The following is a 973,452-nucleotide window of genomic DNA, read 5'->3' on the forward strand; positions in this document are numbered from 1 at the left end:
ATTTCAATGGGAATATACAAATTATTTATACCAAGGACACCAAAGCTCATAAACGTGGTAATTGAGTGACTGTTTGTCAAGGTTAGAAAAAAAGTGTTCAGTGCCAACAACTACATTTTTAACATTGGAAAATATAAACTGCAACCATTCTTACACTGTTAATGGCAGGGTTCCCAAACTTGACATAGTTGGACAATGGGTGACTAGGATTAATATTTAGAAAGTGGGTGGAGGCTACAACAGCCAATCAAAATTCACCTATTGATTTTTCAAGGGGAATATTTACATTGCTACCATTCTTACACTGTTAATGGCAGAGGCCTCAAACCTGATACAGTCAGTAATTGGGAGACTGTGGTCCAAATTCACAAAAGGGGTGGAGCCACAAACAGCCAACCAGATTTGTTAGATTGATTTCAGCCATTCTGGTATTGGCAGGGTTCTCAAACTTGACAGAGTTGGTCACTGGATGACTGGGATTAATATTCAGGAAAGTGGGTGGAGCCTACAACAGCCAATCAAAATTCACCTATTGATTTTCAAGGGGAATATTGAAACTGCTGCCATTCTTACACTGTTTATGGCAGAGGGCTCAAACCTGCTGCAGTCGGTAATTAAGTGACTGGGGTTCAAATTCACTAAAGGGGCGGAGCCACAAACAGCTAATCAGATTTTTTTGCTGGATAAACTGCTTTTTATTCAGTCATTGAGTGACTGTGTGTCAAGGTTAAAAAAACTGGGTGGAGTCAAATTTCCCTGGGAAAATGTAAACTGCAGTCCTTCATTGTTAATGGCAGGGTTCTCAAACTTTGCACAGTTGATTACTGGGTAACTGGGATTAATATTCAGAAAAGTGGGTGGAGCCTAAAAAAGCCAATCAATATTTAAATTGCTGTTATTCTGTTAATGACACAAGCCTCAAACCTGGTACAGTTGGTCATTGGGTCACTGGGGTTCAAATTCAGAAAAGGAGCGGAGCCACACACAACAAATCAGATTTCTTTTTATTGATGCCAAGGACCCGAAAGCTCACAAACTTGGTCATTGCGTGACTGTGTGTCCAGGTTACAAAAAGTGGGCAGAGCCAAAAACAAATTTCACTGGGAAAATATAAACTGCAGGCCTTCTTACACTGTTAATGGCAGGGTTTTCAAACTTTGCGCAAATGGTCACTGAGTGAATGAGATTAATATTCAGGGAAGAAGGTGGGGCCTAGAATATCAAAATTCCTTTTAAGGGGAATATTTAAATTGCTGCCATTTTTACACTGTTAATAGCAGATGCCTCAAACCTGCTACAGTTGGTCATTGGGTGACTGGGGTTCAAATGCTGGAGAGGGGCAGAGTCACAAACCGCCAATCTGATTTATTTAATTTCTATGAGAATATACAAATTACTGATGCCAAAGCTTACAAACTTGGTCATTGAGTGTTTGTGTGTTATTGTTCGAAAAAGCGGGTGGAGCAGACACCAGCCAAATACATACCCGGGCAAGGCCCTGTCATCAGCTAGTATATGTATATTTTCTCCTGATGAAGCTCGTTTTCTTTTACAGGTGAAACATGTCGAGTTTGTGTACAGTGTAGGGGGTGATGCACCCATCTCACCTAACTGCCTGAAGTGTATGTGAACGTTTCTGGTGTCCCAGATAGGCCAGGTGTATTTAAAGAGACACTGAAGTGAAAAAAAAAATATATGATATAATGAATTGGTTGTGTACTATGAATAATTACTAGAAGATTAGCAGCAAAGAAAATATTCTCATATTTTATTTTCAGGTATATAGTGTTTTTTCTAACATTGCATCATTCTCTAACATGTGCAGATTACACAACACTCAGCATTCAAAATGATTCTTTCAGAGCAGTCTGTGAACTAATGACCTCTCCTCTGGCAGAGAAAAAGTAAATAATTAACTATCAGTTGAGATAATAAAAGTCAGAAAACAGCCCTCTCCACGACTTTGAAAGTCGTAGAGATTAATGGCTTTTTTGCATAGAGATAACAACTGGAGTTTCTTAACTCTTCCTGTACTGGAAACAATTAGACTGATGTATCTGATCTTAATGTTTTATTTCTTAGCTGTACTACACATAAAAATCATAATATCATAATTTTTTTTTTCGCTTCAGTGTCTCTTTAAACCTTCTGATAGGGAGTGCATAGTCGTGTTTCCTCCTGGTGTGATATACAGTTATGTTCAAAATTATTCAACCCCCACTGAAATTGAGTGTTTTGGGCAGTTTGAAACTGATTTTGATCATTTCAGTCATCTGGTTTACAATTAAATCAAAGAGGCACTTGTAAGTCAGACAAATATAACATAACATTTATAATGAAATAATCACAAATGTATTTTCTGTGCTCACACCATTATCTGTTTTATTCAACCCCCAAGTGACATTCATTCTTAGTACTTAGTACAACATCCTTTTTCAGTTATAACAGCTTTTAAACGTGAAGCATAGCTTGACACAAGTGTCTTGCAGCGATCTATGGGTATCTTAGCCCATTCTTCATGGGCAAAAGCCTGCAGTTCAGTCGCATTCTTAGGCTTGCGTGCTGCAACTGCTTTCTTTAAGTCCCACCAGAGGTTCTCAATCGGATTTAAGTCTGGTGACTGCAATGGCCACTCCAAAATGTTCCAGCCTTTAATCTGCAACCATGCTCTAGTGGACTTGGAGGTATGCTTGGGATCATTGTCCTGTTGAAAGGTCCAACGTCTCCCAAGCCTCAGGTTTATGACGGATTTCAGCACATTTTCTTCCAATATCTCATGGTACTGAAGAGAATTCATGGTACCTTGCACACGCTGAAGCTTCCCTATACCCGCAGAAGCAAAACAGCCCCAAAGCATGATTGACCCCCCCCCCCCGCCCGCGTGCCATGCTTCACAGTAGGCAAGGTGTTCTTTTCTTCATAGGCCTTGTTCTTCCTCCTCCAAACATAGCGTTGATCCATGGGCCCAAACGGTTCTAATTTTGTTTCATCAGTCCACAGAACACTATCCCAAAACTTTTGTAGCAGTGTTCCGTGGACTGATGAAACAAAATGAGGGCAAGCAGGTTTGCTTACATGACACCTGATTGCCCCTCGCTCACATACATTGTGTGTCATTATACATGAACACATGAATGTAAAGCACTATCCTTTTATATGTGTATTGCACTGCTATTTATATTTTAATTAAACTGAATAAACGTTAATTTTTAACCTTCAATGCGCTAAGGGACCTTTACCGTTAGGGATACTTATTTACACTATATTTCCCCGAGTACTTTCAATTGTAATTAATATGGGCTAACAGTTCCACCAAGCCAGCTGTCAGACGCCGGGCAAGGGAGTGACTGGCAGACATTGGCTTTTTCAGCTCAAATATTTCCTTAAAGTAGATCCGAGATAAACTTTTACTCATTGCATAATTGTGTTCCTTTCATTTAGTTTATAGGGCATTTCTCAAGCCAAATACTTTTTTGTTTTGTTTAAATACTCTAATTCCCTATAAACTAAACAAGCCTCGCCGACAGCTCCTTTTGTGCCTTGGCACTGTAGCAAGGGCTTATGAGAGCTCAGTCTGGGCAGGAGGAGGAGGAGGTTACTAGCCATTGATTTCAGAGGCAAAGGGGAGGAGGGAGGAGGAGAGGGGACTGAATTTAGACACAGGCAAGCTGATAGCATCTCCAGCCGTCAGCCTGTGACAATGTGACAAACAGAACATGGCTGCCCTCATTGTATCACCGGAATAAATAATCATAAACTTTTGAAGCTGTTTGCAGCTAGATATGCTGTGTAAACTATCTAAACTTTAGATAAGATATATAGACAAGTTACTTGTTTTAGTTAGTTTTTCATCTCGGATCCGCTTTAATGGACACCTGGCTGCTGTGGGCAGAGGAGCAGGAACTGCTCAAGGTGAGAGGCAGAGTGGAGGAGCCCACTCTGAAGGTGAAGGTGCAAAGGCAGCAGAGGATAAAGCAGCTGAAGATGCTGCACCTGGAGAAGGAAGAGGAGGCGGAGGGTGGCTTTGCGTTTGTGTGCTGCTTTTCCTCATGTGCTCACCCCATTGGTGTTTGTTCTTCTTTATCATGTGCCATTTATAAGGCTGATGTCCCTAGGTGGGTGTTGCTTTTTCCATGACTCAATTCTTGTTGGCAGAGATTACAGATGGCATCGCTGTAATCTGAGGCCGATACACAAAAACATTTCCACACCGGTGAGCTCTGGGATGACAGCAGTTTGGTGGTGGCGACAGCAGCTGACGTTGAAGGGCGTGTTGGCTGGCTGTCCCTAGGTGGTGATACATGCCGCCGGACACTGCCACGAGGTGTTTCCGATGAGCTCCTTACAGCAACTTGTCTCCTCCTCTTTGACTCCCCCTCTGAACTGTCCCCTTGTTCATCTTATCTTCCGGGATCAACATGACATCCATGCCATGATCATCATCATCCACAGCTTTGCTTGTATCAGACACCTCCAAAACTGCACCAACAGGTACTTCATCATCCTTGCACCTTACGTCCATACCGACGCCTAACTCAGACATATGAGGGGGTTGAGGGTACGTGCCTTCTGAACACTGTACTTTGGTCAAGGGCCACACAAAATCACACCAGCATGACCTCGAACAGACCCTGTGCCTGTTATTTTTTTCATATGGGGGGGGGGGGGGGGTTATAGGCAGTAGTACTAACAATATTCAATAGTAGTAGACGGTGTGTGTAATCACAAAGAGGCACATAATCAGTGTCAAGTACACAGCAGCTGTGTGTGTGTGTGTGTGTGTGTGTGTGTGTGTGTGTGTGTGTGTGTGTGTGTGTGTGTGCGTGTGCGTGTGTGTGTGTGTGTGTGTGTGTATCACAGGGCTGTCTACTTTAACACACACACAGATATCCTATAGTACTTTCAATCACAAATACAGTTGCAAGCTAAGCACTGCTTATGATACACGATGTGCTGGCTTGCTATCAATAGTTAGAAGAGTATAGTAGAACTACAAGGGCCAGCAACTGACTGTGGCCTGTATGCAGTGTGCAATCCACACAGATATCAATAACAGATACAGTTGCAAGCTAATCACAGCTTATGACGATAGACAGTGTGCTGGCTTGTAATAGATAGAAGAGGATAGTAGAACTGCAAGGCCAAGCAATGGCTGTGGCCTGGCCATTATGCTGTGTCACACACACACACACACACACACACACACACACACACACACACACACACACACACACACACACAAATAAATGAATTTTAAAAATAGAACTATTATGAGCCCTCAAAGGGCTTTTGTTTTGGGGTGCTTTCAGCAATAAAGAACAGCCTAGCTAACTGTCCCTGTCTCACGGTGGGCTGTATCTATGCAATGTCACCCACAAAGAGAGCTATGGTATAGCAAGTTAAATCACACAAATACAGTGGAAAGATATACACTAGTGGTAATTGTAAGGATCCCTCCTGTAACGTATTCTGTCCTTTGCAGTGGAGCTGCATACGGAAAGTTCTGGCTTATCTGCTTGCATTCGGTTGTGCATTGGCAATAAGTCTCATTGTCATTTGCAATCGCTCTGCAGTTCTAGGCAGCTCAGGATGCGGTCATCATTCCACCAATTGCTTGTTGCAGCTGAGCTGCAGCCAGATAGCCCTGGATTTCCTGCATGCATGTTGTTACATAATACTGCATGTAACGCTTATGGCAGTCCTTTGTATTTACAGCCAGCAAATGGTAATCAAGCCAGCTCAGGATTGAGTGATTACCATTCAGCTGTATGGAAATTTGCATGCTTGCATCCATTGGCTGATGCCGGTTTAAAAACCTGCCTCCCATTTTAGACCCCGACCGTCATAGCAGTCAGTTCGCTGGTCTGCTGGGCACCTTGACACTCTGTTATAGATCTGTTATTGTAGTTCAATGTGACCTTATTATTTGTGCTTTAGCTAGTTTCTTGATAAACATATATGCAGACTTGCTAATATATATTTATCCGTTAGTTGAGCCCTTTGTTATTTTTCTTATTATTGTGTATTGCCTAGTTCCATGGTTGATGGACTTAGCTGCATCCGCAGTGGGTCAGTGAAGTCCATTATCCAGATAGTTCGGATTCTGGCATCATCACGTTGGTGACTGGTAGTATTCCTGCAACTCTACTTTCTGGGAACGTTACTATAGGCTGCAGTTGCCATTAGTTACGTTCTATCCTGTAGTCTTTCCTGGGTGGATGCTTGCTGGTGACTGTTAGCCTGCTTGCTTTGCTTCTGTGGATGTGACTGTGATCTGCGGTTGCTACTAGTTACACTCCAATCTATAGTCCTGCCTTGTACCGGTCTGAATGCTTGCTATCGCTAAGACAGTGCAACATCGCACTGCGCTGTCATTGTGTTTTATTTGTAGCGATATCGGAAGCTCAGAGCTGTAGTTGCTCTGGGCAGCCTGTGTAGCCTCTTCCATTATTCAGCCATCAGCCTAGTTGCTCTGGGTGGTCAAAGTATAACCCCCAAGCATTACAGTAATACAGTCTGCTGGGCCTGGCACAGCACAGCAAGGGCCAGCTGTGACAGGGCTGGATCTATGCAGTGTCAGCGTCACCACAGAAAAAAAAAAACACATCAGAAGAATATTAGCCCTCAAAAGTATTTTTTTGGGGTGCTTTCAGCAACAAATTTCAGCAAGGAGCAAGCTAACAAGAGCCTAACGTTTTCCCTATCTCTTGAGCAATTTCTTTCCCTTCCTCTCACTACAGCAGCAGATAGAGACTGAGAAAATGGCAGACGCTGCTGCGTTTTTATAGGGGGGGGGGGGGGGTCCAAGAGGGAGTGCAGCCTGATCGGCTGCCATGTGTCTGCTGACTGTGATGTAGTGGGTCAAAGTTTAGCCCAATGACTAGGTATAGGGGGCGGGTCAAACGAGCTGTGTGTTCGCTACCCGCCGGGAACAGAAATCGGGTGAACTGTTCGGGCCATCTCTACCCACAATGCAATGAGGTTCACTGACTGGACCAGGGTGGTGACAACACACTGTGGGAGGGGTTACAATATATCAGCCACACAGACACCCCTCCACCCCCTAATGATTTATTTGAGAAATGGTAAAGATTTCTCGTGGTAAAGGGGTATCAGCTACTGACTGGAATGAAGCTTAATCCTATAGTTCATCTTTAAATTATCAGCAATTAATGTTTCCTAAAGATGGTTAGATTTTGCAATCCTGCAGAGCTTTTGATTTCATTACGAACTGATATTCATTTACTGTGTAAAATGTATGTCAAAGGATAGAATGTTAAACTTTATCGGGTAATGTCAGGCTCACTATAATCTTTTAGAGCAGCGAAGCAAGGAGCTAAATCATGTGTGCTTTACAGTGCAATGTCGACAAAGTTGAAACTCAGTGGTTGTGAAACATCCTGTCACATCCTAAAGGCTTTGATGAGTTGTATGAGAAGCATGAGCAGAGTCACCACCCTCTCATTTTAGCTGAACAAAGATATTTATTAGACAAGGTGCCCTTCTATATACCCTTACTAATATTTGCTTAACCATTTCAGCCCGCTGGTATTTTTCACTTTATGCTTAGAGTAATTTTCAACTCCTATTAATTTGCCAATAACTTTATCACTAATTTTCACAATGAATTAATCTTGTTTTTTCCACCACCAGTTAGACTTTCTTTAGGTGGTACATGTTGCTAAGAATTATTTTTTTCTAAATGCATTTTAACAGGAATATTAAGAAAAAAAATGGAAAAAAAATCTAAGCTTTTGGCCATTCTAGCTTTAAAATAATACATGCTACCATAATTAAAACCTATGTATTTTATTTGCCCATTTGTCCCAGTTATTACACTATTGAAATTATGTCCCCATCACAATGTATGGTGCCAATATTTTATTTGGATATAAAGGTGTTTTTTTCATTGAATATGTCTCCATTTGGAGTGCAATCTTTTCCTGTGGATATCACAAAGTATTAAGTATCAAAAGATCATTCAGACAGTTTATAATCAGTTAAACACATTTTTTCAGCAGAAAAAAACATTTTTAAATAGATCTGTACATCCGTCCTGAAAGAGGGGCAATGCCTAACCATTAAAAACACCCCCAACACCTAACCTTAACCGCCCCCCATGCCTAACTGTTAAAAACACCCCCTTCACACACATCCCTAACCTTAACCATTTCCCACAGCCTAACCCTTAAAACCACCCCACCATGCCTAACCTTAACCCCCCCATGTCTAACCTTAATTGACACCAACAACCAATCCGTCGATGTATATAATACTATATGCCTTTGCATTACATTCTAGTGTGTGGTTATCCAGTTTTCTCTGTTCACAGGAAAAGATGCTTTTTTGTGAAATGACGTTGGGATTAGATTGTGTATCTGGCAGCGTTCAGCCGAGAGCTTCTTCAAATACTAATTACAGAAACTATTTAGTCATTGTCTCGGTGGTGAGGGGTTAGCACTCTGATTAATGGAAAGGTAATTAAAAAGTAAATATTTCCAAGATCAATGTAGCAACATGCTGACGGGTTTTTTGATCAGTAATCCAAAAGCAAAACTATTCTCAGGCCTTTCTCCTCCTTGAACACTCAGCCTCTTACCGGTTGTAATTTAACTGTGTCATTATCCTTCCCCAATGAGGAGCATCACTTCCTGAATCACTTCACCACTTCTCAGTAACAGATCTGGAGAGTGCAAGGAATGCATAATTGATAAGTGTTTTTCTCAACTCCCATTGTTGTTCCTGTAGACTGTCCCATTAGCAAGTATACAATAAGTCATATTAATTGTCTTTAATAATTAACTATCACGCAGCTTGTGCCTGTTGCTCATCTCTGCAGCAATAACAACAGCAAAAAATAAAGGTGTAACACTGATAGTAATTGTAGAGCAAAGGCACATGAGAGCTTTAACAGCAGCAGAGCCCTGTCTGCTTCTCGCTGCATTCATGGCAGGAATCAGTTCTGCTGACTTTCAGATTTATTGAACCCTGTTAAACAACACCTTAGTGAAGACATTTCTGAGTTCAATAGAAGCCGTTCCATCGTTATGGGTTTTTTTCTTTTTTTAGTGAGCAGTTTGGAGACTTGGTCAATAATTCTTTTACTGTAGCGCCTCCTGAAGCACATAAGAGAAACCAAACATGTTTTTGCAAAGTCGAGGCAGATAGATTCCTCTTTTGGAAAAGTAAACAACAGCGTTCTTACAAAATTGCAATCAAGGTTTCTCACAAACTTAGAAGACTTTTTGGGCCAGATTTCTATAAAGGCCACAAAGGCCTGGGTCTTAGGTGGCTGCAGCCCAAAGGGTCAGCTAGACAAGCAAGAGGGGTTGGGGCCAAGGCAGATTTATATTTTTTCCCTATATTTGTGGCTTTCCATGTGCAATTCCCCCTTCCATGGTTAACATCCATGTACAGCAGCCCCTCTCTTTCATGTACAGCTCTTATGGGCAGCAACCCCCCCTCCCCCCCCACCACCACCCTCCATGCATTGATCTCTGTTTTCAGCCCCCCTCTTCTATTTTCAGCCTCCTTGTCCATATGTAGCAACACCCTCCCATATCCAGCCACTTCCTTGAGCAGCAGCCACCCAAGGGGAGGGCCTTTGTGACCATTCCAGAAATCTTGCACATGGAACAGGAGTCTGCAAATGGAATAGGGAGGTTGCAAATTGGGAGAAACACATTGCAGAGTTGGGCTATTGCCCAAGGGAGCTGGACATGAATGAGAAGGACTATTGTTCACAGACTATATGTATGTAAAAGAATGGAATGGGAGGGATTGCATTACACAGGGAAGGGGAGCAAAAAGAAAGTAGTCCTTTGACCACAAAAAGTATAAATTCAGCCTTGAAGACTTTGCAGTGGGACATATTATATTGGGAGCAGACTTGTGTACCCACTCTATAAAAATGGTACCTATGAAGATTCCAATGATAATTTAAATGAAGATTGCAAAACTTGAAACTATCACTTGGATGTGGAATATTACATCTAAAGCTACATTCACAGTGGGATGTTATTGTCCTGCGTTATAAAGTCAGCAGATTACTGCACTGCAGTGTTAACTCTATGCAACATTCACACTGCAATATTAAAGTCGTGTTCTAAATGTTGCGTTATTGTAACGCACTGCTGCAGTGTGTTACCTCTAAACGCAGACGTTACAGATACAGAGAGGCATACTTTTCATTTAATATGGGGTTGGGGTGATCAATGCGCTCCTCACAACAAAAATGGTATATCCTAAAACGCCTGCCTGGTGCGCTCACAATCAGCAGGGGTGTATACCCTTAACTAAATATTGTTTAAGAAGGATAATAGCGCTCTACAGGTCTTTCTAATGTGTTACACACATAAAATTCGGATTTCTTTATCATACTCCTCCCATTGAGATATATACCAACACTCTCAGATGTTAACAAAAGGGGGGGGGACCTGAAGGGTCCTAGTATAGTAATCCCACCATTCCACTTTGAAAACAATAATAGTCCAAACTGTGATGGTAATTATAACACCCAATGTCAACTTTTAAATACAACTGATCAGCACACAAAAGTCCTAGTTCTCAGGTCCCAAATTTAGGCGATGTCTGGATCAATACGAAATTTCTACAGCAGCATGCTTTATCCTCATAGAGGCAATATATGTGCTCACCAAACTAAATTGCCAATCACAACAGTTGGCAGATGTCGCGTGTGGCCCAGCCTGTCAGATAACTCCGATACTGATGTGTCTTCAGCTGTTTTTCCAGACGTACATGTAAGAAAGGGATACACTCTATGGTATAGTATGTTTGAGGATCATCACCCCAAAGTGAACCACACACAGCGTAAATAAAGTGACCCAGCACCAAAAAAAATCTTCCTCATGCACAGTCTATAGAAGTACTAGCCTCTTACCAACTGCTATGGCTGATCCAGCTTGACCAGCATGCACGCTTATTGAACGTCTTTTCCTTCCGCAGCATCCATATAACAACAGCACCTTTGGCTCAAACAAAACACTGGCATAGTGTAATACTGTTTTATTCTCCGTAAAAAAGGTTTAAAATTGCACTTACAATGTTGCAGATTAAAATGCGCATATCAGTAAAAGATCCACGTGGTCTAGCGTCTCCTTCCGTGTTCAGGCTCCGCCCAACTAGTTTCGTCACTTAATGACTCATCAGGGGCATGGCCTAACTACGGAGGAGACGCTGCTTATATACACCATACTTCCGTGCTTGTCATATGTTAAGGTGCCGCCCACCTGCTAACATCAATAGGCATAATCAGCCACTCCTGCATACTCCCACCGCCGTCATCCCCTTATGCTCACGTATCCCACCCCAACCTACCCGGTCTTTCAATCAACTCCTCCGCATTACTACGAAGACAAGGTTATTCACTGAATATTTTTACCATCAGCCAATGGCGCAGTAGCGCCGCCCATATCCCCACTGGGTGCCGCCCCCTCTAGTTGCCAGGGAGACATACCAACAGCGCAACTCCACCAGCTAATAGCGTAGCAGCGCCCCTTCCACCCCCACTGGGTACCGCCTCCTCCTAGTTGCCAGGGAGATAAACTGACAGCGCAACCACGCTTCAGCAGTATAACAGCTCAAGTATCCGTATCCTATCCATGTCCACATCAAGTTACAGTGTGCACTGGATCCAGTGTGCCTCACGATCAGCTTCCTCTCCAATAAATTTACATATACCTACATATCCCAAACGTCTGAAATACCTTCATTTAGATGTTTATTTCTAAGGGCTACCTGAGGCTTTGAAAAAAGGTCGAGAGGGCTTAGAAATAAATAAACATCTAAATGAAGGTATTTCAGACGTTTGGGATATGTAGGTATATGTAAATTTATTGGAGAGGAAGCTGATCGTGAGGCACACTGGATCCAGTGCACACTGTAACTTGATGTGGACATGGATAGGATACGGATACTTGAGCTGTTATACTGCTGAAGCGCGGTTGCGCTGTCAGTTTATCTCCCTGGCAACTAAGAGGAGGCGGTACCCAGTGGGGGTGGAAGGGGCGCTGCTACGCTATTAGCTGGTGGAGTTGCGCTGTTGGTATGTCTCCCTGGCAACTAGAGGGGGCGGCACCCAGTGGGGATATGGGCGGCGCTACTGCGCCATTGGCTGATGGTAAAAATATTCAGTGAATAACCTTGTCTTCGTAGTAATGCGGAGGAGTTGATTGAAAGACCGGGTAGGTTGGGGTGGGATACGTGAGCATAAGGGGATGACGGCGGTGGGAGTATGTAGGAGTGGCTGATTATACCTATTGATGTTAGCAGGTGGGCGGCACCTTAACATATGACAAGCACGGAAGTATGGTGTATATAAGCAGCGTCTCCTCCGTAGTTAGGCCATGCCCCTGATGAGTCATTAAGTGACGAAACTAGTTGGGCGGAGCCTGAACACGGAAGGAGACGCTAGACCACGTGGATCTTTTACTGATATGCGCATTTTAATCTGCAACATTGTAAGTGCAATTTTAAACCTTTTTTACGGAGAATAAAACAGTATTACACTATGCCAGTGTTTTGTTTGAGCCAAAGGTGCTGTTGTTATATGGATGCTGCGGAAGGAAAAGACGTTCAATAAGCGTGCATGCTGGTCAAGCTGGATCAGCCATAGCAGTTGGTAAGAGGCTAGTACTTCTATAGACTGTGCATGAGGAAGATTTTTTTTGGTGCTGGGTCACTTTATTTACGCTGTGTGTGGTTCACTTTGGGGTGATGATCCTCAAACATACTATACCATAGAGTGTATCCCTTTCTTACATGTACGTCTGGAAAAACGGCTGAAGACACATCAGTATCGGAGTTATCTGACAGGCTGGGCCACACGCGACATCTGCCAACTGTTGTGATTGGCAATTTAGTTTGGTGAGCACATATATTGCCTCTATGAGGATAAAGCATGCTGCTGTAGAAATTTCGTATTGATCCAGACATCGCCTAAATTTGGGACCTGAGAACTAGGACTTTTGTGTGCTGATCAGTTGTATTTAAAAGTTGACATTGGGTGTTATAATTACCATCACAGTTTGGACTATTATTGTTTTCAAAGTGGAATGGTGGGATTACTATACTAGGACCCTTCAGGTCCCCCCCCTTTTGTTAACATCTGAGAGTGTTGGTATATATCTCAATGGGAGGAGTATGATAAAGAAATCCGAATTTTATGTGTGTAACACATTAGAAAGACCTGTAGAGCGCTATTAACATACTTTTCATTGCCTGTATGCTCCACTGTATCTACTGTATGCCATGCTAATGCAGAGTTGATGTTCGTTACCACCTTTTTTTGCATTGCATTGTAATGCTGTGCTACGACTTTAACATCGCATCACAACGCAACAACCCACTGTGTACCTAGCCACAAAGGCAAAGTCTACACATCCTATGAAAATAACAAGGGGCTGTCCCTCAAGACTTAAAAAACCACATATTACATTTAACCTCCTGAGCGTTCTGGACGAGCTGAGCTCGTCCAGAGACGCTGGAGGGTGCCGCTCAGGCCCTGCTGGGCCGATTTTTACGAAATAAAAAGGAGCACACGCAGCCGGCACTTTGCCAGCCGCGTGTGCTACCTGATCGCTGCCGCAGCCAGTGGCGGAAAAGGGGTCCCCCCAGCCGCCCGAGCCCAGCGCAGCCGGACCAAACAGTTCCGGCCAGCGCTAAGGGCTGGATCGGAGGCGGCTGACATCAGGACGTCGGCTGACGTCCATGACGTCACTCCGCTCGTCGCCATGGCTCATCGCGGCCCTTCTTGTTACTTCTGATACGGATTAGGAGCGCCCTCTAGTGGGCTTTCATGCAGCCAACTGAAAGTTGGTTGCATGAAATAGTTTTTTTTTAATTAAAAAAAAACCGTCCGGTCGCCAGCCTGGTGATCTTAATAGAACGCCAGGCAGGTTAAATACCACCCACTTATTCCCACACTTATTAGCTGTATACAATTAATCAGATAGTGCAGCATTAACAGATATGGATCATATCTTAATTCTGCACTGCTGTTTTATAGGCTTCCATACAAAGTATGCAACTGCTGCTTTTATAAAAAAAAATATAAAATTTGGACCGTTAAATGAAAAGCTTCAAAACACATCCAGAGTCTATGCTGTTCTTTGTTCTGTTTTGCCTTTCTTATCTACCGTAACTTTAAACTGGATCTCAGGGGCATAACAATTGACCCTGCAAGGGATGCAGCCTCAGGGGGCCCCAGAAAACACAGGGGGCCCCATCCTAAGAGACTGACAACTAAGTGCAATGAGAGAAAAAAAACTTTCTGCTCTCTGCACAATTGTTCTAATGACTGCATCTGCTCAGACACAGATAACGAATCATACAACGTTTTGCAGACAAAGAATTGTAGACAGTCCCTATTCAGTGTTCAGCAGGGTCTTGTGTATAGGGCCCCATCCAAAGTTTTGCAGGGGGGCCCAGTAATTTCTGGTTACGCCCCTGCTGGATCTCATACATCTTTTGCACCCATTTACTTATATAAGAGGTAAGCTGTATACCTTGATTGCTAAGGTGTGATTAATTAATGCTAACGTTTCCGATTTGCACAAACTTGTACAAGTGGCTCCCATGGTAGATGTACTGCTTTGCTGTAAAGCACAAGTTGTCATTGGGTTTTATATTGCTCTAGTATGATATGCCCTATCACTGTGACTGCTGAATTACCTTTTATTAACAGACCTCTCTTTGTATAAGGTACGAGGTCTTCTCATTTTGCTCCACTTTTTCTCTTTGTACAAAAAAAAACAGATTTTGTTAAAAAATATTTTAAAAAAGACCTATTTGGTGCATGGGCTGGAACAATACAACTGAATTCCAAGGATAGTATTCCCACTAACATAGCGAAAAACATCATTAACAAGACTAGCAGTGGCATTATAGCTACAGGCAATGGGCCTGAATCTGAACATACACTGAATCTGAACATACCCCATCAGAACAACTGGTTGCAAACAAAGTATTGAAACTGACAGCTAACACAATTAATAGAGGGGGGGGGGGAGTAAAAAAATAAATAAAAAGAACTTCTTCAACTTCAAGCTGGTGGTGGTTGTTCTCTGGAATGCAATAAACCATAAGAGCTGTGCCTTGCAGAAAATGATGTGTAATTGTTACATTTTATTTGCATTTATTAACAAGAGTAACTGTAAGGCTTTGTTCACATTAGCAAACACGGACGGCTGTGCGTTCGGAACGCAACACGTACGAATGCACATCATCCGCATTTGTATGCGTTGCGTGACTGATCCCATTCACTGAAAGTGGAAAGTGGAAAAAATGCGTGCAGCATGCGTTCCCAGACCGCACTGGTCCGGAACATATGCAGTGTGAACATCAGACAGTGCACTCTATGCACTGTATGATGTCTTGCATGTCGGCCTCCTGCACGCGTTCCCAAAATGCGTCTGGAAACGCGTGCAGTGTGAACTAAGACATAAACCTGCTGTATTATCTTCAGTTTTTTTTCTTTTTTTTCTTTTTTTTTCACCAAACAGTGACTCTAAAGAGGCCATTCCCTGCCTGTATATGGTTATTTGGTTATAAGGCAGATAGAATGATTTTATTTATAATATAGTTTTCTCAACAGTAACAGACTTTTAGCCTAACACATAAACCTGGCATATATATAGCTGGGCTATGTAGCCTGATAGGCTTGAAAACGTCACATACCACGTGAATGCACTGTATTGCACAGGGTAAAGTGCCAGCTCTTAGGAACTTGTTACGCTATGGTTGCTTTTATTGTGTCGTACATTGAATTATTGGATTACATTTTTTGGAAGCTGGCTGCTTGGTTCAATTAAACGCTAGACCCACCTCGATCTGAGGTGGCTGTTATCTGGTGAGCTGCTATTGTAAAGGGGTCGTGTATTTCCACTGAGTGGAGCACCTTGCATCACTAATCACTTGGGCTGCATGTATATCTAGTTCCAGTTTTAACAGTAACGCACTATGTTGAATCTCATTTGAAATCTACAGGTGATGAAATAGAGAAGCTGAAGAGGAGCGCTGTCATCATAGTAATTGATTGGTTAATGTATGTATGGTTTGATAGCGAACACTCTAAACAATTGATAAGGGTGAACTGATACGGGCAGGAGCAGTTTGCACAGGTTTGATATATATAAACGTATATACACACTTACACACCACACACAGTATAGCAGATGTCTATTTCTTTTCTTTTCTGAGCTTTACTTGGACACAGTTTCTTAGCAGAATGGTAGCACTTTACTTTTGCAGAGAAAAAAGTGCTTAGCATTGCAAAAGAAAAGTCCCTGGACTTGGTGACAAATATATAAACACTGTTGTAATCTATGGATATTTCATGTTACATTGTCAACTGCTCTGCAGCAAAATGAGACCTTTTTGAACTTACAAAGCTGATCAGTCAAACCAACACGTGGAGCTTTAAATAAATATCCCATTTTCATTGGTGTGTTTTATTTGTGATATATACTATTCTCTTGCTTTTAAAAATGTAGCAAAAACTCTTTAAAAAAATTCAGTCCAACAAGTAAATTGAATTAAAATAATAAAATATAGTTTGAACTATTTTGGTTAGAAATAAACACTTTGCAAAGCTCTACGGTACACACAATACAAATAAAAAAAATAAAATGGAAAAAGGAGCACGTCCGTTACCATGCTCCTGGCATTACTGGCTCAATTTTCTTTAATTTTATTTATCAGCACCATCTATGCTTTTTCTTTTTTATGTTTTAATGTTTATAAATCAGCACCATCTAGGTTTTCCTGTTTTGTTTTCTTTTCATTGTTTATACACGTTCACCATTTCAGACATGCATTTTCTAGATCAGCGACGAGATCCATAAAATAAAAAAGAAAAAGAAAGGTGCCACAGATAATCAGCAGCAAATATCAGCATGGTTGCTGAGGCCGCTAAATAGGATGAGTCAGAACGGAGCCAGAGGTTGTTCTGATTAACAGTTGTTCTGAGTCCTGCATAAAGTGTCTGCCATTTTCACACAGCAGCTAGACACTGGTAATCAATGAGTACATGCTTTCAACAGGACAGAAGATTCTGACAATAAAATCAACTGCTCTCTTTTTTTTTCATAATGAGCTTGACTTACAATAAACTATCCCATTTAATTTCAATGGCTAAAGCCAAATGAAAAACAGGAAGTAGTTTGAGGTGTTTGGTTCTATTTTAAACTAAATAAAATGACTTGGCTGGATTTTGCTTACAAGAAGCAGTACATAATATTGGTCGGTATTGAATAGGGATGCGGCAGTTATGTCAACAAAAGCAGCCTTTCCTTTCTCCCACAACTTTCACTAAAACCTGGTTCTTTACTAGTTTTCACGATTAGCTAAAATATGGGCTCGATTCACAAAAGGGTGCTAACTCAGTTAGCATGCCTAACAGCTTTGGGTGTGCTAACTAGGGTGCTAAGCAGTTAGCACGCCTACAGCTTTTATTGATCGCGTGCAAAGTTTAGCACTGCCTGTAGCGCACGAAACGTCATACCAGGTGTGCCTGAAACGTTGCACCGGGTGCGCCCAAAGTCACATTAGGGCGCACCAGGTGTGCCGGTTTAGGTGCACCCGGTGCAATGTTTTAGGCGCACCTCGTGTGACGTTTCACCCGCTATGGACAGCACTAAACTTTGCGCGTGCTAACTTAGCTCCTGTGAAGCGCTCCATGCATACTGGCTCCACATACTCTAGCACTCTTATCAGCCTGAGGAAGCAGACTTAGACCCGTGAAATGCGTTGCCTGTGCAAAAAAAAAAAGTTCGCTTTTTTCCTATGATAATGTTTTTACTGTTTTTAACTCTGTTTTATAAAGCCATGGGCGCTTCTTTACCCTCACTGTGCCATGCTGTACATAAACAGTATATATTTGAACCAAAGAAAACGAACTCCGCCACTCTCCATACAAATCTTCATTTATTTTGCCATGACAAACAGGTACAAAAAAACGCCCCTGGTCTTAAACAGTATATATATTTTATCAACTATTAAGTGGCTACACGTCCCTTTTATAGGAGGTATTTATTATGTGGATTCCATGATTTTGGTATCCTATCAATTTTACATTAATACCCACAGGTTATGATTTTTCTATTCATAAAAGTGTGTGTGTGTGTGGGGGGGGGGGGGGGATGGCGGCACAGTGCCTTGCCTGGAGCACCAAACTAGGTAGAAAATGCTCTGTGCAAGACACCATGCACATTACACCTATATTACAAATGAACGGTGATGCGGTACTGTACATAGGCGATGTGCCCATATAAGGATTCAATGTGAATTTACCCAATGTTTTATGGGGTTTAACTAACCTTAGAAGTTTTATTTATTTATTTTATTACTGTACTGAGGTCTCCTTTAACCACTTTACAGCAGCAGGGACTATTGCAATTCCCTCTATGCAGGCCTTCTAAGTAAAGACTGCATGCAGCTAGTACAGCATGCTGCCACCAGTGTTGCTTGGATACCCCCGATCACAGATTTGAATAAATCCAGCCACGGCAGTCCCAAAATCCGGAAGAGCTGTGATTGTGACCGGGATTTGAAACAGACTTCCGAATTTAAGTCGGATTTTAGTTGTGATTACCTGTAGAATCCTAGACTTTAACATTAATAGCAAAGCCCCCATACATGCTACAATCACCAAAATTGCATGGATTATAAAGGTGATCAGTGGTTACAACTTTTTTTCAAAAAGACATTATAGTTTTTGAGAAAATCGAATTTAAAGTTTCCAATGAAAAAGTATTGGTGATTAAATACCGCCAAAACCCGCTGACTTTAGCAGTTAATAGCAAAGCCCCCTTACATCTATAAACACCGATTTTCAGGATATGTTAAGTAGAACAGTGGGACCAAGGGGAACAATTTTTTCAAAAAGACCTTATAGTTTTCAGGTAATAGATTTTAAAGGTTCAAAGAAAAAATAGTATACATTTAAATGCGGTAAATTACAGTTAATGTATTTACCACATTTAAATGTATACTTTTTTCCTTTGAAATTTCCTTTGAACCTTTAAAATAGATTATCTCAAAAGCTATAAGATCTTTTGAAAAAATAAAATTCCCCTGGTTCCCATTGTTCTACTTAACATATCCAGCGAATTTAGTATTTATATTATGTAAGGGGGCTTTGCTATTAACTGCTAAGGTTGGCAGCTTTTCAGCTTATAATCACGGATATATTTTCCATGATCACGGGCCGAATAGGCGAAATAATGGCCGCATCCGTGATTGAATTCCATGATTGATTCCTGATCATGGGTTCGGATCACGATGTTGGATAGTGAAAAAATGCTTGTGAATCATGGCTATGCCGTGACCACGAATTGTATCCAATCAACACTGGCTGGCTGCCGCAACACTGTTAAAAAGCCAGCCAACCCCGGCATTGCCACATAACACCATTCCTTTGCTCACTACACTGCCTAAAACTAAAATAGAGAATCCTTTTCAAAATCAGAATGCCAACCTCAGATCAAAAGGATCCAATAACTTGACCAACCCCAGAGTTCAACTAAAAACCTTTGGAGACAGAGCTTTCTACCCTGTGAGATGCCTTGCCAAACATAATCAAGACAGCTCCAACCCTGGACAAATCAAAACCGAAAAGCCATCTGTTTAGCATTTATGATCACATAACATCTCCCCCTGTATGCAGCACTATGTACTGATGTGAGACAAGCTTATGAGAAAGAGAATTCTGTTCATGGCATTTGCCATCTTGATTCCCTCTGACTGAAGCAAATCCTGATGTCATTTCCTCCCTTATTTTCTTTTCTTCTAGAAACTGCACTGTCATAGCTAGCTTCCTTTGTAAAAATGTGTGAGCAAAGCATAGATCAGATTACAACAGCTCACTGAACAGCCCTCAGCCAAATCAGTGAGGAGCAGGAATGTGGGAGGGGTGATGGAAAACTTCCTTCTCATTGGCAATGGCAAAAATAGAGCCAGGCTGACTGAAGATTTATTAACAGAAACATTTCTGAATAGATTGGAGTGCTTGCAATGCAGGGTAAGGTTGCAGGCTGCATATTAAACACAGAACAGTGGGTAAATGAAATCTGATTTTGTGACTGACAATCTCTCTTTAATAGTTATTTCATCCAATACGTGATTGAGGTAGGTTTGTCTTTTAAGCATTAGTCATGGCTGCTATTTATTCATCCTCTAGATAACATTCTTTTATATCCTATTGTACATAGTGAATTTATAAATTATACATGAAAAAGATAAGTTTGTTTTACTTTGAAGTGACCCAGCTTATTTTATTCTATTATCTCAGAATGTAAAGTCAATATGGATTTGACTTATTGTCAAATCCTGTAGTTAATTAGAGATTACAGCTCACACAGAAGTATGTGCCAATGCAAATATTATAAACTGATACTTTATTGTTGAATTATTTTCTAGAAGTACTGAAAGCTTTTCAGCTTCTCTGCAGCTGAAATACATATATTTGTTTTTCTTATTTACCGTGATTGCTGGTTAACAATAACAGTAAGGGCTCTGTCACACTTGGACGTTGCGTTTGATGCGACGTTAAGGTCGCATAACGTGCCCCTAACGCAACGCATGTTAGCTTTGAAGTTAGACGTTACATTGCACTGCATTATGCGTCTCTTGATGCGTACGTGATGCGTACTTTTTGACGCATACGGATCGAACAAAAACGGCACATGCGGCACATTTAAAAAAAAAAAAAACATTACTGAGCATGTGCAAACAGTCTAACGCAGCCAAATACGAGTATACCGCACAGCTCGCTGCACTTTCATTTAACGTGCTGCGTTATACTCCAACGCAACGTGTGCACTGTGAACCAGCCCATTGATTTTTCATTGCAGTGAGTTGGGCTGCGTTACAGGTAGAGGTGTACCGAACGGTTCGCCGGCGAACGGTTCCAGGCGAACATTGGGGGTTCGCGTTCGCCAGCGCCAGGCGAACTTTTCCGAAAGTTCGATTCGCCCCATAATGCATTATGAGGGTCAACTTTGACCCTCTGCATCACAGTCAGCAGGCACATTGTAGCCATTCAGGCTACAGTAAGCCCTGGAGCCCCACCCCCCCTTATATAAGGCAGCCCCGGCGGCCATTACAGTCACTCGTGTGCCTGCTAGAGAGAGGAAAGGGACAGCTGCTGCAGACTTTTTCTCTTAGGGACAGATTAGTTAGGTTCTAGGCTGCTTTGCTTGTTCCTGACTGATTAATATTGCTTTTAAAGCACCCAGCAACATCTCTTTTCAGAGCTCAACCTGTACATTTTTTTTTCTGACACTTTTGTTGCATGCACAGCCTTGCTAATTGATAGTGTGTGTGCCACTGCCAGCAGCCCAGCACATTCAGTGACTGACTGCCTGTGTGTGTGACAGGGAGCTGCACATTGTACTACCCAGTACTGCATATACCCCAGTACCTGTTGTGTTTACTTAACCCACCTCATCACTGCATATATTCTCTATCTTTGTGTTGAGTGAACCCAGCTCACTGCATCTAACTACCCAGTACCTGTTGTGTTTACTTAACCCACCTCATCACTGCATATACCTAGCGTTGTGTTGAGTGAACCCAGCTCACTGCATCTAAGTCTAACTACCTGTTGTGTTGAGTGAGAACCCACCTCACTGCATCTTAAGTACCTTTACTGTATACTGTTCAGTGAACCCAGCTCACTGCATCTAACTACCCAGTACCTGTTGTGTTTACTTAACCCACCTCATCACTGCATATACCTAGCCTTGTGTTGAGTGAACCCAGCTCACTGCATCTAATTACCTGTTGTGTTGAGTGTGAACCCACCTGGCCACCTCACTGCATCTAACTACCTGTTGTGTTGAGTGAGAACCCACCTCACTGCATCTTAAGTACCTTTACAGTTGAGTGAACCCAGCTCACTGCATCTAACTACCCAGTACCTGTTGTGTTTACTTAACCCACCTCATCACTGCATATACCTAGCCTTGTGTTGAGTGAACCCAGCTCACTGCATCTAATTACCTGTTGTGTTGAGTGTGAACCCACCTGGCCACCTCACTGCATCTAACTACCTGTTGTGTTGAGTGAGAACCCACCTCACTGCATCTTAAGTACCTTTACTGTTGAGTGAACCCAGCTCACTGCATCTAATTACCTGTTGTGTTGAGTGTGAACCCACCTGGCCACCTCACTGCATCTAACTACCTGTTGTGTTGAGTGAGAACCCACCTCACTGCATCTTAAGTACCTTTACTGTTGAGTGAACCCAGCTCACTGCATCTAACTACCTGTTGTGTTGAGTGTGAACCCACCTGGCCACCTCACTGCATCTAACTACCTGTTGTGTTGAGTGAGAACCCACCTCACTGCATATAGCTAGCATACCCCCGAGATGGACAAAATGGACAAACCAGGTAGAGGAAGAGGTAGAGGCAGACCCAGAGGAAGGCCACCAGGCACCGGCAGGTCTGTGGCTGTGCGAGGTGGTGTTGCTGTGATTTCATGCGGACCTGCCCCAAAATACAGTGCTCAGAAGAAGGCACGTGCCATCACTTCCCAAAATCATGAGGAGGTGATTGAGTATTTAACACAGAACACCTCATCTCCCGCAGCCACCAGCGCTACAACAAGCACCACATCCGCTGCATTTGACACTTCGCAGGAGTTATTTGGTGGTGGTGGTGAAATCACTGATTCCCAGCCACTACTGCAACAACAACAAGAAGGTGCAGGTACACCACCTCATACGTCTGAGTTAGGTGGCGATAGTATGGACGTAACGTGTGTGGATGGGGATGATGGTGGACCACCTGAAGTTGGTGCACTTGAGGAGGTGTCTGAGGAAAGCGCAGCTGGCCAGGAGGATTATGATGACGATTATACGGATACCACATATGTTCCCGGTAGAGGAGATGACCAGGGGGACAGTTCAGAGGAGGAGTCAGAGAGGAGTAGGAGGAGACGACTCCATGATAGAAGCAGAGGGAGCTCGTCCTCAGAAACAGCTGGGGGCAGTGTCCGGTGCCATGTATCGCCAGCTATGGCCAGGGAGCACACATGCCCTTCACCGTCAGCTGCTGCTGATGCCACCGTAGCGCCATCACCCCAGGGGGGCTCAGCGGTTTGGACATTTTTTCACGTGTGTGTCTCAGATCGGAGCAAAGCCATCTGTTGTCTCTGCCAGCAAAAATTGAGCCGTGGAAAGGCCAACTGTCACGTAGGGACAAGTGCTTTACGAAGGCACCTGGAGAGAAGGCACAAACAGCTATGGCAAGAACACCTGAGGAAAAGAAGCACCCCTCAAAAGACAAGCAGCGGAGAACAACCGTGGCAGCCGTCACAGGGGGCTTCTGCTGCTCCACGTTCCCATGGTATTGTTCGTGGCTGGGGGGAGGAAGAATGGATACACTTTTAAACAATTTAAAAATACAACCATCTAAACTTTCAAACAATTTAAAAATACAACCATCTAAACTTTCAAACAATTTAAAAATACAACCATCTAAACTTTCAAACAATTTAAAAATACAACCATCTATCATTTTCAAAAAATTTAAAAAAAGGGCAAAAAAACTTGCCCTCCGTAAAACATTCTTGGCAAATGCTTTCGACTTGGTTTGTCTTCCGCTGGCTCAAGGGTCCATCTGACCACAGATGCCTGGTCGGCAAAGCACGGTCAGGGCAGCTACAGCATGGGTCTCAGCAGGCTCCCACTTCGGGCCGGAATCCAACCTTCATTCCCCGCGGTGACAATGGCAGACTTGCCCTCCATAACGGATTCCCGTTAAAGGATTTAAAGTTAGTTCATTTCAATTAGGGCCGCAAAAGGTCCTCCTGAGTCCTGTATTGTTATTTTTGGTCACTACCTCGGGGCGGGCGTGCATGCCTACCTGCTGCCCTCCTTGGATGTGTAGTGGTAGCCGTTTCTCAGGCTCCACACCGGATTCTATCCCTCATTCCCCGGCCATTACCCGGGGTCACAAATGACAGACTTGCCCGCCTCCATATGATTCTCGTGAAAGGAATGTGGTGTCATCTTTGCCCACCATAACTGGTTCTCGTTAAATGATTTAAAGTACATTCATTTCAAATACACAGCAGGGCCTCGAAAGTCCGCCTCCTGTATTGTTATTTTTAGTCACTACCTCGGGGCGGGCGTGCATGCCTACCTGCTGCCCTCCTTGGATGTGTAGTGGTAGCCGTTTCTCAGGCTCCACACCGGATTCCATCCCTCATTCCCCGGCCATTACCCGGGGTCACAAATGACAGACTTGCCCGCCTCCATATGATTCTCGTGAAAGGAATGTGGTGTCATCTTTGCCCACCATAACTGGTTCTCGTTAAATGATTTAAAGTACATTCATTTCAAATACACAGCAGGGCCTCGAAAGTCCTCCTCCTGTATTGTTATTTTTGGTCACTACCTCGGGGCGGGCGGGCGTGCATGCCTGCCCGCTGCCCTCCTTGGATGTGTAGTGGTAGCCGTTGCTCAGGCTCCACACCGGATTCAAACCTCTCATTCCCCGGCCATTACCCGGGGTCACAATGGCAGACTTGCCCGCCTCCACAGGATTCTCATTGTAGCGGTACTGAACAAGTACACAGCAAGTAGAAAATGTAAATTAAAAACAAAACGTAAGCTTTTTAACAATGCCATGGAAAGTTGAGAAGGAAGTCACACATTACCTGACATCACTGAGTGAGGAAGAGCAATCTCGCCATGTTGCGCAGTAGTCCAGCACGGCCGTCACAACACACAACAAACAGCTATTTGCGGTGCGTTACACAGTGAGTTTGGTGTGTCAGTGTGAAGCAGTACTCTAATTACACTCCCTGTTTGATGTATACACATGCAAGATGTTTGAAAGCACGTTAGGCCTGCAATTTAGCATTCAATGTGATTTCTGCCCTTAAAACGCTGCTTTGCGTAATATCCAGATTTTTCACCGGGACTTTTGGCATGTATCCCACTCCGCCATGCCCCCCTCCAGGTGTTAGACCCCTTGAAACATCTTTTCCATCACTTTTGTGGCCAGCATAATTTTTTCTATTTTTCAAAGTTCGCCTCCCCATTGAAGTCTATTGCGGTTCGCGAATTTTTCCGCGAACCGAACCTTCTGCGGAAGTTCGCGAACCCGGTTCGCGAACCGAAAATCGGAGGTTCGCGACATCTCTAGTTACAGGCTGCTGTAACGTGCGGCTGTAACGTCCCACTGTGAAAGCAGCCTAAATGTTGAAGGACATGTAGCTATTCACCGAATGTTTTGAGACTATAACCTGTAGTTTATTTGCACTCAAGTTGCTATTTTCATTTATAGAAGGCTTTGAGGAAAAGGCTGTCGATATATGGTGTGTCCACCTACACGTCACTGATCTACTGACCCTGTACACGTATATGCAGTTCCATACTACTATACAATAAGATACAACTATATTTGTAAAGTGCTTTTCTCCCATAGGACTCAAAGCGCATTGATAGGTCTTCAATGAATACATAGGAGGGCTGTGTTATGCTGGGAATACACCAAACCATTTTGTGTTAGATTCTTCTGTTAGATTTTTCTGTTATGCTTTTCTGTACCGTGTATCGAGCAGCTGATCCAGCCAGCTGATAATATTCAGCTGGCCCGATCAAGCCGCTCGACCCTCGCCCGCTCGATCCCCGCCGGCGGAAAATGGCAGGGAATCGAGCGCTGATAAGGAAGCGCCGGCGGGGACGAGCGGTAACGATCCGCGCACACGCAGGGATGCGGCTGGGGTCGATCCGGCTGCTAATCGAGACGCCGATCGACCCGTCTATTCCCAGCATTACATTTTCTGTTAGAATGCATAAATAGATTATTTTCTGTAGAGAATGGTCATTATCTCTGGTGCATTGTCTTCTGTTCAATTTGGACTTAAATACTTCCAGGGATGGAGATGTCCTGTTTGGGTGTGGCAAGGAATTCCAAAGTGTAGGGAAAGCATGACAGAAGGCTCTGGCTGCAAATGTTTAAGAGAGCTTGCAAAAGAATACTTTTCATTCACTTTCTTCTTGCTCCTACATTACTCTAGAGTGCTCTTCAGATGTCATTCAACCCACAATAGGGAATTGTACTGCTTGCCTATCTGTCACTGGATGTTGCATTTAAATATCCCCCATTTTCCCATTAAGCTTGCTGCTACCTTTAAAGGTCAATAAACATGCTGGATTTACAACATCCAAGATGATCATTGGTGATTGGCAAAATAAAAAAACAGCTATCATCAGCAGTAGGGATGATCGGAAAGTGCAAATTCCGATTCCGCCGAATTGCGGAATTCCGTCCGCGTTGAATTCCGTAACCGCATAATTCCGCGTTCTGACTGAAAAATTTCAGTTATCTCAATTGAAACCACGTTTTTGATAAATCGTAGGCCACAGGACCTAGTGGCTGTTTCACCAGTCTTTTTTTTTTTTTGCAGCAGCAGCATGAGTTGTCACGTAAGCCATGGGACCTAGAGGTGGTTCCACGGCGGTAATTATAAGTTTGGTTTGGAGCAGCAGGAGTTGTCGCGTAGGCTATGGGTCCTAGAGGTGGTTCCACTGCGGTCATTACAATTGGTGCTGAAATAATTCCAATTTTCATGCAGAAATCCTGTTGGTTGGTTTTTGTTAAGCCTCTAATTGGTGCTAAAAATCCGATTTTCATGCAGAAATCTTGCCGTTTTCACTTTAAGCTTCTTCTAGGGTCTTCCTTGTGATTGGCGTAAAAAAATCCACATTCCGACGGAATTACGCATAGCAATTCCGGAATTCCGTTGGAATGATATAGCAATTCCGTTCCGATGCGACGGAACGGAATCGCCAATTTCCGTCCGCAATCGCTGAAAACGGATTTCCGCGGAATGCGGTGAGCATCCCTAATCATCAGTACAGGCAGGTCCGGTTCAAGACTTTTTGCTCCCTGAAGCACACATTGTGAGGATGCATCCCCCCCACACACCCTGCCCTCACACATCTGAAATGCAATAATTACCCTACATATGACACAGCAATCACCCCACATTTAAACGGCAACAATTGCTCCCACGTATCACTGGAGTCAGTGAGCATTATAGGTACAAAAAATACCTTAACATGCTGCTATCATTCCCCCAACCAAAGTGCGGTCACTGCACCTGGCCATCATTGGTGTTCAGTGGGCAAGTGTGCCTGTTCCTCATTATTCCTGCTCAGTGTGTGTGGGGGATGGAGGAGTGACTTAAAGTTACAGAAAGTCAGAAACCGCTACCTATTTTAAAACAAAAAAGGATATCTCAGAATGTTAACACATTCAGACCCTTACTTGACAAAGACACACTGGTGCATCGAAACGAGTCAGCATAATCACCCGGCACATGTAGCTTGCCTGGAGGCCAGACCGACCACGTACCTTGTTGATGTCCCCCGCTGATCACGGTCGACGTCTGATGAAGTAGAGCATTGGGCATGTGAGATACTCTTGCAAATTTTTGCAATCTTGTACATGCATTTTTTTTTGCAATTTGCAAACTGAATTAAAGGTATTGCACCATAGAGGCGCTCTCTGCTTTCTCCTTTTGCTGATACTGCAGTTTAGTAACCAGAATCAATTAACAGGAGAAAAAAAGAAGTTCTTTTCGTTTGAGAATAATTGTTTTTCATTGAACTGACTGAGCAATTAACACCCTGCTACAATAGTTACATGTATCTGACTACTAATCAGCACTTATCTTTATCCTGCTACCCAGTACTTGTTTTTATCATTTTATTTTATTGTAGGATACTTCCATAAATCAAACGAACATTTTCTGATAGTTCCTGGTGTTTATAGTTATGACGGTGCCCATACATTTGTTAATGTTTCCTATCAATTCCAGGCAGATCCCATCACTCTGATGTCCAGACATGTAATACAGATTGCTCTGACCCTCTCCACTGTGTCCGTAATCAGACACCATAAGGTCACTAGCCTGTGTGCAAACGTACGTATCTAAGCAATGTCTTCAGAGGGATGGCTAAAAGGGATAGTCTATAAAGTCTTTATTATTATTATTATTATATTTATAAAGTGCCAACATATTACGCAGCGCATTTCCTGTATATTAGAAGTCATCAAAACATTCAATAAAGAGAAACTTGTGCACAGGACTGTAACTTTATAGCCTGAGTGCAACTTCCCAAATATACTCACGTACAGGTTAAAACATAGCATTTATTCCGAAGCCACTAAAAACATTTCCAAAGTAATGCAAACATGGAGAGAGGTACAGGCAGAGAAGAGGTCAACAGCCATTTCGCGTCTATACAGCGTGGTGCGTCATCAGGACAATTTGCCCCATAAACAGATACCTTTTATATATCATCTAGCTTACCTTTTGAGGTGGGCGGGTGGTGATGGCGGCTACCTGTCTTCCACCGTTTGGGACGCACGCCGACTAAACTCATCAAAACATTGCTGCAGACTGAGACAGCTGTTTTTTGTTTTTTTTTACAAACCCTGGGGAGCAGGGAATTCCAAAGTTTGTAGAATTCCTTATCTGTGTGGTGGGCACATGCAGTCATTAGAACAATGGTACAGAGAGCAGTTTTTTCTTTATTAACAGACCCTTCATTTTTATGGGACCTTTATCAGTTTGTCGCCTCTAGGTAGTGCCGCTCTGAAATAATTGCTTCAGGTCATGTCATAGTAGATCCGGCAGTGAGCATCGGTGACCCATAACATGGTGTGGCAATTTCTATTGAAGAATCACTGACATCAATGTTGAACAAACACTATTCTTGTACTATAATATTCTCAGGTTACTTCTGGCAGGTATGACCACCAACCTCAATCACGAGTAATAACGAGTGATTACTCGTGATTCAAATGAAGTTTAATTACAGCAGGTGTGCAGCAGGGAATGAAAGGGTTATTTACCCAAAAATCAGCACATCCTCCCTGTGCTCCAAATAGGTCCACGCGTCCGGTTAGTCTTGTTCCAAGCCTCGCTGCCGTCACTTCCTTTTTTCCCCTGCTGTCTAAGAAATGCTCCTTAAATGTTTAGCTTAAAGGAATACTGTAGGGGGTCAGGGGAAAAGGAGTTTAACTTACCCGGGACTTTTAATGGTCCCCCGCAGACATCCTGTGCTCGCGCATCCACTCACCGATGCTCCAGTCCTGCCTCCGGTTCACTTCTGGAACTTCAGACGTTAAAGTCTGAAAACCACTGTGCCTGCGTTGCCGTGTCCTCGCTCCCGCTGATGTCACCAGGAGCGTACTGTGCAGGCTCTGTATGGGCTGTGCCTGCGCAGTACATTATTGTATAAATTACCGTGGAAACCATCCTGTAAACTAAGAACCCCCATAAAAACAAGATGTGGGCATCACACTAGGAGTACTCCTGGAAAGCACGCACGCCACAACTTCACTCATACACACACACAGAAATTGGTCGGCCGACCTAAAGTCCTGATGCATATGAATATGGAGAGCACGAACAATTCTGCTTAAAGTGGGAACAGGATATCAAAAATGCAACCATAACTTCCTATTTGGACTTCACGTGGCTGTATTGTAAAAGTTCATTCATCCACGAGTAGCATAGCAGCGTCAATCAGCCAGCAAGGAAATGCCAGTAAACCGCAACATCCCAGCAGAGTACTGCTGTTTCACATAGAGACTCTGTTGTTCATACTTTACCGCTCACTCGCGGATTCCGACTTAGTCCTTGTATGCGTCAGAGTTCCTCTTTTTAGTCTTCCGCGGCGTCCCGCTCCGTGATCTGGCTCGCTACAACGCCTCCCAGTTCACCACGCTCTCCATGAGTCCATCAGCGTGCTTCATGTCTCTAAGCCAGGCAGTTCCTCCAGCCCATCATCCTCAAGCCTTGCCCACATACGTTACGCCCACCATCACGTGGGCTTCATCAGTGTGATGCTGCGATAGTGGCTTGCTGGGCCGGGTCTCCTCCCTTTTCAAACCGGCACCAAGCCTCGTTCTAGTGCCATTTCCTGGTAATGCGTTCCAACAAACTTTCATTGATTAAGACACTGTCCATTATCATCAACATTAATTCGAAAACTTCTAATAGGTCACATAAAGCTAAGGGAAGTGTTTAATCTAATTCATCAATATTTCACAATTATTTCCTCCTTTTACCACAATATTTGCAGGCTTACTCTCACTTAGCAATATTGTATGTGTTTTGTTTTTTACTGTATCCGTGTACTTCCAAGGTCACGTAAATCCGTAAAATTTATTTAGTTACTTCCTGTGGAATATCTCATCAGTCTATTTTCCACAACAAGCATTCATGACTTAGTGATCATAAATAATTAGAGAATATGCCGCCGTTATTTTAAAGGGGAAGGAGCAAGTTTTTTAAGGGGTCATTTATTCACACTACTCATACATCCTGATGCCCAGATCTCATTTGTATTTCAGATGCCCGTATACTTGATGACTAAGTTACCTAAAGGAAGGCTAGCACAGAAAGGTAGGGCAGTTTAAGTGGACCCCATATTACCCATTAGCCATATATTCCCCATTAACCAACAACCAATTCCCCACGTATGTCAGGCTTGTTGCATATTTGCAAATTCACTAATTCTAAGCAAAACTAAGATTAAAGACCATAAGCACAGTGACCACTATGAAGACAGCATATTCATCTATATTGCCCATGCGCCTACACTCCACCCCTAATATTCCTTTAAGAAATGGACCAGATTCAATTCAGTATTTAGCCCATTCGGTATGAGTGTCCCCAGGTTATAGATCCATCTGTCCTCAATCTGATACAAGAGTTTTTCGTGATCCCCTCCCCCATTACTCCTCTTTGGCCTAATAATTCCCTTAAATCTCATACACTCTGGATCACTGTCATGAAAAAGAGAAAAATGTGTGCCTAGCGGGCTCTTTTCATCTGCTGTTGTTTTTATGGGGGTTCTTCGTTTACAGGATCATTTCCACGGTAATTTATACAATAAATTTATGGTTTTTGCACAAAAGATCGTTTGAGTGGCGGTTGTTGTTTTAAAATATGTGTACTGTAATGTGTCAACCTGCCTTCCCCTAACTTAGGGTGATCTCTACAACATTTATAAGGCCTGTGCACCGGTTTCTTTCAATATGCCTGCGCAGTACATTCCTGGTAACATCAGCAGGAGTGAGGACATGGCAATTGCAGGCACAGTGGTTTTCAGACTTTAAAGTCTGAAATTCCAGAAGTGAACTGGAGGCAGGACCGGAGCATCGGTAAATGGCTGCGCGGGCACAGGATGTCTGCGGGGGACCATTAGAAGCCCCGGGTAAATTCAAATCATTCCCCCCCGACCCCCCTACAGTATCCCTTTAATAGTCAGGTATGGTAGTTTGCTGCAGCATGGGTTTGTTAGCAATGAGTTTCCATCCCACAGTGCCCAGCATGATCTCTGATCTGAAATCAGCTGGCCATTGGAAATCGCAAACCAGAGTGTCAGTGCGGCAAACTCTTTCCATATTGGCCAGCTGGCTTCAGGTCAGAGGTCATACTTGGCATTATGGGATGGAGACTGGTTGTTGGCGAGCCTATGCTGCAGTCTCTACAACCATCTCTATTTATATCAGTTATATCACATTTATTCTGTTTCATGCAAGATTGTATTTTTGTGGGTTTGGGACAAATTAAATAGCCTACATTGCAGTGTTATCCAACAGCGAAACTTCCCATATCAACAGTTAATATCAAGACTCAAACTCATCAGCAAGAAGATAAATTGTTTAATTGTGTTTTCCGCATGTCTCCAGTAGGCTTTTATCTTTTACATCATTCTTCCTTTACGGTCCAGCTGAACACAGTCTCCGAGGGTCTTATAATTTGGTTCCAACAAGGCTAGCCTTTCATTTACGCCAGTAAAGTTTAGCTTTCTTCCTGTAGTACGTACGCTTTTGACAACACTAAGCTGAATTGTTGTTGGCAGCTAAACCCATTGCTGTCCCTTCAGGGACTCATTAAAAACACATAATACCAGCCTAGTCTGAAACTGTGTCCACTAGAATGACTTTTATCATTATATAGACTCTGAAATCATTAAATGAATAACTATTATAGCACATAATTTAACTGTGATTATTTCCGATGGCTTTTGTATTTTTTTTTTTATTTTAGGTCAGATCATTTTTAAATCTCTTTCCATATGGTCATTACCCAAGAGAGAATCTGTTCAATCTCAGTTCGTATGTCTCATGATTACCTCCAGTTCTTTAAATAATTATATTTTGTTCAAGCCATAGCTCACCATATGCTGTGTCATATGTTGTTAAACAAGTAATGTTCTATTAACATTAAACTTGTTGGATGTACAGATATTTTTCAACAGTTTTAGTTTATGTTCAGTTTTTTTGATTTATAACATTTATAAAGACTTATATCGTGCTTTTCTCCTGGCGGACTCAAAGCTCCAGAGCTGCAGCCACTAGGATGCGCTCTATAGGCAGTATGTGAGGATCCGCGTGGCTGCCTGCGCAGGCAGGCAGCCTTTTGACCACTGTTCAGGTCTGCATTCTGCAGGTCTCTGGAAGAGAGACCTTTTGTCAGTTGTGCAGCTTGCTGCTGAGGAATTTGCATATGTTTGTCATGCAGATTGCCTAGCTACATCCCTTGTGGGCTTGCTCTATAAAGAGCTATGTTTCCCACAGTAAGTGGCTGGTCATAAGAGTTAGTCCTGTGGAACACTTGCCTGGAGTGTCAGCCTTGCTCTTTGTTTGTAGATTAGCCTAGAGTAATTCCTGGGACTGCACTAGGCAGGTTTCCCTAGTGCAGTTAGGATTGCTTATCTGTTTTGTTTGTCTGTTGCGATTGTCCTGTCCCAGCGGTGGTCGACAGGAAATCGTTCTGTGTGTCTGGGTGCTAACCGGAACAGCGGTTGTTACTGGTAGCCCCTTCTGATCTGTTTTCCTGGATCGCACCAGCCTCTTGCGCTAGTTCTGTGGAGCCTTCTGGTCTGCTACTCTGTACTTAGATCGCACTAGCATCTTGCGCTAGCACTGTGGATTCTTCTGTTCTGTCTTCCTGGATCGCACTAGCCACTTTCGCTAGTGCTGTGGATCCTATCGCTCGCTTATTCCTGTTTTCGTGTGTCTGTCTTGTCTGCTACGAACGCTTGCTGGAGGCTCGGTGAGGTAACCGTTAAGCAAGCGCTCGCGTCCTCTGTTTCATGTTTGTCTGTCGGTGGTTAGTTAGGCGTGCTTGTCTGTTGTGCTTATCACGCGGGGACCGCGCATAAACGCGTGCACTGTTGCGAATGAGTGCGGTGTTCGCGTTTAGCTAGCGTTTGTTATTTTCCGTATCTCCTCATTGTATGATTTGCTGTGCCTTTGCTACTCTCGTGCTCTGCCTTGCTGTAGCCTTGTGTCACCTCTGGCAATCGCCTCTCCCGCCGGTTGCGTTCCTACTTCATATCTGCTGTTGTGTATGCACCGTCGCGGGTTGGCGACTAGTTTGGTGCACACACATACAATCTGTCGCTTTGCTCTCTCTCCTTCAGGGCTATCTTGCCCTGCGTTTCTTCCCTTCGTGCAATTCCTGTCTGGCGTGTGTGGCAGGGCAGAGGAGCCATTCCTCTGCACTCCACAGCTCCCCCTGTCCACAGGAATTTCCCTCTACAGGTGCATTGCACCTTTTGCTGGGTTCCCGCAAATTATACGCTTGTGGAGGATTTCCGCAGTGTCAGCGCACGTCTTGTGCGCTGATCACGGAGAGAATTCCACAATCGTTACACAGTAGCACTGTTAGGGAGACTTGCCCAAGGTATCCTGCTGAATAGGTGCTGGCTTACTGAACAGGCAGAGCCCAGATTCGAACCCAGGTCTCCCACACCAGAGGCAGAGCCCTTAACCATTACACTTTCGTGTAAAACGGTTGTACAGGTGCACCAGCTTAGATGGGGTGGAAAACATGCCAGATTACTGAAACATCATTTAAAAGACATGCATGTTTGCTTACTACAAACACCAATGGAGAGCTAGTGCAGCAGTTTAAAGTGTTATTAAAGTGAAAATAAAAAATCAATTTAACTTACCTGGGACTCCTTGATACCCTCTGGAGTCATCCTGTTTCTGCGCCGTGTTTCAGAGTTCCTCCATCAAACAGCGCAAACCCCTCAATGCTGTCCAGTTGTGGCCAGAGGCCAATGAGCATGCGTTGCCCTGATGTGCAAACACGCACTCCCGTTGCCGGAAGAACGGTGAGGAGACCCGAGGCTGCTCAGCTTTGTGGGAGTTGCTAGTCGAAGGGTCTTAGAAGGACAGCACGTTCATAGGAAGATTCCAAGAGGCTGCAAAAATCCCCAGGTAAGTTAAACTGATTTTTTTATTTTGGCTTTAGATCTCCTTTAAGGAGGAGGGACCTGGATCATTCCTCTGGTCCAGGAGCTCTAATGCAATCACCAGCTCTGCATCATCTTATGCTAAGCCACGGCTCCATTATTTCAGGTAAACATACTAGCAAGAAATAAGGCATTCAACAAAATAATTAAATAAACGGTGCAAAAACAAACAAGAGAAGGTAACACCTCATTTAAAGATAAACTTTATTGAATTAAAACTTAAAGAGGAAAATTGCTTATTTTGTAAAATATTACTTTATAAATTATTTAGTCAGTGCATTTCCATTGTAAATTATTTCTTTATCGTGATTGTAGGCGCGGCTGGCCCATGACACCAAGTGATGCAATTGCATCAGACAGCATGTGGCCTGGAGCGGCATTTCCCCTACCCCCGCAGCCGCTGCTTGCCAGCTACTTCCCCTGCAGCCGCCGCTTGCCCCCTACTTCCCCCCGCAGTCGCCTGCTCCTGTTACCTTATGAGCTGGTGGGCGCTTCCTCCATTAGTCCCTGCCAACCCCCTTTCCTCCATGCTTGTGATGTGATATATCTCTCTCACAGCAAGCGCATCCTGCAGCTGCTGTATAGAGTCAGGAAGGAAAGCAGCGGTTCCCATTATAACGACGATATACATCGCCACTACAGGAAGCTCTCCTGCTTCCTAACTTTACACAGCAGCCACAGGACGCGCTGCTGTGAGAGAGATCAGGGCCAGTTCTAGACTTTTTGCCGCCTGAGGCAAAATAGTGAAAAAATGCCCCCAGTATAATAACGCCCCCAAATAGGTAGCCTGGAGGGGGTAGCGAGCAGGAAGGGGGTATTGGACATAGTGGCGGGGAGGGGGGTCGTACCCTCCTCGCTAACCTGAGTCCCCCGATCTGCCTCCTGAGTCCCCCTCCGGCTATTAATGCATGTATATTGTCAGGCAGCGGGCGGGGAGAACGCACTTTTTCCGCGTTCCAGCATGCGTTTCACTCTCGTCACTTCCTGCAATGCCGTCCACTTACAGTACAGTGGTGGTCATTGCAGCAAGTGACGAGAGTGGAACACACGCTGGAACGTAGGAGAGGTGAGTCCTCCCTCCCTGCCCGCTGCCTGACAATATACGCTGATGCATTAATAGCCAGAGGTAGGAGCGCAGATCGGGGGACTCAGGTGAGGGAGGGGGGGGTCCAACCCCCCTTCCCCGCCACTGTGCCCAATACCTCCTTCCTGCTCGCTACCCCCTCCAGCTTGGTGGCCCCTACCACCCACGGCCAGGTGTGTGCCTCCCCCCGATTTTGCAACCTGAGGACCCCGCCTCACCCCGCCTCATGGGCGGACCAGACCTGAGAGAGATTAATGACATTCATGCATGGAGGAAAGGGGGCCAGCGGGGACTAATGCAGGAAGCGCCTGCCAACTCATAAAGGAGCGGGCGGCCATGAGGGGAGAGGGGCGAGCAGCACTTGTGGGGGAATGGGGGGCAGCTATACTACCTACACTGCAGCAACTATACTATCTATACTAGGGCAACTATACTATCTATACTGGGGCAACTATACTACCTATACTGGGGGCAACTATACTACCTATACTGGGGGCAACTATACTACCTATACTGGGTACAACTATACTACCTATACTGGGGGCGGCTATACTACCTATACTGGGGCAACCATACTGTCTATACTGGGGGCAACTATACCATCTATACTGTGGCAACTATACCATCTATACTGCGGCAACTATACCGTGTATACTGGGGCAACCATACCGTATATACTGGGGCAACCATACCGTGTATACTGAGGCAACTATACCGTGTATACTGAGGCAACCATACCATCTATACTTGGACAACTATACCATCTATACTGGGGCAACTATACCATCTATACTGGAGCAACTATACTAGCTAACTATACTGGCACAACTATGCTGCACCACATTACCCACACTATTTTACACCATGTCCATGATCACCATGTTATGCCACAATATTTATGTCCATTTTTATTATTATGACTACCAAGCAAAGCCCGATTACCACTAAGTCCCAATGTTAATGCCTATTTTTATCATTATGCTCGCACATGTTTTTACATAGTTGGCTTCAACAGTATTCATTAAATCAGTATTGATATCAGCAGATTCTTTGATGCAGCGGTAGCCCTTAAAATATGTGCAAGCATTACGATAACAATAGGCATAAACATTGCAGCACAGATGTGATCGGGCATAGTGTGGTGGGCATAACGATAAAAAATGGGCATAAATATTGCTGCATAGCAAGGTGATCATGGGCATAGTGTAAAATAGCATGGGTAAACGCGGCCTAGCAGTAATCATGGGCAGAAAGTGGTGGGCATAATGATAAAAAAAAAAAAGAGCATAAAATGGTGATCGTGGGCAGAGCAGAAAATAACATGGGGTTTGCAACTTGGTTGGCACAACAATAAAAAAGGAGTATAAACATTGCGGCATAGTGGGTAATATAATGTGCAGCATGGTGGGAGTAACATTAAAAAGGACCATAAACATTGCAGCTAAGCGAGGCGATTGTGGGCAAAGGGTTAAATACCGTGGGTTATGGGGTGTAATGGGCATAAAAATAGCATAATAGAGGTAAAAATAGCGTGGGTGGTGTGCAGCTAACAATAAAAATAAAATTAAACTTCTCCTGGCTCTGCTATCGATATATCTCGGTAACACTAATCAGATGTTGTCTGAATGTCAGACTTTAATAAGAACTTGCCATTCACTTTGAGAAAATAGCATTTTATTAGACATGTAACTTTAGAAAATAGCATTAGCAGATACATGTTTTTACGGCTGCACCATAAGTTTGTGGCAACATACACCATTTTATTGCACATTTCCTGTTGGGAAATAACGGTATCAGATGCAGGTTTTTTCCGGCTACACCATGTGCCATCATTTATTAGTGCAATTTTATGGGTATGCAGGGTGGGATAAAAGTATGACACAAAAGAAAAATCCCAGGTCATTATCTGCAAGCCAGCAAGTGCAACTGTATTTACTGTGACTGAAAACAGAAATCATGCACACATGTTAAAGCAACCCTGAAGCGACCTTAAAAAGAATAGTTAGGAAGGCTCTGCACCCCATTTTCCTTTCAAGAGACTTCAGAAATATTTAAAGAAGACGGCCACAGCTGTATTGGGCATGCATGAGCCCATACTCCTGCATATTCAGTACCGATCAGTTCCAGGGCCGTATTCCTGTAAAGGCCACAAGGGCCCAGGCCTTGGCAGGCTGCAGTTCATGGGGGCACTTTAACATGAAAGACTGGTTGCCACATAAGGAGGAGGCTGAAAATGGTAAGGAACACATGGAACATGGGAAACATGCTCAAGGGAGCTGTTCATTAAAGAAAAGGGCTGCTGTACATGGATAATACACATGGAATAGGGGGCTGTACATGCAAAGGGAGGGGCGCTGCTGCACAAGAAAGGGGAGCCACAGCATACTTGGCCTTGAGACACAAAATGTATAAATCCGACCTTGATTAGCTCCTCTTTGGAACTGGAAGTACTCGGGAACAGACGTGCAATCAGCAAAGTATACATATCAGAACATAAGGAAACGTTGGCACTAATTCACAAAGGTTTTCTATTGAATTATCTCACCTTACTTATTAACTCACAGTGGTCTCAATTCAATAAGTGTTATCAAATGTTTTACTGAACATTTGGTAATTTACCGCACGCAGAAAATTGTAATTGTAATGAAATTCACTAACATGGTTTTGTATGTTTCAAATGGTTTTATATGGTTTTATTGAATGCAGGGTAAAAGCGCAATTCGGAATTCACAAAAAAATATAAAAAAGGGGTTGTTTCTGTTCAGTAATGTGAGAAAAATTTTCTCTAGCTTGTAGCAGGAGATAAATCGTACCGACAGGCACAGCAGGCAAAGTAGATTAGAAAATGGAGCCTTTTGATCTCTGTATTATGGAATTCTTTAGAAAAGTTGGAGAAGAGCAATTTCTGTTATTGGTAGTAGAAAAAACAAACTTTTGTAAAAATTATAATACCTTCAAATAGCTAACTGATAAAGTTAAATTATGCAAGCTCATATCCTGCGTCAAAGTATATTATTCGAGGCATTTCAAAACTGCGAGCTCTGTATTGGCTGGATATTGGGTAAGGAAAGAGTTATCTGTTCATTTTTCGTTTGCTTGTTAACCAACTCCCAACTGCTTAACGCCAATGGGCAGTGGGAGGGTGGCTGCTGATTGACGTCAAAGTGCGGTGAGCAGGTGGGAAGCCTTGATAGGGTCCAGAGGCTTCCCCCTACTGAGGTGAGTACCCCCCCCCCAGGGGAACTTTTTTCAGTACAGATTTTCTTTAAGGGGCAGAGACCGCTGGTACTTAAGTGGATTAAGTAACTACTAGAGTTTACGTTATATGGGTTAACAAGTTCCCTGGTACATTTTATGCGTGTCATAATGTTATGCGTACTGTTCAGAATTTTGATGTATACAGCGTTGTTCATGTACAGATTTTGCACATTCGTAGCATTCAGCTACTATTAACCGGCTCGGTGCATATTTTTGCCTTTACCTACAATATACTATATTAAATTACATTTGCTTGTTGTGGTGTGTGTGTGTGTATTTGTACCTCACCAACAGACTCAAGTCTATCCTCTATAATAATATGCAAGTGTCTCTGCATCCCTGTGCCTGACTTCCTGTGTGTGTGTGTGTGTGTGTGTGTGTGTGTGTGTGTGTGTGTGTGTGTGTGTGTGTGTGTGTGTGTGTGTCTGTGTCTGTGCAGGCAGGGACGTAGAGACTGTGTAGAGTGGAGGAAGGACGGGGCCAGAAGGGGCGGGCGTGTGCGTGCGTGCATGAGCGGCGGCGCATGCACGAGCAGCGTGTGGGCGTGCGCATGCATGCCTGGAGGAGTGCAGGCAGACCTAGTCCATTTTAAACGGGCTAAGGTTACTAGTAACTGAATAATTAACAAAATGGCTACTGCGAAGGGAGTGACAGTTGGGACACACTAACTAAATCTAGCAGGGGAATTGGAATATCTTATTACAAAAATATTATCAATATTAACTAACATTCGGAGAGGCTGTTGTGACAACAAACACTTAAAACATTGCTGTTTTATAAATAGTTTGTGTAAAGATCGGTGTCAGCAAACAGAGAGAATCTGATTATTGGTGATCTGCAGTATCGCCAACAATACACATGTCACCTGATTATTGATGATCTGCAGAATCACCAATAATACAAGTGTAACTAACCTCTGGACACCTAGCACAGTAAAAGATACTAACGACAGTAAAAGTTCACAAGATCGTGGAAATATCCACCACACGGCAATTCCTCAGAGGTGTGGTTACCTCTGAATGGGAACCCCGTGCGTGAGATCCTCAAACCAGGCAAAGAGAGGAATCTCGGCCCCTAGCAGTAATTGTCTGCTAGGGCAGGCGTCTCGGAGAGGCAAGCCTCAGAGATAACCCTACAGTGGGAGACTTTCCACTGAAGGGAAAAAGGTCAGACAAGCAGAGGTTCGGCAACAGAGAAGGCGGCAGCAGTACAGAAACGGAAGGCTGATTCAGAGTCGGTAAACAGGCAGGGTCTGCAACTTGAATCAGATAGGCAAAAGTACAAGAGCGATTAGAGTAAAGAGTAGTCAGGGATAGCCAGAGTCAAAACACAGGTAAATATACAAATACAATCCTAATCTAAGGTGTGACGTCCTTGGTATCAACACCTAGGAAACTGGACTAAGGTCTGAGCGCTAACACGAATGTATTCACGACAGCAGATGAGGAGCAACTGAACACAAGCTCCTTATATGCTGGGAGCGCATCTGCAGCACCACGCAGCCGCCCAGCCAATCCAACAGCTAGTTGGAGTCAGCTGACCGGCAAGTCAGCTGACTCCCCGTCTAGCTGCATAAAGGTCCTGCCGCCGGGCGCGCGCACGCGTAATGCGTGCCCTGTTTGCGGACGAAGGACCTTTGTGTGACAGCGAGGCGGGGACCGCCGCCGGCTGACACGTGGAGACTGCGTCCCTGCCGCTCTCCGCCGCGGCGGTATCCCCGCCGGCTGTTGCAGTTTGGGCTAGTTCACAGTGCTCACTTGCATTGCAGGATAATTCTGCATGTCAGCTCACAGCCCATACAATTCGAATTGTCCAAACCTATTGCGATGACATCGTTGCCACGTGGGGGGAGTTTGAAGAAGCAGCTTCAAACTTCCCCCGAGTGCCATGTGTGTCCTGCAGCAGCAGTGTTGGACTCACTTCCAAACCCAGTCCAACACTGTCCATCCTCCTGTCACCGCAACCTTCCAGCTCATGTACACCATTGCTTCTTGTATGTCACATGACATACAGAAAGCAGTGAGGCACACTAGAGGCTACAGGAGGCGGAGTGGATAAATGGACAGCAATGGACTCTGGCTGGAAGGCGAGTCCAGCTCTGCTGCTTGCACAGAGGGGGACGAACAGAGGCACTAAGGGGACACACACGGAGGCACATGGGGGGCAAACAGAGGCATGGGGGGCAAACAAGCACAGGCAAGACAGAGGGGGACACTGGAGGCAAAGGGGAGCACATAGGAGGCAAAGGGGACAGAGATGGCACAGTGTTCCAACTTGAAAACGGATTCAGGTTAAGAACAAACCTACAGTTCTTATCTCGCTCGTTAACCTGGGACTATCTGTATATACATTTGCACACAAGAAAGATATGGATTTGGGCTGGGACTGCCATGAAAGGGGCTCTAGGTTGTGTTCTCCCCCCAAGCCAAAAGGTCCCAGTCCTCCCCTGATGGCCACCCAGCTGTGATTTTCTAGACATGGTGAATAAAGCCTCGTTGTGACCATGGCGACACTTCACTGTTTAATCGACTAGTCTGATCCATTTTTTTTTTTTATTTCATTTTGCAGCAAGCGTACATTCCCCTTGAAGTAAGTGTACTATTTATGCAGTCAGCGGCGATCACAGCTGTCCATCAGTCACAATGTCTGCTCATAGAGCATATGCAACCTCACTCAGCTACAACTTCCTGCAATCTATGAGGCAGGTGAGAGTCACACATAGCAAAGGATAAGGAGGTAAAAAAATAGGAATGTTTTCTGCAGCACAGAGCCTTTCTACACTCCTTATCACCGATGTCGTAATGCTCATACACACATCCCAGCAATATGCTCAACTATCTTCTAAACTTGGTCTGTTGGAAGATAGTTGGGCATGTGTATGGCTGGCAAACAACCAGACAACCAACTGATAACAGGTTGTTTTCCAGACCCAACCTGCCCAACTATTGGGCAGGTTGGAATGTGTGTACAAGTCTTTTGAACAACTTTGTTGTTTTTGAATGCAGACATGTTGTGGAGTTTGTCATTTACCTTGCGCATCTAGGGCTCGATTCACAAAGCCATTATAACTCTTATGGTCGCACTAGCGTTTTGCACGTGCTATAATGCGCATAATGTTTTTTTGCGCGCAATCAAGAATTTGTGCGCAAACGTGAGTTTTCATGCAAAAATGTACGTTTTTGCACAAAAAGTATTACATGCGTTATTGCGCACGCAAATCGCTAGCACGACCGTGATAAGAGGCTTTGTGAATCAAGCCCATAGTATTTAAGTGAGTTGGTTGTCGTGTGTGTACGTACTTGTCATTTAAACATCTTGTTGTGTGTAGAGATGTCCCGAACGGTTCATCCGCGAACGGTTCCAGGCGAACTTTAGGTGGTTCGCGTTCGCCGGCGAAGGTGAACTTTTGCGGAAGTTCGATTTGCCCCATAATGCTCCATTGAGCAGAACTTTGACCCTCTACATCACAGTCAGCAGGCACATTGTCACCAATCAGACTGCACTCACTCCTGGCGCCCCACCCCCCTTATAAAAGGCAAGGTTCTCCTGTCATTTTACTCACTCGTCTGCCTACAGTAATTAGTTAAGGGACACTCTGCTAGGGAGATTTTAATTAGACTCTTGTAGGCTTGTTCCTAGCTGATTGTTATTCCTTATGTTACCCCTCTCCCTCCTCTCGGAGGGAGGAGGGTCTCATCTTCCAGGGAATTGTAGTATTTCAAAAGCCAGCTTACATACTGTGGCTGGGAATTGCACCCAGGCTGGACTGGGAATTGAACCCAGGTCTCAGTGTGTGGTAGGTAACTCACTTAACCATTATACCCCCAACAACACTACATGCTGAAGCCAGCCTAGCATGTACCATTATGATCAATCCAGAAGAAAAATTAGCTTGCTTAAGGATTTGTAGCATGTCAAAAGCCAACTCACATTGGCTGGGAATAGAACTCAGGCCTACCGCTCTGTAGGCTGCTATCCTAACCATTATACCAACAACACTACTTGCTGAAACTTCTTGGAGCAGACTTACGTCCTCTATCCAAAAGACACACATACATCCCCATAAAATCATTCAACAGCAACTGCATGCAGTCTTTGTGGTACACAGTCTGTGTGGCATAATTGGTTAGTGCGTTTGGCTGTTAACTGCAAGGTTGGTGGTTCTAGCCCACCCAGGCATGGCCTGGCCTTTTGTTTTCAACAGTTGAGCGAAGAAAACCCCAGATAGCCAGGAAGATTCATCTGATTCATATCTCTCTCTCTCTCTCTCTCTCTCTCTCTCTCTCTTAGGGATGGTCACCGCTTTCCGCGGAATTGTATTTTCCAAAATTTTAGGCGGAAATTGGTCATTCTGTTACGTTTGGTTGGAACGGAATTGCTTTTTCAATCTGGCGGAATTCTGAAATTGCCTGTGAAATTCTGCCGGTATCCGTTGATGGTTTTCAACTGAAAATTCACTTCAATGGCATCAAGTCCTAGAGAGAGAGAGAGAGAGAGAGAAAGAGCTCATTTTTCTCTTGGGTATATCACAACGGTACATGCTAGGCTGGCTTCAGCATGTAGTGTTGGTGGTATAGTGGTTAAGTGAGTTACCTACCATACACTGAGACCTGGGTTAAATTCCCAGCCACGGTATGTTAGCTGGCTTTTGAAATAGTACAATTCCGTGGATTAAGCAAGCTAATTTTTCTCTTGGATTGATCATAACGGTACATGCTAGGCTGGCTTCAGCATGTAGTGTTGGTGGTGGTATAGTGGTTAAGTGAGTTACCTACCACACACTGAGACCTGGGTTAAATTCCCAGCTCAGCCTGGGTTCAATTCCCAGCCATGGTATGTAAGCTGGCTTTTGAAATATTACAAGTCCCTGGAAGATGAGCCCCTCCTCCCTCAGGGAGTGTTGGTGGGAGGAGGGAGGAGGGAGAGAGGTATTCCTGATGTCATAAAGCAGTGTAGGCCTGCAATTGAAGATTCAATAAGATTTCTGACCTTAAAACACTTCTTTGTATCAAATCCAAATTTTTTTCTAGGACTTTTGATGTGTATTTTACTCAACCATTTCTTCCTCCAGGTATTAGACCCCGTGAAACATCTTTTCCTTCATTTTTCCAGTCAGCAGAAGTTTTTCTAAAATTTTTAAGTTCGCCTCCCAATTGAAGTCTATTGCGGTTCACGAAAGTTTGCGTGAACCGAACCTTCCGCGCGTCAGTGTTCGCGAACCGAAAATCGGAGGTTCGCGACATCTCTAGTTGTGTGGATGGTTGTGCATTATGTTGGGACGTGTGTATGAGCCTTTAGCTGTTGATACTACCACCTACTATATCCACACAGTACGATTTGATGCCAGACCTCCTGACTTATTGAGATAAGTAAGAGGGACACTTTAAGACACACCCCTGCTCCACCCCTAAACAAACCCCAGCCACACCCCCAGTCATGCATACTGCAAAGAATTCATAAGCAAAAGAAGTAATTTTATAATTCAAACTACACTGGTACTTTCTAAAATCATTAGCTTGTATTCATACTATCATTCACAAATAAGAAATATATCAGTATCAAGGATGTGAATAAAGTTTAGAGTCAATAGAACACATTTATCTGTAGAAAATGCATATATTTCCATAGATCTGTACATCATACCTAAAAGAGGGACAAATGAGGAAGAAAGTGGGACAGGGGCATTTGTTTCCAAAGAGGGACTGTCCCTCAAAAAAAGGGACAGTTGATGCTACTGATTCAACAACAGTATAACAACTGCAGTAAAAAAAAAAAATCACATCACTCATTTTTCCATGTAATGGAACAATTCATAAAATAGGGATACAGAGGGGGGAAAATGGTTAGAATTGTTGTAGAATTTGTGAAGTCAAGGAGAGCTAAATTACATTTGCTCATTAGCGGGAATATTTTTCAGTGTACACTTCAGCTCAAATGAGGATGACACAATTTATGAAACTTCGGCTTTTTTTGGTGTTCACTGTAAAAGTCGTGTTGGTATCTTACAACGCAATGTAGCTGGAGGCAGATTTGTGTCCTCATTTTCACTAGCTTAGAATTGCATAATAGTCACCTAGCAGACACTGAGGATGAATTAGATTGAAATGTCAGGCATTTGTAATGTCTCAAGGTTTAAAGCAGATGGAAAAAAAATGCAATTCCAGCTCCCCTATTTTGATCATTTATATCAGAGCGGATGAGCTTCTGTGTTATGGCAGGCCCTATTTTGTAACAATATACTGGAAAGCTCCAGGTAACTCAAATAATTCTGGTAATAGCGGCACATAGACTGCAATGGAACTCAGCAGTCAGCAAAAAGGAAGGTGCTCTATTTCTGACACTTGTAGAACATTTTTTTATTAATTTAGCACCAACATCTTCTGTAGCGCTGCACATAGTATAATACAAATAGCGGGAAACATAAATATATGAGAGGTTCAAAACTCTGTACAATCAGCCAGTGCTTACAGTCTAATCCCTGCTCATATCACTGACCTCAGGCACTTCCACCCTAATCCTTGTCTCATGTTACTAAGGATGACTGAGACAGTGATTAAAGTGTAAAATACTAAGGACAGTTAGTGACATAAGGCAGGGATTGGAGTTCAGGATATTTTACTTGAGGGTGTGGCCTGTGTTCAGGGGCAGAGTTTAAGGCGCCAGTACGCATGTGCCTATGGGCCTCTGAGTTGTAAATCCAGCCCTGCAATCAGGACAACCAGAAATACGGATTACGGATGGATATGTCAAATTACTGTAACGATTGGTGTAGCAAACAGAAGTCTGGTTATTGTGTGATCTGCAGTATCACCAATAAATCAGACACTATACCTGATTATATGGTGATCTGCAGAATCACCAATAATGCAAGTATAGCTAACAAGGTAATTGCAAGTGTATAGTGCTTGGTGCAACTGTAATACTGATTAGATTTGGCAGAACCTTACCAGAGGAGCTGGTGGGTACTATCAGTAATGAACCTCACCAGTGACAAGGGCTCACTGGTGAGTAGAGTAGTCAGACAGATCGGTTCGGCAACAGACAGGAGGATACAGTACAAAATCGGCAGGCAAAAGGATAGAGATAATTCAGGCAGAGTCAGCAACAGGATCAGATGGGCTAAAGTACAGAATCGTTTAGCGGAAGAGAAGTTTGAAGAGAGCCAGAGTCATACACAGGTAATCAAGCAATAATAACAGTAGTAATAACAATTCCTAGTCTTGTGTAAAATCCCTGGTTTCCTCCCAGATCAAAGCACACCGGAACTATCTAAGGTTTGAGTGCTCACACGAAGCATTCGCAACAGCAAACAGTTTGCAAGTGATTCCCGGAGGCTTAAGAAGCGGAGGAGACCCCTCGGCAACGCCCACACCCATCAGCCAATCGGAACTGCCGAGAGTCTCCTCTGACGCCAGCCGACCAGCAGGTCAGCTGACACGCCTCCTCCCCGCATAAAGGTCCTGTCTGTGCACGCGCGCGCGCGCGACAAAGCCACCATATGAGCCACTGACAATCCCCTCCTCGGCGTGCTACACGCCGAAGGGACAGGGGAAACGCCCAACAGGGAAACCGAAGCAGCTGCGGGGGCATCCTGACTGCCCGCAGCTGCATCTCCAGAGTGTTACTGTACCCCCCCCCCCTTGGGGCGTGGACTCCGGACACGGTCTACCTGGTTTCTCAGGATGTAATTCATGAAACCTTTGCTTAAGTTCCTCCGCATGCATGCGATGCCCTGATACCCAAGATCTCTCCTCAGGCACATACCGCTTCCAGTGAACAAGGTACTGTATGGAGTTCCGCACCCACCGAGAGTCCAAAATTTGCTCTCTCTCAAACTCAGGTTCCCCATCAATCACCACAGGGGGGGGGGGGGGGGGGGGAGAGGAATCCACATGCACAGCAGGTTTCAACAGAGAAACATGGAATGACTTCACACCTCTCATACTGGAAGGTAGAGAAATTACATGTGTGACATTATTGATCTTTTTGGACACGGGGTATGGACCTATAAATCTGGAACCCAATTTCACAGAAGGCTGTTTCAAAGCCAAATGCCGGGTAGAAACCCACACCATGTCACCTGGTGCAAAATCCCACTCCACAGAGCGTCTCTTATCTGCCTGTTTTTTCTGAGTCTAAAAGGCCTTTCCTAGGTTTCTTTTGACCATACTCCAAATCTCCTTCAAAGCTCCCTGCCACTCTTCTAGGGCAGGAAAAGGAGATGACACTACTGGCAGTGGAGAGAATTTGGGCGATCTCCCCGTTACTACCTGGAATGGGGAGAAACCTGAAGAGGTGCTCTAAGTTATTATGTGCGAATTCTGCGAATGGCAAACATTTCACCCAGTCCAACTGAGCATCTGCCACATAGCACCTCAGTAACTGCTCAAGGGACTGGTTAACCCTTTCAGTTTGCCCATTAGTCTGTGGGTGGTAGCCGGAGGAAAATGATAGGTTCATACCTAGGTGATGACAGAACGCCCGCCAGAACTTGGAGACAAACTGGACTCCCCTGTCTGACACCACATTCTCCGGGATACCGTGCAGCCGGAAAATGTGGTGAATGAAGAGTTCTGCCAGTTCTTGAGCAGAGGGGAGTCCGTCCAGTGGGATAAAATGGGCCATCTTACTGAACTCATCGACTACCACCCAAATGACTGTTTTCCCCTGAGATCTGGGCAGCTCACCCACAAAGTCCATGGACAGATGGGTCCATGGTTGTTCTGGCACTGGTAGCGACTGTAGAGTACCCACAGGAGCACGCCTGGACGGCTTACTCCTGGCACACACAGAACAATCTCCGACAAACTCTTTACAATCAGACACAACGGATGGCCACCAAACACATCTGTCCAGCAGCTCCTGCGTTCTAGCAACCCCTGGATGCCCTGCATTCTTATGAGAATGGAAAACATGAAGAATCTTTAAGCGGAACTGTAGTGGTACAAAGAGAACTCCATCTGGTTTCCCTTCAGGAACTTCCTGCTGATAAGGTTTCAGAGTAGAAGCCCAATCCTCCCAAGTCTCAGTAGCAGCAAGAATCACTTTCTCGGGGAGGATGCTTTCAGTAGTTGAGGGCTGTATTGTCTCAGGCTCAAAACATCTGGATAATGCATCACCCTTGACATTCTTACTACCAGGTTTGTAGGTAATAATGAATCTGAATCTCATGAAAAACAGGGACCAACGGGCTTGTCTGAGACTGAGACGTTTAGCCCCTTCAATATACTCTAAGTTCTTGTGATCAGTATAGACTGTGATAGTATGTTCAGCCCCCTCGAGCCAATGTCGCCATTCCTCAAACGCTAGTTTGATGGCCAACAGTTCTCGATTCCCAATATCATAGTTTCTCTCGGTGGGGGCAACTTCCTAGAGAAAAAAAGCACAAGGGTGCAACCTGCCCTGCAGACCGGAGTGCTGAGACAATACAGCCCCAACCCCGATCTCTGAAGCATCCACCTCAACAATGAATGGGAGAGTAATGTCCACATGTCTCAAAATGGGGGCGGAGCAGAACAATTTTTTAAGTGATGAGAATGCAGACTGTGCTTCTGCTGACCAATTGTAGGCATCTGCCCCCTTCTTGGTAAGCTTGGTGAGAGGTGAGACCACAGAAAAGAATCCTTTGATAAACTTTCTGTAATAGTTGGCGAAGCCAAGGAATCGCTGGAGTGCCTTCAACCCTAAAGGTTGGGGCCACTCCAGGACAGCAGAAACCTTCTTGGGGTCCATAGAGAGTCCTGCGGTGGAGATTATGTACCCCCGGAAGGGAACTTCAGAAACTTCGAAAAGACACTTCTCGAGTTTGGCATACAAGGAATTCTGTCGTAGTTTCCTTAAAACATACTTTACATGTTCCCTGTGTTCAGCAATATTAGATGAAAAAATGAGTATGTCATCTAAATAGACTAGGACAAACCGCCCCAGAACCTCCCTAAAGACCTCATTAATCAACTCCTGGAAGACGGCGGGTGCGTTGCACAACCCGAAGGGCATAACAAGGTACTCGTAGTGCCCATCGGGTGTGTTGAACGCCGTCTTCCACTCGTCACCCTCTCTTATGCGAATCGGGTTGTATGCCCCTCTGAGATCGAGTTTAGTGAAGACCCCCGCATCAGTAATCTGAGAGAACAAGTCATTAATCAGAGGGAGAGGGTAACGATTTTTCACAGTAATTTTGTTCAATTCTCTGTAATCGATACATGGCCGAAGGCCACCGTCCTTTTTTGTACAAAAAAGAAACCTGCCCCGGCCGGGGATCTAGATGGACGGATGAAACCTTTGGCTAAATTATCTTTAATATACTCCTGCATGGAAAGTTTCTCAGGCCCCGAAAGGTTATATAAATGGCCTCTAGGGGGCATACAACCTGATCTTAAGTCAATGGGGCAGTCAAAACTTCCATGAGGAGGAAGTTTGTCTGTCGCCTTGGGACAGAAAACATCAGCAAAATCAGAATACTGGATAGGCAACCCCTCCACTTGAACCTTGGTAGCACATACCTTGACTTTTTCCATACAATGATAATGGCAACAGGAGGACCAGCTCAGCAATTGCCTGGAACTCCAGTCGATCTGAGGGGAATGTTTTTGAAGCCACGGCATACCAAGGATCACAGTGGATGAGCCACTGACAATCCCCTCCTCGGCATGCTACATGCCGGAGGGACAGGGGAGATGCCCGACAGGGAAACCGAAGCAGCTGCGGGGGCATCCTGACTGCCCGCAGCTGCATCTCCAGAGAATGTTTCAATTAGTGTTGCCCGGATACCTCATTATCCTATTCGAGTTTGGTTGAATTCAGAGAGTAAACTATCCGAATTCACTCGAAGTTTGATATTCGAGTTAATCGAATATCCGATTTGACCTCGGATATCCAACGTCACTATCCGAGTCTGTTATTCGAGTAAAATATTCGAGCTGGCCTTAAATAGCTTGTAAAACTTGTATTGGAGGTCAATGATGCATGAAGTCAAATTTTTTATGAAGAAAAACATCAAGTGATTATGTGGTGATGTAGTAGTTATAAAAAAGGTATCAAAAATAGTAAATTAACTTCACGAAAAGTGTTGGCATGAGAAGGTGTGTCCAAAATGGTTGTTGGAAGTGAAGCCCACATTGGGCTTGATTCACAAAGCGGTGCTAACCTACTTAGCACGTCTAAAGTCTTTAGACGCGCTAACCAGGGTGCTAAGTGCGGTGCGCCCTGTGCTCTGTGCAGTACGCGCGTAAAGTTTTACGCGCATAAAGTTTTGCGCGCGTAAAGTTTTATGCGCGAAAAGCTTGTTTAGATGTGCTAAGGGGGTTTTCACAGGCGTGCTAACAGTTAGCACCGCTTTGTGAATCAAGCCCATTGTGTCCAATACACAATTGGGACAGCACAGTTTTCAACCCGGACACCTCTAAATTAATTACACATTTTTTTTTTTCAAAATAATGCAGGCAGCTATTGTTGAGCATAATAGCTGGTGGCACATGGGCAGCAGCACCTTGTAATGTGTTCCCTGGCAGTGGAAACATACAGACAGCAAAAGGAAATACAGCAGCAGGCAGCGTGAGGAGGATGAGTGTGTGGCAGACACGCAGCAGGCAGGAGGGCAGGCAGCGAGACATAATAGGCCCTGGGTCCTAGCGGTGGTTCCAGGGCCGTAAATACACAGCATGAGGTTCCAGACAGCGGTCGTGAAGCCCACATTGTGTCCAATACACAATTGGGACAGCACAGTTTTCAACCCGGACACTTTTAAAATAATTAATTTTTTATTTTTTTTCAAAATAATGCAGGCAGCTATTGTTGAGCGTAATAGCTGGTGGCGCATGGGCAGCAGCACCTTGTAATGTGTTCTCTGGCAGTGGAGACACACAGACAGCAGGAAGAAATACAGCAGCAGCAGGTGTAATGTGTGTGTGCGCCACTTCATGTCCCCCTCTCGCCGACAACAGGGGCCAGGAATTCGCCTTCCACCCAAGCCTGGTTCATTTTGAGAAACGTCAGTCTGTCCACAGACTTGTGAGACAGACGAGATCGCTTCTCAGTGACGACTCCACTGGCTGCACTGAAGGAACGCTCTGACAGTACGCTGGAAGGGGGCAGGAGAGCACTTTCAGGGTGTGCTGCGCAAGCTCGCTCCAGATCGGCAGGTGCCTGACCCAATACTCCATGGGATCAACAGGGGCCACACTGTCAAGCCAGCTGAAGGACCCCATGTAGTCAGCCACCATGCGGGTCAAGCGCTGTCTGTGACTGGAGGAGAAGGATGCTGCTGCAGGCACCTCCTCTCTAGTCCCTGACAGCTCTACACTCATGTAGAGCTCGTTGTTCAGAGACAGCAGGTCTGTGGTGCGTGTGCGCTTGCTGCTGGTGGATGCAGACACCTGCTGCCTCTGTGCTGGCTGGACAGTGGGGGTGGATGGCTCAGGGAAACTTCCTGCAAGCGCTCAACAAGGGACAGCTGCAAATCCCTCATTTGTTGCGCACGGTCTCCTCCTGCAGGCAGGAACTGGCTGAGCTTTCCCTTCAGACGTGCAGATCCAGATGTCCTCCCTCTTCTTCATCTGGATCACCCTTGGGTCCTTGCGCAGGCACCTCAGCATGTGCGCTGCCATTGGGAAGAGTCTGGCCATGCCTGCTGGCACATCATCGGCAGCCCCAGAGCCGACAGTGCTGTCCTCCTCTTCCTCTGCCCCCTCCACCTCATCCTCTCTCCACCCCCGCACCAGTCCAGCTGCGCTCTGCTGCTCCCCTCTCATCAGCAGCAAGGTCAGGGACCTCCACCAACTCCAAGCCCTCCTCCTCAGAGGTGGCCTGTGAAGCTGCCTGCAGCTCCTGCTGGTCCAAGGCTGCCGCTCCCTCTTCCACCAGTGCATACAGGGCCCTGTCCAGCACACACACCAAGGGGACCCACTCGCACACCATTGCATGGTCCCTGCTCACCATGTTGGTGGCCTGCAGGAAGGGTGCCAGAACTGAGCATACCTGCTGCATGTGCCCCCAGTCCTCCGTGAAGATGATGGACGGGAGGTTGGTGGCGGCACGCCCAGTTGCAGTGAGGGAGGCAACTGTTGCTCGTGCAACGTACTGGCTGACAGCCTGCCTCTGTTCAACCAGACGCTCCAACATCGCCAGGGTGGAGTTCCAGCGAGTTGGAACATCGAGCATGAGCCGGTGCTGTGGCAGGTGCAGCTCCTTCTGCACCTCTTCCAGGCTCGCCACGGCTGCAGGCGAGTGCCGGAAGTGACGCACAACCTTCCTTGCCGCCTCAAGGAGTCGGTCCATCCCCTGGTAGGTCCGCAGGAACTTTTGGACTACCAGGTTCAGGACGTGCGCCAGGCAGGGGATGTGGGTCAGGTCTCCCCTGCTGATGGCAGGTTTGCCCCATTGTCAGACACCACCTCTCCGACTCTGAGGCCTCTGGGGGTCAGCCAATTCCTCTCCTGCTCTCGGAGTTTGGCCAGGACGTAGTTCGCCGTCAGTTTGGTCTTCCCCAAGCTGACCAATTCCAGCAGCACTTGGCAGTGGCGGGGCTTCACGCTGCTGCTGAGGCGGGGGGTTTGGGCTGGTGTGCCGGAGGATGGAAGTGGATTAGAGGAACCTGCTGCTGTTCCGCTGACCCTGCATGGTGGCACCACCCACTGCGTTGTTGGTGCTGCTGCTCTGACAGTGCCCGATGCTGCTCCCACCTCCTCATCCCCTTCCACCAAGCTGACCCAATGCGCGGGGAAGGACAGATAGCGGCCTGTCCCAAACCGGCTGCTCCACGAGTCCATGGTGACGTGGACCCGTTGACCCACCACGTGATCCAGCCCTCTCCCGACATTGGCCATCACAGAGCGGTGAAGTGCAGGGATGGCCGTGCGTGAGAAAAAATGTCGGCTGGGGACTGGCCAATCGGGGGCTGCACACATCAGGAGCGCACGCATGCCGCTCCCCTCCTGCACAAGGGAATAAGGCAGGAGTTGGGAGCACATGGCCCGTGCCAGCAAGCCGTTCAGCTGACGCCCGTGACGGCTGCTGGGAGGCAGAACCCTGACCACCCCCTGGAAGGTGTCGCTGAGCAGGGTCTGGCGATGCCTTTTGCTGGCACGGGAATCAGTGGAGGGAGCAGAGGAGGCCACTGAGGACTGGCTGCCAGAACAGGCCTCAGTGTCGGCGGCAGGAGTTGCAGAGGGAGGAGGAGCAGTGCGTTGCTGACGCACTCCTGCTGGTGCTGCTGGAGGAGGTGGAGGAGGGCGGGTGGCTGCCACTGCCAGCTTCCTTCAACTTCACGAACTCCTCATGCTCGTGAAAGTGTTACCCTGCAAGATGGTTGACCAGTGAGGTGGTGCCAAACGCAGAGGGCTCCTTCCCTCTGCTGAGCTGCTTGCGGCACTGGTTGTAGGTGGCATACTTGCACTCCAAATATGGCAGGGTGAACAAATTCCATATTGGGGAGGTGAAGTTGCCCTTTCGGCTGGAAGGTGCTGCTGCCGCTGGTCTCCCTGTGGTGGTTGGGGGGGTTCTTGGTGCGGCTGGTGGTGGCACTGGCAGAACTCGTCTCCTGATCAGCACGCTGTGTGGCCTGCATACCACGCCCACTTGTGATCCTGCCCATGCCTGGGATGCTGATCCTTCTAGCAAGGCCCACAGACGCATCCTCCTCCGAGCTGATGACATCCCCACTCCCAGGACCTGGCACCCAGTCTTTGTCCTTCACCCTGTCATCATCATCCTCCCCCTCCGCAAACATGTCCTGCTGGGATCCCCCAAACTCCCCTTCTGCATGCATGGGCGGATGGACAGTCACCACTGTCTGACTGTCCAAAGCATCATCCCCCAAAGTGCCCATCAGCATTCCTTCCTCCTCCAATTCTGCCGCAACAGCACTCCATAGCCCCGCTGTGCTTGGGGATAACATGAAGGTGCTGCTGAGTGACAGGGTGCTGGTGTTGCCCGCTGGGGCTGGAGAACTGCACTCCTCCTCCTCCCCCCCAAGCAGTGCTGGGCGGCTGCTGCTGCTCTTGCGAACAGGAGTGGTGGCAGGGGTGGAGGACTCGGTTCCAGAGCTAATGGTGGCCTGATCATCCACCATCAGTTCCACCACAGCGTCTGCATCCTTCTCCTCAATAGGACGGCTACGACCTGGCGGTGGGAGGAACATCTGCGCCAAACGCTGCTGCTGTGTCTCTGCAGCGTGACTCCCAGCTGTTGGGCGGCCAAGGCGTCCATGGCCAGTGGCTAATGGCGGAATAGCCACTGGTGCAGACGCAGAACTGCGCATGGTGGTGGTGGCGCGGCTGCCACGCCCACGACCTCCTCTCTTGGCGATGCCCTTGCTGCCCCTGCCCAAACCGTGGCTGCGAGTGCCAGACATCGTATATTTTTAAGATTATACAAATGAAAAAAAAAAACGTATGTATGTAAAGGCGGGTGGGACGAGTGGGGTACTTTAATAGGGTGGGACTGGTGGTGGTGGGTGTGTGAGGTGACGGACAGGTGTACTCCACAGCAGAGATCGGTGTAGCGCTAACGAGAGAGTGCGCACTGCGCACACAAAGACCCTAGCTGACGCTGACTGACGGTGTCACTATACACAGACTGCAGTACAATTCAGCGAATACACAATAGAAGTAATATATAAACAATAGGACGGGTGTAGCACTAACGAGAGGGTGCAGACAGCGCAGATGTGCACTGCGCACACAAAGACCCAAGGTAACACGGTGACGAACTTAGCTGGTGTAATCTCTGTCAGGAAAAGTGGGTGTGGTTACTCCTTGTTTGCCTTTGTGAATTGTGTAATTACTGAATGTTAGACCAGGTCTAAAAACAGGTCTAAAACATTACACCAAACCATCAGTAGACTAAAAACCATCTGTAGACTAGTCTAAACTGCTTAGTGAATTGAGGCCAATGTCAGTACTTAAATGGACACCTATATGTTGTATGCTGTTCCTTTCTAGAAACCTATTTGGTCTTTGAGGCAGATATATCAAAACACATTCAAGGGAAAATGGAGCAACATTAGTGTGAAATTGGAACAGCAGCTCAGAGCAGCCAAACAGAATCTTTAATCTGGGCATTTGCTCCTCTTTTGAACCAGTTTTCCTCCAATTGCATGTCACAGACTGTGAGGAGCATAAATCAACTATAAACCTAAAAATGTCCACACATGCCCGTTTCTAGCCCCGTGCGGGGCGTGCCACCGCCCGGGGCGCTGTTTGGAGGGGGGAGCCGGAGCCGCGGAGAGGGCAACCCGACCTCTCCCTCCCTCTCCCGGGCCGCCCTCCGTGCTCCCCCCTCAGATGTATAGTGAGCAGCAGCAGCCAGGGAGGGAGCGCCGTATACAACTCACCTCCCTGGCTCCAAGTGCTGCTCTCTCGTTGCCGGTCTTCTCCTCTCTGCATACACGCTTATACACAGCTGCTTCCTGTTTAGCCGGAAGCAGGGTATGTATACGCGTGTAGGCAGATGGGAGAAGACCGGCGACGAGAGAGCAGCGCTTGGAGCCAGGGAGGTATGTTGTATACAGCGCTCCCTCCCTGGCTGCTGCTGCTCACTATACATCTGAGGGGGGAGCACGGAGTGCGGCCCGGGAGAGGGAGGGAGAGGTCGGGTTGCCCTCCCCGCGGCTACGGTGCTTCCCCCCTCCATTATGGGGGACAGCTACCTATCTAACCTATCCTGGGGGGCACCTACCTAATCTAACCTACGCTGGAGGGCAGCTACCTATCTAACCTATCCTGGAGGGCACCTACCTAATTTAACCTACGCTGGGGGGCACCTACCTAATCTAACCTATGCTGGGGGGCAGCTACCTATCTAACCTATACTGGGGGGCAGCTACCTATCTAACCTATACTGGGGGGCACCTACCTAATCTAACCTACACTGGGGGGCAGCTACCTATCTAACCAACACTGGGGGGCAGCTACCTATCCTGGGGGGCACCTACCTAATCTAACCTACGCTGGGGGGCAACTACCTAATCTAACCTATACTGGGGGGCACTTACCTAATCTAACCTACACTGGGGGGCAACTACCTATCTAACCTATACTGGGGGGCACCTACCTAATCTAACCTACACTGGGGGGCAGCTACCTATCTAACCTACACTGGGGGGCAGCTACCTATCTAACCTACACTGGGGGGCAGCTACCTATTTAAACTATACTGGGGGGCACCTACCTAATCTAACCTATGCTGGGGGGCAGCTACCTATCTAACCTATACTGGGGGGCACCTGTCTAATCTAGCCTATACTGGAAGGGGGGGCAGCTACCTAATCTAACCTATACTGGGGGGCACCTACCTATCTAACGTATACTCAGGGGCACCTACCTATCTAACCTATACTGGGGGGCAGCTACCTATCTAACCTATACTGGGGTGGGCAGCTACTTATCTAACCTATACTAGGGGGCACTTATCTAACCTGTATTGGGGGCACCTACCTACCTAGCTAGCCTATACAGGTGACAACTATACTGGCTACCTATATTGGAGACACCTACCTAAATGACCTATACTGGGGGCACCTACCTATCTATCTAACCTATGCTGGGGGCAACTATTCTGGCTACCTATATTAGAGGTAGAGATGGGCCGAACGGTTCGCCGGCGAACGGTTCCAGGCGAACTTTGGGGGTTCGCGTTCGCCTGCATCAGGCGAACTTTTGCCCCATAATGCTGTATTGAGCAAAATTTTTAGCCTCCATTTCACTGTCAAACACACTGCTTGAGAACCCGCCCACCCTCCCTTCAAGCTAGGTCCTTTATACCATTTGACTCAGTTGTCTGGCTACACTAATTAGTTATGGGACAGCTGCTACACACTCTGCTAGGGAGATTTTAATTGGCCTCCCTCCTCCCTCCGCCCTTCGCCCTTTCTACCTATTACCTCCTCCCTCCTACCGGAGGGAGGAGGGTCTCTTCTGCCAGGGAATTATACTATTTTAAAAACCAGTATATATCATACCATAGCTGGGAATACATACATGAGTATACATCATACCATAGCTGAGGATACATACATGAGTATACATCATACCATAGCTGGGAATCGAACCCAGATCTCACTGTGTGGTGGGCATGTCACCCTAAGCACTGTACCACTACAGAAGTAAGTGAAGCTAGCCTAAAATTTAACATTTATGCTCAATGCAATAGAACCATTAGGTTGCTTAAAGGAGAACTGTAGTGAGAGGTATATGGAGGCTGCCATATTGATTTCCTTTTAAGCTATACCAGTTGCCTGGCAGCCCTGCTGATCTATTTGGCTGCAGTAATAATAATAATCCAAACATTTGTATAGTGCTTTTCTCCTGTCGGACTCAAAGCGCTCAAGAGCTGCAAGCCACAGGGACGCGCTCAAGAGGCCACCCTGCAGTGTTAGGGAGTCTTGCCTTGAACTCCTTACTGAATAGGTACTTGACCTAGCCAGGATTCAAACCCTGGTCTCCCATGTCAAAGGCAGAGCCCTTAACCAGTACACTATCCAGCCACTGTAGTGTGAATCACACCAGAAACAAGCATGCAGCTAATCTTGTCAGATCTTACAAAAATGTCAAACACCAGATCTGCTGCATGCTTGTTCAGGGTCTAGGGCTAAAAGTATTGGAGGCAGAGGATCTGCAGGATAGCCAGGTAACTGGTATTGCTTAAAAGGAAATCAATATGGTAGCCTCCATATACCTTTCACTACAGTTCTCCTTTAAGCAACCTAATGGTTCTATTGCATTGAGCATAAATGTAAAATTTTAGGCGAGCTTCACTTACTTCTGTAGTGGTACAGTGCTTAGGGTGAAGTGCCCACCACACAGTGAGATCTGGGTTCGATTCCCAGCTATGGTATGATCTGGTGTTTGACACTTTTGTAAGATCTGACAAGATTAGCTGCATGCTTGTTTCTGGTGTGATTCACACTACTGCAGCCAAATAGATCAGCAGGGCTGCCAGGCAACTGGTATAGCTTAAAAGGAAATCAATATGGCAGCCTCCATATACCTCTCACTACAGTTCTCCTTTAAGCAACCTAATGGTTCTATTGCATTGAGCATAAATGTTAAATTTTAGGCTAGATTCACTTACTTCTGTAGTGGTACAGTGCTTAGGGTGATGTGCCCACCACACAGTGAGATCTGGGTTCGATTCCCAGCTATGGTATGATCTGGTGTTTGACATTTTTGTAAGATCTGACAAGATTAGCTGCATGCTTGTTTCTGGTGTGATTCACACTACTGCAGCCAAATAGATCAGCAGGGCTGCCAGGCAACTGGTATAGCTTAAAAGGAAATCAATATGGCAGCCTCCATATACCTCTCACTACAGTTCTCCTTTAAGCAACCTAATGGTTCTATTGCATTGAGCATAAATGTTAAATTTTAGGCTAGCTTCACTTACTTCTGTAGTGGTACAGTGCTTAGGGTGACATGCCCACCACACAGTGAGATCTGGGTTCAATTCCCAGCTATGGTATGATGTATACTCATGTATGTATCCCCAACTATGGTATGATGTATACTCATGTATGTATTCCCAGCTATGGTATGATGTATACTGGTTTCTAAAATAGTATAATTCCCTGGCAGAAGAGACCCTCCTCCCTCCGGTAGGAGGGAGGAGGGAATAGGTAGAAGGGGAGAAGGGGAGAAGGGGAGGAGGGAGGCCAATTAAAATCTCCCTAGCAGAGTGTGTAGCAGCTGTCCCATAACTAATTAGTGCAGGCAAATGGTATAAAGGACCTTGCTTGGAGGAGGGAGGGTGGGTCCTCCAGCAGTGATGTGTCTTTCACTCAATCAGGTGTGGCTCCAGGTATTAGAGCTTTTGAAACATGTTTTCTATCATTTTTCCAGTTGATAGAATTTTTTTTAACTTTCAAAGTTCGCCTCCCCATTGAAGTCTATTGCGGTTCGCGAACTTTTTCGCGAACCGAACCTTTCGCGGAAGTTCGCGAACAGGGTTCGCGAACCTAAAATCGGAGGTTCGGCCCAACTCTAATTAGAGGCACCCACCTAGCTAACCTGTACTGGGGCACCTACCTATCTAACTTATACTGGGGGCGCCTGCCTATCTAACCTATACTGGGGGCAACTATACTGGCTACCTATACTGGAGGCACCTACCTGGCTAACCTATAGCGGGGGCAACTATACTGGCTCACCTGTGCCTGGCTACCCATACTGGGGTACCTATTCTTGGCTACCTATACTGGGGGGACCTATACTAAGTGAAACTAGACCTGGCTAACCTATACTGCGGGCACTCATACCTTGCTCCGGGGGGGGGGGGGGGGCGCAATTTTTACACCCTCGCCCTGGGTGCATTTTAGCCTAGAAACTGCACTGTGTCCACATATTGCTCACCCATTGTAACTATCCCACCCCAACCCTTAGAACTCACTCCTGACCCTTTTATGTCCCCATTCCCCTTGCTTTGGCAATGCCTGTATGTATACTGGTAGTTCCAATAAAGCTATTTTGATTTGATTTGTGAAGGAAGTGTGACCCCTACCTTACCCAGTAGTGGAAATGAACTCCAGTGGTCACTCATTCTTTACACATAACTAGGTTCCTTTTGGTTAAGTGCAGAGAGCCACCCCTCTTCCACCACCACTAACCCCTAACAATGTATTAGCACCCATTTATTAGCCTGAATGTGGTCTCACAGGGGTCAGTTACTGTATGCAAAGGTCACAATGCTTTGTTTTCAAGATGTACTATATCCACTTCAGCCTTCAGTCGTTTTCACTTTATGCATCCGAGCAATGTTCACCTCCCATTCATTAGCCTATAACTTTATCACTACTTATCACAATGAGCTGATCTATATCTTGTTTTTTCCACCACCAATTAGGTTTTCTTTGGGTGGTAAATTTTGCTAAGAGCCACTTTACTGTAAATGCATTTTAACAGGAAGAATAAGAAAAAAACTGAAAAAAATGCATTATTTCTCAGTTTTCAGCCATTATAGTTTTAAAATAATACATGCCTCCACAATTAAAACTCACGTATTGTATTTGCCCATTTGTCCCGGTTATTACACCGTTTAAATTATGTCCCTATCACAATGTATGGCGACAATATTTTATTTGGAAATAAAGGTGCATTCTTTCCGTTTTGCATCCATCACTATTTACAAGTTTAAAATAAAAAATAAATAAAAATATTTCATCTTTACATTGATATTTAAAAAGTTTAGACCCTTAGGTAAATATTTACATTTTTGTTATTGTAATGTATTTTTTTTATATTAAACATTTTATTTGGGTATTTTTGGGAGGGTGGGCTGTAAACAGTAATTTTTTTCTGTAAATATGTGTTAATTTTTTTTTTTTTTTACATTTAGTTGTAGTTTTACATGATGTCGCTCTAAGCCTAACATATACGCTTAGAGGGACACATGGGGACGCTAGAGCAGAAAAAAGCAAAGCTTCCGAGAGAAGCTGTCGCTTTTTCTGCGGGGGAGAGGAATCAGTGATCGGGCACCATAGCCCGATTCACTGATTGCCTGGCTAACAAACCGTGGGTCGGGAGCACACGATCGGCCGCGGGAGCGCGCGGACACGCACATGGCCTCCTGAACGTAGCTAGTACGTACAGGAGGCGAAAGTAGTTAAAATAAAATGATCGGAATTTGTGGCAATTTGATAAAAATGATCGGATTTCCCAAAGAATGGAAAACTTCCCCCCCCCCCCTCCTTCTTCTTTGAGCAAGAAATCCAATCAGATTTGCCTTTTTTATATTCACTTTTTATGAAAATTGAATGGAGTCGGGTATTGCCAATTTCTTAATGTGTATAACCAAGCAATTTTCTCAGTGTTTTCAATCATTTTTCAAAATTGGGGAAAAATTTAACACGAGTGTGGTACATTGGTCAGATTTTTCAAATGTTATAATCAATGAAAAAAAATGATTGTAATCCTTGAATTGAAAAGCAATGAAAAAAAATTGTATGGTGTCTGACCATCCTTATGTATAAAAATCAAATATTTTGAGATTTGAGGTGGCCACACCCCATACAATTAAGAGATCCAATTTTACACCAATTCAATAAATATGACCGGTTTTACAGAAAAATTTATTTGAGAAATCTAATTGAATTTCCCATTTCTGTTTGATAAAAGAAGATTGGGAGTGTTGGATTTTCTTGATTAATTTCTATGAAAATGTAATGGTGTAGGGTACATTGGCAATTTCTTGATGTACAGACGTACGTACGTACGTACGTGCGTGCGTGCGTGCGCGTGTGTGTTTTTTACATTGGTCAGATTTTGGGAAATGTTACACCCATGTCAGAAAAATTTATTGCAATTCTTGAATTGAAAAGATATTTTTAAAAAAATTGTACGTTGTATGGCCACCTTTATGGTGCCAATACATGGTACAATTTTTTCAATTAGATAATTGTGTTTGATTATTCCATTAGATTGAATAATATGATTTTTCCAACATCTTCGATCATATTTTTATTGAAAAAAATGAGAATCTCATTTTTCTTGGGGGAAAAAAAATATTTTCGATTTAATCGGTCTGTATTGTACCCTGTATCGGCACCATTAGAAGGATATCGTCAATCACAACCGCTAGTTTTCTCCATAACAAGTTTACTTTAAAGAGAAACCATAACCAATAATTGAACTTCATCCAAATCAGTAGCTGATACCCCCTTTCCCATGAGAAATATTTACCTTTTCTCAAACTGATCATGAGGGGGCTCTGTATGGCTGATATTGTGGTGAAACCCCTCCCACAATGTGATGTCAGGACTATGGTTCTGACTTCACACTGTGGGAGGCTTGTTGCATTTTGGGAAATAACAGCTTTTTACAGCTGTTTCCAACTGCCAAAAAAGGAAGCAGCATCTCCTTCCACTGACATCACCTGCCAGCAGTAAAAATGTCGCCATGTGATAAATGTCAGAATATAAATCAGGGAGAGGAAAGATTTTGCAATGGGTGAACACTGACTAAATCATTTATACATAATTATTGTAAAAATGAAGCACTTTTTTATTACATTAATTTTACTGGAGTTCCTCTTTTAGATTCAAAGGTATCCCCGTTGTCTTACAATTAACCATTTGCCAGTGAACTTCAGACATCAGACAGCAGAGGGTAAATGAATAACATACACTTGGGAATGCATGCACTTAACCTGCATTAGCTGGTGTTTCAGACATGTTTTTAAGAACCTTGCCAAAAACTTTTGAATTTGAAAATGTAGATCACAGAAGAAAAGATGCTGCCTGAGCGTTATTTCAGCATCCGTTAGCACATTGCCTATAGTGTGCATACAATCCATAAGGGAATTCTAATGTATCCCTCCTTACGCATCAGCCACTGCGCAACCAGCTGGTACACACACTTGGTCAATGTTTGAGGTTGTGCATAAATAGACTCCGAGGAATAATGGAATCAATACTGGATTTTCTAGATTTTATTGAGGAGAATGCAGTTGTCCAGAGCTTTGTAAAACATTAAGGAGCACGCTGCCACTGATTATCAGTAATGAGGGAATGAACAGTTCGCCTGGCCCTGTGACTGTGGCTTCTTCTGGGTGAGGGAGGTCTTTAAGTATTGCGAAGGTGGCCGGCGATGCACGTTCTTGATCGTGCCATCCTTGATTGTGCACCCGGGAGCACTCTGCGCATGCGTATGACTATACACGACAATGTTGTGCCCATGCGCAGAGTGCTCCTGGCAGCACAATCAAGGAAGCGTGTTGCCAGTCAGCGTCTGCGCATTACTAAAGTCCTCACTGCCCCGGAAGTGGTCGCAGGGCTAGGCAAACTGTTCATTCCATCTTTTTTCATCATCCAACCTACTATATAACTACAAGTTGTTAAAATGCATCTGTTGAGCTATATCAGAATTTATAAGATAACAGAAGTTACATCACAGTTTCAGCATATCGGTCAAATTACGGGTGTTTTTGCTTTTTGTCTACAGCAGCTATTTTATACAAGCCCGTCTGTGCTCTACGGATCTCCAATGGAAGCTCATTGGGAAGCTAACAGGGCACATAAATTTCCCATTTTAGAAACCAAAACTCCATCTCTCTTTCCTTCTCAATTCACTAAAAAGAGCATTTATATAGGAGGTGCTGAGGGGAGTGGTCAATTTGAATACATACAACGATTAACCCTCTGCACTCACATCAAGCAGGAACACTAGTAATGATAAAAACAACTTGCATAAATTTGCATTCAGTTGCACTAATAGGAGGATGTTCGCTTCCAAAATAGTTTGCATGCAAAGGCATTTGGTACTAGACCCTTTCACTGTGATGAGGTCAAAAGGGCCCTACTCTACCCACACCGGTAAGCGAAGAACGCAAACAAATATTTCATGCTCTCAAACTGGAAATCCATGCTGAGGCCTGTCAAGTTTTACCACTCTAGGAAACACATGCATGCACATAAATCAGTCTATGATATCCAGGGAGCAACAAAATTAACTACTTACACCCAGGGCCGGGACAAGACTCCCCAGCACTAGAGGCTGAGATTCCAAAGTGCGCCCCCCCACACACACACACAGACAGATACACACACACACACACACACACACACACACACACACACACACACACACACACACACACACAGTTACACACACAAATATACTTACACACACATACACACTGTACACACACACACACACTTACACACACTGACACACAGATACACACACTCTGTACACACAAACACAGACACACAGATTCTCTCTCTCTCTCCTATTTAATGTTATTCTCACTGAATTGTCCGCCTCTTTCAAAGCTCCCCCCCCCACTGTACCTGCTTCATCCCAGGCGTTACAACAGCTGGCCTCTGTCCTGACTGCAATCTAGGCCTGGCTGGCATTCCTTAATGCCTGAGGGAGGGGGAACCCTCCCCTGTCCAGTCCAGCTACATCTCTAGCTTGCAAATATCACCAGGCAACTCTGCAGGAAGCTGACACTAGTTCCGTTGTAGCAAAAGCCAGCTGCCTGCTGTTGCCTAGCAACACAACGCACACAGCCGTGCCTGTCATCTCTTTGATTTGATGACAGTGCAGCTGTTACAGCTCCTAGCAGACAGGAGCGCTCTTTGCCAGATGTGATGAGGACACTGAGGGGACTCCGGAGATTAGTCTGGAGGCAGGGGAGATCACATAGCAGGAGGAGAGAGGGCAAAGGAATGGGGCAGGTGTGGAGAATGCACAGGATTGCGCTCTCTAGGGGAAGCGCTCAGAGGCTGCAGCCTGTCCAGCCTCTGCCTCGTCCCGGCCCTGCTTACACCATTATATGAATGGGCTTCACTAGCACAGGAGCTACAGCATGTAGCCACACTTATGGAAATCCAAAACAAACCTGAAGCTTACAAGTTGGTTTCACTTTGCAGGGAACATTGAAAGGGTTAAGCCTCAGTGTTTATTGTATGGGGCAAGAGCCCAGGCAGTGCTCCTGCAGTCTAGCCACAGCTGGTGATAAGAACTATTTAGACACTTTGATGTGGCTACACAAACACAGAACACACAGCAGTAGATATGTGGAATAAATACTTTTTATTGTGTATTATATTAGAGTTTGGTTTCACTTTAAGGACCAGAGCCTTTTTTTGTTTTGTTTTCAATAATGATTACTGTGATTGGCTCACTGTGATCACAGGGGTAGAAGCCATTAAAATTGGCTCCTGACCATCTTGTGGAGCTTAGTGGTCATTAAACAGCTGAGTTTAGCATCAACCGAACAGCAATAGTGGTGGAAACCTGCTGAGAAAGGAGATTACATTTTTTTTTTATTATCATTTAGTATTTATATAGCGCTGACATCTTCCACAGCACTTTACAGAGCATATAGTTTTGTTGCCAACAGTCCCTCACGGGGGCTCACAAGCTAATCCCTACCATACACATATGTCTATGTATGTATTGTGTAGTGTTTGTATCATAGTCTATGACCAATTTAAGAGGAAAGCCAATTCATTTATCTGCATGTTTTTTGGGATGTGGAAGAAAACTGGAGTGCCCAGAGGAAACCCACAGAAACAGGGAGAAAATACAAACTCCTTGCAGATAGTGCCCTGGCTGGAATTTAAACTGTGGACCCAGTGCTGCAAGTAAAGAAAGCTTCCCACTACGTCACCACGCTGCTTCCATCCTGGTAGGAATAAGAGGCACCAAATATGGCGCAGATTTCAACTGCATGCATCGGAAAAAACACAATAAATGTGGTAATTGTGATATTGTGATATATTCCAACAAAATATATTGAGAGCTAAGTATGCTGCTCTTGCTTAGCCTGTATACAATACATATAGTATCTACGGGCTGTTACAAGATAACATGACACACATATGGCATGTTGCAATTTATAATGGTACATTTCACATTTCCTCGTACGACAGTAAAAAATGACAAGAATATAACTGGAATTACATGTTGTGTGCGTAAGTTAATAAAGTCCCAGTGGAGATTATTAATAAACTGTTGGTGCCATGTTTGCCTATGGCTGATCTCCTCAGAGAGCAGTACCTAGAGGGGGCTAAAGGGACCTTGCTTACACACACTGTGACTTATGATACAGATGCTACAACTTCAAGGAGCCTCCTGTCACTAGAGGTACACCTATAATCTATCTTTACTGAGAATAAACTCTTATATAACCAGCAATGAAAAAGCTATTTTACAAAAAAGAAATTATTAAGATATTATGGAGTTGATTTACAAAACATACCACATGAACTGTCACTACCTATTGGTTTTTTTTGTGCTTTATCTGTAAAATACCAAAGGAGAATGCTCTTGGTTTATTTAATTTTGTATGACTTTTCTCGCCTTAAAGGGAAGGTCTGAGGTGAATAAAAATCTACTTACCTGGGGCTTCCTCCAGCCCCTGGCAGCTGTCCTGTGTCCTTGCCGCAGCTCTGATGGCTCCCTGTCCCCTCTGGTGCAGATGCTGACCTCGCCAGGTCGGCATCTTACTGCGTGCCAGCGTGCGGCTCACGGAGTTGCACTGACGTCATCCGGACTGTACTGCGCAGGCATAGTAGTTCTTTCCCATATCCTTTTTCAGAGGATATGGGAAGCCATCCAGTAATATTTTATTATGCTGAAATTCTACTTGAAATGATATGTAATGTAAAAAACATTCCCTAAAGAACAAGTGACGCCCATGCTAGAAATAGACCTAGAAATAAAAAACACATACAGGGGTTGGACAAAATAATAGAAACACCTAACATTTTGGCATCATAATCTTTGAACATGTTTTAAGCAATCAGAACTTGACATATGTTATTTTTTTTTTGTTTATTATTTTTGTTATTTGATATGTTTAATTAAAATATATTTTTTACAGATATTTAAACAAAATATGGTTACAATTTATAAAAATGGCAGATCTCAGATTTTCAAAGAGACCGAATTGTTGGTGCTCGTATAGCAGGCGCTACTGTAACAGAAACTCCCCGAATGCTTGGCATTTCAAGAGATACTGTCTCAAGTAATGACTGCCTTTGAAAGAGAATGAAAAAACGTCCTCAGCAAAGCACAGTTGTGGACATAAGTCGAAGTTGTCTGAGAGAGAACATCGGACTCTAAATCGAATTGTTAGAAAAGCTTGCAAGACCACAGCTCCTAAAATCACTGCAGAGCTGAATGAACCTACAGACCCCAGTTTCCACAAAAACTGTTCGTCGGGAGCTGCACAAATCTGGATTCCACGGAAGAACTGCAATTAGAAAACCTCTGCTCTCAAAGACAAATGTTTCAAAGTGTTTAGAGTGGTATAGAAACCACCAGAATTGGTCCCTCGAGCAGTGGAAAAATGTTATTCTCTCTGGCGAATCATTGTTTACCTTATTTCCGACCTCAGGCTGAGTGTACGTTTGGAGACAGCCAAAAGAAGCATTTTATCCAGACTGCCTGCTCGCAACCGTAAAACATGGCGGGGGTTCTGTGATGATCTGGGGTGCTATTTCTTGGAAATCCGCCGGGCCAATGATTTCCCTTCATGGAAGAATTACCAAATTCATCCTATGGTTTAAGAACTGTTTCCGGAGGGGAATGCCATCTTTCAAGATGATAATGCCCCAGGTCCATACAGCTAGAATTGTTAAAGTGTACCTTAAGTGTCCCAAAAAAATTGAGTTTTACTCACCTGGGGCTTACCTCAGCCCCCTGCAGCTGATCGGTGCCCACGACGAGTCGCTCTGATGCTCCGGTTCCCGCTGGTGGCCACTTCCGGTTTCGCCGTCAGGACCCGTCAGGCTGGGGAACGCGGCTAATACTACGCGTTCCCAGCCAAAATAGCACCCCTATGCGGCTATATGTCCGCATACGGGTGCCTATGCGGACATATGACGGCATAGGGGTGCTATTTTGGCTGGGAACGCTTAGTATCAGCCGCGTTCCCCAGCCTGACGGGTCCTGACGGCGAAACCGGAAGTGGCCGCCAGCGGGACCCGGAGCATCAGAGCGACTCGTCGTGGGCACCGATCAGCTGCAGGGGGCTGAGGTAGGCCCCAGGTGAGTAAAACTCAATTTTTTTGGGACACTTAACGTACACTTTAAAGAATGGCACAAGGAACATTCTAATGAAGTTGAGCAGCTCATCTGGCCACCACAATCCCCAGACCTCAACATTATTGAGCATTTATGGTCGTTTTTAGAGATTCAAGTAAGAAGTCGATTTCCGCCGCCATCGTCTAAAAGAACTGGAGAGTGTTTTAACTGAAGAATGGGCTAAAATGGGCTAAAAAAATGGAAACAATTCACAATTTGTATGAATCAATACCTCGGAGAATTGAGGCTGTAACTGCCGCAAGGTGGTCCTACACCATATTAAAATATATTTTGTTGATTTTCAAGGTGTTTCTATTATTTTTTCCAACCCCTGTATATAAGTAGATAAATACTAGTAATACTTACATAACAGATGTATTGCACTGTCCATGTCATGATTCCTGAGAATTTTATAAATGAAAAGCAGAGAATCCTATTCTAGACAGTTTCTATCTTCATTACCTTTGAATGAAGCTAATCCTGACACTTCCTCCCTCACTCTTTTTCTCCTCTTGCTAATTGTTTATTCGTAACCCGCCCTCCTCCCAGAGTCTTCAGAAATTCCCACTGATGTCTATACTAGGAAGTGCACCGTCCTATGATAAAAAGACCTCCCAGCATGCAACGGTTTTGCCAGCCAATGGCAATAACAATTAAAAGGCCAGTGCTCCTAAGGTATGTGATAACTCCAAACCATAACAACAGAAAAAGTTTTGACTGCAGGATAAGGGCTCCTTCACATCTACCACACGTGCAGGAGCCTTCTCCTGCACGCGTTGAATAGCCTGGGAAGTGTCGTCGGGATGCTGCGGTGCGACGCAATCAGCGGCGGTAGTAATTAACCTGATGGGAAAACACCGGCTCCCCGGCTCCCGCCAATTAAAAGATCCCGGGAGCGTCGTACCGCAACACATCGAAACGCAGCATCGGGTGTGAAAGGTAAAATGAAAGTCTATGGAGTTTCATTTTACCTTGGTTAATGCAGTTTCGACTTTGCATTAAAATGCAGCAAATGGGCTCTAGTGTGAAAGAGCCCTTAGCATCATTATCAGTTGCTGTTGAAATTTGATCTTTATGGGGACAATCCAACTTTAAAGCGGATCTGAGATGAAACAGTAACTTTAGCAAGTAACTTGTCTATATATCTTATCTAAAGTTTAGATGGTTTACACAGTAAATCTAGCTGCAAACAGCTTCAAAAGTGCATGATTATTTCTTCATGTGATCAAATGAGAGCAGCCATATTCTGCTTGTCATTACACAGCCAAGCTGCTCTGCATCTCCACCCCTCAGCCTGTGAAAACTCCACTCCTCTCTCCTCCCCGCTCTGCCCCCTTGCCTCTGAAATCTCGGATGGTAACGACTCCGCCTCCTCCTCCCCAAACTGAATTCCCATGAGCACTTGCCACATGGGACTCAGAATGCCTAGGCGTTGGAGGACCCGTGGGCGTGGCTTGTTTAGTTTATAGGGAATTAGTGCATTAAAACTAATAAAAAGTATTTGGCTTAACGTATGACCTATAAAATATATGTAAGGGCCACAATTATGAAATGTGTAAAAGTTTGTCTCGGATCCACTTTAACCACTACAGGTTGTTTTCCCCTTATGGACCAGAGCAATTTTCTCCCTTCAGCACTCCTCCGATTTGACAATAATTTTACCACTACTTATCACACAGAAATGATCTGTATCTTGTTTTTTTCACTACCAATTAGGCTTTCTTTGGCCCATATGCAATTCACTTTTTCTCCTGAGTTTTCTCCTTGGTTTATTTTCACAACTCATAATAAAAATGCCTTTTAAACCACCAGCAAGAAAGAAATCATGCAAAATAAATTTGATAGTACTTTACCGACTTGTGGGCACTTTTTCAATTGTAAAGTGCTAAAAAGTTAGTTTAAAGAGAAGATGAAAATTATCTCCCAGGAGATAACTCAGGTGAAAAAGTGAATTGCATACGGCCCTTTGTGTGGTACTTTTTGCTAAGAACTATTTTATTCTATATGCATTTTAAGGGAAATAATAGGGGGAAAAAATTTAAAGAATTCATTATATTTCAGTTTTCAGCTATCGTAGTTTTTAAATAAAACATGCTACTGTGGATAAAACCCAAACTTTTTTTTTAGCCCATTTGTCCTGTTTATTACAATGGGACAAAGTACAATGTATTGTGACTATGTTTTATTTTAAAATAAAGATATATTTTTTCAGTTTTGTGTTCGCTTATACTATATATCGCTATTTGCCAGCAATTATTTGTAAAAATAACAGTAATATACCCTCATGACATACATATTAAAAAAAAAGTTGAGTCCCAAAGGTAACTATGTATTTTTTTGAAATATCACTTTTTTTAACAAGTGTTTTATTTTGGTAATTATAGGAGAGGGGGAAGTAAGGAGGTCATTAATTGGGGATTTATTTGTACTCAATTTAATGTATATAGGTGTAATTTTACTATTTGACCACTAGATGTCCCCCTTTTTATCCTGAAGCAATGTGTATGTGTGTGTTACTTTCAGTTTGCTAATGAACATTTCACTGATGCGATGATCACTGATTACAACACTTTGACCGTTCGGCCATGTTTAACCTCCTGAGCGGTATGGACGAGCTCAGCTCGTCCATTACCGCCGGAGGGTGCCGCTCAGGCCCTGCTGGGCCGATTCTCTCCAAATAAAAAGGTGCTGTAATGATCCGCTCAGCTGGATGCACTGGCAGACAGCTGTTTGACCATTCCTCTAGTCTAAGGGCTGCAGGTCTCTGCAAGAGAGACCTGTCTTTCCATTACAAGTTTCTGCTGCTGAGGAATTTGCATACACTCGTTATGCAAATCCCCTACCTGCCTCCTTTGATGACTGGCAGTATAAAGAGCTATGTTTCCCAGAGTCCTTTGCTGGTCATAAGGGTTAGTCCTGTGTAACTCCCCTGGAGTGTCAGCCTTGCTCTTTGTTTAAAGATTAGCCTAGAGTAATTCCTGGGACTGCACTAGGCAGGTTCCCTAGTGCAGTTAGGATTGCATATCTGTTTTGTTTGTTGCGATTGTCCTGTCCCAGCGGTGGGCGACAGGAAGTCGTTCTGATCTGTTGTTCTTGGAGTATAGCTGGAGCAGCGGTTGCTACCAGCTATCTCATCTAATCTGTCTTGCCTGGATCGCACTCACCTTGCGCTAGTGCTGTGGATCCTCTCACTTATTCCTGTTTTCGTGTATCTGTCTTGTCTGCTACGAACGCTTGCTGAAGGCTCGGTGAGGTAACCGTTAAGCAAGTGCTCGCGTCCTCGGTTTCATGTTTGTCTGTCGGTGGTTAGTTAGGCGTGCTTGTCTCTGTTGTGCTTATCACGCGGGGACCGCGCATAAACGCGTGCACTGTTGCGAATGAGTGCGGTGTTCGCGTTTAGTTAGCGTTTGTTATTTTCCTTATCTTCTCATTGTATGATTTGCTGTGCCTTTCCTACTCTCGTGCTCTGCCTTGCTGTAGCCTTGTGTCACCTCTGGCAATCGCCTCTCTCTCGATTGCGTTCCTACTTCATATCTGCTGTTGTGTATGCACCGTCGCGGGTTGGCGACTAGTTTGGTGCACACACATACAATCTGTCCCTGTGCTCATTCTCTTCCGCAATCGCTTCTCTTGCGATTGCGTTCTCACTTGGTTTCTTCTGTTGTGTGTCCACCGTCGCAGGTTGGCGGCTAGATTGGTGGACATACATACATTCCTCATCTGTGCTTATTCGGTCTTGTGTCGCTGTTAGCAATCGCCATCTCTGGTGATTGCCTTCTCACTTTGTCTTCATGGTTGTGTGTTCATCGTCGCAGGGTGGCGACTAGTTTGGTGGACACACATACCCTCTGTCGCTTTGATCTCTCCCTTTCAGGGCTATCTTGGCCTGCGTTTCTTCCCTTCATGCAATTCATGTCTGGCGTGTGTGGCAGGGCAGAGGAGCTGTTCCTCTGCACTCCACAGCTCCACCTGCCGACAGGAATTACCCTCTACAGGTGCATTGCACCTTTTGCTGGGTTCCCTCAAATTACACGCTTGTGGAGGATTTCCGCAGTGTCAGCGCACGTCTTGTGCGCTGATCCCGGAGAGAATTCCACAATCGTTACAGGTGCACACGCAGCCGGCACTTTGCCAGCTGCGTGTGCTACCTGATCGCCGCCGCTCTGCGGCGATCCGCCGCCAGCAGCGGCGAAAGAGGGTCCCCCCAGCCGCCCAAGCCCTGTGCAGCCGGACCAATCAGTTCCGGCCAGCGCTAAGGGCTGGATCGGAGGCGGCTGACGTCCATGACGTCACTCCGCTCATCGCCATAGCGACAAGGAAAGCGAAACAAGGAAGGCTGCTCATCGTGGCCTTCCTTGTTACTTCTGATCGCCGGAGGCGACCAGAAGTACGCGTCAGGAGCGTCCTCTAGTGAGCTTTCATGCAGCCAAGTTTCAGTTGGCTGCATGTAATAGATTTTTTTTTATTAAAAAAAAAACCCTCCCGCAGCCGCCCTGGCGATCTTAATAGAACGCCAGGGAGGTTAATTTCCTGCACATATAGTACAGTGCAGTACACCTGTGCATGCACAGGACAGCCATGGCTACGGGATCGAGGACGCGTGTGGCTGCGGTGGACTGGAGGATCGTGATTGACGGTACAGGCATCGGATGTCTACAGGGGGCAGGTGAAAGCCCCAGGTAAGTGAAACTTTATTTTTTACTCAGTTAAGGTTCACTTAAAGAGAAAAAGTTAATTTAATAAGGGCCATGTAGCATCCACTTATCTCTTCCAAGTTATCACCCAGTTTTGAACATCTACCTAGTGGGCCAAGAGGCTGCAAGGGGTGGTTAGATTTGTAGTAGGACATGATTGTTGTTTTGAAACTTTGAAAAAAAAAACCCAAAACATCTGGAACCTTTACTGAATGTTCCAATATCTGATTTAATTACTTTGCACTTTGTAGATGAACTGAACCTTTGAGTGAGCCTAGCTGTCCGGTTTAACCTCACCAAAACATTACTCTTAGTAAATTAATGTAAATACTAGTTACAAGGAAATGCATCTACATTTGTTAGCTCTTTTTTTATTAGTTAGATACATTCATTTGCAGCAACAGATGATGAAGTGATCTTGTTTTAGATTCTGAAAAGTGCACATCATTTGTCTTAAGGAAAACAATGTCATGCAGCTTATCCAATGATGTGAAATAAGATGGACATCAGGTGTTCATTTTCTAAGATGTCATTTGAAGGTTGCAGGTACTTTATCATATTTATAGTCAATCTGACTCGCTTCAGTGATTTCTTTCACAGTAGGCAGTGCATTCCCCACCAACTGCATGACAAAGCAACGCTAGCTATCCCCAGAACAGGCACACACAGGCACCAAATCTAGGGAAGCCCAGTTCCCCATTTATACATTTTCTCATTCAATTAACCAACAAATACCCAATGTACTCTACAAATAACAGCTAACATGTAGCAGATGTATTCTAGACACAGTACCCAATCAACAGCTGAGTAAGGAAAGCAAATGTGTACAATATTCAAAAATGATGCTTCTACCTGTAATCTGTGTAAGATTATTTTTTAATATCCTGTATACCGTATAGGAAATGGATGGTGCAGCTGTTAGAGGAAAAATTACACATTTGCTGGCTCCATATAGCTCAATGTAGTCTTATTTCTCTGATCAGTGTGTAAAGGCATTTAACCCTACATATCCCACTCAACCTGTACACTGGAGGGGGGGGGGGAGGGGGGCAGGGAGGGGGGTATGATAAGTGGTAAATTCTGTATTACACATTGAGCAGAGAGGAACCTTGCGGGTCGATGATGAGATTGTTGAGCTGTAGTCATGGCCAAAAAGAGTTAGAGTATGTTCACAGGTGATAAAGTTAAAAAGAGAGAGAGAGAGAGAGAGAGAGACTGACTGTCTGTAAAGTCTGGGTTTTGACACCTCTGTCGGTTTCTAGGAATGTGCCCAAGTATTTCTTTGTCAGACTAGAAGACAAAAACCATGACATTGTGCTCTCTTCCAAGTTGGCATTATTTACACACAACTAACATTATACTGTCTATAACCTAGATTCTCCACACATGATACGCATACCCCAGGGATTACTTTAGTTTTGTTTAAACCTCGGTTCTCCACACATGGTATGCGTACCACATAAATTATTGTGTTTAGGGGGTACTTGAACATGTCATAGTCAATCTATTATATTATGTTTTAAGATAAAAAAAAATGATAAACTATGTATGAATTGACCTGGATAAGTACCGTATATACTCGCAAGCAAGCCGAATTTTTGACCCCCAACAAGTGGGTCAAAAGTTGGGGGGTCGGCTTGCTTGTGAGTCATGTGATAATGAAGGCCCCCCCCCCCGCTTCCTCCGCGGCCACAGCTGCTATTACCTTAGCTTGGCGCCGCTTCTATTCCCCTGTCCTGCTCGTATAATTCACAGCAGCGCGCCCCACGGCGGCTGCTGTGATGAGGGAGGAAACCATAGAGAGTGGTTCCTATAGTAACGGTGATACACATTGCCATTACAGAAAGCCGCTCTCTATGGTTTCCTCCGTCATCACAGCAGCCTACATGGGGCGCGCTGCTGTGAATTATACGAGCAGGACAAGGGAATAGAAGCGGCGCCGAGCTAAGGTAATAGCAGCAGCGTCCGCGGGGGGAGCGGGGAGCGGCACTATACTAGCTATACTGGGCACTATGTTAGCTATACTGGGGCACTATCCTAGCTATACTGGGCACGATACTAGCTATACTGGGCACGATACTAGCTATACTGGGGCACTATACTAGCTATACTGGGCACGATACTAGCTATACTGGGCACGATACTAGCTATACTGGGCACGATACTAGCTTTACTGGGCACGATACTAGCTATACTGGGGCACTATACTGGGCACTATGTTAGCTATACTGGGGCACTATACTGGGCGCGATACTAGCTATACTGGGCACGATACTAGCTATACTGGGCACGATACTAGCTATACTGGGGCACTATACTAGCTATACTGGGCACTATGTTAGCTATACTGGGCACGATACTAGCTATACTGGGGCACTATACTAGCTATACTGGGCACTATATTAGCTATACTGGGCACTATACTAGCTATACTGGGCACTATACTAGCTATACTGGGGCACTATACTAGCTATACTGGGCACTATGTTAGCTGTACTGGGGCACTATACTGGGCACGATACTAGCTATACTGGGCACGGTACTAGCTATACTGGGGCACTACCTACCCATACTAAGCACTATACTAGCTATACTGGGCACGATACTAGCTATACTGGGCACGATACTAGCTATACTGGGGCACGATACTAGCTATACTGGGGCACTATACTAGCTATACTGGGCACTATGTTAGCTATACTGGGCACTATACTAGCTATACTGGGCACTATACTAGCTATACTGGGCACTATACTAGCTATACTGGGGCACTATACTTGCTATACTGGGCACTATGTTAGCTATACTGGGGCACTATACTGGGCACGATACTAGCTATACTGGGCACGATACTAGCTATACTAGGGCACTACCTACCCATACTGGGCACTGTACTAGCTATACTGAGGCACCACCTACCCATATTGGGCACTATACTAACTATACCGAGACACACTGGGGGGGGGATCACACAGACAGCATTTCCTACCCCGGCTTATATGAGGGTCAATCATCTTTTCCGGTAAAAGTGGGGGGGGGGGTGGGGGGGGGGGGTGGCTTATATGCGGGTCGGCTTGCTTGCGAGTATATACGATATTTATAGTTAATTAAAAGCATCAAGCAATGTTTAAAAAATATTATACACAATTATAATGAACCCCTAAGCCACAGGTGTCGAACTCCAGGCCTGGAGGGCCAGATCTATGCCAGTGTTTAGGATGGACTGAGAAAGAGAGGAATGTGTTCTACCTGATGGACCACAACTTTCCTGATTCAGACCCATCAAATAATTTGAGCTGTGTCAAAAATGTGTGTGAGGACCTCGGCCCTCGAAGGACCGGTTTGACATCCCTGCCCTAAGCAATATGTGCATCAAGGGGTTCTTGAGGAGGATGCTTCTCATGACTGGTGGTACTTAGCCGACACACCCATAAATTAAGGGGAACAGGCTGTAATAATGTTGAGAAACACTGGTCTATAATATATTACTCAAGTGTCCTTTGTTGACCAGTACAGAACCAGGCAAATCTATGCCTGATTTTTGTTACCTTTTTCAGTAGCTTCAATAATTTAATATTCACCAAAATACAACAGATTTTCACTTTATATTAAATGTTGTACTTCAATCAGTAATCAAAGAAAGATATTACGTTTTCAAATGAATAATCTGCAGCATGGTGGCACAGTAGATAGCACTCTCTCCTTGCAGCATGTAGTTTTTTAGCTCTCCCTGTGAGTAGCTTTGGTTTTCACCAGGCACTCTGGTTTCTTTCCACACCCCAAAAACATACAGATAAGTTCATTGCCTTCTCCCTTATAAATGTTTTATTTTTTTTAAATGGCCCTATACTATGTTAGGAATTAGATTTTGAGCCCATCTGAGGGACTGTTATGTGACAAGACTACAGGTGAAACAAAAAATTACAATATCATGCAAAAGCTAAGTTATGTCAGTAATTCTGAACCAGATTGACAGACCATTTAAGGCTCAGGAACCCTTTGCAGGTGTTTTGGATTAATTAGCCAATTAGAGTCTTGAGCCTAGAAGATGATGATGATGATGATGATTATTTAGTACTTATAAAGAGCCGACATCTTACGCAGTACTGTACAGAATATATATTACCTTTTCACTTAGCCATCCTTCAGAGGGGTTCACAATCTAATCCCTACCATAGTCCTATGTCTATGTATGTTTCACGTAGTGTATGTATCGTAGTCTAGGGCGAAATTACAGGAAGCCAATTGACTTAGCTGTATGTTTTTGGGATGTGGGAGGAAATCAGAGTGCCTGGAGGAAACCAACACAGACACGGGGAGAACATACAAACTATTTTCAGTTGTTGACCTGGCTGGGATTCTAACTTTGAGATTTTGATTTGGGGGTCTTTCATACTTTTCAACTGAAAACTATAATCAAAATTAAAACAAATAAAGGCTTGAAATATCTCACTTTGCATGTAATGAGTCTATTTCATATATTAGTTTCACCTTTTAAGTTGAATTACTGACATAAATGGACTTTTTCAATTTTTCAAGTTTTTGTTGTATATACTCTGTACAGCACTGTGGAACATGTTGGCTCTGTAAAAATACTAAATAATCATAATCTATTTACTAAACAGTATAAATAGACAAAGTGGTCTGAAACTCAGAATTTCTTCTTTGCTCTAAAAAATTCCTACAGCCTTAAACCTATTAGCACCAACAAAAATTGTAGCATAACAGCATTCAAACAGTTAAACACAGTGCTTTGCCCTGCCATGATGGAAAGCCCCTTCAGCTTATGATCTGCATCCCAAGAGGGGATAGCATTATCTTTTGTTAACATTCCTCAGTTGTTACATAGTGTGTAACAACTGAAAATTAGCTCTCTGTGAAGCTCTCTCTGCTTCAAGCATACACACAGTTCAGAATAGCTCACAAGAAGATTTTTTAATATGTAATAAAAATCAGCTTGAATAAAATGCAATGGCAGCTTTCAGAGCAGATAAACTGTACTTTGGGAACATGTAATTTGTAAACAGACAATATTACCTGTGCACAAAAGCAAATATGATGACTGTGTGGGTAATAAAAAGTAGGAAAATATTTTTATTGAATGTTCTGTTTCAGACCACTTTAAGATTCCAAGCAGGCTCTCTCATTTACAGTTGTGGCATAAATACATGGAAATAATAAAGTTGAACAGATTTATTTGTTTATTATTTAATTCCACCTAATGAAACTGCCTTGTATAAATAACCCGATGCAGTATAATTTTGAATGCAAATTCCTATCCCTATTAAGAAACCATACGTTAGCAGGAAGTATTTCACCAGAAAAGCAAAGTGCAAGTAAAAGTCCTCACACTCTTCCAGGAAATGTTTAACATGTATACTGTGAGCGTTTCCTTGCAAACAGCCGTAAAATAAAAAATAAAATGACAATGAATCCTGAAGCAGGCTCTCCCTCACGCACTCCCTGTTACCAAGGCAACAACCTCCCTTGTCTAAATGTGTTAAAAAGATCTTACTCATTTGAATTCTGACTTTCCATCATAAGAGACATTCACTGTTGGCTACGCAATGGCAAATAAAATAAAACAAAAACATTAAAATCTCTTAAAATAGAAGAAGATGTTATAATGATATGTGGGTACCCACAAAATACCATTTTTATTCAGGTGTCTTAAGTCTCCATTGCCTGAGGAAAACTGCAAAATAAAACTTCAACAGTTGGTTCATGCTTGAAATATATTCAGTGCACTGAGCTGTAGAATACAGTCTCTCGAGTCAAACTGGAACTCCAAGGAAACAGTTTAAGCTGAACGAAAGTCATAAAACTTTACTAAAGTAATAAAACATAAAAATAAATTCAGATGCTGTGGAGTGCCACAAATTTACATTTTTTTCCATGATTAACTGCACTATTCCTTTATATTGTATACATAGGAAAAGGGGGGATGGGGATCGGAAAACCTCAAAAAAGTGGGGTCAATAAGACCAAAGGGACCTAAGGCCCAAAATAGTTAGAAAAACTCAAAAAGAATACAATAACCAAAATACTAACATGTTAATCAAAAACATATCAAAACTTAAATAATTGCAAATATAAAAATACAAATTTTCTAAAAGGCAAAGTCCTGTAACCTGGAAAAGTGCCCTCCCAATCTGCACAGACACTATATGGGAGCAATGTGGCCACACTAGCAATTTCTATAAACAAAAGATCGGAAAATTATTGCACAGGCTGACCAGTCGTAGCACCATAAAGAAATTGTATATGTGTAGTCCAGAGGACACAGGATCACATATATAAGGCTCAAAAAGGTGATGCTGATAACACAATAATAGGTATTATCCAGAAAAAGAATTCAGAGGCTTATCATGCAGGATAAGCCCACCAACTGGGATATTGAGAACTATCTGACTGAACCATATGGAATTCAAGATGTGTTATGATCTTCCACACTCCCAGATCTCTATCATATTGGATTATGTCATGTTATGGGGCCGACTTCGGTTCAAATACAAAATGACGTTCAACAATTATATCATACCTCTGGTCACGAAGCAGCCCACGAGCTGGACCCAAGAAACTTTCAGTTGTAGACTGTAAGGCAATTCTTAAAATTATCTGACTTATTCCACGATGGATGCTTGATATCCCTGCCAGATTTGCAGTCAACATAGTATTTAGTATACAGTATTTTTTTTTTTTTAGATATAATCAAATACAGCACTTCATGATGAAAAGATGGCGTGGCAAAAAAAGAGATCTCAACTACCCCAGTGGAAAAATGCTTACTAAAAATAATATTCAAGACCCTTTCAGTTATTTACACACTTCTCTTGGCCCCCACTGGACAAAATACACTGCTCAAAAAAAAATAAAAAATAAAAGGCAGCACACAAATAAGACATCCCAGATCTGAATGAATTAAATATTCTTATTAATTACTTTGTTCTTTACATATTTGAATGTGCTGACCAAAACAACAACAAAAAATGGTATCACACAAAAATTATCAATGGAAATCAAATTTATCAACCCATGGAGGTCTGGATTTGGAGTCACATTTAAAATTAAAGTGGGAAAAAAAACACTACAGGCTGATCCAACTTTGATGTAATGTCCTTCAAACAAGACACAATGAGACTCAGTGTGTGGCCTCCACGTGCCTGTATGACTTCCCTAAAATGACTGGGCATTTTCCTGATGAGGTTGTAGATGGTCTCCTGAGGGATGATCTCCCAGATTTGGACTGACGCATCCACCAACTCCTAGACAGTCTGTGTTGCAATGTGGCATGGATGAAGAGAGACATGAAGTCCCAGATGTGCTCTACTGGATTCAGGTCTGGAAAACAGGAGGGCCAGTCCATAGCAACAATGCTTTTGTCTTACAGGACCTGCAGACACACTCCAGCCACAAGGTCTAGTATGGTCCTGCAGACACACTCCAGCCATGATATGGCAAAAAGGAAGATGAAGGCACTGAGCTTGCAAAAGATATACCTTTAATCCACGGTGGGAAGACACATCAGGGTATACAGTGGGGGTGAGGGAGGCCTAACAGCTGTTTCGCTTTAAGACAAAGCTTCCTCAGAGGCCTCTGAGGAAGCTTTGTCTTAAAGCGAAACAGCTGTTAGGCCTCCCTCACCCCCACTGTATACCCTGATGTGTCTTCCCACCGTGGATTAAAGGTATATCTTTTGCAAGCTCAGTGCCTTCATCTTCCTTTTTGCCATATTACAGTGCTTTGTTCTGAGGTGCACGTGCATGCTATGAATACAGAATCCGGTGAAGCGGACCTATGCCTTTCTGTTAACATCTAGTGCCAGTCCTTTCTTCCTCACTGTTGTGACACTCCAGCCATGAGGTCTAGCATGGTCTTGCATCAGGAGGAAATCAGGGGCAACAGCATATGGTCTCACAAGGGGTCTGAGGATCTCATCCTGGTACCTAATGTCAGTCAGGCTACCTCTGGCAATTACATGGAAGGCTGTGCACCCCAAAAGAAATGCCACCCCTCACCATCACTGACCCACTGCCAAACCAGTCATGCTGGAGGATGTTGTAGGCAGCAGAACACTCTCCACAGCATCTCCAGACTGTCATGTCAGTCACATGGGCTCAATGTGAACCTGCTTTCTTCTGTGAAGAGCACAGGACGACAGTAGTGAATTTGGCAGTCTTGGTGTTCTCTGGCAAATGCCAAACATCCTGCACGGTGTTGTGCTCATACCACCCTCATGGCGTCTGTTTCTGACCTTTTGAGCAGACACAAGCACATTTGTGTACGCTGGAGGTCATTTTGCAGGGCTTCTCCTGTTCCTCCTTGCACAAAGGTGGATGTAGCAGTCCTGCTGCTGGGTTGTTGCCCTCCTAAGGCCTCCTCCATGTCTCCTGGTGTACTGGTCTGGCTCCTGGTAGCGCCTTCATGCTCTGAACACTACGCTAACACAGCAAACCTACTTGCCACAGCTCGCATTGATGTGGGTTGTAGACTCTGTATCATGCTACCACTAGAGTGAAAGCATGGCCAGCATTCAGAAGTGACCAAAACATCAGCCAGAAAGCATAGGAACAGAGAAGTGGCCTGTAGTCACCACCTGCAGAGCCACTCCTTTATTGAGGATGCCTTGCTAATTACCTATACATTTCCACCTGTTTTTATCATAACAGCATGTGAAATTGATTGTCAATCAGTATCATCCAATAGAAAAAACAGTAAACCTGGCACCAGTATGCAATAATCCAATGTTCCTTTAATCCAGCAAGTACACGCAATACATTAGGAGCATAAAGAGGTCGGCCTAACAGCCGTCTCGCAGGTTCCCCTGCTTCTTCAGAGGCACAAAGTCTTTGTGCCTCTGAAGAAGCAGGGGAACCTGCGAAACGGCTGTTAAGCCGACCTCTTTATGCTCCTAATGTATTGCGTGTACTTGCTGGATTAAAGGAACGCTGGATTATTGCATACTGGTGCCAGGTTTGCTGTTTTTTCTATTGGATGATACTGAAGTGTATGGAACCTAGAGCACAGTGGATTGCAACCAAGCTCCAGCGGCTGTATCCAGTCTGTTGTCTGCCAGTCTCACTGCTGTTTTCTTCCTTATCTGCTGATTGTCAATCAGTGTTGCTACTTAAGTGGACAGGTTGATTTCCCAGAATAGTGATTGACTTGGAGTTACATTGTGTTTCCTTTTTTTGAGCAGTGTAGAACTATAAAATTGCATTGGAAAGGGACCTGGAGGAAGACATATATCCGGCACTCAGTGGCTACAAATATGGGGAATTGCAGCCCAATTTTCCTGTAACACCTCATTTACTGGAACCTCACCAAAAATTATGTTTCACACCTACATCACCCCCTCCAAATTAAGTCAATTTAATAATTCCCCATATAACTTATACTTTAGGGGATGTCTTAGTAAAAGTGACTTTTTCCATATACGGTGGGCATATCCCAAAGTTCAAAATCTCTGGTTCAAGGTTTACCGATTAGGTTCAGAACTTTGGATTAAACCAACCACGCCATCCCAATTATCCGCCTTGCTTAGTACTAAGCCGCAAGAACTCACATCATGTCAAGATAGAAATTCCTCACCACAGCCAAAACGCATATTGCCCAATTGTGGCTAGCCTCTATCCTCCTGTGGGAAAAAGTGATCCAAAAAATTATATGTCTAAATGAATTCCCAATGGGTTTAACCAAACGAGAGGCGCAAACATTTTTAAATATCAGCACGCCCTTGCTGCATTCCTCTTATTGTGTACACCTATCTAAGACCCTCTCGCATTAGCGGGACACCAGGACATCAGGTTTAATATGGGATCGGACCTAATCCGGCATGGATAACCGTAAGTAACAACTTATTTCAGCCATAAACTACATCCCTTGTGTATTTCCAGACCTGTTCTTATGCACTGCTTGCTTACAACTGACCCGACCTTCTCTTCCTATGGACATTCAACTATGGTTCAGCCAAAAGATTTTTATAATGACCAGTAATATAGAGGTTTCCGCTCCTTTACCATACCAGTGTATATTTGTTTTATTCTCTGTTATAGGTAATATTGTTTTTCTGCTTTTAGGTACATTATTTGCACACTTTACTCGTGGACGCATTTTTATCAAATGTTTGTTAATTCATTATTGGTATTTTGTGCACTGTTAAAACTTGATGCATAGTTTATCTTTCTCAATAAAGAGTTTGAGACAAAAAACAAAAATGCTTGTCTTGCAAAGCGCTCTTAAGCCAAATTACTCTCAATCTAAGGTTTCACTGTATTGTATGGATTATGCCAAATAATTTACCTTTTGTGTAACTGGTCAGGAGACACTTTCTGCATCCCATCATGGTGTTTCACACTGTACTATCCCAGGTTGAGACTGTGCCCCCCTCCATTTAGTAAGTACAGTTTAGAACCATGATATATAATGCCACATGGTACTTTTGCCTGCATGTCCCATGCAATAAAAAAGTAGTAGCTGCAACATCATAAATGTCAATAGTTATTTGACCTCCCATACTGAAGAAGTATCAGGGGCTAAAATGGCATAGGAGTCAGAGTAATCATGACTTAATTTCAGGACTTTACATCTTTGTCTGGTTAGTTCTGGCAATGAGCATTTTGGGGAGTTTTAGAACACATTTATTATTATTACTTTTAGGGTGGGGGAAGTTGGGGAAGGTTATAGAGACTTGCTTGGGGGAGATTACTGGTACACGGAGGGGGGATGGTAATTTACAATAAAATGTGCAGATCAGCACAAAAGTGGTATTATATAAGGGTATGTAAAAGACTTGTGATCATGCTTTCAGCAACAATCCTAAACATATAGCTTGGCTGGCAAGATGTGTTTTGAGGGTGCAATTGAAAGGTTTCTTGCAAGGAGGATGGTAACAATGCATGGAAGAGTGTTCCAAAGGAGGGGTAAAACCCGTGAGAAGTCCTGTATGTAAGAGCGAAAGGAGGTGGGCAAATTAAAGGACAGGTGGCTTTCATGGAGCAAAGCTTATGGGTGTGATTGTAACGATTATTATTATTTATTGTATTTATAAAGTGGCAACATATTACGCAGCACTGCACAATACACACATACAATGATACAAAGGATGACAGACGTAACAAGGCTATACAACACAGGTCAAAGCAAAACAAGACAAACAGGGTACAGAATACATGGTCACGTGATTTTGGGCTGGTTAGGTAGGCCCAGTTATAAAAGTATGAGGCTGTCATAGGAAAGGAGCGCACGACGTGTAGAATACACTAGGAAAGAGACGACCCTGCCAAAGGCTTACAATCTATGGGGGGGAGGGGGGGTGGAGGTAACAAAAACTGTTTCCCCCCTTTGAATAATAGGACCCTAGGAGGTGAAGGCATGATCTTGCGGGTACACAGTTGAGTACAAAAAAAAAATCCTTTCCAGGATGGCAAGGTCAAGCAATTGGGAAGGTCAAGGCATCAGCGTCCACAGTTCTCTAGTGACACGTCATTTGAAAAAAAAAAAAAAATCAGTTCAAATGCATTATAACGAGAAATATGAAATCCCCAGTTTTTAAATGGATGGATAGATCCCTTTAAAAAAAGATACAACACTTAATTAGAAATAGACTGGCTCCAGCAGAGCCTCAAATGATGTGTGTCTGGAAAATCTGAAAGTGAGCCGGAAGCCCGCTGTTATTGAAAATAGTGATTTTTATAAAGCGGATCCTGTCTTGCTGTTTGCAAGCAGCAAATGAGTTTTCACAGTATAGCTGAATATATATAATCTCGTATGTGCAGGTCTGTAAGTAAAGCTACTTACAGGCATTAGATGGTAGCTGAACCATCTTTCCTTCTAATCAATGATTGTTGTACGAACTTGATTACTTGACTTGACTGAGCATGCATCCTACGCACCATTTAATCTAAGTGTGCTATCGTATCATGTTTAAATACTATGAGAATAGGCCTAAGCAATCTATCCATGTTAGAGCAGTTTTTTTTCGACCTCATATTCCATACACGTTAGTAAGGTTGTAAGATAAATAAAAAGGTCATCAAAAAAATATTGGACGTCATTTTCAGTGTGGGACTTTGTTATATTGTAGTAGTTGGTTTTGATGTTGCACTTAGGTTTTTCCATGACATCCATAAACTTTCATGCTCATTGTAATATATTATAAACCAATTTGAGCATAAAATTAGCTCTCCATTTTTACATGATAGACAAGTTAAAAAGGATGAATTAAATATAAATGGAGGGGGGGGGGGCTTGATCCCAAATGACACGCCATCTGCCCTAGCATCAGTGTTCCCCATGTTTCCAGTATACTTGCCCTCCTTTTTAATCCATTGACCTGCAGGGCCGGATTTGTACTTCTTACCGCCCAAGGCCAACTATTACCAGCCGCCCCAACTGAAACCGTATCCTACCACCTCTCTCCACACACACACACACAAAAATTTTTGGGCCGCTGGTGTCCACTATTGCGGCTAGTGTTGAGGTCTCCATGGTAACGTGAAGTGAATCAATCGCGTCACACGGGGGAACCGGTCAATCAAGCGATCTACAGGTGATGGGCGTGGTGGGAGCCATCTACCACACATACATAGTCAAAAGTGGCTCACAATTGGACATTGGGTGGGGTCAGCAACACATAAAAGTAAGTCCTGTACCCACTGCTGTCTCCAGGGTAACAGCGCTGGCCAATCAATAATTAAGAAATGGGTACTGTGAGAGGCTGCCTTCTGTATTCTGTACTATTTGCTGGTGCTGCCCCTGGTCCTTTTATCCCCCATGCCAAGTGCGTGAGACCCGGCCTTCTGTAACTGCCTGCAGCTGCTGCTATGTCATTGGACAAGGTCTGGTTTTTTGCTAGTCACACACTGTTTGGTTAATGGACTGCAGCTGCCTGTAGAACAGCACAGGCAGATGCCAGCTGGTACTAATAGTGCAGTTATCCTGACCCCTTTCATTTGTTTGGACACTTGCAAATAATGCCCACTGTCTGCAGGCCGCCCCTTGTTTATCTGGTGCCCTAGGCCATGGCCTATGTGGCCTTGCCAGAAATCCGGCCATGTTGACCTGTTAGCCTGAGGCCACCTGGAGTCTTATTTACATGACTCAGTGTGTGATAATAGAAGTATGATGCAGAGTCACTTCACAACTTATGAGATTCTACAGTGGTCAACAATCATCTCCAGAGACTGGTGAGACCACTGCTTGCTGAACTGCTTGCCCTGCTATGCATGGGTGCTTCACCCCCGCTTTGCTGGTTTGTGCATTGCATGCAACCTTAAATGTTTTTGACTAGTGACTGATATGGTTTTATATAGACCCGGTGACCTGGTTCTACCACTTCTAGTCCATTGTTGTCTAAAACCACTATTTTTGTTGCTACAAAGCCATATGTGATTTCTAAAGAATATCAGTTAGCAATATCTGCTGGCAACAAAATATATCTGTGAATTGCAGTTTGAATAGGGTCCTCTCCTCAAAAAGGTTTGGTGCACCTGAGTGGGTCATTTGATGTCTGCATCGCGGGGTGGTCATCTCATGCGCTTTAATATTTTTATGTATTGTAGATATCATGCTAGGTGCTATGTGGACCAATACACAATATTAGCTGGTTGCAGTACGGTGAGCTAGGCAGAATCTGAGTCGGTAACAGGCGAGGATCATACACGTTAGATCAAATCGCTGCAGTAAAAAGGGCTAGGCAGAATCAGAGTCAGTAACAGGCTAAGGTCATACACGTTAGATCAGATGGCTGCAGTACAAAGGGCTAGGCAGAGAGTAGTCAGTAATACTAAGGTTGTATCTAAGTCAGTCTGGCAGTCGCATTGAAATACAATATGATTATCATGGAGTGATAAAGTGCCCAGTAAAACCAGCGTACTGATTGCTATCACGGGCAGTGAGCAACTGAATGAACAGAGCTTATAGAGAACCCGAGGCGGAGTTCTTCCATCGCAATCCATATACAAAGGCTGGGTCTGTCTATAGAGCCCAGCCTCTGTTGCTAGTTAGTTCCCTCCAAAGCCCCCCCTGCGCGCCGTCAGACCCCATAAATCACAGCCGCGCTATGCAGCTGTGTTTATCTCACTACTGTCAGTCTCGGCCGCTCCCCCGCCTCCTGAATCGCTCCGGTCCCCGCCCGCGTCCCTTCCCTCCAATCAGCAGCGAGGGAAGGGACGTGGGCAGGGACCGGAGCGATTCAGGAGGCGGGGGAGCGGCGAGACTGACAATAGTGAGATAAACACAGCCGGCTGCGACACGCTGCGTGTTGCCAGCGCGGCTGTGTTTTATGGGGTCTGACAGCGAGCAGGGGGGGGGGGCTTTGGGGGAAACTAACTAGCAACAGAATTCTGAATACACAGCTTGTTGTGTCTGCTTGTGAGAGGTAAGTCCACCACTGCCTCCTAAGCAATTCTTTTAAAACTTTTAATTACTGTTTTTACTCTTTTGGCGCCTCTGTCCTCGTTACGCTATACTTAATATCCACCCTTGGTGGAGGGGGTTACCCCAATTTTTTCCTGTCTACAGAGAGCGACTTCTTATTCCTGAGTGAGGACAGGCTAAATTCCTCACCTGCCCATACAGTGGTTGCCTGGAGGTAACCCTGGTTTGTGAGTATATCACTGTACTCTTCTACATTTACCCATTCTCTTAACCTACTATAGTATATTTGGCTCTCGGATCTTCTTTTTTACATATAACTAGCGACAGAGGCTGGGCTCTATAGACAGACCCAGCCTCTGTATATGGATTGCAACGAAAGAACCCCGCCTCGGGTTCTCTTTAAATACAGGTGGAAAAGATCACAGACCAGCCCAGGAACTGGCCAATCAGCACAGGTTCCAGCAGAAAAGTGTCAGCTGACCAGTGTTTCAGCTGACACCTACTAGACCCGCCTCCTCAACCTATAAGAACTGCTCTGGGACAGGCACGTCCCCCTGGGGAGGCTGGAGGAATGTACATGCTGAGTCACAGCCGCAGGGGTGCTGGGGATGCTGCTGCAGAAATTGGAAGAGGAAGCTTCCTGCAGCAGCCCAGTGCTGCCTGAGCCATCAGAGCGCTACAGTAGATATGTTGCTTCTCCACATTAGTCTAAATAAAACATTTTTTGTATTTTGAACATTTAGAACTGTACTAAGCTCAGTTATTGATTGATAGACATAGCTGACATATGGAGACCTCTTGAGCGCGTCCCAGTGGCTGCAGCTCTTGAGCGCTTTGAGTCCAACAGGAGAAAAGAGCTACACAAATGTCCGGATTATCGGATTTGTACATAGTTCCACTTCTTAGTTTGGATATAATTAAGCTTTCATGGTGGCCCTTTCCTGCAGAATCTATAGGCAGCCGTGTGTTCTGCAGAGGTAACATATACAGTAGGTAGGTATTTCATTGTGTACCCGAGCTTCAGCTCGGGTACACTTTAACTGCCACTGTGTCACTGTGTCTGTAGTCACCGTTTCCCACTATGGATTAAGCTGCTGTGTTTCCAGCTTTGCTTTGGATTAACAATGAAGAGTGGAACTCCAAGTGAGGCTGAGGTACAGCAGTTACAGACACAAGTCCGTATGGAGGAGATGAGGAAGGCAATGGCTGAAGAAGAGAATAGCCTTGTGACTTGGAGAGCAGGAAAGGTTGTGATATATTACCTCTCCTGCACAATCTGCTGCCCATAGACTCTGCAATACGGGGACACCATAGAGAAAACCTTCCTTAAACCAACAAGGGGGAAACAAGTAAAAAAAGAAAAAAAAAAAAAAAAAAAAAGAAAAATTGAGGTTTTAAATAACTTATTAATGTGGCATCATAGTTCACATCTTGTAAATTCTTTAACATTTTTGTGTTCATTTGTCTTTCTCTGCACTTTACCTGTAAATGTAGCTAAAAAACAAAACAAAAAAAACACACACAGCAACCTTCTGTCCACACTGGTCGCATTCTTCACCATAACTCATTTGAGAAATTGTTAGCCAGTAGTGTGTTTGAATTTCCCATAAATACCTCCCATTAGTCCCCCTTACCCTAAGATGAAAGGGACTCCTTAGTTTTATTTGGTTGACATGGCACTTACACTGTTGCATGAACGGGAAAAAGAAAAAAAATAAACATTTCCAAAAATGTTAAATATGGCACCACTAGAGAGTAATATTGCAGAGGTAGGGGCTGAAGGCTGCATATTCTCCTGTTTTTTTTTTTTGTTTGTTTTTGTAAAGCAACTTTAAAATTATTATGAGGCGAGAGGGATATTGAGGCTGCCATAGTTATTTTCTTTAAACAATGCAAGTTGCCTGGCTGTCCTGCTGATCCTCTGCCTCTAACACTTTTAGCCACAGGCCCTAAACAAGCATGCTGCAGATCAGGTGTTCAGGTATTCATGTCTGACTGGATTAGCCACATGCTTGTTTTAGGTGCGTGATTCAGACACTACTGCAGCCAAAGATCATCAGTACTGCCAGGCAACTGGTATTGGAAATACATATGACAGCCTCCATATCACTCATCTCAGGCTCCCTTTCACAGCATTTAGTATACAGTATATAATTACATAAGTAAACAAATATTTTGCTGTCACTAAAACATCAGTCATTTTACACAGGTCTCATGGTGTGATACGGTAGTCATAAACATACAGAGGTAAAATAGCTGGGGGACCAATGCAGTTTTGCTGTGGGACCCCATAACATTTTGCTACTCCTTTACATTTATATCCAACACTTTATATCTTTATATGGTGCAGGTTGGTTTATTCCTCGTAAACTATTATTTATTTTAATGAGCTAGAACAAAATCTCATATTGATAGAAAAGCTATGATTTTCAAAGCTCCTTCGGTAGTTTTTAAGCCACCTTCTCTTTATTGTGATTTTTATTGGTCCTCCTTCTCAGCTATAAAACCCTAAGAGAAAATGAAGCTGGCAAAGAAGCTTTGGTCTCTGCAAAATAATAAAACACACCTTTTACCCATTATATTTATTAGCAGAAAAATAGTCAAATCAGTCATGCTGTAAAATGGACTACAGGGAAAAACTAGACAAATTACGGGACAAATTACGTAGCATGTTTTAACAGGACACTTTCCGCATAATAAAGAAAGCTACAGTATAACCTTTCCCATAAAGGCAGAGTCATTATTGTTTTCCTAAATTTTACAGTTTTAGTCAATACCTGTGTCTATTCCTATTTTTGTTATTTATTGAAGTTATTATTGTCAGCAGGGCCACCATCAAAAATTGTGCCGATGCCAGTTGCCATGACTCTGCTCTCTTTGGTTGCCTTCCTCCCCCTGCAGTGTGCCTCCCGGTTCCCACTACCTATCAGACCGCAAAGCACGGTGGACCCCCGCGCCTCATGCGCTCGTCCCCTGCACAGAGAAGCAGCAACTTACCAAGTCTAGCATGGAACGAAGACCTCTTTTCCTCCTGACTGTTGCCGAGGTAACCGGCTTCTGCTTATGATGCTGAGCACATCATCAGCAGAAGCTGAGCACCCAGAACAGTGAGGAGGAGAAGGAGAGGGGTCTGCATTCCACGTTGTACTAGGTAAGTTGTTGCTGCGTGTATCTGTGCGAGGGGCGTGGGGAGGAGGAAGGGCAGGGAGTGGAAGACAGGGCTGCCGCTACCTATACTGGGTGCACCTTTACCTACCTACACTGAAGGCACCTATACCTGGCTACCTATGCTGAAGGCAGCTATACCTAGCTACCTATACTGAATACTGAAGACACCTTTACCTAGCTACCTACACTGAAGGTACCTATACCTGGCTACCTATTAAACTATAATAAAGGCACCTATGCCTAGCTAGCTATACTGAAGGCACCTATACCTAGCTACCTATACTGAAGGCACCTATACCTAGCTATCTATACTGAAGGCACCTTTACCTAGCTACCTATACTGAAGGCACCTTTACCTAGCTACCTATACTGAAGGCACCTTTACCTAGCTACCTATACTGAAGGCGCCTTTACCTAGCTACCTATACTGAAGGCACCTTTACCTAGCTACCTATACTGGGGGCACCTTTACCTAGCTACCTATACTGGGGGCACCTTTACCTAGCTATCTATATGGGGGGGGCAGGCTTGATGATGTGTGAGGGGCCCCAAAATTTCTAATGGTGGCCCTGATTGTCAGGGCTGGATTAACATCTCTGGATCCTAAACTCTGCCCTTCACTAGATACTACAATCAAATTTGAAACTCTTTAGAGTGTACCCAGGGCAAAATAATATAAAAAAACAGATACTCACCTAAGAGAAGGGAAGCCTCTGGATCCTGCAGAGGCTTCCCATGTCCTCCTGGCCCCCACCATTGGTGGGAGCAGACACCTGGAACATTTCTGACATGACCGATCTCCTCTGCATGCACCAGGGCAGCCCTGCTTTGCCTGTGTGCTACTGTACAGGGACAGCCTTACTTGTAGGGGCATGATATGGCCAAACTTCTGCAAGAAGAGGAGCCCGCCTGTGATGCCCATCATAAAAGAAGCTCCATATATATAACCCATCTCCCTTACCTACATAAAAAGTGTAGCTAATAGTGGCCCTACTTATCAAATGTAGCAAATAATGCCATAAATAACAAGTGTACCCAATATTGGAGCATAATAACCTCCTGATCATTGTGCTAAGTCTTCTGTTTATCAGTGAGTGACTGCCCCCTCTACTAACCCCAATTGCATCACATGCCACCAGCCATGTGACTAGGAGCAGAGGAGATACAGTACAGGAGGTAATCTCTCCAAGAAGAGAAGAAGACCTGGCGACAAAAAGTGTGAAGGGGAATCTGTCCGAGATGTGTGTTTTATTTATTATTAGTGTCACCATTATCATTGTTATTCTTTATAAAGCACCACCATACATTGCAGTGGTTTACAATAAATTAAAAGGCATTTCAGATTACAACATTTAAAGACTACAAATAGACATAAAATAGCAGAGGAAAAGCACCCAGTCCTAGCAGATTTAAAGCATGTGAATGGTAGGAATCCAAATACAATACATAAGGGGAAATCCAGCGATTATAGGTGCTGCTGAATGCTAGGCATGATCAATGAATGAGGCACAAAGGTTTTTGTAAAAATTTGCATAAATTTGCATTAACTCGTAATAATTTGCATATCTTTGGTCCTCCCTACTGAACACCTGTCTTTAAGCAGTAATTGTATTGGACATGAGGAAGGTTAGTACACAATTTTAAAATAGTAAAAATGGGATAAACTTTGCGTGCGTGCGTGCGTGCGTGCGTGTTAGAGAAAACTTTATCTGTAATAGATCCTTAGCTAACCTTACTACCTTTACCTTCTGCCCTTCTCAACCACACTGACTCATTCCAGAATTGTAAAACTACTGCAATAAGGGAATATGATATCTGCAATGTTTACTTGATTGCACTTCACCCTGGTACACATGGCTTGGTGTTTTAGGAGAATCAATCATTTTTATTTACTAGAGATTGAACAGTCAACATTTCCAAAAACCATACACATGTGTGATGTAGAGTTTATGCCTTGTCTTTTGTTATTCCAGTGAGAATCCTTTTATCAGTCATTGTGATGCTGATAAATCACAATTGGTTCTGTATATGTTGTCACATGATCAATCTTTGCAGATACCCAAGGAAAGGTGTTTATACTGATGTAGCAGTTGGACGCACCATAGTGCACATCTGTATGGTGTTTTGGTGATTCTGACTATTCATTCTATGATCAACCTGTTGCAGAATTCACTTCTGATCGATTGCCACTCATGTCATTTTTACTAGCTTGATCAACAATCAGGAGTGGATATTACATCATGTGTATCAGCCGTGAATGTGGATAAATTTCAGATAGATTTGAAGAGACACTAAAGCGATAAAAAAAAATAAAAAATTATAAAAAAAATTATGATCTAATGAATTGGCTGTGTAGTACAGATAATTACTAGAACATTAGTAGCAAAGAAAATATTCTCATTTTTATTTTCAGTTATATAGGTTTTTTTTTATAACATTGCATCATTCTCTAATATTTGCAGTTTACACACTACTCAGCGTTCTAAATGATTTTACAGAGCAGGCAAGTGAACTTTTGAACCCTTCTCTGCAGAGAAAAATAAAATACATTGACTGCATACCTTTCCTCACCGCCTCCATAAGCTGATTGAAGAAAAGGGACTCAGGCGGGGAGCGACCTTATAGAGGAGGCGGGGGAGCAGCAGTGACAGGCAGCACAAAGGTAAACAGCCTGCTAGCGACGAGGTGCATGTCACTAGCACGGCAGTTTTTTTCCTGGGGGACAGCAGAGCCCGGGGGGGAGGGGGGGTAAAGTACAGGCACAGAAGCTGGTGATAGTATGCAGAACCAGCCTCTGTGTCCGAATAGCATTCTTAAAACCCACCTCGGGTTCTCTTTAAGTCAGGCAGGAGAAAAGTGCTAGACAAATGTCAGAATTATTATTGCCTGTACCACATGACCTCACTGCATAAACTGATGTCAGTATATGCAGTGGTTCATGTGGTACAGGCGCCCAGCTACGATTTCGGCTGAAAATCTATGATCGGGGGGGTGGGGGGGGGGGTCCATGCTGAAGCTTCTATCTCTGCCAGGTTCAATCATTAGGATCTAATATGCGGGATACTGATGCCACAAACTGAGTAACGTATAGGCACCTTAAAGGGAATCTTAAGTGACATGTGACATGATAAAATAGACGTGTATGTACAGTGCATAATGCACAAATATGCTGTGATGCTTTTCTTCTCTCTCTCCCTGAAAGAGTCAATATTCAGCTATGTAACTGACAGTTTATCACCAGTCGATACCCAATCAGACTATTGATAAGGAATTACAGCCATAAAATACTTTACTCTAGGAAGCCCAGTTCTCTGCCAGGAGAGGATAGATTAAAAAAATGTCAATATCTGAGCTCTCTTGAGACAGGGGCAGACTGTTACATTCAGACAAAACAATAAATCTGCTATTTAAAAATTGTAAACATAACAAAACTGTGGAATATCTAAAAGTCATTGTTAGGAGTAGGAGGATAGAAACACTTGTTTATCTCTTTACTTTAAAAGGCTCATACACATGTCCAACTTAATGCAAAACCAACCCCACAACATGACCAACCAGACAACAAGTTGTTTACCTGACATGTACATACACACACGCCAACCAACTCACTTAAAGAGGAACTCCAGTGAAAATGTAGTAAAAAAGTGCTTCATTTTTTACCATAATTATGTATAAATGATTTAGTCAGTGTTTGCTCATTGTAAAATCTTTCCTCTCCCCGATTTACATTCTGACATTTATTACATGGTGACATTTTTACTGTGGGCAGGTTATGTAGCTGCTCCTAGCTGTTTTGGCTGTTAGAGACAGCTGTAAACAGCTAATTCCTGTCTGTGAACCTTGTTACATTGTGGCAGTTTGCCCAGAGTACCGCGGTACTCAGAGCTTCTTGTGGGAGGGGTTTCAGCACAAAACCAGTCATACAGTGCCCCCTGATGGTCTGTTTGTGAAAAGCATTATATTTCTCATGTAAAAGGGGGTATCAGCTACTGATTGGGATAAAGTTCAATTCTAGGTTGGAGTTTCTCTTTAAATACTATGCACATTGCAATCTAAATGACAAACTTCACAACATGTCCGCATTCAAAAACAACGTTGTTCAAAAGACTTGTACACACATTTCAACCTGCCTGATAGTTGGGCAGGTTGATCCACCGGGTTGAATCTGGCAAACAACTTGTTATCAGTTGGTCATCTGGTTGTTTGTCAGCTGTACACACATCTAATTTATCTTCCTGTGGCCTATCATCTACTGCTCTCATCTCCTTTTCAGGACAGGCAGGGACAGTTTAGCTCTTCTGATATATAAATATAAATCTGATACGCAAGTTCAGTGTAAATACTGAAAAGGGAAAGCTTTGTACTGCCTAAAGTTAGGGTTTCAGAGGCAGAAAAAATACAAATCAGGAAAGCACAACACACAAAGATATAGCCAAAATATAAAAACCTAATTAATTTTATATAAACAATTACACATTGCATGCACACAGAAACAATGCTAAACTTGAAAATAAAAAGAAACAATAATAACCCTGGAAAAGGTCTGTCTGAAGATTTCTTACATGGAATGATTCATTACCAGGCAAGTAGTGCAATAAGATTTCCAATCAATAGCTCCTTACACAGTAACAATTAACCATCTTATCCAAATAAATTACCGCCATGTACACAGGATATCAAATGAGAACACAATTGGAAGCGATTTGAAAAGGTAATGTCAAGCCTTAAGCTTTCCTGCCATTTAAAATGAAAATAATATTGACAGCCATAATCATGAATATCAAAGTAATTCGTTTATCGGCAGCCAAATCCTATTAGGAGCTATCCTTGCACCGAGAAATGAAATAAAACAAGGTTATATGTAATCATGTGACTGAAACACTGCTCATCTTTTAACAAAAAACAAGGTTGTTTATGTCTAATAGTTACAATGTGGATGCAAACTACGGCACACAACACATACTCTATATTGATGTTTTTTTAAAGCTGGTTATTTTTTTTTTTTTACAAATTATACTGAATAGTACTTTACCTCCAAAATAAAATTAAGTGCCTTACTGAAAAGTAAGCAGCAATGACTATCTATAGACTACTAGAGATGAGCTTGGGCTAGTTTCACACTTGTAGTGGTGCAATCCTGCAGGAGAGCCTGGAGCATTAGGATCACACTGCACCACTGCTCCACACATTACCCTGTGGCTGAGTATGCCGTGCTGATAGGGTAATATGCAAAGCAAATCGCCCCCCCCCCCCCCCCCCCGCGCTCAGTTATTCACCTCCTTCTGGACAGGAAGTACGTCACTGGTTTATTGTCGCAATGCACATGCGCGTTACTACCATTATTTCTCGTTTACACTTACTGCGTGCCATAGACTTCCATTGCTGCATATTCTGTGCAGTGGACACAAGTTGTGCGGCAACACACTGCAAAGTGTCTGCCAATTTTGCTACATCTGTTGTATGGCATTGCAATAGTGTGTAAGGCTTGTGAAGTTGAGAGAGGTTCAGAGCCAGCATGCGTCTTAAAGCAAGTCTGAAGTTTTTAAAATAAAAAAACAGATACTCACCTAAGGAGAGGGAAGGCTCTGGGCCCTGTCGGTCCCTTCGTTCTCCTGCATCCTCCGTTTGAATCTTCCACTACAAGAACAGCAAGGCAGAGACACCAGGCAATACTAGACTTTACGCTGTGTGATACTCCTCGTTATTGCCTGAAGAAGCAGGAATATACCTGCGAAACGCGTTGCTTTATATTTTGGAGTGTGTGAATAAATTTGTTCTGATGAAAAATTGACAGCTTCATGTCTGCTTGGGGGAGATGAGTCCACCACCACTCCCTCCTCAGCTATTGTAACATATTTTATCCTTTTTGCGCCTGTGTTCACCTTCTTGTGATACCAGTGTCCACCCTGGGTGAAGGGGTGATAGACCCTTATTTCCTGAACCACAGAGAGCGACATCTTAGCCCTGAGTGGGGACAGGCCTTAATCTCCCCACTTGCATCTACAGCGGTAACCCTGGTTTGTGAGTATTATCGTTACTTATGTTCTTTTTTTCTCCAAATTCCAATACATACTACACTATATTGGGCTCTTGGTTTTCTCTCTTTTGCTTCCACTGCAAGAGACTTCGGCAGTCTTCAGATGCACTCATGCTTTCAAAGACCGGCAGATCTGCACTCGCGCGTGCACAGTACGGAGGTGGAGCAGCCAGCCTCCGGAAGCCTGAGTGCTTCTGAAGACTGCCGAAGCCTACAAAATGTGGAAGTGAACGGGGGAGCCTGCGGGGGAACGTGGAGACCGGCAGGAGAACGGGAAGGCTCTATAGGACCCAGAGCCTTCCCTCTCCTTAGGTGAGTATTTGTTTTTTCATTTTAAAAATAGCTTCAGATTCCCTTTAAACAATTAGGAACATAGAGAAAGGGGTGGAGAGGAATAGTCTGTCCAAACATTTTTGTTTACATCATGATCGAGATCCCACCTTGCTACAATTCACTGCACTACAAAAGTTACCGATAAAGTGGCGAGGGTGCCACAAATCCCAGGAAGTTTCAAAATTAGAGACGGAGTGGATCTATAAAATGAAAACATTACACCCTATGGGTTTAAATAGAGGTTGATATAAACTTCAGCTTCATATCCAATGACTGAAGGGGGAATGTTGCTGTGGTGTGATATAATACAGGGTGGGGAGCATGGGATTTTTGGGGTGCATTTACAGTAGAGTTTGGAGTGGTGTGTATATAAAAATTAGGAGGTTTTTGTGTTTTATGGATTGGGGGGGGGGGGGGGGGGTACATCCCCCCCTAGTGTCAGGGAAATGTAATAAGGGGCTTGGAACACCTAGGTTTAGTTATAGTTGGTGACCACGGAAAATAGTGGTTGGATGTTTCACAGGAGGGGGGGGGGGGGGGGGAGGTCATGTAAACACTGGGTTCACACGCCAGTAAACATGACTGCAGAGATTGTGGTGTTATAACATTGATTGAAGTGCAGATATGTTAATGGGTTCACACCATTGTAAAAAAAATGGCACAATAGTCTTAGGGTGGGAATAACAGCCATTTACATTGCATTAGTGACATGTAAACACAGGGTTCATATGACTGTAAATATGATAGCAGAGATTGTGGGGTCACAATATTAATTGAAGCGTAGATATGTGAATGGGTTCTCATTATTGTCAAATTGGCACATTAGGGTGGGAATCACAGTCATTTATATTGTACCAAATGCACACAAGTTATTACATGAATGGTGGTTGCACTAGTACTAAAGTTGTTGGTATAAAGTACTGTAAGTAGGGGTGGAGGAATTATATGGTGTAGGATATGTGAGTGTGACAGCTACGATACATTTAAATTAAGAATTATGGATTATCACGGTAAATGATTAGTAGACATTCATTGATTGAGTAACTATTATTGCTTATTGAAAATAAAAATAAGAACTATTGCTAGGAGTGGAGCCTGGGTTGATAGTAAATGGAGAAAGATTGGGTACTTAGTTATGGTATTGAGTGTTATAAGTGGAAAAAAAACCCTTTGAGATAAGACATAGGAGGGGTATGACCCGATTGAGTACAAATCTGCCTGTGTTATAAGTGGGTGGATAGTGAGGGTGTTAACAGAATGGACTATGACCTATGACGAATATGGAGATGTATGTGGTGAGGGAATTTTATGATTTTTTTCCTGGTTGTAAATGGTGCAAGAATCGTTGCACGGACCTATGCTGCTGGTTGCGATGTGGAGCGCAAAGAAGAACATGGAGTCCTGCCTCTCGCGTGAATCTGAGAGCGTGATTTGCGCAGATAGCTCTCGCGGGATCTATAGGATTGCGTGCGCAGACTGGGAATCGCCTGTTGAGCGCAAGTAGGAAGCATCTCTGCACCAGTTTTGATTTTAAATAGTAAGAGGGCCGGGCCGAGGCAGAGGCTGAAGAGGCTCCAGCCTCAGGGCGCAGTGTAGGAGGGGGCGCACAATTCATTCAGCTGTCATTCCCAATTGTGTTTGAAGCAGAAAGAAATAAGAAAAGGGCATACATAGCAGTGACTGCAAGCCAGATAACTAGAGATTAAGGTTGGGGGCCCCGGGGTGGCTCTTAGTCTAACAGCAATCAGTGTGTGACGGCTGGGGTGGAAGGGATGGAGGGGCGCACTTTGGTGTCTCAGCCTTGGGTGCTAAAGGACCTTGTCCCGGCTCTGAGAAACAAAAACATTTGTTATTTGTAGCATAAGGCGCGCAGCATTCGGGCGCCATAAGATGGTGATTATTGATGTATGTAACGGGGCATTCGGGGTTGTACAAGTGGGGTAATTGAATATGCATTAGGGGAGGGGTATTTTATGCACTGCACACCAATCCTGTCCAGAGCCCCTGATGAGTCGTGAAGACGAAACGCGTAGGTGGTAGCTTAGTGGGCAGGAAGTGTGACAGTGCATGGAGGAGACGTCCTCGGATTTTTATCTGATATGCTTGATATTTCTAATGTTTGTGAGTAGTGCTACTAGCTTTATTGTTCTTAAAGGGAAGGTCCAAGCAAAAAAAAAAAATGAGTTAAACTTACCTGGGGCTTCTACCAGCCCCATGTAGCCATCCTGTGCCCTCATAGTCACTCACTGCTGCTCCAGTCCCCCGCTGGCAGCTTTCTGACCTCGGAGGTCAGGGCCGCATTGTGTACATTTTTACGCATTCCCGCTAGTGCAGGAACATTAACATATACATTTTTACGCGTTAGTGGTGCAACGCATACATTTTTGTTCCTGCACTAGCTGGAATGCGTAAAAATGTATGCAATGCGGCCCTGACCTCCGAGGTCAGAAAGCTGCCAGCGGGGGACTGGAGCAGCAGTGAGTGACTACGAGGGCACAGGATGGCTACATGGGGCTGGTAGAAGCCCCAGGTAAGTGAAACTCATTTTTTTTTTTTTTTGCTTGGACCTTCCCTTTAATTAAAAAGGTTTTAAACTATATAAGTCTATTTAGTTGCAGTGGGCTGTCTGATTGTTGTGGAGGGACTTACAATGCCAGTAGAAGAATCGCTGGGCACTATAGGATCGTGCATATAAGCCTTTGAAGCTGTCTGTGGCCGGGGCAGCAAAGATATAAGGTGAGCACGGTCCTTAGAGGTGTCGGGGGCGCAATCAGCTAGAAGGTGGTCCCCATTAATCACAACACGGTGATCATTTCTGGCAGTGGTTTCCCTCCATATGGATAATTTTTAAAGCAGCCTATGCGATGATCTTTTTTATTTTTGTACTTAATCACAAATGGACCATAATTGGTGGAAGATCTTCTGGCCTTATATAGTCTATGCGATGAAATTCTCCTTCGTCTGTTTTTCCTGAGGTGCATTGGAATTTGAAGACTGAAGTGGAAGAAAACTTGCAAGTTTGTGCAGTTTGGGGACATTTTCGGTCTAGTGGACTGTGAGGCAGCACAGGGTTTATTCTAACATAACTGTTTAAATTGTATGTTGGTTGTGACATCTTGAACTTTTGCAGCATACTCACAGGGGGATATAGGTTGACAGAGTGTGGAGCGCGCTGAGATACCTTTTACATTTTTCCTGAATAGTGTGTTTATTTGAAAAGTCAAAATCATTCAACTTCACTTCAGCATAAATTGAAAAGTAAACCCATAGCTTGCATCAGCTTTGAAAGTCCTTAACGTAGGCAAAAACCAGACCATGCAAATCAGTCCGATTCGTAGGGCAAAACCATTCAAACCAGCAATTCACAGTATGGTTTGGCTGTTCACAGTGCTTCCAAACTTGTTAGGAGGTCAGTAGCACATGTTCTCCATGTACAAAATTCTCCTCCATACTGCACCTGTGCCCCCTCTATATGTAAATTAGCAGAGTATTGCTTATGCTACAGTAAAAGCCAGGTGTTGTACCTGGGTTGAATGGGAAGGTCCACCCTGTTCCTTCCCTACCATTTCAGAGTCTGGCCCTGAAGAAAAAAAAAACCACAAAAAAACAAAACAAATAAAGATGGATTGCTGCCAAACAATCTCCAGACCCCTTCCCAGGTACACATACAGCTTTAAAGTGACCACAGACTGAATAATGGAGAAATATACCCCCGATCCAGGACCCAGACCTGATGTCTCCTACATATTCTCCCCCCCCCCCCCCCCATCTCAATCCCGAGGAGGTGGAGGCACTCTGAACAACTAGGCAGAGAACCCTGGAAAGGGCATCAGCATTCTGGTGCACCTTACGAGGCCTCACCACAAAGTTGAACTCCTGGAGTACGAGAGAGAAAACATCGGGACCATGCGCTGGCATTCGTCAAAGACCAGCCTGAACTTTCTGCCCAACAAAAAAAAATGCAATGCAGAGTCCATAGCCCATTTTATTGCGAGGCACTTCCTCTCCACCACAGCCTAGTTTTTCTCAGAGGCCGTCAGCTTCTGACTTATAAAAACTACAAGTGGACATAAGCCCGTTTAAAAACGGCCTAGGTCTGTCCCTAATGTGCAGGGTGCATGCGCACACGCTGCGCACCCGTCACGCGCAGGCCCGCTGTGCGTGACACACACACGCCCGCCCCTTCTAACCCAGTCCTCCTCTGGCTCTCGGCAGTGTCTCTGCATCCCTGCATATGCGCAGTGCACAAAAGGCACTGGGGGACGGACATGGGACGCAGCAGCACTTGCCTTTTATTAGGTAGGATGGAATGTTCGACTCCGTCAATCACTTGTGACATAACCGCCCCCAACCCAACATCTGAGGCATCTGTCTGCACAAACTCTTGAGTAAAATCTTAGGCTACCAGAACAGAGTGATAACATAACGCAGACTTCAGATGAGGGGCGTTTCTAGGGTCCTTGGAGATCAGGGGCACCTGTGGGCACCAGGTGGGGAAGCTACACGCGGCACGCACAGCGCGACACGGCAAAAAATGGGCGTGGCCATGAGGTGAGTGGGCGTGGCCATGGGTGGGGCCAAATGTACATGAACTTAGCAGTGGTGTAAGCTACAGATAACGGGCCTGCCCATCGAAATATTGGATGGAGCCCCCTGTCCTTTATTTAGATAATTTACAATCAGTATAGGCATAGATCAAAGATGTATACGCACATACAATTTTGATTGGTCAATCACTGACCCCCAATTTTACCACCCCTGTGCAGTAAGTGGGCCAACAGACAATGAATTTTATGAACAGAGCTAAAATTGGCTACTTAAAATTGTATGTGTGTACCAGGCTTTACAGCTAATACTGTACATACTGAAAGTAGCAGGGATCAGCATACAATATAGCTGGTTTACAATCAGTAAAGGCACAGAGTAACACCTTACACTGTACACACTGGAGGTAAATCAGCACACAGTGCAGGCACTAGAGAACAACGTATACTGTACATACTGTAGGCAGCAGAATTCAGCACACTGCAGCTAGCATGCCAAAAATATGAGGATCACGTTGTGCGGCGTGCTTATCGCGCCGCACCGAAAAATGGGTGGGCCATGGACCAGAATATAGGTGTGGTAACGGGTGGAGACAAATTTACATGAACCTAGCAATGGTGGGACATTAGATTATGACAGTGGTGGCGAACCTTTTGGAGGCCGAGTGCCCAAACTGCAACCCAAAAGTCACTTATCTATCACAAAGTGGCAACAGCAATTTAAACTAAATACTGTACAAACGTTTTAACTCATACATGAACATTATGGAAAATCCAAGTTGAAAATAAACTGTGAAGATAAACAATTTCATCCATCCTACTCCTGAAAAATGTATTCAATTTTTTAGAACCTCCCAGTTTTATTTTCTGTTTTAAAAAGCTAAAAAAGTAGGTTTAATGCTATTGTCTCATATGATAAGGATTCAGCTTTTCCCATAGTCTCGCAGTTAGCAATCATGTGACCCCCAACAAGACAAATTCAGCAATCATGAGGCCCCCCAACAAATCATGAGGCCCCCAACAAGACAAATTCAGCAATCTTGAGGCCCCCAACAAATCATGAAGCCCCCAACAAGAGAAATTCAGCAGTCATGAGGCACATAAATAGACAGCATTTCACATTAATAGGCAGAATCCCCCCTTAATATGGTACCCCCCCCCCCCAAGTTAGTCAGTGACAGGGACCCCCAGGTTAGCTAGTGAGTGACAGGGACCCCGATAGTGAGTGCCAGTGAGCCCCTTTAGGTAGTGAGTGAGTGCCAGGGAGCCCCTTTAGGTAGTGAGTGAGTGCCAGGGAGCCCCTTTAGGTAGTGAGTGAGTGCCAGGGAGCCCCTTTAGATAGTGAGTGAGTGCCAGGGAGCCCCTTTAGATAGTGAGTGAGTGCCAGGGAGCCCCTTTAGATAGTGAGTGCCAGGGAGCCCCTTTAGGTAGTGAGTGCCAGGGAGCCCCTTTAGGTAGTGAGTGCCAGGGAGCCCCTTTAGGTAGTGAGTGAGTGCCAGGGAGCCCCTTTAGGCAGTGAGTGAGTGCCAGGGAGCCCCTTTAGGCAGTGAGTGAGTGCCAGGGAGCCCCTTTAGGCAGTGAGTGAGTGACAGGGAGCCCCTTTAGGTAGTGAGTGAGTGACAGGGAGGCCCCTTTAGGTAGTGAGTGAGTGCCAGGGAGCCCCTTTAGGTAGTGAGTGAGTGCCAGGGAGCCCCTTTAGGTAGTGAGTGAGTGACAGGGAGGCCCCCCTCTAGCCGCCGCCGCTCCCCCCTCACCTGGCAGTGTAGTCAGACCTCAGGATCAGCAGCGACCCGACCAGTAGTACGAGCGGGCGCCGGACGCACCCGCGCTATATGCGGCAGTGATGTCACTTCCACATATCAGTGCGGGCGCTGGGTCCTAGTGCCTGCACGATTGGTCACGGCTCGCCGCCTGATTCTGAGGTCTGAGTGACGCGGCGGCGGCTGGAGGGAGCCGCTGAGATCCGTGGCACCCCAGGACAGATTGGGGGCACGTGCCACCCCAAAATAGGGCTAGCGACGCCCCTGCTTCAGATCTACAAATGCTTTTTCAACCTTTGTAGTCCAGTGTATCATGACAGACTTTTGACAACGGTCTTTTGCTAAGTCAGTCAAGGGAATTGCCAGAGTAGAAAAATTGGGAATAAAATGTCTGTATTCTGTAGTACCCCACTATCACCAAGAAGGCCTGAACCTGTTTTTTTTACTTAGCTTCCTCCATACCTAGGGCACATTTCTCACTGTTTACTGTGAAACCCCCTTTTCTCAATGCATCCAGGACTGACTGGACCTTTGGAAGATGATTCTTCCAGTCAGCACTAAAGAGGACAATGGGCTCGATTCACAAAGCGGTGATAACTCAGTTATCACGCCTAAAAGACTTTAGGCGTGATAACCTTTGCACCAGCAAAGTTATCACCGCTTTGTGCTCTAACTCGCGCGAAGTTTCCGCGCGTACGTGCGCGCGGAAAGTCCCATAGGGCTTAATGGGAGCTTTGCGCGAGTTTCTTCTTATCATGCCTAAACTGAGTTTAGGCGTGATAAGGGGCTTTTCACAGGCGTGCAAACACTTTGCACCGCTTTGTGAATCAAGCCCAATATCGTCTAACTAGACCGATGCATATCTTTGGTGCGGGCACATCAACCTGTGCATGACCCTTTGAAATGTGGCAGGAGCAGTCTGCAGCCCAAAAATAATTCTCTTATACTGGAAGTGTCCCTCTGGTGTAGAAAATGCAGTTTTCTCCTGGGCTTCCTTGGCCAAGGGTATCTGCCAATAACCTTTAGTCAGATCTAATGTAGTGGTGTAGCGGGCAGGGCCTAATCTTTCTATTAGCTCATCCACTGGTGGCATGGGATAGCCATCAAACTTGGAAATTTAATTTAACTTCCGGAAGTCATTGCAGAATCATAAAGTTCCGTTGCACTTGGGTACAAACAATATCGGGCTTAACAATTAACTTTGTGACTCTTCAATGATGTCTAACTCCAACATATTTTCACTTCTTCTGGAAGCTTTCCTATGGGCTTCCAGGATGAGATAGGGTTTAATAAACACTTTTGCCCTGGGCTCAGTAATAATGTTGTGTTCAATTTTATTAGTGAGCCCAGGCATTGGCAAGTCAGAAAATATACCTTAGTTTCACTGGAGAAACTTCTTTACCTATTAGATCTGTGATTTAGAAAGTGGGGGGGGGGGGGGGGCTATTTTGACTTTTTTAATGCTGACCTGAGGTACAACACTCACACTAGTGTTGGGCGAACAGTGTTCGCCACTGTTCGGGTTCTGCAGAACATCACCCTGTTCGGGTGATGTTCGAGTTCGGCCGAACACCTGACGGTGCTCGGCCAAACCGTTCGGCCATATGGCCGAACTAAGAGCGCATGGCCGAACGTTCCCCCGAACGTTCGGCTAGCGCTGTGATTGGCCGAACGGGTCACGTGGTTCGGACCCGAACGCGCTCTGATTGGCCGAACGGTCACGTGGTTCGGGTAAATAAATACCCGAACCACGTCATATCTCCGCCATTTGTCTGTGGGTTTAGCTTTGGGTAGGCAGGCAGGGTAGTTCGCGCTCCAGCCACGCTAGCCAGGGTCCCCCCTGTCATTGTGTCACTGCTGGGAACAGTAGTACACCGCTTGCTCAGCCACACTATATAGCATTCTGTTTACTGCCACTCTGTGTACCTCGCTCAGCCACACTATATAGCATTCTGTTTACTGCCACTCTGTGTCTGCTGGGAATAGTAGTACACCGCTTGCTCAGCCACACTATATAGCATTCTGTTTACTGCCACTCTGTGTACCTCGCTCAGCCACACTATATAGCATTCTGTTTACTGCCACTCTGTGTCTGCTGGGAATAGTGGTACACCGCTCGCTCAGCCACACTATATAGCATTCTGTTCACTGTTCTGTGTCTGCTTGGAATAGTGGTACACCGCTCGCTCAGCCACACTATATAGCATTCTGTTTACTGTTCTGTGTCTGCTGGGAATAGTGGTACACCGCTCGCTCATCCACACTATATAGCATTCTGTTCACTGTTCTGTGTCTGCTGGGAATAGTGGTACACCGCCCGCTCAGCCACACTATATAGCATTCTGTTCACTGTTCTGTGTCTGCTGGGAATAGTGGTACACCGCTCGCTCAGCCACACTATATAGCATTCTGTTTACTGTTCTGTGTCTGCTGGGAATAGTGGTACACCGCTCGCTCATCCACACTATATAGCATTCTGTTCACTGTTCTGTGTCTGCTGGGAATAGTGGTACACCGCCCGCTCAGCCACACTATATAGCATTCTGTTCACTGTTCTGTGTCTGCTGGGAATAGTGGTACACCGCTCGCTCAGCCACACTATATAGCATTCTGTTCACTGTTCTGTGTCTGCTGGGAACAGTAGTACACCGCTCGCTCAGCCAGAGTATATAGCATTGTGTTTACTGCCACTCTGTGTACACCGCTCAGCCAGACTATATACCATTGTTTACTGACACTCTGTGTACACCGCTCAGCCAGACTATATACCATTGTTTACTGACACTCTGTGTACACCGCTCAGCCAGACTATATACCATTGTTTACTGCCACTCTGATTCTGCTGGGAACAGTAGTACACCGCTCGCTCAGCCAGACTATATAGCATTGTGTTTACTGCCACTCTGTGTACACCGCTCAGCCAGACTATATACCATTGTTTACTGACACTCTGTGTACACCGCTCAGCCAGACTATATACCATTGTTTACTGAAACTCTGTGTACACCGCTCAGCCAGACTATATACCATTGTTTACTGCCACTCTGATTCTGCTGGGAACAGTAGTACACCGCTCGCTCAGCCAGACTATATACCATTGTTTACTGACACTATATAGCAGACTATATAGCATTGTGTGTACACCGCTCAGCCAGACATTATACCATTGTTTACTGACACTCTGTGTACACCGCTCAGCCAGACTATATACCATTGTTTACTGCCACTCTGATTCTGCTGGGAACAGTAGTACACCGCTCGCTCAGCCAGACTATATACCATTGTTTACTGACACTCTGTGTACACCGCTCAGCCAGACTATATACCATTGTTTACTGCCACTCTGATTCTGCTGGGAACAGTAGTACACCGCTCGCTCAGCCAGACTATATACCATTGTTTACTGACACTCTGTGTACACCGCTCAGCCAGACTATATACCATTGTTTACTGCCACTCTGATTCTGCTGGGAACAGTAGTACACCGCTCGCTCAGCCAGACTATATACCATTGTTTACTGACACTCTGTGTACACCGCTCAGCCAGACTATATACCATTGTTTACTGCCACTCTGATTCTGCTGGGAACAGTAGTACACCGCTCGCTCAGCCAGACTATATACCATTGTTTACTGACACTCTGTGTACACCGCTCAGCCAGACTATATACCATTGTTTACTGCCACTCTGATTCTGCTGGGAACAGTAGTACACCGCTCGCTCAGCCAGACTATATACCATTGTTTACTGACACTATATAGCAGACTATATAGCATTGTGTGTACACCGCTCAGCCAGACTATATACCATTGTTTACTGACACTCTGTGTACACCGCTCAGCCAGACTATATACCATTGTTTACTGCCACTCTGATTCTGCTGGGAACAGTAGTACACCGCTCGCTCAGCCAGACTATATACCATTGTTTACTGACACTCTGTGTACACCGCTCAGCCAGACTATATACCATTGTTTACTGCCACTCTGATTCTGCTGGGAACAGTAGTACACCGCTCGCTCAGCCAGACTATATACCATTGTTTACTGACACTCTGTGTACACCGCTCAGCCAGACTATATACCATTGTTTACTGCCACTCTGATTCTGCTGGGAACAGTAGTACACCGCTCGCTCAGCCAGACTATATAGCATTGTGTTTACTGCCACTCTGTGTACACCGCTCAGCCACACTATATAGCATTGCGTACTCTGCCAGTCAGTGTGTATATTGCTGGGATCAGTAATACTCCACTCACCGTCAACCACTATATGAGCTCAACATGAGTTCCCCAGAGACCTCCGCTGTGAGCAGCACTCCCAACAACAGCAACAGCCAACGCCCCACGCAAGCTATAACATCCACCCCAGCAGCCAGTGGTCAGCAGCAGCCCTCCCCGGAGGAGAACGTTGTGTCCATCAGTCCGTCGCCAGAGCGATTAATGAGGGCTGCCATTGAGGAGATGATGGGGCCTGATGTGGAGGAGGAGGTCTGGCTCAGGCCAGCATCCCAAGTTAATGTTGAGGACGATGAGGGGTCTGTGTCTGGGGATGTTGGGGTGGCAGAGGTGGTGGGTGGGTCAGACTCAGGAGAAGAGTTGTATGATGAGGATGATGATCGGGACCATCTGTATGTGCCTCAGAGTCCGACCCCGGAAAACATGTTGTATCGTGTGTTTAGGTACTAAAATCTGCGTTCCCTCCCAGTAGTGTTGGGCGAACAGTGTTTGCCACTGTTCGGGTTCTGCAGAACATCACCCTGTTCGGGGTGACTATATAGCAGACTATATAGCATTGTGTTTAATGCCACTCTGTGTACACGGCTCAGCCACACTATATAGCATTGTGTTTACTTCCACTCTGTGTCTGCTGGGAACAGTAGTACACCGCTCACCCGCCACTGTATAGCATTGTGCTCTGTGTCACTGCTGACAATAGTGGTACACCGCTCACCCACCACTGTATAGCATTTCTGTACTGCCACTGTACTGCTGCCAGTCAGCGTGTACTTTAAGGATAAGTGAAATGAGGAAGAAATCCGGTGAAAGAGGGAGGGGCAAGGGAAGAGGTGTTTCCCCTGATGGTTCACGTACAGGCCACAGGGGAGCACCCAAGAAAACCCACTCAATACTGCCCATGTTGTCCAGGACAACAACCCTCACAGATCCAAAAGAACAGGACCAGATAATTACTTGGATGACCTCTCAAGCGTCCAGCAGTGGGTTAAGCAGCACCAGCACATCACGCACGAGGTCCGAGTCCTCAGCCAGTTAAAGTCTGGGCTTTCTTTGAAGACTGCACTGAGGATGTTACCATGGCGATTTGCAAGGTGTGCAAGACCCGCCTGAGCAGGGGGAAAAGTATTAACAACCTCTCCACCACCAGCATGAGCCGCCACATTCTATCCAAACATCCCACTCTGTGGGCAAACGCGGCAGGACAGGGTACCACCAGCAACACTGCCTCCCTTGGGTTCACCAGACTCACCACCAGACCCGCCTCAGCAGCAGCAGTAGCCCAGCCATTGCGTGGTTCACAACATTCACAAACATCAGACGATGCTGACACTGTCACTTTCCGGACTAGTGCTCTTGAGGTCTCCCAGTGTTCATCAAACACAACAACCAACAGCCCTTCGGTGTGCAGCGCTACGGTTGAGTTGTCTGTCTCTGAGATGTTTGAGCACAAGAGGAAATTGCCAGCAAATGACCCCCGGGCCGTGGCAGTAACAGCCAGCCAGCATAGCCAAGCTTCTGGCCTGCGAAATGCTGCCATATCGAGTGGTGGAGACAAACAGCTTCAAGGGCATGATGTCAGTGGCCATCCCACGTTACGTTGTTCCCAGCCGCTACCACTTTGCGCGCTCTGCAGTGCCTGAGTTGCATGAGCACGTGGTCAGCTAAATAACCCGAAGCTTGAAGAATGCCGTTGCCTGCAAGGTTCACCTCACCACTGACACCTGGACGAGTGCGTTCGGCCAGGGTCGATACATCTCCCTTACCGCGCACTGGGTGAACCTTGTGGAGCCTGGCAGCGATTCCTCACCTGCTACGGCGCGGGTGTTGCCCACGCCGCAAACAGCTGGATAACAACAGCAGCACCTACCTCTCTGACTCCTTCTCCTCCAACGCATCTCAAAGCTGTACCTCATCCGGAAATGCTAACCCAGCACCAGCAGCAGTAGGATCGTGGAAGCAGTGCAGCACAGCTGTTGGCATGCGTCAGCAAGCGTTGCTGAAGCTGATCTGCCTTGGGGATAAGCAGCACACAGGGGAGGAAATTTGGAGGGGAATAAAGGAACAGACGGATTTGTGGCTGGCACCGCTGGACCTGAAACCGGGCATGAAGCTAGACACCTGGCACGAACTGGCAATGTACGCAATAGAGGTGCTGGCTTGCCCGGCAGCCAGCGTTATGTCGGAACGCTGTTTCAGTGCTGCCGGAGGCATCATCACAGATCGGCGTATCCGCCTCTCCACAGAAAATGCAGACCGTCTGACTCAAATTAAAATGAATCAATCCTGGATTGGAAACGACTACGCAACACTCCTGGACCCCAACCAAGTAACATGACCGATGAACATCTGGGATGGTTTAGCGTTTCCGGTCCCTGTTTATTGAACCTCTCATCTGTATTACATTTATGACTGCATGGCGGCAAAAAGCATTGCTGCTATATCCGCACGCTTTTTGTCCTCATGCAAGGCCTGGGTTGTTGTGTCTCACAAAGCGTGGCCTTCTCCTCCTGCGCCTCCTCCTGTTCCATCACGTGTGCTGCTGCTGCTGCTGCTGCTGCTGGGTTACCGTTGCCGCGTGGTCCCTGTTTATGGAACCTCTTATCTTTATTACATTTATGACTACATGGCGGTACAAAGCATGCTATCCGCACGCTTTTTGTCCTCATGCAAGGCCTGGGTTGTTGTGTCTCACAAAGCGTGGCCTTCTCCTCCTGCGCCTCCTCCTGTTCCATCACGTGTGCTGCTGCTGCTGCTGCTGCTGGGTTAGCGTTGCCGCGTGGTCCCTGTTTATTGAACCTCTTATCTTTATTACATTTATGACTACATGGCGGTACAAAGCATGCTATCCGCACGCTTTTTGTCCTCATGCAAGGCCTGGGTTGTTGTGTCTCACAAAGCGTGGCCTTCTCCTCCTGCGCCTCCTCCTGTTCCATCACGTGTGCTGCTGCTGCTGCTGCTGCTGCTGGGTTACCGTTGCCGGTCCCTGTTTATGGAACCTCTTATCTTTATTACATTTATGACTACATGGCGGTACAAAGCATGCTATCCGCACGCTTTTTGTCCTCATGCAAGGCCTGGGTTGTTGTGTCTCACAAAGCGTGGCCTTCTCCTCCTGCGCCTCCTCCTGTTCCATCACGTGTGCTGCTGCTGCTGCTGCTGCTGGGTTAGCGTTGCCGCGTGGTCCCTGTTTATTGAACCTCTTATCTTTATTACATTTATGACTACATGGCGGTACAAAGCATGCTCTCCGCACGCTTTTTGTCCTCATGCAAGGCCTGGGTTGTTGTGTCTCACAAAGCGTGGCCTTCTCCTCCTGCGCCTCCTCCTGTTCCATCACGTGTGCTGCTGCTGGGTTAGCGTTGCCGCGTGGTCCCTGTTTATTGAACCACTTATCTTTATTACATTTATGACTGCATGGTGGTACAAAGCATGCTATCCGCACGCTTCTTGTCCTCATGCAAGGCCTGGGTTGTTGTGTCTCAAAGCGTGGCCTTCTCCTCCTGCGCCACCCTCCTCCTGTTCCATCACGTGTGCTGCTGCTGGGTTAGCATTACCGGTCCCTTTTCCTGGAACCTCTTATATGTATTACATTTATGACTGCATGCCGACAAAAAGCATGTTACCTGTGCAAAGAAAACAGACATTTCCCGCATTTAAAAGACAGTTTTCCCTTTGAAACTTTAAAATCGATTTTCTCAAAAACTATAAGCTCTTTTTGCTAAATTTTTTTTTCCTCTTGTACCCACTCCCAAGGTGCACATACCCTGTAAATTTGGGGTATGTAGCATGTAAGGAGGCTTTACAAAGCACAAAAGTTCGGGTCCCCATTGACTTCCATTATGTTCGGAGTTCGGGTCGAACACCCGAACATCGCGGACATGTTCGGCCTGTTCGGCCCGAACCCGAACATCTAGATGTTCGCCCAACACTAACTCACACCAACCATCACCAGAGCTGTCTCTCTCTTTCTCTCTCTCTATTTACAGGATTTCAACAGGTTTACATGATAAATCTGATCAGGCTTTCATCTCCCAGGTTGAGGAACATTGTAGTTCACTTCCCCTACTTTCTCAGCAATCTCAAAAGGAATTTACTCTCCACTGTGGGATCAATACAGCCACTCTGTCCACCACCTGAAACTGCCTTATTTTAGCTGAATGATTTTATATCCGGCTCTGCACCTTTGCGATGCGTTCTTGTATCTGGGAAGCATGTTCTGCCACTCTTTTGTGGAGAATAGACTCACTTCCCATGTTTCTTTTACCAAGTCAAGCAACCCTCGAGTTCTGCATCCACACATCAGCTCAAACAGAGAAAATCCTGCGGAGGTCTGGGATACCGCCAAAACAGCAAACATCACAGCAGGTATTAAACGATTCCAATCTTTTCCATCTTTTTGAACCACTCTTTTAGCCTCATTTACAGTGTTTTATTACCACTCGACCAGCCGATCTGTCTGGGGGTGGTAGACTGAGGTTCTTAGCTGCTTGATCTGGAAAAGTTTACACACATTGGCCATGATTTTGTAAATGAACAGAGTCCCCTGGTCCATGAGGACTTTTTTGGTAAAACTTGTCTGAGAAAACATATTAAATTATTCTCAAGCTACGGTTTTGGGCTTGGGTTTTCTCAAAGGAATTGCTTCTGGGAAGCGAGTGGCATAATCCACTATTGCCAGAATATATTGGTGCCCCCTGGCAGGTTTTATTAGTGGCCCCAATATTTTCATCGTAATGTGCTCAAATGGGACCTCTATTATGGGCAAGGGCACCAAAGGGCTACGGAAATGTGATACTAGTGCAGTTGATTGACAGGCAGGAAGCACAATAATTCTTTACTGCTATCTTCAACCCTGGCCAATCAAACGTGTCATGTATCTGCTCTATTATCAGTTTATATGCTCTACCTCTATTTTTTCCACACCCAGGTGACCCCCTGATGCCTTATTGTGTGCAAAGTCTAGTACCATCCCCCGAAATGGTTGAGGTACTATCAACAGCTCAATAACCTCGCCCGACCTTAGCAACCCAATATAACAAATCCCTATTGACCGCAAAATGTGGAAATCTCTCAGCAGCCCCAGGTTCCTGGGATACTCTATTCACTACAGATACCTGCTCTATAGCTTGGGATAATGTAGGATTCCAAATCTGCGCAGTAATAAAAGGAACCTTTTGATACATCCAGGTCAGGGTGGGGGGGGGGGGGGGAATTCATCATTATCCTCTCCCAGCATGACTTGCACTATAGAATCATCTTCCCCCCTCGAATATAAGCTCAGGGTCTCGGCATGTATGGTCAGCAACATCACTACAATTTTGCAGTAATACATTTTCAGGGACCATTTCAACCACCCTTTGTGAATCTGCTTCTACTGGGTCTACTGGGAAGGGGCTAGGAGCCAAGTCACTCTCAGTAACATTAAAGGGAATCTGGAGTGAAAATAAAAGTATGATATAATAAATTGTACGTGTAGTACAGCTAAGAAATAGAACATTAGTAGCAAAGATATGAGTCTCATATTGTTTCCAGTACAGAGAGAGTTAAGAAACTTCACTCGTTATCTATGCAAACTAGCTTCTCTGAGCAGTGCTATTTTCTGAAGCACTTATACATCAAAGAAACAGTGAAAGACAACTTCATATAAGGTTTTACTGCAAAGGGTCAATGGTTCCGGAGCAGTGCTTTTCAGCGCTGGTAGATTTGGGCGCAGCCGGCACCACCATAGACTATCATAGGAATTACATCTATAGCGGCGCTCAGTGAGTAATGTCGGCGCCGTCAGAAGACTGAGCCGCAGTTGCTTATAAAACTGAATTATTCGGCCTCCAGCAATCGCTGGAAGCCGAATTACATCATTCCCCACCATCCATGGCGGCCTGGAGGGGGAATAGTAATTAACACTGCCCAGACTTGTGCAGCAGCAGGATCAGCCAAATACCGGCTGTATTCTGTGCCCAAGTCTACTGGCACCAATTTTAAATGTATGCCATGGTTCTGCTCTGTTTCATAGTTTAAAATGCAGAGTGTAGTTTGTAAACTGCAAATGTTAGAGAATGAAGCAATGTTATAAAAAAAGCTATATACCTGAAAATAAAAATATGAGACTTTTCTTTGCTACTAATGTTCTATTAATTATCCATACTACACAAACAAGTTTTTTTTTTTTTTTTTGCTTCAGTGTCATTTAAAACAACTTCCCCTTTTCATACTTCTATAGTTCCCAAAATAATAGAAAGTCTCATCCCAATATCACCTGACACATTAGGTTTCTTACCACTCCGATGGCGTGGGTAACTGTTCCTCAGTAAGTGGCCATCGACACAGGCACCACAGGATATGTCTTTATGTCTCCATAGTTGCAAACTACTTTAAGTGGTTTTAACACTGTATCAATTTCTCCAACCACTACAGCCTGCACCAGAGTCACCATACTTCGAGTCCAGCAAAGCTTTAGCAGGTACCTGGTTCACATAAATTGTGCACAAAAAAAAAAAACTTCCTTGGAACCCTGCCATGCCCACCTCCTGGTATAAAAAGAAACTCGCCGGAGCAATCCACACTACATGGGTTACTCCTGTAGCAGACACAGAGCTCTAGTGTGGCCCAGGCAGGGCATCGCCAGCACTGTATAGCATCTCCCTTCCGAGGTACGGTGGTAGCTGGTTGAAATCCCTGAGGAGATGTCTGTGACACCTCACTGTTGCCTTTGGTTCTGATTCCGGAGTTCCTTGAAGTGCTCTTTCCAGCGAAGGCGAACCTTGTAACCCAGGCGGGGTCTGCGCGACTTGTTAGGGAGCGCAGATCCTTCACTGCTGTGCATCTCACCACCAATCCCACAAGCTGCACTGCTGTTTTGGGATCTGAATGACTGACCCATCATTGCAGTTCAACTAGCAAGGCACACATAAGCAGGTCTAGCACAAAGCGTTCCACCATCTGGGGACTGGTGAGTACCTCTGGCTGCAACCACTTTGTTGCCACTTGTATGCGATCATGCGTTTGGGATCTTGCCGGACAATCCGTCTGATACCGTGAGCTGCACACTCACTGTGGTCACACCTAGTCGGGCAAGGATCTCCGCCTTTAGACAATCGTAGTTCAGGGCGTCTACAGGGTTGAGGTCATAGAAGGCATTCTGGGGCTCCCCAGTCAAGAACAGGGCAGGAAGCTGTGCCATTTGTCTTTGGGCCATCCTTTTCTGCCATCCTTTCAAATGTCTTTAGAAAGGCTTCCATGACATCCGTGGGTGTCAGATTTTGCAGTAAGTGACTAGCTCTCATTATCGCTTGGTTACTAGGGGCAACTCCTGCTGACTCTCTCCCCTGGTGTAGCTGTTGCACTGCTTCAACTGGCATCTTGGACTGTGCCTCTGTGGACTTTTGCAGGGCAGTTGCCTGAGCTGTAGTAGCTTCCTGAAGAGCAGCCTGCTGTACCTCTGCAGCTTTCTGCTGAGGTGCCATGCTCTGCTGCCGCACCAACTCCTCCATGATGCAAAGGGAGACTGGCCATTTAAATCTCTCTTTTTAAACAAAACTTTTTCTGCAGTGCTGCCCTCCTTGCATTCTCCACCAGTTGGGAAGTTAAGAGGGGATTGCAGCCAGCACGCAGGACACAGCTACTTAAACAGAAGTCTAAACAGAAATCGTACAGCTTCGCTTCAGCATACATTGACAAGTAAACTAATCCGTTTTTGAAAGTCCTTAGCATTGGCAAAGGCAATTAATTCCAGGAAACATGCAATTCCATTCCTAGGACAAAACCATCCAAAACAGCAATCCACAGTATGGTTTGGCTGTTCACAGTGCTTCCAAACACACTTGTTAGGAGGCCAGCAGCACACATGCTCCATGCACAAAATCCTCCTCCATACTGCACCTGTGCCTCCTCTATATGCAAATTAGCAGAGTATTCCCTCTGCTACAGCAAAAGCCAGGTGTGTACCTGGGTGAAATGGGAAGACCCAACTTGCTCCTTGCTTCCCATTCCAGAGTCCAGCCCTGGAAAAAAAAAAAAACAACAACAATGAATAAAGACAGCAATCTGGATTGCTGCCAAACAATCTTTAGACTCCTTCCCAGGTACAGATACAGCTTTAGGGCTAGTTCACATCTAGGGCGTTTTTTACCTTATTTTAAGCTCAAGTTTTTTTAAAAATCGCCTACGAAGGGCGTTTTGTCCGCTTTGCGCTCCACAAAGCGGTGCCTGTACCATTTTTGGGGCAATTTTGCTCTAATGGAAGGTATAGGAAGAGAGCTAAATGCTCACAAAATCGCTTTATGGGACGATTGCGTTCGTGCTCTTACAATGTATTTATTCATTTCTGGGTGAAAGAGTTCACTTGCTGACTGATGTTAGGAAGTGAAATAATGGAATTGCTCTGCAAAACCTCTTACAAAAGCGCTTTGTACAAAAGTGTAGCGCGCAGTGTAACGCTGGGAGGGGGAAAAATCTGCAAAAAATGAAAAAACGCTTGCATTTGCGATTTTGATTTTAGCCTTAAAGTGACAACATCCCGAATGATGGGGAAATATACCTCCCATCTAGGACCCAGCCATGATGTCCTCTACAGCCTCCATACACTTACATTGCCCTCACGACATACTGTAGCAGGAGAAAGTACTGCCACACATAGGGCCTAATGCAATTGTCAGACTCGCCAGCATTATACGATAACTACACAAGGTGTTAAAAACTCGCTTGGGGGATATTATAGTCAAGTTAATTTTTTTTACACTCTGTCCTATTAAACTTTTCATGCTGCCACGAAGCAATGCTTCCCGTCAGACATGAGCGTTAGCTTAGACCTGCAAAAAGGAGGTCTAAGCACGGTAACGCTGCTGCATCTGCGGGATCTCCTTTAACCTCCCTGGTGGTAATCATAAGCTACGCTTGGGCTAGCTGCTGGAAACTCTATGCAGATTATAGCGCGCATCGGGCGTTTTTACTAACCTCCTGGGGGATCAGGCGTCGGTAGCCGTTCTCCTTCCTGTCCTCCGAGGCTCTGGATCACTCTGGTCAGATCGCCGTCATCGATCTCACCACAGAGTTACAGTGCCACCCGGAGGACGGAGGTAAAGTTGCAGCGCTGGAGCCCAGGGAGGTGAGTGAGACCAGGGGCTGCTGCAGAGACTCTGGCAGCATGATGTTTTCCTTATTTTAGGGTCTGAAACGTTTTAAAAAGACCCTAAAATCCAGAAATAATCATACCACCAGGGAGGTTAATAAAGGACGCCCCCAAAGCCGCTCGTTAGACCATCCATGTAGCACCAACAGCTGCACGGATGGACAACACCCCCGCAGCTGAGCAACTCATCCTACAGCAGCGCCAAACATCCACCGCAACTCCCATCTCTGCAATCATCTCTGAGCCCTGACAAAGCATATTTGAAGCTCCCGTTGGGGCTCCCCATTGGTTTACTGTCTGGACCAATGAGGAATTTTCATTGGTCCAGACAGTAAACCAGTGGGGAGCCCCAGCGGGAGGTTATTACAGTGACTGGCGGCACTGCGGGGTGAATTGCTCAGCTGCTGGGATGCCAGGCTCAGGTGCGGGGAGGGGAGGGTGGGGTTGGGGGGATTTGTTGCTGCACAGATGGACCGACGGGGAGCTCTTTAATAAAGGAGACCCCCAAATGCAGTGGTGGATGTTTGGCGGGTGCAAACGCATCTCCTGAGGGTACAAGGCAGCAGTGCCGTGGTGCTGAATGACAGCAACACAGCACAAAATCTCACCCCCCATCACCTGGGATATGGGAGTATCGCTCAGGCTTTTGGCCATCGCACGAGTAAAACAGGCAATAGGACTTGCTGGTAATCTTCATGCAGTGGCAAGGTGATAAGTAGCTTGCATTTGCAAGCTGCTTATCACCTGGAATAGAAAATGGCCCATAGTGTGAAAGTAGCATAAATGTTTCACTGACTTTACATAGTAGCAATCAAGCTGGTTAATTAACCAGCTACTAGATCATTTAATCAGTAGCTACTGTGCTTGATTAACTCCATTTCAGTATACATATAATTAAGCTGCAAGGAAATTTGGACGCAAATATTACTGATAATAAAACATAGGAAAAAAATATAGATACTGTACTAGTTGCTGTTCTGGATAGTACAAGAACAGTAATTTTACAGATATTTTATTATTGGGCAGAGGGTAGTTAAGATAGTAAAATATCAATAATGTTTACCGATATTTTACTATCACTTATCCTAGCGTCGTTCTCTCTTAAACCCTCCCTCTATCGATGCCTAACACTAACTATCCCCCGCCACACACAGAGCAATATCCACCAATATCATTGCAACCTTTGCCACTAAACAGTTTCTTTGTAAATATCTTTGCCACCTAAACCGATACTTATCGGTCCCCAAAGGTGCCCAAATTACACAGTGCTCACTGCTATCTATATAAGCATTATACTACTGTATATCGTTGCACCCACATTTTACTTCTGTGTCTTGGATAATCTATTGCTGCTATATTTACATCTTTGCACTACTATTCTTTGTTTCACAATTTGAAATCCATGGAAATTAGCATAGAAAACCAAAGCTGAAGCTTATCTCAACCAGGAACTACAAATGGGCAGTTTTGAGTCATGATTTTACCTAGGAAATTACCATATTTTTTGGCATATAAGACACACTCTTTCTTCCCCAAAACTGGTGGAAAAAAGTTGGTGCGTCTTATATTCCAAATATTTGGAATAAAGTAAAGCAGAGTGCGCAGGTAATGTCTCTCCTAGTCCTGCTGCCACGATCCTCTCCCACTCTGTGGGGGCCATACTTTAGGATGAAGCACATCAGGACCCCAGCTGCCACGCTCCCTCTTGGTCTGCAGGCTGCAGCCTTTCACTGTACACGCCGTCCCCCTCCCTGGTTACAGCATCCTTCCTCAGCACGTTCTGGTTACAGTTCCCCTATTACTGTGTGAGTCATGCGTGACCCCGGGGCACATGCATGGCCAGGTCACACAGTAATAGGGGAACTGTAACCAGGAAGTGCCAAGAAAGGACGCTGTAACCCGGGAAGGTGGCGGCGGCGCGTGTACAGCAGAAGGTGGGCCGCGGGTGCAGCCTACATATGGAGATTGTGGCAAAGAGGAGCATGGTGGCTGGGGTCCTGATGTGCTTCATCCCAAAGGACAGCGCCCTCGGATGACCAGAGCGGAATGGAAGAGTAGAGGATTGCGCCAGCAGTATCATGTGAGAAGTGTAGTGTAGTGTAGGGTAGGGTAGCAGCCGGGGTTAGTGTAGTATAGATGGTGGGCGTAGGGGTTAGTGTAGTGTAGTGTAGTTGGTGGTAAGTGAAGAGGTAAGTGAAGTGTAGTGTTGTGTAGCAGGGGTTAGTGTAGCTGTGCAGTGTAGCTTAGATAGAGACTGTCTGGGGGGAAATGTCCATAAGAAGCCCTTGCACTATAGACACATCTATATGTTTAATTTTTTGTTTGTTTTTCTGATTTTTTTTCCCTTTTAATCTAGGTGCGTCTTGTAGGCCGGAGCATCTTATATGCTGAAAAATATGGTAAGTTTTGTATCACCTAAACAGAGGTATACACAATATAATGTAATATTTAATGTTAGATTTAAAGGAACTGCAGTGAAAATAACATAATGAAAAAAGTGCTTAATTATTTGCAGATTATTCAGTCAGTGTTTGCCCATTGTAAAATCTTTCCTCTCTCTGATTTACATTCTGAAATGTATCAGGTGACATCTTTACTGCTGGCAGGTGATATCTGTGGAAGGAGATGCTGCTTTTTTAGCACTTGGAAACAGCTTTTTCCCACAATGCAACAAGCTCCCATAGTGTGATGTCAGCACCATGATCCTGACATCACACTGTGGGAGGGGTTTCCCCACAATATCGGCCATACAGAGCCTCCTGATGATCCGTTTGAGAAAAGGTAAAGATTTCTCGTGGGAAAGGGGTTCTCAGCTACTGGTTGGGATGAAGTTCAATCCTTGGTTACAGTTCCTCTTAATATTAACATCGAATTTAAAAAAAATGTCAATTTTTCATTGCATCAAGAGCTAGAAGCACATCGGGGGCTGTGGAAAAAAGTTTGCGTGATCAATGCTTCCATAGCTTTGCATTATATCAGAGGATACAAGGCTAACAGCATTGGTGGTGAGATCAACATCAAGTGGTGCAGGTAGTAAAATGATCAATGTTTTCAGGATGTCTTTCAGTCAAGCAAATACAGCACATACCTGACATTGGGCATAAATTACATAGTGTACGCCTAGCCTAATATTAGACCTTATCGTGGAGAAGGAAAATGCTAGTGTAGCAAAATATAAAATGCATTCTAAATTGAAATTGATGCTTCACTTATCATGGGTTGTTTTTGAAATTTACACAGCTATTAGAAAATAATATAAAGCATCACCCAAGCTATTGCACAGAACTCCACCCCGATAAAAAGAAAAAAAAATACACAAAAAGGTGGCTGTGTAATGCAAAATTGTCTATTTTTATTAAGGCACAAATACCCATAAAATATATTTCATTATATTAGTTTTTCATCATAATAAAGTGCAACACGTATCTAGCCCATGGAAGGACCTAACATCAAAACACCATTCTCCTGTATGGCTCAATGGGCTTGATTCACTAAGACAAATAGCATGCCTTGTCAAAGTTAACGCGCCTTATCAAAGTTAACACGCCTTATCAAAGTTAGCACGCCTTGTCAGAGTAGCATAGTGAGCACTACGAACCCACAGGGGCTCAGGGCAGGACGAGTGGAGCTCTAGTCATTGCCAATTAGAAGACATAAGTTTGCTATGCTACTCTGATAAGGTGTGTTAACTTTGTTAACCACTTAAGGACCACAGTCTTTTCGCCCCTTAAGGACCAGAGCCTTTTTCTCCATTCAGACCACTGCAGCTTTCACTGTTTATTGCTCGCTCATACAACCTACCACTTAAATGAATTTTACCTCCTTTTCTTGTCACTAATACAGCTTTCTTTCGGTGCTATTTGATTGCCGCTGCGAGTTTTACTTTTTATTATATTCATCAAAAAAGACATGAATTTAGTCAAAAAATGACTTTTTTAACTTTCTGTGCTGACATTTTTTCAAATAAAGTATAATTTCCTATACATTTGAGCGCGAAAGTTATTCTGCTACATGTCTTTGATAAAAAAAAAAAACATTCAGTGTATATTTATTGGTTTGGGTAAAAGTTATAGCGTTTACAAACTATGGTGCCAAAAGTGAATTTTCCCATTTTCAAGCATCTCTGACTTTTCTGCGCACCTGTCAGGTTTCATGAGGGGCTAAAATTCCAGGATAGTACAAATACCCCCCAAATGACCCCATTTTGGAAAGAAGACATCCCAAAGTATTCAGTGAGAGGCATGGTGAGTTCATAGAAGATTTTATTTTTTGTCACAACTTAGCGGAAAATGACACTTTGTGACAAAAAAAAAAAAGTTTCCATTTCTTCTAACTTGCGACAAAAAAAAAGAAATCTGCCATGGACTCACTATGCTCCTCTCTGAATACCTTGAAGTGTCTACTTTCCAAAATGGGGTAATTTGTGGGGTGTGTTCACTGTCCTGGCATTTTGGGGGGTGCCTAATTGTAAAGCCTAAAGATGCTCATTGGACTTTGGGCCCCTTAGCGTAGTTAGGCTGCAAAAAAGTGCCACACATGTGGTATTGCCGTACTCAGGAAAAGTAGTATAATGTGTTTTGGGGTGTATTTTTACACATACCCATGCTGGGTGGGAGAAATATCTCCGTTAATGACAATTTTTAATTTTTTTTTACACACAATTGTCTATTAATAGAGATATTTCTCCCACTCAGCATGGGTATGTGGAAAAATACACCCCAAAACACATTATACTACTTCTCCCGAGTACGGCGATACCACATGTGTGGCACTTTTTTGCACCCTAACTGCGCTAAGGGGCCCAAAGTCCAATGAGTACCTTTAGGATTTCACAGGTCATTTTGCGACATTTGGTTTCAAGACTACTCCTCACGGTTTAGGGCCCCTAAAATGCCAGGACAGTATAGGAACCCCACAAATTACCCCATTTTAGAAAGAAGACACCCCAAGGTATTCCGTTAGGAGTATGGTGAGTTCATAGAAGATTTTTAGATTTTTTTTTTGTCACAAGTTAGCGAAAATTGATTTTAATTGTTTTTTTTCACAAAGTGTCATTTTCCGCTAACTTGCGACAAAAAATAAAATCTTCTATGAACTCACCGTACTCCTAACGGAATACCTTGGGGTGTCTTCTTTCTAAAATGGGATCATTTGTGGGGTTCCTATACTGCGCTGGCATTTTACGGGCCCAAAACCGTGAGGAGTAGTCTTGAAACCAAATGTCGCAAAATGACCTGTGAAATCCTAAAGGTACTCATTGGACTTTGGGCCCCTTAGCGCAGTTAGGGTGCAAAAAAGTGCCACACATGTGGTATCGCCGTACTCAGGAGAAGTAGTATAATGTGTTTTGGGGTGTATTTTTTACACATACAGATGCTGGGTGGGAGAAATATCTCTGTAAATGACAATTATTTGATTTTTTTTACACACAATTGTCCATTTACAGAGAGATTTCTCCCACCCAGCATGGGTATGTATAAAAATACACCCCAAAACGCATTATACTACTTCTTCTGAGTACGGCGATACCACATGTGTGACACTTTTTTGCAGCCTAGGTGCGCTAAGGGGCCCAACGTCCTATTCACAGGTCATTTTGAGGCATTTGTTTTCTAGACTACTCCTCACGGTTTAGGGCCCCTAAAATGCCAGGGCAGTATAGGAACCCCACAAGTGACCCCATTTTAGAAAGAAGACACCCCAAGGTATTCCGTTAGGGGTATGGTGAGTTCATAGAAGATTTTATTTTTTGTCACAAGTTAGTGAAAAATGACACTTTGTGAAAAAAAAAATCCAATTTCTGCTAACTTTTGACAAAAAATAAAATCTTCTATGAACTCATCATACACCTAACAGAATACCTTGGGGTGTCTTCTTTCTAAAATGGGGTCACTTGTGGGGTTCCTATACTGCCCTATTATTCCTATACACCCCTATTAGTGGGTGTTTAGAGGAGAGAAGAGATGTAAACACTGCACTTGGGAGGTGATCTGATGTCGGACCTGCGGGCGATCTATTGGTGTGGGTGGGTGATCAGATTGCCCGCAAGGGGCAGGTTAGGGGCTGATTGATGGGTGGCAGTGACAGGGGGTGATTGATGGGTGGCAGTGACAGGGGGTGATTGATGGGTGATTGACAGGTGATCAGTGGGTTATTACAGGGAATAACAGATGTAAATATTGCACTGGCGAATTGATAAGGGGGGGTCTGAGGGCAATCTGAGCGTGTGAGCGGGTGATTGGGTGCCCGCAAGAGGCATATTAGGGTCTAATCTGATGGGTAACAGTGACAGGTGGTGATAGGGGGTGATTGATGGGTGATTGATGGGTAATTAGTGGGTGTTTAGAGGAGAGAAGAGATGTAAACACTGCACTTGGGAGGTGATCTGATGTCGGACCTGCGGGCGATCTATTGGTGTGGGTGGGTGATCAGATTGCCCGCAAGGGGCAGGTCAGGGGCTGATTGATGGGTGGCAGTGACAGGGGGTGATTGACGGGTGATTGACGGGTGATTGATGGGTGATTGACAGGTGATTGACAGGTGATTGACAGGTGATCAGAGGGATAGATGCATACAGTACACAGGGGGGGGGTCTGGGGGGGGGTCTGGGGAGAATCTGAGGGGTGGGGGGGGGGGTGATCAGGAGGGGGCAGTGGGCAGGGGGGGATAAAAAAAAATAGCGTTGACAGATAGTGACAGGGAGTGATTGATGGGTGATTAGGGGGGTGACTGGGTGCAAACAGTGGTCTGGGGGGTGGGCAGGGGGGGGGTCTGAGGGGTGCTGTGGGCGATCAGGGGGCAGGGGGGGGGGGGAAATCAGTGTGCTTGGGTGCAGACTAGGGTGGCTGCAGCCTGCCCTAGTGGTCCCTCGGACACTGGGACCACCAGGGCAGGAGGCAGCCAGTATAATAGGCTTTGTATACATTACAAAGCCTATTATACAATGTGTCAGCGGCAATCCGGGTGCTAGTAACCCGCCGGCGCTTCTGAACGGCCGGCGGGTTACAGCGAACGGTGGGCGGAGCCAGTCCCCGGCGGCTGATCGCGTCACAAATGACGCGATCGCCGCATAGCCACTCCCGCAGCCGCCCCCGCCGATGGGCGTATTGCGGTCGTTTGGGCCCGGACTTTGCTGCCGCCCATCGGCTGGGGGCGGTCCTTATGTGGTTAAGGTGTGTTATCTCTGATAAGGCATGCTATTTGCCTTAGTGAATCAAGCCCAATATGAGTAATCTGATGCAATCACCAATATGATGAATAGCCTGTTATAAATCTGGCCACTAGTCTGCAAAAAAAGAATGAATACTATCACAAATTGTATGAAAGGTAATCCTGCAGAATAATCCGTAAGATAGGAGTGTCCATAACCACTGATAAGCATATGCTGCTAAACTGGTGTTCCACCTCACACACTTGTGCAGTATCTTGCAGAGTTCACTCCAAAACTGTGTGTAGTATCACAAGATGTTCATCAATCAAACATACAACATCAGTCAACATATCATTGCAGATAGCAATACAGCCATTGGATGCTTTATCATTTTTTTGATGGTTTTTCCCCCTGAATAGTATTTTTTGTTTACTTGATATAGCATAAACATTTTCCGAACATAGTACAACACAGATAATAGTGCAGAGCAAAGATACATAAGTAGTTCAACACACTGTACAATTAGTACATCCAACATAACAAGTACAAAATACGTACATAGTTGATGTGTGGTTTAAAACGTTACCAATGGTACATGTTCATTTAAAAACAGAACAGAAACTAAAAACACTAGAGGGAGGTCACTGCCCTTCTTAGCTTACAATCCAGAGTACAGAGAATAGAATGTACCACTGAATGATCTTTATGCTACATATATAAAAGCCAATATACATTTCACTTTTTTCTCCTACGTTTTCTTCTTGGCAATATTTTCAAACTTGTCAATAACACGTGTTTTTAGCCACCAGCAAGCAAGAAAATACTCAAAATAATTTTGACAGTACTTTTTCACCTACTTTTTGGTACTTTTACAATCGCAGAGTGCTGAAAAGTTATTTTCAAGTGGACCTGAACTCTTGCTCAGGATAGAAGGAAAACGTAGAGAGATGCACCCTGAATGTATTTACAACAACAACAAATAACATTTGTAGATCGCTTTTCTCCCATAGGACTCAAAGCGCATAAGCATGGCACAGACCATCGTGGTACAGAGGAAGAATTTATAAGTCCAGAAATGCCAGGCTAAACAGGTGGCTTTTCAGTCTGGATTTGAATAGCTCCAGGGATGGTGCTGTCTTTACTATTTGTGGTAGGGAGTTCCAAAGAGTAGGGGCAGCGTGACAGAAGGCTCTGTCTCCAGATTTTTTGAGGTGCACTCTGGGAGTGACCAAGTTTATAGAATTTGCTGATCTGAGGTTGTGAGAGGTGTGGTGCAGCTTCAGCAAGTCCTTCATGTATCCAGGGCCTAGATTGTGCAGGGATTTGAATGTCAGCAGTCCAATCTTGAAGAGTATTCTCCATTCTACTGGTAGCCAGTGCAGTGAGCGAAGGATCGGTGTAATGTGACAGTGGCGAGGCTGGTTTGTTAGCAATCTGGCAGCAGCATTCTGCACTAATTGCAGGCGACGCAGGTCCTTTTTGGGGAGGCCAGCATAAAGGGCATTGCAGTAATCCAGCCGTGATGTGATGAAGGCCTGAACTAGGGTTGGAAGATCCTCTGGGGGAATCAGATGTTTAATCTTTGCAATGTTCTTCAGATGAAAGTAGGAAGATTTAACTACAGATGAAATTTGGTTTCTGAAACTCAAATCCCCATCGATTAGTACGCCAAGGCTGCGCACAAGGTTGGAGCTGTTTATGTCTGAATTCCCAATCCTGATTGGTGTTGCTTTAGGATAGAGCTGTTTTGATGGCGAGCACTGGCTTTGGACAAAGAGGACCTCAGTTTTGTCAGCATTCAGTTTCAACCAGTTATCATTCATCCATGCCTGTAGCTCAGCTAAACAAGAGTTTACTTTTGGAGTAGGGTCTGTTCCACCAGGTTTGAAGGATTTAGAGAGTTTAGCTTGTTTAATTCCCCCTCATACGTGTCTATTAACTGTACCTTATCACAAGTTGTAATTTGATCCTCCCCGTGTCACATGACTGCCTATGGCAAATAAGCAGCTAAGGCCATTAGAAAGCACAGGCTGTAAACAACATGTCTGCTTCCATGAATCAGGAAGTAGAAACTGCACACATTTATTTTAGGATTTGTATCAGCTGTAACAAATACATGTTTTTTTTGTTTAAAGGTTATTATGCTGTTGTGTATCTTTTAGAGCAGAGAGGAGTTCTGAGTTCAGCTCCACTCTAAATAGAAGATGGAAAGTTATCTCCTAGTAGATAAGAAAAATTAGTTGCATAATAGCTATGGAGTATTATTATCTGCTCCTATTGTAAGAGACGCACATTGTTTTTGTATTAAGCCCCATCTACACCATGCCATATTGCAGCGATCCGGCGGCTCGATTAGCCGCCGGATCGCCTCTTCCACGTGCCCGCCGCGTCCCCGCTCGCCGCGCGTGCGCTGCATTCGATTCTCCGCTCGTGCCCGCTCGTCCCCGCCGGCGCCGCTTATCTCACGCACGATTCCCTGCCATTGTCCCCTCGCGGGGAGCGAGCAGGGAATCGGCGGTGCGGAGATCCGTCCTGTCGGATCTTATCAATCGAGCCGCTGATGCGGCTCGATTGATCAGGAGCATCGCGGCCACATCTACTCGTGTAGATGCGGCTTTACACACACTTAATTTTGCAAAAAATATTTACGAGTTCTTAAAGTTCCTGCTTGGCAGTGCCTTCAAGTTCTCTAAGTGCAGCCAATAATCTTATCCAGGCAGCAAGTGCAGCAATTATTCACTCCCCTTTCTGCAGCCCAGTATCTCTCCCTCCCTCCTCCTTGTTAATTGTAGTGGCCAGGAATTCCAGACCTGTTTTCTTGGTATTTCCTTTATCAAGCAAGTGTCACTTGCCACTGGGTAAATTGCCGCAAATAGGAATGTCACTAATAGTACACACATTACTTATTGTGCTTAGTGTTGCCCGAGACTCCTATATAAATCGGCCCCGGCCCCCTATACTTTTATTTAGTGAGTCAGACCTAAATTTCTAGACTTATACTCGAGTATATACGGTACCTTTTCTTATGGGCTCAAAATCCTCTTAGAACAACTGTATAGTGTTGGCATAGTTACATAGTTACATAGTTATTTTGGTTGAAAAAACACATACGTCCATCAAGTTCAACCAGTATAAAGTACAACACCAGCCTGCTCCCTCACATATCCCTGTTGATCCAGAGGAAGGCGAAAAAACCCTTACAAGGCATGGTCCAATTAGCCCCTAAAGGGAAAAATTCCTTCCCGACTCCAGATGGCAATCAGATAAAATCCCTGGATCAACATCATTAGGCATTACCTAGCAATTGTAGCCATGGATGTCTTTCAACGCAAGGAAAGCATCTAAGCCCCCTTTAAATGCAGGTATAGAGTTTGCCATAACGACTTCCTGTGGCAATGCATTCCACATCTTAATCACTCTAACTGTAAAGAACCCTTTCCTAAATAAATGGCTAAAACGTTTTTCCTCCATGCGCAGATCATGTCCTCTAGTCCTTTGAGAAGGCCTAGGGACAAAAAGCTCATCCACCAAGGTATTATATTGCCCTCTGATGTATTTATACATGTTAATTAGATCCCCTCTAAGGCGTCTTTTCTCTAGACTAAATAAACCCAGTTTATCTAACCTTTCTCGATAAGTGAGACCTTCCATCCCACGCATCAATTTTGTTGCTCGTCTCTGCACCTGCTCTAAAACTGCAATATCTTTTTTTGTAATGTGGTGCCCAGAACTGAATTCCATATTCCAGATGTGGCCTTACTAGAGAGTTAAACAGGGGCAATATTATGCTAGCATCTCGAGTTTTTATTTCCCTTTTAATGCATCCCAAAATTTTGTTAGCTTTAGCTGCAGCTGCTTGGCATTGAGTACGATTATTTAACTTGTTGTCAATGAGTACTCCTAAGTCCTTCTCCAAGTTTGATGTCCCCAACTGTATCCCATTTATTTTGTATGGTGCTAGACCATTAGTACGTCCAAAGTGCATGACCTTACATTTGTCAACATTGAATTTCATCTGCCATGTATGTGCCCATATAGCCATCCTATCCAGATCCTGTTGCAATATGACACTATCTTCCTGAGAGTTGATGATTCTGCACAATTTTGTATCATCTGCAAAAATAGCAACATTGCTCACTACTGCATCTACTAGGTCATTAATAAATAAATTAAAGAGCACTGGACCCAGAACAGACCCCTGTGGGACCCCACTGCTAACAGTCTCCCATTTTGAGTACGATCCATTGACCACAACTCTTTGTTTTCTGTCCATTAGCCAGTTCCCTATCCATGAACACAGACTCTTCCCCAGTCCTTGCATCCTCAACTTTTGCACCAGACTTTTGTGGGGAACAGTGTCGAAGGCCTTTGCAAAGTCCAAGTATATCACATCTACAGCATTCCCAATATCCATATTAGCATTCACTACCTCATAAAAGCTGAGCATGTTAGTCAAACAGGACCTGTCTTTAGTAAACCCATGTTGATGCTGAGAAATAAGATTATTTTCTACTATGAAGTCATGTATAGTATCTCTTAGTAACCCCTCAAATAGTTTGCAATGCATACAACTGATGTTAAACTTACAGGTCTATAATTTCCTGGATCAGATTTTTTGCCCTTCTTAAATAATGGGAAAACGTGGGCTGTACGCCAATCCACTGGGACTCTGCCAGTTGCAAGAGAGTCACAAAAGATAAGATAAAGGGGTTTATCTATAACTGAACTTAATTCCCTTAGGACCCGAGGATGCATGCCATCCGGGCCAGGTGCCTTGTCTATTTTTAATTTATTTAGTCTTGCCTTCACTTCTTCCTGCGTTAAGTATTTAATATTACAGTTAGAAGATTGAGACTCTTCCGCCTCTGTAGTTTGCAACAATGCTGTTTCTTTTGTGAAGACAGAAGCAAAGAAAGCATTTAATAACTCTGCCTTACCTTGGTCATCCACCATTGAGTTCCCATCCTCATCCTTTAGGAGTCCTATACAGTCAACCTTTCTTTTTTTAGAGTTAATGTACTTGTAAAACTTTTTTAGGTTAGATTTGATATCCTTAGCGATTTGTTTTTCAGCTTCAATCTTTGCCTGCCTAATTTCTTTTTTACAATTTTTATTGCACTCCTTATAATTGCTTAGTGCAGCCTCGGTCCCCTCCTGTTTTAAGACCTTATAGGCATTCTTTTTCCTCTTCATTTTATCTTTAACCTTTCTATTCATCCATAGAGGCCTTTTTTTATTCCTAGACATTTTGTTTCCATATGGGATATACATACTACAGTATTGATTGAGTATAAGTTTAAAAGCTTGCCATTTCCCTTCAGTGTCTTCCCCTTGTAGTACATTATCCCAGTTCACCAAACTTAGTGCCTGCCTAATTTGAGTGAACTTTGCTTTTCTAAAATTCATAGTTTTAGTGGTCCCGCTGCCCCGTGGCCTATCAGTCACCAGATCAAACGTTATCATGTTGTGATCACTATTTCCCAAATGTTCTTGAACCTGCACATTTGATACATTATCTGGTCTATTAGAAATGATCAGATCCAGTAACGCATTCCCCCTACTTGGTTCAGTTACCATTTGAGTCAAGTAATTGTCCTGTAGTGCTGCCAGAAATCTGCTGCTTTTACCAGAATGGGTAGCCTCAATACTCCAGTCAATGTCTGGAAAGTTGAAGTCGCCCATAATTATGACCTCATTTTTACCTGCAGCTTTTTCAATCTGCTGTAGTAATCGCAGTTCTGCAGCTTCATTAATAAGAGGTGGCCTGTAGCATACCCCAATAAGCAATTGGCAACTTTTATTTCCACCATGAATATTTACCCAAACGGACTTCACATCTTCGCAATCTTCCTCCATCTCATCGTTGAGGACAGCTGTAAGAGAATTCTTAACAAAGAGACAAACCCCTCCACCTTTTTTCCCTGTTCTATCCCTCCTAAACACATTGTATCCTTTTAAATTAGCTATCCAGTCATGGCTTTCATCCATCCATGTCTCGGTTATTCCCACAATGTCATAGCCTTTGTCATTCAGAATGAACTCTAGTTCGTCTATTTTATTTGCAAGGCTCCGAGGCATTGGTTACCATGCACTTTATATTTTTACCACCACATTTACCAATTTTGTTTACATGAAATGGGCTACTTGAATTTTTACCAACCTCCTTAATCTTTACACTGTCCCCACCCCCCTCTCCACCCTCCATAATGATAGGTTCCCACTGTCTTTTTACCTCATCTTGTCTACGTATTGAGACTTTATCCTCCCATCTCCGCCCAGATCCTAGTTTAAAATCTCCTCCAACCGTTTAGCCATCTTCTCCCTCAATGCAGCTGCACCCTCCCCATTAAGGTGCAGCCCATCCCTGCTGTAGAACCTGTAGCCGACTGCAAAGTCTGCCCAGTTCTCCAGGAACCCAAACCCTTCCTTCCTACACCAATTTCTCAGCCACTTATTTAACTCCCTAAGCTCCCTCTGTCTCTCAGATGTAGCACGTGGCACTGGCAGTATTTCAGAAAACACCACCTTGGAGGTCCTTGCTTTAAGTTTATCTCCAAGTACCTGAAAATCATTTTTGAGGACCTTCCATCTCCCACTAACTTTGTCATTGGTGCCAATGTGTACCATGACAGCCGGGTCTTCCCCAGCCCCACCCAGTAATCTGTCAATTCTTTCCGCTACATGCCGAACCCAAGCACCCGGGAGGCAACAGACTGTACGGCATTCGCGGTTTCTTCGACAGATTACCCTATCTGTGCACCTAATAATTGAATCCCCTACCACCAGTACCTGTCTAGCCTTAGCTGCACTCCTATTCCCTTTCTCGTTACAGCAGTCTGCCCCTTGGTTGCTAAGGAGCACATCCTGCTGCAGCATTGCTACTCCTGAATCATCCTCCCCAATATTACGCAAACAAGCATACTTATTAGTGAGGGACAACTCGGGACTAGCCTCCCTGCCACTTTTTCCCCTACCCCTTCTAACTGTGACCCAACTAGCGGCTGCCTCTGCTTCTTGGTCCGGCTGTACTCCACCCTCCTCATCTTCAACGGTTCCATCCAGTGTCTGGATCGTGAGATCCAAGCTCTTCTCCATATAGTGTATGCTTCTCAGTGTTACGAGATGCTTATTTAGCTCTGCGACTTCCGCCTCTAACTGAGCAACACGCACACACCCAGGGCAACAGTAAACACCCTCAATCCGCTGATCAAGGCATGCATACATGTTGCAGGATGTACACTGTACAGCATAGTCCAACATGATGACTTTTGTGTGGGGAAAAATTATTTAAAGTAAACTGTGGCGGTAAAAGATGAAACGGGAGATTGAGTGTAGCTGGGGAGGAGGAAAGGGAGAGTAAGTAAAGTTGGGGAGTGTGGGGAGTGAGGGGAGGAGAAGGGGGGGAGGGGGCGGGAGGGGGGAGGGGGGAGGAGGGGAGGAGCGGGAGGGGTGGAGGAGTGGAGGTGGAGTGAGTGAAGTTGGGGTGGAGTCCTCAAAATTTAAAGACTACACCACAACGTGCCTAGCACATTCTAACCAATGAAAAAAACCGCAATATTGATTGAAGGTTTTTTTTTTGTTTTTTGTTTTTTTTTAGTCCTTACCTACTTCCTCTCACCACTCTCTTTGTGCTTGTGTTGTAACGCCTGTTTTTAACGCCTATGCCACTTGTGTCGCAGCCACTTAGTGAGCAAGCCACAGACTGAGCAAGCTCAGTACTGAGTCCTGAAGCTGACGAAATACCTCCTGTTGCAGCTAGTCCCTCCCCCTAGCCAATTGCCTGCTGCAAAACAAACTAGAGGGAAAAGAAAAAAAAATGTACTTTTAAAAACTGACACTTGCTGCTTAATATCAGATGAACCACAACAGACAATCCACCAGATATTGCAGCAGCAAAAAACAATATACAAACAGCAATGTAATATAATTAGTGCTCACAATTCCCAGCAGTGAAGTGAAGCAGCCCTCCACCAAGATTAGAGGTTTGGCCTACACTTCCTGTTTAATTTAACACCTGTGTTGCAGCTAGTCCCTCCCCCTAGCCAATTGCCTGCTGCAAAACAAACTAGAGGGAAAAGAAAAAAAAAATGTTCTTTTAAAAACTGACACTTGCTGCTTAATAAAAACAGAAGATGTACTCCTAGGTGCGGTGCTAAGACCAACACCACCATTTCCAAGAATTACTCTATTCTAGAGATCCCTCATTTGTGTGAACCTTGCCAGTTAGCAGTAAGGACCCAAGCATACCTGTCCAATTTGTATATATGACCTTTGGTAAATATTTAACCCAAATATTTCTTTACATTTATATAAAAAAAAAACAAATTCAGGTTGAAAAAATAAATTATTTTGCTAGTCTGCCATCAGGCAACATATGGTAAATATCTTTAAAATATTTGAAAACAACAAACAATAAATGGTGGTACCATATTTCCCGCTGTGTTTGACCAAGAATAATAAACTTAATTAACTGTAATCTCTTGGACTGCGATGGGTATCAGAAAAGTGTCTCTTGGCTACACAGCAGGCCTTCAAATTGTGTACCCTCTGCATGTTTATGATAGACTACACTATGTTTAAACAAAAAAGAGAAAGAACAGCCTCTCTTGTGATCTGATAATAGGCAGAAGCATTCAATCAGGTATAACTCAGGACACCAAAGCTACCATGAAAAAAATCTTTATTGATGACCAGCTAATGAGTTAAAATCAATTAAAAACAAACAGCCAGACCTGGTACATATGTCCCTAAATAATAAATTAACAATTGAGTCTATTGAAAGGTATCATAAGTATAGTTTCTTCTGGTTGCTCCTGTGATAAATGAATGAAAGCGGAGTCCTAATCTTGTAAATAATAATAATAATAGGGACTCCTGCTCCACAGGTCACTATCCCAGAAGGAACATACATAAATATTGAAGGTTACTATTCTCACATCTCTCCTGCTGGAGATAAAGTGCTAGTGCTGAAAAAACTAATTGATAAACTAAGGACTCCCTACTAAAGTTAAAGTGGTAACCGTGCAAAATCAAATTCATTATATAAAACAAACATATTGCTGCAAAAATTTATAAACATACAACATTGAATCAGAATGGTGAAATGTGCAAACTACAACAGTTGATCAAATAGCCAAGTAAATAGAGACAAGAACTGTCTTGAGGTAGAAGTTGGTGCAAAAAGATGGCCGCAATAGCCAAATCTAAAGTCACCTAAAGTGCATGAATAAGCAGGGAAGGAGATCGTAGGAAGCAAAAGACTCACCAAGTAAAAGAAATGAGAGGACCAGGAAAGGCTGTACAGCACTGCCCGCGCTGTCCCACTAGTTCCGCCGAAGCTGCCAAGGGACAATCTGATAGGGAAGCTGGCGCAGTTTAAATAATCCCCCGGACGCGGCCGCGTCATTAGCCTAACCTCACGTGCCGTCAGAAGCGTCAGCACGCAAGGTCAGGCAAGCGTACATTGGAACGCATGAAGACTAGGTGATACGCATGAGTAATCTTGTTGCTGCCATCTAGTGGACTGATGAAATATTGCATAGAAAATCAATGAAAAAGATATACGATTCTACAAATGAAGAAATTTGCCACCACCCAGTGGAGAAGAGAAGAATAACAATTGTAAAATTATTTCATAAAAACAAAGACTTTCACATAGTCCCCAGAACATCCTAAGCAGATACCTGATTGTTTGGAGTATGCATAAATGAATAGTTATAGTCTTATGCTAAGAAGCATCCTATAAACTTCATTACTAATACATCTTATATATATTAAGAAAACATTTAAAGCAGTATTCCAGAACATGGCCTCAATAGCAATACAGCCAGGAAACAATCAAAAAATACAAGAAATGTTCCATGTCAATACAAGAAAAGATTCCAATCTTGAAGAGTCCATACAGGAGGATTCTCCCATTCCAGGCAACCGAGGCGACCCAGATCCCACACTCCTGAACCCAGAAGCACCATCCAATTGATCCTAAATGTCGGGAGACAGACAGTATGTATGAGTATATATATATTCAATCAGCACAAGAAACAAACATCTCCCAAATAAATCCAGACCCTGGTGACGACCCACTCCTACACCTCAGGCCCCCAAGGGGAAACAGGGAGAACCAGCCCCCAGTGACTATGTGTCAGATTCCAGTGAGTGGACAGAGTCCGATATTGAGAGCAGTGTACTCCAACATTTGGGGAGACTTGAAGAGATAAGATTGGACCCCCGCCAGGTGGGAAAGAAGCACAAGGGAGACGGAGTAACAGGTGATTTGAATACAGATGTTGAAACATTAAATGTGATCAATTTGTCTACCATATCTTTAACGGATATTGAACTTGGACTCTTGAAAAAGGGCCTGACCTTCTCACCAATGAATACATATGACCCATTTTATACACTCTGTAGTCAGGAGGAGCTCCACACCAGAAAGAAGATGAGTGTGCCTCGACCTTCACCTCTGCGTCCACTGAGGTGCTCAAAGCATTCAAGTAGTAAAGAGGTCGGCACCACTCCAAGCATCAGGAAAAGCTCTTTTATTGCATCACCATTGTGGTTTAACAATGTTAAGCCACAATGGTGATGCAATAAAAGAGCTTTTCCTGATGCTTGGAGTGGTGCCGACCTCTTTACTACTTGAATACATATGACCCATTTGACATACTCAAAGATCTCTATTTTTTCTGTAGGAAATTAGTCCTCAAAAAATTATATCATAATCAAGGACCCCAAATGTCCTCAATGGAAGGAATGACTCTGGATGAACAAGACAAGACTATATTTCTGGACTTGATGTCCTTATTGGAAGAGCAAATAGAAACCACAAGGGTAAGTAAACAGACCCAATTCAGGCCTGCTTCAAGATTTTTACCTGCATTTAACTCTTGCCCCCAAGTCCAGGTTTTCTTTGATTTGGTATCGAGGGATTTGCAACAAATCACTTGTGATGATAGAGTAAGGGATAATCTAACTAGAGAAGAAAGGAAAGCCCTCAAAGAATTGAGCAACAGACCAGATATCATAATCAGGGAGGCTGACAAAGGGGGAAACATAGTTGTATGGCCGAGAGCTCTTTATGAAGAAGAAACATATAGGCAATTGAAAGATGCCAGATTCTATAAAAAACTTTCTGGCAACCCTACTGAAGCTTTCCAAAAGGAACTTAAAGTGTTACTTCAATTAGGCTTTGAAGAAAAGATTATAACCAAAAAGGAGTTTGACTATCTTTGGGTTGAGAAACCAGTAACCCCTACCTTTTATCTTTTGCCCAAAGTACACAAAGATCGACAGAGCCCCCCAGGAAGACCAATTATTGCAGGTATAGGGGGTCTTAATGAAAAGTGTTGTTCATACATAGACTTCTTCCTACAGCCTCATGTCACGTCTCTTGATTCTTACATCCGTGATTCTGCGGATATCATCACGAAATTGAGTGATATACAATTAGATGGTAGAGATCTCTTAGTGACATGTGATGTTGAAAGCTTATACACTAATATTTCACATCAACATGGTTTACAAGCTGTCAAATATTTTTTAAATATGGAGTCAAATGAGAACCAGCAGAGAAATCGGTGGCTGCTTGAACTTTTGGAATTTGTGTTGACACATAACTTTTTTCTTTTCAATGGTGTCTACTATCTCCAGACAAGGGGTGTGGCCATGGGGGCCAAATGTGCGCCCTCAGTGGCCAACCTCTTTCTGGGGTGGTGGGAGAGAGAATTTTTATGGACGTCGCCTTTGGAACGATTCCACCCCGCCATTGCGGGGTGGCATCGTTTCATCGATGAAGTCTTTATTCTGTGGCAGGACAGTATTGACTCATTACAGGAATTCATTACGACTCTTAATGACAATGATCTGAATATTTTCCTTACTTTTAATGTCTCCCAGAGTGAAGTTTCCTTTCTGGATATAAAGATATTCAAAGGGTCTGAGGGGCAACTGAACACGACATTACATCGGAAAGCTACGGCTGTCAACAGCCTTTTACATTTTTCCTCATTTCATACTATGGCCACCAAACGTGGAATACCCACAGGACAGTTCTTGAGGATCAAGCGAAACTGTACTAATAATGAAGACTTTGAACCAGAGGCTGAGAAATTGGCAGAAAGATTTAGACATAGAGGTTATCCTAACAAATATATCAGAAAGGCATGGCGAAGGGCGAGATTTACTCCGAGAGCAATTACTCCAACCCAAAAGAAAGAACACAGGAACTAATGAAATAGTCAGATTGATCACGACCTACAATGAAGGCTGGAACAAGATGTATGATGTCCTTAAAAGACACTGGAGGGTACTACAGAGTGACCCTTTAGTGAACAAGTTTATATCTTCAACACCTTCCATCACTGCTAAAAGAGCCCCGACTTTAAAAGATAAGCTTTGCCATAGTCATTATTCATATCCACAGAGATCCCTGAGTGTTAAGGGAAGCTACCCATGTGGGAAATGTTCCATTTGTTCACTAATGCCATCTACTACGAGTGTTGTCAACTTTAGGGACAACTCTCGTGTTATGCTCCATGACTTTATCAATTGCCAGACACCATGGGTAATATACCTACTTGAATGTGGTTGCTCCAAGAGATATGTCGGCCAAACTAAGAATCCTGTAAAGTTTAGAATTCAACAACACCGTTCTAATCTGAAATTGGCAATTAGGGACTACCAAGATGGTAAAATCCTAACCACTGTGGCAGCACATTCCTTGACATGTTCATTCAGCAGGATAGAGAGATGGAAGGTCTATGGACTACAGAGATTACAGCCTAATATTAGAGGAGGAAATTATATTACCAAACTGCTTCAATGGGAGCTTCGCTGGATACACAAGTTAGGTACGCGGGTCCCAGTAGGCCTTAATGAGGACTATAATTTGGGTTGCTACTTGCCACAGTGAAATGTCTTTCTCTCACGCTTGGGTTATATATACTTTTTTCTATGCCTTTTTGATTGGTCCATCTAAAATTCTCGTCTATGACCTTAAGGTGAGGAGGTCAGACTATCCTATGTCTTGAAGATGCACATTTGGGTTATAATTGTATACCTCTTTGGAGGAGGGCCTTTTGACAGCTAACACATCTATACTTTTGATCTCCATTTTGTGAGTAGATGGTGATCCTAGCTTATAACTCTACGGTCCGAGGTAAGAGGACTGGACTTGTCTCCCTTCCCAATAACTGTTTTTTTGACACCAGGGTCTGGATTTATTTGGGAGATGTTTGTTTCTTGTGCTGATTGAATATATATATACCCATATATACTGTCTGTCTCCCGACATTTAGGATCAATTGGATGGTGCTTGTGGGTTCAGGAGTGTGGGATCTGGGTCGCCTCGGTTGCCTGGAATGGGAGAATCCTCCTGTATGGACTCTTCAAGATTGGAATCTTTTCTTGTATTGACATGGAACATTTCTTGTATTTTTTGATTGTTTCCTGGCTGTATTGCTATTGAGGCCATGTTCTGGAATACTGCTTTAAATTTTGTCTTAATATATATAAAATGTATTAGTAATGAAGTTTATAGGATGCTTCTTAGCATAAGACTATTACTATTAATTTATGCATACTCCAAACAATCAGGTATCTGCTTAGGATGTTCTGGGGACTATGTGAAAGTCTTTGTTTTTATGAAATAATTTTACAATTGTTATTCTTCTCTTCTCCACTGGGTGGTGGCAAATTTCTTCATTTGTAGAATCGTATATCTTTTTCATTGATTTTCTATGCAATATTTCATCAGTCCACTAGATGGCAGCAACAAGATTACTCATGCGTATCACCTAGTCTTCATGCGTTCCAATGTACGCTTGCCTGACCTTGCGTGCTGACGCTTCTGACGGCACGTGAGGTTAGGCTAATGACGCGGCCGCGTCCGGGGGGATTATTTAAACTGCGCCAGCTTCCCTATCAGATTGTCCCTTGGCAGCTTCGGCGGAACTAGTGGGACAGCGCGGGCAGCGCTGTACAGCCTTTCCTGGTCCTCTCATTCCTTTTACTTGGTGAGTCTTTTGCTTCCTACGATCTCCTTCCCTGCTTATTCATGCACTTTAGGTGACTTTAGATTTGGCTATTGCGGCCATCTTTTTGCACCAATTTCTACCTCAAGACAGTTCTTGTCTCTATTTACTTGGCTATTTGATCAACTGTTGTAGTTTGCACATTTCAACATTCTGATTCAATGTTGTATGTTTATAAATTTTTGCAGCAATATGTTTGTTTTATATAATGAATTTGATTTTGCACGGTTACCACTTTAAAGAGGAACTCCAGTGAAAATAATTTAATAAAAAAAGTGCTTTATTTTTACAATAATTATGTATAAATGATTTAGTCAGTGTTTGCTCATTGTAAAATCTTTCCTCTCCCAGATTCACATTCTGACATGTATTACATGGTGACATTGTTACTGTGGGCAAGTTATGTAGCTGTTTCTAGCTGCTCTGGCTGTTACAGACAGCTTTAAACAGCCATTTCCTGTCTGTGAACATTGTTACATTGTGGCAGTTTGCCCAGAGTACCGCGGTATTCAGAGCCTCTTGTGGGAGGGGTTTCAGCACAAAATTAGTCACACAGTGCCCCCTGATGGTCTGTTTGTGAAAATCATTCTATTTCTCATGTAAAAGGGGGTATCAGCTACTGATTGGGATAAAGTTCAATTCTTGGTTGGAGTTTCTCTTTAACTTTATTAGGGAGTCCTTAGTTTATCAATTAGTTTTTTCAGCACTAGCACTTTATCTCCAGCAGGAGAGATGTGAGAATAGTAACCTTCAATATTTATGTATGTTCCTTCTGGGATAGTGACCTGTGGAGCAGGAGTCCCTATTATTATTATTATTATTATTATTATTTACAAGATTAGGACTCCGCTTTCATTCATTTATCACAGGAGCAACCAGAAGAAACTATACTTATGATACCTTTCAATAGACTCAATTGTTAATTTATTATTTAGGGACATATGTACCAGGTCTGGCTGTTTGTTTTTAATTGATTTTAACTCATTAGCTGGTCATCAATAAAGATTTTTTTCATGGTAGCTTTGGTGTCCTGAGTTATACCTGATTGAATGCTTCTGCCTATTATCAGATCACAAGAGAGGGGGTTCTTTCTCTTTTTTGTTTAAGTATCAGTTTTGAGGTAGTTGACCTATTTCCCCTGATTATTGACACCTATATAGGTGATTAAGATAATGTGACATTAATTATGCCTGCTCGTTTTCTTTGAGTTTAAATTAAGACTACACTATGTTCTCCTGACCCTAATGTACTGCATTTACATATATGGGCTGCTGGAGACCCTACTCCCCTGGTAACAGACTTCCTAGGTCTTGTATTTCCCCCACTGACTCCTGGACACATGGGACAAGATCTCCCTCTAGCTCTTCACAACTTTTGCCTCAAAATAATGGGGGATTCCAAAGTGGATGGTGAAGGAAAGTTCTCAGAGGAATAAAGGGAAGCAGTGGTGATAGAGCTGGTGGTCCCTTGGACTTGTATGCTACTGCCAGCAGTAGAAGACACAAGTGATGTGGCCTGTGTTATCCATTCCACATTATTTTATGCCTGATCTGGCTGAATGGCCATGACACCACATTAGTCAAAACACGCAGGGTAGAACTGTTGCTCCATTTAGATATAAGTCTTTGTTGTGTGGTGGCATTGGCTTTAAAGGATACCCGAAGTGATATGTGACATGACGAGATAGACATGTGTATGTACAGTGGCTAGCACACAAATAACTAGGCTGTGTTCCTTTTTTTTCTCTACCTGAAAGAGTTAAATATCAGGTATGTAAGTGGCTGACTCAGTCCTGACTCAGACAGGAAGTGACTATAGTGTGACTCTCACTGATAAGAAATTCCAACAATAAAACACTTTCCTAGCAGAAAATGGCTTCTGAGAGCAAGAAAGAGATAAAAAGGGGAAAATCTTATCAGTGAGGGTCACACTGTAGTCACTTTCTGTCTGAGTCAGGACTGAGTCAGCCACGTACATACCTGATATTTAACTCTTTCCGGCAGAGAAAGAAAAAAAGGAACACAGCATAGTTATTTGTGTGCTAGGCACTGTACATACACATGTCTATCTCATCATGTCAAATGTCAGTTCGAGTATCCTTTAACCTTCTTGCCGGTTATCCCGAGATCAGCTCGGGGTAACCTGCGCAGAAAGATTTCTCCGGCCCCACTGGGCCGATTTTCAAATTTTTTTTTACTGCACGCAGCTAGCACTTTGCCAGCTGCGTGCATATTCCAATCGCCGCTGCTTGCCGCCGATTCGCTGCTACCCGCCGCGACGCCCCCCACTCCAGACCCCTTGCGCAGCCTGGCCAATCAGTGCCAGGCAGCGCTGAGGGGTGGATCGGGATTCCCTCTGACGTCCCGACGTCGGTGACGTCATCCCGCCCCGTCGTCATGGCGACCGGTGAAGCCCAGCAGGAAATCCCGTTCTGAACGGGATTTCCTGCTTACTCTGATCGCTGAAGGCGATCGGAGTGGGTAGGGGGATGCCGCTTGTCAGCGGCTATCATGTAGCGAGCCCTGGGCTCGCTACATGATTTTAAAAAAAAAGTGCTGTGCTGCCCCCTTGCCATCAGAATTGGAACGGCAAGGGGGTTAACTAGTGATTGCTCATGTACATTAGACTAGCACAGTGTTTCTCAAACCTGTCCTTGTAACTCCTCAACGGTGCATGTTTTGCAGACAACCTCACCTATGCACAGGTGGGGTAATTAGTGTCTTAGATATGTGAATTCCATGCTGGGGAAACAACATGGAAACATGTTGTGGCTGTGATAATCAAACAACACTTGGTTCTGCCTCCAACCGGCCCTAGGGCCCTTATTCAATAAATTTTTTCTCTAAGGTGATATTTTCACACTTTATCAATAAGATGCTTTTTAAGCCACCAGTAAATCTGCTGCAAATCCCATCCTCTTACCCAGTTTTTGCTACTTATAAGCAGTACAAACGCTACCGGTTTTAGAGGCTAATTAGAATTTAAGGTTTATTAAATACTAGCAGACCCAAGACCGTTTAAAAACGGGCTCTAGGGTCTGTTAATGCCCACGCACACCCGGCCGCCCGCTCACACTCCCGCCCACATGCCCGTCTGTCTCCCTGGCCCCGTCCCCATGCCCGCCCGGCTCCCTGGCCCCGTCCTCCTGTCTCTGCGCACATGCGCATTAGCAAAAAGCATGGACCACGCTGCACAGGGACAGCGTGACGCAGGGACACAGGGGTTTTATTATAGAGGATTTTGTCTCCTACAACAAGCATAAAAATGTTACATTTTGAATATCAGTATTGTTTTTAGTGCTGGGATTAGTGTAAGGTATAACGAGGGGCAGGTTAGTGTTAGGCACTAGGAGGAGGGACAGTGTTAGGTATTAGGTGGATGGTTAGTGTTAGGCACTAGGAGGAGAGGGCTCATGCAAGAATGGGGGCCGTGTTAGTCTAGTCAAATATCAAATATCAAAAGTGTGGAAAGCGCTACACATACTCTGGGTAAAGAAAAAATATTCCTTTATTTGAATGCTATAGAATAAATTTGCACAACGTTTAGATCATATCTGGCCTTTGGCCAGCACCTCAAAGCACTTGAGAAAGGTCAAATATTAACAAACCATTGTGCAGATTTATTCTACGACATTCAAATCAAAAAAGGATGTTCCCAAATTCAGGCGGAGTCCTAGGCCTTTCTTTGCTCACCCCAATTTTCACCCTGCCTTACTGGCCACATTTACAATTCAGTGTGTTCAAACACATCCATTTTGAAAGTACATGTTCCTCTTATTAGAATGATTTTGTCTGTGTGTCAGCAGCAATGGAAATGGCAGAATTACTGTTGTAACAAAACAGACAGGCTCTCAGCTGTGCCCATGACTGCAGCTACGAGTGTGCATCAGGGATTAGAGCAATCAAGTGAATCCACTGTTTTAACATTTGTAGAACGCAGAGGGAAAGCTTGAAAAAGTAATGTAGCATACAGTATAAACTGCATATATAAAGAGCTTGCTCTCTATGGCAGGTCTTCACAAACATTATGGACTCATAGCTCTGGTCCTTAGGGCAATGTCAGATGGGTGCATTCTGCAAAATCCAAAATCTTACCAAACGCTGCTGAATGTGCTGCCAGATTAAACAATAAAGCAAATGCTGCCTGCAGCTTTTTAGTAGAACATTCCAAAGCTCACGAGAATTTGTGCGATACATATTTCAAATGAAAACATATTGGTTTTGTCACAGAGACTGGATGATCAAATATATTAGGATACAGCTGACCTGCAGACCTCACACTCACTCAAGATACACTCTTGAACTTCAAAACTATTGATAATATGATGTTCGTTACAGTTGAGGTTCACTTTGAAATGTAAGAGTACTTATACAACAATAAATAAAACTGATCTTACATGAGTATAATATTATTTTATAAGCACTTAACAGTCTATCTCATATTAGCATTTGCTCTCCTCCTGCATTCAATCTACATTTAAAATAGAATGATTCACTAGATCTGTGTAGGCAGTAAAGACTCAATTGTGGATCTTGGTCAGTTGATGTCAATTTAACACTTCAGCCTTCAGTGTTTTTTCACCTTATGCATCTGATCTGAGCAACTTTCACCTCCCATTAATTTGCCAATAACTTTATCTCTACTTACCACAACAAAATGATCTATATCTTGTTTTTTTGTTTGCCAACAATTAGGCTTTCTTTGGGAATGTACATTTTGCTAAGAATTATTTTATTCTAAATGCATTTTAAGGGGAATATTAAGAAAAATATGGAAAAAATAATTATTTATCCATGTTTGGTGATTATAATTTTAAAATAATACATGTTACCATAATTAACACCCATGGACTGTATTTGCCCATTTGTCCCAGTTATTACCCCATTTAAATTATTTCCCTATCACAATGTATGTCACCAATATTTTATTTGGAAATAAAGGTGGATTTTTTTTCAGTTTTGCATCCATCACTATTTACAAGCTCATAATTTAAAAAATAATAGTAATATATCCTCTTAACATGCATATTAAAAAATTCACACCCTAAGGTGATTATGTGTTTTTTTTTTATAAAAATAAAAAATAAAAAAATTACATTTGTGTATTTTTAGGAGAGTGTTGGAAGTAAATAGTTAATTGTAAATATGTGTGGGTATGTTTATTAAAAAAAATGATTGTAGGTGTAATTTTACTATGTGTCCACAAGATGGCATCAGTCATTTTTCTTTTTAAGGCATCCTGTAGGCGTAGTATTTACGCTTACAGGAAGTGAAGAGGGGATGTGTAGCTTAAAACGATTGCGGCTTCTCATAGAAGCCAGCGATTGTTCTAATGGGGACTTAGATCAACGAATGGGAACTGTGTTCCCATTTACTGATCTCCAGGCTAACGGGCATCGGCGAGAGCACGCGCAATCGGCCGCAGCAGCGATCGGCAGCAGGGGAAGCCTTTTGGAAGTAGCAGCTACGTCCAAAAGGCTTAAGTAGTTAAAGAGGAACTGCAGCAAAAATGACAGTTAAATATTCATTTATAGATTATTTAGTCAGTGTTTGCCAGAGCCAGATTCACCATAAGGCACTGTAGGCACATGCCTAAAGGCACCTGATGATGGAAAGGCAGCTCACTCCTCTCCTCAAGTGGCTCTCTCCTGCCTTCCAGCAGAGTGTAAATGAAAAGTTACTCACCCAGGTCCGGACATTCCACTGACAAGACCTCCCTTCAGTCAGGGGCACCTCTAGCAACTTAATACTGAGGGAACCTCTGGCTACCAAATACTAAGGGCATCTCTAGCTACCTATGGGTGCGCAAGGGAAGTAAGGGAGAAGTGAAAGCTGAGCCAGCCAGCACACTTGCAGTTTGGTGGGGTTTGTAGGTTCATGAAGGACAAATTCTAGCGTGCCAGAACATCTGTGCCTATAGGCTCCTGTGATGTAAATCCGGGCCTAGTTTTGGCACATTGGTAAATCTTTCCTCTCCCTGATTTACATTCTAAAATGTATCACTGGTGGTAATGTCTTTAGTCTTGTCAGATGATCTGTATGGAATGTTTGTTACTGAAAGTTCTATGCATAGAGGGAGATATTGCTTGCTTGGCAGTTGGAAAAAGCCGTTATTTCCCACAATCCAACAAGGTTCACAGACAACAAACTGTCAGGACCATGGTCATGACATCACAATGTGGGAGAGGTTTCATCACAATTTCAGCCACACAGACCCCCCCTGATGATCTATTTGAGAAAACGTAAAGATTTCTAGTAGGAAGTTGGTATCGGCTACAGATTGGGATTAAGTTTAATCCTTGGTTAAAGTTCCTCTTAAAAGGACCGATATCGCAAAACATTTTAAAAGTGAAAATACATGTGTACACATACTTAATAGAGGTATTTTTCTCCGAGAGTAAATTTCACTTTAAATTACGCTTTTCCTATGTTGCTGTCGCTTACAGTAAGCAGTAAAAAATCTGACAGATCTGACAGGTTTTGCATTAGTCATCTCCCCATGGGGATTCTCAGTAATTGCTTTATTCTTTACAAAAAGCACACTATGGAAAATATCAATACAACGTCGACCAGCCTGACTACTCGCTTACTCACAATTGGAAAGAGCAGCTGCCAATCAGTAAGTGCTTTTGAAAATAAAGAAATTCCAGAAATCCTCCATGGGGAGATGGACTAGTCAAAAACGTATCAGATCGGTCAGATTTTTACAACCTACTATAATTTTACTGCAGTGCTGAACATTACAAATGTACATTTTATGCATGTGCATGCACATGCATTGTAAATTGTACTTCTAAAGTACTTGATTTAAATTGTACTTCTAAAGTACTTGATTAAGAGTCTTGATACTGGCCACTTGCTGCAGCACAGACTGCACTTTTTTTAGGTTGCAATTTTTTCAAAGAGCTTTAGTCTGTGCCCAGCCCCTTGCTGTCTGGACTACAAGATGATGCAATCCAGGCAGGAACATCGGTTCCGCCTACAGGGCCATACACTAAATTCCAGTGCACAGTGTTTCTGGTATAATCCAAAGTTTAAGATAGGATTTTGATTGATTTAAAAAGGTATTATTTCAAGACTCTCAGGAATCTTTAAAGAAGTAAAAAAAATGTGCTGTTCACATTAGGTGTAAGGAGACAAAAATAGAGATGGGAGCCCCCAATAGTGTATTATTGGTGATGGGATGGATATAGTAAGTTGATAAGAGATGTATACTCACAAACACGGGTTGCCAAGGATCAGGCAACCACTTATATCGCAGGTGGGGATATTAGACCTGTCCCCACTCAGGTTAAAAAGTCGCTCTCTGTAGTAGAAAAAAGAGTGGGCGTCCACACCCATCCATCAGGTGGATAACAATATGTAATAGACAACAGAGGCGCCAATAGGATAAAATGAGAAACCGTATTAAAATCAATAAAATGGAGGGGGGCAAGGGTGGACTTACCTCCCCAAACAAACACAACCACTGTGATCAAATGGTAAAAACATTTAATCTGAACTCCGACAATCGGGATGACGTCATCGACGTCATGGCATCGGAGGGTGTCCCGATCCACCCCTTAGCGATGCCTGGCACTGATTGGCCAGGCTGCGCACAGGGTCTCGGGCGGGGGGGCCTGTTACGCGGCAGGTAGCAGCGCATAGGCGGCGTGCAGCGGCTGTCCACAGCCAAGTGCTAGCTGCGTGTTTGAAAAAATTGTGAAAATCTGGCCTGAGAAATCCAGCGTGGCGGTCATGGACACATGCTAAGTATTGCATTTCTTCCATAGTAAAATGCATGATTACTTTTCTCCTATGTTGCTGTTGCTAACAGTAGGCAGTTAACAGTGGTGTAGCTAAGGAGCTATGGGCCCCGGTGCAAGTTTTACATGGGGCCCCCCAAGCACTCTATACATAACAATTGATACGGCTCACCAAAACCTGCCAATGGCAACTACAGTTTTTAGAGGTGCAAGTAGGGGATGGGAAATAGTTTGTTAATGATTACTACTATTTAAAGCATCTATAGAAGTGATTATTATCAACGCAGGGCCAATAGAGAGCTAATATTGTGCTTGAGAGAGGGCCCCGATGTGGTCGCTACCTCTGCAACCCCTATTGCTACGCCACTGGCAGTTAAAGGGAAGGTCCAGGCAAAAAACTAAACAAAAATCAACTTACCTCGGGCTTTCTCCAGCCCCTGGCAGCAATCCTGTGCCCTCACCGCAGCTCCGGTGGCTCCCGGTGCCCTACAGTGCAGATGCCAACCTGCGTGTGCTCCAATGTGCAGCTCATGGAGTCTCACTGACATCATCCTGACTGTATTGTGCAGGCATAGAACTACTGCGCCTGCGCAGTACAGTCCAGATGACGTCAGCACGACTACATGAGACGCACGCTGGAGTGCAACTAGGCCTCTGAGACCGGAGGGGAGCCCAGGCCACCGGCGGGGAGCGGAGCTGTGGCCAGGGAACAGTATGGCTGCCAGGGGCTGGAGGAAGCCTGAGGTAAGTTGATTTTTGTATATTTGATTCGCCAGGATGTATCCTTTAAGTTCTGACAGATCTAACAGGTTGTGGACTAGTCCACTACCTCATGGAGGATTCTCAATATTTCCTTTATGCTTTGCAAACGCATTCTCTGGAAGGGATCACACTATTTTGGCGGTTTGAGTAACTGCCATTCAAGTGCTTTTGAAAATAAAGAAAACCCATTGAGGAAATGGGCTAGTCCAAAACCAGATTTTTACAATCTATTGTAAGTGACAGCGACATAGGAAAAAAAGATAATTTCTAGTGCAGTTTAGTCTGGTACAATGCACATTTTATACACAAGCATAAACATGCATTTTTCGCAATAGTGATCCTTTAAGATTAGGCACTGGGGAAACCAGGGCAAACATCAACTGTAATATTATAAACTAAAGAAAATAGCTGTTGTCAGGGGTGTAACTAGAAATGACTGGGCCCCCCTGCGTAACTTTGGATGGGGCCCCTGTCTACAAAACTTTGTATGATTCGTTATCAGTGGCTGAGCAGATGCAGTCATTAGAACAGTTGTGCAGAGAGCAGAAAGCTTTTTCTCTCCTTGCCCAAACTCCTCAAGCATCACTACAGGACACAGCACTGCTGTACACTGAATAGGGACAGTCTACAAATCTTTGTCTGCAAAACCTTGTATGATTCCATATCAGAAGCTGAGCAGATGCAGTTATTAGAACAACTGTGTAGAGCGCAGAATGTTTTTTTCTCTCCTTGCCCTTAGTTGTCAGTCTCTAAGGACAGGCCCCCTGTGGCTTTTGGGCTCCCCTGTGGTTGCGTCTCTTGCATGGTCTATTGTTATGGCCCTGGCTGTTGTACATTATGGATGCACCCAAAGGCACCTTGCTGGTACACGTGAAAGGTTAACAACCTAACTATGCCCCATCCTTGAATGCAGTGGAAGGTGAAAGGCGATCCATGCCATGCCTCTCTTTCTCCAATGCAAGCAGCAGGAGGGAGGGTACATGGAAAAACATCCTCCCCCTCAGAATCTAATGCGGAAAGCATTGCAACAAAGACAGAGGCACATGACCAGGGGCGGCGCCAGGGGGGTGCTTGGGGGTGCTCGAGCACCCCCTAGAATTGTCCAAGCACCCCCAAAGCACCCCCTGGAGTGAACTGACTTCAGGCGTCTAAAAGACGCCAAGTCAGTTCACACAGCGGCAGCACGGAGCAGCAGGCAGGGCTACGGTAAGATGGCCGCCCGGAGCCCTGTTCTGCAGACTTCGAGTCTGCAGTGCATGGCTTCGGGCGGCCATTTTCCGTAGCCCTGCTCTCTGCATGCAGGCAGGAAGTCTCGTCGTGACGTCGGGAAGGAAGAGGATCGTGGGCGCGCGGGCGCTGCGTGCCACAAGGAGGTCGGGACAGGAGGTCGGGACAGGAGGTCGGGAAAGAAGGTCTTCTGGCTGTAGGTGAGTAAATGGGTTTTTCTTTTCTTTTTCAGGTGATGCTGATTGTGCATATTGGGGCCATATCTGCTACGGATTGTGCATATTGGGGTCATATCTGCTACGGATTGTGCATATTGGGGTCATATCTGCTACGGATTGTGCATATTGGGGTCATATCTGCTACGGATTGTGCATATTGGGGTCATTTCTGCTACCGATTGTGCATATTGGGGTAATTTCTGCTACCGATTGTGCATATTGGGGTCATTTCTGCTACCGATTGTGCATATTGGGGTCATTTCTGCTACCGATTGTGCATATTGGGGTCATTTCTGCTACCGATTGTGCATATTGGGGTCATTTCTGCTACCGATTGTGCATATTGGGGTCATTTCTGCTACCGATTGTGCATATTGGGGTCATATCTGCTACCGATTGTGCATATTGGGACCATATCTGCTACGGATTGTGCATATTGGGACCATATCTGCTACCGATTGTGCATATTAGGACCATATCTGCTACCGATCGTGCATATTGGGACCATATCTGCTACCGATTGTGCATATTGGGACCATGAGATAAACAAGAAAAATGGACAAGCACCATCAAACAATAAAGTAGGCAAATAGGTAAATAGTAATGTCACTAAATAGATGTGTGCAGAAAGGCCAATATAGCTATGTATCACTGAAAAGAGCAAGGACTGGCCCTGCAAAAACCGCACCACACATATGTAGTAGAAAAATACAAAAATGCCTTTATTTGTACCATACAGTAAATAAAACCATAAAAACAAGAGCACATAAAGAATGAACTACCCTCAATGAACAATATATGGATCAATGACACACATGCATATGCGTGACTGTACAGCAGAACACACCGGATGGCTGCAAGTGAGGAGGTGAAAAGAGGCTAGAACAAAACAGTGGGACACCCTGTAGAAACAGGGTGAAAGGATAGAAATGAGGAGGGGATGGCAATCTTGGTCCCCTGTTAGGCTCCTGTCACGCACTCCCTCCTGTCCAGCACCACCGGTAAGCTTCCCCCGGAAATTGGTCCAGCACCTGCATAGCACCCCCTAAAAAAAATTCCTGGAGCCACCACTGCACATGACTGAAAAAGGCACAGAACATTTATACAGCGTATTTCTCCTGGCAGACTCAAACCTCCTAGAGCTGCAGCCACAAGGACGTGTTCTATAGGCAGCAGCAGTGTTATGGGTCTTGTCCAAGGTCTCCTACTGAATAGGTTCTGGTATCAGAGTGCTGTGTCAGAGCTCTTATCCAGTGCCCTATCCACAGGGGCGTCTCACCCACCAGGCAAGTATAGGCGGTTGCCTGGGGCGCCATGAGGTGGTGAGGCGCCATGAGGTTGTGAGGCGCATTCCCCCACCGCTGCTACTGTGACCATGTTTTTTTTTTTTTTAATATTATATTACCTCCCGACTCAGTCCCCGGTGCTCGGCACGCTACCATGTGCTCAGCAGTGCCTCCACCTCCACTTCTCCCCAGCCAATAGAGCAATCAATACTGCTCTTCTCTGCCAGGCTCCTTCTTTAAAGCCGTGCCCCTTCTTCTCAGTAGCCATAAAGGTAAAGTGTTTATTCCGTGTGGCCCAGCCTTTAACTCCGCCCCACGCCAGTCAAACCAGAAGCCAGCGGCCAGCCAGCTTATGCCCCCGACAGTCTGACCCCCCCACCTGTGTCACTGGCTGCACACAGACACTGGAGCGAGACAGCCAGGGGACAGATGCAGTCACAGAGAGAAGAATGTGATGTGTCCGTGTTGGAGCCCCGCCCCCGCACAAGACAGCAACACAGCCCGGGAGAAGGGAAGTTTCTGCTCCAGAGTAGTGATGGGAATTCCGGCTCTTTTCAGAGAATCGACTCTTCTGAATCGGCTCCCATTAAAGAGCCGGCTCTTACGGCTCTGAATCGGCTCTTCATTAAATATCACTAAACACCACTCAGAATTGGAGTAAAAGCCCCACCCCCGTCTCCATGACAATTCCAGACTGCTTCTCTGACTGGGGCAATCCCTCCTGCTACAGCACTGCTCCGCCCCATACACTCCTACAAGCTGCAAGAGGAGGACTACATCTCCCAACATGCCTCAGCGCCCTTTATTGCAGAGCAAAGCAGAGCTCTGTTGGGCGGCTGAGGCATCGGCTCTTTCAAAACTGAGAACCGGCTCTTGTCGTTCGCAGCAAAGAGCCGGCTCTTAGAGCCGGCTCGTTCGCGAACGACCCATCACTACTCCAGAGATGATAAGCTGCATGCACAGGCAGAAGAGAAGGTATGCAGGCAGGCTGCTAAGAACACTTCCTGTCCTGTGTGCAGACTCCCAGTACTGTTATAACTGCTAGAATGTGCCCTGCTCTTTTGATACTAGAGTTTTCTTTGAAAGCTGGTTAGGCTGTAGGCTGGTAAAGCTGTAAACCCGTGCTTTAGTGCTGTGCTGTCTCTCCCTCTCCCCTCTCTGTTCCTCTGCCCCCTCTTCCATCTTATGCTGTCTCTACCCCTCTCTGTTCCTCTGCACTCTCTTCCATCTTATGCTGTCTCTCCCTCTCCCCTCTGTTTCTCTGCACCCTCTTCCATCTTATGCCGTCTATCCCTCCCCCTCTCTGTTCCTCTACCCCCCTCTTACATCTTATGCTGCCTCTCCCTCTCTACTCTTTCCCTCTGCTCGGATTACGTGTATTTTCTGGTGAAACGCTTCCACATTACGATTATTTTCTGACAACGCTGCCCCATTACGATTATTTTCTGGTGAAACGCTGCTGCCCTATGATTAATTTCTGGTGAACTGCTGCTGCAATAAGTGTATATTTTCTGGTGAAACACTGCCACATTCCGATTATTTTCTGGTGAATTACGATAATTATTTTCTGATGAAACACTGCCGCATTATGATTATTTGATTATTTTCTGGTGAAACGATGCTGCATTATGATTATTTTCCTGGGGGGGGGGGGGGGGGGGGGCGCCACAGGTTTTCTCGCCTGGAGTGACAAAATGACTAGGGGCACCCCTGCCTATCCAGACAATTCTACAACAAAAATCTGGTAGAGGCAAGTAAAAAAAAAAAAGAAAAAAGAAATTGTTTCCTACAAATTGGGATTTGTGAAATCTAGATCTACAATTCTTGGAGAGATACTGTATTGATACAAATATAAAAGTCAGTAGCATGGATGCTGATGTGTGATAATGATAATAGTGTAAATGTCCTGTAGAGAAGAGCAATTTCCTCCACACTACGTGATACGCTAAGAGTTCGCTTTATTCTCTTTCAAGAGACTTAATTTAAACAGCAATCTTATTCCTAAATATTTGTCAAGCCAAGTAAGGAATCATGATTGCAGGCTTCAGTCTCTTTTAGTTATGGGATGCCTTGAAAGTCTCAGAAGATAAATTGTCACATATTAATGATATGTTATCTTAATGGAAGAAAAATGATCAATAGTAAAGTATGATCTGACACAAGTGGCGATTAAATGCAAAAGAATAGAAGATTATGACATGTACACAGGATATAGAGAGTGGGTATTGCATCGGTACACAAAAGGGAGGTACTATTTGGGGTGGGGTTGAGCACTTATGAGAATGGTTGTAGATACAGCATGTATAATGGTGATGGAAAAGATTAATTTGAATATAAGTGTGATGATAAATAGTGATGACAATAAGCAGAATATACACTATTGGTGGGAAGTTGGATAATCAATATGGTTAATGATCACTAGAGGGTAATAATGGGGAGTGTATTGAGATGCGTATGGATAAACATACATAATATCACGATAACTGGTGGTTTACGTAGAATATAGGTGGTAAATGCAATACAATGTTTGATCACTAGAGGGTGTAATGAGAAGGAGATGACACATGAATATGTGAAAAGCACTTATGATAAAATATAGGGGGTCAAAAGGGAAGGGAGGGGGGAAGGATATGAATATAAGAGGAAGTAGGAAATATGAATATTTAAAATACGGAGCACGGTACACGGTTAATATAGGGTACGTTTATGATATATATACATAATGGTTGCACAATAAATGATAAAAGGTGTAATTTGCACTAATATGGGTAGGGTGTATAGAATATAATAGTGGAAGGGAAAGAATAGATACACGTACAAGGATTGGAAAAAGGTTCTGATATTTTATGGTATGTCAATATGATATGTTAATATGGCCTTATGATAAATGTGATATAGGAAGGTAGTGAATAATGTTATGATAGATTAGAACTATTGTAAGTCAGAGTGGCTATGGGGAGGGGGATGGTGTATAAATGTAAACCATCGTACCAGGAGGGGCTTTCAGGATTTAGCGTGTGGTTACAATCTGATGCAGATAATCTGCATGGGGATAATGAGCCCGGATTACGTGTGCTGTGATAGGACGGAGTTAACTAATATGAATGGAGCGCAAGCCGGATATGATAGAACACAGGAGATGGAACGCAGATAGGAAGTAGAAAGAGATAGCGCACGCGCATCTAGTAATAGAATGCGTGGTAGGACGCACAGGAGGGAGGAGTTGGCTAACGTGAGGATGAGCGCTGAGGATAGGGACGTATGCGGAAGCAAACTAAGACGGGACGGCGCGAATCAGGTAAAGTATAATCCGGACAGTATTGGTTTTCCTTTTTTGAGCATATTTTTAATATACATTGGAAGGTAACGGGCTACCAGTGTTCTCCGAACTGTTACATGCGCACGACCCCGGGCTCATGGTTTATATGCAAATGTGGCGGGAGGTGGATATAAGACTCAGCTGGAGGCACTGTCATTAGCCCCTGATGAGTCATGTGATATGACGAAACCGGTAGGGCGGAGCTACAGGACGTACGAGCTGAGTCTATGAGGCGGCGTGGAGGCTGTGGAGACGCGAGACGCTGAATCCTGCCTTGACCGAGGGGATGGTGATATATAATGCTGTTATTATACTTTTTTAATGTACGGGCATTACTATGCGTTTTAATCTAAGTATTAAAAGTGGTTTTACACATAGCGCATCTCTCTAAGTTTGATTGCAGATATATCCATGAGGAAATGCCCAGGTGGCAGACATTGATGAGTGATTAGAGGCAAAGCTTTTGGTGAGTAGGGACATATGGGGGGGAGCGCCTGAGCCCGCAGGTGGTGGACCCCTTCAGTGTTTACTCACTCCTTGTATGTCTATGGATGCCTGTCACATGAGGGTGATAGATTAGGGTTTTAAACTGGCTACACCATATGTGTTTTTTCCCTTTTTCAAGGTGTTTTCTTGTAGTGCTGGCAAAGATTGATGTCACTAGAGGAAGCGATCGCATTATTTTGAAAAACTTTTGGACTGTTACAGATTGGTAATCTGCAAATAAAGCGATCCACGGAGAAAAGGGATTGGTATATATATATGTGTGCTGTGGTCTTAGTGAGGGATAGAGCGCAGCACATAATACATTGTATTTTTTTTTACAGTGCCCTATCCAGACAATTCTACAACAAAAGTCTGGTAGAGGCAACTAAAAAAAAAAAAGAAAAAAGAAATTGTTTCCTACAAATTGGGATTTGTGAAATCTAGATCTACAATTCTTGGAGAGATACTGTATTGATACAAATATAAAAGTCAGTAGCATGGATGCTGATGTGTGATAATGATAATAGTGTAAATGTCCTGTAGAGAAGAGCAATTTCCTCCACACTACGTGATAAGCTAAGAGTTCGCTTTATTCTCTTTCAAGAGACTTAATTTAAACAGCAATCTTATTACTAAATATTTGTCAAGCCAAGTAAGGAATCATGATTTCAGGCTTCAGTCTCTTTTAGTTATGGGATGCCTTGCAAGTCTCAGAAGATAAATTGTCACATATTAATGATATGTTATCTTAATGGAAGAAAAATGTTGGCATTTTCTATATTTCATCCAAATTTCTACAGAATGATTCTCCAACAAGATGTTCTGGCGGTAAATCAAAGCTGAAAGGATAAGTTAAAGAAACATCTCAATTACGCAAAGTTTTGAAAATGCTTTGTTAAAGGGAACCTGCGTAGTAATTAAAAACGGAATTTGGACTTACCTGGGGATTCCTCCAGCGCCTTGTAGCCTGCAAAGTCCCCTCGTGTCCTCCTGGTCCCTTCCGTGGTCCTGACTCCGGTAATCAGGCTTGGAAGGTACAAGGCGAATTCAGCTGAAGTCGCCCATGCGTTTCCCCGCTGCACACGCTGCCCCGCGTTGTCACGCCTGCGGACGTGGGAGTCCTGCGCATGCATGGTTCTCAAGGACTGAACCACGCATGCATTGGACTCTGTTGCCGGCCAATGTGACGCGCAGTGTGCTCAGCAGGGGCGCGCACAGGTGACTTCTGTCAAAGCTTCTGGATTACCAGAGCCAGGACCAGGACCATGGAAGGGAATAGGAGGACACTGGGAGACCTGGCGGGCTACGGGGGGCTGGAAGAAGTCTCAGGTAAGTCCAAATTCCATTTTTTAACTACAGCTCAGGGTCCCTTTAAACCAGGGGTCGGGAACCTATGGTTTGCGAGCCATATATGGCTCTTTTCATGCCCGCATATGGCTCTCTGGCTCGCTAAAAGAACTGTGACAGAGCGGCCAGAGAGACTGTGTTTACTTTTTAAATCAGTGCGCCGCCACCCTCCTCCGTGCCCGGCCTTTATATTTACATGTGTGCCTCCTTCATCGTCACCGCCTCCCCTCACATTGCGTGCTGAGCGCCACCTCCTCCAGCCGCTGTGGCCAGCGTACTGTAGCTCCGCCCCATGACGCGGCGTGCAGGGACTGGAGGCCTGAGTGAGTGTTGCAGCCAGTGATTACGTCAGCCGAGCCTGTGCTGTGGAACTCCATGATGAAGCTGTCTGGAAGCTGCCTCGCCTGGTGAGGAGCTATATTAGCATTATAAAGCCTGCCACCCAGCTCCTCACCTGTTTCCCCCCACCCAGCCACCAAGCAATATCAGCTGCCTGTCCAGCATCTCACCTGTTCCCACCCACCCACCAAGCGATATCACCTGCCCACCCAGCACCTCACCATCCTCCCCCCCACCAAGCAATATTACCTGCCTACCCAGCACCTCACCATCCCCCCCACCAAGCAATATTTCCTGCCCACCCAGCACCTCACCATCCCCCCCCCCCCAACAAGCAATATCACCTGCCCACCCAGCACCTTGACCTACCTCTTCACACCCTGACCTGCCGCTCCAATTATTTTCTGGTGAATGCTGCCCACAATGATATTATTTTCTAGTCACTGCTGCCCACTTTATGATTAATTTATGCTGAAATGCTCTCCACTTTACAATTATTTTATGGTGAAATGCTGCCCACTTTACGATTAATTTCTGGTGAAATGCTCCTCACTTTACGATTATTTTATGGTGAAATGCTGCCCACTTTACGATTAATTTCTGTTGAAATGCTCCCCACTTTACAATTATTTTATGGTGAAATGCTGCCCACTTTACAATTATTTTAAGGTTGAAATGCTGCCCATTTACGATTATTTTATGGTGAAATGCTGCCCACTTTACGTTTAGTTTCTGGTGAAATGCTCCCCACTTTACAATTATTTTATGGTGAAATGCTACCCACTTTACGATTCTTTTATGGTGAAATGCTGCCCACTTTACGATTATTTTATGGTGAAATGCTGCCCACTTTACGATTCTTTTATGGTGAAATGCTGCCCACTTTACGATTAATTTCTGGTGAAATGCTGCCCACTTTACGATTAATTTCTGGTGAGACATTGCTGCATTAGGATTATTTTATGGTGAAACGCTGCCCCATTACAATTATTTTATAGTGAAACGCTGCCCCATTATGATTATTTCATAGTGAAACGCTGCCCCATTACGATTATTTGGCACCTATGGGGGGAAAACAAACAAGGGGTACATAATGATACAGACAATGATATACAGTACATCAAATATGGACATTGGTACACAATACAGAACTAGTGATTACAATGACAAATGTAACGCGATGAATAAAATGTATAACAGAGTGGAAGCTATGAAATGAACAACAAATTCCATGACACAAAAGAGTGAGAGATCCCTGCCCTTGCGAGCTTACAATCTAATCTGTACAATCTAAACTGTAGCTCAGATTTTGCAGGAAATACAATTTGCAACTCGTCATAAAAAACAAAAGTTATACTCGTCTTACAAACATTGGAAAGAATAGCTTAGAATTCTCATGTATCTATTTTTTCCCCTTTCTATTCTTCTAGATTGTGAGCTCAGAAGACCAGGGCTCTCTCATCCTTTTGTGTCATGGAACTTGCTTTGTATTCTGTTCATCATGTTGCCACTGTAGTTACTATGTCTACCAATACTGTATTATGTACCAGTGCCTATATTTTGTGTATATCACTGTCTGTATTACTATGCCCTCATGTTTTGTTCTTACTTTGTACAGTGCCACAGAACATGTTGGCGCTTTATAAATCAATAATAATAATTTTGTGAGTGGCTCAGAAAAGGTAAACCGTTCACATACCTGGTGAGAAATCCTTACTAGTGTTGTGCACTACGTGCAGGGGCAAACCCAGAATTTTCAAGGGGGGGATTACTGAAAGTTTCCCTCAGCCACGCACAATACAGTATAATAATATTGTAGGACTTCACCCTGGGTACACATAATGCAAATTCCCGTCAAATTGACAGGATCTGACAATTATTTCCAAAATGTCTGATCTGCTCCCGATCGTCAGTGGGATCAATCAGGAACAGTTTGGATACAGATAATAATGAGGACAGCCGACATTCGTAATGAAGGAGAAAGTGAAGCATTCATACAGCAGAGCACAGGGCTGTGCCCATACCCGACTCTGTTAAATTCCCCAGAGCCACTCCATGCTCTGTACACACGCTGCTGCTTCATGCTCTGTACACACGCTGCTGCTCCATCCAAAGTCAACTGTAGCAGGGAAAGAAACAGGGCAGTGCTGTGAGCTGCAGGATGTCTGCAGATACTCTGGTGTCTCAACTTGTGCCTGTCCCCGGATACTGCACTGGCCCTGGTCTGAGGGGGGATTCTGGGCAGCTGTTATCCCTCCTGCATTTGCCTGTCGTGTAGCTATAAGTACGTAGCTACTCGTAATCAAAATTTAAATTACAGAGCTGGCCATGTCACAGGGAGGTTAACTTACCTATGCCGCCTCCTTAGCCAATGCGATCCACTGGCGTTCCACATCGCGTGCCACGTCACTCGCATGCTTCCTTCTTCCGGGTTGATGGAGTAAGCATTGGAGTGACATAGAAGGTGAGTGGAGTGCATCAGCTGGGACAGCGGCATGGGTTAACACGCCCTCTGCTGCAGGCAGCGCAATCTAATTTCGATTGCGAGTAGAACACTGGGCTTCTCCAGTACAGATATTTCCAGCTACCACTCACATTGCTGATGCCAAACACTTGTACCTTCCTAGCTCAAACAGTGGCAACAGATGGGCAAAATGCTGCATTAACGTGCTAAATCTTTATAATCTACAGTATGTAGGAAATTACTTTCCTCATGGAAGTTGAGTTACACCTTTTAATAGAAAAGACATAACCTTAACTGACAAGAGAACTGTCTTCCCTTTATTGGAAGGCTTTGTCTACGTTTTAGTCTGGCCATGATCTGCTGCTCAGATCAGAACACTGTCTAGCTCATAAAAGGTTGAAAGCAGTTTTATTAGACCATCTTTTAGGTATATGAATTTGAATTATACCTTTTATGAAATTTCAATATTTTAAACAAGTCTCAGAACAATTTAATTTAATATGTATTTCCAAGATAAGACTTCAGTCTCTGAAATATGGTTAAAACAATTTCAGGGCATAGTTGGAATGGAAAGGGTGTGTCGACACCCTGGAGAAAAATACAGGAAACACAAACGGGAGCCCAGTAGTGCAATACGTAGAGATGCAGGATTAAATGAATGAAGATTCCCCCAAATGCATTTCAGGGCATAAGCAGTGTAACTGGCCAGATAGAGCACCAGTGAGCTTGAAGGCACTTACATGACTTCCCTCTCAGCAGCCTCTCTACTATCTGCTGCTCCCCCCACCATGCAGAGGTCCAGCGGTGAAACTCACTGAACTGGGCATGTTACCTAGCTCCTGCCATGGGTCCTCCCTGGTGGCTGCCATATCCATACCACTCTGGTGCTCATCATATCATTTGATGAGCGAAAAGAGGAGTTTAAATGTCCAAGGGATCCCCCCTAGAAGCAGGTAAATATGCCTGATTCACTGCACTTCCCTGCTAACCTCTGACTTGGGAGGTCACTGCATTGAGCCTGTGTTTGCTATAAGGGAGATACATTAGTTACTTTTTGTAAAAGACATGGTGTTAGCTATTTCTATGTGGAGGAACATGGTGGCAGCATTAATTACATGGGGGCACAACAATGACTACCCTTATATGGAAGACATGATGTATGCACTTGAATAGGGAGGGGATGGCTGTAATTGTTATATTGGAGCACAATAGCAGCAACTGAATGGGGAAAAGATGTCTGCATGTTACATGAGGGATATGATGGCAGCATTATATTATATGCGGTACATTATGGCTGTACCTGTTATAAAAAATAACATGATGTATGCAATTGTTCTATAAAGGGACATGATAGCTTCAACTTTTATATGAGGAACATGCAACAGGAAGCACATGATGGCAGTAAATGTACATAACCAGTGTCCAAGGGAGGGAGCATTACTACACCACAGAGTCATCCAGGACTGAGGGGATAGGAGTAGGAACTGGTGGCTTCTGCGGTGTACAAACTGTTTGCCACATAAAATATCTGTAAAAAGGTAGCTGTGTTACCAACACCTAAGGGAGAAAAAGGAGTTGCAAATTAAGATCATTTCACTTGAATAGTAATACATTGTTGTAAATGTTTTATTGTAGGGAGAGTATTCCAAAGAAGGGTCCACACTTTGCAATTTGCAGGAACTCAATGGTTTATTGATCCACTAGCTGGACGCCCGGCATTGCCCGGGTATGTATTTGGCTGGTGTTGGCTCTGCCCACTTTTCCTAACCCTAACACACAATTACTTAATGACCAAGTATGTGAGCTTTGAGGTCTTTGGCATCAATAATTTGCAATGAAATAAAATTAATCTGATTGGCTGTGGCTCCACCACTTTTATGAATTTGAACCCCAAATCTCCCAATGGCCAACTGTACCAGGTACACGTGATTAACAGTGCAAGAATGGCAGCAATTAAATATTTCCCTTTAAAATCAATAGGTGGATTTTGATTGGCTTTTATATGCTCCACCCACTTTTCTGAATATTAATCCCAGTCACCCAGTGACCAACTGTGCAAAGTTTGAGAACCCTACCATTAACAGTATAAGAATGGCTGCAGTTTACATTTGCACAATGAAATTTGTGTTTTTCTCCACCCATTTATTTCCTAACATTGTTCAGGCATGTATTCGGCTGGTGTTGGCTTCGCCTACTATTTCTAAAGCAAACACACAATTACTCAATAACCAAGTTTGTGAGCTTTGCGGTCTTTGGCATCAATAATTTGCATTGAGATTAAACAAATCTGATTGGCTGTTTGTGGCTCCACCCCTTTTTCTGAATTTGAACCCCAGTCACTGAATGACCGACTGTATCAGGTTTAAGGCTTGTGCCATTAACAGTGCAAGAATGGTAGCAATACATATTCCCCTTGAAAATCAATAGGTGAATTTTGATTGGCTTTTGTAGGCTCCACCCACTTTTCAGAATATTAATCCCAGTCACCCAGTGACCAATTGTGCAAAGTTTGAGAACCCTACCATTAAAAGTATAAGAATTGCTGCAGTTTACATTTTCTCAGTAAAATTTGCATTTTTCTCCGCCTACTGAAGACCCGGCATTGCCCAATTATGTATTTTGCAGGTGCTGGCTGCGCCCACTTTTCCTTACCCTAACACACAATCACTTACTCAATGACCAAGTTTGTGAGCTTTGCAGTCTTTGGCATCAATAACTTTCATTAAAATGAAACAAATGATATTGGCTGTTTGTGGCTCCACCCCTTTTATAAATTTAAACCCCAGTCACCAAATGATCAACTGTACCAGGTTTGAGGCTTGTGCCATTAACAGTGCAAGAATGGCAGCAATGAAATATTCCCCTTGAAAAAGGAATAGGTCATTTTTGATTGTCTTTTGTAGGCTCCACCCACTTTTCTGAATATTAACCTCAGTCACCCAGTAACCAACTGTGCAAAGTTTGAGAACCCTACCATTAACAGTGTAAGAATGGCTGCTGTTTACATTTTCCCAGTAAAATTTGTATTTGTCTCCGCCCACTTATGACCCGGCGTTGCCCGCTTATGTATTTGACTGGTGTTGGCTGTGCCTACTTTTCTAACCCTAACACACAATTAATCAATTACCAAGTTTGTGATCTTTGCGGTGTTTGGCATCAATAATTTGCATTGAAAGGAAACAAATCTAATTGGCTGTTTGTGGCTCCACCCCCTTTCTGAAATTGAACCCTAGTCACCCAATGATCAACTGTACCAGGTTTGAGGCTTGTGCCATTAACAGTGCAAGAATGGCAGCGATGTAAATATTCCCCTTGAAAATTAATAGGTTAATTTTGGTTGGCTTTTATAGACTCCACCCACTTTTCTGAATATTAATCCCAGTCACCCAGTGACCAACTGTGCAAAGTTTGAGAACCCTACCAACAGTGTAAGAATGGCTGCAGTTTACATTTTCCAGTGAAATTTGTATGTGTCTCCGCCCCCTTTTTGGTTATGGGAATAAAAAGTATCCTATACTTTATTCCAGGTAATGTACTATGTGTGTGCTAAATTTCATTTAAATCCGTTCAGCCATTTTTGCGTGATCGAGTAACAAACATCCAAACATCCAAACATCCGAACTTTCCCATTTATTATATTAATAGGATTACACACACCACATGCTATCTGACTTTGTTATCCGACAATTGTTTTTGTTTGGGCCACTAACGGTCTCCTTTGTCAAGGCACATGACAGACTCTTTACACCACACAATGCTCAAAACCAGATTAAAAAAAGTATGCTGCTTTAGACCACACCTATCAAATCACTAATTCCACCTCTACTTGTCTGCATAGCCAACATTGTTACACTGATTAAATCACCACTTTTAAAGGGGTTCTCTTGCATGTTTTAAAAAACAAAAACTGACACTTACCTGGAGCTTCTATCGGCCTCCTGCAGCTATAATGTCTCGTGCTGTCCTCCGATGCTCCGTTCCCCACCGCCGGCACCGGTCGAATTATTCGTCTAACTAGACGACTAGAACTGCGGTTGTGCGGCCATGGCCGCACGCGTGCTCGCTCCCACGTGCGTCATTGGGAGCTTACTGCGTCTGCGAAGGCCGCACCGCCGCAGTTCTATTCATCTAGTTAGACGAATAATTAGACCGGTGACGGTGGCGGGGAATGGAGCATCTGAGGAGGACGGCGCGGGACATTACAGCTGCAGGGGGCCGATAGAAGCTCCAGGTGTCAGTTTTTGTTTTTTAAAATGTGCAAGAGAACCCCTTTAAACTCATTGGATGTTGAAACCACCACTCTACTTCTTTCACCAACCTGAACCAGGTAAAGACCCTTATTATATATCTTCCATATAATAAGGATAGCCATTGTTTGTGTTGCCACGTGTAAATACTGCCTCTATGTTCCTCAACACAGAAATTGCTGCCATCATGTCCTTCGATAAAGTAGCTAATTTATCTCCAATATAACAAATACAGGCCCAGTGCAGTGACCTCCTAATTCAGTGGTCAAAAGGGTATGGACAGCTACTTGACAACCTAATAAACTCCTTTGGTTTCAATACCACACATATGCAGATGACACACAACTGAACCTCTCAGTCCAAGACATTAAAGAAAACCTGAACTGTCCAATGTGATCAAATCAATGGAATTCTCTGTCCTCCCATTTTGACGCTTCAAGGTCAGCATACTGCTCATCAGTTGTCCTTTCAGTTATAACTGACAGCAACCGATATTTTGATATATAACTGACAGCAGCCCGGACTGGCCAGGGCCCACCAGGCCGCCTTTCATTCAGTGATTTAGGGCAGGTCTAGTGCCTGGTGTATTCAGGTTTGTTGTTGTAAGGCAATGTGAAACACTAGGCTAGCTGATAAAAGTGCAATTAGAGGGCAGGCAAGGTGGTAAATATACACAGCATGATGCAGAGCTTGCCTAGAGGGTCCGTGGGCAAAAATCTGTATGGTCTCTCCCCATTGTTATAATGACTGCATGTGTGGATAAGGTGTTAAACAAGTTGAAAAGCTTTTGACAGACTCTAGGAGGGCTGTTTTCTGACTTGTGTGAGAGACTGGCAGGGACAGGAATCATATTACAGGCAAGTAGCCTCTGTGTGATGTGCGACTGCAATATAGCTCTCTGCTCCTTCTTAGGCTATTCTCAATTTCTCTCCACACCTCTTCTCTCTGGACTAGTGCACGCAATAGCAATTGCTAGAAATTTGCGAGTGCGATTTTGTGAAGCGATTTTCAGAGCAATTTTTGAATGAATCGCTCTAAAAAAATGCTACATGCAGCATGCTTGCGATTTTGAAAAAATCACAACACTGCTGTGAGAACACCGCCATAGGGTAACATTAGCCAAGTGCCTTTCAAATCGCTGTTGGTGCACTCTTGGTGTGCACCAGCCCTTCCTAATTCACCTTTGTTTCCCTCTTCCCCTAGTGCTGGGTGTCTGTGTCTTCTTGTCATACAGGAAAGCTAAATAAAAGTGCAATCCTGGTAAGGCAAATCTTTCAGCTTTTCTCTCCTCACAGTTTCTCCCCTTCTCTGCATAAGGGCTAAGACACACTATAAGCGCTTTTCTGAGCAATTTTACCGTGATTTTAATGTAAATCAATGGGAGCGTTTTTTAAAAAGCTCTCATAAAGCTCTGATGGCTAAAAAGTGTTTAGAAAAGCACTTATAGTGTGTCTGAGCCCTTAGTATTTGTACGCTGCGGGCAAGTTGACGGCTCTTCCTGCTGCCACTAAACTCCCCGGTGGCATTAACCCCCTTGCCGTTATGATTCTTTCCAAATATTAGGGTCTAAAAGAGGTGAAATTTTTTCCCACTCTTTCAGACCCTAAAACCTGAAAAAAAATCATTCTGGCAGGGAGATCTGCAGCAGAATTAAAAATTTACCTTCCTGGGCTCCAGTGCTGCAGTTTTCACTTTGACCACAAGATGGCGCTAATATACATATAAACAAAGTTCTCTATATTTCTCTAATATAGAGAAGTTCGTTTTAAATATTAGCCCCACCCCTGATGACTTCACACCGCCGCTCCACTGTTCCGATTGGCCGCCGGGTCCCTGGAAGAATAGCGGGGATATGGGGATCCCGGCGGCCAGGGAAAGACCCCACACTGCCGGGGAGAAAGGCTGGAGTCCCGCTGCGCAGCACGATCGCGTGCGGGACTCCAAAACTAGAAGTAAAGCACTGCACTTCCTACCCCGACCTGAGCTCGGGATCACCGCTAGCAGCTTATTTTTTCTAAGCCGAGCTCAGGTCGGGAAAACCGCCAAGGAGGTTAAATACTATTCCCCCTCTGAGTCGTAACTCGGAGGGAGGTGTAATTTGGGGTACGGCGATCACCGGAGCCCTGAATTACCCTTACACACCCCACACAGCATATTATTGCTGCTATGGGGCTCCTGGTTTGGGTAACCGGTGCTGAGCGCCATGCACCAAAACCAGCCTTTCTCCACACTGCCGGGGAGAAAGGCTGGAGTCCCGCTGCGCAGCACGATCGCGTGCGGGACTCCAAAACTAGAAGTAAAGCACTGCACTGCCTACCCCGACCTGAGCTCGGGATCACCGCTAGCAGCTTCTTTTTTCTAAGCCGAGCTCAGGTCGGGAAAACCGCCAAGGAGGTTAAATACTATTCCCCCTCTGAGTCGTAACTCGGAGGGAGGTGTAATTTGGGGTACGGCGATCACCGGAGCCCTGAATTACCCTTACACACCCCACACAGCATATTGTTGCTGCTATGGGGCTCCTGGTTTGGGTAACCGGTGCTGAGCGCCATGCACCAAAACCACCTGCTTCTCTCTCCTCTCTCCAATCTTGTTATTAGAAACCGTAACCTAAAGCTGGCCATACATGCATCAATTGTTATTGACATATTCTTTCACTATGATCGAATCATAATGTCTTTTCCACCTGTCAGTACTGAGTATGGATGTGGCCGATAGGGTTTCATACAATAGTAAAGTGGGTCGTGGGCGGGCAGTGATGCGCTGCCCCTGACCACCAATAAAAAGCAGGTAAGCAAAGCATGGATGTTGGGGGGGAGTGAAAACAGTGATGGAAGGAGGGTTACCGAAACTTTGGATATTAGCATTAGCGAGGCAGGGATCATGGTGCCAGGAGGGAGGTCAGTAAAGCTGTTACCTGACTAGGGAGATGGTAGTCTGGTAAAGGGGGAGGGGATATCCGAGATGGAAGAGGGGCATATTTGAGGAATTAGTAGAGATGGTGTCAAAGGGGAGGACATAAGTGTGTGTGTGTGTGTGGGGGGCGGGGGGGTGAGCCTTGGGGAATTAAAGTGGACATACATCTGTTGACTTGACAATCAACTGTTTGATATGATTGAATCGGATGAAAAATTTGGGTGGAAATTGGTTGAATATATCGATCTGACATGTTGGGAAATTTCAGGCCAATGTGTTTGAAAGGTGCTATAATCATGGCGTGTGATAACCACGAATGTTAGACACGATGTTAACCCCCGCCATTGTCCCTCAAAATGTATTATGTGCCCCCCGGTGCCTGTACTTTACCTGTCACACTGTCCCTCGAGTGTTCTTGCTGTATTTCCGCATTGGTGCTCCACGTGACTTCTGGCATATACGACGTGGGGTGTGTGTGTGACATCATTTGGGCTGAGGCTGCCATGATAATGGGCCTCTAGTTTGTTTTTCCCCCCCCAGGCCACTGACAGCAACTGATATATTTCAGTTCTGACAAAATCTTGTCAAAACTGGAAGGAATCATTGTAAAAAGAAAAACTGATGGCAAGGTAAGACTGTAATATTCAGTTGAAGGTTCATCATGTGTTTATTTTAGATAATTTTACTCAGTTCAGGTTCACTTTAACTCCCTCCTCACACGTTCCTGACTGCTTGTCTGCTATATTCTTTCATGATGACCGCTATATTCTTTCATGATCGCTTCTTAAAACTTTATGGCCCGTATGCAATTATCTTTTTTTTCCTGAGTTTTCTCTGAGGAGATAATTTTTCATTTTCTATTCAGAATAATTTTTAGCACTTTGCAACTGAAAAAGTGTCAAAACATAGTTGGAAAAGTACTATTGAAACTATTTTAAGCATTTTATTTTGCTGTATAAAGGCCCGTTTCACCTGTGCGGTGCAAATTAGTTGCGGAAAACGCAAAACGAATTCGCACACGTATGTGAATTTTACCGCAAATTCACGGGCGTTTTCGCATATGTTAGTAAGTATGCAAATGTAACCATGGCAGTGCCTGTGTGCTTTTACATTGTTTTTTTTGCGAAAACGCCCGCAAATTCACGGTAAAATTTGCATACAAAAACACATGCGAATTTCCTATTAAAGGGATACTTTAGGGGGGTCAGGGGAAAATGAGTTGAACTTACCCGGGGCTTCTAACGGTCCCCCGCAGACATCCTGTGTTGGCGCAGCCACTCACCGATGCTCCGGCCCCGTCTCCGGTTCATTTCTGGAATTTCAGACTTTAAAGTCTGAAAACCACTGCGCCTGTGTTGCTGTGTCCTCGATCCCGCTGATGTCATCAAGAGCGCACAGCGCAGGCCCAGTATGGTCTGTGTCTGCGCAGTACACTCCTGGTGACATCAGCGGGAGCGAGGACACGGGCGTGCAGGCGCAGTGGTTTTCTGACTTTAAAGTCAGAAATTCCAGAAGTGAACCGGAGGCGGGGCCGGAGCATCGGTGAGTGGCTGCGCCAACACAGGATGTCTGCGGGGGACCATTAGAAGCCTCGGGTAAGTTCAGCTCATTTTCCCCCAACCCCCCTACAGTATCCCTTTAAATACAATGTATGCGAATTGCAAAGCGGTTTGCGGTATACGGATTCTGCGGGGTCTACCGTGCAGATTTTTTCTGCACAGAAAAATGCTCAGAAATCCTGACAGGTGGAAACAGGCCCATCCACTTGTATTGTCTATGCGAATCTGCATGCAGGAAACGCATGCAGATTAGCTCTAGTGGAAACGGGCCCTAAGACTTTGAAGATATACCATGTCATTTTTACAATGTAGACTTCATTGCTGCTTTGTTCAGTTATTTTTGTACTTTGTCTCTTTCTGTTCAATTTTTGCAAATAAAAATGAAAGAATCTTAAAAAAAACAAAAAACAATTGTAAGTATTTTTTTGCTTGCTGGTGATGATTTAAAATGCATTTTATTAAGAGATTTGCAATGATCAATTAGGAGAAAACTCAGGAGAAGTTAAGTTAATTGCATATGGGCCTATGAGCAAAACCGAAGTATTCTTTCTTACTCCGTGCCTGTTCACCTCTGTGCCTGATATAACAATAAATGTTAATAACAACCCTATAACTTCAGTTTCCAAAGCACAGTGCTTAGGGGTAATGTTTGGCTCTTTCTGATTTATTTATCACATTCACTCGCAAAACCAGCTCCCATCATCTCCAATTCAAAAACATATATCGCGTCCAACTTTTTCTCACTCAGAACACAACTAAAATATTAGTACATGTTCCTTTAATATCACTTTGAAATATCACAATATACTACAATAGGGGGAAAGAGGCGCCCTAGTAGAATAAAAGCATCTAAAAACAGCTTAAAAATGATAAATAATATGAGGTAGCTTACCTCAATGACAAAATTTCTGTAAATTATACAAAAGATTTTTATTTAGCACAGGCAACTCGTTTCGTGGGTCTGAGCCCGCTTCCTCAGGCAAATAGCAGTGCTAAATGATAGAAATCAGTCTCCCTTTGCTAGACTGATTTCTATCATTTGGCACTGCTATTGGCCTGAGGAAGCGGGCTTGGACCCACGAAACGCGTTGCCTGTGCTAAATAAAAATCTTTTGTATAATTTACTGAGATTTCGTCATTGAGGTCAGCTACCTCATATTAGTTATCGTTTTTAAGCTGTTTTTTGATGCTTTTATTCTACTAGGGCTCCTCTTTCCCCCTATTGTGCTAAGTGTACCCCCGTACATATTCTGTCTGAGGGGTGGAGACAGACCACTGGTGGATTTACCATAGTGGACTCCTGTCCCCCTTTTTCTAAGAGAGCAACCATCTCCGGGTCCTGGTCAGGACCACCCCGAGTGGAGTCGGGTTTGTTGTCTCCACCTGCTTCCTGTGGTTGGTTGCCCCCCGCAACCCTCCTTTGTGAGTAGTACTCCTATTCATTTAATTTTTGTTGTGATCATTGACGTATTGCACTACTGGGCTCCCGTTCTTTTGTCTCCCGTGCCTTTTTCTACAGGGTGCTGAGCCACCCCTACTACAGTTCATTGTAGTATACTGCTTTGTGGACTACCAATGAACAGACTGGCACCCCTCAAATCTGTACTGAACTCGGCTGCTCGACTCATTCATCTTTCTTCTCCCTCCTCCTTTGATGCTCCTCTCTGTCAAGCTCTTATTTGGCTGCCAATTAATGAGAGGATCCATTTCAGATTCTTAACCCTAACCTACAAAGCTCTCCACAATCTCTCTCCCCTGTACATATCCTCACTAGTTTCCAGGTGCCAACCCAACTGCAATCTCAGATCTGCACACAACCTTCTTTTTTCCTCCTCTAGAATCACCTCCTTGCATTCACATATACAAGATTTCTCGAATCCTCTTCCACTATACTTCCGTCACTCTGTGTTCCCTAAAAACAAGCATACACTCTAACTTAGGCCATTCCCCCTTCGACCTCCTGCTAAGTTGTAATCCTTGCTGGATAACCTAAAATACACTGCCTCTGGGTATGCGTATTGCATACTACCCCACCTACCATAGCTAAATGTGGTGACAACAAAATCACAGAAAAATTATTAATGGAAATCAAATTTATCAACCCATGGAGGTCTGGATTTGGAGTCGCACTCAAAATTAAAGTGGAAAAAAACACTACAGGCTGATCATCCAACTTTGATGTAATGTCCTTAAAGGGACCCTGAGCTGTAGCTAGAATAAAAAAATGTCACTTACCTTGGGCCTCCTCCAGCCCACCATAGGCCGCGAGGTCCCCAGGTGTCCTCCTGGCTACAGTCCGTGTCCCTCCGGCGGGTCCTGTTACCAGCAACACCCACAGTGTTGGACTGGGAGCTGGAAAAGGTGAGGAAATTCACCTGCTGGCTAAGCAGCAGAAACCCTGTGTTATCACTCCCAATATAAACCTGCAGCAATTCTTCACTGTGAGCTGCAACACCTGATTACTGCTGTTTGGCTGGCAGCAAGTGGAGTTCCTCAGCTTTACCACCTTCCAGTCCAACACTGGACACCCGGACCGGGTGTCGGGCGACTCTCCCTGGATCTTCACGCTCATTGTCATCACGCCGGCCGTTACGTGTCATCATGTGCGCAGACCAGTCAGTAGTGAATCAGTAATGAGTCTGGCCTCCACGAGCTTGTATGACCTCCCTAGAAAGCCTGCACATGCTCCTGATGAGGTTGTGGATGGTCTCCTGAGGGATTCTCCTCCCAGACCTGAACTAAAGCATCCACCAACTCCTGGACAGTCTGTGGTGTGGCATTGGTGGATGGAGCGAAACATGATGTCTCAGGTGTGCTCAATTGGATTCAGGTCTGGGGAATGAGCAGGCCAGTTCATAGCATCAATGTCTTCGTCTTGCATGAACTGCTGACATACTCCAGCCACATGAGGTCTAGCATTGTCTTGCATTAGGAGAAACCCAGGGCCAACTGCACCAACATATGGTTTCACAAGGGATCTGAGGATCTCATCTCGGTACCTAATCAGTAGTGGAAAAACACAGACCCAGGAGCACCAATGCTGGCTTCTACAGTTGAAGTGTGCCACGGTCCCACCCCTGTACCAAGGGGTCACAGTGATAAGTAGCTTCAATGACCGGCACCACACAAAAAGTGTTATAGCTCAATCAATTTATCCTGCCATCCAATCGCAACGACAGACTGCTGTTTCGACCATATCCTGGCCTTTGTCAAGTTGCAGATAACATACGTTATGTTATCTGCAACTTGACAAAGGCCAGGATATGGTCGAAACAGCAGTCTGTTGTTGCGATTGGATGGCAGAATAAATTGATTGAGCTATGGTACCTAATCAGTATCAGAATTTAATTTATTCGACGAGTACCGAGGTTGCAACCGGAATTTCTTGTGGTACACACGGCGTAGGTAATAGTGCAGTTACAGATGATAGTAGTGCAGTCACAGAGAACATACATTTGTGTAAATACAATTTATACATTTGCAAATACATTTATATGTTTAAGGTAAGTCAGATTCAGAGACATCAGAGGGGATAAAACAGTGACTAAGGGGTGTTGCAGGCAATGGCAGTCAGGCTAAGGGGTGTTGCAGGCAATGGCAGTCAGGTTACCTCTGGCGAGCACATGGAGGGCTAAGCGGCCCCCAAAGGAAATGCCACCCCACACCATTACTGACCCACTGCCAAAGTGGTCATGCTGGAGGATGTTGCAGGCAGCAGAACGTTCTCCACGGCGTCTCCAGACTCTGTCATGTCTATGTTCAGTGTGAACCTACTTTCATTTGTGACCAGCTGAAAGGTCATTTTGCAGGGCTCTGGAAGAGCTCCTTCTGTTTCTCCTCGCAAGAAGGCAGAAGTATTGGTACTAGGTTGTTACATTATCTGATATACTGTCCTGTTTCCTAGTAGTGCCTCCATGCTCTGGACACTACCCTGACAAACACATCAAACCTTCTTGCCACAGCTCGCATTGATGTGCTAACCTGGATGACCTGCACTACCTGAGCCACTTGTGTGGGTTGTAGACTCCGTCTCATGCTACAACTAGACTGAAGGCACCGCCAGCATTCAAAAGTGACCAAAAAAAAAAAGGGCCAGAACCACTCTTTTATTGGGGATGTCTTGCTAATTGCCTATAATTTCCACCTGATGTCTATTCCATTTGCACAACTGCATGTGAAATTGATTGTCAATTAGAGATGGCCCAGCCTTGGAGAACTCAGTTTGATCAGCTGATAGATTTGTAAGCTTTTGATTTGCTGGTCATGGTCATGTGTTAAAGCAGGAATTCGTCTCAGCAAATCAGAGGCTTACAAATCTGTCAGCTGATCAAACTGATCATGTGCTTCTCCATGAGTTCTAAAAAGCTGGGCCATCTCTATTGTCAATCAGTGTTGCTACCTAAGTGAACAGTTTGATTTCACAGAAGTGTGATTGACTTGGAGTTACATTGTGTTGTTTAAGTGTTCCCTTTATTTTTTTGAGCAGTGTATATTCAGCACCATCATTGAAACAATTAACAATGGGTGTGAATAGGATTTGAAACTGACTATCTTGCCACCCCTATAAAAGGGTGTGATACATTGTGCAACAGCTAAATGGACAGTTCTTAAAGGTTAAAGGTGATGTGTTGAAACAAGGTGAAATGTGTGCAAGTGTAAAGATCTAAGCAACTACAATAGAGGCCAAATTGTAATGGCTATAAAACTGTTTCAGAGAATCTCAAAAATGACAGTGGTTACTATCCTACTAGAAGTGGCCCAAGGCAGGTCAACCTGTGAACCTTGGCCAGAATGGTAAACACCCAGAGCTCACTGATGCATGTCAGGAGGGAAGGCTTGCCCATTTGGTCTGATCTCAAGCAAGAACACAAACTAAAGCACAGACTGCTTAAAAGCATAGTGCTGGACATAAGATAAAGATGTCAGAACACACAGTGCATCACAAGTTGCTAAGGGTGGTGCTGCGTAGCTGTAGACAAGTGTGAGTGCTCATACTGACCACTGTTTTTGTCAAAAGTATTTACAATGGACATGTAAATGTCTGAACTTGATCATGGAGCAACGGAAGAAGATTGCCTGGGCTAATGAACCATGTTTTTCTTTGCCTTCAAATTTCTCAGATCTCATTCTCATTTAAAGTCTGTGGGATATACTGGGAAAGCAAGTATTACCAATGAAGGCTCCACACCACTACTTACAGGACTTAGAAGATCTGCTGCCAACATTATGATGCCAAAGGAAGCCTTCAGAGGTCTGCCTCTATGGGTCAGACCTATTGTAGTAGTGCAAGAGGGCCTACACGATGCTAGGCAGGTGTTTTTAATGTTTTGGTGATAAGCAGTGTGCCCTACAACTAGGCTGTAAACCATAAATGTATAGTTTGGTTTGTAAAACCAATCCATTCAAATTACCATAAAATGTAGCAATTAGCTGGGCAGGACAAGAGGATTTATTAATCATTTTCAATGCTTGGTTTAATCCATAGCTACAAATAAGCTTTGACTTCTGTCACCAGCTTTTGTTAGAAGCATTGTAGAATACGTGTTTAATATGCACTATAAACTAACTTATCAAGCTGATAAAAATTGTTTGTCATTATTCCTTGCACCATATAAAGCTAAACTGAGGGTCAAACGGAAAACATTAAGTTTTTCTTGCAATTTTCTTTTCAAAGTGTATGTTTATTATTAATTTTAAGGTTTAGTATACCATATTTTAACCAGTTACCAACTGCTGGTACATGTATTTACGCACCCCTGCACAAGGCTTCACGACCGGGGGTGTAAATACATGAATCTGCTTTGTTTACCTCGTCGTTCCCGATTGCTGCACCCATAACGTTCATTTCTGCCACAATACAGCCGTTCCATGATCGGTGAATGAGAACAGCTTGTTCCCAAACCCAATCACAGTGCCTGTAATGAATGAAAAGTCGGCATCAGCAAGACACTGGCATTTCATTCACAAAACAATAGTAAACAGTTTGTCTGTGTACTATTAATAGTACACTGAAGTTAAGTGTAGTGTCATCTTGTGGCCAAAAAGTAAAAATCCACCCAAACATACACACACACATACACTTTACATATAGAAATACATACTTTTTATTAATGTTTATCTCCTTACACCCCTACCCTATTGTTACTAAAATAAAACACTTGTAAAATAAAAAAGACACCATTTCAAAAATAAATAAATAGTTACCTTATGGACTTTTTAATGTGTATGTCACAAGGGTATATTACAGTTAATTTTGCAAATAAAAGCTCGTAATTACTGATACAGTATTAAAAAGCAATTTCATTTGATTTATCAATTAAATTTCCAGATACAATATTATCACCATATATTGTACTAGGGACACAATTTAAACGCTGTAATAACTGGGCCAAATGGGCAAATAAAACGTATGGGGTTTAAGTACTGAAGCACATTATATTTTAAAACTATTATGGCTGAAAACTGAGAAATATTTTTTTTCATTTTTTTATTATTATTACCTTTAAAATATATACAATAAAATACTTCTTAGAAAAAGTATCACCCAAAGAAAGCTTAATTTGTAGCGAATAAAACAATTTATAGATTTTTTTCGGTGTGATAAGTAACAACAAAGTTATTGCCGAATGAATGGGAGGAGTGTGATGTGAAAATTGCTCTGGTTTTTTTATGGGGAATAAACCTGTGGTTGAGAAGTGGTTAATTACAGTATGTAACAACAAAAAAGACAAACAGAGGTTTAACTGAAGGAAACATTTATTTTACAAGTGCACAATCTGCTTCAACGTAAACAGGGTCCTATTTAAAATAAAATACATGATAAATTCAAATTTTGAAGAAAATATTATGACTAAACATGTAAACAGTAATAATGCATAGCCTGCTTTAAATTCATTATATTTTACTAACATTGGGTGAAAAAAAAATGAAAGAAAAAAAAGAAAATAAAAAGTTCCACATTAAATTAATGTGATTTCAAAAATAATACAACTTGATTAAAAATGTTTTCAGTGCAGTTTTTTGTGTATACAACAAATTAACAGCATGTACAAGATCTGAACTCTTTTGTCCATAATATATTTTTGAAGAGGAAAATATTATCTAATGCACGAAACCAAACGTCATGCACTTTGAATCCGATTTTCTGCCTGTTCATGCAACAGATATGATTATCTATTTGGAAAACTCAATAAATTTTGAACATTTTGATTTGACAGCAGACACAGGTACCTGTTGTGTAGACACAGTTTGTCCAAAATGCCTACAATGTTTACATATGCCACACATTGAAAAAAGGACATTTACAAATAAGACATTTCTTATAAAAACTGTCACCTTAATTCCACTGTTTATTTTATTTTTGTTAGAAAAAAAGCCACAACATTTATAGAACATCATACACACAAAAAATGGAATTAAGAGAAAATGATGTCGATGAACTATGGTTTCGTAACGGACGTTTCATCTGTTTGGGACTGACGGTACAATTCTGTGTCTACATGAATGGGCTAACACTAAAATCAGAATACTACAAAGATATATAAAAAGTGAGTATGTTAGATTTCACAGGAACACTGTTTACTTGAGCCTGAGGGATGCCTCAAATCTGACCTGATTTTTTCAAGTTGAAAGTCAGCTTTGAGGAATCGGGCGAGACTGAAAAGCTCTATGTGTTGAAAAAGAAAGTGTTGCACTTCTCCAAGTGAATAATACATGTAATCAAGCTTATATATAAAATTGTAAGCCATTAAAACAACAGATTTTACATTTTTTTATGCTTGCCCCCTATAAAACATATAAGCAGTAAAATTTTTCTTTATAGAGCAAAAGTGGTCTTTTATTCTTGGTTGGAAAGCAAAATTCCTATCAGCTTTAAAGTTCAATGAAATGTTTTGTTTTTTTTCATTTTTGAATTTTTTTTTCCCCCACAAAGCATAGGCGATATAAACAGAGAGCAGGTTATGTCCTCTCGTTCGTTTATTCAACTGTATGCTGGCTATCCTGGTGCCTTCTGATTTGTGAAAAGCACTTTCTACAATTATGGAATCCACTCAAAAACCCAAGATCTAATGGCTGACGTGAGTGACCTATGCAAGTTCGGTGCTTGTCCTGAAAAATCGAATATTTGGATGAAAGACTGCTAGTAAGAATTCAACAGCATCCAGAGGTAAGGTTCCATTATCTTGTGCGCCGTAGCCATTGTCTTGCCTCCAGCTGGCTACGTAGATTCATGTTGGCTCATAGATTTACCACCATTTAATACTCCTGAAACACTTCTACTTTTGGTTGGTGTCCCACTTCCAGATCTGGAAAATTCTGTGAGATCGTGAAGAGAAGGCTCTTTGTACATAGCCACTGAAAAAAATAAGAAAAAAAATATATAAATCAATTCAACCAAAAGAATATATACGGTGTATGTCATGACATCTTGTGTGCGATAGTCAGAACATTAGACTGCGGAAAAAATGTTAAAGAGGAACTTCAGCCTAAACAAACATACTGTCATTAAGTTACATTAGTTATGTTAATTAAAATAGATAGGTAATATAATCTCTTACCCACCCTGTTTTAAAAGAACAGGCAAATGTTTGATTTCATGATGGCAGCCATCTTTTTGGTTGAAAGGAGGTGACAGGGAGCATGAGACACAGTTCCAACTGTCCTGTGTGCTGATCACACCTCCCAGTTGCTAGGCAACGTGAACAACAACATAGGAAATCCCATCATGCTCTGCACAGCAACAGGGAAAAAAAGCCCGGGCTTTTTTTCTTTGATGGGTGGAGCTTAGCTAAAAATGCAGCTAAAAATTAGACTTCTATAAGAAAAACAAAGTTCTGATGCTGTGAAACTGTTAAAGAAACAACAAGCCTTTTCAGTTCTGCTGAGTAGATTTTTAGTCTGGAGGTTCACTTTAATAAGCAATATACTTTGCAAGTGATATCAAAACTTTCATGACTTATCTAAAGGTGGCCATACATCAGGCAACTTTTACCATCCCATTCGATTATTATAATCAAATTGGAGGAAAATAGGTGCCGCCAGGTGCATGCCCGACCAACAATGCGACCAATTTTGGGACAAAAGTTGGTCGCATTGTCGATTGCGCAAGCTGCAAGATGTTGAGCTGACTTACTCAATCAGGTGTGCGGTGGGAATGACGTGTAATTCCGCAACGATCGCCAAAAGCGGCGAAACCCCCGACACTGTCCCCTGTTTTCTTACCTTGCCTATTAAAAGCCTTTTACACATCACCACCAGAAAAAGTACTAAAGATAAGGCAAGGAAAGCAAAGTTAATGTTAAAAAAGACAACTTATTTAAAGTGATTTGCTTTATTGTTTTTTTGTTTTTGTTTTTTTTTTACTTGGGAAGTTGTGAAAAATTATTTAATAAATAAGTTGAGAAACAGATAAGGATAGATATAGATAGATCATTTTATAAGATTACTCTTGTGAATCAACTTCTAACAGTATTACATGCATAGCTAAAGTGAATCAAAGTATAGCAACCAACTGATTTCCATTCAAATATGAGATTGCAATAAACTGGGATTAAATTGGCTGGCTGTTGACTAGCTTATTTTTGAGTGACAGGATAAAAAAATTCCATACTATAACAAACCATATTTAGATAAATGTGCAATCTGCATCTTCTTCTCTCTACTTCATTTGTTTGCCTAGTTTAGCTTTGTCAACTTTAAAAAGTAGATAATTAGCAAATTGTGCCAGACTCTGATAGGTCCCCTGAGCATGGGTAAAAACATTCAGTTACATAAGGTATTTGTCTGAAAGCAATCTAGAAATCCCAGCACACAGGGTTTGTATCTGACGATTATACACAAGTCTGCTCCATGCGAGACCACGGCTGGTACACAGTAAAGTGCTCATATAGAATAGCAACAAGGCAATCTTCCCTTCTACCAGCACTGTGCTCTGATGGTTATTGCTGCTCCACATGCTAATTTGAGTATGTTAAGTGCAGGTTTAACCACACATCTACTTGAAACAAAAGATACTTAGACACAGAGGAAAATAATCCACACAATCCATATGTATGAAAAGTACACTATGTCTTTTCTCAGAAGATACATCAATGTTTTTAAACAGAGTGTGGGGAGTGAAGCAGGTTTTATCACCTGCTGGGAGATGAATGAGCATCATTAGAAAAACAGGAGGTTACTGAAGTTTCGCCAACATCGATGGTCTCACTGGAAACTAAACCACCACGTTTTAAATAGAAATGATTTAGAACAAAGCTCAATATAACCATGTAGGAAATTTTTGTAATGTCTATCTAGTGGAAAAACAGAGCATAGTACTGTCTCTGAATTATGCTTAAAGAGAACCAGAGACGAAGCACCCTCATGTATTTTATTACATTTATCAGTGGGAACATGACAGTAAACACCTACCCTGCTTTTAGTTTTATTCTTCTCAGTCTAATCTATCTGTTATCAACTGTGATAAGAATCCACCGACTATTCAGTCGAGGTTTGACCTGGAATCATTATAGCTGAGTCACTCTTCTGTGGAGTCTTTTCAAGCCCAAGCCTGCCACCTCCTGTATCAGATTTCATACTCAGAGCTATTGATATGGGAGGGGCTGCTGCTGCCAAGAAAGAAGCTCTGAAACAATGTATCTGTGTTCAGTGTGCAGCCTGTCATTATCTACTGTATGCAGTTTCATTTCTATGAGAGACACTTCCTACAGACAGCCACACAGCATTCCAGAATAATAGTTGAAAGCAGACAGATGAAAGGCTGCAGCAGCCCTGCTTGTCTATAGTCTTATAGAGGATAGACAGCACATCCAGAACAACTTATAACCCGGAAACAGAACAGGTATGAGCCGGCGGCCATATTGGATATTTTCTGGAGCAATAATGGATAAAAAACACTCAAAAAGGCACACCAGAGTGGCGAAATTATCAGGTAGAGCATTTATTCTTTACAAGCTATCAACTGATATGTTTATTTTGTGTGAATCGTTCATCTCTGGTTCCCTTTAAAGGACCAATATTGTGAAAATTGTAAAACTTGAAATACATGTGTACACATACAAATAAGAAGCATATTTCTTCCAGAGTAAACTGAGCCATAAATTACTTTTCTCTTGTGTTGCTGTCACTTACAGTAAGTAGTAGAAATCTGACAGAACCGACAGGTTTTGGACTAGTCCATCTCTTCATGGGGCATACTCAGCATGGCCTTTATTCTTTATAAGGGCTCTCTGAAATTGATTTATACAACGATGCTGGGCAGCCTTTCTGCTTGCTGCATACTTTTTTGGGCAGTTGGACAGAGCAACTGCCATTCACTAAGTGCTTTTGAAAATAAAGAACACCCTTAGAATCCTGCATAAGTAGATGGGCTAATCCAAAACCTGGCAATTCTGTCAGATGACCTACTATAAGTGACAGCAATATAGGAGAAAAGTCACTTATGCCTCATTTTACGCCAAAAGAAATGTACTTCTTATATGCATGTGTTTACATGTATTTTACATTTTATGATTTTCACAATAGTGGTCCTATAAGAAAAGGCACTTGAGTAAGGCTCATGCCATCTATTGACTAGCTGAGTATAGAATGAAAATGCAAGTTTTGATATCACTTAGGCCTGTAAAGAGGACACTTACTTTTCAGCAGCATTGTGGCCCATATGTATTTTCGCACTTTGTAATTGAGAAAGTATCAAAAATAGGTGAAAATGTACTTCAAAATTATTTTGTTGCTTGCCGGTGGTGTAAAAGGAATTATATTGACAAGGTATGAAAATAACACATAGGAGAAAAAAATAATTGCCTGTGCCTTTTTAGCACTCTTGCCTTACAGCACAATGGGGTAGATTCACTAAACTACATTAAAAACTACATGCATATGCAATTCACTTTTTCTCCTAAGTTTTCTCCTAGGTGATATTTTCACATCTTATCAATAAAATGCCTTTTAAGCCACCAGCAAGCAAGGATATATGCATAATAATTTTGACCGCACTGTTTCACCCACTTCCTGGTACATTTTCAATTGCAGAGTGCTGAAAAGTTAGTTTAAACAGAAGATGAAAAATGATCTCCTAGGAGTAAACTTAGAAGAATAAATGTATCGGCTCGGGCCTAATGTTTGTGTTGCTTGTCTAGTGCACATTACACAAGCAATGCATTTGTTGTGTGTGTAATGCAACTTACACATATTGCGGAATGCTTGTTACACAATTAGCATAGCGTCTGGGGAAAATATTGCATGCACATGTAAAGATTGATTTAATTTAGTGAATCCTATAGCCCTCAGACTGAATACTGTTTGAATATATGTATACATTTATTGTTGAAATACTTTCTGTAAAGCTCTGCAGAAAAATGTTACTTAAAGTGTACCAGAGCTGAACTAAATAGAAAAATTGATACTTACCCAAGGCTTCCTCCAGCAGCATAAGCCCATTTGAGTCCCTCGCCATCCTCCCGCGGTGTGCTGTTCAGCCACGATCAGCCCTGGTAATAGGCTCAGCCGGGTTCAGTCTGAATCTTCTGCTCATGCGCAGACCTCCCGCGCATGTGCAGTAGACCGGGTCTGACTCGACTGAGCCTATTACCGGGGCTGATCACGGCTGAACGGCACACCGCGGGAGGACGGCGTAAGACTCAGACGGGCTTATGCTGCTGAAGAAAGCCGCGAGTAAGTATTGATATTTCTATCTAGTTCAGCTCTGGTTTACTTTAAAGTACTAAAGTTCATTCTCCAGAATTTTTCATTTTCATAAAGTTGAATAAAAGACTGCGATTTTTCTCACACTATGTTCACAATTGATGCAGCTGTTCTAGAGAAATTTTAGTTCCTGAAAAGTCAGTCACATGATTCTAGAACACATGGAGCTGACAGCAGTGTGGGTGTTCCACAGTAAGTGAACAGCTCTTAAGGTGGTCATACATGTAAACTGCTACACTGTGCATGTAATATTAGTTACTTTCTATGTTTTAATATTGCTAATATTGCAATGTAATATCAAAAATGTAAGTTCTTACAACACATTCAGTTTGATATCTTGAATTATAATTTGTTTGGACAGACTGTTCCAGTGACAGTGACTATTAAACTAGAGAGAAATGAAAAATAATTTAGTACATTGCAGTTTCAACTAACTTGGCTAAAATAATTGTCTGCTTACAGATTTAAGATGCATCATTGCTTTAACTACTCTACGACCGCTCCATGCCAATGGGCATGGGTTTTGGAGCCGGCTAATGAAGGAGATCGCGCACAGGGTGTGCGCGCATCTCCTTTTTGGGGGGCGGAGCTTCGCCCCCTCTTGGGAGACTGTTAGACGGCGCGATTGCCGTCTATTTACATAGTACAGCGCTGCGATCAGCATTAGCGCTGTACTGGGGACAGCCGTGTGACACGGCTGTCCCCCTGGGGGACAAGAGAGCGATCGGCTCTCAGAGGCAGAAGCCTATGACAGCTGATCGCGTGATTAGCCGGCTGGGGGGAAGGGAGGGGATTTCTAAAAAAAAAGCAAAACCAGAAATAGTAAAAAAAATAACACGAACATAAATATTTATTTAAAAAAAATAAACTCAAGGGAGGGCGATCAGACCCCACCAACAGAGAGCTCTGTTGGTGGGGAGAAAAGGGGGGGGATCACTAGTGTGCTGTGTTGTACGGCACTGCAGCTTGGCCTTAAAGCTGCAATGGCCAATTATGACAAAAACAGCCTGGTCTTTAGGGGAGTTTATCACTGTGGTCCTCAAGTGGTTAAAGGATACCCGAAGTGACATGTGACATGATGAGATAGACATTTGTATGTACAGTGCCTAGCACACAATTAACTATGCTGTGTTCCTTTTTTTTCTTTCTCTGCCTGAAATAGTTAAATGTGAGGGTCACACTTTAGTCACTCCCTGTCTGAGTCACGACTGAGTGAGCCACCTACACACCTGATATTTAACTCTTTCAGACAGAGAAATAAAAAAAGGAACACAGCATAGTTATTTGTGTGCTAGGCATTGTACATACACATGTCTATCTCATCATGTCACATGTCACTTTGGGTATCCTTTAAGAAAGTCCATGTAGAAAGATTCCCCAACACACCGGCACATGGTAGAGAAAAAAAGCCTCAATATGAAGTGCCTAAATGCTCCTAATGCTGATGTTTGTAGTACCGTGTTTCATAGCAATTGGGTATGATCAGGTCTCATATTTTAAGAAATATAATACAATGTAACCTTTACAATTCTACAGAAGTGGAACTCCTGAAGTGTACCTTAAAAGTTCTACTTTTCTAAATTCTATACTGTGCACCTGCACTTTAGCAGCATCTTTTCAGTTGCAGTTGTTTAAAGTACTGTAAGACACCCCCCCCCCCCCCCAAAAAAAAAGAGAGTTACCTGGGACTTCTACTGGTCCCCCGCAGATGTCCTGTGCCCGCGCCGGGTTAAAACAAACCTCACGGGGCTCACTTCCGGGTTTTGCGACTTCAATATCATAGCCAACTGCGCCTGCATGGCCACGGTCAGTCCTCGCTCCAGCTCAAGTTGCCGGGAGCATCCGGCAACGTGAGCGAGGATGCGTGCGGCCAGGGCTGTGCAGGCGCTCTGATGTTAAAGTTCGCATATCCCGGAAGTGAGCTGTGGCAGGAAACTGGATTTGGAAACGTTTTGCTCAAATGAAAATAAAAGCTGAGAAATGTTTTTTTTTCCACAATAATGCCTCCTGTACATCATCTTATTATCTTTTGGGAAACACCTATGTCATTTCCCGTCTAAAAATGACTTGCTGGTTGAATAAAAGTAACTTTAAAGAGACTGAAGCCTCAAAAATAAAAAAATAAAAAAACATTTTCATTTCCTGTTCATCTTAAAAATTAATGTCATACCTGAACAGACGCGTAGCTAGGGGGGTCGGGTTAGGTCAAGTGCCCCCTGGCGCCGGGTCCCTAAGGGCGCCCAGCTGAGCTGCTTTGTTTTTTTTTTTGTTGTTTTTTTTTTCTGCGGAGGAGAGCAGCGCAGAGAAGAGGGAGAGCTGTGAGCAGCGGTAGGGAAGGGGAGCCATCTCCCCCCTCCTTCCCTCACCTTAGGGTGCTCTCCCTCCCTCGCTGTCCCCTCCATTAATGTCCGGGTGTCTGGCGCAGTGGGAGGAACTCACCTCCGTCTCACTCCAGCGCCGGAAGTTCGGGTGCTGCAGTCGCTGCTCAGACCAGAGTAGCGGCAAATCCATCCGACGATACGACGAGACGGAGGTAAGTTCCGCCCGCTGCGCCAGACACCCGGACATTAATGGAGGGGACAGCGGGGGAGGGAGAGCAGCTCTCCCTCTTCTCTGCGCTGCTCTCCTCCTGCTGGGAAGGGGGGCACCTAGCTACCTACTCTGGGCACATATACCCCTGCCTACATATACTGGGCATATATACCCCTGGCTACATATACTGGGCATATATACCCCTGCCTACATATACTGGTTATATATACCCCTGGTTACATATACTGGGCATATATACCCCTGGCTACATATACTGGACATATATACCCCTGGCTACATATACTGGGCACATATAACCCTGACTACATATGCTGGGCACATATACCCCTGGCTACATATACTGGGCACATATACTGGGGACATATACCCCTGGCTACATATACTGGGCACATATACCCCTGCCTACATATACTGGGCACATATATAGACCTGGCTACATATACTGGGCATATATACCCCTGGCTACATATACTGGGCATATATACCCCTGGCTAAATATACTGGGCACATATTATACCCCTGGCTACATATACTGGGCACATCTACCCCTGGCTACATATACTGGGCACATATACGCCTGCCTACATATACTGGGCACATATACCCCTGCCTACATATACTGGACACATATACCCCTGCCTACATATACTGGACACATATACCCCTGCCTACATATACTGGGCATATATACCCCTGGCTACATATACTGGGCACATATTATACCCCTGGCTACATATACTGGGCACATATACCCCTGCCTACATATACTGGGGTCATCTATACCCCTGCCTACATATACTGGGCACATATACCCCTGCCTACATATACTGGGCATATATACCCCTGGCTACATATACTAGGCACATATTATACCCCTGGCTACATATACTGGGCACATATTCTACCCCTGGCTACATATACTGGGCATATATACCCCTGGCTACATATACTGGGCACATATTATACCCCTGGCTACATATACTGGGCACATAAACCCCTGGCTACATATACTGGGCACATATACCCCTGACTATATATACTGGGCACATATTATACCCCTGGCTACATATACTGGGCACATATACCCCTGGCTACATATACTGGGCATATATACCCCTGGCTACATATACTGGGCACATATAACCCCCTGACTACATATACTGGGCACATATAACCCCCTGACTACATATACTGGGCACATATACCCCTGACTACATATACCCCCATTACATATACTGGGCACATATACACCTGGCTACATATACTGGGCACATATATCCCTGACTATATATTCTGGGGACATATACCCCTGACTACATATACTGGGGACATATACCCCTGGCTATATATACTGAGAACATATACACCTGCCTACATATACTGGGCATATATACCCCTGCCTACATATACTGGGCACATATACCCCTGCCTACATATACTGGGCACATATACCTCTGGCTATATATACTGGGGACACATACCCCTGCCTACATATACTGGGGACATATACCCCTGGCTATATATACTGAGAAAATATACACCTGCCTACATATACTGGGCATATATACCCCTGCCTACATATACTGGGCACATATACCCCTGCCTACATATACTGGGCACATATACCTCTGGCTATATATACTGGGGACACATACCCCTGCCTACATATACTGGGCACATATACCCCTGGCTACCTGTTCTGTGGACATCTCTACCCCTGGTTACCTGTTCTGGGGACATCTATACCACTGGCCACCTATTCTGGGGGCATCTATACTGCTGGCCACCTATTCTGGGGACACCTATAGACCTGGGGCTACCTATTTTTGGGGAACCACTGCTGTCAGATTGAGTGTATTTTGGGGAACTGCTGCCAGGTGAGAGGTGTCTACCCTATTAAGGGGGCATTATGCCTATTTATGTGAAATGCTGTCTATTTATGTGCCTCATGACTGCTGAATTTTTCTTGTTGGGGGCTTCATGGTTACTGAATTTGTCTTGTTGGGGGCCTCAAGATAGCTAAATTTGTCTCGTTGGGGGTCTCATGATTGCTGAATTTGTCTTGTTGGGGGCCTCATGATTGCTAAATTTGTCTTGTTGGGGGCCTCATGATTGCTGAGTTGGTCATTTTGGGGGCCTCATGTTTGCTCATGATTGCTGAATTTGTCTTGATGGGAGGGGGGGCTCATGATTGCTGAATTTGTCTTGGAACATGCTGGAAGGTACATACTGAGGGAGGGTGGGTGAGCGTGAGCCTGCTAACCTCCATGTACATTTGGCTCCACCCATAACCACGCCCACATTTATTATGTGGACATGCCCCTACCTTGACCTTGGGGGGAGCATTAATAGTCTCTGTCCCCGGGCGCTGAAAACCCTAGCTACGCCTCTGTACCTGAAACACGCATCCCCGCAGCTGAACGCTCACTAAATTCCCCAGAAATCCCGGGGGAGGCAGAGCTTTGGGCTGTAGCTCTACCTCCATTCGCGCCAATCTGCAATGATCGCCGCCTCTCCCTGCCCCTCTCGGTGAAAGAAAACTGAGAGGGGCAGGGAGAGGTGGAGATCTGCGCAGATTGATGCACCCAAGCTCTACCTCTAAACGGAAGCGATCCCCAAATCTCCCCCCAGGGATTTCGAGGGGATTAAGTGAGCGTTCAGCCGCAGGGATGCGGCATCTGAGGTATGATATCAATTCTTAAAGGGGAACTTCAGCCTAAACAAACATACTGCTATTAAGTTACATTAGTTATGTTAATTAGAATAGATAGGTAATATAATCTTTTACCCACCCTGTTTTAAAAGAACATGCAAATGCTTGTGATTCATGGGGGCTGCCATCTTTGTCATAGGGGCAGCAATCTTTTTGGTTGAAAGGAGGTGACAGGGAGCATGAGACACAGTTCCAACTGTCCTGTGTCCTGATAACCCCTCCCAGCTGCACACACTAGGCTTCAAATGTCAAATTCAAAATGTAAAAAAAAAAAAAAAATTGCACCAAAACAACAGAACGAGAACAACATCATCAGAAATCCCACCATGCTTTGCACAGCATAAGGGGAAAACTGCCTGGGCAGTTTTCTTCTGTGCAGCTAAAAATGAGGCTTGTATAAGAGAAACAAAGTTCTGATGCTGTGAAACTGTTAAAGAAACACTAAGCCTTTTCAGTGCTGCTGAGTCGATTTTTAGTCTGGAGGTTCACTTTAAGAGGAATAGGAAATAAAAATGGGATTTTTTTTGAGGCTGCAGGCTCTCTTTAAGTCAAAATTTGCCAGAGGTATGAATAATTATAGTCAGCACTGTATATTGCGCTTTTCTCCTGGTGGACTCAAAGCCCCAGAGCTGCAGCCACAAGGGCATGCTCAGTAGGCGGAAGCAGTATTAGGGAGCCTTGCCCAATGTCTCTTTACTGAAGAGGTGCAGGCTTACTGAAATAGAAAGAGTCGAAATTTGAACCCAGATCTCCTGTGTAAGTTGCAGAGCCCTTAACCAGTAAATACTGTGGCCAGTAAATATTACTGCTGTTAAGTGGTAAAAAAAAAAATTGTCACTTTCATCCTCAGTTCATATAGAGCCATGGGGGCTAATTAAAGGTTTGGAAATAGTAATTGTGCAGTTGCAGTACATACACACTCCCAAAATAAGAAATAAATAAGTCCTGGCTGTCCAAAATAAATCAAAAAAGAATAGGGTTTAAAAAAAAAAAAAAAAAAAAAAAAGCACCGATGTCCCCCTAAAAAATTTAACAATAAGAGACAAAGAAAGAGGGGTGCTAATGATAAAATCAAAGTAAATGTACACAGTAGATAATACTGTATCATCAGCTAAATATATAATAAAAAAATGGTTCATCAAATAGAACTAATATCCCTCATAGATGAGCCCAGCTATGAAAATCTATAAGCGCACACATTGTACTCAGTATGGAACCAAAGGAACAGTTTACAAACAATATGCCAGGCATTCTCTGTACACCGAGTACATTGTGTAACGTTATGGACATTTATCACTATGAGGCAGTTTAATTATATTTAATTAATTATTGATTTTTGGATGTTTAGCTGATGATACAATATTTACTGTAGGCCGTTACTTTGTTTGCACCATAAATAACGCTTTTCTCTGTCCTTCTTAACCTAGATTAAGTAAAATAAATTGCTTTATGGTGGTCACATGAATGCTAATTCACTAATCCTCTAAATATGACCCATGTATTATTATTAAACTTTATTTATAAAGCATAACATATTATGCAACACTGCACAATAAATAGGGGAGAGATAACAACATTTACCTCTTCCGGACCACAGTAATTGAAATCTAAAGCCCAATCTACACGATACGATTCTTTGTACGATTCGATTACAATTCTATTTACGATTCGATTAAATCCAACATGTCCGATCGGGATTCGATTTGATTCAGTTCGATTTGCAATTGCAAAACAATGGCAAATCAAATTGCATCGAATCGAATCCCGAATCGAATCCCTGTTTGGGCTTAGACCCCAATCTCATTGGCTCAAATTGATCACAGAGTCAGGAGCCAATGAAAGGAAGGGAGTTCCATAAAGTAGGGGCAGGTCTAGAGAAGTCCTGGAGCCTCGTGAGTGAGCAAGTGATGTAAGGGTTTAAAACTTACAATTTAACAGCACAAGACTATTATTAAAGAGTAACTGTTAGCCCCAAAAATGAAATTTAAATCTCTATTGCAATGTTTTATTTACTTTTTAAGTGAGCCAAAAAGGCAATGCAAAAGTTAAAAATCAATCTAATTTTTTTACTATGTAGCCTTTTCCCCAAGCTTCGGACGCAAAGCCGCATATCAGATACTGCTGAGCATGCAGATCATGCCTATGTCTGCCCGACCCCCCTCTCCCCCCCAGGACCAGGTGCCGATATATTCTCACCCCAAACAGCTTTGTGCACGGCGGCGGCTGCTCTGCGGTGGCGGCGCTGGAAGTGCTCCCGCTCTCTCTCCGTGTCAGAGCGGTCAGCTGTTTGGGGTGAGAATATATCGGCACCTGGTCCTGGGGGGGAGAGAGGGGTCGGGCAGACATAGGCATGCTCTGCATGCTCAGCAGTATCTGATATGCGGCTTTGCGTCCGGAGCTTGGGGAAAAGGCTACATAGTAAAAAAATTAAATTGATTTTTAACTTCTGCATTGCCTTTTTGGCTCACTTAAAAAGTAAATAAAACATTGCAATAGAGATTTAAATTTCATTTTTGGGCCTAACAGTTACTCTTTAAATCCAGGTCAGTTGTGTAGGATCATTTATGATCTCAGAAGATCTCCAGGCCAGGAGAATATAATGAATCAGGCTTAATATATTAAGAACAGGCATAAATGACATACGACACATCAAATCCATCCTATAATTATGATTAACCTGTTTACCTTTTAGAGGCTTTGGCAGGAAGTGAGCTGCAGGCTTGTTTTTCTTTACATGGTTTCCTTTCATAATTTCACCTTCTTTGTTGAGACCCAAAAACCAGCTCCTCCCCGAATGTTGCTGTCTGTAGATCATTGAGGAGTATGTCACATAGTAGTTCTCAAACACTGACTCTTTGAATTTGCATTCAGGCGTAAAATGTTCCTGTAAAAAGAAATGGTATGCCTTGAATGATGCAGTCTGGAGAGGGCATGGTGTACAGCTTTAAAACACGGACACTAAAGGGATACTGAAAAGATTGGTATTCTATTTTAGACGAAGAATAATCACTAAGGAATATTAAATCAGGCCCCTGATACATTATTCATCTGAAGCAGCCAGTTTAAGAGCAGACTTGGAATCCTTGCTTTGTTTCAATCATGGCTCATGGCTTTGCAAGGATTGACTTGGATTGACTTAGGGTACTAGTTCAGGTAAGTGGCACACAAAAAAAGAGCATTGCTACATACATACACAATAATGGGCTTTCATCGGAAAGAATGTAGAGACAGCAACTTTTAAAAGAAGAGCAATCAAGCCCTTTTACAAAATAATCATGAATGAATACGTCTTCTGGCCTGAAGCACTCTGTTAGTTTGGTTTTAAAGAATCGACAAGACAACTAAAGTACTTAAAAATGATGTACTGCTGAAAGATGCCAGCACTGTCTTCTTAGCTCCACAGCCACTTTATAGAAGCTACAATTCTCAGGGGTAGTGATGATTGGATCGCTAACGTGAAACATGGTCAAACCTGATCTGCAACTAAAGGCTACTTGCTGCATATCACCAATGCACCTGGCTCAAGCAATCTTTTTAGTAAACTGGCAAGAATGACAGTATGAAGGATCCTTGTCTCTTAAATTTCTCACCACTGTTTGTATTTCTGGAAAGTCTTTCACCCCTTATGGTAAGGTGTGGAAAGGTTCCCTGCCATCTCCATTAGCAACTGTCCTGTGCTTGATAATCAGGGATGCTCAGGTAGTACTTTTAAATACCCGAATTGATCCGGATCCGGGTATCCAGATATCCGATCCGGGTCGGATATCCGAATTTGACATTTTTATACCCGAACTGAATTCGGGTATCCGACCCTAGTATCCGGCCGGATTCGGATATCCGAATTGAAAACCGGAAATGGTCTTTTCAAGGCTTCTTATCCCGTTTTAGAAGCTAAAAACATACCACCACCACCCTCTCTCTCTCTCTCTAGGATTGGTAAAGTCTTAAGCCAATGTGTTGACTCACCACACAGCCCTGCACCCAGCATGTGTCTCATATGACTGTCTATATGATCACTCACCACACAGCCCTGCACCCGGCATGTGTCTCATATGACTGTCTATAAGTAAGCTTTAGGTTAGCAGGAATGGTTGCATGGCCACCTAGCTTTTCATCCTTCCCACCCTTGCCCTGGAATCTTTCAGACTTCAAAGTGTTGTCCTTTGCTGTGTGTGTGGTTGTTGGTATAGTGGTGAGCATAGCTGCCCTTCAAGTAGTGGACCTGGGTTCGATTCCCGGCCAAGGTATGTGAGCTTGCTTTTGACATACTACAACTGCAAGGAGAGAGAGAGAATATGCTATTGCTCCGTTGTTATTGCCTGATGAAGCGGGATCAAATCTGCAAAACACGTCTGCATATTTGGAGTTCATAACTAAAATATATTGACTGTCTTTACTACAGTCATTGTGTGTCTACTTGGAGGAGGTAAGTCCACCACTACCTCCTCTATTTACCAAGAACTTGTTTTTTTAAGCTCATTTAGCTTCCTTTCATCCTTTTGGCGCCTCTGTTCTCCTGCATAATGAAAGTCATCATGATCACAGATCAAATGCAATAAATATTGCCACTTTTTCGTTTATGGTTTGCGTGTTTTGGAAAGACCCATTTCTCTGCCATATCAATATCCCTTAAATGCCCTTTTAAATAATACTTGCAGAAATAAGTCTTCACCCCAACATAACTCTTTTTCTTTCTAAAAGAGTGCAGAAAAGTGCCGAGTGGGGAATTTCCATTTGAAGGTGAATTCCAGTATACATCACATCTTCATAGACATCCTCTCCTTCATAGACAATAGACCTGCACCCAGAGAAGGAAGATGTGCTGCCAGGAATGAAGGGCATCACATGCTGCATTCTGCATAATTCGGAGCTTAAATGACACCTGCCACAAACCCGGAAAACAGAAACTGAGCAGATGACAGCAAAGTACATGATCCACGGTTTACCAAAACAGTTACAGTTGCATCTAACAGTAATCAGAAGTTTTGCGATAAACTACTGAGGTTCCCTATTGGTCAGTAAAACCATCTAACATAAAGTACCAAGAGAAGAAGTGGGGTGTAATAGACCAAGCTCATCTTTTATAGAAAAAGTTGGAGTTACTTTAGCATTCTATATTTCACACTCTGGGAAGCAGTGCTCACTGAACGTAATCCCGTTTTCTATTATTTACATCATTTCTATAGCTCAGGCTTGTTACAGGCTTCAATTATAGCGAACAGAGGGGGTTAAGCTCTGTCTATAAATGATCCCACAAATCCACAAACACAGGGTGGTCTGCGGAACCACACAGTTACTGGCTGACTGGCTGTCACCTCTCCCATCTTCACTTGGCTCATCAGCCAAGAGCAGTACTGACCTCACCACACCCCATAGAGGGCTGGGTGGGCAGTCCCATCTAGCATGCCTGTCCAGCTCTCTTTGCTCAGGGGACAGTGACATTAGCATGACTGGCTGCAGCTCCAGGATGGTAAGCCAAGGTAAGAGGAGAGTGGTGGTCCAGGGGGGGGGGGGGATTGCAGTGGAGAATGGTGCAACGTGGAATGGGGAAAACATTATGTAATGTGGCGGGCGAACAGTCACTGAAAAATTAGAACCTCCAGTTTAGAACATGCCTGTAGCTTATTCATTTTACAGAGTCAGTTAATCTACTTTGCTAAAGTTTTAGTTTTTGGGGTGCAATTATCAGAGCAAAGTGTGATTTGATATGGCTCTGTGGTAGGAAGGATTTTCAAGGTACAGAAGTCACAATGCACCAGACAAAGTCATGGAGAACCAGACTCTGTAGGACATCTGTAGAGAAATAAACAAAGCCCAACTCTGCCTGTCAGCATGTGCAAGTATGCAACTTTGCATGAGCAAGATGTTACCCCTGTCACTTTAGGATGGAAAATTAATACAGTAAAGTCTCGGTTGTCTGGTACCAATGGGAATAGGCTGATGCTGGATAAGTGTGCGTTCAGGTTGCTTGAGACTCAATATAAAAAATAGGCCTAGCAAATAGAGTACCATATCCCACTCTATATACAAACCAAGAACTCTGTATCCAACAACAACACAACATTTGCAAAGCACTTATCTCTCCTGTAAAACCCAAAGTGCATAACCTTGTCTCAGATCAGTACACAGTGCTGTGTACAGGGGAAAAGGCCAGACTAAACAGATGACTTTTCAGTTTGATTTAAAGGTGTCCAGGGTTGGAGCTGCCTTGATTAACCTCCCTGGCGGTAAGCCTGAGCTGAGCTCGGGCTATGCCGCGCCGGAGGATTTCTCAGGGTCTGCTGGGGCGATTCGCCCCATTCAAAGTGCTGTGCGCGCAGCCAGCACTTTGCTAGCCGCGCGCACAGCTCGATCGCCGCCGCTCTGCGGCGATCGCCCGCACGCAGCGGTGAAAGAGGGCCCCCCCCGCCAGAGCCCTGCGCTGCCCAGACCAATGAGTTCCGGGCAGCGCTATGGGCTGGATCGAGTGCGCATGACGTCAGGACGACGGCTGACGTCCATGACGTCATGCCGATCGTCGCCATGGCGACAGGAGAAGCCAAACAGGGGAACGCGTTATATACGCGCTCCCCTGATTGCTATTGATGCCGGCGACTATCGCACTAGAGGGCCACATGCGCCCTCTAGTGGTGTTTCATGTAGCTACCACTCTGGTAGCTTTACATGAAACAAAAAAAAAATACAAAAAAAAGCATTTTTGCCCATTTTTAAAAAAAAAATTAACCGCCAAGGAGGTTAAAGTGGACCCAAATTAAAAATACAAGATTTCAGAAATAAAATCTATTTTCTAAATTATAATAATAAATAGCAGCCCTTTTTCAGCTCCATGATGACAAATATAAAATATTTTACATTTATTGGAGAAACCCCTCCCTTCCTTTCAAATTGCCGGGATTTTTCCGGCAAACTGGTGGAGTAGATGGTGTCTGGTAATGGAGGAATTGCTAATGGCTGCCCCCAGTACAACCCTAGCTATGAAAAGAGAAGGGTGAAAAGCATGCACTGAAATGATCATAGGTTTGAAGGAGTGTTTATTTATATTTGTATGTGTCAGAGTGGTGCGGCTAAATATTTTTAATTAAAAAAATGTTTGGTTTGGGTCCGCTTTAACTACTTTCGGACCTCAATGATTGAAATCTACTACCTGTTTTGGTAGCTACTTGGCTGGCAGGGCATCAATCAACCGACGCTGCGCATTCTCACCGCTTTCGATTCTCCCGACGATCTCGCCGCTGTTTCCCCGCCGTCTATCAACGTAAGCTGATCCCATTGGCTTATTGGCTATTGATAGGCAGGGTCAGGAGCCAATGAAAGCGGCTCCTGACCGGCTCACAGGAACTCTGCCATCATAGAGACGTCAGAGTGGGTGGCCCAGGTTCCCGACGTGCGGCGGTGATGGCGATTGCGGCGGGTATGTGCGGTGATTCGTCGTTATCTGTCGTGATTCCGCCGTTTCTGGTACCAGCGGTCACTGGTCCTTAAGGGGGCAGAGACAACTGATACTTAAGTGGTTAAAGTGAACCTGAACTCTTGCACAGCACAGAAGGGAAATGTAGAGAAATGCACCCTGGATGTATTTAGATTAGTTTAGCTGTTTAATTCCTCCTCATTTGTGTCTAACCACTAGTTGTAATTTGATCTCCCCCTGTGTCACATGACTGCCTATGGCAGATAAGCAGATAAGCACATTTGACAGCACATACTGTAAACAATATGTCTACTTCCATGAATCAGGAAGTAGAAATGGTGCAAATTTATTTTAGGATTTGTATCAGCTGTAACAAATGCCTTTTTTTTGTTTAAATGTTATCATGCTGTTGTGTATCTTTTAGAGCAGAGAGGAGTCTTTAGTTCAGGTCCACTTTAAGTTTGGCAAGGCATTCCAAAGGTTAGGGGCTACATGACAGAAACCGCTGGCTCGAAAGGTTTTTAGTTGGACTTCATTTACTTGCAATGGTCAAGTTATTGGATACTTTTGTTCCAAAGTTGTTGGAAGTGTAATCCAGTTGCAACAGATCCTTCAGGTATTGGGGACTAGGTCATGTAGAGATTTGAATGCTAGCATGCCAATTTTTAAAATGATTCTATATTTTATGTGTAGGCAGTTTAGTGAGCAAAGGATTGCTGTTATATGAAAATGGTGGGGTTAGCTTACAACATCACTCTGTACTAGCTGCAGGCTGTGTAGATCTTTACTTGGGAGGCCTGCATGGGGGCATTGCAATAGTCCAGCTGTGATGTGATGAACTAGGGTTGCAAGATCCTCTGAAGGAATGAGGTGCTTAATTTTTGCAATATTCTTTAGGTGAAAAAAAGGAATGTTTCACAGCAGCTCAAATTTGATTAATAAAGTTGCATTCATCATCAATCAGTAAACCCAAGCTGCGCACAGAGTTGAAGCTAGTATTAACCACTTAAAAATGGAAATGGAAAAAAAATCATTATTACTCAGTTTTTGGCCATTATAGTTTAACATTAATACATGGTACCGTAATTAAAACCCATGTATTTTATTTGCCCATTTGTCCCGGGTATTACACCGTTTAAATTATATCGCAATTTATGGCGCCAATTTGCGTCCATCACTATTTACAAGCCTATAATTTTAAAAAAATGATATTAACATACTCTCTTGACATGCATATTTAAAAAGTTCAGACCCTTAGGTAATTATTTATGTTGTTGTTTTTTTTTATTGTAATTTTTTAGGCAGCGCTGAGGGGTGGCCTGGGATTCCCTATGATGTCCCAACGTCGATGGCGTCGATGGCGTCCCGCCCCGTCGCCATGGCAACCGGGGAAGCCCAGCAGGAAATCCCATTCTGAGCGGGATTTCCTGCTTACTCTGACCGCCGGAAGCGATCGGAGTGGCTGCGGAGCTGCCGCTGCTCAGCGGCTATCATGTAGCGAGCCCTGGGCTTGCTACATGATTTAGGGGGAAAAAAAAGTGCTGCACTGCCTCCTTGCCGGAGGAATTAGACCGACAAGGAGGTTAATATGGATTTAGAATAATATAATTCTTAGCAAAATGTACCCTCCAAAAAAAGCCTAAATAGTGGCGGAAAAAACAAGATATAGATCATTTCATTGTGATAAGTAGTGATAAAGTTATTGGCGAATGAATGGGAGGTGAAAGTTGCTCAGATGCAAAAAATGAACAACCCTTGTGGGTTGTTCGTCCAGATAGGCTGTGCTGCTGTCAGTGTGCGGTGTGCGCGCTCCCGCTGCCCGCCGTTAGACCCCCGATCAATGAATGGGAATATAATTCCCATTCATCGATCTAAGTCGATGGACAAATAGTAAACTACACTCACATTTATTTTTTTTAATAAATAAATACAATGTATTACATTTAAAAATTAGCTGTTTACTTCTCACACCAAAAATTACCCAAATAAAATTTTTAATAAAAAAAAAAATTTACAATTAAAAAAAAACCCAACATAAATAATTACCTAAGGGTCTGAACTTTTTAAATATGCATGTCAAGAGAGTATGTTAATATCATTTTTTTAAATTATAGGCTTGTAAATAGTGATGGACGCAAATTGGCGACATAAATTGTGATATAATTTAAACGGTGTAATACCCGGGACAAATGGGCAAATAAAATACATAGGTTTTAATTATGGTACCATGTATTAATGTTAAACTATAATGGCCAAAAACGGAGTAATAATGATTTTTCTTCCATTTCTTTCTTAACCTCCTTCCCGGTTATCCCGAACTCAGTTCGGGGTAACCTGCGCAGGAGGATTTCTCAAGGCCCTGATTAGTGGAGTTCCGGATAACTGGGACTCTACTGCATGCAAATCATATTGATTCAATGTTCTTTCTTCTGGGAGATAAAATCAGTAGTGCATTACCATTGCATTATTGGCCAGGGGGCTATTTGGGATTGAAAATTAGCCTCAATCACAGACATTCCTTTTGTCTTATAAAAAGCAAACAGAATAAAATGAACATTCTGTAGAGCTGCTGAAACACTTCTACCATTAATTATAACAGTGGACTTGCAGACCTAAACACACTGACATCATTAAGGGATATCGGAGGGAGTCCCCTGCCTGCAGCTGCTCTGCTACTAACATCAAATGCGGGAAACTGGGAATCACATCTTTGGGAATTATGACTAGGGAAGAAACAAGAAAATTCCTCTGTCTCTGCAAATAGGCAACTGTAACAGTCAGCTAAAAGGCTACCGGGCAAAATTAAGATATCTCAAGAGGAACTAGCAGTCAAAGCTGCGTGGGTAGAAACCAAGAAGGAAAAAACCCTAAAGCCTTTGAATATTTATCTTGACGTTGCGGTTCATGACAGCCAGAAGCTTTGCGGTTCGTGCCGTTGAAATCTCCACCACAGCAATGCGCTAATCACTGCCCACAAACCTTAAATCAGGCATTACACAAGTCACCACTGTGAGCCTTTCATTACCATTAGCAGGAAATCCTTTTTATTGTGCCGTTCTATCAGTAATCTCCGAGTAGGCACCGTGGCGTACGTCCTTGTGTTCATGCTAAGCACAACAGGAGAATAATGAAGGGAGTTCTTGTAACAGTGCTTGCGAGGAAAAAAAAATGACTAATTCATAAATCTGCCTCCGACATAAATAAACCGTATGAGCGCATTTAAAAATCGTTTCCTGTATTCATTAGATGCAGTGAGCTCTGATACTGACATGCTTAAAGGGGCACTACAGCAAAAAACTGTAAAATTTAAAAAATGTGCAAACATATACAAATAAGAAGTACATTTTTTTCCAGAGTAAAATGAGCCATAAATTACTTTTCTCTTATAATGCTGTCACTTATAGTAGGCAGTAGAAATCTGACAGAAGTGACAGGTTTTGGACTAGTCCATCTCTTCATAGGGGATTTTCAGCAAGGCTTTTATTCTTTATAAAGTTATTCCGGAAAAGTATTTAAACAAAGATGCTGGCCAGCTTCCCTGCTCGCTACACAGTTTTGTGGCAGTTGGACAGAGCAACTGCAAGTGCTTTTGAAAATAAATACATTCCTGCGAATCCCCTATAAAGAGATGGACTAGTCCAAAACCTGTCACTTCTGTCAGATTTCTACTACCTACTGTAAGCAGCAACATAGGAGAAAAGTAATTTATGGCTCATTTTACTCTGGAAAAAATTTACTTCTTATTTGTCTATGTTTGCACATATTTTAAATTTTACAGTTTTTCGCAGTAGTGCCCCTTTAAGTACTGCAGGGATGGGTAATAAAATAGGATTATTTCTTTGGGAAATCAAAAAGGGAATAATATTTGCTAGAAAGGTACTGTGCTCAATGTCCAACGTATGGGACTAAGCAGGTAATTTGGGTGCCTTTGTGAGACTGCTACTTTGTGGCACCGCATAGACTGCAATGTTAAGAGTGGCTATAGAGGTGCTTGCGGTATCATTTGGGTGCGGGAGGCGCAGAATGTAGCCGAACGCGGGAAGATGACAAGCAGCAGTGGATGAACAGCGCAGATCATCATCATGGTGGCAGGGGTAAGTGATACGTTGCACAACGGTAGGCTAGGCAGGGGGGTTAGTGTTAAGAGGTAGGTCAGTGATGGGAGAAGAGCAGGGTTAGTGTATTTATTTATTTATTGTATTTATAAAGTGACAACATATTACGCAGCGCTGGACATTAATTTAGGTTACAGACAATATTTAAGGTTGACATACAGCAATATGACAATACAGGAATACAAGAAAACCAGATCACACAGCACAGTATGAGTACAAGGTAATGCTTAGTCACTGGAGGGGAGCATGGAGATTAGGCAAGTTAGGTTCACTCAAATGCATAGCATGGGTTCACAGTAATGGAGGTGCATGATCAGGTAGGACACAAAATAAGGCGGACCCTGCCCAAAGGCTTACAATCTAGAGGGAGAGGTAGGGACACGAAAGGTAGAGACCAGAGTTCAGCTGTGGGTTTAGAGCAATTGTGAGGGGTGGTAGGCCAGAGTGAAAAGGTGAGTTTTGAGGGCTTTCTTGAAGGTGTTGAAGGAGGGGGCTGCCCTAATGGGTGGAGGTAGGGAGTTCCATAGTGTTGGAGTGGATCTTGAGAAGTCCTGGAGGCGTGCATGGGACTGGGTGATGTGGGGGACGGTCAGGCGAAGTTCATTGGAGGAGCGGAGTGAGCGGCTAGATGTGTATGGCCCAGCATCCTTCGGTTCTGGGGGCTCAGGCAAGTATTGTTATGGTAACGGGTGCTTGGCTATAGCCAAAATGTGAGATATTGTCCTTACAAAAGTATGACAGATGGATTGGGCTAGTATTAATACAAGGCTAATACAAGAAAAGAGTCTTATATTTCTATTTTCAGCTATATACATTTAATACCAGTGCAGTTGCAGTCTTTTAAACTATAAAACAAAACAGAAATGTTGACCCTTTGAACGTTCCTGCAGTAAAACCTTATCAAGCTGTCTCTCACTGTTTCTTGGCTGTTTAAGTGCTTCAAAAAGAGAACTGTATTCGACCCAGTGGGTTGAAAAGCTCAGAAAAGCTCTTTTGCATAGTTAACATAGATAACAAGTGAAGTTTAACTCTTCCTGTACTGGAAAACAATATGAGACTCTTTTCTTTGCTACTAATGTTTTATTTCTTAGCTGTACTACACATACAATTCATTATCTCATAAAGTTTACTTTTTAGTTTAGGTTTGCTTTAAGCCTAAAATAATTTATTCAAGTCACATTTATCAAGATAATTAAGAGCGAATAGCCATGGCCCAGCCGTCCTTTTATTTTATCGCATTCCATCCCCTTTCTCTAATGCATTTTCACACATTTACTCATCCAATCCTCTTCTTAATAGGTGGCGAGACTAACAACAAAGCAATCCTAATGTGACCAAATACAGAGTAGGCCGAATATATAATTGCTGCAGGTATATGAAACAATACTATGCCAGGTATAAATACAGAAAGAATGGAGGAAGCCAGGAAAAAGTTTCTAGGAGGTCCTAGCCAACAACCCTATCTACCTACACGTAGAGTTGAGCTGAAATTTTCGTAATTTCGCATTACTATAATTACGCATGCGAAATTTGCGATTACGATGCGAAATTAGCGTAGCGAAATTGCCATTAAAATCGTAATTGGAAATACCGTAAGCGTAATTTTCAACGCGAAATTTCGCGTTTCGTTCATGCCGTAATTTCGCATTAAACGCTACCGTAATTTCGCGTTAAACCGTAACGCTCCGTATAATATAAAAAAGCCGCCGACTTTAAGGGTTAATAGCAAAGCCCCCTTAAATGCTAAGAGCCTCAAATTTGGAGAATATATTAAGGAGATCAGGAGGAATAAGAGGAAAAAAAATTTTTTCAAAAACACCTTATAGTTTTTGAGAAAATCGATGTTAAAGTTTCAAAGTAAAAATGTATACATTTAAAAACCCGCCGATTTTAACGGTTAATAGCAAAGCCTGCTTAAAGTTTAGGAACACCAAATTCCTAGGGTATATTAAGGGGATCAGTGGGAATAAGAGGAAAACATTTTTTTTCAAAAACACCTTAAAGTTTTTGAGAAAATCGATTTTTAAGTTTCAAGGGCAAAAATGTCTTTTAAATGCGGAAAATGTCAGTTTTTTTTGCACAGGTAACAATAGTGTATTATTTTCATAGATTCCCCCAAGTGGGAAGAGTTTTACTTACTTCGTTCTGAGTGTGGGAAATATAAAAAAAAAACGACGTGGGGTCCCCCCTCCCAGACCTCTTTAACCCCTTGTCCCCCATGCAGGCTGGGATAGCCAGAATGCGGAGCACCGGCCGCGTGGGGCTCCGCACCCTGACTATACCAGCCCGCATGGTCCATGGATTGGGGGGTCTCGGAAGGGGAGGGGCAGCCAAGCTTTCCCCTCCCCCTCCGAGCCCTTGTCCAATCCAAGGACAAGGGGCTCTTCTCCACCTCCGATGGGCGGTGGAGGTGGAGGCCGCGATTTCCTGGGTGGGGGGTTCATGGTGGAATCTGGGAGTCCCCTTTAAAAAGGGGTCCCCCAGATGCCCACCCCCCTCCCAGGAGAAATGAGTATAGAGGTACTTGTAGTACCCCTTACCCATTTCCTTTAAGAGTTAAAAGTAAATAAACACACAAACACATAGAAAAAGTATTTTAATTGAACAAAAAACATAACCACGAAAAAAGTCCTTTAATATTCTTAATTAACCATTAATACTTACCTGTCCCTTTAAATAAATGATCCCACGCAATATCCTCGGAAATGTTCTATCAGTTACAATGTAACAAAGTTATTACAATATAACAACTTTGTTACATTGTAACTACGCCGCACCCAACGTCACTCACCGCCGCCGCCGCCACCGCGTCTGCGCTGCAGGACCCGACAGAGCTCTGAGCTATATAGCTCAGAGCTCTCAAAAGCATCTTTGTATTTGGGCTCCAAGGAGCCCCATTGGTCCTTAGCAGACCAATGGGGTTCCTTCTGATTTGAAGGAACCCCATTGGTCTGCTAAGGACCAATGGGGCTCCTTGGAGCCCAAATACAAAGATGCTTCTCAGAGCTCTGAGCTATATAGCTCAGAGCTCTGTCGGGTCCGTGCAGGACGCTAAGTCCCCGCCGGCTCCGCTGCCCTCCCCGCCTCTCCCACATGTCACCCACATGTCACCCACATGTGGGTGACATGTGGGTGACAGATGTGGGCGGGGTGGACAGCGGGAGCTGCGGGGACTTAGCGTCCTGCACGGACGCGTATGCGGCGGCTGAGCGGCGAGTGGCGTCGGGTGCGGCGTAGTTACACTGTAACAAAGTTGTTACATAATAACTTTGTTACATTGTAACTGATAGAACATTTCCGAGGATATTGCGTGGGATCATTTATTTAAAGGGACAGGTAAGTATTAATGGTTAATTAAGAATATTAAAGGACTTTTTTCGTGGTTATGTTTTTTGTTCAATTAAAATACTTTTTCTATGTGTTTGTGTGTTTATTTACTTTTAACTCTTAAAGGAAATGGGTAAGGGGTACTACAAGTACCTCTATACTCATTTCTCCTGGGAGGGGGGTGGGCATCTGGGGGACCCCTTTTTAAAGGGGACTCCCAGATTCCACCATGAACCCCCCACCCAGGAAATCGCGGCCTCCACCTCCACCGCCCATCGGAGGTGGAGAAGAGCCCCTTGTCCTTGGATTGGACAAGGGCTCGGAGGGGGAGGGGAAAGCTTGGCTGCCCCTCCCCTTCCGAGACCCCCCAATCCATGGACCATGCGGGCTGGTATAGTCAGGGTGCGGAGCCCCACGCGGCCGGTGCTCCGCATTCTGGCTATCCCAGCCTGCATGGGGGACAAGGGGTTAAAGAGGTCTGGGAGGGGGGACCCCACGTCGTTTTTTTTTTATATTTCCCACACTCAGAACGAAGTAAGTAAAACTCTTCCCACTTGGGGGAATCTATGAAAATAATACACTATTGTTACCTGTGCAAAAAAAACTGACATTTTCCGCATTTAAAAGACATTTTCGCCCTTGAAACTTAAAAATCGATTTTCTCAAAAACTATAAGGTCTTTTTGAAAAAAAAAATTTTCCTCTTATTCCCACTGATCCCCTTAATATACCCTGGGAATTTGGTGTTCCTAAACTTTAAGCAGGCTTTGCTATTAACCGTTAAAGTCGGCGGGTTTTTAAATGTTTACATTTTTCCTTTGAAACTTTAACATCGATTTTCTCAAAAACTATAAGGTCTTTTTGAAAAAAAATTTTTTCCTCTTATTCCTCCTGATCTCCTTAATATATTCTCCAAATTTGAGGCTCTTAGCATTTAAGGGGGCTTTGCTATTAACCCTTAAAGTCGGCGGCTTTTTTATATTATACGGAGCGTTACGGTTTAACGCGAAATCAGCCCGCATGGTCCATGGATTGGGGGGTCTCGGAAGGGGAGGGGCAGCCAAGCTTTCCCCTCCCCCTCCGAGCCCTTGTCCAATCCAAGGACAAGGGGCTCTTCTCCACCTCCGATGGGCGGTGGAGGTGGAGGCCGCGATTTCCTGGGTGGGGGGTTCATGGTGGAATCTGGGAGTCCCCTTTAAAAAGGGGTCCCCCAGATGCCCACCCCCCTCCCAGGAGAAATGAGTATAGAGGTACTTGTAGTACCCCTTACCCATTTCCTTTAAGAGTTAAAAGTAAATAAACACACAAACACATAGAAAAAGTATTTTAATTGAACAAAAAACATAACCACGAAAAAAGTCCTTTAATATTCTTAATTAACCATTAATACTTACCTGTCCCTTTAAATAAATGATCCCACGCAATATCCTCGGAAATGTTCTATCAGTTACAATGTAACAAAGTTATTACAATATAACAACTTTGTTACATTGTAACTACGCCGCACCCGACGTCACTCACCGCCGCCGCCGCCACCGCGTCTGCGCTGCAGGACCCGACAGAGCTCTGAGCTATATAGCTCAGAGCTCTCAAAAGCATCTTTGTATTTGGGCTCCAAGGAGCCCCATTGGTCCTTAGCAGACCAATGGGGTTCCTTCTGATTTGAAGGAACCCCATTGGTCTGCTAAGGACCAATGGGGCTCCTTGGAGCCCAAATACAAAGATGCTTCTCAGAGCTCTGAGCTATATAGCTCAGAGCTCTGTCGGGTCCGTGCAGGACGCTAAGTCCCCGCCGGCTCCGCTGCCCTCCCCGCCTCTCCCACATGTCACCCACATGTCACCCACATGTGGGTGACATGTGGGTGACAGATGTGGGCGGGGTGGACAGCGGGAGCTGCGGGGACTTAGCGTCCTGCACGGACGCGTATGCGGCGGCTGAGCGGCGAGTGGCGTCGGGTGCGGCGTAGTTACACTGTAACAAAGTTGTTACATAATAACTTTGTTACATTGTAACTGATAGAACATTTTCCTCTTATTCCCACTGATCCCCTTAATATACCCTGGGAATTTGGTGTTCCTAAACTTTAAGCAGGCTTTGCTATTAACCGTTAAAGTCGGCGGGTTTTTAAATGTTTACATTTTTCCTTTGAAACTTTAACATCGATTTTCTCAAAAACTATAAGGTCTTTTTGAAAAAAAAAATTTTCCTCTTATTCCTCCTGATCTCCTTAATATATTCTCCAAATTTGAGGCTCTTAGCATTTAAGGGGGCTTTGCTATTAACCCTTAAAGTCGGCGGCTTTTTTATATTATACGGAGCGTTACGGTTTAACGCGAAATTACGGTAGCGTTTAATGCGAAATTACGGCATGATACGACTGTAATGCGAAAATTATGCGAAAATTACGCTTACGCGAAATTTCGCGAAATCCTTCTTCATTACGATTATGTACTTACGGCCATAATCGTAATTACACTAATTACGCGAAATTTCGCAAAATCGTAATTAGGTCATTACGCTCATCTCTACCTACACGTCGTTTACATTTCTGGCCCCAGGATAGGCTCACTCTTTACACATTCACTAAGAATCAGCAGTATACCAAACTATTGCCATTCAATGATCATGACAGGAGAACCTACAAGCGCCAACTGATGAGAGCAGTGTGGATTAGCTCCTTCCCAGTGGCGTAACAATAGGCCCTGCAGCCCATGCAACCGTGGGGGGCCCGGGCCCCCCCCTGGGGCCCGCTCAGGGACATTTTGTGGGGGCTGGAGGGGTGGCAGCATGAGGGGAAAGCCTTGGCCACAGTCGGCGGGGAGAGGGGAAGTTCCCCCCCTCCCCCTCACCTCTGGGCTCTCCCCTCTGCGCTCCCCTCCAGCTAGATATAGTGTGGGCAGTGTGAGCAGTGAGCACACTCCTCGCTCTAGCGGCTGACGTCACTTCCGGAAGTGACGTCACTTCCGGAAGTGACGTCAGCAGCTGGAGCAAAGAGTCTGCGGTGGATCGCACGGAAGAAGGTATGTATCTGCCCGCTTCCCACACTATATCTAGCTGGAGGGGAGAGCCCTGAGGTGAGGGAGAGGGGGGGGAACTTCCCCTCTCCCCTCTGACTGTGGCCAAGGCTTTCCCCTCATGCTGCCACCCCTCCAGCCCCCACGAAACTGCCACGAGCGGGCCCCGGGGGGGGCCGCTCTGAAATTCTGCAGGGGGGCCCGGTGGGGCCTAGTTACGCCCCTGCTCCTTCCCAAGTGGTAAAACAAACTCAATGAAAAGACATCACATGTGCAGTCAAAGGATGTTTTATCGGCACAAGTCAGAAAATGAGAATTAACGTTGTATTAGTTCAAGCTGGTCTGAGACTATTAACAATACATTAAAGGAATTCTTTATTTTCCCAGCTTCCAATTTACTTCCTTCCAGCTTATGCTATCTTTTGAAATAGATAAAGTTGTTTCTGGTTAAAAAAAAAAAAAAGTGTTCATTTTTCATTTGCCTTTTCTAACAAGGTTTCAAATTATCAGTTCTTTCATTCACAATTTACCAAAAATATGGAGGAAGGCAACACTACTACAGTTGTCAGGGGAGATCATGCAATTGTATTGAGAGACAAGTGAACTTGGAGCAATAGATATACTGTATGTCCTTGAGAAGAGAAGTGCTTAAGCACCAAAGAGGCATTTTAAGGACAAAAGAATGTTGAAAAGATATCAAACGGTCCGGTCATTTTTAATTCTTGAAACCTGAGCTTCCTTATCTTGGTCATTGTACACTGAAGGATTTATAGGTGAAACGGCATATACTGTTAGGTGGTCGATATCTTGCACAGTGGTTAATTTTGTGATTGGAGAGTTTTACAGTTGATATTCCAAAATCATTATTAAATATTACAGAATGGCATATGTACCCATATTCATAACAGACTCAAAAATGTGAAGGGCGTTTGAGGTGGTGGAGTTAGAGGTAGCTTTTTTGCTGGTAGCCAATCAGGTCGTTTTTAGTTTGCTTATTTCGTCAACATCAAACAAAGTCTCGGAAATATGTGAGGAAAAAATTTGAAATCATAAATATGGATAGATACATTGATAAATCAATTATCCCTAGAGGGATCCGGGAGAGGGTCATCCCTGCCGAACACTTGCAGACCCTGCGTATGTTACCTGATTGGGAAACTGAATGTAAGGGCCTGTGGAATTAAAATAATGAAAAGGTTTGTGAAGGAGGAGAAAATAGAGTTTAAGGATAAAGAGAAAGAATTAGAAATTAGTACTCAAACCTTAAATGATTATAAAGATGATCCAAATGTTGATGAGTTAAATAAAAGATTCAGGCAAGATTAACAGTGGTCAGTTGCATCACGCATGTGTTATAATGACTGTGAACTGCAATGGAGACTGGAAATAGACTTCAATACAAAGCCTGCATGCAGCAAAGAACAGAGGATGATTACAATTTTAACTTAAGGACCACGGGCTTAAACCCCTCTGGTGACCAGGCCATTTTTAACAACTTAGGCCAATGCAGCTTTCAGGGCTCGCAGCTCTCGCAGGCTCATACTACTCAACACCCTCCCTTTTCTGCCCACCAACAGAGCTCTCTGTTGGTGGGCTCTGATCCCTGCGGAGATGTTTATTTATTTTTATACAAATATTTATTACATTTATTTTTAAATACATTTTGCTTTTTTTAATTATTATTCTATTCCCTCCCTTCTCCCGCCAGCCAATCACTGTGATTGGCTGTCATAGGCATCAGCCTATGACAGCCGATGACCCCTGAACTTCCCAGGGGGACAGCCATGTGGCAGGGGGGAAGAATGGGACAAAGAGGCATGTTCCCTGCCTCATGACATGCCTCTGTGTACCCCGCACGCCACTCTCTGCCCCCACTACTGCCCTATAACCCCCTGAAATTGCAGACAATAATTATCGCTCATTTTGAGGGGAAAGAAGGAGCGGGATTCCTTGCTCAAAATGCCCACTGGGGGCATTCTTGCAGGCTTTCCATATTGAGCAGCTGCTCTCCCTGGCCGAGCCTCCTGCCACTCCCTCGCCTCCCTGTATGCTGAGCGAGAATCTCTCTCTTCTTCTAGCGTCGTGACCCAAAGGTCACGAAAATAAAAATAAGCTGATGTAGGCCAACGGAGCAGGAGAGAGCGGTGGGGATGTTGGCTACTTGATCCTCCCAACCCCCCTGATCAGGTAGCATAGGTTTTTGTTTTTTCTTTATGTGCCCACCTCAGGCTCTCTTTAACATTAGCTTTACCACACAAGAAATGGTCAATGATATACTAATAATTCTGAGTTGTTGCAAATAGTATGCAGTTTGGAAACAGTACTGCAGCATTTGGTTGGCTCCTTTCCAAGCTGGATAAATTGCATAACGTGCATCAGTTTAATATCTGAATTATTATTTTCTAAATTTACCCGGGTGTCTCTTCTGAAGTGCTTATATGTCCTGAGACAATGAATATGGTTGTATGAGCGGTTCTGAGCTGAGAAACCGAAAGGGCTGAGAAGTGATCAATAGACAGATTTTAATATATAAAAACAGCACCTATGCAATAAAATGCAATGCTTTCAGAGCAGATAAACTGTACTTTGGGAATTTGTAAACAGGCAATATTATTTGTGCGCAAAAACAAATATGGTAACTGTATGAGTAATAACATTAAATAAAGCGGTGTTTTCCTACTTTTTATGTCAGAGTTTTATCCCACTTTAACTATAACTACAGCAAAACTGTTCATTAAAGCAGGATTGTCACCATAAAAATCAAATTTTAACTGCAAGCAGTCTGAGTGTATTAAGTGATAAAGATGCTAATCCTGCACTCAAAACCTTTCTGCTGTTATAGTTTGGAATTATCGCATACCTTAGGAGCACTGGCCCTTTAATTGCCATTGCCATCGGCTGGCAAAACAGTTGCATGCTGGGGGGGGGGGGTCTTTTTATCTATAATATATTCCTCCTCTTCCCTTTATTTCCCCCTCCTTCTAATGACATACAGTAAGACAGTGCACTTCCTAGTATGGACCTAAGTGGAAGTGTCTGAAGACTCTGGGAGGAGGGCGGGTAACGAATACACAATTCGCAAGAGGAGAAAAAAGAGTGAGGGAGGAAATGATGTCAGGATTAGCTTCATTCAAAGGTAACCAAGATGGAAACTGTCTAGAATGAAATTCACAGAAATCATAATGTGGACAGTGCAATACATCTGTTATGTAAGTAGAACTAGTATTCATCTACTTATATGTGTTTTTTATTTCTAGGTTAGCATGGGTGTCACTTGTTCATTATGCATTGTTGAAAACAATACATGAGAAGAACGCTTGTTATTCCCAAATACTCTATTTTTGAATTATTACACAAGCTAAGAGCTTTAGTGTTGCTTGGAGAGTGTGTATTTGGTTGACAGAAATGTCAGATTGCTTTGCTCCCAAGTATATCAAATGCTCATCTAAGTGGATCCACACTTGACAGTCCTTCCTCTTGCTTGCTTGAGCACGGCTGAACTGTGAAGCTGAAGCAGACCAATGTTTGATAGTTGATGTAGTAAGCTGAATACTACATTTTGATTTCCTTTTTTCTCCCTTTAACTGATTGTGGAACATGGAGAATAGTTGGGTTGTGATTTTATAACTTGCAGGACTTGACATCACTTGAATGATGAACAGTAGACAAATATGATGATGGAAGTCCCACTTGTGGGTTGGAGAGATATGAATATTTGAAAGAAGGTAAAATGTTCTTTTTCTAGCTCACTGCCCTTTTCCATGCCATCTGTCAGATTTCCTCTAGGTAATTACACTGCAAGGCAGTAGGTTACTGGTCACGATCTTCTGACTTATTTGTCTTCACTTATTACATTAGCCCTCATCAAGGAAAAAATCAGATACCGATGGGGCTTTCCATGCTCATTGAACTTTACTCTTGGCAATAACTCCCACTCTATCCGCACGCTTGATGAAGATAAGGCTATCATGGAGGCCGCTGGAATAACCCTTGAGATATTTTCGGTATATATATTTGGCATGGATTCATCATCTAGTCACTGTAACTTTTTCAATTTGCCTAATTATAGGATAAGGCGGCCCCAAATTCTCCCATGCACCCTACTCCCTTTGCTTCAAAATAATCTCTCCTAAAACGAGCATGGAACTACTGCAGTAAGCATGGCATGTAGCTACAGAGAAACAATAGAAACATGCACACATGTCCTCTCTGGACAAGTTGTGGCTGAAAAGCGTGCACACAAGCTGTCTCCTCCTCTCGGCATCCGCGCCTTTTCTATGTCACATGTGGAAGGGAAGAGGCGGCAAGTCTCTGCATCTCATTTTAACTTGTACACGCCCTGTGCCGTGTCAGAGTGGAAGGAACTTTAACATAATTGTCGGGGGCCATATCCGTGAGCAGGATCGCGGCAGGTGAAAAAATATTCCCCCTTCACCTGCCTGTCTCTCTGTGGGTCGGCATCATCTGAGCATGTGTCATTGTCATTTGGCGTGTACTGCGTCTGAGCAGCGGTACTGACCAGGCATAGTATGCTCCAGGTGACATGAGCACACGCCTGTACATGCACAGACGACTTCAGAGGCTGCCAGCAGAACCCGGGAGAAGACCAGTGCTGCATCGAGGGACATAAATGACTTCTGGGGGCTGAAAGAAGCCCCAGGTAAGGAAAGCTAAATTTAGTTACTCACCCTGCCTTAAAGTGAAATTTAAGCTTGCTTTGTGAATCACCCCATAGGGCCTATACGCACCTGCTAGGTTAAGCGTTTAAAATTCCACTTTGCAGCTTCTATGCAGCCAACTTGCATGATTGATTTTACTTGGTAAAACACTGGCATGTGACTCACTCTTCAGATCACTAACTGACTCATCGCTCATCCATACTTCATAATCAATGTGCGCAGAAATGCTATGAGCTGTATAGAGAGCTGTGCAAAAAGACAACTGTGGCTGGTTAGTATAGGCATAACTTATACATACAAATCAGCCTAGAAAATCACCCTGCAAGGTTTCAACAAAGAACGTAGCATGCATACAAGTCAAGTGTCCCCCAACGTCATTTAGTAGCACCCTGGAATTTTATTAAAAAGAAAAACATGAACACCTCTCCTGTGATAAAACTAAAGAGAAATGCATTTGAATCAAGGCTGTTTTGGAAAACTTGAGAAAAAAAGCAGGTGGACGTTAGTAAGGCCCAACATTACGAAGTATACAGCTTGTGATGGGCCTTGTATATTTGCTGTGCTTTTCAATTTCATTTTAAATATCAACTGATATGATTAAAACTACAGCTGCTTTAAAACGATTGGTTTGATCAAGTATTTTTATGCTTTCTTTCGCTGCCATCCGCTCAAAAGCAACAAGAAGCAGCAAGAAATATTCTAGCAAATCAACAACTTTCTTTCCGATGTGATCTTCAAAAAATAAATCAAAAAGTATAAAATGACACTCAAATATGAAAAGTTCTTTTCAAAGATGCAATCAGATGATCAAACCATTGAATAATGTGTATGAGCTAATTTACTCTGAAGCAAACAGAACCCAGTTTCATCCTAAAAAGCATGGAGTATGTGCAGGGCCAGATCCACCACAAGGCACTGTAGGCATGTGCCTACAGGCGCCTGATGATGGAAAGGCAGCTTACTCCCCCTCCCCTAGTGCCTCCCTCCTGCCTTACCTTTGCAGAGTCCCGAGTGGAGTGCAAATGAGAGGTTACTTGCCTAACTCTCAGCTTCCACTGTCAAGAGCTCCCTTCAGGTGGGGGCACCTCTAGCTACTTAATACTGAGAATAGCTCTGGCTACCTAATACTAAGGGATACCTGTAGTTTCCTATGACAGGCAAGGGAGGGAAGTAAGGTAGAAGTGACAGCTGGGCCAGCCAGCACACTTTCAGTGCAGTTTAATAGAATTTTTTAGATTCATGGAGGGCAAAGTCCAGGGTGCCAGGACATCTGTGCCTATAGGCTCCTGTGATGTAAATGCGGGCCTGAGTATGTGTCATGAGTGAAATATTGAAGTGTGGGTTTTCATGCTGCCTGAGGCCTGGAACCCACTAGAGCACTTTTCTGAGCCTTTAGGGAGCACTTTAAATTGCTAGCAATTTCCCTAAATGCTCTGCCAATGTAAATAAATGTCACAAACTCCACAGTGGCGATTGCGATTAGCAAAATTGCAATCGTAGGACACTCAGAATTTTGGGAGCGTTTGCGCTTCAATGTAAAGTATATAGGCGCTGACAAATCGATCATGAATTTTTACACATAGCGATTTGCGTTCGATTTTAAATTACCGTACTGCAAACGGTAAAAAAAAAATTTGAATAATTTAAATCCGAATTAAAGTCGCTAATCGCAATTCGCTATCACAATCGCTGCCAAAAAGCTTACACTACAAAATCGCCGGAAAACGCTCATGAAATGACTTACAAAACACTACTTAAAAACGCTAGCGATTTGCGATTTGTAGTGGGTTCCAGGCCTCAATATGGTTTAACAGTGCCATGCATACATTGTTTCTCATACCAATTGTTCAGATACCCTGTTTTTAGCCACTTAGAGCAGTGTTTCTCAACATTTTATTGGTATGTACCCTTTTTACAACACTGTACTCCTCAAGTACCCGCAGCATAGTAAACATTATCACAAGTACCCCTTGACAAATATATATTTAATCGTGGTACAAGATAGATTCTAAACAATTTTCCAAGCATTGACTATTGCTTTTGATTAGCTAAAATACTAATTTGGTGTCGTTTAAATAAGATTTGTCATTTTCTAAAACTCTAAATTTGTTCTTCTTGGTTAAGTATATCAAGCCCAAGTACCCCCTGGACCCATCAGAAGTACCCCCTGGGGTACGCGTACCACACGTTGAGAACCTAGGACTTAGAGCACGTTGTATTATGCATACTATGTAGTATGTTTTGCTTCGCAATCATCGCTACCATTGTAGTGCTGACTCTCTTGTCCTCATTTTTCATTAATATTTTTAAGCCCAACTAAACCTAAAAATGTTTGCATTCCCTTTCTATCAGAGGCTTTAGAGCATAATTGTAGCATCTGTTTTGAATACAAGGTATGTATGTTCCCTCTAGGGGGCTCTGCTTGCCTCTGTTGGTAGTCATTCAGATGCTACCTGGTCTTAGGATGCATTCCCATTTTTCCCTTGTTGCCTATAAAAACATGTGTAGACCATGTTATGGCCAGCTGCCCCCAGGTTATGTATATGTTGGTTTGTTAATTAGTTAGAGGCTAGTATCCCTTCCAAAAGTATAGCCTCATCGCAGTGGAAGGGTCCAATACAGAATACTTTGCATGCAAACTGTTTTAAAAAGCATCAAACATTCTCCATTAAAGTTAATTTGGCGCATCTGTTTTGAATGCAAGATGTGTACCGTCTAAAATTAGGTTCTGCACCGGTGTTGCCAACTCATCCCATTAAATACGGACACTGATGAAGTATACATGTCTTGTGGCTAGTTAGATGCAGTTTAGGCACTGATTATCTGTGAGAAGCCCAGAACCTGTATAACTTAAATGTGTCAGTATTTAAAGGGATCAGTTGGCAACCTGGTTCTGCACACCTATGCTGGTAGTCATTCTGATGCAGAAAGAAGAAAAGAAGAGGAGCGCTCTCTGGTGCATTAACTTTTTTAATTTGGCTTCTTGCACAAGGATAATAAATAAAACTCACAATGTTCAAAATGAATTAAAAGCTCATCACAATGTATTATATCACCGTGTCCAAGATGTTATATCGCCGCTCTGGTCGCTTCCACACTATGGCCAGTAGTAATGGTGATCTAATAGATCCGAGCACGCCAGCGGGATTTGGTATACAGGGATGTGCGGCAGCTGCCCTGCGCCTAGGACATCATGGTTCGGCGTTCCACACCTTCGTCAGATGACGTCATCTGACGAAGGCATGGAACGCCGAAACGCGTCATGACGTCCTAGGCGCAGGGCAGCTGCCGCACATCCCTGTATACCAAATCCCGCTGGCGTGCTCGGATCTATTAGATCACCATTACTACTGGCCATAGTGTGGAAGCGACCAGAGCGGCGATATAACATCTTGGACACGGTGATATAATACATTGTGATGAGCTTTTAATTCCTTTTGAACATTGTGAGTTTTATTTATTATCCTTGTGCAAGAAGCCAAATTAAAAAAAGTTAATGCACCAGAGAGCGCTCCTCTTCTTTTCTTCTTTCTGTTTTCACCAGCACCGTTTACCACAATCCCAAAGTAAACAAGGAGCAGCACTCATTGGTGGCTTAACGAGTACTCTTGGTGTCACTACCTCGCTGAGCGCAGTGGAATAACTTTTGATTGTTGGGTCATTCAGATGCAGCCTGCTTTAGGAAGTGCTGCCACCTCTCCCTGCTGTCTAAACCTAAAAATGATCAAGGAAAATTCTTAGTATCAATTTTGGAACGGAACTTTTCAAACTGAAGAATTCTTCCTGTAGCTGTGCATCTATCCTTTCAGGACCTCCAGAGTCTATTATTTCCTGTTACCAGAGTTGGGCTCTTACAATTGGGCACACCTATTTCCTGTGAACAATAACATTCTACCTCATTATGTAGACACATAGGCCCACATGCAATTAACGTTTTCTTCTCATTTTTTTCCTAGGTGATTGTCACGATTGTGGAACTTTCCTCGTGATCAGCGCACAACGCGTGCGCTGACACGGCGGAAATCCTCCACAAGCGTATAATTTGCAGGAACCCAGCAAAAGGTGCTACGCACCCGTAGAGGGAAAATTCCTGTCGGCAGATGGCGCTGGGGAGTGCAGAGGAACCAATCCTCTGCACCTCCACAAATGCCAGACAGGAATTGTACGAAGCGCAGAACGCAATCGCAAGAGAGGCGATTGCGAATGAGATTGAGCAAAAGGGATAGGTTGTATGTGTGTGCGCCAATCCAGTCGCCACTCCGCGACCGCGCACACACAACAGCAGATACGAAATAGGAACGCGATCGCGAGAGGTGCGATCGCGAGACGTGACACAAGGCAGAACAGAATAGAATACGAGGGTAGCAAAGGCACAGCAAATACAATAAGGAGATACGGAAAATAACAACCGCTAGCTAACCGCGAACACCGCACTCATTCGCAACAGTGCACGCGGTTATGCACGATCTCCACGTGATAAGCACAATAGAGACAAGCACGCCTAACTAACCATAAACAGACAAACATGAAACAGGGGACGCGAGCGCTTGCTTAACGGTTACCTCACCGAGCCTGTAGCAAGCGCAGCGGACAAGACAGACACACGAAAAACAATAACTAGGCAGGAAGGATCCACCGCTCTTCCGCCAGAGCAAGTGTGATCCAAGCAGGAACACAGATCAGAAAGATCCACAGCCGCTAACGCTAGCGGCTAGTGCGATCTCAGCAAGACAGAACGATTCGCTATCAACCGCCGTTGGTGACAGCGCAATCGCGACCGACAAGACAGAACAGAAGGATCCCCAGCGCTCGCACAAAGTAGCTAGCGCGATCCCAGGAAACAGAACAGAAGGATCCCCAGCGCTAGCACAAAGTAGCTAGCGCGATCCCAGGAAACAGAACAGAAGAGATAGCTGGCAGCAACCGCGGCACCAGCTATACTCCAAGAACATAGATCAGAACCATTTCCTGTCAACCACCATAGGGACAGGACAATGGCAAACAGGCAAGACAAGACAGAACAGGCAATACAGATAATACAACCTGACTGGGCTAGAAGGGGAGCCTAAAGCAACCCCCAGGAATTAACTATACTAGATAGCAATGGCTGACACTCCAGCAGTGTCCATCAGGAACTGAGCATGGAAGGGAAATGACCAGCAATTGCATTGTGGGAAAGACATAGTACTTATAGTACACGCCTCCAATGAATGTGGCCAGGCAATTTGCATGACAACGTATGCAAATTCCTCTGCAAGCACAAGCTGCAAAACTGACAGAAACTCTTCTTTCCAGAGTCCTGCAGCATGCAAACTTACACAATGGTCAAAGGGCTGCCTGTCTGCACAGGCAGCTGAGCAAATCATCACAGTACCCCCCCCCCTCCAGGGTCGAATTCCAGACGACCCCCAAAACTGCTATTAGCAACAGACTCAAACTGAAGACTCATGAAGGTCGGGGCAGCCCGACAAGGTCCAATTCCAGAGTCAGTCCACCCGAAACCGACCTCATCGGAAACAGAAGCCACCGAAACATGCCCATCAGTACTACCAGTCTCAGTATAACACCCATCAGGACTGTGAACGCCAGAGAAGAAGCCATCGACACCCTCCAGACAATACCCACCACCTTCCACGGAGCGTCCGAAAATACCAAACCTGCCACAATACCTGTTCGAAGTGTCCCTTACAACACAAAAGCCACCGTTGATCTTATCCAGTGTACCAAGCAAAATTTCTCCCGGAATCTCCCAGAACCTTTTGAAGCTCCACAGAGATCCCAAGAGGGCAGAACAATCACCAGGCTCACATGGAGAATTACCAAGAACCCCCATGGAACCAATGACAATTCCGGATTCAGAATTACTAGGACACCCATCAAGATCAAGACTTTCAGGGACCACTTCTGGGCATGCAAGCAGGCAGGCCATATCAGAGCATGTCTCCACCGAGGAAGCATCTGAGTACGCTGGTAACCGAGACACACTTGGGCTTTCTGGGTCACAGAGCACACTGGGGTACACCAGCACAGGAGAACCCTCAGGACATGTCGGGGAACTGCCAACCTCAGAGTCCAGCATGACAAGACCAAAACCAGTACCGGACAGAGAATCATCATGAGTGGAGGTCACAGGCACTGGACTTCCAAAAGAAGACTCGGATACAAATTCAGAAATTTCTGTGACAATAATATCATCTTTGACTACATATGAGTGAAGCTCCATCAGAGCTGAAAAGGTAGCCAGCAAGGCAGCAATGCCTACGGAAGAGGGTAACCCCTCAGAAGAACTTGGGGGGCAGGAGACATCTCCTACAAGTTCTGCACCCTTTGGGAGGAACTCGGAGACCTCCAGAACATCCAACAAGACCTCAGGAGCATCATTTTTCAAGTTTTCTAAAAAGGATTCTGAACTATCCATGTTACAGGGCAAAACTGGAACTTTATTTTGTGGACAGGGCAGATGTCCCAGGAATGGTTCCACCATAACCTGAGACTGGATCTCATCATCATGAGGGGAATGTACAGGTATATTTACTGGAACACACACTGACTCCCTAACTTCATTCTCACTGTACCCAGAATTCTGTGTGGCAGTCAAACTAGCTTGTAACTCCAAAACTGCAGAAAAACAAGTAAAAATAGCAGCAATACCTAGACGAGCCTCTAGGGGCAGGGCAGGAGATATTGTACAAGGCAATGTTGACTCATCCAGAGTACAGGGTGGAGAGTCAAAACTTCCCTCAGAGCAAGAAAGGGACTCACAAATGTCAGTGTGATTGGACATCATATTGTTATTCATGGTACAGGGCAGGTTCAGAGAAAGCGTCTCTGAATAAGGCAAAGAGGGTTCAGCATCAGATTCGCAAAACCGAAGCGCTGTCTCACTCTTAGATTCGGCTAACAATGTCGAATCCGAGGAATCAGAACGCAAAACCTGCGAATCAAAATTCACTTTAGGTTGTGAAACTGACGCTTCTATACCGCAAACCTCCGCGATCTGCGGAGCAGACTGCAAGGCATCTAGGCTTGAAACGCTGGAGCAACTGTCCCCAGGCAACGGGCCCTTACAGGTGTGAACAGGGTAAGACAGAGACTCATCTGCAGAAGAAATAGTGACATCAACAGGACAAGCTTTATTAGGCATATTAATTTTACTTTTGACGCTGCACAGTCGAGAAACTTTCCCCATAGCAGGGTCACAGACGGAAGATCTCAAAGATCTGTTTCTAAATGACAAAGGATCCCACACATCCTTGAGGAAACCGGCAGACTCATGCCAATCACAATCTGCAGGAACATCCGAGAAACAGGCATCAGATCGCACAGATTCAAACTGCACACTGTCAGGAGCGAATCCTTCAGGATTCGCACAGGAATCAACCACAGCGGCACACTCATTCATTTCAGATTGCACAAAGTCAAGACTCACATGCTTTACCCCAGAAAGGCAGGAACAATCATCCGACAACGATGTCTCTTTATTGGAATCAATTGGTTGGTGTGTGTGCAACTCATCCAAAATCGTTTGCCATACATAGATCACCAGATCCACATCATCCTCGTCACATTCATCGGAATCAATCAGAAGGTACATAGAGTCAAGACAAGCATTCAAGACATCTTCGCTTTTTGCGATGTAAAAATCGCAAAAGGCTTTCCAATCAAAATCGAATTCTTCCAGCAAGGCCCCAATATCCCAGGAAGCAAATGGGGGTTTAAACAGGCCAGTATCCACATAATCTCCATAGGGTTGGAGTTCAGGAACAAGAACAGATTTTTTAACTGCTTTAATGTAGTGTGCGATCCTACCTATAGCAGGATCCACATAAGCTTTGGATTGGGGCAAAAAAGCCGGAGACGGAACAACATCATTACAAACATCAATTGGGAGTGTTTTATTCCGATGCTTGCGTTTTTTAGTTTTTCTCTTTTTCGCCACTTTGCATGTCTGCTGTTTAAAACCTGAAGTGGCAACAGACACATTGAACTGATTGTCATACTGAAAGGTTTTGCATGGAGTAGGTAGAGCAGCTGACTCATTAGCAACTACACACTCATACAGGGCAGGTGGCAAGCAAGGCAACTCAAACCAGTAGGAAAATGTAAATGTAAGAAACTGATATAGATTATCATTCCAAGAATTGTCTTGCAAAATTTCATGAGCCCATACAAACAGATCGTCTTTCAAAAGCACATAAGCTAATTGGAGAGCAGACGTGGACGGATCAGTAATCTGAAAAGTAGGATTCAGACAAAATTTTATGCATTCAGAGAGAAAATCCTCTTTCGTCTCTGAATTTAATATTTTGAAACTCTTAAAGACCCAGGAATCATACTCGACAAAATCGTACAAATCGGAAATTCCGTCTACACTGGGGTTTTGGGTTGGGCTGGTCATTCTGTCACGATTGTGGAACTTTCCTCGTGATCAGCGCACAACGCGTGCGCTGACACGGCGGAAATCCTCCACAAGCGTATAATTTGCAGGAACCCAGCAAAAGGTGCTACGCACCCGTAGAGGGAAAATTCCTGTCGGCAGATGGCGCTGGGGAGTGCAGAGGAACCAATCCTCTGCACCTCCACAAATGCCAGACAGGAATTGTACGAAGCGCAGAACGCAATCGCAAGAGAGGCGATTGCGAATGAGATTGAGCAAAAGGGATAGGTTGTATGTGTGTGCGCCAATCCAGTCGCCACTCCGCGACCGCGCACACACAACAGCAGATACGAAATAGGAACGCGATCGCGAGAGGTGCGATCGCGAGACGTGACACAAGGCAGAACAGAATAGAATACGAGGGTAGCAAAGGCACAGCAAATACAATAAGGAGATACGGAAAATAACAACCGCTAGCTAACCGCAAACACCGCACTCATTCGCAACAGTGCACGCGGTTATGCCCGATCTCCACGTGATAAGCACAATAGAGACAAGCACGCCTAACTAACCATAAACAGACAAACATGAAACAGGGGACGCGAGCGCTTGCTTAACGGTTACCTCACCGAGCCTGTAGCAAGCGCAGCGGACAAGACAGACACACGAAAAACAATAACTAGGCAGGAAGGATCCACCGCTCTTCCGCCAGAGCAAGTGTGATCCAAGCAGGAACACAGATCAGAAAGATCCACAGCCGCTAACGCTAGCGGCTAGTGCAATCTCAGCAAGACAGAACGATTCGCTATCAACCGCCGTTGGTGACAGCGCAATCGCGACCGACAAGACAGAACAGAAGGATCCCCAGCGCTCGCACAAAGTAGCTAGCGCGATCCCAGGAAACAGAACAGAAGGATCCCCAGCGCTAGCACAAAGTAGCTAGCGCGATCCCAGGAAACAGAACAGAAGAGATAGCTGGCAGCAACCGCTGCACCAGCTATACTCCAAGAACATAGATCAGAACCATTTCCTGTCAACCACCATAGGGACAGGACAATGGCAAACAGGCAAGACAAGACAGAACAGGCAATACAGATAATACAACCTGACTGGGCTAGAAGGGGAGCCTAAAGCAACCCCCAGGAATTAACTATACTAGATAGCAATGGCTGACACTCCAGCAGTGTCCATCAGGAACTGAGCATGGAAGGGAAATGACCAGCAATTGCATTGTGGGAAAGACATAGTACTTATAGTACACGCCTCCAATGAATGTGGCCAGGCAATTTGCATGACAACGTATGCAAATTCCTCTGCAAGCACAAGCTGCAAAACTGACAGAAACTCTTCTTTCCAGAGTCCTGCAGCATGCAAACTTACACAATGGTCAAAGGGCTGCCTGTCTGCACAGGCAGCTGAGCAAATCATCACAGTGATATTTTAACATCTTGTCAATAAAATGCCTTTTAAGACCACCGGCAAGCAAGGAAATAATCAGAATACTTTTGATAGTAATTCTCCCCCACTTTTTGGTACTTTTTCAATTGCAAAGTGATGAAAACTTATTCTAAACAGAAGATGAAAAATTATCTCCTAGGAGAAAACTGAGGAGAAAAAGTGAATTGAATAAGGACCATGATTTGTATTGTAATGCAGGGATACTGGAAAATGTAGTAGGACACAGTCACATCTTATAGATCCTCCTAAAAGCTGACTCCTTCATCCAAGGCTGGCTGGCTGGCACCTCTCTTGCCTCTGCCTTGGCCCCTGAGCTAAGCCTGAGATGTTTTATTCATTCCTAAATAGCAATGCCACCTCTGCACTCATTTAGAAGTTGAGACAGCTGCTGCCTTCTTATTTTGTTCTGCATCTTATCTATCCCCTTGGACTGATAACAATCAGTGCTGCTCATCCGGATTCTGCATATCCGAACTATCCAGATAATCCGAACTTTTTCCACTACCCGAACTTTGAATAGCAATTCGGATATTTTTTTAAAATCCGAATTGCACTATCCGACAAACTCGGATTTCCCATCTGAAATCCGAAATCCGGGCGGATAGTTAGTTCAGATATCCGAGCAGAAGCCAAATTCACCTTCAATGGCAAAAATCCCTTTTGAAGGAAGGAAGGGAGAGAGAGAGAGAGAGAGAGAGAGAGAGAGAGCGAGAGAGGCCTCCGAAAGGGGTTTTGCCATTTGAAGAGACTGTTGGAACCATTTGAAGCCATTACGGTAGTTTGGATACCAAAAAAATCGGATTCGGTTATCCGATTCGGATCTGGATATCTGGGTATCCGGATCCGGATCAATTCGGATTTTGAAAAGGGGTATCCGAGCAGCACTAGTAACAATGTCAGGGGCTCCATGGGGGATCTACCATAGAAATATGCTGGCCCATATTTTTATTATTTAGTATTTATATGGCGCCAACATCTTCTGCAGCGCTGTACAGAGTATATTGTCATGTCACTAACTGTCCCACAGAGGGGCTAATAATCTAACTCCTACCGTATAAAGAATGCACTGCAAAGAAATAGAATAATATTATCTAAAGGATCGTACGCAGTACGCAATTTCCCAGTCGATTTTTTTATGTGACGACGAGTGATGGTTTTTCCACGATCTCGCAATGTGGGTACAGGCGTGCAATCAAGCAACAAAAGATCAGATCGGGAAACGCTTGTTGTCAAGGGACGTAGCTGGATCCATCTTCCTGCGTCACTACGCTGAGTATTCATCTTAACAACCCTTTCAAAAGGAGCTAGACTGCAAAAAAAGCTCACACGGGTTCTGACCTTTCACTCCTTCAGTACTCTATCCAAAATGAAACCAAACAACTGAAATCCCTTTCTGAGGTGGAATAAAATGCAGCTTTAATCAGCCATTCTGTAAACACACATGAGACAACCGCGCCTTCTCTTAACAGGCCCGGTCAGCCAAACATCACGTGCAAACCGTGACTGCATACCAATTTCTCCACAAGAATGCAGGCAACATTAAACATATTCAATTTTCAAAGAGCGCTTCCCCGTCTTAGATCGTACATTTGTATTCCCAAGCCTTGATAACTGCAATGTGCTTTACCTGGAACATCCTGAATCAGACCTGCACAGACTGCAAAGGCAGCAGAATCTTACAAACCATTTATTACCGAGGACTCCAGTCTCCACTCTTCTGCATGAGACTATTCTTCATCTTCACTACCAGCCGTCAAATAAAACGTAAGACGTGAGCCAGGTTAGAGTCTGCTGTGTGGAAAATTAGCCAACAGCAACAGGAAATAGTTCAACAAATAATGTAATTTGTACAGTCTCTCACGTCTATTGTAACTCGACGGTAATATTGATTAATGTAGCTGCTGATTGCCTAAAACAAGGTTGTTCAGTACGTTTGGTTTACTTTGCTTTTGTTAAAGCAGCAGGATCACCCATACTATCCTATACGTAGATAAATACTTGTTCTAATGACATAACATATGTATTGTACTGTCCACATGTTGATGTCAGTGAATTGTATATAGTAAGTATAGAAAAAAAAACTGTTCCAGGCATTTTCCATTTTTACTGCTTCTGACTGAAGCCAATCCAGATGTCATTTCCTCCCTTACTTTTTTTTTCTTCTAGAAACTGCATGGTCATATCTAGCTTGCCTTGTAAACACATGCGAGCGCAGCATAGATTGCGTTTTAGCAGCTTCTGCAGAGAGAGGTGAGGAGTATTTCCCTTCTCAGCTTCATGTCACTCTGAGCTGGCCTCAGCTAATCAGAGAGGAGCAGGAATGTGGGAGTGGAGAGAACAAGCTTCCCTCTCCCTCGCAATGTACCAGAAAGGAGCCGGGCTGGCTGACTGAGAAGATGCATTAAAGCAGAAACATTTATGATTAAATCGGAATGCTTGCAATGCAGGGTCAGGATGTAGACTACATAATCAACACCGAGCAGTGGATAAATGGAATTTGATTTTGTGACTGACCGACGATATAAAAAACAAAACAGAACAGAACAAAATGATGTTGGTAATCTTATTACCACTTCCAGTATCTCAGTGCCGCCAGGTGAGAAACAAACAGCAAAAAAGGAAGTAAGGTGATGGAGTAATGTGTGCCCTTCATGAGTCAGTAGAGGAAACATAGGGCAGGTCTATCAAGGTAGAGAATCATGAATGGAGAGATTATTGTGGCAAAGCAACCTTTACTAAAAGGCACACTCAGGGCCTGATGTACAGCTCAGAAGTCTATAAGCACATAAGCTCTGGTGCCCTAAACCCCGCCCCTTAACAGGCTACACCTCCTCAAGCCACACCCCCTGGCCAGTTTGATGTGCTCCATTACCAGATGTGCCACTGAACAGGAGAGAGCATGTGAAACTCAAGCTATTCATTGAAAGCATCTGTCTGCAAGTGCTCTTTGGTTTTTCTTTCAATAAATGTGGGTGGATGAGAAGTTTTATATTTTGATAAGAATTACCTGGACAATGCTAAAGCCTTATTTTTAGCATACTTCTGTGTGAAGAATATTAACCATTGTTGCTATGGTGGTTGGGGGAAGCAGCCATTAGTTGCCCCAAAGTCAGTGGCATAACATTATCCTCCATAAGTGCCACAAACGGGGGGCCATGTGATGACATGTCATCAGGAGCCTGGGGGTGGCAGCATAGAGCTCATGGTTCTGCAGGAAGAGGAGACCAGATGTGGTGTGTAGTAGGTAAATATAAAAGCGCTCCCAGCGCTTATTCTGCACAAGAGGGGGGAGGAGGTGCGGAACAGGTAGCAGGGAGAGAACAGGTTACCTGTGGGGGGGAGGGCATCACAATGTCTTGCTGGTGGGTCGCCACAACAATTTTGACAGTGGACCCAAGCTGCTGATGTTACACCCCTGTCCAACGGTCTTTTTTTAACCCTTTCTACTTCATGGACTGTGGTGAGTCTCCCACTGAAGGGGTGTTGATATTGGTTACTCACAACTGATGCAGATCACTAAGGAAGTAATTGGGGCTACATTTTAGTGAAAAGGAGGGACGGAGCTGTGCTTGTCCTTCTGAATGTGTTTAATCAATCAGTATGTGACTGGCTCATAAAGTTTGTATCATCATTCGTCGCTTATTTCCTCCAGGGCCCACTTTCCACACTTGACAAAGCTAAAATAAGATTTTTGTTTTAGCTTTAAGGCTTTCCTACCTATTGGCTGTCATTTGTAAGCATAACATATAATCAACTTTTTTATTTTTACCTGCTTAAAATATTGGTCATTTTTTTTTTTCAACAAAAGATTTTAATTGAATATAATATATACAGAATTGCCATAAAGCTGTATCTACAACATACAACCACTGAACATCGTAAACTGGAAGTAAATAATAAAAACAAAAGCAAACAAACATTTAATCTCCACAACTAAGCTGTTGGTAAAATAAAGCAGCTTATAACCTTGAGGCTGTGCAGATTTGCCCAGCGCTATAAAGGCTGATCTCTTGGTAAAGCTCCCATCACTCCAATACCCAGGTTAATCCTGACACCAATTGTAAATAGGGATTGAGAAGGCCTCTTTTACAAGAACTGGTGCTCTTCAGCGGGGCTGGCTAACCATTGCTCAGAAATTGTCACTGTCTCAACACATAACTTCAGGTCAAAACTAATTACAGTAAATAACATATAACAGTCCACTAACTTTTGGCAATTGCATTTTATAACACAAAGTATATCGTGTGTAACTACAGAAATGTTAGACTATATCTTTCTCTCTCCTGCCTAACAAAACACCAGGTCAGTGGCTCTTTTAGCCGGGTGCTCAACCCGGTTAGTTTTCGTCAGCACCCGGCTGTCATCGGCTTAACTCCTCCTATGCTATAAGCAGACGTGTGCAGAGATGTGCTGACCCTGCATTCTCTTGTAGCACCCCACCCAGCTACTTTTTCATGCCACCCGGCTGGACAAAAATTTCTGGGGAGAACACTGCAGGTGTATGTGTCCATCTGTGTTCATGTGCCACTGTAGTGCACATGTGTCGTGGGTGAGCAGAGTTGTGGCTGTACGCGAGGGGGTCGCAGGGGGACCGTCACACATCAAACTAGCGCCTGTTACAGAAATGTACAGTATATACTGTATATTTATTAGTGATTGAAAGGCTATTATAATCTAGCTTAATCTGTCAAGAATGCGTCATTCCCCCCCCCCCTCTCCAAGCATTCTGGGAGACCGTCTCTAAAAATTCCAAAGAGATCACCTACCAATGCTAAAGATGTTGCCGTCTATAAAGAATTTCAGAATGTAAATTAGGGAGAGGAAAGATTTTCCAATGGCCAAACACTGGCTAAAATATTTTTTTATTCATTATGTTACTCTGACTACAGTTCCTCTCTAACCCTTCCGGACCTTGGTAATTGAAAGCTATGCTGTGTTTGGGACCAGGGTGTAGAGTAGATATCAATTACCACTCTGCATGCTCCAGGCGATTGCGCCGCTCTCCTGTCGCTGCAGCCCACTCGCTCTGCTGTCGGTGTAACAGCAGAACTCTGTAAGCCGGTCAGAAGCCAATTGGCTTACAGTCATCAAAGGGTCATGAGCCAATGTAATTGGCACCTGACTGGCTCATATAGCTCTACTGTCATATTGACAGCATAGCTAGTGGGCTACAGTGGCGGGACAGCGTCGTGAACGGCGAGACAGACAGGTCCGTGCAGCATGACACTGGAGAACCCTGTTTTTGAACAAAAAAGTATCTGGTCCTTAAAGAGGGATTAAAGCAGAGGGACACCAAGAGCCCCAATAGTGTAATTCGTCTTGGGGACAACAAAATAAATGAGAAGTTAAATTATACTCACAAACCAGGGTTACCAATAGGCAACCACTGTATAAGCAGGTGGGGAGAACAATCCTGACCCCACTCAGGAATAAAAAGTCGCTCTCTGTAGACAGGAAAATAGGGTAACAACCCTCCACCCAGGGTGGACTCAATGTAGTGTACAAGATACAGAGGCGCCAAAAGAATAAAAGGTAATTAAATGAACTTAAAAAACCAACTGGTTAAACAGAGGAGGCAGCGGTGGTCTTACCCCCTCCAAACAGACACAGGCAAGGACTGCGATTCAGACAGTCAACAATTTATTCTGAACTCCAAAAAACAATGCAACGCGTTTCACGGGCCATACATCCCGCCTCCTCAGGCAAAATACAGTAGGAGTCACAGCATCTGTATTATATCTGTGAGGCGCCGAGCTCGCTGATATAATACAGATGCTGTGACTCCTACTGTATTTTGCCTGAGGAGGCGGGATGTATGGCCCGTGAAACGCGTTGCATTGTTTTTTGGAGTTCCGAATAAATTGTTGACTGTCTGAATCGCAGTCCTTGCCTGTGTCTGTTTGGAGGGGGTAAGACCACCGCTGCCTCCTCTGTTTAACCAGTTGGTTTTTTAAGTTCATTTAATTACCTTTTATTCTTTTGGCGCCTCTGTATCTTGTACACTTAAAGAGGGATTGTCAGCCACAAAATCAAATTACATTTAGCCACTGCACTGTGTTCATTATGCAGCCTGGAACCTCAAGCTGCATTGCAATCACTCCAATCTAATCAGCAATGTTTCTGTTGTAATATATCTCATCTCAGTCACCATCACCAACGAGAAGGGAGCTTGTCATCACCCTCCCACATTCCTACTCCTCACTGATTGCCTGAGGGCAGTTCAGTGAACTGCTGAGCTTAAATCTGACCTATGTTCACGTGTTTACAAAGCAAGCAAGCTATGACAGTGCAGTTTATAGGAGAAAAAAAAAGGAAGGGAGGAAATTACATCAGGATTGGCTTCAGTCAGAGGGAATCAAGATGGCGAATGTCAGGAACAGAATTCTCTTTTTTTTACTATATAGAATTCACTGAAATCAAAATGTGGACAGTACAACATATCTGTTATGTAAGTAGAACAAGTAGTTACAGTATCTACTTATATATGTGCTTTTTTTCCCCTGGCAAAGTATGGCTGACCCTGCTGCTTCAAGGGGTCAGAGACTACTGGTAAGAAAGCGGTTAAACAGTAAAGTATATGATGATAGAAAAATGGATACATGACTATGGGGTTGACAGTTCACCTTGCAGACTGACCATAGCCCATAACGACACTGTTTACCGCAAAAAGACTAGGCGAGCAAGAATGCGTATAACTCTGTGCTCAGCAAGGCTACTCATTTTACTTACAAAATGCTAAACAAACCAGGTCCGGAAAATGTGACTGCTGATTGTTTGTCACGCTTACTGTTACCCACAGACAGCTCCTGCTACACAGGATGATTGAAGTGGTTGCATTTACTGGTATAAATGCAGTTGCAGGATCTGAATTTAAACAAGCTTGTCTCACGACTCCAGTCCAGGTCCAAGAACAGAACATTTTATAAAACAAATGACCAGAGTCTGAAAAGAAGAGTTCTAATCTTTGACCTTACTAAAGGATTAAGCATGAACTGTCCTTAGTAAATGACTGTATTGTTCACGGATCTTACCATTTGCTGGTATTGAGACCTTGGGAGAAAGATAACTAATGCAAGACAGCAACCAATGATTTGCACAGAGAAAACAGTGGAGGCCAAGTGCGAACTGCCATTTAGTCTTGTGAGCCATAACAAAACTGTTATCATTTATGTCCCGCCAATCCCACAAGTACTTTTTCCTAATTCTATACAAAGAAAATCTTGACCTTATTGTGGGTCTTTTCACAAATGCACCTTTGCCCCGACACCACTCCTATGCAAATTAAGTGGAAAGACTGAGATATTCAGGAGTAGCCCTGGAAAGAAGTACAGTTTACAAACCATGCTAGGAAATCTCGATGGACTTTCACTACAGAATTCTTGCATAACTATAAGACAACTCCACATGCAACTGCCCAGTTTCCATTAGCTGAGCTTGTACCTTGCAGTTAAATATGCGCCAAGTTACAAGTCGCAGATATTGCACTTTCAAGAAGCCACCGCCTCTGCAAGTATGGCAGATATACTAATCAGAGGTGCAGTGCAGACAAGTACACATTCATTCTCAATTGCTTGGTTTGTTGAAACATGGAGAATTCAGACTTGCTACTCCAGTAATGAAGTGACAAGGTAACAAGGACTCTACCCATATGGATTGCCTGATAGACACATAGGGAATGCCAGTCATCTAAGGCCTGTTAGGGTGTACTTTGCTGAATTTACTTTTGACAAAACACACCTTCCTACTTCAGATATCAGCAACACTGGTGACACAGTAACAGACCTATTAGGTGTGCTTTTAGAGTCAGAAATGCTCCTGTTTGGACTAAGGACTACATAATACTGAATATTTAGTACTATTACTTTCTTTATCATCTTGGGGGTTATTGCCTTTTGTTGCTAGCGTGTTTATTTGCATTTTTCAGAATTGAAAAAAAAAAAAAAAAAAAGATCTTTGTACCAGAGGTTAACGTTTACCTGAGACAATACATTTTTTTATACATACTGTACTTGGGGCTTCCTCCAGCTCCCATCAGGCTAACCGGTCCCTCGCCGTCTTCCCACGCCACCTGGATTGCCCTCTAGGGGACCCGGTAATTTTACCAGTCAGTGGCAGTCAGCACAGGCACAGTCTGCCCGCTTGTACTCTCTCATATCCCTCCTGTAGCTGGAAGTGTTTTGCACCTGCACATTGGTACTGCGCAGGCGCAGAACTCTCCCAGTGACAGGAGGGCAATGGCTGCACATGGGCAGTACACCCCGACTGGTAAAGTTACCAGGCTGCCTAGCGGACCATCCATGCGGCGTGGGAAGACGGGGAGGGACGGGGAGGGACGGGGGGGGGGGCCTGGAGGAGGCACAAGTTATGTATAAAAAAATGTATCGTCTTAGGTTTTCTTTAAATTTGGTATCCCTACCTCTGGCTCAGAGTGTTTTATTCCTTCTTTTGCATTCCACTGATATACTAATAATAATGTAAATGTCAAATGAACATTCAGCTCCCAATAGTTGACACCCGAATGAACCGGCAACAAGTTATCAGCATCCCTTCAACACTTAACCACTAGATTGTGCTTGACAGCCTGCGCATCACCTACATGACCCCAATGGAGAGAGAACCCAGTAGGCATGACCCTTATAGCCATTTATGGTAATAGAATCAAGCACAATACCAAAGCAATGACATCACTCTCTGCCACTAATGACTCCCAACAGGTTAACCCATCCTTACGTCTGTATAAACACACACACATATATTTGCCTAATCCACATGTAGAGATTTGAGCAAGGCATGGAACTGCTTTCAGTCTGCGCTAAAGTATTTACATATAAGAGACTGCGGGGGGAGCAGGATGAAAGGGATTAGCAGTGTTGCGTGGTTTAGCTCAGTTGTGTTCGCACTGATTAACGAGAAGCCTAGCGCCACTCTCTGAAATTCATATAAACCTCCTATACACTGAACTGTAGAGTAGCAATTTCTTTTCACGGTGTGTCATCCCCCTATGGTACACTAAATACATTAATGATGAGGCTTGCCTTTGCCTCCTGTTACATCAAAGGCTTATTTTTTTTCAAAAACAGAGAATTAATATGGAAAAATATGCAAGTGGATTTCCCTGCTATTATTAAATTGGAGACTTTGAGCGTAAAAAACCTGCCCTATTAAATCAGGCTTGCATTTAAATGATGTGGATGGGAGGGGAGCAAGCGAGAATGCAAGAGGCTATTTAAAACAACACAGATGCAGAAAACAGAATTAGGATAACATTGGCATCAAAGAATATCAAAAATCCAATTACAAGGGATAGGTTACAGCAGAGACCAAAATAAATGATGAAAACAAATTGATGTGAGGTGCAAATGGAACATTATTCCAAATGAATGTAGATCTATGCCACGGACCCGCTGAACTGTGTCTTTGCAGAACTTTGCTATTCATAGCTTACAATAATTTAAATAATGAGGCCAGGATTCCCAACACAAAAAAAAGCAGTTTTAAAGGTAGATTTTTCAGTTTCGCTGGCCGTCACACACATATTCTGCTGGGATATAGAAAGCAAAAAACCAACACACAATGCCATTAGCCATATCACTTGCATGAATGTGACTGACCAGGCAATTAAGAAACTAATAGGATAGGATTGGTTGGTCATGCGGTAAAAATCCAATGGCAATCTAACGCTGGCAGGCCAGTGCTCATTCAAACATGGATGGGCAATGAGGGTTTCCTGGAAAAGTACATGGGTTTTTTGGTTATATTTAGATAGTAACATATATGTGCACTTGACCCTGTTTGAAAAATCTTCATTTTGTTTTGACTTTTCGCTATCAATACACATTGGCCTCGATTCATAAAGCATTACCTCATGTGGTAATGCTGAAAACAGCAGACTTTACCGACCACTTAGCAAAATGTCAATTCATAAAGGCTGTTACCGCATGAAAAGCTGACATTACTGACCAGGGAGATAAATTACCGACTTGGCTGCAGTTACCGACAACACATGTCAGTAAATTGTCAGCAAATGTCAATTCATAAAGCCTTCAACAAGCGGTAAGCCTGGCGGTAGTTACCGACACCTCTAGTGAGGTCTTAACACGTTACCGACAGCTCTGATGAATGCCAAAGTGCAGAGATCCGAAGTCTGTTTGAGTCATCAGTGGAGAGAGCCAGAGAGCCCTCTGTGTGAATCATTTCAGCAGGCAGGGAAAGACAGTGTGACTCATCTGTCTGAGTCATCAGTGGAAAGAGCCGTCTGTGTGAGTCATTTCTGCAGGCAGGGAAAGACTGTGTGACTCATCTGTCTGAGTCATCAGTGGAGAGAGCCAGAGAGAGCCGTCTGTGAGATTCATTTCTGCAGGGTAAAGAGGGAATAGGGACACTGCTCTACTCTACCGCTCAATGGGCTGCGGTAATTTACCGACCTCCAAGGGCAGCTGGGGAAATCTTTATGAGTTAGCACACAGACCGGGAAAATACCGAGTGCGGTATTTTCCCGACAAGATTTTTTTATCGCACTGCTGTTTATGAATCGAGGCCATTGAGCCTGATGTACTAAGGATGCCCGCACATTACTCAATATTGCAGGCTGATTGACCTTCCGGTTCGATAATTTTATTGAATCCGAGGAAAATCTGTGTCACAACATGGCCGCTCAATCTGTCTTTTAGTTTTTACTCGTTCAATATTGCCACCATCGACGGACCTCCGTCACAACTATGCATTACGCAGTTGTAGTGCGCATGCACAGAGCACTCCAGGCCGCCAGCGCGCGGTCAAAGATGCTTGTCACTGGGCAGCGGCTGCACACTGCTCACCGACCCTCCCAACCTGGAAGTAGCTTTGGGGGGCTATTAAAACATAATGGAGGGGGATGGAGAAGAATGGGGGAGCGGTGGGCATGCCTGCTCCCCGCCATTTTAAATTTTTTTGTAACACTGTTTTTTATTGAACAGTTATGATAGTACATAAAGACCGTAAGAAAATGGCAGCTAATAGGAAGGTCACACAAAATTGCAAAGCAAGTGGTCAAACGACCATAAGATAACAAGATCTTCAACCAGTCTTCATGTGGCTCATACAATAAACTACTCTAGAAAAGGACCACTATTAATGAAATAACCGGAGGGGGGAGGAGGGGGAGGGGGTATGGGAAAGAGATAAGGGAGAGTTAACTATGACTATTATTAAAGGTCAACCAAGAGAAAAAACACAAAAAAGAAAAAGAAAAAAGAACTTATGTATAACAGGTCTAGGTGAGTCACGATGGTCAGGATTCCCGTATAGCAGCTTTTAGTGTTACCTCATGGGAGGTTAGGGCTACTTGAAGTTAGAAGGAAGGAAGGGCCTAAAAAAGAAAGAATATAAAATCCTTTGGATGAGTGTGTAGGGTGGGTTATAGCAATTAGAGCTCTGAGCAATTTCAGGAAGAGATGAGTGACCGGTTTCCCTTTTTAAGGAGGTATGTAGCCTGAGGAATTAAAAGTCCATGGATCCCAGACCTTATGGAATCTATCCTCAGAGTCTCTCAAAGAATCTGTCATTTTTTCCATAGTTTTATACCATGTAATTTTGATTTTTACCTCTAAAATTGTAGGTGGGGCTATCTGTTTCCACGCAGCTGCTATAGAGAGTCTGGTGGCTGTCAATATATGAGTAATTAATCGCATTGAGTGTGAGGGGACAGCAGGTAGAGTTTTGCCCAGTAGCATATAGAGGGGGTCATGAGGAATCGGGGTATCAGTGACAGAGTGTATCAGCGATTGGGGGTCTCTCCAAAGTGTTTTGATTAGAGGACAGAACCAAAAGATATGAGCAAGGGTGCCTTTGTGTCCACACCCTCTCCAGCATAAATCAGAAGGTCCATTATATATTCTATCTGGGGTTAAGTACCGCCATTTTAAATTTTTAACGGCGCTAAGGTATCTTTTAAAGGACTAACCCTGTCTGTTCATTTGAAGGAGGAATGCTAAAGCTGAAATACTTTGGACAAATAGGGCCATCTGCAGTTCATCTTTTCTCCTAAGATTTCTCCTAGGAGATACTTTCTTATCTTGGCCCATATATAGTTACATAGTTATTTGGGTTTATATCACAATAGATCACCGCGCTCACTTGCCCTGTGAAGAGATCAAAAATTGCACATAGTGCCCAGTACAGTCTATAACTGCCAGTAGCGAACACCTCGTGCCGCACTCCAGGGGGTAGTGCCACCACCAGACTAAGGAATCAACGTTCAGCTCCCCCTTTGTGGATGCACTCACCAGAAGCGCGTCTTTCTCTATAGCATATCACATCCAACTCTGCATGTCCATCCAGCCAGCCAAGGAGTAGGATCAGCGTGTGGCATAAAACTCATTTAATAAAAGTTTAAAAATGCAGGCTTTACAGGCTATTTCATTACCACTCCGTCCGCGGATACCATAGAGCAGCACGAATACCTCTCCTGCCGTTACTTCCTTACTGACGTCAGCGCGCCTCCGACGCCTCAACATCATTAGGCATTACCTAGTAATTGTAGCCATGAATGTCTTTCAACGCAAGGAAAGCATCTAAGCCCCCTTTAAACGCAGGTATAAAGTTTGCCATAACTACTTCCTGTGGCAATGCATTCCACATCTTAATCACTCTTACTGTAAAGAACCCTTTCCTAAATATGGCCATATACAATTTCCTTTTTCTCCTGACTTTTCTCCTAGGAGATAAATGTTCATTGTCTATTTAAAATAACTTTTCAGCACTCTGCAATGGAAAAAAAAATACCAAAATGTAGGTGGAAAATTACTGTCAAAGTTATTTTGAGCATTTTCTTGCTTACTGGTTGCTTAACCTCCTTAGCGGTATGCCTGACACTGTATCGGGCATACCGCTCTCTGTCCTCAGGAGTCCCACAAAATTAATTACTTGCTCTCATGGCAGTAAAAGCTTTAGCAAGCACTAGGCAAGTTAGTAAAGGTGTCCGGCACCCCCCGATCGCCTGGAATCTCCCCCCCCCCCGATCCCCCCATAAATTACCCAGCCTGGATTGAGCAATCGCGCAGCCTCCCTGCACAGCTCCGTTCTCTAGAGGGAGGATCGGGTTTGCGCATGACGTCATGCCATGTGCGATCCTCCCCATAGTGAAGACCAGAGCTGTACAGGGAGGCTGCACCGCTTGCTGGATCCAGGCTGGGTAATGTATAAACTGGCTGGATCAGGGTTTGCCGGACACATTTGCTAGCTAGCCTAGTGCTAGCTAAAGCTTTTACTGCCATGAGAGCAAATGATTTAATCTTGGGGGCAAAAACTTGGCGGCGAAACACTCAGGAGGTTAAAAGACATTTTATTGACAAGTTTGAAAATATCACTTAAGAGAAAACTCAGGAGAAAAAGTTAATTGCATATGGGCCCTTATGTTTATGTTTTAATGGTTAATTTGCATATATTCAGCAGTGTTGCACTGGGAGACATCTCAAGCTCACTCCAACCTTAATTATCACAAATTCTTTCTGTTTTAGGAAAGCAAACTTTTGTTTTGTTTAAAATAACTTTCAGCACTCTGCAAATGAAAAAGTACTAAAAAGTACTGTAGGTGAAAAAGTACTGTCAAAATTATTCAAGAGTATTTTCTTGCGTATTTAAGCCTTAAAGGCCATTTTATTGATAAGGTGTGAAAATATCACCTTTGAGAAAACTTATGAGAAAAAGTGAATTGCATTTGGCCCATAGTGAGAAGGCAGGATTCATTGGAGAAGACCGTAATGCTGGAGAAGATTAAGGGAAAAGGAGGAGGAGACAGCAGAGAATAAGATGGCCAGATATTTCTTTATCTTGCATTAATAAGCATCAGGTTGTTGTAATTGTAGAAATTTGCTCTCATTAGATATATCCGTTTCGTTAAGTGAATTTTGCCAAATACAACATATTGTCCAATTATGCTAAATCTGCACTCCAAGACTGCTAATTAATTTCCTGTGTTTTGTCATATTTCAGAACCGGATAAGGAGTGCATTCATTTATTCTTTTTAGCTTTGCGTTCGGGAAGATAATTGTTGGCTATTCCTTTATGTTGGGAAATAATTGGTGTTTGGCAGGCGATGTGCATTAATTTTATTTCTTGACATTAGATTTGCACTTGCGTTTTATGAAAGATGTTAATCAGGAGAGCACACTTTTTGATCCTTTTTGAACAAGTATTTCGGTTTCCGTGGTGAAACTGAAGCTCACTGTTTTCTACTAAGACTTGAAAAGATAGCTGACAAATAAAAAGTGACAGCCATTTCTTTCCCAAAAAATAAAAAAAATAAAGCTGAGTGCTTCTTACTGGCTGAATCACGGCAGTCAGCCACAAACTTAGATTTAGCACTTTGACATCAGCTGTTGTTGGGGAGATATTAACCTCAACTCTAAACTGAATGCTTCAATAACATATAGTGACAAAACTAGATATAATAGTGCTGCAAAATACAAAACACTATATACAAACTAAATAATAATAATGTAAGAATCTGTGAGGTTCTTGTGATGTTACAATCCTCATTCATTTAGAACCAATGTTTCAGCAGAAGACTTTATGCAGCGTTCTCCCTTATAGACACATATTTTAGAGCATACATGTCAAACTCCGGCCCGCGGGCCAAATCTTGCCCTCAGAGCCATTACATTTGTTCCTCAAGTGGTTTCCCTACTTTGCATTATGTTTGGCCAACTCTAGACCACCAGGGAAACAACACTGGAGGTGAAGCCCTAGATCATCAGGGAAGGGATATGGGGGAGGGAGGGTGAAAGCACTAAACTTTAGGGAACTGTATAAGGGAGGGTGGGGGGCACTAGACACCAGGGAACTTTATAGGGGAGGGTGGAGGCCTCTAGACAACAGGGAACTGTATAGGGGAGGAGGGGAGGCGATTAGACTCCTGGGAACTTTATAAAAAAGAGAGAGAAGGCCACTAGACATTGAGGTTGGCTCTCAACTTGGTCCCAGTGTACAATCTTGTCCATCTTTGTTTTTGAGTTTGACACCACTATTCTAGAGAAACTAATTGTAATGAAACATTTTGCTTGCTAACTCAAGTTCAGAGTCGCCGTTGTGTCCACTTCTAGCGCTCACCCCGCCCACTTGCAGCCAAGTGCTGCGGCATTTCTATGACAATCTGTATCTCTGATAAAGAGAATGCTGCAGGACTCATCTGCAGGGGGCAGGACTAAGTACTGGAAGTGGGTGCACGTGGGGACTCTGAGGGTGAGTTTTCATACACCGCTGAAGTTGGAATAACTTTGTAGAAGAACTGCATGCATAACATCTTTAGTTTTGACTTCAAGTGTCTTTAACTGAGCTGTTTTAAAATGCAGAACTTTATTTTTCCCATGTATTACTCAACTCTTATAACTTATATTCAGGATCTTTTCTCCTACAGCCCTCCTTTGCAGAAAGATGAAGCTTCCTCTCCTAAACACCTCCCTCAGTTTTAAGGGTGACATCACTGCCCTCAAAGTGTACCATGCGGTTTCTCTCTATGCAAACCTGACTTTCCACCACTTGGTTGCTTAATCTTCAAAAGTGATTTGTAGAATATAGTACTGCTATTGTATGGGTTTTATTTTTGTTTTTTATTGAAGGAGGACATGAGGTGATGGGCTGGAAAAGATGGAGAATCATGGACATCCACTTCAGACACTTTAGACCAAAGAATTTAGAGTGACTCTGTAATGAAAGCAACATTGAGGATGCCATATTTATCTTTTTTAACATGTCAAAAATATCAGCAAGACAGCCACGCAAATGGCATTGGTTAAAAGTGAATGAATTTGGCAGCCTTCATGTCCCTTTCACTAGAGGGTCACTTTAAAACTTTTACATTTATGTACTTCCAAACCAATTTTTGAGGTGTGCTGTGTGCTTCATGAAAGGTGTGATGCATTACGTATTGGACTTTAGCTCCTATGGACACATTTTAACAGCTGAGAAGTGGTGAGAACTGAAACTTCAGATGTCCCTGTAATGCACTACATAATCTATTGGTGCTATAGAAATACTGCAAATAAACTTGGGGCTCCACAGCTGTTTGTGTTTCGTGTAGTGACAAGTCGACTCTGAGGCCGACACAAGTGTACAAAGAATAATGCTTTTCTGAATTAAGTGTTATCATCTGAAATGACAGCAGGTCTAATTCACTGACACCTACTCACATATGATAGTTCATTAAAAACTAAATCTGTCGTGTCAAAAACCATAACTATTCATTTTAAATCCAGGCGCAAGCAGCTGCCTGACAGCACCTAGAGATAGAAACTCATTATTTCCTTTCTGCCCTAGAAACCCCGCCCCCAAACTTGAGTGCACTTCTGAACACGATGGCTCACTTTCTGCAGTTACTGTAACTCAGAGGTCTGGTATGACAATATACCTCTATGTATCGCTACTGTACTCTGAAAGAAAAAGTCCCTCAGCATTGCATATTGGTTTTTACCATACATGCATGTGCCTCTAAGTAAGGGTCAACCTTTATACTAATAAGTTATTACTTACTAGTAATTTAGCCCATTCCATTAGCGAGCACTAGACGGCCTCCCACCATACTTCACATGCGCTGCCGCGTGCACAGCCCCATGTGCGTATGTGCTGGAACATGTGAACGTCCTCGCCCCTGCGCTTATAGTGGTATGAAACCAAGCATTTCTTCTTTGCGGTAAAAGATTATTTACGGCATATAATATACTACAACAATTTTTTTTTGTAGCAGAACAGCATTCTAACAGTTAAACACAGGACTTACTTTTCCAATAGAAAGCTCCCTGCAGTGAGATCCGCATCCAAACAGGTGATAACATTATCTTGTGTTTACTTAACTGTAGCAATAGAGGAATGTAAACATTCCCTGGCAGCGGTGAAACTCCTAACATGTGCAGATCACAGACAGCTTCGAAATAATCACTAGGTACATTACAATATATAAATACTGTAGCTATGACTAAAACGCAATGGCAGCTTTCGGAGCAAATAAACTGTACTTTGGGAACTTGTAATTTCTAAATGGATAATAATACTTGTGCACAAAAGCAATTAGAATAACTGTATGGGTTGTAAAAAGTAGGAAAACACATTTTATTGAATATTATGTCAGAGTTTAATACCTATTTAATGCAGAGCCGCGGTCTTGCACATGTGCACTACACCAGGTGGTAAATGAGAACTGACATTTCAAGCGAAGATCAATCTTGTCTGCCTGTGTGCTCCATCCTATGTCCCTTCTGCCTTCCTCTCCACTGGGAAACCTGTTCTCTGTGTATGTACTTACCTAACATGCGGCCGGGTCATGGAGAACAGGTGGCCTGCAGGAATTAATACAGAAGGACTCAGGAGGGAGCGTGCCGGCAGACAGGTGAGTGCACTCCAATGTGGGCAATCTGCAGGGGCCCCGGGGGAAGCACTATTAGATTATTTTGCTTTTTTTTGTATAAAAAAGATTTTAGATCTTGTCTATATTAAAATGCTTGCATGGAGAAAGATTATTTTTAACAGCACAGATAAGAGTCAATAACATATTAATAATTCCAGTTACTGCAATGTACGTAGAAAACAATATACTAAGTAACATTCTACAGAATTTCTGTCAGTTTTTTTTTTTATGTATATATGCTTATATACAGTGGTGTGAAAAACTATTTGCCCCCTTCCTGATTTCTTATTCTTTTGCATGTTTGTCACACTTAAATGTTTCTGCTCATCAAAAACCGTTAACTATTAGTCAAAGATAACATAATTGAACACAAAATGCAGTTTTAAATGATGTTTTTTATTATTAAGTGAGAAAAAAAATTCAAAACCTACATGGCCCTGTGTGAAAAAGAAATTGCCCCCTGAACCTAATAACTGGTTGGGCCACCCTTAGCAGCAATAACTGCAATCAAGCGTTTGCGATAACTTGCAATGAGTCTTTTACAGCGCTCTGGAGGAATTTTGGCCCACTCATCTTTGCAGAATTGTTGTAATTCAGCTTTATTTGAGGGTTTTCTAGCATGAACCGCCTTTTTAAGGTCATGCCACAACATCTCAATAGGATTCAGGTCAGGACTTTGACTAGGCCACTCCAAAGTCTTCATTTTGTTTTTCTTCAGCCATTCAGAGGTGAATTTGCTGGTGTGTTTTGGGTCATTGTCCTGCTGCAGCACCCAAGATCGCTTCAGCTTAAGTTGACGAACAGATGGCCGGACATTCTCCTTCAGGATTTTTTGGCAGACAGTAGAATTCATGGTTCCATCTATCACAGCATGCCTTCCAGGTCCTGAAGCAGAAAAACAACCCCAGACCATCACACTACCACCATCATATTTTACTGTTGGTATGATGTTCTTTTGCTGAAATGCTGTATTACTTCTACGTCAGATGTAACGGGACACGCACCTTCCAAAAAGTTCAACTTTTGTCTCGTCGGTCCACAAGGTATTTTCCAAAAAGTCTTGGCAATCATTGAGATGTTTTTTAGCAAAATTGAGACGAGCCTTAATGTTCTTTTTGCTTAAAAGTGGTTTGCGCCTTGGATATCTTCCATGCAGGCCGTTTTTGCCCAGTCTCTTTCTTATGGTGGAGTCGTGAACACTGACCTTAATTGAGGCAAGTGAGGCCTGCCCTGCAGTTCTTTAGATGTTGTTCTGGGGTCTTTCGTGGCCTCTCGGATGAGTTTTCTCTGCGCTCTTGGGGTAATTTTGGTCGGCCGGCCACTCCTGGGAAGGTTCATCACTGTTCCATGTGTTTGCCATTTGTGGATAATGGCTCTCACTGTGGTTTGCTGGAGTCCCAAAGCTTTAGAAATGGCTTTATAACCTTTACCAGACTGATAGATTTCAATTACAGTACTTTTGTTCTCATTTGTTCCTGAATTTCTTTGGATCTTGGCATGATGTCTAGCTTTTGAGGTGCTTTTGGTCTACTTCTCTGTGTCAGATAGCTCCTATTTAAGTGATTTCTTGATTGAAACAAGTGTGGCAGTAATCAGGCCTGGGGGTGACTACAGAAATTGAACTCAAGTGTAATAAACCACCTTTAAGTTATTTTTTAACAAGGGGGAGCAATCACTTTTTCACACAGGGCCATGTAGATTTGGAGTTTTTTTTCTCACTAAATAATAAAAACCATCATTTAAAACTGCATTTTGTGTTCAATTAGGTTATCTTTGACTAATAGTTAACGGTTTTTGATGAGCAGAAACATTTAAGTGTGACAAACATGCAAAAGAATAAGAAATCAGGAAGGGGGCAAATAGTTTTTCACACCACTGTAGTAACAGTCTGAGACGTGGCTGCAAATGGTATATGTACAGTACTCACAGATATTATTTCATACTCTTCTGGTTAAAAAAATATATAACAATCTTGAAGGATGTGTTGTAGAAGTGAACATGCTTAAATCGGGACTGTTAGACATAGAATCAAATTCCATTCATCCACTGCTCTGTATTTATTATGTAGTCTACATCCTCACCCTGGCCATCTGGAGTCGGGAAGGAATTTTTCCCTTTAGGGGCTAATTGGACCATGCCTTGTAAGGGTTTTTTCGCCTTCCTCTGGATCAACAGGGATATGTGAGGGAGCAGGCTGGTGTTGTACTTTATACTGGTTGAACTCGATGGACGTATGTCTTTTTTCAACCAAAATAACTATGCAACTATGTAACTATGTAACCCTGCATTGAAAGCATTCCATTTTAATCATAAAAGTGTCTGCTGTAATGAATTTTATCTTAGTCAGTCTGGCTCCATTCTGGTACATTGCCAGGGAAAGGGAAGCTTGTTCTCTCCCCTCGCACATTTCTGCCCCTCACTGATTTGTTGAGGGCAGTTAAGTGTGACAAGAGGCTGAAAAGAGAAATACACCTCACCCATCTGCAGAAGCTGCTGAAATACGATCTATGCTATATTCACATGAGTTTACAAAGCAAGCTAGGTATGACAATGCAGTTTTTACAGAGCTCAGTGGGGAGGAGGGCTGGCAATGCATACACCAGGCAGAGAAAAAAAAAAGAGTAAGGGAGGAAATGACATCAGGATTGGCTTCAGTCAGAGGCAGTAATGATGGAAAATGTCTGGAAGAGTTTTCTCTTTATTCACTTTATAAAATTCACAGCAATCAAAACGTGGACAGGGCAATACATATATTGTGTAAGTAGAACAAGTATTTATCTACTTACATATGTGTTTTTTTCCTGGTATAGTATGACTGTCCCTGCTGCTTTAATAATTTAACAAATGTACATATAAAAAATTACTTTTTCCCTACTTTGCAGTCTCTGCATTTTGAACATCTCTGTTCCTCGGAGCTGATCAAGCAAGTGTTGCAGAGGAAGTCAGGTCACTGTATTATTTCCATAGACTATTGACTAGTATAATAATTTAATACCAGACAGCTGGGAGGACAAAGAACAGAATTTAGATCCGCCACTTATTAAGGTGAGTTAAAATATTAAAGCTCATCCGAGTGTAATTCAAACCATCCATTGCTATTGGTGAAAAGTTACTATTAATCCTACAATTTTTTGCTATGTATTAAGGCTTTTGCGGTTTTAAAGTGAACCAGTGATAATATATATATATATATATAATTGGTTCTAAACAATTTCAAAGCATTTACTGTTGCTTTTAATTAGAAAAAAATACTAATTTGGTGTTTATATAGGATTTATACTTTTCTAAAACTCTAAATTTGTTACTCTTGACCAAGTATCTCAAGCCTGAGTACCCCCTGGAACCATCAGAAGTACCCCCTGGGGTACACGTACTGCATGTTGAGAAACTAGGATCTAGGCAGATGGGGCTGGAGGAAGCCCCAGGTATATATATATATATATATATATATATATATATATATATATATATCATGTACTACGATTAAATATGTATTTGTTAAGGGGTACTTGTGATAATATTTACTATACCAGGGGGTACTTGGTGAGTACAGGGTTTTATAAGGGGTACATACCAATAAAATGTTGAGAAACACTGGCCTAGATCACTCCCACGCCGCCGTCCTACGCTGCCCGCAGCTACGTGAACTGGGTCGCCACACTGCCATCAGTCGGAGCCAGTCTAGCGTAAGAGAAGTGCGCTGTTTGCGGCCGCTGGAGAGATACGTAGAGGGCGCACTTCTCCTGCGTTTTTTTTATTGCAGTCATCGCTGGTTCCCTTTAAAGTGAGACCATAACAAGTGAACAAATCAGAAGGTAACCCAGCTTAAAGAAGCAGTTTCTGAAGAAACATGTTTGGTTAGGGCTCTTTCCACTAGGGGTGATTCTGCCCATGGATGTAGTTGCCATCGCAGGGGAGCCCAGAGGCTTTGGGGGTCCCTCCACCTCCCTCTCAGAAACACTGCTTCAGAATTACACACAAATCCCTATAGATGTGCCTAGCATGCCTACAGGAATTCGGATAAGTCACTGCGCTGCACAAGTGCCGGCGTCCATCTCGGAAATGGACGCTCAACTCTAATGGAAACTTGTTCTTAGGGTAGAGTTATCAGACAAGGTTTGGGGAAAGTAACTGGAGTAAAGTTAGACTTAGCTAAAAGATTAGATTACAAACAAAGTATATCTGACCTGAGCCAAAGCTTAGCTACCCAAGGAAAACACAGAGGTAAGTTCATACTGGATATACATAGTGATGATCGTAATCTGCTAATAACGGTTACGCAAAATTATGCATGCATTTCCGCAATTACGCATATATATAATTAAATATTCCTAATACAATTGACTGTGTATAATCATTCATAATTACGCATGAATGTACGCGTAATTCACACATCATTTTGTGCCGACTTTGGCAGTGAATAGCAAAACCCCCAACAATGCTACTGCTACCAAGATTGTTACATATGTTAAGAAGAATAGTTGGTACAAGTAAAAAAAAATAATTTTTCAAAAAGACTTTGTAGTTTTTGAGAAAATCAATTTTGAATATCCAAAGAAACATGGTTTTTAAACCCAGAAAAATTACAGTTTAAAAACATGTATATTTAAAATCAATTTTCTCAAAAACGACCTGGTCTTTTTGAACAATTCTTTTTGTAACTTGTACCCACTATTCTTCTTAATATATGAAGCAATTTTGGTAGCAATAGCATGTCTAAGGACTTTGCTATTCACCGCATTAAATTCTGCACTAAATCAGGCATAAATTACGCGTAAATTCATGCGTTACTATGATTAGGATCAATAAATTATGAAATGAATTATGCTATTCCACTGAAATTTTGCATTACGATTACAATGCGTAATTGCATATTACGATGCGTGTTTACGCTCATACCTAGATACACATAACTCTCTACTTGTCCATTCCTCTCTTCATAAAGGGTGAGGAGGAAATAGGACAGTAATAGGAGGGATCATCACAGCAAACCTACCTCTTCCTGTCTGAAAAACTCCAGGGGGGGGGGGGGGTCATGCAGAGAAGGAGTAGACTAGGGTTAGGTGTAGGGAAGGGAGTGAGGATAGAGTAAGACTGAGTGCAGGGATCACTAATGTCATTATGCATCATGTGCTAACATAATTCAAGACACCTAGTTTGCACTAGTTAAACTGATATCCTGTGCCCTGTTAACCTACATACATGTTAAAGCGGTACTAAACTGACATAATATTCAATAAAAAGTGTGTTCCTACTTGTTATATCCCATACAGTTATCATATTTGCTTTTGTGCATACGTATTATTATTCATTTAGAAATTACAAGTTCCCAATGTACAGTTTTATTTGCTATGAAAGCTGCCATTGCATTTTATTCATAACTGGTGTATTTATATTGTAATGTGCCCAGTAATTATTCTATGTGTCTATGTGTATATGTTCTGGACACATTAGAAGATGTTTCTGCAGTCAGGGAATGTTTACATTCCTCTCTGCTACAATTAAGTAAACACAAGCTAATGTTATTACCAGTTGCGGATCTCCCTGCAAGGAGCTTTCTATTGAAAAAGTAAGTCCTGTGCTTTAACACTTTGTATGCTGTTATTCTAAAAAATTGTGGTAGTACATTTTATGCTGTAAATAATCTTTTAGAGCAAAGAAGAAATGCTGGGTTTTATACCACTTTAAGAGTTTTGTTGTATAAAACTATTGTTCATGATTGCTATGGTTGACATTCTGCTAACAATCTTACAAACTTTGAGCTGCAGCTGGAAATACCATAGTAGTCAAATAAGCACTATGGTAAGGAAGCATGCACCTCTATATGTGCTAGATTGTTACTTAAGAAGATCACGTAGGTTTGTTTTTGGTGATGAAAATCTTGTACGTAATCATTGCTTTAAAGGACCACAACAACAAAGAAGTAAGCAGTTTAAATCTGACAGAACCAGCAGGTTTTGGACTAGTCCATCTTCTCATGGGGGATTATCCTGGTTTTCTTTGTTTTCAAAGGCATTCCCAGAACAGCAGTTGCTCAGTCCAATTGCCCAAATAGTAAGATACTAGACAGCCTCCCTACTTGCTTGCATGCTATTTTGGCAGCTAAACTGAGCAATTGCTGTTCAGGGAATGCATTTGAAAACAAAAAGCATTCCCTGAAAAAGCACGAGAATCCCCCAAGAGGAGACAAACTAGTCCAAAACCTGTCGTTTCTGTCAGATTTTAACTGCTTACTTTTTTCGCTATAGTGGTCATTTAATTGGTGCCAAGATTTCTAGACTAAAATCATGTACACCCAATCTTCAGAGATTGAGGGTAGCAATGTTGTCACAAAATTGCAGTAAAGTGCACACAAAAAAACCCCTCAGAATGTCTATGCAAGTACTGGTCTGCTGGAAATGGTGTCTGCCTCGGAAGTAGAGCTCTCATCTGACAATGGCCACTTAACTTTTACAACTTCAGCCACTTTTCTGTAACACATTTTTATGGTACAGACATGCACCTTTCAAAATCAGGGGAAACTGTAATTCTCGTGTATAACTGCACTATGTTCTCTATATATGACAGCTGAGTACCTTTGAACTAGCAAAAAATTCACTCCTCATGATGTTATACTTTGCTGTACAAGCTGTACTGTCAATCAACATGATGCAGTGAAGCGAGTTGGTGAGGATACATATAAAAAAGTGATATGTACTGGGAATCTGGGATGCAAATCATCTCCTTTCTCACTGCAGGTGATGTAGGCAGAGTATCTCTGTTTTTTTATGATACCGGAACTCCTTCTTCATGGCTACCAATCACCAGCACTACTGCTACTTTATTCTCTTATGCAATATTTTAAGTGATATTTCACTTTTGTTGACAAAACCAAAGAATCCTTTCAGTTGAATGCAAGACACTGAGAAGGCTATTTCAATGTTACTTCAGCTTGATTAAATTTTTTGTTTAGATAAAACTAACAATGAAAATGAGCACGTGTGTTACTATAAACTGGCCCCCTATCTTCCCGCTATCTCTGTACTACAATTAAACCTGCAAGGTTCGACCCCTCACTTTACCAGTTATCCTAAAATAACATTAACACTTAAGGCGGCCACCCACCATACAATAAAATGATCCTATTTTTATGGCAATTCGATAAAAATGATCAGTTGTCCCATAAAGTCGAAAGCTTTTTTTAATTTGTTCGAGAAATCTGATCGAATTTCCCGTTTTCATTCGATAAAAAAAGAATATCGGGCTTATCAGGCGTGTTGGATTTTTCTGATCAATTTTTATTAAAAATTAAAAGGTGTAGGGTAGATTGTCAATTACTTGATGTACAGACCCAAGCAATTTTTTTCTGAGTTTTCAATCTTTTCTTCATAATTTGGGAAAAATTGAACATATGTGTGTGGTACATTGATCAGATTTTTGAAATGTTACAATCAGTCAAAAAAACTGTATGCAACTCTTGAATTGAAAAGATATTTAAAAAATGATCCAATTTTACGGCACTTCGATAAAAACGGTTGTCCTGAAAAATCAAAACCTATTTTTAATTTGTTTAAGAAATCTGATTGAATTTTCCATTTTTGTTCAATAAAAGAAGATCAGTCAGAAAAATTAATTGCAATTCTTGAATTGAAAAGATATTTAAAAAATTGTATGGTGTGTGGCCACCTTTGCATTATGCCCTTGCAACCTCCTAGTTGATTAAGGTAGAGTTAAATCAGTTCCCTATTGGCAAGGCATAATGTAGACCTAAGAACTAAGTTTGGAATTAGGGCTCTTTTTGTGCCAGTGAGGCCTGGAGAATAGCTGTAATCCCGAAGGCAAGGCTTGGACCTATTAAACATTGTCTGTCATTTGGTGGTAAAACTTTGAGCTGGGAAATTCAGATCATAGTTAGGGCCATGAAAGGTTAGTGGATTAGGATCATATTCACGTAAGGTATTTTTCGAACATATCCAGGACAACTTGAATGTAAGTTTTCACTGTGGATGCAAGTATGACCGCAATTACAAAAGTACTTGCAGTCGTCATTCCACATTTATTTAAAAAAAATTGTACTGTTGCTAACACTAGCTTTATACTGCTGAATGCAGCACAAAGTATAGCAACTGCCATCTCTGCCCTGACTGCACTATGACAATAAATGATTACCCCTTCCTGATACGTTTTGTATCAAAAATTGGAATTGTATCATCTATTTTTAGATTTTCATTAAGTTTAAAGTTTTTATAAAAACTGGTAAGGAAACTTTTACATTTGCTAACAGTCAGTGGATTAGTATAGATTTAGAAATTGGGAATAAAAGACCTGTGTTGTAAATAAGTATCATACACACATTTGAGGTCACTTAGAAATGTCCTTTTTCATGAAGAGTTGCATAAAATACATAGAAATTACACTCAACGATGTAGTTATAAATAATTATTTAACTTACACTCACCTAAAGGATTATTAGGAACACCTGTTCAATGTATCTTTAATGCAATCTAATCAACCAATCACATGGCAGTTACTTCAATGCATTTAGGGGTGTGGTCCTGGTCAAGAAAATCTCCTGAACTCCAAACTGAATGTCAGAATGGGAAAGAAAGGTGATTTAAGCAATTTTATGCGTGGCATGGTTGTTGGTGCCAGATGGGCCAGTCTGAGTATTTCACAATCTGCTCAGTTACTGGGATTTTAACACACAATCATTTGTAGGGTTTACGAAGAATGGTGTGAAAAGGGAAAAACATCCGTCCTGTGGGCAAAAATGCCTTGATGATGCTAGATGTCAGAGAAGAATGGGCCAACTGATTCAAGCTGATAGAAGAGCAACATTGACTGAAATAACCACTCGTTACAACAGAGTTATGCAACAAAGCATTTGTGAAGCCAGAACACGCTCAACCTTGAGGCGGATGGGCTACAACAGCAGAAGACCCCACCGGGTACCAATCATCTCCACTACAAATAGGAAAAAGAGACTACAATTTGCATGAGCTCACCAAAAATTGGACAGTTGAAGACTGGAAAAATGTTGCCTGGTCTGATGAGTCTCGCTAGAGTCAGAATTTGGCGTAAACAGAATGAGAACATGGATCCATCATGCCTTGTTACTAGTGATATCGCGAACCTCCGATTTTCGGTTTGCGAACCCTGTTCGCGAACTTCCACGGAAGGTTCGGTTCGCGTAAAAGTTCGCAAACCGCAATAGACTTTAATGGGGAGGCGAACTTCAAAATTTCGAAAAATTTCTACTGGCTGTAAAAATGATAGAAAACATGTTTCAAGGGTTCTAATCCCTGGAGGAAGACATGATTGAGTGAAATACACATCAAAAGTCCTAGGCAAACATCTAGATTTTACATAAACCCATATTTTAAGGTCACAAATCTCATGCAATGTTCAATTACAGGCCTACACTGCTTTATAACATCAGGCAGTGTATTCCTCCCTCCTTCCCTCCTCCCTCTCTCCGTCACAACTACTCCCTCACTCCCTCCTCCCGGAGGGAGGAGGGTCTCATCTTCCAGGGAATTGTAGAATTTCAAAAGCCAGCTTATATACCTTGGCCGGGAATTAAACCCAGGTCTGAGTGCTTGGTAGTCAGCTCTCTTAATACTACCACCAAGACTACATGCTGAAGGCAGCCTAGCATGTACCATTGTGATATATCCTATAGAAAAATGAGCTTGCTTAAAGATTTGTAGGCTTTTAAAAGCCATCTTACATACCATGGCCTGGGAAATGAAACCAGGTCTTGGCCGGGAATTGAACCCAGGTCTGAGTGCTTGGTAGTCAGCTCTCTTAACCGCTATACCACAACCAAGACTACATTCAGAAGGCAGCCTAGCAAGTACCATTATGATATATCCTATAGAAAAATTATCTTGCTTAAAGATTTGTAGGCTTTTAAAAGCCAGCTTACATACCTTGGCCGGGAATTGAACCCAGATCTGAGTGCATGGTAGATAGCTCTCTTAAGCGCTATACCACCACCAACACTACATTCTGAAACCAGCCTAGCATGTACCATTATGATATATCCTAGAGAAAAATGAGCTTGCTTAAGGATGTGTAGTATGTCAAAAGCCAACTCACGATCGCCAGGAATAGAACACAGTCTCTGTGGCACAATTGGTTAGCGTGTTTGGCTGTTAACTAAAAGGTTGGTGGTTCAACCTCACCCAGGCATGGCCTTGCCTTTTGTGTTCAACAGTTGTCCGAAGAGAAACCCAGATAGCCATGTAGATTCATCTCTCTCTCTCTCTTTCTCTCTCTAGTGGTACCAAGCACTCAGACCTGGGTTCAATTCCCGGCCAAGACCTGGGTTCAATTCCAAGGCCAAGGTATGTAAGCTGGCTTTTAAAAGCCTACAAATCATTAAGCAAGCTCATTTTTCTCTACGATATATCATAATGGAACATGCTAGGCTGCCTTCAGCATGTAGTCTTGGTGGTGGTATAGTGGTTAAGAGAGCTGACTACCAAGCACTCAGACCTGGGTTCAATTCCCGGCCAAGACCTGGGTTCAGTTCCCTGCCAAGGTATGTAAGCTGGCTTTTAAAAGCCTACAAATCTTTAAGCAAGCTCATTTTTTTCTAGGATATATCATAATGGTACATGCTAGGCTGCCTTCAGCATGTAGTCTTGGTGGTGGTATAGCGGTTAAGAGAGCTGACTACCAAGCACTCAGACCTGGGTTCATTTCCCAGACCAAGGTATGTAAGCTGGCTTTTAAAAGCCTACAAATCATTAAGCAAGCTCATTTTTCTCTAGGATATATCATAATGGAACATTCTAGGCTACCTTCAGCATGTAGTCTTGGTGGTGGTATAGCTTTTAAGAGAGCTGACTACCAAGCACTCAGACCTGGGTTCAATTCCCGGCCAAAGTATGTAAGCTGGCTTTTAAAAGCCTACAAATCTTTAAGCAAGCTCATTTTTCTCTAGGATATATCATAATGGTATATGCTAGACTGCCTTCAGCATGTAGTCTTGATGGTGGTATAGCGGTTAAGAGAGCTGACTACCAAGCACTCAGACCTGGGTTCAATCCCCGGCCAAGACCTGGGTTCAATTCCCGGCCAAGGTATGTAAGCTGGCTTTTGAAAGTGTACAATTCCCTGGAAGATGAGACCCTCCTCCTACCGGAAGGAGGGAGTGAGGGAGGAGGGAGTAAGGGAGAAGCCTAACTAAACTCTCCCTAGCAGAGTCTGTCAGCAGCTGTCCCTTAACTAATTAGTGTAGGCAGACTAATGAGTAAAACAGCACAAGGACCTTGCCTTTTATAAGGGGGGGGGGGGTCTCCAGGAGTGAGTGCAGTCTGATTGGTGACAATGTGCCTGCTGACTGTGATGTAGAGGGTCAAAGTTCTGCTCAATAGAGCATTATGGGGCGAATCGAACTTCCGCAAAAGTTCGCCTGCTCTTGGCGAACGCGAACCACCAAAGTTCGCCCAGCTGATGGTGGTGGTGTAATGGTGTGGGGGATGTTTTCTTGGCACACTTTAGGCCACTTAGGGCCAATTGGGCATCGTTTAAATGCCAAGGGCTACCTGAGCATTGTTTCTGACTATGTCCATCCCTTCATGACCACCATGTACCCATCCTCTGATGGCTACTTCCAGCAGGATAATGCACCATGTCACAAAGCTTGAATCATTTTAAATTGGTTTCTTGTGCATGACAATGAGTTCACTGTACTAAAATGGCCCCCACAGTCACCAGATCTCAACCCAATAGAGCATCTTTGGGATGTGATGGAACAGGAGCTTCATGCCCTGGATGTGCATCCCACAAATCTCCATCAACTGCAAGATGCTATCCTATCAATATGGGCCAACAGTTCTAAAGAATGCTTTCAGCAACTTCTTGAATCAATGCCACGTAGAATTAAGGCAGTTCTGAAGGCGAAATGGGGTCAAACACCTTATTAGTATGGTGTTCCTAATAATCCTTTAGGTGAGTGTATATAACAATTGGATCTTTAAAACTTTAATTTTCTAAAACAAACAAACAAAAAAAAACATGCCACCTGTCATGGGGGCTAGCCGGATCAAGTAGCCTCAATTACCACCGCTCCTATGGCCAGAAATCCTATGCTTTTACTTTCAGTGACCCCCTGGGGTTACAACGCTGCAAGCTCTGCTCTGTGTGTCTCATCATCCTCACAGAGCAGAGTGCAGGGAGGCGGGGGAGTTGCAGAGCTGCCCAATGAGAGCTGAGCAAAATGAGGTAGGAACACCCCCCGTGGGCGTTTTGCAGGAGTGTCTCTCCTGCAAGGGAGGCCCCTTCCCCTCGAGATTGCCAACAAGCTGTATGTTGACAATTTCGGGAGGGGGGGGGGGGCAGCAGGGCATGGGGGTGACATATAGTAAGATAAGTACAAAACTTCATACAGAGTTAAAGGACACTAAGAGTGAGAGGGTTATGGAGGCTGACATTTATTTCCTTTTAAACAATGCAAATTGCTTGGCTGTCCTGCTGATTCTCTACCTCATTAAACCATAGACCTTAAACAAGCATGCCGATCAAGTGTTTCCAACTGAACTTTAACTGGATTTGCCAAATGCTTGTTAGAGGTGTGTGATTCAAATACTACTGATACATGAAAGATCAGGATAACAGACAACTGGTTAACAGGAAAATAAACATGGCAGCCTCCATATACCTCTCATTTCAGATGTCCTTTAATTCATGGTTTAATAGCAACAGGCATTACAGACGTATAGGATGCTACCCCTGCGAGCTCACTATATTTACTACAGAATGAAGTGAATTCACAAATGATAAGCAGATATTCTGTGTCTTGCCTCCTTATTACTCAGTCCTCGGTTGCACTGCTGCACGTGCCACTGAACTCTTTTCAGCCATAAAAAGATTTTGTCAGTTGTTAGATGTATTTCAGGTTTCTTTCAATTACTTCCCCTTTTCTTCGCTCTCAGCTTCCCCTCCTATTACTAATAGTTTCTGAACTCCTCAGTAAGGGCCCATTCACACTTAAAAACGCAAAACGCTTAGATGAGAACCATCCCATCCACTTACATTGGACTAGCGTTTTTGTAACCGCTAGCGTTTTCCCAGCGGTGCGGAAATCGTGCTGAAAACGCTCTAGTGTGAATGGGCCCTAAGGGCCCTTTTCCACTAGCCGCAATCTGCTTTAACAAGTGGATCGTCTGCGTTTTGCCGATCGCTATTCGCTAGTGCACCGTGATTTACATGTAAATCGTGGTGCACTTTTTTCATTACCGCATTTCAATTTTTTTGCTAATCGCAATCATAGTGCTGCCCAATTATTGTTGCGATTGCGTTTCGATCACAACGGTTCATGTCACAATCGCGTCAAGTGGAAAAATAAACTTTTGGAAGCGCAAACGTATTTGCGATTCTGCTTGCAAGTGGGAAAAAACTGGCTGTTTTTTTTTAATCTACCAACATAACATCATTAATGTTAATGCAGTAAATGAGTATCGTAGCTGGAAACATGGGGGAAAACTCATCAGAGTAGCTAAGCAAATTGATAGCTAGAATGCCCCAGGTTTGTAATGCTGTAATTCAAATGGAGTATTCTTTAGAGCGTACACAAGGCAGCAAAGGAGGGGGGGGGGGGGGGGGTGTCGGGCGGTATGACAACAGATGGGACAAAGAGTCATGTTCCCTGGTCCATGACAGAGCTAAAAGTCTAAATCAACTATTGACCCTTTCTATCTTTTTCTGCCAGGAAAGTGTTTTACGGTTTTGATTCTGGGTCTGTAGCTAAAGGTATTAGAGGCAGAGGATCAGTAGGACTGCCAGGAAACTGGTATTGCTTAAAAGGAAATAAATATGGTAGCCTCCATATCCTTCCCACCTTGGGTTCCCTTTAAGCTTATTTATTACAGCAAACAATGAACATGCAGAGCACAGAAACGTTCATATTTCAGTATTCTTCTGCAAAGTCGATACCTGATTGGCTTCTGTAAACTGCTGCTACATAGTTTTTAGTACTGGGATTTCTTTGTTGTACTATGAGGAGAGCAGCATGTATGCAGAAAAACAGCTGAGAGATCTATTGCCTGATTAAAGTATAATTGTCTCTGGCGTTATCCTTGCAGCCTCCTTAGGTCTGATCCAAATTAGAATGAGCACAAGAGCTCTGTAGGGCACTGAGCTGAGTTTTCAGGGTTGGGTAGGTGGAGGACACAACATGGCAAATTATGCAATTACACAAATTGGATGCAGTTCTCAGTCCTCAGCAATGGCATATTGTGCTTCACGGAACAAAGACAATCTCTTATCTCTCAGCCTGCATGCCACTTATCTTGTTATTTTTAGATGAAATATTAATGCTTTTTGTGTGTCAAGATATTTTATAATTGGCATACACAGTCTCCAGGCAGAGAGAATGTTCCTTGTGAGGAATCAGATTTACACTAGTATGAAGGTTGTATGTCAGGGCGATGTCAGGCAGGCACCATTTGACGATCAAAACAGCTGCAAAGTAATAGATGGTGAAGAATTCACAACCGCACTGGGGCCCCTGTATCATAGGGACCCATCAGCAGTCCTCCTTCAACAACTGTATTCGTTTTCCGCGAAAAATTCTGAAATTTGGCAGAGCAGTGGCTCAGAGTCAAAATGGCTAATTTTGACGAAGACCAATAATCAAAAAAAAAGCATAGCTTCGTCAAAAATCATTGCACAGACGGCAGATTGAGCTCGTTGGAAAGGTATTTATCTAAAGTTTATTGAAAAAAAAATTAAAAATAGTTTTGATGGAAACAATGTAGAAAAGCACAACCCCAAAGCTTAATCTGTGGATGTGGCACGGCAAACTCAGACACCACCTGAGTATAGCAATGTAGAAGGATCCAGCCGGCACCATCCAGTATTTTCAATGCTCTTTTATTTCATTCAATGACCGTCATATAAAAGTGCGACGTTTCGGAGCAATCTGCCCCTTTATCAAGCCATGACAGTCTCAAAATGCAATGTGCAACAGACCTCTTATATAGTACATCATCATTTCAAATTGGCCAATCACAGAGCCCCAGAATCTAAGGAGCCACTCACATTCCGCCACATCAAAGGCGGACCTGATAGGAAACCTGTTCTAAATGAAGCAAACCAATGGGCAAAGAAGACTCACCAGCGTCATGTCCTCACCGGCACACACACCAAAGGACTCAGCCCCCTCCCGACGTCAGAGTCGATAACACCACCCATCGGTTGTGTGAACCTGATGGGGAACGCTGACAGAGCGGGGCGGATGCAACGTCACAACGTTGCCAGGGAGATGGAGTAGAGGCACATGAACAATTCATGTGCCTCCTAGATGGCAAGATGTAAACATTGCCTACGTCAGCTGATCATGTGGGACCCACCCACCAATCAGCTGGCCTTCCCCTGCATAGCTCAACGGCAAAAGCCCTGTTGCTATAGTGATGGAAAACTGGGGGCTGGCGATGTGTGAAACCATGGTGACACAGCGCTAACAGCTAGAAGCCTCATATAAATTACAATATAGTCCACAATGTACTGTATAGTATATACAGAAATCACTAAATGTATACAGAGGTCACTAGATATAATACATATGCTATATAGGGGCATGATGACACACAATGAAACTGAGAATGATAAAGAGTCATTCTCTAAATGAACGGTGATAAATCATACTCTCTATTTAGACCACGTGGTTCAATTGTATCGAGTGTGCATATCCAGAACGCCTCACGTAGCAACAACTGCTTCTGTCTATCTCCACCACGTTTTAATAACGAAACGCTGTCAATAATCTGACAGCGTAATTGGCTGACATTGTGGTTATTACTAACAAAATGACAGGCGACTGGTTGCTCGATGAGGCACTCACGGATAGTATGTTTATGTGCTGATATTCTAGTTTTGAACTTCTGGGTCGTCTCTCCCACATACAATAGGCCGCATGGGCATTTAAGAATATAGATAACATATTTGGAATCACAGTTATAGATGCCCCTTATATTGAACCTCCTACCTGATCTAGGATGAGTAAAAACATCACTCCTAATGACAGAGCTGCAGTGCACACAGCTCAAGCAAGGGTACATGCCTTTCCGATACCCCTCAGGGAGCCGTACCAAAGTCCTCATCTCAGCATGAGTCAACTTGTCCCTAAGTGTAGGGGCCCGCTTATAAGAGAAAAGTGGAGGTTGATGAAACTCGGGGATATGAGGAAAAGATCGAGCAAGAGCTGACCAGTGTTTTTTAATTATACTAGCAATGTTGTTACTGTACACATTAAATTGTGTGACGAAAAGTATGCGATTGCCGGTCCTATTCCTCAATCCCCGGGTAGTACATGTTGCCGAGCTACGTGCTTCTGCCACTAAGCCAGCAGGATAGTGTCTGTCCAAAAATTTTTGTGTCATCTCATTAAATCTTAACTCACGTCTGTCCCCATCACCCACTATACGGCCCACCCTCTGAAATTGAGATTTAGGAATGGATTTAATTGTATTTCTAGGGTGAAAGCTATCATATGATAAGATAGAATTCTTATCTGTGGGCTTGACATACAAATCAGTGCTGAGATTGCCTTCAGAAAGTATAACCATAGTGTCTAGAAAATGAATTTGACACAAATCACAGTGGGAGGTAAGTCTAATCGCTTTACATTGACTATGCAGCTCCCCCACAAATTGATCTAGGGTCCAACGTGGCCCCGCCCACACGCAAAACACATCATCAATGTATCTAAGCCAACATCTGGCATATTTTTTAAATAAACCATTATTGTAGACAAAAGTCTCTTCATAGTCATTCATGAATATGTTTGCGTAGGACTGGGCCACATTGGACCCCATCGCTGTCCCCTGTACCTGCAAGAAAAATTGGTTATTGAAAACAAAATAATTACAGGTAAGCACGATTGTAAGCAAATCCACAATGAACCTGATCTGTCTATCATCAAAATCAGAAGCAATAAACAGTGCATGTCGGACAGCCTCCTCACCCCCATCATGAGGGATGGAGGTGTAGAGGCTCTCCACATCCAACGTTACCAATAGACTATCCTCAGGTATAGCGTCCAAGCTTGATATAATCTCTAGAAACATAGATGTATCCTTAATATATGACTTCTGTGCCACAACAAATGGTCACAAGAGGAAGTCCAAATATTTAGCAATAGGAGACAAAATTGAGTCAATGCCGGCCACAATAGGTCGGCCTGGTGGATGTTGTAACCTCTTATGAATCTTGGGGCATAGATATAAACATGGGATTTTAGGATATTCCATCTGTAGGAACTTGGCCAGTTTATCATCAATAATGGATTTCTCCACTGCTCGATTCAATACAGAATAAATTTTCCATTTAATATCTATAATGGGGTCACAGGGTAAACGAGTATAGGTAGTTTCATCATTAAGTTGCCTAGCTGCCTCATCTAGATAGTCTGAGGTATCCATTATAACCACTGTTCCCCCTTTGTCCGCAGGTTTTATAGTTATAGAATTGTTAGCAGACAGTTCTTTCAAAGCTCTTCGTTCCTCTGATGTAAGGTTATGTCGAATCTTTAAACCCATATAGTTGGATCGCAAAAGTTCATCTATTTCTTTTTGTACCGTAGTGGCAAAGACATCTATAACCTGACAAGATGGAGGATTGAAACGACTGGGGAGGCTAAGTGAAGTATCCCCCAGTCTAAGCATACTTGGGTCATCCTGTTGGGAACCACCAGCCGTAGCCACAAATCTAGATTAAGCGAAGTAATGTTTAAGCTTAAGACGTCTAAAAAAATGCTGGAGTTCAATATCAAGGCTCAAAGGGTCAGGCCAATGGGTAGGGGCAAAGGAGAGTCCTCTATTCAATAGCATATGTTGTGACTCAGATAGTGTATAAGAAGAAATGTTGACAACTAGGTTGTGGGTGGGCCTTGTTTCTGCCTGGGCCACTGACGCAACCTTTCCTTTATGCCGCCTGCGTCTGCCCCCCCTCCTTATTCGTCCTGACTGGACTGGTTGTCCGTAGAGTCTTCGGGAGTGCTGACCGGAAGAAAATCCGAAGAGCCTCCGAGGTTAGGGTCAGTCGGTGGCTCTGTGAATGGCTAATTTAAAATGATGATGTACTATATAAGATGTCTGTTGCACATTGCATTTTGAAACTGTGATGGCTTGATAAAGGGGCAGATTGCTCCGAAACGTCGCACTTTTATATGACGGTCATTAAATGAAATAAAAGAGCATTGAAAATACTGGATGGTGCCGGCTGGATCCTTCTATAAAAATAGTTTTGAGAATTTTCTATTTTTTTTTTTAAATTTGAACATTTCAAATCGAATTTTTGAAAAACATGTACCCTTCAATTTTTTTAGTTTGTGTATATGTTAAAGGCCACACTTTGAACTACCTTTCCTGAAAGTTTGACACTTTGGTCTCGCTTACTTCATGAGAAATGACTGTTTATAGTGCGCCCTGAGACACCGCAGTGCCGGGCGTGTCTGGGAGCGCTGGAGCCCAGCTTCTCTATCGCAGCTACGCCCAGACTCGTGTCCTCTCCCTCCTCCCTTCCCTTTGCTTCCCCCCCCCTTTCCCGTTAAAAACAGGGGTTGCGGTACTCAAAATAGTTTTTTCGGTAAATTTAGTTGTCTGTATTCATACATTTTTAAACAAGAAGATTTTCACAACCGCTAACTTAAGAAGCCTTTTTTTCTTTGAAGCAAATCTTTTTGTTTAAAAATGTATGAATACAGACAACTAAATTTACCGAAAATACTTGTATTTTGACTACCGCAACCCCCGTTTTTTAACGAGCGGGTGGAGGGGAGAAGGGGGGAAGCAAAGGGAAGGGAGGGGGACACGAGTCTGGGCGTAGCTGCGATAGAGAAGTCGGCTCCAGCGCTCCCGGACACGCCTGGCAAAGCGGCGTCTCAGGGCGCACTGCGCTATAAACTCGTGAAGTAAGCGAGACCAAAACGTCAAACTTTCAAGAGAGGTAGTTCAAAGTGTGGCCTTTAACATATCCAAAACTCAAAAAAAAATCGAAGGGCACGTGTTTTTCAAAAATTCGATTTGAAATGTTCACATTTTCAAAAACTATTTTTTTTTCATTAAACTTTAGATAAATACCTTTCCAACAAGCTCAATCTGTGCTGCCATCTGGCTGATGGTGTAATGGTTAAGGGCTCTGCCTCTGACACAGGAGACCAGGGTTCGAATCTCGGCTCTGCCTGTTCAGTAAGCCAGCACTAATTCAGTAGGAGACCTTTGGCAAGTCTCCCTTACACTGCTACTGCCAATAGAGCGCGCCCTAGTGGCTGCTGCTCTGCTCTGGCGCTTTGAGTCCGCAAGGAGAAAAGCGCAATATAAATGTTATTTGTCTTGTCTTTTGTCTTGCAATGAATTTTGACAAAGCTATGATTTTTTGAAAATTGGTCTACGTCAAAATTGGCCATTTTGACTATGAGCCACTGCTCTGCCAAATTTCGGAATTTTTCGCTAAAATTTGTTTGGGGGGGGGGGGGGGGGGGAGGGATTTTAGGGGTCACTGATTACGGGAAAAAAACGGTAAAAATCGGAGAGGTCAAGTGCAGAACTATGTCGAACGCCCATGGAATTACCTACAAAATAAATGCAATTGTACAATCTTTCCGTACCCTGATTTACATTCTGTAATTTATAGCAGGCGGCGACATCTTTAGTCCTGTCAGGTGCAGCTCTGCAGAATGTTTGTTTCTGAGAATTCCAATGAGAGAAATTAAGCGTGGTCTCCCACAATACTCTGGGAGGAGAATTCTGTATAGTTAAACAGCCTAGCCTAAGCATCAATGGAAGGGCGGGGCTAAATACCAGTGTATAGCAATGTATAGATATAGGAAGTGTTTCTGATGCTGAAACCAAGAAAATTATCATACAGTGGGTATGCTGAATAATTTACTGCATTCTGCTATTTGAATTGGAAACAATCAATACCCTACAATGGGCACATGTCCATTGAAGTCAAGATTGTAGTCTAGGTCCAATTTAGTGGGAAGCCAATTAATGTATCTGTATGTTTATGGGATGTGGAAGGAAACCAGAGTACCCAAGGGAAACCCTCACAGACACAGGGAGAACATACAAACTCTGTGCAGATACTGCCCTGGCTGGGACTTTAACAGGGACCAAGTGCTGGCGAGAGGCGAGAGTCCACTATGCCACGCACTGTGTACAATGCAAATCTCACACTGCAAAACCTTCCAGTGATCAGACTCCGTTCTTACGTCCGATTACTACTCAATGCCTCAGAAGCTTCTTTATTAATGTGATCATCACATTTATAAGGGCTCATCTCTGCTCTGTGGGATGATTACCAGCTGAGGAGCGAGGGACGCTGGAAAGAGCTCACAAGGATTTTTTACATGCGCATTTGATTCTTCTACTTTGTAAGTGCACTACGTTTTAATCGTTTTAAATAAAGAAGGTTTTACACTATGTATGGCCCTGTTTGAGTTCCAGGAAAGCTGTCAATGAAAATATTAGCTTGATGCAAGCGGCTAAAGTGACTGATGCTGGTCTGTGCTGGGTCAGCCTGTCCGTGCGGTGAGAGGCTTTATTGATTATTTGGTGGAGGAGCACACAGAGGTATAGGGTGTTGATATCACTTGTGTGGGAGCACTGGTGTATTGAAATAATATCTGAAGTATACAGTATCACACTATTGGAGCCTTTTATCCCCTATGTCTGCATGGCTCACTGAGGAGTAAAAGGCTGGAACAGCGAGAGAACACTGGTTTGACCAGGAGCGTGTTTGGCTGATCCTGAGAAGGGCAGCTGTGGAATCTGGTGAGCGTATACTGTTACTATAATATTCAGGAACTGTTGGAAATCATCTGTGCATTGAACAGATCTGGAGGAAGAAACCTGTGGACTGTTATTTGATTTTAACATCAGGGACATTATCATATGGTTTATGTCCATTTATGCTTTTATGTTTTATTATGTTTTATTATGGTCTATTAGTTTAACCATGCCCATGTGATGGTTGAGGAGAGTTTTAACCACCCACTGTAGAGCGCCCTGTTTAACTTCTATATTTGCAGAGTGACACACACACTTTTTCAGGTGCGATCCAGGAATAGGTTAACATTTTGCTGTTAATATCTGCTGTTACATTAACTGTGAGGAGCGCACAAACAGGTTTTTGTTTATTTAGGTGTGTCATTCATAAACAGGAAGGGATGAGTATCTACACCCCTGGGAGCTCAACTACAGTTTTCACGGAAGGTGAAACATTTAAAACTAACAATTGCTGTTAAATCAACAATTTTTTTAACCTAGTTTTTTGGATCATCACCACAAAACATATATATATATATATATATATATATATATATATATATAAATATATATATATATATACATACATACGTACATACATACATACACACACACACATATGTACATCATTTGAGTGTGTTTTGTTATTACTGCATTGACTCATCCATAATTTCATGTGGTTACCATTATTGGCAAAGATAAATTAAAATAAAATCACTTACCCGTATAATTTAATATAACATTCTCTAGTATTAATAGAGCAGCAATTATTTCTTTATCTAAGTTTTGGCAACATGTCAAAAACAAATGAGTAGCAAGGGAAGACCAAGTGGGTGTACATCACGTAATTTCAGCTATTCTGCCTTCCAAGAATGAGCTGTTTACTCCTGGCATCTTGCTATCTTGTGGGAATATATAAAACCCAAATCCTAATTAGGAGGCTTTGCCATATGGTAAAAGAATAAAAAGCCTCTGGAAAGGTCTTACGATCTCTATTTTACACGCATACACACACAGACACACACAGACACACACACATACAGGATACATTTACCAAGCACTCACTCACTGACACACACTAATCGACACACTCACCACACACTCACATACAACACACAGACACACACATACAGTATACGTATACCGAGCACTCACTGACACACACACCACGCACACTCATTCACAGACACACAATTGCACACACACACACACACACACACACACACACACACACACACACACACACACACACACACACACACACACACACACACACACACACACACACACACACACACACACACACACACACACACACACACACACACACACACACACACACACACACACACACACACACACACTTATAGAAAGGCAACTGCAATAAAAGGTTAGTGGAGGGTATGAGCTAAGCATCTTGTAGCTGAGGCCTCCTGACAATGGGGGAGAAGAAAAGGAGGCCAAAGGAAATAAAACACTTTAAGGTTATTAAAATGGGAACTGGGAGGTGGCTTTCCTCAAGGACGACACCGGTAAAAAGCAAGAGATTTACAGTATATGTACTAGGCAACACATTTCGTGAACATACAGAGAACTAACTATCAGGCTTATTGTGTTGTCACCCTTCCTAGGAGGGGGGGCTATGGCAGGTACTGCAGCTTATTGGGTTGAGGCTTTTTCGAAGAGAGTGATTGGTGCCCAGTGGTGGTCCCTGTAACCAAGTGGAGACAGTTGATTTCCAAAAGAGTTTGGCTGGTTGCCCTCTATGCAACCTTATCTTGTGAGTACCCTCCTTTATTACACTGTACTCTACATGCTCTGAAAACACTACACTATCGGGTTCTCGTTGTCTCTGTGCTTACTTTTTTTTTTTGAAGGTAGCCAATCCATATCTCTCCAGTCACCTCCTAAAAATGTCCATACTAGGATCTTAAAGGCAATGTCTCCTTTTGTATTCTCTTTTTTCCTACTTACGTTGGAGAGTGTATATTTGAGCTTGTCTCACTACTGTAGTGCGAGATACATTCCACTGGGTTGCATAAGGTGGTGGGTTAATGTATTGTGGCATCACTGTAAAGTTCACCTCTTCTTCCTACATGGTGAAATGTGTCAAATTCCAAGAAGCTGGGAAAAGTATCTGCCTAAAGTGGAACTGTCCATTTACATAAGAAGGGGCTGAGACTCTGGAATGTATGGTAATCTGAACTGAATGTCCGTAAGCGCTGAGATCTATTTTGGCATTGCTTCGTCTTACTATTTTCAGCTTTAGATATCCTAGTTTACTGGGAACTGGATATTTTATCATGCTAAACATGCTTTATTGTTAGTTATTCCACTTTTGTTGGTAGTCTTCACATCTTTTGTTTTTACCCTTTATTTTTTATTGCACCAAAACCTCTAAACTTGTAAGCGGCTTGCAGGTTTGGTGCAAATTCTAATGACCATGCACACTATGAACAATGTATTTTAATATGCCCATCATGCATATACCCTCTCAAGGTGGACTTGGAAAAGGTTTTTTTAAGGAAACATTGCATTCTACTTCTAAAAAAGGGTGGTTTAAGAGAAGTAAATGGGATGGTCCCAGATTTTTTCCTGCATCTTCTGTTTTTGTGGTTTTGGGTCTGAAAGAATTTGTGGTTTTCTCTGCTAACAATTGTCTTGTGACATGATTTATGTCATATCAATATAGACACATGGACCAAGTTCAAAGAGATCCTGTAGTGAGAAGGGTATAAAGGTTGACAGATTTATTTCCGTTTACCGGTAAACAATATTTCTCATTGTTTTGTCTTGAATCACACAATTGAATTACATTGTTTAAAAAGAAATAAATACGGCAGCCTTCCTATCCCTCTCACTACAGTGTCACTTTAAACCTTGGACTTAATACATTTATATAAACATTGCTACTTCAAGATAAAAAAAAAATACTTTGGGCAACTGACTTGTCCTAAATTTGAAAACAGCCTACATTCATTTGGACCAGTGAATTCCCCTTTTGAGTAAACAGCCCCTACTGAGACCTGAATCATGAACCCTTCAAATAAATCAAAAGGATGGGAGAGGGTTCTCCGGAGATATAAAAGGTTTAAAAACTGTTTAAAATAAATAATCTTTACTTAAGGAAAGGAATTTCAATATAATACTTATTGTACATTAAAAACACCAATACGTTTTGTGGGTCTTACTGACTTCCTCAGGTAAATTTCAAAGTGTCACTGGACTCGACAATAGACATTTGTAGTGCCCAACAAATATTATCCAAGTATGATTACTTATTCATTTAAAACTTTTCAATCCTTTTATATCCCTAGCGCACTCTCATCCTTCCAGGCCCTTCTCCTAGTCAGGGGTTCCCCCTGAGAGTACTCTCTCTCTCTCTCCTTTGTTCTTTGGAGAGCAACCATTGTAGAAGATCTTTCACAGACCTGCATGTAGATGTAATTCTCCTTCGCCCGTTGCTTTGGTTTAGAAAATCAGTTTTGTAAGTAATATTTCACTATTGTCATTATCTCCCTGTTTAAAATACTACACTTTATTGTTGATCCTGGTGTTTTCAGTCTTTTTCCCCTTCTCGGTTCTCAGAACTCACGAGTTAAAGTTCACAAACTAGACACACCCACCATCAAAAAATTTGAACTATCAAGAAGCATGCCTGACCTCTACAACTCAACCAGATGGAACAAATGTAGGCTTCTGACATCTGAAGCAGAAACTAGGCAAGGAGATGATATTTTAGCTAATTATGTGAAATGGCGTGGAAAAAAAATGGAATATAAAATAGCTCTCATGAAATCTTGTGAATCCTCACAAAGTCTCTAGATGATCTACAAATGTTAAGCAATCTGTATTAAGAATTTACACTGTGTAAAAAAGCAATAAAATGCAAACATTTCCAAAGTAGGCACATTTAAAATGCTGTTTCAAATGAACCTCTCTCTTCCTTTGGCTAAGTTTCCAGCATTTAATAAGGATATTGGAGAGAGAGATAAAAACCCGCCACAGTACGTGTCTCAGCTAGTACAAGAAGATCAATTATCATAACTCATTAGAGCATTGTGGGTGCCTAGGAAGTGCGTTCACACACTGCAGAAAGTATATTAGCACCAGAATACAATATTCTGACTGTGGATTTGGGCATTATACATTTAAATGAGAATCTACAATTAGATTCTTTCTGAAAAATGGGGCCAGTGGATTGTTTATATAATGAGCTTGTTGGACTCTGAAAGGCCCTGAGAACACATTATGGTGCCACTGTATATATAAGCCCTAGTTATTTGGCCTGCAGGATGATTGCGTGATATGAAGTAGAGCAGAACACAGACTGCAGAGTCAGAGTAAGGCCTCATGCACATTTACAGGATCTGTCAGCCAGCAGGGATCGGGATTTGATCAGTCGGGTGACATTGCAGGGCTGAGGCTGTACAGATATGTCAGTAGCCCCCAAGCTAGCGATGTGTTCTATTGCTATGCGTGGGAGAGGTGGGCCGGTGGAGCGTCTCAGAGCAGGTGGGGTGAGTGGGGAGAACAATGCCCTAAGCCAAAGCAAGATCCACCAGGAGGACCGCTTGGTGACATGCTAAGGGGGATAAGGGCCTGCTTTTCACATGCTAGATTCTTGACAGAGGCAGTCATTATTGTCCACTTCAGCCAAGTTAAATTTGGCTTGTGTACAAGGCTTTAGTAAGAATTCCTCAAAAACCTAAGCAATACAATGACAGGATGCCTTGGATATGCATCAAGTTTTTACTCGGAAACGAGATAAACAGAGGAACACCAAGAGCCCCAATAGTGTAGTATGTATTGACAAAGGGGATAAAGACAAAGAGTAATAGTTGTTATACTCACAAGCATGGGTCACCAATAGGCAACCACTGTAAAGGCAGGTGGGGAGATTATCCTGACCCCACTCAGGAATAAGAACAAACAACACTCGGCACCTTTGTCTCGCCGAGTGTTGTTTATTTTGCTAGATGCTGTAACTCCTTTTTCTATTGCCTGAGAAAGCGGGCGCTGACCCGTGAAACGCGTTGCTTTGTTTTATCTGGAGTTCGTTAATAAATAGACTGAATGTACAGTCGTGTTGTGTCTGCTTGGAGGAGGTAAGTCCACCACTGCCTCCTCTAATTACCAAATTTTTGGCTTTTAAGCTCATTTAAAACCTCTTTTATCCTTTTGGCGCCTATGTTCTCTCCTATATAAGTTTTTACTCGGGATATACTATGAGAGCTATTCAGCAGATCCAGAGTTAAGTCATGTACAGAACCTGAAGCATGACCAACTCCAGAAGTGGGCCATATTTCTGGAAAGGCCACAAAGGCCCAGGCCTTGGGGCAGCTGCAGCCCAAGATGTGCCTGGACAGGAAATAGGCGTTGTTACCTATAAAAGAGAAGGCTGTAAATGAGGAACAACACATGAAATGGAAACCAATGCCCAAAGGAGCTATATATGAAAGAGGGACTGCTGTACATGAATGTGAGACATGGAAGAGGGGGCTGCACATGGAATGAGAGGAGCACTGCTGCACATGGAAGGGGAGCAACAGGAAACCTCGCCGAGGGGTGGAAAAAGTATAATTCCAGCCTTGCTCCAGAGAGAGGTGGAAATATTCAGTGTTAGATCCCGGCACCGCGACACAGCGCATCATCGGCTACACAGCTGCCACGCTGGTTTGCTGCCCGACCCAGCAAAGTTGCCCAAGGGGCAGTGGTGCTCAGCAGAGCTCGAATATTCGAGTAGCTCGAATATTCGAGCTCTTTTTCAGCTATTCGAGCTCGGTATTCGAGCTCCGAATAGCTGCAGCTATTCGAATGGGCTATTCGCGTACACTCGAATAGCCCATTCACTATTCAAGCTATTCGAGCAAACGGCGCTATTCGAGCTCGGTACCGAGCTCGAATAGGGTCATAGCCCAGATTGATGTCCTTAGAGCCAATCAGAGGGCTCCCAGGCCCTCTGACGGCAGCCAATCACAGAGGGGGACCCTGGCCAGCCCCTACCCTATAAATAGCGGCCGCCATGTTACGTTTCTCCGTCCTTGCCTGAGACTTGCATAGAGAGAGAGTTGCTCCTTTGTGCTTTGGCTTAGCAAGAGCTTTATTGTGGTCATTTACCTAGCGTTTTTGCTCACATAAACCTCCTATACACACCTATATTGTTGTTAGTTAGTTAGACATTGTATTTTAGTTAGTAGCTTTTGTGTTACATAGAGACAGACACAGCTGCTGCAGGCTTACAGCTTTAGGCCTCAGGGCCTGCCTGTGTGGGCAGCTGTCCTCCTGTCCTCTGTTTATTTCTCTCATCTATACCAGTATTTCTGCTGTCCTTTACTACTGATTGTATTAGTATTGTAGTTATATACTGTAACTGTACTAGGACACTCACTGTCACTGTTCATAGGCTACTAGCTGCTCCTGCGTGTGTGCACTCACTGTCTGTGTACACACTACACACACTCTATTTCCAAGTTCTGATAACTGATTGATTATTGTAATTGAATATTGTAATTAGTTAGTTGTACTCACTGTTACTACTTACTGTACTAGGAGTCTCGGACACTCAGTCACTGTTCATAGGCTACTAGCTCCTGCGTGTGTGCACTCACTGTCTGTGTACACACTACACACACTCTATTTCCTTCTGATAACTGATTGATTATTGTAATTAGTTAGTTGTACTTACTGTTACTACTTACTGTACTAGGAGTCTAGGACACTCAGTCACTGTTCATAGGCTACTAGCTCCTGCGTGTGTGCACTCACTGTCTGTGTACACACTACACACACTCTATTTCCAAGTTCTGATAACTGATTGATTATTGTAATTGAATATTGTAATTAGTTAGTTGTACTCACTGTTACTACTTACTGTACTAGGAGTCTCGGACACTCAGTCACTGTTCATAGGCTACTAGCTCCTGCGTGTGTGCACTCACTGTCTGTGTACACACTACACACACTCTATTTCCTTCTGATAACTGATTGATTATTGTAATTAGTTAGTTGTACTTACTGTTACTACTTACTGTACTAGGAGTCTAGGACACTCAGTCACTGTTCATAGGCTACTAGCTGCTCCTGCGTGTGTGCACTCACTGTCTGTGTACACACTACACACACTCTATTTCCAAGTTCTGATAACTGATTGATTATTGTAATTGAATATTGTAATTAGTTAGTTGTACTCACTGTTACTACTTACTGTACTAGGAGTCTCGGACACTCAGTCACTGTTCATAGGCTACTAGCTCCTGCGTGTGTGCACTCACTGTCTGTGTACACACTACACACACTCTATTTCCAAGTTCTGATAACTGATTGATTATTGTAATTAGTTAGTTGTACTTACTGTTACTACTTACTGTACTAGGAGTCTAGGACACTCAGTCACTGTTCATAGGCTACTAGCTCCTGCGTGTGTGCACTCACTGTCTGTGTACACACTACACACACTCTATTTCCTTCTGATAACTGATTGATTATTGTAATTAGTTAGTTGTACTTACTGACTGTTACTACTTACTTACTTACTGTACTAGGGACACTCACTCAGTCACTGTTCATAGGCTAGCTCCTGCGCGTGTTTGCGCGTGCGTGCACTCACTGTCTGTAGTGTACACACACTAAATTTACTTGTGATTACTACTGATTATTGTAAGTTGTAACTGCTAGTTGTACTTCCTGACTGTTACTACTTACTTACTGTACTAGGGACACTCACTCAGTCACCTCACCCACCAACCCACTCCATTAAAGTACCCCACTTTTCACCCGCCCTTTTAAAAAACTTTTGTCTATACGCCCAAAACATCGAAGATGTCTGGAAGTGGCAGCCAGCGCGGTTTGGGCAAGGGGAAGGGCAGCAAGGGAATCAGGAGGAGAGGGAGCAGCATTGTGGCAAGCCGCGGGTGCGGGCGCGCCACCATGCACAGTTCCGCAGCAGCAGCAGCAGCAGCGTCAGTGGCTAACATTCCTCCCATAGCCACTGGCCGTGGACGCCTTGGGCGCCGCCCAGCAGGAGCATCTGCAACTCACGCTGCAGAGACACAGCAGCAGCAGCGTGTAGCACCTGCTCCGATTTTCCTCCAGCCGGGTCGGAAACGTCCCATTGAGGAAAAGCATGCAGACACTGTGGTGCAACTCATGACGGAGGATGAGCAGCCCGCCATCAGCTCTGCATCTGAGGCCTCCACCCTCACCACCACCACCACCACCCCTGTTCGCAGCAGCCGCCCAGCAGGGTCTGGGGAGGAGGCCAGTTCACCGTCACTCGCCGACCTGTTATTCAGCAGTCTTTTGACCCCAGGCATCATGAGTAAATTGTCTGCTGTTGTTGGCGATCTTGAGGAGGAGATGCTGATGGGCACTTTGGGGGATGAGGGATTGGACAGCAAGACTGTGGCGACAGTCAAGCAGCCCATCCATGCATCAGGAGAGGAGTTTGGGGGGTCCTCATCCCAGCAGGACATGTTTCAGGAGGGGGAGGATGTTGATGACCCGGTGACAGACAGAGACTGGGTGCCACCACCTCCAGGGGATGTCGTCCTCAGCAGCTCTGAGGAGGAGGATGCTCTTGTGGGCCTTGCAAGGAGGCGCATCATTGCAAGCATTGGCAGCAGCAGTAGGCAGGTCCCACAGCCTGCTGGTGTCTCAGGCTCAGCAGCAGCAGCAGCAGCAGCATCTGCCAGTACCACCACCAGCCGCACCCAAGCCCCCCAAGCCCCCCCCCCAAACCACCACAGGGAGACAGGCAGCAGCGCTTCCATGCCGTAGGGGGATGTTTCTGTCACCAATCTGGCGCTTTTTCACCATGCCCACAGTGTACAGCAAGTACGCCACTTGCAACCACTGTCAGCGGAAGTTGAGCAGAGGTGCAGACCCCTTAAAGTTCTGCACCAGCTCGCTCATCAACCACCTTGCTGCGAAACATTTCCACCAGCATCAGGAGTTCCAGAGGCTGAAGGCATCTGGTGCTGGCAGTGGCACCACACCCATCACCGCACAGCCTTCAGCAGCAGCAGCAACAGCAGCCACCCGCCCTCCTGCTCCTCCAGCAGCACCAGCAGGAGTGCGGAAACGCACTGCTCCTCCCCCCTCTGCAACTCCTGCCGCCGACACTGAGGCCTGTTCTGGCAGCCAGTCCTCAGTGGCCTCCTCCGCTGTGTCTGCTGATTCCCGTGCCAGCAAAAGGCCACGCCAGAGCCTTTTGAGCGAGTCCTTCCAGGGGGTGGTTAGGGCTCTGCCTCCCAGCAGCCGTCGCGTGCGGCAGCTGAACGGCTTGCTGGCACGGGCCATGTGCTCCCAACTCCTGCCGTACACGCTCGTGCAGGAGGGGAGCGACATTCGTGCGCTGCTTGCTTGCGCAGCCCCAGACTGGCAGCTCCCCAGCAGACACTTTTTCTCCCGCAAGGCCATTCCTGCACTGCACCTCTTTGTGATGGCCAATGTGGAGCGAGGGCTGGAGCACGCGGTTGGTGAAAGGGTCCACGTCACCATGGACTCCTGGAGCATCCGCTTCGGGACAGGCCGCTACCTGTCCTTCACTGTCCACTGGGTCAGCTTGGTGGAAGGGGGTGAGGATGGGAGAGCAGCAGCGGGCACAGCAGCAGCAGCAACACAGTGGGTGGTGCCACCCCGCAGGGTTAGGGGAACTGCAGCAGGTTCCTCCGATCCTCTGCCATCCTCCGGCACACCTGGCCAAAGCCCCCGCCTCAGCAGCAGCGTGAAGGCCCGCCACTGCCAAGCGCTGCTGCACTTGGTCAGCCTTGGGAAGACCAAGCTGACGGCAACCCATGTGTTGGCCAAACTCCAGGAGCAGGAGAGGATTTGGCTGACCCCCAGAGGCCTCAGAGTCGGAGAAGTGGTGGCCGACAATGGGGCCAATCTGGTTGCCGCAATAGACAGGGGAAACCTGACCCACATCCCCTGTCTTGCCCACGTGCTGAACCTGGTGGTGCAGAAGTTCTTGCGCACCTACCAGGGGATGGGCGAACTGCTGGAAATGGCAAGGAACGTTGTGCGTCACTTCCGGCGCTCGGCTGCAGCCTGTGCGAGCCTGGAAGACGTGCAAAAGGAGCTGGATCTGCCACGCCATCGGCTGATCCTTGACGTTCCGACTCGCTGGAACTCCACCCTGGCGATGTTGGAGCATCTGGTTGAACAGAAGCGCGCTGTCAAACAGTACCTTGCCCTGGCCACTGTTTCCGCCGCTCAGAGAAGGGACAAGACCAGCAACATCCCGTCCATCGTCCCCGATGATGACTGGAGGCACATGCAGCAGGTGTGCTTAGTGCTGGCTCCCTTTCTGCAGGCCACTAACATGGTGAGCAGGGACCATGCTATGGTCTGCGAGTGGGTGCCCCTGGTTTGTCTGCTGAACAGGGCCCTCGATGCTTTGCTGGAACAGGGAGCGGCAGCCTTGGACCAGCAGGAGCGGCAAGCAGCTGCACAGTCCACCTCTGAGGGGGAGGAGGACGACGACTTGGTGGAGGTCCCTGACCTTGCTGCTGATGAGGGGGATCAGCACAGTGCAGCTGAGTTGGTGCGGGGGTGGAGAGAGGATGAGGCTGACGAGGCAGAGGAGGAGGATGAGGACAGCAGCTCTGCCGTCGATGTGCCAGCAGACGTGGCCCGCCTCTTCCCAATGGCAGCGCACATGCTGACATGCCTGCGCAGAGACCCCAGGGTGATCCAGATGAAGCAGAGGGAGGACATCTGGATCAGCATGATGTTGGACCCACGCCTCAAGGGGAAGTTGAGCCAGTTCCTGCCGCCTGCAGGAGGAGACCCAGCGCAACAAATAAGGAGCTTGCAGCAGGCCCTTGTTGAGCGCTTGGAGGAAGCCTTCCCCCAGCCTTCCACCCCCACTGTCCAGCAGCCAGCACAGAGGCAGCAGCAGGTGCCTGCATCCAGCAGCAAGCGCCCCACAGACCTGCTGTCTCTCAGCCACGAGCTCTACAGGACTGTAGAGGCTCCGGCAGCAGTGACTAGAGAGGAGGTGCATGCAGCAGCATCCTCCACCGGTCACAGCCAGCGCCTGACCCGCATGGTGGCTGACTACATGGGGTCCTACAGCGGGCTTGACAGCGATGCCCCTGTTGATCCCATGGAGTATTGGGTCAAGCGCCTGGAGATCTGGAGCGAGCTGGCGCAGTACGCCCTGGAAGTGCTGTCCTGCCCCCCTTCCAGCGTGCTGTCCGAGCGCTGCTTCAGTGCAGCTGGTGGCGTGGTCACCGAGAAACGCTCACGTCTGTCTCACAAGTCTGTGGACAGACTGACGTTTCTCAAGATGAACCAGGCGTGGGTGGAAGGCGAGTTCCTGGCCCCTGTTGTCGGCGAGAGGGGGACATGAACTGGCTAAGAACCATCGTTAATGTGCCTTACCACCCTTTACCACCTCCTGGCTCCTGCTCACTAAGCCAGCCTGGTTCACTTTGACTATTACGTCGCCTGCAGCCACACATTTTACACCTACAGTGGGCTGCTGTGTACTGCCCTTCTGCTGTCTGTCTGTGTTTCCCACTGCCAGGGTACACAGATTTACCTTCTGCTGCCACTCTGCCACCAGCTATTACGTCAAACAATAGCTATATATCTGTGTAATTTGTTTTACAAACAAAACCAAAAAACCATAAAAAAAATTAAAAAAAAAGGTTTAATTTTTCTGAGGTGCCCGGGTTGAAAACTGTGTTGTCCCAGTTGTGTATTGGACACGATGTGGGCTGCACGACCGCTGTCTGGGACCTCCTGCCTGCTGTGTTTATTTACAGCCCTGGTATCACCGCTAGGTACCAGGGCTATTATGTCACGCTGCCTGCCTGCTGCCACACTCACACTACTCCTCCATTCCTCCTGCTGATGCTGCTGTCTGTCTGTGTTTCCCAACGCCAGGGTACACAGATTTACCTTCTGCTGCCACTCTGCCACCAGCTATTACGTCAAACAATAGCTGCTCACATTACTCCTCCATTCCTCCTGCTGCTGCTGCTGCTGTCTGTCTGTCTGTGTTTCCCAACGCCAGGGTACACAGATTTACCTTCTGCTGCCACTCTGCCACCAGCTATTACGTCAAAAAATAGCTATATCTGTGTAATTGGTTGTAAAACCAAAACTACAAAACCATAAAAAAAAAAAAAAGGTTTAATTTTTCTGAGGTGCCCGGGTTGAAAACTGTGTTGTCCCAGTTGTGTATTGGACACAATGTGGGCTGCACGACCGCTGTCTGGGACCTCCTGCCTGCTGTGTTTATTTACAGCCCTGGTATCACCGCTAGGTACCAGGGCTATTATGTCACGCTGCCTGCCTCATTGACTGCCTGCTGCCACACACTCATCCTCCTCCTCCTGCTGCTGAATTTACCTCCTGCTGTCTGTGTGTTTCCACTGCCAGGGAGCACATACAATGGCGCTTCCAACATGCGTGCGCCACCAGCTATTTGTTACGCTCAAAAATAGCTGCATTTCTTTAAAAAAAAAAATTTGAAAAGAGAAATAAGTGAAGAAGAAGACGATATAGAAGAAGATGAAGAAGATGAAGAAGAAGAAGATGAAGATGATGAAGAAGAAGAAGATGAAGAAGAAGAAGATGAAGATGATGAAGAAGAAGAAGATGAAGAAGAAGATGAAGATGATGAAGAAGAAGAAGATGAAGAAGATGAAGAAGATGAAGATGAAGAAGATGAAGAAGAAGAAGATGATGAAGAAGAAGAAGAAGATGAAGAAGAAGATGAAGAAGATGAAGAAGAAGAAGAAGATGAAGAAGATGAAGATGAAGAAGATGAAGAAGATGAAGAAGAAGAAGATGAAGATGATGAAGAAGAAGAAGATGAAGAAGAAGATGAAGATGATGAAGAAGAAGAAGATGAAGAAGATGAAGAAGATGAAGATGATGAAGAAGATGAAGAAGAAGAAGAAGATGAAGAAGTTGAAGATGAAGTAGATGTAGAAGAAGAAGAAGAAGAAGATGAAGAAGATGAAGAAGAAGATGAAGAAGATGAAGAAAAAGAAGATGAAGAAGAAGAAGATGATGATGAAGAAGATGAAGAAGATGAAGAAGAAGAAGAAGAAGATGAAGAAGATGAAGAAGATGAAGAAGATGAAGAAGAAGAAGATGAAGATGATGAAGAAGAAGAAGATGAAGATGATGAAGAAGAAGAAGATGAAGAAGAAGAAGATGATGATGAAGAAGATGAAGAAGATGAAGAAGAAGATGAAGAAGTTGAAGATGAAGTAGATGTAGAAGAAGAAGAAGAAGAAGATGAAGAAGATGAAGAAGAAGATGAAGAAGATGAAGAAGAAGATGAAGAAGAAGATGAAGAAGATGAAGAAAAAGAAGATGAAGAAGAAGAAGATGATGATGAAGAAGATGAAGATGAAGAAGAAGAAGACAATATAAAAGAAGAAGATATAGAAGAAGATATAGAAGAAGAAGATATAGAAGAAGAAGAAGAAGATATAGAAGATAAAGAAGAAGAAGAAGAAGAAGTATATACAGTACTGAACAAATTTCTGGACACAACTTCTCTTTTCAACTTTTTTTTTTAAAGGAACATCCCCACATAATCACTTGCTGTTGTTACTTGGAAAAAAAGAGGTTTCTTGCATCATTCACCCTCAAAACAAGTGTTGGAAGCTATTTAAGGCCATTTCGAATAGTCAGCTCGAATAATGAGCTCGAATACCGACTCGAATAGTGAGCTCGAATTCCGAGGTCGAATCGAATAGTAAAAATTATTCGACTCGAATATTCGACTGATCTCGAATAATTTACTATTCGAATTCGACCTAACTCGAATTTTGAAAAGGGGTATTTGAGCACCACTACCAAGGGGAACAGGTCATGATCCCTGACAGGCGACATCCGTTAAAGGTGTGTATGCACCTTAAAGCAAACCTGTACTGAGTAAAATTATTTAAAATAAACACATGAGGTAACTTCAAATGAACATTACATAGTTACTACTTAATAGAGTACTCGGGGGATTTGTATAGGATACGTGTTCCCTGAACAGGGTTAGGCCCCTAGCGCACTAAAACATAACTTTTATTAGTTCTATTAAAATCAGGTATATCAAAGGTACAGCATTTATAAAACAAACAGCTGCGTTGGTGTTTGACACTAATGTGTCACATATGTATCATATCACTGGGATGGATCACTTTCAGGTAGATAAAGATTGTACATCTATGTGCATGTGTCATGGAGAGGAAAAGGCTCTCCTCTCCAGCACCTATGCACAGCTAGTACATGCACAAATAGGACCTGCTGATCACACCCTCTTGCACCAAACACAGGTATAATGGACAGTAGGGGATCACACCATGCAAACAGTGTACAAAATTACAAATAACTCGACATGTTTCGGCTAAACGCCTTCGTCCGGAGTGAATACATATATACAGTGCTGTGCATCAAACATATACAGTGCCCCTGCCCCACATAACTGTCAGCATATATAGCCCCTATCAGAGCTGAATGCCGCCCTTAACTCACAGTCTTATATACTGAGCATTTCCTCTCTCCCCTGGGCGTCGCCCAGCAGGGTGTGTCCTACCTGTCCATCATGTAGTATATCTCATTCATTATCCAGGGTTCTCCTATCTCCCCATAGTTCCTCCATATCCCCCCTATTATCTGTGCATATGGCTGCATGTTAAAGCAATCTGATCAGCGCATTTGTCACCTATAAATCATGATCAGGCGTGCATAACTGTTAGACATTCGCCCCGATTTTTTCCTCGGGAGTCCCTCTTTTTGCTCTGTCTCATGCACCTTCATCTGCGCATATGGCTGCATGCTAAAGCGGCCTCAGCGGCCCATTTGTCCCCTATAAATCATGATCAGGCGTGCATAACTGTTAGATATTTGCCACGATTTTTACCTCGGGAGTCCCTCTTTTTGCTCTGTCTCATGCAACCTTATCTGCGAATGTCTAACAGTTATGCACGCCTGATCATGATTTATAGGTGACAAATGCGCTGATCAGATTGCTTTAACATGCAGCCATATGCACAGATAATAGGGGGGATATGGAGGAACTATGGGGAGATAGGAGAACCCTGGATAATGAATGAGATATACTACATGATGGACAGGTAGGACACACCCTGCTGGGCGACGCCCAGGGGAGAGAGGAAATGCTCAGTATATAAGACTGTGAGTTAAGGGCGGCATTCAGCTCTGATAGGGGCTATATATGCTGACAGTTATGTGGGGCAGGGGCACTGTATATGTTTGATGCACAGCACTGTATATATGTATTCACTCCGGACGAAGGCGTTTAGCCGAAACATGTCGAGTTATTTGTAATTTTGTACACTGTTTGCATGGTGTGATCCCCTACTGTCCATTATACCTGTGTTTGGTGCAAGAGGGTGTGATCAGCAGGTCCTATTTGTGCATGTACTAGCTGTGCATAGGTGCTGGAGAGGAGAGCCTTTTCCTCTCCATGACACATGCACATAGATGTACAATCTTTATCTACCTGAAAGTGATCCATCCCAGTGATATGATACATATGTGACACATTAGTGTCAAACACCAACGCAGCTGTTTGTTTTATAAATGCTGTACCTTTGATATACCTGATTTTAATAGAACTAATAAAAGTTATGTTTTAGTGCGCTAGGGGCCTAACCCTGTTCAGGGAACACGTATCCATTACATAGTTACCTTGCCATCAGTTCCTCTCAGAAGCTCACCATTTTCTTCTGACAATGATCCCTTCCAGTTCTGACAACATTTTGTCAGAACTGAAATATATCAGTTGCTGTCAGTTACAGCTGAGAGACCTGATGTGTCCATGTTTCCCTATGGCTCAAGTGGGCGATATTACAGTTTATCTGTGTGCTGACCAGGAAGCTGTTATGGGGTAATGGCCATTTTTTCAAAATGGAGGACGGAAAATTCCATTGATCACAGTGGACATACAGGACACAGGATAGGAGAAAGAGATTGAGGAGTAGACTACACAGCAGGTAAGTATGACTTGTGTATGGTTATTTTGACTTTTAATTTTCAGTACAAGTTTTCTTTAAAGAGAATCTGTATTGTTAAAATCGCACAAAAGTAAACATACCAGTGTGTTAGGGGACATCTCCTATTACCCTCTGTCACAATTTCACTGCTCCCCGCCGCATTAAAAGTAGTCAAAAACAGTTTTAAAAAGTTTGTTTATAAACAAACAAAATGGCCACCAAAACAGGAAGTAGGTTGATGTACAGCATGTCCACACATAGAAAATACACCCATACACAAGCAGGCTGTATACAGCCTTACTTCTGAATCTCAAGAGATCACTTGTGTGTGTTTACCTTTTGTCCCCAGCTTCTCTCATGCACTGAACATTACAGGCTTCCTGCAGACAGCTCTGCCTATGTCGTTAATTCCTCAGTATGTGACAGACCAGCTCCTTTCACAGCCTCCAGAGGAGGATTTTTATCCAGCTCTCTTCTATCACTGATAAGATAGCAGAGAAGCTGCTGGCTTATGTAAATAAAACACACACTGGAGTGTGCATAGAGGAACAGTTCAACACTGAAGAACTTGGCAGCCTTCCAGACACAGGCCGACAAGTCTGACAGGGGAAAGATACATTGATTTATTACAGAGATGGTTATAGTAGAAAGAGCTGCAGTAAGCCACAACACATTAGAATAGGTTTAGGAACGTGTAGGATGGTAGAAAAAACATTGTAATTTTTGTTACAGAGTCACTTTAAGGGCCAGTACAGTGGTGATTGCCAGACAATTGATGGCCATGTAGCTTTGTATTGCAAGGTGGTTATTCATGTAAACAACCAATAACACAGGAGATTTTGTTTGTTAAGCACGCTAGCAAAAATCTAATAGTGTACGGCCACCTTCTGTTGTAAGGAGCAGTAAGTCTTGAGCTACTACCCACTGTTAGTAGTGTATACGGAGCATTGAGCCCACACACATACTGGGTTGTTTCTACTCCAATGTCACAGCACCTGAAGTAATCTGATTTGGAGGACTCTAATGGCTCTCTGAAGAAGAACTAAGTGACATCAAGAAAAGCTTATATAGACCTAAGAGAATCATATCATGATTAGGGATAGTCACTGAGATGCAAATGATGTTGAGTTGATGCAGCATTATGCAAATGTATGCAGCTTGAACATGAACCAATCAAATTTGTTCATTCAATAAAATTCAATTGGTCCAATTTTGAGCTGCATAAATTTGCATACACAATTTTCATAATCCTGCATCAACCCAAAAGTATTTGCATCTCATTGACAATCTCGATAAGACCATTTATACTAAAAGTAGCAAATGAGTATGCCTTATTCTCTGTAACATGCATATGTGATACAAACAGTCATACTTGCTCTCAGGATTCCATTAGGCTGTATTTATAACCATTATAGCATCCATCTGATTAATATTTACTCGTTTACCAGTCAGTCCTTACCTAACTGACATACACTTCCTGTTACTGACAAATCTCCTTAGTCTATCTTCTTTGGCTCAGCTGCTAACTGGTAGATAAGTCACACACATATCAATACAGACAGAGGGAATTTATTTCTTGTATCCACCTTAAAAAACAGTATTTGGCGGATGAAATATACTTGCTGTAAGAGAAAGTTCAGGTGGCAGAAAGACAAATGAGAATTTGGGTTACGGAACACTCCACAGTATTTAAAAACAACCTCTGTTCAGCTCATAAAACATTACTTGAATAGAGAAAACACTGTAGCAGTGTTTCTCAACCTGAGGTGAAAATACACGGATTTGATCTGTCCTCCTACTCCTAAAGCCTCATCTACATGGGTAGATGAGGCGGCGATGTGGCTTATCAATCGAGACGCTGATGCGACTCGATTGATAAGATCCGACAGGACGGATCTCCCCACCGCCGATTCCCTGCTCGTTCCCCACGAGGGGACAATGGCAGGGAATCGAGTGGAAGATAAGCGGCGCCGGCAGGGACGAGTGGGGAATCGAATCCGGCGCACGCGCTGCGAGCGGGGACGAGGCGGGGACGCAGAAGAGGCGATCCGGCGGCTAATTGAGCCGCCGGATCGGAGCCTCATCTACCCGTGTAGAGGAGGCTTTAAAATGACTTTTTTTTTTTTTTTAGAGAGATCTCATGGATTTGTTTTAGGTATAAACATCTACAAAGTAGATTTAATATTTTATTGTCTTTACTTTTCTCTCCTCAGTTGCAGTGTCTCAAGAGTCCCAGGCAAAAATACATGAAATATTGACCTTTTTTTCTACCCCTTGCAGTCAGAAGCCCAGTTAAGAAAGTGTGTTATAGCTGTAATTTGTTATCAGTGAGGCTATTTGTTATAGCCCAACTGGAGTCAATTGCTTAGTGGAATATTAACTATTTCAGGCAGGTAAAAAAAAAAAAAAGGAGCAGGTGTCTGTATGCTTGCCATTGTACATACACATGTCTATCTCATCACGTCACGTGTCATCTCAGGTACACTTTAAAGGGAGTCTGAAGAGAAAATAAAAATAAAAAAGATACGCACCTAAGGAAAAGGAAGGCTCTGGGTCCTATAGAGCCTTTCCGATCTCCTCATGGTCGCTGCGTTCCCCCACAGGCTCCCCCATTAGCAGTCTCATGGGTCGCAGACTGCTCTCTTCCACATTGAGTGAGCTTCGGCAGTCTTCAGAAGCACTCAGGCTAAGTACAGAGTGCGCAGTACAGAGCTGCCCATCTTTGGGAACTCAAGTGCTTTCTTAGACAGACAAAGCCTCCAGCAATGGGAGATTTGAACCGGGATCAAGCGCTGGAACGTGGGGAGCGGGAGGAGAACAGGAAGGCTCTATAGGACCCAGACTTTCTGTCTCCTTAGGTGAGTATCTGTTTTTTATTTTTTATTTCCCTTCAAACTTGCTTTAACTGTTTTTGAGATGTAGGGGAAAAATTGGAAGGGCCAGAGGAAATCCAGCAAACACAGGTAGAAAATACTATATCCATGCAGATAATGTCTTAGCCCAGATTTGAACCTAGGGCCCTAGCGCTGCAAGGTAACAGTGCTATTGACTACACCACCGTGCCATACTGCCTCTATTTCTAGTACAAAAGAGAAGCTGACGATCCTAGATTCATGCCTCATGTTAAATATATGGGCTCAAAAACAGAGCAGATTGTAGATTTATCAGTGCACTACAGGGACCGAGCACGTTGTGTCATGTCCATATTATAATTGGATTTTTCTGTGAAAAGAGAGGTCGCAATCCTTGCTTAATATGAAACCTTACTGCAAGACAGAGACTTATCATAAATGAGCAGTATAAAAACCATATATACAGAAAAACAGTGACTGGACAGAGAAGTCCGGCATAAGGAACGCAAGCAGACTATGGATCGCAATAACCATTTGTGAAATTGGCTGTATAAATATAAAAACTGCCAAATAAGCTCAAGAGAAAATGGAAGTATAATGAAAAAGTTAGAAGACACATCCAGAGATTTCATTTTCGCTGAAATGCTGTTGCCAGGGTACGTCTCATGGGAGAATTGAGAGCTGTGAATTCTTTTCTGTCACAGTACAGGTACTGCAGATGGGGAATTCTCTGTCTAACAAGTAATTACCTTTCTATACAGGAGAATATGAATCGAGAAAGTCATTGAATGACCATGCCAGATGAGAAACCTATGGCAAAGCTGTTGGCTGCCTTCTGGCCCTAGTTATGTTCTTTGTGTTCAAAGAAGTCTAATACTAGAGGTATTTAAATGTGTGTTATATTAAGGAACCTTCTAGAATGGCAATGGAATCCTGCTTCATTTACCACTACGACCATGAAGCAAAACTAAGGTGTTTCCCATAGCAACCAGGCTCCATGCTACAATTTTTGGTACCAAATATAGGAATGCACGTCTAAAAAAGGGACAATGGGGAAGCTATGTTTTTGGTATGTATACTGACTTGTCAGCATCAAATGCTCAGTGCTAGGCAGAACCAGATGCTGTAGAAGGCATGCTAGGCAAGCGCCTAGGGCCTGGTAAGTGTCGAGGGGGCTGGATGCCACCTCTTTCCATTCCTACCTCCCTCATTCACTCTTCTCCTTACAAAAAAAGTCCAAAAACAAGCAGAGAGGACTGAAGAATGCTGCATTTCACGTTAATCTATCTCTGGCGTGAGACAAAAATGATGAATCCCAGCCTTTTGATCGAGACCTTCTTTTTCCTTTATTCTAATGTAAAAATATATGTGCCTAAATACAAATTTCCACAATGGCATTTAACATATGCCAACATAGAAGACAACTATCACCCACAGCATAGTAAGACTAATGAGGGATGCAGTGAATTACCATCAGTCATTATAGGCTCTCATCTAGTTTTGCATTAAGCGGACAAATCTGCTTTATTTATTTTGTTTGGCCTACTTTAAAAATGTACATTTCTAACCTAGAAGTGCTCTAGGCCCCTAAACATTACAGCAGCAGATTTCCCAACATTTTGAGATAAGAAAGGACGACACCTTTAAGAGACGCCCCTACTATTCTTTCAGTCACACCCATATACCACACCCCTGTAATGCCCATGCCACACCCCCGTAATGCCCATGCCACACCCCTGTAATGACCATGTCACATTCCTAGTAATGTCCATGCCACACCCCTAGCCACACATACAACAAAAAAATCATGAACAGGACCACAATTTGGCTATCTATCATCACTAAATTTCTTTCATGTTAACATTTTAAAAATAGTCAGTCCACAAAGAGGTGGCAAGAAAGGGGGACAGGAGAATTTGGTACCAAATGAAGGACTGTTGCTCAGAAAAAAAAAAGGACAACTGGGAGCTATGTTTTGGCATGTATACTGACTTGTCAGAATCAAATGCTCAGCGCTAGGCAGAAGCGGATAATGTAGGAGGCAACCTAGGCAGGTGCCTAGGGTCTGGTGAGTGGCCAGGGGCTTGGACGCCACCCCCTTCGGATAGAATGAAAAAAGAGTCCAAAAGCAAGCAGAGAGGACTGAAGAAGGTACGATGCTGCATTTTACTTTAATCCATGTCTGGCGTTAGGGTACCCTCCTACCCACTTTACAAACCTTTCCATTGGTCAGAAAGGCACAGCATTGAGGGATCCTGGGAATGTGTCTGATAACTGGTTCGTAAGCTGTTTTTTGTCACTTTTTTTCTGTTTTGTTGCTCCCCCGTCATCTTAGCAGTCAGTCCAGGTACTGCCATAACCAGTCTAGTTGGAAATTGTGTAGAAGATGTGTTAAGGATGATAAGAAAGCAAACAGCTCAATATTTCTGTCAGCGATAACAAATAACTTCAGAAAATATTCCATGAATATAAACATGGCCTAAAACGTCGTTTTGCACATACTTACAATCATGTAACATATGTAAATGCATACTCCATTTTAAAATCTACATAAGGATTGAAAAGCAAAAAATAAAGAATACAAATCAACAAGATGCTGAAAAATGCACCTATGAGTCACAGGTTGCACAAGTGAAATGCGAATGTAGAAGCCTATAATAAGCTGTCACAGTATGAGGAAAGTCATAACACAGCTATTGATTGAGCTGGCTTCCACTTAACTGCTGGTCAGATTGCAAGAGTAAGATTACTGTCCATCGCTGCTTCTAATGAGTAGTGTAGAAAGACTGGTTTCAGGATAATTTGTACATTTTAACAAATCATCCCCATGGCAAAAATAAAAAAACAGCCATTCATATGACTTAGTGAAAGAAAATGTACACCTATAATCATATTCTGCAGGCATCTGTGTCGGAAACAATGGTCAGAGCCATTTCAAGCAAAGGCGTGTTTCTAGACTGAAGTAACATTTTATGAAAGCAGTAAGAAAGCGTGAGTGTGCAGAGCAGTGCATGAATACGTATGTCCTAGATACCCTGCTAAAGCTCACCAGACTCTATTCATTATGATGACACACTAGGCATATTTGCAGCACCATTTTATGGAAAAGCCTCCTACACACCTATATACCCCATAAGTCTACTTTTTAACCTCCCTTAGAGCAATACTTAAAATAATGCAAACCTTTATCAATACTGCACCCTAAACACAAACCCACTATCATATTCTATAGTCTCTCCTTCACAATTTTCCTTTTCTTTGATCCATACTAGGTCATTTCCTGCATATATATACCCTACTTCCAACTTCCATCTTCTATGCTTCCTGCTCACACTTTTCTTCTTCTATACACTGACTTCCTATTGCCATCTTCTAAAGTACTTTCTTCCTACCCCCATCTTCAATCATACCCTCTTCCTACCTCCATCTTCTATAATACATTCTACTTACCACCATCTTCAATAATACATTCTTCCTTCCTCCATCTTCAATAGTACCTTCTCCCTACCCCCATCTTCTATAATACCCTCTTCCTACCTCCATCTTCTGTAATACCTTTGTCCTACTTCCATCTTTTATAATCCCTTCTTACAAACCTCCATCTTTTATAATCCCTTCTTCCTACCTCCATATTTTATAATACCTTCTTCCTACCTCCATATTTTATAATCCCTTCTTCCTACCTCCATATTTTATAATACCTTCTTCCTACCTCCATATTTTATAATACCTTCTTCCTACCTCCATCTTTTATAATACCTTCTTCCTACCTCCATCTTCAATAATACCTTCTTCCTACCTCCATCTTCAATAATACCTTCTTCCCACTTCCATCTTCAATAAATACCCTCTTCCTATCTCCATCTTCTATAATACCTCCTTTCTATCTCCATCTTCATTAATAGCTTCTTCCTACCTCCATCTTAAATAATTATACTATTAAAATAATCCATCTTCTATAATACCTTCTTCCCACTTCTATCTTCAATAATACTTTCTTCCTACCTCCATCTCCTACCTTATAATACCTTATTACTACCTCAATCTTCTATACTACCTTCTTTTCACTTCCATAATAACTTTTTTCTAACTCTTTTAACCCCTGCTTACAGTTTTCTCATTTCCATACACCGACCTCCTACATCCATCTGCCATGACACCTGCACATAGTTGTCTTCTTCCCTATACTAATTTCCCTTTATCTGCCTTCCGAAAGACCAGCATTCCACTTTCATCATCTAGGATGTCTGCTAATAATTTCCTTCAATATATTGTCTCCCTGACCCCTATCATCCACACTACCTACTTCCTTCTACTCTCTGTCATACTACCTGTTTTGCATACATCAAAAAAAGGCGTCGGGAAAAAAGGGCGTGTGGTGTAAACGATAAGTAGTATTATCGTTTATAAAAATATTGTGTAGAATTTTGTTTACAAATAGTGTTTTAAGAATTTATAAATCATTAAATAATGTGTATGAAATTGGCAATTCTTAAAACGTTAATCTTCCCTGTTTCTAAACTGAAACTTATAATTACGTTTGTTAAAAAAACAGTATTATTTGTTTAAACATTATAATTATATATTGTTATGAATAATGTTGATTTATCGTTTATTATTATAATAAAATGTGAAAATATGGTTTATAACAATGATATTAATATAAGTACATTCATAATATCTGTTGATTAGTATTAATAAAATTGTACTAAAACTATACCTAACCCTACTCTCACATAGAACCCTCCCTGTACCTATCCCTAACCCCTAGACCCCCTGGTGGTGCCTAAACCTAAGACCCCCCTGGGGGTGCCTAAACCTAAGACCCCCCTGGTGGTGCCTAAAACTAACCACCCCAAAACCCTCCCTTTACCTATCCCTAACCCCTAGACCCCCTGGTGGTGCCTAAACCTAAGACCCCCCGGGTGGTGCCTAAACCTAAGACCCCCCTGGTGGTGCCTAAAACTAACCACCCCAAAGCGCTCCCTGTATCTAACCCCTAGACCCCCTGGTGGTGCCTAAACCTAAGACCCCCCTGGTGGTGCCTAAACCTAAGACCCCCCTGGTGGTGCCTAAACCTAAGACCCCCCTGGGGGTGCCTAAACCTAAGACGCCCTGGTGGTGCCTAAACCTAAAGGTAGCCATACACTGGTCGATTTGCCATTAGATCGACCAGCTGACAGATCACTATCTGATTGAATCTGATCAGAGAGGGATCGTATGGCTGCCTTTACAGCAAACAGATTGTGAATCGATTTCAGCCTGAAACCGATCACAATCTGTTGAGCTGCTCCTGCCGCCTGTGCCCCCTCCCCGTATACATTACCTGATGCTGGCTCCCGGGCGTCTTCTCCGCACTGCACCACACCGCTCTGTTCTTGCTCCATCCCGGCACTTCCTGTGTCATTCCGTGACCAGGAAGTTCAAATAGAGCGCCCTCTATTTGAACTTCCTGGTCACTGCAGTGACACAGGAAGCGCCGGGATGGAGCCGGAACAGAGCGGTGCAGTGATGAGAAGACGCCCGGGAGCCAGAGTCAGGTAATGTATACCTGATCGGATCGGCCGCCGCTAGCGACGCGCTCCCTACCCGCGGGCGATCGAGGGTAATTTCCCGCACGGCGCGATCGACGGACCGATCCGATTTCGGGAGAAAATCGGATCGGCGGGTGCGTTTAGCGCGAACGATTGGCAGCAGATTCGATCCCAGAATCGAATCTGCTGTCGAAACGGCCTCGAATCGGGCCAGTGTATGGTCACCTTAAGACTCCCCTGGTGGTGCCTAAACCTAAGACCCCCTATGAATAATAATGTTTTACAAACATTAATAAATGAAAAATTTAAATTAAAAAAATTAATATTTTTTTAGGGTGGATAATAATGTTTTAGAAATGTTTTACAAATAGTATTTGTAAAAAACATATTGCAATTTACGTTATGTAGTGATCGCTTTATTTTGTGAATAATAATGTTTTAAAACAGTAAGGGTTAAAATGTTAAATAATGTTTTAATTAAAGAGACACTGAAGCGAGACTAAATCTCGCTTCAGGTCTTATATATAGCAAGGTCGCTGGAGCTGAGCTTCCTGGAGGCAGGGCTAACGGCTGCAGCCCTGCCTCCAGTCGCGTCTATCAGACGCGCATCGCCGCCTCTCCCCCGCCCCTCTCAGTGAAGGAAGACTGAGAGGGGCGGGGGAGAGGCGGAGGTACGCGTCTGACAGACGCGCATGGGGCAGGGCTGCGGCGGTTAGCCCTGCCCCAACCAGGAAGCGCTCCCCCGCTGCTCGGAGGGGGTTTGGGGGGACAGGGACCCCCGTTAAGCCGCGCTATAGCGGCGTTTTAGCAGGGGCACGCATGCCCCTGCTAGCTATGAGGTCTGAAGCGAGATCTATTCTCGCTTCAGACTCTCTTTAAATAGGATAAATATGTTTAGTATTTTTATAAACGTTATTCGTCACGGGCTCATTTTCTAAACGTAAATCATCACAAGCACAGTTATAAAACATTAAAAATCTCCGGGCGCCGTTTGTAATGCATTAATAATCTCCGGCGCCCTTTTTTCCCTGTTCGGCGCCCATTAAACGATTTTTATAATGGGAGTGAATGGGGCGCCCTTTTTGTCCACTTGTCTCATGCGCCCAAATCTCCTGCTTCCCCTGTTTTCTATGCCTTTCCATTATATCTCTTCCACACTACCCACTTCAACTTCCTTCTTCCATATGACCCGTTTCATTCCTCTCTTTTCCATGTTCCCACTGTTTACCTCCTTCTTTCATATACCAACGTCTTATCATCAGCTTCTATGCTTTCTGCTCATTATTTTTCTCCATTATATACAGATTTCCTACCTACAGTCCACCTCCTCTTTCAGACATCCTGCTTTCTGCCCCCCTCTTTCATGCATCAGCATCCTGCCTCCAATCTCCTTACTTCCTCCCTATTTTTCCATACTCCAAGCTTCCTAAATCTGTTCTCCATGCTACCTGCTTACATCGCTCCTTTATAAATCACTGGCAGGTAAACTTCATCTACAGTATAGCTGCATGCTAGGCGTTTACATTTTTATACAACTAAAAAAATTAATGAGGTAAACTGGATATAAAGCAAACCTGAAACAAAAATAAGCTTATGAGATAATTCATTGTTTGTGTAATACAGCTAGGAAATAGAACATTAGTAGCAAAGAAAAGTCCCATATTGTTTTCCAGTACAGGAAGAGTTAAAAAAAAACGTATCTATACAAAAGAGCGTCTCTGAGCTATTTGACCTGCTATACAGTCCTGTTTTCTGAAGCACCTAAACAGCCAAGAAACAGTGAGAGACAGCTTGTGAGGAGGTTTTACTGCAGGAACGTTCAAAGGGTCATTATTACTGCTTGGTTTTATAGCTGCAAATGTGACAGAATGATGCAATGTTCTAAAAAAAAAACAAAAAAAAAAACTGAAAATAAAAATTTGCGACTTTCTTTGCTAGTAATGTTCTATTCAATATCTATGTTACACATTTATTTCATTATATCATAATGTTTTGTTTTTCACAAGTTTGCTTTAAATTGCAACTCTACAATCTACAGAACCATTTCTGTATTTATAGCTGCTGATTTAGGCAACAGAGTTTATTCATAAATGCCAATCCACCAGTGGCACTGAACGGCTTGGTAGAGCCCATAGAGAAATGTCCAACAGACCTTCTGATTAACCTCCTTGGCGGTAACACCAAGTCAGGCTCGGAGTAAAAGAAAAAAGTTGCTGGGAGCAGTAATCCCGTGGAGGTGAGTCTGTGCAGGAACTGCTGCAGGTCTCTCTGCAGTATGTCTTTTTCCTGATTTTAGGATCTAAAAGCACATGAAAAAACTGTACCACTTTTAGACCCTAAAATCAGGAAAGACTCATACTGCTAGGCAGGTTAATACCACATTTGCCAAGTGGCCAATCCGGTCATAAAGCTATGCTTCTTTTAACACACATCACATCAAATAGAAAAAGCAGCTTACCGATGTGTATAAATAGCCTTCACTGTTCATCGCTAGGTATAATTTCGTTTGAACACCTTGAATAGCCACCACTCGTAGGCCAACTGGTATGAGGTTAAACATAGCTGAAAGACACAAAAGATTCAAAATACAGGCTGAGCACATTTAGATCAGTTTACTCCAAGTACTTAAACATTTTCAAACATTGCAGCTAGCTTCATAATGGAGCCTCTTAAAAGCATCAAGTAGCGATAAGTGGCTCACTATTTCATAGTGACTGTAATTTATCACGGTGTGCGATGCACATCTACTATTAATGTAAAATACTGCTGCCATCTGAAATAAGCAGTTATATTCTAAAGGAGAAATGTGCTATATTAAATCATAATAGTAAAAAAAGTATATGTGTAATTATTCGTCTTCTGACAAATAATTTACTGACACTCGTTCCCAAGAGGATTCCATTCAAACAGCAATATTACTTAATAAAATCTTCAGACAAATCATTTTTGATTTTGCCACTAAAGCCATTGCTGCTTATTTGCTGCACTGCTTCTCTTTATTTTTACGATCAGAAATAACCTGTATTTTGTTTGATACTTAATAAATGACAAGCTGTAAAACTACTGGCTTCGCTGAAGATTGTAAGAAAAGGCAGTAAAATAGGTGCTATTATATTGATCTGGCGAGATAAAAGGACACTTACAAAATCAGCCCTTAAAGTAAACAGTGTTCAGGCTCACCAATACAAGTTTTATATCCAACTAGTGGACCTAGTGGACTAGTCTGTCAGTGCACATGCACCCGCACATTTCCGGCCACTGTGCCCGCCCGCACGCCCACCTGCCCCTTCGCCCGTCACTCTCCCTCAGGCAGGGAACACACTTGACTAATCAATGGGCTAGTACAAACTTAATATTTTGTTCACGCGCAGAAAAAAAAAATGACATTCTGCATCATGACTGCACATTTTGACAGTTTTTTGTATCAATTACATCAGCTGCTATGAAAAAACGCACACGTTTTCCTGCATAGAGACACACTTAGTGTGCAGAAAAAGTATGCAGGAAAACACGCACAGAAAACTGAAAGACAAGTGTGTTCCCTGCCTCAATGTCTTTGCGTCCCTGCGGATGCGCAGAGCGCATGTGGGACACACACAGGGACATGGGACGCAGAGACATTAGGGTTTTATTATAGAGGATTACACCCAGGCTTTCTTTTTATTTTAAAGTTGGCCTGAACTCTTGCACAAGACAGAAGGAAAACATAGAGAAATGCACCCTGTATGTAATCAGAGAGTTTAGCCTGTCTAAATCACCCAAATCAGTGATTGTAATTTGATCTCTCAGCTGTCAGCTCAGGAATCTCCTCTGCCATGGCACAGTAGCCAATTTGCAAATGCAGGATTTTATCAATATGTCTGCTTCTGTGAAAGCAGGAAGTAGACACATTGCAGATTTATTGCGGGATTTGTATCAGCTGTAACAAAAGAAATGTTTTTTCTTTGAAGGTTATTATGCTGTTGCGTATCTTTTAGAGCAGAGAGGAAGTTCTGAGTTTAGGTCTGCCTAAACAGCAGCCCACCTAGGCACGTGGGATTTACCGTTTGGCTTGGTTTGGCAATGCAAGGTAGTTTTGCGGCAGCTAAATCGGGCATTTAGCAAGTTTCGCCACTACATCCACAATGAAACTAGTGCTATACACCACCACAGCCCATACACAATAATAGTTATAGAGAAAACACCCACAGAAAAAACAGAGCAAATTGTGCTGTCTCTTAAGCACTGTGTGTTTATACAGTAGGTTTACATCGTATCTGAATTTACTGATTTACTGTTTGCTGTTTCTAAAATCGCTGGTGTGAACGCTGCCATTAATATAGCCATTTAATACACAGGTATGTGGACTATAAAGCATTCCAACAAGAAAGCAGCCAAAGTGCACGCCCAGATGCAAATACAATATACCTTTTATTCCTCCAGGAGAGTCTTAGCGCCGTTGGGCATCTGCTGATGCCAGGTAAATGTGCTTTCTGGTTGCTTGATACTAGTGATGGGCCAAATAGTTTGCCTGGCCCTGTGACCAGCTTTTGACCCACAACAGTACCTGCTTCTACTTCCGGGTTGGCGAGGTCTTTAAGCAATACGCTGGCCGGCAGCATGTGTCCTTGATTGTCCGCCCATGGCTGAGAGTCATGTGCCCGACTACGTACAACAATGCTGTGTGCATCTGCACAGTGCTCACGGCCACGGGCGTACAATCAAGCACACACGCCACTGGCCAGCATGGGCGCATTAGTTAAAGACCTCGCCGACCCTTAAGTAGACGCAGATACTGTTTGTGGGTGAACAGTTCATCAAAGGGCCAGTCGAAATGTTCGAACCATCTCTACTTGATATACTGTATAAACATATATCATGAACTCTGTATTAAATGGAAAAATACTGTAATTGAAAGTATATTAGCCTAGATTCCAGTGTGTGAACGTATAATAGCCGAGACACCATCAATTGTGTGAACCAGGCTTTAGAGTGAGGTGTAAGATATGGGCACAGCAAGACAAAGCAATAGACCATTAGGAAAAATAATAAAGGTGCAAAAGGAATCTCTATCTCCATGGCGCAAGGTCTTCATATAACGAATTTGTGATGTTTTGCTTACAGTGAAAAAGTAGGTATTTTCTTTAGCCTACGAGTGAGTTAGATGGTACGAGCCTCTGTCTGGTTTATCACTGCTGTCTGTGACCCTGCTGGGAAAATTTCGACCCAGTTTTTTTTACCAAGAAGCATGCCAAAAATGTAGTGGAAAGTTTCCCCAAGAAGAAGAAAGTCCTTTTCTGAATGAGTATCCCCTTAGGTGGGTACCGTATATTCCGGCGTATAAGACGACTGGGTCTATAAGTGATCAGACCCCCACCTCAACAGGCGACACCGAGCACTCAACTGGCCGAGGAACTCAACGAGTTCTACTGCAGGTTTGAGCAACATCCCCAGCAGCTTGGGGCCCTAGGGTCGAAGAGTAGAATGGCTCCCTCCACACTGAGTGACCGAGACATCACTGCACCAGTCGCAGTCCAGGAGTCAGACGTTCATAGGCTGCTCTGCAAGCTCAACCCCAGGAAGGCCTCAGGCCCGGATGGTGTTTCATCAAACTGCCTAAGGACCTGTGCGGATCAGTTGGCCCCGGTGCTTACAACCCTGTACAATAAGTCGCTTGCGGAAGGCAAAGTCCCCAACTGTCTCAAGAGGTCCACAATCATACCAGTCCCCAAAAAGTCAGGCAGCACAGACCTCAACAACTTCAGACCCGTGGCCCTAACACCTACCATCATGAAGGTTCTGGAACAGCTAGTCCTCGCTCACCTCAAACGCACCACTGATGCACTTTTTGACCCACTTCAATTCGCATATAGGTCCATTGAAGATGCCATAAACGTCAGCCTTGCATACATCATGGAGCACCTCGACAGGCCCGGCTCCTACACCAGAATCCTATTCCTGGACTTCAGCTCGGCCTTCAACACGATCTGCCCAGACATCCTGGTTGATAACCTGGCGCAGCTCGGTGTCGACCCCACACTTCGTGCATGGCTCAGGAGCTTCCTCACAGATAGGACACAACAGGTCAAGCTCGGCAACTGCTCCTCCAGCGAGAGAACTACTAACACAGGGGCACCTCAAGGGTGTGTACTCTCCCCGCTACTGTTCTCCATGTACACCAACTACTGCACCTCCGCCTCGGACTCCGTCAAGGTTATCAAATTTGCAGATGACATAACAATCATCGGTCTCATTGGTAGTCACGGTGAGCAAGGCTACCGCAGCGAGATAGAAAGGATCTGCAATTGGTGCAAGAATAACAACCTTGTTCTCAACGCAACAAAAACAGTTGAGCTGGTTGTTGATTTCAGGAGGAACCCTTCCACTCTCCCACCAGTCCACATAGGCGAGACCGAAGTCTCCAGAGTATCATAGGTCTGGTTCCTTGGCACAACCCAATCCACTGACCTGAGATGGGGGCAAAACACCATCAAAAACCACAGAGGCTATTCTTAAAACTTAAAAAGTTCGGCATGCCTCGGGAGCTGCTGGCCAGCTTCTACACCGCTACCACAGAGTCCCTACTTTGCTCCTCAGTCATCGTCTGGTATGCCAGCGCAATGGCTAGTGACAGACGTAAGCTGCAAAGAATCATTAGTGAGGCAGAAAAGATCATCGGATCACCCCTCTCGATCTCCTCCACGCGGCTAGGATGAGGAAGCAGGCCATCAGGATCTCCTGCGATCCCTCCCACCCTGGCAGCTGCTTCTTTGAGCGCCTCCCATCCGGCCGGCGCTTCCGAACCATCCCTTCCAAGACCACCAGGTGCAGGAACTCTTTCTTCCCCCAGGCAGTTCTACTGCTCAACAACACAGACTCGGGACTACTTCCTCCTAGTCCACAATCAGCACACTTGCCTTAGGTGCTGCTCTTCCGCCTTATAGTCTGTATCTAGCTCACGTTAACACAGCGAAGTCATCATACTGTTAATGATGTTTGGACTCCACCAAGGTTATCTTGTAAATGCTGCTAGAACGTAAAATGGTAGCAATTGTAGTCGTAAAAATGTACTATTGTTGTTTGTGTATCGTAGCCACATATGTAATATGGACATTCTGTTAATGTGTACTTTTTCTAAGCCATGTGTACCACAAGCAATTCCGAGTACGGTACCCCCGCACTTGGTGAATAAATCCTTCTTGTATCTTGTATCTTGTAATGGTGCTGTGCTGTATGTGGTACCCAGTATTTAACAGTATATAGGCGATTTACTGGTTGGATTGGTCAACTGTCCCTAAGTGGATTGATCAGCTCTCCCTGTCTCCCGGTTTATAAGACACCGGTCTGAAAGAATAGATCACGCTATGCCCATAAAAATCGCCAATTTTGAGGCACAAGGATCACTAAAAAACTAACAAAGGCTGGTATATTTAATGCTAAAACGACTTTTTGATTGGTTCTCTCATAATTAAGGGATACATGTATCCCTTGTAAATGAATAACCAGTGAGGCTGCTTTTTAGCAGATCGCAAATGGAAAATAAATAATGGAAGCATACTGCATAATTGATCAGAGACACATTTTAAGTTAATTTAAGCACACTTTTAAGACTGTTAACACTTTAAGTGGCTTTTTGAATGCCTAATATGGTATTATGGCATTTTGAATGCCATAAAATACTGTCTATATGTACAGTGGGATGCGAAAGTTTGGACAACCTTTTTAATCCGTCATGATTTTTCTGTATAAATCTTTGGTTGTTACGCTAAAAAATGTCAGTTAAATATATCATATAGGAGACACACACAGTGATATTTGAGAAGTGAAATGAAGTTTATTGGATTTACAGGAAGTGTGCAATAATTGTTTAAACAAAATGAGGCAGGTGCAAAAATGTGTGCACTGTTGTCATTTTAATGATTCCAAAACTTTTAGAACTAATTGGAACCCCCAAATTGCTTGGCAAGCTCAGTGACCCCTGACCTACATACACAGGTGAATCCAATTATTAGAAAGAGTATTCAACTGCTAGCTGACGCGACACGCCGATGGGCGTGGCCACGGCGGCAGCCCCAGGACCGCCTAACGCTGAGCGGCGTAAAGTCCTGGGGCTCTGTTTTGTAGGAGAATGCGTGCAGGTTGCACCCGCATCTCCTCCTTGGTTGCCGCTCGGGAGACTGTTAGACGGTGAATTACCCGCACATCGCTGTGATCTGCAGCAGCACTGTACTGTGACAAGGCTGACCCCTCCAGGGGATCAGAGGTGATCGGCTGTCATAGGCTGAAGCCTATTACAGCTGATCACGGGGATTGGCTGGCGGGGGGAGGGAGGGGGGAATATGTTAACACAAAAAAAACAAAAAACAGGAAATGTTAATAAAAATCAAACACATAACAATAAATAAACAAACAAACATTTGGGGGCAGTCTGACCCCAACCAAAAGAGAGCTCTGTTAGTGGGGAGAAAAGGGGGGGGGATCATTTGTGTGCTTTAAACATGACAACAACCCTAAACACTGCTCAAAATCCACTAAGGCATTCATGCAGGGGAACAAGTACAATGTTCTGGAATAACCATATTAGTCCCCAGACGTGAATATAATTGAAAATCTGTGGTGTGAGTTAAAGAGAGCTGTCCATGCTCAGAAGGCATCAAACCTAAATTAACTAGAGATGTTTTGTAAAGAGGAATGGTTGAAAATGCCTTCAACCAGAATCCAGAATCTCATTGGAACCTACAGGATGCGTTTAGAGGCTGTAATGTCTGCAAAAGGAGGATCTTCTAAATATTGATTTCATTTCTTTTGTGTGGTGCCCAAATTTATGCACCTGCCTAATTTTGTTTAAACAATTATTGCACACTTTCTGTAAATGCAATAAACTTCATTTCACTTCTCAAATATCACTGTGTGTGTCTCCTATATAATATAGTTGACTGATTTTTTTTATCGCAACAACCAACGATTTATACAGGAAAATCATGACGATTAACAACGTTGCCCAAACTTTCGCATCCCACTGTATATAGGTTAAACTAAAAAAATTAGCCTGCTTGTTATCAGCCCCCATCGGCTATAAAGATTCATGAGCAAAGCCTAACTGAATGCTCAGTCAGGGATTTTATCAGGGCTGATAACAAGCAGGCTAAATAGTGAAGAATGAAACAGAGAGCAGGTTAGGTGTTTTCTCTAATGTTCCCACTGATATATATATATGGTAAAATACATGATGGTGCTTCATCTCTGGTTCATTTTAAGAGAAGTACTTGAAGGTACTACTAATATGCTCTGGTATTCCAAAGACATACGGCTTCGAAGAATGAATGACATGACTGCACCCCCTACTAAATATGTGTATGTAAATCACTTTGCTCACAAAACTGATCAAATGTCCCTTTTTGTTGGTCATGGTTGTTATCTGCATTACTAAACATATAATTATGCACTTTACAAGGACATTATTAAAAAATGAAGGTCTTTACACTCTAATGCCTGTTACTTACATATATTGGAAACATTTTACAATAAACCCTGTTTTTTATCCTTTGTGTGATATTATGAAGAAACTCAGCATTTGAAAGTATAATAAATAAACTTAATTGGATTGTAACAGACACAAAATAATCCTAATTTTGCAGGGGTGACATACACTGAGCAAACTGTGCTAGCGACACACATTGCAATGAAACCTAGCAAAATCAGCACAATTGTAAAAGTAATCAACAACTGTAATTAGTGCTCCTTTTCAATCTAATGTGGATACATTACTGATCAAGAATGCATACCGGTACATATTTTGTTTGCATTGAATCAAATGGAATGTTTGTATTGTAATCAATTCCAGTTCTTTATATATTTTTGTCTCAGATGAATCACAAACAATGATCATCTACATTTTATCGGTGTGTGGTTATTCTTACTCTGCACTGCAGTGCAACCCAATAATGATATGTGAAATGCAGTAACCTACGACAACCAATCAGATTCCAGGACAAGAGAAAGCTTCCGAGCTGTGACTGTGTTAAGGGTTACTGCAGATGGAATGTTGCCTGTACCTGAAGCCGCCAACATGTAATGGAAATGCCTCAACTTGCACTTGCATCGTAACTGGTCTTCATTATCAGAACAATTTCACATTCGCCTTATCACACTATGTATAGTCATGGAGACACGTACATATAAAAGCAACAAAACAGGCAGCAGCGATGTCAACAAGCTATCATAACATGCAAAGCCACAACTGGTCTGCATGTAAAGTATATTGTTGATCTTGCTGGTATAAATGTATTCAAGCACAATCGTGCATCATTTACCAATATATCTGAATCACATAGAGGTATTTATCAAAGGTGGCAAAAAAACTATTGAAACCGACAATAACAAAACCTCATATGATGCATAAAACGCCTCCAAAGAAATATCCAGGGATTGCCGGACCCAAATGACTTCTTCTATAAGGTTGCTACGACTCGGAGGGGGAATATTAATTAACGCCTCCCGGAATTTGTGCTGCAGCAGGGGGAGCGGTCATTCGGCTCACCTGGCGCTAAGATGGCAGGTGGCAATAATACATGTACGCCCAGGTGTTGCTATTCTGACATTTTAAAAACATTTAACCCTTTCCGACATTGGCATTTTGCAGTTCAAGCCCAATGTAATACATAGTCTGATACAGGAAAACATGGCCACCACTAGGGGAGCTGTTGCTGGATCTAGACCAGCTCAGTTTCAGCCTCTTTAGATCAAAGTGTTGGACTGAAGGTGCCCATACATGGTACAATTTTTCATTTTATTTCCGATTAGATAATTTAGTTCGTTATATCAAAAATAAAGATGTTTCTAACATGTTCGATTGGATTTTGATAGAAAAAATGGGATAATCGTTCGTTTTTCTTGATCGAAAAAAAAAAAAGGTTTCTCCAATCATGAATAAAATAATTAAAAACTCAGAAAAAATTGATTGGAACTGTACATCAAGTAATTGACAATTCATCACAAACCATACAATTCTTGATAAAGTTGGTCTGCAATTTCCAACATGTCCAATCTCCAAAAATCGAAAAAAAAAAATGGGAAATTCGATCTATTTGAAAACAAAGAAAAGCTCTCAAGTTTTTCGGGACAACTGAAATGATCGAATTGGTGAAAAATTGGATCTTTTAATTGTATGGTGTGTGGCCACCTTAAGCCCAACCTAGCCGGCGCCATTACCAGATCTAATCCAGCACAGCTTTAGGCCATGTGGGTTAAAGTATAATCCCCTTTGGTACCATGCTGCTCCACGTAATATTGTAATTATGCTGGTGCATGTGTAATGGGGCCAGAGCTACAACTGGCGAGGTGGCTTCCTGACTAGCCTGTACCTCTTATTAGCTATGCTGCGAAAAACAGTCTGCACAGGGAAGGTAAGCAGTACAGATGGCTAATTTACAATCAGAACATGGAGAGGGTGCACTTCAGAAGGAGTGGTGACATTTCCAAACATAACAAACTGTAGCTTGTTTACTATCATTAAAGGACTGGTAAAAACTTACACAGTACATACTAGGGTGGTATCTTGTAATGGGTCTAAAATGTATAATGCAAGTATATAGCAGTTTTAATCAAGTGCATAGCATTTTTTACAAATTAACATTGTGGTCTAACCGGTACCCATTTTACCATAAAGTCGCTGGCGCTCAAATGACCTGCTTCAACCTTAACGTGAACCAGAGGTCAAACTAAGTTTATTACTTACCAGGGGCTTCCTCCAGCAGCATAAGCTCCTCTGAGTCCCATACCGTCCTCCCGCGGTCTGGCGTTCAGCTGCAATCAGCCCTGGTAACAGCTCAGTTGCGTTCAGTCTGGGTTTCTCTGCATGCTGATCTGCAGGCGGGCGGCGTGGGACTCAGACGGAGGAAGCCCTGTGTAAGTATCAAATCTTTAGTTTGTTTAATCTCTGGTACACTTTAAGGTACAAATTAAAGTCTGCTTATTAAATATACCTCCCTTTACTCATTTCTTGCTGTACTTAAAGGGAACCTAAACTGAGAGGGATATGGAGGTTTCCTTTTAAACAATACCAGTTGCTTGTCAGTCCTGCTGATCTGTTTGGCTGCAGTAGTGGCTGAATCACAACCCTGAAACAAGCATGCAGCTAATCCAGTCTGACTTCAGTCAGAGCACCTGATCTGCATGCTTGTTGAGGGGCTTTGGCTAAAAAATATTAGAGACACAGGATCAGCAGGAGAGTCAGGAAACTGGTATTATTTTAAAAGGAAAAATCTATATTCTTCTCAGCTTAGGTTCCCTTTAAAGGAAAACTGAGATCAGTGAAAGAAAAAAAAATATATACATACTTGGGGCTTCCTCCAGCCTCCTTTAGGCTCATCGGCTCCTTGCTGTCCTCCCAGGCCATTTGGATCTTCTGCTAGGCAGCCTGGTAATTCATCCAGTTGGGGTGGAACTGGGCATGCGTGCGCCCCCATCGTGGTTTCGTAGCCAGGAGCGTTCTGTGTGGGACCGCGCCCAGCCAGAGCATGCCTGCGCCAACTGGATGAATTATTGGGCCGGCTAGCGGAGGATACAGGTGGCCTGGGAGGACGGCGACGGTCCAATGAGCCTAAAGGGGGCTGGAAGAAATCCCAGGTATGTATATAAATTTTTTTTTTTTATAGTCTCAGGTACACTTTAAAGGGACTCTGAGGAGTAAAAATAAATGAAATTGATACTCACCTGGGGCTTTCTCCAGCCCACCGTAGGTCGGGAGGTCCCTCGGCGTCCTCCTGGCTCTTCTCCCGGTCCCCCGCCGCTTACCACACAGGGGACACCCACGCTGGGTGTTGAGCTCCCACTTCCTGAACGGGGACGCTCTTCGTTATTACGCCGGCCGCTGCGCGTCATCACACCGGCCGACGTGACAGTACTGCGTATGCGCAGTGGTTTCGCGCATGCGCAGTACTGTCATGCCAGCCGGCATGATGACGTGCAGCATCACCGATCAGAAAGAAGAAGCCTGACACCTGGCCCGGGTGTTGCCGGTGCGGTATGCAGCTGAGGGACCGGTAGAAGAGCCAGGAGAATGCCGAGGGACCTCCCGACCTACGGTGGGCTGGAGAAAATACCAGGTGAGTACCAATTTCATTTATTTTTACTCCTCAGAGTCCCTTTAAAGCAAACCTGAACAGAAAATAGACTTATGATATAATTCATTCTATGTGCAGTAGTAATGGTCCCAAGAGAGACAAATAAAGACCCTTTGAGCTTTTCAGCACCATCCTGTTATTAGGAGGCTTCGTTCAGCTAAGTATGTTGACTCCTGATAATTTTGAGGGCCCTTTCACACTGGGGCGGTGTGGTACATTTACTGCACCCCAACACAGCCTAATGAAAGTCTATGGAGTAGTTCACACTCCCCATGTAGCGGTATGCTGCACCGGAAGTGCCCTAACGCACGGGCATAGCTATGTTACCAATGGCTCCTGCAGTGATCTAGGTCGGGCCGGAAGTCATTTAAGTCTATGGTAACGTGCGTGTATTTAAAATACCTACCGCAGTTTTTAGCGTTGCGCGGAAGCATATTTTAGCAATACGCTTCCACGCACGTCACCGATTGCCCACGGATGCCAGGCGGAGATTAACGCGTACAAATGCGTTACTCCCCGAAGGCCTGTTTTTGGCAGGGTGGCCCCCGGGCTGCATCACACCACTGTCGCCAATCTGCAGTGTGAAGCCGGCCTCAGGCTGCACTTGGCTGCAAATCCGACTCTCCCATTTGCACAGATAAAAGCACTGATTTAGTAACCCTTGCAAATAATGTAGGAAATGAAATTGAAAAGGAAGACAGGCAAGTTGTAAATAGGTTAGGTACTATACATATCTATGTTTATCTCATCGTGTCACATGTCAGTGCAGGGTGAAAAACAGACATTAGCAATGTGCAATAGACTGAAAAGCCAAACTTAAGCTTTAGAATACATTTTCATACATACAGATTGCAGTGAAAATGCGCAGAAATAATAATGTGATGTAATGAGAGAGACAATTTCATCCATTGACATCATCACCTAGAGACTGACAATGTCAATGCTACACCGTTCAAGTAGATGAAAGTCACTGTCACACAGAATCTACGACAATTACCGTATGTAGCAGGAATGGGAGAGCAACAATGCTGTCCAGCTTCTAGTTATCATTTTTACATAAAAAGGAGAACTAGGCAATGACAGGAGTAAGGTCATAAAAAAAAAACAAAATGTCCTTTTCAATGATTTTTTTTTTCTCTTTTATAAATATGTCATTAAGTTCTTTCACCAGCCTATTCAGCATGCTAGAGCAAGCAGCAATCAGGCTGTGTAATGTGCAGGCTGTGTAATTTAAGATTAGACAGTCGGAACAGTACAGAGATGTTTTCTAAGTGACTAGACTACTAAAGAACCCCGTGCATTTTCTTCTAGTCTTCTTTCCCTTGTTTACATTCGCTGCGTGTCAAATCTTCCAATGTTACTTTCAATGTTTACAGAGGTTTTACTAAACACCAGTGGCTCTACAGGTGTATTTGGCGTTTCAGGGACATAAAGGACATATTTGCATGCCCACTCATCAAGCAGAAGTGATGCATTACGGAAGTACCGTCTTGCTCATGTAAAGTGGAATAACTGCAAATATCTTTGGTTTTAAGAGGGTGAAATTATATTTAGTATAGTATTAGTAATGAGCAAAATCATTCTCATAAATTAATTTCCAGTGACCCATAAAGGGAAATTAATTTAACCCTGTTAAAGGGGACCTGATAAACAATGCCAGTTCCTGGCGGTCATGCTGAGCTTGATTTTGAGTCAAAGCATCTGATCTGCATACTCATTCTGGGCCAGTGACTTAAAGTGGGATAAAACCCTGACGTAACATTAAATAAAAATGTGTTTTCCTATTTTTTATTACCTGCACAGTTATATTTGCTTTTGGGCACAAGTAATATTGTCTGTCTAAAAATTACAAATTCCCAAAGTACAGTTTATCTGCTGTGAAAGCTGCCATTGCATTTTATTGCATAGCTGCTGTATTTATACACTGAATTCTATTTAGTGGTCATTTCTCAGCTCGTTCTCAGCTCAGTACAGCGCAGTTTCAGCAGTTTGCTAATGTTTACAAAATGTATCTGACGAAGGAAAGTAAGCAAAAGATAATGTTATCACCTCTTCGGATGTGACCAGAAACTGCCCACTAAAGTAAGAAACTTTCCGCTGAAGAACAAAGTGCTGTGTTTAACTGTGTAAATGCTGTTCTGTTACAGTTTTTTGTGGTAGTAGATTTTATGTTGTAAATAATCTTTTAGCACAAAGAAGAAATCCTGAGTTTCATACTACTTTAAAGTATCAGAGGCAGAGCATCAGTACAGAAGTCAGGCAATGGGCATTGTTTATTAGATAATGAAGATGGCAGCCTCCATATGCTCTCACTCAAGGATCCCTCTAAAGCCAACAGCTGCTAACCAGAAGATAGGCAGCACACTAGAGAAAGCTTTATCAACCTTGTACTCTGGAGGGACCCTTTAAATATGTTTTGAAACTTAGGAAACCCCTGAATTAATGGCGCAAGAAGGACATTTATTTTATAGTAGGATTGTTCATTAAAAGTGGGTTAGGCTAAACACTTTTTATCACTGTGGTAGTCCACATTCCATCTTCCTCCTTTATGCTGCACCCATTGCATGCCCTGCATTATTGTACACCCCATTATAGTGTAGTTTCCCAGCCTTAGTGTTTTCTCTCTTTTCTCCTCATCTGCAGTACACACATCCTTAGTTCTGGCATCCAACATGTTTGTTCATCACCAATGCAATCTGCCAAAACAGTCACATGACCATTGTGCCAGTGATGAACAAGTAGGGAAGCTAGAATTCAGGATGGGAAGAACATGAGTGAAGAGAAAACAGAGATGCCAGGGACATAATTTTGTAACTTTCTCACCCTGCCAGCTGAGCCAGCTCACCTCAGAGGAAAAAATGCTAGGGAACCCCTGCAAAGTCCTCAATGAACCCTGGTTGAGAAAGGTTGCACTAGAGGCTTTGACTGGCTCAGGCTAATTACCTCATAAAGTCAGTGGAAAGTTTCTAATTAGGAGATGTGTGTGCTTATCACTAACCAGTATGTCCAGTGTATTTTGTAGCACTTTTCAAGGCCTACAATGTTATGACCCCAGCCCCCTACCACTTACACATACACCATGACAATTTCTCCAGGCGTCTGATAACCTACTAGTATATTTCTGGGTTATAGGATGAGACCCATGTAAGCACAGGGAGACCATAAAACCCCCATGCAGATAGAACTCAAGGCAAGGCTGTAACCAATGTTACTTATATGAAACGTATACTTTTAAATGTACCCTAATCTCTGGATGGATTTATACATTATCATTTACTGACACCTTCTTCTCCTGGGCCAGGATTACATACACTCTTGTTTTGTCTCTGTGATGTCCCACTCATACATAACCTGACTGCCTCTTTATTCAGTTACCTCTCAGTTTGCAATAATTGCCAACTCCTTGTACTGCACTGTCTCCTCTATCATGTGTAAACAGCATTATCTCAGAGATTTTTAAAGCGGACTCTTGCACAGCACACAATGGAAAGTTTTTATTCCACATACAAATGCTGTAGAAGTCCACTGCACTGAGCTGTGTGTGTTTGTTTAGCTACATCTGAGTGTAATTAGCTGTTATCAGCAGCTGTGACTCACAGTGTTCCCGTGGCCTTGCCTCTACAGGAAAGACTGAGGCTTAACTCTTTCTGTGCTCCCTGCTAAGTGAATGCAAGCTAATACTTAAAGGACACCCGAGGTGACATGTGACATGAGATAGACATGTGTATGTACAGTGCCAAGCTCACAAATAACTAGACTATGTTCCTTTGTTCCTTTTTTTTTTACTTTCTCTGCTTGAAAGAGTAAAAAATCAGGTATGCAAGTGACTGTTTCTCTCCGGGTCGGGACCGGGTTTGACTACAGTCAGGGGCGTAACTAGGCCCCACCGGGCCCCCCTGCAGATTTTCTGAGCGGGCCCCCCCCCCCCCCCCCCGGGGCCCGCTCGCGGCCGTTTTGTGGGTGCTGGAGGGGTGGCAGCATGAGGGGAAAGCCTTGCCCACAGTCGGCGGGGAGAGGGGTAGTTCCCCCCTCTCCCTCACCTCGGGGCTCTCCCCTCTGCGCTCCCCTCCAGCTCGTAAGTGTCTGTGGGGCTGTGGTGGGCAGCGAGCGGCGGGCAGATACATACCTGCTTCCGTGCGTTCCATCGGAGACTTCTCCCTCTAGCGGCTGACGTCACTTCCGGAAGTGACGTCAGCCGCTAGAGGGAGAAGTCTCCGATGGAACGCACGGAAGCAGGTATGTATCTGCCCGCCGCTCGCTGCCCACCACAGCCCCACAGACACTTACGAGCTGGAGGGGAGCGCAGAGGGGAGAGCCCCGAGGTGAGGGAGAGGGGGGAACTACCCCTCTCCCCGCCGACTGTGGGCAAGGCTTTCCCCTCATGCTGCCACCCCTCCAGCACCCACAAAACGGCCCCGAGCGGTCCCCAGGGGGGGGGGCGGGCCCCCCCGCGGGCGCAGGGGCTGCAGGGCCTATTACTACGCCCCTGACTACAGTGTAACCATCACTAATAAGGAATTACAGCCATTAAACACTTTCCTTGCAGAAAATGGCTACTGAGATCAGGAAAGGGATAAAAGGGGGCAATAGTTCATAGATTTTAACTCTGGCATATTTCAATGAATGTGTCACAGAGAAGAGGCCATGAAACAGGTAAAACTTAAAAATTAGATATAAATATAAAATAAAACTGTGAAATAGTTAAAGTAATTTTTAGGAGAAGAAGGATAGATAAAATAGTTTATCTCATAATTTTGTTTTTCATCTTGGATGTCCTTTAAGGATTTCCATAAATTTTAGTAAAGAAACGTATCATGCCATGGGTAATCTTTTACAGCAGAGAGGAAGATCGGAGTGTGAATCTACTATAAGGTGCGTACACATCCACCATGACTTGTGCTAGTAGGGAGCGAGACTTGATCCATAGGGTTACAGATCTGGGTACAAGTGCAAGGGTCCCTTGGCTACAGCAAAGTGATGTATGTTTTTGCCTTAAAGAGACTCTGAAGCAAAGAAAAAAACTGTTTTTTACATTAAAAACCTGTTTAACATAATTGCACAACCTAAAACGCTGCCTCCCAGCGGCTGAAAACTCCAGAAATCACCGCAAACTCCCTGGGGCACATCGCAGGGCTCCTTCCGCATAGAGGCAGTGCTTTGCACTGTAGCTCTGCCTCTACATGCGGCAAATGGCGCTGATCGTCACCTCACCCCATCCCTCTCAGTCTTCTTTCACTGAGAAGGGTGCGGAGAGGCGGCGATCAGCGGTGATTGCTGCTAATGGAGGCAGAGCTACAGCTCAAAGTTCTGCCTCCCCAGGCAGCAAAATCCAGGACCAGGAATGTCATGGATTTTTGCCCCGGGAGTTAGGGGTTATTAATTGAGTTTTCAGCCACGAGGATGCAGCATTTTAGGTGGGGCAATTATGTTAAACAGGTTTTTAAAGTAAAAACCTGTTTTTTTCTTGGCTTCAGAGTCTCTATAAGCAAGGGAGAAAAAGTGTGTATTATATGCCAAAAATAAGGCAGGGATCAAGTGAAGGAAAATTCTGTTGAGGTTTTATTTACGTTTTTTCTTTATGTACCCCCCCCCCCCCCTTCTCCCCTATAGCAGGTGTGATGTAAAGCCTTAAAAGGAACTATAGCTGGGTCAGAGAACTAACTAAAGGCTTAGCAGGTTATAAACTGATATGGGGTCCAGAAAAACAGGTGGTTCCACAATGGTATATGCTCAATTATTTATTCACTAACATCATCGGCCAAATAGCAGTACGCTTTCCGCTGCTTCTGTCAGGTTGCTATAAAAGTTAGGTTGTGATAATATCGGTTAATTTACACTGGTGCAGGTCTTAAAGTGAAACTCGAAGAAGCTTGTGATTAGAAAAAAATAAACTATATATAAGGCTATATTTGAGGAAGCTACAGTATTGTGTTTGATGGACACAAGCTGTTTAAAATGATACCAATTATGCAGGTGTATTAAAGGAATACTTAAGGCAAAAAAAAAAAAATGACATTTACTCACCTGGGGCATCCCTCAGCCCCCCGAAGCTGGATGGTGCCCTCGCAGCCCCGCTCCGATCGTCCTGTCCCCGCCGGCACCGGCGGCTACTTCCGGTTCGGCGACAGCCGCCGACAGGCTGGGAACGCGGCTGATTTTCCGCGTTCCCAGCCGCTGCTATCACCCTCTATGCTGCTATAGCGTATATATATAGACGAATGTGGAGTAAAGCAATAATACACCAAACATGAAGGTTTTTTTCATTAACGTTAACTTACAATGCAGTACAAAGATTCACTTAGGTGTGTTACTCTACAAAGATTCACTGAGATTTGGTATTCTACAGAGATTCACGTAGATGAGTTACTTTACAGATATTCACTGAGGCTTGGTATTCTACAGAGATTTTACTGAGATTTGGTAGTCTACAGAGATTCACTGAGATATGTTACTTTACAGATATTCAATAAGGCTTGGTATTCTACAGAGATTCACTTGAGATCAGGTACTCTACAGAGATTAACTTAGATTTTTTACTCTACAAAGATTCATAGAGATTGGGTATTCTACAGAGATTCACTGAGATGTGTTACTCTACAGATATTTACTGAGAATTGGTATTCTACAGAGATTCACTAAGATTTGGTACTCTACAAAGATTCACTGAAACTTGGGACACAGCATACATTGACTGATATATGCTACTCTACAAATATTCATAGAGATGTAGTGCTCTTTAGAGATTGACTGAAACTTGGTGCACAACAGATATTCACTGATATGTGCCACTCTGCAAAGATTTACCTATACACTTGAAGCACTAAAGAGATTCACTGAGATTTGGTACTCTACATAGCTCTGACCCACGGTTAGATTTGGGTTGGAAGTACATTACAGAGTTTATCAGTACAATATGATCAGTTACCTTATGTTAGTTGGCAAATACAGCTGATTAAAACCTCATACACAGGCAAAGTAGCAATTGTCTCCGCCGAGAAGCTAGCATGTGCTCATGGGGTGGGTTAAAGATCCAGCACTCCAGATCTTGAAGTGATGGCAACAGATGAGCACACTGTTTCCCTCATTACCCTGTCCGCCAAAAGCTGTGTACCTTTATAAGTCACTAGGTCTCATCATTCAAATATGCAATGTAAATGTTTTAAGTTGTGCAACCTGAAAACTAGATATGTGTTCCTAAAACACAGCCTTTACATAAAATGAGAACTCACTGTACTGATAACTGTGCTTTAGGTTCCTCCTTTTAATGTACCCTGATAGCCTGTTATGGCATAAGTGCTATGTCTCTGGAACATGCCCATTTCTAGGGGCCGGGGGCACCGCCCAGGGCACAGGAGTATTTACATGAACTCACCTGATGGGATCCACACGCTTCATTTACTCTCGGATTCCTTGCATCCTGTCCCTCTGGGGGAAGCTGTCACTAGTGAGAGGGACAGGATGTAAGACAACTGAAAGCAAATGTGGTGCACGGATCCAGGCAGGTGAGTTCATGTAAATACTCCCCAGTCTTGCTTCGCTTATTCTGCATGTGCCTCCCCCTTTATGGCTACCAAAACTGGGTGCTCTCTGGCTACCAAGACAAAGGAGCACTCTGGCTATTAAAACAGGGGGCTCTCTGACTACCAAAAGGGGTGGGACTCTCTAGCTACCAAGACGACAGGCACTCTGGCTCCCAAAACAGGGCTTTCTGGCTACAAAATAGGGTCACCCTTGCTACCAAAATGGGGGGGGGGGGCTCTCTCTGGCTACCTAAGCAATGGGGGGGCTCTCTGGCTACCTAAATGGGAACTCTCTGGATAGCTACCTAAATTAGGACTCTCTGGCTACCTAAATGGGGACTCTCTGGCTACCTACAGGGGTGCTCTATGGCTACATAAACAGGGTCTCTCTGGCTACCTACAGGGTGGACCTCCTGTTTACCTACATGACGGGTTTCCTAACTACCTACATGGGGTGGGGGGGCTCTCTGGCTACCTGTACTGGGGAGCATCTTATACTGCAGGAGGCTGCATGTGGCTACCTAAAACTGGGGGATCTTGTGGCTACTTATGCTGGAGTGCTACATCTGGCTAAAGGAGGCCACTAACGGTCCAATTTCTAGCGAAAATTGTTCGAACGATCAGAAATTCTGATCGGATTGGTTGTAAATAATCTCCACTGGTGGACACAATCGATTATGAACGAGTGAAAAAAATGTTGTCCGAATGAATTTTTGTCGAACCAAAATTTGGATTTTCTTGTTGGTTGTGGACTTGTGATAGATAGGAAGCAAAGATTGGTTCGTTGATGGTGTAGTGAACGATGTATTACAATATTTCACTTCCGATCAGAATTTCTGATTGCTCGAATGATTTTTCGCTAGAAATTGGACCGTTAGTGGCCAGCTTAATACTGGGGCTCCTCTGACTATCGACACAGGGTGGGAGGGTTTATGTCTGGCTAACTAAAGTTGGGGGCCTCTGGCTAGCTATATTGAAGGCCACCTAATACTGGAAAGGCACATCTAGCTACTGCATCACAATAGTTTGCCCGAGTCTATTGTGGGAGTGGAGTGCAATTTATACACCCTCACTCTGGGAGCTCTACGGCCTAGAATGACTGTGATGTGGAATGCAAAATTCAAAACACAAGCCTCCCTTAGAACACATTCCTGATGCTCAATTAAAAAAAAAATATTCCCTGCATACAAAATAAGGGGGGAAAAGGGTCAGCTGCAGGGGGCTGGCAGAAGCCCCAGGTAAGTGAAACGTTTATGTATGTATGTATATATATATATATATATATATATATATATATATATATATATATATATATATATATATATATATATATATATATAGTGGGTTGCAAAAGTATTCAGCCCCCTTAAATAAATAAATAAATAACTGCAAAGTGGTGTGTGCATAATTATTCGGCCCCCTTTGATCTGAGTGCAGTCAGTTGCCTATAGACATTGCCTGATGTGTGCTAATGACTAAATAGAGTCCACCCGTGTGTAATCTAATGTCAGTACAAATACAGCTGCTCTGTGAGGGCCTCAGAAGTTGTCTAAGAGAATATTGGGAGCAACAACACCGTGAAGTCCAAAGAACACACAAGACAGGTCAGGGATAAAGTTATTGAGAAATTTAAAGCAGGCTTAGGCTACAAAAAGATTTCCAAAGCCTTGAACATCCCACGGAGCACTGTTCAAGCGATCATTCAGAAATGGAATGAGTATGGCACCACTGTAAACGTACCAAGACAAGGCCGTCCAGCTAAACTCATAGGCCGAACAAGGAGAGCGCTGATCAGAAATGCAGTCAAGAGGCCCATGGTGACTCTGGATGAGTTGCAGAGATCTACAGCTCAGGTGGGAGACTCTGTCCATAGGACAACTATTAGTCATGCACTGTACAAAGTTGGCCTTTATGGAAGAGTGGCAAGAAGAAAGGCATTGTTAACAGAAAGCATTAGAAGTCCCATTTGCAGTTTGCCACAAGCCATGTGGGGGACACAGCAACCATGTGGAAGAAGGTGCTCTGGTCAGATGAGACCAAAATTGAACTTTTTGGCCAAAATGCAAAACGCTATGTGTGGCAGAAAACTAACACTGCACATCACTCTGAACACACCATCCCCACTGTCAAATATGGTGGTGGCAGCATCATGCTTGGGGGGTGAATCTCTTCAGCAGGGACAGGGAAGCTGGTCAGAGTTGATGGGAAGATGGATAGAGCCAAATACAGGGCAAACTTGGAAGAAAACCTCTTGGAGACTGCAAAAGACTTGAGACTGGGGCGAAGGTTCACCTCCCAGCAGGACAATTACCCTAAACATAAAGCCAGTGCAACAATGGAATGGTTTAAAACAAAACATATCTATGTGTTAGAATGGCCCAGTCAAAGTCCAGATCTAAATCCAATCGAGAATCTGTGGCAAGATCTGAAAACTGCTGTTCACAAACGCTGTCCATCTAATCTGACTGAGCTGGCGCTGTTTTGCAAAGTAGAATGGGCAAGGATTTCAGTCTCTAGATGTGCAAAGCTGGTAGAGACATACCCTAAAAGACTGGCAGCTGTAATTGCAGCAAAAGGTGGTTCTACAAAGTATTGACTCAGGGGGCCGAATAATTACGCACACCCCACTTTGCAGTTATTTATTTGTAAAAAATGTTTGGAATCATGTATGATTTTCAATCCACTTCTCACATGTACACTACTTTGTATTGGTCTTTCACATGGAATTCCAATAAAATTGATGCATGTTTGTGGCAGTAATGTGACAAAATGTGGAAAACTTCAAGGGGGCCGAGTACTTTTGCAACCCACTGTATATATATCTTCAGGTCCACTTTAAAGGACAACTGTGGTGAGAGGTATATGGAGGCTGCCATATTTTATTTCTGTTTAAACAATACTAGTTGCCTAGCTATCCTGCTGGTCTATTAGGCTGCTGTAGTGTCTGAATCACACCAGAAACAAGCATCAACAAGCTGCTAATTTTGTTAGATCTGACAATAAGGTCAGAAATACCTCATCTGCTGCATGCTTGCTCAGGGTCAATGGCTAAAAGTATTAGAGGCAGGAGATTAGTAAGACAGCAAGGCAACTGGTATTGCTTAAAAGGGAATAAATATGGCAGCCTCCATATAACGCTCACTACAGTTGTCCTTTAAGGGTACCTGAAGAAACAAAACATGGTGAGATAAACATGTAAACAAAGACCCCATCCTATTTAGAGCTAGGTTGTTTTCCATTTTCTTCCTGTTAGGGTTAAAAATCCAGTGCTTCTCTTTTCTCTGCAGTCAGACTGTAGAGTCACTCACAGTGTTAATTAATAAAAAGTTGTAGCTAAGAAAAGCACATCTGAGTGCAGGAGAAATATAACAAGTTTAGTAGCTTAATATCTGTCTGTATAGGACAAGAACACCATTGCAAAACTATCCTCATGTACTCGATACTGGCAACACATTAATCGCAGATTTGGATTTTTAAATACAAAATAAGATTATGGGATTTCAGGAAAATCCTATTCAGCAAGGGATTCAGATAGGATAATTTATCCCAACAGTTTATTTTCAGTTCAGGTTTCAACTAAAGAACATGTATTAAAATGTTACTCTATAAAAATGTGATGGGCAAACAAAGCTGCAAAGAATATTAGCAGCTGAATGTGCGCATTAGAAAATGGCTCACTACGCTCACAAAGGTATGAAATAGCCTCTCTCAGAAAGGAATTAGGTATCTACTACCTTAATGATGTTTCATCTGTGCCACAAAAAAAATGACAGGCAGTCTCATCTACAGTTATAGGTTTGAAACACTGTCACAGGGTTCCATTGAGGGGAATTAGTAAAACAAACACACAGTAAACGCTGGTGAAGTGAACTTGTTTTCATTTCAGAGGACCAATCACGCAGAGGATATTCAAAGCAATAGGATAATCTTTCTCTGCACATGACTGGATTTTTGAGGTAAACAACACGGGCTCCCGTTTCTCTTCTTCCTAGAGCACCTCCATTCATTACTGACCCTCATGAGTCATCTATTAGCCCATTCCTCTATGCTAAATGTGAACATTTTTTGAAGGGCTAGAGTGTTACCTACGCATAAGAGCTGATTGACATGGAAAGCTGAACTGCGCTCTTGCTGCACAGTTCAGCAGTCGATCTGCGGGGGAATGAGAGTCATACGGCTGCTATGTAATGCAATCACAGAGGCACTCCCTGCTTGAAAAACGCTAGTATTAAGAAGACACTTTTTATTATTTGATCCGAGGAAGCGGAATGCGATCCACGAAACGCGTTATCATTCAAGTGTCTGGTTTCTATTAAAAAAACTATTTTATTGGGGCTGCCCCTTTCTTATTAGAGGTAAGACAATTTTTTGTTTTATTCAGTCAGCACTCCCACTTCCACTCATTACATCTTGGGCTCCTCCTCTCTCCCGGTAATGTAATGCAATGTGGTTGTAAACACATGTATGTGATTGGCAACAAACAATTTGGTTACTGGGCAGCACAAAATCATCATATATAAAATCTGATGGGTCACGGATACCTGCTCAGATATACATCCAGGGTACAGGCACCAACCCACGGCCCAAGACAAATGTTTATGCAAACAACCAACACATCCACAGGGGCAGTTCACAGGCGGTGCATACACCACTGTCCATGTCAAAGAGTCCTAATGGAGAACCAAAACCCCTCTGATTGACAACATAAATGAGCTGTGCAGGTTCCATAAAAAAGGCTCCATAATTAATAAAAAATATGATGTCCTTACATTCACAATGTGCTGAGTCTGTAGGAACATATCTATCTATCTATCTATCTATCTATCTATCTATCTATCTATCTATCTATCTATCTATCTATCTATCTATCTATCTATCTATCTATCTATCTATCTATCTGATTGTTAGAATTAGGATTTTATATGCATTTATAACCCCTTCCCATCCTATTTCTCTTGAATATAACTATTATATATCAGTGTAGAGTATATATTCTTTTCTTATTATTTTAAAGTCATATTATGCACTTGAGTCTGTAATACTGGTTTATATGAATATGTACCGGTACCTATTTTTATGCTCACCTTGTTATTGTATGTACCGGTATATATAAAATTTTTGATGTGTACATTTCTTTATGTATGTATATAATTTGCCTGAAACCGTGAGAGCCTCTCATTGACATTTATAGGCACTGTTACTGGCCTGAGGAAAATACCCACGAAACGCATTGCCTGTGCGTTAGGGCTGGTTCAGACGGACGCTTGCGGAGAATTTACCGCAAGTGTTCGGAACGTCACGGTAAACGCTCCCATTCAAGTGAATGGGAACGTTTACACCGAGCTTTTGCGCGCTTTTACCCGAACGCGGCGTTCGGGTCCCGATTTTCGCGAGCGTTCGGGCTGCCCCTGGAAGCGACATGTTGCTTCCAGGGAGCGGCCAACCGCGACGGCTAATGTTCCCCTAAGGGAAGAAAAAAACGTGACCGCATCACGACGCGACCGAAGGGTACTGAAAGCCTGACCGCGCAGCCGCCGCAACGCCCCCAGACGCCCCCAGACGCGACGCCACGCAGACGTCCGTCTGAACCAGCCCTTAACTTTGTTAACTCTCGTTAGTGTAATTGGAGAGGTAAACCACCTCCTTTTTCCTACTTTAATTGTGCTTTTAACAAAGTTTTATCCATCCTGGGTGCCTCTTCATCCCTATTGTGTGCAGGTTGCATGGCTGATTAGATTAATTGTGTTGTGTAAGTGTTCTACCTGCAATAGATTAGCCACACTATTTCATGTTTTAACTAGGAAGGTAGGGGAGGGATTAAGGATTTTTATACAGATGATTTACTACTTTTAGGCCAAAGGCAGGTAGGAGAACTATATACTCAATGAGGTGTTGGGAGACAATTTTTAAATGGTACGGTATGTTATGCCAGACTATAGTTGCACTTTAATGAATCATAAAACCTGCGAAATATATGTCATTAATGTAAGGCATAAATGAATAGCCTTATTGTGAACAATAAGGGGACAGGGTGATGAAAACTATCTTGCATCTGTAATTTCCTGTCCAGCCTTACAATATGAAGCTTGCCAGAAAGACATAGTCAGGCTTTAAACAGGGTTAGGTTGAACTAATACAACCTAAAGCAAATACATTTAAGTAAATGGATTTTGCGTTACTTGATTTCGGAGGCATCTGCCATTCTTATCTGTCCAAGTGTCTAAAAATAACGATTGTCACCCAAGCGTTGCAGAACTTTCCAGAGAATGATAAAAGCGCTGTGTTTGAGATTGTGCAATAAGCTCTGTCAGGCTGCAGAGACATCGGAGAAGATTAGTCTGGAATTAGCCAGAAATATTAACCCCAGACACACACAAAAAATTGGGAAAGCGTAGCAACCCATACTGATTGTTTTCTGGTTACAGAAGTCATATTTTTAGTGGAAAGACAAGATCTAATTGCTTGACATGATTTACTTGGGCAGCACGGAGGTGTAGTGGTTAGCATTCTCGCCTTGCAGCGCTGGTTCCGTGGTTCAAACCCTAGCCAAGGCACTATATGCAAGGAGTTTGTATGTTCTCCCTGTGTCTGTATGGGTTTCCTTCAGGAATTTAGGTTTCCTCCCACAACCCAAAAACATACAGATAAATGGTCTTCCCCTAAATTGGCCCTAGACTACGATACATACACTATACTACACGATATAGACATATGACTATGGTAGGGATTAGATTGTCAGTTCCGCTGAGAGACTGTTAAGTTACAAGATGTCGGCGCTATATAAATACTAATAACAAATAATAACAATTTACTCCACTCTGTCCTGTACAGTGGAAAATAGACCTGAACAAATGATCCATGGTGCATATTGGCTTTGCTGGAAGGGTTAAAACAGTTATTGGGAAGAACTGAAGTCAGAAGTGGTCTCTTGCTAGACGGCTGTGTGGGTGAATATATATTTTCTTTGATAAAATGTGATACGATAGAGAGGACATATCTGGATCTCCATGGAGATAACATTTGACGCTTCCATCTGACAACAACCTCTGCCTCCATTCTTAGCTTGTCTTTGTGATAGTAGCATCAAATGTTCAACAAAGACTTGTTGCCTGTGGAATTGCAGTCTAGATGCCAATGGCGGTCCACCTCTGCTACTCAGAGAGCTGCGCGACTGCCCACCAGGGCAAGAGAGCAATGAGAAGGGAGACGGTAGAGAAAAAAAGAGGTCAAGAACTACTTACTGTAACTGCTTTCCTCCTCCTTTGTTCCATCGATTGTGCCATCTGCTTGAAGCTGCAAGTGGTATCCTTGCCTGCTGTACAATTTAGTGACTATACCTTTGAGTTGAGGTTCTGTAAGGAAGCAGAAAACACAGAGAGTAGATTAGATTTCTCTGGTAGACATCACATGGCTTGTTGTTTTGTGTCAACAAACTTCTGAATCAGATCCATGCAAAGTCATCAGTTGTTTACGATGACCTCTACTTCAGCATGTATCAAAAAATAGTACTACTTAAAGCAAAAACCTCCTTTAATAAAAGCCTGATACAGGAAGATGGGACAGCAATATTTTCTTTCATTTTCTTTCTAAAGACCTTCTAAGTCCAGAGTACCAAAATGTCCTCACCTTTGTCGCTGACTGCAATAAAGGACGTGCAGACACTGATATTACGAACATTGACACGGCATAATATTTATCTATGATTCCTGTAGTAAAAGTAAATGAGCCTCTGACTGCTTCATATTGCGCATGCAAGAAACTGAGCACGCAAAAGCTATCCAGGCAAAAAAAACAAAAACATTTTTGACCTTTTTGTTTTGTGCAGTCCCTCAATATTATATTTACCATAAACACAATACTGTGCTTTAAGCACACAACATATATAGAAATGGCATAAAAATGAATTAGGTATTTATTTGAAGGGTTAAAACTTGGATTTTGTTAACCCAAAATTATAATAAGCTAAACATTTAGTTTAAACTAAACACCTTAAGTAAAAACACAAAACGCAGGGCAGAGACTGGTGGTTCGGTACAAACTACGCCAACCCAGAGAAACCAAGCAGACACCAGCTTACTAATGTCTGATTAATGAATTATAAATCCTAGCTGGCTGTGACATAGGACTGCTGCTTGCCTATTGATTTTTGTCTTATTAAATAAGCCCAAACGGGTCAGCTGACTTACCCTAGCAGAACGCAGAACATACACACAGCATTCATGATAAATAAAATGGCTAAGGGGAAATCCCTTCCCTGCGTAAGAAACGGACGATCAGAAGAGAACTGTGAATGTGAAATAACATGTTTACTGCAAAGGGGATTGCCTGGTGAACTCTCTCCCAGACGTTATTACATTATTACTGGTATTAGCACTCTCGGCTACTATTCAAGCTCTATAAATAATTAGCAGGAGGAAGACACAGACATACAGATAATATTGTAATCACCTCCAAGGGCTCTTGGCAACAGACATTATTGTCATTCTGACAGTGGTTTTTGTCACCCTTTATAAAGGAATAGAACGATGGTACAAAATAAGCTGGCGAAAGACACCTATTTGTTTGACAGTCTTGATACACCTCATTAGTAAAGACGGCAAACAATACGTAAAGGTTCCATAGGTGATGTCGTCAAATCGCCTCATTGAGAAACAGGGCACTTAGCATAACACATTTCGGTAGTACGCCAGAACCACAAAGAATAGTAACTTTAATATTTTCTTAATGGCTAAAGGTGATTAAAGGTTTTATGAGAAATGTAAAAGATTGAGATTGTAATCTTGATACTATGAAGCTGAATATTATTGCTACAAAACACAGTATCGAGTACTTCTTTCTAGAATATCCCATAACCCCTCCAATGAGGAGTAAGACTCTCTGCTCTCTGGATCTACTCAGTGCAGCATTGTTTCTGCATCTTATAACAACGTTACAGCAAACAGGTTAAAGTCTTCTACACATGACGATGGACAGCTAACAGACATATCCTATGTGATGTTGGATGAGGCATGACTGATGGATAAGGAAGGGTGATGTCAAACCATAAGAAGGTCTCAAACCTGGCCGTCGTCGTCTCCTCTTTTTAGAACCAAACAGTTTGACCCGGGAGAAGACATTGAGTTTATTTTTTTCACAGTTTCCTTTGCTTTTGCTGGGGCTGCTAACACATTTACCAGCATTGGATTTTTCCCTCTCTCGTGCCTGTCTCTTTTGTCTTATCAGAGAGCTGGCAATAGCGGCAGCCATAGCGAATGTTTACCAATAAAGATCTATATGTATAGGCTGTTGATCTATTGGAGTGAAAAGCCCAGAAGAGACCACGCAATTAGCTGAGGTGAAAATTCTTCTTTCTCCTGAAGTCTAAAAAAGTTGATAGTTAAGATCAACGCCGTCATTGCCGTGGCCACTGGTCATCGTAATAGATTGTCACATATTTAGGATCCTCTGTTGAAGATATTCTCTGATGGACTTCTCTGCTTTACAAATAAGTTAGTGGAACCCTCAGACCTCTTCCCACTACCAGGTTCGGCTTGTGCAGGATGTGCAGGAATAATTCTTCCTTCCTCTTCTGATGGAGATGTCGCACAGTTTTAAAACACAAATATTGACCAACATTGCAGTATGGGCTTGACCTCAAAGAGACAATGGTCGGTTCTTTCCAGTTCCATTCTGGCATCATGGACACAGCTCACGTTTGTTTTTCCTTGCTGAGGCATCGTAGTTTCCACAGACACTAGTTACACTGGAGATAAAATAATATCAGCCTTTCCCATATTCCAAGAAAGCTGTTGTGCTCATTGCAGCAAGCAGCAGCAGAAGCAGCAGCAGTCTCAGTCTTCAGGCACTGAAGCCACTTGTAACTGTGTATGTGTGTGTATGTGTGTGCGTGTATGTGTGAGAGAGAGCGAGAGACAGTGAGGGAGAGAGGGATGCAGATGGTCTGTTCCCCTCCTTTTTTTTCTTCAATGAAATACAGAATAGCTCTGTCCAATCTCCTATTGTATGTCATCTGCAAACATCTGGTTACTTTTACTGAGTACAACAAAAGCGTTTACAGCTGAGCTGCTCCATTTGCTGGCTAGAGTCATGTATGAATTTTTACACTGCAGGTTCCCCTAACTATGCAGAGCCTTGACATGGCAGGTCAGGATGAGCTGTGTGTTGATGAAGGAAACTTGCTCTCAAGAGCCACCTCCCGGAGAGAGAAAGGTATTCTGAATTAATTGGAAGGGACTCATTCCTTGCCAGGGCAGATTACAGATGCAAAGTGAGGAACTGGATTTGGGGCATAAAACAATCCATTATTGGTCTCTGTGAAAGGAAGCAGATTGGCTGTGGGAGAATTTATTCTGATTGGCTCATGCAGGTTTCCTGTTTAGTACTTCCTCAAAAGATTAGCGAAGACTAACTATAGTAATTTTGATAGTGTGTGTAAATATATAGACATATGTATGGACACGTGACACTACACAGCACTGTTTGAGTAGTTTCAAAGGTCAATATTGTAGCAATATATATATATATATATATATATATATATATATATATATATTTGTTTCAAAAAACAATGTTATGCTATGAGAAAAAAGGGTTGTATTTGTTAATAATAGTCATTATTAGTCATTCTTAAAGGGAACCTGAGAAGAGATAATTATGGAGGCATCTTCTCTCTTTTACTAACAATGCCAGTGGCCTGACTTCTCTGCCTATACTTTAAAGTGTACCTGAGACGAGAATAGCCCCATAAGGACCGCTCACTGTCCCTTGCCTTCCTCCCGAGTGCCATAGTTCTCCAGCTATCGGTCCCGGTAATCTTATGCAGTTGTGTCAGTGAGGGTCTTCTGCGCATGTGCGGCCCCTCCGCGCATGCACAGAAGAGCCCGACTTGCATGGCTAAGCCAGATTACTGGGACCGTTAGCTGGAGAACAGAGGCCGTGCTTATGGGGCTGGAGGAAGCCCCAGGTAAGTATCAAATCTTTCTTTATTCTCATCTCAGGTTTACTTTAAGGCCTAATTAAAATGCAAATCGCCAATCCCAGTCACAATCACTGAGCGATTTTGTATGGATTGCTCTCATATTTTTAGCAAGTGATTTTTGTAGGCATTTGCGACATTCCTGTACTGTTGACACAAGCGTAATCACTCAAAAAATGCTTACACTTTTCGCAAAATCAATTCACTTCTATGGAGTACAACTCATTGCATTTCATTGTCACAGCGCTTTGCTGATTGCAAGAGATCAGAAACATGCTGAAAATCACAAAAAAGCACTTGCAGTGTGAACCAGGTCTAAGTTACTGGCCCAGAATGAGAGTGCAGATCAGACGCTTTGACTCTGGTCTGACTCCGCTGCCTGCATGTTTGTTGCAGGTGTGTGGCTCAAAAATTAGCAATGATGACATGCAATAATGACAAGAAAGTCCATCAACTTAAACAGTCACATTCATAAGGTGGCTGTGGCTGTTTGAAATCAATAATGGATGCTCCTGTGGGTGGTGGTGGCCTAGTGTGGGGGCGGTGCCTTAGTGAGGCGGTTTTGAAGTGTGTGCTGTACGCACAATTTTTTTGAGAATTGGGGGTTTCCTGGTACATTATAATTTGCAATGTGCAAATGTTTTGTGCTTAAAGGAAACCAGAGACAAACTAATATAAAAGATTTATACCTGCTTCGCTCCCACGCTGCCGTCTTCAATCTTCTCCAGCTCCGGTACCCGGGTCCCGTAACTTCGGCCAGTTGCGGCCAGTCTGAGCACAGTGCGCTCCTTCCGTCTTTCTCCAGGGGAGAATAGTACTACGCCTGCGCAGTACCATTCTCCGCCCCAGAGAGACGGAGGAAGTGCATTGCGCATGCTAAGCCTGGCTGAAGTTATGGGACCCAGTACTGGAGCTGGAGAAGACTGAGGATGGCGATGTGGAAGCGATCAGAGTGGATAGGGCTGGAGGAAGGCCTAGGTATGTATAAATTGTTTATATTAGTTTGTGTAAAGGATTGCGGAGATGCCGCCGCGCAGTCTGGCGGAGGGGCGGCTGTCTCCGCATTCAGACCGGCGGTTTCCGCACAGCAGCATGCATCTGGTTTGTCTGAGCCTTCTAGTGCACACAGATGGAGAGCTACGCGCGCACGCTGGGAGGCAGGACCTTTATGCCAGGAGGAGAGGGATCAGCTGATCAGGTTGGTCAGCTGATCCCAGCGCAGACTGTCATTGGCTGAGTAGCGCTGGGTGGCGCTGAGGAGCGCTGCACTATATATAGATCTCGCTGGTCAGTCTCAGGTTGTCTGCCGTTGCGAATACATACGTGTGAGCACTCAGACCATAGTCAGATCCCTCAGCGAGTTAGAACCAGGTGGACCTGGGAATTCATACTTAGCCAGATTACGCTTGTGTCATTACTGTGTTATACTTTAGACCAGTTCCAGGGTGTTGTGACCAAGGACCTCACACCCAAGCTTAGGAATACTGTGTCATTGCTGTGTTATACTTTAGACCAGTTCCAGGGTGTTGTGACCAAGGACCTCACACCCAAGCTTAGGAATACTGTGTCATTGCTGTGTTATACTTTTGACCAGTTCCAGGGTGTTGTGACCACGGACCTCACACTCAAGACTAGGCCTCTGCTTTATCTGTTATGACCAATTGCTCTGTCGACCTCTCTCCTGCTTTCTGATTCGGTACCTATGCATATCTGCCTACCTGTTGCCAAACCCTGCCTGTACCTGGTTACCGAATCAGCCATCTGTCTTTGTACCTAATCTGCTCGTGTGTTGCCGACCTGGCCTGGCCGACCCTTCTGGCTGTCACTCATACCTTGAGTGTTCAGTCTGTCTGTACTACCTGTGACACTACCCTGCCAAGTGTCAAGTAGCTGCAGAGACCTCCTGTTCCTCAGAGAGGCCTATTTGCAGTCCAGTCAGGGGCTCTCTCCCTTAGGAGTCCTTTGGCTGCAGTATAGTCTGATTCCCAGTATTGCAGGGAATCACTGGCTCGCAGGTTATCTCTATCCCCTTTTACTAGGAGATAGTTCACACACAGCCAAGGGCCACCTGCTCTTCAGGTGGTCCATGCTCATTGTTATCTGCGTCTCCCGCCCCACGGGAGACAGCCTACTGTTGCAACAAAACACTTACACTTTATCAGGTGTCCAGAGGTTAGTCATACTTGTATTATTGGTGATTCTGCAGATCATCAATGATCGGGTATATATCTGTATTGTTGGTTATACTGCAGATCACCAATAATCAGTTTCTCTTTGTGTGCTGACACCAATCGTTACAGTTTGTCTCTGGTGCACTTTAAACCATTTTTACATTATTCATTTTGTTTTACCTGGCTGGCTGGCTGGGTTTGCAATATTGATGTCCTGTGCCAACATCAAATATTGTTGATGGCACTTCAATAACAATTGTCCCCCAGGCTCGCTGCCTAGGTGTAAAACTGGACTCAAGTCTCTCATTCAAACCACACATTGGCAAACTATCCTCCTCTTGTTGCCTCCACCTAAAATACATCTCCCACATCCGCCCTTTTCTCACACAGGACACTACCAAACTTGTGGTGCATCCCCTGATTATTTAACGACAAGACTATTGCAACTTTCTGCTCTGTACCAGAAATGTATTGATGGTAAACACACTCATAGAAAACTGATACAAAACTGACAGAACAGGACTGGACTGGAAATGTACAGATTTATATATTATGCGAGAGTCTACCTAAAGTAACTAGTACATAGATGTGTGAAGATTGTACTATCCAGACTGTATAATTGATGAGTACCTCTAGTCCGAATCAGGTAAAAAGGGCACAGGAGCCCTTGTGGCAAAAACGGAGCCGCCATAGGCACCTATTATAAAAGCAGCCACGATCGATGATTTGCGAACGCCTAAATTTACCGGTTTTACCGCAAATTGCGGCTTTTATTATGCATCAAAGCAGTAATTGGAGATGCCCGATTAATGACAAGCAGAGTAAATTTCTGCACCCAGAGGCACCCGATAAAATTGCGGGCACGGGGGTTTACGGAAATATAATTGCGGCATTGCATAGCGGGCATGCAGGCATTGCATATCGTGGCTTAGTGTTGGAAGGGGTTACGGTTTAGGGTGGGGTTAGGTGCCACGAGGAGGGAGGAGTAGGTACCAACAGGGAGGGGGGTCTTTGGGTTAGGCACCACCAGGAGTCTTAGGGTTAGACACCACCGCAAGGGGAGGGGGATGGTCTTGGGGTTAGGAGTAGAGTTGGGCCGAACGGTTCGCCGGCGAACGTGGTTCGCGCGAACTTAGGTGGTTCGCGTGCGGGTGCCGCACGCGAACGTTTTGCGGAAGTTCGGTTCGCCCCATAATGCACCTGAGGGTCAACTTTGACCCTCTACATCACAGTCAGCAGGCCCAGTGTAGCCAATTAGGCTACACTAGCCCCTGGAGCCCCACCCCCCCTTATATAAGGCAGGCAGCGGCAGCCATTACGGCCACTCGTGTGCCTGCATTAGAGAGAGTAGGGCGAGCTGCTGTCTGTCTCTAGGGAAAGATTAGTTAGGCTTAGCTTTTCCTGGCTGCATACCTGTTCTGTTCAGTGAGCCCTCAGCCCACTGCATACCTGTACTGTGATCCTGCCACTGCATACCTGTTCAGTGATCCTGCCAGTGCATACCTGTTCAGTGATCCTGCCACTGCATACCTGTTCAGTGATCCTGCCAGTGCATACCTGTTCAGTGATCCTGCCACTGCATACCTGTTCAGTGATCCTGCCACTGCATACCTGTTCAGTGATCCTGCCAGTGCATACCTGTTCAGTGATCCTGCCACTGCATACCTGTTCAGTGATCCTGCCACTGCATACCTGTTCAGTGATCCTGCCACTGCATACCTGTTCTGTGAACCCGCCACTGTATACCTGTTCTGTTCAGTGGACCCGCCACTGTATACCTGTTCAGTGATCCTGCCACTGCATACCTGTTCAGTGATCCTGCCACTGTATACCTGTTCTGTGAACCCGCCACTGTATACCTGTTCTGTTCAGTGGACCCGCCACTGTATACCTGTTTAGTGAACACGCCACTGCATACCTGTTGTGTTCAGTGAACCTGCCACTGCATACCTGTTCTGTGAACCCGCCACTGTATACCTGTTCTGTTCTGTGAACCCGCCACTGTATACCTGTTCTGTTCAGTGGACCCGCCACTGTATACCTGTTCTGTGAACCCGCCACTGTATACCTGTTCTGTTCAGTGGACCCGCCACTGTATACCTGTTCAGTGATCCTGCCACTGTATACCTGTTCTGTGAACCCGCCACTGTATACCTGTTCTGTTCAGTGGACCCGCCACTGTATACCTGTTTAGTGAACCCGCCACTGTATACCTGTTCTGTTCAGTGGACCCGCCACTGTATACCTGTTCTGTGAACCCGCCACTGTATACCTGTTCTGTTCAGTGGACCCGCCACTGTATACCTGTTCTGTGAACCCGCCACTGTATACCTGTTCTGTTCAGCTTCATTGTGGTCAGACCAAATTTGATCAGCTGGACAGTCACTGTTCTGTCATTCAGCTACATCAGCCAGGCCGACCATATGGGCTGTAAAGCCACCAAAACCTGCACTCTCGCCATGGTGCGCACCAGTCCAGCACGGCCGTCACTACACAAACAGCTGTTTGCGGTGCGTTACACGGTGAGTTTGGTGTGTCAGTGTGAAACAGTACCTTAATTACACTACCTGATTGATGTATACACATGCAAGATGTTTTAAAGCACTTTAGGCCTGTCATTTAGCATTCAATGTGATTTCTGCCCTTAAAACGCTGCTTTGCGTCAAATCCAGATTTTTCCCGGGGACTTTTGGCATCTATCCCACTCCGCCATGCCCCCCTCCAGGTGTTAGACCCCTTGAAACATCTTTTCCATCACTTTTGTGGCCAGCATAATTATTTTTTTTTTTCAAAGTTCGCATCCCCATTGAAGTCTATTGCGGTTCGCGAACTTTAACGCGCACCGAACGTTCCGCGAAAGTTCACGAACCCGGTTCGCGAACCTAAAATCGGAGGTTCGGCCCAACTCTAGTTAGGAGTCAGTAGAGGGATGGTTCAGTGTGAGAATAGGGTTGGGATTAGTTATTATTTACCGATATTTTACTCGCAATCCAGCAATAGTAATTTTGAACATTTTAGCAATATTTTACTAGCGGCAATACCCTGCGCCCTTTTTTCCAGGCGCTTTATTTCACGTATGCCCCCTAGTCACCTATATCATGTGGCCTTAAAATGTACCAGAGCTGTAAAATTAAAAAAGATTTTATACATACCTGGGGCTTCCTCCAGCCCCATCCACTCCGATCGCTCCCATGCCGCCGTCCTACGCTGCCCGCAACTTCGAAAACCGGGTCCCGTCACTTCCGTCAGATGGAGCCATTTTGGAGTAAGAGAAGTGCACCCTCTACGTATCTCTCCAGCAGCTGCTGGTGAGATACGTAAAGAGCGCACTTCTCCTGTGTAGCTGGCCGCGACTGACGGAAGTGCGGGGACCCGGTTCACGAAGCTGCGGGCAGCGGAGGACGGCGGCATGGGAGTGATCGGAGCGGATGGGGCTGGAGGAAGCCCCAATTATGTATAAAATCTTTTTCATTTTACAGCTCTGAGTCTCTTTAAAGTCTCAAAAGACTGTTCTAAAAGGTCCCTAAATAGTGCCAGCAACAGTTTACTATTCTCTTTCAGACAACCTGGAAGTATATATACACATCACAATATTTTGAGTAAAGGTTTGCCATAACATAAATCTGATTAAACATCAGGCATGGTCGGAAGAGCCCATTTCCGTTTCCGGGACAATTCCGCATACCGTCATACCGAAATTCCGCTACCGTTTCATTCCGACGGTATTCCGGAGCTGTTCCGCGGAATTCCGACGTATACGGAATTCCGTCGGAAAAATTTTAAAATCTCTCTCTCCCTCTCCCATCCTCTTATATCATCAAGTAGGGAATTGCAGATTTTCAAAACAGCTTATATACCAAAGCTGGGATTTGAACCCAGGACACAGTGTGTAGTAGGTATCTGTCTTACCCTCTAGACCATGAACCACACTACATGCTAAAGCTGGCCTAGCATAAAACATACTACCATTATGATCAATCCCATCCCTCCCACCCCAGCCGTCACACACTGATTGCTATTACACTAAGAGGTGCCCCAGGGCCCCCAACCCCCCCCCCCCCCCAACACCTTAATCTCTACTTATCTGGCTTGCAGTCACTGTATCACCTTTTCTTATTTCTTTCTGCTTCAAACACAATTGGGAATGACAGCTGAATGAATTGTGCACCCCCTCCTACACTGCGCCCTGAGGCTGGAGCCTCTCCAGCCTCTGCCTCGGCCCGGCCCTGAATGTGGTTGATGGTCTAGGGGGTAAGACAGATACCTACTACCATGTAGTGTGGTTCATGGTCTAGAGGGTAAGACAGATACCTACTACACACTGTGTCCTGGGTTCAAATCCCAGCTTTGGTATATAAGCATGCTTTTCAAAAAGTACAAATCCTTATTCATGCTACTTTTTCTATTGAATTGATCATAATGGTAGTATGGTTTATGCTAGGCCAGCTTTAGCATGTAGTGTGGTTCATGGTCTAGAGGGTAAGACAGATACCTACTACCCACTGTGTCCTGGGTTCAAATCCCAGCTATGGTATATAAGCTGTTTTGAAAATCTGCAATTCCCTACTTGATTGGATGGAGGAGGAGGGAGAGAGATTTTTTGGGTGTCATTTCGGAAAATTCCGTCGGAATTAAAAAATTTCCGCGGAATTCCGTTTAAGAGGTATAGGAATTCCATTCCGACCACCGGAATCGGAATTAGCTAATTCCGGCCGGAATCACGGAATTAATAATTCCGCGGAATTTTCCGACCATCCCTATTATACATATAGGCTAAAATCACTGGTAGTTTCACACAACTAATCTAACTACAAGTTACTAACAGAGTATATTTAAGATCCTTACACAGTTAAAATATATGCATTGTTTAACCATGAGCATTAAAGAGGAACTCCAGTGAAAATAATGTAGTAAAAAAAGTGCTTCATTTTTTACCATAATTATGTATAAATGATTTAGTCAGTGTTTGCTCATTGTAAAATCTTTCCTCCCCCCGATTTACATTCTGACATTTATTACATGGTGACATTTTTACTGTGGGCAGGTTATGCAGCTGCTCCTAGCTGTTTTGGCTGTTAGAGACAGCTGTAAACAGCTAATTCCTGTCTGTGAACATTGTTACATTGTGGCAGTTTGCCCAGAGTACCGCGGTACTCAGAGCTTCTTGTGGGAGGGGTTTCAGCACAAAATCAGTCATACAGCGCCCCCTGATGGTCTGTTTGTGAAAAGCATTATATTTCTCATGTAAAAGGGGGTATCAGCTACTGATTGGGATAAAGTTCAATTCTAGGTTGGAGTTTCTCTTTTAAAGCTTGAACATTTTGGTTTCTACATGCCATTTCCCTCATCATATAATGTTGGATCTGCATCCACTGTGAGCACAGGTACTCCTTACCAGGTTATCCAACACCCTACCTAGATCTAATGTCAGCACTACTGACTTGTTTCATTGCAATCATGTTGGTTTACAATTAAACTACCGTAATTCTTTAGATGGAAGATGATAATGAACTCTTTTTATTTCAGAATGCTATGCCAGCTGTATTAGGCAAAATCTATTTTTATTTTTCTCATTATAGACTTTCTGGCCCGATGTGTAATAAGGAACTCATATAATGGAAAGCCATTAGTTTGCAATGGATGCCAAGAAGGCATACATTATGGTCAAGCAACAATGAGTGCAATGTTAACAAAGATAAATGTAACAATTTGTTGCTATAAGGACCATATCTTAGGGTAGGACCAGATTATGTGATAGTAAGACGGGAAGGATTCTGAACAATATGTACATATAGGAGCAAGGTCTGCAATTAATTTAACTAGTCTATGTTGGTAAGATTTAATATTGATGAACTGCTGGGATATGGATGCAAGCTGCTTAAAGGGCAGGGCAGTGTAATGATCCGCCCAGCTGGATGCACTGGCAGACAGCTGTTTGACCATTCTCCTAGTCTGTGGGCTGCAGGTCTTTGCAAGAGAGACCTGTTTTTCCATTACAAGTTTCTGGTCTGTTCTGCTGCTGGGGAATTTGCATACACTCGTTATGCAAATCCCTTACCTGCCTCCTTTGATGACTGGCAGTATAAAGAGCTATGTTTCCCAGAGTCCTTTGCTGGTCATAAAAGAGTTAGTTCCTGTGTAACACTCACCTGGAGTGTCAGCCTTGCTCTTTGTTTGAAGATTAGCCTAGAGTAATTCCTGGAACTGCACTAGGCAGTTTCCCTAGTGCAGTTAGGATTGCATATCTGTTTTGTTTCTCTGTTGCGATTGTCCTGTCCCAGCGGTGGTCGACAGGAAGTCGTTCTGATCTTTGTTCTTTGAGTATAGCTGGAGCAGCGGTTGCTACCAGCTATCTTATCTTTTCTGTCTTGCCAGGATCGCACTCGCCTTGCGCTAGTGCTGTGGATCCGTCTGATCTCCATCTCTCTTGCTATACTTGGATCGCACTAGCTTCTTGCGCTAGTGCTGTGGATCCTTCTGCTCTGTCTTCCTGGATTGCACTAGCCTCTTGCGCTAGTGCTGTGGATCCTATCTCTCGCTTATTCCTGTTTTCGTGTATCTGTCTTGTTTGCTACGAACGCTTGCTGAAGGCTCGGTGAGGTAACCGTTAAGCAAGCGCTCGCGTCCTCTGTTTTATGTTTGTCTGTCCATGGTTAGTTAGGCGTGCTTGTCTCTGTTGTGCTTAACACGCGGAGACCGCGCATAAACGCGTGCACTGTTGCGAATGAGTGCGGTGTTCGTGTTTAGCTAGCGTTTGTTATTTTCCTTATCTCCTTATTGTATGATTTGCTGTGCCTTTGCTACTCTCGTGCTCTGCCTTGCTGTAGCCTTGTGTCACCTCTGGCAATCGCCTCTCTCGCGATAGCGTTCCTGTTTCATATCCGCTGTTGTGTGTGCACCGTCGCGGGTGGGCGACTAGTTTGGTGCACACACATACAATCTGTCCCTGTGCTCTTTCTCTTCCGCAGTCGCTTCTCTTGCGAATGCGTTCTCACTTGGTTTCTTCTGTTGTGTGTCCACCGTCGCAGGTTGGCGGCTAGATTGGTGGACATACATACATTCCTCATCTGTGCTTATTCGGTCTTGTGTCGCTGTTAGCAATCGCCATCCCTGGCGATTGCCTTCTCACTTTGTCTTCATGGTTGTGTGTTCATCGTCGCAGGGTGGCGACTAGTTTGGTGGACACACATACCCTCTGTCGCTTTGATCTCTCTCTTTCAGGGCTATCTTGACCTGCGTTTCTTCCCTTCGTGCAATTCCTGTCTGGCATGTGTAGTAGGGCAGAGGAGCCGTTCCTCTGCACTCCACAGCTCCATCTGTCGACAGGAATTTCCCTCTACAGGTGCATTGCACCTTATGCTGGGTTCCCGCAAATTACACGCTTGTGGAGGATTTCCGCAGTGTCAGCGCACGTCTTGTGCGCTGATCACGGAGAGAATTCCACAATCGTTACAGGCAGCCAATTATCTGAGTGATTGTTGATAGTCTAGCAGAGATCACACTTTTCAAGGTGCGTACACTCGCACTACCAAATGCAACGACTGCTCGCCAGACCCTCCCGCTGGGCGGTCTTTAGCCGACACTATGCGCGTGTGTACGCACTAAGCAGATCTTTCAGAAACAGCCTTATCAGTCCGCCCACAGCGCGTACACATGCGCATGCTGTCAGCTGAAGACCGCCCAGCGGGAGGGTCCGGCGGACCCATCGTTGCATTTAGTAGTCCGTGTGTACGCACCTTTAGGGTGAGTGCCTTCCCTTTGAATAAATATTTTTTTGGTTGACTTTAAAAACTGTAAGGGACTTTTTGAGTATTATTGGAAGAAACTACTGTAACTAAAGGAAGTAGATATAGCCATTATGCTGTATTTAATAAAGTGAATCTGAAGACCTGAATACTGTTCATATGTCAGTGAATCTAAGAGCATAGTCTAGGAATCATCCGTGTAATCATTCCCATACAGTGTCATACTAACTGTTGTGTCTCCCACTTCCAAAACTTTTTCTTAAAGGGCAAAATCTAATGTCAATCTCCAAGGGTTCTAAGGCTAGTGTAAACAGAAAGGGTGGTATGGGAAAACCGTATCACCTATTCCCAGGGTGAGAATTGTAGAAATGAAGACCTTGCTCATCAATTGAGTAAAGGAGGCTCACACAATGGAGTTTCTGAAAAGATCAAGTAGTTTGGGGGCGGACACGCTAAACATATTTATATAATGCTCCTAGGCTATCAAGAAACCAGGCTTCGTTAATCAGGAGGGAAAATCTTGCATCTCTAAACTATTCTAGGAGAAGGGGAAATCTGTTTAATTCTGTGTTCAGGAAAAGTGTAACGGTGTCAGCACACCGAGAGAATCTGATTATTGGTGATCTGCAGTATCACCAACAATACAGATATATACCCGATCATTGATGATCTGCAGAATCACCAATAATACAAGTATGACTAACCTCTGGACACCTGATAAAGTGTAAGTGTTTTGGTGCAACAGTAGGCTGTCTCCCGTGGGGCGGGAGACGCAGATAACAATGAGCATGGACCACCTGAGGAGCAGGTGGCCCTTGGCTGGGTGTGAACTATCGCCTAGGAAAGGGGATAGAGATAATCTGCGAGCCAGTGATTCCCTGCAATACTGGGAATCAGACTATACTGCAGCCAAAGGACTCCTAAGGGAGAGAGCCCCTGACTGTACTGCAAATAGGCCTCTCTGAGGAACAGGAGGTCTCTGCAGCTACCTGACACTTGGCGGGGTAGTGTCACAGGTAGTACAGACAGACTGAACACTTAAGGTATGAGTGACAGCCAGAAGGGTCGGCCAGGCCAGGTCGGCAACACACGAGCAGATAAGGTACAGAGACAGAAGGCTGATTCGGTAATCAGGTACAGGCAGGGTTTGGCAACAGGTAGGCAGATATGCATTGGTACCGAATCAGAAAGCAGGAGAGAGGTCGAGAGAGCAATTGGTCATAACAGATAAAGCAGAGGCCTAGTCTAGAGTGTGAGGTCCGTGGTCTCAACACCCAGTAAACGGTCTAAAGTATAACACAGCAATGACACAGTATTCATAAGCTTGGGTGTGAGGTCCTTGGTCACAACACCCTGGAACTGGTCTAAAGTATAACACAGCAATGACACAGTATTCCTAAGCTTGGGTGTGAGGTCCTTGGTCACAACACCCTGGAACTGGTCTAAAGTATAACACAGCAATGACACAGTATTCCTAAGCTTGGGTGTGAGGTCCTTGGTCACAACACCCTGGAACTGGTCTAAAGTATAACACAGTAATGACACAAGCGTAATCTGGCTAAGTATGAATTCCCAGGTCCACCTGGTTCTAACTCACTGAGGGATCTGACTATGGTCTGAGTGCTCACACGTATCTATTCGCATGGCAGACAACCTGAGACTGACCAGCGAGATCTATATATAGTGCAGCGCTCCTCAGCGCCACCCAGCGCTACTCAGCCAATGACAGTCTGCGCTGGGATCAGCTGACCAACCTGATCAGCTGATCCCTCTCCTCCTGGCATAAAGGTCCTGCCTCCCAGCGTGCGCGCGTAGCTCTCCATCTGTGTGCACTAGAAGGCTCAGACAAACCAGACGCATGCTGCTGTGCAGAAACCGCCGGTCTGAACGCGGAGACAGCCGCCCTGCCGCCAGACCGCGCGGCGGCATCTCCGCAATCCTTTACAAAAATCCAAGGAATGTTGAGCTCTACCAAACCAATGCATATAGAGCATGGAAAAATGGTAGATGACATTTTTTTCTCGTTTGAGGTGTAACAGGATGTTCTTTCAAGTGTTTTATTTTAGGGATGGTGTTAGAGGAGGTATTGTCTTTGGACATAAGTTTTAATAGTGTTCTGTTTCTTTCTACTCTTAAATCATATTTGTTTGGCAAAAATAAAAAATGTTTTAGGAACATCTCAGACAGTTGATAATATTTCACTGGTTCCAAAATTATTATTAAGAAAAATATTGTTTGGGAAGATATATCCCTTCTCTAGTTGGGCTATTAACTGCACATGTAGAACTTTTTGCTCAGAGATTTTAGATATTGTATCCCTGACCTGAGCAGGCTCTCTTGTACACCTGAGAAACGAGCTGGCACATCCACAGTAAATCTTTATTGGTTCCATGTAAAAGCAGGCCATATGCTTGTACATGGAACCAATAAAGATTTACTTTGGATGTGCCAGTTGTTTTCTCTGTTGAATGCTACATAGAGGGAGTCATCCTTCTTTTTCAGCTCTTGATCTCCCCTTAAAGGATAAAAGTTGGGGGTAATAAAAATTGCACCCTACAGGAGGACACATGGTGCAGTATGTCACAGTAGTGGGAAAATGTTGTAAGAGTGAAGGTAGATTATACTCACAAAGGTGGGTTGCAGAAGGGCAACCAACCACTGTTGGCAGGTGGAGATGTACAAACCAGACTTCACTTGGGGTACCAGGCAAGTGGTGGTCGCACTCTTGATAAAAAACAACCACCTCAAGTGACCTGTAAATGGTCCAAGAGGGATGTTTCCCCTCCAAAAGGAGGGTGATGCCACAAGATATGGGGAAAGAGGTGCCCAGGAGTAATAAAATACTTTAAAAACAAATAAAATGAAAAAAGGTGAAGTGGCTTACTTCAGGGACTCACTTAATAGAAGAGAATAGACGTTTTTATTGCACTGGCTCTTATATTAAGTGAGTTTTTCTTCCTTGAGGTAAGCCACCTCACCTTTTTTCATTTTATTTGTTTTTTAAAGTATTTTATTACTCCTGGGCACCTCTTTCCCCTATAACTACCCTTAAATAGGTTTGACCCTTTAGTGTGTGCAAGACAATACTACAAATGTCATCTCTTGTACACCCTACACAGGAGACCTGGGTTCGAATCTCGGCTCTTTCTGTTCAGTAAGCCAACACCTATTCAGTAAGGAGTCCTTGGGCAATACTCCCTAACATTGCTTCTGCCTAAAGAGCGCATCCTAGTGGCTGCAACTCTGACACTTTGAGTCTGCCAGGAGAAAACCACAATATAAATGTTCTGTGTCTGTCAGGTGTTATTCATCCACTACTGCAGCCAAATACATCAGCAGGGCTGCCAGGCAACTGGTATTCTTTAAAAATAAATAAATATGGCAGCCTCCATATCCCTCTCACTTCAGGTTCCCTGTAAGCTGGAAGATATCTTCTTCACTTTCATGTACCCAAATATATTTTTGGGGGCACTTTTTGTAAACAATTCCAGAAAAATTTTCAACTTTCCACTTGTCCACAAACAGAAAATGTAAGAGGTAGGTTCTAAATTTCATTAATGAGCGCTATGCAGTATAGCAGCAAAAAATTATTCCCACTGTAGATTTCCGCTGCTGTGCAGCTCTTGGGAATATCATCTTTGCTAAAGGCTTTCTCCTCCATAAGTCATTTTGGCAGACTGGATCTGTTTCCATGGCCAAATGCCTATATGTAACTGTCTGCTCTGCCTGCCCTATGTCATAAAATTGCTATTGCATCTTATCACTCTCTGCATGCAGTTATGTAAAGGGCTGCTGGAATAAGTGCCAGATGATTGCTATTTCTAATCAAATTAATTTACATTTTCTTGGAAAACGGCTCATTTTACTTGGCAAAAAATGTATTCTGTGTATTGATCCTACACTTAGAGGTATTGCTTGGCTATTCCTGGATCGAGAGGTTGAATAATGCAGCAATTACTTAACTGGTTAAAATCTCAATGGTACTATGTTATGAACTTATAAAGTGGCCTTTTTTTATTTTCTGCCATGGCAGCATTACCATACTGTATTGTATTGATTAAAGATGATTGAATGCTTTTTTGTAGAGAGATGCATACTTGTAAGGATGCCAGACAGAGTGGAGTAGCCCAATAAAAGGGAAGTTTGCTGTGTACATGAAGTGCTTTGTTCAGTAATAGTGTAGATCGGGGCAGTTTCCCCAAATAAAGAGTCAGGTAATAGCAAGAGTGTGCACAATATCTGGTAAGTGACCGGAGTTAATGTGGGTGCTCAGGTAGTGGTCACTGGATCGACCAAGTAATAGAGTAGGAACGCCACTCCATGTAAATTCAAGTGTCTTTATTTGCTGCTAAAAATTCATAATACGAATTTTCAAGGCAGCGGAGTGCCTCTTTATCAAGAAACACATTAGCAGGAAACGTGCACCTGGGAAAGCCTTCGTCAGTGCGTACGGACAAGCCGCAGCAGCAGGGAAAAAGATTCACAGAGGATGAGGCTAAACTCAAGAAAGTGGTGGTTGCTGGAAATCCTTCCTGTGTATAGAAGAGCTGGATATACTAGTAAAGAGATCTTTTGGAAACTTAAATGGGAAAGTTGCAGATGCAGGGAAATGTTAAAAGGTTGAGTTTCTCTTTGATATGTCCCCCCCCCCCCCCCCCCATAACAACTGTTTCTATTATGGTTCCACATACCGTAACAAGTATTGCCATTATCTCACACATACGACAAGTCTTCCAAAATGGCCCCTGCACATTCAGTAATAAGTCCTTTCATTGTTCCCACATCATGACAAAGGTTGAAACTATGTAAATTCTATAAGATATTATTATTTAGTGCCCTAAATTATATCAAGTGCTGTTAGTCCCCCCCCTCCATATTCTTATAAAGTGCCACAATTAAACCCCCGATAACAACAAGTACTGCCATTATGGACACCCTCCACAATGCTTGAAAGGCTTAATATTATGCAATTATGCCCTTGATCCTAGATGATACTTTTTGTACTTCTTAAAAAGGAGCTGTCAGCCATACTATCTCAGAAAAAAACAAAAAAAACACATATATAAATAGATAGATACTTGCTTTACCTACATAACATATGTATTGCGCTGTCCACGTTTTGATTTTAGTGATTTTTTTATAGTAAAAAAAAGGAGAAAAGTCCTCTTAGGATTTTCCATTTTAACTGTGTCTATTTTAAAGCCAATCCTAATGTCATTTCCTCCCTTATTCTCCTCTGCCTGATTGTATATGCATTGCCCGCCCTCCTCCCAGTCTTCAGGCACTCCCACCCAGCTCTGCAATAGAAAGTGCATTGTCTCAGCATGAGAAATATTGGCCAATCAGAGAGGAGCAGAGGTGTGGGAGGGGAAAACAGGAGGAAAAGAGGCTTCAACCAATTAGGCTGCATTAATTATGTCTAAGGGGAAAGTAGAGAAGCAAAAATGAACAACCCAGCATGCCCTGCAACTTCCTTTGTGCGGCAATGTACCAAATAAGAGTCAGGTAAACCGGGGAATGATCATTTATCAACAAAAAAAGTAATAGTGCTTTTTAACTTTTGGATTTCCTAGTTAGCATTCTTATTACTTGTTTACCAGATAAAAGTAACTAAGTGATTTTTGATTTTAAGCCAGACAGCTACACTTTAAAGAGAGTCTGAAGCGAGAATAGATCTCGCTTCAGACCTCATAGCTAGCAGGGGCATGTGTGCCCCTGCTAAAACGCCGCTATCCCGCGGCTTAACGGGGGTCCCTGTCCCCCCAAATCCCCTCCGTAATGCGGGGGAGCGCTTCCTGGTTGGGGCAGGGCTAACCGCTGCAGCCCTGCCCCACGCGCGTCAGACGCGTATCTCCGCCTGTCCCCCGCCCCTCTCAGTCTTCCTTCACTAAGAGGGGCGGGGGAGAGGCGGCGATGCGCGTCTGATAGACGCGCTGGGAGGCAGGGCTGCAGCCGTTAGCCCTGCCTCCAGGAAGGAAAATTCTGCGACCAAAATGACGACCAAGGTTTGCGGGGGGTGGGTTGGGGGTGAAGGGACCCCCGTTAAGCCGCGGGATAGCGGCGTTTTAGCAGGGGCACACGTGCCCCTGCTATATATGAGAGCTGAAGCGAGATTTAGTCTCGTTTCAGTGTCTCTTTAAAGGACACCTGAAGTGGGAAGGATATGGAAGCTGACATTTATTTTCTTTTATACAATGACAATTGCCTAGCTGTCCTGCTGATCTTCTACCTGTAATAATGTTAGAGATAGACACTGATCAAGCATGCTGATCAGGTGCTCTGACTGAAGTCTGAATAGATTAGGTGCATGCTTGCTTCAGGTGTGCGATTCATACACTATTGCAGCCAAAGAGATAAGTAGGACTGCCAGGCAACTGGTATAACACATGTAGCCCTCCTGTCACTCATATAACATGTGTTATCCTTATGTTTCTGATAAAACAGGTGCAGCCATAATGTTCCCCAAATAAGATGAGCTGTCTGTATCCCATATGACAAGTTCTGCCCTGGCTGCCCAGCATCCAGCAATCATTGTCCTCCATTTAACAAGTGCTGCCCTCTTGTGACCTGTATAGCAAGTGCAGCTATCCTAACACCTGTATAACAAATTCAGTCTTCCTGTAACCTATATAACCACATACTACCATCCTGTCACCAAGAGTGCATGTGGTTTTGCAAATAAATAAACAAATCAATAAATAAAAAAGGCGAATGATACCAGTGATGGCATGCGACCACCACGCGCGCATCCACCGCACAACCGGCTGCCCGCTCACCCGCCGCACAACCGGCTGCCCGCTCACCCGCCGCACACCCGTCCGCCAGCTCACACGCCGCACAACCAGCTGCCCGCTCACCCGCTGCACACCTGCCCGCCCACACACCGCCCGCTCGGCTCCCTGGCCCCGTCCCCGTCCTCCTGTCTCTGCGAGGCTGGGTCCGTGCTGCGCACATGTGCAGTAACAAAAAGCACGGACCAGCTACACAGAGACAGCACATGCAGGGGTTTTATTATTTAGGATAAAATAAATGTACTACAATCTAAGGGATAACACTTTTCACAAAGGGACATCCTCGCTTCTTCAGACCAGGAAAGATTATCAAGCAACCTTTAGATTGCAATGCACTTTGTTTATTTCAGAATAAAACGTTTTTGATTGCTATCACTAGCATCATCCCCATTTTTTATGCACTCCTGGTCACGTATATATTTCTCCTAGGCTAACGGCGGTCTATCCTATCTTTTCTTCCATTTTTTCCTAACGGCGGTCTATCCAGGCCTGTGGTCCCCGCTGCTCAGCAGATAACTGTCTGGTGGAGAGGATGCATATCGCAATGAGATCTGGTGGTAAACCAATAAATCCGGCTAACCCTGCTGACACTCTGTCCCAGCTTTATATGGCACATGTTCACATGCTGACACTATTATAAGACAGATGCAGCCTTTACATAAGGTGAGAGTCATTCATTTTATTAGTGCCTACCACCATTGGTACTTTTCACACACAAAGAGCTCCTCTGGTCTCTGATCCCTCCCTCCCTTCTGTTCTGTATCTGTACTCTAAATAGAGGTTTTATCTTTGATCTTTTTTTTTTTTTTTTTTACTTGACTGTAAGTCTAACTTTTGAAACAGAAAATGAATAACAAACCCCCTTTATAACTGGATGATTTGTGTCATAACAAATGTGCACCATTTAAGTTGAGTACATAAGCCTTCCAAGAGTAACACTGAAGAAACTAAAGAAATGAAGACCACCTTTAACACCTTATCCACAACAACACAAAAAAAACACAAGGAAAAAACGATAGAGAATCATAGCAACTTGTCAGAATTTATTTTGCTGAAGATGATCCAGTGCAAGATGGCTTTTGATTGGCAGAACATTTTACTAAGCGCTTTGCCACTTCCGCAGTCATTGAATATGACCATATCAATCCTACATGCCTTATGGAAGCATGCACAATGCATAAATATTTGCTGGAAGCCTTTAGTATTTGTGCTCTGTTAGAAATGGCTTTACAGCCAATTTTCCTAACAGTCTGCAAGAAAAAGCCTAAAGCTGGTAATCATCCATGATTACATATTGCATTTATACCAATACATTCCCCCACAACTATATAATGAAGAAACCATGCTGGCTATCACTGATCCAGACTTCTAATGCAGAATTTATACCAAATAGTTAACTTTCATGATTCTATAGTCAGTTATGATCATCTCCAGTTCTTTCTCAGCTGGATAGCGTACTGAAAAGGCTGTTGCCTTTGATATGGGAATTGTGCACTTTAACTAAGGTTTTAACCTTAACCTCCCTGGCGGTCTATTAAAACCGCCAGGATGGCGCAGCACTTAAAAATTTTTTTTTTTAAATCATCTAGCCTAGCGCTAGCTACATGATAGCCACTGTGCAGCGGCATTCCCCCACCCCTTCCGATCGCCTCCGGAGATCAGAGCAAACAAGAAATCCTGTTCAGAATGTGATTTCCGGTTTGGCTTCCCCCGTCGCCATGGTGACAATTGGGATGACGTCATCGACGTCATCCACATCATGGCATCTGGGAGAGTCCCGATCCTCCCCTTAGCACAGCCTGGCGGTGATTGGCCAGGCTGCGCAAAGGGACTCGGGGGGGCCTCTAACGCGGCGGGTAGCGGCAAATTGGCATAGAGCGGCGGCGATCGGCTTGTACACGCAGGTAGCAAAGTGCTAGCTGCGTGTAACAAAGCAAAAATTGTGCAAATCAGCCCACCAGGGGCTGAGAAATCCTCTGCAGCAGCTTTTTGCCCAAGCTCAGCTCGGGCTTACCGCTGAGGAGGTTAAAGTGTACCTGAGACGGTACACTGGCATTTTTTTTTATACTTCCCTAGGGATTCCTCCAGCACCACAGGCACTGTGGCTTCCATCGCCATCCTCTTCGGCCTCTTCATTCTGCCGCTACGACTCCCGGTAATCGGGTCAGTTGCCGCCAATCATGGCATGTGGGCCCCTGCCGCTCTCCTGTGCCCTGGAGTGTTCTGCACCTGCGCAGTACTACCACGCAGGTGCAGAATGCTCCAGGCTGTGAGAGCACAGCGAAGGGTGCGCGCACGGCCAAGCTGCGCACGCACAGAAGCCCGCGACTGCAGGGCAGAATGGAGGGATGGCAAGGGAGGCCACAGTGCTCATGGGGCTTGAGGATGCCCCAGGTTAAGTATAAATGTGTGCAAGTAAACCATCTCAGGTTCCCTTTAAGTGGATACAGCTCCGGAGCTTTGAGTCCGGCAGGACAAAAGCGCAATAAAAATGCTTGTTGTCTTGTCCTCTCTGTGACTTTGTGTCATGTAGTCAAAGATTCTGCATTAGAAATTAGAAGAATATTGGAGATTGGGCATAGTCAGAGCAAATTTTGGTCCATAAGGTGTGGCCACGTCTGGGGGTTTGAGGTAGACCACCAATCTCCATGTCTGCCACTTCCAGTAGGAGGTCCATTCCCAATCAGGAAACCAAGCCAAGTAGGACATAAAAATTACAGCTTTTGTAAAAAAAACAACAACAAAAAACAAAACAAAAAAAAACACCTTTTTATAGGAACATAAAATATTACAAATAAATGTTTTCATTTTTAAAGCTGCATCTGCCCTACCACCACTCAGTCATTATTGCTGAGCTGATTCAGCGTGGGTGCATTGGTGTATTGCACATCATTGGATGGAAAGCTACAAGAGACTTACATCCACTGCCTAACTATGTGATGAGTGTTTGCTAACTTCATCATTGTGAGTCCGAGAGATCATGGCAGAACTTGGAGAAAGGGGGCACATTAGACTGGACCAACAGCTGTTTTCACCCGAAAGCACATTCTTTTAGCGAAGGTGCACTTTTTATCACCCAGCACACAAGACAAACTGCAATAGAGAGGCAGAAAATATTCCAGAGGCAAAAATTAACCCTGAAGTGAGAGGGATATAGAGGCTGACTTATGTATATCTTTTTAACCACTTACATATTGTTATAATTTAAGTAGGCCTCAGTTACTTGGCCTGAGTTTTATGTAAAAGGCTTGTCCGCAGTGTATGTCTTTAAAATAAATAGAGGTTTTGTGATGCAGGCAGAGGCATCTCAGGGTCTGCGTGTAGCAGAGGATACACGCAGATACTGAGAACATGTTCCTAAAAGAAGGCCATCGGCCACTCTGACCTCAACAGGAACAGAAAACATTGGCCATGTTTACTAAACATCCACGGTCCTGCATATAGGCCAAACGCCTCATTGATTATTAATCAAGTAGGTGTGTATGATGACACCACGAGTGGGTCCACCAATAGACTGATATAGGGGGTGGCGAAGATGATGTCATATTTAACTCTTTCCTAGTCGGTATTAAATCTGGAGCGAGCGATGGAGAACTCACTTCTGCTTCTTCCTTCCGCACTAGCTCGCAATACTGACTGGAACCCAATTATTTCTTTAAGCATGTTCTTCCTTTATGTAATCTGATATAATGTCTGCTGTACATAGGTAGTTTAGTGGAACGTAGGTTAACAAGAAGTGCCTGAGTGACTTCAGTAGGGAGTCTAATCATGAGCTTGTAACGCAACATGAAGATTGGCATGGCTAGGATATGATGAATGTATCTATCTGTATTTCTGTAGTCCTGAATAAATAACGTAAACATTGAAGAAGCCTGAGAAAGTCTATCTACTGTTTGCTGTGTGGAGAGTCAAGTGATCTCACAGTCTGTGAGACGATGGTGTCGAAGCAAGGTGATAAGAACAGTTTATAACAGTGGTGCCTGAAATCCTTCCCTGCCTAGCAATACAGGCAGACGGGGCCGGGGCCGAAGAAATTGGTTTCAAGATATTCCACAGCAAAACAAGCGGAATAGACTGTAAAGCTTATCAAGCTGATACTGATAAGCTGGTGTGAGTGTGTGGGAGCCAAGCACACGGCAGCGATTCGAGAAATCAGCGGCGAAACTCTTGGACGTTACACTGTGACTACATTGTGCACTGTAGTCACCAGCCGAAATATGGGTCGAACGGGACACTCCGGGGCCAGCTCGCAACTCGCTGTGGGAGATGTCGATCCACTGAGCCAGTCCAGTGTGGGGACGGAGATGACGGTGATTAAACGCTCAGAAAGTTCCGGAGTCCATGGAAGTTTCGCAGGTGAAGTTGCGGGAATGCTGATGTATGGCCAAGAATCTGCTGCTCAGGCAAGTTTGATTTATGTTGTTTTATTCTGTGTTAATTGTAGCGTGGAGGCTGCGGGCTTCGCATCTTGTAAATGCCGGGTGCGGTTGTCAGAGTTTATGTGTTTTGTTTGGTTTCTTCGGATTCAAGTTTCCTGTGTTGCATATTTACGTGGTGTTTATTTCTGCATTTGTTTCAGGCATGTTTTTGCTGGAAAGAAGTCGATTGGGTTTTTTTTTTCTCTTCTCTTCTCTCCCCGTCTCTACAGAGGATGGGAAGAATGTCCAGATAGAGCAGGGGGGGGTCCCCCGCAGCAGGAGATAAGCCAGCGGTGCTTCTGTTAGTACTGGATGGGAGGGAGAGGGGATAGAAGAGGAAATCGAGTGTCTTTCTGTTTGTGAGATGTTCTGCAAGTTTCTCGTATTTCCAGTCAGAGCTGCTAGCATGCTTGTAAATATCTGTATCTGTTATGTTGTTTAGCCAGTTTGTCTGTTGTGCGTTTCAGCAGTATTAGCTGTTAATATGGTTTAGAGTTAAACTTGAGTAAGTTTGAGTTATGGCAGAGATAAACTGCAGATGTTTTGTGAGGAGAGAGAGGGTTCCACGTTCCTGGGTGATGCTAGGATGTAAAATATTTAGCATTGCAGCTGTGACGCGGTTGGTCTCAAGTTTGGCAAGCATCCCAGAGAGGATAGGTAGCGGAAGGCTGACTCTCAGTAAAAGGTATCGATGCTGTGTGTAACTATGCATAACAATGTTTGTTCTGTGTGTATTTTGTTCTTTCTCCTAAGATATAGGAAACGAGAGGCTGCTATGGGAGCAGCCATCTTAGCTGGCAGTCCAGGACTCAAAATGGCGGTAGTGGAGAGAGCCCGCCCCCGAGAGTCATGGCCCCCACACGTCATGGCAGGGGGGGGAGGAGGGGCTGGGGGATCCACGTCACGTCAGGCTGTGCTCGCGGCTCCGGGCAGAGCAGCTGAAAGGAAGGGGGGTAGAAATACAGAGACATTCTCCTGGGTGTCTCGGTTCTCAAAGTATTTCCCCAGAGCTTTTCCCTGGGTCCATGGAGAGGAATGCCAGAATAGGAAGTGTTTCCCAGCTAGGTGCAGGGACACACGTAACAGTGCAGATCAGGAAAGGGTCTGTACTGAGTTGCTTATAGGATTATTCCTGTAAGTGGGGCACCTTAATGGGTGGTGCAGCATAAGTTCCCAATAGAAAAGGGGGGACAGCGCATCAGGGGGGGGTGCCTGAGGTGGAAAAAAGGGAGTTGACCAATACGGGTTTCCGTCGCCGCTGTTGCAGAGCGGTAACGTTTTTTCCGGTTTTGTCGTGGACAGAGCCAGAGCTGGACTGGGAGGTCTATGCTGGGCTGGAGCGTTTTTTTTGTGCGTTTTTTTTTCGTCTACTGATTGGTCAAATATGTTTTTTCCAGCTCCTATCATTTGTAGCACAATGAACTAGGACTGACAGCAGTTCATGGGGCAATTATACAGATGATAGAATTGCCGTTTACAGAGTGACAGTGTATCAGTACGCTGTTTGCCATGTGACTACCTACCATGTGGGCATTCAGGGATCTGCATACAGGCATGCGACGCTGGTATGCTTAGCCCTGCACCCTGTGTAGTTTAAGTGCAAAGTGCTCCTTCCTACAGGGAGGCAGACTTTTTTTGTGAAGTCTGGGGGTGGTGGCACGGCAAACATTGGTCAGAGGGTACAACACACAGAACTTCTAGCAGAGCTGGTATCACGATGAAGTTCTAGATAAGTAAATGCGATAATGAGTAAGAGCATTGCAGGCTCACCTGCAAAGCAGCATCAGGTGTGGCATCCGTAATCTGTGCATGCGACGGCCGCGCATGGACAGATAAGGGGGGATGTGGAGTGAGCTGCAATGGGGTGAGAGCTTCCAAAGGTGAAGCGAGCTTCCATAGGTGAAGTCCGAGGGAGCATATTGTAAACAGGTAAGTACTGAGGATAGTACTGAGGTAGGGGGGTGAAGTTTAACTCCAATCTACCAATAAGAGTAAACAGAGTTCATGAGAACCATAAAGCAACGAGATCAATTACGGTATATATTGATCAATTTAAAGTGTAAAGAGTACAAGCCGCAGGGCGAATCCCAAATCATTAATAAGAATTGATTTGTTTGTATTTCGATTTCAGGTGTTTGGCAATATGGAATTGAGACAGCTGCAGTGCTGGCAGCAAAGATGGAGATGTCAGTCGGATAAGCGAAAGGTTCCAGATGCCGATCTAAGCTTGGAGGAACACGAGATTCCTGAAATCGGAAAGAGACTAAAACACGAGATTCCTGAAATCGGAAAGAGACTAAAACACGAGATTCCTGAAATTGGAAAGAGACTAAAACACAAGAGTTCGGAGATCGGAAAGAGACTAACAAAACTGTCTGAGCAAAGCATAGTGCAAATTGCTAATGTTTTTCTTTCCCAAGGTGGTGCTTTTATAATGAAGAGTACCGTGCTGATGGTGATCCTAGGTTGCCATTCCGTCCTAGGAGAACGAAGAGAGGACATTCTCATGTATAATAAGGGGTTAATGAGAATGCAAGGCCCAAGCATGTTAATGTTGGGTGACAAAGGTACTGATCCTTTCACACCTCCCTCTGATTGGCACAGATGGACCAAGCAGGGATGGAGGGAAAGAGCACTTGTGCCAGGAGAAAACAAATTTCATGGCACAATGTGGGTGAAAGGTCTGAAGGGTCAGTTGTGCGGGCAGTGGGGATTGAATGGCAGTGTAAATCTGCTATTTAATACCACACTCCCAGAATCGATGCACCGATCCAAAGGTTTGTTAAAAGGTACATTGCAGTACAATGGGTACGTGCAAAAGGTGGAGTGTGTGATTCAGGGGTACCTTGTCTTGGTTATGCAGAGTGAGATGGTTCCAGATTGGAGAGGAACGAGCAGGAGGCGTCAATTCTCCTGCCGGAGAGACGAGGGGGACAACATCACACTCTGGAGCTACCAACAGAGAGTGCCTCTGAAACAACTATACACACGTAAAGGCTGGAAAGCCGAGGGTGGGTGGTTCTCGAAACAAGAAGTAAAAATAGAGATCAAGCCACATTTCCAGGTGACAAAGAGGGTGGGGAGAGCGGTCCCGGGGGAGGGAAAGCCCACACAGGGAACCCCATTCACACCACACGGGTCACAACAGGGGACGATATTACACAGTCCATATGCAACAGCTTATCCTCATGATAGTTGGGTAAGTGAAGAGGTACTCTTAATCGAACGATTGCAGAGAGTACCATCTTCCCGACCTCAGGTACATAGTGTGCCTCAGGACATAAGGGGGGAAGAGGTCCAATCAGGACAGCTGGGGACATATTTTGTCAGCGAGAGATTGGACAAGGGGAGGTATATTAATTTTTCTGGAGAAGGATCTTTTGCATGGCAGCTTCGAGATGTTTGGGTGAACAAAGGGAAACGGTGCAAGATTCCTTTAGGCACCGCCACTTCCTTGGTTCCCACCTCAACCCGTGTCTCACACCAGGACCTGAGAGGTCAACCTTTTTTGGTGCTAGACGGGGAGGTGAAGCAAGTAGAGTTGTCCTCATGCGGGCAATTCTTGCAGAAGTACCTGCGTTGGCCGGGGCAAGTCAAATTTAGTGAAGAAGCCTGCGGGCTCAATAACGCAGAATGCGAGGCTACCATTCAAAAGATCCACCCTGAAGCCCAACCGATAGTTCTGGTGGCTGAAGGAAAGGTTTGTTTTTTTAACATAGTGTCTAAGGATACATTCAAGGTATATTCTCATAATTGTTCCGATAAGGGGGAGTTTCCAAGGGGAACATATTGTGGGAGCGGAGATCCCATATGGATCCAGTCATCCAGGTTGGATGACGTTGTTTCTCAAATTGTTAAGAGAACTCTAAAGTGCAAAGTTTCACGGGTAGTTCCCGTCCTGAAAGAGAACACGACATGGGACAAAGGGGAACAGGTTTTGATCCAAGACGACCACATTTTGTTACAAAGGTTAAACAATCAGTACACTAAGCTAGAGGTACGATTTCACCATGATACAGGTGATCTTCACGAGGTAGAATACAAAAATGAGCAGGTGAGTTCCAGTCTGACCTGGTGGACAAAGGTTCCGGTGATGTTCCAGGGACACTCGGACTGGGCCTCTGCGGTTCCAAAGTTCTTTCTACACCCACTGGTCGTCTGGATGGGGATGACAACTTTAGGCATCATTATCCAGGTGAGGTTGCGTGTTAAAATTACGTAAAACAAATTAACCTGGTTCAGAGATTGGTGCCTCATAAACAATCTCCTGAACCGATATTTTCAAATTAAGGGATATACAGGGTTACGGGTATAGGTTTAGTAGTACCTGTGATGGAGCTGATTGTATAAAGGCGTTCTTTTAGAAGGCACCTGGCACTGCTCCCTTGAGTAACAACCAAACGAGTTTCACTTTTCTGTGGTCATGCAAGTTTGTGAGTGAAACGGAAGTGACGCAAATGCTGAGCATGTGGTATAGAGGGACTTAGAAGTAGGGCCCCCCCAGAGAGCCTGGTTACAGGAAGACCAAGAGGTCTTGCTCTCTCTCTTCCAGCAGTAATCGCCTAGAGCAGAGAAGTTGTGTGAGCACGAACATCGAAGAGTGAAACATAAAAGAAAAGAAACCAGGTACTGGGAGAGGTTTAGACGCTGGGATCTGCGGGTCAAGCCGTTTTAGGGGGGATTGTTATAATTTAAGTAGGCCTCAGTTACTTGGCCTGAGTTTTATGTAAAAGGCTTGTCCGCAGTGTATGTCTTTAAAATAAATAGAGGTTTTGTGATGCAGGCAGAGGCATCTCAGGGTCTGCGTGTAGCAGAGGATACACGCAGATACTGAGAACATGTTCCTAAAAGAAGGCCATCGGCCACTCTGACCTCAACAGGAACAGAAAACATTGGCCATGTTTACTAAACATCCACGGTCCTACATATAGGCCAAACGCCTCATTGATTATTAATCAAGTAGGTGTGTATGATGACACCACGAGTGGGTCCACCAATAGACTGATATAGGGGGTGACGAAGATGATGTCATATTTAACTCTTTCCTAGTCGGTATTAAATCTGGAGCGAGCGATGGAGAACTCACTTCTGCTTCTTCCTTCCGCACTAGCTCGCAATACTGACTGGAACCCAATTATTTCTTTAAGCATGTTCTTCCTTTATGTAATCTGATATAATGTCTGCTGTACATAGGTAGTTTAGTGGAACGTAGGTTAGCAAGAAGTGCCTGAGTGACTTCAGTAGGGAGTCTAATCATGAGCTTGTAACGCAACATGAAGATTGGCATGGCTAGGATATGATGAATGTATCTATCTGTATTTCTGTAGTCCTGAATAAATAACGTAAACATTGAAGAAGCCTGAGAAAGTCTATCTACTGTTTGCTGTGTGGAGAGTCAAGTGATCTCACAGTCTGTGAGACGATGGTGTCGAAGCAAGGTGATAAGAACAGTTTATAACACATACCAGAAGTCTCTTAAGAAAGAAAAAAGGGGGGCTCATAGGCGTCACGCCACACGGACCAGTCTCTCTCGCTGTTTGCGCCACTCTCCCGTCGCTGCAGCCCACTCACTCTGCTGTCAGTATGACATCACAGCTCCGTGAGCCACCTATGATCACTGTGAGCCAATCACAGGCAGCATATAGTGAAGTATAGTATAACCTTGGAATGAGAGTAACGTGATTTGAGAGTGCTTTGCAACATAAACAAAAGTTTTCAATACATTTTGACTTGCTATACAAGCAATGTCTTCATAATCAAACAAAGAACATATTCACGCTTCACATCATCATAACTGAGCCGATAGTTCTCCCTTTCAGCAGGATTGTACTTAATCTGAGTGTAGGGACTGTACAATGTCACATTTCTATAAAATCCTCAAAAGTAGGCAAAAGCAACTCACACACACACACACACACACACACACACACACACACACACACACACACACACACACACACACACACACACACACACACACACACACACACACACACACACACTGGGGTGAGCTAACTAATAGCAATGATTCTATTACTTACAGTGAGAGGTTGGTTTTTGTGTTTGTTTGTTTGTTTTTTACATTTTTACTTTATACTAGGGATGGGACGAACCCACAATTTCTTCGAATCCGAATCCGGATCCGAATCTAAAAAGGTTCTCGAATATCTCGAACCTTTCGAATCCCGAATCTAACGAATCCTGCACATACGAATTGTGCGATCCGTGGTATAGTTGCCCGCAGTATAGGTAGCGAGGTAAAGGTGCCTTCAGTATAGCTAGCTAGGTATGGGTGCCTTCAATATTGGTAGCTTTCAGTATAGGTAGCAAGGTATATGGGCCTTCAGTATAGGTAGAAAGGTATATGGGCCTTCAGTATAGGTAGCAGGGTATATAGGCCTTCAGTATAGGTAGCAGGGTATATGTGCCTTCAGTATAGGTAGCAGGGTATATGTGCCTTCAGTATAGGTAGCAGGGTATATGGGCCTTCAGTATAGGTAGCAGGGTATATGGGCCTTCAGTATAGGTAGCAGGGTATAGGGGCCTTCAGTATAGATAGCAGGGTATATGTGCCTTCAGTATAGGTAGCAGGGTATATAGGCCTTCAGTATAGGTAGCAAGGTATATGTGCCTTCAGTATAGGTAGCAGGGTATATGGGCCTTCAGTATAGGTAGCAGGGTATATGGGCCTTCAGTATAGGTAGCAGGGTATATGGGCCTTCAGTATAGGTAGCAGGGTATATAGGCCTTCAGTATAGGTAGAAGGGTATAGGGGCCTTCAGTATAGGTAGCAGGGTATATGGGCCTTCAGTATAGGTAGCAGGGTATATAGAGGCCTTAAGTATAGGTAGGTATGTAGGTAGGTATAGGGGCCTTTAGGTAGGTAAAGGGACCTTCAGTATAGGTAGCAGGGTATAGGGCCTTCAGTATAGGTAACAGGGTATATAGAGGCCTTAAGTATAGGTAGGTATGTAGGTAGGTATAGGGGCCTTTAGGTAGGTAAAGGGACCTTCAGTATAGGTAGCAGGGTATAGGGCCTTAAGTATAGGTAGGTATGTAGGTAGGTAGGTATAGGGGCCTTTAGGTAGGTAGGTATAGGGGCCTTTAGGTAGGTAGGTAGGTACGTATAGGGGGCCTTTAGGTAGGTATAGTGGCCTGTAGGTAGGTAGGTAAGTATAGTGGCCGGTAGGTAGGTAGGTATAGTGTCCTGTAGGTAGGTAGGTAGTTAAAGGGACCTTCAGTACATGTAGCAGGGTATAGGGCCTTAAGTATAGGTAGGTATGTAGGTAGGTAGGTATAGGGGCCTTTAGGTAGGTAGGTATAGGGGCCTTTAGGTAGGTAGGCACGTATAGGGGGCCTTTAAGTAGGTAGGTAGGTATAGAGGCCTGTAGGTAGGTATAGGGGCCTTTAGGTAGGTAGGTAGGTAAGTATAGGGGCCTTTAGGTAGGTAGGTAGGTATAGGGGCCTTTAGGTAGGTAGGTAGGTAGGTATGTATAGGTGGCCTTTAGGTAGGTATAGTGGCCTGTAGGTAGGTAGGTAGGTATAGTGGCCAGTAGGTAGGTAGGTATAGTGTCCTGTAGGTAGGTAGGTAGTTAAAGGGACCTTCAGTATAGGTAGCAGGGTATAAGGCCTTAAGTATAGGTAGGTATGTAGGTAGGTAGGTATAGGGGCCTTTAGGTAGGTAGGTATAGGGGCCTTTAGGTAGGTAGGCACGTATAGGGGGCCTTTAGGTAGGTAGGTATAGAGGCCTTTAGGTAGGTATAGGGGCCTTTAGGTAGGTAGGTACATATAGGGGGCCTTTAGGTAGGTATAGGGGCCTGTAGGTAGGTAGGTATAGTGGTAGGTAGGTAGTATAGGGGGCCTTTAGGTAGGTATAGGGGCCTGTAGGTAGGTAGGTATAGTGCCCGGTAGGTAGGTAGGTACGTATAGGGGGCCTTTAGGTAGGTATAGTGGCAGGTAGGTAGGTAAAGTGGTAGGTAGGTAGGTGTCGCTCCCCCCCCCCCCCGTGCCTCCTCCGCTCATCCCCATGGCCTCCTCCGTCCCCCGTGCCTCCTCGCTCACCCCTGCATAAGTATCAACTCACATGTCCAGTGGAGCGCAGAGCGGCAGACCTCGTCCTTACTTCTCGGTTCCCTCTAGTGGCCGGACCGGCTTTTACTGATGACGTCATTGTAAAAGCCGTCACAAGAGGGAACCAGGAAGTCAGCGAGAGGTCTGCCGCTCTGTCTGCGCTCCACTGGACGGGTGAGTTGATACAAAGTATGCGGGCGGCCGGGCGGAGGAGGCGCGGGGCGGTCGGAGGAGGCGCGGGTCGGAGGAGGACGAGTGCGAGCGGCGGATGCGCGGCGATGCAGCGTCGGGATTCGGCGGATTCGTAAAGTGGAAAATGGCGTCGGGATTCGAATCCACGAATCTCGAATATTTCCCAATATTCGAGGGATTCGTGGATTCGCCGGATTCGTCGTCCCATCTCTACTTTATACAGTACTTTGTTATTTACTGATTGTAAATCAACTGAAGTCTTTTCTGAGCTCTGCTTGTACAGCAGTACAGCCCGGAGGACGTCCGATGACGTCACCGCACACGCGTGAGGCGCACTTTGGAGCGCAGAAGAGCCCGACCTGGAAGCCGGCCTAGCCAGGTCGGGTGCGACAACAGATGAGACTGGGAGCCTCCTGAGTGGTGCTGAGGGCACGTCCTGCCTGCCACGGGCTGGAGGAAGCCCCAGGTAAGTGGATTTGTATTTTGATTTTTTTATACAGGACCGCAGATCTTCCCTTTAAGCCAACAGCAAGCAAGAAAATACTCAACATATTTTTGATACTACTTTTTCACCTACTTTTTGGTACATTTTCGATTACAAAAAGCTGAAAATCTATATAAAAAAGACTTTGAAAAATTATATTCTAGGAGAAAACTATGGCCCCTGGTATATGGACCCTGGTATGGAAAGAAAGCCCTAGCTCTCCTTTAACAAATGATATCAAGATTGTTTGTTTCAGGTAAACTATGTAAGGACTATGATTGGAGAAACTGTCTGTCACACCACTAAGAGGGGAACAACGCTTCGATACTAAAGATGTGGCTGTACTGGCGGTAGGCAGTGAAGTGGTTAAAGTAGATTGATCACACAAAAATAAAATGAGGTGTTTCCACTAGGTCCCCCAAGAATGAAAATGACAGCCATTGTTTGGGTGGACAGAGATGGGTCAAGTGAAATGGCTGAAGCAGCAGAGCATCTTGTACAAGTACTTTGTGGCCAATACTGTCTAGAGGTGCAATATGTTCAAGAATGTCCTATGATGACAAGATTATTCTGATTTTAACCACAGGAAGTTAAGTTTTTCTACCATGCCTAAAAGCCCCCTCAAGTCACCCCAGACAATCTCTCCACACAATCTCCCCACACAGAAATAAGCTCCCCATGACCCTGCACCTCATCCATATTCCAGATGCGTTATAAAACAAGCATTCTAGTGACTTCTAATAGCACATCAATCAATGATCTACTTGTGAATAACCTCCCTTGCAGATCCTCCACTGGATCTATACCGGCCCTGTCACGCTGAGAAGAGACCACAAGGCTCATGCCGTTGGCCAGGGAAATACATGGAATAATCTAGGAAGAGCGTGAGTCTGTTGCTGGGCAGAGTAAGGGCTGGGCTGGCCTGGCCTGCTCAACCTGCTGCTGCCTGACCAAGCCAGGATAAGAGTGCAAGAGCCGAGGTGAATTCAGGCAATGTAGGTTTAGCTGTCACTATAAAACTACACATAGTTCTTTCCTATAGTTTTAGTTAAAGCATGAGTGTGATAAGATGTGTACACGGTCCAGAGGATTCTGATTTACTGCAGTGTGGAAATGCTGCCTCGCAAAAGAACAGCTGATTCAGGGACTCTAAGACATGTGACATCATTACGACTGAGTAATCAATAGGTGCTTTGTGCATAACTTTGAACTCCTGAGCCTCACCAGCCCGTACCTACTAAGGAAACTAGAAAGTGTTAAGCTGACATATATTGTTAGAGCTGGCATGTGGGATCCCCAGTGTGATTTCACCAGAATCTCATCTCCTCACTGCGTGGGTGTTTATGCCGGACTGAAAACAGGAGTCAGGCTGTTGATAATGCAATTCATTATCTGTTGGAGAAAGCAGCCCCGACAGTAAGGTCTCTCCACTTCAGTGCAGACCTGAGCAATCTGTCACACTCGGCAAGAGAGCTGCCATGTTCCCCCCATGAGAAAGCGGTAAATAACACACCCTGCATACTGTTTACATGCATGATAACTACAACAACAAAGCTAATGCACACCTCTCCAGAAGGAGATGCACAACACTGGGATTTCGCTGTGAAGGAGCTCCAACCACACTGAAATATGCAGAACTCATTGAAGTGAATGCGTTTTGTTCTGGGACGTTAGCCACCCGCTGGCATGTGACAATGAGCCTTTTTAATGGCAATAAAGCGGAGTATCTCCTGGCTGGCTCTAGTTTACATCAGCGCGGCGGTATCAGCCTCAGAGGAAAGACGTGGGCGACAAGAGGTTAAACAGCACAAGTGGCATTCTTCCCAGAGGTTATATTATGACAGGATTCATGCATGGGTTCCGTTCAAGTCTGATTTTTATAATTCAGCTCTTCAGACAAGCATTTCATCTGACCTAGCTTGATCTCATTCCCTTCTGCACAAGCCAGGCATTATTGCCAGGTTATATGCGGCTTACTGACATCCCTTTATTTATGTAGTCTGGAGGGGCACACAGCCTTCCTTGTTAATGGGCCTTGCTATTGTTGTATATCACATTTTTATTATGTGCCTCCTACATATTGTTCTCTAGGAGTGTTATCTATATTTCCCTTTTTTGTAACATGATTTTATTAATACATTGTTTGTACCATTAGTATAGTAAGATGTCATCCCTATAAGCATCATTAATCATAAAAATTTTACTGCACTTAATTTAAAGAATAAAGTTGCTTATGTTTCAATTATTTATTTTTGAATTATGTTGTCGATGTTTGCACATTTTGAAATCTCACCTTACCGCAATTTACATTTCTAAAGAGGGCCTGTAAAGAGCATACATATAATTAAGCCACTTGGACATTTGGGCGCAGGGTAAAGCTAAAAAATGGCTCACCCCGCTCCAGCACAAGTCCCGGCAGTGTTTATTACTATTCCCCCTCCAGGTCACCAGGGATAGTGAGGAAAGACGTAATTCGGCTGCCTGGTGTTGCTGGCTGCCAAATTACACTGTTTTCATAGTAATTTGGGCTCCATCTTTTGACGACACCAAAATTACTGTCTGAGCGCCGCTATAGCCAGAATTCCCATTACGGCCTATGGCGGCGCTAGCTGCGCCGAACTCTCCAGCACTGTTTTTAATTGCTTCGCTGTAAAGAATCATAGCAGAACATGAAATATATTCAGGATGCCCATTTTTACCATGTTGGTCTCAACATTAAAACACTTCTAATATCTATATAGTGCTGTATATTGAAATGTATCGCCACCCTTCCAGTGATGTTTGGCCTAGGCTATGGTGTAATGCAGCCTTCTGCCCCACAGCACTCTGGGAGATCAATTGCTGATACTGCTGACTACACAAATGCAAATAAAATGGTACAGTGATTCATACCAATATACAGCCATATATAAATGTAAGACGTGTTTGACTCTGAGAGCGGAATAATTAAGGTGAAACCAGGTATCCTGAATAATTTATTGTGTTCCACTACATCATTACAGTTCTTCTAAGTTCAAGAGATAATGTAGCACCACTGTTTCTTATGCTCACTAATTCAAGGGAATTTACAATGTACAAGTTTACACACAAAACACTTATTAGTTTTTGGAAGCTTAACAGAATAAAAGGGTACATGAAGTCAACTCTTGTGTGTCCAAGTTGGCAGTAGATGTATGTGCCTGTAAGGCTGACACATCTCTGACCTGGGACAAACATACAGATAATATGCCAGGATATTGCTGACCATCATTTTTTTCAGATTTTCTGTTCAACCTATTTTAATACATGTTTGTACTCGTATTCAGAGGGCTGCAGGCATGGCTAGTGTCAAAGGCGCCAAATCGCCATGCCTGCCTTGCGTGCTTCACCACATCTGCTATCTGACTTACCGCCCGCTGCTGGTGCAGTAAGCCACATGGCAGCAGCGCTGCCCCCTGATCACATCACTCGAGTCCGGCTCTCTGCACGCACGCACAGACAGCGCTCTCCTCTGAAGCCGCGCCCTCTCCTCGCTCTGCACTGTCAAATCAGCTGATGCCACCCGGTGTGCACGGCGGCACTGATGGTCAGGTGACGCAGCCAGCCAGGAAAACAGCGGCTCCCTCTACAAATATGTTTGTGGTGCAGGTGGTGATTAGTGCAGCGATCCATGGCTTCTCCCTTTTCCTCCTGCACACCCCCAGACGGACCCCGGGACCCACATGTTTCTCTTGCTGTCAGTCAAGTATCAGCTGCTGGGTCCTGGCTGAGCTGAAGGACGAGGTCAGTGCTGGGGACAGGAATGAGATGTGCTGGGGGTGAAAAGGGACAGGGGTGTGATGTGCTGGGGATATAGGAGTGTGATAAGCTGGGGTCAGGGGTGTGATACGCAGGGGGAACAGGGGTGCGTGTGATACGCAGGGGGCAGGGGTGTGATGTGCTGGTGGCACAGGGGTGTAATGTGCTAGGGGTACAGGGGTGTCATATTCAGGGGCCATGGGGTGTGATGTGGTGGGGGTACAGGGTGTGATGTGCTGAGGGGCACAGGGGTGTGATGTGCTGAGGGTACAGGGTGTGATGTGCTGGGGGTACAGGGGTGTGATATGCTGGGGGTACAGAGATGTGATATTCTGGGGCCATGGGGTGTGATGTGCTGGATGTACAGGGGTATGATATGCTGGGGGTACAAGGATGTGATGCGCTGGAGGTCAGGGTTGTGATGTGCTGGGGGTACAGGGGTGTGATGTGCTGGGGGGACAGTGGTGTGATGTGCTGGTGGGACATGGGTGTCATGTGCTGGGGGGACATGGTTGTCATGTGCTGGGGGGACATGGTTGTCATGTGCTGGGGGGACATGGGTGTCATGTGCTGGGGGGACATGGGTGTCATGTGCTGGGGGGACATGGGTGGCATGTGCTGGGGGGACATGGGTGGCATGTGCTAGGGGGACATGGGTGTCATGTGCTGGGGGGACATGGGTGGCATGTGCTGGGGGGACATGGGTGGCATGTGCTGGGGGGACATGGGTGGCATGTGCTGGAGGGACATGGGTGTCATGTGCTGGGGACATGAGTGTCATGTGCTGGGGACAAGGGTGTCATGTGCTGGGGGGGGGGGGGTGTCATGGGTGTCGTGCTGGGGGATTGGGGTGTCATGTGCTGTAGGGACAAGGGTGTCATGACACCCCTGTTTCCCTAGCACATGATACCCCGTCCTCCCAGCACCCCCCCCCCCCCCCCGGTTTCCTCAGCACATCACAGCCCTGCACCTCCAGAATATAGCAATACTGTCCCTCAGCACATGATACCCCTTTTCCTCCCAGCATGACACCCTTGTCCCTTTGTTCCTTCAGCACGACAACTCTGTCCCCCCTGCACCTGACACCCCTATCCCTCAGCACATGACATGCTGGAGGACAGAGGCGAAGGGGGGTCATGTACTGGGGGTACAGGCGGTTTCATGTGCTAAAGGGACGAGAGGGTGCACAGAAACCATGGACGGTGAGCACTTCAGATGTGGAAGTCAGATCATTGGTCACTACCTGCATGGACTTTGTACCCTCTCCTCTCATTGCAGACAATAGCAAATGTACACAAAAAAGGATGGGGGGGGGGAGGCTAAATTTCAGTGCTTGCCATAGGCGCCGTATTGTCCAGATACGCCACTGTTTGTACTGTATTAACAAAAAGAAGAAAAGATGCTATTCACAGATGATATGAATGTAAAGAAGAGTAGAGCTGTATACAGAGAGAAGTTTAAAATATTAGGGAACCCTACCCCCAAAACAAATACACAGTTTTAAAATTAGAAATTAGAAGAGAACCCGAGCCGGTCATAATAGTTTAAAAAAGAAAAAAAGCTTACTACCTGATCGGTGGTGGCAGTGGGGGGTGCTCTCCTATAGGCTGCATTACAGTACCTTCAGTTCCATGACCTTTGGGGTCAGACCGCTGTAAATGCAGCTCTGTGCTCTCCTCCAAGAGTGGTGATTGGCATGGAGGGGGCGAGGGAGAGGCGGAGAACAGGCAGAGGCGGAGCCAGTAAGAGGCGGAAAAGGGGTGTAACGCAGGAGTTCCTCTCCTGCAAGGGGCCCCCCTTCCCCATTGCTGTGCCAACAAGCTCACTGTCTCCAAACTCAGAGGGGGGGAGTGGGGCTAGCGCAGAACAGGCAGAGTTGACAGCGGAGCGGAGGGCAATCAGAGGCATGTCCTTCAGATGAGAACATGCCTCTGTGTGTTTTTTCTTTAAAAATTGCCCCGAGTATACTTTAAATAAATTTGGTATGTCTATCATGTTTAGGCTCTTACCTATCTTGCCAGTTTTGATTAAAAGAAAGTCAAAACAAAACTTTACTAAATCCATTTTACACATTTGACATTTCTTTCCTCTAAGCTAAGTCATTGCACAGTTTTATACCATTGTTTTAGTATCCCTTCATATACTGATAAAATATCTTCCTTCATATACTGACAAAATATCTTTCCCTGCATACTCAAATAATGTGAGGGGAGGCTGTATGCATTTGTTGACGGTTGAAGAGGGCCTGAAAATGATTTGGTGAAGGAGCACTTGGGAAGCTGCAAACCTACTGTTGGGCACATTTAATTATCAGCATATTTAATTAGGAAAGTACAATATGTTATGTGCCTTTTTGTTTTTTGTTACTGGGAGCACATTGAAAATAGGGCAAGGCTCACATTACCAGAGCCCTACAATGCTGGGTTCCTGAGATGGTGAAGCGAATTGTAGGGGTAACAAAATATGGAATTTACTGTGGAGGGCAAAAGAAAACTCCAATGTCATGTGTCATGCTGGGCAAGGCTGCCTTTTGGCCATAGCCTTAACCTGCTTAGGACCGCATTCACGTCCATTGGCTCCCCCAGGACTGCCTAACGCCGATCGGCATAAAGTCCTGGGGGCCTGTTTTGGAGGAGATTGCGTGCACATCTCCGCTTGGATGACGGAGCTCCGCCATCAGTCTCCCAGCGGCGAAACCGGCGTCTATTTAGTGTGTACAGCGCTGTGATCTACAGTAGCACTGCACTGGGGACAGCCGTGTCACCCGGCTGTCCCCTGGGTAGACAGGACAGCGATCCGTTGTCATAGGTTGAAGCCTTTGACAGCCGATCATGCTGATTGACTGGCGGGGGGAGGGAGGGATATTTAAATAACAAAAAAGGTAAAATGTCAACAACAACAAAAAAAATCAAATAAATGTTTGCTAATAAAATAAACATTGGAGGAGTGATCAGACCCCACAAAAAGAAAGCTCTGTTTGTGGGGAGAAAAAAAAGGGGGGGGGGGAATAACTTGTGTGCTGAGTTGTGCGACCCTGCAGCGAGGCCTTAAAGCTGCAGTGGCCCATTTTGTAAAAAATGGCCTGGTCCTTAGGGGGGTTTAAAGGATACCCAAAGTGACATGATGATATAGACATGTGTATGTACAGTGCCTAGCACATAAATAACTATGCTGTGTTCCTTTTTTTCTTTTTCTGCCTGAAAGAGCTAAATATCAGGTATGTAGGTGGCTGAGTCCTGACTCAGACAGGAAGTGACTACAGTGTGACCCTCACTGATAAATTCCAACTATAAAACACTTTCCTAGCAGAAAATGGCTTCGGAATGCAAGAAAGAGATACAAAGGGGAATTTCTTATCAGTGAGGGTCACACTGCAGTCACTTCCTGTCAGGACTGAGTCAGCCACTTACATACCTGATATTTAACTCTTTCAGGCAAAGAAAGGAAAAAAAAGGATATTTAACTCTTTCAGACAGATAAAGAAAAAAAGAAACACAGCATAGTTATTTGTGTGCTAGGCTCTGTAAATACCCATGTCTATATCATCATGTCACATGTCACTCCGGGTATCCTTTAAAGAGAAACTCCGACCAAGAGTTGAACTTTATCCCAATCAGTAGCGGATACCCCCTTTTACATGAGAAATCTATTCCTTTTCACAAGCAGACCATCAGGGGATGCTGTATGACTGATATTGTGGTGAAACCCCTCCCACAAGAAACTCTGAGGACCATGGTACTCTTGGCAGTTTCCTGTCTGTGAACCTTGTTGCATTGTGGGAAATAGCTATTTACAGCTGTTTCCAACTGCCAAAAAAGCATGCAGCAGCTACATCACCTGCCAACAGCAAATGTCACCATGTAATAAATGTCAGAATGTAAATCAGGGATTTAAAAGATTTTACAATGGGCAAAGACTGACTAAATAATTTATACATAATTATTGTAAAAATGAAGCACTTTTTTATTACATTATTTTCACTGGAGTTCCTCTTAAGCCTGTGGCCCTTAAGTGGTTAATTTCCCTCTCCAATACTTACAGTGGGCAGAGTTCCTACAGTATGCTAGTTCCAGTAGTGAGTCAGATATGAGCCACCATCATCCAGTGCAACTGGATTTCTATCTTCTATAAGTCTTAAAAACCAAGCTGCTTTTATAGAGTAGAACTGAAAAAAATGAAATAACACGGACTACTAACTGTAAGGTGGATGCCTTGATTTGACTTTTGTTTTGCTCTGAGGCCCACAGCTCTGTTTGAAATAAGTGATTGAGGTCTGGGGAATAGGGGCACAGTTGTTTTACTCCTCATTATAGCCTAATGAAGTAGGATCTGCACACCAAACACGTTGCACTTTTCTGGAGTATATAAATAAATTATTTTATGCTGAAAAAAATCAACAATATCTTGTGTCTACATTGGGGACGTAAGTCCACCACTAACCCCCCTATTTTTAAACTTTTTATCAAATTTTACACTGCTGGCGCCTCTGTACTGCTGTACAATCTGTATGTGACATGGTGTATATGACATATATTGTGTGTCCTATCCTATACTTAAAGCTTCAATTAAAATAAAAATCTGCACCACATCCAAGTATAAATCCGCTTCATTGAAGATCCATTGAATGCTGTGTAGCAGCTAGAGCCTGCTGTTTTGGGTTACATGCCCTTTTACAAGCCTCTTAGCACAATAAATGGACTTGTAAAAGGGCATGTAAACCGAAACATAGGGCTGTAGGCTTGTAAAAGGGTGTGTAACCCGAAACAGCAGGCTGTAGCTGCTACATAGCATTTTATAGATCTTCAATAAAGCAAATTTATACTTGGATGTGGTGCAGGGAAACAGTAAATTCGGGCGCCTAAGGCTAGTGGACAAATCGGGCGCCGCCATTCACTCCTATAATAAATATCGTTTAATGGGCGCCCGATAGGAAAAAAGGGCGCCGGAGAAAAATAACGTTTTAAAAGCGGCGCCCGGAGACTTAATGTTTTATTACTGCTTCTCATGATTACACATTATTTAATGATTTATACATTTTTAAATATTATTTTTAAACGAAAAACAATACAATATTTTTTTTCAAACATTATTTTTAAACGAAAAACAGTACATTTTTTTTTTTACATTATTTTTAAACGAAAAAACCAACAGGGGGGTCTTAGGTTTAGGCACCAACAGGGGGGTCTTAGGTTTAGGCACCAACAGGGGGGTCTTAGGTTTAGGCACCAACAGGGGGTCTTAGGTTTAGGCACCAAAAGGGGGGTCTTAGGTTTAGGCACCAACAGGGGGGTCTTAGGTTTAGGCACCAACAGGGGGGTCTTAGGTTTAGGCACCAACAGGGGGGTCTTAGGTTTAGGCACTAACAGGGGGGTCTAGGGGTTAGGGGTAGGTACAGGGAGGGTTACTTAGGCACCAACAGGGGGGGTCTTAGGTTTAGGCATCAACAGGGGGGTCTAGGGGTTAGGGGTAGGTACAGGGAGGGTTACTTAGTAAAAAAAATTTTAAACGTTATTATACGTTTCACTATTTAAACGAAAGATTAACGTTTTTACAATTGCCGATTTAATGCACATTATTTAATGATTTATAACTTTATAAAACATTAATTTTAAACGAAATACAGTACAATACATTTTTAAACGTTATCCATGCTTATCGTTAAAAACCCGGCGCCCTTTTTTCCCAGCGCCCCTTTTTAACGTACGCGTGGTGCAGACCATTATCTTCAAACAAGACGGATCTTCACCCTGTTGGTACAAGGGGTTGGTTCCTCCGCATCCTCAGAGAATTGCTGAGGTGCTGGTCCACCACTCTTGAATCACGTAAGTAAAGATAAAAAAAACAGATACTTACCTAAGGAGAGGGAAGGCTCTGGGTCCTATAGAGCCTTCTCATAATCATCCCGGTGTCCTCGTTCCCTCGCCGGGTCCTGTTTGAATCTCCCACCGCAGGAGACTTCGGCCGAACGGTCGTGGACTGCTAACTGGGGAGCCTGTGGGGGAATGCGGAGACCGGCAGATGAATGGGAAGGCTCTATAGGACCCAGAGTCTTCCCTTTCCTTAGGCGAGTATATGTTTTTTATTTTTATTTCACTTTAGACTCCCTTCAAGCCCTGTACATGCCAAGCTCAATTCCGGACTCGACCCAGTCGTGCTTGGTGAAATAAAAATGATTCTGAGTATTTTCTAGCTTGCTGGTGGCTTAAAAGTAATTTTAATGACAGGGCCGGTTCAAGTAACAATTGGGCCCTAGGGCAAAATTAGCCTGGGGCCCCCCCAACAGACACCCCCGATCAAAAAGCGTCATTAGAGGCCCTTTGTTGCAGCCAAATTTCCCTCCTGGGCCCCTGAGCTGGCTGCTGACCCTCCCCCAATCACCTCCCAACTTAAAGTGAACCTTAAGTCAGAAAAAAAAATGAGTTTTACTCACCTGGGGCTTCTACCAGCCCCCTGCAGCAGTCCTGTGCCCTCGCAGCCACTCACTAATCCTCTGGTCCCTCGCTGCCAGCAGGTTTCATTTTTGCTGACAGGCCCGACTGGCCACGCGTAGCTTTTTCCGCATTCCCAACTGCAAATAGCACTATTGCCGGCCGCGGGCTAATTGCAGTCAGGAATGTGGAAAAAGCTACGCATGGCCAGTCCTGTCGGGCCTGTCGGCAAAAATGAAACTAGTTGGCAGCGGGGGACCCCAGGTGAGTAAAACTCATTTTTTTTCTGACTTAAGGTTCACTTTAACAGACTCTGCAGAGCAGGGCCGGTTTAAAGGGACTCCGAGCTCAGAGTAAAAATAAAATTTGAACGTACCCGGGGCTTTCTCCATCCCAGCCCTGGTCGGGACGTCCCACGCCGGCCTCCTGGCTCTTCTCCCGGCGGCTGTCCACATAGCGCGGACAGGCCGGTCCCCCGGGCGACACTGGCGATTGTCGGGCCTTCTCCTTCCGTATACGTCACGAATGACGTCACACGCCGGCCGCCACGCGTCATGACGGCGGCCGGCGTGACAGCACGGCGCATGCGCGATTAAACCGCGCATGCGCCGTGCTGTCACGCCAACCGCCGTCATGACATGCGGCGGCTGGCGTGTGACGTCATTCGTGACGTATACGGAAGGAGAAGGCCCGACACTCGCCAGTGTCGCCCGGGGGACCGGCCTATCTGCGCTATGCGGACAGCCGCCGGGAGAAGAGCCAGGAGGCCGGCGTGGGACGTCCCGACCAGGGCTGGGATGGAGAAAGCCCTGTGTAAGTTCAAATTTTATTTTTACTCTGAGCTCGGAGTCACTTTAAGCAACAATGGGGCCCCAGGGCAAAATAAACCTGCCCCCCCCCCCCCAATAGATACCCCAGAGTAGAAATTGGCACCTTTTTTGCAGCTGGTATAGTCAGGGTTTGAAGCCCCAATCGGTCGGAGCTCCACATTCTGGCTACCCCAGCCTGCATGAGGGACAAGGGGTTAAAAAGTTTCAGGAGAGGGGACGTTACATAATTAAAAAAAAAAAATTCCCACACTCTAAACATAAAAAAAAAAAAAATAGGAAAAAAATGCCAGGGATCTTCATACAGCCATATTGCGGCAGTATAGCGATCCCTGGCCAAAGCGCTGCGGCTGCGTATGGACCCCCTGGAAACCCCGTCAGGAAATATATTGCTCTTTCTTTTGATACATGTAAAATTACACTACCGTTAGGTACTAAAAGTGACATTTACCGCATTTAAAAGTATACTTTTTTTCCCTTCGAAACTTTAAAATCGATTTTCTCAAAAACTATAAGGTCTTTTTGAAAAATAGTTTTTTCCTCTTATTCCCAATGATCTCGTTAACATATCCTGCAAATTTGGGGTCTCTAGAATTTAAGGTGGATTTGCTATTAACCATTAAAAACCAAGTCGGCTAGTTTTTAAATGTGTATTTTTTTTCCTTTGAAACTTTAAAATCGATTTTCTCAAAAACTATAAGGTCGATTTGAAAAATGTTTTTTTCCTCTTGTAGCCACTGGGGGCACCTACAAGCTCTGGGGCCCTGGGGCAGCTGCCTCCTTTGCCTCTATGGTAGCGCCGGCCCTGCTGCAGAGTCCCTGGGGAGCAACAGCTAAGATGGGGGAGGGACACCTTGGGGGCCCCTACAGGCTCTGGGGCCCTGGGGCAATTGCCCATTTTTTCTTATGGTAGTTCCGGCCCTGGTTAATGATTAGGTGTGAAAATATCACCTAGGAGAAAACTTCAGAGAAAAAGTGAATCAAATAAGAGCAATGGAATGGAAATCTATAAAGATTCAAAAAGCCCTCAAAGCCATCTAGATCGTTCTATAATTTTTATATTGAACATTGATCAGAAAAGGGTGGGGCTATAGGCATATGCAACATTTGAGAGACTTTCGCGTAGCTTTGTACAGCATCAAATATCCACTTACATCTGATGTAATAAATGGTGCCTGGTGGAATCTAGGTAAACCACAGATATCAGGTATAAACGGTTTACTCGATAAGGGGGGAACATCTTATAATGAATGGAGAGCTTTGGATATAATTTTACACAATCTACACACCCCACTTCACTGCTCCTTTTAAAGTGAACATGTTTGAGTCTTTTGAGAACAATGCGTTATCCAGAAAAATATTATTTAGAGACGGCAGTATAATATGTGTCATCATCTAAGAATAAATGTTTATCTGGATTAAAAATACTATTATGTACACAACATATATTTGTTGCACATAATATTTCCAGCCAGTCGTGCATCTATAATACAATTCCATCTTTCTCTATTCTCAGAAAATGACAATCACTGTATGCTGCCTTCTTGTGATTTGCCTCCATCTGCTGGACAGAGATCAGAACAGCAAAGGCTTCTTCATAATTCTGCTATCTTGTGGCTTTCACAGTTCTATACTCTGCATTTGCTGGTCTATAGGTTTCACAGATACTGTAAACCTATTTGTGGATTCTCTTCCAACCCATGAACGCTCCTATGAAGCTGGTAATACTTCCATTATTCACCCATGTAAGGAAAATAGAGCAAATGGCAACAGATGTATTTTGGGTGACCTCAAAACTAAGTTGGAAGAAAATGTAATGACTTGCCCAAGACAGGATACAATGGAAAACAAACAAAATGTTGGTGATGTCTGTGTACAGCCTGTCTAAAGAAATGCTAACATGTGATTTCTGTAAGCATGCATACGTTTTTTTGTAAAGCTAAAAAAAATTGGCGTAGAGATACCTGTGTACTGGTAGGTGATCAATCAAAACAGCGGAGTGCAGCTCTCCCAATGGCTGTGACCAGTATTGAAGTAGAGCAGAGGCGCACATCCAACTTTAAAGTGAACCTCCGAATTAAAAATCTACTCAGCAGAACTGAAAAGGCTTGGTGTTTCTTTAACACTTTTACAGCATCAGAACTTTGTTTTTCTTACCAAAACATTATTCTTAGCTGCATTTTTCGCTAAGCTCCACCCATCAAAGAAAAAAAGCCCGGGCTTTTTTCCCTGATGCTGTGCAGAGCATGATGGGATTTCCTATGTTGTTATTCACGTTGCCTAGCAACTGGGAGAGGTGCTCAGGACACAAGACAGTTGGAACTGTGTCTCGTGCTCCCTGTCACCTCCTTTCAACCAAAAAGATGGCTGCCATCATGAAATCAAACAGTGTGGGTAAGCGATTATATTACCTATCTATTTTAATTAACATAACTAATGTAACTTAATGACAGTATGTTTGTTTAGGCTGGAGTTCCTCTTTTAAGTTCACTTTATTCCAAAACTTGGTAGAGGTTAAAATAGGCGACAGTACCGCAAACAAGGAGAGGTACAAAGCGGTGGGGATCAACAACCGGTTCATGCCACAGGGGCATGGCGCTTTGTCAGGACAAATGAGCACTCCCACTGTGACCCCTTAAATACATAAACTCATTACCTGTCTCCATAAAGTAGATATCCGGGTCACCGCCTCTAATCCGTGTTCACAGCATGCCGGTTGGCCTATCAGCAGCGTAGGCTACATTGATAATATTCTGGTAGTAGTATGAGTGACAGATCGAGCAGAATTTGAGGGTTTTACGCAATATCTTAATTCCAATGATGGAAATATGGCCTTCACATACCACTGGGGAGACCAAAGTCTAGAATGTATGTATTTAAATATTTTCGTCTGAGAAAATATGTAATTGACAAATACACCTAGAAAAAAGACAGCAGCTAATTCCCGCCTCCAGGCATCACGTTTCCACCCCCCTGCCACTATTAATAGCCTACCCTTCAGTCAGTTTCTTAATTTGAGACGTAATGCCACCACGTGAGAGTTTTATCCTCCAAACAGATTGGTTATAAAGAAGAAACTATCCAGCAATTTTTTGGGTCGTTGACCCACACCGCTTCGTACCTCTCTCCTTGTTTGCGGTACTGTAAGCTATTTGAACCTCTACCAAGTTTTGGAATGAAGTGAGTTTAAAGCTGGATGTGTGTCTCCGCTCTACTTCAATACTGGTCAAAACGGAAAAAAAATGATTTATGATCTGATATATTTTTTAAAAGAGGGATCATCAGCCACAAAATCAAATTCCATTTAAACACTGCAATGTGTTTGTAATGCTACCAGGAATCTCACCCTGTGCTGCAAGCACTCCAATCTATACAGAAATCTTTCTGTTGTAATAAATCTTATATGTCAATCTGGCTCTATTCTCTACAATCACGGTGGAGTAAGCTTGTCATTTCCCCTCCCACATTCCTGCTTCTCACTGATTGGTCTGAGGCTGCAGCATGATCCTGTGCTCACACCTGTTTACAAGCAAACCAGAGATGACACAGCAGATTGGAGGAGAAAAGAAACTTAAGGGAGGAAATGACATCAGGATTTAGTTTCAGACTATGGGAAAAAGACATGGCCCCTGCCAGGAACAGAATTCTTTTCATTGACTATACAAAATTCACTGAAATCAAAACGTGGATAGAACAATGCATATGTCATGTAAGTAAAGCAAGTGTTTATCTACTTATATGTGTTTTATCCTGGCATAGTATGGATGACCCTCCTGCTTTAGACAATACATGCTTGCTATGAATATGATATGTGATATTAAAGAGACTCTGAAGTCCTCTTAAAATCACGTTTTTTATTTTAAAAACCTCTTAAGTATGTTTGCCCTAAATAAAACGCTGCATCTAACTGCTGAAATCTAACTAAATCCCCCCAAACTCCCCGGGGCACACTGCGAGGATTACTTCCCTGAGAGGCAGAGCTTTCAGCTGCAGCTCTGCCTCTCCACGTGTCTATCAGCAAGGATCGCCGTCTCGCCTGCCCCTCTCAGTCTACCTTCACTGAGAGGGGGCGGGGAGAGGCGCAGATACGCGCTGATAGACGCGTGGAGAGGCAGAGTTGCAGCGGAAAGCTCTGCCTGTCACAGAAGCACACGGGGCAGCAACATCCACGACCGAGAAAGTAATGGATTTTGCAAGGGGAGTTTGGGGAGATTTAGTTAGATTTCAGCCGCGGGGATGCAGCGTTTTAGTTAGGGCAAACATACTTAAGAGGTTTTTAAAATAAAAACGTGATTTTAAGGAGACTTCAGTGTCTCTTTAAGATTAATGGATGTCTTTAGGGATACTGGTGGCGGAATTTATTTAAACTTGGTCTGAAAGGGCTTTTGGTCAGTGACACACTCACATAATATATGAGAAGGGGAAACTGAAAAAGTAATAGGAAAAAACATACACAGATAGTATGTATTAAAGAGAACCCGAGGTGGCATATTATAATCCTAATAGGACCCAGAGGCATGTCGTGTGCACAATGACATGCCTCTGGATCATTGTACCGCCGCTGCCAGCTTACACCCCCCGCGCGCGCGCGCGCGCCACACCCCCTTAAAAGATCGCCAGGGTATTGACCATCTGCTTGTTGCTAGGTGGCTTTATTTATGTGAGGCTGCCAGTCAGCCTCGTAGCATTTCCTCAATTCCAGGATAGCCCCCCTCCTCCTTGCCGCTCCTCGCCTCTGTTAGCTTCCACCAATAGGAAGCCAAGCAGCGACCCAGGAAGTTCCTGCCAGACAATGATCCAGCGCAAGTGCAACAAAGACATCTGTTTGTTCCCCTGTACACAAACCACACACATACCGGTATATAAAATACATTAGAAAGACACATACAGTACTAAATTTGGACTACACTACAGGGGACATTGGGATGCTAAAAAACATCACAGGGGGCACTGTAAAGCTGAAATATATTTGACGTGACACTGGAGTACTGATGGAAAGGAAACATTGGAATGCAAAGACACAGTACTATGCAAAATGGGCTTTGAAACACTGGAGACACACTTATGGAAGCATGGGAAAGCCAAAATAAAGAGGCAAATTGTGTACTTATTGCCCCGCAATCTTCCAGCGCAAGTGCGTGCACACACACACCTCCCATCACATTACTAAACACATACTGCATTTGTATGAATATTTATTCAGGAACGTTGTAAAGCCTATTGTAATCTGTTGTAGGCGAATGGATATCCAAAATGTTTGAATGTTCGACAATAGGCATTTGGTGAGGTTCCCTAAAAAATTCCCGGGATAAAAACACAAAAGAGAACACAGGAGCCCCTTGTGATGTAGTATAATAAGCAAAGGATGTGAATAATGTAAAAATAATATTACTCAAAAAGGTGGGTTTCAAAACGAGCAACCAGAGTATCAAGCAGGTGAGGACCCGTCCTCCCTTGGGTCTCGAGAAGCCATCCATTAGTAACTGTGTTGCTCTCTTGAAGAATGTATGGTTAGGAAGTCGAAAGGACTCTAACTCGACTACCCCCAAGTACACTTGGGTAGAGGTGATATGGTTAACTAAGAGGCGACCCAAAGGAAAGATGACTTGGGTGAGTAGTGACTTCAACTGATGGGGTTCATTTGTTTTAGAGACACTGTATTAACCTAATGAAGCAGGCAGTGACCCGTGAAACGCACTCTTTCCAGTGCTAATAAAGAATATTGAAATTATTGGTTTTCATGGTTTACTGCCTTCAGGTAAGCCCTTTTGTTTGTAGAGTACTACTCACCCAAGTCATCTTTCTTTTGGGGCGCCTCTTGCCTCCGAACCATTTTTGAATATTTGAGCATGTTTTGCATGTTAATACACGTACACGTACGCACACACGCACACACACACAACCTAATATAAACTAACACCTTACAATTTCCAACAGGTCCAATTAGATTTCCAATTGTTATTCCGATCAATTTTTTGATCACTTCTGTACAAAATTAATTGGAAACTTGATCGGGCCTGTTGGAAATTATTGATTAGACCCATCTATCTAAGGGGAAATTGCATGGTCTGTACCAGGCATAACAGAGCAAGCAACACGCAGCATAGGCAGTTACAAGAAAACAGAACATTCGGAATACGGAGGACATCTAGAGGATAACACAGGAAAGTGCTTCAGCACTCAAAGCAGAAAAGCACAATATATTCCATTGTCATGCCATTTTCAGCTGCAGATTGCCATAATATAAAGAAATCATTCCGTACATCCGTGAAACATTTCAAGAGCTTTCCATTTAGCACAATTACATCATCTCCCGTTATGTCTGAAACATGGCCTGCTCCTGACTACACCTAATGCATTTCATCTAAAAGATTTCACACTCCATTCTGTGCCAGATGTGTTTACTATTAACCTTCCTGACTTACCAGATGCACTTAGCCCCATACTGTAAATGCATTCATATGTAATCCAATTGTCTCACTTTGCGTGATACTATGTGCGGTTAACAATCTTTGGTGTAATTCTTTTTCTATTGCGCTTTGTATTTTTTTCTTACTATAAAGTGGAAGATGGAAAGGATAGAAAGATGCTTAAGTTTACATTTCTAGATAAAGGCCCTTTATCATAAACATGTAAAATGTAACACATAAAATGTAACACGTTTTTTATGTTAAACTATAAATGAAGTCTTATTTTGTGTCATGTTTAAGAAATGTATCCAAGCAGGGGCGTAACTAGAAATCACTGGGCCCCCCTGCGAATATTTGGATGGGCCCCCCCCCCCCCCCCCATAGGTGCCAAATAATCGTAATGGGGCAGCGTTTCACTGTAAATTAATTGTAAAGTGGGCAGCATTTTACCAGACAATCGTAATGTGGGCCAGAAAATCGTAATGTGGGCAGAGTTCACCAGAAAATCGTAATGTGGGCCTTTAGAAAATCATAATGTGGGCAGAGTTCACCAGAAAATCGTAATGTGGGCACCAGTCACCAGAAAATTGTAACGTGGACAGCATTCACCAGACAATCGTAATGTGGGCAGCGTTCACCAGAAAATCATAATGTGGGCAGAGTTCACCAGAAAATCATAATGTGGGCAGAGTTCACCAGAAAATCGTAACGTGAGCAGCAGTCACCAGAAAATTGTAACGTGGACAGCATTCACCAGACAATCGTAATGTGGGCAGCGTTCACCAGAATATCGTAATGTGGGACAGAAAATCGTAATGTGGGCAGAGTTCACCAGAAAATCGCAATGTGGGCAGCAGTCACCAGAAAATCGCCATGTGGGCAGCAGTCACCAGAAAATCGCAATGTGGGCATCAGTCACCAGAAAATCCTAATGTGGGCAGCAGTCACCAGAAAATCGCAATGTGGGCAGCAGTCACCAGAAAATCCTAATGTGGGCAGCATACACCAGAAAATCGTAATGTGGGCAGCAGACACCAGAAAATCGCAATGTGGGCAGCAGACACCTGAAAATCGTAATGTGGGCAGCAGACACCAGAAAATCGTAATGTGGGCAGCAGACACCTGAAAATCGTAATGTGGGCAGCAGACACCTGAAAATCGTAATGTGGGCAGCAGACACCTGAAAATCGTAATGTGGGCAGCAGGCACCAGAAAATCGTAATGTGGGCAGCAGACACCTGAAAATCGTAATGTGGGCAGCAGACACCTGAAAATCGTAATGTGGGCAGCAGACACCTGAAAATCGTAATGTGGGCAGCAGACACCTGAAAATCGTAATGTGGGCAGCAGACACCTGAAAATCGTAATGTGGGCAGCAGACACCTGAAAATCGTAATGTGGGCAGCAGACACCTGAAAATCCCCCTCCAGCTAGTCAATGTGTGTGGGATACATACCTTCTTCAGCAGCGGGATACATACCTTCTTCCTTGCGTTCCATCGCCGCCTTCTCGCTCTAGCGGCTGACGTCACTTCCGCTTCCGGAAGTGACGTCAGCCGCTAGAGCGAGAAGGCGGCGATGGATCGCAAGGAAGAAGGTATGTATCCCGCCGCCGCTGCCCGTTGCCCGCTGCCCACACACATTGACTAGCTGGAGGGGAGCGCAGAGGGGAGAGCCCCGAGGTGAGGGAGAGGGGGGAACTTCCCCTCTCCCCGCCGTCTGTGGGCAAGGCTTTCCCCTCATGCTGCCACCCCTCCAGCCCCCAAAAAACGGCCCCGAGCGGGCCCCAGGGGGGGGCGGGCCCCCCGCGGGCGCAGGCGCTGCAGGGCCTATTGCTACGCCCCTGTATCCAAGAGATGTTACATGAAAATACCTTTCTGGTTATATCAGTTGTTGCAATCAAGATTTGGCAGAGAATAAGATTTCAGCTACAGAAAATGCTGGGGACCATGGAATGAGATAAAGGACTTTTTTCACTTCCTATTAAGGTGTTAAGACTCATAAGCAAACGTGTCCGTGCGTTAATGCGTGCACTTTGCCGTGTTAGCGCGCACGTAAATCTTTACGTGCATAAACCTTCATGGGCATCACAGTGCGTGCTAAACGCATATCACGGTCGTGCTATGCATTAACACGGCTTTGTGAATCAAGCCCTGTGAGCGTTTTTGCTCATTTTTTTAAGCGCTGGCGATTTTGTAAATCACCCTAAAAGCACTTGTGTAATGATTTACTATGACAGTGTTCACATATAAGCGTTTCGATTTTCTTGAAATCGCAAACACGCTACATGTACCATTTTCTGAGCGCTTTGGCTCAATGGAAGTTATAGGGAAATCGCAAAGCGCTTGAAAAAGCACTTTGTATAGCGATTTACCGAGTGTTTTTATGAATAAATACACAGTATTTATTCATTTCGGGGTTAAAGAGTTCACTTCCTGACTGACGTCAACATAGTCAGTGAGTAAGTGTTTTTCCAAGCAAAAAGCGATGGGAAAAGCGCTTTAAAAAAAGATCAATAAATCGCTCTGTGCTTGCGATAGCGCTGACTATTTATAATGTGAACAAGGCCTTAGTGTTTAACCTCTTGAGAACCAGAGGTTTACACCCCCCTAGTGACCAGGCGTTTTTTTTACAATTCAGCACTGTGCAGCTTTAACGGATTATTGCTCTCTCATACATCATAGCACCCAAATGAATTTTAACTCTTTCCTTCCCACCAGTAGAGCTGTCTTTTGGTGGTATCTAATTGCTGCTACCATTTGTAATTTTTTTTGTACTTAAAAACAAAAAGAGCAAAACGTTTGTATTTTTTTTATCTTCCCCCCCCCCCCCTTCCCCCCTAAATTGGCCCTACACTAAAGGTGCGTACACACGCACTACTGCCGCCAACGACGGGTCCGTCAGACCCTCCCGCTGGGTAGACATTCAGGCGACAGTACAGCGTGTGTACGCGCTGTCGGCGGACTGATAAGGCTGTTTCTGAACGATCCGCTACATGATGCATACATAGGCATATGCCTATGTATGGGATTTGATTGTGAGCCCATCAGATGGACAGAGCAGTGACAGGGCTGTTTTCTGTACAGTGCTGCACTAGACTGCAGTGCTGTATGCATGTTTGTTTACCTTGTTTTCTTTTTATTTCAGCCTACCAGCTGCAATCGCCGCTGGCAGGCTGATGACAGATTCCTGCTTTGTTGATGTGCAGGGAACGCGTGCATGAACGAGGTAATCCCGCTTACCACACTTTGACCCCAATCAGCATTAGGCGGACCCCAAGCAGCCAAGCTCCCACCACCCATCGGCGTTAGGCGGTCGTGAGCTGGTTAAAATGAACCTGACGCGAGAGGGATATGGAGGCTGGCATAATTATTTTATTTTTCAACAATGCCAGTTACCTGGCTATCCTGCTGATCCTCTGCCTCTAATACTTTAAGGGCTCGTTTCCACTAGTGCGGTGCGGAATCGCCTGCATTCCACCGCGGACGAAATCGCATGCGGGTGCGATTCTGCATGCGTTTTTGCCGCGATTTCGCATGCGATTCCGCATAGGTAAGGTATATGCGAATTTAACCATGTCACTGCCTGTGTAAATTAACATTAATTAAAAACAGATGAGTGCTTACCTGCAAAAAAAGTGCACACCCCACTCATGGGATTCAAATACACAATGAGCATACACATGACCTGTCTACCACTTGGAGGATGTTAGTTTCACTAACAATTTGCAATTTGTTAGGTACTTGTCCCTCCCACTGTCGAAGAAGTCTTTCCTCCATGGGAGGGGACCTAACACTAACTAAAACCTACCTATGCATATGCATAGCCTGGGCGCGCTACCAGTAAAATTAAGAATTGCGCAGAAAAAGTGGGATCAGCGCATCACCAGGCCGCCTCTGGATGGCCTCAGCTCAGAGATGCGCTGAGCCCCCCCAGGAACTACAAAACGCACCTTGAACCCAAACAGAGGCTCTGCATATACACCAAAGAAAACTATCAAGTGGGAGCAGCTGACCAGAATTAAATCAAACACAGCAAAGAAATGAACAGCGCTACTTAAAAACAGATGAGTGCTTACCTGCAAAAAAAGTGCACACCCCACTCATGGGATTCAAATACACAATGAGCATACACATGACCTGTCTACCACTTGGAGAGGGGGGGCTCAGCGCATCTCTGAGCTGAGGCCATCCAGAGGCGGCCTGGTGATGCGCTGATCCCACTTTTTCGGCGCAATTCTTAAATTTACTGGTAGCGCGCCCAGGCTATGCATATGCATAGGTAGGTTTTAGTTAGTGTTAGGTCCCCTCCCATGGAGGAAAGACTTCTTCGACAGTGGGAGGGACAAGTACCTAACAAATTGCAAATTGTTAGTGAAACTAACATCCTCCAAGTGGTAGACAGGTCATGTGTATGCTCATTGTGTATTTGAATCCCATGAGTGGGGTGTGCACTTTTTTTGCAGGTAAGCACTCATCTGTTTTTAAGTAGCGCTGTTCATTTCTTTGCTGTGTTTGATTTAATTCTGGTCAGCTGCTCCCACTTGATAGTTTTCTTTGGTGTATATGCAGAGCCTCTGTTTGGGTTCAAGGTGCGTTTTGTAGTTCCTGGGGGGGCTCAGCGCATCTCTGAGCTGAGGCAATCCAGAGGCGGCCTGGTGATGCGCTGATCCCACTTTTTCTGCGCAAATTAACATTGATACCTATGCGAAATCGCATGCGATTTCGCGGCAAAAAACGCATGGTCACCCCACATGCGATTTCCCTATTAGATACATTAGCGGCGATTCGCGCACATTCCTTCTGCACGCGAAATCTGACGGCTCTGCTGTGCAGATTTCTGCCGCACCAAAAAACGCTCCCGCAGCCGCACAAGTGGAAACGGCCCCATCCACTTACATTGCCTATGCGAATCCGCGTGCAGTGCCCGCATGCGGATTCGCTATAGTGGAAACGAGCCCTTAGCCATAGACACTGAACAAGCATGCAGCAGATCAGGTGTTTCTGACATTATTGTCAGATCTGACTGGATTAGCTGCATGCTTGTTTCAGGTGTGTAATTCAGATACAACTGCAGTCAAATAGATCAGCAGGACTGCCAGGCAACTGGTACTGGTTAAAAAGAAATACATTTGGCAGCCTCCATATACTTCTCGCTTCAGGTTCCCTTTAAAAGCAACCATTTGTCTCCCTGAAGCAGTAATGCAAATAATGTTTTTCCCTTCTAAGTTCGCAGCTGGGTAAAGAAAACGTTTGAAACTATTGAAAAGGACCACTATTGCAAAAACGTGTAAAATGTAATAATACATATAAATACATACAACTAAGAAGTAGGTTTCTTACCAAGTAAAATGAGCCATAAATTACTTTTCACCTATATTGCTGTCGCTTACAATAGGAAGTAGAAATCTGACAGAACCAACAGGTTTTAGACCAGCTCATCTCCTCATGGGGGATTCTCAGTATGGCCCTTGTTCTTTATAAAGACACTCTCTGAAAAGGATTTATACAAATATGCTGCTCTCTGTACACTGATTTGGCAGTTGGATGAAGCAACTGCCATTTAGTAAGTGCTTTTGAAAATAAAGAAAAACCCTGAGAAACTCCCCTCCCCACATGGGGAGATGAGCTAGTCCAGAACCTGCTGGTTTCTACTACCTACTGTAAGTGACAGCAACATGGAAAAGTCATTTATAGCATATTGTACTTTGGGAGAAATGTACTTCTTTGTATATGTTTACATGTATTTTAAATTTTAAAATTTTCACGATAGTGGTCCTTTCAATTATAAATGTTATTTCTATTCAATTACTAATGCAATGACACATGACAGAATTCACCTTCATTATTAGCTCCCATGGCAGTGTGACTGATGTACCATACAGGTTGTATCTGGCCTGTATGCCTGGGCATGGGGCTAGTGTTGTTTAGGGAGGGGACAGCCTGATGCATAATAAAGCAATTTTAGCCTCAGGCCCCTTTTACGCTTGCATTGCAAATGTGTTTTGCGATAGCCAGTTTTACCGCAGGGTAACACAAAGGCAATGCCTTTTACAATTACCGTGCCGCGTTGCACCGGAAGTGTTCATCCTGCACTTAAAGAACAGTGCTTGGGGTAATGGAAGTCAATGGGCAGTGCAGTAAGTGTGAATTATGTAAAGATTTGCTTCACGCTTGCGTGAACCAACGGGAATCCCGGTGACGTACTTCCTGTCTAGCAGGGAGTACGCCACTGAGTGGGAGGGGCACTATACATATGATCCTGTCGGCGCACTCTGCCGCAAGGTCATATGTTTGTCATTTTTGCATTTTTGCATTGTGGTGGGATGCTACAGGAGCATGGAATCCACCGCATCACAAAAATCAGGTGTAAAATCAGGCCTCATTGTTAATATTGACTGTTCATGCACCTATACTGTGTGACCACACATATAACAGGGATACAGAGGTGCCAGAAAAATAAAAATGTCTAAAAAGTTTAACATTTGTGGAGGCAGTGGTGGACTTACCGCCTCCAGACACAAGATATGCAAACAAAGTTGGCATATCAAATGTATTTACATACTCCAGGGGATAATGCAATGCATTTTGCAGGTATGACCGCGCTTCATTAGGCAATAGGTAGGAGTAGGTACAGTGCAGGTCTGTAGCTGGACCCAGCACCACCTTAGAGTGGATAAACCAGTTCTTACTTTTGTAGCCAGCGGTTTGGACATTAATGGCTGTGTGTTGAGTTATTTTGATGGGGCAGCATCACATCTCCTGGCATGTATTGTAGCTTCCCGGTCTGCACTGCCACCACGAAAACTTTGACCTGCGGGTTAAAAGATGGAGGACCGCATACACATGGGGCTAAGGAGCAGCCTCCGAAAGGTAATTCCTGGTCCCTCCCCAGGGCCCACACCATTTACGAATCTCCTTAACCTGCTGAGCGGTCTGGACGAGCTCAGCTCGTCCAACACCGCCAGAGGCTGCCGCTCAGGCCCTGCTGGGCCGATTTCCACCAAATAAAAAGCAGCACACGCAGCCGGCACTTTGCCAGCCGCGCGTGCTGCCTGATCGAAGCTGCAGCGCGGCGATCCGCCGCGTGCAGCGGCGAAAGAGGGTCCCCCCAGCCGCCCGAGCCCAGCGTAGCCGGAACAAACAGTTCCGGCCAGCGCTAAGGGCTGGATCGGAGGCGGCTGACGTCAGGACGTCGGCTGACGTCCATGACGTCACTCCGCTCGTCGCCATGGCGACGAGGGAAGCGAAACACGGAGGGCCGCTCATTGCGGCCTTCCGTGTTATTCCTTGCCGCCGGAGGCGATCGGAAGATCGCCTCCGGAGCGCCCTCTAGTGGGCTTTCATGCAGCCAACTTTCAGTTGGCTGCATGAAATAGTTTTTTTTTATTTAAAAAAAACCCTCCCGCAGCCACCCTGGCGATTTAATCAGAACGCCAGGGTGGTTAAGGGACAGGTTTATTTTATATATTTTAAAGTCCCCTCCGTGAATCCCTCCACTGGCTTCCTATCCAGTCCAGAATCAGATTCAAGATATAGTGTCTGACCTACAAATCCATCCACAAAACCTGTCCAACCTACATTTCTGATCTTACTCAGAGATACACACCGCTCCCTCCGCTCCTCCAATGAACTTCGCCTGACCGCCCCCCGCATCACCCAGTCCCATGCACGCCTCCAGGACTTCTCAAGAGCTGCTCCAACACTATGGAACTCCCTACCTCCACCCATTAGGGCAGCCCCCTCCTTCAACACCTTCAAGAAAGCCCTCAAAACTCACCTTTTCACTCTGGCCTACCACCACTCACAATTGCTCTAAACCCACAGCTGTGGGCAGCACGGTGGCGTAGTGGTTAGTGCTCTTGCCTTGCAGCGCTGGGTCCCCGGTTCGAATCCCAGCCAGGGCACTAGCTGCAAAGAGTTTGTATGTTCTCTCTGTGTCTGCGTGGATTTCCTCCGGGCACTCCGGTTTCCTCCCACATTCCAAAAACATACGGATAAGTTAATTGGCTCCCCCTAAAATTGGCCCTAGACTACAGTACTTACACTACATAATATAGACATATGGCAATGGTAGGGATTAGATTTGTGAGCTCCTTTGAGGGACAGTTAGTGACAAGATATATATATATACACTGTACAGCGCTGCGTAATATGTCGGCGCTATATAAATACTAAATAATAATAATAATAATAATAATAACTCTGGTCCCCTACCTCTCGTGTCCCTACCTCTTCCTCTAGATTGTAAGCCTTTGGGCAGGGTCCTCCTCCTTTTGTGTCCTACCTGATCATGCACCTCCATTACTGTGCACTCATGCTATGCATTTGAGTGAATCTAACTTGCCTAATCTCCATGCTCCCCTCCAGTGACTGACTAAGCATTACCTTGTACTCATACTCTGCTGCATGATCTGGTCTTTCTTGTATTCATGTATTGTCATTTTGCTGTATGTGGCCCCTAAATATTGTCTGTAACCTAAACTAATGTCCAGCGCTGCGTAATATGTTGGCGCTTTATAAATACAATAAATAATAATAAAGTATTCAGTGCCCCTGACTCAGAGTAGGTATCCAGGATTCAGGGCTCTGAGTAAAATCTGACTGCACTATCCGCATGATTGTTTCAGCTGTGTGATTCAGACACTAATAAAGCCAGAAAGATCAGCAGGACAGCCAAGCAACTGGCAACATGTATGTCAGCCTCCATATTCTTTGAAATTCAGGGTCACTTTAACAACAGACACTGTCCTTCACATTTACATATATACTGTAGTTGCCTAACTATTAAAACACAGTTGATTTGAAACTATGCGCACTCTAGAAAACCCTGTTACTTGCAGTTGCTTCAGTTTTCCTTCCTAGATCAATCAGGATTGGATGTAACCACCATGTTTCTGAGATTTGAAGGTATACTCTTGCCCACACATGGCATGCCAAACTCAGAAAGGGGGTGACGCTACAGTTCATTTTCGTGTGACCTCAGCAGACCTGACTAGACACTGTGGCGCATCTCTTGTTGTGAAAGGAAACTTGCTTGTTCATTAGCATTTGACCACAAGAAAGCTTTTCTCAAGTTGGACGTGATGCACTAAACGTCAGTCAGGCAGCAGTAAGCAGCGCATACATGACTGATGGTAACTGCACCTTGCTGAAGCATGAACTCAGGCTTGATTCATTATTGTAATGTGAACATTTGCTCTCACATGTGAATATTTTTCTCACATAAAGACTCATTGCGTTATGACACAGCACACACTCGCACAGTTTTGCTCTTGTGCTTATTTAAAGTGAACCTCCGGACTAAAAATCTACTCAGCAGAACTGAAAAGGCTTGGAGTTTCTTTAACAGTTTCACAGCATCAGAACTTTGTTTTTCTTACCCATGCATCATTTTTAGCTGCATTTTTATCTAAGCTCCACCTATCAAAGAAAAAAAGCTCTGGCTTTTTCCCCTGATGCTGTGCAGAGCATGATGGGATTGCCTATGTTGTTATTCACGTTCCCTGGCAACTGGGAGAGGTGCTAAGGACACAGGACAGTTGGAACTGTCTCATGCTCCCTGTTACCTCCTTTCAACCAAAAAGATGGCTGCCATCATGAAATCAAACATTTGCCTGTTCTTTTAAAAGTGTGGGTAAGAGATTATATTACCTATCTATTTTAATTAACATAACTAATGTAACTTAATGACAGTATGTTTGTGTAGGCTGGAGTTCCTCTTTAAGTCCATAATCAGCCATTACTAAACTCAACACTTCATGGCTTTTTATTAATAGTGAATGATGATACAAAATTGTGCAGAATCATCAACTCTCAGGAAGATAGTGTCATATTGCAACAGGATCTGGATAGGATGGCTATATGGGCACATACATGGCAGATGAAGTTCAATGTTGACAAATGTAAAGTCATGCATTTTGGTCATACCAATGGTCAAGCACCATACAAAATAAATGGGATACAGTTGGGGACATCAAACTTGGAGAAGGACTTAGGAGTACTCATCGACAACAAGTTAAATAATCGTACTCAATGCCAAGCCGCTGCAGCTAAAGCGAACAAAATTTTGGGATGCATTAAAAGGGAAATAAAAACTTGAGATGCTAGCATAATATTGCCCCTGTTTAACTGTCTAGTAAGGCCACATCTGGAATATGGAATTCAGTTCTGGGCACCACATTACAAAAAAGATATTGCAGTTTTAGAGCAGGTGCAGAGACGAGCTACAAAATTGATACGTGGGATGGAAGGTCTCGCTTACCAAGAAATGTTAGATAAACTGGGTTTATTTAGTCTAGAGAAAAGACGCCTTAGAGGGGATCTAATTAACATGTATAAATACAACAGAGGGCAATATAATAGCTTGGCGGATGAGCTTTTTGTCTATAGGCCTTCTCAAAGGACTAGAGGACATGATCTGCGCATGGAGGAAAAACGTTTTAGCCATTTATTTAGGAAAGGGTTCTTTACAGTAAGAGTGATTAAGATGTGGAATGCATTGCCACAGGAAGTCGTTATGGCAAACTCTATACCTGCATTTAAAGGGGGCTTAGATGCTTTCCTTGCGTTGAAAGACATCCATGGCTACAATTACTAGGTTATGCCTAATGATGTTGATCCAGGGATTTTATCTGATTGCCATCTGGAGTCGGGAAGGAATTGTTCCCTTTTGGGGCTAATTGGACCATGCCTTGTGGGGGTTTTTTCGCCTTCCTTTGGATCAACAGGGGTATGTGGGGGACGGGCTGGAGTTGTACTTTGTACTGGTTGAACTCGATGGACGTATGTCTTTTTTTCAACCAAAATAACTATGTAACTATGTAATTATGAGGTAACCTAAAGCAAGAAAAATAATTTAAAGTGAGTTTTTAAAAAGGAGGGTGCTTACGTATTAGGCCATCGACCAGCAGGAAGCACTATACACGCCACCAACTGAAAGGGTTTTCAGGGGTGCAGCTACGGTTTCGGTTGCCCCAAGCAGCCCATGCCTTGAGCCCCACCCTAAAATTAGCGGCAATGAAGTAAGCATGGCCAAGATGTGCTGTGGGTGGAGCCAAATACTAGCAAAATGTAGGTAGTCATCGGTTAACATACGAGATAGCGTACAGGTGGTGCACTAATTTTAGGTAGTGAGCTGTAGGTGCTGGAGTATAGGTAGCCAGGTACAGGTGCTGCAGTATATGTAGCCAGGTACATGTGGTGGACTCAGTATAGGTAGCGAGCCATAGGTGCCGTAGTATAGGTAGCCAGGTACATGTGGTGCCCTCAGTATAGGTAGCGAGCTATAGGTGCTGCAGTATAGGTAGCCAAGTACAGGTGGTGCCCCAATATAGGTAGAGAGCTATAGGTGCTGCAGACAGTATACGTAGTGAGCTATAGGTGCTGCCGCCTATAGGTAACCAGTTACAGGTGGTGCCTCAGTATAGAAAGTGAGCTATAGGTGCAGCAGGATATAGGTAGCCAGGCACAGATGGTGCCATCAGTATAGGTAGTGAGCTATAGGTGCAGCAATATATAGGTAGCCAGGTACAGATGGTGCCATTAGTATAGGTAGTAAGCTATAGGGGCAGCAGGATATAGGTAGCCAGGTACAGATGGGGCCTTCAATATATGTAGTGAGCTATAGGGGCAGCAGGATATAGGTAGCCAGGTAAAGATGGTGCCATCAGTATAGGTAGTGAGCTATAGGGGCAGCAGGATTTAGGTAGCCAGGTAGAGATGGGGCCTTCAGTATAGCTAGTGAGCTATAGGGGCAGCTGGATATAGGTAGCCAGGTACAGATGGGGCATTCAGTATAAGTAGTGACCGATAGGGGCAGCAGGATATAGGTAGCCAGGTACAGATGGGGCATTCAGTATAGGTAGTGAGCTATAGGGGCAGCAGGATATAGGTAGCCAGGTACAGATGGGGCATTCAGTATAGGTAGTGACCGATAGGGGCAGCAGGATATAGGTAGACAGGTACAGATGGGGCCTTCAGTATAGGTAGTGAGCTATAGGGGCAGCAGGATATAGGTAGCCAGGTGCAGATGGGGCATTCAGTATAGGTAGTGAGCTATAGGGGCAGCAGGATATAGGTAGACAGGTACAGATGGGGCATTCAGTATAGGTAGTGAGCTATAGAGGCAGCAGGATATAGGTAGCCAGGTACAGATGGGGCATTTAGTATAGGTAGTGAGCTATAGGGGCAGCAGGATATAGGTAGACAGGTACAGATGGGGCCTTCAGTATAGGTAGTGAGCTATAGGGGCAGCAGGATATAGGTAGACAGGTACAGATGGGGCATTCAGTATAGGTAGTGAGCTATAGAGGCAGCAGGATATAGGTAGCCAGGTAAAGATGGGGCATTCAGTATAGGTAGTGAGCTATAGGGGCAGCAGGATATAGGTAGACAGGTACAGATGGGGCCTTCAGTATAGGTAGTGAGCTATAGGGGCAGCAGGATATAGGTAGCCAGGTACAGATGGGGCATTCAGTATAGGGAGTGAGCTATAGGGGCAGCAGGATATAGGTAGACAGGTACAGATGGGGCCTTCAGTATAGGTAGTGAGCTACAGGTGCAGCAGTTTAGCCAGAGACAGGTGGTGCCCAGGCTTACCTCTTTCCAACCTGGACTCCTCTCGCTGTGCTCTTCTCCTCTCGCCGGGGTCTCTCAACTTTCGCCACCTCGCTGCATCCATGTTACTTCCGGCGGCACCTCTGACGTCATTAAAGGCGCCATCAGGTAACCAGGGAAACAGGACGCCGGTGGCGGCGGCGACAGGAGGAGAGAGCTGTGAGGAGTCAGCGCAGGAGCAAGGTTGCATACGTTTTACGGGGGACCACCCGATGCTGCACAGAGCAGGTCGGCGGCCGCCAGCAACAGAGCAAGGCCCCCCTGTAAAGTGAGGCCCAAAGCAGGGGCTTGCCTCGATTGTACGCTGGTGGCACCCCTGGGTTTAGTAAAGGTGTGCAAGTGGAGGCAGTAGCGAAAGCGAGTGCCGTCCCCGAAGCCCAGGGATTAAAGCTGCGGGCGAGAGCCCTGGTATGCAGTTTTAGAGTTTATTTCAATACCTACAGATAGTGTTTCCCGCTGGGTCTCTGCACCCTCAGGCAGCGCTAAGCTGTCGTATGTGGAATAGATCAGCAGTTTTGTGATGAATCAGCACGTACATATTAGTACACTGCCAGTACCAGCAAGTTGTAGCAACTCAGAGAAAGATGCAATTTGGGCCCAAAGATCACCGGAACCCAGAATTAACCTTATGCTATTACACTATGACATAAGTGCTATGGCAGCGCCTAGTTTCAGAGTTCATCACTGAGCGCCGTGCTCTGAAACTACCTGCTTTGGAATCAGCTGCTATCCTGACAGCTGACAATTCTGTGGGGGAAATACAGAGCTGCTGCTGGTCAATGGCCTAATACGTAAATACCAAAAGGAGTAATGTGCACTGGAAAGTGGTTCACTGTGGGGTATGTAACCACACATCACTGCAGTGAATAAAATATCCTGAGCAGTATTCCTGAACGAGGCTGGTGTTTTGGTGCAGGCTGGTCTGATGCCCAATTGTTCTGGCACTGGATAATTTGATTTCCAAGATGCAGATTTCTTCATTAGATGAGTATTTTGGGCTATTGTTGGTATATACGTCGTAGCAATGATTGTAGTGTTATTCGGCAATGCACCTGGTGAAAACAATATAACTAACACTAAACTAACAGAAGTGTTTCCAATGCAATGAACATATCTACATCTTGTAGCTACTACAGAGCAAGTGGCCTTGGTAAACTACTATAAAGAGTTAACGTGTGCCCATTGCCTGTAGAGCAGCAAGCCCTTACAATACCTCAAGACCCTAAACTTCCATGAGGGGATAAGAAAATCACAACATAAGTAAAGAAACAGGAAAACAATCACTGAGTTGATTATTTGCCTGCTCTGCTTTAAGATTTCACCTTGGGTGGCAAGAATAATGGTCTGTGAAATGACAGCACGGCTAGAATTGTAGTTTTTCCTCAATTTGAAAAAGAGACAGCAACATAATGCATTTAACAGAATTAATCATAGCCCAAATTTATAGAACATGAAGTCACAGACTAAGGGAAGGAACAAATGGCACAAGTGCCCTTTTAGTTCAACGCGGGCATATTTTAAGAACAAGCGGTAGAAGCTGTCTCTGCTTAAAAAGAGACCAATCAATACATGAGATCTCTTATAGTGTCTGTAAAAGCGACAAAAAAACAGGAAGGCCGTGAGGCGCTTAAACAGAATATGTATGATTTCCTGTATACAGTTACTACCATGCAGAACATAAATATGAAGTCTCACCTATATATCACAACATAAACATCCTACAACACACGCAACAAAAGATATAAAAGCTCAAAAAACACTCCCTTATCATCGAGGATAGTGCTGTCCGATTCCAGTCCAGGGCCAAGGTCCTCACACATTTTCAGCACGGCTTCAAGAGAATCTGTACTCTTACACTAAAAAGCATACCATTCTATTCCTTATTTTCTCCTGTGCCCCTCTGTGCTGTTTCTGCCACTCTCTGCTGCAATCCTGGCTTGTAATTAACAGTTTTAGGAAGTGTTTACAAACAAACTAACCAGCTTGTGATAGGCTCACATAAACAGAGTGTGTGAGTCATACAGAGTGTGCAGGGGGCCTGCAGAGGGTGTGTATCTCTTCTATCCAATCACAAGCAGCCCTGCACATTCCACACATTTAAGCCTTAGCCCAACAGACACGACAGAGGAAAGGAGATACGATTTATTACAGAGACAGTGCAATTAGGAAAGGCTGCAGTAAGCCAGAGCACATTAGAACAGGCATAGGAACTTATAGGATAGAAGAACTAAGGCTGAAAAATTTGTTACAGAGTCTCTTTAAATTGATGGGACTGAATCACTAAAGGCGTGGTTGATCAGCACTTTTTTCCTGGTGGACTCAAAGCATCAGAGCTGCAGCCACTAGGGTACACTCTGTAAGCAGTAGAAGTGCAAGGGAGTCTTGCCTAAGGTCTCCTCACTCACGCAGAACATGTTTCCATTTCTCTGTCCATCCTGGGTGTGGCTCTCAAGGACTGGAGCTGTGGTCTAGGATTACTGATGCTGTGCAGATTATATTATATATATATATATATATATATATATATATATATATATATATATATATATATATATATATATATATACACACACAGTCATGTTCATCAGTCCACGGAACACTACCACAAAAGTTTTGGGATGGTGTTCTGTGGACTGATGAAACAAAATTAGAACTGTTTGGGCCCATGGATCAACGCTATGTTTGGAGGAGGAAGAACAAGGTCTATGAAGAAAAGAACACCTTGCCTACTGTGAAGCATGGCGGGGGGTCAATCATGCTTTGGGGCTGCTTTGCTTCTGCAGGTACAGGGAAGCTTCAGCGTGTGAAAGGTACCATGAATTCTCTTCAGTACCAGGAGATATTGGAAGAAAATGTGATGTGAAAATGTGATGTGAAGAAAATGTGATGTGAAGAAAATTTGATGCACTCCATCTCAAACCTGAGGCTTGGGAGACGTTGGACCTTTCAACAGGACAATGATCCTAAGCATACCTCCAAGTCCACTAGAGCATGGTTGCAGATTAAAGGCTGGAACATTTTGGAGTGGCCATCGCAGTCACCGGACTTACATCCGATTGAGAACCTCTGGTGGGACTTAAAGAAAGCAGTTGCAGCGCGCAAGCCTAAGAATGTGACTGAACTTCAGGCTTTTGCCCATGAAGACAAAAGAAATACTGAGAGCCCAATATAGTGTAGTATGCAAAACAAAGGGTTGGAATTGAAAAGTATATAATGTATATACTCACAAACGTGGGTTACCTCCTAGGTAACCACTGTATAGGCAGGTGAGGAGATTAGACCTGTCCTCACTCAGGATTAAACGTCGCTCTCTGTAGATAAGGAAATAAGGGGCAACACCCCTCCACCAGAGGTGGATATTGATAATGTAAGAGTGAACAGAGGCGCCAGCAGGATAAAAGGTTCTAAAAGGCTTAAAATCCCTCAGGAGGTGTTGGTGGACTCGCCTTCCTGAAGCAGACAAGATACCGTCAGTTTTATGACAACAGGTTTATTAATATACTCCAAAACAAACAGTGCAACGCGTTTCACGGGTATGTTCCCGCTTCCTCAGGCAATAAACAGATAGGAGTACACAGTATGGTCTCAAGGTCATGAATAGCGGCTCTCGGCTCTGAAATAGGCGGAAATAGCCGATCCTAGTCGGGTCCACTCTACTGTGCAGGTGCAAGTCTCCTGCGTCTGTGCAGTACAGCGGACCTGACTAGGATTGGCTATTTCTGTATATTTCCAAGCAGAGAGTCGCAACAGCGCCACCTGCTGGAGCCAGGGAAGGTAAGTATTGAACAGCCTGACAAATTGTCGGCTGTGCCTTCCGAGGGGCAGACAGAGACCACCATGGGACAGAGGACGACGGGGGAAGCCTCAATAGGATCCAGAGGCTCCCCCCTCCCGAGGTGAGTACAACCAGTGACATTTTTTTTAATACAGTATCTCTTTAAAACATTCAAAAGGGACTGCTTTCCTAAAGCACACATTTTTACTCATGACTTTACAAATTTGAATTATTCTTCAAGGACCACTATCGCAAAAAAAAAGGTGTATGCATGCCTGAAAAAATGTATCATGATTTTTTTTTTCCTATGTAGCTGTCACTTTCAGTAGGTAGTAGAGATATGGCACCTCTGACAGGTTTTGGACAAGTCCATGTCCTCATATAGGATTCTCAGGAATTCCTTTATTTTCAAAAGCACCACTTGGAAGCTAGTGGCACAGGACATCTATCACAACAGTGTGCTCAGGAGTAGACAAGCATCTTTGTATAGGTCTTTTTCACTGGGTGTATTTATAGAAAATAAAGTAATTCCATATAATCCCCCATGATTAGATGGTCTAGTCCAAAGCTGTCAGACTTTAAATTCTAACTATGAGTGACAGAAACATAGGGAAACCGTCACTTATAGTTATTTATAGTGTATATATACAAATGTATATAAGTTTTCACAATAATGGTGGAACAGGCTCTGTTTTAACTTTTTGTTTGGTACAAGGGCCCATTCACAATAGGATGATTAGCAGGCAATTCCAGTTAATCGACAAAGTGCTAGCGCTTTTTAATGCGCTAGTGCAATAGTAAGTGTATGGCAGTGATTTCACTGCCACGATTGCCGGGCGATTTGCAATTAGCAGCAATCGCCAATTGCGTTACCTGCACCATTTTTTGGCAATTTGGGAGTGATTGCGAATAGCATATATTGAAGCGCTAATCTCGATCACTACAAGAACGCGTATTTGTCCAGTGATTTTTTTCCTGTTAAATTGCGGAAAAATCAGGCGCTACTATTTTGCACGTTTAAGTGTGAATATGCACTAAGTCTTCATTTTCTGAGTTCAGCTAAACTTTCAATCGAGGGTTAGAATTAAGGGTAAGGGTTGGAGTAGGTTACTTCTACTGACCGGTATTGGTAAGTGAGGGTTTGGCACCAATCAGGAGGGTTACAGCCATGTGTCAATAAGCAGGATTAAGTATCGCACCCTTCCCAACCAAATTGTTTCATGGTTAGGGAAGATTGCTGTACTGGAGCGTCACACCTGAGCACACAAAAAGTAATAAATTGTCATTACTGCCCATACATGAAGCATGTTCAGCAACAATAAGTCCAGCAAGGCAGCATGCGTACTGCACTGAAAGCAGCAATTAATTATTTCCAAAGTGACCAACAGCAAGTGTGACCAAATCAATACATAACAGTAATTTAGCTCACTCATCCACCTGTTTTCAGGGGCCCTGAAGGATGCCTGAGACATGAGTTGTTAGTTGAAAACTCCAAGAATGATTTGCTACCAAACTAAAGTCAGATCAACTACTTACTGGTGCAAACACTGGCATGCCAAACTCATCTAAAGGCCCTTTTCCACTAGCAATCACAATCACTAAACGCTAGCAATTGCTTTCCGTCACTAATTTTTGCAAAAACAAAATCGCAGTTAAAAATCACTTCCGAATCCAATCGCGCTTTGGACAAAATCGAATCGCGGTAGTGGAAAATACCTACTGCTATTTCTATGTTAAGGTAAAAACCTAGCGATTTGAATCGCTGTGCAGTGGAAAAGGGCCCTTAGCCTGTATGCGGAGTCGTGTGGTGAGGGTGGGGGGAAGTGGAGGATTAGTGCAACGATAATAAACAAAATAAAAACAAAATCCTGCTGTTCTCTCAAGCAGGGGTGGGAAAAGGGTGGACATTGGGTGTACAGACATTAGATTGCTGCCTGATGTGACCCTAAACCATAACTCCCAACTTTTCGAGATAAGAAAGAGGAACACCTTTATCCACGCCCCCTGCCACACCTCTAACCACACCCCTAGTCATGCACACCACAGTGACTTCAAAGACATAGACCAATATTCACTGTTTCTCCTAACTTTTCTCCTAGGTGATATTTTAACACCTAGTCAATATAATGCCTTTTAAGCCACCAGCATGTAAGAAAACACTCAGAATAATTGACACTACTTTTCTTACCGACTTTTTGGTACTTTTTTGACTGCAGAGTGCTGAATAGTTATTTTTAACAGAAGACAAAAAAATATCTCCTAGGAGAAAACTTAGGAGAAAAGGTGGGTTGAATATGGGCCATAACTTTAGAATTCCAACCACACTGGCCATTTCTATAATCAGTAGATTTCCTTCATATTAACATATGAAAGAAAAAAAAACATATCAATTTAAAATGAGAATATAGTTTAGAGTCAAGTAAACACATTTTTTTTGTAGATGTACATATATTTATGTTTGTCTGCACATCAGTCCTGAAAGCGGGACAAATGTGGATGAAACAGGGACAGGGGGATTTGGCTACCAAAGAGAGACTGTCAATTTCGAAAAAGGGCTATGCCTAAACAAATCTAAAAGGCATCAAGTATGTAACAGCTGAAGAGAATTTTAGGTCTGTGACCATCCATGGGAATGGATGGTGAGAAACCAGCAATTCTCCCTCACAATATACCCGGCACAGTGATGCATAAACAGGGAGGGAAACAGTCACTTTTCTCCAGAGAATTGGATAGTGTACTGGTTAAGGGCACCACCTTTGACATGGGAGACCAGGGTTTAAATCCTGGCTAGGGTCAGCACATATTCAGTAAGGAGTTCTTAGGCAGGACTCCCTAACACTGCAGAGTGGCTTCTTGAGTGCACCCCAGTGGCTACAGCTCTTTAGTGCTTTGAGTCCGACAGGAGAGAAGCACTATACAAATGTTCCGATTATTATTCAGATTATTAAAAATAATCACACAGACTTTGCAATATTTAGGAAAATCTCTGCAATTGAAAAATAGGTACATAAACACTCATACATTCCAGTCATTGCTTCAGCTTCTAAACTGAAAATATGGCTGTATTTCTGAATTTTAGAAGCAATATTTTTGAACAGCTAGAGAAGTACTGTATTGTTAACGTACAGAAACCCCCTGTATATAGTTGGTTTCATGAGCTGTCCATGGTGCTAGTTAGTGTTCTCATTAACATGCACTACTACAGACCTATGCATTGTTTTAACACACACAGACTTCAGAGCTAGCAATCATATAGTTCTTACATTTAAAGTGCAAATATAAACAAAAGTTAATACGCAAGTTTACTAAAAAGGAAAACAACATTATTTCTTAGTAAAATGACTATTATCCAAAGCATGTACATTTTGAAATGTATTCCACTTCATTGGTGATCCCATCATTTACTACATTAACTTAATGCCTTTACTATAACAGCCTATAGTCCATCCATCCATATATTAACTAGTTTGTCGATGAGCAATGAGGATGTCAGGAAGCTATTACTCACTAAGTAACTTCATGCTGCTGTTTATACCGGAGACAGAAAAAAAACACACAATGTCTTGGCTAATATTCAGATTTGTGGGTGTTGGTTCCTACTGCAAGCCTGTCTAATTAGTTCTGGGGAATGTGAACAAAGGTTCCGCTGTATTAATAACAGATAACCCAAATATACTTTACACACAGGAGATTAACATATCCCAGTTACTCGAAAGTAAGTAGGAATGCTTAAACAAAGGTCATTGGTTTCCAAAGGCAACACTACATTACCTACAATATGAATACATGCTTGAGTGTGTGTATTATAAATATGTAAAAAAAATTATATATATATATATATATATATATATATATATATATATATATATATATATATATACATACATATATATATATATATACATATATATATTTATCTCGCAACAATAGAGGTACATATATTATTTGACTGTGCCAAGCATGCCGTATATAAACAAGACACACTTTTGTACATTTCATCCATTTCTCCTGTGATCAAACAGTAATTTAAGCACCTTACTAGTAGTAAATACATAAGGCCATAACAGATAACGTTGCAGTTTGTAGCTAAGCGACACTCACCATAACGTAAGCTCGGATGACATGCCAAAACCAGAAAAATAGCAGCATGCTATATCAATAGTCTACGCAATCCTATTCCATTACCGATCAAGATATCAGATTTTCCACTTACAATGAAAACGTGGTTGAATAGTCAGGCATGGGTATACCTTTTATTGTTAAATTGGTAAAATAAAAATAAAAAAACCCTTGTAAAGCGACAGAAAAGGCTACATCAGAATATGCTTCCAAATCGCGAACAAGGAGGAAGCTCTCTTACCTGAATTGGACTTCCTTAAGCCCAAAGCCATCTTGGTTGGGAGAAGCGCTCGGGCTCAGCTGCAGTGCACATTTGCAGCAGGCAAATAGACGGGGAAAGTTTAAGGCATATTTAAAGTATTCTCCAAGGTATTGGCCAGAACCATCAAGCCCCTACTAGTGGTAAACAGAGATCATTAATGGGCATTAATGACAGACCATTATGACTTTCAGAGATCATTAATGATTCATCACATAGCAGAATTGTTCTGGCAGGATCTGACAATTTCTTGGATCTGAATGTCGCCCCGTCCTTTTACTCAGAGCCTAAACATGTTAGATTTTTTTTTTCTTTTAGGCTAAATAGTTATTGCGGCTTCTAGAATTACAAAGTAGAAAAAAGGCAGGAGGTTTGTAACCGGACACTGACTTGCACTGAAGCAGCCCTGGCAGTGCGCAGGCGCGAGCTGTGTGGTGTGTCCGGCCTGATGCTCTGCAGCTCAATCAGGGAAGCAATGAAAACGAGAATTTCTCCTCACGCAACGTGCAAATGGAGTTGCTTACTCTTCTGAGGCTAAATTATTCATGATTAATAGGAACCACGGCAACAGGATCCATTTCGATTAACACTTGTTTTAAAGATGGTAAAATATTTACATTACAGTTTTTTTACATTTCATTTTTATTGAAAGTAACAAGAGAGGGTTAAGCATTTGGACGGCAGCATGAAATGACAGATTTGAAAAGGAACATTACATTTACTTTGTTGCTTCAGATGACGGTGGGGAATGCATCTGGGTACATTTTGCATAAAACATTTTGACATGTCTCATTGTGTGTGGGTTATAAGTGATTACATCAAAGACTGGGAAGAGGCACCCTACTGGTAGGTAAAAGAGAAGAAGTCACTGTTTTTGACAAACTTTTGTTATATTTCGGACCAGGAACAGTGAAGACGCTAAGTGTGGAGGGCTACAGGGGCTTAACTACACGGTTGCTGCCCAGAGGTGTGGAGGAGCCTCAACTACTAATCTTCCCTCCCTCTGATACTCCATATCAGGTGTTTTCATGGCTACACATGTCAGGGGTTTGAAGATCCTGATGGCCACACTTGTTTTATGAACCTTAAAGGGACACTTAAGTCAAACAAAAAAAATGAGTTTTACTCACCTAGGGCTTCCAATAGCCCCCTGCAGCTCTCCGGTGCCCTCGCTGTCTCCCTCCGATCCTCCTGGCCCTGCCGGCAGCCACTTCCTGTTTCGGTGACAGGAGCTGACAGGCTGGGGACGGGAGTGATTCTTCGCGTTCCCAGACACATTAGCACCCTCTATGCTGCTATATGGTATATGATATATGCTATAGCAGCACAGATGGCGCTATTGTGGCCAGGAACGCGAAGAATCACTCGCGTCCCCAGCCTGTCAGCTCCTGTCACCGAAACAGGAAGTGGCTGCCGGCGGGGCCAGGAGGATCGGAGGGAGACGGCGACGGCACCGGACAGCTGCAGGGGGCTATTGGAAGCCCCAGGTGAGTAAAACTAATTTTTTTTTTACTTAAGTGTCCCTTTAAGATGAGACACCAGGCTGTGAAGGTCACGAAGTGGATGGTTATGAACATTAATGGGACCACATCAATGTTTTGCTGGCAGGGGGTTACAGTCAATGATAAGGGGTGGTAAGATACCGGAGGATACAAGATACCAGATTACGTGCTGGAGTAGTTGTCGTAGAAACCATGAAATTCTAGTTCACGTATAATGACAGGGGTGCGTGATCAAGCAGGAAACACTAGGGGGAGGACCTTGCCAAAGGCTTAAAAACTGAAGGGTAAGGGCTTCAGGGGCTAGGGTTGCCCTGAAAGGCAGTTGATAAGTCCGACTGCCAAAATAGTGTGCAAATGAGTGTGTGTGTGTGTGTGTGTGTGTGTGTGTGTGTGTGTGTGTGTGTGTGTGTGTGTGTGTGTGTGTCTGTGTCTGTGTGTGTGTGTGTGTGTGTGTGTGTGTGCGGGTGTGTGTGTGTGTGTGTGCGGGTGTGTGTGTGTGTGTGTGTGTCTGTGTCTGTGTCTGTGTGTGCGGGTGTGTGTGTGTGTGTGTGTGTGTGCGGGTGTGTGTGTGTGTGTGTGTGTGTCTGTGTCTGTGTGTGTGTGTGTGTGTGTGTGTCTGTGTCTGTGTCTGTGTGTGTGTGTGTGTGTGTGTGTGTGTGCGGGTGTGTGTGTGTGTGTGTGTGTGTGTCTGTGTGTGTGTGTGTGTGTGTCTGTGTCTGTGTCTGTGTGTGTGTGTGTGTGTGTGTGTGTGTGTGTGTGTGTGTGTGTGTGTGTGTGTGTGTGTGTGTGTGTGGGGCAGGCTGGTATCTTACAATGTTGGCAGATAAACTGCATTTTGTAAAATACTTTTGAAAACAAAGCACACACTGAGAATTCCCCATGCGGAGATGGACTGGTCCAAAACTTGTCAGGTCTGACAGGTTTTAACTGCTTATTTTTTTTTCGCTGTAGTGGTCCTTTAACAAGATCACATATAAACATACTTCTGGCTGATAGTCCCCATATACAAATGAGGGGAGAGAGGGAAATGGGACCGTCCACTGAGAGGAATAGGGAACAGGGAAATCATACTTAGTGAATTACTATTCATCCCAGTAGGGCCAATCCCACGGGACTGATGAGTCTCAAACAGATCAGTTTATCAGTGCTGAATATATCATATGCACAAACATTGGATCGTTGTCTAAGCATTGGACTGATGAAGCCTTACCACACTGTCTGCAGTATTTGTTACAATAACAAAGCTGCACGTTTCACTAAAAGCAGTTTGAGCTTTATAGCAGAGGTTGGCTTGTAGGTAGTTGGGAACTTCAAAGGTATGGGTGTGACCTCACCTCTAAAGACACAATAGCCTGTGAATTGGTGCAAAAGCTGATACAGTTAGGTGGGTCAGTAAGTAGGTGGTCTTAATCACATAACTTGCCCACCCACCTAGCAATATTGTTAATTACTGTTCCAGTGTACAAGCAGAGACATGATTAGGTGGGCAGGAGGCGTACATCTAAAAAGGGTGCTGTGGTAACTTGGGTGCTGGGGAATCGGGATATCAGCTAGTAGAATATCGGTAAAACGTATTCTACTATTGGGCAAAGGGTAATACGATAGTAGAATATCGGTAATGTTATTCATATTTTACTGTCACTAAATCCAATCCTACTTTGTCTTTCACCCTCCCTCTCTCAATGCCTAAAACTAAGTGACCCCTCCCCCCAACTTAGTATCTGCTTTTGCTGCTAAATTCACCCTCTGCTAATATTTGTGCTGCCTAATTCTGATATTATCAGGCACTGCATTTGTCCACTTGGCACTGCTATAGCCCCACTAAACAATGCAATCTATATGGTGCCTATTTTACCAAAGCACTGCTGGCACCCAAATGACCTACTTTGGCAGGAGAGCATAGCTCTGGTCATAAAATCTGTCAGCACTTATACAGAAAGTACAGACTGCACAAATAGCTATCAAAACTCTCTGTAGCCTCCTGCCTGCAATTTAGCACTGCAGAGTGTGGCAGGTATGTCCAAAGTCCATCCCGGGGGCCAAATGCAGCCCACCTAGCCTTCTCTGGTGGCCGCCAAAGATCTCTACCGTTGTTAATTCCATGCATCCTACAGGCCATAGCTGAGGTGCCACATGCAGGGGTGCTGCCTTGTATCGCCACTCTGCCACCCCCTTTGCTCGCCAGTACATTATCAAACTAATTTAGCAGTAGCAGCCACTGTGCTAGCAGCTGCCACTGTGCTAGCAGCAGTAACATCCACTGATTTACAGCTGTCACTATGCCAGCAGCAGTAACAGCCACTGATTAGCAGCTGCCACTGTGCCAGCAGCAGTAACAGCCAGTGTCGGACTGGGAGGTGGAAAAACTGAGGAAATCCACCTGCTGGCCAAGCAGCAGTAACCCTGTGTTATCACTCCCAATAGAAACCTGCAGCAAGTCTTCACTGTGAGCAGCAACACCTGATTACAGCTGCTTGGCCAGCAAGTGAATTTCCTCAGTTTTTCCACCTCCCAGTCCGACACTAGTAACAGCCACTGATTAGCAGCTGTCACTGTGATAGCAGGAGGAACATCTACTGATTAGCAGCTGCCACTGGGCCAGCAGCAGTATCAGTCACTGATTAGCAGCTGCCACTATGCCAGCAGCAGTTTTAGTCACTGATTAGCAGCTGTCACTATGCCAGCAGCAGTAACAGCCACTGATTAGCAGCTGCCACTATGCCAGCAGCAGTATCAGTCACTGATTAGCAGCTGTCACTATGCCAGCAGCAGTAACAGCCACTGATTAGCAGCTGCCACTATGACAGCAGCAGTATCAGTCACTGATTAGCAGCTGTCACTATGCCAGCAGCAGTAACAGCCACTGATTAGCAGTTGCCACTATGACAGCAGCAGCATCAGTCACTGATTAGCAGCTGCCACTATGCCAGCAGCAGTAAAATCCACTGATTAGCAGCTGACACTGTGCCAGCAACAGTAACATCCACTGATTAGCAGCTGCCACTGTGCCAGTAGCACTATTTCTGCATATTGAAAGGGACATGCTAACTGCACATGGTATATGGGATATTTCTGTGGAAATGTTTTATTTGATAAAATATAACAGGCACAGTGAACCTAATGGCAAGCAGCAAAATAGTGTGTTATTTCGCTAGTCCGGTCCCCCTAGCACTCTCAAGAATGGCGATATGGCCCTTGGCCTAAAACATTTGGCCACCCCTGCAATGCTGCATAGACTGCAGCCATTCCTTAGCGGAGTGTGACACTGAGTCAGCTACAACACGGGTTCACATGAACCTTTCCGCATACATCAACACGGCACAAGTCTGGCCAAAGAAGCAGAAGGATCAGCACTTACAAGTTGGACTACAAACTCCTAATGAGAATTATGCTGTAGACTAGACAAAGCTCAGATAGTGTGCTGGCACCTGCAATCATCCTGTGCAGAAAAACATGTCTGCTGCTTGATGACAAAGAGCCTTTCGCCGTGCTTTCACCTCGCATTAGTACTTTCTACAGTACAAGCGTTCAACATAGATGTCTCTGTTCATGTAAATCACATCATACATTCTGTTAGTGGGAGAAAATCGTTAAGGAATATGCTGACACACATTACGAGCACAAGCTCCAAGTATCAACTCTTGCAGTAAACATTCACAATTCATTACGTTCACAGAGGAAAGAGGGCTTAATGTACAGTTTCCAACATTATGGCAGGAAAGAAGCACTAATGCAACTTCTCCTACAGCGGAACCATTGACTGCACTCGACAATCATACTTCCGTACCTTCCAGTGTGGAAAACCCTATACCCCCCAAAAAACACCTACAATATTACTGATGGCCTTGGCACATAATGGTTTTCAGCAGTAGGGCAACTATAATTCACGGGGCCCCAAAGTGAAACTTTGATAGTGCCCCCCAATGTTCACACCCCTTTCCTTGCCTTCCATTGGTGCCTTCATAGCCTTGGAGTCAGGGCCGGATTTACCATAAGGCACTGTAGGCACGTGCCTAGAGGCGCCTGATGATGGAAAGGCGGCTCCCCAACTTCCTCCTTCCCTATGCAAAGTCCTGAGCAAAGCGTAAATGAGAGGCTACTCACCCAGCAGTCGGAATTCCACTGATGAGATTTCCCTTCACTTGGGGGCACGACTAGCTACTTAATACTGAGGGTTCCTCTGGCTACCTAATGCTAAGGGAGACCTGTAGCTACCTGTAATGGGCAAGGGAAGAAGGGGGAAGAGTGACAGCTGAGCCAGCCAGCACACTTGTGGTGCAGTCCGTTTCTAGGTTCATGGAGGGTGAAGTCTAGAGTGCCAGGACATCTGTGCCTATAGGCTCTAGTGATGTAAATCCGGGCCTGCATGGAGTGCATCTCACAAGGGTGATAAAACAAGTGTGGCCATCATGAGCTTCACACCCATAACAAGTATAGCCACAAATACACCTGATCTGGAGTATAGTCCCCTATTATCAGAGAGAGGGAAGGTTACTAGTAGTTGGGGCCCCACACAGCTCTGGGCTCCTCTGCACAGGGGCGACTCACCTCTAGTTACACCCTTGGTTTTCAGAGCTGCTTTGTGAAGTATATCCGTCACACGGCTCAATAACAGTGAAAAGAGATGCTTCCTTTATTCCTGAAAACAAATTCCCAAACTGAAAGAAGCATTTAGCTTACAAATCTCAGGCCTTTTCTGTTTATGCAAATAATATCCTCTTGAGTCGGGCACTATCACATGACTAGGAGTGAGCAGGCAGTGATCAGATGCTATGGATCTATGAACTGGCTGAGCAGATAGTTTTATTTGTTCTTTAAAAATTAAAATTTCCTTACAGGTAACCTGAATCGAGTAAAATTATTTAAAATGAACACATGATGTACCTGTGAATCAATATTACATACTTATCTCACCATCAATTCCTCTCAGAAGCTCACCATGTGCTTCTAACAATGATTCCTTCTACTTCTGACAAGATTTTGTCAGAACTGAAATATATCAGTTTCTGTCAGTTATAGATCAAAGGCTGTCAGTTACAATTATAAGAACAACTGATGAGCAGGGTAATGTCCATGTTTCCCTATGGCTCATGTAGGGGGATATTACAGTTTAACAGTGTGCTGACATGGAAGTTATTTTAGGGTCATCGCCATTGATCACAGTGGACAAACAGGATAAGGGCGAGGAGAAAGAGACTGAGCAGACTACTCGGGGGTAAGTATGACATGTGTATGTTTATTTTGACTTTTAATTTTCAGTTCAGGTTTGCTTCAATGTGCAGGTAATGTAAAATATTGCTTTTTTTCTTGTTTTGCTTAAACTAGGGCTTCAACTTGTGGTTGAATTACCGATCTGCCAGGTACAGTGGGTTGCAAAAGTATTCGGCCCCCTTGAAGTTTTCCACATTTTGTCACATTACTGCAACAAACATGAATCAATTTTATCGGAATTCCACATGAAAGACCAACACAAAGTGGTGTACACGTGAGAAGTGAAACAAAAATCATACATGATTCCAAAATTTTTTACAAATAAATAACTGCAAAGTGGGGTGTGCATAATTATTCGGCCCCCTTTGATCTGAGTGCAGTCAGTTGCCTATAGACATTGCCTGATGAGTGCTAATGACTAAATAGAGTGCACCTGTGTGTAATCTAATGTCAGTACAAATACAGCTGGTCTGTGAGGGCCTCAGAGCTTGTCTAAGAGAATATTGGGAGCAACAACACCGTGAAGTCCAAAGAACACACAAGACAGGTCAGGGATCAAGTTATTGAGAAATTTAAAGCAGGCTTAGGCTACAAAAAGATTTCCAAAGCCTTGAACATCCCACGGAGCACTGTTCAAGCAATCATTCAGAAATGGAAGGAGTATGGCAGAACTGTACACCTACCAAGACAAGGCCATCCACCTAAACTCACAGGCCGAACAAGGAGAGCGCTGATCAGAAATGCAGAAATACAGTCAAGAGATCTACAGCTCAGGTGGGAGACTCTGTCCATAGGACAACTATTAGTCATGCATTGTACAAAGTTGGCCTTTATGGAAAAGTGGCAAGAAGAAAGGCATTGTTAACAGAAAGCATAAGAAGTCCCGTTTGCAGTTTGCCACAAGCCATGTGGGGGACACAGCAACTACAGCAGTGGAAGAAGGTGCTCTGGTCAGATGAGACCAAAATGGAACTTTTTGGCCAAAATGCAAAACGCTATGTGTGGCAGAAAATTAACACTGCACATCACTCTGAACACACCATCCTCACTGTCAAATATGGTTGTGGCAGCATCATGCTCGGGGGGGGGGGGGGTGCATCTCTTCAGCAGGGACAGGGAAGCTGGTCAGAGTTGATGGGAAGATGGATGGAGCCAAATACAGGACAAACTTGGAAGAAAACCTCTTGGAGACTGCAAAAGACTTGAGACTGGGGCGGAGGTTCACCTTCCAGCAGGACAATGACCCTAAACATAAAGCCAGGGCAACAATGGAATGGTTTAAAACAAAACATATCTATGTGTTAGAATGGCCCAGCCAAAGTCCAGATCTAAATCCAATCGAGAATCTGTGGCAAGATCTGAAAACTGCTGTTCACAAACGCTGTCCATCTAATCTGACTGAGCTGGAGCTGTTTTGCAAAGAAGAATGGGCAAGGATTTCAGTCTCTAGGTATGCAAAGCTGGTAGAGACATACCCTAAAAGACTGGCAGCTGTAATTGCAGCAAAAGGTGGTTCTACAAAGTATTGACTCAGGGGGCCGAATAATTACACACACCCCACTTTGCAGTTATTTATTTGTAAAAAATGTTTAGAATGATGTATGATTTTCGATCCACTTCTCACATGTACACCACTTTGTATTGGTCTTTCACGTGGCATTCCAATAAAATTGATGCATGTTTGTGGCAGTAATGTGACAAAATGTGGAAAACTTCAAGGGGGCCGAATACTTTTGCAACCCACTGTAATTGCATGTAATATCAAAAAAAAAAAAGCAAGATTAACTACCCACTGATTTACTTACCTGGGGCTTCCTCCAGCCCCTTGCAGCTGATATGTCCCATGCTGCAGCTACATTTACATTTTGACATTTATTACATGGTGACATTTTTACTATTGGCAGGTGATGTAGCTGCTGCATTCTTTTTTGGCAGTTGGAAACAGCTGTAAACAGCTATTTCCCACAATGCAACAAGGTTCACAGACAGGAAACTGCCAGAAGTACCATGGTCCTCCGAGTTTCCTGTGAGAGGGGTTTCACCACAATATCAGTCATACAGCGCCCCCTGATGGTCTGTTTGTGAAAAGGAATAGATTTCTCATGTAAAAGTGGGTATCAGCTACTGATTGGGATAAAGCTCAATTCTTGGTCTGAGTTTCTCTTTAAAGGAGTCATCAAGCAAGATTAACTACTAGTGCTATTGTTATCTGTATTTATTTTGTTCAAGACTGTGATGAACCACTTGTTGTTGTTCTGTTTAAAATGCTTTTTCTTCTTCAAAATAAGATAAAGAATCTTTAAAACTGACCAATACTGAAATACTGAGACAATTTAAAGAGGCATTGTGGACTACATACAAAAAATCCTGGATGCCTTTACTACATTCACCCAGGATGTAGTAAAGGCATCCAGGATTTTTTGGATGTAGTCAGCAATGTCTCTTTAAAGAGAACCTGAACTGAAAATAAAAAGACAAAATAAACATACACAGGTCATACTTACATCCCATGTAGTCTGCTCATCAATCATTCACGTAGATTTTTTCTGGGTCAGTGACCAACACTGACCCAGAAAAAAATCTACATGAATGATTGCAGTAATCACAGATGCAGGATAGCTGGAAATAGGTTTATGTAAATATTTCAGCAGCTCTCTTCATAATGCAGTCCTTTCCTCTGTGTCTCAAGCATGCATAAAACAGGAACCAACAACACACAACAGTACAGATCATCCTCCCAGCTTTGCAACTAGCACAGTGCCCTCTACAGGCCAGATGTATGAAAACCACAGACATGACCAAGGGCTTTTTATAAATCATGGTGCCCCCCCAACAAAACTTTGATGGGTCCCCCTTAACCACTTCCCTACCCTGGTAATTTTCATAGTTCAGCTCAGCTCTGATTACTTTGGCAATAACTTTATAAATAAGTATCACAACTAAATGATCTATATGTTTTATTCAGGGCAAATTAGGATTTTTGTGGCTGATATTTGTTTTTATTAATGACCTTATTTTCTATATATTTTAAAAGGAAAATAAGGAAAAAAGTGAAAAATACACAATTTATCCACTTTCATACATTACAGCTTTAATGTAAATAACTTCTATTGTACATTAAACCGACACATTTTATTTGTCTAGCTCTCCTGTTTATTTAAACAGTTAATTTGTTTTAATATGTATTAATAACACGTTGTATATACCCTACTCTCTTGTTAAATCTGTCTGCTCCTGGAATGTTTGTTTTACACTTGTTTACACATTAATCCTGCCATTGAATTCCCTCGGAGGAAGAGAGGGGTTTGCTGTCATTCATTTACAACTGTGTAGCATTGTTTTCAGCTCAGAGATAGTGTTATCTAGGATTTTGTAGGGAGTGAAGTGGAGACTTATTTTCATGTCGTGGGGCAGGAAATGGTTAATGTTCACAACCCTCTCCTTGCTTCCCCTTGGTGACCCTCACAGTCTGGAGGTCCATCTAACAAAGGTCATAAAAGTGTGGCCATTAGAATCTCCACACCCATAACATGTGTAGCCACAAAAACACCCGAGGTATCGGAAGGAGGGAAAGTTAGTAGTTGAGGGCCCCCCCCCCCCACATCTCTGGGCCCCCTGCCTGTTCACCTGTAGTTACGCCACTACACGTCAGGTGTTCTAACGCTTCTTTGCCTGAGGGTGACTGAGTCGAAGCAACTAGTCACTAGGCAAAGCAACTGGCACTAGTGACTAGTTTCTATCTATGGCAACTGGTAAAATGTATTGCAATCTTGTTGCAATTTTGACTAACTTGTTTTGCATGGCTCTGACTATGCAAACAATTATTTTCTTCCCCAATGATTTTTATCTCCTTTAACAGCAGCAGGAAGGGAGGTACGAGGTGGTGAGTGTTGGTTTCTCTGCAGGGCCACAAAACTCATCAGGGACATTTGTTAGCACTTAGCTAGCAGTTCCATGTTCTCCTCCCGGCTGCACCACGGCTAACTCTAACACTTCTCCACTACAGAGAAGGAAAACACAGCTGGAATTACACTGATGGAGCAATATTCTGAGAGCAAAGGATTCCATTTCCTCTTCCCCAGTGACAAGCTCCAATGTGCAACCACTTACTGATAAACTCCTGACTCAAATGTAATAACAGTGTGTAGACATTGTTTTCTGATCAGATTTTAAGCAGCCATTCAAGTGATAATCATAAACCGCACACTCAGCTATGCAAGCCTATACTTCCTTTCACTGAGACTGCTCATTATATTAGGGTAAGTGCCGGCTTGGACGGAGTTCACTTGCATGCTCACCATGTAGCGCCATAATCTTCTGTGACGCTCATTGTCAAATAAAGAGTTTTCAAACTTAGTGCAGACAGGTTACATAGCTCACAACTGTCCCTCTTTTGGAGGGACAGTCCCTCTTTGGGAGCCCTGTCCCTCTTTCCTCCTCATTTGTACCTCTTTCAGGACTTTGTCCCTCTTTCTGTGTAAATATACATATTTCTCTACTAAAAAATGTGTTTGATTGACATCCAAACTTTATCCCCATCCTTTAAATTGATATATTACTCATTTTAAAATGTTCATATGAAAGAAAATGAACCAGGATAGAAAGGAACAGTGTGGTTTGAATTATAAAACAACATATTTTTCTTATAAAATCTTTATGATATGCGTGACTAGGGGTGTGACAGGGGCATGATCAGGGGTGTGGCTTAAGTGTCCCTCTTTCTCAAACCAAAAAAGTTGGGAGGTATGAGGTTATCTCATCTACAAACATACTGAAACCACTGCCAGCATGGCTAGGTCAGGTAGAAGGCACCAGCCTTGAGTGCTGCAGTAGAAAGAAGTGGTCCTTTTGTTATTGACAGGGTCATTGCAGTGTCAACAATGTAATTCCAGCTGTTCAGGTCTCCTCCAATACAACCTCACCCAGCCCTCCATTCACTCATACCAGCCAGCAGCAGTGACTTCTGGACAGGGCAGTATATTGTGAATCAGACAGTTTGGGTTGCTGTAGTCCTATGTTGTTAAAGCGGAACTGTAGAGTGAAAATAAACACATTGTTTCACTTACCTGGGGCTTCCCCAAGCCCCCAGCAGCCGTCCTGTCCCGCGCTGCTTCTCGACGAGCCTCCGTTCTCCCGCCGCCAGCTACGTTTGGTTTCGCCGCCAGGCCACTGCGCCTGTGCAGCTCTGGCCATGCGTATCCTTTCTTCTTGTCCCCCGCTATTGCAGAGGGGAACGCGAAGAAAGGATACGCTTGGCAGGGCTGCGCTGGCATCGACTTACAAGTCGAGGTACGAGATGGAGCGGCGGCAGGAGAACGGAGGCTCGGGCAGGACCGGCGTGGGACAGGACAGCTGCTGGGGGGCTTGGGGAAGCCCCAGATAAGTGAAACAGTGTGTTTATTTTCACTCTACAATTCCGCTTTAAGCAACTTACAAGGTAGCTTTAAAGAGGAACTGTCGCAAAAATCTCAACATTTAAAACACATACAAATAAGAAGTACATTTCTCCCAGAGTAAAATGAGCCATAAATGACTTATCTCTGATGTTGCTGTCACTTACAGCAAGTAGTAGAAATCTGATATTACACACAGGTTTTGGGCTAGTCCATCTCTCCATAGGGGATTTTCAGCATGCCCTTTATCCTTTATAAACACATTCCCTGAAAATTATTAATGCAAAGATGCTGGCCAGCCTCCCTGCTCGCTGCACACTATTTTGGCAGTTGGACAGAGCAACTGCCATTCACTAAGTGCTTTTAAAAATAAGGAAAACCCTAAGAACTCCTTTATGAGAAGATGGGCTAGTCCAAAATCTGTCGTTAATGTCAGATTTCTACTACCTGCTGTAAGTGACAGCAACATAGGAGAAAAGTAATTTATGGCTAATTGTACTCAGGCAGAAATGTACTTCTTATTTGTATGTATTTAAATTTTTAATTTTTAATTTCGCAACAGTTCCGCTTTTTAAGGCTTAAAATTTATGTCATTCACGCCCAGACCCTTCAGTGTGTCATGTGACATCCTTTCACTCCAGTGCTGTAGCCCGCTCCCCACAGCAGCAACAATTGCTTCTCAGAAAGGCGTGCACACTCCCTAGAGCCTGCACCCACTGCCGCAATTGGGGGAGAGCATCCATGCTGTTCCCTGGAAGTCTGTCGGGACAGCGTTCAGGGAAACCTTTGCTGGACCCCGGGACAGGTGAGTATAACATTATTACACTAATCCTCACCTTACGCCAACCTTATTGTGTTTAGTGAATATAACCCAAAATAACTTAATAATGCAAAGAAAGGTCTCCAGTAAATGATTGTTTGCTTGCTGACGGTTTCAGCATTTACCACATGATTAACAGACATTTGTACTTTGATGTAATGAAGAAATCAACTCATAGAAGGCGGGCAAACCGACATATACTGAAATCTGACACCAAAGCGATCTATATCCTTTATGTTCGATTTCAGCTTTAAAATCTGAGAAGGCCATATAGACCATGAAATCCCAGAAACATACTGTACGGACCATAAACAGCTCAAGCTGCGTGCTACAGTAATTACACACGTAGCAGAATCTGGTTTTTATGCTGCTGGTAGCATCTCTGCCAGTGGTGGCAGCGTGCCGATCCATGGAGATCCTGCACAAGAGCAGATGTGCTTTGTAGCAATGTGTTTGTATGATGATAGCATATGTTGTCCCGTCATGCCATTGTCCATTCCCATGCTGGGCTGTTCTGGGAAGCCTGTATGATACTGTTCCAGAGAATGTTTTGGGAACATGCCCAGAGCTGTCTGTTAATGTCTCTGGCACACTAGTAGCGATTGGAATAGTGGGATATAAGAGCGGAGATGCTCCCAGCATATTAATTGACAGGTTGTTAGCAGAAGATACACCTGCATATAAGTAAAGGTTGTATTAAAGGCAGAGGGCCATTTACCTTATACCTGGAGACCAATGTCAGATGTCTCTGCAGTGTAATTCTCAACCTGAGGTACAAATACCCTTGCTGAAGAAATTCACTTCTCTGAGTTCTGAGTTTGTTTGGCCAGGTCAAAGTGTCTAATTACAGTAGTTCTTATCAGCAACTGTAAACAGATTGCAAGAGAGCTCTGCCAAGCCAGCTCTCCTCATAGAGTAAACACCAAGGCTTAACCCTTTCAGTGCTCCCTGCAAACACGAAACCAAGTTTAACATCAGTTTTCGTTGCAGGATTTCCATAATTGTAATGAAGACTTTTTTCCATAGAGGTTATCATGCTGTGGTGAATGTTTTAGAGCAGAGATGAAGATCTCAGTTTAGTTCCACATTAACATACGTCCGAGGAACCATGCTGACTGATTCCAACATGCCAAATAAGTGATCTACCATCCAAGTGTCACTGTTAGTGAACAAGCAACAAGTCCTTTCAATTCTCCACTACTACACAGAACTAGCATATGCCAAGGCTTTCCAGTAACTAAAGCCACCTTCAGTTTTAGGATTCAGTATTCCCAAAGTGTGGCTGCCTACTCACCTAACAGCTCTTGGCAAATATGGTGGTCAGAGGCAGAGCTCACTTTAACAAGCAAACTGCGCCTGCCCGAAATAGTCAATTCAAATTCTCTTAACTAATCTAAGTCAGAGTGTTCGCTATCAATAGGTTCAGCAAAGTTCATAAAAAGATGAGTGACAGCGCTCCTCTTCTGAAGCTCAGTTCAATATCTGCAAGAAATTTAAAACATGCTCCACATAGTGCATTACTGCATATATACACAGATTCTCGTTTCTCCCAGTGACAATAAGTGCAGCACACGTGATCATTCAGTGTTAAAACCACAAATCCAACTTCCCAGTATATTAGCCGCTCACCGGATAGAATCCACCTCACATCCAGGTGGGTCTAGCGTTTTTTGATCAACCAGTAACTAGGCACTAGGCTCTTTCATTCCAGATAATAACGCTTTAATCCAGATTCATGTAAAACATAAGCAGATAAAAGTTCCTCATAGCATAACTTGATAAAAACAGAGTGTACAGCCTGCGCTATACAGCGCACTTACTCAATCCTGGTGAGTGTCGCGCATATCGGGCTGATTGGCCCAGCGGTTATCTCTCCCTCGTGTGGCGTCGGCGTCCCGCTCCTCCACCGTGGTGTGCCCGCTGGTTTGCAGTGCAAATTTTCCAATTTTTCCATTAAAATAATGGCTGTATAGGAAAATGTAATGTATTTTTCTTTTTTTTTTAATCAGAAAAACTGATTGATTTTCTTGGATTTTTTCAATATTTATTTGGTGTAAAGTTGAGATTGATTTTTTTGTAAAACTGAACAGTAAATGGCGGATTGGCTTTCTTTTTCAACCAATGCACCAATCAAGAAAATGTATTGTAAAAGAGCTAAAAGCATTTTTCTTAAATAATTGCATGGAGTATGACCACCTTAAGCGGAGGAAGTTTAAATGATCCCTGAGCAGTGCATACAAATGAAAATCCGCACTTACCTGGGATTTCCTCCAGCCCCCCATAGCCCGCGAGGTCCCTCAGCGTTTTCTGGGTCCCCTCCATGGTCCCGCTGGCAGCTCCATTAAAGGGAACCAGAGAGGAACGGCAAGAAAAAATAGAACAAGATTTTATACATACCTGGGGCTTCTTCCAGCCCCATAAGCCTGGATCGCTCCCACGCCGCCATCCTCCGCTTCCTGTATCGGCGGTACCGGGTCCCGTCACTTCCGGCAGACGCGGACAATTGTCCGCATCACAGGGGCTCCCTCCATACTCGTACGCATGAGGTTGCGCAGTAGGCAGCCTCATGCGTATGTGTATGGAGGGAGCCCCGTGTGATGCGGACATTTGGGCGCGTCTGCCGGCCGACTGGCCGACTCGCGGCAATGACGGGACCCGGTACCGGCGGATCCAGGCAGCTGAGGACGGCGGCGTGGGAGCGATCCGTGCGTATGGGCCTGGAGGAAGCCCCAGGTATGTATACAAGCCTTCCCCCAACGTCTTTGGTTCCCTTTAAGCTGGTAACTTTGGCTGAAGTCCTGAGCAAATGCGCCTGCGCAGCCCGTCTGAGCAACAGACTATCACACGCCTGTTGCTGTAAGCCTCCTGCACATGTGTGATTCAGTCTTTCCAGAACCACACATGCGCAGGCAGCTTACGGCGACGGGCGCATGATAGAGTCGGTGCGTGGAAGGGACGCGCAGGTGCAGTTGCTCAGGACTTCAGCCGAAGTCGCCAGGTTCATGGAGCCACCAGCGGTACCACAGAGGTGACCCGAAGGACGCTGAGGGACCTTGTGGCTGGAGAAAGTCCCAGGTAAGTGCAGAATTTCATTTATATGCACTGCTCAGCATCCCTTTAAGGGAAGGCATCAGGAAAGGGTTTAACACTGCGGGAGGTAAAGGTTATGTGTCAGGAACATGATCGAGCTGAGTGAAGAGACAAAGGGTAATGTATCAATTACGGGTTAATGCTGAGGGAAGTGAGGGTTTAAGTGACAGAGAAAAGTATTTGATCCCCTGATGATATTTATTATTTGCCATCTGACCAAGTCTATAATTGTAATTGCAGGTTGAATTTAGCTATGAGAGACAGAGTAACAACAAAAGAACAACAAAAACTTATTGTCCCAAACTCAGAGTTTGATGTGCAGTATTTGATCCCCTATCACAAGGTGGCTTAGTACTTGGTGGTAAAACATTTTGTTGACAATCACAGAGGTCAGACATTTCTAATAGTTGGCCACCAGGTTTGCACACATCTTAGGAGTGATATCAGCCCACTCCTCTTTGCAAATCCTCTCCAAGTCAGTAAGATTTCCAAGCTGATGTTTGGCAAACTCTAACCTTCAGTTCTCTCCACAGATTTGTTTTTATTGGATTACACTTTGGAGACTGGCTAGGCCATCCCAGAACTTTCATGTTGAGCTACTCTTTTTCTTGACAATGACCCTTTGGACTACGCTCTTGCTCTACAGTTTGGTACTACGCCTATCGCTGACATTTGCTGTTGCCAACTTGCACTGTCTGATTACCTTGCTCGTACTTAGTCTAGTGGGGTTCTGGTGGTACTTCTGCCTTCATCAGCCCCTACACTTAGCGCACATAAGGCCCAGGTTTAACCAAGTGCTGGGACAATCCATAAATCCTCTCTGGTAATGCACCACATAGAAAAAAGACTGTGGTGGAGTTTAGGGCACAGGGACTGAAGAGATGGTTGCTCAGGCCTTGTCCATCAATCCATTTCCATCCACGTCTGACCTCAGACTGCTCATCATCAGACCCGATGTGCAGGTAACACATCTCTGATATATGAGGGGAAATTTATCAACAGCTATTCAAACAGTTTCTACAAATAGAAACAAACTTTTTCAGTAAAGGTGGCCATTACCAATACAATACAGCAACACTTCACTTCCCATCGACTAAGAAATCGATGAAAAAAAGTTTGATTGTGCCCATTAATGTCTGAATTCCGATCTGATGAAATTTGGTAGGGGGAATTCGACCATTTATGGGCACGACTGATCACTTTCCAATCGATTGCCGTGGCGATCGGTAACAGTTGATTGGCTGCAGGTTTGATTTGTCAATCCCCACCTTTAATGTCTGGGCAAGCTAGGAAAACTTCTTCCATAATAGTTTGTGTGTTAGTATTGCTTGTTGGGAAATGGGACGAGGGTTGGGTTGGGAGTGTCAGAACACACCAGAACACCACTTGTGGGTGAAGCACTCTGGGATGCAACTGCTCCATGGATGTTCCAGGCAGATGGTGGGGTCATGGTAAAAGACCCTCTGTGATGGATGTAAGGAGTTGGGATTGTCAATGAGATGCAAATAATTCCAAGTTGATGCAGGATTATGCAAATTTGACATGTAAATTTAGGTACCACTGAAATCGATTGGTCCGTTTTAAAGCTGCGTAAATTTTCATACAGAATTTGTATAACTCTGCATCAACTCTGATTTGCATCTTACTGACAGACAATCTCTTATTAGAAGGTTTTGAAGAGTGGGGGTGCAGCATTAGCTGTTGTAGAATAAGGGGTTAGTTAAAGAATCCCTGGAGATGGACTTTAATCATTTCTGATACACAAGGACAAAATCCTGTACATTTTGGATCATCCCAACCCCAGGGACAGTTAGGTTTGGGTGGATATTCTGTCCACAGCTAAGCAGTTAGCAATCTTGCCTTGCAGTGCTGAGGTACCAAATTTTAAAAGCGACCAGGACACTAGCTACATGGAGACGGTTTATGGTGGTTTCCTCTGGACACTCCTATTTCCTCCTCCCACAACTGGAAACCGTGGTAATTTTGTTTCCAAAAGAGAGAGAGAAAAAAACAACCACCTTTTTCTCTGGTAGTGAGATTAGCTGGTAATTAATATGGTAATTAATATGACTATGGTAGAGATTAGATTGTGAGCACCTGAGGGCCACCACCTCATCCATTTAAATACCGGCACATATGAATTATACATGCCTTGTGGATAGTTAGATTCAGTTTAGGCACTGATAATGTGTGAGGGGCCCCAGAACCTGTATAGCTTAGATGTGTAGGTAAATAAAGGGATGAGGTGGCAAGCCTATATATACTCTGAAACAGCTCTGCGAAAGATGCTAGCAGCACTGAATAAATACAATTTGATATGCTTTGTACAACTTGTACTTATTTGAAATTCTCTGGAAAACGTTAGCACTATGCAGAACTGCATAAATAAAATTTTATACGTTTTGTACAGCTTGTACTTATTTGAAATTCTCTGGAAAACGTCAGCACTATACACGTTCATGATAATCATTATAATGCACTCTTTAAATTGTTTTGAATGTCGAATATGTTGATGTCCGTTCCCCATCAATACAGTTCTAATTTCCCATTTTAAAGACTTTGGCGCCATCTAGTGGTCAAACTGTGCATGTGCACCATAAATAACAAGCTGTACTAGCAACAACTGGATTATTATTGATTTTAATAACGCCATCATAATCTTCCGTGGCTTTGATTGCTTTGTATGCGAATGGAGAATGATCAAGCTTTTAGCAGACAGGTTATTTAATGGATATGCAATGCTCACAATAGTTTAGCATAGCATGGTGATCTTCCCATTCAGCATGCTGCTTGTATTCTAACGTTATGTGTATGGGAAATAGAGCAGTGCTTTGCTCGTCATTCCCGTTTAACAACTGCATACTTTACTTTAGAAAAAAACACATTCATTTCGCTATCCAAGCCCTCTCCCCTCCACCATACAAGCGCAATGGGCAATGGGCATCACTAAACAGGAAATGACGCACATAATAGCAGCTCATACAAAACAAGTTCCCTGTTTACAAAGTCAGAGCGTTTGTGCCATCTAGTGGTATTCTGTCCCATAACATGTGCTAAATCACACACCATTCAACTATTAATACGTCTTTTAAATTGAAGTGTTCATAGTTCTATGTTCAGTTCGTAATGCTTCAGTAATGTTCTCGGTTGTTCATACATTCTGAATGTTGTAACTTAAAATTACTTTTTATTTTATAGCACAGTTGCACAAATCGGAGATATCGTTCTTTGGGCCTGATGCACTTTAGGCCTCCTTCACACTGGAGCGCTTTTTGCTGGCGATTCGCATTTTGCTGATCGCCGGCGATCGGCAAAGCACTGTTGCACAAGTAATCCTATGGGGTTACTCTCACTGCAGCAATTGTGGCACGTTTGCAACTCCCGGTGTGAAGCAAGCCTTATTGGGGTAAGGACCCGTTTCCATTACATGCGGTGCGATGCGGCTAAATAGCCACATCGCACCGCGGGTGTCCTGAAACCAATGCAGGGCAATGGAACAGTTTCCATTGCATGCGGACCGATCCAGGAATCTGCAGCATGCTGCAGATTCTCGCATTGCCGAATATGTCCGCTGTCCCTTCCATACACTTCTAGAACTCCTCATGCGGAAGTGATGCGGCCAGCAGTGGAAGTGATGTAATCGGCTAGGTAGCCGCACTCACATCGCTCCGCAAACGGAAAAGGGCCCTAAAGTTGGCATGTGCAGGGAGCGCAGCACAGATACTAACACCAGGGGGAGGGTACAACACTTTAACCTTTTTTTTAAGCACCATCCATGGGCGTTACAACAGCAACACGTGCATTCCTATAGTAACTCGTGTTTCACCATGTATGCAGCGTTACAGGGTTAAAGGTCGGTGCTCCCCCTGTGTTAGTAATGGTAAAATTGCTGTGCGCTCCCTGTCATGAAATTGACAATCTGTCCTACACTCAGGGCCGGGCCGAGACATAGGCTGGAGAGGCTCCAGCCTCAGGGCGCAGTGTAGGAGGGGGCGCACAATTCATTCAGCTGTCATTCCTACCTTGTCCCTGCTCTGCCTACACTGTTCAATTTTCCTAAAAATGTATCAGAATAATCTACCACTGCTGATCTACTTTTATCGAAAAACAGGAAATTAGATTACATTTGTCAAATTAAAAAAATAACTTTTTTTTTCCTGTACAACCAATTGCTTTTATCGAAACGCCATAAAATTGGATCGTTTTATTGCATTGTGTGTGGCCACCTTTACACCATCAATTAGAAGCAACAGAAAGTGAGAAGAGTGTGAATTTCAACGTTGTTCTGTGTACAAAGCGCTTCATTAATATTAACTAATACATTTCAGCTAGAGCATTGGTTGGAGAGGATGGAGTCAGATGATGATAGAGCTGCATTGTAGGTCATGGCTTTGTCCACAAAAGAGATACGCAACTGTTAAGTGTGGGGAAAGACTGTTTCCAGGTTTATTAAAAACAGGAAGCAACTTTATTCAGTAGATAGATGGAAAATAACATTGATTTAAAATAAATGGAAAAAGAAAATAACAGAAGCTATCAATAGTAAGCAAGCATTGACCATTGGGGCACCATACTGGGTAATAATTTATTATTATTATTATTATTATCATTGATTTATATAGCGCCAGCAGCTTCCGCGGCGCTGTACAATAGCATACAGGGTATAACAATACAAAGTATACAATACAACAGTTGATACAAGACAAGAGGGTATAACAGCTAAAGCAGTGAACAAATTAACTATATATTTTACAAGGGGTGGGAGGTATGTACACCCATTACACAGCATTGTGGGAAAAGGGAAGAGAGCCCTGACCAAAAGGCCTTACAGTCTAAACGTTTAAGGTATAGGACAGTAGGTAAAGGGAAGCTGTGTGTGGAGTGGTAGAAATGGTGGTTAGTGGTGTCCTAGGTAAGAGAGTACGCTTGCCTGAAGAGGTGAGTTTTCAGATTGCGCCTAAAAATAGTAACTGTGGATGAGTGGCGGAAGTGTTGAGGGAAAGTATTCCAGAGGAGGGGAGAGGATCTAGAGAAGTCTTGTAAGCGGAAGTGGGAAGACGTGATCAGGGAAGAAGAAAGTAGGATATCATTAGCAGAGCGGAGATTGCATGTTGGATGCTATCTGGAAATAAGTTGATTAAGATAGGAAGCAGCTATGTTGTGGAGAGCTCTGTAGGCGAAAATAAGGATTTTAAATTGTATCCTTTGTGTAACTGGCAGCCAGTGAAAGAACTGACAGAGGGGCATTGGGCTGGAGAAGCAGGAGGAGAGATGGATGAGTCGTGCAGCAGAGTTCATGATAGATTGTAGCGGGGCTAAACGGTTGGCAGGGAGACCGCAGAGCAGAGAGTTGCAATAGTCTAGTCGGGAAATAATCACGGCGTGCACTAGAAGTTTGGTAGTGTCCTGAGTTAGAAAAGGGCAGATGCGGGAGATGTTTTTTAGGTGGAGGGGACAAAAGGAGGATAGTTTGTCAATGTGTGGTTTGAATAAGAGACTTGAGTCCAAAATTACACCTAGACAGCGAGCCTGTGGGACAGGTGTTATGGAAGTGCCATCAACAGGAATAGTGATGTCTGGCAGGGGCATTGCATTTTGAGGTGGGAAGACTACTATTTCAGTCTTGTCCATATTGAGTTTTAGAAAACGGGAGGACATGAAGGAGGCGATAGCATTGAGACAGTCCGGGACACGAGCTGTTAAGGTGGCCAAGTCAGGTGCTGAAATGTAGTTTTGGGTATCATCAACGTATAGGTGATATTGGAAACCAAAGGAGCCAATGAGCTGACCGAGACCATATGTGTAGATAGGAAAGCCAGGAGAGAGCAAGACCCTGAACACCCATGGATTAGAGGATTTGGAGAAGTAGGGGTTGGTCCACTGTGTCAAAAGCGGAAGTGAGGTCTAGGAGGATAAGAATAGAGTAGAGGCCTTGAGATTTAGCAGTCCCCAGGTTGTTGGTTACTTTAAGGCTGGTTTCACAGTGGGACGTTACAGGCGCACGTTAGAGCAGCCTGTAACGCACCCCACCGCACAGCAATGAAAAATCAATGGGCTGTTCACAGAGCCCACGTTGCGTTACATTGTAACGCAGCACGTCCTGATAACGTACTGCATGCAGTACTTTACACGCGGCGAAGCCGCGTTAGACTGTTTGCACATGCTCAGTACGGGTGTTTTTTTTTATTTTGGGGGCAGAGAGGAGGCGGAGAGAGGCCGCTACATAGCCAGGCACATGGCTACTTAATATTCACTGCACTTGCAGTGTTTTCTTCTTGGAGCGGCCGCTGATTGGCTGGAGGGACCACGTGATGTGGAGAGCTCCGCTCACGTGGTCTCTGCAGTGCCTCCGACAGAGCAGGCGCACCAAGAGCTGCTTGTAACGCGGCTCTTGGTAGCGTCCTGCTCCAACACCACCAGGTGGTGCGTTAGGGGCACATTATGTGACCTTAACGTCCCCTAAAACGCAACGTCCTGGTGTGAAACCAGCCTAAGTAGGGCAGTTTTGATTGAGTGGCCAGGGCGGAATCCAGATTGGAGGTCATCAAACAGAGAATTGGCAGTGAGGTGACGGACTAAGTCAGTATAGACATGGCGCTCAAGTAGTTTTGAAGAAAAGGGGAGGAGTGAAATAGGTCAGTAGTTGGTCAGGGAAGAGAGGTCAAAAGAAGGTTTTTTTCAGTATGGGCGTTATAAGGGCTTGTTTGAAGGAGAATAGAACGATGCCTCTGGTGAGAGAAAGGTTGAAGAGGGAGGTTAAGGCAGGTGAGATGGTAGAGGATAAGTGAGTAATGCGGTGAGAGGGCATGGGGTCAAGGGGGCATGTAGTGGGATTTAGAGATGAGAGAGGAGACGGAGTTCAGTTAGTGGTGAGAAGGTTGTCAAGGATGCAAGGTTTGGGTTATGTATGGAAAGAGGAGGCTGCTGGTTAAAGTTTTTTCGGATGTTGGTGATTTTATCACTAAAGATGAAGACAAAGTCCTCCGCTGAGATGCAGGGAGTGGGCGGTGGAGGTGGGGGCCGGAGGAGGGAATTGAATGTAGCAAAGAGTAGTTTAGGGCTGTGGGAGTGTGAGGAGATTAGAGAGGAGAAGTATGAATGTTTGGCTACTGTGAGGGCCTGTCAGAGTGTGTGCAAAGCCTCTTTGTAACTGTGAAAATGCTCAGACTGCAGTTAACTCAAACAGTCTGTGTCAGGGGTGTCAAACTCAAATGCAAAGAGGGCCAAAATTACACACTGGGACAGTGTTGCAGTCAGTGGCGGCGCTACACTGGGGCTTGCCCAGGCTTCAGCCCCAGCTGGCAACTTGCTAGCCCCTCTTAAAGCCCCCCCCCCCCCCCCCCCGCTGGCCGTGGCCACCGCAAGTCTGTTAGCCAGCCGCGCTAATAAGGGATGCGGGTCGGGAGCCTGCTTTATTCCTCCCTCCCTCCTCCCTTCCTCTGAATGCCCCCACCTGCTGTGAATGTCCCCCCCCCCCCCCCCCGTAGGCAGTGTGTGCGGACGGAGCAGAGCGGAGCGGTAGGTCCTCTTACAGCAATCCATGCTCACCGGCAACTAGTCTCCTGCTTCCTGTGACGTCATGGTAAACAGGAAGCAAGAGACTAGTTGCCGGTGAGCATGGATTGCGGTAAGAGGACCTACCGCACCGCTCTGCTCCGCACACACTGCCTACGGGGGGGGGGGGGGGGGGACATTCACAGCAGGTGGGGGCATTCATAGGAAGGGAGGAGGGAGGGAGGAATAAAGCAGGCTCCCGAATCCCTTATTAGCGCGGCTGGCGCCTCAATCATTTTCTTCCTGTCTTCTCTCCCCAGGGCAATCTCCTCACACACAGGGGCACCTTCCTCCCCACCCACGGGCATTCTCCCCCCTCCACTGACGACCCCCCTACCCACTGGCACCCTCTTCCCCACCCACTGGCACCCTCCTCCTACCCACTGAGACTATCCTCCTACCCACTGGCACCTTTCTCCCCCACCCAGTGTCACCCTCCTTTCCACCCACAGGTACCCTCCTCCCCACCCACTGGCACCCTCCTTCTACCCACTGACACCCTCCTCCTACCCACTGGCACCCTCCTCCCCACCCAGTGGCACCCTCCTCCCCACCCACAGGTACCCTCCTCCCCACCCAGTGTACCCCCAGCCCACCACCACCAGCCAGGCCTGAGCTGACCTGGGGCCCCCAGCCCACCACCACCAGCCAGGCCTGAGCCCTTCCACCCAGCCCACCACCACCAGCCAGGCCTGAGCTGCCCTGGGGCCCCCAGCCCACCACCACCAGCCAGGCCTGAGCTGCCCTGGGGCCCCCAGCCCACCACCACCAGCCAGGCCTGAGCTGCCCTGGGGCCCCCAGCCCACCACCACTAGCCAGGCCTGAGCTTCCCTGGGACCCCAGCCCACCAGCCACGCAGGCATGAGGCCTCCAGCCCACCACCAGTCAGGCTTGAGGTGCCCTGGGGCCCCCAGCCCACCACCACCACCAGCCTGACTACATATACTGGGGACAGCTATACGCCTGGCTACATATACTGGGGACATCTATACACCTGGCTACCTATGCTGGGGACACTGTCTGTCTGTCATTATGTGCATTTACTGGTGAAAAGTTGTCCCTTATGTGCATTTACTGCGGAAACGCAGTCTGTCATTATGTGAATTAACTGGTGAAAAGCTGTCTCTTATGTGCATTTACTGGGGAAATGCTGTCTGTCATTATGTGCATGAACTGGTGAAAAGTTGTCCCTTATGTGCATTTACTGCGGAAACGCAGTCTGTCATTATGTGCATGAACTGGTGAAAAGCTGTCCCTTATGTGCATTTACTGCGGAAACGCAGTCCGTCATTATGTGAATTAACTGGTGAAAAGCTGTCTCTTATGTGCATTTAATGGGGAAACTGTCTGTCATTACATGCATTAACTGGTGAAAAGCTGTCTCTTATGTGCATTTAATGGGGAAACTGTCTGTCATTACATGCATTAACTGGTGAAAAGCAGGCTCTTATGTGCATTTAATGGGGAAACTGTCTGTCATTACATGCATTAACTGGTGAAAAGCAGGCTCTTATGTGCATTTAATGGGGAAACTGTCTGTCATTACGTGCATTAACTGGTGAAAAGCAGGCTCTTATTTGCATTTACTGCGGAAACGCAGTCTGTCATTACGTGCATTAACTGGTGAAAAGCTGTCCCTTTATGTGCATTTACTGCAGAAACGCAGTCTGTCATTATGTGCATTAACTGGTGAAAAGCTGTCTCTTATGTGCATTTAATGAGGAAACGCTGTCTGTCATTACGTGCATTAACTGCTGAAAAGCTGATTCTTATGTGCATTTACTGGTGAAAGGCTACCTGTCATTATGTGCGTTTACTTAATTTTTTTTTCATGTAACTACGTTAGCTGGTACAACTACATTACAGTTAGCCCCGCCCACATGACATCATGACCACGCCCAAATTGTCACCGCGGCGCGCTTTGCGCGCCGCAAATTCCCCCCCCCCAAGCCCAGGCTGCCAGCCCTCGTGCCCCCTTTGAGCCCCCCCAAAAATCTGAAGCTGGAGCCACCACTGGTTGCAGTCCAAGCTCAATGTCTAGTGGCTACCTCCCTCCCTTATAAAGTTCCTTGGTGTATAATGCCTCTTCTCTCCTCTATGCAGATCCTTTATGTCTTGTGATTCTCTCTCCCATTCCTCTACAGTCCCCTGGTATTTAGTGGTCCTTCCTTCCCTATACAGTTCCCTAGTGTCTAGTGCACCCCCTCCCCTATACAGTTATGTATGTGAGTGTTTCCATGTTTACATAAAAGGGGGTCCCATCAGTGCAGTTTAGGTCAGCATCTGATTGGTTAAGAAGTATCAGCAATGCAAACATTTGTTGATACTCTCTTTTAGTAGTTCTCCAACTCACTTTGGCTGGAGACACACTGGAGAGCATTTTCTGGGTCTTTTTCGTTTAAACAAAAAATTCTCCCATACTCTCCTCTCTTTATTTTGCAGCGATTTTAATGTAAGTCAATGGAAGTGTTTTTTTAATGAAAACGACCCGAAAAACGCTCTTCAGTGTGACTGGGCCCTTATGTAGTTTAAGCATTCCCTCTTCCCCACCATTATGCCCAAACCTACCACCTCCTGTGCATAACCCTTTCTATGACCGATCCCTTTCATGCCACTAGCCATACATTAAGCCTTGTCCTCTTCCCTGCATGATGCCTAATTAATAACCAATGCACTTCTATGTCTACACCCTATCTCCATCCATCAATAGCTAAACCTACCCTATCGACTGAACAATTATTAATTCTGCCCTCATTAAATACGTTCCCTAAACGATAAACCTAGCGCAACCAACAGAGTTCCAGGTCTTCACTCTGCTCCCTCCACATCCTCACATCTTAAACATCCTTGACCTAATCCCAGAAATTTAGAATAGTTTCCTGTCAGCATGGGCACTGCTCTCCAGTATGCCAGAGTCATATCTGCACCACACTGAGTAACCGATCACATTCGTAGTGCAGAAATTATACATATATATATATATATATATATATATATATATATACATATATGTGTGTATATATATATATATATATATATATATATATATATATACATATATGTGTGTATATATATATATATATATATATATATATATATATATACATATATATATATATATACATATATATGTATATACACACTATATATATATATATATATATATATATATATATATATATATATATATATATATATATATATATATATACAATCCAGTGGGGTCAGCAGCTCTCACGATCAACACCTTTTTTTGTGTGCACGCAACTGGGGTGGCCCAATTCCCCAAGGACAGATAAAGAACAACGAAGAGTTGCAGCACACCGCTCTTTTATTTGAGCTTATCACAAGTTTATACAGGCAGAATATAAACTTGTGATAAGCTCAAATAAAAGAGCGGTGTGCTGCAACTCTTCGTTGTTCTATATATATATATATATATATATATATATATATATATATATATATATATATATATATATATTAAAACCGGCTTACCTCTAAATGAAGTGACAAGCCACAAATGTATTAAATGGACAATCAGACACTCTGTAGATAACACATTTCGCGGATCACAGTCCGTTTCCTCAGGTCAGTAAAAAAGTGTCTTAAGGGTCATGGGGCTATTGTTCCACACCCTGAAACACTGTGCCCAAGTAAAACTGTAGACAAAACTCAACGGCCGTGTGAGGCACCAAGCTATTTCCCTGCATGCATGGCAGACATGAGTATGATTTGCACTTTATTCCACTACACTTCTTTACAGTGTTATGTGAAGATGATGCACTCGTTGCTTTTCCTACACTCTCGCTAACGCATGTATCCTGTTGGGAGCACCTCTAATTAAATTAACCACTTGCCGACCGCGCACTCCTAACGCGCGTCGGCAAGGTGGCAGCTGCAGGACCAGGCTGCAGGCTGATTAATAAGGAAACAGCCGCTCGCGCGAGCGGCTGTTTCCCGTCATTTCACGGCGGGGGGCTCCGTGAATAGCCTGCGGGCCGCCGATCGCTAGGCTAAATGTAAACACAAGCGGAAATAATCCGCTTTGTTTACATTTTTACAACGCTGCTACAGTAGCGGCGTTATAGTAGATCAGCGATCCCCGGCCAATCAGCGGCCGGGGATCGCTGTCACATGACAGCGGGGAGCCTGTTAGAGGCTGCACAGGACAGATCCATTCCTGTGCAGCCTCCGATCTCTCGGGCAGGGAGGGAGGAGAGGGAGAGGGGGGAATCTTGCGGTGGAGGGGGCTTTGAGGTGCCCCCCCGCCACCCACAGCATGCAGGAGCGATCAGACCCCCCCCCCAGCACATCATCCCCCGAGTGGGGAAAAAAGGGGGGCGATCTGGTCGATCTGCCTGTCACTTGATCTGTGCTGGGGGCTGTAGAGCCCACCCAGCACAGATCTGAAAAAACAGCGCTGGTCCTTAAGGGGGGGGGGGGGGTAAAGGCTAGGTCCTCAAGTGGTTAAAAGGTTTATTTTAACGGCTTCGGTGTGTTTATTTGATTTCAACCCTTTAAGGTAATGGGTAAGAGGTACCAATGTTCCCCTCCATATGCACTCCACCGGGTATAGGGGGAAGATGTATAGTAGTACCCAAAATATGTAAGGGCAAACCAGATTCTACCATAAGACACACAACAGGTTAGTGAACACCACCTGTGGCATCGTCAGCCCACCTCCACAAGGTCAAGACAAGCACCCTGTCCATAACATTGGCCACAAGTTTTTTTGCTAAGGGAAGAAGGCTTTACTGCCCTCCTTTAACAAAGTATCCCCCAATCATATAGACCAAGACCATATAGGCTGATATAGCTAGGGGGGGAAGAGCCCGTGTTCACTCCAAATTCCTTGAGGTATGAATATTTTCCTGGAATTCTACTTACATTTTTTAGACGGCACCTAGATATTGCATTTGTAATATTTAAGCTCAATCCAATTATAGTGGCTTTTTAGTGGATGCGGCTTACTTGGCCTGTCACCTTAACCATTTCAGCTCGCAGGGATTTTTCACCTTATGCATCAGAGCAATTTTCACCTCCCATTCATTTGCTAATAACTTTATTACTACTTATCACAATGTATTGATCTATATCTTTTTTTTTCCACCACTAATTAGGCTTTCTTTGGATGGTACATTTTGCTAAGAATTATTTTTTTTATAAATGTACTTTAACAGGATTAATAAGAAAACAATGGAAAAAATGCATTATTTTGTCAGTTTTCGCCCATTATAGCTTTAAAATAATCCACACTACCATAATTAAAACTTATGTATTTTATTTGCCTGTTTGTCTCGGTTATGACACCATTTAAATTTTGTCCCTATGTATGGCCCCAATATTTTATTTGGAAATAAAGGTGCATTTTTTCTGTTTTGCGTCCATCACTATTTACAAGCTTATAATTTAAAAAATGCATATTTAAAAAGTTCAGACCCTTAGGGAACTAACTTTTTGTTTTTATTGTAATTTTTTTTTCCATTAAAATTTTTATTTGGGTAATATTTTGGTGTGGGGAATAAACAGTTAACTTTTAATGTTATTATATGTGTAAATTTTAATGTAAAAAATATGTAGATGTAGTTTTACTATTTGGCCACAAGATGGCCACCTTGAATTTTTTTCCTCTTTGTCTCGCTAACCGAAAGCACAAGGGAGACGCGGACAATTTGACATGCAGAAAGACTGAAGCCTCTTGTAAGAGCGCTTCGGTTTTTCTGCTGGGGACACGGATCGCTGATCAGGAACCATGTTCCCGTTCACTGATCCCAGGGCTACCGGGGGACAGCATGGGGGTGCGCCCGCGATCACGTGCAGGAGCGTGCCCGAAGCGTGGTGCCGCAGTAGAGCAGCCGCCCGGATGTGAGCTTCACATCCGGGCGGCAGAAATGTTTAATGTAACCATTTTATGACAAGTCGATTAAAAATGATTGGTTGAACTGAAAAATCGAAAGCTTTGATTAACGCTAGAAATCTGAATTTTCCAGGGTTTTCTGAGGGATAAAACTTGATCAGGAGTGGCCGAAATTTCTGTACAGTTTTTCAGAAGACTAAATGGTGGGGCAGCACGGTGGCATAATGAATAGCGCTCTCAACTCGCAACTCTGGGTCCCCGGTTCAAATCCCAGTCAGGTGAACATCTGCAAGGAGTTTGTATGTTCTCCCTGTGTCTGCGTGAGTTTCCTCCAGGCACTCCGGTTTCCTCCCAAATCCATACAGATAAGTTAATTGGCTTCCCCCTAAAATTGTCCCTAGACCACGACACGTACACTCCACAATACATACATACATAGACATAAGACCATGGTAGGGATTAGATTGTGAGCCCCTCTAAGGGACAGTTAAAGAGAGTCTGAAGCCAGATTAAAAATGGCTTTTAAGCTTATATTCAGCAGGGGCATGTTTTCCCCTGCTAAAACACCGCTATCCCGCGGCATGACGAGGGGTCTTTACCCCCCAAATCCCCCCTGCTACCTCCGTGTGAGGCAGGGCTATAAGCTGCAGCCCTGCCTCACACGTGTCTATAAGCGGCGGATCTCCGCCTCTCCCCCGCCCCTCTCAGTCTGCCTTTGCTGAGAGGGGTGGGGGAGAGGCGGAGATCCGCCGCTGACAGACGCGCGTGAGGCAGAGCTGCAGCCCATAGCCCTGCCTCACATGGAAGCGCACAGGGGCAGCAAAATCCACGACCAAGTTGGTCGTGGATTTTGCAGGGGGGATTTGGGGGGTAAAGACCCCTCGTTATGCCGCTGGATAGCAGCGTTTTAGCAGGAGCAAACATGCCCCTGCTGAATATAAGCTAAAAATCCATTTTTAATCTGCCTTCAGACTCTCTTTAAGTGACAAGACAATATATACACTGTACAGCACTGCATAAGATGTCTGCGCTATAAAAATACTAAATAATAATAAATGATTATAATGGTGCGGGATGGACTGTAAATCTCTTGATGTATAGACACGTGTGTGATACATTGGTCAGATTTGTCAAATGCTACAATCAATCAGAAACATTGATTGTACTTCTCAAATTGGAAAGCAATATCAAAAATTGTATGGTGTGTGGCCACCTTAATAATGATAATAACAATAACAGCGATTCTCATGCAAACAATGTTAACGGTTTTAAACTAATACAGAATCTGCCACAGGCATCAATGCAGCACAGATGGGTTGAGTAACTAGTAACACACATAGGGTGGATAAATATTTTGTATCTATGGAAAATACCAGGAATTCTGCAATAAGTGCATAATTTATGTGGAAATGGCAGAAGTGAATGGAGGAGGAAGTATCATGCACCATCAATAATAAAGACATAACGAGTTTGCCATATGACTGTCACATTTATAGGAGTTGAGAAAAGATGCCAGCCAAGTCTTTTTGTAGTAACAGATGATATTACATCAGCTGCCTCTCTTCATTATTGAGCTGATTGTTGACTTAGATATAACACTTTAAGCCATCTCCCTACGGGAAGCGCCTGCTAAACTTATACAGTTAACTACTCCGGGCTTAAAAGGGTTTCCTGCATAAATAACTGGTGAGTCTTCAACCCACTCTGATGATCACGCAAACTTGGGGACCAAGAGAGTGCCTGGATATCTTGCTAACAAAGCAATTGTTAAAGCAAATCTGAACCTTGAAAAGTGAAAAGTCTAAATAAACATACAGCCGTCATACTTACCTTCTGTGTAGTCTACGCACCAGCCTCTTTCTCCTATCCTACATCCTGTTTGTCCACTGTGGTGAATGGAATTCTCCATCCTCATTTTGAAAATGGCCATTACCCCATAACCGCTTCTTGGTCAATACACTGTTAAACTGTAATGTCGCCCACTTGAGCCATAGGGAGACATGGACATTACCTTGCTCATCAGTTGTCATTTCAGTTATAACTGGCAGCAACTGATATACAACTGGCAGCAATTGATATATTTCAGTTCTGACAAGTTCTTGTTAGAAGTGGAAATAAACTTTGTTAGAAGAAAATGTTGAGCTTCTGAGAGGAACTGATGGTGAGGTAAGTATGTAATATTCATTTGCATGTACATTATGTGTATTTTAAATAATTTTACTCAGTTCATATTCACTTTAAGTCCTCACCTAATTGGGCTAGATGAAAATGTAGCAAGTACTTCCATCTACTCTCTAGATTTTATTAGATTCCTACAAGTGCCACACATTTTCCCAATGTTATTTCAGTGTGCTTACTTTATTGTAGGTGCACACAAAACACAGCTATGTCACAGTTCCTGTCATGAAGTTTAGTACAAATTCTTTTTTTTAGCCACAAGAATTTTAATATGGCCCAAAACTCTTCTTGAAAGTCACCCTTCGACAGTTTACCAAATTTGGGGGTACCCCATCGATATACCGGTCCCTTTATAAATAAATGCCAATTAATTCTATCTTTAAACTCCAGTCTGCAGCAGCTACGGCTTTTTTTTTTTTTTTTTTTTAGGAAATTTGAGGCAAACAACATGCAGGAAACAGGATGTAGAGTGAGCGGCCTGCTGCCAAGGAGAAAAAAGGGCAAGTACTGAAAAGCTATTGTAGTAATTGTACAATTGCAAACAAATATAGACTTGCTTTTCTACACAAAAAGATACTCGTCAGCATGGCTGGAAAGAGTGCTGTCTGTTCTCCTTGCTGTCCAGGGCTCCAGCATGCAGTGTGCATCACACAGCCACTGCCCCATTCAAGCTATGTGTGCTGCACAGCTCTGCCACTCAGGAACAGACAAGGGGTGGGACAGGGGCAGTGCAAGGCGGAGTCTTTGCATGATCAGCAAATCATAGTGCACAGCACACTACATGGCTGCCTGACCCACAAGTGAAATAGAGGCGCTGTGGCATCGCTCGTTATGGGGAATGGTACTCAGTGCCCTGTAGAAGGATGGGGGCTGAAAATGGAACACGGAACAGAGTGGCACAAATCGCGTCGGTACCGTAGGAATCATGTTGTGAGTTATGGAGTAAATGACACTTATTTTGGGGCAGGTTCTCTTCATCAGAATATGTGCAGGCAAATACATAGACCATGTTTTTCTGCACATATTTTGATGAAGAGGACCCGTCGTGGTCCTGAAACAACTGTCAATAACTGTGTTAACAAATGCGCTGAATAATTGAACTACTTCAGCTTTTGAAACAAACTGTGGTAGACTAACTTACTTTAAATGTTGCTATATCTGTTTGGTGTTGCTTGGCATCCAGGTTATGCACCCACCTTATTGGGTAAGGTGTGCCACTCCGAACCACCCACTTGACTACTCTGCAGGAGGACTCAAGAGGGAGGGCCCATAAAGAGGGAGAGAGGAATTATGTTGCCCCCCTTCCGTGTCCCCAGACTCCCCAACTCTAATCTATGTCAGCTCCCGGTGCAGCCTGTTTAGTATGCCTCTAGTAAAAGGTACCCAGAAATCGCTCTGTTTATCAATACACAAAGCAGGAAGAAGAATTTATTGCATTACTAGGCTTACTGTAACAACATACTATTTGTACTGGGAGAAGGGATACTACTTATCCACAGGGATGCTGGATCTAAGCAGTGCATGTAAAAATTACAGATGGTAAATTGGATGCTTAAAATTCTGAGTTGATGCAAATCAACATGGGGAGAACATACAAACTCTGTGCAGGCAGTGCCCTGGCTGGGATTCGAAGTGGGGACCTATCACTGTAAGGTGAAAGAGCTAACCACTACGACACAATGCTACCAAAATGTATGTATGTCGAAAATGTATGAATGGAGTATAGATAATCACCTATCTCAAATCACCAAGCATTTAAATTGGGTGCTGTATATTTGAAGGTAAAACTGGACTGTCCTATCTCTCGACTTATGCTGGATCCTTACTCCCTAGGTAGACACATCAAGTGTAGATAAAAAAAAATGTTTACTGTCAGAACACGACTTGTTCCTCTGGGCTTTTTGCTTCTTCCAGTCACAGAGTGTCTAGGTTTAGCTGTACTAGGTCAGTACCCTGATTCTCCTCATATTAAATACAGACTGACTGCATTTAAAGGGAGCTTGGATGCTTTCCTCGTATTGAAAGACATCAATGGCTATAATAACTAGGTAATTCCAAACAAAATTGAACCAGGGATTTTATCTGCTGCTGAGGGATTTTTTTTCCCTTGGGATACTTTGTAGCCACCGAGGAAAAAAGTTACATGCTCACCTTCAAAGAGCGATGGCTCTGGATTCTATAGAGCATTCCTGGTCTTCTCTGCATTTCTTTTTTTCCACAACTGGACCCATTGCAGCATCTGACTTTAATGTCGAAGAAGCCTTTTGGTCTCCTCAGAAGGCTTCGGAAGTACTCAGGTCTCTGACAAGCGGTGCGGACTCGGTACGTGCGTAGTACGGAGCCACCCGTCTTTGGAAGTACTCGAGCACAGTACTTTTTGATGCCTTCTGAGGAAACCTGAAGGCACTGCCAGCTGCAAATTTGTACGGGGGCCAGACGGGGAACGAGGAGACCAAGTGACGGTTGAGAAGGTGCTAGATGATCCAGAGTCTTCCATCTTCTAAATGTGAGTACATAACTTTTTTCCCCTTGGTGGTTACAGGTACTTAAATGACCAAGCCATGTAAGGTTTCTGTCTTCTCCTAGATCAACTAGGGCAGTGATGGCTTACCTTGGCACTCCAGCTGTGGTGAAACTGAAGTCCCATGAGGCATTGCAATCAGGGCCGGCCCTAGACTTTTTGCTGCCTGAGGCAAAATTAAAAAAAATCGTTCCCCCCCGCGGGTGGGGGGGGCTGAGCTGGAGGGGTAGCGGGCAGGAAGGGGGTATTGGGCCTAGCGGTGGGGAGGGGGGTCAGCCCCCCCCCTCGCCTGGGTCCCCCGATCTGCGCTCCCCTCCAGCTGTAAATAGTTAAGTACCAGCGGCAGCGTATAGATTAAGAGGCAACGGGCGGGGATCGCTCACCTTTTCCGAGTTCCAGCGAGCGCTCCACTGACATCACTTCCTGCAATGCCGCCCAGTAAGTGGGCAGGAAGTGATGTCAGTGAAGCGCTCGCTGGAACGCAGGAAAGGTGAGTGATCCCCGCCCGTTGCCTCTTAATCTATACGCTGCCACTGGTACTTAATTATTTACAGCTGGAGGGGAGGGAAGCGCAGATCGGGGGACCCAGGCGAGGGAGGGGGGGGGTCAGACCCCCCTCCCCACCACTAGGCCCAATACCCCCTTTCTGCCCGCTACTCCTCCAGCTTGGTGGGCGGCCCCCCACCCACGTACAGGCGGGTGCCGCCCCCCCAGATGTGCTGCCTGAGGCAAATGTTTCACCCCGCCTCATGAGCGGGCCGGCCCTGATTGCAATACTCCGACAGCTCTAAGCATAACTCAGGAAGGCAGAGGCATGATGGGATTTGTAGTTTTGAAAACAACACAAACCAAATTAGAGCTATGGTTCCATGCATATTAATGCAGGGAGCCTGATAGTCATGAATTTTGTCTCCAGTGGGCTAGAAGACTAATCATACAATGCAAGAAAAGAAGCCCAGTTTCAAGACTAATATAATATATAATCACGACTCTTATCGTTTCAATGTAATGAAAAAATCTTTATTTAAGGACTTATCCATAAGACACAACGAATGATTAAAACCCATGTTAAAACCCCTGTCCTAATCCAATTATAATTGGAAATCTCCGTAGCAGTACATAAAGTGACACAGTGTCCATTTAGTGATAGTACAAAACATCAGTGGCGTGGGCCTATCATCACAGTGCAAAAAAAGTTCCTGAGAGATAATGCATAAATAAATATAGTCCTAAAAATTTAAAATAACTAGTGCAAAAATTGAAAATACAAAAATACAAAAACTGTTAATACAAAAATATCCCACGAAGGGAATGTGCAAATTTTTATGTGAGCAAAGTGCTTTCTAGTCGGTAAATGCAGTCGTGACTTCCAACTGCTGATGCCACTAATCAGAAAATACAATTGATATATGTACAAACAAGGTGCACGAAAGTGCTTACCAATATGCGTGAAGTTACTGCATGTGGAGAGACCGGGGGGAGGACGCCTTGCGCATCACAGCGTGCGGCTGCTTCTATGGAGGCAAGTCCTCCCCCGGTCTCTCCACATGCAGTAACTTCACGCATATTGGTAAGCACTAGCACTTTCGTGCACCTTGTTTGTACATATCAATTGTATTTTCTGATTAGTGGCATCAGCAGTTGGAAGTCACGACTGCATTTACCGACTAGAGAGCACTTTGCCCACATACAAATTTGCACATTCCCTTCGTGGGATTTTTTTGTATTAACAGTTTTGTATTTTCAATTTTTGCACTAGTTATTGTAATTTTTTAGGACTATATTTATTTATGCATTATCTCTCAGGAACTTTTTTTGCACAGTGATGATAGGGCCACGCCACTGATGTTTTGTACTATCACTAAATGGATACTGTGTCACTTTATTATGTACTGCTACAGAGATTTCCAATTATAATTGGATTAGGACAGGGGCTTTAACATTAGTTTTAATCATTCGTTGTGTCTTATGGATAAGTCCTTAAATAAACTTTTTTTTGGGGGGGGGGCGTGCCGGCGATGTGAGCACACGCGTCTCACAAAGCTCCCAGACTGATCCTCAAAAAGTGATCCTGCGTACCGTCATTGAGCATCTACGAGCCGCCCAAAGATCACCGCTGTGGAGAGGAAGAGCAGGGTAAAGAGGAGAGAGGCCCGGCGGAGTTACCGAGGAGGCAAGATGGCGCCGACTCCCGGCAGATGCGCTCACATAAACTGGGGCTGCAGGCAGAGGATGTTGCTGTCCGGCTGGAGAAATATGCGCATAAAGACAGTAAACAGGTGAAAGGGAAGGAACAGCCGGACCCTGAACATCAAAAGTCAGACTGGGGGGAATCGGAGGAGGGGTACGCAGAGCGAGAGAGTCCAAGTGTGGAAGCTGCAGAGGATGAGTGGGAAACTGCTATGGATGCAGAAGTACCTGCTGCAGTGGAAGAAAACATGCTGACAGATGAGCCTTGCTCTGCGGGAGAACTGAAAGAGCCTTCTTTGAGTGAGATCTTTGCCGCTATACAATCCTGCAATGTAGCAATACATTCTGTATCTCAGCAGACTTGAGGAATTAAAGAAGAGCTAAAGTTATTGAGACAAGATATGTCTAAAATTAGAGAGAGAACCACAGATCTAGAAAAGAGGGTCAGTGACATTGAGGATAGTGTAGCGCCTCTGGTCAGGGACTTAAAAAGAGTGATTAAACATGCTATTGCCAATACAGACAAGTCGGACAATATGGAAAATAGACTCCGCAAATAAAGATTGTTTCATTACATTGAGACAATAAGAGTCATGATTATATATTATATTAGTCTGGAAACTGGACTTCTTTTCTTGCATTGTGGGATTTGTAGTTTTGTCACAGCTGGAGGGCCAAGGTTAGCCATCACTGAATTAGGGTATGTGATGGTGCAGGACAGAAATTTACCTAATTTGCTTATTTATTTATCCTGGTTCAACTTGATGGACGAATATCTTTTATTTCAACCAAACTAACAATGTAACCTGTTAGCTTATACTGCAGACAATCTAGAGGTGTAACTAGAAGGGAGCAGCCTCTACAATCACAGGGGGTCCAGAGCTGTGGGGGCCCCCCTCTACTAACCTTCCCTTCCTCTGATACAGGGGACTATACCTCAGATCAGGTGTTATTGTGGCTACACTTGTTATGGGCGTGAAGATAATGATGGCCACACTTGTTTTACAACCCTTGTGATGTGAGATGTGCCCCAAGGCCATAAGGGGCACCAAAAGGAGGCAAGGGAACATTGGAAGGGCCTCATTAAAGTCTCGCTGGAGGGCCCCATGGATTGTAGTTATGCCACTGAGACAATCGCAAGCAAGTTTACCACATAATCTTATTTTCCAATCTGCAATGCAAAATATGCGCTTGAATTTACTTTTTTTGTAGATAATATTATGACTCTCTTTGGCTGTTACAGATACTCAGCTTTGTGAATAGCTATGCCCTTATCCCTCATGGAAAAAGCCATGAGGTGACCACCCTTCAGGTTATTGCAGTGCAGATAGCACAGTATTTATCATCGCTCAGGTTTTATTTAAAACAAAAATGAGTGTGGTGACTGTTGCCAAGATAAACAGCTGCCCAGGAAGGGCCTGTCAGATGCTTCTCAAAGTGTTTCCTTGAGGAGATTAACAAGTTGCTGGCCTTGTCAGTACTGCATTAATATTTCTGCAGAACCAACTCAATGGAATGTCTATCTATCTATCTATCTATCTATCTATCTATCTATCTATCTATCTATCGATCTCAAGAATATTTGCAAAAGAGGAAATGTCCCCTCAATTGGAAGTAAAAATCATCAAGCTTTATCGAAATAATGTCGGTAAAAGACAAGTAATATTGCTGTGTGTCAAAGCACAGAATCCCTCCTTAGTCAAAGCTTTGGCTAAGGAGTTACTCTTTGCTCCGACACACATTAGCTATTACTTGCCTGTTACAGAAATTGTTTAACCACTTCCGGACTGCGTTGGTTGAAATCTATGTCCTGCAGGTGTCTGAGAGAATGCAGATTCACCTTCCATGCTGCGCGCTAATATAGAGTACCTCTGGCTACCTAATACTAAGGAGCACTTGTAGCTTCCTATGACAGGCAAGGGAAGTAAGGCAGAAGTGACAGATGGGACAGCCAGCACACTTGCGGTGCGGTTAGGTGGGGTTTTGTAGGTTCACGGAGAGGGAGAAGTCTAGGGTGCCAGGACACCTGTGCCTATAGGCTCCCGTGAGGTAAATCTGGGCCTGAAATAAACAATAACATTTCTTATCTTAAAATGTTGCTTTGCAGGTCCCTCGGTTGCCTCTCCATTCTTCTCTTATGAAAAATTGGCAGGGGCAGGCTACTGCACCCCCAAATATTAAGGAAGCTTCAACTGATCCGGGCGGCGAGCTTTCAGAGGAGCACTGAAGCACAATGGATGGTACTGGGAGTCAACCGAGGGAACTGTAAGGCCCCGTTCACACTTGCGGTTTAGTAAAAACCGCACCGGATGTCCGGACCGCACCGTATCCGGACCGGACCTGATCCGTACGGTTCCTATCCGGATCCGGTCCGGATCTGGTCCGTTTGCATCCGGTTTCCATGCGGTGTGAACACGGTTGCGGTCCGGATCCGGTTTCTTAAGGAGATACACATCCTGTAAATACCTGGGGTCTGGGAGGTCAGCAGAAGGGTCTGGGGTCATTGTTGGAGACAAGTGGACGTGTGGAGACCATCCGTGGATACAGAGACTGCAGTTGGGACCATGGATCCAGGCATTTTTTACTCGTAAACCTGGGAATTCTCTCCTTCCTGTTGTTCGCCTCCTTGTCAGACATATCAGACATGTTGCTGCCAAAAAGAGCTCCAGCATGAAATCGCTGCTGCCCCACTCTTTGAACGCTGGGCCCATGTGGTCCCCATCCAAAATGCATAGAAAGTGGGGTAGAACGTCCGGTTTTTGTAGCCAGTGTGTTGTGCGCTCTCCGGCTCTCATTGCTTTGTATTGGCCGGATGGTGCAGTCCGGCTCCGCCCCGGATACGGCTGCTGGAGGAGCCGGACCAAAAAATAGCGCATGTTGGAACGGACGACGGAGTCCGGATCCGGCCCGGATCCGGTCCGGCTCCGGTCCGGCAGAACGGACGCATGTGAACGGACGCATAGGCTTTCATTGCTATGCCGTGCGTCCGTTCCGTCCGTTCTGCAAGCGGTCCGGCACGGCGATTCCGGATGGCCACCGCTAATGTGAACCGGGCCTAAGGCTTCAGGAGGCTGAAAGAAGTGCCAGGTAAGTGATATAGAACCTTTTCCCGTCTCAAGTACACTTTAAGGTGTCTATCGTCTTTATTGCACAAAGTTGGGAGGAATGGGTGGGGGGGAGGGCAGCTAGGAATTTATATTACCGGTATTCATACACACACACACACACTCCCCGGCCCATGGTCCTGCTGTAGAGTTACATCCATGCTTTATTTATAATATTTGTCACATACCATGTAATTGAGGCTATAATTAATAAATGATGATCCAACACATGCTGACACTTTCTCATATTTAGTGAGGGCTGTAATGAGATTAACAACTGAAAAACTCACAGCCGGAAGCAAATCTTGAGTTACACTTAAACACAATTTTACAGTGCTAAGTGGAACATGTTCTAAACTTTAAATGTACCAAAGCCATGAATAAACTTTCCATATTAGATATCATTGCAGATTAAGGTACTGCGTTATATACTGGCAGTACCGAATCAGGAAAAAAGAGCGCAGGCTGATAAATGCCGTGATTAGCAGCAGAAAGCGGAAATTTGGGCGCATTGTGGCAGTCGCTATCAGGCGCCGAAATTTACCATTTTTTTTCCCTGCAAATCACGGCTTCTGCATCATTCTGTAATATTTGCAGTTTAGAAACCACACTCTGGCCCATATGCAATTCATTTTTTTCTCCTGAGTTTTCTCCTAGGAGATAATTTTTCTAATATAACTTTTTAGCACTTTGCAATAAAACACATACCAAAAAAATAAGTGAAATGTACTGTCAAAGTTATTTTGAGTGTTTGTTTGCTTGCTGGTGGTTTAACTACTTTGGCCTCCTGGACGTACTAGCTACGCCCAGGAGGCCATGTGCGCGTCTGTGCGCTCCCTCGGCCGATCGCGCGCATGCACGCGCGCTCCCGCCCGCGGTTCGTTAGCCTGGCAATCAGTGAATCGGGCTATGGTGCCCGATCACTGATTCCTCTCCCCCGCTAAAAAAGCGACAGCTTCTCTCGGAAGCTGCGCTTTTTCTGGCTGTAACGTCCCCCATACGTCGCTCTTGTACGCTATAGCAGCATAGAGGGTGATATAGCGGCTGGGAACGCGGAGAATCACTCGCGTTCCCAGTCTGTCGGCGGCTGTCCCCGAACCTGGAAGTAGCCGCCGGCGGAGACAGGAGGATCGGAGCGAGGCTGCGAGGGCACCATACAGCTTCAGGGGGCTGAGGGATGCCCCAGGTGAGTAAAAATCATTTTTTTTTTAGACTTAAGTATCCCTTTAAGTATCCATAGGGATATGCATACCAGGTGTTGAGGACCTAGGATCTATAGGCAGAAGATCTGCAGGGGAATTATTTTGTTTGCTGGGAGGTCCAGTAGGCTGTTGTTATGCCTCTGAATCAATCCCAATGTTACTAGCTGCATTAACACTTTCACAAATGCATAGATCCCAACAGTCCCTCTTTAAGAGGAACAGTCCTGCTTTGGGAACCAAATCCCGGTCACTCTTTCTTCTTTATTTGTCCCTCTTTCAGGACTGATGTAAAGGTCTATGTAAATATATGTATTTTTCTACTTAAAAATGTGTTTAACTGACTCTAAACTTTACATCCATCCTTTAAATCGATATATTTCTCATTTCCAAATGTTAATATTAAGGAAACCTAAAGATGATAGAAAGGACCTGTGTGGTAGGAATAAGTAAATACTACTTATTTTGCTTATGGATTCTTTGTGGTATGGATGACTAGGGGTGTGACAGGGGCATGTCTGGAGGTGGGGCATGGGCGTGTCTTAACGCATCCCTCTTTCATATCTCAAGTTAAAAGGTATGCAAATGGGCTCCAGCTAAACAGTTACTGTACTGTATTCTTACTCCTAGATGCACAAAGGGGGCTCTTAGGACTTCTGCACGGGTTCAATCTCGTCTTTGTCACCTTGACCTTCACTTAATGCGTCAGGAAGAGAAGAGAGCACAGTTTCAGTGGAGCACAGACTACAATAAAAAACAAAGATCTTCCAAATATAGAAATGCCTCTGCTCTTTTTGCACCTGTAACCCACTAAATGAAAACGTTTTAGCTTAAAGGGGTTCTGTGAGGGCTGCTGCAGATAAAAACAGACACTTACCTAGGGCTTTTATCAGCCCTCTGTAGCGGTCGTGTCCCACGCCGTCCTCCTCCGATCTGCCGTTCCCCGCCACCAGCACCGGGCTATTATTCGTCTAACACAGACGAATAATGCGCGCTCCCGTTTGCATTATCAGGAGCTTACTGCGCAGGCTCAGTTTTCTTGTACTGCGCCTGCGCAGTAAGCTTCCGATGACGCGGGCGGGAGCGAGCAGGCCCGCGGCCCCAGCTGTGCAGCCGCAGTTGGATGCATGACGTGCTAGACGGGGGCCGGCGGCGGAGGAGGACGGCGTCGGACATTACTGCTACAGGGGGCTGATAGAAGCCCCAGGTAAGTGTCTGTTTTTATTTGCAGCAGCCCCCACAGAACTCCTTTAAGTTCCACTAAAGGTGCTAAAAAGTAGTTCAAGTATCACTTGCACTTTATCTAAACATTCGGCCTTCTGACTGTCGTATTGTGCTGTAGGGGACCACATGGTTATTAGAGTAATCTAAAAGCACTTAAAGCCTCAGGGAAAACAGTCTGACCTTCATTTATTTCTGAATGCCAGATAACCTTGATATCTAAAAGGACGGAGCTTGTGTTTTGTCACAGAGAATTACGTGTGCGCGGCGACAGCGTGGCACATCGGATATTATGCTAAAGCTGTCTCATTGGAGATAAGAGCGTTTATGTCCTATCTCTTCTCCAAGCTAACAGAGTGTTTAAAGGTATGTGTCAAATCATTATTTATAGTGGTATTAGGCCAGTTAGGCCTGAATAAAAGCAGACATATGATTGTTTCATAATGTCATCTAAATAACTCACTACAACTTTTTATGCTTCCTCTTCTATTCACAGTTTATTGTATTTTAATAAGTAATATACCTAAAGCCTGATTCATTAAACTTTATTCCTTAGTTTTCTCACAGGAGATCTTTTTTGCACGTTATCAATGAAATACCTTTTTGATTACCAGCTATTAAAACAGTAGTCAGCAAATTACACTAAATGAATTTAAAGCACACCTGAAGTAAGAGGGATATGAAGGCAGACATTTTTATTTCATTTGAAACAATGCAGGTTGCCTGGCTGTCCTGCAATTCTTTGACTCTAATACTTTTAGCCATAGACCCTGAACAAGCATGCAGTGCTTGTGTGTGTGAGTGTGAGTGTGTGAGAGTGTGTGAGAGTGTGTGTGAGTGTGTGTGAGTGTGTGTGAGTGTGTGTGAGTGTGTGTGAGTGTGTGTGTGTGTGTGTGTGTGTGTGTGTGTGTGTGTGTGTGTGTGTGTGTGTGTGTGTGTGTGTGTGTGTGTGTGTGTGTGTGTGTGTGTGTGTGTGTGTGTGTGTGTGTGTGACTGTGTGTGTGTGTGTATGTATGGATGAGCGTCTATGCAGACGAGGAGACCAGCCGCAAGTGATCGGCGATTGGAACGCAGGGAGGGGAGTTGTATACAGCGCTTCCTGCTGTACTCACTCTACAGCGGAGGGGAGAGCACGGAGGGCAGCCCGGGAAAGGGAAGGAGAGGTCGGACCACCCTCCCCGCAGCTGACTCCCCCCTCCATTATGGGGGGGGGGGGGGGCACCTATCTACCTATCTAACCTGTACTGGGGTGGCCTACCTATCTAGCCTACATTGGGGGCAGCTACCTATCTAGCCTATACTGGAGGCACCTACCTATCCAACTTATACTGGGGGTACCTACCTATCTAACCGTTACTGGGGGCACCTACCAACCTATCTATCCTATACTGGGGGCACCTACCTATCCAACTTATACTGGAGGTACCTACCTATCTAACCTGTACTGGGGGCACCTACCTATCTAGCCTATACTAGGGGCACCTACCTATCTAGCCTATACTGGGGGCACCTACCTATCTAACCTATACTGGGGGCACCTACCTATCTAACCTATACTGGGGGCACCTACCTATCTAACCTATACTGGGGGCACCTACTTATCTAATCTGTACTGTAGGTCCTACCTATCTAGCCTATACTGGGTACACCTACCTATCCAACTTATACTGTGGGCACCTACCTATCTAACCTATACTTTGGGCACCTAACTAGCTAACCTATACTGGGGGCACCTACCTAGCTAGCCTATACTGGTGGCAACTATACTGGCTACCTATATTGGAGGCACCTACCTAACTAACCTATACTGGGGGCAACTACTTATCTAACTTATGCTGGGGGCAACTATTCTGGCTACCTATATTAAAGGCACCCACCTAGCTAACCTGTACTGGGGGCACCTGCCTATCTAACCTATACAGGGGGAAACTATAATGGCTACCTATACTGGAGGCACCTACCTGGTTAATCTATACTGGGGGCAATTATACTGGGGCACCTATGCCTGGCTACCTATACTGGGGGGACCTATAGCTGGCTACCTATACTGGGGCATCTATGCCTGGCTACCTATACGGGTGGACCTATAGCTGGCTAACTATACTGAGTGCAACTAGACCTGGCTAACCTATACTGTGGGCACCTATACCTGGCTCCATGGCAGAGGGGGGGGGGGGGGACACAATTTTTACACCCTTGCCCTGGGTGCATTTTAGCCTAGAAACTGCCCTGCCCCTATCTCATTCAGGGCAAGCATACAATGCATGAAGATGACACAGGAGCCAAAGAGGCACTTTTCAAAACTTGCTCAGCCAGCCACTGTCACAGTAGGGGAATATGAAAGGGAACCCCTGCAAAGACCAGTTGAGAAAGCCTGTCCTAGATGTTTATAGAGCCCCACCATCCTGGTTCTGTCCCAGCTAAGGACAATTGAATCCGGAATAGGCATGCACCTGAATGCCTGGTAGGTTGCAAATACTTACTGTATTTACAGCTCTTTTCCTCCATGCTTAAGTGCTTTGTTCTACCGGGCATGTGCAGATCTAACTCCCACATGCCTAGTCCAGATACTCTCCAATCCATGCCAGAAGACACCTATCCGACTTGCTCATATTGAGGAGGTATAGCAGGACCCTGCGCTGGAACTGTTGGCCGTAAACAACTTGGAAAGACTTTGGACCATCTAGGCTTCCCACTACTGACACAAGTATCTAACTTTTTGTATGAGCCACTTTAGGTGATCTACAAGTTGTAGAGTGCTGATTTCATGGATTATACACAATACACAGCAAAGTCCCCATTATCCGAAACTTAGGACAATTAGAAATATCAACTAACCTGCATGCCTAAGGGATAACTAGGACTTTGTTTTGGGTGGCTTTGGATGCTTTTCTTAAAACACTTACCGAGCGTCCAGCAGCCTTCTTGCAACACCTAGCATGCTCCTGGCAGCTACTGGCGTCTGTGCGCGTAAGTAGGCGCGTCACTTGACCCAATGAGAGTCAGGTGACACGCTGCCTTCCTTGCATGAGGGAAGCCAGAAAGCCGCTAGGAGCCTGCTGGGTGCTGTAGGAAGGTTGCTGGATGCTCAGGAAGTATTTGGGGGGCGCGGGGAGGTGTCTCCTTTTTAGGCCAGTTGCTAAAGCAACCGGCAAGCGCATATATCCCGGTACCAGGCAATCCCCGCTGGTGACGGATAACGGGGACTCTGTTGTACTGATTTAACCACTTAACGACCAACGTCAGCCGATAGGCTGACGCAGGTCGCACTGGTGTTTCCATGGGGCCGTTCCATGTCAGTTCATGGAGGGTGTCTCCGTGAACAGCCTGCAAGCCTCCGATCGCGGCTCGCAAGCTAAATGTAAACACGCGGGGAAGAAATCCCCGGTTTTTACATCGTACGGCGCAGCAGCGCCGTAAAGGAGATCGGCAATGCCCGGCCTCTGATTGACCGGGGATCGCCGGCATCTGATAGGCTGAAGCCTATCAGAGGCGGCGCAGGACGGATCGCCGCCCTGTGCTGCCCACAGTGAGGAGGGGAGGGCAGAATAGCACTGCGGAGGGGGGCTTTTGAGGAGCCCCCCGTTCGGCCACACAGCGCGGTGGCGATCAGACCCCCCCAGCAGGACATCTCCCTAGTGGGAAAAAAAGGGGGGGGGGGAAGTCTGGTCGCCCTGCGTGAAATCTGATCTGTGTTGGGGGCTGAAGAGCCCACACAGCACAGATCTGTGCAAAATGCTGCGGTCCTTATGTGGTTAAAGAGACTCTGAAGTCTCAAAAAAAAACGTCTTTTTATTTAACTAATATGTTTAACATCTTGGCCCTAACTAAACCGACGCATTCCCGCCGCTCTAATCTAACTAAATCCCCCCAAACTCCCCGGGGGACAATCCGGGCAGTGCTTCCGTGTGAGGCAGGGCTATGAGCCGCAGCCCTGCCTCACACGTGTCTGTCAGCCCGGATCGCTGCCTCTCCCCTGCCCCTCTCAGTCTTCCTTCACTGAGAGGGGCGGGGGAGAGGCGGAGATCCGCCACTGACAGATGCGAGTGAGGCACGGCTGAAGCTCATAGCTCTGCTTCACACCGAAGCGCTTAGGGCAGCAAAATCCACGACCAAGAAAGTTGTGGCCCAGGGCTCGCTACATGATAGCCTTCGGCGATCAGAGTTTGCAGGAAATCCCGTTGAGAACGGGATTTCCTGCAGGGCTTCCCCGGTCGTCATGGCGGGATGAAATCACCGACGTCATGGACGTCGGGACGTCACAGGGAATCCCAGGCCACCCCTCAGCGCTGCCTGGCCCTGATTGGCCAGGCTGCGCAAGGGGTCTAGAGGGGGGGGGGGGGGGGGGCGGCGCAACGTTGCGGATAGCGGCGGATCGGCGGCGATCGGGTGTTACAAGCAGCTAGCAAAGTGCTAGCTGCTTGTAACAAAAAAAAATTATGCAAATCGGCCCAGCGGGGCCTGAGAAATCCTCCTGCGCAGGTTACCCCGAGCTGAGCTCGGGATAACCGGCAAGGAGGTTAAAGGACAACTGAAGTGAGAAGAATATGGAGGTTGCCATATTTATTTCCTTTTAAACAATACCAGTTACCTTGTCGAATCTGACAATAATGTCAGAAACACTTGGTCTGCATATGCCTGTTCAGGGTCTGTGGCTACAAGTATTAGAGGCAGAGAATCAGCAGGGCTGCCAGACAACTTGTATTGCTAACAAGGAAATAAACGTTGCAGCCCCATATACCTCTCGCTTCAGTTGTCCTTTAAAGGACCACTATCGTAGGCAGTTAAAATCTGACTGAACCAACAGGTTTTGGGCCAGTCCATCTCCTCATGGTGGATTCTCAGGGTTTTCTTTATTTTCAACAGCATTTCTTGAACAGCAGTCTAATTGCCAAAATAGTTAGATACCAATCAGCCTCCCTACTCACTTGCACACTATTTTGTCAGTTGCATCTGCTGTTCAGGAAATGCTGTTGAAATAAAAGAAAACCCTAAAAATCCCCCATGAGGAGATGGACTGGCCCAAAATCTGTCTGCACTATCAGATTTTAACTGCCTACTTTTTTCATGATAGTGGTCCTTTAAAATATACTTTTTTTTTATCTGCCTCTACACAAGAAAAAAAGCCAGTAAATCCCTACAGTTGTGTAACTGCCACCTTGGCATAAAATGAAACGCCTCCAGATTCTGCCAAGTCTACAAGCTACGCTAACAACAATGAATGCATTATTTAGTTGGCTAGAAAGCTTAATGATATCAATTGAATGACTACACAGTTTCCCTTATAACATATCTCTTGGGCTGACATTCAAAGCCATTAACTAGCTAACTACTAACCAATCCTCTTCTAAAACCTGTCATTTAATTCCTTGTGTAGACCATAAAATCAATACACTAATCAATGGAGGTCTGATTTACAATGGCTTACCAGTGTTGAATAAAATGCTGTGCAATCAGCTAAAATGAGCTAAGATGGTCAGAAACAGACATGAGAGAGTAGGAAGGCGGCTGCAATCACTGCTATCCTGTGGTAGCGCTACAGAAACGTCAATTGCTGATTTGTTTTTTTTTGTTTTTTTTTGAAGTTGCTAATTTACTGGCTATTAGGTTAAGTTCAAAGTGGGCCAATGCAGTATAACAAAAGAGGCATTTTAATGCAGAAGATTTGCCTAATTTGTTTCAAGCGCTCAATCACATATAAATGTCCACCTATAACTCCTTTGTATATGCCATTCCAACCAGCATATTCCACTTTAAAATCAATATTATGAGGTTGTCAGGACACCACCAGAAAAACTCACCAGAAAATGGTGATCACTGTTAGACTGGTTTGCTGCGCTTTATACCAGGAAGGACACCTCCACATCTGCCCACACCATCGCCTCGCTCCTCTTCCACGCGCTGCTCACCACTACAGATGGCTCAAACCTCTGATTTTTGGTTCGCGAACCTCAAACTCGAACTTCCGAAAAAGTTTGCGAACCTGCAAACTTTTCGAACCGCAATAGACTTCAATGGGCAGGCGAACTTGAAAAACTACAAACACTGTTTCTGGCCACAAAAGTAATGGAAAAGATGTTTCAAGGGATCTAACACCTGGAGGGGGACATGGCAAGGTGGAATACATGCAAAAAGTCCCAGGGAAAAATATGGATTTGACACAGAGCAGGGTTATAATCCCTAAAGGGCAGAAATCACATTGCATTACTAAATTGGAGGCCTAAAGTGCTTGAAAACATCTTGCGTGTGTATACATGGATCAGCAGTTAGTGTAAGTAGAGTACTGCTTCACACTAACAGACCAAAATCACTGTGTGACGCACCGCAAACAGCTGTTTGTGTAGTGATGGCTGTGCTGGACTGGTGTGCACCATGGCAAGAGTGCAGGCGATGGCAGTTTTCAAGCCCATATTGTCGGGCTAAGGTAGCTCAATGACAGAACAACTGTCCACAATGAAGCAACGACCTTATTATCTTGGGTCAGGTGTGCCCCCCAACACACTCATATAGCCGGTCATTGCTTCATTGTGATATGCAAGCACCTTCACCGTGGCAAGGTAACAATCACGAAGGGGAATTGGCACATGTACATGCCTTTTGTTTTGTTGTTGCAGCTGCAGTGCAGCCAGAAAAATTAGGCAGGCATGTACACACACCAGAAAAATTATTATTAAGTTTGGGAGCAGCCGCTGCTAGCAGCAGCGGCCATAAAAATTCAGGAATCCACCTGGATTCCTGGACCCTGTTGGTGGTGGTGGAGAAGGCAGTCAAGTTGTCTGGCGAACCGTTCGGTCCATCTCTACTCACCACTTCCTGGTATGTCTAAACCCCGCCCGACATATTTTGTCACTGTCCTCGCAACTCATCAGGTGCGATGATAGTGACGAAACTTGTTGGGCGGGAAGTGGTGAGCAGCGCGTGGAAGACAAGCGAGGCAGTGGCATGTGAGAGACGCTAGCTGGACTTACGGCGCAGCATAGCAGAGGCAACGGGGGAGAGCCCACAAAATTCTAAGCCTTGTAAAAACTTCTGGAATATTTGAGTACATTTTAATGAATAAAGATTTGTAGTGTTTTACGGTATTACGCTATGGAGATTTCTTGCATTCGAGGTGTCTGCAATAGCGTCTTGGTTGCACTGAGGTCGGTGGAACTAGGATTACTAATGCAGAGGTGTCCTGGTATAACGCGCAGCTGACCAGTCTAACAGTGGTCACCATTTTCCGGTGAGTTTGTTCCCCGAAGGGTGCCCTGGTGGTGGTCCTGACAACCTCGTATTGTTGTTTTTAAAGTGGAATGTGCTGGTTGGAATGACATATGCAAAGGAGTTATATGTGGACACTTATATGTGATTGAGCGCTTGAAACAAATAAGGCATTATTTTGGGCAGCCAGCCAAGTGAAAGCGCACTCACATTTGAGGTAATTCATTGCTGTGTTGTTTATCTTTTATTTTATCCTTTATTTTATTTTATTTCTGAAACGTGATATCTGGAGCGCTTTTATTGTAATTGTATAATGCAGAAGATTGCACTGCAATAGTAAGTCTAGAATCCATCCGGTGCACTGCAATCTAATGGACTACAGTATCCCAACGCAGTGCATGCTGTGCATTAGTGTATACTGTATGCATTAACAGTGGCAGTAAAGCATGCTTTTCACTGTATGTGAAGTAACAGTCATAAAATGTGCAGTGCAACTTTTTACAGGTAATGCAATGCAGCTCCACTGTGAACTTAGCCTTAAAGGGGAACTTCAGCCTAAACAAACATACTGTCATTAAGTTACATTAGTTATGTTACTTAGAGTAGATAGGTAATATAATTTTTTACCCACACCATTTTAAAAGAACAGGCAAATGTTTGTGATTCATGGGGGCTGCCATCTTTGTCATAGGGGCAGCCATCTTTTTGGTTGAAAGAAGGTGACAGGGAGCATAAGACACAGTTCCAACTGTCCTGTGTCCTGATAACCCCTCCCAGCTGCACACGCTAGGCTTCAAATGTCAAATTCAAAATGTAAAAAAAAAAATTGCACCAAAACAGCAGAACGAGAACAACAACATCAGAAATCCCAGCATGCTTTGCACAGCATCAGGGGAAAAATGCCCGGGCAGTTTTCTTCTGTGCAGCTAAAAATGAGGCTTATATAAAAGAAACAAAGTTCTGATGCTGTGAAACTGTTAAAGAAACACCAGGCCTTTTCAGTGCTGCTGAATCGATTTTTAGTCTGGAGGTTCACTTTAAACTCAGGCAGGGAATACACTTGACAGTTTCCGTATGCATTTTCTGCACAGAAAAACTGAGAACTCATGTTAATCAATGGGCAAGTTCACACTCAATGTGTTTTTTGTGCGCAGAAAACCTGACATTCTGCATCATGATTCTGCATATTGTCAGTTTTCTGTATCAATTACATTATCTGCTGTGAAAAAAACGTGTGCGTTTTCCTGCATAGAAACACACTTGGTGCGCAGAAAACATACGCAGAAAAACGTGTGCAGAAAACTGAAAGACAAGTGTGTTCCCTGCCTCAACCTTTAACTTCAGTACTGGCTGGTCCAGAACAAGCATCAAAGTCGAGCATTTTTAATTCTCTACATAGCTTTCCTGGTTACCAACTTACTAATGAATTAACCCATTAGAAGCTTCAAACTAAATGTTTTCGTTTAAAATCTGCTGTGCATTCTAAACCTAAGCCGCCAAATCTCATTTGGCTGTCTAGTGCAGCTAAACGAGCGGGTGGTAGGGAGTAGTTATAGATATCTGTTCCGGGTGGATTTTTCTCTTTCTCCTCCAGTGGCACTGAACTTCCAGCAGGTCTTCTGGGTCCCCATCACATGCAATCACACGATATGACATGTGATCAGGACCCTGGAGACCATGTCAGCGTTACAGTGCCACCCATTGGTGGAAGAGGGATGATGAAAGAGATTAAAGACTCTCTTCCATCACCCCTCTTCCACCACTGGGTGGTGCTGTAACGCTCACATGGTCTCCTGAATCCGGAGCACATATCATATCATGTGATCAGAACCCAGAAGACTAATTGGAATTACATCGCCATTGCGGTGGAGGAGAGAAGAAGCAGATCCAGCCATCCCTGCCGCCCACTTTGCATACCCTTCCAGGCTGGGGGAGGCACACTTCCCCAGCAGCAGGAAAAATTCACACCTGGAGCCAAATTTGGCTGCTAAAGAGTTAATCTACTGTTCTTGCTCAGCAGGGAACATGTAATGTCGGGAAAAAAAAACTCATCATCAACAAGCGCTGCGTAATATGTTGGCGCTTTATAAATACAATAAATAATAATAATAACTCCTATACAATCTCTTTCATCCTATACTTCAGTTTGAAGTAGATCTTGCTGGTGGGGTAGCAGCAGGGTAGTGAGTGTAGAGGTTGTGACTGCACCAGGGTCCCTGGTTCAGTGGGACCCGCCAGGGGAATACCTTCAACTGCTTTATAAGTTCTGCAATAATGCTGTTTGGGTAATGATCACCTCTATCTATGCTTTAAATAGTGGTAATCATTAATACACTTCTGTCCTTGTCAAGATTTTGTGCTCCATATGCAGAGACTACTAGAGAGGCCCAACGTAAAACTTGTACTGGGGCCCATAGCTCTTTAGCTACTTCACTGCACCATCTAAGACAGCAGAGCGAATATAGAGATGCAAAAATGAAATTCAGTGCAGGTATTGTTCAGAATTGAACTAATTAGGTTTTATGGCCACTGCCTGTTTAAACTAGGAGGTGTCTATCACTGATTTAAAATACGCTTAAACTGTTAATTTCCTTAAAGGGAAGGTTCAGGGACACTAAAAAAAAAAATCCACATCCACTTACCTGGGGCTTCCTCCAGCCCGTGGCAGGCAGGAGGTGCCCACGGCGCCGCTCCGCAGGCTCCCGGTGGTCTCCGGTGGCGCGCCCGACCTGGCCAAGCGGCCAGGTCGGGCTTGTTGTGCGCTCCAAAATGCGCCTCACGGCGGCGTGCTGACGTCATCAGACATCCTCCGGGCTGTACTGCGCAGGCTCAGTAGTTCTGAGCCTGCGCAGTACAGCCCTCCGAGGGCACCTCCTGCCTGCCACGGGCTGGAGGAAGCCCCTGGTAAGTGGATGTGGATTTTTATTTTTATTTTAGCGTCCCTGAACCTTCCCTTTAAAAAAAACTCCATTATTACTTACCTACTTTGCAATTCCCTTGCTGTATTTTCCATGACGGGACGGAAAATACAGCGGACCTAAACCCAGGAGGACTTTCTCTCTGCTCAAAAGGATAAGCAACAGCATAATTTCCTTTAAAGAAAAAAAACATTTATCTGTTCCTGCTTACACAGCCCCTCAGAAATACTGCAGTCAAGTTACTTCCTGCTTTCACGAAAGCAGTTCAGGTTTAATGTCCTGTGTTTACATATAGCCTATCTGAACGGCACACTGTGGCACATATCAGTCAGAGCTAAGAGCTCAAATTACAGTGACTCATTGCTTCCAGTTAAGGGAGAATTAGACAAACTGCTATTTCTAAATACAAATAGGCTAGGTTTCTCTGTTTTCCTTCTCTCCAGTGGAAGAGTTTAGGTCCTCTTTAAGGAAACTCTGGCAACAGCATGCTCCTGCAGTGCACACACGTTGCAGTTCTCCTGCACACAGAGCTGTAACATGCTGGTATCGGGAGCAAGCAAGAGGTGTGGGTGTAGTCAGGGATAAAAGTGGCATTCTTAGGGATGACTGGGTGGGTACAAGGGAGGATAACTGCCACTTTCTTTGCCCCTCCCAGTCAAAAATTTTGGCATAGTTGTATGGCAACCCCTAAGTAGAGATGGCCCGAACCTCTGATTTTCGGTTCGCAAACCCCGTTCGAACTTTCGTGGAAGGTTCGGTTCGCGTGAACTTTTGCGAACCGCAAAAGACTTCAATGGGGAGGCGAACTTACAAATTTAGAAAATTTTCTGCTGGCTGGAAAAATGATAGAAAAGATGTTTCAAGGGGTCTAATACCTGGAGGAAGACATGAATAGTACCAGAAAAAATTCTGGATTTGATACCAAGCAGTGTTTTAAGGTCACAAATCTCATTGAATGTTCAATTGCAGGCCTACACTACTTTACAACTTCAGGAAGTGTATTTCCTCCTCCCTCCCCTCCTCTTGTCTTCAGGGAATTGTAGTATTTCAAAAGCCAGCTTACATACCTTGACTGGGAATTGAACCCAGGTCTGAGTGTGTGGTAGGTAGCTCTCTTCACCACTATACCACCACCAACACTACATGCTGAAGCCAGCCTAGCATGTACCATTATGATATATCCAAGAGAAAAATGAGCTTGCTTAAGGATTTGTAGTATGTCAAAAGCCAACTCACATTGGCCAGGAATAGAACCCAGGTCCACCACTCTGTAGGCTGCTATCCTAACCATTATACCACCAACACAACACACTACAATGCTACATGCTGAAGCCAGCCTAGCATGTACCATTGTGATATATCCAAGAGAAAAATGAGCTCTGTCTCTCTCTCTATCTCTTTCTCTCTCTCTCTCTCTCTAGGACTTGATGCCATTGAAGTGAATTTTCAGCTTAAAACTATCAACGGATACCGGCAGAATTTCACAGGCAATTTCGGAATTCCGCCGGATTGAAAAAGCAATTCCGTTCCGACCAAATGGAATGGAATGACCAATTTCCGCCCAAAATTGCGGAAAAGACAATTCCGCGGAAAGTGGTGACCATCCCTACGAGAAAGAGAGAGAGATGACTCTACATGGCTATCTGGGGTTCTCTTCGGACAACTGTTGAACACAAAAGGCAAGGACATGCCTGGGTGGGCTTGACCACCACCAACCTTTCAGTTAACAGCCAAACACGCTAACCAATTGTGCCACAGAGACTGTGTACAGCAAAGACTGTGCACGCAGTTGCTGCTGAATGATTTTATGGGGATGTATGTGTGTCTTTTGGAGGGAGGAAGTAAGTCTGCTCCAAGAAGTTTCAGCATGTAGTGTTGGTGGTATAATGTTTAGGATAGCAGCCTACAGAGCGGTAGGCCTGGGTTCTATTCCTGGCCAATGTATGTGAGTTGGCTTTTGACATACTACAAATCCTTAAGCAAGCTCATTTTTCTCTTGGATATATCACAATAGTACATGCTAGGATGGCTTCAGCATGTAGCATTGTAGTGTGTTGTGTTGGTGGTATAATGGTTAGGATAGCAGCCTACAGAGCGGTAGGCCTGAGTTCTATTCCTGGCCAATGTGAGTTGGCTTTTGACATACTACAAATCCTTAAGCAAGCTCATTTTTCTCTTGGATATATCATAATGGTACATGCAAGACTGGCTTCAGCATGTAGTATTGGTGGTGGTATAGTGGTGAAGAGAGCTACCTACCATGCACTCAGACCTGGGTTTAATTCCCAGCCAAGGTATGTAAGCTGGCTTTTGAAATACTACAATTCCCTTGAAGACAAGACCCTCCTCCCTCTAAGAGGAGAGGAATAACAATCAGCTAGGAACAAGCCGACAAGAGCCTAACTAAACTCTCCCTAGCAGAGTCTGTCAGCAACTGTCCCTTAACTAATGACTGTAGGCAGACGAGTGAGTAAAACGACAGGAGAACCTTGCCTTTTATAAGGGGGGGGTGGGGCTCCAGGAGTGAGTGTAGTCTGATTGGCGACAATGTGCCTGCTGACTGTGATGTAGAAGGTCAAAGTTGTGCTCAACGGAGCATTATGGGGGCGAATCGAACTTCCGCAAAAGTTCGCCTCCGCCGGCGAACGCGAACCACCTAAAGTTCGCCTGAAACCGGTCGCAGGCGAACCGTTCGGGCCATCTCTACCCCTACGGGCACTGGATGTAACCTAATAAAAATGGTATTCCTGCTCTCAGTTCAAGTCTACTTAACCAAACTAGAAGAAGGGAAGGCAGGCACTCAGTAGCGGCTGCGGATGTGATGTGTACAGCTGAGTAGCAGTGGGAAACCTTCAGCAGGAGCTACGTGCTCACGACAAAAAAGGAAGATACATGGTGGCAACTTCAATCAGGAGGAAACAAAAATGTCTGGCACTGTAGTTTTTAATGCGTAGCAGCAAGTGTACAAGCAGGTGTCACTTGTTACACAAAACAAAGTCCGTGAACATAGGTACTTATGGTGCTCTGCTGAAGGGGGGAGGCAAGTGTGGGCGCCAGTGGGTGCACGGCCTTACAGCCGTTTCGCAATGGGATGAGCCTTGCTTCTTCAGAGGTTAATCATGCAATGATGTACTCTTGTTTAACCAGCCGGGCGGTATGGACGAGCTCAGCTCGTCCATCACCGCCGGAGGCTGCCGCTCAGGCCCTGCTGGGCCAATTTTCATCAAATAAAGAGCAGCACACGCAGCTGGCACTTTGCCAGCCGCGTGTGCTGCCTGATCGCCGCCGCTCTGCGGCGATCCGCCGCGAGCAGCGGCGAAAGAGGGTCCCCCCAGCCGCCTGAGCCCAGCGTAGCCGGAACAAAAAGTTCCGGCCAGCGCTAAGGGCTGGATCGGAGGCGGCTGACGTCAGGACGTCGGCTGACGTCCATGACGTCACTCCGCTCGTCGCTATGGCGACGATGTAAGCAAAACAAGGAAGGCCGCTCATTGCGGCCTTCCTTGTTTATTCTGGGCGCCGGAGGCAATCGGAAGAACGCCTCCGGAGCGCCCTCTAGTGGGCTTTCATGCAGCCAACTTTCAGTTGGCTGCATGAAATAGTTTTATTTTAATTTAAAAAAAACCCTCCCGCAGCCGCCCTGGCGATCTTAATAGAACGCTAGGGTGGTTAATAAATGTTGGTTTCCTGGCTGTCAGTTCACCAACTGTGCTTATAGTTACATAGTTATTTGGGCTGAAAAAAGACATACGTCCATAGAGTTCAGCCAGTGCCATTATGGTGCCATTAAAATTATGATTGCGACTAAACACTTTCTGAATCATCAAAGCTTTTAACTTTTACATTAAAATGTAACCCTGCAGTTGATCATGTTCATGAAAAGCTGCATAATTCACTTAACCCCAAGTCAAGTATTGATTTTTATTCTAGTAATTAGCGTCTCTTAATTTTCTATGAAACTTGATAACTGCGGCATTGTACCTCATAACTGCCAAGCCTAATATATTGCTTTATGATCTTATATAAATCAAAATGACAAAACAGCAGAGTTATTGGGCAAGCAACATCAGTGGATGTGACTGGACTGTAAAGGATGAATAGACATAGTCACATGACTACTGATGAGCTCTGTTGCTCTGAAATCCTGTGTCCTCTGTGCTGCCTTGTGGGTGAAGTGGCCAACCTGTTGCTCACACAGGAATGGACAGCATGCCACTAAGCCCCTCCTCTATAGGCGTTAGTGGAGGAAGATGGAGCAGCCAGCAGGAAAAAGGAAGGGGTGGAGCAAAGGAAAGCGTTTCTGTCATTCAGGGACTAAAAGTTGCAGGAGTGCTCATGAGTCTCCTGCAGATAAAACAAAAATGTACTTACTGGTTTAGTTTGTCATAATATTCTACTACCAATATTCTAGTGATAGAAGAGTATTATAGAAGACTATTATAGAAAAGACTTATATGTTAGAAGACTATGGAAAAAGCCATCCAGAGCACGGCAAATGCAACAGCCGAAGGCAATTTCAGAGCAACAATACATCCATCTTTGACCTGTGATATTTTTCTCCATTCCACATATTTTAATTGTGCTGGAGGAAGGGTCTTTAGAGACCCAAAACAGACTATTGCCGTCCCACTTTTGTTAAAAACGTTTTTGGATGGAACAAATTTGACCTGCACATTGTTACGCAAGTCATATTGTTGGACATAAGCTATATTACCATTGACTTTTTTTTTGCAAAGTTAGGGCTGGTTCAGACGGACGTTCGGAGGCATTGCGTTCGTTGGCGTTGCGTTCGTGATGCGTTCAGGCTTTCAGCAGCGTTCGCGTTGCGTTCGCATGCGGTCGCGTTTTTTCTTCCCCTAGGGGGACATTACCCGTCGCGGTTAACCATCCCTGGAAGCTACATGTAGCTTCCAGGGGCTCCTTGAACGCCAGGGAAAATCGGGACCCGAACGCCGCGTTCGTGTAAACGCGCGTAAAAGCTTGGTACAAACGCTCCCATTCACTTGAATGGGAGCGTTTAACGCCAAGCCCCGAACGCTGGCGGTAGACGCTGCACAAACGTCCGTCTGAACCAGCCCTTAGACGTTTTATCTTTTGAGTACCCCCTCAGTATTTCTCTTTGCAGCAGAAACTATAACAGTGTTGGTGGAGAACTGTAGGGGAGGTTGCCATGATCAGGACAGTACAGTATAGTGGACACAGGGTAGCAATATACTGTACACAAACAAGTCATTATGCATTTTTTTTGGGGGGGGGAGGGTGAGGGGGTGGGATAGAAATCTAAAACAGCGCTGTAACTTTTTTGGATGGAACAAATTTGACCTGAACATTGTTATGCAAGTCATATTGTTGGACATAAACTATATTACCATTAACATTTTTTGATGATGTACAGCACCCATGTGCAGCGGCACTCCAATTCCATATGATATACCCTCTTCAATATGTGCAGCCCAAATGTCCAACAGCATATAGAGTAGCCCCCAATTCCCATGTGCAGAGCTTTTGTTTCATGTGCAAAACTCTACCTAGGCTTGGCATTGCCTGTCTTCCATACACAGCACACTCCTTCCCCCCTCCCCCCATTTTTGTATTTTTGTGAAATATTCCCTCTTCCATGCCCAGTAGTCCTCCTCTTCCATGACAGCCCCTCCCCCCAAGGTCTGCATGGTCTTTAAAGAGTCTTGTCCTAATCCCATTGCCGCCATTCAATATTGCCCTCTTAAAGTGGATCCGAGATGAACTTTTACCCATTGCATACTTGTGTTCCTTTCCTATTGTTTATAGGGCATTTCTCAAGCCAAATTCTTTTTTTTTTTTTTTGTTTTAATACTCTAATTCCCTATAAACTAAACAAGCCACGCCCACAGGTTTTCAGAGCGCCAAGGCACTATCAGACAGTAGCAAGGGCTCATGGGAGCTCAGTCTGGGCAGGAGGAGGGGGAAGTATTACTAGCCAGAGATTTCAGAGGCAGAGGGGAGGAGGGAGGAGGAGGGGGGATTAGGTTTTTTTCACAGGCTAAGTGCTCAAGATGCAGATAAGCCTGCCTTTGTGTAATGTTTACAAACAACATGGCTGCTGTCATTGTATCACAGGAAGAAATATTCATATTCTATTAAAGCTGTTTCCAGCTAGAATTGCTGTGTAAACTATCTAAACTTTAGATAAGATATACAGACAAGTTACTTGTTATAGTTAGTTTTTCATCTCGGATCCGCTTTATCTAATGGGCACCAGTAAACAGAAGCCCGATTGGTCACTCAGCACTTTACTCCGCCTTATTATAAATACACAACAGTGGGTGCTAAGCGTACAACGTATTTAATTCACATCATCACATAACATTAATCAATCAATCCAAACCTGTATTGTGCCTGAAAGAAAAGAAAAAAATAAAACACACACAAAAACAGTCTCCTTTTAGATGCACAGTTCTTTTGCATGCAATTTATTCATGTCCAGCGTGCATTACAGAAACATTTGTCTTTCTTTATTATTTTGGTTATTTTGGAGCTAACGCTACACTTTCAATTATCACAGCAAGTGCAGAAGCCTTATGGAGGGGGAGCATTTGGTTACAAGTGCCATTCTTGAAAAAGGTGCATTACTTCAGAATATTTCGGTAAAAAACATGAGGGAAAATGCTGTAATTAGGAGCAAGCAAATTTAGCAGCCAATAGGGCAGTGGGATGATGCAGACTGCATGGAAAAAAAAAACAGTTACATCTGGGGAAAGCCAAGTCATTTTTTCCGTTATTTTCAAATAGGTTTTTTTTTTTTTTTTTTATATAATGCGTAGACATGCTTAATATCATACAGTGTCCCTGGGTATACTGTATAAGACACTGACAGGCAAGCAGGGGGGTTATGATATGAAGCGCATTATGTTTCCCATGTCATTCCTGACACAGGCCGGGCGATGTACAGCACGGGGGAGGGACACGAACAGTAGAAAGTAAAAAAAGGAGGGAAAACGAACATAACATGGATCCATAGTGCACAAACCTTCCGGCTCTGTGTTTTCTTTGAGGTGCACTTGCTTCAGAGGACAGCAGAAGATTTCGTGACATTTAGCACGAAAGGGGGACTCTTTTTTCTTTAAATCCGCTGACTGGATGGAATCTTGCCGTAACATAATGTACTCCTGTGTGCCAGGGGGGGCGTCATCCAGAACTGTGGTTACCACATAACAAAATGAACTGGAGTTAGAGCTGAATATGAGAATTGGTCACTTCTCAGAGAAAAGAAAAATTATGTGCTATGTTATATCCAGTGATAACATTAACCTGAACATCTAACACAAGTAACGAGGGGGGTTCAAGGGCTGGAAAAATGACCACATGTAAACACTTCACTCAGTCAAGAAACTTTACTATGAACTAAAAGGTCTTTTCAGTCAGATTTAAGTTTGTAAGATATCCTTGTTCCTAGCAGTCAGATTCCAGCTGTTATGTTTCTAGTGCAAGTAGAAAATAAGAGTTGGAATGTGTTGCTATCGGCAGCAGAAACACTTGTGAGGTAATTTTATATATGTGAAGCAGCAATGGATCTGTTCATCACAGTTTGAAACAAGAATTGTCTGCATTGTCCAGAGTAACTTGTCTGATTCTTCCTCATATCCTTGCCTTTAAGGTTACAAAATCTTATAAACTGCTATGGGCCACACAGGCAATTTATATTTCAGACCATTTGAGGAAGCTTACTGGTGTCTTTCAGAGTTTATTCTGTGTGGCATGTGTAAAGGGTGCCTGTCATCTACAACAACATGGAGGCCGCTGATTTGTTACTTCATCCATTATATATAAACATTCACCTTTCTAGTTCAATAGACTACAAGGGGAGCCAATGACAGCGAAGTCCAGTTTGAGGACTGAACCAAAACTAAGGTCAACATGTGGTTAACAACCAATGCAAAACAACAAGTACTATATAATCAATTATCCTACAGCCTGTTCTGGTCTATGAAGAGGTAAGTTGATAAGACGGAGGTGTCAAACAATAGTGGTTGACGCAGGTATTGGTGAAGTGGGTGGTGCCTACTGCCTCACATATGGCATAGTAACAGCCATCTGATGTCCTTGCGGATCGCATCACCGTAAGTTGCTGAAAACGTGATCAGCAACGCAAGAGTGGGGAAGGTGCCTAAAAAACATGACATCTTGGTAGTTCTGGCTAGAACTCTATTCATAGGTTGAATTTTAAAGTGGTCCTTCCTCTGTGCTCTAAAAGATAAGCAACAGCATAATAACCTTTAAAGAAAATATTTTATTTGTTACAGATGATACAAATCCTGCAATAAGTCTGCAGTGTGTCTACTTCCTGCTTTCATGGAAGCAGACACATAGTTAACTTCCTGTGTTTAAATATTAGCTGCTCTGCCAAGGCAGCCTGCTGACGCAGCTGAGAGATCAATTTACAGCTGTGATTAGTCACAGATGAGGGGGGAATTAGACTAGACTAGGCTGCACTCTCTAAATACTTACAGGGTACATTCTTCTCTGTTTTTCTTCTGTTCTGTGCAAGAAAGCAGCTCCACTTTAAATGAAACTAGCTAAGCCGAGGGTGCAGCAGGTGACAGGTACCCTTCAAGTGCTTAAAATACTTCAGCATATAATGCATTTAGTAACTAGAATACCCTTGGATAGGTTTCATTGTTAGGAAAAACGTATTTTTTTGGGAAATCAATTTTGCCCAAGTGGAAATTTTCCAGCCCAGAAAAAACCTGTGCGCCATTATTTTGTATGGCTATCATAATAACTCATTATCGCTACTTCTTTTCGGGACATGAGTAAAATATTCGTAGAACCATTTAACTGCATCAGGAGAAATTAAACATAATTTGAAGAAAATGTAATAAGCATGCACTTAGAAACAGAAACAGTGAAACCAAATAAACATCAACGTAATGTGGTGCGAACAACAATAAATAAAGGAATTAGCCAACTCTAATATCAACATGCAACAGTGTTTAAATAAACATCAGTGCTGTTATCAAATTGCAAATTAACTTAGAGGGAGTCTGTTTCTTTTTTTTTTTGTATAGCTATAAGAAACATTGCAACCCTGTTTTTACCTCCTTCATTTAAACGCAGGACTAGCAAATAAAATATTTAGAGACACAAAGACACAACAGAGGAATAGTGGAACAGTAATAGTACAATTCGCATAGTCAAACACAAAAAAGGAACACACAAAAAGCAGGGGAAAAAAATTAAAGCATGTCTTCATAAAGTATAATAATAAATAAAACAGCAACAATAATAACTAAAATAACACCACCAGCAGCAAAGCAATAATAATACAAAATAGGAATAATAACTTTTTTCAAAAAAAAAATCTTGACTATTTTTAAAAAACTAGTCCTTACATTATCAGCATCATTGTCATTATAGTCAACATCAAGCACATTATTATCATCAGCATCATTTTTATCATCATTGTTATGCAAGATACAGTCTGCTCACAAAGGGCTGGCTTATGTATTAGTTCAAAATATTTTTTCCGTTTAGTGCAATACCTCCCAAAAAGTCCACACTAGTAAAATGCTGGCTCACACATTACATATTCACTATGCAGTTTTTAAATATACAGCAACCCAAAATCAGCCAGTATCAAGTAGGAGAAATATCCTGAAGATTCACCATAATAGGACTTGGCCATACCAGAGAACAGACAGGAGGCCGGTTTGCCAGCAGTGTGTGTAGGTGCTATTATGTCTAGCAGACAGAATAAAATAATGAAAAAACCACGCAGCAGAAGGCAAAATCGAAACTGCAGATTTTATCTATAGAAGCCTCTAATGCTTTCATCCTCAAATTCTTGCCTTGCCTTTTTTATTTATTTATTCTTACATTGGTTAAAAAGACGAACACAGAAATCTATATAGAGAGAATACCACTTTTACGGTTAATATCTTGTATTCAGACTAATAAACCTATAGCTTTAAATGACCTTTCAATCGGCTCAAATTAATAAATTACAATGGCTCTGTGAAGCTGAACCCCCCTACATCAGCACATATAAAAGTTCCATCATGCTATGTTTGTGCCCATTTCTGCGTAAAAAAAATAAAGTTAAGATTTGTGTTATTGTCTGGGGCCACTAACTGACAAAACTCTCCTAACCAATTCGATCAGATTGACAGGCTGATTTAATGAATCTGATGGTGTGTGTGTGTGTGTGTGTGTGTGTGTGTGTGTGTGTGTGTGTGTGTGTGTGTGTGTGTGTGTGTGTGTGTGTGTGTGTGTGTGTGTGTGTGTGTGTGTGTGTGTGTGTGTGTGTGTGTGTGTGTGTGTGTGTGTGTGTGTGTGTGTGTGTGTGTGTGTGTGTGTGTGTGTGTGTGTGTGTGTGTGTGTGTGTGTGTTGGTGGTGTTAATTGAGTATGTTAATTGAATGGATAAAACTATAAAATAGACAATTGTCTGTGTTTTTATTTATTTGGTAGGCGGGAAGGGGTTGGGGCATGCTTCTGACATTTCCACAGTTTTTTCAACAAGAGTACATTCCTTGTCTATTATATTCTTAAAGTTGGCTATATTTTGCACACAGAAAAATTATACTTTATAATTAGCAATAATTCTTATCGCTAAATCCAAAGGCCATTATTCCATACTCATCCTTCTCGATATGTCATCAGCCGATTATTTAATACTGATGACCACACCTTTCTCCTACAGATACTTTCATCTATAGGTATAAAGGATCTTGCTCTCTCATGTTTATATTCCTATGGCTCTGGAAGGTGTTTGTCTTTTATTCGATCTCATCTCCCCATCCTTTATCTGCGGGGGTACCTCAAGGCTCTGTCCTTGGCCCCTTCCTCTTTTCCATCAACATGCTCATTCTTGGCAGCTTAGTCAATTCATTTGGGTTTCCATACCACTTACGGTATATGCAGACGGTAGGCAACTGTACCTCTCAGCCCCAGATTTTAACTCCCTTCTCACATATGTTCCTGACTGTCTGCTATATCCTCTTTCATGACCTCTCATTTTTTGTAAATTACTATGAGTAAAACCGGACTAATAATTTGTCCACCGTCTCTGTCCACTTCTCTGCCTGATGTAATAATAAATGTTAATAACACCCCTAGAACTTCAGCTCCCAAAGCACAGTGCTTAATGATAATATTTGACTCTCTCTCGTTTATTCCTCACATTCACAACCTAACCAGCTCCTGTCATCTCCAACTCAAAAACAAATCTCGCATCCAACCTTTTTTTCACTTAGGACACTACTAAAATGTTAATACATGCTCTTATAATATCCTATTTGGACTACTGTAACATACTTTGTGGACTACCAATTAACAGACTGGCACTGCTTCAATATGTATTTAACTCGGCTGCTCATCTCATTCATCTTTCTTTTCACTCTTCCTCTGCTGCTGCTCTCCGCCAAGCTCTTCATTGGCTACCAATTAACCAGAGGATCCAGTTCAAACTCTTAACCCTAACCTACAAAGCTCTCCACAATCTCTCTCCGTTGTACATCTCCTCATTAGTTTCCAGATACCAACTCAACCGCAATCTCAGATCTGCATATTACCTTCTATTGTCATCTTCTAGAATTACCTCCTCGCATTCAGGTGTACAAGATTTCACACACGCTTTACCCCTCCTCTGGAATCCTCTGCCTTATCACATTTGTCACTCTCCAACCTTTGATATCTTTAAAGGTGGCCTAAAAACCTAAAAACTCACTTTTTGCAGTCAAGCATATGCTGTACCTTAAAGGGAACCAGAGACGGCCAGAGAGGGAAAAAGGAAAAAGCTTTTATACATACCTGGGGCCTCTTCCAGCTCCATAAGCCTGGATCGCTCCCACACCGCCATCCTCCGCTTCCTCTATCGGCGGTACCGGGTCCCGTCCCTTCCGGCGGACGCGGCCAATTGTCCGCATGCACAGGGGCTCCCTCCATACCCTTACACATGCGGCTGCGCAGTACGGAGCAGCACACGTCCGGGTATGGAGGGAGCCCCTGTGATGCGGACAATTGGCCGCGTGCTGCCGCCGACTGGCCGGAACTACGGGACCCGGTGCCGGCGGTACAGGCAGCAGGGGACGGCGGCATGGGAGCGATCCCTGCGTATGGGGCTGGAGGAAGCCCCAGGTATGTATAAAATCTTTACTTCACTTCATCTCTGGTTCTCTTTAAGCCAGTTCCCCATTTGACCTCTGGCCAAGTTGTACTCCTCCTACTAGATAACCTAAACACACTGCCTCTAGGTATGAATATTGTACACTACCCCACCTCTTGTTCCCCTATTCCTTTAGATTGTAAACTCACAAGAGCAGGGGTCCCTCACCCTTTTGTGTTTTGGATTTTGTTACACTTTTATTCATATTAATTATGTCACTGTTATTACCTATTCAGTACTTTGAACTGATTCTGTATTTTGTGCCAACTCTGTATTTTGTACATTGGTGTATACCATCGTTTGTATTATTTTGTACCCTATGTTTGTTTTTTTTACTTTCTACGGCACCACGCAATATGTTGGCGCCTATAAATCAATAATAATAATACATCTTATTCGTATCATCGTCACTAGACATATAGATATATTCATAATATTAGGTTTTAAGTTTTAAGTTAAAATAAAAATTTCAGCAATCCTTTCTTACAAGACATAAATACCGTACTTCTTTTTGCTAAGCTACAGTTTTTGCTTTTCTCGCTCCTGAACATAGAGGGCGCCAGGACTTCATTTTTATCCATGCTTCAATTCATGAAAAATGCTTCAAAATCGACTCCTGGCAAATAACATCATGTATTATCTGGAATTTCGTGTAGCCCTGCATTCCGGTATCAAAGTCTACCACGCTAAATCCATCATTAGATCATTTCATAGGCAAGACTAATAAATCTATTAGTATGAGATAGCTGAAGCTGAAATGTATCACTGTTAACTACATCTTTAGTTCTGTCATGTGATCTACAGATTGTTTGTTTACTGAGAGTTCTATGCACAGAAGGAGGTACTGCATAGCTCCCAACTGTCCCTCTTTCGGAGGGACAGTCCCTCTTCGGGAGCCCTGTCCCTCTGTCCCTCTTTCTTCTTCATTTGTCCCTCTTTCAGGACTTTGTCCCTCTTTCTATGTAAATATATGTATTTCTCTACTAAAATATGTGTTTCATTGACTCTAAACTTTATTCCCATCCTTCAAATTGATATATTACTAATTTTAAAATGTTCATATGAAAGAAAATGAACCAGGATAGAAAGGACCAGTGTGGTCTGAATTATAAAACAACATATTTTTTCATGAAATCTTTATGGTATGCGTGACTAGGGGTGTGACGGGGGCATGATCAGGGGTGTGGCTTAAGTGTCCCTCTTTCTCATCTCAAAAAGTTGGGAGGTATGTACTGGTTGCTTGGCAGTTGGAAAAAGCTGTTTCCCACAATGCAATGAGGTTCACAGACAGCAAAATGTTGGCCATGGCCCTGAATCACACTATGGGAGGGGTTTCATCACAATATCAGCCATACAAATGTCCCTGATAATCTAATTGAGAAAGGGTAAAGATTTCTTGTGGGAAAAGGGATATCGGCTACTAATCTGGTTAAAGTTCAATCCTGGGTTAAAGTTCCTCTAACTCCTGGCTGTAAGATTTTCATATAAGTGATGCATTCTGTGTGCTCTGCATTATGCATATAGCATAGCTCCCAACTGTCCCTCTTTTGGAGGGACAGTACCTCTTTGGGAGCCATGTCCCTCTGTCCTCCTCATTTGTCCCTCTTTCAGGACTTTGTCCCTCTATGTAACTATATATATTTCTCTACTAAAAAAGTTTCCTGTTTCCATTGGTGGTACATTTCCTCTATGCATTGATCAGGGTTGTGGCAACATGGCCTGGCAGTATTCTGTGGCCACAGAAGCGTGGGGCTGAGCTGTCAGGGACTGCAAACTCATTGATTAATCTAGGTAAGAAAGGGCAAGTATTGATTCTGGTGGTGGGGGAGGTATAGGGGGGACATGGGTGTTGGACTGGTTTTATGTTTCTGCCTGGATTAAGGATTTAATACATGATTGACTTTTAATGATACCCAGTGTCTGGATCAGGTTAGTAAATAGTACATCAGCGCTTTGATAATCCTGTTATGTCCATTAATGATCTGACACACTTGTTCCAATTACATCTGAAATTCTGCGCACAGAGCTGACGGGTCAGAAAAGGATATCACCCTCTTTCTCTTCACCATCTATGCCTCTACAAAGCAGCACAATCTTATAATATAAATGACAAAACATGACAAATTTGCTGTAATCATCGGTGGGAAAATGAAGTATTGACTGATCCCGCTTAAGTCAAATAAAAATGATGAGCTCAGAGCATCCAGATGCATAGAGCCCCTTCTACAATCTGCTTCCATCCTGCCTGTGCCGGGCTCTCCTAAATCTGAAATGTTATTATCGCTGTGCGTGTCCTCCAACCTTCCATCCTGCCGACAGCAAGCTTACATATGCCTCTCATTTCTTAAACCCTTCATTTAACTGCGCTTTGTGAAACTTGCCGACATTTCGCCATTTCAGAACATTTGCCTGCCATTGTCCATTCTGACATTTCACTAAATCTGCTCCACTGGCTTTAGAAGGAAAATCTGTGTTGCTCAGGTACCCGTAATAGATGAATCCCCAGTTATTTTCGGTGTGGTAGTCCGTCTACGTGATCGAATATGGCTGTTCAATGAGGTTAGTTTTCATATGAAAAAAAAAAAAAAGGATTGAACGCGAAAGACGAAATACAAAAAGAAACATGATGCCTTCCTGAAAATAAGGTTTTATATTTTTTCCAGTCCTCTGTCCTGTCAGATCTATATGCTATTTTGACAGCTTTGTCTTAAATCTACCTTTTTAAAGCAGTAGGATTAGTCATACTATGCCTGGGGAAAAAACACATATATAAGTAGATAAATACTTGATCTACTTACATAACACGTGTTGTATTGGCCAAGTTTTGATTTCAGTGAATGTTATATAGTAAATGAAGAGAATTCTGTTCCTGGTGGGGGCCATGTCTTTTGCACACAGTTTAGGCTAAATCCTGATGTCATTTTTGCCCTTTACTTTTTTCTTTTGCCCTCCAATCGCTGAGTCACCTCCTCCTTGCTTATAAACACAAGTGAGCAGAGGATTGTGTTTCAGATAAGCAGCTAGGTAGGGAAATAAATGGAAGAGGAGGAATATATTATAGATAAAAAGAACCCCCAGCATGCAACTGTTTGGCACTGACTACTAAAGGGCCAGTGCTCCTTAAAGGATACCACAACTGAAATGTGACATAATGAGATAGACATGTGTATGTACAGTGCCTAGCACACAGATAACTATGCTGTGTTCCTTTTTTCTTTCTCTGCCTGAAAGAGTTAAATATCAGGTATGTAAGTGGCTGACTCAGTCCTGACGCAGACAGGAAGTGACTACAGTGTGACCCTCACTGATAAGAAATTCCCCTTTTTTACCTCTTTCTTGCTCTCAGAAGCCATTTTCTGCTAGGAAAGTGTTTTATAGTTGGAATTTCTTATCAGTGAGGGTCACACTGTAGTCACTTCCTGTCTGAGTCAGGACTGAGTCAGCCACTTACATACCTGATATTTAACTCTTTCAGGCAGAGAAAGAAAAAAAGGAACACAGCATAGTTATCTGTGTGCTAGGCACTGTACATACACATGTCTATCTCATTATGTCACATTTCAGTTGTGGTATCCTTTAAGTATGTGATGACTTCCAACCATAACAGCAGAAAAAGTTTTGAATGCAGGATTAGCATCTTTATCACTTATTTACACCCACACCAGTTGCTGTTGAAATTTGATTTTTATGATGACAATCCCGCTTTAAAAAGAACCCAAGGTGTGAGACCTATTAAAGCTGCCATATTTATTTCCTTTTAAATAATGCACATTGCCTGGCAGTCCTGCTGATCTTTCTGGCCAGTACGGTCTAAATCGCACCCCTGAAACAAGCATGCAGCTAATTTTGTCTGATTTGTCATAGACATCTGATCTGCATGCTTGCTCAGTGCCTGTGGCTTTAAGTATTAGAGGCAGAGGATCAGCAGGACAGCCAGGCAATGTGCAAGGCAAAAGGAAACAAACATGTCGAACCTCGGGTTTCTTTTAAAGGGCATCTGAAGTGAGAGGGATATGGAAGCTGCCATCGTTATTTTCTTTTAAACAATCCCAGTTGCCTGGCATCCCACTGATCTTTCAGGCATTAGCAGTGTCTGGAACAAGCATGTGGCTAATCCAAAAAGACTTCAGTCAAAAACACCTGATCTGCTTGCTTGTTTAGAGTCTATGGCTAAAATTATTAGGGTGCATACACACATCCAATTTTGATTGTCCAATGATTGGCCAGTTTTACCACTTTCATGTAATGTGAGAGATTACCTGCACAATATGTTCATGGTATTCAAGCTCTGTTGGCCCTTACAGTATAAGTGGTAAAATCGGTCAATCAAAATTGCATGTGTGTATGAACCCTAAAACCTGGTACATATATTGAATTTTTATTAGCCAATTTCACTACTTACATGTAGTATAAGGTACAACAGATTTTGAATACTTTGAACAGATTGTGTAGATAAACTCTTATACTACATGGAGGTTGAAAAATTAGTCAGTTATTGGCTAATCAAAATTGAAGATGTTTACCAGGTTTTAGAGGCAGAGGATCAGCAGGACAGCCGGGCATTACCCCCTCCCTTCAGGTGTCTTTTAAAGGAAAATTTGGGATTTTTTTTTTTTGTTACAATGTATACATTTTTGTTAGGATTGGAAAGGAAAAACTACAACTTTTTATGTTTGTTTAGAAGATTTCATTTTTGTCCTTTAAACATACCTTGGGGCTTCCTCCAGCCCCATCCCTTCGGATCGCTCCCACGTCGCCGTCCGCTGCCCGCAGCTACGAGAACCGGGTCCCCGCACTGACGTCATCGAAGCCAGGCTACACAGGAGAAGTGCGCCCTCTACGTATCTCACAAGTGGCTGCTGGAGAGATACGAAAACAGCGCACTTCTCCTATGCTCGACTGGGTCCGACTGACAGCAGTGCGGGTACCCGGTTCTGGTAGCTGCAGGCAGCGGAGGATGGCGGCGTGGGAGCTATCGGAGTGTATGGTGCTGGAGAAAGCCCCAAGGTATGTATAAAATGTTTTCTTAATTTCATCTCTGGTTCTCTTTAAAGTACCCCTGACATGGTTCACAAACCCCCCTCCTACTTTAATATTGTTTAATTACTGGTGCTGTGACTAGCACAAAGCACCATCCTCCCCCCTCCTGTGCCCCCTGTAGTCCCCTTTCTGCTCTGTCATACTCTTCGACTGAGGCAGAACGTTGATTATGTGCGGGCAGATACGCTGTGGAATAAAACTCTGACATAGAATTCAATAAAAATGTGTTTTTCTACTTTTTATTAACCATAAAGTTAACATATTTGCTTTTGTGCACAAGTAATATTGTCTGTTTACAAATTACAAGGTCCCAAAGTAGTTTATCTGCTTTTAAGGCTCCCATTGCATTTTATTCATAGATTTTAATACATAGATACAGCAGCTATCTAGTGACAATTTTTCATTTGTCTCTGCTTTTGAGCTCAGTACATTTCCATTTCAGCATGTTGCTGGCTGTAACTAAGTATAGCAACTGAGGAATGTAAACAAAAGTTAATGTTATCACCTCTTCGGATGAGGATCATAAACTGAAGGAGCTTTCCACTGCAGAAAAAGGTGTTGTGCTCAACTGTTTGAATGCTGTTCTGCTACAATTTTTTTTTTTCTGGTAGTAGATCTAAGGCTGTAAATAATATTTTAGAGCAAATAAGAAATGCTTCAGACGACTTTAATTTTGAAAAGGATTCCATTGCTCATAGAATTATTTCAGATACTAATATTCAGTAAATGTACTGTATATTATACAATGGATATGGCTGATTTATATTTGTTTGGGGTCCTTACTTGATTTCACATAGTAAAAAGGAAATAAAAACGATGTATATAAAACAGTAGGTAACGGTTTCACTATGCCGACAGAGCTAATTAAACGCATGCAGGCTACGAGAAAGTATTTTGCTTATAATTTGTCAGTGAACAGAAGAGACAAGTATTAACTAGCTATCTCTGTCTTCCAAATTTCCAGCTATAGGAGCGTAGCAGCAGCTCTCTGTGCTGGTTAGGCTAGAAGATACTGCAATGCAGCACATGGAAACATACTAATACTTAGGGCTCTTGTACACGTCCAAAAACGAATGCTGGGCCATTCTGTAGAGCTTTGTCTTAGATAAGGGAGTCCTAATTTCATTTTAAACACAATTGCTAATATATCAGGGGATGATTTCTCAAGAACACCAGTATAGTTACATAGTTATTTTGGTTGAAAAAAGACATACGTCCATCGAGTTCAACCAGTATAAAGTACAACACCAGCCTGCTCCCTCACATATCCCTGTTGAGGAAGGCGAAAAAACCCTTACAAGGCATGGTCCAATTAGCCCCTAAAGGGAAAAATTCCCTCCCGACTCCAGATGGCAATCAGATAAAATCCCTGGATCAACATCATTAGGCATTACCTAGCAATTTTAGCCATGGATGTCTTTCAACGCAAGGAAAGCATCTAAGCCCCCTTTAAATGCAGGTATAGAGTTTGCCATAACGACTTCCTGTGGCAATGCATTCCACATCTTAATCACTCTAACTGTAAAGAACCCTTTCCTAAATAAATGGCTAAAACGTTTTTCCTCCATGCGCAGATCATGTCCTCTAGTCCTTTGAGAAGGCCTAGGGACAAAAAGCTCATCCGCCAAGGTATTATATTGCCCTCTGATGTATTTATACATGTTAATTAGATCCCCTCTAAGGCGTCTTTTCTCTAGACTAAATAATAGCATCTCGAGTTTTTATTTCCCTTTTAATGCATCCCAAAATTTTGTTAGCTTTAGCTTTAGCTGCTTGGTATTGAGTACGATTATTTAACTTGTTGTCAATGAGTACTCCTAAGTCCTTCTCCAAGTTTGATGTCCCCAACTGTATCCCATTTATTTTGTATGGTGCTAGACCATTAGTACGTCCAAAATGCATGACCTTACATTTGTCAACATTGAATTTCATCTGCCATGTATGTGCCCATATAGCCATCCTATCCAGATCCTGTTGCAATATGACACTATCTTCCTGAGAGTTGATGATTCTGCACAATTTTGTATCATCTGCAAAAATAGCAACATTGCTCACTACTGCATCTACTAGGTCATTAATAAATAAATTGAAGAGCACTGGACCCAGAACAGACCCCTGTGGGACCCCACTGCTAACAGTCTCCCATTTTGAGTACGATCCATTGACCACAACTCTTTGTTTTCTGTCCATTAGCCAGTTCCCTATCCATGAACACAGACTCTTCCCCAGTCCTTGCATCCTCAACTTTTGCACCAGACTTTTGTGGGGAACAGTGTCGAAGGCCTTTGCAAAGTCCAAGTATATCACATCTACAGCATTCCCAATATCCATATTAGCATTCACTACCTCATAAAAGCTGAGGATATTAGTCAAACAGGACCTGTCTTTAGTAAACCCATGTTGATGCTGAGAAATAAGATTATTTTCTACTATGAAGTCATGTATAGTATCTCTTAGTAACCCCTCAAATAGTTTGCATACAACTGATGTTAAACTTACAGGTCTATAATTTCCTGGATCTGATTTTTTGCCCTTCTTAAATAATGGGAAAACGTGGGCTGTACGCCAATCCACTGGGACTCTGCCAGTTGCAAGAGAGTCACAAAAGATAAGATAAAGGGGTTTATCTATAACTGAACTTAATTCCCTTAGGACCCGAGGATGCATGCCATCCGGGCCAGGTGCCTTGTCTATTTTTAATTTATTTAGTCTTGCCTTCACTTCTTCCTGCGTTAAGTATTTAATATTACAGTTAGAAGATTGAGACTCTTCCGCCTCTGTAGTTTGCAACAGTGCTGTTTCTTTTGTGAAGACAGAAGCAAAGAAAGCATTTAATAACTCTGCCTTACCTTGGTCATCCACCATTGAGTTCCCATCCTCATCCTTTAGGAGTCCTATACAGTCAACCTTTCTTTTTTTAGAGTTAATGTAGTTGGAAAACTTTTTTGGGTTAGATTTGATATCCTTAGCGATTTGTTTTTCAGCTTCAATCTTTGCCTGCCTAATTTCTTTTTTACAATTTTTATTGCACTCCTTATAATTGCTTAGTGCAGCCTCGGTCCCCTCCTGTTTTAAGACCTTATAGGCATTCTTTTTCCTCTTCATTTTATCTTTAACCTTTCTATTCATCCATAGAGGCCTTTTTTTATTCCTAGACATTTTGTTTCCATATGGGATATACATACTACAGTATTGATTGAGTATAAGTTTAAAAGCTTGCCATTTCCCTTCAGTGTCTTCCCCTTGTAGTACATTATCCCAGTTCACCAAACTTAGTGCCTGCCTAATTTGAGTGAACTTTGCTTTTCTAAAATTCATAGTTTTAGTGGTCCCGCTGCCCCGTGGCCTATCAGTCACCAGATCAAACGTTATCATGTTGTGATCACTATTTCCCAAATGTTCTTGAACCTGCACATTTGATACATTATCTGGTCTATTAGAAATGATCAGATCCAGTAACGCATTCCCCCTAGTTGGTTCAGTTACCATTTGAGTCATATACAATTTGGTTTCAGCTGTTAAAGATAGCAATAGGTAATAGCATGGCCCTCCCATTCCAAAGCAGGTGGTTTTGGTGCACAGCGCTGGCCAAGTAGTGCCTGATCTGATCGCGGCTATAGCACTAATGTTATAGTCCGCGGCCTGTGCAACTGGTAATTTGGGTGCTGCTGATTGCTAGACCACAAATGACGTCTCCCTCCGAGTTGCTACGATTCAGAGGGGGAATAGTACTTAAACCAGCCAGGAATTTAAGCAGCAGCAGGGTGAGCCCTCATTCGGCTTACCCTGCACCCAACTTGCCAACGGCATAATAATATGTATGCCCCTATTCACCTTAACTCACACCGAAACATCTGGGAGCAAAACTGAAGTCCTTCTGATCGGAGAGCAGCGCATGACAACAAAACAACTTAACTTGCAGTCTTCACCACTTGGAATATGAGGTACAGATCTACACACCTCTGATCATGTGCGTAGCCTGGGAATTCTAATTGATTGGGGTTTAAACTTCAGAACTCACCTCTCTGCTGTGGTGAAATCATCCTATTTTCACCTGAAGAACATCGCAAAAATCAAGCACCTCATTCCCCCCAGAATATCTACCAACCTTAGTTCATGCCTACATTACCTCCCGACTGGACTACTGCAATGCTCTCTACACTGGCCTTCCAAAAAAGGACTTGTACCGACTACGGCAGAATACTGCTGCCAGACTGCTAACCAACCAACCCCGTAACTGCCGCATAACACCAGTCCGGCACTCCCTTCACTAGCTACCTGTAGAATTAAGGGTCCTATTCAAGATCGGCCTACTGACATTTAAATCACTAAATAATCTGGGCCCTGAATACATGAAAGAAATGTTGCGGCTGCGTAGCAATCCTCGCAATCTCAGAGGTACAGGTCCTAATAGTCTAGTCATACCCAGTGTCCACTTGGAAACTTTTGGTCCCAGAGCCTTCTGTCATGCTGCTCCTACGTTTTGGAACGTCTTACCTCAACAGATCAGGACAGCTCCATCCCTGGAAGTGTTTAAATCCAGACTGAAAACCCACCTGTTCAGTTTGGCATTTGCAGAATTATAACTTTTGTTGTGTGAATATTTCATCCTACTACCAACTACTGAATCGGAGAGAGCCTAAGCGCTTTGAGTCCTATGGGAGAAAAGCGCTATAGAAATGTTATTGTATTGTATTGTATAAACTAGAGCTTTAAACATAATAAAGACTTCCGTATGTTGCACCAAGAAAATGATGCACATCTAATTATACGACTAATGAGTTTCTGAGATAATAAAGGACAAAACTACAACCTAATAACATGTAGTTCAGTCTAAAGGACAGTTGAATTGTATTCAAGTGGGTTAAATAAAAAATAATGTAGTAGGACATTACAGGACTCCTATCATGCTGGGTCTCAGAGCAGCTGATTACTTTGCAGTGGCTACAGCTATAGAGCAGTGGTTTTAGGAGCCATTGTTAAAGAGAAACCATACCCAAGAATTCATCTTCATCCCAATCAGTAGCTGATACCCCCTTTCCTATGAGAAATCTTTCCCTTTTCACAAACTGATCATCAGAGGGCTCTGTATGGCTGATATTGTGGTGAAACCCCTCCCACAGTGTGATGTTATGACCATGGTTCTGACATCACACTGTGGGAGCCTTGTTGCATTGTGGGAAATAACAGCTGTTTACAGCTGTTTCCAACTGCCATAAAAGCAGGCAGAAGCTACTTCCACTGACATCACCTGCCAGCAGTAAAAATGTCACCATGTGATAAATGTCAGAATGTAAATCAGGGAGAGGAAAGATTTTACAATGGGCAAACACTGACTAAATCATTTATACATAATTATTGTAAAAATGAAGTACTATTTTATTACATTATTTTCACTGGAGTTTCTCTTTGAAGCCTATTTTTGGAGAGTGGGGGATGTAAGGAAGTTATATGTTGGGTCCTTTCCTTTACTTCCTGTTTCTGGGACTTACAAATAGCACATTAAAACCATGGATGTCCTAAATATAGAAGGTGATGAAATGCCTCTTCAATAGACAGAAATATTACACATTACTTCTGTATGTACAGGCACAGCTAGTATTATGATTGTTATTATTATTAGCTAACGAGTTTACAATGGAGGCTTCAGTTACCTGAAACAGTTCTATACTTGCACATAGCATTGTTCTCATGTATTTGTGTACTGTTTAACGTTGTCTCCATTCATTCATGCGTTGTCCGTATATCAATAGTGCAGTGACCAAATTCCCCCCCTCAGGGAATACAAGACTAAGGGCTTGATTCACAAAGCGGTGCTAACTGTAAGCACGCCTGTCAAAAGCCCCTTAGCACGTCTAAAAGAGCTTTTCGCGCGCAAAACTTTACGTGTGCACCGCACAGAGCGCAGGGCGCTCCGCGCGACGTGCCCATTAAAGCCTATGGGACTAAGTGCGCGCATAGGACTTTGCGCGCGGTACTTAGCGCGCGATCTGATTGAGAAATCCGGTGCTAACCTACTTAGGTTAGCACCGCTTTGTGAATCAAGCCTTAAGTGTTTGTTCAGCTACTTGATGTGTGAGGCACGTACCTCTGAACTAGTATGCTAGGTAGGTTGGTTGATTCCTTTGAAGGTAGATAGCATGAGATACTCCTATCCACATATAATAATGTATTTTAAGAGTTGTTCTTCTATGTTCAAATGTGGAGGAAAAGAGACTGGCTGTGGTGTCCTAGAGGTTAATGAGCAGGTGGATGGTGGAGGGCTGGCCGAGCACCACTTGAGATTAATAATTTTCGGTTCTTCACACTGTGCACTTTTCACCCCTTGGTGATTTAAAGGGATACTGTAGGGGGGGTCAGGGGAAAATGAGTTGAACTTACCCGGGGTTTCTAACGGTCCCCTGCAGACATCCTGTGTTGGTGCAGCCACTCACCGATGCTCCAGCCCCGCCTCCGGTTCACTTCTGGAATTTCAGACTTTAATGTCTGAAAACCACTGCGCCTGCGTTGCCGTGTCCTCGATCCCGCTGATGTCATCAAGAGCGCACAGCGCAGGCCCAGTACGGTCTGTGTCTGCGCAGTACACTCCTGGTGACATCAGCGGGAGCGAGGACACGGGCATGCAGGCGCAGTGGTTTTCTGACTTTAAAGTCAGAAATTCCAGAAGTGAACTGGAGGAGGGGCCGGAGCATCGGTGAGTGGCTGCGCCAACACAGGATGTCTGCGGGGGACCGTTAGAAACCCCGGGTAAGTTCAGCTCATTTTCCCCCGACCCCCCTACAGTATCCCTTTAATTTACTCTCTTTAATTTTCTGTTGGAAGTGAGAAGCCAATAACATGAATTATATTTACACTTAACAAGGACAATAGGGGGTATAACATCCTTGGCCTTTACCGTGGAAGGCTGCGGTGTCATTTTATAGGGCTGTGAGATATCTGGATGGGAAAGAAATGATGTTTTATATCCCCTGCTCACTGCTATTAATCATCATTTCCAGATAAAGAAATGGGAATATGTGTTTCCAGTACAACAGTTTTGCAAATTACATGTTTGAACGAGGTTTATCCAAAAATAACAACTTTGCTTTTATCTTACAGTGCCATTTAAAGGTAAAATGTATCTGTATGTTGATGTTTAATCAGCTATTACATACAGTATAAAGAATTGGCTATTTTTGGGATATTAGAAATGGGGTGAACATTTTAGCATCAGCATTGAGTTATCTTAAATCTAAAAAGACACAGCAGATGATTGATGAAGGCCAGGTGCACACATAACATAGCATGAAAAGCTGCATTTTATGTCATGTTTTATGGTAATGTTGTGTGCGTTTTTGCTGCGTTTTATGTGCGTTTGTGTCTTTACCGCGGTTTTCAAGTGTTTTGCGTGCATTTAATGCATTTGCGGTTCGCATATACAAAACGCATATGCGTTTATATGCGTTTTTCATGCATTTTTCTTTTGCGTGTTATGCAAATCACTAGGAAGTCAACAGGAAGCGGAAATACATCACAAAACAATTTTTTAAGCAAAAATGCATAGAAAAACGCATGAAAAATGCATACCATTGCGTTCCCATTGACTTTCATTATGTACGTTTTGTATGTGTTTTTGAATATTATGCAACAAAATCGCATGTTTCAAAATGCATAGAAAATGCATATGCGTTTATTATATGCGTTTTTTCCTGCGGCAAATAGAATTCCATCAGCGGCAACCACGCAGCGTTTTCCGCAATGCTAGCGTTTCTGCTATGTGGGCACTGAGCCGAAGGCATGACTAATCAGGGCCGGCGCTACCATTTAGGCGAACTTGCCCCAGGTCCACTGTGAGCTGCCAAGCTGACTTGTGTTTCCTGGAGCCCATACACCGTTATTGAAGAATGGCGACTGACCTGTTCCAGCACTCTGCAATATCTAAGATCCCCATCTTTATCCCAAGCAAGATAATGATGAAAATAAATTTGAAAGTACCTTTTCACCAACTTTTTGATACTTTTTCGGTTGCAAAGTGCTGAAAAGTTCTTTTAAATAGAAGATGAAAAATGATCTCCAAGGAGAAAACTCAGGAGGAAGAGTTAATTGCAGCTTTTATTAGAAAGTTCAGTTTTTCTTTGGCTATAGTTTAGCTTTACAAAGTAGTTTAGGAGTAGCATTGTTCACCTTGTCATTGACAGAAAGCTTGCACTAGTCTACTCACCCTAGATAAAAGCAATTGCAGCAGGCAGGTATAAGCAAATTAGCAGCACATTTCCAACACATCATTGCATCTGTGGCTGTTCTGTCATATTTTGTGGAACTTTACACCACATCAGCACCTTATAGTGTAAATAAACTCATTATTTTTTATCTTGCTTTTGACATGTGGAATATATTAGTGTCTTTATCTTCTGCCGGGGATCCAGATGAAAGAATGAGAGCAATGATCTATCAGCTGGTATAATTTGTAATAAGCTCTGATGACATTTAATAAAACATGACTGAAAAATAAATCAATTTCTATGACGTTGCCAATGGCTTGCCTTTTTTTATCTCTCTTTTTTTTGTGCATTTTAGTTTTTTGGGGCAACGGTTATTAAATGAGAGATGAAACAGATGCAGAGGCATGCTAATCCACATAGTACATAGAAGGTTACATAAGATTCCTGCTACCATTTATACATTCTTATCCCCTCGTCCAATCTCTGCACATTTATGAGGCTGGCTAGACAGAGATGATGACAAGGCACTTCTATCATTGTGACCATCTGCCTGTTTTGCGAGGCGGGCACAAATCCTTATTTGTATCCTGACACTTTTCTTTCCTTCTTGTTCTTTTTTAAAGCAGGCCTATGCTCAGAACTTTTTCTCTGATCTAAAACATAAACAGCATAAAAACCTTTCAAGAAAAACATTTCTTTGTTATAACTTAACAAACTCCAACAGAGATCCCACAGTGTTTACTTCCTGGTTTCCTGGGAGCACAGACAGGGCTAGCCTCTTGTGTTTACATATTAGCCCAGAACAACAGCATGCCCGCAGCACAACAATTCTTTTTGTTACAGCCAGGGCTGTGGAGTCAGTACAAAAATCATCCGACTCCAACTCCTCAGTTTATGAAACCACCGACTCCGACTCCAACTCCAGGCACCCAAAATTGCTCCAACTCTGGCTCCACAGCCCTGGTTACAGTTGATACAAATTCTGCAATAAATCTGCAGTGTGTCTACCTCCTGCTTTCATAGAAGCAGGCATCGGGTTAACATCCTGTGTTTACAAATTAGCTGCTCTGCCAAGGCAGACAGCTGACACAGCTGAGAGATCAAATGACACTGGTAATTAGTAACAGTGAGTTCAGGTCCAATTTAAAGAGAAACTCCGACCAAGAATTGAACTTTATCCCAATCAGTAGCCGCTACCCACTTTTACATGAGAAATCTATTCCTTTTCACAAACAGACCATCAGGGGGCGCTGTATGGCTTATATTGTGGTGAAACCCATCCTACAAGAAACCCCTCCCACAAAGAAATTCTGAGTACTACTCTTGGCAGTTTCCTGTCTGTGAACCCTGTTGCATTGTGGGAAATAGCTGTTTACAGCTGTTTCCAACTGCCAAAACAGCAAGCAGCAGCTACATCACTTGCCAGCAGTAAAAATATCACCATGTGATAAAAGTCAGAATATATAAATCAGGGATTTAAAGAATTTTACAATAGGCAAACACTGACTAAATCATTTATACATAATTATTGTAAAAATGAAGCACTTTTTTCTTATTACATTATTTTCACTGGAGTTCCTCTTTAAGTAAGATTTCTAGATTTATAACATACATGTACTATTTAAAGTACAACTTCACAGAGATGAGGAAATGATTGTTCCTTTCAAACTCAGCAGTGTATTATTACCTGAATTTTTTCTCAATATATATAGTTGTTGCCTGAGGAGCCTAACTAGGATGTATGGGACATGCATGGAAAAAGATAGCATGTGGGCCCCCGGGGTCCACAGGACCCTCAACCACCCGACACCCACAAGTGCCCACAATAATCAAGAACATTTATATCCAGCTGTTTTACTGGCGGACTCAAAGAGCTGCAGCCACTTAGGGCACACTCTACGGGGACCAGGATCATTGGGAAGCCTTGCCCAAAGAATCCTGCTTTACATACTGGCTTGAGTCGGGATTCGTACCCTGGTCAAGGGTTAAAATTCTATATCAAAGGAAACAGCCTTCCCAGTATGCTATCCAGCTGACCCTGGAATAGAAGTTTGTATTTTAGTACACACAAGCAGTCATTTCCATGAATGTTTGTTACTAAATACTTCGGGTAAGTTCACATCATGTGCGTTGCATTATAATTGCAAAGCAATGCACTGTGATGATCGGGCGTATTTATCACACTCTCAAAGGACACCTGAAGTGAGAAGGATATGTAGCCTGCCATATTTATTTCCTTTTTAAGAATTCCAGCTGCCTGTAGTCTTGTTTATATATCATACTTCAGTAGGGTCTTACTCAGTCACCCCCCTGAAACAAGCATGTGGAAAATCCAGACACACTTTGGTCACACACCTAACCGGCATGCTTGTTCAGGGTCTACAGCTAAAAGCATTAGAGGCAGAGGATCAGTAGGATGCCAGAAAATTGGTATTGCTTAAAAAATATAAATATGTCCTCTTCCATATTCCTCTCGCTTCAGGTGTCCTTTAATTTTGTATTGGTGTAGTAGTAACAATGAACTCTACATGTGCCTTAAATAGAAGTCATTTTTAATAGACCATTTCCTTCCCTCTTCTTACACCTCCCTTACACAGAGGCTGTGCTTGGAGAGCCACTTTTGGTGGTCTGTAAAAAATGTGATTATTAAGCATATAGTGCAAAGGGAGCAGTGTAAAATTTACACCAGAGCCTATGGCTATATGAGGCTGGATTTCTGGTAAGGCCACAGAGGCCTGGGCCTTGGGCATGTGGAAAAGAATAATGCAAATGGAAAAGGGAGGCTGCAAATGGGGAGCAACATGGAAGAGGAGAGATGCTACTCAAGGGATATGTACATGAAAGACAGGAGCTGCTATACATGGATGCTACACATGGAAGAGGGGGCTGCACATGAAATAGGAGGGGTACTGATACACATGGAGAGGGGGCAACAAGAAACTTGGCCTAGGGGCAGAAAAATAAAAAAAAGGCCTTAGCGCTGTACCTTCTGGCACTTCTCTAGAATTTTTTTTAAATATTTTAAGTTATATTAGTTTCGACCTCCAATATTCAACCCTTTTAAAGAGAATCTGTACTTTAAAATTCTTAATAACAATAAAAAGCATACCATTCTATTCATTATATTCTCCTGGGCCCCTCTTTGCTGTTTCTGCCACTCCCTGCTGCAATCTTGGCTTGTAACTGACAGTTTCAGGCAGTGTTTACAAACAAAAAACATGGCTGCTAACCAGTAGCTCAGTCTGCAACTCATACAGAGCCTGGAGGGGGTGTGAAGAGGGTGTGTATAACTTCTACCTATCACAGCAGAGCAGCACATTCCTGCCTGAGCCGACAAAGCTGACAAAGAAAAGAAGATTAGATTATATAACAGAGATAATACAGCCACTGTGCAACTAGGAAAGGCTGCAGTAAGACAGACCATATTAAAACAGGTATAGGAACTTTTAGGATAGAAGAAATAAGGCTGAACATTTTGTTACAGAGCCTCTTAAAGCCTGAATTTTTCATTGACTCAAGTATTAGTCTACCCAGCAAAGTTAATGGCTGCACTTGGGGCTCAGGAGGGGTTAATGACTGCACGGCATCGAGTACTGCAGCCATTAACCCCTCCTGCCCCTTAAAAGCAGCTAATACCTCCTCCAGGTCCCCAAATGCTGCAATTATTCACTCTCCTTTATTTAGCCCAGTATTTCTCTCCTGCCCCTTTCCTTGTTAATTGTTGTGGCCAGGACTTTCAGACCTGTGTTTTCTTGGCATTTTCTTTCCTCAAAGTATCACTTACGACTGGGTAAATTGCTGCATATGGGAATGTCACTATTAGTACACACATTACTCAGTGTGCTCAGTGTTGCCTGTGACTCATGTATAAGTTGACCTCCATACTTTTATGAAGTGAATCAGACCTAAATTTCTAGACTTATACTCAAGTATATACTTAATTATTATTTTTAATTCCATCTAGTTGCAGACAGATAAAGAGAAGTAATGTTTAATTAGGCCTACAAAAGATCTGGTAATATCATTTTGTAGATACTCTGCAGAGTCAGTTAATGTAGTATAGCTGGTGGAGATAGAAATTGCTCAGTTGTTTGCATACTCTGGAAATGCTATCATTACGCTGCTGACTTCTTTAAAAGCGATCTAAATAATATGGATGCAGCAACTCAAAATTATCATTAATTGTCAAAGATAATACATTAAGACAAAGCTATAGAACTAAGAAAAGTGCATAGAAAGAGGATGTGTAGGCCTCTTATAAAATCAGTGCTTCCCAATTAATGTCATAGCCTCTGGAAATTCCAACAATAATACTTGGTCATTCTTAATTGGGTCCGCTTCAGTCATGGCCATAGAATGCGGCTGCTCAGCCGTTCTCTTCGGAGTTATCTGTCATTTTAGTGTCAACAGTTTAGCATAGAGCTCGCCATGTTGTGTACTACACATGCAGCTCCGCTGACCTTTCAGCATCCCGAATCTCACCACCACCGCCAGTCTTCCCTCCTTCATGCAAGCAGAGCATAATCAGCTACATGGTCATTTGGCTTCTACTGAAAGATCATGTCACTAATGAGGGGGCTGTAATGCTCACATATGAATACAATGTGCACAAAATGGCATTACATATACTCATACCACGTACTAATGAGGAAACAATGACTGGGCATTGGCTGGTGGTTCCTCATTATGCTGTGATTAAGTAATGGTCAAATTTAAAACTGAGCAAAATTATGAAGAAATCCACAATTGGGATAATTTGTAGTTGACAGATATGCACAAGTTCTTGTCTTCCTAAAGTGAACCCGAGGTGAGAGTGATATGGAGGATGCCATATTTATTTTTCCTTTTAAGTAATACCAGTTGCCTGGCTGTCCTGCTGATCCCCTGCCTCCAAAACTTTCCACCATAGACCCTGAACAAGCATGCAGCAGATCTGGTCTTTCTGACAGTATTGTCAGATCTGACAAGATTAGCTGTATGCGTTTCTGGTGTTATTTAGACACTACTCAGCCAAAGAGATCAGCAGCGCTGCCAATCAACTGATATTGTTTAAAAAAATAAATATGGCAGCCTCCGTAACACTCTCACCTCAAGTTCATGTTAACTTTGTTAGAGGTACGGAACTCTGCAAGTTTCAAAGTGCATTCACCCAATTCTTAGTAGTTGGAACCCTTTACAGTTGGAAAAATTACTAACACTCCCTCCCCCCTTGAAGTGTCTAAAACAAACTTTCTAATTCACTGTGCCCAAATTACCTGACCCACCAGAGAAAGCCTTTTCTGGTAATTATTGTGTGTCCTGCCTACACATAATGTTTTTTAAAAAATGTTCAGATATAGATCGTAATGAGTACAAGTTAATGACAAAGGCAAGCAGACAATGGACCTTATTCAACTGATTTTTTATCTTAAGTTTTCTCCTAGGTGATATGTGAGCAACTTGGCAATAAAATGCCTTTTAAGCCCCCAGCAAGCAAGAAAATACCTTTATTTAGAAAATGATTTTGACAGTACTGTTTCACCTTCTTTTTGGTACTTTTTCAATTGCAGAGTACTGAAAAGATATTTTAATTTGGAGATTAAAAGTTATCCCCTATGACAGGGTTGTCCAAACTTTTTAGGTTAAGTGCCATATCGCCGTTCTTGACTTGAGAGCGCTAGGGGGCCAAACTAGTGAAACTAAACACAATTTTTGCTGATGGCTGTTAGTTAGGTACACTTGGCCTCAATTCACTAAGCATCACCATTACCACATTTGGTAATGCTGAAAACAGCTGATTTTACCTTCCCAAATTCCAATTCACTAAACCTATTACCACACTGAAAATTAAAATGACCAACTAGTGAGGTAAATAACTGACTTGTGCCTCAATACCTCAAGACATTGCAATTCACAAAGATTAAAGCATTTGGTAATCCAAGCGAAAGTGTTCAGTATTTTTGTCTAGCTCTCACCATCCGATAACTCACTTTCTCTATGCTCTCTCCATGTGGTAACTTTGACAGTCAACAGGGAGAGCCAGGCAGCCAATAGGGAAAGCCACACAACCCTGATTCTCATCCTGGTTTGATCTGACATGGTGGAAGGCGGGTCTTCACTCTGGCACTACAGGGGGAGGTGATATTTTATGAGGCTTTTCGTTTTCTGCATCCCTTTAGATCTGAAAACCTTTATACTCTTATACAGAAGAGCTCCCCCTGGTGACTGCGGCACATCTAAAGGGATGTTGGGGGAAGCAGGTGGTTTTGACGCACAGAGCTCACCACCAGGCGCTGAAACCAGGCGCCCCATAGCAGCAATGTTATGCTGCTCGGGGCGCGTAAGGGTAATTCAGGGCTCCAGCGATTGACGGACCCCGAATTACATCTCCCTCTGAGTTGTGAAAACTCGGAGGGGGAATAGTATTGAATACTGCCAGGGAGTTTTGCAGCAGCAGGGACCCGGCGCCCAACTCACTGGTGATGTGACAATACTGCTGACCTGCTCCACAGCTGGTAAGTGAGACTTATTGGGCAGGGCTTAGTGAACTGAAGCATGTTTGTTCAGTAAATTACTGAATTTCTAACTCATGTGGAAAGTCTTAAGTGAATTTGGGGAAAAGTGTAAAATACTTAATGCGGTATTTTACCGACCCAAATGATTTTACCCAACTGCCCTCAGTGAATTGAGGCCTATGTCTGTGACATTTTGTCAAATAAAACATTTCCACAGGAAATAACCTATATACCTTGTGCAGTAAGCACAGTGGCAGCTGCTAATCATTGGCTGTTACTGCTGCTTGTATAGCAGTGGCTGCTAATCAGTGGCTGTTACTGCTGCTGTCATAGTGACAGCTGTAAATCAGTGGCTGTTACTGCTGCTGCCACAGTGGCAGCTGCTAATCAGTGGCTGTTACTGTTGCTGGCACACTGGCAGCTGCTAATCAGTGGCTGTTACTGCTGCTGGCACAGTGGCAGCTGCTAATCAGTGGCTGTGATTGATGCTTACCCAGTGGCGGCTACTAATCAGTGGCTGGTACTGCTGCCCCCTTAAAGAGATACTGTAAATTCAAAAAGTTCCCCTGGGGGTACTCACCTCGGGTGGGGGAAGCCTCAGGATCCTAATGAGGCTTCCCACGCTGTCCTCTGTCCCACGGGGGTCTCGCTGCAGCCCTCCGAACAGCCGCCCAACAGACCCGACTTTTAGTTCAACGTTTACCTTTCCAGGCTCCAGCGGGGGCACTGTGGCGGCTTTTGGCTCCGAAGTAGACGGAAATACCTGATCTCAGTCGGTTCCGCTCTACTGCGCAGGCGCCAGAGACTTGCGTAGAGCAGACCCGACGGCGATCGGGTATTTCCGCCTACTTCGGAGCCGACAGCTGCCAGAGCACCTGCGCAGGAGTCGGAAGGTAAATATTTATATCGCCGCTGTACGGAGGGCTGCAGCGAGACCCTCGAGGGACGGAGGACGGCGTGGGAAGCCTCATAAGGATCCTGAGGCTTCCCCCTCCCGAGGTGAGTACCCCCCAGGGGAACTTTTTGAGTTTACAGATTTTCTTTTAGGGCCAGAGACCGCTGGTACAGAAAGTGCAGAATTCCGACGAATCGCCGCACGTCGGGAACCTGGACCACCCACTCTGCCGTGTCTATGACGGCAGAGTTCCTGTGAGCCGGTCAGGAGCTGCTTTCATTGGCTCCTGACTGTGTCTATCAATGTAAGCCAATGGGAGTTGCTTACATTGATATAGACATGGCGAGGAGCCAATGAAGGGCTCTACAGTCATAGAGACTGGCAGGGCGAGTGAACTGTGACGGGAGACAGCGGCGAGATTGGCGGGAGCAACGAAAATAGCAGATGCGCGCAGCAGCGGTCAGTTGAAATCTACACTCTGTCAGCCAGATCAGCATCAAAACAGGGCATACAGTATATTTCGTCCGAAAGTAGTTAACAACTGTAGAGAGCTTTGGCAGGCCACATTTGGTCGTCAGGCCAGACTTTGGACATGCCGATGCCTGTCATAGGAGAACACTTAGGAGAAAAAAGTAAGTTGAATAATGTCTTTTGCCAACAGCAACTAATCAGACAACGGTCTCAGCAAAAAATGGTAATGCTGAATCTGAGTGGCTGCTCACTACCTTTCTATTTGCTCACTACCTACATTCTTTGAATACAGCATAGGAGTCTCAGATGGAGCTTCCCTTCACCTGGTTTACCCCTGCTCCATAATTCCACCCACCTCATTTTACTGATCTACTAATGCACTCACTATTATCGATAGAAAAGTTCCCTGTTTTATGTCATCACAACAGATAGTATTTGATGCCATCTGTAAATTATTAGCTTGATCAAAACCCATCTGGCATCAATTAACAGTGCAGCCTAATTGTATTATCTATATTTCATTGTCATCTACAAAAATGAAACACATGATTTCCAATACTTAAATGAAGTAAGCAAAGCAGATTGATTTTACATGGACGTTGCACTGTGATGTTAGCGTTCTGCCTAGTGATTCCACAAAGTCAAACCAGATTCTAAATACGTATTTCAAGGTGACACAATTCCTACTGTACTTTCTACGGTATGTATGATTTTATGCCTGCAAGCACATTAGCCTTAATATACAATGGTGAAAATCAAGCAAAGATCAAAAAAAAGAAAAAAAAATCCCTGAAAAGTTCCCTCAAATTTGAGTTTTCCAGTTTTTGTTAAAATATTGAAAAAAAAATATTCAACTTTTTAATCAAATGAAATGTATGCCCTATAAATATTGTACCATAAAAAAACAGTAAGGCCTCTTTCAGACGGACAAATGAACTGCTCGCTTGCCGAGGAGTTCAGTCTCCCATCTGCCATTGCAAATCGGGTGCAATTTAAATGCAACCGAACTGCAGTGGTTGTAACGCCACGCCTGTCAAGCCCAAGGCTGCACTCAGATCTGACTCCATTCCAGGGGGGCAGGGGGGGCTGCCCGTCTAATGGTAGTACCCAAGGCCAGTTCTAGACTTTTTGCTGCCTGAGGCAAACTTGTGAGGATGCGCCCCCTTCCCACCCATTTGGAATGATCGCAGAGCACCTGACAATTTGCACCGCACGTAATAGCTGCGGTGAGCCCCCAAAAACCACCCTCAGTATAGGTAGGTAGCCAGTTATAGGTACCCCCAGTGTTGGTAGCTAGGTACAGTTGCCCTCAGTATAGGTTAGCCAGGTACAGTTGACCCCAGTATAGGTTGGCCAGGCACTCTCTTCACTTCCTGTTTCTGCCTGGTGCTGCCCCCAGACTTTTGCCGCCTGAGGAAGTCGCCTCACTTGGCATCATGGGCGGAATGGGCCTGCCGGTACCGAGCACTAACAAGCCCCTGGCAGGAAAGCAGCTGAAAGAAGGTGAACTCACTGCCTGTCTGCCACCCGTGTTAAAAGAGCCTAAGAGAATCCCAAAAAAATCTACAGGGAAAATGTAGCCAAAATTGTAGCTTGCTGTGAGAACAGATTACCTAACTAATGAGTCATTCAGAAATATCTCACCCCTTTCCTATAAATCTATAGAACAGTACGGTGGTAGTGAGAGAGCCTCGAGGCAAGCCGTTACTGTTCAGCTTAGCTGCTTACTTAGTTGCTTGAAAATCCATTAGGATTTCATAAACTGAGTAACACGCCTTCACACCAAATGTAGTTATTTGTGAAACATTGTTTCAAAGATCCATGTTATGCTACATGAAAGCAAGGAGTTTTGAATCAGTATGATACCATTTATTGGCCAACTTAGAGATGAGTAAACAGTGAGCTTTCGGCTTATAAAAAGCCTTCGTCGGAATGGTTCCTGACCAGAACTGAAAAACACAGCTTATATACACTGACATACAGAGGAGAAACATTCTTTAGCAAACATAAATGTAATTAGATGCCTTAACTGTTACTCAGGAAGCTTTCCCAGGCATCCTGGCTAAATTGATAAGATCAACAGTTCCCTCAACATAACCTAAAGTAGACTCTGGTGATGAGGAGACATCGTAAATTCCGAGTTCAAATTGTAACTGGGCTGGTTACATGCACCATTAATTCTAAGCTAAAGAGAATTGTGGCATTTGAAACCAGCACATGAAAGCAAATGAAATGAGTAGTGCCAGTAAACACCATCTTACACAGCATATGACACAAAGAATGAATGAAAAGATAGAAAAATTAGAATTGTGGCATTTAAAACCCATCGTGCCAGCACAAGAAGTTAGAGTCCTTGTTTAAACCATCTTCTACAGTTTTGAACCAATGTATAAACTGTGCTTCTTGTGTTAGTCTCATGTTTTCCGATTTAAAGCCACCCATTAATACAGTGACGCAAAAATCGTGTAAACTGTATCCAGGTAAACAAAAGTGTTTTGGTATTGGGAGATCAGTATATGTTGTAATATCCTTTTTTCTGCTGTTAATAGTGAACCTGTGATGTGTCATGCAATCACGCAGTGGTTGACTTGTTTCTCCCACATAAATTCCTTTGGGGCATTTTGCACACATGATCAGGTACATCACATTAGATGAGTGTAATGAATAGCGGAGATACCGCCGCGCGGGCAAGCGGCAGGGCGGCTATCTCCGCGTCCCAGCCGGCGGCTTCTGCCGCGCAGCAGCATGTCGCTGGTTCGCCTGGTCCTTCTAGTGCATACAGATGGAGAGCTACGCGCGCGTGCCAGGCGACAGGACCTTTATGCTAGCAGAAGGGGAATCAGCTGATCAGGCCGATCAGCTGATCCCAGCTAGGCTCCGGATTGACTGAGTGGCTGGGGCGGCGCTGTGGAGCGCTGTAGGTATATATAGGACTTGCCGTTGCGAATGCTAACGTGTGAGCACCCAGACCTCAGTCAGATCTTACAGTGTGTTAGAACCAGCCGGAGCTGGGAATTCACACTTAGCCCAATTCCATTGATAGCCTCTATTGTATTGTTGTATTGTGTATGTACTAGACTAGTTCCTAGGTGTTGAGACCAAGGACCTCACACCTAAGACTAGGATATTGCTGTATTGCTACTGTCATCTACTAGACTAGTTCCCAGGTGTTGAGACCAAGGACCTCACACCGAAGACTAGGATATTGCTGTATTGCTACTGTCATCTACCAGACTAGTTCCCAGGTGTTGAGACCAAGGACCTCACACCTAAGAATAGGAGATTGCTGTATTGCTACTGTCTTTTTTTTTTTTTTTTGCTCCACCCAGCTAGTTTTGGTGAGCACACGGCTCACCTTCTCCTATGCTGTAAGCAGAGTTGCGCACAGAAGCCCCGGCCCGCCATTCTCTCATCTCTCCCCACCCGGCTACTTTTTCATGCCACCTGGCTGGCAAAAAATTTATGGGGAGACCACTGGGGTGTATTAAATAGGAAATGGTGCGGTGCGATTTTCCTATGGCGGACCAAGTGTCCAATTCTCCTGAAAGTGTTTGACCCACTGATATTCCTTGTGATAGAATTGGAAGCTCAGGATTGAGGTTCTTGTCATCAAAGTAAATGAGAAACATAGGAATAGAGCATCGATATAGTTCTATATTATGGTACAGTTTTAGATGCTAACCCTTTAAAGGCTTATACATAAGTTTATACATACATGGGGCTTTCTCTAGCCCCATGGGCACAGATCGCTCCCACACCCCTGTCCTCCGCCTTCTGCAGCTCTGGTACTGGATACCATAAGTTCTGCCAGTCACAACCAGTCTGTGGAAGAGCAGTGCGCTCTCTACATATCTCTCTGGTGGCCGCCGACTGGAAGAACTTAGCTGAACCGCACAGACTGGCTGCCACTGGCAGAACTTAAGGGAATCCAGTACTGGAGCTGGAGAAGGCTGACAGCTGTGTGGGAGCGATCCAAGCTTATGGGGCTGGAGGAAGCCCCAGGTAGGTATAAAACTTTTATCAAATCTCGTCTCTGGTACACTTTAGCACATCACTAAATCTAAAGTATAAACTTAAAGAGAAACTCCGACCAAGAATTGAACTTTATCCCAATCAGTAGCTGATACCCCCTCCTTTTAAATGAGAAATCTATTCCTTTACACAAACACACCATCAGGGGGCACTGTATGGCTGATATTGTGGTGAAACCCCTCCCATAAGAAACAAGAAAAGTACGTACTCTTGGCAGTTTCCTGTCTGTGAACCTTGTTGCATTGTGGGAAATAGCTTTTAAGGGCCCTTTTCCAGTAGCAATCGCTAGCGTTCGCGCTAAACGCTATCGATTGCTGAATCGCAAGTGCAGGAAACTTCCTGGCGATTGCGTTAACGATTTTGCTATGCAATGCACTGCATAGCAAAATCGCGGCAAAGATCGCTCCGCGGTGCGATCGCGTTTGAGTCAAAAACTATTCCTATGTTAAAAAGCAAACTGTAGCGATTTCAAAATCACTAGCGGTTTGCGATTTTGCGATTCAGCATCGCAATCGCCGCTAGTGGAAAAGGGCCCTAACAGCTGTTTCCAACTGCCAAAAAAAGCATGCAGCAGCTACATCACCTGCCAACAGTAAAAATGTCACCATGTAATAAATGTCCGAATGTAAATCAGGGATTTAAAAGATTTTACAATGGGCAAACACTGACTAAATCATTTATACATAATTATTGTAAAAACGAAGCACTTTTTTTATTACATTATTTTCACTGGAGTTCCTCTTTAAGGACAAGTGTGGCAGGATGATTTGCCATGTAAAAAGAAATCGCAAGTTTGCTTTGAGGATTACTGGGCTCCATTTATAAAGAAAAAAACAATAATTCAATCTGAGGATTAAAAAGAAAAAAAGACTCTCGATATCGCAGATCAAATAATTTTTTTTAGTTGCTGCTTAGGCCTCGGTAACTAAGAAAATAACCAGTGTAAGACTGTTGACCTTTTAACACATTTCTGTGCAGTAATAACATGTCCAGCGTCTCATTTTCCTTCCTCTATAAACATTTTCAGATCACTAGTTACTGTACACTGCAGAATAAACATGCAGATAAAATGATTTATGAAGCCCAGCTGTCCAGGCTTGATAAAGTGCTTATAACGTGCTGATAGATAGACCCCATCAAATCAATCAATATCTCTCTTCAGTCAGAATACTAATGAAAAATGTGGACATTGAACATTCCTGGCAGATTTATGGGAGGAAGGACAAGGTCTCTTGGTTTCGCAGTCTGCTCAGATTGCCGTTATTTATATGTGTATTTATGTATGCGAAAAGGCTCGATTTCTTTTTTTTTTCTTTTTTTTTTTATATCTATATTAAAATGCTATTCCACCTTGGTTTAAAAATAAATAAATGCAGCACAAATACAATCAAAATGCCAAATCTTCTAACCTAGACTCTCAGTGCGTGAAAGTACTGCAGGCACAGCTATGTCAATGGTTTTATGACGCTTCATTGATGTCAGAGCCCTTGGCTACTTCCACTGAGTCAGTCAGCTGGTACAGTCAGGGGCATAACAATAGCCCCTTGACCCCAGCTATAGTGGGGAGGGTGCCGGGCGCTATGGTTGAAAGCTCCTCCTCCCTCTCACCTTGCAGAGCATTTGCTCAACAGAGCTATGCGACTATGGGCCTGTACACACCGGGGTCAATTCATAAAAGGCTGTGCGGTAAAAAAAATCTGGTCGGGAAAATATCGCATTTGGTATTTTAGACTTTTGTGTGCTAATTCGTAAACATTTTCACAGGTGTGATTGAAGTGCAGTGATATACCAAAGTAAACTGTCGGTAACACCAGAAGAGTAGATGCCTGCGTTGCTACATTGCTGTTCTCTGTCCAGAGACAGCATTACAATTTGAGGCATCCCAACTTGCCTTTAGATGTGCATTTGTGTGTTTTGTTATACTGCCTCTGCTTGCCCTGAATCTGCTCTGAATCTGTCTATTAGTCTTTTTAACATTTTATTTAATTGCCACAGCTTAAATGAACTTGTAGGAGAAGTTACACATGTCCTGCTTAGATGATTTCCCTATACTAGCTACTTATCTTCAAACCAGAATGGAAGAGGTTAAACACGGCCAAAGGGCTGGGAGGGAAACTTCTTTTGTTCCCTGCTCACTGCTTGGGGGGTAGAAACATTTGTTCCACCTGAGAAGCCTGCTCTTCCTATCAGCATCCCATCAGCAGGACCTGAAGGAGACAGGAGCTGTTTCTATTGGCTTTGCTCATAGCTTATCCCCCTCTGCTTGTGTGAGTCATGCTGGCTTCCCACAGATGCAGGGATGGATCTAGGGAGGGGCAGGTATCTAGGTATCTTGCCCCAGGCGCAGTTTGTTGAATTCTTAAAAAGGAGGCAAAATTTGGATGGGGAAAAACACACTTGGCAATTGGCAGCATTGATAGGCGGGCGCTGGAGCGTGACGCATCGGAGCGTCCGGCTTATGTGTCGCTGGTAATGACGAGTGAGACTCAACATTACCAGCAGGGCGATCTCTAGCTCATTTCCGGCTTTCCCCCTGTTCTATTCCCCCCCCCCCCCCCCCCCCATGTATAGCAATCCCCCCCTTCTTCTCCGAGGGTGGCGATTTACTGACCCCCCCCCCTTTGTTGCAATCCAACCCTTCTTCCCCTCCAAGGGTGGCAAATTACTGCCCCCCCCCCCCCCCCCGTTTGTTGCAATCCCCCTTTCATCCACCTTGCCCCAGGTGCAACTTGGTCTAGATCCGTCCCTGCACAGACGCACACAGTTACCGCTCTCATTTTGCCAACCCAGAGGAGTCAGTAATTTTTCGGGCTTGTTACTGCATGATCTAGTCTTTATTTACTGACATTTTCTGACATTTGTTGAGGTATTTACCACACAAGTCGGCAATTTACCTCACTGCATGGTAACTTCAGTTTTTCATGCGGTAACCGGGTTTATGAATTTACATTTTCCTGAGTGATCTGTAAAGTCAGCAGTTTTCTGCATTACCACATGCAGTAATATGGTTTATGAATCGAGGACACTGAAAATCGCAAGCGCAATCACAAATGCAGTGTAATACGATTGTGTTTTTTAATCAAATTTCTACCAGTGATTTTTGTGCGCTTGCGATGCCTTTGCGATTTTGCTAAGTCTATCTTTTCCTGGTTTCCTGATTTCATGATTTTTTTTACCAAAAGGCTGCAATGAAATTCACATGCATTATATTTTTTAAAACGCAGCACTTAAAAAGCACAGCAGTTACTGCGACTGCGTTTTCTAAAAACGCATTGCACCGGTGTGTGCAGGTCATCACGATTTTCATGATTTTTCAAAAGATTTTGTAATTAAAAAAACAGAGCGCAAACGCAGCCAGTGTATACAGGCCCTATATTTACCTGATTCTGCTCCCTCATGTCTTCTCTTGCACCCAGCTACCACTTCTGTGCTGCATTCAGCTGTGATATCAAGAGCTGTGTTTGCAGCACAATGGCTGCCAGAAGGAAAAGGGCATGCACGGCAGCCGAATCATATAAATATAGCCACTTTGCACCACTGCCTTAATGCTAGGGGGCATCTGCATCACTGGCCACTTTCGGCGAGGGGAGGGGAACATTGGATTATATTGATTGCCAGTGGGGCCTGCGCACCCCCTTGTCACCCCTCTGGGTGCAGTATAAGATCTGTGCACAGATTACAGCTGGAGAGACTCTATTTACTGTATTTAGCCCTCTGTGTAGGTTAAGGGCTGGTTAACATATGTGCATTCTGCTGTCATATATACATCAGTAGAGTGCAGTGTGTCTATGGACCAAGCCGGAAGGAGAAAGCATCACATGAAGCACAAAGTGAACTGCAAGTAAGTGAACTCCCAGTGACCCTGTCCACTGCTTCGGGTGCTGAACTGTGGTGTGCGGGACAATTCAGGCTTCCGAATTTAATCTCCCAAATTCGAAAACACCAACACCCATACACATGCTCTACTACCATCGCCCATAACAATCATTGCTCGTTCATTTGGATGACATTGTGAAAAATCAGCTCTGTATGGTTGATTTTGTGGTGAAACCCCTCCTACAGTGTGATGTCAGCGCCTCACAGCACTGAGGTCCTGACATCACACTGTGGGAGTCTTGTTGCATTCTGGGAAATAACAGCTGTTTCCAACTGCCAAAAATGCAACCAGAATTTCCTTCCAGTGACATCACCTGCCAGCAGTATAAATGTCACCATGTGATAAATGTCAGAATGTAAATCAGGGAGAGGAAAGGGAGAGGGAGGGAGAGAAGAGGAAAGATTTTACAATGAGCAAACACTGACTAAATCATTTATACATAACTATTGCTTTACTGTTGGACATTATTCGCTGGCTGCTGAATTGAAATGGAAAGATCATAGCTGACTTTCCTAGAGGCTCAAATGGCGGGTCTAGTTGTCTATTTCTGAGGCTCACCCCAAAGAAGAGAAAAGACTAGAGAAAGGTGAATGCAGGTCAGACAGTAGCAGAGACCGAGGACACTCAGAGAGTCCTCTGTGCACCTACATTTCAAGATGTAATGCAAATAATAATTACAGGTTATTCTGTTTCATCCTGACCACATGGAAAACAATATTGTCCTCTTTCTGTGACCAGAGATATACTTTAAGGTTGATGAAACTAATGGAGCCATATAATGAGCATGACAGCCAACGAACCAGCAGCATCTAAACAACATCAGCAACGGCAGCTCCCATCCTTCCCATCGTCACATGTTAACAGCTCTGAAATTCAGGTTCAGGAAAGTTGTATTTCTTTTTTTTCCCCTCTTGATTGAATTATTGATTTTGTGCCAGTAAATGGTTGCGTCCCTGTAGGTTTCCTGGGGACCTTGCTCCGTAGCCAGTGTTTCCATAGAGATAATTTGTTTACACAGCTTTGTTGACAGGTATGCAAGACTAACAGATAAAACGCTCTGATTTCCACACCGTCTCGCATTTAGAACAAAGGAATAAAATTAAACTGGAGCTCTTCCTCTGCAAACAGCGCTATACTGGAATCAGTTTCATTAAGCTGCACAAAAACAGCAAACTGGCTCCTTACCGCTATGAATGGAGCCATCCTGAGCAGAGACATGGGAGAAACATCCCGATTGGTCTTTTTTTAGCCAGGTCATCGGTGCCTACAGGCAGCAGAGCACACTGACAAGGCATCTGATTAAGCAGCCAGTATCTGCTCCATGCACATGTAAAGGAAATTACATCTGCTTAAAAGTGGAACTAAACTCAGATCTCCCTCTTTGCTCTAAAAGATTAGCCACATCATGATAACCTTTAAGGGGAAATAAAACTTAAGAATACCCAAACTGACATGGAGAGAGCTGCCTGCTTTACTAATGTTTTGTTGCTGTATACAAGACTTTTCACAAGCTTGGAATTCACTTCCGACCAATATTTCTCATTCTTACTCTCCAACCTTGAAATCTTCAAGCACACCTTTAAAACTTTGCTATGTTGGTAAACATATATTGAACTTATCTAAGATTGTAACACCGGACATAAGAAGTGGTGGCAGTGGCCATAAACAAAGAAAGGCTATGTTTAAAGTCCCAGTTTGATGTCAGGGGCTGGAACTTTGGGAATTCAGAGAGATTAGCACTATAAAAATACTAAATAATAAATGAGAAATAAAGCACAAAAGGTGATATTTCGACCTTAAAGGGTACCTGAACTGGGATTTTGAGATATCCATAGGTACAACTAAAATTGTCTGAAGTACCTTTCTGCAAGTGTTAAAAAAAGAACTTATTTATGCAAATGAGGAAGTCAAACATAAAGCTGAATTTAGTTTGATGTCCTGAAAAATAAACACACTTATCTGGCTGGGGAAACAATGCTGGTAAAGTTTTATTGCTAAAAAGTTAAACAGGTCATTACATCCATTTGTTTTGCCACGGAATGAAGCAGTTTTTACATCAGACTGTTTAAGATCTAATAGCGTTCGACATTGAACATGAAAATATGAGCTTCTGTTCTATGTTGCTAATGTTCTGTATACCATTAGTATTATATATACAATTAATTATGTCATACATTTATTTTCAGTTAAAGTTCACCTGAACTCCTGCACAGGACAGAAGGAAAACAGAGAAATGCACCCTGTATGTATTTAGAGAGTTTAGCCTGTCTAATTCACCCTCATATGTGTCTATTTACAAATTGTAATTCCATCTCTCCCCTGTGTCACCTGACTGCCATGGCAGATAGGGATGATCGGAACCATTAAATTCCGTTCCGCCGGAAATCACGGATTCCGCCCCAGTCTCTAGTCTTTTGCAGACTCCAAGAGGTTTTCTTCGAAGATTGCTCTGTATTTGGCTCCATCCATCTTCCCATCAACTCTGACCAGCTTCCCTGTCCCTGCTGAAGAGAAGCACCCCCAGCAGGACAACGACCCTAAACATAAAGCCAGGGCAACAATGGAATGGTTTAAAACAAAACATATCCATGTGTTAGAATGGCCCAGTCATAGTCCAGATCTAAATCCAATCGAGAATCTGTGACAAGATCTAAAAACTGCTGTTCACAAACGCTGTCCATCTAATCTGACTGAGCTGGAGCTGTTTTGCAAAGAAGAATGGGCAAGGATTTCAGTCTCTAGATGTGCAAAGCTGGTAGAGACATACCCTAACAGACTGGCAGCTGTATTTGAAGCAAAAGGTGGTTCTACAAAGTATTGACTCAGGGGGCTGAATAATTACGCACACCCCACTTTGATTTTTTTTTATTTTTTTTTATGTTTGGAATCATGTATGATTTTCTTTCCACTTCTCATGTGTACACACTGTATTGGTCTTTCACATGGAATTCCAATAAAATTGATTCATGTTTGTGGCAATAATGTGACAAAATGTGGAAAACTTCAAGGGGGCCGAATACTTTTGCAAACCACTGTAGTTTGAAAGCAAAAAAGTGATTTTTCCGTTTTATGCTTCTACCAAACTCTGAGCTTTAGAGGGCTGATTTATTGTTGATTAGCAAGACTGCTAATAGCCTGACTCAGGGTACAAGTATCTTGGGTCACTCCAGGAAAGGAGAGTACCTCTACTGTCAGTGACTTTTTATTTATTTTGGCAGGCATTTGGGCAATCTGAAAAGGTAACAGCAGAGCTACTTTCAACATTTCCTGTCCACTGCAATAGATTAGCTACACTAATATACATTTTAAGAACAGTTTTCTATAAAAATAAATATATGAATATAAAGAAATGGGCTAATACATTTTTGTTTAATTGTGTTCTAGAAGCCTTATCAGTTTACTGCGCAAGCTCTTCAGGCTGCCTAGTGTTTGTTGTTTTATCTCTGACTGCAGGAGATAAAAGGCTCATTAATAGCAGGGAGCTTCTTACATGCAAGGCAATTTGATAGAAAGCTGTTAATTTAGAAAAATTGCAGTGTAGTGCTTAAAGAATAAACTGGATATTACATTAGTATGCAAGATGGCATCTTTCAGTACTAGTTGAATGTCACAAGGGGAATTGGGTTTTCCCACAGATTACATGACTTTGTGTGATGATTTGCTCAGCTGCCTGTGCAGGCAGCCAGCCTTTTGACCATTGTATAGGTTTGCATGCTGCAGGACTCTGGAAAGAAGAGCTTCTGTCAGTTTTGCAGCTTGTGCTTGCAGAGGAATTTGCATACGTTGTCATGCAAATTGCCTGGCCACATTCATTGGAGGCGTGTACTATAAGTACTATGTCTTTCCCACAATGCTTCGCTGTTCATAAGGATTTCATCCTATGTAACACTCCTGGTGGGGTGTCAGCCTTGCTCTCTGTTTGAACATCAGCTTAGAGTAATTCCTGAATCTGCGCTAGGCAGATTTCCCTAGTGCAGTTAGGATTGTATTATCTGTATTGCCTGTTCTGTCTTGTCTTGCCTGTTGCCATTGTCCAGTCCCTACGGTGGTCGACAGGAAATGGTTCTGATCTCTGTTCTTGGAGTATAGCTGGTGCAGCGGTTGCTACCAGCTTTCTCTTCTGTTCTGTCTCCTGGGATCGCGCTAGCTACTTTTCGCTAGCGCTGGGGACCCTTCTGTTCTGTCTCCTGGGATCGCGCTAGCTACTTTTCGCTAGCGCTGGGGATCCTTCTGTTCTGTCTCCTGGGATCACGCTAGCTACTTTTCGCTAGCGCTGGGGATCCTTCTGTTCTGTCTTCTGGGATCGCACTAGTCACTTTTCGCTAGCGCTGGGGATCCTTCTGTTCTGCTACTCTGTACTTGGATCGCGCTAGCCACTTTTCGCTAGTGCTGTGGATCCTATCTCTCGCTTGTCCCTGTTTTCGTGTGTCTGTCTTGTCTGCTACGCTTGCTGGAGGCTCGGTGAGGTAACCGTTAAGCAAGTGCTCACGTCCTCTGTTTCATGTTTGTCTGTTAATGGTTAGTTAGGCGTGCTTGTCTCTATTGTGCTTATCACGTGGAGACCGCGCATAACCGCGTGCACTGTTGCGAATGAGTGCGGTGTTCGCGGTTAGCTAGCGTTTGTTATTTTCCGTATCTTCTCCTTGTATTATTTGCTGTGCCTTTGCTACCCTCGTATTCTATTCTGATCTGCCTTGTGCCACGTCTGGCGATTGCACCTCTCGCAATCGCGTTCCTATTTCATATCTGCTGTTGTGGATGCGCGGTCGCAGGGTGGCGACTAGATTGGCGCACACACATACAACCTGTCCCTTTGCTCATTCTCATTCGCAATCGCCTCTCTTGCGATTGCGTTCTGCGTTTCGTACAATTCCTGTCTGGCATTTGTGGAGGTACAGAGGATTGGTTCCTCTGCACTCCTCAGCACCATCTGCCGACAGGAATTTCCCTCTACGGGTGCGTAGCACCTTTTGCTGGGTGCCTGCAATTACACGCTTGTGGAGGATTTCCGCCGTGTCAGCGCACGCGTTGTGCGCTGATCACGGAGAAAGTTCCACAATCGTTACACTTTGGGTCAAAAACAGGCAGGATACTTCCACAGTTAATAAGCGGTTTGGGGGAAGTTCTTTTTTTTTACTGTAGGTTAGACTGTTCTGCCAGATTTCACTGCTGCTTTAAGTGTACACTTTAAATATCAAAGAAATGTAGCGTAAAATCACGGAGGTAATGCTTATTTAACATGTTAAAGTACTGATCCCTCACCTGGAAACGCTCCTCTATAAGCTTGGAATACATTTGTTTTCCTGTCACAAGTGATAGCGAGCAATGTTTACAATTACAATATACAGATGCGCTTTCCCTTAAGTTAAGCCTTCCCAAAGACTCGAACCATTCAAGCATTTGGCAGACTCCCACTTAGTTTAATCCCTCCAGGCACCTTATGCTCAGTCAGATATCTAGGCTAAACTCCTAAAAATGTTTATCGAAGGCAAACCATATTTTAAGATGGAATTTTCATCGTACGCTCCCAAAATAGCACAGAGATAGAAAGGGCTCATATAAGCCAGACAGAAGATCACAAAGAAACTGCTTGGTACTCTGCAAATATCTGCTAGCATGCAGCGTACTGAATAGAAAGGATTTGCTCATTTGCTTACTCCATTTCAAGTGCAAACTGTTTTGAGTCGTGCATCTGCTTTAACCAACATACAGTTATAGAAGTCAGTATATTATGTATACACTAGGTAAAAGGCCTGCCCATTAAAAAACGGGCACTAGGCCTCGGGTGCAAAATCCCCCCCCCCACCCGCACATTTGCAACCTGTGTTTCCTGCTCTTTGAAATCCGTCCGTGTGTCAGGCACCACACACAGACACAGGAGGATGCAGGACAGGGAAATTATAATATAGTATAGTACTAAGGCCATTTCTAGCCAAGAGGTTTACTTATGTTCTTTATATGTGCGCAGATAAGCCCTCTCATGCACACACTGCCCACCCACACACTTTTGACCTAAAAAATAGGCCAAAAGCTATGACCCACCAATTGGCTGACTCCCCAATGTGCCCCTTGCAGAGCGCACAATCGAGCGTCTGGATGGGTGCAGAGTGTGCCATGGAGCTAGCTGCAGAAGATATAGCCACCTGTGCTTTCTCTAGTGTCCTGTGCAACTTCAAAACTGGCCAATAGAGCTCCAGGCTCACTGTCATGTGACCACAGTGAGCCTGGAGCTCTAGTGGCCAGTTCAAAACGCTGCAAGGGACACTAATGGAAGAAAGACTGAGTGAGGAGGACAGGTAGCTTTATATTCTGCAACATAATTATCCTGGTTTCAATATCCAAAACACTTCCTATATCTATGTATTGCTGTATATTGGTATGTAACCCCAACCCTGGCAGCAATGTTTAGATTAGGCTATTTATGCCGCCTTCTGACCCAGAGCATTCTGGGAGACAGGTGTTGTTTCTGCCCACACTGAAAGGAATGATTTTACAATGGAAAAAAATTATAAATAAAAACTGTAAAATATATGCAAGTTTAATTATTAAGTTACCTTTAAGTAAAGTTACACTTTAAGTAAGATGAAATAATGTTTACTTAATCCTTTGCAATATATAGAGATGAACTGAAAGAACTGCTTTTTTTCTCTCAATAAAAATCATATTAACCTTTTAAAGTGACACTGAAGTGAAAGGAATTTATGATATAATAAATGGTATGTGTAGAAAATAATAATTGATAATAATAATTGATAATTACTAGAACATTAGTAGCAAAGAAAAGAGTCTCATTTTTATTTTCAGTTATATAGCTTTTTTAAAATAATAATAATCCATCATTCTCTTATATTGCAGTTTACAAACTACACTCTGCTTTTTAAACTATGAAAATCAAAATAAAATGCTAATGACCCTTTGAACTTACTTGCAGTAAAATCTTATATGAAGTTGTCTTTCACTGTTTCTTTGATGTAGAAGTGCTTCAGAAAATAGCGCTGCTCTCTGACTAAATTAGTTGAAGAGCTCAGAGAAGCTCTTTTGCACAGATAACAAGTGAAGTTTATTAACTCTTCCTGTATTGGAAACAATATGAGACTCATATCTGTGCAACTAATGTTCTATTCCTTAGCTGTACTACACATACAAATCATTATATCACAAGTTTATTTTCACTTCAGATTCCCTTTAAATCTCTCAGCCTTTTGTATCTTGGAATTTGTTATAAACGTTGTAGCTTGCTCTCTGTTATATTTTATTCATCGCGTTACATTTGTCATTGTAATCACCAATTTTGTACCAGCATCCATATTTGTGGAGATGGCCCGAACCTCCGATTTTTGGTTTGCGAACTTCCGCGAAAGGTTCGGTTTGCGCGAACTTTCGCAAACCGCAATAGACTTCAATTGGGAGGCGAACTTTAAAAACTAAAAAAAAATTATGCTGGCCAAAAAAGTGATGGAAAAGATGTCCCATAGGGTCTAACACCTGGAGGGGGGCAAAAGTCCCAGGGAAAAATCTGGATTTGACTCAAAGCAGCGTTTTAAGGGCAGAAATCACACTGAATGCTAAATTGCAGGCCTAAAGTGCTTTAAAACATCTTGCATGTGTATACATCAATCAGGGAGTGTAATTAGAGTACTGCTTCACACTGACACACCAAACTCACAGTGTAACGCACCGCAAACAGCTGTTTGCTTAGTGACGGCCGTGCTGGACTGGTGCGCACCATGGCGAGAGTGCAGGCCATAGCGATTTTCAAGCCCATATGGGTGCACTCAACACAACAAGTAGGTATATGCAGTGATGAGGTGGGTTCACTGAACACAACAGGTAGGTATATGCAATGATGAGGGGAGTTCACTGAACACAACAGGTAGGTATATGCAGTACTGGGTATTACAATGTGCACCTGTCTCACAGACAGGTAGTCACTGAATGTGCTGGGCCTGGCTGGCAGTGGCACACACACACACACACACACACACACACACACACACACACACACAGTATGAATTAACAAGGCTGTCTATGCAACACAAGTGTCAGTGGGACACACAGAAAAAAATAGATCACAAGAACAAGATTGGCTCTCAAAAGAGCTTTTGTGGGGTGCTATTTTAGCAATAAGAATCAGCCAGAAGCAAGCTAAGAAGCCTACAAGAGCCTAACTAATCTTTCCCTATGGGAGTCTTCCAGCATTTGTCCCTTCTCTAATTAATGCAGGCACACGAGTAAGTGTAATGGCCGGCGGGGCCTGCCTTTTATAAGGGGGGGAGTGGCTCCATGAGAGAGTGTAGCCTGATTGGCTACAATGTGCCTGCTGACTGTGATGTAGAGGGTCAAAGTTGACCCTAATGGTGCACTATGGGGGCGAACCGAACTTCCGGAAAGTTCGCCTTATATGGCGAACGCGAACCACCGGAAGTTCGCCTGCGAACCGTTCGGGCCATCTCTACATATTTGATGTATATCATTGTCAGTATCATTATGTACCCTTTGATTTCTTACAGAGGCACATAATATGTTGGCGCTTTATAAATCAATAATAACTATAGTAATACAAAAATACTTATGCAGCACAGACCCCATTGGCCACACACCATACAATAAAATTATCCAATTTTATGAGAATCAATACAAATGATCAGTTGTCCAAAAAAATCAAAAGCTATTTTTCTTCATTTGTTTGAGAAATCTGATTGCATTTCCCATTTTTATTCGATAAAAGAAGATCGGGAGTGAAAGATTTTTCTGATCAGTTTTCTGAAAATGTAATCATGTGTGGTAGATTGTCAATTACTTGATGTACAGACCCAAGCAATTATTTTCAGAGTTTTTGATCAATTTTTTTTCATAAGTGGGGAAAATTTGAACATATGTGTGTGGTACATTGGTCAGATTTTTTAAATGTTAAAATCAGTCAGAAAAAATTATTGCAATTCTTGTATTTAAAAAATATTTAAAAAATTGTATGGTGTGTGGCCACATTTCCTCCTCCTTACATTGCAGTGATTATGCTGCCCCATTATGCACAGTTATGGGGTCTGTTTGAGTCTCATGCTGTTGGATGCTAAAACAGTTTTTGTTTTTCCTGGAAACATGACAAGTGATTCTTTAGGACCAAAGACCAGCTAGGATATTGCTTTACTCTGTAAAGTGCTGCGGAAGATGTTGGCACTATATAAATACTAAATAATAATAATAATAATAATAATAATAATAATAATAATAATAAATATTGCGGGGACCAGCTGCCATCCTCAACAAATGGCACTGTGTTATAGAAACCTGCAGCTTCACTATTTTGTTTTTCAGTGGCGCTAATCACTGCAAAATTAAATTTGTTGTTTTTATGAAAATATGAATGTAACCAATTTTCTCATTTCTGCTAGTTGTGTGATAAAATATCTATGCAGCCTCATTTACAATAGACTAAAAAGACAAACATGGCAAATGCAGGTCACACAAAGGGAGGTGTGGTCTGAAGAAAGATCCAGAGTTGAGCCCTCCTGATTGTGTCTCTGAAAAATCTCACTGATCTATGAAAAGCTACATTTAACGATTTCAGCCAAGGGAAACTGTCTGCATGATTGGATAAAGGAAATAACTAATGCAGCAGGAGGGGCCAGATTTTTGGAAAGGCCACAAAGGCCCTGGCCTTGGGTGGATGCAGGATAAGGGGCACTTAGACAAAAAATAGGGGTTGCAAAAAAATGAAAAAGGAGGCTGAAAATGGGAACAATATATAAAAAATGGAGCTGTTCATAAAAAAGAGGGGCTGCTGAACATAGATGTTAGACACGTGGGAGAAGGGGCTGTACATAGAATGGGAGGGACGCTGCTGCACAAGAAAGGGGAGCCACTATGTACTTGACCTAGGGGGACAAAAAGTATAAATCTGATCCTGCCAGCAAGGAAAAAAGAACAATAGGTAGATTAAATAATAATAGAAAAAATCTCTTGGAGATAAACTCAGGAAGGATGGATAAAATGTTCAATGTGTCTTCACACATCCCTCCTTGTTAGACAACAGTATAAGGGGTCAAAGCCCTTCAAAACACAGCACTTATTTATGGACAATACGTGACTTTTAACACAAACATTGGCTGCATATTCCTACCAGCCATCTGCCTACACAAGGTTTACTTAACAAATGATTATTGATCCTCTCTGTACTGTTCCTTCCTACTCCACACATATATGTAGAGATGTGTGTGTGTGTGTATATATATATATACTCATCTACTCATCTAGAGCTGCATCACCCAAACTCAGCCTATGTAGGCAGAGCCGGGACAAGGTCTTCTAGCACCCAAGGCTGAGACAGAAAAGTGCGCCCCTCCATCCCTCCCACTCCAGCTGTCACACACTGATTGCTATTAGACTAAGAGGGCCACAGGGCCCACAACCTCCCCAACACCTTAATATCTAGTTATCTGGCTTGCAGTCACTGCCATGTTTCCCTTTTATTATTTCTTTCTGCTTCAAACACAATTAGGAATGACAGCTGAATGAATTCTGCGCCCCCTCCTACACTGCGCCCTGAGGCTGGAGCCTCTCCAGCCTATGCCTCGGCCCGCCCCTGTATGTAGGCATCTAAGGCCTGGGGGATGTTTAGGGAGCTGGCTGCTATTTCGTCTGAAAACCTGTCTCCACCTCACCTTACCACAGAGCAAGATGGGAAAGCAGGAGGAGCCAAAGCAGCTACCTTGCCTTGGGCCCTATTTCCCCTTGATCAATCTCTATGCTTATCTGTCATAGCATTTTCAGGTAGCAGCTTCTGCCTTGGCTTAGAAAAGGCACTATTTATATCCAGAAGTACACTAATAGTATCTTGCACATCCTGCAGTGTCAGAGCATGTAATTTTATTCTGGCACTTCCATTTAGTTGATTATTTCTGGCCTGCTGAAGGCAAACACTGATTGAGGAGCAGAGGAGGAGGAGTGGCACACTTGGTAAATACACTGACTCAGGCACAGATTTCTGGCTCGCTTCCATTGTTAGCTTCGTGTGGTATTAGGCCCTTCATTCCAGTATTCAAAACAGCAGCATTGTATAGCTATATATATTGAAAGGGAACTGATGCAAAGGTACTGAAATAGTTCATGTAACAGAACGTCATACATTGGACACCTCTTCAAGTTTAATGTCAATATCTGCCCAAAATAGCTGTTCTCCTGTTATTATACCTCAGCTCCAGGTAGGAATGTTCTCCTAGTCCAGCGTATGCACTTCAGTGAATGGTGTAATGGTAAAAAAGCTCCACCTCTGACACAGGAGACCAGGGTTCAAACCATGGCTTTCCTATTCAGTAAGCTGTCACTTATTTATTAAGGAGACCTTAGGCAAGACTCCCTAACACTGCTACTGCTTACTGAGCGTCCCCTTGTGGTTGCAGCTCTGACGCAATATAAATGTTATTTGTCTTGTTATTGACTAGCTGATGTAAAATAAGTCACTTTAACAGTGAAATTCCACCTTTGTTCGCAAATAAGGAATGCATTCAGTTCAGCTTTGTGGATTATTAAGATTAATATACTTATTTCTGTAGTTATCTCACGGGCCCTCATTCAATTCACTTTTTCTCCTAGGAGGTCATTTTTTATCTTTTTTTTTCACGGCTTTTGACTTCAGTTGGCAGAACTCGTCCTGTAAATTCTTGAAATGCTTTGCTCACTCTCTACTAGCAGAAAATGTAGCAACTGAAAGCAAAAAGTCCTATGTTTTCTCACACTGCCCCCTAGTGACAAGTGGCCATAAATTCACATTAAAGCAGTAGTAATTAGAAACAAAGGAAATGTAACAAAAATAAATAAATAAAAAAGTGATCAAATAAATTGGCCTGAAGCACTTGCAAACCTCAGAATAAATTGGCTGCTAAACGGTTAAAATAACTTTACAGCACTCTGCAACTGATAAGGTACCAACAATTATTCTGACTATTATCTTGCTTTCTGGTGGCTTAAAAGGCATTTTATTGATAAGATGTGAAAATAAAACTCTGGAGAAAAAGTGAATTGGATTTGGCCCCTAGGATATTCAGTTAACTTTTAGCCTGAATTTTCTTCCTGAATTCATTTTAAATTGTATCTACAAAATGACTTGAAACTAGTGGTGTAATTACAATTTATGGGGCCCCCCAGCAAAACTTTGAAGGGACCCACCCAATGTTCACAACTCTTCCCTTACCTCCCCTTTGGCGCCCTTCACAGCCTCGGGGCCCATCTCGTAAGGGTCATAAAACAACTGTGGCCATCGAGATCTTCACACCCATAACAGGGTTAGCCACACAAACACCTGATCTGACGTATAGTCCCCTGTATTAGAGGATACAGGGGCCTCCAACAGTTTTGGGGCCCCAACAGTTTTGAGCCCCCCTGCAACTACAGCGGCTGCTCCCCTCTAGTTATGTCTCTGCTTGAAAAATTACTAAAAAATAGGTAAAGAAGTATTATCAGGCTTATTGTGAGTATTTTCTTGCTTGCCGGGGGCTTGATAAGGCGTTAAAACATCTCCTGTAAGAAAACTCAGGAGAAAAGTCAATTGAATACAGGCCTTATCTGTTTATTTTATTGATTATCTTTCCTTGGCCCGTATTCGATTATTTTTTTTCTGCTAAGGTGATATTTTTACATCATATTAACCTCCTTGGCGGTAATCCCGAGCTAGGGTCGGGTGGAAAACTGCAGCTAACAGCAGTAATTAAAACCTCTGCTCGGGGTAGCCGCCTGAGGCTGTGTACAGAGTATAGCCACAGCAGGCGTACATACTTCCCAGGCGATCCTGACGTTGGCCGCCATTCTTCTTCCTCTTCTCCAGGGCTCTGCTTCCTGTTTGTGAGATCACCGGCTGTCGTCATGACGACAGCCAGCAATTTCAATTTTGAGTTTCAGCGCCACCCGGAGGATGGAGGCATAACTGCAGAGCTGGAGCCAGAGAAGTGAGTGATTGTAAAACCGCTGCAGATCTCCCTGGCAGCATGATTTTTTCCAGGTTTTAAGGTCTGAAAGGGTGCAAATAAATTGCAACGCTTTTAGACCCTAAAATCCGGAAAGAATCAGAACGCCAAGGGGGTTAATAGAATGCCTAATTAAGCCAGAAAATACCCTTAATAATTGTAATAGTACATTTTCACCTACTTTTTGGTACTTTAAAAAAAAAAAAAAAAAGGAAAAAGTGACCTCAAAGAAAACGTAGGAGAAAAAGGGAATTTAATAAGGGCCCTTACAGTTAAGATGATAAATAAGTGAGGTGAAATATTTAAGCAGAAAAACCTTGTGAATGAACTCCAACGTCACATTATTTCAAATTGCTTACCTAAATTATGATGAAAATGTACCCATGTCCTCCATCATAGTCCCAACATAATCTGCCATCTTTGACGTAATCATGTTGCTGCTAGTCACTTAATTAATTTAAAGAGTAACTGTCAGGCATAAAATAAAAAATCAATTCTCTATTTGTATCTGGTAAACAAGTAATAAGGATGCTAACTAGGCAATCCAAAAGTAAACAAAAATCACTCTTACGTTTATTCTCAATAGAATATCATTTCCCACGTCCCCTGGGTATTATTTGGAACATCTTCAGCACAAAGAAAGTTGCAGGGCATGCTGTTCGTTTTTTTTTTCTTCTTTATTTTCCTCCCCTTTTCCCCTCAGACATAACTAATGCAGCTTGATTGGCTGAAGCCTCTTTCACTCCCATTTTCCACTCCCACACAGTTCTGCAGTATCACTCCCGTTTTCCCCTCCCACACCTCTGCACTGCAGAGCTGTGTGGGAGTGTCTGAAGACTGGGAGGAGGGCGGGCAATGCATACAAAATGAGGCAGAGGAGAGTAAGGGAGGAAATGACATCAGGATTGCCTTCAAAATAGACACATTTAAAGTGAACCTCCAGACTAAAAATCTACTCAGCAGCACTGAAAAGACTTAATGTTTCTTTAACAGTTTCACAGCATCAGAACTTTGTTTTTCTTATCCAAGCCTCATTTTTAGCTGCACAGAAGGAAACTGCCCGGGCATTTTCCCCTGATGCTGTGCAAAGCATGATGGGATTTCTGACGTTGTTCTTGTTCTGCTGTTTTGGTGCAATTTTTTTTGTTTTTATTTTGAATTTGAGATTTGAAGCCTAATGCGCACAGCTGGGAGGGGTGATCAGGATAGAGGACAGTTGGAATTGTGTCTCAAGCTCCCTGTCACCTCCTTTCAACCAAAAAGATGGCTTCTCCCATGAAAAAGATGGCTGCCCCCATGAAATCACATACATTTGCCTGTTCTTTTAAAACAGGATGGGTAAGAGAGTATATTACCTATCTATTTTAATTATCTTAACTAATGTAACTTAAAGGGATACTGTAGGGGGGTCGGGGGAAAAGGAGCTGAACTTACCAGGGGCTTCTAATGGTCCCCCGCATATATTTTAGATTCTGGGATACTGCAAGTTTGTATCAGTCATATGAGACAATACAACATTTAACAAACGTTATTTAGATGTGACACAGAAAAAATATTTTGGGAGTAGGAGGATAGATACAATTGTTAGCTCATCATTATATTTTCACTTTAGGTTTCAGAGTAGGTGTCGCTTAATATCACTAACTGTTTCTTAGCTAATCACATAATCCAGCGTACCTACCACAAGCCAATTTAATATTTTTTTGGAAGGAAACCAGTCACCTGAAGGAAAGCCACACTTACCTTACACAGGTGGAACATGCAAATAGTACCTGGCTGGGATTCAGACCCAGAATATAGCTCTCCTAGGTGACCGTGCTTCTAGGGATGAGCACACAGATCTTGCAGAGTTGCAAACTCCAATTTCTGTGCCAGAATTTCACAACTTCAAGTTGAAAATTAGAATTCAAAGAATTCCATTGCAAAACTTCCAAAAGTTATGTACACACGTGCAATGTGCAACGTTTATTCGGATAATCTACAAAAATTGCCTACAGAGCCTGCTTGACATGAAGGCAAAAATTCTAAGGAAGATTGTAATCTATTGTGAACAAATTATTATTTTTTAACAACTGGTTTTATTGAGCAAAATAAAATAAAATATTACAAAGAGTGTAAAATAGATCACAGAACATAGATGGAATAAAACAAATAAGCTATTGTGAACAAATTCTGATTAATCTTATAGTTAGTGTGAAAATACATTTGCAATAATTAACAATTTTGCAATGCAAACTTGGAATCCACAAAATTCAGAATTTCATTTGAAGTGTGGGAATTTTGAAAAACAGACTAGAAATGCTTGACCAGTTTCATACATGAACTTCATAGAATTAAGGTGAACCTACTTGCTACTTCCTTCACTAACCGAGAGAAATGTCTCCACTACAGGGAGTCTGCACACATAGGTATGCCTATCTGATCCAGCCCTAACTTGTTTCTACTAACTAGCGGACATCAAGACTGAAAACAGATGATATACAATGGCATAACAAAAAAATTCCATCAAGAAGTCCATATTCAGGTAGCAAACTCAAGTGTATCTACCCAAAAATGAAGTTTTTCTCAAACGTACAAATCATCACCATTGTAAATATTGTCAGGAAGGATCACCCAGGCGAAGGGGGTGTCGCTGAATCTATAGAACTATACACTGGTAACAGAGTTGTCACCTTTACTAAACACATATCCCCCCTGCACCTATCTGCATAAAACCCAACCCAGGAGAACCAATTGTAAATATAACGTGGTAGGAAGCAGAGGGGGCCATATGCAATTCCCTTTTTCACCTGCATTTTCTCCTGGGAGATCATCTTTCATCTTTGATTTAAAATAAATTTTAGCACTTTGCAAGCATGTACCAAAAAGTAGGTGAAAAAAAGTACTTCCAAAATTATTTTGAGTATTCGTTTGCTTGCTGGTGGTTTAAAGGGCATTTTATTTGCAAGTTGTGATAATTTCACCTGGGACAAAACACAGGTGAAAAAGTGAATTGCATATGGCCCGTGTCCAAATGTTACACTATTCATCTTAAATTAGGCCATTGCAACCACAATTCTTATTTTAAACAACTGGTTTCAGGGCTTCAAATGTACCAGCTGAAGGAGTTTACAGTAGGCTCTGTAAGTGAGGGTGTTAGTTTGGCTTTTCATCCTCGTACTTCTCAGTGGGCAGGCCACAGACCAGGGATGTCTGGGGAGATTATAGCTAGAAACCCTGACCGTCTTTGCTAGAGGAAATGGCAGATAATGGGCTCCTTAGCAGATATGTTTTCAATATCGCCTACACAGAAAGAAACAAACTCCTGCTTGCACAGGACTAGGAAAACATTGCTAGCAGTTGTGTACATTAACATTTTGGCAAAAGCAAATCCTCCAGCATACAAGTGAAATATTTGATTAGTGCCTCTTCAGCTACAGCATCACATATCATATTGTTGAATATAAGACAGCTGTGGCTCAACACAAGTCTCAGAGATTAGATGTGAACCATTTGTGAAATCTCCTATTTTACTAGCATGTGAATGGCAGAATCTCTGAGCGCTCTAGAGAAGGATTTAACAAATCAGGAGAGCACAGCTCGGAGATGTGGCCAATCTTCCCACAGGGTGCCAGTGCTTCCACTGACAAGCTTAATAAGAAATGTTCAAGCATTCCCAGCTGACTTGTTTTCAAAGCAATTTATCACGTCTAGACTGTATGAATACATAAAAATATTTACACATGAAACATTCGGGTCATAAATTCAGCAAGGACAGCGCTTGTGCCTCCTGCGTGTGATGATGTCTGCAGATGCAGCCACAGACCTAATTACAGCACTAGTATCTGGGGATATTTAGGGATGGATGAACAGATGGACAGATAGACAGATAGGTAGGCTGTGGCTCCTTGCACAAAATTTCAATAGATTATAAAGGTACTATATTTCAAAGACCAGGGCCGGAGTTTCCATAGAGGCAAAGGGGGCAACTGCGGCAGGACCCCAGCCCCCCCGAGGTGCCCCCCTCCAGCTATGGTGACCCGTGAGAATGGGGAAGCTGTGTGCGCATTAGAACCGACTCTGCTAAAGACTAAAAGCAAAACATAACACAGGTAGTCCCCAACTTACGAACACCTGACTTACAAATGACCTGCCAATAGGAATAGCCATTACCATATACCATATAGGAAAAGTGAATGATATATAGGGGTATGCAGCTGTAGGGTCTACTATCTTAAAGGGGGACTACAGCGAAAAACTGTAAAATTTAAAATATGTGCAAACATATACAAATAAGAAGTACATTTTTTCCAGAGTAAAATAAGCCATAAATTACTTTTCTCCTATGTTGCTGTCACTTACAGTAGGTAGTAGAAATCTGACAGAAGTGACAAGTTTTGGACTAGTCCATATCTTTATAGGGGATTCTCAGGGATATATTTATTTTCAAAAGCACTTCGTGAATGGCAGTTGCTCTGTCCAACTGCCAAAAAACTGTAGGGAGCAGGGAAGCTGGGCAGCATCATTGTTTAAATCCTGTTTAGGGAATATCTTTATAAAGAATAAGAGCCTTGCTGAGTATCCCCTATGAAGAGAAGGACTAGTCCAAAACCTGTCATTTCTGTCAGATTTCTACTACCTACTGTAAGTGACAGCAACATAGGAGAAAAGTAATTTATGGCTCATTTTACTCTGGAAAAAACATACTTCTTATTTGTATGTGTTTGCACATAATTTAAATTTTACAGTTTTTCGCTGTAGTGCCCCTTTAACTACCCATCCTCGGGTTGGGTTTTTTTCTAGAGCACCCGGATGGTAGTGGAACTTTATATTTTGAACTATACCAAACTTTTTGTGATATCTTGACTTCTTATTGAAATGTGTCTATGAGATTGGGGACCTGGTTGTTAGCAAGGCTTCGTAGTTTGGTTATGCTATGCTGTTTGTTTTAGTCTATTTCTATATGATTTAGGTTGGACTATGGTTTGGGTTTTACGCCAATTTTACGATCTCTGGGGTTTTTGTAATTTCATTTAAGGTGTTACGTGTGTATTTCAATTGATATGCATATTTGTACTTCTGAACTTGTTTCATTATTGCTTTTATAATAAAAATGGCAGTAAGGAAATAACTTCAGGTGTCATTTAACAGAGTCTTTAACTACAGGCTCTCTGTTTTTTATTCTTGTTACTCTGTAATAACATTCCCAAGTGGATAGGTTTTTTTAATCCTCTAGAGTGTAAGCTCACAAGGGCAGGGACCTCCTCACTAGTGTTTGTTTTGTCTGTTGTAATTAATCATATGAAGATGTACCAGTATTTAGAGATGGGCTGAATTGTTCTGCCGGCGAATAGTTCATTGTGAACAAGGGGTGTTTGTGTTTGCCCCGTCAGGGGAGTACATGCAGTGTTTGATTTGCCCCCTATACATTATAATGGAGCCAAACTTTGACCCCTCACCCCAGAGTCAGCAGACACATGGCAGCCAATCAGCTATCCCTCCCACCTGGACGCCCCTCCCCCCATCAGAAAGCCAGCACAGAAGCCATTTTGTAGTCTGTGTTTGGCTTCTGTGCTAGGCAGATAAGGGACAGAGTGTTGCTGACAGGGAGAGTGTTAGATAGACCTGTGTTCTGTGTCCTCAGTGCAGATTCTTGCTGCTACCTGCTGCCACATTGTCCTGAATAGCTAAGCCCTTCTTAGGACTGATACATTGTTCTTCTTGCTATTGTATTGCTCTTCTGTGGCCAGTGCAAAAGTTAGCTGTTAGAGACAGGTCTGCAGGTCCTAGTAGTACACCGACCATTACCCAATAATCCTTCACACCACTACTGGCATCTAGCCAGATACAGTCCTTGTAGGTTTCAGAATTCGCCTACCCATTGAAGTTTATGGCGATTCGCAGATTCAAAAACTTTTGCGGAAATTTGCCCTTGTGAATCTTACATTTGATGCTGGACCCATCACTACCAGTAAAGATGATGTATCAGACCACACATCAACAATGTATGCATTTGTACGTGTATTGCTGTGTTTTGAACTTCTCATCATGTATCTATGCTTCCCACTATTTTTATATACTATACACAGCGCTACATATTGGCACTATATAAATAATAATAATAATAACAAATAATAATTAAAAAAGAAAATGCATCCTTGTATTTCTCTCACTACAGTTGTCTTTTCGCTTATTATTCCAATATATGAGTATTCCAGCAGTCCACTACAGGAGACTACTCCAGGTTTATTCACCTATATGTTGACACCTTAATGCAATACTTCTGGGCCATGCAGGCAAAGGTGTCACTCCTTACCCTCCCACCTTGTAATACAGCATCTGCTCCTTCACCACAGGTAGTGTTGTGGCCACACTTGTTATGGGTCGTGTGTCATTGCAGCCGTATTGCTATGTGGAAGGAGGTCACAGTAGTTACACTTCCTGTATAATTCCTGGGAGATGGGCTGCCTGATCATGCCTGTCACCATGGGGGAAGGTGGTTAATTCAATGTTTTGCTGGTAGCACCATGACTTGTGGTTATGCCCCAGCATGCAGAGACGCTTGTTTCAAGGCACAGTGCAAAAAAAGGGTCCCTGCATCTGATCGGTCATTTAGGTGTGGGGATTGGCACCATCATTGGACCCCTGTATGAATTATCAGTAATCAGACACCCAAAACAGAAATTGGGAGCCCGATGACTAGCAGACAATCGGCTATTACAATCGTTATAGCCATAGAAGCTTGGCTACAACTAGCAGTTCTTTTAGCACTATGGTTAGGTTTGTTTTAGGCACTCAAAGGGGGTCTTAGCCTGGGGTTAACCTCCTTAGCGGGTTCGGGAAAGTTCGCCAAACATGGCCGCAATGTTCGGCATGTTCGGGCCGAACCCCGAACTCCCCGAACATCCCGCTTTTGGGGGCCCTATGGGGTCGCAGGCATACGGTACGGTACTACTACTGAACCGCCCGCTGCCCGGCCTCCCTCAACGCGTCACTCTCCAGACTCCTCCTCCTCAGTCACTCACTTCACAGTGCCGCCCACTGCCAGCCACCCACTACCACCGGACTGGTACTTCCTGAAACTTTTGTATGGGGAAGTGGGCAGAGGGGGGAGCGCTAGCGGAGGGGGTGGGGGGAATTTCCGACCCCCCCCCCCCCCCGCGATCGGGGCATGCTCCCCCTTATGCCTGCGACCCCATAGGGGGGCAGTATTCGGCCGCCCAATTAGTCGTTCGGGGCGAATCAAAATTACCAATATTTTTAAGTAGAGGCAGTACCCGACGCCCAACTTATGCGGCACTGCTGCAATATGTACCACCCTGCATTGCTGGGAAACTTTAGAGCTCAGGTAGTCCCCAGTTGAAGAGTGAGATAGGTACTGTAGATTCGTCCTTAACCTGAATCTGTCCATAAGTCAAAACACTGTACCATCTCTGCACCCTGTACCATGCTCCCCTCTGCCCCCTATGCTCCCCTGTGCCCCCCTCTGTGTTGCCTCTGTTCCCCTGTGCCTGCAGTGTCCCCCTCTGTGCCACCTCTGTTCTCTCAATGTACTGCAGCAAAATTTCAGTTTATAAAATTGTAAAACATTTTTTACAATATTCATTCATAGATTATTTAGTTAGTATTGGCCTATTGTAAAATCGTTCCTCTCCCTGATTTATAATCTGACATTTTTCACACATGGAATGTTTGTTACTGAGCATTCTATGCACAGAGGGAGATATTGTTAGCTTGGCAGTTGGGAAAAGCCCTTATTTCCCACAAGGTTCACAGACAGCAAACGGTCAGGACTATGGTCATGACATCAAACTGTGGGAGGGGTTTCACCACAACATCAGCCACACAGACCCTCCCCAATCTCCCCCACCCCCCAGCGGATGATCTATTTGGGAAAATGTAAAGATTTCTCCTGGGAAAGGGGGTATCAGCTACTAATTGGAATGACGTACAATCCTTCGTTAAAGTTCCTCTTTCAATTCTGTATTTATAGTTGATTAGTGCCATCCAATCTGACCTGTTCCAACACTTACAAAAGTAGCATGTGGCCTCATCTACCATATGGTGCGCACAGGAAATCTTCCAATATATTGTACTTCTGTCTTCTAACATGGCAGCTAATAGAGACGTTATTCTGCACACCACATTACTAAATGTCAACTACTTCATTTTCTCCAGAAGTGCAGGAACTTGCCTGGAAGTGAATGTTATTAATAGTTCTTTCAACTCTCATAACATTTTCATTTTAGGACCCTTTCAACTTACTGCTGACACCACAAACCACCTATGGTAAAATCATTTGTTGTCATCCAGGCACCAGTTGATTTTATAGAGCAATGAATGCGAAGCTGCAGTCACTAATCACTAAATCGTACTGGTATTACATTTTTTTTTTACCATAATGAAGAATGTAAACGATTCAGACACCAGGTTAAAAATAATATCAGCGCTAGCTTTAGATAAACCCGTATGTGAGCTGCTCAGCAGCTTGTCGGCAGCAGTGGAAGTATTCAGCACGGATCCGAAAAATTGTAAAATATTCATAAGCAGTGTCTGGGAGGAATTGAGCATTTGCAAACATTGCAATAAATGCCAGCTTGCTCTTTTTTTTTACACCATCGGATATACATTATGACTCTCGGTGTTGGTATAATAACGAAAGCAACATATTTATTGACTGTAACGCTGTAAAAGGTCACGAGATACAGGAAAACAGAACAACAAAAACACAGATAAGACGCAACTTACCTACTGCATGATCGTCGTCAGCTCTATGGGAAGACCGGAGACTGAGCCAAGCACTGAGATAGCTATGCAGATGCAACACAGAAAAATACTCAACAAGAAGCGTTCTCAACTATGCAATCTGCTCTGCCTGCACAGCTGTTCAAAGGCTTCAACACAGAGAATTTTTTTTCTGGTTGGCAACATTGCAAAAGTCATTTTCTTTGTTCTGGCCAGAGATAAGTCTGTGCGCTCGGGTTTAAAGGGAAATTTTGCTTTTGTTCTTTGAGAAAGCAATCCCCTCGTTTTACCTCTTAAGGCTACAAGGATTATATCAAACATTGTTTTCACTAATCCTTAAAGCGATGGCAAGCACTCTCGCCTTGCAGGGCTGGGTCCCTAGCTTGAATGCCAACCAGGGCACTATCTGCACAGAGTTTGTATGTTCTTCCAGTGTGTGTGCAGGTCTCCTGCCACATTCCAAAAACATTCAGATTGGTGTATTGGCCCTAAGCTACAATACATAAACTACATGATGCACACATAGACATAGGACTATGGTAGGGATTGTGAGCCCTAATCCCCTTGTTTAATGACACTACACAAATGCAGCATATGTATTCCAAATGTACTGTAATAATATATCCTGAATGGGGGTGTCACAGTCTGTTGCTAATCAATGGATTATACAGTTACAAAAGGGGGGGAGGGGGGATAAAGTTTGTTAAAAGCACAAAACGTAAGAAATTAGGTGGTGGCTTTCATCTTCAATGACACTAGCCAGGGTTAACAAAAAATGATTTTTATTTACACAGGCAATGCATTTTGTGAGTACTCATCCACTTCCTCAGGCCAGTAAAATTGCCCCTTTAAATCAGCCGGGAGAGCCTATACATTTTAACAGCCAAACATGAATATGATTGCAATCACTTTGGCTTACAACTAATACATACACATGTAAATGGGTTCTGTATTGGAATATGAGGAAATTGATTTTTTTTTACAGCCACAAAGCATGTATCAGGCTTCACCCCAAATCATTTTCCACACAAAATGTATAAGCCCCCTCAAGAGCTTTCATCAATGTACAATATTGAATCTGGATGCTATTAACTTTGTACACAGTTTTCTGTTACAGCCACACCCACAGATGGTGCATATTCTTGTATCAGCTGATCTCCAATGACAATTTCTTTTCAATTATGTCTATATTGTTATTGAAAACTCATTGCTGATATTTACTATACTTGGTTCTTAAAGCTGGATTGTCAGCAATAAGATCAAATTCCAATTACCCACTGCTCTGTGTTTATTATGCGGTCTACAACCCGACCCTGCATTGCAAGCATTCCAATATAATCATACATGTTTCTGCTGTAATAAATCTTATCTCAGTCAGCCTGGCTCCTTTCTGGTACATTACTGGGGAGAAGACCATTCCTGCTCCTCACTGTGCAGTTCACTGTGACATAAGGCTGAGAAGGGAAATACACCTCGCCCCTCTGCAGAAGCTGTTGAAATATAATCTATACTGTGCTCTTGGGTGTTTACAAAGCAAGCTAGATATGACTGTGCAGTTTGTAGGTGAAAAAGAGAGTAAGGGAGGAAATTATATCATGATTGGCTTCAGTCAGAGGTAGTAAATATGGAAACAGTTTTCTCTTTAATAACATTCACTGAAATCAAACTGTGGACAGCCCAATACATATGTTATGCAAGTAGAACAAGTATTTATCTAGCAAGTAGAGCAAGTATTTATCTTCTTATATATGTGTTTTTTCCCTGGGATAGTATGGCTGTCCCTGCTGCTTTAAATAAAATAAAATTTACAGTACTTTATTCATGTACTAGCTGGTGGCGCATGTGGGGAAGAAGGGCGTACCAGCCAATCAGCGCAGGGAGGGCAGCGCAGGGGGTGTCCAGAGGGGGTGTGTATATGTGTGACACATACACACAGCAGATGGCTTGGAAATTATTATTACAGGTAAGTAGTGAATGTTGTGATTTCAACCAGTGCTATTGGCTAATACTATTTTGCAGGCCTTATAAGGGACAACAGAGGCTGAAAACACTTGACATCTCGTCTCGCAGTAAATTCTGGGCACCTGCCCTAAATGCCAGGGTTTGATGACATCACTGATTCCAGCAGATCTATGCATAAGCTGCAAGATCAAAGCACTCTTTAGTGCGCTAAAGGGTGACTGTGAACAGTAATTATTTCAGCACATTCTGCAATAAATGCTTTTCATGTAGATGACTGTGCTGTAATTAGGGGTGCATATGGTTTAATTGCTTTTAACTATCACATTCATTAGCTAAATGACAGCTGTGAAACCTGCCAGCTCTCCTTTGATATATCATTGAATTCATTCCATCGATGTTAATATTGAACAGAAACTTGAGGAACTTGGGGGCTGGAGGATCTTGTACATGGTTAGGGGGTCACATAAGATTTAAACACATGAAATAGTCTTAGCACTGTATATTTGATGTCAGGCAGTCCACAGAGAACATATTCGGCTAATCAGACCTGAATTCTTAAAACGGAACCAGACTCTCACTTTCTTTATTATCAGAAACAAGTGTCTTCCGCCTAGGTAAGATATAAATGAGTCATACTGCCTTTATAACAGACTAGTAGAACTAAGCCCATTTAAAAACGGGCTCTAGGTCTGTGTCGGAAACCCCCCTCCCTCCCCTGTGGCCGCCGCACAGTCAGCACGAATTTGCATGCCAGCCACGTGTGCACACGCCCCTGGCTGTCTTGCTCCCTGTCCCAAGGCTGTCCATGCGGCACATGCGCAGTAGCACAAACGCACGGACACACACACACACAGGGACAGGGACGCAGAGACACATGGGGATTAATATATAGGACTAGTTGACCTAAGCCCGTTTAAAAACCTGCCCACCTGCCCGGCCGGCCCGCCTCCTAGCCCGTCCTGTATCCTGTCCCAACGGCTGTATCAGTGCAGGACATGCGCAGTAGCGCAAAAGCACAGACACATGGACAGGGCGCAGGGACACTTGCTAATTATTAGGTAGGATATGAATGTAGCACATGTGCATGTTCCTCCTCTCATAGAGGTAACTATACATCATGTGGCCTCCAGCCAAAAAAATTTCCCCCATCCCCCAATGTTGACCCAAATGACCAGGAGGCCCATCTGCTACAAATTATATATCAAATGCAGCCATGATCTCCCCACCCATAAATACTGTAGCTATAGCAACACTTGCTCAGAGAGGCTGGTTATTCCTTGTATTGGAAAGAGGGTAGCATGTTGGGGGCCTGTGCAGTTGCAAGTGCTGTATACATGGCCAGGTCGAGGCAGAGGCAAGAGAGGCTCCAGCCTCAGGATGCAGTGTAGGAGGCGGCACACAACTCACTCAGCTATCATTCCCCTATTGTGTTTGAAGCAAAAGAGAAATAATAAAATGGGATAAATGGCAGTGACTACAAGCCAGATAATTAGAGATTAAGGTGTTGGGAGGGGGGGCTATGGAGCGCCTCTTAGACTAATAGCAATCAGTGTGTGACGGCTGGACTGGGAGGGATAGGGGGGCGCATTTGGTGTCTCAGCCTTGGGTGCTGGAGGACCTTGTCCCGGCTGTATATAGTTATGTCGCAAACTGCTCTGTATCTGAAAAGTGGTAAGTAGCAAGGCCTGCATAACTTGGACATCAGCTACCAGTGAAAGTGGAATTATTATTATTACTTATTGGATTTATATAGCACCAATGGAAATAAATAAAATAAATAAGGTTATAGACAATGAGAATCGGGGTGTCAATACAATACAGACCATAAGCAATAACATACACAATGCCAGATCATAAACTTAGGTAGTAGTCCCAAAATCAAGGGCTGTGGAGTCAGTACAAAAATCTTCCGACTCCGACTCCTCAGTTTCTGAAACCACGACTCCGACTCCAACACCGACTCCGGGTACCCAAAAATGCTCAGACTCCGACTCCTTAGTCTAAGGGCTGGTTCACACGGGCGTCTGCTGAGCTTTTGCTTGGCATTGCGTTCAAACGCCAGCGTTTAAAAGCTAGCTTTTGAAAGCTTTTGAAAAGCGTTCAAGGCTAGCAGTTCTGGTCTCTGCTATTGTTTCCTCGCGTTTACTGCCTCTGAAAGCAGCATGTTGCTTTTGAGACTAGACGCAACGCTGGGATCTACTGCCAGGCTTTCATGAAAGCCTGCAAAAGCCAGCTCTAAACGCTCCCATTCACTTGCATGGGATGGCAGTAGATCCCAAAAAACGCTGCGTCTGAAACGCTGCGTTAAACGCCACAAAAACGCCCGTCTGAACCAGCCCTAATACTTAACAGGGCTGTGGATTTTGTACAAAAATCATGCGACTCCGACTCCTCAGTTTCTGAAACCACGACTCCGACTCCAACTCCGGGTGCCCAAAATTGCCCAGACTCAGACTCCTCGACTCCAACTCCAACTCCGACTCCACAGCCCTGCCCAAAATAATACAAGTTCATGTTATTCTGTGGGTAGAGTGCACAGTCAAGTATGATACACAAGGAGGGAGGGATCTGTCAAAGGCTTACAATCTAGAGGGAGGGGGTGGTGACACAAAAGGAGGAGGGCTGCGTTGTGAGGTTCTCAGCAGAGAGTTAGGGCAGCGGTGAGGTGGGGTAGGCCTCCTTGAAGAGGTGAGTTTTGAACAGGGCTGTGAAGTCAGTACAAAAATCTTCCGATTCCGACTCCTCAGTTTCTGAAACCACGACTCCGACTCCAGGTACCCAAAATTGCTCAGACTCCGACTCCTCGACTCCGACTCCTTAGTCTAATACTTAACAGGGCTGTGGATTTTGCACAAAAATCATGCGACTCTGACTCCCGACTCCGACTCCTAAGTTTCTGAAACCACTTCTCCGACTCCAACTCCGGGTGCCAAAAATTGCCCCGACTCCTACTCCTCGACTCCAACTCAGACTCCACAGCCCTGGTTTTGAGGGCTTGTTTGAAGGTGCTGAAGGAGGGAGAGAGTTTCACAGGATGGAGGCTGCTCTAGTTAACCACCCTGGCGTTCTGATTAAATCGCCAGGGTGGCTGCGGGAGGGTTTTTTTTAAATAAAAAAAAAACTATTTCATGCAGCCAACTGAAAGTTGGCTGCATGAAAGCCCACTAGAGGGCGCTCCGGAGGCGATCTTCCGATCGCCTCCGGCGCCCAGAATAAACAAGGAAGGCCGCAATGAGCGGCCTTCCTTGTTTTGCTTATATCGTCGCCATAGCGACGAGCGGAGTGACGTCATCGACGTCAGCCGACGTCCTGACGTCAGCCGCCTCCGATCCAGCCCTTAGCGCTGGCCGGAACTTTTTGTTCCGGCTACGCTGGGCTCAGGCGGCTGGGGGGACCCTCTTTCGCCGCTGCTCGCGGCGATCAGGCAGCACACGCGGCTGGCAAAGTGCCGGCTGCGTGTGCTGCTTTTTATTTCATTAAAATCGGCCCAGCAGGGCCTGAGCGGCAGCCGCTGGCGGTGTTGGACGAGCTGAGCTCGTCCAGACCGCTCAGCTGGTTAAGTCCCGTAGTATAGAAATATGGGGATATTTTAGCAAGTCAATGAGATATCCAGTCACCCTGTGTTTTTTGCTGCATATGTGCAAATTGGCCGGTGGGGAGGGTTCAGAATGGCCCCAGGTACCCCAGGTGATGCTAGCATTAGGTAATATGAGGGCTAAAGATGGTCAATGAGATGCAAATAATTCCTGATTGATACTAATTTTTATGCTAATTCCAGATTGATGCTAATTTGTATGCTAATGTTGTGAAAATCTATGGAGCTTGAAAATAGACCAATCATGTGCTGCAGTAGCAGCATTTGATTGGTCCAGTTTCAAGGCTCATATATTTGCATAACTTTAGCTAACACATCAGTTCGGAATAATTTTAGTCTCAATGACCATACCTAATTAGGACAGGGGGGAAACGTTCTTTTTATATAAAGTACCATCTGAACAGTAGAATCTTTAGACAACTCACATACTGTAGGAAGTCTGAATATGAGTATTTTTTTTTTTTACTACAGTACCACTTTAAGAAGTTTGCTTTACAGTTTATTATGCTGAAATAAATGTAACAATGAAAGCCCTTTTCTCGGTATTGTAATATTATAACGGGCGTCATCAGTCACTATGTAGGTCATAGCTGTGTTTACCGGTGTCACTGGTGACCCAGTAAAAGAGTACTAGAAGAGTGATTAAAATGAAGCAGCCTACTTTAGCAACATCTGGGGAAAGTAATCCAGCCGCTCTGGCAATACAGACCGTGTCTAATGGCCAAAACAGAACATTTCTGAGCCATCAAAAGAGCAGGTGTGCTTTGAAAAGAATCCTTCAGTGCAATGTAAGACAATCAATGTGAATCTGGTCACTTTTTGAAACATTTTAGGCAGAACATTAACTATGATGCATACCAGTCCAGTAAAACAAGGCTGCGCTGCTGAACATCTTTAATACTTTCTTTAAACTTCGTTCTGCTCAGACGCAACATTCTTGGCCACTGCAAAGGCTGGAAGGACTTGCGATGCAGGGAGAATCCATTAGGCCTTCCTCGCCCCCCGCCACCTCCACCACACACATGCAGATATGCCGCAGTCCCAACCCCGCCCCCCCACGCCACACACACATGAAGGTCTTCCTCAGTGTGTCCCCCCACAGACACAGGCTTGCCTCAGCCCCTACCCCCACAGATCTGTCTCAGTACCCCCACACATACCAACGTTTGTCTCTCCCCCCCCCACATACACGGAGGTCTGCCACAGTCTTCCCCACACACACATACAGTTCTGCCTCAGGCCCCCCCCCCCCCAGGGCCGGATTACCGACCAGGCAACAAAAGCAGTCACTTGGGGCCCCATTCAGAGTCAAAGGGGCCCCATTAGCACATAAACCAGCCCTTGCCATCCTGTCAGCGGTGGCTGGATGGTATAATTGTTAAAGGGACTCTGAGCAGTGCAGTAACTATGGAAAGATGCATATCATTTTAAAGCTCTCTTTCTCCTCTTTCCAATGATATCCAAACGGCTGCTCTATGCCTTTTAGTTTTTGATATTTTCGCGATTGAAATCGCGGCCACAGGATGACTTTTCTCCAAAGTCAGCGGTGGCTGGATGGTATAATGGTTAAAGGGACTCTGAGCAGTGCAGTAGCTATGGAAAGATTCATATCATTTTAAAGCTCTCTTTCTCCTCTTTCCAATGATATATAAACAGCTGCTCTATGCCTTTTAGTTTTCGATATTTTTGCGATTGAAATCGCAGCCACAGGACGACTTTTCTCCAAAGTCAGCGGTTGCTGGATGGTATAAGGGTTAAAGGGACTCTGAGCAGTGCAGTAACTATGGAAAGATTCATATCATTTTAAAGCTCTCTTTCTCCTCTTTCCAATGATATATAAACAGCTGCTCTATGCCTTTTAGTTTTCGATATTTTCGCGATCGAAATCGCGGCCACAGGACGACTTTTCTCCAAAGTCAGCGGTGGCTGGATGGTATAATGGTTAAAAGGACTCTGAGCAGTGCAGTAACTATGGAAAGATGCATATCATTTTAAAGCTCTTTTTCTCCTCTTTCCAATGATATATAAACGGCTGCTCTATGCCTTTTAGTTTTTGATATTTTCACGATCGAAATCACAGCCACAAGACGACTTTTCTCCAAAGTTGGCAGCTCGATTCAGCACAATGCAATGAAATATAAGGAACCCAGGGGGATATAATTACAAACATCATGCTGGTAGGTGTGAGGACGTAATGAATTAGTTGTGGGTATGCACTTAACGACCGCCTAACGCCCATAGGCGTCGGCGGGTCGTTAGTAGTATAGCATGGAAGCGGCCGCTCGATCGAGCGGCCTTTCCATGCCAGTTCACGGAGACTGCCTCCGTGAACAGTGTGCGAGCCACCGATCGCGGCTCGCACGCATAATGTAAACATGCGGGGAAGGAATCCCCGCTGTTTACATCACACGGCGCTGCTGCGCAGCAGCGCCGCGACGTAGATTGGCGATCCCCGGCCTCTGATTGGCCGGGGATCGCCGGCATCTGATAGGCAGAAGCCTATTCTATCAGGCGCAGGACGGATATCCGTCCTGCGTCGCACACAGGAGAAGGGAGAGGGAGGGAAAGCAGGGGAGCCCGGAAAGCGCTGCGGAGGGGGGCTTTGAGGAGCCCCCCCGCAAATCAATAGTAGCCGGCGGCGATCAGACCCCCCCTGCAGAACATCCCCCTAGTGGGGAAAAAAGGGGGGAAGTCTGATCGCCCTGCCTTTTACCTGATCGGTGCTGCGGGCTGTAGAGCCCACGCAGCACCGATCATTCCAAAATCCCCTGGTCCTTAAGTGGTTAAAAGCATATCCACAGGCACTGCTTGGAGTTCCTTTAAGGGCTCTGCCGCTGACACAGGAGACCAGGGTTCGCATCTCAGCTCTGCCTGTTCAGTAAGCCAGCACCTATTCAGTAGGAGACCGTAGGCAAGTCTCTCTAACACTGCTACTGCCTATAGGGCGCGTCCTAGTGGCTGCAGCTCTGGCGCTTTGAGTCCACCAGGAGAAAAGCGCGATATAAATGTTATTTGTCTTGTCTTGTCAAATGATGCCGTGCGCTGCTGATTGTCTTCAGAGCCAGGCTCTCCTCCTAGGTCCCCCTCCTGCTACTGTGCGCTCTGCCGCTGCCCACTCCACCCTCCCTTCCCACAGAGAACCACAGCTGCAGCAAGAATGATAGCAGCAGATGGCAAACGCTCACTCACCTATCCATGATCCAAGCAATAGAGATCCCGTCATCTGAAACCCATCTGTCTCTTGTACAGTGCAGCCGCTCGCTCTGAACTTCCTGATTCTCAGATCAGACATGAAGTAGGAAGTAGTAATAGTAGTAGTAACAGAGCGGCAGCACTCTAGAGGACACAGATGGGCTCCAGATGACGGGACCTCTATTGCTTGGATCGCAATAGGTGAATGTGATTCATCTGGTGCTGTCATTCTCCGCCGCTGCGGCTGCCTTCTCTGCTGGACTATCGTATTCACTGGGATGGAGGCTGCATAGTGGCTGTCTAGTTTGGGAGGAAATCGGTTATTCAGTGGTGGGAGTGGTTATGTAATTCTGTCTGGGGAACGGCTTCCGGTTTGGCGGTGTCCAGAGCTTTCTGCTATTGCCAGGCTGGAGATGCAGGGGGAAAGTGCTGCTGCTGTGATATCTGGCGCCCTCTTCACAGGGGTGCCCCAGCCCCTGAGTGCAAATGTCCCAGCCATTCATCTCTCACTCTGCATTTTGCCGCTGCTATTCCCTGCATTGTGCACCCACAGAGGAAAGCGGGCTGTTGCCCATAGCAACCAGTAGCTCGGCTGCCCGTGTGTGCGACATATTGCTGTGCAGCTGCATCTTCTGATTCTATTACGACATGATGGGGGGGCCCAAATCAGTTACTTTGCTTAGGGCCCCATTTAGCCTTAATCCGGCTCTGCCCCCCCCCCCCCCACACACACACACACAGGTCTATCCACTAAACTGCAGTAAGCAGAATTGCGTGAACAAAGTCTTCCACACAATGAGAAGACCATAGTGCATTGCATAAAATGTACTGCGTTACTTTCTACTCATTCTGTGGTAAGACTGTACACATGTTATTTTTATTACCGTGGTTTAGTGAATGTGCCACTAACTGTCACCATTACATTGTTACAAAGTGGGTTAAGTAAGCAACTTTTCAGTACACTGTGGTATTTGGTACACAGTTTACTAGGTACTACATACAAATCATTGCTTGCCGAATTCAGGAAATAAATGTGAGCTTTTAGCCCAGATGTGAGAAAGGGCATTATGACTAAGCATGCTTAAAGTGGACCTAAACTCAGAACTTCCTCTATGCTCTGAAAGATAAGCAACAGCATGGTAACATTTAAAGAAAAAAAATATTTGTTATGACTTACAGAACTCCTACAGAAATCCTGCAGTGTTTACTTCCTGGTATCCTGGGAGTACAGGAAGGGTTAATCCCCTGTGTTTACATATCAGTACACAAGTAGTGCATGCTGATCTCAGCTAATTGGCTGGATAGTGTAATGGTTAAGGGCTTTGCCTCTGACGCAGGAGACCAGGGTTCGAATCTCGGCTCTGCCTGTTCAGTAAGCCAGCACCTATTAAGTAGGAGACCTTAGGCAAGTCTCCCTAACACTGCTACTGCCTATAGAGCGCGCCGTAGTGGCTACAGCTCTGGCGCTTTGAGTCCGCCAGGAGAAAAGCACGATATAAATGTTATTTGTCTTATTTGTCTTGTCTAAACAGGCTGATCTCTCTAAACACAGAGTGTTAGCAACTACCTATATAGGTTTTCCTTGTCAACGCTTTCCATGGTGCTGAATATGATCTGGTTATGTTTTGGGTATATTACGTATTAGCATGCAAACGAATCGAGCCAAAACAAATAATGCAAATACATTTTTATGGGTGAAGTATGAAAGCATATTAAATAGAGAAAAAGGCACCCGTAGAGCAACAAAACTATATCATTATCCAATATAACAATATTTATCAGGGACTTATTCCTCAATAAAAACGATTAAAAATCAACAGCAGTGTGCAGTACGAACAATATGGGTGGCAAAACAATATTCAATAATCCATGTAAATACCATACACTCCTATCCTATGGGAAGACTAAGCAGACCTGAAGAATCTCTAAGTACATATATTCATGCCATATTGTGGCAAACAAAGTCAAGCTGCAGCAGTTACCCTTGCAAAATGATAAAGCATGTAAATGGCGGTTGCCAAAAGGAAAGGTCCACTTACCCTGGTGGTCCAGAGGCTGGATGCACTTGACTGCCTGATGCCTGCCACTTCTGCCTCATGCATTCCACTGATCACATCTGTTTTCTCAGAGACGTGACCTGCGGAACGCGTGAGACAGAAGGCCCTCTGTGGTCCTTTCCATGCCCCTCATGCCAATGATCTAATCATGAGGCAGACACAGAACGGATTAGGACCAGCAGTGTGCTAGGCACGTTCAACACTCTATTGCACTCCCTGAACCTCCAAATTAAAGCAATTTACTGTATTCAACTCTCCGCAATCGTCAGCAGGAGTGATCTCAGACACCACCTAGCCAAAATATAGAGTTAATTCGGTTCAATTGTTGTCCCTGAATATATGAAAAATAGCTGAATAATAGCTGAATAATAGCTGAAATTGTATCTTGTATGATAAGTGTCATCAAACAGAAATTGTTACGTGTCTGTGAAACAGCACATAAGAGTAACTGGGGTCATGTTTTGCTGTAAATATATAATCTCAGTCCATGGCATGCCTATGTAGTTTATGGTCAGTTCCCTATCAGTGTCCTGACACACCCTACATTACTAAAGGACTACATAGATAATGCAATGACTTCACCTTTTTCACAACTGCCTAGCTATACTCCCTTGTCTGTGGATTCAGTGACAGCATGGGAGAGTTGATGAGAGAAGAGGGAGAGATGAGGGCAGCAGCTGCCCCTCTTGCTCAGTTACCACTAATCAGCAAGAAAGGACGAGGTTTGTTCAACATTCTTCTGTATAGAATTACATATATGGGTGAGAAGAGAAAAACAGCCTGCTATGGCGCTGCATGCTGATTCTCAAATCAAACAAGATGTTGCATTAGAAATGAAGAAGTTTTGCTATTTACATACAGTATCAAGCAAAGTATTCAGTAAAGATGTCAAAAAGGCTGTGTGAGAGCAGCTGTTACACCCTCTAGCCTACCTCATTGCAGAACAGCTCAGTCTAACAACCCCCCCCCCCCCCCCCTGCCCCATATCCTTGACGTGATCACTATTGAAGTGGGGACTGTAACTGGCAACACTGCAACATCCAAAGCCCAAGACAGGTATTTGTAACATCGTGAAGGTTGTAATGCCTAACCCTCCCCTGCACAAACTACCAATGTAACGCCTAACCCTCCCCTGCACAAACTACCAATCTAACACCTAACCCTCCCCTGCACAAACTACCAATCTAACACCTAACCCTCCCCTGCACAAACTACCAATGTAATGCCTAACCCTCCCCTGCACAAACTACCAATATAACACCTAACCCTCCCCTGCACAAACTATCAATGTAACGCCTAACCCTCCCCTGCACAAACTACAAATCTAACACCTAACCCTCCCCTGCACAAACTACCAATGTAATGCCTAACCTTCCCCTGCACAAACTACCAATACATGAAGGATATACACAGGGCCGGCCCGCTCATGAGGCTGGGTGAAACTTTTGTCTCAGGCGGCAAACTTCTAGGGGCGGCATCCGCCCGTTCATGGGTGCGGGGTGGCCGGCCGCCGAGCTGGAGGGGTAGCAGGCAGGTATTGGGCCTAGCGGTGGGGAGGGGGGTCGGACCCCCCCCCCTCCCTCACCTGGGTCCCCCGATCTGCGCTCCCCTCCAGCTTTAAATAGTGAATAAGCAGCTGACAGTAAGAGGCACGGGCTGGGGATCACTCACCTCTTCCTCGTTCCAACGTGCGCTCCACTGACGTCACTTTCTGCAACGCCGCCCACTGTATTGTAAGTGGCCGGCCAATACTCCCGTCCTGCCCGCTACCCCTCCAGCTCGGCGGCCGGCAGATCGGGGGACCCAGGCAAGGGCCAATACCCCCGTACTGCCCGCTGCCCCTCCAGCTCGGCGGCCCCAGTTTTGGTGTAAGGTGTCTTAAAATGTCTGCATAAACTGTATGCATAGGCCTCCAACAAAGCCCCCCCCCCCCTTTGGCACTCTCCCTGTAGCCAATGCTCCCCTGGTCCTGCTGCTGTGCCCCTTCCCACACAGATGAGTGCGCTGGCGAGCAGACCACAAGGAAATCACCTAATCCAACACCAAGTCTTTTTTTTATACAGTTGCCCACTGTCACTCATCTCTTTCTTACCCTTGAATCTATCAACAGGGCTGTTTCTGGGCATAGGCCATCCAGGCAAGGTTCTAAGGTGTCCTCTAGTGCACAGGGTGCAATACTACACACTCTGCATGAAATTCTGCTTGTTTTAGGCAGTCTACATGACACAGCATATTGTATCCAACTATTGCAGTGCCCCGGTGATATATCACAGCTTACCAGTGCCTCATGTCCCTCATTCTCCCTCTCCTCTCCCCATAGAGTGTGAATGTGAGGGGAACCAAATAGATCATAGATGGCCCTCCTACCAAACACCATGGTGATTCATGGTGGCCACATTATAATGGGGTGGTCATGGTGGCCAGTAGAGGAGAGGGGGTTCCCCCAATTGTCATCTTAAAACAATCTTTATTATGCCATTTGAGCTATGATTTAAGACTAATCACAGTCTGATACATGTCAGCTGGTTGTGGTGTTCCTGAAGTTACATAATAAACATTCCAACGTAAGAAGACATTGTGCTGATCCCTCTGTCCCGGACTGGCTTCCAAGGCTTGCTCCTCACCCTGCATTGTCCTCATTGAGGTGTGTTTGTTTGGAATTGAGCAGTACCCTTTTCTTTTTTTGGGGTACTCATGGGTGCTGGAATTGTTATGTGATCCCTGACATATAGGTCCCCAGGCCATGGGTGTCACCATGGGAGAGGGAGGTTTGTAAGTAGGCGGTCATCATTTATTTGGGATTGGGGGCTGGTGGAGTTATGCTACTGCCTGCATGTAAAATAAAAAATAATAGGCAGACTGTTTCCTTAAAGGACACATCTGAGCAAGTACAAATAAAAAAAAATCCAGTTACCTGGTGCTTCCTCCAGCCCCTGCCAGCCATCCTGTGCCCTCCCTGCAGCTCCGCTCACCGTCGGTGGCCCAGACTCCCCTCCAGTGCAGGATATCCACTGTGCCTGCACGAGCGGCTCTCAGAGTCGCGCTGACATCATCTGGACTGTACAGCGCAGACGCAGTAGTTCTGCGCCTGCGCAGTACAGTCTGGATGACGTCAGTGCGACTCAATGAGCTGCACGCTGGAGCGCAGGAAAAGCCGACCCAGAAGTCGACCTGGGGAGGTGGGCATCTCCACCGGAAGGGACCGGGAGCTACCGGAACTGCGGCGAGGGCACAGGACGGATGCCAGGGGCTGGAGGAAGCCCCAGGTAAAGTGGATTTTTTATTTTAATATGCTCGGACCTTCCCTTTAAGGAGCTCTATAAAGCTAAAAACTCAGATGACGGTTTACCATTTCCTGTCTCTGTGCTATGACATTTAAATTCAAATGGAAAGTTTGTTTCTATTCTCCTCTTACTTCCCCATTGATCACTACTATTAGCCAGTTGGAGACTGTATGTCTACTGTATACAAGCTGTGTTTTTTAAAATCTTGTCAGTATATGCAGGAACCAAGTCCGATGACGGCTTATTAGCTGAAAGCTTACTTTTTATTTAGCTGTAAGTTAGCCAATAAATGGTATCATCCTGATTCAAAACTTCTTGTTTTTACGGATGGAGATTGGAGAGCACACCGAGTGTTCAGCTAACATTCCTGCAGCTCAAGGTCCATGGTCTGTGTAGCTACAGCGCTAATGAAAAATGTTTAATAACAGAACTGATCAGTGCCTGGGGGATCGGTTGAAAAGGGCGCCTGAGCTGCCTGTATGAAAAGGGCGCCGCCATAGACATCAATGTTATTTCTGGAAATATGGGCTACAAGGTGTAGAAAAGGGCGCCTGAGTTTTGAGATAGGCTACAAGTGGGCTCCCCTTTGTAGCCCATATTTTTTCGGCTACAAGGTTTTCGGCTACAAGCGGGCTCCCCTTTGTAGCCCATATTTTTTTCGGCTACAGTAAGGTGCCCCTCTGTAGCCCATATTATTGACTTTTTTTTGTAGCCGAAGTTTTTATATGGGCTACAAGCACTGTAAGCCGAATTATTTCATTCCCCCACTATCCATGGCGGCCTGGAGGGGGAATAGTAATTAACACATCCCGGAGTTTTTTTCTAGCCGAAGTTTGTATATGGGCTACAAGCGCTGGAAGCCGAATTATTTCATTCCCCCACTATCCATGGCAGCCTGGAGGGGGAATAGTAATTAACACATCCCGGAGTTTTTTTGTAGCCGAAGTTTGTATATGGGCTACAAGCGCTGGAAGCCGAATTATTTCATTCCTCCACTATCCATGGCGGCCTGGAGGGGGAATAGTAATTAACACATCCCGGAGTTTTTTTCTAGCCGAAGTTTGTATATGGGCTACAAGCGCTGGAAGCCGAATTATTTCATTCCCCCACTATCCATGGCAGCCTGGAGGGGGAATAGTAATTAACACATCCCAGAGTTTTTTTGTAGCCGAAGTTTTCATATGGGCTACACCAAGCGTCTTTTTTGTAGCCGAAGTTTATATGGGCTACACCAGGCGCCTTTTTTGTAGCCGAAGTTGGTATATATATGGGCTCCACCAGGCGCCCTTTTTTACCGGCGCCCTTTTCATGTAGACCCGTGCCTGGTGTTGCCTGTCCTTCAATTCAAACACCACTTTGGCTCTGGGAACAAGCGACGTGCTTGAAGTGTTCTTTGGCAATTGATTTGTGGAATCTCCAGATATTTGGCCAATAGGAATGACGTAGTGTTAGGAGGATTATCTCGAGGGAAAGAATTGCAATGAGAAAAGAACTTTCAAGCCTACATAGGTGACCTTTTCCCAGCAACGTTATTCAACCAAGGCTCTCTTTCCAAGTTGTAACCAGAAAAGGGCCAGTAAATTAAAGCAAACCTGAACTGAAAAAATAAAATTCAAAATAAACACACACACATCATACTTATCTCCCGCATAGTCTGCTTATCAATCTTTTCTCCTTTTGTGTCCTATGGCACTACTGTGATCAGTGTAATTCTCTGGCCTCCATTTTAAAAATGGCCATGACCCCGAAACAGCTTCCGGGTCAGCACTCCCTTAACCAGTAATATTGCTTTAGACATAGAGAAACATGAACATTGCCTTGCACATTAGTTGTCCTTTCAGTTATAGCTGACAGCAACTGACAGTGAAAAAGGGCCCAAAGGCTTTCAGTTTCCTGACAGATATGTCTGACAAGATCTTGTCAGAACTGGAAGAAATCATTGTTAGAAGAAAACGGTGAGCTTCTGAGAGGAACTCAGGCGAGGTAAGTATGTAATACTCATGTGCAGGTACATCATGTGCTTATTTTACATAATTTTACTCAGTTCAGGTTCTCTAAGTAAAATGATGGATTGAACCATGCATATCTTCTGTCTAGGGCAACATCTGTTTTGGCAAAGTTATCAAAATACTCAGGTCACCGCTACTTATGGTTTTGCATGGTTATAATGATTGTGTTGATGGTGCGTCCTGTTTGTGTGTGTGCCTGGAGGGGTAAGGAGGAAAGGGTGTAAGGAAGAGGGGGGGGGGGGTGCAAAGGCGGTGGAGGGGTAAATAAGATGCAAATATGTAAGTAGGCTGCATAGTGTACTGGCTAAGGGCTCTGCATCTGACACAGGGGACCTGGGTTTGAAATTTTGGCTCTTCCTGTTCAGTAAGCCAGCACCTGTTCAGTAGGAGACCCTGGATAAGACTTCCTAGCACTGCTACTGCCTATAGAGTGTGCCCTAGTGGCAGCAGCTCTGGCACTTTGAGTCCTCCAGGAGAAAAGCACAATGTTCTGTGTCCATGTAAGTAACTTTTGACTTGTAATTCCACTATTACTTTATTCCAGGCTAATCAAAGGGTCCTTGCTACAAAGATACAGTGCCCTAGCTTCCCCACACAGTTCAAATTAGACACCATCAGATCAGTTTTAATGTGCAACACACATCGCTCCCTTTAGCTACCAACAATACAATTCCAGTCTAATGCACATCACAGCAGTATCACTTCTCACAGAGCGCAGAGAAAGCCTTATTTTCATGCCTCTGTGAGCAAGAGAGCCAATATAAAAATACCACCACTTTCTAGGAAACCACAAGAACGGATAGCACGTTTTCTGATCTCAATGCCTAGTGAGCCTGTATTGACCCCCTGGGAAAATTGTCACTTCATGTAAAGCAGATCCCGTGTGGTTATCCAGCTGAAATGGAAGAAGATATTGCTTGCTTTAACATATATAACAGCCAAGTATCTAGAACTAATAGTAAGGTCTTTTGCAGTGGTGTAACAACTGGTGGAGCAGCTTCTGCAGCCACTGTGGGGTGAGGGCCACTTTCCCTTCTCCTCTGTCCTTTCCAGGTTCCTCCTATAGCCGTGATCCACCCCAGTGCATGTGGATGGCAGCCATGCTTATTTTGGTTGTTATGGTGGTGGGAAATTACAGTACTTGTTAAGGCAAGGGGGAAAGTGATGGTCACTGGACTTAGAGGGGCATGGCAGGTGTACAAATAAAGGCACCCACTGAAAAGGGCGCAGGAAATAACGGATAGTAGAATATCGGTAAATTTACAGATATTCTAGTAATTAATTAATATAGTAAAACATTGGTAATATTTATTTCTGATCTATTTGGTGCCCCAGGCACAAGAACCTGACACAACACGCCCCTCTCCACCCCACCACCCTCTATGGAGAGAGGAGATGAAGAATGAGGGACGTAAGACACTGGTAAGCTGTGATATATCATAGGGGCACTGCAATAGTTGGATAGAATATGCTGTGCCGCAGTGGCGTAGCTAAGGAGCTGTGGGCCCCGATGCAAGTTTTACAATGGGGCCCCCCAAGCACTCTATATATAATGAATGATACGGTGCACCAAAACCTGCCAAGGACAACCACAGTGTCTGAGGTGCAAAAAGGGGATGGGGAATAATTTGTTAATGATTACCACTATTCAAAGTATCTATAGAAGTGATTATTATGAGCATAGAACCATTAGAGAGCTAATACTGTAGTTGCGGGAGGGCCCAAGGGTCCCAATGCGGTCGCAACCTCTGCAACCCCTATTGCTACGCCCCTGCTGTGCCGTGTAAACTGCCTGAAACAAACAGAATCTCATTAAGAGGGTGTGGTATTGCCCCCTGTACACTAGAGGGCATCTCAGGCCCTTACCTGGATGGACTTTGCCCAGAAAAAGGCCTGTTTCATAGAGTCAAGGGTAAGAAAGATGTAAGTGGCAATTAGCAATTGCATAAAACGGAAAAAAGATCTGGTGTTGGATTAGGTGATGTGCTTTTAGTCTGCCGCCAGCACACTTAACTGTATGGGGAGGGGCACAGCAGGAGGGCCAGGGGAGCATTGGCTACAGGGAGAGTGTCAAAGTGGGGGCCATATGTTGGAGGCCCGTGCAAACAGTTTATACAGAAATTTTATGACATCTTAAAGCAAAAAACTTTTAATTTCGAGTTTCTTTAGTTTCAGAGCCTAAATGACACCATGCTACTGGGCACTGTGGCCAAGCTCGTCCACAGATGTGAGAGCGGCCGCACCCACTCTACGACAAGGGCTTAGTGGAGGAGAGGGGGAATTACATATTTTTTTCCCTTCAGATTCACTTTAAAAGAACTTTTTTTATGAACTGTAACTAGGAGTTATTTTTGGAGTAGGGCTGATATTTCGAGCATGCTCATAAATCCTGAATAAAAATTATGCTAGGGCATATTTTTGGGGTAGGTCTTATTTACAGAGAAACAGGGTAGTACACTGGGGGCAGCTGCAAAGTTAAAGCCTGTGTAGAGAAACATTTACGTCTGGATCTCTGAAAGCTGCCTGAATTCACAGCACCAGTCCGAGAACATAATGAATTACGCAGGAGATATTGCTGTGTGGGAACAGCAGTAGGTTATTTCTAATGAAGGCTAACCTGCAATCTTATTTGTCTTATTCACAAGCTACTTCAGTAACTCCAGCAGGAAAAAAAAAAACACCTTTTTAAACTTAAAGGGAAGGTTCAGGGAGGGTGGGTAAAAAATAAAAATCAATTTCCACTTACCTGGGGCTTCCTCCAGCCCGTGGCAGGTAGGAGGTGCCCTCGCCGCCGCTCCGCAGGCTCCCGGTGGTCTCCGGTGGCCGGCCCGACCTGGCCAGGCCGGCTGCCAGGTCGGGCTCTTCAGCGCTCCAAGGCCCGGAACTTCTGCGTCCCACGCCGGCGCGCTGACGTCATCGGACGTCCTCCGGGCTCTACTGCGCATGCCCGGAGGACGTCTGATGACGTCAGAGCGCCGGCGTGGGACGCAGAAGTTCCGGGCCTTGGAGCGCAGAAGAGCCCGACCTGGCAGCCGGCCTGGCCAGGTCGGGTCGGCCACCGGAGACCACCGGGAGCCTGCGGAGCGGCGGCGAGGGCACCTCCTACCTGCCACGGGCTGGAGGAAGCCCCAGGTAAGTGGAAATTGATTTTTATTTTTTACCCACCCTCCCTGAACCTTCCCTTTAAAACTGCCATTAGCCCAAACTGATTCTAATTTGTTTGTGCTTAAATGCTGCAGAATACCAAGCTAAACAGGAACAAATTGCAGGTCATTCTAACTAAATTTCTATAAACTCAGGACAAGAAATCATTTTTAAAACCTAAACATTGTTAACTCCACAGTAATCAGGATTTAAAGAGGAACTTTAAAGTGAAATAAAATTCTGATATAACATTCAATAAGAAATGTGTTTTTCTACGTTTTACTACCCATTCAGTTAACATATTTGCTTTTGTGCACAAGTATTGCCTGTTTACAAATTGCAAGCTCCCAAACTGCAGTTTATCTGCTCTGAAAGCTGCTATTGCATTTTATTCATAGATTTTAATATAAAAACAGCAGCTAGCTAGTGATAAAATTCTCATCTATGTCTGCTTGTCAGCTCCCTGTAGTTCAGTTTCAGCCATAGCTAGCTGTAACTAAATACTCATTGTTTACATTCCTCTGTTGATACAATGTTATCACCTCGGATCATAAGCTAAAAGTTTGGATCACAAGCTTCCACTGCAGAATGAAGGGCTGTGTTAACTATTTAAATGTTGTTCAGCTCAAAAATGTTCTGCTGGTAGTTTGTTTAAAGGGAACCAGAGATGAAAAAACTAAGATTTTATACATACCTGGGGCTTCCTCCAGCCCCATACGCGCTGATCGATCCCACGCTGCCATCCTCCTCTGCCCGCAGCTACGAGAACTGGCTCCCCGCTGTTCCGTCAGTCGGAGCCAGTCTAAGCGTAGCAGAAGTGCGCTCTTTGCGTAGCTGGCTCTGATGACGTCAGCCGGTTCTCGTAGATGCAGACAGTGGAGGACTGCGGCGTGGGATCGATCAGCGCGTATGGGGCTGGAGAAAGCCCCAGGTATGTATAACTTCTTTTTCATTTTTTCATCTAGGGTACATTTCTGGTTCCCTTTAAGGCTGTAAATGATATTTTAGAGCAAAGAAGAATTGCTAAGTTTCAGACCACTTTAAGTATTAAAGGGAGACATCACTTTAACCTTTTTAAAGGTTAATCCCCCATTGAATCCTTTGAAGTATGTATATAATAAAAGTTGGCTCCACCCCTTTTTGCATGTAACTGTACTCCAGCCTCTGGCTCACAGTGACACCTGACCGTCCGTTGGGGCAATCTAGGCAATCACCCTGGACACCAGAGCAAGCTGCAAGGCCCCACCAGATCTCCCCATAAGTAAATAGTGGTCCCCAGGATTGCTCTGCGGAGTATTGGCATGCACAGACCTCCCGCGCATGTGCAGTAGCCCAGACTGATGCGACTGAAGCAATTACCGGGGCTGATCACGGCTGAACGGCAGACCGCAGGAGGACAGCGAGGGACCCACACATGTTTATGGGGCTGGAGGAAGCCCCGGGTAAGTATCGGTTCTGTGTACCTCATGATCTCGGATTTCCTTTAAAAATGTAAGGTAAATGCAGCAGCACTGGGATAGCATTGCTACATAATGAGCAACTATAAGATACATTCAGTTTATATGCATAAAGGATCTGTCCATGTATGAAGAGCATCTTGGCTGAGCTCTGCAGACAAATGATGAATGGCTTTGTAGGACACACATCTTATAGGCGCTGCTATCACACAGGGACGGATCTAGACCAAGTTGCAAGGTCAGGTTTTGGCGCCTAAATTGCCATTCCCCATCCACATTTTGCCGCCTTTTTAAGAATTTAACAAACTGCGCCTGGGGCAAGAGACCCGCTTGCTCCCCCCTAGATCCGTCCCTGCTATCACGGCTGAGAGCCAGCTGTATCATGCACAATATTGCTTTGTCAGGGAAGACTTTCTCGGCTTACCACACTGTTTGTTAGCGGGAGATTATTCAGAGAAATAGCTTTTAAAGAGATGAATTAGAGATGTAATTATGGAATTAATTTCCAGATGAAGAAGCTAATGTATTTGCAAGCAACTTGTGTTCAAACAAGAATCGTTTTAGGATTTCATTTGGTCTGACTGAGCCTGACAACTTACTCCGCGCTCTTTGTATTCCCGGGAAACAATAGCATGGCTATTATTCGCAAGCTGGCAAATACATTTATAATTAAAGGCAGAAACAGCATTATAATGCAAAGCATGGCTGCTGGTACCTTGCAACAATCTGTTACTTTCTCGGGGGAAAACATGCACATTGATGACAAAATTATATATACCTTTATATATCTAAATATCTATCTATCTATCTATCTATCTATCTATCTATCTATCTATCTATCTATCTATCCATCCAAATGGGATATAAGCAGGAACTAGTACTACAAACTATAAGTGTGGTTTCACACTGGTATATCAAAGCATAATGGGATATCAAACAATTGTATGCTGACTTTATTTAATGTAGTCTACTCATCAATCTCTTTCTCCTCTCCTGCGTCCTGTTTGTCCACTGTGATCAATGGAATTCTCTGTCCTCCATTTTAAAAATGGCTATTACCCCATAACAGCTTCCTGGTCAGCACACTGTTAAACTGTAATATCACCCACTTGAGCCATAGGGAAACATGGACATTACCTTGCTCATTCAGTTGTAACTGACAGCAACTGGTATATTTCAGCTCTGACAAAATATTGTAAGAACTGGAAGGGATCACTGGAAGAAGAAAATGGTGAGCTTCTGAGAGGAACTGATGGCGAGGTAAGTATGTAATATTCATTTGCAGCTACAACATGTGTTTATTTTAAATAATTTTACTTGCTTCAGGTTCCCTTTAACCATTACTGCGACACGGACGCAAGTCTCGCATCCCTGTGGCTGAAGCAGCACCAGCCATGCAGTCTGCGGGGCTGTTCGCACGATCATGTGGGCAGAAGCCCGCGATCGCAATGGTCGAGGTGACAGGAGGGATTGGTGGCAGGAGGCAGAAGTCCCCTGAGCCATTCCGTGCATGTCCACTGAGAATGATCACTGTTTTTGTTCAAAAACAGTGATCATTCTCAGATCGTGCCACCTCGCTCCCTCCCGCTTGCTCGTTTCCATCGCTCCCACTGCTGATCATTAGATAAACAAAGTTCCCATTCATTAATCTCCCCTCTAGGTCCACATGATCGCAGGCATCAATGAGGTGCCTATGTCACTTCCGAAGTAACACTGCCACGCATTACTTCCTATTTAGCGAACTTATTGTACGCGAATATGAAATAATGCGCAAGGACATCTTTGGCCAAATAGTAAAATTACACCTAAACACTTTAGTGAATTTTTTTTTATATATGTATGTCAAGAGGGTATATTATAAAATGATGGGCTTTTAATTAGTGATGGATGTAAAATTGAAAAAAATGCAATTTATTTCCAAATTAAATAATGTCACCATACATTGTACTAGGTATATAATTTAAAGGCTGCAATAACCGGGACAAATGGGCAAATAAAATGTGTGGATTTTAATTACGGTAGCATGTATTATTTTAAAACTATAATGGCCGAAAACTGAAAAATAATGATTTTTTTTCCATTTCTTTTTCTTATTAATCCCATTAAAATGAATTTAGAATAAAAAATTCTTAGCAAAATGTACCACTCAAAGAAAGCTTAATTGGAGGTGAAAAAAAACAAGGTATAGATCATTTTGTTGTTATAAGTAGTTATTGGGGAATGAAAGGGAGGAGCGCTGAAATGTGAAAACTCCTATCATCCATAAGGTGAAAATAACCTGTTGGCTAAAGTGGTTAATCAGATTTCTTCTGATTGGCAAAGAAAATTGTTCCATTATTACACCAAATCGATGCCTTCTGATTTTTTCTTAGCTGGGATATTTTAGATTGTACCATTATCAGAAATGATAATTAAATTGTGAGAACCCCCATCTGCTCAGCTCTACTCATACAACTATTTGTAGGTCTTCTCTTATTAGATAAAATATATTTTGGGGAAAGTGGCCCTCCTAGCATGTGTTGTAAGGCTCCGTACACACATCCATTTTTAATCTGCAGATAACTGGCCAATTTTACCACCACCATGTAGTATGAGGGCCAGCAGATTTTGAATACTATGAACAGCCTGTAGGTATGCTTTCATACTATGATGGAAGTGGGTAAAATTGTCCAGATAAAAATTGGATGTGTGTTAAGGCTAAAGCAATTCCTGAATGGGGACAGGATTACCTACAGACGCCCTACAGTGAATATCTTATTGGTAAGCCACCATTAGAGTAGAGACTTCTTAATTTTCCCAATTATCCTCTTCCTATCCTTCAACTAACACACTGAGCCAGACTGGCTGCCTTCTTGTTGGTTATCTTTTTTATGATCCTAAAGTCTATGTTGTGCTGTACATACAGATATATGATTGTTGCCCAGTCCAAAAGTCAGATTGGACAATAATTTCAGTGATCTAACATCTCCTTTATCTAAAACAGGAGTGCCTGTCTTGATGCCACCAGTAAATAGACGTGGAGGAAAACTGCAGAAACATTGTAATTCCCATTTGTATTTTTCTATCTAATCTCCCCAGCTTTGTTTTGCTGGCATGACTGCTGAAATGATTCTCCTTTTCCTCACACAATAAGCTTCTTCTGGGACAGGGACTACTCAATCACAAAGTCTGCTATTAGCAAAAAGCTCAGCATTAACGCTGAGCACAGCATCAAAGAATGGCTTCCAGTGGCACCCGCATTATTACAGGTACTAATAGGATGATCATTGATCAGGCCATTTTTAGTGAGCTAAGCAAAGCAGGAAATAAACAGATTCATGAATCCACCTGAAGACAATGCAAAGCTTGACAGATACACTGTAAGAATCATTTACAAAGTACTTGGGTTAATCAGGACTATGTAGCTCTTTTGTTTTTTTCTTTCTAAGCATCATTATTTAAAGAGGAAAAATCCTGACAACATATGGTCATTAATCACCAGGCTTGAAGAACTTAAAGAGGAACTGTAACCAAAAATTGAACTTCATCCCAATCAGTAGCTGATACCCCCTTTCCTTTGAGAAATCTTTAACTTTTCTCGACTAGATCAGGGCTTTTAAACCCTGTCCTCAAGTACCACCAACAGTGCACGTTTTGTGGAAATCCACAGAGGTAGTTAATCAGCTCTGCTGAGACACTAATTACCTCACCTGTGATTGTGTGTGGTTTTCTGCAAAACATGCACTGTTGGTGGGCCTTGAGGACAGGGTTGAAAAGCCCTGGACTAGATTATCAGAGGGTCTGTATGGCTGCCATTGTGGTGAAACCCCTCCCACAGTGTGATGTCAGGACCTAGGTCATGACACCACACTGTGGAAGCCTTCTTGCATTGTGGGAAATAACAGTTGCTTCCAACTGCCAAGCAACAGTATCTCCCTCTGTGCATATGCAAATTTATAAAAAACAAAACAACCTTTTAGCCTCTCCCATTGTTAGGAGATGTGGTTATAGATAATGGCATTTGGTGCTGTTTTTTCATGTCTGCCAGTAGTGAAGATGATTATGTGCAAGATGATTGTGGCTCAAACAATATTTGTTTCTTGCTCTCTCTTCTATTTTTTAACTACTCACTTTGCAATATATGGATTTATTTTCCCCCCTTTTCCCTAAAGTTCCTCTTTAACTACTTGCCGACTGTTCCACGCCAATTGAAGTGAGCAGTGCGGCAGCCCCAAGACCGCTTCATGCCGACTGGCGTGAACGGCTGTCTATGGGGCTAGCCGCAGATCGCGTGCAGCACGCGCATGCTCCGCCTTCAGTCTCCGAGCTGCAGTCGCCGCTCGGTAGACTGTTAGACGGCGAATTACCCCCTACAGCGCTGCGATCAGCAGCAGCTCTGTACAGGGGACAGCCGTGTGACACGGCTGTCCCCTCCATAGGCTGGGGAGCGATTGGCTGTCATAGGCTGAAGCCTAAGTCTGGGGAAACAGGAGGAGCAGGCACCCACAGTTCACGATCACATTTTTCGTGTTTGCAATCACTATGTGGGGGAACAATGCTGTCAATTGTTGTATTCGGACCATAAGACGCACTGGCCCCTATGCAATTCACTTTTTCTCCTTCGTTTTCATCAACTTGATATTTTAACACCTTGTCAATAAAATTACTTTTAAACCCCCAGCAAGCAAGAAAATGTGCAAAATAATTTTGACAGTTTTGACAGACAATTGTGAAATTCTGAAAAGTTATTTTAAATAGAAGATGAAAAATTATCACCTAGAAGAAAAGTTAGGAGAAAAAGTAAATTCCATATGGGCCACAGACTTTTTCACCCCACTTTTGGGGGGAGAAAAAAATGCATCTTATGGTCCGAAAAATACAGTAATAGGTTTGATACATTTCTGCCAAACGTTTGAGAGAATGTGGCTGTTTCCTAAGAACTGTACATACTGTAAAAAGTGGGAACGTTTAATATGCTCACATTTTTGTTGGAATGCTGAACGAGGATTAATTTGAAGTGAATGATCAATTAATCAACAGTTAGATTAAATAATTGGATGAGTCGAAGGAGACACCCCAATAGAAAATGGTAATAAATATTGTGAGAATAATCAGTTTTACCTAGAACAAGAAGTAAGGTATTAAAAACCACAATTTTATTGAACACTTAAAAGCATGATATGTTTCGCGGGTCTTACCCACTTCTTCAGGTCAGGGTTACGGTGTCTGTGTAGAACACCAGGGACTTGAAGTACCTATTAAGAGGCTGTTCGGCTCATACTTTTAGATGTCCAATTAAAATTGTGTTTTTGATACCCTACTCCTCACTCAAAGTAATATTGATTTACTCTTACAATCTTTATTGCAATTTTTTTTTTTGTTGGGGTGCCTCACCCCAGTGTATTCCCCTAGACGGGGGCTCCCCCTGTGACATTAGTCCAGTGGTCCGAGTTTTTATTTGAGAGCAACCGACAAGAATAAGAAGAAGATTTTTAGACAGAAGACGTGAAGATGGATTTTTCAACCCACTCATTACTATGGTTGCCTTTCAGCAATCCAGTTTTGTAAGTAGTAATCAGGGGCGTAACAATCGCCCCCTCAATGGATGCAGCCGTGGGGGGGGGGGGATTTGGGAAGGAAGCCTGGGGGGCCCGACCAGGGCCATTTTTAGGGGCAGGAGGGGGCGCAGCACAGGAGGGGAGAAGCGGCACACACATTGGTGGGGAGAGGGTTCGTAGGGCTCCTCCTTCAGTGCTCCCCCTTCCAGAAATTACAGCAGTGGGGATGCATCCAAAGTTTTGCGGAGGTGCCCGGTGATTTCTAGTTAGGCCCCTGGTAGTATTCTACTAGCTCTTATTTACCATTGTAAATACTACTCAATATTTGTGCTCTTAGTGTTCTCTGCCTTTTCTTTCCCTGCTCCCTGAAGTTCATTGACGTTTATTTGCCGGACACATCCACTAGATAAAATTATCCTCATGCAGTGTTCCGGTTCAGCCCTTGCTAATTCCAATTCTTGTAGATTGGAAGAAGAAATGTAAAATCAAACTAAAAGTGCCACAAAATGGGTAAATATGACTGTCTCCATGCGCACATATCTTTATTATTATAAGATTTATATAGCATCGTCATGTTTCGTGAGTAAGAGAACAAAACATGAGTATATAAAAAATACAGGCGCTGGTACGTAATACAGAGCTGGTAGACAACATAAATGTCACAGTGACTAATACACTGTGACTAACAAAATGTACAAACTATTAAATAAAAAATGAATCGTTCAGAAACACAAACAAAAACACAGTATATGACCCCCACCCTGCAGATAACACGTATACCTTCTAATCAAAATAGTGAATTAACAATCACAACACAAAGCTGACACACACACGGGCAAACCATTTTTACATAGCTCATTATAAAAAAAAATGCTCAGTGATAATCACATTTATCATGTACTGTAAATTACACTGAAATCCACACTGAACATGAACTGATTACCAGTAGAAAATGCAAATGAAGAAAGAGCAGCGATTTCCCTAATTACCAACTTTATTGATGAAAGCTGATCCCTGTAGTAAATGAGGGAGGCATAGTTCCTCCATCTATTGATTTCTGCACATCTGAAAATCACCTGACACCACCTTGTCACCATGATTGTAGACACAGCAAGTAGAGGGGGGAAACGAATCACAAAGCTATGCAGACAGTAACGCAGACCAACACACATTGCATAGCATTTACAATAAGATTTGCAGGTAGTTGTATCAGCCGATCCTTTCTCTGAGCAGTCAGCCATGTGCCCTACAGTACTACTCATTATTTCTATAGACATAGCTGCTTTAACCTAAAGGTGATAATATACAATACAGCCTGTTAGACCCCTTGGCTTTCTTTAATGGAAATTCATTTTTATTGTAATTCAGCACATCAGGGCGTACTACATTGTACTAGCATGGATCACATAACTGACAGCATTGACTGACTGCAAATACTATGAGTTTAGTTAATATACATTTTTTTCTCACTACAGGGCGCCTTTAAAAAAATGTTCAGCTATCACTAATTTGTTTTCAAATTCTATTAAAAAGTTCAGATTAAGAGTTATGCCTTCAAAGCATCCACAGTCCATCGTTTGTGCAAGTCTAATTTACATGTAAATGCATACACTGCTTAGTAAGCAAATTAGGAAATTTGAATTATGACTTTTTGAGATAAGAGACTGACAGTAGATTTAATTTCTCCGGGGCTTGCTTTAATATGATCATTATTGAAAACATTACTCTTAAGTCTTAAAAAATCCTAGATAAATTACATAAATAAATTGGCTCTGAAGGAGACCAAAAGTACTCGGTAAATGTTGCTTGCGGAAGAGTTTGCAGGAATCCATAATGGCCAACCTCTTGCGCTTGTAATATCCTTCCTGCAGGTAAAAATGTTGCCAATCACTGATGAACAGGAAACAGGTGCATGGTGTGTAAATATTCTATCAGCTGGCAGTTGGAATATTACCTTAGAGAACAGATCTCAAACATAAGGCCCGCGGGTCGAATATGGTCCTACATGCCATTTTTTGTGGCCCTCCACAGCTTCCAATGCCCATCATTGTAAGCAGCAAAAGAAAGACAGCACACTGCCTTTAGTTCCTAGGAGTACATCAGTGACAGTGTTTCTGACCAAAACATTGTCAGTTCTAAACGGGGTGCAGCAATAATCCATGGGAACCCCCTCCGCAAAATTAGCATGGAGCCCCTTATTTGGATCAAACTGCCCCCTCCCCTTGGTAACTGGAAAATAAAATACATCTACACACCTTCCCCCCTTGGCACCATCTCCCCTCACAGCAGAGTAGCGAAGCAGTGTAATGTTTGCCTGCTCCAGCGATGTCTCTTCTGTTCTTCCTGGCAGTCGCATGCTCTGTGCTTCCATACCACCTTCTCCCGTGAGGTGATGTGCCTCAGGAGGTAGAGGTGTGTAGTATAGAGTGTGTGGCAGTCAGGAAGATTAGGGGAGATGCAAAGCAGTACTGGAGAAGGTAAATATCAAACTTCTCCAGTTACTCTGCAGAAGGGAGGGACAGGCCAGCCTCTGGGAGTGAGTAGAGAACTCTTTCACGGATGCCACCTGATACCAAGTTTAAAGATCCTCAGCTAGACGAATCTACTATAATCTGATATATCTACCATAGTAATTAAGGTCCAGAGGAGAGGTGATGCGGTGAATTCTTCACGCTGGGATGGCTACACTTGGACTCTGTGACAGAAGGTCAAATAGAAGTGCTCACAGCAGGGGCGTAACTAGAAATCACTGGGCCCCCCTGCGAATATTTGGATGGGCCCCCCCCCCCCCCATAGGTGCCAAATAATCGTAATGGGGCAGCGTTTCACTGTAAATTAATTGTAAAGTGGGCAGCATTTTACCAGACAATCGTAATGTGGGCCAGAAAATCGTAATGTGGGCAGAGTTCACCAGAAAATCGTAATGTGGGCACCAGTCACCAGAAAATTGTAACGTGGACAGCATTCACCAGACAATCGTAATGTGGGCAGCGTTCACCAGAAAATCATAATGTGGGCAGAGTTCACCAGAAAATCATAATGTGGGCAGAGTTCACCAGAAAATCGTAACGTGAGTAGAGTTGGGCCGAACGGTTCGCCGGCGAACGTGGTTCGCGCGAACGTAGGTGGTTCGCGTGCGAGTACCGCACGCGAACCTTTTGCGGAAGAAGTTCGGTTCGCCCCATAATGCACTGAGGGTCAACTTTGACCCTCTACATCACAGTCAGCAGGCCCAGTGTAGCCAATTAGGCTACACTAGCCCCTGGAGCCCCACCCCCCCTTATATAAGGCAGGCAGCGGCGGCCATTACGGCCACTCGTGTGCCTGCATTAGTGAGAGTAGGGCGAGCTGCTGCAGTCTCTCATATAGGGAAAGATTAGTTAGGCTTAACTTCTTCCTGGCTGCATACCTGTTCTGTTCAGTGAGCCCTCAGCCCACTGCATACCTGTACTGTGATCCTGCCACTGCATACCTGTTCAGTGATCCTGCCACTGCATACCTGTTCAGTGATCCTGCCACTGCATACCTGTTCAGTGATCCTGCCACTGCATACCTGTTCTGTTCAGTGAGCCCTCAGCCCACTGCATACCTGTACTGTGATCCTGCCACTCCATACCTGTTCAGTGATCCTGCCACTGCATACCTGTTCTGTTCAGTGAGCCCTCAGCCCACTGCATACCTGTACTGTGATCCTGCCACTCCATACCTGTTCAGTGATCCTGCCACTGCATACCTGTTCAGTGATCCTGCCACTGCATACCTGTTCTGTGAACCCGCCACTGTATACCTGTTCTGTTCAGTGGACCCGCCACTGTATACCTGTTCTGTGAACCCGCCACTGTATACCTGTTCTGTTCAGTGGACCCGCCACTGTATACCTGTTCTGTTCAGTGGACCCGCCACTGTATACCTGTTCTGTTCAGTGGACCCGCCACTGTATACCTGTTCAGTGAACCCGCCACTGCATACCTGTTGTGTTCAGTGAACCTGCCACTGCATACCTGTTGTGTTCAGTGAACCTGCCACTGCATACCTGTTCTGTGAACCCGCCACTGTATACCTGTTCTGTTCAGTGGACCCGCCACTGTATACCTGTTCAGTGAACCCGCCACTGTATACCTGTTCTGTTCAGTGGACCCGCCACTGTATACCTGTTTAGTGAACACGCCACTGCATACCTATTGTGTTCAGTGATCCTGCCACTGCATACCTGTTCTGTGAACCCGCCACTGTATACCTGTTCTGTTCAGTGGACCCGCCACTGTATACCTGTTCTGTGAACCCGCCACTGTATACCTGTTCTGTTCAGTGGACCCGCCACTGTATACCTGTTCTGTTCAGTGGACCCGCCACTGTATACCTGTTCTGTTCAGTGGACCCGCCACTGTATACCTGTTCTGTTCAGTGGACCCGCCACTGTATACCTGTTCTGTTCAGTGGACCCGCCACTGTATACCTGTTCTGTTCAGTGGACCCGCCACTGTATACCTGTTTAGTGAACACGCCGCTGCATACCTGTTCTGTTCAGTGATCCTGCCACTGCATACCTGTTCTGTGAACCCGCCACTGTATACCTGTTCTGTTCAGTGGACCCGCCACTGTATACCTGTTCTGTGAACCCGCCACTGTATACCTGTTCTGTTCAGTGGACCCGCCACTGTATACCTGTTCTGTTCAGTGGACCCGCCACTGTATACCTGTTCTATTCAGTGGACCCGCCACTGTATACCTGTTCTGTTCAGTGGACCCGCCACTGTATACCTGTTCTGTGAACCCGCCACTGTATACCTGTTCTGTTCAGTGGACCCGCCACAGTATACCTGTTTAGTGAACACGCCACTGCATACCTATTGTGTTCAGTGATCCTGCCACTGCATACCTGTTCTGTGAACCCGCCACTGTATACCTGTTCTGTTCAGTGAACCCACCGCATCAGTGCGCATACCTGTGCAGTTAAGTGAACCCACCTACCTACGTGAGTGCACGCAGTGTGATATACCACTCCGTGCATACCCAATATGGACAAAACAGGTAGAGGAAGAGGAAGAGGTAGTGGCAGAGGCAGAGGAAGGCCACCCGGCAGGTCTGCGCGAGGTCGTGTAAATGTAATTTCGTGTGGACCTGGCCCACAGTACAGTGCTCGGAAGAAGGCACGTCCCATCACCTCCCAAGATTGTCAGGACGTGGTTGAGTATTTAGCGACACAGAACACCTCATCTTGCTCAGCCACCAGCGCTACTACTAGCACCACTTCCGCTGCATTTGACACTTCGCAAGAATTATTTAGTGTTGAAATCACTGATGCACAGCCATTGTTGTTACAGCCAGATGAATTTTCACCAGCTAATATGTCTGAGTTATGCGGCAACACTATGGATGTAACGTGTCAGGAGGATGAAGGACCTACTGATGGTGCAAGTTTGGATTTGTCTGAGGCAAGCGAAGCTGGGCAGGATGACTACGATGATGACGGTAATAGGGATCCTCTGTATGTTCCCAATAGAGGAGATGAAGAGGGGGACAGTTCAGAGGGGGAGTCAGAGAGTAGTAGGAGGAGAGAAGTTGCTGAAAGAAGCTGGGGCAGCTCTTCGTCAGAAACAGCTGGTGGCAGAGTCCGGCACCATGTATCGCCACCTATGTACAGCCAGCCAACTTGCCCTTCAGCATCAGCTGCTGAGGTCCCCATAGTGCCCACATCCCAGGGTGGCTCAGCGGTGTGGAAATTTTTTAATGTGTGTGCCTCAGATCGGACCAAAGCCATCTGTTCGCTCTGCCAACAAAAATTGAGCCGTGGAAAGGCCAACACTCACGTAGGGACAAGTGCCTTACGAAGGCACCTGGAGAAAAGGCACAAACAGCAATGGGATGGCCACCTGAGCAAAAGCAGCAGCAGCACACAAAAGAAAAGTCACCCTCCTTCTCCTCTTCCTCCTTCAGGTGCATCATCTGCTTCTGCCGCTTTCTCCCTTGCACCTTCACAGGCACCCTCCTCCACTCCGCCTCTGCCCTTGAGCGGTTCCTGCTCCTCTGCCCACAGCAGCAGTCAGGTGTCCGTGAAGGAAATGTTTGAGCGGAAGAAGCCACTTTTGGCCAGTCACCCCCTTGCCCGGCGTCTGACAGCTGGCGTGGCGGAACTGTTAGCTCGGCAGCTGTTACCATACCGGCTGGTGGACTCTGAGGCCTTCCGTAAATTTGTGGCCATCGGAACACCGCAGTGGAAGATGCCAGGCCGCACTTATTTTTCGAGAAAGGCCATACCCCAACTGCACCGTGAAGTTGAGAGGCAAGTGGTGTCATCTCTTGCGAAGAGCGTTGGGTCAAGGGTACACCTGACCACGGATGGCTGGTCTGCCAAGCACGGGCAGGGCCGCTACATTACCTACACAGCCCATTGGGTGAACCTGGTGGTGAACGATGGCAAGCAGAAAGCGGCGGACCAAATTGTGACACCTCCACGGCTTGCAGGTAGGCCTCCTGCCACCTCCTCTCCTCCTGCTACATGCTCTTCGCTGTCCTCCTCCTCCTCCTCCTTGGCTGAGTGGCAGTTCTCCTCTCCAGCTACACAGCCCCAGCTCCGCAGGGCCTATGCTGCATGCCAGGTACGACGGTGTCACGCCATCTTAGACATGGCTTGTCTCAAAGCGGAGAGTCACACTGGAGCAGCTCTCCTGGCTGCTCTTAAGAAACAGGTGGATGAGTGGCTGACCCCGCACCACCTGGAGATAGGCAACGTGGTGTGCGACAACGGCAGCAATCTGCTTGCCGCTTTGCATATGGGGAAGCTGACACACATACCCTGCATGGCACATGTCATGAATCTAGTGGTTCAAAGATTTGTGGCAAAGTACCCTGGCTTAGCGGATGTCCTGAAGCAGGCCAGGAAGTTCTGTGGGCATTTGAGGCGCTCTTACACAGCCATGGCACGATTTGCAGAAATTCAGCGTAAAAACAACATGCCGGTGAGACGCCTCATTTGCGATAGCCCCACTCGCTGGAACTCGACCCTGCTCATGTTCTCCCGCCTGCTAGAACAGAAGAAAGCCGTCACCCAGTACCTCTACAACTGGAGTAGAACGAAACAGTCTGGGAAGATGGGGATGTTCTGGCCCGACAACTGGACACTGATGAAAAATGCATGCAGGCTCATGCGGCCGTTTGAGGAGGTGACCAACCTGGTGAGCCGCAGCGAGGGCACCATCAGCGACTTAATTCCCTACGCGTACTTCTTGGAGCGTGCTGTGCGTAGAGTGGCGGATGAAGCTGCAAATGAGCGTGACCAGGAACCGTTACGGCAGGAACAGGCATGGGACCAATTTTCATCAGACCCAGCTGTTTCCTCAACACCTGCGGCAGCACAGAGGGGGGAGGAGGAGGAAGAAGTGAGGTCGTGTACAGAAGACGAGTCAGACTCAGCGGATGATGAGCAAGGTGTTTCTTTGGGGGAGGAGGAGGAGGAGGGGACAGCGGCAGGAGAACAACCGCAGCAGGCGTCGCAGGGGGCTTGTGCTGCTCAACCTTCCCGTGGTATTGTTCGCGGCTGGGGGGAGGAGGTTGACTTACCTGACGTCACTGAGGAAGAGCAAGAGGAGATGGAGGGTACTGGATCCGACTTTGTGCAGATGTCGTCTTTTATGCTGTCCTGCCTGTTGAGGGACCCCCGTATAAAAAACCTCAAGGGGAATGACCTGTACTGGGTGGCCACACTACTAGACTCTCGGTACAGGCACAAAGTGGCGGACCTGTTACCAACTCACCGGAAGGTGGAAAGGATGCAGCACATGCAGAACCAGCTGTCAACTATGCTTTACAATGCCTTTAAGGGTGATGTGACGGCACAACGCCAGCAAGGTACCACTGCCACTAATCCTCCTCCCGTGTCCACGCAGTCAAAGACAGGACGCTCCAGCGATCTCATGGTGATGTCGGACATGCGGACGTTCTTTAGTCCAACGCCTCGCCGTAGCCCTTCCGGATCCACCCTCCACCAACGCCTCGACCGGCAGGTAGCCGACTACCTGGCCTTAAGTGTGGATGTAGACACTGCTGTGAACAGCGATGAGGAACCCTTGAACTACTGGGTGCGCAGGCTTGACCTGTGGCCAGAGCTGTCCCAATTTGCCATCCAACTTCTCTCCTGCCCTGCCGCAAGCGTCCTCTCAGAAAGGACCTTCAGCGCAGCTGGAGGCATTGTCACAGAGAAGAGAAGTCGCCTAAGTCACAAAAGTGTTAAGTACCTCACCTTTATCAAAATGAATGAGGCATGGATCCCGGAGGGCTTCTGCCCGCCCCAAGACTAAGTCAGTCCCCGCACACACAGCATCTCTGCCTGCACGCCGTGTGACTGGCTGCCTGGCCTGCCCCAAAAAGACTAAGTCGCTCCCAGTCCCTCCACACAGCATGTCTGCCTGCAGGCCGCTTGACTACCTTCTCCGCCACCACCAACAGGGTCCGGGACTCCAGGCGGATTGCTGAATTTTTTAGGCCGCTGCTAGCAGCGGCCGCTGTAATAATTTTTATGGTGCGTGTACATGACTGCCTAATTTTTCTGGCTGCACTGAGGGCAGCTGCAACAACAAAAGAAAAGGCATGTACATGCGCCCATTCCCCTTCGTGATCATTACCTTGCCGTGGTGAAGGGGCTTGCGTATCACAATGAAGCAATGACCGGCGCCTAGATGAGTGTCTCGGGGGGCACACAAAAGATAATAATGTGCTTGAAAAGACAGAACACAAAGACCGAGAGCCGTATCTAGTGTAGTATGTTTCACCAATATGAGAAAAAAATAATTTGAATGAGAATATACTCACAAGTGTGGGTCACCACATAGGCAACCACTGAGGCGCTCTAGCTCACAATTACAGAGGCGCTCTAGCTCACAATTGACCTATATCTGTGTTCTCCTACCTCAGATTGCCTGATGAAGCGGGATGTGTGCCCGTGAAACGCGTTGCATTATTTTTGGAGACCAATAAATATCTGTTTGTTATTACGGCTTGTATTTAGCCTGGTCATTTTTGAGGGTATTGGTTCCACCCACCCCCTCATTTTAAACGGTTTTTAAATTTATCTTATCCTGTTTTGGCGCCTCTATTTTTACTTTACAAAAGATAATAAGGTCGTTGCTTCATTGTGGTCAGACCAAATTTGATCAGCTGGACAGTCACTGGTCTGTCATTCAGCTACATCAGCCAGGCCGACCATATGGGCTGTAAAGCCACCAAAACCTGCACTCTCGCCATGGTGCGCACCAGTCCAGCACGGCCGTCACTAGTACAAACAGCTGTTTGCGGTGCGTTACACGGTGAGTTTGGTGTGTCAGTGTGAAGCAGTACCTTAATTACACTACCTGATTGATGTATACACATGCAAGATGTTTTAAAGCACTTTAGGCCTGTCATTTAGCATTCAATGTGATTTCTGCCCTTAAAACGCTGCTTTGCGTCAAATCCAGATTTTTCCCGGGGACTTTTGGCGTGTATCCCACTCCGCCATGCCCCCCTCCAGGTGTTAGACCCCTTGAAACATCTTTTCCATCACTTTTGTGGCTAGCATAATTATTTTTTTTTTTCAAAGTTCGCATCCCCATTGAAGTCTATTGCGGTTCGCGAACTTTAACGCGAACCGAACGTTCCGCGAAAGTTCGCGAACCCGGTTCGCGAACCTAAAATCGGAGGTTCGGCCCAACTCTAAACGTGAGCAGCAGTCACCAGAAAATTGTAACGTGGACAGCATTCACCAGACAATCATAATGTGGGCAGCGTTCACCAGAATATCGTAATGTGGGACAGAAAATCGTAATGTGGGCAGAGTTCACCAGAAAATCGCAATGTGGGCAGAGTTCACCAGAAAATCGCAATGTGGGCAGCAGTCACCAGAAAATCGCAATGTGGGCATCAGTCACCAGAAAATCCCAATGTGGGCAGCAGTCACCAGAATATCGTAATGTGGGCAGCAGTCACCAGAAAATCCTAATGTGGGCAGCAGTCAGTCACCAGAATATCATAATGTGGGCAGCACACACCAGAAAATCCTAATGTGGGCAGCAGTCACCAGAAAATCCTTATATGGGCAGCAGTCACCAGAAAATCGCAATGTGGGCAGCAGTCACCAGAAAATCGCAATGTGGGCAACAGTAACCAGAAAATCGCAATGTGGGCAGCAGTCACCAGAAAATCCTAATGTGGGCAGCATACACCAGAAAATCGTAATGTGGGCAGCAGACACCAGAAAATCGCAATGTGGGCAGCAGACACCTGAAAATCGTAATGTGGGCAGCAGACACCAGAAAATCGTAATGTGGGCAGCAGACACCTGAAAATCGTAATGTGGGCAGCAGTCACCAGAAAATCGTAATGTGGGCAGCAGACACCTGAAAATCGTAATGTGGGCAGCAGGCACCTGAAAATCGCAATGTGGGCAGCAGACACCTGAAAATCGTAATGTGGGCAGCAGACACCTGAAAATCGTAATGTGGGCAGCAGACACCTGAAAATCGTAATGTGGGCAGCAGGCACCTGAAAATCGCAATGTGGGCAGCAGACACCTGAAAATCGTAATGTGAGCAGCAGACACCTGAAAATCGTAATGTGGGCAGCAGACACCTGAAAATCGTAATGTGGGCAGCAGGCACCTGAAAATCGCAATGTGGGCAGCAGACACCTGAAAATCGTAATGTGAGCAGCAGACACCTGAAAATCGTAATGTGGGCAGCAGACACCTGAAAATCGTAATGTGAGCAGCAGACACCTGAAAATCGTAATGTGAGCAGCAGACACCTGAAAATCGTAATGTGGGCAGCAGACACCTGAAAATCCCCCTGCAGAATTTCAATGTGTGTGGGCAGCGGGCAGCGGGCAGCAGCGGGATACATACCTTCTTCCTTGCGTTCCATCGCCGCCTTCTCGCTCTAGCGGCTGACGTCACTTCCGCAAGTGACGTCAGCCGCTAGAGCGAGAAGGCGGCGATGGAACGCAAGGAAGAAGGTATGTATCCCGCCGCCGCTGCCCGCTGCCCACACACATTCACTAGCTGGAGGGGAGCGCAGAGGGGAGAGCCCCGAGGTGAGGAAGAGGGGGGGAACTTCCCCTCTCCCCGCCGACTGTGGGCAAGGCTTTCCCCTCATGCTGCCACCCCTCCAGCCCCCAAAAAACGGCCCCGAGCGGGCCCCAGGGGGGGGCCGGGCCCCCCCCCCCGCGGGCGCAGGCGCTGCAGGGCCTATTGCTACGCCCCTGGCTCACAGTGTGGACTGGTATATGGCCGTGGCCAGATGAACCATTCTCATCTGATATGGTGGGCATTTGCTACAAACAGCCTTTAGCGTGTGTGTCCCAACTTGAGTGGAGGAAAGCCAACCTGCAGGACCTCTACATATACTGGCTCATTGCTCCATGCCCTGTCTTCGGCACACAAGTTTGTACAAACAAGCTAAAGGCTGTTTGTAGCCATGCCATGGTTTTTAAAAGCCACGTTAGATACATCAAAATATAGACTGGGCACTCTCGGAGTAAACCTTGATCAAGATGTGATGTACCATGCATAATGGAGGGTACACCCTTCACGTTGGATCACTGAAAAGACATTGCATCCAAACTCATGCAGCACACCAAAATTTGGAAGATAATAAAAAATAACATCTTCATTAAAATTCAAGCAGTTTCAATGGGAGAAAAAACACCAGTCAATTCGTTGAACTGCCCTTGAACATACCATATTAACAAAATATGTCTGCGAAGATCCAAGGACCAAAACTTACTCCAGGTGTACAAACAAAAACAGACATTATTCTCACCAAGCACATGGCAATATGAGTAGCCAGGGGGGTCGTAGTGGCCATTTTCACAAAACATCATGCAATACTTGCGATGACATTTACACTGCAAACACAAATTTGTCAATTAAGAACTATGTGTGAACATACTGGGTGGCATTTCTATAGAGGGATGTCAGGAAAAAAAATCTTATTTTTGGATGACAAAGGCCCATTACTTTCCCAGAGAATGGTCAGGCCATGAGATCCAAGGAATCGACTGCATCAGACTTTCAATGTAAAGGGAAGGAAAGCGATGGATACAGTAAATAAGGGTAATAACAGGGGCAAAAGGCTGCATGCACTTGTTCTAGGTTCCTATTCTATTTCATATACTGGATTCACCTTCAAAGTTGAATTACTGAAATAAACAGACTTTTGCACGATATTCAAATTTTTCAAGTTTAACCTGTATTTACCCTTCTACTACATAGATTTGGTAACCCCCCCCCCAAGCAGAGAGAGAGAAAAAAAGGAACACAGCCTAGTTATTTGTTTGTTAGGCACTCTACATACACGTCTATCTCATCATGTCACGTCACCTCGGTTGTTCTTTCAGCAAAATATGGAGGCTGCCATTGCTCACTTCTGGCTGGTTTATTTTCTGTAATGCACAATCACTCACCTGGAACAAATATGCAGATTATGTGTTGTAACATTCCTCTGATTTTCCTGCACTTGTTTCAGATGAGTGAATCCTACATTAGTATAATGAAAGGATCAGCATTATAGTGAGAAAACCAGCATTTTCAGAAGGACATTAGTAATGGCAGACTTCACATTTCTCTTATTACAGGTTCACTTTAAAGCCTGATTAAACCCAAAATTGAACAAGGCATATTTTAACAGCACACAGGATAAGTGAATATAAACAGTGTGGAGAAGCAAAGTGCTGGACAGAATTAATAATGTGATCTGAAAATCATCTAATGGGTTTCCTTTGCTCTGAGACTCGAGGCTGGATTTATACTCTTCCTGTCCTTAGGTCAAGTGTGTTGTAACGCCCTTTCCGTGGAGCATCATCCCTCCTATGCCATGTGCAGCCGCCTCTTCCAGCAGCATGCATCTACTGCAGCCCATCTTTTTAATGAACAGCTTCCTTGGACATTAGCTTCCCTTTTTCTTCTGTTGTTCCCATATGTATCAACCTCTATTTTCATGACCAGGTGCCCCAATGGGCTGCAGCTGCCCAAGGCCCGGGCCTTTGTGGCCTTTCCAGAAATCAGACCCTGGTGAGACGGATTCATCAACATATAATTATTAGTTTCAGAATCTGATTAGCCCTGCATAAAATTGTATTTATACAGTCAGTGTGTCTCTAGGCCAACGTTTGTGTGTCTTCCCTTTCATGTGCAGGACCCCCCTCCAATTCTATTTGTAGCCACCTTCTCTTCAACCCAAAACATAATCAGACAGAATCCTAACACATGTAATTACACTTGCCAAGAACCAGCTAAGTGGGGGACACAAAAGAAAAAAGATGTGTAGGAAGAGTGGTTGACAGCACCCCCCCCCCCCCATGTCTGATCTGTGGGCAGGACAATGTTTTTAGGAGGTGTGCCCAGAGCACAGGAGCAAACTGTGTGGCCGGCGGCTGGGACATTTGGTGGCCCACCTGGGACATTGGGCAGCCAACCTGGGACATTAGCTGGGACATGTGTGTGCCTGGGACGGGGGACCCTAATTCTGCGACATGTCTTAGGTAAATTGGAACATCTGGACATTGTACTGGAGGCCACCTATATACTGTGACTTGTCGAGGTAAGCCTGGTCAGAAGATCTTTGCTGGGAAGCCTGGCACATCATAGCTAAGTCCCTGACAGAGGTAGCAGATTGCCATCTCCATCCTATAACTAAAGCTTTATTTGCTAAAACAACTTCACAAGGGCAGATCTACAACAAATGCTGGCAAATCCAGGGAAAACACTACACTGCATTGTAGGTGATGATTACTGCTCCCTGCAGATGCCGGACCCCCATCACTTCATTACGTGGCTGCCTTTGTGATGGGTTTCATGTAAATACAGAACCTGATATGCATCACTTTCTGAAAGCCACAAGAAAATTCAATAACATTTCAACTGATTCATAATGCATTCCTGAAGCACTACAGTGATAGGTGTATAGATAAAATTTAGCTGTGTATAGCAACATGCTCGAGTGCGGCAGATTGTCTGTGATTATACAATTTATTCTGAAATAACCCTCTGAACCATATGCATTATATTCCAGCGCATTCTCACATCATCGCGGTACTAGCATCCATCAGCAAGCTTTTCTTTTCAATTTTCTGTAGTTCTTATCCAGACCCTTTAGTTTTATGCATAAATAACCATAAATCAGTAACTAACCTAAAGGTCTTTATTTGCTGCAATACACATTCTGGAAACATGAAAAGAAGGGAATCTATTGCATTACAAAAAAGTTCTTGTCCTTAGCAAACAGATCTTTTGTCTTATGCCTGCCCTGAAGATTTCTATGGAAGAATAAATTGTGTAGCTGTGCAAGCAATAAGATCAGTCTTCAGATAATCGGCGGCAGAGTTCGGCTTCATGTGTTATTAAAACTTTATGACTCACAATACTTCAGCACTAATTCTTTATCAGGTCTGTGATACACCACAGGGGCCAGTGGTATAGCAATAGGGGATGCAGAGGTAGAAATCAAATTGGGGGCCTTGGGCTACTGCCTGAAGCAAACTTTGGGGGATGTACACCTCCCCCCCCCAAAAAAAAACGCCAATGGTGACCTATCAGATATCCAGTGCAGTGACTGGTCCCGCCTGCGAGACCATCGGCCCCAGTTAGCAAAAGGAGCAGCGGGTGGCTATGAATTGCCGGTCTGGTGCCAGCATCACTGCCTGATAGGTCGCTTGCCAAAGCTGCCCCTCTGGGTGGCCATTGTGATCTCTCGATGGTTATAGGGTTTTACAGTAGCATGCTTCGATGAGACGCATATCAACACCTCACCTGCTCATGATGTCATAGGGAAGGGAAGTGCCACCAATTGATTGAGGATGGGGATTCGTGGATGTGTGGATGAGGAGGGTAGTGTGTGTGTGCCAGGAAGGCAGGTGGGAGAGCGGAGAGGAGGCAGGAGTCAGGTGGCCCAAACTGTTTGTCCAAACGCCACCACCTAGATATTGCTGCCTGAATCACGTGATTCACGTGGCTTTAGAGTAGGTCCGCCCCTGATCCATCATCGCACCAAATGAAGGGAGGGCTTACCAGACAAGTTTAGACCAAAGTTATTAGGTCTCACGCGTATGATGTGATCATCAAGGATGATACCAATTCACAAAATAGGAGAGAGCTCTATCTCCATACATTTCATTAGTCTAAACTGTCAGGATTAAAAGGGGCTTTTATTAGCTCCTTATGAGCACATCAGATCAAATAGTAAACTTTAAAACATTCACTTAAGGTGGCCATACACTGGTCGATTTGCCATCAGATCGACCAACAGATAGATCCCTCTCTGATCGAATCTGATCAGAGAGGGATCATATGGCTGCCTTTCCTGCAAACAGATTGTGAATCGATTTCAGCATGAAACCAATACACGATCTGTGGAGCTGCCGCCGCCCGCCCGCATACATTACCTGATCCGGCCGGCGCGAGTCCCCCGGTCTCCGCTGTCTTCTTCTCCGCACTCGGCTCCAGCTTCACTGAACTTCCTGTCGGGGGAAGTTTAAACAGTAGAGGGCGCTCTACTGTTTAAACTTCCTGCTGAGACAGGAAGAAGTGAAGCCTGCCGGACTCGGAGCCCAGCGGAGAAGAAGCAGCGGTGACAGCGGAGACATCCGCCGGCGGAACAGGTAATGTATTGTCGCTGTATTGCGTCGGTCGTCGGGCATTCTAACGCCGCTATCGACGCACTCCCGACCCACCGGTGATCGAGCAAAATCTTGCGCACGGACAGGAACAACGGGAAATTGACAGGAACGATCGATTTTTCGGTCAGAAATCGATAGTTCGGTCAACGATTTCACAGCAGATTCGATCACAGTGATCGAATCTGCTGTATATTGGCGGGAAAATCGTTAGGTGTATGGGCCCCTTTACATCCGTACCCTTATTACAGAGAGCCAGAAAGAAAAAGAGCATACATCAAAAAGAGGGCACCAACAACATACCGAAGTCCACTCCACCCAGCAGTTTTTGCAAAAAATAGCATCATCAAGAATATATATATATATATATATATATATATATATATATATATATATATATATACACACACACACATATATGCCCCGATGACACACTGTTTTGCGGATACATGCAGAAGGTTCTTTGCTTAAAGTGGTTCCGAGATAAACTTTAACTCATTGCATAATTGTGTTCCTTTTATATTGTTTAAAGGGCATTCCTCAAGCCAAATACTTTTTTGTTTTTGTTTTAATATTCTAATTCTATAAACGAAACAAGCCTTCCTCACAGCTTTTCAGAGTGTCTTGGCATTTTCAGACAGTAGCAAGGGCTTATGGGAGCTCAGTCTGGGCAGGAGGAGGAGGAGGTGTTACTAGCCAGAGATTTCAGAGGCAGAGGGAGGAGGAGGGGGAATTAGGTTTTCAAAGCCTTAGTGCTGGAGATGCAGATCAGCTTGCCTGTATGTAATGTTTACAAACAACATGGCTGCTGTCATTGTATCACAGGAAGAAATAATCATATTCTGTCAAAGCTGTTTGCAGCTAGATTTGCTGTGTAAACTATCTAAACTTTAGATAAGATATATAGACAAGTTACTTGTTATAGTTCGTTTTTCATCTCCGATCCGCTTTAAGACTGGATTTTGGCTGCCTAGATTTATCATATTTGACTTGAGGTACACTTATGGGCAGATATTCCTAACATTGGAAAGCTTTATGCTTAGCCAATGTCACATAAATTGCTTTAAATTGTACCTGATCAGGAGGAGCCTCTTCTCTAGCCAATTTCTGCAGCCCAGATATATTGTTTTTCGAATTAAGCAATCTGTATAGAAAAAACTGACGTGTGAACAGAACCTATTAATAACACAGAATGAGTTGACATCTGCGTTTATTTTCACTGGTTCTACAGTCTGGGAAAAAAAAAACGTTTTGTGGTCTGATTTCAACCAAGAGCTTTGATTCAGTTCTTTTCTTTACTCCCAGGAGATAATTTTTTCATCTTAATAAAAAAATAACTTTTTTAGCACATAGCAATTGTAGACGTGCAGAAACATTGGGAAAAAGATATCAAACTTATTTTGAGTGTTTTCTTTCTTGCTGAGGGGCTTAATTAGTACTTTATTGATGAAGTGGGAAAACTTCCCCTGTGAGAAAATGAAGGAGAAAAGTTTATGAAAAAAAAAAGGCTAAGATAAAATCTGTATTTCCATCAGACACTTTCTTCTCCCTATTCGCTTTCATAAGACAAAAAAAATCACTGGATCTGACACATGGAATGTGTGCTGGATAATCATCAGATTTGTGGTACACCACGGGTAACCGACAAGTCAGCTGTGATCAAACGCTCTGGCATAGGAGACCTGGATTCAAATCTTGGCTCTTACTATTTTAGTAAGCTGACACCTATTCAGTAAGCAGACCTTGGGCAAAACAAGTCTTGGGCAAGACCTTGTCTCAGTAAGGAGACCTTGGCCTACAAATCTATACAAAATCCTACATCTCTAACCTGGTCACCCACTTCACTCCTCCAACAACCTCATCCCAACCACCTCACGCACGACTACAGGACTTCACTAAAGCTGCCCCCATCCTGCAGAACTCTCTCCCACTGCCCATCAGGCTTGCCCCCTCCTTCAACACCTTCAAACAAGCCCTCAAAACTCAACTCTTAAAGAAGGCCTAAACCACTTCAACGCTGCCCTAACTCTCTCTTGCCAAGAACCTCTCAATGCAGCCCCTCTCCTTTCGTGTCACCTCTCCTTCCCTCTAGATTAAAAGCCTATAGCAGTACCCTCACACCTTGTGTATCATACTTGATTGTGCACTCTACCTTCAATAATGTAAACTTGTATTATTGGGACTACCATCCCAGTGTATGATCTGGCATTGTATTACAACCTGTATTGTTGCATGTATCGTATTGCTTATTGCCTGTATTGTGTTCTCAGTCACCCCTGTTGTCATTGTCTGTAATCTTGTCTGTAATCTTATGTATTGTACAGTGCTGTGTAATATGTTGCCACTATCCAATAAATAATAATAATAAAGACTCTAACACTGCTATTGCCTATTGAGTGTGCTCTAGGAGCTGCCTCACAAACGAGAAAGACTCTATGCAAACACTGGAATTAATATTATTACCTTGACAATGGACTAGCAGGCAGGCTTGCACCATCAGTATAAGTGCCTACCTACTCTCCATATCAGTGTTCTCCCTTCATAAATGTCTGCTGTGTGCAGAACTTCTCATGTCCTAAAGAATCACTTTAAACAGATTTTTTTTCTTACACAATATACAGGATCTTCTCAAAAAATTAGCATATTGTGATAAAGTTCATTATTTTCTGTAATGTACTGATAAACATTAGACTTTCATATATTTTAGATTCAAATACACACAACTGAAGTAGTTCAAGCCTTTTATTGTTTTAATATTGATGATTTTGGCATACAGCTCATGAAAACCCAAAATTCCTATCAAAAAATTAGCATATTTCATCTGACCAATAAAAGAAAAGTGTTTTTAAAACAAAAAAAGCCAACCTTCAAATAATTATGTTCAGTTATGCACTCAATACTTGGTCGGGAATCCTTTTGCAGAAATGACTGCTTCAATGCGACGTGGCATGGAGGCAATCAGCCTGTGGCACTGCTCAGGTGTTATGGAGGCCCAGGATGCTTCGATAGCGGCCTTAAGCTCATCCAGAGTGTTGGGTCTTGCGTCTCTCAACTTTCTCTTCACAATATCCCACAGATTCTCTATGGGGTTCAGGTCAGGAGAGTTGGCAGGCCAATGGAGCACAGTAATACCATGGTCAGTAAACCATTTACCAGTGGTTTTGGCACTGTGAGCAGGTGCCAGGTCGTGCTGAAAAATGAAATCTTCATCTCCATAAAGCTTTTCAGCAGATGGAAGCATGAACCCACTTTTGAAACAGAAACAGCGGCAGAAGCGCCTGACCTGGGCTACAGAGAAGCATCACTAAACTGTTGCTCAGTGGTCCAAAGTACTTTTTTCAAATGAAAGCAATTTTTGCATGTCATTCGGAAATCAAGGTGCCAGAGTCTGGAGGAAGACTGGGGAGAGGGAAATGCCAAAATGCCTGAAGTCCAGTGTCAAGTACCCACAGTCATTGATGGTCTGGGGTGCCATGTCATGTTAGCAGTGGGGTCCCACAGGGGTCTGTTCTGGGTCCAGTGCTCTTCAATTTATTTATTAATGACCTAGTAGATGCAGTAGTGAGCAATGTTGCTATTTTTGCAGATGATACAAAATTGTGCAGAATCATTAACTCTCAGGAAGATAGTGTCATATTGCAACAGGATCTGGATAGGATGGCTATATGGGCACATACATGGCAGATGAAATTCAATGTTGACAAATGTAAGGTCATGCATTTTGGACGTACTAATGGTCTAGCACCATACAAAATAAATGGGATACAGTTGGGGACATCAAACTTGGAGAAGGACTTAGGAGTACTCATTGACAACAAGTTAAATAATCGTACTCAATGCCAAGCAGCTGCAGCTAAAACTAACAAAATTTTGGGATGCATTAAAAGGGAAATAAAAACTCGAGATGCTAGCATAATATTGCCCCTGTTTAACTCTCTAGTAAGGCCACATCTGGAATATGGAATTCAGTTCTGGGCACCACATTACAAAAAAGATATTGCAGTTTTAGAGCAGGTGCAGAGACGAGCAACAAAATTGATGCGTGGGATGGAAGGTCTCACTTATCGAGAAAGGTTAGATAAACTGGGTTTATTTAGTCTAGAGAAAAGACGCCTTAGAGGGGATCTAATTAACATGTATAAATACATCAGAGGGCAATATAATACCTTGGCGGATGAGCTTTTTGTCCCTAGGCCTTCTCAAAGGACTAGAGGACATGATCTGCGCATGGAGGAAAAACGTTTTAGCCATTTATTTAGGAAAGGGTTCTTTACAGTAAGAGTGATTAAGATGTGGAATGCATTGCCACAGGAAGTCGTTATGGCAAACTCTATACCTGCATTTAAAGGGGGCTTAGATGCTTTCCTTGCGTTGAAAGACATCCATGGCTACAATTACTAGGTAATGCCTAATGATGTTGATCCAGGGATTTTATCTGATTGCCATCTGGAGTCGGGAAGGAATTTTTCCCTTTAGGGGCTAATTGGACCATGCCTTGTAAGGGTTTTTTCGCCTTCCTCTGGATCAACAGGGATATGTGAGGGAGCAGGCTGGTGTTGTACTTTATACTGGTTGAACTCGATGGACGTATGTCTTTTTTCAACCAAAATAACTATGTAACTATGTAACTATGTCAGCTGCTGGTGTTGGTCCACTGTGTTTTATCAAGGGCAGGGTCAATGCAGCTAGCTATCAGGAGATTTTGGAGCACTTCATGCTTTCATCTGCTGAAAAGCTTTATGGAGATGAAGATTTCATTTTTCAGCACGACCTGGCACCTGCTCAAAGTGTCAAAACCACTGGTAAATGGTTTACTGACCATGGTATTACTGTGCTCCATTGGCCTGCCAACTCTCCTGACCTGAACCCCATAGAAAATCTGTGGGATATTGTGAAGAGAAAGTTGAGAGACGCAAGACCCAACACTCTGGATGAGCTTAAGGCCGCTATCGAAGCATCCTGGGCCTCCATAACACCTGAGCAGTGCCACAGGCTGATTGCCTCCATGCCACGCCGCATTGAAGCAGTCATTTCTGCAAAAGGATTCCCGACCAAGTACTGAGTGCATAACTGAACATAATTATTTGAAGGTTGACTTTTTTTGTTTTAAAAACACTTTTCTTTTATTGGTCGGATGAAATATGCTAATTTTTTGAGATAGGAAATTTGGGTTTTCATGAGCTGTATGCCAAAATCCTCAATATTAAAACAATAAAAGGCTAGAACCACTTCAGTTGTGTGTATTTGAATCTAAAATATATGAAAGTCTAATGTTTATCAGTACATTACAGAAAATAATGAACTTTATCACAATATGCTATTTTTTTGAGAAGATCCTGTATACTACATAATCCATAAAAGTAAATAGATTAAAAAAGTAGTAGTAATAGATAAACAAGCTCACCCTGGCAACTGCTACTTCAATCTTCTCCCCTCAGGCCGCCGCTACAGGTCCTTACCCACCAGGACCACTAGACACAGAAACACCTTCTTTTCCCAAGCCATTGATCTCCTCAACCTTCCCTCCAGGACCACTAGACACAGAAACACTTTCCCCGAAGCCATTGATCTCCTCAACCTTCCCTCCCAATCACACTCCCTTGCTCCAGCGTTCACACCTGGGTAGACGCCCGCCGACGGTACATCTCCTTAGGTGGTCTTGACCTACTAAGTACTCTACTGTCTTCCTGTACTACTATTGTATATCTGTTAGTCTACATTACTGTATATTTTGTCTTGTGCACTACTTGAGCTTGTCTGCACTAAAAATAATTCCATGTACAAACCCCTGTACTTGGCCATTAAACTTGATTCTGAAGCTCAGAATGAAAGGGTTGCATAAAATCCAGTCCTGTAGTTTATCACTGCTGTCATTAGAGTGACTCACTTCTTTCTATAGGTTACAATCTCTTCTAGACTTCAAGCCGGCAACTGTATTACAATACATCATGGCCATGGCAAGAATAGCAGGATATGAACCCAGTGATTGACGTGTTTGGAAAGCTGTTGAAATGGTGTAAAACAGGTGCTGATGAGTGAAGCACACATCTCTGACCACCACGTTAACCCTCAGCAATATCATGAGAATATTTTTAGATCTTGTCTACACAACAGTATGAAAAGAGATTTGTTTTCTGGACTAATCAGCTGAGTGATTTAACAATATAAGTATCTCTGAATATTGAAGCAGATCTGCTGTAAAATGGGTGCCCCATAGATTGCAATTGTAATTACATTAAATTTCCGATAGTAGTAGATGGTAGCAAACTATATAAAGCCTGTAGACTCATATTATTATTTGCATTTTAAGCGGTTACATTTGACCGAGAAATCTGCCCAGTAGCCATTTCAGTGAGTTGTACAATCTGGTTCATTCAGCTGCCAACAAAAAAGAAATCTAGTCTAGTCTAAATATTGTATACACTTATTCACACTCCATTTAAACACAAGAAAATTGGCATCAACAGCTTGGTGTATCAAGTTAAAGGGGCATTATAACGAGAAATTGTAAGATTTAAAATATGTGCAAACATAAACAAATAAGAAGTATGTTTTTTCCAGAGTAAAATGAGCCATAAATAACTTTTCTGCTATGTTGCTGTCACTTACAGTAGGTAGTAGAAATCTGACAGAAGCGACAGGTTTTGGACCAGTCCATCCCTTCATGGGGGAATTCTCAGGGATTTATTTTCAAAAGCACTTAGTGAATGACAGTTGCTCTGTCCAACAAGCACTTAGTGAATGGCAGTTGCTCTGTCCAACTGCCAAAAAACTATGTAGCTAGCATGGAAGCTGGCTAGCATCATTGTTTGAATCCTTTTTAGGGAAATCTTTATAAATAATAAAAGCTTTGCTGAGAATCCCCTATGAAGAGATGGACTAGTTCAAAACCTGTCACTTCTGTCAGATTTCTACTGCCTACTGTAAGTGACAGCAACATAAGAGAAAAGTAATTTATGGCTCATTTTACTATGGAAAAAACGTACTTCTTATTTGTCTGTTTGCACATATTTTACAATTTTTCGCCTTAGTGCCCCTGTAAAAGGAGCCTATCTATCGCAGCCTATGGCAGTGCCCAAACTTCCGTGGCTGCTTTTGACAAATTTCCCGAATCCATTTTCTATACTTCTAATGTTCTATTTATCTTAATAATAATAATACCTTTTTTTGTATAGCGCTTTTCTCCTGTCAGACTCAAAGCGCTTGCGAGGCAGCCACTAGAGCGCACTCAGTAGGCAGTAGCAGTATTAGGGAGTCTTGCCCAAAGAGCTCCTTACTGAATTACTGGCTTACTGAACAGGCAGAGCCGAGATTCGAACCCAGGTCTCCCATGTCAGAGGCAGAGCCCTTAACCATTACACCATCCAGCCACTCCTGTACTACAAATATAATTCATTAACTCTTAAGATTATTTTCACTTCAGGTTCACTCCAATCCATTCTACATAAGGCTACAATTCTGCCATTCTGACAACAGAGTTATTGGAATTTTGCATATTATGTTACATAATATTATGATACATAATATTATGTTACATAATATTTCAATGCTTTTTTTGTAATTATTGGAGTACATGAAACATTTACAGTCTATAAATAGGAGTGGTGAACAAGGGCTGAGATCTGGTGTTGAAATTTAAAGAGAAACTGTAACCAAGAATTGAACTTCATTTCAATCAGTAGCTGATACCCCCTAAAAAGCAAGCAGCATCTCCTTTCACTGACATCACCTGCCAGCAGTACAAATGTCACCATGTGATAAATGTCAAAATGTAAAATCAGGGAGAGGAAAGATCTTACAATAGGCAAACACTGACTAAATCATTTATACATAATTAGTGTGAAAATTAAGCACTTTTTATTATATTATTTTCACTGGTGTTCCTCTTTAATAGTAGTTACGTTAGGTCAGTTAGGGCCATTCCTTTGACATAGCACTGACTGTTTCTCCTCAGCAGTGACTAGCCCTCTTTGTTACACAGGAATGTTACAGAAAGCATCATTTGATGCAAAACATGTTCTGAGGGAAAATGTTTTGTTACCTGCATGCACTAACCAGTTGCAATTATCTGTTATGTTTCATACCTTGGCTTTGGTAATGCATAGTTTGCTAGGGTGGGGAAAAACAAAACGGCTAAAAGAAGCACAAGCTAATTTGCTAAATAGTGGGTGCAGGGGCTGGCCGCTAAGTGAACTGTTATTCGTAGCCGAGGTAGGTGGCTATGTAGCAGGGGTGAACTAAGGTTAGGCGACCACCAGTGGGGGGAGTTAAGGTTAGGCACCTACTGGGGGGCGGGTTTAAGGTTAGGCACCAACCAGGGAAGGGGGTATTAAGGTTCAAGGACTAGGCACCACCGGGGGGGGGGGGGGCGATGAAGTTTAAGCACCCCCAGGGGGAGTTCGGTGTGAGTAGGAAAAGGTTAGGTCATGGTCAAATATCGGTATTTTATTATATGAATAAATATCAGTAAAATATCAGTCATTTTATATAAAGTCTACAACCAGCTATTTCCTACACCCTATCAACATGTTTTCCAGTAAAGTCATCACCCAAAGTAGCTTTCAGCACTTACAAATGTACACAGGAAAAATGTATTCAATATACATACTTTCCATCCATCAGGTTGCATTGATGCTTATTATTTGCAAAACAGCACTTAGAAGTTTTTTTTTTTTTGTTGCAACTATATTCCCATTTTTTGTTTGAAAGATGTAACCTGATTGGTCAGCAGCCCCATTTTTGTTTCAATTTGTATAAATCTGTCCATTATCTGCAAGCTGGCTCCTGCTCATTTAATAATTTACTCAATTGTGGACACTGTCTGTCTATGCCCCATCCACAGACCTGGCAATTAACAGGCATTCAGTCACTTCCAAATTTGCTTTATTTTATTCTTCTGAATATTATTAGTGATTATTAAACACCTCTGGAAAATTAACTCAATGGCAACTGCGTAAATGACCTTTCAGATGAGTGCAGCGATCATCTCAAGCCCAGCTTAATGGAAGAAAATTGTGCAGCACTGAAAGGTTCTGTGACTACAAAGGTACAATGAGCATAGCTGGTTTTACACTCCACCATCTGGCCTTATTTGTATGGAGGCAGACCAGTCATTTGTTTTTGCATGAAATTAGGTTTCAGTAATTAGAATCTGCATAATCTGGACATTAATATTTGAAGAGGGGAAAGGTTCCCTATTTCACAGAGCAAAATATATTCTTCATTCCCAGAAGACACATAATTCTGTGGTTCTACCATCCATTTATTGAGTGCTTGCTAAAGTTGTTTTTTTTTCTCCTTTGGTGGGCAGAACAATAAATGATCGAGACAGGTGTGAGCAAATCTACTCTGACCAAGAATTTAACTTTATCCCAATCAGTAGCTGATACCCCCTTTTACATGACAAATCCATTGCATTTCACAAACAAACCATCAGGGGGCGCTGTATGACTGATATTGTGGTGAAACCCCTCCCACAAGAAGCTCTGAGTAACGCGGTACTCTGGGCAAACTGCCACAATGTAACAATGTTCACAGACATGAAATGGCTGTTTACAGCTGTCTGTAACAGCCAGAACAGCTAGAAGGTTAAGACAGATACCTACTACACACTAGGTTCTGGGTTCAAATCCCAGCTATGGTATATAAGCATGTTTTTCAAAAAGTACAAATCCTTAATCATGCTACTTTTTCTATCGAATTGATCATAATGGAAGTATGGTTTATGCTACCGCCAGATTTAGCATGTAGTGTGGGTCATGGTCTAGAGGTTAAGACAGATACCTACTACACACTAGGTCCTGGGTTCAAATCCCAGCTATGGTATATAAGCATGCTTTTCAAAAAGTACAAATCCTTAATCATGCTACTCTTTCTATCGAATTGATCATAATGGAAGTATGGTTTATGCTACCGCCAGCTTTAGCATGTAGTGTGGGTCATGGTCTAGAGGTTAAGACAGATACCTACTACACACTAGGTCCTGGGTTCAAATCCCAGCTATGGTATATAAGCATGCTTTTCAAAAAGTACAAATCCTTAATCATGCTACTTTTTCTATCGAATTGATCATAATGGAAGTATGGTTTATGCTACCGCCAGCTTTAGCATGTAGTGTGGGTCATGGTCTAGAGGTTAAGACAGATACCTACTACACACTAGGTTCTGGGTTCAAATCCCAGCTATGGTATATAAGCTGTTTTGAAAATCTGCAATTCCCTACTTGGATGGATGAGGAAGAGGAAGAGGAAAAGGGAGAGAGAGATTTTAAAATTTTTCCGACGGAATTCCGTATAAGTCGGAATTTCGCGGAACTGCCCCGGTATACCGTCGGAATGTAACGGTAACGGAATTTCTATATGACGGAATGCGGAATTGTGCCGGAAACGGAAATGGGCTATTCCGACCATGCCTGCTGCTAATGAGCGAGCATGTCAGCCCAAGATTTTCAAGCATGTCCAATGGTTGCATCCTTAATCAGGCATGCTTTTGGTGGCACCAATTTTCATCTAATTCAATAATAATTGTAGAATAGGATAGTCGATCGGCTGTGAAATCTATGAATGTATGGCCACCTTTACTGTCCATTCAGTCTTCTCACTGATATGCTTGGTCCATTTTAATTGGTTAGCACTTATACAAGTAGCTTGAGGGTCTTGGATTCAGACCCCACAAAGAGATGTACATGATACCTTTACTCTCTTCGTGTGTTTGTATGTTTAGTGCATGTTTGTAACATTTCTGTCTCACACTATATAAATTCCTATAGCTATACCGGCTGTTTGCGTCATTGAGATACTATCATTGCTAGAAAGACTACGTAGCCAGAGTCATTACAGCATGTAAGCGGCTTTCTTTAAGAGTTCCACTTTCCAATGCGCATTGTTGCCGGCCAGCTCACACCGTTTCATCTCAGGCTGTTAGATTTCAGACCTGAGTTCATTTAAAAGGAATTAATTCATAAATCTATCTAATCATTTCCTGTTAGAAAATAAAGCTTTCAGCCACTTTCTAGAGCCAAAGGAAATGGCTTTTGTCCTTTTCTTTCATCGGGATTTTCTGTACGGTCTTTATTCCATCATCTAGTATAACGTACCTGCTGAGCAGTCTGCATTTCTGAACATCAATAATGGATATGAACTGTGCTCCATTCACATGCAGAGTGCAGTCCAAGTCTGAACTTTTCTGCAGAGGAATCTGTGCCAGGTGGTGCAGCCAGAGTCCTCAGCCCCCGAGCAGAACCCATTCCAGCGCACCTGGGCACACTTACATCAAGATAAAGCTGCATTTCAGTTTGGGATGGTGTGGAAAGCAACTAGAAGCCTTTATGTTTTATACCACTATTGAGTTCTCACTGGGGAGATTCTTCCCTAATTTCCTGGCCTTGGGATGCAGTGGTATAGCAATGGGTGATGTAGAGGGACAACTGCACCAAGATGCAGAGATAGATTAAAGTGGTATAAAACCCTGACATAATATTCAATAAAAACATGTTTTCCTACTTTTTATATGCCATACGGTTATCATATTTGCTTTTGTGCATAAGTATTATTATTCATTTAGAAATTACAAGTTCCCAAAGTACATTTTTTTTGCTTTGAGAGCTGTCTTTGCATTTTATACAGAACTGGTTTTATTCATATTGTATTGAAGGCAGAAATGCTTTCTGAGTGTCTGTCTGTGTTCAGGAGAGTATGCACAGTCAGAGAATGTGTCACATTTCTTACTTGATACAATTAACAAAGAGATGATAATTTCCAGTTCGGATGTGTCAAGCTTTCTCTGCACTGAGCTTGTAACTCCTGTGTTTAACTAATTGAATGTTGTTCTAGTAAAAAAAAATGGTGGTAGTATATAATATGCTATAAATAATATTTTAGAGCAAAGAAGAAATGCTGGGTTTCATTCCACTTTAAGATGTAATGGGGCACTAGGCAAGGTAGTAGATTTGAGTCCCCCTTGTGGGCCTTTTGGTAAGCTAAAGTGGAGAGAGGTTAAAGAAGGTGGCAGGTGGGCCCCTTGACACCTGCCTATATTGCCTGGTCGATAATCCTGCTCTGCCAAGATCTCAGGATCTGAGGTGCCCACATGTTGTCCTCCTCCAGTCACTGCATTAGCTCTCTACTGGTGCTGGAGTGGTAATGTTCAACTCTATGTGTGCTTTAATTAATCAATAGAATTTAAAGTGAACCCGAAACAAAATAAACTTATGAGATAATGAATTCGATGTGTAGCATGGGGGATAAATAGGACATCAGTACCAGGGATATGAGTCTCATATTTTGTATTTTAGTTTAATGGCTAAATTTTTTAAGACTGCATCAGACTGTCACAGCTGCTGTTAAGAAGCCACACTCTGCCTTGTTAAACTGAAAAGAGATAGAGAACAAATTAACGTTTGAACTTTCCTGCACTTAAACCTCATTAGAAGCCTTATCTTACTGTTTCTAAGCGGTTTCATCCTTTATTTACTTTTCGGTAAACCAGAGTGAATTTGACAAGCTTTTTTGCATAGATAGCAACCCCTATCTTTTTTTTTTAACTCTTGCTGTACTGGAAAACAGAAAGGGACGTCAGACAATTTCTTACTGGGGCTAGTATTATATGTACTGTAACTATGTTTATCTTATGTCACTTCAGGTATGCTTTAAATTGCCATTTTGTCATATTGTCATTAATACACCCTTCCTTTTCCTGTGCCCAGGGCCGGATTTACCATAAGGCACAGTAGGCACATGCCTACAGGCACCTGATGATGGAAAGGCAGGTCACGCCTCTCCCCAAGTGCCTCCCTCCCTTCCTCCTTACCTATGCAGAGTCCTGTGTAGAGTGTAAATGAGAGGTTACTCACCCGGGTCTCTGTATTCCACTGACGAGATCTACCTTCAGTCAGAGGCACCTTTAGCTACCTAATACTTGGGGGCACCTCTGGCTACTTCATATTGAGGGTACTTCTGGCTAGTGGCTACCTAATACTTAGGGGCACAGGCAGCTACCTATGATGGGCAAGGGAAATAAGGGAGAAGTGACAACTGGACCAGCCAGCATACTTGCAGCCAGGCTTAGCGGGGATTTGTGGGTTCATGGAGGGTGAAGTCTAAGGTGCTAGGACATCTGTGCCTATAGGCTCCTGTAAGGTAAATCCGGGCCAGCCTGTGCTTACACCTCTCTCACATGGTGGCTGATCTTGGAAAACCAGTTCAAGTACTCTGTATTATGCAATTATAGAGGGGTACGAAACTTACACTTGGGCCCGTGACTCTTTAGCTACACCACTGATAGGATCTACAAGAACTTCAGAGGCTTAAAGAGGAACTCCAGTGAAAATAATGCAATAAAAAAAGTGCTTCATTTTTACAATAATGATGTATAAATGATTTAGTCAGTGTTTGCTCATTGTAAAATCTTTCCTCTCCCCTATTTACATTCTGACATTTATTACATGGTGACATTTGTACTGTGGGCAGGTTATGTAGCTAGTGCTAGCTGTTTTGGCTGTTAGAGACAGCTCTAAACAGCCAATTCCTGTCTGTGAACCTTGTTACATTGTAACAAATTGCCAAAAGTACAGCGGTCCTCAGAGCTTCTTGTGGGAGGGGTTTCAGCACAAAATCAGTCATACAGCGCCCCCTGATGGTCTGTTTGTGAAAAGTAATATATTTCTCATGTAAAAGGGGTTATCAGCTACTGATTGGGATAAAGTTCAATTCTTGGTTGGAGTTTCTCTTTAAAACTACATCTGACCTAGTGTTAAGAAAATGATCCCACCCCTTTCATTACACTATATGGTGCTGTGACAGATACCTTCCCCATGCCAGTATCACGCTACAGCACTTTCTCGCTGTCACTCTTGTTCCAACAGGACTCACAGCCATTGGTCACCAAGTCCGGGGAAACATACCCCATGCTTGGGCACAGACGTGCCCTGTACTTACTGAAGATTCTGTCTGCCTCAAAGTGGTAATGCTGGAGCATGGAGGGAGAGTATTTGTTGGAAAGTAGGGGGCTTGGCATTAGAGTCATTTTTCTTCGTTCAGTGTCATCAAAGGCAGAGGAGCACAATGAAAACTAGACAACTGTTATTTCTAAGAAGATCTGCACAATCTCTCACCATAAGTCCATTAACTCTACTGATTGCATGCTCAATGTACTCCCGATCCACAGCTGCATTTCCAACAGCGCTAAATTAAATAAGCAGCTTTTCCGCAAACTAACTTGAACATGGGATAATAGGCCAGACTCTTTAAAGCACCGGTTTTAGGGGCAGTCCCTGCAGCGAAAACCTTTAATGTGACCTGCGGAGCCTCAGATAATAAAATCTGAGATCACAGCTATCTTCCACCTATTGCAACTAACCTTTCCAGGAATAATGGCACCTGTAAAGGTTCTGTACTCTGTGGAGCTTATTTAAAGGTGCAAAGAAAACTGGAACAAAAGTGAAGCAAATGCCTGGATCAACCAACCATAATGGTAATCTCACTGAAGAGATGAAACACTACTGCTGCTCACTGAACTATGAACAGGCACTGCTGGTTATACTGGCTTACTACTATAGAGGACAAGCAGGGATACCCAGCAGTAGACTATAGATGGCATCAACAAACACAGTTGAAACTGGCCAAGAACTCCTACTAGTAAGACACTAATTTACTGTTTCGATTTGTGTGGAAGCCTGTTATACGTTATCTTCCCCAAATGGGTATGTTTTCTGACTCATACTTGGTTATAGATTTTATGTATATCGTGTACTTCTGAGGAAGCCGTGAAACATGTATCAGACTGCGTTGTTATGAATTGGAAATTTGCTTTGAGCACCTGATCTTGAATCCATATTCTGCCTTAAAGAAAAAAAAGAAACAAGAATAAAGAGTGAAACCATTTTCTGTGACAGTGTGTGATTGGTTCTAGAAGCCCCTAAACGATCTGATTATTGCTTATATATTTTTTTATTTATTTTTAGGGGGTGGGGCCTGTACTACCTACTTTTATTGAAAGGTTATATTCAAGAACACCTACTGCAGAAAGTCTGGAGATGTCAGTACAGACATCAGAGTTGGATGGACTGGGCAACTGTTATGTGTTGTCAGAACATTTCTGTAGACTGCGCCAACATTCCTAAAAATGCAATTACTTTAACAAAGTGCACTATGGAAGTACATTCATCTTTCATTTCCTGCAACTTGGAATACATAATTGTAAGCAATTAGCAAATCAGAGATGTAGAAATGAATCACATGATCAAACTGAGCACATGCCTCGCCTTGATATTTCATTTAGGAGAATTCTGTAAGAAAACTTGATCACCTCAGTTGCTTAGACTGTCTTTTCTGAACTTCATTGGACAATTATATATATAAGTAGCTATCGGCTTTCCTTTCCACTGGAATTACCCATCCACCTTCACTGACTGTGACTACGCTTTTCAGAAAGCAGTGGAAAATCAATTTGCTCCTTTAATTATTGTTCATTGACTTCACCGCCCTGAAGGTGGCACAATCAATGCAAGTCAATGTGAGAACATGTCACACAACTCTTACTTTTGATGAACACGGTCAGTTTTTTTACAAAGTCTTTTTTAGGCAAAGCCTTCCCCTCTCTTAATAATAATAAAAATAATAATTATAGCCCTGTCCATAACATGGGCAAATGTCTCATCCCTCCAAACCTAGGCTTTGTATAGGGTTAAAAGAACTTGAACATAAAATTCTCCATGTGAGTTTCTTCCTGCCCTGTTGGGTGAAAACAGTGCTTCTCTGCAATTGCATGGGGCATCTGTACAAATGCATTGTATTGGTTGGGATGGTCTGTGACGTAAAAATAAAAAAATGAAAAAAACTGACATAATAAAACAGACATGGTAACAGGCCAATAGGAAAGTCTGTGCCTTTTCAACTTGTCAGCTGGTCCACTGCTGTCCACTCTGGGAAACATTCCAGCAGCTGACCCATTTTCAGTGCTAGAGACTTTATTGTATAAAATAAGCCAATGGGTGATTCAGACCCTTGGATTCCATACTGTGCTAAAATATCAGCTTTGAAAGGTCAGACCCCTTACAGATGCGTACACATGTTGGAATGATCTCAGCTGTGGCCAATGATAAAGACCGCCTCGACCGAGAACCGTGAGTCACTCCAGTGTGAGTGCAGCGGCTGCACAGTGGAGGCTGATGATGTCCCTTTACAGCAGGGGTGCCCAAACGTTTTGGGCCGAGGGCTGGGTCAACATACTTCAGACTGCTGGGGGGCCGGAATATACATAAACCGATGTAGAAGTCTTTGTGGGCCAGACAGTGAAGCATACGCAGGTGACAACCTGCAGTGGACAGCAGTGTCACCAGATGTGGAATGTGATTGGAAACCAGCGAATTACTGCTTTCTGGCTTCCATGTGGAAGGGTAATGCCAGCACTGCTATTCTATATGCGGACCACCAATATTTAAAGATGTAGCTGACCGCATCTACAAGTAATACATTTTGTGTGTGGGGGGCCGGTAAAAAAGCCTCAGGGGGCCACATTCGGCCCGCGGGCCTTAGTTTGCGGACCACTACTTTGCAGCATCAGCACTGCACTGACGCCTCAGGGGATCGTATAGCGATCCCTGCCGGGTAACAGAAATTCCCTGCTATGTATGGGCTTAAAAGCTAACTTTCAACAAGTATACTTTTAGTGTACTTCAGTACTATCGGAGATTAGCCTTGCTATTCGCAGTGACTTGAACATTGTTTGTTTAAGCTAATTAATCATTGTCTCTACCCCAATGGAGCACTTGGAATAAGGTTTGAAGTAAAGCTCTCGGGGAATCAATATGCTGATTAATTTGCCCAGAAGGAATCATTTTGAGGAAAGACTGCATGTTCCATCTCTTTTGATTAGGGGGCTTACGTAACTCATCCATATAACATATCAGCCATATAACTTTAATCTAATCCCTGATTGGCTGTCAGCATGCAAGGAAGCCGGTTGTGTTCTATCTACAAGCGATGATTATATTAAAGAGGCTCTGTAACAAAATTTTCAGCCTTATTTCTTCTATCCTATAAGTTCTTATACCTGTTCTAATGTGGTCTGTCGTACTGCAGCCTTTCCTACTTGCACTGTCTCTGTAATAAATCTTATCCCCTTTCCTCTGTCGTGTCTGTCGGGCTGAGGCTGGAATGTGTGGAATGTGCAGCACTGCTTGTCATTGGCAGAAGCTTTACACACACCCTCCAAGCTCTGCATGAGTCACACAGTAAGCTGTTCTCAGCCTATGATACTGGATACTGTGATTAGAAGCCAGTCTTTTGTTTGTAAACACTGCCTAAAACTGTTCATTACAAGCCAGGATTGCGGCAGGGAGTGGCAGAAACAGCACAGAGGGGCACAGGAGAAAATAAGGAATAGAATGGTATGCTTTTTATTATAAGAATATCAGAGTAAAGATTCTCTTTAAGCTGGCTACACACAATGCAATATTTTATATATTCCCAGTTGGTGAAAGGAAAACTAAGCTGCAGCAGGGGAACAGAGGATGGTTGAGGACCGGCAAGAGCACACGATGACTACAGGGGGCTGTACACTTTAGGTACACTTTAAAGTTGTATGAAACTCAGCATTTCTTATTTGCTCTAAAAGATTATTTACAGTATAACATCTGATACCACAAAATAAAATAAAGCAGAAAAGCATTCGAACAGTTAAACACAGCACTTTTGTAAACAGATAATATTACTTGTGCACAAAAGCAAATATGGCAGCTGTTTTGGTAATAAAAAGTAGTTAAACGCATTATTATTGAATGTTATGTCAAAGTTTGATCCCATTTTAAAGAGGCTCTGCAATATCATACACAGTATAATGCTATAAATAATTCAGGATACCCATGTTTATGGTAATTTTCCTGGTTTCATCGTCACAAACACTTCTTATATCTGTATATCGGTATGTTACCCCACCCTACCAGTGATGCTTAGTCTAGACCAGGCATGGGCAAACTTGGCCCTCCAGCTGTTAAGGAACTACAAGTCCCATAATGCATTTGCCTTTATGAGTTATGACTGTGGCTGCCAGACTCCTGCAATGCATTGTGGGACTTGTAGTTCCATAACAGCTGGAGGGCCAAGTTTGCCTATGCCTGGCCTAGACGGTTTAGCGAAGTAGAATTTTCCTCTTAGAACATTATGGGGGATCAGGCATTATTTTCAGTGGCTTAGGAATTCTCAGAAATAAACATTACACAGAGCTGCAACTGATAGATTTTATAACAGGCAAACACTGACTAAATCATTTATAAATTAATATTGCAAAAAAAAAAAAATTAGCAGTGTGATGTATTATGTTATTTTCACTACAGTTCCTCTTAAAAAAAAAAAAAAAAAAAAACAACAACATAAGATTTTATGAATGTCTAGCAAACCCCTGCATATCGTTAATAATAGCTGCAGAATATCTAATCCAAAGGTGAGGTTCCTCTCGTATACGGATTGCTCAGGACCCATAAAACTGTGATGCTGCCCTAATTTATAAACTGGAGTTGTCCGTAACATATTGTTTCCCAGTGTTAATTTAAATGAATGTTCCCTGTCACTAGAAATGATCAGAGCCTGTTTCAGTGAGCAGCGTGTTGCCCTTGGTTTATCTTGTCCCTGAAATTAATGAGGCAGCCAGGGATGTCACTTTGTTGATAAATCTAGGATGCAAACCTGCCACAAATCTTCTTCCCCTCTTAACTGGTCATCAAATCAGGTCACTGAATATGTCTTTTCCCAACGCTGAAGGCTTTTAAAGGTTCAACACAAATTAGAGGTAACCATGGTTACACAAATTGTATTTTTTTTTTTACCTCTTACCTACACTTCCCAATAATTTCTGCCAGTACATACTGGAAAGAGGAAGATCTTCCAAGAGCCAGGATAGCTACACAGGGAATATACCCTTACAACATGTCCATATATGCAATCAATGAGCAAAAGCTTTATTTTCATACAATTGGATATGTTTTAACATTAGGGATACCAGAAACATATGATTGGCCTGGTCTACTAAAGCTCTCTACATATGGCGATCAGCAGAAAATTTATCATACCTGACCAAAAGGTGTTATGGGCTGACGAGAGTTTATTGCCCAAACCTAAAACATACAGGCCCATTGCAGTTTTGTATATATTATTTTTCTACATCAGAAATATTTGTTGCTGAAAAAAAAAAGAATCAGCAAGGTCAAATAATCAGAACCTAACTGTCCTATGAATATACAGCAAGCTAGAACTGTAAAGTCAATGGAAATCAAAACAAACCAAAAAAAGTCAGATACTTAACTAAGGAGTGGGAAGGCTCTGGGTCCTATAGAGCCTTCCCGCTCCTCCCTCGGTTCCCGTTCCAGCGCTGGCTCCCCGGGAGCAGTATTCAACCAATTTGGTCAAATACTACTCTAATCCCCCGCGGCGGGAGACTTCAGAAGTCTTTGGGGGCCCAAGTGCTCCCAAAGATGGACTGCTCCATACTGCGCACCCCCTGTCTCACGCCCTCGCGTGTGCGCAGTATGGAGCCGCTTGCCTTCAGGAGGACTCGGCTCCAGAGTTTCCTGCAGCGGGGGACTCAAACTGGGGAGCTGCCGCTGCAACCAGGGGTCCGAGAGAGGAGAGGGAAGGCTCTATACGCAGTGTTCCCCAACCCTGTCCTCAAGGCTCACCAGCAGTGCATATATTGCAGAAATCCACAGAGGTAGACACTAATGACCTCACCTGTGCATGTTTGTGGTTTTCTGCAAAACATGTACTGTTGGTGGGCCTTGACGACAAGGTTGGGGAACTGTGCCCCCCTCTCCTTAGGTAAGTATCTGGCTGTCTTCCTTTTTTTTTTTTTTTTTTGTACGCGATTCCCATGGACTTAAAAACAACATTGTTTCTTTTACCAGTGACCTCGCTCATCTCCAAAGGTTTAGCTTTTTAGCCTCCACCAGTTAAATGTAGTAATGATAACGTCAGATGATTGTTGAAGGATGGCTATGGGATGATGCAGTTTACCCCCTTGCTCACACAGTTCTTATTAAATATGCCTGGATGGACTTCATTTAATAAGGCACAGAGCGGTAGAAAGTAATAAGAAATTATCTCGTCCTATATTGAGTGATTATATGATGGAACTGAAAGTCGTGATTTCGCCGGTTGCTATGGATAAATGCACTTTACTGCTGTTTGCATTGTTATTAGATAAACATCCCAATGGAGAAGGCTCGAGCAGTGCATACATACTAGAGACACACATGCACACTGCTAGCTATCACAGCTAATGAACCTTCAGATACAGCCGCAGCATAGCAGCCATTCCTAGGCAACCCAGCCGGGGGCACTTGACCTGAGTAACGTGATATTAATAGGTCGTTTTTAGTCAGAAATAAAAATTCACAGCCCACTTATGTGAAAACAGCTGAGCCTGGGCTGAATGCATATGGCGTGCCCTACAGCATTCCGACTCCATATTATATTAGCTTTATTTCCTGACCTTTCTCTGAAGGGCAACAGGGAACATTCTAAACAAAGTCATTATGAGGGACATAAATTGCCTTAGCAAACTGGCCCTTCATAACACATCGCCTGTATGTCATGCAATGTGTGGCATGTGGGCATTAGCAGTCTGAGCACAAGTCAGTCAGGCAGAGGCAGGTTTAAAGAAGACATAAGCAGGGTGAGGACATTCACTAAGCAAATATTTCCCAGGAGAGGTCAGCTGCATGCAGCACCCATACTGAGTTAGCAGTACAATAAAGCATATCTATTCTCCACACTGCTGTTGGCACTGTCAGCTGATAGCATGTGTGTGTCGTATAGGGGCAGGCAAGGGCAGCAGTAGGCTCCTGTGCAGAACTGCCTTGAGGTTTCGAGTGATATTTCCTGCTGTAGTTATGCCAACCCCTTTACCCTGGTAAAGACCTAATGTAATAATGTTCTGCTTCTGATGGAAAACCCTCCCCAGGCTCCACACAAACGTCTTCTGCATCCATCATATCCCTCTATAAGAACTGAAGTCATAATGTCCTCACTATGGAGAGTACTACCATGATGCAACCATACAACAAGCGTAGCTCTTATCCTCCCCCAATATCAAATACTACCATAAGGGAATCGCTCATCCAGGGGCATAACTAGACATCACGCCCCCCCCCCCCCCCCCCCCCCCCCTCTGCGAAACTTTGGAGAGCTTGTTGTCTCACATAGAGTTCCAGATCCGGTAATAACAGTATCAATCAGTGACATTCTGAATGCTTTGCCAAACTTACAGTGAATCTCTTATGTTTAGCATCTCATTGTTGTTCCTCCATATAGCATGTGCTCTCATGTAGAAAAATAATATGGCTGTGTGTGTATGTGTATGTATGTACTGGGAACGAAGCTGTGACAAGTCCTTGTCGGCTGCAATGGGCTGGAGGAAGCCCCAGGTAAGTAGATCTGGGGGTAGCATAGAATGCCTGACATTTCCTTTAAGTAAAGGTGACCATACATGGTACAATTTTTCTTTTTTTTTCGATTAATTTAGTTCGATTATTCCGTTAGATCGAATATAAAGATTTTTCCAGCATGTCCCGATCAGATTTTTCTCCAAAAAAGCGGGATAATTGTTCAAATTTCTTGATTGAAAAAAAATATTTTCAACTTTCATTTGATTCGATCATTTAGATCGAATAAACGGGATCATCAAACATTTTTATTGTATCATGTATGGCCACCATAAGTGTCTCTCTGCATGGGGAAAACACATTGGTCCTCAGTTTTCCTGTGCGGGAAGCGAGTGAAAGGGGGGGGGGGTACCCTTCCAAAGTTCGCAGGGGGGCCCAGTGATGTCTAGTTACGCCCCTGGCTGCAACCATAATGCCTCTCAGAGTGCAGCCATTATTGTCCAAAACAAGTATAGACAGGATATCTCCCCACCCATCAAGCATGGGGATGATTTGCCCACAACAACAAATGCCGCCATTACACCCCCTAAGTATAACTACTATTCTCCTCCCCAGAAATGAGTGCCATCATTGCCATACTCTGATCAGCCCAGCACAACGCTCATCTCCCTCCCAGTGCAGCCAAAAGGTGCTCTGTCTAATGACCCTACATTTCCCCTATATTATACCAATATTTTACTACGGCTAAACCTAGGTCTACTCTCACACAGAACCCTCCCCCCCAATGCTTAACTCTAACCGCCCCCCTCTGCAAAACATCAAGCTTCCTAACTGATGCCAAACGTCCCCCCCCCCCCCCATGCACACACAGACTTCCTACCCAATGCCTACCCCCCCCCCCCAACTTCTTCCTGCTGGAAGCTCAATCATAACCCCCCCCCCCAAAAAAAACCCTTCCTACCTGACGCCTAACCCTAACCTCCCCAAACAATCTTCCTGACATTAAAATCTAACCCCGCCCCCAGCTCAAACTTTCTACCTGATGCTAAACCCTAACACCCCCCCCCCCCCCTGCAAATTACCAACCCCCCCCAACCCTGGCAGGCGGACGCCCAATTTACTTCTCAATTACAGTATTTCAATAGGTGCCTATAGTGGCGCCCAAATTGCCTGCTTCTTTCTTTTTGCTCCAAGAACAGAGCCGAGTAAGAAAGAATTTACATCTGAGAAGAAATCACTGTGTCCGCCCTGCCCATCAGCACAAGCCACACCCTTCTTACACTGTTAAAAGGTAATGCATAGAAATAACAGAATATACATTCTAATAGGCTTGTTGACATGTCCTTATTCCTGCAGCTTTTCGGCATCAGTGGGTATAAATATTCCTTTGCATTTACTATGCAGGAATTTATTAAGACAGGAGCGTGGCAGCAAGAACATATTCAACAAGCTATTGTTCAGGGGGTCCCAGCGCTCTATGAAAGCTGTCTCTGGGAAGGGCGGCATGTGCCACCAGTGGAATGAGGATGGGGATTCAGGGATGTGTGGAGTGTAGTGTCTGTGTGCCAGGAAGGCAGGAGAGGAGGCAGGAGCCAGGTGGCCCAAACAGCTTGTCCAAACACCGCCCCCTAAAGATTTTTCTGCCTGAATTACGTGATTCGCGTGGCTTCATGGTAGGTCCGCCCCCAACCTCCATGGCGTTCAAATTCCCAGGATTTCTGTGCAAAAAGTGATCCAATTCCTAGCAAGGGTCTAGTATACAGTGTAGGAGAGTATTAACGTGTATGCTCCTCAATACTGTTCGCAGCATGTTTTGTACTGACGTGTATAACCGTCAATACCGCTAGGGAGGTTAACGGCAGCTTATCAAGACCACTTCTTAACAGGAAATAGAATAAGTCTCTGAGGTAGTGATGAGCAAAAATTTTTGCTCATGCATAATTATGCATTGTAATATGAAATTACGCATCATAATTATAATGCAAAAAAAACGCGTAATTTTGTGCTGACTTTGGCAGTGAATAGCAAAGCCCCCATAAATTCTATTGCTACCAAAACTGCTACACATGTTAATAACAATAATAATGGGTACACGTTACAAAAAGAATTGTTTAAAAAGACCATGTAGGTTTTGAGAAAATTGATTTTAAAAATAGTTTTTAAACTGTCATTTTTCTGGGTTTAAAAACCATTTTTCTTTGCATATTTAAAATCGACTAAAAACTATGTTTTTTTGAAAAAAAATTTTTTTTACCTGTACTCACTATTCTTCTGACTTTGATATGTAACAATTTTGGTAGCAATAGCATGTTTGTCGGTTTTGGAATTCACTGCCAAAGTCGGCAGGTTTACACGTAAACTATGCGTAAATTCATGCATAATTAACAATGATTATACAAAGTCAATTGAATTATTTGTATTTGTAGAAATTTACACGTAATTTTGTGTAATCGTAATTAGCAGATCACGATCATATGAGGTCTTGGTAACAGGAAGTTAAGGAATAGCTAACATGGAATATACGCATTTATATATATTTAACTAACTACAGAACTATATAGTGAATCAAAAGCATTGTATATGATCATACAATTTACTGACTTTTTTGTTTTATTCTTAACTTTAGATGGGCTTTGAATTTCCCATTTATGTGTTTTGTTTAGTTTTTTTGCTTAACTGAGGCACTAAGCATCATGATGATACTTTGTTCTAGATGTCACGTTCAAAGATGTCAATCAGTTGTAGACCTTATGAACATTAAAAACAAAACGTAAAAAAAAAAAATCACAATCACAACCTGACAAGATTCTTTACCCGTTCATAAAATGAACAATGCCATACATGTTAGAAGACATGGTAGAGCACTGAAGTGGTTTAATGTTTCATACGCCTTGTAAACCAAGTATGACACGTGCTGTCAAGTTACTTTAAGTTGACAAATGACTTGAGATTCCAAAGCTCTACACAAACCCTCTATGTCAAAGAAACATGCAGTTAAATAGCAAAACACGACTATAATAATCACATATGGCATTTTGTTGATGGTACCGGATAGTGCTGAGTATCAAGTGTCAAAATACTGTATACATAACCTTATCAGGGCCGGATTTAGGCCAAGGCCACCTAGGCCATGGCCTAGGGCCCCAAAGAAGCAGGGGCACCAAAGCAGCAGGCTAAACTGGTACAGTATTTGCAAGTTTGCAAATGCTGCAATGCAGGTACTCTGCTGCTAGCTGCCAGTACAGCAGCCACCTTGCTCTCTGTGCACATTTGCATTGTGGCCGGCGGATATAGACTTGGTCAACATTGGAGTCGGAAAGGAAGAAGAAGCTTCTGCACTGGAGACAAGCAGAGAAATGAGTGACACTGATGGCTACTGCGATGTGAAGGCGAGCTGGCTACCTATACTGAAAGGTGCAGGGGTAGGAAAAAGAGGGATTCATGGAGTCATCTGGCTACCTATACTGTAGGGAAAGGGGGGAGAAGTCATCTAGCTACATATACCAAAGGGAAGGGGGATAGATCATCTGGCTACCTATGCTGGAGGGAAAGGGGGAGGAGTCATCTGGCTATCAATACTGGGGGGGGTCATAAGGCTACCTATACTAGAGGGAAGGGGGGAGGGGTCATCTCGCTACCTATACTGAAGGGGGGCAGCTGGTGACAGTGGCCTAGGGCGGTAAAGAGTACAAATCCGGCCCTGAACCCTATACTGTATATATGCATAGGCAAGTAAGTTGTAAAACATTTACTGACTAGGCACCGCCTTTAATGCTGCATTTATTAAAAATCGGATGTATGTGATTAGGTAGCACATATTTGGACCACTTGCCTGGTTGATATTAGGGGCGTTGCTAGCCCCAAAGATCAGTGGCACGTGCCCTTGATGTCCCCCAGGCAGAGTCGGGCAGTACTCACCTTCGGCCGCTTGGTCTTCCTGATTCTGTAGCCATCTTCTCTTCTGGTGTCTGAGAATGAATAAGAGGCTAGAGCTTCTAGCATCGGATTCTCACTGCCTATTTATGTGATATGCTGCATTTTTTTTTCATGTAAAGGGGGAGATTCATCCAATATTTTGCTGGGCAAGTCTACTTAGATCGCTGTTAAGTTCATGTAAATTTGGCTCCACCCATGACCACACCCACATTCTGGTGCATGACCAATTTTTCATCTGGAGTGCCCAAAAGTGCCCTGGATCTCTTAAGATCCCATAAAAACCCCTGGTTCATATCATATTTCAGTGTGGGCTGCTGAAAAGTTTGGGAATTAGCAGCTGTGTAGCTGCACCCTGCACAACGGGAGCACTATAGTGAACTATTGGGGGTGGCAGAGACTGCACTATGGTGGGTAATGGGTCACTGACTGTCCTCAGATAAGCTCACAATCTAATGCATCATATGCCTGGTAACTAGTGTATTTTTTTTTTATTATTATTAAAGGGGGGGGGGGGGGACTACATCCAAAGTTTTGCAGGGCAAGCCACTGTCTGTGAATTACACTGCTAAGTTCATGCACATTTCTCCCTACCCATTACCCATCATGACTATAAACACTTTCCGCTGAATGGCGACGCCCATTTTTTGACATGACAAGCTGTGCATACCACAATCCCCAGCTGCCCCAACAGTGTATCCAGCACCTGCATAGCACCTTCCTGCTTCATGGTAGGGTTGGCGCTGACTGTAGGGAGGATGGCAATGCAGTCTTACCCTTAATAGGCACTGGACCAACTTTCACACAAGTTTGTTTTCTGGAGGGAAGAAAATGTAAAATGCGGCAAACACTTGCACGCTTTTGCTACAACATTACTGTGAAGATTCAGAATTTAACAATCCGCCACAACAGAGCCTCTTTGCATTATAAAATAATTACAGCCCAGGTTAGAGTTAAGAAAGAAAGAAGGTATTTTCACAAATCTCAGCCAGCGCATTGGTCTGTCATGGACGACTGCGCCAGGTATAAAGTGCTCTGACAGGGAGCTTGAAAAGGAGCTATAATTAGACGCGAGGTCTCAGGAACTGAACTACGTTGCTTTATTCTGATAAATGCTACCAGATACTCCGCTCTTTAATTAAGTTGCTGTTTGCAGAATGGCGCTATGCTCTCTCCAGAGCTGGATTCAATTACTACAAGGTAACTTATGTAAAAACGAAATCAAGGACTAAAATATTAACTGTAAAAACATGGAGATTCAGTAGTCAGCAAAAGCGATCCGGATGAAAGCAGAAAGAAGTCTGTGTTACTGACAACCTTACTGATCAGCGTGGATTGCTGCATCACTAACATTCTGCTCCCCTGAGGATTCTGGGAATGCAGGCAGACCTTCCATTCAGACCTACAAACAAGAACTAATAGGTTGGGGACAATCACAACCCTATTACCTACAATAAGTTGATAATAATTGCAGTGTTCTCCCCAGGCTCTTTTAGCCGGGTGCTCCACCCGGCTAGCTTTGGTGACCACCCGGCTGTCATCCTCCTATACTATAAGGAGAGTTGCTCACAGAAGCATCGGCCCTGCATTCTCTCATCTCACCCCACCCGGCTATTTTTTCATGCCACCCGGCTGGAAAACATTTCTGGGGAGAAAACTGATAATTGTATGTGTCCTCAAGTCAACAATAACACATAGCTGGTGGTGTGCACTACACTGCACAGGTAGTGCACACGCCACCTCTCTGGACGTCAATTGCATGCCACCCAATCAACGCTGCGCCGCGCAGCGTTGATTGGATGGCATGCGAGTGACGTCCAGAGAGGTGGCGTGTGCACAGCCTGCGCCCGATTACAGCAGCCAATGACAGTGGGGCAGATGGACACACCTACATATAGCGGACAGCTATATTATTATTACTTGCTGGTGTCCCTACGCAAGGAAAGAATGCACACACAGTTCTCTGGACATCGTGCACGCAATGTCACTTTCACCACAACCGTGTGCAGTGCCTTCCCACCACACGAGTGTGCCATGCAATCAGGAGGGCGGGGCAGAAGGGGGCATGTGTGGGCACAAACACACATACAGCAGCTAGCTGGGAAATTATTATACTGTATTAGGTATGAGAGCAGCTTCAGTCCAAAATATTTGTAGAAAAATAAACCTACATCAAAATAAGACCTTTCCAGATCACTTTTTTTTTTACCAGTACACAAGTGTATAGCAGGTGCAGGGGGTGTACAGACAAAATAAATCAGTCCCCAATCATTTTATGTACAGATAAATGGGCACAGCCTTTCCCAGCAATATACAGAGTCTAATCTACAAGCAGAAGTGGGCAAGTATAAATCTCTACTTTCTCACCCATTTTTTACTTTTAGTCTGGTTGGAATTCTACTTGCCGCACACAAAGCTCGAATCAAAGAAAGTTGTAAGCACGGAATTAAATAAAGCAATAACTCAAAACATACAATAATGTTAAAGCAGATCGGAGATGAAAAACTAACTAAGAATTAACTTGTCTATACATCATATCTAAAGTTTAGATAGTTTACACAGCAAATCTGGCTGAAAACCGCTTCAATAGAATATGATTATTTCTTCCTGTGATACATTTACAGCAGCCATGTTGTTTGTAAACATTACACACAGCACTCAGCCACTGAAAAAAAAACAAACCCCCCCTTCTCCTCCCTCCTCCCCTCTTCCTCTGAAATCTCTGGCTAGTAATACCTCCCCCTCCTCCTGCCCAGACTGAGCTCCCATGAGCCCTTGCTACTGCCAAGGCTCTCTGAAAATCTGTGGGCCAGGCTTGTTCAGTTTATAGGGAATTAGAGTATTAAAACAAAAACAAAAATGTATTTGGCTTGAGGAATGCCATATAAACAATAGGAAAGAAACAGAAGTATGCAACGAGTAAAAGTTCATCTCCGATCCCCTTTAAAGAGAAACAAAAACCAAGAATTGAACTTCACCCCAGTATGGCTGATATTGTGGTGACCCCCCCCCCCTCACACACACACACACACACACACACACACACACACACACACACACACACACACACACACACACACAAACACAGGACCATGGTTCTCACATCACACTGTCGGAGCTTTGTTGCATTGTGGGAAATAACAGCTGTTTACAGCTGTTTCCAACGGCCAGAAAAGCAAGCAGCATCTCCTACCACTGACATAACCTACCAGCAGTAAAAATGTCACCATGTGATAAATGTCAGAATATTTATATTACATTATTTACACTGGAGTTCATATTTAACTTCATCTGTTTTTTCTGAGGTGACATCATAAAATGTTGCAATATTAAAGTTGAGCAATGTGACCCATTCTCCCTAGCACTACAATCCATGGGGACCACCACACATTGTGGCCAGCATCAGTGAGGGACATCTTCATTTCCTGCAAGTCTGGAACCTGAGCTGGTTTTTCCCCTCCGGTACTGTAAAATACGGCCAGAAATAGCTGTGCTTCATTTCCTCCATTTGATTAAAGTTCTGTCCGTGTTCCCTACAAAAATTAAGTCAATTGCAAATCTAATTTGTGCAGGACGGGTCTAAAAAATGGAAGATTCATATTGAGTGTTTTTTTTTATTTTTTTTCAAGAAGACACTTACTGCCCATCTGTTATACTCCAGAGATGGGAGAGGAGAGATGGTGCAGGTTTACAAACATTCAATTAACAGTGTGCACAGGAAAACGACGTAGCTCCTCAACGACCTTGTGTGACCTAGAGATGCGTTTTCTGTCCCTACAGCTTCTCCCAGGGCAAGGGAACACGGAGGAGAGCTTCCACTAGATAACACATCACATCCATAGCTGACAACTAAAACCACATACGGAATCCAATAGCACTGGTTCTTATTCTATAGTATGGGTTTATTTATGTTTAGCACAACGGTCAGTGAGAACGGTCATGGAATGTTTACTTGGCTTGTTTCACACAAGGAAGGTGAATTGAGAAGTATGCGGAGGCTGGTATGATTATTCCCTTTAAAAAATACATAAAGAGGAACTTTAACCCAGGACTGAACTGTATCCCAACCAGTAGACAACAGCCCCTTCATCCACGAGAAAGCTTTACCTTTTTTCTAATAGTTCATCTGGAATGTTTATAATAGCTGATTTTGTGATGAAAGCCCTCCCACACAGTGTGATGTCAGGGCCATGGCCCTGAAAGTTTCCTGTCTGTGAACCTCGTTGCTCTAATGGCTGTTTCCAACTGCCAAGCAAGCGGTATCTCCCTCTGCATACATACATATATATATATATATATATATATATATATATATATATATATATAAATATATATATATATATATAAATATACTGTATGTATATAATACAATATGTATATAAGACAACATTAAGCCTCCCTATAACATTGTTATTTTGGTGTTTATAGATAATGGCTGTAGTTGTCGCTGTCTGTTCTTGTCTGCCTGCAGTAAAGATGATGACCTGCAGACTTACGGTGGATCAAGCAACATGAACAAATTCCACAGCAAATATCAACTATTTCTATCATCTTCTTTTTTTTTAACTTCTTACTTTTAAATGTATCAATTTATTCCTCCCCCCCCCCCTATATTTTGGTAAAATAAACCTGAAGTGATAGTACTCGAAGCTGCTGATTTCGGCAAGCACCAGAGTTATAAACAGGGGCAGCTGACGGGCAGTAAACTGTACCACTGTCAGCTGTCCATGAGAAAGAACCCTTAGACCCCATTCACACTAGAGCGTTTTGCTGTCGATTTTGGCAAAACGCTCAAGCGCGAGCACTTTTTAAAGCGCTAGTGCTATAATACCCTATGGGCCCGTTCTTGGGCGAGTTGCGTTAATCGCCGTCGATTGACACAAATCGGCGGTGATTAATGCAAATCACCAAACGCACCATTTTCAAGCTATAGAAGCGCTAAACGCGATCATGAGAAAATCGCTGCAGTGTCCAAATCGCGGAAAAATCACTCCCGCAAAACTCCGGTGGTAATAACATTCTGCAAAGTCAATCTGCCTGAGCACCAGCATAAGGTGAGAGTTTGTATGCCAAACACACTAATGTTGCCATGGTTGCAAAGCACTTTCTGTTGGTTTTTAAATTCTGAAATGCAAATGTATATTTTTTTAGCACAAACAAAACATAACAAAAGCGAGAAGTATATGGAGGCTGCCATATTTATTTAAAGTATAATGGTTGCCTAGCAGTCCTGCTCATCTTTGGCTTCAGCAGTGTCTGAATCACACACCTGAAACAAACATGAAAAAAATCTTGACATTTTTGTCATGCTGGTTCAGGGTCTATGTCTAAAAGTATTAGGAGGTGGAGGATCAGCAGGATAGCCAGGCAACTGATATTGTTTAAAGAGAGTCTGAAGCCAGAATAAATCTCGCTTCAGCTCTTATATATAGCAGGGGCATGTGTGCCCCTGCTAAAACGCCGCTATCATGCGGCTAAACGAGGGTCCCTTACCCCCAAAATCCCCTCCAGAAGTCCCGGGGATCACTTCCTGATTGAGGCAGGGCTAATGGCCGCATCCCTGCCTCTCGCGCGTCTGTCAGCGCGTATCTCCGCCCCTCTCAGTCTTCCTTCACTGAGAGGGGCGGGGGAGAGGCGGCGATGTGCCGCTGATAGACGCGCTGTGAGGCAGGGCTGCAGCCGTTAGCCCTGCCTCCAGCAGCAGCAAACTCTACGACCAAGTGGGTCGTTGATTTTGCAGGGGTGGGTTTGGGGGTGAAGGGACCCCCGTTTAGCCGCAAGTTTGCGGCGTTTTAGCAGGGGCACACATGCCCCTGCTATATATACGGTAAGCTCCGAAGCGAGATTTATTCTTGCTTCAGAGACTTTTTAAAGCAGAAGGGACAGCCATACTATCCCAGGAAAAAATTAATAAATAAAAAATAATATATATATATATATATATATATATATATATATATATATATATATATATATATATATATATATATATACACTTAATCTACTTACATAACATATGTATTGTACTGTCCACATTTTGATTTCACTGAACTGTATGAAGTAAATAAAGAGAACACTGTTCCTGACATTTTCTGTTTTTATTCCCTCTGACTTAAAGAGACACTGAAGCGAAAAAAAAACTATGATATTATTGTATGTGTAGTACAGCTAAGAAATAAAACATTAAGATCAGACACATCAGTCTCTAATTGTTTCCAGTACAGGAAGAGTTAAGAAACTCCAGTTGTCATCTCTATACAAAAAAGCCATTATCTCTACCACTTTCAAAGTCGTGGAGAGGGCTGTTTTCTGACTTTTATTATCTCAACTGTTAGTTAACTATTTACTTTTCCTCTGGCAGAGGAGAGGTCATTAGTTCACAGACTGCTCTGAAAGAATCATTTCGAATGCTGAGTGTTGTGTAATCTGCACATATTAGAGAATGATGCAATGTTAGAAAAAACACTATATACCTGAAAATAAAAATATGAGAATATTTTCTTTGCTGCTAATCTTCTAGTAATTATTCATAGTACACAACCAATTCATTATATCATTTTTTTTTTCGCTTCAGTGTCTCTTTAAGCCAATTCTTATGTGATTTCCGCTCTTACTCTTTTTTTTTCTCCTAGAAACGCCACTGTCATATCTAGCTTGCTTTGTAAACACATGTGAGCACTGCTTAAATCTAAAATATATTTTAGCAGCTCACTGAACTGCCCTAAGCCAATCAGTGAGGAGCAGAATGCCGGGAGGGGGGATGACAAGCTTCCTTTTCGTCGGCAATGTAACAAATAGAGCCAGGCTGACTGAGATAAGTTTTAGTACAGCAGAAACATTTCTGATTAGATTGGAATGCTTGAAGCGCAGGGTCAGGTTGCAGGCTGCATAATAAACACACAACAATGGATAAACAGAATTTAATTTTATGGCTGACAATCCCGCTTTAAAAGAAAATAAATATGGCAGCCTCCATATACTTCTAACTTCAGTTTCCCTTTAAACATTTTTTTTTTAGTTGTGTTTAGCAATGTTTCGGATTTCTGGGCAAAAATGAAATCTGAATTCCTTTCTAACACATTGAGAATTAACACTGTAATAAAGTACCTGGTGACAATTATACCCTCCCGTTTGCATTGCATGCCGCCCGCCAGCAGATATTTCTTTTAAATTCTCTAAAGGAAGTTTCAAGCAAAACCCCATTACATATTTTATATTAGTTTGTTGAGAAACTCTTTGATACTTGCAGGTTAAGTTGCAGAAATAATCTGTCTTTTTGCTGTAGCTTGTGAAAAATTTCCATTCATAGGTGGGAGATTTTCTTTTTACCATCTCCCTCTGAGAATTTTCTTTTTTAAAGATTTTACCTTGTAGTCTGTCTTTACTTGTGGGCTGTGCGCAATGGCTTCATCAGTGCAGCATCATCCGCTGTGCGCTGCCTAGCCTATATTTTCATTAAAAAGCAAGCTAATGAGGAGCCGTGTATGAAATAGAGCTCTACATTCCAGGAATTAATGTATGTACTGATCACCTGCTTACAGAGGGACATATTTTCAGCCGCAGATTCAATAAAACTTTGCAAAGCATTAAAGTGATTTTAATGAGCCATTAACCTGTTATGTTTGCCAATAATTTGGAGTGCATTCGCCTGCGTTTCTAGCAGTGCACACATATAGGCAGTATTAAATCATACACAGCCCAGCTTCTAGCACAGATCTAAAAATAACATCTAAAGATTGATACACAGGCAGGGGCGTAGCAATAGCGGTTGCAGAGGTAGCAACCGCATTGGGGCCCTTGGGCCAGAGGGGCTCCATGGGGCTCTTCCTCAACCAAGGTATTAGCTGTTTTTTGGTGCTGTGGTGGTAATAATCACTTCTATAACTGCTTCGAATAGTAGTAATCATTAACAAACTGTGCCCCATCCCCTTTTTGCACCTCTAATACTGTGGATGACCATGGCAGGTTTTAGTGCGTCATATCAAGTGTTACATATATAGTGCTTGGGGGGGGGGGGGGGGGGCATGTAAAACTCGCACCGGGCCCATAGCTCCATAGCTACACCACTGTACACAGGTGCGGGGACTGTTGCCTGGCAGGGGTCAGGACTTAATCCCTCGGGTGACAGTTTGGCGTTGAGTGCTGTACACACGCTGTAAAGACAGTTTGGGGCAGAGTGCTGTACAGACATGTAGTACTGTGGGCAGCACAATTGCATAGAGAATAGCAATCTCACTTTTGCTTAAAGAGACTCTGTAACAAAAATTTCAGCCTTATTTCACCTATCCTATAAGTTCCTATACCTGTTCAAATGTGGTCTGGATTAATACAGCCTTTTCTAGTTGCACTGTCTCTGTAATAGATCTAATCTTCTTTTCTTGTCAAGCCTTGTCAAGACAAAGAGAAATACACTTTCTTTGCTGTGATAGGGAGAAGTTATGCACGCCCCCTGCAGGCTCTCCTGTGTATGAATGAGTCACAGGCAATGTCTCTGCTCACAGCCAGCATCTCTGCAAGGCTCATGGAGCTGAGACATTTCAAACAGCTTAAAGTGCAGAGAGATCAGTGCAGAGCTCAGACAAGCAGCTAAGGCAACACGTGGGAGTAACATTACAGCAATCAAGTCACATTTGAGAGGAGCTTCTGCAAACACTCACCTGCTCTGATGATGTATTTCCTGTTTGGAAGCCATCTTCATTGTTTACAAAAACAATGAATAAATCAGTGATTTTATCACCAGGAAAGCAGCGGAAGCAGCGAAAATGTCACAGAGGGAGCTAGGAGAAGTCAACTAACAGGCTGGAACATTTATTTATGTAAGATTTTCCCAGTACAGAATCTCTTTAAAGAACAACTAGCAAAGAATATGTTCTTCTGTAAACCCCACATACCTATAGAGCTTTTAGCCAGCAACACTAGAAAGCTTTTCAGAAGTGTCTCATCTCAGCTTGTGTGGAAAAAAAATGCCTTCTTTACCAGCTATTTGTAAAATTTTGAGTCAGTGTCGATGCTAGAGCTATACCATGTAGCTAGGTTACACTTCTCTGTCCCTGCTCACAGAGTAATAATTTTCTGCCCTGCTTGCTTTCTCACAGATCATGGAACAGCTCAGGGATTTTTAGATACAGAGCAGGATCTGAAAAGGAGAACCTGTACTTTTTGTCTTACTTGGATCCCCCCCCCCCCCCCCTTCAGAATGAGATCTCCCTGGCTGTAAACTGTTTACTGTACAATAAAATTCAGAGAGAGACATGGGATCAGGCACACAGAGCTGCATCTGGTGATTATTTACACACTTTTGAAGCTATATATTTCTACTTTCTATCATTCTGAACACAGTATTAGAGCCAGTGAAGATTGTATCTGTATGCTGAATATGCTGGACACAGTCCTCCATTGTCATGCCCACAGTGAAAGCTGTTCTCTGTAAATGACATATTTTCTTCACATAAAACATGAAAAGATGAAAAAAAGCCTTTGTATTGTTATTTGCTAGTAATTACTAGAAATATATGTGGCATTTAGAATTTTAGTTAACTTTGATAGTTGTCCTTTAAGGAGTACTCCGAGGTTCATTTGTAAGTACAGTTATTACTTTAAGGCATACTTGAATTAGGACCAAAAAAGTGGATTTTTCTTACTTGGGGCTTCTTTCAGCAGCTCGTAGTGTGTAAGATCCCCCTGTGTCCACAAGGTCCCCTTCTATGTGCTGCTGCCCCCTCAGAAAAATCTGAGCCTGGAGCTCTGATCGCAGCTACTGCGCATGCACTGTCTTCCTGTCTGTGCACCTTGATTGTGCTCCCATTGCCAGGAGCATCCTGCACAGTTGCGGTTCTCAAAAGAACTGTACCATGGATGGCATGCACAGAATGCTTCCAACCACAAAAGAACACATAAGAGAGGGTGTTGACAGGACCACTTAGCTGCGGCTAGAGCTTCAGCCCAAGATCTTTCTAAGGGGGCAATACCACATAAGAAAGGACCCAGAGCACACCAATGGACCTGACAAACGACAGGGGCTGGAAACAGCCCCAGGTAAGTAAAAATCCACGTTTTTGGTCCAAATTCAGGTGTGCTTTAAATATACATACAAGGCAATAATATGTTGCTAAATGTAACTAATAGAGGCTGGACTATGCTTTCAATGAATAACCCTCTTTTACCATCTTTCATTTTCAGGTTACAATCTCTTGTGTACCAAAGGCTTTTCAGTTTGTTTATTTATAACTTCTAAGGACTATATGTGTACATAAAATATTCTAAAAATAAAAAAGTTCCCCAAAACTTTCATCAAAAACACGCCAACGAAGTAGCTGCATGTAAATATGATATGTTAGCCTTCGTCCTCCTTCATTCCAATTATACTGACTTCAAAAAAAAGAATCAAATTAAAGATTTACTCCACAGAACTGAGTCTTCAAATTTCCTTAACTTGCAAAGAGAAGAAGATCCACCGGCACATCAATAATTTAAACAATGCTCAAAGAGTGAGGCTCTGCAAAACGGCTTTGAAGTTTTCAACTCAAAACGATGTAAGTTCCGAGCAGTTCCGCACTCTGTCACTTCCGCAACAATGAAAAACTTTCTAAAAAGAATTCCCAATATATACTATATACAGTACATGCTTTAATTATACTTTCGGTCCAGGGAAGGAACCAAGGTGCTCTGGTGAATTGTACCAGTTTTCCAACACAGACTACTATAATACAGTATCGGATTTGTGGTGAGAAGATTTCTTTTTTTATTTTTCTTTCTTGTTGTACATTTCATCTCAAGTAAGTTTCAAAACAAATGCAACCAACATAAAGCTATCACATGTTTAATCAGCATAGTTACATAGTTATTTGGGTTGAAAAAAGTCATACGTCCATCGAGTTCAACCAGAGAACAAAGTACAACACCAGCCTGCTCCCTCACATATCACTGTTGATCCAGAGGAAGGCGAAAAACCCTTATAAGGCATGGTCCAATTAGCCCCAAAAGGGAAAAAAATTCCTTCCCGACTCCAGATGGCAATTGTAATAGATTGCGGAAAAGCAGCCGCGCGGACTGGCAGCGAGACGGCTGGTTCCGCGACCAGCTCGGCAGTTTGCACACGGCAACGAGCGTCTGATGTGGCTGGGCCTGTTAGTGCACACAGATTGAGAAATACCCGCGCACTGAGAGGTAGAGCCTTTATAACAAACGAGGAGGGATAAGCTGACCAGGTTGGGCAGCTGATCCCAGAGTGAGCGGCTATTGGTTGATCAGCGATAGGTGGCGCCGGGGAGCGCCACTCTATATATAGTTATTGCTGGTCAATCTCAAGTGGTCTGCTGTTGCGGACACTTACGTGAAAGCACTCAGACCATAGTCAGATCCCACAGTGTGTTAGAACCAGGAGGACCTGGGAATTCACACTGCGCCAGATTACTTCTGTGTTACCATTGTGTTATACTTCAGACTAGTTCCAGGGTGTTGAGACCACGGACCTCACACCCAAGACTAGGGATACTGTGTTACTATTGTGTTATACTTCAGACTAGTTCCAGGGTGTTGAGACCACGGACCTCACACCCAAGACTAGGGATACTGTGTTACCATTGTGTTATACTTCAAACTAGTTCAAGGGGGTTGAGACCACGGACCTCACACCCAAGACTAGGCATTGTTTGATATCTGTTATGACCTATTGCATTCCTGACTATCCTTCTGCTTTCTGATTCGGTACCTACGCATATCTGATTACCTGTTGCCAACCCTGCCTGTCCCTGGTTACCGAATCAGCCTTCTGTCTCTGTACCTTATCTGCCCGTGTGTTGCCGACCTAGCCTGCCCGACCTTGTGAGCTATCCCTCTCTTTCGAGAGATTAGTCTCCAGTCCTGCTTGTGATGCCCACCTTCTAGGTGTCACTTAGCCACAGGGCCTTCCTGCTATTCAGCCTGGGGCTCCACCCCTTTGGAAGTCTCAGACGGTTGGAAGGTCTTCGCACTTCCCAGAGGGAGGTATTTCTCATACTGCCAAGGACCACCTGCTCCTCGGGTGGTCCCACTCAAAGTCATTACTGTTGCACCAAACACTCACACTATATAGGTGTCCAGAGGTTAGTTATACTTGTATTATTGGTGATTCTGCAGATCATCAATAATTGGGTATATATCTGTATTCTTGGTGATACTGCAGATCACCAATAATCAGATTCTCTCTGTGTGCTGACACCGATCATTACAGCAATCAGATAAAATCCCTGGATCAACATCATTAGGCATTACCTAGTAATTGTAGCCATGGATGTCTTTCAACGCAAGGAAAGTATCTAAGCCCCCTTTAAATGCAGGTATAGAGTTTGCCATAACTACTTCCTGTGGCAATGCATTCCACATCTTAATCACTCTTACTGTAAAGAACCCTTTCCTAAATAAATGGCTAAAACTTTTTCCTCCATGCGCAGATCATGTCCTCTAGTCCTTTGAGAAGGCCTAGGGACAAAAAGCTTGCCCTCTGATGTATTTATACATGTTAATTAGATCCCTTCTAAGGCGTCTTTTCTCTAGACTAAATAAACCCAGTTTATCTAACCTTTCTTGGTAAGTGAGACCTTCCATCCCACGTATCAACGTTGTTGCACGTCTCTGCACCTGCTCTAAAACTGCAATATCTTTCCTGTAATGTGGTGCCCAGAACTGAATTCTATATTCCAGATGTGGCCTTACTAGAGAGTTAAACAGGGGCAATATTATGCTAGCATCTCAAGTTTTTATTTCCCTTTTAATGCATCTCAAAATGTTGTTAGCTTTAGCTGCAGCGGCTTGACATTGAGTGTGATTATTTAACTTGTTGTCGATGAGTACTCCTAAGTCCTTCTCCAAGTTTGATGTCCCCAACTGTATCCCATTTATTTTGTATGGTGCTAGACTATTGGTACAACCAAAATGTATGACTTTACATTTTTCAACATTGAATTTCATCTGCCATTTATTTATGTGCCCATATAGCCATCCTATCCAGATCTTTACATTTTTCAACATTGAATTTCATCTGCCATTTATTTCTGTGCCCAAATAGCCATCCTATCCAGATCCTGTTGCAATATGTCCCTATCTTCCTGAGAGTCGATGATTCTGAACAATTTTGTATCATCTGCAAAAATAGCAACATTGCTCACTACTGAATCTACTAGGTCATTAATAAATAAATTGAAGAGCACTGGACCCAGTACAGACCCCTGTGGGACCCCACTGCTAGCTGTTCTGCCGAGTCTGCTGAGGTCCCTGAGCTGACACAGCTGAGAGATCAAATTCAAGTGATGATTAGTCACAGATGAGGGGGAATTAGACAGGCTAAACTCTCTGAATACATACAGGGTGGATTTATCTCTGTTTTCCTTCTGTCCTGTGCAAGAGTTCAGGTCCACTTTAAAACGCCATGTCTGTAGAAATTACTGTCTCAGTATAACAGTGAAAGGATAAGTAACAGGCTAACCATAAAATGTACCCTTGATATACTGTATATTCTATATATTGTATAAGATATACTATATATTGTAAAATTCCTCATGTTATCAAAGCACATTTGTTGTAATTAATTCCCAGTGTAAAGCCTCATGGTAGCTCTGCCTTTTCATGCTCACTTTCCCTCCCCCCTCCATACAAATGAACATGCTGATTGGCTGAGCTGAGTGTGTATGCTCATATGATTACCATCAGTAATGATGGTTGTAGTATAATGCATAGCTAATAACCATCTACTGCCTGTGCACACTGCCTTACACTTCTGGATATTGCAGGGCTGAGTGATAACAGGCGGCTCTATTCAGCCACCTTGTATTATACATTTTGTACTGGCTCATTGAAGAATGCTTTAGACTCTTTGCCCCCAGTTTTAATGCACAGTATCCAACCTGCATAAAATAGTCCGGGGATTTTTTTTTTTATACTCCTCCATAGCTCTTCAACAACCATAAATCTTCACTGAAATCAAGCAGCGTTTCCACTTGGTGATTACTTTATATGGAAAAAATAGCAAGTGGGTGCGATTATTTATAGCCGCTGAAGACTGTATAATAGGAAAAGATGAAATGATTAAGTGGCGTAGGGCAGAGAGTTTTGGAATAGGCCATTATGGTCGTAAACATTAATATTTTCTGAAAGCTGCAGTGAACGGAAGTCGAGATAAAAAGTAATAAAAAGGCTCAATGTAGAAGTTCAGAGCTAAAGTACGTATTTTTCCCCAAATGTAACCGAAACCTGATCTATGAAAAGAACAGGATCTACAGAATCCTTCTGCGCATTGAGAAAGATGATGGCAATATATAAATACAATAAAACCTTGCAAGTAACTTGGGCTGCAAGCGCTTTGCAATACCAAATATTTTAATGAAATTTTGACTTGATAAGCAAGCAACATCTTGATATATTAGCACAGTACGTACATGTGAGTCACATCACCACAACGGAGCTGATGGTTCATCTCTCTGACGCTGCAGGATTGTCGTAAGTCTTATGCTGGGAATACACGGCTAGATTATGCGCCGGAATCGAGCAAGCCGTGTATGCCCGGCATTAGGGTAGGGATTGTCACAATCCTGTGAATTCCTCAAAAGGAGGCAAAAGCCATTAGATAATGCTAAAACACTGGTCCAGGCACTCTTGATGATAGACAACAACTAAAGCAACTATATAGGTGAGAAGTGTACTCACTTATCAGAAATAACGTGCTCTTTATTAAGCCATGTCTCCACATCAGGTGCCGACAATAGTTTTGGGGGCCATGCAGCCCTGCCATGGATAGGCGAGTCTGACAATAGGTAGGTAAAATCCAATATAATTTATTACCACATCCAAGAAGGCAGAGACATAAGGTCCTTACAAAAGAGTAACCAAGCAGCTCGGGGTGACCCAACTCACTAGGAATGTAGCCCTCTATACATTCCTAGTGGTTTGGGTCACCCCGAGCTGCTTGGCTGTTGTACTGGACCAAGCCCTATCCCATACTGCCATATCAATCCCTGCTATGTACTGGTGAGGACCAAAAGTCAGAAACAGACTGTCTACATGTGGGGTTGATGTGGCTGTGTAATATTTAAAGCTATAGGTTTGCTATACACCAGCGGTTCTGGATGCTAGCCTGCCTTACAGGGGCATAAGGAGATAATATGCATATTCAGTAGTGGTGCATTGTGGGTAAACACAAATGTTCTCGTAAAGCCAAATTATTGCAAGTTTCCTTCTGTTTTAAGAAGGCAAATCACACAAGGTCCTTATATATATTTTAAGATGAAGTTAATCAGGAACAACTTACTTTGAGTGATTATTTTGCTTGTAAATGTGCTGAAAGGTTATTTTTAATTAGGAGATAAATACTGTATTTTTTGGACTATAAGACTCAATTTTTCTCCCCCAAAAGTGGGAGGAAAAGTCACTGCATCTTATAGACCAAATGCAGGGAGTTCCTGACTTGTGATGCCTGCCAATACGAACCTCCAACTATACTGTGCCCATGCAGGAGGACACAGGGGGACAAACTGAGGACATGGGCTCACAAAGGGGAATAGAGGAGGAAAGGAGGAGGAAAGAAGGGGGACACAGGAGGACACAAGGGGGCATGAGGTACAAAGGGGGCATAAGTCACAAGATGCCCCTTCACCATGGATGCACCAGGTTTAGTATACATTTATATGTTTTACGTTTGTGTCCTCTAAACCTAGGTGCATCTTATGGTCAAGGAGCATCTTATAGTCTGAAAAATACGGTAAGTCTTTTATGAGAAGTTTTGTGAATAGAGCCCCTTGTGTCTGAAACGCATCCACTGCTGTATCTGCCTTCTTGGATGTGGCAATAAAGTTTACTGGATTTTACCTACCTACAGTGTGCTGCAGCCTCATGTGCATATTCTGGACATTATCTGTATGTGTTACATTTGGCACCATGAGCAATGTGAAATGTTATCCTTAACCACTTTCCCCACCACTACAGTATATCTAAGTCAGCTGTGGCACCCTCCAAGCCACAGCGACGTAGATATACTGACCTGGCTGCAGCCCTGCTGTGCACGGTCGGGTGCGCTTCAGAGCGCACCCTCCAGCACTGTCAGCTGCAATACTAATTGGTAGAAGGGAACATGTTCCCTTTTGGCCAATTAGTCCACCCCCCTCCCATGAATGATCGCCGCAGTAGTGAACTGCAGCGATCCTTCATCTGTCCCCCTCGGCACACAAATAGGAAAAAAAATCCACCAGCAAGCAGCCTCACTCACCTACCTCGTTCCTTGCGATGATCCTGAAGCCTGATCCTCCGATCACCGCTCTGCATTCAGCCGCATATTGCCGGAAACCCGGGTCCCGGCTTGATGACGTCATCAAGCCGGGACCCGGGTTACCGGCAATATGCGGCTGACTGCAGATCGGAGAACAGAGGATCGGGCTTCAGGACAGTCGCAGGACCGAGGTAAAGTGAGTGAGGCTGCTTGCTGTTGGATCTTTTTTAGGATTTCTGCACGGAGGGGGCTGCCTCATGGGGGGGCATCTGGCTATCGATCCTGGGGGGTGGGGGTAGGATAAATAAAAGGGGGGTTACATATTTGTTGGGGGGCATCTAATTGACTAAGGGGAGGGGGGGATTTACTAATTTGGTGCATCTGGGCAACTGGGGGGGGGGGGCGTAATCATATACTGGGGGCACATTTGGCTATAATGGGGAGGGCAGCACTAATCCTGGGGGTACATCTGGCCATAATGGGGTTGATCCTGATCACACATATGGGACACATATGGCTATAAAGAGGGGCACTATTCCTGGGGGTGCGTCTGTCAATCTATGCTGGGGCTGTCAAACGCAGGGGACACATGTGGCTATGCTAGGGGGGCTGATATTGGAGACACATCTGACTATACTGGGGGAGGGGGTGATACTGGGGACACATCTGGATATCTATACTGGGGCGACTTTAACTGGCGGCACAGTTTTTATGTCAATCGCACTTTTTATTTCCAAACAGGAATTGGTCAAAATTGAGAAACAATGCATTTTTTTTTAAATATTCCCACTTTTTCCCATTAAAATGCATAGAGAGGAACATTTTACTGTGTACCAAATACCCCCCAATGAAAGCTTAGTTTGTCTTGAAAAAAACGATATATAGATAATTTAAGTGGCACGAGTACAGATAAAGTTATTGCTGATTAAAAAGGGACACTGCTAAAGGGTCAAAACTGCTCTGGTCAATAAGGGGAAAACAAGGTCTGGATGCGAAGTGGTTAAAAAAACTGGTCATCATTTCCCTTTAGGAGAAATTCCATGACAAGCCTTGTTCTATTAAAGTGAGCCTAAAGCCTACCAAAAAAAACGAGATGAACTCACCTGGGGCTTCCCTCAGCCCCCTGCAGACGATCGGTGCCCTCGTAGCTCCGCTCCGATGCCTCTGGACCCGCCGGTGACGACTTCCGGTTTCGCCGTCACCGGCCGACAGGCATGGGAACGCGAGTGATTGTTCGCGTTCCCAGCCTGTATATCACCCCCTATGCTGCTATTGCGACCTCCTGGCCACAATAGCAGCATAGGGGGCAATATACAGGCTGGGAACGATCACTCGCGTTCCCATGCCTGTCGGCCGGTGACGGCCAAACCGGAAGTGTTCGCCGGCGGGTGCAGAGGCATCGGAGCGGAGCTACGAGGGCACCGATCGTCTGCAGGGGGCTGAGGGAAGCCCCAGGTGAGTTCATCTCGGTTTTTTTGGTAGGCTTTAGGTTCACTTTAAGCTGCAGGTGACCCTTTAGAGGTATTCTTGAAGATACGATGCATGCTGGAAATCTGTACAGCGCCCAGTCAGGTCCTTCTAAGTACAGAAAACATGTTTTATGCCAACAAACAAACTGTTCCCAAATGCACAACTGCCAAGGCTTTCTGTATATCGAGAGGCTGAATAAAAAAGGAAATCTACAGCTTTGGAATACATTTCAGGCTTATATTAGCTACATGCCAAGTTTGTAAAGACACAAATTTAATGTGCTGTTAAGCGTAGGCGGTAGGTCAGCTTTAATGTGGTCAAGCTGAGTGATTATAGCAGTTAGTGTTCTCCTTTAGCCAGAAATTATTACCACAGAATATTCGTTTTTAGAATATAAAAATCTTAAAGATGTGATTACAAAAAGCAAGTCAGAGCTTTTAATGTACATTTCTGTGCGATATTTCGGTGCAGATTTGCTAAGCTTCTCCCACGCTGGAGACTGTTGGAGAACATAAGTGGCCCTGCAGTCCAGGCCTGGATTTGTACTACAAGGCGGGAAGACCACCCTGGGTTGCTGAGTGGATGCTTAGGTCAGTGATCTGCAAACTTGGCTTGGCTGTTAAGGAACTAAAAGTCCAACAATGCATTTGCCTTCATGAATCATGACTGTGACTGTCAGACTCCCGCAATGCATTGTGGGACTTGTAGTTCATCAACAGCTGCAGATCACTGGCTTAGGTCGTTATTAGTGAATTAGTTATTGTGTTGATTGTAGTTTATTCTTACATCTGCAGTGAGAACTGTTTTTTATTTCATCGTTTTCCTTTAGGCCCCTTTCACAAATAGCACGTTACGCCGCCGTGCGGTACAGAAATAGATTAAGCTGAAATAGGCCTAGGCAATATAGCAGTTTTTGCTTGCTGCTGATGGCCACCTGGCTTATTTGGTAAGATTTGGTGGGGGCCAACATCCACCAGGCCCTAAGACTCTCTCCAGGCCCTAGGCAACTAGAATTGCCTTGTGAATGACCTGGCTCCGGTGCGGCACGCTCCCCCATCACAAGGGCAATGAAAGTCTATGGAGACTTTTATACTCGCAACCTGAGTCGCACGGGAAGCAGTCAAATCACCACAATCCCATTGCAAAGTCATCCATGCTTTACTACATGATCTGTGCCTACCGCATGGATTATGTGATGTGCGCATGCATGAACCAGCGGGAATCCTGGTGACGTACTTCCTGTCTAGCAGGGAGTACGTCACTGAACGGGGGCGGACCTATGCATATGATCCTGTTGGCGCACTCTCCTGCAGGGCCATATAAAGTATGGTTTCAAGCAGTGCAGTGACCTCCGCTGTGGGATCATCACACCGTACATGTATAAAAGCAACCTGAAGGACAACTGAAGTGAGAGGGACATGGGGCTGCCATATTTATCTTTTGTTAAACAATGCACATTGCCTGGCTTCCCTGCTTATCCACTGCTTCTAATACTTTTAGCCATAGACCCTGAACAAGCATGCTGACCAGATGTTTCTGACACAAATCTGACAAGATTAGCTACATGCTTGTTATAAGTGTGATTCAGAAACGACTGCAGCAGGACTGCCAGGCAACTGGTATTCTTTAAATGGAAATAAACATGGCAGCCTACATATCCCTTGCATTTCAGTTGTCCTTCAAGTGGATGTGTAACACTGTGGTATGTCGAGCAGTAATGGTTACTTGTGGACCAGTAATGTATCAGGCATAATGAATGAGTCAAGCAAGTGTGCCAGTTAAGTCAGTGCCTATGGCTTGTAACCTAGGTCCAGACTTTTTATATTATATCCATATGGGCAGCACAGTGGCGTAGTGGTTGACACTCTCGCCTTGCAGCGCTGGGTCCCCGGTTCGAAGCCCAGCCAGGGCACTATCTGCATGGAGTTTGTATGTTCTCCCTGTGTCTGTGTGAGTTTCCTCCAGGCACTCCGGTTTCCTCCCACATCCCAAAAACATACAGATAAATTAATTGGATTTCCCCTAAAATTGTCCATAGACTACGGTACATACACTACACAATACATACACTACACGATACATACATACATATGGCTCTGGTAGGGATTAGATTGTGAGCCACTCTGGGGAACAGTTAAGTGACAAGACAATGGCCTGAATTCACTAAGATTATGCTGGAGATAAGGTAAGAGAAAAGTTACCTCCACACAGTAAGAGAGTTATCTTATCTCTTCATTCCTTACGTTACCTCTTCTGTAGTTAATTTACCTCCTCTGTAGTTAAGTTACCTCCTCTGTAGTTAAGTTACCTCCTCTGTAGTTATTTTCACATGCAGTTAAAGAACAGCCTGACTTTAACTCTGGAGTAATTTTAAGGATTAAAGAGTTAACTTAAAGACAGAAGAGTTAACTTTAGGCTTGCCTGAGGTAAAATGTTTCCTGAATACTACATGCCTTATCACCATGGTAACAACTCTAGAAGAAGACAGGAGATAAGCTTAGTGAATTGAGGCCAATGTGCTCTATACAGCGCTGTGGAAAATGTCGGCGCTATATAAATACTAAATGATAATAAAATAATAATGATGATTTGGCACCAAGTTCACTTATCAATGCAGTGCACTGTGGACATAACACTTCTACACACTGTTTGGTGCCCAAAGGCCATCCAGATCTTGTGAGACCCTTTACAAGAACCCAATCAAATTATTGTGGCTAAATATTTAAAAAGGGCTGGTGCACACCAAGCGGGTTTTGTAGCGTTTTCAGATCCGCTTGCGGATGTGGAAACGCTTGGGTAATGTATTTCAATGGGCTGGTGCACACCAGAGCGGGAGGCGGTTTGCAGAAACGCATACTCCCGGGCTGCAGCTTTTTTTGGATTTCGGAGGCGTTTCCGCCTCAATGTTAAGTATAGGAAAAACGCAAACCGCTCTGAAAAACGTTCGATCAGAGCGGTTTTCCAGGCGTTTTAGTTACGAAAGCTGTTCAGTAACAGCTTACTGTAACAATATATTAATCTGCTACACAAAAAAAGCTCCAAAAAACGCTACACAAAACCGCAAAGCTCTTCATAAAAATTAGAAAAAGTTTCAAAAACCGCTAGCGTTTTGCGGATCTGCAAGCGTTTTTTTGGTGTGCACCAGGCCAAAGAGAGGATTTGGAAAATAAGACAGCATCTGTCAGGTTTAAATTAAGTCTAAAAAGCCCATCCATCTCTAATTACCTGGTCAGGTGAGTAACTATGTTACTGTGTTTGACCCAGCCTTGATTTCTCCAAAAGCCATATGAGCGGTATAACAAGTGTATTAAAAAGAATATTGTGCTGTGCTTAGCAGGAGCATTACTGACAATGCTTGGTGAGTCAGGGACAGTTCAGCGGGTGGTGAGCTATGTCCTGTGATTCATAGTTCGCTGGAAGGCATAGCTGAGCTGCTGAATGGGCAAACTCAGCCATGTCGTATATAATCCACTCTGATCATCCGTAATTTAAACGGCGACACCAGTACTCCTGCAGATCTCAGACAACTTCTGCTCTAAATATGGTACTAATTAAAAACACTGATTGACAACAGAGCATTGCAGTCGAGTGTCTGGCTTATTTATTATACACAACATGTTGGGCCTGATCTGGAAAAATCTCAATAGCGGGTTCGCTAAGTAAAACAGGCTGCTTGTGTGCCAGCCCATGGGAGCACATGTCCTGTGATAGCATGCTGGCAAATTAGTATGTGATACCTGGTCATCACAGTGCTCCTGGTTATGGCTGCAGTAATAGCTTGCCTTTTTAGTTTCAAAAGGTTTTTATTGAATACAAAAGGCATATAGAAAAATATGTAGACCATATAGAAGAAAGTGCCCATACAGGGGGTCAAATATGATCACACAAGTGTCAACATACTCAAATACAAAGTAAAGAGCAAGGAAAAGACTGTACATAAACTGCACCACCAATTCAATATGCACAGGGTACACATTTTATTGAACAACCAGAACCATAAAAACATCTAAAAAGAGGTACTATAAACCACTAATACAAAACCCTTTTATAAAGACACATAATAATGTCAAAATAAACAATGCCTCACCTCAAAATGATAATGCCCGAGAAAAAAATGCACTTTGAACTGGGGTTCAAACAAGAGCCCCAATTAAAGAATGGAGACCCGGGTCATACAATAGGAGCAAAGCTAAACACGGTGCAAGTGCTGAAGAGAATAGGGATGCGTGACCCAAAGTGTAAGAAGCATATGCTCATAGTCATGCTAGCAAATAAATAAAGTAAATCGTGGTCTAAAGATAATGAGCAGGCATACAGCTGAATAGTGTGTAACTACCAAGTGGTATGGGATACTGTACCGGCCCAGGGCTTCACAAGATGACCAAAGTAGGGTACAAGATTCAAGCTGGGGGAGGCATGAAGAGGCTCCATGCATGGTGTGGTCCGCATGACCACTTCATCAGGCTCCTCTTCATACCTCCCCTTCATGCCTCTTTTTACATGTTTTTATAGTTCTGGTTGTTCAATAAAGTTTGTACTTTTTGCATATTGAATTGGTGGTGCAGTTTATGTACAGTCTTTTCCTTGCTCTTTACTTCATAAACACCCTGTACTTTGCACACCATCTTTGCACAGTGGTGTGCAGATGCTTTTGCCTACATAAACATACTCAAATACAAGTCAACCTTGTGTATAAGTCAACTCTAATATTCAACCCTCTTAAGCTGGAATTTTTTGATTGACTCAAATATGTCTACCCAGCAAAGTTAATGGCCGCACTTGGGGCCCAGGAGGGGTTAATGACTGCACTGCATACAGTATTGCAGCCATTAACCCCCTCCTGTAACTTAAGTGCAGCCAATAACTCCCCCAGCCCCCCCCCCCAAGTGCTGAATTTACCCCCCTTCCTGAAGCCTAGTATTTACCCTCTGCCCATTTCCTTGTTAATTGTTGTGGCCAGGACTTTCAGATCTGTGTTTTCTTTGCACTTCCTTTCCTGAAAGTATCACATACCACTGGGTACATTGCTGCAAATGGGAATGTCCATATTAGTATACGCATTACTCAGTGTGCTCAGTGTTGCCCCTGAATCATTTATAAGTTGACCCCTATACTTTTATGAAGTTAATCAGACCTCAATTTCTAGACTTATACTCAAGTATATACGATAATCGCATAATATGATTTGTGGACAAGAAGGATAATGTCAATAGTACATTTTTCTTTTTTTTTTAAAGGGGAAGGAAGGAGAGGAGAGTGGCTCAAGCGCGGGACTGGGAAGGGTGGGGGAAGAGAACATCAAATATGAAAAACAAGAACAAAAATAAGTAAATTGCTCCAGCTCACATAACCAGTGCCATCACTTCTACAAGGTTGGTATCTTTTCTATTGGTAAATATATCAATTAAGATAAAAGTAGTAGACACACCAATGGGGTTCAAAAGGAGCGGAGAACAAAGGGGAGACCCAGGTTGACCTGCCAATTTATCCAAAGACCCCAAATTTTGAAGAAGTTGGGTAAGCCAATATGTGCTTGTGTAACATAATATTATTCAGATCTTTAAATACTTTGTCATCAGAAAGGTGGGGAGTTTTCCAATTTGCCTCTAAATGCTCCTTAGCCAGGGAGACCACATGCTGAACAAACCACCATGCTGCTTTTTACACATGTACGAAACATGCAAGGTTGTTTTGTAAAGATTTGTGTGCACATTTTAATGCCCAACTGTGCATGTATATAAGCACAAAGTCCCACCTTTTACACAATGTGCATGCATGTACATCTAAAAAGGATCACTAGGCATTGCAGGACTGCTGCACAATTATTTGATGGATGATGCATGCAGCATGGCCACTAAACAATGCATTGTCTGGTGACAAATGGGGGACAAGGTTTGTGCATGTAGATGGGTGTGGCAGTATGTAGTTACAGTACTGCATATTGCTGCTGCTCGCTGGTGTGTTGGCTGCTGATGTATTCAGCATGGTAACTGTAGCAGCACAAATCTGAAGGATCACAGACTGCTGCGACGCAACAATAGCCCCTGCAAGCCCTGCAACAGCAGGGGGCAGGGCTATGGGGGCCCGCTCCTCCTCCTACCTACCTTGCAGAGTATTAGCATTGTGCTATGTGCATGTGGGAAGACGACACGCAATGCAGCGGGAACAGGTAAATATATGCACATTGCTCAGTGCTAATACTCTGCCAGATAACAGAGGGGGTGTCAAAGCGTGGGGCCATCAGCGGATGCGGGGTGTGCTGGGATGATCTTGCTTGCTGGGGGACCCAGGCCACTGTTGTTACACCCCTGGTAGACTGCAATGCCTTGTTTTATAAATCAAGCTTGCAGAGTAATGATTATGATAATGGTGTACTTGCTTTGCGCAGGTGTGGAAAATAACTAACAAGACCTCCTTCCTTGTGTAGCCTATTGTACATGCAGGAAGAGGAAATACCTGCAGTGAACAGGCAAGAAAATAATCACAGTTTGTGCTTACAATCTGTTTAGGAAATCAATAACGATCTGTACATTGAAATTGAATGGCCATTTTTAAAATAGAATTAAACAAAAAAGAAAAATCATTGTGCTGCCCAGATTTTAGTGAGAGTAGAATTTTAAGTTGGAGTTGCCTTCTAAAGACAAAAACTGGTTTATAAATTGATGTAATGGTTCAGAGCTTCTTTATTTCCATTCTATGGCTGGAGCTAAACATTCCACTACTTCCATCAGCTTCAATAAACCCTGATCCTTCTGGGTGATAATTTGTACAAAGACGTTCATGTGACAGCCGGCTGCAAGTCATACATTAGCTGTAACTGCAACATCAATACCACATGCATGCCAAGCGCATCATTAAAAAGAGAATCTGCTGGTGCCATGACTGAAAACCAAGGCAATTCAATTGTCGTCTATGTTGTCGCGTGTCATTTTATGAAGTGTGTGACAGCTGTGGATGGAAAGGAGAAATCAGAGTACCGAGATGAATTAGAACGGAACACAATGTTATCTTGAGATGCAACTTTGATTCATTGTTTTAACAGGAAGGATTAGATAGTTTATCCAATAATGCAGATTGACAACTCACATCCAGACGTCTCACCATCTGATGTTAATGGGAATATACTGTAACTATGAAAACTATTGCAATTAGTGTAGTGTGCCCCCTGTATAAACTATAATGTAGTAGTACAAATGGTGTCTGAAGGAGATATTGCTATATTAAAAACTATATTGCTATATTAAAACCTTAAAGTAAACCTGTAAGGAAAAAAACAACTCCCCAGAGGGTACTCACCTCAGCAGGGGGGCCCTCTGAATCCCAAAGAGGCTTCCTCTGCAAATCCCTTTCACCGCTCGGAACTCCAAAAGTAAACAAAAAACAACCCTAGTTACAACTGTTTGCAGGCGCAGTAGCGGCTTTCCCCTCGGGTTTCGTTGGAAATAGCCGAGCCGATCGGGTCCACTCTACTGTGCGGGCATGAGGCTTTTGCGACTGCTCAATAGAGCAGACCCGATCGTGCACGGCTATTACTGCCCGAGCCCATCGGAGAGCCACTACTGTGCCTGCATGAACTACTTGTTGGCGGATCTTTGGGAGTCCCAGCGCAGGATCCTCTTTGGTGAGGATGACGGGGAAAGTCTCTTTAGGATTCAGAGGCTTCCCCCTCCCGAGGTAAGTACCCCCCTTAAGGCACTTTGTTTCCTTTCAGGTACACTTAAACCCCACATACTACATACAAGGGGGTATCAAAGTTTTAATTATCACCCAGAAGTTTTTATGGTGTATTAACATTTTGTCAGTGTCATCGTTAGTCCCTAAGTGCATGATGTTGTATCCTTTATTTCTTTTACAGATGGTGCAAGAAATGACTAAAGTGTAAGATGGATAAGATTAAGGCTTACAGCTTGGTAAAGTTCCTGCGTTTGAAGGGTAATAGAGCCTAGCAAATTCATGATGAGATGATAGCAGTTTATGGAAACGATTGCCCATCTTATGACACTATTGTGAGGTGGAAAAGGAATTTCGAAAGTGGTCAAATGTCCCTCACAGAAGAGCCAAGACCATGAAAGACCATCATTGATGGATGATGCAGCCACAGTGAAGAAGGTTGAGCGTTTAACCCTGAAACATAGACGAACAAGCGTCCAAATGCTCATGAATGAAACTGGCCTCAGTTATGGTAGTGTGTGGAAAATTATTCCTGATGAACGGCAGATGTCTAAGGTGTCTGCGCGTTAGGTACCATGTCTGCTCACTCCTTTCCAGAAACAAACACGGCATGACCTTTCAAGACGTTGATGCAGATGGAACAGGATAAAGAGGATTTTTTTTTGGGGGGGGGGGGTCATCTGATAACCATGCATGCCATTCTTAAAAGATACCAGAGCCCAAAAAAACATTGAAAATGGGGGGAGTTGGCATATACTGTCACCTGTGCTGATGCCATTCGCTCGCCCCGTTATCTTCTCTGCCCCCGCATTGTACCTGAAAGCACTCCAGGATCTTTTTCCAAGTCACCAGACAGAATTGGTGTGACAAACACTGGCCGGGCTGCCCGTGGCCAGGAGCGCACTGTGCATGTGTATAATGTCAGTACGCCAGGCACATGACGTCATACGCATGTTCTTTTCGGCTCTGGTATCCTTTAACCACTTCAGTCTATCTGGACGAATATTTTCATCCAGATAGGCTGTGCTGCTGCAGCTGCGCTGTGCGCGCGGTCGCCGTTAGCCCCCCAATCAGTGAATAGGAATATAGTTCCCATTCACCGATCTAAGTCCCCCGCAGAAAAACCGACGGTCTCTTCTGTTCTCCCCTCTAATCACCCACTGATCACCCATCAATTACCCCCTGTCACTGCTACCCATCATACCCATCATACCCATCAGATAATGTGTTTTGGGGTGTATTTTTACACATACCCATGCTGAATGGGAGAAATATCTCTGTAAATGGACAATTGTGTGTAAAAAAAAAATCAAAAAATCCTCATTTACAGAGATATGTAAAAATACACCCCAAAACACATTATACTATTTCTCCTGAGTACGGCGATACCACATGTGACATTTTTGCAGCCTAGGTGCGCTAAGAAACCCAAAGTCCTATGAGCACCTTTAGGCTTTACAGGGGTGCTTACAATTTAGCACCCCCCAAAATGCCAGGACAGTAAACACCCCACAAATGACCCCATTTTGGAAAGTAGACACCCCAAACTATTCAGAGAGGGGCATGGTGAGTCCGTGGCAGATTACATTTTTTTTTTTTTTTTGTCACAAGTTAGTAGAAATGGAAACTTTTTTTTGTCACAAAGTGTCATTATCCGCTAACTTGTTACAAAAAATAAAATCTTCTATGAACTCACCATGCCTTTTAGTGAATACTTTGGGATGTCTTCTTTCTAAAATGGGGTAATTTGGGGGGTATTTATACTATCCTGGAATTGTAGCACCTCATGAAACATGGCAGGTGCTCAGAAAAGTCAGAGATGCTTCAAACTGGGGAAATTCACTTTTTGCACCATAGTTTGTAAACGATATAACTTTTACCCAAACAAAAAAATCCAATAAGTGTCTATTTATTGATCAAAGACATGTAGCACAATAAATGTACACAAAAATGTATATAGACATTTTACTTTATTTGAAAAATGTCAGCACAGAAAGTTAATAAAATTTTTTTTTTTACAAAATTCATGTCTTTTTTGATGAATATAATAAAAACTAAAAATCTCAGCAGCAATCAAATAGCACCAAAAGAAATCCGTATTAGTGGCAAGAAAATGAGGTAAAATTAATTTAGATAGTAGGTTGTATGACCGAGCAATCAACCGTTAAAGCTGCAGTGGTCTGAATGGAAAAAAAGTGTCTGGTCTTTGAGGGGTTATAAGACTGCAGTCCTTAAAGTAGAACTCCAGCCTAAACAAACATACTGTCATTAAGTTACATTAGTTATGTTAATTAAAATAGATAGGTAATATAATCTCTTACCCACACTGTTTTAAAAGAACAGGCAAATGTTTGATTTCATGATGGCAGCCATCTTTTTGATTGAAAGGAGGTGACAGGGAGCATGAGACACAGTTCCAACTGTCCTGTGTCCTGAGCACCTCTCCCAGTTGCTAGGCAACATGAACATCAGCATAGAAAATCCCATCATGCTCTGCACAGCATCAGGGAAAGAAAAGCCCAGGCTTTTTTTCTTTGATGGGTGGAGCTTAGCTAAAAATGCAGCTAAAAATGATGCTTTGGTAAGAAAAACAAAGTTCTGATGCTGTGAAACTGTTAAAGAAACACCAAGCCTTTTCAGTTCTGCTGAGTAAATTTTTAGTCCGAAGGTTCACTTTAAGTGGTTAATGGCAGCATTCAATTCTGTTTCAGACTTTATATTGTAATTTACCCTGGGTAGAAAATGACAAGCCACACAAACGCTGATTTCCAATTGAGAGATTTCTCACAATTATTTCTGTAAATCTTTTCATGCAGACGCAATGGTACCCACAATAATGAAGTGATGCTAACAAAACCAGGCAAGCTAGCAAACTCGTTATCAAAACTTCATACACGGCCATGTAATTTGTGGACAATTTCCTTCCAATGATTACCTAAAAGCATAGGCAAGCTGCAGGTAACCTGTACAGAATGAAAATCAACATGACACATAAACTGCGCATAACCTGCAGTCACTTCATGTACAAATAATTAAATAAAAAAATACAAATTATGTCATCAAACTGACATTTCCTGCTCTATACTCACATTCTGGCAATAGTCCGAATGTTTCAAATAGAAGTCTTAGATAGCAACAAGTAGAAGACAGACATCTCAAGTGACTAGAGGTCGTGCCCTGAAACCACCATTGTGGCCTTACGGGACATTAGCTATGCATAGGGAGGTGGAATAGAGACCTCAGAGACACGATTAAAGACTACTCTCCAGGAATAGCCACCCATAAGGCTGCATTTCCACTTGTGCGGTGCGAATCGCAGCGGTGAAAATTCGCAGGCGGATGCGAATTTCGCATGCCGGTGTATGCGAATTTTCATACGAAGTCGCATGCGAATTTAACCATGGCAGTGCTGGTGTGATTTTCCATTGTTTCTATGCGAATTTGCATGAAAATTCGCACGAAAATTCGCATACCCAAACCGCATGCGAATTTCCTATTAAATACATTGTATGCGATTTGCATAGCGGTATGCAAATTCTGACGGCTCTGCCATCCGAATTTTTTCTGCACAGAAAAACGCAAAGGAATCCTGACAAGTGGAAACAGTCCCATTCACTTGTATTGCTATGCGAATTTGCATGCATAGTGGAAATGGGCCCTAAAACCTAAAAACAAGAAGAACAAAATAACAAGATTACACGGTATGAGCTAAATATTATAACTATATACACAAAGGACGGAGCTGTGGGGAGTTACAAATGGTGAGTTTAGGCCCCTCTTACACTAGCAGGGTAAACCTGCATTGCATAACACTATTTTGCCGCAAAAGCAATGAACGTCTATGGAGACTTTCACATTTATTGCGATCCCTTGCGGTGTGCCGGAAGTATCCAAGCGGATGCAAGGGCAACAGCACGTTACCGCAAGTCCCGCGCTTAACGCATGGTGCTTGGGGAAATTTCTATAGTAGTAGTGTAATGCATGGACCGATGGGAATCCTAGTGATGTACTTCCTTCCTGCCCAGAAGGGAGTGTGTCACTGAGCGGGGGTTGGCACTATGCATATGACCCTATCGGCGCACTCTGCCACAGGGTCATATGTTTATCATATTTTGCGGTGCAGTGCAATGCGGCAGGAGCATCGCATCCCCCCACCCACAATGCAAAAATAGGTGTAAAACCAGGCTCAATGATACCTAAAGTGAGGACCTTGGCGTAAATTGCTCAGTTCCTGAGATTAAAACTGAGGCATATGTACAAAAATGGTTAAGTTGTACGGTAACTTTACCGCTACTTACAGTAACAAGGCTGTATGTGTTGCGCAATTAGTAGCAAAGCATGACGGGCATTGCCTAAGTAATATGAGCGATGTTAGAGTATGTGAGTCAAATTTTGCATTACCCCTGTAACTAGAGAGAGAATCTGATTCTTGGCGATCTGCAGTATCCCCAAGAATACAGATATACCTGATTATTGGGGATCTGCAGAATCGCCAATAATCAAATATGTCTAACCTCCAGACACCTGAGTGTGTGAGTGTTTTGGTGCAACAGTAACCTTTGGACCACCAGGGTAGCAGGTGGTCCAATAAGTAGGGAAGACTCTACTGCAGTCAAGGACACCTGGAGAGGGAGTCCCTGACTGATAAGGAGCGGTGTCCCCTCTGAAGAGCAGGGGATCCCTGCGGAAAGGCTGGACACCGTGCGGAGGGTGACAGCCAGAAGGTCAGACAGGCCGGGTCGGCAACAGAGTATCAGATATGGAAAGTACCAAATCAGAGATCAGAAGAATAGTCAGGAAAGCTACAGGTCATAACAGATATCAGAACAAGGCCTAGTCTGAGGTGTGAGGTCTGTGATCTCAACACCCTGGAACTATGCTAGAGAATAACACAGATGATATACAGTATTCCTAGTCTGGGGTGTGAGGGCCGTGATCTCAACACCCTGGAACTATGCTAGAGAATAACACAGATGATATACAGTAACTGGCTAAGTGTGGATTCCCAGGTCCTCCTGGTTCCACCACACTGGAAGATCTGACTAAGGTCTGAGTGCTAACACATAAGCATTCGCAACGCCAGACAACCAGCAACTGAATAGCAAGAGATATATATAGTAAAGCACCCCACAGCGCCGCCCAGCTCCCATCAACCAATCAATAGCCGAGCAGGAATCAGCTGACCGTGCCGATCAGCTTATCTTCCTCCTATTGGTATAAAGAGCCTGCCTAGCGGTGCGTAGCTCTCCATCTGTGTGTGCACTACTAGGTCCAGCTAACCCAGACGCATGTTGTTGCGGGGAACCCGCCACACTATACGCGGAATCCGCCGCTTTGCCGTCAGAACATGCGGCGGCCCCCACGCCACTCTGCCCATGGGCACTACCAGCTCCAGACAAACCAGACACCTGCTGACGCGGACAAACCGCCGCATCAGACGCGGAATCAGCCGCCTTGCTGCCAGAACATGCGGCGGCTTTTCCGCTGTTTATCACAACCCCAGCATCATTTTAAAAAAAGCGACTTTATGCTCACATGAACAAAGAGTATGGACACCAAGAGTCAAATCTAGTGTAATATGTACTGGTAGTTGAAATGAAGTATGGTAGAGTAATAAGCTATACTCACAAAGCAAGGTTACCTCAAAGGCAACCACTGTATAGGCAGGTGGGGAGATTAGACCTGACCCCACTTAGGATTAAGAAGTCACTTTCCGTAGATGAGGAAAAAAGGGGTAACTTGACTTGAATTGATATAGTGTAGTATGGATACAGAGGCGCCAAAGGATAAAAGTATCTAAAAAGTTTAAATGTTCTGTTTACCATTCGTACTACACATACATACTTAATTATCACATACGTTTATTTTCTGTTCAGGTTTGGACTACATCCAACATAACAATGGTTTGGGCATCAACCCCCATAATGTTGACTTTGTAATCTGGTCATTGATAGTGATGGTCATGTCTAGGAGAACTCATGGTGATCAGTTTAGTCAAGTGATAGTCCAAGTGACAGTCCAACAAAAAAGGAGGAGTAGTTAAGAAAATTTGGATTTATACAGAAAAATTTGACCTGCAAAAGTTTTTTCCTTTAAAATGAATGTAAAAACCTTGTTCTCAAGAAGTCTGCACATTTTCGCCTTAGGGCTCTTTCACACTAGAGGCTGCGGTAGAAAAGGCTGAAAGTCAGCCTTTTGCTTAACGCCAATACATAGCGTTTTCAAAGTGTTTTGAAAGCGTTTTACAGCTCATATGAAAACGTCCTTTTTTTTTTCTATAAAAATAAGTGAACAAGTCAGCTGTAAAACGCTTTGAAAACGCTTTGAAAACGCTGAAGTTGGCGTTTTCCATTGACTATCATTGAAACGCCAACAGCCAACTTAGGCTGTAAACAGCCCTGAAAAAGCTCCTGGGAGCGTTGAAACGCAACGCTCCAAAACGCCGAGTTAGATGTGAAAGGTAAAATGAAAGTCTATGGACTTTCATTTTACCTTAGAAAACGCCAACTTCGGCTGTGGCGTTAAAACGCCGAAAAAGTCCTCTGGTGTAAAAGGGCCCTTAGCATTCCAGGCTTTGGCCTTGCAAAGTGTCTTCTTGATCTCCAGAAAGAACAGGCAATATTACTTTTGCGAGTAAAAGATAATTCGGAGGTCTGTATCTGCAAGCTTTGAAGTGTTGACATATTAAACTTGGTATTATTAATAAAGCACTTTATATGGTCTTAAAACCTGAATATATTTGTGTTTTAATCAGCTTGGCCTGAATTGGACTTTTCTCTCCTCTTGCCTTAGCTTTGGGATTTGTCCCTGTGTCGCCCACATTATCTAACTTCATTTTCAAATAGTTCCACTTTGTCAAATCGGATAATATCTCTGACAATAAAGAAGCTTAAGAATGTACAATCAAAAAACTTGGATAAACCTCCACTTTGATCACATAAATGTACAAAAATGCACTGTAAAAGCTTCACACATAGAAAGAGAATACATACACTTTGAAACCTAAAGACTGCATGATCACAGTCCTATCACACTGGAGCACTTAAAGCTGTCATTTTGCTAGAAAGAGATTTGGAAAGAGCTATTAATGTTCTATTCAAAGTACTACACATAATTCATTATTTCATAAGTTTATTTTAACTTCAGATTCCCTTTAAAGTGGACATTAACTTTAGCACAAGACAAAAGGAAAACAGAGAAATGCATGCTGTATGTATTTAGAGAGTTTAGTCTTTCTAATTCCCCCTCATTTGTCTAATCATAAGTTTTAATTTTATCTCTTCCCACGTCACCTGACTGTCCTGAAAGAGACGTCAGATAAGCTCATTTGAAAGCACGGGATGTTAACAATATGTCTGCTCCCATGAATCAGGAAGCAGAAACACTGGCGTTTTATTTTAGGATTTGTATCAGCTGCAACAAAAGAAATGTTTTTTTTTTTATTTAAAGGTTATTATGCTTTTGCACATCTTTTATAGCAGAGAGGACATTCTGAGGTCAGGTCCGCTCGAAGTAAGCTAATAAATGGTTTCAATTGCTCAAAATATAAATATAAATCTAATGTAAGGAGTATATTTAATAGTAAGGTATGAGCAGTATATTTATATGAAATCAACAGATGCACACAAAAGGTAACTGTAGATGACTTGCAGTCGACATTTCTGTGAAAGGTTTACTGTTATATCAGACTGCATGATCTGTAGAGAACCAGAGGTCCAATGAGTCACAAAACAAATTTAGGTGAAGCGGATTCAGACAAAAGCTGCACGGGAACAGTGCCGCCATTATCCGGCAGCTGATTCAAAAACAAAATACAGACCATCGCAAAAGAAAGAAATAGGATGTGGTCCATTTCTTAAACTTATGAAATAATGAATTGTATGTGTAATACAGCTAAGAAATATAACATTAATAGCACAGAAACAAGTCATATATTGTTTCCAGTACAGGAAGAGTTAAGTAACTTCAGTTATCTATGCAAAAGAGCTTCTCTGAGCTCCACATCCAAATAGGTTGCTGATTTCTGGAGCACTATACATCATCGAAACAGTGACCGACAGCTTCGGATAAGGTTCAGTGAGAAGAGAAGTGCAAAGGGTCATTAGCCCTGCAAACCACACTCTGTATTTTAAACTATAAAACAGAGCAAACTGAAAATATGACAATATGACGCAATGCTATAAAAAAAAACGCTATAACACTGAAAATAAAAACATAAGACTAATTTCTTTGCTACTAATGTTCTATTCCGTATCTGTACTACACATACAATTCATTATATCATATGTTTTGGTTTTTTTTTTTCACTTTAGTGTCACTTTAAGAGACTTTTCTATAGAACATCAAAGTAGTTTTGGTGCTTAATCCATTTTTGGATTCAGATGTTGAACACAGACATGTTAAAAGTATATTGGCTCCTTCCACTTTATCAAATCCTCAAGCACCAAGGTTATATAGCAGGTCCTTTAACTTTGACTGTGTATATTTCAGCACTAGGTGACAGCACCTGTTGGGGCTTAGTGCAGCAAAATGTTTCATTACAGATACAAAAGTACAGTAAGTAATAATTTTAAGATGTTTATACATACTAATGTGTTCATCCATAGACTTGCATTGTATGAAGACCAACAGGAAACAGCCACCAGAATGCTGAAGGGGACTTCTATAAAGCCCATAGATAGGCAAACCTATAGCTGCTTTTATGAACTGCCTCATTAAAATAACATGGACTTTAAAGTGTAACTGTCGGGCATAAAATCAATTATTTTTACATGGTAGACAAAAAATAAAGGATACTAACCAGGCAATCCAAAAGTTAAAAATCACTCTTATTTTTCTTCTCCATAAAACATCATTCTCCAGTTTCTCTGGCTCTTATTTGGTAAACGAAGTTGCAGGGCATGCTGGGTTTTCTTTTTTTTCTTCTTTACTTTCCCTTCAGACTTAACTACTGCAGCCTGATTGGCTGAAGCCTCTTTTCCTCCTGTTTTCCCCTCCCACACCTCTGTTCCTCTCTGATTGGCCAATATTTCTCAATTCACTCTCTACTGCAGAGCTGGGGAGGGGGGGATGATACACAGAGAGTAAGGAAGGAAATGATATCAAGATTGGCTTCAAGATAGACACAGACAAAATGGGAAATCCCTAAGAAGGATTTTCTCTTTTTTTACTATACAAAAAAACACTAGATTAAAAATGTGGACAGTGCAATATACAGTATATGTTATGTAAGTAGAGCAGGTATTTATCTACTTATATGTGTGTTTTTTTTTCCCTGAGGTAGTAAGGCTGACAGCTCCACTTTAACAATAAAGTATTTGCCTAAAAAAGTTTATATGAAGACGACCTACATAATATTTATACCTGACCAAATAACTTCTATAACAACCATTCAATAACAGCACAACATCTATGGTCATGCATTCCGCTCATGAATAACAAAATCACTGTCAATCAATAGCAGAGACAGAACTTACTATCCGCACACCATCTGAAGGTTGTGTAGGGCATACATGGCAGTTTGCTGCCAGGTCACTTTGGTGCTGGATGAGCCAAATGTCATTTAACTCTGCTGCCGGTGAAATTTTGGTTGGCGTTAATTACTATTCCCCCTCTGTCGTAGCAACTTGGAGAGAGAAGTAATTTGGGGGTCTGGCAATCCCTGGAAACCCCAAGTTACTACTGCGTTGGACGTGCACTATAGCATTGCGGCTATAGTGGAGCCCAATTCAGGCACTACGCGGTGCGTGCCATGCTCCAACATGCCCTTCATGTATAGGTGCTAAAAAAACAAGCAACACTTATTATGTCAAGCAGTGATGAGGACATCTTATTTGCAGAGGTCTAGGTATAACGTCGTATAAGAACCTGCAAGCATCTCTACACTATGTCATACACCATTAAAAATTCCCCTTATTGCGGTTATAGTCAGTTGGAAGGTTTGTTGGAGAACGTTTTGCACCTCATACAGACCTGCTGCTTCTTGTACAAAGAAAAGTGTACATGAAAGTTGTTACAAACAACGCAGCAGTAAAATGTCCTTCAGTGCTGAAGTCAGAGTTCAGCAAATTCTTTCAACTTTCATTTTCAAAATGAGCAGATCTGTGCAGTTAGCAAAATATAGTGCATGTTTCTTTCTAAAACTAAAGACTAGACCGAAAAAAACTCTATCACACCACTTGTCCTCTAAATCGTCAATTATACGAGAGCACTGTTCAAATAAAATATAATGAAGCATACAGTAAAATTTTCCTTTACGTTTTTGATAAGGCCTTTAAGGGAAAACTGAACTGAAAGTGGAAAAGGGTGTTTCTGCAGAGGGAGTGGTTAGGGTTAGGTACCAGCAGCGGGAGTGGTTAGGGTTAGGCACCACCCAAGCGGCAGTTAGTTTTAGGCAACACCAGGGGTGGTGGTTAGGGTTAGGCACCATCGGGGGGATGGGGTAATTAGGGTTAGGCACCACCAGGGTAGTGGTTAGTTTTAGGCACCACCAGGGGAGGGTTCAGTGTGAGAGTAGGGTTGGGTTAAGATGTATTGTTGAATTACGTAATGATTTTTAACATTAATATATTTTCGTTATTATTTCCTGTCTGTTTTAACAACTGTATTTATCGTTAAAGTTTGACAAGTTAACAATGTTTATCGTTATCAGATTTTGTTATCCACCGGCACCATTTCCTTATCCAGCCAGGCTTTTTCTTCACTGCGCCCTTTTTTTTAATGCATGCATTTTTATCTTGTCTTAAAATTAACTTTTGAGCATTTTGCAATTGAAAAAGTACCCAAAAGTTGGTGAAAAGTACTAGTTTGCTTGCTGGTGGTTCCGGGGGAATTTTATTGACAAGTTTTGAATATACCACCTAGGAGAAAACGTTAACTGCATAAATGGAGGAAAAGTACTGATGGAATGTAATTTTGCTTTTATTTCTGGACATAATAATGGTATCTTATGAACATTTCTCAAGTTTTGCCCTTGCTAATGTTCAATGTGAAATTTGCAGTTCTTTGCCACAGATCAGCAGACAATTTGTAATAAATCCAGTAGACGTCAGCAGGACCACTTACTGTACATTCTCTAATGATCCTGATGATGCCCCTGAAAACCTTTGAGGGTTGGACACATTATCACCAACTTCCCTAGAGAGTTCTTTACAAGTCATAGGTTGGAAACTCTGAATTCCTATCACTCCAAACACAACATGGCTAAAATCATAACCAACCGTCTGCAGAGAAAAGAACAAGGAATAGTGCAACAGATGGTGAGCCTCCCACAACACCCTGATCTAAACATCATCAAACCAGTCTGGGTTTACTTGCAGAAACAGGAGCCAGTAATGAACCCAAAGGCTGCCATGAAACTGTAGTAAGTTCTCTAAGATCCCAGTGATAACATACTGTAGACATATTTCTACAAAGTACATGTGAGGCTACGAAGCACAGTTACAACTAATAAAAAAAAAAAAAAACTTATGATTTAAAATGAATTGTATCTGTTGTACGGATAATGAATAGGACATTAGTAGCAAAGAAGAGAGTCTCAGATTTTTATTTTCAGTTCTATAGTACAGATGTCGCGAACCTCCGATTTTCGGTTCGCGAACCTTCGCGGAAGGTTCGTTTCGCGGAAAAGTTCGCGAACTGCAATAGACTTCAATGGGGATGCGAACTTTGAAAAATAGAAAAAAATTATGCTGGCCACAAAAGTGATGGAAAAGATGTTTCAAGGGGTCTAACACCTGGAGGGGGGCATGGCGGAGTGGGATACATGCCTAAAGTCCCGGGGAAAAATCTGGATTGGACGCAAAGCAGCGTTTTAAGGGCAGAAATCACATTGAATGCTAAATTGCAGGCCTAAAGTGCTTTAAAACATCTTGCATGTGTATACATCAATCAGGGAGTGTAATTAGAGTACTGCTTTACACTGACACACCAAACTCACTGTGTAACGCACCACAAACAGCTGTTTGCATAGCAATGGCCGTGCTGGACTGGTGCGCACCATGGCCAGAGTGCAGGCCGTGGTGGTTTTCAAGCCCATATGGTCGCTGGGCTGTGGTAGCTCAATGATAGAACAACAGTGACTGTCCAGCTGATCAAATTTGGTATGTCCACAATGAAGCAACGACCTTATTATCTTCTTGTATGTAGGTAGGCATAGGTAGAAGTCCCAGTGTAGGTAGGTAGGCATAGGTAGGTGTCCCAGTAGTTAGCTAGGCATAGGTAGGAGACCCAGTATAGGTAGGTAGGCATAGGTAGGTGCCTCAGTAGTTAGCTAGGCATAGGTAGGAGTCCCAGTATAGGTGGGTAGGCATAGGTAGGAGTCCCAGTATAGGTAGGTAGGCATAGGTAGGTGCCTCAGTAGTTAGCTAGGCATAGGTAGGAGTCCCAGTAAAGGTAGGTAGGCATAGGTAGGTGCCTCAGTAGTTAGCTAGGCATAGGTTGGAGACCCAGAATAGGTAGGTAAGCATAGGTAGGTGTCCCAGTAGTTAGCTAGGCATAGGTAGGAGACCCAGCATAGGAAGGTAGGCGTAGGTAGGTACCTTAGTATAGGTAGGTAGGTAGGTGTCCCCGTATAGGTAAGTAGGTGCCCCAGTAGTTAGGTAGGCATAGGTAGGTGTCCCAGTATAGATAGTTAGGCAGGGCTGGCTGGCACAGTAATAACAATTACCAAGGTCCAGCTGCAACAGATAGGGCTGTATGTATGTCAGTGTCAGTGAGCAACACACACCAAAAAAAACACATCAGGAAAGCATTAGCTCTCAAAAGAGCTGTTGAGGGGTGCTATTTTAGCAATAACAATCAGCCAGGAGCAAGCCAAGACCAAGAGCCTAACTAATCTGTCCCTAGGAGAACAAGTCTGCAGCAGCTGTCCCTAGTCTGTCTCTAGCAGGCACACGAGTGAGTGTAATGGCCGGCAAGCCTGCCTTTTATAAGGGGGGTGGGGCTCCAGGGCTTAGTGTAGCCTGAATGGCTACAATGTGCCTGCTGACTGTGATGTAGAGGGTCAAAGTTGACCCTCATAGTGCATTATGGGGCGAATCGAACGTCCGCAAAAGTTCGCTTGGTCCAGGCGAACGCGAACCCCCAAAGTTCGCCTGGAACCGTTCGCTACATCTCTGTTCTATAGGTGTTTTATAACATTGCATCAGTCTGACATATTTGCAGAAACCACACTGTCCTTTAAGCTATAAAACAAAGCAGAAAAAAATTACCCTTTGAACGTTCCTGCAATAGAACCTCATCTCAAGCCGCCTCTCACTGCTTATTTGCTGTTTAAGTGCTTCAGAATACAGGACTGTATTTGACCCACAAGGTCGAAGAGCTCAGAGAAGCTCTTTTGCATAGATAGCTGGCGGGTTTTTTTTTTACTCTTCCCATACTGGAAAACAACATGAGACTTTTTTTTTCTTTGCTACTATTGCTCTATTTCTTACATGTACTACACATACAATTCACTATCTCATAAGTTCATTTTCGCTTCAGGTTTTCTTTACCAGCATCCTATTCACAGCTTCTAGACTTCTCAGGCGCTGACCCTGTTCACTGGGTTTCTCTTTCTCCTCCTTGTTCCGTCACACATTCTCCAGCTTTAACATGGTTACTAACAACAATTTCCCATCACCAGAAACATATAGTACCAGGGGCACAACAAGGCTTAAAAGGGCCCCCTGCAATAATTGGTCCCTGAACACCATGCAGGTCATGTGATCGGGAGCCAGCGCAGCAGAGGCGTATGATGTAAACAGCGGGGATTTCTTCCCCGCATGTTTACATTTTGCCGGCGAGCCGCGATCGGCGGCTCTCCGGCTGTTCTCGGAGACACCCTCCGTGAACGGACATGGAAAGGCCACTCGAACGAGCAGCCGTTTCCATGGAAACCCGCAGACGACCAGTTTACGCCAATCGGCGTTAGCTGGTCGTCAAGAGGTTAAAAGGAACCAAAGGTGGAGATGTAAATAAAAAAAAAAACAATGCTACCTGATCCAGGGGGCTGGGCGGATAAGGTAGCCGCAATCCCTGCTGCTCCCCGCCGCTCCTGTGGCCTGCTTGGGCTCACTTTGGAATCTGTGACTCCTGGGGTCACAATGCAGGAAGAGCTGCTCTGTGTGTCTCACACAGAGGAGCGTGCAGAGAGGCGGTTGAGCGTCAGGGGGAGCGGCAGTGGAGAGGCAGAGCTGCCCAATGGAAGCTGGGGAAGGCCTGCAAGAATGCCTCCAGTGGGCAATTAAGCCTCCCTTCCCTTCGAGATCGCATTTCGCCAATTTCAATGGGTGAAAAAGCGGCGGAGAGGGAGAGGAGGCAGAGAACGGCGGGGGATACAGAGGCATGTCATGCAGCAGGTAACATGCCTCTGTGTCCCATCTGCCCCCTGCACTGCCTCGGGTACACTTTACTAGACTTTCTGGGTCAGTGGCAATTTGCATGTTTGGAGAATGTTTTGCTCATCACTGTAAGCCAGAAATGACATCTCATATTTATTATATAACAAGTTCACATTTGCATAATTCTGCACTGTTCTAAAGAAAAGTTTAGACATTTCTTGCCAGCATTGGAATAATAAAGAAGAAAAAAAACATTTGCTTTGGGAAATCTATTCTAGCCTGGCATGTTGTACAATATTTCTGGATAACGCCACAGGCAAAGCTACCTGGATATTGCAGCATTTATAGCTCTCACCTGTAGCCAAAGGAGGCCCTTTTTATGCCGTGTACTCGTCTGGTTCACTTTATGATGTGCCGGTTTTTGCAGCTTTTCACAGCAAGCAATCAATAGTAGTAAAATTTCCTATAGCTGCAGACCAGAAACTCATTCAGATAGGCATGAAAGTAACTGTTCGCAAATGTGGCTCTGAAGTGGCGCACTAAAGTGACTCTCTCGCTTACTCACTGCATAATGAAGGGAAACCAGATCTGTGAAATGATACATATTTTTCGATATTTTGCCTGTGCTTTTTTATGTTTTTTTATGTTTAATTTCAAGGTCCTGTATCTGTGACAATGCACTGCATTTTATAGCTATGGCCTCACTTATGGAAACTCAAACAGCTGGGTGTATTTTGTTGTGGGAATTACTTGGGCCTTATGCCATCACTATAGATCCTGGCTTCATATTTCCCACTTCATAAACTCATTCTAAACCGTCAGAGTTCTGGAATAGCAGACATGTCATTTGTGTGGCAGTAAAAGCCAAAAGCCGCTAGTAGAATATTGGTAAAATTACCAATATTGTACTATAGAGCTCTGCCTAATAACAATAGTAGAATATCCATAATTGTTATCTACATTTTACTATCACCCCCCCTTCCCCTGATATCAGAACCACAATCCAACATTAACCTTCCCCCCTCCCACATCAGAGCCACAATCCAATATTAACCACCTCACCACCCACTGATATCAGAGCCTCAACCCCCCACTGTTATGTCCTCGGTCCTGCTATACACATCACCTTCTTAGACACTGTCACTACAGCTATCTCCGGTGCCTAAATTTTGCTATATGCTTCACTGCCGGAGGCGCCAGCCATAGCCAGTAGCACTGGAGTTCAGCCACCGGCATTACTGCAATTATACGGCACACATTTCACCTTGGGGCCACTGGTGCCCAAACTACCTGTTTCACTGGAATTAGCATAAGCATTCTTTGCCATCCACATGACCACACTTCTGACCAATGATTGGACAAGCATCATACTCCATGTATTGGGCTTTCTGTTCACAACCTTAAAGCAGTTCAGTAGGACAGACCAGTTACAACAGCATGGAATATACAACCGGTGAACTAACATCATAGCTGGCACCCTTCTGTGCTGAGTGTGCGCTATTATAGTCATCTTGTTATTTAAAGTGTATCTTCTGAGTTGTTTCAATAGTTTATGTTTAGTTCTTTAGTACAAACATCATCATCATCATCAAATATGGCAGCTTGCAGTTACATAATGCCCAATGCACTCACAATCATACAGCTGAGGTTCGGTTTCCAGCATTATTCATATTAAACGGTTACCATGCTATATCTCTGGTTCTAAGGAAGTGACCTCACTCCCAGGAAAACAGGCGATTCCCCGCTCTGGAACTACTGAACCATTCAGCTCATGATCCCATTGGTGGCCACTTGAACTTCCATCAGACTGAACTCTCTCAGATGACTATAGTCTACAGCAAGGATTGTCTGTGGTGCAGGAAGTTGGCAGTAACTGGGCTCCTGACAAGGTTTCCACTAGTCAACACCGGTGACTGTGAGTTATACTGCAGTGCACTGCTTTGCTGCTGTGCACCATACGTCTAATGCCATTCACTAGAGGAGCAGTGGAGAAAAATTCATGCTGCAGTATGAATACATAACATGCAACATAGCACTTTGGTAGAAACAGCATGCATTGTTATGCAATGTCTAATATGCATCTGTGTATAACACTATGGCTGGGGCGCACCCAGTTTTCCACAGAGTTATATTACAGCCTCTGTTTCTCAGCTAATCTACAAAATCTCTTTTTAGCATTCTTCAAGTGAAAAAAAACCCTTCAATTAAGTGGTTTCCAATAATCCTAACTTTGCTGTGACTTGTAACACCTCACTTAGGGCCCATTCCCACAAGAAATCGCAAAACGAGATTGCAATCATAATTTTGCATTGCAATTTTGCAGCAATTGTGCTTCTCATTCAGTGAATGAGAATCAAATTGCGATCACAAAATGCTGCATGCAGCACATGTGCGATTTTTGCACATTGCAAATTTGAATAATTACATAGGGAAGCATTGTGCACAATGCTTTGTTGATTTGCCAGTGATCAGCAAAGCGGTGAAACACTGCAGAAAAGCACCCCAGTGTGGATGAACCATTATAGCAGTGTGTTGCTTGCTGTATGTTGAGGTATGACAGTATACAGATAAGGTGAAAACAAAGAGTGAATATAATGCATGTTGCATGCATCCGGGCCTACGTGAGCTGTGGTGCACTGCACTGCACCACAGCTAATGGGAGGGAGCACTGCAAGTGATTTATTGGACATTGGCTAATCAAGGAGCTTATACACAGATGAAAGCAAAAGCTGCTTGTGAGTCCTGGTTTGGTGCTTTAATGGCAGAGCTCCTTGAAATGAAGTAAACAGCCCTGCTAGCCAGTAAAGGACTAAATTATAACTGATGCCCACGGCCCACCATGTGAACTAAAGCAAGAGAGGTGCATATACACATACCAATAGTGCTGCCAGAATCGAGTGTGATCATTCCTGCTGGCGTCAAGTGCTAGGCTATAGCAGAGTGACGTACTGTTGCTATGGGCAGCGGAGGAGAGACAGTGGCAAAGTGCAGGAAGAAGCAGCTTACAATGGGCTGTGTAAAGAAGGGAACAACATACCTCACACCTTTTACAGATAAGAAAGAGGGACACTTAAGCCATGCCCCTAATCATGCCCCCAGCACAGATTTAGCAACACAGATCATAAAGATTTCATAAGAAAAATGTAATGTTTTATGATTCAAACCACACTGGTCCTTTCTATCCAGGTTAATTTTGCTTCATATTAACATTTGAAAATAAGGAATATATCAATTTAAAGAATGAGAAGAAAGTTTATAATCAATTAAAGTGAATGGGAACCCGCAAAAAAAAAAAAAGTCAGATACTCACCTAAGGAGAGGGTCTCATAGAGCATTCCTCTCCCGATCCCCACTGTTGTCCTGGCTCCCCCGTAGCGGTATTCGACCGTTTCAGTCAAACACCGCTGTCTCCCGGCTGAAGGGAGGCTTCGGAAATGCTTCGGGAGCCCGAGTGCTCCCGAAGACGGGCCGCTCTACACTGCGCGCGCCCTTTATGATGCACTCGCGTTTGCGCCGCCTGTCTTCGGGAGGACTCGGCTCCCGAAGACTTCAAAAGTCCCCTCGGCGGGAGATGTGAATGGAGGAGCCAGCGCAACACCGGGGGCACCGGGAGAGGAGAGGGATGGCTCAATAGGACCGAGCCTTCCCTCTCCTTAGGTGAGTATCTGACTTTTTTTTATTTAAATATCGTTTCCCATTAGCTTTAAAGACATTTTCAGCAGACAAATAAATATATTTACATAGATCTGTACATCAGTCCTGAAAGACGCACTCGCGTCTATGCAGACTGCGCAGCCGTGGCAACCTCTGGCGGCCATTCTTGAGGAGGCATTGAGCAGTGCGGACCCGGCGGAACTACACGGAGGGTGCAGATGGCGTCCTCCGTGCATTCAAAATTCATGCAGGTACAAAACTTTTTTTTAATTTGGCCTAGTAAATCCTTTAAGGACTAAAATCAAAAGATCACACTAATGCTGTTAAGGTGACAAATCACACATTGTTTACAAAATGTACAATCATTTACAGGGAAAATCCACATTCTTGCTCAATGTGGCCACATGACATGATGAGCCTGAATGCCAATTTCGTGAGACTGTCACTTAAGGTGCCCATATACGGTACAATAAAAACGTTCAGTTTTCCCATTTATTCAACCAAGATGATCGAATCAAATGAAAGTTTAAAAGAATCTTTTTTTTTTTTGATGAAGAAAAAATAAATCGATTTTCCTGTTTTTTCAATAAAAATCTGATTGGACATGTTGAAAAAAATCTTTGCATTCGATCTAACGGAATAATCGAACAAAATTAATGGGAAAAAAATGAAAAAATTGTATCATGTATGGGCACCATATGCGAAATTCGGGCCGATTCACCAAATAGAGGCCAAACTCAAAAATTTTGCTCGATCATCCCTATGCTGGATCTTAAAGGGGAACTTCAGCCTAAACAAACATACTGTCAACAAGTTACATTAGTTATGTTAATTAGAATAGATAGGTAATATAATCTCTTACCCACCCTGTTTTAAACAGAACAGGCAAATGTTTGTGATTCATGGGGGCTGCCATCTTTGTCATGGGGGCAGCCATATTTTTGGTTGAAAGGAGGTGACAAGGAGCAGGAGACACAGTTCCAACTGTCCTGTGTCCTGATTACCCCTCCCAGCTGCATACGCTAGGCTTCAAATATCAAATTCAAAATGTAAAAAAAAAAAATTGCACCAAAACAGCAGAACGAGAACAACAAAATCAGAAATCCCATCATGCTTTGCACAGCATCAGGGGAAAAAAGCCCCGGCAGTTTTCTTCTGTGCAGCTAAAAAGGAGTCTTGTATAAGAGAAACAAAGTTCTGATGCTGTGAAACTGTTAAAGAAACACTAAGGCCTCAATTCACTAAACTTATCTCCTGTCTTTTATAACTCTTCTAGAGTTGTTACCATGGTGATAAGGCATGTAGTATTCAGGAAACATTTTACCTCAGGCAAGCCTAAAGTTAACTCTTCTGTCTTTAAATTAACTCTCCAATCCTTAAAATAACTCCAGAGTTAAAGACAGGCTGTTAACTGCGTGTGAAAATAACTACAGAGGAGGTAAATTAACTACAGAGGAGGTAAATTAACTACAGAGGAGGTAAATTAAACTACAGGAGAGGTAACTTAAGGAATGAAGAGGTAAGATAACTCTCTCACGTGTGAGGGTAAGTTTTCTCTTGCCTTATTATCTCTAGCATGATCTTAGTGAATTGAGGCCAAAGCCTTTTCAGTGCTGCTGAATCGATTTTTAGTCCGGAGGTTCACTTTAAACATGCTCGGCAATACCTGGTGCACACACTTTGCTCTAGGCTGCGACAAGCAAACCCAAATGGCCATCTTGGCCTAGTTAAGAATAGCATTTTTTAGGCGGCGTACCGACCGGCAGATGCGGCCAGAAGGGCCGGGGATCTCAGAACGATGGTTTCCCTGATCCCTCTGGCCGAATCTGCAAGCATCATTGGCTGCGGAAACAAATGATCATGCAATTGATTGTTTACAGGATCGTGGTAAAACCTATGCAAGTCAATGAGGATCGGAACGATCCTCAATTACTTAATCAGACATGTTGATCGGGTGGCGTGCGTCATTAAACACTGTTTTATGAATGTTAGTTAAATGATGTCGCACGATATCGTGTATTATTATTTGTGCAAAATTGTCAGCGGACATTGCTAAATGGGTATGTGCCTTCAGGATACGGGTACCGTAAATTGAAGGTATGCATAACTCATCTTTTATGAAAGGACAAATAACAGATCTTATCTAATGAAGTCCTGTTTGCCTGCTGACATTGCTAAGTGCTAGACAATATGTTCCTTCAGTGTCCCTGCCACATGCGCGTTTCCCAACAGCTGTGAACTGTCTGGAACTACTGATCATACTGACGTGTACTTTTGAAAGGTATCCTTGTATTATTCAGGGTTGCTCATCCCTGTTATTACTGACATGTCCAAATTATGCATGTTCTGTGGTTAATTATGTGCAATCAGTGCCTACACTGTATCAGACCAACTATAAGACCTGTGCAATTCATATGTGTTCTAGATTCATGGGCTCGAGTCCGAGCAATGACACCATCTGCACTGAATACTTCTTATAGCCTTGTGATTATGTGAGTTTTTTTTCACATCCTAAAATCAAAAACTAAAAACAGGTGGAATAATAGCTGATGAGATCCCCGCACTTTGATTAGCCCAATAGGCTGACTGTCACTATTGGGACAAAGTACGGTGATCTCGTCCTACAAAGTGAATCAACCCCCAAGTCAGCTAGTTTATTGTACAAGCAGTTAGTCTGTATTTCTCCTGTCTGGCTCTCGGTGAAATTGCTGATGTTGCTGAAACCCAAGAGAAGCTGAAGACGTGTGACACTTCCGCTGCCTGGAGGATCAACAGTATACACATCACCGTGGCAACAAGGACGTGAGCCCTCTGCTGCGCATGCACACTGTGCCAATTTGAAACATATTGTATGGCTCTCACATAATTACATTTCAAAACATGTGGCGTTTATGGCTCCTCTCAGCCAAAAAGGTTCTTAACCCCTGATCTAGAGGATAGTGGGGTGGAAACAATAGGGAAGGAGACACAGGGGTTAGCGGATAAGGCAATGAATCTCCAATACTACCTACAGCAACCTATAGGCTAAAAGGTGTGTTTTGAGAGTACGTTTGAAGATTTTCAGGCTTGGAACATGATGGACAGGCTTTGGGAGGGAGATCCAAAGGAAAGGGGCCATTTGTGAGAGGTCCTGGATGCGAGAGTGAGAGGAGGTGACCAAGCTAGTGGACAAAAGGGCCTCCTGGATCTCAAAAACTGTCCATAAAGGTACAAGTAATTCCTCCTACAGCCTTTTTGCTTCATGGTGAAGCTGTATTATAATAAGTCTACTAAAATCTGTTATCTTGTCAAATCAGTGATGAGGTAATTAAACCAATCAGACAAAATGTTCGTATCTGTATAGGAAAAAACACAAGATCACGCACCTTATAAATGTAGAGCGTACCATGTCATCACCTGAAAATATTGGACGCCATCTATGAATATTGTACTCGTTATATAAGTAATTACGTTACTACACCTACAACATTTTTAATGCTTATTATACAGCACTGCAGTAATGAATATGCCAGGAAATAGCCAGTCATGATCAGGCAAGTGAATTAACCTCTCTTGTTAAAGAGAAACTCCGACCAAGAATTGAACTTTATCCCAATCAGTAGCTGATACCCACTTTTACATGAGAAAAATAATGATTTTCACAAACAGACCATCAGGGGGCGCTGTATGACTGATTTTGTGCTGAAACCCCTCCCACAAGAGGCTCTGGTACCGTACGGTACTCTGGGCAAACTGTCACAATGTAACAATGTTCAGACAGGAAATAGCTGTCTGTTAAAGCCAGACCAGCTAGAAACAGCTCCATAATCTGCCCACAGTAACAATGTCACCATGTAATACATGTCAGAATGTGAATCGGGGAGAGGAAAGATTTTACAATGGGCAAACACAGACTAAATCATTTATACATAATTATTGTAAAAATGAAGCACTTTTTTTATTACATTATTTTCACTGGAGTTCCTCTTTAACATCTATCAAATTGTTTTAAGTAGTGCGAACTCAAACCCCTTTATCATGATCTCGCCGTTTAAGGATTCTGCCTCAGCGCATCCCCTGGGCTCTGTCCTTGTTAACCTCAGCTTTAAATTACAAAGCCACAGATGTATTCATCAGATTGTGTAACAGGATCCTTCATCAAACCAACTTTAACCCTTCCTGGTTTGGGTTGCAAAAAGAGGAACCAAAGCCTCAGGGTTTACATAGATCATATATGGATTGCAATTATACTGATATTCTTTAAAACTTGGGAATTTCATCACTGCCTGTATGCATTCAGATGCATCGTATGTGGAGTAATGTTAATCTGCTGGTAGTCGAACCACTAAGGGTCCTTTTCCACTAGAGGCGATTGCAATGCTGAATCACAAAATCACAAATCGCTAGCGATTTTAAAATCGCTAGGGTTTGCTACACAACATAGGAATCACGGTAGGTAATTTCCACTACCACGATTCGTTTTTTACTAGAGCGTGATCGCGCTGCGGAGTGATTTTTGCCGCAATTTTGCTATGCAGTGCATTGCATAGCAAAATCGCAATCACCAGGAAAAATGAATCGCAAACGTTAGCGATTGCTAGTGTAAAATAGCACTTTAGGCAGCCATACATCTAGCGATGATGGACAGATTCGACTAACAGGCAAACCTCTCTATGATCAATAATGATTACAGAAAAATCTTTCAGCTGCCCATACACCGCAGGCCAAATCCCAATCGATATCATGCTTAAATCTCTCGGGAATTGGCAGAGAGTGTCACGTCTGCTGCCTTCCTAGTGCATTAATGTGCATGCATGTGTGCATTTAAACATTACCTATCCTGTGTCGCGGTGCCCATCCGTCTTCCGAATGCGCTGCCGAAATTTGTCACCTTGTTGATTGGGCATGAAGTTGGCAGCACTGATTTTCATCCGGTTCAATAATAATTATCGAATTGGATGGTCGATCGGCCAAGTTGCTAGATGTATGGGTACCTTAAGGCTACTTGCACACCAAGACGTTGCGTTAGGTGCTACGTTCAGGTCGCATGACGTGCACCTAATGCAACGCATGGTGGTGCGGGACAGGACGGTAGAGTGAGCCGCGTTAGGCGGCTCTATCCGTAAAAGGTCTCCCAGAGTGGCGCTAATTGGCCGGCGGGACCACGTGATGCGGAGCGAGACACTCCGCATCACGTGGTCTCGCCGGCCAATCAGCGGCCGCCAGTGCAGTAAATATTAAGTAGCCATGTGCGCGGCTACTGTAGCAGCATCTCCCCGCCTCCTCTCACCCCCCACTGAGCATGTGCAAACAGTCTAACACGGCTATAGCCGCTCTATTGCCGTAGCATGCTGCACTTTCGGCAGAACGTGCAGCGTTACATGTAACGCAACGGGGGCTGTGTGAACAGCCCACTTGTGTTACATTGCTGTGTGTTGGGGGAGCGTTACAGGCGCGCTAACGTGCTCCTGTAACGTCTTAGTGTGTAAGCAGCCTAAGGGCTGGAACCCACAGGAGCGCTTTTGGCAGCGTTTTGGCAGCACTGCGATACGCTAGCAGTTTGCCAAAACGCTGGGCTAATGTTAATGGATGGGGCAACTTCCACAGGAGCGTTTGCGTTTCCCAGAAACGCAAACGCAGGACCTGCAGCATTTTGGGAGCGTTAGCGCTTCAATGTAAAGTATTGAAACGCTAGCAGAAACGCTCAGCAAAACCTAAACTGAGCGGTTTTGCTAGCGTTTTGCGGTTAAGCACACTGTAACAAAATGAAAAATAATTCACAGGACCAATCAGGATAAAAACGCAAAACGCTAGGCACCCGCTGGGGAAAAAAATACAATGTTGCAAAACACGACCAAAAACGCGCATGAATCCGCTTGCAAACCGCTCAGACAAAACGCTAGCGGTTGCGTTTTGCGTTTGCGGTTTTCAGTGGGTTCCAGGCCTAAAAGGTGGCCATTAACATTTTCCCAATAAATGGCTTGGTTATGGCACTTACTCTCTTCAGATACGATTGTAAAGTCTAACATTCCAATCCACAAAATTCTGTATTCCAATTGACCATAAAATCATTTCACGTCAATTTTCTCCACATACTGCATAGTTTTATGTACAAAATCTGATTTAATGATCGCACCTGAGCTAACTATTGTACCATTAATGGGCACCTTTATGACAGACAGTCTTAACAATGGAACAGCAATGCACTCGCTAACACTGCCATTATTATTATTTATTTTATTTATAAAGTGCCAACATATTACGCAGCGCTAGACAATAAATATATACAATGATACAAGGATGACAGACGTAAAAAAGGTTATACAACATAGAACAAAGTTTTACAAGGCAAACGGTACAAGATACATGATCAATGCGATTATGGGCCGGTTAGGTAGGCCCAGTAATACAAGTATGAGGCTGTCATTGGAAAAGAGCACACAATCATTTAGAATACACTAGGGAAGGGAGGACCCTGCCAGAAGCTTACAATCTAGAGGGGGGGGGGTGGAAACACTAGGTAGAGCTGTGGGATAAATATTCAGTAGAGCGTTATTGTCCAGTAGGGGGTGGGTAGGCCATCTTAAAGAGGTGGGTTTTGAGGGCTTGCTTGAATGTGTTGAAGGAGGGAGCAAGTCTGATGGGCAGTAGAAGGGAGTTCCAGAGGTGGGGGCTGCTCTTGAGAAATCCTGCAGGCTCGCATGGGAGAGGGGAATGCGTGGGGCGGTGAGGCAAAGGTTGTTGGAGGACCAGAGGGGTCGACCTGGTGTATACCTGGGCTGTGAACAATCTCCGAGATGTAGGTAGGGCCATTCAGTGTTGATTCCTTAGTCTTCTTAAGTCTTTAGGGCACAGGTGTTGAGGATTGAGGGCCATGTCCACGCCAGTGTTTAGGATGGACTGAGAAATGGAGCAATGTGTTCTGCTTGATGAAACACACCTTTCCGGATTCAGTTCCATCAATTAATTTGAGCTGTACCAAAAAAAAAAAAAACATGAGGACCTTGACCCTTGAGCACTGGAGTTCAACATGGTTTTGTGGCGCTTGCAGCGAATAGATTACTAGCACCATATAAGGAATATACCTGTTGGTGGTTTGGATTCCGCCGAGACCCAATTGGAAGCCATCGCTTCTGGGTCTCTGCGCTTGTTCCCCGCTGCCGGCCCTGCCAGTCACTCAGAGTCCGCACATGCTGATAGACGGAGGGCGTGTTCACATTACGCCCTCCACAAGGGTAAACAATAGTCAGCTGACCCTCTCAGCTGACTGGAGCGGTGTCAGCTGATCTCTACCTGACAGGGCCTTGCTGTGTGATTGGTTGTGTGAAAGGTGGCCGGCCACTGATTGGAGAAGGGTTGATATTTGAATGTGCAGAATGCTCCCAGTCATCGCCCGTGATAAGCATAGCTTTGGCTAGTTGCTGGGTGTGCACTCTTGATTACTGTTCGCTGGACTTTGACCTTGCCTTGTATTTGACTATTCCTGTCTGCTGTGATTAACCCTTGCTTTCTTCCTGGATATCCCTTGTCTGGATTGACCCTTGCCTGTTTACTGGATACTCCCTTGTCTGCTGCCTGGATTGACCCTTGCCTGTTTACTGGATACTCTGTCTGCTGCCTGGACTGACCATTGCCTGTTATTGGATACCTCTTGCATGTTATCTGGATTGTCTATTACTTGGGGACTTGACGGTCATCCTTGTTACCACTGACTCTCGACACTGATTGCTTCAGTTCCTCTGAACCAAGGTAATGACCTGTAAGATACCTCTGAACTTTTGAACTGTGTTACTAGTTTCAGTAGTGGCTCCTGGTGGTATATCTGCCTTCTACGTCAGCTTGTATGCCTTGCTCGCCTAAGTCCTAATTAGGGCCAGCTAGTGGTGTGCCAGGTAGGGACAGTGTAGGTGTCAGTTAGTGGTGTGCCAGGCAGGGATAGCTAGGGGAAGAGTGAGAACTATAGCCTGGGACATACATGCTGACTCCTAAAATTATACCACCAAGCTTTACACACCACTGTTTGTTAACACATCATTTTTTATGAGAATGTCAAAAATAAATTTTTCTATGACTGGCACTAAGAAGCAACCTCTATCCCCGTGTTTTTGTACGCAGCCGAATGCACTATTGCATCACACACATAATTACAGGAAAGAACAACTAGCACATGCTACTTCACAGTCAGGATTGGCATGAGCCTTACAACAAGTACCTCTGGGTGACGGTAAGAAATTCTGCAGCATCAACACCATATGATGCTGTATTCAGTGTCAGGGCTGTGTCCTCTAACACTCAAGGTGAAGATGCCTCAGAGCGCCCCTCTCCACATTACACGATCTGTTGCTTTCTGGCACAGAGAGACAGAGATGCCGGTACTGAATGCAAATGTAAGTAAAAATACACAAAATAAAAACAATACTAACCCCAAACACTAATGTAACCATACATTAAATGTGTTTATGATATAAAACTATTGATTTGATAAAATAATCTAATTTGTGAATAATCTAACTAGAATCTTAAAGGAAACATTTTTTTTTTGTTCTTTAATTCATTACAGGAATTGAACCTACCTGGGGCTTCTACCGGGCCCCTGCAGACGTCCTGTTACTGGGAGCGTCCTCGTTCTGCGCTTGCACAGGACGCTCCCAGCGATGGGAGCAAGGACGTGAGCTGCCAAGGCCGCACAGGCGCAATGGCCCATGACTGCGTAACCGAAACTGTGCCATGGCGGGGGACCAGTGGATCGTTTTCTCCTGGACGTCTGCAGGGAGCCGGTAGAAGCACCAGGTAAGTCCAAATTTTTTTTACAGGTTTCCTTTAAGAATAATCAACTGAGTTATTTTTTTCCTGACCAATGCAAGCAGCAGGAAAGACCAAAACATTTCATTTGCATGAATCTGCAAGCAATGGATATTTTTAACAAAACCTAGAAATGCTTTAGATTCATTTGTAATGATCAAGCAACCGCATTAATCAGGGGTCCCTAAACTTTTTCAGACAAGGGCCAGGTCAACATATTTCAGACTGCTGGGGGGCCAGAACATACATATAATGATGTGAAAAACATTACATTGAATCTAGGTATCGATTCCCCCCAATCATGCCCGGAGGAGAACTCTCAGAAGCAACCATTCAGTCATGCAGCGCCCAAAGAACATCTGTGCACCAGACAGTGAAGCATACCCAGGTACCCAGGTGACAACCTGTCATTTAGTTGGATAGTGGTGTCACCTGATGCAGAATTTGATTGGAAGCCAGCGAATGATTCCTTGCTGGCTTCTACAGTATGTGGATGGGTGGTGCCAACACTGCTATTCTATATGTGGGACGCCGACATTTAACCCTCTGGGGGATAATCCCGAGCTGAGCTCGGGGTAAGCCGCCACAGAGGTTTTCTCAGGCCCTGGTGGGCCGATTTGCATAAATTTTTTTTTGTTGCACGCAGCTAGCACTTTGCTAGCTGCGTGTATATACCGATCGCCGCCGCTCCGCGCTGATTCGCCGCTACTCGCCGTGCCGTGCCGCTCCCCCCCCCCCCCCAAGACCCCCTGCGCAGCCTGGCCAATCAGTGCCAGGCAGCGCTGAGGGGTGGATCGAGACTCCCTCTGACGTCACGACGTCGTTGACGTCGATGACGTCATCCCGATCGTCGCCATGGCGACGGGGGAAGCCAAACAGGAAATCCCGTTCTGAACGGGATTTCCTGTTTGCTTTGTATGCCGGAGGCGATCGGAGGGGGGGGGGGGGGATGCCGCTGCACAGCGGCTATCATGTAGCGAGCCCTGGGCTCGCTACATGATTTAAAAAATAAAAAAATTTAAAAAATAGTGCTGCGCCACCTCCTGGGCGATATAATTGTATCCCCCAGGAGGGTAAAGGTGCAGTGGGCCGCATTTATAAGTTATACATTTTGTGTTTGGGGGGGGGGGGGGGGGCAGTGAAAAAGCCTCGTGGGGCCCTATTTGGCCCACGGGTCTTAGTTAGAGGACCACTGGCATTAATGGATAACTGAAGTGAGAGGGATATGAATGCTGCGATATTTATTCTTTAGTCTTGGAAATCGCCTACATGGTATTTTTTAAATACTGTTTAAAATATTGTATTTCTGTGATGAGGGAGGGAGGGGGGGTAAAGTTAGGGACAGGCATCAGTAGAGAGAGGACTTGTGAAAATATTTACCAATATTTTTACTAATATTTTACTGTCAAACTTTCCACTGCCCAGTAGTGGAATATCAGTAATTTTACAAATATTCTACAGGTGGTTATTTCCACAGCACCCGTTTTGCATGTACACGGTGTGTCTAGGTGCCTTCATGCCATTAGCTGCAACAGAATACATCATTGTGGTCTAATGACACCTTTGCTTTAAAAACGTAACAATACATTTGAGTAAAATTAGCAGTGTCTTCACTTGGTTTTGGACGGCCTGAGAACATTCAGCTATACAAGTCGCGTTCTGTGAAGTAATCTGGGTCTTGCAGTCCCCAGGGCTAGCAGCTGCCAGCAGTCCTGATGACAGATATACTTCCATGCTACCTCTGGCACTAGAGGCCGCCGTTGGTAGTTGCAAAGATGAGAAGCTCATTCAGTATAAAATAGAGCCTGTCTTACCACCTATTAACAGATTGCTGTCTATCATCAAGGCTGACAAGAGCCACAGGCCCCCGAGTCCACAACCACCTGTAACTAGACACACGGTGTGATAAGACTCTAGTAAGTTTATGTCATAGTAAACCTGCTCTTTGAAGAGGAACTGTAGTGAAAATAATGTAATTAATAAAATTGTTGTTTTTATTTGTTTTGTTTTTTTTTACAAGATTCATTTATAAATGATTTAGTAAATGTTTGCCCATTGTAAAATCTTTCCATAATTCCGATTTACACTTTGAAATTTATCACAGGTAGCAACAACTTTAGCCCTGTCAGATACATCTCTGCGGAAAGTTGTTTGAGAGTTCTGAAGCCAGTGAAAACAATGCTTGGTCTCCCAGAATGCTCTTGGAGGAGAATTCTGCATAGCTAAACAGCCTAGGTTAAGCATCACTGGGAGGGTGGGGCTACATACCAATATACAGCAATCGAGTATATAGATATAGCACTGGCAGGAGAAGATAGAGGGGCTTGATGTGCTGTGGTCCATTTACCCACTGCTCTGTGTTTATTATGCAGTCTACATCCTGACCCTGCATTGCAAGCATTCCAATATAATCATACATGTTTCTGCTGTAATGAATCTTATCTCAGTCAACCTGGCTCTATATGGTACATTGCCGAAGAGAGGGAAACGTGTTACCTCTATTCCCACATTCCTGCTCCACACTGATTGGCCGAGGGCAGTTCAGTGTGACATGAGGCTGAAAAGGGAAATGCCCCTCACCCCTCTGCAGAAGCTGCGGAAATACTATCTATGCTGTGCTCACATGTTTACAAAGCAAGGTAGATATGACAGTGTAGTTCCTAGGAGAAAAAAAAAGAGTAAGGAAGGAAATGACATCAGGATTGGCTTCAGAGGCAGTTAAAAGAGTTCTTTGGTAGTTAAAAAGACCAGAAACCGACACTTACCTGGGGCTTCCATCAGCCCCCTGCAGCAGTCATGTCCCACGCCTCCTCCGATCACTCGTTCCCCGCCGCCGATCCTGGGCCAATTATGCAGCCAATTACACTGTGGCTGTGCGGCTGTGCGTGTGCTTGCTCCCGCGCGTCAACGGGCGCTTACAAGAAAACTTCGTACTGCACCTGCGCAGTAAGCTCCCGAGGACGTGCGCGGGAGCGAGCACTATTCATCTAGTTAGACGAATATTAGACTGGGACCAGCAGCAGGGAACAGGGATCGTAGAAGGATGGCGTGAGACACGATAGCTGCAGGGGGGGGGGCGATAGAAGCCCCAGGTAAGTGTTGGTTTTTGTTTTTATTTAACCTCCGAAGAACCCTTTTAGGATGGAAAATGCCTTAAACAGTTTTCTCTTTATTTACTACATAAAATTCAGTAAAATCAAAATGTGGGCAGTACATACAGTATGTTATGTAAGTAGAAGAAGAATTTACTTATAAATATGCTGTTTTCTCCTAGGATAGTATGGCTGTCCTGGCTGCTTTAACCTCCCTGGCGTTCTGATTATATGTGGCGCACAGCCGCGGGAGGGGTTTTTAACCTAATTTTTGTTTCATGTAGCTAGCCCAGCGCTAGCTACATGATTCCCCCCTCCCTGTGGCATCCCCCTACCTCTTCCAATCGCCGCCGGCGATCATACCCATCAGGAAATCCCGTTCTGAACAGGATTTCCTGCAGGGCTTCCCCCGTCGCCATGGCAACGAACGGAATGACGTCATCGACGTCGTGACGTCACAGGGATCCCGATCCACCCCATAGCCTGGCGGTGATTGGCCAGGCTGCGCAAGGGGTGTGCGAAGGGGGCCTCTTTCGCAGTGGGTAGCAGCGGATCGGTGGCGATCGGAAAAACACACAGCTAGCTGCGCATTTAAAAAATGAAAATTATTTAAATCGGCCCACCAGGGCCCGAGCAATCCACCGCAGCGTTACTGGACGCGCTGAGCTCGTCCGTAACGCCCAGGTGGTTAAAGAGTCGGTCATAACTGAATAATGACTAAAAAACAACATGGATATAGGAGTTGTTTCTTATGCTGAAACCAGAAAAATTACTGTGGGTATCCTAAATAATGTACTGCATTCTAATACTGTATTTGTCACTACATTGCTTTTTTAACCTAAAGCATGTATCTTTTTTGTTACTTATCTGAAAATGCCTACACAGCCATCCTGATTTTAAATATAACAATTCCCTGAAAAGTCAATACGCTGTCAAATTAGTGTGTGGGTAAGTTCACATGTATCACACGTCCCCAGAGTCTCCATAAAATGAACAAGTTTAAAGACATTTCCCTTGCTTGATTCTTGATTAGTCAAACAGCTGGAGGGAGTTTTGATCTGAGCATATCTGAAAGAATATTTACTTAATTCATGTTTACCCCAGATTTTCAAACAGTTCTTTGGCAAAATATTCAACCTGCTACCAGCTTCCCCGGAGTCTCATCAGAGTAGTACCTTGTCTGTTCTCACTGGATGGGTTATCAGTAAGTAAAGTAAGGGTGTGGTCTGACAAGCTGAACCTTGCACTGACCCCATTATTCCTGTAGACCACAGGTGTCAAACAAGGCCCACATGCCGAATGCAGCCCTTCTTGCCATTTCACGTGGCCCTCACGAGCTTCAAATGTGCATTATTATAAGCAGTAAAAAAAAAAAACAGTACACTACCCAGAGGAATAGCTATGGGTGGGCAAAGGGGGACACATGTCCCTGGGCACAGCACTGTAAAGGGGATCAACACGGCCCCTGCATCTCCACATGCATGAGAGGCGGCTCGCTGGCTGCCCGAAGTGCCCCTGCTTCTCTCCCTCCATCTGCAGAGGAGTGCAGAAGCGTTAACAGCAGCAGAAAAAGCGGTGCACGTCAGGCTATCTAAAGGGGGGAACACCTGGCTATCTATAGAGGGCACATCTCACTATCTAAATGGGGGGAATATGGCCAGATCTGGCTATCTTAATAGGGCTCACCTGGCTATCTAAAGGGGGGAACATTTGGCTATGTGAAGGGTGGCACATCAGGCTATATGAAAAGGGGAAGGGGGCACATTTGGCTTTCGAAACAGCATTTATACATTTGACTCCACCCATAAGCACGACCACATTCTGATGCCCATTTCGTCCAAGGGGGTGGGGTGCAAAAACTGTCTTTGTCCCTAGCCACTGAAAACACTAGCTACGCCTCTGACACTGCCCTCCCATCCAGAGGAGTACATCGGTGACAGAGTTTTGGGTTTAAACATTGTCAGTTTGAGCCTGTGTACAGCAACAACCCATGGAACCCCCTCCATGAAAAATAGCATGATCCAAATCCTCCCCATGTGGCTAGTAAAATACACACACCTACACACCTAAATAATTTGGCCCATGGTTTAGACTGGGTTTTAGATTTTGGCCCCTTACATGGTTGAGTTTGACACTGCTGCTGTAGACCCTCCTGTTGGCTCTCATGATGGGGAAAAAGGCTCATAGCAGTCCACTGAAATGGGAGAGAACAGAAGCAGAATGCAGTTTCGATGGAATTCTAGCAGAATATGGAATGAGTCAGATGTTTGTATTTTTAGATATGATTTGTCATTTCTGTGACTAAAGTCTGGTCTTAAAGTGAAAACGTGCAGCAATTAATACAGTCAAGCTATCATTACACATAACTGTGATTAGACCTTAATTTTGTCCAAAAACTGTGATACAAAACTACTCTGGTACGCTGTCATATATTTTAGAGTTGGGCCGAACGGTTCTCCTGCGAACGGTTCCATGCGAACTTCAGTGGTTCGCGTTCGCGTCCCGCAGGCGAACTTTTGCGGAAGTTCGGTTCGCCCCATAATGCACCATGAGGGTCAACTTTGACCCTCTACATCACAGTCAGCAGGCCCAGTGTAGCCATTTAGGCTACACTAGCCCCTGGAGCCACTCCCCCCTAATACAAGGCAGGCAGCGGCGGCCATTACGCTCACTCGTGTGCCTGCGTTAGTGAGAGTAGGGCGAGCTGCTGCAGACTGTCTCTCATAGGGAAAGATTAGTTAGGCTTAGCTTGTTCCTGGCTGCATACCTGTTCTGTTCAGTACCTGCATACCTGTTCAGTGAACCTGTTCAGTGAACCTGCCACTGCATACCTGTTCTGTGAACCCACCACTGCATACCTGTACTGTGAACCCACCACTGCATACCTGTTCAGTGAACCCACCACTGCATACCTGTTCAGTGAACCCGCCACTGCATACCTGTTCAGTGAACCTGCCACTGCATACCTGTTCAGTGAACCCACCACTGCATACCTGTTCAGTGAACCCACCACTGCATACCTGTTCAGTGAACCCACCACTGCATACCTGTTCAGTGAACCCACCACTGCATACCCGTTCAGTGAACCTGCCACTGCATACCTGTTCTGTGAACCCACCACGGCATACCTGTTCAGTGAACCCACCACTGCATACCTGTACTGTGAACTCACCACTGCATACCTGTACTGTGAACTCACCACTGCATACCTTTTCAGTGAACCCACCACTGCATACCTTGTCAGTGAACCCACCACTGCATACCTGTTCAGTGAACCTGCCACTGCATACCTGTTCTGTGAACCCGCCACTGTATACCTGTTCTGTTCAGTGAACCCGCCACTGCATACCTGTTCTGTTCAGTGAACACGCCACTGCATACCTGTTCTCGCCATGGTGCGCACCAGTCCGGCACGGCCGTCACTACACAAACAGCTGTTTGCGGTGCGTTACACGGTGAGTTTGGTGTGTCAGTGTGAAGCAGTACCTTAATTACACTACCTGATTGATGTATACACATGCAAGATGTTTTAAAGAGAACCTGTACTGAGTAAAAATATTTAAAATAAACACATGAGGTAACTTCAAATGAACGTTACATAGTTACCTTGCCATCAGTTCCTCTCAGAAGCTCACCATTTTCTTCTGACAATAATCCCTTCCAGTTCTGACAATATTTTGTCAGATCTGAAATATATCAGTTGCTGTCAGTAAAATATCAGTTGCTGTCAGTTATAGCTGATAGGAAAACTGATGTACCAGGCAATGTCCATGTTTCCCTATGGCTCAAGTGGGCGATGTTACAGTTTAACTGTGTGCTGACCAGAAAGCTGTTATGGGTAATGGCTATTTTCAAAATGGAGGACGGAAAATTCCCTTGATCATAGTGAACAAATAGGATGCAGGACAGGAGAAAGACACTGAGGAGTAGACTACATGGAAGGTAAGTATGACTTGTGTATGCCTATTTTGACTTTTATTTTCAGTACAGGTTTTCTTTAAAGCACTTTAGGCCTGTCATTTAGCATTCAATGTGATTTCTGCCCTTAAAACGCTGCTTTGCGTCAAATCCAGATTTTTCCCGGGGACTTTTGGCATGTATCCCACTCTTCCACCTGGGGGTCCAGGTGTTAGACCCCTTGAAACATCTTTTCCATCACTTTTGTGGCCTGCATAATTTTTTTTTTTTTTCAAAGTTCGCATCCCCATTGAAGTCTATGGCGGTTCGCGAACTTTTACGCGAACCGAACCTTACGTGGAAGTTCGCGAACCCGGTTCGCGAACCTAAAATCGGAGGTTTGGCCCCACTCCAATATTTATTTCACATTCCATTGCTCTGGAGTGAGCAGGTAAGAGAACCATCTCGCAAGCTTTATCTCATCTGCCTGTGTTTACATATTGGTCGTCAAGTAAGCTGAGGCGGCTTGTACTAGAGGCCTGCATCGAGTCAGGTACCCGCAGATACCCACAGGTTACTCGAAATGCGGGTGTGGTCTGGTACCCATTTTTTACTTGTGCAGGTGCGGGTCGGGTTGCGAGTAGCGTGCTGCGGATGTGGGTCGGGTTGTGGTAGAGCTGTCAGCAGGGAGCTGCTTCTTCTCCATCTCCACTCGGGGCAGTGCTGCATGTCTTCTGGCTTCCAACCACATGATAAGATGTGATCGTAACCCAAAGGATAATGTATCGTTGCAGTGCTGCCTGGAGGCAGGGCCGGATTTAGGCCAAGGCCACCTAGGCCATGGCCTAGGGCACCACAGGAGAAGGGGCACCAAAGCAGCAGGGTAAACTGGTGCAGCATTTGCAAGCTTGCAAATGCTGCAATGCAGGGAGATTAGGCGAGCGCCTGGCCGTGGTACTCTGCTGCTAGCCACCTGCGCAGCAGCAACCTTGCGCTCTGTGCATGTTTGCATTGTGGCCAGCGGCTATGGACTTGGGGAAGAGGAAGCTTCTGCACTGGAGATGAGTGGAGAAATGAGTGACACTGATGGCTGCTGCGCTGTGAAGGGGAGCTGGCTACCTATACTGAAAGGGGAGGGGGGGAGGGATTAAGGGAGTCATCTGGCTACCTATACTGGAGTGAAAGAGGGGAGAAGTCATCTGGCTACTTATCCGAGAGGGAAGGGGGAGGAGTCATCTGGCCATCTATACGAGAGGGAAGGGGGAGGGGTCACCTGGCTACCTATACTTGGGGGTCATCAGGCTACCTATACTAGAGGCAAGGGGGAGGAGTCATCCCGCTACCTATACTGAAGGGGGGCGACTGGTGACAGTGGCCTAGGGCGGTAAAGAGTACAAATCCGGCCCTGCCTGGAGGTGGGAGATTATGATGAAAGGGATAGCGCTGTAACACGGACACCATCCTCTGGGCCCCGATCACGTCATATCATGTGATAGGAGGCCAAAAGAAATGTCGGAAATGCAGCACTGCCCTGGGTGGGTGGAGGAAGTAAGAGAAGAAGCCGATCCAGCTGTCCGGTCAGCTCTTTATGGCTGCATTAGGCAGCTGAAAAGCATGATGAGGGTCGGGTCGTGGGTTCGGAAGCTCATGGGTTGGGTGACAGATACCCCAGAAAGCGAGTCACAGCTCGGGTGCAGGTAGCAGGGCTGCGGGTGCAAATAACAAAGTCTATATGGTGAGTGTTGTACTCCTTTCAGCATTTTATCCCATAGCATACTCTACAGCTATAGCACTGCTACACATCCTACTAAAGTCTCATCTAGGAAGACTTAAAGGTTTCAATATATATATATACTATATAGAATAATAAACACTCATTTGCAGTTATTGCATTTTCATCTGCTTTCCGCCAACGTAACAGTGGGAGATTCATTGTCTGGGATTTGCTGGAATCAACTGGCTCTTTTGCTGTATAGTCTGGTTATCAAGCGCGGAAATCAGAAAGATGGTAACCTAGGCGAGGCTGGCAATAAACGCGTACTCTGAACCTGGGTAAATATTGCTGGCAGGAAGTAGTGGCATTGTGTCTTCACCACTGTGCAGCACAGAGGAGCTTGTAAACACTACAGCATTTAGTCAGGTTCATTACATTAGTTATTGTTTTCAATCACTTCAGTGCTCTAATTTGAGTTTGTTAGCAACAGCAGGTCAAAGAGGCATTGCAATAAAGAGTCGTGTTTTCTAACAGCGGAGGAGCGAATGTGACTCATTCAAAGCAAATATGGCTAATTTAGCTAATACAGCATGAAAATTAAATTCCTAGGAAGTGTATAGAAAAACTCTGTAGGTACAATTTGCACCTACACTGTTCTCAAACGTTCATCGCTACGCATTTAGAATAATAATCTTCACTATGAAAAACAAAACACATGTTCCCCACAGCCAGGTAAAAGAATGCTTAAAGCGGTTTTAAACTCTGACAAAATATTTTATAAAAATGTGTTTTCCTACTTTTTATAACCCATACAATTATCCTACTTGCTTTTGTGCAAAAGTATTATTATTCATTTAGAAATTATAAGTTCCCAAAGTTTAGTTTATTTACTTTGAAAGCTGCTGGTGCATTTTATTCATAACTGTTGTATTTCTATTGTAAATGCACCCAGTAATGATTTCTGAGCAGTGTTTCAGTTCAGGACTCATTAGCAGAAGTTTCTGCACAGTCAGAGAATGTATACACAAGATAAGGTTATCACCAGTTCGGATGCGGCTGCCCCTGCAGGAGAAAAAGCCAGTCCTGTGATGTAATCCTTTGAATGCTGTTTTACTTTGAAAAAAAATGTTGTTAGTAAATTATATGCTGTAAATAATCTTTTAGAGCAAAGAAAAAATGCTGGGTTTCATTCCACTTTAAAGCATAGCTGAGATGAAGATTGAAATAAAAATGAGATACTTCAGTATTTGGAAGACTCTTGATAGTCCAGAACTTTCCCCAATCCATCTTATCCAGGCTACACACGGTGCTTTCCCGCATCAAATGCGCCGCTCGATTCCCGTCGATTCGATTATTTCCAAGCATTTCCGAGCGCATTCCGATGATTTTTAGGTCGATTGCCATGTAAAGTATGGCAAATCGACCTAACGATCCATCGAAACGTGAATCGGACATGTCGGAAATAAACGAATTGACGGGAATCGAGCGGCGCATCTGGTGCAGGAACGCACCGTGTGTAGCCAGCATAACACACGACCATTCCAGAGCTGGGTCCATCTAAACATATTCAAATAGAGCTTGTGGAATATGCGTCTTGCAGCAGTACTCCAATCCGAGTATGCGCTTCTCCATATAGGGCATGTGCAAGTAAGTTTTGCGCATGCCTCCACGCTTAAAGGACACCCGAGGTGAAAATAAACCAATGAAATAAACAATTGTATCTATCCTCCTTTTCGTAAAAATGACTTTTTAAATCTACTTTTTAAGTTTTTACTGTTTTATTGTTTTTGCTCAATGACACATTCATTGAAGTATGCCAGAGCTAAAATCTATGAACTATTGACCCTTTTTATCTCTTCCCTGCTCTCAGAAGCCATTTTCCGCTAGGAAAGTGTTTTATAGTTGTAATTTCTTCTTATCAGTGAGGGTCACACTGTAGTCTGACTCAGTCATGACTCAGACAGGAACTGCCACTTACATACCAGATGTTTACCTCTTTCAGGCGAAGAAAGGAAAAAAAGGAACACAGCCTAGTTATTTGTGTGCTTGGCACTGTACATACACATGTCTATCATCATCTCACTCGTCACCTCGGGTATTCCTTAAACGTATCAGCAGAATAACTGCAAATGTCCTCTGCTTTAAAGGACTTACGGGGCTAACCAGTCAAAAAAAGTTAAATACCTGCATGAAATATGAAAGCACGGAGAGCGCCGTCCGCGCCCTCCGTGCCGTTCCGCCGGGTCCCCGCAGCTCAATGTGCCCCCCGGGCCGGTCCCGACCCCACAGCCCGGGTCGGGCTCTCTTTCCTCCACTAAAATGGCCGCCGGAGCTGGTCGCGGCTGCGCAGTCCGCATATGCGCGAGTGTGGCTGCGCAGCTCTAGGGCCTCTCCCCCAATCCACGCTATAGGCCGTCTCCTGTTGCGTGGATGGTGTGCTGTGGGGTCGGGACCGGCCCGGGGGGCACATTGAGCTGCGGGGACCCGGCGGAACGGCACGGAGGGCGCGGACGGCACCCTCCGTGCTTTCATATTTTATGCAGGTATTTAACTTTTTTTGACTGGTTCACCTCGTAAGTCCTTTAAGAAGGCAAATATATATTTAGCAGAGCTTTTTTCCTTTAAAGGGAACCTGAAGTGAGAGGTATCCTGGTTATAGTAGTAGCCTGGCTATCCTGCTGATCATCTGCTTCTAATACTTTTAACCATAAACCCTAAACAAGCATACAGCTCATAGGTTTCTGAAAAAAGAATCTGACAAAATTAGCTGCATGCTTGTTTCAGGTGTGTGATTCAGACATTACTGCAGTCAAGGAGACCAGCAGGATGCCAGGCAACTGGTATTGATGGAAATGAAATACATTGGCAGTCTTCATATACCTCTCACTTCAGGTTCCCTTTAAAGAGGAACTGTAACATAAAAAGATCCCCTGGGGGGTACTCACCTCGGGTGGGGGAAGCCTCCGGATCCTAATGAGGCTTCCCACGCCGTCCTCCATCCGTCAGGGGTCTCGCTGCAGCCCTCCGTGGAGTCCGGGCAGCGGTGACGTCAATATTTACCTTCCTGGCTCCTGTGCAGGCGCTCTGACGGCTGTCGGCTCCGAACTACACGGAAATACCCGATCGCCGTCGGGTCCGCTCTACTGCGCAGGCGCAAGTTTCCTGCGCCTGCGCAGTAGAGCGGACCCGAATGAGATCGGGTATTTCCGTGTAGTTCGGAATGGAAAGCCGCCACAGCGCCCCCGCTGGAGCCAGCAAAGGTAAATATTGAAATGACAGTCGGCACAGTCGCCGGCTGTTCGGAGGGCTGCGGAGAGACCCCCGTGGGACAGAGGACGGCGTGGGAAGCCTCATTAGGATCCGGAGGCTTCCCCCACCCGAGGTGAGTACCCCCCAGGGGATCTTTTGAATGTTACAGAGTCTCTTTAAGTGAGGGGGCGCCCAGGCTCCTTTTAGTCTCTTACAAAATCCTGGAGCTTAAAAGGAACACGAGGTGAGACCTATGGAAGTTGCCATATTTTTTCTCCTTTTAAACAATACCAGTTGCTGGCAGTCCTGATGATCTTGGCCAGTAGGGTCTAAATCACACATCTGAAACATCTATGTCTATGGCTTAAAGGACACCATAGGCGAAAATAAAATAATGAAATAAACGTTTGTATCTATCTTCCTTCTCCTAAAAAATGATATTCCACAGTTTTATTTTATGTTTAAATCTACTTTTTAATTTTTACTGTTTTATTGTTTTTGCTCAATGACACATTCATTGAAGTATGCTAGAGCTAAAATCTATGAACTATTGATCGTTTTTATCTCTTCCCTGCTCTCAGAAGCCATTTTCTGCTAGGAAAATGTTTTATAGTTGGAATTTCTTATCAGTGAGGGTCACACTGTAGTGACTTCCTTTCTGAGTCAGGACTGAGTCAGCTACTTACAGATCTGATATTTAACTCTTTTAGGCAGAGGAAGAAAAAAAGGAACACAGCCTAGTTATTTGTGTGCTAGGCACTGTACATACACATGTCTATCTCATCATGTCACATGTCACCTCGGGTATCCTTTAACCTCTTGAGGACCATGGTGTTAAACCCCCCTAGTGACCAGGCTATTTTTTACTTAATTGGCCACTGCAGCTTTAAGGCACAGCTGCAGGGCCGCACAACACAGGACACGAGTGATTCCCCCCCCCCCCTTTTCCTCCCACCAACAGAGCTCTGTGTTGGTGGGGTCTGATCCCCCCCACAGTGTTTATTTTTTTTACAAATATTTACTTTATTATTTTTATAATAAACATTGTCATTTTCTTCTTTTTTTTTTTTTTTTTTTTTACTAAAACCCCTCCCTCCCCCCAGCTGGCCAATCCTGGCGATCGGCTGTGATAGGCTTCTGCCTATGAGAGCCGATCGCTCTCTTGTCCCCCAGGGGGACAGCTGTGTCACATGGCTGTCCCCAGTACAGCGCTGCTGCTGATCGCAGCGCTGTACATGTAAATACACAGCGGTTTCGCCGTGTAACAGTCTTCCGAGCTCCGCTCCGCCCACCAAACAGGAGATGCGCGCGATCTCCTGCAAAACAGAGCCCCAGGACTTTATGCCGATCGGCGTTAGGCGGTCCTCGGGCTGCCGCCGCGGCCACGCCCCTTCGGCATGACGCGGTCGGCTAGAGGTTAAAGAATTAGTGCCAGAGGATCTGCAGGACAGTCAGGCAATGTGCATAGTTTAAAAAGGAAATAAACATGGCAGCCTCCATATACATCTCAACTTGGGTTCCCTTTAAACATACTAATGTAAGTACACAAACATTTTGGAAATGAATTTCAAAAAACATTAACTTGTGATGCATTTTCTTTAGCCCCCCCTTTAGATTTGTAGAGGAATCTAATGCAGTAGTGAAAAGCAGGGGTGCGTGGATACCACTTTTTAAAATCTGAATTGATCCAAACTTTTTGGTAAAACCCAATATCCAGCCGGATTCGGATATCCGGATAGAAAACCGGAAGTAACCTAAAAATGGCTTAACATGCTTCCAAAAGTCTCTTCAAATGGCAAAAACCCCTTTCGGAGGTCTCTCTCTCTCTCTCCTGAAAAGGACATAATCTATAGTCCGGTATTTCATCAGTTACTTATTATGGGAAAGTCTAATGCATTTAACTTACTTCAAAATGAAAATCTTTAATTGTCCCGACAGCGCTGAATACAGCGGAATTATTATGCTTTGAACAAAAAAATGTATAATTGGATGTATGATAAATAATGCATGGAATCTATCACTTGGTTATCAACATGAGAAGTGACATGTTGATTTAGCTGCATTTTCTGACATCTTTAGTCACTAGAGATTCACAGATCTTAATGTGATCAAAACACTGAATGACTCGCACATAAAACAAAATTACATTCTGATTTGCGATAATAAATATTAAAAACTTAAAGCGGACCTGAACTCAAAACTTCTTCTTAAGCAACAGCATATTAACCTTTAAAGAAAAACATTTTTTTTGTTACAGCTGATAGAAATCCTGCAATACATCTGCAGTGTGTCTACTTTCTGCTTTCATGGTAGCAGGCAAAGAGTTAACATCCTGTTTACACAATCAGCTGCCGAGATTCCTAAACTGACACAGCACAAATTACATTTAGTTGCAAATGAGGGGGGATTTGGTTAAACTGTCTAAATACATACAGGGTGGATTTCTCTGTGTTTTCCTGCTGTCTTGTGCAATTCGAGTCCACTTTAAAGAGGTAATGTTATCCAAATAATAGGACTATATTAATCTTTGGCTTCAGGCTGCACCAGGGCCCCTCTACATGCTAGGATGCCTTCAAACAGGGAAAAAAAAAAAGACATTGTGCATGCTTAAAGGACCTCTGCCGCGAAAATCTTAACATTTTAAATACATGTAAACATATACAAATAAGAAGTACATTTCTTCCAGAGTAAAATGAGCCATAAATTACTTTTCTCCTATGTTGCTGTCACTTACAGTAAGTAGTAGAAATCTAACATTACCGACAGAATTTGGACTATCCCATCTTCTCAGGGGGGTTCTCAGGGTTATCTTTATTATTAAAAGCACTTAGTGAATGGCAGTTGCTCCATCCAACTGCCAAAAAATGTGCAGCGAGCAGGGAGGCTGACCAGCATCTTTGTACAAATGTTTTTCAGAGAATGTCTTTATAAAGAATAAAGGCCATGCTAAAAATCCCCTATGAAGAAATGGACTAGCCCAAAATCTGTCAGTAATGTCAGATCTCTAATACTTACTGTAAGTGACAGCAACATAGGAGGAAAGTAATTTATGGCTCATTTTACTCTGGGAGAAATTAACTTCTTATTTGTATGCGTTTTAAATTTTAAAATGTTCATGACAGTTTCTCTAACTACATTCGCCTCCTGGACGTACTAGCTACGTGCATCCTAGGGTAGGCATTCGATTGTAAATTCCTCTGATGACAGTCAGTGACAGGACTATGTATTCTGTAATGTGCTGCAGAAGAAGTTAGTGCTATATAATGACATAATAATACTATGGTAGTGCATTACACTAGGACTATGGTAAGGATTAGATTATGAGCTCCTCTGAGGACAGTGTAGGACAAGAGTATGTACTATTTAATGTGCTGCAGATGATGTCAGTGCAATTAATGAATATTGTAAACAAGTACATTTTATTCATTATGTCCCGAAGATGGGCAGCTCCATACTGTGCATGCATGAAGATTGCCGAAGCCTTCCACCGTGGCCTCCCACCGATTGATGGGTCAAAGACTGCTCACTTCCGCCACGGTGGGAGGCTTCGGCAATCTTCGGGGGCTGAGTGCCACGATGGGAGGCTTCGGCAATCTTCGGGGGCTGAGTGCCACGATGGGAGGCTTCGGCAATCTTCGGGGGCTGAGTGCCACGATGGGAGGCTTCGGCAATCTTCGGGAGCACTCAGCTCCCGAAGATTGCCGAAGCCTCCCACCGTGGCGGAAGTGAGCAGTCTTTGACCCATCAATCGGAGAATGCTAACTGGGGAGCCAGTGCTGGAATGTGGGGATCGTAGGAGGAACGTGAAGACACTAAAGGACCCTTCTCACTCCTTAGGCAAGTATCTTTTTTTTGTTGTTTTTTTTTATTTACACTTCAGACTCACTTTAAGGAGACAGAAAGGCTGCTAAGGTGCTCCTTTGCTATGCGATGAATTTTGTGAAAGTAAAGCAGTTACTATGTCTAGGTTATAATCAATAAAATATAACAGAGATCTGTAGTCCTATTGACAGCTACACAAGCAGGTGTGAAGAGAACTGCATCCCCAGATTCCATACGAGGAACTATCACATAGACAGCAGGCCTGGAATAGTTGTGAAGAGCATTGAAATGTTAGATGGAAGGATCATTGCACGTTGAGCTGAGTTGTGTAGTTTCTAATCATGTGATGTTTATAGATACACTGTAAAGTGCAGAAAGCTACCATGACTGAAAGGACGACACATTAGTCTGGATAAAAAGGCACAGCGCACTGCTAATTCTCAATGGACGGTCGCTATTCCCTGCAGGTTTCTGCAGTAGCGTAATGCAGCGGTAGCAATCTGGCCTTAGGCAAAGGGATAGCAAGAGCTACAACTGGTTACCGTATATCTTATAGTGTAATGTTCAGCATATGCTCCACCAGAATGCACTGCGGAAACATTAACCAAGCTACGATATGAACAGGCTGAGCTGTCCCCTCACCTGTGCTTCTGTATTTCCCGCAAGACTTTACCCCAGAAAAAAACAAAACAAAACACACATTTCTAACACTTCCTGCCATTTTTAACCATCTGTGGAAGCAGGCCCAGAGTTTTTTTCTCATTTCCTTCTGCTGCCATTTTTCCGTTAAGCAATGAAAAGCATAGCAAGGAGATAAATACCTGTGTCTGAACAGACACCGGATTTCAAGGGCACATTGCCAAATCTGAGCGTTCTTTCTAAGAAGGTATCATTTCTTACATTCCTTCAGGGAGCCACAGATATTTTGTGTTTGTAATATATATATTTATATATCTTAAATAGACAAGACAAATAAAATAAAATGTATATGTGCTTCTCTCCTGGCGGACTCAAAGCTCTTGAGCTGCAGTCACTAGGGCTCTCAGTAGAGAGTAGCAGTTTTAGGGAGATTTGCCCAACAACTCCTTACTGAATAGGCACAGGCTTACTGAACAGAGATTTGAACCCAGGTCGTCTGTGTCAGAGGCAGAGCCCTTAACCATTAAAGTAGCCATTTATCAAGCATTGAAACCCCAGGCAATGTAATAGATGTTAATATAACATGCAATTTTTAAGAATGACATCTGAACATTACATTTTTATGTCAAGTAATGTTTCTGTATCTAAAACCTCTGTTGTAAATATATGGTCCAGCAGTCTATCTGAAGCAGGTGACCTCAAGATCTGTGGTTAGGGATGCTCCTGCTACTTGCTACAGGGTATGTAATCATGTCAATATATGCTCCTCAGAGGAGCTCACAGTGTAATCCCTACCATACTAATAGTCTAATGTCCTTACCAAATGTTTAAAGATCATTTTGGGGGGACCAATTAAGTTACCAGTAGTTTTTATGGGAGTGCCCCGGGGAAACAAACATGAGGAGACCATACAAACTTTATGTAGATAGGGTCCTGGTCTAGATTGGAACATGGGACCCAAGTGGTGATCAAAGCCAACAGTTGGCCCTTGCTCAGAATAAATTAAGAAGGGCTCCATGCCAGTGGCCATAATCATAACGGTATTATGCATAACTCCCACCTGTCCCTCTTGGGAAACCCAGTCCCCCTGTCCCTCTTTCTTCCACATCTGTCCCTTTTTGAGAACTCGTACTGATCTACGTAAATATATGTATTTTTTCTAGTGAAAAATGTGTTTTATTGACTCTTAACCCAAGTCTCATACTTTAAATTGATACTGTATATTTCTTACTTTAAGTTGTTAATATGAAGGAAAATTCAGGATAGAAAGAACCAGTGTGGTTTGAAACAACACATTTATCTTATAAAATATTTATTGTATGTGTGACTAGGGGTGTGACTAGGGGTGTGCCAGGGGCATAAGGGGTGTGGAAGAGGCAAGGGTTTCTTTTTCTTATCTCATAAAGTTGGGAGGTAGGAAATATAGGGTTGATCAAATAATGTGGATAATACAATACTACATCAACCTAGGGGGTAGGGGGTCTCTATTAATGTGGCACACATTTTGTACTTGTTCATGACTGGGCCACAAGCATCACTGTTCCTCTTCCCACACATGGGCAGCACGGTGGTGTAGTGGTTAGTGCTCTCGCTTTGCAGTGCTGGGTCCCCGGTTCGAATCCCAGCCAGGTCAAAATCTGCAAGGAGTTTGTATGTTCTCCCTGTGTCTGTGTGGGTTTCCTCCAGGCATTTGGGTTTCCTCACACACCCCAAAAACATATAGTTAAGTTCATTGGCTTCCCCCTAAATTGGCCCTAGACTGATACATGCACTACACGATATATACATAGACATATGAATATGGTAGGGATTAGATTGTGAGCCCCCCTGTTACAGTTAGTAACAATATACTCTGTACAGTGCTGCATAATATGTCGGCGCTATATAAATACTTAAATAAATAAAATAAATAAATGCTCCTAGTGAAAAAATGACATATTCCACATAACTTTAGAGAGTACGTAGTCTTGTCACTCACTGTCCTCAGAGGAGCTCACAATCTAATCCTACCATAGCATAGTGCAAGACAACCACATAGGAAAATAACACCAAGAGGCAAAAAAAACTACATGGAGGGGAAGTGACAGAGAGTCATATGGAGAGGAGTTACATATGTAGGGAGAGCCACATGGGAGATACTAATGGTGCCCATACATGGTACAATTTTTTTTCATCCAATCTTACCATTTCTTTGTAATATAAGGCAACTGCCTAAATTATCCTTTCAGTATATTCACTTAATTTACCCTTATACTACATGGAAATGGTAAGATTGGATGAAAGAAAATTGTACCCTATATGGGCACCATAAGAGAGAGGGAGAGATTAACTGCCATGGGAGGGGGAAGGGGAGCGGTTAGAGACTGAGGGAGAAAGAGCCCCACGGTGGGTAGTGACACAGGGCGAGAGTTATACAAAGAGAATAAATAGCCAAATGCAAAGGGAGGGTTAATAAAAAAATAGATGAAGAAGAGCCAAGAGGATTATCCAGCTCTATCTGTAGCTTTATGTGCCCTAGAAGACATTGGGCCCCAGTGCGGCTGCACGACCTGCACAGGCCTATATCCACCCCTGGTGAATGTGCTATCCACCATGCCATGTGATCAGTTTGATCATGTGATATCTTTGTAGCGCTCTGATTAGCTATTAGTTATGATCCTATGATGATGTCACTTCTGTTTCCTGTGTAGGAAATAGCACGAAGTGATCAAAGAACAGCACAGTCTGAAATATTTTTTTTCACCTGATCAAGCCAATCACGTTTCTCCACGAATCCTGCAACACAGACGCAATTTCAATCACCACACACATACAGCAATGCAAAAACATCCTGCAGGCCCAGGTGGCTGATAATCCTGAAATTCATCTGTAAAATCATAGGAAGGGGATGTGTGTATTGTACTGCAGGTCTACATCATGGTAATGCTAGTATTTTAATAGCATTATTCTGCCCTAGAGCAACAAGATGTAAAATCTGGTTTGCTGTTGTGTTTGTGGTTCTTGTTTTTACGTCTCCCTCATCAAGTAAACTGAAAGGCTCTACCATTGCAAAGATAACACCGGTAGTGCTAAAAATACAATTAATAGGTTAACAGATGCTTTTGATCTGCATGTACGTAACATTTCGAGTTTAAATTAGAGGATGATATTAAGATCTGAAGAGATATTCAGGCTTTCTGTACCACGTTCAGCAAGGGGAAAAAAACATAATAATTAAATGTCCCCTTAAATGTGCAGCTCAGCACAGACCCTCGTCAAGCGTTCTATTTTTAGCCTCCCGGAGGAGACGCAAGCCTTGACAAGAGAGCGTTATGCCTATTTCTGCATCAAGAAGGAACTGGAGTCTCACAGGATGTCTCATCTATTTAGGCAGCATGCGGCAAGATGGACACAGAGAAACAAATAGGTATACTAAGAACACAGAGACCATGCCTGTCATGTGACCAGGCTGCAGTCTTACAAAATGAGGAAAACATGAAGACAGGGAAACAAGTGGGGAGATGGGGACAGAAAAATAGGTAGAGAAATGGGGAGGCAGGTAAAGATGGGGAGATATGAGGACATAGAAAGAGGGGAGACAGAGAGAAATTGGTCAGACATGGGGACAGAGGAAGAGGTAAAGCGATGGGGAGATGGAGACAGAGAAACCGGTGGTGAGATGGAGATGGAATCAGATCCAGGATTGCAGTCCTATTCAGATAATGACAAACGTAATGGTGGATGCTCATACTGAAGGTAGATGGCTCCACAGAACACAATAATGTAAAGTGTATTGCAGTTGATTTAGATTTATTCTGTATTCATCATTACTACAATTCTTCTAGAGTTCCCAGACAACATTTCCACCTGTTAAGACCCAGGTTATACATAAACAGTAAAATATGCTTGCTGCACACTCCTCATAACCATTATAGGAAGGGTTTGTTATTTGCTGTTCATGAGTTTGAGCTGGTGTGGTGTATCTGGCCTGGTAATAATCTGGCTATGCTTTAAAGACTTATTTTAACAAACCTCATCATTTCTGTATATAACCTATCATTCTATCAATTTGTTATCGGTGCCTGCAAAATGAATATTTGTAGGCTACGATCTTACTATTCACAAGATATATGATCTTATTATTCATAAGATGGGGGGGAGCTGACTTGCCTATGGGTGAAAACAGTTCTGGGTACATTAGATTGTGAGCTCTGCTAGAAGACATTTGTGATGTGACTAGATAAATGGTATGTGTAAAATACACACATAAAGACAGATCATTGAAATGTTTCTTTTGGTTTACCGTGAAACTGTCTTGCTGTCATGTCCCTTCCGAATGTTTGTTTCTGAGAGTTCTTTGCACAGAGGGAAATATTGCTTGCTTGGCAGTATGTATGGGTATGAATGTGGCTTGTTTGGCTTTTTCTAACCCTAACACATAATTACTCAATGGCCTAGTTTGTGAACTTTGCGATCTTTGGCATCAATAATTTGCATTGAAATGGAACAAATCTGATTGGCTGTGGCTTCACCCCCTTTTCTGAATTTGAACCCCAGTCACCCAATGACCAGCTGTACCAGGTTTGAGGCTTGTGCCAAAAATGTGTAACAGTGCAAGAATGGCAGCAATTAAATATTTCCCTTGAAAATGAATGGGTGAATTTTGATTGGCTTGGCTCTTGTAGGCTCCACCCACTTTTCTGAATATTACTCCCATTCAACCAGTAACCAACTGTGCAAAGTTTTAGAACCCTACCATTAACAGTGTAAGAATGGCTGCAGTTTCCCAGTGAAATTCGTATTTGTCTCTGCCCACTCTTTGGTTACAGGGATAAAAAGTATCCTATCTATTATTCCAGGTAATGCACTATGTGTGTGCCAAATTTCATTCAAATCCATTCAGCCATTGTTGCGTGATTGAGTAACAAACATCCAAACTTTCACATGAATAATATTAGTAAGGATATTGTTAAAGGAGTGGGAGAGAAGATCTCATTTTTTGCTGCAGTGCTGGCTACAGAGTTATTTTTCAACCAGGTCAGAGAGGAGGTGGTATACTGGGTAAGCTCTGTGTTCAGAGGAAGACTGGCTGGTCTCCCATCACAAATCCTACTTCCTGTTGGTGAAGATGGGATAGTGGGAGCCAAACCTTGGACAGCTCACAGATGATGTTTCAGTTTCAGCAGAGAGGAGAAGGTTGACTGGGTCAGCTCTGTGCTTACAGTACAAGACTGGCTGGTTTCCCATCCCAGCTCCTCCCTGACTACTTTCTGAGGGTGATGGGATGGGGGGGGGAGGGCTCGGACAGCTCACAGACTGCTTTTCAACCTATCCAGGCTTCATGTTATATTCCCACAGGAAGTCCCGTTTGCCAGGTGATACAAATAAATATAAAATAGATTGTGTGCAACAAACAGAACTTTATGCTTTTTGTATATCATAATACAAATCACACAATACACATTACAAAATACACAAGCTTGGACTTTAAATATATTAAATTATTTACTAGCACACATATAAACTGCATAATTTTCCTTCCTTTAAAAAAATAAATTGCATTCAGGAGAGATAACTAATCTAATGACTCTGAAAGTTTATAAATTGGCAATATGAAATATTGCATCTATTATCTTTATTTTAAACTTTTTTTGTCACTGGCATTTAGAGGTAGACATGCCCTTGCATAATAGCATATGTGACAGCTACATCTATGAACATATCAAAGGTATCCAGTCTAGGCTTGCTGTTGCCTGGCAACCAATGATGCTACGACAACCCCCTAAAACCAGAAATGATCAAGACTAATCAGTTCTTATTCATGTTTACAAGCACAATGTCCAGTGACCACTTGGCATCCTGGAGACACAAAGACCAGCATCTTCATAACAGGCAACACGGTTTTGTACGGCCATCTGCATCTCTTCTAGAAACAGCTGACATGCCGCAGAACTGAATGAAAACTAGCTATTCGCTCTGCTGCAGCTGCAAGCATCTTTTTAACCCTGTGTAGTATACATGGACGTTGCACTTCAATCCAGCTGTCCTTATAAAGCAAACCTGATTTGAAAATAAACTTATAAGATAACTTACCGTATGCAGAAGTTTTGAACAGAGGCGCCAAAGTAGAATAAAAACATCTAAAAACAGTTTAAAAGGGGGAAGTTGGTGGACTTACCTCCCTCGAGGAAAAACAGACAAAGATTCAATATTTTTAATCACAGTCTGCAAACTGGAGCTATAAATAAATGTTATTTTTGTGATAAAAATAACAAATCTGTCTATTTTTCCTTGAGGCAGGTAAGTCCACTAGCTTCCTCCTTTTAAACTGTTTTTAGATGTTTTTATTCTACCTTGGTGCCTCTGTTCAAAACTTCTACATTTAGTCTAGTCCACCCTTGGTGGACAGGTGTATCCCCACTTTTTCCTGTCTATAGAGAGCGACTTCCTAAAACCTGAGTGGGGTCAGGTCATAATTCTCCCCACCTGCTGTTTGAGTGGTTACCGGTTTGGTAATCCACGTTTGTGAGTAGGTATATTTATTACTGCTTACATTATACTTTTGTGGTCCACCAAGTTACTACACTATATTGGGCTCTCGGTCTCTTTTGTTTTGCAAGTGTGGTGGAGAAAACAGTGGTCCCAATTTTCCACCATCTCCCCAAGGTGCATAAGCCGGACGTTCCCCCACGGGGCCGCCCCATTGTTGCGGGTATTGGCTCCTTGGGGGAACGTCTGGGCCAGTGGGTGGACAACTGTCTCCAGCCATTGGTTCAACGGCTACCAGGCTATTTACGAGATACCACTCATTTACTGAACAGCCTGGAATCCCTCGAGTGGCGTGATCATTACACATGGGTCACCATGGACGTGACAGCCCTTTATTCCTCAATCCCCCATGGTCTTGCCCTCAGGGCTTTGGATTTTCATATCCAGAAGTATGGCTCCTTTACTACGCATGTTAGGGACCTCCTCATGTTGGCGGTAGATCATCTGTTGACCCATAATTATTTTCTGTTTGATGGGGTTTTTTATCTCCAGAGGTGCGGAGCTTCTATGGGGGCAAAGTTCTCCCCATCCCTGGCAAATTTGTTCATGGGATGGTGGGAGGAACTCCGCATCTTTGGGGATCGGAACCTCTTTTCTGAACATATTGTTTGGTATGGGAGGTACAGTACATAGATGATCTGCTGCTAATATGGGGGGGTCCCCATGACATTCTGCCCGGTTTTCTGACATATTGTAACGATAATAGCTTTAACCTGTCGTTTACGATGTGTAATGATCCCACACAAATTGATTATCTTGATCTCACACTGTGCGGCTCTCAAACATCGAGCAGAGTTGTCACCAAGACGTTTAGAAAAGCATGTGCAGGCAACTCGCTTTTACTTGCTTCCAGTTGCCATCCGAGCCATACCCTGAGGGCAATCCCTTATGGAGAAATTGTGAGAGTGGCACGCAACTGCTCTGACTCTGGCATGTTGAATCAGGAGCTTGATTTGGTGGAGAGGAGGCTCCGGGAGCGGGGTTATAATAACCCATTGATTAAAGAGGCCAGGCAGCGGGTATTACGAAAAATTCGTCGGGGCCTGCTGGGTGCGGATGGGGGGTGCAGGACTAGGCAAAATAGAAACTTGATCTTTTCGACTTTATATAGTTTGGAGTACAATAAAGTTGTTAACATCGTAAAAAAGTACCGTATATCCTCGAGTATAAGCCGAGTTTTTGAGGCCAAAAAAGTGGCCCAAAAGTGGGGGTCTCGGCTTATACTCGAGTGCCCACCTCCCCGAGTGCACCTTCCTTCCGCAGAGTGTAAAAAAAAAAAAAGCTGAGCAGCGCTAATGGTTGATTAACTTCCCCCTCCCGCTCGCCGCAATGTGTACAGTAACCCGCATGTCCTCCTCCCCGCTATGTGTAAAGTGCTGTAATCCATGTGACAGTCTCTCCCTGGCAGACTGGAGTGTGTTGCCAACCTTGGAATTGTCCTCCGTGTCCCCCGAGTGTCACCATATGCAGCGCAGCTTTGAGTAACTTTGATCCGCGCTGTGTTCGGATGCCTCTTCCTGCCTGTCGCAGGCTCGTTGCTATGACTCAATCACGTGCACCACGTGCGGCGTCATAGCAACGAGCCTGCGACAGGCAGGAAGAGGCATCCGAACACAGCGCGGATCACTGTGAGTTACTCAAAGCTGCGCTGCATATGGTGACACTTGGGGGACACGGAGGACAATTCCAAGGTTGGCAACACACTCCAGTCTGCCAGGGAGAGACTGTCACATGGATTACAGCACTTTACACATAGCGGGGAGGAGGACATGCGGGTTACTGTATACATTGCGGCGAGCGGGAGGGGGAAGTTAATCAACCATTAGCGCTGCTCAGCTTTTTTTTTTTTTTTTTTTACACTCTGCGGAAGGAAGGTGCACTCGGGGAGGTGGGCACTCAAGTTACACATAGCGGGGGAGAGGGGCATGTGGGTTACTGTACTCATTGCGGCAAACGGGAAGGGGGCACAGATTACTGTACACATAGCCACGAGCAGGAGGGGAGGGGGGAGTTATGTGATCATTAGTGCTGCTCAGCTTTTTTTCCCTTTTTTTACACATTGCGGTGGGGGAGTGCAGGGGGGCACGCTGCCATTAGTGATAGCTTTTAACGCAGAACTCAGTACTTTCTCTCTGCTCTATAAGATACGCACCTTAAGATAGTAAAGAAAAACAATTCTTTGTTACAGCTGATACAAAATCCTGCAATACATCTGCAGTGCGTCTACTTCCTGCTTTCATGGAAGCAGACATATTAACATCCTGTGCTTTCAAATGAGCTTATTTACCTTGACAGGTGACACAGGAGAGTTCAAATTACAATTTGTGATTAGACAGATGAGGAGGAGGAATTATTTTTATTATTAATGCTGCTGCATTTCCTACCCTCGGCCTATACTCGGATCAATCATTTTTTCCAGGATTTTTTGGTAAAAGTTGGGGGGTCGGCCTATACTCGAGTCGGCTTATACTCGAGTATATACGGTATTTGCCTGTCCTGCACTCGGACCCCAAGCTCCGTAAGATCCTGAACGAGGGATGTGCTTTTTCAGCACGCCGTGCCCCTACTTTGGGGACCCGTCTCTCCCCGAGCCTTTTCTCCAGCTCTTCCAGGCCTGTACCTACTTGGTTGTCCTGTAAGGGTTCTTACAAATGCGGGTATAGCACCTGCAGGTACTGCCGAGTCCACAGTCAAACGCGGGAGATTTTCTCCATTTCAAAAGGAGAGAGATATGAAATGAAACAATATATCAACTGTAATTCTAATAATGTTGTATACCGTATCACCTGCGTTGCATGTGGTCTGCAGTAGGTGCACTACCCGTCCTCAGACAATGCATCTCGGAGCATTATAATGGATCAGGCAGATTTCTGAGGAATGAAGCATATGTTACTCAGATTTCGAGTGTATCCAAACACTTTCTGAGGGAACACCGGGGTGATATGACAAGTTTCACCTTCTAGGGTATAGAAAGATTGGCACTTTCACCTAGAGGGGGTGATCTATGTAGGTTATTACTTAAACGAGAGGCCTTTTGGATATGGAGATTGGGCACACGTTTGCCCACAGGGTTGAATTCCAAAATGGAAATTAGCCTAACCTACGATATAAGGATATAATTATAATCAATCATTACCTTTTGTCCTTTCCCCCCCTTTCTTTCCCTTCCCTCCTCCCCCTTTACCTTTCCATGTCCTCACTCGCGTCCTTATTTCTGTTTTCCTCTTTGTTATGTAAAACATACTGTGTGCAATACAGTTTGAGGAATTCATGTTTATTGTATACTCATTTCTGATGTTTAACCATGTCATCTCTATTATTTTTTTATATGTAACATCTGTTTATGTAGCCATGCCCCCTGTGGGCAGGCACCTGACTATTTAAACTTGTGGTGATTTTGTGAATGCTGGCTATGATTAAGGAGCCTTCCAGAGCTCTGATACGCGTCAGCCTTATATGTGCTTACTGATTTGTCAAAGTTGAAGAAAAAGCTTTTACCCAGCCTTGGTTCAGCAGAATTTTTCCTTCTTTTGCTTGTGAACTAACCATATGTTTTCTACTAATGGCAAAGATAATATTAGTAAAATAGAACAGTCTCATATTTTTAGTTTTAGTTTAAGATCTGACTTTTTAAGACACAATTCTACACAGCAGCCATGACAGACTGATATAAAACCATCATCTTTCTGCTGCAAAACAAACAGAAGTAATGACCCTTTGAACTCTCCAGCACTAAAACTTTATCAGCATTGTCCAACTAGAGAGAAGAAAGTTTCTAGGTACCAGATGAGTTGAAATTAGTATAACACCATTTTATTTCTTCCCGGGTACAGAGTACAGATACAGGCCGTGATCACTGTATCTGTATTCAATACCTGAGAAGAAATAAAATGGTGTTATGCTTATTTCAACTCATCTGGTGCTCAGAACTTTCATCTCTCTGGTTGGTCAAGTTACGCTGTTTGGTCCAGAGGCACAGTGAGTCACCAGTTTTCTCCAGGAACCTGCCAAGTCTAGCATATAGTGCCAACTTTCTTTATCTCTCCTCATTTGCATCTTTATCAGCATTTTTTCATCAGGCAGATAAAAGTGCTTTGCCTTCAATTTACTTTTTAGGACATGATGATAAATTTACCTTTGACAGCCTTATTTCCACAGATTAGAGCATTATTTTTTAACACTTGCTGTACTGGAAAATAGAAAGGGACTTCAGACAAATGCTTATATGCAATTCCCTTTTTCTCCTGAGTTTTCTCCTAGGTGATATTTTCACTCCTTGTCATAAAATGCTTTTCAACCCCCAACAAGCAAGAAACTACTCAAAATAAATTTGGTAATACCTTATCACCAATTTTGGGGTACTTTTTCAATTGTAAAATGCTGAAAAGTTGGTTTAAACAGAAGAAGAAAATTATCTCCTAGGAGATAACTCAGGTGAAAAAGTTATTTGCATATGGCCCAATGTCTTTATATTACTAGTACTAAGTGCCTATATATCTCATCATACTACATGCCACTTCAGGTAGCCTTTAACATCAGTTTTGCACTGCAATTTTCAATCTGTAGCTCAATTTTTTCATTAGCTGGTAATTTTACTTTTGAAAGCAGTAATGGGTTTAGTGAATTGGCATTTGGCAAGGTGATCAGTAAAATCAGCTGTTTTCTGCATTACCGAATGTGGTAATGCTTAGTCAATTGAGGCCAATAAGTGCCATACTGTGAACAACCCCAGACTAACACTTTTTAACTGAAATCCTTTTCACAATGCACTGCTATGGAAAAAATGCATACTTACGTGTACCAACGCGCACTAACACACACTACCGCACACCAACTGATTAAGTGTAAATGGGCCCTAATTCTCTCCTAACCTACAGATTTTCCAGCTGCTGCCTATGCAGCTATGGGCGTAGTTACACCCTATACCTAAGCTCACTCTTCTCTTTGTAAAGTCTACTCGACTAACAGGGTCAAGATATAAAAATGCAGTTTTTTCTTCTTTGAAGTCCCTGTCATTGTGAGGAGCAGAGTAAGCTAAAGATGAAATAGAAGACATAAGAATAACATCATTGCTTCTTTACCGAGTGGGCTGTGATGGCTCAAACAGGACAAGTTAATACATGAAAAAGTGACATTTAAAATCACCATAAACGAATGCTTACTTATCACAGCTTGGAAAACATTGTTTGTCCTCAAGAAAAATCTGAGAAACCTCTCTCCCCTTTCAGCAGTGACGTTTCTGAATGTAATGCTGCATTGTGAATATATTCAGAGGTCCTGTTATAGTGCTAAAGAGTTTAAACAAAGTAAAATAAACAGAAAGCATGCCTTTGTGTTATTGATACATCTTCTCTGATGTTCTGACTTCACTGAGCAAAAAGTAGCGAAAAATAAATGTGTCTGGTGTGAAAAAGCCCTTAAGGGCATCTCCAGCCAGACAACTAACTACGCAGCAGAAACCCACACAGCGAAGCTGTTCTGTCAGTTTATCATTTGTAATGCAGTGCACACGCACATGCTTACAAGCCACACAAACCTGATGTGCTATGCCGATAGCATAAGGACATCAAAGCATTTGTGAAGGCTTCGATTTCTGCAGTCTCTGAGCCACTGCTCCACCTCCAGCTTGGAAAGTAATGGGCGTCAGGGCAGGCGCTACCATAAGGGCAACCTAGGCAATTGCCTCAGGCCCAGGGACAAGGTCCTCCAGCACCCAAGGCTGAGACACAAAAGTGCGCCCCCCATCCCTCCCACTCCAGCCATCACACACTGATTGCTATTAGACTAAGAGGCGCCACAGGGCCCACAACCTCCCCAACACCTTAATCTCTAGTTATCTGGCTTGCAGTCACTGCCATGTATCCCTTTTTCTTATTTCTTTCTGCTTCAAACACAATTAGGAATGACAGCTGAATGTATTGTGCGCCCCCTCCCACACTGCGCCCTGAGGCTGGAGCCTCTCCAGCCTATGCCTCGGCCCGGCCCTGCCTCAGGGCCCAGAGCCGGCTTCAGGGAAGCCACAGGTCACACTGCCCAACTTAACTATGGTCCCTGGGGCCACTACAGAGCCTTCAGCAGAGTAGCGCCCCACCTGTCTCTGTCAGTCCGTGCACCCCCAGTTTTTACCCTTGCAGGGGCGCCTCTCCTACAATAATGAAGTCGGGAGTGCACAAGCCACGGCCTGACAGAGCAGAGTGCCTCCAGGAAATGGGGTCGTGAGTCCCTCGTTCGGATCACAGCCAGGGCACTATCTGCAGGGAGTTTGTATGTTCTCCCCATGTCTGTGTGGGTTTCCACCGGGCACTCCGGTTTCCTCCCACATTCCAAAAACATACAGATACGTTAACTGGCCTTATGGTAAATTGGACCTAGACTATGATACATACGCTACACTATACATACATAGACATATGATGGTAGGGATTAGATTGTGAGGCCCTCTGAGGGACAGTTATGTGACAAGACAATATACTCTGTAAAGCGCTGTGGAAGATGTCAATGCTATATAAATACTAAAATAATAATAATAGTGGGCATCAGAAAAGTAATCTGACCCAACAAGTGTGGCCTTTTCTATATGCCAACAAAAATGATCATCCTTATAGGGATAAATATTAAACATGCATTGTCACCAAAGCCATTTTTGCATTAGAATTTATAGTTTCGTCTGTAATTTTTTATGAACGTATAATGGATTTTAGTGAGATACATATTTTTGCAAATATGAGAACTTTCTTGAAAATTTGCTTTCTCGTGCCCATGGACTTCAAAGCATTTGGCAAAGATATGTTTTTCTCATGCCTCTACTTGTGAGCAAATATTCCCATCTATATGAAAATGTGTTTTCTCATGCCCATAGACTTCAATGCATTTGGCAAAAATACATAAATAGGTTTTTGTCATGCCATGTGACTTCAAGGCATATGGTGAAAGGGACTAGGAGTTTTCTGACGCCTATATATTTCAGTAAATATTCTCATTTGTGCGCAAATGTGATAATTTTGTAAAATATGCAAAACATTGTCATATTAGCTCATCCTTCCTTTCTGCCTGCGCCTTTTTTGTGCTCTGGGATGCAGAGACCACGTGATCCGAATCACGTGGTCCCGCCAGCCAATCGCCGCACAGAGTGGCCGCTCCTGGAAAGTAAACACTGCACGTCACAGTGCAGTGAATATTAATTAGCCATGTGGCTGGCCACGGAGGAGGAGGGGAGACCTCCTCCTCCAACATTACTGAGTTTGTGCAAACAGTCTAACGCGGCTTAGCCGCATATAACACACAGCATGCAGCACTTTAAGTTGACGTCTAGCATTACAATGTAACGCAACGTGGGCACTGTGAACAGCCCATTTAGTTTTCATTGCTGTGAGTTAGGCTGCGTGACAGGCTGCACTAACGTGCGCCTGTAACGTCTTACTGTGAAAGCAGCCTAAAACATGACATTACAGTAAAAGGCTTAACAGGAGGGAATGCTGGGTAAGGTAGTTTGTGAATATTATCAGCTCTATACTAGGACAAATAATCAGTTAAATAGTTTTAGGCTCACGTCTGGTATACGTTACGTTATAAAAAACCACAAGGATTAAATATAACATAAAAAAAACCTAAAAGCCTTACGTGGGCAAAGCAGCAGTGCTCATAACAAACATGCCTGTAGTAAATATGATGCCTGTTTAATGGCAACTAGCAAAACATTTGCCTCTTTTTTAGCATTCGGAGCGTGACATATCCCTTAAAATTGATGGTGTTATCCTTTGATTTCTACAGTATATCCATGATTTAAAGACTGATTAATATTAGAAACTGTATTAAAATTATGCCTGTTTCACTGAATTATTAACTTTTCATATTTCTGCAAAAATTGATGTACAGCCATGCATGAAATGACTGACATAAAACATAATAAAAAGTAATAAAGAGAACAAAATGCCATGGTTATCTTTAAGACATAAAGTACCATGATTTAAAAGTTAAATCACTAAAATAGTTAAGATCATTTTTGAGGACGCAAACAAGACTTTTTAGCATTTTAATGAGGAAATGTAATGACATATAGCAGAAAAGATTAAATTATTCAGGATAGCCATTTTTCCTAAATCATCCCGGTTTCCGTGTCAGAAATGCCTCTTATATCTATACATTGCTGTCTATTGGCATGTAACCCCACTGTGTGCATGAAATAGAGGCGAAAGGAAAAACGGGCACAGGTGGATAATGAAATTGTAACCAACGATAACGATTGTTTTCAAGTGGGTGCGAAGTAAAGCCAAAAACATGTAAATGATAAGTGTTGTAAAACAGACGGGAAATGAAAAGATATCTACTTTAATAGCAATTTCATTATTCAAAAATACAGCTTTACCTAACCCTACTCTCATACAGAACCCTCCCCTTGTTGTGTCCCAACCCTAAGACCCCCCCCCCCCCCTCCCCGGTAGTGCCTAACCCCAAGATCCTCCCTTGGGGTTCCTAACCCTAAGACCCCCTGGTGGTGCCTTACCCTAAGACCCCCCCCCCCCCCCAGTGGTGCCTAACCCTAAGACCCCCGTGGTGGTGGCTAACCATAAAGAAACCCTTTCCTGATGCCCTTTTTTTAAATGTAGAAAGGATGACATATTTGAGAATGCAAAATTTTGTACATACAAACAAAATAATATGACAAAACCTGTAACAGTGCAAGATTCAAAACCATAAGATATTTCAAAAAAATTGAAAACGATATTTCTCGGGCACCCTGATTTCTGCTTTGGGCACCGTATTAACAAGATTTGCATTAGCGCCTATGGCGCCGCCTAAATCATCCACTAGCCACCGTGCCCTTTTTTCCTGCTTCCACCTCACCCTCCCAGTGATGTTTAGCCTAGGCTATGATGTCATGCGCCCTTTTCCCCCAGAGCACTCTGGGGGAGCACTGAGAGATTATGTGACGGTTCCTGCTCCACAGTGATTCACTTTGCCAGCAGATATCTATTCTGGAATCTATATTAAAAATTAAGAATGTAAATTAGGGGGAGGATCGATTATACAATGGGCAAACATTGACTAAATGTATAATTTAATATTGTAAAAATAAGCAATTATAATATTTCTGTTCAATACAGTAATATTCCTCTTTAACATCGTAAGTGAGATAAAGCTACAAGGGTAGGTTTATTCATAGCACTACTTTCACCTGTGATATCGAAGACTGACACTTCAAACAGATGTAATGTATACTCCCAGGACCCATTAGATTTGCTAAATTGTATTATATTCTTATCATCAAAGGAATTGGAGATGTAAGAAAAACTCAGTACCACGTTTTCTTAATTATAATGCTATTAAAGTAATTACTCTTCGTTCCAGTGCTAGCTACACAACCAAAATGGAAACTATTAACTATCAGCTGTTTCAAAACAACTTCCAACATGTTAACATTTTTTTTCTTGCTCCATTGAATAGATAGTACTGTATTTGTAAATGTTGCTGCAGAATTAAAATGGGAATGAACTAACCCAATGTTACTGCTAGCCTTAATGAGCTCGCCTGGCTTCCTACAACACCTAACCCCTCCACAGGCTGCTCCTGGACTCCTCTCTGCACGTCCCCATTCTCTCTGCAATGACATCATGGTATGGGGCACATAAGGGAACAGCCTGGTTAGCCAGCTGTTCCAACACTTCTATCCCACTTTCTGCACCAATGTGAGGGTGGGAAAACAGAAAGCAATAGGGTACAGTTTTCAGATACACAGCCACTGTCACAGAGGCAGTGGTGATGAAGGGGGTGGGTTTGGTCTACAAGAAAAGGACGTTTCATCAGTGTGCGCGGATTTTAAGATGGGATCACACTTGAGGCTTGATTCACTAAAGCGTGCAAAGTGTGAGCACGCCAGTGAAAAGCCACTTAGCACGTGCATAAGAGTTTGCACACGTTTAAAGTTTGCACATGTAAAGTTTTGCACGCACCACTTTTTGCGTGCTAAAATAGCACGCAATCAGTAACAGCTTTGCCTTGCAAACTACTTAGCACCCTAGTTTGCACATGCAAAGCTTTTAGGAGTGCTAACTGTGTTAGCACACTTTAGTGAATCAAGCCCTTGGTGTCCTTTGAAAATGTAAGCATCGCCCTTCTCCATCAATGTCCCATCCTGTATATATACATCATGCACTGCACACAATGCATGATCACTATCATTTTAAAGCATACCTGTCTAGACAGAAATATGGATAGTAAATGATAGTTGCAAAGCTGCAATAACAGAAATGCATCCAGAAATAAACATTAAGAGTCAGAATATTTGAAGTTCATATTAATGAGTATCTTAAATGGTAATAAACTAAGTCATTAGCATTATGTGCACAAACCAGGGGATTTTAAAATGTTAAGGATGGTAATAACAGCTACAATCAGGGCCTGACTTAACTTTAGGCACAGTAGGTACATGCCTAGAGGCAGACGGTACTTAATATGAAAATGGCCAGCTCACCTCCCATGATCCACTGTCTATCTGCCTGATCTCGTATCTCCAAATTCAGAGAGTTACAAGAAAGTACTGTTCATAAAATACTGCAAATGTACTTCTTCCTTTGACTACACATAAATGAATGGCTTTTGTATAGCACTGTTATAGGTTCATCATTAAAGAGGCAACATAGTGACATATGGTAGAATGCAGTAAATTATTCAGGATGGATACTTTTATGCTAATTTACTGGTTTCATCATCAGAAACACTTCCTATATCTTTATATTGCTCTATACTGGTTCGAAACGCCACATTTCCAGTGATGCTTAGCCTACGCTGTTAAGCTGTGCTAAATTCTCTGCCCAGGATATTCTGGGAGATCGGGTATATTTTGTACTGGCTTCGGAACACTCAGCAACTGAACATTCTGCAGAGATGCACCTGACAGGACAACAGAGGTCACCACCTGTGGTCAATTTCAGAATGTAAATCAGGGTGAGGAAAGATTTGATAGTGGGCAAACACTGATTACATAATTTATAAATGAATAATGTAAAAAAATAAGCAATTTTATTAATTATGTTATTTTCACTACAGCACATAAAATGGGGCGGCTGCAATATCAACCTCAGCACTGAGTGAATCCACATATTTTTTATTCCAATTAAAAAATGTTACTTTTTTTATGTGACATTCAACGTAATCCACTTTTAATGCATTCTGTATGTCTCTGTGCAGGTCTATTTGCTACTGTAAATCCTTTATTCAGAATACTCCTGAGGCATTAGGATTATTAGAATTAGTAAAAATAGACACCAGCATTGCCTTTATTGCACTAGGAGCGTGAGGAAAGCCAGGGGTGATAATTACAGTCTGTGGAAACATCACATGAGGTAAGTGTTTCAGGACTCTCTGTGCTATGTATAAGAAAGGCTTATATCTCCAGAAAAAACAAACATATATCCAGGCACATCGCCTCTAGTTAGGACATTAAATAAGTTATTAAGGAAAGGGAGGTGCTAAAGGGGGTGTGGCCAGAAAAATAGCAAAAAAACATTAACACTTTGCACACTTACATGCAAATGTTCAAACAAATGCATTCACAGATTCACTCATCCAGGCACCACTGTTATCCCTACAGCTAAGTTAAAAGCCAGGGTCTCAGTTCACAAAGGAATGCATTCTCTTGCTTAGTCACCTACACTGCGCAGACGTACCCAAGTAAACATAGGTGTCCCAACTCTGGCCCTGTAACATGCATAGTGCAGACATGCAAACATTCATTGCATCAAACCTACCTAGGGATTAGGAGCACACATTCCTAGATAGGTTATGTGCAATGAATGTTTGCATGTCTGCACTATGCATGCTACAGGGCCAGAATTAGGACACCTACGTTTACCTGGGTATTTTTGCGCAGTGCAGGTGACTAGGCAAGAGAATGCATTCCTTTGTGAACTAAGACCCCGGCTTTTAACTTAAAGGGGCACTATGGCGAAAAATTGTAAAATTTAAAATATGTGCAAACAAACAAATAAGTACATTTTTCCAGAGTAAAATGAGCCATAAATTACTTTTCTCCTATGTTGCTGTCACTTACAGTAGGTAGTAGAAATCTGACAGAAGTGACAGGTTTTGGACTAGTCAATCTCTTTATAGGGAATTCTCAGCAAGGCTTTCATTCTTTATAAAGATATTCCCTAAAAAGGATTTAATCAATGATGCTGGCCGGCTTCCCTGCTCACTACACAGTTTTTTGGCAGTTGGAGAAAGCAACTGCCATTCACTATGCTTTTGAAAATAAATTCCTGAGACTCCCCCCATGAAGAGATGGACTAGTCCAAAACCTGTCACTTCTGTCAGATTTCTGCTACCTACGATAAGTGACAGCAACATAGGAGAAAAGTAATTTGTGGCTCAATTTACTCTGGAAAAACGTACTTCTTATTTGTTTATGTTTGCACATATTTTAAATTTTACAATTTTTCGCCATAGTGCCCCTTTAACTGTAGGGATAACAGTGGTGCCTGGATGAGTGCATTTGTGAAGGCTTATATCTCCATTCTTAACTTGAAAGCATCAGGATCATGGCTACGCACCCATCTTGTGTGTGGATTGAAATCCATTCTGAACCTGTCAGTTCAGGACCTACACCAAAATGGACTTAAAGAGCCTATTCAGTCTAAAATAAACATTCTGTGGATCATCTGTCCATAAAAAGTTATAACAACTTGCCATGTTTTTTTTCCCCTCCAACTCACTCCCTGAGCCCTGCGGCAACCGACTTCTGGCACATAGCCCCGCCCCCTAGTTGAGCAGTGTTGTGGCACTCTATCGGAGGTAGAGAGTGCAGCGGAAAAGCCACAGCATTTATCTGCATGGGGCGGGGCTAAACGTAGGAAGGCGGCAGACACGGGGCTTGTGTAGTGAGTTGGTGGAAAAAGACATGGCAAATAGTTTTAATTTTTCATGAGAAGAGGATGCATAGAATGTTTGTTTTATGCTGAATAGGCTCTTTAAAGGACAACTGAAGTGAGAGGGATATGGAGGCTACCCTGCTGCCAGGATTGGATTTCTGCAATGGCCACAGAGGCCCAGGCCTTGCAAGGCTGCGGTCCCTGTGGGCAGCTGGACATGGAAGAGGTGTTTCTTCATATGGAAGAGGAGGCTGCTGATAGAAAAAAAAGAGGTTGCTAATGAGGCGTGCTACATGGAATACGAAAGCTGCTGCCCAAGCACTTTGTACAAAGGAAGAGAGGGACTGCTGGACAGGGGTAGTACATACATGTGAGACAGGACTATACACAGAGTGGGATGGCACTTACTGCACAAGGAGAGGTGTTACATGCTGGCTTAGGGGTAGAAAAAGTATATATATATATATATATATATATATATATATATATATATACACACATATACATACATACACACACTATGATAGATAGATAGATATACACATACACTCACCTAAAGGACTATTAGGAACACCTGTTCAATTTCTCATTAATGCAATTATCTAATCAACCAATCACATGGCACTTACTTCAATGCATTTAGGGGTGTGGTCCTCTATGACCAATCTCCTGAACTTCAAACTGAATGTCAGAATGGAAAAGAAAGGTGATTTAAGCAATTTTGAGTGTGGCATGGTTGTTGGTGCCAGATAGGTTGGTCTGAATATTTCACAATCTGCTCAGTTACTGGAATTTTCACGCACAACCATTTCTAGGGTTTACAAAGAATGATGTGAAAAGGGAAAAACATCCAGTATGCGGCAGTCCTGTGAGCGAAAATGCCTGGTTGATGCTAGAGGTCAGAGGAGAATTGGCCGATTGATTCAAGTTGATAGAAGAAAAACGTTGACTGAAATAACCACTCGTTACAACCGAGGTATGCAGCAAAGCATTTGTGAAGCCACAACACACACAAACTTGAGGTGGATAGGCTACAACAGCAGAAGACCCCACTGGGTGCCACTCATCTCCACTACAAATAGGAAAAAGGGGCTAGAATTTGCACGAGCTCACCAAAATTGGACAGTTGAAGACTGGAAAAATGTTGCCTGGTCTGATGAGTCTCAAGAGAGTCAGAATTTGGGGTAAACAGAATGAGAACATGGATCCATCATGCCTTGTTACCACTGTGCAGGCTGCTGGTGGTGGTGGTGTAATGGTGTGGGGGATGTTTTCTTGGCACACTTTAGGCCCCTTAGTGCCAATTGGGCATTATTTAAATGCCACGGGCTACCTGAGCATTGTTTCTGACAACGTTTATCCATTCATGACCATCATGTACCCATCCTCTGATGGCTACTTCCAGCAGGATAATGCACTATGTCACAAAGCTCGAATCATTTCAAATTGGTTTCTTGAACATGAAAATGAGTTCACTGGACTAAAATGGCCCCCACAGTCACCAGCTCTCAACCCATAGAGAGATAGCCATCCCATAGTGCATCTTTGGGATGTGATGAAACGGGAGCTTCATGCCCTGGATGTGATCCCACAAATCTCCATCAACTGCAAGATGCTATCCTATCAATATGGGCCAACATTTCTAACGAATGCTTTCAGCACCTTGTTGAATCAATGCCATGTAGAATGAAGGCAGTTCTGAAGGTGAAAGTGGGTCAAACACCGTATTAGTATGGTGTTCCTAATAATCTTTTAGGTGAGTGTATTATATAGAGGAGTCTTTGGGAAAGACTCCCTAACACTGCTACAGTGCACCCTAGAGGCTGCAGCTCTCAAGCACTTTGAGTTTGACAGGATAAAAGCTCTATATTATTATTATTATAGAATTATTATAATAATTGTAACTAAACACAGTTTTAAAGTAAACCTGAGATATGGGGACAAGTTCTATTTTACTTACCTGGGGTTCTTCCAGCCACCATAGTCTTATAGGTACCTCTGTGTCCTCCCAGTCTGCTCCATTGACAGTAACAAGAAAGAAAGACACGGCACACAGTAGCTGTATGCAGCAACGAGCTGTATTGGAGCAAGCGATGACACTACATGTTTCGGGCAGAGCCCTTCCTCAGGTCTGCTCCATTGTGCTGCTCCTCCCCTCCAAAAGATCGCCAACTGTGCATGCACATTCCTAGCCACGTGCCTCCAAATTCAAAATGCCGTTCTGCACATGCACAGTTTAAGGCATTACAAATTAAACATGTGCAGGACACTCCCACAACCTGAGGCGCTTGCCTGCACATAAGCAGGAGCCCTTGACTGGTCCAGTCGGCAAGCATTTGGAGAGGCACAGAGGAACAACAAGGGGACCTGGAGGACACTGAGGGACCTGTAAGACCACGAAAGTAAAATACCACTTTTTCCCTGTCTCAAGTACACTTTAGGTTATTTTTACTGTGATTCTGGAGTTCTGCTGTAAAGGTGCAAGTTCTGGGGCTTTCATCCTAATCCTTGCTTTAGTTAGCAATCCAGAAAATACATACAGGCTTAGTTGTCACACACTTTCACTGGCTGCTTGTGTATGTAATTCGGTGACTTACTAACTATTGAAAAGCCAACTTGACAGGCTGAGTGCTTGAACCTCTGAGAACAAATCAGCAATGGCAGCTCCCATATTCCATTCAGACAGTCCCCTTTTTAAACGGCTTTAATTTAACATCTGCTGTGAAGTTGAGTATCTCTCCGCGTGTTTACTGAGCAGGAGGTCAGATCTCTGCAGCAGAATCAATGCCCAAGGCAATAATTACTTTTCTCTTTGATATCTTATGCCCTTTTCACACCAGCAGTTGAACTGCATGTTTTCAAAATCCAGCCAAAAGTAAGCAGCATGTTATTGGTATTTTGATAAAGCACTTGCCCGTGCATACATGGAAAAAAAAAGGCACCTACAAAAAAGGGCGCAGGAGATTGCTGCTAGTAGAATATTGTTACAAATTAGCATAATTCTGCTGGATTCCTGTCAATTCACGGCGGGGGGCTCTGTGAATAGCCTGAATAGCTCCGGGGGGCTCCGTGAATAGTCTGCGGGCCGCCGATGGCGGCTCGCAGGCTAAATGTAAACACAAGCGGAAATAATCCGCTTTCTTTACATTGTACGGCGCTGCTGCGCAGCAGCGCCGTAAGGCAGATCGGCGATCCCCGGCCAATCAGCAGCCGGGGATTGCCGCCATGTGACAGGGGACGTCCTGTCACTGGCTGCACAGGTCGGATAGCGTCCTGTGCAGCCCGGATCACTGGGCATGACAGGTAGGAGAGGGAGGGGGGGAATTTTGCCGCGGAGGGGGGCTTTGAGGTGCCCCCCCCCCCGCAACATGCCTGCAGACCGGAGCGACCAGACCCCCCCTGCACATCATCCCCATAGGGGGGAAAAAAGGTGGGCGATCTGATCGCTCTGCGTGCCCGCTGATCTGTGCTGGGGGCTGCAGAGCCCACCCAGCACAGATCCCAACAAACAGCGCTGGTCCTTAAGGGGGGGTAAAGGGTGGGTCCTCAAGTGGTTAAAAAAAAAAATTAAATTATTATAAACTAGCTGATGGCCGGATATGTATTTGGCTGGTGTTGGCTTCGCCCACTTCTTCTAACACACAATTACTCCATGACCTAGTTTGTGAGCTTTGCGATCTTTGGCATAAATAGTTTGCATTGAAATGAAACAAATCTGATTGGCTGTGGCTCTACCTCCTTTTCTGAATTTGAACCCCAGCCAATGACTAACTGTACCAGGTTTGAGGCTTGTGCCATTAACAGACAGTAATTAAATATTCCCCTTGAAATTCAATTGGTGAATTTTGACTGGCTTTTATAGCCTCCATCCACTTTTCTGAATATTATTCCCAGTCACCCACTGTGCAACGTTTGAGAACCCTACCATAAACAGTGTAAGAATGGCTGCAGGTTACATTTTCCCAGTTAAATTTGTATTTGTCTCCACCCACTGATGACCTGTTGCCCGGGTATGTATTTGGCTGGTGTTGGCTGCGCCCACTATTTCTAACCCTAGCACACATCTACTCAATTACTCAATGACCAAGTTTGTGAGCTTTGCGATCTTTGGCATCAATAATTTCCATTGAAATGAAACAAATTTGATTGGCTCTTTGTGGCTCTACCCCTTTTCTGAATTTGAACCCCAGTCACCCAATGACCAACTGTACCAGGTTTGAGGCTTGTGCTATTAGTGCAAGAATGGCAGCAATTAAATATTCCCCTTGAAAATCAATAGGGGAATTTTGATTGGCTTTTGTAAGCTCCACCCACTTTTCTGAATATTAATCCCATGCACCCAGTGGTCAACTGTGCCAAGTTTGAGAACCCTAACATAAACAGTGTAAGAATGGCTGCAGTTTACATTTTCCCAGTGAAATTTGTATTTGTCTCTGCCCACTTTTTGGTTATGGGGATAAAAAGTATCCTATATGTTATTCCAGGTAATGTACTATGTGTGTGCCAAATTTCATTCAATTCCGTTGTTGCATGATCAAGTAACAAACATTCAAACATCCAAACTTTCGCATTTATAATATTAGTGAAACTAGGCATTGTCTATGAGGTCACACCTCCTTTTGCCCCATTGCACTCTGGGAGACCAGATGGTGTTCCTGCTTACTTCACAGCAAACAAACAAACAAACATTCTTCATTGAAACACCTTGTCAGCCGTAAAGATAGGGCCATCTGTGATAAATTAAATAATGCAAATCATGGGGAAGAATAATTTTACAATGGGCAAAACTTATTTAAACCATTTATAAAAAGATATTTAAAAAAAAAACCCAAGCAATTTTATTTATTAAGTTATCCTCTATAATAAAACCCAAGTGTCTCTGCATCCCATGACCCTGTGTGTGTGTTTTGTTGCGCATGTGCAGGGAAGGACGCAGAGACACTGAAGGGAAGAAAGGCGTGGGCGTGTGTGCGAGCCCGCGTGGCGGACGTGCATGCGCGACGGGTGGATGCAGGGCCGGTTTAAGCAACAATGGGGCCCCAGGGCAAAATAAACCTGCCCCCCCCCCCCAACAGATACCCCAGAGCAAAAATCGACATTAAGGGCTGGTTCAGACGGACGTTTGGAGGCGTTGCGTTTGCTGGCGTCGCGTTCAGCAGCGTTCGTGTGCGTTTGGATGCGGTCGCGTTTTTTCTTCCCGTAGGGGAACATTACCCGTCGCGGTTAACCTCCCCTGGAAGCTACATGTAGCTTCCAGGGGCTCCTTGAACGCCAGGGAAAATCGGGACCCAAACGCCGCGTTTGTGTAAACGCGCTTGAAAGCTTGGTACAAACGCTCCCATTCACTTGAATGGGAGCGTTTAACACCAAGCCCTGAACGCTGGCAGTAAACGCTCTGCAAGCGTCCGTCTGAACCAGCCCTTAGGGACCTTTTTTGCAGCTGGTATAATCAGGGTTTGAAGCCCCAAACGGTCGGAGCTCCACATTCTGGCTACCCCAGCCTGCATGGGGGACAAGGGGTTAAAAAGTTTCAGGAGGGAGGAACCCACATAATTAAAAAAAAAATCCCACACTAAACATACAAAAAAAATTGGGAAAATAGAGAAAAAATGCCAGGGATCTTCATACAGCCATATTGCGGCTGTATAGTGATCCCTGGCCAAAGCGCTGCGGCTGCGTATGGACCCCCTGGAAACCCCATCAGGAAATGTATTGCTCTTTCTTTTGATACATGTAAAAGAGGAACCCACATAATTAAAAAAAAAAATCCCACACTAAACATACAAAAAAAATTGGGAAAATAGAGAAAAAATGCCAGGGATCTTCATACAGCCATATTGCGGCTGTATAGTGATCCCTGGCCAAAGCGCTGCGGCTGCGTATGGACCCCCTGGAAACCCCATCAGGAAATGTATTGCTCTTTCTTTTGATACATGTAAAATTACACCACCGTTAGGTACTAAAAGTGACATTTACCGCATTTAAAAGTATACTTTTTTCCTTCGAAACTTTAAATTCGATTTTCTCAAAAACTATAAGGTCTTTTTGAAAAATAGTTGTTTCCTCTTATTCCCAATGATCTCCTTAACATATCCTGCAAATTTAGGGTTTCTAGAATTTAAGGTGGATTTGCTATTAACCATTAAAGTCAGCTGGTTTTTAAATGTGTATTTTTTTTCCTTTGAAACTTTAAAATCGATTTTCTCAAAAACTATAAGGTTGATTTGAAATTTCTTTTTTCTACTTGTAGCCACTAGGGGCCCCTACAAGCTCTGGGGCCCTGGGGCAGCTGCCTCCTTTGCCTCTATGGTAGTGCCGGCCCTGGGCAGATGTACGTGACAAGCGTGCGAAGACAGGCCTAGTCCGTTTTTAAACGGGCTAAGGTCACTAGTATTTAATAAAGCTCCCCTTGAAACCTAAAGAGGCCTGGCAGTCAGGTGACTGGCATTACTGTAAAAGGAATGAAGCAGGTATGAGGCTTCCATTATAAGAAACTCCAGGAACTCAGCATTCTATCTTAGAGATCCTGGGCTACCACTTTAAACTGAATGAATGAAATCCCACATTTTAAGCAGATGTTTATAATTCTATCAGCTTATATAGTGAGTCAACATTAATTGATGGTGAGTCATGCGGACTTTGTATAAAGTCAGCAAAAGAGTCACAGTTTATGCAAGCTGCAATTATTACGGTACTCTGTGCTTAGGGGGAAAAGGACTATTGATCATATTATTGTATTGCATTATTATACTGATTATACTGATCTCACTCATAATACAGTGTAGGTAGAAAAACTGAAAATTCCAATACGCTCAGATATTTTACAATATAGTTGAAAATGCGTAACAATATAAAACCATTGAATAGACTAGCACTCATTTTAATCCTGAACTCAAAACACACAAGCAAGCTTAGAAAAGGTTTTTTTTTTTCTTAGCAAATGTTAATTCAGTTGATTGGGAAATCATGTACTCATTTTAATGCTTTTGCAAGCAATTCTTTTTAATCCTGGCTAAAAGGACACCTGAAAATGTGGGTGCCCAGGAAAGCCAATAGTAGAATATCAGTAAATGTAATAAAGTGTACGGAAGGATCCCACCTCCCAGCACAAACACTCTTCCTGATGCCTAACCTTAACCCTTCAACCCTCAAACCTAACCTTTTGATTTAAACGTGTCCAGGGTTTGAGCGGTTTTGATTAAGTTTGGAAAGGCATTCCACAGGGTAGGGGCAGCATGACAGAAAGCTCTGGCTCCAAAAGTTTTTAGTTGAACTCCGGAGGTGGTCAAGTTATTGTATCCTTTTGATCTGAGGTTATGGGGTCGTGTGACGCAGTTGCAATAAATCTTATAGGTATCCAGTACCTAGGTCATGTAGGGATTTAAATGTTAGCATGCCGATTTTGAAAAGGATTTTCCATTTAATGGGTAGCCAGGGTAGTGAGTAAAGGATTTGTGTTATTGGTCTGTAACGATAGGTGTCAGCAACCAGAGAGAATTTGATTATTGGTGATCTGCAGTATAACCAAGAATACAGATCTATACCTGATTATGGATGATCTGCAGAATCATCAATAATACAGATATAGTACTAACCTCTAGACACCTGAAGCGTGTAAGTGTTTGGTGTAACAGTAGGAATTGAACCACCGGGGTAGCAGGTGGTCCAATTAGTAGAGAAGACTCTACTGCAGTCAAGGGCTCCAGGAGGGAGAGTCCCCGACTGGTTTTGCAGCAGGGCCCCCCTCTGAGGAGCAGGGGACCCCTGCAGGAGGACTGAGCACGCAAAGGTTGGATGACAGCCAGAAGGGTCGGGCAGGCCGGGTCGGCAACACACAGGCAGATAAGGTACAGAGACAGGAGACAGATTCGGTAACCAGGGACAGGCAGGGTCGGCAACAGTAGATCAGATGTGCGAAGGTACCGAATCAGAAAACAGAAGAGAAGTCAGGAGAGATACAATTCATAAACAGATATCCAATAATGCCTAGTCTTGAGTGTGAGGTCCGTGGTCTCACACCAAGGGGCTGGTCTAAGGAATAACACAGATGATATACAATATTCCTAGTCTGGGGTGTGAGGTCCGTGGTCTCTACACCCTGGAACTGGTCTAAGGAATAACACAGATGATATACAATTCCTAGTCTGGGGTGTGAGGTCCGGGGTCTCTACACCCTGGAACTGGTCTAAGGAATAACACAGATGATATACAATTCCTAGTCTGGGGTGTGAGGTCCGTGGTCTCTACACCCTGGAACTGGTCTAAGGAATAACACAGAAGATATACAATATTCCTAGTCTGGGGTGTAAGGGTCCGTGGTCTCTACACCCTGGAACTATGCTAGAGAATAACACAGATAATAATACAGTGAACTGGCTAAGTGTGGATTCCCAGGTCCTCCTGGTTCCACCACACTGAAGGATCTGACTAAGGTTTGAGTGCTAACACATAGGTATTCGCAACGCCAGACAACCAGCAACTGAACAGCAAGAGATATATATAGTAAAGTGCTCCACAGCGCCGCTCAGCTCCCATCAACCAATCACCTGCTGAGCTGGGATCAGCTGACCGCCTCGATCAGCTGACCCTTCTCCTATTGGCATAATTAAAGAGCCTGTCTTGCGGCGCACGCGTAGCTCTCCATCTGTGTGCACTACTAGGTCCAGACAAACCAGAAGCATGTTGCTGCGGGGAAACCGCCGCTCTGTGCGCGGATTCCGCCGCTCTGTGCACGGATTCCGCCGCCTCACTACCAGAACGCGCAGCGGCTTCTCTGCAATCCGTCACATGGTCCTAGTAAAACATTCACCCGTTACCACATGGATGTATTTTCTTTATAGTGGGTATGCAGGATGTACCAAGTAAAGCACTCAATAAGGGCCGAGGAGGTTAGCTCGGTGTAAGTAGTTTCCCCTAGGAATAAGTCACAATCAGCAAAAAGGGAGAGTTGCTGGCGTTTGATCATAAACAGGGCACTCAATGCTAATGCTATAAGAACATCAGCCCAGATACAGGGGCATAGCAATAGCCATAGGTGGTACTTGATGTATTCACTATTACCGTTCTTGTGTTCCTCCACCCTCTGTGTCTCAGAGCCCATGGACTACATGCAGCATACATTGCATGAGAAAGAAAATTGGCCACATTTCCATAGGGAAGAGGCAGGTGGCATTGCTCAAAAATGTCTCTAGGTGGCCATTAATGATACAATTTATGAACAATTGATTATGAGCGATTCTTCGAAGCTATGCGGCCTCTTTCACAGTGCGACATTAAAGTCGCACGTTACAAAATGTTCGAACGCAGACTAACGCACAGCAATACTCACGTTGCGTTTGTGTGCAACGTGTAGCATTGTTAGAAAGTGCTGCATGCTGCGCGTTATACACTTTATTAGCTGCGTTGGACTGTTTGCACATGCTCAGTAATGACTTGGAAGCATACTTTTCATTGCCTGTATGCTCTACTGTATGCGACGATAACGGGGCATTAAGTTCCGTTGCGACTTTTTTGGGGCGTTGCATTGTAATTTGCACTGCGACTTTAACGTCACATCAAAGCGCGACGTCCCACTGTAAAAAAGGCCTAAATGTTCGTAAATGATCATTTGGGACCACTAATGGACATAAATCTCCTAACCAATCCGATCAGACTGACGGGATCAAACCAAAATACGGATTGATTTCATAAATTTGATTGGATCGGTTAGGAGATTTTGTCCATTAGTGGTCCCAAACGATCCTTGAAGCTCGATCATACATAGAATTGTTCGTAATCAATCGTTCGGGAAATTGTATCAGTAGCCAACTTATGTCTGATGGCCCCATAAAAGTTTTACTATGGGGCCCATAATCTCTAACTATGCTACTGCCCTGGTATTCTTTAAAAAAGAAATAACCATGTATGCATGTTTTACTTCTTACAAGCCTCCGAGATTGTCAGCGGGTGAAAATGTGAAGCTTCCTCAATAGTTCATATCAAAACTGAGACAGCAAAAAAGAAAGGTGACTCGATTAGCCGCCGGATCGCCTCTTCCGCGTGCCCGCCGCGTCCCCGCTCGCCGCATTCGATTCCCCGCTCGTGCCCACTCGTCCCCGCTTATCTCCCGCACGATTCCCTGCCATTGTCCCCTCGTGGGGATCGAGCAGGGAATCGGCGGTGCGGAGATCCGTCCTGTCGGATCTTATCAATCGAGCCGCATCAGCAGCTCGATTGATAAGGAGCATCGCGGCCGCATCTACTCGTGTAAATGCGGCTTAACAAGAACACACAAGTCATTCTCAGTCTACAAATTAATGTACTGCAAAATGTCAACTCTTCAGTCAGGGGCATAACTAGAAATCACTGGGCCCCCTGCAAAACTTTAGATGCCCCTACCGACCCCCCTCGCTTTCTGCACAGGTAAACTGAGATCAGTGACTGAGCAGATGCAGTCATTCGAACAATTGTGCAGAGAGCACAAAGCTTTTTCTCTCCATGCCCAGACTCCTCAAGCATCCCTACAGCACACAGCACTCAGAGAGGGGTAGAAAGGCTGGGGGCAGACCAGCGCTTCACAGAAGACCCTGCTGAAAACTGCATAGGGATGATCTACAAATCTTTGTCTGTAAAACTTAGTATGATTACTTATCAGTGACTGAGCAGATGCAGTCAGTGTAATTGTGCAGAGAGCAGAAGGCTTTTTCTCTCTGCACCCTTAGTTGTGAGTCTCTCAGGACAGGGAAAATAAACTTCTGCCCCCACGAGACCGCCTGCGGATGCATCCCTTGCAGGGTCTATTGTTATGCAAATGTCCGTTATTTATGAAAACAGAAACAACATTTCAACCCAAGCAGCAGCGAGAAATGGTTTACTAAACCGCATATAATTAGTGCAGTATGGTGGGATAAAATATACAGTATTTTTGTTTCCATGGATGGATATGAATAGTTCTATATACTCTGCGAAAATATATGTAATATAGAGCTGCTCTATACTGCAAATACATAAAATAAAACAACTAGCAGGGAAATTGAAGCTATCATAGAGTCATATGGGGATAGTGTTCAAATTGTACTTCTCTAGGACATAAACCAAACTCGCGTATACTGAAATGACTGAATTCTTCCCATAGACCTCGACCCCACCATATAATACAGGCGACAATGCATTTTACATCAATACATGGCACCTGCGTTGCTCTCGGTTGCTGCTCCCATTCTGTGACAGTGAATGGGATAGAATGGCATTCCGAGCATAAATGCAATCAGCAGTGTGTTGAGATAACGCAGTGCCGTGCAATGTGGCAGCATCAGACAGCGTTATCTACGCACTTCTAATGCTCTTTCATGCATACAACACACTATGGGCCTGATGCAGTAAACTCCAGTAAAGTTGTCATACGCAGGAAGTGCATGGCAATATACCATTTCTAGCACAAGGGGAGCACCATTAACCTGCTGCATGTTACCATAGCAAAGCATGCTTTAACCCGGTAATGCGTGTGTCACTTAGGATTAACGGCCGGTGCTTCCCCTGCGCAAGTAACAGTAAAGGTGCTGTGTGTTCCCCGCACACGGCAACTTTACCAGAGTTTACTGCATCAGGGCCTATGTGCGCTGCTGGAATGGGCACACCAACTTGAACAACATGTATATTGCAGATGAGAACTCTGCAGAATAAAAGATGAACTCCATTTGGACCACAGGCTTTGGTCCCTTTAAGGACCAGAGCCTTGTTTTCTTTTTACACTTCCTGATCACTGCGATTGGCTCAAAGTGATTGGGGAGTCAGGAGCTAACGAAAAAAACACTCCTGACCGAGTTACGGATCTCAGCTGGGCTCTGTGCCGACCGGACGAACTATTGCGTACTGTGCTCGTGGTTGGGCGGTGTAAAAAGGATGCCGCATCAGGTTTAGTAGCTTTATAGGACAACTGAATTGAGAAGAATGTGGAGGCTGCCCTTTTTATTCCCTTTTAAACAATACCAGTTGCCAATGCCTGGCAGCCCTGCTGATCTCTTAGGCCTCAGTAGTATCTGAATCACACCAGAAACAAGCATGTAGCTAATCTTGTCAGATCTGACAATGTCAGAAACACCTGATCTGCTGCATTCTTGTTCAGGGTCTATGACACACACAGCCCCAAACCGGTTAAACAAACAGCAACAACAACAAAAACAAACCAGTTTCTCTTTAGCCTCCAGTCAAAGAGCGTTACCTCTGCCGTACACAAACATTCAGGGTTTCCAAACCTGCTCAACAATTCACAAACAATCATCTAGTACCTAGGCTCTCGGTGTGGGACGTGTACCCCAGGGGGTACTTCTGATGGTTCCAGGGGTACTCAGGCTTGATATACTAACCAACAATAACACATTTAGAGTTTTAGAAAATGATAAAACGTATTTAAACATCACCAAAATTAGTATTTTAGCTAATTAAAAGCAATAGTAAATGCTTGCAAATTGTTTAAACCAATTATCATGTACTATGATGATTAAATATATATTTGTCAAAGGGGAACTTGTTATAATGTTTAGTATGCTAGGGGGTACTTGGTGAGTACAGGGCTTTAAAGAGGAACTCCAGTGAAAATAATGTAATAAAAAAAGTGCTTCATTTTTACAATAATTATGTATAAATGATCTAGTCAGTGTTTGCCCATTGTAAAATCGTTTAAATCCCTGATTTACATTCTTCACATTTATCACATGGTGACATTTTTACTGCTGGCAGGTGATGTCACTAGAAGTACTTGCAGCTTGCTTTTTTGGCAGTTGGAAACCGCTGTAAACAGCTATTTCCCACAATGCAACTAGGTTCACAGACGGGAAACTGCCAGGAGTACCACGGTCCGCAGAGTTTCTTGTGGAAGGGGTTTCACCACAATATCAGTCATACAGCACCCTCTGATGGTCTGTTTCTGAAAATGAATAGATTTCTCATGTAAAAAGGGGTATCGGCTACTGATTGGGCTAAAGTTCAATTCTTGGTCGGAGTCTCTCTTTAAAAGGGGTACATACCAATAAAATGTTGAGTAACACTGCTCTAGTATACTGGCCACTATCATGTTTCACTTTGTGTAACACATGACTCGACTTACAAACAAATTTAACTTACAACTAACCTCCCATAACATAACCTGTTTGTTAGTAAAGGACTGCCTGCATAGGAAAAAAAGGGGGGCAGATAATTCCAGAAACTGTCTGAAATATATATTTTCTTTAGGTGCAATTGTCCAGCAGATCTTCATGATCTCATTTGTAAAAAAAATTAAATAAATAATAATTCTGCTATGTATGCTATATTACATATATCGTTTTCAATTACACACTTCCTTTATACTTGCCAAGTTTACTGGTTGAGCTATAATGTAATAAGCTACATTGTTTTTTGTTGCTTATATTTGAACACTTTTAATCATTTATCCAAGTTTCTTCTCAAATAATTGTACGACTTAGGGCCCATTTCCACTAGAGCGAATCTGCATGCGTTGTCTGCATGCGGATTTGCATAACCAATACAAGTGGATGGCCCTATTTCCACTTGTCAGTTTTTTGGTGCGTTTTTCTGTGCAGGATTTTTCTGCAAGGTAGAGCCTGCAGAATTCGCTTGCGTGTGGAATGCAGGCGATTCGCAGGCAATGTATTTAATAGGGGAAATCGCACATGCATTGCATTTTTGCCGCGATTTCGCGTGCGAATTCGCACCAAAAGTAATCTGAATTGAACCAGGCAGTGACATGGTTAAATTCGCATATACCCTGCCTATGCGAAATCGCATGCGAAATTGCGGCAAAAAACGCACACGGAATCGCATTCCGCATGCAATTTCATCAGCGGTGGAATCCCGGAGATTCGCACCGCACTAGTGGAAACGAGCCCTAAGGGCCCTTTCACACCAGAGGGATTTTTCAGCGTTTTAACGCCACGGCCGAAGTTGGCGTTTTGCTAGGTAAAAGAAAGTCCATAGACTTTCATTTTACTTTTCACATCTAACTCGGCGTTTTGGAGCGTTGCGTTTCAACGCTCCCAGGAGCTTTTTCAGGGCTGTTTACAGCCGAAGTTGGCTGTTGGCGTTTCAATGATAGTCAATGGAAAACGCCAACTTCAACGTTTTCAAAGCGTTTTCAAAGCGTTTTACAGCTGACTTGTTCACTTATTTTTATAGAAGAAAAAAAAAAGGACGTTTTCATATGAGCTGTAAAACTCTTTCAAAAGGCTTTGAAAACGCTTTAAAACGCTATGTATTGGCGTTAAGCAAAAGGCTGACTTTCAGCCTTTTCTACCGCAGCCTCTAGTGTTAAAGAGCCCTTACAGACAACTCTGGTTTTGGACATACACTATAAACAATGTATTTTTTGTTGATTTTAATTTGTTTTGCAACGATTTACAACAGTTGTTACTTATTTTTGTTGTTACATGTAACAGTATTGTATCAACAAAAACAGTACAGTACATTTTGTTCATGATGGTAACTTTGTATGTATGAAACATTGTAACTCAAGTCATTTAGAAGTAGGGGACTTTCTGTACTGCATTAGGAAAATAGTGTTTCACAAGATGTGTCTCAAAACCACCATCCCATGATTTCAGACGAGTTGGGAAAAGATCTGTTTGAGGATGTTCTTCTTCCCTCAACCTACTCCCCCACACCCTTCGTTAGTATAGTGTGAGAGGTAACCATCTCTTTTTTCTAGTTTTATCTTTGCCTTTAACTACGTTTTATCCACCCTGCATGCCTCTTCACCCTTGTTGTGCCAGTTTACCTCCCCCTACCAGGGAGAGTCATTCGACTATAGTGGCTCAGTCATCTACAGTTCTAGCGATCTTTTCCAAGAGTACAACCAATCCTCGCCCAGCCATCCCTGGAGTGCCCGAGTGGAGAGGGGTTAGCGCTCTCCACCTGCTTCATGTGCTTGGTGGGGCCTTGCTGCAGTCCATCTTTGTGAGTGGAATTCTTTCTGGTCACTGCTTTCAATAGTAGTGACATATTACACTATTGGGCTACCGTTGTCTGTGTTTTTTTTTTTTCCAAGGTGTTGTCCACTTCCTCCTTTATCCCCCCGATTCCTGCTCAAAGGACTTGTCACAGGCTCAGCATATAAGAGTCAGAGACAAAAGAGAATACTTTCTGATAAAGTTAGCATTGTATACAGAAGACCTGATCTTTCCCATATGAGCAAATGCAAACATTGGTGTCAGGCCGTGGGACAGGAGATTGTAACCCAGTAATGTGCTGATATAAATAGCACTATAAACTCAGACAGCTTGATCTGTACTCGGCTCTGCTATAGTCTGAAAGGCATGATCATGCTGAGCTAAGGAGCACAAAGCCTCTACCACAGCGACCAACTATCAACTGTTTCCACTGCGCTGCTTCAGGTCACATGATCAAGTTCTTAACAGAGGGAATGTAGCAACAAAGGCCTCATGTCATGCAAAATATTTGGTCTCCCTGGTCACTAAACCATCGGATGGTACATTTAAATCTATCCTTGGGGATGGACTCTAAAGCGGGATGGTCATCCACTAAATCATATTCCATTCACCCACTGCTCTGTATTTATTATGTAGTCTACATGCTGCCTGCATTGCAAGCATTCCAATATAATCATAAATGTTTCTGCTGTAATGAATCTTATCTCAGTCAGCCTGGCTCTATTTGGTACATTACCAGGGAGAAGGAGGCTTGTTATCTCCCCTCCCATATTCCTGCTCCTCACTGATTGGCTGAGGGCAGTTCAGTGTGACAGGCTGAGAAGGGAAATACACCTGACCCCTCTGCAGAAGCTGCTGAAATATGATCTATGCTGTGCTCACGTGTTTATACAGCAAGCTAGTTATGACAGTGCAGTTTCTAGGAGAGAAAAAAAAGTAAGGGAGGAAATGACATCAGGATTGGCTTTATTTGGAGGCAGTAAAAATGGAAAATGCCTGGAACAGTTTTCTCTTTACCTAATACCATATGAAATCCACTTAAATCAAAACGTGGACAGTACAATACATATGTTATGTAAGTAGAACAAGTTTATCTACTTGTATATGTGCTTTTCCTGGGATAGTATGACTGTCCTGCTGCTGTAAGCTGAAATTTTATTGCGCAGTAAACCATACTGAATAACTAAGGATGGCTACATGCCTATCAATAACACAGAAGTCATTCTTATTCTACATACTCACAGTCTAGCAAATGCAAAACCCTCCAGCATTATTTATATATATATTTTTTTGTTTAACAAATGACCCTGTCACACAAAAAAACAACCTAGGAACACAACCAATGACAGGGGCTGATGTATTGAGGAACACATTGTATACTTTATTAAGTCCCATTGTGTGTGTTTTTTACTCAGATGGGGACAAAGATCATATTAAATATAGATGATAGATTTGTTTTATCCTAAATGGGTGAGCACAGAGTTCCCGAGCTTATGGGGAAAGGAATAATGTTGCTGCCGTAGTACATGAATAAACCAGACACAGCCAAGGAGCTGTGCGAACTCAGAACATCAAATAATGTGCAGAAACACTATACAGGTATTTCCTCAGTCTGGTGTCGCATACATTGAAAAATGCTGTGGCTACATTTGGGTGCAGGGTGAAGCTGAAAGATGGCTCACCCTGCTCTAGCTTAAAGCAGATCTGAATTAAGAAGTTCCTCTCTGCTTTGAAAGATAAGCAACAGCATAATAACCATTAAAGAAAAAACATTTCTTTGTTACAACTGATACAAGTCCTGCAATAAATCTGCAGTGTGTAAACTTCCTGCTTTTATGGAAGCAGACAGTATTAACGTCCTGTATTTACAAATTAGCTGCTCTGCTAAAGCAGCCAGGTGACAAAATTGAGATAGCAAGTGTTAGTTGTGAAATGGGAGAAAAGCGCTATAGAAATGTCATTGTTGTTGTTGTTATTAGTCTCAGATGAGGGGGAATTAGACAGGCTAAACTCTCTAAATACATACAGGGTGCATCTCTCTCTGATTACCTTCTGTCCTGTGCAAGAGTTCAGATCCACTTTAACTCCTGAGCCTGTTGTAAAAACTATTCCAAACTTTGCAGGATGTTTAATCCCTGCTTCGGCTTTTGCCAATAGCCAAGCTACTCTGTTTTTTGCTAATTCGGGCCGGTGCGCTGCTCCGAAATGAGCTGTGTCCCTGGTGCGAGCCTCCACTGGCAAACAGTGGCATAAAAATAGGGGGTGCAGAGATTGCAACTGGCCTTCCTTGCTGTATTCTTCATTGGTGCAGCAGTTATAATGGTTGCCTATATATGTGCTTTCAATAGTGGTAATAACTAAACCATCCAGTGTCCTCAGCTTACACCTCTCTCACACAGACGCCACCCTAGTAAAGCTTGTTTGGGTGGTCGGTATCATATGATTATTACACAAACAGTGCTGAGGAAGGAAGGGGAAGGGGGCAGTGTAAAACTTACTCTGGGGCAAATGGCTTTGTAGCTATGGCACTGGTGGCAAGACAGTGAATAAAAATAGTAGCCATGACCCTCGGCCGTTGCGGGGGAAGGGGGCGCTAAGGGGGTCCGCTCCTTTACTTAAAAGACAACTGAAGTGAGTGGGATATGGAGGCGGCCATATCTATTTCCTTTTGAGCAATACCAGTTTCCTGGCTGTCCTGCTGATCCTCTGCTATGTGCTACATGCTGTACACACACTAGATAGCTGAACGATCGTCAATTGAAGCACCTGTTATCAGTTGTTTTGGCTGAAATTTATCTAATGTTTTTACACCTTAATACACAGCACACAGACACGCACATTTATCATACACATACAAACACACACACACACACACGCACACACACGTATACCATACCCACACTCACAGAAACGCATACCATACATACACTCACAGACATAAACAACATACACAAACTACACATAGACACACACAAAACATACACAAACACCATTCATATACGTCATGCACACTCCATACATGCAAACTCTCACACATGATGAACACAAACACGCAGACTCTCACAGACATGCTATAAACACACACAGAATCACACTTACACACACAAACACCATACATACAATACAGATACACACACATATAAATACTTATAAAGTAAATAAATGTTAGAAATAGTGGAATGTAAATGAAAAACACAACTTTGCAGGTCTACGTTCTTATCGCATTGCTCATTTGATTACACTATACGTCGCTTGAAATAAAGCATGCATTGCGTAACTGCGACTATCAGAGACTGCAGAAAGTCATTTTATAGCATTTTTGGATTCCGATACAGAAGCGCACCACATGGATGCTTAAATTAGCTGCTGTATACAAGTGCGTTTCTACTCCACTCTCAATTTTACATAAATGATTCATACCTTCTGGTATCAGATCTATTAGAGATTATTCAGATTCGCCTAGGTGATAAATGATTGTCTTCCAGGCATGTTTGTTGTAAGTGAAAGCTGCACTGCTATCCAAAGCCTGCTTTTCTGCACTAAGATGCTCACTTGGTGTAAGAAAGTCATTTATGCACCTGTAAATACATATTGAGCTGCTTGTAGGGGTGCTGATTGTTACATCAAGAGAGCAATCATTCAACAAGACTGTCTGCACAAAACACAAAAGTCCTTGGGCAGGTTCTAAAGGGAGTGTGTAATGCAGCATGACTGCATCACCAGCATTCAGGGGGGACATATAAGCCTATAGCCAGTGGCGTAACTAAAAATCATGTCCCCCCACCAGCAAAACTTTTATGCTACCCTCCCCCCCCCCCCCCCCTCCCCATGTTCACACCCCTTCCCTTGTCTACCCCTCAGTCCTCACAACCTAGGGGCCCATCTCACAAGGGTCATAAAACAAGTGGGGATGTCCTAATCTTCACACCCATAGCAAGTGCAGCCATAAAAACACCTGATCTGAGGGAGTGAGGAAGGCCCCCCTTTCAGTGTTGGGCCCCCCTGCAGTGGTAGGGGCTGCTCCCTTGTAGTTACGCCCCCACCTATAGCTACACTACTGTCCAGCAGCACAGTGCACAATGCTGGAAATACCTGGCAAGGAGCTGTGCTTATCTTCCAAAATTATACAGTAAGGGGGGGGGCGGAGACAGAGGGGAGATACAGACCTGGTATTGCTGTAATGGGATATATATTATTTATATTGGTAATCGTATATTATAAAAAGAGACGATAAATAGCTAGATAGACAGACAGACAGATAGATGGATAGGTAATAATCATATTGATATTGTGTTTCATATTACTATACAGAGCTCTATTTTTATATGCACACACTTGTTCTGGTTGATACTACAGAGAGCACTTAGCGGTCTGTCTTAAGCCTTAGCCAGTGCTTGTTCCTGCTGCTCATGTTGTAGAGAAGCTCGCACATGTACACCTTGTACACAAATAATGCAAGCAGTGTTATTACCCATCCCTAGGGAGAAAGTTACCAAAGTACCAGCGCGAGATGTGAGCAGAACACTGACTGAGTGCCCTGCTGCTTCCTCTACATACACACTCTCTCCAGGTGAACTCCTCTGGACTGGTGTCAGGCCAGCTGGACACCTCTCTGCATCCTCAGCTGCTGGTACAGCTGGCGTTCAGGATGCAAATACAACTAATGCAGTTGCAGAGATACACCTCTCCTCCCCCACCCCTCCTCCTGCCCTTCTTGTCTCCATGGCAATTGTCACCCAGTTTACATCCAGCAGCAAAGCCAGTTGATTGCATGGTAAAAGGGGGAGAAACCAGCATCCCAGCAGACATCCACTTCTTGCGGCCCCTTCTCTGCACAGAATGACTTCTTAATATGTCACAGAGAGATTAGCATTATTGATCCTAGACAAGACCAGCTACGTGCTATGGGTCACCACTGCCGAGATCCTGAAGCTGTCAGGGCCACATCTCCTGCCTCTACTACGTCCAATTCATCCACAGCCAATCTGCAACCATGCCACCAAAGCAGCCACCTGGCAATGAAATGGTTCGATTGTCATCATCCACCCTGGCTGTCCTGGCACAAGCAACACAACTACTCCTGAACACAGAGGCCATGAGAATCTGCCCCTTTCTTCCTCTCATGGTGCTGAGAGGGCTGTTTCACACCAAGAGCGCTTTTCAGCAATTCTGCCGTCGCTAGCGTTTTGAAAAGCTTTTGGATAGGGCTGGTTCACACTATGAGTGATTGCACTCAGTTCGCCGATCGGCAAAGCGCTAAAGCAGTGTCACCCTATGAGGGTGTTCTCACTGCAGTGTTTCAAACTTAACAAAATTGAAAAACCCTCCCATTTTTAGAACAATTATGATTTTGCATTACTTTTTTGTTGATTTTTTTTTGCCAATTGCGTTCTGCAATTCTCATTCTAGTGAATGACAACCGCAATGCAATTGCCAGGAAAATGCTGCATGCAGCGCGTCTTCGAACGATTGGGGGATAATTGTAAACACGCCGAAATCGTTGCAGTGAGAGTAATGCCATAGGATAACTTGTGCAGCATCGCTTTGCTGATCGCCAGTGATCAGCAAAGCGCAAAGGTGCAATTGCTCAAAAAAAGCTACATCTATCGCTTTTGCGATTTTAATAATGGCAATCTGGTTGTGCTGCGGCAACGCAACCCACAATTTACACTTGCCATGTTTGCACCGTGAAGCTGTCAGGAACTAAGCGCAATCGCATGACCAATCGCACAAGCCGGCAATTGCGTTTTGAGAAAAATAATTGCGCTAATAGGAAATGAGCATATCGCTGTGCTGCTGCGATCGGCAGATCCCAGCCCAGTGGAAAAGGGCCCTAAAAACGATTGTCTGGTGTGAATTAGCCCATACGATTTCATTGTCCAAGCGCTTTTCAAAACACTGGAAAGTGCTGGCGATCAGAAAGCTCATTCAAAGCACTCTTGGTGTGAAACAGCCCTAAATCACTTCGAAAGCGCTTGTTTGAAACCTTAATCGCCCCAAAATCGCTAGCGCTTTTTGGTGTGAAATAGACACTGTTGCTCCTGCAGACAGGTGATATATAACACACAAAAAAACCCAGATGACTGTTTGCCTAGGGTCACAGTGTCACACCAGCATGGTCACAACAGCACCAATGGCTTCAAGGAAAGAGGTCACCAGCAGCACCACCAGCACCTGCTCAAAGAAAGACGACTCACTCTATCCCCATTAAGTTCAATAGACGCTGCTTACCCTTAGAAGCATCTTTTTCTTCCTTCGCTTTGATCACCTTGCCACTCATAGATCCCAGTTTGCTTGTAAAAATTCCCGAATGCGATTGAATTTGCTCCTTGGGCTGGATTCAGATGAACAGATGAGACAATCCTCCTCGATTTCCCCCCAAATAACGTCTTTCTGCGGGTGTCTGGTTCCCCCGATGTCTACACACAGAGGGAAAGAAAAAAGCACAATAGATGTGATGGATTCACAGTTGTGGTCTCACTTCCAGCGTCTCCAGAATGGTAGAACACAGACAAAGAGACTGGATATACCTTTCATTTTCCAACACCCCCACCCCCCTTATTGCATGCCATCACCATTAAAGCCATACCTTAGCACAAGAAGCCACGCAAGACAAGGAAGGAGGAGAACACATGGAGATCTATAGTAGATCTATAGGGATGAAGGGTTGGGGGGGTTGTGATGAGAGGAATCCAATTCGCAAGAAAGAGAAAACGCTCTGATGATGTGATTGGAATGCTTTTGGTGGGTGGCCTCAGCAGGAGTTCTCCGAATGCAAAGGCTGCGCTGTCAAGGTCTGGACAGGTTGGCCATCATCAGCCAGGTGCCCAACGTGAGGGAGCCGATGTCTTACCTCTTCCCCCTTCTCTGTCTCTCCCACTCTGTGTATCAAGTGAAGCCAACTAGCAGAGATGCTCTGTCAGAGACATTGGAACACAAAAGCAGCCTGTTGTAGTAAAGAGCCAGCTCTTGCCGACGTCAGATCAGACAGCCAGGGCTGGCAATGAGCTGGAAATAACCTCCTTAGATACGCCTCCTCCTTCTAGAAATAGAGGGATCGTGGAGGTCCGCCTCCTGTCACTCTGCTGTTCCTGGACCACACCAGGGCAGCCTCGGCTTGACCAGTGTCACCAGGAGCGCAGGATGAAACCCCTGGAGAAAACTCCACCCCTGGCCACTGTCTGAGTCTAGTGACATCAGGAGAACGCACACAGGTGTCTTGTGCTTCCAGTCTCACCACTGGCACTTCTGTCACCAGAGCAGCCCGGGAGACAGCTGTCACTGATTTCTAGGGACAACTCCAGGTCTTGGAAGTCATTATTTGCAACAACAATCTATCAGCAGAGTATATTCATTCTTATATGGAAATTAAGGCGCAATTCGGAAGGTCTGTACAGGTGGTTTTGGGGATATGAGTTTTGTGGGGATTACTTTACTGTAAGAACCTGATAAGCAGAGAGTATAATGCACTGACCTGAACTCAGAACTACCTCTTTGCTCTAAAAGATAAGCAACATCATAGCATTTAAAGAAAAACATTTCCTTGTTACAGCAGATCCAAATCCTGCAATAAATCTGCAGTGTGTCTACTTCCTGTCTTCATAGATGAAGGGGAATTAGACAGGCCAAACCTCTCTAAATACTTACAGGGTGCATGTCTCTATGTTTTCCTTCTGTCTTGTGCAAGAGTTCAAGTCCACTTTAAGGCCTCTTTCACAGTGGGACGGTGCGTTTGGTGCGATGTTAATGTCGCATAACGTGCCCCTAATGCAACTCATTGAAAGACTATATATATATATATATATATATATATATATATATATATATATATATATATATATATATATATATATAGTACATTTTTTAGCCCTGCGCTTGGTGCGCTGTTTTCGTCGCACAGTGATTGAACAATAACGGCGCATGCGTTACATTAAAAAAAAAACCTTACTGAGCATGTGCAACACACACAACACAGCAGATTTATTGCTAAACGCACAGCATGCAGCACTTCCTAAATATTGCTACACGTTACACACAACTTGTGCACTGTGAATGTTGCACAGTCTTACTATTGCTGTGCGTTAGTCCACGTTAAAAACATTTTGTAACATGCGGCTTTAACGTCGCACTGTGAAAGAGGCCTAAAGGACAACTGAAGTTATATAGTTATATACCGGTAGTTATTTGGGTACATACGTTCATCGAGTTCAACCAGAAAATAAAGTACAACACCGCCTGCTCCCTCACATATCCCTATTGATCCAGAGGAAGGCAAAAAACCCTTACAAGGCATGGTCCAATTAGCCCCAAAAGGGAAAAAATGCCTTCCTGACTCCTGATGGCAGTCAGATCATCATCATTGGGCATTACCTAGTAACTATAGCCATGGATGTCTTTCAACACAAGGAAAGCATCTAAGCCCCCTTTAAATGCAGATAAACAATTTGTCATAACTATTTCCTGTGGCAATGCATTCCACATCTTAATCATTTTTACTGTAAAGAACCCTTTTCTAAATAAATGGCTAAAACATTTTTCCTCCATTCGCAGATCATGTCCTCTAGTCCTTTGTGAAAGCCTAGTGACAAAATAAAGCCTAGGGAAGTTGAAGATAGATGGAGATTGTCTTATTTATTTCCTTTTAAACAATACCAGTTGCCTGGCAGCACAACTGGTCTATTTGACTGCTGTATTTGGCTGCTGTATAAACTTTTTTTTGGGGGGGGGGGGGGGGTGCATTACTTAAAGGGAATCTGAAGTGAAAATAAACTTATGATATAATGATTTGTGTGTGTCGTACAGCTAAGAAATAAGCCATTGGCAGCAGAGATAGGAGTCTAATATTGTTTCCAGTACAGGAAGTGTTAAGAAACTCCAGTTATCTATGCAAGAAAGCCACTGATCTCTCTGACTTTCAAAGTCGCAGAGAGCTCTGTCTTCTGAAGCTTATTATTTCAACTGTCTGTCACTGTATTTTGTTTTTTCTGCAGAGTAAAGTTCAGAAGTTCACTAGCCTGCTCTGTGAAATCATTTAGAATGTTGAGTGTAGTGTGAAAACTGCAAATATTAGAGAATAATGCAATGTTCTAAAAAAAAACAAAAAAAAAACCTGAAAATAAAAATACGAGACTATTTTCTTCGCTACTAATGTTCTATTAATTATTCGTACCACACAACCAATTCATTATATTATTATTATTATTATTATTTTTATTATTATTTGCTTCAGTGTCACTAATATTTTCCCTTTTTGAAAAAACAAATAAATACAACCAAAGCTTTATTTATATGCAATCCTACATGCACTCATGCTTCCACTACATAAGTTTATTTACATAACACCACACACATACACACGCATCCCCCCCAAACATTACTCATCACTTATATTTCACAATACTCTCCCCCACCGTCAGCTATCCTCTGACCTGCACCGATTTGCTAGAACTATACAATGCCTGGCACTGCATGTTGCATAGCAACGTTTTGTGCCATGTGTTCAGTGCTGTGTCTTGCCAGCCCCAATCACTTTGTATAAAGCACAAATATGCTGCAGTCAGGATTTTTGGAATGTTACACTGCAGCACATTGGGGTGTATGGCATTGAAAACAAAATGTCATGCACACGGCATGCTGCAATAAGCCAGATGGGTAAACGGCATTCAATTGGATTGTTACTCTTTTCATCGTATTTTTGGAACTATTTTTCTTCCTAGGTACAGAAAGGTAATATATATAGAAAGATGAATAAAAAGTTTACCCTGCGTGTAAATTTCTGTGTAACAGGACAGGAGCTTGTTGTGGTGAATACTCACCTGAAGACGCAGGAACAGGGATCACAGTGACGGTTCCTGACGACAAGTGTTCCCCCAGCTCTCACCCTCTTGTGTCTTGGCATTTGTTTTTATTTTTGTGTCTTACAATTTGTTATGCATTTTATTCATAGCGGTACATTAGTCAGTGTAATTACTAATTCTGTATTTTGCCCCAGTGTCTATATTTGGTGTACAGCATTGTTTGTTTTATAATGTACCCCATGTTTGTTTCTTACTTTGTACAGTGCCACGGAATATGGTGGCACTTTATGAATCAATATTAATAATAATAATAATAATAATTAACCAGCAGCTAATCATTTTTACACGGGTGAGTGCGCGCTGACAGACTACGCCTACTCGAGGACTTTTCGGGGACAATTGTGGAGGAATCAGAAGGTAGAGGAGGATGTCGAGAAAGTGATAAGCCTGGAGGGGGCTGGAGGAAGTCCCAGGTATGTATAATTCCCCCCTCCCCTCCCCCCTCCTTGTCTCAGGTACATAGCCGGCCTTTGACCTGAGCGACCGGAGCGGAGAGCGACTAGGAATTTAAAGAGACACCGTAACAAGAAAAACGTCCCCTGGGGGGTACTCACCTCGGGAGGGGGAAGCCTCAGGGTCCTAATGAGGCTTCCCCTGTCCTCCTCTGTCCCACGGGGGTCTCGCTGCAGCCCTTCAAAGCCGGACAGACAGATCCGGCAGCCTGTTCAATATTTACCTTTCCAGGTTCCAGCGGGGGCGCTGTTTCGGCTCTTCTGATGGAGATAGGAGGAAATAGCCAATCTCCGTCGGGTCCGATCTACTGCGCAGGTGCAGGAGATTTGCGCCTGCGCAGTAGAGCGGCCCGACGGAGATCGGCTATTTCCGCCCATCTCTGTGGGAAGAGCAGATACCGCGCTGGAGCCACGGAGGTAAATATTTACATCGCCGCCACTCCGGGAGGATTTTCACCGCCCCGTGGGATCGAGGAGGACGGGGGAAGCCTCAATAGGATCCGGAGGCTTCCCCCACCCGAGGTGAGTAACCCCCAGGGGAGGTTTTTTCGTTACAGATTTTCTTTAAATAAACTTAATTATTCTTACTAGGCGTCCGTATTTCCGCCTTAGGTCCATAGCCCTGCCCCCTATAGGAGGTCCCTCTGTGCTTCTCTGATTGGTCCTAGAGAAGCACCTATGACCTCTTCCTTTAGGGGGAGGGGCTACAGATGGAAGGCGACACCTGGTTAGTATAATAAAGTTTATTAACGGGAAAAAACTGTGAATCGCTAACTGGAAGCACTGTCGGTAATCACAAGCACAATTGCCCTAGAAATCGCTGCACACAGCGATTTGGTGATTTTAAAGCACCACAGCGATTCCTAGTGGGTGCCAGGTTTAAGGCTCACCAGATGAACTTTTGAATCAGTCAGCTCAATCATGCATATTCACAGCTCGCACAAGTCACTCACCGGCCACAACAGTGATCGGCGTAAGGTGTTACTGCTTTTCCAAAACCCTCTATTGCAGTGTTTTTCAAACCTGTCCTCGTGACTCCCCAACGATGCATGTTTTGCAGGCAACCTAATCTATACACATACCGTAAATGCATTCACTCTACAGCTAAGTTAAAAGCCGGGGTCTTAGTTCACAGAAGAATGCATTCTTATGCCTAATCACCTACACTGTGCAGAAGTACCCAGGTAAACGTAGGTGTCCTAACTCTGGCCCTGTAACACGCATATTGCTTATGCTGGTGTATGTGCATGGTGCGCATGGATACATTACGTTAGCTCCCTTGTGCGATTGGTCAGATGCGCTATCTGTCCCAGGAGAGGATGTCAGGATGTGTGCTCCTAATCCCTAGATAGGTTTGATGCAATGAATGTTTGCATGTCTGCACTATGCATGTTACAGGGCCAAAGTTAGGACACCTATGATTACCTGGGTACTTCTGCGCAGTGTAGGTGATTAAAGGAATACTATCCGTTGAAACGACTTTTTTTTAATACTCTATATTAGTGTACACATTACCACTAGTGCTAGGGGCTCTTTATTTATTCACCCAGGTCTCTCTCTCACTATCCCTGCTTAAAAATTCATTTCTCACACAGCTCATAGTAGTTTGGGTCACCCTGAGCTGCTTGGTTACTCTGTCACACAGCTCACAAATATATTTCACTGTGTCACTCACAGCATGCAGCAGACATGAGGAGAAACAGGCTGATCTGAGGCTGTAATATTGCTGGAATATAACTAGCTATACCACCAGTCTGTGTTTACACTCAGACTGGCTGCCTGCTTGAGGTGATTCACTCCAGGCTGCATCCACTTTACAAGCTGCTGAGAGGGGCAGACCACTGTCTACAATTAGCATTATTAGTATCTTTATCAGTCAAGAGAAGCAAAGATAATAAACACACATTGCTAGAATCTTTAACCCCTTACCACCATATCAACAGGATTCTTTCAGCAAGGTGATAATTAAACTATAAACTGAAGAGTTGATAGCAACTCCCCTGTGCAATGACATGGTCTAGCCCTCTGGGAGCCCTCAGTATTTAGATACATTTTGTATCCAACACTGACGCCAAAACTGACGGAGGATTTTACAGCTGAGAGGAACAGCTGTGTGAGGAATCAAATTGCTCCTAGTACTTGTCCTAATGTGTGCTACAGCATACAGCATTTCAAAATAAATGCATACATCGATAGTATTCCTTTAAGCATAAGAATGCATTCTTCTGTGAACGAAGACCCCGGCTTTTAACCACTTCCCAACTGAGGGGTTTTACCCCCTGACCACCAGAGCAATTTTCACCTTTCAGCGCTCCTTCCATTCATTCGTCTATAATTTTATCATTACTTATCGCAATGAAATGAACTATATCTTGTTTTTTTCGCCACCAATTAGGCTTTCTTTAGGTGGGACATTATGCCAAGAATAATTTTATTCTAAATGTGTTTTAATGGTAAAATAGGAAAAAATGTGGGAAAATTTTTTATTATTTTTCAGTTTTCGGCCTTTATAGTTTTTAACCACTTGCCGACCAGGAGAATTTTCACTGATCGGTGCTGCGTGGGCTCTACAGCCCGCAGCACCGATCACCAGTGCAGCAGGGCAATCAGAATACCCCCCTTTTTTCCCCACTAGGGGGATGTCCTGCTGGGGGAGTCTGATCGCCGCCGGCCATTAGTGGGTAGCGGGGGGGGCTCCTCAAAGCCCCCCTCCGCAGCGTTTTGTGCGCTCCCTCCCTCCCCTTACCTCCCTCTCCCTTCCTGGGCTGCGCAGGACGGATATCCGTCCTGCGCATTGTGGGATAGGCTTCAGCCTATCATATGCCGGCGATCCCCGGCCAATCAGAGGCCGGGGATCGCCGATCTGACTTACGGTGCTGCTGCGCAGCAGCGCCGTATCATGTAAACAGCGGGGATTTCTTCCCCGCCTGTTTACATTTTGCCGGCGAGCCGCTATCGGCGGCTCTCCGGCTGTTCACGGAGACACCCTCCGTGAACTGACATGGAAAGGCCGCTCGATCGAGCGGCCGTTTCCATGGTAACCCGCAGACGACCAGTTTACGCCAATCGGCGTTAGCTGGTCGTCAAGAGGTTAAATAATGCATTCTACTGTAATTAAAACCCATTAAATGTATATGCCTATTTATCTCGGTTATAAAACCGTTTAAATTATGTCCCTATCACAATGTTTGCCGCCAATATTTTAATTGGAAATAAAGGTGCATTTTTTTCCAGTTTTGCGTCCATCCCTAATTACAAGCCCATAGTTTATAAAGTAAGTGTGTTATACCCTCTTGACATAAATATTTAAAAAGTTCAGTCCCTAAGGTAACTATGTATTTTTTTAAATTGTAAATTTTTTTATTTTTTTTTAATTACAAAAAAAAAAAAATGGGGAGTGTGGGAGGTAAGGAGTTAATTTTTTGTGTAAAACTAGTTTATTTGTGTGTAAAAAATGCTTAGGGTGTAGTTTTACTATTTGGCCACAAGATTGCAACAGTAACTTTTTGTTTCATGCGACCTGCAAGCGTCCTTCCGGACGCTTGCAGGAAGTAGAAAGAGGCTGGGAGTTTGTTATTGCTCACAATGATCGCGCTGCTCAGCCGAGCGGCAGCGGATCATTGCAGGGCTTAGATCAACGAACGGGAATGGATTTTCCCGTTCGTTGATCTCTGGGCGAGCGGGCGGCGGCGTGTTTACTAGCGGCGGGCGGCGTGTTTACGAGCGGGAGCGCGGGCAGCGGCGGGAGTGCGCAAAGTACGGATTTCTCCGTCCCTGGGGGTTAAAGGATGAAAAAAGGGACGGAGAAATCCGTACGGGCGGGGGTAAAGTGGTTAACTTAGCTATAGGGATAACAGTGGTGCCTGGATGAGTGAATGCATGTGTTTGAACATTTGCATGCGAGAGTGCGAAGGGTTAATTGATTTTTGCTGTTTTCTGGCCACACCCCCTTCAGCACCTCCCTTTCCTTAATAACTTATATTTCCTAACTAGAGGCAATGTGCCTGGATATATGTATTTTTAATCTATACACAGGTGGGGTAATTAGTGTCTCAGCTAGGTAGATTGCATGTAAGTGAGGCACTAATGACCCCACCTGTGCATAGGTGAAGCTGCCTTCAAAATGTGCACATTGGGAAGTCACAAGGACAGGTTTGAGGAACAGTGTTCTATTAAGAGGCATGGCCGGATTTAGGCCATGGCCTAGGGCACCACAGGAGCAAGGGCACCAGAACAGAAGGCTAAACTGATGCAGAATTTGCAAGCTTGCAAATGCTGTAATGCAGGGAGATTAGGCGAGCGCCTGACCGCAGCACTCTGCTATTAGCTGCCTGTGCAGCAGTCACCTTGCTCTCTGTGCACGTTTGCATTGTGGCAGGTGGCTATGGACTTGTACAGCATTGGAGACGGAAAGGAAGAGGAAGCTTCTGCACTGGAGACGAGCGGTGAAATTAGTGACACTGATGGCTGCTGCGAAATGAAGGCAAGCTAGCTACCTATACTGAAAGGGGAGGGGGGAGGGAGAGGATTGATTAAAGAGAACCCGAGGTGGGTTTGAAGACTATTATCTGCATACAGAGGCTGGATCTGCCTATACAGCCCAGCATCTGTTGCTATCCCAAAGCCCCCTAAGGTCCCCCTGCACTCTGCAATCCCTCATAAATCACAGCCACGCTGCTGACAAACAGCTTGTCAGAGCTGGCTGTGTTTATCTCTATAGTGTCAGTCTGCTGCTCTCCCCGCCTCCTGCAGAACTCCGGTCCCCGCCTGCATCCCTTCCCTCCCTGCTGATTGGAGGGAAGGGACGGGGGCAGGGACCGGAGCTATGCAGGAGGCGGGGGAGCAGCTGAGACTGACACTACAGATGTAAACACAGCCTCACAGCACAGAGTCATCTGGCTACCTATACTGAAGGGAGGTGCTGCAGTATAGATAGCCAGGTACATGATGTGCCTTCAGTATAGGTAGCCAGGTACAGGTGGTGCCCTCACTAATAGGTAGCAAGCTATAGGTGCTGCAGTATACAGTAGATAGCCAAGTACATGTGGTGCCCAAGTATAGGTAGTGAGCAATAGGTGCTGCAGTATAGGTATCCAGTTACATGTGGTGCCCCAGTATAGGTAGCCAGGAATAGGTGTACCCAGTATAGTCAGAAATAGGTGTAGCCAGAAATAGGTGGTCAGGAACAAATGTAGCAAGGAACAGGTGTAGCAGGAACAGGTAGTGAGGAATAGGGGAAACAAGAAACAGGTAGTGAGGAATAGGGGTAGCAAGGAACAGGCAGTCAGGAATAAGGGTAGCAAGGAACAGGCAGTCAGGAATAAGGGTAGCAAGGAACAGTAGTCAGAAATAAGGGTAGCAAGGAACAGGTAGTCAGGAATAGGGGAAGCAAGGAACAGGTAGCGAGGAATAGGGGTAGCGAGAAAGAGGTAGCGCGGAATAGGGGTAGCAAGGAACGGGTAGCAAGGAACAGGTAGCGAGGAATAGGGGTAGCAAGGAACAGGAAGTGAGGAATAGGGGTAGCGAGGAACAGGTAATGAGAAACAGGTAGTGAGGAATAGGGGTAGCGAGGAACAGGTAGTGAGGAATAGGGATAGCAAGGAACAGGTAGTGATGAATAGGGGTAGCCAGGAACAGGAAGTGAGAAATAGGGTTAGTGAGGAACAGGTAGTGAGGAATAGGGGTAGCAAGGAACAGGTAGCGAGGAATAGGGGTAGCAAGGAACAGGTAGCGATGAATAGGGGTAGCGAGGAACAGGTAGCGAGGAATAGGGGTAGCGGGGAACAGGTAACGTGGAATAGGGGTAGCGAGGAACAGGTAGCGAGGAATAGGGGTAGCCAGGAACAGGAAATGAGGAATAGGGGTAGTGAGGAACAGGTAGTGAGGAACAGGGGTAGTAAGGAACAGGTAGTGAGGAACAGGGGTAGCAAAGAACAGATAGCGAGGAATAGGGGTAGCGAGGGACAGGTAGTGAGGAATAGGGATAGCAAGGAACAGGTAGTGAGGAATAGGGGTAGCAAGGAACAGGTAGTCAGGAATAGGGGTAGCAAGGAACAGGTAGCGAGGAATAGGGGTAGCAAGGAACAGGTAGCGAGGAATAGGGGTAGCGAGGAACAGGTAGCAAGGAATAGGGGTAGCAAGGAACAGATAGCGAGGAATAGGGGTAGCAAGGAACAGGTAGCGAGGAATAGGGGTAGCAAGGAACAGGTAGCTAGGAATAGGGGTAGCAAGGAATAGGGGTAGCAAGGAACAGGTAGTGAGGAATAGGGGTAGCGAGGAACAGGTAGTCAGGAATAGGGGTAGCAAGGAACAGGTAGTGAGGAATAGGGGCAACAAAAAACAGGTAGTGAGGAATAGGGGTAGTGAGGAATAGGGGTAGCGAGGAATAGGGGTAGCAAGGAACAGTTAGCAAGGAATAGGGGTAGCGAGGAACAGGTAGCGCGGAATAGGGGTAGCAAGGAACAGGTAGCGAGGAATAGGGGTAGCAAGGAACAGGTAGCGAGGAATAGGGGTAGAAAGGAATAGGGGTAGCAAGGAACAGGAAGCAAGGAATAGGGGTAGCGAGGAACAGGTAGCGAGGAATAGGGGTAGCAAGGAACAGGTAGCGAGGAATAGGGGTAGCGAGGAACAGGTAGTGAGGAATAGGGGTAGCAAGGAACAGGTAGTGAGGAATAGGGATAGCAAGGAACAGGTAGCGAGGAATAGGGGTAGCAAGGAACAGGTAGCGAACAATAGGGGTAGCAAGGAACAGGTAGTGAGGAATAGGGGTAGCGAGGAACAGGTAGTGAGGTATAGGGGTAGTGAGGAACAGGTAGTGAGGAATAGGGGTAGCGAGGAACAGGTAGTGAGGAATAGGGGTAGCGAGGAACAGGTAGTGAGGAATAGGGGTAGCGAGGAACAGGTAGTGAGGAATAGGGATAGCAAGGAACAGGTAGCGAGGAATAGGGGTAGCAAGAAACAGGTAGTGAGGAATAGGGGTAGCAAGGAACAGGTAGTGAGGAATAGGGGTAGCAAGGAACAGGTAGTGAGGAATAGGGGTAGCAAGAAATAGGTAGTGAGGAATAGGGGTAGCAAGGAACAGGTAGCGAGGAATAGGGTTAGCAAGGAACAGGTAGTGAGGAATAGGGGTAGCGAGGAACAGGTAGTGAGGAATAGGGGTAGCAAGGAACAGGTAGCGAACAATAGGGGTAGCAAGGAACAGGTAGTGAGGAATAGGGGTAGCGAGGAACAGGTAGTGAGGTATAGGGGTAGTGAGGAACAGGTAGTGAGGAACAGGTAGTGAGGAATAGGGGTAGCGAGGAACAGGTAGTGAGGAAAAGGGGTAGCGAGGAACAGGTAGTGAGGAATAGGGGTAGCGAGGAACAGGTAGTGAGGAATAGGGATAGCAAGGAACAGGTAGCGAGGAATAGGGGTAGCAAGAAACAGGTAGTGAGGAATAGGGGTAGCAAGGAACAGGTAGTGAGGAATAGGGGTAGCAAGGAACAGGTAGTGAGGAATAGGGGTAGCAAGAAATAGGTAGTGAGGAATAGGGGTAGCAAGGAACAGGTAGCGAGGAATAGGGGTAGCAAGGAACAGGTAGTGAGGAATAGGGGTAGCGAGGAACAGGTAGTGAGGAATAGGGGTAGCGAGGAACAGGTAGTGAGGAATAAGGGTAGTGAAGAACAGGTAATGAGGAACAGGTAGTGAGGAATAGGGGTAGCGGGGAACAGGTAGTGAGGAATAGGGGTAGTGAGGAACAGGTAGTGAGGAATAGGGGTAGCGAGGAACAGGTAGAGAGGAATAGGGGTAGCAAGGAACAGGTAGTGAGGAATAGGGATATCAAGGAACAGGTAGCGAGGAATAGGGGTAGCAAGGAACAGGTAGTGAGGAATAGGGGTAGCGAGGAACAGGTAGTGAGGAATAGGGGTAGCGAGGAACAGGTAGTGAGGAATAAGGGTAGTGAAGAACAGGTAATGAGGAACAGGTAGTGAGGAATAGGGGTAGCGGGGAACAGGTAGTGAGGAATAGGGGTAGTGAGGAACAGGTAGTGAGGAATAGGGGTAGCGAGGAACAGGTAGAGAGGAATAGGGGTAGCAAGGAACAGGTAGTGAGGAATAGGGATATCAAGGAACAGGTAGCGAGGAATAGGGGTAGCAAGAAACAGGTAGTGAGGAATAGAGGTAGTGAGGAATAGGGGTAGCAAGGAACAGGTAGTGAGGAATAGGGGTAGCAAGGAACAGGTAGTGAGGAATAGGGGTAGCAAGGAACAGGTAGTGAGGAATAGGGGTAGCAAGGAACAGGTAGTGAGGAATAGGGGTAGCAAAGGAACAGGTAGTGAGGAATAGGGGTAGCAAGGAACAGGTAGTGAGGAGTAGGGGTAGCAAGGAACAGGTAGTGAGGAATAGGGGTAGCAAGGAACAGGTAGTGAGGAATAGGGGTAGCAAGGAACAGGTAGTGAGGAATAGGGGTAGCAAGGAACAGGTAGTCAGGATAGGGGTAGCAAGGAACAGGTAGTGAGGAATAGGGGTAGCAAGGAACAGGTAGTGAGGAATAGGGGTAGCAAGGAACAGGTAGTGAGGAATAGGGGTAGCAAGGAACAGGTAGTCAGGAATAGGGGTAGCAAGGAACAGGTAGTCAGGAATAGGGGTAGCAAGGAACAGGTAGTGAGGAATAGGGGTAAGCAAGGAACAGGTAGTGAGGAATAGGGGTAGTAAAGGAACAGGTAGTGAGGAATAGGGGTAGCAAGGAACAGGTAGTGAGGAATAGGGGTAGCAAGGAACAGGTAGTGAGGAATAGGGGTAGCGAGGAACAGGTAGTGAGGAATAGGGGTAGCAAGGAACAGGTAGTGAGGAATAGGGGTAGCAAGGAACAGGTAGTGAGGAATAGGGGTAGCAAGGAACAGGTAGTCAGGAATAGGGGTAGCAAGGAACAGGTAGTGAGGAATAGGGGTAGCAAGGAACAGGTAGTGAGGAATAGGGGTAGCAAGGAACAGGTAGTCAGGATAGGGGTATAGGGGTAGTCAGTCAGGAATAGGTAGTTAGGATTGGGGTGGTCAGGAATAGGTGTAGCCTATTGTATCCTTCAGACACAATCCTAATCAAATAATCTCTGTATATATTAAAGTATTATAATTTACTATACAGAGTTATCTGTTTTCCCTCTTTGACACTCTGTTCAGTTAAATAGCTGCCTAGTGCTTAGCATTGCTACACCTGCTGCTGAAATGGAAGTCATTACTCCAAATGACGCTTCCGCTTCCCCAGCACACCTGTAGATGAGCAGCCCCCTCCCCCCATGTAATAAATGCATCATGGTGGTAAAACTGTATGGATGCAAAGGGATGCAAGTTTAAATTTTGCCTTAAAATGGAATGAAACTAATAAAAAATAATTGATTTAGCTTGCCAGTCCTGTTGCTTTTAGTGTTCACTGTCAGATTTAAAAAGAAACCATGACCAAGAATTGAACTTCATCCCAATCAGTAGCTGATACCCCATTTTACATGAGAAATCTATTCCTTTTCTCAAACGGTCAGATCATCAGGGGGCTCTGTATGGCTGATATTGTGGTGAAACCCCTCCCACAGGAAACTGTGAGGACCATGGTCCTGGCAGTTTCCTGTCTGTGAACCTCGCTGCATTGTGGGAAATCGTTGTTTACAGCTGTTTCCAACCGCCAAAAAAGCAAGCAACATCTCCTTCCACTGACATCATCTGCCAGCAGTAAAAATGTCACCATGTGATAAACGTCAGAATGTAAATCAGGGAGAGGAAAGCTTCACTGACTAAATAATTTATACATATTTATTGTAAAAATGAAGCACTTTTTTATTACATTATTTTCATTGGAGTCCCTCTTTAAGAGAAATGTGATATGAAAAAAGAAAATAATATCTCTGCTTGTGTCCATCTTTACTGTTTCTCTGTGATGTCAACTTCTGCTTTTTTAACCAAGTTCATTCACTGCCTATTTTACAGATTAGTGTAACCTCCACAGCAAACACCACCTAGATAACAGGCTTACACAACCCCCCCCCCCCCCCCCCCATCCCAGTGGAGTTCCTGTTTAATTCATTTTATACATGGACAGCTGATTGTCTGTTTTTGTCAGTCTGAAATAAAGAGTATTGTGATTTGCAGTGTGTCATTTGTATTTAAATTCTCTCCACAAAACATAAAAAAAATATTTATATTCAGAATTTCAGCATGCTGGTGAAAGCTAGGGATGACCAATAATATGTAAATCGTTCCAAATTGATGCAAGATTATACAAATGTTCTATGTAAATACATGCAGTTTTAAAATACACCAATTGAGTTCTGCTGAAGTTGGATTTGATTGGTAAATGTCTAAAGGGGCATACAGACATGCGACTAAAGTTGTTGGTAACGAACGACTAACGATCGTTTATAACGACGATCGTTACAAAATAACCGCTAACGATCGTTAAGGGTAACGATCAGCGACTGAAGTCGTTGCAAACTGGAAATCCGTCCTGGCGGATTTCTTGTAACGACGATCGTTAGCAAAAGTACGTGTGTATGCTGATCGTTACAAAAACGATCGTTCGTTAAGTACCGTACATGCGCAGACAGAGAGGGAGAGACAGAGAGATGTATATAGATATATGTATATAGATATATATATATGTATATATAGATGTAGATAGATGTATATAGATAGAGATATGTCTATCTATATCTCTCTCTCTCTCTGTGTGTATATATATATATATATATATATATCTGTACGCAACTTCCTCTTTCCTACTGGCCATTAACAATGACGTTCGTTCCGGGTTCATTGATCTGAATAACGTTTAGCATAATAGATGCGCTGCATCATACGTTCGTCACTTCCGCATCGTTCGTTCGGAAACGATCTGATCGTTTGCCACTTTCAACACCTCTTTACTAACGACCTTTTTATTTCTCTCCTTAATTGATCGTTCGTCGTTGCTTGCGAACGATCGTTATCGCATGTCTGTACGTAGCTTAAGCTGCATATATTTACATACACAAGTTGCATGATCCTGCATCAACTCGGAAGGATTTGCATCCCGAGTTACTATATTATTGGATCTGCAGTCCCACATCAACCTCAGTGAACAGTATTGTTGTCCTATAGGGCTACATTCACAGTTTGCATAGTGTTAAAAACAGGAACGCAATGGAACAGAAAAGCCACAGTACACATTATTGCCACTGGAGTGCAACAGGGGTGCGCCTGCGTGACAGAGTGCCACTCAGACAGAAAGCCAGGCTGTCCAGCGGGGGACAGGAGCAGCTCGGGGAGATGCCCGAGGAACCGCATGGTCTCAAGGTGGCTGGAGGAAGCCCCAGGTGAGTATAGTACCAAACGACTTTTGGCTCAGGTGAACTTTAACCAGTACACTATTGAGCCACATATAGCTCTCTCTTAATAAAACCATCAAAGTTAATATTCACAAACGGCTCCTTGTCACTGTTTTTATTGTAGAATGATGCTATCTAACTGAATTAAAAAAAAAATGAAGTAAAATGAGGCCTTCTGCAATCGGCACAGCTGGACTCATCTGCATCTTCCTGGCCAGATGCTCTGCTCTATATACAGCAACGTTCAGCTGTTGACACTGAATCCATAGGACGTCAGGCCGCACTGTTAAAACATTCATGACCAGTGTGAAAAGATTTGTTTTGATTTTTTTTATGAACCCTTATATGGCTGCTATGCCTGCATCCAGCAGCAATACTGCAGCTATAGACATGGGGGCAGTGCTTGTACAGGACAGGCCTATAGATATTTTTAAGATCGAATTATGCTTCGTGCCTCTAAGTAAGCTGCTAGTTCTCTGGTCCATCCTATCACTGGATTGTACCTGAGCTGATATATTTCTTTGTAGGCCAGCTATCTACAGGTTAATGTCACCGCATCATGTCTGAGACTACAGTCATTCATCTTAGCAGGGAGAGGTAACACTTCACTGTGCAGAAGCAGGGGGGTATGCATCAGCTTAAACACCCATTCATAATACTGCAAGACAGAGAATAAATTATGTGGTGTCATCAACATCTTTGCTTAACTCCTTCCCTCTATCTCATGAAAGTATTGCACTGACTTTGCAGGTGGCACTTTGGTCATTGAACGAGTGATGGTTTAATGGGAGTAGATTTGTGCCTTTGGGCTCTGATGCAGGTAGAAAAGGGAACCGTCGCCCAGCAACATCTGAATATTAACAGCACCATCATGCAGAAAATATATTCAATTGGAAAAGGAATAGTAGTTATTAACATAAATCTTAAAGAAAAACTTTACCGGAAAATAGCGGTAGGAAAAGAAATAAATACATGAAGACACATCAAAGCGAGAAGTTAAAAAATAAAAGATAAAATTAAAAAAATATTGATACTCCGAGGGGTGTAACTAGAAATCACTGGGCCCCCCTGCAAAACATTGGATGGGGCCCCCTCCTTCTGTACACTGAATAGGGACTGTCTATAAATCTTTGTGTACAAAACGTTGTATGATTCGTTTCAGTGGCTGAGCAGATGCAATCATTAGAACAATTGTGCGTAGAGCAGAAAGTATTTTTTCTCTCCTTACCCTTATGCTGCATACACACTTGAGATAAAAGTCTTTGGAAAAGGCAAGATCACAGACCAATTATACTCCATTCCATGTAGTATGAGAGCCATACTCTACACAGTCTATTCTATGGAACTGCACTCCCCATCAGATAAAATCTTTGCAAGATGCTGCACACAAAGATGCCCGTACACATTCAAAAGATCATTATCTGCAAAAGATCTCTTCCTGCAATAGATCCATTCCTGCAAAATGCATTCATAGTCTATGAGATCTGCAGATCATCATACACACCTTGTTTAACAGGCAATCATCTGCAGATCATCTGCAGATCAGATCCACTAGGATGGATTTTCAGATCTGCAGATGATTGCCAGATATGCAGATGAAGTCTGTTAAACAAGGTGTGTATGAGGATCTGCAGATCTCATAGACTATGAATGCATTTTGCAGGAATGGATCTATTGCAGGAAGAGATCTTTAGCAGATAATGATCTTTTGAATGTGTACAGCATCTGTGTGTGCAGCATCTTGCTAAGATTTCTGTCTGATGGGGAGTGTACTCCATAGAATAGACTGTGTAGGTATGGCTTTCATACTACATGGAATGGGGTATAATTGGTCTGTGATCTTGCCTTTTCCAAAGACTTTTATCTCAAGTGTGTATGCAGCATTAGTTGTCAGTCTCTGAGGACGAGGCCCCTGTGGCTTCTGGGCCCTCCTATGGCTGCATCCCTTGCAGGGTCTATTGTTATGCCCCTGGATACTCGCCACATAATTTGATCATGTTTGATCCACCATGAGCCTGCAGGTCAGCTATGACCAAAGTAATGAGGAAGAGGTGTCCCCATGCAGGAGAGGAGCACAGAGCTGCATGTGCAGCGTCGGGACCCCAGGGGTCACAGAAACCAAAGTGGATTAATACAGGACATTGGAGCAGTGGGGAGAGGCAGAAAAATGTTAGCTGCTCCAGCCACAATCCCCCCCCCCCTTCCGGATCAGGGATAGAGATGGCCCGAACAGTTCGCCCGCGAGCAGTATTCTGCAAACATCGGCTGTTCCCATTCGCGGCGAACAGTGAACATTTGGCGTGTTCGATTCACCCCCTATACATTATCATAGAGCAAAACTTTGACACCTTACCTCACAGTCAGCATACACATGGCAGCCAATCACCCCTTCCTGCACCCCCCTATCAAAAAGCAGTTGCAATGGCCATACTAGATTCATTCTCTGCTGACTGAGAAGCAGGGTCAGACTTGCTGCAGATAGGTAGGGAAAGCATTAGCTAGGCCTGTGTTCTTCTTCCTCACTTTCTGTGAAAGCACCCCAAAAAGCCCTATTGAGGGATAGCACATCTCCTGTGTTTTTTTTTGTTTTTTTGTGTGTGTGACACCCCACAGCCCCGACACCCAGAGCTATGTGCATACTATTACTGTTGCTACATTAACTTGCATGCACAGAACCACTCCTGTGCATTATTATTTCACTGTATTCTGATAGTACTATTGCATTTCTCTGTGTGTGACACTCCACAGCCCACTGACACCCAGAGCTGTGCATAATGCGATTCCTGCCCTTCAGGGATTAAACCTCGACTTTGCGTCAACTCCGTAATTTTGGTGGGACTTTTGGCATGAATCCCCCTCCGGCATGGGCCTGTCCAGGTGTTAGACCCATTGAAACATCTTTTCCATCACTTTTGTGTCCAGAACCAGTCTTTGTAGGTTTTAAAATTCGCCTGCCCATTGAAGTCTATAGCGGTTTGCCAGATTTTAAACATTTTCGCAAAAGGAAAATTCTATGTTCGCGACGTCTCTAAACAGGGATCAGGTAGCAGTGTTGCTTGCGAATTTTCGCCAAAGTAATTTTCGCATCGAAAATCCCATTTTCGATTTTGCAGACTTTGCATTTAACACTTTGCACTTGGCATTTGACACTTTGCACTTGGCACTTTGCATTTAACACTTTGCACTTGGCACATGGCACTTTGCACTTTGCATTTGACACTTGGCCCTGTCATTTGATATTAGTAAAATTACACTACCGCTCGGTTTGCTACAGTAACTGTCATTTACTGCATTTAAATGTATACTTTTTTCCTTTGAAACTTTAAAATCGATTTTCTCAAAAACTAAGGTCTTTTTGCAAAAAAAATTTTTCCTCTTGTACCCACATATCTCCTTAATATACCCTGAAAATGTGGTGATTCTAGTTTGTAAGGGGGCTTAGATATTAAACGCGAAAATATTCGGCAAATTTTTGCCTTTCGAAACAAAAATAGTACTTATTTTCGCGAAAATTCGGCGAAAAGAATATTTGCATTTTCGCTCATCACTGTCAGGTAGTATGCTTTTTTTTTTTTTTTTTTTTTTTTTTTACTTGCACAGTTTTTGAACAGTAGCTCAACAATTGTCAATGAGAAAACACATATGTACAAAATGATACTGCACTGCTGTGATTTTCTTCCCGCATGCATTCTTATTTAAGTGTGAATCACGTGTGAATGATCACTTTGACTTACATTGGTCTCAAAGAAAAACTATACTGTACTAAAAGACAGGAGAAGGGAAAAAAAATCAATACATCACAAAAGTGATGATGAATAGAAAGAATAGAAAATAGACTAAGGCCCAGTGCACACCAAAACCGCTCGCAGAGCCAAAAAACGCTAGCGGTTTTTGGTGCGGATTGCAGAGATTTGGCCCAGTGCACAATGAGCGGATTTGGATGTGATCCACCGGCCGCATCCGCCTGTTAATCTGCTTGGCTAATGTATTTCAATGGGCTGGTGCACACCGGCGGTTTGAGGTTTTTAGCAAACCGCAAACGAGCAGCAGGAGGCACGTTTGCGATTTGCTAAAAACCTCAAACCGCCGGTGTGCACCATCCCATTGAAATTCAATAGCCAAGCGGATTAACAGGCGGATCGCATCCAAATCCGCTCGGTGTGCACTGGGCCTATGAAGTGATTGAATCTTGCCTCACAAATCGCTACTGCAATCGCTAGCGTTTTTAATGAGCGTTTTGTAAGCGATTTCATGAGGATTTTCTGTTGATTTTCTGGCGATTTTGGTAGCGATTTTAAAAAGTGTAAGCATTTTGCCAGCGATTGTGTAGCGATTTTCAATTCTGATTAGTCCTTTCAATTAATTTAAATTTTTTTTACAGTGTGCAGTAATTTAAAAACGCTAGCAAAATTGCTCTGTATAGAGATTCATGAGCGATTATGCCAGTGTTTATATACTTTACATTGCAGAAACGCTAACGCTCAAAAATGCTGCATATCCTGCATTTGTGATTTTGCTAATCGCAATCGCTCCAGTGGAATTTGGCCCATCCATTAATGTTAGCTGAGCGTTTAGGGAAATCACTAGCATTTTGAATCGCTCCTTAAAGAGGAACTGTCTCTAAAATCTTAAAATTTAAAACACATACAGACAAGAAGTTAATTTCTCCCAGAGTAAAATGAGCCATAAATTACTTTTTTCCTATGTTGCTGTCACTTACAGTAGGGTAGAAGAAATTACCGACAGGTTTTGGACTAGCCCATCTGCTCATAGGGGGGTTCTCAGGGTTTTCTTTATTTTTAAAAGCATTTAGTGAATGGCGGTTGCTCCGTTCAACTGCCAAAATAGTGTGCAGCGAGCAGGGAGGCTGGCCAGCATCATTGTAGTAATCATTTCAGGGAATGTGTTTATAAAGAATAAAGGCCATGCTGAGAATTCCCCATGAAGAGATGGACTAGCCCAAAACCGGTTGGTAATGCCAGATTTCTACTACTTACTGTAAGTGACAGCAACATAGGAGAAAAGTCATTTATGGCTCATTTTACTCTGGGAAAAATGTACTTCTTATTTGTATGTGTTTTAAATTTTAAGATTTCCTCTGTAGTGGGTTCCAGCCCTCAGTCCCAGCTGACTATCAGTGTCTAAATGATAGTATTATGGAAGTTATGCGCTTGTGATTCTGGCTAAAGATGACCCTTCAGACTTGGAATACCACGCAGACTCCTCCTGACCATCTTAAAGCCAGCTCTGAGTCTGAATAAGAAGTGCAAGTCCTTCACTTTTCTAAAAATGTGTGTTGTTCATTCTGCAGTTTGGGCAGTGTGTAGTAGTGAATGAAATCAGAGCCTGCAGCCGCTCTGCATTTTACATATTTCTGTGTATTTATGCTGGCACGCTTGGCACAGCTGATGCTGGTGGCTCTCAAGCATCTAGTGCTTCTCAGGTTCAAGATCAATCCTGCTGATGGTTTCAATCACTGCGCCACTAAAAAAGTCCATCATCAGCTGTAGTGCAATCAACAGTGTACTTATACCTATGCCATTCCTATTTATTGGTATGCAGTAGCAATACTTATACCTAAGTGTGCTAAAAATAACTTAAAATGTGGATCTGGATAAGTAATGATTACCAATTTTTGTTCTGTTTTCAAATACAATCTTACCCCAGTCTTTGATTACTTTACAAAAATGAGTCATCAGCAGATGGTACTCATCATTACTGAGATCAGCCCTTCACTATAGGGGTAATAATGAGTGTAGAGAGTCTGTTTAACCACTCCACCCTCAAGGGTTTTTACCCTAGCGGACCAGAGCAATTTTCACCTGTCAGTGCTCCTCCCTTTCATTCGCCAATAACTTTTTCACTACTTATCACAGAAACATGATCTATACCTTGTTTTTTCACCACCAATTAGGCTTTTGGGGGATAATATTTGTTTTCAGTAATTATTTTTCTTTCTATGCATTTTAAAGAGAAAAACAAGAAAAAAAAAAGAAAAAATACACTATTTCTCCAATTCCATCCTCTATCATTTAAAAAAACAAACAAACAATGCTACCATACATAAAACCCACACATTTTATCTGCCTATTTGTCCTGGTTATCACAAGATTTAAATTATGTCCCTAGTACAAAGTATGGTGACAATATATTATTTGGTAATAAAGGTGACTTTTTTCTATATCGTGGTTTGTTCTTATTGCATACTACCAATGATTACAACCCCTTATTAGCAAAAATAAGAGTAATACTTCTTCATGGCATAGATATTTAAAAAGCCAAGTCCCTATGGTAACTATTTGTGTATTCTCTTTTCAATTCTGTCACTTTTGGGTGTTTTTTTTTTTTTTTTACAAATATTTTGGTACAGATTATATTAAAATAATTGTATTGCTTTTCATTCTGTTTGCTGCTAAAAAATTCAAATGACAAAGGCCCCAGATCTCAGACATCCCAAAATCTATTCTCTCGCTTGTCACAGTTAAAATGATACCCTTTATACATAATCAGAACACTGTTAACCATAGGCAGCGCCAATTGATTTTTCAAAGCCATTTTTGCACAAAAAGTAATACAGTCTTAGCAAAGCCCATGGACTGTCTGAACAGTCAAGAAAAGCCGTAAATATTACCATTCTTAAAACTAGAGAGACCCAGGCCTACTCAGATATACCCATTTTATAACATTTGTACTGACGCGGTTTTGCTGAAATTGTACCATAACCTTGAAAATTTTTAAGTTTTATTCATTTTGGCACAAAACATAATTCTAAATGACTTAGGCCCAGGGGCGTAGCAATAGGGGGTGCAGAGGTAGCGACCGCATCGGGGCCCTTGGACCAGAGGGGCCCTGAAGGGCCCTACCTCACCTTCAGTATTATCTCTCTATTGGTCCTGTGCTCATAATAATCACTTCTATAGATACTTTGAATAGTGGTAATCATTAACAAACTGTTCCCCATCCCCTTCTTGCACCTCTGACACTGTAGTTGCCATTGGCAGGTTTTGGTGTGCCGTATCAATTGTTATATATAGAGTGCTTGGGGGGCCCCATTGTAAAACTTGCATTTGGGCCCTCAGCTCCTTAGCTACGCCACTGCTTAGGCCTCAGTTCTCAAACACGCCAAATTCTATTATTTTGCTTTTCACTGTTAAAATCATAACCTATATACATAATCCGTTAGACTGTTAACTACTAGTAGCACTAATGGTGGCCATACATGGTACAATTTTTTCATACAATCTTACTATTTCTATGTAATATAAGGGAACTGTCTAAATTATCCTTTCAGTATATTCACTTAATTTACCCTTATACTACATAGAAATGGTAAGATTGTATGAAAAAATTGTACCATGTATGGCCACCATAAAGGCCATTTTTTTTTCACCAAATCTAACAATGTAATTCTTTCTTATCAAAGTCCCTGGAGTGACACAACATTTGATACAAGTCATAAATGTTACCATTCTGAAAACTAGAGACCCAGGCTTACTCAGATATAGATATTTTATAACATGTGGACTTATGTGTTTTGCTGAAATTGCACCATAACCCGTTTTCTCTGGCTATAGAGCTTAACAGGAGTAGACAGAGGCGTAGCTATGGGTGGGCAAGGGGGACATATGTCCCTGGGTGCATCACTGTGAGGGCGCTCAGCACAGTTGCTAAATCCCCATGTATGTAAGAGGATGTTGGCTGGCTGCCTGAAGTGCCCCTGCTTCTCTCCCTCCCTCTGCAGAGGAGTGCAGAAGCACATCTGGCTGAGAGGAGGGGCACATATGGCTAACTTTGGGGGAGGGGGGCACATTTGTCTATTTAAAGGGAGTACATCAGGCTATCTAAATTGGGCACATGGCTACACATATACAGCATTTGTACATGTGACTCCACCCATAATCTCAACAATATTTTAATGCCTGGCCATGCCCCTTTTTGTCCAGGGGAGGGGGGGGGGAGGGAACAAAAACTGTCTATGTCCCCAGGTGCTGAAAACCCTAGCTACGCCCCTGGGAGTAGAAAAATGCTTTTGAAGCCCCCAAAATTAAACAAGCTGTTCAATAATTCCGATAAATCCTGTTTTTAATCTAGCTAATATTTTCAAATCACCTCATCAGAGATTCCCTGTAAGAACAGCAACAATCAGCAGGGCTGTCAAAACAGAATGTGATATAATTGGAGCCAGCATACCAACAAGTGATGTGAAGTGGTGAACAAATAGCCAAACATAGTAATAAGTAAACATGACAAAACAAGCAATGCTATGCTGTGTAAGTAATCACATTAGACTGGCACGCATCATGTAAACCAGACTGGACATTAATTTGACACATCAAGTATCATCTTGTAATAAACACACTCCATGTTACATGAGTGGATATATAATGACATAATGAAGAGAAACACACACTGTGGGGTGGATTTATCAAGACAGGTGCAAAAAAAGCCTGAGTGGGATTAGAACAGTTGTTCATGGAAATCCATCAGAATTATTGATTGGTTCAAAAGCTGAAACCAGACCTGTTGCTATGGGAAACTGTTTATTTTTGCTTTTCTGTGCATGTTTTGTTAACTTTTGTTAACTTTGCCAAAGGTTCACATTACAATGCAAAACTGGAATTTTTTGGGTTGTTTTCCTAGATCACAACGGAATGGAAAGACTGACCGTCAACGGATCCTGGCTTGTCAGTCTGCAACGGATACATAATCTGACTTGCACGATCTTTCTGGACAGTGGATGTGTTTTGTTTTCCACAGAAGCCTGTGATGGAAACGCATCTGCTCTGGATTCCAACCAGACCACAATTCACCCTCCGAGCAGAAACAGCACCATCATCTCTGGATCTCTGTTGTGATCCAGCTGCATGTAAACCCAGCCTTATGATAAGGCACTAAACGCTTTTATTGCCCTTAATACCTGTTTTGTCTAAATTGTAGTGGCTTTTGCTGACTTCCTTTTATCACATGATTTGGGGATGGAAGGAGGCACAAAAGGGCCACAGGGGGGTGGAAAGAGGTTCTGAAGGGCTCAGGGGGTTGGACGAGGACATCATTTGGACATATTACAGGGAATGACTGACCACAAACCAGTGTTACACAGACCTAGTGACTTCTACAATGCTAACTTACACAGTCCAGGTGACCACAATGCCATGTCAAAATCCATGTGACCCAAAGTGTCATGTTACAGAGTCTGATCACAATGCTATGTTACATACACTGACTGACAACAATCCGTTTTTACACCAACTTAGTGGCTACAGTGTCATGTTACAGAGTCCATGTGACCACAGTGCTATGTTACAGAAACTGTCTGACCATTAGCTATTGTTATTATGATACCCGTACACAGTACAAGAAAAACATTTGATTTTCCCGTTTTTCAACCAAAACGATTGAATCGAATGAAAGTTGAAAAATTCTTTTTTTTTTATCAAGAAAAACCAACGATTATCCCATTTTTTCTATAAAAATCAGATCAGACATGTTGGAAAAATCTTTTTATTCGATCTAACGGAATAATTTAACTAAATTATCTTCTAAAAAAAAAAATGAAAAATTGTACCATGCATGAATTTTTATAGGAAAAATGGGATAATCATTCATTTTTCTTGGGGGAAAAAAAATTCTTTTCAACTTTCATTAGATTTAATTGTTTTGGTCGAAAAAAACTGGAAAATCGAACATTTTTATTATACCATGTATGGGTACCAGTACACAGTAAACATACTATTTTCTGGACAGGTGGCCAGCGGACAAATGGACACATCTCCATTAGAGAAGTCGCGAGCCTCCGATTTTTGGTTCGCGCACCCCATTCGCAAACTTTCGCGGAAGGTTCGTTTGCGCGAATGTTCGCGAACCGCAATAGACTTCAATGGGGAGGCGAACTTAAAAATTTTGAAAAATTTCTGCTGACTAGAAAAATGATAGAAACGATGTTTCAAGGGGTCTATTACCTGGAGGAAGACATGGTTGACTGAAATACACATCAAAAGTCCCAGGAAAAATCCTGGATTTAATACTAAGCAGTGTTTTACATTCAGAAACCTCACTGAATGTTCAATTGCAGGCCTACACTGCTTTATGACATCAGGAATCCCTCTCTCCCTCCTCCCTCTATCTTCCAGGCAATTGTAGCATTTCAAAAGTCAGCTTACATACCGTGGCTGGGACTTGAACCCAGGTCTCAGTGTGTGGTAGGTAACTCACTTAACCACTATACCACCACCAACACTACATGCTGAAGCCAGCCTAGCATGTACCATTATGATCAATCCAACAGAAAAAATAGCTTGCTTAAAGGAATACTATCGATACCCAAATGTTCTAAAATGACAGTGTGAAAATAATGTCTAAGTAGCTGTGTAAACATTTTCCTACTTTTCGTGTTAAATATCAGAGGCAAAAGCTGTAATTTATTGAGGGTAGGATTTAGCTATATTGGGACAAATCAATTGCAGAAGGAGTGTCTGTTTCAATGCACAGCCAGAGTTGCATATCAGACTACAGAAAGCCAATATCAAACTCTGAAAGCAAAAACAGTATGAAAAAGCTGTGAGAATTAGTTACATTTTCTCTGCTCTCTTCAGACACGTCAGTCAGAAACACAGGACACAGGAGCTGCAGCTGTTGGGAGCTCTCTTCTCTGTCACACACAGAGCTACACATAGAGTTAATTGATCAAGTGTGAGGGGAATTTCCCCTCTCCTCATGGCTCATTCAGCCGTCAGTTTTGGCGTCAGTAAAGTTTGAGTGTATTTTGATAACAGTAAACAAAGAGGTTGCTACTAAAATGTATACACCAGTACTTAGCAGCACTTCCCAAACAATTCCTGTGTCAATTGAAAAAAATATGTGAATCGATAGTATTCCTTTAAGGATTTGTAGCATGTCAAAAGCCAACTCGCGTTGGCTGGGAATCAAACCCAGGCCTACCACTCTGTAGGCTGTTATCCTATCCATTATACCACCAACACAACACACTACAAGGCTACATGCTGAAACCAGCCTAGCATGTACCATTGTGATATACCCAAGAGAAAAAATAACTCTCTCTCTCTCTCTCTCTCTCTCTCTCTCTCTCTCTCTAGAACTTGATGCCATTGAAGTGAATTTTCAGCTTAAAACCATCAACGGATACCGGCAGAATTTCACAGGCAATTTCGGAATTCCGCCAGATTGAAAAAGCAATTCCGTTCCGACCAAACGGAACGGAATGACCAATTTCCGCCTAAAATTGCGGAAAATACAATTCCGCGGAAAGCGGCGACCATCCCTACTGGAGAGAGAGAGAGAGATGAATCTACCTGGCTATCTGGGGTTCTCTTCAGACAACTGTTGAACACAAAAGGCAAGGCCATGCCTGGGTGGGCTTGAACCACCAACCTTGCAGTTAACAGCCAAAGGCAAAATTGTGCCACACAGACTGTGTACCACAAAGACTGTGCATGCAGTTGCTGTTGAATGATTTTATGGGGATGTATGTGTGTCTTTTAGAGGGAGGAAGAAAGTCTGCTCCACAAACTTTCAGCATGTAGTGTTGGTGGTATAATGGTTAGGATAGCAGCCTACAGAGCGGTTAGCCTTGGGTTCTATTCCCAGCCAATGTGAGTTGGCTTTTGAAATACTGCAAACCCTTAAGCAAGCTAATTTTTCTCTTGGATTGATCATAATGGTACATGCTAGGCTGGCTTCAGCATGTAGTGTTGGTGGTGGTATAGTGGTTAAGTGAGTTACCCACCACACACTCAGACCTGGGTTCTATTCCCAGCCAATGTGAGTTGGCTTTTGACATGCTACAAATCCTTAAGCAAGCTAATTTTTCTTTTGGATTGATCATAATGGTACATACTATGGTACATACTAAGTCCTCTTTGCATCTAATGAGTCTATTTCATGTATTACTTTCACCTTTTAAGTTGAATTACTGATATAAATCAACTTTTTTTTTTTAGTTTCACAGATTGAACCACCATGAATTACGTTACACCGACTGTTTATACAAAACGGCCACTAGTGTCCACATCAGCAGCAGGAGAATGGAAGTTTAGCTCCTTGCGCTGAACTACCATTCAGCTTCTAGTGTTCATTAGTTGTCCAACCAGCCAGTTTCAGATCACATAGAATATGCTTATTCTCTAGACAGCAGCCAGGCATTGAGGAAAGTATAAATGGGAATGAGAAGGGTCATCTTGTGTGGGATTCTCTCAGTTGTCTTACAGTGCTGCTTTTACACTCTCTGATTTGATGTGTCAGATAAACAAACTTTGACAGCAACATTGGGTGAGCGTCTGCCACAAAGGACGGAACCTTACATAGATTGCTTTGGTAGGCTGTCACCCCACATAGTCATTGTAGAATTGTGTTGATCTGACTGATCAAATTTCACTCAAAACCTAAAATGTTTGGTCAGCTACTGAACCCTGCCTCATACAGAATTTCATCTATAGTTTAAAGCATTAAACACAGCATAAAACAAATAGCAAAAAAAAAAAAAAAAGATACAAATAGTTTTGTAGCTACTGGAAGAGTTAATAATCAAATCTCCATTTCACTAATATGATAATTGATAATATTGTTGTTGTAGTGGCAAAATTATCAAATTGTGTTTAACTATACTGAGCTGTGTAAACAATGCACACAAATAAAACATAAAAAGACTTCTGCTGTATCCAGATAACTTGCACTACTTTGTTTGCACAGCAATTAGTTCATTTCAAAATAATCTGATGATTTTGACCTGCAACCAGTAATCTTATCAAATATATTTAATGACGTGAAGTGTAATTGTACTTTTGAAAGGCATTAGAACAACCTTTGTATGTTTTCTATTAGTTTTTAGCTGTGTTTAATGTTTTAAAGCAAAAGTTACATTTTGATCTTCATACCACTTTAAATGTACCCAAACTATAAAACCGTTTAACAAACAAGAGCTGCACACCTTTTCTTTCCACATCTAAAGCCTTTTTTTCAGAAGATGTTGATCTTTTTTTTACCATTGATATGTCTTTGAAAAGTCAATAATAGTGCTGGACCATGATCTGACTCCTTAGCGTGAATAAACCACTTCATGAGAGCTGAAAGGCAGATATAATCCTGAGTTTGAGCTCTCACTCAGGGGGTAGAAGTATGGATGATATATTTGGTCACTAAGCATACAATTCACATCATTTACAAATGTGCTTAGAGGAACTTCACAAATGTGTCTCAGCACTAAACCAGCAGACGTCTTCAGCAGTTACAAGCTGACAAAGCGGAAGTTTGAGGTGGGAAGGTTAGAGTTCGGCAGAGGAGGGAGGAGGTTAGTGATAGGCACAGAAGAGGGAAGGTTATTGTTAGGCAAAGGAGTTTGAAGGTTAGTGGTAGGCACAGAAAAGGGAAGGTTAGTGTTAGGCGCAGAAGAGAGAAGGTTAGTGTAAAGGTGGCCACACAGGATACAATAAAATGGTCCGATTTTACGGCAATTCGAAAAAAAACGATCGGATCTCCCGAAAAAAATTGAACGTTTTTTTAATTCGACTGAAAAATCCTATTGGGTTTCCCGCTTTCTTCTATCCGGAATGCCAGATATTTTTCTTCAATCTTTCTAAAGATTGTATGGTGTGTGGTAGATTTAGATTTATTAATATACACACCCTAGCAATTTTCTCAGAGTTTGCAATCATTTTTATCATAATTGGGGAGAAAATTGAACATAGGTGTGTGGTACATTGGTCATATTTTTGAAATGTTACAATCAGTAAGAAAAATTGATTGCAATTCTTAAATTGAACAGATATTTAAAAAATTGTATGGTGTGTGGCCATCTTAAGGCAAAGAAGATGAGAGGTTAGTGGTAGGCACAGAATAGGGAAGTTTAGTGGTAGGCATAGGAGAGAGGAGGTTAGTTGTAAGCACATAAGACGGGAGGTTAGTGGTAGGCACAGAAGAGGGGAGGTTAGTGTTAGGCACAGGAGAGAGAAGGTTAGTGTTAGGCACAGAAGAGGTGAGGTTAGTGTTAGGCACAGGACAGAGGAGGTTAGTGGTAGGCACAGGAGAGAGGAGGTTAGTGGTAGGCATAGAAGAGGGGAGGTTAGTGTTAGGCACAGGTTAGTGGTAGGCACAGAAGAGAGGAGGTTAGTGAGTATTAGGCAGAGGAGAGGAGAGGTTACAATTAGGCACAGAAGAGGGAAGGTTAGTGTTAGGCACAGGAGAGAGGAAGAAAGTGGTAGGCACAGAAGAGGGAAGGTTAGTGTTAGGCACAGGAGAGAGAAGGTTTGTGGTAGGCTCAGAAGAGAGAAGGTTAGTGTCAGGCACAGAAGAGAGAAGGTTAGTGTCAGGCACAGGAGAGAGGAGGTTTGCGGTAGGCTCAGAAGAGAGTAGGTTAATGTTAGGCACAGGAGAGAGGAGGTAAGTAGTAGGCACAGAAGGGGGAAGGTTAGTGTTACGCACAAGAGAGGAGGTTAGTGGTAGCCAAAGAAGAGGGGAGGTTAGTGTTAGGCACAGGAGAGAGAAGGTTTAGTAGTAGCCAAGGAAGAGGGGAGGTTAGTGTTAGGCGCAGGAAAAAGGAGTTTAGTGGTAGGCACAGCAGAGAGAAAGTTAGTGGTATGCACAGAAGAAGAGAGGTTAATTTTAGGTACGAGGTGTCATTTTGAGCAGAGGAGGGGGAAGGTTAGTGTTAGGCAGAGGAGAGTGGTGATTAGTGTTAGGCACTAGAGAGGTGAAGGTTAGTCATAGGCCTGCAGGTAGCACATTCAGAAGAAAATGTTTTTTGTCACCTCACCAGCCGGCTTTGGCCATAACATATATAAGTACGGCTGCTAAAATAAAAGCTCACACGTAAATCTAGCACACACAATGTATAATGTTGTAAGATACTGAAATACGGAAGCTAGAGCCTGAAATACAGATTACAATACACATTTAAAATACATGCAAGTACTGCTGCTAAAAGACCCAGAGACCTGGCAAATGCTGTCGGTTTGTATAGTAATCATTGTCATCAATCAGACATGATAGATATATTCTTCTGTATGTATTGCCACCCCCCATGTACAGATGGGCCTCATACGGCATGCATGGATCGCTATGGATATACTCAGGCTGTTGTATGTTATTGTAACACTATATGCTTTTTCTCAATGGATAACAAGATGTCAATACAAATTTTCATGCCACTTTGCTTCCAGACATTTCTCTTGTTAAAAATAATTAGGGGACACAATATCTTAAAATGGAAACAATGCAGATTCATTGGATGACAAGCATGACATGAACGGGGTTGTGCCGCTTCTTTTTATAAGTACAGTACTTACATACATGCCTGGAATGAGACGTATGAGGCCGAAAATATTTCTCACTTTAGCTTGATGAGAGCTTTAAATACCAAACATAAACAAAGACAATGTACTTAATGGCTCTGTTGAAGCATGGGAAGGCGTAACACGAGCCACAGAAAGCCTGTTTAATTTCATGTCCTGGTGACATGTATAATTGTTAATTATTTTAATGAATTATATCTTTACAAACCAGATAATAATGCATTGAAAGACACTGTCTACTGGAGTCTATTTTGGTTGCTGCGTTGCTTGGATGTACAGATTATTAGGCAATTTATTTTTGGCAGTGGAAACTTATTATTGTTTCTTTGTTGCTTTATATTCTGACACACTGTGTCATATATCATAGTTTTTACAGTATAGTAATTTAAAGCTGTATTGACAGCGGATACTATCCCAGGGGAAAAAAAACAACAACACATATGTAAGCCGATAAATACTTGTTCTACTTACATAACATATGTATTGTACGGTCCCCGTTTTGATTTCAGTACATTTTATATATTAAATAAAAAGAAAACTGCTCCAGGCATTTTCCATATTTACTGCCTCTGAAACCAATCCTGATGTAATTTCCTCTCTTAGGCCTGGAACCCACTGAAATCCGCAAACGCTAGCGTTTTGCCTGAGCAGTTTGCAAGCGAATTCATGCGAGTTTTCGGTCGCGTTTTGCAACAGTGTATTTTTTTCCTCAGCGGTTGTGTAGCGTTTTGCGTTTCGCGTTTTTATCCTGATTGGTCCTGTGAATTATTTTTAATTTTGTTACAGTGTGCTGAACCGCAAAACGCTAGCAAAACCGCTCAGTTTAGGTTTTGCTGAGCGTTTCTGCTAGTGTTTCAATACTTTACATTGAAGCGCTAACGCTCCCAAAATGCTGCAGGTCCTGCGTTTGCGTTTCTGGGAAACGCAAACGCTCCTGTGGAAGTTGCCCCATCCATTAACATCAGCTGAGCGTTTTGGCAAAACGCTAGCGTATCGCAGCGCTGCCAAAATGCTCAAAAAAATGCTCTTGTGGGTTCCAGCCCTTACTCTTTATCTCCTTTGCCTGAAATGGTGCATATGGTGTAATGGTGTACATTGCCAGCGGAGCTTTGTAGGAACTGTACTGTCATATCTAGCTTGCTTTGAGCACAGCATAGATGGTTTTTCAGCAGAGGGGTGAGGTGTATTTCCCTCCTCAGCCTCCTGTCACACTGAACTGCCCTCAGCCAATCAGTAAGCAGCGGGAATGTTGGAGGGGAGATAAGCTTACCTATCCACGGCAAAGTACCAGAAAAGAGCCAGGCTGACTGAGATAAGAGTCATTACAGCAGACACATTAAAGTGGACCTAAACCCTTGCACAGGACAGAAGGAAAACAGAGAAATGCAACCTGTATGTATTTAGAGAGTTTATCCCGTTTATTTCCCCCTCATTTGAGTCTAATCACATGTTGTAAATTGAGCTATCACCTGTGTCACGACTGCCATGGCAGAGATGGCATATAAGCTCATTTGAAAGCACAGGATAATAACAATATCTCTGCTTCCATGAAAGACACACTGCAGATTTACTACAGTATTTGTATCAACTGTATCAAACAAATGTTTTTCTGTAAAGGTTATTATGCTGTTGCGCATCTTTTAGAACAGAGAGGAAGCTCTGAGTTCAGATCCACTTTAATGATTATATTGGAATGCTTGCAATGCAGACTGCATGTACACTGCATAATAAACACAGAGCAGTGGGTAAATAGAATTTGATTTTATGACTGACAATTCTGCTTTAAAAGAGGGCATCAATGCTCCTAGGAAATGCCCCTTACATGCTCTAGGCCCTCCTCTTCATAAGTACACTGTACTCGTAGTACTAGGTAAAGTGGTCAAATGACCTAGTCATTGGCCAATCAAAATTGGATAGGCCTTTTTTTTTTTAAAGGGAACCTTAACTGGGAGATATATCAGAATCAGAATCAAATTTATCAGAATCAAATTTATTTCGCCAAGTACAACGGGGGTTGTACCTGGAATTATTTTTGGCTCTTACAGGGTCGGAGATGGTACAAACACATGCATGCAATCCAACATATACAATCAGGTACAGTAGTACAAGTAAGCATATACCTATGTATACATATCACCTATAACTGTAGTGAAGGACGCGTGGGGAAATCTGGAGTGCTATGTGAGGGGAGCAGCCTGCCAACTATTGACGGTGCTCACTCGCTCCACAGCAGCACCAGATGCCCCGCAGTGTGTCCTGGAAAGAGTGGATAGAGAAAGAGTGGATAGAGAAAGAGAGAGAGAGAAAGGATAGCTAAGAGAGATGAAGAGAAGAAAAAGGCAAGAAGAGAGAGACAGAGGCAGAGTCCATGGGGCTGCAGATTAAAAAAACACCCCTGGGTCCAGCCATCAGTCCCAGTTGATGTGCAGGGATCTATGGTGGATGCAGGCAGATGGATGTTTCCTTTTAAACAATACCAGTTGCTTGGCAGTCCTGCTGATCTCTTTGGCTGCAGTGGTGGCTGCATCACACACCTGAAACAAGCATGCAGCTAATCCAGTCTGACTTCAGTCAGAGCACCTGATCTGCATGCTTGTTCAGGGGCTGTGGCTAAAAGTATTAGAGACACAGGATCAGCAGGAGAGTCGGGCAACTGGTATTATTTTAAAAAGGAAAAATCCATCTCCTTCTCAGTTTAGGTTCCCTTTAATCTACCTTGGCCTGTATGCATTAGCCAGACATTCTGAATTTCTATGTACCCCCTTCTCCATACCAAAGACAGGCACTTCAGTGCTGTGGTTATGCTGTCATCACTCACCAGGCCAATAACTAAATGGAATGACTCACAATCGGGTTGCACGTCTTACGTAGCCAACAGCGGGAGAACAGAGGTGACCCAGAGGATGACAAGGGACCTCCCGGACTACGGGGGCTGGAAGAAGCCCCAGGTAAATAAAAGGCTACAAGTTTAAGCATAGTTCAGGTGTGCTTTAACAGTAATATACATTCTTCTTCCCACCTCACAGCAGATGACAAAAGGTCACCTACTACGGCTTTAAGAAGAAACCAGGCTGTAGGTGTCCAAGGCACTGCTATTTTAAAAGGTAGGACTTTAGATACCTTTGCAGTTCTGACTATGATGTATGCTGGGCTGTGTTCTCTACCTGACTTTAATTGTGCCTTAGAAAAAGAAGAATTGCACACAGGTGCACTCCAGAGGCCTATTTATTTGGTCATCTTTTTGTATAGGAAATATCAGCTGTATGTAGAAAGGAAAGTGTGTCTATTAGTGGCTTTTTCCACTGGGTGCACTTTGATCCTGTTTTCAGAGTACAGGCGAATTTGCAGATCGAAAGGACAAATCAGGCAAAGAGCTGTGCTCTCTTTCCACGGCCTGCTTTCCCATTTAATGTGATTCTAGTTGAACTGCAACGCACTGCATGCATAATTTTTGTTGCAATTGCTGACCCATGCAATTGAATGGGTCTTTTCACTTGTGCCACAATCGGACCAAAAAAAATCCTAGACTTTACCTGGGGCTTCTTGCAGCCCCCTTTAGTCGTCCTTTTCCCAGTCCACTATGTTGTGCCACTGTCAGCCACGTAAAGTCTGCAGCTAGGCTTAGATGCAGACTACTGTACATGCACGGTATCGGCCACGGGCACCACCCGATCATGTCCCCAGTCTGATGTAAGATTAGCTTCATAATAAAGCAAAACAAACAAAAGTAATGACCTTTGAAACTTTTCTGCTTTTCTCAGCCATATAAATTATTTACCTTCTATGTACTTTTCTGGACATCACGCTAAGTTCCACTTTCTGTTTGACTGCTTCACTTGCATAGGTAACAAAACACTTGCTGTACAGGAAAACAGAAAGGGACTTAAGACTACTTCTTAGTAGGATCAGTACTAGCCATGTGCATGTAGGCCACAGCAATTTTACTGATCCTAACGCTAGTGGAGCACAGACTTTTACTATATTAGTGCCGCGTTCAGGGCCCGATTTAAGCCAAGGCCACATAGGCCATGGTCTAGGGCACCAAAGGATCAAGGGTGGGTGGGCAGCAGGCTATACTAGGGGAAGGGAAGGGTCACCTGGCTACCTATACTGGAGGGAGGGGGTCATCAGGCTACCTATTTGGATGTGTGTGTGTGTGTTTGTGTGTGTGTGTGGGGGGGGGGGGGAGGGGGGGGGTAGTGTCATCTGGCTTCTTATTCTAGAGGAAAGGGGGAGAGGGGTCATCAGGATACTTATACTGGAGGGAAGGGAGGGTCTTCAGGCTACCTAAACTGGGGGAGGGTCATCTGGCTACGTATACTGGAGGGAAGGGTCAACAAGCTACCTATACTGGAGGGGGGCAGCTACTGACAGTGGCCTTGGGCGGTAAAGATTACTAATATGGCCCTGGCCGTGTTGCTATAGTAACACAGCTGTTATCACATTAATGCGCATGGCACTAACAGAGTGATGGGCGGTGCTCCCCTGGCTTTAGGTAAATTTGCTGTGCTCTGCTTACACAAGGCACAATTACTGTTGTTTCGTGCATCACTGCTGCGTTTGTGCTGCATTTTTAGTATTGCATACATTTTTGAAATCGCAAGGTCATTTGAAAAAAACATGAAAATCGTGATGACCTGTACACAATGATGCGATGAGTTTTTAGAAAAACGCATTAGCAGTGGCTGCTGCACATTTTAAGCACTTAGTTTGAAAAAAACGCATGAAAAACGGTAAACAATCAGGAAACCAGGAAAAAATAGCCTCAGCAAAATCGCAAGTGCAACGTAAGCGCACAAAACATTACAAGTAGAAATTTAATTAAAAAACACACGGCGTCAAGATACAGTAATGGCTTGCAACATTCCTGCTGAATTCAAGTGTTAATCTCAGAACAGGCCTATCCTGGTCACATTATTATAGTTATATTCCATGAAATCAGAACACCTGCCTTAGTGTACATGTACATGTCTGCCCCTTTCAGCAGTCAGTAAGCAGTAAATTCACTTACGGTAGTTGACCAGTGAGCTGTTCTAAATATATATAACCATATTGCTTACTACCTAGTAGTGCAGCTCTGTAATTATGCTATTTATATGTTACTGCTCTACACAGCTCAGGACAAATCAATCAGTCAGTCTATAGAACTAACTGATTGTTGTCTTAGTGCCTCTTCCACAGTCAACAGATGAGTAGTCTGACCTTTACCTCTTGGACAGCTGGTATGAGTTGGGTTCTGTCTCTCCTACTGTACAGTAATTTGGCATTTTTGCAGATTATTGCTCTTGGCAAATTACAAATAAAGGATGGCGATAATAACACTGTTTCCCTTGTATCTGCTTTTGCTAGATAGCAATAGGGGATGCAGAGGTTGCTATTGCACCAGGGCCCCCGAAACAGAGGGGCACTCCATCCATCTTATCAGCTTTGTATTGGTACTAAGCTGGTAACACCTCTATATGTGCATAGCATAGTAGTATTCCTTAAAGAGAACCTGTACTGAGTAAAAATATTTAAAATAAACACATGAGGTAACTTCAAATGAACATTGCATAGTTACCTTGCCATCAGTTCCTCTCAGAAGCGCTCCATTTTCTTCTGACAATAATCCCATCCAGTTCTGACAATATTTTGTCAGATCTGAAATATATCAGTTGCTGTCAGTAAAATATCAGTTGCTGTCAGTTACAGCTGAGAGGAGAACTGATGTGTCCATGTTTCCCTATGGCTCAAGTGGGCGATGTTACAGTTTAACTGTGTGCTGACCAGAAAGCTGTTATGGGTAATGGCTATTTTCAAAATGGAGGACAGAAAATTCCCTTGATCATAGTGAACAAATAGGACGCAGGACAGGAGAAAGACACGGAGGAGTAGACTACATGGAAGGTAAGTATGACTTGTGTATGTCTATTTTGACTTTTATTCTCAGTACAGGTTTTCTTTAAACTGTTTCCTTACTCTGCTTACACCTCTCTGACACTGCTGTATATAGTAAACAGAGGCATCAAAAGAATGAAATATGCTAAAATTGTTAAATTTGCAGAGGAGGTCCTGGTGGTCTGGTCTTACCTCCCCAAAGCAGACACAGAACTGTCAATTTCAAAAACACAATTTTATTGACATACTCCAAAAAAGTGTTGCAACGCGTTTCACGGGCATCAACCCACTTCATCAGGCAATGAACGAGGAGTACACAAACAGTAATGGGTCCGTCTCTGTCTTAAAACGTCCATTTTGAATTTACTTGTTTAATGGTTCCCATACATATAGGAAGTATGGACAGATTGACCATGAGACAGAGCTCTCGCTGATCGAATCTAATCACAGAGAGATCTGTTGGCTGCCCAGCATGAACTATATGCGGGTTCCTCCCCTAGTGCCCATGCTATGTAAATTCTCACCTCTCCTGCTTGTTCGACTCCCCGTGTCCTGTACTATCCCCCTGGTTACCGCCAGTGCTATACCACATGGTGCGTGTACCACGTGGCATGTGTGCCTGGTGCCATGTGGTACAGGCATTAGGTAACGGGGTGACAACAGATGGCGTTGCTCCAGAGGGACAGGCGAGAATTTACACAGTATGGGCGGGGGAGGGGCATTTTCCACTTTGGGGAAAATTGGTTGGGGGGTCCACCATGTACTTCCGAGGTTGTGATATCAAACCCTGTGACCAACATTTTCGCCACGTACCCGATGATGCACTTTGACCAAGATTTTCCCACATGCTCGATTAATACATTGATGACTGAATTCAGGCCGAAATCGAACAAATCATCGATTGGACAGACAAGTTGCAGCACCGATTTGGCCCCCACAGTTAGTAAAATATTGGTAAAATTTGCTGATATATATTGCTATTGGAATTATCATTGCCCAGTAGTAGAATATGAGTAATTTTACTGACATTATACTAGCGGCTAATTCTGGCGCCCACATTTCCATAGCGTTCATTTTGCTCGTACTCCCTTTTTTCTGTTTATAAAATTGGTAGCACTTTTTACTATGTTATTTATTTATGATGGATAACATTTTGTTAATAAAAGTGGTGCTTTTAATCCCAACAAGTAGTCCACCATTTTGTGTGTTTTAAGCATTTACTGCATAATAAAGGTAGGCTGTAGCCACATTTGGCCCCTATACATAGGCAGCAATGTTCGTTTATCTGACATGTTTGCTTTAAATTGCATTTCAAAAATATAGTATGGAGATGATTGTATCACTTTAAAATAACAAATTGACACACTGAATAATAGAACATTATTTTGTCATTGTAATTACTGTAATGCTTGACAGAGCTTGACTTAAATGTCAAGCAGGCCTCAGATGCACTTTGTCAGAGGCTTTCTGCATAACACAAATGATCTGTGATTGTGGCAGCCTCTGCACAGAGTTCTCATAGCTGTCCATTTCAAAGCTCTTATCGCTGCTGACTACCACATTTACACTTTACCCAGAAATATATTTCAGCAGTTATTTACGGACGGATGCTGGAAGAAAGGGGCAACATGTATGATGTAATGGAAAGATGAAAGATATGGTGCTGTTTAAATGCGGTGAGCAGTACAACAAAGTCCAGCTATGGAGGGCACTTTGCAGGATGGAGGCAGTGGAATCTTAAATAAAAGAGACCCATCATATTCTATGTCATGTTTCAGAAGCTGTGATGAAGACAGATCATATTTTACATGTAGTGGACATGTCCACTAATCTATGTTTTTGGGATCAAACGTCTAGTCTTCTTTCTAACATATTTCAGAAAAAAATAAAGATCCCCTAGTCTTAGGCAACAAGAACTATAGCACCAAATACCCAGAATTTAGGCAACAAGAACTATACCGCCAAATACCCAGAATTTAGGCAACAAGAACTATACTGCCAAATACCCAGAATTTAGGCAACAATAACTAAACCGCCAAATACCCAGAATTTAGGCAACAAGAACTATACCGCCAAATACCCAGAATTTAGGCAACAAGAACTATACTGCAAATACCCAGAATTTAGGCAACAAGAACTATAGCACCAAATACCCAGAATTTAGGCAACAAGAACTATACTGCCAAATACCCAGAATTTAGGCAACAAGAACTATAGAGCCAAATACCCAGAATTTAGGCAACAAGAACTATAGCACCAAATATCCAGAATTTAGGCAACAAGAACTATAGCACCAAATACCCAGAATTTAGGCAACAAGAACTATAGCACCAAATATATGCCTTTTGTAAGGACATGTAATATTTTTAGGAAATATTCATCTATGTAATGTCAAGTCTGTTTGTGAAGAGTTGTGAGGAGGACAGCATATACTCACTGCTTGACCTTGATATGACTCTCTAATGTAAACACAATGTTCACAATGCAGCTTACAGACATAAGCCTTTGGGGTGCTTGCACACTGGAGGTTATGTTACATTGCATCCTGAATGTAGTCATAATTTAATGGTATGTTCACATCGGGGAGTTAGCAGTGTGGTGTGACTGAATCTGTCGGAATAATGCAAGGCATGCTGTGTGGTACCAGATGAAGTGTGCAGTTATAATTGCAGTGAAGCATACTTTTACGCTATGACCTTTTTAACTTAGTGCATTACATGTGCGATGCAATGCATGCAGTATATTGTATACTCCCTCCACTTTCCCTCCCTCTGCTTTGCAGTTCTGGTTTTACAAAATGTGCAACTCCCTAGTGTGAAACCAGCTACAATGTATGGAGTAAGTGATGAAGAGAAATTGCATTTTTCTGTAAAAGATTTTTTTCCTTCAGCTTTGTTGAGTATGGGTATAAGCAGATAGCGATGACCTAACACAAGCCTAACAAGGAAACCAGATATGGGGAAAACAGTGGGTGTGCGGCGTACCCACTGCAGTACCAAAAACAGGCCTTCAGGGTGTTCCCTGAAGGCCTGTTTTTGGCGGTGCAGTGGGTACGCCGCACACCCATACGCTACTGTGTTAGTACGCGGCGTTCCCTATCTGGCCACCAGCCAAGCAGGAAGAGACGCGTGCTTGTGGTCACTTCATGCTTGGGGGTAAGCGTTAGTGCACAGAAGCGTATTGTAAAAATACGCTACTGTGCGCCATAACGTTGTGCCGTCAACTGTTTACAAAAAACCTGCATCACCATAGACGAACATGACTGCCGGGCTGACGCAGATTGTTGCAGGTCGCCAGAAAAGACGCACGGTAACATAGTTTTGCGATACCGTTAGATCAGGCACTTCCGGCGCAGCATGGCAAGTGTGAACTCCCCCATAGGGATACATTGGGCTGCGGTAGTAGTGCGGCAATTTTTCTGCACCGCTCCAGTGTGAAAGGGCCCTAAGAATTGGAGTTTGAGGACTCCGTGTCTAGTCCTCAGGTTTTAGTTTATAATTCTACTATTAAAATCTATTACTATAGATGTATACAGGGCCGGATTTACCATAAGGCACTGTAGACACGTGCCTACAGGCGCCTGATGATGGAAAGGCAGCTCACTTCCCTCCCCTCGTGCCTCTCTCCTGCCTTACCTATGTAGAGTCCCAAGCAGAGTGTTTTCTACACCCATGGAGGGACACAGAAATGTTGTGGTCAACACCCCTGGAAACAACAGCTCACAACCTGATCATTACTAGAGTCCTCGTCTAATGCCAGGTTTAGAGGGGTAACCAATGAATTTATTAGTATGTTTTGGGATTTTGGTGCAAACGACAGTTGCCCGAAGAACACCAACCAAACACAGCCCTTATACATCATTTCTGATTACATTTTTTTTGGGGGGGTTATTGGTAATACATTTCTATGACAGAGCAGAAAGTTTAGCTAAAGGGCTACTGGCTTGTTCTCCTTGTGGTGGCGAATGAAAGACCCACCCCATAGGGTCCCAGTAAGAGGGCACAGAATACATCATCACTAAATGATGGCATGGTGGCATAGTGCATAGCACTCTTGCCTTGCAGTGCTGGGTCCTGGTTGGAATAAAGCGTTCCTTTTATTCACCAAAAACTTTATCACTACTTATCGCAACAAAATGATCTATATCGTGCTTTTTTTGCCACAAATTAGGCTTTCTTTGGGTGGCACGTTTTGCTAACAATTATTTTATTCTAAATGCATTTTAATGGGAATAATAATAATAAAAAAAAATAAAAAATTAATTATTTGTCACCTTTCAGCCATTATAGTTTTAAAATAAGACATGCTACTGTAATTAAAACCCATGCATTTTATTTGCCCATTTGTCCTGGTTATCACACTGTTTAAATTATTTCCCTATCACAATGTATGGTGACAATATTTTGTTTGGAAATAAAGGTGTATTTTTTTCAGTTTGGCGTCACTAATTACTAGCCCTTATTTGCAAAAATAACAGCAATATTTCCTCGTGACAGTAACATACATATTAAAAAAGTGAAGTCCCTTGAGTAACTATGTCTATTTTTAAAAAAATCATTTTTTTAAATATGCAAATGTTTTATTTTGGTAACTATGGGAGAGTGGGGGTGGTAAGGAGTTAATTTGAATGGGAGATGTATGTATTTTAATTTTTTTTTTTTAAATGTATGTACTTTTACTATTTGGCCACTAGATGTCCCCCACTTTATCTTCCTCTGCATTCTGTTAGTACGCTAACAGGGAGAAATGCATATATGTGTTATTTATCAATGACCATGGCATCTCATTGATGCTGGTGGTCATTGATCACAGGCACTTCGAACGGTGAATGGGAACTGTGTTCACTGGTTTGTGCACCTATGGGTGGCACAGCGACGGTTGATGGAGATCTACGTCCCTGGGACTTCAGATGAAGACTAGAGGACATGATCTGCGCATGGAGGAAAAACGTTTTAGGCCCTGTTCACACTTGCGTTTTTGGGGAAAACGGACCGGATGTCCGGACCGGATCCGGACCGTACCGGACCCATACGGTTCCTATCCGGATCCGGTCCGTTTGCATACGTTTTCAATCAGGTATGAATACGGCTGCGATCCGGATCCGTTTTTTTAAAGAGATAACACACTATATAAATTCCTGGGGTCTGGAAGGTCAGCAGAAGCTGCACCTGTAGAATCAGGTCCTCCGCTGCGTAGGGCCTCACCTCCACGTCCGACATACAGCCAAACAGCTCCAGCACAAAGTCACTGCTGCTCCACTCCAGAAATGCTGTGCCCATGTGTCCTCATCCAAAATGGCCACTAGAAAACGCATAGGAAGTGGGGTAGAACGTCTGTTTTTTATAGTCAGTTTGTTCTGTGCTTTCTGTTTCCCACTGGTTTCTATTGCCGGACGGTGCAGTCAGGCTCCGGTACGGGTGCGTCTGCCGGATGATCCGGACCTTAAAAATAGCGCATGTTGGAAAAGTGTCCGGAGTCCGGATCCGGTCTGGCTCCGGTCCGTACGGAACGGACGCGTGTGTACGGTCGCATAGACTTGCATTGCTATGCCGAACGTCCGTTCCGTTTGTACAGTATATGGCCGGATCCGGCCCGGCGAATCCGGACAGCGAACGCTAATGTGAAGCGGGCCTTAGCCATTTTAGGAAAGGGTTCTTAACAGTAAGAGTGATTAAGATGTGGAATGCATTGCCACAGGAAGTCGTTACGGCAAACTCTATACCTGCATTTAAAAGGGGCTTAGATGCTTTCCTTGCGTTGAAAGACATCCATGGCTACAATTACTAGGTAATGCCTAATGAGGTTTATCCAGGGATTTTATCTGATTGCCATTTGGAGTCAGGAAGGAATTTTTTCCCTTTTGGGGCTAATTGGACCATGCCTTGTAAGGGTTTTTTGCCTTCCTCTTGATCAACAGGGATATGTGAGGGAGCAGGCTGGTGTTGTACTTTGTACTGGTTGAACTCGATGGACGTATGCCTTTTTTCAACCAAAATAACTATGTAACTATATAGATATCCTGCACTCAGTGCAGTAACTAGTTAATGGCTACTGTGACGAGCTACCACAGGGAAGTGTACTATGATGCCACTAATTGCAGTTAGTGTAAAAGGGGCCTCAGTGGGAAATGTAGCTTATCCATTCATTTGCATGCAATCATTTTTAAAATGCAGTTTTGCTAAACTTTGCCTGAAGTGAAAGCCTTTATCTTTTGCTCATCATGGTAAAAAGGTGTAAAATGACTGACTAGTTCAATTTCTCAAAATGGGGATCATTTACATTTATATACCACAATGTATAAGAAAAATGTAGCATGGATCAAGGACTTTAGCATTTAGAAATCCATGGATGATCTTTTCATCAAGTGTCAAATGAAAAAAGGAATGCAGTTAATGAAAAGACATGGACATAATTGTGGAATGACTATACATTAGCCGCTCATTGCATATGTATAATTCTGCACTGGTGCACACTTCTCTGTCAGTGCACATCATCAGTTCGTCTACCCCGATGCCTACAAGCTAATTTTGGTACTCAGTCACTGGGAGATAAAGTGACTTGCGTAAGGTCATAAGAAGCCACTTTAGGAATGGACATAGAGGCTTTATTGCTTCAGACACAGTGTCTCAGCTAGTGCTCAAGAGGTGATGTATTCATATTACCAATAATCATAAAATGCCGAACATTTATATGCTTACAGGATCTGCAATAATTGTGGAACATTAGTCAGAACAAGAAAACGGATAGCAATCTTATGTGTATTAAATGAGCATTGCTAGAAATTGTATTGAATCACTTCTCAGCAGCGGTGTACGTAGTGGCGTAGCTTTGGGCCCAGTGCAAGTTTTACATTGGGCCCCCCAAAGGACGCAAGAGCCTTTACGGAAAAACAGCACCGCCATAGGTGCCTTTTATAAAAGTTGTAATTTGCAGCAACGAACAGAAATTTGGGTGCGTGGCGGGGGCCCACAATCGGGAAATTGACCTTTTTTGTGGCAAATCAGGGCTTTTAAAATGCCTGCAATTTGCGGTTAAAAAAAAGTACATTTTGGCGCCGGAGGTGCCCTGCTAGGGGTAAACATGTTAAATTTCGGCGCATGCAAGTGCTCTGTATAATTGCAGGTGACGGGGGCTTGCGGATATGCAAATTGTGACATTGCATAGTGGACACAGAATATCCACTATGCAGTGCTGCAATTTACATATCCTCAAGCCTCCGCTTGATTAGAGTATTAGAGGCAGATGATCAGCAGGATAGCCAGGCAATATGCATTCTTTTAAAAGGGAAGCAATGAACATATTCAGTTTTATGTGAGCAAGATAGATCTCCCATAATGCATCATTGCTTGATTTGCAAACCACCCCTTTATATCCTTAAAAGCCAGACCCACATTCAGGATCACAGGAGTACAATGTGTGCTTACTTTGTGCTAATTTTGCTAAGACATACAGTTACAACATGCATACAGCTGTTTCTGAATGATTGCTGCCCATCAATGCAGGCAATGTATTAATATGACTATGAGGTAAGACATGGACCACATACTGCAGTGCACCTAGATTTTTTTTTTTTTTTTTTTTTTAGTAGGAGGGCTTTTTGGTCCCTCTATGCCCCTCATATTCTCCTACTGCTCCTGGGTCACCATGAGTGGTCTGGCAACTATAATTGTATAATTAAAGGAGGAAATTATAATGCCTCACATGAAAGTCAATGGAAAGATTGTGGATGGTGGAGCGAGTTATTTATTGTGGGCAACTGATTATTTACATTGTATGGTGAGGAGCGGAGTACACATCTATATAAATGGAATGGTCTATGCAAATTGTTGATTTCCAGAAACTGCACAGTAAACTAACTTTAGAGTATGTTCCCCGAATACTTTTAAAAAAAGCGCTGCAGTAATTGGGGCACCAGAGAGTTTGTAGAATGTTGGTAAAATTACAAATATTCTAACAGCGGTGGACCGAGGGAATGGTCAGAGGATCAGGAAGGCTCTATGGGATCCAGAGCCTTCCATCGCCATAGACTCGTATCTAACTTTTTTTACAGCTTCATTTCAAATTTGCTTTAAGCTTGTTTCATTTAAAACAAATGAGTGTGCAGATACTGACTTGTCTCCTGAAATTAAGATACATTTGCACAGGCCTGGATTTACATCACAGGAGCCTATAGGCACAAATGTCCTGACACTCTAGACTCACCTCCCATGGACCAACACCAGTCAAACCGCACTGCAAGTGTGCTGGCTGTCGCAGCTGTCACTTCTCTCTTGCCCATCATAGGTAGCTACACGTGCCCCTTAGTATTTAGTAGGTAGAGGTGCCCCCGACTGAAAGGAGATCTGGTCAGTGGAATGCCGAGACATGGGCGAGTATGCTCTCATTTACACTCCGCTCAGGAGCCTGTATAAATAAAGTGGAAGGAAGGCACTTGGGAAGGGGAGTGAGCTGCCTTTCCATGATCAGGTGCCTGTAGGCAGGTGACTACAGTGCCTTATGGTAAATCCGGCCCTGCATTTGCAAGAGACGCAATATTCAAGTGCATAGAATCGGACGGGCAACAATCCACACTGTGGACGGGGCTCCTTTTTAAATAAATCAAAGGGTTAACAGCGTGGTTCCTGGGGCACGTACCCCACTTCCTCAAGAACTGGCTGATCTGATGCATCTGGCTAGATCTCCACAAACTGACTTATCAGCTCCACAGCATCTACTGACTTGCCCCTCTAAAAGATAAACCCAGTCACTTCACTGTTTTGCAGCTGTTTACAGGGAATCCTCAGCCTGTTCCTCAGCCACTGCTGGGCATACATGGCACTTTGCCGTCCGGACAATTCGGCGCAGGGTGAGCCAAATGCCAGTGAAATTCCAGGCAGCGGTAATTACTATCCCCCCCCCCCCCTCCGAGTCATAGCAACTCGCAAAGAGAAGTATTTCAGGGGCCAGATACCTGAATTACCCGTGCGCAGGCCACAGATTATACCATTGCTGCTATAGCTGCACCAAACTCAGGTGCTATGCAGCACGCGACGTGCGGAGAGAAGTACTGCCTCGCACTGGTGGTGTCTGAGGCCAGAGGGGGAAAAGTGCTTCTACAGGGCATGTCAATACCTTTCTGTACAGCCACGTTTAAGAGGCGAGAGGCGAGATAATAAGGAAGAATCCCCCATTTCTACTCTCTCTTCAAATAAGTGACCTTCAAATAAAGGCGCTGCAATACCTGTGGCCATATCACTGGTAAAAGAGCTCAGTCAGCAGTACAATCCCTCTACCATTAGGGAGCTATTGTGGCAATCCCTGTAACTCCCTGGCTTCACTGGGAAATGCTGTTAGCAATTGTGAAGATCCATCACGTAAATACCACTGCTGTCCTCTGCCACTCAGGCATGTTTTGCTTGCACTGCTGTGTTGAGTGTGGTGTCCTCTGAACTGTTGTCATAAACAATCTGTGTAGCCCCCGCCAGTGTGAGGTAGGTGGCTGGTGAAATATTTCAGATTTTGATCTTGGTTGCACTTTCCAGGAAAACGTGAAATGCTTTGTGGGTGAAGTGAAAGGGAAGTTTCTGGACGCCAGTAATTCTCCCTCCGAAACACGCCAGGACTTTAACTGAGCTATGTAACAGCATATGACTGTCTGCCATTCCCTTTATTCAGCAAACTGTGCATGCTACTCTGACCAGCTAGTTCCCATTTAAATATAGCATTGAAGTCATTACCTATGAATGCAATTAGATACAGAAGTCACTGAGATGGTTCCTTCCAGAACATATGTTTTCATGTACATTTCCATGCCATGTGTTGTGATATCAGCTGATGTGAGTGGGGGGAAGATGAAGAAATCCCCAAACTGCACTGGAGCGTTGACCTGCAATGGTGCAAATAGGCATCATATACAGTACCTAAGCATACTGTACACAAGGATTTATATTTATCTGAGGATTTTCAGCATCCTGTAGTCTTGTCTGCTTGTTAGATGCAACCCCTGGGCTATTGTGCATGTGCTTCCCGGCAGGGCTGTCTAGTCGGAGCAATTTTGGGTGTCTGGAGTCGGAGTCGGTGGTTTCAATAAACTGTGGAGACAGATGATTTTTGAAACAAATCCATTGCCTTTGTAAAAATTAGACTAAGAAGTCGGAGTAATTTTGGGTACCTGGAGTCTGAGGTTTCATAAACTGAGGAGTCGGATGATTTTTGTAACGACTCAACAGCCCTGCTTCCCGGTGGCGTGCACCCCCAATTGCGCTCTCACAGCTGGGAACGTTCTGCATATGTGCACTTTGCTAAGACTGTAAGTGCACTTGCACAGAAAGCACCCAGAAACAGGAGCCCAATGATGTGACGGGATGTGCATGGCCTGAACCTGGATTGTGGACTCCTTCAGCTGCAGGAGAAGTGAGGGGATCGGGAGGATACAATCAAACAGACTACTAGGGGCTGGAGGAAGCCTCAGGTAAGTATAAACCCTTGTGTATTTTTTAGCTCAGGTTTCCTTTAAGTGAAAGCAAATGTCCTATGTGTGTGAAACATAGCAGGACACCACTTCTGATGTCAACAAGCTAAGATATTTCTAACTAACCAACAGCTTTGTTTGCTTTTGATTGAGTGGATAAGTGCCATAGTGTTCCATAGTTCAAGCACAAATTAGTGCAGTAATATTAACTATAAATATTGTCTCAATGATTCAAATGATGGTGCTTGGTTACGTCCCATTTGCTTCAGTTACACTACCTCCATGGGCTTGGAGGTATTTGACCCTGAGCAGGTCTTTCTTTTCTGGGGGGTGCTGCCTATCTCTTGGTTGTTGCTTGTGTTGAAGAACACACGTATGAAACAAGAAGACTCTGATGAGGAGGATGCTCAGCCCTGGTTTTGATGTCCTCTCGCCAACTTCCTATGTTCCTCTTTGGCTTGTTGCATGTGGTCCAGTATTAGTCATGGAGAGAATCCGAAGACATAACAAAAGTTGTTTAGGTGATGATACCTTTATTGACTAACTGTACAAGATTTCTTTGCAAGCTTTCGAAACTTTAAGTTTCTTCTTCAGGCATGTTTCAGAACTAGATCAGAACCATACCTGGTTCTGATCCAGTTCTGAAACATGCTTGAAGAAGAAATGCAAATGCCCAGTTTAGACAAGACAACATTTATATTGCAATTTTCTCCTGGCAGACTCAAAATGCTTCTGGGCTGCAGCCACTATGACATGCTCTACGGGCGACCAGGATCATTAGGGAAGCCCACAGACTCATTGTTTTACATAATGGCTTGAGCCAAGAATTGAACCCTACTCAAAAGGCACAAATCCTACATCTTAGCCAGCATGCTATCCAGCTGACCTGTTTAGACTGGTTAAGGCATTACATATGAAAACTGTTAATATGATATAATGATGCATGCAGGTGGCCCCAGGGACCAGAATCAGAATAATTTATTTCACCAAGTACAAAAGGGGGTTTGTACCTGGAATTGGTTTTGGTAATACAGGTTCTGGAAGGATGGGGGGGATAATGTCCGAAAGTCAAGAGCCAAGGCTGCCATACTACGGCGTCACCAGTCACACTTGACAATCATCTGTCATCCTTAAGGAGACATGGAGGGAGGGGGACAGAGGGAGGGGGACAGAGGGAGGTGAAGGTTCAGCGGTGATGACCCAGTTCTTTATGAAAGAAACCTTCATAAAAGATGGAATAATATATAATGGAGCCCAGAGCAGGTTAATAGATTTGGCACCCTATTGTAGCTCTTTTAGTAAGCTGAAATGTAGAGAGGTCAGGGAAGGTGGCCACTAGCCAGTGGGCTCCTTGACACCCACTAGGCTCCAAGCATCTGCCTAGTTTGCCTGGTGGATGATTTGGCTCTGAGTGGCACGTTTCTTCAGTGTATAAGAGTACAAAGGATACATGCCGGGTAGATGCACATCTTGGTGATCACTGTAACCAGCTTATTTTTCTAAACTCTTTTAATCAAGTTGACCATTGATAATGTTGACCTCCCAAATGCATCTGTTGATCTCAATATCCAGTAACAGATTAGCATAGAAGGATGATCCAAGGTATGTAAAAGCTTCAGCCACATTCAAATTATAGTCACACTTCCTGTGAGAACAAATTCACTACAGGTCATCAGGAAATGCTCAGTCTCTGAAGGATCTTCCTGCCATGGGATGCATATGATGAATTCTCTGCAAATAGCCTCTTTTTAATAATGGCAACTTGTGTTTTCTGTCAGGTGAGTCAGTTTATACAGTTGACTTTTTGATCATGTATGCAGGTAGACAGCACCTGAAGTGAAGCCAAAATACCTCACAAGCATGGAGAAGATTCCAAATGGGAGGTTCTCTTGTACACCCTTGTTGCATTCCTCTATTAATAGCAAAGGAAAGACTAGTCAAAACAATGATACACTTCATATCCATGTGGAAGAAGACTGCCATGCTGAGCACCATGCTGGGGGGCGGACATCCACATTTCTCCTACAGTTTAAATTGTCTATGCTGCTGATTAAAGTGAAGATCTTGGATAACTCAATGAGTGTCAGACAGACCAGCAGTTCCATTCTATGCACTGGTCCTGGAGCTGGTGCTCAGGAAATCCTGTGTCAGTGGTGGATCTGCCTGCTGCAAAATGGAGATTGTGAGTAGACTGTACTCAATATGGAAGTGCTTCTGATTCTGAAACAGTTGCAATTGTTATCACCCTTATTATTCTATCATTTCACAGAGGGGCTTCAGCATGAAATATTTTTCATTCGTAAAAACTTTTGAAGTTATGTCATCACTGACTGGTGCTTTACTGCAGAAGGGTGAATAGGTGGTCTTCCTAATCTCCTCCAATTCAGGCATATCATTCAATTCTTCTGACACAGTCAGACCTTCAAGAGCAGTATAGGGAGAGAAAAACATATATCCTACTAGGAGAAGAGGAATCCACAGTGACAATCGCTGCACACTATGTCACAGCATGCCACAGACTGAGAGGAGCATAACGGAACTGAAAACCTAAAAAATGTCCACAGACTGCTTAGCCATTTTCCCCCTACCCCACCCCCTCCCATGTCCCCTATTTGCCCTTGCTTTGGCAATACCTGTAATGAATCTTGGTCATGCCAATAAAGCTATCTTTGATTTGATTTGATTTGATTTGATTTGAGTGCTTGTCAACACAGAGTACGGTACATCTTAGATTAAGGTTTACCCCATCTCCTCCTCATTTGTGCCTCTGTTGAGGACTTCAGTTTTCTGCACTGAAGGTCAACAGTTTTATTATGACATCTTACAGTCAAAAGCATACTGGATACTTCTGACCGGCTGTAGGCATTACTTTTTGGCACAGCATCTTGTAGTACACTGTTCTATGCACCATGCAGTATGCAGTATGCAATATTGACAAGGATCACTCACAGGGAGGCACCTGTATACTTGTAAGGCTACATATCTAGCCTCATTAACAGGTTCTTGGACCACCAAGATTCACCCTAAATCAATAGGGGTTCCAGGTACAGGAAGTGAGGAATAGGGGAGAATTTAATTTTTCACCAAAGTCATGTTCACACCAAAATTTACATTTTCAATCGACACAAAAATGTTCACAAAAATATGTAGTAATTTTCCCAAGATTCACAATTTGACAAAATGAGGACTTTCTTGAAAATATGGATTTTTATGCCTATTGACTAATGTATTTGGCAAGAATGAGTTTTCTCACACCTATTGACTTTAGTGCCTTTGTTGGCAATGTGCGGTTTACTCCTCCTCCAAAATGTTGAGCAAAAGGCCATAGACTGTACAAATTAGCCACAGCATGCTAGATTTTCCTGCTGCCACTGGCATTACATGGCACATCACCAAGCTACATTATCCTACCACACCCAAAAATATAGGTGGGTCCAATAAAATTATATCATTTGAGAAGTGATGAGCACGTATTTCTCTTAATCATAATTTCACATTGTAATTTTTAATTATGATGTGAAAATTTAATGCAACATTTTGTTTGTGTTTGTAACTGTAATCCGGAACCGTAATTTTGCAATTAGGAATTTTTGCTGAGTTTAAAAAAGCATTTTTTCTTTGGATTTTTACATTTTTCTTCAAAAACTACCGGTACATGGCCTTTTTGAAAAAAAAATGTGGGTTTTTTGTACTTGTTCCCACCATTCCTATTAACCAGTGAAATTCGCACAAAATTATGCAAAGTTGCAAATGGATTATGCAAAATTAATTGTATTTCAAAATCCTAATTACATATGGCCACAATTGCAAAATCATAATTATCAGATTACAATCATCACTACAGTTGAGCACTGGAGCTTAAAAAAAGGTTCTGCCACATTATAAAATACCTTGTGGAATGGTATTGGATGAGGCGTGGGGCCCCATTCTCCCTGGCTCCACCTTCCTGCCAATCTGCCTGGTTTGTTAAGGGGTCAGTAAGGCTTGGGTGTAGTCTACATTTTATTAGTAAATAAAAAATACAGGTATATGAGCTTGCAGGGGTGTTTCCAGAGTACTGATAAATGTGTATCTGTAGGGGAATAATAAGTTCACAAATGGGTACTTACCTAGGTAAAGGGAAGCTTCTGGATAATCTAGAGGCTTCCACTGCCCCCCTCTACCTTGCCGTTCTAGCGCTGAGACACTTTCCCGCCCAATCCCCCCCCCCCCCCCGCCCCGATGCTTGTAAACAAGGGCTTGTCCTGCCTGCGCTCAGCTTTTTCCACCGAGACTGAGCAGCGGCTCTGCGCTACTGTGCAGGCATTGCAGGTATGAGCCATTCTGAACCTGTGCACTGCGCTCACGTTTGTTTTCAAGTTAGAGCTCACTTTTGCCAGCTTCAGGAACAGCGCAGTGGAGGGAGAAGAGGCAGCCTCTAAGCAGCAATACCAGTAATCGGGTGGCAATCACTTGAGCAGATGATGGCCCGGAAATACATAGTTAATTGCTGGGGTGCCACCGCAAGTCTTTATTAAAAGGACCACTATCGGGAAAAAAGTAGGCAGTTAAAATCTGACAGAACTGACCGGTTTTGGTCCAGTCCATTTCTTCATGGGGGATTCTCAGGGTTTCCTTTGTTTTCAACAGTATTTCCTGAAGAACAGCAGTTGCAAAGTTTAACTGACAAAATAGTGTGCAAGTGAGTAAGGAGGCTGGCTGGTATCTAACTATTTTGGCAGTTAAACTGCGGTTCAGGAAATGCTGTTGAAAACAAAGAAAACCCTGAGAATCCCCCATGAGGAGATGTACTGGCCCAAAACCTGCAGGTTCTGTCATATTTTAACTGCCTACTTTTTTCGCGATAGTGGTCCTTTAAGTGAATCCACAATTGGTATTTTCCCAACTGAAGGTTAACACCTCATACGGTATGTGGCAGTAGAAAAGCAGGTCACACATGACAGTTATAAAGGGGTTAATTTACAGAAAGAGCTTGATGTACTTTTATAATGATGTTATGAGATTCTAAATATCAAATGTACCTGCTGACTCTGCAAGTTGCTGCTATGGTAACAGACAAACAGTACGAAGTCACATGGCAATTCAGCCGTCTTACTGTGTTTCCAAAATACACTAAGGCAGAGGTACACTTGTGAAAATCTGCAGCATTTTGCCACAATGCAAAAAACAAAACTAAACCTTTCCTACGGGTCTATGCGTGAGTTTGTACAGTATTTAAAAAAACAGATACAACATTTCCGCACAACACATAATTCCTCATTGTAACTCCCGCATACACAACTCAGACAAAATGCACATATCGTGTCACAAAATGCTTGAAGAGAACCCTGCAAGCACAGCTGTGATTTCTCCCTAAGTACTGGTTTCAGCACGGGGCATTGCACTGCTTTTTCCTGCATGCAAATTCAGATGGGGAAATGCAGCCTGTTGAAATCAATAAGCTGCTGTCCGATTCACGCGTGGGGGATAAAACCAGGGACGGCATGCAGCAATACATTGGGCATGTGAATTACTTCTAGCCAGAGGCATTCTCACATCACAGCAAGTGTCGACGTGCGTCTCAAAGACACATGGTGGCTGAAGTGGAAACGGGCCCTAAAATCTCAATGGCTGGAAAAACAAACTAAATCACTTCCTCGCCTTCCATTATTTCTGAATTATGTTTATTATTTAACCAAAAGTTAATTTTGATTTGTAAGGGCCTGAGCCCACTAATGCAGTTGTGTCCACTTCTATCCGCTCTTCAGCATCTGTAAGGCCTCGTACACATGACTTTGCGCAGATGGCCGTGCAATCGGAACAACGTGTATGATATGAGCTATGAGCTGATAATTCATTACAGTGAATGGGTCAATGATGTGCTTCCCCCCCAAAAATGCATCCAGCAGTGCGATAGCGCATCCGACTGCTGCGCAGCGCATAAGATGGGAACAGCAGAAGTGCATAGTAAGTTCTTGCATGCCGCACAACACAGGCGCTGCGAAAATATGCACGGCAGTGTATATGATGTGAACGAGGCCTGGAACCCACTAGAGCATTTTTTGAGGGCTTAGGGAGCGCTTTCAACTAGTGATTTCCCTAAACGCTCTGCCAATGTTAATGGATGGGACAGATTCCTCTACAGCAATTGCAATCGCAGGACATGCAGTATTTTGGGAGCTTTTCCATTCTAATGTATTGCATAGGAGCAGGGAAGTCGCTCCCAAAATCGCTTGCAAATTGCTATCGCAAATCGCTAGTGACTGCGATAGCGTTTTGCACTTTCTAGTGGGTTCCAGGAATAACATTGATGTGTAACTGAAAAGCGGACACAACTGTGTCAGTAGGCTCAGCACTTAGTGTACACAACATGGAAATTATAGGTTAACCTATTCCATCAGATTTTACCCTCTCAGTAAAACAATAACCCCGCATTTTCCGCTGTTTGGTAAGGATTCATCTACTTTACAAATTGCTTATTTCCTGTACTTACAACTTTTTACCTTTTTCTTTTTTACTTTTCAGATTCCCACAAGAAAAAGTACAAAAAAATAAGGTGTCCCAAATGAACTTAAACCGGACCTGAACTGAGAACTTCCTCTCTGTTCTAAAAGGTAAGCAACAGTATAATAAGCTTTAAAAAAAACATTTCTTTGGAACAGCTGATATAAATCCTGCAAATAATCTGCAGTGTGCCCACTTCCTGCTTTCATGGCAGCAGACATTTTAACATCCTGAGTTTACCATTTAGCTGCTCTCCCGTGGCAACAGGGGAGAGATCAAATTACAACTTGTGATTAGTCACAGATGAGAGTGCATTTCTCTATGTTTCTCTTCTGTCCTATGCAAGAGTTCAGGTCCACTTGACATTATGTCCCGTCTTAACTACTTTTTGACTTTCTAGTTGCTGAAAACATAATTTGTTTGCAAGCTCATGTTCAAAAAGTACATTATACACTAAGTTCATTATACACTCTCACATGTGACAGTGTAACACATTTCAGTATAAAAAGATTTGGAGAACATATGCCCCCATAGACACACCCACCTTAATGTATGCATACTACGATGAATATGTGAGCAAGACATTTCTTCATTCTTCGGCTTACACAGATTATTTTCCTGCATATCGTTTACAATAGCAAATAAGCTATCCAATAGTTAAGGAGGAACTGTGATAAAATTACCGTAGTGAATAAAAATGCTTATTTTATTAATGTAATATTACTTTATAGATTATTTAGTCAGGGTTTGCCCATTGTAAAATCTTTCCACGCCCAATTTACATTTTGAAATGTATCTCAGGGGGCGACGTCTTTAGTGCTGTCAGGTGACCACTATGGAATGTTTCTTTACTGAGAGGTCCATATCGAGCATATCAAATTTACCTGGTCACCCAGAATGCTTTGGGAGTAGAATTCCACCTAGCTAAATTGCCTAGGCTAAACATCTCTGGGAGGGCGGGGCATACCATTATAAAGCAATATACTGTATATATATATATATATATATATATATATATATATATATATATATATATATATATAAAGTGTTTCTGATGCTGAGACCAGGAAAATGACCATGAAATGGGTATCCTGAATAGTTTTTGCATTCTTCTATAAGTCAGTCACTACAGTACCTCTGCAAGACTGAGCATAAAGTTTTAGGACAATACAAATATTGTTTGCAGTGGATGGATTTATTTAGATATGTACATCAGGGCTGAGAGACCAACAAAAGAAGAACAAAGAGGGGTTGGTGGATTTGGTTCCAAAGCAAGAATTCTGCCGCTAAAAGTAAGGACAGTCGGGGGCTGTGTGTAATATCTGTGTCCTTTCAATATAAAATCACTATGCACAGACCTCTATAAAGGCTTTGTGAAAAACACACACACACACACACACACACACACACAATCGTTTGGACCAGAAGAAGACACACAAAGATGTACCCGTATGTGTGTACCTGCTTTGTTAACTTTCCCATAAACTTTAATGGAGTGCATTCCCTGACGCAGACAGCAGGTCGTTTGAAAAATGCAAAGCATAGTACTGTATATAGTGTGCAAGCTAAAAACACTCCCTATACAAAAATGCTTGTGCCATATTAACAGTACATAGCATGAACAGGTCTTAACTGTTTTTCTTAACAGCATCGTGATGATCCAATAATGGAATAAGATAAAATGGGGCCCTAGACAAGAGAACAGTTTTGCCCACCACTGATGGTCACCTGGCTTTTTTTTAGTAAGATTTGGTGAGGGATAGCATTCACCAGGCCCCTAGATTCTCTCCAGGCCCTAGGCAACTGCCTAGGTTTGCCTTGTGATCATCAGTTTATATCTAATACACAATGCAGAAATAAATAAGTGAAAGTGTTTGTGATCTTGTGTTATATAAAACCAGCACATGGCCTGCTGAAAGTACCTGCAACCCATGCAAATCTATTTACAGTCATTATTTTGCTAGGCTGATTTGTAAGAAATATAATGTTACCTAACCTTGGACAAACACAGACAACTGCTTGCAAATGAGCTCTGCACAACTGCAAAACAACAGGAATTTCTAACATGTCCACACTGGGAGAATCCTAATAAGGAGAAAGTCAGCGAAGGATGAGCATACTGTATAGACTAGTATGTAAGGGTATGACGTAGCACTTACACTGAAGCCATAGAATTACAGAACTGATCTGTTGGTGTTTACTCTAAAACTGCAGGCAAGGCATAAACAGCAAAAGGCTAAATAAAGACATCAATAAAATAAATAAGACCAACAAAACTTGTAACAAATTGAAAAAAAAAGAAAAATCAAACAAACATTTCAAGAAACAAAAAACAAAACCTGATATTGATGTTTAGATCTTAAAAATGCAATACAAGGTGCATTTTATGCAGTAAAGGACACTATATATGCACTAATATCATTCTGCGCCAGTCTGTACTGGTTTACGTATTACTGTATAATATGAATTGCCTGGCTGTTGACTGATTTATTATATTTAACTGATTGATGACTAGCCATACAACCGAATATATACAGCACGGTGGCGTGGTCAGCACTGTTGACTTGCAGCACTGGTTCCAGGGTTCAAATGCCATTCAGGGCACTATCTGTACTGAGTTTGTAGGTTCTCCCTGTGCCTGTGTGGGTTTCCTCCGGGCACTCGTTTCCTCCCACATTCCAAAAACATACAGATAAGTTAATTGGCTTTCCTCAAAAATTGGCCCTAGACTATGATTCATACACTACACAATACATACATAGACCTATGACTGAGGTAGGGATTAGATTGTGCGTCCCACTAAGGGACAATTTAAGTTACATGACAATATACAGCGCTGTGGACGATGTCAGCGACATACAGTAGTAAAAATAAAATATATCAGTTTACTACTATCTAGCCTTATGAATATTTCGCTTTCATATTTTCTGTCCTTTTCCTTCCAAAGACAAATTGCAAATTGAATCACAGCCTGTCTTAGATTGACATATTTTATGGCAGCAGATCTAATTTAATTCTCATTCTTTGGATGATTTGTACTAATGTAAAACAAGTCTGATAAAACTCAAAGTTTCATATATTTTATTCATCATCCTCATGAACGTATTACCAAGACGTTTTGAATCAATGTGTTAGACAGCAATGTTTTTCCACTTAATTGTACACATACATAAGGAACACCAAAAACATGAGTGACAGCAGCAGAGCAGGTAGGTGAGGCAGAGAATTTTGTACCTACCTTTGCCTGAAAGTTTATCACCAGCCAATATTTCCAAAAAGAATCTGCTGCGCAGCCAGCGCTACTTAACTTAATCACTTTAAAATGTGTAAGAAAGGTTGTTCCTGGCCGTCCCTTTGTAAAAACAACTTGTTATAAATTTTGTCCACAAAAATACGCTGATCAAATATGGGAGGACTGTCAAAAGCAATTACAGGGGTCATCAGCTGAATGCAGTTCACACCAGAGTAATCTGAAAAGTGGCAAGTCACAGGCTGTATATTGATTCTATTTTTAGGGGAACTAAATTCCTCACTGGTTTTTTTCTTTCCAAGTTGCTCTAACTAAGTGCAGAAGACAGCTGTGTGGGGATCCTCTTACAAGTCCAAGCCTTTATCAGTTTAAGGCCGCAGAAAGCGGAGATTAAACTTATTCTCATTTTTAGATAGTGACACATTGACATTTTCAGATCATGTTTAAGTGTGTTTGCTCTCTTATTGCTAAATTTCCCCCTCCTCACCACAGGAGGATTCTGAGAACTTAGCGTGAGAGCCATGAGGGAACTCTACTCCTCAAGATATCTGGCTTGGGTTCCACAGACAGTCAGGAGCTGTGGATAGGAGCCATGGTGCTTGGAATGGGTTAAGGAAGGTTGGTCCTCTGCTGTCACCATGTAACCTTACGCTCCTGGGGATGGAAGGGTCAATACATTGACGTGTTGGATGGGGTTGTTTACTTGGCAGGCACGTGGGGTCTGCCTTATAAATAAATGCTGTTGCACCGGGCAGTTCTGCTCTTTCTTTTTGAATACAGAACTCATCTTAGACGCTTCGTAGACTTCCTTGCTGGTTTCATATAAAACAAAACTATCCTTATTTTCAGTCCACGTTTATTTTAATTTCAAACTAAATTTTATTTGTATTTTACTATACAGAGGTAAAAGGAAACGTAATATTTGTGTAATGATCGGTGTCAGTAAGCAGAGAGAATCTGATTATTAGTGATCTGCAGAATCACCAATAATGCAAGTGCAACTAACCTCTGGATACCATAGCAGAAAAAATGACAAACACTGTACAATATACAAGATTGTGGAAATATCCACCACACGGTGATTCCTCAGAGGTATGGTTACCTCTGAATGGGAACCCCGTGTGTGAGATCCTCGGCCCAGGTGAAGATTGGGATCTCAGCTCCTGGCAGTAATCGTCTGCTAGGGCAGGCGTCTCGGAGAGGCAAGCCTCAGAGATATCCCACCAGTGGGAGACGTTCCACTGGGGAAAAGAGAAAGGTCAGACAGGCAGAGGTTTGGCAACAGAGAGACGGCAGCAGTACAAGAACAGAAGGCTGATTCAGAGTCCGTTAAACAGGCAGGGTCGGCAACTAAGAATCAGATAGGCAAAGGTACAAAATCGAGAAGAGGAGAGAGTAGTCAGGGATAGCCAAAGTCAAGACACAGATAAATATGCAATACAATCCTAGACTGAGGAGTGATGTCCTTGATATCAACACCAAGGAACTGAGCTAAGGTCTGAGCGTTTACACCTAAGTATTCACAACAGCAGACAGTGAGCAAATTACATCTGTGGGCTTAAATGCTGAAGCCCAGTTCCACCAGCCCGCCCAGGGGGCTGGAGCCGAAGTCAGCATGTGATTGGCTGACTAAGGTCAGCTGATCGCCGGATCAGCTGACCTGTCTCCTCAGAGAATAAAGATCCTGCCGCCTCGCGCGCTTGCGCATGACCCTCTGCCTCTGAATCACTGAGAGGCCAGGTCCCTGGTCAGCGCACGCCCGCACACGGAAGTCCACCGGCTGAGCAGCGGGACCCGCCGCCATCCTGTCAGCTGTGGCGGCGCCCACCCTGCTCTGTGCCGGCGGCTCCGTGGGCATTTCGGAAACCGCCGGCTGGGATGCGGAACCCCGCCACGCTGCCCTGCGCGGCGGCGGCTCCGCTATTGCTCACAATTTGGTACATAGAGTCAATAGTCAATGACATTTTTTCTCCTGAGTTTTCTCACGAGATATTTTCTTTCCACGTTAGCTATAAAATACCAAAGTGAGCCTGAGGTGCAAATAAATGGATGAGATAAACTATTGCATCTATCATTCTACTACTAAACGTTCTTACACGCGCTTGACTAAAGTCGGCTGAGGTGGCTGATAACGACCACCTCAGCTGATATTTAAGAGTGTGTACAGTGGCCCAACCACCGCTTTCCAAGCAATTCGTCCGGTGGATCAATTTGGTTGAGTAATGGCCAACTTCTTTGTGCACGCAGCTCCCCCATCCACCACGTACGCGCCACTCCGTCATCCCTCCGCCTTTCATTGTGGACAGTTCTAAGGCACACCTGTAAAATATTCAGGCTGTCTAATCAGCACCTTGATATGCCACACTCGTAAGGTGGGATGGATTATCTCGGCAAAAGAGCAGAGCTCACTAACACAGATTTGTGAACAATATTTGAGAGTAATGGATCTTTTGTATATGTAGAAAATGTTTCAGATTTTAAAGTTCAGCTCATGCAAAATGGGAGCAAAACTGAAAGTAGTGCGTTTATATTTTTGCACAAAGAGTACTTTTCCTTTTACCATGTTCCTACTGATCTCCCTAACATACGCAACAAATGTGGTAATGATCGCATGTGCAGGAGCTTTGCTATCAACCACAGAAAACAAGAAGCTTTGCTATCAACTGCAGAAAACAAACTAGTGACTTCAATAGGAAATGTCTTTGGAACATGAAAATCTTAACAGAAAAGTTGCAGAAAACAGGATTTTGACAAAATCATAATTTGGCTGTTCCAATCAACCTTACTTACATACCTGAAGGTTAACTCTTTCAGGCCTGTTTCACACTGTACAAACAGAATGGATGCGAATGGATCCAATGCTAACCTATGGAACCGTTCACATCCTTCCGTTCGAACGGATCCGTTCCGTACGTTCCGCTGAACAGTGTACCAGAAACGAAAGATGAAGCCCTGCATTGGAGGCACTGAGAGAAAGGAACGTTTCTTCATACTGGTGAAGAAATTGACCATTCCAAGGGGCAAAATACACTGGGGGTGGAGGTAGGGATGCGAAGTGGGCCTAAAGTGTATGCAGCCCAAGAGAATGGCTGGGCATGGACAGGGCCGGTTTTAGACTTTTTGCTGCCTGAAGCAAACTTGTGAGGATCCCCAGGGCCGGCCCGCTCATGAGGCGGGGTGAAACTTTTGCCTCAGGCGGCAAAATTCCAGGGGCGGCACCCGCCCGTCCGTGGGTGCGGGGTGCCGGCCGCCAAGCTGGAGGGGTAGCTGGCAGGACGGGGGTATTGGGCCTAGCGGCGGGGAGGGGGGTCGGACCCCCCCCTCCCTCGCCTGGGTCCCCCGTGCTCCGCTCCCCTCCAGCCTTAAATACAAGCAGCCGCTATGTGTAAGAGGCACGGGCGGGTAGGACTCACCTCTTCCTCGTTCCAAGCGTGCGCTCCACTGACGTCACTTCCTGCAGCGTTGCAGGAAGTGACGTCAGTGGAGCGCACGCTTGGAACGAGGAAGAGGTGAGTCCTACCCGCCCGTGCCTCTTACACATAGCGGCTGCTTGTATTTAAGGCTGGAGGGGAGCGGAGCACGGGGGACCCAGGCGAGGGAGGGGGGGGTACGACCCCCTCCCCGCCGCTAGGCCCAATACCCCCGTCCTGCCAGCTACCCCTCCAGCTCGGCGGCCCCCCAGAGCGCGCCCCCCACCGGGGGGGGGGGGGGGTGGGGTTGGCGGCGGAATTTTTTTTTTTTGCCTCAGGCGGCAAATAGTCTAGGGCCGGCCCTGAGGATCCCCCCCCTCCACACCCACCGAATAGGTAGTATAGTTGCCTGAGTATAGGTAGAATAGTTGCCCGAGTATAGGTAGTATAGTTGCCCGAGTATAGGTAGTATAATTGACTCAGTATAGGTAGTATATTTGCATCAGTATAGGTAAAATATTTGCCTCAGTATAGGTAGTATAGTTGCCTCAGTATAGGTAGTATAGTTGCCCGAGTATAGGTAGTATAGTTGCCCGAGTATAGGTAGTATAGTTGCCCGAGTATAGGTAGTATAATTGCCTCAGTATAGGCAGCATAGTTGCCTCAAAATAGGTAGTATAGTTGCCTCAGTATAGGTAGTATACCTGCCCGAGTATAGGTAGTATAGTCAGGGCCGGTTCAAGTAACAATGGGGCCCTAGGGCAAAATTAGCCTGGGGGCCCCCCCAACAGACACCCCCGACCAAAAAGCGTCATTAGAGGCCCTTTGTTGCAGCCAAACTTCCCCCCTGGGCCCCTGAGCTGGCTGCTGACCCTCCCCCAATTACCTCCCAACTCAACAGACTTTGCAGAGTCCCTGGGGAGCAACAGTTAAGATAGGGAGGGACATCTTGGGGGCCCCTACAGGCTCTGGGGCCCTGGGGCAGCTGCCTTTTTTTTCCTATGGTAGCTCCGGCCCTGAGTATAGTTGCCTGAGTATAGGCAGTATAGTTGCCTCAGTATAGGTAAAATATTTGACTCAGTATAGGTAGTATAGTTGCCTCAGTATAAGTAAAATGTTTGCAAAAAAAAAAATCAATTTATTTGCAGAGTACGCTGTTGACGTACCCAGAACAGGAGGAATGCCTGGAAAAGGTGTTTCTGCGTCTCGTGGTTCTTGTGTGGATTGTTCTGAAGCGGCGGCCCAATGGGAGAAGTGTCTGCCTGGGTGGGAGGGATCTTGTGAGATATTGGTGGCTCTTTTCCTCAATCTGGCATTGTGGAGGAGGTCAAGAGGAGGCAGGGGCCTACTGACGATCTTTTCTGCAGCGCTTATTACTCTCTGAAGTTTATACTTGTTGCTAGATACCAGACAATGATGGAGGAGCAAAGGATGGCCTCAATTATGGTGGAGAAAAAACTGGTGAGCAGCTCCCGTGGGATCTTCAGCTGGCATAGGAAAAATAGTCTTTGCTGGGCACTCTTTTGGGTTTTGGTGGTATTCTGCCCCCCATCTAAGGTCCCTGGTTAAAGAAGTGCCCAGGAACTGAACGCATGGTACCCTGGAGACCTCACTCTCACTAATGCAGACTGGTGGGAGGGTGGGAGGGAGTTTTCTGTAGTCCACAATCAGTTCAACAGTCTTGGCCACATTGGGGACAAGATTATTGTCCTTGCACTAGTTACAGATCCTCTCAATCTCGCTGCGGTAGGCCTGCTCCTCATTGCTGCTGACGAAGCCGATGATATTTGTATCATCCGCAAACTTAATGACCTTAACAGAGTCAGCAGTTGAAGTGCAGTTGTTGGTGTGGTGTCCCTATGTTGGTGGTTCTCACGCTGGAGGAGCAGTCACCAAGCTTAACCTGCTGTGTTCTGTTTAAGACTGTTTGAGAGGAAGTCCCCTATCCACCTGCAAAGGGATGGGTCGACCCCGAGTTGCGCGGCATTGCCGAGCAGGATGTCTGGGCAAATGGTGTTGAAGGCCAGGTTAAAGTTCAAGAACAGGATCCTGGCATAGGAGTCAGGACTGTTAAGGTGATATAAGCCAAGCTGACATTAATGGCATCCTCAACTGACCTGTTTGCCCTATATGCAAATTGATGGGGATCAACGAGGGCATTGGTGGAGCTCTTCAGGAATGCAAGAACAAGTCGCTCAAAGACCTTCATGATGATGGGAGTAAGGGCTACAGGTCTGAAGTTGTTGTAATCAGTGTTTCCCGGTTTCTTGGGAACTGGAATGATTGTAGACTTTTTGAGGCGGGGGGACCCTGCATTCCATTAGGGGCCTATTGTAAATTGAGGTGAGGATGGGAGCTAGCTGGACTGCACAGGTTTTAAAGAGACATTGAAGCAAAAAAAAAATTATGATATAATGCTTTATATGTGTAGTACAGCTAAGAAAAAGAACATTAGCAGCAAAGACACAAGTCTAATATTGTTTCCAGTAAAGGAATAGTTAAGATTCGGCCTCTAGATTGTAAGTAGTGTTGGGCGAACAGTGTTCGCCACTGTTCGGGTTCTGCAGAACATCACCCTGTTCGGGTGATGTTCGAGTTCGGGTTCGCCCGAACGGCTCAATGCCTGGCCGAACAGGGCCCCTGTTCGGCCGAACAGGGCCCTGTTCGGCCGAATACGGCCCCCCTATGGGGTCGCAGGCATAAGGGGGGAGCATGCCCCGATCGCGGGGGGAGGTCGGAAATTCCCCCCACCCCCTCCGCTAGCGCTCCCCCCTATGCCCGCTTCCCCATACAAAAGTTTAAGGAAAGTAAAATAATACCGGTGGTAGTGGCTGGCAGTGGCACTGTGAAGTGAGTCAGGAGGAGGAGTCCGGAGAGTGACGCGTTGAGGGAGGCCGGGCAGCGGGCGGTTCAGCGGTAGTACCCTTGTGGTACTTCCGCCCTTTCTATGACCTCACGTCCTCTGCGTGATGACGCATACGAGGGTACGCGTGACGCGTACCCTCGTATGCAGAGGACGTGAGGTCAGAGAAAGGGCGGAAGTACCACAAGGGTACTACCGCTGAACCGCCCGCTGCCCGGCCTCCCTCAACGCGTCACTCTCCGGACTCCTCCTCTTGACTCACTTCACAGTGCCACTGCCAGCCACTACCACCGGTATTATTTTACTTTCCTTAAACTTTTGTATGGGGAAGCGGGCAGAGGGGGGAGCGCTAGCGGAGGGGGTGGGGGGTATTTCCGACCCCCCCCCCGCGATCGGGGCATGCTCCCCCCTTATGCCTGCAACCCCATAGGGCCCCCAAAAGCGGGATGTTCGGGGAGTTCGGGGTTCGGCCCGAACATGCCGAACATCGCGGCCATGTTCGGCGAACGTTCCCGAACCCGAACATCCAGGTGTTCGCCCAACACTAATTGTAAGCCTTTGGGCAGGGTCCTCCTTTTGTGTCCTCCATTACTGTGAACCCATGCTAGGCATCTAAGTGAACCTAACTTGCCTAATCTCCATACTCCCATCTTGTGACTGACTAAGCATTACCTTGTACTCATACTGTGGTTTTCTTGTATTGTCATTTTGCTGTATGTCACCCCTAAATATTGTCTGTAACCTAAACTAATGTCCAGCGCTGCGTAATATGTTGGCGCTTTATAAATACAATAAATAAATAAGAAACTCCAGTTATCTATGCAAATTAGCCATTGAACATCATGACTTTCAAAGTCGCAGAGAACTCTGATAGACACTTGAGATAATAAGCTTTAAAAGACCATGTATATTTTTCCTCTGCAGGGAAGATTGTACAGAGAAGGCTAGTGAACTTTTGAACCCATTTAGAATACTGAGTAGTGTCTAAACTGCAAATATTAGAGAATGATGCAATGTTATAAAAAAACACTATATAACTGAAAATAAAAGTATTAGAATATTTTCTTTGCTACTAACATTCTAGTAATTATCCGTATTACTGTTACACAACCAATTCATTATATCATAATTTTTTTCGCTTCAGTGTCTCTTTAAAGAGGAGCTGTTAAGTATAGGGTCTCAGAGAAAAAAACACCACATATATCAGTAGCTAAATATTGGCTGTACTTACATTACATATGCATTTCACTGTCCACGTTTGGATTTCACAGAATTTGTATATAGTATTTGCAGAGATTGATGCTCCTGACAGCTCATGGCAGGTTCCATGTTTGACTGTCTTGTATGAAGCCAATTGTGATGTAATATCCTCCCTTACCGTGTTTCCTGATGATTCGACTCACAAAAAAGATCAGTATCAGAGATCCTAATGGTTCATGATCCGGACAACACTACTGTGCAGTGAATATTAATTAGCCATGTGGCTAGGAACAATAGCGGACTCATGCAGTATACTCTAACGGAACATGTGCCCTGTGAACAGCACATTGATTTTTCAGTGCTGTGAGTTAGGCTGCTGTTACAAGCTGCTGTAACATGAGCCTGTAACTTCCCACTGTGAAAGCAGCATTAGGGCGGGATAGGAAAATGAAGAGGAGGACCAAGGGAGTGCAGTGGGGAGAAGAAGCAGCCCCAGAATGCTTTGCAGTATCTGTTGTGCGTCCTGACAGCCTCCTTAGGAGCTTGGGAATACAGAGCCTTGCTGTTCAGCAAACATCAAAGTAAGAGAGATTTTTAACTTCAGTGTTGCCTTTTTGGCTTCCTTCTAAACTGTTTAACACAGGAGAATAGAGGTTTAAATTAGCTTTTGCAGCCTGACAGTTACTCTTTAAGGCAGCTCGATGACACACCATCCAAGCCTGCGGCTTTCCTGTTGTTGAGTTTGCGAAGTTGGTGCAGTACATCCACCTCCTGGATTGCCATTGATGCTGAAGCATCATGCCCCATTGGGAGGGGTAGAAAGGGAGGGATATCCATTGGTGTGGAGGGGTGCTCAATATAGGTAATATATTTGCCTCAGTATGGGTAGTATAGTTGCCTCAGTATAGGTAGCTAGCCTGGATGGGGAGCGGCGGGCACGTCCGTGCTGTCCCTTCGGCTGTTAGCGGAGCTTAAACTTAATGCAGCGGCAGCAGGCGGGAAGCAATCAACTCACCTTTCTTTGCGTTCCACAGTGGACATTATTGAAGAAAGAGGACATTTGTGGGACGTGATGTGGCACATTGGGCACTAACGTCTGGAACACAAGGAAGAGGTGAGTCGATTACTCCCAGCCCGCTTAAGTTTCAGGCTGTGCTAATAGCTGGAGAAGTGCAGACGGGGGAGCCCCAGGTGAGGGTGGGGGGGGGTCTGACCCCCTCCCCACCACTGTGCCACTGCTCCCCCTTCCTGGCTGCTACCCTTCCACCTTGGCAGCCCCCCCCCCCCCCCCCAGCCAGGTGGGCACCGCCCCTCCCCCCTCCCCCTTCCTAAAGGAATAGGGAGGAAACAAGAAGTGGGATAATTTACAATATGTATACCTAGAAGCAGTGTGTTTTGTAGGATATATTTAGTAAGCATAACTTGGCCAAGGGTTGAAGGGGAATGGTCTAAATTAGAGTGTATGCATATCTGAAAAGTGAGTTTTGAAGGATCGCTTAAAGAGACACTGAAGTCTTGTTTTTTACCTTATTTTCTTCTTCATCCTTCTTCAGCATTAAATTCTAAGCTGAATCGCCGCATCCTCACGGCAGAACGAGTTATTTATAGCCCTGAAATTGACCTGCAACGTCGTAGACCTGTAAATCGTAGATTTTGCTGCCTGATAGAGGCAGAGCTTTGTCCAGTAGTTCTGCCTTTTATCAAGTCAATTTCTGCCCCTCCCCACCCCTTTCAGTGAAAGAAGACTGAGAAGGGCGGGGAGAGGCGGAGATTGGCAGAAATTGACTGGAGTAGAGGCAGAGCTACTGCGCAAAGCTATGCCTCTACCAAGAAGCAGAATGATGGAACTCTGGAACTTTGCAGGTCAATTTCAGGGCTATAAATAACTCGTTCTGCAGCAGTGGCGATCCAGCTTATAATTTAATGCTGAAGAAGAAAATAAGGTAAAAAAACGATACTTCAGTCTCTCTTTAAAGATTTAAAAGTTTGGAGAGTGACAGATGTGTTGTGGCAGGGGATGCCAGAAGAGGGGTGAGGCTTGTGAGAAATCTTTAATACGTGAATGCAAAGAAGTTATTCTAGAGGAGGACAGAAGAAGGTAATGTGCAGAGCATTGTCACTATGAAATGTCTGACTTCTGTCGGGTGTCTGTAATTATTGTGGATGAAAGGAGTTTGTGTTCTGTCGCCGCAATGGGCGGAGCGGACACTGGACAGAACTGACATTTCCATTCATGTCTGGACAGATCCTTTGTTTAACATAGGATACGTCTACATGTTCATTCATTGTGATCCATGCCCTGAATGACAATGGGAGAAGAGGCGCGCAGCAATGTATAAAACTAGGTTAAAAATATTTAAAATTGAAAAGGGGGAGGTGGCTTACCTCAATAACGACAGTCATATATGTCAATAATATTTATTAAGCACAGGCAATGCGTTTCGTAGGTCTTAACCCACTTCCTCAGGCCAATACAGTGCCAAAGGGTTCACTAGCCAGAGAAATGAAAGCCCCATTGTGCTGTTCACACACCCCAACCTTCCAAGTTTGGAGGGGTACTTCCGAGCCCCACACCAGTTACACCAGCGTGGGAACGAGCAAGTGTTTTTCTTCAAGAGAGTGACTATACCCAGTCCAGGTTGAACACCTTGAGTGGAGTCGGGTTTAACATCTCCACCTGCTTTAAACGGTTGGTTGCCTCTTATTTGGTTACATTTATTTCATCTCACCTGACTACTACATATTGCGATATTTGGGCTCCTGTTGTCTGTTCTTTTTTAAAGGTGCCTATACCTTTATGTCATGAATGAGACTGCTTTCCTGTCTGGTGTGAACCAGCCCTTCAAACTCTAACTGCAATAATACCATGTTCTATTTCTGTTGTATAACAGCCGTAATAAGAAAAATCCTAAAAATAACAATATTTTGACAGCGCCAGAATGTGGGCCAAGCACATAGGATTGCTGAGCTATAAATATTTCAGTGAATAAGTCCGGATACAGGTATTTCTTCACATCCCTCCTATGTGCAGCTACTGAGCCACAAACCGCTCCGATCATAAATATGCTCTTTATAGCATAAGCAGCTCTCAGATCTTTCTGCTGCTGGAGGGAAGATGATGTGCAATAAACGCCTGTGTTTCTGGGTGAGAATTGCCAGCAGTGAAAAATCCTGCTGGGCTGGTTCACTGGTAGATTAGAATGCACTGGTAGAGATCACAAGTGCATCTGCATCTGCCTGCACATCATTTCAGGTTCAGCAGCCAGAGAGCAAGTACGTCATTCCCATTATCCAGCTGAATGCTATCGTACTCAATCTCTGAGTCCTTCATCACACACAGCGCTAGGCAAGGAGCTTCTATATAAATTAAACAGGGTGACATGCAGACCTTACATGATAAGGATAGCCCTTGCAAAAGGCCCAGCCTCAACCCAATGAGGAGAAGGAAAAACAAAGCAGAACCCTACATGAACCATCATAAATGTGTCAAGTAGTAGCAAGCTGCAATGTACTGGAGGGAAATTTATGACACTGAACAACACAGAGAGGAAGGCTGTGCAGCTGTCACTGTAACACTGTGAATGCTGAGGACACACAAATCACTGTACATAAACAAGCACATACCATAATGCTAGGCATACACCATACACCACTATGCAGGGTTTACCCATCACACAGCATAATGCTAAGCATACACCATACACACTATGCAGGGTTTACCCATCACATAGCATAATGCTAGGCATACACCATACACTATGCAGGGTTTACCCATCACACAGCATAATGATGCATACGCCATCCACTATGCAGGGTTTACCCATCACATAGTATATTGCTAGGCATACACCATAGTTACACTATGCAGGGTTTACCCATCACATAGCATAATGCTAGGCATACACCATACACTATGCAGGGTTTACCCATCACACAGCATAATGATGCATACGCCATCCACTATGCAGGGTTTACCCATCACATAGTATATTGCTAGGCATACACCATAGTTACACTATGCAGGGTTTACCCATCACATAGCATAATGCTAGGCATACACCATACACTATGCAGGGTTTGTCCATCACATAGCATAATACTAGGCATACGCCATACACTATGCAGGGTTTACCCATCACATAGCATAATGGTAGGCATACGCCATACACTATGCAGGCATACACCATTCACTATGCATTGTGGCTACATGTGTTATAGGTGTAAAGATGATAATTGTTTCATGACCCTTGAACCCAGGCTGTGAAGGTCACCAGGGATAGGCAGGGGAAGGGGCGTGCACATTGGGGTCCCCATGATTTCTAGTTACCCCCCTGCTGTCACCCGCCAGTTTCCTTTGTGATTCCCACCTACTGATAAAAGAACAGATATCTCTTATCAATGTTCAATTAAAACTGATTGAGAGTGCCCTAGCTTTACTAGATTTTAGTGTAATTACTTGTTTTATTGAATGGAACTTCTAATCTATTGAAAGAGAAACTTTACTGAATATAACAATGAATATAATCAGGGCCGGACCGCCCATGAGGCAGGGTGAAACTTTTGCCTCAGGCGGCACTTCTGGGGGGCGGCACCCGCCCGTCTGTGGGTGTGGGGGGCCGCCCGAGCTGGAGGGGATAGCGGGCAGAAAGGGGGTATTGGGCCTAGCGACGGGGAGGGGGGTCGGACCCCCCTCCCTCGCCTGGGTCCCCCGTCCTCCGCTCCCCTACAGCTTTAAAAAGTTACGGCGCTGGCTGCAGCTCCTCTCTTCCTCGTTCCAGCGTGCGCTCCACTGACGTCACTTCCTGCGGCGTAGCAGAAAGTGAAGTCAGTGGAGCGCAGGCTAGACTGGAACGAGGAAGAGGTGAGTGATCCCCGCCCGTTGCCTCTTATAGCTGCAGCCAGCGCCGTAACTTTTTAAAGCTGTAGGGGAGCGGAGGACGGGGGACCCAGGCGAGGGAGGGGGGTCCGACCCCCCTCCCCGTCGCTAGGCCCAATACCCCCTTTCTGCCCGCTATCCCCTCCAGCTCGGGCGGCCCCTCACACCCACGGCTTGGGGGGGGGGGGGAAAGCGATTTCTTGAAAGCTTACCTCAGGTGGCAAAAAGTCTAGGGCCGGGCCTGAATATAATTGCTTATTTTTTACAATATTACTTTATAAATGATGTGGTCAATGTTTGCCCATTGTAAAATCTTACCCATTCACTAGTAAATATACCATAGAAGGCAGCATCTTTACTACTGGCAAGGGTACTGGGAGGGTGTGGTTACATACCAATATACAGAAATATATACATACTAGGCCTAAGGCTTGTTTAAAAACGGGTGCTAGGCTGTGGCCATGAACCACCCGCACTGCTCTCTCTTCCCCCCTTTAAATACCTGCACATGCCGCGCCAGCACCCACCCGTGCACGCTGCGCATGCACAGGCCCGCCTCCTTCTGGACTCGTCCTCCTCTGCTTCCCGTCATTCCCTCAACTCTCCACAGTGTCTTTGCATCCCTGCACATGCGCACAACCAAAAAGCACTGACACACGGACATGGGATGCAGATGAATGTCTGTTAACCACCCTGGCATTCTATTGAGATCGCCAGGGCGGCTGCGGGAGGGTTTTTTTTAAATAAAAAAAAAACTATTACATGCAGCCAACTGAAAGTTGGCTGCATGAAAGCCCACTAGAGGGCGCTCCTGGAGCATAATTCCGATCGCCTCCGGCGATCAGAATTAACAAGGAAGGCTGCAATGAGCAGCCTTCCTTGTTTGGCTTTCCTCGTCACCATGGCGACGAGCGGAGTGACGTCATGGACGTCAGCCGACGTCCTGATGTTAGCCGCCTCCGATCCAGCCCTTAGCGCTGGCCGGAACTATTTGTTCCGGCTGCGCAGGGCTCGGGCGGCTGGGGGGACCCTCTTTCGCCACTGCACGCGGCAGATCACCGCAGAGCGGCGGCGATCAGGCAGCACACGCGGCTGGCAAAGTGCCGGCTGCGTGTGCTGCTTTTTATTTGATCAAAATCGGCCCAGCAGGGCCTGAGCGGCACCCTCTGGCAGTAATGGATGAGCTCGTCCATACCGCTAAGGTGGTTAAACAAGGTGTATATGAGGATCTGCAGATATCATAGACTATAAATGCATTTTGCAGGAACGGATCTTTCGCAGGAACAGATCTTTTGCAGATAATGATCTTTTGAATATGTACAGCATCTTTGTGTGCAGTATCGTGCTAAGATTTTTATCTGATGGGGAATTCAGCTCCATAGAATAGACTGTGTAGAGTATGGCTCTCATACTACATGGAAGGGGGTAAAATTGGTCTAAAGCCCCGTCTACACCATAAGAGATTGCAGCGATCCGGCGGCTCGATTAGCCGCTGGATCGCCTCTTCCGCGTGCCCGCCGCGTCCCCGCACGTGCGCCGCATTCGATTCCCCGCTCATGCCCGCTCGTCCCCACCGGCGCCGCTCATCTTCCGCTCGATTCCCTGCCATTGTCCCCTCGCGGGGAGCGAGCAGGGAATCGGCGGTGCGGAGATCCGTCCTGTCGGATCTTATCAATCAAGCTGCATCAGCGTGTAGATGTGGCTTAAGATCTTTTATTAATCTTTCAAGTGTGTATACACCATTAGTCTAATAGCAATCAGTGTGTGACGCGGGGGTGGGAGGGATGGAGGGGCGCACTTTGGTGTCTCAGCCTTGGGTGCTGGAGGACCTTGTCCCGGCTCTGCTTGTGATTCACTCAACTCTACCACACTGAACTTTATTGATCAAACTGCGTAAGGAACAAAAAGGCAGTATGTAAAAAAATTTTCATTTTCATTTTCACAAAACTTTTCCTCACTCACAATGTAACACATTTTTAGGCAGTACCAAAGTAATGATAACAAAATAGGGTCGAAAAAGTAATATTTAACTCTTTAGCAGCCAAATAAATTAAAACCTTATTTGGCTGCAGGACCAAATCTTTCCTGCCACTGGGGAAGTGTTCCCTCCCCAGCCTGGGAGGGTCGGCAGGGTAGAGTGGCGGCAGGGAACTCTCATACATACCTGTCTGGACATCTGGATCGGCTTCTTCCTCCACCGTAGCAGCAATGGTATCCCAACATGTCTACTTGGTTCCGATCACATGATATGACATGTGATCGGTATCCAGAAGACCATTGCAGCGTCACCCAGTGGTGGAAGATCAGCGATGAAGAGTCCCGATCACAGATCATACCATATGATCAGATGTTATCGGGACCCTCAAGACCCATCAACAGGGCCAGATTTACCATAAGGCACTGTAGGCACATGCCTACAGGAGCCTGGTGATGGAAAGGCAGCTCACTCCCTTCCCTGAACACATCTCTCTCTCCTTCTCTATGCAGATCCCTGATGAGAGTATAAATGAGAGGTTACTCACACTGCTCTCTGCATTCCACTGACGAGATCTACCTTTAGTCAGGGGCACTTTTAGCTACTTAATACTGAGGTTCCTCTAGCTACCTAATACTTGGGGCACCTCTTGTTACTTAATATTGAGGGTACTTCAGGCCACCTAATACTAAGCTACCTTTAACAAGCAAGACGAGCAAGAAAAGTAAGGGATAAATGACAGCTAGTACAGCCAGCACACTTGCGGTGAAGATTGGCGGGGATTGTAGGTTCAAGGAGGGCGAAATCTAAGGTGCCAAGATATCTGTGCCTATAGGCTTCTGTGAGGTAAATCCGGGCCTGCCTGTCAGAGCAGCTGGTGGAGGAAGAGAAGAAGCCAGCCAGAACATGTAAATATATATAACTGCTCCCTGTCACCCGCTAGGCAGCCAAACAAGATATGCAGACATGGCCTCAATTCACTAATAACTCCTGTCTTTAATAACTCTTCTGAGCTGTTTTACAGTTATCACCATGGTGATATAATTGTGATAACTGTAAAACAGCTCAGAAGAGTTATTAAAGACAGGAGTTAAGCTTAGTGAATTGATAGGTTTACATTGCACCAGCAGCTTACAAGTGAAACATTTTGTTTGAAGCTGCTAACGAGTTAACAGAAGAAAATTCATTTTGAATACTTCTTTGTTTGCTATGACCTGAAAAAAGTAATCCCCAAAACAAGGTGAGAAAAAGATAAGGGGTTACTTACAATAGTTTATTGCATCAGGACTAATGTTTAGTAATGAATACCAACCAACCAGAATTTATTTTACTGAAATAACTGTGTCAAATCCATTCTGATTGGTTGCAATGGACACAAATTATGATTTTTATCTGAAATCTGAAATCAACGCAGCTTATAAGTTCTGGCAAGCTTGATCTTCACCTGAACAAAAAATACTGCTTTCCATGCTCTGGCAATTCAATTTAACTTCCAGTGATTCAATAAGTGGAAATTACATTTCGGAAACATAATGCAGATAGCGTTTAACTTGCTTATTTTGTTTTCAAAATGTTTCTTTAGCTAGAAATAGCTAGGAGGGAAGCAAGAAATGTAAGCGCTCCTTAGCAGCAGAAATCTGGGCACCCGATAGGCACCCATAGAAAATACTGGTAAGAGTATGTGAAATTTGGGTACGAGCGGCACCTGATTGTCACAAGCCTGAACAGAGGAAAAGGAGATGACAACAGATTGCAGCGATACAGATACTGAGACCAGTGAAGAAGGTGCAAATAAGAATTTATTACAACCAAATCCTGCATACAAACTGGCAATGCAAATATGATGCAAACCACATGCACAACACACCATATACAGACAACCCGAGAATAGAGGCGGTTCGACAGCGAACAGTTTCTGATGAACTTCCGTGGTTCACGTTCACGGAGAACCACAAACTTTTCCGGAAGTTTGATTCGCCCCCATAATGCTCCATTAGGGTCAACTTTGAACCTCTACATCACAGTCAGCTGGCACATTGTAGCCAATCAGGCTACACTCCCTCCTGGAGCCCCCCCCCCCCTCCCTTATGAAAGGCAGGCAGCGTCAAGCATTGGACTCACTTGTGTGCCTGCAGTAATTAGAGAAGGGAGACCTGCTGCAGACTCTCATAGGGAAAGCTTAGTTAGGCTCTTGTAGGCTTGTCAGCTTGCTCCTTGCTGATTCTTATTGCTAAAAAAAAAAGCACCCCTCAACAGCTCTTTTGAGAGCGAATCTTGTTCTTGTGATCTTTTTTTTTTTGTGTGGGGCCCACTTGCATTATATTTATATACAGCCCTGTCAGTCAGTTGCAGCTGACCTTTGGCCCCTTAATTCCACTGCCAGGCCCAGTAAATTTAGTGACTAACTGTGTGTGTGACAGGCAGCTGCAAATTTGTAATCCCAATCACTGCACCTGTTCACTGTTTAGTCCACCTACCTACGTACCTACCTACATGAGAGCACGCATTGTTAATACCACCAGTCATTGCACCTGTTCACAGTACGTGTGTGTGTGTGTGTGTGTGACAGGTGCACATTTGTAATACCCAGCAGCACTGCATATACCTACCTACCTGTTGTTCAGTGCACCCACCTACCCACGTGAGCGCACACGCAGTGGGATATTTCACTCCGTGCATACCTGTTCACTGCACCTGTGTAACCGCACATTGTATCAGTCAAGTCAGTGCATACCTTTCACTTCATCCCCCCCCCCCAATATGGACAAAATAAAAGGCAGAGCCAGAGGCAGGCCACCTGGCAGGTCTGTTCAAAGTCACGCTGTCATGATTTCGTGTGGCCCTCGACCAAAGTACAGTGTTCAGAAGAAGGCATGTGCCATCAACCCCCAATATTGTCAGAACGTAGTTGACTATTTAACACAGAACACCTCATCTTTCTCAGCTTCCGCACGGAAGCGTGACATATCTTCCTTCTCCTGCTCTGATTCTGGCACCCCACTTAACACCCAGTCGACTGCCACCACCAAAGTGCCATCACCCCAGGGCTCAGCGGTGTGGACATTTTTTTGTGCGTCTGCCTCAGATGAGAGCAATGCCATCTGTACTCTCTGCCACCAAAAATTGAGCCGTGGAAAGACCAAGATCCGCGTAGGGTCAACTAACTTACGAAGGCACATGATTACAAAGCACAAACTGCAATGGAATGACCACCTGAGGAAAAGCAGCACACAAAAGCAATGCCACACACCGCAGTGGAACCTAAACTGTACCGTGATGCTGAAAGGCAAGTGGTGACATCTCTAGCACACAGCGTTGGGTCAAAGGTCCATCTAACCACGGATGCCTGGTCTGCAAAGTACGGTCAAGCCTGCCCGAAGACTAAGTCAGTCCCCACACACAGCATCTCTGCCTGCACACCGTGTGACTGCCTGCCCAGAGATTAAGTTGGTCCCCACACAGCATCTCTGCCTGCAGGCCGCTTGACTGTCTCCTCTGCCACCACCAACAGGGTCCACCAGGACTCCAGGCGGATTCCTGAATTTTGAAGGCTGCTGCTAGCAGCGGCCGCTATAATAATTTTTCTGGTGCGTGTACATGCCTGCCTAATTTTTCTGGCTGCACTGCGGCTGCAACAACAAAACAAAAGGCATGTACATGTGTCAATTCCCCTTCGTGATTGTTACCTTGCCACAGTGAAGGGGCTTGCGTATCACAATGAAGCCATGACCGCTGGCTATATGAGAGTCTCGGGGGGTGGCACACCAAAGATAGTAAGGTCGTATCTTCAATGTAGACAGACCAAATTCAATCAACTGGACAATCACTGTTGTTCTGTCATTGAGCTACCTCAGGCTGGCGACCATATGGGCTTGAAAACCGCTATCACCTACTCTCGCCATAGTGCGCACCAGTCCAGCATGGCTGTCACAACACAAACAGCTGTTTGCGGTGCGTTACACAGTGAGTTTGGTGTGTCAGTGTGAAGCAGTACTCTAATTACACTCCCTGATTGATGTATACACATGCAAGATGTTTTAAAGCACTTTAGGCCTCCAATTTAGCATGCATTGTGATTTCTGCCCTTAAAATGCTGCTTTGCGTCAAATCCAGATTTTTCCCCGGGACTTTTGGTGTCTATCCCACTCATCCATGCAAAAACTCAGATGTTAGACCCCTTGAAACATCTTTTCCATTACTTTTGTGGGCAGCATAAGAGTTTCTAGTGTTCAAAGTTCGCCTGCGCCATTAAAGTCTATTGCGGTTCTCAAAAGTTTGCACGAACCGAACTTTTGCGGAAGTACGCGAACTCGATTTGTAAACCTAAAATCGGAGGTTCGGGCCATCTCTACTCGAGAATACAGTGAACACATACATATAACTTCCGGACTAATCTATCTAGCCAAGTACACCACAATATATACAATGGATACACTGTATATACAAACATTTACAAAATACAAATATATACAATCAGCATGGGAAAGTAGGATCCGTAGCAGGTTTAGCAGATAAGGCACAGTACCAAGGAACACGCAAATGGCAAGGTCAAAGACAGGATAAACGGGTTCAGCATTGGGATAGCAAAGACAGGTTTCAGGTCAGGAAACAGGTTCAGGAATGTCCAGAGACTCAGGACTGGGAGCAACAAAGTTCTGGCAACAATTGGAAGAGGCAGTTCTTAAAGAGGAGCTGTTAGGTATAAGGTCTCAGAGAAAATAAACACATATATCAGTAGCTAAAGATTGGCTGTACTTACATTACATATGCATTTCACTGTCCACGTTTGTACTTCACAGAATTTTTATATAGTATATGCAGAGATTGATGCTCCTGACAGCTCATGGCAGGTTCCATGTTTTTTCTGTCAAATGTGTCGTCATGTCCTGCCTGCTTCCTGATCACAGAAAAGCCCGTACTGAATAACACAGTGTGCAGTGAATATTAATGAGCCATGTGGCTAGGAACAATAGCTGACTCCTGCAGTGTACTCGGCCCGGAGATTTATCAGTGCTACGCGCTGGACTGATTACAAGCTGCTGTAACGTCTCATTAGCAGCCGAGGGGAGGGCCCCAGAATGCTTTGCAGTATAGTATGCGGCTTGCGTCCTCTTAGGTCTAACAGCTTTTCTGATAAGCACACATCAAAGGTAACTGAGATTTTTATCTTCACTAATGGCTTTTTGGCTTCCTTCTAAACTGTTTAACACAGGAGAATAGAGGTTTAAATTAGCTTCTGCAGCCTGACAGTTACTCTTTAAATAACCTGTGTAATTGGTAACATGAAGCAGCTAGTGGTATGCTTCTGCAAACAGTGCTCCCGAATCACCCGCAGGCCAGAATGGGAAGCCAGTTGCGTGGTCTGGTACTAGTCATGGAGAGAATCTGGAGACATAACATCAAAAGTTATTTAGGTGATACCTTTAATGACTAACTGTACAAACTTTCTTTGCAAGCTTTCAAGACTAAGTTTCTTCTTCAGGTAGGTTTCTGGACTGGCTCAGAACCATGGTATGCCTGAAGAAGAAACAAAGTTTTGAAAGCTTGCAGAGAAATGTTGTACAGTTAGTCATTAAAGGTATCACCTAAACAACTTTTGTGGTTCTGTCTTCGGAGGCCAGAATGGGAACTGCAAGTATTTTCCAGTCTCTGAAATGACACCTGTTGGCAAGTGGAGGAAGTCCAGAGTTGCCAGTATGAAGATATAGCCACCTGCTGGTGGATAGTAGAAGTCCATGGCAGTGAAAGTCAATACAGCAGGCAGGAAATGACAGTACATGATTCCTAACACTGGCAAATAGTGAACATCTTGGGAGTGATTTAAGGTTAGGCATGCCCGGGGGAGGGGGGTGGAGAAGGTTAGGCATCAGCTAGGGGGTGGTTATGGTTAGGCATAGGTAGGGGGAGTGTTCTGTGTGAGAATAGGTTTACGTTTAGTTGTAGTAAAATACTGGTATTACAATTTGAAAACATAAAATATTGGTAGATTTACCGATATTCTACTAGCCAAAAGTGGGCGCCCAAATTACACGGTGCCTCTCTTTCAGACACATGAGCTGAGGACACTGGAACTAGTCAAGCATGCAGGTTACAATGCAGAGTGGTATATATCACAGTTAGAAATCATAGTATTTAGACTTGTCTAGGTTGAAGACAGATGAAATCAGTTTGGTTTTCGAAGATAGCTGTATATTACTCCATTGTTTGCCTTTTATTAAATATGAACCCCAGGCCAATGTATTGCAATCTTTTCTGTTGAGAAAATATTGTAACTGTTGCAAAGTCATAAAAACCACTCAGTGAATCAATAATATATCAACACTGCACCATGATCCTTCCTCCTATGCCTCAGTCTGTGCTGGTGAAACATCAGCAAATTCAAAGAGCAGACAATGCTAAAACCATTGAACGTGGTAGCCTCTGATACTAAACTAGACTGTTTGGCTGAGATCAGAAAGATTGAGAGAGTTCATACCCTCAAAAAGGGCACCAGGGTAATGTGAGTGTCAAGTGAATAGTGGTAATCATAATCTGCTAGATACAACAACATGTACATTTTCGCAATTACGGCTATTGGTAATTAGGATTTGCGGGTAATTTTGCGTAATTTCGTACCGACTTAGCGGTTAATAGCAAAGCCCCCATTCATATTATTGTCACCAAAATTGCTACATGTGCTGCATATTGCTACAAATGAATAAAATGCTTAAAGTGAACCTCCGGACTAAAAATCTACTCAGCAGAACTGAAAAGGCTTGGTGTTTCTTTAACAGTTTCACAGCATCAGAACTTTGTTTTTCTTACCAAAGCATAATTTTTAGCTGCATTTTACCTAAGCTCCACCCATCAAAGAAAAAAAGCCCAGGCTTTTTTTCCCTGATGCTGTGCAGAGCATGATGGGATTTCCTATGTTGTTATTCACATTGCCTAGCAACTGGGAGAGGTGCTCAGGACACAGGGCAGTTGGAACTGTGTATCATGCTCCCTGTCACCTCCTTTCAACCAAAAAGATGGCTGCCATCATGAAATCAAACATTTGCCTGTTCTTTTAAAACAGTGTGGGTAAGAGAATATATTACCTATCTATTTTAATTAACATAATTAATGACAGTATGTTTGTTTAGGCTGGAGTTCCTCTTTAAGCTAGCAACTTTGCTAGCTAACGATACCCCCCAAGTCCCTCCGGTCCCCACCGATCGCCGCCGTTACACGTACCCCCCAGGGATCCCTTCCCGTGATGGGGGGGGGGGGGATCAGGACTGCGCATGACGTCGATGTCGTCATGTCCGATCGTCACCATAGCGACAAGTGAAGCTAAAGGGTGAAGATGCGGCTCTCGCAGGATCACGGACGGGTAAATATTGCTGGCGGCGATCGGGGGGATCAGAGCGGTGCCGGGGGACTTGGAGGCCACAGTTAGCTAGCAAAGTGCGGACCGGGCTATGTTTTGGAGATCTGTGCTGCGTGGGCTTTGCAGCCCGCAGCACAGATCGTGTTAATGGCAGGGCGATCAGACTTCCCCCCCCCCCCTTTTTCCCCACTAGGGGGATGACCTGCTGGGGGGGTCTGACCGCCGCCGCTCTGTGTGGCCGAGGGGGGGGCTCCTCAAAGCCCCCCTTCCGCAGCGTTTTCCGCCCTCCCTACCTCTTCCTTCCTCTCGCTCTGGCTGTGATGTGCGCAGGACGGATATCCGTCCTGCGCCTGATGGGATAGGCTTCAGCCTATTAAATGACGGCGATCCCCGGCCAATCAGAGGCCGGTGATCGCCGATCTGCCCGTTTTGATGTAAACAGCGGGGATTACTTCCCCGCGTGTTTACATTATGCGTGCGAGCCGCGATCGGCAGCTCGCACACTGTTCACGGAGGCACCCTCCGTGAACTGACATGGAAAGGCCGCTCGGACGAGCGGCCGTTTCCATGTAAATCCACTTAAGACCTGCCGACGCCTATGGGCGTTAGCTGGTCGTTAAGTGGTTAAGCATTTTATTCAAAATGTATTTTAAAGAATCCTCCCGCGGACGCAGCATCAAACTGCGTACCACCAGGGAGGTTAAAGGAAACCAGAGACCACTAACAAAAGTTTTACACATACCTGGGGCTTCCTCCAGCCCCATCTGCACGGATCGCTCTCACGCCGCCGTCCTCAGCCTTTTGTATCGCCGGTATCGGGTCCTGTAACTTCGACCAAGAGAAGTGTGCCCTCTACGTATGTCTCTGGGGGCTGCCGGAGAGATATGTAGAGGGTGCACTTCTCTTGCGCCAACTGGCCGTGACTGGCTGAAGTTACGGGACCCAGTATCCAGTACCCCGGTGATACAGAAGGCGAGGACGGCGGCGTGGAAGCGATCCATGCGGATGGGGCTGGATTATCCCCTGATGACGGCGAAACATCAAAACTAGTCGGGACGAGAGCGGGCTACGCACCAGAGGTCGCAAGTGTTAGCTAAGTACCGCAAGGGTGGGAAGCGAACTTTCCGGAGAGGGGTCCTAAATGGCATAGGACCCTCGTAATGTGAGTGACACTTGTGTATGCCTGTTTGGTGTTTCTCTATGAATAAATTTGCCTTTTATCCACTGAGAGAATCCCTCTTTTGTTTTCCTTGGGGTGCACGGAGTAGCACTATAGGCACCTATGATACAGGAGGGATCTCTGGATGTGTATTGGATCATATGTATGCCCAGAACAGCGTAATACCTGGCGCTGTGGCTCTTTATGACTGTTTCTGTGGATGAAAGGAGGATATATCCTTGGCACGGCTGCAGAGGTTGTTGCTAAAGAGAAAGGAAGAGGTCACGGTTTTGGGGCGCCTCTAATCATCAACTCATCCTATGTATAAAACTTGTATTGTTAATTGTCTTTGGTACACTTTAAGGGTTCCTGACAATTTTGGCATTTCAGCTGTGTCGCTTTTGATACAGCAATAACTTTTTATTACCTATGCCATCAAAGTAAAGGTGGCCACACACCATACAATTTTTTAAATATCTGTTCAATTTAAGAATTGCAATCAATTTTTCTGACTGATTGTAACATTTTAAAAAATCTGATCAATGTACCACACACGTATGTTTAATTTTTCCCCAATGATGATAAAAATGATTGGAAACTATGACAAAATTGCTAGGGTGTGTATATTAATAAACTGACAATCCAACACACACCATACAATCTTTAGAAAGATTGAAGAAAAATATCTGGCCTTCCGGATCGATAAAAATCGAATAAAACGGGAAATCCGATCGGATTTTTCAGTTGAATGAAAAAAAAGCTTTCGATATTTTCGGGAGATCCGATCGTTTTTATCGAATTGCCGTAAAATCGGATCATTTTATTGTATCGTGTGTGGCCACCTTAACACATACATTGTTTTTATTCAGGACATTCTAGGTTGTCTTTGGGTAATTTTTTTTTCGAGTATTATTTAATTTCACAGGCAACTTATTGGGGAAAATTAGGGGTAAACGTAAAAATTGCACATTTTTTCATGTTTTCCCTTCCTAACTGTTACATGTCAAGTGCCACAGTTTTAAAACACCTCAAAATACATTACTTGGCCTGGTTAAAATTATATCATACATGCCATATTTAATCACTAGTTGGACACACAGCGTACCATTAGTGCCAGTCTGTGCGTCTGTAGCAAATGCATGCAATCGCAAGGGGTTAGTTAGTTTAGTAGGGGTTAAAAAAAAACAAAAAACGTTTTATGTTACACTTTTTTTTTTACTGTAACTTTATGTGAATGAAGCGCAATCGATGGGGGCGTGCACCTGCATGATTGCATGCACGATCGCAGTGGCGGTTTGTAGTGCTGGACATAAGTCTCATGTTCAGGAACCTATAATGTAAATAATTTGGATGTGAGACTTATGTCCAAAAACACAAGTGGTTAAATTGTCATTTTTCTGAGTTTAAAAAACATTTTTCCTTTGCATCTTCAGGGCTCAAACCCACTAGCAGCCACTAGCCTAGTGATTTGAAAAAGCTCTTGCTAATGCAATGCTATGGGGGATTTTCATAAAATTGTGAGATCACACCCATAGCATCACTTTAGCAAGTGCTTTTCAAATCAAAACGCACTCAGGAAGGCACTCCGAGTGGGTTTCAGGCCTTAAAGTGTATCTGAGACGAAGGAAAAAAGTTTTATACATACCTGGGGCTTCCTCCAACCACTTTCAGCCTGAACGCTCCCTCGCAGTGTTCCTCCGCCGCCTGCAACCTCCGCAATTTGCCCCGGTAATTCGGCAAGTCGGGGCCAGTCGGCGCAGGCGCAGTGCGACCACTCATGTACTCCCTCAGTTACCGGGCCGGATTGTGGAGGCTGCAGGCAACGGAGGAGGACTAATGAGCGTGAAGGGGGCTGAAAAAAGCGCCAGCAGTGTTGCCAACTCATCCCTTTAATTACTGACACATATGAATTATAAAGCTAGGTAGATGCAGTTAACCCTCCTGGCGGTATATTAAAAACCGCCAGGGGGCAGCGCAGCCGTTTTTTTAATTTATTTTTTTTTCATATCATGTAGCGAGCCAAGGGCTCGCTACATGATAGCCGCTGCTCAGCGGCATCCCCCCAGCCCCGCCGATCGCCTCCGGCGATAGGCGATCAGGAAATCCCGTTCAAAGAACGGGATTTCCTGGAGGGCTTGCCCCGTCGCCATGGCGACGGGGCGGGATGACGTCATGGACGTCGTGACGTCTAAGGGAGTCCCGATCCACCCCTTGCCGCTGCCTGGCGCTGATAGGCCAGGCAGCACAGGGGTCTAGGGGGGGGGCTGTGTTGCGACGCGGATAGCGGCGATCGAGCGCGGGGCGGCGGCGATCGAAGTGCTGATGCAGCTAGCAAAGTGCTACCTGCGTTCAGCAAAAAAAAAAATTATTCAAATCGGCCCAGCAGGGCCTGAGAAAACCTCCTGCGCGGCTTACCCCGAACTACGTTCGGGGTTACCGCCAGGAAGGTTAAAGCACCACTGATTATGTGCAAATAGCCCCAGAACCTGTATAACTTAGATGTGTCAGTAATTAAAGGGATGAGTTGGCAACACTGAGCACCAGGTATGTACAAAACGTTTTATTCGATTGTTTCAGGTTCACTTTAAAATTGATTTTCTCAAAAACTAAAAGGTCTTTTTGAAATTTTTTTTTAACTTCTTCCCACTTTTCTCTTTAACATACGTAGCAATTTTGGTGACAATAACATGTATGGGGGCATTGCTACTGACCGCAAAATTACCCCAAAATTATGGTTCTTGCTTACTTCTGAAAAAAAATTGATTATGATTTTTCTCAAAATTTTGCATTACGATTTTGCATCATGATTGCGAATTACAATGCAAAATCATCATTATGCAAAATTCATTCTTATCACTATGGGTGAAGCCGCTCATAGAATAATGGTAAAATTACCGATATTCTACTATTGGGCACTGGGTAAAATGAATTAATTTCGCCGATATTCAGTAATAATTAATTTCAGCAATTTCACCGATATTCTACTATCACTTTACCGAAATCTGTTCTCACAATTACCCACCCTCTACCCACTCCTATCACTAACCTAACCCCCTACCAGACGATATCTGCACAGCATTCTCTGCCATTAAAGAGTCCTTTCATGAATCTCTGTTTATCAAGAAATGTTTAGTTAGCTGCTCCTTTGGCGCCCAAATTATACACTGGGCATTGCTATAGTTCTAATTAACTTTGCAGTCTGTGCATGCCCAACTTACCAGACATGCAAATTAGCCATTTCACTGATAGCAGGTAATAGCAGGTGTTTCAATTGGAATTATATTCCCAGAACTAAAATTTCAGTAACTACTCTTCGTTACATAAAATAACATTTGAAAGGATTCCTTAGTATTACCTGGGTGTAAAAATGTGTATTTTCACTGCAGAGAGCAGTAGAAGCTTCCTTATCTTTGATCACTGGCAAAGGGAAATGTACTCATTGCTGACTGCATATGCCTTCACTCTGCTCCTCTCCCTCTGTTGAATAGAGACATCGCCTGGGCAACAGCAGAAAACGAGGGTGGCAGAGTGAAGACGGATTCCTCAGAGAGCTTCAGCCAGCAATGGTTACATTTGCTGATGAGCCAGAGATAAGCTCTCTTGTACTGCTCTCTGCAGTGAAAATATTTTAAGACACAGGAAAGGCTTGGAAATCCTTTCAATTTTTTTTTAACTAAGTAGTTACTTAAATGTTAGTTTTGGGAGTATAATCCCACCTTAACAGCCCAATACTTCACTAAACTGAAAAGCACCCTTCAACATGTACATGGATGAGCACAGATCAGGGTGGCTGGACAACTGAGACAGCTTACATGTGTACTGCTTGTGGCAGTCTTTCTACTGCCGGAAGCAGCTACACAGCTGCTTTAGCCACCTCTTAAAGTGTACCTGAGATGTAATGAAGGAAATAATTGATACTTACCAGGGACTTCCCCCAGCCCCATGAACTTTGTTGCCGCCCTCAACGATGGCTTTGTTCCTTTGTAATAGCCCCCGGAAATAGAGCTTCAGTTGCCCCAGTCGGGCTGCTCAAGGCATACACAGCTAAGCCACGCCCTGCCGCGCTTCCATTGGCAGGAGCGTTCTGGGCCTGTGCAGTACTATTTGCACCAGCACAGAATGCTACCAATGGCTGGAGCACAATGGGGGAGGGTGGGGCCAGGCATGCACACAGCGCCTCAACTGGCGTGACTTATTTTATTGCAGAGGAACGGAGCCACTGTTGAGGACGGCAAAAGAGGTTAGAGTTCATGTGCCTCGAGGTATCACCAGGTAAGTATCAATTCTTTCTTCCTAAAGGTTCACTTTAAGGGTTGTGGCCAAAATCTGAGCCGGGGGTGCCAATGGTCTCAGAGAGAGCATCACTGAGCTTGTACTCAAGCTTAAATAAATGGATGCAATCAGATAAGGATGAATGATGACAAAATGGGCCATTGAAAAAGTTTTGTTTTGTTTTACTTTAAACTTAATCTGTAACTTGTGCTAAAAAAAAAAAAAAAAGGTTCGGTCTGTATAAAACCTTTTCAGAGCTGTATTTTCTGTTTTCATTCCTCATTCATGAACTAGCTTTTTGATGCACACTCAACATTTATACAACCCATTCAAGCAATCCTGGCATTGCTGAGTGCAGTCAGGTGTAGTATGTCTTTGATGAAAAGAGGCGCCAGAAGAATAAAAACAATAATTACAAGTTTTAAAATATGCTGGGGAGGCAGTGGTGGACTTACCTCCGAAAGCAGACTAGACTACTTGTCTGACAAACACTTTTTTAGTACCCCAATAGATGCAACACATTTCGCAGGACCAAGCCCGCTTCATCAGGCAATAAAACAGGGGACAAAACAGTAGCTCTCAGGTAGCACGTATAGCGCCTCTGTGAAGCGTAGTATGTGTAGTATGTGTTAAAGCAATGTGGGTATAGATTGTGTTAAAGAATACAAAGGTAGGTTACCACACAGGTAACCACTGTATAGGCAGGTGGGGAACATGAACCTGACCACACTCATATTAAGAAGTCACTCTTTGTAGATCCGAAGAAAGGGGTAACACCCCTCCACCAAAGGTGGACACAGTATGCAAATTGTAGTACAGCAGAGGGGCCAATAATAGATACACCATAAGCAGTTTAAAAAGGGAGGTAGTGGTGGACTTACCTCTCTATCGATGACTTGATTTGGTCAATTTCAAATAAAAATAACGTTATTATATACTCTAATGTGCAATGTGCTTCTCAGGTATAACACGCTTCATCAGGCAAAATCAAGGAGTAACTAACAAGCCAAGCACCTCCACTCAATAGTACTAGTAGTACATGGCTAGAACAAAGAAATGAGAAGAGCATGATTTGTTTGTGGGGAAAAAAAGGCCATCACTTTTTTCACCATTGTGTCTATTGTCAGCTCCTTCATATTATTATTTACTTCCTTCTCTCTACAAAATGTGTACCAGAGGTTTACCTCACTTTTATACTTTTCCAAATGATAAAATTCATGGAAAAACTGCATTTTGTTTTTTTTTGTTTTGCTAGACTCCACATCAACATATGAGCAGATTGCAAAAATAGTACATTGTCACAGAAAATCTATCTCCACAGTGGTGATATGAAATAACCCAGATAAGCAGGTAGTAGACATTTTCCAAGACTCATCAGTAGCGGACACTGGAGGATTTGAATAACACTGTTCCAGTCTTACAATCCTCCTCGGTATTCACAGTCCACTGCCAATGTTTTGAGCCATAATTTTGTCGTAGGACATATCCTGGCACAAAATGTGTAGTTTTAGGACGTCCTTTAATGACTTTTACAATAGTTTGTATGTGGTCCACACATTGAAACATATTCAGTAGTGGCGTAGCAATAGGGGGTGCAGAGGTTGCGAACACTCCGGAGCACCAGGGCCATAGAGGCCCTCCCTTCAACTACTGTATTAGCTTTTTATTGGTCCTGTGCTGGTAATAATCACTTCTATAGATGCTTTGAATAGTAGTAATCCTTAGCTGTTCCCCATCCCCATCTTGCACCTCTAACACAGTGGTTGTCGTTGGCAGGTTTTGGTGCTCCATATCAATTGCTATACAGGGCCAGATTTCTGGCAAGGCTCCATAGGCCATGGCCTAGAGCACCAGAAGTTTAGGGGCAGCTCAGTGAGGGGCAGGAAAGCTGTTCTATGCAGTCATCCCTAGCTACAGGAACAGCTTTAACCTTTGAACTCTCTGTCCTGTACTTGTTCCGTCCCTGCAAGACCTGTAAGCTCTATCCTGCAGGTATACATCAGCCTAACTCTCATGGTGACGCAATGGGTCCATCATTAATGAGATGGCAAGCATAACAACATTTCAAAACATAACTTATAATCTATACACGTATTACTAAAATAGCTATTGTCTGTGACACCAATGATGGAAAGTAAGGAGAATTCTCATTGGGGTACACAGAGATAACAACCATACAGACGGTATAGTAGGCCTTGGGCGGTAAAAAGTACAAATCCGGCCCTGTTGCTATATATAGAGTGCTTGGGGCCCTGGTGCAAGTTTTACATGGCACTCTATTGATTGATTGAGCCCCAAAACCTACCAAGGACAGCTGGAGTGTTAGAGAGTTGTAATACGTGTAAGAAAATATCTTGACAAGCATTACCACTATTCAATGGACATATAGAGGTGTTCATTATCAGCATAGCACCAATAAAAAGCTAATAAGATTCATAAAGGAGTGCCCCTAGTGGGCCCCTTTGGTCCAGGGGCCTTGGTGCAGTTGCAACCTCTGCATCCCCTATTGCTACGCGTTCCCCATTCCTACATTCAACCCCCCCTCCACCTCCCCTCCTCCCCCCTCCTCCCCAGTGATCCTCTTCCACTAACTCTCCAGCGCTCCTGCTGTAGCGACTAGGTGACCTCTGGTCTCTGCTTTCCTCTTGGTCTCCGTTTCACTGCACGTCACAGGAATTGAGGTGATGTGCTGAAGACCGAGCGGTAGGCAGAGACCAGAGGCCACCTAGTGGCTGCAGCGGGAATGCTGGAGAGATGAGTGGAAAAGGTAAGCCCCTCCTGCCACTGCTGCCGGGCTGATCTGTGGGTCTGGATGAAGGGACACATCCAGGTGTAATGCTAGGGGGGTCATACTTTCTGACCACCCAGCACAACAAGACTAAGAGCTGGATAATGGACGAGACTACACAGGCTGCACAGGCAGCCCAGAGCAACTGCAGCTCTGGACTTCTGATATCGCAACAAATAAGATGCTGTGGCAGGGCAGTGCGATGTTGTGCTGCTCTTGTGATAGCAAGCATTCAGACAGATACAAGACAAGACTATAGATTAGAGCGTAACTAGTAGCAACCGCAGCTCACAGTCAAGTCCACAGAAGCAGAGCAAGCAGGCTAACGAAATTCACCCGCAAGCACAAGCAAGACTACAGGAACGAACGTAACTAATAGCAACGCAACAATGCTAGCTAAGCACGGGTGGTTACGATAAGCGCAACCTACCGAAACGTGCTAAACTGACTAGCTAACACAGTAACTGAGAAATGTCCGTAACTCGAATAAAGAAAATAACTAACGACTCAACTAATGATAAATATATATGCAGACTTGTTAATATATATTTATCCAAGAACTAGCTATGCACAAGTAATGGTGATTAACAAGACAGACAACAGACAGACGGAATGCTCAACAAATCTAGACGCTGTTTCAGCGACGTTGACATTCACAATGAGGTAGACAAGACTAACAGGTAGGAGCGAACTAATGGCAACCGCTGCTATAGTTCGTCCTCAAGAACAAACCAAGAACAAGGCTAGAAGGAATGCTACCAGTCACCAACGTGGTGCTGGCAGAATCTAACTATCAGGATCAGAAGGATTTCACTGAGCCCCCGCAGGTCAGCAAACATCCAGCAGGCATGACAATACAGAGCAAGGCATTATACATTTACAATAACAACTTTCACAGCATAGACCCAACGACAACTCAGAGAGCTGAACGCTATGATGGGCGAGGTCTAAAAGGGGAGGCAGACTTTTATGCTGGCATCAGCCAATGGATGCAAGCATGCAAATCTCCACACAATAAATGGTAATCATTCAATCCTGAGCTGGCTTGATTACCATTTGCTAGCTGATAGACTATGATAACAAATGCATGCAGTACTATGCAACAACATGCAAGCAGGAAATCCAGCGCTATCTGGTTGCAGCTCAGCTGTAGTAAGCCATACGTGGAATGATGACAGCATCCCGAGCTGCCCAGAACTGCAGAGCAATTACAAATGACAATGTGACTCATTGCAAATGCTCAACCGAATGCAGGCTGACAAGCCAAAACTGTCTGTTTGCAGCTCCACCGCAATGGACAGAACACGCCACAGGAGGAATCCTTACACCAGGGAAGTACAGGAAGTGGGCCCCGGGGGAGGAGGGGAAAGGAAGAAGTCTGGCCCCTTCTCACTGCGCCCCTTTCCTCTCCCAGGTTCTTTAGTGTGTCTACCTTGTAGCAGTGGTACTGACTAGTTCAGCATTGCTTCTGTAACTCACTGCCCTCACCATTCTTGTTGGAACAATCCTCTGCAAACTGAAGTAGCTAGAAACAGTAAACTACCTGAACAATCACAAGCTTCCTACTTACATTTCATTAAACCATTAACATATATTTAGTAATATCACAAGTCATAACTATGTTTTATGGTAAGATATCTGCACTATTGCCCCATCCAGTAAACCAAGCTCCCCCAGAATTTGTTGGTTATATTTGCAGGACTGAAGACAATATAAAATCTGCTGACAGCTCAACACTTCCAATAAGATTAGTTTTTCAAAGTGATAACTGCGGAATTTTCAATAAACCGGTTACATCTATTACATGCCCAGAGTACGGACAGCTGGAGGCAGAACCCGCAGCTCCAGACTCTTGGATGGGTTTACAGAAATTAAAATCAAAATGAAAGTCCTATTCTTGCTCACAATACTTATTATCTATCTGTCAAGAGGGATGGCTGAACTTGGTAACGGAGGAGTGGAATATTTTTAACACAGAGTTTATACGTTCCAAAGCCCTCAAGGTCATTAAAAATGAAGTTTGACCATTCATGGGTAAATCACGTTATTGCATCTGTTTAAAGCATAACTCTACAGTTCAAGAATAAAAAAATGACATTGCAAGGAAGACAGTGGAATCAATCTTTGTGGGTAATAAAATATATCAGTGTGAAAAATGCATGCTTCTGCTTGCTATAAACTTATTGTGAGACAAAGACAAATAATGGAAACACTGAGAGAAAGTCAGTTGAAGTCAACAAATAAATATGCCACTTTCTTAATCACAACAACATAAAACGCTGCCTACTAACTTAAAAGGGAATTCGATGTGAGAGACATATGGAGGCTGACATATTTATTTTCATTTAAGCCAGCAGTAGGGAACATTGGCTCTCAGTCTCCAGCTGTGATAAAACTACAAATCCCAGCATGCATTTGCCTTTATTAATAATTACTGTGGCTGTCAGACTCCTGCAATGCATTGTGGAACTTGTAGTTCCTTAACAGCTGGAGAGTCAAGGTTCCCTACCCCTGCTTTAAACAATACACATTGCCTGGCTGTCCTGTCAATCCTTTGCTTCCAGTACTTTTAGTCATAGACCCTGAACAAGCATCCAGAGAAGGGCTGGATTTCTGGAAAGGCCACCAAGGTCCGGGCCTTGGGTGACGGCTGGCCAAGGGGCAGTTGGACACGGAAGAGGGATTGCGCATATAGAACAAGAGTAGAACAATAGAATACAGCGGAAACAGATAAGGAGCAACACTTAGAAGTAGGGAGCTGCTGCCCAAGGGACCTGTATAGAACTAAAGGAGGCTGCTGTACATGAATGTTATACATGGAAGAGGGGGCTGCACACGCAATAGAAGGGGGTGCTGCAGATGGAAGGAAAGATGCAGAAAAGCTGGCCTGGGGCAGAAAAAGTGTAAATCCGGCCTTGATACAGATCAAATGATTCTGACAAAATTAGTTATTTTTTAATTTAATATAGAATCAACATCTTCTGTAGCACTCAAAATAGTAAAAAAAAATTCTGGCGAGAGTAGATACAGGAAAAACTCTGTACAATCAGGCCATCCAGTAATACAAATACAAACACATACAGATAGCGGATGCGTGGTTTGAGACATCACCAATAGAGGTGATTGAAATTACGAGTAGGACTTGCTGGCCGCGGCGGGGATTAACAGACCTATATCGCCACCTATAGCCGATGCGGTTCACTCGTTCCAGAAGGAGGAAGCATATAAGTGAACCGCATTGTTTACTGGCAGTAACATAGGTAGGTTAATCCCCTGTCTGCCGCGGCCAGCAGGTCCTATTCGTAATTTCAATTATGAGTAGTGGAGCTACCTGTAGCTCCCCGCTAATCACCAATACTGCCACATGTTCATATGATAGATAGCAGAATAATAAACAGTAGGAGGAGCTTTCTACCCTTGCGAGCTTACAATCTAGAGTTGAATCTTTTAGTTACATGCTTGTTTGAGGGGTGTGATCAGGTCTTTCAGGCAACTGGTATTGTTTAAAAAGAAATAAATATCTCAACTCGGGTTTCTTATAAGGCCTAGCAAAGAGCAGTCCTCTAATTCACTAAACTTTTGCCTTACCTAGTACTTTATGCTGCCTTGATGACCAGAGAACTGGAGACTTGCACAATGTTCTGCATACCATGTGCTGCAAACAGCTTCAGTGAAATGAATAGTAATTCATGCAAGCACATGGACTTTTCCTTATTTATTGACGTACATCACACTATATAGGAGGCATTCCAGTAATCTGAAAAATGTTAGGCTAGGTTCACAGTGGTTAATTGCATTGCAGAATAATTCTGCATGTCACCTCACTGCTTTTACAATTCTATGGGCTATGGGCCTGTTCACAGTACTACACTGTACCGGGTCTTGTTATTCTAACTCGCTACATGCAGGCTTTGTGTTGAAGTCTATGTCCAGTCTCCATTGCAGTTCACACTTATTATAACATTTGCTTTCTGCAACTGACCACTGTGAACCAGGGGCGTAACTAGGCCCCACCGGGCCCCCCTGCAGATTTTCTGAGCGGGCCCCCCCCCGGGGCCCGCTCGCGGCCGTTTTGTGGGTGCTGGAGGGGTGGCAGCATGAGGGGAAAGCCTTGCCCACAGTCGGCGGGGAGAGGGGTAGTTCCCCCCTCTCTCTCACCTCGGGGCTCTCCCCTCTGCGCTCCCCTCCAGCTTGTAAGTGTCTGTGGGGCTGTGGTGGGCAGCGAGCGGCGGGCAGATACATACCTGCTTCCGTGCGTTCCATCGGAGACTTCTCCCTCTAGCGGCTGACGTCACTTCCGGAAGTGACGTCAGCCGCTAGAGGGAGAAGTCTCCGATGGAACGCACGGAAGCAGGTATGTATCTGCCCGCCGCTCGCTGCCCACCACAGCCCCACAGACACTTACGAGCTGGAGGGGAGCGCAGAGGGGAGAGCCCCGAGGTGAGGGAGAGGGGGGAACTACCCCTCTCCCCGCCGACTGTGGGCAAGGCTTTCCCCTCATGCTGCCACCCCTCCAGCACCCACAAAACGGCCCCAAGCGGGCCCCAGGGGGGGGCCGGGCCCCCCCGCGGGCGCAGGGGCTGCAGGGCCTATTCCTACGCCCCTGCTGTGAACCCAGCCACAGAGTAGATTGGACAGGTCTGGTTAAGCGCATGTGCTGTGATTCACCAAAAGGTAGGATATGTACACTGATATTTATATGAATATCTATCAAAACTAAAAGCAAACATGTTAGGGATCCAGGGATAGAAGACCAGCAGGCCAGAGAGTGATTTTTAATTGAAGAAAACAGCAGGTATCAATCTAGGCAACTCACCAGGAAGTAGCAGTAAAACAGACAATGCAGGTGGTCAGAAGTCTAGGGATGGTCGCTGGATTCCGCGGAATAAAAAATTCCATGATTCCGTTCCGTTGTGATGGAACAGAATTGCTATATCACTATGGCGGAATTTCTGCGGAAAAATATGAAATTCAGCGGAATTTTACGGAATTCAATTTTTTTCCCCACCGAACTGATTTCTGCCTAAAAAGAATAATTTCTCTTCGAAAGACTCCTTCCTCACTCCTCCCTCCTCCCTTCCTCCCGAAGGGAGGAGGGTCTTGTCTTCCAGGGAATTGTAGGATTTCAAAAGCCAGCTTACATACCTTGGCCGGGAATCGAACCCAGGTCTAGTGCTTGGTAGCCAGCTCTCTTCACCACTATATCACCACCAACACCACATGCTGAAGTCAGCCTAGCATGTACCATTATGATACATCCAAGAGAAAAACGAGCTTGCTTAGGGATTTGTATGATGTCAAAAGCTAGCTCACACACATTGGCCAGGAATCGAACCCAGGCCTACCGCTCTGTAGACTGCTATCCTAACCATTATACCACCAACACAACACACTACAATGCTACATGCTGAAGCCAGCCTAGCATGTACCATTGTGATATATCCAAGAGAAGAGTCTGGCTTCAGCATGTAGCATTGTAGTGTGTTGTGTTGGTGGTATAATGGTTAGGATAGCAGCCTACCAAGCACTAGACCTGGGTTCGATTCCTGGCCAATGTATGTAAGCTAGCTTTTGAAATCCTACAATTCCCTAAGCAAGCTCATTTTTCTCTTGGATATATCACAATGGTACATGCTAGGCTGGCTTCAGCATGTAGCATTGTAATGTGTTGTGTTGGTGGTATAATGGTTAGGATAGCAGCCTACAGAGTGGTAGGCCTGGGTTCGATTCCTGGCCAATGTATGTGAGTTGGCTTTTGACATCCTACAAATCCCTAAGCAAGCTCGTTTTTCTCTTGGATATATCATAATGGTACATGCTAGGCTGGCTTCAGCATGTGGTGGTATAGTGGTGAAGAGAGCTGGCTACCAAGCACTAGACCTGGGTTCGATTCCCAGACAAGGTATGTAAGCTGGCTTTTGAAATCCTACAATTCCCTGGAAGACGAGATGAGACGAGGAAGAAAGAAAAAGGACTAAAGGAACAGTCAATAGGGTCTATGGGCAACCATTTAGCATAAACAAGGTTCCATTTGCGATTACTTAAATTTTTCCGCCGGAATCCAGAATTCCGCGGAATTTCACAAAAATTCGGCGAAATTTTCATAGCGACGGAATTCAGTGCTGGCGGAATCCACGAATTCCGGCGGAACGGAACTTGCTCTTTCCGATCATCCCTACCTGAGAAGTCCAAAGGAACTAGCAAAAATTTAGTGTATGGTTGGGTGAGTACAGTTGCATGAGAAGTGAAGCTTTTCCCCCCTCCACTTGTGTCCGAGAGGTGGCTGGGGCAGAGAGAGTTAATTTACTTGAATGTCTGCCTCTTGCCACAGCGCTCCATCCTCCTAGTAATTCCTGGTTCACAGCCGGAACTTGTGCTGTCAAGCAGGAAGTGACAACGGGATGGAGCAGCATAGAGGGCCACGGCAAGAACCAGACATTCAGGTAAATTAAATTTGTACAGTTTCACTTCTCGCAACATAGACTAACAGATAACAATATTCGCCCCAATGTCATTTATCGCACAGTTAGTATAGAAATAATGAGCACAGTACCTGGTCTTCTGAGGGGGGCTGGTGCAAAGAGTTAATTTACCTGGAAGTCTGCCTCTTGGCGCTGCGCTCCATGCTGCTCTCCATGCTCCCGATAATTCTTGGTTCACAAGCAGGAAGTATTGGTAGGATGAAGTGCAGCATGGAATGCCATGGCAGGAAGTGGTCATCCAGGTAAATTAGCTCTGTACAATTTCTCTTCTCACAAATCCATTCTCACCTATCCTTAATATTGTGTCTTCTTTTGAACTTGTAGTCATAAGCTGCAGGTGATGCTGTGTTTCTGCATTGAGCATAATGGAGGTTGACAGTCCACAAGGGACTTTAACCAGTGGGGCAACCAAATATAACAAACGCCCTGTACAGGTAGGTAGTTGATGCCGCTATATGTATTTTAATGTTCCACCTTTTGGACGGTTTAGGAGAACCTTTAAAAGTTTTGCATAAATGTCTGACTTTAACAGCAGAAACCACTCAATTGTAAAAAAAGAAAAAAAGCACATTCTAGACGTGTGTTGGTTTGCTCCTCGATAAATCCATTTTATCTGACAGAACATGCTGTGAGACATTATGAGTTACAGTGTTGTCTTATTCCTGGCTAGAGCTGAAACTGGCAACTTTACTCCATAAGCCAGAGCTTGCTTTCATCGGGACATTGAAATATGTTCCATGCAAATCTACAGCGAGCACATACTCTTCTTTTAAGCCTCCCTGTAGAGCTGATAGAAGGAGAAGGAAGGAGAAATATCCGACCATTTCCAGAGAAACAGTTTCTGCGTGTTCTCTTGTCACCTTGCAGACCGAAATAAACACCACAATGCTTCTGTTCAATTTCAAAAAAGAAACCATATGTTCTGTAAAGACAGAAATTCAGTTTATATGTGTGAAAAGTCTAGTTTGTTTTGACTATGAGCTGAAATGAGAATTTTAATTTCTGTGAAATATTGGAAAGGCCAAAAAGATCCCAAGTTCAGGGTCATTTTGGGGAAGTGGCATTGCCTGACAATTTTATCTCACGTTAGTAATGTCTTTTTATAAACCTATCAAAGTATCAAGATCTATGCATAAACTGGAACTATTGTCAAGAGAAAACCCTTCCAGCAAAGTGAAAGTGCGTCACGTATGGTAAAGTACATCGAGAAAACTGAATGTTTAACAATGAGGTACAGGAACCTAATCACCTGTCAAGGTCCTGTTCAGCATCATAGATTGGTGCAGGCACCCCTAGTGGGTGGTGTCTAATTGAGCATGGGTCTTCACCAGCGCAACCCGCAAGGGATGATAGGTCGTCACTCCAAGTGGGCAACGGACTTCTTTGCTGCCTGGTGCCCATCAGGTCACAACCCCCAGGGCTGACCCACCAGTGATAAGAAGAAGAGGGGTGAACCCTGAAATAAGAAAAGAAGAGCAGACTGGAAAGACAGGCCAGGCTGATGGCAAAAGGACCTGCTGGACTGATTGATAACAGGACTGATAGGTGACAGGACTTACTTATGACAGGGCTGGGAGAAGACTGCACAGACAGGTGGGGTGTGTGTGTGGGGGGGGGGGGGGGTGACTGGAGTCATGAATAGCAGGGGGGAAACACCACGACTGTTCAATACTGTTCAATAGACAGAACAGCACAAAATACTGTGGCCTTTGTGCCAGTGCCGTATTTCCACCCCCGAGCATGCATTTATAGTCGTATGAAGCTCAGCATTTCCTCTTTGTTCTAAATGAGTATTTACAGCATAAAATCCACTACCACGAAAAAAAAATTGTAGCAGAACAGTTAAATACCACACTTTGTTCTTCAGTGGAAAGCTCCTTGCTTCAGTGGGCAGCTTCCAGCCACATTCGAAGAGGCGATAACATTACCCTTTGTTAACATACCTTTGTCAGATACATTTAGTAAACATTAGCAAACTGCTGAAACTGAGCTTTACTGAGCTGAGAAGCAGAAAGTGCTGAGAAGTGCTGGAGCAGTTTGAGAAAGGGCTACATAGCCCGAAACAGCGTCTGTCACTGCTTTCATGGAACAATAAAAGAGCTATATACTACCTTGGTGGTGCCGACCCGGTTGCATCTTTGAGAAGTAATCACTAGACAGATTTTAATAGATAAACACAGCAGCTATGCAATAAAATGCAATGGCAGCTTTCAGAGCAGATAAACTGTACTTTGGGAACTTGTATTTTGTAAACAGGCAATATTACTTGTGTACAAAAGCAAATATGATAACTGTATGGGTAATAAAAAGTAGCAAAACTAATTTTTATTGAATGTTATGTCAGAGTTTCATCCCACTTTAAATTAGATTGTATAGTAAATAAAATTATTTATTTAGTTATACCTAGAAATATATAAAATAGCTAAAAGCATAATTCACCCCAAACAAGATAACAGTATTCTCTGTCTCTGCTTGCCATTTTGCCTTTTTTTCTTTTAGCAAGGTGAGTTGGGGGTTAGGGTCAGAGCATATGCCAGCCAGGCCCCTAGATGCCCATCAGGCCCTAGAAAGTTGCCTGGCCTTTCTTGAGGGTGATCTATCACTAGTTATAGCCCAGGCAGCAATGGGCAAGGGATGAGAAATTCTTCAGGCTAAGCTTTCTATACAGTATATCATTATTATACTACTTGAAATAAATTCTGTTCATCTTTTATGAACAGACTATTACTGAAACCTATGGCAGACCTGTTTCCACTTCCCTCTTTCACAGAACTGATGAATGAATGATACCATCTGCCAGTAACAAACGATAAAGCTCAAATCCACAGTGCAAGCATAACAAATCTTATTATAGAAAAGCTTTGGTGAAAGAACACTTTGAGATCTCGTTCTGTACAAACCAGCTTTAGAAATGCATTTCCGTTCCTTTCGCTACAATGCTCATTAGTGCTCATTTTGTCGTCTTTCTTTCGCTAATCACAAAAGGGCTCATTATGCAGAGACAAGTGGTTTAAACTTTTCAATACCAAGATTGCTGCCATGTGAAAAATTATTTATGTGAATGTGATGACTGTCAAATCAACAATTTTAAAGGCTTACAGCTCTAATGATGTAGCACAATGTTATCTTAAAGATTAAAAAAATATTACCCGTATCCATTTTCACAGGTTAATTAAACACATCCTTCTGTTTTTATTTTGTTTAATGATCCCTTAAAGGAAAACGCTACTTATTTTGACAAATGTTATCAATTTGTTTATGGTTAAAAAGTTTACATAACTATGTTTTGTGTGTTTTTTTTAATTTGTTCTTCAACTATTACTGATAATTATTTAAAGTGAACCTAAATCGGGAAAAAAAAAAGTTTAACTTACCTGGGGCTTCTACCAGCCCCCTACAGCCACCCTGTGCCCAGGCATTCACTGAGCGATCCTCCAGTCCACCACAGCGCCCCTGTCATTTGGATTGCGCGGCCCTGGTCCACACGCCTCCTGATCATGTTCCTGTGGGTGGGAGCTCTCTACGCATGAGCAGTATGTGGAAATATTTACTGCGCATGCGCAGAACGCTCCCAGCAACAGGGGCGTGACAAAGGATGTGCGCGACCCCGCATGTGCAGTGGCCATCGTCTCGCCTGGCTGAAAGAGGTGTTTCGGGGGACACGAGGATCGTTCAGTGATGGCTCGGGCACAGGGCGGTTGCAGGGAGCTGGCAGAAGCCCCAGGTAAGGTAAACTCATATTTTCATTTCAATGTTCCCTTTAAAGTGAAACCCCAGTCATAAAATGGGACTGTGCTTATTTTAATGTAGCCAGACAGTAGGTTATTATATGTATTTTTTTTCTAGGGATGAGTGCATGGATTTCTCCAAATTCTGAATTCTGACATTCACATGGTATTTTCATCATTTCGACTTGAGAGTCAGAATTCAGAACGCTACATGAAATTACGTTTGTGTAATGCACAAACTTTTTTTTCGCACCAAGAGCAAAGAACATTGCAAATTTGCACTAACCATGTTATGGTTAGTGCAAACATATATTTTCAATAAATTAGAATTTCGTGATGCCACAATGCAAATTTGGAATCCATGAAATTTAAAATTTGTTCTGAATTTTGAGCACAATTTTTGAATTTTGTGAAACGTAGAATTCAGGAATTCAGACCATCACTATAAAAATTATTTTTTTTTGTCCTCAGTGTTTTCTTTTTGCTGGCTGGCTCTGCGTACTGAATGCATGTTTAAATAGGGCATGTCAATGGAGCGGTGTATTTGAAATCTCATCTGAAGAGGCTTATATAATTTCCATGTAATAGCTTATACACATTATGCAATTTCCCCCCCATCAGATAAACTGATCGATTATTTCCAACATGTCCAAGTAATGGATCGATTTTGAGATCTGTACTGTATAAAATCAATCTCTTTCTTGATTGGATGGTGATTGGACATTCTGGTAATTATCCATTGATCAGACGAGCTGATGGAAAAATTGCACAGAGTGTGTCAGCCTTCAAAGACAGATGTTTGAGAAACCTTCAGCCCAAACCCACCTTTCCTGATCTGCCCAGGAAAACCTACACATCGAGGGAGGTACTGCATCCAAGGAGGATGGGTTTCCTCAACCCACAGACATCAATGCAGGTAACAAAGACAAAAGAAAAATCGAGAGCCCTAATAGTGTATTATTGATAAAAATAGGACAATATACTCACAAATATGGGTTGCCGGATATAGGCAACCACTAGTAGCGCTTGGGGGGAAACCCACTCAGGCTTAAATTTTACTCTCCGTAGACAGGAAAAGGGTGATCACACCCATCCGCCAAGGAAGGCACCAAGCAGGATAAAATGCATTAAACTAATATAAAATGGGAAGTATTAGTAAACTTACCTCCCCAAAGAAGACATAACAGTGTATCATAAAAATACCAATAATTCTGCAACGCATTTCACGGGTCTAAAGCCCGCTTCCTCAAGCAAGATACAATAAGGAGCAACTGAACTACCAGTATGTCAAAAGCGTGTATAGCGCCTCTATATATTTTAATGCATTTTATCCTGGCTTGGCGCCTCTGTAAGTTTCTGAATGTAGGTAACAGGCATGGATCCAGCAGCTGATTAAAACCTGCTTTGCTCATTTCAAATAACAGCAACAGTAATTCAAATTTCTATTTAGGAACCTATACTTCAAGGAAGGCCGATTCTCCAAGGTTTCACATTGCTTCAGTCAGCGAGCATCCTAATCCTCTGTGATTGTTCTGGGGATAAGTTACATAGCTGTAGTTTGGTTGAAAAAGAGACATCTGTTCATCGAGTTCAAAATTGGGGAGTGCTCTGTCTCCATTGTGGTGACTTTTGAATAATCTGAAGTCTCAAAGAATTCAGGTCCTCATCTGAGTTCTGAAACTTTATGGTGCATTCTCCTGCATATATACAATTAAGCCACTGAGATATTAGGGCGCAGGGTAAAGCCTAAAAATGTCTCACCCTGCTCCTGCAAAAGTCCTGGCGGCACTAATTACTATTCTCCCTTCAGGCCGCCATGAAAAGTGGGGAAAGATGTAATACAGCTTCCAGCAATAGCTAGTGACCGAATTACAGTTTTTTTTTTGTAGTAATTTGTGCTCCCGCTTTTAACGGCGCCAAAATTACTCACTGAGCGCCGCTATAGACTTAATTCCTATTACAGCCTATGGTGGTGCCGGCTGCGCCCAAATCTCCGGCGCTGTTTTTACAGTGCTCACATTTTCCCTTGGTAGCAATCACTTTGAAGGTAAAACTTCATCAATACCTTATTCATGTTTCCCTCAGGAATTGTGTAACATGTTTCAAGATTCTCCTCTTTTCTAATGTTACTGGGGAAAGACCACTAAATATCAGAGTGTCACTTTCATATTCCACTTTGCTCATGTTTCTGGTGACATTTGCAGAGCGGCTTTGCTTTCAGAATAGTGACAATACAATATGACATCTTTGGGCTCATTGGCACTATGGATCCCTCAGCCATGTGTGCTCTCTCCATGCACCAAATCTCTGTGCAATCAGGCACTAATGGTTTAAAAAACATTTCAACGCACGTCTCTGAAGTCATTTTGAGCTATTGTATTAGGGATTCCCCTGATTCTGACATTCTGTCCGTGATCTGTTCTCAATATCTTACTGCATGACTGACACATTTGACCCTCTACTGGGACTGGGATGTTCATCCTCTAGTAAATGATGTTTCTGCACGAGTTCATCCATTCATCCCTCTAAAGCATTAGGTATTTCCTCTATGCTAGCAAGCTCAGAGCTAAGCTCTACAGTAGCTGTGGCTAGCAGTACATTTGTATTTGTTGAAATGGAGTTTCCATGCCTCTGTCAGTGCTTGTGCACATTGTGGGAATCAGAAGAGAAAGTACTTGTGGGGTCCTTCACTTGCTGTGCTGCAGTAGCATCTCTGGAGGGTGTTGGAGCTCCTGGAAAAACATCTCAATTTTTGCTGGTTACATGGCTTTCCTGGCTCTCATTTTTGCTTCTGTATTTTTCATATTTCCATTTACCCATTCTGGTGAGGCAAGACATCAGGTTGAGCAAGAACATATTTGCAAGAAGCAAAACTTTACCCATGTTTGTACGAGGAGGGGACTGTGGCAGAGAGGGTAAAGTTACCTACATTGCCTCCTCTTACTGCTCTACACTGCACTGTCTTCCTGACACTCAGAGGTGTATCTAGAGGGGTGCAGGCATGGCTCGTGCCATGGGCGCCACAGCACCATGGGCGCAATGCCTTCTCTTGTACTACATTGCCATGCCTGCACCTGTGCTGCACTCCAATCCATGCCCCCATGCCTCCCCATCACTCAGACCTTAGATCAGATGAATGCTGTTATCTGGGGGACATGGCTACTTAACGACTTCAGCCTTCAGTCGTTTTTACTTTATGCATCTGAGCAATTTTCACCTCCCATTCATTAGCCTATAACTTTATCACTACTTATCACAATGAACTGATCTATAGCTTGTTTTTTCCGCCACTAATTAGGCTTTCTTTGGGGGGTACATTTTGCTAAGAGCCACTTTACTGTAAATGCATTTTAACAGGAAGAATAAGAAAAAAACAGAAAAAAATTAGTATTTCTTAGTTTTCAGCCATTATAGTTTTAAAATAATACAAGCCTCCATAATTAAAACTCACGTATTGTATTTGCCCATATGTCTAGGTTATTACACCATTAAAATTATGTCCCTATCACAATGTATGGCGACAATATTTTATTTGGAAATAAAGGTGCATTTTTTCCGTTTTGCATCTATCACTATTTACAAGTTTAAAATAAAAAAAATATAGAAATATTTCATCTTTACATTGATATTTAAAAAGTTTAGACCCTTAGGCCCGGTTCACACTTGCGGTGGCCCTCCGGAATCGCCGTGCCGGAGCCGCACCGCCTGCAGAACGGACGGAACGGACGCACGGCATAGCAATTAAAGCCTATGCGTCCGTTCACATGGGTCCGTTCTGCAGAACCGGAGCCGGACCGGATCCGGGCCGGATCCGGACTCCGGCCTCCGTTCCAACATGCGCTATTTTTTCATCCGGCCCCTCCGGCAGCCGTATCCGGGGCGGAGCCGGACTGCACCATCCGGCCAATACAAACAAATGGGAACCGGAGGCCGCACAACACACTGGCTGAGAAATCCGGATCTTCTACCCCACTTCCTATGCGGATTTTTGCGGCGATATTGGCTGGGGACACATGGGCAAGCATTTTGGAGTGGAGCAGCACGAGCTGGAGGTGTTGGCAGGATGTTGGCAGCATGTCGGAGGTGGAGGTGAGTGCTAAACAGCAGAGGGCCTGATTCCACAGGTCCCCCTTCTGCTGACCTCCCAGACCCCAACATTTTTTTTTTTTTTTACGTATATTTTGCCAAACGGATCCGGATCGCATCCTGATTGCCACCTGATGCAACCTGACCGGATCCGGATCGGATCCGGATCAGAACCGTACGGTTCCGATCCGGATCCGGTCCGGATCCGGTCAGGTCATCCGGTCCGTTTGGCAAACAACCGCTAATGTGAACCGGGCCTTAGGTAAATATTTACATGTTTTTTTTTATTGTAATGGTTTTTTTTTTGTTTTTTTGTATTAAACATTTTATTTGGGTATTTTTGGGAGGGTGGGATGTAAACTATAGTTTTATAATGTGTAAATGTGTCTTGAGTTTTTTTTTTCACTTTTAGTTGTAGTTTTACTTTTTGGCCACAAGATGGCGGCCATGAGTTTGTTTACATGACGTCACACTAAGCGTAACACACGCTTAGAGCGACGCATGGGGTACGTTACAGCCAGAGAAGAAGCTGTCGCTTTTTCAGCGGGGGAGAGGGATCAGTGATCGGGCACCATAGCCCGATTTACTGATTGCCAGGCTAACAAACCACGGCCAGGAGCATGCGTGCACGCGTGCGATCGGCCGCGGGAGCGCGTGGACGCGCACATGGCCTCCTGGGCGTAGCTAGTATGTCCAGGAGGCCAAAGTAGTTAACTTATGTATGTAGGGTGCACTTGACTTCGTGTTTAAAAAAAAAAAAAGAGGACAGAGAGAGAATAAGAAAATATATAAAAGAAAAATAAAACCCTCAGCAATATCCTGAGCAATAAAAGATAGGCAACTATAACATGAAATTGAGAAAGGATGCGGTTTTTAGAGAGGAAGGGTGCTCTGACTAGGAGAAGGGAGGGGGGGCTCAATTTCAGTGTTTGCCATAGACTTTATATTACCTAGAAAAACCCCTGCCGACACTTCCTTCTTCACAGCCAGAACTTCCATTGAGGAGGAGGAGGATAGATAGAGCACAGTATGCAGTGCATTGGGAAAAATCATTGATAGAGGTAACTTAACCCTCTTTGCCCCTTCTTTGCACACACATGGGTACAGATTCACTTCTCTCAAAACTATCCTCGCTCATCTCTAACTAGGCACTGTGTGCTTCTGAATTTTCATCTAAGGGGAGTTTTAGGCAACTCCCAGACCAAAGCTCAGAGACTGTCCATCATCTTCGTAGGCTTGTCAGGTCCGGTTCACACTGGATGGAAGAAAAACTGATCCGTATCAAAACTAATTTGTGAAACATCAGTTTTTATTGGGCATCAGTAACTGGTCCATGACCCTCCGTTCCGTTAACGCGCGGTCAATGTGACATGTCCGCGTCAGAAAAAGTACTGTCAAAATTATCCTGAGTATTTTCTTGCTTAATAGTGCGCTAAAAGGCATTTTAATTATAATATGAATTTATCACCTATGAGAAAACTTAGGAGAAAAAGTGAGTTGAATCAGGCGCTATAGGCCCATATGCAATTAACTTTTTTCCTGCTTTATCTCCAAGGAGATAATTTTCACGTTCTCTTTAAAAAAAACTTTTCAGCATTTTACAAGTGAAAAAGTACCCAAAAGTTGGCAAAAAAAGTACTATTAAAATGTTGAGTAGTTTTGTGTTTGCCTGTGGTTTAAATGAATTTATAACAAGGTGTGGAAATATCACCTAGGAGAAAATTCAGGAGACAAAGTGAATTGCATATGGGCCATAGGGCCTTAGGCAATTCACTTTTTCAGGAAATAATTTTTCATTTCCTCTTTAACCCTCCTGGCGGTAACCCCGACTTGAGCTCTGGGTAGGAAAAAGCAGCTGCTTTTTTGCTATGGGTAAGCCCGAGCTCAGGTCGGGGTAGTGAAAAAACTGCTGCGGCTGCGTGCAGGAGTCCCGCGTGCCGCAAAGTGTGGTTCTATTGTGCAGCCGCTGGGCTCCCCATATCCTCGGTAATCTTGCAGGGACCTGGCGGCCCATGTGATCGGAGTGGCAGCAAATGTACCTGCTTTGCAAGAGTCTCTCGCGTGATCGGCGCTCTCCAAGGACTCCTGCCTCTCTCCTTTCAGCAGCAGCGGCGTTTGACCGCCACCAGGACCCCCATAACCCAGCTATTCTCTTGAGGACCCGGCGGTCAATCAGTTGCATTGAGAGGCGTAATGTCACGTGGCGGGACACAATTTTAAAGAGGAACTGTAACATAAAAATATCCCCTGGGGGGTACTCACCTCGGGTGGGGGAAGCCTCCGGATCCTAATGAGGCTTCCCACGCCGTCCTCCATCCGTCAGGGGTCTCGCTGCAGCCCTCCGTGGAGTCCGGGCAGCGGTGACGTCATTATTTACCTTCCTGGCTCCTGCGCAGGCGCTCTGACGGCTTTCCATTCCGAACTACACGGAAATACCCGATCGCCGTCGGGTCCGCTCTACTGCGCAGGCGCAAGTCTCCTGCGCCTGCGCAGTAGAGCGGACCCGAATGAGATCGGGTATTTCCGTGTAGTTCGGAATGGAAAGCCGCCACAGCGCCCCCGCTGGAGCCAGCAAAGGTAAATATTGAAATGACAGTCGGCACAGTCGCCGGCTGTTCGGAGGGCTGCGGAGAGACCCCCGTGGGACAGAGGACGGCGTGGGAAGCCTCATTAGGATCCGGAGGCTTCCCCCACCCGAGGTGAGTACCCCCCAGGGGATGTTTTTAATGTTACAGAGTCTCTTTAAAGTGAGCCTGAAGAGCCCTTGCCCTGTTTGTATTTTTTTTATCCAAACAGAGCCACCTAGTGACCTGTCGGGAGAAAGCAGCCACAAAAGAAATACAGGACACATATGTGAGAAATAAATAAATAATATATATATATATATATATATATATATATATATATATATATATATATATATATATATATATATATATATATATAGTGCATATTATACACACACACATACATGTGTATATATGTTAGCTTTTCTAATTTCTCCTCATTTGTCTCTAATCACAAGTTGTAATTCGATCTCCCGCCTTTTTTCACCTGACTGCCATGGCAGAGATGGCAGATACTCTCATTTGAAAGCACAGGATGACAATATAGCCAATTAGTGTTACCGACCTTTGTCGGGATTTTAGCTACTCTCTGCCTGCCTTATTTGTACGGTTTCACAATTTTTAAAGTTTACTTATAAATGTAATTAAAACAACAAATTTGTGTTCCAGTCTTTTATGTGTATACAGTATGTCTACAAGGCCTTTATTCTGACATATTTTGGTGAGTTATGACTTAAGAATCGGTGGCCTAAAATTATTGGAAAAAATGAACCGCTTTTAACTCCTACTTCCAGACAGAAATGCACCGCCAGGGAGTTTAAGCCATAGTTAAGGAAAGGTGGGGGGAAAGGCCGCACATCCCTAAACACATGTTGCAATTGAATGGTTAATCGCACAGGCATACACCACCTCTGCCTCACCGTGGCACAAGTGTCTAGTATAATATACTTTGCATGCAAACCATATTGGAAGCTAAAGTTCCTCCTAGTTTAATAAATGTTAGCACTTGTCTTGGATGCAGGGCATGCATTTTTCAGTCTGGCAGAGGCAGTGTATGCCTGTGCGATTAACCATTCAATTGCAACATGTGTTTAGGGATGCGCAGCCTTTCCCCCCACCTTTCCTTAACTTTGTAACTATGTAACTGTCAGGTTAGCTGCTCCCAGCCCCTCCTCCTGAGTTTCCTGTTTGAATGATAAGTAGTAGCAGATTTGCATATGATTTGCATCTGAATTGAATGCGAAGTGTGCAGAAAATCTATTTAGGTGCTGCACACTGAGCTGGTGGTCATTTCAGATGCAGCCTTAGTGGTATGTGCTGGCGTTATCCTCGCTGTTCAACCAAAGGTTAAGCCATAGGCCCTTATCCAATTACATTTTTCTGTTTTTTCCTAGGAGATAATTTTTCATCTTATGTTTAAATAACTTTTTAGCTCTCCGCAACTTCTTACTGGTGGTTTGAAAGGCATTTAATTTAGTTTGAAAATAACACCTAGGAGAAAACTTAGGAGAAAAAGTTTACTGCATATGGGCCATAGGGCCATATGCAATTCACTTTTTCACCTGAGTTTTCTCCTAGGAGATAATTTTTCATTTGCTCTTTAAAATAATTTTCCAGCATTTTTCAACTAAAAAAGTACCAAAAAGTAGGCGAAAAAGTACTATCAAAATTATTTTGAGTATTCTCTTGAATTTTGGTGGCTTAAAATGCATTTTATTGACAAGTTTAAAAATATCACCAGGGAGAAAAAGTTAATTGCATATGGGCCATAGTCTCCTACAGATGATATCTCCCTTCCTTTTATACAGCCAGGTTAGTGCAAGGCTATTCTCCAGCCTGTTTCAGGGAGTGCCAAGTTGAGGGACTATGCCACATTTTATGGGAGTGTTCCAAGGTCAAATGAGTTTAGATTAGGATTTACATCCTGATTAACACTCTATTATCTTGAAATTTATTCAAGAATTCTTGAAAGCCTCTACTCAGCCAGAAAATACGGTACCAGATGTTCCTAGAAGGCAGCAGTAATTAAATGTATCCTTGCAGCTACCTAGCAGACAATTTTACATTCCTGAAAATAAATGGTATTTAGCTTTGAGCGAATTAAGTAAGATATTAGAAGACCATGATAAAAAATAGACAGCTATGCTATATTATGCACAAAATTCCCAGCATGAAGAAAGTGAAGTACCGGATGTGGTACGCTTTTTATTAGCACTTACAAACCGTGTCATATTTTGACACCCTCTCATAAAATGCATTTTGAACCACCAGCAAACAAGAAAATACTCAAAATAATTTTGATAGTGCTTTCTCATCAACATTTGAGTATTTTTTCAATTGTAAAATGTAAAAGTTATTTTCAAGAGAATATGAAAATTATCTCCTAGGAGATGACTCAGGAGAAAAAAAGCTTAATTCATATGAGCTCTGAGGCCATATACAATTCACTTTTTCTCCTAAGTTTTCTCCCAGGTGATATGTTCACACCTTGGCATAAAATGCCTTATAAACCACCAGCAAGCAAGCAAATTCTTAACAGAAATTTAACAGTACCTTTTCACCAACGTTTGGGTACTTTTCAATTATAAAACTGAAAAGTTATTTTAAAGAGAATATGAAAATGATCTCCTAGGAGTTATCTCGGGTGAAAAAGTGAATTGTATATGGGCCTAGGTCTTTTTTAAAGACTAGTGCCACTTTCTGAAACTGAACAAGCAATTCATGCTCAGTTTTTATTGATGAGCCCAAATTTTGCATATGTGAAAAATTGTAATTTGTGATTTTTGACAAGCTCGTAATTAATTTTGTAGTTTGTAATGTTGCATTGTAATTTCACATTAGCACATAAAGTTGTGTGTAATTTTGTGTTTACTCATAATTTCCCATACTTGTGAAAAGTGAAAATTTATCATAAACTACCATAAGTATGTGAAAATTGGTTGTAATTACACACAATTGTTTGTAATTCCAAATTAGCTATTACAAAAATAATTGGAATTACCAAAATAATCATTGTTATGAAAAATACACAAATATTCATAGTTACACAAAATTTAGAATCATTGTTTGCAATTATGATTTTGTTATTATGATTGTAGTTACAAAAATTATGCAAAATTACTATTCAGTCTCATTGCAGGTTTTACCAGCTACATCTACACAAATGCACAAAGTTGAGCCATCACCCCATGCATTTTGCACCTTTGGTGAACTTTTGTTTAAAGAGGAACTCCAGTGAAAATAATGTAATAAAAAAACTGCTTCATTTTTACAATAATTATGTATAAATGATTTAGTCAGTGTTTGCCCATTGTAAAAAAAAATTAAATCCCTGATTTACATTCTGACATTTATCACATGGTGACATTTTTACTGCTGGCTGCTGCTTGCTTTTCTGGTAGTTGGAAACAGCTGTAAACAGCTATTTCCCACAATGCACCAAGGTTCCCAGACAGGAAACTGCCAGGACCATGGTCCTCGGAGTTTCTTGTGGGAGGGGTTTCACCACAATATTAGCCATACAGAGCCTTCTAATGATCCGTTTGTGAAAAGGAATAGATTTCTCATGTAAAAGGGGGTATCAGCTACTGATTGGGATGAAGTTCATTTCTTGGTCACGGTTTCTCTTTAAATATTTCATTAGAAAAGAACCTGTGGAGCCCCACCAAAATTCTTGTATTCCTTAGACAATACAGCACCTTCAGTTTCTTAACAAATCATGACACTGGGAAGGTTCTGCCTACCCATAAAATGCCCTTATCCTCCCCAGCTGATTGGACATCCAAACTCCCTATAAATAATGCATCCAGTCCCAGAGAATCACCGCATCCTGGGGCTTTCAGTGGCTTCCTTTCCCCACCCTCTTTTAGCAATAGACACTTTTAGGTAAGCAAATCTCATGGATTCCTCAAACGTACAGTACTATTAAAAACTGAAGACATTTTCATTTACTTATGGACTCTTGTGACAGGGAACCAATAAGTTGAATTTGTGTGTAGACAAAGAATTGGCAGAGTCACTTCAGCCACTAGGCACTAGTCTGGGGTGAGTGGCTAGAGGATTAGGTGAAGGTGCCAAATCTTTGTCTACACACAAGGTGAATTTATTGTGTCCCTGTCATAAAGTCCCATAAGTAACAAAGCAGGTGGTTTCGGCGCCATGCGTCGGCCGTGTAGCACCTGAGTGGGGTGCCGCTATAGCAGTAATACTATAGTCCACGGCCCACACACTGGTAATCTGGGGTTACGGGGAATTACTTCTGCCTTAGATTTGCTACAACGCGGAGGGGGAATATTATTTAATGCCGGAATTTGAGCGGCTGCATGGTGAGCTGTCATTCGTCTCATCCTGCTCCCAACTCACCGGTAACGTACATACATGTATGCCGCAAGTAAGTGCAAAGTTCATCATGTTTTTTTATCGATTGTACTGTGCATTTGAGGAATCAAACCTGTGCTTTGAGTTATAGGTTACACTTATAGGCTATCATTTTTACTTTCATACATGATATGCTTGGATCTTAATCGGATCGGTGTTGATGGGAATAACATGGTGATAATGGAGGGAGCCCTCTGCCTTATACATTACGTGGAATAACGGGCAGACCTTATAACTCGCGTCTTACTACACACCTGGTAAGCATACATTTCCACTGGATGTTGGTGGTGGATCTCCATTTCCTTGATCAGGACTAACCTATACTTTTGATTGGCCAATCATAACTGAAAGTGTGTACCAGGCTTTTGGATGTGCACACACTTCCAACTTTGATTGGTCAATAATTAGCCAATTTTACCAACTTAATTTAGTATGATGAGTAACAGATTTTGAATACTATGAACAGAATGTGCAGGCAAGCATTAATACTACATGGAAGTGGAAAAATTGTTAAACAGCAAAGTGATGCTGCACACAGATAGAATATGTAAGCCAGGGCCTAACAACAGCTCCTGCAACTGCGTGGGGGGGGGGGGGGGGGGGGGGGGTGGCAGGGCATAGCTGTAATGGGGCCCCTACTACAAGTTTTTGTTTTTGGCCACAGTTCTAGTGTGTGAAGAATATGATATCCACACTTGTTTTATTACCCTTGCAAGATGGACCCCACGGCTGTGAGCGTCACCAGGGGTAGGCAAAGGAAATCAGGGACGTTGCTAGCCCCAAAGATCAGTGGCACATGCCCCCAATCTATTGTGGGGTGCCCCAGATGTCGCCCAGAAGAAGTCAACTGTGGTGCCTCATTGGCAGGCATGCTGGGAGCTGCGGTGCATCAATCAGGTGTATGTTGGGTGCTGTGGTGCCTCTACATGGGCATACTGGGTGTTGCGGTGCCATGCTAGGCACTGTAATGCCTTTATGTGGGCATGCAGGGAGCTGTTATTCTATGAGGGCATGCTGGGATTTGTGGTGCCTGAATGGAAGGCCCATAGCAGCATGGAAGGGGGTCCACTAGAAGATCAGGGAATGCTATGGGGGAACTGCCAGATAAACTGGTGGCAGGCCAGCCTGCCCAGCAGAAAGCCAGTACTGGCAGCACAGAAGCCAGGTAACTGCCTAGTTATGATTAAAGAGACACTGAAGTCTCTTAAAAATCCTTTTTTTATCCCAAAATATTGTTTAACATATTAGCCCTAACTAAACCGCCGCATCCCTGCCGCTGTACACTATCTAAATGCCCCCAAACTCGCCCTCTCCCCTGCAAAATCCACAACTTTCTTGGTTGTGGATTTTGCTGCCCTGTGCACTTCCATGTGAGGCAGAGCTATGAGCTCATCTTTGCCTCTACACGCGTCTGTTAGCGGCGGATCTCCGCCTTAGTCTACCTTCACTGAGAGGGGCGGGGGAGAGGCGGCGATCCGGGCTGATAGACGCGCTGAGAGGCAGAGCTGCGGGCTCATAGCTCTGCCTCTCACGGAAGCGCTTCCCGGATTGCCCCCCGGCGAGTTAGGGGGGATTTAGGTAGTGTACAGCGGTGGGGATGCGGCAGTTTAGTTAGAGCTAATATGTTAAACAATATTTTGGGATAAAAAAAGGATTTTTAAGAGACTTCAGTCTCTTTAAGTGACACTGCCTATTTAAGTTATACTAGCAGACCCAAGCCCGTTTTAAAACGGGCTCTAGGGTCTGTGTTTTTCGCTGCCGCATGTACTGCGCACGTGCATGCATGCACGCCCCCACCGCACAGCCAGCAGCCCGCTCACACGCCCGCCTGGCTCTGGCCCTGTGCTGTCTACGTGAGGCTTGGTCCGTGATGCGCACATCCACAGTAGTGAAAAGCATGGACCCAGCTACACAGAGACAACTGTCCCGGCTGTACGCAGGGATAGTTGCCTATTATAGAGGACTAGTAAAAAAGCCCGCCCATTAAAAAACAGGCACTAGGAAGACAGCCGATATCCCCCGCAACGCCCTCACAGACACGCTCACCCATCCTCCACTGCTGCCAGAAGTATATGCACACAGGGAGATCCTGCTTGCTTGGCAGTTGGAAAAATGCAATGAGGTTTACAGGCAGCAAACTGTCAGGTCTGGAAGCAGGGACACACACACACACAGGGACAGGACGCAGAGACACGGGGGTTTTATTATATAGTACTAGGCCAAAGGTTCGTTTAAAAATGGGTGCTAGGCTGTGGCCTGCCCCCACCCCAACACTGGTCTCTATCTTTTTGGCTTAGCCGCAAATGTGCACGCACGATGCGAGCATACCTGCCCGCCACGCATGCACCCGCTGTGCGCACAGCACACGTTCACAGTCCCGCCCCCCTTCGGGACCCGTCCTCCGCCGCCCGTCATTCCCCCCAGCTCTTGAGTGTCTCTGCACCCGTCCCTGCACATGCGCAGTGCAAAAAAGCACTGACACAGGGACAAAACAGGACGCAGGCACACAGGGAAATTATATATAGAGATGCTGCTTTTTTATTATTAATATAGAGGGGGGCTTCATCTAATTAATCCAACATTTTTCTGGGCAGGCCTACTTAGACCTCTATTAAGTTCATGTAAAATTGCCTCCACTGATAACTACACCTACATTCTAGATGCATGGCCACACCCTTTTTTCCAGCTGGAGTGCCCAAAATTGCCCCAGATCTCATAGGATCCTAGCAACACCCCTGATGGAAAGAGTGTAAAAATTGTGGGGCCCGTCAATTGTAGTTACGTCCCTGTAAGACTGTATTGTAAGCAACCTTGTTCTTAGATCATATATATAAAATCACACAGCAGGTATGCTTTGAGATTGTAATTTATTCTAGGAAATTATCACATGAAGATATGAGTTTAACAGTTTTAATTACTGTTGCTGTTATTATAATTTTTCTTCATATTAGAATGAATTTATTATGCTTTTTAGATGAACATCATGTTTAAAATATGTTAATACATTAATCACAGCCACCCACAATGGTCGAAGAATTCTTTACAGATTTGCTGTAATCACTACAGTAAATGAATAAAGAGCATTCCACCGGGACATATGTTAATGATAAAATGTAATTGTTAGAGAGAAAAAAATCGATACTGTGAGAAAGACTGGAGTCTTCCAAAGATCTTATTCACAGAAGATAAAAGGAGGAAATCAATATCCGAGAAGTGCTGTGTGGATATGGATACTCATTTTGTGTTTCTGCAAGCAAAAATTGTTCATCTTTGAAATGGGAGAGGGCAAAAGGTGTCGCAGCAGCCAGTGAGGGGTGTCAGTTCATTAAAAAACCCCATACTGCAATATAAGAGGAGGTGAAAGAGCAGCCAACCGACCTTTCATTTCAGAATGGGAAGTATTTTTGTTGTGATTAGCAACCAAATTACAAGTATGTGTTGCCAGTATAGATTTGAAAATAAAATGTGGACAAATGTCCCCACCAGTAATGAGTGAAAATGCCAATATTCTCTTCACGAGAATAACGTTACATTTGTTACATATGATTTTTAAACGAAAATGCCATCCAAACTAAGTTACATTTCACACTTTTCGTGATAAAGATATATATTTTCTGCGGTAATTTGTATGCAGTAAAATATAGTTTTCCCGCGTTTTTTGCTAACTAATATTGATTTTTCTAGACTTTCGCAAAAAATGCAAAAACACTAAGGAAAATAGTATTTTTGATGTGAAAATGGCAAAAATGTGCAAGCAACACGGGTCCCCACCTATTTGTGTGTAAAAATTAATGCTACAGTATAGGTGGCTATACGTTATTTGATTTTGTGAGTCAAAGTTTCAATACGATAACTTTATTGGATTGAAGAATCACTGCATAACATGAACACCCAAATGATTGGCTGAAAGCGGTCAGAAGGATCGCTCGGAATGATTATTATTTTGTATAGCGCCAACATCTTCCGTAGCGCTGTACATAGTACAAACAAATAATGGGGAATATACATAAGAAATACAAGACACTGTACAGTCATGACATTGAATAGTAGAAATACAAATACATACATAGTTGGTGTCAGTGGCGGACATACGGCCGTGCAGCCGCACGAGGGCCCCTGAAGTTCCGCTGCTTCAGGGGCCCATTAAGTATTGCAGGGTTTTTTTTTTAATTTTACCTTTTATTTTAACCTGGGGGGCCCCGACTCCTGTCCTCCCCCCTCACATCGGCCCCCCCCTCCCCCTCATGCGATGCGGCGGGAGAGCAGAAAATACAGGAAGTCTCTGCCGGGGCTGCAGCAGACACTAGAGGCTGCTGCCGCTTGGTCTCCCGTGTCTCCAACTTTGTACACTGCTCGCTACTTCCTGGTTTAGTAGCGAGCAGTGTACAAAGTTGGAGACACGGGAGACCAAGCGGCAGCAGCCTCTAGTGTCTGCTGCAGCCCCGGCGGAGACTTCCTGGATTTTCTGCTCTCCCGCCCGCCGCCGCCGCGTATACCGGGAGGGGGGCCCCCGAGGTGAGTGAGGGAGGATAGGAGTCGGGCCCCTCACCCGGATAGCTACACACCCATCCACCCGGCTACCTTACCCACCCGGCTAACTACCCACCCGGATACCCACACACTCACCCGGCTACCTACCCACCCGGATACCCACACACCCACCCGGCTACCTAACCACCCACCCAGCTACCTACCCGGCTACCTAACCACCCTGCCGGCTACCTACCCACCCGGCTACCTACCCACCCGGATACCCACACACCCACCCGGCTACCTACCCGGCTACCTAACCACCCACCCGGCTACCTAACCACCCTGCCGGCTACCTACCTACCCACCCACCCACCCGGCTACCTACCCGGCTACCTAACCACCCTGCCGGCTACCTACCCACCCACCCGGCTACCTACCCACCCGGCTACCTAACCACCCACCCGGCTACCTACCCACCCGGCTACCTACCCGGCTACCTAACCACCCACCCGACTACCTACCCACCCGGCTACCCACCCACCCGGCTACCTAACCACCCACACATCTACGCACTCACCCGGCTACCTACCCACCCGGCTACCTAACCACCCACCCGTCTACCCACCCGGCTACCTACCCACCCAGCTACCTAACCACCCTGCCGGCTACCTACCCACCCACCCGGATACCTACCCACCCACCCGGCTACCTACCCACCCAGCTACCTACCCGGCTACCTAACCACCCACCCGGCTACCCACCCGGCTACCTAACCACCCACACATCTACCCACCCACCCGGCTACCTAACCACCCACCCGGCTACCTACCCACCCGGCTACCTAACCACCCACCCGTCTACCTACCCACCCAGCTACCTAACCACCCTGCCGGCTACCTACCCACCCGGCTACCTACCCACCCGGCTACCTACCCACCTGGCTACCCACCCACCCGGCTACCCAACCACTCACCCGGCTACCTAACCACCCACCCGGCTACCTACCCGGCTACCTAACCACCCACCCGGCTACCTACACACCCACCCGGCTACCTACCCACCCACCAGGCTACCTACCTACCTACCCACCCGGCTACCTACCAACCCACCAGGCTACCTACCTAAAGACTTACCAGGCTACCTACCCACCCACCCAGCTACCTAACCACCCACCTACCCACCCACCAGGCTACCTACCCACCAGGCTACCCACCCACCCGGCTACCCAGCCACCCACCAGGCTACTTACCCACCCGGCTAAGGGCTGCCTACCTACCTACCCACCAGGCTACCTATCCACCCAACCACCCATGGGAGCTGCGCGCTGGATGGAGGCTGGGACAGGAGGTCTGCTGCTGCAGGTGAGTAAATGGTTTTTTTTATTATTTATTTTAGCAGGTGTATGTTCTGGGCAGGTCTGCCACATGATTGCGTGTATGTTCTGGGCAGGTCTGCCACATGATTGCATGTATGTTCTGGGCAAATTTGCTACATGATTGCATGTGTTTTCTGGGCAAATCTGCCGACATGATTGCACGTATTTTCTGGGCATATCTGCCGACATGATTGCACGTATTTTCTGGGCATATCTGCCGACATGATTGCACGTATTTTCTGGGCATATCTGCCGACATGATTGCACGTATTTTCTGGGCATATCTGCCGACATGATTGCACGTATTTTCTGGGCATATCTGCCGACATGATTGCACGTATTTTCTGGGCATATCTGCCGACATGATTGCACGTATTTTCTGGGCATATCTGCCGACATGATTGCACGTATTTTCTGGGCATATCTGCCGACATGATTGCACGTATTTTCTGGGCATATCTGCCGACATGATTGCACGTATTTTCTGGGCATATCTGCCGACATGATTGCACGTATTTTCTGGGCATATCTGCTCACATTATGTGTATTTTCATGAGAAAACCTGCACAATTATGTGAATTTTCTGGGGAAAGGGTCACCAAAACCTGGGCCCACTGTCTTTGCGTTGCACTTTTCAAGGGAACCTGAGGTGAGAATAATATTGAGGCTGCCATATTTCTCTCCTTTTAAGCAATACCAGTTGCCTGGTTGCCGTTCTGGTCCTCTGCCTCTTATTCTTTCAACCATAGACCCTGAACAAGCATGCAGCAGGTCAGGGGTTTCTGACAATATTGTCAGAACTGAGAAGATTAAGCTGCATGCTTGTTGCTGGTGTAATTCAGTTTATTACTGCAGCCAAATAGATCAGCAGGGCCGCCAGGCAACTAGTATTGTTTAAAAGGAAATAAATATGGCAGCCTCCATATCACTCTCACCCCGGGATCACTTTAAATTACAGTTAGCTCCGCCCTTATCCGGTCATTGCCACGCCCATTTTTTGCCGCGGCGCTACGCGCCGCAGGTTCTATCCACACCCATTTTTTGCTGCGGCGTGCTTCGCGCGTCGTAGGTTATAGCCACGCCCATTTTTTGCCGCGGCGCGCTTCGCGCGCCGCAGATCAGGGAGGCCCACAATTGATATTTTGCACAGGGGCCCACTGCTGCCTGTGTCCGCCACTGGTTGGTGTAGTTGGTACATGTGCATATGTTAAAATGACAGCACTATGAGAAACACTGGGAGGAGGTCCCTGCCCTTGTGAGCTTACAATCTAAAGTAATGATGGAAAAACTTGGTCGCAAGGACGCAGTGGTAACAGCGTTCGATATGGTGATGAGAGACAGATTTCCGGCTAGTTTCCCCAAATTTGATATGTGCCCTCCCGTGCCTGTGTGCAGCGTTTAAGGCTCATCTGTCCCACACCGGGGTTAACCCTGGCCTCCTCCAGTGTCCAGCGTCACTGTACCACGTGACAGCAGGACATCACTATATGCACCTGGTGTTGCATAGTACAGGTGCTTTGCTTCTGTGCCAGACATCGTAGGATGCGACAGCATGTGACAGTTGAGCCTTTAACACTGCATATGGGTTTGGAGGTGGGGTGGGGTGGGGGCACATATACACTTGGGCAGCAGCAGGACAATTTCTAAAAGATTTCTTGCTGAAATGTATTGGAATTGGTGTGCAGTGTATGATCAGGCAGTAAATCCCAGATTCGAACAGAGAGGGATCTATCTTATGCTGGATACACACGTTGCGTTTCCGCGTTCGATGCGGCGTTCGATTTGCGTCGATTCGATTATTTCCGAGCATTTCCGAGCGCATTTCGATTATTTTTAGGTCGAATGCCATGTAAAGTATGGCAAATCGACCTAACGATCCATCGACCTGCGAATCGGACATGTTGGAAATAATCGAATCGACGCGAATCGAACGCCGCATCGACGCGGAAACGCAACGTGTGTATCCAGCATATTAGTCAATCTGGTAGAAGATCGAACAATGTATGGCCACCAATGCACAATAAACAGGAGCTTATTACATATGTAACAATATTACACACACACACATATGCACCACTGTTTACCATGGACCAAGCCTGCTGCTACCTATAAGAGTTAGTCATTGGATTATCAAAGCCCAATTAACCCAACTATGGTGTTGGAATGTGGCAGGGAAAACATACAAACTCCGTACAGATAGTGTGCCGGCCCACATTTGTATCAGGGACCCAACAAGGTAAGAGTATTGTCCGCTATACCACCATGCTGCCCAACCTTCATTTGTTGTATACCAAATTTTTGTAATTAAGAAATAAAACATACCATAACATATGCATTTTTAGAACTAAATACAATGAATAGAACATATTCAAGGAAATGGTAATCCACTACATCGATTATTATCCGTCTTGAAGCAGTACAGCTCCACCAGGGTACTTGCTCATATAAGGGTCTGCAGCATGCCACGTTCTGGTAAAAGCAATTTATTTTGCAATGTGACATTGCCTGGCAAAGTACCTTGCAGGCTGGTTTAATGGTTGAAGAAAAATAGCTTTTATCATGGCTTGTCGTGGATTGCTGTTTTATGTAAATAGTAAAAACAAAAAATACTGAAAAAAAACCCAGCTTATTTCTTAATTAACAATGCTATTTTACCTTCCATAAGGAAAGCAATGTTTGCCATTTTGTTTAATAAGCACCACACATATCTCCAAACATTCATTCATTCACTCACCCTGCTTAACCACTTCCCGACCGCCTAACGCACAGCGGCGGCCGGGAAGTGGAGCCCGCAAGGACCAGCTCACCCACAGAGGCGGCGGTCCTTGTAAGGGCATGGGCGGAGCGATCGCGTCATCCGTGACGCGATCCTCCGCCTCCGCCTGGCGCCGCTCACCCGCCGCAACATCCCGCCGGCCATACGGAAGCGCCGGCGGGATGTTAACCCGACGATCGCCGCATACAAAGTGTATAATACACTTTGTAATGTTTACAAAGTGTAATATACAGGCTGCCTCCTGCCCTGGTGGTCCCAGTGTCCGAGGGACCACCAGGGCAGGCTGCAGCCACCCTAGTCTGCACCAAGCACACTGATTTCCCCCCCCCTGCCCCCTGATCGCCCACAGCACCCCTCAGACCCCCCCCCCAGACCCATGTTTACACCCAATCACCCCCCTAATCACCCATCAATCACTCCCTGTCACTATCTGTCAACGCTATTTTTTTTATCCCCCCCCTGCCCCCTGCTCCCTCCGGATCACCCCCCCAACCCTCAGATTCTCCCCAGACCCCCACCCCAGACCCCCCCCCCCCCCCATGTACTGTATGCATCTATCCCCCCTGATCACCTGTCAATCACCCATCAATCACCTGTCAATCACCCATCAATCACCCCCTGTCACTGCCACCCATCAATCAGCCCCTAACCTGCCCCTTGCGGGCAATCTGATCACCCACCCACACCAATAGATCGCCCGCAGATCCGAGATCAGATCACCACCCAAGCGCAGTGTTTACATCTATTCTCTCCTCTAAACACCCACTAATTACCCATCAATCACCTATCAATCACCCCCTATCACCACCTGTCACTGTTACCCATCAGATCAGACCCTAATCTGCCCCTTGCGGGCACCTAATCACCCGCCTACACGCTCAGATTGCCCTCAGACCCCCCTTATCAATTCGCCAGGGCATTATTTACATCTGTCTTTCCCTGTAATAATAACCCACTGATCACCTGTCAATCACCCATCAATCACCCCCTGTCACTGCCACCCATCAATCACCCCCTGTCACTGCCACCCAATCAATCAGCCCCTAACCTGCCCCTTGCGGGCAATCTGATCACCCACCCACACCAATAGATCGCCCGCAGATCCGACATCAGATAATCTCCCAAGTGCAGTGTTTACATCTGTTCTCTCCTCCAAACACCCACTAATTACCCATCAATCACCCACTGTCACTGCTACCCATCAGATTAGACCCCTATCTGCCCCTAGGGCACTCAATCACCCGCCCATACCCTCAGAACGCCCTCAGACCCCAGCCCTGATCTCCTCGCCAGTGCATTGCCTGCATCTATTCCCCCCTCTAATCACACCTTGAGACAACCATCAATCACCTCCTGTCACCCCCTAGCACACCTACCCATCAGATCAGGCCCTAATTTGCCCCGTGTGGGCTCCTGATCACTCGGCCAAACCCTCCGATCCCCCTCAGACCCCCTTCCGATCACCTCCCCAGTGCATTGATTGCATCTATTTTCCCCTCTAACCACCCCCTGGGACACCCATCAATCACCTCCTGTCACCCCCTAGCACTCCTATCCATCAGATCAGGCCCAATACAACCTGTCATCTAAAAGGCCACCCTGCTTATGACCGGTTCCACAAAATTCGCCCCCTCATAGACCACCTGTCATCAAAATTTTCAGATGCTTATACCCCTGAACAGTCATTTTGAGACATTTGGTTTCCAGACTACTCACGGTTTTGGGCCCGTAAAATGCCAGGGCGGTATAGGAACCCCACAAGTGACCCCATTTTAGAAAAAAAGACACCCCAAGGTATTCTGTTAGATGTATGACGAGTTCATAGAAGATTTTATTTTTTTGTCAAAAGTTAGCGGAAATTGATTTTTATTGTTTTTTTTCACAAAGTGTCATTTTTCACTAACTTGTGACAAAAAATAAAATCTTCTATGAACTCACCATACTCCTAACAGAATACCTTGGGGTGTCTTCTTTCTAAAATGGGATCACTTGTGGGGTTCCTATACTGCCCTGGCATTTTAGGGGCCCTAAACCGTGAGGAGTAGTCTACAAAACAAATGCCTCAAAATGACCTGTGAATAGGACGTTGGGCCCCTTAGCGCACCTAGGCTGCAAAAAAGTGTCACACATGGTATCGCCGTACTCAGGCGTACTATAATGTGTTTTGGGGTGTATTTTTACACATACCCATGCTGGGTGGGAGAAATATCTCTGTAAATGGACAATTGTGTGTAAAAAAAAATCAAAAGATTGTCATTTACAGAGATATTTCTCCCACCCAGCATGGGTATGTGTAAAAATACACCCCAAAACACATTATACTACTTCTCCCGAGTATGGCGATACCACATGTGTGGCACTTTTTTGCACCCTGACTGTGCTAAGGGGCCCAATGTCCAATGAGTACCTTTAGGATTTCACAGGTCATTTTGCGGCATTTGATTTCCAGACTACTCCTCATGGTTTAGGGCCCCTAAAATGCCAGGGCAGTATAGGAACCCCACAAATGACCCCATTTTAGAAAGAAGACACCCCAAGGTATTCTGTTAGGACTATGGTGAGTTCATAGAAGATTTTATTTTTTGCCACAAGTTAGCGGAAAGTGACACTTTGTGAAAAAAAAACAATACAAATCAATTTCCGCTAACTTGTGACAAAAAATAAAATCTTCTATGAACTCACCATACTCCTAACGGAATACCTTGGGGTGTCTTCTTTCTAAAATGGGGTCGTTTGCAGGGTTCCTATACTGCCCTGGCATTTTAGGGTCCCTAAACCGTGAGGAGTAGTCTGGAAATCAAATTCCGCAAAATGACCTGTGAAATCCTAAAGGTACTCATTGGACTTTGGGCCCCTTAGCACAGTTAGGGTGCAAAAAAGTGCCACACATGTGGTATTGCCGTACTCGGGAGAAGTAGTACAATGTGTTTTGGGGTGTATTTTTACACATACCCATGCTGAGTGGGAGAAATCTCTCTGTAAATGGACAATTGTGTGTAAAAAAAAATCAAAAAATTGTATTTTACAGAGATATTTCTCCCACCCAGCATTGGTATGTGTAAAAATACACCTCAAAACACATTGTACTGCTTCTCCTGAGTACGGCAATACCACATGTGTGGCACTTTTTTGCAGCCTAACTGCGCTAAGGGGTCCAAAGTCCAATGAGCACCTTTAGGCTTTACAGGGGTGCTTAAAATTAGGCACCCCCAAAATGCCAGGACAGTAAACACACCCCACAAATGACCCCATTTTGGAAAGTAGGCACTTCAAGGTATTCAGAGAGGGGCATGGTGAGTCCGTGGCAGATTTCATTTTTTTTTTTTGTCGCAAGTTAGAAGAAATGGAAACTTTTTTTTTGTCACAAAATGTGATTTTCCGCTTACTTGTGACAAAAAATAATATCTTCTATGAACTCACTATGCCTCTCAGTGAATACTTTGGGATGTCTTCTTTCCAAAATGGGGTCATTTGGGGGGTATTTATACTATCCTGGAATTCTAGCCCCTCATGAAACATGACAGGGGGTCAGAAAAGTCATAGATGCTTGAAAATGGGAACATTCACTTTTTGCACCATATTTTGTAAATGCTATAACTTTTACCCAAACCAATAAATATAGGCTGAATGGGTTTTTTTTCATCAAAAACATGTTTGTCCACATTTTTCGCGCTGCATGTATACAAAAATTTTACTTTATTTGAAAAATATCAGCACAGAAAGTAAAAAAAATCATTTTTTTGCCAAAAGTCATGTCTTTTTTGATAAATATAATAAAAAGTAAAAATCGCAGCAGCAATCAAATAGTACCAAAAGAAAGCTTTATTAGTGACAAGAAAAGGAGCCAAAATTCATTTAGGTGGTAGGTTGTATGAGCGAGCAATAAACCGTGAAAGCTGCAGTGGTCTGAATGGAAAAAAAAGTGCCTGGTCCTTAAGGGGATTAAAGCCCAGGGTCCTCAAGTGGTTAAAGAGGAACCGTAACCAAGGACTGCACTTCATCCCAATTAGTAGTTGATACCCCCTTTCCCACGAGAAATCTTTACTTTTTCTCAAATAGATCATCAGGAGGGTGTGTATGGCTGATTTTGTGGTGAAATCCCTCCCACAGTGTGATGTCAAAACCATGGTCCTGACAGTTTCCTGTCTGTGAACCTTGTTACATTGTGGAAAATAACAGCTGTTTCAAACTGCCAAGCAACCAGTATCTCCCTCTGTGCATATGTATCTATATATCTATTTCTATATCTATATCTATCTATATCTATATCTATCTCTATCTCTATCTATCTCTCTATCGATCTAATCTATCTCTATCTCTATATATATATCTATATCTATCTATCTATCTATCTATCTATCTATCTATCTATCTATATCTATCTATATCTATATATATATATATCTATATATATATATATATATTTGTGTGTGTGTATGTGTACGTGTGTGTGTGTGTGTACGTGTGTGTGTGTGTGTACGTGTGTGTGTGTGTACGTGTGTGTGTACGTGTGTGTGTACGTGTGTGTGTACGTGTGTGTGTACGTGTGTGTGTACGTGTACGTGTGTGTGTACGTGTACGTGTGTGTGTACGTGTACATGTGTGTACGTGTACGTGTACGTGTGTGTGTGTACACGTGTACGTATGTGTGTGTACGTATGTGTGTGTCGCAATCACTCGAAAACGGCTTGACCGATTTGAACGAAACTTGGTATACAGATCCCTTACTACCTGGGATGATATGTTCTGGGGGTCTCGTGTCCCCCCCAACAAACCTGGGCGGAGCTACAAACAGCAAATCAGATTTCACCCATTCATGTGAATGGAAAAAATGTAAAAGGCTGCTATTCTCACAGTAATTAAGCCAGAGTCCCCGCACTTGGCACAGTTGGTCACTTGGTGACCGAGGTTACAAATCCAGGAAAAGTGGGCGGAACATAAAACAGCCAATCAAATTTCAGCCATTCATTTAAATTGGGAAAATGTAAACTGCAGCCATTCTTACACTGTTAATCGCAGGGTTCTCAAACTTGGCACACTTGGTCACTGGGCGAATGAGATTAAGATTCAGGAAAGTGGGTGGAGCCTACAACAACCAATCAAAATTCACCTATTGATTTTTAAGGGGAATATTTAAACTGCTGCCATTCTTACATGGTTAATGGCAGAGGGTTCAAAGGGGCAGGGTCACAAACAACCAATCAGATTTCCTTGGTGGATAAATTGCTTCCATTTACACATGGTTGATGCCAGGAACCTGAAAGCTCACAAACTTGGTCAATGAGTGACTGGGTGTGTCAAGGTTACAAAAAGTGGGCGGAGCCAAAACAAATTTTTACTGGGGAAATATAAACTGCAGCCATTCTTACACTGTTAATGGCAGGGTTCTCAAACTTTGCACAGTTGGTCACTGGGTGACTGGGATTAAGATTTTGGAAGGTGGGTGGAGCCTACAACAGCCAATAAAAATTCACCTTTCGATTTTCAAAGGGAATATTAGGGTTCAAATTCAGAAAGGGGGCGGAGCCACAAACAACCAATCAGATTTGTTTATATTTCAATGGGAATGTACAAAGTATTGATGCCAAGGACCCCAAAGCTGATAAACTTGATAATTGAGTGACTGTATGTCAAGGTTAGAAAAAGTGTGCGGCGCCAGCAACTTAATTTTTTACATGGCAGGGTTCCCAAACTTGACACAATTGGCTACTGGGTGACTGGGATTAATATTCAGAAATGTGGGTGGAGCCTAAAACAGCCAATCAAAATTCACCAATTGATTTTCAAGGGGAATATTTACATTGCTACCATTATTACACTGTTAATGGCAGAGGCCTCAAACCTGATACAGTCAGTTATTGGGTGACTCGAGTCCAAATTCACTAAAGAGGGTGGAGCCACAAACAGCCAATCAGATTTTTTAGATTGATTTCAGCCATTCTGTTACTGGCAGGGTTCTCAAACTTGACACAGTTGGCCACTGGGTGACTGGGACTAATATTCAGGAACATGTGTGGAGCCTACAGCAGCCAATCAAAATTCACCTTTTATTTTTCAAGGGGAATATTTACATTGCTGCCATTCATACACTCTTAATGGCAGAGGCCTCAAATCTGGTACAGTCAGTCACTGGGAGACTAGGGTTTAAATTCTGAAAAGGGAGCAGGCCAAAAACAGTCAATCAGATTTGTTTAATTTCAATGGAAAAATTCAACTTATTGATGCCAAAGACCCCACAGCTCATAAACTTGGTCATTGAGTGACTGTATGTTAAGGCTAGAAATAGTGGGCGGAGCCAAAAACAATTTTTTTACATGGAAAAATATGAATTGCAGCTATTCTTACACTGTTAATGGCAGGGTTCTCAAACTTGACACAGTTGGTCACTGGGAGACTAGGATTTATATTCGGAAAAGTAGGTGGAGCCTACAAGAGCCAATCAAAATTCACATATTAATTTTAAGGGGAATATTGAAACTGCTGTCATTTTTACACTGTTAATGACAGAGGCCTCAAACCGGCTACAGTCAGTCATCAAGTGACTGGGGTTCAAATTTACTAAAGGGGCGGAGCCACAAACAGCCAATCAGATTTGCTTTTCTGGATAAACTGCTTCTATTCACACAATTTTGATGGCCAGGAACCCAAAATCTCACAAACTTGGTCATTGAGTAGTGACTGTGTGTCAAGGTTACAAAAAGTGGGTGGAGTCAAAACAGATTTTTCTGGGAAATTGTAATCTGCAGCCCTTCACTGTTAATGGCAGGGTTCTCAAACTTTGCACAGCTGGTTACTGGGTGACTGGGATTAATATTCAGAAAAGTGGGTGGAGCCTAATAAAAGCCAATCAAAATCACCTGTTGATTTTCAAGGGGAATATTAAAAGTGCTGCCATTCTTGCACTGTTAATGGCACAAGCCTCAAACCTGGTACAGTTAGTCATTGGGGTTCAAATTCAGAAAAGGGGACAGAGCCACAAACAGTTTAATTTCTTGGGAAAATACAAATTATTGATGCCAAAGACCCCAAAGCTCACAAACTTGGTCATTGAGTGACTGTGTGTCTAAGTTACAAAAAGTGGGAGAAGCCTAAAACAAATTTCACTGGGAAAATGTAGATGGCAGTCCTTCTTACACTGTTTATGGCAGGGTTCCCAAACTTTGCCCAGATGGTCACTGGGTGACTGAGATTAATATTCAGGGAAGTGGGTGGAGCCTATAATAGCCAATCAAAATTTACCTGTTGATTTTCAAGGGGAATATTTAAATTGCTGCCATTTTTACACTGGCAATAGCAGATGCCTCAAACCTGCTACAGTTGGTCATTGAGTGACTGGGGTTCAAATGCTGGAGAGGGACGCAGCCACAAACAGCCAATCTGATTTGTTTAATTTCTATGGGAATATACAAATGATTGATGCTAAAGACCCCAAAGCTCACAAACTTGGTCATTGAGTGTTTATGCGTTAGGGTTAGAAAAGTGGGCGGAACCAACACCAGTCAAATACATACCAGGGCAACGCCGAATCATCAGTGGGTGGAGACAAATACAAATTTCACTGGGAAAATGTAAACTGCAGCCATTCTTACACTGTTAATGGCAGGGTTCTTAAACTTTGCACAGTTGGTCACTCAGTGAATGGGATTAATATTCAGAAAGTGGGTGGAGCCTACAAAGTGAATAAAGCTTCACCTATTGCTTTTCAAGGGAATATTTAATTGCTACCATTCTTGCACTGTTAATGGCACAGGTCTCAAACCTGGTACAGTTGGTCATTGGGTGACTGGGGTTCAAATTCAGAAAAGGGGGTGGAGCCACAAACAGCCCATCAGATTTTTTCATTTCAATGCAAATTATTGATGCCAAAGACCACAAAGCTCACAAACTTGGTCATTGAGTAATTGTGTGTTAGGGTTAGAAAATGTGGGTGGAGCCGACACCAGCCAAATACATACCCAGGCAACGCCGGGCAATCAGCTAGTGATCTATAAAGGAAAAAAACAACCTTTTAACCTATTCGCAATGTTAGTGAGTGTGGTTATAAATTGTTTGCAGTTGGTGCTGTCCAGTTTTTTTTCTTGCCTGCCAGTAGTAAAAGTGATGATATGCAGGCTGATTGTGTATCAAACAACATGAACAAATTGCATAGCGAATATCAATCATGTGTTAATCTGCTCTATTTTTTAACTTCTCACTTTGCAATGTATTGATTTATTTTTTACCCCTTTTCGCTAAAGTCACTCTTTTTATGGAGAAAAATGATCGCTCTACTGCTTGGTATCATCATGTACCCCTAACTGTACATGGACAGAAGAAAGCAAAGGAGAGAATTGTCTATACCATAGGTGTCAAACTCCAGCCCTTGAGGGCCATAGCCATGCCAGTGTTCAGAGAAATGGAAAAAGTTGCTCTGCTTGATGAACCACACCATTTCTGACTTGCAAAAATGAATTTGACCAGGGCCAACAATGTGTGAGGACCTTGGCAATTGAGGAGTGGAGTTTGACATTCCTCACTAAAGTGATAACAGTTACGGGCTCTTTGCTTTTCATGAAAGGGCGTCAACAAATGTTTCCACGGTTGTATTTATTGGAGGGGGTATGAGGTTAGAGATAAAGATTTCATTTAGAACAAATTTTATTTTAGAAAATTTGAATTCATGTAGATTATTGTTGGGTTGAAGATGAGGAAAATGGGTAAAAAATATATATACATTTTCTTTAAACTTTCCTGCAAAAACATTTATGCAGTTATTACCAGGTACAACTCCAAACACATTCTATTTATACCGCTACCAAAACCTCTAATGCCCTTTTCTGACCTCTGTACCAAAATAAAGCCTGGTGCATGGTCATGGGAAGGGTTCTGGGGGTGGGCAGCATCAAAGCTAACCCTAAACTTTAATGGGGATCACAGATCTCACAGATTCTGTTTATCAGCAAGGGGAGACCAGAAGAGCTGCAGCTAATATTGCCTCAAGGTTTGTTTTTCCATTTGTTTTCTTTTCCCAGGGCTCATGTCCATTTTAAGCACAGGCACACGTTTTGCTCCCAGGTACCCTCCCACTGCACTAACAGGTTCTCTCTAACTTGGTACTCGACTCGTGTACCAAGCAACTGCACCTTGTTACTTACACCAAGAAGTATACCTTCCCACTGTACATACAAAAAATGAGAATGTTCACTCTTACAAACCAAAAGCACAGCCCACCTGTACATTTTCAGTTAATGGATACCTCATGCAGATCTAAATTCAAGCATGAGAAATGGTTTTCAAGAGCCCTTCAATAAGACCAGACAGGTGATTTATGTGCAATTTCACACACATGCAATCATTTATGTGCATAATTATAAGATTAATTAAAGCACCATGTTTTCATGGGAATTGAATGCAAGTAAATCATTAGATAAAGTCAATTAAACTCCTAAACATGAAATAAAATAGGCATTTAAAGGTACTGGGATCCTCTTTCAAAACTATATACAGTATAAGGTTAATGCCCAATTTGACTCACCTCCTTCAGCTTCACTTAACCACAACTGAAGCTGTAGGTCCTCTCTGATAATGAGTGGTCAGATATACGAGTATGACAGACATTGTATCAAGATTTTTACAACTTAAACATACTGTATATATCTTACATACAGTATTTTACTCCACGAAAACGACACTCCTTATACCAAGATAGATATGAACTCTGATCTAGGTGTGAAATGTTAACAGGAACTTTATTTCATGTGGCATGAACCTGTCCTATAATACAAACATTCTGGCCTCTTATCAGTCAAGTCCTCAATGAGGTGAGGACAGTTTTAGATCCAAAAAGTCTTTTACTAGGCCTATATGAAGATGCTTCACAAGAAGTAAAGAGTGCTGGTCCTTTCTATTTGCTGACATACCTTCAAACCTGACTAGAGTCTAAATGTACATAAAAGTTATCTTTATGGGTGTGTGAATGCAACTGCAATAACTCATATGCTAGAAAAAGCTAATTGGATCAGGCTTCCAGCCCAACATGTCTTTACAGTTCTTCCACTGTCGGTAAACTACTGCAAAATCAGATGAACTGGAGAGACTCGTGACAATGTACAAATATTCTATACAGCTGATCAACAGAAGCAATCTCGGCTGGTATCTGTCTTCTGAAAAAGCATCTCATAATGAGATGGTGGCACTAACTGAATAGTCGTTTCTCCTGAGTTTTCACAAAGCAGGTATTTTCTTACTTTCCCTACAATATACATTTTCAGCACTTGGCAAGTGAAAAAGCACTAAAAAGGTAGATGCTAAAAGTAATATAAAACATAAGTACATTTGGGAAAAATGTTCTGAGTATTCTTTTTTTTCACTAGCTGGGGGCTGAAATCTCCTGGGAGAAGTTTATTGAATCAGTATTATTTAACTGTAGCTCTGACTGAGTAGCGCTAGTCGCCATTCATTGGTTGCACGTTGATTCACTCACAGCTCCTTTATATTTTTAGCTTCATTTTTTGTATAATTTACAATGTTTTGTTATTCGCTGCTGAAAATGTCCCTTGTGAACCCTCTATATGAAATAAAACAGCCGTTTCTGTTAGACTGCGTCAGGTACTTGCTTTTCTTCTATTCAATGTTTTGTGAGCTCTGGCAGGTATTGTGGGTCACAGACTATATATTATTTTTAGATCCATCTCTTAACATTCTTCCTACTGTATCTGTAGGTAGAAAGATGTATAATATTGTACTGGAGATGGAAGGCATATTGAAATGTTGGGTTTTAGTTCAACTCTTGTTTTGACAGATTTCTTTAAAATGTATAGTCTGGATTATCATTATTTCAGGCTGCATATTAAATTGAAGTGTACCTGAGGCTATATGTGATAGAGAAAAATGTGCATCTACAGTGCAACAGATTTATAACCAGGCTGTTTTACTTGTTTCATTTTGCTGTCTGAAAGTTAATTTCTAGGCATGAAGTCTTGTCAGGAATATAGTGAACATCTCTGATAAGCAAAGTACAGCCATAAAAGTTTTCCTGGCAGAATAAAACTTCTTAGGGAAAAAAGAGATAAAACACATGAACTCTTGACCTTTTTCGAAATTTGGGATTCTTAACAGGATGCCACTGATTAGAGACGGTAAAATATTAAACATACTATACTTTGGAAATGTTAAACTGAAATGAACACTATGGGAGACTTTTTAATTTATTTTTTTAGGAGTAGGAGAATAAATATATGTCTTTATCTCATCAGTGTTTTCTCACCCTGTGTTCACTTTTAGAGTGCCAAGGATCATCAATGTACACTAGTTCAGTTTCAAACAAATATCAAAATACCTCTTGCACAGTTGTCAAAGGCAGGAATGATGTCAGCAACTATGTCTTCTAGGATAACCCTTGTAAATACAGACATGAGCTGCACAATATTTCTACAACTAGTTGATGGAAGTCTAAAACCTGTATAAAATAAATATTTTATAGCTATGCCTAACACTAACATATGCCAGTAATGTACCCTTACCTATGCCTAACGCTAACATCGCCACTATCCAGCGCCACTAACAGGACTCACAACTGCTCACTGCTGCCCTGAGTTCGTGGGATCCAGCCAGCAGTGGTGGGGTCATGCAGGAAACAAAAAGCCTAGGGATGGGTAAAGTTTATTAAAACTCACAGGTTTAAAGGTACCATTCTCTTGCACAGCACACAGTGAAAAGTTTTAATTCCACATTTCAGTGCTGTAGAAATCCATGGCAGTGTGGCCTGTGTGTTTGTTTATCTACTTTAGAGTAATCAGCTTATCAGCAGCTATGATTCCAGCACCACTGCAGGACTGAGGATTAACCCTTTTTGTGCTCTCTGCACAGTGCACACTTTTTAGGATTTCCATAAATTGTAACAAAGATTGTTTTCCCCTAAAAGTTATTATGCTGTGGCTAATCTTTTAGTGCAGAGAAGTTCTGAGTTTAGATCCAGTTTATGGTGCCAACATGCTGCATTCACTAAATTTACTATGGAGGTCAGAGCCACTTTTGGGAAAATATACTGTATTTAAAAAAAATATTAAAACAAAAAAAGCTTCATTCTGAGAAGAGCAAGGGATCTTCACACTTGGGTAAAACTGCTGAAAAGTTTCTGACCCATCTGTACCTCAATTTTGACTGGGATCCTCTGTCCCTGCATCTAACTGCTAATTGAATCCATGAGAAAGAAATCATCCAGGTGAGGTAATATCTGCCCAGCAGTGTGGTGTTAAAGTGGACCTGAACGCTTTCACAGGGCAGAAGGGAAACATATATAAATGCACCCTGTATGTTTTTAGAGAGTTTAGCCTGTCTAATTTCCCCTCATATCTGACTACTCACATGTTTATTTTGTTTCCTCAGCTATGTCAACTGACTGCCATGGCAGAGAGATATTTGGTAAACACAGGATTGTTTACAATATGTTTGCTTCCATTTGTATCAGCTGTAACAAAGAAACGTTTTTCTTTAAAGGTTACTGTGCTATTGCGTATCATTTAGAGCAGAGAGGAAGTTCAAAGTTCAGGACCACATTAAAGGGGCACTACGGCGAAAAATTATGTTTTATAGTCGCTGTACTATGCATAGCTGTTTGCAGAGCATAGTAGTTTACATGTAGTGAGGCACAGGGTTTTTTTTTTAAACACTGACATCAGCATGGTATACATTTGCAGTCACGTCGGCAGAAGTACCTTTCCGACGCGACTCAGCCTGATCCATGTAGTTGTAGGAGGCATCTTTCCCTGTTGCTGTAACTGACGTTACAGTTTTCCCCTCTCTGCAGCGCTGGAAGGTTTGTTCTAAATTTCAACTGCACGATCGTGCAGTTATACTGATCCCCCATGCGCCGTAAAGAGTAGCAGCTTATCTGCTGTGCGGGGAGTGGAACGCACCCTCCCTCTTAGGTGGGACGCAACTGCGTGTGAGGAGGACTGTGGAGGAACGCATCATCATTACTGATGACGCTGCCCGGCAAGGACCCCTGTAGCGAAGCTGGCATTGAAACGGACACCTAATGTCCGTTTCTATGGCTACCAGGCTTCGCTCTGTGAAGTGCGCAGACAGAGCAGCGGCAATGCCAGCTTCCCTACAGGAGTCCTTGCCGGGGAATCAGCCAATTGTTAAAGAGAACCAGAGATGAAAAATAACATATTTATACATACCCGGGGCTTTCTCCAGACCCATCAGCCTGGATCGCTCCCACGCCGCAGTCCTTCACTGCCTACCGGGTCCCATCATTTCGGCCAGTCGAGCCAGTCGACGCAAGCGCAGTGCGCTCCCTCCGTACTGTGCAGGCGTACAGAGCCGGAGGGAGTGCCTGTCCATGCGGAAGAATGGCCATGTCCAGCAGAAGTGACGAGACCCGGTACCAGCGATAGAGGCATCGCAGGACGGCGGCGTGGGAGCGATCCAAGCTTATGTGGCTGGAGGAAGCCCCAGGTATGTATAACATCTTTGTTTCATTTTTAACATACATTTGTCTCTGGTTCCCTTTAGATGGAATTTTAGTGAAAATAATGTACGGTATTTGTTGGACTAAAAGACTCACTTTTTGTTCCGCAAAAGTGGGGGGAAAAAGTCATTGCATCTTATAGTCCGCAAAAGTGGGGGAAAAAAGTAATTGCATCTTATAGTCCAAATTCAGGAAGTTCCTGACTTGTGAGCGCCTGCCAATACGAACCTCCAACCCGCCGCAATGTCGGGTACTCCCTGTACTGTGCCAATGCAGAGAAGGACACAGGGAGTCCAACGGAGGACACAGGTGGACAAAAAGGGGCACAGAGGAGGTCACAAAGAGGAAAGAGATGGACACATAGGGGACAGAGGAGGGCAAAGGTTGACACGAAGTACAAGGGGGCATGAGGTACAAAGGGGGCATAATCCACAAGATGCCCTTCACCATGGATGCACCAAGTTTAGTAAATATTTTTTCCCCTGGTTTTTGTCCTCTAAACCTAGGTGTGTCTTATAGTCAGGAGCATATTATAGTTCAAAAAATAAGGTAATTAATAAAATTGCTTCTTTTTTACAATAATAATTTATGAATTATTCCATTTGGAAAACTTTTCTCTAACCGATTTAAAATCTGAAATTTATCACATCTTAAGTCTTCTCAGGTGTAGCTCTGCTGAATGTTCGTTTACTGAGAGTTCCAAATCCAGTACAAAATATACCTGTCAGGGTGGGGTTATCACATGTAGGGTGGGGTTACAAACAATACACAGCTCTATTTAGAGATATGAAGTATATCTGATGCTGAAACCAGGAAAATTAACAAAAAGTTGGTATCCTAATTCCTGAATCCTTTACTGCATTATACTATATGTCGTTACATTGCCTCTTTAACCACTTGCCAACCGCCCACTACCAATAGGCGGCGGCAAAGTGGCACCCCCAGGACCGCCTAACGCCGATCGGCGGCAGCACCTGGGGGACTAATTAGCCGGGGATGCGCGCGCATCCACCGGCATTAGGCTCCACCCACCCACGACGTCAATCCGCCAGCCATTTAGCAGCGCCAGCGGGTTTTTAACAGCCTGATCTCGCCCTGTAAAAGTGCATAATACACTTTGTAATGTATACAAAGTGTATTATACAGGCTGCCTCCTCCCCTGATGGTCCCAGTGATCAAAGGACCACCAGGGGAGGAGGCAGCCCTAGTTCTAATCACACACACTGATCCTACCCCCCCTGCCCCCTGATCGCCCATAGCACCCCTCAGACCCCCCCCCCAATCAACCCCTCAGACCACTGTTTGCACCCAATCACCCCACTAATCACTCCCTGTCACTATCTGTCAACACTATGTTTTAGATTAGGTCCTAAACTGCCCCCTGGGGGCTCCTGATCACCCCCCCCACACACACACACACCCTCAGACCCCCCGGTGTACTGTATACATCTATTCTCCCCTGTAATCACCCACTGATCACCTGCCAATCACCCATCAATCACCCCGTTACTGCCACCCATCAGATCAGACCCTAACCTGCCCCTTGCGGGCACCTGATCACCCGCCCACACTCTCAGATCGCCCACAGACCCGCCCTCAGATCACCTCCCAAGTGCATTGTTTACATCTGTTTTCCCCTCTATTCACCCACTGATCACCCATCAATCACCCATCAATCACCCCGTCACTGCTACCCATCAGATCAGACCCTAATCTGCCCCTTGTGGGCACCCACTCACCCAACCACACACTCAGACCCCCCCCCCCCGATCACCTCCCCAGTGCATTGCTTGCATCTATTCCCCCCTCTAATCACACCCTGAGACACCCATCAATCACATCCTGTCACCAACGGTCACCCCCTAGCACACCTACCCATCAGATCAGGCCCTAATGTGCCCCGTGTGGGCTCCTGATCACTCGGCCAAACCCTCAGATCCCCCTCAGACCCCTTCCAATCACCTCCCCAGTGCATTGATTGCATCTATTCTCCCCTCTAATCACCCCCTGAGACACCCATCAATCACCTCCTGTCACCCCCTAGCATTCCTATCCATCAGATCAGGCCCTAATCGGCCCCCCTGTGGGCTTTTGATCATCCGGCCAAACCCTCACCCGCCCACCGCAGTGACAGAATTTTTGTTTTCTGATCACTGCTGGTCTCTACGACTTAATTGTGGCTGAGACCAACCGTTATGCTACACAACACTCCACCGCCAATCCAAGAAGCTACAGTGGGTTGCAAAAGTATTCGGCCCCCTTGAAGTTTTCCACATTTTGTCATATTACTGCCACAAACATGGATCAATTTTATTGAAATTCCACATGAAAGACCAACACAAAGTGGTGTACACATGAGAAGTGGAACGAAAAGCATGCATGATTCCAAACATTTTTTTTACAAATAAATAACTGCAAAGTGGTGTGTGCATAATTATTTGCCCCCCTTTGATCTGAGTGCAGTCAGTTGCCTATAGACATTGCCTGATGAGTGCTAATGACTAAATAGAGTGCACCTGTGTGTAATCTAATGGCAGTACAAATACAGCTGCTCTGTGAGGGCCTCAGAGGTTGTCTGAGAGAATATTGGGAGCAACAACACCATGAAGTCCAAAGAACACACAAGACAGGTCAGGGATAAAGTTATTGAGAAATTTAAAGCAGGCTTAGGCTACAAAAAGATTTCCAAAGCCTTGAACATCCCACGGAGCACTGTTCAAGCGATCATTCAGAAATGGGAGTATGGCACAACTGTACACCTACCAAGACACGGCCATCCACCTAAACTCACAGGCTGAACAAGAAGAGCGCAGATCAGAAATGCAGTCTAGAGGCCCATGGTGACTCTGGACGAGCTGCAGAGATCTACAGCTCAGGTGGGAGACTCTGTCCATAGGACAACTATTAGTCATGCACTGTACAAAGTTGGCCTTTATGGAAGAGTGGCAAGAAGAAAGGCATTGTTAACAGAAAGCATAAGAAGTCCCGGTTTGCAGTTTGCCACAAGCCATGTGGGGGACACAGCAACCATGTGGAAGAAGGTGCTCTGGTCAGATGAGACCAAAATGGAACTTTTTGGCCAAAATGCAAAACGCTATGTGTGACAGAAAACTAACACTGCACATCACTCTGAACACACCATCCCCACTGTCAAATATGGTGGTGGCAGCATCATGCTCAGGGGGTGCATCTCTTCAGCAGGGACAGGGAAGCTGGTCAGAGTTGATGGGAAGATGGATGGAGCCAAATACAGAGAAAACTTGGAAGAAAACCTCTTGTAGACTGTAAAAGACTTGAGACTGGGGCGGAGGTTCACCTTCCAGCAGGACAATGACCCTAAACATAAAGCCAGGGCAACAATGGAATGGTTTAAAACAAAACATATCTATGTGTTAGAATGGCCCAGTCAAAGTCCAGATTTAAATCCAATCGAGAATCTGTGGCAAGATCTGAAAACTGCTGTTCACAAACGCTGTCCATCCAATCTGACTGAGGTGGAGCATTTGGTTTCTAGACTACTCCTCATGGTTTAGGACCCCTAAAATGCCAGGGCAGTATAGGAACCCCACAAGTGACCCCATTTTAGAAAGAAGACACCCCAAGGAATTCCGTTAGGTGTATGATGAGTTCATAGAAGATTTTATTTTTTGACCTGTGAAATCCTAAAGGTACTCATAGGACTTTGGACCCCTTCGCGCACCTAGGCTGCAAAAAAGTGTCACACGTCGTATCGCCGTACTCAGGAGAAGTAGTATAATGTGTTTTGGGGTGTATTTTTACACATACCCATGCTGGGTGGGAGAAATATCTCTGTAAATGGACAATTGTGTGTAAAAAAAAATCAAAACACCCAAAACACATACTATTTCTCCCGAGTATGGCAATACCACGTGTGACACTTTTTTGCAGCCTATTCCTATGAGCACCTTTAGGCTTTACAGGGGTGCTTACAATTTAGCACCCCCAAAATGCCAGGACAGTAAACACACTCCACAAATGACCCCATTTTGGAAATTAGACACCCCAAAGTATTCAGAGAGGGGCATGGTGAGTCCGTGGCAGTTTTCATTTTTTTTTTGTCACAAGTTAGCAGAAATGAAAACTTTTTATTTTTTATTTTGTCAAAAAGTGTCATTTTCCGCTAACTTGTGACAAAAAATAAAATCTTCTATGAACTCACCATGCCTCTTAGTGAATACTTTGGGATGTCTTCCTTCCAAAATTGGGTCATTTGGGGGGTATTTATACTATCCTGGAATTCTAGCACCTCATGAAACAGGACAGGTGCTCAGAAAAGTCAGAGATGCTTAAAACTGTGTCTATTTATTGATCAAAGAAATGTAGCAGAATAAATTTGGACAAAAAATGTGTATAGAAATTTTACTTTATTTGAAAAATGTCAGCACAGAAAGTTAAACTCATTTTTTTGTCAAAATTCATGTCTTTTTTGATGAATATAATAAAAACTAAAAATCACAGCAGCAATCAAATAGCACCAAGAAAGCTGTATTAGTGACAACAAAAGGAGGTAAAATTCATGTAGATAGTAGGTTGTATGACCGAGCAATAACGGAAAATTTTATACTTATCTACCGGTAATTTTCCTTTCCCTGTGCATTCATGGCAGCACAATGGGTTTAGGCCCCGCCCCTAATACCCCACAGGACAAGTATCTATAAAAGTTTCTCCACCCCAACCCTACCTGTCTTGTTACTAGGTCCTCACCGAACATTGGGTGGGAACCCTGTGCTGTCATGGATGCACAGGGAAAGGAAAATTACCGGTAGGTATACAATTTTCCATTTTCCCTATGCCTCCATGGCAGCACAACGGGATCTAACTAGGAATAAAACACGGGAGGGTCATTGGAGCAGGTACAAGCAGATTTTTTTTTATTTACATAACAGAATAATTAGAACAGGAAGATAAAATTGCTCTCCCAAATTCTAAGGAAGTCGAGTGAGAAGTGTCGACTTGATAATGTGCAATAAACCTATTTGTCGAACTCCAATTGGCTGCTTGACAGATCTTTTCAGCCGAAACCTTTGCATGTGCGGACCAAGAAGAAGCTAAGCCCTGGGTAGAATGTGCCCAAATCTCACTGGGAGGCTCTTTATTAACTGCCCTGTATGCACACTGGATAACCCGAATAAGCCAAGAAGCAAGTGTTCTGGTTGATGCAGCTTCTCCTTTTTTGTATCCTGCAGGAACAATAAAAAGTCTATCTGACTTTCTTATGCTCTGAGTATCCTGAATATATGCTCTCAGTGCTCTTGCTACGACCAATGAATGCAGACTATCCGAGTCGTCCTGATTGAAGGTAGGTAAAGACCATTCCTGATTGACATGAAGTACCGAAGTGACCTTTGGCAGAAAACCTTGAATTGGACAAAGTTGTACTATATCTGGAAAAAAAGTAAGGTATGGCTCCTGGTGACCTAGGGCCTGCAGCTCCGACACTCTACTGGCCGATGTGAATGGCCACCAGAAACCCCACTTTCAAAGTCTTGCACCATAGAGAACATGCCTCTATTGGTTCAAATGGTGATTTAGTCAAAAAATTCAGTACTAGCGGTAAGTCCCAACTGGGGAAGAAGGATCTCACCGGAGGGCGAACCTTCCTCACTCCTGACACAAACTGCTTCACAAGAGGCTCAAAATCCCATCTATGACTGGTTAGTGCAGAGATCGCTGATATCTGGACCTTTATGGAGTGAAACAATAGAAACTACTCCAGATTGAAGGAAAGCTAGAACCTGATAAACTGGAGGGCTTAATGGATCAAAGGCCTCCCAGCGAATTCCAGGTAGATCTTCAATATCCTATAATAAGTGGAATTTGTGCTTAACTTCCTGGCTTTCAATAGAGTTGAAATCACTGCATCTGAGCAACCCAAGTTTAACAGTTTCCGCCTTTCAACTTCCATGCCTTGAGCTTCAACCGGAAGGGATCCGGGTGCAGTACCGGCCCCTGGAATAACAGGGTCTTGGTTATCGGTATCGGAAAAGGACGAGACATCGACATCTGAGAGATCATAGGGAACCAGGGTCTTTTCGGCCACCAGGGAAAAACTGCCAACAAGTCCACTGGTTCCGACCTCAGTCTCTGCAACAGCCTCATGATGAGAGGAACGGGAGGAAAGACATTAGCAGTCCGAAAGTTCCATTCTGCAGTTAACGCATCGCAGGCCTCTGCCTGTCTCTCCGGGTACCAACTGAAGTACCGAAGACACTTCTTGTTCTTGTTGGTCGCCATCAGGTCTAGCTCTGGCTCCTGCCAATGCGCACAGATTGCCCTGAATGCTGAGTCCTCCGATTCCCACTCGTTGTTTGAGATCAAGACTCTGCTTAGATAGTCCGGAATAGTGTTCGAGACTCCCGGTACATGTATTGCTGACAAGGACTCCAAGTTCTTTACTGCCCAGGAGAAGATCAGGTCTGCTTCCTCCATCAAAGACTGGCTGCGGGAACCTCCCTGGTTGCGGATGTAAGCAACCGCCGTCCTGTTGTCTATTCTCAGTAACATAAGTTTCTTGTGGATGATCCTTTGAAAGTGTAGCAGAGTACAGAAGGTTGCCCTCAACTCTAGCTTGTTGGCTGGCCAATGTCTCATGAAATGAGGCCACTTGCCCTGAGCTACTTGTAGACCACATGTTGCACCCCAACCACTGGAGCTGGCATCCGTGTCTATGACAACTGGTTTCTTTGGCTGCAACGGAAGGCTCTTCCTTAGATTTTTCTTGTCTAACCACCAAGGTAGGTCTCTTTTCATCAAACTTGTGATGTGTATGTTCTGAAATAGAGTGACTCCGTCCCACTGGACTAGAAACCCATGTTGGAGGTTCCTTAACCGCCAATGGGTCCAAGGAACCATCGGGATGGTGGAAGACATTGTCCCCAACAGCCTCAAACACATTCTTGCTGACGTCCTTGAAGCAAGGAATACTTGAAGGACCCTCTGTCTTATCGGTATCTTCTCGTCTGGAAGGCATACTGCATTTCTGTGAGTTTGAAATCTTGCTCCTAAATACACTAGGTCTTGTGTTGGATGAAGATGGCTTTCGGAGTAGTTTATTCGCCATCCGAACCTGATCAAGGTCTCCATTAGAACCTCTCTGTGCTGTAGGCCCTCCTTGATGGAGTTGGTTAACAGCAAGATATCGTCCAGATAGTGAAAAGTTTGAATCTTCTTGAGTCTTATTAAAGATATCGCTTCGAGAAGTAACTTCGAAAAAGTCCTTGGGACCGTGCATATCCCGAAGGGCAGGCACACAAACTGATAGTGAGCGCCCCCTATTAGAGTTGGGCCGAACGGTTCGCCTGCGAACGGTTCCATGCGAACTTCAGTGGTTCGCGTTCGCGTCCCGCAGGCGAACCTTTGCGGAAGTTCGGTTCGCCCCATAATGCACATGGAGGGTCAACTTTGACCCTCTACATCACAGTCAGCAGGCCCAGTGTAGCCAATTAGGCTACACTAGCCCCTGGAGCCCCACCCCCCCTTATATAAGGCAGGCAGCGGCGGCCATTACGGCCACTCGTGTGCCTGCATTAGTCAGAGTAGGGCGAGCTGCTGCAGACTGTCTCTCAGGGAAAGATTAGTTAGGCTTAGCTTGTTCCTGTCTGGCTGCATACCTGTTCTGTGAACCCACCACTGCATACCTGTGCTGTGAACCCACCACTGCATACCTGTGCTGTGAACCCACCACTGCATACCTGTTCTGTTCAGTGGACCCGCCACTGCATACTTGTTCTGTTTAGTGAACCGCCACTGTATACCTGTTCTGTTTAGTGAACCCGCCACTGCATACCTGTTCTGTTCAGTGGACCCGCCACTGCATACCTGTTCTGTTTAGTGAACCCGCCACTGCATACCTGTTCTGTTCAGTGGACCCGCCACTGCATACCTGTTCTGTTTAGTGAACCGCCACTGTATACCTGTTCTGTTTAGTGAACCCGCCACTGCATACCTGTTCTGTTCAGTGGACCCGCCACTGCATACATGTTCTGTTTAGTGAACCCGCCACTGCATACCTGTTCTGTTCAGTGGACCCGCCACTGCATACCTGTTCTGTTTAGTGAACCGCCACTGTATACCTGTTCTGTTTAGTGAACCCGCCACTGCATACCTGTTCTGTTCAGTGGACCCGCCACTGCATACCTGTGCTGTGAACCCGCCACTGTATACCTGTTCTGTTCAGTGAACCCACCGCATCAGTGCGCATACCTGTGCAGTTAAGTGAACCCGCCACTGCATACCTGTTCTGTTCAGTGGACCCGCCACTGCATACCTGTTCTGTTTAGTGAACCCGCCACTGCATACCTGTTCTGTTCAGTGAACCGCCACTGTATACCTGTTCTGTTTAGTGAACCCGCCACTGCATACCTGTTCTGTTCAGTGGACCCGCCACTGCATACCTGTTCTGTTCAGTGAACCCGCCACTGCATACCTGTTCTGTTCAGTGGACCCGCCACTGCATACCTGTTCTGTTCAGTGGACCCGCCACTGCATACCTGTTCTGTTCAGTGGACCCGCCACTGCATACCTGTTCTGTTCAGTGGACCCGCCACTGCATACCTGTTCTGTTCAGTGGACCCGCCACTGCATACCTGTTCTGTTTAGTGAACCGCCACTGTATACCTGTTCTGTTTAGTGAACCCGCCACTGCATACCTGTTCTGTTCAGTGAACCCACCGCATCAGTGCGCATACCTGTGCAGTTAAGTGAACCCACTTACCTACGTGAGTGCACGCAGTGTGATATACCACTCCGTGCATACCCGATATGGACAAAACAGGTAGAGGAAGAGGTAGTGGCAGAGCCAGAGGAAGGCCACCCGGCAGGTCTGCGCGAGGTCGTTAAAAATATAATTTCGTGTGGACCTGGCCCACAGTACAGTGCTCGGAAGAAGGCACGTCCCATCACCTCCCAAGATTGTCAGGACGTGGTTGAGTATTTAGCGACACAGAACACCTCATCTTGCTCAGCCACCAGTGCTACTACTAGCACCACTTCCGCTGCATTTGACACTTCGCAAGAATTATTTAGTGGTGAAATCACTGATGCACAGCCATTGTTGTTACAGCCAGATGAATTTTCACCAGCTCATATGTCTGAGTTACGCGGCAACATTATGGATGTAACGTGTAAGGAGGATGAAGGACCTACTGATGTTGGTGCATGTTTGGATTTGTCTGAGGCAAGCGAAGCTGGGCAGGATGATTACGATGATGACGATGATAGGGATCCTCTGTATGTACCCAATAGAGGAGATGAAGAGGGGGACAGTTCAGAGGGGGAGTCAGAGAGTAGGAGGAGGAGAGAAGTTGCTGAAAGAAGCTGGGGCAGCTCTTCGTCAGAAACAGCTGGTGGCAGTGTCCGGCACCATGTATTGCCACCTATGTACAGCCAGCCAACTTGCCCTTCAGCATCAGCTGCTGAGGTCCCCATAGTGCCCACATCCCAGGGTGGCTCAGCGGTGTGGAAATTTTTTAATGTGTGTGCCTCAGATCGGACCAAAGCCATCTGTTCGCTCTGCCAACAAAAATTGAGCCGTGGAAAGGCCAACACTCACGTAGGGACAAGTGCCTTACGAAGGCACCTGGAGAAAAGGCACAAACAGCAATGGGATGGCCACCTGAGCAAAAGCAGCAGCAGCACACAAAAGCAAAGCCACCCTCCTTCTCCTCTTCCTCCTCCATCAGGTGCATTATCTGCTTCTGCCGCTTTCTCCCTTCCACCTTCACAGGCGCCCTCCTCCACTCCGCCTCTGCCCTTGAGCGGTTCCTGCTCCTCTGCCCACAGCAGCAGTCAGGTGTCCGTGAAGGAAATGTTTGAGCGGAAGAAGCCAATTTCGGCCAGTCACCCCCTTGCCCGGCGTCTGACAGCTGGCGTGGCGGAACTGTTAGCTCGGCAGCTGTTACCATACCGGCTGGTGGACTCTGAGGCCTTCCGTAAATTTGTGGCCATCGGAACACCGCAGTGGAAGATGCCAGGCCGCACTTATTTTTCGAGAAAGGCCATACCCCAACTGCACCGTGAAGTTGAGAGGCAAGTGGTGTCATCTCTTGCGAAGAGCGTTGGGTCAAGGGTACACCTGACCACGGATGCCTGGTCTGCCAAGCACGGGCAGGGCCGCTACATTACCTACACAGCCCATTGGGTGAACCTGGTGGTGAACGATGGCAAGCAGGGCGCAGCGGACCAAATTGTGACACCTCCACGGCTTGCAGGCAGGCCTCCTGCCACCTCCTCTCCTCCTGCTACATGCTCTTCGCTGTCCTCCTCCTCCTTGGCTGAGTGGCAGTTCTCCTCTCCAGCTACACAGCCCCAGCTCCGCAGGGCCTATGCTGCATGCCAGGTACGACGGTGTCACGCCATCTTAGACATGGCTTGTCTCAAAGCGGAGAGTCACACTGGAGCAGCTCTCCTGGCTGCTCTTAAGAAACAGGTGGATGAGTGGCTGACCCCGCACCACCTGGAGATAGGCAACGTGGTGTGCGACAACGGCAGCAATCTGCTTGCCGCTTTGCATATGGGGAAGCTGACACACATACCCTGCATGGCACATGTCATGAATCTAGTGGTTCAAAGATTTGTGGCAAAGTACCCTGGCTTAGCGAATGTCCTGAAGCAGGCCAGGAAGTTCTGTGGGCATTTGAGGCGGTCTTACACAGCCATGGCACGCTTTGCGGAAATTCAGCGCAAAAACAACATGCCGGTGAGACGCCTCATTTGCTATAGCCCGACTCGCTGGAACTCGACCCTGCTCATGTTCTCCCGCCTGCTAGAACAGAAGAAAGCCGTGACCCACTACCTCTACAACTACAGTAGAATGAAACAGTCTGGGAAGATGGGGATGTTCTGGCCCGACAACTGGACACTGATGGAGAATGCATGCAGGCTCATGCGGCCGTTTGAGGAGGTGACCAACCTGGTGAGCCGCAGTGAGGGCACCATCAGCGACTTAATTCCCTACGCTTACTTCTTGGAGCGTGCTGTGCGTAGAGTGGCGGATGAAGCTGTGAATGAGCGTGACCAGGAACCGTTACGGCAGGAACAGGCATGGGACCAATTTTCATCAGACCCAGCTGTTTCCTCAACACCTGCGGCAGCACAGAGGGGGGAGGAGGAGGAAGAAGAGAAGTCGTGTGCAGAAGACGAATCAGACTCAGAGGATGATGAGCAAGGTGTTTCTTTGGGGGAGGAGGAGGAGGAGGGGACAGCGGCAGGAGAACAACCTCAGCAGGCATCGCAAGGGGCTTGTGCTGCTCAACCTTCCCGTGGTATTGTTCGCGGCTGGGGGGAGGAGGTTGACTTACCTGACGTCACTGAGGAAGAGCAAGAGGAGATGGAGGGTACTGGATCCGACTTTGTGCAGATGTCGTCTTTTATGCTGTCCTGCCTGTTGAGGGACCCCCGTATAAAAAACCTCAAGGGGAATGAGCTGTACTGGGTGGCCACACTACTAGACCCTCGGTACAGGCACAAAGTGGCGGACCTGTTACCAACTCACCGGAAGGTGGAAAGGATGCAGCACATGCAGAACCAGCTGTCAACTATGCTTTACAATGCCTTTAATGGTGATGTGACGGCACAACGCCAGCAAGGTACCACTGCCACTAATCCTCCTCCCGTGTCCACGCAGTCAAAGACAGGACGCTCCAGCGATCTCATGGTGATGTCGGACATGCGGACGTTCTTTAGTCCAACGCCTCGCCGTAGCCCTTCCGGATCCACCCTCCACCAACGCCTGGAACGGCAGGTAGCCGACTACCTGGCCTTAAGTGTGGATGTAGACACTGCTGTGAACAGCGATGAGGAACCCTTGAACTACTGGGTGCGCAGGCTTGACCTGTGGCCAGAGCTGTCCCAATTTGCCATCCAACTTCTCTCCTGCCCTGCCGCAAGCGTCCTCTCAGAAAGGACCTTCAGCGCAGCTGGAGGCATTGTCACAGAGAAGAGAAGTCGCCTAAGTCACAAAAGTGTTAAGTACCTCACCTTTATCAAAATGAATGAGGCATGGATCCCGGAGGGCTGCTGCCCGCCCCAAGACTAAGTCAGTCCCCGCACATACAGCATCTCTGCCTGCACGCCGTGTGACTGGCTGCCTGGCCTGCCCCAAGAAGACTAAGTCGCTCCCAGTCCCTCCACACAGCATGTCTGCCTGCAGGCCGCTTGACTACCTTCTCCGCCACCACCAACAGGGTCCGGGACTCCAGGCGGATTGCTGAATTTTTTAGGCCGCTGCTAGCAGCGGCCGCTGTAATAATTTTTCGGGTGCGTGTACATGACTGCCTAATATTTCTGGCTGCACTGCGGGCAGCTGCAACAACAAAAGAAAAGGCATGTACATGCGCCCATTCCCCTTCGTGATCATTACCTTGCCGTGGTGAAGGGGCTTGCGTATCACAATGGAGCAATGACCGGCGCCTAGATGAGTGTCTCGGGGGGCACACCCACGATAATAAGGTCGTTGCCTCATTGTGGTCAGACCAAATTTGATCAGCTGGACAGTCACTGTTCTGTCATTCAGCTACATCAGCCAGGTGACCATATGGGCTGTAAAGCCACCAAAACCTGCGCTCTCGCAGGGACGGATCTAGGGGGGGGCAAGCGGGTATCTTGCCCCTGGCGCAGTTTGTTGAATTCTTAAAAAGGCAGCAAAATAAAAGGCAGTTTAGGCGCCAAAACCTGACCTTTAGGCGCCAAAACCTGACCTTGCCCCAGGCGCAACTTGGTCTTGATCCGTCCCTGCACTCTCGCCATGGTGCGCACCAGTAAAGCACGGCCGTCACTACACAAACAGCTGTTTGCGGTGCGTTACACGATGAGTTTGGTGTGTCAGTGTGAAGCAGTACCTTAATTACACTACCTGATTGATGTATACACATGCAAGATGTTTGAAAGCACTTTAGGCCTGTCATTTAGCATTCAATGTGATTTCTGCCCTTAAAACGCTGCTTTGCGTCAAATCCAGATTTTTTCCCGGGGACTTTTGGCATGTATCCCACTCCGCCATCCCCCCCTCCAGGTGTTAGACCCCTTGAAACATCTTTTCCATCACTTTTGTGGCCAGCATAATTATTTTTTTTTTTCAAAGTTCGCATCCCCATTGAAGTCTATTGCGGTTCGCGAACTTTAACGCGAACCGAACCTTTCGCGAAAGTTCGCGAACCGAAAATCGGAGGTTCGGCCCAACTCTGCCCCCTATAGCAAACCTCAGATATTTTTGTAGATTGTTTTGAATTGGGACGTGCAAATAGGCGTCCTCTAAATCTATAGAGAGCATAAAGTCCTGTGGCTGTACTGCCATTATGATCGTATTTAATGACTTGAACTTTGAGGAAAATGTAAGAGTTCAATTTCTTCAGGTCTAAGACCGGACGTAGGTCTCCCGACTTCTTTTGAACGAAAAACAGTTTGAAGTAAAACCCCTGTCTTCTTTCTTGCGGAGGCACTGGTATAATTGCTTGCTTCTTCACCAACTCCTGCACATATGTTTTGAGAATCTCTCTCTTCTGAGGACATATTGGAATTCTTGCGAGTTTGAAGTGTTTCTGTGGGGGTGAATTCTTGAACGTCCAGAAGTGTCCCGCAGTAACTGTTCTCACCACCCAAGGAGAGTTTATCTCCCTTCTCCATATCCAGCTGAACCAGGGGTGAGCCTGGGGTGCCTGGCACCTGGGTGCAAGATTTTCTCTGGCGCCTATGGGAGTGGTTAAATTAACCGCGCCCAACCACATAACCACACCCATGTCCTGCCTAATCACACCCACACCTTCCACCTCTTTACGCATGCATGTGATACTCCATTCCTACCCCCCTTCCATGCATAGCAATGACTTAATCCATTTCCAATCTAAAGATAAATAAACTGACTAGACAGACATCACCATGTTGAAAACAAAGAAAACTTTTTTTAGAACAAAAAAATTAAACAAAAAGCATATACCAACATTGTGAGGTGGTGCTGATCCACCCCTACTCGTATAAGCATTTAAACATCACAAAATATTTATGAAATATTAACAGTGCAAACAAATGTACAACATTTTTAAACCTTAAAAGTAATATTATATGAACTAAAAGAGCAGTATGCTCTAAAACAAAAATGGTGCATGTTAATTATAATTAAATTAACACAAACGTACCATTAAACAAAATTAACCCTTCGTGCTTTGGTAGCAGCAAATTTCTTTATAATGTCATGTATGTCAAGCTCTTCACACAAGGCACTCTCAATGGCTATTCTGGATAAATTTGTAAGCCGCATTTGGGACATTGTGGAGCGGAGGTAGTTTTTAATTAGTTTAAGCTTCGAAAAAGATCGTTCCCCAGAAGCAACACTTACTGGCAAGGTCAGAAGTATGCGTAGAGCAATGTCAATATTTGGAAACATGCTTTTTAAGTTATTTTCCAGAATATACTGTAGTATGTCACTGATGCTCATATCCGGTTTAAGAAACGTTTGAATTGTATCCAGTTCGTCAGACAAATCGAGAGCATTAATGTCTGACTTTTTTCCGGTGTCAGCTTGTTTTGCAAATCTAGGCAGCAGTTAAAGATTTGTTTTCTGTCCATCTCCAATCTTGGTATTTGATACAAAAAATCAAATGTTTTATAAGGGCTTTGAAGCAAAGTAAATCGCTTATTTACAGAGTGAATGGCTGTGTCCAAAATACTGAAGAAAAAATTAACTTTAAAGAGAATCTGTATTGTTAAAATCGCACAAAAGTAAACATACCAGTGCGTTAGGGGACATCTCCTATTACCCTCTGTCACAATTTCGCCGCTCCTCGCCGCATTAAAAGTGGTTAAAAACAGTTTTTAAAAGTTTGTTAATAAACAAAATGGCCACCAAAACAGGAAGTAGGTTGTTGTACAGTATGTCCACACATAGAAAATACATCCATACACAAGCAGGCTGTATACAGCCTTCCTTTTGAATCTCAAGAGATCATTTGTGTGTTTCTTTCCCCCTGCATCTCTCATGCACTGAAGTTTCAGGCTGCTCGTTTCTTCCTGCAAACAGCTTTGCCCTTGTCTGTAATTCTTCAGTATGTGAAAGCCCAGCCAGCTCAGAGGACGATTTATCCAGCTTGTAAAAGAGAAGAGAGAAGCTGCTCTAATCCTAAATAACACACAGGCAGTGTGCATAGAGGGGCCTGGAAGGGGGAGTTCATAGCAGAACCACAACACTGAAGAACTTGGCAGCCTTCCAGACACAGGCCGACAAGTCTGACAAGGGAAAGATACATTGATTTATAACAGAGACAGTGATAGTATAAAGTGCTGCAGTAAGCCAGAACACATTAGAATAGCTTTTTTAACTTGTAGGATGATAAAAAACAAGATGCAATTTTTGTTACGGAGTCTCTTTAAAATAAAGCTTTGGATCTTTCAGTGGTTCATCTTCATGTTCATGGTCAAAGAAGGTTTTTCTCTTTCGTGGTCGAATTGATACAGCAGGAGGAAAGTCAGTACCTATATCAAGCTTTTCAGCAATCTCTTTGGCATCAGCCAAAACCGATTCAAATCCTTCATCACACCGGTATTCTTCTAAATGTCTGTGCAACTTTTCCAGCTCAAGTACACACTGTGATATGTTGAGTGATGGCTGTTGCAGGAGTTTACTATGTTAACTTTAGACAGAATTGCATACCAGATGAGAACAGAGCAAATAAATTTGTATGTTTTTAATTTACTTGCTAATGAACAAGCTTGGTGTTTTGTTTTAATATCTCTGTGGTCGTCCTCTGAGATTTCGTACAATGCATCATATATCTCTGCATTTCAAAGTTCTTTATTGGCAGTAAACAAACATTGCCAACAATTATGTATACATATAGCAAATTAAATCATGTAATACATAACAATTGATTGTCATAACAAATAGAGATGGGGCGAACGGTTCGCCGGCGAACGGTTCCCGGCGAACTTCGGTGGTTCGCGTTCGCCTCCCGCAGGCGAACGTTTCCGGAAGTTCGGTTCGCCCCACAATGCACTATGAGGGTCAACTTTGACCCTCTACATCACAGTCAGCAGGCCCAGTGTAGCCAATTAGGCTACACTAGCCCCTGGAGCCCCACCCCCCCTTATATAAGGCAGGCAGCGGCGGCCATTACGGCCACTCGTGTGCCTGCATTAGAGAGAGTAGGGCGAGCTGCTGTCTGTCTCTCATAGGGAAAGATTAGTTAGGCTTAGCTTGTTCCTGGCTGCATACCTGTTCTGTTCAGTGAGCCCACTGCATACCTGTTCAGTGATCCTGCCACTGCATACCTGTTCTGTGAACCCACCCACCACTGCATACCTGTTCAGTGATCCTGCCACTGCATACCTGTTCTGTGAACCCACCCACCACTGCATACCTGTTCTGTGAACCCACCCACCACTGCATACCTGTTCAGTGATCCTGCCACTGCATACCTGTTCTGTGAACCCACCCACCACTGCATACCTGTTCTGTGAACCCACCCACCACTGCATACCTGTTCTGTGAACCCACCCACCACTGCATACCTGTTCAGTGACCCTGCCACTGCATACCTGTTCTGTGAACCCACCACTGCATACCTGTTCTGTGAACCCACCACTGCATACCTGTTCTGTTCAGTGGACCCGCCACTGCATACCTGTTTAGTGAACCCGCCACTGCATACCTGTTGTGTTCAGTGAACCTGCCACTGCATACCTGTTCTGTGAACCCGCCACTGTATACCTGTTTTGTTCAGTGAACCCGCCACTGTATACCTGTTCTGTGAACCCACCCACCACTGCATACCTGTTCTGTGAACCCACCCACCACTGCATACCTGTTCAGTGACCCTGCCACTGCATACCTGTTCTGTGAACCCACCCACCACTGCATACCTGTTCAGTGATCCTGCCACTGCATACCTGTTCTGTGAACCCACCCACCACTGCATACCTGTTCTGTGAACCCACCCACCACTGCATACCTGTTCAGTGACCCTGCCACTGCATACCTGTTCTGTGAACCCACCCACCACTGCATACCTGTTCTGTTCAGTGAACAGTTTGGTGTGTCAGTGTGAAGCAGTACCTTAATTACACTACCTGATTGATGTATACACATGCAAGATGTTTTAAAGCACTTTAGGCCTGTCATTTAGCATTCAATGTGATTTCTGCCCTTAAAACGCTGCTTTGCGTCAAATCCAGATTTTTCCTGGGGACTTTTGGCGTGTATCCCACTCCGCCATGCCCCCCTCCAGGTGTTAGACCCCTTGAAACATCTTTTCCATCACTTTTGTGGCCAGCATAATTATTTTTTTTTCTCAAAGTTCGCATCCCCATTGAAGTCTATTGCGGTTCGCGATCTTTACCGCGAACCGAACCTTCCGCGGAAGTTCGCGAACCCGGTTCGCGAACCTAAAATCGGAGGTTCGGCCCAACTCTGATAACAAATAGACAATCAAACAAACATTGACCGATATATGTCAAAACAGTAATATCAAGAAGATAAAGCATGAAAAATAAAATAGTTAATAAATACTAGATTAAAGAAATTATAGTATTGTTAGGGTATAGTAGAGACCACTGACTTTTAGATCATCAATCCATCCTGACCAGATACTATTAAATTTGGGCATACTATCATTTAGCATCGCATTTATTCTCTCACTAATCATAATATTAGATATTTGTGTAAAAGTTTCAGAAACATGGATATGGGGAGACCTCCATCTTCTTGCTATTGTAATTCTAGCTGCTGACAAGATGTGCTGAACTAATTTCTGTTCACATTTTAAAATGTGTGGAATTTGAAATCCTAAAAGAAAGGTCCAAGGGTCCTTTTTAACCAGTTCGGCCTATCTGGACGAGCTTCCTCGTCCAGATAGGCACTGGTGCTGCCGCCGGCTCGTGCGCGCGATCGGGCGCGCCCCCGCGCGCGCTCCCGCTGCCCGCCGCTAGCCCCCCGATCAGTGAATGGGAATATAATTCCCATTCACCGATCTAACTTCCCCGCAGAAATACCGACGCTTTCTCTCCAGAGAGCGCGGTATTTCTGCCCCCAGGAAACAACTCCTCAGCATTTTAGTTCCTAGATGCGAGCTGGTTCGCATCTAGGAATTTTTGCACTGTGGCCATCTTGTGGCCAAATAGTAAACTGCACCCACATACATTTTTGATAAAAAAAAAACATTATTTTACATTTAAAATTAGCAGTTTCCCTCCCACACAAAAAATTACCCACATACACTTTTTTTATTAAAAAAAAAAAAAAACAACAATTAAAAAAAAAAAAAAAACAACATAAATAGTTACCCAAGGGTCTGAACTTTTTAAATATGCATGTCAAGAGAATATGTTATTATATTATTTAAAATTATAAGCTTATAAATAGGGATGGACGCAAATTGAAAAAATGCACCTTTATTTCTAAATGAAATATCGGCACCATAAATTGTGATAGGGACATCGTTTAAATGGTATAATAAGCGGGACAGATGGGCAAATAAAATACATGCGTTTTAATTACGGTAGCGTATATTAATTTCAAACTATAATGGCCAAAAACTGAGAAATAATGAATTTCTTCCGTTTTTTTCTTATTCTTCCTGTTAAAATGCATTTACAGTAAAGTGGCTCTTAGCAAAATGTATCACCCACAGAAAGCCTAATTGGTGGCGGAAAAAACGAGCTATAGATCAATTCATTGTGATAAGTAGCAATAAAGTTATAGGCGAATGAATGGGAGGTGAACGTTGCTCGAATGCATGAGATTTTCGGACCGCGGCGCTGAACCGGTTAATACGAATTTTTAAAAGCTTATTCATTTTTTTATTGATTTCATTCCAAAATTTTGCAATTCTTGGACATGACCACCAAACATGAATGAGGTCTCCCCTTGCTCCACAATTCCTGAAACACCGATCAGAGTTGCTATTACTAAAATGATGCATCATATGTGGCGTTATGTATGCTCTATGAAGTAATTTAAGGCATGTTTCTGAAATGGAATAATATAAACTATTGTTAGATAATAAAGTACATGCATCAAACCATTCTATAGAAGATTTTTCCATTCCTAAATCTTCTTCCCATCTAATCATAAATTTGTGTTTAAAGTCAGGTCTAGGATTGATCATGCTAGAATATATAAATGAGATCTTTCCTTTCCTTAAAGGTTGTAACATACAAACTCTCTCAAATTGAGTTGGTTCCTGTAAATTTCTAGTTTTCAGATATCGATTCCAAAAATTGTAAAAGGGCGAAAATTCCAAAAAAATTTCAAAAGACAATGACCACTTTTTCTGTATATTTCTCAATGTAAGCAATTTTCCAAATTTACAGACATGATGCAATTTTGAGAAAGGAGTTTGTAGATCCAACCTCCATAAGAGATTTTTCAACCAAAGTTTCTTTGGGAGATCTGGGCATCCAGTAATTTCAATTAGTGGGGATACTTTATTTTGTAGATTAAATCTAAACCTATTTGCCCTCCATAAAATCAGAGAGTGTTGAGTACTAGGCAAAATATTTATTTAATTTTTTGGGCTATTGGCCCACATTAAACCTTGCCAAGTAAAAGGCGATAATAAAGAAGATTCCATTTAAACCCATCTAGGGGAGTCCACATTAGCTTCTATAGCAGACAATTGAGAAATTTGACATGCTAAATATTTTTTCAGGTTGGGAACAGATAATCCTCCAAAGTTTTTGTGATAAAATGTTACATTAATAATAATCCTAGGCTTTTTATCTTTCCAAATAAATCTACTCAAAGCATTCTGAAGATCCTTAAGATCTGTATCTTTAATAGGAATATGTAAGGATTGAAATAAATACAATATCTGAGGCAATGAAATCATTTTAAATGCATTCATCCTACCTGTCCGTGATAAACACATTGCTGCCCAATTTTTCATATTCTCTTTAATTTTTTAAAACAAATTTGGATAATTATATCTATATAGGCTATTCCTATTATTAGTTAGGTTTATACCCAGATATTTTAAATAGTTTTTTTATAAAGCAAATTTAAATTGTTTGGCTAGGAATTGTTGTATAGAATGAGGGGTATTGCAAAAAATGGTTTCAGATTTTTCCATATTAATTTTTAGGCCAGATATTTCTTCAAATTCCTTTAACATTTTAATCAAATTGGGTATTGAGGTATGTGGTGATGTTAATGTCAGTAAAATATCATCAGCAAATAAATTTTATATGTACGATTATTTATTGTAATACCTAAAATTTCATTAGATTTCCTAATATTTTCTGCCAAGGGCTCCATAACAATTGCAAACAATGCAGGGGATAGAGGACATCCCTGTCTTGTACCTCTATGAATAGTTATTTGTCTAGGGGATGGGGCTTGTATTTTTAAAAAGGCCGATGATGTTGCATATATAGAACGTAAAGCTGTAATAATCTCTGGAAGGAAATAGCGCAGTGGTTTGATTGCTTCCACTCTGCTTTCCCATCTGGTATCAGAAAGTGGATTCACAGTGAGGCCATCAACATGGTTTTTAAGAACTTCCCAACGGTGTGTGGATGAGGCAAAGTTAACGCACAATTCTTGAACTATACCAAAGAAATCAACAGTCATGAATGAAACCTTTGCTGCATCATTGACAACTAAATTAAGAGTATGTGCAGTGCATGGAACATAAAATGCTCCTGGATTTACCTCCAGTATCTTCTGTTGCAAACCATTATGCTTTCCCTTCATGTTTGCAGCATTGTCATATCCTTGACCACGCATGTCTTGAATCGGGATGTTATTTTCTGATAGATAGCTCAGCAAGAATGATGTTAGTCCTTTGGCTGATGAATCCGATATTGGGCAAAAATCCAAGAAATGTTCCCGGATTTCAATTTTTTTGGTCTGTTTATTTAGAACCACAAACCGTACAATGATACTCACTTGCTCAACATGGCTGGTGTCTGGTTTACAATCAAGAATAATGGAATAATATTTTGCCTCCTTCAGCATTTCCAGTATGAAGTCTTTTATGTTTGTTCCAAGGATAGTGATGACTGAATTCTGTATCTTGGCCCCCAGGTAGTGTGGCATGTGGGAATGCTCTGAGACAGGGCTGGGACAAGGTTCTCAAGCACTAGAGGCTGAGAGTCCAAAGTGCGCCCCCCCCTCCCCAAATAAATATACCCATCCCAGTATAGGTAGCAAACGTGCCCCCAGCATTAGCTCCCTCACCAGTACAATAGCCAGCTGTTCGCCCTAAAGTATTAGGCAGCCCCATCCCCACCAATATGGTAGACAGATGTCCCCCTCCCCCCTGAGTATAGCAGCCATATATGTTACAATCTCCCTCCCAAGTATGGTAGCCAGATGTGTTACCCCCTCCCTCCCCATTATGTTAGCCCTCCAACCCACCTATAGTAAGTAGATGCGTAACCCACCCCAGTATGGTAGCCACATTCCACCACATCCTCCTCACACCCACCCCAGTATGGTAGGCACATAGCATCCCCCCTCCCCAGTATGGTAGGCACAAATGTAAATCCCTCCCCTAGGTCCCCCGCATTACAGAGCACAGCTCTGCTCCCCTACTACTGCACATCCTCCTCTCCTCAGCATTAGGGATCAGCCCTGCTCCCCCCAATATCCCCACCCCCGGTTCCCAGGATTGCGGAGCGGCTCTGCTTACCCCCCTCTGTCGTACATCCTCCCTCCTCCCCGCATCGCCACGGAGCACTCACCTACATATGGTTCCAGGCAGTGGGAGTTCTGGTCTAACTTTCCTGCACCACCGCCGCCCTGTAATTCCTGCTTATTAGATCGGGCACTAGAGCCCAAACTGATAAGCAATTACAGGGCGGTGGTAGTGCAGAGAAGATAAGAACTCCCACCGCCTGGATCCATATGTAGGTGAGTGTGTGTGCGCACAGCCTTTATTCCTCCTCACAGTGCTCCGTGACGCTGCGGGGAGATGCGCACCCGGGAAGCACACACAAACTGGAGGACAGTAGGTGGTAGGGGTCCGAATTGGGACAGATGCTGGTCCCTTCCCTGCGCCCTTGTAGCTTTCCGCCCCGAGGCTGAAGCCTCTCCAGCCTCTGCCTCGGCACGGCCCTGCTCTGAGATGGAGCACTGTACTCTCTGTATATGTTCAGCAACAATGGGATCAAACTTACCAATCATCTCAAATAATTTTAGAAGGTTCCCATTATTTCTTTGAAATAATTGACTGGTTTTACATCGTAATGCTAGATTTTGTCCAGCCAAGTACTGAATGATGTAGATTATCCTTTTTATGACTTCATACCACTGTTTTTCTTCTTGATCAAGGATTCGTTGGTTAATGCGATCTATTGTAGTCCCTTTTTGTAATGACTTTGATAGATCCATCCATTTTTTATAGTTTTGTACATGAGCTGTATTTTTTTTCATGGCGGCTTAAATGTCTGGACAAATGCTGCCAATCGCTAAAGCCCATTTTAGTGGCTAGTGTCATTGTGTCACTGTTAAAAATTCTGCATGGGAAGCACTGCACACAATTGTTTGCCATTGAATACATTAACTAATTTCTTGGTATTTTTTCTCCATTGTCCAACACCCTGTGGAAATATGACACAGAAAAGTTCCTGTTGGAAACATCCTTGGGAAATTGACAGGATTTCTCTTGAACAGGGCCGGCTTTAATCAATACTATCCTTAGCCTGTCATCTATTTTTTTCTGGCCACACACCAGGATCATTTGAAGTGAACGATGTTTCTTTAGCAACCAATTCTTCATTCCCCACAAAGGCAATCTTAATGGCAGCCAGATTTCCCCACAAAGGCAATCTTAATGGCAGCCAGATTTCCCCACAAATGCAATCTTAATGGCAGCCAGATTTCCCCACAAAGGCAATCTTAATGGCAGCAGATTTACCCACAATGGCAATCTTAATGGCAGCAGATTTACGCACAAATGCAATCTTATTGGCAGAAGTCGATTTCCACACAAATGCAATGTTATTGGCAGCAGTCGATTTCCCCACAATTTGTGGGGAAATCGACTGCTGCCAATAAGATTGCATTTGTGGGGAAATCTGGCTGCCATTAAGATTGCATTTGTGGGTAAATCTGCTGCCATTAAGACTTAATGGCAGCCGATTTCCCCACAAATGCAATCTTAATGGCAGCCAGATTTCCCCACACAAATGCAATCTTAATGGCAGCAAGATTTCCCCACAAATGCAATCTTATTAGCAGGCTTAGCACAGCAACTCACCTCTGGTTGGGTCTGGGTGGAGGAGGTAGGAAGATATAGGCAGGCAGACAGGCAGGCGGCTGCAGAGCTGACTGTGACCACGGTGATGCATTAGGAGGAGCGGCCAGGCCGGGCTGCGGGCACTCACTGTGTCTGTGCTGGCGGCGCTGCTAGTCTTTCTCTAAGAGTGAGTCTCTCTAGACTCTACTCTGGCTCGCCGCTCTGTACACGCACGCACCACCGGTCGGGTCGGGCGGGCTGCCGCGGTAGTCTCACACGCTGAGGCACCGCTGTGGCTCCTCCCCCTATCAACGACATGCAGTCAGGTGGGCTGCCTGTTTCCCCATTGGGCTGCGCCGACGTCTACATGTGACGTCAGGCACAGCCGCCCGCACAGTGTGTCGCTGGGAGTGGAGTGGGGAGATCCTCATAACAGAAAAGAGGGTAGACTCGCCGGCGCCCGTCAGAGGCCGGCGCCTGGGTGCAATGCACCCGCAGCACCCGCCCAGGCGCGGCCCTGCGCTGAACAGTCTTAATCTCGCACCCACTGGACTCTTCTGGACTAAGGGACCGTCAAAAGGACTTCTTGTTTGTCTGAGCAGGCTGTGTGCCCTATGCCTTCGGACCCTTACTGGTAGATGGTCGACTATTCTGCCAGTTATTTCTGTAGTTCCTGCCCGGTCTGTAAGATCTTGCATTCCTGTATCTTGAACCCGCCTGAGGAAAGGATGTACTGGGCTGCTTCTTTGGCCATCTGTCCTGGGGCAACAGACCCGCTTTACCCCCAGTAACCCTGGAAATTGCAGTATCCATCTTACCGAAGAGAGATTTTCCATCAAAAGTGATCCTGCACCACAATTGTCAGGAAGCCAGGTCCGCTTACCAAGACTTCAGCCTTTTGGCTGTCACGGAGTAATAACATCGCTCTGGCTGCTGACCGGATGATATCAATTCCAGCCTCCCCCACAAAATCTCCTAAAACTTTAAGATCTTCCAGAAAAGATAGCAGCGTTTCTTTATTGGTATCATCTCTAATTAATTGTTCAGCCTTCTCGGCCCAGGCTTTTATTTCCTTGCCAACTGACAAGTCAATTGCATGTTTGCAGCCCCCCCCCCCCCCCCCGAGACTGTATAGATCTTCTTCAAGTCCATATCCATTCTACGATCCATGTTATCTCTGAATGTAATAGCGCCATCAATAGGCAGTGTGATATGCTTTGCCAATCTTGTAACGGATGCATCCACCACCGGGGCTTCGTCCAAGGCCTTGGTCCGTTTTGTGGAAGAGGATATAGTTTTGACATTCTATTTCTCAAAGGCGCCTTTTTCTCCATCTTCTGCCATTCCTCATGGATAATGGCCTCAATCTCATCCATGAATGGAAATGTGCGTCTAGTCTTATCAAGATGCTTAAAATAGGTATTTTTAGCCTTCTTTTTTGCCTCATCCTCTGTCGTCCGTGTCCTCCCATTCTAGGACCTCACGTACTGACTTTATAAACGGATCCACCAATGTAAAGTCAAAGCCCAGTGACACCTCCTCTTCTTCTGGCGACAGTGGAGCTGGGAGCTGCTGCATATGCGTAGTCTGCGGTTGAGCAGGAGGAAGACTGGCTATATACCTGGACATCGATTCCTGCACTGCTTTCTGTATAGCTTCCGTCACATCTACTGGTTCTGCAGGATGTTCTTTTCTTAATTCCTGGAAGCAAGTAGCACACACACCATCTTCCCAGGTGCCACTGGCTTTGCGCAGGCCCAGCATAATTTTTCCCATCTGCGATACACTGGGGATCTAGATCTTGAACGAGATCTGCTGCGCTGTCTGCTTGATGAACGTCTTCTATAATATCCTCCTGACAGGGATCGGTAAGAACGTCCACTTGTTTCAGGGCTAGAAGAAATGATACATTTTCTCAGTACAGCACTCCCTTATGACTAATTAACACTTACCTGGACCCCCTTACCTAGTCATAGAGCGCTGATCTTTGTAGGGCTTAGGGGCATCCATAGATAACAGCCAAGCTGGAAAATATATTGGAGAGAGAGAGAGAGAGCGGTGTAACTATCACCCTGAACCTATTCCTTCCTTACCTTGAAAAACAAAAAGCGTCCCTCACGCTTACCCTGCAGTTCAGCTGAGAGGGGAGATAGAGAGAGAGCGCGAGGAGAGCAGAGAGCGCACGCCACGCCCAACGCTATGTAGCGTTATGTCAGCCAGCTCCCAAAGCACACACAGTCCTTTTGAAAGCGCCGCCGTGCTGGACTGACGTCACATCCGCAGGAAACCAATCGGAAGACGTCTGGGCAGGAGCAGGATGACGTCGCTTCCTGGCAGCGTTCTTTGGAACGCACACTATCCAGGAAGAAGCGCACGCCAATCCACCATCACCACGTGGTACCGGCTTCCCCACAATAGACAACATAGAGAAGAGAGGAAAGGATGCCTGCCCTATCCACACTATTAGCGCGGTAAGCAAAGATGAACTGCCCATCCCCTCGCATCCTGCACACTATTAGTGTTACTAACGGGGAATAGCGAAAACTGACCCCCATGATCAGCAGAACAGGATCCCCACTCGCAGAGCTTATTTAAAGCCCGTCTGGGTGGCATCACAGCAGGGGAGTCTACCTGCGTGGAGGGCCACATGATGCGGCCCATAATGGGGGAAGAGATAAAAAAAATTCAGCAGGAATCATCTGCCACATCCTGTGAGGTTAAGGACAGGAGAAAAAAAGACAGGTAGGGTTGGGGTCGATAAACTTTTATAGATACTTGTCCTGTGGAGTATTAGGGGCGGGGCCTAAACCCGTTGTGCTGCCATGGAGGCATAGGGAAAAACCGTTAAAGCTGCAGTGGTCTGAATGGAAAAAAGTGTCTGGTCCTTAAGGGGTTTTAAGACCGCAGTCCTTAAGTGGTTAAAGAATGCTGTGCTCAAAGCCAAACAGCATTTATAAACAATAGGAGGTGTCGGCACTAGTCCTCTGCACAATGCAGAGATGTTTTTTTTAAATTGAACAATGGTCAATTTGAAATGCACCATAATGATATACCATGGCTTCATACTGATGATGGGTTGTGTTTCCACCCCTTAAAGAGAACCCGAGGTGGTTTCTAAGAATGATATCAGCACACAGAGGCTGGGTCTGCCTATACAGCCCAGCCTCTGTTGCTATGTAGTGTGTTTACCTATGTAGTGTCACTCTCGCCGCTCCCCCGCCTCCTGCATAGCTCCGGTCCCCGCCCGCGTCCCTTCCCTCCAATCAGTGGGGAGGGAAGGGATGCGGGTGGGGACTGGAGCTATGCAGGAGGCCGGGGGAGCAGTGAGAGTGACACTACATAGGTAAACACAGCCCGCTGCGTGTCGACAGCGCAGCTGTGATTTATGGGGGCATAGAGCGCAGGGGGGCCTGGCGGGACACTACTTAGCAACAGAGGCTGGGCTGTATAGGCAGACCCAGCCTCTGTGTGTGGATATCATTCTTAGAAACCACCTCGGGTTCTCTTTAACCTCAGAGTCAAATATGTACAAATTAAGGTACCCAAACCTGAACAGGCAAATATGCAAATATATTCAACAAAATCTGAGCAGGCCGTATAATACAATGGCATAGAGCCAGGAAAGAAAATATTGATGAATGGTTAACTACTCACAATGGGAGGGAAATGCTTCAACAAATTTTAATCACATAATTACATACTATTAAAATTTTTCTTCCAAAATCTACTGCCATCAAAACTACTGGCTCTACCCCATAATGCGTAAGGAGGCGTGACTTGAAGACCATGAAGACTTCTTAGATGATCTCTATAGCAAAGCTGGAAATGTGGGTATCCACTATAGTAAGAAACTTGAGCGCCGCCATAAATGCCATTACAACTAGCGGCTATAGTGTGAAATTTGAGCGCCCGATAAATTGTAAATTTCACACTAAGGGCGTCCTGATGAATAGGATGGAGAGGAAGTCAGTCCATAGGATTTCCAGAGATCCTCGTAGTATTGCATCGTTCTGCGCCACAACGTCCCGCCAACCTTTTTTAAAAGGAATTTGCTGGCCATTGACTTACATTACTTCAGCCGCAGAAGTCCAGCAGTAACCCACTGTTGCCCTGCATTGGCTCGAAGGTTGATCAGGCACTTCCGGTGCCACTTGAAGGTTGATCAGGCACTTCCGGTGCCACTTGAAGGTTGATCAGGCACTTCCGGTGCCACTTGAAGCATTAAGTCTGCTAGGCCCCATTGCCTTGCTTTGCTGTTGCATTACTCTGCAGTAAAACAGGGTAACACAACAAAGGTTTTCAATGCAATAGCAGTGTCCAGAGACTTGAGGCACCACAGCCTAGTGATGGTCAAGTAGATGCAAATGTATGCATATTTTATGCACATTTATGCAGCTTGAAAATGAACCAATCAAATTTTACCTCAGCAGGATTTGATTTTTAAGCTGCATAAATGTGCATATAAATTTGCATCAACTCGAAGTTATTTGCATCTACTTGACCATTCACTACCACAGTCTTTATAGCCAAGAGAAGTGTAGTTAGATTTGCAGATGACAGTATATTCTTTTAATATTTAAAATGCTAGCCTGTAAAAAGCACAATAGACCATGCATAGGTTAAGATTCCTGCTGCAGCTCATTTTGTAATGTTATGGAGCAGCATTTTTTGAGTCTCAGGATAATCATTACATTTTCTTACTGCCTTCTTCTATTAGAATGGTGGATCCATATGTTGGCAGAAATACCTTGGCTTGCGATCCCATTTCAGGTGAGAAGTGTCAGCTGACAACACTGACAGACAGATGGAGGAATGGTGAATTTGCTAATTAATCCCCTGCAAATAGGATGGAAGCCTAAATGGTTTTCTGCTTATGTATTACATTTTTGCTGCTTATTTTAGAATGCCAAGATTAAGGGTATTCCATTAAAAAAATATAGACCAGTCAGTAAAAAAAGGTGCCCCAGCTGATCTCATTAATCCTTATGAACTTTAAAGAGTATTTCCAAGGAAATGAAAAGCCCCTATTTGATTCACATGTGTATTTAGCTTCTTGGAAGATTAGAGTCTGACCAGTGAAATATGGAGGTTGACGTTGATGGCCTTTTTGTCTGAAAATGATGTTTGTTTGGCTTATCCCACCATTTTATAGCCTGAATCCAGGGTTTTGTTTTGTTTATTTTTTTTTATAACTGTACTTCTCAGAAGAGTGATTATAAAATATGTACATTTAAAATGACATTGCAAATGTGTTGAGTTTTTGCAATGTAGAAACGAAAACCTCCTGCTTCAATTGGGCAAACCCAGGATTTTCAAGGTGGGGAGGGAGGGGGATTCCTGAGGACTGTAAGTGACAGAATAGGGGACTGATAACTGAGTGAGTTGTGCACCCCCTCCTACACTGCGCCCGGAGGCTGGAGCCTATCTCGCCTCTGCCTCGGCGCTGGACAGGAGAGTCCTATTTCCACTATGTCCTAAATCCAAGCCGAATCTGCAGCATTCCCCTGCATACAAGCTGCACATGCAAATGCTGCCTATCCATTTCACATCCTGCCTGCCATTCAGATCGCACTTTGATGCGAATCTGGATGGCATGCTGCAGATTTCTGCAACACTCAGGGGAATCACTATAGCCATGCATGGCACAGCTTAGCAATTTGGGCTATGGATAGCTGCAGCAGAATGGGAGTTGCAGCCGAATTGAAAATGGCAGTGACTCCCAGTGGAAATACGCCCTTAGAAGAGCTAGTGAATACAGATAATGAGGACAGTGGGCATCTGTAATGAAGGAGGAAGTGAAGCTTTCTACCAGATTCCAACTTCCTTCTTTACTAGCACACAGCAGGGGCACAGGGCTGTGTTCATACCTAGCTCTGTGCTTTGTTAAGTTCCCTAGAGCTGCTCCATGTTCTGTACACATGCTGCTGCTACATCCAAAAAGTCAACTGTATCTGAGCAAGAAAGGAGGTGGAGCTGCACATAGTGCAGGCAGCAGCACGGTGCTGTGAGCTGACATTCTGGTGTCTCAACTTGTGCCTGTCCCAAGACCCTACACTGGCCCCAGTCTGAAAGGGGATTCTGGGCACCAGTAACCCACCTAAACTTGCCTATGGACTGGTGGTCCTTACTCTCTCTACACACTCTTTGGCGGACTAAATGTTCCGGGAGGACAGCGCTGGATCGGCAAGGTGAAGGGAGATGGGGAAGCCTCTAGCTCAGGGGTCAGGAACCTTCTTGGCTGAGAGAAAGCCATAAACACCACATATTTTAAAAAATTGTTGCATGAGAGCCATACGTTTCATGAGAGACATATGTTTCAAACTGGGACAGTGCGCATGCGCAGAAGAGGGCTCAATTCCCTGTTGCCATGGATATGTGTACACAGTTCATCCATTGGGCAGCGGAAGTGTCAGACACGTCTTCAGCTTCTTTTGGGTGTCAGCAACATCAGCAAGTTCCCTGAAAGCAAGACAGGAGAAATACCGACTATCAACTTGTACTACCTGACTTGGGGGTTGATTCGCTTTGTAGTATGAGATCCCGGCACTATGGTCCAACAGGCTGCCTGTCAAGTGACAGACAGCCTATCAGGCCAATCAAAGTGCAGGGATCTCGTCAGTGCCAGCCTTCGCTTTCACAGCGCCCTGAGCAAAACCTGATTTTTGTGCCCCCCCCCCCCCCCTTCATCCTCTTCCCACGCACACACACACAGGCCCATATGCAATTCACCTTTTCTCCTGAGATATCTCCTAGGACAGGGGTTCCCAAACTTTTTGAAGTCGTGACACATCACGCCAAATGCTCAGATCTCTGTGACACGTCACATATGTATAATAGAAAAAATACTATTAATAACCACGACTGGATGGAAAGAGTGCATTATCCTGAATATACTTGAAAAAGAAGGCTAGAACCTTTTCAGGAATATTAATAAAAACCATCAGTGGGAAAGTTAGCCCCCCCCCCCCCCCATTTAGAATGATAGCACAGCACCAACAATTTACACCACACATTATAGCCGCAGTGCACCCCCCCCCCCCCCAAAAAAAAACCGACCTCAGACTCAGTATAGGAAGGTAGCCAGATATAGGTGCCCCCAGTATAGGTGCGCTGTTTGAGCAGTGTAGCTTAGAGAACCAACCCCTAACTGTGAGCCAGATGTAGCCATCAAAAGAGCCACATCTGACTCCCGAGCCATAGGTTCCCTAAGCCTGCTCTAGAGGATCCAGAGGCTTCCCTCTCCTAAGGTAAGTATCTTTTTTTTGTTTTCTATGCTCATAGGTTTACTTTAACTACACCCTCCTGATGCAGATACGTTGCACCCAATGCAATTCAAAAAGGGAAAAAATGTAAATAACTACTGTCTTGCATAAAAATGCTTTACTGACTGATCCAGTTACTAAAGTAATGCTTGTATTGCCTATCTAATCCCTAATTCACCTGGTACATGAAAACAATTGAGCGATAGGAGGCTTTCTTTATGCATATAAAATCAGAAATTGCTATTGCTTTTAGTGTTTTTTTTAGCTACACATCACTTATTGCCCACTATTTAAAAGGCTATACTTTATTATAATTTTACTATTAAAAAACACTGTATAGCCATACAAAGCCTTTTTAGCTGCTTTTCAACCATTCAGGCTGATTTTTCCCAATATGGCTGAGCCCACAAGTGTGGGGTTCCACCACCTGAACAATAACACCCCAAAGTTTGTGCCATTGGGAGGCACTCTTGAAACTAGGGGTCAGCAGAAAGCCTTATCCATTCTTGGCAATCGTTACAATTAAAAAAAACAAAAAACACACCCAACATATTCAAAAATATATTTTCCTAAAAAGTTTTTTTTTTTTTTTTTTACCTACCTCATTATAATCCAAGTCTATCAAACTTTACAAATCATTGTAACTTTTGGCTAGAAATCTTGACTGAAGATACTCTGGTAACCATTTATATTGACGTACTCCACCGCTAGACTATAATGAGGAGGGAGCCCTGACAAAAGAATCTCGAAAGCCCTAGATCACCCTCCTAGATTTTTCATTGTTCGTAAAACTGAATAGGCGACAATGCTATTAGATTATTTTCATCTTTGATGCAGCTGTTCCTTAGATGTTCCCTTTGGAAAAGTCAGTCATGTGACCAAGAGATCTGTGTACACAGTATTTTAAAGCCAAAAGAATGAGAGTCTCTTTCTCTGCACAGAGCCATCACCTGACAGTCTTCCCGTTGCATAAGAAGAAGGTGAGCAGGATCTGCTCTATGATCACAGAAAAATGCTTACTGGTGGTCCCTCCCATCTTCACTACTTCCTGTGGGTGATGATGGGATAGAGGGAGAAGTTTGGACAGAACACAAACTGCTCTTTTATCCAGCCACTCAGTATCTAACATCCACAGGAAGTAAGCACTGCAAACTCAGTCAGCCAAGTAATAAAAAGTGAATAAAGTAGTAATGGTTTTCCTGTATTGCAAAGTATGATAGCAGCCGCACAACATACATGAAAAAAATGCATGCCTCATGTAAAGCTTTAAATCTTACCCTGTGGCTCCGCACTGATCTATTTAACTTGACAAATTATATTAATTCCAGCTAATGATTCTCACTGGATCAAAGGAAAACCCCAGTGGGAAATTCAATTATTTTTTTGTCTGGGTTTTGCCTTTTCAGTTTTGGGTTTAGCTGTTCTTTGAACATACATATGGCCTTACTTTTCAAGTAACAAAAATACCAAACAACACAAAGAAAACAAGTATAATGCTAATAATAAAAAAACATTAAATTATATCACTATAGAACCTGGTCCAATCTAGTGTTTTCTTGTAAGAGGTCAAAATATACTACTAGTGCTATGCCAGTATTGCCAACGGCAATGGCCTCTAAAAATATCTCAAATATCTCTATAGTAGTATGGTCTCATATTTTCACCTACTATGTGTCTTTAGTGGGAGGGGCTAGATAGGGGATACACCGTTGGCAGGAACGGCAGTGGGCGATGACCTTTAAAAATATCTCTGTAGTGGTATGGCCTCACATTGTATACTTCTGTGTGTCCCTAGTAGGAGGGAAGTAAGTAACGCCCAAACCCCAGCCCAGGGGCTGGCTCTGAGCTCCGCCCTCGGAGCAAGTTCTGATGAAAGAACCACTGCAATCTCAACAAAAATTTCTCCAATTACCATCATATAAGGATTGCAAGCAGCTAACACGAGAACCCCAGACCAGCTGCCATTTTGATGGCCTTTTACTCTGAAACAAAAGAACTTTCTTGGACTTCCACACGAAAGGACATCTTCCCTCCAAACCTTGTTTTTCTCTTTTATTTTATCTGGGCTACTGTCTTTGTGTCTTTGCTACCTGAAGGATTGTATTGTTTAGCCAGAGCAGAGTGCTTAATTTCCATTTGCAGGTTTATTATAATCAGAGAAGGTCCTCTGTCCTTCACAGAGGTGGTGGCAGCTCTGTTCCTGAAATATTGTGCAGTAAAGTGTTTGTGCCGCTCACATGCTCCCTCTTAGCCTGTCTGCCACCCAATTCCAGTGCTTTCAGCGCATTGATTGCATCCACAAGGTTAGATAGTCTGTGTGTTGAAATAGATTGGAAGGCATTGAGCAATCTGGCCACCAGGGGGCATGTGACAGGAGGGGCTAGATAGGGGAGACAAGGTTGAGAAGCATGGCAGTGGGTTAAGACCTTTGATACTGTATGGCTAGGTAGGAGAAGAAAGGGGGGGGGACAGGAAAGGAGATGTAGATAAGCTCTTCTTCCCACCACGTGAAACGCTAACTGGTACTCTACCACAGGTCCACTTTTCTGATTTACATTCATCCATTGCTTTCATTTTTTATCAAGCTTCCTACATCACTAATTTTAAAGTTTGGTGCTAAACAATGTAATGCCTACAGGGAATAGAAGCAAACACTGATACTGGGGCCCTTATTTATCTCAACGTATGCAAAGGATTATCGATAATCTCCATGCATTTTGTGAGGGATAATTTTTTTTAATCATGGCTAAATGGCTAAGAGTCTCTCTTGTCTCACTTGTGATAGGTTAATAACAGAGTCATCGCATGCCCCATGTGGCTAACAGAGGTTAATTTAACTGTGCAAATCTTTTCTCTCTAGCTGCTATTTGTTCTTAGCTTAGGAAGCTGAGAGAGAACATATCGATTTGCTGTATTATTGTGGGATTCTCTCGATGATTCTGGGGAATGAATAGCACAAGTCCGTAAATTCATTTGAAAAGATTCTGAAATGCAATAACATTTTTGCCTGTAGAATCCCACAAATCATCAAATTTCCACATGACATTAAGCAGATTTTAAAAAATGAACATATCCAACATCTGTGCAGTAACAGATTTAACCCTTAAAGAGTTCAAAAATAGATTATTATTTGCAATCCTTTTTCATATCTGCATAACTAAAGTTAGGAGCTGATATCCATATTAATCAGTCCTGCGGCGTGACAGCAAGATTCTGAGTTAAAGTGAACCTCCAGACTCAAAATCTACTCAGCAGCACTGAAAAGGTTTTCAGTTTCTTTAACAGTTTCACAGCATCAGAACTTTGTTTTTCTTACCCAAGCCTCATTTTTAGCTGCACAGAAGCTAAGCTCCGCTCCATCAAAGAAATCTGCCCGGGCATTTTTACCCTGATGTGCAAAGCATGATGGGATTTCTGATGCTGTTGTTCTCGTTCTGCTGTTTTGGCGCAAATTAGTTTTTTTTAATTTGAGATTTGAAGCCTAGCGCACGCAGCTGGGAGGGGTGATCATGGCACAGAACAGTTGGAACTGTGTCTTATGCTCCCTTTCACCTCCTTTCAAACAAAAAGATGGCTGCCCCCATGAACTCACAAACATTAGCCTGTTCTTTACAGGGTGGATAGCGATTATATTACCTATTTTAATTAACATAACTAATGCAACTTAATGACAATATGTTTGTTTAGGCTGAAGTTCCTCTTTAAAGTACCCTTGAACTGAAACATTTTTAACATACTTTTAATCCTGTCTAAAGGCCCTTTTCCACTGCAAAACGCTTGACATATTTTGATGTGCGTTTTTTTTGTGTTTTTCTGATTGCCAAGTGTTGTCTTGATTTTTGAAAATAGCTACTAGTGGTTAAAGGGAACCAGAGAGGAATGATGATTAAAAATAGAAAAATCTTTTATACATACCTGGGGCTTCTTCCAGCCCCATAAGCCTGGATCGCTCCCACGCTGCCATCCTCTGCTTCCTCTATTGCCGGTCCCGGGTCCCGTCACTTCCGGCGGACGCGGCCAATTGTCTGCATCACAGGGGCTCTGTAATGATTGTAGAATTCTTTCCGTGGTCAGCGCACAGGATGCGCGCTGACACTGCGGAAATCCTCCACAAGCGTATAATCTGAGAGAACCCAGCAAACGGTGCAATGCACCTGTAGAGGAGAATTCCTGCCGGCAGATGGAGCCGTGGAGTGCAGAGGAACAGATCCTCTGCACAGCCACAGATGCCAGATAGGAATTGTACGAGGAGAAGCAATGCAGGGCAAGATAGCCCTTAAAGAGAGAGAGCACAGCGACGGGGTATGTGTGTCCACCAATCTAGTCGCCATCCAGCGACGATGAACACACAACCGTGAAGATCAGGTGGGAAAGCAATCGCAAGAGATGGCGATTGCTAACAGCGACACAAGACTGAATAAGCACAGAGAAGGAATGTATGTATGTCCACCAATCTCGTCGCCAACCTGCGACGGTGAACACACAACAGTGGAAACCAAATGAGAACGCAATCACAAGAGATGCGATTGCCAATAAGAATTAGCACAGGGACAGAATGTATGTGTGTGCACCAATCTAGTCGCCAACCCGCGACGGTGAACACACAACAGCAGAAACAAAGTAGGAACGCAATCGCGAGAGAGGCGATTGCCAGAAGTGACACAAGAGTGAGCAAGACAGAGCATGAGAGTAGCAAAGGCACAGCAAACAACAATGAGAAGATAGGGAAAACAAACGCTAGCTAAACGCGAACACCGCACTCATTCACAACAGCGCAACAGAGACAAGCACGCCACCCTAACTAACCAACGCCACACAAAATGGAGAACACGAATGCTTGCTTAACGGTTACCCCACCGAGCCTACAGCAAGCGTTCGTATCAGACAACACAGAGAGAAGGAGCAGCCAGCAGCAACCGCAGCTCTGGCCTACACTCCCAGACAGAGTTCAAAAGGAACCACCGCTGCTACCGCTAAAGCGAGTGCGATCCAGACAGACAAACGAACAGAAACAGGAATAGGTCAGATAAGATCCACTGCTCTTTCCGCCAGAGCGAGTGTGAACCAAGTAGGGAAACAGAGCTTAGTAGGATCCACTGCTCTTTCCATCAGAGCAAGTGTGATCCATGTACAGAGACAGAGCTTAGCAGGATCCACTGCTCTTTCTGCCAGAGCAAGTGTGATCCAAGTACAGAAACAGAGCTTAGCAGGATCCACTGCTCTTTCCACCAGAGCAAGTGTGATCCAGGTTCTGGAGCAAACGATTCACCATCGCCAACCGCTGGGGACAGTGCAATCGCAAGGACAAACAGAAGACAGAACAGGCAATACAAATAATACAAACTGACTGTACTAGAGGGATGCCTAATGCAGTCCCCAGGAAAACTCTAAGATAATCTTTAGCAAACAATAGCAAGGCTGACACTCCAGGAGTGTTTCAACAGTAACAAACCATGATGACCAGCAAAGGATTGTGGGATCACATGGTATTTATGCTGCAAGCCTTCAAGGGAGGCGACTCGGCAATTTGCATAATCAGTATATGCAAATACCTCAGCAGAGCAGGTCTGAAGCTTGCAAAGCAAAGACAGGTCTCTTATCCAGAGACCTGCACCCCACAGAGTCAAGGAATGGTCAAACAGCTGTCTGCCTGTGCAGCCAGCTGAGCGGATCATTACAGGCTCCCTCCATACTCTTACGCATGCGTACGTACGTACGTATATGGAGGGTGCCCCTGTGATGCGGACACTTGGCCGCGTCCGCCAGCCAACTGGCGGTAATGACGAGACCCGGTACCGGTGGATACAGGCAGCGGAAGACGGCGGCGTGGGAGCAATCCGTGCGTATGGGGCTGGAGGAAGCCCCAGGTATGTATAAAAGCTTTCCCCCAACGTCTCTGGTTCCCTTTAAATCAATACAAAATGCATTTCTATGCGTTTTTCATGCGTCCCTATACTTTACATTGAAACGCAACACATAATCGCACAGACATGCGTTTGCATTTTTTTTAAATCGAAATGCAGCAGTGGAAAAGGCCACCCAAGATTATTATTTTAAACAGGCTGCACTTCAGAATCTGCAAACTCATGCGTTTTTAGCAAAAACGCAGCTAGTAGAAAAGGGCCCTTACATGCGGTGCTGTGACGTGTGTCATAGCACCATCCGCACCCTCCAGCACCCCCCGTGGCCCCCGCACTGCTCAGCCGTAATCTCAGACTGAGCAGAACGTCGATTATGGGTGGGGAGGAAGTGGCAGTTCCCCCTCCCCTAGTCCATGCCTAGGGACGCTCCTTTCACTCCCTGCTGATGGTTCCCGATATCAATGTAACGGCACACAGCGCAGGAGTCTACACTAACCCTTTTTTCTTATGCCTAAAGCATGGTGTACACTTTCAATTATGGTTGGCCAATCACTGACCAAGTTTACCACTGCCATGTGGTATGAGAGCTTCTCTACACAATCTGTTCACAGTGTTCACAATCTATTCGCCCTCATACTACACAGAGGTGGAAAAATTGGCCAGTCATTGGCAAATCAAAATTGGATGGGTGTAAAAGGCATTAGGATTATTATTATTATTTAGTATTTATATAGCGCCAACATCTTCCGCAGCGCTGTACAGAATATATTGTCTTGTCACTTAACTGTCCCTCTGAGAGGCTCACAATCTAATCACGACCATAGTCCTAGTCTATGTATGTATTGTGTAGTGTATGTATTGTAGTCTAGGGCCAATTTAGGGGGAAGCCAATTAACTGATGTGTATGTTTTTGGGATGTGGGAGGAAACCGGGGTGCCCGGGGGAAACCCACACAGACACAGGAAGAACATACAAACTCCTTGCAGATGTTGACCTGGCTGGGATTCGAACCGGCGACCCAGTGTTGCAAGGCAAGAGCTCTAACCACTACGCCACCATGTGTACACATCTAATTCTTATTGGCCAGTTATACCACCTCCAGAAAGCATAAGGGCCCACAGATAAATACTATGAACAGAGTGTGTAGGTTAGCTCTCATACTACATGGGAGTGGTAAAAATGGGCAATCATTGGCAAATTAAATTTGAATGAATAACTTCCCCTTCTAGTGCCTAGTAGTAGTATGTACACACATCCAGACTGGATTGGCCAATTTCTTTTTACCACTTCCATGTAGTATCAGAGCTCCCCTAAACAATCAGTTTATGGGAAAATTATTTGCCCCTCATAGTACATGGGAGTAGTAAATAGCACACATAGCAGAAACGCTAGCGTAGCGGGAAACGCTGCGTTTTATGCAGCAATGTTAGTCTATGGGATGCAGAAGAAGCTGCATTTCAATGCGTTTTTACAGTATGCGTTTCACAAACGCTGGTAGTGTTGCCTATTATGCAGGATGGCTGCCAAAACGCACATAATGAGAGTCTATGGTAACGCATATGCATTGCGTTTTGCATGCGTTGTTTTAATTAAAAATTGAAGATTTCTGATGCGTTTCCGCTTCCTGTTGTCTTCCTAGTGATTTGCATAAAGTTAAATAAAAAATTAAGAAAAAGTGGGGGGAAAGGCTGCGCGTCCCTAAACACATGCTGCAATTGAATGGTTAATCGCACAGGCATACACCGCCTCTGCTAGACTGAAAAATGCATGCCCTGCATCCAAGACAAGTGCTAACATTTATTAAACTAGGAGGAACTTTAGCTTCCAATATGGTTTGCATGCAAAGTATATTATACTAGACACTTGCACCACAGTGAGGCAAACCTCCGGGCAAGTGCTGCACACTGAGCTGGTGGTCATTTCGGATGCAGCCTTAGTGGTATGCGCTGGCGTTGTCGTTAAATAAAAAATGCATACAAAATGCATATACGTTTTACAATTATTAAGCAGCAAACACATTAAAACGCACACAAAATGCATGAAAAACGCATCTGCGTAAAGAAACGCAAATGCAAAACGCACCATCCTAAAACGCTACTTTTTCACGCTATGTCATATGTGAACCCAGCCTGATGCAGGATAATGCAAATGTTTGCAGTTTAAAAATAAGACTTACCGAATCTTTTAGAGATAGAATTAGATTTTTATATGCAAACGCAATAAAACGCATGAAAAAAACACCGCAAATGCACCGAAAACGCAGTAAAAACTCACACCACATTAACATAAAACATGACATAAAATGCAGCTTTTCACGTTATGTCATGTGTGCACCCAGCCTTAAAGGACTTACGAGGCGAATTACAGAAAAAAAGTTAATTACCTTACTGTAATAGCAGACCTCAGGGCAGACGATCTGCAGCTCCTTTGCACTTTCCAGCTGCTCTGTTCTGTAAATTCAGTTATTATTAGAGGCCCCGACCCAGCCCAGGGTCGCCTTATCTCAGGGCGATTAGAATCGCCGCCTTAAAAAATCCTCTGCCTGCGCTATTTGCATAGCCGCTACTGCGGCTGCGCAGGATTACAGCTCTCCCCTCGGCACATCGCCGCGCTGTATACTCTGTAATACGTCATGTGGGCGTCACCACATGACCGCCCACATGACTGACTGCACGTCAAGCCAGCCACGCCCCCTTAGCAGAGAATACCAGCGCTGAACTCAGCGCTGGTATTCTCTGCTAAGGGGGCGCGGCTGGCTTGAGATAAGGCGACCCTGGGCTGGGTCGGGGCCTCTAATAATAACTGAATTTACAGAACAGAGCAGCTGGAAAGTGCAAAGGAGCTGCAGATCATCTGCCCTGAGGTCTGCTATTACAGTAAGGTAATTAACTTTTTTTCTGTAATTCGCCTCGTAAGTCTTTTAAGGTGGCCACACACCATACAATTTTTTAAATTTCTGTTCAATTTAAGATTTGCAATCAATTTTTCTGACTGATTGTAACATTTCAAAAATCTGACCAATGTACCACACACCTATGTTCAATTTTTCCCCAATTATGATAAAAATGATTGGAAACTTTGAGAAAATTGCTTGGGTGTGTATATTAATAAATTGACACTAACACAAACCATACAATCTTTAGAGAAATTGAAGAAAAATATCTGGCATTCCGGATAGATAAAAATTGAAAAAGAAGGGAAATCCGATCGGATTTTTCAGTCGAATGAAAAAAAAGCTTTACATTTTTTTCGGGAGATCCGATTGTTTATCAAATCGCCATAAAATGGGATTATTTTATTGTATCATGTGTGGCCACCTTTACCCTGCCTCAACTAGTAATTTTTTGCATCTCATTAATAATCCTAAACCCTGGTACACGCCTTCAGTTTTGATTGGTCAATCACAAACTAATTTTATCACCTCCATTTAGTATTAGAGTTCACCTAAAAAAAAAAAGCTGCAAGTAAAAATGAGGTCATAGTTATGGGTGACTTCAACTTCCCAGACATTGACTGGAGTATTGAGGCTACCCATTCGGATAAAAGCAGCAGTTTCTGGCATCACTACAGGACAATTACTTGATTCAAATGGTAACGGAACCAATTAGGGAGAATGAGTTACTGGATCTGATCATTTCTAATAGACCAGATATTGTATCAAATGTGCAGGTTCAAGAACATTTGGGAAATAGTGATCACAACATGATAACGTTTGATCTGGTGACTGATAGGCCGCGGGGACCACTAAAACTATGACTTTTAGAAAAGTAAAGTTCAACCAACTCAGGCAGGCACTAAATTTGGTGAACTGGGATAATGTACTACAAGGGGAGAACACTAAAGGGAAATGGCAAGCTTTTAAACTTATTCTCAATCAATATTGTAGTATGTATATCCCATATGGAAACAAAATATCTAGGAATAAAAAAAGCCTATATGGATGAATAGAAAGGTTAGAGGTAAAATGAAGAGGAAAAAGAATGCCTATAAGGTCCTAAAACAGAAGGGGATCGAGGCTGCATTAAACAACTATAAGGAGTTCAATAAAAATTGTAAAAAAGAAATTAGGCTGGCAAAGATTTAAGCTGAAAAATCAAAATTGCTTGGGATATCAAATCTAACCCAGAAAAGTTTTACAAGTACATTAACTCTAAAAAAAAGAAAGGTTGACTGTATTGGACTCCTAAAGGATGAGGGGGGGGGGGGGGGGGGGGGATTTAATGGTGGATGACCGAGGTAAAGCAGAGTTATTAACCACTTGCCGACCGCACGCTTATACCGTGCGTCGGCAAAGTGGCAGCTGCAGGACCAGCGACGCAGTACTGCGTCGCCAGCTGCAGGCTGATTAATCAGGAAGCAGCCGCTCGTGCGAGCGGCTGCTTCCTGTCAATTCACGGCGGGGGCTCCGTGAATAGCCTGCGGGCCGCCGATGGCGGCTCGCAGGCTAAATGTAAACACAAGCGGAAATAATCCGCTTTGTTTACATTTGTACGGCGCTGCTGCGCAGCAGCGCCGTAAGGCAGATCGGCGATCCCCGGCCAATCAGCGGCCGGGGATCGCCGCCATGTGACAGGGGACGTCCTGTCACTGGCTGCACAGGATGGATAGCGTCCTGTGCAGCCCAGATCTCCCGGGGGAGCAGGTAGGAGAGGGAGGGGGGAGAATGTCGCCGCGGAGGGGGGCTTTGAGGTGCCCCCCCCGCAACATGCCTGCAGGTAGGAGCGATCAGACCCCCCCTGCACATCATCCCCATAGGGGGAAAAAAAGGGGGGCGATCTGATCGCTCTGTGTGGCCGCGGATCTGTGCTGGGGGCTGCAGAGCCCACCCAGCACAGATCCAAACAAACAGCGCTGGTCCTTAAGGGGGGGGTAAAGGGTGGGTCCTCAAGTGGTTAAATGCTTTCTTTGCTTCTGTCTTCACAAGGGAAACATCACTGTTGCAAATTACAGAGGCAGAAGAGTCAATCTTCCAACTGTAATATTAAATACTTAACGCAGGAAGAAGTGAAGGCAAGACTAAATAAATTTAAAATAGACAAGGCACCTGGCCCGGATGGCATGCATCCTCGCGTTCAAAGGGAATTAAGTTCAGTTATAGATAAACCCCTTCATCTTCTCTTTTGTGACTCTCTTTCAACTGGCAGATGTAAAAAACCTGAGCGGTTCTTGCCTTTTTCATGATTGCTAACTCAGTAAAGGACCAGCCCTCTATAACAGTAATTATAGATTGATGGTATACCTTGAAATGAATCGGAGCACACAGTATAGGATTTTATATAAAAAATTGTATTTGCTTATCATACAGCATATATACAAAATATGAACAGTTCCAAGTAGTGTTTCCTTCTAACAGTATTCCATCTTATCAAGGCTTTAGAGCCAAGCAAATGAATAAAAGAGGGGCGCTCTGAGACTCCCAAACTTGCAAAGTAACGCTCCAGCAGGAGAGGTCTCACCTGATCGTAGTATGGCCGGCACAGCTGCGATAAGCCTGCGTCCCTCTATGCCTAGCCGGGGACCGGGCTCTTTGCGTAGGCGGAAGCGGAACTGACGTCACTCTCCGCGATCTTCCTTGCAACTGTCGCTATGGAGACCAGACTAGCTGCTCCGGCTCACGCTATGACTGCGTGCCGGGCAGGGTCCGAGTTTCCGTAACTTAGCGAATGTAGTAGGGGGAAAGAAAACCACTAGGGCTCACAATGCAATAAAAGATGGGGATATAAAAAGGAATATAAAATATTTATTTAAGACAACGCGTTTCGCGGAAGTACATCCTCCGCTTTTTCAAGTCAAAAGAAAATCCATCATTCAACAGGAAACAAATCATTATATAATCAAGTACCATCAAAAACAGCCAAATTGGCTGTGTGTGGGAGGGAATATAAATACCGTATTGCACCTAAAAGCCTAATGCTGGAGGTATTTCCCCAAGAAGGGGGACAGAACTATCCAGACCCATACAATACATAGGAACATAAAATAATCATGAAAAAAGAAAGAACCAGTGTCTAGTCAGTAGAAAAAAGAAGAAGTTACCAGATAAAGCTGCAAACCAAGAAGAACATCCGTGTATAGAACTATTTAGCCTCTCCAGAAGTTCACCATATATTGCATGTCTCTGGCACATCTATAAAGGACATAAGAGCTTAAATTACTTTCTATATATTAATTCACACACACACACACAACAGCCATTGGTTGTATAAACATCAACATTCATATATCTAAAAAAACATATTAATTAATTACATCCACATAGGTTCCTATAAGGAAAATGGAAAAAGGAGGGGGGGGAGAATAAGAAAAGGGAAAAAAGGGGGAAAAAAGAGAGGGGAGGGGAGAGGAGGAAGAAAAAAGGGGGGAGGAAGGAAAAAAAGGGGGGGGGGACAGGAAAGGAAAAAGAAAAAAGAGAAACAAAAAATAAAAAGGAAAAAGAAAAAGGAAGAAAAAAGAAAAGGAAAAGAAAAAAGAAAAAGGGGGGAACTATTGCACTATCGGCTGTAAATGACTCATTTCTTCTAAACATTTGTTTAGGCCCCCCGGCTCTAATGTTCCCAATTTTAAAATCCAAAAGGACCCGCGTCTGCATAAAACGCGATACCTTTCGTATTTATTCGGATGGTATACCTGTTCAATGACAGTAGCCCTCAAAACAGTAAAATCTCTATTATGAATCAAATTGAAGTGGTTGGATACTCCATGTTTAGCCTCCCCCTTATTAATGTTAGACCTGTGTTTGTTTAATCTAGCTTGACATTTTTGAGTAGTGCGACCCACATATGCCAGATTACACGGACATTTCAGTAAGTAGATTACATATGAGCTTTGGCAGGTTACCCTGCTTCTTATAGGGTATTCTACTCGGGCATCTGTCTGAAAAGTTAAAGCACCATTATTAATGGTTTTACAACAGAGACAGCGCTTGGATTCACATGAGTAACATCCAGGGTTGGTCTGAGTCTCAATAGGTGTAATGGTCTTTAAGTTTTAACAGATCGTTAGTGGTTGTTGGAGGATCCCCTATACTATAAAAAGCTCTCCCATGATCCTACTGATGGTTTCTTAATAAAATATAGGGAACTTATTAGTAGGGCCTTCTCCAATGGTATCTTGAAAACAGATGAGTATAATTATTTAAATATTGAGGCTCCCGAAACTCCCTTCTTTTACCACCTCCCTAAGGTCCACAAGTGTACTTCCAACCCCCCTGGTAGGCCCATTATTGCGGGGATTGAGTCTATCACTAGTGGCCTTTCACATTACATTGATCTCCATTTACAAAAGTTTGTATGTCAGCTCCCTGCCTATCTTAAGGACACCTCACATACTCTGCAAATTTTAAAAGAAATTAAGTGGTCTACCTCTTCGTAAAGATGGGCAACACTAGATGTGAGTGCCCTCTATACCAATATACCTCATAATTTAGGCCTAAAGGCTGTTAGCTATTATTTGGGGGGTAACCCTTTAATGCCAGCCTCCCAGAAACAATTTATATTGGACTCTATAGAGTTCATACTAAAAACGAATTATTTTACCTTCCTTGATTCTTTTTATTTGCAGCTACGGGGAACGGCGATGGGGACGAGGTTCGCTCCGGCCTTCGCCAACCTCTATATGGGGTGGCTGGAGGAACAACTGGTGTGGTCCGACACCAACCCGTTCCGGGCGAGCCTCGTCCTCCATCGCCGTTTCATAGATGATATTTTATGTATATGGGAGGGTCCGGTCGAGACGTTGTTGGGGTATGTGGGATACCTCAACGACAATCAGTTGGGCCTGTCCTTCACTATGGAAACAGATGATCTTAAAATACATTTTTTAGATTTAGAAATTAGAGTTGATCCAGACAGTGCTTATATTAGCACCGTTAATTATTTTAAACCTACAGACCGGAACGGATACCTGGACTATCGTAGTGCCCACCACAAACCATTTCTAAAAAAATGTGCCATTTGGTCAGTTTAAACGGCTGTGTCGGAATTGTAGTAACGGTGAAGATTTTCACCGTCAGTCGAAGATTTTGGAAGCCAGATTCCTTGAAAAACATTATCCTGCTCCCCTAGTTAAATCTGCGGTCGAGAGAGCGACTGCTCTCTCGCAGCAGGATTGTCTGCTACCAGCAGACATGGTGAAAGGTAAAAATCTGGAGACTGTTAACCCTATTGTCAATCGATTACCTATCGTTGTAAATTTTTCTGGACAAGCTGGAGAGTGTAAAAACATCTTTGAGAAATATTGGCCAGTCTTGTTGAGTGATCCAGTATTGAAACAAACCCTTCCTCCAAAACCCCGGGTGATCTTTAGGAGAGGCAAGACCATCAGAGGCCATGTGGCACCGAGCAGGCTCTCTTCTCTGGAACCAGTGAGTGGCACCATTACACCTATTGAGACTCAGACCAACCCTGGATGTTACTCATGTAAATCCAAACGCTGTCTCTGTTGTAAAACCATTAATAATGGTGCTTTAACTTTTCAGACAGATGCCCGAGTAGAATACCCTATAAGAAGCAGGGTAACCTGCCAAAGCTCATATGTAATCTACTTACTGAAATGTCCGTGTAATCTGGCATATGTGGGTCGCACTACTCTAAAATTTCAAGCTAGATTAAACAAACACAGGTCTAACATTACACGTATTATATGGATAGAGGCGCTCCACAACCTGCTGTTGTACCCCTGTGCTGCTGTGACCAGGATAGATCCTATTTCCTCAAGATAGCCAGTTATTCAATTACACAGCACCAGGGACTCAGATGGTAATAAGCAGTCCAATCCACCTCCAGGGATAACTCTTGTACATCTGCACTCCTCCTGTATGTCTCAATGCACGGAAACAGAGAAGCAGAAGAGATGTTCCCTCAGTGGATATATCAACTCTTTATTCACCATGCAAGGCACACCAATAAAAGATAACATGTAACTTACATCAGGAGGGTCCCATGCCAGTATAGGACCCTCTCTGGATACTTCGCTTCCCACCCTTGTGGTACTCTGAATGGTTAGGAATGCGAACAGCAGTGTCCAGCCCGCTCTCGTCCCGACTAGTTTCGGCCTTCCGCCGTCATCAGGGGATACGAGAGCGAGCAGGCTAGGGCACATATATATATAGATAATATCGTAGTTACCTTTCCTAGGTGCGGCTGCTGTCACCTGTCGGAGCGCCATTATTAATTAAAACTATTAATAATGGTGCTTTAACTTTTCAGACAGATGCCCGAGTAGAATACCCTATAAGAAGCAGGGTAACCTGCCAAAGCTCATATGTAATCTACTTACTGAAATGTCCGTGTAATCTGGCATATGTGGGTCGCACTACTCAAAAATTTCAAGCTATATTAAACAAACACAGGTCTAACATTAATAAGGGGGAGGCTAAACATGGAGTATCCAACCACTTCAATTTGATTCATAATAGAGATTTTACTGTTTTGAGGGCTACTGTCATTGAACAGGTATACCATCCGAATAAATACGAAAGGTATCGCGTTTTATGCAGACGCGAGTCCTTTTGGATTTTAAAACTGGGAACATTAGAGCCGCGGGGCCTAAACAAATGTTTAGAAGAAATGAGTCATTTACAGCCGATAGTGCAATAGTTCCCCCCTTTTTCTTTTTTCTTTTCCTTTTCTTTTTTCTTCCTTTTTCCTTTTTCTTTTTCCTTTCTCTTTTTTCTTTTTCCTTTCCGGTTCCCCCCCCCCCTTTTTTTTTCCTTCCTCACCCTTTTTTTCTTCCTCCTCTCCCCCCCTCTCTTTTTTCCCCCTTTTTTCCCTTTTCTTATTCTCCCCCATTCCTCCCCCCCTCCTTTTTCCATTTTCCTTATAGGAACCTATGTGGATGTAATTAATTAATGTTTTTTAGATATATGAATGTTGATGTTTATACAACCAATGGCTGTTGTGTGCGTGTGAATTAATATATAGAAAGTAATTTAAGCTCTTATGTCCTTTATAGATGTGCCAGAGACATGCAATATATGGTGAACTTCTGGAGGGGCTAAATAGTTCTATACACGGATGTTCTTCTTGGTTTGCAGCTTTATCTGGTAACTTCTTTTTTCTACTGACTAGACACTGGTTCTTTCTTTTTTCGTGATTATTTTATGTTCCTATGTATTGTATGGGTCTGGATAGTTCTGTCCCCCTTCTTGGGGAAATACCTCCAGCATTAGGCTTTTAGGTGCAATACGGTATTTATATTCCCTCCCACACACAGCCGATTGGCTGTTTTTGATGGTACTTGATTATATAATGAGTTGTTTCCTGTTGAATGATGGATTTTCTTTTGACTTGAAAAAGCGGAGGATGTACTTCCGCGAAATGCGTTGTCTTAAATAAATATTTTATATTCCTTTTTATATCCCCATCTTTTATTGCATTGTGAGCCCTAGTGGTTTTCTTTCCCCCTACTACATTCGCTAAGTTACGGAAACTCGGACCCTGCCCGGCACGCAGTCATAGCGTGAGCCGGAGCAGCTAGTCTGGTCTCCATAGCGACAGTTGCAAGGAAGATCGAGGAGAGTGACGTCAGTTCCGCTTCCGCCTACGCAGAGAGCCCGGTCTCCGGCTAGGCATAGAGGGACGCAGGCTTATCGCGGCTGTGTACGCTGTGCCGGCCATACTACAATCAGGTGAGACCTCTCCTGCTGGAGCGTTACTTTGCAAGTTTGGGAGTCTCAGAGCGCCCCTCTTTTATTCATTTTCTTTAGTGATCTTCAACCGGGAGCAGCCGAGCGAACAACAGGTGGCCAGATCGCACCCCTGGGGGTTTATTTACTGCCCCATACCTCTACCTTAGAGCCAAGCAATCATCAATCTTCTAAGTACATTAAAAAAAAGAATATAACAGTTGCGTTATGTAGAATAAATTCAAAAGTAGTCTCATCTGTATCAATAGCTGTGTATATAATAGTTGTGTAAAACTTGTAGTAATCTTCTTAAAGAAATAGCATAAAAATAGCTACTATAAAACTTCTTGCTAACATCTTAACAAAACTTAATGCTGAAAATTTATAAAGTAAATCACCAGAATATTAAGCATATTACCCCTTCTCTGTCATCTCTTCAGCATCTAGAACCACGTGTGGGAAGGTAGCTTCTGCCTCATATGTCTTCTCAGGAGATTGTTGGGCTTTTGCAAACTATGAGCTTTCAGCTCCTACTTTTATAGGGGTTGGATGCAATATGGCTGCCTAATCTGGACTTTCCCTGAATCCCAGGTTCTGATTGGCTAAAGCTTCCATGCGTAGCTCGCTATCTTTGACATTTAAAATACCCATAACACTTTTTTGTTTTGAATACCTTAATCATAATATTGTTTATAAATTCCTTAATTACCTTATCTTGTGGGAATTAACGTCATTTGGAGTGCTTGACATGAGATATAGGGACATTTTTTGATGCAGTTAAATAAAAATGGACGTCACCAGCCATCTTGTCTGCTGGTTTGCCCCAGACATTGAGACTAAACAATGTAATTCATGACGTATTTCTGATAATATCCCCTTCTGCTAATTAGATTTTGGAATGTGTCTGTACTTTTCCAGGTCAGACTGACCCTATAACACTGTACACGGACCTGTAAGAGCCTTCAGCAATTTAAGGCTTATTGAAGCACACAGGGCTTCTAATATACTTATTTAAATATAAAGCTTATTATATAATTCTTCTTAAAACAAATAATCATATAAGAAATAATTGCAAATTAAATCTTAATATAAAATCATTTTCTATATATTTGTCTTTCTGATGAAGAAATATCTAATTTCAACCGGCAGAGGTCAGCATTTCATAACAAATAACAAGCAATATTAATAATATTAATTATAAGACTATAAAACCGCCAGGTGGCATCATTTGTCCTCTTTAACTAATTGGGAAAACACCTTCTTTTCTTTTATGTTATAAAACCTGTCCCCAAAACATCATGTGTTATCAGCTTACAGTGTTCAGCTAACTGAGACAGCCTTGTACCCAGAACACGTCAACAATTCTCCAGAACCAAAACAATCCCACGAGAATGTTTTACTGTCTCAAATCATCACTGGAAAAATCCAACATTTCAAAATATATTTCAAAGTATTACATTATATTATATAAGGTTTTATTCATCAATGAGGAGAAGGCACTCAACTGGCTTTCAAAACTTGCGTTTTATAGAATCATTTAGCAGTTACATGACATGTTTCGGGGACATCCCCTTCCCTGTGTACACCCCTTCTCCTCATTGATGAATATTGCGCTGTGTGCGGAGTGGTGACCCACGGGAGAATTGAGCACCGGCAACCAGGGCTAGTTAGTCCTGTGGAAGAGGTTACCCAGGGGAATAGACTTTTGATTACATAGGGTTTAACAATAATGATTTCTTTCTTTAGAAGGACTGTATTGATTATTAATATTTAAATATACATACACATGACAGCTTTTCCTGCATAAATAAAACCGCTAGAATTCTGACACAGAGTCCCAGTGGATTGGCGTATAGCCCATGGTTTCCCATTATTTAAGAAGGGCAAAAAATCAGATCCAGGAAATTATAGACCTGTAAGCTTAACATCAGTTGTATGCAAACTATTTGAGGGGTTACTAAGAGACACTATACATGACTTCATAGTAGAAAACAATCTTATTTCTCAGCATCAACATGCGTTTACAAAAGACAGGTCCTGTTTGACTAACATGCTCAGCTTTTATGAGGTAGTGAATGCTAAAGTGGCTTTTGGGAATGCTGTAGATGTGATATACTTGGACTTTGCAAAGGCCTTCGACACTGCTCCCCACAAAAGTCTGGTGCAAAAGTTAAGGATGCAAGGACTGAGGAAGAGTCTGTGTGCATGGATAGGGAACTGGCTAATGGACAGAAAAAGAGTTGTGGTCAATGGATCGTACTCAAAATGGGAGACTGTTAGCAGTGGGGTCCCACAGGGGTCTGTACTGGGTCCAGTGCTCTTCAGTTTATTTATTAATGACCTAGTAGATTCAGTAGTGAGCAACGTTGCTATTTTTGCAGATGATACAAAATTGTGCAGAATCATCAACTCTCAGGAAGATAGGGACATATTGCAACAGGATCTGGATAGGATGGCTATATGGGAACATAAATGGCAGATGAAATTCAATGTTGAAAAATGTAAAGTCCTGCATTTTGGTCATACCAATGGTCTAGCACCATACAAAATAAATGGGATACAGTTGGGGACATGAAACCTGGAGAAGGACATCGACAACAAGTTAAATTAGGGGTCTCAAACTCAATTTACCTGGGGGGCCGCAGGAGGCAAAGTCAGGATGAGGCCGGGCCGCATAAGGAATTTCACAATCACGCTGCATCGCTGCCTCTCCCCGCCCCTCTCATTGTTCCTTCACAGAGAGGGGCGGGGAGAGGCGGCAATCGACGTCAGGAGGGGCAGAGCTGAAGCCGAAAGCTCTGCCCCTTCCAGGAAATGCCGGCGGATTGCCCCCGGACGATTTGGGGGCTCTGCAGCCCTCGTTTAGCGGCGGGGATGCGGCGGATTACTTGGGAGCACTGAAGCAAACTAGAAGAAAGCTTTTGCCGGCGAAGGCCACAAAATATTGTATCGAGGGCCGCAAATGGCCCGCGGGCCGCGAGTTTGAGACCCCCGAGTTAAATAATCATACTCAATGCCAAGCCGCTGCAGCTAAAGCTAACAAAATTTTGGGATGCATTAAAAAGGAAATAAAAACTTGAGATGCTAGCATAATATTGCCCCTGTTTAACTCTCTGGTAAGGCCACATCTGGAATATGGAATTCAATTCTGAGCACCAAATTACAGGAAAGATATTGCAGTTTTAGAGCAGGTGTAGAGACGAGCAACAAAATTGATACGTGGGATGGAAGGTCTCACTTACCAATAAAGGTTAGATAAACTGGGTTTATTTAGTCTAGAAAAAAAAGACACCTTAGAGGGGATCTCATTAACATGTATAAATACATCAGAGGGCAATATAAAAGCTTGGCGGATTAGCTTTGTGTCCCTAGGCCTTCTCAAAGGACTAGAGGACATGATCTGCGCATGGAGGAAATACGTTTTAGCCATTTAGGAAAGGGTTCTTTACAGTAAGAGTGATTAAGATGTGGAATGCATTGCCACAGGAAGTAGTTATTGCAAACTCTATACCTGTATTTAACCACTTGCCGACCGCACACTCATAACGCGCGTCGGCAAAGTGGCAGCTGCAGGACCAGCGACGCAGTATTGCGTCGCCAGCTGCAGGCTGATTAATCAGGAAGCAGCCGCTCGTGCGAGCGGCTGCTTCCTGTCAATTCACGGCGGGGGGCTCCGTGAATAGCCTGCGGGCCGCCGATGGCGGCTCGCAGGCTAAATGTAAACACAAGCGGAAATTATCCGCTTTGTTTACATTTGTACGGCGCTGCTGCGCAGCAGCGCCGTAAGGCAGATCGGCGATCCCCGGCCAATCAGCGGCCGGGGATCGCCGTCATGTGACAGGGGACGTCCCGTCACTGGCTGCACAGGACGGATAGCGTCCTGTGCAGCCCGGATCTCCAGGGGGGGGCCAGGTAGGAGAGGGAGGGGGAGGATTTCGCCGCGGAGGGGGGCTTTGAGGTGCCCCCCCCGCAACACCCGGCAGGCAGGAGCGATCAGACCCCCCCAGCACATCATCCCCCTAGTGGGGAAAAAAGGGGGGCGATCTGGTCGATCTGCCTGCACGCTGATCTGTGCTGGGGGCTGCAGAGCCCACCCAGCACAGATCAGCTACAACAGCGCTGGTCCTTAAGGGGGGGTAAAGGGTGGGTCCTCAAGTGGTTAAAGGGGGCTTAGATGCTTTCCCTGCGTTGAAAGACATCCATGGCCACATTTACTAGGTAATGCCTAATGATGTTGATCCAGGGATTTTATCTGATTGCCATCTGGAGTCGGGAAGGATTTTTTTTTCCCTTTTGAGGCTAATTGGACCATGCCTTGTAAGGGTGTTTCGCCTTCCTCTGGATCAACAGGGACATGTGAGGGAGCAGGCTGGTGTTGTACTTTGTTCTCTGGTTGAACTCGATGGACGTATGTCTTTTTTCATTCCAAATAACTATGTAACTAGCTCCTTAATACTGAGGGTACCTAATGCTAAGGGGCACCTGTAGCTACCTTTGATGGGTAAGGGAAGTAAGGGAGAAGTGACAGCTGGGACAGCCAGCACACTTGTGGTGCGGTTCGGTGGGTGTTTGTAGGTCCATGGACAGTGAAGTCTTGAGTGCCAGGACATTTGTTCCTATAAGCTCCAGTGATGTAAATCCGGGCCTGGTGGCCACCTTTATACTTTAAAGATGTCCATCTATAGAAGAGGGTGGTAATAGTGTTCTCATTCCTTACGCTGCAAAGACTGTGGGCAGCAGTGAGCAGTTTCCATGGCAATCAGGACGACCTGAGAGTTCTCCCCGGGCTGCGTAGAAAGATTGTACACTCATCAATTTCTGAGTTTGAAAAGTTCAGCTCCAAAGGCAATACGTATACTTTATACTAATCAACATGAATGATCTGAGAACGGTGCCTCGTTCAATTTCGGGCTTAATTGGGCTTTAACTGCCGAATGATGCAATTAGCTTGTTAGAAAAGTAGATTTATGGAGAGCTTTATTATTTTAAAGGTTATCTTTAATTACACTCGCCAAAACAACAACTTGTGTCTGATTCAGCGTGAGCACCCCGGGGTGGACACTATTCAGGGGCCCATTTATTAACAGCTGTTAGAACAACTTTTTCATGTTACCCAATATATGCCATTACTTGTACTAGCAACCTGTCATTGCTCATCACCCACTACATTTTACTACTTGTTACTCGCTATTTGTCCCAAGTCATCTCCCACTACACGTCACAACTCATCACCCACTACATGTCACTCGCTATCTGTCCCAACTCATCACCCACTACATGTCACTACTCATCACTTGCTATTTGTCCCAAATCATCACCCACTACATGTCACAACTTGTCACCCACTATCTGTCCCAACTCATCACCCACTACATGTCACAACTTGTCACACACTATCTGTCCCAACTCATCACCCACTACATGTCACTGCTTGTCACCCACTATTTGTCCCAACTCATCACCCACTACATGTCACTACTTGTAAACCACTGTTTCAACTCATCACCTACTACATGTCACTCGCTATCTGTCCCAACTCAACACCCACTAAACATCACAACTTGTCCCCCACTATCAGTCTCAACTCATCACCCACTACATGTCACTACTTGTAAACCACTATCTGTCCCAACTCATCACCCACTACATATCACTTGCTATCTGTCCCAACTCATCTCCCACTACCTGTCACTACTAGTAAACCACTGTCCCAAATCATCACCCACTACATGTTACTACTTGTCACCCACTATCTGCCCCAACTCATCACCCACGACATGTTACTACTTGTAAACCACTATCTGTCCCAACTCTTCACCCACTACATGTCACTACTTGTCACCCACTATCTGTCCCAACTCTTCACCCACTACATGTCACTACTTGTCACCCACTATCTGTCCCAACTCTTAACCCACTATCTGTCCCAACTCTTCACCCACTACATGCCACTATTTGTAAACCACTATCTGTCCCAACTTATCACCCACTACATGTCGCTACTTGTCACCCACTATCTGTCCCAACTCATTACCCACTACATGTTACTACTTGTCACCCACTATCTGTCCCAATTCATCACCCCTCACGTCACTACTTGTCATCCACTATCTGTCCCAACTTATCACCCACTACATGTCACTACTTATAAACCACTACTTGCCACCACTTGTCCAACCTATCCCTACTCTTCACCCACTATCTGCCAATCTGTGTCACTATCTGTCACTGTTTCTTCCACTACTTGTCACTACTCATCTGCCACTACTTATCACTAACTACCTGTTAGTACGAGCTACCCACTAGCTGCTAATACTTGTACACCATCTGTCATTAATAATCACCCACTTTATTTCCTTACACATTACTCACCATCTATCACTGCTCATTACCGGTCAATACCTGTCACCTACTGCCTGCCAGTAAATTCTACCATTAGCTAGGAGGGGAAGGTTCTAGTAAGAATGGGTGTTGGGTAAGTTCATAGTAAAATATCAGTAATGTAAATGCAGCGTTTAACTCATGTGGCGGTGGCGCAGTGCGTACGCAGTTTCGCCTGCCAGGACACGGTGTGTTTAGCATGATGGCATGGAGTTTCATTTTCCAAAAACAGACTGGATTTTTTTGGAAGCAACCCAGTAGAAAATATTCGCAGCAGACCCTGATCCAAGATGGCAACATATTTTGCACTGATTATTATGATAAAGTGGATGGGGTGTGTGAGCACCCTGGAGCAAAAGATACAAGAGAGAAAACGGGAGCCCAATGGTGCAGTATGTCAAAGTAACACAATATGTGGAAAGAATTAAGCAAAAGGTCTACTCACAAAGGTGGGTTGCTAGGGGGAACCAACCACTGACAGCAGGTGGAGACAATGAACCCGGCTCCACTCAGGGTGGTCCATCAGGACCTTGGCTGGTCGCTCTCCTTGATAAAAAGAAGCACTAGGCTCGTGTAAAAACACTGTGGCCAATGCTTATACCCCTTCAACGGGGGATTTAGCACAGTATTTTATACAACCAGGGCGCCTCTTTATCCCCCATATGTGATTATTATGAGCATCCTGTGCTCCTAATGTCACTGCAGATCATCAGTGAAATTCCACCATGTTTGACAGTGGGTTGCAAGCAGTTCAGGCGGAGTTGTTGACTGGGTTGTCACCGTACAAATGTGCATCCACTGCAGAAAAACGGTGAATGTGGACTCATCTGAGAAAATTTAAAAAAAAGCTGACATCATGCTTCTTATCTGTGGCCTACTGTTTCTATTTTAAAATGTTGGCTGTGGTAAGCAAAGGTTTACGTCTTGCCGCTTTCCTGTGTATTTGATGCAGATATCGACAGCTAAGCTTCCACTCACTTGCAGGTTTTCTGCCACGTCTGCCTGATGGCTTGAATTGTATCTGAAACTCAACTCATCCATTTTTCAGCAAGAAAACCCCCTCCATTCCCCTAGACCACTTCCCCATATTGCAGAACAGGGCAGCAGAACAGCGTGTTTACCTGCTTCCAGTATCTGGTTGGTCTGCACTGTTGACTGTGGAACTGCAGCACCATCTAGCATTCCAGTGCTCCAAAGGTACAGATGCATATTACCTGAAACCTTATAGAGTAGATGTACCCTGCAGCACAGTGCATGGCTTCGGTGAAAAGAAGTAGTAGTGACCCAACACTGGGTTAGGCAGAGTGTCAAGCGCCTGAGCTGGGCACAGCTAAAGCATTAAAGCTATAGTGTGCACAAGGGTAATTATTACTTCCCTCTACGAGTTGCTATGACTTGGAGGGGGAACAGTACTTAATGCCACCTGGAATTTCAGTGGCGGCATGGTGAGCCATCATTTGGCTCACCCTGCGTCCAACTCACAGGTGGCAGAATAGCACATACACTGAGTTCCAGGGGCTATAGTCCAGCTTACTGCTGGTGTAATTAAGTAATAAGGCTCCAGGTGAGAGTGAAACAAACTGTTAACCATTTCAGGTCTCGTTTTAATAAAACAGGATTCTGTGCTTAGTAATTATTCAGTCTGTAACAGATGGATTACTTGTAATTACACTTTAAAAGAATGCAGATTTTATGATATTTTAAGGTTTCAAAGGTTGGAGAATAACTAGTTACCAGATTTTTGAAGGGGCTTCTAAAAGAGGGGAAAAGATTGTGAGAAATTCTGTGTGCACAAATACAAGGAGTTATTTCTAATTGGGATAGCATATTGTAAACAGTTGAGGTTGCGGTTGGGGTAATTAAGAAATTATAGAGAAGATGAATAGAGGGTACAAATAGTGGAAGGTTTTGACATTTAGAGTGAGGTATTATATAGGAAATTGCTAAGCAATAAAAGCTGTAAAATGATGCACATTATCTTTTAATATTATTGGCTGTTACTGGCAGTGCTGTGCAAACCCAGAGCAGGAACCAGGAATGGCAGCATTAAGTTACACACTGAAAAAAAGTACGGAACAATTATTCCGCCTGTCCGTTACTGAAAGTGATTGTATCTGCTTGAGTTCCCTTGTGGAAAAGCAGCATTTATAGCCATCTTGCATGTGGAAATAGAACAGCAACATGAACTGGAAGAGACAAGAGTGCTGGGGCAGAAAAAGAGGAACTTTTCTCTCGTAAACCGTTAACGTTGAAAACTGACGTTTCTTTTAAATGTATGCATTAGTCCGGCTTTATTAAGGTGCTATGCAAAATAAGTAAACAAAGATCTGAGTTCACCCAAAAATAGGAGTAGCCGAAGAGGCGTGGTTAATTTACAGAAAGAAACAGATTCATTAAAGAGACACTGAAGCGAAAAAAAATATATGATATAGTGAATTGATTGTGTACTATGAATAATTACTAGAAGATTAGCAGTAAAGAAAATATTCTCATATTTTTATTTTCAGGTATATAGTGTTTTTTCTAACATTGCATCATTCTCTAATATGTGCAGATTACACAACACTCAGCATTCAAAATGATTCTTTCAGATCAGTCTGTGAACTTATGACCTCTCCTCTGGCAGAGGAAAAGTAAAAAATCAACTAACACTTGAGATAATAAAAGTCAGAAGACAGCCCTCTCCACGACTTTGAAAGTCGTAGAGTTTAATGCCTTTTTTGTATAGAGATAATAACTGGAGTTTCTTAACTCTTCCTGTACTGGAAACAATTAGACAGATGTATCTGATCTTAATGTTTTATTTCTTATCTGTACTACACATACAAATCATAATATCATTTTTTTTCGCTTCAGTGTCTCTTTAATTCTCTGAACACTGCAGTTCATTTAGAGACTCAGAGGCGGAATAAGATAATAGATTTATACATACCTCGGGCTTCCTCTAGCCCCATCCACATGGATCGCTCCCATGCTGCCGTCCTCAGCCTTCTCTGTCGCCGATACCAAGTCCCGTAACTTTGGCCAGTCAGGGACAGTCGTCGCAAGTGCAGTGCGCTCCCTAAGTACTGTGCAGGCGTGTGCGTAAGGCAGGAGGGAGTTACTGCGCATGCGTAAAACTGGCCGCGACTGGCCAAAGTTACGGGACCCAGTACTGGCGACAGAGAAGGCTAAGGACAGCGGCGTGGGAGCGATCTGTGTGGATGGAGCTGGAGGAAGCCTCAGGTATGTATAAATCTATTTTCTTATTTCGTCTGAGTCTCTTTAAGCTTACCTTAAAGAGGCTCCATCCAAAAATTAAAAATCCTTCAGAAAAGTTATATTTACCTGCGGAGTCTCATCCTACGAAGCCGACCCAAAGACGCTGCATCACTCCGCCTGGCCCCGCCTCCCCTCTTTTTACTGCAGTAAATAGCCGGGCGTTTTTCTCAGAGGAGAGAGGGGGAGGCGGGGCCAGGCGCTGGAAGTGGAGTGATGCGGGGTTTTCAGGACGGCTAAGTGGGACCAGACTCCGCAGGTAAATATAACTTTTCTTTACAGCAGCACTGAAGGATTTTTAATTTTTGGATGGAGATCCTCTAAGGTCTGTATTCACGCTAAATTAAAGTTGGCAAACACAAACAAGCAACGCAGTACAAATGACTTTACCTAGCTAAATGAAACATAGTTTAACCAATTAAAGCGGTATAAAACCCTGACATAATATTCAATAAAAACATGTTTTCCTACTTTTATATGCTTATCATATTTATCATATTTGCTTAAGTATTATCCATTTAGAAATTACAAGTTCCCGAAGTACATTTTTTCTGCTATGAGAGATGACAGCATTTTATTCATAACTAGTTTATTCATCTTGTAATGTAAGCAAAATGCTTTCTGAGTGTCTGACTGTTCAGGAGAGTCTGCAGTGTCAGAGAAGTGTTTACTTAATTGTATCAAGTGAGGATTGTAAACACAAGATAACATTATCTCCAGTTCAGATGCATCCAGCTTTCCTGGCAGGGAGCTTGTAAAGCCTGTGTTTAACTAGTTGAATGCTGTTCTAGTAAAAAAAAAATGGTGGTAGTATATAATATGCTGTAAATAATTTTTTAGAGCAAAGAAGAAATGTTGGGTTTCATTCCACTTTAAAGAGAACCAGAGACGAAGCACCCTCATGTATTTTATTACATTTATCAGTGGAAACATGACAGTAAACACCTACCCTGCTTTTAGTTTTATTCTTCTCAGTCTAATCTATCTGTTATCAACTGTGATAAGAATCCACCGACTGATTCCGTCTAGGTTTGACCTCGAATCATTATAGCTGAGTCACTCTTCTGTGGAGTCTTTTCAAGCCCAAGCCTGCCCCCTCCTGGCCCCCTACTCAGAGCTGTTGACATGGGAGGGGCTGCTGCTGCCGAGAAAGAAGCTCTGACACACACAAGTGTATCAGTGTGCAGCCAGTCATTATCTACTGTATGCAGTTTCATTTCTATGAGAGACACTTCCTACAGGCAGCCACACAGCATACCAGAATAATAAAGTTGAAAGCAGACTGATGAAAGGCTGCAGCAGCCCTGCTTGTCTATAGTCTCATAGAGGCTAGACAGCACATCCAGAACAGTTTATAACCTGGAAGCAGAAGAGATATGAGCCGGCGGCCATATTGGATATTTCCTGGAGCAATAATGGATAAAAACACTCAAAAAGGCACACCAGCGTGGCAAAATTATCAGGTAGAGCATTTATTCTTTAAAAGCTATCAACTGATATGTTTATTTTGTGTGAATCGTTCATCTCTGGTTCCCTTTAAGTACCAGAATTTTCTGGCCAGTTAAGGAGGCGCGTGGCATAGCCACGCATGCGCAGAAGATCCCGGTTGCGGGTTTTAATCTTACAGAGGAAAGGGCGGAGGCCTGGTTCAGAGTGGAACTGCGCCGTGGGACTTAGACATCTAGGGGCTGGAAGAAGCCCCAGGTGAGTGAAATGTATTTTTTAGCATGCCGGATGTATCCTTTAAGTCCAAGAATAAAAACCTGGCATAGGTTCTTGGGGACTCCAGATGCTGCTGTATGTAGTGTGGAAATGCTAACAGCATCATCTAAACACATATTTGGCCTACAGGGAAATTGCAAAGAGTTGGCTCCTAATGGTTAATGAATAGAAAACCTCAGTGCTGTAAGGCAACAATATTAACCTTCATCCACATTTTGCCCTCTTTTATAGTTTGAAGGATAAACTTTAGCACCCTTCCGACAATATATGACTCAGTTTCTTACCGCTTTTGTAGATAGCAGCATTTTGTAGAACTATTAGTTACTTTACACTGCTTTCTCCATAGAGAATACCTGTAATAGCACAAAGCCCTTACTGTTGCAGTTTTGATCACTTAAACATAATTACGCGCCTGCTGGTCTTCTGTGCCTATGTGTTTTTTATTAAGGGTAATAAAGAGTTCCCAACAGTGAATCCAGGTCTCTTCACAGATAATCAGCCATCACTCTGTCCTAAATGTACTAATTAGGAGAACCTCTATTAAATCACAAAGCTTTAAAAAGCTTTTTAGCTGCATATACACAACAAAAATAGAAGCTTGGTGTTAAAATATGCAATGTTTATATGCTGGAGGTGTAGAGGCGGCAGTCTGATTGATTTTATGCAATGGGACAAAGAGAGGCAGAATGGTGATGTACAGCAATCCACAGCAACCGCAAGAATAATATCTCAAACCACTGTAGGCAGGGGAATTTGTTATTATGGCCAACAGCACACTGTAGGTTTGTTTACACTTTTTTGTACTGTTTTCATGCTGCTACTTGGATTATCTTAGTTTGAAAACATGAAATCCTGGGCACTCAGACTTATATAAATCTGCTGCTGCATTATATTACAAAAAGATTCTAGTCTAGCGTTGAAGCATGCTAACTGGGAAAATCATTCAAGATATGTTTGCAACATGACACAGCAGTCCAGTAGAGGCGATGACTATGTTAGTTTTCTATGTAACATCCCAACTAACAGAGCAGGATAATTCACCAGGCAGGTGCCTGGGGCCTAGTGGGTGTCAAAGGGTCCACCTAACACCTTGTCTGGCCTCTGGTTTTTTTTTAGATTAGCTAAGTGAGAACCAGGTAAGCTTGCTGTAATGCCTAAAGCTTGGGACCGTAGGAGTGAACTGACCCTCCTTTTAAACAATACCCACCCACACACATTCATAAAAGAGACTGAATACCATGTTTAGTGCCTAAATATTGGCCGCGGCCTTTTCTTTATTGGGGTTGTAAAGCTTAAATGATGTTTATTCAAAGTTTGGGTAAACACAAAAACCAATCATTAATAAAACAGCATAATCATGACAGCCCCGCCCCGGCAGGAAAGGCCCAGGGGCGGGCAAGCAAACTTTATTCAAACCAACTTAACCCAAACAAATGCGGGGATGATACCCCATAACCAGAAGTAACCCAGGAGGGGGGGGGGGGAAACCCCAATAAATTCTTAGGCCACGACAAAAAGGGAGGGAGGGAGGGAGGGGGATTTCTTCTGCTCCGAAGAAGGTAAACTTCTCAGGCTGACCCAGCCATTTATATAGTGCCTAGAACAGGCTGATTGGAGTGACACTATACACAACAGAGGAATGCCGACCAGTGAGAGCCTCTGAAATCCTGTGACCTGTAAATAGAAAGTTCAGAGCAGTATACAGTTCAAACTTTTAAATTTCGGAGGGAATTTTTCCCTCCAGAATTAACAGCTTTTGTGCAGGAGGGGTCACTCCACAGTCCCAAGGGATGCTTACCCTTACAGGGGTGCCTCCGCTCATGGGACCGTAGGAGTGAACTGACCCTCCTTTTAAACAATACCCACCCACACACATTCATAAAAGAGACTGAATACCATGTTTAGTGCCTAAATATTGGCCGCGGCCTTTTCTTTATTGGGGTTGTAAAGCTTAAATGATGTTTATTCAAAGTTTGGGTAAACACGAAAACCAATCATTAATAAAACAGCATAATCATGACAGCCCCGCCCCGGCAGGAAAGGCCCAGGGGCGGGCAAGCAAACTTTATTCAAACCAACTTAACCCAAACAAAACGCGGGGATGATACCCCAAACGCCCGCCCTAAAGGGCGGGCCAACCCCCCATCACCGCGGCCCTCTCAGCAGCGGACTGCAGACCCAAATTGAAGATATCTAGGCCAATCTCATTTAAGTGGACCGAATCCGGGCGGTAAAGTCCCGGGTGGCCGTCTTCTAATTCCAAATGCCGGAAGGAGAAACCGCCTAATGACGGTAGGAAAGCAAACATTGCTTTATTAATGCGTTTCCTAACTCTGAGGAGAAAAGATTTTCCTGGGGGGTACCATACCCGGCGCGGGATGATTTCTGAAAAGACTAGAGTCATCCCTGGGAACATGCTCGTTAAACGGACAGAGTCATATTTGATTCGGTGTAACAGTTCTATTGAGCTGAAGCTACCAACATCGTTGCCTCCGGCATGAATGATGATACAATCCGGAGGAAGGAAGGCCCTGCGCATCTGATGAGCTCTATCACAGACTGAGTCCCAACGTAAGCCACGGACACCGCCCCAAGAAATGTTGTAACGAGCTTGGGGAAGGCCGAGGTTAGACCCGTAGGGCCTGGTCAAAGCCCTTCTGTCAGCCCAGAAAATGAAAGAGTGCCCGATGATCCAGACCTGGAAAGGGCGATCTGTAAAAAGAAAATGCCGCTTTTTAGCAGGGAGTCAAATCAGGGCGAATTTACAATTTAAAACGTGAAGAATTCCATCTGCCGATGGCCTTGATGGACTCCTCTGAGAGACCTCGCAAGGACGCTTCAGTGGCAGCGCCAATGCGAAAAGAGTGGGAAGTGATTCTGAGATCCTCCCAACCCAGCTTCTTTTTTGCCAGACCCAGCACTGCATTAAACTGGAAGATGGTGAGAGGGGACAGATTTTTGTGGCAGAGGAAAATGTGCCCCTGAGGGCGAATGGCGTTAAAACATAACGCCAATCTAACCGGACACGCGAGAGACCCGTGCATGGCGTGCAGACTGATCCAGCAACCTTTGGCTTGCTGGTCCGTTTTGGATTTACCCAGTAAGAGGCGCACTTCGTCGTGGACAAATTTCACCATACTGATTCCTGACTGATCCTGCCTAGATCTGGAAACCAGTTCTGATACCCGAAAAGCCCCAAAAAATGCAAGGGCGTAAGCTGTTTGGAACAAAAGGGATTCATATGGGTTTAAACATACTAAGGGAACAGTGAGCAACAGTTTTTCTAACATTTCGAAAGAGATTGGACGTCTAGCATCCTGCACTGGAGATAATCTCCGTATCCCCTTTAAGGCCTGCTTTACCATAAAGAAAGAGGAGAATGGACGGGCACCCCTTAGTTTTCTGAAAAAGGAAATGCCTGTTAATTTTCTGGACAACATGGAAAAGGACAGCCTCTTCTTGATTAGACTAGCCACAAATTGAGCTATTAACCCTCTATCGTCAGCCCAAGGGGAGACGAGCTTAGAATTACAAAAAACGTACCACTCGTTGAAAGCTGCCACGTATGCTGACCATGTTTTGGTGGCAATGGATGCTCTCAAAGGCTCTGCTAGATGGCTTAAATCACCCTCCAAAGAAAATCCAGGCATGGGGTCCCTAATGGGCTCGCATCCGGCCAGAGGGTCCTCAATCTGTGAAATTGCTGACGCGACAAAGCGTCAGCGACCGTATTTTGATTACCGGGGATATATTGAGCCTTCAGCCAAATGTTATAATCTAAGCAGAATAAAACAATAAACCGTAGTAATTTGATAACCGGGAGGGACTTGGAAGCTAAACAGTTAATTGCGAAAACTACTCCCTTGTTGTCTAAATGGAGCAGAATCCTCCTATTAGTGAAAAAGGTGCCCCAGCAGGCCAGAGCAACTGCTACCGGGAATAACTCGCAAAACACTATGTTCCTAGTAAGCCCCGAGCTAAACCAATCCGATGGCCATGAGGAAGCTGACCAATTACGGCCCCACACGACCCCGTAGCCAATACTACCCGCGGCGTCTGAAAACAACTGGAGTGCTGAGGCAGCAGCGAATGGCTGCTGCCACATTGTCCTTCCATTATAACGGTGGAGGAAAACCGCCCAAACGCACAAATCGTGCTTTATATCCTTTGTTAGCCGAATGTGGCAGTTTTTTTACTTAAAACCGGCGATTGCTAATGCTAACCTGCGTGAAAATACTCGACCTATTGGCATTATTCTGGTGGTAAACGCGAGCAAACCTAGTAATGATTGTATCTGGCCTACCGTGGCTTTTTTGGAGCTTAACATTTTTGTAATAGAGGCCTGGAGTTTTCCGATTTTGTCTGGGGGGAGGCTGAATTCTCCTGCTACCGTATCAATGGTGATACCCAGGAAAGTTAAACTTGTGGTGGGCGTCACCGTTTTCTCTACTGCTAACGGAACACCGAAATGGTCCATAAGTGACTGGAAATTGGACAAGAGCCTGTCGCAACAGTCCGAGGCTGGGGGGCCCACCATTAGGAAATCATCCAGGTAATGCAATATTTTACCCTGGAGACCGTGGTTTGCCGCCCAGCCAAGGAAAGTGGCAAAAGTCTCAAAGTAGCGACAAGACAGTGAACAACCCATGGGAAGGGCCTTGTCGAAGTAAAATTTACCGTCGAATTGGAAACCTAACGAATTGAAACTAAGGGGGGATATTGGTAAAAGTCTAAAAGCGGCTTTGATGTCCGCCTTGGCTAGTAGGGCTCCCGGACCAAATTTACAAATTGTGTCTATAGCTTCATCGAAGGTTAAGTAGGAGACTGTTGCGTCGCCTGGCAATATGCTATCGTTCACTGAAAGCTTTTCAGGAAACGAAAGGTTATGGATGAGGCGAAACTCCCCTTTCTCTTTTTTGGGCACTAGACCAATGGGGGATAGACGGAAATTTGAAAACGGGGGGGGTGGTAAAAGGGCCGGCCATTCTACCTGCTTCTATCTCTATCTAATTTTTGTTGTACTAAAACCTGATAAGGGGCAATAGATTTGGCATTGTCAGCCCACCACAAGCCAACGCCCTCAAATGGCGGGATACCAAAACCGTTTGTGAACCCATCATTTAGGAGCTTGCTGCTCGTACGGTTTGGATAGATTTCTAGCCAGGGGAGCACTTTTTCCCACTTCACCGGCGTCTTGTATTTTAAGAAATGGCTCATTTTGTTGTGATTGAGGTTGTTGTTGCAATTTCTTAAAACAACGCGACGCCGGGTGATTACCCCCACAAAATGCGCAGTCATGCCTATATTTGCAATTTGCCGCAAAGCGGCATTGCGACTCGTTAAATGAAAAACAAGTACCTTTTCTATAAGCACTAGAGTTAGCCTGAGTAGTAAGTGGGTTTTTTGGCGATTGGCTTTTTTGAGGTAAGGTCAATAATAGCCAAAGGCCTACATCCTTGAGGCCCCATTTTAGGTCGGGGTAGACAGAAAGCTTTTGTCTGAAACCCTCGTCGTAATTGAGCCAACCAAAACCTCCAAAATTTCTGTAGGCTTCGAAAACAATATCTTGATGTTGGAAAAGAGCCGAGCAGAGCTCTGGTTTCTTTTCCCCCATAACACCCGCATAAATTGTGAAAGCTTGCAACCAATTGTTAAAGGAACACGGGACACTCCTTTTCCGCTCATCCTCACCCTCTTTCTTATCTTTGGAGAAGTCTTTTGCAAAGGGGAGGAGGGAGAGTATGTCAATGTACTCTCCCTTCCAAATTTTTTCTTTCATGGAAACGTTAAGGTGGTATCCTAGTGGTGAAATGGGGCAGCACAAAGCCTCTTTGTATACCTGCTCAGGTATACCTGGCTTGATTGAGGGTTGTAACTGCTGCGGAACCTGCAGTGTAGGTTGTAACCAAACACTGCTAGGAGAAACCACTGGCATCGCAGGACTCTGAGGTGGGGCTGGAGGGGGGGGGGCTGGAGCTACCTGAGGTAATCTGGCCAACACCCTCTCTAACAATAAGGCAATGCAATCAAATTGAGAGGAGACATTTCTCTTACCGGGTCCAGAAGGAGGAGCCGGGATCCCCACGTCAGGTTGGATGCACACAGGAGGAGGAGGAGGAAGGATCGAGCTCTGGGTTGCAGCAGGTTGTAGACCTGGGGCACTCGGCAGCTCAACGCCCGCTCTTTTGGAAGCGGAGCCGCCAGAGGCCTGCGCAGGTTTGGATCCTGGGCGCTGTCGGGACCCGGAGGATACCGGCCCATGGCTCCTCCCACTCTTCTGGGGTCGCGCCGCGGAGCAGCCCGAACTTCCGCCTTGCGCTGCCGGGGAGTAAAGCCGTCTCGGCTTTCTGGCACGCTTGGCCGGAAGTGCGTCCACCACTTGGCGCAACCCGGAATGGGATCCCCTCTTCAACGCAGAAAGCGCCGGAAGTTCCGCATCGCCGTCAGGGACCTCAGGAGCAGCAGCATCCGCATCCTCTTCCTCCCCGGTCAGGGGATCCGCAAGACCATGCGAGGGAGATACAGGGAGGGAACAGGCCGGCGACAGAGATGGGGCATCCAGGGTGACAGGCGCGGTGGACTGGAGGCAAGCCCGAATCCATTCTTCATCTTCCGCTTGGATCCGTCGCATCAATTCTTCAACAAGGCTAGACATCCTGGCAGCTTCAACAGGTATCGGACAGCTACAGAGAGAATTTCTTCTGCTCCGAAGAAGGTAAACTTCTCAGGCTGACCCAGCCATTTATATAGTGCCTAGAACAGGCTGATTGGAGTGACACTATACACAACAGAGGAATGCCGACCAGTGAGAGCCTCTGAAATCCTGTGACCTGTAAATAGAAAGTTCAGAGCAGTATACAGTTCAAACTTTTAAATTTCGGAGGGAATTTTTCCCTCCAGAATTAACAGCTTTTGTGCAGGAGGGGTCACTCCATAGTCCCAAGGGATGCTTACCCTTACAGAGGTGCCTCCGCTCAGTCACTGGGTGTCAGCAGCTCCTCCTAGATCTCCTGACAGTTCGGGGGAGAACATAGCAGGAACGTACAGTACAAATGCGTGTATGTCGGAAATTTACTGAGTTCCAATTCCTAACAGTGTCTTTTGAGGCCCTTTTCACACATGTAGCATTGCGTTGCTGTACTCTTCCCCGACGCTCCCACACCACAGCTCATCTCAGTGGTCATTAGCCTCTATGAGACCGGCCTCAGTACCCACAGTGCGAAGCAATGCGATGGAAGTACTCCAGGCTCCGTAGGATAAAGCAGAAGCTGCAGTTCATTACCCTGCAATTCCCAAAATTAAACCGGAAACCTTGTGCTTGGGGTGGGGGGGGGGGGGAAACAAATGTAACGGCAAACACCAGATGCCATTCATATTTTTCTTTGTTTTGTACCTAAAAACATTCATTGTGTTGGTGTTAGAATTCAGCACTATGGGGTCCAGAATCTAAATACATGCATTCAGCACCATTCCAGCATGGATCATCAGGATAGAGGAAGTATTAGAGCCCTTTTCCATTTGCTATCGCTAGTGTTTGCACTAAATACTAGCGATTGCAATTCAGCAAGTTGCTAATTTTTCTCTGCGATTGCGATTTTGCTATGCAATGCACTGCACAGCAAAATCGCGGTAAAAATCGCTCCGAGCCGCGATTGCGCTTTTCCAAAAAATGAATTGCGGTAGTGGAAATTACCCACCGTGATTCCTATGTTATTTAGCAAACCCTAGTGATTTAAAAATCGCTAGCGATTTGCAATTTAGCATCGCAATCGCCGCAAGTGGAAAAGGGCCCTCAGAGACAGAATACAGAATACTTTATTTCGCCAAGCATGACTGCTGTTTCATGCTGAATTGGTGCTAAATGTGTATGTTCAGGTTCAAACCACTTGTAAGCCTTCCCCTGTAGTGCTGTTGAGTTTTACCAAGAATATACCTTTTCTTTACCCAGGGGACACCATACCGCACACTCTACACTACAGAGAATGTTGAATGTAATTTAAACATTTTTCAATCACACTCCAACATTTTCAATTACTTTCAGTTTCACATAGACTAAGTGGTAGGAGATTGAAATAGACTGAATTCAATTAAATAGGTTGCTAAGTTATACTCTGTACAGTTATGAGAAAAGGGAAGTACACCAATTTCAGCTGTAAGGTTTTGCATGTCAGGACATAAGAGCAGAAAGGTGCCTTCTTAAAACAGAAGGAAGTTGCGATTATTTGGGCTGGAGAGTATATGAGGTGTCCCACAATGCATCACTGCTAAATATGCCAATCCACCCCTTTGTTGACTATGAAAGCTAACCACACCTCTCAGACTGGTTGGTCTTCATCAGTGCATGGTATGGATTAATATGGCTCTATGGGCTAGTACTTCAAACACCCAGAGTTACTGATTGTCCAGCAAGCTCATAGTGAACCAGAACGCCTAGGGGTGTATAAGGGGCTAAAAGGGACCAGAAAAGCCCTCTTGCTAAAATTTAATAAGAGGGTTTTTGGTCCTTTTTAGCCCCTTAGTCTGTAAGCATGTTGGATTATTCATCCATCCTTGGCAGTTGTTAAAATTATGTAAATACAACCTCAAATGAATGACAGCACATTACATTTTACACAAATGTCATTATTGATTTAACAAAGGCTATGTTAAAATCCAGAAGCAGCATGTGAAAAATGAAGTGTGTCCTCACCAGTTACCCTTCCATAGGAATTAAGAGAATAAGTGAAAGCCTGATGTTGTTAATAAAATACCATACAAATAAAGAATCTACATTCACACTTGTGTTCAAATCAACCAGTTATACAATGTGCAAAAATAAACAACCCAAAAAGGTCACAAAGTGGATTTAACAAAACAAATAAGTAAGAGCCTCCCACTGGATAATTATTGCATGGGTGATTACGGTATGTAACAAATATTGAGGTCAACTGACTATCTGAATATACTAATTGACAGGGTTATTCCATCAGTGACTTTCTTTTCCCTTTAGTGTACAAGCATTATACTCTGAGATGACAATGCCAAGATTCATGGGCTAAAATTGTGAAAGGGTAGTTCAGGGAGAATGAGACATTTTCACACACGGATTGGCCACCACAGAGTCCAGACCTTAACCCCACTGAGACTCTTTGGGATGTGCTGGTAAGGAACTTGCAGTGTCCCCATGATCTGTCATCTCTACAAGATCTTAGCAAAAAATAAATGTAACTCTGGATGGAAATAAACATTGCGACATTGCAGAAGCTCATTGAAATGATGCCACAGCAAATGCATACTGTAATCAACGCTAAAGGTAGTACAAAAAAAATAGTGTGACGTTTACAGTAATTGGTAGTGTTATTGAAAACACCATCAAAGGCTCTCAGTCTGGACTGTGTCTGGTGAAAGACACACTACTTTGCAGAGTCTGAGCAACTCATCTGCAGACACACCCAGTTATCACTGGAGAGTTCGGCTGCTGTAATCATCAGGAATAATTGTCTTTTCACAAAAGCGTCAACTTCCTTTAAATATATCAGTAACATTTTGAGAAATCCTCTCTTTGCTTGAGTTCTTTCTATAGCGAGTTATACATGGGTCATTTCCCACATACATCAGGAGAAATAAGACAGTTTAAATAAGATCATATTTGGAATAGCAAACGTCAAGACACTTGGCAGTGTGCTGTTATAGGGAAACCTGCAGGGCCTGAACAAAAGAACATTGAAGGTAATTTACTGCACAGAGAGCGAACAATAAATTTGTGCAGATCGATGCAGGCCAGAACGCAGAGCAGTCCAATCCTCAGTCTGTGCCGATGCTGCAAAAGAACCTAAAGTTGCTGGTTTATTTAAAATGTCATATTGAAAAACCAAATGATTGAAAATAAATGATACATGAAGAAAGAAAAAGACTGACCAAAGACAATTTCCATCCCCTAAAATAAATACAGTACATTTTAGTATGCCTTTAGAATTAATGGGTCTGCCAGTACCTACATGTAGGATTACATTTACCTGAACTGCCCTGATGTAGTGATACTAAGCGGTATAGCATGCCCGGAAGTCTCCACCACCATATACCTCCCAACTTTATGAGATGAGAAAAAGGGACACTTAAACCACGCCCCTGATCACGCCCCCATCACACCCCTACTCACACATACCATTAAGATTTCATAAGAAAAATATGTTTTATAATTCAAACCACACTGGTCCTCAGGGGAGGACTGGCCAGGGGGGGGGGGGGGGGGGGAAGGGGGGAGACTTCCCCCCAGGTTGCCTCTCATTTATTGATTTAGGGCTGGCCAATCCACCAACTGCTTCGATAATTATCCAATCAGATGAAAATCTGTGCCGCCACAAGCATGCCCAATCAACAGTTTGACTTATTTCGGGTAGAAAGTAGTTGAATATATCGATCTGAGATGCTGGGAAATTTCGGGCCGATGTGGTCGTGAAGTGTAATAATAAAACTATGAACGCGATGGAAACCACAGCCGTTGTCCCTCAAAATGTATTATGTGCCCCGCGGTGCCTGTGCATTTATACTTTACCTGTCATGCTGTCCCTCGAGTATCCTTGCTGTATTTCTGCATTGGCGACCTACGTAACTACCGGTATATAGCACCTGGGGTGCGTGTGACGTCATTTGTGCTGGGGCTGCCGTGAAACCGGGCCTCTTGTTTGTGTTTTCCCTCCAGGCCAAAAGGTCCTAGTCCTTTCCTGCTGGTCCTTTCTATCCTGGTTCATTTACCTTTATATTAAAATGTAAAAATATATAAATATTAAAAATAAAAATGAATAAAGTTTAGAGTCAATCAAACATTTTTGAGTAGAGAAATATATATACCGTATTTTTCGGACTATAAGACACTCCTGACCATAAGATGCACCTAGGTTTAAAGGACAAAAACCAAGGGAAAAAAAATAAACTAAACCTGGTGCATCCATGGTGAAGGGGCATCTTGTGTATTATGCCCCCCCCTTTGTACCTCATGCCCCCCTGTACCTCTTATATCTCCCGGTGTCCTCCTATGTCCCCCTTGTGTCAGCCTCTGTCCTCCTCTATGCACCTTTGTCTTCCCCTGCGTCCTCTATGGGCACAGTACAGGGAGTCCCCGACAACTCCCTGCATTTGGACTATAAGACGCAGTTACTTTTTCCCCCCACTTTTGGGGGAGCAAAAGTGAGTCTTATAGTCCAAAAAAAAATACAGTATTTACATAGAAATAGGGACATGTTATAATTTAAGTAGGCCTCAGTTACTTGGCCTGAGTTTTATGTAAAAGGCTTGTCCGCAGTGTATGCCTTTAAAATAAATAGAGGTTTTGTGATGCAGGCAGAGGCATCTCAGGGTCTGCGTGTAGCAGAGGATACACGCAGATACTGAGAACATGTTCCTAAAAGAAGGCCATCGGACTACTCTGACCTTAACACTACACCACAGGAACAGAAAACATTGGCCATATTTACTAAACATCCACGTTCCTGCATATGGGTCAAATGCCTCATTGATTATTAATCAAGTAGGTGTGTATGATGACACCACGAGTGGGTCCACCAATAATCTGGTCTAGGGGGTGGCGAAGATGATGTCATATTTAACTCTTTCCTAGTCGGTATTAAAGGCTGAGGCTCACGAAATTGCAAATGCAGCCAACAGACCTGCCCAACTCTTCCGCACGGTTGACAGTCTCTGCAATCCATCTTGCAGAAAATCCAGCATCAGACCTTCACAGGAACTGTGCGAGAAATTTGCCCACTTCTTCTCAGACAAAGTCTCCTCCATACGATCTGCCATTCAATTCACAGCCCCAGAAACCCATGCAGAGCCATATAACAGGTGCAAAAATAGCCTACCACCATGGTCTGATTTTAAGGTAATCACTGAAAAAGACATCTTGGATATCCTCTCAAACCTTCGCCAGACTACCTGCGATCTGGACCCTGGCCCCACTAAGTTCATGTTGAAATGCCCTGAACTATTTACACCGGCATTCCACAAAATAGTCAACGGCTCCTTACAAGAAGGGTGGTTTCCCTCTACTCTGAAAGAAGCAATCGTCAGGCCTCTACTCAAGAAACCATCCTTAGACCCAGATGCTCTAAACAGCTACAGACCTGTCTCAAACCTCCCCTTTCTGCGAAAAGTTATTGAAAAGGCTGTTTACCTCCAACTTGAAGCCAGGCTCTCCAGAAACAACATCCTTGACCCTCTTCAATCTGGTTTCAGGAAATATCACAGTTGTGAAACAGCCCTCACCCAGATTTGCAATGATCTGCTTATTGCAAGAGACAAGGGTCAATGTTCCATCCTGATTTTGCTCGACCTCTCAGCGGCTTTTGACACAGTCGATCATGAAATCTTACTCAACAGGCTACAAGAGTACTGTGGCATAGATGGCATTGTTCTCCGGTGGTTCAACTCCTTCCTGGCTGGCAGAACACAAAGGGTAGCCTTAGGGCCCTTCCTCTCCAACCCTGTACCACTAAAATACGGTGTACCTCAGGGCGCAATATTATCCCCTTTACTGTTCACCATATACATGCTGCCACTTGGAGAAATCATACAAAAACATGGCCTGACATATCATTGCTATGCTGATGACACCCAGCTATATTTGTCATTCAAACCTGATGTCACAGACCCTACTCCACAAATAAACGCATGCTTAGCTGAGCTTCAGGAGTGGATGAATAATAATTGGCTAAAACTTAATGCTGACAAAACTGAGGTTCTTGTTATCGAGGGCCAGGGCTCAACAGCAAAGCAGCTCCAGTCTCAACCAACACCGCTAAGGATAGGGAGCTCAGACCTGAACAACTCAGACTGTGTGCGCAGCCTGGGAGTACTGATTGATGGGAAATTAAGCTTCAGGAATCAAATCTCAGCTGTTGTGAAACATTCCTTCTTTCACCTAAGGAATATTGCAAGGATTAAACACCTAATTCCTTCAGAGGATCTTCCAACCCTAGTTCATGCCTTCATCACATCAAGGTTAGACTACTGCAACGTCCTCTACACAGGCCTGCATAAGAAAGACTTACGCCGCCTGCAATTAGTACAGAATGCCGCCGCAAGGCTGTTAACGAGCCAACCCCGCCATTGCCACATAACACCAACCCTGAGCTCACTCCACTGGCTACCGATAAAATGGAGAATTCTGTTTAAGATTGGCTTACTGACATTCAAATCCTTGCACAATCTGGGCCCTGGATACCTGAAGGACTTGTTGCAACTACATCACACCCCCCACAATCTTAGATCAAAAGGACGTAACACCTTGGTCACCCCCAGAGTCCACCTCAAAACCTTTGGAGACAGAGCCTTTTGTCATGCTGCCCCTACACTTTGGAACTCCCTGCCACACCCAATCAGGACAGCCCCATCCCTGGAAGCATTTAAGTCTAAACTGAAAACCTACCTTTTCAGTCTGGCATTCATGAACATCTGACTATCTCCTCTGTAACACAACCCAGCCTGAAACCCTGTATTAATCTGAGACACAGCTATGCGCTTTGAGTCCTATGGGAGAAAAGCGCTTTACAAATGTTATTGTATTGTATTGTATAGGGAGCTACGAGAGCTCACTTCTGCTTCTTCCTTCCGCACTAGCTAGCAAGGCTGACTGGGACGACTTCTAAGCATGTTCTTCCTTTCTGTAATCTGATATAATGTATGCTGTACATAGGTAGTTTAGTGTAACGTAGTTAGGAAGAAGGTACCTGATAGACTTCAGCAGGGAGTCTCATCACGAGCTTGTAACGCAACATGAAGATTGGCATAGCTAGGATATGATGACTGTATCTATCTGTCTTTCTGTGACTTGAATAAATAACGTAAACATTGAAGAAGCCTGAGAAAGTCTATCTCCTGTTTGCTGTGTGGAGAGTCAAGTGATCTCACAGTCTGTGAGACGATGGTGTCGAAGCAAGGTGATAAGAACAGTTTATAACAGTGGCGCTGAAACCCTTCCCTGCCTAGGAAAACAGGCAGACAGGGGCCGAAGAAGGTGTTTTCAAGATAGTCCACAGCAAAACAAGCGGAATAGACGGAAGCGGACGGTAAAGCTTATCAAGCTGATACTGATAAGTGGTGTGGAAAGTGTGCGGGAGCCAAGCACACGGCAGCAATTCGAGAAATCAGCGGCGAAACTCTTGGACGTTACACTGTGACTGCATTGTGCACTGTAGTCACCAGCCGAAATATGGGTCGAACGGGACACTCCGGGGCCAGCTTGCAACTCGCTGTGGGAGATGTCGATCCACTGAGCCAGTCCAGTGTGGGGACGGAGATGACGGTGGTTAAACGCTCAGAAAGTTCCGGAGTCCATGGAAGTTTCGCAGGTGAAGTTGCGGGAATGCTGGTGAATTGCCAAGAATCTGCTGCTCAGGCAAGTTTGATTTACGTTGTGATATGGCGTTATCTGTGTTGTATTTTGGTGTTATAACAAGGAGAGGATAATGTGGTCATATGTACATTCTGTGTTAAGGGCAGCATGGAGGCTGCGTGCTTTATTTATTTATTTTTTTATTGTTGTTCCTTCTAGGTTGGTTTTGTTTTTCTTTCTCCCCGTCCAGAGACTGGGAGTGATGCCAGCTGCGTTTTAGCCTAGCAGAGAGCGCCCCACGGAAGAGTTAGGGGGGGGGGGGGGCGGCTGTCGAGCAGGTGGAGGGGAGAGAAGAAAGAGAGAGATAGCTGAGTAGACAGGAGAGGGGAGTTGAGACAGTTGTAAAACTTAGAAGTAAGTTTTTCTTCGGTGAGCTGTTTTTTTTCTAAGTAAGTTATAGTTGCAGCTGAGATAATGGGTGAGGTTTTTGTTTGTTTTTCCTCCGTGCGTTTCCAGTCAGAGCTGCTAACATGCTTGTAAATATCTGTATCTGTTATGTTGTTTTGCCAGTTTGTCTGTTGTGCGTTTCAGCAGTACTAGCTGTTAATATGGTTTAGAGTTACGCTGCGCGCTTGAGTAGGTTTGAGTTATGGCAGAGATAAACTGCAGATGATTTGTGAGGAGAGAGAGGTTTCTACGTTCCTGGGTGATGCTAAGAGGTAATATATTTAGCATTGCAGCTGTGACGCGGTTGGTCTCAAGTTTGGCAAGCATCCCAGAGAGTATAGGTAGCGGAAGGCTGACTCTCGGTAAAATGTATCGATGCTGTGTGTAACTATGCATAAAAATGTTTGTTCTGTGTGTATTTTGTTTTCTCTCCTAAGATATAGAAAACAAGAGGCTGCTATGGGAGCAGCCATCTTAGCTGGCAGTCCAGGACTCAAAATGGCGGCAGTGGAGAGAGCCCGCCCCCGAGAGTCATGGCCCCCACACGTCATGGCAGGGGGTAGGAGGGGCTGGGGGATCCACGTCACGTCAGGCTGTGCTCGCGGCTCCGGGCAGAGCAGCTGAAAGGGAGGGGGGTAGAAATACAGAGACAGTCTACTGAGTGTCTCGGTTCTCGAAGTATTTCCCCAGAGGCTTTTCCCTGAGTCCATGGAAAGGAATGCCAGGATACGTGCGCCAAGCTATTACTGTAAGATTAGCAGGAGCACGGATAGGAAAAGTGTCCCAGCTAGGTGCAGGGACACACGTAGCAGTGCAGGTCAGGAAAGTGTCTGTACTGAGTTGCTTACGGGATTATTCCTGTAAGTGGGGCACCGTAATGGGTGGTGCAGCATGAGTTCCCAATAGAGTATAGGGGGGGACAGTGCATCAGGGAGGTGCCGGAGGTGGAAAAAAGGGCGTCGCCACTGCTGCAGAGCGGTAACGTTTTTTTCCGGTTTTTGTCGTGGACAGGGCCAGAGCTTGACTGAGAGGTCTATGCTGGGCTGGGGCGGTTTTTTGTGTGTTTTTTTTCGTCCACTGATTGGTCAAATATGTTTTTTCCAGCTCCTATCAATTGTAGCACAAAGAACAAAAACTGACCGCAGTTCATGGGGCAATTATACAGATGATAGAATTGCCATGTACAGAGTGACAGTGTATCAGTACGCTGTTTGCCATGTGACTACCTACCATGTGGGCATTCAGGGATCTGCATACAGGCATGTGACGCTGGTATGCTTAGCCCGGCACCCTGTGTAGTTTAAGTGCAAAGTGCTCCTTCCTACAGGGAGGCAGCCGTTTTTTTTGGTAGTCTAGGTAGTGGCACGGCAAACATTGGTCAGAGGGTACAACACACAGAACTTCTAGCAGAGCTGGTATCGCGATGAAGTTCTAGATAAGTAAATGCGATAATGAGTAGGAGCATTGCAGGCTCACCTGCAAAGCAGCATCAGGTGTGGCATCCGTAATCTGTGCATGCGACGGCCGCGCATGGACAGATAAGGGGGGATGTGAAGTGAGCTGCAATGAGGTGAGAGCTTCCAAAGGTGAAGTCCGCGGGAGCATATTTTAAACAGGTAAGTACTGAGGATAGTACTGAGGTAGGGGGGTGAAGTTTAACTCCAATCTACCAAAAAGAGTAAACAGAGTTCATGAGATGAGAACCATAACGCAACGAGATCAATGACGATATATATTGATCAATTTAAAGTGTACAGAGTACAAGCCGCAGGGCGAATCCCAAATCATTATTAAGAATTGATTCGTTTGTATTTTGATTTCAGGAGTTGGGCAATCTGGAATCGAGACAGCTGCAGTGCTGGCAGCAAAGATGGAGATGTCAGTCGGATAAGCGAAAGGTTCCAGATGCCAATCTAAGTTTGGAGAAACACGAGATTCCTGAAATCGGAAAGAGACTAAAACACGAGATTCCTGAGATTGGAAAGAGATTAAAACACGAGATTCCTGAAATTGGAAAGAGACTAAAACACGAGATTTCGGAGATCGGAAAGAGACTAACAAAACTGTCTGAGCAAAGCATAATGCAAAGTGCTAATGTTTTTCTTTCCCAAGGTGGTGCTTTTATAATGAAGAGTACCGTGCTGATGGTGATCCTAGGTTGCCATTCCGTCCTAGGAGAACGAAGAGAGGACATTCTCATGTATAATAAGGGGTTAATGAAAATGCAAGGCCCAAACATGTTGATGTTGGGTGACAAAGGTACTGATCCTTTCACACCTCCCTCTGATTGGCACAGATGGACCAAGCAGGGATGGAGGGAAAGAGCACTTGTGCCAGGAGAAAACAAATTTCATGGCACAATGTGGGTGAAAGGTCTGAAGGGTCAGGTGTGCGGGCAGTGGGGATTGAATGGCAGTGTAAATCTGCTATTTAATACCACACTCCCAGAATCGATGCACCGATCCAAAGGTTTGTTAAAAGGTACATTGCAGTACAAGGGGTACATGCAAAAGGTGGAGTGTGTGATTCAGGGGTACCTTGTCTTGGTTATGCAGAGTGAGATGGTTCCAGAGTGGAGAGGAACGAGCAGGAGGCGTCAATTCTCTTACCAGAGAGACGCAGGGGACAACATCACACTCTGGAGCTACCAACAGAGAGTGCCTCTGAAACAACTATACACACGTAAAAGCTGGAAAGCCGAGGGTGGGTGGTTCTCGAAACAAGAAGTAAAAATCGAGATCAAGCCACATTTCCAGGTGACAAAGAGGGTGGGGAGAGCGGTCCCGGGGGAGGGAAAGCCCACACAGGGAACCCCATTCACACCACACGGGTCACAACAGGGGACGATATTACACAGTCCATATGCAGCAGCTTATCCTTATGATAGTTGGGTAACTGAAGAGGTACTCTTAATCGAACGATTGCCGAGAGTACAGTTTTCCCGACCTCAGGTACATAGTGTGCCTCAGGACATAAGGGGGGAAGAGGTCCAATCAAGACAGCTGGGGACATATTTTGTCAGCGAGAGATTGGACAAGGGGAGGTAGATTACTTTTCCTGGAGAAGGATCTTTTGCATGGCAGCTTCGAGATGTTTGGGTGAACAAATGGAAACGGTGCAACATTCCTTTAGGCACCGCTACTTCCTTAGTTCCCACCTTAACCCGTGTCTTACACCAGGACCTGAGAGGTCAACCTTTTTTGGTGCTAGACGGGGAGGTGAAGCAAGTAGAGTTGTCCTCATGCGGGCAATTCTTGCAGAAGTACCTGCGTTGGCCGGGGCAAGTCAAATTTAGTGAAGAAGCCTGCAGGCTCAATAACGCAGAATGCGAGGCTACCATTCAAAAGATCCACCCTGAAGCCCAACCGATAGTTCCGGTGGCGGAAGGAAAGGTTTGTTTTTTTAACATAAGTTCTAATGATACATTCAAGGTATATTCTCATAATTGTTCCGATAAGGGGGAGTTTCCAAGGGGAACATATTGTGGGAGCGGAGATCCCATATGGATCCAGTCATCCAGGTTGGAGGACGTTATTTCTCAAATTGTTAAGAGAACTCTAAAGTGCAAAGTTTCACGGGTAGTTCCCGTCCTGAAAGAAAACACGACATGGGACAAAGGGGAACAGGGTTTGATCCAAGACGACCACATTTTGTTACAAAGGTTAAACAAACAGTACACTAAGTTAGAGGTAAGATTTCACCATGATACAGGTGATCTTAACGAGGTAGAACACAAAAATGAGCAGGTGAGTGCCAGTCTGACCTGGTGGACAAGGGTTCCGGTGATGTTCCAGGGACACTCGGACTGGGCCTCTGCAGTTCCAAAGTTCTTTCTACACCCACTGGTCGTCTGGATGGGGATGACAACGTTAGGCATCATTATCCAGGTGAGGTTGCGTGTTAAAATTACGTGAAACAAATTAACCTGGTCCAGAGATTGGTGCCTCATAAACAATCTCCTGAACCAATAGTTTAAATTAAGGGATATACAGGGTTACGGGTATAGGTTTAGTAGTACCTGTGATGGAGCTGATTGTATAAAGGCGCTCTTTTAGAAGGCACCTGGCACTGCTCCGTTTTGTAACAACCAAACGAGTTTCACTTTTCTGTGGTCATGCAAGTTTGTGAGTGATACGTAAGTGACGCAAATGCTGAGTATGTGGTATAGAGGGATTTAGAAGTAGGGCCTCCCCAGAGAGCCTGGTTACAGGAAGACCAAGAGGTCTTGCTCTCTCTCTTCCAGGGGTAATCGCCTAGAGCAGAGAAGTTGTGTGGGCACGAACATCAAAAAGTGAAACATAAAAGAAAAGAAACCAGGTACTGGGAGGTTCAGATGCTGGAATCTGCGGGTCAAGCCGTTTTAGGGGGGATTTTTATAATTTAAGTAGGCCTCAGTTACTTGGCCTGAGTTTTATGTAAAAGGCTTGTCCGCAGTGTATGCCTTTAAAATAAATAGAGGTTTTGTGATGCAGGCAGAGGCATCTCAGGGTCTGCGTGTAGCAGAGGATACACGCAGATACTGAGAACATGTTCCTAAAAGAAGGCCATCGGACTACTCTGACCTTAACACTACACCACAGGAACAGAAAACATTGGCCATATTTACTAAACATCCACGTTCCTGCATATGGGTCAAATGCCTCATTGATTATTAATCAAGTAGGTGTGTATGATGACACCACGAGTGGGTCCACCAATAATCTGGTCTAGGGGGTGGCGAAGATGATGTCATATTTAACTCTTTCCTAGTCGGTATTAAAGGCTGAGGGAGCTATGAGAGCTCACTTCTGCTTCTTCCTTCCGCACTAGCTAGCAAGGCTGACTGGGACGACTTCTAAGCATGTTCTTCCTTTCTGTAATCTGATATAATGTATGCTGTACATAGGTAGTTTAGTGTAACGTAGTTAGGAAGAAGGTACCTGATAGACTTCAGCAGGGAGTCTCATCACGAGCTTGTAACGCAACATGAAGATTGGCATAGCTAGGATATGATGACTGTATCTATCTGTCTTTCTGTGACTTGAATAAATAACGTAAACATTGAAGAAGCCTGAGAAAGTCTATCTCCTGTTTGCTGTGTGGAGAGTCAAGTGATCTCACAGTCTGTGACACGATGGTGTCGAAGCAAGGTGATAAGAACAGTTTATAACAGGACAAAGTCCTGAAAGAGGGATACATGAGGAGGAAAGAGGGAGTGTCCCTCCAAAGCTATGCCCACCACTGCTGTAGTGTCAGAGCTGGTTCTCTCATAAAGCAAGGTAAAACACTTGCATCAGGCGCAGAGATTACAGGGGCAGCATTTTTGTACTGTGTTTACACTAAGGCTCAGTCTACACTTGTCAGGTTGCAGATCAGATCCCATTTCAAACGGAAACATTTTTCTGAAAAAAAAAATAAAAAAATTTCTCCGTTCTGCAAAAGATGTCCTTTTTGCAGCATAAGTTTCCAGTCCATGGAAACGTATCCCCAGCCCTGAGCCGTGGTGGGGGTGCCGGACTGGAGGGGGTAGCAGCCAGGAAGGGGGGCAGTGGGCACAGCGCCCTGGGTCCCCCCATCCCCGCCCCCGCTCCAGCTATTTGCACAAATGTAATGGTTATGCAGCGAGTGGGGAAGCTTACCTTCTTTCCTTGCTCACCGTGTGACTTCCTGCAATGCTGCCTCTATACTTCAGTGGGTGGCATTACAGGAAGTCACGGGGTGAGCAGAGGAAGGAAGGTAAGCTTCCCCGCCCGCTGCATGCAATTACATTTGCGCAAATAAGCTGGAGGAGGGAGCGGGGATGGGAGGACCCCGCTGCCCCCCTTCTTGGCTGCTTCCCTCTCAGGCATACCTGGAACACCAATGGGTGATGTAGAGGAGAGGAGCAGGCAGTAGGCAATCCAGATCTCCTTTCGTTTCTGTGCCTGTGTAGAGGGGGATTTGTTTTTGCATTGCCTGCCACTACCCCTCTGTATATCCAGGCTCTATGAAGTCCCATCTGGGATCCGTGAATTCCTGACAAGTCTGGACTCTCCATTCAGTTTTTCAAACACGGTTCCCCCGGATCGCCCACGGATCTGTTTTTTAAGTGGGTGAAGAGAGCTGCTATTTTTAACATTGGTATCTGTGGCTGCAGTTTTGGTCCGGACCCAAAATGGAGCCATGGATACGTTTTTACAACAAGTGTGAACCGGCCCTAACAGCATGCAGTCAGAGTAGGAGGAGAAGTGAGACTCAGACTCAAAGCCAGCCAGTATACTACTGTGTGGAGCTGCAGCATGTCATGAGAGAACATTAAATGAAGCAGAGCAAATTGTGGGGTGCTGTGTGATCATTCCAAATAGGGGGTGGCTGGGGGGGGGGGGCGCTCCTCACAAGTTTGCCTCAGGCAGCACAAAGTCTAGAACCGGCCCTGTGTAGTGTTAGGAAATACCTCCCTGACCCAAGTCTCTCTCTGGTGAATATTATTGGCTTCTGATACATCAGGTTACCTATATGTAAATATATGAAGGTGTCTATACTAGAGTTGTCGCGAACCTGCGATTTTGGTTCACGAACCTCGAACTTGAACATGCGAAAGAAGTTTGCGAACATGCAAACTTTTCGAACTGCCATAGACTTCAATGGGCAGGCAAACTTTAAAAACTACAAACACTAATTGTGGCCACTAAAGTGATGGAAAAGATGTTCCAAGGGGTCTAACACCTGGAGGGGGGCATGGCGGTGTGTGATACATGCCAAAAGTCCCAGGGAAAAATCTGGTTTTGACGCACAGCAGGGTTTAATGGCAGAAATCACATTTTATTGCTAAATTGGAGGCCTATAGTGCTTTAAAACATCTTGCATGTATATACATCAATCAGGTAGTGTAATTAGAGTACTGCTTCACACTGATAGACCAAACTCACTGTGTAACGCACCACAAACAGCTGTTTGTGTAGTGAGGGCTGTGCTGGACTGGTGCGCACCATGGTGAGAGGGCAGGCAATGGTTTTCAAACCCATATGGTTGCCAGGTTGAGGTAGGTGAATGACAGAACAACAGTGACTGAGTGTCCAGCTGATCGAATTTGGTCTGTCCACAATGAAGCAATGACCTTATTATCTTCTTAGGTCAGGTGTGCCCCCCAACCCCAACACACTCATTTAGCCGGTCATTGCTTCATTGTGATACGCAAGCACCTTCATCGCGGCAAGGTAACGATCACGAAGAGGAATTGACACATGTACATGCCTTTTGTTTTGTTGTTGCAGCCGCAGTGCTGCCAGAAAAATTAGGCAGGCACACGCACAAGAAAATTATTGCGGGTGATGTTTCAAAAAGCTCTTCCTCCTCCTCCTCCTGTTTCTGGTCACGTTTCTCTACAGTTTGATCCACCACTCTACGCACGGCACGCTCCAGGAAGAAAGCATATGGGATCACTGTAAATATTCAGGAATCCACCTGGAGTCCTGGACCCTGTTGGTGGTGGCGGAGAATTCAGTCAGTCACACGGCGTGCAGGCAGAGATGCTGTGTGTGGGGACTGACTTAGTCTTCGGGCAGGCAGTAGCCCTCCGGGATCCATGCCTCATTCAATTTGATAAAGGTGAGGTACTGAATACTTTTGTGACCTAGGCGACTTCTCTTCTCAGTGACAATGCCTCCAGCTGCGTTGAAGGTCCTTTCTGACAGGACGCTTGAGGCAGGGCAAGACAGAAGTTGGATGGCAAATTGTGACAGCTCTGGCCACAGGTCAAGCCTGCATATCCAGTAGTCCAGGGGTTCATCGTTGCTCACAGTGCCACACTTAAGGCCAAGTAGTCGGCTACCTGCCGGTCGAGGCGTTGGTGGAGGGTGGATCCGGAATGGCTAAGTTGGAGTAAAGAATGTCCGCATATCTGACATCACTATGAGATCACTAGAGCGTCCTGTCCTTGCCTGCGTGGACATGGGAGGGGGAGGAAGATTTCTGGCAGTGGCAACTTTATTCCGTTGTGCTGTGACATCACCCTTAAACGCACTGTAAAGCATAGTTGCCAGCTTGTTCTGCATGTGCAGCATCCTTTCTGCCTTCAGGTGAGTTGGTAACATCTCCGCCACTTTGTGCCTATACCAAGGGTCTAGTAGCGTGGCCACCCAGTAATTGTCATTCCCCTTGAGTTTTTTTATACAAGGGTCCCTCAACAAGCTGGAGCGCATGAAAGACGCACAAAGTCGGATGCCGACGTACTAGCCATCTCGTCTTGTTCTTCCTCAGTGATGTCAGGTAAGTTCTCCTCCTTTCCCCAGCCATGAACAATACCACGGGAAAGGTGAGCAGCACAAGTCCCCTGCGACACCTGCTGTGGTTCTTCCGCCTCCTCCTAAAAAAAACACCTTCCACATCTGACTCCTCTTCCCCAGACGACTCCTCCGCCTCCCCCCTCTTTGATGCCGCAGGTGTAGATGATGCCGCAGGTGATGTTTCAAAAAGCTCTTCCTCCTCCTGTTTCTGGTCACTCTTCTCTACAGTTTGATCCACCACTCTACGCAAGGCACGCTCCAGGAAGAAAGCATATGGGATCAAGTCACTGATGGCGCCTTCACTGTGACTCGCCAGGTTTGTCACCTCCTCAAACGGACGCATGAGCCTGCAGGCATTACGCATGAGTGTCCAGTACTTCGGCCATAACATCCCCAGCTCCCCAGAGCATGTCCTTTCACTGTAGTTGTACAGATACTGTTTGACGGCTTTATCTTGTTGTAGCAGGCGGTCAAACATCAGGAGTGTTGAATTCCAGCGAGTCGGGCTATCACAAATCAAGCGCCTCACCGGCAAGTTGTTTCTCCGCTGAATATCGGCCAAGGGCGCCATGGCCGTGTACGACCACCTGAAATGTCCACACAACTTCCTGGACTTTCTCCTGTTGTAGCAGGCGGTCAAACATCAGGAGCATTGAATTCCAGTGAGTCGGGCTATCACAAATCAAGCGCTTCACCGGCAAACTGTTTCTCCGCTGAATATCGGCCAAGAGCGCCATGGGCGTGTAGGACCGCCTGAAATGCCCACACAACTTCCTGGACTGCTTCAGGACCTCCTGTAAGCCTGGGTACTTAGACACAAATCTTTGTATTATAAGATTGAGCACATGTGCCATGCAGGGTACATGTGTCAACTTTCCCAAACTCAAAGCCGAAATGAGATTGCTGCCATTGTCACACACCACCTTGCCGATCTCCAGTTGGTGCGGGGTCAGCCACTGATCCACCTGTTTGTTCAGAGCAACCAGGAGAGCTGCTCCAGTGTGACTTGGGGCTTTGAGGCAAGACATGTCCAAGATGGCGTGACACCGTCGTACCTGGCATGCAGCATAGGCCCTGGGGAGCTGGGGGTGTGTAGTTGGAGAAGATGTAGTAGGAGGAGTAGGAGGAGAAGGAGAGTAGGCCTGCCAGCAAGCCGCGGAGGTGTCACAACTAGGTCCGCTACACAGCCACGTACTCCCTGCTTGCCAGCGGTCACCAGGTTGATCCAATGTGCTGTATAAGCAATGTACCTGCCCTGACCGTGCTTGGAAGAACAGGCATCCGTGGTCAGATTGACCTTTGACCCAACGCTGTGTGCAAGAGATGACACCACTTGCCTTTCTACATCACGGCACAGTTCGGGTATCGCCTTTTGAGAAAAGTAATTGCGGCCTGGTATCTTCCACTGCGGTGTCCCAATCGCCACACATTTTCGGAAGGCCTCAGAGTCCACCAGCCGGTATGGTAACAGCTGGCGAGATAACAATTCCGCCAAGCCAGCTGTCAGACGCCGGGCAAAGGGGCGACTGGCAGACATTGGCTTCTTCCGCTCAAAGATTTCCTTCACAGACACCTTGCTGCTGCTGTGGGCAGAGGAGCAGGAAGCGCTCAAGGTGAGAGGTGGAGTGGACGAGGGTGGCTGTGAAGGTGCAAGGGATAAAGCTGCTGAAGAAGATGCTACACCTGAAGGAGGAAGAGAAGGTGGAGGGTGGCTTTGCCTTTGTTTGCTGCTTTTCCTCAGGTGGTCTTCCCATTGCCATTTGTGCTTTTTCACCATGTGCCTTTGTAAGGCAGTTGTCCCTACGCGGGTCTTGGTCTTTCCACGACTCAATCTTGATCGCAGATAGTACAGAAGGCATTGCTCTCATCTAAGGCAGACACACACAAAAAAACTCCACACCGCTGAGCCCTGGAATGATGTAGAACGTAAAGTCCAGCACCATCAATAGTATCAATGCTCTTTAATTTGAAAGACACATAGATTATACAAGCAACGTTTCGGAGGGGACCCCCTCCTTTCTCAAGCCAAAATCAGTGTCTACATAAATGAACCGAATCACAGGTTTATATACACATACAAAAGTAGAGACAACCAATCACATTTAACCTCTGCCTATGGCAGCCAATCTCTTACCACCTCCTTTGGGCGGACCTGATGGGGAACTATATAGTTCCCCATCAGGTCCGCCCAAAGGAGGTGGTAAGAGATTGGCTGCCATAGGCAGAGGTTAAATGTGATTGGTTGTCTCTACTTTTGTATGTGTATATAAACCTGTGATTCGGTTCATTTATGTAGACACTGATTTTGGCTTGAGAAAGGAGGGGGTCCCCTCCGAAACGTTGCTTGTATAATCTATGTGTCTTTCAAATTAAAGAGCATTGATACTATTGATGGTGCTGGACTTTACGTTCTACATTGCCATTGGAGACGGGAGTGCTACCTATCTTCTGGTCCGGGCACATCACCACTACTAATCACAGGAGTGCGATCCACAAGTACTTTCGAGCCCTGGAATGATGGCATTTTGGTGGTGGAGTCAGCAGCTGACCTTGAAGAGCATGTTGGCTGGCTGTCCATAGGTGGCGATACATGCCGCCGGACACTGCCACCAGCTGTTTCTGATGATGACTATCTCCCCCTGCTTCCTTCAGTAACTCGTCTCCTCCTACTCCTCTCTGACTCCCCCACTGAAGTGTCCCCCTGTTCATCTTGTCTATTAGGATCCCACGTGACATCCATGGCAGTATCATCATCATCCTCCACAGCTTCGCTTGTATCAGACACCTCCAAAACTGTACCAACAACAGGTACTTTATTAGCCTCACACCTTAGGTCCATACTGGCGCCTAACTCAGACATATGAGGTGGTGGTGTAACATGATTAGTGCTGTCATCTTGTAATAAGACTGGCTGTGAATTAGTTAATTCCCCACCAAATAACTCCTGCGAAATGTCATGGGCCGGATGTGGTGCTAGTAGTAGCAGTGGTGGCTGCGAAGGAAGATATGTCACAGTTCCTTGTGGAAGCTGAGGAAGATGAGGTGTTAAATAGTCAAGTACGTCCTGACAATCTTGGGTGTTGATGGCACATGCCTTCTGAACACTGTACTTTGGTCCAGGGCTGCACGAAATCATGCCACCTCGACCTCGAACAGACCTCCTGGGTGGCCTGCCTCTGGCTCTGCCTGTTTTGTCCATATTGGGGGGGGGGGGGGGATGAAGTGAAAGGTATGCACTGACTTGACTAATACAATGTGCGGTTACACAGGTGCAGTGAAAAGGTAGGTTGCAGTGACTGCTGGTATAACAATGTACGGTTACACAGGTGCAGTGAAAAGGTGACTGCTGGTACAACAATGTGCGGTTACACAGGTGCAGTGAAAAAGTTGCAGTGACTGCAGGTACAACAATGTGCGGTTACACAGGTGCAGTGAAAAGGTTGAAGGGGCTGCAGGTACAACAATGTGCGGTTATACAGGTGCAGTGAAAAGGTGACTGCTGGTACAACAATGTGCGGTTACACAGGTGCAGTGAAAAGGTTGCAGTGACTGCTGGTACAACAATGTGCGGTTACACAGGTGCAGAGAACAGGTATGCAGTGACTGGTATATAAAACTGTGTGCTGTTACATAGTTGCAGTGAAAGATATGCACAGACTGGAATTACAAATGTGCAGCTGTCACACACACAGGTACAGTGAACAGGTATGCAGTGACTGGTATATAACACTGCGTGCTGTCACGCAGGTGCAGTGAACAGGTATGCAGTGACTGGTATCAATACAATGTGCAGCTGTCACACACACAGGTACAGTGAACAGGTATGCAGTGACTCGTATATAACACTGCGTGCTGTCACGCAGGTGCAGTGAACATGAACAGGTATGCATGGTCGGACTGGTATTACAAATGTGCAGCTGTCACACACAGGTGCAGTGAAAAGGTAGGCACTGAATGTGCTGGGCCTTGCACAGTATAGCAATTAGCAAAGGCCAGCTGCGACACACAGGCCTGGATAATGCAGTGTCAGTGGCGCACACACACACACACACACACACACACACACACACACACACACACACACACAAGACTTCACAAGAACATTAGCTCTGAAAAGAGCTTTTTGTGGTGCTTTTCAACAACAAATATCAGCAAGGAGCAAGCTACAAGAGCTTAACTAAGCTTTCCCTATCTCTGCATCAGGTTCCTCTCCCTCACTACTGCAGCAACACTGAGTGAGATAATGGCCGACGCAGCTGCCTAATATAAAGGGGGGGGGGGGAGTGGGCTCCAGGAGGGAGTGCAACCTGATTGGCTGTCATGTGTCTGCTGACTGATGTAGAGGGTCAAAGTTTAGAACAATGATGTAGTATAGGGGCGGGTTGAACTCGCCATAAGGTTCCACCGATGTTTGAGGCCGAACCGTTTGGGACAACTCTACTCTATACTGGCATCAGATCTTTTCAGTGCAGAGATTGCCGGTGTTGATGGATCCTACCCAATCACCATCAGTTTACCAAGTGCCTCACACCAACCTACAGAAACACTAAATCTTACCATGCATTAACCCTATTTTTACACTAACCTTGTCCTAACACTAACGTCAGCCTTCTTTTACTCCTCCCCTACACTTCTCTTATTCTCACATGGGCTTTACCATCACTCTTACCCTTACTTCATGCAAACATTACCTCACACTGATAATTCCCTTGTAAGCTTTACCCTCCCATCAACTGTACCTCATACTACTCTACCATCACTCTTTAGATCTGGAGGGATGACAGTACAGAATGTATGCCCACACTCCTCTACACTGAACAAAACTTCTCCAATGAGAGCACCACCCGGATCCTTGCAGCAAGATACTATGTCAATCAATGATTGGCATCTCTGTCCTCTTGGGGCAGTGTGTTTTCAGCACAGAGGATCTCTCCATTCAGTATGTTGGAGCACCAGATACTCTGTGGTGAAAATACAGGTTTCCTGGTGACATCTGGAAGGTGCAATGTTCTTCTGGCCAAGGTCCAACCAAAGGATACATCCTTTCTACAGTACATGTAGACTACCAAATCTCAGTGAATCTCTGTAGAGTACCAAATGTGGCAGTGGGTGGCTCTCAGAAGAGTACCCCATCTCAGTGGATTTCTGTATAGTGTTAAATCTCAACAAACCTCCTCAGAGTACTCAATCTCAGTGAATTTCTATAGAATGCCACATCTCAGTAAATTCATGTAAACAGAAATGCAATGAAAAGGTAGGGACATTGCAATACTCAAACTCAATCCCATTTATGACAAATCTGGTAAAATAAACTGAAATACTGTATTCTTCTGGCTCTGTACTGATTGATGAAGTCAAAAATCTATAAACTAATCACTGCACAATCTATGGACATTTAGTACTGCTTCCAATCATCATGGTTTTGCCTGGTAAACTGTTTAAAGGATACTAGAGCCGAAAAGATGATGAGAAACAGGGAAAGCAAGCATGTACGGTGAGCTGTCCTGATGCCCACCGTTGCCCCCCGTTCTTTTTTGCTTGCTAAATGCCCCCCGGAAACCTCTACTGGATTCGGGCATCGTCTGGCCCGGCGTGCACGTCCCACAGTGTGTGACCAGGCTGGAAGCACTCTGCACATGACGTAATTGCGAAGTCATGTGCATGCGCAGAGTGCTCCTGGCCGCGGTCAGACACTGTAGGATGCGCGCAAACCAGTTCAGCAGCTTCGCACTGATGCCCGACCCTGGCGTCCCGAAAGAGGTTGCTGAGGGGGAATTTAACAGGTAAAGGAGGGGAACAGAGGAGAACTGGGGGAGCGGTGGGAAGGAGGACATCTCACCGTACATGCCTGCTTTCTCCGTTTCTCATCTTTTCTGGTCTGATATCCTTTAAAATGAATCTGATTTTATGTGATCAGATATTGGCAGATGCAATCAAAGTGATTGAATCTCCTGGAAAAATCAAATTGTGTATTCTAGCTCATGATAAACAATAGCCTTGTGAATAATTGCCTCTTCCCACAAACCAGCATTCTGAAGTCATTTGTCTAACTTCTTATTTGAAAGTAAACGTGTAACTTAAAAAGATTTGCTTCACTACAGGGAAGCTTCCACGTTCCTTTGTGGCCCCTCCGCTGCCGGCCATGACCCTCTTGATCTCACGTTAACGTTCTCCTCTGTGTATGAGCATGGCTGCACTGTGCAACTTCAGTAGACAAGCAGCTCCGTTCTACTGCACCTGCGCATGCTCACAGAAAGATGTGCGAACGAGAGCAATGTCAACTTTAATGTTGAAGTTTTTTTGAGCAGGAGTGTCCAAACTATCGGCCAAGGGCAATATCACTAGTCTTGAGATAGCTAGGGAGCCAAACTAGCAAAATTAAACACTATTTTTTTTTTCTCATTGCCCCTAGGTACAGTATGCCTTTTATAGTTTTGTCAAAGTATTTCTATTGGAAATAAACCATATACAGTATGCAGTGGTGGCTGCTAGTAAGTGGCTGCTGCTAGCTTAGTGGCATCTTCTAATGGGTGGCTGATGCTGCTGCTAACATAGTGGCAGTTGCTAATGAGTGACTGCTGCTGGCATAAGTGGCTACCCTTCACTCATCAAGTCCAGGCCCATGTTTCTTTTCATCCTCCTCATCCACTGGGACTTATGTGGCCATTTTCCATAGTCACATAGTAATGGCTATAAGACTACAGCAAATGGCTGACATCTTCCAGTGTATACTGAAAAACTCCGGCAGCCATTTCTTTGTAGGACCAATTCCTACAGGACTACATGGGGGGGGGGGGGGGCAGAGAGGTGACACAGGTGGTGCCTCAGCAATGGCATACATTAATGCAAGCAATCGTGTCTCATAAGAGCTTTAGGAGCCACTGGAAATGGCTTGAACAAACAAACACAGAACATTTATATCGCGCTTTTCTCCTGGCGGACTCAAAGCGCCAGAGCTGCAGCCACTAGGACGCGCTCTGTAGGCAGTAGCAGTGTTAGGGAGTCTTGCCCAAGGTCTCCTACTGAATAGGTGCCGGCTTACTGAACAGGCAGGGCCAAGATTCGAACCCAGGTCTCCTGTGTCAGAGGCAGAGCCCTTAACCATTACACTATCAAGCCACGTTTGGCCCTCAGGCTGGACTTTGGACACCCCTGGATTAGAGGGTCCCAGTACAGTGTAGGGGGTGCGTAGGGAGATCGGGGAAGCCTATTGACCATCCAGGGGCTCTATATAGATCAAACAAAATTGCTTATATGACAGATCTTTTTATTTTAAATTTGTGTAAATGAAACCCAGGTAAAATGAGAAGGCCTGTGCATTGTTAGAGCTCATCAGCCAAACGCTATAAGGATCTGCTACTATTCCCTTGGCTCTACTTTAGATACTTTATTTCAAAAGCATTTAGTATATTCCATACATCTCCTTGTGGTACGGTGTATTTGATTTCAAAGGCACGTGTGACTTTTAGGGCAAAATCAATGTTTAGAGCTCCTGCTCTGGGAACATCACAACACACCTATACTAACAGCAAGCATGGGAATAGACTGGATAGTAGAAAGGTTATAATGCTAATTGGCAGCTTTCATGAATTCGGTGTCAAGTTCAAAGTATCATTTGTTCGTTTCTCTTCAGTTTCCCTGGAATGTTCCAATTAAATCAATACATTCCATTCCTTGCAGTCATTATTTGTTGTCAGTAAACTGTAAGTCAGAAACGTTACCCAAGTGGAATATCTAGGGGGGGGGGTGAAGCGCTTTGTTTTGCACATTTTTTTTTTGTCTTTTAAGGTGCAGAACTTCAGATATCAGTTTTTAGATATGTTTGGCTGATGAAGATGAAAAAACACTTCATAAGTAAAGCCTGATAATTGAAAGACAAGCAACAGCAATGAAAAAATGATAATAAAGAGTGGTAGTGGTAATGTGCTCCTTGTTACTACAAGTCCTGTGTGGGACTTCAGTAAACAAAGCTGAGGTCCTCCTAATATTCCAGCACTTTGAAGGGAGGAACTGTCAAGGATTTGAAAACATCTTGTAGGTATTGGCAGGGGTGGCCCTAACATGAAGCCGACTGAATCATGTGATCCTTTGCAGCAGACTGTAGGGGGCAGCAGCAGCTCTACACTCAGCTGATCTTTTCCAGTTTTTCCCTCTTCTCTGCTGATTCTGCCCCACTCATGGAGCACAGAGCTTGTCTGCTTTTAGTCTGTGTGTGCTGGCTTACTAAAAACCACTTGAGGACCACGGTGTTCAGGTACGTGCAGAGGGAGGGGCTCTCCCTCCCTCTGCAGCTCAGTGTAAGAAAGTAATAGCAAAATAGGTGCTTCGGATAAAATGCTGAACTCTCTTAAAGAGGAACTCCAGTGAAAATAATGTAATAAAAACAGTGCTTCATTTTTACAATAATTATGTATTAATGAATTAGTCAGTGTTTGCCCATTGTAAAATCTTTTAAATCCCTGATTTACATGCTGACATTTATCACATGGTGACATTTTTACTGCTGGTAGGTGCTGTAGCTGCTGCTTGTTTTTTTTTGGCAGTTGGAAATAGCTGTAAACAGCTATTTCCCACAATGCAACAAGGTTCACAGACAGGAAACTGCCAGGACCATAGTCCTCAGAGTTTCTTGTGGGAGGGGTTTCACCACAATATCAGCCATACAGAGCCCCCTGATGATCCATTTGTGAAAATGAATAGATTTCTCATGGGAAAGGGGGTATCAGCTACTGATTGGTATGATGTTCAATTCTTGGTCACGGTTTCTCTTTAAGTCATCCATGATAATTAATGTGCTTGGATAAAACAGTACTGTTTTGGAGCATAGCTCATAAACTAATCTCAAAGAGGAATGTTGTTTCCCATCAGTGCAGATTCAGATCTCCTTAATCTGTTTCATCAATCATGCAACCCTCAGTCATTCAACCCTCAGAATCAAGTGTTTAGGATGTAGAAGACTGAATTGAATGTCTAAATAAGTTTTATAACACCTCAAGGTCCCTTTTCTGTCCTTCACGGCATGCTTATTCTTAAACGTTAGCCAATCTTACGTCTTTCTTTCGCACAGCTTCTCTAAGAGAGCCTGTTAAGTCCTTGAAAACGTTTCACGTCTCATAATCCAAATCTCAGTAGCCTCTTGGCTCTATAGTTGTAGGATTGTTCCTCTTCACAAGAAAGCTTGTGAAGAGGAACACCACTCATAATGAAGGTCTTTACAAGCTTGCATGGAAATAACTCCCGTCTCCCCTTAAAGGACACCTGAAGTGAGAGGCATATGGAGGCTGCCATATTTATTTCCTTTTAACGGATACCAGTTGCCTGGCATCCCTGCTGATCTATTGGCTGCAGTAGTGTCTGAATCACACCAGAAACAAGCATGCGGCTAATCTTGTAAGGAGACAAAAATAGAAACGGGAGCCCCCAATAGTGTATTATTGGTGATGATTGTTGGTGTAATAAACAATTAACAGATATACTCACAAACACGGGTTGCCGAGAACCAGGCAACCACTATAAGCGCATATGGGGATATTAGACCTGTCCCCACTCAGGTTTAAGAAGTCGCTCTCTGTAGCAGGAAAAAAGAGGGGGTGTACACACCCATCCACCAGGTGGCTAATAATATACAGTATGATAACAACAGAGGCGCCAACAGGATAAAAAAGAACCGTATTTAAAAACAATTAAATAAGGGGGTAAGGGTGGACTTACCTCCCCAAATTTCAAACACAACCACTGTGATCAATATGCAAAAACATTTAATCTGTACTCCAAGATAAACAATTGCAACGCGTTTCACGGGTCTCAAGCCCGCTTCTTCAGGCAAAATACAAAAAAGGAGCAGCTCAGAAGTTGTGCCAAAATAGCGCAGCAGCTGCGCTATTTTGGCACAACTTCTGAGCTGCTCCTTTTTTGTATTTTGCCTGAAGAAGCGGGCTTGAGACCCGTGAAACACGTTGCAATTGTTTATCTTGGAGTACAGATTAAATGTTTTTGCATATTGATCACAGTGGTTGTGTTTGAAATTTGGGGAGGTAAGTCCACCCTTAACCCTTATTTTATTGTTTTTAAATACGGTTCTTTTTTATCCTGTTGGCGCCTCTGTTGTTCTCATACATGTGGCTAATCTTGTCAAATCTGACAAGAATGTCAGAAACACCTGATCTGCTGCATGCTTGTTTATGGTCTATGGCTAAAAGTATTACAGACAGAGTATCAGCTTTCAGTTCAGGTGTTCTTTAAAGAGAAACTTAAACCAAGGACTAAACTTCATCCCAATCAGTAGCGGATACCCCCTCTCTCATGAGAAAGCTTTACCTTTTCTCAAATAGATCATCGAGGAACTGTCTGGCTGATATTGTGGTGAACCCCCACCCACGGTGTGATGTCATGACCAAGGTCCTGATATTTTGCTTTCTGTGAACCTCATTGCATTGTGGGAAATAACAGGCTTTCTAGCTGCCAAGCAAACAATATCTCCCTCTGTGCATAGAACTTTCAGAAATGAACATTCCGTACAGATCACCAGGCAGAACTAAAGATTTCACCAACAGGGATACATTTCAGAATCTAAATCGGACAGAGGAAATATTTTACAATGGGCAACCACTGACTAAATCGATAAATTAATATTGTAAACAATAATTTCTTCCAAGTGCCCAGTAGCACTCACAGTGGCTTTAATGCAGAAAGTTGTGCCTAGGGCCTCACCCCAGTACCAGGGGGTCACCACATAGAATCTCTCCAAAGGACCGGCACCACTCTATGTATTTAGAAGCTCTTTATAACTTTATTGGCATCAATATGATAGCAACGACAGATGCTGTTTCGGCCCCCATGGGCCTTTATCAAGTTGCACAGGATCATCAAATGACAACATCAAAACTGCACATATATATATAGTCAAACACAGTTACCCATGATTCTTCCATCAGCCAATCATCAACACCCTATAGCAGAGGACCTGATGGAAGACTCATGCCAAAAATATCCCACCAATAAAAACACAATGTTCAAATTTGAATCTCACCACTCAGAGATCAGGAGGAGTTTCCACAATAACGTGTAACTGCTGCAACAGTCCCTGATAGGCAAAATGACGTCATGATCACATGACAAATCACATGCCTTGTCAGCTGACCAGCACCGAACGGGGCGCAACGCGTACAAAAAGCCGCATCGCCGCATCAACGTGCCTTGCGTAAAAACGTGCAACGCGTAATAAACGCAGCGTCGCCGCAACAAAGCGCAACGCGTACAAAACGCCGCGTCGCCGCAAAAAAAAGCAACCGGCACTACACGTAACCAGCGGTATATCCATGCATAAAATAACGCATATACACATATAAAGCGCCGCATGGCCGCGAAACAACACAAAAGGCGCTAGAAGTGGTCAGCTATAAATATTAGACATGCGCAATACGAACGTATATGTGCTGACAAGTAGACGGTACCAAACAGAAACCAATCACATGTCAAAGCGCATAATGTCAAAAAATACATGGATGGGCGGAGCTGGAGGCAGCTACCAAATGTCAAATATCATATAAAGCGCAAAAAATAACGCTAGAAAAAATGTAGCCAAGCCAAAACTCAGCACTCACCCATCCACGATGTTAAAAGGGAACTCCTCGACCCCTGAAATCCTAGATATGTGAGATCTACAATAAATAAAAACAACAGTAAGCCCAATAAAGTACAAAAGGATCATATACATCAAAAATTGCACAGCACAATAAATGTGAATACCATAATCGTAAACAGAAACCCAGGTCCAACTCACGAGCAAGTCCCGCCCTCCCCATGGCATCCAATCGTTTAATCCATGCTGCTTCTCTCCGCAGCAGTTCTTTCGGTTTATTACCTCTCCATTGTGGGGGTACCCCATCTATAGCCATTATCCTCAGCTGGGAAACATTATGTCCACAATCTCTAAAATGTTCTGACACTGCCTGACCTACCGTTTTATTCCTAATTGCTGATTTATGTGATGAGATTCTCAACTTAAGGCACTGTGTCGTCATACCTGCATAAATAAAACTGCATGGGCACTTGAGTAAATAAACAACATGATCAGAATCACATGTGTAGTGCTCCCTGATATGATAAACAGTGCCCAAAGTAGGGTGTTGGAAAGTACTCCCACGTATTACGCTATTACACATGTGACATGATAGGCACGGGAACATGCCAACCCTACGTGAGCGAGCCTGTTCGCGTGGTGTCACTTTCACGCGCAACTTGTCGCGCAAAGTGGGGGCACGATGAAAAGACATCATTGGAGGGTACCGAAACTCCGCCACCCTCGGAAAACAATCCTGTAATAAATGCCAGTGTCTCCGGATGACCCTAGCAATGCCGTCACTGCAGGTGTTAAAAGTAGATACAAAGGGGATACGTGGTATCCCAACATGATTCCGCCGGCACCGTGACCTATCCCTATGTAACACTTCAGAGGGATAGCCCGCATACGAAATTTTGGCGATAATTCTTCCCGACGATCAATACGCAAATCCGGCTCACTCACAATACGGTCAATCCGTGTAAATTGACTTTCAGGAATGCCATCCTTAACCGTAACAGGATGAAAACTCCCATAATGGAGGGTGGAATTCCTGTGGGTAGCCTTCACAAATAGGTCAGTAGACAATGCTCCATCACCTTTTTTAACAAGAACATCCAAGAAAGGAATCTGTTCAAGGTCCCAGTTAACTGTTAGTCTAATTTCGGGGCACTGCTGGTGGACTAAAAGGATGAAATCATCCAAAGTATCACGTGGCCCCCTCCATATGCAAAACACATTGTCGATGTAACGCCACCAACAAAGCGCATATTTACGAAAAAGGGGATTTAAGTAGACAAACGTCTCTTCATATAGTCCCATAAATAAATTTGCATAGGAGGGGGCCACGTTGGAACCCATAGCAGTCCCCCGCAACTGTCCATAATACCGCCCTTCAAATTCAAAATAGTTATCTGTGAGCACAATCTCCAATAGTTTAATCAAAAACTTTCTCTGTGGTATAGTACAATCCGACTGTGTCATTAAATACCAGTCTACAGCCTCTACACCCCCATCATGAGGGATGGAGGTGTAGAGGCTCTCGACATCCAAGGTCACAAGAGCTACCTCATCATCCAACAGAGGTAGTGCCCTTAATCTGTCTAGAAACATATTAGATAATGTGTAGGAAAAGATATTTACCACCAAATTGGAAGTCACATTCTGCCCCTCCTGGGTCGTAAGTTCATAGGATTCCTGGGAGGCTTGTTTTTGGGTCCTCCGCCTATGCCTCCTACCCCCTCTCCTCGTCCTTGTTCTTGGGGGCAGTTTGGAGAATTCTCTCTAGATGTCACAACATCCTACGAACCTGATGACCCGACTCCTGAACCTCCACCAGTAGGATACTTTCTCCCTGGTGTTCTGGGGCGTCGTGGTGGTCTATTAGGAGATGGTGTAACCTTAGTGCTCTGCACAATAATAATAACATCATTATATGCCCTACTGTATGTGTCTGAGATTGAAAGATCACTATCCGATAAATGTGTATATTCTATTTTACAGGGTGATCCTCTGCCTCGGATTCAGAGACTCATTTTGGGAATATTAAGGGAGGCTCTTGCCAGAAATGTTATAGATTAATCTTTATTCATCTATTTACAACAGACCGATCCGACTACGCCGCATATTTATATTCTACCAAAAATTCATAAAACTGTGGTCCGCCCTCCGTTGCGGCCGATTGTGGCGGGAGTCGGATCGGTCTTTGTTCCTCTGGCATGATATCTTGATAAACTCCTGCAGCCCATGGTGCAGTCTCTTAAATCGTATTTAAGAGACACTAATATGTTTCTAGACAGATTAAGGGCACTACTTGTGTTGGATGATTAGGTAGCTCTTGTGACCTTGGATGTCGAGAGCCTCTACACCCCAATCCCTCATGATGGGGGTGTAGAGGCTGTAGACTGGTATTTAATGACACAGTCGGATTGTACTATACCACAGAGAAAGTTTTTGATCAAACTAGATTGTGCTCACAGAGAACTATTTTGAATTTGAAGGGCGGTATTATGGACAGTTGCGGGGGACTGCTATGGGTTCCAACGTGGCCCCCTCCAATGCAAATTTATTTATGGGACTATATGAAGAGATGTTTGTCTACTTAAATCCCCTTTTTCATAAATATGTGCTTTGTTGGTAGCGTTACATCGACGATGTGTTTTGCATATGGAGGGGGCCACGTGATACTTTGGATGATTTCATCCTTTTAGTCCACCAGCAGTGCCCCGAAATTAGACTAACAGTTAACTGGGACCTTGAACAGATTCCTTTCTTGGATGTTCTTGTTAAAAAGGTGATGGAGCATTGTCTACTGACCTATTTGTGAAGGCTACCGACAGGAATTTCACCCTCCATTATGGGAGTTTTCATCCCGTTACGGTTAAGGATGGCATTCCTGAAAGTCAATTTACACGGATTGACCGTATTGTGAGTGAGTCGGATTTGCGTATTGATCGTCGGGAAGAATTATCGCAAAAATTTCGTATGCGGGGCTATCCCTCTGAAGTGTTACATAGGGATAGGTCACGTCACCGACGGAATCATGTTGGGATACCACGTATCCCCTTTGTATCTACTTTTAACACCTGCAGTGACGGCATTGCTAGGGTCATCCGGAGACACTGGCATTTATTACGGGATGGTTTTCTGAGGGTGCCGGAGTTTCGGTACCCTCCAATGATGTCTTTTCGTCGTGCCCCCACTTTGCGTGACAAGTTGCATGTGAAAGTGACACCACGCGAACAGGCTCGCTCACGTAGGGTTGGCATGTTCCCGTGCCTATCATGTCACATGTGTAATAGCGTAATACGTGGGAATACTTTCCAACACCCTACTTTGGGCACTGTTTATCATATCGGAGAGCACTGCACATGTGATTCTGATCATGTTGTTTATTTACTCAAGTGCCCATGCAGTTTTATTTATGTAGGTATGACGACACAGTGCCTTAAGTTGAGAATCTCATCACATAAATCAGCAATTAGGAATAAAACGGTAGGTCAGGCAGTGTCAAAACATTTTAGAGATTGTGGACATAATGTTTCCCAGCTGAGGATAATGGCTGTAGATGGGGTACCCCCACAATGGAGAGGTAATAAACCGAAAGAACTGCTGCGGAGAGAAGCAGCATGGATTAATGATTGGATGCCATGGGGAGGGCGGGACTTAATCATGAGTTGGACCTGGGTTTCTGTTTATGATTATGGTATTCACATTTATTGTACTGTGCAATTTTTGATGTATATGATCCTTTTGTACTTTATTGGGCTTACTGTTTTTATTTATTGTAGATCTCACATATCTAGGATTTAGGGGTCGAGGAGTTCCCTTTTAACATCGTGGATTGGTGAGTGCTGAGTTTTGGCTTGGCTACATTTTTTCTAGCATTATTTTTTGCGCTTTATATGATATTTGACATTTGGTAGCTGCCTCCAGCTCCGCCCATCCATGTATTTTTTGACATTATGCGCTTTGACATGTGATTGGTTTCTGTTTGGTACCGTCTACTTGTCAGCGCATATACGTTCGTATTGCGCATGTCTGATATTTATAGCTGACCACTTCTAGCGCCTTTTGTGTTGTTTCGCGGCCATGTGGCGCTTTACATGTGTATATGCATTATTTTACGCATGGATATACCGCTGGTTACGTGTAGCGCCGGTTGCTTTTTTTTGCGGCGACGTGGCGTTTTGTACGCGTTGCGCTTTGTTGCGGCGATGCAGCGTTTATTACGCGTTGCACGTTTTTACGTGTGACACGTTGTTGCGGTGATGCAGGTTTTTGTACGCTTCGCTGTTGCGGCGATGCGGCGTTTTTTATGCGTCGCAGGTTGATGCGGCTTTTTGTACGCGTTGCGCTCCGTTCGGTGCTGGTCAGCTGACAAGGCATGTGATTTGTCATGTGATCATGACGTCATTTTGCCTATCAGAGACTGTTGCAGCAGTTACATGTTATTGTGGAAACTCCTCCTGATCTCTGAGTGGTGAGATTCAAATTTGAACATTGAGTTTTTATTGGTGGGATATTTTTGGCATGAGTCTTACATCAGGTCCTCTGCTATAGGGTGTTGATGATTGGCTGATGGAAGAATCATGGGTAACTGTGTTTGACTATATATATGTGCAATTTTGATGTCGTCATTTAATGATCCTGTGCAACTTGATAAAAGGCCCATGGGGGCCGAAACAGCGTCTGTCGTTGCTATCATATTGATGCCAATAAAGTTATGAAAAGCTTCTAAATACATCGAGTGGTGCCGGTCCTTTGGTGAGATTCTATTGTAAACAATAAGCAATTTTATTCATTATGTTATTTGTACTACATTTCCTCTAAGATTAGAAGTTGTCTCAGACACATGCATTTTGATACAGAGGGGATCTGAGATACCCTATCTATTGTGGTTTGTTTACAGTAAAAATAAAGAAAGAAAGGAAATATGAGCTTCCACCTTCCACAGTGGGATTTCCATCTTATCGTTGCATTTCAACAATGCTTACTGGAATCATGATACAGTCATCTCTTGAGAAAATGATACAAATCGATACGTTGAGACTTGAGGTAGTGTAAACAAACTCCTCAGTTTACAGAATATTGCTTTTATTTAAAAAGAAAGACAGACTGGAATCTGGCCATATTTACATGATATTCTGCTATCCAATTATTACAGTATATTACAAAGCCCAACTCTGAGGGAAGAATATACATCACTTTTCAATGGATCCATCTGAAAATGGCGCTTGCGAATAATGGCGCATGTTGTTGCCGTTAATCCGTTTGCCGCTTATCGCTATTTAACGTTAAAGCCTTATTGTTATTTAGCGTTAACACACAGAACCCTCTCTGTACCTATCCCTAACCCCTAAACCCCCCTGGTGGTGCCTAACCCTAACCACCCCCCTGGTGGAGCCTGACCCTAAGACCCCCCTGGTGGTGCCTAACCCTAACCACCCCCTGGTGGAGCCTGACCCTAAGACCTCCCTGGTGGTGCCTACCCCTAAGACCCCCCTGGTGGTGCCTAACTAAGACACCCCTGGTGGTGCCTAACCCTAAGACACCCCTCTGGCGGTGCCTAACCCTAAGACACCCCTCTGGCGTGCCTAACCCTAACCACTCCCCTGGTGGTGCCTAACCACCCCCTGGTGGTGCCTAACCCTAAGACCCCCCTGGTGGTGCCTAACCCTAAGACCCCCCTGGTGGTGCCTAGCCCTAAGACCCCCCTGGTGGTGCCTAACCCTAAACACCCCCCTGGTGGTGCCTAACCCTAAGACCCCCCTGGTGGTGCCTAACCCTAAGACCCCCCTGGTGGTGCCTAACCCTAAGACTCCCCCCTGGTGGTGCCTAACCCTAAGACTCCCCCCTGGTGGTGCCTAACCCTAAACCCATTCACCATTTTGCAGTTAAATAACGTCTGCAGTTTGGCTTATGTAGGGCGCTATTGATAAATAACGTTACTGTGGGCAATAACGTCTGCTGTTTGGCAAATGAACGGCACTATTGATAAATAACGTTAGTGTGTGCCATTTTTCTTCTTTTTTCCCTGTGCGCCATTATTATGCAGTATTAACGATAAATAGCGATAAGCGTATCTTTTTAATGCGGCGCCATTTGTATGCATAGGCGCTGTGCGCCATTATTCACTGATCCGCTTTTCAATAGTGTAGAAAGCAGTTAGAATCTCCTTTTTATTTATCGCTGTCTGTGTCCCCATCTGGGGAAAAGCCCTGTGAGGAAGTACGTAAATCTCTCTAACTGGAACAAAAACAGTGTATTCGTTTATATATCGGCGACACCTTTTCCACAGTGCTCTGCAGACTACATTGAGCAATTTGTGCTCTAACTGTCTCTCAGAGGAGCTCACACTATAACATCTTTACCACAGACGATATTGGGGAAGCCAGTTAACCTGTCAGTATATTAGGGGGAAGTTAGAGGAAACCTGAGCACTTCAAAAAACACGGGAGAACATATACTCTCCATACAGTCAGTGTGTAGTCCAGCTATGGGCAAACTATGGCTGTACCTTGCCCGTTTAGCTTTTTAATCTGACTGGCTGATGCAGGGCCAGGTTCAGCCTACCTCCCTATGCAGAGTGTATGGAGCAAAAATGATATACTCACCTAATCTCAGCTTCCAGCGCTGATCCAGCGTCCCATCCTCATGGCTATAGCAACGTCATGTGACCTGCCACTAGTGTCAGCGGGTCACATGAAGAGCGACAACTGGGGAGAGAGCTGTCTATTACTGGGGGCACACCTGGCTACCTAAACTGAGAAGGGGGCTTCCTAATACTGGGGGCACATCTATCTACCTATACTGCGGGAGGGGGCTACTTAACCACTTCTGCACCACAGGTTTTTTTTCACCTTCAAAAGCTCTTCCTATTCATCCGGTAATAACTATCGCTATGTATCACACTGAAATGATCTATATATTATTTTTGTGGGGCAAACAAGACTTTCTTTTGGCAGTACTTTATGCTAAGAATTATATTTTATATGCATTTTACAGGGGAGAAAAAGAACCATTTCTCAGCTTTCAGCCATTATAGTTTAAAAATAAAATGTGCTATTGTGGATAAAACATACACGTTTTATTTGCCCATTTGTCCCGGTTATTACAATGTTAATTGTGTCCCTAGTACAATGTATGGCGATAATTTATTTTGGGATAGGGGTGGAAAGAGTTAAAAAAAATAAATAAAAATGTATTTAAGTTTTCTATGGTAAGTGTATAATGGTGTATTTGGATGTAGTTTTACTTTTTGCCCACAAGATGGTGCTATACTACGTTTATAAAATAGAAAACAGAACCAAGTGTTTACATGCGTTTACACTTGTTTATATACAGGGCCGTAGATAAGTGTGGCAGAAGTTCTTAAGTGGTTAATACTGGGGCACACCTGACTACCTATATTGGGAAGAAGGCTACCTGAATTGGGAGCCGAACTAAGACTAGTTTGCCCACCCCTGGTTTATCCAGTGTTAGTAACTCAAGACTGTGTGAAGACAGCCATTAGCCACCCATGCTGCCTGTTTTGTAGAGTGTAGAAGTGTTATCACCCATCACATCATTACATCATTATTGGCACATCTTATTTTGTGTCCCCAGAACCAGGTTTCATATTAAAAACATGGTAGTTATTGGATAAGTATATTAGGCAATATGTGGACTCTGGCAGTAAAAACCATAAGGGCCCGTTTCCACTAGCGCGAATTCGCATGCAGAAAACGCATGCGGAATCGCACCGCATGCGATTTTGTCAATGGTGATATGCGGCGATTCCGCACCGCACTAGTAGAAACGGGCCCTAACAGATACTATCCTTTGTTCACACTGTGCAAAACCATTTTTTTTCCTTGAATTGAGTACTGAGGTAATTTTACAGTTCTAGAGTTAAACAACAAATGGTAATATGATTTGCGTGATCAGCTCTTCCTTGACCCTAAGCATTATTTTCAGTTAACACACAAGTCAGTTAGACCATTATGACAATGGTCAAAAGTACTTATGGGGCTTTTAGACAGGCTCCCCTCTTATCACTACTAATCAAAATCCCCAAAAAACTGTCCGAAGTTCCTCCCAATCGAGTATGTGTTTTGTCACATACTTTGTGACACATCATGGGAATCTCTGGATAGCAATATGTGTTGTGTGAGCCAACTTAAGTCTATTCAGATGTGGCAGCAATAGGTTTATCTAATACTGACTGTCTCGTATACTGTATATTATATAAAACAGATAAAATCCACACTGATGCGGTTTTGCAAAGCAAAGCAAACAAAACAGTCCTTAGGTCCACTTTGAGCACCAGCAGAAAAATTAGACAGGATAGGGTTCCCCAGTAAAAAAAAACAAGAGCCTCCTTATCTTTAAGGTAGGGCACTCCCCCTTTAACAATGACCTTCAGTTAGATGGGTCTGCAGCGCCTCTGGGATACTTTAAGGCAATCTCCAGCCTGTCACAAATCCTCTGTTTACTTCAACTGTCAGGATCTTCATAGAGCATACGCCTCTATATAAACACATGCGTCCCTCCGTACCATTGAGATTGCGCACATAGATACGAGTGATGAATCATGGGCACAGAGATTTAATAGGCTCTACCCTGTGAGGTAGCTGCTTGGCCGGTTTGTAGCTGCGCCGCTCACTTCCGCTCCCTATAGGTTCCAACACTCCGATTTACTTCTTCAACTGCGACCCTGCCCAACCAGTTTTTGTCAGATGTGTAACTCATCAGGGGTATGCACAACAATGGAAAGGGAGAAAGTTATACTCCATAGTCTGCTCCACCCACCTCCCACCCACCCCTCTATTCAATACATTACCCCAGTGGCGGACATACGGCCGTGCCGCCGCACGAGGGCCCCTGAAGTTCCGTTGCTTCAGGGGCCCATTAAGTATTTTTTTTTTTTTTTATATATATGTTTTTTAATTTTTTTTTCCCTGGGGGGCCCCGACTTCTATCCTCCCTCCCTCACCTCGGGGGCCCCCCTCCCGGTATGCGCGGCGGGAGAGCTGAAAATACGGGATGTCTCCGGGGCTCCAGGCAGGCGCTAGAGGCTCAGCGGCCACTTGGTCTTCAATGTCTCCAACTCTATATACGGCTCGCTACTAAACCAGGAAGTAGCAAGCAATATACAGAGTTGGAGACATATTGGAGACCAAGCGGCTGAGCCTCTAGCGTCTGCCTGGAGCCCTGAAGACTTCCTGTATTTGCTGCTCTCCCGCCGCGCATATCGGGAGGGGGGCCCTCCGAGGTGAGGAAGGGGGGGGGGGGAGGATAGGAGTCAGGCCCCCCACCCGGATAGCTACCCACCCACCCGGCTACCTGCCTACCTACCCACCCAACCGGCTACCTACCCACCCGGCTACCTACCTACCCACCCGGCTACCTACCCACCTGGCTACCTACCCACCCGGCTACCTACCTAACCACCCACCTGGCTACCTACCTACCGGGATAGTTACCAACCCACCCACCAGGCTACCTACCCACCTGGCTACCCACCCACCAGGCTGCCTGCCTACACACCCACCAGGCTACCTACCTACCAGGCTAGTTACCAACCCACCCACCAGGCAACTTACCCACCTGGGCTTGGTATAAAATAGAGGAAAAAAGAGAAAAGAGAGAAAATGGAGGAGCGCTCCGTGGTGATGGTTCACCTGACGAAGGCGTGGATACGCTGAAACGCGTCGTGACGCCATCCAGCTCACGTTGGGCACCACGTCGGATACCTCAAGTCCACAACACCATCTGGACTAGAGATGGTTCACCTGACGAAGGCGTGGATACGCCGAAACGCGTCGTGACGCCATCCAGCACACGTTGAGCACCATGTCGGATACCTCAAGTCCACAACACCATCTGGACTAGGATGGTTACTGGCCATAGCTGTTCTCAGGGTCTCCGGGCTGTTCGCTGATGAAGGGGCTTTTTAGCCCATGTTATACGCTTGCTACATTTTGTATCTAGTAAGTGCAATTTTGTATGCGTATTGTTTTTATTTATTAAAGGGTAACACACCACGGAGCGCTCCTCCCTTTTCTCTTTTTTCCTCTATTTTATACCAAGCCCAGCTGTGCAACCCAGCTAGGAGGAGCTGCTAGAGTGTATATCCTGGTGCCTGCCTGGCGGATCGTGCAGCGCAAGATTGCCCATCTCTTTCTCTACCTACCCACCTGGCTACCTACCCACCAGGCTACCTACCTACCCACCCACCAGGCTACCTACCCACCCACCCGGCTACCCACCCACCTGGCTACCTACCCACCTGGCTACCTACCCACCCACCAGGCTACCTACCCACCCAGCTACCCAGCCACCCACCAGGCTACCTACCCACCCGGCTAAGGACTACCTACCCACACACCCACCAGGCTTCCTACCTACCCACCCAGCTACCTACCTACCCACCCGGCTACCTACCTACCGGGCTAGTTACCAACCCACCTACCAGGCTACCTACCCACCCGGCTACCCACCCACCAGGCTGCCTACCTACCTACCTACCCACCCGGCTACCTACCTACTTACCTACCGGGCTAGTTACCAACCCACCCACCAGGCTACCTACCCACCAGGCTACCTACCTACCTACCCACCCACCCGGCTACCTACCCACCCACCAGGCTACCTACCCACCCACCAGTCTACCTACCCACCCACCAGGCTACCTACCCACCCACCAGGCTACCTACCCACCCGGCTAAGGGCTACCTACCCACACACCCACCAGGCTCAGTGTTCTCCCCAGAATTTTTTTCCAGCCGGGTGGCATGAAAAAGTAGCCGGGTGGGGCAATATGAGAGAATGCAGGTCTGGTGCTTCTGTGCACAACTTTGCTTATAGCAGAGGAGGAGGTGAGCCGATGACAGCCGGGTGCTCACAAAAACTAGCCGGCTAAGAAAGCCTGGGGAGAACATTGAGGCTACCTACCCACCCACCCGGCTAAGGGCTACCTACCCACCCGGCTACCTACCCACCCACCAGGCTACCTACCCACCCACCAGGCTACCTACCCACCCGGCTACCCACCCGCCCACCAGGCTACCTACTCATCCAGCTAACCAGCCACCCACCCGGGTACCTACCCACCACCCACCAGACTACCTACCCACCCGGCTAAGGGGCTACCTACCCACCCACCAGGCTGCCTACCTACCTACCCACCCACCAGGCTACCTATCCACACACCCACCCACCAGGCTACCTATCCACCCAACCACCCATGGGAGCTGCGCGCCGGATGGAGGCTGGGACAGGAGGTCTGCTGCTGCAGGTGAGTAAATGTTTGGTTTTTTTTTTATTTATATTAGCAGGTGTATGTTCTGGGCAGATCTGCCACATGATTGCACGTATTTTCTGGGCATATCTGCCGACTTGATTGCACGTATTTTCTGGGTATATCTGCCGACTTGATTGCACATATTTTCTGGGCATATCTGCCGACTTGATTGCACGTATTTTCTGGGCATATCTGCCGACATGATTGCACGTATTTCCTGGGCATATCTGCCGACATGATTGCACGTATTTTCTGGGCATATCTGCCGACATGATTGCACGTATTTCCTGGGCATATCTGCCGACATGATTGCACGTATTTTCTGGGCATATCTGCCGACATGATTGCACGTATTTTCTGGGCATATCTGCCGACATGATTGCACGTATTTTCTGGGCATATCTGCCGACATGAGTGCACGTATTTTCTGGGCATATCTGCCAACATGATTGCACGTATTTTCTGGGCATATCTGCCGACATGATTGCACGTATTTTCTGGGCATATCTGCCGACATGATTGCACGTATTTTCTGGGCATATCTGCCAACATGATTACACGTATTTTCTGGGCATATCTGCCGACATGATTGCACGTATTTTCTGGGCATATCTCCCGACATGTTTGCACGTATTTTCTGGGCATATCTGCCGACATGATTGTACGTATTTTCTGGGCATATCTGCCGACATGATTGCACGTATTTTCTGGGCATATCTGCCGACATGATGTGTATTTTCTTGAGAAAACCTGCACAATTATGTGAATTTTCTGGGGAAAGGGTCACCAAAACTTGGGCCCACTGTCTTTGCGTTGCACTTTTCAAGGAAACCTGAGGTGAGAATAATCTTGAGGCTGCCATATTTCTCTCCTTTTAAGCAATACCAGTTGCCTGGCTGCCGTGCTGGTCCTCTGCCTCTTATTCTTTCAACCATAGACCCTGAACAAGCATGCAGCAGGTCAGGGGTTTCTGACAATATTGTCAGAACTGAGAAGATTAGCTGCATGCTTGTTGCTGGTGTAATTCAGTTTATTACTGCAGCTAAATAGATCAGTAGGGCCACCAGGCAACTAGTATTGTTTAAAAGGAAATAAACCCTCACCCCGGGTTCGCTTTAAATTACAGTTAGCTCCGCCCTCATCCGGTCATTGCCACGCCCATTTTATGCCGCGGCGCTAGGCGCCGCAGGTTCTATCCACACCTATTTTTTGCCGCGGGTTGTAGCCACACCCATTTTTTGCCGCGGCGCGCGCGTAGGGGCCCACAATTGCAATTTTGCACAGGGGCCAACTGCTGGCTGTGTCCGCCACTGCATTACCCCATGATGTTTTTCTGCTGGGGCTCAAAGTGGACCTAAGGACTTTTTGGTTTGCTTTTATCAGCATTTGTGTGGACTTTGAGTTGTATTTGTTTTATATTATATATTGACTGTTTGTTAGAAGCACACCACCACTTTTGATGTTCATCAGCACAGTGTTTATTCTTATAACTTGTATGGTATATGTCCAAGCATCACATTCCCTAATTACCATGCTGGTCTCTCCACTGTGTGATGCCTACGTTCCACAAATCTGAAATCCTTCCAGAATGTGGTGAAGCTTGTTGACAAAATTCAGCTTCCTTGGGTTTCTGCAACATAGACTTCTCTGCAGTCATAAATTACTTAATCCCGGAGCTCTCACTACTTCCTCTGTCAGTGTGATAGATGGCAATTTTTTACAGCAATCATCAAAGAAAAGTTACTCAGGATAATTCTATTCTCTTGCTGTCGAAACTTGTTTTAAAGGTCGAACTGTGTATAATTTATTTTGGAAGTGATAAAATAAAACATCTGACTTTCAATACAGCATTACCATTCTCCATTACGTTCCTAAAATAAATATTCTTCCCATCAGGAGCATAATTACAGGGGAGCATGGAGTCCCAGAGCTGTAAGTGGGCTCCAAATACTACATTCCCTCTGATAAAGAGGTCCATCCTTCGGATCTATTGGTTTTGTAGTTACACTTGTTATGGGTGTGAATAGTATGATGTCCACACTTGTTTTATGACCCTTGCAAGATAGGCCCCTAGATTGTAAGGGTCACAAGGAGCTGGGAAGGGTGTGAACATTGAGGGCCCATCAAAGTTTTACTGGAGGGTCCCATGATCTATAGTTATTCCCCTGCTTCCCATTTACCACTCATTGAGAATCAAGTAGAGGGTGAGGTGAGCAAACACCTTGGAAAAAAAGACAATGGAAGCCCAATAGCACAATATGTCACTATGAAATGAACAAAAAAAGAAATATACTCTGAAAGGCTGCTGCGAGGGGCAACCAACCACGTGAAGCAGATGGACAACTATGTCCATACACACCTGGAAATGAATGGAGATGGGACAACTATGTCCCATCTCCACTCATTCCAGGTGTGTTGCACTCATGGAAAAGACAATAGGCACTGCAAATAGCTAATCCACTGTAGTCCAATAGTTCCCCCTACTCCTAAAAAGGGGTAGATATATCTGACACTACAATGGTGAAGAGGCGCCCAGGATGTATCAAATTTTAATAATAAGATAAAATTAGAAAAACTGGAGGTGGCTTACCTCTCCAATGACACAAATATGATAAAGATTTTATTTGCACATACTACATGTTTCGTGGGTACAAGCCCACTTCCTCAGGCCAATAAGTACCACTCATATTTGTGTCATTGGAGAGGTAAGCTACCTCCCATATTTCTAATTTTATCTTGTTCATAACAAAAGTTTATTCATCATGGGTTCCTCTTCACTCTTGCTGACAGAGTATTCTCTTCTATGCACTTATGTCTCCTAAGGTAGGCAATGTAAGCAAGTCGAATCCTTGCCTGGCACTGCATTATGACACAGCACCTTACATGGTCTATGGTTCTGTGTCTTTCTGTTCCTCAGAAGAGCTCACAATCTGATCGATACCATAGTCCTAAAGAAGTGTCCCTATCATATTCTAATGCAGATTTTGTGGGGGAGCATATTAACTTACCAGTATGTTTTTTGGGGTGCATATTAATTCGGCGCCGCTCAGTTCGGCGCGGTGAGAGCCGAATGACGGCTCTCACTGCTGCCTCTAAACTGAGGCGACGTTAAATACTATTCCCCCTCCGAGTTGTCGCAAGTCGGAGGGAGATGTAATTTGGGGTCTGACAGCCACCAGAGCCCCGAATTACCGCTACGCACCCCACGCTGCATAGCATTGCTGCTATGGGGTGCCCAGTTTGGTGCTCGGCTCTCAGAGCCGCGCGCCGAAATCAGCTGATTCGTGTTTTTTGGATGTGTGAGGAAATCCGTACCATAGAAAAGGTACAGAGACATAGGGTGGAACATACCAGAAACCCAGCACTGCGAGAGAGCCATCCACTACACCCTAGGTTCTCAACAGGTGGTGGTATTATTATTACTATTATTATTTACTGTATATAGCGCCAACATCTTCAACAGCAATTACTGTCCCTCAGATGTGATCACAATCTAATCCCTACAGTCATATGCCAAGTATTTTTTATCTAGGGCCAATATTTTTTAGGGTAGAGCCAAATAACATATCTGTATGTTTTGGTACATGAACCTCTGGTGGGGGTACTTGGACTGGGTCTAGGAGGTACATGAAGTGTTTTTTGGGGATTTAAGATAGCATAAATAATGCATAAATGGACCTGAATAAGTATATATACACACACATACACACACATATATACACACACACACACATACACATACACACATACACATACACACACACACATACACATACACATACTCAGAACAAAGCAGATCATCAATCATCAGACCGAGCCCCCCTCCTTCAACTTCAGCACTCTAGCTCTGCACTTCCTGCTGATTTTCTTAGATTGTCGCCAGCAATCTCAACTTCATGTTACCACATAGATGTAGTCTTGTAAAATAAAAAAAAAATTGAAAATAACCTCAGTAATGCTTGTGTACTCACAGTCCATCCAGTTATATGAGGGAGTCTGTGATTTTCTTATATACCGTACTTATACTAGTTTTTAGGTGTGAAAATATTCATGTTACTTAGTGAATTACCCTATCTGAGCCCAGGAATCACCACTTTGGAATTAAGTCATATCTGCTTACTTCAAATCTTTTTTTATTGTAAGTATTAAAAAAGTCATTGCTCTGTCTTAAATGTATGTGAGGGGGGAAGGGGTGGGTTTCCTTTTTAACCGTTTCCAATCCTATGTCTGACATTGGCATTTTCCAGTACAGGCCCAATGTTGCACATGGTCCAACATAGCAAAACATAGCCACCACTAGAAGCGATGTTGCCGGATAAAATCCGGCGCGATGACAGACCCTTTAGATCAAACTGTTGGACTGAGTCTGATTTTTTTAACCACCCCTGCTCCATAGCTTCGAAACAATTTAAATATTATGTGGGTGCATTTAGGTTCGCCACTGGGGGTGTTGTTGCCGTATCTACTGCGGTGTGGCGTCAGGCTATGTGGACATTTTGGATCCATGCTGCCCAATGTAATATACACTGGTGATATACAGTTGGGATGGATTTACAGAGCATGAGCTGGTGGCGGCCCCGCCCCTGCTAATGCTGGCCCGCCTCCTTACTCTAGTGTGAGGTGGTAGAGAACCGACCAGATCCCCTGCAGCAGCACTCCTGTGATCAATTATATCCCCCATGTACAAAGGAAAAAAATAAGTGTTGGGGGGAGGGCTGATTGCATAAATAGATTGTAAATGATTAATGCATGAAAACAATCATAAATGTATATACAACCAGGGAAAACATTATCTCTGTGACTGCAAGACTATAGTAGAACATATAAAGAAGAGGAATTGTTCCCAGCCAAGTGTCAGGATGTGATGAATAATAAGGAAACAGTGTCAACAAAGACAAATACAGGTTCTCATGAAACCGGCGTGTAATCATGCATGTGATTATCTTCTATGGCATATTTGTGTCTATGCATCGCGAGTACTGGGAGTATGCCGGCTTTCTGCTGCCTCTTCTGGGCTTTAGGTGACACAGGCTGCGACAGGCAGCACTTTGCAGCATCATTGCCATGCCTCTAGCAGCGGGCATCATCATCTTGTAGATGTCTACGGTTCAAAATAAGAGTCACGCGTTTCACAAAGAGTTCTGATTGCAATCACAGAAATAATAAACAAAAAGCAGTTGTTGGGAAATAGATATGAAGCCGGCTTTCGCTACAATTACTGCCTGGCTTTATGGTAACTGCTGCCTAAAAGGACCTGGATCCAGATTGAGCACTTTGAGGCAGCAGTTCATAAAGCATTAACATATTGGTGCCCAAAATTCTATTAAAGTCAAGCTTGCTGATGGCTTCCTTTGCCTGAGATGTCGCCGGCAAATGTGAGGTTTGTGGCACTTTTTTATAGAAATGTTCAAATACAACATTCGCAGAATATGCAAAGGCTGCCTAGGGGAAATTAAAATTGCTGAATCCAGATGGTCTCTTCAATGCAAATCCACAAAGAGTTGGGAATGGAAGAGGAACATTGGCATAATACACGTAAGCACAGTATTTTTTACAACATGTGACTTAGCTAATGTTTATTACCTCGGATTTCACAATGACGGGAAGATAATGGTGTATGACATAAACTGGCAAGTAATCCAGGTGTTTATATACAGTACATTCTAATAGATTTAGGAAGGCATTTTCCTACAAACATCTTACACAAAAAGGCTAAAAATTGCAAAAATAAATCATGGTCATCAGTTTTCTCACTGTTTACAATAGTTCTCATTTACTCTATCGGGGATGGGGAGTATAAATCACACTACCAACTAGACCTCTTAAAGTACACCTGAAGTGAGAGTGATATGGAAGCTGCCATATTCAGTGGCGTAGCTAAGGAGCTATGGGCCCCGGTGCAAATTTTATATTGGGCCCCCCAAGCACTCTATATATAACAATTGACACGGTGAACCAAAACATGCCAAAGACAACCACAGTGTCAGAGTTGCAGAAAGGGGATGGGGAACAGTTTGTTAATGACTACTAACATTGAAAGCATCAATAAGAAGTGATTATTACACCACAGAACCAATAAAGAGCTAATTCTGCATTTGAGGGAGAGCTCCTCGGGGCCCCTCAAGCCCAAGGGCCCCAATGCGGTCGCTACCTCTGCACCCCCTATTGCTACGCCACTGGCCATATTTATTTCCTTTTAAACAATCCCGGCTGCCCTGCTGATCTTTCCTGCATCAGTAATGTCTGAATCACACACCTGAAACAAGCATGCAGCTAGTCAAACAGGTTAGGGTCTGTGGCTAAAATTATTAAAGACAGAGAATCAGCAGGACAGCCCGGCAATTTGTATTGTTTAAAGGGAAATAAATATGACAGCCTCCATATCACTCTCACTTCAGGTTTGTCCTTTACAGGCCTGCCCTGTAATCCACAAAAATTGAAATACAGTAAGATTACATACTGCCCAGCTTTTACACTTGAACTGACAGAAATATGGAAGATATCATGACGGACTTCCTTTTTCAAGTGAACTGAAGTTGCCTAGCTGCTGTGGTGCAGAGAAACTCAGATGGAGAGGAAGGCTGAGACCAGAAAGGACCAGGGTCGGTTCTAGACTTCTTGGTGCCTGAGGCAATCTTGTGAGAATGTGCCCAACCCTACCCTCTCCACCCAGATTCTGATTGATGGCATGGCAACCAACAATTTACTCTGCTTCATTTAATGTTCTCACATGACATGCAGTTTAACACAATATCACACTGGCTGGTTGTGAGTCTGTGACAAACAAACTGCTCACCCTCAGCCACTTCATTCCTCCTCAGTCACGACAGCTGTGCCACCTCCTCAAATGAAACACTGATGTCTTCCCCCTCCTCACTCGCTGTCAGGCTTCTCACACAGCACAACAAGTTGCTTTTCCCCAATGATGAACTCTTCATCTCGCTCTCCTCTCGCTTCTCCTTCTACTCTGTCTGCATGCTGTAAGTATAAGCACAGTACAAAAATGCTGCCCCTGTAATCTCTGCACCTGATGCAAATGTTTCACCTTGATTCATGAGAGAACCGGCCCAGGAAATGACAGTGAGTGACACCTAGTGGCTGCATCATGCCAGAGACCCAAAAGTGGAAAAAGAAAGCCCTAGCTGTCACTGCTGCCATGCTAATCTGTTGGTCTGACACATTCAGGTGGGCAAAGGGAGGGGGCCTGGAGGAGGAGGAAAGGAGAAGCCCCCCCCCCCTCATGGCCAATGGAGGAGGGGTCTGAATGTAAGAAGGAGGGGCTTTAAAGTTTCTAAGGGGTGGTGTGATACTTCGTTACATCTCTGCTCAGGATAGCCTATTTGGCCATTATGAGTATCATTTTTGGTGGAGAAAAGGTAAGGCTAACAAGTCAAAGAATAGCAACCACAGGAAGAAAATCATGTAGCAATATCTGAAGAGCTCAACAGGGAAGAGGTACAAGTACAAGCTCAGTCAATGATAGTTCTTACAATTGGACAATGGACCCCAAATATATCTCTAAGAATGTGTTAAAATTACTTACGACCAACAAGGTCAAGGAATTGAAGTGGCCATAATAGTATCCTTGATCTCAACCTGATTGAAAATGTGTAAACAACATTTGGGGAATAGACAACGTGGGGTAGGAGGCGCCCGGGGTACTTCAATATGTGTGGTATGTATCAACATTAAAAAGCATCTAATAGTAGATCATAAAAAAAACTAAAAAAGGTCCTACCTTATTAAATCAGTAGACCTTTGTTATAAATAAAATACATTTTTATTGGGCACTTTCTTAAAGACAACGTGTTTCACGGCATAAACCGCTTCCTCGGGTCAAGTACGGTGCCTATAGTTGGAGAGCTCCAGTATCGGGTGCCTGCATGCCATACAGGAGCCAGAGCATCTTGACGTCATTCACCAGGAAGTACTGGCCGGCGTGTAGTACAAGAATAGCGGGAGCCGCCAGCAGGAGTTGGAGTGGGAGATAGAGCGGGATGCTGCAGATTCCCCCAGCAGTGCCCAGTTGGACCGCAGAGTACTATATTAAAGGCGCTGACATTACAGAGTGGCGTAAGTGCATTTCTATATAGCGCAAGGAGCATGTTAATAATGGATTATGCAATGGTGCTTGTTTTTATATTTTTATGCATGTTTTGAATTAAATTGTCCTTTGATGAATTGAGGTGTGATTTTGTCTATGGTTCTAGAGTCCGATGTGATTGATGTTGAATAAGCGCTAGATCCACCTGGTTTGTGAAGTGGCGACAATCTGGTGAGCTTCTTAACCATTGGTCGGGGGTCTCCTGTGTCAGTCATTCATGTGAGGTGCCCTGTTTGCTGGGAACTCGGATTACTCTACACTTGGGCTTCCTATCGATTTACTGAAACGCATACAGAGTTACGCTATGTTAGTCTGTCTGTCTCTTCATAGGAACCATTTACATCTGGTGTTGAGCACAGCTGGAATTTGATTATTGAGATTATTAAATGTAGCCAGCACTCATCCATCTATGACCAACACCAATATCAACCATATGAAACAACAATCACTGAGTCAGCCAGACTACAATTACAGTATTCAAGCAGGACACTCAGGGGAATAACATAGGTTCCCCACGCCTCTCTGGGCTCAAATAGGGTCAATAGGTGATTTCCACATCGTAATATCACTCTCAGGGACCAATATTGCACAAGTATCAGCAACAAGTCCTCTTTATCCTCCACTTGTTAACTCAATAATGTACAAAACATTTTCATTTTAAGATAAACATTAAACTTAATTCAAAAATTGCACTCACGATCTCCTGCCGGTGAACAGAAGAAATAGTGTAATAGCCACTGTTATAACCACAATTACAACTGCAGTCTATGCAGAACCCAAGTTTCCAAGTGGGTGCCCAAATTTCTTTCACGGTTTCCGTGTTTTCCTTATTTTCTTTACATGGGTTAATAAACCGGTGATTTCTGGTAGTCAGACTAGCAAACAAGTGTGGCGACATCTCTCAAAAAAAGTATATAAAATCAAAACACTTCTATGTGGCTGAACAAAAACTGATGATAATAACATGATAGTTCAAAAGGTTGTTTCTTTCTCTTCTGTTGGTAACTTCATAAAGCAGATTTTTCCATTATACTGACATGGCTACTGTGTACACTTCAGACCAAAAAAGTAAATTCTTAAAGGACTACTGTAGGGGGGTAGGGGGGAAAAAAAGAGTTGAACTTACCTGGGGCTTCTTATGGTCCCCGCGCAGCTGTCCTGTGCCAGCACAGCCACTCACTGTTGCTCCGGCCCCGCCTCCGGTTCACTTCCAGAATTTGCAACTTTAAAGTCAGAAAACCACTGCGCCTGCACGGCCCCGTCCTCGCTCCCGATGGCCTCACCGGGAGTGTACTGCGCAGGCCCAGTATGGTCTGCTCCTGCGCAGTACGATCCTGGTGACATCAGTGGGAGCGAGAACACGGCCACGCAGGCGCACTGGTTTTCCAACTTTAAAGTCTTAAATTCCGGAAGTGAAGTGGAGGCGGGGACCGGAGCAACTGTAAGTGGCTGTGCGGGCACAGGACATCTGTGGGGGACTGTTAGAAGCCCCAGGTAAGTTCAACTCTTTTTTTTTCCCCTACCCCCCTACAGTAGTCCTCTAAGGGCCCTTTCACACTGGAGCGGTGCAGCACAATTGCAGCACTGCTACCACAGCCTACGGTATCCCTATAGGGGGGGTTCACACTCCCCACGTTGCAGTATGCTGTGCCGGAAGTGCCCGATGTAACGCTAGTGCAAAACTACTTTACCGCGTGTCTTCTGTGGTGACGTGCGGCGATCTGTGTCAGAAGTCATGCTAGTCTATGGTGACGTAGGTTTTTTTTTTTAACAGTGGACGTCGTGATGTTGCTGCGTGCATGCGCAGAAGTGTATTTTTCCAGCATGCTTCGGTGCACTTCCACATACCCCGAAACAGGAAGTGACTGGAAGCGCGCATCACTTCCTGCTTGGCTGGTGGCCAGATAGGGAACATTGCGTACTAACACTGTGTTCTCTGAAGGCCTGTGTTTGGCGGTGCAGCGGACGCGCCGCACTGCTGAAGCCAGTTTACAATGTGAAACCGGCCTAAATCAAAAATAAGAATATAAGACTCCAGGAAAGATTTATTTACCATTAATAGTACACATACAATTAAATCTCTCATAAGTTGAGGCTTGCGTTAAAGAGACTCCGTAACAAAAATTGCATCCTGTTTTTTATCATCCTACAAGTTCAAAAAGCTATTCTAATGTGTTCTGGCTTACTGCAGCACTTTATACTATCACTGTCTCTGTAATAAATCAATTTATCTCTCTCTTGTCAGACTTGTCAGCCTGTGTCTGGAAGGCTGCCAAGTTCTTCAGTGTTGTGGTTCTGCTATGAACTCCCCCTTCCAGGCCCCTCTCTGCACACTGCCTGTGTGTTATTTAGATTAGTGCAGCTTCTCTCTTCTCTCTTATCTTTTACAAGCTGGATAAATCGTCCTCTGAGCTGGCTGGGCTTTCACATACTGAGGAAATTCAGACAAGGGCAAAGCTGTTTGCAGGAAGAAACGAGCACCCTGAAACTTCAGTGCATGAGAACAGGGGGAAAGAAACACACAAATAATCTATTGAGATTCAAAAGGAAGGGTGTATACAGCCTGCTTGTGTATGGATGTATTTTCTATGTGTGGACATACTGTACAACAACCTACTTCCTGTTTTGGTGGCCATTTTGTTTGTTTATAAACAAACTTTTTAAAACTGTTTTTAACCACTTTTAATGCGGCGAGGAGCGGCGAAATTGTGACAGAGGGTAATAGGAGATGTCCCCTAACGCACTGGTATGTTTACTTTTATGTGATTTTAACAATACAGATTCTCTTTAAGCTAACACTGGATGTGACTATATCCAATATCTTTTTAATTGCTTTACATTACTTGAATGCATTTAGGAGTTTCCATAATTCCTTATGAGTAAACCAAAGTCCGGACACACTGTATAGCATTCTAATAAAACATTTTCCTTTCTAATGGACTGACCAAAGCTGTTAACTTCATAGAAACCACACAATTATTTTATAAATGGGATAGAATCGTGCACACCTATTACTTCAAGGGAACTCTCTCAAACAAGTGACAATGTAATCCGCTTTACAACTTGTAAAGAGGGATTTACAGCTTTGGCAGCCCTAGAAATTGCAATGCCAATATATTTGATGATTAAAAAGCTTTGCCAAATGCAGATGCCAGCACTGAACACAACAAAGTCCCATTTTCCTAAGAGACGCTGACTATGTTAATGTTCTACTCATGTGCTTGTTAAATGGCGTACTTGCTTTAAGCGCTGTATCAAGCTATCAAACACAGCTAAAGAAGCAATTTGTTGAACAAAAGTACAAATAGTTTAGACTGCTTTTTTTTTTTTTTTTTTTTTAACTAAATTCAATTTCAACGAGTTCTGAAAAAAATGTAGTGTGGTGAAAAAGAAAGTGTTAAAGATACTAGGCAATCTTAAAGTGTACCTGAGTTGACATGTGACATGACAAGATAAATATGTGTAAGTAGTACAGTGCCAAACAATAACTAGAGATGGCCAGAACGGTTTGCCGGCGAACGGTTCTCGGCGAATGTCGGTGGTTCGAGTTCGCCATTGAACTTTTCCGGAAGTTTGCTTCGCCCCCATAGTGCATCATGAGGGTCAACTTTGACCCTCTACATCACAGTCAGCAGGCACATTGTAGCCAATCAGGCTACACTCCCTCCTGGAGCCACTCCCCCCCCCCCCCCCCCCCTTATAAAAGGCAGGCAGCGTCAGGCTTTTCACTCACTCGTGTACCTGCATTAGAGAAGGGAAAGCTGCTGCAGACTCTCATAGGGAAAGCTTAGTTAGGCTCTTGTAGGCTTCCTAGCTTCCTCCTTGCTGATTCTTATTGCTAAAAAAAGAACCCCACAACAGCCATTTTGAGAGCAAATCTTGTTCCAGTGATCTATTTTTTTTTGTGTGTGTCCCACTGACACTTGTGTTGCATAGACAGCCTTGGTAATTCCTATACTGTGTGTGCCACTGCCAGGCCCAGCACATTCAGTGACAACCTGTGTGTGACAGGTGCACATTGTAATACCCATCACTGCATATACCTACCTACCTGTTCACAGTGCATCCACCTACCTACGTGAGTGCACGCAGTGTCACTGTGCCTGTCCGGTACCGGTCTGTGTGTGACAGGTGCACATTGTAATACCTATTACAACATCACTGATAAGCAACGTACAGCCATAAAAGTTTTCCAGGCAGAGTACAACTTCTGAGAGCAGAGGGAGATAGGAAAAGGTCAATAGTTTATGTAATTTTACTCAGGGACACTTAATAGGCTGCCGCTGAGAAGAGACAACAAAATATTCAATTTACTTTATAAATGTTTTCATATAAAATAATATTTGCTTTCTCCATATAAAATAAAACCATAATTTTTTTTAAAAAGGTCATTTTTTTAGGAGTAGGGGGATTAATACAATTGTTTCTCATCAGTTTACAGTATTTTGATCTCAGGTTCACTTTAAACAGATATCTGTCAATTAAACAGGAAAGTAATGGTGCAGCTATAAAGATTAATGTGGCCATCCAAACAGCCTAATAAATGACAGCTTTGGATCCAACCTATGCTTTGCCTGTATAATGACTAAGCTGTCAACAGAGCGTAGTGTTCAGCTAAACAGCATACCTGCCAATATTTCCACAAGGGGTTTACTTTCAGTGGTACGCAGATGCCGCGTCAGGCAAGCAAACAAGAATGATAAAGGACAAGGCTAAAATGATAAACGGACAGATATATACACATCTCAATCTCAACTTTGAAGATGGAGCTATAAGCAGACGAAATTTTGGACAAAAGACAGAACAGCAAGACGTATAAGCTTATTAATGAGGCATAATGTATCCTGCAAAGGCAAATCTCCATAGAGATCAATTAGCAGTTTGGCTAATATCTTTATAATGTATGTATATGGCTAACCTTGAAGGTGTATTTATAGCAAAGCACTGAATTCCCTGGAAGGACTCATTTGCAATATGACTGAGATACAGTACTGAGGTGTAACCTGTGCGATTCAGCAAACCTGGACTGGAATTAGTAAAAATCCTCTGCTATCTATATTGCGAAAAATGTCCAGTGTTCATTCTGGGTCAAATTAGATCATCTTGAGGATTGCCGAAAGGTGAATGAAATAGCACCTGAGCAACTGAAGTATCCTCCATGCACCTGCAGTAGCCAGGGCTGGCTATAGACTTTTTGCCGCCTGAAGCAATACGCTGTAAGGATGCCCCTCCCCCAATGTGTGTGTATATGCAAAGTCTAACTGGAGAATAGAGACATCAGGCTGTGCCAGTGGTAGCCGGAGTCCGCTTCTCTTCTACCCCCCATATTTAGATAGCCAGAGGTAACTCACAGAATTAAATAACCAGAACTGGTCCCCAGAATTAGGTAGCCGTAACCAGAGGGCCCCCCAGTATAGGTAGCTAGAGTATGCCCCCAGTATTTGTAGCCATAGAGCAGAGTGCCCCTCCAGTAGCCAAAAAGTCCCTTCAGCATTGGGTAGACAGAGGTAATCCCCCAGTATAGGTAGACAGACTTACTGGTATGCAGCAGCAGGTCATGTGATGTAAGATGATGTTGGAGCCATGGAGACGGGATGCTCAAGCGGAAGATGGTTTTGGTCCCTAGAAAATGAAGAGGTGATATTTTATTAAACACAAAAATGTTTGAAAAATATCTATGCCACCCAATTTTCAAACCCTACTAGCAAGAAGAAAGAGAAGAAAGATTCTAGGAAGTGAGAAAGAAGAGAAGAATAAGGGAGAGAAGCCAGCCATGGAGTAGAAATGCCACTATATCTAGGAGACAAATTATTACACAGATTGAAAAAGAGAGGTCACCTCAAACCTAGTCAAAAACATGCAAGTTATCATGTAGTCCTGCAGTCAGTTCTAATTTATTAACATAGCTCAACCAAGCGTGCGGTTCTTGAGTAGTAGGTGGCGTTGGATCCTTCCAGTGTTTGGATGTTTGGGCACCTAGCAGCAGTAAGGAAATGGTTCACCAATCTTTGAGGAACACTTCAATTTAGGGACAGGCTTAGCTAGCACACAGATCCAGGGGTCTTTAGGGATGGAGATCTCAGTATGCGTATGTATAAATCTTATATCGTCCCAGAACCGCTGAATGATAGGACAGGACCAAAACATGTGATGCACAGTGCCAAGGTTCCCACAGTTTCTACAGCATGCTGGGGGTATAGAAGGTAATCACTTGTGGAGACGTACCGAATCCTGTACCAGATCATAATAATTTTATAAATATTCTCTTCCGTCTGTACACAAATTGAATTCCTACTAGCATGTTTCTTTATATCCAAGGCAGCATTCACAATGGGACTTAAGTTGCCCCAAGAAATATCGGGGGTGGGGGAGAGAATATGGGAATGATTCACAACTCCTTATGCATTTTGCACTTTATCTTTAAAATACCTTTTTCGTGCTTTCCAAGCAAAACAATTTCAAAAAAGTTATATTACTTTTTAGTGGGCTTTTTGTGGGCAAGGTCAACCATTGCCCTGGTTGAATTTGTCTTCAATGTGAGAGGAATTTATAGGCATACATTTTAGATTTTTAATCCAATTCTAATTTCTAATTAGATTTTGATTTTTAATCCAAAGAGTAATCTTGCTAGCCTTTTAACCTTTTTTTTAGGACCTTCCCACAAGAGAAACTATCCTGCTCCATAATTCTGTTCTCTACAACTAAATCATTACAGCATGAACAACATTTAGAATTTGCAAACACTCTTGTTCTCTTTGTGGACCAGGAAATAATGCTGGCTGGCACTGCAATCTTTGATTTATATTCTGTGTATGAAACTTCTGGAATGAAGTCAGAAACTGAAGAGTTTGGTTAATTTTCCCTGGCATAAATTGTATGAGGCTCCCTCAGTGACAGGGCCTGTAGCTCATTCTTGGCTGAAGATACCACTATTCGACACACTGTCTTCCATGATGCACGTTTTAGCTTTGCCATCTCTAGAGGCTGTTTAACTCATCTTTTAACCACTTCACCAAGTGTGTTTTCACCTTATGGACCAGAGAAATGTTCACATTTCAACAATCCTCCCATTCATTCGCCAATAACTTTATCCCTACTTATCTCACCAAAATTATCACCATCTTGAGTTTTTTTTCTCTGCCATCAATTAGGATTTCTTTGGGTGGTACTGGTGGTAGTTTTTGCGAAGAATTATCTTATTTTATATGCATTTTAAAGGGAATAAGAACAAACAATTAAAAAAAATCATTTCTCAGTTTTCAGCCATTATAGTTTTAAAATAATATGTGCTACTGTACACACACACACACATTTTATTTGCCTTTGTTCCGGTTATTACAACATTTAAATGATGTCCCTAGTACAATCTATGGCGACAATATTTTATTTAGAAATAAAGGTGCATTTTTTTTAATTTTGCATTTTTTTTTTATTTCAATCCCTTATTTGCAAAATAAATAATAATATACTCTCATGGCATACATATCTAAAAAGCTAAGTCCCTAACAACTATTTATGTATCCTGTCATGTTTGGGTTTTTTTTTTTTTGCAAATTTTTTTTTTATTATAGTAACTGTGGGGACAGAAAGGGGTTAATAGTGTCTTTATCTATAGGTGTTGGCTTTTTTTTTTTTGTGGACAGAAATAGTGAATAGAGTTGGGCCGAACGGTTCGCCTGCGAACGGTTCCAGGCGAACTTTGGGGGTTCGCGTTCGCCTGCATCAGGTGAACTTTTGCGGAAGTTCGATTCGCCCCATAATGCTGTATTGAGCAAAATTTTTGGCCTCCATTTCACTGTCAGCAGACATGTTATTGTCAAATACACTGCTTTCAGTGTTAGAGAACCCGCCCACCCTCCCTTCAAGCTAGGTCCTTTATACCATTTGACTCAGTTGTCTGCCTACACTAATTAATTATGGGACAGCTGCTACACACTCTGCTAGGGAGATTTTAATTCTACCCTTCTACCCTTCTACCTACTTCCTCCTCCCTCCTACCGGAGGGAGGAGGGTCTCTTCTGCCAGGGAATTATACTATTTTAAAAACCAGTACACATCATACCATAGCTGGTACATCATACCATAGCTGGGAATACATACATGAGTATACATCATACCATAGCTGGGAATCGAACCCAGATCTCACTGTGTGGTGGACACGTCACCCTAAGCACTGTACCACTACAGAAGTAAGTGAAGCTAGCCTAAAATTTAACATTTATGCTCAATGCAATAGAACCATTAGGTTGCTTAAAGGAGAACTGTAGTGAGAGGTATATGGAGGCTGCCATATTGATTTCCTTTTAAGCTATACCAGTTGCCTGGCAGCCCTGCTGATCTATTTGGCTGCAGTAGTGTGAATCACACCAGAAACAAGCATACAGCTAATCTTGTCAGATCTTACAAAAATGTCAAACACCAGATCTGCTGCATGCTTGTTCAGGGTCTAGGGCTAAAAGTATTGGAGGCAGAGGATCTGCAGGATAGCCAGGTAACTGGTATTGCTTAAAAGGAAATCAATATGGTAGCCTCCATATACCTTTCACTACAGTTCTCCTTTAAAGGGAACCTTAACTGAGAGTGATATGGCTGTTTCCTGTAAACAATACCAGTTGCCTGGCAGTCCAGCTGATCTTTGTGACTGCAATAGTGGCTGAATCACACCCTGAAACAAGCATGCAGCTAATCCAGTCTGACTTTAGTCAGAGCACCTGATCTGCATGCTTGTTCAGGGGCTGTGGCTAAAAGTATTAGAGACACAGGATCAGCAGGCAATTCAGGCAACTGGTATTATTTTAAAAGGAAAAATTAGCTGCATGCTTGTTTCTGGTGTGATTCACACTACTGCAGCCAAATAGATCAGCAGGGCTGCCAGGCAACTGGTATAGCTTAAAGGGAAGGTTCAAGCAAAATAAAAAAATGTGTTTCACTTACCTGGGGCTTCTGCCAGCCCCATGCAGCCATCCTGTGCCCTCGTAGTCTCTCACTGCTGCTCCATTCCCCCGCTGGCAGCTTTCTGACCTCGGAGGTCGGCGGGACGCATTGCGTACATTTTTACGCATTCCCGCTAGTGCAGGAACATTAACACATACATTTTTACGCATTACTGGTTTAATGCGTACATTTTTACGCATTAAACCGGTAATGCGTAAAAATGTATGTGTTAATGTTCCTGCACTAGCGGGAATGCGTAAAAATGTACGCAATGCGTCCCGCCGACCTCCGAGGTCAGAAAGCTGCCAGCGGGGGACTGGAGCAGCAGTGAGAGACTACGAGGGCACAGGATGGCTGCATGAGGCTGGCAGAAGCCCCAGGTAAGTGAAACACATTTTTTTTATTTTGCTTGGACATTCCCTTTAAAAGGAAATCAATATGGCAGCCTCCATATACCTCTCACTACAGTTCTCCTTTAAGCAACCTAATGGTTCTATTGCATTGAGCATAAATGTTAAATTTTAGGCTAGCTTCACTTACTTCTGTAGTGGTACAGTGCTTAGGGTGACGTGCCCACCACACAGTGAGATCTGGGTTTGATTCCCAGCTATGGTATGATCTGGTGTTTGACATTTTTGTAAGATCTGACAAGATTAGCTGCATGCTTGTTTCTGGTGTGATTCACACTACTGCAGCCAAATAGATCAGCAGGGCTGCCAGGCAACTGGTATAGCTTAAAAGGAAATCAATATGGCAGCCTCCATATACCTCTCACTACAGTTCTCCTTTAAGCAACCTAATGGTTCTATTGCATTGAGCATAAATGTTAAATTTTAGGCTAGCTTCACTTACTTCTGTAGTGGTACAGTGCTTAGGGTGACGTGCCCACCACACAGTGAGATCTGGGTTTGATTCCCAGCTATGATATGATCTGGTGTTTGACATTTTTGTAAGATCTGACAAGATTAGCTGCATGCTTGTTTCTGGTGTGATTCACACTACTGCAGCCAAATAGATCAGCAGGGCTGCCAGGCAACTGGTATAGCTTAAAAGGAAATCAATATGGCAGCCTCCATATACCTCTCACTACAGTTCTCCTTTAAGCAACCTAATGGTTCTATTGCATTGAGCATAAATGTTAAATTTTAGGCTAGTTTCACTTACTTCTGTAGTGGTACAGTGCTTAGGGTGACATGTCCACCACACAGTGAGATCTGGGTTCGATTTCCAGCTATGGTATGATGTATACTCATGTATGTATTCCCAGCTATGGTATGATGCACCAGCTATGGTATGATGTATACTGGTTTTTAAAATAGTATAATTCCCTGGCAGAAGAGACCCTCCTCCCTCCGGTAGGAGGGAGGAGGGAATGGGTAGAAGGGTAGAAGGGTAGAAGAGGAGGGAGGTATTAAAATCTCCCTAGCAGAGAGTGTAGCAGCTGTCCCATAACTAATTAGTGTAGGTAGGCAAATGGTATAAAGGACCTTGCTTGGAGGAGGGAGGGTGGGCAGGTCCTCCAGCAGTGATGTGTATTTCACTCAATTAGGTGTGGCTCCAGGTATTAGAGCTTTTGAAACATGTTTTCTATCATTTTTCCAGCTGATAGAATTTTTTAAAACTTTGAAAGTTCGCCTCCCCATTGAAGTCTATGGCGGTTCGCGAACTTTTTCGCGAACCGAACCTTTCGCGGAAGTTCACGAACAGGGTTCGCGAACCTAAAATCGGAGGTTCGGCCCAACTCTAATAGTGAAGTCAAGTGCACTATTATATCTATCCACTAGATGGCACCGTCAAGTATGGAAAGCTTTCTATACCATAAGGAAAGAAAGTATTTGGTGGTGGGGTGGTGGTGGTGTTGCAGCTTTTCAATAAATAATCTTTGCTGATGGTTACTGTAGAGATTATTCATAAATCCAGCACTTGTTCCCATTCACCAATCTGTCCTGTAACTACCAGTCATGCGGGCAAGCGTGGGTGCATTGGCACACGCACACCACCCATTCCAACACAAAGACGAGTGCCTCTGGGATGGGAACAGTCCTACTGGTTAATGGTTAATGCAGTCTTTCAGGCTAAGATTATTTGACAGTGGTTGAGTTACAAAATAATAGAAATAATTATTTCAAGTCCAAGCTGGGCCCAAAGCACATAGCACATAGCCATCAGTTTGCTATGTTTAGAATCAGTCTCAGAACTATGTGTAAGAATTCTGTGGGGACAGAAAATTAGACGTTTGCATCTTTCAGGTCTAGAAATGCCTTAAATATATTTTGTCTTTATAGTAAAAGCAAGGTTTTTATTCTTTCCATTTTGAATGTTTTTCTTCTAAATGAATCAAAGTACAATTTGGATATCTGTAACAAATCTTTCTCTTCCCCACTGGGACAGCTACAGCCTGTGAATATACACCCTGTCGGTGCAGTCGCTCTGGAACGGTTTCTAGGAATGTAATCTGTGGGGAGTCTGAAATAGATTGTATAACTGTTGCAGAATTATTTTTACTTAGTCAAAGCTTGAAGGAGGAAGTTCTCAAATTCTCTTTTTAATCCTCTCAGAATAGTAATTTGTCAGATGCAGTTTGACAACTCTGAAAAAAACCTTTCCAACCTTTCCCACACACGGTGCTCCATACTTTAGGTATTATGTCACTACCCTTAGTCTCTAGTTGAACTCTTTATCAGCCTTTATTGTTCTAGAAGCTCTACATCTGTGACCACTAGAAGCTCTACCTGTGTGATCTCTAGAAGCTCTACCTTTGTGACCTCTAGAAGCTCTACCTCTGTGACCTCTAGGAGCTCTCCCTCTGCGACCTCTAGAAGTCCTGTCCCAGCCGTGACCTCTAGAAGCCCTGCCTCAAATCTTTTTGAAATATCTTAGTGACAAAATAAATATATGGAAGGGTGCTAGGAGTTTCTAGGAGATTCAGAATGTCTGCTTTTTTCTGACTTTTGCAGGCAGCTCTCAAGTATTATCTTCTGCATTCAGAGATAAAAGAACAATTGCCAGTATAGAGAGCTCAGTGCTGGCTCATTTCTGTATTTCACAGGCTGATAAGGATCCCAGGAAAAGAAAACGTTTCAAAGTATACATCCTAGATAGTTCTCTGATGCCAGTCAGAGCGGTCTCGGCCTAGAATGTAGCATGTGTGCACGGCAACCCCGATCCTCCTTGAGCGTAGGACAAATGAATTGTTCTCCTCTTTAATCCTCCCGCTCTGTCCTGCACCACTCCATGGTACTTAACTAGTAGGCTAACCACTCATCTGTACAGACAGTCCTGTTCACTATGGAGGACAGTAATTGCGCGTGTGTACGCACATTTAGAATGGTGTGGCTAATCTTTTGGAGCACAGGAGAAAATCTTGATTGTAGTTGTGATTTGATGTTGAAATAGATGTGGATTTATCACAACCAGTGCAAGAACCATGGAAAAACTATGCCATCAATGTTGCAGTATTCCTGTAGCCTGCTTATCAAGATGTCATGGTCAACTGTATCAAAGGCTGCAGAAAGGTCTAGCAGTATCAGGATGGAGCACTCTGCTCTGTCTCTTGCCATGAGAAGGTGGTTGCATATTTGGATGAGGGCAGTTTCAGTGCTGTGATGTTTCCTGAAGCCAGACTGGAATGGGTCAGAACTGTTTTGTAGGATTTTGGCTTCTAGCTGGAGGTGTGTAAAGGATAGCGGAGATGCTGCCACATGCAGTGGCTTAGCTAAGGAATGGTGGGCCCCGATGCAAGTTTTACAATGGGGCCCCCCAAAGCACTCTATACGTAGCAATTGATACAGCGCACCAAAGCCTGCCAATGGCAACTACAGTGTCAGAGGTGCAAGAAGGGGATGGGGAACAGTGTATTAATGATTACCACTATTCAAAGTATCTATAGAAGTGATTATTATGAGCACAGGAGCAATAGAGAGATAAAACTGTAGTTGAGGGAGGGCCCCTCTGGCCCAAGGGCCCCCGATGCGGTCGCAACCTCTGCAACCCCTATTGCTACGCCCCTGGCCACATGGCCAAGCGACATGGCGGCTATCCCCGCGTATCAGCCGGGGGCCTCTGCCGCGCAGCTACATGCTGCTGCTTTGCCTGGTCCTTCTAGTGCACATAGATTGAGAGCTACAGACAGGACCTTTATGCAAGTAGAAGGGGAGTCAGCTGATCAGCCGGTCAGCTGACTCCAGCTCTGCTCCGGATTGACTGAGTGACTGGGGCGGCACTGTGGAGCGCTTTTGAGTATATATAGGACCAGCCTGTCAGTTGCTGGTTGTCTGCTGTTGCGAACGCTAACGTGCTAGCGCTCAGACCTTAGTCAGATCTCACAGTGTGTTAGAATCAGCTGGAGCTGGGAATTCACACTTAGCCAGTTTCTGTTGATAGCTTAAAGTACTAATTGCATTGTGATATTTGTGTACTATTTTTTAGTCTAGATCCCAGTTGTTGAAACCAAGGACTTCACACCTAGACTAGGATATTGCTATATTGCTACTATTATCTGTTATGACCCTCTGCTTTCCTGACTAATCTCCTGTTTGCTGATTCGGTACTTCTGCCCATCTGATTACTGCTGCCGACACTGCCTGTACTTCACTCTTAATCAGCCTTCTGTCTTTGTACCTTATCTGTCCGTGCGTTGCTGACCCTGCTTGTCTGACCTTCCTATTCCCACTAGTGGGTCTACCACTAGTGAGGAATTGCTAAGAGCTGGCACCTGCCTTCTAGGTGATCAGTCCTGCAGTACAGTCTGCAACACTTGCTCCTCAAGTGTCAACTGGCTGCAGTACAGTCTGAATCCCCTGCTCCTCAGGGGATCCCTGGCTGAAGGTTCATCTGCAATCACCTGCTCCTCAGGTGATCATCCCTGTAGCACAGTCAGTGGTCCCTGCTCCTCAAGTGTCCTCTGGCTGCAGTACAGTCTGAATCCCCTGCTCCTCAGGAGATTCTTGGCTGCAGTGTAGTCTATCACCTGCTCCTCAGGTGACACTCCTTGCAGTACAGTCAGTGGTCCCTGCTCCTCAGGTGCCACTGACTGCAGTGCAGTCTGAATTCCCTGCTCCTCAGGGGATTCTTGGCTGCAGTATTGTCCGAGTCTCCCGCTTCTCGGGAGATCTCTTCTCATTACTGTTGCACCAAAACACTACTCTACATTGGTTGTCCTTTGTCTAGCTATACTTGTATTATTGGTGATTCTGCAGATCACCACATGATCAGGTATAGCGCCTCTATTATTGGTGATACTGCAGATCACCAATAATCAGAAAAATCTGTGTTGCTGACACCAATCGTTACAAGGTGTACAGCTTTTTCAATTAGCTTACCCAGAAAGGGAAGGTTAGAGACAGGTCTGTAGCTGGTCATTGCATCTGGGTCCAGGGAGGTTTTTTTGAGGAGAGGCCTGATGATTGCTTCCTTCAGTACAGCAGGAAATATCCCTGATTGTAAGGAACAGTTTACAATTTTGAGGAATTCCGGTACAAACAGGTCGGAGCAGTTCAACATGAACTGTGTTGGGCCAGGATCCAAGTCACAGTTAGTTTGGCATAGGTGAAGGAGGAAGCTTGATGTGACTTCATCAATTTCTTTGAAGTTTGACCAAGGTGTTACCTTGTCTCTGCTAATGGTCTTGGGCGCTATATTAGGGTCAGATGCTGTAAGTTGGATGGCGGACCTTATAGCGGAGACTGAGAAGAAATGGGCAAATTGGTCACAGAGATCCTTTGAAGACTGGATATTACGTATTTGACATGCCGGGTTGCAGAGTTTTTCCACTGTCAGGAATAGCTCATCTGGTTTGTTAACTGCATTTGCAATCTCAAGTGATAGAACTTTTCTCGGTGATTACCTTTTGGTAGTTCAAGTGGAGGATTAAGGCATGTTTGTCTTCTGGGGGCTGAGATTTGCCAAGTGGCCAAATACACATTACAGTAGTACTAATTAGAAGCATGGACATGTAACAAAAAAAGTGCTTAAAGCAGTAGGATTAGCCATACTATGCCTGGAGAAAAAAACCATGTATAGGTAGATAAATGCTTGATCTACTTACATAACACATGTATTGTACTGTCCACATTTTGATTTCAGTGAATTCTATATAGTAAATGAAGAGAATTCTGTTCCTGTTGGGGGCCATGTCTTTTGCCCACAGTTCAGGCGAAATCCTGATGTCATTTCTGCCCTTTATTTTTTTTTCTTTTCTCCTCCAATCACGGAGTCACCTGAGCCTTGCTTGTAAACACAAGTGAGCAGGGGATCGTTTTTCAGATAAGCAGCTAGGCAGGGAAATAAATGGAAGAGGAGGAATACAATATAGATAAAAAGAATCCCCAGCATGCAACTGTTTGGCATTGACTACTAAAGGGCCAGTGCTCCTAAGGTATATGATATAACGCCAAATCATAACAGCAGAAAACATTTTGAAAGTTTTGAATGCAGGATGAGAGGCTTTATCACTTAGACCAGTTGTTGGTGAAATTTGATTTTTATGGTGACAATCCCGCTTTAACCACTTGCCGACCGCCCACAGCCGATGGGCGGCGGCAAAGTGGACGCCGAAAGGACCGCAATACGCTATTCGGCGGCGGCTCCTTTGGGCGTGTCGGGGCAGCGATCGCATCACTGGTGACGCACGCTGTCCCTGGCAACAGGCTCCGCCCACCCGCGGCATCCCACCGGCCGTTCGTAAGCGACGGCGGGATGTTAACCCCTCAATTGCCGCATGCAAAGTGTATAATACACTTTGTAATGTATACAAAGTGTATTATACAGGCTGCCTCCTGCCCTGGTGGTCCCAGTGATCGAGGGACCACCAGGGCAGGCTGCAGCCCTCCATGTCTGCACCCAAACACACTGATCTGCCCCCTGATCGTCCACAGCACCCCTCAGACCCCACCTGATCAACCCCCAGACCCCTGTTTGCACCCAATCACCCCCCTAATCACCCATCAATCGCTCCCTGTCACTATCTGTCAACGCTATTTTTTTAATTAGGTCCTAATCTGCCCCCTGGGGGCTCCTGATCACCCACCCACCCCTTAGATCCTCCCCAGACCCCCCCCCCCTCCTCCCTGTACTGTATACATCTATCCTCCCCTATAATCACCCAATGGTCACCTGTCAATCACCCATCAATCACCCCCTGTCACTGCCACCCATCAGATCAGACCCTAAACTATTCAGAAAGTGTGGCAGTGGCAGAAAATATTTTTCTTTCAGGCAGGGCGTACACTCCCAGACAATCACCAGAAACAACTATTGATTGTGATAATCGTATCAAAATTTATTAATCCAAAACATATTTCTATGTATAGTGAAATACTAAAAAACACATGGGATGGCCACCCCGTCACGCTACATCCACCTCACTCACCACTCATCTCAGCATGCACACGCCGGCATCTAGAGCTAGATAGAATAAGCATTGATGCATTCCAGCAGTGTTAGTAGAAGCTTGGATATAAATGTTGCAATTGCCATGCAGCAAGCAGGTCACCATTAAGAGAGCAATGTAGCACAGAGCATAGCACAGAGGCAGGGAAAACAGTCCAAGCGATCCACGTCTCACATTGATTCCATTGGTAAATACTGTTAACTGTTTTTTAGACAGCCTGATTATCACACGCACACTACTGCCTTCGAATCAGCTTGAAAATCTCACCCAGATGCTACCAACAGTGACTGCATGGATTTCTCATCTCCATCACATTGTCCCTCAAAGGGTATATTCAACATAGCACAGTTCATCTCACCATGCCTCTGGGTAAAGGGTGAAGTGCTGGTCCTGGCTGGTCCTGGCGTCAGGCTGTCCCACAAATTCCACAGTGTATGTCCTGCGTGAGTCTCCTGTGCATGCTGGGGTTTCCCCAAAGATCTCCTTCCCCTGCTCCCTGTGTGAAGTGGCAGGCGGTGCCGCTGGAGGAGACTGATGGCAAAAAGTCTCAGAGTGATGCCTGGGTGGAGAGCGGGGCGGCGTGGCGTCCCATGCAGGCGGGTAGTTTCCCCGACGTTTCGCCGGCTTCCGGCTTTCTCAGACCCTAAACTGCCCCCTGCGGGCACACAAACACCCGCCCACACCCTCAGATCGCCCGCAGACCCACCGTCACATCACCACCAAAGTGCATTGTTTACATCTGTTCTTCCCTCTAATCACCCCCTAATTACCCATCAATCACTCCCTGTCAATATCTGTCAGCGCTATTTTATAGATTACTGCCCTCTGGGGGCTGCTGATCACCCCCCCCCCTACCCTCAGATCCACCCCCAGACCCCCCCAGACCTTCCCCCCTGTGTACTATATACATCTATTCTCCCCTGTCAATCACCTGTCAATCACCCATCAATCAACCCATCCGATCAGACCCTAACCTGCCTCTTGCGGGCATCTGATCACCCCCACACCATCAGATCGCCCGCAGACCCACCGTCATATCACCACCAAAGTGCATTGTTTACATCATTTATCAATCACCCCATCACCCGCTGTCACCACCTGTAACTGCTACCCATCAGATCAGACTTTAATCTGCCCCTTGCGGGCAACCAATCACCCGCCCACACCCTCAGATAGCCCACCAGGCCCCCTCTGATCAACTCGCCAGTGCATTGCTTGCATATATTCCTCTATTCCCCCCTCTAATCACACCTTGAGACACCCATCAATCACCTTCTGTCACCCCCCTAGCACTCCTATCCATCAGATCAGGCCCTAATCTGCCCCATTTTAGAAAGAAGACACCCCAAGGTATTCCGTTAGGTGTATGATGAGTTCATAGAAGATTTTATTTTTGTCACAAGTTAGTGTAAAATGACACTTTTTTTTTTACAAACAATAAAAATCCATTTCCGCTAACTTGTGACAAAAAATAAAATCTTCTATGAACTCACCATACTCCTAACAGAATACATTGGGGTGTCTTCTTTCTAAAATGGGGTCACTGGAATTTTAGCACCTCATGAAACATGACAGATGGTCAGAAAAGTCAGAGATGCTTCAAAATGGGAAAATTCACTTTTGGCACAATAGTTTGTAAACGCTATAACTTTTACCCAAACCAATGAATATACACTTATTGGGTTTTTTTTAATCAATGACATGTAGCAGAATAAATTTGGACAAAAATGTCAGCAAATAAAGTTAAAAAAAATCTTTTTTTTGACAAAATGTATGTCTTTTTTGATGAATATAATAAAAACTAAAAATCACAGCAGCAGTGAAATAGCACCAAAACAAAGCTCTATTAGTGACAAGAAAAGGAGGAAAATTTCATTTAGATGGTAGGTTGTATGACCGAGCCATAAACCGTGAAAGCTGCAGTGGTCTGAATGGAAAAAAAGGCTCTGGTCCTTAAGGGGTAGAAAGACTGTGGTCCTCAAGTGGTTAAATAAATTGGCCTGGGGTACTTGCAAGCCTCTAAATAAATTGGCTGCTAAAGAGTTAAGGGGATGACTTGGGGGGCCCATACAGCCAGCTCTGCCAGCCCTGAGGAAACATGCAGACTGAAAAAGAAAGCAAATAGCAGGAAACGTCCGATTATCACTGCTTACAGCTTTTGTTTTGAGCACCTTTTTGCTACAAGTTTGCCTTAAATCAGGTAGCTTACTTTTCAGGCAATCAATACTCCTTCCATCAATTTGAATCGCTTTGAATCTTGTAGCACATTTTTCATCTCACTGCTGCCTCAGTCACTTTTAATAATGTTAGCAAACCCAGGAACAATGTGATACATTTTCACTTTTAATTAGGAGCGGAAGACAATCAAGGTCATCAACACGTCTTGCAGGTACTCCAGCACAAAGACAAGAGCGCCTGTAGTCATGCTGATTGCTCCTGAGACGGAAAAGCTGAGGGCACGGCAGAAATGATTCCTTAAATTAGATGACAGCAGAAATAAAACATCGTATGCAGATTTTACAGCTCGGTTAGAGGCCTCTCAATTGGCAATATATTTTAAATTAAAGCAAGATAATGCAGGGTGGTTCGGGAATGAAAAATGATCCTGTCTGGTTAATAATGCTAACATGATAGCGAAGTATGAATGGGTGTCCCATTCTTACAGAACAAACAGGAAGGGGAAGGACAATACATTGCAAGGAAGACCCCGAGGGCTACGCTTCCCCCTAGATGGGAAGAAAGGCTTTGTATAAAATGGAAATCATAACACCCAAGTCTTCAGAAATTTAATTTGAAGCTTGAAGTTGATAACATTATAATAAGCTTTGCATTTTTCCATACAGATAAACTAAGTTTTGTAATTAATGCTGAAGCAGTAATATGAGCATAAAGCAAAGGTTCTATAGTATTCTTCCACCTTAAAGGTTATGTAGTCTTAATAGAGTAACCAAGCAGCTCGGGGTGACCAAAACCACTAGGAATGTATAGGGGGATAAAAGAGACCGAAAAGCCCTCCGACTAATAAGCAATGCTTGGTGGAATTTGCCTTCTTAAAACAGAAGGAAAGTTGCAATAATTCAGCTATAAGTGAACATTTGTGGTTACCCACAATGCACCACTACTGAAAATGGAAATTATCTTTCTGCCCCTGTAAGCCAAGCTCGCATCCAGAACTGCTGGTGTATAGCAAGCCTTCTGTTTTAAGACTACAAAGCGTGGTCTTTTAATGATATGTTTTTGTTTTGTTAGTGCCGAAAACAATTTTTAAGGGAATTAAATGGATCAATTCAAGGCCTGTAGTTAGTTAACTAGTGGCTAAACTAATTGATCAGCGCCTCTTGACTTAGATTCTTTCCCTTCCTGGATCAGTGTAGATTTGCATGTTAGGATAAATGTTTGGTCATCACCAATGTTCTTTACCAATAGGATCCACACTGCAGCGCCACTTACTGGCTGTGTGCAGTAAACCCCTCCCCTTTCTAACCACTGGGCATTTAACCAGTCACTTGGCGCAAACTCATACCATACTCATACATTTTTTTTTTTAAATGAAGCTTTCTGCAAATTAAAGGTAAAAAAAGAGTGAGAGAAAGCTGGATGACAAAAGGGTGTCCAGGGAAACAAGAGGGTCTTGAGGTAGTAGTAAGGATCCAGGAGGGATAAACTCTAGAGATTAATGAAGAAATGCATAGAGGGGTCAGCTTGTGAAGAGCTTTGTGCCAGTATTTTTTGTTAGAAGGCAGAGTAGGATGTTACAGTACTCAAGATGGGAAAGAAAGCAAATACAAGCATTTTAGCAGTTTTAGCATAAGGAAGGGGCATATTCTGGTCTCTGGAGGTATGTTTGAGATGTAGGTAGCAGGAGGTTGTTAATGTGTGTCAATATGTGGTTTAAATGAGAGCTCAGCTTTACCACCAGAGTTTGCGTTCATTGGTCCATTTTCAAACAGTATAAACTGGCATTTTAAAAAATGCATAACTCTGCATTAACTCAGAATTATTTGCATCGCATTGTCCATCCCTAGTAGTTGTCTGCATGACTACATCCACATTGTTTTGCAACTATTGTGTTTCATAATTGTAATGCAACAACTGGAGCTCTTCCGCTTCTCCCTTTTTATCTTTTTTTTTCTATTATTACTACAATCACCCTGGGGATTTGGAATTAGCATATGAATAGACAGGTCCAGTAACAGCTGGGTAGTACAGGAGAACAGGTGAGTAAATGATGCAGCCAGAACCTTGTAGCATCAGTGTTTTCCTATGGCCAGATCTGCTTTATGCAGATGGAGAAGGAGGCTCCCAAAGGACTTCAGGACCCTCTGCCAGGTATGTGAACATGCAAGCTCCTCCATCTGTGTGCCTGAACACCCCATATGCTGGGAGGTTAAGCAGCTGTAAGTGATTACTTTAGAGACCAGAAATCAGATCACTAGCTATGCGTGGAAGAACACTGAATACGCCTCTGTAACAAAGTGAGCAATTACATATCAATAAGCATTTCTCAGACCTCCAATTGCAAATGAACTGCCAATCTCTTGCTGTTTGAATGACTCATGTGTGCGCTACCAAAATATTTCACATGAGCTTATTCTTTGTTATTGAATGCATTTGCTCAGAGGTAAGCCAGTGATTCACCCTGCACTTTCCATGCTGATTGCTCAGCAGTGTAGGCCGGATTCCTTTCAATAACGAGAGTTTCTGTGATGACGGATTCTATTTTCTGCGTGCCCATTATTGCAGTGTGAACATTACACATTGATGCTATACCATATGAAAACAAATATTCATAGCTTACTATTGATTGCTCCACTAACCAGCAATGCATTCTGGACTCCCTGCACACATCTAACAGCAAAGGTTTTGAGGCTATAGATGATGGTAAGAGGGAGATGCTAAGCTTCATCAAATGCACTTCCTAGTGCATTTTTTTGAGTGGTCCAATTCCAAGCTGCATACAATTTACATTAAATTTGAATGCAAGCCAGAATTATTAGAATCTCTTTGGCCATCTCCAGTGCCTGTACACATCAAAATTCAGAAACAACTGGTCTCGCTCCCTAAGGTTTTCCAGGACTAGAGGTCATTGGAGGTCTAAGTGGAGCTGGCCTGATCTTATTAAAAAGTTGTCTGCTATTTGATGGCACAAGTATGTAAAACTTACAAACAAGAAGTAAGGTAAGACATTTACATATTAACCTTTCTAGTGGTACGGACGAGCCTGACTCATCCAGAAAAAAAACTTGCTAGGAACAGTAAGGCCGAGTCAGGCTTGTCCAGCAATTACAAATATTTACCTGTGGCATTGCTGGCATGTGGGATCCCTCGCTGGCACCTCGCAGCTTCACAGCGAGCGAATTCCCAATTATCTTCTCGGCAATCCCCGGGGTCGATCTCCATTCTTCCGCACTCATCACTTCCTGTTCCTCTGCGATCATGTCCCCGGCATGTTCATCTGATACAAAAAGATTAGAATTTACCGCAAAATTTGAGGATGCTGCGTGAGCCTCAGCCTGACACCAAGGAGCGCACACAGCAAGTTCAAATCAGGTGGTCAATTCTAAATATTTTTGTTGTATTGGATGCAATACAAACATGTTTATTAGATCCAGTTTAAAAAATTCTTAGTGTTAAAAAAAAAAAGGTTTTAAAATTCGCTGTCCATAGCAGTAAACAAGTAGTAACCAAAACAAAATAAAAAATTATATATATATTATATATTTATTTATTACAGAGGGCTGCAGCACACAACAGGAAAGCAGTGACAGGGGCTCTTGGTTACGCATTAACGCGTTTAAGCTCACCAACTGCGCCAAAGTGTCCCCAATCTGGTGAGTCCTACTCTAACCAGGCAAAAATGCTAGTTTTTTTTATCAGCGTTCTAGTGGGAACCATGGCAAAAGCCCAATGGTCAACTAAATGGGAGAAAGGAGATTAATAACACATCACCTTCAACTAGCTACTGATTGGACTATGAGCTCCACTCATTTATATGCTTAACTGTGCTAGAGGTGGGCGTGGTTATGCACGCTCACAAGGGAAAATTATAAATAAATACCAAGGGATGAGCAGCACAAACCAAAATATATGCAATGCTATGCAAAGCATGCTCGCAGCCTGGAGATCCCCAGTCCCCACAAGAAATATATAAATACAGAGGGGCTGCAGCACACAACAGGAAAGCAGTGACAGGGGCTCTTGGTTACGCTTTAACGCATTTAAGCTCACCAACTGTGCCAATATATATATAATTAAAATATGATTTTATATTGTACGCATGCTTGCGGACAGCTTGCAAGATCGCAACTTGCAAGCGTTCCGCAAAGATGCTTACAATTCAACGCTTAAAAACATTGTAATTTTGGTACAAAAATCCTGTGTGAATTAAACTCCGGGTAGATTAAGGAGCAACACCTGGAAACTCCAAAAGGTGTCCAGGGTAAAATCACAATTACCTATTCTAGGTAGGTTTCCTCTAGGATAGTCTCTACTGCTTACAGTCTCTAGTGTGTCTGGTCCGATCCATAATATCCACCTGGTTTTTCCCTTTCTCCTAGGTAGCAGTAGGCTGTAGCACTGGGTGGAACCAGGAGGGGCTGAAGAAGATGTCCAGGTGGGGAAGAGGCTGAAACAGCATGTTCACAATCTAGCTTACCAGTGATTAACACTCACCTACATCTTTCATCATCTTCCTGTTGGCCACAAACCATTATTTGCTTTGTCCGTTGATGGATAGCAATCCTAACTAGGTAGCGTAGAGTAATGGAACTCTGAAAATAATAAAATATGGTTATGACTGGGGAAGGAAGACATGCAATACACTGAAGCAGTGCATAGCTAGACATTATGGGGCCCCATAGCAAAACATTCATGGGGCCATAAAATGTAGGCATTCTTGAGAAATGCCTCCTTTCTATACCCTATGAATATGAGTTAACTGGGAGATTTGCATTCTCATGTGATCTGTACTGCATATAGTCCATGGGCACATAGATAAAATCATAGGGTGGAGGAACCATACCTCCCAACTTTTTGAGATGGGAAAAAGGGACACTTAACCCATGCCCATGCCACACCCCTGGCCACGCCCCCACCACGCCTCTAGTCATGCATACAATAAAAATTTCATAAGAAGAATATGTTGTTTTATAATTCAAACCACACTGGTTCTTTCTTTCCTGGTTAATTTTCCTTCATAGTAACATTTTAAAATTAGTAATATATTAATTTAAAGGATGGGAATAAAGTTAAGAGTCAAACACATTTTTAGTATAGAAATATATATATTTACATAGAAAGAGGGACAATGTCCTGAAAGAGGGACAAATGAGGGTGAAAGAGGGACAGAGGGACAGGGCTCCCAAAAAGGGACTGTCCCTCCGAAAAAGGGACAGTTGGGAGCTATGGAGGAACACAAGAAAGAGGGTGACTACATCAAGTACCACCTGGGTCCCCTCTACTCCAGGGCCCCATAGCAGCTGCTATGGTTGCTATGACTATTGCTATGCCTTTGACTTCAAGACATGAAGTTTAGCATAAATCTATTGACCCTTTGCACTCTCGCATGCAAATGTTCAGACAAATGCATTCACAGATTCACTCATCCATGCACAACTGTTATCCCTACAGCTAAGTTAAAAGCCGAGGTCTTAGTTCACAGAAGAATGCATTATTATGCTTAGTCACCTATACTGCACAGAAGTACCCAGGTAAACATAGGTGTCCTAACTCTGGCCCTGTAACATGCATAGTGCAGACATGCAAACACATTCATTGCATCAAACCTATCAATGGATTAGGAGCACACATCCTGACGTCCTCGCCTGGGACAGATAGTGCATCTTACCAATCGCACAAGGGAGCTAACGTAATGTATCCATGCGCACCATGTACATACACCAGCATAAGCTGGGTGCATGCTGACCAACACATACAGGGGAAGGAGGGAGTGCACTGAATTAGACCCTAGCCACAGGGGACAGTAACAAGAAAAAAATACATATATCCAGGCACATCACATCTAGTTAGGACATTAAATAAGTTATTAAGGAAAGGGAGGTGCTGAAGGGGGTGTGACTATGCATGTTACAGGGCCAGAGTTAGGACACCTATGTTTACCTGGGTACTTCTGCGCAGTATAGGTGACTAAGCATAAGAATGCATTCTTCTGTGAACTAAGACCCCGGCTTTTAACTTAGCTGTAGGGATAACAGTTGTGCATGGATGAGTGAATCTGTGAATGCATTTGTCTGAACATTTGCATGCGAGAGTGCGAAGGGTTAATAGATTTTTGCTGTTTTCTAGCCACACCCCCTTCAGCACCTCCCTTTCCTTAATAACTTATTTAATGTCCTAACTAGATGTGATGTGCCTGGATAGATGTATTTTTTTCTTGTTACTGACCCCTGTGGCTAGGGTCTAATTCAGTGCACTCCCTTCTTTCCCTGTATGTGTTTGTCAGCATGCACCCAGCTTATGCTGGTGTATGTGCATGGTGCGCATGGATACATTACGTTAGCTCCCTTGTGCGATTGGTAAGATGCACTATCTGTCCTAGGAGAGGACGTCAGGATGTGTGCTCCTAATCCCTAGATAGGTTTGATGCAATGAATGTGTTTGCATGTCTGCACTATGCATGTTACAGGGCCAGAGTTAGGACACCTATGTTTACCTGGGTACTTCTGCGCAGTATAGGTGACTAAGCATAAGAATGCATTCTTCTGTGAACTAAGACCCCGGCTTTTAACTTAGCCGTAGGGATAACAGTTGTGCATGGATGAGTGAATCTGTGAATGCATTTGTCTGAACATTTGCATGCGAGAGTGCGAAGGGTTAATAGATTTTTGCTGTTTTCTAGCCACACCCCCTTCAGCACCTCCCTTTCCTTAATAACCTATTTAATGTCCTAACTAGATGCGATGTGCCTGGATAAATGTATTTTTTTCATGAAGTTTAGCATGACGGAGACACCTGGATGCCTTAGGGGTCTTTTTCAGGAAACCTCACATTTTTATAGCAGACACCCTCACTGCAGCCTTGTGGCATGTTGGCCTTTCCTATAGATCAGGTGATGGTCATGTGCCTAGCTGACGTTAAAGAGAATCTGTATTGTTAAAATCGCACAAAAGTAAACATACCAGTGCGTTAGGGGACATCTCCTATTACCCTCTGTCACAATTTCGCCGCTCCTCGCCGCATTAAAAGTGGTTAAAAACAGTTTTAAAAAGTTTGTTTTAAAAAACAAACAAAATGGCCACCAAAACAGGAAGTAGATTTATGTACAGTATGTCCACACATAGAAAATACATCCATATACAAGCAGGCTGTATACAGCTTTCCTTTTGAATCTCAAGAGATCATTTGTGTGTTTCTTTCCCCCTGCAGCTATCTTCCACTGAAGTGTCAGGCTGTTTCTTCCTGCAGAGTGCAGACAGCTCTGCCTGTATGTAATTCCTCAGTATGTGAAAGCCCAGCCAGCTCAGAGGAGGATTTATCCAGCTTGTAAAAGATAAGAGAGAAGCTGCCCCAATCTAAATAATACACAGGCAGTGTGCAGAGAGGGGCCTGGAGGGGGGAGATGCATCACAGAACCACAACACTGAAGAACTTGGCAGCCTTCCAGACACAGGCCGACAAGTCTGACAAGAGAGAGATAAGTTGATTTATTACAGAGATGGTGATAGTAGAACGTGCTGCAGTAAGCCAGAACACATTAGAATAGCTTTTGGAACTTGTAGGATGATAAAAAACAGGATGCAATTTTTGTTACGGAGTCTCTTTAAGGCATTTTGGTCTGCACTGTTGCTCTTTGTGCAGCTACTGTACTTTGTGGGCATTGGGAGAGTTGTTTATCTATATGCACTGCAGTCTGCAGTGAAAGGATGAATAATCGCTTGTTATTGAATGAACTGTTCTCTAGGACTTGGGTGGAGCGAAGAAGAATGGTGGAAGGGCAGAAACCTGTCACTTGGCATGGGCTGCAGACTGCCTAATTTACAGTCCTGAGGAAATTTTTGTCAAAGGAATCATATTTAAATGCATTGTTCAGTGCTGGCTTCATTCGTCCTGTGCTGCTATTTCCACATCTCATAAGGGAAGAAGTAATGTACTTTTGATGTCTAAGCTTTAAGAAAAACCTGTCAGGAGACCTCTTTATGATATAAACGTGCTGACTGATGCATCTCTGAGGAGAGTGATGTGGTCCACTGAGCAGCCATTGGAAACATTGAGGTACAATGACCTTTACCTCAGTGGGCATATAGTAATTGATTACTCATTTTTCATAAGTTACATTTGGAACAGATTACTCATTTACAAATACCTCTACAGTGGCTGCTGATATTATAAATAAGAGCATTTACAGTTCTATCAATAGGTGTCAAATGTAGCAGATTTACTTTAAAGTGACACTGAAGCAAAAAAAACAAAAAAAAAAAACACCCAAAACTTTTGATAATGAATTGTATGTGTAGTACGGATAATTAATAGTACATTAGTAGCAAAGAAAAAAAGAGTCTCATTTTTATTTTCAGTTGTATAGCTTTTTTTTTTATAACATTACATCATTCTAAGGGCCAGTGCACACCAAAAAGCGCCAGCGTAATCACAAACGGTCATCGCTTTTTGAAGTGATTTTTCAAGGTGATTCTAGGCATGTCCCTAGCGATTTCCTATTTATACCTTGCGGTTTTTGGAGCGTTTTTGTCTAGCATTTTTTTTCATGTACAGTACAGCTGCTAGTGTACTGGTTTTGTAACAAAAAAACGCTTGGAAAAGCGCTCTGATCTAGTGCTTTTCAGAGCGATTTTCCACTTTTCTATACTTAACATTGAGGCTGAATCTTCTCAGAAATCAGCAAAAATGCGTTTGCATGTGGGGAAAAAAAACATCACTCTGGTGTGATCCTTCCCATTCTAATACATTAGACAATTGCTTTTTAAAGCGCTGGCATTATTAAAAGTGCTCAGAAGCGCTTTTGGTGTGCACCAGCCCATATTTACAGTTTACAAATTACACTCTGTATTTTAAACTCTGAAATAGAGCAGAGCTAATGATCCTTTGAACTTCCCTGCAGTAAAACCTTATCAGACGTTGTCTCTCACTGTTTCTTTGATGTATAAGTGCTTTAAAAAACAGGGCTGTCTTTGACCCAAGTTGTGAAGAAGAGCTCAGAGAAGCTCTTTTGCATAGATAACAAGTTTCTTAACTCTTCCTGTACTGGAAAACAATGAGACTCCTTTGTTTGCTACTAATGTTATATTTCTTTGCTGCTTTACACATACAATTCATTATCTCACAAGTTTATTTTCACTTCAAATTCCCTTTAAGGGCACTACCATATCCTTACCATGTAAGTTATAAGCAACTGGCAGCATGCTGTAACTCTTAGGCCCTGTTTACACTTATTCAGTTGGTATGTGTTAGTGTGCGTTAGCACACGTTTTTTCCATAGCAGTGCAATGGAAAGAAGATTTCAGTTAAAACACGTATAGTGTAAAAGAGGCCATAGGGAAACATGGACATTACCTGTACTTTGAAAATCCATTCTCTTTCAGTTATAACTGAGACCAACTGATTAAGTGTAAAAGGGCCCTAATGCTGGCTTCAAAGCTCAAACTGGCAGTGCGGTAGCCGCGCCACACCGACTAAAACAGGCCTTCGGGGAATACAGCGTTACTACATGGTATTCCCCATCTGGCATTGGGTCAAGAAGGAAGTGATGCGTGAGGTATGCGGAAGTGCACGAAAGCAAATTGTAAAAAAATGCTTCCGCGCATGCGAGCCGCGACATTGCTTCGGTAATTTTTTAAGAATCCCTGCATCGATAGACTAACATGACTTCCGTGCCGACGCAGATCGCAACTCCACACAGAAGCCGTGCGGTAACGTAGTTCTGTACCGGCAATAGGGACATGGTAGTATGAAAGTGTCCATAGCCTCTCATTGCCTGGTGGTGGAGTGCAGTAAAAATACCGCATCTCACCAGTGTGAAAGTGCCCATAAAGGACCACTATTGAAAAAATCGTAACATTTTAAATAAGTATAAACTTATACAAGTAAGAAATACATTTTTACCTAAGTAAAATTAGCCATAAATTACTTTTCTTCTATGTTGTTGTCACTTACAGTAGGTAGCAGAAATTTGACAGAACCAACAGGTTTTTGTGAGAGATCGCGGAAAAGCCGCCACGTGTGCTACTGAGGAGGTGGCTGATTCCGCGTCCAGCACGGCGGTTTGCACGCGGAAGCGTGTGCCTAGTGGCAGGGCGGAACGCAGAAAAGCCGCCGCATGCAACAACAGTCAGGCGGCTGGTTCCGGGTCCAGCGCGGCGGTTTGCACGCGGCAGCGTGTGTCTGGTGTGGCTGGGTCTGTTAGTGCACACAGGCTTAGGAATACACGCGCGCGCGCTGAGAGGCAGAATTCTTATACTAGGCAGGGAGAGTCAGCTGACCACGCCGATCAGCTGACTCCTGAGCAGGATACTATTGGTTGAGCAATTAGGGGTGGTGCTGGAGAGCACTACTCCATATATAGTTTCTGCTGGCCAGTTGCAAGTTGTCTGCTGTTGCGATCACTACGTGGAAGCACTCAGACCTAGTCAGATCCTTCAGTGTGTTTGAGCCAGGTGGACCTGGGAATTCACACTTAGCCAGATTACTTGAACTGTTATTCTGTTTATGCTCAGACTAGTTCCAGGGTGTAGAGACCAAGGACCTCACACCCAGCTTAGGGAACTGTACTATCATTTGTGTTATGCTCAGACTAGTTCCAGGGTGCAGAGACCAAGGACCTCACACCCAGATTAGGGAACTGTATTACCATCTGTGTTATTCTTCAGACTAGTTCCAGGGTGCTGAGACCACGGACCTCGTACCCAGACTAGGCATTGTTTGATATCTGTTATGAATTATTGCTTTTCTGACTACTCTTCTTCTGTCTTCTGATTCGGTACCTCGCATATCTGATATTCCATTACCAGACCCTGCTTTGCCTTGGATACCGAATCAGCCTTCTGTCTTTGTACTTATCTGTCAGTGTGTTGCCGACCTGGCGAGCCCGACCTCAAGAGCTATCTCTTCTATTAACCAGATAGTGACATCCACCTTCAGGTGTCACTCACTCTCTGGCCTTCCCTATCTTCAGCCTGACTCCACCCCTTGAGGAGTCTCAGGCTGCCACAAGGTTCCTGTGCTCTCAGTGTCTCTTTACTGCTCATTATCACCTGCTTTACTGCTCATTATCACCTGCTCAGCAGGTGCATTACTCAAAGTACTACTGTTGCACCAAACACTCACATACCAAAAGGTGTCCAGAGGTTAGCAATATATCTGTATTATCAGTGATTCTGCAGATCATCAATAATCAGGTATATATCTGCATTCTTGGTGATACTGCAGATCACCAATAATCAGATTCTCTCTGCGTGCTGACACCAATCGTTACAGTTTTGGACTAGCCCAACTCCTCATGAGGGACTCTCAGGGTTTTATTTATTTTCAAAAAAAGCACTTAGTGGATGGCAGTTGCTCTGTCGAACTGCCAAAAGAGTGTGCAGCGAGCAGGGAGGCTGGCCAGCATCTTTGCATAAATACTTTTTTAGAGAATGTCTTTATAAAAAATAAAAGCCTTGCTGAGAACCCTCGTGAAGAGATGGACTACCGGTAGCTCAAAACCTGTTGGTTCTGTCAGATTTCTACCACCTAATGCAAGTGACAGCAACATAGGAGAAAAGTTATTTATGGCTCATTTTACTCTGGAAGAAACATACTTTTTATTTGTATATGTTTACATGTATTTTAAATTTTATAATATTTCACGATGGTGGTCCTTCACTTCGCATGTCCATTGCAGTTTATTTGCAACTGCACCGCAACAGTCCTGAAAGGTGGCACCGCACATTACTGCTGTAGGGCGTACATACTTTTAGGAATACTTTCCAATGAAAGTTTGCCTTGCTTCCGCATTCACTGAGCATGACAGTTACTCTTGCAGTGTCACTACAGGATCTGCTGCACAGCATTCAATGTGATAGCCCCATCTGGCCATTACTACTTCTGCAATGGGATGCAGCATTATTATGCAACGTGAAGGGCCGCATTACTTGTGAAAGGGTCCTAAAACATGGTGGCTACATCTTCCGGAGAGGTACACGATTACATCTCTATGTTATTTTTATTTATATTTTAAAACACTAAAATAGAACACACATTGGGCGCCTCCATCCTACCCATTAGCATAATATTAATATGGCTGTTTTTTTACTTGACGTCATATCACCTTCATAAATCCTGATCTATCCAAGAAACAACAGCAGGGGTAGATCAGTGAGTACATTATTCTTTTTGAGCGAACATGAACATGCTATTTATAATGAAATGGTCACGGGGCATAATTTCACTGTCTACAGAGGGGATTAGACTGATGGGGTCGGAAATCATTGGCTTGTAGAATTGTAGCCTTGGGATTAGATATTCAGAGAACATCAGGCTAGAGGCAACTAGAAGGATTTACACAGTGGTGAGAGCTGGTAATCTAGAGAAACAACGGCAAGTAGAACGAAAACCGCGGACATACTAACTGTATGAATAAGACTGTAGCCTACCTTTAAAATACCAAAGCCATTAAAATAAATGGGATTTGATGTTCTGTAGTTTCAAAAAGGGCAGTAGGATAAAGAAAAATATTTTCTAGGTGTTTTATCTCATTATCTAATGGCTTGTTGACTCTGAGACTGTCTCAGTAACCTCACCCGTTAACCTGGCATATTTCCTAAGGAAGAAAAGTACCGGGAGTTTTCTCCGACACTAACAAGCAGGGGATTCTGTTGCAGAATAACCCAATTAGTAATAATGATTCTACTGCTGTATTCCTTCTATCAAGAATGATCAAAACAAAACAATATCCTATAGACTAAATGGCCATTCTGCTCCAGTTTCTTTTGAGTAATTTTAACGTTTCATTAACCATCTTAGCGGTATGGACGAGCTCAGCTCGTCCATCACCGCCGATGGCTGCCGCTCAGGCCCTGCTGGGCCGATTTTGTTCAAATAAAGAGCAGCACACGCAGCCGGCACTTTGCCAGCCGCGTGTGCTGCCCGATCGCCGCCGCTCTGCGGCGATTCGCCGCGAGCAGCGGCGAAAGAGGGTCCCCCCAGCTGCCTGAGCCCAGCGTAGCCGGAACAAAAAGTTCCGGCCAGCGCTAAGGGCTGGATCGGAGGCGGCTGACGTCAGGACGTCGGCTGACGTCCATGACGTCACTCCGCTCGTCGCTATGGCGACGATCTAAACAAAACAAGGAAGGCCGCTCATTGCGGCCTTCCTTGTTTATTCTGGGCGCCGGAGGCGATCGGAAGAACGCCTCCGGAGCGCCCTCTAGTGGGCTTTCATGCAGCCAACTTTCAGTTGGCTGCATGAAATAGTTTTTTTTTAATTTAAAAAAAACCCTCCCGCAGCCGCCCTGGCGATCTTAATAGAACGCCAGGGTGGTTAAATCACTGACAAAGCAGTGAACCTGCCGAGTAGGCTGTTTGTTCTGACAGCACATTCTACAGATGACTATTCTCTGCACTAATCACGTGTTGCTGTTTTGTGAGTTTTCAAGTTCTGCTAACAGAAGCCCAGTAATTTGAAAGCGGATATCCAAGCTGTCCATTATCTCGGATGGGATTGATGACTATTCCGTCACATAAAAGTTACCATCAATTACTGGCTCTAGAGTTATCTACAAGTGACTACTTTTATCATGAAGCTTTACTGGTAGAGATCCACCACAACTTTACAAATTACCAAGTCACCATTGTGGAGATCTTTGACCATTCATAGCACGTAGTGACTAATCTTTCTCAAAAATACAACCAAAACCAGTGGTAGAGCTATGGGCCCAGGGCCTCAGTGCGAGTTCAGCATTGGGCCCCCTCAAGCACTCTATCATCAATTAACATGGAGCACCAAAATCTGTCAAAGACCATTACAGTAGCAGAGAGTTGTAAGTGGGAGGGAAACCCCTCCTTTGACTCCATGCTTGGTTTGTGCTCTGACATGAACTGTCAACTGTGGATCATATATAGACAAGTGTGTGCCTTTTTTCCAAATCATGTCCAATCAACTGAATTGACCACAGGTGAACTCCAATTAAGTTTGCAGAAACATCTCAAGGAAGCGCCTGAGCACAATTTTGAGCTTCATGACAAAGGCTATGAATACCTCTGTGCATAGGAATTTGATATCCAATGATATTACTAACAATATTAAACATCTGTGTAAACATTTTGGACTTGATGTCAACTACATATCTCTAGCTTTATTGAGCTGCAGTAAGTTGGTTAAGTTAGTTAAGTTACACATAACATATAACAGCTAGTCTAGAGCTGTGGGATACAGTCCTGGCTCATCTAGATCAGTGGACCCGAAGGTCCAGATACAGGCCTAGGGGGAGGAGAGCAGGCGCACAAGTAAGGCTCAAAAAGAAGGGACTGCGGTCACCCATCCCAGCCATCCTGCTAGCGAACGTTCGCTCCCTCCCGAACAAGCTAGAAGAGCTGCTTCTATTGCTTGGCAGTAAACCCACGCTTGGTAGCAACTCCCCGGTACTCTGCTTCACCGAGACTTGGCTGAATGACAACATCCCGGATAACTCCCTCCATCTACCGGGCTTTGATCTCTTTCGGGCAGATTGCATCCAGGCACTCTCGGGGAAAAAGAAGGGCGGAGGGGTATGTTTTGAAATCAACTCAACCTGGTGCTCCAACACGACCGTCTTGCAGAAAAGCTGCTCCCCCGACATTGAACTCTTACTGATTAACTGCAGACCTCGGTACTCTCCCAGGGAATTCAGCTCCTATGTCCTGGCAGGCGTCTACATCCCCCCGGATGCTGACACCAGCAATGCACTGGGCACACTCAGCGATGCCATCTCAAGGTGGGAGACATCCCTCCCTGACTCTCTCTTCATCATACTGGGAGACTTCAATAGGGCAAACCTACGTCAAGAGCTGCCCCGCTACAAACAGCACATCTCCTGCCCCACCAGGAACCAGAACACCCTGGACCACTGTTACACGGTCCTCAAAGACGCGTACAAGGCCATTAGCCGAGCTGCCTTAGGCAGCTCTGATCACCACCTAATCCACATGATCCCCACCTACAGAAGACAACTCGAAACCACAAAGCCGCTAGTCAAGTCTGTGAAGAAGTGGACAGAGGAGGCGAAGGGGCAACTTCAGGCCTGCTTCGACAACACTGACTGGTCGGTCCTGGAAGCCCCCTGCCTGGAGGAATGGTCAGAGAATGTCACCTCCTACATTAGATTCTGCGAGAAGACATGCATCCCAGCGACAACCGTTAAGGTCTTTCCGAACAACAAGCCCTGGTTCGACGGAAGGCTGCGCAGGCTCCGGAGGGAAAAAGAAGAAGCTCACAAATCTGGAACACCGGAGAGTTTCAGGGAGGCCAGAAATACCTTGAAAAGAGAGTTGAAGGTGGCAAAGAGAGACTACTCCGACAAGCTGAGTCGCAACCTCCAGTCCAACAATGTCCGGGAGGTCTGGAAAAGCCTAAGGGCAGCCACCAACTTCAAGCCCCCCTCTCAACACATACTCCCGAGCACTGCACTAGCCGAGGATCTCAACAAATTCTATTGCAGGTTCGAGGCACAACCCACTCACCCTGCGGTTCAAACAACCACACCCTCACCGCACCCAAGCATCCACCCCCCTCCCCTCCTCTACACGCTAGTCATACTCCCCCAACACAGGTAACAGTCCAGGAGACCAATGTGCTACGTAGTGTTGGGCGAACATCTAGATGTTCGGGTTCGGGCCGAACAGGCCGAACATGGCCGCGATGTTCGGGTGTTCGACCCGAACTCCGAACATAATGGAAGTCAATGGGGACCCGAACTTTTGTGCTTTGTAAAGCCTCCTTACATGCTACATACCCCAAATTTACAGGGTATGTGCACCTTGGGAGTGGGTACAAGAGGAAAAAAAATTTAGCAAAAAGAGGTTATAGTTTTTGAGAAAATCGATTTTAAAGTTTCAAAGGGAAAACTGTCTTTTAAATGCGGGAAATGTCTGTTTTCTTTGCACAGGTAACATGCTTTTTGTCGGCAAGCAGTCATAAATGTAATACATATAAGAGGTTCCAGGAAAAGGGACCGGTAACGCTAACCCAGCAGCAGCACACGTGATGGAACAGGAGGAGGGTGGCGCAGGAGGAGAAGGCCACGCTTTGTGAGACACAACAACCCAGGCCTTGCATGAGGACAAGAAGCGTGCGGATAGCATGCTTTGTACCGCCATGCAGTCATAAATGTAATAAAGATAAGTGGTTCAATAAACAGGGACCACGCGGCAACGCTAACCCAGCAGCAGCAGACGTGATGGAACAGGAGGAGGCGCAGGAGGAGAAGGCCACGCTTTGTGAGACACAACAACCCAGGCCTTGCATGAGGTACCGCCATGCAGTCATAAATGTAATAAAGATAAGTGGTTCAATAAACAGGGACCACGCGGCAACGCTAACCCAGCAGCAGCAGCTGCTTAACCCACTGCTGGACGCTTGAGAGGTCATCCAAGTAATTATCTGGTCCTGTTCTTTTGGATTTGTGAGGGTTGTTGTCCTGGACAACATGGGCGGTATTGAGTGGGTTTTCTTGGGTGCTCCCCTGTGGCCTGTACGTGAACCGTCAGGGGAAACACCTCTTCCCTTGCCCCTTCCTCTTTCACCGGATTTCTTCCTCATTTCACTTATCCTTACAGTACACGCTGACTGGCAGCAGTACAGTGGCAGTACAGAAATGCTATACAGTACCGCTATTCCCAGCAGCGACACAGAGCACAATGCTATACAGTGGCGGGTGAGCGGTGTACTACTGTTCCCAGGCCCAGCAGACACAGAGTGGAAGTAAACACAATGCTATATAGTCTGGCTGAGCGGTGTACACAGAGTGGCAGTACACACAATGCTATATAGTCTGGCTAAGCCGTGTACACAGAGTGTCAGAAAACACAATGCTATATATAGCGTGGCTGAGCGAGGTGCACAGTGGCAGTACACACAATGCTATATTAGTCAGGCTAAGCCGTGTACACAGAGTGTCAGAAAGCACAATGCTATATATAGCGTGGCTGAGCGAGGTGCACAGTGGCAGTACACACAATGCTATATAGTCAGGCTAAGCCGTGTACACAGAGTGTCAGAAAACACAATGCTATATATAGCGTGGCTGAGCGAGGTGCACAGTGGCAGTACACACAATGCTTTATAGTCAGGCTGAGCCGTGTACACAGAGTGTCAGTAAACAATGGTATATAGTCTGGCTGAGCGGTGTACACAGAGTGTCAGTAAACAACGGTATATAGTCTGGCTGAGCGGTGTACACAGAGTGGCAGTAAACACAATGCTATATATAGCGTGGCTGAGCGAGGTGCACAGTGGCATTACACACAATGCTATATTAGTCAGGCTAAGCCGTGTACACAGAGTGTCAGAAAACACAATGCTATTTATAGCGTGGCTGAGCGAGGTGCACAGTGGCAGTACACACAATGCTATATAGTCAGGCTAAGCCGTGTACACAGAGTGTCAGAAAACACAATGCTATATATAGCGTGGCTGAGCGAGGTGCACAGTGGCAGTACACACAATGCTATATTAGTCAGGCTAAGCCGTGTACACAGAGTGTCAGAAAACACAATGCTATATATATAGCGTGGCTGAGCGAGGTACACAGTGGCAGTAAACAATGCTATATATAGTGTGGCTGAGCGAGCGGTGTACTACTGTTCCCAGCAGCGACACACAATGACTGGGGGGACCCTGGCTAGCGTGGCTGGAGAGCGAACTACCCTGCCTGCCTACCCAAAGCTAAACCCACAGACAAATGGCGGAGATATGACATGGTTCGGGTATTTATTTACCCGAACCACGTTACCGTTCGGCCAATCAGAGCGCGTTCGGGCCCGAACCACGTGACCCGTTCGGCCAATCACAGCGCTAGCCGAACGTTCGGGGAACGTTCGGCCATGCGCTCTTAGTTCGGCCATGTGGCCGAACGGTTTGGCCGAGCACCGTCAAGTGTTCGGCCGAACTCGAACATCACCCGAACAGGGTGATGTTCTGCAGAACCCGAACAGTGGCGAACACTGTTCGCCCAACACTAGTGCTACGGCACCTCCGGAAGCTAAACATCAGGAAGGCCTCAGGCCCAGACGGCATATCCCCATCCTGTCTAAAAACATGTGCGGACCAGTTAGCCCCGGTCCTCACTTCCATCTTTAACAGATCCCTGGAGCTGGGCAAGGTTCCCTCCTGCTTCAAAAAAGCCGACATCATCCCGGCCCCCAAGAAGCCAGGAGTCACGGACCTAAACAACTTTAGACCCGTCGCCCTAACCCCGATTATCATGAAGACCTTCGAGAGACTAGTTCTCTCCTACCTGAAGCTCCACACTGCCACCCTATTGGACCCTCTACAATTTGCGTACAGGGCAAATGGGTCTGTGGAAGACGCCATTAATATCTGCCTTGCACATATCACTGAACATCTGGATAAACCGAAGATCTACGCAACGATCCTCCTCCTGGACTTCAGTTCCGAATTCAACACCATCTGCCCAAATATTCTGCACGACAACCTGGAACAGCTTGGTGTTAACCCAACCCTTTGCACCTGGATCAAGGACTTCCTTACGAACAGGACACAGCTAGTGAGACTCGGAGACTGCTCCTCCAGTGTGAGTATCACAAACACAGGCGCCCCGCAAGGGTGTGTGCTGTCACCGATGCTCTTCTCCCTATATACAAACAGCTGCACCTCCACTGTGGACACTATCAAGGTCATCAAGTTTGCAGACGATACCACCATCGTAGGGCTCATGGGTGATAAATCGGAGCGGGAATACCACAGCGAGATCGAGCGGATTCTCAGATGGTGCTCAGACAACAAACTTGTACTAAACACAGCGAAAACGGTGGAACTGATAGTGGACTTCAGAAGGAACGCCCCACCACCCAGCCCAGTCATCATAGATGGTACCGAAGTCACCAGGGTACACAGCGCACGGTTCCTAGGCACCACCATCACGGAGAACTTGAGATGGGACGAAAATACCTCCACAACCCAAAAGAAGGCCCAGCAGAGACTGTTCTTCCTGAGGCAACTGAGGAAGTTCGGAATGCCCAGGGAGCTACTGACCAGTTTTTATACGGCGACCATCGAATCTGTCCTTCGCTCCTCCATCATTGTCTGGTACTCGGGGGCAAATGCAAAGGACCGGCTCAAACTCCAGAGAGTCATCAATGTGGCTGCGGGGATCATTGAGTCGCCCCTGCCACCCCTGGACCTTCTCCATGCATCCAGAATGAGGTCCAGGGCAAATAGAATCACACTCGACCCCTCCCACCCTGGTAATCACTTCTTCAGTCCCCTACGCTCGGGACGCCGCTATAGATCCATCTACACCAAAACCACCAGGCGTAGGAACACTTTCTTCCCTCAAGCGATCACTCTCCTTAACTCAGACTCTCTCCTAAATTTCATCTCCTAAGCCCCTCCAGCACCTAGGGGCACGAACGAGCGCCCACAGGATGACATGGTCATCTTTGCATAACACTGTATACACCATTGCATTATATGGTGACGACCGCTCGATGTGTCACTGCTATGGTGCAATGTTTTCTTTATAAACTACCATGTGTAGGGTTACTTGCACTGTCGTCACTTGCCAGTATGTTGTAATGTTTTCTATAAATTGTACTATGTGTAGTGCTACTTGCACTGTTGTCACTTGCCAATATGCTGAAATGTTTCGTTATAAATTGTACTATGTGTAGTGTTAATCGCACTGTTGTCATTGTCAATATGCCTTGTGTCCACAAATAATTCCGAGGGCGGCGCCTGTCGCACTTGGCGAATAAAGTCATTCTGATTCTGATTCTGATTAGAGATGTAGCGAACGGTTCGCCGGCGAACGGTTCCAGGCGAACTTTGGGGGTTCGCGTTCGCCTGAACCAAGCGAACTTTTGCGGAAGTTTGATAATGCACTTTGACCCTCTGCATCACAGTCAGCAGGCATATTGTAGCCATTCAGGCTACACTAAGCCCTGGAGCCCCCCCCCCCCCTTATATAAGGCAGGCTCGCTGGCCTTTACACTCACTCGTGCGCCTGCTAGAGACATACTAGGGACAGCTGCTGCAGACTTGTTCTTCTAGGGACAGATTAGTTAGGCTCTTGGCTGCTTATCTTGCTCCTGGCTGATTGTTATTGATTTCATAGCACCCCTCAATAGCTCTTTTCAGAGCTCATCCTGTACTTTTTTTTCTGTGTGTCAAACTGACACTTTTGTTGCATGCACAGCCTTGCTAATTGATAGTGTGTGTGCCACTGCCAGCAGCCCAGCACATTCAGTGACTACCTGTGTGTGTGACAGGGAGCTGCACATTGTACTACCCAGTACTGCATATACTGCAGTACCTGTTGTGTTTACTTAATCCACCTCATCACTGCATCTTACTACCTGTTGTGTTGAGTGAACCCACCTCACTGCATCTAAGTATCTTTACTGTTCAGTGAACCCAGCTCACTGCATATAACTACCTGTTGTGTTGAGTGAACCCATCTCACTGCATCTAAGTACTTTTACTGTTCAGTGAACCCAGCTCACTGCATCTAAGTACCTTTACTGTTCAGTGAACCCAGCTCACTGCATCTAAGTACCTTTACTGTTCAGTGAACCCAGCTCACTGCATCCAACTACCTGTTGTGTTGAGTGAACCCACCTCACTGCATCTAAGTACCTTTACTGTTCAGTGAACCCACCTCACTGCATCTAAGTACCTTTACTGTTCAGTGAACCCAGCTCACTGCATCTTACTACCTGTTGTGTTGAGTGAACCCACCTCACTGCATATACCTAGCATCCACCCGAGATGGACAAAATGGACAAACCAGGTAGAGGAAGAGGTAGAGGCAGACCCAGAGGAAGGCCACCAGGCACCGGCAGGTCTGTGCGAGGTGGTGTTGCTGTGATTTCGTGCGGACCTGCCCCAAAATACAGTGCTCAGAAGAAGGCACGTGCCATCACTTCCCAAGATCAGGACGTGCTTGACTATTTAACACAGAACACCTCATCTCCCGCAGTCACCAGCGCTACAACAAGCACCACATCCGCTGCATTTGACACTTCGCAGGAGTTATTTGGTGGTGGTGGTGGTGAAATCACTGATTCCCAGCCACTACTGCAACAACAAGAAGGCGCAGGTACACCACCTCATACGTCTGAGTTAGGTGGCGATAGTATGGACGTAACGTGTGAAGAGGGGAATGATGAACCACCTGAAGTTGGTGCAGTTGAGGAGGTGTCTAAGGAAAGCGAAGCTGGCCAGGAGGATTATGATGACGATTATACGGATAACACATTTTCCCGGTAGAGGAGATGACCAGGGGGACAGTTCAGAGGGGGAGTCAGAGAGGAGTAGGAGGAGGCGACTCCATGATAGAAGCAGAGGCAGCTCGTCCTCCGGAACAGCTGGGGGCAGTGTCCGGCGCCATGTATCGCCAGCTATGGCCAGCCAGCCAACATGGCCTTCATTGTCAGCTGCTGATGCCACCGTAGCGCCATCACCCCAGGGGGGCTCAGCGGTTTGGAAATTTTTTCACGTGTGTGTCTCAGATCGGAGCAAAGCCATCTGTTGTCTCTGCCAGCAAAAATTGAGCCGTGGAAAATCCAACTCTCACGTAGGGACAAGTGCCTTACGAAGGCACCTGGAGAGAACGCACAAACAGCTATGGCAAGAACACCTGAGGAAAAGCAGCACCCCTCAAAAGACAAGCCACCCTCCTCCTCTTCCTCCCTCAGGTGCATCGTCTTCATCCGCTTTCTCCCTTGCACCTTCACAGCCACCCTCCTCCACACCGCCTATTCCCTTCAGCGGTTCCTTCTCCTCTGCCCACAGCAGTACCCAGCTGTCCGTGAAGGAAGTATTTGAGCGTAAGAAGCAAATGTCTGCCAGTCACCCTCTTGCCCGGCGTCTGACAGCTGGCGTGGCAGAACTATTAGCTCGCCAGCTATTACCATACAAGCTGGTGGAGTCGGAGGCTTTCCGTAAGTTTGTGGCTATTGGTACACCGCAGTGGAAGATACCAGGCCGCAATTATTTTTCACAAAAGGCCATATCCAAACTGTACCGTGCAGTTGAGAGGCAAGTGGTGTCATCTCTGGCACACAGCGTTGGGTCAAGGGTCCACCTGGCCACAGGCAGGGCCACTACATTACATACACAGCCTATTGGGTCAACCTGGTGACCGATGGCAGCAAGCAGGGAGTACGTGGCTGCGCAGCGGACCGACTTGTCACACCTCCACGGCTTGCAGGCAGGCCTCCAGCCACCTTCCCTCCACCTGCTACCACCGCTTCGCTGTCGTCATCCTCCTCCTCCTCGGCTGGTGCCGCGATCTCCTCTCCAGCTACACAGATCCAGCACCCCAGGGCCTATGCTGCATGCCAGGTACGACGGTGTCACGCAGTGTTAGACATGTCTTGCCCTGCCGCAAGCGTCCTGTCAGAAAGGACCTTTAGTGCAGCTGGAGGCAGTTACTAAGAAGAGAAGTCGCCTAAGTCACGACAGTGTTCAGTACTTGACTTTTATCAAAATGAATGAGGAATGGATCACGGAGGGCTACTGCACGACCGAGCACTAAGTCAGTCCCCACACACAGCATCTCTGCCTGCAGGCCGCTTGCCTTCTCTGCCACCACAAACAGCGTCAGACTCTAGGCGGATTCCTGAATTTTTAAGGCCGCTGCTAGCAGCGGCCACTACACTAATTTTTCTGGTGCGTGTACATGCCTGCCTAATTTTTCTGGCTGCACTGCGGGCGGCTGCAACAAATAAACAAAAGGCATGTACATGTGCCCATCCCCCTTCGTGATCATTACCTTGCCGCGGTGAAGGGGCTTGCGTATCACAATGAAGCAATGACCGCCGGCTATTTGAGTGTCTCGGGTGGGGGTGGCACACAAAAGATAATAAGGTCGTTGCTTCATTGTGGTCAGACCAAATTTGATCAGCTGGACAGTCACTGTTGTTCTATCATTGAGCTACCACAGCCCGGCGACCATATGGGCTTGAAAAAAGCCACGGCCTACACTCTGGCCACTGTGCGCACCAGTCCAGCACGGCCGTCACTACGCAAACAGCTGTTTGCGGTGCGTTACACAGTGAGTTTGGTGTGTCAGTGTGAAGCAGAACTCTAATTACACTCCCTAATTGATGTATACCCATGCAAGATGTTTGAAAGCACTTTAGGCCTGCAATTTAGCATTCAATGTGATTTCTGCCCTTAAAACGCTGCTTTGCGTCAAATCCAGATTTTTCCCCGGGACTTTGGGCATGTATCCCACTCCGCCATGCCCCCCTCCAGGTGTTAGAACCCTTGAAACATCTTTTCCATCACTTTTGTGGCCAGCATAATTTTTTCTATTTTTCAAAGTTCGCATCCCCATTGAAGTCTATTGCGGTTCACGAACTCTTCCGCGAACCAAACCTTCCGCGAAGGTTCGCGAACGGGGTTCGCGAACCGAAAATCGGAGGTTCGCGACATCTCTATAGAGCATACAGAAACATGTCTACATGGTTATCTGACTAGGCCTGACTGTACAGTTGAACAACTAACTAGCTGCCTACACAGATTTAACATGTAATGCATGTTTACATCTAGTAATAACCAAGTAGTTTCATAGGCAACAACTTAAGAAATAATAAATCTGGCTATGCAGCCTTTAGTAGAAGCTGAGATAGGATTCCTCTAGCAGAGCATGTGAAAGAAAATGGCAGCTTCAGGAAGACTATTCCCTTTCTTGTCTGATAAATGAGGTCACAATAGAGGAGGAGTAACAGAAGCTGAACATAAGAACAATGTAATAAAGTACAAAAGGAAGAAGAGGCATCCAGTGATGTATAAAATTTGGTTAATCACTTAAGTACAAGTGGTCTCCGCCCCTCCTTTAAGGACCAGAGACTACTGGTACAAGAAACGGGGGAAGAATGACGAATAACGACAAATCGCCACACATACCCGCTGCAATCACCGTCACCGCTGCATGTTGGGGAACCTGGGGCACCCACTGTTCCTGTGAGCCGGTCAAGAGCCGCTTTCATTGGCTCCTGACCCTGCCCATCAATGTAAGCCAAGGGGAGCTGCTTACGTTGCCAGACAGGGTCAGGATCCAATTGTCATCATTGTATTGAAATCTAAGCCCTAGCAGCCAGATAGCCATCAAAACAGGGGAAAAGGGCATAGATTTCAATTAGCACGGCCCTAAAGAAGTTGAAAATGAATAAAAGGCGAGGCGACTTACCTCAATGACACATAGGACAATAACTGTTTATTTAGCACAGGCAATGCATTTCGTGGGTCTGAGCCCACTTCTTAAAGAGAACCAGAGATGAAGCACCCTCATGTATTTTATTACATTTATCAGTGGGAACATGACAGTAAACACCTACCCTGCTTTTAGTTTCATTGTTATCTGCTTAATTAGTCTATTAGCAACTGTGATAAGAATCCACCGACAATTCAGTCGAGGTTTGACCTGGAATCATTATAGCTGAGTCACTCTTCTGTGAAGTCCTTTCAAGCCCAAGCCTTCCCCCTCCTGGCTTAGATCTTCTGCTTTGCATACTGAGAGCTGTGATGACTGGGAGGGGGCTGCTCCTGAGAGAGAAGCTCTGTGGCTGTAATATGATCCCTGTGTGCTCTGTGTGCACTAGATTCTCATAGGAATGAAAATGCAGTTATTATCAGTGACACTTCCTACAGGCAGATCATACCAATATGAAAGCACATAGATGAAAGGCTGCATTTAGCCTAGATAGCAGCCTAGTCTCATATAGCCTAGACAGCACATCCAGAACACCTCATAACCTGGAAGCAGAAGTGATATGAGCCGGCGGCCATATTTGATGTTTCCTGGAGCAATAATGGATAAAAAACACTAAAAAAGGCACACCAGAGCGGCAAAATTATCAGGTAGAGCATTTATTCTTTACAAGCTATCAACTGATATGTTTATTTTGTGTGAAACGTTCATCTCTGGTTCCCTTTAAGGCCAATTACAGCGCCAAAAGGTTATTAATGAAAAGATGTCTGGAAGACATAAACCTGATTCCACACTTTGCAAATTATTTGGCACTGTGTACATATTGCAGGCAGCCTTGCTGCTGTGTGATGTCACACATAATGGAACTCCATATACAACATTAAAACCCTGCTGATTATACTTTGGACTTTTTATTTCAGGAGATGACCAAGCACAGGAAGAAACTTCCATTCACTTGTCATCTGTAAATTGTGTACACATATGTCTGTCATGTGATTGACTTCCCAAAGGGTATTTCTCTGGAACAGCTGCATCAAGCATAAAAATTCAATAAAAAAAAATGTAGGAGGGTGATCTAGGGTTTTAAGAAAATCCCCTGTGAAGGCTTCAGCCCTTTCCACCTCCACTCTAAATCCTAGAATACCTGCCTGCTTTTCTTCTCCAAACTGTTTATAAAGTACAATAAATCTCCCATCATACAACACCAATGGGCATCAGCTGATAAGTGCAGGTCCTGGTTGCTTTAGACTCAATGTAAAAATAGGCCTAAATAAAAACAAAACAAAAAAAACACAGTACTATACCCCACACTGTGTACTTACCATAAACACTGTATTTATGTTTAATTTCAGTAATTAAAAACAAATGAAGACTAAGGACAGACTTCTGTAACAAAGGTTTATTCTATATATAATAAAACCCCTGTGTCTCTGTGGTGTGTGTGTGCGTGTGCGTCCCTGCTTCCAGACCTGACATTTTGCTGTCTGTGAACTTCGTTGCATTTTGGGAAATAACAGCTTTTTCCAACTGCCAAGCAAGCAACATCTCCCTGTGTGCATATACTTCGGACAGTGGTGGGAGACGGGTGAGCAGGACACATCGGTATGCGCATTGCCGGGTTTAGGGACCGTGGCCTAGCGCCCGTTTTTTTAGCAGGCAGGCCTTTTTACTAGTTACTGTATAAAGTAGCATAAAAGTAGATTTTGGTTGATAAAGACTTTTGGTTTACGGAGTTCTGGATAACGGGGGTTTTACTGTAGAAGTATAGTTAAAATGTCCTCTCTGCTCCGAGATTGTTCACACCTGATTAATAGAGATGGCTCGAAACTCCGATTTTTGGTTCGCGAACCTCGAACGTCGAACCTCGAAAGTGCGGTTTGTGTGAACTTTCGCGAACCGCAATAGACTTTAATGGGGATGCGAACTTTAAAAACTAGAAACATTTATGCTGGCCACAAAAGTGATGGAAAAGATGTTTCAAAGGGGTCTAACATCTGAGTTTTTGCATGGATGAGTGGGATAGACGCCAAAAGTCCCGCTGATCTGAATTTGACGCAAAGCAGCGTTTTAAGGGCAGAAATCACATTGCATTCTAAATTGGAGGCCTAAAGTGCTTTAAAACATCTTGCATGTGTATACATGGGCAGCACGGTGGCGTAGTGGTTAGCTCTCTTGCCTTGCAGCGCTGGGTCCCTGGTTCGAATCCCAGCCAGGGCACTATCTGCAAAGAGTTTGTATGTTCTCTCCGTGTCTGCGTGGGTTTTCTCCGGGCACTCCGGTTTCCTCCCACACTTCAAAAACATACAAATAAGTTAATTGGCTCCCCCTAAAAAAAAAATTGGGCCTAGACTACAGTACTTGCACTACATAATATAGACATATGGCAATGGTAGGGATTTGAATGTGAGCTCCTTTGAGGGACAGTTAGTGACAAGATATATATATATATATATATATATATATATATATATATATATATATATATATACTGTGCAGCGCTGCGTAATATGTTGGCGCTATATAAATACCAAATAATAATAATAATACATCAATCAGGGAGTGTAAGAGTACTGCTTCACACTAACAGACCAAACTCACTGTGTAACGCACCGCACACAGCTGGACTGGTGCAGGCCATGGCGGTTTTCAAGCCCATATGGTCGCCAGGCTGAGGTAGCTCAATGACAGAACAACAGTGACTGTCAGGCTGATCGAATTTGGTCTGTCCACAATGAAGCAACGACCTTATCTTGGGTGTGCCCCTAGACCCTCATATAGCCATTGCTTCATTGTGATATGCAAGCCCCTTCACCGCGGCAAGGTAACTATCACGAAGGGGAATTGACACAAGTACATGCCTTTTTGTTTTTTTGTTGCAACTGCAGTGTAGCCAGAAAATTTAGGCAGGCATGTACACGCTCCAGAAAAATTATTATAGTGGACGCTGCTAGCGGCGGCCTTAAAAATTCAGGAATCCGCCTGGAGTCCTGGACCCTGTTGGTGGTGGCGGAGAAGGCAGTCAAGCGGCCTGCAGGCAGAGATGCTGTGTGGGGACCGACTTCGTCTTGGGGCAGGCAGTCACACGGTGTGCAGGCAGAGATGCTGTGTGTGTGGACTGACTTAGTCTTCAGGCAGGCCTGACCGTGCTTTGCAGACCAGGCATCTGTGGTCAGATAGACCCTTGACCCAACACTGTGTGCCAGAGATTTCACCACTTGCCTTTCAACATCATGGTACAGTTTAGGTATCGCCTTTTTTGAGAAATAATTGCGGCCTGGTATCTTCCTCTGCGGTGTGTGGCTTTGCTTTTGTGTGCTGCTTTTCTACAGGTGGTCATCCCATTGCAGTTTGTGCTTTGTAATCATGTGCCTTCGTAAGGTAGTTGTCCCTACGCGGGTCTTGGTCTTTCCACAGCTCAATTTTCGGTGGCAGAGAGTACAGATGGCATTGCTTTCATCTGAGGCAGACAAAAAAAAATTTCCACACCGCTAAGCCATGTGATGATAGCACTTTGGTGATGGCTGCTGTCGGAGTGTTAAGTGAGGTGCCAGAATCAGAGCAGGAGGAGGAAGATATGTCACGCTTCCGTGTGGAAGCTGAGGAAGATGAGGTGTTTTGTGTTAAATAGTCAACTACGTCCTAATAATATTGGGGGTTGATGGCACGTGCCTTCTTCTGAACACTGTACTTTGGTCAGGGCCGCATGAAATCACGACATCGCAACCTCGAACAGACCTGCGAGGTTGCCTGCCTCTGGCTCTGCCTCTTGTTTTGTCCATATTGGGGGGGATGTAGTGAAAGGTATGCACTGACTTGAGGTTGCAGTGACTTCTGGTACAACAATGTGTGGTTACACAGGTGCAGTTAACAGGTATGCACGGACTGGTATATTAAACAGCCTGCGGTCACACAGGTGCAGTGAACAGGTTTGCAGTGACTGGCATTACAAATGTGCAGCTGTCACACACACAGATACCGTGAACAGGTGTAGTGACACTGCGTGCGGTCACGTAGGTAGGTAGGTAGGTAAGAAGGTGCACTGAACAACAACAGGTGGGTGGGTGCAGTGTTTGTTATTACAAATGTGCAGCTGCCTGTCACACACACAGTCACTGAATGTGCTGGGCCTGGCAGTGGCACAGTAGGAATTACCAAGGCTGTATATGCAACACAAGCGTCTTACTGAGAGTGCTAACCACTATGCCACCGTGCTGTCCACGGTAGCATAGCAGATTTGATAAATGCATTCCGAAAATGTATTTTTTTATTTTTTTTACATAACATTCTAATAACATTTTTAAAAATGTAAAGTTCTAATCTTATTTATCTTCTGCCAGGAAAACAAAGAGCACAGTCACTGAGATTGCACAAGTGTTTTCTGATTTGGGGCCTGCTGCTATTTTGATATCAGTGGAATATTGTGAAGTTTCTGAAGCTCCTGTCAGTTTGCACTGAAACATCACCACTATCAACACATTACATGTATCTGCTCATTTGACACCTTTATCTCTTCAGTGGAAGCCTCATCATTTCTCTGGATGTCACCCAGCTGTGTCAACATGAACAATGTGTTCTGTGCGAATCAAAGTGTGATGAAATGGCTGCTGGCGAGAAGTGTCAGAGCCTGGAATGTGCCATTGCTGCATGCACCCTTTCAGATTAGAGACTCACAAAACCTACTTAATGTTTCTGTAGGGATTGGAAAATAGCCACGCACTGCCTAATGTAAAATATCAGGAAGTATATAATACATTGCTACCACAGCACAGCTTACTAGGTTCATATCACAGGAAATCTGATGTACCATAGCCATCCTTTTTTAGGCTGGTTTGTGTGTGCGTCAACAAGGTCATATATGCATAGCGCCGCCTGCTAGACAGGAAGTATGACTTCCTGCTAGACAGGAAGTATGTCATCAGGATTCTTGTCAGTCCATGTGCGACACACTATGCTCCGCAGTTCACACTTACTGCATTGCCCACCGACTTCCATTACCCCAAGCACTGTGCGTTAAGCGTGGTGCTTGCGGTAGCGCTCTACAGGCTGTGCGTCAGAATGAACACTTCCAGGCCCGAAGCAGAAAGTGTAAATGGCCCAATTAACTTGCATTGCCCTTGCTTTACCCTGCAGTTAAACAGGGTAACGCAAAGCACACTTGCAATTCCAGTGTACAAGGGGCCTCAAAGAATGCTACTTTCCTGGGACTTGTGTTGCCACCCTCTGACACAGAACCAGTATGCAAATCAGATTTCTCACTCACTTCTGATTCCATTTTCTGCATGCTTCTGCACACTGAAAGGACACCTGAACTGAGAGGCTGTCACATGTATTTCCTTTTGAACCACTTGCCGACCGCGCACTCATACCGCGCGTCGGCAAAGTGGCGGCTGCAGGCTAATTAATCAGGAAGCAGACGCTCGCGCGAGCGGCTGCTTCCTGTCAATTCACGGCGGGGGGCTCCGTGAATAGCCTGCGGGCCGCCGAACGTGGCTCGCAGGCTAAATGTAAACACAAGCGGAAATATTCCGCTTTGTTTACATTTTTACAACGCTGCTACAGTAGCAGCGTTGTAGTAGATCAGCGATCCCCGGTCAATCAGCGGCCGGGAATCGCTGTCACATGACAGCGGGGAGCCTATTAGAGGCTGCACAGGACAGATCCGTTCCTGTGCAGCCTCCGATCTCTCGGGCAGGGAGGGAGAAGAGGGAGGGGGAGAATGTCGCCGCGGAGGGGGGCTTTGAGGTGCCCCCCCCCCCCGCCACCCACAGCATGCAGAAGCGATCAGACCCCCCCCAGCGCATCATCCCCCTAGGGGGGAAAAAGGGGGGCGATCTGATCGCTCTGCATGCCAGCTGATCTGTGCTGGGGGCTGTAGAGCCCACCCAGCACAGATCTGAAAATACAGCGCTGGTCCTTAAGGGGGGGTAAAGGCTAGGTCCTCAAGTGGTTAAGCAATATCAGTTGCCTGGCAGTCCTGATGATCTTCAGCTGCAGTAGTGTCTGAATCACACACCTGAAACAAGCATGTGGCTAATCTAGTCAGACTGGAGTCAGAAACATTCTCTGCATGCTTGTTCAGGGTCTATGGGTAAAAAGTATTAGAGGCAGAGGATCAGCAGAACAGACAGGCAACTGGTATTGTTTGAGAGGAAATAAATATGGCAACCACCATATCTCTGAATGAACAGTACGAAGGTTCTTAAAGACAAACAAACAAGCTCTTTTATACTAATTGCGCTTTGCTGATTTTTGAGATGCAATTTTGATTGGTTTGCATAATGCAAACACATGAACGTAACAATAGAATTCGCGGGGAATAACCGGTGTGACTGATTTATGCGATTGTAAATGTGCAAGTTACATTTTCCAACCTTACCAACAGCCTGAAAAAATTGCAAAGCATCATTGCTGAATAATTGCATTGCAAAACGGCATTGCATTTGCAGTATAAAAGAGTCTTTATATGGTACTTTAACACTATGCACAGGACCGCAATGGTGTTGAAAAGTCACATCGATTTTTCTCTGATTCTGCAGTCCGCTTCTTCAGCTCTGGTCTGACACCCAGGATCAACAGTTTCAGATATATTTTGGACATTCTTTTATCTTGCCATAAATCTTTTCAATTGTTCTATACTGATACGTGGTTTCTTATCACATTCAAGTATCAGGTCACTCTAGATGCAATCAAGACATTAGCAACCCTTTACTGAATTCCACAGATCCAGATCTATGCTTATGCTTCACTGTTTGATTCAAATCTCTGCAAAGTGGCCATTTTCAGCTCAGATTATTGGATTTCAAATGAAATCCAATGTAAATGGAAGGCTGCAGTGAGGGGCATTGATTCTTGCTCTCCAGTTGTTATTTAGATTTGGAAGCATTAAACATTAGCTAGAATAGATCAGCCTGAACTGTGTGTGACCAGCTTAAGCAATAGAGCACTCTGATAGTCACTGCATTACCTCCTAAAGAGGAATTCCATTGAAAATAATGTAAGAAAAAAGTGCTTCATTTTTACAATAAGTATGTATAAATGATTTAGTCAGTGTTTTGCCCATTGTAAAATCTTTCCTGTCCCTGATTTACATTCTGACATTTATCACATGGTGACATTTTTACTGCCAGCAGGCGATGTCAGTGGAAGGAGATGCTGCTCGCTTTTTTGGCAGCTGTTTTTTTTTCCCCACATTGTAACAAGGCTTCCACAGTGTGATGTCAGAACCATGGTCCTGACACCACACAGAGTGAGGGGTTTCACCACAATATCAGCCATACAGAGCCCCCTGATGATCCGTTTGTGTAAAGAAAAAGATTTCTCGTGGGAAACGGGGTATCAGCTACTGGGAAGCGGGAAAAAAGGGCGCAGGCAGCTAGTGGACAAAAAGGGCGCCGCCATTCACTCTCATAATAAATAATGTTTAATGGGCGCCGAGCAGGAAAAAAGGGCGCCAGAGTTAAATAACCTTTACAAACGGCGCCAGGAGATTTTTAATGATTTATAACTGCTTGTGGTGATTTAAGTTTATAAAATGCACTCGTGCCGAATAACGTTTATAAAAATACTAAACATATTTATCGTATTTAACTAATTAAAACAATAAAGTTTTATCCCTTACTGTTTGTAAAACATTATTATTCACAAAATAAAGCCATCAGTGCGTAACGTAAATTGCAATCTATTTTTTTGCAGCCACAATTAGTAAAACATTATTATCCACATAATAAAGCGATCAGTAAGGGGGGTGGTTAGGGTTAGGCACCACCAGGGGGGTCTTAGGGTTAGGCACCACCAGGGGGGTCTTAGGTTTAGGCACCACCAGGGGGGGTCTTAGGGTTAGGCACCACCAGGGGGGTCTTAGGGTTAGGCACCACCAGGGGGGTCTTAGGGTTAGGCACCACCAGGGGGGTCTTAGGGTTAGGCACCACCACGGGGGACTTAGGGTTAGGCACCACCACGGGGGACTTAGGGTTAGGCACCACCAGGGGGGTCTAGGGGTTAGGGATAGGTACAGGGAGGGTTCTGTGTGAGAGTAGGCTTAGGTATAGTTTTAGTAAAATTTTAGTAATACTTACTAATGTTTTACAACACTTATTACGAACGTAGTTATATTTATATCATCGTTATAAAGAATATTTTCAGATTTTATTATAAGAACAAACCATAAATGAAGGTTATTCACAATAATATACAATTATAACAATTAAACATATATTATTGTTTTTTTAATGAACGTAATTATAAGTTTAACTTTTGAAACCGGGAAGATTAACGTTTTCACAATTGCCGATTTCATAAACATTATTTAAAGAGTAACTGTTAGCCCCCAAAGTGAAATTTAAATCTCTACAGCAATGTTTTATTTAGTATTAAAGTGATCCAAAAAGCCAATGCAGAACTTAAAAATCAATATAATTTTGTTACTATGTAGCCTTTTGCCCAAGCTAATGACGCAAAGCCGCATATCTGATACTGATGAGCATGCAGAGCATGCCTATGTCTGCCCGACCCCCCTCTCCCCCCTCTCCCCCCCAGGACCAGGTGCCGATCTATTCGCACCACAAACAGCTGACCGCTCTGACAGGGAGAGAGAGCGGCAGCACTTCCAGTGCAGCCACGGCAGAGCAGCCGCCACCGTGCATCTCTCTCACATGTCTCACATGTGACTCGGCGGCGGCTGCTCTGCCGTGGCTGCGCTGGAAGTGCTGCCGCTCTCTCTCCCTGTCAGAGCGGTCAGCTGTTTGTGGTGCGAATAGATCGGCACCTGGTCCTGGGGGGGAGAGGGGGGAGAGGGGGGTCGGGCAGACATAGGCATGCTCTGCATGCTCATCAGTATCAGATATGCGGCTTTGCGTCATTAGCTTGGGCAAAAGGCTACATAGTAACAAAATTATATTGATTTTTAAGTTCTGCATTGGCTTTTTGGATCACTTTAATACTAAATAAAACATTGCTGTAGAGATTTAAATTTCACTTTGGGGGCTAACAGTTACTCTTTAATGATTTATAATTTTGTAAAACATTATTTGTAAACGAAATATAGCACACTATTTTTATAAACGCTATTAATGATGAATTATTAATTAGCGTTTACACCCCGCGCCCTTCTTGTCCGGGCGCCCTTTTTGTACGTACGCCAATGACTGAGATGAAGTTAAATTCTTGAAAATTCTTTCTCTTTAAATGGACAGTGAGCTGAGGCAGGCCGGTGGGAAGTATAGTATACTGTTCTATGCGAGTTCTTGATTGAAAATTACTAAGTAATAAAAGGGAGAAGCATACATTTGATAAAGGTGCCTTTTTAAAATCGAGAAGGGTAGCACAGCTTTCATTCACCGATCTAAGTGCCTGTGGTCATTGATCGCCGACACTATAGGTGTCCCCAGAATAGGTAGCCAGGTCTATAGGTGTCCCCAGAATAGGTAGCCAGGTCTATCGGTGTCCCCAGAATAGATAGCTATGTCTATAGGTGTCCCCAGAATAGGTAGCTAGGTCTATAGGTGTCTCCAGCAGGAGGGGTGGCAGCACAGTGAAGTGGAAGCAGCGTGCACAGCGGCAGGGAAAGGGGCCGTCTCCACCCCTCCCTTCACCTTGGGGCTCCCCCCCCCTTTCCAGGCACAAGAGGGAGCTCTGTGTGCCGCTAGTCTGGTCTACTCAGTCACTTAGTAGACAAGACTAGTGTCACACAGAGCTCCCTCCCGCGCCTGGAGCAAGGAAGAGGCAAGTCCCTGCCCACTGCCAGATGCCCACAATACTAAATTCTGGAGGGGGAGGGAGGAAGGGGGAGGCCCAAGGTGAGGAAAGGGGGAGAGACTGCCCCCTTCCCTGCCGCTGTGCACGCTGCTCCCCCTTCACTGCACTGCCACCCCTCCTGCTCACAGTACATGCCTAACCCAGGGCGGGCCCCCTACTGACCACGGGCCCTCTGTCCATGCCCGAATGTTCAGTCTGCCCCTGTGTATGAGCACAAATAAGGTCTAGTTGGATCCTTTACTCCACCCCAGCTGATCAGCAAGCCATTGGTTTGGCTTTACTTTGTTATGGTGAGTGGTGATACGATCCTGAGTTCCCTGATTGATCACCGCACCACAAACAAGACACAACAAGACTCCTTGGGACCTGGGAGATAGTTTCCATGAAACACTGTTTTGATAAACAAGGGCCCTCCCAGTCTCTCTTTCTCCTAGTTTGATTGCAATATACTGTACACATAATTTTAATAATAAAGGCAATTACGTTTTAGTACTCTATAGGGATATTTAGTCCTCTAGTCTAGTGGACCAAGTGTTTGGTATACAGTTCCCTGGAACATCCCTCGGACAGTTTGCAAAATGTACCACCAAAAGAAAGCCTAAAATATAGATCATTTAGTTGTGATAAGTAGTAGTAATAAGTAGTCTCCCCAATATAATGTGCACCCCCTGGCCTTTACTTTTAAATAATACCAGTTACCTGGCAGCTCTAGTGATCTATTTTGTTGCAGTGGTGTCTAAATTAGACCAGAAACAAGCATGCAGCTAATCTTGTCAGATCTGACAATAATGTTAGAAACACCTGATCTGCTGCATGCTTGTTAAGGGTCTATGACAAAGTATTTGAGGCAGAAGATCAGCAGGTAAGCCAGACAACTAGTATTCCTTAAAATTAAGTAAATATGGCAGCCTCAATATACCTTTCAATACAGTTGTCCTTTATGCTGGGAATACACCATAAGTTTATTCAGCAGATAGATGGTTCGATAGACAATTTCCAGCATGTCCGATCTTATTTGCAATCGTTTTTCTGATTGATTTTTCATAGAGGTGAATGGAAATTGATAAGAAAATCGATCGAAAATAAGATCGGACAGTAAATCGACTGAAAAATCTCATCGTGTATTCCTGTATTCCTAGCATTAAAGTGAGGACAGCAGCCATGTACTTTCTGCGTCATTAAGGGGCCCATATACCTAATGATTTTACCGCCAATATACAGCAGATTCGATCACTGTGATCGAATCTGCTGTGAAATCGATGAGAAAACGCTGACAGAACGATCGATTTCCATCTGAAATCAATCGTTCCCGTCGATCCGTCTGTGCGGAAGATTTCGCTCGATCGCCAGCAGGTTGGGAGTGCGTCGATAGCGGCCTTTCGAATGCCCGACGACCGATGCTAGCTGCAATACATTACCTGCTCTGCCGGCGCATGTCCCTGCTCTCTCCACGGTCACTTCTCCGTGCTCCGCTCCTCCAGCTTCGTTCTTTGCTCCATTCCAGCTTCAGATTTCAGCCTGAAACCGATTCACAATCTGCTGAGCTGCTGCCGCCGCCTGTCTCCCCCCCCCCCCCCCGGCATACATTACCTGAGGCTGGCTCCCGGGCGTGATGTCCCTGTCATGTGGCACCTCCGGCTCCGGCATCCGCATATAACTTACGCTATCACACCAGTGACAGCGGAAGTTCAAACAGAGCGCCCTCTAGTTGTACTTCCGCTGTCACTGGCATAACAGTGGAAGTTATACGAGGATGCCGGAGGTGCCATGACGGGAGCAGTGACGGACGGGATGCCTGGGAGCCAGCCTCAGGTAATGTATACATGCGTCGAAATGTCCCGAATCGTACACCGCAAGCGACAAGCTCCCTACCTGCGGGCGATCGACGGTAATTTCCCGCACGGCGTGATCGACGGACCGATTGATATCAGGGGGAAATCAATCGGTCCGGTGCGTTTAGCGCAAACTATTTGACAGATTCGATCCCAGTGATCGAATCTGCTGTCGATCGGCGGGAAATCGGGCCAGTGTATGGCCAGCTATACAGTTTTGCTTCAGTGCTTTTCTTATCAGTTACCTTTTATTTATTCCCCAGGTTATCTAACTCAAGACAATACACTCTCTCTTATCTTCCAGTATATTCTCATACATTGGGCAAAAATTCTATGAACACATTAGAAAACCTGCAGCCAGGGCAATCGCTCTACGAGGTCTCGGATGACAATCTAACGCTTGTCCCACTGCATTTAGTGATCCAGCATGCCAGATTAATATATGAAAGCGATGAATGAGAAACAAAAAAAGCACATTGTTCTGCGTACATCAAAAAAGGGCGTCTGGAAAAAAGGGCGCGTGGTGTAAACGATAAACAGTATTATCGTTTATAGAAATATTGTGTAGAATTTCGTTTACAAATAGTGTTTTAAGAATTTATAAATGTGTATGAGATCGGCAATTCTTAAAACGTTAATCTTCCCTGTTTGTAAACTGAAACTTATATTTACGTTTGTTAAAAACCCTCCCTGTACCTATCCCTAACCCCTAGACCCCCTGTTGGTGCCTAAACCTAAGACCCCCCAGTTGGTGCCTAAACCTAAGACCCCCCAGTTGGTGCCTAAACCTAAGACCCCCCTGGTGGTGCCTAAACCTAAGACCCCCCTATTGGTGCCTAAACCTAAGACCCCCCTATTGGTGCCTAAACCTAAGACCCCCCTATTGGTGCCTAAACCTAAGACCCCCCTATTAGTGCCTAAACCTAAGACCCCCAGTTGGTGCCTAAACCTAAGACCCCCCAGTTGGTGCCTAAACCTAAGGACCCCCTGGTGGTGCCTAAACCTAAGACCCCCTATGGATAATAATGTTTTACAGACATCAATAAATAAAAAATGTAAATACAAAAATGTAAATAATTTTTTTGGGTGGATAATAATGTTTTAGAAATGTTTTAGAAATAGTGATTTAGTATCTTTATAAACGTTATTCGTCACGGGCTCATTTTGTAAAGTTAAATCATCACAAACATAGTTATAAATCCTTAAAAATCTCCGGGCGCCGTTTGTTAAAACGTTAATCTCCAGCGCCTTTTTTTCCCTGTTCGGCGCCCATTAAACGATATTTATAATGGGAGTGAATGGGGCGCCCTTTTTGTCCAGTTGTCTCATGCGCCCAAATCTGCTGCTTCCCATTGTTCTTACACTTACCTAGCTCGAGGAAAGCTAGTTCATTGCTGCCCTCTCATGCCTGATCCCCTCTCTACTGTAGAGTACATGTTGGTCAGCAACAGCCAAGTAGCGTGTATCTCTAGTTCCTGCGTCCCAAATTGTCACTGTAATGATCAATGCAGGATCGTTAAGGGTGATAGTTATTGTGCGTGCGTATGGGTAGGATAAAACTCTGACATAGCATTCAATAAAATGTGTTTTCCTACTTTTTATTGCGTACGTTAAAAAAGGGCGTCGGGAAAAAAGGGCGCAGGGTTTTAAACGATAAGCATGAATAACGTTTAAAAAAAATTGTGCTGTATTTCGTTTAAAAATAATGTTTTATAAAGTTATAAATCATTAAATATTGTGTATGAAATTGGCAATTGTAAAAACGTTAATCATCCCTATTTAAAAAGTGAAATGTATTATAACGTTTTATAAAAGATTAATACGGATTTTGCTAAAACTATACCTAACCCTACTCTCACACAGAACCCTCCCTGTACCTACCCCTAACCCCTAGACCCCCCCCTGGTGATGCCTAAACCTAAGACCCCCCTGGTGGTGCCTAAACCTAAGACCCCCCCTCCTGGTGGTGCCTAAACCTAAGACCCCCTGGTGGTGCCTAAACCTAAGACCCCCCCCCCTCCTGGTGGTGCCTAAACCTAAGACCCCCTGGTGGTGCCTAAACCTAAGACCCCCCCTCCTGGTGGTGCCTAAACCTAAGACCCCCCTGGTGGTGCCTAAACCTAAGACCCCCCCTCCTGGTGGTGCCTAAACCTAAGACCCCCTGGTGGTGCCTAAACCTAAGACCCCCCCCCCTCCTGGTGGTGCCTAAACCTAAGACCCCCCTGGTGGTGCCTAAACCTAAGACCCCCCCTCCTGGTGGTGCCTAAACCTAAGACCCCCCTGGTGGTGCCTAAACCTAAGACCCCCTGGTGGTGCCTAAACCTAAGACCCCCCCCCCCTCCTGGTGGTGCCTAAACCTAAGACCCCCTGGTGGTGCCTAAACCTAAGACCCCCTGTGATAAGCATTAATAACGTTTTAAAAAAAATATTGTACTGTTTTTCGTTTAAAAATAATGTTTAAAAAATTATAAATCATTAAAGAATGTGTAATCATGAGAAGCAGTTATATAACATTAAAAGTCTCCAAGCGCCGCTTGTAAAACTATTTTTCTCCGACGCCCTTTATTCCTGTTGGTCGCCCATTAAACAATATTTATTATGGGAGTGAATGGCGGCGCTCTTTTTGTCCACCTGCCTCATGCACCCATATTTCCTGCCTCCCTTTTTATTACCCATTCAGTTATAATTGCTTTTGTGCACAAGTAATATTGTCTGTCACAAGTTCCCAAAGTACAGTTTATCTGCTCTGAAAGCTGCCATTGCATTTTATTGCATAGCTGCTGTGCTTATATATTAAAATCTATCTAGTGATCACTCAGCTCAGCTCTTTCTGCTTTTCAGCTCAGTACAGCTCAGTTTTGGCAGTTTGCTAATGTTTACTAATTGTATCTGACAAAGGTATGTAAACAAAGTATAATGTTATCACCTCTTTGGATTCAGCCAGAAGCTGCCCACTGAAGCAAGGAGCTTTCCACTGATGAACAAAGTGCTGTGTTTAACCGTTTGAATGCTGTTCTGCTACTTTTTTTTGTGGTAGTAGATTGTATGCTGTAAATAATATTTCAGAACAAAGAGGAAATGAGTTTCATACCACTTTAAAAATTGCCTTTACAGTACATCTGATCTGAGGCAAAACTACCTGAGGTAGGTTCATGCTGGATTCACTTACCTCTGTGTTTTATCCATTCCTCTCCTTGTCCCATAATAACGTCTTGCAAAATGTGACTTGACCAAAGTAAAATTTTCAGAAAGCTTGCTGCGATATTCTCACTTTCACCCTCCCATTCCCTCCTGCTCCTCGCCCCATTCCCTTCCCTGACCAGGAGAGAATAAGGGGTTGATAGAAGGAAACATTGCCACAAGTCCGCCTCTTCCTATCTGAAGATTTGACTTGGAGATAGAATGGTAAACAAGCGGAAACAAGGAGAGGAATGGACATCACACAGAGGTATGTGGATTAGAAAAGGCCCGAACCTCAGACTTTGGGTTTGCGACCCGCAAACTTTCACAAAAGTTCGCAAACCGGCGAACTGCAATAGACTTCAATGGGCAGGCGAACTTGAAAAACTAAAAACACTGTTTCTAGCCACAAAAGTGATGGGAAATATGTTTCAAGGAGTCTAACACCTGGAGGGGGGCATGGCGGAGTGGGATACATGCCAAAAGTCCCGGGGAAAATTACGGATGTGACGCAGAGCAGGGTTATAATCCATAAAGGGCAGAAATCACATTGCATTCCTAATTTGGAGGCATAAAGTGCTTGAAAACATCTTGGGTGTGTATACATGGATCAGGTAAAGTAAGCAGTGTACTGCTTCACACTGAGACCAAACTCACTGTGTAACGCACCACAAACAGCTGTTTGTGTAGCTATGGCTGTGCTGAACTGGTGCGCACGATGGCGAGAGTGCAGGCGATAGCAGTTTTCAAGCCCATATGGTAAGGCTGAGGTAGCTCAATGATAGAACAACAGTGACTGTCCAGCTGATCGAATTGGGTCTGTCCACAATGAAGCAATGACCTTATCTTGGGTGTGCCCCCCAACACACTCATATAAGTCATTGCTTCATTGTGATACGCAAGCCTCTTCACCGCGGCAAGGTAACGATCACGAAGGGGAATTGACACATGTACATGCCTTTTGTTTTGTTGTTGCAGCCGCAGTGCAGCCAGAAAAATTAGGCAGGCGTATACACACACCAGAAAATTATTATTCTTTTTGTTAGCGGCCGCTGCTCACAGATGCAGTGAAAAGTATGCACTGACTGGTATAATACAATATGCAGTCACAGATGCAGTGAAAGGTATGCAGTGACTTGTATATAAAAAAGTGTGCAGTCACACAGATGCACTGAAAGGTATGCAGTGACCGGTATAATACAATGTGCAGTCACAGATACAGTGAAAGGTAGGCACTGACTGGTATAATACAATGTGCAGTCACACAGATGCAGTGAAAGGTATGCACTGACTGGTATATAAAACAGTGTGCAGTCACACAGATGCAGTGAAAGGTATGCACTGACTGGCATAATACAATGTGCAGTCACAGATGCAGTGAAAAGGTGTGCACTGACTGGTGTATAAAGCAGTGTGCAGTCACACAGATGCAGTGAAAAGTATGCAGCGACTGGTATAATACAATGTGCAGTCACACAGATGCAGTGAAAAGGTATGCACTGACTGGTATATAAAACCGTGTGCAGTCACACAGATGCAGTGAAAAGTATGCAGCGACTGGTATAATACAATGTGCAGTCACACAGATGCGGTGAAAGGTATGCACTGACTGTGCTGGGCCTGGCACAGTATAGCAAGGGCCAACTACGACAGACGGGGCTGTATATGCAGTCTCAGTGGCACACACACACACAAAAAAGAAAAAAAACACATCACAAGAACATTAACTCTCAAAAGAGCTGTGGTGCTTTTCAGCAACAAATATCAGCAAGGAGCAAGCTTACAAGACTTAACCTAATGCTTTCCCTATCTCTCCAGCAACCTCTCCCTTCTCTCACTAAGCAGGCAGCAGACAGAGTGAGAAAATGGCCGACGCAGCAGCCTTTTTATAGGGTGGGGAGGTGGGTCCAGAAGAGAGTGTAGCCTGGTTGGCTGCCATGTGTCTGCTGACTGTGATGTAGAGGGTCAAAGTTTAGCCCAATAATGTGGTATAGGGGGTGAATCGAACTCGCTATGTGTTCGCGGTTCGGCGCCAACAGGTTTGCCGACGAACCGTTTGGGCCATCTTTGATGTGGATCCAGCACAAACTGTGCTTAACTTAAATAGCTTTGCCCCAGGTCACGTGATCTTTAACCACTTAAGCCCGAAGGGTTGTTTATTTTTTGCATCTGAGCAACTTTCACCTCACATTCATTTTCCAATAACTTTATCACTACTCATCACAATGAATTGGTCTATATCTTGTTTTTCCGCCACCAATTAAGCTTTCTTTCGGTGATACATTTTGCTAACAATTATTTTATTCTAAAACCATTTGAACAGGAATATTAAGAAATGGAAAAAAAATCATTATTTCTCAGTTTTTAACCATTATAGTTTGAAATTAATTCATGCTACCGTAACTAAAACCCATGTATTTTATTTGCCCATTTGTCCCGCTTATTACACCATTTAAATTATGTCCCTATCACAATGTATGGCGCCGATATTTTATTTGGAAATAAAGATGCATTTTTTCAATTTGCGTCCATCACTATTTACAAGCCCAGAAAAGTTTGCCTTCTTACAACAGAAAGAATTTGTGATAATTCAGGTTGGAGTGAGCTTGAGATGTCTCCCAGTGCATCACTGCTGAATATATGCAAATTAACCATTGTTACCCTTAGAAGCTAAACACACCTCCAGAACCGCTGGAATGCAATTATGTGTCAGCTTGGTAGCCTCCCTGGCAGTATGGACGAGCTGAGTTCGTCCAGCAAAAACTTGCAAAAAACGTTAATGACGAGCTGAGCTCGTCCATGCCGACAGGGAGATTTCCTGTTTCTCTGCCCCGCCGGCTGCATTTTTTTCTCATCAGAGGGATTCCCCAGGATGTCTGGATGCCTGACTGCACGCTGTTGGTAGCGATCTGTGCTACCCACAGCGTGCAGAACAAGCATCCAGCCACCCTAGGGAATCCCTGGGCAGCCAGCGGGGCAGAGAATGTGCGGGGGTTCCCCCTTGTATGTGGAGGCTGTGCTGGCGGGGGATCCCCCTCTGTGCAGGTGGGGGGAACCCCTTTCAATGGTGGCTGTGCGGGCAGGGGATCCCCCTTTGTGTGGGTGGGGGGATCCCCCTTCTATTGCGACTGTGCGGGCGGGGTATCCCCCTCTGTGTGGGTAGGGGATCCCCCTTCTATTGTGGCTGTGCGGGTGGCCTATCCCCATCCTCCCCCCTCCCTCCCGATCTCGCCCCTCCCGATCCCCCCCCCCCTCTAAGCCCGTTGAGTAAATAGATGTACTCACCGGAGGCTTTCTCCAGCAACGGCAGCAGCACTTCCTCCTCCATCTCCAAAGTCCCGGTCTCTGTACAGTTACATTACGAGGCTTGGTGACGTCACCATCGGGAGGGAGGAGGAGGATAGGCCACCCGCACAGCCACAATAGAAGGGGGATCCCCCACCCGCACAGAGGGGGATCACCCGCCCGCACAGCCACAATAGAAGGGGGATCCCCCACCCGCACAGAGGGGATCCCCTGCCCGCACAGCCACCATAGAAAGGGGTTCCCCCCGTCCGCACAGAGGGGATTCCCTGCCAGCACTGCCTCCACATACAAGGGGGAACCCCCGCACATTCTCTGCCCTGCTGGCTGCCCAGGGATTCCCTAGGGTGTGCTTGTTCTGCACGCTGTGGGTAGCACAGATAGCTACCCACAGCGTGCTAGGAGGGGGGGGGGGAGGATCGGGAGGGGGACATCTGGCTACCTATAAATCTGGCTAAACACCTGGCTCACTATATACCTGGCTTAACACCTGGCTCACTATATACATGGCTAACTATACCTGGCTGCACATCTGGCTAACTATACATCTGACTAACTATACCTGGCTGCACATCTAGCTAACTATACATCTGACTAACTATACCTGGCTAACTATACCTGGCTAACGATACCTGGCTAACGATACCTGGCTAACGATACTTGGCTAACCCTATACCTGGCTAACCCTATACCTGCTGCACATCTTCTACCTATACATCTTGGTCTTATCATTGGCATGCTGATCCCTCGTCGCGTACCTCTGATAGCTTCCCCAGTGTCTTCTTCCATGTCCCTTGGCGAATTTTGCTTCTCCCTCGGCGATCGCATGTCCCCCGTTAATCGGCGTTGATGACACCAGGGTCACACAGCGTCATCAACATCTTGCAGAAAACACTTTTTTTTTTAATTAAATTCAATACAATAACCTGCATTGAAGCCAATATCAAAAAAAAAAAAAAAAATTGGTTGCAAAAAAAAAAAATTGTTGCAAATTATTGGAAATTAATTGAAAAACAGTTTTGCACGGAAATCCTGGGGAAAATGAACGCCAGGATTAATTTGTACAGAGCCATAATAATCCAACATGCATACAGACTGTTTCGGATTGTTTGATCCTCATCAGCGCATGTCATGGATTAATTTGGCTCAATGCAGTAGGGCTTGTAACACCGAGAGGTACAGACTAACCAGCAAGCTCATGGTGACCCAGAACTTATTGGAGTGTATAAGGGACTACAATGGTCCTAAAAGCCCCCTTACTAAAATGCGAAGAAACATAAAAGTTAGCAAACTTTTGTTTTTCTTAGCATTTTAACCACTTCTGTGCCAGGGGGGTATTTTCTCTCCAGCCCGCAGCACCGATCAGATAGCAGCCAGGGCGATCAGACTTCCCCCTTTTTTCCCCACTAGGGGGATGTCCTGCTGGGGGGGTCTCATCGCCGCCGGCTGCTTGCATTTGCGGGGGGCTCTTCAAAGCCCCCCTGCGCAGCGCTTCCTGGCCTCCTTCCCCTTCCCTCCCTCCCCCTGTGAGCGGCGCAGGACGGATTTCCGGCCTGCGCCTGATGGGATAGGCTTTAGCCTATCAGATGCCGGCGATCCCTGGCCAAGCAGAGGCCGGGGATCGCCGATCTTCTCTACGGCGCTGCTGCGCAGCAGCGCCGTATATATGTAAACACCGGGGAAAATCTTCCCCGCGTGTTTACATTTACCCTGCGAGCCGCGATCGGCGGCTCGCAGGGTGTTCACGGAGACACCCTCCGTAAACTGACATGGAACGGAATCCACTTCAGGATTCAGGGACGTACTTAAGCGTACGCAGAATCCTGAGGTGGTTAAAACAAGCATTTTAAAACAAGTGCTGTATAGACATACTGCTTGTCTGTAGCAAGTGAATGAAACTTATCCCCTCCTCCTTCCTTGGCAATTGCAAAGACAGAAGAAGTCTGTCTTTGCAATTATCATTAAATGATTAATTATCATTAAAATTATTAAATACGGTATATAACAAGAAAGTGCACATTTTTGCTCAAAATAATGTCATTTAATAATGATGCTGTTACCTTCTGATTTATGGAAAGGACAATTTTTGGGGTGTACATCTACTTTAATTCCAAAGTTCAGCAAAAGGTTTCATTGCCCTCCTCCATTTCCCAATAGCCTAGCCATCTACTCTGAAGAGTATGAAAATCTTGCAAACTTTTTAAAGTGGACCTGAACTCAATCCTGCTAAATGTTTAGGACAAGCCTGTGTTTTCATCTTATTTTCTCTCACTGTAAGGGTTAAAAAT

The 973,452-nt window shown here is 44.0% G+C and overlaps 1 protein-coding gene and 1 long non-coding RNA gene across 6 annotated transcripts; one reads left to right on the plus strand and one right to left on the minus strand.

The window, feature by feature from the left end:
- Positions 1-171,416: 171,416 nt before the first annotated feature.
- On the minus strand, positions 171,417-725,133 carry FGF13 (fibroblast growth factor 13). Of its 5 annotated transcripts, none has more exons than XM_068250987.1 (7): positions 724,920-725,133; positions 668,161-668,348; positions 436,061-436,228; positions 305,278-305,388; positions 279,872-279,975; positions 185,218-185,416; positions 171,417-172,919 (listed from the first exon to the last, which is right to left on the minus strand). In XM_068250987.1, the coding sequence occupies exons 2-7, from the start codon at positions 668,207-668,209 to the stop codon at positions 172,783-172,785; spliced, it is 768 nt and encodes a 255-aa protein (XP_068107088.1). In that variant the 5' UTR covers positions 668,210-668,348; positions 724,920-725,133; the 3' UTR covers positions 171,417-172,782. The 5 variants fall into 5 exon arrangements, with proteins under 5 accessions (XP_068107088.1, XP_068107089.1, XP_068107092.1 ...); XM_068250988.1 differs by lacking the exon at positions 724,920-725,133 and adding an exon at positions 668,783-668,925; XM_068250991.1 differs by lacking the exon at positions 436,061-436,228.
- A 229,496-nt stretch (positions 725,134-954,629) lies between these two features.
- On the plus strand, positions 954,630-957,775 carry LOC137528291 (uncharacterized). Its single transcript, XR_011023344.1, has 2 exons — positions 954,630-954,698; positions 957,434-957,775. It is a non-coding gene; the product is annotated as an uncharacterized lncRNA (long non-coding RNA).
- Positions 957,776-973,452: the final 15,677 nt, after the last annotated feature.

Source organism: Hyperolius riggenbachi, chromosome 8 (assembly GCF_040937935.1).
Source record: "Hyperolius riggenbachi isolate aHypRig1 chromosome 8, aHypRig1.pri, whole genome shotgun sequence".
Classification (NCBI taxonomy): domain Eukaryota; kingdom Metazoa; phylum Chordata; class Amphibia; order Anura; family Hyperoliidae; genus Hyperolius; species Hyperolius riggenbachi.

What these genes read in the sequence shown, in the direction of transcription:
- FGF13 (XM_068250987.1), bottom strand. Translation starts at nt 668,209, where the DNA reads ATGAGTGGCAAGGTGATCAAAGCGAAGGAAGAAAAAGATGCTTCTAAG. An exon ending in GGAGGAGGAAAGCAGTTACA is followed by an intron (nt 279,976 to 305,277) that starts GTAAGTAGTTCT and finishes TGTGTCTTTCAG; the next exon opens with CTATGTTTAACCTCATACCA. An exon ending in CCTGCCAAAGCCTCTAAAAG is followed by an intron (nt 172,920 to 185,217) that starts GTAAACAGGTTA and finishes TATTTTTTTCAG; the next exon opens with TGGCTATGTACAAAGAGCCT.